General features: G+C 55.6%; 337 protein-coding genes, 8 non-coding genes and 1 pseudogene across 346 annotated transcripts in view; 170 read left to right on the top strand and 176 right to left on the bottom strand.

The window, feature by feature from the left end:
- The window catches only part of B0T15DRAFT_432116 (uncharacterized protein), a 10,443-nt gene extending 7,059 nt beyond the window's left edge, over window positions 1–3,384 (bottom strand). The window contains exons 1-3 of the mRNA XM_062865750.1: window positions 3,066–3,384; window positions 2,958–2,993; window positions 1–2,904 (exon numbers count right to left, since the gene is read on the bottom strand). The exon at window positions 1–2,904 is cut by the window's left edge and continues 7,059 nt beyond it. Of these exons, the coding sequence (XP_062722762.1) occupies window positions 1–2,904; window positions 2,958–2,993; window positions 3,066–3,112 (2,987 nt within the window). The 5' untranslated portion in view covers window positions 3,113–3,384. The remainder of the gene's footprint in view (window positions 2,905–2,957; window positions 2,994–3,065) is intronic.
- A 209-nt stretch (window positions 3,385–3,593) lies between these two features.
- Window positions 3,594–6,205, top strand: B0T15DRAFT_159969 (organic solute transporter Ostalpha-domain-containing protein). The gene is made up of 6 exons (XM_062862096.1): window positions 3,594–3,813; window positions 3,883–3,900; window positions 3,960–4,013; window positions 4,074–4,161; window positions 4,222–5,223; window positions 5,297–6,205. Exons 1-6 carry the CDS (start codon window positions 3,725–3,727, stop codon window positions 5,825–5,827), a joined length of 1,782 nt encoding a protein of 593 aa, XP_062722761.1. The 5' UTR covers window positions 3,594–3,724; the 3' UTR covers window positions 5,828–6,205.
- A 999-nt stretch (window positions 6,206–7,204) lies between these two features.
- B0T15DRAFT_484220 (P-loop containing nucleoside triphosphate hydrolase protein) lies at window positions 7,205–9,893 on the top strand (the record flags this gene model as incomplete). The annotated part of the gene is made up of 4 exons (XM_062866217.1): window positions 7,205–7,457; window positions 7,515–7,966; window positions 8,029–9,819; window positions 9,876–9,893. 4 exons carry the CDS (start codon window positions 7,205–7,207, stop codon window positions 9,891–9,893), a joined length of 2,514 nt encoding a protein of 837 aa, XP_062722760.1.
- Window positions 9,894–10,496: 603 nt separating this feature from the next.
- On the bottom strand, window positions 10,497–13,190 carry B0T15DRAFT_484219 (uncharacterized protein; the record flags this gene model as incomplete). Its single annotated transcript, XM_062866216.1, has 2 exons — window positions 10,497–11,068; window positions 11,132–13,190. 2 exons carry the CDS (start codon window positions 13,188–13,190, stop codon window positions 10,497–10,499), a joined length of 2,631 nt encoding a protein of 876 aa, XP_062722759.1.
- A 1,011-nt stretch (window positions 13,191–14,201) lies between these two features.
- On the top strand, window positions 14,202–15,895 carry B0T15DRAFT_528775 (uncharacterized protein). Its single transcript, XM_062869062.1, has 2 exons — window positions 14,202–14,795; window positions 14,869–15,895. Exons 1-2 carry the CDS (start codon window positions 14,648–14,650, stop codon window positions 15,480–15,482), a joined length of 762 nt encoding a protein of 253 aa, XP_062722758.1. The 5' UTR covers window positions 14,202–14,647; the 3' UTR covers window positions 15,483–15,895.
- A 774-nt stretch (window positions 15,896–16,669) lies between these two features.
- Window positions 16,670–20,740, bottom strand: B0T15DRAFT_159847 (uncharacterized protein). The gene is made up of 6 exons (XM_062862095.1): window positions 20,436–20,740; window positions 20,345–20,375; window positions 18,948–20,267; window positions 17,127–18,887; window positions 16,917–17,050; window positions 16,670–16,846 (listed from the first exon to the last, which is right to left on the bottom strand). The coding sequence occupies exons 1-6, from the start codon at window positions 20,499–20,501 to the stop codon at window positions 16,700–16,702; spliced, it is 3,459 nt and encodes a 1,152-aa protein (XP_062722757.1). The 5' UTR covers window positions 20,502–20,740; the 3' UTR covers window positions 16,670–16,699.
- A 2,500-nt stretch (window positions 20,741–23,240) lies between these two features.
- B0T15DRAFT_413739 (clasp N terminal-domain-containing protein) lies at window positions 23,241–27,600 on the bottom strand. The gene is made up of 4 exons (XM_062865429.1): window positions 27,375–27,600; window positions 26,773–27,291; window positions 26,598–26,716; window positions 23,241–26,541 (listed from the first exon to the last, which is right to left on the bottom strand). The coding sequence occupies exons 2-4, from the start codon at window positions 27,235–27,237 to the stop codon at window positions 23,736–23,738; spliced, it is 3,390 nt and encodes a 1,129-aa protein (XP_062722756.1). The 5' UTR covers window positions 27,238–27,291; window positions 27,375–27,600; the 3' UTR covers window positions 23,241–23,735.
- Window positions 27,601–28,200: 600 nt separating this feature from the next.
- On the top strand, window positions 28,201–29,261 carry B0T15DRAFT_492484 (peptidase of plants and bacteria-domain-containing protein; the record flags this gene model as incomplete). Its single annotated transcript, XM_062866861.1, has 3 exons — window positions 28,201–28,596; window positions 28,665–28,902; window positions 29,059–29,261. The coding sequence occupies 3 exons, from the start codon at window positions 28,201–28,203 to the stop codon at window positions 29,259–29,261; spliced, it is 837 nt and encodes a 278-aa protein (XP_062722755.1).
- Window positions 29,262–29,612: 351 nt separating this feature from the next.
- B0T15DRAFT_510299 (uncharacterized protein) lies at window positions 29,613–31,167 on the bottom strand (the record flags this gene model as incomplete). The annotated part of the gene is made up of 2 exons (XM_062867845.1): window positions 29,613–30,793; window positions 31,143–31,167. The coding sequence occupies 2 exons, from the start codon at window positions 31,165–31,167 to the stop codon at window positions 29,613–29,615; spliced, it is 1,206 nt and encodes a 401-aa protein (XP_062722754.1).
- A 702-nt stretch (window positions 31,168–31,869) lies between these two features.
- Window positions 31,870–32,381, top strand: B0T15DRAFT_528755 (uncharacterized protein). The gene is made up of 2 exons (XM_062869061.1): window positions 31,870–32,189; window positions 32,246–32,381. The coding sequence occupies exons 1-2, from the start codon at window positions 31,928–31,930 to the stop codon at window positions 32,350–32,352; spliced, it is 369 nt and encodes a 122-aa protein (XP_062722753.1). The 5' UTR covers window positions 31,870–31,927; the 3' UTR covers window positions 32,353–32,381.
- Window positions 32,382–34,637: 2,256 nt separating this feature from the next.
- On the bottom strand, window positions 34,638–34,915 carry B0T15DRAFT_492482 (uncharacterized protein; the record flags this gene model as incomplete). Its single annotated transcript, XM_062866860.1, has 2 exons — window positions 34,638–34,746; window positions 34,800–34,915. The coding sequence occupies 2 exons, from the start codon at window positions 34,913–34,915 to the stop codon at window positions 34,638–34,640; spliced, it is 225 nt and encodes a 74-aa protein (XP_062722752.1).
- Window positions 34,916–38,434: 3,519 nt separating this feature from the next.
- Window positions 38,435–39,891, bottom strand: B0T15DRAFT_393603 (uncharacterized protein; the record flags this gene model as incomplete). The annotated part of the gene is made up of 5 exons (XM_062864693.1): window positions 38,435–39,226; window positions 39,287–39,409; window positions 39,475–39,561; window positions 39,679–39,741; window positions 39,805–39,891. The coding sequence occupies 5 exons, from the start codon at window positions 39,889–39,891 to the stop codon at window positions 38,435–38,437; spliced, it is 1,152 nt and encodes a 383-aa protein (XP_062722751.1).
- A 396-nt stretch (window positions 39,892–40,287) lies between these two features.
- Window positions 40,288–43,926, top strand: B0T15DRAFT_528743 (exocyst complex component Sec5-domain-containing protein). Its single transcript, XM_062869060.1, has 4 exons — window positions 40,288–40,577; window positions 40,607–40,808; window positions 40,874–42,969; window positions 43,038–43,926. The coding sequence occupies exons 1-4, from the start codon at window positions 40,485–40,487 to the stop codon at window positions 43,788–43,790; spliced, it is 3,144 nt and encodes a 1,047-aa protein (XP_062722750.1). The 5' UTR covers window positions 40,288–40,484; the 3' UTR covers window positions 43,791–43,926.
- Window positions 43,919–46,749, bottom strand: B0T15DRAFT_432092 (uncharacterized protein). Its single transcript, XM_062865749.1, has 4 exons — window positions 46,560–46,749; window positions 46,023–46,447; window positions 44,388–45,965; window positions 43,919–44,328 (listed from the first exon to the last, which is right to left on the bottom strand). Exons 1-4 carry the CDS (start codon window positions 46,652–46,654, stop codon window positions 44,219–44,221), a joined length of 2,208 nt encoding a protein of 735 aa, XP_062722749.1. The 5' UTR covers window positions 46,655–46,749; the 3' UTR covers window positions 43,919–44,218.
- Window positions 46,750–47,324: 575 nt separating this feature from the next.
- B0T15DRAFT_159589 (putative serine esterase-domain-containing protein) lies at window positions 47,325–51,766 on the top strand. The gene is made up of 2 exons (XM_062862094.1): window positions 47,325–47,372; window positions 47,438–51,766. Exon 2 carries the CDS (start codon window positions 47,747–47,749, stop codon window positions 51,305–51,307), a length of 3,561 nt encoding a protein of 1,186 aa, XP_062722748.1. The 5' UTR covers window positions 47,325–47,372; window positions 47,438–47,746; the 3' UTR covers window positions 51,308–51,766.
- Window positions 51,767–51,912: 146 nt separating this feature from the next.
- Window positions 51,913–51,997, top strand: B0T15DRAFT_t100. The gene has a single exon. It is a non-coding gene; the product is annotated as a tRNA-Ala (tRNA).
- Window positions 51,998–53,012: 1,015 nt separating this feature from the next.
- B0T15DRAFT_159548 (methylenetetrahydrofolate reductase-domain-containing protein) lies at window positions 53,013–55,507 on the top strand. The gene is made up of 3 exons (XM_062862093.1): window positions 53,013–53,083; window positions 53,332–55,096; window positions 55,160–55,507. The coding sequence occupies exons 2-3, from the start codon at window positions 53,398–53,400 to the stop codon at window positions 55,306–55,308; spliced, it is 1,848 nt and encodes a 615-aa protein (XP_062722747.1). The 5' UTR covers window positions 53,013–53,083; window positions 53,332–53,397; the 3' UTR covers window positions 55,309–55,507.
- Window positions 55,508–56,607: 1,100 nt separating this feature from the next.
- Window positions 56,608–59,381, bottom strand: B0T15DRAFT_501550 (uncharacterized protein; the record flags this gene model as incomplete). Its single annotated transcript, XM_062867399.1, has 6 exons — window positions 59,171–59,381; window positions 58,986–59,104; window positions 58,233–58,913; window positions 57,129–58,162; window positions 56,878–57,047; window positions 56,608–56,818 (listed from the first exon to the last, which is right to left on the bottom strand). The coding sequence occupies exons 1-6, from the start codon at window positions 59,233–59,235 to the stop codon at window positions 56,608–56,610; spliced, it is 2,280 nt and encodes a 759-aa protein (XP_062722746.1). The 5' UTR covers window positions 59,236–59,381.
- Window positions 59,382–59,911: 530 nt separating this feature from the next.
- On the bottom strand, window positions 59,912–64,387 carry B0T15DRAFT_528734 (uncharacterized protein). Its single transcript, XM_062869059.1, has one exon. The coding sequence runs from the start codon at window positions 64,067–64,069 to the stop codon at window positions 60,113–60,115; it is 3,957 nt and encodes a 1,318-aa protein (XP_062722745.1). The 5' UTR covers window positions 64,070–64,387; the 3' UTR covers window positions 59,912–60,112.
- A 470-nt stretch (window positions 64,388–64,857) lies between these two features.
- On the top strand, window positions 64,858–67,329 carry B0T15DRAFT_432085 (uncharacterized protein). The gene is made up of 3 exons (XM_062865748.1): window positions 64,858–65,145; window positions 65,207–66,337; window positions 66,400–67,329. The coding sequence occupies exons 1-3, from the start codon at window positions 64,955–64,957 to the stop codon at window positions 66,929–66,931; spliced, it is 1,854 nt and encodes a 617-aa protein (XP_062722744.1). The 5' UTR covers window positions 64,858–64,954; the 3' UTR covers window positions 66,932–67,329.
- A 1-nt stretch (window position 67,330) lies between these two features.
- Window positions 67,331–69,996, bottom strand: B0T15DRAFT_432082 (heat shock protein 70 family). Its single transcript, XM_062865747.1, has 3 exons — window positions 69,769–69,996; window positions 69,582–69,702; window positions 67,331–69,525 (listed from the first exon to the last, which is right to left on the bottom strand). Exons 1-3 carry the CDS (start codon window positions 69,793–69,795, stop codon window positions 67,658–67,660), a joined length of 2,016 nt encoding a protein of 671 aa, XP_062722743.1. The 5' UTR covers window positions 69,796–69,996; the 3' UTR covers window positions 67,331–67,657.
- Window positions 69,997–70,771: 775 nt separating this feature from the next.
- On the top strand, window positions 70,772–73,132 carry B0T15DRAFT_484201 (uncharacterized protein; the record flags this gene model as incomplete). Its single annotated transcript, XM_062866215.1, has 6 exons — window positions 70,772–70,791; window positions 70,859–70,927; window positions 71,006–71,671; window positions 71,805–72,758; window positions 72,855–72,986; window positions 73,048–73,132. 6 exons carry the CDS (start codon window positions 70,772–70,774, stop codon window positions 73,130–73,132), a joined length of 1,926 nt encoding a protein of 641 aa, XP_062722742.1.
- Window positions 73,133–73,393: 261 nt separating this feature from the next.
- B0T15DRAFT_566594 (FAD dependent oxidoreductase) lies at window positions 73,394–75,269 on the bottom strand (the record flags this gene model as incomplete). Its single annotated transcript, XM_062870700.1, has 2 exons — window positions 74,996–75,269; window positions 73,394–74,584 (listed from the first exon to the last, which is right to left on the bottom strand). The coding sequence occupies exons 1-2, from the start codon at window positions 75,014–75,016 to the stop codon at window positions 73,394–73,396; spliced, it is 1,212 nt and encodes a 403-aa protein (XP_062722741.1). The 5' UTR covers window positions 75,017–75,269.
- A 421-nt stretch (window positions 75,270–75,690) lies between these two features.
- Window positions 75,691–76,792, top strand: B0T15DRAFT_484199 (uncharacterized protein; the record flags this gene model as incomplete). Its single annotated transcript, XM_062866214.1, has 3 exons — window positions 75,691–75,826; window positions 75,888–76,568; window positions 76,635–76,792. The coding sequence occupies 3 exons, from the start codon at window positions 75,691–75,693 to the stop codon at window positions 76,790–76,792; spliced, it is 975 nt and encodes a 324-aa protein (XP_062722740.1).
- Window positions 76,793–79,543: 2,751 nt separating this feature from the next.
- Window positions 79,544–82,554, top strand: B0T15DRAFT_159161 (uncharacterized protein). The gene has a single exon (XM_062862092.1). It carries the CDS (start codon window positions 79,792–79,794, stop codon window positions 82,258–82,260), a length of 2,469 nt encoding a protein of 822 aa, XP_062722739.1. The 5' UTR covers window positions 79,544–79,791; the 3' UTR covers window positions 82,261–82,554.
- A 387-nt stretch (window positions 82,555–82,941) lies between these two features.
- Window positions 82,942–84,480, top strand: B0T15DRAFT_159091 (eukaryotic translation initiation factor 3 subunit G-domain-containing protein). Its single transcript, XM_062862091.1, has 3 exons — window positions 82,942–83,161; window positions 83,216–83,867; window positions 83,939–84,480. Exons 1-3 carry the CDS (start codon window positions 83,145–83,147, stop codon window positions 84,161–84,163), a joined length of 894 nt encoding a protein of 297 aa, XP_062722738.1. The 5' UTR covers window positions 82,942–83,144; the 3' UTR covers window positions 84,164–84,480.
- A 9-nt stretch (window positions 84,481–84,489) lies between these two features.
- Window positions 84,490–85,484, bottom strand: B0T15DRAFT_158983 (uncharacterized protein). Its single transcript, XM_062862090.1, has one exon. It carries the CDS (start codon window positions 85,350–85,352, stop codon window positions 84,852–84,854), a length of 501 nt encoding a protein of 166 aa, XP_062722737.1. The 5' UTR covers window positions 85,353–85,484; the 3' UTR covers window positions 84,490–84,851.
- A 1,108-nt stretch (window positions 85,485–86,592) lies between these two features.
- Window positions 86,593–89,583, top strand: B0T15DRAFT_395952 (phospholipid methyltransferase-domain-containing protein; the record flags this gene model as incomplete). The annotated part of the gene is made up of 3 exons (XM_062864804.1): window positions 86,593–87,376; window positions 87,439–89,450; window positions 89,512–89,583. 3 exons carry the CDS (start codon window positions 86,593–86,595, stop codon window positions 89,581–89,583), a joined length of 2,868 nt encoding a protein of 955 aa, XP_062722736.1.
- Window positions 89,584–90,204: 621 nt separating this feature from the next.
- On the bottom strand, window positions 90,205–91,251 carry B0T15DRAFT_395252 (uncharacterized protein; the record flags this gene model as incomplete). Its single annotated transcript, XM_062864770.1, has 3 exons — window positions 90,205–90,567; window positions 90,683–90,734; window positions 90,851–91,251. The coding sequence occupies 3 exons, from the start codon at window positions 91,249–91,251 to the stop codon at window positions 90,205–90,207; spliced, it is 816 nt and encodes a 271-aa protein (XP_062722735.1).
- A 2,235-nt stretch (window positions 91,252–93,486) lies between these two features.
- Window positions 93,487–94,888, bottom strand: B0T15DRAFT_553131 (uncharacterized protein; the record flags this gene model as incomplete). The annotated part of the gene is made up of 4 exons (XM_062870314.1): window positions 94,385–94,888; window positions 94,094–94,321; window positions 93,919–94,040; window positions 93,487–93,866 (listed from the first exon to the last, which is right to left on the bottom strand). The coding sequence occupies exons 1-4, from the start codon at window positions 94,459–94,461 to the stop codon at window positions 93,487–93,489; spliced, it is 807 nt and encodes a 268-aa protein (XP_062722734.1). The 5' UTR covers window positions 94,462–94,888.
- A 239-nt stretch (window positions 94,889–95,127) lies between these two features.
- B0T15DRAFT_484192 (uncharacterized protein) lies at window positions 95,128–97,105 on the top strand (the record flags this gene model as incomplete). The annotated part of the gene is made up of 5 exons (XM_062866213.1): window positions 95,128–95,320; window positions 95,375–95,541; window positions 95,607–96,179; window positions 96,243–96,573; window positions 96,750–97,105. The coding sequence occupies 5 exons, from the start codon at window positions 95,128–95,130 to the stop codon at window positions 97,103–97,105; spliced, it is 1,620 nt and encodes a 539-aa protein (XP_062722733.1).
- Window positions 97,106–103,724: 6,619 nt separating this feature from the next.
- Window positions 103,725–106,500, top strand: B0T15DRAFT_158949 (fungal-specific transcription factor domain-containing protein). The gene is made up of 2 exons (XM_062862089.1): window positions 103,725–104,014; window positions 104,086–106,500. The coding sequence occupies exons 1-2, from the start codon at window positions 103,842–103,844 to the stop codon at window positions 106,316–106,318; spliced, it is 2,406 nt and encodes an 801-aa protein (XP_062722732.1). The 5' UTR covers window positions 103,725–103,841; the 3' UTR covers window positions 106,319–106,500.
- A 5,442-nt stretch (window positions 106,501–111,942) lies between these two features.
- On the top strand, window positions 111,943–115,808 carry B0T15DRAFT_393025 (uncharacterized protein; the record flags this gene model as incomplete). Its single annotated transcript, XM_062864670.1, has 11 exons — window positions 111,943–112,255; window positions 112,330–112,498; window positions 112,572–112,691; window positions 113,293–113,354; window positions 113,486–113,855; window positions 114,452–114,886; window positions 114,986–115,002; window positions 115,092–115,384; window positions 115,443–115,498; window positions 115,581–115,689; window positions 115,773–115,808. Coding segments are annotated over 11 exons (1,980 nt in total), but the record flags the coding sequence as incomplete, so codon positions are not given.
- A 255-nt stretch (window positions 115,809–116,063) lies between these two features.
- Window positions 116,064–116,156, top strand: B0T15DRAFT_t101. The gene has a single exon. It is a non-coding gene; the product is annotated as a tRNA-Gln (tRNA).
- Window positions 116,157–118,211: 2,055 nt separating this feature from the next.
- B0T15DRAFT_158791 (uncharacterized protein) lies at window positions 118,212–121,233 on the bottom strand. Its single transcript, XM_062862087.1, has 3 exons — window positions 120,957–121,233; window positions 120,723–120,893; window positions 118,212–120,669 (listed from the first exon to the last, which is right to left on the bottom strand). Exons 1-3 carry the CDS (start codon window positions 121,005–121,007, stop codon window positions 118,420–118,422), a joined length of 2,472 nt encoding a protein of 823 aa, XP_062722730.1. The 5' UTR covers window positions 121,008–121,233; the 3' UTR covers window positions 118,212–118,419.
- Window positions 121,234–121,351: 118 nt separating this feature from the next.
- On the top strand, window positions 121,352–122,957 carry B0T15DRAFT_528673 (ATP synthase subunit D-domain-containing protein). The gene is made up of 8 exons (XM_062869058.1): window positions 121,352–121,599; window positions 121,655–121,767; window positions 121,835–121,845; window positions 121,918–122,292; window positions 122,374–122,383; window positions 122,433–122,473; window positions 122,534–122,589; window positions 122,640–122,957. Exons 1-8 carry the CDS (start codon window positions 121,381–121,383, stop codon window positions 122,796–122,798), a joined length of 984 nt encoding a protein of 327 aa, XP_062722729.1. The 5' UTR covers window positions 121,352–121,380; the 3' UTR covers window positions 122,799–122,957.
- Window positions 122,958–124,013, bottom strand: B0T15DRAFT_528669 (uncharacterized protein). Its single transcript, XM_062869057.1, has 3 exons — window positions 123,888–124,013; window positions 123,499–123,812; window positions 122,958–123,434 (listed from the first exon to the last, which is right to left on the bottom strand). Exons 1-3 carry the CDS (start codon window positions 123,914–123,916, stop codon window positions 123,031–123,033), a joined length of 747 nt encoding a protein of 248 aa, XP_062722728.1. The 5' UTR covers window positions 123,917–124,013; the 3' UTR covers window positions 122,958–123,030.
- A 192-nt stretch (window positions 124,014–124,205) lies between these two features.
- On the top strand, window positions 124,206–127,906 carry B0T15DRAFT_528667 (uncharacterized protein). Its single transcript, XM_062869056.1, has one exon. It carries the CDS (start codon window positions 124,469–124,471, stop codon window positions 127,496–127,498), a length of 3,030 nt encoding a protein of 1,009 aa, XP_062722727.1. The 5' UTR covers window positions 124,206–124,468; the 3' UTR covers window positions 127,499–127,906.
- Window positions 127,907–129,148, bottom strand: B0T15DRAFT_528666 (uncharacterized protein). The gene is made up of 2 exons (XM_062869055.1): window positions 129,076–129,148; window positions 127,907–128,893 (listed from the first exon to the last, which is right to left on the bottom strand). Exon 2 carries the CDS (start codon window positions 128,865–128,867, stop codon window positions 127,947–127,949), a length of 921 nt encoding a protein of 306 aa, XP_062722726.1. The 5' UTR covers window positions 128,868–128,893; window positions 129,076–129,148; the 3' UTR covers window positions 127,907–127,946.
- Window positions 129,149–129,158: 10 nt separating this feature from the next.
- Window positions 129,159–130,922, bottom strand: B0T15DRAFT_528665 (Elongator complex protein 4). Its single transcript, XM_062869054.1, has one exon. It carries the CDS (start codon window positions 130,792–130,794, stop codon window positions 129,601–129,603), a length of 1,194 nt encoding a protein of 397 aa, XP_062722725.1. The 5' UTR covers window positions 130,795–130,922; the 3' UTR covers window positions 129,159–129,600.
- Window positions 130,923–131,140: 218 nt separating this feature from the next.
- B0T15DRAFT_484182 (DNA-directed RNA polymerases I, II, and III-like protein) lies at window positions 131,141–131,649 on the top strand (the record flags this gene model as incomplete). The annotated part of the gene is made up of 2 exons (XM_062866212.1): window positions 131,141–131,487; window positions 131,541–131,649. 2 exons carry the CDS (start codon window positions 131,141–131,143, stop codon window positions 131,647–131,649), a joined length of 456 nt encoding a protein of 151 aa, XP_062722724.1.
- Window positions 131,650–131,835: 186 nt separating this feature from the next.
- On the bottom strand, window positions 131,836–133,007 carry B0T15DRAFT_510270 (NUDIX hydrolase domain-like protein; the record flags this gene model as incomplete). Its single annotated transcript, XM_062867844.1, has 2 exons — window positions 131,836–132,829; window positions 132,961–133,007. The coding sequence occupies 2 exons, from the start codon at window positions 133,005–133,007 to the stop codon at window positions 131,836–131,838; spliced, it is 1,041 nt and encodes a 346-aa protein (XP_062722723.1).
- A 1,119-nt stretch (window positions 133,008–134,126) lies between these two features.
- On the top strand, window positions 134,127–134,750 carry B0T15DRAFT_393792 (uncharacterized protein; the record flags this gene model as incomplete). Its single annotated transcript, XM_062864706.1, has 1 exon — window positions 134,127–134,750. The coding sequence occupies one exon, from the start codon at window positions 134,127–134,129 to the stop codon at window positions 134,748–134,750; it is 624 nt and encodes a 207-aa protein (XP_062722722.1).
- A 238-nt stretch (window positions 134,751–134,988) lies between these two features.
- On the bottom strand, window positions 134,989–137,521 carry B0T15DRAFT_158559 (nucleoside phosphatase family-domain-containing protein). The gene is made up of 2 exons (XM_062862084.1): window positions 135,251–137,521; window positions 134,989–135,164 (listed from the first exon to the last, which is right to left on the bottom strand). Exon 1 carries the CDS (start codon window positions 137,440–137,442, stop codon window positions 135,313–135,315), a length of 2,130 nt encoding a protein of 709 aa, XP_062722721.1. The 5' UTR covers window positions 137,443–137,521; the 3' UTR covers window positions 134,989–135,164; window positions 135,251–135,312.
- An 855-nt stretch (window positions 137,522–138,376) lies between these two features.
- Window positions 138,377–139,786, bottom strand: B0T15DRAFT_158529 (3' exoribonuclease family, domain 1-domain-containing protein). Its single transcript, XM_062862083.1, has 3 exons — window positions 139,415–139,786; window positions 138,563–139,366; window positions 138,377–138,502 (listed from the first exon to the last, which is right to left on the bottom strand). The coding sequence occupies exons 1-2, from the start codon at window positions 139,542–139,544 to the stop codon at window positions 138,636–138,638; spliced, it is 861 nt and encodes a 286-aa protein (XP_062722720.1). The 5' UTR covers window positions 139,545–139,786; the 3' UTR covers window positions 138,377–138,502; window positions 138,563–138,635.
- A 1,545-nt stretch (window positions 139,787–141,331) lies between these two features.
- B0T15DRAFT_528648 (glycosyltransferase family 62 protein) lies at window positions 141,332–143,807 on the top strand. The gene is made up of 5 exons (XM_062869053.1): window positions 141,332–141,823; window positions 141,941–142,623; window positions 142,686–143,005; window positions 143,061–143,156; window positions 143,209–143,807. The coding sequence occupies exons 1-5, from the start codon at window positions 141,717–141,719 to the stop codon at window positions 143,503–143,505; spliced, it is 1,503 nt and encodes a 500-aa protein (XP_062722719.1). The 5' UTR covers window positions 141,332–141,716; the 3' UTR covers window positions 143,506–143,807.
- Window positions 143,808–144,023: 216 nt separating this feature from the next.
- B0T15DRAFT_528646 (uncharacterized protein) lies at window positions 144,024–149,916 on the top strand. Its single transcript, XM_062869052.1, has 8 exons — window positions 144,024–144,797; window positions 144,862–147,440; window positions 147,494–147,783; window positions 147,833–148,181; window positions 148,236–148,630; window positions 148,697–148,803; window positions 148,872–149,260; window positions 149,328–149,916. The coding sequence occupies exons 1-8, from the start codon at window positions 144,362–144,364 to the stop codon at window positions 149,604–149,606; spliced, it is 4,824 nt and encodes a 1,607-aa protein (XP_062722718.1). The 5' UTR covers window positions 144,024–144,361; the 3' UTR covers window positions 149,607–149,916.
- A 295-nt stretch (window positions 149,917–150,211) lies between these two features.
- B0T15DRAFT_158335 (uncharacterized protein) lies at window positions 150,212–152,573 on the top strand. Its single transcript, XM_062862080.1, has 2 exons — window positions 150,212–151,519; window positions 151,600–152,573. The coding sequence occupies exons 1-2, from the start codon at window positions 150,529–150,531 to the stop codon at window positions 152,430–152,432; spliced, it is 1,824 nt and encodes a 607-aa protein (XP_062722717.1). The 5' UTR covers window positions 150,212–150,528; the 3' UTR covers window positions 152,433–152,573.
- Window positions 152,574–152,857: 284 nt separating this feature from the next.
- Window positions 152,858–154,943, top strand: B0T15DRAFT_484174 (uncharacterized protein; the record flags this gene model as incomplete). Its single annotated transcript, XM_062866211.1, has 6 exons — window positions 152,858–152,960; window positions 153,027–153,118; window positions 153,181–153,373; window positions 153,430–153,893; window positions 154,003–154,467; window positions 154,539–154,943. 6 exons carry the CDS (start codon window positions 152,858–152,860, stop codon window positions 154,941–154,943), a joined length of 1,722 nt encoding a protein of 573 aa, XP_062722716.1.
- Window positions 154,828–158,793, bottom strand: B0T15DRAFT_158355 (phosphatidylinositol-3,5-bisphosphate 5-phosphatase). Its single transcript, XM_062862081.1, has one exon. It carries the CDS (start codon window positions 158,500–158,502, stop codon window positions 155,116–155,118), a length of 3,387 nt encoding a protein of 1,128 aa, XP_062722715.1. The 5' UTR covers window positions 158,503–158,793; the 3' UTR covers window positions 154,828–155,115.
- A 3,116-nt stretch (window positions 158,794–161,909) lies between these two features.
- B0T15DRAFT_376333 (serine hydrolase FSH) lies at window positions 161,910–162,872 on the top strand (the record flags this gene model as incomplete). The annotated part of the gene is made up of 2 exons (XM_062864233.1): window positions 161,910–161,970; window positions 162,115–162,872. Coding segments are annotated over 2 exons (819 nt in total), but the record flags the coding sequence as incomplete, so codon positions are not given.
- Window positions 162,873–163,246: 374 nt separating this feature from the next.
- B0T15DRAFT_158311 (BRO1-like domain-containing protein) lies at window positions 163,247–166,832 on the bottom strand. The gene is made up of 3 exons (XM_062862079.1): window positions 166,381–166,832; window positions 164,733–166,308; window positions 163,247–164,679 (listed from the first exon to the last, which is right to left on the bottom strand). Exons 1-3 carry the CDS (start codon window positions 166,656–166,658, stop codon window positions 163,564–163,566), a joined length of 2,970 nt encoding a protein of 989 aa, XP_062722713.1. The 5' UTR covers window positions 166,659–166,832; the 3' UTR covers window positions 163,247–163,563.
- A 3,094-nt stretch (window positions 166,833–169,926) lies between these two features.
- B0T15DRAFT_393358 (fungal-specific transcription factor domain-containing protein) lies at window positions 169,927–173,312 on the bottom strand (the record flags this gene model as incomplete). Its single annotated transcript, XM_062864683.1, has 6 exons — window positions 169,927–169,993; window positions 170,062–172,491; window positions 172,636–172,766; window positions 172,852–172,869; window positions 173,059–173,083; window positions 173,170–173,312. 6 exons carry the CDS (start codon window positions 173,310–173,312, stop codon window positions 169,927–169,929), a joined length of 2,814 nt encoding a protein of 937 aa, XP_062722712.1.
- Window positions 173,313–175,442: 2,130 nt separating this feature from the next.
- Window positions 175,443–179,085, bottom strand: B0T15DRAFT_566567 (Phosphatidylinositolglycan class N-domain-containing protein; the record flags this gene model as incomplete). Its single annotated transcript, XM_062870699.1, has 6 exons — window positions 178,533–179,085; window positions 176,908–178,463; window positions 176,664–176,851; window positions 176,362–176,609; window positions 175,706–176,310; window positions 175,443–175,673 (listed from the first exon to the last, which is right to left on the bottom strand). Exons 1-6 carry the CDS (start codon window positions 178,705–178,707, stop codon window positions 175,443–175,445), a joined length of 3,003 nt encoding a protein of 1,000 aa, XP_062722711.1. The 5' UTR covers window positions 178,708–179,085.
- B0T15DRAFT_157917 (DNA polymerase subunit Cdc27) lies at window positions 179,086–180,991 on the top strand. The gene is made up of 6 exons (XM_062862078.1): window positions 179,086–179,323; window positions 179,391–179,446; window positions 179,495–179,718; window positions 179,769–179,836; window positions 179,891–180,632; window positions 180,689–180,991. Exons 1-6 carry the CDS (start codon window positions 179,270–179,272, stop codon window positions 180,940–180,942), a joined length of 1,398 nt encoding a protein of 465 aa, XP_062722710.1. The 5' UTR covers window positions 179,086–179,269; the 3' UTR covers window positions 180,943–180,991.
- Window positions 180,992–181,350: 359 nt separating this feature from the next.
- B0T15DRAFT_528604 (sedoheptulose-1,7-bisphosphatase) lies at window positions 181,351–182,787 on the top strand. Its single transcript, XM_062869051.1, has 2 exons — window positions 181,351–181,659; window positions 181,725–182,787. The coding sequence occupies exons 1-2, from the start codon at window positions 181,482–181,484 to the stop codon at window positions 182,534–182,536; spliced, it is 990 nt and encodes a 329-aa protein (XP_062722709.1). The 5' UTR covers window positions 181,351–181,481; the 3' UTR covers window positions 182,537–182,787.
- Window positions 182,788–183,044: 257 nt separating this feature from the next.
- B0T15DRAFT_484166 (uncharacterized protein) lies at window positions 183,045–184,874 on the top strand (the record flags this gene model as incomplete). The annotated part of the gene is made up of 4 exons (XM_062866210.1): window positions 183,045–183,190; window positions 183,248–184,479; window positions 184,544–184,711; window positions 184,768–184,874. The coding sequence occupies 4 exons, from the start codon at window positions 183,045–183,047 to the stop codon at window positions 184,872–184,874; spliced, it is 1,653 nt and encodes a 550-aa protein (XP_062722708.1).
- Window positions 184,875–185,755: 881 nt separating this feature from the next.
- B0T15DRAFT_157804 (uncharacterized protein) lies at window positions 185,756–187,270 on the top strand. Its single transcript, XM_062862077.1, has 5 exons — window positions 185,756–185,859; window positions 185,920–186,158; window positions 186,236–186,294; window positions 186,383–186,736; window positions 186,818–187,270. The coding sequence occupies exons 1-5, from the start codon at window positions 185,847–185,849 to the stop codon at window positions 187,023–187,025; spliced, it is 873 nt and encodes a 290-aa protein (XP_062722707.1). The 5' UTR covers window positions 185,756–185,846; the 3' UTR covers window positions 187,026–187,270.
- Window positions 187,113–187,868, bottom strand: B0T15DRAFT_157788 (uncharacterized protein). Its single transcript, XM_062862076.1, has 3 exons — window positions 187,602–187,868; window positions 187,473–187,522; window positions 187,113–187,410 (listed from the first exon to the last, which is right to left on the bottom strand). Exons 1-3 carry the CDS (start codon window positions 187,729–187,731, stop codon window positions 187,240–187,242), a joined length of 351 nt encoding a protein of 116 aa, XP_062722706.1. The 5' UTR covers window positions 187,732–187,868; the 3' UTR covers window positions 187,113–187,239.
- Window positions 187,869–193,991: 6,123 nt separating this feature from the next.
- On the bottom strand, window positions 193,992–194,695 carry B0T15DRAFT_157604 (uncharacterized protein). The gene is made up of 3 exons (XM_062862075.1): window positions 194,658–194,695; window positions 194,120–194,550; window positions 193,992–194,050 (listed from the first exon to the last, which is right to left on the bottom strand). The coding sequence occupies exon 2, from the start codon at window positions 194,537–194,539 to the stop codon at window positions 194,201–194,203; it is 339 nt and encodes a 112-aa protein (XP_062722705.1). The 5' UTR covers window positions 194,540–194,550; window positions 194,658–194,695; the 3' UTR covers window positions 193,992–194,050; window positions 194,120–194,200.
- Window positions 194,696–195,213: 518 nt separating this feature from the next.
- Window positions 195,214–197,222, bottom strand: B0T15DRAFT_394888 (Cullin repeat-like-containing domain protein; the record flags this gene model as incomplete). Its single annotated transcript, XM_062864752.1, has 2 exons — window positions 195,214–196,940; window positions 197,012–197,222. The coding sequence occupies 2 exons, from the start codon at window positions 197,220–197,222 to the stop codon at window positions 195,214–195,216; spliced, it is 1,938 nt and encodes a 645-aa protein (XP_062722704.1).
- Window positions 197,223–197,861: 639 nt separating this feature from the next.
- Window positions 197,862–199,482, bottom strand: B0T15DRAFT_395433 (pyridoxal phosphate-dependent transferase; the record flags this gene model as incomplete). Its single annotated transcript, XM_062864781.1, has 4 exons — window positions 197,862–198,333; window positions 198,415–198,668; window positions 198,722–199,068; window positions 199,119–199,482. 4 exons carry the CDS (start codon window positions 199,480–199,482, stop codon window positions 197,862–197,864), a joined length of 1,437 nt encoding a protein of 478 aa, XP_062722703.1.
- Window positions 199,483–203,280: 3,798 nt separating this feature from the next.
- B0T15DRAFT_157448 (MCM2/3/5 family-domain-containing protein) lies at window positions 203,281–206,730 on the top strand. The gene is made up of 3 exons (XM_062862074.1): window positions 203,281–203,547; window positions 203,622–206,280; window positions 206,385–206,730. Exons 1-3 carry the CDS (start codon window positions 203,475–203,477, stop codon window positions 206,416–206,418), a joined length of 2,766 nt encoding a protein of 921 aa, XP_062722702.1. The 5' UTR covers window positions 203,281–203,474; the 3' UTR covers window positions 206,419–206,730.
- Window positions 206,731–206,905: 175 nt separating this feature from the next.
- Window positions 206,906–208,958, bottom strand: B0T15DRAFT_566560 (Ribokinase-like protein; the record flags this gene model as incomplete). Its single annotated transcript, XM_062870698.1, has 2 exons — window positions 208,328–208,958; window positions 206,906–208,125 (listed from the first exon to the last, which is right to left on the bottom strand). Exons 1-2 carry the CDS (start codon window positions 208,464–208,466, stop codon window positions 206,906–206,908), a joined length of 1,359 nt encoding a protein of 452 aa, XP_062722701.1. The 5' UTR covers window positions 208,467–208,958.
- A 145-nt stretch (window positions 208,959–209,103) lies between these two features.
- On the top strand, window positions 209,104–211,492 carry B0T15DRAFT_528573 (adenylate cyclase associated N terminal-domain-containing protein). The gene is made up of 4 exons (XM_062869050.1): window positions 209,104–209,434; window positions 209,527–210,108; window positions 210,168–210,684; window positions 210,743–211,492. Exons 1-4 carry the CDS (start codon window positions 209,391–209,393, stop codon window positions 211,190–211,192), a joined length of 1,593 nt encoding a protein of 530 aa, XP_062722700.1. The 5' UTR covers window positions 209,104–209,390; the 3' UTR covers window positions 211,193–211,492.
- B0T15DRAFT_528570 (acyltransferase ChoActase/COT/CPT) lies at window positions 211,493–214,173 on the bottom strand. The gene is made up of 3 exons (XM_062869049.1): window positions 213,741–214,173; window positions 211,910–213,630; window positions 211,493–211,838 (listed from the first exon to the last, which is right to left on the bottom strand). Exons 1-3 carry the CDS (start codon window positions 213,813–213,815, stop codon window positions 211,712–211,714), a joined length of 1,923 nt encoding a protein of 640 aa, XP_062722699.1. The 5' UTR covers window positions 213,816–214,173; the 3' UTR covers window positions 211,493–211,711.
- A 437-nt stretch (window positions 214,174–214,610) lies between these two features.
- On the top strand, window positions 214,611–214,711 carry B0T15DRAFT_t102. Its single transcript has one exon. It is a non-coding gene; the product is annotated as a tRNA-Leu (tRNA).
- A 236-nt stretch (window positions 214,712–214,947) lies between these two features.
- On the bottom strand, window positions 214,948–217,765 carry B0T15DRAFT_413606 (SWI/SNF complex protein-like protein). Its single transcript, XM_062865428.1, has 3 exons — window positions 217,415–217,765; window positions 216,822–217,354; window positions 214,948–216,765 (listed from the first exon to the last, which is right to left on the bottom strand). Exons 1-3 carry the CDS (start codon window positions 217,521–217,523, stop codon window positions 215,332–215,334), a joined length of 2,076 nt encoding a protein of 691 aa, XP_062722698.1. The 5' UTR covers window positions 217,524–217,765; the 3' UTR covers window positions 214,948–215,331.
- A 335-nt stretch (window positions 217,766–218,100) lies between these two features.
- Window positions 218,101–219,223, top strand: B0T15DRAFT_492431 (uncharacterized protein; the record flags this gene model as incomplete). The annotated part of the gene is made up of 2 exons (XM_062866859.1): window positions 218,101–218,406; window positions 218,477–219,223. The coding sequence occupies 2 exons, from the start codon at window positions 218,101–218,103 to the stop codon at window positions 219,221–219,223; spliced, it is 1,053 nt and encodes a 350-aa protein (XP_062722697.1).
- Window positions 219,224–219,305: 82 nt separating this feature from the next.
- B0T15DRAFT_492430 (uncharacterized protein) lies at window positions 219,306–221,023 on the bottom strand (the record flags this gene model as incomplete). The annotated part of the gene is made up of 3 exons (XM_062866858.1): window positions 219,306–220,142; window positions 220,206–220,661; window positions 220,736–221,023. 3 exons carry the CDS (start codon window positions 221,021–221,023, stop codon window positions 219,306–219,308), a joined length of 1,581 nt encoding a protein of 526 aa, XP_062722696.1.
- An 883-nt stretch (window positions 221,024–221,906) lies between these two features.
- Window positions 221,907–223,545, top strand: B0T15DRAFT_393260 (uncharacterized protein; the record flags this gene model as incomplete). The annotated part of the gene is made up of 2 exons (XM_062864678.1): window positions 221,907–222,080; window positions 222,145–223,545. 2 exons carry the CDS (start codon window positions 221,907–221,909, stop codon window positions 223,543–223,545), a joined length of 1,575 nt encoding a protein of 524 aa, XP_062722695.1.
- Window positions 223,546–223,995: 450 nt separating this feature from the next.
- Window positions 223,996–227,905, bottom strand: B0T15DRAFT_431965 (uncharacterized protein; the record flags this gene model as incomplete). The annotated part of the gene is made up of 3 exons (XM_062865746.1): window positions 227,470–227,905; window positions 227,312–227,408; window positions 223,996–227,246 (listed from the first exon to the last, which is right to left on the bottom strand). The coding sequence occupies exons 1-3, from the start codon at window positions 227,509–227,511 to the stop codon at window positions 223,996–223,998; spliced, it is 3,390 nt and encodes a 1,129-aa protein (XP_062722694.1). The 5' UTR covers window positions 227,512–227,905.
- A 1,430-nt stretch (window positions 227,906–229,335) lies between these two features.
- Window positions 229,336–233,218, top strand: B0T15DRAFT_157230 (GPI inositol-deacylase). The gene is made up of 2 exons (XM_062862073.1): window positions 229,336–230,144; window positions 230,202–233,218. Exons 1-2 carry the CDS (start codon window positions 229,566–229,568, stop codon window positions 233,031–233,033), a joined length of 3,411 nt encoding a protein of 1,136 aa, XP_062722693.1. The 5' UTR covers window positions 229,336–229,565; the 3' UTR covers window positions 233,034–233,218.
- A 786-nt stretch (window positions 233,219–234,004) lies between these two features.
- On the bottom strand, window positions 234,005–236,230 carry B0T15DRAFT_528559 (chromosome segregation protein Csm1/Pcs1-domain-containing protein). Its single transcript, XM_062869048.1, has 3 exons — window positions 235,189–236,230; window positions 234,693–235,133; window positions 234,005–234,619 (listed from the first exon to the last, which is right to left on the bottom strand). Exons 1-3 carry the CDS (start codon window positions 236,048–236,050, stop codon window positions 234,402–234,404), a joined length of 1,521 nt encoding a protein of 506 aa, XP_062722692.1. The 5' UTR covers window positions 236,051–236,230; the 3' UTR covers window positions 234,005–234,401.
- Window positions 236,231–237,816: 1,586 nt separating this feature from the next.
- B0T15DRAFT_528554 (uncharacterized protein) lies at window positions 237,817–239,082 on the bottom strand. The gene is made up of 3 exons (XM_062869047.1): window positions 238,643–239,082; window positions 238,444–238,589; window positions 237,817–238,387 (listed from the first exon to the last, which is right to left on the bottom strand). The coding sequence occupies exons 1-3, from the start codon at window positions 238,870–238,872 to the stop codon at window positions 238,281–238,283; spliced, it is 483 nt and encodes a 160-aa protein (XP_062722691.1). The 5' UTR covers window positions 238,873–239,082; the 3' UTR covers window positions 237,817–238,280.
- A 278-nt stretch (window positions 239,083–239,360) lies between these two features.
- B0T15DRAFT_394425 (P-loop containing nucleoside triphosphate hydrolase protein) lies at window positions 239,361–240,720 on the top strand (the record flags this gene model as incomplete). The annotated part of the gene is made up of 3 exons (XM_062864726.1): window positions 239,361–239,417; window positions 239,479–240,131; window positions 240,186–240,720. The coding sequence occupies 3 exons, from the start codon at window positions 239,361–239,363 to the stop codon at window positions 240,718–240,720; spliced, it is 1,245 nt and encodes a 414-aa protein (XP_062722690.1).
- A 730-nt stretch (window positions 240,721–241,450) lies between these two features.
- Window positions 241,451–242,994, top strand: B0T15DRAFT_157125 (Cys/Met metabolism PLP-dependent enzyme-domain-containing protein). The gene is made up of 2 exons (XM_062862072.1): window positions 241,451–242,831; window positions 242,898–242,994. The coding sequence occupies exons 1-2, from the start codon at window positions 241,584–241,586 to the stop codon at window positions 242,973–242,975; spliced, it is 1,326 nt and encodes a 441-aa protein (XP_062722689.1). The 5' UTR covers window positions 241,451–241,583; the 3' UTR covers window positions 242,976–242,994.
- Window positions 242,995–243,185: 191 nt separating this feature from the next.
- B0T15DRAFT_492423 (uncharacterized protein) lies at window positions 243,186–243,558 on the bottom strand (the record flags this gene model as incomplete). The annotated part of the gene is made up of 3 exons (XM_062866857.1): window positions 243,186–243,255; window positions 243,306–243,449; window positions 243,509–243,558. 3 exons carry the CDS (start codon window positions 243,556–243,558, stop codon window positions 243,186–243,188), a joined length of 264 nt encoding a protein of 87 aa, XP_062722688.1.
- Window positions 243,559–246,746: 3,188 nt separating this feature from the next.
- Window positions 246,747–248,816, bottom strand: B0T15DRAFT_157107 (serine incorporator/TMS membrane protein). The gene is made up of 3 exons (XM_062862071.1): window positions 248,527–248,816; window positions 248,393–248,472; window positions 246,747–248,332 (listed from the first exon to the last, which is right to left on the bottom strand). The coding sequence occupies exons 1-3, from the start codon at window positions 248,575–248,577 to the stop codon at window positions 246,985–246,987; spliced, it is 1,479 nt and encodes a 492-aa protein (XP_062722687.1). The 5' UTR covers window positions 248,578–248,816; the 3' UTR covers window positions 246,747–246,984.
- Window positions 248,817–249,186: 370 nt separating this feature from the next.
- B0T15DRAFT_528550 (major facilitator superfamily domain-containing protein) lies at window positions 249,187–251,676 on the top strand. Its single transcript, XM_062869046.1, has 4 exons — window positions 249,187–249,539; window positions 249,612–250,603; window positions 250,654–250,787; window positions 250,846–251,676. The coding sequence occupies exons 1-4, from the start codon at window positions 249,459–249,461 to the stop codon at window positions 251,325–251,327; spliced, it is 1,689 nt and encodes a 562-aa protein (XP_062722686.1). The 5' UTR covers window positions 249,187–249,458; the 3' UTR covers window positions 251,328–251,676.
- A 48-nt stretch (window positions 251,677–251,724) lies between these two features.
- B0T15DRAFT_157044 (AP complex, mu/sigma subunit) lies at window positions 251,725–252,530 on the top strand. The gene is made up of 3 exons (XM_062862069.1): window positions 251,725–251,879; window positions 251,943–252,012; window positions 252,099–252,530. The coding sequence occupies exons 1-3, from the start codon at window positions 251,848–251,850 to the stop codon at window positions 252,426–252,428; spliced, it is 432 nt and encodes a 143-aa protein (XP_062722685.1). The 5' UTR covers window positions 251,725–251,847; the 3' UTR covers window positions 252,429–252,530.
- A 573-nt stretch (window positions 252,531–253,103) lies between these two features.
- On the bottom strand, window positions 253,104–256,329 carry B0T15DRAFT_157068 (uncharacterized protein). The gene is made up of 3 exons (XM_062862070.1): window positions 255,166–256,329; window positions 254,779–255,042; window positions 253,104–254,710 (listed from the first exon to the last, which is right to left on the bottom strand). Exons 1-3 carry the CDS (start codon window positions 255,968–255,970, stop codon window positions 253,383–253,385), a joined length of 2,397 nt encoding a protein of 798 aa, XP_062722684.1. The 5' UTR covers window positions 255,971–256,329; the 3' UTR covers window positions 253,104–253,382.
- A 207-nt stretch (window positions 256,330–256,536) lies between these two features.
- B0T15DRAFT_157021 (regulator of Vps4 activity in the MVB pathway-domain-containing protein) lies at window positions 256,537–257,865 on the bottom strand. Its single transcript, XM_062862068.1, has 2 exons — window positions 257,756–257,865; window positions 256,537–257,667 (listed from the first exon to the last, which is right to left on the bottom strand). The coding sequence occupies exons 1-2, from the start codon at window positions 257,783–257,785 to the stop codon at window positions 256,774–256,776; spliced, it is 924 nt and encodes a 307-aa protein (XP_062722683.1). The 5' UTR covers window positions 257,786–257,865; the 3' UTR covers window positions 256,537–256,773.
- Window positions 257,646–258,359, bottom strand: B0T15DRAFT_528540 (uncharacterized protein). The gene has a single exon (XM_062869045.1). The coding sequence runs from the start codon at window positions 258,193–258,195 to the stop codon at window positions 257,947–257,949; it is 249 nt and encodes an 82-aa protein (XP_062722682.1). The 5' UTR covers window positions 258,196–258,359; the 3' UTR covers window positions 257,646–257,946.
- Window positions 258,360–259,953: 1,594 nt separating this feature from the next.
- On the top strand, window positions 259,954–260,920 carry B0T15DRAFT_395662 (transcription initiation factor IID, 18kD subunit-domain-containing protein; the record flags this gene model as incomplete). The annotated part of the gene is made up of 2 exons (XM_062864790.1): window positions 259,954–260,043; window positions 260,099–260,920. 2 exons carry the CDS (start codon window positions 259,954–259,956, stop codon window positions 260,918–260,920), a joined length of 912 nt encoding a protein of 303 aa, XP_062722681.1.
- Window positions 260,921–261,171: 251 nt separating this feature from the next.
- B0T15DRAFT_413572 (S-adenosyl-L-methionine-dependent methyltransferase) lies at window positions 261,172–262,430 on the bottom strand (the record flags this gene model as incomplete). Its single annotated transcript, XM_062865427.1, has 1 exon — window positions 261,172–262,430. A coding segment is annotated over exon 1 (1,143 nt), but the record flags the coding sequence as incomplete, so codon positions are not given.
- Window positions 262,431–263,285: 855 nt separating this feature from the next.
- Window positions 263,286–264,156, bottom strand: B0T15DRAFT_395749 (uncharacterized protein; the record flags this gene model as incomplete). Its single annotated transcript, XM_062864796.1, has 2 exons — window positions 263,286–263,863; window positions 263,946–264,156. 2 exons carry the CDS (start codon window positions 264,154–264,156, stop codon window positions 263,286–263,288), a joined length of 789 nt encoding a protein of 262 aa, XP_062722679.1.
- A 761-nt stretch (window positions 264,157–264,917) lies between these two features.
- On the top strand, window positions 264,918–266,058 carry B0T15DRAFT_484142 (uncharacterized protein; the record flags this gene model as incomplete). The annotated part of the gene is made up of 2 exons (XM_062866209.1): window positions 264,918–265,058; window positions 265,120–266,058. 2 exons carry the CDS (start codon window positions 264,918–264,920, stop codon window positions 266,056–266,058), a joined length of 1,080 nt encoding a protein of 359 aa, XP_062722678.1.
- A 166-nt stretch (window positions 266,059–266,224) lies between these two features.
- Window positions 266,225–266,807, bottom strand: B0T15DRAFT_156881 (uncharacterized protein). Its single transcript, XM_062862065.1, has one exon. It carries the CDS (start codon window positions 266,717–266,719, stop codon window positions 266,390–266,392), a length of 330 nt encoding a protein of 109 aa, XP_062722677.1. The 5' UTR covers window positions 266,720–266,807; the 3' UTR covers window positions 266,225–266,389.
- A 25-nt stretch (window positions 266,808–266,832) lies between these two features.
- B0T15DRAFT_156944 (P-loop containing nucleoside triphosphate hydrolase protein) lies at window positions 266,833–269,956 on the bottom strand. Its single transcript, XM_062862066.1, has 3 exons — window positions 269,706–269,956; window positions 267,202–269,630; window positions 266,833–267,123 (listed from the first exon to the last, which is right to left on the bottom strand). Exons 1-3 carry the CDS (start codon window positions 269,823–269,825, stop codon window positions 266,895–266,897), a joined length of 2,778 nt encoding a protein of 925 aa, XP_062722676.1. The 5' UTR covers window positions 269,826–269,956; the 3' UTR covers window positions 266,833–266,894.
- Window positions 269,957–271,089: 1,133 nt separating this feature from the next.
- On the bottom strand, window positions 271,090–272,162 carry B0T15DRAFT_156793 (ubiquitin-conjugating enzyme/RWD-like protein). Its single transcript, XM_062862064.1, has 4 exons — window positions 271,962–272,162; window positions 271,778–271,842; window positions 271,491–271,715; window positions 271,090–271,418 (listed from the first exon to the last, which is right to left on the bottom strand). Exons 1-4 carry the CDS (start codon window positions 272,001–272,003, stop codon window positions 271,295–271,297), a joined length of 456 nt encoding a protein of 151 aa, XP_062722675.1. The 5' UTR covers window positions 272,004–272,162; the 3' UTR covers window positions 271,090–271,294.
- Window positions 272,163–272,340: 178 nt separating this feature from the next.
- On the top strand, window positions 272,341–274,129 carry B0T15DRAFT_573799 (acetyl-CoA C-acetyltransferase). Its single transcript, XM_062870938.1, has 2 exons — window positions 272,341–272,765; window positions 272,826–274,129. The coding sequence occupies exons 1-2, from the start codon at window positions 272,622–272,624 to the stop codon at window positions 273,966–273,968; spliced, it is 1,287 nt and encodes a 428-aa protein (XP_062722674.1). The 5' UTR covers window positions 272,341–272,621; the 3' UTR covers window positions 273,969–274,129.
- On the top strand, window positions 274,130–276,420 carry B0T15DRAFT_528525 (uncharacterized protein). The gene is made up of 3 exons (XM_062869044.1): window positions 274,130–274,856; window positions 274,932–275,247; window positions 275,311–276,420. Exons 1-3 carry the CDS (start codon window positions 274,525–274,527, stop codon window positions 276,268–276,270), a joined length of 1,608 nt encoding a protein of 535 aa, XP_062722673.1. The 5' UTR covers window positions 274,130–274,524; the 3' UTR covers window positions 276,271–276,420.
- Window positions 276,421–277,110: 690 nt separating this feature from the next.
- On the bottom strand, window positions 277,111–278,814 carry B0T15DRAFT_156731 (uncharacterized protein). The gene is made up of 3 exons (XM_062862063.1): window positions 278,380–278,814; window positions 278,087–278,316; window positions 277,111–278,033 (listed from the first exon to the last, which is right to left on the bottom strand). The coding sequence occupies exons 1-3, from the start codon at window positions 278,731–278,733 to the stop codon at window positions 277,208–277,210; spliced, it is 1,410 nt and encodes a 469-aa protein (XP_062722672.1). The 5' UTR covers window positions 278,734–278,814; the 3' UTR covers window positions 277,111–277,207.
- A 1,793-nt stretch (window positions 278,815–280,607) lies between these two features.
- Window positions 280,608–280,715, bottom strand: B0T15DRAFT_t84. The gene has a single exon. It is a non-coding gene; the product is annotated as a tRNA-Leu (tRNA).
- A 480-nt stretch (window positions 280,716–281,195) lies between these two features.
- B0T15DRAFT_431919 (transcription-silencing protein Clr2-domain-containing protein) lies at window positions 281,196–282,946 on the top strand (the record flags this gene model as incomplete). The annotated part of the gene is made up of 2 exons (XM_062865743.1): window positions 281,196–281,427; window positions 281,491–282,946. Exons 1-2 carry the CDS (start codon window positions 281,237–281,239, stop codon window positions 282,944–282,946), a joined length of 1,647 nt encoding a protein of 548 aa, XP_062722671.1. The 5' UTR covers window positions 281,196–281,236.
- A 2,569-nt stretch (window positions 282,947–285,515) lies between these two features.
- Window positions 285,516–287,208, bottom strand: B0T15DRAFT_156592 (uncharacterized protein). Its single transcript, XM_062862062.1, has 3 exons — window positions 286,916–287,208; window positions 286,241–286,810; window positions 285,516–286,179 (listed from the first exon to the last, which is right to left on the bottom strand). Exons 1-3 carry the CDS (start codon window positions 287,089–287,091, stop codon window positions 285,939–285,941), a joined length of 987 nt encoding a protein of 328 aa, XP_062722670.1. The 5' UTR covers window positions 287,092–287,208; the 3' UTR covers window positions 285,516–285,938.
- A 5,937-nt stretch (window positions 287,209–293,145) lies between these two features.
- B0T15DRAFT_393841 (uncharacterized protein) lies at window positions 293,146–296,750 on the top strand (the record flags this gene model as incomplete). Its single annotated transcript, XM_062864707.1, has 2 exons — window positions 293,146–293,557; window positions 293,635–296,750. The coding sequence occupies 2 exons, from the start codon at window positions 293,146–293,148 to the stop codon at window positions 296,748–296,750; spliced, it is 3,528 nt and encodes a 1,175-aa protein (XP_062722669.1).
- A 923-nt stretch (window positions 296,751–297,673) lies between these two features.
- B0T15DRAFT_528512 (uncharacterized protein) lies at window positions 297,674–298,511 on the bottom strand. The gene has a single exon (XM_062869043.1). The coding sequence runs from the start codon at window positions 298,273–298,275 to the stop codon at window positions 297,961–297,963; it is 315 nt and encodes a 104-aa protein (XP_062722668.1). The 5' UTR covers window positions 298,276–298,511; the 3' UTR covers window positions 297,674–297,960.
- Window positions 298,512–305,262: 6,751 nt separating this feature from the next.
- On the top strand, window positions 305,263–308,370 carry B0T15DRAFT_156426 (aspartic peptidase domain-containing protein). The gene is made up of 4 exons (XM_062862060.1): window positions 305,263–305,549; window positions 305,615–305,742; window positions 305,795–306,154; window positions 306,216–308,370. Exons 1-4 carry the CDS (start codon window positions 305,413–305,415, stop codon window positions 308,273–308,275), a joined length of 2,685 nt encoding a protein of 894 aa, XP_062722667.1. The 5' UTR covers window positions 305,263–305,412; the 3' UTR covers window positions 308,276–308,370.
- An 851-nt stretch (window positions 308,371–309,221) lies between these two features.
- Window positions 309,222–311,974, bottom strand: B0T15DRAFT_156431 (uncharacterized protein). The gene is made up of 4 exons (XM_062862061.1): window positions 311,674–311,974; window positions 311,405–311,583; window positions 311,181–311,279; window positions 309,222–311,110 (listed from the first exon to the last, which is right to left on the bottom strand). Exons 1-4 carry the CDS (start codon window positions 311,851–311,853, stop codon window positions 309,295–309,297), a joined length of 2,274 nt encoding a protein of 757 aa, XP_062722666.1. The 5' UTR covers window positions 311,854–311,974; the 3' UTR covers window positions 309,222–309,294.
- Window positions 311,975–314,473: 2,499 nt separating this feature from the next.
- On the top strand, window positions 314,474–316,187 carry B0T15DRAFT_156383 (uncharacterized protein). Its single transcript, XM_062862059.1, has 4 exons — window positions 314,474–314,786; window positions 315,010–315,301; window positions 315,366–315,608; window positions 315,664–316,187. The coding sequence occupies exons 1-4, from the start codon at window positions 314,560–314,562 to the stop codon at window positions 315,982–315,984; spliced, it is 1,083 nt and encodes a 360-aa protein (XP_062722665.1). The 5' UTR covers window positions 314,474–314,559; the 3' UTR covers window positions 315,985–316,187.
- Window positions 316,188–316,654: 467 nt separating this feature from the next.
- Window positions 316,655–318,544, top strand: B0T15DRAFT_431899 (uncharacterized protein). Its single transcript, XM_062865742.1, has 3 exons — window positions 316,655–317,048; window positions 317,135–317,944; window positions 318,029–318,544. Exons 1-3 carry the CDS (start codon window positions 317,001–317,003, stop codon window positions 318,341–318,343), a joined length of 1,173 nt encoding a protein of 390 aa, XP_062722664.1. The 5' UTR covers window positions 316,655–317,000; the 3' UTR covers window positions 318,344–318,544.
- A 140-nt stretch (window positions 318,545–318,684) lies between these two features.
- On the top strand, window positions 318,685–320,008 carry B0T15DRAFT_413531 (uncharacterized protein). Its single transcript, XM_062865426.1, has 3 exons — window positions 318,685–318,795; window positions 318,921–319,563; window positions 319,631–320,008. Exons 1-3 carry the CDS (start codon window positions 318,745–318,747, stop codon window positions 319,711–319,713), a joined length of 777 nt encoding a protein of 258 aa, XP_062722663.1. The 5' UTR covers window positions 318,685–318,744; the 3' UTR covers window positions 319,714–320,008.
- Window positions 320,009–320,793: 785 nt separating this feature from the next.
- B0T15DRAFT_394588 (class I glutamine amidotransferase-like protein) lies at window positions 320,794–322,236 on the top strand (the record flags this gene model as incomplete). The annotated part of the gene is made up of 2 exons (XM_062864735.1): window positions 320,794–320,988; window positions 321,052–322,236. 2 exons carry the CDS (start codon window positions 320,794–320,796, stop codon window positions 322,234–322,236), a joined length of 1,380 nt encoding a protein of 459 aa, XP_062722662.1.
- An 839-nt stretch (window positions 322,237–323,075) lies between these two features.
- On the bottom strand, window positions 323,076–325,222 carry B0T15DRAFT_156297 (uncharacterized protein). The gene has a single exon (XM_062862058.1). It carries the CDS (start codon window positions 325,087–325,089, stop codon window positions 323,167–323,169), a length of 1,923 nt encoding a protein of 640 aa, XP_062722661.1. The 5' UTR covers window positions 325,090–325,222; the 3' UTR covers window positions 323,076–323,166.
- A 549-nt stretch (window positions 325,223–325,771) lies between these two features.
- On the top strand, window positions 325,772–327,502 carry B0T15DRAFT_156291 (uncharacterized protein). The gene is made up of 3 exons (XM_062862057.1): window positions 325,772–325,786; window positions 325,860–326,682; window positions 326,738–327,502. The coding sequence occupies exons 2-3, from the start codon at window positions 326,061–326,063 to the stop codon at window positions 327,412–327,414; spliced, it is 1,299 nt and encodes a 432-aa protein (XP_062722660.1). The 5' UTR covers window positions 325,772–325,786; window positions 325,860–326,060; the 3' UTR covers window positions 327,415–327,502.
- A 1,678-nt stretch (window positions 327,503–329,180) lies between these two features.
- On the top strand, window positions 329,181–331,393 carry B0T15DRAFT_156208 (uncharacterized protein). The gene is made up of 3 exons (XM_062862056.1): window positions 329,181–329,821; window positions 329,878–330,416; window positions 330,468–331,393. Exons 1-3 carry the CDS (start codon window positions 329,499–329,501, stop codon window positions 331,289–331,291), a joined length of 1,686 nt encoding a protein of 561 aa, XP_062722659.1. The 5' UTR covers window positions 329,181–329,498; the 3' UTR covers window positions 331,292–331,393.
- Window positions 331,394–331,632: 239 nt separating this feature from the next.
- B0T15DRAFT_528481 (Golgi apparatus membrane protein TVP15) lies at window positions 331,633–333,201 on the top strand. Its single transcript, XM_062869042.1, has 6 exons — window positions 331,633–331,928; window positions 332,172–332,243; window positions 332,339–332,382; window positions 332,455–332,469; window positions 332,542–332,610; window positions 332,669–333,201. Exons 1-6 carry the CDS (start codon window positions 331,909–331,911, stop codon window positions 332,839–332,841), a joined length of 393 nt encoding a protein of 130 aa, XP_062722658.1. The 5' UTR covers window positions 331,633–331,908; the 3' UTR covers window positions 332,842–333,201.
- Window positions 333,202–333,425: 224 nt separating this feature from the next.
- B0T15DRAFT_156185 (p21-C-terminal region-binding protein-domain-containing protein) lies at window positions 333,426–334,640 on the top strand. Its single transcript, XM_062862055.1, has 2 exons — window positions 333,426–333,760; window positions 333,826–334,640. The coding sequence occupies exons 1-2, from the start codon at window positions 333,659–333,661 to the stop codon at window positions 334,597–334,599; spliced, it is 876 nt and encodes a 291-aa protein (XP_062722657.1). The 5' UTR covers window positions 333,426–333,658; the 3' UTR covers window positions 334,600–334,640.
- B0T15DRAFT_156182 (chorismate mutase-like protein) lies at window positions 334,640–335,769 on the bottom strand. The gene is made up of 4 exons (XM_062862054.1): window positions 335,740–335,769; window positions 335,660–335,666; window positions 335,476–335,589; window positions 334,640–335,410 (listed from the first exon to the last, which is right to left on the bottom strand). Exons 3-4 carry the CDS (start codon window positions 335,544–335,546, stop codon window positions 334,681–334,683), a joined length of 801 nt encoding a protein of 266 aa, XP_062722656.1. The 5' UTR covers window positions 335,547–335,589; window positions 335,660–335,666; window positions 335,740–335,769; the 3' UTR covers window positions 334,640–334,680.
- On the top strand, window positions 335,729–338,483 carry B0T15DRAFT_431877 (WD40-repeat-containing domain protein). The gene is made up of 4 exons (XM_062865741.1): window positions 335,729–336,204; window positions 336,323–336,929; window positions 336,997–338,018; window positions 338,083–338,483. The coding sequence occupies exons 1-4, from the start codon at window positions 336,133–336,135 to the stop codon at window positions 338,356–338,358; spliced, it is 1,977 nt and encodes a 658-aa protein (XP_062722655.1). The 5' UTR covers window positions 335,729–336,132; the 3' UTR covers window positions 338,359–338,483.
- Window positions 338,484–341,198: 2,715 nt separating this feature from the next.
- Window positions 341,199–342,804, bottom strand: B0T15DRAFT_528475 (WD40-repeat-containing domain protein). Its single transcript, XM_062869041.1, has 4 exons — window positions 342,646–342,804; window positions 342,334–342,583; window positions 342,181–342,263; window positions 341,199–342,113 (listed from the first exon to the last, which is right to left on the bottom strand). The coding sequence occupies exons 1-4, from the start codon at window positions 342,653–342,655 to the stop codon at window positions 341,392–341,394; spliced, it is 1,065 nt and encodes a 354-aa protein (XP_062722654.1). The 5' UTR covers window positions 342,656–342,804; the 3' UTR covers window positions 341,199–341,391.
- Window positions 342,805–343,091: 287 nt separating this feature from the next.
- Window positions 343,092–344,253, top strand: B0T15DRAFT_393761 (putative GTP binding protein; the record flags this gene model as incomplete). Its single annotated transcript, XM_062864703.1, has 3 exons — window positions 343,092–343,155; window positions 343,210–343,535; window positions 343,597–344,253. 3 exons carry the CDS (start codon window positions 343,092–343,094, stop codon window positions 344,251–344,253), a joined length of 1,047 nt encoding a protein of 348 aa, XP_062722653.1.
- A 15-nt stretch (window positions 344,254–344,268) lies between these two features.
- B0T15DRAFT_395811 (Rpp14/Pop5 family-domain-containing protein) lies at window positions 344,269–344,918 on the bottom strand (the record flags this gene model as incomplete). Its single annotated transcript, XM_062864800.1, has 2 exons — window positions 344,269–344,630; window positions 344,705–344,918. The coding sequence occupies 2 exons, from the start codon at window positions 344,916–344,918 to the stop codon at window positions 344,269–344,271; spliced, it is 576 nt and encodes a 191-aa protein (XP_062722652.1).
- Window positions 344,919–345,803: 885 nt separating this feature from the next.
- Window positions 345,804–347,417, top strand: B0T15DRAFT_566519 (histidine acid phosphatase; the record flags this gene model as incomplete). Its single annotated transcript, XM_062870697.1, has 2 exons — window positions 345,804–345,825; window positions 345,966–347,417. The coding sequence occupies 2 exons, from the start codon at window positions 345,804–345,806 to the stop codon at window positions 347,336–347,338; spliced, it is 1,395 nt and encodes a 464-aa protein (XP_062722651.1). The 3' UTR covers window positions 347,339–347,417.
- On the bottom strand, window positions 347,418–349,029 carry B0T15DRAFT_528463 (uncharacterized protein). The gene is made up of 4 exons (XM_062869040.1): window positions 348,404–349,029; window positions 348,228–348,324; window positions 348,081–348,116; window positions 347,418–347,899 (listed from the first exon to the last, which is right to left on the bottom strand). The coding sequence occupies exons 1-4, from the start codon at window positions 348,724–348,726 to the stop codon at window positions 347,531–347,533; spliced, it is 825 nt and encodes a 274-aa protein (XP_062722650.1). The 5' UTR covers window positions 348,727–349,029; the 3' UTR covers window positions 347,418–347,530.
- A 222-nt stretch (window positions 349,030–349,251) lies between these two features.
- B0T15DRAFT_573776 (uncharacterized protein) lies at window positions 349,252–354,176 on the bottom strand. The gene is made up of 6 exons (XM_062870937.1): window positions 351,675–354,176; window positions 350,996–351,239; window positions 350,772–350,866; window positions 350,230–350,291; window positions 350,012–350,159; window positions 349,252–349,840 (listed from the first exon to the last, which is right to left on the bottom strand). The coding sequence occupies exons 1-6, from the start codon at window positions 353,730–353,732 to the stop codon at window positions 349,691–349,693; spliced, it is 2,757 nt and encodes a 918-aa protein (XP_062722649.1). The 5' UTR covers window positions 353,733–354,176; the 3' UTR covers window positions 349,252–349,690.
- Window positions 354,177–354,385: 209 nt separating this feature from the next.
- Window positions 354,386–357,325, top strand: B0T15DRAFT_155999 (uncharacterized protein). Its single transcript, XM_062862053.1, has 2 exons — window positions 354,386–354,606; window positions 354,669–357,325. Exons 1-2 carry the CDS (start codon window positions 354,552–354,554, stop codon window positions 356,981–356,983), a joined length of 2,370 nt encoding a protein of 789 aa, XP_062722648.1. The 5' UTR covers window positions 354,386–354,551; the 3' UTR covers window positions 356,984–357,325.
- A 70-nt stretch (window positions 357,326–357,395) lies between these two features.
- On the bottom strand, window positions 357,396–358,161 carry B0T15DRAFT_395969 (mitochondrial outer membrane translocase complex, subunit Tom20 domain-containing protein; the record flags this gene model as incomplete). The annotated part of the gene is made up of 4 exons (XM_062864805.1): window positions 357,396–357,536; window positions 357,602–357,702; window positions 357,773–358,018; window positions 358,092–358,161. The coding sequence occupies 4 exons, from the start codon at window positions 358,159–358,161 to the stop codon at window positions 357,396–357,398; spliced, it is 558 nt and encodes a 185-aa protein (XP_062722647.1).
- A 352-nt stretch (window positions 358,162–358,513) lies between these two features.
- On the top strand, window positions 358,514–361,221 carry B0T15DRAFT_155894 (Cullin repeat-like-containing domain protein). Its single transcript, XM_062862052.1, has 3 exons — window positions 358,514–358,885; window positions 358,952–360,462; window positions 360,519–361,221. The coding sequence occupies exons 1-3, from the start codon at window positions 358,703–358,705 to the stop codon at window positions 360,886–360,888; spliced, it is 2,064 nt and encodes a 687-aa protein (XP_062722646.1). The 5' UTR covers window positions 358,514–358,702; the 3' UTR covers window positions 360,889–361,221.
- Window positions 361,222–361,653: 432 nt separating this feature from the next.
- B0T15DRAFT_393493 (Metallo-dependent phosphatase-like protein) lies at window positions 361,654–363,110 on the top strand (the record flags this gene model as incomplete). The annotated part of the gene is made up of 7 exons (XM_062864687.1): window positions 361,654–361,809; window positions 361,986–362,027; window positions 362,094–362,199; window positions 362,276–362,809; window positions 362,860–362,936; window positions 362,992–363,034; window positions 363,088–363,110. The coding sequence occupies 7 exons, from the start codon at window positions 361,654–361,656 to the stop codon at window positions 363,108–363,110; spliced, it is 981 nt and encodes a 326-aa protein (XP_062722645.1).
- Window positions 363,111–366,033: 2,923 nt separating this feature from the next.
- B0T15DRAFT_484108 (uncharacterized protein) lies at window positions 366,034–368,186 on the top strand (the record flags this gene model as incomplete). The annotated part of the gene is made up of 5 exons (XM_062866208.1): window positions 366,034–366,356; window positions 366,428–366,511; window positions 366,574–366,736; window positions 366,790–368,049; window positions 368,109–368,186. 5 exons carry the CDS (start codon window positions 366,034–366,036, stop codon window positions 368,184–368,186), a joined length of 1,908 nt encoding a protein of 635 aa, XP_062722644.1.
- A 944-nt stretch (window positions 368,187–369,130) lies between these two features.
- Window positions 369,131–374,599, top strand: B0T15DRAFT_501465 (uncharacterized protein). Its single transcript, XM_062867398.1, has 2 exons — window positions 369,131–369,675; window positions 369,734–374,599. Exons 1-2 carry the CDS (start codon window positions 369,465–369,467, stop codon window positions 374,209–374,211), a joined length of 4,689 nt encoding a protein of 1,562 aa, XP_062722643.1. The 5' UTR covers window positions 369,131–369,464; the 3' UTR covers window positions 374,212–374,599.
- A 187-nt stretch (window positions 374,600–374,786) lies between these two features.
- B0T15DRAFT_552956 (leucine-rich repeat-domain-containing protein) lies at window positions 374,787–376,000 on the top strand (the record flags this gene model as incomplete). The annotated part of the gene is made up of 5 exons (XM_062870313.1): window positions 374,787–374,865; window positions 374,955–375,043; window positions 375,129–375,389; window positions 375,480–375,614; window positions 375,678–376,000. 5 exons carry the CDS (start codon window positions 374,787–374,789, stop codon window positions 375,903–375,905), a joined length of 792 nt encoding a protein of 263 aa, XP_062722642.1. The 3' UTR covers window positions 375,906–376,000.
- Window positions 376,001–376,094: 94 nt separating this feature from the next.
- Window positions 376,095–376,861, bottom strand: B0T15DRAFT_484105 (histone-fold-containing protein; the record flags this gene model as incomplete). Its single annotated transcript, XM_062866207.1, has 4 exons — window positions 376,095–376,441; window positions 376,510–376,600; window positions 376,654–376,739; window positions 376,798–376,861. The coding sequence occupies 4 exons, from the start codon at window positions 376,859–376,861 to the stop codon at window positions 376,095–376,097; spliced, it is 588 nt and encodes a 195-aa protein (XP_062722641.1).
- A 409-nt stretch (window positions 376,862–377,270) lies between these two features.
- B0T15DRAFT_155832 (uncharacterized protein) lies at window positions 377,271–378,234 on the top strand. Its single transcript, XM_062862051.1, has 4 exons — window positions 377,271–377,667; window positions 377,753–377,768; window positions 377,846–378,116; window positions 378,185–378,234. Exons 1-3 carry the CDS (start codon window positions 377,479–377,481, stop codon window positions 378,043–378,045), a joined length of 405 nt encoding a protein of 134 aa, XP_062722640.1. The 5' UTR covers window positions 377,271–377,478; the 3' UTR covers window positions 378,046–378,116; window positions 378,185–378,234.
- Window positions 377,976–380,621, top strand: B0T15DRAFT_155810 (chloride channel). Its single transcript, XM_062862050.1, has 2 exons — window positions 377,976–378,116; window positions 378,185–380,621. The coding sequence occupies exon 2, from the start codon at window positions 378,410–378,412 to the stop codon at window positions 380,384–380,386; it is 1,977 nt and encodes a 658-aa protein (XP_062722639.1). The 5' UTR covers window positions 377,976–378,116; window positions 378,185–378,409; the 3' UTR covers window positions 380,387–380,621.
- Window positions 380,622–381,480: 859 nt separating this feature from the next.
- B0T15DRAFT_573768 (RmlC-like cupin domain-containing protein) lies at window positions 381,481–382,537 on the top strand (the record flags this gene model as incomplete). Its single annotated transcript, XM_062870936.1, has 2 exons — window positions 381,481–381,765; window positions 381,830–382,537. 2 exons carry the CDS (start codon window positions 381,481–381,483, stop codon window positions 382,193–382,195), a joined length of 651 nt encoding a protein of 216 aa, XP_062722638.1. The 3' UTR covers window positions 382,196–382,537.
- A 1,998-nt stretch (window positions 382,538–384,535) lies between these two features.
- On the top strand, window positions 384,536–386,771 carry B0T15DRAFT_155646 (G protein-coupled glucose receptor regulating Gpa2-domain-containing protein). Its single transcript, XM_062862048.1, has 2 exons — window positions 384,536–385,315; window positions 385,420–386,771. The coding sequence occupies exons 1-2, from the start codon at window positions 384,641–384,643 to the stop codon at window positions 386,380–386,382; spliced, it is 1,638 nt and encodes a 545-aa protein (XP_062722637.1). The 5' UTR covers window positions 384,536–384,640; the 3' UTR covers window positions 386,383–386,771.
- A 2,574-nt stretch (window positions 386,772–389,345) lies between these two features.
- On the top strand, window positions 389,346–392,202 carry B0T15DRAFT_552940 (uncharacterized protein; the record flags this gene model as incomplete). The annotated part of the gene is made up of 2 exons (XM_062870312.1): window positions 389,346–389,536; window positions 389,947–392,202. The coding sequence occupies 2 exons, from the start codon at window positions 389,346–389,348 to the stop codon at window positions 391,991–391,993; spliced, it is 2,238 nt and encodes a 745-aa protein (XP_062722636.1). The 3' UTR covers window positions 391,994–392,202.
- Window positions 392,203–392,969: 767 nt separating this feature from the next.
- Window positions 392,970–395,144, bottom strand: B0T15DRAFT_155596 (uncharacterized protein). The gene is made up of 3 exons (XM_062862046.1): window positions 394,543–395,144; window positions 394,385–394,492; window positions 392,970–394,332 (listed from the first exon to the last, which is right to left on the bottom strand). The coding sequence occupies exons 1-3, from the start codon at window positions 395,023–395,025 to the stop codon at window positions 393,241–393,243; spliced, it is 1,683 nt and encodes a 560-aa protein (XP_062722635.1). The 5' UTR covers window positions 395,026–395,144; the 3' UTR covers window positions 392,970–393,240.
- B0T15DRAFT_155602 (uncharacterized protein) lies at window positions 394,819–396,986 on the bottom strand. Its single transcript, XM_062862047.1, has one exon. The coding sequence runs from the start codon at window positions 396,543–396,545 to the stop codon at window positions 395,265–395,267; it is 1,281 nt and encodes a 426-aa protein (XP_062722634.1). The 5' UTR covers window positions 396,546–396,986; the 3' UTR covers window positions 394,819–395,264.
- Window positions 396,987–397,872: 886 nt separating this feature from the next.
- B0T15DRAFT_393063 (annexin-like protein) lies at window positions 397,873–399,448 on the bottom strand (the record flags this gene model as incomplete). The annotated part of the gene is made up of 4 exons (XM_062864671.1): window positions 397,873–398,012; window positions 398,071–398,238; window positions 398,284–399,348; window positions 399,418–399,448. The coding sequence occupies 4 exons, from the start codon at window positions 399,446–399,448 to the stop codon at window positions 397,873–397,875; spliced, it is 1,404 nt and encodes a 467-aa protein (XP_062722633.1).
- Window positions 399,449–401,139: 1,691 nt separating this feature from the next.
- B0T15DRAFT_510190 (uncharacterized protein) lies at window positions 401,140–402,098 on the bottom strand (the record flags this gene model as incomplete). The annotated part of the gene is made up of 3 exons (XM_062867843.1): window positions 401,140–401,369; window positions 401,562–401,991; window positions 402,063–402,098. The coding sequence occupies 3 exons, from the start codon at window positions 402,096–402,098 to the stop codon at window positions 401,140–401,142; spliced, it is 696 nt and encodes a 231-aa protein (XP_062722632.1).
- A 519-nt stretch (window positions 402,099–402,617) lies between these two features.
- B0T15DRAFT_155437 (major facilitator superfamily-domain-containing protein) lies at window positions 402,618–404,989 on the bottom strand. Its single transcript, XM_062862045.1, has 4 exons — window positions 404,352–404,989; window positions 404,009–404,272; window positions 403,848–403,938; window positions 402,618–403,757 (listed from the first exon to the last, which is right to left on the bottom strand). Exons 1-4 carry the CDS (start codon window positions 404,625–404,627, stop codon window positions 402,643–402,645), a joined length of 1,746 nt encoding a protein of 581 aa, XP_062722631.1. The 5' UTR covers window positions 404,628–404,989; the 3' UTR covers window positions 402,618–402,642.
- Window positions 404,990–408,554: 3,565 nt separating this feature from the next.
- B0T15DRAFT_484097 (uncharacterized protein) lies at window positions 408,555–409,560 on the top strand (the record flags this gene model as incomplete). The annotated part of the gene is made up of 3 exons (XM_062866206.1): window positions 408,555–408,828; window positions 409,043–409,396; window positions 409,514–409,560. The coding sequence occupies 3 exons, from the start codon at window positions 408,555–408,557 to the stop codon at window positions 409,558–409,560; spliced, it is 675 nt and encodes a 224-aa protein (XP_062722630.1).
- A 917-nt stretch (window positions 409,561–410,477) lies between these two features.
- B0T15DRAFT_413451 (uncharacterized protein) lies at window positions 410,478–413,340 on the top strand. Its single transcript, XM_062865425.1, has 6 exons — window positions 410,478–410,979; window positions 411,033–411,518; window positions 411,575–411,633; window positions 411,693–411,873; window positions 411,928–412,169; window positions 412,230–413,340. Exons 1-6 carry the CDS (start codon window positions 410,901–410,903, stop codon window positions 412,866–412,868), a joined length of 1,686 nt encoding a protein of 561 aa, XP_062722629.1. The 5' UTR covers window positions 410,478–410,900; the 3' UTR covers window positions 412,869–413,340.
- Window positions 413,341–416,165: 2,825 nt separating this feature from the next.
- B0T15DRAFT_155385 (Clr5 domain-containing protein) lies at window positions 416,166–417,229 on the top strand. Its single transcript, XM_062862044.1, has 4 exons — window positions 416,166–416,639; window positions 416,705–416,940; window positions 417,005–417,023; window positions 417,068–417,229. The coding sequence occupies exons 1-4, from the start codon at window positions 416,455–416,457 to the stop codon at window positions 417,102–417,104; spliced, it is 477 nt and encodes a 158-aa protein (XP_062722628.1). The 5' UTR covers window positions 416,166–416,454; the 3' UTR covers window positions 417,105–417,229.
- Window positions 417,230–419,434: 2,205 nt separating this feature from the next.
- Window positions 419,435–422,315, top strand: B0T15DRAFT_155358 (uncharacterized protein). The gene is made up of 2 exons (XM_062862043.1): window positions 419,435–420,546; window positions 420,614–422,315. The coding sequence occupies exons 1-2, from the start codon at window positions 419,545–419,547 to the stop codon at window positions 422,114–422,116; spliced, it is 2,505 nt and encodes an 834-aa protein (XP_062722627.1). The 5' UTR covers window positions 419,435–419,544; the 3' UTR covers window positions 422,117–422,315.
- Window positions 422,316–423,522: 1,207 nt separating this feature from the next.
- B0T15DRAFT_492365 (26S proteasome regulatory subunit-like protein) lies at window positions 423,523–425,105 on the bottom strand (the record flags this gene model as incomplete). Its single annotated transcript, XM_062866856.1, has 4 exons — window positions 423,523–423,543; window positions 423,602–424,236; window positions 424,299–424,714; window positions 424,795–425,105. 4 exons carry the CDS (start codon window positions 425,103–425,105, stop codon window positions 423,523–423,525), a joined length of 1,383 nt encoding a protein of 460 aa, XP_062722626.1.
- Window positions 425,106–425,509: 404 nt separating this feature from the next.
- On the bottom strand, window positions 425,510–427,048 carry B0T15DRAFT_155284 (uncharacterized protein). Its single transcript, XM_062862042.1, has 3 exons — window positions 426,168–427,048; window positions 425,919–426,080; window positions 425,510–425,863 (listed from the first exon to the last, which is right to left on the bottom strand). The coding sequence occupies exons 1-3, from the start codon at window positions 426,656–426,658 to the stop codon at window positions 425,809–425,811; spliced, it is 708 nt and encodes a 235-aa protein (XP_062722625.1). The 5' UTR covers window positions 426,659–427,048; the 3' UTR covers window positions 425,510–425,808.
- Window positions 427,049–428,681, bottom strand: B0T15DRAFT_155280 (uncharacterized protein). The gene has a single exon (XM_062862041.1). The coding sequence runs from the start codon at window positions 428,490–428,492 to the stop codon at window positions 427,440–427,442; it is 1,053 nt and encodes a 350-aa protein (XP_062722624.1). The 5' UTR covers window positions 428,493–428,681; the 3' UTR covers window positions 427,049–427,439.
- Window positions 428,682–428,739: 58 nt separating this feature from the next.
- B0T15DRAFT_413433 (glycosyl transferase) lies at window positions 428,740–430,472 on the top strand. Its single transcript, XM_062865424.1, has 2 exons — window positions 428,740–429,287; window positions 429,349–430,472. The coding sequence occupies exons 1-2, from the start codon at window positions 428,976–428,978 to the stop codon at window positions 430,303–430,305; spliced, it is 1,269 nt and encodes a 422-aa protein (XP_062722623.1). The 5' UTR covers window positions 428,740–428,975; the 3' UTR covers window positions 430,306–430,472.
- On the bottom strand, window positions 430,473–433,702 carry B0T15DRAFT_528400 (fungal tRNA ligase phosphodiesterase domain-containing protein). Its single transcript, XM_062869039.1, has one exon. The coding sequence runs from the start codon at window positions 433,479–433,481 to the stop codon at window positions 430,644–430,646; it is 2,838 nt and encodes a 945-aa protein (XP_062722622.1). The 5' UTR covers window positions 433,482–433,702; the 3' UTR covers window positions 430,473–430,643.
- A 570-nt stretch (window positions 433,703–434,272) lies between these two features.
- B0T15DRAFT_393021 (uncharacterized protein) lies at window positions 434,273–434,917 on the top strand (the record flags this gene model as incomplete). The annotated part of the gene is made up of 1 exon (XM_062864669.1): window positions 434,273–434,917. One exon carries the CDS (start codon window positions 434,273–434,275, stop codon window positions 434,915–434,917), a length of 645 nt encoding a protein of 214 aa, XP_062722621.1.
- Window positions 434,918–434,936: 19 nt separating this feature from the next.
- On the bottom strand, window positions 434,937–436,222 carry B0T15DRAFT_484089 (ribonuclease P 40kDa subunit-domain-containing protein; the record flags this gene model as incomplete). Its single annotated transcript, XM_062866205.1, has 5 exons — window positions 434,937–435,421; window positions 435,475–435,603; window positions 435,655–435,819; window positions 435,873–436,017; window positions 436,079–436,222. The coding sequence occupies 5 exons, from the start codon at window positions 436,220–436,222 to the stop codon at window positions 434,937–434,939; spliced, it is 1,068 nt and encodes a 355-aa protein (XP_062722620.1).
- A 248-nt stretch (window positions 436,223–436,470) lies between these two features.
- B0T15DRAFT_528397 (S-adenosyl-L-methionine-dependent methyltransferase) lies at window positions 436,471–438,327 on the top strand. Its single transcript, XM_062869038.1, has 4 exons — window positions 436,471–436,792; window positions 436,921–437,798; window positions 437,854–438,059; window positions 438,113–438,327. Exons 1-4 carry the CDS (start codon window positions 436,679–436,681, stop codon window positions 438,289–438,291), a joined length of 1,377 nt encoding a protein of 458 aa, XP_062722619.1. The 5' UTR covers window positions 436,471–436,678; the 3' UTR covers window positions 438,292–438,327.
- Window positions 438,328–438,490: 163 nt separating this feature from the next.
- B0T15DRAFT_155166 (vacuolar import and degradation protein-domain-containing protein) lies at window positions 438,491–440,232 on the bottom strand. Its single transcript, XM_062862040.1, has 3 exons — window positions 439,222–440,232; window positions 438,781–439,141; window positions 438,491–438,712 (listed from the first exon to the last, which is right to left on the bottom strand). The coding sequence occupies exons 1-3, from the start codon at window positions 439,991–439,993 to the stop codon at window positions 438,646–438,648; spliced, it is 1,200 nt and encodes a 399-aa protein (XP_062722618.1). The 5' UTR covers window positions 439,994–440,232; the 3' UTR covers window positions 438,491–438,645.
- A 979-nt stretch (window positions 440,233–441,211) lies between these two features.
- B0T15DRAFT_155105 (Mago nashi protein) lies at window positions 441,212–442,185 on the bottom strand. The gene is made up of 6 exons (XM_062862039.1): window positions 442,090–442,185; window positions 441,998–442,035; window positions 441,837–441,932; window positions 441,702–441,765; window positions 441,562–441,649; window positions 441,212–441,502 (listed from the first exon to the last, which is right to left on the bottom strand). The coding sequence occupies exons 1-6, from the start codon at window positions 442,125–442,127 to the stop codon at window positions 441,362–441,364; spliced, it is 465 nt and encodes a 154-aa protein (XP_062722617.1). The 5' UTR covers window positions 442,128–442,185; the 3' UTR covers window positions 441,212–441,361.
- Window positions 442,186–442,344: 159 nt separating this feature from the next.
- Window positions 442,345–446,039, top strand: B0T15DRAFT_413415 (adaptin N terminal region-domain-containing protein). Its single transcript, XM_062865423.1, has 3 exons — window positions 442,345–442,975; window positions 443,034–445,459; window positions 445,538–446,039. The coding sequence occupies exons 1-3, from the start codon at window positions 442,674–442,676 to the stop codon at window positions 445,684–445,686; spliced, it is 2,877 nt and encodes a 958-aa protein (XP_062722616.1). The 5' UTR covers window positions 442,345–442,673; the 3' UTR covers window positions 445,687–446,039.
- Window positions 446,040–446,963: 924 nt separating this feature from the next.
- Window positions 446,964–448,506, bottom strand: B0T15DRAFT_154986 (uncharacterized protein). Its single transcript, XM_062862038.1, has 3 exons — window positions 448,345–448,506; window positions 447,337–448,167; window positions 446,964–447,276 (listed from the first exon to the last, which is right to left on the bottom strand). The coding sequence occupies exons 1-3, from the start codon at window positions 448,345–448,347 to the stop codon at window positions 447,154–447,156; spliced, it is 957 nt and encodes a 318-aa protein (XP_062722615.1). The 5' UTR covers window positions 448,348–448,506; the 3' UTR covers window positions 446,964–447,153.
- Window positions 448,507–449,383: 877 nt separating this feature from the next.
- On the bottom strand, window positions 449,384–452,283 carry B0T15DRAFT_394093 (uncharacterized protein; the record flags this gene model as incomplete). The annotated part of the gene is made up of 3 exons (XM_062864717.1): window positions 449,384–450,340; window positions 450,408–450,500; window positions 450,946–452,283. 3 exons carry the CDS (start codon window positions 452,281–452,283, stop codon window positions 449,384–449,386), a joined length of 2,388 nt encoding a protein of 795 aa, XP_062722614.1.
- Window positions 452,284–452,637: 354 nt separating this feature from the next.
- Window positions 452,638–453,998, top strand: B0T15DRAFT_154931 (ketose-bisphosphate aldolase). The gene is made up of 2 exons (XM_062862037.1): window positions 452,638–452,846; window positions 452,923–453,998. The coding sequence occupies exon 2, from the start codon at window positions 453,068–453,070 to the stop codon at window positions 453,932–453,934; it is 867 nt and encodes a 288-aa protein (XP_062722613.1). The 5' UTR covers window positions 452,638–452,846; window positions 452,923–453,067; the 3' UTR covers window positions 453,935–453,998.
- Window positions 453,999–456,300, bottom strand: B0T15DRAFT_154904 (Dak1 domain-containing protein). Its single transcript, XM_062862036.1, has one exon. The coding sequence runs from the start codon at window positions 456,049–456,051 to the stop codon at window positions 454,063–454,065; it is 1,989 nt and encodes a 662-aa protein (XP_062722612.1). The 5' UTR covers window positions 456,052–456,300; the 3' UTR covers window positions 453,999–454,062.
- Window positions 456,257–457,425, top strand: B0T15DRAFT_528375 (uncharacterized protein). Its single transcript, XM_062869037.1, has 2 exons — window positions 456,257–456,598; window positions 456,691–457,425. The coding sequence occupies exons 1-2, from the start codon at window positions 456,560–456,562 to the stop codon at window positions 457,168–457,170; spliced, it is 519 nt and encodes a 172-aa protein (XP_062722611.1). The 5' UTR covers window positions 456,257–456,559; the 3' UTR covers window positions 457,171–457,425.
- A 180-nt stretch (window positions 457,426–457,605) lies between these two features.
- B0T15DRAFT_528374 (Triosephosphate isomerase-like protein) lies at window positions 457,606–459,042 on the top strand. The gene has a single exon (XM_062869036.1). The coding sequence runs from the start codon at window positions 457,797–457,799 to the stop codon at window positions 458,709–458,711; it is 915 nt and encodes a 304-aa protein (XP_062722610.1). The 5' UTR covers window positions 457,606–457,796; the 3' UTR covers window positions 458,712–459,042.
- A 169-nt stretch (window positions 459,043–459,211) lies between these two features.
- On the bottom strand, window positions 459,212–460,787 carry B0T15DRAFT_413395 (uncharacterized protein). The gene is made up of 4 exons (XM_062865422.1): window positions 460,071–460,787; window positions 459,883–459,994; window positions 459,658–459,833; window positions 459,212–459,589 (listed from the first exon to the last, which is right to left on the bottom strand). The coding sequence occupies exons 1-4, from the start codon at window positions 460,538–460,540 to the stop codon at window positions 459,370–459,372; spliced, it is 978 nt and encodes a 325-aa protein (XP_062722609.1). The 5' UTR covers window positions 460,541–460,787; the 3' UTR covers window positions 459,212–459,369.
- Window positions 460,788–462,298: 1,511 nt separating this feature from the next.
- Window positions 462,299–462,867, top strand: B0T15DRAFT_552916 (uncharacterized protein; the record flags this gene model as incomplete). Its single annotated transcript, XM_062870311.1, has 2 exons — window positions 462,299–462,352; window positions 462,566–462,867. 2 exons carry the CDS (start codon window positions 462,299–462,301, stop codon window positions 462,854–462,856), a joined length of 345 nt encoding a protein of 114 aa, XP_062722608.1. The 3' UTR covers window positions 462,857–462,867.
- A 1,007-nt stretch (window positions 462,868–463,874) lies between these two features.
- On the bottom strand, window positions 463,875–464,712 carry B0T15DRAFT_395665 (glutathione S-transferase; the record flags this gene model as incomplete). Its single annotated transcript, XM_062864792.1, has 2 exons — window positions 463,875–464,072; window positions 464,143–464,712. The coding sequence occupies 2 exons, from the start codon at window positions 464,710–464,712 to the stop codon at window positions 463,875–463,877; spliced, it is 768 nt and encodes a 255-aa protein (XP_062722607.1).
- Window positions 464,713–466,401: 1,689 nt separating this feature from the next.
- Window positions 466,402–468,154, top strand: B0T15DRAFT_154689 (3-hydroxyacyl-CoA dehydrogenase). The gene has a single exon (XM_062862035.1). It carries the CDS (start codon window positions 466,557–466,559, stop codon window positions 467,820–467,822), a length of 1,266 nt encoding a protein of 421 aa, XP_062722606.1. The 5' UTR covers window positions 466,402–466,556; the 3' UTR covers window positions 467,823–468,154.
- B0T15DRAFT_552908 (uncharacterized protein) lies at window positions 468,099–469,001 on the top strand (the record flags this gene model as incomplete). The annotated part of the gene is made up of 2 exons (XM_062870310.1): window positions 468,099–468,479; window positions 468,612–469,001. Exons 1-2 carry the CDS (start codon window positions 468,375–468,377, stop codon window positions 468,999–469,001), a joined length of 495 nt encoding a protein of 164 aa, XP_062722605.1. The 5' UTR covers window positions 468,099–468,374.
- A 306-nt stretch (window positions 469,002–469,307) lies between these two features.
- On the bottom strand, window positions 469,308–470,531 carry B0T15DRAFT_484074 (major facilitator superfamily domain-containing protein; the record flags this gene model as incomplete). Its single annotated transcript, XM_062866204.1, has 1 exon — window positions 469,308–470,531. The coding sequence occupies one exon, from the start codon at window positions 470,529–470,531 to the stop codon at window positions 469,308–469,310; it is 1,224 nt and encodes a 407-aa protein (XP_062722604.1).
- A 1,032-nt stretch (window positions 470,532–471,563) lies between these two features.
- B0T15DRAFT_528352 (Fructosamine kinase-domain-containing protein) lies at window positions 471,564–473,114 on the bottom strand. Its single transcript, XM_062869035.1, has 5 exons — window positions 472,787–473,114; window positions 472,582–472,700; window positions 471,957–472,527; window positions 471,763–471,889; window positions 471,564–471,711 (listed from the first exon to the last, which is right to left on the bottom strand). Exons 1-5 carry the CDS (start codon window positions 472,866–472,868, stop codon window positions 471,651–471,653), a joined length of 960 nt encoding a protein of 319 aa, XP_062722603.1. The 5' UTR covers window positions 472,869–473,114; the 3' UTR covers window positions 471,564–471,650.
- Window positions 473,115–473,363: 249 nt separating this feature from the next.
- Window positions 473,364–478,867, top strand: B0T15DRAFT_528350 (uncharacterized protein). The gene is made up of 2 exons (XM_062869034.1): window positions 473,364–474,015; window positions 474,105–478,867. Exons 1-2 carry the CDS (start codon window positions 473,587–473,589, stop codon window positions 478,608–478,610), a joined length of 4,935 nt encoding a protein of 1,644 aa, XP_062722602.1. The 5' UTR covers window positions 473,364–473,586; the 3' UTR covers window positions 478,611–478,867.
- A 273-nt stretch (window positions 478,868–479,140) lies between these two features.
- On the top strand, window positions 479,141–479,443 carry B0T15DRAFT_364422 (Carboxylesterase; the record flags this gene model as incomplete). Its single annotated transcript, XM_062864165.1, has 1 exon — window positions 479,141–479,443. A coding segment is annotated over one exon (303 nt), but the record flags the coding sequence as incomplete, so codon positions are not given.
- Window positions 479,444–483,477: 4,034 nt separating this feature from the next.
- B0T15DRAFT_552902 (uncharacterized protein) lies at window positions 483,478–484,317 on the top strand (the record flags this gene model as incomplete). Its single annotated transcript, XM_062870309.1, has 2 exons — window positions 483,478–483,847; window positions 483,947–484,317. The coding sequence occupies 2 exons, from the start codon at window positions 483,478–483,480 to the stop codon at window positions 484,315–484,317; spliced, it is 741 nt and encodes a 246-aa protein (XP_062722600.1).
- An 827-nt stretch (window positions 484,318–485,144) lies between these two features.
- On the bottom strand, window positions 485,145–487,466 carry B0T15DRAFT_484071 (uncharacterized protein; the record flags this gene model as incomplete). The annotated part of the gene is made up of 7 exons (XM_062866203.1): window positions 485,145–485,425; window positions 485,533–485,907; window positions 485,964–486,126; window positions 486,226–486,342; window positions 486,936–487,315; window positions 487,347–487,399; window positions 487,435–487,466. 7 exons carry the CDS (start codon window positions 487,464–487,466, stop codon window positions 485,145–485,147), a joined length of 1,401 nt encoding a protein of 466 aa, XP_062722599.1.
- A 336-nt stretch (window positions 487,467–487,802) lies between these two features.
- B0T15DRAFT_154600 (uncharacterized protein) lies at window positions 487,803–489,051 on the top strand. Its single transcript, XM_062862034.1, has 3 exons — window positions 487,803–488,162; window positions 488,248–488,431; window positions 488,532–489,051. The coding sequence occupies exons 1-3, from the start codon at window positions 487,901–487,903 to the stop codon at window positions 488,752–488,754; spliced, it is 669 nt and encodes a 222-aa protein (XP_062722598.1). The 5' UTR covers window positions 487,803–487,900; the 3' UTR covers window positions 488,755–489,051.
- Window positions 489,052–490,606: 1,555 nt separating this feature from the next.
- On the bottom strand, window positions 490,607–491,077 carry B0T15DRAFT_492338 (uncharacterized protein; the record flags this gene model as incomplete). Its single annotated transcript, XM_062866855.1, has 1 exon — window positions 490,607–491,077. One exon carries the CDS (start codon window positions 491,075–491,077, stop codon window positions 490,607–490,609), a length of 471 nt encoding a protein of 156 aa, XP_062722597.1.
- A 4,552-nt stretch (window positions 491,078–495,629) lies between these two features.
- Window positions 495,630–496,887, top strand: B0T15DRAFT_510158 (uncharacterized protein; the record flags this gene model as incomplete). The annotated part of the gene is made up of 3 exons (XM_062867842.1): window positions 495,630–496,225; window positions 496,351–496,500; window positions 496,644–496,887. 3 exons carry the CDS (start codon window positions 495,630–495,632, stop codon window positions 496,885–496,887), a joined length of 990 nt encoding a protein of 329 aa, XP_062722596.1.
- Window positions 496,888–496,995: 108 nt separating this feature from the next.
- B0T15DRAFT_501425 (uncharacterized protein) lies at window positions 496,996–499,265 on the bottom strand. Its single transcript, XM_062867397.1, has one exon. It carries the CDS (start codon window positions 498,989–498,991, stop codon window positions 497,165–497,167), a length of 1,827 nt encoding a protein of 608 aa, XP_062722595.1. The 5' UTR covers window positions 498,992–499,265; the 3' UTR covers window positions 496,996–497,164.
- A 70-nt stretch (window positions 499,266–499,335) lies between these two features.
- B0T15DRAFT_528318 (CoA-transferase family III domain-containing protein) lies at window positions 499,336–501,367 on the bottom strand. Its single transcript, XM_062869033.1, has 5 exons — window positions 500,848–501,367; window positions 500,755–500,786; window positions 500,574–500,700; window positions 500,010–500,514; window positions 499,336–499,962 (listed from the first exon to the last, which is right to left on the bottom strand). The coding sequence occupies exons 1-5, from the start codon at window positions 501,022–501,024 to the stop codon at window positions 499,457–499,459; spliced, it is 1,347 nt and encodes a 448-aa protein (XP_062722594.1). The 5' UTR covers window positions 501,025–501,367; the 3' UTR covers window positions 499,336–499,456.
- B0T15DRAFT_154351 (uncharacterized protein) lies at window positions 501,346–502,524 on the top strand. The gene has a single exon (XM_062862032.1). It carries the CDS (start codon window positions 501,667–501,669, stop codon window positions 502,408–502,410), a length of 744 nt encoding a protein of 247 aa, XP_062722593.1. The 5' UTR covers window positions 501,346–501,666; the 3' UTR covers window positions 502,411–502,524.
- Window positions 502,525–503,327: 803 nt separating this feature from the next.
- B0T15DRAFT_484068 (kinase-like domain-containing protein) lies at window positions 503,328–505,401 on the bottom strand (the record flags this gene model as incomplete). Its single annotated transcript, XM_062866202.1, has 3 exons — window positions 503,328–503,631; window positions 503,714–504,691; window positions 504,767–505,401. The coding sequence occupies 3 exons, from the start codon at window positions 505,399–505,401 to the stop codon at window positions 503,328–503,330; spliced, it is 1,917 nt and encodes a 638-aa protein (XP_062722592.1).
- A 991-nt stretch (window positions 505,402–506,392) lies between these two features.
- B0T15DRAFT_154400 (mitochondrial import inner membrane translocase subunit Tim54) lies at window positions 506,393–508,265 on the top strand. Its single transcript, XM_062862033.1, has 2 exons — window positions 506,393–506,686; window positions 506,742–508,265. Exons 1-2 carry the CDS (start codon window positions 506,627–506,629, stop codon window positions 508,056–508,058), a joined length of 1,377 nt encoding a protein of 458 aa, XP_062722591.1. The 5' UTR covers window positions 506,393–506,626; the 3' UTR covers window positions 508,059–508,265.
- B0T15DRAFT_154345 (N-terminal domain of NEFA-interacting nuclear protein NIP30-domain-containing protein) lies at window positions 508,266–509,393 on the bottom strand. Its single transcript, XM_062862031.1, has one exon. The coding sequence runs from the start codon at window positions 509,300–509,302 to the stop codon at window positions 508,472–508,474; it is 831 nt and encodes a 276-aa protein (XP_062722590.1). The 5' UTR covers window positions 509,303–509,393; the 3' UTR covers window positions 508,266–508,471.
- Window positions 509,394–510,049: 656 nt separating this feature from the next.
- B0T15DRAFT_154258 (uncharacterized protein) lies at window positions 510,050–511,227 on the bottom strand. Its single transcript, XM_062862029.1, has one exon. The coding sequence runs from the start codon at window positions 510,929–510,931 to the stop codon at window positions 510,326–510,328; it is 606 nt and encodes a 201-aa protein (XP_062722589.1). The 5' UTR covers window positions 510,932–511,227; the 3' UTR covers window positions 510,050–510,325.
- Window positions 511,228–512,803, bottom strand: B0T15DRAFT_154294 (uncharacterized protein). Its single transcript, XM_062862030.1, has one exon. It carries the CDS (start codon window positions 512,563–512,565, stop codon window positions 511,525–511,527), a length of 1,041 nt encoding a protein of 346 aa, XP_062722588.1. The 5' UTR covers window positions 512,566–512,803; the 3' UTR covers window positions 511,228–511,524.
- A 3,999-nt stretch (window positions 512,804–516,802) lies between these two features.
- B0T15DRAFT_154220 (uncharacterized protein) lies at window positions 516,803–517,727 on the bottom strand. The gene has a single exon (XM_062862028.1). It carries the CDS (start codon window positions 517,630–517,632, stop codon window positions 516,970–516,972), a length of 663 nt encoding a protein of 220 aa, XP_062722587.1. The 5' UTR covers window positions 517,633–517,727; the 3' UTR covers window positions 516,803–516,969.
- A 2,509-nt stretch (window positions 517,728–520,236) lies between these two features.
- Window positions 520,237–521,845, bottom strand: B0T15DRAFT_394057 (chromatin remodelling complex Rsc7/Swp82 subunit-domain-containing protein; the record flags this gene model as incomplete). The annotated part of the gene is made up of 2 exons (XM_062864715.1): window positions 520,237–520,753; window positions 520,812–521,845. 2 exons carry the CDS (start codon window positions 521,843–521,845, stop codon window positions 520,237–520,239), a joined length of 1,551 nt encoding a protein of 516 aa, XP_062722586.1.
- A 750-nt stretch (window positions 521,846–522,595) lies between these two features.
- On the bottom strand, window positions 522,596–524,383 carry B0T15DRAFT_528303 (cyclin-like protein). The gene has a single exon (XM_062869032.1). It carries the CDS (start codon window positions 524,118–524,120, stop codon window positions 523,053–523,055), a length of 1,068 nt encoding a protein of 355 aa, XP_062722585.1. The 5' UTR covers window positions 524,121–524,383; the 3' UTR covers window positions 522,596–523,052.
- Window positions 524,384–524,577: 194 nt separating this feature from the next.
- Window positions 524,578–525,959, bottom strand: B0T15DRAFT_528302 (uncharacterized protein). Its single transcript, XM_062869031.1, has one exon. The coding sequence runs from the start codon at window positions 525,617–525,619 to the stop codon at window positions 524,993–524,995; it is 627 nt and encodes a 208-aa protein (XP_062722584.1). The 5' UTR covers window positions 525,620–525,959; the 3' UTR covers window positions 524,578–524,992.
- Window positions 525,960–526,636: 677 nt separating this feature from the next.
- Window positions 526,637–528,154, bottom strand: B0T15DRAFT_154132 (uncharacterized protein). The gene is made up of 3 exons (XM_062862027.1): window positions 527,597–528,154; window positions 527,272–527,520; window positions 526,637–527,213 (listed from the first exon to the last, which is right to left on the bottom strand). The coding sequence occupies exons 1-3, from the start codon at window positions 528,025–528,027 to the stop codon at window positions 526,763–526,765; spliced, it is 1,131 nt and encodes a 376-aa protein (XP_062722583.1). The 5' UTR covers window positions 528,028–528,154; the 3' UTR covers window positions 526,637–526,762.
- A 1,216-nt stretch (window positions 528,155–529,370) lies between these two features.
- B0T15DRAFT_552876 (asparagine synthase-domain-containing protein) lies at window positions 529,371–531,370 on the bottom strand. Its single transcript, XM_062870308.1, has 4 exons — window positions 530,650–531,370; window positions 530,144–530,563; window positions 529,547–530,089; window positions 529,371–529,497 (listed from the first exon to the last, which is right to left on the bottom strand). The coding sequence occupies exons 1-4, from the start codon at window positions 531,319–531,321 to the stop codon at window positions 529,429–529,431; spliced, it is 1,704 nt and encodes a 567-aa protein (XP_062722582.1). The 5' UTR covers window positions 531,322–531,370; the 3' UTR covers window positions 529,371–529,428.
- A 4,525-nt stretch (window positions 531,371–535,895) lies between these two features.
- B0T15DRAFT_510145 (uncharacterized protein) lies at window positions 535,896–538,356 on the bottom strand (the record flags this gene model as incomplete). The annotated part of the gene is made up of 5 exons (XM_062867841.1): window positions 535,896–535,938; window positions 536,013–536,656; window positions 536,715–536,887; window positions 536,942–537,019; window positions 537,069–538,356. 5 exons carry the CDS (start codon window positions 538,354–538,356, stop codon window positions 535,896–535,898), a joined length of 2,226 nt encoding a protein of 741 aa, XP_062722581.1.
- A 1,830-nt stretch (window positions 538,357–540,186) lies between these two features.
- On the bottom strand, window positions 540,187–541,548 carry B0T15DRAFT_395695 (uncharacterized protein; the record flags this gene model as incomplete). Its single annotated transcript, XM_062864794.1, has 2 exons — window positions 540,187–541,139; window positions 541,200–541,548. The coding sequence occupies 2 exons, from the start codon at window positions 541,546–541,548 to the stop codon at window positions 540,187–540,189; spliced, it is 1,302 nt and encodes a 433-aa protein (XP_062722580.1).
- An 886-nt stretch (window positions 541,549–542,434) lies between these two features.
- Window positions 542,435–543,454, top strand: B0T15DRAFT_528286 (uncharacterized protein). The gene has a single exon (XM_062869030.1). The coding sequence runs from the start codon at window positions 542,796–542,798 to the stop codon at window positions 543,300–543,302; it is 507 nt and encodes a 168-aa protein (XP_062722579.1). The 5' UTR covers window positions 542,435–542,795; the 3' UTR covers window positions 543,303–543,454.
- An 856-nt stretch (window positions 543,455–544,310) lies between these two features.
- On the bottom strand, window positions 544,311–544,697 carry B0T15DRAFT_510142 (uncharacterized protein; the record flags this gene model as incomplete). The annotated part of the gene is made up of 2 exons (XM_062867840.1): window positions 544,311–544,450; window positions 544,529–544,697. 2 exons carry the CDS (start codon window positions 544,695–544,697, stop codon window positions 544,311–544,313), a joined length of 309 nt encoding a protein of 102 aa, XP_062722578.1.
- A 904-nt stretch (window positions 544,698–545,601) lies between these two features.
- B0T15DRAFT_413336 (cytochrome b5-like heme/steroid binding domain-containing protein) lies at window positions 545,602–546,506 on the top strand (the record flags this gene model as incomplete). The annotated part of the gene is made up of 2 exons (XM_062865421.1): window positions 545,602–545,660; window positions 545,762–546,506. 2 exons carry the CDS (start codon window positions 545,602–545,604, stop codon window positions 546,240–546,242), a joined length of 540 nt encoding a protein of 179 aa, XP_062722577.1. The 3' UTR covers window positions 546,243–546,506.
- B0T15DRAFT_528281 (uncharacterized protein) lies at window positions 546,507–548,914 on the bottom strand. The gene is made up of 2 exons (XM_062869029.1): window positions 548,274–548,914; window positions 546,507–548,202 (listed from the first exon to the last, which is right to left on the bottom strand). Exons 1-2 carry the CDS (start codon window positions 548,478–548,480, stop codon window positions 546,583–546,585), a joined length of 1,827 nt encoding a protein of 608 aa, XP_062722576.1. The 5' UTR covers window positions 548,481–548,914; the 3' UTR covers window positions 546,507–546,582.
- Window positions 548,891–550,677, bottom strand: B0T15DRAFT_528280 (uncharacterized protein). Its single transcript, XM_062869028.1, has one exon. The coding sequence runs from the start codon at window positions 550,578–550,580 to the stop codon at window positions 549,324–549,326; it is 1,257 nt and encodes a 418-aa protein (XP_062722575.1). The 5' UTR covers window positions 550,581–550,677; the 3' UTR covers window positions 548,891–549,323.
- A 1,535-nt stretch (window positions 550,678–552,212) lies between these two features.
- B0T15DRAFT_152734 (uncharacterized protein) lies at window positions 552,213–555,652 on the top strand. Its single transcript, XM_062862024.1, has 4 exons — window positions 552,213–552,733; window positions 552,895–554,094; window positions 554,149–554,193; window positions 554,264–555,652. The coding sequence occupies exons 1-4, from the start codon at window positions 552,412–552,414 to the stop codon at window positions 555,592–555,594; spliced, it is 2,898 nt and encodes a 965-aa protein (XP_062722574.1). The 5' UTR covers window positions 552,213–552,411; the 3' UTR covers window positions 555,595–555,652.
- Window positions 555,653–556,436: 784 nt separating this feature from the next.
- On the bottom strand, window positions 556,437–558,651 carry B0T15DRAFT_152723 (Phosphoglucose isomerase). Its single transcript, XM_062862023.1, has 2 exons — window positions 557,880–558,651; window positions 556,437–557,802 (listed from the first exon to the last, which is right to left on the bottom strand). Exons 1-2 carry the CDS (start codon window positions 558,395–558,397, stop codon window positions 556,638–556,640), a joined length of 1,683 nt encoding a protein of 560 aa, XP_062722573.1. The 5' UTR covers window positions 558,398–558,651; the 3' UTR covers window positions 556,437–556,637.
- A 688-nt stretch (window positions 558,652–559,339) lies between these two features.
- B0T15DRAFT_152721 (kinase-like domain-containing protein) lies at window positions 559,340–561,948 on the bottom strand. The gene is made up of 4 exons (XM_062862022.1): window positions 561,696–561,948; window positions 561,445–561,582; window positions 559,827–561,376; window positions 559,340–559,749 (listed from the first exon to the last, which is right to left on the bottom strand). The coding sequence occupies exons 1-4, from the start codon at window positions 561,718–561,720 to the stop codon at window positions 559,540–559,542; spliced, it is 1,923 nt and encodes a 640-aa protein (XP_062722572.1). The 5' UTR covers window positions 561,721–561,948; the 3' UTR covers window positions 559,340–559,539.
- Window positions 561,949–563,454: 1,506 nt separating this feature from the next.
- Window positions 563,455–565,443, bottom strand: B0T15DRAFT_153627 (secretory lipase-domain-containing protein). Its single transcript, XM_062862026.1, has one exon. It carries the CDS (start codon window positions 565,144–565,146, stop codon window positions 563,800–563,802), a length of 1,347 nt encoding a protein of 448 aa, XP_062722571.1. The 5' UTR covers window positions 565,147–565,443; the 3' UTR covers window positions 563,455–563,799.
- A 94-nt stretch (window positions 565,444–565,537) lies between these two features.
- On the bottom strand, window positions 565,538–566,307 carry B0T15DRAFT_484051 (NUDIX hydrolase domain-like protein; the record flags this gene model as incomplete). The annotated part of the gene is made up of 2 exons (XM_062866201.1): window positions 565,538–565,598; window positions 565,808–566,307. The coding sequence occupies 2 exons, from the start codon at window positions 566,305–566,307 to the stop codon at window positions 565,538–565,540; spliced, it is 561 nt and encodes a 186-aa protein (XP_062722570.1).
- Window positions 566,308–566,914: 607 nt separating this feature from the next.
- On the bottom strand, window positions 566,915–568,448 carry B0T15DRAFT_492313 (uncharacterized protein; the record flags this gene model as incomplete). Its single annotated transcript, XM_062866854.1, has 2 exons — window positions 566,915–568,318; window positions 568,377–568,448. 2 exons carry the CDS (start codon window positions 568,446–568,448, stop codon window positions 566,915–566,917), a joined length of 1,476 nt encoding a protein of 491 aa, XP_062722569.1.
- A 3,042-nt stretch (window positions 568,449–571,490) lies between these two features.
- B0T15DRAFT_393880 (P-loop containing nucleoside triphosphate hydrolase protein) lies at window positions 571,491–575,789 on the bottom strand (the record flags this gene model as incomplete). Its single annotated transcript, XM_062864709.1, has 1 exon — window positions 571,491–575,789. One exon carries the CDS (start codon window positions 575,787–575,789, stop codon window positions 571,491–571,493), a length of 4,299 nt encoding a protein of 1,432 aa, XP_062722568.1.
- Window positions 575,790–577,268: 1,479 nt separating this feature from the next.
- B0T15DRAFT_152688 (uncharacterized protein) lies at window positions 577,269–578,804 on the bottom strand. Its single transcript, XM_062862020.1, has one exon. The coding sequence runs from the start codon at window positions 578,713–578,715 to the stop codon at window positions 577,687–577,689; it is 1,029 nt and encodes a 342-aa protein (XP_062722567.1). The 5' UTR covers window positions 578,716–578,804; the 3' UTR covers window positions 577,269–577,686.
- On the bottom strand, window positions 578,781–579,344 carry B0T15DRAFT_152690 (uncharacterized protein). The gene has a single exon (XM_062862021.1). It carries the CDS (start codon window positions 579,194–579,196, stop codon window positions 578,894–578,896), a length of 303 nt encoding a protein of 100 aa, XP_062722566.1. The 5' UTR covers window positions 579,197–579,344; the 3' UTR covers window positions 578,781–578,893.
- Window positions 579,345–580,841: 1,497 nt separating this feature from the next.
- B0T15DRAFT_492310 (uncharacterized protein) lies at window positions 580,842–581,459 on the top strand (the record flags this gene model as incomplete). The annotated part of the gene is made up of 3 exons (XM_062866853.1): window positions 580,842–581,075; window positions 581,143–581,305; window positions 581,365–581,459. 3 exons carry the CDS (start codon window positions 580,842–580,844, stop codon window positions 581,457–581,459), a joined length of 492 nt encoding a protein of 163 aa, XP_062722565.1.
- Window positions 581,460–584,188: 2,729 nt separating this feature from the next.
- Window positions 584,189–586,563, bottom strand: B0T15DRAFT_528248 (glycoside hydrolase family 30 protein). The gene is made up of 4 exons (XM_062869027.1): window positions 585,449–586,563; window positions 585,312–585,383; window positions 585,032–585,234; window positions 584,189–584,939 (listed from the first exon to the last, which is right to left on the bottom strand). Exons 1-4 carry the CDS (start codon window positions 586,063–586,065, stop codon window positions 584,341–584,343), a joined length of 1,491 nt encoding a protein of 496 aa, XP_062722564.1. The 5' UTR covers window positions 586,066–586,563; the 3' UTR covers window positions 584,189–584,340.
- A 2,797-nt stretch (window positions 586,564–589,360) lies between these two features.
- On the top strand, window positions 589,361–591,525 carry B0T15DRAFT_528235 (beta-lactamase superfamily domain-containing protein). The gene is made up of 3 exons (XM_062869026.1): window positions 589,361–589,958; window positions 590,057–591,341; window positions 591,393–591,525. The coding sequence occupies exons 1-2, from the start codon at window positions 589,663–589,665 to the stop codon at window positions 591,078–591,080; spliced, it is 1,320 nt and encodes a 439-aa protein (XP_062722563.1). The 5' UTR covers window positions 589,361–589,662; the 3' UTR covers window positions 591,081–591,341; window positions 591,393–591,525.
- A 607-nt stretch (window positions 591,526–592,132) lies between these two features.
- B0T15DRAFT_152591 (uncharacterized protein) lies at window positions 592,133–594,781 on the bottom strand. The gene is made up of 2 exons (XM_062862019.1): window positions 594,050–594,781; window positions 592,133–593,979 (listed from the first exon to the last, which is right to left on the bottom strand). Exons 1-2 carry the CDS (start codon window positions 594,602–594,604, stop codon window positions 592,240–592,242), a joined length of 2,295 nt encoding a protein of 764 aa, XP_062722562.1. The 5' UTR covers window positions 594,605–594,781; the 3' UTR covers window positions 592,133–592,239.
- A 1,690-nt stretch (window positions 594,782–596,471) lies between these two features.
- B0T15DRAFT_152512 (glycoside hydrolase family 92 protein) lies at window positions 596,472–599,371 on the top strand. The gene is made up of 5 exons (XM_062862017.1): window positions 596,472–597,649; window positions 597,710–597,860; window positions 597,915–597,980; window positions 598,030–598,502; window positions 598,575–599,371. Exons 1-5 carry the CDS (start codon window positions 596,553–596,555, stop codon window positions 599,260–599,262), a joined length of 2,475 nt encoding a protein of 824 aa, XP_062722561.1. The 5' UTR covers window positions 596,472–596,552; the 3' UTR covers window positions 599,263–599,371.
- A 419-nt stretch (window positions 599,372–599,790) lies between these two features.
- Window positions 599,791–601,613, bottom strand: B0T15DRAFT_152532 (uncharacterized protein). The gene is made up of 2 exons (XM_062862018.1): window positions 601,413–601,613; window positions 599,791–601,316 (listed from the first exon to the last, which is right to left on the bottom strand). The coding sequence occupies exons 1-2, from the start codon at window positions 601,437–601,439 to the stop codon at window positions 599,865–599,867; spliced, it is 1,479 nt and encodes a 492-aa protein (XP_062722560.1). The 5' UTR covers window positions 601,440–601,613; the 3' UTR covers window positions 599,791–599,864.
- A 680-nt stretch (window positions 601,614–602,293) lies between these two features.
- B0T15DRAFT_528228 (uncharacterized protein) lies at window positions 602,294–603,515 on the top strand. The gene is made up of 2 exons (XM_062869025.1): window positions 602,294–602,907; window positions 602,976–603,515. The coding sequence occupies exons 1-2, from the start codon at window positions 602,710–602,712 to the stop codon at window positions 603,393–603,395; spliced, it is 618 nt and encodes a 205-aa protein (XP_062722559.1). The 5' UTR covers window positions 602,294–602,709; the 3' UTR covers window positions 603,396–603,515.
- A 62-nt stretch (window positions 603,516–603,577) lies between these two features.
- B0T15DRAFT_552828 (tetrapyrrole methylase) lies at window positions 603,578–604,631 on the bottom strand (the record flags this gene model as incomplete). Its single annotated transcript, XM_062870307.1, has 2 exons — window positions 604,369–604,631; window positions 603,578–604,306 (listed from the first exon to the last, which is right to left on the bottom strand). The coding sequence occupies exons 1-2, from the start codon at window positions 604,501–604,503 to the stop codon at window positions 603,578–603,580; spliced, it is 864 nt and encodes a 287-aa protein (XP_062722558.1). The 5' UTR covers window positions 604,504–604,631.
- Window positions 604,632–604,667: 36 nt separating this feature from the next.
- B0T15DRAFT_528225 (uncharacterized protein) lies at window positions 604,668–605,629 on the top strand. The gene has a single exon (XM_062869024.1). The coding sequence runs from the start codon at window positions 604,754–604,756 to the stop codon at window positions 605,462–605,464; it is 711 nt and encodes a 236-aa protein (XP_062722557.1). The 5' UTR covers window positions 604,668–604,753; the 3' UTR covers window positions 605,465–605,629.
- Window positions 605,630–606,024: 395 nt separating this feature from the next.
- Window positions 606,025–606,905, top strand: B0T15DRAFT_152472 (ubiquitin-conjugating enzyme E2). Its single transcript, XM_062862016.1, has 2 exons — window positions 606,025–606,326; window positions 606,433–606,905. Exons 1-2 carry the CDS (start codon window positions 606,152–606,154, stop codon window positions 606,795–606,797), a joined length of 540 nt encoding a protein of 179 aa, XP_062722556.1. The 5' UTR covers window positions 606,025–606,151; the 3' UTR covers window positions 606,798–606,905.
- Window positions 606,906–608,726, bottom strand: B0T15DRAFT_152467 (glycosyl transferases group 1-domain-containing protein). The gene is made up of 2 exons (XM_062862015.1): window positions 608,221–608,726; window positions 606,906–608,161 (listed from the first exon to the last, which is right to left on the bottom strand). The coding sequence occupies exons 1-2, from the start codon at window positions 608,453–608,455 to the stop codon at window positions 607,014–607,016; spliced, it is 1,383 nt and encodes a 460-aa protein (XP_062722555.1). The 5' UTR covers window positions 608,456–608,726; the 3' UTR covers window positions 606,906–607,013.
- A 136-nt stretch (window positions 608,727–608,862) lies between these two features.
- On the top strand, window positions 608,863–611,116 carry B0T15DRAFT_152340 (cation efflux family-domain-containing protein). The gene is made up of 2 exons (XM_062862013.1): window positions 608,863–609,837; window positions 609,902–611,116. The coding sequence occupies exons 1-2, from the start codon at window positions 609,299–609,301 to the stop codon at window positions 610,998–611,000; spliced, it is 1,638 nt and encodes a 545-aa protein (XP_062722554.1). The 5' UTR covers window positions 608,863–609,298; the 3' UTR covers window positions 611,001–611,116.
- A 3,765-nt stretch (window positions 611,117–614,881) lies between these two features.
- B0T15DRAFT_152422 (uncharacterized protein) lies at window positions 614,882–616,352 on the top strand. Its single transcript, XM_062862014.1, has 3 exons — window positions 614,882–615,096; window positions 615,152–615,965; window positions 616,085–616,352. The coding sequence occupies exons 1-3, from the start codon at window positions 615,058–615,060 to the stop codon at window positions 616,246–616,248; spliced, it is 1,017 nt and encodes a 338-aa protein (XP_062722553.1). The 5' UTR covers window positions 614,882–615,057; the 3' UTR covers window positions 616,249–616,352.
- A 2,025-nt stretch (window positions 616,353–618,377) lies between these two features.
- B0T15DRAFT_152303 (major facilitator superfamily domain-containing protein) lies at window positions 618,378–620,818 on the top strand. Its single transcript, XM_062862012.1, has 3 exons — window positions 618,378–618,973; window positions 619,026–619,409; window positions 619,466–620,818. Exons 1-3 carry the CDS (start codon window positions 618,479–618,481, stop codon window positions 620,627–620,629), a joined length of 2,043 nt encoding a protein of 680 aa, XP_062722552.1. The 5' UTR covers window positions 618,378–618,478; the 3' UTR covers window positions 620,630–620,818.
- Window positions 620,819–621,289: 471 nt separating this feature from the next.
- B0T15DRAFT_413273 (uncharacterized protein) lies at window positions 621,290–624,032 on the bottom strand. Its single transcript, XM_062865420.1, has 2 exons — window positions 623,620–624,032; window positions 621,290–623,534 (listed from the first exon to the last, which is right to left on the bottom strand). The coding sequence occupies exons 1-2, from the start codon at window positions 623,652–623,654 to the stop codon at window positions 621,623–621,625; spliced, it is 1,947 nt and encodes a 648-aa protein (XP_062722551.1). The 5' UTR covers window positions 623,655–624,032; the 3' UTR covers window positions 621,290–621,622.
- B0T15DRAFT_492295 (gpi-anchor transamidase-like protein) lies at window positions 623,899–629,185 on the top strand (the record flags this gene model as incomplete). Its single annotated transcript, XM_062866852.1, has 8 exons — window positions 623,899–623,973; window positions 624,628–625,223; window positions 625,286–625,881; window positions 626,435–627,483; window positions 627,539–627,787; window positions 627,856–628,036; window positions 628,088–629,082; window positions 629,159–629,185. 8 exons carry the CDS (start codon window positions 623,899–623,901, stop codon window positions 629,183–629,185), a joined length of 3,768 nt encoding a protein of 1,255 aa, XP_062722550.1.
- Window positions 629,186–629,317: 132 nt separating this feature from the next.
- Window positions 629,318–630,783, bottom strand: B0T15DRAFT_152175 (mitochondrial carrier domain-containing protein). Its single transcript, XM_062862010.1, has 2 exons — window positions 630,266–630,783; window positions 629,318–630,179 (listed from the first exon to the last, which is right to left on the bottom strand). The coding sequence occupies exons 1-2, from the start codon at window positions 630,651–630,653 to the stop codon at window positions 629,506–629,508; spliced, it is 1,062 nt and encodes a 353-aa protein (XP_062722549.1). The 5' UTR covers window positions 630,654–630,783; the 3' UTR covers window positions 629,318–629,505.
- Window positions 630,784–633,518: 2,735 nt separating this feature from the next.
- On the top strand, window positions 633,519–634,253 carry B0T15DRAFT_394712 (uncharacterized protein; the record flags this gene model as incomplete). Its single annotated transcript, XM_062864745.1, has 2 exons — window positions 633,519–633,877; window positions 634,073–634,253. 2 exons carry the CDS (start codon window positions 633,519–633,521, stop codon window positions 634,251–634,253), a joined length of 540 nt encoding a protein of 179 aa, XP_062722548.1.
- Window positions 634,254–634,987: 734 nt separating this feature from the next.
- Window positions 634,988–637,336, top strand: B0T15DRAFT_492292 (uncharacterized protein; the record flags this gene model as incomplete). Its single annotated transcript, XM_062866851.1, has 6 exons — window positions 634,988–635,000; window positions 635,100–635,485; window positions 635,568–635,812; window positions 635,882–636,030; window positions 636,102–636,436; window positions 636,518–637,336. 6 exons carry the CDS (start codon window positions 634,988–634,990, stop codon window positions 637,334–637,336), a joined length of 1,947 nt encoding a protein of 648 aa, XP_062722547.1.
- Window positions 637,337–637,592: 256 nt separating this feature from the next.
- B0T15DRAFT_431625 (ClpP/crotonase-like domain-containing protein) lies at window positions 637,593–639,098 on the bottom strand. Its single transcript, XM_062865739.1, has 2 exons — window positions 638,511–639,098; window positions 637,593–638,432 (listed from the first exon to the last, which is right to left on the bottom strand). Exons 1-2 carry the CDS (start codon window positions 638,800–638,802, stop codon window positions 637,873–637,875), a joined length of 852 nt encoding a protein of 283 aa, XP_062722546.1. The 5' UTR covers window positions 638,803–639,098; the 3' UTR covers window positions 637,593–637,872.
- A 379-nt stretch (window positions 639,099–639,477) lies between these two features.
- B0T15DRAFT_552800 (uncharacterized protein) lies at window positions 639,478–642,162 on the bottom strand (the record flags this gene model as incomplete). Its single annotated transcript, XM_062870306.1, has 3 exons — window positions 639,478–641,920; window positions 641,987–642,073; window positions 642,141–642,162. The coding sequence occupies 3 exons, from the start codon at window positions 642,160–642,162 to the stop codon at window positions 639,765–639,767; spliced, it is 2,265 nt and encodes a 754-aa protein (XP_062722545.1). The 3' UTR covers window positions 639,478–639,764.
- A 470-nt stretch (window positions 642,163–642,632) lies between these two features.
- Window positions 642,633–643,890, top strand: B0T15DRAFT_152126 (uncharacterized protein). The gene is made up of 2 exons (XM_062862009.1): window positions 642,633–642,872; window positions 642,947–643,890. Exon 2 carries the CDS (start codon window positions 642,951–642,953, stop codon window positions 643,749–643,751), a length of 801 nt encoding a protein of 266 aa, XP_062722544.1. The 5' UTR covers window positions 642,633–642,872; window positions 642,947–642,950; the 3' UTR covers window positions 643,752–643,890.
- A 26-nt stretch (window positions 643,891–643,916) lies between these two features.
- Window positions 643,917–646,566, bottom strand: B0T15DRAFT_528192 (HAUS augmin-like complex subunit 6 N-terminus-domain-containing protein). Its single transcript, XM_062869023.1, has one exon. The coding sequence runs from the start codon at window positions 646,360–646,362 to the stop codon at window positions 644,029–644,031; it is 2,334 nt and encodes a 777-aa protein (XP_062722543.1). The 5' UTR covers window positions 646,363–646,566; the 3' UTR covers window positions 643,917–644,028.
- Window positions 646,567–647,721: 1,155 nt separating this feature from the next.
- Window positions 647,722–649,594, top strand: B0T15DRAFT_152052 (glycoside hydrolase family 72 protein). The gene is made up of 3 exons (XM_062862008.1): window positions 647,722–648,606; window positions 648,671–649,120; window positions 649,198–649,594. The coding sequence occupies exons 1-3, from the start codon at window positions 647,911–647,913 to the stop codon at window positions 649,444–649,446; spliced, it is 1,395 nt and encodes a 464-aa protein (XP_062722542.1). The 5' UTR covers window positions 647,722–647,910; the 3' UTR covers window positions 649,447–649,594.
- Window positions 649,595–650,726: 1,132 nt separating this feature from the next.
- On the bottom strand, window positions 650,727–653,239 carry B0T15DRAFT_394748 (uncharacterized protein; the record flags this gene model as incomplete). The annotated part of the gene is made up of 3 exons (XM_062864748.1): window positions 650,727–650,971; window positions 651,387–651,659; window positions 651,718–653,239. 3 exons carry the CDS (start codon window positions 653,237–653,239, stop codon window positions 650,727–650,729), a joined length of 2,040 nt encoding a protein of 679 aa, XP_062722541.1.
- Window positions 653,240–655,064: 1,825 nt separating this feature from the next.
- B0T15DRAFT_151966 (pectin lyase fold/virulence factor) lies at window positions 655,065–656,596 on the top strand. Its single transcript, XM_062862007.1, has 4 exons — window positions 655,065–655,378; window positions 655,449–655,734; window positions 655,811–655,929; window positions 656,038–656,596. Exons 1-4 carry the CDS (start codon window positions 655,233–655,235, stop codon window positions 656,480–656,482), a joined length of 996 nt encoding a protein of 331 aa, XP_062722540.1. The 5' UTR covers window positions 655,065–655,232; the 3' UTR covers window positions 656,483–656,596.
- Window positions 656,597–656,857: 261 nt separating this feature from the next.
- Window positions 656,858–658,880, bottom strand: B0T15DRAFT_573688 (cytochrome P450; the record flags this gene model as incomplete). Its single annotated transcript, XM_062870935.1, has 4 exons — window positions 658,562–658,880; window positions 658,320–658,492; window positions 658,017–658,260; window positions 656,858–657,978 (listed from the first exon to the last, which is right to left on the bottom strand). Exons 1-4 carry the CDS (start codon window positions 658,839–658,841, stop codon window positions 656,858–656,860), a joined length of 1,818 nt encoding a protein of 605 aa, XP_062722539.1. The 5' UTR covers window positions 658,842–658,880.
- A 1,106-nt stretch (window positions 658,881–659,986) lies between these two features.
- B0T15DRAFT_566430 (kinase-like domain-containing protein) lies at window positions 659,987–662,349 on the bottom strand (the record flags this gene model as incomplete). Its single annotated transcript, XM_062870696.1, has 3 exons — window positions 661,836–662,349; window positions 660,831–661,494; window positions 659,987–660,017 (listed from the first exon to the last, which is right to left on the bottom strand). The coding sequence occupies exons 1-3, from the start codon at window positions 661,861–661,863 to the stop codon at window positions 659,987–659,989; spliced, it is 723 nt and encodes a 240-aa protein (XP_062722538.1). The 5' UTR covers window positions 661,864–662,349.
- Window positions 662,350–664,172: 1,823 nt separating this feature from the next.
- Window positions 664,173–664,244, top strand: B0T15DRAFT_t103. The gene has a single exon. It is a non-coding gene; the product is annotated as a tRNA-Ala (tRNA).
- Window positions 664,245–665,293: 1,049 nt separating this feature from the next.
- On the top strand, window positions 665,294–666,541 carry B0T15DRAFT_431602 (uncharacterized protein; the record flags this gene model as incomplete). The annotated part of the gene is made up of 1 exon (XM_062865738.1): window positions 665,294–666,541. The coding sequence occupies exon 1, from the start codon at window positions 665,354–665,356 to the stop codon at window positions 666,539–666,541; it is 1,188 nt and encodes a 395-aa protein (XP_062722537.1). The 5' UTR covers window positions 665,294–665,353.
- Window positions 666,536–666,779, top strand: B0T15DRAFT_528173 (uncharacterized protein). The gene has a single exon (XM_062869022.1). It carries the CDS (start codon window positions 666,565–666,567, stop codon window positions 666,751–666,753), a length of 189 nt encoding a protein of 62 aa, XP_062722536.1. The 5' UTR covers window positions 666,536–666,564; the 3' UTR covers window positions 666,754–666,779.
- A 1,180-nt stretch (window positions 666,780–667,959) lies between these two features.
- B0T15DRAFT_151841 (uncharacterized protein) lies at window positions 667,960–670,182 on the top strand. Its single transcript, XM_062862004.1, has 3 exons — window positions 667,960–668,523; window positions 668,617–668,688; window positions 668,763–670,182. Exons 1-3 carry the CDS (start codon window positions 668,179–668,181, stop codon window positions 669,828–669,830), a joined length of 1,485 nt encoding a protein of 494 aa, XP_062722535.1. The 5' UTR covers window positions 667,960–668,178; the 3' UTR covers window positions 669,831–670,182.
- Window positions 670,183–670,325: 143 nt separating this feature from the next.
- Window positions 670,326–671,207, top strand: B0T15DRAFT_431598 (uncharacterized protein; the record flags this gene model as incomplete). Its single annotated transcript, XM_062865737.1, has 2 exons — window positions 670,326–670,507; window positions 670,629–671,207. Exons 1-2 carry the CDS (start codon window positions 670,463–670,465, stop codon window positions 671,205–671,207), a joined length of 624 nt encoding a protein of 207 aa, XP_062722534.1. The 5' UTR covers window positions 670,326–670,462.
- Window positions 671,208–672,984: 1,777 nt separating this feature from the next.
- On the top strand, window positions 672,985–673,331 carry B0T15DRAFT_151865 (uncharacterized protein). The gene is made up of 2 exons (XM_062862006.1): window positions 672,985–673,057; window positions 673,123–673,331. The coding sequence occupies exons 1-2, from the start codon at window positions 673,027–673,029 to the stop codon at window positions 673,281–673,283; spliced, it is 192 nt and encodes a 63-aa protein (XP_062722533.1). The 5' UTR covers window positions 672,985–673,026; the 3' UTR covers window positions 673,284–673,331.
- On the bottom strand, window positions 673,331–675,173 carry B0T15DRAFT_151848 (glycoside hydrolase superfamily). The gene is made up of 3 exons (XM_062862005.1): window positions 674,769–675,173; window positions 674,549–674,707; window positions 673,331–674,482 (listed from the first exon to the last, which is right to left on the bottom strand). Exons 1-3 carry the CDS (start codon window positions 674,872–674,874, stop codon window positions 673,431–673,433), a joined length of 1,317 nt encoding a protein of 438 aa, XP_062722532.1. The 5' UTR covers window positions 674,875–675,173; the 3' UTR covers window positions 673,331–673,430.
- Window positions 675,174–676,548: 1,375 nt separating this feature from the next.
- Window positions 676,549–678,396, bottom strand: B0T15DRAFT_528164 (Alpha/Beta hydrolase protein). Its single transcript, XM_062869021.1, has 2 exons — window positions 677,942–678,396; window positions 676,549–677,810 (listed from the first exon to the last, which is right to left on the bottom strand). Exons 1-2 carry the CDS (start codon window positions 678,181–678,183, stop codon window positions 677,045–677,047), a joined length of 1,008 nt encoding a protein of 335 aa, XP_062722531.1. The 5' UTR covers window positions 678,184–678,396; the 3' UTR covers window positions 676,549–677,044.
- Window positions 678,397–678,751: 355 nt separating this feature from the next.
- On the bottom strand, window positions 678,752–680,965 carry B0T15DRAFT_552776 (phosphoribosyltransferase-like protein; the record flags this gene model as incomplete). Its single annotated transcript, XM_062870305.1, has 15 exons — window positions 678,752–679,188; window positions 679,248–679,269; window positions 679,328–679,372; window positions 679,432–679,622; window positions 679,680–679,722; window positions 679,781–679,865; window positions 679,917–680,019; window positions 680,070–680,087; window positions 680,168–680,174; window positions 680,231–680,262; window positions 680,316–680,376; window positions 680,430–680,469; window positions 680,551–680,574; window positions 680,630–680,809; window positions 680,886–680,965. 15 exons carry the CDS (start codon window positions 680,963–680,965, stop codon window positions 679,148–679,150), a joined length of 972 nt encoding a protein of 323 aa, XP_062722530.1. The 3' UTR covers window positions 678,752–679,147.
- Window positions 680,966–681,828: 863 nt separating this feature from the next.
- On the bottom strand, window positions 681,829–683,930 carry B0T15DRAFT_510099 (uncharacterized protein; the record flags this gene model as incomplete). The annotated part of the gene is made up of 2 exons (XM_062867839.1): window positions 681,829–683,701; window positions 683,833–683,930. 2 exons carry the CDS (start codon window positions 683,928–683,930, stop codon window positions 681,829–681,831), a joined length of 1,971 nt encoding a protein of 656 aa, XP_062722529.1.
- Window positions 683,931–684,560: 630 nt separating this feature from the next.
- B0T15DRAFT_151455 (uncharacterized protein) lies at window positions 684,561–685,966 on the bottom strand. The gene is made up of 4 exons (XM_062862002.1): window positions 685,753–685,966; window positions 685,653–685,668; window positions 685,290–685,513; window positions 684,561–685,229 (listed from the first exon to the last, which is right to left on the bottom strand). The coding sequence occupies exons 1-4, from the start codon at window positions 685,820–685,822 to the stop codon at window positions 684,676–684,678; spliced, it is 864 nt and encodes a 287-aa protein (XP_062722528.1). The 5' UTR covers window positions 685,823–685,966; the 3' UTR covers window positions 684,561–684,675.
- Window positions 685,967–686,455: 489 nt separating this feature from the next.
- B0T15DRAFT_151803 (uncharacterized protein) lies at window positions 686,456–687,274 on the bottom strand. Its single transcript, XM_062862003.1, has 2 exons — window positions 687,193–687,274; window positions 686,456–687,116 (listed from the first exon to the last, which is right to left on the bottom strand). The coding sequence occupies exon 2, from the start codon at window positions 687,106–687,108 to the stop codon at window positions 686,527–686,529; it is 582 nt and encodes a 193-aa protein (XP_062722527.1). The 5' UTR covers window positions 687,109–687,116; window positions 687,193–687,274; the 3' UTR covers window positions 686,456–686,526.
- Window positions 687,275–697,857: 10,583 nt separating this feature from the next.
- Window positions 697,858–697,934, bottom strand: B0T15DRAFT_t83. Its single transcript has one exon. It is a non-coding gene; the product is annotated as a tRNA-Ser (tRNA).
- Window positions 697,935–704,651: 6,717 nt separating this feature from the next.
- B0T15DRAFT_151370 (uncharacterized protein) lies at window positions 704,652–706,415 on the bottom strand. The gene is made up of 2 exons (XM_062862000.1): window positions 705,726–706,415; window positions 704,652–705,670 (listed from the first exon to the last, which is right to left on the bottom strand). The coding sequence occupies exons 1-2, from the start codon at window positions 706,225–706,227 to the stop codon at window positions 704,808–704,810; spliced, it is 1,365 nt and encodes a 454-aa protein (XP_062722526.1). The 5' UTR covers window positions 706,228–706,415; the 3' UTR covers window positions 704,652–704,807.
- On the bottom strand, window positions 705,973–707,460 carry B0T15DRAFT_151383 (uncharacterized protein). The gene has a single exon (XM_062862001.1). It carries the CDS (start codon window positions 707,324–707,326, stop codon window positions 706,256–706,258), a length of 1,071 nt encoding a protein of 356 aa, XP_062722525.1. The 5' UTR covers window positions 707,327–707,460; the 3' UTR covers window positions 705,973–706,255.
- Window positions 707,461–707,938: 478 nt separating this feature from the next.
- Window positions 707,939–710,077, top strand: B0T15DRAFT_528135 (3-isopropylmalate dehydrogenase). The gene is made up of 7 exons (XM_062869020.1): window positions 707,939–708,149; window positions 708,223–708,243; window positions 708,298–708,369; window positions 708,455–709,049; window positions 709,103–709,219; window positions 709,282–709,316; window positions 709,387–710,077. The coding sequence occupies exons 1-7, from the start codon at window positions 708,003–708,005 to the stop codon at window positions 709,585–709,587; spliced, it is 1,188 nt and encodes a 395-aa protein (XP_062722524.1). The 5' UTR covers window positions 707,939–708,002; the 3' UTR covers window positions 709,588–710,077.
- A 2,349-nt stretch (window positions 710,078–712,426) lies between these two features.
- On the top strand, window positions 712,427–713,980 carry B0T15DRAFT_151316 (kinase-like domain-containing protein). Its single transcript, XM_062861998.1, has one exon. It carries the CDS (start codon window positions 712,865–712,867, stop codon window positions 713,678–713,680), a length of 816 nt encoding a protein of 271 aa, XP_062722523.1. The 5' UTR covers window positions 712,427–712,864; the 3' UTR covers window positions 713,681–713,980.
- On the top strand, window positions 713,900–716,538 carry B0T15DRAFT_151324 (catalase-like domain-containing protein). Its single transcript, XM_062861999.1, has 4 exons — window positions 713,900–714,611; window positions 714,676–714,746; window positions 714,826–714,990; window positions 715,077–716,538. Exons 1-4 carry the CDS (start codon window positions 714,281–714,283, stop codon window positions 716,280–716,282), a joined length of 1,773 nt encoding a protein of 590 aa, XP_062722522.1. The 5' UTR covers window positions 713,900–714,280; the 3' UTR covers window positions 716,283–716,538.
- Window positions 716,539–716,553: 15 nt separating this feature from the next.
- B0T15DRAFT_552708 (uncharacterized protein) lies at window positions 716,554–718,164 on the bottom strand (the record flags this gene model as incomplete). Its single annotated transcript, XM_062870304.1, has 2 exons — window positions 717,532–718,164; window positions 716,554–717,454 (listed from the first exon to the last, which is right to left on the bottom strand). The coding sequence occupies exons 1-2, from the start codon at window positions 717,873–717,875 to the stop codon at window positions 716,554–716,556; spliced, it is 1,245 nt and encodes a 414-aa protein (XP_062722521.1). The 5' UTR covers window positions 717,876–718,164.
- Window positions 718,165–718,215: 51 nt separating this feature from the next.
- Window positions 718,216–719,085, top strand: B0T15DRAFT_573673 (uncharacterized protein; the record flags this gene model as incomplete). The annotated part of the gene is made up of 2 exons (XM_062870934.1): window positions 718,216–718,657; window positions 718,795–719,085. Exons 1-2 carry the CDS (start codon window positions 718,424–718,426, stop codon window positions 719,083–719,085), a joined length of 525 nt encoding a protein of 174 aa, XP_062722520.1. The 5' UTR covers window positions 718,216–718,423.
- A 3,240-nt stretch (window positions 719,086–722,325) lies between these two features.
- B0T15DRAFT_528120 (uncharacterized protein) lies at window positions 722,326–723,592 on the top strand. The gene is made up of 2 exons (XM_062869019.1): window positions 722,326–722,723; window positions 722,795–723,592. Exons 1-2 carry the CDS (start codon window positions 722,600–722,602, stop codon window positions 723,196–723,198), a joined length of 528 nt encoding a protein of 175 aa, XP_062722519.1. The 5' UTR covers window positions 722,326–722,599; the 3' UTR covers window positions 723,199–723,592.
- Window positions 723,593–724,189: 597 nt separating this feature from the next.
- B0T15DRAFT_552707 (uncharacterized protein) lies at window positions 724,190–724,965 on the bottom strand (the record flags this gene model as incomplete). The annotated part of the gene is made up of 3 exons (XM_062870303.1): window positions 724,190–724,516; window positions 724,592–724,837; window positions 724,906–724,965. 3 exons carry the CDS (start codon window positions 724,963–724,965, stop codon window positions 724,190–724,192), a joined length of 633 nt encoding a protein of 210 aa, XP_062722518.1.
- Window positions 724,966–727,805: 2,840 nt separating this feature from the next.
- On the bottom strand, window positions 727,806–729,726 carry B0T15DRAFT_492266 (uncharacterized protein; the record flags this gene model as incomplete). The annotated part of the gene is made up of 2 exons (XM_062866850.1): window positions 727,806–727,898; window positions 729,541–729,726. 2 exons carry the CDS (start codon window positions 729,724–729,726, stop codon window positions 727,806–727,808), a joined length of 279 nt encoding a protein of 92 aa, XP_062722517.1.
- Window positions 729,727–733,034: 3,308 nt separating this feature from the next.
- Window positions 733,035–734,002, top strand: B0T15DRAFT_510088 (uncharacterized protein; the record flags this gene model as incomplete). The annotated part of the gene is made up of 2 exons (XM_062867838.1): window positions 733,035–733,660; window positions 733,732–734,002. 2 exons carry the CDS (start codon window positions 733,035–733,037, stop codon window positions 734,000–734,002), a joined length of 897 nt encoding a protein of 298 aa, XP_062722516.1.
- Window positions 734,003–734,798: 796 nt separating this feature from the next.
- Window positions 734,799–735,723, top strand: B0T15DRAFT_484006 (GINS complex protein-domain-containing protein; the record flags this gene model as incomplete). The annotated part of the gene is made up of 3 exons (XM_062866200.1): window positions 734,799–734,912; window positions 734,993–735,582; window positions 735,624–735,723. The coding sequence occupies 3 exons, from the start codon at window positions 734,799–734,801 to the stop codon at window positions 735,721–735,723; spliced, it is 804 nt and encodes a 267-aa protein (XP_062722515.1).
- A 100-nt stretch (window positions 735,724–735,823) lies between these two features.
- B0T15DRAFT_151137 (uncharacterized protein) lies at window positions 735,824–737,343 on the bottom strand. The gene has a single exon (XM_062861997.1). It carries the CDS (start codon window positions 737,227–737,229, stop codon window positions 736,090–736,092), a length of 1,140 nt encoding a protein of 379 aa, XP_062722514.1. The 5' UTR covers window positions 737,230–737,343; the 3' UTR covers window positions 735,824–736,089.
- Window positions 737,344–737,877: 534 nt separating this feature from the next.
- On the top strand, window positions 737,878–739,020 carry B0T15DRAFT_552697 (uncharacterized protein). Its single transcript, XM_062870302.1, has one exon. The coding sequence runs from the start codon at window positions 738,150–738,152 to the stop codon at window positions 738,894–738,896; it is 747 nt and encodes a 248-aa protein (XP_062722513.1). The 5' UTR covers window positions 737,878–738,149; the 3' UTR covers window positions 738,897–739,020.
- Window positions 739,021–739,028: 8 nt separating this feature from the next.
- On the bottom strand, window positions 739,029–742,251 carry B0T15DRAFT_528114 (SNF2 family N-terminal domain-containing protein). The gene is made up of 2 exons (XM_062869018.1): window positions 741,476–742,251; window positions 739,029–741,416 (listed from the first exon to the last, which is right to left on the bottom strand). The coding sequence occupies exons 1-2, from the start codon at window positions 741,990–741,992 to the stop codon at window positions 739,252–739,254; spliced, it is 2,682 nt and encodes an 893-aa protein (XP_062722512.1). The 5' UTR covers window positions 741,993–742,251; the 3' UTR covers window positions 739,029–739,251.
- A 356-nt stretch (window positions 742,252–742,607) lies between these two features.
- On the top strand, window positions 742,608–743,958 carry B0T15DRAFT_151098 (uncharacterized protein). The gene has a single exon (XM_062861996.1). It carries the CDS (start codon window positions 742,712–742,714, stop codon window positions 743,915–743,917), a length of 1,206 nt encoding a protein of 401 aa, XP_062722511.1. The 5' UTR covers window positions 742,608–742,711; the 3' UTR covers window positions 743,918–743,958.
- Window positions 743,959–744,622: 664 nt separating this feature from the next.
- On the bottom strand, window positions 744,623–749,418 carry B0T15DRAFT_528112 (uncharacterized protein). The gene has a single exon (XM_062869017.1). It carries the CDS (start codon window positions 749,109–749,111, stop codon window positions 744,885–744,887), a length of 4,227 nt encoding a protein of 1,408 aa, XP_062722510.1. The 5' UTR covers window positions 749,112–749,418; the 3' UTR covers window positions 744,623–744,884.
- Window positions 749,419–749,580: 162 nt separating this feature from the next.
- On the top strand, window positions 749,581–750,876 carry B0T15DRAFT_151074 (uncharacterized protein). Its single transcript, XM_062861995.1, has one exon. The coding sequence runs from the start codon at window positions 749,730–749,732 to the stop codon at window positions 750,681–750,683; it is 954 nt and encodes a 317-aa protein (XP_062722509.1). The 5' UTR covers window positions 749,581–749,729; the 3' UTR covers window positions 750,684–750,876.
- A 518-nt stretch (window positions 750,877–751,394) lies between these two features.
- B0T15DRAFT_151065 (uncharacterized protein) lies at window positions 751,395–752,843 on the bottom strand. The gene is made up of 2 exons (XM_062861994.1): window positions 752,634–752,843; window positions 751,395–752,571 (listed from the first exon to the last, which is right to left on the bottom strand). Exons 1-2 carry the CDS (start codon window positions 752,749–752,751, stop codon window positions 751,406–751,408), a joined length of 1,284 nt encoding a protein of 427 aa, XP_062722508.1. The 5' UTR covers window positions 752,752–752,843; the 3' UTR covers window positions 751,395–751,405.
- A 301-nt stretch (window positions 752,844–753,144) lies between these two features.
- On the top strand, window positions 753,145–754,165 carry B0T15DRAFT_528110 (class I glutamine amidotransferase-like protein). The gene is made up of 2 exons (XM_062869016.1): window positions 753,145–753,756; window positions 753,850–754,165. Exons 1-2 carry the CDS (start codon window positions 753,295–753,297, stop codon window positions 754,138–754,140), a joined length of 753 nt encoding a protein of 250 aa, XP_062722507.1. The 5' UTR covers window positions 753,145–753,294; the 3' UTR covers window positions 754,141–754,165.
- A 369-nt stretch (window positions 754,166–754,534) lies between these two features.
- Window positions 754,535–757,299, bottom strand: B0T15DRAFT_151012 (G protein-coupled glucose receptor regulating Gpa2-domain-containing protein). Its single transcript, XM_062861993.1, has 2 exons — window positions 756,680–757,299; window positions 754,535–756,621 (listed from the first exon to the last, which is right to left on the bottom strand). Exons 1-2 carry the CDS (start codon window positions 756,916–756,918, stop codon window positions 754,926–754,928), a joined length of 1,935 nt encoding a protein of 644 aa, XP_062722506.1. The 5' UTR covers window positions 756,919–757,299; the 3' UTR covers window positions 754,535–754,925.
- A 1,224-nt stretch (window positions 757,300–758,523) lies between these two features.
- B0T15DRAFT_150956 (Pre-mRNA cleavage complex II protein Clp1-domain-containing protein) lies at window positions 758,524–760,459 on the bottom strand. The gene is made up of 4 exons (XM_062861992.1): window positions 760,357–760,459; window positions 759,420–760,269; window positions 759,097–759,363; window positions 758,524–759,043 (listed from the first exon to the last, which is right to left on the bottom strand). The coding sequence occupies exons 1-4, from the start codon at window positions 760,390–760,392 to the stop codon at window positions 758,775–758,777; spliced, it is 1,422 nt and encodes a 473-aa protein (XP_062722505.1). The 5' UTR covers window positions 760,393–760,459; the 3' UTR covers window positions 758,524–758,774.
- A 163-nt stretch (window positions 760,460–760,622) lies between these two features.
- B0T15DRAFT_413188 (uncharacterized protein) lies at window positions 760,623–762,515 on the bottom strand. The gene is made up of 2 exons (XM_062865418.1): window positions 762,120–762,515; window positions 760,623–762,064 (listed from the first exon to the last, which is right to left on the bottom strand). The coding sequence occupies exons 1-2, from the start codon at window positions 762,185–762,187 to the stop codon at window positions 760,945–760,947; spliced, it is 1,188 nt and encodes a 395-aa protein (XP_062722504.1). The 5' UTR covers window positions 762,188–762,515; the 3' UTR covers window positions 760,623–760,944.
- B0T15DRAFT_528093 (S-adenosyl-L-methionine-dependent methyltransferase) lies at window positions 762,516–764,482 on the top strand. Its single transcript, XM_062869015.1, has 6 exons — window positions 762,516–763,004; window positions 763,055–763,152; window positions 763,213–763,298; window positions 763,365–763,566; window positions 763,630–763,870; window positions 763,933–764,482. Exons 1-6 carry the CDS (start codon window positions 762,660–762,662, stop codon window positions 764,137–764,139), a joined length of 1,179 nt encoding a protein of 392 aa, XP_062722503.1. The 5' UTR covers window positions 762,516–762,659; the 3' UTR covers window positions 764,140–764,482.
- A 1,636-nt stretch (window positions 764,483–766,118) lies between these two features.
- B0T15DRAFT_431547 (uncharacterized protein) lies at window positions 766,119–766,933 on the bottom strand (the record flags this gene model as incomplete). Its single annotated transcript, XM_062865736.1, has 4 exons — window positions 766,730–766,933; window positions 766,535–766,638; window positions 766,325–766,438; window positions 766,119–766,252 (listed from the first exon to the last, which is right to left on the bottom strand). The coding sequence occupies exons 1-4, from the start codon at window positions 766,885–766,887 to the stop codon at window positions 766,119–766,121; spliced, it is 510 nt and encodes a 169-aa protein (XP_062722502.1). The 5' UTR covers window positions 766,888–766,933.
- Window positions 766,934–768,482: 1,549 nt separating this feature from the next.
- Window positions 768,483–770,149, top strand: B0T15DRAFT_150840 (uncharacterized protein). The gene has a single exon (XM_062861991.1). It carries the CDS (start codon window positions 768,682–768,684, stop codon window positions 769,972–769,974), a length of 1,293 nt encoding a protein of 430 aa, XP_062722501.1. The 5' UTR covers window positions 768,483–768,681; the 3' UTR covers window positions 769,975–770,149.
- A 209-nt stretch (window positions 770,150–770,358) lies between these two features.
- Window positions 770,359–771,626, bottom strand: B0T15DRAFT_501348 (uncharacterized protein; the record flags this gene model as incomplete). Its single annotated transcript, XM_062867396.1, has 1 exon — window positions 770,359–771,626. The coding sequence occupies exon 1, from the start codon at window positions 771,370–771,372 to the stop codon at window positions 770,359–770,361; it is 1,014 nt and encodes a 337-aa protein (XP_062722500.1). The 5' UTR covers window positions 771,373–771,626.
- A 2-nt stretch (window positions 771,627–771,628) lies between these two features.
- On the bottom strand, window positions 771,629–773,074 carry B0T15DRAFT_528081 (Alpha/Beta hydrolase protein). Its single transcript, XM_062869014.1, has 2 exons — window positions 772,614–773,074; window positions 771,629–772,527 (listed from the first exon to the last, which is right to left on the bottom strand). Exons 1-2 carry the CDS (start codon window positions 772,892–772,894, stop codon window positions 771,750–771,752), a joined length of 1,059 nt encoding a protein of 352 aa, XP_062722499.1. The 5' UTR covers window positions 772,895–773,074; the 3' UTR covers window positions 771,629–771,749.
- A 17-nt stretch (window positions 773,075–773,091) lies between these two features.
- Window positions 773,092–774,772, top strand: B0T15DRAFT_528074 (uncharacterized protein). Its single transcript, XM_062869013.1, has 4 exons — window positions 773,092–773,630; window positions 773,712–773,940; window positions 774,018–774,232; window positions 774,402–774,772. The coding sequence occupies exons 1-4, from the start codon at window positions 773,371–773,373 to the stop codon at window positions 774,739–774,741; spliced, it is 1,044 nt and encodes a 347-aa protein (XP_062722498.1). The 5' UTR covers window positions 773,092–773,370; the 3' UTR covers window positions 774,742–774,772.
- B0T15DRAFT_528071 (glycosyl hydrolase family 76-domain-containing protein) lies at window positions 774,773–776,723 on the bottom strand. Its single transcript, XM_062869012.1, has 2 exons — window positions 776,491–776,723; window positions 774,773–776,418 (listed from the first exon to the last, which is right to left on the bottom strand). The coding sequence occupies exons 1-2, from the start codon at window positions 776,570–776,572 to the stop codon at window positions 775,010–775,012; spliced, it is 1,491 nt and encodes a 496-aa protein (XP_062722497.1). The 5' UTR covers window positions 776,573–776,723; the 3' UTR covers window positions 774,773–775,009.
- A 918-nt stretch (window positions 776,724–777,641) lies between these two features.
- B0T15DRAFT_150781 (uncharacterized protein) lies at window positions 777,642–778,602 on the top strand. The gene is made up of 2 exons (XM_062861990.1): window positions 777,642–777,704; window positions 777,792–778,602. The coding sequence occupies exon 2, from the start codon at window positions 777,940–777,942 to the stop codon at window positions 778,483–778,485; it is 546 nt and encodes a 181-aa protein (XP_062722496.1). The 5' UTR covers window positions 777,642–777,704; window positions 777,792–777,939; the 3' UTR covers window positions 778,486–778,602.
- Window positions 778,603–779,111: 509 nt separating this feature from the next.
- B0T15DRAFT_492244 (uncharacterized protein) lies at window positions 779,112–780,743 on the bottom strand (the record flags this gene model as incomplete). Its single annotated transcript, XM_062866849.1, has 2 exons — window positions 779,112–779,997; window positions 780,106–780,743. The coding sequence occupies 2 exons, from the start codon at window positions 780,741–780,743 to the stop codon at window positions 779,112–779,114; spliced, it is 1,524 nt and encodes a 507-aa protein (XP_062722495.1).
- Window positions 780,744–782,562: 1,819 nt separating this feature from the next.
- On the top strand, window positions 782,563–783,159 carry B0T15DRAFT_394683 (uncharacterized protein; the record flags this gene model as incomplete). The annotated part of the gene is made up of 1 exon (XM_062864742.1): window positions 782,563–783,159. A coding segment is annotated over one exon (597 nt), but the record flags the coding sequence as incomplete, so codon positions are not given.
- A 5,126-nt stretch (window positions 783,160–788,285) lies between these two features.
- On the top strand, window positions 788,286–789,526 carry B0T15DRAFT_528051 (uncharacterized protein). Its single transcript, XM_062869011.1, has 2 exons — window positions 788,286–788,491; window positions 788,561–789,526. Exons 1-2 carry the CDS (start codon window positions 788,422–788,424, stop codon window positions 789,136–789,138), a joined length of 648 nt encoding a protein of 215 aa, XP_062722493.1. The 5' UTR covers window positions 788,286–788,421; the 3' UTR covers window positions 789,139–789,526.
- A 2,736-nt stretch (window positions 789,527–792,262) lies between these two features.
- B0T15DRAFT_552669 (ubiquitin-conjugating enzyme/RWD-like protein) lies at window positions 792,263–793,832 on the top strand (the record flags this gene model as incomplete). The annotated part of the gene is made up of 3 exons (XM_062870301.1): window positions 792,263–792,734; window positions 792,889–792,900; window positions 793,358–793,832. The coding sequence occupies 3 exons, from the start codon at window positions 792,263–792,265 to the stop codon at window positions 793,648–793,650; spliced, it is 777 nt and encodes a 258-aa protein (XP_062722492.1). The 3' UTR covers window positions 793,651–793,832.
- An 809-nt stretch (window positions 793,833–794,641) lies between these two features.
- B0T15DRAFT_573650 (uncharacterized protein) lies at window positions 794,642–796,126 on the bottom strand (the record flags this gene model as incomplete). Its single annotated transcript, XM_062870933.1, has 5 exons — window positions 794,642–794,803; window positions 795,002–795,103; window positions 795,137–795,385; window positions 796,056–796,066; window positions 796,099–796,126. The coding sequence occupies 5 exons, from the start codon at window positions 796,124–796,126 to the stop codon at window positions 794,642–794,644; spliced, it is 552 nt and encodes a 183-aa protein (XP_062722491.1).
- Window positions 796,127–801,499: 5,373 nt separating this feature from the next.
- Window positions 801,500–801,576, bottom strand: B0T15DRAFT_t82 (annotated as a pseudogene). Its single transcript has one exon. The product of its transcript is annotated as a tRNA-OTHER (tRNA).
- Window positions 801,577–804,629: 3,053 nt separating this feature from the next.
- B0T15DRAFT_150680 (oxidoreductase) lies at window positions 804,630–806,199 on the bottom strand. The gene has a single exon (XM_062861989.1). The coding sequence runs from the start codon at window positions 806,016–806,018 to the stop codon at window positions 804,648–804,650; it is 1,371 nt and encodes a 456-aa protein (XP_062722490.1). The 5' UTR covers window positions 806,019–806,199; the 3' UTR covers window positions 804,630–804,647.
- Window positions 806,200–806,381: 182 nt separating this feature from the next.
- On the bottom strand, window positions 806,382–808,902 carry B0T15DRAFT_483988 (uncharacterized protein; the record flags this gene model as incomplete). Its single annotated transcript, XM_062866199.1, has 4 exons — window positions 806,382–806,600; window positions 806,661–806,853; window positions 806,914–808,476; window positions 808,883–808,902. The coding sequence occupies 4 exons, from the start codon at window positions 808,900–808,902 to the stop codon at window positions 806,382–806,384; spliced, it is 1,995 nt and encodes a 664-aa protein (XP_062722489.1).
- An 8,943-nt stretch (window positions 808,903–817,845) lies between these two features.
- B0T15DRAFT_528031 (heterokaryon incompatibility protein-domain-containing protein) lies at window positions 817,846–820,261 on the bottom strand. The gene is made up of 3 exons (XM_062869010.1): window positions 819,886–820,261; window positions 819,569–819,827; window positions 817,846–819,504 (listed from the first exon to the last, which is right to left on the bottom strand). Exons 1-3 carry the CDS (start codon window positions 820,000–820,002, stop codon window positions 818,012–818,014), a joined length of 1,869 nt encoding a protein of 622 aa, XP_062722488.1. The 5' UTR covers window positions 820,003–820,261; the 3' UTR covers window positions 817,846–818,011.
- A 1,115-nt stretch (window positions 820,262–821,376) lies between these two features.
- On the bottom strand, window positions 821,377–821,837 carry B0T15DRAFT_528024 (uncharacterized protein). Its single transcript, XM_062869009.1, has 2 exons — window positions 821,624–821,837; window positions 821,377–821,578 (listed from the first exon to the last, which is right to left on the bottom strand). The coding sequence occupies exons 1-2, from the start codon at window positions 821,777–821,779 to the stop codon at window positions 821,483–821,485; spliced, it is 252 nt and encodes an 83-aa protein (XP_062722487.1). The 5' UTR covers window positions 821,780–821,837; the 3' UTR covers window positions 821,377–821,482.
- Window positions 821,838–824,842: 3,005 nt separating this feature from the next.
- Window positions 824,843–826,808, bottom strand: B0T15DRAFT_150557 (uncharacterized protein). Its single transcript, XM_062861988.1, has 8 exons — window positions 826,701–826,808; window positions 826,607–826,642; window positions 826,446–826,538; window positions 826,211–826,374; window positions 825,966–826,134; window positions 825,714–825,897; window positions 825,235–825,655; window positions 824,843–825,182 (listed from the first exon to the last, which is right to left on the bottom strand). Exons 1-8 carry the CDS (start codon window positions 826,701–826,703, stop codon window positions 825,164–825,166), a joined length of 1,089 nt encoding a protein of 362 aa, XP_062722486.1. The 5' UTR covers window positions 826,704–826,808; the 3' UTR covers window positions 824,843–825,163.
- Window positions 826,809–828,294: 1,486 nt separating this feature from the next.
- On the bottom strand, window positions 828,295–829,714 carry B0T15DRAFT_150525 (Alpha/Beta hydrolase protein). The gene has a single exon (XM_062861987.1). The coding sequence runs from the start codon at window positions 829,596–829,598 to the stop codon at window positions 828,735–828,737; it is 864 nt and encodes a 287-aa protein (XP_062722485.1). The 5' UTR covers window positions 829,599–829,714; the 3' UTR covers window positions 828,295–828,734.
- Window positions 829,715–830,125: 411 nt separating this feature from the next.
- On the bottom strand, window positions 830,126–833,898 carry B0T15DRAFT_431512 (ATP-dependent RNA helicase DHX8; the record flags this gene model as incomplete). Its single annotated transcript, XM_062865735.1, has 4 exons — window positions 831,996–833,898; window positions 831,682–831,942; window positions 831,027–831,612; window positions 830,126–830,974 (listed from the first exon to the last, which is right to left on the bottom strand). Exons 1-4 carry the CDS (start codon window positions 833,807–833,809, stop codon window positions 830,126–830,128), a joined length of 3,510 nt encoding a protein of 1,169 aa, XP_062722484.1. The 5' UTR covers window positions 833,810–833,898.
- An 886-nt stretch (window positions 833,899–834,784) lies between these two features.
- B0T15DRAFT_528015 (uncharacterized protein) lies at window positions 834,785–836,085 on the top strand. Its single transcript, XM_062869008.1, has 4 exons — window positions 834,785–834,983; window positions 835,083–835,104; window positions 835,208–835,253; window positions 835,325–836,085. The coding sequence occupies exons 1-4, from the start codon at window positions 834,926–834,928 to the stop codon at window positions 835,682–835,684; spliced, it is 486 nt and encodes a 161-aa protein (XP_062722483.1). The 5' UTR covers window positions 834,785–834,925; the 3' UTR covers window positions 835,685–836,085.
- Window positions 836,086–836,404: 319 nt separating this feature from the next.
- Window positions 836,405–838,602, bottom strand: B0T15DRAFT_552662 (Argonaute complex, subunit Arb1). Its single transcript, XM_062870300.1, has 4 exons — window positions 838,419–838,602; window positions 837,883–838,079; window positions 837,417–837,801; window positions 836,405–837,357 (listed from the first exon to the last, which is right to left on the bottom strand). Exons 1-4 carry the CDS (start codon window positions 838,442–838,444, stop codon window positions 836,523–836,525), a joined length of 1,443 nt encoding a protein of 480 aa, XP_062722482.1. The 5' UTR covers window positions 838,445–838,602; the 3' UTR covers window positions 836,405–836,522.
- Window positions 838,603–838,738: 136 nt separating this feature from the next.
- On the bottom strand, window positions 838,739–840,703 carry B0T15DRAFT_528011 (glycoside hydrolase superfamily). Its single transcript, XM_062869007.1, has one exon. The coding sequence runs from the start codon at window positions 840,318–840,320 to the stop codon at window positions 838,866–838,868; it is 1,455 nt and encodes a 484-aa protein (XP_062722481.1). The 5' UTR covers window positions 840,321–840,703; the 3' UTR covers window positions 838,739–838,865.
- Window positions 840,704–841,239: 536 nt separating this feature from the next.
- Window positions 841,240–841,953, top strand: B0T15DRAFT_492232 (uncharacterized protein; the record flags this gene model as incomplete). Its single annotated transcript, XM_062866848.1, has 1 exon — window positions 841,240–841,953. The coding sequence occupies one exon, from the start codon at window positions 841,240–841,242 to the stop codon at window positions 841,951–841,953; it is 714 nt and encodes a 237-aa protein (XP_062722480.1).
- A 139-nt stretch (window positions 841,954–842,092) lies between these two features.
- Window positions 842,093–844,061, bottom strand: B0T15DRAFT_150353 (general substrate transporter). Its single transcript, XM_062861986.1, has 3 exons — window positions 843,743–844,061; window positions 842,687–843,674; window positions 842,093–842,625 (listed from the first exon to the last, which is right to left on the bottom strand). The coding sequence occupies exons 1-3, from the start codon at window positions 843,945–843,947 to the stop codon at window positions 842,232–842,234; spliced, it is 1,587 nt and encodes a 528-aa protein (XP_062722479.1). The 5' UTR covers window positions 843,948–844,061; the 3' UTR covers window positions 842,093–842,231.
- Window positions 844,062–844,764: 703 nt separating this feature from the next.
- B0T15DRAFT_492230 (P-loop containing nucleoside triphosphate hydrolase protein) lies at window positions 844,765–845,521 on the bottom strand (the record flags this gene model as incomplete). Its single annotated transcript, XM_062866847.1, has 4 exons — window positions 844,765–844,812; window positions 844,868–845,165; window positions 845,233–845,449; window positions 845,512–845,521. The coding sequence occupies 4 exons, from the start codon at window positions 845,519–845,521 to the stop codon at window positions 844,765–844,767; spliced, it is 573 nt and encodes a 190-aa protein (XP_062722478.1).
- Window positions 845,522–846,621: 1,100 nt separating this feature from the next.
- Window positions 846,622–849,007, bottom strand: B0T15DRAFT_483979 (uncharacterized protein; the record flags this gene model as incomplete). Its single annotated transcript, XM_062866198.1, has 7 exons — window positions 846,622–847,206; window positions 847,285–847,493; window positions 847,550–847,685; window positions 847,760–847,859; window positions 847,923–848,050; window positions 848,112–848,337; window positions 848,937–849,007. 7 exons carry the CDS (start codon window positions 849,005–849,007, stop codon window positions 846,622–846,624), a joined length of 1,455 nt encoding a protein of 484 aa, XP_062722477.1.
- Window positions 849,008–850,369: 1,362 nt separating this feature from the next.
- B0T15DRAFT_150226 (uncharacterized protein) lies at window positions 850,370–852,567 on the top strand. The gene is made up of 3 exons (XM_062861985.1): window positions 850,370–851,084; window positions 851,144–851,218; window positions 851,309–852,567. The coding sequence occupies exons 1-3, from the start codon at window positions 850,472–850,474 to the stop codon at window positions 852,418–852,420; spliced, it is 1,800 nt and encodes a 599-aa protein (XP_062722476.1). The 5' UTR covers window positions 850,370–850,471; the 3' UTR covers window positions 852,421–852,567.
- A 593-nt stretch (window positions 852,568–853,160) lies between these two features.
- B0T15DRAFT_413123 (uncharacterized protein) lies at window positions 853,161–859,954 on the top strand. Its single transcript, XM_062865417.1, has 12 exons — window positions 853,161–854,375; window positions 854,808–855,807; window positions 855,882–856,305; window positions 856,382–856,550; window positions 856,622–856,689; window positions 856,791–857,418; window positions 857,554–857,751; window positions 857,798–857,972; window positions 858,030–858,182; window positions 858,250–858,816; window positions 858,907–859,017; window positions 859,083–859,954. Exons 1-12 carry the CDS (start codon window positions 853,459–853,461, stop codon window positions 859,467–859,469), a joined length of 4,797 nt encoding a protein of 1,598 aa, XP_062722475.1. The 5' UTR covers window positions 853,161–853,458; the 3' UTR covers window positions 859,470–859,954.
- A 307-nt stretch (window positions 859,955–860,261) lies between these two features.
- On the top strand, window positions 860,262–863,287 carry B0T15DRAFT_150082 (uncharacterized protein). The gene is made up of 2 exons (XM_062861984.1): window positions 860,262–862,915; window positions 863,008–863,287. Exons 1-2 carry the CDS (start codon window positions 860,360–860,362, stop codon window positions 863,200–863,202), a joined length of 2,751 nt encoding a protein of 916 aa, XP_062722474.1. The 5' UTR covers window positions 860,262–860,359; the 3' UTR covers window positions 863,203–863,287.
- Window positions 863,288–863,829: 542 nt separating this feature from the next.
- B0T15DRAFT_150076 (vacuolar protein sorting-associated protein 35) lies at window positions 863,830–867,024 on the bottom strand. The gene is made up of 4 exons (XM_062861983.1): window positions 866,696–867,024; window positions 864,403–866,617; window positions 864,197–864,343; window positions 863,830–864,119 (listed from the first exon to the last, which is right to left on the bottom strand). The coding sequence occupies exons 1-4, from the start codon at window positions 866,830–866,832 to the stop codon at window positions 863,955–863,957; spliced, it is 2,664 nt and encodes an 887-aa protein (XP_062722473.1). The 5' UTR covers window positions 866,833–867,024; the 3' UTR covers window positions 863,830–863,954.
- A 1,244-nt stretch (window positions 867,025–868,268) lies between these two features.
- B0T15DRAFT_395242 (P-loop containing nucleoside triphosphate hydrolase protein) lies at window positions 868,269–870,460 on the top strand (the record flags this gene model as incomplete). The annotated part of the gene is made up of 2 exons (XM_062864769.1): window positions 868,269–870,110; window positions 870,194–870,460. The coding sequence occupies 2 exons, from the start codon at window positions 868,269–868,271 to the stop codon at window positions 870,458–870,460; spliced, it is 2,109 nt and encodes a 702-aa protein (XP_062722472.1).
- A 3,093-nt stretch (window positions 870,461–873,553) lies between these two features.
- Window positions 873,554–878,085, top strand: B0T15DRAFT_150032 (uncharacterized protein). The gene is made up of 2 exons (XM_062861981.1): window positions 873,554–877,468; window positions 877,546–878,085. Exons 1-2 carry the CDS (start codon window positions 873,672–873,674, stop codon window positions 878,069–878,071), a joined length of 4,323 nt encoding a protein of 1,440 aa, XP_062722471.1. The 5' UTR covers window positions 873,554–873,671; the 3' UTR covers window positions 878,072–878,085.
- A 443-nt stretch (window positions 878,086–878,528) lies between these two features.
- B0T15DRAFT_150039 (carbohydrate esterase family 3 protein) lies at window positions 878,529–879,696 on the bottom strand. The gene is made up of 2 exons (XM_062861982.1): window positions 879,474–879,696; window positions 878,529–879,375 (listed from the first exon to the last, which is right to left on the bottom strand). The coding sequence occupies exons 1-2, from the start codon at window positions 879,505–879,507 to the stop codon at window positions 878,618–878,620; spliced, it is 792 nt and encodes a 263-aa protein (XP_062722470.1). The 5' UTR covers window positions 879,508–879,696; the 3' UTR covers window positions 878,529–878,617.
- Window positions 879,697–881,036: 1,340 nt separating this feature from the next.
- On the bottom strand, window positions 881,037–881,128 carry B0T15DRAFT_t81. The gene has a single exon. It is a non-coding gene; the product is annotated as a tRNA-Glu (tRNA).
- Window positions 881,129–881,656: 528 nt separating this feature from the next.
- B0T15DRAFT_510041 (uncharacterized protein) lies at window positions 881,657–882,351 on the bottom strand (the record flags this gene model as incomplete). The annotated part of the gene is made up of 2 exons (XM_062867837.1): window positions 881,657–881,726; window positions 881,831–882,351. The coding sequence occupies 2 exons, from the start codon at window positions 882,349–882,351 to the stop codon at window positions 881,657–881,659; spliced, it is 591 nt and encodes a 196-aa protein (XP_062722469.1).
- Window positions 882,352–884,500: 2,149 nt separating this feature from the next.
- On the top strand, window positions 884,501–885,392 carry B0T15DRAFT_149872 (uncharacterized protein). The gene is made up of 2 exons (XM_062861980.1): window positions 884,501–884,962; window positions 885,059–885,392. The coding sequence occupies exons 1-2, from the start codon at window positions 884,606–884,608 to the stop codon at window positions 885,101–885,103; spliced, it is 402 nt and encodes a 133-aa protein (XP_062722468.1). The 5' UTR covers window positions 884,501–884,605; the 3' UTR covers window positions 885,104–885,392.
- B0T15DRAFT_149818 (uncharacterized protein) lies at window positions 885,392–888,739 on the bottom strand. Its single transcript, XM_062861979.1, has one exon. The coding sequence runs from the start codon at window positions 888,273–888,275 to the stop codon at window positions 885,681–885,683; it is 2,595 nt and encodes an 864-aa protein (XP_062722467.1). The 5' UTR covers window positions 888,276–888,739; the 3' UTR covers window positions 885,392–885,680.
- Window positions 888,740–889,194: 455 nt separating this feature from the next.
- On the top strand, window positions 889,195–889,977 carry B0T15DRAFT_510038 (uncharacterized protein; the record flags this gene model as incomplete). Its single annotated transcript, XM_062867836.1, has 2 exons — window positions 889,195–889,279; window positions 889,418–889,977. 2 exons carry the CDS (start codon window positions 889,195–889,197, stop codon window positions 889,975–889,977), a joined length of 645 nt encoding a protein of 214 aa, XP_062722466.1.
- Window positions 889,978–890,942: 965 nt separating this feature from the next.
- Window positions 890,943–891,935, bottom strand: B0T15DRAFT_483971 (uncharacterized protein; the record flags this gene model as incomplete). Its single annotated transcript, XM_062866197.1, has 1 exon — window positions 890,943–891,935. One exon carries the CDS (start codon window positions 891,933–891,935, stop codon window positions 890,943–890,945), a length of 993 nt encoding a protein of 330 aa, XP_062722465.1.
- Window positions 891,936–893,000: 1,065 nt separating this feature from the next.
- B0T15DRAFT_527961 (uncharacterized protein) lies at window positions 893,001–894,146 on the top strand. Its single transcript, XM_062869006.1, has 2 exons — window positions 893,001–894,043; window positions 894,125–894,146. The coding sequence occupies exon 1, from the start codon at window positions 893,215–893,217 to the stop codon at window positions 893,845–893,847; it is 633 nt and encodes a 210-aa protein (XP_062722464.1). The 5' UTR covers window positions 893,001–893,214; the 3' UTR covers window positions 893,848–894,043; window positions 894,125–894,146.
- A 583-nt stretch (window positions 894,147–894,729) lies between these two features.
- Window positions 894,730–900,689, bottom strand: B0T15DRAFT_149792 (uncharacterized protein). The gene is made up of 3 exons (XM_062861978.1): window positions 900,383–900,689; window positions 900,114–900,297; window positions 894,730–900,065 (listed from the first exon to the last, which is right to left on the bottom strand). The coding sequence occupies exons 1-3, from the start codon at window positions 900,546–900,548 to the stop codon at window positions 894,755–894,757; spliced, it is 5,661 nt and encodes a 1,886-aa protein (XP_062722463.1). The 5' UTR covers window positions 900,549–900,689; the 3' UTR covers window positions 894,730–894,754.
- A 428-nt stretch (window positions 900,690–901,117) lies between these two features.
- B0T15DRAFT_394633 (uncharacterized protein) lies at window positions 901,118–901,543 on the top strand (the record flags this gene model as incomplete). The annotated part of the gene is made up of 2 exons (XM_062864738.1): window positions 901,118–901,232; window positions 901,284–901,543. The coding sequence occupies 2 exons, from the start codon at window positions 901,118–901,120 to the stop codon at window positions 901,541–901,543; spliced, it is 375 nt and encodes a 124-aa protein (XP_062722462.1).
- On the bottom strand, window positions 901,496–903,075 carry B0T15DRAFT_527956 (armadillo-type protein). The gene is made up of 2 exons (XM_062869005.1): window positions 902,311–903,075; window positions 901,496–902,240 (listed from the first exon to the last, which is right to left on the bottom strand). The coding sequence occupies exons 1-2, from the start codon at window positions 902,805–902,807 to the stop codon at window positions 901,727–901,729; spliced, it is 1,011 nt and encodes a 336-aa protein (XP_062722461.1). The 5' UTR covers window positions 902,808–903,075; the 3' UTR covers window positions 901,496–901,726.
- Window positions 903,076–904,747: 1,672 nt separating this feature from the next.
- On the top strand, window positions 904,748–905,873 carry B0T15DRAFT_527950 (uncharacterized protein). The gene is made up of 2 exons (XM_062869004.1): window positions 904,748–904,876; window positions 904,930–905,873. The coding sequence occupies exon 2, from the start codon at window positions 904,983–904,985 to the stop codon at window positions 905,682–905,684; it is 702 nt and encodes a 233-aa protein (XP_062722460.1). The 5' UTR covers window positions 904,748–904,876; window positions 904,930–904,982; the 3' UTR covers window positions 905,685–905,873.
- Window positions 905,874–905,943: 70 nt separating this feature from the next.
- Window positions 905,944–908,222, top strand: B0T15DRAFT_527947 (XPG domain containing-domain-containing protein). The gene is made up of 2 exons (XM_062869003.1): window positions 905,944–906,289; window positions 906,362–908,222. The coding sequence occupies exons 1-2, from the start codon at window positions 906,066–906,068 to the stop codon at window positions 907,926–907,928; spliced, it is 1,791 nt and encodes a 596-aa protein (XP_062722459.1). The 5' UTR covers window positions 905,944–906,065; the 3' UTR covers window positions 907,929–908,222.
- A 217-nt stretch (window positions 908,223–908,439) lies between these two features.
- B0T15DRAFT_149710 (phosphoribosyltransferase-like protein) lies at window positions 908,440–910,541 on the top strand. Its single transcript, XM_062861977.1, has 3 exons — window positions 908,440–908,473; window positions 908,532–909,030; window positions 909,097–910,541. The coding sequence occupies exons 2-3, from the start codon at window positions 908,772–908,774 to the stop codon at window positions 910,353–910,355; spliced, it is 1,518 nt and encodes a 505-aa protein (XP_062722458.1). The 5' UTR covers window positions 908,440–908,473; window positions 908,532–908,771; the 3' UTR covers window positions 910,356–910,541.
- Window positions 910,542–911,155: 614 nt separating this feature from the next.
- On the top strand, window positions 911,156–913,345 carry B0T15DRAFT_527942 (uncharacterized protein). The gene is made up of 4 exons (XM_062869002.1): window positions 911,156–911,909; window positions 911,968–912,882; window positions 913,068–913,178; window positions 913,239–913,345. The coding sequence occupies exons 1-3, from the start codon at window positions 911,446–911,448 to the stop codon at window positions 913,105–913,107; spliced, it is 1,419 nt and encodes a 472-aa protein (XP_062722457.1). The 5' UTR covers window positions 911,156–911,445; the 3' UTR covers window positions 913,108–913,178; window positions 913,239–913,345.
- A 536-nt stretch (window positions 913,346–913,881) lies between these two features.
- B0T15DRAFT_149681 (uncharacterized protein) lies at window positions 913,882–917,517 on the top strand. The gene has a single exon (XM_062861976.1). It carries the CDS (start codon window positions 914,069–914,071, stop codon window positions 917,417–917,419), a length of 3,351 nt encoding a protein of 1,116 aa, XP_062722456.1. The 5' UTR covers window positions 913,882–914,068; the 3' UTR covers window positions 917,420–917,517.
- A 765-nt stretch (window positions 917,518–918,282) lies between these two features.
- B0T15DRAFT_149660 (uncharacterized protein) lies at window positions 918,283–920,768 on the top strand. Its single transcript, XM_062861975.1, has 3 exons — window positions 918,283–919,770; window positions 919,827–920,277; window positions 920,344–920,768. Exons 1-3 carry the CDS (start codon window positions 918,394–918,396, stop codon window positions 920,640–920,642), a joined length of 2,127 nt encoding a protein of 708 aa, XP_062722455.1. The 5' UTR covers window positions 918,283–918,393; the 3' UTR covers window positions 920,643–920,768.
- Window positions 920,769–920,906: 138 nt separating this feature from the next.
- On the bottom strand, window positions 920,907–922,208 carry B0T15DRAFT_149653 (putative pre-mRNA splicing protein). The gene has a single exon (XM_062861974.1). It carries the CDS (start codon window positions 922,104–922,106, stop codon window positions 921,072–921,074), a length of 1,035 nt encoding a protein of 344 aa, XP_062722454.1. The 5' UTR covers window positions 922,107–922,208; the 3' UTR covers window positions 920,907–921,071.
- A 2,158-nt stretch (window positions 922,209–924,366) lies between these two features.
- On the top strand, window positions 924,367–925,715 carry B0T15DRAFT_149593 (uncharacterized protein). Its single transcript, XM_062861972.1, has 2 exons — window positions 924,367–924,972; window positions 925,049–925,715. The coding sequence occupies exons 1-2, from the start codon at window positions 924,758–924,760 to the stop codon at window positions 925,494–925,496; spliced, it is 663 nt and encodes a 220-aa protein (XP_062722453.1). The 5' UTR covers window positions 924,367–924,757; the 3' UTR covers window positions 925,497–925,715.
- Window positions 925,716–926,150: 435 nt separating this feature from the next.
- Window positions 926,151–927,443, bottom strand: B0T15DRAFT_149616 (uncharacterized protein). Its single transcript, XM_062861973.1, has 3 exons — window positions 927,153–927,443; window positions 926,493–927,092; window positions 926,151–926,429 (listed from the first exon to the last, which is right to left on the bottom strand). The coding sequence occupies exons 1-3, from the start codon at window positions 927,329–927,331 to the stop codon at window positions 926,234–926,236; spliced, it is 975 nt and encodes a 324-aa protein (XP_062722452.1). The 5' UTR covers window positions 927,332–927,443; the 3' UTR covers window positions 926,151–926,233.
- Window positions 927,444–928,157: 714 nt separating this feature from the next.
- On the top strand, window positions 928,158–930,657 carry B0T15DRAFT_394979 (uncharacterized protein; the record flags this gene model as incomplete). The annotated part of the gene is made up of 2 exons (XM_062864759.1): window positions 928,158–930,374; window positions 930,448–930,657. 2 exons carry the CDS (start codon window positions 928,158–928,160, stop codon window positions 930,655–930,657), a joined length of 2,427 nt encoding a protein of 808 aa, XP_062722451.1.
- A 3,073-nt stretch (window positions 930,658–933,730) lies between these two features.
- Window positions 933,731–935,015, top strand: B0T15DRAFT_483962 (uncharacterized protein; the record flags this gene model as incomplete). Its single annotated transcript, XM_062866196.1, has 2 exons — window positions 933,731–934,793; window positions 934,894–935,015. 2 exons carry the CDS (start codon window positions 933,731–933,733, stop codon window positions 935,013–935,015), a joined length of 1,185 nt encoding a protein of 394 aa, XP_062722450.1.
- A 794-nt stretch (window positions 935,016–935,809) lies between these two features.
- B0T15DRAFT_483961 (2'-5' RNA ligase superfamily-domain-containing protein) lies at window positions 935,810–939,631 on the top strand (the record flags this gene model as incomplete). The annotated part of the gene is made up of 2 exons (XM_062866195.1): window positions 935,810–938,826; window positions 938,944–939,631. 2 exons carry the CDS (start codon window positions 935,810–935,812, stop codon window positions 939,629–939,631), a joined length of 3,705 nt encoding a protein of 1,234 aa, XP_062722449.1.
- An 85-nt stretch (window positions 939,632–939,716) lies between these two features.
- Window positions 939,717–941,432, bottom strand: B0T15DRAFT_527910 (uncharacterized protein; the record flags this gene model as incomplete). Its single annotated transcript, XM_062869001.1, has 1 exon — window positions 939,717–941,432. The coding sequence occupies exon 1, from the start codon at window positions 940,970–940,972 to the stop codon at window positions 939,719–939,721; it is 1,254 nt and encodes a 417-aa protein (XP_062722448.1). The 5' UTR covers window positions 940,973–941,432.
- Window positions 941,433–942,339: 907 nt separating this feature from the next.
- B0T15DRAFT_149325 (P-loop containing nucleoside triphosphate hydrolase protein) lies at window positions 942,340–944,598 on the top strand. The gene is made up of 2 exons (XM_062861969.1): window positions 942,340–942,695; window positions 942,767–944,598. The coding sequence occupies exons 1-2, from the start codon at window positions 942,438–942,440 to the stop codon at window positions 944,516–944,518; spliced, it is 2,010 nt and encodes a 669-aa protein (XP_062722447.1). The 5' UTR covers window positions 942,340–942,437; the 3' UTR covers window positions 944,519–944,598.
- A 1,175-nt stretch (window positions 944,599–945,773) lies between these two features.
- B0T15DRAFT_372950 (uncharacterized protein) lies at window positions 945,774–947,648 on the top strand (the record flags this gene model as incomplete). Its single annotated transcript, XM_062864214.1, has 1 exon — window positions 945,774–947,648. A coding segment is annotated over one exon (1,875 nt), but the record flags the coding sequence as incomplete, so codon positions are not given.
- A 974-nt stretch (window positions 947,649–948,622) lies between these two features.
- On the top strand, window positions 948,623–949,886 carry B0T15DRAFT_149329 (uncharacterized protein). Its single transcript, XM_062861970.1, has 4 exons — window positions 948,623–948,998; window positions 949,174–949,264; window positions 949,384–949,635; window positions 949,722–949,886. Exons 1-3 carry the CDS (start codon window positions 948,832–948,834, stop codon window positions 949,573–949,575), a joined length of 450 nt encoding a protein of 149 aa, XP_062722445.1. The 5' UTR covers window positions 948,623–948,831; the 3' UTR covers window positions 949,576–949,635; window positions 949,722–949,886.
- Window positions 949,887–950,622: 736 nt separating this feature from the next.
- Window positions 950,623–954,024, top strand: B0T15DRAFT_552634 (phosphatidylinositol 3 and 4-kinase-domain-containing protein). The gene is made up of 3 exons (XM_062870299.1): window positions 950,623–951,634; window positions 951,694–952,473; window positions 952,527–954,024. Exons 1-3 carry the CDS (start codon window positions 950,955–950,957, stop codon window positions 953,536–953,538), a joined length of 2,472 nt encoding a protein of 823 aa, XP_062722444.1. The 5' UTR covers window positions 950,623–950,954; the 3' UTR covers window positions 953,539–954,024.
- A 256-nt stretch (window positions 954,025–954,280) lies between these two features.
- B0T15DRAFT_t104 lies at window positions 954,281–954,353 on the top strand. Its single transcript has one exon. It is a non-coding gene; the product is annotated as a tRNA-Trp (tRNA).
- A 4,134-nt stretch (window positions 954,354–958,487) lies between these two features.
- B0T15DRAFT_149230 (S-adenosyl-L-methionine-dependent methyltransferase) lies at window positions 958,488–960,929 on the top strand. Its single transcript, XM_062861968.1, has 10 exons — window positions 958,488–958,632; window positions 958,698–958,812; window positions 958,875–959,036; window positions 959,298–959,383; window positions 959,438–959,619; window positions 959,680–959,838; window positions 959,897–959,990; window positions 960,060–960,129; window positions 960,252–960,265; window positions 960,332–960,929. Exons 1-10 carry the CDS (start codon window positions 958,622–958,624, stop codon window positions 960,453–960,455), a joined length of 1,017 nt encoding a protein of 338 aa, XP_062722443.1. The 5' UTR covers window positions 958,488–958,621; the 3' UTR covers window positions 960,456–960,929.
- Window positions 960,930–961,799: 870 nt separating this feature from the next.
- B0T15DRAFT_149139 (Yqey-like protein-domain-containing protein) lies at window positions 961,800–962,588 on the top strand. Its single transcript, XM_062861967.1, has one exon. It carries the CDS (start codon window positions 961,937–961,939, stop codon window positions 962,537–962,539), a length of 603 nt encoding a protein of 200 aa, XP_062722442.1. The 5' UTR covers window positions 961,800–961,936; the 3' UTR covers window positions 962,540–962,588.
- A 2,872-nt stretch (window positions 962,589–965,460) lies between these two features.
- On the top strand, window positions 965,461–968,836 carry B0T15DRAFT_431438 (SNF2 family N-terminal domain-containing protein; the record flags this gene model as incomplete). The annotated part of the gene is made up of 1 exon (XM_062865734.1): window positions 965,461–968,836. One exon carries the CDS (start codon window positions 965,461–965,463, stop codon window positions 968,773–968,775), a length of 3,315 nt encoding a protein of 1,104 aa, XP_062722441.1. The 3' UTR covers window positions 968,776–968,836.
- Window positions 968,837–968,926: 90 nt separating this feature from the next.
- Window positions 968,927–969,812, top strand: B0T15DRAFT_527888 (uncharacterized protein). The gene has a single exon (XM_062869000.1). It carries the CDS (start codon window positions 969,237–969,239, stop codon window positions 969,474–969,476), a length of 240 nt encoding a protein of 79 aa, XP_062722440.1. The 5' UTR covers window positions 968,927–969,236; the 3' UTR covers window positions 969,477–969,812.
- A 417-nt stretch (window positions 969,813–970,229) lies between these two features.
- B0T15DRAFT_149046 (delta-9 acyl-CoA desaturase) lies at window positions 970,230–972,324 on the bottom strand. The gene is made up of 3 exons (XM_062861966.1): window positions 971,959–972,324; window positions 971,712–971,888; window positions 970,230–971,652 (listed from the first exon to the last, which is right to left on the bottom strand). Exons 1-3 carry the CDS (start codon window positions 972,065–972,067, stop codon window positions 970,511–970,513), a joined length of 1,428 nt encoding a protein of 475 aa, XP_062722439.1. The 5' UTR covers window positions 972,068–972,324; the 3' UTR covers window positions 970,230–970,510.
- A 1,583-nt stretch (window positions 972,325–973,907) lies between these two features.
- On the bottom strand, window positions 973,908–977,302 carry B0T15DRAFT_149018 (uncharacterized protein). The gene is made up of 2 exons (XM_062861965.1): window positions 976,180–977,302; window positions 973,908–976,128 (listed from the first exon to the last, which is right to left on the bottom strand). The coding sequence occupies exons 1-2, from the start codon at window positions 977,104–977,106 to the stop codon at window positions 974,176–974,178; spliced, it is 2,880 nt and encodes a 959-aa protein (XP_062722438.1). The 5' UTR covers window positions 977,107–977,302; the 3' UTR covers window positions 973,908–974,175.
- A 5,324-nt stretch (window positions 977,303–982,626) lies between these two features.
- On the bottom strand, window positions 982,627–986,433 carry B0T15DRAFT_148833 (Lon protease C-terminal proteolytic domain-containing protein). The gene is made up of 2 exons (XM_062861962.1): window positions 983,072–986,433; window positions 982,627–983,007 (listed from the first exon to the last, which is right to left on the bottom strand). Exons 1-2 carry the CDS (start codon window positions 986,195–986,197, stop codon window positions 982,837–982,839), a joined length of 3,297 nt encoding a protein of 1,098 aa, XP_062722437.1. The 5' UTR covers window positions 986,198–986,433; the 3' UTR covers window positions 982,627–982,836.
- A 224-nt stretch (window positions 986,434–986,657) lies between these two features.
- On the top strand, window positions 986,658–987,998 carry B0T15DRAFT_148862 (uncharacterized protein). The gene is made up of 2 exons (XM_062861964.1): window positions 986,658–986,836; window positions 987,008–987,998. The coding sequence occupies exon 2, from the start codon at window positions 987,148–987,150 to the stop codon at window positions 987,721–987,723; it is 576 nt and encodes a 191-aa protein (XP_062722436.1). The 5' UTR covers window positions 986,658–986,836; window positions 987,008–987,147; the 3' UTR covers window positions 987,724–987,998.
- Window positions 987,930–989,124, bottom strand: B0T15DRAFT_148839 (uncharacterized protein). Its single transcript, XM_062861963.1, has one exon. The coding sequence runs from the start codon at window positions 989,008–989,010 to the stop codon at window positions 988,135–988,137; it is 876 nt and encodes a 291-aa protein (XP_062722435.1). The 5' UTR covers window positions 989,011–989,124; the 3' UTR covers window positions 987,930–988,134.
- A 3-nt stretch (window positions 989,125–989,127) lies between these two features.
- B0T15DRAFT_527879 (mediator complex, subunit Med21) lies at window positions 989,128–990,001 on the top strand. The gene is made up of 3 exons (XM_062868999.1): window positions 989,128–989,307; window positions 989,378–989,486; window positions 989,573–990,001. Exons 1-3 carry the CDS (start codon window positions 989,266–989,268, stop codon window positions 989,830–989,832), a joined length of 411 nt encoding a protein of 136 aa, XP_062722434.1. The 5' UTR covers window positions 989,128–989,265; the 3' UTR covers window positions 989,833–990,001.
- B0T15DRAFT_573599 (Haloacid dehalogenase-like hydrolase-domain-containing protein) lies at window positions 990,002–991,356 on the bottom strand. Its single transcript, XM_062870932.1, has 3 exons — window positions 990,885–991,356; window positions 990,338–990,828; window positions 990,002–990,268 (listed from the first exon to the last, which is right to left on the bottom strand). The coding sequence occupies exons 1-3, from the start codon at window positions 990,941–990,943 to the stop codon at window positions 990,090–990,092; spliced, it is 729 nt and encodes a 242-aa protein (XP_062722433.1). The 5' UTR covers window positions 990,944–991,356; the 3' UTR covers window positions 990,002–990,089.
- Window positions 991,357–991,718: 362 nt separating this feature from the next.
- Window positions 991,719–994,616, top strand: B0T15DRAFT_395777 (uncharacterized protein; the record flags this gene model as incomplete). Its single annotated transcript, XM_062864797.1, has 1 exon — window positions 991,719–994,616. One exon carries the CDS (start codon window positions 991,719–991,721, stop codon window positions 994,614–994,616), a length of 2,898 nt encoding a protein of 965 aa, XP_062722432.1.
- A 2,454-nt stretch (window positions 994,617–997,070) lies between these two features.
- On the top strand, window positions 997,071–1,000,737 carry B0T15DRAFT_148756 (uncharacterized protein). The gene is made up of 7 exons (XM_062861961.1): window positions 997,071–997,690; window positions 997,759–998,028; window positions 998,084–998,545; window positions 998,607–999,159; window positions 999,216–999,337; window positions 999,395–999,592; window positions 999,659–1,000,737. The coding sequence occupies exons 1-7, from the start codon at window positions 997,184–997,186 to the stop codon at window positions 1,000,478–1,000,480; spliced, it is 2,934 nt and encodes a 977-aa protein (XP_062722431.1). The 5' UTR covers window positions 997,071–997,183; the 3' UTR covers window positions 1,000,481–1,000,737.
- A 956-nt stretch (window positions 1,000,738–1,001,693) lies between these two features.
- Window positions 1,001,694–1,005,281, bottom strand: B0T15DRAFT_148733 (Spc98 family-domain-containing protein). The gene is made up of 3 exons (XM_062861960.1): window positions 1,004,721–1,005,281; window positions 1,002,668–1,004,655; window positions 1,001,694–1,002,585 (listed from the first exon to the last, which is right to left on the bottom strand). The coding sequence occupies exons 1-3, from the start codon at window positions 1,005,091–1,005,093 to the stop codon at window positions 1,002,112–1,002,114; spliced, it is 2,835 nt and encodes a 944-aa protein (XP_062722430.1). The 5' UTR covers window positions 1,005,094–1,005,281; the 3' UTR covers window positions 1,001,694–1,002,111.
- Window positions 1,005,282–1,005,398: 117 nt separating this feature from the next.
- Window positions 1,005,399–1,006,773, top strand: B0T15DRAFT_527864 (nucleophile aminohydrolase). Its single transcript, XM_062868998.1, has 4 exons — window positions 1,005,399–1,005,621; window positions 1,005,701–1,005,713; window positions 1,005,832–1,006,357; window positions 1,006,455–1,006,773. Exons 1-4 carry the CDS (start codon window positions 1,005,597–1,005,599, stop codon window positions 1,006,626–1,006,628), a joined length of 738 nt encoding a protein of 245 aa, XP_062722429.1. The 5' UTR covers window positions 1,005,399–1,005,596; the 3' UTR covers window positions 1,006,629–1,006,773.
- B0T15DRAFT_148681 (fungal transcriptional regulatory-like protein) lies at window positions 1,006,679–1,010,650 on the bottom strand. The gene is made up of 6 exons (XM_062861959.1): window positions 1,010,087–1,010,650; window positions 1,008,994–1,010,016; window positions 1,008,344–1,008,935; window positions 1,008,225–1,008,287; window positions 1,007,430–1,008,165; window positions 1,006,679–1,007,323 (listed from the first exon to the last, which is right to left on the bottom strand). The coding sequence occupies exons 1-6, from the start codon at window positions 1,010,250–1,010,252 to the stop codon at window positions 1,006,928–1,006,930; spliced, it is 2,976 nt and encodes a 991-aa protein (XP_062722428.1). The 5' UTR covers window positions 1,010,253–1,010,650; the 3' UTR covers window positions 1,006,679–1,006,927.
- Window positions 1,010,651–1,012,239: 1,589 nt separating this feature from the next.
- Window positions 1,012,240–1,014,345, top strand: B0T15DRAFT_148626 (methyltransferase-domain-containing protein). Its single transcript, XM_062861958.1, has one exon. It carries the CDS (start codon window positions 1,012,436–1,012,438, stop codon window positions 1,014,134–1,014,136), a length of 1,701 nt encoding a protein of 566 aa, XP_062722427.1. The 5' UTR covers window positions 1,012,240–1,012,435; the 3' UTR covers window positions 1,014,137–1,014,345.
- B0T15DRAFT_148625 (uncharacterized protein) lies at window positions 1,014,346–1,016,062 on the bottom strand. The gene is made up of 3 exons (XM_062861957.1): window positions 1,015,937–1,016,062; window positions 1,015,251–1,015,870; window positions 1,014,346–1,015,126 (listed from the first exon to the last, which is right to left on the bottom strand). Coding segments are annotated over exons 1-3 (1,194 nt in total). The 5' UTR covers window positions 1,015,939–1,016,062; the 3' UTR covers window positions 1,014,346–1,014,554.
- Between the last annotated feature and the right edge of the window lie 368 nt (window positions 1,016,063–1,016,430).

Raw genomic sequence — 1,016,430 nt, 5'->3', positions numbered from 1 at the left:
GCCTTTCCTGCGCTGGCGAGGGTGGTCAGGAACTCGGCGGTGCACTCGCCAGTAACAGCCCCCACCGAGATGTCCCAGTTACACATGTACGTCGGTTCCGTGGGAGGGAGGCCGAAGAGGCGATGGCCGTAGATATCCAGGCCGTCTATGAACATCTGCGTGCTCGACGTGGCGCTGATCGGCGTTTCCGCTCCAGACTCGCTGTTGCCCAAGGAAAGGTTGAGCGGGGCTACGACCAAGTCCATGTCCATGTAGTAGTTGGTGAAGCGCAGATCGAGGCACAAACACGCGGCGTCGATCTGTATGTGGCGCTGAGCGGAATACAGATTGGCCGGGAGCAAGACCTTCGGATCGTCGGCCCTGACGCTGAGTATGACATCCAAGTCATTCGATTTCTTAGGCGGTGGCTTGCTGGCAGCACCGACACTCCGATCGCTCTCTGTCAAGCGCAACATGTCCTGGTATTCCTCGAGCGTCTTGAAGTGGATGTCCTCGCCGAAATAGTTGTCCTTGACCTTGAGGAAATACCGGATGGTGAACCCATGCAGATGCGCAGTCGGCGACTGTCCGCTGATGTTGAGAACCAAGGTATCGGTGTTTGCCGGCGAAGTAGTCGCATTGTAGTGATACGTGCCATCAACAACCAAGCTCTCTAGACGCCCAACCTCTTTGGAGGCGAGAAACGGCGCCTGAGTGTTCCAGGGAGGCACATGAAGATCGATGGCCGCCGTGTCTGCGCGGATATCGAAGGGAATGGCGTTTTTGCTGGGTTTAAACGTATCGATGGGGATACATGTCCCAATCTTGAGAAGAGGGCTAGAGATGATCAGATACGTGTTATCTTCGAAGTCGGTTGGATTGTTGACAATGTTCGCATCGTTGAGATTCAACAACAGCCGGATGTTTCGGAGATGGAGGTTGAGATGGTACTTGAAGGGGGTGAAAACCAAGTATTCGACTGGTGGCCCACTTGTCCAATCGTCAACCAGATCGATCAGAAGAAAGACATGTTCTCGCAGGATGTAGAGCTCCAGATCATCGGCGGTCACATTGAAATGCCATTGGCGAAGAGCATTCCAGCACAACGGCGTAGAGAGATCGCAGGATATCCTCTGCCGCCCAGACCTCCAGAGCAGCTCATGGTTGATACTTGTGGAGAGTTCGGTGCTGGGCAAGTCCAGGTTGAGCGTGTTGGCGTACCCGGCCAGGCCCGCGACCATGTCCATCGAATAGGACATGGTGGCATTGGCGGGGATCCTGAAGTCGAGCCACCCATAGGGCCGCTGGTGCAAGTCGCCGAGCTGGTCTGATTTCTTAGATCGACGAGCCCTGCGTGTGCCATGGCTGTGCGGCTTCTTCGGGTTGTGCTCTTTGCCTTGCCACCGCCAGTTCTTAGATGCCTCTCTCAATGGAATGCGCATGGTAGCAGTGTCGGTGAGTTCCACGTAGATCCTGAACTGAGTAGGGACTCGATAGGCGCCCGGGGGGAGCTGACGGGCAGGAACCGCATCCTTACAGAGGCTCGGGACGAAGATGCGCTGCAGGTCCGCTCGGTGTCTGTCGGCCCACGGCCCGTAGTTGATGGAGCCACCGTTAATAGACAGATGGATGGCCCATGCAGGGGGCTCGGCGCCGTTGATGTTGGCTGCCTGTCCGGGCGCTTTCTCCGGCAGTGGCGCCGGCCTGGGCCTGACCTTGCCAGCCACGTCCCAGAATATGGTCAATGACGCTTCAGGACTGTCCAGGAGGGTTGGCACTGCAGCATACTCGCACGACGCCCATCGTGACTTCTGGTCTTCGGCGTCATCAGACAGATACCGAGACAATCCCTGCCAACGTCCCGACCCGGGGACTTGGCTGGCAGCGGTCCCGATCTCCCTGCTGGACGGGGAAAGAGACTCGACCGACCGGTTCAGGAACGGAACCAGGCCCCGGAGCCCTTCCCGTAACCTCCGCCGCTGCCAGTAGAGAAACGACCGCTTAGGGCGGGACAACGATCCTTGAGCGGCCTGTTTGTCTCGAAGGGCCCGGTCGGGTTGCTCTTCCTTGAAATCCATATTCTCTTTCATTTCAATCACCGGATGCTTGAACTTAAATCGGAAGTATTGACGGTAGGGGTCAGGGGAGTCGGTGTCCGAAGCATCTATTTCCCCCGACAACGAGTTTGCTTTCACAATCAGGATACCTTTGGTGTTCTCGTTGCCCATCACAAGCGCTGCTCGATCGCATTCTAAGTGGATCGGAAGAAGCTGTAGGGTCGACGGCAACTCCGCATCCTCCTCCACGCAATGCTCATGTTGCTCTCCATAGTGCTGGGAGAAAGAGGAGCTAGGCGTCGGCGCAAGGTTCCCCTCTAAGTCATTGCCGGCGTCATCGTCTTGACCACCACCTGATTCCCGCCCCTGCCGTCCCCGCCGTCTCTGTCGCAGCTGCGCCAAAGGTTCTGGCGCTGTTGTTCCAGAATCCCCTTGGGTTGGATCCGCCTCCTGACGGCCCTCTGCGGTATCTGTAAGTCCGGACAGGATAGAGTCGTAGGCAGGACTCCGGTTGTAAATGAACCATTCCAGGCCCTTCAAGGAGACCTTGACCCGACATGGCAGCTTTGCAGAGACGTCCGTTTCGGCAGAAGCCGAGTCTTTGTCGGTCCGTTTCCTCTTTCCGACATCCACGTCTCGGACCCTTCGCAGCCAGTACGCCCAGGTAATGTGCCCGTTCTGGACCAATATTGTCTCATTGTTGCCGTGATATCGAAGGCCTGTGAAGAAGATACGACCGGCGAGCAAGGAAATCTGGAGGGCCTGGATGTCGACGTAGACTCCGTACTGGTGCCACGTGTATGTTCGTATCCCCCAGGAAACAACGGACGCGAATACTCGGTTGAAGTACAGCAGGGAGAATACCGAACTGTTTTCAGTCAGGAGGCGAAGAGTTGCGGTTCCAGCACCCGGAACACTTACAGCACGCCGCATCCAATGAGGATCCCAAGGAAGTGGCTAGAGAAATTGAGCCGTCAGCATTGGTTCTGGTTCCTGCATGTGAGCGAAGCTGGGGGGGACATTGCGTACGGATGGAATTCGGCGCCATTGCCCGAAAAGAAGCCGCCGCTTGACATATTCACCGGGGACAGGCACAGGAACAGGAAGCTCTCTCCTCAACGACCTGGACCCCAATGACTCGGGTTATGATCCCCGCCATTCCCTCGTTTCGGAGCAGGAGAGGAGCAAAAACGGCGGAAACGAAGGCTCAATTGCTAACGCATAGTGGATCGATCGGAACTGAGACGGTTCAGCTTGTCTGCATCTCATCCGGATCAGATGGGACCGGGCAAGCGCGACCAGGAATCGCTTGCAGGCGCGTGGAAGCTCTAGAAGATTACCAGCCTCGAGCCAGCCTGGGAGCACCTGCAGCTGTCGTGCAAGGGGTTGTTCCATTGGTTAACTTCAGTTCCTCCTACCAGGGCCTGGCCCCACCAGCCCACGCGGAAACTGTCCAGTGGATCCTGTGAGGCCCCCAGCCTTGTGGGCGGGCCCACACTGTTCCTTTAGACGCTCGAGCCGTAAGTTGCATTGCAGCTTCCTCTGCTTCGACGGCGTCGTCATCAATCCCGCCCCGCAAGAGCTTCAGTCCTCAACGACACGTTCTCTGTGTGTCCAGCCTGATGGCCGTTTCATGAACTGCTCGGTAATCCGCCTCACCGCTTTATGCTCCTAGCTGCCCAGCAACCATGACTGGAGGCACAGGGCAGAAGTTTGAGGCGGCAGCGACCGTGATCGCGGGAGTCGCGTCTATCGCCGCGACCCTGCTCTCCATGGTGTAAGATGCGCTCTCCGTCACCTCCGCGTCCGTCTGCTGCTAGAAAGCTGACACACCTCCTTGAGATAGGGCGATATGGTTACAGACGTGAGAACCCTCCGGACGGATGCATCTCCGGCGAGCAAGTGCTGACCGCGGCGACACAGCAAGAACTATCGGAAGCCACTGCTGCAGCGATACGTCGTCCGCATACTTCTCATGTACGGGTTTCCCTCTCTGCACCGTGAATGGTTATGGTGCTATTGCTAAGCAATGGCTAGGGTCCCCATATACTCGGTCGCTTCCTGGACCAGCATGGTCTCCCGCACAGCTGCGGATATTCTCGACCCTATACGGGACATTTACGAGGTACTTCACTCTCCTTAATACTGATACTCCCGGTCCATGGAAGCTTACCATGGTTACTAGGCCTTCACAATCTACACCTTCTTCCAGTTGTTGATCAACTACCTCAGCGGTGAACGGGCACTCATCATCATGACACACGGTCGAGAACCGGTCCATCACCTCTGGCCGCTTAACCATGTTCTTCCCCGGGTCGACATATCGGATCCTCACACTTTCCTCGCCGTGAAACGGGGTATCTTGCAGTATGCGTGGCTAAAACCAATCCTGGCTGTTGCAGCGATAGTCATGAAGGCAACTGGGACATACCAGGAGGGCTATATTGGGCTGAAGTCGGGTTACTTCTGGAGCGGAATCGTCTACAACCTCAGCGTCACCGTCAGCCTCTACTCGTTGGGGCTATTTTGGGTCTGCATGCACAATGATCTGAAGCCCTTCCGGCCGGTGCCCAAGTTCCTATGCGTCAAACTTATCATCTTTGCTTCCTACTGGCAGGGTTTCTTCCTGTCAATCCTCGTCTGGCTGGGCGCTATACCGGATCAAGTAGAGGGCTATACCCCCGACAATCTCGCCGCAGCCATCCAGGACTTTCTGATTTGCATCGAGATGCCGGCATTCGCTATTGCTCATTGGTATGCCTTCTCGTGGCATGATTTCGCCGACAACAGGATTGCTTCGGCAAGGATGCCGGTATGGTACGCGGCCAGGGACGCCTTCGGAATCCGTGACCTCATCCAGGACTCCAAGGAAACCTTCTCGGGCGACAAATACGGGTACCGCATCTTTGATTCCGGAGACAAGATCATGGCTCATGAAGCCTCTCGGTCACGGCTGGCTCGGATAAAAGAAGGGATGCGGTATGAACGGGGAGGCAAGGGGAAGTATTGGATCCCGCGGCCAGACGAGATCAATCAAACAACACCACTCTTGGGCGCAAACGGCGGGCCGAGTAGGAGAAACGGCTCTCTATCTCCACACACCAATAGCCTCGACGAGCTCGTGCTCGACCCAGACGAGGAGCTTCTGTATGAGAGAGCAAGAAAGCTCGAGTACGGGGATTGGAATGTGCGTCGATGTCTTTTTCTTTCCAATAGTGCACTTATACCTGCGGAACGCCCTCAACTAACAGCACGCTTAGTATCCTGTCATCACGGCAAGTGAACCGGCAAGTGCGCGTTATATGTCGCCTCATCCCAGTCTTTATCAGCACACGCCCACTGGCAGCTTCTACCAGCGCTCGTCGTCCAGTTCGGTGCCGACCCTCAACCCCGATGCTCCTCTTGAAAGACGGAAAAAGGAGGCACCCGCAGGTCCCCAGGCAGGAGTCGGGGATAAGAAGGGCAAGAAGAAAGCACTTGCAGATGCTCAAAGTCCTAGCTCGACCCATGAATCGGGCAAGGATCCGCTTGAAATTGCCTATGGCCCCACAATCGGCACACATCCGGACCTGACGAAGGACGATTTCAAGGTCGACACAGACAGCGGACAGCACAAACCTCAACAAGACAATACTACTTACGGCCGGCGAGGCGGACCGGTGCAAGAGCATGATGGCAAAACAGGGGAGGAATCTGGCGAAGAAAGCGATGTGGTGGGACAGAGCACAGATGTGCATTATGGTCTTGATGGCGAGGAGGCTGAGGAATTCCAAAACGTGTGGGGAAGATGAACCATCCCGACAGTTGCCGGCTTCGCTGGCTGCAGGCCTGAGCGTTGGGTGATGGCGCACCGTCTCTGATACCCGCCTGAGACCCGGACGTGCTATGGTTATGTGTGCACATCGGCTAGTGAAGCATTGCGTTGGTGTTTGACAGAGGAATCGCGGTTTTGACGGCATAGATTTGTATAAATGGACATCTGGAGTCCATTTCTTTCCGGGTGGCAACTCGGCACAATGAGAGGATCGCTATTTTCATTGCAGCGGCAAATCTCCTCAAGGTCTCAATCCCGAGTGTGTGTTGATCTCAGCTTTCCATCGTACTATAAAGCATGACTCGAGCATGACTCGATCGAGTCGATTGCGTGTGTGCGTCACGCCGAGTGGACTCATGATCTGCACTGGCAGGATCACTGAACACAGCTGAACGCCGAGTGACAAGGCGGCGAATTCTCAGAGGGCCCAAGCTCCAACTGCTCATGCTCAGGTCGGTGCTGGTATCCTAGGTAGAAGAAGAGCTTGAGGTGAGCCCTCAGTGCCTTCGAACCTCCATCCCAACACTACATACTTTCCTTGTTGTGCTCCGTCCTCACCAGATTCGAGCTTCGGCCTTCTTATCATCTCTTCCGGTCTTGCAAACCAGCAAATCAGTACACTCCGCTGGAGTCAAGGTACCGTAGGTAGGTATGTTCTCCCATCAGCGAAATCTTCACTTTTATCGCGGGGGTTTTCTTCCCTTTGGTCAGAAACAGGGCTTGACCCTCGCCCGGGCCAGTTACATCAGCCGACGCACAAAGTGCAGGGATCCATACAAGACCACAGGAACGTTGCCCCACCATTCCATTACCCCTCCTTAGGCCCTCCCCGCTGTGCGCTTCAGTTTTTCTCTTTCCCTCGCAACCTCATTAATAAAGGCGCCCGAGCAGCTGGCTTTGCACATTCCACTGTCCTCGACGCCTTTCTTTACCAGCCTTCTCTTGTTTTCTGGCTATCGGTCTGGGGCTGATAGCTGATCCACCGAGCAGGACCGCCTGAACCTCGTTCAGCTCTCGGGTTTGCGCGCCTTGAAGCTCTAGCTTACCTGGGAATAGAAATCTCTTCGAAGTAGAGATTCTTTCCTGAACCTCCCCTCAACCTACCTTCAACCCATTCAAAGAGTTGCCGTCAATACCGCCAAAATGGTCAAGTAAGTCGCCCATCAAGCTCCGCCGTCACCTTTCCGTTCCCGGGGTGCTGCCGCCCGTCTTCGTCGTTTCTTGTTGCAATGAGCGAGTTTGGATCTGATGCCCCGCCCCGGAGATAAGGGCAGACATCCGATGGCAGTAGTTAGTAGTAAGGTACTGACCGTGGCTGCTGAACAGCTTCACGATCGAGGAGATCCGGGCCTTGATGGACAAGCCCACGAACGTGCGCAACATGTCCGTCATTGCGCACGTCGATCACGGCAAGTCCACTCTGACCGACTCCCTCCTGGCCAAGGCCGGTATCATCTCCTCCGGCAAGGCAGGAGAGGCTCGGGCGACAGATACCCGAGCTGATGAGCAAGAGCGTGGTATTACCATCAAGTCTACGGCCATCTCCCTCTATGGCACTCTGCCCGACGAGGAGGATCTCAAGGACATTGTTGGTCAGGAGTCGAACGGTAGGCACTCATTCGGAAAACCGATTCGGTCAATGAGGAAACTAACAGTCGGGACAGGAAAGGACTTCCTTATCAACCTGATCGACTCCCCCGGTCACGTTGACTTCTCCTCTGAGGTCACGGCCGCACTCCGTGTCACCGACGGTGCTCTCGTCGTGGTCGACACCGTTGAGGGTGTGTGCGTCCAGACCGAGACTGTGCTTCGGCAGGCCCTCGGTGAGCGCATCAAGCCCGTCGTTATCATCAACAAGGTCGACCGCGCGCTCCTCGAGCTCCAGGTCTCGAAGGAGGACCTCTACCAGTCCTTCTCGCGTACCATTGAGTCGGTCAACGTCATTATCTCGACCTACCTCGACAAGGCTCTTGGTGATGTCCAGGTCTACCCTGAGAAGGGTACCGTCGCCTTCGGCTCCGGTCTCCACGGCTGGGCTTTCACCATCCGTCAGTTCGCCATCCGGTACGCCAAAAAGTTTGGTGTTGACCGGAACAAGATGATGGAGCGTCTCTGGGTAAGTGATCACTGCGCTTCTTTGTGGGCCGCAAAATCTTTCCACGTCCTAACAGGTTGCAGGGTGACAACTACTTCAACCCCGCCACCAAGAAGTGGTCCAAAACCGGCACTCACGAGGGCAAGCAGCTTGAGCGTGCCTTCTGCCAGTTCATCCTGGACCCTATCTTCAAGATTTTCGCTGCCGTCATGAACTTCAAGAAGGATGAGATCGCGACTCTCCTCGAGAAGCTCAACCTCAAGCTTGCCGCTGAGGATCGCGATAAGGAGGGCAAGCAGCTTCTCAAGGCTGTCATGCGCACCTTCCTGCCCGCCGCGGACTGCCTGCTGGAGATGATGATTCTCCACCTCCCCTCGCCCGTGACGGCTCAAAAGTACCGTGCCGAGACTCTGTACGAGGGCCCCCCCGATGATGAGGCTGCCATCAGCATCCGCGACTGCAACCCCAAGGGCCCGCTCATGCTCTACGTTTCCAAGATGGTGCCCACCTCGGATAAGGGTCGTTTCTACGCCTTCGGTCGTGTCTTCTCCGGTACCGTCCGCTCCGGTCTCAAGGTCCGCATCCAGGGCCCCAACTACACCCCCGGCAAGAAGGAGGACTTGTTCATCAAGGCCATCCAGCGTACCGTCCTCATGATGGGCGGCAAGGTCGAGCCCATCGACGACATGCCGGCCGGTAACATCGTGGGTCTGGTCGGCATTGACCAGTTCCTGCTCAAGTCTGGTACGCTCACCACGAGCGAGACTGCCCACAACATGAAGGTCATGAAGTTCTCTGTCTCGCCCGTCGTGCAGCGGTCCGTCCAGGTCAAGAACGCTCAGGATCTGCCGAAGCTCGTCGAAGGTCTCAAGCGTCTGTCCAAGTCGGATCCTTGCGTCCTCACCATGACCAACGAGTCCGGCGAGCACGTCGTTGCTGGCGCTGGTGAGCTCCACCTCGAGATTTGCTTGAAGGATCTCGAGGAGGACCACGCCGGCGTGCCCCTCATCATTTCGGACCCTGTCGTGCAGTACCGTGAGACCATCATGAAGGATGGCTCCGAGTCAGACCCCAGCCGAGATGCGCTCTCCAAGTCGCCCAACAAGCACAACCGTCTCTACATGAGGGCTGCAAGGCTCGACGAGGAGCTCTGCAAGGAGATCGAGGCCGGCAAGATCGGTCCTCGCGACGATTTCAAGGCCCGTGCTCGTATTCTGGCCGACGACTACGGCTGGGACGTTACCGAGGCCCGCAGGATTTGGGCTTTCGGTCCCGATACCACCGGTGCCAACCTGCTCGTTGATGCGACCAGGGCCGTTCAGTACCTCCAGGAAATCAAGGACTCGGTCGTCTCCGGTTTCCAGTGGGCCACTCGTGAGGGACCCGTCGGCGAGGAGCCCATGCGCGCGATCCGGTTCAACCTCTTCGATGCTACCCTGCACGCCGATGCTATCCACCGTGGCGGCGGCCAGATCATCCCCACTGCTCGTCGCGTGATCTACGCGTCGGTGCTGATGTCGGAGCCGGCCCTTATGGAGCCAGTCTTCCTGGTCGAAATCCAGGTGCCCGAGAATGCCATGGGTGGTGTCTACAGTGTGCTCAACCGCAGGAGAGGTCAGGTCTTCGCCGAGGAGCAGCGCCCAGGTACCCCATTGTTCACTGTCAAGGCATACCTACCTGTCATGGAGTCTTTCGGCTTCAACGGCGATCTGCGCCAGGCCACCTCGGGTCAGGCCTTCCCCCAGTCTGTCTTCGACCACTGGCAGCTTCTTCCTGGTGGCGATCCTCTGGATAGTTCTACCAAGGTTGGCGCCATTGTTCAGGAGATGCGCAAGCGCAAGGGTATCAAGGTCGAGGTTCCGGGCGTGGAGAACGTAAGTGCCAACTCGAAAGCTGATGTACCATGTTGTTTACTAACGAACTGTGCCAGTACTATGACAAGCTCTGAGCATGGCCTACCGATCCGGGGTTTAACTCGCTGCTCCGTGGCTGCGGCATTATAAGCGCCGCGCCGCCGCGGTGGCTTTTCAGCGGCGGATGGACTTAGGAGTGTGAAAGCACCTCAAAACAGGAGGATGGAGGGCTGTGATGAAGAGCCAAAGCCCATAGAGTTTTGCTGGCGCCACAGAGCTTTCTTGCCGCATTGTGTTGCATCTGGTTGGTTTGTAGTTGCGAACTGATCTACTACACGTTTACCAAACTCTCGGTCAAAAGCAGTGAAGGTGCATGTTGAAGGGCATCCGGATCCCGTAAATGATTACCTATTGTAGACATGTTTCGTATTTCTTCAAGTGCTAGCTGATGACATTTAGATTGACGTCGCCATCCAAGGGTCAGGCACAATACAGGTACCTATAGTAGGTAGTACCTATTCTAACCCTTGACGCTTCCCTGTGCACAGCCAATTTCCTTATCGCATCTGGTATGTACATGTACTAGTAATCTCGAGACGCCCAAATAAGGTTTACATGTTAATAAAGTACTAGGTAGTACTACTCCAATCATCCCAAGCACACGCACTACCCTCATCTGAACATTTCATGATTGGGAATCAATCCGTGGGTTCCATTGGCAAACAGTCTTCCCACTCCCCGAGTCCGGGCCCAGAAGGCTGCTGCTGCTGCTGAACGACGCCCAGGGAGCGGAGCCTCTTGGACAAAAGCCCTTCCGCAGAAGGACGCCTGCCATCGGCGCTGCCGCCGTAGCCGACGTAACCTTTGCTTAGCTTGTCGTAAGCCCCTAGACTGGTATTGCCATAATCGCTGAGGGCGTTCATTGTTGTTGTTGGTGTTGTTGTCGCTGTTATCGTCTGTGTAGGGCTAGGAAAGGAGGGCTCTCGCGGCTTGTTTGGGGAAGAGTTTGCATGCAGCGGCGGTGCACGACTGTCGCGGCATCGATACCAGGATCCGGTAGTGGTAGAAGTAGTGGTAGTAGTGATAGGGTGTGTTATGGTGGAGCGGCCGGTCATCTCGACGCCAGGCATTGCCATGGGCATCGGCGGCGGTGTTGCCGTGGAGTTCTTGTCCTCTTCTTCGCACTTGGGAACTTCCTCTTCTGCTTCTGGTTCTGGTTCTGCTCGCTGGTCGATGGAGGTAGAGATGCCGAATGGCGCGGCCAATGCGACTGGTGATGGTGGTCTGTTGCGACGTTCAAGTTCTCCTACTAGAAGTGTACTGGTAGCAGTACTGTGAGATTGTAGGAAGTGGTGGTGGTATGGATGTGCAGGGTACCCCTGGGAAATGGAGACCCCGGCGCTGCGCCGGCGGAAGTCGCGGTCTGCGGCAAAAGGTGCGCTTGGGGGTAGACTGCTGGCAGCTGCAGCAGGATGGGGGTTGTTGGGCGCGGGCGGGCGGTGCAGCACGCGGCCTGGCTTGTACGGCGTGAAGCGCGGCTCCGGGTAGGTTACCTCGTTACGGAGCTTCTCTTTGTCGTCGGGGACGCGGTTGGCGAAGACGACGCGGATGAACTTGTACAGGTAGTAGCGCCCCTTGGACAGGCAGCAAATATGTAGGTGAATGAGGTAGCGCAGGATCGGGCGGTCTGCTGCGGTCGTGGGAGCATCTCTGGTGCCCGGGATGTCGGCTTCGATGACCGGGCCGGCCGAGTAGCTGCGTTGGCGGATGAAGGTCTTCGTACCAGGCTCCATGCCTGCCAGGTCGTATGGCACGAGGAAGAGCTTGACGGCTGTTTTGTTTTGGTTTTTGATGATGATCTGTAGCTGGCCTTTTTCGGGGATCCGGTAGCCGCCCCCCGGCGGCGCCTTGGGCGACCGGGAGCGCCGTTTGGAAGTGGTCGGCCTCGGTCCGCCCTCGCCGTCGGAGAGGTCGACCGAAGGGCCGTGAGCGGCAGCGGCAGCATCTGCTTCTCCGACGCCATTCCGGGCTTGGGCTCGGGACTGAAGCTTCTTCCTCGATCGCTGGCCGTCTTCCAGACTCGGCAGTCCACGTTCAAGGTCGATCTGTCCCACGTAAGGGCTCGGCCCGTCCTCGGTCCCTTTGGAGCTGTCGGCATAGCTGTAGAAGACAGCAGAGAAAGGCAGCGTCAGATGGCGCGGGCAGCGGAGGCTCGCCTTGCACTTGCCGAGGCCCAAGACGCCGATCTGTGCCAGGAACTCGAGGGGCTTGGACGGCGTCGTAGACATGCGGCCCCTGAGGATACTTTCCTCGTAGGATCCCACCATGGACGCGTGATGCAACGGCGAGGCTTCCGAGCCGAGCGATGGTCGCCTAGGACCGAAGACTGCGGGAGTCTGCGGCGAAGTTCCCGTCGAGAAGTTGGGGGTGGAATTCAGGGACCGCCGCGGCTGGTGTGCCTGGTACGGGTGGGTTCTGAGAGTCGCCGTGGCATTCGCGAGCGGGGAGTGGAAGAGGTTGAGCGTATGCCGCCGAGGATTGCGGGAGCCGTTCAGGGGCAACGTCATGTCAAGCTGCTCGTTGGTCTCCGATTGGACCAACGGACTGGTCGGCGGCTTGTAAACAAAACTGGACGAGAGCGAAGAACTCAATGAAGAGGGACTGCAAGACCTGAAGGCCTCTCTTCTGTAACTGGCCGTTTCTTTCACCAAGTGATAGGGTGTATAGTCTCTCGGAGGTGATGTGCTCATCCATCCAGCAGGCCCCGAACGGAGATGACCTTGGCCGCCGGCACAGGGAGGATTCGAAGGATTCTCAGCGTCGGCAGTGCCGGGAGACATCACAGGCGTGAAGTTGCCGCTGTGGAGGGCTGATCGCGGAGGCCCAATGCTCACTCCGTCCTCTTGGAAAGGGTCGATTATTGCCTGCTTGCCGTGGCTTGGCTTCTGCCGCTCAGGGGTTATCGTTGGCGCCGGCAACAAGCCCGGCGGCGCTTCCCCCTCGGACTGAGGCGTCCGAGGCGGCGAAGACATCTTTCTCTGGGGGAACAGACGCTGGGGATGCTGCCCGGCCGGCCATATCTGGGAACGCTGGCATTGAGAATCATGATGATGTACTTGTACATGTACATCGCCCTTCTTGAGGCGCTCTATGAGCTCGGCGCGGGAGACATCGGAGACATCCCGTTGCGGCGAGGGTAGTAGTTTGGGGCGGCTGTCGGGAATGGGCCCTTCACACAGCTCAGTGCGGATGCTCTCCTCGGACAGCCGCCGGTTCAACCAAGCCCCCCTTCCTGGCCGAGCCTGTATCGGAATCGGCGCCGAATCGGCGTGCTGAGACCCGGCAGCGCCAGAGCGGGCCCGTCCCGAGTCGTCTTCATGCAACATAGGCATCTTGCCAGGGTTGAGCTCTCAACGGTTGGCAAGGGCTTGAAGCTCAAGGGTTTCGACCTGAGCAAGACAGACGCAGAGGCGACGTCGGACGAGTCGAGCACACACGGTTCGGTCACCTTTGGGCACCAGTAGAGCTATTTATATCATTCTCGACGAATCCATACGTGTAACGTACTCCATAGCAGGGACCGGACCGCACGCGACACGCAACTTCTCTTCTCTTCTCTTCTGGTCTTGGTCTCGGGTCTTTGTATCTGGCGTATTGTACCAGCGATGGTGCGCTTGCCGGGAGACAACACGGTGACCAACTTTCACTTGGGGCTAGCTTGAGGGCTCTACGGCATCTGTAGACCCTCGAAACGAGGAGCAGCTGTTCAGAATCGTAATGTGGGTGGCGGTATAATTGTACTTGGGTGGTATGCGGTGCGAACAGTCACTTACTCCTCGTCCGCCTGATCTGATGGGAGTTGAGACGGTGGGTGGACCTGATTCCTAAGTTTCATGCCCAGTGTACGGAAGGTAGGAGGTAGTTAATCATGTAAGGTTGATACCTAATGTATATTGCTCAGGGAGAGATATTGGGATGGAACAGGTAGGGAACTAAGCATCAGGGGAAGAACTAGAGGATGGATACGGTAATACCGCAAAAACCTAATTGCCCTCCCGTAATGAGGCAGCGCGGCGAAGTGCCCGATCGCCAGGCCGATTGAGGGACGGGAAATGGTCGGGTTCTCGGAGGGAAATGACGCGCGTGGGTCACTGGAATACTGCCGACAGCACAACTTACCGTAACCTGGAACTAGCACCTCATACTTACGGTCAATTGCGTAACTTACGAACTAACATTTGGAATACGTAAATACAGCGCCTTTAGCAAATCTGAACCGGTAAGAATCTGCAATAGTGTGAGAATGGGAGGACGTTTTCCCATTCATGCCTCCCATCTTGCTTGGAAATGGTCTGCACAATGAACACTACTAGTACTGTAAGTTGTCTAGCTATCCTGCCGCCGTGGCTGCTTAGTGTACATTTGAAAGGGGTGTTGTTGTCTTGAGAACAAACTTCTGGTAAGTTACCAAGGAACGTTGAGTGTGTGGTGTAACATAACCTATAAATACACCATGTAGTACCTGGTAGTTGATCCCTTCTATGGCAGTTACAGATAAGGTAAGGGAGTTAACTCCGTACACATCTTCTTCACGTACTACCTAAGGTAGGTACGGCAGTTAAGGTAGGTATTCTTGCATTGTACATACATACTGTATCTGCTGCCACTTTTAGTTTTGATGCTGGTGGAGAATTGGATTCGCCGCCCAAGCTGATAACGTTAACGGCCCCCGCTCCCTTCGTTATCGCAAGCTCCCCCGGCCAAAAAGCGAATTCGACTCGGACGAACTTGAGGTGAACAACTTGGAGTATAAAGCCGTCATCAAAACATCAGTGTTCTACAGCCCGCCATGTGTGCCAAGCGCGCTCGCGACGAAGATGCCATCTCCGAGGCGGGCACATCACCGGCGCCCGAGGATACCAGGAAGCCGAAGAAGGCCAAACATGGCTTCCGCGTTGGACCTGAAAATCTGCCCGATGGCCCATGGAGGCGCAAAGGTAAGCCAGCTACTTCGACTAGGTTGTCTTGCAGTCTGAAGAGCGTACCGCGCAACTGACTTGCTGTTCTCAGTGACCAAGATCAAGAAAGAGCTCATTACCAAAGCCAAGGTCAAAAAGCAGTACGCCAAAATCAAGGCAGAGCACCAAAAGCAGGCTACTGCATCCACAACCACACAGACAGTGACAGAAGAGAATACAAAAGCAGAAGACAGCGCCGGCGCACCGGCTCGCTCAGAGCCGCAGCAGCAAGAGCACGATTTTCCACCCCCCGCACCAGCCCAAATCCATCCCTACCGTCAAGCGATGCTGGGCTCGGCCTCCCAACCCTCGAAGCTCGATAACGAGGAGTCTCAACCAAAGCAGCCGGACCAACAAGTGTCAGGCGAAGACACCGCTGGTGCACGACCGGAACGCCGTCAACAGCGAAGACACCCCCGGAAACAACGGCCAGATTACTTTGCCAGGGAACTCGCGGCGGCCGAGCGCGCCAAGAAGCAGGCCGAGGAGCGCGCGGCCGAGCTTGCGCGGCGCGAGCAGGAGAGACAGCAGCGCATTGCTGAGCGCGAGCGGTATCGCAAGATGATGGCGAAGGCTAAAACCCCTGGGAAGGACGGGAAGCGGAAGATTGGGCGGGAGGGCAAGGTGCTGTTGGAGAGGGTCAAGAAGGTTATGGGGGAGAAGTGAACCCCAGAAGAGGAGAAGAGAAGCTGGATTACTGAGTTGATATTGTCTAAGGCATCTATCTCACCTTGTAGTGTTTAAGCTTACTGGTACGAAGCCTGTGTGGATGGATGAGATGGGAGATGGACATTTTACCATTATGATACCCGGGACCTGGTTGGCCACTGAATTGAAACTGAGATGGCAGACAAGAAGGAATATTGGTTTGAGGAGCGAGCCTGAGCGTGCCCGACTGGAATGGTGAGTCGGAATCGTACGGTAGGAACCTGGGACCGTCTATGTAGTGTACCTACTGTGGGCGTGGTATGCACCTTAGGTATGTAGGGCATATATGTACTCTATGTACTTGTACATATAGTAATACAACCGGCCCTCTTCACAACGACCGGGTCCTGGCAGGCCCACACATTGCCAGGGTGTCGACTTTTGATGTATGTATTACTATGAAGCAGTTAAAGATTCGCCCTCTAGAGTACTAGTACTCGGAAAGGTAGAAATCTGTGCAAGAGTGAGTGTATATACACAATGTACTATAGTATATCTGGGATGGGCAGAGAAGAATCGGTCGATCCCAGCAAAAGGCGCCAAGGACTAGTAGTAGTAAACTACAGTAAGGGTTGGCGGCTCCTTGGGTACCTAGATATGACGATTGATGTGGTGACTATAAGCCGAAAACTTGATCGGAAGTATATCCCAAATACTAAGGTATCTACTACCTTATCAGTGACTGACGGTTTCACATACAAAATCCGGCCGGGTCAGGGTATTAATCGTTCATACACCCAGATTATCGTTATGATTCGGATCGCTGGCACTTTGAGGCGGGCTGACTGTACTGGTAACAAGCTTGAGAATGAAGATTCCACCTTACGTGCCTCGCCGAACGCCAACCCACGCTCGTCATGTCATACCAATACCAGCAATCGGAAACTTGAAACCCTTAGTAAGACGCTCGAGGAGCAAGAGAACCTGACAACGAACAGAAATGCCTCATGGTATATGGACCCTTTGCCGTTCCGTGCACCGGCAAAGCCCGGGAATCGGCCGAAGGGGGAAACAAAGGAAGGAGCTCTTGCCCAAGATCAGGCCGGACAAAACCAAGAAAGCAGAAGGGGTCTCTCTGCGCAAAACTCAAAGGTATATACAAGTCGCCACACGTAAGCACGAAAACATCCCACCGGTTTGTCCAGTTTTCTTTATTCTCAAAACCATAAGGAAGGTCAATCCTCGCCGAAGATGGTGTTGCTGTTCTCGATTAGGAATTGCACTGCCACATTCTTCGCGTGCATGTCCGTCATCTCCTTCTCGAGGCTGTGGTCGCGCATGATAGTAGGCGCGAAAACCACGGCCAAGTTCTTGGGAGACATCTGAAGGAGAGAACAGATTAGCGACATCGTTCTGTGCGAAAAGAGAGACGATTCCTTGGAAGAAACATACCAGGTTCTCTCGCTCTCTGCTGGCCACCCGAGCGAGGTGGAACATGAGAAACTCGAGGCAGTCTCGATGTTTGGGTGGGAGCATGTTGATTGTCTTTCTCATGTGCGCGCACCTCTCGGTTTCGTCCTGTATCACTGCAGAGAGTCGTCAACAAGTCTGGACTGGCAGGTAGGTCGGTCGGTAGGTGTGAGGGTGAACAGCAAAACTTACCATTCGATTCCAAGATGCGGTCATACACCTCAAAGGTGAGCAGCGGGTTGGGCAGCTTGCGGAAGTATTGCTTCAAGACGCTCGTGACAGCCGTGATATCGAGGGACGGATCCGAGATGTCAAAGTCCTCGCTCTTGTCGAACCCTTCCTGGATCATCTTGACCAAGGAATTGCCTCCCGTCTTCCTGTAGATGCCCTCAATGTCCATGCCGCGCAACTCCACCTCCTCGATGCAGCGCGTAACGACGCTAGGGATCTGGCGACGTTCATAGTCAGCCCGCTCGACTAGGTCGGAGCCGAAAAGGGTGCTGGGAGCCTCCGCAGGGGTAGGAGGCGCAGGCGTGGAGACGTTGGTGACAGAGGTCGACTTTGGAACGTTGGGTTTCTTGCTGAAGAAGCCAAAGCCCTGTCGCTGGGTTTCTGTCTGGGATCGATTGGGCCCGCTTGGAGGAGCCATGGGAACCGGCGAGTCAACCTGTGCGACTGTCATATTATAGGGGAGGCCGATATTATCGCCCGTCAACCCTTGGTGCTGCTGAACACGGTTCTGCTCCTGCTGCTGGAAGGCGCCTGCTGCGCGATTAATGCCCTTGGAAATGTTATGGGCAACCTTGCTGGAGCCTTTCTTCCAATTGAACTTCTTCACCTGGCCCTTCCGGATGTTGACCACAGTCGGTCCTTCGACGACCGGCTCCTCACCATCGTTACCGACCATGGTTGTGCCCGTCTGCAGACTCGCTGCATCCAGATTGACTGATATCGACGATACGCCCTTGGCGTGACCATAGATGCCTAGGCCGTTCGGTGGTCTTTCTCCGTTGTTGATTTGCTGCTTGAACCTTTCCTGAATTTGGTGTGTCAGGTCGTTGTTCATATCGGCCAGTTGCGCGTTCTTGGATGAGAGTTGCTCAAATTCAAGCAGAGCGCGATCTCGGTCGGCAATCGCCTGAGCTTTCTCCTCCAAGAGCTCGTCCCGCTCGGCGTGAAGCTGTTCAATCGCGGCCGTCATGTTCTGTTTCACCTTCTCCAGCTTTTGCACAAATTCCTTGATGGCTGATTCCTCCAGCTCGCGAGGGTCGATGGGTTCATTGGTCTTCTTAGCCCGCTCCACGTATCCAGCAAGTACCTCGATCTGCCGGATCATGATTTCAGTCTGTGTGTCCAAGACCGAAACCGTCTTCCGCTTCTCGATGAGCTTCTTATTCAGGCTCTTGAGATCTTTCTCCGTATTGAACTGCCGCTCGAGTTCTGCCACGCGCTGCTCCGAGTTCCTCAGTTGCCGTTTCAGTAACGCCGGGTCGTCCTGCCCTGTCCCCGAGAGCGATATTGGGCTGCTGATATCCGGAGCCCCAGTTTGATCTTCAGCAATCGGTGTCCTCGGCCAGCGGGGAGACCCGGCCCCCCTCGTTGTCTCGCTCACGCTCCTGCTATGACCAAGCCTTCCGTGATTGTTGCCCGATTCGTTGCTATTACTCCGCCCGTGCCGCACAGCGTTCGACACCCGCCGCAGAATTGATGATGAGCCCTCGTCGGTTCCTAGAATTCTAGCCATATCTTCGTCCATGCTGAACTCACCGCCCGAGCTCCAGCGCGGCAGCTTCGGCGACACCTTTGGCTCTGGCACTTCGGTGACCGAAACCGCCGGCTCTTTGGATACCTGACTTGGGGGTTGCGGCGGCGCCCTCGGCTGCATGTATGTGTCGCTTAACTTCGTCTCGGGTACCGGGCGTGGAGGCGGAGGAACAGACTCATTACCGTTAACTGATTTCGCATGCGTTAGGTAGGCGCCATTTCCCGTGTGTCCGGACGATATCAACTCACCATTCCGTGACTGGCTCAGGGAGACCTCCTTCCTCGCGATAGACGGGGGGATAGATGCCTCATTTCGGCCGGACGTCATTGAGTCCAATGATGGGCGAATAGCATCGTCCTCTCTACGTCGAGAATCTTGCGAAGGCCGAGGCGGAGACGCCTTGTCGCCCGGACCAGGCTGGCGTGGGGAGTCGGTATTCGTCGTATTGGAAACATCACGGTTCCGTGGCGGCGCTGGAGGTGCTTTGGCAGGTGTAGGTGCGTCCGAAGAACTGTTGGATATGGAGTCGCTCCTGGAATTGCCCAATTTCTTGCTTTTAGGAGCGTCTTGCAGCCTGAACTCGTCGTTGGGCTGTGACTTGGTAGAAGGTTTGCCATCGTCTGCCGGATTGGGAGAGGCCTTGGGATTTCCATTCCGCTTGGAGAGCCTGCGAGCCGGCCGCTCCTGTTGGGGAATGTCATAATCCGAAGATGGTTGCCTTCCCTTTTCCTGAAATGCGATGTGAGGCGTCGACGCCTGGGACTCGGTGGTTCTCCTTTCCGGAGTTGGCCTCGGCGGACCGAAGTAATCCCTTTCCTTGTTCCTCCTACTCGAATCTGCAAACGTGTCGGACATGGATTGAGGAGTTAGTGACGGCGCGGGACTGGGATCCAGCGCTACGGGGATGAAGAAGCTCCCGTCAGAGTCTCCGTTGTTCAGGTCCCCGGTGAAGAGGGCCGAATTTCGGTTGTGCCGATAGCTCGAGGCGGACGGTGCCAGGGCGGGGTCCTTCGCGGGGTCCTGCATCCGTTCAGGAGAGCGGTCGGGTCTCGAACCGCTTCGAGAGACCGAGTCGTGTCGCCCATAGGCGGCGCGAGGACGTGGTGAGAGCTCGGTTGGTGTATCGGAATCCGGGGCCATGCGTTCGGTGGAGAAAGCATTAGGGGGTACTGCATTGGGCGGTAGCGCGGGCAGAGATTTGTCCGTAATCATGGGCGAGGCATCTTTCTCCCGTTGCTTCGCCTGTGCTGCCGCCTTTGATTTCTTCCGCCGCCTCGCCATCAGCGACTCGTGGCAATTCATGCAAAAGATGCCGTGGGATGTCCTGGCATAGCGCAGATTCTCGATCTTCCTCTTGCAGTTCCTACAGCGGAAGCAGGTTGCGCAGAACGCCTGGTCGCCCGTCAGGATGGCGAGGTCCTCGATCTTGTTCCCGCAGGCGCTACAGCTGTAGGTACAATTGTTGCAGATGAGGGAGCCATCGCCGAGGAGGAGCAAATTCGCGTCCGAGTCGAGGAGTGTGTTGCACGTGTTGCACCGAAAGCAATCCAGATGCCATCGATTTCCAGCTAAGGACCTAATTAGTACACAGCAACGAGGCATCTCCCAACATGTATCGCTGTCGTATTTTTTGCGTGGAACATACCGAGCTCGAAGGCCTTGCCTTCCTCTAGGATCTGTTGCATTGAATCGTTAGAAAGAGTTCAGAAGCAGCTCTCAAGTCTGCCAAAACCTACCTCGCCGCACCCTTTGCAGGGAAAGACGTCGTCCGAGTCCATAGGACTATCCAGATAGTCATCCATGGCTGCTTAGACGATGCGAAGTTGTGCCCAAGGATACAAGACCAGCCGGCAGTGCACCGGCTACAAAGAGACAGTCCGGGGCCAGAATGGGCATAGAGGTGCGGCGGTATCCGGTAGAGAGCCTAAATGTTGCGGTGGCGCATTCAGGGGTAACGTTCGTCGCCAACCCAGCCCTGCTCAGCTTGATCCGTTGATGTTCAGTGTCGAAGGCGTGGATGATGGGACACAAAGAATGGTGCAGCTGTCGCTGTCTACACGAGGTTGGTTGAGGTGGGCAGCGTGTCGTGTTTCGCTGCAAAATGAGCTGGAATTCGGGCGGCGGTCGTGAAACGACGAGGCGGGGACACTGTCGAGGCTAGCTGACGATGCTCCGTGTCCTGCGACTGCGTGATATTCTTCGAGTCGTCAGGGCGGCACGGGCAAGCAGCAGTGTGAAAAAGAGTGATTGTCCGCTAAGGCGCCACGTAGGCAGGTCGCTATGCAGCGACCGTCAACGGGAGGCGTTCGTTCGTCTTCGGCGCGAGTGGAGAGGTCGGGCCGGGCAGTTGCGATCCAGCGATCTCTCGAGCTCGGTACGGACCATCAACCCCGTTGCGGTGACTATCGCGATCGAAAGCAAAAGACTGCTAACAAGGTTAGAACCAAACCGGTCGCGATGCCTGCGGTCGAGCGAAACATCGACCGATCTCAAGATCCGGAGCACGAAAGAAATGCACGGTCGCCGAAACAAGTTGTCTCTGCCCTCCGCTGCCCGTTGACCAAGACCCAGGGGTTCAATGTGTGGTGGCCGGGGCATCCAACAGGGGCTAGACCAGAAACCAATCGCAGTTCGCCCCTGAGGGCAAAACCTAGTACCGGGTCTCCACATCGCAGCCGCGTCAAGGGAAATCCTCGGGGTGAGATCAAATGGGCCTAGAAACGCTAAGGAAAGTTACCTACCTTAGGTATACTTAGCTCGTTGCTTTATCCAATACGGATATGCCTGCAATCATTGGATTTATTATCAATGCCCGTCTTGTCTGTCACAGCGCGCCCTAGCCTTTTGGAGGCACAAACCTTAAAGTCCCGTCTGTCGTCCCGTCTGTCGTCCCGTCTGTCAAGTTCCGCCATCTTCTTTCCTTCTACACTGTTGGCCAAACGGGCGTTTGATACATGAACAAAGGATCTGCATTTCTTCTCGAAGCCGTCTAGTTAATGTTAGTGTCATCTTGTTCCACGGTTCTCTTAAGCTGCCGAGATCTGTCTTGTGCTACCCTTCCGCCCAAGTGACAGCCGCAAGACGATAGGGCTGCTATAAGCCTGCTATGCCCCGGGCCCGCAGAGTGAGGTGACGCTACCAGACGGCCGGGATCCGAGTTGGAGCTGCTGCGATGATATCTAAAAGACGGCGGGTACCTAGGTAACCTACCGGAGCTACGCATGGAAGTGGCGTTTCAATGGCAGGAATAGAGCGGCATGCACACGGTAAGGTAAGCACCAATGGTCTGACAGAGGCTGAGCCCTGACGGCCACCTCGCGCCTCTGATCTCGTTAGGTACTAATCTGTTGTTTGGTTTTCAGGTCCCAAGTGGCAGGAATATCTAAGAGTTCGCAGACGTATCTGAATCCGTGTTGCACAAGTACGGACCTAGGTATGTACCTTACGGATCATAGCTGATCTGAGTATGGAATACCTACTCAGTACAGTATAAGTTGCCCAGGTACCTACCTGAGTGTGTAGAAGGGCACATTACTAACGTCACCCTTTCCATAGGTAAGGTAGTTGGGTACGGAGGTATTGTACAAGTACCTAAAGTAGATACCGTATATACTGACCGGACATCACACCATCTAGCTACTCCGCAAACACTCCGTTCTACACAGTATATACCGAGGTACTTCAGATATGTTTCAAGTTCCGTGTGTTGGAACACGAGACATGTTTGTGTTACGTGGCGTTCTGACGGTCGCACAGTACCTCGCAATCGCCACCTGTCGCAGCTTTGATCACTTCGGCACTGTCCGCAGATAGGAAAGGTAGATGGCACCGCACAGTACAGTGTAAGTACGTAATTTTCAGATTTACCGGTACGTTGCGGAGGAGATCTTACGATGATCTGCGATGAGATGAACTTGACCCTCATAAGGAACGCCCGTCTCTTGGCGTTTCAGAGTAGGACCCTGGCTCTGCGGACTTCTGGGGATTTTGTTTTGTCCGGGCCCAGAACTTTCGTGTAACTATTCGTATTGTACGGAGGACTTTTTGAGTTTTAGTAACTTCAAGTTGTTGCGGGAGGTTCGGTTAGTTGCACGCTGGATGCAGAACAACTCACTTTTCGGGCATGTTTCTTGCTCTCTGGGAAGATGCGGCTAGACCTCGCGGCCGTCAATGAATTGCTCGGTTCAATAGGCGAGCTGCAACCTTCACATACCATAGTAACGAGTGATTCCATTCCGGCTACGAAGCAGGGGTACGGTGAATTGTTATGCCCGTTCAACCCGCAGGCATGGCTCAACTTTTCCGGCCTAGCTCATGGCTTGCTGGGAAATAGGGAGCCGACGCAAGACAGAAAGGGGCTCCGAGAGGAATCAGGAGTCCAGACGACGGCGGATTTGTATGTACAGACAGTCAGACACGGCTAGGAGCCCTAGGATATGTATGGTATAGAGTACCGTAGGCTTTTGCAAAACCCCGGGTTTCCAAAGAAGAGGCGACGATACCTTACGTAGCCGACACCAGAACCATCTAAAGAGGAGAGGAGAGAGGTTTTGCTGTGACACAGAATATTGTCAGAGGGGCTTAGTGGACTGAACGGTAATTCTAGGTATGGAAATCAAGCATCCTCCCCTGATATCAGAGAAAACCTCGCTGATGGTGGCCATCCACATCTCAAAGCCGGCCGCAGCACTACCTGAGGTAGCCTGCAGAACAATCCTAGCCAGACGCCAGCCCAAGCAGCCATTTGCAGGGCCCAACACGCGCCGCCCATTTATGGATGCCACGCCATGTATGTACACAATGTGATGTTCCCCGTTTTTCCTGCTCCCCAACACCACCTATCCCGTCTCCCGCCCTCGTAGTAGTACAGTAATGATACACAAAGGACTAGAGCATGAACGGGCAGTGTCCGGAACTCTGCCTTCATCGAAGCACCAGAGCACCATGCTCTAATCCAAGCCTTTAGAACCGAAAAGATGACCAAACCGCAATCGAATCCTACGCAGCCTTACACCAAACGCATCAAAGCCTGCCCTCTAAGCAGCTTGCCCAACAACGGGCCTCGTGCCCATCTCCTGTTTCCTCCTGGCAATATAGTACGTAATTAAGCTTTTGGGATCGTCCTTCACCGTCCTGACAGCCTCCCAGAACCGCGCATCCCCGACCCGGGCATGCAGCGCAACACACAGAAGCACCGCGTCCATGCGGACCCCCGAATCTAGGCTTTCGAGACACCGCGCCGCCAGCGCAGCAAGAGCATCCAGCTCTGCGGCGGACGGACTAAACGCGGCACCGCGCGAATCCATCATCTCGGTGAGAATGTGCAACCCCATGCTAAGCGACCTGCTGGTGCCGGGAGCATTGACATCCATGTCGGCCAGCATACGCGAGAGCACCATGACGATCTCACTCGCGTCGCCTAGGGCGGCAAGTTCTGACGCGAGCAGGTCCAGGCCGATCACAATGTGCGTCCTTCCTTCATAGGTAGCGCGGGCGCGCAGGAGGCTCTCTAGGCCGCGCGACACGTGTGGCTGGAATGAGTGGCGCATGCGTTTGAGGAGTAGCTTGATCGTCGCCAGTACCTGGGTTTTCACATCGTGAGCTTTTTCCGGGGGAAGATGGGCGAGTGGCGACTCGAGGAAGTCGAAAAGCCCGCACGTCAGTGCGTCGAACTTATCGTCGCTGATGAGCGGCGCGGTGCCTGATCCGAAGTCGCTGTCGCGGATGATGGCCTGCAGCTTGCGGAAGCCGTGGATGTCGAGGGACTTTTGCTGAACCTTGGAGATGCCACTGTCAAAGAGACGCAGGTTCTGCTTGGTTTTCTCGGGCGAAAGGGAAAGGCCGTTGGCTTCGACGTTCTGTTGTCGTTGGCTAACTTGTTGCAAGATGGAAGCGTCCTCGTTGACTGGCCTATCTTCCAAGACAGACCCGAAGATAGGCTTCGGTGTCGCCTCCTCCCTGGTAACAGGATCCTCGTAGACTTTCAGAGAACGTGAGGAGCTAGCCGAAGTGGGAAGCGCGGCATCGACAATCCTTGGCGGGGTGGCTACTGGGCTTCCAGGCTCCGGTGCAGAAGCGACTCTCCGAGGGGGGCTGACCGGCACAGCGGATGACGCTCTAGGAATCGGGGAAGGCGAAGGAGTGCCAGACGGACTCCCAGTCGTTGGCTCGTTGTCAATCAGGTTCGCCGGAGGCAGATCCTCCCTAGGCGGCGAGGCCGCAGGTACTGCCACAGTTGGTAGGACCAAGGTGAAGTCCTCATGCGCCTTTGACGGGCTGCTGGACGGCGGGACGGAAGCTTGTCGCACAGTCCTTGAGGGCGTGCTCAGAGGAGACGCTAAGCCTTTTGGCGTCCCTGCCCTTACGGGCGCGGAGAGATGAGAATCTGCCGGAGATGCAGGTTGGTTCGGTCGTACCGTCTTAGGGACCGTCCGTTTTGGAGATGAAGTGATTGACTTGGGCGTGACTGCTTTCGCCTTGGCATTGCTGGGAGGGCTCCCCTGCTCAGCCGACGGCTGGTCATGGCTTCTCACCGAGTATGGTCCCGCTGTGGCAGGGCGGGCAGCCATTTCAGGCCTCCTCCTTCCCGGCCGGACAGGGGCGCCAGAAAGCCCTCCCGTGGAGGTAAGGATGGTGGACTCTGGTATCGTGCGAGCAGTGGTGGAAGGGGCAGTCGCTGCGGGCGCCTGAGATGATCCTGCCGCTGCGGAGAAGTGCGACATGGCTGAACCCGGCCTCGCGAGGAGTGTCTTAGTGGTCATGGCTCTCTTCTGAGCGAGCATCGCGTCGCGCAGACTTGGTTTTGAAGTACCCATTGTGCTCTTGGACAAACCCATCCCAGGCCGGGCCTCCCCTTCCGACTTCTTAGGCGAATTGGGGTTGTTAGGGTCTTTTTGCAGCCGCCTTGCTGCGGTCGGATCAAGTCCGCCCATAATAGCCTCCGCCCTTGCCGGCCAAATACGGGCGAAGGTCCAGTAAGTCGCGCGCATCTTTTCTCTCACGCCAGGATTGGGATCCACAAGCCCTTTCTTGATGCACTTCTCAATCAGGTCCAGGCCACCAGTGTGCTCCACGTGGTTCTTGTGGTGAGCTTCCTTGTTGAGCAGTGTTTCCAGCCACCCGGTAGCGTACAGCCGCGGCTGGACGTTTTTGTCCTGGCATGCCATCCACACATGCTGCATGATCCGCGTGTTGTACGTAGCCCTGGAGATGATAGCATTGACCGTGGTGTTGGCGAGTGAGGAGCTAATTTTCTTGGTCGCGGCGGCGAGCTTGATGAAGGTCTGCATCAGCAGTTCCACCATAGGATCCATTGCTGGACCGTACACTCTCGCAATGTCCTGGACCAGGCTGCAGCCCTCCTTCGAGAGACTGGTCCGCAGCGAGTTGACAGCCTTGAGAATCCCATCCAGTAGCGTCCTAAGCCCTGAAAGAAACTGATCGCTGAAATCGGTCGCAGCATTCCCAGCCACGAGCCGACGCAGCTTGACTATGCTCTCTTCGCGCTTCAACCAGTTCTGCTCTGTTTCTTTGTCCTCGAAGTAAGGTTGCATATCCCGCAATATTTCGTCGAGCTCTCGCGATGTGTTCACGTATGACGGCTCTACCGCCTCAGCGCGGTGGTCCACAAGCCCGGGAGTCACTGGACGGTCGGGGACGGAGGATACACTTGCTGCGTGGGCCATGCGCGACGGGGGGCGTTCAGCCAGACTGTCAGGCTGTAAAGCCGGAGCAGCGCTTGCGGGGTTAAGCGCTTTGACGATCGCCTGTTCGATGGCCGGGCGGACCTTGAAGGTCTTTAGCTGCTTTTTCAGATCGGATTTCGCAGCACCGGGTGCAGTCCTGAGCAAATGTCAGTACCTTGGCGAATTTGGAAGACAAATACGGGCGGATTATACCTGAATAGCTCGATAACGGTGGACTTGGCCGTATCCCGCACTCCCCCATCCGCGTCCTCGAGCAGCTCCATCAGTGTTGGGACGTAGGCTCGGAACTGGAGGCCATGTTCTTGGTGCATCTACGTCTTCAATTAGCTCATATGCTCAACCAAGCGCATCCGCTCTCTGGTCTTACCCTCAGGAGCCAATGCAGGCTAGCTTCCTTCGCCCTTGCGTTCTTCCCAACCATTGCTGTATTGCGCACAGAGAGTTCAACCTCCAGGGGCGCCACCTTGTAGAGCGTAGCGAGCATTTGGTGTGCCAGAGCGCGAAGCTTGTCCTTTTGATCACCCAGCTTCTCAACAATCAACGGCAATGCGCGAGCGCCCTCCTTCGCCAGATACTTGGGCTCCTGCCGCGCTAGCCGTGTGAAGAGGTGGTTGAGTGCTGTGAAGCCGGAATTCGTGAGCAGCCCATGCTGAGAGCTCGAGGCCGCACGCAGCGCTTCGAAAAGAGGCACAATGCAGGTTTCAGGGACTGTGTGTTGCTTGATGCTGGACTTGACCGCATTGACCTGCTGGGCCTTGGCATCAAACGAGGCATCGGTGCGCAAAATGGCAATGAGGTCGGCGACCTGTTGATCGGTAATTCTTTCCGCCATCTCCTCCTCAAGAAGAGGATCACGGCGTTGTAGGGTCAGAATGGAAACCTAGTCCTGTGCAAGAGGAAGCTAGTTAGATCTCGGCGTAGATGTGGGCTGAAAAGGGAAGAAAGAAAACATAAACACAAAGCATGCACCTTCGCGCATGGAAGCGCTCCGATCGGGTTCGGTCACAAATCAGGCGCGAGATACACTCACAGTGATTCCAGAATAGTGCGCAACAGAGGAGACGTATAGACACGTCCGCGCAAGCTTGTGAGAACTATGTTAATGGCGATGTTCACCAGGTGCACTTATCAGAATAAAACCGACGACAAATTCCAAACAGACATGGAACGGCAGTTATGTCTGCTGATTAACGTCCATTACCTACCTATCAGCTATCGCGGGACCTTCCAGAACCCCTGTGGTGTTACTGGTGTAACTAGCCGTGGGGGGATGAGCAGGGGCGCTTGTCAATTTGCAGTTCTTCTTGGCGCCGGGCGATCACTGTCGGCCCCGCACACCCCGATCTTTGTTGACATTCAAAGGCGTCTTCCATGTTATAACTCAATACCGTGCTAGTAATACCGTACAGAGAAGCCTACCTAGGTAGTACAACAACACTCTATGTAATCGTTGCCAGGGAGATTTGCTGGGTAGATGTGCTGGGTAGATGTGCTGGGTAGATGTGCTGGGTAGATGTGCTGGGTAGATGTGCTGGATCTCCAACACCTTCATCCAATTATGTTGCTACCACCCTCGTATGGAAGGCAGGTACAATACCTACCGTAGGTAAGGTACTATACAAGTACATTACCTTCCTGAGATAATGTAGCCTTCGGCGTTCGCCGCCGACTCCATTGTTTTCCTTCACTGGCTTCAAGTTTTCGATACCGGCTGCTCCAGGTCACGGTTTCTCTCTACCTAGGTACCTATCTATCCACGTTGTCCACTGGACCTTCCCAAGTTTCTGTTTACGCCATGACTGTGCAACAGCACAATGATCCTGGTGCTCGGCCTGCGGCCGTTCCCTCGCCTATGCCGAGTCTACATGACGGCCCTGCGCAGTCGCCGATTCCGCTGCCAGACCGGTCCAAGGGCGTCGTTGAGCCCGCTCCGGAGTCCGCGCCGGTCTTGGAGACGGGTAGCAGCGAATTCCCGCAGCCGAAGCTCCGCCTCAAAATCCAGGATGTTGCCCATCCCGGCGCAGTCGCGTTTTTCGGCGCAGTAAATGCAGCTAAAGTCCTCTCCACCGCGGTGAACAACGTTCTGCGACTGCTGTACCGGGCGCCGGCCGACCCTTACACAGCAGTCCCACCAACCCGATCTGTGACGCTGGTGCTCCGTGATATGCCCGGCGTTGCATACACAACGGGAGTAGGAGCTGACCCCGCCGACCAGACGTCCTTTGGAAAGCCTGCTGACTTCAAGGCCCCAACTCCAAGACGGACCTTGACAATGACCACAAGGAGATCCACTTCTCGCTGAACTACATCAACTCGATCAGCCCAGCCTCGCGTCTCACATCCGAAATCACCGGTGTCTTGACGCACGAGTTAGTGCATTGCTACCAGTGGAACGCGCAAGGGACCTGTCCTGGCGGGCTGATCGAGGGCATCGCGGACTGGGTGCGCTTGAGGTGTGCGCTGAGCCCTCCGCACTGGAAGAAGGACACTCACGGAGGTATGTTGCCTATCTCTGTCCTCCGACCTCATGTACTGTACCTCGTGGCAGTCCGCCCCATGACATCCTCACCACTCCCCCAACATTGGGATAGATCATCGGGATGAAGCGCAAACAAACGAGACATTGCTCACCATTCTCCCGTAACGAACGCAGGTTGGGACAGAGGCTACCAGCATACCGCTTACTTCCTCGAATACCTCGAGGCGCGCTTCGGCGAGGGCACCATCCGGCGCCTCAACGAGAAGCTCCGGCAGCGCAAGTACAAGACCGAGTCCTTCTGGCCGGAGCTCTTGGGGTCATCAGTCGAGAAGCTTTATAGCGACTACATCGACAACTCAAATGGCAATGATATCTAGATATTACGAGGGCGAGATAGTAGTGCGTTAGGTGAAGAATGACGACGCTGGCGATACGTTCCTCGAGAATTTGATATGCATTCAAAAGCCCCGAGGCGACCCACTAGGAGGGACGCACACAAGGGGAACCTTTGTCAAACATGACATGATAAACTCCGTAGCCAAGCCGCAAACTAGACATAAAAAACCCAAGATACCTGCCAGATCCGTTCCCATCCTCTTTGCTAGTTGGTTCCATCCCGTTTCAGACCCACCCCGAACGCCCATGACCCAAAGAATGCCAAAAGCAGGAAAGTTGATGGCACTTCATCTACTACTAATAAAGCCTAGCGAAACCATAGAACCCACCCCCTACGGACGGAGCGCACTCTCACTCTCGCTGATCACGCTCCCAATCTCAGACCAACTAGTCGGCGTGGGTATCCCGTCGTCCGTGTCGGTCATCACACCGTAGTCGTCTCCCTTCGCTGAGGCCATGTCCTTAGCGACATCCACCCCTGATTCCGCTACCGAAGCCGAGTCAGCCGGAGTCAGCTGGCCCTCGCTGATGATCTCTGGCTCCGAGATCGGCGCCTCGGGCGTGCTGAGCAGCGGGGAGTAGAACCCCATGCCCTCACCCTGAGCCCACGCCTGGATTGAGGCGTACGCATCAGCCCGGGTTCGGTCATCCTGGCCCGCCGTCATGTACTCGTCTTCGGCGAGCTCGCGGTCAACGGTGGTGCTGCGCGATGTCGTGGTGGAGGTGCTCATTTCCTGTTGCGATTGTGGGTGCGGTTGACGAAGAGCGGCTTCCCGAGTCAGAGCGGCGGCGTGCTCGCTGCGGGCGTCCGACGATGACGAGTGGGCCGCGAAGTCAAAGAGGACCTCGCTCGCTGGTGGCACCGGCACTGGTTGCACGGTCAGAGGCTGCCCTGACGAGTGTACAGGTGACAAGTGTACAGGTGACAGCAGACGAGGTGTGGCGTTATAGACATCTGAAGTGACATCGCCGCACGTTAACGCCAGTTCGCCGGGTTCTACCGGAGAGCTGCTATGCTCATCGCCGAAAAGATTGGCGAGGAGCGAGGGATTAAGGCCCTGCACACCCTCGGCGTTGTTGAGCCGGCGGCGGAGGACATTAGGCGAATCGGTGTCCCAGGCATTCGCCCCGGTGTTGAAGACGTATGTTCCAGTCTCGCCGGCCCGGTCAGGCTGAAGGAAGTCATCGAAGGTTGAGCCCCGAGTGGACGACCGAGAGCGTTGACTGTCGGCCCGTTTTTGCTCCTCCCGGCGCATATTCCAGTACATCAACTCTTCCCGCTGTCGCCTCCTAGTCTCCTCATCTGCATCGACGCCGTACGGATGGTAAAAGCCTTCGGCGTCCTCGGGGCGGTTGAAGCGAGGCTCCCGCCTGTTTGGGCCGACATTGTCACCGAGCGAATGGAGCGCAATGGCGATACGTCTGCGAAGCTCTTCCGCCGCGCGACGGACCTCTGGGATTTCGTAGATAGCAATAGCAGCCGCTACGGCAACCGAAGCTGCGGCAATGCCAACTGCAGCAATAGGTCTTTGGTTAACGGGTGGCATGTTCAAAGCCGGAGTGGGGCAAAGACTTGGGAAGAGGTAAATACAAAGCACAGGATTTTGAGACGATCGTGTGTTTTTGAAGATGCTTAATTAATAAATGTCGGTTGGCTTGGAGGGGACCGAGCAAAATCAGCCCGACCGCGGCCTGATAGCCGTGGAAACTGTTGGGGGGCAATGGTGAGGATCATGGATGCGTGTCGTTCGCCACCGCAGCAGGCGGCCCTAGCAGCCTAGCTGCGAGTCGCACCATATGCGGGGCAGACGGGACCATGGAACACAAGCGGGCAGCAATGACAGGAAGTGAACTGTGCTCACCTTTGGCCGCGACCGGTACTGGCATTTCAACAAGACCCGTCTTGCTATCCAACTCGCTGATCGGTCGACGCTCTTGACGTCGAGCTGTATGGAACGGGGAGGTTGAGCTAGTGAGGACGGGAGAAGGAAGCGGCAACCTTTAATAGATGACGCCCAGACGAAAAGCTTACGTACACAGGACACAGACCTTATTACATGACGATGACGGCTGCACAGTGTAGACAGCTCCGGCAAGGCGGGGTCAGAGGCCCCTGCTCCGCCAACGTGTAGGGCACGGCAAGCTGAGGGCAAACTGATGGCGCCTGCATTCAGGGTCTGATGTTCACTGAAGTCTGCTCCGCTGCCTTTTCTCCCGAGTCTGCAATTGTATGGAACTCTACTGCTCAGCTGCGTGCGGGACCAGTATCTGGGACCTAGCCTTATTTATACAGTACAAAGACCGGGACAATACATGTAGATGCCATCAAGGATATGACTCGGCACAGACGAACTACCGGGGTAACTAGATCGTTGAAACAAAGACAAGGCCTGCAGGTGAGTTACACGAAAGTTCGATATTGAGCCTCTCCAGGTTCAGCTTGATCAGCTATAGCCTTGGTGTAACCTACCAGGTAGATACGTCCACCTCCATGAACCTTCACATACCTCATCTACCTAAGGTAGGTACAGGTACGGTAGGTACAGTCAGGGTTCAAAAGTCTGTCACACCCCACATCAATTAAACGCGCGTCGCGACATGACACGCACCATCTTCCATCTTCTAACCAACCCAACTTTAGCCCACCATGGTCAATTTGGCCGAAATCGGGGCCAAATTGACGGCCGGCCGTCAACCTAGCCAGGAACTATCACCGACTGCACGTGCAGCTATTATAGGTGCCGTTGCAGCCGGGGCTAGCCAGTCAGCCGTTGCCCGCGCGTTTCGCATCGAGAGGACGGCTGTCTACCGCATCCTTCAACGGTTCGAATCATCCACTACTGTTAAGTCCAAGCCTCAAACAGGCCAGCCAGAGATTCTTACATGTCGGGAAAAGCGGTATATCCTACAATTGGCTAAACGGCGTCCCTAGCTTACAACCTAGATGCTGATCAATACTATGGATGGCCGCATCTCCCGATCAACGATATACTAGGTTCTTCGCCATTATCGGATACGCAAGTGGCGTATATAAAAGAGAATCCTATTGACGAAGGCAGTAGCAAAGGATAGATATTAATTTGCTTGCCTTTGGTTGAAGGATATCGAGATCTTGATCCGAGTAAGTGACTTGGAAGTTAACCTTGGATTTTACTAACCTCTAGTCTATCTTCACCGACAAATCGTCTTGCCAAAACAATTCGAGCAACCTAACAACTTAGGTCTTCCGGTTCCCTTCTCAAAAATGGGATAAGAGCTTCGTCAACCTCTAGAGCTATAGCAAAGGTATGATTTCAATTATGATTTGGGGTGGCATTTTGTCACGAATTAAGCCAACAGGACAGCTGCAGGTGGGACAACCCGACGGGTGGCGCAGGGCACACCCGAACCAATCATTTAGGACCAATAAGAAGGAGCTCTAAGGTGCTCTAGAGAGCAGACGAGAGCTTAGGGAGCTAAGCCAATCAACGCGAGGGAATGGAAGCTCTCGATGGAGTCAACAGAGCACCCAAAGATAGCCAGTATATAGTCACTCGTTTCTGGAGGACTCTGGGAGTTCTCCAGTGAGCAATACAAACAGTAGAGTAGCCCTACCTTACTGTGCAGACATTGCAGCTTGCATTGTTGTGAACCTTTTGGCTTCACCGAGACCTACAGTCCGATCAGCAGATACCTTCGACCGGCGAACCCTTTCAGATGCAGGACTGCCTGTGGTTTCGTCACACATTTGGAAAGGGGGGAGGACCGACCTTATTGTCATGGAACGTGACTACCAACCACCGTAAAAAGAAGGATATAGCTTTTGGAGTTATCAGCAGGCATTGGAAAAGGATCTTCTTCTAATTTACAATGGTACTCGGCACTTCCAGCAGGATAATGCCCGAGTACATACATCTGCATCCTCGACCGAGTGGCTAATGAAGCATATGATCGAGGTCCTACCCGACTGGCCAGGCCACAGCCCAGATCTTAATCCAATCGAGCATATATAGGCTCTATTAAAACGGAGGATGGAGCAGCTATATCCAGATGTCTGGTTACTCAAGAAAAACTAGCTAGATATGGCTAAGTTTACTCGATGTCTTCGGGCATGTTGGTGGGCAATTGACCAGGCTCAAATTGACAGTCTCATTGACTCAATACCCCGGCGATTGGCTGCAGTCCAGAAAGCTAGGGGTTGGTATACAAAATATTGATGGCTAGAACCAGGGCTTCTATCTGTATATATTTATTTTGCTAGGAATGTTGGTGGTGTTGCGTTATGTAGAGATATGTTGATGGTTGTGGTGACCTAGAAAACGGGTGGCGGGGGATTTTGATGTGGGGTGTGACAGACTTTTGAACCCTGACTGTACATTAGGTATGCCCGACAACTGGAACTGGCGCCTGGTCGTGGAAACTGCAGGTTCCGGGTTCCATATTTCCAGAGCTCCCGTCGGATGTCGGCAGCGTTAGCCACCGATGCCCTTATCTTCCGTATTATCACTTACCGAAGAACACCGGACACTCCATAGCAATGGAAGGTCATACACGTGTACATAGCACTGTGTTAACAGCTGCGGAGCACCTGCATTCATTTGAGAACTGTCACGGTGTTTCCGAATCCGGGTTGCCGGCAGATGATGGCATGCGCAGTGTCTAAGGTATGGTATTTGTGTTGAAGGGCGGCAGTACCTACACTACGGTGCGACAGAAAACAAGCTTTCCGGACCCCTCCGTCTCTGCAGCCAGAACCCGCACGTGCCAGCACCTGCATGTCACTGCGTACCTATGTGCATGGTAGCGTGTGTTGCTGTATTGTACTCACGTCCATACATGCACATCGCAATTGTGTTTGAATCTTCCCCGTGGAGATGAATTCTTCGTTATCCATCGGTCCTTCACGGGGGACATAAGTAACGGACGCCGACGAGCACACAGCAGCCCAGGAGTCTTTTTTTTTTTTTTTTGGCAGCCTTTCCTCTTCCATTAGGACACTAGAGAAGGAAACTAGACGGTCAGAGGCAGATGTCGAGCTCTCGGTAACCACGAAATCCGAAGAGGTCACCCAGAAGGGTCCACCAAGTTCACGGTACCGTATCCACTGTTGATCCGGACCCCCACCGTCTCTGATTTGGATGCTCTCCTTCCACCCGCCCTTTGTGATCCGACGCAGCCGCAATCTGACCCTAGTGTACTTGGGGGTAAAAATGAACTGTGTCCGTACTCCTTTCCGGCTCCGGTTGGGGTATATTCGTGTACAAAGAAACGAGCTGATAGCTGCTCACTGCTGGGTCTGGTCGCTGTCTGAAAGGAACCTGCTGGGGCGAACTACGACCTCCCCTTTTATTTGTTGGCCGAGGCGAGAGTGACGAACCCTAGTGGGACTTGGTGCTCGAGCGTGATGATGTAGTGGCAAAGGAAGAGCTACTCGCGGTCGTCGAGACGGAGGAAGACGAGTCCTGCCGCTCCGCCTTGCGTCTCTCGCTGTGTGATGTCTCAATATTCTGCTAGGAGAGAGCATGGAAGAGAGGGCTTACTGGGTGGCGCGGTCCAGCACAGTTGCCTCCCACTTGGCTTGGCCTGCCTTGATATGGAACTTGAGGCCCTTGCTCTCAAGAGTGGCCTTGAGCGCCTCGTGGTGAGAAGAAGGCATCTTTAAAGAGAGTGGTGTGATGTTACGAGGTGTGTATTGCGGGTGTCCCTGTGGTGGTGGGCAAGAACAGCGGAGGGGCGATGTGGGAATGGGATTTTGTAAGGGCAGCGAGAATGGGGCATGAGAGGAAGGTTGGGGGTGAGGGAGAGGAGGTACGGGGGACGATATATACACAGGTCTGGTCCGGGGCGGCTCATTCGATGCGCCAATGACCCCATTGCCCCGATAGCCAGCCGTCACTAGAATGCGGGTTATGTTCTGGAAAGGCAGGTCGGTTGTGGGTCAGGCCGCAGGTGGAGGTGGAAAGTAAGGATGAACATGCTGTGTAATGTATCAGGAAAGTGCGCCCTAATCAACAAACTTATTTTTAATGAGCTATTTGCGAACCCACGGCGGCCGCACTCACACGAATCTCACACGAATCCCGTCCCCGGTATCCTTGTTGGGGAGGCTGCAGCCTCCCTCAAACGACCCCAGTCTCTGGTGCTTACCTATGTAGAGTGCCTAGGTACCTAGGGCGCCAAATCCGCGTAGAGTTGTGTTTCCATGGAGGGCCCGTAGTGTAGCGGCAGTGTGTAGTATGTAGTGTCCCCATGTATGGGTCTGTGTCCGCCCCAGAAAATTGACGGGCCAAGTCGATCTAGCGTATATAACACCGATTAACGAGACCAGCATCGAGTTTCCCCGGACAAGGCCGCCTGCATCTCGCGTACCTGGATCCAGGTGATCTTCAGTAGCTAGAGCGCTAACCCGAGACGTGACTGCCAGGTTGCCAGTTGCCCCTTATTTCACACAAGACATGACTCGGGGGCGGTACTATAGGTAATTGATAAGAGGGCTTGACAGAGCACAGAGTGACGCACATGGGGCACATGACTGCACTCGCAAATGGTCGCCCGACCAGTGGGAATGCCTCCATCATGCGAGCCGAGCTCCCCGAGAGCAGAGCAGAGCATGCTTTCGGCCCTGGATTACTGGAGACGCTTCAGCTTTCTGCAGGTTCCGGTTTCCGGACGTGGCCACCTCGTTCCGGAAACCGTTTCGACACCAAACGGATCCGAGTTGGGAAAGCCACAGAGCCTGTCAGTGCTGGCGGGCAGCTCATCGTGTCCCCGGTTGCTGCACGAGAAACGCGGGTGTTGCCATTCAATTCGCTATAAGGCTTGGCGTCGGTGAACAGACTGGACAACCATGCCCGCTTTGCACAATGCTTGGTTGAGCAGTGGAGGTTCGTCTCTGCGTGGCTTTTGCAGGATCGACGTGTTTGGTCTCCTAGTGTAGTGTACGTATGGAATGTACGCAGCAGCATGCAGTGCAACCAACGATAATGCGTGATTTTTGGGCAGAGGCATGTTTGACGATTGCAGGGATATAAGTTGCCGGGCTCACCGGGTCGTGGCTGTCCAGTTGTTGCGTGATGGATTTCCCAAAACCGATGTGGGCCTCAATAAAGTTCTCGCCTGTTGAGGTCTTCAAGTTGAACTTCTTGAAGCTGGGGTGTCTCAGACCCCACATGGGCGTTCAGATTCCGTACGATACGTACAATACATACAATACATACAATACATTCAATACGTCCTGTTTGGCAGTTGGATATGTAACAATGTAAGGTACAAGTCCCTTATACTCCATACATACCAGATACATACCAGCCAGGTTAATGACTTGATCCAATGACACAGCGCCGTCATTCTCGGTTTGGTAAGTGGCGGTGAGCAAGGTGTCGTTTCACTGGTGGTATCTGATAAAATTCACGTCCCCTACCTGGATTAGTACCTGGTATCATCGGGACCCTCTCCCGTCTTGGAGATGGATAAAAGGTACTACACCACAACTTCAGGCGTTCAGGCACCTGCCCTGTGTACGGCGTTCATGGCTGACATACTGGCAGGGACATACAGATCTTGGCGAGAACGTCGTCCGGCCCCCTAAGAGGATGTGGAATGTCTCGGCCCTCCTGCCCCTGCTTCCGCGCCTCTTCCTTCCCGCACTTCCCGCACTTCCAAACGTGGGACCATCCGCAGCACGCCGAAGCTTCCTGAGACCGCAGAGTATTCACCCTGAAAGCGAGTCCGAACGATCTCAGGTTAAGCTTGGCGGGCACATCCCGCGGGTATGCAGAACACGTGTATCCCTTTGAAGGGCGCATTACTCCAAAACCCTATATCCATTACGTTCTCTGAGCCGTTTAGGCACTCCCAAGCCACCGAGTGATGCCGCTCGATTGAACTGGATCTGCTCTAACTCCTTCGTCTCGAGCCCGGTTGGAGGTTGATCTCTCTTTTGGTATGAGAACACAGAAGGACCAACCGGGGAGAGCCAGAACCTCCGTGTTCTCCTTTCCCAGTACCAATTCCATGAGGATCCCGAGTCGATTGTTGATCGACAGATCTAATGGAACGAGTGACCGGACGTAGGTATTGTGCACGGCATCAGTGTCCAAGGTTCGGGGTTGGGGTCTCGCATCCCACTTTCGTCTCTGGTAATCGGATGGACTAGCCCGTTGCAGGTTGCTTGGTTGAGGTCACTCGTGAGGGGTCCCAATGTTCCTGCCATACGACAAGATCACCGCTTCAGTTGATAGGGCGTATGTGTGCCTATCCGGATGTCGCACACTTCCCTCGTAAGAAAAGCGGGTGAAGGAATCCGCCGTATCGGCGATGTATATATCCGCTGCGGCAACCTGGAAGCCCAGTCTCATCCACCCAGTCAAGGCTTCGGCAACCTAGTTCTCGCTTTCTTTCTCGCGCATGACGCAAACGTTCCATGGCGGGAAGAAGGTAGTACACTGCCATGGTATGTGCTATTTTGCAGCAGAGGAGCTGATGAGGCATCTCCCGCGCTTTGAGGTGACCGTGACCCGAGCCGACTTGCCAAGCAGCCCGGTAGAGCACAAGGCTCGGCCCCAGGGAAATGGCCGTTCACACTCTCATCTCTCACTCAGAAGACCATGGCTCTCGCTGAGTTGCCGTCCTCGAACCGGATATTCAATTTGGCAGACCAAACACGATGCAGCTTCGCCGTTCGGAAGGGTCACGTAGACAACTGCCGAACATATTCGCAGTGTTGCCGAGATTCATTCTGTTCACCCACGGCCTACCACTCCGTCCTAGAAGTCGTGGCATGGTGCTGGGAAAGTCGGAGTTCGGAAAAGTTCGCTAGAGCTCGGGAGTTGGGATTGCCAAGTAACATCTGAGTGTCCGCCTAACATTGCATTCGGATCTGACGAGGCACCAACAATGGCCAAGACTCGTACTCCCGTCTGGATGGCTGGCAGGAACCTGTCGGGAAGCACAACAGTCTTGCGCAGCCGGACCTTGAGAATTCCGTTGGTATTTAGCCTTGGACAGCTTAACACATGTCTCGGGCTGTTGTTCTCTTGGCAAGCCTCTGGGACTCTGGCCATCCCCAGCCGGGAGAAAAGAGGGTCATTATAATCATCAAACGTTAACCACCGGCCAAAATGCTATCGAAAAGATGGCTGGAATACTTGGTACTGTACAATCTATACATTGGATATCATAGCTTCTCGATGATGGCCGCCGCAAACTCGCTCGTCTTAGCCTTTCCACCCAGGTCACCAGTGAGAGCCTTGCCCTCCGCCAGCGTGGCGAAGGCCGCCTTCTCAATACGGTCCGCATAGTCGGTCAGACCCATGTGCCTCAGCATCATCATGGAGCTGAGCAGCAAAGCGGTAGGGTTGGCGAGACCCTTGCCGGCGATATCAGGGGCAGACCCGTGGACGGCTTCGAAGATGGAGCACTCGTCACCGATGTTTCCGGACGGTGTCAGACCCAGGCCGCCAATCAGACCAGCGCACATGTCGGACAGAATGTCGCCGTACAGGTTGGGCATGACCAGGACTTTGTCGTTGTAAGGGGTGGGATCGGTAGTCATCTTCAGGCAGGTGTTGTCCAGCAGCTCAGCATCGAACTCGATATCAGGGAACTCCTTGGCAATCTGGTTGCCCACGGTGAGGAAGAGACCGTCGCTCATCTTCATGATGGTGGCCTTGTGCACGACGCGGACCTTCTTGCGGCCAATGGATCGCGCGTGCTGGAAGGCGAACCGCAAGACGCGCTCGCTGGCCTCACGGGTGATGAGCTTGATGCTCTGCACGACCCCATCCACCACAACGTGCTCGATTCCGGAGTACTCGCCCTCGGTGTTCTCGCGAATCAGTACGGTGTCGACGTTGTCGTAGGGGGTCTTGTATCCGGCAACCGACCGGCAGGGCCGCAGGTTGGCGAAGAGATTGAATGTCCGACGGAGTGTGAGGTTAAGAGAGACGTGGCCCTTGCCGATTGGGGTCTGGAACCACCATTAGAGATGCGACACTTCGGAGTGAGTCAAGAGGCTGTCTGCACATACGGCAAGGGGACCCTTCAGGGCAATCTTGTTCTTCCTGATACTCTCGATAGCAGCATCTGGGATCGCCGTCTTGCCGTCCTTCAGGATAGGGTCGACATTGATGGGTTCCCAAACGATAGGGGTCTGCATTTCATCAGCACCTCGTCGAGCTGCGTGTGACATCGGCGGGGCAGGAGTTGGTGACGGACCTTGGCGGCAGCGAAAATGTCCTTCACGGCCACGGCAATCTCGGGCCCAATGCCATCACCCTCGATCAAGCTGACGGTATAGCGACCCTGTGTGCAAGTCTCAGCTGCGTTGCTCGTGTCGTAAGGGTATTATCGTCGCGCTGCGTTGAGTGATTTTCATGCCAAGCAAGCATGTGCCGCGGTTGACACCCAGCCGTTGCTTACCTGTGCATCTTTCTGTCCGTTGAACTTGGCGACAGCATCTTGTGACGAGTACTGTCTCCGATTCTGAAAGCGGGATGTCAGCACCGGTATCTCCCGACCCTTAACAATCCCAGCAGAGTGTCGCACCTGCAGAGCGAGCGTGATGCCCGCACGGGGAGCTGCACGGAAGCATTGTCGCTGCACGGGAGCAGCAATCGAGCGTAGGGCCAACATTGTGACGCTGTCCTTCTCTAATATGTACCGTGTAGACGGGAGAACCGGGAAATACTCTCGCAGGTACGCCACCTAAAATTGGCCTGCCAGGGGAGAGAGTATAGGAGATGTTTTGTCCTGCAGGTCTTATGCGCAGATAAAAACTGAACCGAATTCAACTGCAACCAACCCAATATCCACCTCTGATGCAGGTTTTGGCTGCGGGACAACGGCAGTGGACCGTGCACTGCAGGGATCCTGCATCGGCGGCAACAGGCCGAGCCGCCATTACGTCGGTGATACTCCGTAAGCCCGCCAACTAGAGCATCTCACCGCCTTGTTAAATCGGCAGAAAATGCGAAACCTCAGGCGGAGCATCCAGCGGAGGGGCTGTCACACCCCTGTCCAATCGACCACAAGTGGAGCTGTGCCGGTAACCTTCCAGTAACCTTCCAGCTCCAAGTTGCTACCTACACATCCCAGGTGCTCCGTACAGTATCATCTTGACCTAACCCAACAGCCCACGGCCCCTACTAGTACTGGGTTGGTAGATCCAACTTCGATACGATTGATTCGCCGCCGAGTTGCGCAGCTCACTCTTCATACGGACTATCATGGCTGATCTCGAGCGGACGGTCCTTGATTTCTACCAGATCTCTACGCTCAATCCGGGGCAATGGCCCGCCGAAAAGGACAACGACAGCGACGTGTCCGAGGACGAAGCCGCAAAAAAAAGGCTAACCGGAGGAAGTCGAGGTACCAAGCCCTGGAAAGGGCTGTAAGCACCAGAAGCAGTATTGTCCCGGGGTCTGAGAACTCGGGCAGCGGCGTCGGCAATCTGGTGCAGAGGGACGAGCCGGACCCTCTTGGGACCACCGACAGCGTTGTACGGACACTAAAACACTTGGGCGTTCCGCTGCAAGATGACTTGAGGCTTCGTGAGTCAGGCTTAGACGGGGAGCGCTAGAGCGGCCAGCGCGATTGACACGTAGCCCGTGGGCAGGCAACCGCTTCCTCCTCTCTTCGACAACATTCTCGCCGGCCCTATTCCTCTCTCAGATGCATGCCACGGCCGACACCCAATCTCTAATCAACGGCCTCGAGGTTCTCTCCAAGTCTATCGACCAGAAGTCGGCGTCGCTCAAGGTTCTCGTAGAGTCCAACTTTGAGCGCTTCGTCCGCGCCAAAGCCACCATCGATAATGTGTACAAGGAGATGAAATACCGCGGCGCCGATCCGACGCCCACGCGCGCTCGAGGCCACTCGCGTCACGCCAGCAGGGCTAGCTTCCGGAGTGGCAGCGGGCCCCAGCCCCTAAACAGCCCCCACTCGCCTGCAACGGATCCTCGTAGGAAGAATGCGTTGATCAAGGAGAGCGAGTTTGGGGTTCTCGGTATCAAAGCACCACTGCTGGACGTCTCGGCGAAGGCAGAGGATGTCTGGGGGCCCGCGCTGGGTGGAAGGGAGAAGGAAGAGCATCTCAAGACGGTGGCCTCTTGTCTCGACCAGTACAAAGAGTATGTAGAGACGAGCGCGGCGATATCCGACAGCATCAAGCGCAAGGACCACGAGACTCTGGTCGAGGAGTACACGAAAGCGAGGAAGTTCGCCGACGAGGCGAAGCGGCTAGCCGAGGAGGTCAGATCGTCGCAACCCACCGACGACCAGCTGTACCGTATCCTCCTGGCAGCGCGAATGTGGCACGATGTTGAGGAACAGATCCAAGTCCTCAAGCGAGACATATGGCGAAGACTCATTTCTCCCTACAACATGGCGAAGGCAGATAACGCAGGCCAGCACGATACCGACCAGCACATGGAGCTGATATCGCTTCTTTTGGAGCTGGGTGTCGAGGACAATCCGATCTGGGTCTGGCTGCTGAGTCGCTACGACTACCTAAAGAGCAAGATCCAGTCCACAGCTGAGCGAGCGAAGGTCGAAATCGAGATCTTGCGGCGCCGACTGGCGAACGCGGAGAAGCCGAGCCCACAAACGATTGCATCTCATATGCGGACGCTGGGAAGGCAGGCAATCGAGACCACGTCGAAGACCTTTGACTCCGCCGACGTCGTCGAGCTCTGGGAGATGAACGTTAGTTTCCTAACCAACCTGCTCTCGTCTCAGGGAATATTGGGCGAGGTGCTCGAGTTCTGGCAGACGGTGCAGGGATTCATTGATGGCAAGACGCAGAGGACTCTGCCGGTCGGCTACAACGGGGAGTCGCAAGACCATCACCGGCTTTCCCAGCAGGGCACGACAGATCTCCAGAAGGGCACAGTCGAGCTGATCAGCATGCTACGGGAGAACGTTCTCATGTTCTTTGCTGGACCTCCCCCCGAGGATCTCTCGCTGCTGTTGTCCCCTATGCCACCCCATTCGCCAGGCACTCCCGGCGCCGCTTCCATCTCCAGTTCTCTCTCACCGAGGGACCCCCGCTTCAACCTTGATCCGAGCAACCCGCCGCCTCCATCACCAAAGAGAGGAGAGGCCTGGGAGAAGTTTGCTTTTTGGCCGCCGTGGTCCAATTCTCTCAGCGGCGTGCATTTCCTTTCCAAGATGCTCGTCCTTGTTGGGTCGGGCGCGTCGGACATGGCGTCTGTTTCCCCAGTGGGGAGAGGAGATACCGCTGAGCTGGAGCGAATCAAGACGCTGGTGGGGGTCGCGAGAGAACGATGTGTGACTGCGCTCTGTGCGGCGTGGAATAGGGACGCGGAGAATATCAAGTACGTGGAGGACTGGAACCGGTCACCGGATAGTCGAGACGTGACCAAGATGCCGGCCAGCTTTGCCGCTTTTGAGGGTGCATTGCTCAGCGGGATGCAAAAGATCCTCTACATCTCGGATGCCATGTCGAAGCCGGGAGCAGGGGATATTGTCCTCCCTCCGCCGACGAAGCTGCTGCAGATGGTTCGTAGCCAATACGTGACCACTCTTTATAAGGCGCTCAGCGGGATGGTGGAAAACGCCGAGCGCTTCCCCAAGAAGACGGACGACGAGTGGACTGTGGACGCCGACGGATATGTCTTGCTGTATAACCCGGCGAACACGCAGCTTTCGGCGTCAGCTGTCGGCGGAGGCACGATAGATGCGGGGGATAGAGTACGTCCTCAACTTACGTGCCTCAAGCTTTCTTCCAGAGTCACTGATATCTAATATCAACCTCCCAGAACATCCGCATGCTTCTAACTCTCAGCAACCTTCAAGCGCTGCGTTCCAACGTCGTCCCGAGCCTGAACACGCAGTTCGAGAATGCCTTCTCGGTCAAGCTAACTGACGAAACGAAGACGATCCGCGACGTCCTCGGCCAGATCGACGCCCGTCTCTTCCAATCCTACACCCGCCCCTCCATCGACTCGCTCAAGCGCGTCATCCGCGCCGGTGTCTCGTCTCCGGACTGGTTACCGCCGCCCGGCTCCAAACCGCGCGAGGTCCGCCCGTATGTTTACGAGGCCCTCCTGGGACTAGTTCTTGTGCACACCCAGGTCTCCACAACCGCCGCCTCCCTCACCACTGAAGTGCTCTCCTACCTGCTCGAGCAAGTCTCCCGCGAGCTGCTCGACGCTTTCAAGACCCGGCCTCGCTACAACCTCGAAGCTCTCATGCAGGCGACGCTAGACGTAGAGTTTGTAGCGCAGACGTTAAGCCACTACACGACCGACCGCGCCTCGGAGCTGCAGAGCGCCATCTACCAGGAGCTGGACGGGCGCACCGACAACGATGCCCGCGCGCGACTGCAGGCCGAGCTGCCCGAGATGCGGGCCGTGCTGAAGCGGTTGCGAGAAGCGAGCAAGAGCGAGTTTGCTTGCTTTAGAAAGCCCAAGAAGTCGGCAACTGGTCGGGGTGCGTCTGTAAGTGGAAGCGGCCCGGGTCCTGGGCCACTGGAGAGAAGGGATACAGGGGGTAGCGTGGGGAGCATATAATAGAAATGTGGTGAAACGATGAATCGGACATTAGCATTGATGTATTCAGGAAAATATACCTCTGCCGCTTGCCAGCGGTCAGAACCAGTGACACGATCATTGGTATCCCCTCCCCCCTCCCCTTCCCCCTCCCCCCATTGCTCTGCACAATGACAGAGCGTTATCCCGACAATTACATCAACCGGCATCGCAGCATGTCTGCTAACGATGCCACAAACCCCCTACATTTATCTCGAAGTGAAGCCATTGCTGCCCTTTGGGCATTCCTTGGCACCCCACCACCTCTCATAATCGTACATGAGCGTATTCAGTCATAAAGCCATGAGCCGCCGCCGAACACAAATGCTGCGAGACCTCACAGCTAGAATCAAAGGAAAGAGAGGCGGAGCTCGCGGTATTAGGTCGTTTAGCGGCGCGGCCGGCCTCGATCAAGGGTCGGAGTTCGGGAGAAGGAGGGTGGAGCAGAACAGAAGCTCGAATGAGCGGGAATCGGTCGGAGAAAACGCAGGACGCTCCTGCTTTGCTTTGACCTGGGCGACTGAGACGACTTGTTAGCTGAGGCCAGCAGTGACCTACGACCACCGTGTGCCAACTCACAGTCGAGGTTGATCGCTTCAAAGTATTCCCTAATCGCCGGGTTCTCCTCCTCAGTGACCAACTTCCCGTCAATCTCGCGGCGCGTGGTCCGCGGAAGGGCCTTGCGAATTCCAAGGAGCATGTGCAGGAGGTTTGCAATGACATAGCCCTGTTGTGCAAAGCTGACCGGTTCTTTCTCGAGCGGCCACAGATGCCGCAAGTTCTCTTGCTCCCAGGCCTTGAAGGCCCAGCTGGACTTCTCAACACAGTTCAACAGAATCAGGACGGCAAAGTACATGTTGAAATCGATCTTGACTTTGCTGTCTTGCAGGACGCGCTGCATTCCTGTAAGGAGAGCCTTGCTGGTAGCGGCAGCCTTCCTTTCCGCTGCGGCGGCGAGCTGCAGGCAGATGGTATTAAAAAGCTCTCCGTCGGTCTCTTCCTTGACGGACCTGGCCGGTGCATCCTCGGCCCATGATTTCGCGTCGATTGTCCACTGACGCTCTCGGTCTAGTATCTCTACGAGACCCCACAACTCAAGCGACTTCTTGAGCAATTCATCATTTGTCTTCCCGGCGACATCCGCGGCTGTCTGTAGTGTAACCTGCATGAAGTGGGAGGGCTCGCGCCGGATCATGTCAGGCAGTATCTCGCGCATGTATGTCTCAACTCTCGCCGGCACGTCTTGGTTATCGTTGTCCAGCATGACAATCGGATAACTTGCCGGTTTGTCTTCTATGATCGTCGCGTCGACAAGCTTTCCTTCGGCGTCTCGGTCAGGATCACGCTGCAAGACCTGGAGCTGCAGACGGGGAGCACAGTCTGGAAAATGACAGGCCTCAACCACTATGCCATGGTTTGCGAGGTTCATGGCTTGCTTGAGCGAGTTTACTCGCGCCTGGGCGAGAACGATTTGGACCCCGGCAGAGTATAAATCCAGCTGCTCGGAGAACTTTGTGCGAACGCAGCCGGAACGCCACACTCTCGGGGAAAGGACCTTCCGGCAAGTATCACAAGGCGAACCCTGGGAGCACGTCTTTCTGAGGACTCGGCATCGGATGCAGGCACCAATCTTTCTCACTTCTTGAACCTCCTTTCTCCTGGTTGCGTTGAACCGTGCCCTGGAGTGGCGAGACTTGGCGCCGTTGGGGCCGCTGTCTAGACGGAAGACACCTTTCCCGAGAGGAGCTGTAGTGATCTGTATGGGGCTATTGTTGATGATGTTTGCCTGGAAAGAATCCGTCGCATATGTGATTTCGCCCCAAGGTTGAGGAGCACTCGTTGTTGGGATCGCGGGGGTACTAGAGACTGAGGAAGCTTCTTCTGCCACGCTCATGTCGGCGGCAGGGAGGTTGTTCGCGGCGGCGGCGGCAGCAGCGACGGCAGCAGCATTGGCAGTAGCTGTGGCCGCCTCGGCAGCAGCGGCGGCTTCTTCGCCGAGAATCTCGGGATCAAGGTAGGCAGGGTGCAGGCGCGCGGTCGCAGCTGCAGCCATGGTAATGTTTGCAGAGTCGGAGTGGGTATTCTCAGTGCGCAGGATCTCTTGAAGCCGCTCTTCGGCAGTGAGCACTCGCTCCGCCTCCGGTGATGGGGGTTCCACTGAATGACGGTTAGCGGAGCTTGTTCCTCGCTTCCCCAGCCGATTTGTGCACTTACGCTTAATTGCCTTAGGCGCGCCAATCTCCTGGTTCACCGGCGGGTCCTCGACAGTAAATTGTTCGTGCATTTCAAAGTGCTCTGCTGGCTGGCCGCCCCCGGGCTGTGCGGCAGCAAGGGGGGGTCCGCTATTGGGCTGCCCGCGGTCGTCGTTCTTTTCATTCAAATCAATCTGTCTCGAAACTTCGGCGAGGACTCCGAGGGCGGTCCAGTCGCGCTGCATCATGGGCAAATCGACAGAAGAGCCATTGGCCTGCGCGCGAGCCTGGGCCTGGTGGCTCTGCTGGAACCTCTGCGAAGCATGGCTCATGCCTGACAAGGTTAGAAGAGCATTGACTCGCTCGGCCTCGGAAATGGCAGGGCATTTCTTCGTTAGGTGGCTCGTCAAGCTGTCGAGTCGGCCGCGCGGGAAGTGCTCTCCGCAACTGTGGGTAGAGATGCTTAGCTAGGTATACGGGAAGACACCGACGAACAAGCGGTGGAAACACGAGAGAATGAAATGAGCGGGAATCGAGGGCAGAAAGAGCGGCAACTCACGCTTTGCAAGTGTGGGGATAGCGATTGCTTTGGTCCTGCAGCTTCGGTCCGCGTTCGAAATACTGCAGGATGAGCGCATTCGGCCGTCTTCCCATTGTTGCAATCAAAACAGCCCGACTGACGCTTCGATGGGTCGGAGGAGGACTAGTCGGTGAGCTCGTCTTGGTGCCGGCGGAGGGGTCTCGTCCCGTGGACTGGCGAAAATACTGCCGGCTAAAAAATGTTGGCGGTCAATCAAGCTTGCTCTTAGGCCCTTGCTAGCGTGCGGCTTCTGTCACGTGCTCAGCTGCGAGAGCGGTGGCATGAACGGCGAATTACCATACCATGGGTAGTATCGTCCGGATGCACTTCGTATGTATTACATGTACAGTAATCCATACAGTCATAGGTATTGTATGTACACGTTAAGTACCTGGTACTTGCTTCGGTACAATAACCGAACTTTAAGTGATCTATCCGTATCGCAGTATATACGTATTCGCCCGCATTACAGAGATCTTATCCATATTCGAATAGCAATTATAGGGCACAAGCAGTCGCAGAACTCATGATTATCCGAATCTCATTCGCATGGCTGGGAAATAGCTTGAATAGAAGAGGTGTGGCACCCGTACAGCCATGTATTGTAATGTACATGCTATATGGAATACCGATACAGCAGATTTCCAGCCGAAGCCTGGTAACGTTAGTGTAGCTGCTCGACATGCTAACTTACCAGCTGAAGGTACCCACCACTAATTTTCCCCCGTAGCATTGGTGACGGGAGTTCCCACAAATGTCGGGCAGAACTCCGTCACCGCTGGGTTCAATCTTGTCCGTACAGGCTGCGTCAACCACGCCAAGTTAGAACCAAGTTAGAGCCAAGCTAATCTACATAGCACTAATAAGCGCTTCGATTCCAAAGCGCCGGGTCCAGCCGAGTCAAAGCTCGCTCCGTGGTGTCGGCTTGTTTCATCCGCTCGATAACGTCGGGCGCCGGCCGAAGTACCCCAGATCCCAACGTTTCTGTACCGCTTGTCGGGATACCCGGAACAGGCACGGCAGCATCGCGCTGTTTCCAACGTGCACGATGGAGTAATGCTTCGTGACCCGGAATACTGGACGCGCAACCTCGTGACCACCTCGATCGCCTTAGACGCTGGCGTTCCCCTGATGAATGAGTGCCCGGCTGTGGCTATTGACACAGCATGTCAACAATGCTTCTCGTCCACCAAACAGGCAGCGTCAAGATCGGCGAGGTGGTGCGCTACACGGTAACCTACAAGCCCTCGGCCGACCACATCCTCCCGTCTCCCGAGTTCTTGTACCTGCGCATCAAAAACACCAGCGCCATTGCTCTCCGCGCCGCCTTTGTCCACGGACCCTACACGCTGTCGGTCGCCGCATACCCATCAACATTCAAGCCCTTCGAGAAGTTCGAGGACCCGCGTCGCTATGGCGTGCCGGAGTTCGAACCGATGCTCAAGGCCGGCGCCGTTTGGAACTGCCACCTGGCCGTGCCCGACAACATCCGCCAAGCCGCGGGCGAGGGCAGCAGCAAGCATGGGCACTTCGGGGCGGGCCCAGAGCATAACCAGGACAGCGTGTCGTGGGTTATAGAGATTGCGTCACAGGTCATCTTCTCCAGCTCGGCATCGGTACACTATGAGATTCTGTTGGCGCGCGACGAGAAATCGCTGAACCTGGGATCCGCCCTGCCCGTCCTTGGGGGCCAGGTGCAAGCCTCTCAGCCAGGGCGCGTGAGCGACTTTCAACAGAGCGCAGGCGCGTCGAAGCACCACCCAGCCCAGCCAAAGGGGGTCTTCTCTAAAGCCGTACACCTGAAAGTGGAAGACACTGCGGCCCTGTGGAATACTCCGCAACTCCCCGGATGGGACGATATGGGCTGGCTCCGCGCCAGGGAAAGCGAGGGCGGTGATGCGCCAGTTGAACCCGCGACCAAGAGCGGGAAGCCCGAAAGTGCAAGGCCGTGGCCAAAGAATAAGCAGATAAAGGTCCATCTGGTTGTGGTCACGCATGGCTTGCACAGCAACCTTGGCTCTGATATGCTGTTTCTGAAGGAAAGCATTGACGCAGCAGTCAAGCAGGCCCGGATAGACGCCAAAGCCCGCAAGGCTAGGGAACGAGCTGCGAGGAGGCGCGCTAGCAGTGGGGTTGATGCCTCGACGGAGGCTCCTGAGAGAAGCAGTCAAACCCCTACCCCAACTCCTCCTGGTACCGAGAAGGACGCAAGTGGGAGCCACAATGGTCAGGAAGACGATGGGAAGGGAGGAGAAGACGGTATGCCTGATAACGATGGTGACGTTGACGATGACGATGACGATGAGGAGGTCATTGTACGCGGCTTCTCCGGGAATGCGACGAAAACTGAAAAGGGCATCAAGTACCTGGGGAAGCGGCTTGCGAGATACATCTTGTCTATGACCTACCCGGATCAACCCTGCTTGCCTACCGCCAAGGCAGCGTCGGAAGCCATCGCCCACACGCTCAAGACGAGCGCGCAGAGCAAGGCTGCCGAGGAGGTGCATAGGCACAGCTCGGTCCATCAGGGCTCGTCACCCGGGGGTAAGCGGTTATACAAGTTCACCAAGATCAGCTTCATCGGCCATTCCCTCGGCGGCCTGGTACAAACCTACGCTGTAGCGTACATACAGAAGCACTCGCCGCAGTTCTTCGGGCTGATTGAGCCCGTCAACTTCATTGCATTGGCTTCGCCGTTTCTTGGGCTTAATCACGAGAACCCGCTCTACGTAAAATTCGCCTTGGACTTTGGCTTGGTGGGAAGAACGGGCCAAGACCTGGGACTGACCTGGAGAGCCCCGACGATCGCGCGGAACGGTTGGGGTGCCCTCGTGAGCAACCTTGGGGAACAAGCCCAGAAGCGCGTCTACGGGGAGACGCAGCCAGAGTCCAAGCCGCTGCTCCGGATCCTACCCACTGGTCCCGCGCACAAGGCGCTCAAGAGGTTCCGTAACAGGACGGTGTACTCCAACGTGGTCAACGACGGCATCGTGCCGCTCCGAACAAGTTGCCTCCTTTTCCTCGACTGGCAAGGCCTGGGACGAGTGGAAAAAGCCCGGCGGGAGGCGGGCCTTGTAGAGACAGTCGTAGGGTTCGGATGGGCCGAACTGACGGGTGCAACTGCCACTACTCCGAGACTTGTGCCCTGGTCGCCGGTAGAGGTGGGAGACAAAGACGAGACCACCGGTGGCTCGGATAAGACGACTCCGCCACGGCGCCGGCCCGAAGACTCTCACGAAGTCCCTCAGCCGCCGACCAATGCCATGGTGGAAGACGACCAGGAGAGTCTCAGACCAATGACCAGCTCCTACCGAGAACTTGAACCGACTTCTTCGGACCTGCAGCATCTGCAGAGCTCAAGCACAACGAATTCATTTCCCTTTGCCGGGATATTTAACTTCTTCCGCAGCGAGACCCCAAAGCACCCGCCGGCTCCGTCGCCCAAGGTCACCAAGATCTATCAGCGAAGCCAAACCTTGAAGCCGGATGCCTTATCCGCGTCCGACTCTGCCACATCGTCCAAGTCTAGGGTGACTAGTGGAAACGAGCTCACTGAGGAGACCGAAAGCATGACGGCGCCGCCGAGGACAACCATCTTTGAGTCCGCCGGCGACCTGCTCAACCCGAAGTTACCATCCGTCGAATTCCTCATCGACCCGTCCAAACGTCCCCGGACCATCTTCCATGACCGCGTCTACCATCCATCTGACATTCCGCCGCCACCGCTGAAACAGCGGTCTTCGAGCCCCCTGAACCTGCGTCGCCGGACACAGAATTCGAGTTCGTCTCGGAGGACCACGCAAAGTGAAGCCTCCTCGGCACCGTCACCTCCACCACCGGGACATAAGGGCCCCTCGGCAGCTCAGCCATCCTACCACAGACATAACGCCAGCGGGGGTGATGGGTCGACCATCCACACTGACACATCAGACAAAGACATTGTCGCCACACCACCGGCTGACACCAACACCAACGAAGTCGCGGACTTCGATATCGACACCTCACAAATGCGCGTTGAAGAGAAGATCGCCCGCGCCTATCACCGCGGCCTTTCGTGGCGCAAGGTCCTCGTCAAGCTGGAGCCCGACGCGCACAACAACATCATCGTGCGCCGTACCTTCGCCAACGCCTTCGGCTGGCCTGTGATTGAGCACCTCGTGCAAGCGCACTTCAGCGATACCGCTATCGCGCGGCGGAGGGACGAGGACGAACCGAATGTGGACCGGGTGAAGAAGATCACGGAAGGCCCTGATGAACAGGGCCGGGAGACACGGGATCATGGTATGAGAAAGAATGCCAAGGGGGAAGGCGTTACTGTCGGTGGCAATGACGAGGCCGCCGAACGAGGAGAGGAAGGTGATATAGTCCCAGAACTGCCTAAACCGAGCCCGAGGAGTGAGAACGGCAGCAGTAGAGGGGTCAATGCGCTCGGAGTCTTTGCGCCTGCTGCCGGCCCCGGATTCGCATCGCCGACCACACCTCGGCCGACACTGGACAGGCTCGATTCGGTAACGTGGAGCGATCGGGACTGGGTAGACAGTGAAGGCGAAAGTGACGAGGGGGCACACTGGCGGAGCCGGAAGAAGGAAGCTGGAGCGGATAGTGCAGGAAAGAGAGGGACGAGTGGTGAGAGGAGCTCGAGTCCGCTGATGTGGAATTGGACCGAGAAGATCGTGGGGAAGGGCATTGCGAGCCGGTCGAAGTCGCCCGCAGCCGGCGATAGATAGTAGGAAGTAGTAGTGGAGGCTTACGCGGTGAAACGCCTCAAAGGGAGGTGTTGACGGCTTGCGGCTTGTGCAGCGCTCTGCTTGTGTTTACTATTTAACGACTGATACTCATGCTTGGAACATAGATGCACCTTGATAAAAATGCTCAAGGGGGGTCGAATTGTTGTCCATCGTTCCTGGCGTCCAAATTGTGTGCCGACGCTTTGGTTTCAGAGCCTTTGCGGCAGAAGCGCGATGAACTACTAGTAGGTACCTGAGAGCGGTCCGCTCCCGGCTTCCATTCTTGCATCTGGGTTCGAGGGTATTGTAGAGGACAACTCTGAGTTTTGTAGACAGTTACGAGGCCTCCCTGTCAAGCTCGTTCTCCTCTTAGGTTATTCGTTCTTTGCCTGGTTTTCCTGATCAGTTCATTTGTCATTTCCATTTTTCGATTCATCTTCCCCTTACCTTAGAACCTTTGTCACCCGCTACATGCTCCTAGGAAACCAGAAGGACTTTCTAGTCGTGCGCAGAGTATTCATACAAGTTGTGGTCCGATTAAGGAGGCGTTGAAAGCCGCTATAGATATGTTGGTATCAAATCCCCAATCCTTAATCAACCAATCAGGGCGTGTGGCTCAGTTGGTAGAGCGTTCGCTTAGCATGCCCCAGTGCATGCGAAAGGTCCTGGGTTCGATTCCCAGCTCGTCCACAACATTTTACTCCGTACCCTATTGCTCCTATAGGGCTCCTTTTGCATAGTACAACTCCCCTATAACTCCCCGGTAATGCGAGCTTTACTTTTGAGCTCGGCTATAGCAGAATAGCCAGGATACTATAAGCTGTTCCTTTATATCATCTTGCGGAGCCTACTTAGTTGCGCGTCGTGTATAGCTCTATAGTATCGTACCATGCTAATAAAGTAAGGAAGGATATACGGAGTATAGTGGTATGTATGATGGTTTGTATGTACGATGGTACTGTAAGTCTAGCATAGCCGATGAAGGGGCCGTTAACCCGGTTATGTCGAGAGCTTTCCGCCTTATAGATTGACCACGCCTTCTCCGGGTAAGCTCAATGTTACCCTCGTCATGTGCGGAATATTACCTAGCTTAAATATTGTTGAAGCAGGCATTATTACGGATGTGTACGGATTACGAATACGCTGTCGTGCTTCCATATGGTTAGAGACACGCTTATAGGGAGGTAGCCTCATGCTATCTTGATGGCCGTTGACCGCCACTTGGGTTCCTGTTCGTCCAATACAGTGCGATTCATGGATTGCTGCTGCGCTGTCATTGCAGCAAGGTAATCGTCCACAGAACGATTCAATATATCCTCTGCCATCTGACTACGATCCAGGTCCCATCAGGAGAACTTCTCTCCTACACTAGGTACGGTTGCGCTGTCCCTTTCAATCGGTCCACATAAAGGTGGGGTGGGTGGTGAATCGGAATGGCGGGCGATCGATGTCACCCAATCCAATGGGGCCAGCTCCGGGTACGGCGAATTTGGGCTTGCACCCCCATTGGCACAGTGCGTGGAAAAGCGCCGGTGCCCTTGCGGGGGAACCTCTCTTCCATCATCCATGATGTGCGCCGCCTTTGCTCTTCCTTTTTCCTCCTACCGTTTTTTCCCCTACGTTTTCGAGAACCTTCGTCTACGCCCCGGGAACAACCGCCTCTAATTATAGTCTACGGGCACCCACAGTACACAACGTGCCCGGTGTGGACGCTGCTCCCTTGGATCCGCAGGGAGCGTGCATGTGCTGAGCTACCCTCCCAGATTGTCTGACCATGTACGCTGTCTCTGTCGCCTTTCCCCCTCCCGTCTCTATCATGTTACTGCCCTGTCCCCACTTGCTCCTGGCGATCCAAGTGCAAGGAGCCTAGCTCCTGTGTAAAACACATCCCCCCCGCCGTCTGTTCACTCTACTCTCCGTCCCGGCCGCGGGTTTTCCCTTTGAGATTTCGGAGTCTCACGCTTCGCCAATCGACCGAGAGGTGATCGGTGACTCAAGCTAACTGGATGGTCTTCACTTTCTAGTCTGTCGAGCAGCAGTTGTGATCCTCTTACACCCGACCCTACCCGGGCTAGAAGCGTCCTGCCACAATGCACATCAAGGACATGTTGGCGGAAGCCGAGAGGACCGGCGAGCCGTCCTTCTCGTTCGAATATTTCCCGCCCAAGACGGCCCAAGGTGTTCAGAACCTCTACGACCGGATGGAGCGCATGTACAACTTTGGCCCCAAGTTCATCGACATCACCTGGGGTGCCGGCGGCCGCATCGCCGAGCTGACTTGCGAGATGGTGGTTCAGGCGCAGACGTACCTGGGGCTCGAGGCTTGCATGCACCTTACATGCACTGACATGGGCGAGGAGAAGGTCAACGATGCCCTCAGGAAGGCATACAAAGCCGGGTGCACCAACATCCTAGCTCTCCGCGGTGACCCGCCACGCGACAAGGAGAAATGGGAGGCGACCGAGGGCGGCTTCCGTTACGCCCGCGACCTTGTGGCACACATTCGCAAGATGTACGGTAACCACTTCGACATCGGTGTGGCCGGTTACCCCGAGGGCTGCGACGATAACAAGGACGAAGACCTGCTGCTCGACCACCTCAAGGAGAAGGTTGACGAGGGCGCTTCGTTCATCGTCACCCAGATGTTCTACGATGCCGACAATTTCATCCGCTGGGTCGGAAGGGTCAGGGAGCGCGGCATCAACGTGCCTATTGTTCCTGGCATCATGCCCATTGCGACCTACGCCAGCTTCCTGCGTCGCGCCAACCATATGAAATGCAAGATCCCCGAGGACTGGATGGCGAAGCTCGAACCGATAAAGAACGACGATGTGGCAGTCCGTGAAATCGGCAAGACACTCGTGGCCGACATGTGTCGCAAGATCCTCGCTGCGGGAATCCGCCATCTGCACTTCTACACCATGAATCTTGCACAGGCGACTCGCATGGTCCTAGAGGAGCTGAGTTGGCTACCGTCGCCAGAGCGGCCCCGGAAGCAGGCGCTCCCCTGGAAGCAATCGCTGGGTCTGGGCCGTCGGAGCGAGGATGTACGCCCCATTTTCTGGCGCAACCGCAACAAGTCGTACATCGCGCGCACTCAGGATTGGGACGAGTTTCCCAATGGTCGTTGGGGCGACTCTAGATCTCCAGCCTTCGGTGAACTGGATGCCTACGGCATTGGCTTGACCGGTAGCAATGAGCAGAACCGCAAGAAGTGGGGGGAGCCTGCTTGCATCCGAGATATTGCCAACCTTTTCGTGCGATATCTAAACAAGGAGATCGATTATCTCCCATGGAGCGAGGCACCCGTGGCGGACGAGGCAGATCTAATCAAGAGCGACTTGATTGAGTTGAACGGGCGTGGGCTGATCACCGTGAATTCTCAACCAGCTGTCAACGGTGTCAAGTCAAGCCACCCGGTCCATGGTTGGGGCCCTTCCAATGGCTACGTTTACCAGAAAGCCTATCTCGAAATGTTCGTCTCACCTGAGCTTTATCCGGAGCTCAAGCGCCGTATCGAAAACCATCCCGACCTGACCTACCACGCGGTGACCAAGTCTGGCAATCTCGAGACCAACGCGCAATTCGAAGGGCCTAATGCTGTCACCTGGGGCGTCTTTCCCGGGAAGGAAATTGTCCAGCCGACGATTGTCGAGAGGATCAGCTTCCTCGCATGGAAGGACGAGGCCTTCCAGTTGGGCACAGAATGGGCCCGCTGCTACGACGGCGGCAGTCCTAGCCGTCTAGTCCTGGAGGAGATCATGAACACGTGGTACCTGGTCAACATCGGTAAGATGATCGAGGACTCTATTTATTCTTCAGTAGGTGAGCGCGGTGCTGATAGGCATGCAGTGAATAACGACTTCCACCGTGGCGAGACAATCTTCGAAGTTTTGAAAGGCCTAGAAGTACCAAACCTGGACAAGGTCCCGGAGCCTCGTGCCAATGGGGCCAAAGACGTCCCGAACGCTACCGCTAATGGCGTCGAGGCGTCAGCATAATTCAATCGTCAAATCCTCTTCTCGGTCGGACTTGGATCGCTCAACCGAGCCAGCCGACTGGTTGGAATGGCACACTTCTCTTTCAACATTTGCGTGGCTGCAATTACTCTTCAACATAAACGGCAATTTTAATATCCACCTATCCATCCGCCGCCTGGGGCGAGACGTGGGACTGGACCAAAGGGGAAATGGACGAAGAAGCGCATTTGAACGCCGCAGGCAAAATTCAGCGATATTTAACATACAGCAGCATGCATATGGGAAGGCGTTCTTGTGGGTGGGGTTAGGCGAACAAAAAGAATGCGTATGAAAAAAAGGGGGCAAACATGCATTTTCCAATAGGTCGGTCTTGGTTTTTCAACAAAAAAGAGAAGGCGGACAGGCGTGTTGGATTAGGATGGGATGGATTCAATCATCAACTGGTAGAACGGGGAAGTCAAGGGGGGGGGCAGGTGGGGGAAGGAATGGCCCACCCCCAGGTTTTCAAGCATCACCGATATCTCAACGATACCCAGGGCAATTCAGGTAGCATCTTATTTTTCTCATGTATGCAGGAAGAGAGACTTCAACAGTGGCTGATAAACAAACAAGAGTAGCCAAACATTTGACCAGAGTCGAGAGTGTTGGTCGGATGAAGGTGTTGAGAGATTCAACCGGCTTTGTGTAAGACACCCACCATGGAACACGGGATCGAGGAAGACATGTGATAGGGAGTCCTCCTACCTGGAGAGGGTCTAGCCAAACCTTTGTACATACTATAGTACGCTCCGCAAGATTGGTTGTTAAGCATTGCTTCGTGCAATTCTGCCTTAACGTACCTATCGAACTAAGCCGATCTCGTCCTTCCACTCCGTTGTTGCTGTTGTTGTTGCCGTTGTTGCTACTGTTGTTGCTACTGTTGTTGCTACTGTTGTTGCTACTGTTGTTGCTACTGTTGTTGCTACTGTTGTTGCTACTGTTGTTGCTACTGTTGTTGCTACTGTTGTTGCTACTGTTGTTGCTACTGTTGTTGCTACTGTTGTTGTTGTTGTTGTTGTTGTTGTTGTTGTTGTACTGTACATACAATACTTGGTACATTTGCACTCAATTCACCATATGTGTACACGACACTTTACACCTCCTTCTCTCCCTCTCCAGTTTGGGACTCTGTAACCGGAAACAGGGTTGTACTCAATCCCCAGATGGTCAGACCCCCCCCCCCCCCCCTCCGTGGCCCTACCCCCAGCCGCCTCCCCCTCAGACAGCAGAGACTTTTGTCGCACTCATATGGTAGCTGAGGCTAAATCCAGGTTGGCACTACTAGTAGCCCCACGAACCTTCGTCCGCAACCTCATAGTCCATCTCGTTTTGATCCTGCGGTCGCCGCTCAAGCTGGATGTGCACGTCCTTATCGCTGCTACTACCCGTTGCGTCGTCCGTGGTCGCGGTAACTTCCTCGTCCTTGGCGCCAGTGCCGCCAGTGCCGCCGGCGGCGGTCGTGATCCTGGGGCCGTGCCGGCAGAGCTCTTGCCTGTTGCTGCCGTAGGCCTTGCCGAGCCGCCGCCCGGCGTTGTGGAAACGGAGCCCGACGAGCCGTTGGCTCCGGCCCAGGCGAGCTCAACCGGGGAGCCCTCGATTCCGGGAATCTCTTTGTTGTGCAGCAGGATCGAGTTGAAGAATTTCTCGGCGGTTTTGCGGTCTTTGAAGGTGATTTCTGTTGAGGTGGGGGCCGTCTGAATATCAGTGAATTCGCCAATACCCTGGCAAAATGCAAATACAACATGTTAGTCTCCCCGGGCGAGCGTCAAAGTAAAAAGGGTGCCGAGATAGATGGCACTCACGAAAAGGTATTGGCGCAATGTCTCGTCCTTTTCAGACACGGTGAAGTCCACACCCGTCAGGACCACCTTCTTGGGCCGGTTATCAAGCGAGTATGCCGCATAGGCGGCATGGACATTAGCGCGCCCGCGATATCCTCCCCGGTACGACCCGCGCGCCATGTAGCGCGATGGCCCCCGCCATCCGCCTCTTCCCCGTCCGTACGCAGGAGACCACGACGACGGGGCGTCTATGGCATCCGGATCGATCCCCATCTCTCTTGCCTCTGCCTCGAGGGCTGCAAGCTGGGCACGAAGCGCTTCCGTCTGCGTCATGGGCTTGGACGATTCCGATTCGTCCTTCGCGTTGTCGGTTTTGGTTCCATTGCACCGGGCAAGTCTGGCTGCTAGTTTCGCCTTCTCCTCCAGCTGCTTAGCCATGAGTTCTTTCTGCTTCTGCTCGAGCTCCTGGCGCTGCCGCTCTAGTTCCTGTCTCTTTTTTGTCTTCTCCTCGAACGCCTTTTGCTTTTCTTCTTGCTGCTTCGCAAACTCTTCCAAATCGATCTCAGCTCCGGGGCTAGCGGAGGAGCCATTAGCAGATTGCGCCCTCTTTTTGCCGGATGCACTGCCGCTGGTGGTTTGTGTAGGATCGTCGCCCTTGTGCCAGTAGACTTTGACGAAGCGGTTGTCAAAGATGACTTTCGGCGACTGGTAGGCCGCATTGGCGGAATCCCAGCTGTCGAATTTCACGATGGCCAATCTCTTATATGGTTGCATCGAAACCTCCAGAATCATGCCAAACTGCGAAAAGAAGTCCCTAACCTGACCTTCGCTGAAGTTTTCTTCGGGGATGTTTTCCACAACAATTGTTGATTTCGTCCTGTCATAGACAGGGCCCTCCGCGGAGAAAGGCGCTCTCTCAGTTCGTTTTTGACGGCTATGGTGTCTGCCGCCTTTTTGTCTCGGATGCTGGCCGGACTCAGGGAAAAGCTGCTGCCCCTGGAGCGGGCCCGGTCTGTTCAGAAGATCGGGCATGAGAGCATTAGTCGGGTCATATTCTGCATGCGAATTAGCCACCAGGTGACCTGAAAGGCTGATCTCTAGTATTGCGAACCACGAAACACATACCTTCAACTGCTGAGGGCTGCGGCACGGGCTGCACACCGCCAAACGGGGGGCCAGCAAAGAGAGGGGAATAGAACGTGTCAGCACTGTGCTCGAACATGCAATTGCTCCCTCGCTGACAGTAGCCCTTCTTCTCCCAGTCACGACACTTCTTCCTTCTCCTTGCCGGAGGCTGCTCTCGGTCGTGCGACAAGAGCTCGGGCATGGGGTGGCCGGCCGCAACACTCATTCCATACAAGGCGTCCATGGCGCCCTTCGGGTCAAAGTATCCGACCGTTGAGGGGACGGGCGCGCTTTGCGAAGGTAATTGACCAGGCGGAGGGTACGGTGAAACGGTTGGCGCACCCCCTCCAAAGGAATTCAGGCCGTCCTGTCTGGGCCCTGGGCCACCAAATCCCCCTCGCCGAGGCTGCTTGAACCCCATCCCACCGTAGCCAGCATCCCTGCCACCCTGGGCGTTCGGGTCGTCCCAGTCGACATATGCCCGCTTCCTCCCGTTTCGGAAAGGCGGTTGGTAGGCCGGAACTAGGTTGCTCGGAGTAAAGTCGTAGGGCAGGCCCGGGGGTTGCTGAGCGCCGGCAGAGGCGGGAAGGGGCGCATGTTTAGGAGGCGGGGGAGGGGCGCCAGGAAGATATGATCGGTATGCGAGCGCCTCAAACACATCGTTTACAAAGACGGACGAGTCTGCAGGAAGCGCGCGTCAGCTCACGGAACCCAGATGGTGCACTTAAGGGTGGCCCCATGAAGTCCGCCTACCTTCTTTGAGGAAGTCGGGTATTTCAGCCTCGCAAAGTTTGCGCACGTCGTTAACGTCGCCATCGTGCCGCAAGAGAGCCAATACGTAATCGGCAAGCACGTCGGCATCGGCGTCAGATCTGTGGCAGCGGGCGCAAGATGTTAACTTTCCTCAGTCCCAAAGCGGATCACATGGAAGAACCTACATATTCTCAAGTCGCTTGACGATCCATCTTTTCAGGTGAGGCGAGTCCTCCTCTGAGAACAGCATTGTTGATGATATCTTCTGTTTCCTGTCGATGTTTCCATGGGATGCACAGGGTGTGAAGATTTTCCTTTGAGTTGTCGAAGCTTCGTCACGTCAATTGCACAAGCTTGGATACCTAAACTTTGTTAGAAGCTTCAAATCAATCGTCGGGCGGTATCGTGGAGCTTGAGAGCAGGGGTTGCTACTAGCGTAGTTTTCTTGTATCCGTAATGTTGGGTACGGGTACTGTTTACGAAACCAACATGATCAACAACAATCGAGGGTAAGATACCTCGTGGAATGTCCCAAGATTTTCATGCTCCGAATTGCAGAGAAACCTGCCCTCATGGTCTCTCTTTGTCTTTCGCCGGGGATCATTGAACATCGATGTAATACTAAGGTACTACTCTCTTAAAATCCGTACTAGATTCTAGTCAAGCCCAAATTTCGCGCCTTCAAGTTCCCGTAGGAGATCCGGGAAGATCATACAACTAGATAAGGTAAGGTACTTGCACTCATGACCGCCTTTGACAACCTGCTAGGTACGTTATTTACCTACCTGAAGGTACCTACCTAAGGTAGGATGTAAGGAAAGGTGCCTTATTTTAAGTCCAAGTGCAGCTCCTAGTCTTACACTGTCCCTTAAGCTCAACCCTTTGACACCTGCAACTCGTAACATAACCTGGAAGTCACCGACCTGTGAACATCGATTGCGCCCAGAAGCTCACTAGGTATGCATTTTACACAACTCGCGGTTGCCACATGTATAGAATGTCTAAGTGCAGATCTACTTAGTCACGGTTGTTGATATATAAGGTAATGTACATGTACATACATGTATGTATACAAGCACATCCCATACGCACTATATCATACAACGCAGAGCTAAGGACTAACCACTTTACTTTTCGCCTTCTCCCTTCAGCCGCCTGAGGATATCCTCCTCAGACAATTCCGCTTGACTCCCCTTCTTCTTCTGCGCCGCGGGATCGCCGACATTCAGATATCCGCCCTGTGTCCAGACATCATCATACGGCACGTTCTCCTGCTCTGTTCTCCTTGCGCTCCTTGCCCATTTCGGCGTGGCCTGTCTCACCAGCTTCCCTGGCCTTCCCCCGCCTCGCGCTCGCAACTCCTCGGTCTCCCTGCCCTGTACCTTCTCGGCATGCCACCGCCCATCCAAGTCCGTGTCCATGACGTCGGACTCCTCCCGCCTCTCTTCCCCGAGTATCTCGGCCTCCAGCGGCGACCCAGACCGTACCATGCTGGTCACTGCGTGCACCGTCTTGGGGCAGTTTTCGGTGATGAACTTGAACTCCCTATTTGCCTCGTGCGACCAGAGCGCCATCTGCTCCAGGTCCATGTACTCCTTGGCCAGGATCAGCAGGGTATGCGCAATGGGCCGCGGCCGGGCCGGGTTGGTGCCAGCACGGCGCAGTTCCAGCGGCAACTGGTTCTTCTCCTTCGCCTCGGCGCGCACGGCGTACCAGCCCATCCACTGAGGCATCAGCACCTCTTCACATACGGTGAAGGCCTGGCGCCACTGTTTGAGCCGGGCCAGGCCCTGGACGTGGTAGTTCCAGTTCTTGCTGTCGAGGTCGAAGCCGCGCTCGCGGACCGTGCTGACCAGGTTCATAAGGCCTTCGGGGTCTTCTGTCTGGAGGTACAGGCGTTGCATTGTCTTGAGGGGGTTGCAGAGCCGGAAGCGCTGGGCGTAGATGACCGGCTTGCGCGGCGCGGTGGGGTCCTCGGCGCCAAGGTGAGCCGAGGCGGGCTGGTACCGCTCGCTTGATCTCTCGAGGATGAGCTCCCATGTCTGCTTGACGCGGTCGTACTTCTTCTCGTAGAAATCGGCGAGCATGACGCTGTGCAGCAGCTTGAGCGGGATGGTCTCCTCGGTGCCGCGGGAGGGATACCGAGAGTTGTGGAGCTGTACGATTTGCTGCACCGTGGCGAACTCGCGCATCTGCGTCAAGATGAATATCACTTTGGAGTAGAGGCCGACGACCGAGCGGACGTCGTCTGGCGCACCCTGCTCCTCCCTCTTCATGGCCTCGTAGAAACCGCGCAGGATCCTCTTGAGGAAGTGCTGTCCGCGGAGGCCCCGCCGCTTGCTGGAAGGGAGCTGCTGCCATCTTCCCAGCGCGTCGATGACTTTGGTCATGCGCATCGCCGACTCAGGGTAGTTCATCTTGGCCATCAGCTCGTTGGTTCTGAGCGCCATGTGCGGCTCGCCGCTGTTGATGAAGGCCGCCATGAGCATGACGTAGTGGTCTGCCGTAGGCTCGAAGACGCCCTCGCGGTGGGCTACCCGGAGCAGGTGCATGGCATGATGGGACTGGCGGGCGTAGAGCAGCGCCAGGATCAGTTGACTGTACGTTTCCTGGTTGTAGGCGATCCCCAGCGACGACATAAGCTCGAGCAACCGGTTGACCGTGGTCAGATCTCGCCGCCTCGCGTTATGCCGAAGAAGCCCGTTCCAGAGGAAAGTATAGTCGCCGGCGATTTCCCGTCTCTTTGTGAGCTGGACGCACAGTTTCTCCGCCTCGGCATGCCGGTCGTTCTGGCAGTACGCCTCGGCCAACGCCCGCATCATCGCCACGTTCGGCTCAATGTTCCGCTCCCTTGCCAGCTGGAAGAGTTCGAGAGTGAACTGAAGGTCGCCGCGGAAGCCAGCCATGTGCATCATGGTGGCGAACGTGTAGTCGTCTGGCTCGCATTCGTTGCAAATGTGTGCAAAAAGATCGATGGCTCCTTCGTAATCCCCTGCCTTCGCGTAGGCGTTCAGCAAGATGTTCCATTGCTTCACCTCGGGCGGCTCCCCGGATCTCTCAACAGCACTGTCCATGACATGGCGGGCTGCCTCTGGATCGCCCCGGACCGCATGAGCATGCATGAGGTTCGCGACCCACTTTGGATCTTTCTCGACCTCGACATCGTAGTGTTTGGCATACTCCTTGACCAGCCGCATGATGGACTTGATATCGCCACGTCCCGCATAGAAGGCCATGAACTTATGGTATGCCCTCTCATTCAGGCGGCCATAGTCGCGGTACCAGTCCTCCAGAAGCAGTTCCATTCCATGGACGTTGTGTGGGAAGAAGATGTCAATCATGACACGCAGGACGGACTCGGCCACGCGCGCTTTATTGGGAAGCGCGCGGTACTTCTTGTAGAGGTCGCTCGCGAGCCTGTTCCGCCCCTGCTCCGCGTTGAGGATGATGTAGCGCTCATAGGATAGCGGATCGCGGGCACGGTCTAGCATGAATATAACATCCGACGGTCGGAACAAGTCCAACGAATGTCTGACGATGTGTTTCAGAAACGAATCGACAAGCGCGGTGCGTTTGTCCAGGCGCTCAGGATCGTTTTCGAGGAACTTGTACAGCTCCCTGACTTTGACCTCGAAGTTCTCTGTTGCAGCCAGAGTCGGGTAGCTGATTCCCAGCCCGGTGCTTCGTGTGGTTGCGGCCTCGTGATTCACCGGGGACTCTGGACTATCCTCAACCGCAGAGTCAGCCGGGGAAATGGCTCCTGCGTCCTGCACAACCCCGGACTCGACAGCAAACTGGGTGTCTTGTGAAGATGCTGGCTCTTGCCCGGGCTTCAGTGCTGCCACCGCTGTCGATTCAGGCATCGACTTTGCGGTCTGCTCGGTTGATGGCGCGACTACAGACTCGACGTTCTGCAGTTGCGCCGACTCGGCATCTGGCTCCGCCGCTTTCGGTTCCGCAGAAGGCTGTAGTTCCGCCGCAGCCACCGGTGTGGCATCGGGTTCAACGTCTTCGAGCTGCTCTGACTCGACTACCTCCTCCAGACCTGGCGCATCCGTCGCTTCAACGTCGGGCTGCGTAGTTGTCTGACTCGGTGGTTGAAACACAGGTTCTGATTCCCCCTTGATGCTGAAGTACAGCTGCCACGCTTCCAGAATCAAGTCCCATGACGACAGCTCAAATCCGTAGGACAGAATGTAGTCCAACGCTCGACCAAACCCACGCTGTTCCATTGCAGTTCTGAAAATCGACATGGCTTCTGGGACATTGTGCAATGAAAGCCGCGCCTTGACCGCAGCACGGACTATGTCCTCGGTCCACTCGTCGACTCGATAGTGCGCAAACAGGTCGTTAACTCTCCAAGCTTCGATTGGGCGCGTCGACGGAGCAATGGCGAGGAGAACATCGGTTGTGAAGTCGTCTTTCAGGCTCGGATCAAGATTCGCGTAGAGCTGAAAGATCTGATCATAAGCGCCGGCGTGGTCGGAATATAGGAGTTTCCGCAACGCTTCTGGATCTGCGAACCCGACTTCTTCCTCAGCTCCTTCCTCAGCTCCTTCCTCGCCACCACCCTCATCGCCGTCTTCATCTTCAAAGTCATACTCGTGATATCTTTGCTTCCCGACGTCATGCTCCTCTGCTTCTCCTAGGCTGCCAGACTCCCTCGCAGCCGCATGCGAGGTCGAGGGATTATCCGAGTGGCGAGAGACCGCTGAGGTGAAGAGACGCGACATGCGGCTTGAGGTCCTCGGCCTCGGATCCAGGCGCACCGGGTGTATCAGATACGGCTTTCGTAAAAGAGCTGCGGTGCCGGTCGGGTACAGGAAGTCAAGGAGGAATCCGGAAGCTGTCATCGTCTCGGGCGGCTTGTTGGGTTTCGTCGGCGGCGCATGAGAGGTCGGCTGGGCGGGAGGCATGCGCATGAGGGCCTGGCAGGCGTCGATGAGCTCCATCTCCGCAGCTCCATGGTGCCAGAACGTGGTATGGAGCTTGCGGCGGCTTTGCAAACAAGACCTGGCCGACGGAAGAACTCGCTGGAGGCTGCTGCTGCACGGCTCGATGCTCGTCGCTGTCCTCTCCAGCATCGCGTTTAGAGCACTCCGCGAGAAGCGACGATCTACTCAATCCCAGATAACCAAAGAAGCGGCCGGTGTGACTAGTGCCGCATTGTCCTCAAGCGAGTTCCCTACGGCTTGCCGCTATGTGTTCCGAGGAAAAAGCACAACAAAATGCGCACCGCCGCGCAGAGTCATAGTGGACGCCTCGCAGTCCCCTGGGTGTCTATTGGAAAACTGAGCTCGTCGTACTCGGAGTCACGGGAGAAAAATAACCGGGCTCGCTCCAGAGATCACCCGGAAGCTGTTGGGTGCGAGCGGCGTGTCCCGAAAAAGCGACCAGAAATTTTGGACCCGGCGCCGTCGGCGGTGGAGTAACACGGGTCCCAACTTCCAACTTGTTAAGTGGCGCCATCGGCAGGAGGTAACTACCTATCACAGTAAGGTATTGTATTCCGTACTATATATGTATTTACTGAATACAGGATACCTAGCATTTCGGACTGCCTTACACAGGTACAATACAATATATCTATATTACTATGGTATTGTACTCTTGGGCCGCAGTCAAAAGTATGCTTTGCAGTCGAATCTCGGGCCTACTGGCGCCCTGTATGGAAACAGTAGAAATCGTACTTCTATGGTCAACTTGCTGAATTACCTGGTAGCTAAATACCTACTCATCAAAGCAATTACTGTAGTTTGTTTCATAGAGACCTTATTCCGTACATACTGCCAAGCCCTGCTGCGTAGCATACACCCTAACCCTTCCTTGTCGTCACTAATTGTGGACTGGGAATTTCAACCAGCCCCACCTCCCCAAAGGAGCTCGAGGGGTCGAGATTCGAAGCACACAAGGGACTGAACGGCAAGGAATTCAAGACGCCTTCTGCCCGCTTAAGGCGCTCTACTGCAATGGACATCACCAAGTCGATGGTCTCCCTAAGGGAGAAGGCCTTGCTGTACGGCGACTACTCGACATACCGGTCGCAGCTATCGGGCAAGCTGCTCAACTGCCGTAAGAAACTCAACATCGCGACCAAGAACCGCGGGAGATTCAACCCCAGGGCCCCCGTCACGCCCGAGCAGATCGCCGAGAATCATGAGTATGCTGAAGTTCTGTCTTTGCTTTCTCGGCCACTGACTGACCGAGTGTCTTCCCCCTAGATACGTTTACCTGCAGCTGCTGACCGCCGAGCGAGCGTGGGCCCATGCCATGTCCATGAAGACGTCCCACTCGGCTGACACCAAGGGCATGACGAGCAAGGCTCGGTCACACGTCGTCTCGCGACTGGAAAAGGCCGCACGCACTGCCGAGGGGCTCTCGGAGGCCCTTTCATCCCCCACCAGCGGCGCCTCCCCTACGGACATCCTCGATGCTCGCGCCTACGCCGCCCTGCTTAGGGGAGCCGCCCTGTTCGAGAAGCAGAGCTGGGAGCCTTGTCTGAAGAGCTACGCTGTCTGCCGTATCATATACAGCGCCCTGGCGACCTCCGCTAGGGGCGACGCCTTCAGGGATCTTCTTTCCGAAACCATCGACCCATCGATTCGCTACGCCGCGTACCAGGCGAAGATACCCCGGACGCAGCCCATCGCTGCCATTGTACGCAAGGCTTTTGACCACGCCGACCCGGAAGTGGTAGATCGAGTCAAGAGCCTGAATCCTGCTGTACTCGAGCACGGCGATCCGGACGCAAGGAAAGGAGCTGAGGGCGCTCCGACGACCCTGGTGTGGCGTGGAAGGGAAGTCAAGATCGAAGATGCCGCGATCGCGATCGCCTGGGCTGCTGTAGGTACCGCAAGGGGTCAGTTGGCCGAGAAACTGGCATCGGCTGCGTCATTGCATCCCAAGGACATGGCCGGGGCATACGACGAGATCCTGAACGCCAGCCAGGACGCTGTCGATGCCACGAAGCAAGCCATTGATGAGCTCAGGGCTGAGGGAGTGACGCAAGGTGATCCGCGCATGCAGAGCCTGCAGATTACGCGGACAGCGGTGAACTACGAGATGATCAGCTGGCGCATTGGCCGCAACAGGGTCCTTGTTGGCGGAAATGATGGCATGAAGCTCGAGTTCGGCGTTCCTTCGCGAATAAAAAGACAGGCGGACGAATCAACAGGAGACAGGAGCAAGGACGAAGCTCCCGGTCGGCAGATTGCGAGGTTGAAGGAGAAAGTCGTTCTGTACGATGGCATCTTGCAGAGTCTCGAGTCCATCAAGGAGCTTCCTGGCGTGGCAAACGACCAGGAGTTGTCAGCACGGCTAGAGGCTACATCGCAGTACTTCACCGCATTGAAGTATGTTCCCCCTGTAACACCACCTCTGCATCTGTCCCCATAGGAACTAACTGGTTGACAAGATGCCTCGCAATTGCCCGCTCGCACGCCATCGCAGGCAATGCCGTCAACTCGCTCGCCCTGATCAAGCACGCCCTCGATCAATGCAAGGCTGCGGTCCCGGCCCTTTCCAGCCAAGAAGAGGACGCCTTCGCGCCCCGCAACATCCAAGTCACCAACCGCGACATGAGCCTGCTTCATAACACCCTGACCGGGGAGTTACAGCGCGGCCGTGCCCTGGTAGAGATCTTCAACCAGACTAGAGCACCACACACTCCTCAGTCGGCAATGACAGTGTCGGCGAAGCCCCTGTCTAGCCAGTTGTCTGGCTACCCCTCCGGCGGGGTCGACCTCGACAACATCGTCGTCTATCCTCCGCGGCTGGAGCCCTTCCCTGTCAAGCCGCTGTTCCTGGACGTAGCCTGGAATTACATCGAGTACCCGCACAGGCGGGAGGAAACTGGTGTGAAAGAAGCAGCTAGGGCGCAGGAGAAGGCCGGCTCGGCAACAGAGGCGAAGCCCCAGAAGCGGGGCTGGTTTGGTTTCGGAAGGTAATCATTTCTATATACCGGGGGCGAAAGGTGAAATGCCAAGTACAGACCGCTTTAACGCGGATTGCAATATACACTTCAGCCATCTGCTCCTCATCGAGCATCGTGCAAAGGAAGCCACAGCAGCCTCGGGTAGCCATCTGTCTACATTGCGCCACAGGTACAAAACCATGTACAGCTATAGGAGTTGCACACATGTATGCGCGATGCCCTTGCCATTGCGCTGCCGCTGACGGACCCTGGACGCAATCGAACGGATTAACCACAACAGCAACAATCACAACCGCCCCGAGTCTGGCCCTGGATGCGTTGAGCGGACATACAAAACATCATCAAGCAGCAAGTTATTCCTCATGTCACGAGTCACTTAGACGGCCGCACATCGATCGAGGCACCGGAGAGTGAGGGGGGAGTCAGATTACATTGTTCTTGTCATCGTGTACATCTACAAACACGCCGTGTGCCAGCTTTATCCAGCCCCCATTCCCCCGTTCCAGCCCACCTTATCATCAGATTCGTGAGATGATCCTGCCCAAAACAAAGCAGCAGATTTTATGCTCAAACGCCTTCCGCCGCCTGCGAAGTAAACACGTGGATGACCCTCATGAGTGTCCAGCAAACGCAAGTTATGAATACAGAAATATACACTGGAGGACACCGCTCCAACCTAGTCAGACACACGAGAAAGAAAGTTGAGGGGTATAAAAGGTCAATGGCGTGGTATGAAGTTTTAAGGCTTGTTCTCGTCCTTCTTCTCACCCTCAGCGCCCTCCGTGCTCTGGCTGGCCTCACCAGAGTCGGCACGGGCCTTGTGCATCTTGTCGAACAGGTTCAGGCTGGCCACCTGGAGCTCATCCGTCTTCTCCTTGATCTCGGCCGCGGTCGCAGTGATCTCACCGGACTGGGCCTTGGCAACGAACTCCCGCAGAGACGTGATCTTCTCGCGGATCTGGTCGGCCTCGCTCTTGTCAAGCTTGTCGGCATACTCGTTGAGGGCCTTCTCGGTGTCGTTCACAACGCTGTCGGCGCGGTTGGCAGTCTCGATGACAGCCTTGCGCTCCTTGTCCTGCTCGGCATACTTCTCAGAGTCCTCAACCATGCGTTGAATCTCAGACTCTGAGAGGCCAGAGCCGGAGGCAATGGTGATGGATTGGTCCTTGTTGGTCGACTTGTCCTTAGCATGGACGTGGACAATCGAGTCGGCGTCAATGTCGAAGGTGACCTCGATCTGAGGCACACCACGGTGAGCCGGGGGAATGCCGACGAGCTGGAAGTTGCCGAGGAGCTTGTTGTCCTTAACGAGCTCGCGCTCACCCTGGTAGACCTTGATCTCGACAGCAGTCTGGAAGTCGGCGGCGGTAGAGAAAACCTGGGACTTCTTGGTGGGGATGGTGGTGTTGCGGTTGATTAGGCGGGTGAAGACTCCGCCGAGGGTCTCAATACCAAGCGAGAGAGGGGTAACGTCGAGGAGAAGCAGGTCTTTGACCTCACCGGAGAGGACCGCACCCTGGATGGCGGCACCAATGGCAACAGCCTCATCTGGATTGACCGACTTGGCCGGGTCACGGCCGAAGATGCTCTTGACGGACTCCGAAACCTTGGGCATGCGAGTCATACCACCGACGAGAATGACCTCCTGGATATCCTTGGCCTGCAGGTTGGCATCCTTCAGGGCCTTGCGGACTGGCTCGACTGTCCTCTTGATGAGGGGGTCCATCATCGCCTCCAGCTGAGCGCGGGTAAGCTTCTGGTTGATGTGCTTGGGGCCGGAAGCATCAGCGGTGATGAAGGGGAGATTGATATCGGTCTGGAGAGACGAAGACAACTCGATCTTCGCCTTCTCGGCAGCCTCGCGAATTCTCTGGATAGCCATGCGGTCGTTGGAGAGATCAATTCCGGACTCCTTCTTGAATTGTTGGACGAGATGGCGAACAAGGTGGATGTCGAAGTCCTCACCACCAAGATGAGTGTCACCGTTGGTCGACTTGACCTCGAAGACGCCGTTCTGGATCTCGAGGACCGAGATATCGAAAGTACCACCACCGAGATCGTAGACCGCAACAACACGATCCTGCTCCTTCTCCAGACCGTAGGCAAGGGCGGCGGCTGTCGGTTCGTTGACGACACGGAGGACGTTCAGGCCGGCAATTTGACCAGCATCCTTGGTGGCCTGACGCTGAGAATCGTTGAAGTAGGCGGGAACTGTGACGACAGCGTTCTTGACGGGCTTGCTGAGGTAAGCCTCGGCAGTCTCCTTCATCTTTTGGAGGACGAAGCCACCAATCTGCGAGGGCGAGTATTTCTGACCGCGGGCCTCAACCCACGCATCGCCGTTTGTGTGCTGGACGATCTTGTAGGGGACCTCCTTGATATCACGCTGCACCTCGGGGTCGGTGAACTTGCGTCCAATTAACCGCTTGGTGGCGAAGAGGGTGTTTTCTGGGTTGACGACAGCTTGGCGCTTCGCAGCAACACCGACTAGCCGCTCGCCGTCCTCAGCGAAGGCCACAACCGACGGTGTTGTCCGAGCACCTTCCAAGTTCTCAATGATCCTGGGTGTCTTGCCCTCCATGATGGCGACGGCAGAGTTTGTTGTGCCTAAACAATACTGGCATGAGTATCTGATTGGGCCATCACAAGTGATAGCGACTTACCAAGATCAATACCGATAACAGCGCCCTTGACCTTCTCATCTGTGGACTCAAACCGCGAGAAGGCGGGCGTCCTGCGAAGCAGGCCCGAGGAGCGGGAAGCTATTGAGCTTGCCCTGGGGAGCTGCACGCCGCTGGAGGTTAGTATCGCATAACCCAGCTGACAGAATGGATTGTCGGAGGGACTTACAGCACGCGAAAGCCGTGTGGCCATCATTGTGATTGAGTTCTAATTAAAACGAATAGCACTTTAAGCGGGTTCACAGGTCCGCGAAGGAAGCAAACCACAGACGGATGGGAGTGTGGAATTTGATCGAGATGAAGGGAGGGGAGTGATAGAGGATCGGTAATGGTCTTTTGTATGGGAGACGGGGAGTGAAAAAAAAATTCAGAGGCAGCATCGAAACCGTTCGAAAACTGACCGTCACCCACTCGTTTGCTAGCGGGTGGGGCATCTATCTCAAGCACGGACCGTGAGAGGTCTCAGGCTGCTCCGCGTTCTGCAAACGCGGGTCAAAACCCGGGACGAGGAACGACCGGGAAATCCCGTGACTGCTTGTTGCAGCAAAAGGTACAGGCAACTGAAGTACAGCACGTCCTACACTAATAATAAGTTGCCATGTGAGGTACCCATGTTTTGTGGTGCCCATGTATTGTACTGTACATGCCCGTACAATCATACCTCGCATCGAAGTAGTGCTGGGTAACCTGTAAGTTACCTAGGTACGGAGGTATCAACAACATCAGCGGCAGCACATCAGACCTTTTGTTGGTTGTGCCGCACTTGGTAATCAATGTGAGCTCGCCTCGGGCTACTAACTGTAGTAGGTCTTTGCACTCTTTGATAGCTAGGAGAACTTAGGGAGTCAGTTGCTCATCAGCTATCTTTTACCTACTACCTACCTAAGTTTCGCTGTTCTGTCACCGTTTGCCACACTCTGGTTGTTGGCCCTCGCGCAACATTTAAGTTGCGTTCTACTCCACATTTGCCGGCGATGACGACCATGTCGTGATGCGCTTTCTTCCCTGCTCTCCAAAAACGTGTCGCCCGACTTCCTCGACAGAGCTCTTTAATTCACAAAGCTGCAGCGATCTAAATCAAGCCCAAGGTCTTCTTCGCCTTCACCGCAGTATCAGCCCTCGTCATCCTTGATGGTCGCATCACGCTAGCCATCCGCCAAGACTTCGGCACAATGGCCGTCCAAAACCTACCGTACGAACGAATCTGAACATGAACACATCGTCGTATGCTGGCTGCTGATTGGCATTTCTTCATACAGCTACAACCCGACCGAGGACCTTGTCCTGGCGAACCCCCGACGACACTTCCGCACCGGTGTCCGCTGGCAGTACGTTTGGACGGACCCCTTTGAGCGTCAACCGTACTACACCTTCGTTCCCTTGTTTGTCTAACGCCTCGTTCTCAGACATTGGCAGTTGCGGTCCCTCATCGGGGTTGATGGGCAGAATACTGTCTATTTTCCAGTCCCGAGCACGGACAATCGGAGCTGTTATATTCAGCAACTGAATACCAAGACACACGAGACCGAAACCGTCAAACGATTATCTTTCAATCCCAGGTGTCTTGTAGCGCGGAATGGCTGGGTGTGCTGTGGAGGCGAACTGGGGATATTCAGTTCATTTCGTGTGGGGACAAACATACAGAACAACATTCAGCCCGACGACCAGCTGCCGCTCTCGCTGAACCTGAACCTGTCGGAGGCCAACTCCTCCATGCTGGCGCAAGCCCGCTCCGATAAGAACGTTGTGGCACAGAGCACTACCTTTGGGAAAGAAAGGGTCAATTGCATCACACTCTGGTTCCCACCGACACTTGTCGAGCCGTGCGAAGGGGCATACCGACAAGGCGTCGCCGTTCTAGCCCACAATGACAGGTCTGTGATGGTGGTCAGCCTGCAGGACCAGGAGGTCTTGGATAAGATCACGTACCCCGATTATATGAACCGTGGGGTCATATCTCCCGATGGTCAACTGCTCATCGCCATCAGCGATGATCCATACCTCTATGTGCACGAGCGGAAGGCGAAAAGCGGCGCGACTAGCATGTTCTCGCGTGCTACCGATCGGCCGGTGTATGAATGGAGTTCTTGTGACAGGATTCAACTTCGGAGCCAGAGGAAAGATGATCAATCGGATAACAGGTTTGGAGGGCCGTCCCCTACCGCAGCAGGCGGGTCTAATTCGCAGATTGCTGACTGGCAGCAGAGGGAGCTTCGCAGCTTGCTTTTCCAGCACCGGAAGATACCTCGCAGTGGGGACCCAGTACGGGACCATCTCGATATTCGATGCTACAGCCCTGAATGTGGCTGGAGCCGAGGCCCTGCTGACGACATTCGAAACATCGCGGCCCAATGCAGAATTTGGTGCGGTGCGAGATATGGCGTTCTCCCCCGGCACCACCGACGTTCTTGCCTGGACTGAGGACCGCGGCCGCGTTGGCGTGGCGGATATCCGTACAGGTTTCGACGCTCGCCAGATTTTGTACCTTGATAGGGAAAATGACTTTGAGCATTTGGCGGTAAACGATCGAAGTACCATCGACCCTCGTCTCCTGGAACAGCGACTTGACCGGAGTGAGAGTGTATTGTCGAGCTTCGCCAACGCCCTGGACACTTCCGTCGATCTGAGTCGACACAACCGGCATCCAGAGGGGGAAGGAGCACTGGCACGCTACAACGTTCCGCTAACCGCGGAAGAGACAGCAGTCTTGGAGGCGATCCAGGATGTCCGTCGACGCCAGCACTCGTCGACAACATCAAACAGAGACGGCAGGGAGAATGGCAGCACCAGCGGTGGCCACGATGGAGGCGGCGGCGGATCCGCTGCCAGTACGAGGACCCCATGGGGCGAGAGAGCGGCTAGGACAACGGAAAGCCCCCGAACAAGAGAGCGTACAGCAAGCGTGTCACGCGCCGTTAACGAGATACTGGATAATATACGTGACCAGAGGGAGCGTATCCGGGATACCCAGGAACGTCTGCGGGCCCGAGAGGATCCGCCTGCCGAGAGACGCCGGTATGCAGCCAGCCCCTTCTCTGGAAGCACCGCCGCCCTAGGGAATGCAGGACCCGGGGCTAGCGGACGCGGATCGCTGATCTCACGCCTCATGTCAAACGCGAATCCCCATCCTCCAGGCAGCTGGGATAACGTGGAGGCTTTGTACGACCCCTCACCCGGTGGCGATCCCCCTCACGACACCGTGCCCTCATTTATTGTGGATTTCAGAGGCTTTGCTGACTCGGCGCGGCGGTCTAGAGCGACTTACCTCATGCGAGAATGGGAGGAGACTCCGGCCCGGCGCGTTTTCGGGACCTTCGTGTCGCCGCACTCCCGTCCGGGGCCGTATGACACGGCCGGACTGTCTTGGAGCGACGATGGGGCTATACTGTAAGTGATGTCCCTCGGTAATTGGCAAAGGTCCGTTCGGGGATCTCTAACATCTTCCCAGCTTCGTTGGAGCTGAGAGCGGCGTTTACGAGTTCCGTGTCAACCTTTTCGGGCGGAGATTTACCCCGAGCATCACTTTGTCTTAGGAAAGAAATGAATGTTCTGACTCGGCATTGCATGGGTCCGGTGTTATGCTTGGCGTTCGCGGCATTTTGGCAACCTCATTAGGAATATCCAAGGTCGGGTTAGGGACAAGCGAAAAGAAAGCCCAGACTGTAAACAGCTATGGCGGGCGTCGCTAGGTTTAATAGGATCAAAAATCGGTTACAGCACGCAACGAGGACCAGGCAATACTCGGGTTGATCACAGAATGGCTCTCAGCGCGCATTGTGTATTGTGTTTCGAGCTTACGTATATAAAAGTCTCCTGACTCTCTCTGCTATCGCCAGGCAACTCGTGAGCCCCGGGCTCTCAATGTTTAGCAGGTTGACCCACCCTTGGTAGCCCTCCTCCTTCTGGATCACAAAGTCCACAAACCCTTTGCCGAGCGCCACAGCGCCTTGCCTCCCCAGCTTCGGCCGTATGCCGGCATAGTCGGGCTGCAACTGGGTCTCATCCAGTCCCGGGAGATACTTCTTCACCTCCCGGACCGTCTGCGCCAGCCGCGACTGATTCACAACCAAGTCGTCTGGGGAGTCAACCCACTCGACATCCGGCCCGAACTTGATGCGCCCGGCCAGGTCCAGCGTCAGGTGCGTCCCCAGCCCGCCGTGACCGGGCTCCGGCGCAGGGTAGATCAGCGTGCTCACCCTGGGACTCGACGCCCCGTAGGAGAAGTAGTTCCCCTTGGCATAAAACATCTCCCTCCGTCGTTCCGGGGGGACAATCATGTTGTGCACGGCCACCGCGCCCAGGCCCGCAGAGTTGATCAGCGATCCGGCTGTTACCGTCGAAACCTCCCCGGTGGATGCATCCCGCACCCTGAGCTGCCATCCCTCGTTACCGTTGCTGCCGAGAGGAGTGATGCCCTCAACAGCACTGCTCAGGGCGAGCGTTCCGCCCGCGTCTTCAAACCGTCCGAGCAGGCAGAGCATCAGTGCATGGCTGTCGACGATGCCCGTCGTGGGGCTCTCGAGTATGCCCTTCTCGGCCCGCACAGCGGGTTCGCGCCGCGAAGCTTCCTCGGGGCCGACCCATCGCATGGGGACGTGGATCTCCTTTGTGCAGAAATCATGGATCTGCTGCAAGGCCGCCAGCTGGGCGTCGTTCTGCGCGACGATCCATTTCCCCGTGCGCCGGTGCGGTATGCCATGGGCAGCGCAGAAGGAGTAGAGCTGGTCCTTGCCGCGGATGCAAAGCTCGGTCTTGAGCGATGATGGCCCGTAGTAGATGCCCGCATGGATCACCTCGGAGTTGCGCGAACTGGTTTCGGTGCCGATTGCACCGTGCCGTTCCAGCAAGAGGGTCGAATCGCCGGTCCGGACAGCTAGCTCTTGCGCTATGGCGAGCCCGACTACGCCGCCGCCGATTACCGCGTGGGTGAAATCGGCCTTGGCAGCCGGGGGCCGCGTGTGGGAGAACGGGCGGGAAAAGGCATGCTGCTGGAATCGGATGCCGTTCGTGATCAAATCCGGTGTCTGTGCCCAGAACGACGGGTGCGGCAGCCTCGGGCCGGGACGCATGGCTTTTCTCCCCCTTCGCTCGAGGATTTAGCAGGCCCGAGGATACGTTCAACGATTGCTCAGCACCTTGCGTGAAATGACATATACGAAATACTGGTACCATTAGTGTAGGAGTTGGTCTCCTGATCGACTGATTTAGTTCCGGCCAAGGCTCTGAAAGGAAATGTGTGGGTGGTCCTGATCCAGTATTTCGCCCCTGTTCCGTGATGGTGCTGCTATCGGTGCGGTCTGCTGTGGTCTGGTTCAAGTAAGGGCGCGTGTCATTGCGGCTGCAGACCCGCCGAGACGGCCGGCGATGGGGAAGACCAAACCAACTCTTGACTATACATAGTAGTAGCGCTGACACATTATCGTTCGAGGCAGCACTGAGCACTTGTCAGCTGGGTCATCGCGGAGATCTGTGGCAACAAAACTATAGCCTTTTGTCGTCACGGTCTTCTGCAGAGTATGTAAGATGCGTAAAGTTTTACATACAGGTGTCAGGTATTGTACAATACATACCCGTAACTAAGGTAGGGTTATTGAGTGGAATTGCGCCGGCAACCAATGTCCGTGGCTGTGACCTGTTGTTGCGTCACATGGGAGCTCCCGACATCTAACCACCCCACCGTTACGAGATGGCTTAGGAACATACATACACTTCACAGTGGAACAACAAAGCATGCCACCACTGCACTCTCAACCGACTTGAGCAAGGAAGCAAAGGACTGGCCGATGAGAAAACATCGTGCAACCTCTAGCTGGACTGTCAACCAACGGCTTCAGTTTCGCACTGCTTCTGAAGTTCTGACATTAGCCAAGCAAACATTACCCTATCGGTTAATCGTTTTTGGGCAACTTGCAACCCGTTACGCCCATTTCAGCGATTGTTCAAGTTGCAGCTACCGAACCCGGCGTTTTGTCGGCTCACTGGCGTCTGCTCGCACTGCCACGCAGTCACCGACTCTGCATAGCATCTGAACTGTAGCCTAGCAGGCCAGAAACCGTCAACTACCGCCGTAATATCTTCCAGCTCGCCCGCCATGGCCAACGCTGAGCAAGCAAATGTCATGAATGGAGATGGTCCTCTGTCGGCCTCTCCTGCAAGACACCCATCAATCTCCCTCCAGGCTGCTGCCACCCTGAACGCTGGTTTACAGCGTGAGGCGCCGGTCGAAGGTATAGATGCATCATCATGGCGCTGTCACACCTCGGCGGTTTGACTGATAAATCTTTACAGGTTTAAGATCGCCAAATGTGCCCTTGTCTCCTCGTCATCCCTCGCCAAGCAGTAGTCGCCGCCGTTCCCAGGTCCTCATGAATCTTCAGATCGCTGATCCTTCGATGCCGGCACCCGGCGAGATCGTCTCGGACAACCAGCAGAGCAATTATCAAGCATCTAGTCCCCGTACTGTTTCTGCCTCGCCTCGCCTGATTGCATCACACCACAATCGAACTCCTAGCCTTGGCGAACTACACCAGGAACTGGAGAACGAGCAAGAGTTCCAAGTCAACCGACTCCTCGCTGAGATCCGGCGGCTGCAGGAGCAGCTCAACCGCCAACAGCAGCAGAACCAGGCCCAGAGCGAGTCGGCAGTTTCGGGAGACGAGGCATCCGACCGAGCTGTACCCCTTCCGATATCGACTTCTTCGCCGCGGCCGCTCTTCCCAAGCTCTGGTTCTCTCCCACGGTCGCCCGTCTTCCCGCGTAGCTCCTTTGATATGGCCCGAGGCGACTTGCGTAACCGCTCGAGAACCCCGAGTCGCACCGCGTCGCCCAGGTTACGCTCCACTTCCATTAGCGCAGACAGCGGGGAGCCGTTTGTCTTGGGAAGCCGCGATGAAAGCGCCTTCTATCAGGCGGAGTCTCAGATGCTTATTCGCGAGAACCAGATGCTTCGACATCGAATCCGGGAGTTGGGTGAGTCTCGGTTTTACACGGCGTCATCAGTAGTTAATGGGACCAGTTTGCTAACTTCCTTACCAGAGCGGCAACTCGGAGAGCTGCAAGGCTCCGGTGCGCCACTTGCGCACGAGCCGTCCCATTCTTCACATTTGAACCGCTCAGTGTCGGTCTCCGGAGATGAATCGGCTAGGCAGACGTCCACTCCTGCTTCGCAGCCGGCGAACGACAAAACAGAGTAAAGATTGGGCAGCCACTGGCCTTTTCGCCTGACGCCAGATCTCCCCGACAGGGCTGTTGCGAACAACACCTTGGATGGTGGAGGTTGGCGGCCAGGCCGAAATACTTGAACACCCGACGTTGCCTGTCGAGGCCCCTTGCAACGGCAATTATCGGATTTCTTTGGTTTTCCTTAGGGGATTGCGCCAGTTTCCTGTAGAGGGTAAAGCAACATGGCCGGGAGTTCAGGTGTCTGTTTTCATTCATGATGAAGTGACTCAAACCCGCATATGCGTTGTAGTTGAGGCATTCTTCGTTCTCTTATTGATGGATACGGGTTGTATCTGGTCTGGTACTCAGGGGCGACTACCTTAGCGCACTGGGAAGAGATCGGTGTGTGGGGAGTGATGTTCGACTACTAGTATAGTGTATGAGTACGAGGCGAGCCTGTTGAGACGGTCAAAGCCCTGTCTTCATGTTTTCTTCTCTTGCCTTGTTTCTTTTTCCTCTTGCTGTTCTCTGGAGTCATATCCCTGATCGTGTGTCACGTTGCGCACTCAGTTTGGAAGCATTGCATGGTTTCCAATGAACAGCATCAAGTCCCAACTTCGAACGATCCCTGAGAGGAGCGCAAGTGAGGACGGGTAAAGGCCGAACGGTTTTGGCTTGCTTCAATGCCACGGTGTTCCGCTTGCTTGCTCCCGAAGGTTTGGAACCGGCCATCACAGTTGAGATCTCGCACCCTCCAAAAACGCCCCTTGTTCCTAGTGGAGTCGTTCGCTCGGTAGGGCTGTCTCGCCGACTCCGGGTCCCGCCGGCCTTGACAGCCTTGAATAGCCGAGCCGACAACCCTGCATACCCGACATCTTGACGGTTGGCATGACCACTGATGATGTCCTCTTTCCATCTCCCAGGGCGGTGAAGTGAGATGTACATAATGAGAATACCGTCCTTGAGTTTTTGACGGCTGAACGAGAGCACTGTCGTGATGAACACCTGCACAGCAACGACCGAGATAAGGTATCGGTCCCGAGGGAGCATGCCTCAGGCAACAGATTGACGTTCGCCGTCATCGAATCAACATTCAGCCCAATTTCGGGGCGAGCGGCGCTAATGCAGGAACGCCGAGAGCCGGCACCCGAGCCCACCACACGGCTGGATGTGCGGGTGCCTTACAGCTCACGGTGGCTGGGTCTGGGCTTTGTTGTTGATCTGTTCAACGGCGTGTTTCGGGACGATACGACACCCAGTAGGCTGTCGTCAGGTTTGCTTCCTTGATCCTTCGGCTGCAGTGAATTTGCGCCCTACCGTGATCTGGATCAGAGATCATCCATTGTCTTGCCCGTTTCTCGAGGCTCGTTCTGCGAGCCAGGAATCAGACGGGTCGCCGCGTCCAGGAATACCCTACTCCTCGTCTCATCCACGGATAATTGCTTGAGCTGACTCTGTCGGATGCGGAAAACTGGCGAAGCGAACAGTGCAGGAAGCCGGTCAACAGATTTTTATTGTGTAACTTCCGGGTTACGATGCATCGCAGCTGAGAGTCTTAGATTACTGTCTAGGCGGGTGGATAGCGAGGTACCTAGCAGACTCATGACCTAGCGGGTTTGACAGTGAGATGATCGTGAGAGCAAGGTGATGCTGTGCGGTACGGGGAAGCCCAAGGTCGTTTCATATCCCCACTTACCATGCACCCGGAACGAGTCCCGGAAACCGAAAATACAAAATTATAAGACATCCTCGTCATGAATGCCGAAAGGCCAGTAGGGACCAGTCATGAACTTTGCTTTCTTCCTTTCCTTTTTTCTTTAGGCACATCAACGTACGTCTACAGATCATGATCGAGCTTCCATCTAATGTAGAACTCAACCAGAACTTGCGGCGGAGAATCTTTGTTGCCGACTCGGAAATCCTTCTCACCAAAGCGACGAAAATTCAGATCATCGTTCAGGTTTACGCGCCCAGAGCCTGGGGTTTGGTTCGGAAACAATACCCCTGAATGAACCCACATTGACAAGCGGAACCCTGTCCGAGGTCAAAGCCGATTCGACCAGGGACCAGGGGCATGATAGTCGATGTAACTCAAGCTCAGAATTTTACTGTCATCATTTCTTTTCCTCATGCTTCTTCTTTATACACGGAAACCAACCCACCCCGTATTTATCTAGAGTAGGTACCTACCTTAGGCACCTGTGCGTACTGGTACTGTACATACGCGACGGAGATTCTGCTTGCTCATGCTGCAAACCCGGAAGGTTATGTTGTTGACAAGGCAAAGATGGTCTCGATGCAAACCGCCGTTCATCAAATTGCGGGCAATAAATATCCTAGGATGTTTGGCCCATCGTCCAGGTTGTTACACGGCAGATCATGCCCCAGCACAGAAGTACCGAGGGGAGATGTTTCTTGACAGGAGGACGACAGCGGTTGGCTACCCGCCCCCTGCCCTGGGGGTGGTCCAACGGTGCTTCCCAACCTTGTCACTGTTTCTTCCTTCCCCATTGCAATTTATATGGAGACAATAGTCTTCCCATCCGACGCTCGGGTTCCATTCCTATTCTCTCCTTACGTCGGTTCACTCATTCCCGACCGTACCTCCCATTTTATCAGCGTCGCAGCAATTACGCTCTGACGTATATTCGGCAAGTCGTGGTTATAGTTTGCGGGCCGTATCATCCACTCTCGTTGCGCCATTCACAGCATCCCGCGTTCCCTCATCAGCCGAAGCTGGGACGCGCCTGCATCATTTCTTTCTTGCTTACCTACCTTAGTCACACGTCGACACTCCGTCTCATCCTCGCCGCTCTTTCTCTCTCTTATTATTTTACCTTCCTCGGCGGACCCTCTTTTGACAGCCGCCATTCTCTCAACTCTATACATGCTCGTCCCCTCGCCGGTGCCCCGCGAGCTTGGCGATCCGTTGTCTCACACATGTTTTGACTGATCGGACTTGAGCGGGAAGCCGCGACAAGTCAACACCTCTCGCTGTTTACGTGGAATACTATCCGCCGTCTCATTCATTATGCCTGACTCACCGCCCCCGGCATCCTATGGGGCCATGCTCAATATCAGCCCGGACGTCAGCCCTACTCAACCTTCGCATCCGAGAAGGGCGCGGCCCCCTGATCCGCATGCCGACCTGGGAGAGGCCTTTAGAGTGCCTTTGCGGGCCGAGCTCGGAGACAAGACGCGCAGGAGGGATTCGAGGTTGGGCCTAAGGAGCATTTTCGGCCGGAATAGAGGAGGGTCTGACGCGGATCGTGGACCGGGTTCTCCGCGAGATGTTTCTCAGAGGCCCGGAGGTCTACGAGCCTCGCTGGCAGAAATCAACTGGCCGTATGGCGTGCACCACACACAGGGGCATCGATCGGAAGTCTCTCTGCCGGCCTCCAAGCCGCCGCCGGCTGGCCAGAGCTTGAAACACAAGAAGTCGGAAAGCACCGTACGCCAACAGTTCCATCCCGATGGAATCTCGGCTTGGAATCCTCCTCCGCTGTTCCAAGCTTACCCGCAGGCAATCAAACACGCCCATCTCCCTGCATGCACCGTCCCCGCAGAAGTCATTCTCCGTCTGCACAATCACAGGAGCAGCGGCTCCCTGGCGAACATCCTCCGCCCTGGCACGCCTGATTCGCCGGACGAGAGCACAGGCGAGAAGTCGAAGAGGAGGCATCGCAGGAATGTATCTGGGTCTGCCTCAAAGTTTGAATGGACCAGTAAAGTCTTCATTCTTGTGACGTCGGGATACCTGCTGCAGTATGCAGGCGAAGGGACTTATGACCGACTACCGGAGAGGGTTCTCCAACTCGGGAAGGATTCGGCCGCCTTCGCAAGTGACGCTATCCCGGGTCGCCACTGGGTGCTCCAGGTATCGTCGGTCGCGGATCCGGATCGTGCCCCTAGTTCCCATACTTCTCTCCGTGCGCGGCTTCCTTTCCGGGGCCAGGAGAGGCGGCATGCTTCGACGTTTCTGATGGTTTTCGAAAGCGCCGAACAGATGGAGGGCTGGATCGCCGTACTCCGACGAGAAATTGAAACCCTGGGCGGCAGGAAGGTTCTATCTGAAACGGGCAAGCCGAAGGCCAGCGACCAGGATCCGCAACTGAAGGGCCAGACAAGCCAAAGGACGCTGGTTGTAAGGGATCCCGATCGGTTCTCGCGCGTTATGACGCCCGATGAGTCTTGGAACCCATTCCCGCCCATGTCAAGCCCGGATATCCATCTCGACTCTGCACAAGATTACTTCGATGACAATTCAACGGCAAGTTTCATCTCCCATGACGGAAGGCAGCTCGACGCCCTAAGGGACAGCACCAATCGCTTTTCATTCAATTCATGGGGCCAAAGGACGATGATCACATCCGTCGGCTCGTCGCCCACATGTTCCCCCATCCGGGATTCATTTGGAGAGCTTGATTCGCCGGAGCCGTCGGAATTCGAGGAACAGCCGCAACCGAGACTGCGGCCGAACGCCATGGCAATCATCGATAGAAGACAGTCGCTGCAGACCATCAATCACGTCATCGAGATGGGCGTTGTTTCGGACCCATCTCTCCGTCGTCTGTCAACAAACTCAAGTGCTGGGCAAGACGATGCCCCCATCCCACCTACTCCTGCATCACAACCTATGCAAAGCTCTAGTGCCATTCACAACACGGCCAAGCAGTATTCCGCTGCGAGAGCCCATGCCGGAAAGCCGCCGCAAGTAATGACTTCGTCTCCGTTAGGACGCACCACAAGCTCTCGGAGACCGCCCCCCTCGGCCTTGTCCATCAATCCACGCCCCTTGTCTCTGGTGGAGGATCAGCCATCGCCCGCCTTGTCATCTGTCAGTCGAGGTGGCACAGGAACCGAACGTACGGGGAGCCCTTTGTCAGCCATTCCTTCCCCTGGGTCCGTCCCGCCAGCTACGGGCCGTCGCTTTGAGAGTGGGATAACGAAGCGAGAGGTCCAGGACAACCCAACCGGCAATAATGGTGCACCGGCGCAAGAGAACGCGTCGAGGATGGCTCTGTACACGGATCGGAGATCCTCGATCCAGTCACCGGACAAGGGCTGGGAAAGACACCATGGCGTTTCCCCGTCCAAAGTTCTACCGGCCGATACCTATGACATGCCTCGGTCTACGTCGGCGTTAGGCACGTACGGGGGTGATCGGCTGGGGATGAAAGCAACAGTAAAGCCAGGGACACGGCTCCGACGCATGAGCTTTGCTTCAGCCCAGCAAGACGAGGGTCCCGTTACATCGCTTGCCCCACCACCTTTCATCCGACCCGACCTTGGCCAGCGACCTCGTACACCATCTCTTCGACCAGTGCCGAGGTCTTCACAGCATCTTAGGGCCGATTCACAGTCTCAGTCGCTTCTACAGCGACGGAGCATGTCGCAACTTGCCGACGGTCCTCCGCCTGCTCCACCGCCGAATAGGGCCCTTCCTCCTATTCCGCAGAAAGCGAAAATGAATGCCGTCCCACCGCCGGGTTTCATCTGATGGGCCGGAGCCCGGCGTTGTCAAGGGTATGCTGCGGGAATCAAATCATAATGCCCCAACAAGCCCTTGGAAATGGGCACCGGCTTGGAATATTCAGGCCGTGGTCCAATATATCACCCTTGTAACGAGCGACGTCCTTATGAAATTGTGAGGGACGCCGCTCAGTCCAAATGGGTATTCCTTTGCCGTCTCCTCACGGGCAGGGGGTGTCAACGAGAACAAAGTGTTAGTGTTAGTGGTGTAATCTGGTGTTGGAAGAGGTAATGGGATGAGGAAAGCTATACCCGGTGGATGACAGATGACGATACCATGTCCTATTATATATCTTGTTACCATATACTTAGGTAATCTACCTTTCCCCAGATAGTAATGTTGATGTGGAGGCTGGGTGTAACTGGCCATTGCTTGTAAGACGGGTGGTGGCTTCCTTTGTACGCAGCCGAGACCTCTATCTACGTTTCCGGATATGCCTGGCATGATACTAAGGTATTTGGCTGATAATGATTCTTCCCGCGTTTGTTAGTCCCAAGTCCAAGGCCAAGCCCCGGAGATGCTGTAGCGCAAAGCCTCCCACCAACAAAGCATGAAATGCACACGTCTCCGGTAGGAGGCATTAACGTGCAAAATACGAAGGCTTTCCGTTTAGAGGTAACAAACTACTCGTCGAATAGCTGGGCTGGGGCTGTTCAAGCAGACAATCAGGCTTGGGTTTTTTGGTTGGACATCCGTCTCAAAACATGCGACTTGCAAGTTGCCTCTTCAAGTGTGCACCCACCAAAATTCCAAAATTCGCCCCGCACTAAGTAATCCATACCCAAAATTTCGACGGTCGAGATTCTTTCCCGCTGCAACAGCACCCTCAAACACGCTCAAATCTAGCGAAAATGGCAGCCCCAAGAAAGTGAGTGTACCGGCAAACTCGCGCGCAAAGCGAAATCTTACACTTGTGACATAGGCACGACTGGGCGGACGACGACGAGCTCGAGGAGACGACGGCCGACCTTCCGCCGATCCAGAAGATAGAGAACAAGGACGGTACCTGGACGATCATCGAATATCGGTACAATGACCAGGGTCAGAAGGTCAAGGTCACACGTCGTGTGCGCAATGTTACCCGGCGCGAAGTCATCAACCCCCGCGTGGCGGAAAGGAGGACTTGGAAGAAGTTTGGGGATAGCGCCAATGACGCTCCCGGCCCCAATCCGAACACCACGACAGTAGCCGAGAACATCATCTTCACGCCGTCAGTGAACTGGCGGAAGGAGGCCAAGAATGAAGCCAACGACCCCAACGCCCAAGCGATGAAAGACAAGCTCCGGGACAAGAAAGTCAAGTGCCGTATCTGCAACGGCGAGCATTTCACTGCCCGCTGCCCGTACAAGGACACAATGGCGCCGATTGGCGAGGCTGGTGCGGCCGACCCCGCAGCTGGCATGGGCGATGATCTTGCAGCTCCAGGTGCCGCTGTAGGTGCCGCCGGCGCCGGCAAGAAGGGCTCGTACGTGCCGCCCGCGCTACGTGGCGACCGGGCCGGCGCCGGTGCCGGCGAGCGGATGGGAGGCAAATACGGCGAGCGGGACGACCTTGCGACCCTCCGGGTTACAAACGTGGGTTATTTCGGCTTACTGGGTGCGGTTGGCTGGCGGTTGTATACTGACTCTGCTTTTACACACACAAGGTTTCCGAAATGGCCGAGGAGCAAGAATTGCGCGACATGTTCGAACGGTTCGGTCGCGTTACCCGGGTGTTCCTTGCAAAGGACCGCGACACTGGACTGGCGAAGGGCTTTGCGTTCATCAGCTACGCGGATCGGAACGATGCCGTCAAAGCTTGCAACAAGATGGATGGCTTCGGTTTCCGGCATTTGATTCTGAGGGTAGAGTTTGCTAAGAAAGCCCAGTGAAGGGGGCCTGAGATGAGGTGGGACGAGGTTTAGGTTGGTGAGCATGGGAACCAGACTGGGAAATCAAAAGCGGTTCCATTCTTGTGGGCTGGATCACGGTCAGGGTCGGTATATCTCACTTCTTGTTGCGCAGGGGCTGGGTATGGGTTATCTAAAGAGACAATCGAGACGAATCCCAACGCCGCAATCTCCAATCTCTCAAATTGCTCTTGACCGCGGGGCCATGCGGTAATCCGGGGAATATAACACAGCCAGAAACACTCCTCAATCCGACGAACCCCTCTCCCATCCGAATGGGAAGATCATCCGGCCATGGCGCCGCCCGTTCTTACCATAGTCATGCCTCGTCGAGTCATTAGATACAGGAAAAGGGTATTAATGATGGACATGATAGGAAAAGGACAAATAAAATATCGTGGCTCAGTCGAGGGGGTTTGTCGCACCAGGAGTGCCATATCAGTGAGTGTGAGACCTGGACATCAACTGCGTTTGTGTTAACCAGCGCTGTCCCAGTCGAACGAAGGAAAAGAAAGAGCAGGGAAACAGAGAAACACTGACAAAAGAAAACAACGACGGGGGGGACCGAAACTGAAGGATGTGTGCGTGGGTATAACTCCTCTCCTCCTCTTGTCCGTCTCTCAGCCTCATTACCGCTTTCAGCCTTCAACCATCAACATCAGCCTCCAGATCAACGCCGCGACCCCTTAGCCGCAGGAACTCCAACGCTCTCCTCACCCTCCGGCCGATCCTCGTCACCGTTCCCCTCGGCACCAGCCAGCTTCTCGTCCAAGCGTTGCTTCATCTCCATGACCTTCTTTCTCTTTTCCTCCTCTCTCTTGAGCCGCTTCACTTCGTGCTTCTCCCTCAGCACATAGGGGACGCCCTTTACGACCGCGACCAACAACTTGACCCCGAGCTTGAAATGCTCCTTGGCCTGGTGGAGATGGTCTTTGGCGTCGGCGTAGTTTGCGCGCGTGGCGGCCGAGCGCTTCTTGGCGCGGTAGAGGCGCTCGGCGCGCTCGGCCTGGCGCAGTTTCTGGGAGGCGCGGCGGCGCGTGACTTTCAGCGCTGCTTCTGTGCCGGAGGTTCCTGGCCTTTGTGGCTCTTCGATGATGTCGGGCTCGGGAAGGGGTTTCGCCTCAGAGGGGGCGGCTGCCGGTGTTGAGGAGTATGAGAACGGGCGAGCCATTGATGATGATGTGGATATGGAAGTTGTGAAAATTAAGAATTTAGATGGATGGCAACTGAGGGGTTCCTCTTGTTCTCGCCCAAGATCTACTCTCCCCAGAGTATACTGTGTATCGTTATGACTTGGCTCGGTCGTTAGGAGCAGAGCTCGAGGCACCCTAGTAACGGAACGGAACAGGAACTTGAAGGGACAGGAAACGAGCCACCAAGAGCTTTATGTTTTCATCCTCTGCCCAAGCCTAGCGCCTACCCACCTACCTTTGACTCATAAATATTTTCGGAACACCAGAAAACTCAGCAGTGTTGTATTCTTCCAGAGCAATCCGTCGTCCAGTCGGTACGGGAGTCCGGGACCAAGGAAGCTGTCCCCATCGTGTTTATGCGATGTTCCTGGACCCCTGAAGCTAACATGGGGTGTACTGTGGTGGACAGAGGATTGACAGCTGAGGGACAGGTGGCGGGCAGCCGTCCGGTTGCGAAAGCATGACAATCTCATCAAACGCAGTGAAACTTCAAGTCGTCAACGGAAATGTCCGCCCTGCTAGGATCGTTCCTACACTAGCTTGTCACAGCTGAAATGCCGGGTCATTAGCAGAACCATGCATAGATACTAATAAATGGGCGGAGTGTGCTCAGAAACCGTACGTGTTGCGCCTGTCGCGATCGGGAAGCAACAGAGGATTGATTTGAACGCAAACATAAACACGTGACATGCAGCATCACCGATCCGATCCAATCGCTTGGAATGCCTCGGAAACCTCCGCCAGAACTGAAAAACTCCACTGCCCCAGGTCCCCGGTGAGCAGCGGTTGGTCAAGATGGGGAAAGCCCCCATGCGATCCCGCAATGGCTATGAGGCATGTGAATTGGGACAAGCTTGGGGGCAGTAACCCCGGTCTAGAACAACTGGCCAATTCCATCCCGCGACTTCGACACGCACAGGTGCCGGCAGTAAAACAGCTGTTTCTTGTGACGTCGTCTCCGAAGAAGTCGCGGCAAGATAGCCACGCCTTCCTGTGTTCCAGCGGCACAGACGAGCTAAATTGGGCTTGGCGTTACGTGACGACATCTGTTGGGACTCAATGGTCCTCGGCGGCACACGTGCCATCTCGTCTCTCCCAGTACCCCCCTCCCACCGCTTCAGCCACTCCAACGTCAACACGATCCTTGCTGATCGGGTGATGCTGGAAAAGCTCAACGCTTGTCTTCTCTAACTCGGTATTCAACACCGGGATCTAAAAATGAGCACATCAACAAGCGAGCTTGCGGGGCTCGAGAATATCCGCCAGCGCACGCGAGCACCGTCAACCTCGAAGGACAACGCCACGCCTGAAGAACACAGCAAGACCGAGCTCCTCGCAGAGGGAGACGGCGACGGCGACGGCCGCCCCAAAAGAACCTACGGACGCACGCCCGATGGGACGGTCTTCGTCGTGCCCGAGACCCACGACATGGTTTCGCAGCTGCTCGACCCGCGAGAACCCAAGAACCTTTCCGATGCCGTGGTGCTCGCCATCCTCGCCCTCCACATCTGGGCGGCATACGCCCTTCCATGGAGCCTCAAGCGCCCAGTCTTCGCTGCCATCTTCCTCTTCTGGAGAGCCTCGTACAACGTGGGGATAGGGTACCTCTTGACCGTTCAGTCCAACTATAAACTTCTGGTCACCTGGGCTAGGAGGCTGAGGCTCTTCGCGGAGCCCTCGACCGGCAACAACCCGCGCCCGTGGCTCTACGATCTGCTCCGCCGCGAGCTCGAGGCGAAGATTCCCAAGGACTACCGGATGGCCGAGGCGCCCATCGAGTACAATACCTGGCTTGTGTTTCGCCGTGTGGTGGATCTGATCCTCATGTGTGACTTTGTATCATACTGTCTGTTCGCCATTGTTTGCGCCCACAAGCCGGCCGGCGAGGGATTTACCGTGGCATTTGCTCGCTGGTTCGCCGGCATTGCCCTTGTTGGCTTCAATCTGTGGGTCAAGCTAGACGCTCATAGAGTCGTCAAGGACTATGCCTGGTACTGGGGAGGTAAGCAGACGGCCCCCTTGCCATGGATCTTGGGTTAGCACCGGTGCTGACTCTCTCTTCAGACTTCTTCTACCTCATCGACCAGCAACTGACCTTCGATGGTGTGTTTGAGATGGCCCCGCACCCCATGTACTCCATCGGCTACGCCGGGTACTATGGCATCTCCATGATGGCCGCGAGCTACGACGTCTTGTTCATCTCCATCCTGGCGCATGCTGCCCAATTCGCCTTCCTGGCCATTGTCGAGAACCCCCATATTGAGAAGACATACAACCCGCCGCCACCCCGCCAGCGGGCGGTATCCGAAGCAAGCAGTCAGTCCGAACCGTCGGCCGAGTTCTCAAAGGAAGCAGCGGCAAGCTCGGACGCCCCTCTCCCCGTCCACAACCTGCTGGGATTCAAGAACTTTGACTTCTTCCGCACTACGGACTACTCGGCCGTCTTGCTCGTCGGCTACTTCGCCGCCTTGACCATGCTCACGCCGTCTACATCCATCTACCAGACCCTCTTTGTAGCAAATGCCATTTTGTGGCGCTTGTGGTACTCGGTCGGCCTCGGTATCATTTTGACTAAGCAGTCCAACGAGAAGATGTTCACCCGGCACTTCCTCAAGTTCGGTGAGACGCCGAGAGAGGCCTGGCTGCAATGGAAGGGCATGTATCATCTGAGCATGACAATGTGCCATGCCTCTTTTCTCGCCGCGTGTTGGAAGATGTACACCTATCCGGAAGACTGGGGATACGGCTGGGTGCTCTTGAAGCACGTGGTCGGTCTGGGCCTGGTCGCGCTGCAGATCTGGACTGCCGCCAGCATCTACGACTCTCTTGGCGAGTTTGGATGGTTCTACGGCGATTTCTTCTTCGACAGTACCGGGAAGCTCACGTACAAGTCCATCTACCGCTTCCTCAACAACCCCGAACGTGTCATCGGCACCGCGGGCCTGTGGGGCATGGCGCTCATTACCTGGAGCAGGGCCATCTTCATGATCGCCCTCATCGGCCATATTCTTACCCTCGGCTTCATCTCGTACGTGGAGAAGCCGCACATGCAGAAGATCTACGGCGAGAAGGTCCGGAAGGAGGCCGGCCTGACAAAGTTCATCAAGCGCTCGCTCCCGGAGCCCGTGAAAGGCTTGCAGATGAGCATGGACAAGGTGCTGGATGAGACCAAGCAGTTCGTCGACGACTTTGTTGATGCTGCCCGCTCGAAGCTGGCCACCGGGCCCTCGACCATTGTCAGGGATACAACGGCCCTGTTCAACAAGTATCCCGCCCGTCTGACTCTCAGCCGGATATCCCCCGACCTCGCGGGCTACGATCCCAAGCACTACAGTATCTCTATGGAAGGGACGCCGTCGATGGCTGCCGACGAGAAGGCCACCGGCAAGGAGAGCCCAACTGCGCGGGTGGCCAAGCATGTCAAGACCAAGGTGTTCGAGTACGGCGCTCCCATCCGGGTCAAGTGGACCGCGCCGGCAAACCACAGTAAAAGAGACTGGGTTGGCCTGTACATGGTGACGGACAACCGATCCCGCGAGGTGACCGAAGTTCCGAGTCTGGGCCGGTGGGTGCCAACTTGCCCCGGGCAGTTCGACACCACGACGGATCAGGGCATCGTCTCGTCGGATCAGCCGGTTGAAGCGTCCGATCCAGCCAACGTGGATCTAGTGCAGGGCGAGATGGTGTTTGAGGGCGATAAGCTGTGGTGGACGCAGGGTGTCTTCGAGTTCCGGTACCACCACGCCGGCGGCCACAACGTCGTGTCCATCTCCGAGCCGTTCGAGGTGCGCATCCCGAAAGTAGACGATGAGAACGGCGACATCGTTGGCGCCAAGGAGGTAGAGGACGCGCTTCTACCTATCGTTCGCAACTGCCTTGACCGCGATCCCGACATCGCCCCGTCCACGGTGGACGAGAGGTTCGGAGCACACGTCGAGAGGGACAGCAAGTACGCCAAGAGAGTCGTCTATGCCATTCGCCACATGTTCGGCGTCGAGTTTACGCCTGCTGTGGTGCCTGCTGATGGGAATGTGCGGCGGCTGGCTTGGCGGATATGCAGCGCAAAGGAAGTGCTTGTAAGTGGAACATCTCGTTGGCGCGACTGTGAACCTATTCCAAGATGCTAATGGCAACTAGGCACCGTATAGCATGTCGCAGCGACAGGGACCTTCGACACCTGTTAGAGACAAGTTTCCCGATTCGTTGTAGAGGGTGTGACAGGATGGCAACGATGATTTGACCGTATATGCATGACTGCTAGTATGCTGCATAGCGTGGCGAGGGAGGGTGTCAGCGAGCATATGTTACTTTGTGTTGTGGTGCATCTTGGTGTCGATCGAAGGTGTCTAGGTAGGTAGAGAAAAGCAAATCGGGGTACTCGCATGAAAAGCAAATTCGATACGGTTGACACGGCTTGTTTCTGTTCCATGCAGGCATCTCTGAAGTCTAAACATCCGGAACGATGCGTGGCAGCCCAAGGCAGCATGTTGTTCACTGGAATTGGACCACTCAAGATTCAGGGGATGCAAATGATGGTGCCACTGGCATGTTTCGCGTCAGAACCGGATCCAAAGCAACTCGATTATGCGAGGTGGACGGCTACACTACGACCATGATGATCTTGACGCGAGGAGATGTAACACCGTCAAGGTGCATACAATTATAGTAGTGTACAGACGGGGACAACGATAGTTAGCACAAGACGAACAACATCCACCGAAATTCCCCTTTCCAACTCAAACAAGCGCCCCGCTCCCCTCCCAGTCACCGCAGCCACCCATCCAATCTTTATCCCATCGTCGAGAGAACCCTCCCACCCTCGTCGGTCACTCACTCACAATCCTCCAACAGCTCAGCCAGGACATCCGGGTCACCGGCATCCTGGGCCAGCGCCACAGCGCGGCGCTTCAGCTTCTCCAGCTTCATGCCGTTCTCCCGCAGCCGCTTGGCGAGGCTGCGCCTGGCCTTAGCCGCCGCGCCCGCGCCTGCGTTGGTGGTGCCATTGCCATTGCCATTCGCGGCGGCGGCCGCCGGGTCGGCCATCTGCACGGGGACGACGCCGCCGAAGGGCCCGGCACGCGCCCCGTTCTGGCAGCGGACGAGGCAGACGTTCTCCTGTCCGGCCACGGTGCCGGTGCAGGTCTGGTCGGCCGGGATGGCGGCCGTCAGGGGGTGGTCGGTCTCTGACCCGTCCTTTTTTTTAAAAAAAGGAAAAAAAGTCTTGTGTCAGCATACGGAGCAAGTCGCTTTGGGAATAATAAGGGAGAAGGGCCGGGGGGGCCCGTGGGGGAAAGAAGGAAATGCTTACCCGGTTGCGCGAGTTGCGGCCTGGGACGTTTTGGGTGACCTGGATGTCAGTCCTGGAGGGACGTTAGTGCTATCCTTTGCGATGGATAGATAAACAGTAGCCGTCTGTTGGTTGTGGTAAGGTAGGTAAGGTAGTAGTAAGTACTGGGTAGTAAAGAGAACAACATACCAGGTCGCGGCTGTGCCGTCGGCGTTGATCATGCACGTGTAGGGACCAGCGCCATCGCTGTTCACCTGATGCAGCGTCATGGTCACCTCACCGCCGGGCGTGACCTGGGGCAGCGAGTCGCCCGTCTCAGCCATGATGGCCTGGGTACCGGCCTCGAGATTGTTGTCTCCGCCGGCCAGCGTCTCGCCCACCGTGTCGGCCGAGGCGCCACGGAAGCGGGTGCTGTCCTGCTGGAACGGATTGCGGCGCGTTCCGTCCCGGGGCGTGCTGGTATCGACGCCCAGGGCCATGCCGCTGCCTCCAGCGTTGCCCTTGGCACCGATGATGGCGCCATGGCCGGCCACGAGCTCGGCTGCGGCAAGGAGGGTGAGAGTGAGGAAGGTTTTCGCCGAGGACGCCATTTTAGGGTTTTCGTAAAGTCGATGGGATGGGACGGGGGGATGGGTAACTACTAAGATAGTAGGATTATAAGCAAGACCTGCCCTGCAGGAGAAGAATCGAAATTAGTAGGTCTGAGGTTGGCTAGTCTCCTGGACGGTACTGTGATGAGGATGAAGCTATTCTGGGTTGTGGATGGCGGCCGGCGAGGCCCATTATATAGATGTCTTCGTCGAAGGACTCACGAAGTCTGGCGCCCTGTCCGTTGGGCCTCCAGCCTCATCGTCCGTCGTTGTCAAACTCTCAACGGGCTGCAGCGTCATGAGCTGCCAGCATCATGACACAGTATCGCAAGCTGAGCTGTATACGGTAAGTGTGAATGTGTGATAGCTGTAAGTGCCAGAAACATGGTGGGCTTAGACCTGTTTCAAGATCTCCCATCGATTCTCGGGATGCCGCCCTGGCCCCTTGTCCGTGCTCTGTTTAGAGCAACCCCGGAAATTCCACACAACTAAGCTTTGAGCGAAGCCCTCGCATTCTCATTATGGTGCGGAGACGTTTCCTGATCCGTAGATCATATGTAGACTCCAAGATCCCGGGGTTTGCGGGCTTCAGATCACCAGTGCAGCGGCTAAAGCCTAACATCACAAAGACCGGCGGCTCCCAGCGACGTTCTCCCCGGTCTAATGTGCCAACTCAGGGAATCCTTTAGAAAGGCAACTTGCGCCTGAATCCGGTGGTGCTAAGAAAGATGCATACGCTTCCGGTGCTGCATCGTTTCGTTTTGGAACAGATATGGCGGCCGCTGTTCTAAGCTTCACGGGAATAATCAGAGCCGGTGCCCTCTGAAACTTAGTTTCGGCCGCTGCAACCTTAAAAGCTGCATGACCATACCGGGAAGGGAGTTCCAGATCTCCATCTTGGTCTTGTACCGAGTCTTGGCTTGTTTTGCAGCTCACATCGGGCCAATCGTCAGATTCATTCGACTGTTTGAAGACTCCGGTTGACCTTCACAAGCACATTCTCTATGTCGTCGACATGGCACAGCCACCATGTTGCCGGGTTATTGTTAGAGATTTTGAGAAAATTCAAGCGTCAAGTCGCAAGTGCCTACATCTCTCTGCAGTTGCCGCTTCATCTTTCTGCGGACTTCGGTAGCCGCGTTGACTTATAGGTCCGTCCTAGAAGATGGTTAGATGAACCAATTCTCCCACCGGTACCCAACATCGTGCCCCAACAAGACTGGCGTCCACCTCACCGTGCAACTTTCCGTTCCTTCCTCCGGCTTTGGTTCGGCATTCGGCGCGTGGTAATCGGTGCAGAGTCACATTTGAAACCTGTGTGAGCTCGTTCCCGCTCGGCCTCGTCGATCAAACAAATCTGCTTTGTTGTGCAACAGAAAGAAGCATAATACTTGGACATCCACTCGCATCGAATTTCTCACTACATCGCGTTCACTAAGCAGTAAACAACCCCGCTGATCCGGGTACGGCTCGAGCGCACGGAGAAGTGTCCTCGTACCAGCCGATCCCACGCCCGACACCTGAAAGCTTGTCAGAACACGGGGCTTCCCATTCACAGAAACACAGCCTCGTTCTCTGTCTGTGAGTTGGGTCCACATGTCCTCATGTCCTCCAGACGGGTCGTAGGGGATCTCACAGGACATGCAGCAAGCCGGATATCAGGATGCCGAAGAGTACAATGTTACTCTCTTGGGGCCGAAGGAGGCTCTGGCTGGCTTCCACTGTCATCCCCGTTGAGTTGGCGATGGAACACTGGGCACGTCAAGGAGTGGCATTTGAAGCTAGGGGCGGCGGAGGATTGACGCTGGCGGTTCAAGAAGGTGGGACGGTGCTCTCGTTGTCATTTGCAAAGACGCCCGAGGCGTGCCCCGAATAGCTGATTTGTGTTAGCTTCGACGTGTCGCTCCGGATAGCGAGGATATGCACCTTCTATTCTCTCCAGAGAAGGCATGGACAGAGCCGCACTGCCCCCATCAAGCGGACGTTTCAAGCCAGCAACACCTGTTTTAACTGCCGAGAAACCACTTGATCTGTCTGCAAAATGGGGTTGGGACTGGGAGCCACTCGCTGTCCGATGGAACCGCCCCGAACCGGGAGCAAATGTCGTCCTGACCCCGGTTCGCGGTGTGGAAGCAACGGATGGGGTGCTGGGATTTCTGAGCGGTAGATTGCTGGATGGTGTGGCGGGCACAGTTGCTGCTCAACAATTAGCTCGCTGCCACCGACGAGTGTAGGTTATGGGAGGCAACACCTACGGTGAGAGAACGCCGGTTTGTTCCACTCCGACCGCTCATTTGAACTGGGCTGGGTCTTTGAGTACCGGGGACTGGCCGGGAAATAATTAGACACCCCGGCTCTGGCAGCGACAGGTATGCCGGGACGTGGAGGTTGAGATGGTGTATGGCCACGACTCGCGTCCAAAGCGGCGCCTGCATTAACAGGGGTTTGTGATCTCGCAATGCCGGGAGCGATGTCTTGGGTCTGATTGAGTAAAACCCTATGCTTCAGTTTGCTGTAGAGCTCCCGAGATTGGGAGAGCTCTTTAGTCCGGTCCTCCAGGGCGAGACGGAGCTCTTCACACTTCCGCCTGAGCTCATACTCCTCCCGTTCCATCCCTGGGTGGTGTCAATGGCATTGGCAAGAAGAGGTTTGCTGAGGATGGCGAACCTTTCATCTTCGTTGTCAGTGAGGTGATTCTCTGGTTTGCCTGGGCCCAGATATTCTGAATCTCCCCTTGAAGCTCTCCGCAATAATCCTTCAAGTTGCTGTTCTTCCGTATTTGCCATGAGCTTCCATAGGTAAGCTAGAGCCTAGCAAAGGCTGGTTGATCAGGGGCACAGACATTTGGTTCGCCATCTGATACGACCAGAAACTTAGAGCTCTTCCTGCGCATTCCATGACGACGGTTGGGCCGAGACCGCAGAGAGCGACCGATTTCCACTCTTCAGAAGGATAGAGCTGCTGTTCGCAGACTTCCGCGGCACTTAGAGGCTGCCTGCAGACAGGGCAAGTGTAGGGCGGCTGGTCTCCAAACCCGTTACCCTTCGCGCACTGCAGACAGATGGCATGACTGTGCATGGACTGGTTCAGTTTGTCTGTTGGAGCACTATCGTGAGAGCAGGCACTCACTCACCTGCACACTGTTACAACTGCCTGCCCTGTGAGCTGAGCGCCACACTCTTGCACATTGCAATTCAAATTCGGTTCCATGTTGCACTGTCAACTAGAGCAGCCGTGTACAGGCCCTCAGCAGAAGCAAGTCGGATCTCTAGGTAGCCAAGTTCAGTGTTGGCATGGGGAGGGTTTAGGTTCAAGTTGTGAAAGAACAATGGCAGCCCGTCCAGTGTCGGAGGAAGCCCCAGTCTTGGATCTGAGTCCACTCCATCCAGCGCCGTCTCACAGAGGAAGTCGCGGCCCAATTCCCAGCCATCGCTCTTTCCAAGCTGGGAGCAAGCCAGTGATTCGACGAGTGGCACCGTCCAAGCTTCGGCGCAGAGGAGGTTAAGCCGCCTAACTAGTAATGTAATCACGAAGGAATGGATCGAGTGAATGAAATTGGCTTTCACATTCACTGCATTTTTCGTCTTATTGAACAATCCTCCTTCACCTTCACTGGCAATTCTAGGAGAACCAAGTTAGTGGAAACCCCAACAACGGTTACTGTGGATCAACCTCGAATTCAAGCCACAGTCAGCCACAGTACCTCATCTTCGCCATGTGGCTGTAATTCGCAGCGACCAACAAAGTGCAGCCAGGTGATCCACATGCATGATAGTAGAACCCCACAAAGTATCAACGGACCTAAGGTACCTCTCATTCTGCTTACGACAGCCTTCCTTACTCACCGTGGAACGATTTCTCGTGAGTCGCAGCAAGATGACGGAAATCGTAATGAGCCAGACACCACCAATCTTGCACGGTCCCTCAGAAAAGGAACGCAAATACGACCGACAGCTACGGCTATGGGCTGCGAGTGGTCAGGCGGCACTGGAGTCAGCGAACATATTGTTGCTGAACTCTGGGGCGGGGACAGTCGGCGCGGAGACATTGAAGAACCTCGTACTGCCCGGTATGTGCTGCTGGTTCAACTCGACAGGGCAACTGTGCTGATCCCCTGCTCTAGGCATCGGTCGCTTCGCCATCTACGACGAGGCAGAGGTTAGCGAGGCCGATCTTGGCGTCAACTTCTTCCTGGACGACAGCTGTCTGGGCAAGCTTCGGTCCCAGAGCCTAACAGAGCTCATCACAGAGCTGAACCCGGACGTGCAAGGTGGATGGTATCCGGATGAGGTAGGTAGGAGCTGTGAACTTGTTTCAACTCCTGCAAAGGAGCTCTCATACTCACGTTCATCTAGAACGTGAAGACGCTCGACTCGCTCCTGTCCGACTCTTCGGTGTTCACAGTGATCATGTACACACACCCAATCCGCCCAGAGCAGCTCTCGAAGATACAGGATTATGGACAGCGACACAAAACCCCGCTCGTGGCGATTCATTCAGCTGGGTTTTACTCGTATTTTCAGATTAATCTTCCCGGAGCATTTCCCATTGTCGACACGCATCCAGACGAGACAGCCACGACTGATCTGCGGCTGTTGACCCCATGGCCGGAGTTGGTAGCCTTCGCCGACGAGCTGACCAGGGATATTGACGGTCTAGACAACTATGAGCATGGTCACCTGCCATATGTGGTGATCCTTCTCCACTATCTTGAGAAGTGGAAGGCGGCACACGACGGCAAGTACCCCGCAACATACAAGGAAAAGATCGAATTTCGGAAGATTGTGCAGAGTGCGGCAAGAACCAATAACCCGGAAGGTGGCGAAGAGAATTTTGACGAGGCAGCTGGTGCCGTTTTGAAAACGCTTGTACCTCCTTCCCTACCGTCCGGCCTGAAAGAAATATTCGAGTACGAACATACGGAACCTGTAAGTCTCTCGGCCATCAGATGTTCGGCTCGGTCTTCCGTATGCTGACACGGCATTGGCCAGGTGGAGCAGAGGTCTGGGTTCTGGCTCATCGCGGACGCTGTCAAGCAGTTCTATGACAAGCACAAGTGCTTGCCGCTTTCGGGCAAGGTGCCCGACATGAAAGCACAGTCGACGGTGTACATCCGGCTACAGAACATCTACAAGGACAAGGCCCGCAAGGACGCAGCTGAGATACTGCAGACTGTGCAGGCCGCGCCGGGTGGCGAGCGCGTCGATCCCGCAGAAGTGGATCTCTTCTGCAAGAACGCAGCCTCCGTCAAGCTTATCAATGCTACGGGAGGGGGAGGCGACGCGAGGAACAGCAGGGCAGAGCGCCTGAGGTCAGCAGCAGGTATGCCCAGACCCTGTTCCCTCCACACACTTGCATGTTCTCGACCCTCTCCCCCGACAAGAATGACCATCTCAACGGAGCGGGTAAGGGAGGGGAGCGGGGAAGAACCGAGAAAGGGGGAGAAGACCGAGGAAAAGGGGAAGGCTAACAGGGTATCATTCGCCACTGCTGAACAGCGCGCGAGTCCGCCGACGACGAGAACGCAGTTCCCACATTCTCCTCGCTTTCCCTGATGCCGATCTACCTCGCGCTGCAGGCCACAGCCCACCACGTAGACTCGCCTCCCTCCGTGGACGCCATCCTAGCGGCCATCGCCGCGCAGCTGCCCGGCGCGGAGAAGAGCGAGCGGGTGGTGCAGGCCGCGGAGGAGGTGGCACGCGCCGGGGGAGGCGAGCTGCACAACATTGCCGCCCTAACGGGAGGCATGGTGGCTCAGGAGGTGATCAAGATTATTACGAAGCAGTACATACCTATCGATAACACATGCGTGTTCGATGGAGTCGAGAGCCGGTCCGGTGTCTTGAAGCTCTGAATGGTTGGATAGATGCGTGGGAGGCGTAGGGAAAAGGGAACTCGGGAAGGAAGAGAGATCAGGCGTGTCCCGGGTATAAGCGCCAGAATGGCCTGGCTCTCTCTCTTATCTTGCCCTACCTACGTTATCTCGCGAAGCATTGGCACCTGCGAGCCTATGCTGTAGCGAACTGAGCCGGTCGGAAATTTTAAGCAAACGGGTATGGGCTCGCGGCGAACTCGAAGCCGAGGGCTTCTTCCCGGAATGAAAAGAGGAAGTGGTGAGAAGAGGGGAAACGGACATATTGATGTAGACAGGACAGGTGCATTGGCTGCGACAATGAAAACAACGCGCGGGCTACAGACAGACAGCGGCGATGGGGAATGAATGAATGAACAAATAGACGACGGGCTGCATGGGTCAAGGTTGGCTTACAGGCTTCTTTGCCTTTCTTCTGCTTTTATCCTCCTCAGCCTGAGGGAATTTCGGCATTGGGAGTTCGCACATCCGGGTTAATAACGGTGTTTTCATGCCTTGGCCGACAAGACAAGCACTGAGGAACCACGTTGCGGATGGTTTATTATATTTGAAGTTGTCAGAAGTGATGTCCTGTCTGCTTATCATTGTTCCCTCTCAATCACGACGAGATGAGTTGACGTGGATATGATGTGTCAACTGCCTATTTCCCTCCTCAACAAGCACTGGCGGTAGCGATGTCTCCGGGCAGAGCAATGGCTCACGTCGTGAGAACACGGCAGGTAGCAAGCAGACTGCCTCATCATTACCCTCTCCACCTCGAATACGCAGTGCTGCGTAACTTAAAGCTAGACTGTAGAGTACCATCGTGAACGGCTTCGGCCTGGCGTGTTTGTCCTGTCGCGCTCGTCGCACTCACAGCCTTGGTCTGTCGTGTCGTGGTTTGCATCTTTTAGCCCTGTCTGATACACTAGATGAGTGGGTAATGCACAGTAGGTATCCAGGTAGGCCAGTGTGTGCCTCTGCCCACAACGTAGTCCCCCACTCCCGTCAGTTTTAACCCGGGCAGATATTTCACGCTTCGGACCGCAGGGCCTAGATGGAACCCTCATGCTGCGATGGGCTGGCTCACTGGCTGCATCACCCCAAGAGTACCACTTGGCACCAGCGGCTGCTATCTCATGGCCGACCGAGGAGAGGCAGGCAGATGGGTCTGGAATGGAAAAAAAAATGCTGAACCGGGTCCAAGTAGACTGCGGTGAGGATATCGTGTTCTTTGATCGTACCCAGTAGGTAGCCACCTTTGGTGGCAGCCGGCCTCTTTAGCCATCTCGTCATGGTGGTCAGCAGGTCCGGTAAGAGCGCCCGATACCAGATCTTGGCTCGACCGGGCTGCAAGCCACAAGATGCGACAAGTGACCTCGGGCTCCTGTTGTGTAGTCTGGGGTGCCGTCGGTGGTTTCGGGGACAGGATTTTGGGGGAGAGGGAGGGGCACCGGTGGTCCATCAAAGTCACCAGCCGTGTGAGGGTACCAGCTCTGGCGGATCAATGTGACGATTGTTCCGACGCGCTGTGCGGAAAGCTGGATGAATTCGGCCGATAGGGAAAGGCACTCGACGTCTTGCATATGCAGCTAAATGTGAGGTACGGATACCTGTGCATGTAATGTATGTACAAGTACTAGGTGGTACCTCGGGGTAGTAGCTAAGGCAGCTGATTCCAATGCCCTGGCCAGGCACAGCACCAAGCCAGAGAACACCGAGCGCAGGGGCATGGACGACAGAAGAAAAAGTAACAGGATGTGGCGTCATGCTTCACCGTCTGTCTACTAATCGCATGCTCCTGTTTACATGTTTGATGTGAGACGTGCCATAATATCGACCGTCCTGCACAAAACACAAAAAAGCCGCTGATAGGGAGGTGAGTATACACGTGTAAGTGAGAGAAATAAAAATAAAACAGCGAGGTCAATTAGCAGGATGATCGGTGGGGGCCGGGAAAGATAGAGTTGAGGGATGCAGCCCGATTAGATGTCAATCTGCCAATTCACGCGTGTTTCGGCCCACTAAGTGTTAGAGAGGCAGAGCGAAGGTGCGTAGGCGGGTAGGCCAAGGTTTGATTCCAAGGCAACCCGGTGTTGGGTTTCCAAGACGCAACTAGCCCATGATGCCCACCTCGATCCACTAGGTCTCGAGGAAAGTTTAGGCTTTACGGATCTTAGAAGCCTTCTTCCTCCATACGGGCTGTTGTTGCCTTCCTGACGTCTCCTGCCTGGAAGTTGATACATACGTAGTAGAAAGGTTGCCTGTTCCGGGCCGCATAGACAAGTCTGACTTCAGATACTATCAGGGATTTTAGGATGGTCGTGACGCCGTCTCTGTCCTGCTTGCTGGATCAGGCCCATAACATTCGTTGCTGGGCGGTGTGATTTACTCGAGTCTCAGGGAGACGTATGTTTCCAGGTATTTCTGGGCTGTCTGGCCCTGAACGGACGACCGGCTTCCCGGCGATGGCAACCCGATCTTCCGAAACTGAGGTGGCATCACAAATGTCGGTCTGTCCAAGCCTTCCATGATGCCGACCCCAGCCGGGCCTTTCCAGCCTCAAGGTCCCCGCAACAGCGCCCCATCATGCCGATCAATGCGATGTTGCGAGGAGTCGCACACGCCAAAGCCACACACCCGCGCCGTCCGGGGCTGCGGCTCACCCTCCATGAGAAAGCAGTCATATGATCAGGAACGGGGGGAGATATAGTGATGACTGCTGAAAAGCACACTGAGACGTAATCCGCGTAGGGAAAGTCCGGGCTCGGGCACTGACGGCTAGAGCTGGGCTTGGAACTGATAAAAATAACGGCATACTACTTGCCTCTCAGACAGTCTCGCCAAATCAACTCGGGACGGCCGGGCTGGTGTAACTAACGCAGTAAACCAGCAGGTCCGTTTTGTCGCGACCGGTTGACAGGCTTCGAGAAGGAGTCGAAAAGTGGACACGCGCAGAGAACGCAGTCTGTGCGGTATGTCAAAAGGGGGGCATCGAGCTAGGACGGCTGGATTTGCCATGGCCGCCAGTTAATCTGTCATGAACCGCTCGAAGGGTTGACTGGTTATCGGCGTAGAATTCCTATTTGACCTGGATCTCTACCGTGGGGAAAGGCCGCGATGTGGCTGCCGAAACCCGCTAGCGTTAAACCCTCTTGGGTTTGGCGGCCGTCGTCTCTCAAGCTTAAGACCCGGGTCTTGAGCTCTAATGAACAGGGGCTCGCAAGGTCCACTTCGTGAGGTTATTCCGCCGAGCAAGCCACCACTTTTTCACCGGATGGCATAAGGTAGGTTCCACTGGAGGAGGCGATTAGACGATTGATCGATGGCTTCCCCAGATTCGGCAGTCGTGTTAGACAACGCACGAAATTTAGCGGCGGTAACATCGAAGTCATTAACCATGTTGGTAACTTTACTGGGTGAGCCAAAGATGATCAGAATCGAGAGCTGCCCAGATGGTCAGCGGTCACAGTGGTTGGGGCAGGGGTAGCGCAGCCGACCGGCGCTAGGCTCGCTTGCCGTGATTCCAGGCGATTCTGCAACTCTGATTGGGTGACAAAAATGTGGGGAGAAACAACGTTTTGGAACCCGGAGCCGAGATGACAGGGGCTCCTCGATCGTGCGTTGCAGGGCGTGAGCAGGGTTCTTGCGAAGCCGCACCCACTCTGCCCTCGCACTCTCGGCTATGCCTAGCCGTCTACGGATACACAGTACCTTACAGATTACACAGATGGCTCATACTCGCCGGGCGGTGTAAGGTACGGATTACATGGTACGGGCATAGTTGAACAGTAAAAGTATGCCCGGAGAAGTTGCTATTACGTTACAGCGTCTATAAACCTAGAAGCCACTGCAAGCAATAGGTACAATACCAGGTATGTGCCTGAACGTAAGGTACGCATGTCATTTCAGCTCTATTAACAACCAGGAACCTAGTGTGGCTAGCCGTCTGCCGACAGAGCATTATGGTTCAGATTGACCAAGCCAATGCTCGACTACCTTTGAAAATGGCGATCTTTCGCATACACAATAGTAGTACAAGTAGTTAGTAGAAGGTGAGAACAGACTTTGGTGACTTCTTCCAGGGTCTGTAGGCATGTACGTACCTTATGTTTTTGCCTTGGCCGACCCAGCCTGCCCGCCCGCGGCACAGCCGGTAAACTCAGACGCTGTACGACAAGGAGGTGTCCGTACTGTACGTTTTGTTCGGTACGCACAGGAAGCCGATACCCGTACTTAACGGTGTTCCATTCCGCATACCCATGCTCGGCAATCGACATCAAGGAATAGGGAAAACCAACAAGATTCAGATCTCGAATTGACGCATAATCTCGTTGGATTCCCATTGCCGACTCCTCCGTCACGAAAGCACGCGGCGGCGCCGAAATGACAGGACGTAAGACGGCACAGAGCGAGCGCCGAAATTCGTGGACTCCGTGGGTCCCGATTCCACTCCTAAGGTCTGAGGCCGAGACGGCGGTGCGGCCGGACCAAGCAAGCTCTCCGTTATTAGCGACGAACGCGTCGGTGGATGCCCTGCAGAGAATGGGGCCGTTGCAACTGGAAGAACCGTCTTCTTTCCAACTTACCTTAGGATCCCTTACTAGTACCTACCTACACCATTGGTTCGGCACATTCACACATTTTTAGTTTCCAAGGTGCCCCGACATGGAAGTCGGCCGTTGTGTTCCTCAGCTCCGCCTTACCCCTTTGCATCATCACAGGGGGCAAATACCAGGGCTACTTTGGACCTTTTCTCGACGAACCGGCTCACCATAACGTGGTTTTCTGGTACGCTCAAAGTGAGGTCTATAGGAAGGCCATTTGATAGGTGCCCACGCTTGGGGACGTCGTATCCGCCGGATGAGCTGGCGACGAACCGGCTGGAGGGCTCGAGCGCATGTCCTCTCCATTAGGCGCGCCATAGTCGTTTTTGACCGCCGCCATGCCGAATTTGCCCAAGTGCACGGTAGCTTTGTTTGTTGGAAACATCGCAACTCGAGCGCAACGCCCACCTGGCATGACACCCCGGACCCAACACCCCTGTCCGCCCTGATCGGAGCACACTCTGTGGCGCGCAGATCGACAAAGACAAGGCACTGGCCGTTGAGCAACGCCGGACGCCAATCAGATCACTGACATGGGAGTCGCTTCCCCACAGCCCAGCGGTGTTCCCCCTCCCCTGGGAGGAAGTTTCTTGGGCCCGACGGTCCCTCTTTCCAGCTCGCCTTCCTCCCCTCAAGAAGCGCGCTCCCCACTGTTCTCCAATTCGAACTCCTGGATTCCACGCGCAGCCCTGGCCAAAACTTCAGCGCAGAAACAGTGGTGCGATGTTCTAGCGTGGAGGTATCCCTCTCATCTCGCTCCTCTCTTCCAGAACGCAGGGGAAAGGAGAGGGTGGAGAGTATCGCTCGTGTTAAACTCGTGTGCACGAAGGACGTCAGTCAAGAGAGAGAACAACGTGAGATGAACTCCCTACACAGCACGGTAGGGTGGCTGTACTACACGCGATACTCTCCTGACTTCAGCTCGACGACCCCGGCCAACCGATGCTCGACTGCAACATCGTCAGGATACACTATTCGTTCCCGCTGTCCCGCTATCCCGCTTCACGTGCTGCCTTGCAGCATCCCTCGCCGGTAACGATTGTACATAGGTACTGTACCTTTCGCTTCCCCTCCATCACTTATGCACCCCGGCCCCGGCGCTGAAACGCGAGCGCCCAGAGAGCCTCTCACTGGCTGGCTGAGATCGAAGGCTCATGCTCCCCAGACTGGGCGTACATGCGGCAGTACAGTACATTGGATGCCCAAACGAACCGCCCTCACCAGCGCACAAGCTGCCGTTTCGGCAGAGCGGGTGGGCGTGAGGCGTGACGAGTTACGAGTATGTACCAGTACAGTACTCGGTCCGATATTTCAGTATGTGGGCTCGGGTATCACAGTACACACGCACACGCACACGCCTGAGACTCGGCCATGCACTCATTGGTGCAGGGCCCAACGTGTGCCTGACCTGAAGCGCAAGGTTCCTCGTGGCTTGCTGCCAGTCGACGGACACGGCATGAACCACCGACGGACGCCACCTACCACAGCAACATGGCAGGGCGCTGGACATTGCCTCGCACACTTGATATCAACCTTAGTTGAGGAAGTTATACATACTGGGGCTCATATCCGTCTAGATTGCGATGGCAATGGGACGGTACCAGCGAGTCCCGCACAAGCGCCCACTAGTGTACGCTAGGTACACCGTCATTTAGTCATTGCTGCGGTAAATACCACGCTGCCACGGTACCTCGGGACATATGTTGAAGACACCGAAGGTACTTGGAGTCTTGGGCCCGCAGAGAGACGCTGTTCTCCACACAACGCCGAGCGGCCAAGGAGCCGACTTTACTTTCCCCACATATCTCGGGGAGCCCCCGTCTCCAACTCCCAGGGGCATCGATGAATGTAGACTTCAAGGTATATATGGGCTGCATCTGCTCGCCACGTTCTCGCATCGACCGAACACTGCTCGTGTCGACGTCTAGTTTAATGTGGCTGCCGTCAAGAGGCTCGAATCCAGGGTTGACGTTCACATTCCTCCATGTACAACAATTTGTCAACAACAAAGTCTCTATAAATCACATCTCACTTCCGTCCCCGGCGTCATACGGATTACCACGACCTAGGCGCCAGCTCTTTCAACGATATCCTGACACACCTTCTGCGAGATACCCCTTGACTCCTCCACGATGGCTCCATCAATCCCAATTCCCACACAGGGAGGGATGTTCCACACCTTCCAAGGAGTCACGCCACGGAAAGCGTCGATAGATTCACAAGACAGCGCAAAGTCCAGCGGGACGGGGACGGCGAAGAGGATAACGACACCACATGCCTGCGCCGAGTGCAAGAGGCGCAAGATGTAAGTTGGGAAACGCCATATGTCAACGGGGCGTTGGCGCGAGGTCTGACTGGGCTTGTCTCCGCTTGCAGCCGGTGCGACGGTCAGCAACCATGCGGCCAGTGTCTCTCCAGCAGGGCACCTAAGAGGTGCTTCTACGACAAGCACCGGCAACGGGTGATCCCCTCGCGCAAGACCCTCGAGGCCCTGTCACAGTCGCTCGAAGAATGCCGGTCCATCCTGAAGCGGCTCTATCCGAACCACGAGGTGCAGGCTCTCCTCCCCCTGTCACGGCACGAGCTCCTCAACCTCCTGGACCGGCCCATGATCGACACATCGGTCAGCGGGTTGCCGTCGCCGCCCATCCACACATCGCCGCTCTCCGAGCTCGGCTCACCAACCATGATGCCGAAGGCCGAGAACCTCCTGGAGCAGCTTCCGTCCCGGGACACCGAGTGGGACGAGGAGCGGCGCGGGAGGGACCCGATCCCGGCCGAGGCCGACGACATCAACGCGCTCTCGCTCTCTGTGGACCGGCAGTCATCCTACCTGGGCGCCTCGTCCATCAAGGCGGCGCTGATGGTCATGCTCAAGGTGCAGCCGAGCCTGCGGAACACGCTGGCGGCGCCCCTGAGCGGCGTCGAGATGAGCAACAACTTCCCCGCCGTCCGGCAGAAGCCGTCGGCGCCGAACAAGGACGCGCAGCAGCGGATCCCGTGGTCGTGGAAGGGCCAGACGCTGATCGACGCCTACTTCAAGCGCATCCACGTCTTCGTGCCGATGCTGGACGAGAGCAGCTTCCGGGCCGACTACCTTGAGGGGCAGCGGACGGACGCGCCGTGGCTGGCGCTGCTCAACATGGTGTTCGCCATGGGCAGCATCGCGGCCATGAAGTCGGACGACTACAACCACATCAACTACTACAACCGCGCCATGGAGCACCTGCCGCTGGACGCCTTCGGCAGCAGCCACATCGAGACGGTGCAGGCGCTGGCGCTGATGGGCGGCTACTACCTGCACTACATCAACCGGCCCAACATGGCCAACGCCGTACTCGGCGCCGCCATCCGCATGGCGAGCGCCCTCGGCCTGCACCGCGAAAGCCTCGCCCAGAGCAGCGGCAGCACCAACGACACGCTTGCCGTGGCCGAGACGCGCCGGCGCACCTGGTGGAGCCTGTTCTGCCTCGACACGTGGGCCACGACGACCATGGGCCGGCCATCCTTCGGCCGCTGGGGCCCCGCCATCAACATCCGGCCGCCCGAGTTCGGCGTCAACGCGGGACGCGACGCGTCGCAGCACGCGGCCGGCATGCTCCCGCTGATCGAGAACATCAAGTTCTGCAAGATCGCCACGCAGATCCAGGACATGCTCGCCATCACGCCGCTCCTGCGCACCGAGGACCGCTGCAGCCTCGACGGCCAGCTGGCCGCCTGGTACGCCAACCTGCCGTGGCTGCTGCGCACGACGGACCCGTGCGCCGAGCCGCTGTACATGGCGCGCTGCGTCATGAAGTGGCGCTACCAGAACCTGCGCATGCTCCTGCACCGGCCCGTCCTGCTCTCGCTCGCCTCGTCCGGGCTCAACCCGCACACGCAGGCGTGCGACGCCGACCTGGCCGCCATCGAGACGTGCCGCGACCTGGCGGCGCAGACCATCGACGACATCGCGCGCGAGTGGGCGCGCAACCAGATGTCCGGGTGGAACGCCGTCTGGTTCCTGTACCAGGCCGCCATGGTGCCGCTGGTCAGCGTCTTCTGGCAGTGGGGGTCGCCGCGCGTGCCCGAGTGGCTCAAGCAGATCGAGGCCGTGCTGGACCTGCTTGAGGTCATGGAGGACTGGTCGCTGGCCGCCCGCCGCAGCCGCGAGGTCGTCTGGCGCATGTACGAGGCCGCGCGCCAGCTCGTCGCCCAGCACCAGCGGCCCGGCCCCGGCGTCGTCCCGGGCAGCCCTTCGACCATCCACGTCATCACCGGCGACGGCATGCTCATGCCCTCGCCAGGCGCCGCCGACGCCGCCGGCATGCACATGTCCCCCATCGGCCTGGAGCCCGTCGACGGCCTGGGCATGATGGGCCTGCTCACCGAGGGCGGCCTGTGGGGCGATCTGGACGGCATGTACTGGGCCCCCAACCAACCCATGAGCCTGGGCAGCCCCGTTGACGAGTCTGCGCTTGCTGCTGCGGCGGCGGCCGAGTTCTACCACACGGGCTCTACTACTACTACTGCTGCTGCCACTACTACGGGTGTGGACTACGGTGGTCTCATGGCCCATCACGCTGCTCACCATCAACAGCAGCAGAATGGGTTTGGCTACGTCCACTGAGCTGGTGCTCACGCCTTTTTTTTTCTTGTCCTTGTTCTGCTCCTCACTTCCTGCCTTGCAAGCCTTGGCAGGCCTTTTCGGCCCGGGACGGCCAAAAGGGATGGCGGGCGACATTTCTTGCTGATGTCCACGAAAAAATGTGGGGTACAGGGGTCTATGATGTGTCACGGTGCCTATGGGGGGGTCTTTTCTGCATGGGAAAGGCAGTACTAGGTAGTACTATCTCGGTTGCACTGCGGTGGTGTGGTGTATGCTACGGGGTGTTATGATGAAAGGGAACTTCTCATTTTGTTTTGAATGATGACGGATATACCAGGGGCGCATTGTCGGTTAGGATCATGTATATGCGCCTGATCAGAACAAATCAGGTGTGGTTGGCGAAAAATTGGGACTCTGGATGGGAGCGACGGCAATGGAAAAACAGGTGGCAAGCGTTTTGCATCACTCTACTTCTTCTGTCTATACTTAGTTTGCCGAATAGTACCAAGGTGCTTTCTTGTCCCAGCTTTGTCTTCTCTGATCGGCCTTGGCGTGCACTCCGGGCCAAAGGACGGGCGTAGATTGATTGGGCAGGGCAAAACTGGCACGCGTCCCTGGGTTGAATACCCGGAAGAAGAGCACGACGACGTTGGCTTGTTGTTTCGTCGTCTGACCACCTGCTGGACGCTTTTAGATTTCCCCAGCCTCCCCGCATTTTGAGATGCAGCCGCCCCTTATTACCCCGGGTCTTGCGTTGTGCGACTCCGGCTATTGATGGAAGCCTTCGCGAAGGGTTCTTTCTACACAATGACGACACCCAGTGCCATTTGCCGGCATTCCCGATTCGACTTTTCCCCGGCACCGTCACGGTGCCATGGCATTGCACTCCTGCAGACCCCTTCAACGAGAGTTGTGGTGAACGTGCTGAAATCAACCGGCGTTAGGTCCCCTCGAGAAGGCGCTAGCTCGTGGAAAGACGGGACAGTCAACCTGCCCCTGCCTGATGAAGAGAGGTGACATCGCACTTCTCGAACGCTCTCTGGTGGGCCGCTACCACCATGGATGTCAGGGCCGATGCGCCAGAACGCCAAGCCGTGCTATGTAGTGTATGTGGCTGGGTGCTTAACTCATCGCGGCTGTGATCGACGATATCCCCCTGAACTTCAGCGTAGCAGACAGGAACAAGACCGGCGTTAAGCTCGGTGTGTGTTACATCGGGGACTCCACCTCTGGTCTAGGCGATGTCTACTGTGTACATACACTACGCTAGGGGAGGGCGCGAAAACAACTTCGTTCATGACGGCGCCCTTGGCAGAGGAGAGGAGACACGGGGTGTCGGGCGCTAATTCGATCCGGGCGGCTCTCAGCAGCGCGAGGGGGTAAATACTAGTACATACTAAGTATTCCATACTAACAACGTTCGCCATTTCCCCCCCTTCTATCCGCGCTGCCAAGTGAAGGAAGATGCCGCCCGGCGCATGCCCAGAGATGCGTTCTTCCCTGTCATACTTCGGCATCTGAAAGGCTCATGCTGCCTAATGACGTCGAAGTACTGATCTTGATGCGTATGTTGTGATGCTTGAATCGCCGCGGCGGCTGCATGGGGTTTAGGGGCGAACACAGGGAAAGGAACGGTTTCCCGATTCAGAGAAAACGGCGAGATACGATTGGGCGGGAAAATGACTCGGGACTTCAGCATCGATGCCGCTTGGCAATCTGGATTTGCGGCCCGTAGCGCGGTTGTGCTGGAGTCTCAAGTCGGGGGGACCGGGGCCGCCAAGACACCACCTCAGGTACCGAGTGTACAGTGTGGGGAAGCCTGCAAGGCATTTGTTGGGGAGTGCGGGGTAACAATGCAGGCTGGGGGATAAGAAAAATGGGAATGCGGGGAAGCCGATGCAGGCCAGCCCTTACCGAATCACAAAAGAACCAGACAACCACCTTCCCTTTCAGGTCGGCATGGTCAGAAACAGCATACACGTGTACGATGAGATGGAGTATATTCCTTTGCGAGGAATCTGCTATACCGGTGTGAATTCTCGATGGCACCCGGAAACCGATCCTTGGGTTGGCTGTGCTTGGTTGACCGTTGAACTGTGCATGCAGGGGTAGAGAATGCGGGGTAAATAATCCGTACTTTGTAAGGTCTTTGAGAATTGCCCGACTGCAGTGGTATGACCGGCAGTTCCGCTAGAATTGATGATAGACGACGAGCGAATGGACTTTACTGTACTAAGGCATACATATCTCAGGTACTTCGTGTATCATTCGGTCGTAGGCTTTTGGTTTACGTACTTACACAGTACCAGTGGTCTTTGCTGTTCCTTCCGCTCATAAAACAGGCCCCGTTAAGCTAGGCGTGCCTGGCGGTATTGGAGGCCGCTGGTGCTCCGTTCTGACCAATTCACATTCAGCATCCGATGTCCCGTCTTCTGGAACATTTCTGGCAGCTTGGTGGTTGATGTCGCCTGGATGATGGACTTGTCATATCCAGGCTCGCTAGATCGGTCTTACAAGATACAAACTGCGCACTCGGATATCTCGCCCTACCTAGAGTCTGACCTGGCATCAGAGCTCAAAGTCGAGGCGGGGCCGGGGCCCGAAGAGACCGTGTCAAAAATGAGACTCTGGTTCTGAAGGGCGCCCTCCCGGTGGCAACTGCACGTTTAAGTTCTGGCATCGCCATTGGAGAAACCGGCTGTCACTAGAATGTGGAACAAGCCCTTGCGGTCCTGAACGTATCGAGTTTGGATCTCAAGGCTAGAGTATTGTACTATACTTCCCTCAGCGTTCTCTTAAGTCTCCTCGTCAACACGTCTGGTCGCCGAACCTAAAGAGCTAAGCTTCTAGCCAGCCCACATTCAAGTTGCACTTCCCACTGTCCATTGAAGATTGGTTCAGGGTCCTGTAGTATTGCTGACTATCGAAGTCAAAGGTTGCATACCTACGTAAGATACCGGACTAGTAGGTAGGTAGCCAAAGAAAACCAACAGCTGGTGTCAGGCGTGGCTAGCAATCACAAAGGCTAACACTCAGTGTGAGCTCTGTCAGGTCCGTTCTGGCGCGAGTACAGGGATGAAGAGGGATGTAGTTCCTCTACTACTGCACGATGCAAGTCCGTTGAGCATTGTCGAGTCCTCTGCGTCTTCTATATGTTTCCTTTTCGGAAGCTGGGAACCTCTGCCTCAAATACCGACACCTTAGGGATAGCAAAAAAAAAAGCACTAGGTCATATAAACGCTCGAATAACCATAACTGTGGTGTAGGAGGTCTGCATGCTTCGATTGTCTTGCGTTAACATGACCGTCTCAAGGAGGAGACACTGCCTGGTGAGAGGACGACTGGGCCACCCTGCCATTCCCCAGCCAACCGAACTGCCCAACAAGTCTTTGACATTGGCCTCGGAAAGCAGACAGTAAATAGGCGCAAAGTACCATAATCAGAGCCCCAAACTGTACCTCGAGCTCTTCGCGCTCATAGTTCAAGAAGCGATTGGACCAAACAGTCGTAGTCGTGTCTTGAGAGAACCGGAAATGTAGAAGGAAAAAGACGAGAATGAGAAGAGGAATCAGTAGTCGAGTCAGCTTTTTGTCCTGTCACTTGAGGTACAATCACAACCCCCGAGCTATATTAAGTTCGGCTGACATCAACGCTCGACCAACACAGAAACCACGCTGCTGATTATGAAATGCAGTAGCACATACGTAGCACACGCGCAACTCGTTGGGAACGCTTGTTGCATGATTCGAGGCATCAGCAAGTCGGCTTCCACAAACCCCTGGTTGCCGCTGCGCATCTCATCTGCCCATGGAACCTGCTTCGATACTCTATAGCTTAGTGCTGGGTCTCGGTACACACCTCAGATAGCTCAACGCGGACCAGGAACTAAGGAAAAATCCTCTGCTCTCCAAATTCACCTGTACTCTCCGAAGTAGCTTTGCTACACAGTGGGATAGGCACTTGGGTGCATGTACAATAAAGCAGTGTAGGAGTGGTCATGGGAGAGTAAAGGGGCTTTCAACCGCGATGTAGTACTAAAGACAACAAATGAGACTGACGGAGAGTTGAACCGAGCCATAATATGCTGCAGGAGCCCGGCCACACCACGCTTCTTCAGCTTCAACATAGAATACTATATAATGCCGCCTTTGCCGTTTTCCCCTACATACGACCATACCTGGTAGGAAGTACGGCATCCCGTCCGCTCTGCCCTCGTCAAGCTACCAAGGGCCGAGTTAGTACTCAGGTCGGTGACGACTGGGGAATCCTCGGTGTTGTATGTCTTTCGCTGATTTTTGCTCCATCACCAGTCTTGGCGCCGTTGGTGGATGCCCCTCTGAAGTGAGCATCATCCCCCACGGTCTTGATAAGTCAAACTCCGTGAAGTGAGAAAAGTGCCTAGAAACCTTCCGTTCGGCCATACACTTGTATCTATATATCTCGACCCTGTACGGTGGATCCCCACGAGCGGAAATAGGTAGAGGTATACTGAGAGATGTTGTATTTCCTCTCTCAGCTGTTGCTACAGTAACCTAAACCGTGGACAATAGCAGGCCGAGGAATCCCCGATTTGCCAACACTCTGTATAACTAACACTCTGTATCGACAGATAAGAGAACGGAAGATGGTAGGTACGCTGTCATGGAACACCGCACTCATGCACTATCGCATTCACGGCCATCATGCCACATTGAATGAACATCTGTGGATTGAGGCTCGGATTTTCAATCTGCGTAGGGCTGTTAGTTTTCGACGCGGCGTCACTAGCGCCGTAAGACCACCAATCACAGGGTTGGCACGCCCCAATTCAAAGGGATCTGGGAGATGGGTTTAGCGAGTGCGAATGCGGCCGGGAAGCGGCGCGGTGATGTCGAATGCATCCGGAAACATCATAATAGGCCGAAAAGTCTTCCGATCTCCGGTATTACTCGCCATGTCATTGGCGGTCCCCAGGCTTAGACACACCCGTAGACGATTGACGGCCTTTGTATTGGACAAATCGTTCGGATTGACCACTAGAACCATAGGGGAGGGCACGGCACCAGGCTCACCCATCGCCCTCGCACTCGGCCCAAGCCAACTGGACCCCTATTGACTTCGCATACCGCCATGCTCGCATTCTCGGATCGCTGACATTGCTGCTGACATGTGGGCTGGCCCAACCATGACGACTAGTAGTGTTAACTCGAAGGCGAAGTGAAGCCGCAACAGCCCTAACAGGCCCAGCTGTAACTTCGGTCGCCGCCCGAAGCTCCCGAAGGATGACATATATAAACTGTCCGCAGCTGCTACTGGGCGGCCAGGCTTTGAGGCGTCATGATATCTGTGTCCAGATCAGGACTTTCTCAGCGCCATGGCATCGCTTGGTATGGGACAAGCGACCCCCAACGATGAGCCGAAGAATAAGTCGGGCGCTGAAAAGCAACTCTCTACCGAACCGGCACTCACATCTACGGCTGCCAGCGACAGCGAAGCGCCTCAGACCGGAGCGGACGAGAATGGCGCAGATGGAAAGGACTTGGGCTCTCCAAACATACCACGCCTACGCCTCATCGCCCTGTCAACGGGGTAAGGCCCTCCTCCCCTTGGCTGGCGACCAGCCCTAACCCACCACCTCTTTCTCCGCACGAAAGGGGGAGGGCTGACAACACACGTTCCTCAGAGTCGCACTCGGCCTCTTCCTCTCCTTGCTCGACTCCTCCATCGTCGCCACTTCCCTCTTCACCATCGCCGTCGAGTTCGGCGACGTCGACAGCATCAACTGGGTCGCGCTGGCCTACACGCTCACGTACCTCAGCTGTGCCGTGCTCTACGCTCGCATCTCGGACGTCGTCGGCCGCCGAGTCGCCTTCATCTCTGCCTACGTCGTGTTCATCGTCTTCTCGCTGGCGTGCGGGTTCAGTCAGGCGATGGGGCAGCTCATCGCCTTTCGGGCGATCCAGGGGTTGGGCGGGTCTGGTAAGTTGCTGCTCGGGCTACCTTGGAGCGGGCGGGGGGGAAGGAATTAAGGGGCTGATGGTGAAGCGACATAGGACTGTATAGTGTCTCGATGATCACTCTTCCTGAGCTGACGCCGACTCATCTCCAGAAGCATATCGCAAGTCTTGTGGGATTAGTGATAGCTTCCGCGGGGGTGTTGGGCCCTGTTCTGGGAGGCATCCTCACGCAGTACACGAGTTGGAGATGGGTGTTTTGGATCAAGTATGTCGTGTCGTTCCTTCCAGGCTTCCACTCTTTGATCCACACACGCGGGGCTCTGCTAACACACCCACAGCGGACCGGTAGGTGGCTTCTCCCTCCTCGTCTTCATGCTCGCCTGGCCGGATAAGAGGCATCTCCCGTCGCTGGAACGCCGCGCCTGGAAAGACGTCGACTTTATCGGCGCGTTCCTCCTGTGAGTCCGCCTCTTCACTTCTCTCATCTTTTCTTTCCCTTTTTCAACCCACCCGCTAACACATACATCCCCAAAACAATACAGAATCGCCTCCGCCGTTCTCATAGTGTTCCCCTTCCAAAACGCCTCTGCATCGCCCAACTGGTCCTCGGCCGTCTTCCTCGCCCCGCTCCTCTGCGGCGTGCTCTCCCTCGGCCTGCTCGCCGTCTGGCAATGGTCGCTGTCCCGCCGCAACAACAGCAGCAGCAGTAACAACAATAAAAACACTCCCAAACTCGCCATGGCCCTGCCGCCGGTGCTGCTCCGCAACCGCGTCTACGTCGCCGCCGTGCTGCACACCATGCTGACGGGCTTCCCCTACCTCCTCTGCATCTACGCTTTCCCCGTGCGCTTTCAGGTTGTCTACGGCAGGAGCGCCCTGCAGTCCGGGCTGATGCTGCTCCCCATGCTCGCCGCGAGCGCGGCCGGGACGACCCTGGCGGGCGCCATCAACAGCGGCAAGGAAGGGAGGAAGGTCCGGTTCGTGGAGACGCTGCTTGCCGCGTGCGCGCTGATGATACTCGGCTGTGCGCTCGAGACGACGGCGTCTGCTTCTGTGGAGGAAGGTAAAATCGAGGCGAAGGTCTTGGGCTTTCTGGTGTTTGTTGGCCTCGGTTTCGGGCTGTCGGCTGCGGGCGCGACCATGCTGGCTTTGACGGAGTCGCCCATTTGGGAGCATGGTGGGTTTTGTTCTTTGTTTTTCTCTTCTATCTCTGACCATGATATGGGATGCTAACCAAAACCCGGTGGAATAGCCTCTGCCCAAGGCATCATGTCCCAGGTCCGCATCTTTGGCGGCAGCATCGGCATTGCCGCGTCGTCGGCCATCCTGGGCACCAAGACCCGCGCGGTGCTAGCCGGCGGGAGCGTGCCGCCCGAGGCACTTGCCAACCTAGCATCAGACAGCCTGGCGCCGGAGCAGTGGGCGCTCATCAGGAGGCTGTACACGGACGCCCTGAAGGAGGACATGATTGTGTGCTGCGCCGTGCTCGCTGCCGCGACCATCTGCACTCTTGGGGTCTGCCGCAGGAACAGGGTCTCTTTCGAGGAGATGATGAAGCAGCGGCATCTCGAGGAAGGTGAGAGGAGAAAGGCAGCTCTGGACTCGGATACGGGCCCCACGGAGTGATTCAGGCCCTATCTTGGATCATTGCTTAAGGTTCGATTCTTGCGCATACAGGGATGGCTTTTCTTGGTTGGACCATCTCCATATAGACTGGCGTTCTTGGATAGAACGGACTGAAATCCGAGCTAGCGGATTTGCCATGCCCGAGTACTTGGATGTTCAAGGGGTAGTGCTCCTCGGCTCATAGAAAGGTGTTCAGGACATAGTAAAGTACCTACCTTACTGAGAGAATCTTGAACCAGCTCTGCTGCGGCATAGCTCGTGTTATCCGAGATGGATGTCTTGGAGCGGCGGCTACCACCCACCGTACCTCACGTATTCCAGGAGGAAGCTGAGGCAATGCGGGGTAGCTGCTTATCGCCGGCGCGAATGCGATGGAGCGCAATGCGGGGCGTTTTCCGGAGCCGGCCCGGCACCGGCAATACCGTATTGAGGGAGGTGGACCGCCCACGAGATGGCGTCAACGGCGACTCCGCGGGGGGTTGGCTGTTCGGCTGTCAACCCAGTCCTCCCCGGGCTTGAATAAATAAGATACCTTGTCTCCTGCGATGTTCTCACGAACAACACCAGCAACAACCGCCAGAAAAGTGATAAGCACTGCACGATTCCTGTTCCAAGCTCAAGCTCACTCCCACTGCCGACCCCACTTTCGTTCCGTATTCCCGGCAACACCTACACCCTACTCCTCCTCTTTCTTCTTCTCCGCTTCAGCAGTGCGAACAACCATGTCCGCCGCCATGGCCAAGCGCCTCGAGGGCAAGACGATAGTCATCACGGGCGCCTCATCGGGCATCGGCCGGAGCTGTGCCTTTGAGTTTGCGCGCACGGCGCCCAAGGACCTGAAGCTGGTCCTCACGGCGCGGCGAGTCGACCGGCTGCAGGAGATTGCCGCGCAGATCAAGGAGGAAGTTGGCGACGGCGTCAGGGTGCTGCCCGTCGCGCTGGACGTGGCCGATCCCGAGCAGGTGCGGGGCTTTGTCGGGGGCTTGCCTGAGGAGTTCAGGAGCATTGATGTGCTCGTCAACAATGCGTGAGTTCCTCCTTCAAGTGAGCGGTTTGGTGTATGCGTTGGGTGGGGAGACGTTGTGATGGGCAAGTTGGTTGCTGACCGCGGGGTTATGATTTGTAGGGGGCTGGTCAAAGGAGGTATGCTTGGAATGTCCGGATTTCGAGCGCTTTTTGAGGCCGCGAGTGGGAGTGGATGAGGATAGAAGGGACTAACGTGCTCCTCCCAGTCGCCCGCGCACCTGAGATTGCCGAGGAAGACATCAACGTCATGTTCCAGACCAATGTCACCGGCCTGATCAACATGACCCAGGCCGTCCTGCCCATCTTCAAGGCTCGGCCCGACGGCGGCGCCGGCGACATCATCAACATTGGCAGCATTGCCGGACGGGAGCCCTACGCCGGCGGCAGCATCTACTGCGCCACCAAGGCTGCCGTGCGCGCCTTCACCGATGCTCTGCGCCAGGAGCTGATTGCCACCCGCATCAGGGTCATGGAGATTGACCCCGGGCAGGTTGAGACGGTGAGTCTGATCGGGTCGTTGTTATGGATCGAAGAGGTACTGACACCAAAGGGGCCAGGAATTCTCCGTCGTTCGGTTTTACGGAGACAAGTCCAAGGCGGATGCTGTCTATGCGTAAGCGTTCTACCTTGCCTTATTTAGCATGGAGCTCTTCTCTGGTCGCGTGCCTGTCTGTGCCTGACACTGCGTGATGTAGTGGCTGCGATCCCCTGACACCCGACGACATTGCCGAGGTCGTCGTCTTTGTTGCAGGGCGGCGCCAGAATGTCGTTATCGCCGATACGTTGATCTTCCCCAGCCATCAAGTAAGTTCTGATGGGTTCATTTACTCCTGCTCTTCAGCTAGGACATGGGCTGATTGATGCTCCCTTTTTTTTTCCGTTTCCAGGCTGGCGCTGGTGTCCTCCACCGCAAACAGACATGATAAGTAGGGCATGAGAGAAGACGATTCAAGCAGTGTGGTTAGAGGTTTAGACTTGGTTGATGCACGTGAGACCCTGTTCAATATGTAGAGGATTATAACGATAACCGAATATATTTACATTTCCGAGTCTTTCAGTCCGTTATGTTCTGGTGGAGGTGATCTGGCGACTTTGTTTGGTATAACCCTGACCCGACATCTTTCTTCCCTTGCAAACTTTATAAGAGCCCAATCAGCGCTCGCAAAGTAGCAGCGAAAGGTTGTGTAGTGTAGTGGTTATCACTTTGGATTTTGACTGATGTCAAAATGTCAAACTTTCCAATAACCCCGGTTCGAACCCGGGCACGACCTCACCTTTTGCACTCTTACATTTTGCTCTCATACCTTTTAAGTACTCCTCTTGCCCTAAAACAAGCTCATTCCGACTAAAAGCGTTTACTTTTGCAGACGTAGCAAGGATCTTCAGAACCCCCTTAAACTGCGGTGTCCTCGCTGTGTTTGGAACCCCGTTTCCCATCTATGGCGCTTTCCAGCTGAGCTCCCGTGTGAACGAAGTTACAGTCCAATTTTCTTCCTTTTCACCGAGTCCTACGGGGCATGCATGGTCTCGATGGTGTAGTCTGGAGAGATGACGCATCTCGCATTGCCACATCTACTCTGGAGATCCAAGCACCAAACACCTACCCAAGTTTAAGGATACAGAACTCAGTCGTACTGTCATGTAGCCAGACTCGAGCAGGTGGCAGTATTGTTGTTGTGTACACGGTGAACTCCGAGTCAGGTAGGTTTCAGTTGTACCAATAGTACCTAGGCAAGCATTACCTCTTCGGGAAACTGGTCAATCGTTTCAGTCGCGTGAGGGGTGAGGTCGTTATAAGACATAGCTTCAGAGCTAGCATGACGTCAGAAGCTCTAGACTGACGGCTCTTGACAGTGCGCATCATTTGTGACTGGGCCTCTGTTGCACTGCCTCAGTCTGAACTGCTTGCTTGAGCGTCTAGTGACCTGAGCTATCGTCGAAACCCTAAATGGCCTCATAAAGCGCCGAGGTGGACATGACAGAGCCGACGTGGAAGTACATGCTGATCGGCGAAGAAGGACAGCCATGTTCATGTAGATCGATGGAAATAATAAGGGTTCTTGGAAGGGGAGGAGGAAAGAGCGACCTAGATTGTGCCAGGGGCGAACTGCCACATGCATTGGCCATCGCGTGGATCGTCCGATGTCTAGATCGCACTATAAGACATACAGTTGACTCGGCTCCGAGCTGCGCTCAGACTTCGACCTTTATTCACCTCGTGGATGTGACGGACACAACCTCTTAGACCTCCTTCTTCATCTCTTCTTTCGCAGTGGTCGGTTGCAAAATATTCGTAGCCCATCGACACCTAGCTACCAAATCTCATAGAAAACATCTATCTGCAATGGCCGGTGAGCATGGCGTCCTCCTCGCTTACCTCTTCGCTCCCAGCCCACCCTGAATGAACCCATGGACATTCTGACCTAACTAAACGCACCGCAGAGGACAGAAAGCAAAACGCAGCGAGCGTTGAATCTAGCACTCAACAAACCAACAACCAGTCCCCGTCGTCGGCCGCAGAGAAACCGGCCGTAGCGAGCCCGGCTGTCCCGACATCAGATAGGGACCGACGATATAGCGACGAGTGGGGTACGTCCTCGCCGCCCTTGCTTCCATTATTCATTTTGTCGATCTCCTGTTCCTCCCCCTTTCCCATCTAACCCTCCCGATCACATGGCTTGTATTTCCCCCTCCTGCTACCTGTACCATACCAAACACCCCCTGCCCATCCGTCAAACCCCACAAGACGAAAGGAAATCCATCAAAGGCAACGAAAGACAGACCAACGCTAATCGATGTCGTGGTCCGAGGTGTAGACGCGTCCAAGGTCCCGCCTTCTCGCTTCCAGAAGCGCAAGGGGTCCATCTACGCCGTCCCCAGCTCGCGCGACGGACACATTGACAGTAATCGCCCGGAGAAATACTACAAGAAGCTGGAAGAGATGGGGCTCGCTAAAAAGTGATGTAACATGGGCAGATACGAGTTGTGACTTCGGGTTTATATGGGCTATATCGGACGTGATGCTTTTTCCTTTCCTTTTTGTTTGGTTTTCTTTTTTCCTTTTCTTTTTGGAGCTGGAGTTAGTTGAGTTGAAGAAAACAGAGCTTATTGGAAACATAAGAAGACAGTACAGACTTCGTTTGGTTGCGGTGACTGCATCAAGAGGGGTGTTGTAGGAGCTGTATCGTGACCTCCAGTTACAGTTCAGTGGTCTGCTCGAGCGTGGGATTGAATATGCATATTAGACATGGTATGTAGGTATGTACAGATGAACACCGGAATAAAGTCATCGGCAGGACGGAAATATCGAACAGGAAGATGCCTCGTACCTAAATGTGGGAAGAAAGGGAGAAGTAGTAATATTCATTGGCTTGTTTCCGCGCCTGCTCAAAGCTGATAACAACTCGGGACTGTTGCGATATACCACACAACCTTATCCTTCCCGGCGTCTTTCGCGCCCGTGAAAGTTCCGTCTTGGATCCGCCCACAAAGGTACGAATACATCCGAAAGCCGTTATGATACCAAAAATCATGTCATTCGTCCATGTCGTCGAGGTCGATGGCATCGGGGTTGGATACTTCGACCGGCTGGCTGGGCACGCTCCCCTTGATCCCGTCCGAGGCAGCCACAAACCCTGCTGGCGCGCGAGCCTGTCTCTCCAGCTGCTCCATTGCGTCGACAACTTCCTGGTCCACCTCCCCGCCGCCGTTTTGTAACCTTTGCTGCTTGCTTCTGGCGATCGCTTGTGAGGCGATAAAATTGACGTCTGTATTGTACTGTGCCTGCACGCTGCGCTTGATCCGCAGCATCTCTTTGAACGTGTCCTCGTTCCCGTGCTGCACCTCGAAGCTTTCCCATTTGGCCCAGAACTCGGGGTTCGTCCGCGGGTCGCAAAACTGCGACGCGTGTCCATAAATCGCTCTTGCTCGGTCGATCTCGCCGAGCCTCTTCTCCATGTCGGCAAACTTGAGGCACATGTCGCGGGCCTCGTTGTCTGGCAACGTTGCGATGGCCCGCTCGTAGATTGGCCGCGTCGATGGCAGGCCGAAGTTGGAGGCGGATTTCGTTATGTAGAAGTTGAACATGTCTGCCCGGTCTTCATCCGATACGGCGCGTGTGGCGCGCTCATAGATGCGCATGGCATGGCGTGCCAGGCCGCGTTCCTCTTCGAGATTGCCGTACATGAGGTAGATAACCTTGGCGAACTTTGGCGGGCAGTCGAGGATTGCCTGTTCAAACAGGTCCCTCAACCGCTCAATGCTGATCTTGCGGTCGACTGCCTTGGTTAGATAGAGATTCCAGAGCTCAAACGCAACCGGGTAGCTGAAGAGGTCGAGCCCGCGCTCGTAGATTTTGAACGATTCCTCGAAGTACTTGTGTTCCTCGAGAAGGTTGGCGTAGTTCACCACGGTTTGGGGTGTCGCGATTCGGAGCTCGAATATCCTCTCGTAGACCTTCTTGGTCTCCTCGAGGGAGCTCACACTCTCCACGAGGTCGACGTAGAAGCTCCACAGCTTCCAGCTCTTATGCACCCTTTGTTGTGGTGATAAGGTCTCGTCGAAGTAGTCTACCGTCGACCTCTTGGGCGCTTGCACCGCCTTGGCCATAATCCTGACAGCCTCGTCAAAGTTCTCGTTCCGGAGTTCCATCTCGGCCCATTCGATCCACATATCAGCAAGTTCGGCCACCGACTTGAACGGAACCTTGACCGCCTTCTCCATGATGATTCTGGCATTCCGCAAGTCTCCACCTTTCTCGTAGAACTTTGCGTAGTTGGACCATAGTTGGTGGAATGCGCCGACGGCCTTCTTAGGCTGTATGGCGGCAATGGCATCAGTGTACGTCTGCACTACTTCCTCCTTGTTGTCGCCCCACAAGGCTACCCGCTTCTCCCATTCCGTCACATTGTTCGGATTCTGCCGGAGCAGAACGTCGTTGAGAAGGAAAGGCCGACGGTCCATAAGGTGCTCAAAGCGCATCATGCGGATGTCCAGGTCGAAGTCAGCTGCATCGTCCACCACGCCCTTCTCGGCTCGTGTGGAAGCAACCTCCATCAGCGCGCCAATGATGGACTCCTCAAACTCAGCGTATGAGTCGAACACCAACGTGAAATCCCGAACCGTCATGACTGTGGTGATGCCCTCCTCGAACACATCCCTCGCCCGCTCGAAGTTGCCCCGCCGGATCCAGTAGGTCGCCAAGCCGCACCACAGCTTGCCTCTTTGGTCACTGAATCGTTCGATTCCACTTCGGATGATACCCTCCACGTCGATGCCCGTCTCGTGGCCTGCCTCGATGTCGACTGCATGCTCGACGAGCAAATCCACCATCTCGCTCCACAACTCATAGTGACCCTTGGCATTCTTGCTCTGGAAGCGGGGATTGTCAAGGATCTCAATGTACTTCTTCGCCGCCTCGGTGTACAGGTCCGTCTGGACCAACAGCTCGATGAAGTCCTCGGCGTCCTCCGGGTGAACTTGCATGTACCGCCGCCAGATCTTGACCGCTGTCATGCCTTCCGCGGAGTTCGCGAACGGCAGGTACAGCGCCCATATCCTATTGTGCTGCGTGATTGGAAGCGCCCGGAGCGCTCGGTCGAAAGCGTGCCGCGTGTGTGTCACGAGCGGCTGCTGCATCAGGAACTTGAGGTACATCTCCCATATCCTGGGCATCTTGTTGAGGAGGATCAGCGCTCGCTCGAACAGTGCGTTGACTTTCTGATACTCGGCGGCGAAGATAGCGGCGTTGAGCTTAGCGACATGCTTCGTCCTAAAGCGGAGATACTAGAGTGAGTTAGGACGGGTGACTCTTGCAGTAGGGGCGACGGCAGACCTACCATTTTCCACAGCTTGTACGACCGCGGCAGCTGAATGCATGCCCTCTCCATGACAAACGCTTGCTCCCGGAGCGTTCCATGTTGAAGCTTATACTCGATGTAGGCCAGCCATGGCTTGGTGCTTCCTGGATTCCGTTGGATGTCCTGCTCGTAGGGGAAATCGTCCTCGGACTGTAAACACGGCGTCAGCAACTCCGAATCAATCTGAGTGACGGGACGAGCCAGCGAACGTACCACCAGCGCCAGGTCTGGCTGGCGGGCGGAAGTGAGGCTTGCATCCATCATTCGGGATCCGCGCGTCGGGCAACTCAACGGAATCGACGGGTGCCTTCGACGCTGGAGAATGGGAAAGAGGAGCGAGAAAACTTAGTTGGCGCGCTGCCGTGACATCACTGCCAGGTTCCACGGAGAGGTTGCACTCACGGCAGCGGAACAGCAACGGCGAGATTGCTGAGTTTCCGCGCTGCCGTTTCAAATTCTGGCGATTGGGCGCGCTTTACTGTGTACTGTGTATTGTTGGACGAGACGTACTGTGTAACAGGTACTGTAGGGAACTCATCAGCGTTAGGTAGAACTCAGCAGGGGAGCGGGATTAGGTGGGGCGACCTGCCACTGCACCAGCACTAATAAATGCTTCCATTGGAAGTCCATACGTAACATGCAGTTGCGGCAAGCAGTTGGTTCCGCTTTGTCGCTGCCGCATCACAGCTCCAACCTGAGCTCCGCCGGCAGCCTTCCTACGATCAAGCTACATCGCCGTCGACAAGTGCCCATTTCCAGGTTCTGTAACACACCCAATTTACTTTTTAGAGCTCTGATAACCTCCTCCTCTTCCCGTTGTTCCCTTTGGCGAATCGTGACAATGTCCGGCGCGGCAGTACGTTCGTCCAGCTCCTGCACCCCTCCACACATGATAGCTGATCGGATACCAGGACCGGGAAGCGGTCTTCCCTACACGGCAGTCCCTGGGTATAATGAAGGCGAAACTCCAGGGCGCCCAAACAGGACATGACTTACTCAAGAGAAAGAGCGAGGCCTTGACGAAGTATGCCGCCCTTCCTGTTGCACCTTGTCTGACCGTCCGGCTTACAACGTTTCCTTTCGCTGTCCAGGCGCTTTCGAGGTACGACTGCGACCCAGCCTATCGCTAACCTCCCATGCCATTTGCACCACTAACACACGTTCCGAACTCCAGAGATAACCCGTCGCATCGATGAAGCGAAACGAAAGATGGGCCGCGTGATGCAGATCGCCTCTCTCTCCCTCGCCGAGGTCACCTACGCCGTGGGCGGCAACATAGGGTACCAAATCCAGGAGTCGGCCAGGTCGGCGCGCTTCCGCATCCGCGCCAAGCAGGACAACGTGTCGGGAGTGCTGCTCCCGGCGTTTGAGAGCTACCTGACGGAGGGGAACAACGACTTCGCTATGACAGGCTTGGGGAAGGGCGGGCAGCAGGTGCAGCGGTGCCGCGAGACGTACGCTAGGGCCGTCGAGGCGCTGGTTGAGCTTGCAAGCTTGCAGACGGCGTTTGTGATTCTCGACGAGGTGATTAAGGTCGTTAATCGGAGAGGTGAGCTCCCGTTTCCCAACCCCCGTCAGCTTGATAGATTGGATGCGTTGGAGTAAAGTATTGTTGCTAACCGGATGCTAGTTAATGCTATGTAAGTGTATTGTTAGTGTGATGGGTGATGATTCTCTGACAGCAGGCAGTGAGCACGTCATTATCCCGAGGACAGAGAATACTATCAAGTGTAAGAATCCCGCGAGGAGTATTCGAGAGTAGTTGGCCGCGGTCGCTGACATCGGAGTAGATATCAACTCGGAGCTCGATGAACTCGACAGAGAGGAGTTCTACAGACTTAAAAAGGCATGCCTTGACTGACCTCCCTTCAGACGCCGCATACTGATGTCCCGTAGGTCGCCGGCAAGAAACAACGAGACACTGCGGCCGATTATGCGGAGATGAAAAAGAGAAAAGAGGAACGCGAAGACGAGAACGAAGCTCCGGAGGAAGGAGCTCAGGCAGGGCCAGCTGATATTCTCGCCGCCGAAGAGGACGAGGATGTAATCTTCTAGCGCGCATGGTAAGTCATGTTTGGCGCTGTTACAGGGTTGTGTGTAAGATCTGGGGCAATAAGGTCATCTTGCAAGGCACGGGCGTATTCGTGGAGTTGTTTGTTGCTTGTATTTTGCACACCGTACCTATCATTTTAAGATCTCCATTAAGAAGTCACGATGTTGTTCCAAATATGACCTGTATCCGTAACTCACCAACGCCTTACCTAAAAGACTTCCTATATCAACCGCTCTACTGCCGCTGGTAGGTCACCTTCATAATCTTCTCGCCGTTCTTCAGAGGCATTCCAGCGGTGTTCTCCTTAGCCGTGATAGCACCCGCCTCGGCTTCGTATTCGACGAAGGCAATACCGCTGCGGCCAGGCACCGTACGAACTTCGCGGAAGCCCTCGAAGCGACTAAAGATTGCCGTAAGAGCCTCCTTGTCGAAGTCGTCGGGCAGGTTTTGGACGAACAGAATCCGGTTGGGAGGTAGATACTCGTCGGGGACAACGGCAGTGGGCCCGGCTCCCGTAGACTTGAGGCCGGCGCCGCGGGCATTCTTGGCTGGACGAACGCCGGCCTCGGCAGCTGCGCCTGGCATGGGCCGCTTGAGGCGCTTCTGCTCTTCGGCGGATTCCATTGCCTTCTTCTTGTCTGTGGGGTGCTGTTGTTAGCGGCGAGTTGGGGCGAGGGGCGGTAGAAACAGGAGATTGCATACCTTTTTCAGCCATTCGCCGGCGCTTGTGGGCATCGAACTCCTCTTCGCTGCCATTCCGCATCACGGTGGCATCGCTGCGGGTACGCGCCAGGGCGACCTGCATCGGCTTGTCAAAAAGTTCGAAGCCCTGCACCTCCTCGATAGCGGCCAGCGCTGACTCGGCCTTGTCGAAAACGACGAAGGCTTGTCCCTTTGCCTTGAGATTTGTCTTGGCGACTATGTCGATCACGTTGCCATACTCCGAAAAGATCGCGTGCAGCGCTTGCTTGAGTGGCTCGGGCTTGACGCGCTCTTCGAGATTGCGGACGTAGACCCTGCGAGTTGGTTAGTTTTGCCGCCCAGCAGATATAAGAGATGCCTTGTATGTGTCGGAGTGCAATGACACATACGTAGCGATGGGCTGCTGCGAGGCTGCCATTTCTCTTGTGCAAGCTAAGGTATGCTATGCGGGCTTATGGCGACTTGAGCAGCTCAGTCGGACGAGGAGGGTTTATTTATTCCAGGGTACTCCGTACAAAGCTTGTTGAAAGACGGAGCATCGGCGCTTGCGTGGTGAGAAATGCCAAGCCTCCAATGCCCCGGTCTCAGTGGGCTGGCACTGCCAGGCAGCTGGCCCCTTCCTGGGTGGGATCCACATCAGGCCGGCATCATCGGGTTCACCCGCTGCACCAGAATGGCCCCACGAGTGATGGATCCACCGCTGATAACGTCCGGGTGCGCCAGGATGTCATCACGCATGCCACTCGAAATCCAACAGCGCGGGTCCGGTCTTGAGCTGTCAGCTTTCCCATACAGGGACTCTCAACTTGCAATGTACACGCAAGATCAACCCGCGGGATCGGACCAATGAAACATAACACGGTTGCTTAATTAAGGACAGCACGCTTTCTTTCTCGTTGCCAGGACGGTCGGCCCTTCCGTCTGTTTCCGCACAATCATCCGGCTTCTGGCCCGAGGTATCGAACACGGGATGGAAACCGTCGTAGCAGCGGTTCCCCAGACCTTGGACAATGCGAGTGCCTGGCACAACTTCACAGCGTGGACAGCTCAGCAGCTTGGAGTGGCGTTGAATGTCTCACGGCTGGCACCATCATTCGAAGACCTTTTCTGGGCGGGGCCTCGCATGGTCATGAAGCTAGGCCGATTTAGCTCCTTCATATCATTTACAGACGCAATCGACGGCTTCGGCCAGCGAGTCGTCCCAGGCCCCACCGATACTGACCTCTTTTCCGCTTCTACGGCGCTGGCAGGTAGCCTTGCTAAAACACTCACCGGATCCCCGTCGACTGCTTCTTCCGCATCTATGGCGGCAGAAGCCGCCGCCGTCGCCGCTACCGCGGCCCAAGACCCGCAATCTTTCGTCTCAAGATTTTCGATGGAGGGCACAAGGGGCTTGGGAAGCGTCTTCAGCTACGCGACGAGCAAGTGGGCGCTATGCTGCATCGCGATGGCTGTCATATTTAACCGCACCCACATCTTCGCCGCCACTCGTCGCAGACTCCGGCTTCAATGGCCTGTCCGGTTGATTCTTCGGATCGGGCCCATCTTGCTCCTGCTCTTCCAAGCCCGGCGCCTCCTGCAGTCGATCCAGTGCCAGACCTCTCCCAACTTTGCCGAGCTGCGTTGGGGCAATGCCAGCAAGAGTTCTGACCTGATGTTCTCGCATCCGAACCCCTTCCTCCACGGCCTGAGCTCTTCCCTCCTGCTTGGGGCGACTGACGAGGACTCTTGCCGTTCCATAAGGATGGTACCTTGGGATGATGGGGAGCTGGTCGAGCTGGTCGGCTCTCTATCTCGGCTTTGGCCGCTCTTTGGAACGTTCTGCTTGAGCCATTTCATAGACCTACTCTCCTGCTGCGTCCAGGGTCGACCGCACGCTACTGAGACAGGCATTACGCTGTTCGAGCACTCTCTCGCCTTCGCTGAGGCAGATGCTGCCATCGGCAACCAGCTGGGATGGGGCCTCTTCACCAACCGTACCACCTCATCGCAGGCAGTACTGGGTTCTAAGATAGCCCTCACTAGGTCTATGATTATGAAACGAGTTAACACGTCTCCAGAGGTTCTTCTGATCGCCTTTCTCTCCGCCATGGGTCATCTCACAAGCCATATTCTCGGAGTTTTCAACCTGCAAGCCAAGTTTCGGCTCCTCAGCACAGCCTTCTGGGGACTTTGCTTCATGGCGAGCATGGGCTGGAGTGCCATCACTTTCTCGGTCGACGATCCTTCGGCTCAAGGATTGTTGAGATTCCCGACCGTCTGTATTATTGGGTTCATCCCGCACGTGCTCATCCTGCTGGGGATCTATGCCTGCGGGGTAGTCTACGTCTCAGCATTGATGCTCTCTGCCGTGGCTTCACCTGAAGGAGATCGCAACGGCGAGCGGTTGAGCCTTTGGCAGCGTCTTGCTCGGGCCCATGGCAACATGCAAGCGAATGTGTCGCTCGCCGACATCCGTATCCGAATGGATATGGATTTTTACACGGCCCTGTTACGCGCTGGCTTCGCTGCTCTCTCCATGGCGAGCGAGGCTGTCTATCTCAATGAGGATCATCAAGTGAACCTAAAGCCATATACATGGTTGGAGGACGAGAGGCTCCGCGAGCTGGAGGAGCTCAGGATGCAGTGGATTGGTGGCGGCATTCCCGGATCTCGATTCGACGCTGTCGGTACCATTGGCCTTTTACCAGTCAAAGACAGGCAGTGTGCTGGAAATGGCTACGCGAGGGAGAGGGCAGCGCAGCAAATACAGAAGAGTAATCCAGCCGGTAGGAGGGTGCGGGACGGTGTGGGCGCTGCAGAACGGAGCTCCAGGTGGCTTATCGCCTTCGAGTATTTGCTGCATATTTGCAAGCTGCTGCTCGTTACATGGGCATTGTTAACGATCAAGTGTCTCGGGGTCCTAGGCTTGCGCACGCCTCCACGCTGGCTCCAAGCCTTGGCGCAGAGGCCCAAACCCGAGACTTCGTCGAAGAAGGCGCCCGGCCGCGGTGGCCGCACGCTTAACATTGACGTTCTGTCACCCGGGCAAGGGAAGCTTTTCTTCACCATTCCCCGAAGCGACGAGGTCGATGTGGAGGCTGAGCTTCGCAGCCAAATGGACCCCATCATCACAGGAAGTGGCGGTGACGCTCGTGTCGATGAAGCAGAGGTCGATTCGAAGCTCTACAGCTACTTCCTAAGGAACGGCTGGTGGGGGGAGAGCGATTCTAGCGGCGACTATGCGCCCTCTACTCGGAGCCCCGAAGTCGATGGCCTGGAATTTGACGACACGACCAGCGTCATATCAACAACCGAAACAGCGAGTGAGCTCGACTGGGAATCTGACCATGCGAGTGATAGTTATCTCGACGACGGCCAGCGTACGCCAACTCAACGCGACCCCGGCCCCGTATCCTTCGCCTCAGCCGTAGCATCAGCCCGCGCATCACGCGAATCCACTCCTCTCCTCGATACCCCGATCGCAGCCGCCGATCTCGCCCGGCTCCTGCATCCCAAAAGCCCCGAGGATCAAGAAGAGGCTCGTGCTCTCGCCGCACATCTCACAAGCGAGGGCATCATGACCCGCTCGCGCTTTAAGCAGCAACTTCAGCGCCAGCGCGCGCAGGTTCTGCTCACCAACAACCAAGCCTTCGTCCACAGCCAACGCCTAGCTGGCCCAGAGAAGATGACGCCCGAGGAAGAGGCTCGCGTGCTAGAGCAGCTTCTGCTCTCTCGCCGCGCCGCGGCCGCAGCAGCCAAGTCCGGCGCCGCGTCTCCGTCTTCGGCAGGAGGAGCGGCAGCAGCGAATTCGTCATGGGCCACAGGCGCCGCCGGCTTGGGGCCAGACGGGCCGCAGTGCGTGGTGTGCCAGAGCTCGCCGCGGACAATTATTGTCTGGCCCTGCCGCTGCCTCAGCCTGTGCGACGACTGCCGCGTGTCGCTTGCTATGAACAATTTTGACAAGTGCGTCTGTTGTCGCAGGGAGGTAATCAGCTTTAGTCGGATTTATGTGCCGTAGCGAGGGTGCTACGGCCTATTTTACCAATTTTGTAATTATCGTTCATTTCTTAGCTTTCTCCCCTATAGAAATGGGTCGTTGAGACATGGCATAGGTGGATTTCGTTTACTCATTCATTGTAACCGCGGCGTTCGGTTTGGCACTTTCGGCTAGGCAAGGTCTTGGGTGCCGGAAGATGAGGTTGTGTACCTGGTAGTGTGGAAGAGGAACCGAGACGGAAATTCAACACATTGTGAAGACAGGTTCGGTGGCATATTCAGCGTGGTATTGTGACTTGAACGTTCATTGGCGGCATTGCTAGTAGTGTATTGTACTTGTACGGATTACCAGCCTGAGTATGGATACTGGCGAAACTTGCAAACCCAAGCCCATCGTCTCTAACATATGGCCAGGCAGGAATAGTGGAAGAGTAAACATGGGTATCATTTATCTCGGCTACTCGAATCTGTCACATACCAGCCCACTCGATACAAAAGACCCTCACCTCACCGTGCCCTCCTTCCTCCTTAGCAGCGCCGCCGACCTCCTTTCCAGGCTTCTCCGCTCCAAAAAGGAAACTCTTCTTCACCGCTGTGCCCAGTCGCCCGCTCATCACGAGGTCCAGCATGGGGATCTCCTCGTCCCACCCGTAGCTGTTGGCCATGTGGTGAGCATGGTACCGGAATGGATCCCCCGGGTATACGCTGTAATCTCCGCCGAAGCGGAGGCCGGGCGTGGTGTAATACCCCCTGGAGTTGAGATATTTGTACAGCGGGTAAGACGACGAAGAGGGGTCTACTGCTGTGCTGACGGGATTGGACGGGATGGGCAGAAGGTGAGCGCTGGTGGTAGGCGTGATGGAGGGGGGAAGGGTTTCTTTGGGACGGGTTTCTTTTGCTGGGTTGGGAGACATTGATGGGTCAAACAAGGAGGGCCCGCTCTCTGCTATGGCAGATGCCTCTTCTGGGTTGGTTGTGACGGTGGGATTTGGCTTGGCTGCTGCTTTGCGCTTCGCTTGATGCTTGGCCTGGATCTTTGCCTTCTCCTCCTCGAAGGCTTGCTGCGCGTTCCTGCGCTGCTGCTTGATGTGTTGGAGGTAGGCCTTGCGTAAGTTTCCATCCATGATAGAAAGCCGAGACAGGTGGTCGGTCAGCTCATCAGCGATATAGCCGACGCCCTTGTCAACCAGCAGCTTGGCTTCTTCGGAGTGCAGCTCGACGGGGAGGCCAAGAAAGAGGTTCTGCGTTGGGTTCTGCGGCATGGTACCTGTCAAAACCGCGCAGATGCCGTGGTGGCGGCGAATGTAGACGACATCTTCAATGTCGAAGATGAGGTACCGGCCTGCAATGCGCGAGATCCGGACTCGCCGTTCTGGAACTGTAGCATCCATTGCCCGAGAGACTTCTCTCTGGAATCCTACGACTTGGTTAGAAGCGATTCATCTGATACATTTGCGCTGAGAGAAAGTTGGGAGCATAGTTCATAAGCCTTGGACACGTATGTGGTCATCACAGAAATTCAGTGGATTGACAGATTGGAATACGATAGTTATAATCATTTTGTTCTTGAAAGGGTCTGAAGAGGAAGAAAGCACTAACCTTGCACGCCAGGGCTGCTGCTACGCTACGCAGCAGTGCATCAACGAGAAAGAAGAGGAAGATGTTCTTGAGGTTTGCGGCTTGAAAATTTATTGCTGGGTCAGGTCCAGTTCGTGCCCCACATACGGTTTGTTGTGGGTCTGTTCAATTGTTACGCGCCAATACCGTAATCTTACAACTACAAGGGTTATTACTCCGGGATACATTCGTGGAGCATCACCCTCCTTTTACAGAAGTTTCAGGTCATGGGGGCGAGGCGTCCAAGATTTGTGTCGTGATCGTGAGATCCCGTCACTTCTCTGATATGTTCGTGCCACCAAACCAAGCTCCGAGGGTTCGACGGCCAGGAACAACCTCTATTCCACAAGTTGTTGTGCCCCAACCATCTAGTAGCGGCCTTATTTCCACCCATAGAAGGCGCATCCCCAGAGCTTACATTCCATAGTAGGTAGCCAAGCCCCATGACGTCTGGCTGTATGATGGTCAGAAGTTCGGTTCACGCCGGGGTTCAAGCCGACAACCCATTCAGAAATCAATCCCCCCTTTCTCCCCACCACCCTTCTTCGTCTCCTCTTCTCCATCCCCCTCCAACGGTGGCAGACTATAGGGCTTGATCACCAAGCCCCGCGACGCACTCAAACTAAACGACAGCGTCTCTCGGAACGAGTTCGCCCCAGCGTCACTGCCGCCGCCCTTCTCGTGATACACAGGCAGTGTATGGACCTTGAGAAGACCCTGGGCTTGGTCACCCTTCTCGGAAGCGCTGGATCCGGATGCCGACGAAGCAGGGCAAGGAGGTGGAGCGCTGGGATTCGCCGGAAGCGGGATTAACTCGATGACGCCGTCGCAGAGAAGTTCCATCCATCGGACCAAGCCAGAAGATCGTGGGAAGAGGGAGTTCGGCAGCGTGATGATTGCTGTGAGTTGTGTGGAGTACTGTCGGAGTAGAGATCGTAGGCCGTGGAGGAACTGGAGGACTTCGGATGGCTGGGCGCATTGTGGGGGGTAGAGCGCTGGAAGGAGGAGGCCGGGGACAACGACCCGATGAATGTCTGCTGGCGGGGAACTTGAGAGTTTGGCGTGTAGATGTTTGATGATTGTCTTAAAGGGAGACACTGGGGCGGCGTGGATGCCTTGGTCGAGAAGTGGTGGGCATGTGCTGGGGGTGGGATGCAGCGTCCCTTTACATGAGCTTGGCGACAGGCGCTTGGTGAGGTCGAACGAGTGGCAGAATGTCCCCTGGCCTGCGTCTCCTCGGGTAGCCGCTCCTGGTCCAGCTGCTTGTCCCAGCGCCTCATATCTCCAAGCGATCTTCATCTTCTCCTCGGGGGCCGGTGCTGGCTGAGTAGCCTTGGTCTTGCCATCCAGAGTCGCCACACCAGGAAGTTGGTGCCTCCATTCTGGGGGAAAGCCGACAACGTGCACGTGGTGTCCTTGTACCAATCCCTGAGCGGCATAGTATCGTAGAAGAACACCGGCAAAATCGGTGGTGCCCTGTTCTTCGATCAACAGACATGAGCCTAATGGTAGCCCGCCATGTCCGGCGAGGAGTTGGTCGAGTGATGACGTCCCCGTCGATGTGGTGGGCCTGCCATCCAAAGGCGACGGTCTGATTCCTGGCGCAACTTGAAGCTGCGGTTTCTCCGCCGTCGGGTTCGCCTGAGGGGGCGGCCGCCCTTGCCGTGCTGAGAGCACGGTATTTCTCTTCACGAATGACATGGCCGTCCAGTGTGAAAGAGGTTCGCTCTTCAGCCTTTTGGAGGGGTTGGAGGGGTGTGATAAGGCACAAAAGCTCCTTATCGGTGGCACCACATGCAGCCGTGACCGGCCGCGCAGCACATCCCTGTCATCTGTGGAGCCTTCCGGCCTGCTGCTGAACTTGAACGTTTTCGGAATTTTCTGCCAACCCCCAAACTTCAGCATCGCCGTCGCACTCGCACTCACAGAGCCGTTCTCTCCTCGTTCCTCTCGCTTCGCACGCACACCAGCCCCAGATAGTTCTGCTGCACATCTCGACGACTTCGGCTCCAGTGGCCCATTTTCCACCCACAGAATCCTAGCCACAATGTCCGGCATCTCTTCCGACGCGCAGCTCTTCGAGGACCACTTCCGCGTCGAGCGGCTCAGCGAGCCCAAGTACGACCGAGTGGATCGCATTTACTGCAAGTCAGACGATAAGAGCATAATAATGAGCCTGGACATCAACAAGGAACTTTTCCCTTGCAAGGTGGACGACGAGCTGCACGTGGCGCTGGCGACCTCGCTGCACTACGACGGGAGCAAGGATGACGAGCGCGGGTGGCGCGACGTGGCCAAGGCCGGCGCCAGCGACGCCACGCTCGCGGACATCTTCGATTACGTCTGTTACGGCAAGATCTATAAGTTCGAGGATGCAGAGGATGGGAAGACGATGTGAGTTTCTTCTCGTGATGGCGGAGGTGGTGGCTGACATGGCGGGAAAATAGCAAGGCTTATATTTCCTTTGGCGGCCTCTTGATGTCACTCGAGGGCCCGTACAAGAAGCTTACGCCATTGCGGGTGGACTATGTCTATCTTCTCGTACGGAAGCGATGATCGGCCCTTCACGAGGGTGCGGCAGGATATAGATCGTTTTGCGATATGGTGCGCAAAAACATGTAATTCGGATATTCGGCGTTCAGGAAAACGGCAACCAAATGGTTTGGGGGGAGCTTGGCGAGTCAGACAAAACGATACCCAGGGGAAGACGCGCCTATTTTTGAGCTGCCCGGTCCTTCCTCTTTATGACCTCTTTTCCGGCGGAGAGGCATGTTGCCAATGGGCCCAATGCGGCCCAGGGAAAGGGATGAAGCGGTGCGACCTAGCGCGGAACTCATCATAGTGCGGCTCGTTTTCGGGCGTCAATATCCCGTGCCGGACGAAGAAATCGAGCATCACTATGGCGCAGTTCGGTTTCCACAGCCCCTGGGCTAGTTGCTCCTGGATCTCCTCCACCGTGTGTAGACGGAAACTCTCAACCTCCCCGTCCTTGGGACAAGGGGTGACGCTCCCATCTGCGGGCAGCTCAAGATCATAAATCCATTCAACCTCTGGGTAGATCCAGCCGGGCTCACCGCCGGCGCGCTCGTCTGTGATATAGATGTAGGTGATGGTGCCGGTTTCCTTGGCGTGTTTGCGCACCAAGTCCTCTGGCAACGACGCTTCTTCGTCAGCTTCGCGGATGATGCACTCAAAGGGATCTTCATTGGTCATCAGTCCGCCGGCGGCCGTGTTGTCCAGCATACCCGGGTACGACGACTTGGTGGCGGCACGCTTGGAGACCCAGAATCTAAGGTCATAGCGGCTGTTGCCGTCATTCCGGCGGATGAAGGCCATCATGTGGACGCCGAAGCGAGGGGTCCCGAAGAGTCCCATGGCCACCCTCTCGATGCTGAACAGCAGTTCCCCGTTGCGGCCGTAGACCGGCCAAAGCTCATCGCGCCAGCCCTTGAGGATGCGGAATGCCTGGTTTTGACGCCAGTATGCCGTCAGTTGGCCCACGAGCTTGGTGCGGGCTTCTTCGGTGTCGGGCTCCTGGAAGGCCAAGATGGTTCTGGCCTCATGGTCAACATCAAGGGGGCCCCTGATGCTCTCGGGGGTGTTTTCTAGCGCTTCTAGCACCGTGAGCGGGACATAGCCGATGGGGAACGTCCCTTCGCTGTCCTTCCAGACGAGGGTGTAGAGCCTGCCCATCTCTTTCGCGTGGCCGAGAGGATCCTTCTCAGGGTCTGGGAACCTGCGTGCTCTGTAAGCAACCATTCCGATACTTCCGAACCTTCTTTAGGTCTCTTCCTGATGCCCGTGCCTCTCCACCATCACCGGGTGGGCCACCGGGAGAGGGGTAGAAGAAGGGCGATGGGAACTCACCCATCGCAATTATTCAAGATATCAATAGTGGTATATCGAGGCACCATGACGATTCTCCCGCGCGATGTTTTGTCTTATCAAGCGGATTGTCCGATTTCTGTGTTTGGTGTACTAGCATGAGTAGTCACACAGCAACCGGCAATTACAGCAGGGATCGATGTTGGCAGGACGAGGATAATAAACGTTGCACTGAGTGGTTAAGTAATAACTACCAGTACTAGTACCTTAGTGCAGAGATTGAAGGATGATGTGGCCCCTCACTCCGGGGCTGTCACTCTGTATTCCACCAGAGGTGTCCAAGACTCGAAAGCTCTACTGCTATGTACCCACGTCGGTAGTGTAGTCATTGTTCTTGGCTTCCTGCCTCAAAGTTGCTTAATTCATGGCTTCCCCTCAACAGCGGCAGCTGGAAATGGGGTTTTGGTGGATTATCAGAATAGAAACGATGAAAGTGCACAGCTCACTGGCAGACAGTAGTGTCTAGAGGACGCTGTTGCCAGGTGGCCCCACTAGGTCCGCCACAGCGGGATGATGACGGCTTCAAGTCTCCAGGGCTGGAGTTAGATCGCTCTAGAAACTCGTGGGTGATTCTGCAGCTCAACAGACACAACAGCTCCAACCACCTCAGAGCCTACAGAGACCGAGACAAAACTCATCGAATCAGCTTCTATTGCTATACCGCAGCAATAATAACCCGCACGTGGCCGGACACAAGCGAGGGCCGGGAATCCAGGAACGGGGAATTCGACCTGGGGTTTGTGTCGCAACTCGGGACGCTTGTCACCGTGGCCACGGGTTAATTGTACAGTACACGACATACGTGACGGACCAAACATTGACTTGCAACCACTCGCCGGTTCAACGTTAAGGTATAGTTTGGTTTTGCCCAAGCCTGAGATCAACAGTTGCAAATGAGCAATTCCTGAGCTCACGGGAGCAGCAGTGACTTGTATGGTTCCAACTTCCGGGGAGCGACACTTCCTACAGTAACTCCAGTAGGATCTACCTAGTCCGGCGAGCCCGGAGGGTAGGTTGGGATTCGTCTTCGAATTGGCCCGACTGAGACAGCTGGTTCAGGGTCCATAGGAGCAGCTGTCTGAGCCCATCTCAACCCTGGGATCACTAGAGAGGACCACCGGCACAGCACACCTATCCAGTCATCCACAATGTCCCAACCCCTATTCGGCCTCGTTCCAGCAGGCCTACCTATGATCATCAACCCAACCGAAGCCCCGACGCCCACATCCTTCCTTTACGCCATCCGGCCGGCGCAACCACAAAAGCCCTTCTCCCACATCGCCGTCTTCGTCCTCCCAGACGTCATCCTCCCCGCAGGCACCGCCGCAGCAATCTACCTCGTGACGCCGCCCACGTCGCCCGAGCAGACGGCGCCCGACTCCAACTTCCTAGGCGGAATCGGCCCGGGCAAAGAAAGCGCCGTGTTCAAGCTCAACACAGCGCCGGGGGAGAGCGTGGTGATCGGGATCTCTATCGAGCCGGCCGAGTCAGTGGCAGCGAGGATGACCGAACACTCCAGCTCGAAGACCGCCACCACCACCACCACCGGTGACGCGGCGAGTGGCGCTCTTGTGCCTGCCCGGACGGGTCAGCAGCCGAGTACGCTGGTGTTGGCGCAGCGCATCATCAAGAACGCGTTCAACTTCCTGGCGAGCTTCAGTGGCACCGCGGGACAGGTGGAGGTAGTCCCCCTCAAGGCGTTTGAAGAGTGGTGGAAGAAGTTTGAAAACAAGGTGCGGACTGACCCGGGGTTTCTGGAGAGGGATGATTGATGCGTGCATGGAATGTGGGAATGGAGGGGGTGATTACTTACTGGGAAAGGGGGTGAAATAGAGAGAAGATGCTGGCGACCTGGATTTCCTGATGGGGGTGCTTCGAAAGAGAGAGGGCATTGGTGTCTCCGAAGCGATCCTCGGGCGTTGACAAAATGGTTTAGACAAAATGGGCGTTGTCATGAATTATACACTAATCTAAGTAGACATGCATCATAACAACAGCGACCTCATAAGATGAGGTACAGTAAAGGTCGAACAGCTCATCCAACAGCCGCGCACGGCGCCGCACCTACAAATCCCAGATGACGCCGACTCGAGTAGAAAAAACAATCCTTCGCGCCGCTCGGAACCCATACTCCTCCTATTCCGAACCGCCATGCCTCTCTTGCAAGAACTGGAAGATGCCGAGAACTTTTCAGAACAAGCACACCCCCCCCCCCCCCCCCCCCCACCCCAGAAATCAACACCAACAGATGAAGTATAACGTGACTAAAAGCGTAATCACCAGTACAACAAGAAAGCCCTTCCCCAAACATGCCAACCATACATCGCGACAATCCTACGTCTCTTGCAACGGCGACATCAAAGGACTCTTCAACCTCGTCGGACTCCCCGCCCTACTCCTCCTCCCGACGCCCGACGAGCCGATATGTGGTGGCAGCGTTAACCGCTCGCGGCTCTCAGTCCTCACTACCAGGCCGCTCCGATCCAGCGCGGACACAGTTGGCGACAGCCGGTCAAACCGGCCCTGGTTGTGATGATGATGGTGGTGGTCAGCCAACTGCGGCGTGGCCAAGCCCGAGGACAGCCCAAACCGTCTCGACGAGGCCTTCGACCCCTCGCTCGTTGAGTCCGAGTAGTCGTTATCATCTGACTCGACATCGCCCAACTCGAAACGATCGGCATCGCCCTCCTCCATGACGCGCTCGTACAGCCCGCCCGAGGAGCGACCGCCAAACCATTTCGTTGCTAGCCCCGAGAGCCCCCGCGGGCCGCCCTTGCGCGGGCTGTTTCCTGGTCGGCGCCGGCGGAAGACGGCGTTGACTCGGCTGTAGACACGCATGCGCCTATCGCGTTTGCGGAAGAAGTAGAGGAACAGGAGAAGGATAAGGATGAAGGCGAAGAAGCCGGTCGTGGACTTGGACCTGGCCTTGTCGAGAATGTCTTCGGTATCGAGGTCCCAGTCGTCGTCGTCGCTCGTGTGGTTGCCGTGCGCGTTTATGGGCCTCCAGCTTGATCCGGCAAACTGGAAGTCGTGCGGCGTCCCTTCCACATTGCTGCCGAAGCCGACGGGATACCGGTCGTCGCGGCTCTTGGGCGGTATCTGTCCGGCCGCGTACAGGACCATCTTTCCCAGCGTCCAGCTCACTTCAACACCATCGACCTTGTCCACCGGCTGGAACGGGTCGAGGAACCCTTTCTCTTTGGCATGCTCTAGCGCGCCTTTGGATACGTTCGCCGACGGAAGCTTCTCAAGGCCGATCCGGGGAATGCCAATCCCCTCGTGTAGCACGTTGATCAACCAGGAGGCTTTAAAACACGCCTCCTGGGCGTTCTTCACCTCACTGTCGTCTAGTGTGGATCGGATTTGTTCCCAGCCCCGCCCGCAGAAGTCCTTGACTCTCTGCTGATATGTCGCGAAGTCATATGCTTTGTCACCCTTACCCTCAAAAACGCCGTGTGTCGTATGCCAATATTCCGAGACGCCGATGAAATGGTTGACATCGAAGTCAATGGCCGGAACATGCTGCCCATTCAACAAGCAGGGCTGGTCTTTGCATGGTTTGTCCTTGCCGAGTAGTGGGTAAGTCAGCTGCAGACACTCGTCAAACTGTCCGGTGCCGATCAGAGTTGGCACTCCAGGCTTCCTGCCGCTAACTGGGTTCCCCCGTAGAGTTGTCCGCAAGCCCTTTGGGAGGCATGGGTCCGGCAGCTCGGCTTCGGTCTCCACATATTGCTCCTCGAGGTTCTTGAGATAGGCCTCTCGAGCTTGGTTGACACCAAACCCCAGCCACGTCGCGGTGAAGACCCTGTACTCCACCGGAGAACCATCGAGTATCCGCAGCCGCAGTAGCTTTAGATCGTTCGCGTGTTTCTCAGCTTCTGTCGCATTGGGAGCAAAAGCGATCTGTGCTGATGCCCCACCCATATCCAGAAATCCGTACGTGTGATGCCCCTTGCCGTGCTGATGCTGTGAGGGATCGTCGAAGCCACCCAAAAGGTAGTTCGAAGCAATCCAGCCGTATAACCCTTCCGTCTCTCCCTTGATGACCTGGATGTGCAAATCGCAGTCGGGCAGTGAGAATCGGGTGTTCTGTCGCAGGTAAGAACAGATCTCGCGCGTTAAAGCAACCTGCTGGACTTGTGGAAGCAGCCGCATCCCCGCTGTCGCCATAAGGAAAATCGGCGTATCTTCAACCTGGTCTGCGGGTATGACGCGCAACGCATGGTCGACTAACTCCTGCAGGTAATCTGGCCCTACATCCGCAACCTTGTCGCCGAACGTCGAGACGCCGGGTCGCTTCTTCTTCGTCCACTTCTTTTCTGTCTTCAATACCGGCAAGCTGCGCAAGTCCTTATCGGATGCGCTCTTGCGCGCTTTCTCAGGGTCTTTCCATCGGTAGATGTGTAGCCGAGTCCCAGACGAGCCAGCGTCCAGAATGACGCCCCATCGCCACTTCTTACCCATGGAACGAGGAAGCGGTAGCACGCGCGAGAGCACGCGGAGAGGTCAATTCGAATCGGCTGGTGCGAATGACGACTGTGATAACCGAAGTCGTGACGATGCGGAGCAAAGCGGATTAAGGCGGACTGACGGGGTGTGGTAACATCAAGTCGGATCGTGATTCAAAAGTGATAGTTCGACACCGAGGATGACGGAGCGATTGACTGCGCAGGAGTGAATCGGAATCCTTGCCACCGATCTGATTAGGAAGCGGTATAGTGAATCGCAAGCGTTAGGGTAACGAGTGTGTGATCTGAAGATTGTTGTCAAACGAAGGTACACAGCGCTGACGGCTGACGTGACGTGAACTTGATGGAATTGGGCAGCTTCGTACTTGGTAGTGTAGGAAGACGCTTGGATGGCACCACTGGAATCATGCAGCTGCCCAGGCTTTTAGCGTCTTTTCATTATCAAGGCTTGTGGCGACATCACGCACTGTGGATCCCGCCGGATCGTCTCATTGCAGACTGTTGGCGAGACCGCAAACAAGACCGTGTGGGGGGCACACAGTACTGGATCTGCTTGCTTTTCATCTCTTCTATGTAGAGTAGGACAGTTTCAGATGCATTTTGACACAGTGCTGCCATCTGCCAATCCTTCTTCGTATTCTTGCCACGCAATCGGCGGGAAAATCACCGAACCGGGTTCAGCGCCCGTTTCGAGTCCCTGGATAATCAAGACTCCGAATTGTTCAAGATAGCCACAGATAACCACAGACACGTAACGTTAACCCGCCCCGCAATCGGATTTCCCCACGGGCCACGGCTGGGCAGGCCTCTTTGCGACATAGTCAAGCGAGTTGGTTGCTTGGAATACGGTGGGGAGAAGAGCTGTTTGCAACAGCCTCGTATTGAGGCACTTACAGTCACAGCTTGTCGGCACACCAAAATCGACCTCGGACAATGGCTGCGGGGTGATGGCAGCGCGGGATAAGCTGCTATGGCTGTCTTATCCAACTATCGATTGCCGGGAAGGGGATGACGGAGATGACGTGATGCCAATATAAGGTACATAGGGCACGAGCCTGTCACATATAAGTGAGCATTAACTTAGTATGAGTGTTCTCTTTTGCTGGCAACCTTACCGGCGATTCATGGGAGAAACTCAGTCGGTATGCGATCGGGCGCCATTATCGTAGTTTGCTACTAGCGCCTAGCTCATCCAACGGTTTCGCTGAGACACTCGACAAGGACGCGGTTTGCGTATTTCGACGCTTGCACCCCTTTCTCGACGAGGCTCGTGTAGAGCTCCATATCAGAGGCGGGCAGATCACCCCTGAACCAGAGGTTTGTCACCTCGTCTCGAGTAGGCAGGTAGGCAATGCAGCAAGCTGCCAACACCTTCTCATGCTCAGAGGGGATTGGATCAACGACGATGCTAGGCGTAGAGGCATCCTCTGCATCTTGAACCAGAGCAGCGACACCGCCTGCGACTGTGTCAACACAGTCAATACCCGCGTCGGCAAGCGCAGCAGAGGCTACGGTGATACAACCGCTCAATGCATTCATCATGTCCCACACCTCCTCACCCTGACTCTTCGACGTTTCCCGGTCTTGGTCACCCTCGATGATCGAGATGATGATGTCAACCCCGCTCTTGGGCCATCGGTCAGCGATGATGGCACCACGGAGCGCAGCCTCAAGGTGAATGCTGAGATCCCGCTCGCTGGGATCGCGGAGATAGCCGCGTCTCTGTTTCGTTGCGAATGGGGCATACTTGACGTGCGTGGAGAGGACAATGTGAGGGGAGAAGGGACTTGATCTTGGGAGCGATCGTGGCCCGTGAACAGAGCAGCTCAGTTTCAGCCCGGACACACCGGGTTTCGCTGAGGTCTCAATCTCTAAATAGGCCGATCCAGAGGCGGATGGGGTTACACCCGTCTTGAGGTCTTCGCAAGGTCAGCAAAGCCCTATTTGCTGGGTGCTAAGACACATACACATTTTTCGGATCACATTTGGGGGCCGTGATCGGACCTTTGCGGACTTGAGTTCCTGAAGACCTGCATCCTCAAAAAAGGGAGGTATGGTGGCCGCCGCAGGCCCGTTGATCCGTCTCCTGTCAGTCATGGCTAGGGTCGGTCACTGAGACTCCAACTTTGCAGACGCTCGGTGTCTGTTCGAGGAAGAGTTGTGATGTAAAACTCCTCGAAACACAAAAGGAAGAACGATGGGTGGTGTTTAGGATGATATTGAGAGTAATGGAAGAGTCTGCTGGCTAGCCCGTCATCGCAGTGCTTGACAGACAGAAAGGTCTTTGCTTGATGAATCGCGGTCCTCAAAATGGGCAAGCCACAATTTGTGCAAGAGACAAGCCACACACTGCCGCAGTGCTAGCCTTCACGGGCTTGGACCCACATGCTGCCCCACCGACCTGGCAGAGTTTAAACTGAAAATTTGGAACCGATGTGCAGTCTCTCTTTACTTTTCTATAAAACCATCGCCAGGTTGGCGTAGCACGATGTTTGGCAGTGCTGCCTCTTACGCCCATACGGATCGATCGCGGTTCCTACTAGCTTTACAAACCAACTGATCGAAGACTCATCTCGCAGCGTTTCCATTGCTGGTAGCTTACCGTCCGCAGTGTGCTCACCGACCTTGTCGAACTGGTCAACAACAGCTTGGGCTTTGATGCTCAGCGATGTGCTTACTGTCCTCGCTCTCACTAATTGCCCTTTAGCTGATTCCGTGGATCATCATGCCCTGTGGGTAGAGTAAGTCAAGCCCCGACCTGTCAACAATCTTCTTCCCCAATTCCTTTCATGATGATTTCACTTCCACAGTTCACGCGATTTCCATGAGCGAACGAACTACATGCACTACCATCTGACTCAGCTTCTATCATTGTCGCCTTCATATTATCTGTCGGGTTACCAGCTTTCAACTGACCTCGCAGTAGTAGTGTATTCGACCACCTTGTACCGTCAATCTTCAAGCACCGCATACAAGGTAAGAACGCTCGCCTCCTTTCCAGACCTCGCTTTCTATCATGATGAGATCTTTTTATTTCAGTTCTGCTTCTGAAGAAGAATGAAGATAACCCTATACCAAAAACAAATCTCTGATGTGTCCTCTTACGTGTCAACTTCACTCGGCCATCGCCTCGTTGAACCCAGCTGACCCGTTCTAGATATGTGGCGTGCGCCTTGTCCAGCAGTCTTTGGCTTGCTCCCCCAGATACGATGGTATGTACCGCTATCTCTTGGCTACCAGCTTCTTCCACCATGATGACAATAGTCTATCCATTCAACGATATGTACTGGCCGAGCCATTCATCCGCACTTTAGCGTCTTTGGGCGCGATGACGAGTTGTGGTGTTGTCTCTTCGGAGATGTGATTTGGCTTCCGTTGTCCGGGCTTGGCATTCACCGTTATGGTGCGTGTCGGCTCGGGCCGGTTTGTATGGCTGAGTTAAACTGGCTTGTCTGAACTTCGATTCATGATCATACTGGCTTCACGCGGTTACGAGTTTCAGGGGAAGATCACTAACGCGTCCCCAGATTGAAGAATTGTCCCGAAGACTATTACTGATCCTCGGGCTATCCACAGGTAAGGAAGGCATGCCACTACACCCGTGCCATGGCCTCGTAATGTCGGCCATACCATGGGGAATAAGAGGCGGTTCTATAGTACAAGAACGATCCTCTGTAGTAGATAGCAAGAGTTCAATCCTAATATGGGACTGTTTACCAGATTGCAGTTCACAAGCTATGCTGAAGCTAAAGAAATCTCCTGGATATGTGTCAAGATTGACATATTGGACGGAGTACGGATTACTTTGATTGGAAGTGTCTCCCTCAACTTTTTGCGCGGAATTGCCCTGGATCCTAGCGCACAAGTGACGCGTGCCGACAGTACTTCGGCAGTCAGGCCCTGGTCCACTCAATTTAGCGAGAATCTCATCTGAACCGGGAGTTCGTCACGGCGCCAAGCCTGACCAGGGATGATTTCCAGAAACGAAACGCCACGGGAAGTCCACTGTTAGGGGGGCGTGCTGTTACGGACACATTTGCCCACACTTCGTACAACCGATCTTGCGATTGCCAACCTCCCCCGACGACCACTAACCATGTGCTGATCAGTGATCTCTCAAGATCGGCCCAATTGCGAAAAGTCCCATCCCGAACCACCCGCAGGCCGTCGAGCTACGAAGTGCGTACGCCGGCTGCCGCAACGCATGCACCAGCCGAGGGAGAAGCTTCCTGTCGGGCGCTGCAGTGAACCCGCATCGGGACACGATCAATGCTGCCGTTCGCATCTTCGGGGTCCAAGGTGACCCCCCGCCACCATGTGGGCGGCTATTCGAATGGATATCCGCGGGGCAGCACGTTCGACATCTCTCCTCACAGGTTCGCAGTCGTCCCGTCCCTCTGTCACCCTGTCAACCTGCCATCTTGTGTTCCCAATCGGCTTCATTCAACATGCTTCTAAGCATTGCCGCTAACAAAGTAATCTCTGATGGCCAGATTCCAGCCGCGCGGCACGGCATCAGCATATCGTAGCAGACGAACTCAATCCTTCGTGCGACTCGCCATTGTCGCTGCCGTCCTCTTCTTCCTGATCCTCCTCTCCTGGCGTGGCAGCTCCGCCCTCTCCATCTTCTCGCTCGGCCTGCTCGCGCACGACCAGGATTTCCAGCTCGAGACGACGCGGTACTACGACCTGTCCAATGTCCAGGGCACGGCACGGGGCTGGGAGCGCGAGGAGCGTATTCTGCTGTGCGTACCATTACGCGACGCGGAGCCACATCTGCCCATGTTCTTTTCGCACCTGCAGAACTTCACGTACCCGCATCACTTGATCGACGTGGCATTTTTGGTGTCGGATTCGAAGGACAGGACATTGGAGGTATTGGTCCAGAACATGGAGGCGATCCAGGCGAGCGAGGACGAGAAGATGCCTTTCGGGGAGATATCGATTATCGAGAAGGACTTTGGCCAGGTAGTCAACCAGGACGTCGAGAGCCGCCATGGGTTTGCGGCACAGGCGGGCAGGAGAAAGCTCATGGCAAGGGCGAGGAATTGGCTGTTGAGCGCGGCGCTCCGGCCGTACCACTCGTGGGTGTACTGGCGGGATGTGGATGTCGAGACAGCACCCTTCACGATTTTGGAGGATCTGATGCGGCATAACAAGGATGTTATCGTGCCCAGTGAGTTGCCGGTTGCGCCGGAAATCGCAAGCTTACATCTGGTATGCTGACTGAATGTGCAGATGTCTGGCGTCCGCTCCCTGAATGGCTTGGAGGAGAGCAGCCGTATGATCTCAATTCATGGCAGGAGTCGGAGACCGCGCTGGCACTTGCCGACACGCTTGACGAGGACGCTGTTATCGTCGAGGGCTATGCCGAGTACGCGACATGGCGGCCGCATCTGGCATATCTTCGCGACCCGTTTGGCGACCCCGACATGGAGATGGAGCTTGATGGCGTTGGCGGCGTAAGCATCTTGGCCAAGGCCAAGGTTTTCCGCTACGGTGTGCACTTCCCGGCATTTAGCTTCGAAAAGCATGCCGAGACAGAGGGCTTCGGAAAGGTTGGCTTGGAGGTTGCTATCAGACGAGCCGAGACCTTTGCTAATCTTGCTGCAGATGGCAAGGAGGATGGACTTCTCTGTTGTTGGGTTGCCTCACTACACGATTTGGCACACATACGAGCCTAGCGTCGACGACATCAAGCACATGGAGGTGAGTGTTATCTTTACTGCTACTTGGGGTGGTCGATGCTGATGCGCCGCAGCAAATGGAGCGGGAGAAGCTTGCTGCCGAGGAAGCAGAGAAGGAAAAGGCCGAGAAGGCCATGAAGCTAAAGGAGTCCTTCGGCGATGCCACCGGGCAGTGGGAGAAAGACAAGTCAGATCTGGCAAACATTGCCCTCGAAGAGAAGAAAGAGACTGGTGCTGGAGCACCCGCCGCAGGTACCGAGGATAAGACTGACGCCAAGGTTGCTGCGGGCAAGGCACAAGGCAAGACGGAAGACAAGACAGGAGATAAAGTGAACGCAGGAAAGGATGGCGTGGAGGATGGGAAAACATGATGCTGGCCTTGGTGGTTAGCGTGTTCTTTCATCTGGTGGTTATTTCATTTGCATCCAGCCTTATTTCAACAGGCAAGCACATCGAGAAAGGAGCGGTTACAAGGCGCGACATCGATTGCCACGGCGACGGCACTTTAGATGTTCAGATGTTCAACCGGAAGGGAAGACAAAAGGGGCACAACAATAATATCATGTAGACTACTTGTCATGGCTGAGGCGTTGGTCGGTTTGGTTAAGGAAATGGACGGTTTCAAGGAATAGAGACAGGTCGAAACGACAACAATGTCTGAATTTTCCTACGGCACTCATCGTGGTCTCCCGAGTCTTCTTGGACGCCCTTCCCCTTGCCGGTTGTCTGGGACTGCCAGGGGCAGCTGTGAATGGCGGGGCCGGTAGTCGCCGCTTAGCCGACCCCTGATGAGAGCGGGGATATCAACGGCATGTGATTGGCTAGAAGGCTAGCAAAGTGTCCGCCGGCTTGAGCAAGGATGGGCAGCTCTCTCATCATGGCAGGATACCTAGCATTTGATGGTTCATGGTTGTTCCAACACTTCTCTATAACACCAACTGGTCGCGCCAATCCCCGACGACACGGCTTCGAGAAGTGTATGAAAGTCTCCTGAGAGCTACTAAAGACGGTGCTTTGGGGTCAAACTGGTGTTCTGCGCTCAGGAACCGAGCCTTGACACCTTCAAATCACTACCTATCGCCCTGCGCCCCGGTCACAAGGACAGTTTGTCCCGTCTGCTCGACGCTCGCCTCGTCCCTGGGCTGTGACTCCGGTCAACAACGCAACCACCGGATTTCCGGGCTTCTAACCTGCGCCTGAACTTGCGAGCGTCGTATTTGCCGCAGGATGAGCGGACTTGCCCAGCTCGTCGCGCCCAGAGAAGCTCCCGTCTCGCCAGCACTCGGGACTCCTTCGGCTCGACGGAACCCGCTGCTCTCCTCGCGCATGCAATACCGGAGCCGCCCGGTGTCGGTGGCTGTCGATCCAGTCTCCCTCGTCATATCCGAGTGCATAGCCATTACTTCGGCCATCCAGAAACATGCCCGGTCCCCGCACTCGTCCGTCTCGGCCATTCTCGGCGGCAGCCCCAACCTCATCCAACTCGTTCCTCCCGGCCCCGGCACGCGGCACCGCAGGTCAGCTTCCGGTGCGCACACAGATGGTGCCGGCGACCTCGCGGCGAACAGGTGGGGGTTGCGGGGGAAGAAGGGCAAAAGCATGCAGGATAACCCGCTGATCTCCGGATTTGGGAGGTTGCGACAAGAGCTGGCCGGCGTCAAAGGTACTTGGCCATGGGGCAGAGAGGGTATGGGCAAGCAGAGGCTTTTGCTGACTAAAACCGGTAGATATACACAGATTCGACTCCCTGGTGCTACTCTACCCCTTCCTACAGATCATCCAAGCGAAGGGTACCGCCGCTCCTGTTACGATCCTTGCGCTGAGGGCCATCCAGAAATTCCTCGCTTACGGTTTTGTCGCGCCCATGTCCCCCCGCTTTGCGCTCGCCATGCAGTCATTGTCTGCAGCCATCACCCACTGCCAGTTCGACATTAGCGATCCGGCGCAAGAGGAGGTGGTCCTGCTAATGATCCTGCATCTGATGGAGGATATGTTGTCGGGACCGGGCGGTGATATACTAAGCGACGAGAGCGTCTGTGACATGATGGGGCGCGGCCTGACCATTTGCTCGCGGCCGAGGTTTTCGGAGGTGTTGCGCCGGACCGCCGAGGCTTCGATGGTGCGTATGGTGCAGATCATATTCGAAGATCTGAAGCACCTCGAAGAGGAGGCCGGTGAGGAGAGCGAGGCGCTGGACCGACAGACGAGCGGGGACATGGACACTGTCAACATGGATCCTGCTACTAACGGGACCGATGTTCCGGCGGTTGCGGCTGAAGTGGCTGAGGTCAGTGAGTCGAGTCAGGCGGCCGAGCCCGCCGCCGAGGAAGCGAGGCCGTCGTCAAGCTCGGAGAAGCCCAGCAGTAGTTCAGAAACGCCTAGGAGTCCAAGCGCGGACGTTGGCCGGCCGAGCACAAGCTCGGTTACTGAAAGCGCCGCATCGGTTGACCTGCGGCCATATTCCCTACCGTCCATCCGGGAGTTGTTCCGGGTGCTGGTCAGCTTCCTTGATCCTCACGACCGCAGACATCCCGACCAGATGAGAGTCATGGCTCTGCGCATCATTCACGTGGCGCTTGAAGTAGCAGGCCCATCAATCGCCCGGCATCCCGCGCTGGCGACGATTGCGGAAGACCAGCTCTGCTGCTACCTCTTCCAGCTCGTGCGGTCCGACAACATGGCCGTCCTCCAGGAGGCCCTGATCGTGGCCGCCACCCTGCTCTCGACCTGCAGGGGTGTGCTCAAGTTGCAACAGGAGCTGTACCTCTCGTATCTTGTGGCCTGCCTACACCCAGCGGTCGAAATCCCCAGGGAACCGGGCATCGACCCAAGCCTCTACTCTGGCATCCCACAGTCGCCCAAGCTGGTGAAGCCGCCAGCATCACAAGCCAGCAGTGGCCGCTCCACGCCTGTGCCCGTTAAGGACCGCCAGAAGCTGGGGCTGGAGGGTGGTGCTCGCAAGCCGGATGCGCGGCAGGCCATGGTGGAGAATATCGGCGTCCTCGCCCGGATGCCGACGTTCATGGTTGAGCTATTCGTCAACTACGACTGCGACGAAGACCGCGCGGATCTCTGCGAAGACTTGATTGGGCTGCTCTCGAGGAACGCGCTCCCGGACTCTGCGACCTGGAGTACGACGAGTGTCCCCCCGCTCTGTCTCGATGCATTGCTCCGGTTTATACAGTTCACTGCCGAGAGGCTAGACCAGACTCCGGAAACTGACGGGTATCCTGACCCGGAGCTGCTGAGGGAGAGGCGGCGCAGGAAAAGGCTCATCATCAAAGGAACAAACATGTTCAATGAGAAACCCAAAGGGGGGCTGGCCTACCTACAAGAAAAAGGCGTGATCGAAGATGCCGCGGATCCGTTGTGCGTTGCCAAGTTCTTGAAAGGCACTTCGAGGATAAACAAGAAGATCCTCGGCGAGTTCCTGTCCAAGAAGGGCAACGAGGCGATCCTGGATGCGTTTATCAACCAGTTTGACTTTACGGGCAAGCGGGTAGACGAGGCGCTTCGAGCCCTTCTCGAAACCTTCCGTCTGCCCGGCGAGTCTGCATTGATTGAGCGTATCGTCAACTCGTTCGCCGATAAGTACTGCTCTAGTTCAGTCCCCGAAGGGATAACGAACAAGGACGCCGTCTTCATCCTCACGTACGCGATCATCTTGCTGAATACCGACCAGCACAATCCACAGGTCAAGCCACAGGCACGCATGAAGTTCGACGACTTTTCCCGCAACCTCCGCGGACAGAACGGTGGCGAAGATTTCCCCACTGAGTACCTGCAGGATATCTTTGACGCCATCAAGACCAACGAGATCATTCTTCCGGATGAGCATGACAACAAGCACGCCTTTGACTATGCTTGGAAGGAGCTCTTGCTCAAGACAGAGGCGGCAGGCCGGCTCGTGATGTGCGACACCAGCATCTACGACGCCGACATGTTCGCCACCACATGGAACCCCATCGTCTCGTGTCTCTTCTTCGTCTTCATGTCGGCCACCGATGATACTGTGTATGCCCGTGTCATCACTGGTTTCGACGAATGCGCCCGCATCGCGACGAAATACGGCAACGCGGAGGCGCTGGACGAGATCATCTACCGGCTGAGCTACATCTCGACGCTGGGCAGCGAGGCACTCTCGAACACGTCGCTCAACACCGAGGTGCAGGTTGGGGACAATAGTGTCATGGTGAGCGAGCTCTCGGTCCGCTTTGGGCGAGATGTCCGGCCGCAGCTGGCTACGCTGGTGCTGTTCCGTGTCATTACCGGCTCGGAGCATGTCATCAAGCAGAGCTGGAAGCATGTGAGTTTAGGTTGGCCATCGCGGAACGGCGTAGACGTGCTAATGTGCGACAGATCATCCGGATATGGCTCAACCTCTTCGTCAACTCGCTTATCCCCCCCTTCTTCTCTACCGAGGCCGACAAGCTCGCGTTGCCGCCGATCCCCTTGCAGCCGCCGTCGCAAGTGATTGACCGAGGCGCCAAACAGAACGAATCTGGTCTCTTTGCGGCGTTCACGTCGTACATTTCGAGCTATGCCGCCGACGACCCTCCTGAGCCGTCGGATGAGGAGCTGGAGAGTACGCTGTGTACCGTGGACTGCGTGAACCAATGCCACATGGGTGATGTGTTTGCCAACATTGCGTAAGTACCAGCGATCGTCGGGTTGTAACTCCTGCCTAACAAGTGCCAGCCTCCTCCCCAGCAACAGCCTCGAGGCCTTAGTCGACACTCTGCTGGAACAGATCCCGGAGGATGTTGGGTCAACCGTGATCACCGTGAAGACGGAAAACATTCCCCCATCCCAATCCCAAGCCAACGGGCAGAAGTCGTGGCATAGCAGCGCTGTGTACGATCCTGCTCTAGTCTACATTCTCGAGTTCTGCACGGTACTGGCGCTCCGCGATGAGAGCACGATAGAGTTGCTGGGCAAGCGCGTGGTAGAAGCTGTCCAGGCCATTTTGAGAGACGTGTCCCGATACCACCCGATTCTCATCGAACGGGCGACCTTTTACCTGTTCAACTTGCTCCAGGCCAGCTATGTAAGTGATGCTTCCCTTCTATAATGCGAGTCGCTGCTGATCGGCAACGCCCAGGACTTCGACTACGTCCGTGTCCCCGTCCTGCTGCACACCGTATCGAGCTTCCCCAGCGATACCCTGCCCAAAGCTTCCGGCCTCATACTACGCGGTCTCAAGATCTGCACGGAAAAACCGTGCCCGCTCCGGAACGAGATCATGACGTCGCCTGATTTCTGGGTCATCCTGCAGACTCTGGCTGCACACCCCGACTCGGCCCCGGCTGTGTTTGAGATCCTAGAAAGCGGCGTCTCGGGCACTCCGTCGGCCATCATGGCGGACAACTACGAGGCCGCCCTGGCGCTGCTGAACGAGTTCGCTTCCATGGCGAGTGTGGGTGCGGCGGCAGAGCAGAAGAATGATCGGAAGCAAGGGAGAAAGGGCGGAAGGCCTGTCAAGCAGGAGAAGCCTAGGTAGGTCCTCAGCTTGAATGAGGTGTTTTCCTTTCTGGGGGGTGATGCTTTGCTGACTAGGAATAGCGAGAATGCTGTTGTTGAACGCGGCGTCAAGGCCCTCAACAACATTTATCGCATGACAGCACGCATCCCGCACCTGATGAAGCAGTCGCATCTGGAGAGCAGCGAAGGTGAGCGCCTGGTGCCCCATGATGTGCCGGACCATCACTAGCTTTGCTAACCTATTGCCATGCTCTAGCGTGGTCTGCCTACTGGCTTCCGGTCTTCCAGGCGCTCACCACACAGTGCACCAACCCGTGTCGCGAAATCCGCCACCTGGCCTTCAGCTCGCTGCAACGATCCCTCCTCTCGCCCGAACTGACTTCGGGCGACGAAGAGCACCGCGAGTGGACAGCCATCTTCAGCGAGGTGCTCTTCCCGCTGATCCTGCGGCTGCTCAAGCCCGAGGTGTTCTCCTCGGACCGCGACGGCATGAGCGAGACCCGCGTACAGGCGGCGTCGCTGCTATCCAAGGTGTTCCTGCAGTACCTGGTCATGCTCTCCGAGTGGGACGGCATGCTGGACCTGTGGCTAAAAATCATCGAGATCATGGACCGGTTGATGAATAGCGGACAGGGAGATAGCCTGGTAAGCAGCCGATACTTGGGGAGGGGAGAGACGAGAGAGCGTGTGTGACTGACAAGGTCTTGCGCAGGAGGAGGCTGTGCCTGAGAACCTGAAGAATGTGCTCCTGATCATGTCGACCAACGGGTACCTCGTACCGCCGAGCCAGAACCCGGCAAGGGAAGAGCTGTGGAACGAGACGTGGAAGAGGATCGATCGGTTCCTGCCGAACTTGAGGGCTGATCTGGCTTTGGACGAACCTGAACCTGAACCTGAACCTGAACCTGTGAAGGCCGAGGAGCCGCCCAAATCTGCCGGTCTGTCGCCGGCCGCAGAGGAGGAGCAGGCGAAGGCGCAAGAAGTGGTATGACACGGTTCTTGGTTGAGACGGGGGTGATACCAGCATGAGAGAGCGTGTCGTTGGGAGCTGCGTGGACAAAGGGGAGGTGTGGTTTTGATGTTCTGCATGTGTCGGAGTTTGCTAGGGCGGTTTTCTACTGTGGTAGCTACTATGGGGTGCGATAGAACAAAATAGAGTGTGACGGAGCGTTCCTACGCACGACGGCCTCGCATTAGCGGAGGGTTTCATTCAGTTCTCGATTGGATCATTGGATACTATCCGTACTGTGGTATGTACTTGTACTACGATACGAACATACCCCGCCACGCCCTGTCCAAAATTACAGTTCCAGATCCGAAAAAGAAGCCACCACGACATGATGCATCACAACGATAAAAACACGTTCAATTAAACTATCTAATACCCAAGCACTCATCGCCCCTTCCATTTCTATGTATTGTGTATAGAAGTGGGTAATTTTATCCCCGCAAACGTTGATGATTCCTGTTGCAGGTCGGCCCAATCCTCTTCTGTAAGCTCCTTTACGATACGGTTTGGCCTGGATGTGTAACCGTAATTCAGGATAGGGCGTGCCCGCATATCCGTTCAAGGTACCTGATTCTTACGGTGTGAAACACAGTGTCATGTGTATGTACATCCACTGTGCGTCGTCTTCAAGCTTGAACTTGTGATCTTTCCCAACTCAATGATCCGCCTCAATCACTACAGCTTTGGCTTCCAAATTGGCTACTTTGCCTTTCAGCTGGATATCATTTGGAACAGAATCTGCAGCTTCATGTGAGCTGCTCTTCTTCGTCTGTTGCTGCCACCGTGAAGATTCCTGGAATCCTGGCACTTCAAAAGTTCAGATCAGAGTCATCCGGCAAAGCAGGAGTCACTCCAACTCTGCAGTCTACATGGGAGAGCCTGAGCAGCTTATAGGACGGTGCACATGCTTATCCGTCCCGTCTCGCTCAAGTCACCACGGAGTCTGAACTTTTTTATGCTCATGAAGCGCAAGCTCCATCAAACTTCGTCTCCACCCTCAGCAACTGCTTCACCATCCAAGAGAACCGCAATGGCCTCCAAGGAGCGTCTACAACACGAAGTACTCGCATGGACGTCTGGGCAGGTGGGTATGCGGGCACGTACCTTGCCCACCATCACCCTCAACGCCCGCGAGGAGCAGCTCAAGACGCTCCTCCTCGAAGCGGCCAAATCCATCGACGACCATGACTTTGATGGTAGCACCGATGCAACAACAGCAGCAGCAGCAGCAACTCATCAGCCGCGTGACCGCCTCGTTCTGCGCTGGGCGGGCGGCTGGGTGCGCGACAAGCTGCTGGGCATCACGTCGCACGACATCGACACGGCCATCAACGCCATGACGGGCGAGGCCTTTGTCGACCGCCTGCGCGACTACTGCGACGTAGCCGCCCACCGCGAGCGCCACGCCCTGCAGCCCGAGGACATCGGCCGCCTGCACACGGTGCCCCGCAACCCGGACAAGTCCAAGCACCTGGCCACCAGCACCATCCGGCTGTGCGGCCTGGACGTGGACTTTGTGAATCTCAGGAAGGAGACCTACACGGCGGATAGCAGGAACCCCGTCGTGGAGTTTGGCACGGCCGAGGAGGATGCCCTCAGGCGGGACGCGAGTGTCAATGCCCTGTTCTATAACCTGCACACGGGCGAGGTGGAGGACTTCGTGGGCGGGTTGGACGACTTGGAAAGGGGGCTGATTCGGACGCCGATGGAGCCGCTGCAGACGTTTCTCGACGACCCGTTGAGGGTGCTGCGGCTGGTGCGGTTTGCGAGTCGGTTAGGGTTCAAGATTGATGAGGAGGCCGAAAGGGTCATGGCGGATGAGAGGGTGCTGGGCAACTTGAGGGTCAAGATCAGCAGGGAGAGGATTGGGGTGGAGCTGGAGAAGATGCTGAAAGGTGCGTGCGCTCTCTCGGGTTTCGAATTTTATTCACTGGATCTTTGGGCGGTCAAGTAGGGGAGATTGACATCTTTGCAGGCAAACGGCCGGTCGAGTCGCTACGGCTTATCGACAGGCTTGGACTCTATCACGCCGTGTTTACGAACCCGGAGCGCGAGGATATGCCCCGGCCAGACACGACAACCTGGCGGGCGGCTTACGAGACCCTGGAGCAGCTGGAGACGACCAAAACTCCAGGATCCATCTACGACTTACTCGTCACGAATGAAGAAGCGCGGTACTACGCTTGGTCGTTAGCAACCCTCACCCCATGGGAGCAGCTGCCAGACGACCCGCCACTGGCGCCAGGAAAGCCCGCCTTGCCGCTGCCTATGCAGGCGGCCAGAGGGGGCTTCAAGGCTCCCAACAAGCTGTGCGACATCATCACCGCCGCCCACCGCCACCGGGCCGCGATCCTCGAGCTCCGGGATGTGGTGCGCGAGAGGAGCCCATCAATGAACGAACGGGACCGCTTTGGGATGACGATCAGGGAGTGGGACTCCCGCGGCGGGAACTGGCGGCTGCAGGTGCTGTATGCCATTCTCGTTGATGTGGAGATCCGAGGAGAAGTAGGCAGCAAGGGAGGAGGAGGAGGAGGAGGAGGAGGAGGCGGCACCCTGGAGCAAGTGTTGGCGGAGTGGCAGCAGTTCCTGGACCACCTTGTCGAGCTGGACGTCATGAACGCCCCGTCGCTCAAGCGCTTGGTGGACGGCAAGATCCTGGCCAAGGAGCTGGGTGTGCAGCCCGGCGTTTGGATGGGTGCCGCACTCAACGTAGCGCTGGCGTGGCAGTTTAGGAATCCAGGGGCGCAGGATCCGGCGGGCGCCATTGACGAAGTGCGCAGGAGGAAACAGGAATTGGGGATCCCTTGAGTGCGGAATGGTCGTTAAGTGGGCTTTGGACGGAACAAGACACTCAGATGCTGCCATCGAAATCTGTTTGCGATAAGGTAGTAGTGGCTTTATTTAAAGCGTCGCGATTTGAAAGAATTGGATTTAGTGGAGAGGGGCATTCGAGTTCCACCACCCCTAGACCCTGACAGTACAGGTACCTGCCCTTGTGCTGCCTTGATTAGCGCCTAGCCCGCTGAAAGTACAGTGTAATACAGGACCTGCCTGACCCATTTCCAGCGCTTTCTGGTCGCACTGTATCCATGGACCAACACATCCGACAATCCAAGCAGGGTATGATTCTCACCAGCACACGCGCATCTCCAAGGCGCCAGGTTTGTGGACTTACCCCTCGCTCAAGCCTCGTATCTGACGGCCCCAAGTGCGCGTCCGCTTGCAACATCGAAATGGCCTGGTTCGAGTCCATCGTGCGTGACGCTGCCTCTGTGCTTAGCGACTTGGACAGATTCAGCCTGCCGGGGGAGGCGGCAAGCAAGCAACTAGCCCGGTGTATGTTGGCGTAGGATGCAACCCGTATATCTACATCTCAGCTGCTGACATGCGTCACATGGATAGATGTGCCAGAATCGCTCACACTCAGAGATCTCGCGGACGCAGCGAGGGAGCCCCTGGGCAAAGCTGCTGCGGCGAAACCGGCAACTGGAAGGGTTCGCGCATCATCACTCCCACTTATATCTATCCTGTGCCGCGGTAGCCTGACCGTCCATAGGATCTAGAGATGGTGAGGGCCGCGCTGCTATCTGTCTTCGTCTGCCTGAAGCGTGAAGGCGGGATCCGTGGGGCATCTACAGACGAGGAGGACCTTGGAGCGGTTCAAGAACTCGCCAATAACGTTGCCCAAGTCATCGCTCCCGCCGTGTCTCAAGATGGAAGTGCGAGCCGAGATAACGATATGGCCGCTGGTATGTCTGAATCCACGCTGGCTCTCCTCCGCCACGAAGGCTCATTGTGACAGCAGTATTCAACCAGGCCCCGAAACCTCGTGACAAGCTTTCCCAGCACTGCATGTCCACCTATACCCTCGGCATCTCCGCCCTTGAAGCGCTCCTTACTTGGAACTACTCGGTTCCGCTGGGCGACGAAGTGCTCCTCACCCTCCTCTTCTACGCGGACGAGAAACACCAATGGGTAAGCCCCGACGCCAGAACGAGGGCAGACAGCCTTCTCGAGCAGCACTTCAATGCCGCCGGTCCGACCAAGGAACAGTTCATCACCGAGACCGTCCTCCAACGCTATCTACGCCCTCTCTTCTCCAGGTCTAAGCCAGCGTCCATCACGGCATCCGGCCGAAAGACTGAGTACACTGACAGCGCAGCCACCCGGGCCGAGAGCATCCCAGACGACACGGCCTTGACGAAACCGTGGAAATACACCGACCACCGGGCCATTCCGGCATTGGCATGGGCAGTGCGGGAAGCAGACGTAAGTTTCTTTCAGGGCTCAATTTCCAATGCATCACAGACTGGGGGTTATCTCTCGTGTACTAAGCAACATGAAACTAACCCAAACGCCATCCGCGCCATCGTCAAAGAACCCACTCATCGCCACACACTGGCCGTTATTCATCCCGGTCCTGCTGACCCTGGTCGACGATTCCGCCACGCCAGTGCGCAGCCAGGGCCTCCTCATCCTGTCCGACTTCCTATCCAAGTTCCCGGACAAGACGCTCCATGATACGGGCCTGGCCAAGGTCTTTGAGGACGCCATCTTCCCCACCCTAGCCTTCCTCCCCAGCCTAACACCCGAGGACGAGTCCGTGCAGCTCCTCGGCCCAGCCTACCGCGCGCTGCTCGGCCTGGCAAACAAGCAGCCCCTCGTCGGCAAGGACGGCGTGCGCAGAGAACCGAAGAACAGCCTCTTGGACAAAATGCTCCGAGAGGGTGTGTTCACGGGGTATTTCCACGCCAAGGACCACGTCCGCATTGTGGAGCTTCTCTGCCAGCAGATGGCGGAGATATTGAAGGAGATGGGCGTCCATGCCGTGAAGCATCTCAAGGTGAGCGACCACTTCCAATTTTGCGCCTCCCTTCCAATACCATCTCAAGCTGATGCTAGGGCGGTTGGCAGGATCTAGTGCCAATCCTCTCGTCCATCATAACCGACCCATTTGCGCCGGTGGTCCCGGAAACGCTTCTCGCGGCGATCAAAGCGCTTCAGGCGGTCCTCGCAAACTGCTGGCCCCGGATCCCGGCGTCGCCTTGGCAAGATGAAATCATCAACGCCCTCGCGCTCTGTTGGTTGCACCTGCTAGAACACGAACACTCAGCCGCAGAAGATAAGGAGCAACCGGCGTGTTTGCAGAAAAAGGGAAAGGCGGCGTATAGCCTGATAGAGCAGGAGCTGGTAGCGTCGGTTAAAGCCTTATCCACCGTGCTAAAGACAGCCGAGGGGGCGATCGATCTCTCGGTGCACGTCGCGCCCCTAGTGGAGAAAGAGCCTCGTCTGGGTGGGCTCTTCTCTCCCTCCAACTGAACTCCCCATTTCCGTTGTCAGTTGTATCTTGAGGTCTGACTGGGCTTTGCTCCGGCATTGTGATAATGGACTCGCCACCCCACGAAGCCCGTTCATCACCACCATGGCGACCAGCGCGGCTCCCAGACCCTAACAGCACAGCAGCAGCAGCAGACAGCGTCGGCGGCATCTCCTAGTCCACCGGCTGCTGCTTAAACAAGCTCTTGCCCCTCAGCCACTTGCGATACGCCTTGTACCGCTTCTTGAGCGCGTCGTCCTCCGTGACCGTCAGCGGGTTCTCCGGCACTTGCACCGTCTCGAAATACAGCGCCATGTCTCCCGACAACGCCTCCTCCCCGTTCTCTCTCTCCTCGTTCCCCTGACCTGCACCACCTCCAGTCCCGGCCCAACCATTCGCCCTGTTGTTGGTACCGTCGTAGTTGGGAAGGCTACCCAACCCCTCGTCCCGCCAACTCCCGGCCACATACTGGACATACTCCGGTTCGATCTCCTCCGCCTCGGAGGGGAGGAGCTCCGATGACACGACCAGCGGCAGGTTGTACGGGTGTGCCACGTAGCGCGCGTAGTCGGCGGCCTCGGCGGGTGTCACGGACGGGTTGAGGCTGTCGTGCACCACCTGGGTGAAGGTCCACTGGGCGGCGCGCGACTTTTCGAGGGCGGTCTGGTGGTGGTGCGGCCTTTCACTGGGTGTCGTGGTCGGGGTTCCGCTCCCGTTGCCGGTGCGGGATTGCGGATGTTGTTGTGCTTGATGATGGTGCGGGTTGCTACTGCTACGGTGATAACCAGGGCTGTGGCGTGGGGAGGCTGTGGCAACTTCATCTGCGCTGTTGTTGTTATGGTTGTGGTCGTGACTGAATGGGGATGAGGAATCCTTTTCGAGGCTGGAGTGGCGATGGTGGTGTGCATAGGGACTGTGGGGGTGATGTTTCTCGTGCAGCCAGCGGTGGAGTGACAGGCGGCCACCGTTACCGTTGACTGTAGGTGTAGTAGGAGTCATAGGCTTCTCGGTATCGTCGGCAACCCGAGAGAAGTCGTGGGGGGCCACTATAGTCACTTCCTTCTTGGCCTTCTTCCGCTCGTGGGCATCGCCGTCGGCCTCGTTGCGCACCCGAAACGGGCTGAGGTCGTACCGGCCGTCCTGGGTCGCCTTGAGGGGAATGTACTTGATGGTGGAATTCATCTTGTAGGGGAACATCTTGGGGAAGGAGGAGAGGGTGGAAGGGCGGTAGTATTCCAGCCAGTAGTCGTCATAGGCTGAGATGGGCTTTCGGGCTGTGGCTTGCTTGATTTGGGGGTACGGCGGGAGCAGGCGCTTTTCTAGAAACTGTGGCGTGTACCAGTTGATGTAGTCACGCTTCCGCTTCTCCAGCCATGTCCGGGGGTCCTCGTGATGAAGGTAGTAGTCCGTGGCCAGATCCCACAGCATAGGCTGTCCCTGCGCGAATATGTAGTTCCCCAAGAACAAGTTGTAGGCTTCCTGGCGCTGGCCATCCAGGAACGAGTTGTTGTAGTAGCGCTTGAAACTCTCTATCATGTCTCGCGAATGGCTGGTCCACTGGTTGATCTTCCGGTATGTCTCCATCGTGTTGACCAGCTGCGACCCGCCATACTGCACGGCGATGGTGTCGCCGTGGTCGTGGTACATGTGGGTGAACAGATTCACAGCATCTGTATCGTACTCAATCGTAGTGTCGCCCAAGATGCCGAGGGCATGGAGTTGGTGGCCCAGCGCTCGCTTCCCAATGACAAACTGAGCTGCGTTGGTCCGGTCCAGGCAGTCGATGCAGTTCGTACGTGCCACGCCGTTCTGCACCCGAATCGGATCTGTATGACCGTCACCGTTCTGGAAAAAGTCCGTTGCCTTGACCACTTCCTCGGCGATGGCCTCGAGCGTGCCAATCACGTCCTGGTCGCGGCTTTTGGCAGCGCGCGACATGTCCCAGGCACGGTAGATGATCTTCTTATCGGCGGGTAGAAACTGATTGAGGTAGGCGATCGCGCGCGTGTACTCTTCCAGCAACTTGCTCTCGCGCGGCGTCCGCTCACGAGCCTTGATCAGGTTCAGCACATAGATGGGAGCACCGTAGCGCTCAAAGAGATTGTCGAAATGCAGGGCTGCTGCGGTGTAGAAAGGGTCTACCAGGTTCAACTCTATCGGCGGCTTTGGCGTGACACCCGTGTTGTCCTGCGTCCAGTAGAGCGGTATGGAGCCGCGATGCTGCACGTATGAGGTGTACGTAGGGTTCGCAAAGAACTTGGGACCCGGCGCATGGAACGAGGTCGTCATGGCTTCTGAAACGATCTGCTCCGTCTCGACATCGTTGGCCACGTACCCCAGGTCGTTGGCTCCTCGCTTCAGGAACCTGGCGCCCGCAAAGAATCTGCTTCTCCGAGCAATGATCGTGATGTGGGCTGTCCTCCCGTAGACAGACACAGCAGCCTGGTCGATATAGCCGTGGATAATCGGCCGGCACCAGTCAAAAGGCGCATTGAGGACTTTGGCGGCTGGCTGAAGCAAGTGGTTGTTCCAAACGAACATGGAGTTGAGGTCGTCATCTGCGGAGCACGGAAGGCCGTTGAGAAGGGCCGTCCTCTCCCGGGTGATATTGTGCTGCAGGGTTCGCGTGATGTCGTAGGAGTAGCTGTAGTAGAAGGAACGCGTCAGGTCCAGATTGTTGAGGATCCCCAGGAAGCGCGACTCCTCGGTGTTGCGCTGGTCCATCTTGAAGCTGGGCGATGTCAGGGGAATGAGGTCGGTGCCGTCGATCTGGTAGATGTAGTGGCCGCCGATCATAGCGACGGTACTTTTCTTGGTGATCAGCAGCATGTAATAGGGACCTGTGAACTTGATGAACCCCAGCAGACCCCAGGTTGTGCAGCGCAGCCTCAGTCCGCCGGTCCCCTTGTTGCCGTCGTCGATGGTGTCGAGCAGTTGATTCATGTCCTTCTGTGTGTAGACGGTCTTGTCGTCGGTCATGCTCAGCTCCGAGGCGTCCTCGTTGGTGCGGTCGATTTTGAGGATGCGGTAGCGCTTCTCGGTTACATCGCCGCCGACAATGTAGAAGCGACTCGCTGTCTCATACAGGCTGTACCGGTGCATTTGCTGCTTCAACTTGAGACGCGGCCGTGGCCCTCCCGTTCCGTCGGCGACGCCAGTGCGCAAGCCCCCATCGTCATCTTCATCGTCCTCGACGGTTCTGCCCAGGCCGGGGCGTGACGCCGGATCAGGGCTCGAACTGCGGTGAAAGGGCCGCGCGACAGCCGGTTCGTCCTCGTCATTGTCATCCCCTACACCCCCGCCGCCGGCACGCGAGGGAGCCGAGGCGCCCGACGCAATCGAGTCGGCATCCGTGGCAGCATTATTATGCAGCGGCGGGAAGATGGGCTCTGGCGTGTCTTTGGCTTCGGGCGGCCGTGGTTGCTGCGGAGGCTGCTGTTGTTGCTGTTGCTGCTGCTGCTGCTGCTGCGATGCCGGTTGACGTTGGGCTGCCGTGTCCGGAGGTGCCGCACCTACAATGGTACTTGCGCTCGCGAGTTCCGTCTCGCCCATGTCAGCCATGGTCTCGGTCGCACATGTTGCTTATCGATGGGATGCGCGGATGCTCCAAACGTGACGTCAAACAGTAGGACCCACATTGCCCACCCAGCCACTGTGGGAGGAAAACCACCAAGTCGTCTTGGCATTGCATTTGACAGCACAGGTAAGAACGACAAAGGCCGGGCAAGTAAAACAATGGCCGGGCAGCCAAACAGATATGGTAGAACGCATCAAACTGGCCAAAACAGAGCATTTTTGAAGGGCTTGATAGGTTTATTGCATTTCTATGGATTCTACGACCTCGAATTACGGTATTCTAGCCATTTGCGCATCTAATATACCCTATACACGCGCGTATTACCCTGACTGGGTTCGCGATGCGGTATGTCAACCGGGTTCGCGATATGTAGGTCGATGGCATTCGCGATCGGGTATGTCGACTGGGTTCGTGGTGCCGTAGGTCGACGACATTCGCGATACGGTATGTTGGTGGCAATTGCGATATAGTATGTTAACTAAGTTAGTAGTGCCATGCGAATAGAACTAATATATCATATTACAAGCCTACCGTAGGTGGTTAATACTAGTATACTCTATTGTGAATGCCGTTGATATACTGCATCGCGAACCCGGCTGATATACTGTATCGCAATTGCCACCAACATACCGTATCGCAATGCGATCAATCTACGGCACCACGAACCCAGTCAACATACCCGATCGCGAATACCACCCGACTTACCGTATCGCGAATGCCGTCGACGTACCCGATCGCGAATGCCACCGATATACCCGATCGCGAATACCACCCGACTTACCGTATCGCGAACGCCGTCGACCTACGGCACCACGAACCCAGTCGACATACCCGATCGCGAATACCACCGACATACCGTATTACGAATGCCGTCGACGTACCCGATCGCGAATGCCACCATATACCCGATCGCGAATACCACCGACATACCGTATTGCGAATGCCGTCGACGTACCCGATCGCGAATACCATCAATCTACGGCACCACGAACCCAGTCAACATACCGTATCGCGAATGCCATCGGCCTACCTATCGCGAACCCGGTTGACATACCATAGCGGACAGGGCTATCGCGTGCGCGCATGTGACTACGGGCACTTGGAATAGGGTAATTCGAGATCCCCGAATCTATGGAACTATGTAAAATGGCCCAAAAAGCCCAGAAAACACTGTTTTGGCTAGTTTGATACGTTTTACCATGTCTGTTTGGCTGCCCGGCCATTGTTCTACCTGCCCGGCCTTGGTTGTTCTTGTGCCGTCAAATGCAATGCCAAGACGATTTGGTGGTTTCCTCCCACAGCACTGCCACACCTAACCCACCGGGTAGCGGGTTGAGATCGGAGCCGCGCAAAGGTGCCTGCAATACTATGTACTGCTCAATACGTAAAACAATCCAACATTTAACTTCGTTAGATACACCCTACCTGAACTTGGTGAGCCTGCCAGGGCAGAGTATTCCAAGCGACCATTTGTATGACCCCCCTAGCCCTGATATTTCCCAAGATAGATACACACACCTACGAGTAGCATAAGATTGCCAAGAGCCCGAGATTCAAGACTCAGGATAGCACATATAATATGAAAGGATACACTCGAGAGACCTGGTCGCGACTATCAACCAAATACGTAAATGCGACCCAATCAAGCACTCTCGAACTAATACTTAAACACAGGATATGTCCTAAGCTCCATGCTGGGCCTATCGCGGCTTGCGAACGACAGTGTGACAATGGCTGCCTTAAATAGCAGGTACAGTGTCCGTCAAGGACCATCGAGACTTTGGCACTTTGCTCAGTTATGTGAACGTTGTGAGGACTGTGTGCCCCTACATTGCTCGCTGAATCAAGAAGCCGGTCTGTTGAAGGACGTATGCATTCTGCAGTTCTCCATCCGAACGCGAAAATTCAAACACTCGCGATCCATCTCGAGCTTGAACCTGCAGATCCTTTACTGACACCTAGGCTAGCAAATTCATGTTCACCTATCGCTTTCAGCATGGCGTGCTGTATTTCCCCTAGTACTCTAGTAGTTAGACGAAAAACCTGGAGCCAATGAGCCATACGCCTCAGAACCCAAGCTTGATCCAACATGCGGCCTGTCGAGTTCTACGGACAAAGCCAAAATAGATCGATGGATTCTGGTGCATGGTACGTTGCGGCAGGGGACAGGCGGTCGACAAGACCCCGGCATTACGAGCAGGTTTTCTGGATGGTATTATGGCGGTAACCTAAAAGCGTTATAGATGTGGGATTGGATGTTCGTAGGAGTGATGGCAATAGAAGGTTGTGGCATTGATCCCATCTACTGTGTGGCTTTGCTCTAGCATGGAAGACTTAGGAGTTAGTATTAGGTTCTACATATTTCAACTAGGTATATACCCATAGACGCATCCTAGGGGCAATATACCAATCATCTTTCAATCTTTCTTCGTTGGAGCAGAATCCAATGAAAATCAAGACCGGACTTCAACGGAGTGAAGTGTTCAAATATAAAACAAACGGCTTCGAAGATGTTTGCGGTAATACGGACTAAGTGACTTCCAGGTTGAAAACGGTGAGGAGCAGCACTAGACTGGGTCCATGACTGCAGCCAAAGAAGGGTATCGGGGATGAGTAGGTACCTTATGTAATTCAATCATTCATTGACCGCCGTGGCGATTTTCTCAAACATATATTTCTCCAATGCGAGCCGCATGGCTGACAGTCACTTGGGCAACATAACGAGTCCTTAGCGAAAACCAAAAGGACCACAAATCTTGATGTATCATCTAGTTTTCGTTACACCGATCTGACTGTCAGAACTCCTCGATCATAGATGGGATATCTGACTTTGTCATACCCCTCGGCGCGAAAGTCTCCGAGCGTCCAATAAGTCCGAAGCTGAGTGCTTGAAGTGCCCGGCCCGGCTTCGCTTCGGAGTCCGATGCCGGAAGGAGGCGCAGACCTAGGTAGTATCTTACAGGTTGAGATTACAGGTGCTTTTGCTCCGGATGTCTCCAAATGAACCCCGAAGCTGGGTATGCCATTTATCAAGCCACGAAGCCGATTCCCCGACTACAACCTACTGGCACTTGATAGGTACCATCACACATGCACCTGCCACAATTCAAACACGATGGTCTACTAGTAATGACCCGGCCATGGTAGCTCCTACCACTTCTTGTCTGCTACTGCAAGCGGCTCCTGCCCCGTGCCACTTACCTCGAGCGGGCTGATGAGTGAGCAGTCTTAGTTTCCGGCCTTTCCGCTTATTTCTCGCTCAACATCGCCGGTCCATTGCTATTTCGGAAAGGGGAAGACGTCGCTCGACCAAAGGTCACCACGAATGCCACACCGCTATACATCTAACCCACATCGCCACAACAACAACATGGCGGAACAAGTCAGGGAGATAAAGGTTCTCTGCCTCCACGGTATGGGCACAAGCGCCGAGATCTTCAGAGCCCAGACTGGTCAGTACATACTCACTTCCTCTTCCGCCCCCACTCCCCAATTTGAAACGACTCGGATAGTGATACTTGGCCTACTCCTTCAATGTGCCAATCTCAATATTAAAAGTCAACCATTGAGCTAACATCCATCCACCCCCCAAAAAGCCGCTTTCCGCGCTCGACTGCCCCCGAACTTCACCTTCACCTTCCTCGACGGACCCTTCCCCTGCCCGCCCGCACCAGGCACCGACCGGCTCTTCAACTCGGACGGATTCTACGGCTGGTGGACACAGCCGACGGTCGACGCCATCCGGGGCGCCCACCTGCGGCTGACCGACTACATCGAGGAGCACGGGGCCGTCGACATCGTGATGGGGTTCTCGCAGGGGTGCTCGCTGATTAGCAGCTTCCTGCTGTACCACGCCCGCGAAACCCCCGAGCAACCGCTGCCCTTCCAGGCGGCTGTGTTTGTGTGCGGCGGCGTGCCGCTGCCCGTGCTGGAGGACCTGGGCGTGGACGTGCCGCAGCGGGCGAAGGACATCAACGACCTGACGTCGCGCATGATGAAGGACAAGGCCGGGCAGCTGGTGGAGCTGGCCGAGAACCTGAACCTGATCAAGCCTGGCGTCGGCCTGTGGGACGATACGGCGGGACTGCTGCACAAGCCCGACGAGCTGCCGGACGAGAAGGACGTCTTTGGGCTCGACTTCACTGCCATGCCTAAGGACGTGCGCATCACGATCCCGACGGTGCATGTCTACGGCGCCAAGGACCCCCGGTGGCCGGCGAGCCTGCAGCTAGCGTATCTCTGCGACAATCGGAAGCTGTATGACCATGGCGGAGGACATGACATTCCCAGGTCGACCGAGGTGTCGAACAAGATGGTCGAACTGCTTGTGCAGCTGAGCAAGGACATACGGGCAGAATGAGAGGTACGAAGGGGTGCCAGGGGTGGGGGGCTCTTGTTATTTCTCTTCCATGGTTAGATAGGATGTGGCGTTGGGCGGCTCCCGCAGCTTTAGATGTTTACTGGCTTGAATGATGGATTGGGGCACTTCGCTGAGGGAAGAAGGCATGGTAGAGAATATGCGGAATGACGCACGAGAAGGAAGGCATTAGTTCTCTAGTGGTCCGTGAAAAAGTCTGGTTAGGCAGACTGTAGTTGGGAAAACACACAGATTTCTCCCTTAACAGAGCAAATATCCAGATTCTTACGTTGCTGTATGCCGCAGGTACCATTACCTTGACACCACTGCGTCGCTAAGGGTGCTTGGTCCCTCCCATCAAGAACCAGGCACTCATTTCAAGGCGTCGTTCATCATATACTAGGTAATCCGTTCATAAATTTGCCTCATTGGGATCTAATGCAACTCCCCCGCCGTAAGCCGGCGTCTACCCTCTAACCCTGTCCATCTGCCACAACCGCCCAAGGTATGTTCCTCCATCGATGTTTCATGTGGACCGGGCAGCAGCCACAGTCCAGCCCGACCTCCTCTTCCTCTTCTGCCGTCAGCCGAAATATCTGAGCTGGTCCTACGGCAATGGGCAACCATGTTTGTGACACCCGTGTTCGCAAGCCCCCCCTTTCCATATACCAACTATACTGCGTAGACCTCATTTCCAAGCACTCAACCCAGCCCACGGGTCCTGCTGTCCCTGCGCTGGGTGCTGCTGCGCCGACCCTGGCCGACCCGCATTCGGATCACCCGGATAGTACCCATAGTGTATTGTTTGCTGGGGTCCGAGTGGCGGTGGTCCCGGCGGAGGTGGAGGCGGCACAAAGTTGGGTGGGATATAGGCGGCATGCTGCTGCTGCTGCTGCTGTTGTTGTTGCTGCGGCGCTGGTGGCTGCTGCTGCTGCTGCTGAGGAGACATCACGGCTGGATTGCCATATGTGCTGTATCTCGTCGGCTGGGAGAAGGACGTTTGCGTAGGCGGCGGAGAAGCGGGGCCCTGGCGCATGGGGCCGATGTTGAACGTGCTTTGTGTTGGCGGAGGTGACGTCGGCCCGGGAATGCGGCCGTGGGAACTAGGATTGTAGGTGAAAGTCTGGCCCGACTGCTGCATGTAGGACTGCGGAGCCGCCGTTTGTGTCGGCGGAGGTGAGCTGGGAAGCTGATATTGCCCGGCAAAGTTTGTCTTGGGATACATGGGCGCCGAGCTGAAGGAGAGCGGAGCGGGCGTTGGCCGTGTGGATGCTGGCTGCGGAGAAGTCGGTGGCTGCTCCATCGACATGCGCTCCATAAGGCCCCTTAGCCGCTCCTGTTCCAACGCAGCTTGCGCACTCTTGCTAGCGGCCCGGTCCTGCTCGATCTGGTTCAGCAGCTGGGCGCCCTCGGCCCGTCGGTTGTTGACGAAAGTCTCGACGTTCTTCTCCAAGCTCTCTACCGTCTCCTTCATCTCCTTGTACCAGGCTTTTGCGCTCTGCAGGCCGGCTTCGAGATCCAAGAACTCCTGGTACGCCCGCTTGTACTTGCTAATCACCGCACCCCTCTGGCGCTGGAAAGACTCGTAATTGCTCTGCTCCGCCCGGACTCGCTTGTCCTGCAAAAGGCCGTTGAAAGCTACGGTTAGCTCCCGCATCAAGGCTGCTTGCTTATGTGTCGCCTGGACCAGGCGATTCTGATACGGTCGGTATTTCTCGAGCTCCTGTTGGAAGAGCTGTTGCTCATAGTTGGCAATAGACTTCTTATTCAAGATCAAGATTTGGGATATATCGTCATTGTGGGCCTAGCACCGTCAGCAAAGGCTTACCCTAAAGCATGCGTTGCCTCCTCGCTTACCTTCTCCTTCAGGTCCTTGAGCACTTGGATGCGCTCTCTCTTGATGAGGTTCAACTTCTTGAGAATATCTTCCACCTTTGCAATCTGCTCGACAACGGTGGGCCCGCCATCGTCAAAGTCGGCGTCCAGCAGACTGGGCTCCGTAGACGGGCTGTTGGCACTGCTCGACTTCCGCACCTTCTTCACGGCTCGTTGAAAGAGGGCATCAATCTCGCCACTCTCGGCGGCAGAACGCATCTCAGCAAACTCGTTTTCATTCTGCCGCAGCTTCGCGGCTAGCTGGCGGTCACTGTTACTGGCTTCCTCCAGGGCTTCCCGGTAATTCCGTATATCGCTCCTCAGGGTGGTGGTGAGCCGGGAGCTGGGCTGCTGCGTCCATTCCGACTCGTATTTTGACCTCATCTTCTCGCACACACTCTCCTCCATGTCCAACTGCTTGCTGCTCCTCTCTAGTATGGCCACTATCGATTGCTTCTGCGAGTGTAGGAAGTCGAATATCGCGGCAGGGTCTTCGTGGTCAGAAACATCGACGCACCATGTTCGGAAGTCCTCTTCGGGTTGGATTTCCTGGTTAAACCCTCCCTTCAGAACCTGTAGGGCGCCGGGCAACCTCAGATAATCCAGGCTTGCGGCCATCTCGCTGTTCGCGGTATCCACCCTCTCCGTCTCGGCTCTCACTAGTTTTGCCTTCTCTTCGTCGTATAGGCTCGCCGACTCCGTGACTGCCAGCGGCACTATCTTTGCGAATAGGTCGGGCCCCGTGATCCGTTGGATATCCTGCCCGGCGTACAGCTCGCTGACTGGAATCGGCTTCGCGGCGGGCAGCTTTGCGACGGCGGGCACGGCTGCTGCGTCAGGCACGGGGTCATGGTAGATGAAATCATTGTCCTTTGTCAACTCCTTTAGCTTTTGCTGCACCGTTAACAAGTGTCTTTTGGTCACCTCGGCCAAGATAGCGCTGCACTCTGTTGTCAGGTTTGAGCTAGGCGGTACAGAGCTTGGGAAACTGTTGGCAATCTTGTTCGCGTCCCGTGCGTGGCCCTCCGCGACCTGGAGGCGGGCAACGGCCATGCCGTGTGCGTTGGCGTCGTCATCAGCAAGCGCCTGGTAGTACTGGGCGACCGAGGTCATGTAATTGAACTTGACCTGCACCATCAAAAGCCAGACCTTCTCGAATATCGCCTTGGTGACGTTCTCCTGCACCCCTTCCAGCGCCTGGGCATACAGCGTAGCAGCTTGGCTGGCCAGCTTCGCCAGGAGCCCGATTTTCTTCTGATCCCCAATCTGCTTCTCCAGGAACACTTCTTGGGCTTGGGCCAACATGATGTTTATGAGCGTCTTCACCGTATCTCTACTCAGGTCGGAGGAAGGGGCATGCAAGAAGTTTTCGTTAATGTAGGTGAACATTCCGGCCGAGGCCTGGAAGGAGTGGTAAGCCTGCTTGAGGCCCGACTCTTGGCTTCGCGTCTGGATGGCGGCATGGCAGGATAGGACTGCCGAGATATTGAAGATGATCGAGGCCTTTTCGAACGCAAGCGAGTACTGCGACGTGGGCTTGTGTGTGAACGCATCGAACCTGCACCAGAGAGGGTTAGAACTAGAGGACCGAGGCCACGACAGCATGCTCGGGAGACAGGGGACTAATTACCAAGTAAAAGAGACCCTAATATGCTGCTCATCGACCGGGAAGCGCAAATCCAAGAGCTCGAGCTGGCCGTAGTAACGGTACAGCAGATCCCTCCCCGCGGTACTGTCCTTCCCAGCGCCCCGCATATCCTGCCGTAGCCGGTTCAGGGTAGCGCACTCCTCGGCATATCGCTCTGGGTCGTCGCCGTATGTGTTCTGAATGTAGGACTTAAGCGGAGTAACCCAGTCGATTTCGTTGGTGGCCTTGAGGGGCACCGAAATCATGGGCGTTTGCGTCATGGTGGGCGGGCGTGGTGAGCCGGCGAGGAGCAGGGCAGACGTGACGATCTTGGGCCCGGTGTCGCTATTGTTGCCCTGGCGTCGTCGCGCAGCAAATCCTGAACTGTTGACGGGTGAATTCAGGGAGCACCAGGGTTGACAGTTGGACTAAAGATAATGGCGGACGAGAAGTAAACCGCTGCGGTCAAGCCAGGCGGGGTCGTCAGAGCGACGCTGCCCAGGGTTACGTCCAGAATCTGGGAGTCAGACAAGGGTTTGCGAGTTATTCGGCACTAGTTATTGTGCATGTTCCGTCCGGGACTGCTACTGACGTGACAAGCGGAGGGTTCGAAGGCGGATTATTGCCAGCTACCATGTATACACGAAGTCATTAGGCGCATTCAATATTATAACGGCTGCAGTGGAAGGCGGATCGTCAGGTCGGCCGAACTTGGGACGAGGTGCAGCTCAGGGACACATGCTGTGGGGTGCTCACAAACGTTCGCGCTTAGGTGGCTGCCCCTCCCATGACGGTGGAGGGGTTGGTCACCTCAAAGATCCATGTCACAGTCCGGCTGTTAGCCGCAACATGTTGGACCCAGGTAGTACTAGGTACACAGTGCTTGCCCTTCATATCTACTAGTACGACATGCTTCCGGGCCCAAGACTTCCAGGTTAGTGTACAGTAGGCACCCGGAGCGCAGATCTAGGCATGCACGGCATGACTCTTCTTGGTCTAGATGCAACAATGAGGCTGCACCTGAGTCGATGTTGCCGCAGCCGTCAATCATCACCCAGATACCACCGGAACTTCCAGGTTGTTCTGGCCGCGCTTCCTTGGCTGGCGCGCCTAGCCTCTCGCTGCAACTTCCCATCGCTTTCACACCGTCTCACTGGTTCCAACCACTAAGCTCCCAGTCTCCCGTCTTTCTGCGGCGCGGCAGATGCAACAGACCCACGGCCCGACTCTGATTCTTCCTCGAGAAGACAGGAAATCAAACTCCAACAACGACTGCCACAGCACGTCAACCCAGTGAACGACTCATCTCCAGCGATTGGCTCCGAGACACTCCCGGGAAGCGCTGGCACACGACCGGGGGGTTAGAGATGGATGTATCGGAGCCCAAAAGTTAGCAATCGTTGGAACGGTCGAGAATCTTATAGGCACCAACCCAATGCGCCCCGGTACACTATAGGCTACTATCACCTCGTCTCGCCCTCTTCGCGGGATCTGCAGGCTCGCCCTCCAGTGGGCGTTTAACGTTGTTGGGTGCTCTGAACACAAGCGGGGCGGCCGTGACCGGGATGGGGGGGACCGGCTTGAGCTTCTATATACCATGATTAGTTAGATACTAGTACTTAGACAGAAGCTGGTATATAATGTGAACTCCAATACCTGGTGCATCACGCTCTTGAGGTGACAAGCGAAACTCCCATCCGTGAAACGTTGACCGAACTTTTCGCAACTCGGTATCCGGCAGGCATCTCGGTGCCGAGTGTGGGAGGTCCATCCGACACTCTCCTCAGGAATACCCGTGTCCTCGTAGGACTGGGCTTGGCGGGCCCTCAATATAGCCGCGCTTGCATCAACTAAGCAGTCTCAAGGTTAGATATGACTTAACAGTGTTGATAGGTTAAATATCAGCGGAGACAGTGAGTAAGGAGGTATTGGGCATAGACAGTAGAGAGCATAGCAAGCTTAAGGAAGGACGGGTGAGCCTGGATGAGAATTAACCAGCGTCGAAAGCATTGCCAGGAACAGAGATTACAGAGTAGTGTATCAAGAGTCGAGCACCACACATTAGCAGTTCACTCTCAGCCAGTAGCATCGAGTAGACACATCAACTCGGGTCAGAGGAAGGCAAGGGATTAGGGTCCGATCTCGCCGTAGCTGCAAGGCTACATCACTCTTTCCATTCACACAAGACATCAGGCATGCCCACTGCGTACCGGGGCAGGAAGCAGCACTAGCACAAGCAATCAAAAAGCTCTTCAACGAGTTACATTCACTGTGGGATCGCGTTGACCTGTCCTGTGACACCTCTTAAGGGGGAATTACCGATGGTGACCTTGGTCAATACGCGGACAGGAAGCGGCGGCGGCTGCGGCGGCTGCGGGGACTCAAACGAGGGGGGCGGCGGAATTATAGTAATCGCGGTGTCGTCCCAACTAAGGACGAATTCCTCCATCTTCGCTAACGTAGTCACTAGATATAAGTGTATTTTAGAGTCAGATAGTAGGAAACTAAAACGTTAAACGAGGCTGAAGTTCCGTCTTCAGTCAAATGTAGTCGAACCATATCTGCCTATTTGGACTTATGGATGCTGTTAGGGACGGAAGGAGCATCCCAAGGGAAAGAAAAGACAACCCATGCTCGTACAAGAGGTAAACACTGCAAGCAATATCCAACCAAAAGCACATCATATATACTAGTACGGGCTATACTAGGTAGTTAAAGTCAAACGAGATGAAAACCCTCATGCCGTTGTTAGTAGCAGACTAATACGCATAGTCAAGCTGCTAGTCGGTAACTCGGTATAGCCGTCCACGCCAATATTAAGGGCGAACGCATCAATGCCAGCGTCCTTGCCGCATGTTTTCATCGTAGTTGGCGGCGCTAATACGGTCCCTAGCAATACCGATCTGGCACGAGAAAGGTCGAGTTATGCCCTGTATTTACCTTAGTTCCAGTCGGCCACCTTGGCTCCATGCGGGATTTTCCCTCCTACAACAGCGGGCCGCTGGCCCCAGCCGCTCATACTTGCATCCGTCCATCTGATACTACGGGAATGTGCATGTACTTAGTTAGGCATTGACGACTCCGTATATAAGGAACACTTATCTATGCACGGGTCTAATTCGTCGTGAGGGGTAATTACAGGTCCATGGATGCCGCGAACCACAGCTATGCCCATTATCCCCTCCTGGTATGTATGTGCTGAGTATTGAGTAGGTGGCTTCCGTTCCAGGTCGAGGTGCCAATCCTGGGCAGCCAGTACGGAGACAACTGCACGACGGCGGTTGCGCGGCCCAAACTGCGGCCCAATCTCGACAAGGATGTTGTGCATCCTAAGTGCCGAAGATCGTTGGAGCAAGCAGCGATTAGGTAGGTGGTTTCTTCTTCTGGATCCCAGTACTCACTGGAGCTGCACCTAAGCCACATACGATACAAGTACCCATGACCGTATAAATCAGTTGTGCAGGTGTAGGAATGAGCCTATCCAACAAACTCTCATTTCCGGCCCGGATGAACGCCTGAGTTTCCAAGCCTCCCAGACCATACTTCCTCCTAGACTATAGGAACACCATCCATGTTCATCTGCAGGGGGTCGCCGTTTATACCAAAGAATTGGAACCTAATTCGAAGTCAGGATTATAAATTCCGTCTGTTAGAGGCGAAAGGGCGAGGAGATGGGGCACTCACCAGTCCTCCACATTAAGCGCCGTGGGCACAGGCAGGCCCTGTACCGAGCTCGTGCTCCAGCTATCACTAGGACTCTGCCCGTCGACCATGGGCGCGTCGAAGCCGTTCCATAAGTTGCCGCCTTGCTGGCCTTGGCCCTGGAATCCAGCCATGTTGGGCTGCATGGCATTCTGCTGCAATGGGCTCCCGCCCATTCCCCTCTTCGCCATGCCCTGGCCGAACGAGCTCTGTCCGCCATCGGCGGGTTGTCCCTGCATATTTTGGCCGTGCATCTGCGCCATCGTGTGCGAGTCGAGGGTCTGGTGCGGTTGAGAAGGTGACAGTGGTTGAAACAGCGGTACGTTGACGCTCTCTGGGAACAGCTGATCCGGTTGGAAGTTTTCCCAGATTGACTGAGACAAGTTCGGTGAGTTTCTCGTGACAAGGTACAGATCGGGAGGTGTCGCTGGCACTGAGAAAGACGGTTGGAAAGGGCTTGCTGGTCGCGTGTGGGGCCGCGATGCTGTCCCTCCCATAAACGTATCGCCGTTCCGCGCATGCGGCGATGCGTTGGTAGGAGGCGGCATCGTACCAGACGCCGGTTCGTTCTTGGTCGCAGCGCTCGGTGTCTGCGGCCTTGAGCGCTCATACGATTCTGGCGGCTGAGGAGTGCTCATACTGAAGTCGATGGCCATATCATCATATTTGCGTTTCTGCTCGTGCATGTAGCGCGGATGTAGTTGTTGCTGTTGCTGTTGCTGTTGCTGCTGCTGCTGCTGCTGCTCCAGATACGATAAACTCTGCTGTGCCTTGCGGTGTCTTTTGCCGGCCGCCTTCTGTAGCCTCTCTTCCAGGACCTTATTTCCAAGAATAGACTCGAACAGCGTGTGGACCATCTTCCCCACAAGCCAGACCTTGGAGACGTCCTTCAGTGCGCCCATGCACGTCCGTATCCGGTCCTGCGTCACCTGTTGGATGGAGGGAACTGGTGACCTCATCTGATACACATGCATGATGAGAGCCGAGAACAAGCTATAGACGACAAAAGCCGGGCAATACCGTAGCTCCCCACGGGCCGAAAGGTTCTCGATGATTGATGTGATCATGGCAGCCGCCTGAAAGGCGATATTTCTGGACGGATACCCAGATTCATCCGGAAATCTGTGCGAGCCGGTTGGCGGCATGTGTGCCCGATGTAGCAAACAGAGGGTGGTGTAATAATTCGAATGGAGCAAGGCAGACCAGAAGTGATGCCTTGGCATCTCCCAATACACAATTTTGGGACAGTTTGAGAGCCAGTCGGCAAGGGCCATGTCGCTGTGTGTCAGGTCAATGGGATTGTGCCGTCGTCCCTTTGCTGCGACCGAATATTGTTGGGAGAGAACTAGCCCCATAATCTCGCACAGCTTGACGTACTGCAGAAAGAACTGTACGTGGATAGGGTCCGGAGGATAGTCGCTGGGTTGATCGGGTTCGTCTTCGATAAAGTCATCCTCTGTCAACATTTCAACATCCGAGTCGTCAAGGTTGATGTGACACGGCCGGCCCAGCGCGACAGCCACGGACCTATCTCTCGTGAATAGGGACCACCAGATCCGCTTCCATAACCTCTTATCCGACTTGCTGAGCTGCGATCCCTCCACGCTCCGGTGCATCCCTGAGCCCTGCGCAACGATGGTGGCGACGCGAGTCCAGTAGAAGACATTCTTGGTGACGTCCTCTGGTCCTTCCCAGTACCAGCCCATCAACAAGAGAGACTGTACGATCGTGACTCGGTCGTCTTCGTAGTTCGCGTCGTACAAGGCCTTGGCTCTCTTATAGAAGGTCAACGCAGCTGGTGTTGACGAGCCGTTTGCATCCATCAGCTGTGGATTGGTACACACGCGCGAGCCAGCCAGCAGCATAGCCTGCAGCAGGAGCAAAGACGGGGGGTTCTTTGGATCCTTGTAGCGACGCATGAACTTCGTCTTGTTGATCACAGGAACGATGGGATGGACCCATTTGAAGTAGGAGTCGATCAGCTCGTCGCAGAGAGCCCGTGGTGGTAGGAGGAAAGCACCTCGCTGGTGCAAGATGTCGATCTCGACGTTGTCCAGCTCGGTCAAGCGCGCCCTCGAGCCCCTGATGTTCTCGGGCAAGGGGTAGTGTACCACATCGCCAGCATTTTGGCGGTCGTGGACCAGGAGTGTGAGGTTGGATGATTCGCCCAGGTAGGCCACCCTCCCGGCTTCGGTAATTGGCGCGCGCGTGAACTTGGGCTTCATGACGAGGTTCATGTAACTGGCAAGTGCCGCGTTGTCGAACTCGTCCTTCTTCTGTTGCTCGACCTCCGTGTTGGCAACTGATGGGGTACCTTCGTGGGTGTGATAGACAGCCGGCGGTCGGGTCCCGTTCGGAAAGGCGGCTGCGCCAGGCGGAAGAGATGATCGGTCGTCCTGATCTCCCCGGTCGCTGGTCCCAGGTTAGCATCACGGTCTTCAGCGTGTGGCTTGCAGGGTGAATGATCGTTTGTCAGGCGTAGAGAGCATGGGATGGAACACTAAGAGGCAGACCACAGGCCCGAGATAACGGAGGCTTCGGCGGGGCGTGATGTACCTGTCCGAATCTCTCGATTGCACAGCGGCGTTCTGCGCCTTCTTCCTCTTCGGGGTTGGGATGCGGCATTCGATCTGAAAAGCAACACAATTCGTACACGGGACGCCAAGGCTGGCAGCATCGCAGCGGACCTGCAAGAGTCTGATGTCAGGTCTCTCTAATACGTATGATGCAGACGTGGCGCCGAGCTTGCAATGGGCTGAGGGATCGCCGTACTTTGCGGGCATGACATGTCTGGAGACGATGAACGGTTATTAGCTCGTGATCCTCAGATAACCGGTACGCGCGGATGAGCCGAGGCAAGATAGGCGAGGCAGTCGCAATACGCAGAGAGCCTCGGACGGGTCCCATTGGAGGTCCCATCAAAACCCACCGCCCGACTTGTCTACCAGCTCAAGCATATAAATAGGGCAAAAAGCTCACCTCACATGCTCTTGAAGCCCGTTGTCTTTATTTCCAAAGAAATGACCTGGTCAGCGCAAACAGCCCCGGATTTCTCCCCGCGACCCAAGATACTACACCGAAAAGACCGACCTCCTGAAACTTATGTGACCAGCCGTTGTCGTCGTTGTGGTCGTACCTGCCGACGCCGACGGAGTAGTGGAATGTTGCGACGGCGAGGTCGACGGCTGCTTCGGAGGTGTGATCCCTGCCGGAGGGGTCGATTCGACTTCCATCTTGGCGAGCGACCGAAAGAAGAGTGGTTGTTTCACGTTGAGGAGAGCGAGGAGGTTGTTGAAAGAACTAGCTTTCGGAGTTCAACTGACGACAAACAAGGTTCCGGGATCGATCGACCTGGCGCTCCCGCTGTGTCCCGCCACCGAGCTCGCCGCCGATGGTCCTTGCGCGCTGGAAATGAATCCGAATGTTTCGAGCGACCCTGTACAGGCTGCGATCTTGCTATCCGCATGCACTCATCGGGTGGGATAGATAGGTGCGTTGTAGGACACCGAAGTTGTTGCGTCTATGCGAAACCGTCTGGTAGATCCCTCCTGGAATGTGAATCACGATGGGATGCGAGCGACAAATTGGCCTTTCGAAAACGGTGTCGAGGCACAAGTCCGATACAGCGTGCTTTGAAGAGCGGGTCAGTGTCCACTTGCGGCACTGTCTAACCCCGGATTCCAGGTGGTACCCCAGCGAGCAGGTTTATTTAGGGGGCATGCAGACCGTTTTAATTCTTACACTAGCGTGGTGTAGGTTGGGACATACATACAACCTATGCTTGTAGTGTAGAGTCAAGCAGATGTCTGCTACCGTTCTGTACGTAGCCTCGAGGTAGCCCAATCCATCCCGGCGGCACTCAACCAGCGGCTTCTTGTTCGTTTGTTCGTCCCAACCTTGCATGGGTGCAGCAAGTCATCAAACGGAAGGACGGGAGGGGCAGCGTCATGACGGGAACCTGGAACAAGGTACAAGGGGCAGTACCTAGAGGATTCTGGACACTGTCTTGCATGTGACAGCCAAGTGTCAGCGACGCATTTCAAAGAGGGCCAGGAGACAAGTCAGCTGGCACCGCAAGGGTTGGATGGACGCTTGGGCCAAGTGCAGCCAAGACTCACCACACGGGAAGTCCAGCCCGCTCAGGAAATGGTGGCCGAAACCATGAATCCGGGGAACCTCTTGGCTCACGACCACCATTCCTGAGATCCAACTCTCGGCCTTCACGCTGCCCGCACACCATTCTGGACTTGTCATGTCTGGACGCTGTTCCGGCCGCCTTCGTGGGGGGTTTTGAGGTAAAATCTGTGGCATCCGGCGGGACACCGGCTTTGGATTTGTTATTTAGAACACGGCGGATCGAACCGAGGAAATTGGACGGAAATGTTGGTGAACTCGCGACTTTGACCGGTTGCGGTCAAGCCGGAGTCCCGGATCCGAATTCCTGCTTCTTGCTCCACTGTTCCGGCCGATCCCGTTTTGTACATACTAGTACATGTACTTCTACATACTTGCAGTATGTATCGGATCACAGTAGTCTCACTCTCTCCCCCTCATCCTCCTGACGAAACCATACGGGCACGGCGGTGGCAAGACTTGGTTTCTGGTCTTGTGCTGTCCGAGATGGTTGCGGCAACAAAACCATGCGCGATAGGGAATTCCTGCATTGTATGTTCACAGTCGGGCACTCCTCATGCCCCGGCGGCTTGAGGCACACACATCTCACTGGGGCAAGGAAGAAAGGAGGATGGTCTTCCCCAAGCAGGATACCTAGTAAGGATCCCAGACCCGAGTCACCAACACGATTGTGGAGGCTTCCCCAGATAACGTTACTATACGATCCATTAGCTTTGAGTCGGAGCGAGCCCCGGTTACCCCGCGGTTTCCCCTCGCTCTGTCGGGAAGCTCCGCGACAGCGTCAAATTCAGCTACCCCTTTTCTGCAAACGCAAACGATAAATAGCCGGGTGGTGATCGTGAACAAGAGCGGACATGCCACCTGCTATAGGTGGAATGTAACTTCAGGCTGCCCACCCTACCAGCTGCAGGATGGCCTGTCACTCCTCACTCTACATAGTGAGTAGAGACTCGGAAGTGATGCAACATATGCGACGGCGGCATAAGGATGGGCAGCCGGAACAGGACGGGGATAGTGGCCTTCGGAACGACAAGCTCGGCACGACAACGCATGGTCGGCCACCCTAACTGTAACGTGAGACACGGCTTGTATTGTACAAGACCTGAGATCTCATCGCGATGCCGGGTCATCACGCCAGATGAGGCGGGCCAGTTCCAACTCTAATTGGCTGCTATACGGTACCTTTGGACTTTCCAATAACCCTTCTCTATATCTGCGTCTACATACCGCTATTCCTCAGCACCAGCAGCCAATTGCTCGACTGCCGCGCTACTAGTCTTTCCCGACAATGCCTCCGCCACAACCCCATTTTCAACCGCCCTTGTCACGTCGTCGCCGACCTCGACTCCGGCAATGAACATGGCACTGACCCCCTCCAATGCCGCCACAAATACGCACAGCAAACTCGCAATCACGAAGTGACTAATCGTCGAGCCAATCTCAAGCCAGGACCCTTCGTCCTTGACAACCCAAAAAAGTAGAGCGTGAGGACGTCGCTGATAGCCATCACGACCATGAACAGTGCCGAGGGTGCCACGCCTAACTGTTTGTTCAGGATGCCCAGGTTTGCCGAGACGAGTGCGAATGGGATCATAATCTTGAGGATGAGCATGGCGCCCTGGGAGAAGGGGTCAAAGATGGGGATGAGGCGGGACACGCTATCGAGGCTGAAGGAGGAGACGGAGGCGATGTTGCCCGTGCTGAAGAATGCTGATTGCAGGAGGACGAAGAAGAAGAGGGCGACGCGGGCGTCGTGGAGGGTGAGTGGGCGGAAGGGCGAGGCGAGGGTTGTTTTGGTGCTGAGGAGGGATTGCTCTTTGGGGGCTGCCGATCCGTTCGCTGATGATGACGATGTGTCCGCCGCGCCATTAGTTGATGAGAAGCAGGTTGGCTCGGGCTGGGAATGGATATAGATGGCATGCTCTAGGCGAACCCAGCTGACCAGGATCGCTGAGAAGGCGACATAGAACAGTCCTTCGTAGGAAACGGTGAGGATGACGAATGTTGGGGCGCAGGCGAGGAAAATGACCATGATTCTGTGCATGTAATGGTTGTTGGCTTGCAGACGGTATGCCACGGGCATGAGGAGGGACGCGACTGCAACATGATTAGCCGAGTCTAGAAATCACTTTTCTTAGCCGAACTCACCCAGAACAACCCAGCCCACAATCTGATTGCCGCGAGGAAGTCCTTGCTTTGCCTGCAGCGACAGGGCGCTCGACCGAGTGACAACCATAGCAAGGAGCGTAAGGCCAACCTGAATACCCACAAGAGTCCGGGAAACTAGGTTGTTGCGAGAAGAGCCCTTCGCCGGCCACGTAAAGCCGGCGAGGACGAAATCTTCCAAGATCAGGTATAACACGCCGACAATAACCATCAATGCGCCCCCACCCATACTACGAGCATACGGTTAGCTTGCCTCATCAGACAGGTGGTTCGGGAGAACGAACATCAAGTTCACATTCTCAGTCTTCATGGCTGGAAGTAATGTGAAGGTGCTCATGGTGAGACAGGAGAGGAGCCACGTGATGGACAGCGCGGCGTGTTGCTGCAGGAAGGAGAGACCATAGACAAGAGGCCAAAAGGCGCCGACGATGAACAGTATTGTGAGAATCTCGCGGTGGATGTAGCCCAGAGCCTATAGATATTAGTTCGCGGGTTTCGAGCAGAACGGAAGGAGTATCGTATCCATACCAATGACTCAATGATGCCGACATAAACTGCAAAATTGAATACCAACGAAGCAAGGCTCCCCCCTGATTCGATATGTCCGAATAACTGTTTGCGGCCTTCCACCAAGCTTTGCCGGCGCGCATAGACCTCTTCCCAGAAGAAGACAGGGAAGAAGGCATACGCATAATAAGCAAGCGGAGACTTCGAGACAATAAAGGATGCATAGAGTGCGGTCAAGATCGAAGACGAGATAAGAGCCCCAAAAAGCGTTCTCGAGGGCTGTAAACGCCCGTGCAATACGTGGAGGTCGATGACAGTCGTGAGAGCATACACCATCCATCCCAGATACCCTACAGTGATGAGCGCCCTCAAGAACAGCCAATCGTAGGTCTGCAGATACCGGAGACCGCCGAGGCCTACTTTCATGAGGGCGGCTGACTCCTCGATAGCCTCCTCATAGTTCCCAGCCTCGATGAGCTGCTGGATGTGAGCAACCCGGCTTTCGGGCTCGAGACCCTTGTTGCTCAAGGGCTCGTAAGGTCTGTACCTCAATTCGGTGGCCTTTTTCATCTCCTCCTTCACGCGGTACTGCTCGAGAATACCGCGCGCATTGACGAGCGATGCCTCGGCTTTCTCCTTGATATCCGCGGCCAGGAATGACAATGGCAGCTCACCTACCGAGTTCGCTGGGAACTCAGTACCGACAAGGTAGGCCATGAGCGCGGCGACATCGGCTTGCGCAACGTCGTGTCTCCTGACATGGTCAAGATGCCAGTCTGACGAAAACTCGTCGTGTCCCGGTGCGACATCTCCCGGGTAGAGCTGAGGCTTGGCGACCCCTGAGCCCCAAGCGATGAGAGGTGTCCGCGTGTTGTCGGGGTGGCCGTCGCCATGGCTGCCCCAGTCACTCATGCCATGGTCGGCGGTAAAGACGAAGGCCGTTCGGTCGTCGCCATAAAAGGCCTCAATCAATTTCACAATTTCCTGCACTCCCTTATCGACGACCTTGAGGTTGTTAAGGTATTCCTTCGAATACGGCCGGTGGAAATGCCCGGTAGTGTCTAGTCCCAGCAGATGAAGGAAAAACACTACCTTGTCTTGCCTCAGCGCATCGTTGAGCGTCTTGTTCTTGCGCGCCTCGGCAAAGAACTCCTTGACATGATCAAACACCCAAAGATCCAGCACAATAGCATCCGAGGAGAAATCCTCAAGCTCTGCGCCGTAGGTGAATGCGTCCACCCGGCCAGGTACGGCACCGTGCTGGAACATGGGTAGAATGTCGGGACTGCCCCAGCTCCACGTGTGCCGACTGCGGTTGAAGAGACTGTCGAAATTAACCGGGTTCAGCTTCCAGCCCGTGGTTACCGCCGAGACATCTTCGTAGAGGCCGGCAATGAGGGCAACATGGCCGGGTCGCGACTCAGTCGGCACGCGGGTGTGGGACACGCCAAATGTTCCTTCCTCCAACACCTTGGATCGCAGGAAGGGGGCCAAGGGTCGCGGGGCGAGGTCGTCATCAGATTGGGGGTAGGGCTCGGGGTGCCATTGAAACGCTTTATCAGCACGCAATCCGTCACCTGGGCCAGAAGCCTATCAGCATCTGTTTTCTACATTGAGATGGGGGCCTATCCTATTCTTCCACGCACCAACAAAGAGGACCAGGCGGTCTGCGGGGGCGCGGTTTGCTGGTCTCTCTACTTGGAACAGGCGCATTCCAGAGACAATGGGGCTAACGAAATAGATGTCGAATATGGAAAATATGTACGCGAAGTGGAAGATTATGGCAATCGCCAGGAACCGAACTCGGGGAAAGGAGCCCATGCTGTCTGTTTGCGCAGTCGCGCCTCGATCCTCGGCGGCAGCTCCGGGTGCGGGTGCCGGCGCAATGGCAGCTAGGTAGCAGGACACAGGTCTGAAGTCGGTTAGGCAAACGGAACGACCGGACTGTTGCGAATCATGGCGCAAATCTTGAGAATTTATAAGCCGACACAATGGTCGCCGTAACGAAAGAAAAATCACCCTTCAAGATGTCGAGATCCAGGATTCGGGATGGCCAAGCTCGAGGCGCCACGGGTTTCAACCATTGGAAGCGCTTGCGTCGCGTTTGCGCTCATGTGGAGCCTGTGGACCGGCAATTGCGGCAAATCATCAAGGTTCCCGTTCCTGGCGCACGGGACAGGAGCTGCAAGCTATCACGATCTCCACCTGCTAATAGTTGAGGCAGGGGCTTAATTACATAACTTGAACTACTTGTACGAATAGTTATTGCTAACGTGACTGCGCGCGTCGTCGCGTCGCGACCTGCCGCTCTTCATCGCTAAAAGTCATCACAAGAACCTTGATTGAGGTCTGACAGGTGCCGCATCCGCATTGCCAATTCGCGATGGATAGCTACAACAAGTTCCTTGCAGAGAATGTCCTCACAGAGGACAAAGTGGTATGAAGTTTTTCTCTTCCATCAAACACGGCCAGATGGATGAGTCTCGACTGACGAGGTCCGCCAGGTCACATATCGGCTCTTGAGCCGGGCTCTCCAGGTTCACGTCAACACGGCCAAGCAGTACGATGCCAAACCACAGGAGAATCTGGATAGAGCTAACATATTCAGGATGCTGTATGATTTCCACAGAAGCCAAAATGCGAAACGCCCTGGTGCCGTGCATGCCACTTACCTGGTGTACGGCACCAAGATAGCTGCCCATGGGCCACCAGCTGCACAAAATGGCAGCGATGGCGATGTTGAAATGGCAAGCTCGCCCCGGGATGCCAAGATGCTTACAGAAGCCGTGCCAACATCCACTCTCTCGCTGGTGCCCGAGGAACGGCTGAAAGGTTCGTTGCCAGCCACTGCTTACATCGCTCCGCTAACCGGAACTCGAAAGAGACCCTAGCTGACTATGAAAATGTCACTTCCATACACGTCTACGCTGTTGGACCCCATCCTACCAAGGTTAGTTGTCGCACCATGCCAGGATTTGGAGATCAATGACCAATACTTCAATAGGACATGGCTCTTTTAGTGGATGTGGGCAACGAGCTGCTCACTCTAGATAGCCAGAAGAGCCTCGTCCCAATCACTAACCCGCGGATGCGCCGCAGGGAACGGCAGGGAGCCGGTCTGAAGGCTTCTACTGCTGCTGCTGCTGCTGCTGCTGCGGCTAAGCCACCAGCAAAAATGGCCGCCTCCAAGACCTTGCAGGCGCCAGCTGCAAGAAAGGTCAAGGAGGAACCACAGCCTGCACAGCCCGCTCAGGAGACCACAGAGAAAGTCTCCTCCTCGGGACCAGCCAAGAAAGTTGCGCCGCCCCTGAAGCGCGGTGCCAGCTCCGGCATCATGCAGGCCTTCTCGAAAGCGGCGTCGAAAACAACGAAGAACAAAAAGGAAGCAGAGTCTCGGCAGCTTGCGACACCCAGCGTCGAAGATCCGGCCGTTCAGCCGTTGTCGGATGATGGGGAGGACGAGGAAGAATTGCCGCAACCGAAGCCGCGTAGTGTCTCAGGGTTGAAGAGCAGGAAGCAGCGGGAGGAGGAGCTCAGGAAGATGATGGAAGAAGACGATGACGACGAGGAGGTGTCAGAGAGGGAGGAAATCGCCGAGGACGAGCCAATGGAAGAAGAACCACCAGCAGCGGGGCCAGTCAAGGAAGAAGAGACGGAGGTCGTTACTGCCTCCACCAATGGTCGGCGGCGCGGCAGGAGACGGGTCATGCGCAAGAAGCAGATTATGGATGATCAGGGATACCTTGGTATGCCAAACCGCGCCTGTACCGGCCTGGCTGTTCAAGCTAACCCTCGATCACAGTCACCATTCAAGAGCCAGGCTGGGAATCATTCTCGGAGGATGAGCCTCCCCCGGCCAGCAAACCGAAGACAACTAGCTCAGCTCCCCCACGCAGACGGCAAAGCCAAAGAAAGGCGGGCAGAAAGGGAGCCAGGGCAGTATCATGTCCTTCTTTTCCAAGAAGTAGTCAAGGCAGATGTGCTAGACAGTCAGGCCGTTTGAACACCGTCATCCGAGGTTCGACCCCGCCTGATGGGTCCGTCCAAGCATCTTAACTGCACTCCAGGAGTCCGAGCAGTCCTAGAACGAGATCAGGGAATACCTTTCGTTATTGCACTACGCATTCAACTGGCGCCGCCCACGTATGTACTGCTATTCCTTGTGATGCTGCGGGCCAGGCGATTCGAAACCGCACATCGACATTCCAGGAGTGGGGCTCCATGAAAATGACATCCCTAATTCTGTTTCGCGAGATTGTAGGGTTTGAGAATCTCTACGAAGTACACGATTCTGGTTACTAGTAGCTTGCAGGGGTTGAGCGGGAGGCCAACAGTAACACTGCAATGTTAGGTCACTTGGGTGGTTGCTAGCCTTGGCGGTCCCCATAGATACGGTGGGTAATTTAGTGTACGGTATGTACGAATCCGTACTCTTACGTGTTCCCACTTGCGCGAGTTTTGGTTGTATGTACAATACATGACTCGGTTTTTATACGAAGTAAAGCTCTCAGTATGGCCATAAAATAGGTCTGGTTCGAGGTGACTGAGCTCAATCATAATTCGAAACACGTCGCCCAAACATAAGATTCGCAGCCATGAGTGACTCGCTCAGATCTGCTCTGCAGTCCGCCGTTCCTGAAGACGGCACCCGCGACTCGCTCATAAGCTCCGTCATTCCCCTGTTGCTGGGCGGTATAGCCGAAGTGTCCAAGGCTCTCCGTGAATCACACCATGTCTCGGCTGTCGGGACTGCCAACTCGTTTGGCGATAACCGTATGTCCATGACCTACGTCTCGAAAGTATAGCCTGAACAGGAACAATGTGGTTGATACTCCCAGAACTCAATGTCGATGTGAGAGCCGAGGAACTGCTACGCAAAGTCATATCGCGCTGTCCTTTCATAGCAACCACCAGCAGCGAAGAAGATCCCGTGCAGCGCCCTGTCAACCCCAAGACGGGACACTACTGCGTCGCGTTCGATCCCTTGGACGGCAGCTCCATCATCTCGGCCAACTGGACGGTCGGCACGATTGTCTCCATCTGGGACGGGCCTTCGGCACTGGGCCAGGACCCCGCACACAAGCAAGTCGGCGCCATCCTGGGCGTGTACGGCCCGCGCGCAACCGCCATCGTAGCCGTTCGCATTCCAGGATCAGGAAGAAGCTGTTGTTTCGAGGCCGCCCTGGACGACAAGGGCTGGATGGCCAAGTGGCGCGTCACGCACCCTAACCTGACCCTCTCGCCCTCGACCTCCTACTTCTCCCCGGCCAACCTGCGCGCTGCCTCGCAGGACTCGCGCTACATGTCTCTCGTCACGGGCTACATCTCCCGGCAGTACACGCTGCGCTACGCGGGCGGGCTGGTGCCCGACGTCGTCCACATGCTGATCCAGGGGCAGGGCGTGTACCTCTCGCCCGTGGACCGGAATCAGGACAGCAGCAAAGCCAAGCTCAGGAGGCTGTATGAGCTGTGTCCGCTGGCGCTGGTGGTGGAGTGTGCTGGCGGGCGGGCGGTCGACCCCAGTACTGGGCAGCGCATTCTCGAGCGCGCGGTGGAGAGTTGCGATGAGAAGGGCGGTGTTGTGTTGGGGAGTGCATCGGAAGTGCAGGAGGCCGTGGCCGTGTTGACGGGGTCGTCAGGCAAGTGTTGAATTGGTTTGTCCCTTTATTATGTACGAATCACCTCACTGCCCGTGTTTCGTAGTCGGCAGCACCCGACGGCGTCCAGTTGAAGCGTGATGATGGTAAGGTACTAGATACTACTAGTAACGTAAGAATGATTGGGGAACGGTTAGTTACCGTCGGTAACTTACTCGGCCAAGCCAAGCCAAGCCAAGCCGGCTCGAACTCGATGGGGCCGAGCCCCACAATGACATTGCACAATAAATACAGTACATACATACATTATAACTGTCCTTCCGCGAGAACAAAGGTAACCGTACCCTTCACCCTCGGCCAGCCTTCAACCTCGTTCCAAGATCCAAGCGCATGCCGCATGCTTGGCTCGTGCCACGAGGCGGAATTGACAGACATGGGGGCGCACCGGTGAGGCTGCTTTTGATCTCCCTCAGACTGGAAGTGTTTGGTCCCTGAGGTGCTTGCACTGTGTGCGCGCGTGCTCTTTCTTGTCTGCGAACGGCAGGACCCGGACCCGACGCCATGGCTCGCCTTTCGTGGTGCTCGCTTGCTGTGTGCCTCCTGGTGCCGGCGGCATCACTGGCTTCGAATGGCGACCAGGAACGCTTAGCTGGCAAGTTCGACAAGGCGGCCTGTCCGGATTACGCCCTTTATGCCTCCTTCCCGCAGTGAGAGATCTCCTCAAACAGACAAGCTGCAATGGGCCCATGCTGACAACACGGTAGCCCGCCTCTGAGCAAGGGACCACTCCAGCTCCCTTTCCAGCGGCCAGATCCTCGCTGCAGGACCTTCCATTCAGATGCGATAGAGGGAGTCATCCGCGACATAACCTCGCGGATGAAGGACGCCGACCTCGCCCGGCTTTTCGAGAATGCCTACCCCTCTACCACGGACACAACGGTAAAGTTCCACACGGACGGAAACGAGGAGAAGATAAAGAAGAAGCTGCGCAGGAGGAAGGAAGAGGATGCTTGGCTTGACGAGGGCGAGTGGGAAGGCCCGCAGTCTTTTATCATTACGGGCGACATCCTAGCCGAATGGCTGCGGGACAGCACAAACCAACTGAAGCCTTACCAGTCGCTGGCGACCAAGGATCCGGCCATCTTCACTCTGATACTGGGTGCCATCAACACGCAGAGCGAATATGTGATCCAGGCCCCTTACTGCAATGCCTTTCAGCCGCCCCCCATTTCGGGACTGCCCGTGAGCTTCAACGGGCAGGACGACGCCGTGCACCCCATCTATGAGCCGAGCGCAGTCTTTGAGTGCAAGTACGAACTCGACTCGCTGGCGCACTTCCTCGCGCTGGCCAACGAATTCCACCACCACACAGGCAGCACGGACTTTATGAACCAGCGCTGGTACAAGGCTGTCGCCATGGTCCTCCACGTCCTCGACGCCCAGAGCAAGGGCACCTTCGACTCCGAGACGGGTTCGTTCCAGCCAAACGTCTACACTTTCCAGCGTCACACAACCACGGGCACCGAGACGCTCAACCTCAATGGCATCGGCAACCCGCTGAACAATGGCACCGGCCTCATCCGGTCCGCCTTCCGTCCCAGCGATGACGCGACCATCTTTGGCTTCTTCATTCCCGCCAACGCGCAAATGGCCGTGGAGCTGAAGCGCACCGCTCAGATCCTGCTGTCAACGGGCAAGCATGCAGACTCGAAGCTCGGCCAGACGCTTCAGGACTGGAGCAAGCGGATCTCAGAGGGGATATGGGAGCATGGTGTAGTGAACCACAAGAAATACGGTCAGGTCTTTGCCTATGAGGTGGATGGATACGGAAGCGCGGTGCTCATGGACGATGCCAACTACCCGAGCCTGTTGGCGCTGCCGCTTATGGGATTCGTTGAAAAGGAGGATGCGACATACCGAAATACGAGGCGCATGTTGCTGGAGAAGGAGGGGAATCCGTATTACTTGGCGGGGAAGGATTTCAAGGGTATCGGAGGTTTGTCCGGGCCTCGTGATGATCGTTATGGATGGACGGGAAAGGGGCTGACTAGGTGCGATAGGACCGCATATTGGCCTACAGAATGCGTGGCCCATGAGTCTGCTCGTCCAGGCGCAGACATCGGACGATGACCAGGAGATCGTGGAGTGCCTGCAGCTGGTGCTCGAATCGAGCAAGCTTGGATTGATACATGAGAGTATCAACGTGGATTATTCACGCTCGTATACTCGTAAGTTCAACTTCTCGTCTCAAACCACCGGTAACTACTGACACGAATGGCTTCAGGGAGTTGGTTCGCGTGGGCGAACGGGGTTTTTGCCGAGACAATATTGAACCTGGCGAAGCGGAAACCTCATCTGATATTCAAGGACTCGATGCCGTACGAGTTGTAGCTGGGCATTACAACCTCATCCTCACCATCACGGGAGTTGATTCAGGGGCTGTGGAAGGATGAAACGCCCGTTGCCAATGTATTTGCTTTGAAGAGGTATGTGCATAATTCAACGCCTTCTGCAATGACAGCTTAACGAAACGATCCTCGCCGTTCGCCAGTATATATCTGTACTCACCGTCGAGTAAGCGGTTGACGAGCCCCTGTTCTACGTAATCCATGAGCCTCCGTCCCAAGCTCATTTTACGCAGTCGCCGAACTATCCCCTGCATATGGCTACATCACTACAACGCTGATCAGGAGTGCTCTGCCCGTCATTCGTCCCGGCTTGCCAGTATCGCAAATTAGAAGACCAAGCTGGAGTACCAAGTGCCTCACCACAAGCCTGACTTGGGATTCATACCTGGTACCGTAGCGGATTGTCGCCAATTCGAGGCGGGGCATTGACTGCGGAGAAACTCCAGCTGTCCCTCTCTAACCCCTCGTGCCCCTCTCTAATACCAGGTATCTGCGGGGAAGGTGGGGATCCGGAAACGATGAAGCTGCATGGTGCAATTGAGCTCGTCATCCGGCACTTCCCTGCGGACAACCTGTACGGGCAATGGACTCGACCGACGAAGCCCAATTGACATGCGAAAGGCGGAACAAATGGATGCAATTGCAGCTGGGACACGGAAACAGCTTACTCAGGCTGATGTCGCCGGGCTCCTGTTGGCAGTTTCCACTCCTGGTCCCCAGTGTTGAGTCCTCAGTAAGGGGTAAGGTACCTACCAGTACTCCTGGTAGGTAAGGTAGTCGCACCTGATGGGCGGCGCCTTATTTAGATCCCGAATGCCCGTTCCGGCCGCCACCGGACATCTAGATAAACAGATATATCGAGTGATTCGACCGCTGTTCCTTCGTGAGCATAGAACCAGCCTGACTCATTGACCTCTTTCTTTCCAACACCAGCACAACCGCCACACGATAGAAGATGTCATTCGATCGTGAGTTCCAATCGTGAATGCTCCCAAGGCTGCAGAGCCACTAACACTGCACTCTTGTAGGCCTTGTCCGGTTCGTGCCCAAGGGCCATGATAGCAAGATCCTGATCGGCGAGCCCGTCGACGGCTCCGTTGACGTCGGCGCTGCCGTCCGCAAGGGCGAGGATGTCCAGGTCAAGGTGTACAGTGGCACGTCGGTGCTGGACGCCGGCTCGCCGACAAGCGAAACCGCAACTATCGGCCGCGTTCTCTCCCCCTTGGCGCGGGAGGAGGTCGGGACCATTCGTTGCATCGGGTTGAACGCGAGTTGACCCCCTGAAAATGCGCAAGATGGTTCCAAAAGACTGTTCTGCTGATACCTACCTCTCTCTGAGAACAGTACAAGAAACACGCCGAAGAAGCTAAAATGACCATCCCCGAGATCCCCACCGTCTTCCTGTACGAATTCTCCCCTGTCCCCTCTGTCCCCTCTGTCCCCTCTGCCCTTCTCCTTCCCCTGGCTAATCCTGTCCCCAAAAACAAAAAGCAAGCCAGAGACCTGCCTCGCCGACCCCTGGCCTGCGCCGACCATCATCCCAAAACACACCATCGCAAGCGACTCGGCCGATTACGAGTCCGAGCTGGCCGTGATCATCGGCAAGGAGGCCAAGAACGTGTCCGAGGCCGACGCGCTCGACTACGTGCTGGGCTACACGGCCAGCAACGATATCTCGAGCCGTGCCGCCCAGTTCGCGCAGACGCAGTGGTGCTACTCGAAAGGCTTCGATGGCGCGTGCCCGCTGGGGCCCGTACTGGTGTCCAAGCGGCTCGTCCCCGACGTCGGCAAGCTCAGGTTGAGGGGGTTGAAGAATGGGAAGGTTGTGCAGGATAGCGGGTTGACGTAAGTCTTTTGGGCCCTTTGGTTTGCTCAACGAGGACGTCTGTTGTGATTTTGCTGACCGTGGATATACCTTACATAAAGTGATCTCATCTTCTCGGTTGAGAAGATTGTCAGTTTCCTCTCGCAAGGCACGACGCTGCCCAGGGGCACTGTGATCATCACCGGCACGCCCGCCGGTGTCGGGTTTGCTCACAAGCCGCAGGAGCTGTTGCATGATGGGGACGAGTTTGTCGTGGAGATCCAGCCGCATATCGGGAGTCTGTACAACGTCATGAAGAACGAGGAATGAACAAACATAGACATGACCAATCTTGTGGCAGTTTTTGTTTGCCCTCTTTGTCCTTATTTCTTTCTATGCGGTTTTAGCTACATACATCTAGATGATGGCACCGGATATGTCCGCCATAGAAGCACGGCCCGGAACAGGGTGCAGTTATTCCTGGTTTTGCATTGCACCTCTGTTGACTTCAACTTCTCTGTCTCTTTTGGCATGGCCGTCAACTCTACTCCAGCAGGTCGGGAAGATGCTCCTTGATATATTCCACCACCGCATCCGGCCCCTTTTCCACCTGCAGGCCCTGCGGCAGCGAGAATGTCTTCACGTCGGGCACAATCTCCTTAGCGATGGCAACAATTTGCTGGGCTTCCTCGGCCGTCCACATTGAGGCGGTAAACTGCATGCCCGTCTTAGCTTTGGCACGGCACTCCCTCAGTCATCCCGGATGAGGCCACTTACCAAGACATTTGGTTGTGCTTCCTCGACAGTCTTCCGCACTTCGTCAATGCCTATGGCGAAGAACATGTGAGTAAAGCCGTTTAGGACGCGTATGAGAGCCGAACGAGAAAAAAAAAATAATAAACTCACTTGCGGCATTGGCAGCATGGATGATGGTGTACCGGTCCTTGACGTCCTCAACAACGCGGCCAATCAACCTCTTGGCACGTTCAGGCGCCGTATTGACGGTGACGAGCCTAAAGGGGCCAGTAGGAGCCATGATGGTATCACAATCCGTATGGACTTTTAGTCTGATGTATGTACGGTAGGGTTGTCGGACATCCCAAAACGGCAATTCGATCGTGTTAGAGGACAGCAGAGCCAACTCCACGAAGAATCTCTATAGTCTATCAGATTATGCTACTGTGTTTTATCTATACCTTTTCGTACCAAAAACAGTTTGTTTAAATGGTCTGAAGCACCATCATCCCGCGTAGGCGGCGGAAAGGAGGTACCTTATTCCCAAGCTGCTCCTACAAGACGCGCAAACTGAGGATGGCGGCAAGCCTTGGGAGTGAGGGAAATGGTTTCCCCGCAATAGTTACCGCAGGCATGTACGGATACGGAGTACCAATACATGGAATTACGTGCTCCATACATACAGCTGCCCAAATAGAGCGGTCTGAAATCGACGGGGCCAGCATTCAACGGGTGGGAACTAGGAAGTGGAAACGGCGGCTAGAAGTGTATTCCGTACGGCTGCCTCTCAGTGAGGTACTCACAAGGGTTAGGATTCTTCACTTACATGAGGTACTGACCTATTGTACTTCCGTACGGAACAGCATCCTCAAACCTCCAAGTTCTCTTACTAACTTGGTTTCTATTTCGAGGATCCCGTCAGCATGTGACACAAGGATTAGACGCTGCGCAGGAGACTTATGCCAGCCTGCATATTCCATCCGTTCCCTCGGGTCGTCCGTCTCTACATATGTCTACATATGTCCTCCCCCAACCAGTCAGCAGGTGAGCCTCACCGCTCAAACAGTGTGAGCGTTGGGACTGCGTTTCACATGCTCGTGAAAGGAAGTGGGGAGTCTAACCGTTTGGAGTGGCTAACGAAGGAAGACCTTCACCACCACGTGGTGGAGCTGGTCTATCCTGAGTCCTACTACAAGCCCAACCACCAACTGCGATATCGGATCGGATGGACGTCCGGGGCGGGATATGCCGTCCAACTCGCTCCCAAAATGCCAGCGCTCTGCTACGGATACCGTCGGTTCACGGGGTTATAAGTTGAACTTGAAACAATCTGATGGATGAGTGTCTGGACAAACCCAGCGCTTGCCCATCCGTCCCGCCAGGGAGCTCGCATAAGGGCACAGCAACTGGAGTACCTACGCCCATCAATGAAAGCGAGTCGAAGTTGCGCAACCCCGAGGGTTGGATCCTTCAGCCAACGCTTATCATGACAACTACCATCTGTTGACCCCACGAGCGTGGGCTCTCGGGTAGGAGCACTACCGTCGGATCTGTCTCTTGTGCTCGAAAGCGCTACTGCGGACCCATCGTATCTACCGAAACACCTAGGCGAACTTGGAGTTTTCACTTCCAGTTGCTCCCTTGGCTGGCGTCATTTCGGCGTGCTCAAAGATAACTTGCTCTTCTCCGTGTCACTCAATTTATTTGTTGGCATGCGGTGCTGTGTAGATGGGGTAGGCGACGTCCATCGGGTACCGGCATGGCACCGCTGAAGGTCTCTTCTGCAGCCGGCCACGGGACTAGTATGACAAGGCCGAGGCTACTCCCGTCTGGGCGTGACTCGGTCAAGCGGATGGAGGATCAGTCTTTATCTCTTTTGGTTCCCATAACGCGCTGATTGGGCCATGCCAAGTCGAGTTGTCTTCTGGAAGCCTTCTTCCCACGGCACGCCCGAGCCAAGAGGCATCTTGTCATTCTGTGACTTTAGCTTGACGGTCAAGGCCTCTCCACATACGGCACCCACACTGCGAACCTTCAATTCAATGAGGATATCCGCACCGCTCCGTGCCCAAGATTGACCGATAGATTCGGTCGTTGGTAAAGTGCGGAGTGACTGCAAACGGGGAAGAGTGCGGTAATGTGATGCTCTCCACTCCTGCAGACACTTGATGATTTCCATCGATATACGAAGCGCACCGTGACAGTATGACTTACACGAGCATATGTGAGCTGCAATGAGGGCATTATCAAGGCTACACAGTAGGCATCGGCCGATTGCTGCAGGCCCGGGTGGACAACCCGCAGAACCGTTTATCGCGACTACGTCGCGTTTTAACCTCTCCCTCCCACAGCCTCGTGAGGCAGCTAGGGGAGTAGGGGTGTCGGGTCCGGGGGCTGGGCGGGACGGGGGAGGAAGATATCGTCGTCATCCTTATCCCCTACGCCTAATTCCGATATTACGGCCCAGAGTAGTGCAATGGTGAAGGGTTGCATGCAGGTCAGGTCGCCATTGTCCCTGTTCCGGTCACAGTGAGGCCATCATAGGTTGATGCCGTCGAGTGTATAGTACTGCAGAGGATGCTGCGAGTACACAGTAGGCAGCCGCCTCAGGTTTCTCCTGTTACGCTGAATCCACCGTCAGCATCACACTGCAGTGCTTTGAAAAACTTGATATGTATACCGTATGTAGTTCCGTTTGTTTCCAGTCCTTCGATGGATGCCCGTGGCTGCCGGATCTCAGTAGAGTTCTTGGCAGGGACCTGTGATTGTCCGGCATCCCCCGTCCGGGGTATTGAGTCGACCGACGTCACTCCACAAGCGATGCGGCCAACGCAAACATCGTACTCGACCTTGTCTGCCCGGGGTCTAAACGCCGGCTACCCCTCACTTGAGTCGAGGGCCACCCCGCAGTAGCACAAGAATTACGGGCGCGCCTCCAAGGGCAACGCCCGGACGAAGACAGTAGTGTATCGTTGGGACTAACGCCGTCTTGCTGTTGAGCTGTTGAGGATGCCTTGGCTCGGCAAGGGCGGTGTGCAGCGACGGAGAGTCACGACGCCATGCTCCGCAGGCAGGACGGGTGCCGACAGACCCGAAGCACGCCAACGATCATGGTTCCTGGAGCCCAGCAAGGCTCGGCGTCTCGGCTGGTTGATCTCATAGTTAAGCAATATAGATGGGATGGGGCTGTTAAGCAGCAACTTGCGTGTCAGAGCGAGTCCCTCTTAGGCGCTCCGGATTTAGCTGCTGCGTCGACATGGCGAAGCACACACACCATGCATTGGCCTAATTTTAAGGTCCAATATGCGCGCCTTCACGGTGTATCATCAGCCTCACTCATTCGGGCCCATGGCTGTCCGTATGCGGAGACAACTGATTGCTGAGAAAACCCGCGAGAAAAACCGCCAATCCTCCGCTCCTTTCCCCGTTTGGCCCGTTGATCGGACCCTGAGGACCAAAGCTGTGGTGCGCTAGCGCCACGTCCGAGTCACGGAAATGTTCGCCTGTCATGTTCTTTCCACATGGGCACCGGCTGGTCGGCTCACCCCTGAATGAAAGATACTCGGGGCGGGACAATGTCACTTCATCTTTGCTCGCTGACGAAGCTGATTGCACAGGAGGCTTGGGAGTGATATCATTGCCCAGAAGTGGCGTCTTCGCAGGGCACAAATGAAGCCTCTCAGAGCAGGGCGCGTCGGGTGTGACAGAGCAGAGAAAATTGTCGCTGAGGAAAGGGGCCATGCCTCTTCGGGTTCGACAAATTGAAGCGCCCAATCTGTGCCATCTGCCACGCCTCGTGACCCGACACTGGAAGAATGGTGCCACACCGCTGCATTGTCTGCTTGCGATTGCGCCTGCGGTGCCATCCTTGTCACTCCAGATGTGGGCCCCAGCTAAAAGGCCCACAACTCCATGCTGGATCAACAAGGTCAAGATGATACGTTCCGGCTTGCCCAAGCTGCAGGCTGTTGGCCTTCTACTAGTAACCTTCAAAGTACCTACTAGTGTTTGTAACGAGAATTTTTTTCTATCCCTTTATTTTAATTCAACGCTCTTACACAACTCGCTGTAGCATGGGAAGCGAGAGAAAATCAGGACCTGACAGTACTTCCAGCTCTCCTAGGTTGCATGGCGTAAAGACAGAGCACATTACGCAGTGGAAGGTACTTTCAGGTCTCGAATATCCTCGTCCTTCACCGTCCCCGTTCCCATCCCCGTTCCTCTAATGTCAGTCATTCATGTTGTCCGTTTCTGGAAATTGACCTTCAACTCACCGGGGCCGCTGCCTGCGCCGCCTTTCTTCCTCATTAGCAGAGAAACCTATAAAGCCGCCCCTCCACTCCTACCATCCAACCCTGTTGTCATCGAGTGAAGACATCTCTCAAGCTTCGGCCGAACTTGGAATCATCCGTCAACCATCTCGTCTTGCTCTTCACCACCAGTCATCTTCCTACCTGTTTGGTCCCAGTAACTCAACCATTGGAGTCCTCAACTCTGCTCTCCCATCGCTCAACCCCGTGAACCGCTTCACAACCACAACCTCGGGTTTCGCCATATCTACAGTCCACGAAAAGCAGCCGTCAACATGGCCGTCCAGGAGTACGAGGAACTCGTCAACCACTGCTGCTCTTTCTGCTGCAAAGCCGTCGACTTTGGCACGCACGACTATTGCCCCAGCAGCGCACACTGCGCCCGCTGCCCGTACTGAGTGAGGCAGCATGCTTTTGCAGCGCCGGCCGAAAAGGGCGGGCTGCATGAAACGCCGCCATGGCCGCAGCATGCACGCCGTGCTGCAATGCAGCTGAGACTCTCACCAGTTGACACGGAGCATCCATGGAGACAGTCGATCGGCACCGTCTCATCGCCCTCTGGTTTCCCCAATGAAAACCCGGCTTTGTGGGCCTAACAGGATACGCCCGCCTTCTTCGACACCCCCCTTTACGGCTACACGAATGCTCGTCTCACCTCGTCAGGACAAACATACACTCACCCGCGTTCGGCGAGATGGCACACACCCCCACCAACAGTGCAAAGACGCCCATTTCCACGGGAAATCGCCCTCCCCTCCATCGTCCGAGGATGGGGATTATGTACATTCCTTCTGGTCCTGCATCCCGCATGCAGGGCTAATGGCGGCGTGAGGGTGCCGAGCATTGCCGCTTTCGCTTATTGGAAGGAACCAACATATAGTACTGCGGGGAGCTTGATGGCTGAAGGTAGTGGTGAGACGATGTTGGGTCAATGACCTGCAACATGGGAACGAGGCTGCTCAGCTATGGCGCAAATCTGGCAGCCCTTTTCTTTCTTTTCCATGTCTCTCTGGTTTCCTCTTTCTGTTATTCCACGCCAGACACGCACTCCCAGGTTGAAGCTATGTCAACTGGAGTAGGGACTAGGGACGGCGTAGTGTCATGGGAAGGAAGGCATGCCAGGTTCTTCGGGTGTGGCGTGTTCGGATTGTCAGGCGTTTTGGGGTATTGCCTGATACCTCTCGTTCCAGGAGTCCTCGGCTGAGAAAGGCCAAGGGATCAATATCATGGGAAGGCGTTATACCGTCGCCGGGCGAATGGTGCTAAGGCAGGGTGGTGGCTAGCAAAGAGCGACCCTTGAATTTACAATTACTACTTCGAGTTACTGCTCACGGGCTGGCAACGGATCCCAATCGGCCTTCCTGCTTGAGTCAGTCACTCATGAGAGACGACGCCACACTGCGTCGTTAAGTATACAATGGGGTGCGCAACTGGAATGCAACCGATAGTAGCATGCAAGATATGATGCTGCTAAAGGTTTGTCACATTTCATTTTTACCATAGCTCTGGTGTTTCATGTCATCAAGACAAGCCAACGTTTACAGCACACTCGTCCACCACCCCCGACCACCTATCCCTGTCCGCCTGCAGTCACCCAACACCCCCGGCGATGCCACTGCATGCCATGCCATGCATCATACATTGTTGCTCACTGAGCCAGACAGGCGCCTCGCTGTCCGTCGACTCGTCGAAGTCCGAATCGGGCTTACTGAATAGAGCAGCACCGCACAGGACGTCGTGGGCATACATACCATGGTGCACCCATACCATACATACCTGAGGTATGTACCTAGCCAGAGTACCTCCTGGGTAACATGCCTAGGTAGGTATGCCACAATAGTGGCCAAATATGAAATCTCCGTGCATGCTTTATACTACGACAGTGCAGACAGGCAGTGGTTTCCAAGTTACCATATCAGCCCACGTTGGAGTGTTCTTTCTGGGTTGTGAAGCGATCGGCTAGGGTCCTGGGAGCAACAGTAGCAATACGTTGGATCCCCGAAGGCCAGGTATGTACAATACCTATGTAGGTAGGTGAACAAGGCCGCCATTTCTGCAACCCGCCGCTGTCGGACTCGACGATGCTGACATGACATAGCTGTCTCGACTTTTCGTCGTCTCGCTGCACTGACTGACAAGGGAAACGATGCGAAACGATGTGTTTGTTGACGTGGCCTCGAGACCCCTGACCTGACCGCACTTAGCCCCCCTGTTCCTGCAGCCACCTCAGTCCCCCTTCGCCCCGGCCTCAGATTGAACCACCTAAGGTAAGGTACCTAGCTAGGCGAGATATCTGTAGGTTGTTATTGACTAGGTAGATACTGTGTAAGAAGTCATCGACCATCTCGGACTGTGGTGCGTTCAACCGATGTCACTCACCTCAGGGGCCTAACGGTTATCACACGAGTTAGTTACTGTGCTTCCAGAGCTAACACTGTGTCCTACGCTTGGATTGTAGTGCTAAAAGCATGATTGCATGATGCATGCACAGCTTCGTAAAGGGAAATCAGATGGCGTAGCCATGCCTGTAAGCAAGCAAGCCGGGGAGGGGGCCGGGCAGGGAAACGCAAACGAAACAGAGCAGGACACAGAAACTGACCTGACACCCTGCGAGTATCTTCGGAATGCTCGGGTATACACTAGGACGCGCACTGACGGGATATCAACATGGGAGAAGTCGTGTGATACAGCATTGAACGTAACGTACGAGGCCTGGTCCCAAGCAGAACAGGAGCATACCAACCAGACAAGCCCAACTGCTGGACAGGATCGGTCTGGGGCAGTCAAGAACAGAACCATGGACCGGGGACCTGCGGTTGTCAGCCTACCTTCAACCTCAATGCCGCTGAACGGGATGGATTGGAAGGTGTGAGTGAACGGGTGCAGCACCCTTGAGCACCGAATGGACTCAACAAACCATTTGTTGCCTAGTATCCGTCAAGTCTCCCTCTGCATACACAACGCCCCCCTCAACTGCTGTTCATCTTGCACACGTCAGCCCATCCGTATAAGAACTCCATGCTATGAACATCCCCACCATCGTCCCAAAGTGGTATTGAGGCCATTCCGGCCATGCATCCCAAGCTAGCAAATACAAAATATAAAACAAGAGGAACGTAGAGCCAAGAAAAGTGTGTATGGACCAGAGAAACCATAACTCATCAGGAAAGGCCTATGATGGGTATTCCCACTGTCGACGAAACGAACGAGACATCCCACATCTGGTCCTCGTATCTCTTGCTCTGCCGCCCTCGCCACGCCCTGGACAAGGTGCGTACTTCCATACCGTGTCCTACATACCCACAAGTGATACGGCATCGGGCTCCCGTAAGAAACGGAGTGATGGCGCGCAATTCCCATAGCAAACATCCGGCCTCGGGAACGCCGATCTCGCAACCTCCAAAGCCACCCACACGCACAGAACCCAGCCCAGGCCCAGCCAGCTGTTGGCACCCACATAAGCCGGGCCCCGATCAATACAACGTCAGAAACACGGCCGCAATGGCCGACTTGTCGTACTTGACATACTTCCCCTTGCCCTTGTCCACCTCATGGTACCTGTCCCAGAAGCGGTTATACAGCGGCTCGATCATGTTCTGCATGTCCTTGGCGAACATCTGGCGGACCTCGCGCTCCATGCTGTAGCCCTTGTGGCGCAGCACCATATCGTCGAAGCTGGCGTTGAAGGCGGTAAACTTGCCCTTGATGGCATCCTTGTCCTTGGAGCTCAGGCCCTTGAGGATGGACGCCGAGTCCACCACCATGGCGCCGCCCTGACCCGAGGTCGGGCGCCCGCTGCCGCCGCCGCCCATGCCACGGCTCGTGTGGATCACGTCAAACAGGTGCACACTGACGTCCTTGCATGTCTCGGTGTAGAGGCTGGCGGCCTTCTTGCGCCACACCTCGAGCGCGCCCAGGCGCGACTCGAGCAAGCCGGCCAGCTCCGAGTTTTGGATTGCACGCTCGATGATGACCACGCTGTTGGCGAGGAAGACGCCCATGACGGGCTTCTTTTGGAGCAGGAGTCTTGCCCGGGCGTCCAGCGCCATCATGAGGGCCTCGATTGTGTCAGTGCAGTAGTGCGCGAAGATCTCTTTCCCGTCCGCGCCAATGTCGAAAGAGGCGAGGCTTGGGGCAGCATCGCCTCTCGATGCGGCGGCAGACTTCCAACCGCCGTCTCCCAGAGAGATCATGATGCTCGAAATTGGCCGGAGGAATTGCACCATGTTCTGGAGCCGCTGCATCGTCTCAGAAACGATGGGCACCGGAGCGCCGTCCAGCGGTAGCGACTGGAGGCCGCTGACTCTCCTCTTGGTGTCCTCGAGCAGCTCGGGTAGCGAGGACTTGGCCGTCTCACGGACCGGCTTAAGCGATGCCGCGAGCGAGCTCTTGAGCTCGCCCGTCCGCCGCTCCAAGTTATTCGACAGCTCCGAGATGATCTCCACGATCTCGTACGCCAAATAGCAGTCGGTGTTCATGTGTGATTTGATGTGCCCGTTCAGCTCCCGCAGTGTCCTCCCCAGCTCCACCAGCGACGGCTGACATGTCGCCTCGAATACCGGTCCCCAGTCTTCTCTTGTGAAGATGTTGCAGATATTCTCATACTCGGCGATGAAAAGACCCTCCATTGCTTGAGCATAGGTTCCTATCCCGCTCGTGCCCGCTCGGTAGATCGCGTCCGGATTCTTCTTCTTGGCCGTGCTGGTGCTGGCCGTGGCCAGGTTCAGTAATGCAGAGGAGAGGTATTGTGACCGGATCTCGATGTAGATCTTCGCGATTGGCGACTCCTGGGGTGCTCCGGCGCCACCAGTCTGTCGGTGCACCCCGGCAACATATGAATTGATTAGGCCAAGCCTGGCGAACTTGTCCTGGGACAGCACTGGGAATGGCTTGTTCTTCGTGATGAAGTGTAGTGGCTCGATTGATCGAGGGGTCTCGTTCCGGAGTAACCTGTCGAACGCGTTCTCCAGTTGTGTATTTCCAAGCTTCACTAATCGCTGGAGCTCGGCCACGGTCTGCTGCGTCGACCGGAGCTTCGAGGCCTGCATCTCGCTGAGCGCTTTGCTCAGGCGCTTGATGGAAGCCAGATAGTTCGGCAGACCGGCCTTGTCTGGGCCCATCCGGATAATCTGCTCCTCGTCATTTTTGCTGTCGGCGGGCTGGCGCAGACGCTCGATGGCTGCTAGGACGGCCTCGATGTCTGTTCGGAGGGTCAGTCAGGATCAACCCGTGACTCCTGTTGGTCAAGGATCAAGAAAGCAGACGACCTACTGTTGCCGAGAATCTGCAATTTTTTCGTTTCGCCATTGAGCGGGCCTGCCACGTCCCGGACACTCTTCCCTGTAGCCTCGAGCCTGCCGAGACACGCCTGGATCTTCTTCGTCAACTGCGTCGTCTTTTCCAGGCGTGAGTTGAGTACGTCGACTTCGGCCCGGGCCTCCTCGTCGGCAGCATGCCGCCCGTTGATGACCCCGACGGCCATGGGAGCGATCCGCGCGCGCGGGACGAGTGCCCAGGGTGTTCTTATTGATTTGCGACTTTTTGCACAGTCGATGAGAGCTGTCGCATCAGGCGGGTCTCTCGTCATGTGTGGTTAACAACCTGGAAACCAATCACGATGGATTGCCCCACCTTTATCCGTACGTACTAGTTCTAGTATATGTTACGTAACGGTAATGTAATGTTTGTTGGTTACGGTGGACCAACTCCCGAAGTGTGTGGTCAGTTGTTTTGATCCAGGGCCTCTGTACTCGGCTACGTGTAAGAGAAGCAGGTCTGACTGCACGGGTAGTTAGGTAGGTTCAATTGTTGTTGTCGAGTAGGTACCTGAGGAGGGTTGTCAGTACTAAGGTATCTACTAGTAGGTAACCATCGGGATACCATACGAGTCATAGCACATATCCAACACTAATAGGGCTCGCTGCTGACATGCTACTGAAGTGTTAGTCTCGGCTGCGTCACCCGCTTCCGTGCATTTCACACACTCGGTAACCTTCAACGGCAATGCGATTGGGCAATTTCATTTCTTGTCTCAGTTTTAACTCGGCGATTCAGACGTCCCCGACTTCATGCCTTCAAGGCTGCGCAGCAGTCTCTCGAATCCGGCTTTTTTGACGCTTTATTAGGGATCCTCAGCATCACCAGAAACTCCCGCCGCGAAGAAGTCGTCAATAAGACGTCCGACGGTCTCCACTATCCACTCAATCTCCTCTGTGCGCACATTATAGGCCGGTGCGATGATGATGTGATCGCCGCGAATGCCGTCGGTTGAGCCGGTGCCCGGATACACCCCGATGCTGTACTGCGGGGCCAAACCGCGCTCGCAAATGTCCAGGGCGACGTGGGCTTCCGCAGGGAACGGGAGTGACTTCCCCTTGTCGGCGACGAACTCGATTCCCCAGAACAGCCCCCGTCCTCGGATGTCGCCCACGTTGGGGTGGTTCTTCAGGCGCTCTTGCAACCGCTTGGACAGCAGTGCGCCCATGGCCCGGACATTGGCCAAGAGATCCTTTTCCTGGATGATTCGCTGTACTTCGAGCGCCGCCGCACAGCCTGCCGGGTGGCCTTGATATGTGTGACCATGAACGAAGACACTGGCCGGGCATCGCGGGATGGTTAGTCATGCCATTAACTCGTCACGCGCAGCGGTGGATGGTTCGGTTCGCGGTACTTACGAGCTGCCCTTCTCGAGCACGGCTATCACTCGCTGACTCGCCAGCACACCTGCAATCGGTTGGTAACCACCCCCAAGAGCCTTGCCGACTGTCTGGAGGTCGGGAACTACGCCTTCCTGTTCCCATGCGTGCAGCGTGCCGGTCCGGCCCATGCCACACATTACCTCATCCAGGACCAGGAGAGCGCCGTACTTCCGGCAGACCGCTTGCACTGCTTTAAAATACCCGGGGACGGCGGGAACACATCCGAGCGCCTGTGCGGTTGTGATTAGCGGCAAGCGGGACGGCAAACAGGAATGAAACCCACTGCGCCGACGACGGGCTCGGCAATGAAAGCGCAGACCGTCTCCGGTCCGACAGCTTGGAATTCGTCGTCGAGTTCCTTGGCCAGTCGAGCAACGTACTCTTCGTCTGTCTCGCCAGGGCGCTTGCCGCGGAAGGCGTTGCATGGCGATACTCTGGAAACGTTCTGCATCAGGAGCGGCTCGAACTTTGCTCGCCGGTATTCGTGGCCCCCGACCGCCAATGCGCCCAGTGTAATGCCATGGTATGACTGCCTCCGGGAAATGAACCGAGCCCTCTTGTTCTGCGCTGGGCTGAGCTCGAGAAAATATTGCCTCGCGAGCTTGACGGCTGCCTCCATCGCCTCGGAGCCTGACGCAGATTTAGCTAGGGAGCCCCGCTTGGCTACGGGCGACACTGACCAGAGTTCACGATGTAGGCACGGCCCATCTTTCCGTTGGTAGAGTCGACCAAGTAGCGGCAGAGGTCCTCCTGGACCTTGGTGGTGTAGAAGACGGTTGAGCAATATGGAATGGCCATCATCTGTTTGGTGACTGCCTGGGCAACTCTCTCGTTGCCCCAGCCGAGGCAGCCAACCGCGGCACCCCCCGATGCGTCGAAGATTTTGCGACCATCCTCGAGCAGCAGGTGGTTACCCTTGCCTCCCGCCAGCGGAAGGAAGTCGTAGGAAAGATGCCTGTGCAGCACCGCCGACTTCATCGACATCGTGCCGTCCGCCCCTTTCTTATCGCTCTCAGTGGTGGTATCAAGTTGTCTGAGGACCATGTTGAATCGATGTGGTCACTGGATAGGCGGGCCGCAATGAGATGTCCAAGGAGGAAGATGCCAGTTGGGGGAGGACTTTCCGGTTTGCCTCTGCTTATACACCTCTACTTATACAAGATCGATGCAACGCCCGATACGCCACAACACCAGATCCCTGTCAGGCGGAGTGCAATCCCAACTTTCCCGCGATGGGCCGTCGCGCAACTAGCCCACTGCCCTACATTACTCTCATCTCATCAAAAAAGAGATGCCTGACTGGAGCGAGTCCGCTGAAGCCGAGCGTGTGGATCTTCGGTTGCTCGCATGATTCGTCGGTTCGAACGGTTATCGCTACATTGCCCACTAGTTAACCAGTCCCTCGTGACAAAGAAGTCGGATGCTGGGCACGGGTGGGGGAGGCCTAGTGGTAATCGCGAAACCAGGTCCTTTGTTGCCAGCTCGGATGAGACTGACCTCAACTCGAACACACGAACTCTCGCAATCATGTCGTCGAGGAGGCCATGTGGCGTCCGTACCACGTGCAACAACCGCCTGCGCTTACCCAAAGCTCGGACGACGTGGAGCTGTCATCATGCTGTGCGACCAACGTTTGTTGAAAACCCCTTCTCGGGCGGTTTGGGAGAGGGGTAGAGCGACACCTAGAATCGGCATCCCGATCTCGGTCCCCATGCCGGGTCGTCCTTCGGCACGACCCTGCTCTTAGCCGACAAAGGTCGGTTCCTAATGGCAGGGATATTCTCCCAACCTCACCGCTAGTCGCTCATGAATGCTGTGACGAGCAATGTGCAGTGGCGGTCCATCAAGCTGTCCGTCACCTAGGGCATGGCCTGACTTCCGCCACGGCCGGACCGAAGCGCGGCTTCCCACGGGTCGGTATGTGCCAGTCCGTTATCCTTTGCCGACAGCTTGGCAAGCTAGCTTTGCCGGTTCCACCGCCCGAAATCGATGCGTGATGGACCCTTCTGGCTCCAGTCTTTCTCTCTCCGGCAACCTTCGCATATGAGCTCACTATTACCTCATCCTTGTTGCAGGCTGGGCATCCCGCTCCCCTTCCCATCAGTATGCTCCGGAGGGCATGCACTTCGGTATTCGAAACGGGATTTGTTCACGCAAACCACCTGGAGAAAGCAGCCCATTGGACTGACAGTCTCAACAGTCTCACCAGTCTCACCATGTCCTGGCCTTGATGAGCAGTTGACTCGGGTTGTCAATCTTATTTGTGCCTCTTATGCCTCAACGACGCAAGGATTCCCCGCGCCGCTCGGGCCGTAGCACCAAACAATTCGTCGTCGCAAGCGTTGGCTGAATCACCGTCAGACGCGGCCCTACCTTTCACCGTTTCTGCCTTCCCAGTCGACGAATCCCCTGTTGATGCACTCCGTTGGTGTCACTGTCGGGTGCCTCTATGCCCTCGTATATCGTGGGCTCCATGTTCGCGTCGAATAGTAGCCACCGCGGCCGTTGAAGAGTGCTGGATCGTGGCTGCTCGTGTCAACCTCTGCGCTTCATTTCTATATCAGTTATATTGCTCTCATTGGCTGCGCGATATGCATGCAGCCTCCTGCATGGCGAACCTGCAGTTTCCGCAGGCCATGATGATTCTGCAGACATATTCAGGACCCGCACTCTATTGGCTCCTTCATTTTCATCGAGGTAAAGCGGACGTTGCTCAATGACAGAGACCAAGGCGTCGAATTGCTCTGCTCTTCATGATAAGCTTGATTCTTCGCGGTGCATCGGCGCTGCTTTTCCACGGCTTTGGCACCGATGGCTTGCCTAAGGTATGTGTGTATGTTTCAACGAGGAGTGCAGCATCGGGTTCCCGGGAGTGTTAAGAATTTCGACGTCCCCGGACAGGGCGAGATGTCAGATAGCCCGTCACACCTCGGTCCACGACGGTATGCATAAATGCCCGATTTCAGCGACTGCAGGGGAACTGCATGGTGGAATCGTACCGGATCGGGCAAGCCACAGTTGCTCAAGGCTGTCATGGACATGCAGCCTTCTCAGGATGACCGTCACTACCATGCTTCTCGTCGCCGTCCGAGAACGTCACCGTTCCTCGACTGTCTAGCGATGTGTTGCCTCAGAAGCCTCCCAGAAGTCCGGTAATAAATCCCCGCCCGAGCGGCTCAGCAACAACGCCTCACCACCCTCGGGAAATCCATTGATGCCCTACAATCCCTCACGCCTAGACATGCCAGGAGCGAGCCGGTGATCATTCGGGTGATGTCGCGAGGCTGCTGTCGTGTTCTTGGACAGGCCTATGCTGCGCTCTAGGGACGTGTTGCCGTTCATTTTTTAAAGCTTCGCCCAATACATACCATACGCCATCCCTGAAGGCCTCGTGTCGGCTGATCAAGGCACAGTCAGGCATGGTAAACGAGTACAGAAGCCGCACAACATCGGGCCTACTCGCATAAACAGACGACACATGCATACCTACCGGAACGCAATCCACGGTCCGGAAGCGACACCCTATGCTTCTCCCCTCGTATGCCGGTATGCGACTGCTGGACAGCGGAATTCTGCGTCTGAAGAGGGGCGGCGGCGGCAATATCTGCCGGCACCCTCAAACGAACCCGTTCTCAGCGGCTTTAGCGTTGGATGACGTGGGCTTACTAGGCGCTTGTCTCTCTGCTTGCTTGCCGTGTCCACAGCCCACACGGATATGATCCCCACGCCCCAAGCGCGCCGGCGAAGCGCCCAGAATCAGACCTCTTCGAAATCGAATACCGTAGCCGACCAACGGTTGAGCTTCCCTGCCCTATCTATCAAAGTGTGGTTGGCATTACACAACTGGAGCCAATCGGGTTCTGCCGGGGGCCAACGGCGGGATGTGCGACGTTGGCACACTGCGACGCGCATTGCATGGTGCATGAACCGGCCCTTTTGACAGAGTTCGTCTTGGTATGCGCTGTATCCATTCCGAATATCAGCGTCGGTCCATGGCGTCAGTTGACCAGCGTTCGCGTCCCTGTTGCTGACCAGAACTGGAATCCCGCCCACGGCAGTTGGCCACTGCGGTTAGTGAGCACGGCAGAAACATGTGCTTCCTGTCTAGTTTCTGCAGAAAGTCTCAAAACAGAGTCGCATCCGTCAAAACCCATGGAACGCCATGACGACCTAACGGATATCGGGCCCTGAATCAGCAGGCTCCCGTTGCCGTCGAGACATCATTCAGCAGAGGAACGTCAAGGAATGACTTGAGACGCGAGCCTCGGCCCCTACTCAATGCCAGGTTCCTGATTACTTCGCTTTGAATACCAGCCCGTCGATCCTTCAAGCGAGGAGCATACGTACCCGGCTGTTCTCGAGCGGATACTCTTCATGCTCCTGTTACGTAGGATGGCCCGGCCGAAGGAGCACAGACAAGACAGTCGTAGCCTATGAGTATTAAGAAGTCATCGTGGTGTAATAAATAATAACACCGTCCGGGACCGAGTCTGTAGCGTTCCGCGGAAAGTGCATGATACTGCGCATCGCGTGTAGCCGAGGGTGTGGTTTGACGACTCCATATCCACACCGATGTGGGGCGACCGTTAGCCTCTGCATCAGAAACAGAAACCTATCCTGGAACTAAACTGGCGGGCTCTGGACGAACGAGGTCGTTCAAATCGTCATGGAGATCCGATTGTTGTTGTTGTTGAGAGAAAGGGAGACGGAAAGGGGGCCAGCTGCCCGACGGTTGGAAGGCAGCTGACTCACTTCTGCTTGCCAGTCTGGCGATCCTGTCGAGCCTGTCTGGGAAAGCGGTGAGCACACCGTCAGCTATCATTCTCATTCTGCCGCTGGGCCCTGCAATCAATTAAACAAACGGCCAGGGGTAGCGCGCTAAACACGCGCCGTGCGCGTCGTGTCCGTGTTTTCGAACCCTCCCCACCTCCACCAGAATCTCGATCTCCAGCCGAACCTGTTGTCCCTGTCAACTACTACGCCTTTCGCCTTCGTTCCCTGTTCCCCCATATCCCTTCTTCATTAGCAGCAGCATCATGGATACATTGATGCTCAGAGACGAGGCCACGCGCGATCGCGTGCGCCAGGCACAGGAGTTCCTCGATCCACGTACGAAACTCTGCGTTTTGCCGTCTCTCCCAGTTGTTCTTTCACGCCACGTTGCTGACACAACCGCCGCCTAGATGACCAACATGCGCGGAGCTACAGGCCAGACATCATCTTGATGTTGCAGAAGAACCAACGCAGACTCGTCGTTAATATCGATCGTGTCCGCGACCACAACCCCGAGATGGCGGACGGCTTGCTCTATGACCCCTTTAAGTACACGCTCGCCTTCAACCATGCGCTGAAGGAGATCGTCAAGACGGTGCCCCAGGCGCGACCCGACCAGGTGGATGCCGATGTGCTGTACTACTGTGCGTGGGCCGGCAGCTTTGGACTCAACGCGTGCAACCCGCGGACACTGTCATCACAGCACCTCAACAGCATGGTCTCTGTCGAGGGCATCGTCACACGTTGCTCCCTGATCCGGCCCAAGATCGTCAAGAGCGTACACTACGCCAAGGACACACAGAAATGGTATTTCAAAGAGTACCGCGACCAAACCATGACCGAGGGCGTGACCACCTCGAGCGTATATCCCACCGAGGATGAGGAGCAGAACCCGTTGACGACCGAGTATGGCCTGTGCACCTACCGCGATCACCAGACCATCTCCATCCAAGAGATGCCCGAGCGAGCACCTGCAGGCCAGCTGCCCCGGGGTGTCGACGTGATCCTCGACGACGACCTCGTCGACAGGGTCAAGCCCGGCGACCGCGTCCAGCTCGTCGGCATCTTCAGGACGCTCGGTAACAGAAACACAAACCACAACAGCGCTCTCTTTAAGACGGTCCTCTTGGCGAATAACGTTGTCCTGCTTTCCACCAAATCCGGGGGCGGCATTGCGACCGCCACTATCACCGATACTGACATCCGGAATATCAACAAGATCGCCAAGAAGCCGAAGCTCTTCGACTTGTTGTCGCAGTCTCTGGCGCCAAGTATCTACGGCCATGAGTACATCAAGAAGGCGATTCTCCTGATGCTTCTGGGAGGGATGGAGAAGAATCTGGAGAACGGTACGCATCTGAGAGGCGATATCAACATCTTGATGGTCGGTGACCCGTCGACTGCCAAGTCTCAGTTGCTTCGCTTCGTGCTGAACACGGCCCCGCTGGCCATTGCCACCACTGGCCGTGGCTCTTCGGGTGTCGGTTTGACTGCGGCTGTGACATCTGACAAGGAAACCGGCGAACGGAGGCTGGAGGCCGGCGCCATGGTCATGGCTGACCGCGGTGTTGTCTGTATTGACGAGTTTGACAAGATGTCGGACATTGACCGCGTGGCCATCCACGAAGTCATGGAGCAGCAGACGGTCACAATTGCCAAGGCGGGCATCCATACCTCGTTGAACGCACGCTGCAGTGTCATCGCTGCTGCCAACCCCATCTTTGGCCAGTACGATACGCACAAGGACCCGCACAAGAACATTGCGCTCCCCGACTCTCTGCTGTCCCGTTTTGATCTTTTGTTCGTCGTCACGGATGACATTGAAGACACCAGGGACCGGCAGGTGTCGGAGCACGTCTTGCGCATGCACAGGTACCGGCAGCCCGGCACGGAAGAGGGCGCACCGGTGCGCGAGAATGCAGGCCAGGCGCTGAACGTGGCGCTGAACCAGCAAGCCGACTCGCAGCGACCGACCGAGGTGTTCGAAAAGTACGACGCAATGCTGCACGCAGGTGTAAAGGGCACGGGGAGGGGGGCCAATAAGAAGCCTGAAGTGCTCAGCATTCCCTTCATGAAGAAGTACATCCAGTACGCCAAGACGCGTATCAAGCCCGTCCTGACGCAGGAGGCGGCGGACCGCATCGCCGACATCTACGTCGGCCTCCGCAACGACGACATGGAGAGCAACCAGCGCAAGACCAGCCCGATGACGGTGCGTACGCTCGAGACTCTCATCCGTCTTGCCACTGCGCACGCCAAGTCCCGGCTTTCCAACCGGGTAGAAGAGCGCGACGCCGCCGCCGCAGAGTCCATCCTGCGGTTTGCGCTGTTCAAGGAGGTCGTCGAGGACGAGTCCCGCAAGAAGCGGCGGAAGACCCGGCCCCTGGAAGACGCAAGCGAAGACAGCGATTCCGACGATTCCTCTGACGACGACGGAGACGAGGCAAATGGCACCGCCAGCGGTAGCACTGCACGGGCGAGCACGGCCCGCTCAACCCGAGCCTCCCAGCGCGCCAACGGCCGCCGTCGACCGCCGCGCAGGAACGGCACCTCCCCCGGAGCAAACGGGGAGACCAACGGCGCCACCCCGGAAGACGCCGAGGAAGACCAAGAGGACATCTATGACGCCACGCCGCGCCGGTCAACGCGCACTACCCGTTCTGCGGCCGCCGGCCCATCCGGCTCATCCAGCCAACCCTCCTTCGCCTCCTCCGTCCCTGCCTCCCAGCTCCGCACCCAAACTCAAGACGACGAGACCCTTGCCTCAGGCACAGCCAACCTCACCGTCAATGACGACGACGATGAGGAGGAGGAGGAGGACGACGACGACGCGGAAGGCGATGAAGACGGTGAGCAGGACGAGCAGCCGATCAGCGAGCAGCGCCTGGAGCTCTTCCGCCGCACGCTGGGCCAGCTGCTCAATAGCCCGCTGTTCGAGGACGACTCGGCGGGCGTGGGCGAGCTGATCGAGGCCGTGAATCGTCGGGTCGGCAGCGCGAATGGAGGAAGCTTTAGCCGGGAGGAGGCCGTCCAGGCTTTGAAGGAGATGGATGAGCGGAACCAGATTATGTGAGTATACCGCCGCCTTTTTTTTCTTCTTTTTCTTTTTCTTTTTCTTTAGGGTCTCGTACTGGATCCCTGTGAGAGTTGAGGCTAACGTAATGGTTTCTTAGGTATTCCGACGGCGGATTGGTGTATAAGATTTGAGGGAGCAGGGCCGGTGATGGGAAACAGCAACGGCTGTTGGTTCAAGTTGAGGCCAGGGGTGGGATGAATAGTCGGGGCGTGTTCTTGTTGTTATTGAAAATCCTGGGAATGCTTGTTAGGAAATCAGGCGTTGTTATCGGGCACCAGGTGGATGGGTATGGCTGATGTAGACGGTATCCAAGTTTTGGTAGTCGAGGGGGTATGAATGACAATTCTCTGATTCAACCGCAGAAATGGATGGTTGGCGGAATCCTTTTCTTTTTCTTTTTTGAATTCATTTTGCCTGCAGTTACCTTTCGCTCTTTGCACTGCAGTGTCTTATGACTATGCTCTTTGATGCAGGCATGGAATAGGCAATGACAGTGCGGTCATTGTTGCGTGGTGGTGGATCAAAAATGTCTATCAGGCTGTCCAAACAGCTCTCTATAGCCGACATGTTCCAACAAAGACTCAAGTTTCCCGACTCGGGACCAGTAGCCAAACACATTTACGACTCAGCTTGAAGCCGCTCTTGAAACTCCCGTAACCTTTCTTCCACGCCGACGCCATTCCATGTTTCCTTTCCCTCCTCATCTACAGACAGAACCGGAACGCCAACCTGTTCAATGGCAAAACTGGCCGCCACATGCCCCCACGCGCAGGCCTCCTCGATCGCCTTCCCTCTCGCCAGCGCAACCGCCAGGCCACCGAGGAAGGTATTTCCTCCGCCCGTCGGGTCAACCACCTTCTCGGCCGCCTCCTCCTCGCGCGGCCCGCCTTTTCCGTAGTACGCCGGCACCCACTTCTCAATCCCCGGGTCGATCTCGATCTCCTCCCTCGCCACACACCCTTCCTCGTCCTGCAACAGCCCCGCAAAGAGCGCCTCCATGTCCGTGTCCGGCCGGAGCCCGCCGCGCACATACTCCTTCTTGCGCTTCTTTTTGCCCGCGTCCCCACCACCACCGCCGCCGCCGCCGCCAGTGCCCGCGACCTTCTTCTTCCGCCCGCCGTTCCGCGCGATATAGCAGCCCCTCTCACCGGCTCGTACCACCAGCGTGTAGCTCTGCAGCGGCATGCTCGCCAGCAGCTGCTCGCAGTGCCGCTCCACCGCGGCCGCGCTTACCTGCCCGCTGTCCGGGTCGAGGCCGTCGCTGCCCATGAAGCCGGCCAGCTCGGCGTGGTTGGGCGAGCAGACATCGACCAGCGGCAGCGTGTTGGTGCAGTTCAGCAGCTCCGTGGGCACGCACAGGTCCGGCACCGGCTCCCAGATGATCAGCGGCCGCGTGTAGCCCTCCCCCGCGGGGTCGTGGGCGAGGTAGGCTTCTTTCCGCCGGGCCAGGATGTCCGAGACCAGTTCCTGGCACCGGAGCGGGCTGCAGATCAGGTGGATGGCTTTGGCCTGGAGCAAGGGCGGGGTGAGATCCTCCCCGGTCAGGCGCTTCTTGGGCGTGGTGTAGCGGAAGGCGCGCCGCTCCGACGCGTCGGTGTAGCCGTTCCACCCGCGCGTGGTGAGGCGCGAGGGGTCGTGGCGGAAGACGGCCGAGGTTTGCCAGGCGGCGATCTGCGAGGTGATGGAGGGAGGGAAGTCGGAGCCCTGGTCGACTATCCAGCCGACGGTCTTGGATGAAGGGGGTGGTGAGAACACACGCGCGCCGAGCGCTGAATAGGAACCGGCGCCGCCGAGGACGTCGTGCACTGGCGGTTTCGGCGGAAGAAATTCGATTTCATCTGAGGCAGTGGATTAGCAAGGGATCTGTTGCGAGCAGTTGTGCAGGATGCATGTGGCTTTTCCATGCAACACTGACATACTGATTGATGAGACAGGGGCGAAGAGAGAAAATAAAAAGGCGGGATGCAGAGGTGCAGGGCGTGCATCAGCCCTTCGCAATACGGAAATCCTTGAGAATAGCATCGCAGTGAAGTCACCCACCGATGATGAACATGCCCAGGGTGACAAAGTCAATCTCTTGGTCCTCCGTGATCTCCTCGACACGCCGGTCCGGCTCCGCTCCGGCTCGGGCCCCATCTTCCGGAGCCATGTCCGGATCTGTCACCAGATCCTCAGCCATGCCGCACGGCAACTAACCTTGACGAGGCCAATGGCTCGTTTAACGCCTTATGAGCTGTGGGAAGCAGCGAGAATCCGGGTGGAGAAACAGGCCCGGGTCAGTCTAAGGATAAAACAGCAAATGTCCGTAAAAATAAAAAGAACGTCTACAGGAAATGGAAGAGCGAGAGACTATGCTACCCAGCACACACACCCGGCCGCCTAACTGAAACAGCAGCACGAGGCTGGATCGTCACTGGCTACCGCAATAATTCGGGCGTGAGATGCTCGATTGGGAGCTGTGCATGGTATGGGCAACGAAGCCTCAGCTCGGGAACTCTGATATGATAAGGAACCTCAAGTTAATTTCCATAGCATCCCCAATAAGCCCACCTTCTGCCACTGATGGAAAACCCTAATGGTTCGATGTGTTACTAGATTCACCTACTGATTGCATAGGTGCTTTTAGGTACTGTGCTACATTTGCCTGAGGGAAACTTGGGAAAGCATCAACATTGAAATCATTCCACATGATTAGTAGTACAAATTGCCAAGGGGAATGAGCTTTGTGTGTACTCGCAGCCTGCTTGAACGTCAGGTCTCGGCAACTACCGGCGATTGGACGGGCAGCCGTAATGGAGCCCCACCCCACCCCTTGTCACGACTCGCGAGCTACTGGTAGCTGCCCGGTGCTCGGGAGTCAGGGGTTGTCTCAGCTCCAACATCTGTTTTACCGCATTCATCGATATACATGCCGTGACCTGATCTACCACATCTATACCGGCTACGGCACGTCGTCTCGGCCGGGTATTTTTACCGATCTGTGCTGCAGCACGTAAAGGACGCCGTCCCCCAAGCGCGAGTATTCCCCCGCGCAGAAACCCCCGGACGGGCGATCCTCAGATCAGTGCCACTGCCCCTCTAGGCTTCTCTGCGTTCGCCCAACATGGCCACCAACTCTATGCACAACCTGACCACTCTTATCAAGAGGTACGTCAAGGGGAAGAATTTGCTTTGCGACCTGAACCATGCTGTGTCTCCTGGCGCAAACCGCAAGGTCAGGCGCTAATTGAGCACAACAGACTCGAGGCTGCCACGTCTCGGCTGGAGGACATTGCCCAGGCGGCCTTCGAACTTCCCCAAGGTGTCCCAACTCTTCAGCAGACACCGGCAACGCCAAATCCGGCAGTGTCGGCAAGGGCTGCGTCTCCGGCCCCGCCCCCACCCGCCGCGCGAGAGCCTGTGCCCGAGTCGATCGAGGAATTTGATGCTTTTATTACCCGGTCTCTCGGGAACTGGGTCAAGATTAGCAATGCGATCGGAGGTGTCGTCGCGGAGCAGGCGGTTAAGGTCGTGGAAGCCTTCGAGGAACAGCGCAAGTTCCTGCTGATCACTACCAAGGCAAAGAAGCCCGACCTTAAAGGCGCCGATGTGTCCGTCTTTCAGGATCTTGTCAAGCCCATCGGCAACCTGATGGCAGCCATTGGCAATATCAAGGACTCGAACAGAGGGGACTCGCACTATAACAACCTCTGCACTGTTTCCGAGAGTATCATGGCTCTAGGTTGGGTGACCATCGACACCAAGCCGTTCAAATACGTCGAAGAGAGTCTCGGAGCGGCGCAGTTTTGGGGAAACAAGATTTTGACGGCGAATAAGAACAAGTGAGCAGCTTGGCGAACCTCTGGCTCAGTAGACTGGAAGCTCTGACTTGACAAAAAAGGGACGAACAGCAGGTCGAATGGGTAAAGGCTTACTACCAGGTATTCCGGGATCTCACCGAGTACGTCAAAACCTACTTCCCCAACGGCGTTCCATGGAACCCCAAGGGAGTACCTGTGGCCGAAGCCGCCAAGCTAGTGGATGCGGACCCGCCTACCCCGGCAGCTCCTGCACCCACAGCTGGAGGGCCCCCGCCGCCGCCTCCCCCTCCGCCAGGCCCGCCACCGGTTCTCAAGATCAACGAGCAGAAGGCCGAGTCGAAACCGGCGGCGGGTGGCTTTGGCGCAGTCTTCTCGGAGCTTAACAAAGGAGAGGCGGTCACCAAGGGCCTCAGGAAGGTGGACAAGTCCGAGATGACGCACAAGAACCCGTCACTACGTGCCGGGTCGACAGTCCCTGACCGGGGCTCCTCGGCACGAGGCAAGAGCCCTGCGCCACCGGGCACCAAGCCCAAGCCGGAGAGCATGCGGGTGAAGAAGCCGCCCAAGAAGGAGCTGGAAGGCAACAAGTGGACAATTGTATGTTCCTCCCCATTTCTCAGTTTCGAGAGATCAAAGCTCAGCTCATGCGTCGCAGGAAAACTTCGACAAGGAGCCGGCCCCCATCGAACTGGAAGTCTCCATCTCGCACTCGGTGCTCATCTCCAAATGCAACAACACAACCATCATACTCAAGGGCAAGGCCAACGCGGTGACGGTCGAGAACACCAACCGCTTGTCTCTCGTGGTCGAGTCGCTCGTCTCGACCGTCGACGTCGTCAAGTCGCAAAACTTCGCCCTGCAGGTCATAGACGGCGAGACCATCCCCACCGTGCTCATGGACCAGGTCGACGGCGCCCAGATCTACCTGAGCAAGGAGAGCTCCGGCACACGCATCTACTCGAGCAAGTCGGCTAGCATCAACCTCAACGTGATTGCCGAACCGGACGGGGACTTCAAGGAGATGCCGCTGCCGTCGCAGATCTGCTCGTATTTTGAGCCCGAGAAGGGGGATGTGGTCAACGAGATTGTCTCTCACGCCGGCTGAAAAAATACGGTTAGTGGGAGGGGCGGTCCACGGAGGGAGCTCGGGGCGTGGCCGGGAGGCAGTCTGTAGTTGAAGTTAGGTGTTGGATCTGGATGTATGTAGAACAAGGAGAAGAAAGAGAGCAGCGGCAAAACGTTGGACTGTTTTGGCGTGTATGCTCCGGTTTTCAAACACATCGGTGGTGCTGTAGTGGGTTTGCTTCCTGCTTCCGGCATCGTATCGCCTGAGGCTCGTCTCGTCAGCTAGTTGGACATCTCGCAACTAGAGTTATTGCGACATGAGAAAATGCATATTTCACAGAGTCCATTGGTACAAGTTGATAAATACAGCTAGGTGGCTATACAACGCCTCTCTATGAGCAAAAGACATCTTTGCTGAGCGTCGCAAATAGGAGGATGCAACCTATCCTTCTAACAAGACAGATTGAAAGGATGCCGCCGCTAAGTATGATGACATCTATCACGCGTCTAAATCCCTATCCAAGAAATAACCGGCCGCCCGTTAACAAGGCGAGCTGTTTTAGAGCTTGGCCTTCGGCGTCTCCAGCGTGGGCATCATCATGTCACGGATATCGCCAGCGGCCTCGTTGAGGTAGAAGCTCATCTTGTCGCTGCCCAGGCCCTTGGAGACGATGTTGAAGTTGATGCTGCGCGCAGACCGTTAGCTGAACGAACAACAACTACTAGTATGCGAAGGGGAGAAGGAGGGAGAACTCACCTGTTTTCATTGATCATGTAAGCAATGCCAAAGCCCTCGTCGATGACTTGGCTCCACCCGTAGCCGTTGAAGTACTCGGAGCTCAGCTGGCTGGTTGACAGGTACCACGACGACGAGTAGCTGTAGGCCGGGTCCTTGTAGAGCGCGGGGGGTTCCTGGCCTGGCTCGAGCAGGCGCTTGAGGCCGAACAGGTGGCGGTCGACGCCCTTGCCGTCCGACGCGGCGCCGATGTACTCGAGGTGGGCGTCGATGGCCTTGCGGAAGAGCGCCGCGCGCGTGTTGTTGTCCACGCTCTCGTCCGCCATGGCACGGCACCACGCCACGCTGTCCTCCGACACGGTGCGGCACGTCTCGGTGCGCCCCTGCTGGAAGCGCCGGGTCGCGGCGGACTCGTAGGTCGGCCGGTTCTTGCCGTACATCTTAAAGTAGGCCAGCTGGATGATCATCTGCACGTAGGCGTCCGGCGAGCACTTGAACTTCTTGATCAGGCCCTTGCCGTAACCCTGGTAGGCCTGCACGGCCAGCTGGTGCTGCCCGATGACGTTGTTGAAGTCGCGCACAGCGCGGTCAATCTCGGCCTGCACCTCCTTGGTCACGACGAACTTGATCTCCTGCGGCTCGGGAAGGTTGGACCGGACGCTGGGGTCGGAGAAGTCAAGCTTGTTGTTGAAGATGACCTCGCAGACGTAGTCATTACATCGGTGGGTCGGGGTGCCGTCCATCATGCTGTGCTCGCCCATGAAACCGGCCGTCCCGTTGTCGTTGACAATCCACTGCATCGGCTTGTCATACCACCGGTTCTGGCCGTCGCCGTGCCAGTAGGCGTGCGCGCGCTCCTCGAGTGTGACCGGTTTAGCGTCATCCAAGCAGATGACGAAGGAGGCGGAATCGATAGCTTCGAGGGCCTTTGCGTTGGAGGGGTCGGCCGCCAGCAGCACGGCCCGCGCATCCGTCCACACATCGCGATTCTCCGAGGTCAACGCACCGACAGCCGGCGCACGCTCGCCAGCCAGTTCATAGACCCGGAGGAACGCATGCTCGAGTTCTGATGTGTTGAGCTGCTTGCCGCCCACCTCGTGCGCAACCTTGAAGAAGTGGTTCTTCCGGATGACCAGGATGTGCTTGTTCTGCGTGTGGTCGAACTTGACCGGGTAGTCGGCGGGCTTGGCAGGCACCCGGCTGGCGTTGAACATCCACTTGTAGCTGTCCATGCAGATGGGCAACTTCTTCATGTATTCGGGTTCGAGGGTACCTGCATCCACCTGCTTCTTGAACTCGAGCGCTGCGGTCGTGATGGCCGCCGCCCGCTTGGCGGGGTCGCGCCGCCTCCGGTCGTCCCGGTGTGAGTAGAAGTAGCTGACATAGGGCACCACGGGGTCGCGATAGCTGAGGTAGGCCGCATCGTTCCACCACTCGTACATCCAGTTCTTGATCTTGGGGTCTTCACGCCGGGCAACAAGCTTCTCCTGCAGCTTGCGGCCCGGGCCGTTGGGGGCGATGAATTCCTGCACCGCCTTGGTGCTGGCCTCGAGCTCCGAGGGCGTGAGTAGTGGCTTGAGGGATTTGAGATACCGCGCAGCGGTCTCCTCCAGCGTTGGAACAGGAAGGCGCGGCAGCGAGTCCTGGAAACGGAGCATGGGCCCCTTGGACTTGTCCTCGACGTACCCCGCCGGGAGGGAGCTGTTATTCCTTCTGCTTACTGGCGCCATGGCTGTTATCCTCTGTCGCATGTGGTGTTAGTCGAGGTACGCATCAGGAACCCTCGGGAGGGGCTATATGGCACCGAGAAGCGGGAGGGGCTATATGGCACCGAGAAGGCGGCGGCACGTACCGTGGCGGTGGTCCTGGAGAGGAGCGTTCTGAGAGCGGGAGACCGGGCCTCTTTCCTTACGATGGCGGAGAACATCCCAACTTTGTCGAGAGTAGAGAATGGAGAACAATGCGCTGCGAAAGTGAGAGAGGGGAAGAGGGAGGAAAATGAACGGCGTGCGTCTCGCGATCACAGGGCAAGCGGACGAAAGACGGGATTCGCACGAAGTCCAGGGCAGCTCTACTTAGAGCCGCGGGAGATCGGCGGGGACAGGTCGGCCCTTTTCGTGTGGGGCACTGGTTTGCGAGCCTAGGCACTTTGTCAAGGGTCCGGGCATTCGTCGCATTCCGCTTCGCGACTGGAATCAGGTTGGGGAAGATTGATGAGTTGCAGTTGGTGCCGTCCGGCGGATGGTGGGTGCATTGGCCGAGTGATACCGTTGGGCCGAGGCTATTTGCCGCCATTAGCCTCAGCATCCCCGGGACCGTGGGGTAAGCAGTCGAGACGGGGAGTCAGCCGTTTCTGGTCCCCATTGGCCCGCATCATCCCTGCCACCGAGACCGGCTCACAACTGACGTCGCGTTGCGGGCTAGCGGATGGATCCTCAGTTGTTCCAGAAAGGGACATTCACATGCTCGCAAGGCACTCGCAAACCCTTTGCAATGGAATTTTGCGATGCGGTTCTCCTATACTACAACCAACCTTCGGTAGTTGTTCTACTATTATCTAGCTATAGCATAACTTAAACAGGACATCTGTTCCCCTGTGCTTCATATAAGAAGAGGCGTTTCTGCGACTCATAGTCAAATTAATAGTGTTCAGTGTCGGTTGAATCAAGAACTCCGTTCTTCTGCTCATAGGATGCTAGTTTCAATTCTTCTCAACTAAATTGGCGGAATGGCCGAGTGGTCTAAGGCGGAGGATTTAAGTATTTTCTTACATAAATCTCCTCTTCTCGAGAGAGAGCGTGGGTTCGAACCCCACTTCCGTCAATGGTTCATTTTTGACCGGAGTCTCGCTGCATTGTCTGCTGCTCTTGTCGGATTCAACCTCCCCTGCAGGGCCCTGCTAACGACTCTGTGGGGATCGCGAGCCTACGATAGCCCGGCGAGGACAGGATTATGTTCGGCTGTGGCGTGGCTGGGTGCTTGGCTTCGCTGGGTTGGCTTCTTATCAGCGAGACAGTTTGGTATCGGGGACACCGCATGAAGAGAAATGCAAAAATCAAACACACAGTCAGTGGCTTGCGAGCGTCTATACCCCTGAACTACTTGCGGTACAAGTCCGTCTGGCAGGATACGCTTGCAAAGCGAAGATGCTGAGCCCTTCCGTCCGCCCCTCAGCTCCTGTTCCCACCTTAGCACTCTGGTATTGATACAGAAATAGCTGACTAAATCAACGGATCTCCTTTTCATATAGCATGGTCGCTCTCATGCCATAGTAGTACCCACCGATCCGCTGACTGCACCTGATCCAACCCCTGACGCCCGGACGAAACCAATAAACCCAAAGAAAACAAGCAACTCGAACAAGCCGCCGCAGCCGGCAGTCAAAAATAGCCGTCAACAAAATTTGCTGGGTGTGGAGGGTGGAAGTCAAGGTACGGAGCCTCCTAAGCCTCGTAGCTCTTGATCTGGCCCTCGGCACTCAGCGGTTGCACGGCCCCGGCTGCGGGCGGCGCATGGAAGCTCATGCGTTGACCGTCCGTCATGAGCTCCTGTGCCATTCGCAGGCCCTGGTCTCCGCCGATCGACGTGGCCTGCTTCAACCCCTCCTGCACCTCGCGCACTCTTCGCTTGAACGCGAGCCGGTCCAGGAACAGCTGCTGCCGGGCGCGCTCCAGTTCACGCCGCTCGGCCTGCAAGATGGCTTCCATCTCGTTGAAGTACTTGAGCTTCAACTCCATCTTCTCCAGCGTGACGTTCACGGCCGCCGAGACGAGGCGCGTCATCTCCCGTTCCTCGTGTGAGGCCAAACCGCCGGCTCTGGCCCCCATGGCAGCTAGTGGGATGCTTGCTAGGGTGGATGTGCTGGTCGTTGTCGTTGTGGTCATCGTGGTCGTCGTGGTGACCTCGTGCCTGATATCAACGTCCATCGAATCGCCAGCCCCCTGCTCCTTCTCCTTCTCCTTGCCCTTACCGTTCGCCTGTGGAGCATCAGCTCCCGGCTTCCCTTCGAGCTTGTTTCGAAGGTTCTGCTTGAGGATCTCGGCCGACTTGTTGGCCGCAGCAGCCGTGCTGGCGGGATCCGCAAGACTCGCAAGGAAACCGACAACCGACATGACCGGGTTGTCGGTCTGGCTGAATGGGAGCTGACCGCCGTGGCTGCCCAGCATTTGAAGACCAATCGGGGCATCCAGCCTCTCTGACTCCAGATACTTGTCCTCGATGTCCAGCTGCAGGAACTGAAGGACGCACTCTTCGCGTGTCCGCGTGCCGACGTGCTCCGCAATCTGGTTCCAGTCTTCATCGTACTGCTCGAGTGCCTCGAGGAGGCGGAGTACCTCGGCATCGCTCCATGGCGCGTCCCTGTCGAGGATGGATGAATATGTCGGATTCTCCATGCGCATGTAGTGAGCGCTGGTCTGATTGGCAGGCAGGCGCCCTTCGATGTAGCAGCTCGGGCATAGGTCGTACTTGACCTTGGAGTTCGGGTCAGATTGTGAACTGTGGTAATAGATGCGGGTGCAGTCGGTGCCGCAGTTGAAGCAGTTGACCTTGACGATCGGCGCCTTGGTGAGCTCATCGGTTCCGGACACACCGTTAATCGTCAGCGCTTCACCGTTGGTCTTGTTGTCAGACTTATTGAGCTTGTTGCTCTTGGCATTAGCCTCGTAAATGTTGCGGCCAACCTCCAGGTTGAGCTCGCTCTTAGTTGCCGGGGTGGCAGCGGCCTTGGCCTCGGTATCTCTGTTTGGTTTCCCCTCAGTAATGACAGGGTCTGCTGCAGGCTGCCACGGCTGAAGACCGCGGGGCGTGTCGCAGATGATCTTGAAGTGGCCGGTAAACGGCGGCCCAACGTGGGACGGCCGCTGATCGGCGTCGACCTACAATGTGCATTAGTAAGATTAGTCGTTATCGCTGAAAGTGACTATAACTTTACTTGATAATTGATGAGGCCCCACTGCTCGAGGAAAGCATGCACCCGCATGATAGCACAAACGTCGCCAGCCAGGTTGCGACGGCAGGCAGTAACGGTAAGATACTCTACCGGGTTCAACCGGTAGGCGTTGATCATGAAGTCGCGGTAGTCCTTGTATACCGCAGGGGTCTTGCTTCGATTCCTGTTGTTGAAGAACTCTGGCAGCGCTTTCCGCTCAATGTTGTGGATGGTGTTCATGTCGAACCAGGTGCTGTAGCTGGGAAGGACAATAGCGTGGGTCTGGGAAATCAGATGTTCCCTTGCGGCATTTTCGATGAACTCTTTTGTCTTCACATCACTAACGCCGTCGTTCTGGCCTGTGCCACCAGCTTGAGCTGATTCATTCTTCGGCGCGTCGCCCATCTCCTCATCTCCGCGGGCAGTGGTCTCAGCCGGCGGGCCTTCGGGCGCATCGAGCGGGTTATCTGATGTCGCCCCAGGCGCGGGAGTAGTGCTGTCCTGCTTAATCGCGGGTCCCTCAGCCATTTGCACATCTGCGTACAGCAATGGGTTAGTAAGATGAGGCAGAACCATGCCGGGACGAATGGGCGTACCTTCGCTCTGCTCATTGGCATCAGGGAGGGGAGGCTGCGCCAAGATTGGGTTGGCACCCGGCGACGCCCCGTTTGTCGGGGTGCCGTAACTGACCGAGTTCTCCTCCATTGTAACGGCGATGGAGTCGAGAGGCAAGCGACGTCGATGCGAGGACTCGTTTGCTCAGCCTCTTGAAGATTAAGTGGCAGATTAAAGCCGTCTTCCAAAAGCGCGTATCACACAGGTTGAAGGTAAAGCGGGCGCGTGTCGAAGTGAGGTCGGCCGGAATTCTGATGTTAGCCGGCGCAAGGGACTGTTTTCGTGATGGCTGCGGTTCGTGATGGGTCTGTCGCGTTGAAATTGTTCGCGACGAACCGCTGCACTCCAAGGAGAGTCGCAGCTGAGAAGCACAGACCAACTAACATAGGCGGTAAGCCTTAACATATCACGTGACTGGCTGCAGGTCAGCCACAGAGAGCATGAGCCATATGAGCCACAGCGCCACGGCTCCGGCGTGCAGGTCCGGGCACAGTGGGGTCCTTTTCGGAGTACTAACCTCGGGCCGCTGCAATCCGTCATTGTTCAATGTTGACCTGTCGAGAGCGCTGCCCAGTCCCTTTGGTCATCCCCCAGTTCCGCTTGACACCTCCGACCCCGTCCCTTCAGCCGGTCAGCATCTAGCAACAGGCCGATTGCATTCGAAACCATGCTAACGGCTGGTCGCCGGGTGTTCTCGGCGCTCGCCCGCCCGACCCTACGGGATGCGACGATTCCCGCCCTCGCCCAGTCCCCCGCCGCACTCCGCCGATTACTCTCGGCGCTGGCCATCCTCGAGCAGCGCGACAGCAAGCTCAACGCCGGCTCCCTGAGCGCAATCAGCGCAGCCCAAAAGTTTGGTGGTCCAGTCCACGGGTTTGTTGCCGGCAGCAACATCAAGCCCGTGGCTGAGGAGGCGGCCAAGGTTGAAGGCGTCGAGAAGATCATCGCGGTGGAAAACGGCGCATACGACAAGGTTGGGCACAGTGAAAATGGCACATACAACTAAGGCCATGAAGGACTGACATGTGATACCCGCTCCCCAGGGCCTGCCCGAGAACTACGCCCTGCTGCTCGTCGAGAACATCAAGAAAGGTGGCTACACACACGTAATCGCAGGCCACTCAGCCTTCGGCAAGAACGTGATGCCACGTGTGGCGGCTCTTCTTGACACGCAACAAGTCTCAGATGTCATCGCCATCGAGAACGACAAGACGTTCGTCCGCCCCATCTATGCTGGTAACGCCATCGCGACCGTCGAGTCCACCGACGAGGTCAAGGTGGTCACCGTCCGCGGCACTGCCTTCCCCGCCGCCCCTGTCGCGGGCGGCACCGCGGCCATTGAAGATGGCGTCGACCCCAAGGTGGACAGCCCGACCGAATGGGTTTCCGAAGACTTGACCACGTCGGACAGGCCAGACCTGGCGACGGCGAGCAAGGTTGTCTCGGGTGGGCGGGGGCTGAAGTCGAAGGAGGACTTCGACAGGATTATGCTTCCGCTGGCCGATTCCTTGGGGGCTGCGGTGGGCGCGTCCCGCGCGGCGGTTGACAGCGGGTATGCGGACAACAGCCTGCAAGTGGGGCAGACGGGCAAGGTGGTCGCGCCGCAATTGTACATGGCTGTGGGTATCTCCGGTGCGATCCAGCATCTGGCGGGCATGAAGGATAGCAAGGTGATTGCGGCGATCAACAAGGATGCGGATGCGCCGATCTTCCAAGTGGCAGATGTCGGGTTGGTCGGGGATCTATTTGAGAAGGTGCCCGAGTTGACGGAGAAGCTGAATAAAGCGTAGTTGTCACAACAAAATGTACGAATATTCTCCACAGTCACGCCAATCCAATCCGTCCCTCTCAGCGTGATGGTCCATTCCGAGCTCACCCCAGCACAGCGAGCATATCCGCCGTTCTCGTGAACTTCTCCCGCTCCTTGCCTACGTTCCTCCCCCTCTCCCTCTCAGCCGCGTCAATCCGCCTCCACCCTTCCCAGTCGACCACCCTCGCCTTGTCAACGCCAGTCTCCCTCCTCACCTCCCCCCACCCGCCCAATTCCTCTTTGCCCCCTGCGTGGTCATCATTGAGAAACTTGACCTCGGCCCGTGCCCAATCCTCCGCAATCGCATCGGCCGTGGAGAACGCGTCTTCCATGGTCGACGCAATGACCCCCGTCGGCCCCCGCTTCACCCACCCGGCGCAGTACAGGCCGGGGAAGGTGCCCATCTCCATGGCGGCGCCCCGCGTGCGCTCCTCGTGCAGCACGCGCCCGCGCCCGTCGTTGCTGATCACGCCCCAGCGCTCGTTGAAGGGGATGCCGAGGGAGGAGAACTCGGGAAGGGGCTCGGATTGGTAGCCGATCGAGCGGAAGGCGACCGACGACGGGAGCTGGACGGTGGCACCGGTCGGCAGTGCGTAGGCTTTGGGGTCGAAGTCGGAGGAGAGGGATGTGCGTTCGAATTGGGTGCTTGCGAGGCGGGAAGGGTTGGTCGCGGAGGGGAGGAATTCGGTGGGTGTTAAGAGGAAGTCGAGGGACCAGGACTTCTTGGCGGAGGGAGAGGAGACGGGAGTCGGGGAGCCTTTCAGCAGGATGTCCATCAGTCGGCGGGGGGCGCGAGGGAGCGACTTGACGTCGTCTGGGATGAGGGATGCGTCGATGGGGTGGAAGGCCACGGAAGGGAGGCGCATGAGTTCCCGGATTTCTTTGATGGTGAACGCTGCCTAGATGGGGGGAGCATGAGCTTTGGCGCCGTTCAGATGGCTGAAGCTTGAGGGCCGGCTCACCTGCATCGGACCGCGGCGCCCAACTATGTGTACCCTCTTAATCTTGCTCCTAGCCAGGGTCGCAATGGCGTGCTCTGCGATGTCAGACTTCCGAAGCACATCGACATCCTCGAGCAGCATTCTAGCGACGTCCAATGCCACATTTCCCTGCCCGATGACGATGGCTTCGTCCCCCTGAGTGAGGTCAGGGGCGAGATCGGCATGCTCGGGGAGACCGTTGTACCAGCCTACGAACTCGCGGGCCGAGTAGACCCCTTGCAAAGACTCGCCCGGGATCCCGAGATGCCTATCTTTCGCAGCACCGTACGAGAAGACGACGGCGTTGTAGTGGCGGAGGATACTGGCCAGCGGTATTGTGCCACCGTCCGGGTGATCAGTCTCGGTGCCGACCGAAACGTTGCCAATGAATGTAAAATTGGGAGAGGAAGCCACCTCCTCGAACTTCTCCTGGCAGTTCTGTGCGAGCTCTCGTCAGTTACGTTACCCTTGCATGAGTTGCATGAGGGAGTGAAATGCATATATTTAGTCACCTTCACTTCCGGATGGTCTGGTGCTACCCCAAACCTCACTAGACCATAAGGAACTGGCAATGCTTCGTACATGTCGACCTTGGCATTCTGGATTTTGGTCATGGCCCTGTATGCGGTATAGAATCCAGCTGGACCGGAGCCGATAATGGCCAGCCGGAACGGCCGCCCATCACGGGTACTTTGCGCTGTAGAGAAGCTCCTGGACGACAATACGACGCATGACGCACCCAGCGCGCGCTTCAGATTTGTAACACATGCCCTCTGCTTGGCCGACCTGAGCAATAACATGGTTGTCGCTCAATGTATCAGTCTGGAGCTATGAGAAGACAAAAACTGATTGGAAAAGGAGCTCCCATCTCCGAAGCTGGGTGTCAACCCGAGGAAGGTCAACCCGAGGAAGGTTATGTTAACTCCGAGCTTTGTCCCGTCGGCCGGTATCTTTGGGTGGGTCTGCTCTCCGACGGGCAGCGCTCCGAATTGCTCCACAGCTTCTCGGAGAAGATTCACGGGAGGTTTTGAGAGAAGCATCAAGCAGGCGACAACGCACCCTAGACATGAGTGGTCTGGCTCGATAATCTGATACTGAGGCGCTTGAGGACCGCGGCCGGGACTGTCGCACAGGTTGCCATATCATTGATGTGGATGCAGGTATGTATTATTAGGCTGGCTGCAGCACGGCCTGAACAGCGCTTACACGGTTGCCGGGTCAACGATTCTCAAACGACCCAGCCCTGTTTCCCTAAGCGATAACTAACGTTTGTAGGCGATAACTAAGACTGCGCCCAGTTCTTTGCAAAGGCCATAGACATCAGGCTCAATTGCATGCAGCTCAATTGACGTTGAGAATTATACAAACCGCCATCTGTGCGTAAGGATTTAGGGAGGCCCAAGGCCCCAAGGTCGCCACGATGGGAGGCAGTCAGCCGCCGTTCCTGTATCAACCCGTCAAGAATGATGACCGCTTTCCCGCCGCGCCATTCGACCCCAAAGCCGTGACTCGGGCAAGCTACGAGGCGAAGAAGCCGAAGCCGAAGCCGAACGGCCCGCTCGTGTCATTCAACCGCCATCCCGAGTATGTACAATACATGCACTTCCATTCCAGAACCGAGTCAACATTCCAGTCTCTGAAACTCGATCGTGGGCCGACTAACCTGAGGTGCGCAGTGCCCATATGGTTCCCAGTGGGCGATCCAAGTACAAGCCGATGGGTCGTAAGACGAAGGGTTGGATCAAGGGAATGCGAGCTGTGCAGCTCTGTCTCAGAGTCCTGGAGATCATTGGCGCCGTGGGCCTCGTGGTTGTCATGAGCCTCGCGGGGCTGCTAGGCTGGGTCATAGGCGTTACTGTAAGGTCCTCCTGCGTTCTAGACTGCATCTTGTGCCTGGCGCTAAGCAACATCTCACTTCTAGCTCGGCTTTGTGGTCGTCCACTGTCTCTACAGCATCTTCCACCATGCTCGACCCGCAGGACTTCGGACGCCTGGTTCTTCGGCAGCATACCATGTCTTCTCCGCCATCTCCGACCTCTGTGTGCTGCCGCTCTACGCATACGGCGCCTATACGACTAGGAACAAGGGCGAAGAATGGAAGACGACGGACGTGGCTCATACCAACGTCATGAAGTACATGGTGCCGTCTGTGTACTGGGGGTTGATTGGCGCTGGCGGCTTGCATGTGCTGTCTCTGGCCATTTCGCTGTTCCTCGGAGTCATGTTCCGGCGTATCTCCACGATGCCGCCGGACATGAACCCCCTGGAGGCGAATCTCACCTCGCGCGTTCACAAGAGGAACAAGTCCTCCGTCGCCACCACCTCGACCTACTCGGACGGCGAGAAGCGCGACAGCGAGCTCTATGACGAGCATTCACGGCCGCCGTCGGTTCCCTTCATGCATACCCGCCAAGGCTCCGAATCGTCCTTCAACAGCCAGGATTCCCGCCTGAACCTGCCCAGCCGGCAGTACCAGGTCGCGCACAGCCACCGCAGCTCGGCCAGCCCGCAGACCCTCAAGCGCATGTCGGCACCGCCCACGGCCAGCCGCGCTTCGTACATGGAAATCCCGCTCGGTGAAACCGGCGCCAGCCCCTCCCGCCCGACCTCGATGTACTCCACGCCCGAAGACCGACCAGGCAGCGGCTCAGGCGTCCCCGCCGCGCGGACTAGCCAGCCGCGTCCTGCCAAGTTTACCGAGACGTGGTACGCCTCCGAGTCGCTGATCAATCGCACACAACAGCGAAACCGCGCCGCAAACCGCGCGAGCGGCTCCTCCCCGCAGCGTGCCGGCACACGGTACGAGTCGCTGCGCCAGAACTTGGACGTGTCCGACTCAGAAGATGAGAACGAGAACAACAACTACGACTATCGCACCAACGAAAATGCCCGCCACCCCAACCCGCTTCGCTCCCACCCCACGGCGACAACGACGACAACCTCCCCATCCGCCCCCGCGTCGGCCCCTCGCAGGCCACGCACCCCCTTCTCCCGCCTGCGCGCGTCTGTCCTATCCGAGATGTCGCTCAACGACCGCCGCGTGAGCGGCAGCCAGGACATCACCGACTCGTACGGAGGGAAGAACCGGGTCAGCTCGATCCAGGCCGACGACGCCTTCTACTCGAAGCCGTACGGCGAGCTCAAGGCTGCGACGCCGCCCATCATGGTCGGTCCTTCCAGCAATGGATTGAGTGGGAATAACGGGAGGGTGGTGTCATCGGGGAATGACTTTGACTTTGATCTTGGCCAGATGGGGGGTAGGAGGCGGGATGTTAGCGGGAAGATTGTGGAGGAGGGACGGTCGAGGGGGATGGTGTTTTGAATGAATGAATGAATGAATAAGTCAATACCGTATGGAAGAAGGAAGGATCGGGTTGGATGAGGTGAGGAACGGAGAACGGAGGAGGGAGGGAAGGCTACTAGTATGGATGGACTGTCGGAACTCAGGTCCTGGAGTTGGAGTTAATGGTTTACGTAACGAGATGGGGAGAAGCGAGTATGATTGCACGTGTAAAAATTCAAGATACCAAGGTAGGGACTTAGATAGTCTTGGTTCCGGATGTTAAGACCTCGAATTACCTGTTCTTTACCTATTTGTTAACGTTATTCTTTTTCGGTGTGTCCAAAACGAGCCCCTCTAGGAGGTACCTTAGGTATACTACGGCAAGCAACACCATGATCTGCGAATATCGATACCGCGCAATGCTACCAAGGCATGTAATGTAGACCACCTGACTGGCCACTTAAGGCGCGTACTGTCCCAGTGCCGCCCCTACTCGACTGATCTCTTCTCTTTCACCCACCCAACCCAATCCGTCCTCCCGCCGCGCTCATCAAACCCATCCCCTTCCATCCATACCCTCTCATCCCACGCCCCGCCCAGCCCACACAGATGCCTCATTGTTGGCCTGCCGTGCGGACAGTTCCAAGGCTTCTCCATCTCCCCCATATGTCTAACCACCTTCTCCATCTGGCTCCTCGACAGCGCCCTGCCGATCATGATACTGCTCCGGCACGCGCGCATGGCAAACATCTTGCGCACTTTGCTCGGCCGCGGTATCGTCGTCGCGCTCGACGTCGGGTTATCCGCCAGCAAGACGATGAGCTCCTCCAGATCGGACACGGAGAAGGTCGTCTCCCGGCTGAGCGGCAGACTCAGCAGCTGCACGCGGGAGCCGACCGGCTTGTCGCCCGAGGTGTCCACCTGCACGAGGAAGCCGTTGCGTTCGAGGGCCGGCTGGTGTTCCAGGATGATCTCCTCCTCGAGCGCGGTGAGTTCAAGCGTCTTGGGCTGGACGAGGCGTTGGGACTGCACCGTTGTCGACGCTTGGAGGCGCTCAAAGTTGTATTTCTCATCGGAGGCGTGTTGGTCGATGATGAAGAGTTCATCGTCCTCGTTCTGCGGGGTCTCCTCGGTCGAGGATGCGGCTTCGCGGACGGCGAGTATGAAGCCGAGGTTGAACTGCCCGATGATCTTCATCTTTGCAAAGTCGGATTTGGTGATTTTGAGCGAGAGCTTCTCCTCGGCGTCTTCCGCCTCAAGGCCCTCCGAACTCTTAGTCTTCATGGCCTTGGAGCGGGGCGGTTGCAGGTGCTTTTTGAGAGCTGCGATGCGTTGTTGTATGTCGCCCTCGTTGGTCTTGACATGCTGAACCAGGTTAGCAGTCATATCTTTCCGCCTCGCGCGTCCTTTGATAAACAGTTGCGAACGCTTTTCTCCTTCTGTAACTTCAGTTGCTGCAGCCTCGGCGGCATCTATCATCGCCTGAACCTTCCTATCTTTTCGGGCTCTCTTCTCATCTTCGTCCATGTACTCCGTGTCCTCCGCAGGATGATCATCATGGCATGATTCCGGATGCTCATCAGAATTTAGCGGACTGTCAGGACGACTGAGGGCTTCCACATCCTCGACCTGTTCTGTACCTGGGACCTGATCTCCAACAGGAAGCTCCTCACTCCGTTGAACATCTTCGTCCCCAGTCGGTTTACGTTCAGGCTGGGACACGAAAAGGGAATCCTCCTCGTCCTCCTCGCCTTGTTCGTCCGCTTCTTCCCCGTCTCCTTGATCAGCCAGTTGTCTGTCCTGATCAATGTCCTCGGTCACAACCCCGGTCCCGTCTGCCGTGCCTTCACCGGGACGAGCAGAGGCGGAGAACAACTGAGAGAGCCGGCCACCAAAGGATGGCAAGACAACGTTCTGCTGTCCCGCTTTGCCAGCATTGATCGACTTGGTGGGATTGGAGGATTCCTCCACCCTGGGCCGTTTGGCGCGGTTTCCGACCAAGCTTGTCACGGTGTCATCTCCGATCGTGATCGTTGCCACTTCCTGCGTAGAGCGATTGAAGGGGCGAGCGGTACCGATAGGATTGTGTCTCGGTGCTGGCGGTTGCGACGGAGGAGCAATCGCAGGAACGGGTGACTCAGGCTCATCTTCCTCCACTGCCAGGCTCCCACTCAGTCTCCGAAACTTCGCATCGTCCGGCCTAGGGTCCTTTATCCACTCGGGGCTTGTGGAGCAGGCAAGGGAGTTCTTGTTCTGACTAGCTTGGCCGTCCTCAGGTTCGTCTTCGGCCCCTTCTACTAATGATGCCGGCTCTTCGGCTGTAGCGTTCTTCGGCTGATGACTTATCCTTGCGGTCATCGGGGTCGATACCAGCATGTCGCCGACAGCGGTTTCTGCCGGTTGCCGGGCGTCTGGACCTGCAATGTCAGGAGGCTTTCTACCGTCCGTGGTCTTCGCAAGCCAGCGTGATAGCAGTGTCACATTTTGAACGGAACTCGCGGGTTTATGGGTCGATTGCGTCCTGGCCCGTGGTCCACTGTCCCCTTCCTCAGCGCCCACATTCTCCTGGCCCACATTCTCCTGGATATCCTCTTCACCGCCGATCTCGCCATCGTCCTCAATCGATTTCCTGTGGCGGATTGGTGAACTTGCTTCGGATCGTCGCTGAGGTGCCACAGTGGCTGACCTGCTGCTTCCGGGTTGAACTGGAGCAGGTGTCCCTAAACCACCGCCGACTGTTTTCTTTGGGGGAGTCGGCTTCAATGCGGCGGTCTGGGTGATAGGGACTGTCACGTCCTGCGTCTCAAATAGTTCGATTAACGACTCCCTCAGATTGTCCAGCATCTGGCCTTGATCATGCAGCAAGATTGTTCGCTTGTCCGGGCTGACGTTGACGTCGTAAAGATGGGTGTCGAGTTGAATATCGGCGAAGATGAACGGCGACTGGGAACTGTTGTATAATCGATAGACCTCGTTGAAGACCTTGGCGAACTGAGGCAAGCCACAAGGGCGGCCGTTGACGTAGAACATCTGCCTGTCTGGAGTTTGCCTGCCTTCACCATGCGCCGGCCGTGAAATATGGCCGACGACGCGGACCTCGGTGGCGCTGCCGTCTGCCCGAGACTTTCCCTTGTTAAGCGGGCCAGTCGTGGGAACCAGTTCAAGCTTGAGGTCCATCGCAATCAGAGCGTTCATGGTCTTCATGCCAAACACGTTGATGATGTTCTCGCGGGTGGTGGGGTTCCCTTTCGTCGAGAACAGGACCATTCGTTTGCCCTTGGTGGGCTGCTGCGAGACGGTGAACTTGATTCCGGTTTGCACACAAGCATATTGGTTTAGAAGGTTGATCACCTTGCCCCATTCTCTCTTGATGTTCCGCTCCAGCTCCCGGCGGCGGACGGGCAGGCTGCGGAAGAGGTCCTCGACGATGACTGTGGTGCCCCTTTGGCCCGAGACGACGCTGGTGCTCTTAAGCTTCCCCGAGGTCTCAAAGTCGAGCCTGGTGGCACGGGGTGCTTCCTCCTGCGTGCACGTCACGACGAAGAAGCGCGACAGCGCGCAGAGCGAAGACAATGCCTCGCCTCTGAAGCCAAACGTCTGCAGTTCGGAGAGATCATCGTAGCTCGCAAGCTTAGAGGTGTAGTGCTTCAGGGCAACGGACTCGTAGTTGTGGGGTGCGATTCCAGATCCATTGTCTTGAACCTCGATCGAGTCCAAACCCTGGTTCTTGAAGCGCACCTCTTCGCAAACGTCGTTGTCAGCAACCCGCCGCGACCTCGGGAGAGGGATGCATCCGGCCTCTTACCGATTGCAGTTGCTCCAGCATCGATGCTGTTCTCGACGAGCTCTTTTGCCACCGAGCAGAGGTCGACAATGACCTGGCCTGACTGGATTTGATGGACCTGATGCACAGTGTTAACTATGACGATTATTTGCCCAGGTTGATGTCGTAGACAAACGCACTGTGCTGGATTCGATGGCTTTGATGGTGGCATTCGAGAACATTGTTATTCTATTATCTTTGCTTCGCAATCCTCGATGCAGCCGTAACCTAGACTAGCTTGTGGTTCGCCCTCGGGTCATGTCATCTGGGGTATGGACTGGTAGGCTATGAAACTAGAAGATCGTTGTTACCGTAGGTAGCTGATACCGTACGGTGCCACTTAAAGTCGCGGTTGAGAATGAAGGGAGCGGCGCGATGCGAGACGCGTTTCTTACAGTGGGCGAGGCGATTGCCCAATCAGACGTCGTCATACTTTCCAGTACGTACACGGAACTCCAGGAAAACTCTAAGTACCTAGGTACTTCATACCTTAGGCAACTACATCTCGGATGTCGGTAGACCACCTCCTAGACGCACGGCGCTTTGAGAGTCGGCTACGGATTAACTGTCTGCATCTTCCGCTTTATTATGGGGAGGATACTGAACTCATCAGTGTGCCAAGGCTTGCGAAGATAAGGTGGCATGTGTGATGACGTTATTGGGCTAGCCAATTGCATCGGCACCTGCGGGACGCAGGGGCTACTTTAGTAGTGACTCTAGTACCGACGCCTGCCGTCAACTTTCACCTTTAAAACTTCAGCGTCGCATGGTTGAGCACCTAGTATGGATATCCTTACAATACGCGTCTTCGGTAACAAAGGAGGGAATTGTAGCTGTCTAGCTCTTTGCGATGATGCGTTGCTGGTATGGTAAAGAAGACGCGGCCCGCAGATTGCTGGGTCAAGATGCCCTCAGAAAGGTGCAGTGGGACCGGACGATAGCCTCCCAGGCTGCGTTTCCGGCCGGACCGATGGAGCAGCCCGACCCGAACCCGGACACGCAAGGCCTGATACCCGCCGACCTACTCCTACATCGGTACAGGTGTAGTATGCGATAGCGAGAGAAGGAGTGCTAATGCCCTAGTAAGATTTTGGGTGCCATAAGCAGATACTGAAGGAATGATGTACGTCGGGTGTATGTAACGTTATGCACCGTAGGTACTCGAGGTACTGCATCCATACTAGTAACCCGCTACTATCTCAAACGACTTAGGAGGTGCAGATCAGAGGCTCGGAGAGTAGGGTGGCTGGGGACTCTATGCCGAATCAGTGCATCGAGCACGCGATACCTAGCCCGCCAGACAGTTGAGTGAAGGTGTACCAGGTCTATGAGAAAGATGTTGCTGCAGGCTTGAAAGGACAATTCAGCAATGTTCTCCGGCTCGTCCGATTCCCAGTACGACGGCTACGTCTACTTCCGAGGGTCGTGTGTGGTGATGGCCGGGCCACCGGTCCTTAGTCGAGAAACCAACCCAGCCCAGGCACTAGATAAGTAAGCGCTCGCATGAGCCCTTCTTTTGTGAAGCGGCTTATATTCTGTAATTGACCTTTTCGTCTTCAACATGACATTGCAATTATTAGGGAAGGACGTCACTCGTAGTACGGTGTATAGCCCCAGCTGTGCGAACGTTTCGCCAGATCCGTTAAGTACCGCACGCACTCCTTTTTCCACACGACCGGGACTCCTCAAATCTCATTCGCATGTTAGTTTCAGATGAACCGGAAAACAAGGATCAGGCGCGATTGGATCCGCTGGATCAAAGTCAACCTGCCAATCTTGGGTGGTCCCCTCGCTCCCCATGCCACGGTCTCCATACCTCAAGCCACTGAGCTCGCCCGCATCAACAAATCAACTCGGGCCGTCTGATGAGTTCTAGGCCGGTGGGGTGCAGGGGACGCAGGCAGCCAAGCTTTTGGTTTGTGCACTCCAGATCCCGCATCGCGCAACTTGTCGTCCGAACTCAACTTTTTCCAGGTCGGCTTGTTTATTGTCTCTTTTGTTGGTGGGAGAGCTCGAGGCGTGTCCCGCATCGCCTCGGTGGACAAACGAAGTTGTGCAGCTTTTAAGACACCCTACCCCAGCCCATCAGTGGAGATCTCCAGCTTAAGAGAGCCCATGAACAGCGTTTCACCGCGGCGCCGCTCACCGTTCCCTTGCTTGGCCCGGCTCGACGCACAAAACGACAATCGCATCGTGCCACCGTAGGCCAGATTTCTCGGCCGCCGGTCCTGCTGGGATGAAGAAGCACTCGTCGCCATCGTCAGAAGACGGCGATGCTCCTCCTGCTGAAGCATCCCATGTCAATTCGTCTCGCTTCAATCCGGCGCAGCCCGCGAACAAGCTCGATCGCCGCCTCAGCCGCGACCTCCAACATTCATTTTCGATTAACCGACGGTCTAGCAGCGTGAATTGGCGGCCACCAGAGTCCCGCAATGGGACGGGGGAGAAGCCTCCTTCCGCCGACCGCGCATCACCATCCTCCGCACTGGGTTTGATCTTGTCGTCGGATGGGGAGCTGCAAACGAAAGAGATGGAAAAGGCCCCAGAGTCTAGGCTTGCAGAGCGGCGACCCCGATTACGAAGTGCTTGGGCAATTGGATTTCTGCCGCTTGTCGCATCAGTTGTCGGAATTGGCTTCCTCTTCGCTGTCCTCTACTCTTCGGTGACGCGGCAAATCGATCCCAAGGGGTGTCGCATGTCCTACATGCGACCCTCATATGCCAAGCTCGACGACTTTGACACCGAACACACGCGCCTAGCTAGCAAATACTCCTTGTACTTGTACCGCGAACAAGGGATCGACCATGACACAAAGGTTCGAGTCGCGTCGTTGCTTGTCCGGGTCTTTCTGTAGGGCTAACCTGGTGTACAGGTGAGGGGCGTTCCCGTACTCTTCATCCCCGGCAATGCTGGGAGTTACAAGCAAGTTCGGCCCATTGCTGCAGAAGCGGCCAATTATTTCCACGACGTCCTGCAACATGACGACACGGCGCTCAAAGCCGGTGCTCGGAGCCTGGATTTCTTCACGGTCGACTTCAACGAGGACATCACTGCGTTCCACGGACAGACACTCCTCGACCAGGCCGAGTATCTCAATGAGGCGATAAGATACATACTGTCTCTTTATCTTGATCCTAGAGTCTCTGACCGGGAGCCCGACCTACCCGACCCAACTTCGGTCATCGTCTTGGGCCACTCCATGGGGGGGATTGTTGCGCGGACCATGCTGATTATGCCAAACTATCAATCAAACTCGATCAACACCATAATCACCATGTCTGCTCCGCACGCCCGGCCCCCGGTGTCCTTCGACGGCCAGATTGTGCAGACGTACAAAGACATCAACGACTACTGGCGGCGTGCTTACTCGCAACAGTGGGCCAACGACAACCCCTTATGGCATGTTACGCTGGTGTCAATTGCGGGTGGAGGGTTGGATACCGTCGTGCCTTCTGACTACGCAAGCATTGAGTCCTTGGTTCCGGAAACGCATGGCTTCACGGTCTTTACGTCCACGATTCCGACCGTGTGGACGAGCATGGATCATCAGGCGATCCTCTGGTGCGACCAGTTCCGCAAGGTTATTGCGCACGCCATCTACGATGTTGTGGACGTCCATAGGGCTGTGCAGACAAAGCCTCGAGCGGAACGGATGAGGGTGTTCAAAAAGTGGTTTCTTACGGGGATGGAGGAAGTTGTGGAGAAAATCGCGCCTCGTTCGGACCCAACAATTCTGCTTACTGTGGGCGATAACTCGGATTCGATCATTGCTGAGGGGGAGCGCTTGGTGCTGCGAGACCTAGGCACCGCGGGCACAGTCCGCGCCCATCTGATGCCTATCCCGCCATCAGGATCGCCAAACGTGAAGCGCTTTACCCTCTTGACTGATACAAAGCTGGACAAACCCGGGGAGCATGGGCAGTTGGAAGTCATGTTTTGCAGCGTGATTCCTTCGCAGCCTAGCCAGTCTTGGACGGGCTTTGCAAGCCACCTCGATCTTTCCAAGGGGGAAACAGGAACCACTCGCCTGGCTTGCAGAACCGCGGTCCCGGATGTCGTGCCCCTCCCGGCATCGACTCAGTCGACGCGCCATCCATTCTTCGCTGATGGGGAGAAAGATATTAGACCGTTCTCCTACCTCGATTATGGAGCGGACGAGATTGCCGAGCATCAGTTTGTGGCGATTGTCGAGAAGGTGGCTAGTGCGACACCAGGATTCGTGATTGCCGAGTTCAGCGACTATTCCCAATCCCACCAGACGCAACAGATTAGCCTTCGGAATCTGCTCCTTTTCGGCCTGGACCTCCGCCTCCCCGCCGAGCGGCCGATGGTCTCTGAGATCAAGGTGCCGTCTCTGCGCTCGAGTTTGCTAGCCTATGTTTTGAGGATCAGCAACCAGGCGTGCGATGGCAAGAGGGAGCTCTTTGCTCCGCTGGTCCGTCAATACATGACTGAACCATATGAGTCGAAATATTTCGTCAACGTGCGGGAGGCCATGGTCAGCCTCCATGGCGTCGCTCCATATATTCCTCCTCCGCTCGCCAAGAAATCGGAGGAAGATGGTTTGAACTTCCAGTTCTGGGCCGACCCCACGTGCAACGCCAGCATTCATGTCACCTTGACTGTGGACGTCTTGGGCAGCCTTGGCAAGCTCTACATGCGCTATCGCACTGTCTTTGCTGCGTTCCCCCTGTTCGTTGTGGTGCTGGTCATTAGGAATCAGTTCCGCGTCTACGATACCACAGGGGTGTTCATATCCTTCTCAGAAGGTTTGGATCTGTCTTTGAGGCGTTCCATCCCCCTACTACTCATATCCCTTACGGTTCTGACCTTATCCACTGCGAACACGGCTCCGGCAGAGAACGCAGGTTTCTGGCACAACGCATTCTCGGTCATCGGTTCCCAACAGAACGACCTCTTAACCGGGACCCAGGACGCCGTGTTTCTCTTCTTGGTCCCTCTCATTGGGATCATCTGTGTCGGCGCTTGCACCCTCATCAACTATGCGACACTCCTTCTCACGCACTTGCTGAGCGCTGTTGCCGGTCTCCTCACGTCGCGTCCTGGATGGACTCGCAACGAAGATAGGAAGAACTTGGCGCCTGCCGGGTTCTTCTCTCCATCCCCGCGACGGCGGATGATCACAACGGCCATTCTGTTGCTACTCGTCTCGACGGTGGTTCCGTATCAGTTCGCCTACCTGGTTGCTTGCTTGGTGCAACTGATGACGACGGTGCGGGCTCAGAGGATCGGCTCGGAGCTGCGGTCAGCCGCAAATTCCAGCTTCTACAACTACGCCCACTCCATCCTCATCCTGATGCTTTGGATTCTTCCCATCAACTTGCCTACCTTCGTTGTCTGGGTCCACAACCTGGCGGTCCACTGGCTCACCCCTTTCACCTCGCATCATAACGTCCTCTCCGTTATGCCATTCATCGTCCTCGTCGAGACTTTGACGACGGGAAAGATGATACCGCGGGTCAGCAGCCGGCTCAGACACATCACCAGCACCTTGCTGTTTTGCATTGCAGTTTATGCGGCTGTGTACGGTGTCTCGTACGCATACACGCTGCATTACCTCGCAAATTTCCTTGCATTCTGGCTCGCCATCGTGCACTCCACGTCTGATTCATGGTCCCTGGCAGACCTAAGCCATCTATACGCAGGCGAGGCGGAGGCTCGGAAGCGGGGAAAGGAACCGTGACCTTCTTCCGAACGCAGTTCGTTTCCCAGAGCCGGAGTTCGTCGTCGTCTTTTGTTCCCAGCCACGATGCATTTCCCGTTTCGACTCTTCACGATGCTATATGCACCTCATATCTGATACCCAGCCCCCGACTGTTTACCTCTTGCCCGGGTTCGACAAACAACAGCGTTGTATCCACCCCGGCACCAACTCCGATTTGGCATCCATTTCGGATTTTGGTTCTACGGCAGGCTTCCATTTAGATCCAGTTCAACACTTCCTCTGTATTCTTCTTCCAAGAGCGTGGTTTCTTGCATCTTTATACTTTCAGCACAGGCGGCGTCCAGGTTCTTTTGCGGTTTCTCAAACAGCATTTTAATGGCGGGGTCATCAGCGCGGCTGCTTTATGTTCCTCCGCATGCAGCGGACCTGCTGTTTGGATAGACTGTCTACAATAGCCAGTCTCAGGATGAAATATTTGGGCTCCAATTGGGATTTTGAGGGTAGTTGGCATGGCGGAGGACCGCTTGGGGTTCTGTGAATGGGCGGGATGGGTCGATATGAGCTATGCCTGGCTACCGGTAATGTCTATATTTATTGTTCATGTCGTTCGTTTCCACCCTGGGGAGGCCGGGCGAGATCTGTCCTGCTAATGCGTCCGGGGGCTGAAGGAATGGGGGCCCAGGGTGCCGGCGGTTGTGGCAGCCGCCGGGTCTGAGGTAGCGATATCATCCTGGAGGGATCGCACGCAGCATGTGGGCAGGGCATAGACGGTGAAGCAAAGCAGAAGGTTATTGCTCGTTCCGTTGAGCTTGAGCTGGAGGCAACAGGATACAGCGCTTAACGTGAGGCGTTGTGTATACTAGTTCACACACTGTACATACATAGATGGGGTGTGCGGATAAGTTGTGTGAGACTATCCCTAGAAAGAGGGTGCATGAAGCGTGCTTTTCTACCTACCGTCCAGTTGAAGACCGACAACATACCCAGGTGCTAGTTGAAAGATGTTGTATAAACCTCTGATTCACATTACTAGTAGTCCATAGCAGAACAAGGTTGACACCGAATCCAGAACCTAGTCCCAAGATAGAGCCCCATGCAGTTAGGTACCTTATGCACCGTAGTGACCGTACATCCGCCCGTCCCACCGAGGTATTCCTGAGCAAACTTCAAATGCAGGTAACACCACAAGGTCCAAAACCCCAAACGCCCAGAAAAACAAGACAATCGAGAATCGAGATTATATAGGTGCCCGAGGCCACCTCCCTCCGCTCTAATAACCGCCTCCCTATCGCTACAATCCCTTATCTGAAATAGACATCCAATCGCTTTTCACTCATCTCGCTTCACCCTTTCACCATGATCAATCAACAATAACAATGACGAGCCTCACGCTGCCGGCTGCTCATTCAGAGCCTTGAGTACTCTCGCATAGAACTTGCCCGCCTGAGCTTGGGGGAATGAGATCTCATCCACCAGGTAGCCGGGCAAGACGGCAATCAACGCACGGTCCCGGTTTGCATCGAGCTGCGGCGTGTAATGGCAGTGGGCTTCCACGCCGCCACCGTTCTCGGTGTCGACTTCGACTGCTAGTTTGAAATGAAGTGCTGAAGAAGAGGGTGTACGTCAGCTTCCCGCCTGGGATCCTGCGTAACTTGTAGCGTAATAGACGCGACTTACTCCCGTTCCTGCCTGTTTGGATACAATCAAACATGTCTTCGCCGCCCTCGCGCTTGACGCTGCGCACTATGAGACCGGTCAAGTCGCCGTAGAGATCTTCTTTCTTTTGCGCCGCCAGAGTAGCTCGCTGGATAGCTTCGGAAGCGTTGGCTGCTGCGAGGCGGGATGCAGCGGTCGAGCCCTTCATCGCGCTGCCTGGGACCTTGGCCGCTGCCGTGGCGGCCGCTTCGGCGTTGCGGGCGGCGGTCAGCTTGAGGTTGAGGGACTTGATCTCAGCTTTAGAGTCTGCCACGGCAGTGGTGAGCTCTGTAACCTTGGCTTGGAGTACGCCCGTCTTGGATTCGCTTTCTTCGAGCTGCGTTTTGAGCCACTGGATCTCTTTCGAAGCTTCCTTCTGAGCGGCTAGCTCCGCTTTTAAGGTCGTAATGAGTTGGTCGGCGGCTTGTAGAGGGTAAGTTTGGCGTCTTCATGAGCGAAACGGATAGTGAAAGCTTACCCCTCGATTTCTCTTCCGACTGTTTCTTGAGCTTGTCGAAGTTGCGCTCGGCCTCCTTCACGGCTATCTCCTTGAGATCCCGGTACTTGTGTTCCAGGCTTTCGTGTTTCTGCGTCATCTCTCCGAGTCGACGGCGAAGCGCAGGTTCGCTCTTGTCAGGAGATGATCCGTGTAACGGCCGCTTCGATATGCTGCTGAGAAGCGGTGCGCTGCCGCGACCGGCACCGACACGGGCTGGCGTTTGCGACATGGGTAGATCTGCTAGGTCGTCCCGGCCGTCGTCGACACCGCTTTGTGTTGCATCCGGTTGTTGGGTCTCGGGGGTTTCGGACACTTCCTCTACTTCAACTTCGGCGTTCCTCACTGTTGCTTTCCTCCCTCTCCGCGTGACAGCGGGATTCGTCTCGGCCTCGATGACCACCTTCTTGGGTCGCCCGCGCGAGCCCTTCTGCTTTGTCGCTAGCGGCGTAACGGCAGCAGGAGCGGACGCTTCTGTCATGACTGTGTCCTCCTGCTGCTCTCCTTCCTCTACGGCCGCTCCGCGCCTTCGTCCTCGCCCGCGACCCGTTCCCTTCGAGTTGGCACCCGTCCGCCCTCCTGTTATGGCCTCTTCCGCAGCTGCGGCTATCCGATCGCTTGGGCGTCGTCTCGAGTTTGATGTCTTCGGCGCGGGCTTGGTAACCCTGTTCGCGGGCTGGCGGCCTGCCCTCGCTCTCTTTGTTGGCGGCATCGTGCAGTTCTGCTTTTTTGAGTGAGTAACGGTGGCTATTCGCGCGACCTCCAACGCGCGACCTCCGAATTCGTCCTCCGAGTCCGAGTCTACCAACCGCAGCAAGTCAGAGCGAGCCTTGGATTTTGACATCAACTAACGGCAGGGCCGGACGCCGTGTCCGAGGTACGGTTGAGACCTGAGAAGAAATGGCGCGTAAGTTCTTTCGCGACTTCCGAGAAACGGTGCTTTTGGCGTTTAGCGCGCGTGATCTGCAATGCTTGCATGAATTTGGGAAACGAGAGGGGCAATTGGGGTCGTGGTTGCCCGAGCGCCACAATGGTGTAAGTAAACAAATACAAAGGCCTGCCATAGGTAGCTGAAATTACGGTAATATACTCCATCAATGCCTCGGTAATCGCTTCCATTCTTCTTCCCATGCGTTTAGGCGACGTCTGTACCTTACCTCATTGGATGGTACTTGTATACCTGTACAGTACCATCGTTGACAGAATACGGTAGTGTGTAAGGTAGTACTAGTAAGTACCTTCACTTCGAAATCACCTACGGAATGACATGCAGAACTGTTTGCCTGGCAACTTTAGATATACTTGAACTGCCGGAAGCGTGGAACTGCCGGGGCTCCAGCAGCGTGTGAAACGCGCTACCGCTATTTGTACCGGGTTGCTCGATAGTTATACACTAAGCCACGTATAATCCTTATTGATAGACTACAGAGGTTACCGGCAAAAGTTTTCAAAGTGGGCCAGGTACCGGCAAGGGTCACACACCACGCCCTGAATGTACCAACGCGTCGCGCGCAACCATCAGAAAACATCATCAACATAACCCACCACCTTTGCAATGGCTTTAGAGCGCCCCTCTACACCACCTAGCCAGCGTTTCAAGAACCCTGATCTCACTCGCGATGAGCGTCTTCAAGTTCAAACCCTCCGCAATCTTGGCCTTACATACGAGCAGATCGTTACACAACTTGGCCTTACCTACAACCAAGTTGGACATGCTTGCCGCGCTCCAAATATCACACCAAAGAAGCGCTCTAGTCGCCCTGGTCTTCTCAACCCTGAACAAGTTAAAGAGCTGATCGCCTTTATTACCTCCTCGAAAGCCTCTTGTCGAATACCTTACTCGAAGATCCCTCTTGCTCTTAGCTAAGACTATTCAAAGTACGCTATCCGCTACGCCCTTTACAACGCTAGCTTTAAACGCTATGTTGCATATTGAAAGCCTCCGATTACCGAGAAGAACCGACAACTCCGCCTTGACAATGCTCTGGAGCATGTCCACTAGCCTCTCGAGCGATACTACGAAATCCTTTGGACCGACGAGACCTGGGTAACGGCAGGCGCCTATCGAAAGGTCTGGGTTACACGCCGTCAAAACGAGGTATACGACCCGACTTGCATCGTTGAGCGTAAATAACGGCCAAAGGGATAGATGTTCTAGGGCTCATACTTAGTGAAATATAGTAAAGGGCCTGCTCTTTTCTAGGAGAAAGAATAGGGGTCGATAACTGGGGAGAGGTACTTAGAGAGAGTTGTCCCCCTTATTAATAGGTGATTTCAGCTTCATCTAGGCCAGGTATTTATATATGACAATGCCTCTCCTTATACTGCTTAAGTCACTTGCGAAGAGCTAATAGCTTAGGGGATCTCTGTTTATACCCATCCCCCCTTTAGCCCTGATCTAAATCCGATCGAGAACGCATAGAACTGGATGAAGGATTATATTGCAGTTAGCTACCTAGCGAAGATATCGTCTGACCAATTACGGGAAGCAGTAAATACTGTATGGGAAGCAATCCCTGAGGAATTTCTTAGAGAGTGTATAGATACAATGCCTATACGGCAACAGGCTATCATTAATGCCAATGGAATGTATATCCCTTTCTGAAGGCTGCGCGACGCGTTGGTACATTCAGGGGGTGGTGTGTGACCCTTGCCGGTACCTGGCCCACTTTGAAAACTTTTGCCGGTAACCTCTGTAAGGTATCGCACATCCCTTTTCAGGACAGAATTCATAGAATCATAACAAACCATCATAAGTAAGACGGTGTCCTCCAAATTCCTAGCGGGCAAATTGGAATATTAAGTAAACCTAAAGCCTTATTACTAGTTCTAACTTAGCCCAAGCTGTAACTGTTAGATATTGATTAGGCTTTGCTATATATCTTCGCTGTCAAAGATTTGGCTATGGTGCTGCCCCGTACAAATATCGGGCGACCCCCGTACAAATAGCGGGGTCGGTGTGAACGTGGAGTTGCCCGATCGCTGATCTTCGAACGTCGCACTGCGCCCATAGATCTCAACAGAAAATCTAGCTCTCTACAGGTTGGGCGGGGCAGGGGCATCATAACACCACGTTAGCCCAACGCCCACTCCCGCTTAATGAATTCCTTCTTGGAAGCCAGCGTTTGGTTCTCAGCAACTGGCATTCCCAACGAGTCGAGGATCACATCGAGAGCATGACCTAAATCATACTCTTAGCTTTTTCCACTGATAGTTAAGGTAGGGAAGTCAACATACCATCTAATGCCATAAGTTCCGGAGCGGTTCGCGGGAAATGGGGGATAATGCTCCCATCTCGAACGTTCCGTAATGGCATAAGAGGCCGATTCATGTCGTTGGCCATCGAATTGCCATTCAAAAGACTGACTTGATGATTGCTTTGCCTAGGTTATGATTAATACTAGAAGAGAATCAATTATTAGAGGTGAAGACTTACGTGTGCGAAAGGCTCGAGATACTGGCATGTAGATTGACCATCTGCACTTGGAGGGTTTGCATCCCGGTGCGGAGATCGGCCATCCGCCCATTAAGGGCTTCCATTGCTCCAAGCACCTCTTTGTTTTGTAGAACTCTTAGGTTTGGTAGGCGTCTGATTTCTTGAGCAGTTGTCTCGAGTGCTGCCGTGAGCGTCGGGATATCAGGGCGCTGTTCTTGGATAGCAGCCATCGCGATGTTGAGGAGAAATCGTGCAACCGAACGGATTCTGAGCTCAAAAAAAGTGAAGCCTTGGCTTCCTCTGGGTGCTCGACAAGAACGGACACTTTATATGAACTGCGAAACTTCGGACGAAGCTGGGTTTTGGGAGTAATCCGTCATGTCACTGTGTATGCACTGGGTGCTAGGTCAAGGAGCCATACCGGTGTGTGGGTATAAAACAGCTGCCGAGAAAGCCAGAGGTGGTCGTTTCTGCCGTTGCCGGAACGTCATTTTTTGTAGCGATGAAGTTCGATTGCGGGTCCGTGGTCCGCCCCGGTTCTTAACCACAGATGGCGCTCTCACATGGGCTTGGCGCCAGCGACTGCTTTATCCTCTTGACATCGACCGAGGATTCGGGCTACAGAACCATTCTCTTCTTATCGCGGTCAACCGCCTCAGCCTCTACTCTGATTGAACACAGCGCTGTTTCAAGCCATACCATCGAAGCGCAGTGCACCATGAGTGACCAAAAACGAGCGCGAGAGCTTATCTCGGGCCTCTTTCTTGCCGCCGGAGTGTGTACCGTCCCTGCAGGTTGCGCGATGGTGGCGCATAGCGTGCTAACATGTCTTTGAGACAATATCGGCCTATTTCTTGATTAGAGAATACCTCGGCCCGTATTTTGCGAAACTCATCGATCCCGATCGAGAGAAGCACGAGCAAGCCAGGCTAAAAGCCGAGGCAAACCTTCAGAGGGCGCTGCGGAGACAATATGTTAAAGAAAGTGAAGGCGGAGACGACGACGGCACAGATGGGCCACGACGGAGGAGGCTCGAGGATATTGCTCTCAACGAGTACGAGAGCCAGGTGGCCCTTGAGGTCGTTGCGCCCGAGGATATCCCAGTTGGCTTCGACGACATTGGCGGCCTGGAGGAAATCATCGAGGAGCTTAAGGAGTCCATTATCTTTCCATTAACGATGCCGCATCTATACAGACACGGAGGCGCGCTGCTGGCGGCACCCTCCGGCGTCTTGCTTTACGGGCCGCCGGGCTGCGGCAAGACGATGCTGGCCAAAGCGGTAGCGCACGAAAGCGGCGCCTCTTTCATCAACCTACACATCTCGACTTTGACGGAGAAGTGGTACGGTGACTCTAACAAGCTGGTGCGCGCAGTCTTCTCTCTGGCGAAGAAGCTGCAGCCTGCGATCATCTTCATCGACGAGATAGATGCCGTCTTGGGCACACGGAGGAGCGGGGAGCACGAAGCCAGCGGCATGGTGAAAGCTGAGTAAGTCGTGCGGCTAACCATCGCGGAACAAAACACTGTTCTAACCGGCTGTAGGTTCATGACCCTGTGGGATGGCCTGACGTCTACAAACGCCGCTGGCGACCCGGCGAGGATAGTTGTTTTGGGAGCGACGAACAGAATCAACGACATCGACGAAGCGATCCTTAGGAGGATGCCGAAAAAGTTCCCCGTTCCCCTGCCCGGGATAGAGCAACGACGGCGCATCCTGCAATTGGTCCTGGGAAACACAAAGCGCGACCCTGAACATTTCGACGTCGACTATATTGCCAAGGTAACCGCAGGTATGTCTGGCAGCGACATCAAGGAAGCATGCCGAGATGCAGCCATGGCGCCTATGAGAGAGTACATCCGCCAACACCGGGCATCGGGGGCGGCCATGTCCCAAGTCAATCCCGAGCACGTCCGGGGTATCAGGACCGAGGACTTCTTCGGCCGCCGGGGCGGGCGTGTCCTTGTCGAGACGCCCTCTCGGCAAACAAGTACTGCCAATGCGCAGTCTAAAGCCTCGAGCGACGGGTATGAGGACGTGGAAGAGGAGGAAGACGAGCAGATCACAGTGTCGGCGTAGTCCACAAGCCGAACAGCATGTCCAGCAGTGTACGAATATTTGAGGTAGGTATGGCCGTCATTCTGGGCGTTGACGGAGATCGAAGACAGGGACACACCAGGATCAATGCGGGGACAGCTATAGAATAATACCCGGATAAACACATAAACACCGCTCGACGTCGAAGATACTTCGGTTACCTTATCCTCCGGTGCCAAGCCAAGTCACCGTACTGTATGTACTGCTAACTGAACGGTAACTCGCTGTGTAAGTGTCGCAAAGGTAGGTAAATAGACCAGCACCCCCGTCAAGCTTTAAGAGACACACAACACCACCCAACTTAGGAAGTTAAAGATATTCCAGGTTTAAAACAGGAAAGAGTATCCTATAAGTTCTAGAGGTGAGCGCAGGGCGCCCACCCTGGATCTACCATTGATCTGAACAGTTGTGAGTGCTCGGGTATCAGTCGACGTCCCACCCGCGGCGAGCACGTCATTTGCCAGCCCCACAGTATGGATTCCTTTGCCGGTTCCTCCCCCACTGAGTCACCCAACCTCCCCCGCAATTAACACCTCAGCAGCGAATTACCCCTGGCGTGCAGCTCCGGGGTCGGATTGAAAATCGGTTGAAGACATACGGTAACCGGTCCCGGGGAATGTAGGAGAATAGGAACCCACTGACTCCAAGCTTCGCCAATTCCTTCTCCAGATACCAAAAGAGCTGTTCATTGTAACCTCCCAAAATCGAACTGAAGGCATATGATTCAACCCCCGTGACTCTTGAGCGTTGAGTTCTGCCAAGCACCGTCTACCCTCCTCCCGACTCTAATAGCACGTCCTTTTCCATCGTCGACAAGCCGGTCGTTCGGAGTGGGAATCATTACAATGGCAGCACCAAACCCACTGAGCCCAGCATCGCAGGCTGCCAACAAGGTGTTCACCAGGTTAGACCTTGACGGCCATGCTCTCCCTCCCTCACCCGCGCCATCAAGCCCGCTCTCCGGGAGGAAGCGCTATGCGTTGGCGACGGAATTGGTCTACACCGAGTCCGGGGACCAGTATGGCGCTTCAAGCATTCCAATCTACCAATCGGCAACATTCAAGCAGACGTCGTCCAACGGGGGCAGCCAGTATGACTACACTCGATCTGGCAACCCGACCCGGACGCATCTTGAGCGCCACCTGGCAAAGGTCATGAACGCGAACCGCGTTCTGGCCGTCAGCTCCGGGATGGGTGCCCTGGATGTCATCACGCGACTGCTCAAGCCCGGGGACGAAGTCATCACCGGCGACGATCTGTATGGTGGCACGAACCGGCTGCTCACATACCTGAAGAACAATCAAGGGGTTGTCGTGCACCATGTCGACACGACCAATGCCGAGCGCGTGACGGAGGTGATATCAGACAAGACCGCCATGGTCCTGCTCGAGACTCCGACGAACCCGCTGATCAAGATCGTCGACATCCCCACGATTGCGAGGGCTACCCACGAGGCAAACAGCAGAGCGGTGGTGGTCGTGGATAACACGATGCTCTCGCCCATGCTTTTCAACCCTCTGGACATCGGCGCAGACATCGTGTACGAGTCCGGCACAAAATACCTCTCGGGCCACCACGACATCATGGCTGGTGTAATCGCGTGCAATGACACGGAACTGGGCGACAAGATGTACTTCACCATCAATGCGACAGGGTGTGGCCTGTCACCAAATGATTCATTCCTGCTCATGAGAGGCGTTAAGACCCTGGCCATCCGCATGGAGAAGCAGCAGGCCAACGCCCAACAAATCGCGGAGTTCCTTGAGTCGCACGGCTTCCGAGTTCGGTACCCGGGCCTCAAATCACACCCGCAGTATGACCTCCATTGGTCCATGGCGCGGGGCGCAGGCGCCGTGCTCTCGTTCGAAACCGGGGACGTCGGCCTTTCTGAAAGGATCGTCGAGGCTACGAAACTCTGGGGCATCAGTGTGAGCTTTGGCTGTGTCAATAGCCTCATCAGTATGCCCTGCCGCATGAGCCATGCCAGCATCGATGCCAAGACCAGGCAGGAAAGGCAGATGCCCGAAGATATAATCCGGCTTTGTGTCGGCATTGAGGATGTGGGGGATCTAATCGACGATTTGTCCCGTGCGGTAAGTCAAAACAGTCTAATCTTGTCTCCATGTGGCAGCAGCCGTCTAATGAGTGACCTCGTTTAGCTTGTACAAGCGGGTGCCGTAACTCTCACACTCGATGACTTCCATGCCAATGTGGTTGGCACGACGCCATCAGCTTAGGTCTGCGCCAGTTGTCCTGGAGTCGCATTTGGGCAGCTTTATCGATTGAGGGAAATAAAGCCGCCCCACCGTCTTTGACACAAGAGTGGTACCAGTGTTTTTTCATAGAATGGACGGTATGTAAAATACAACAACGGAAAATAGGTCCTCGGTTTCCGGACAACCCAACTCCTCACCCACATCAAAACCCCACACCGGCACCCATACACGCTACTCCGACCGCCGCGCAACATCGGCGCCCTGATCACCAGCACGTGCATCTTGGACCCCGGTACGACCGCTGCTAGCTGTTAGACCACAACTGGCTCGACAGTTATGAACTTTGCTTACCTGGTCAGGCCGCTCAGGAGGAGAGCTTCGTTGATGGTGAGATTCCTGGGGTCAAGTTCGTCGCTCCAGGCTTTCAGCATTGGTGACTGCTGCGGGGTGGCATTCTCGGCTGGGGCCGACTTGGGAGGATTCAGTTGATCGTCACTGGAAGAAACATCAGAGAACGTCTCTCACGCGGACACACAAACGGAGAGAAAACAGACCGTCGATGGAGGTCCTCGGTTCCCGTCTGTTCTCTCACGCTGTGAGGCATGGCTGGTTGAGGTGTGAAGAGGAAGGATGTTTTAGCTCATCAGCAAAAATGGTGACTGCGGTCGGTACACCAAGGTCGGTCTCTGTGCGTCCTTGTTTGGGGAAGAGGGGTGTTAGGTTTATATATATATTTTTCCGGCCCCTCGGACGGTCAGTTGGAGTTGGCGCCGGGAGACACTCGTGGCCAAGGATAGCCTGCACGAGAGGCCCTCCTGCCAGAACACAAGAGCAATAGGTAGAAAGAGGACGTCGCCTTGCCCTGGTCCCTCCTGCCCGCTGCCCCATGTCAACCCATCAATAGCGCCGTTCCGGTGGCCGCCAGGGTCAGATGTCGGGCGACGGTTGACTTGTGCCCTTGCAGGGCATCGTGGCACCACGGAACTTGGTGAGGGACGGGCGATCATCGTTGAAGGGACGGTCGAGTCGTGTGTACTGCTCCGCCCTCGACGCTGGTACTCCCCGGCGGCGCCGCATCTTGTCACGCAGGGAAGCTTCTGCCGGTAGTACAACGCCAACGTTCGTTGCTTGGGGGTTTTGCCAGAGTGTATCATCTGAACTTGCTCCCTGCCATGCAGCATATCATTTGCCGGTGCGTCGCGTCCGCCGCCCATTCGTCGATGTTCCATGGGCCCGGTGTCTCCTGTCTCCCTCCTCGTCGACCGAGAAGCTACGGCGGTAGTGCCACCACAGCAACTAGTAGCTCTCGATCCGATCGTCGCAGTATGCGCACTCCACGACGCTCCGGCCGAAGCACCCTGCCCCCACGGCCGTGTTTGCTCACGCAGAGAGAATGCGCTTTACGCTGCGGCTGGACTGCACGACATTGCGCTGTTTATCTGCGACGGAGATACTAGCACCCTTCACCGGTCCTCGCTTACAGCAGTCTGTCTGTTTGCTCTTGCAGCATGCACCGGGGAGGGGAGGGGGGGAAACGGGGAGGGAACCGGTCTCATTGGTACGGTGACCGGTCTAGTCTTGGGCACGGCCATACCGAGTACTCTTGGTCACGTTCTCCCGAGCATGACCGCGCCGGTATCCGATTTCCCCCAGGTTATGGCCCTGCAAGATAGCGCAGAGATTTGAAACTCCGTGCTCCGAACCCCTGGCCCGTCATCCGGGCCCCAACCGTGCGCCCACGAGGCAGCGGCTGCTTCCTTTTTCTTTTTTATTTTATTTTCTCCCGCCGCCCCCGTGCTTCCGCCACGCGCTTGGTGTTACACGGAGGAGCAGCGGCATTATCAGCAGATAATAGATTGGTGGTCCCTGGTCGGGACAGCGAAGAGCTTGTCTCAGAGAGATGCTTGTGGACGATATCAGATGCGAATGGGCGGCGGGTGCGCCAAGTCCCTGTCCGAGAGACTGTATCCTGCATGTTCCCGATGACCGCGACGCAATATCAAACCCGCAGGATTCCAGTTGCCAAAACGCCTGCCTTGTCATATCGGGCGGTCTTTGCGCAAGACAACACCACGCTGTCGGATATCCAAACGCGCAAACGCGCCGGCATCTGCGGTTTCCACTATGACACAGTACCTACGCTACGTACCTATCCCAGCTCTGATTCCGCCAGGGAGGCGGCCGTCTGCGTCACCCAAAGGCGTCGTACAGACAGATAGACAGACAGACAGACAGACAGACATATGCAGGAGAGTCAAGCATCCCTTGTGCAAAGAGCTGTCACAACGAGGGCAAGTGGTCCCACCCCCGGTCAGACGGCCTAACACAACACCTACTTACATATGTACTTCCGTACATACCCGGAACATACCCAAGGTCGGGTACTAATGTCATATCTTGGTCTGCAGATGAGGGGTATCCCAACCTGTCAACCCTGGCTTGTGCGCCGTGCGTGTCTGACAAAAAGAGAGCAGAGTCACCGTCTCGGCGGACAGCCTGGCAATGGGGATACCTCGGGCCGGAAAGCATGTTGCAGGTGCCGTCCTCTCCGGCCTCGAGATCATGCACTGTCCTCCGGTCTCCTTGCTTCTTCCACTGACCGCTACTCCGGCCATCCTTACTCTTGGACAGCTATTCACGTTACACTGCCGCGATACAGGACTGAAGGTGACACGCCACACACTGACGTCTGGTCATGCGAGACCCTGGGGGGAGAGCACGGTGAAAACGCCAGCGGGAGAACTAAGGAGACGGCGCAGGAAAGACAAAGACAAACAAACCTGCTCATGCAGGCTTTTACTGCAGCCACAGGTTCAGCTCCATATGAAATCTCATTTCCGCCCGCTCACCGGTCGTCGTAAGATTGGCGTCACCGCATAAGGACAAAGCATCCGGGGCAGTTGACAAAAGCTCTCCTTGTCCTGGCCCGGTGGCGCCCACGCTGCCGATGCTGTCGATGCCGGTCTGGCCACCGAGACACGCCCCAAAAAACGCAACTCACCTCTGCCCGAGCACAAGCTATTCGGCTGTCAACGTGCGAGTTCGTCCCCGTCGGCTCCCAGTCTCTGCAGCTCCATGTCCCGTCCCGGGACCCTTCAGTTGTCGGAAGCGCACCGGTTCCACCGGCTATCAAAGCCTTAGGCAGGGCTCACGACCCGGCCCCAACCGACCCAACATGGCCCACGGATAGCTCGCAACATCGAACACAGTTCTTCCCAGGTCGTATGGCCACCATCCGTCCTCTACATAAAGTCGAGCTCGAGCCACCCAGGTCGCGCTTCCAGCCACCGCAGTATGGGAGTGGGTGCACGAGGGAAGGGTATAGCTCAGACGAGGAACGGTGCGGCGCCATCGAGGACGGCCCCTACTGTGTGGTATGTCCATGTCGGCCCGAGATATGTCTACCACGCAGCCCTGGAGGATGAGCAGGATGGATGTATGTGTTGTTTGTGCCCGGGTCAACCAACCAACCTGAGACTAACCCAACCCCGGACCCCATCCAAACACATGAATAGAATAAACAGGCTCACCGTCAACGGGTGCATGCATGCATGAAAAACCAATAGCAAGGCGCGCACATACGTATGCGACGAAGGGGACCGTCCCTGCCACAAGCCGGATCAAAAACAACCCGCTATTTCCTCTTGAGGTATCCAGGTGCTGTGCTGTATGCGTCGTGACTAGAACACAATGATAAAACCTCCCTCCCATCCGATGAATACCACCCAAGACAAGGAAAGCGTCTCCCCGGGCGCCCCTGATGCAGTTATCCTGCGTTCCACTAATTGCACAAACAACAAGAGAAATAACCACTAGACATGAGCATGGATATGGGGTAGCAAAGGAGACCATTGGAATGAAAGAGACAAAGCAGAGAGAGAGAGAGAGAGAGAGAGAGAGAGAAAGAAAAAAGAAAAAAACAGAGAAAGCGCATATGCCGCCCGAAGCCATATCAATCCATTCATCCACACATCAGCAAAACAGAGACAGAAGCCTGTCTACCCGCTTAACCAATCGGCTAAAAGTCTATCTAGTCCAGAGCAAAGCGATCCGGCAGCACAATGGGCGCGACCAGCGTCCAAATATACATGGCGTAGCAGACCCACGAGCTGACAATCTTCACCCAGCTGGCCCAGAGCGTCCTGCCCACCGTGGCGAAGCCGTCGTTCTGGCCCTTGTTGTCGTCCCAGTCCATCGTCAGCAGCGTCGCCACCCACGCGGTGGCCAGGAAGAAGATGACGTGGAACATGGCGTAGTTGTACTGCGTGCTGCCGCGCTCGTCGTCGTGGTTGCGCGCGTTGTCGTCGCTGGAGGCGTCGTCGTCGTCGTCGTTCTCGGACAGCAGCGCGTCCGCCGGCAGGCTGCCCTCTTCGACGGCGCGGCGGAGCGCTTCGGCGCGCATCTGCTTGCGCGCCGCAGGCTGGGTGGTGACTAGGTCGTGCTCGTAGTCGGCTTCACTGTCCGGCAGACGGATCTGCCCGCCGTTCTTACCGCTGCCCCCGAGCCCGAGACTCTGTGTTGCGGCGCGCGTCGTGGTGTAAGCGATGGTGAGCATGGTCCCGATGGCGCCGATGACGACGGTCGTTGTGCGTGTCCCTTGGCCGAGACCCAGCGGGTTGCACCGGTGGTCTGGGGTCTCGTCCGGTTCCATCGAGACGGCAGACATGGTGAGGTAGGTGCAATAAATGGCCACCATGGCAGCTTGGGCGAGGCCGGCTTTGGGGTTGTATTCTTGGACGGTTGGGTGGACTGAGATGAAGGCGATCGCGATCCAGAGGAGCAGATTGACGGTGATGGCGGCTTGGTTCATGGAGCAGCCGCTTGAGGCGAAGAAGATGTACTGCACAATAGTCATGGCCAGGGATGCCAGGTACATGCCTAGCGTGGAGCCGATCAGAACGACGCGCCATGTCTTGGACTCGGTGTCCTCAATCTGCGCGAGACAGTACTCGGCCCAGTTATGCGCCAAGTCAATCAGCAGGATTAAGCCCAGAACTAGAAACATCATGGCGCCAATCATGGCCACGTAGTTGCCCCAAAACTGGAAGAAGGTGTCCGGGATGAAGAAGGTGAGGACGATGAGGCCCAGCCAGGCAATGATCTTGGGGCCCCAGAAGCCGTTTTGGATGGCAGCGCGGGGGTTCTTGGACGAGTGTACACCCATCATTAGGGCGGCAAGCACAAGGTGGAACATGCCGAGGGCGAAGTTGATGCGATGAACGGCCAGCCAGCCGTGACAGTCGCCGTCGCCGCACTTGATCTTGACGTAGTCGAGCATGAGATGTTGGAGTTTCTCGATGGCCCATCTCGTAAGCATGATCCACGATAGTATTGAGTTGACGAGCAGTAAAAGAGCGTAGGCGATACGAGTCGCGACACTGGGAGAAGGGGTGGTGAGCAGAGTGTCGGGAATCGCAAGCCATCGTGGGGTTGCCTACCTGTTGCCACATTTCCCGCATGCGCTGCACACCATCGAGCAGGTCGCGGCGCCGCAACAGCTTGCTGCAAAGGATAGAACCTGCGCAAACCTTCAGCAATGCGCTATTCCACCAACAATTGCCGGATGACTTACGGTGCCCATACTCGGCACCGCCAGCAGCGGTATCGAGAGGAGAGCGCCCATGGCAACGGCTCAGGCGGCCCTCGGCCCTCCAACAAGCAGAAGTTCCGAGTGTGTTCAACAACGTAAGTAGTGCGCGATGGTTGTCGGCAACGTATCGGCGATCGCGAGTGTCCGGCGCGGCAATGGTGTGAAGGCTCGATGGACGTCGCAAATTGAGGTCAACAGCCGTTGGCAACGGATGGTTGATGACGGCAGCCCTGCGGCGGGCCGCGGATCCATCTGCCCCACCATCAGCCGCCAGTATCCGCACGTGACTACCTCAGGTATGGTAAACTTCACGTGAGCCAAGCCATTTCTCTCCCGGCCAACATATTATGTGGCATATTCAGCTTGTTGAACCTTTCCATACGCTGTCAGATTGAAGGATCCTATACCGTAGAACGTGATAGCCCTCGTGTCGAAAGGTGAGTCTAGACGTGTGAAGTTGTACGTACTGTGTACAGTACAGTATGGTACCTACCTACAACTTTACCCGTATGTAGCTTGGCGCCTAGACCTCTCTGCGGTAAGGGGCCCCGGCCGCCCAATGAGCGGTGGCAACGAGCCAATGCTTCGGCAAGAACCGAGACCCACTGCCATCAGACAGATGCCGCAGGGACCCCGAGATATGCCACTGGCAAACTCCCAGCGCTCTTCGTATTCTTTACTCGCTCCTTCAACGATCTTGGTCTCCTCCTCCATTCGAAGTCACATCCTCGCAATGAAATCGTGACGCCGGCTTCTAGTAGAACACAATTACGCGACGCAACGCAAATTCTCTGCACGACGAAGGATACGTCGTCGGGATGCCTCAGTACGGTTGAAGGCTGCATCTCTGATATCATCTCCGTTATCGCTCCCGCTGTGACAACAGCCAAGAGCTACCCTACCCAACATCGACCATGAGGGAGCAACAGCTGCACCGCGCCCGACTGGTGTCGAGTGTGGCTGCAACGATCATCTCGCTGGCATGCGGTACCAACGTACGGCTCTATGATTCTTCCCCTTCCCCCCCACCGTGTCCTTCCTAGTTGACATTACTAAGATATTACCAGTACGTCTATTCCGGATGGGCGCCGCAGTTTGCTGATAAGCTGCGTCTTACCACTACCGAGATCAACCTGATCGGCCTGGCCGGAAACATGGGCATGTACTCCATGGGAGTTCCCGTCGGCCTGTTCGTCGATCATCGAGGTCCCCGGCCTGCCGTCATCGCCGGCGCCTTATGCCTCGGCGTCGGCTACGCCCCGTTCCGCGCCGCCTACGAGACCGGTTCAGGCTCGGTGCCTGTGTTGTGCTTCTTTGCCTTCCTTACCGGCCTAGGCGGCTGTATGGCCTTCGCTGCTGCGGTCAAGACGTCCGCCCTGAACTGGCCTCATCACCGAGGCACCGCGACCGCCTTCCCCCTAGCCGCCTTCGGCCTCAGCGCTTTCTTCTTTTCCCTGTTTGGAAGCATCTTTTTCCCCGGGAACACGAGCGCCTTCCTCACCTTGTTAGCCGCGGGCACTTTTGCGATGATCTTTTGCGGCTTCTTCTTCCTGAGGGTCTACCCGCACACGCACTACCACAGCATCCCGGACAGTGGTTCCGGGCTGTCCGACTCACAGCAGTTGCGCCGCACGCTTTCTCAGGAGGAGGATAAAGCACCTCGCCGTCCTGGCGGCCATGGCGGGCGACGCTCCCCGGAGATAGAACCTGGTATGTCGCCCACCACCACCACCACCACCACCACCACCACCTACACGACTCCTGCAGCGGAGGGCGCATCATCCCGGGACGACGCCAGCACTCCTGGGCCTGACCAGGCTGATGTCGAGGCCGCTACCCCTCGTGTGTTCGACGGCTCATCTCCGGAGGCCGGGGTTGATGAGACATCATCGCTCATGTCGTCTTCGCTGGCCGGCGATGTTTTTGTCGAGAACAGTGTTGATATGGATCGATCCCATCGTGTAGATATCCGCGGCTGGCGCCTGCTCAGTAACATCGACTTCTGGCAACTCTTCTGTATCATGGGCATCTTGGCGGGTATTGGCTTGATGACGATCAAGTGAGTTCTTGACACCGTACCAGATAGAGATTAGCTGACCTGCGGTGTAGCAATATCGGGCATGACGCCAATGCACTCTGGAAGCGCTACGACGATTCGGTAACTGAGGAATTCCTCATCAGGCGGCAGCAGATGCATGTCTCGATTCTGTCCATTGCCAGTTTCGGTGGTAGATTGCTGAGTGGTAGGGCTCCCCACTTTAACACCTTCGGCACCTACATACCAATCTAACCAAATCACAGGGGTCGGATCCGACTTTCTGGTCAAAGTTCTACACGCTAGTCGGGTTTGGTGTCTGGTCATTGCCTGCTTCGTCTTCTCTATCGCCCAGCTTTGCGCCATCGTCATCACCAACCCTCACCTCCTGGGCTTCGTCTCTGGCCTCTCGGGCCTCGGCTACGGCTTCCTGTTCGGCGTGTTCCCCTCCATCGTGGCCGAGTCGTTCGGCATACACGGCCTGAGCCAGAACTGGGGGTTCATGACCCTCAGCCCTGTCATCTCGGGGAATATTTTCAATCTATTCTACGGTGTTGTCTTCGACAGTCACAGCATTGTGGGGCCAGACGGCGAGCGGACGTGCCCTGATGGACTGGACTGTTACAAGAATGCGTACTTCGTTACATTGGCCGCATGTGGGGTAGGGATCGCAGTGACATTGTCGACAATACGGCATCAGCATCAACAGTGGCTGAGGGAGGAAGGGAAGGGAGCTGCTGAGGATTGAAAGGTCTTGAGAGAGATGCGATGGGCACGGTCCCCGCCCAAAGGCTTGGACGCTCAGGTATGCAGCTGGAGCTGCGGGAGATTCATGCCGCAATGGCACTAGTATGGTTCACTGTGCGTTATAACCTTTCTATGGGATAGAAGAGAGCGCCGGCGTTTTGTGGGGGTTGCGGTATAGGGGTTGCAACGCATACCGGGCGCATAGACCGAGATCTGGGTAAGCTCACACTACTTTTTGTATTGTACTTCACTACCTGTAAATATGACACAGGTACAGCGCTATTGGCCGCTTAACTATTACTAGTAGCGAATTGCGTTCCAGTTCTGTTACAGAAAGCCAATTCTCATCTTTCTTTCTGATGGGCCATAGCGGATGTCAACCCTAACCCTGCTCTGGTCCGACTTTCCCAATTAAGCTCCCGCTCATTCCGTCTCTCCCCTTATAATTCGCGAACATCGCGACCGCATCGCCGCGGCAGCGACTTTGACCAAGCGGACAAACCCGCGTCGCAGCCGCAACCATGCTGTCCTTTATCTTGATCCAAAATCGCCAGTACGTGTCTGCTCCCCAATTGCTTCCAGCTTCTCACATGTGCTGACCTAACCTCCATTCCAGGGGCAAAACCCGCCTGGCCAAGTGGTATGTCCCGTACAGCGACGACGAAAAGATCAAGCTCAAGGGCGAGGTAAAAAGAAACGCCAAATCCTCCCGTTCTTCACTTTCCCATAACCTCCCCAACGCGAGCTAACCCGGGCCTATCCAACATGTTAGATCCACCGCCTGGTAGCGCCGCGCGACCAGAAGTACCAGTCCAACTTCGTCGAGTTCCGCAACCACAAGGTCGTCTACCGGCGGTACGCGGGGCTCTTCTTCTGCGCGTGCGTCGACACCAACGACAACGAGCTCGCCTACCTCGAGGCCATCCACTTCTTCGTGGAGGTGCTCGACGCCTTCTTCGGCAACGTCTGCGAGCTCGACCTGGTCTTCAACTTCTACAAGGTCTACGCCATCCTCGACGAGGTGTTCTTGGCGGGCGAGATCGAGGAGACGAGCAAGCAGGTCGTGCTGACGAGGTTGGAGCACCTGGATAAATTAGAGTGAAGAGTGAGGGGATGATGAAAGGGATCCGTTGTCGTACTCTCTCAACCCGTGGGGAAGGTGTATAAGAAGATCGGGCGGTATCCAGACTGGCCTGGACAGGGAGCATGGAAAAGCTATGCGCGGTAAGGCACAGACACTCTTCGTGGCCAGGCTGGATGCCGTGGGGAACCGCAACAAGGAGGTTCATGGGGATGAGAGGAGGCTCAACTTACCCCCCTCTCCGAAAGTGGCAATTCTGACACACCTCCCCCAGTCGAGCTGGCCGTGCGGCAGTCCTGATGGTGTCCAGGTCCGTGCGGAGACCAAGGAGAATTCCATCCAGCCCTGAGATATAGGGAGAACGATGGGTGAGGCCTGCATGCGGGTAGTTGGACGCTTGTCGGATGAAGAGGACATAGGTGTGGAAGCATGTTGAGACTGGATATGGGGTGAACAACCGGAGAACGAGAGCCTATCAGTTTACTACGATGATCTTGGAGCTATATCTTCGCACTTATACTCCGGGCCAACGTGGGGAGGCACCGTTCAATTCACAAGGAATACCAGGTTAGAAAGCATCGCATTGTTTGGCATTTGCAGATCTGCAGTAAGTTGGCCTCAAGCAAAGGATCTACATAATTCAACATCAGATCAAGTGGCAACGGCAGGCATTATGTACGCCCCCAAGCCGCCGGTGACCGCAACAACCTCCACCGTCATGTCAACTGGTTCTGAAGCCCATCGTCAGAAGCCCGACAGGGCATTCATGCCGAAGTCTCCAACTGCCGACACAGAAGACGCGCCGTGGAAGCAATCAGCCCCGGCAGAAACACAAAAACCTTCGCCTTGTCAAAGAGGCGAAACACTTGCGTCACGTCAGCCTGATCCGGGACTCAGAAGCAAGGCAAAGCATAGACGACAAATAAGAATGGACACCGGCGACGGACTCATGAGGTCCGGCAGAGGCTCTCTGAATCAGGCTGAAGCTGCCTGAATGACTGCTGAAGAGCTGCTGGAAGTCTCGACAACCGCGCGCATCAACTCGTCCCCCTTTGATGTGCCATCGGCGGACGACGTGCTATGCACGGTAATTGTGTCCGGGCTGTTCTTCACTGCAGCCGGTGTTGACTCCTGGGTATCGACCTCGGGCCGGGATGCGCCATCGATGGCGGTTGACAGGGGTTCAACACCCATCTGCGTGGAGTTCGCTTCATCGGAAGGATCATTCCTGACCAGACGACTCCCTGTTGCGGTTATCGTTGACTCTGCTCGGTCGAAACAGCAGTCAACGGCCACTTTGAGCTCGGCGTCAACCATCATCGCGTCCTCTTCGTTAGTGGCAACAGGATAGTCAGACTCAACAAGCGTCATGGCTGATTCCCCTGCCATCTCGAAGTCTGATATCTCGACCTGCTGCTTACTCTCGAGAGGGAGATCGAAGAACTCCAGGGCACACGGCCGTGTCGTGTTCAGGTTGTCGTTGACCCAAACATTCTGCTTGCCGCTGAACAGCCTAACAAGAAGAGGATTGTACGGACCACGACGCTCCCTGCCGTTGATGAGCAAAAGCCGATCTGTCTTGACGCTCTCCCCACGGATCATATCGAAGAGGTCAGACTCGAACAACTCAACCCCAGCCACGTGGTCAGCGTCTCTCCTCTTCTTGAAGGCAGACGTCTTCGGTCTATCAATCTGCATTTCGTCGATACTCGGTGGCCCAGCAGTCCGCTTAACAGCGAGAGGACCCGGCTGCTCGTCTTCATCGACCTCATCGTCGTACGACAGTCGACCTTCTCTCCGAGCTTTCGCCTTGTTGACCAAATCCTCTAAGAAGCTCGCATTTCTGCGATGCTCCTTCCTTGCGGCTCTATGGTCATAGTCACGGCTCTCTCCTCGGGATGTCAAGTCGTCACGCGAAGGCGAACGTGAGGCTTTGCGCTTGCCTAACTGGTGATGAGAAGATAACAACCGAAGACGAGACAAGTCACTCTCAGGGCGATAACTGTCCCCCCCCCCGCCCTTACGGACTTCACCCACAGGTGAGACAGAGCGAGCGCTGAGACGGGTCGAGTCGTCAAAACGCGAGTCTGGGTCATCCCAAGCTCGCGCCGCGCTGCCATGACGGGAGCCTGCTTCCTCGACGACCCCAGTTTTCCTCTCCCAATAACGCCTCCAGAGGTCCGGTCTTGGGTCCCTAGGACACAGATTGCGAAAATGGTTGCCGACTTTACCGCAAATATAGCACTTATAATCCTTTGGCGGCTTCCTGTCTAAGGCAGTGTCGAAGTTCCTCGGACAATCCTCTAGGGAGTGACCTCGACAGAAAGTCAGTTACCATACCATCATAGTGGATTCAGCAGTTGTCCTTTACCAGGAAGCGGATAAACCGAATGGCCATTCGCGACGAGCCAGTCAACGCAACATTTGGCGGCATACTTCTTGGCATCCTTCTTGCGCGCGAAGCCAGGGGCAGTTGGTTTGCCAACCTTGCCTCGCTTCTGTTCGGCTTCGAGGTTGGGAAAGACCATCGGGTCGGCCCCAGCAGGGAGTTTGAGAGTGCATTGGCAGACCCAGCGCTGGTACCCAACCATATCCTCTTTGAACTCGAACGTAGCGCCAATCGCTTGCGCGTACGCTAGATGCTTGTTAATGAGAGAGCGTGCTCAGGGCAGGCTGAGGGCAGGGCGGGCTGAGGGCAGGGCGGGCTGAGGGCAGGGCGGGCTGAGGGCAGGGCGGGCTGAGGGCAGGGAAGCCTTACTATTAAGCAGGCTGACCGAGTCCTCTGCCTGGAAAACCTTTTTCCTCTTGTTATTAGGAGGTAAGGCTTCCATGTTGCTCATGGCAAGCCTGTTAGCCCTTGTCAACAAGGGCACGACCGCTTTCTCAATTCGATCATGCTGGTTTGAACTCAGGTCCTTTGTAGGGGCTGCACCCTTCTTGTTATGAGGTGGATGGGCCACATCGCTCATGACAAGACTGTTGGCTCCTGTTAGGAATGACAAGTCCGGTTGCCCACTTGGATCATCCTGATCTTGACTCTCGTTCTTCTGCACAGGATTCGACGAGATGAAGACAACGTCCTCGTCATCGTCTTCCAGCTCAATCATTATGGGCTTTTTTTGCGACAACTTGAGCCTGTCAGGGTGCATCTGACCGTAGCAGTCTCCTGACTCCGGTGCATCGGTGGTGCGCATGGGATCTGACGCGGACATAAGGCTACGTAACTTGTCCTCAGCGATACGTAGCCTTCTCAGGCTGGTTGGGTCCTGGGTGGCTTGGTCGCGCTGCCACTCGTTGAACGTCTCAAGAATGAGGAGGTCGTCGTTGACCAGGTCTTTCAGAAAACGATACCAAATCCCGACCTCATCGTGGAAAGAGGAGATGTCAATGGTCATGAGGCGGGGATGAAGCCACATGGTACATATGCTAAGAATCCGTTTCTTGCTCACGTCGGAGGGCAAGCGTTTTCCAAGCTCAACGAGAAGCTGAGACAGAGAGAGGTCTCCCAGGCTCTTGAGCCCCAAGATCTCGAGGTTTTGCTGTTTCTTGTCTGCGTCGTCCATCGTCACACGCTTAAGGAAGACACGAGCTCCCTCAGAATTGATCTGTGCGATGATGGGATTTCTGCGCCTGGTTGTGTCCGACTCTGCGGATCATTAATTCTCTCCCCAAGGAAGTTCAAGTGCAACTGGGAGATGTATCGCACTGAATATGGGGAGTTTGTGCAAGTTCAGGATGGTCTCTGGCCTCGCAATGAGATTGCGAGGGTGTATTTGAACTCGGCGCAAACAGAAAGGGAGGATTGCCGGTTGGTGGATTTGTTGATGAAAAGAAAGGAGAGGCAGTCGGGGTGTGCAATCAGATTTCCCGGTAGAACAGAGAGAAGCAGGAAGTTTGCCAACCAATGTCAGCCACTCTCGGGGGTGAGAAAAAGAAAAGAGGAAGAAGACCGAGTGCATCGAGTGATCGATCCAAAGGAAAGTCGGAAGTTGAACTTGGGTGACGAGGAAGTCCAGGCCTGTTAAGGAAGGAACGATCGGGGAAGAATCTGAGGCATTGGGACTCACGTACTCGGTGAAGTTGGTACTAGTACTAGTAGCCACCAACACGAGAGCAATATACAATGAAGTACTAGTCCAATCCAGTAGGTAAGGTAGTCATGAGCGTGAAGCATGTTTTCAAAATTGCACCAGACACCTGAAAGCACTACCAGCTCAACAGGGCGGAATAAACACACCAAACTCCAACCGCAAGTGAACCACCCAATGCCAGACACACGATAGATAGCACATGGAGACAAGGAAGGCCCCGCATACACAAGCCTGATCAAACACACTTATTATTCCTCCCATGACCAAGCACCATGTTACCTCTTCAACTGAGCGAACCTCTTTGCTAGCTCGTCCACATCAGGAATCCCGTCCGCGATACCCCCCTTCTTTTCTGTCGGTCTTCTCCCCACGGTCACCCCAGCCGTCGCCGGCTTCTTCGTCGGTGTCAGCTCCACGTTGTTTAATGTCAATTTTGGGCGAGGATTTTCCGTCGATGGGGTGGGAGGGTTGACATGTAGAGGGCTGGCAGGGCCAAACGTCCTTGGTGGTGTTGCCTTGCTGAGCTCCTCTCGCGCCTCAACGTCGTCATTCCCTCCTAATAGGCCCGTCTCTGAGCTCTTCTGCTTCTGTCCACCGCCCTCGCCTCCGCCTATAAAATCAGGCGGCTCTCCCAGGTCCTCAGCAGGTTCAGCTTCCTTCCTCGGCGGCCAGTCCACCCCATACGCCCGGGCGATCTCCTCCAGGTACCCCTGCACGAGCTCCTCCCTTGGCGGCGCGACGCTCAACTTGCGCACGACCCGCTCGCTGACCTTCCCGTCAGTATTCTCCATCGCCTGCAGCACAAAATCCTTGCCAAACTTCTCCGCCAACAGGGCCCTGACCTGCTGCAGCTCTTTGATCTCTGTCTTGGGCGCAGCGTAGAGGATGCTCTTGACGGCCTCTTCTAAGCCAGGGTCGCAGGTAGGCGAGGCATCGAGCAGCCCTGCGCGGGCGAGGAGCAGCTCGCAGTAGAGCTCTAGAATCTCGTGCAGCTCGGTGATGATATCGGAGCGGATGATATTCTCGACGCGGATGCGCGCCGAGTCGGTCTTGCCTTGCTCGAGCAGCTGGGCCATGGCGCGGCGCTGGGTTTTGGCGAGGGCCTCGTCGCGTTTCTGCACCATACGCAGCCTGGCAATGGCTAGTTTGAGTTGGACTTTGATTTTGGCCTAGTTGCAGAAGCCGTTAGTCCACTACAAGATGGAGATGCTCAAAGGTACCCAGCAGTCGAGGAGGAAACTGGGGTTGGCGACGTACCACGAGACCGGAGGAGGGTGACGGAGGCATATTGAGAGGTCGGTAAAAGTGGCGACGAAGGTTCAGATTATCCGGCGAGTTTTGAAGCTAGAAACTTGGGTATCGTCTAGGCTTCCGGAACAGGTGAGGTTGCCAATTGCGGACCAGGCAGTTCACATGCGGCCAACAGCTTGTGGGTTGCGCTGCGCTCCTCATGTGGGGAGTTTCGCGGGGTATCCCCGTAGCGATGGGCCGTCCGGCGGGGGCCTCACGTGGCCGTGGGCCTCTCGCGCCGCTCTAGCCTGAAGTCGTGGTCGCACAGCATCGCGGCGATAATGGGCGTATAATGCCAAAAAGTGATTGAAGAAACAGAAAAGAGAAAACAGCACAAAGTTAGGGAATATCAACGGAAGAAACAAAATAAGATAGACCAGCATAGCCACCACATCAGCAGAGGCCATTCTATCTCTCACAGTCTGAATATAACCGGTAACTAATACAAGTGTAGTCAGGTATTAAGCGCCTTTGGACAGATGTATTGTACAATACATAAGTGTGTCTGGAGGGAAGGCGAAGAGTACTTTATTATTGCTGCCTTATTGCTGCCGTTAGACAGTATCACTTGGGGCTTTATTATTATGGTTTATGCATTCGAATACGTCATGGTACTGTGGTGAGGTGCGTACGGATAATAACTTGTAGTAAATCATACTGTGGTGAGGTGCATACGCATAATGTCGGATACGTAATATATTACATTATGTATATATACGCCACGTATGGCTTACCTCCCGAGTCTGGCCCGATCATGGAACATTGTGGAGAACAAGGTGAGACCCACCTTGCAGTTGAGGCGCGATGCACGTGCTTCCATACTGACCTGGATTTCCTCCGTCCGATGAATACGGGCAACCAACCAGCGCAATCATCTGACAGCCTCCCAAGCTCTCGGCCAAACTATCATGTACATGTACAGGCCATTTTTCTGGTTCTATACTGTGTCAAACTGGCGGTCCTTGCCGTTCAAGGGCATGGCATAGGAATGAAGCAGGGCCTTTGAGCTTTGACCTTGAGGCTTGTTCCTCTTTCTCCACCGAACTCCATCGCCATCATCTCGCCCACGCCACGGCACGACACTGTCAACACCAAGCTGTGCCAGTTATTGACTCGACCGCTTTTCATCGGTATTGTTATCAACATCACAGACTTAGTCCTCACAAGCAAGATGGCGGACAAGGACAAGCAGTACAAGTATCGTCAAGAGATACAACAGGTGGGTGCCATCTAACTTGTCTGTGTCTACAATCCTGTTGGCTTCTTGCTGGCCATCTCACTGGCTGAGCCGTTGTGACAGTGCTATGCGCCGCCCAGCCAACTTCGGCGCTGTCAAGCCCCTGATACCATGAAGAAGGCGGTGAGATGTGCGACTGAAGGAATGTGAGTGAGTGCTCACAGCCCTGGACCGGTTGGCAAGTTCATCAATATCATGAACACCTAGTTCTGGCACTTAAATGGGCTCGGTTGTATGTGACTCTATATGGAGGGCTCTGTTACTTCCCTTCAGCTCGCACATGCCACTCCCCCCAGAATCATATATCTCCTTGCTCCAAGGTCTCCAGAAGGCTATGCGATGACCCGTGGAAGATGTGCAAACTCAGGCCGTCAACCCGGATTGATGGCAGCACCACTGGCGACATCATAGTCGACATCGCGGCCACCTTCCAGAGGAAGAAAAAGAACAAAACAACAAAACAACTCTGGCCGCAGCTCCATTCATATTAACCGCCCCCCCCCCCCGACCTCCCTCCCCCCCTTTGTTTTTGTTCAACGCGACCTGTGCCTCATCCAAGACGAGAAAGCTCCCCCTTCCCAGTCATCAACATCGCGAGTGCACTGCTAGCAAGTCGACTCTGGCTTTGCCATCGGAAATGCCCTCTCTGGCGGCCCTGCAGCCCGAGGCGGCCGCCATGTTTCAAGCTGCCTTCGACGAGGCAGTTGGCGTGGGCTCTGAAATAGAACCAAAAGAGTCCCGGCGTATACTGGAGTCGGGGCTCGGCTGTGGAAGAATCCCCCTGACCCTCCTAAGCGAGGCGCTTGAGCTCGCGCAGAGCATTACACTTTCTCTCCCCGGCGTCCAAGCGGCTTCCGACAGAATGGGGGGGTACATTTGGCAGGGACCAGATTCGCGTGAAGTGGTCGCTAATTACATCGAACTCCAGATGATGTATGTGTCGGGCGAGACGGGAGAACCCTCGGTTGAGACAACAGGCATCATCGAAGATATCGTTCGCCAGCAGGTCATCGAGATCGTAGGTTCTGTCTCTACGGCTTGGTCGCTTTCATCCGTCTTAACTCTTACTACAGCTCAGAAACTGCACCGAATTGGCGGCACGCCGCGGATCGCGTTCCATCACAATCAACGACCTGATCTTCCAGATTCGGGACGACGCTCCCAAAGTATCGCGTTTGCGCACATTCCTCTCCTGGAAAGACGTGCGCAAAAACGTCAAAGACTCGGACGACAAGGGCGGCGAAGCGGACCTGGGCGCCGCAGAGGATCCCGTTGGCGGCGTCGTCGCCGGCGGACCGGTAGACGACACGGCAAAGAAGAACAAGAAGGCCAAGGTGGGGCTTCCCTGGGAACCGGCCTCGTTCTACGGGGTCGAAGTGCCGGAGCGGGAGGATGAGGAGGACGAGGAAGAGGAGGAGATGAACCACATCACGCTCCAGCGACTGCGCAAGGCCGACGAGCGCACCAAGGCCATGACGAAGGAGGAGTACGTGACCTGGTCCGAGTACCGCCAGGCATCCTTCACCTATCGCAAGGGCAAGAGGTTCCGCGAGTGGGCGGGGTTCGGCATCGTGACCGACAGCAAGCCGTCCGACGACATTGTCGACATACTCGGCTTCCTGACCTTCGAGATGGTGCAGACCCTGACCGAGGAGGCGCTCAAGATCAAGGAGAACGAGGACCAGTACCGCGAGCGCACGGGCGAGAATGCCGGCAAGAAGCGCAAGCTGCCCGGAGGCGGTGGCCTGTTCGACCCGCCCGGCGAGGGCCGCACCCCGGTCGAGCCGCGCCACATCCAGGAGGCCTTCCGCCGGCTCCAGCAGCGGCCCAAGAAGTCGAGGGCCATGCTCAACGGCACGAGGCTGCAGCAGCGGACGGCGCTCAAGTTGATTTAGTGGCCTATCTTCAACAAGCTGGACGGGGAGTATGGTGGGTTTCACAGCATGGCGTTATGGGGTTGCAGTCAAGGCTATTTGTATACCTTACCTAACATTAACAATCACGCTCTCCAGGTCATGGTTCGACGGGCTGCGAGGGTTGCTTGCAGCGCGCGATGGGTTGGTTATATTTCCGTCTTTGTAAGAAAAAAGAATACACCTCATATTACAAAACCACGTGGAAGTTTACATCATCCCTCTGGCACCTCTCCTCCTCTTCCCTCCCCAACATCCAGATCCCCCTTCTCCCCCCGCCATCCCCACACAACGATGTAATGCCCTGCCAACAGCCGCCATTCCTCCACCTCGTCCAGCCCTCCCTCTAGCGAATCCACCCTCTCCCTCTCCCGCTCGCTAACCCATCTGGCATCCTCCCAAATCTGATCCACCGTCCGCGTCCTCACGCCCTTGTCGAACCCGGCCTCTCTCAACCTCTTCTCCTGATCCGCCGGCGTGGGGTATGCCTCCAACGTCGGCATGGCAATACCCCTTGAGGCAAGGTTGGACGTCATCGTCTTGCCGAAGGCGTCGTGCGGCAGGATCGGTTCGTAGATGACAACCCCTAGGCTGGGGAAGTGGGAGGTGAAGAAGGAGAGCAGGGCGGTGGTGTCTTGGGGCGGGAGGTAGCAGAGGCAGCATTCGGATAAGAGTAAGGTGGGTGTGTTGGGACGGAGGTTGGGGAGAAGGGCGGATTTGGGGGTCAGGCTGCGCAGGTCTAGGCCGTGAAGGGTGAGGGTTAGAGTGCTGTCGCTGAGGGAGTGGCATTGCCAGGTTGTTGGATGTTGTGGTGCTATTGCTGGGGTTGTGGTGGTGGTGATGGGTTCCGGGGCGGAGAGGATGGTCCCGAGTGAGGGCGTGGCGCTGATGATGGCCTGTTTGCGGGCCATGATACTCGGGAAGTCGATCTCGTGATAGGCAACGTTGCGGTGGGAGTTGGGATAGGTAAAGAGGCGCAGACAGCGGGTGTCGGTGCCAGCGCCGAGAGAGACAACTTGCCTTAGCTCGTCTGGGCTGGTGGTGGCGAGAAAGCGGTCTACGAGCGTGTCGATGGCCGTGGTGCGTGTGTAAGTGCCCCGGTTGATGATGGGGAGACGCCGGGTTGGCGGTCCCTGCACGAAGAGCCGTGCGAAAGGATCAGATAGATAGCCCAGCTCGACGGCACTTAGGCGAGACACAGCAGCGTCGGTATCGGTGCCCTGAATGGTGGCATCTTGACTCGGACCGCCCCCCGAGGTCGAGATGCCCCTCCTGCCTGGACCGCCCCGGCCCCGGCCTCTTCCACCCGACCCGCTCCGCAGAGAAAGTAGGTTTGGTATTGCGGGGGTTGACATCGGTGGGTTTCCTTGTTGCATGTGAAAAGAGAGAGAGAGAGTGGCGGTATGGAATTTGAATTTTCGTCAGGAACTCAGCATCCGTTTTGAAAATCAGTAAGGTACCTTACCTAAAGAGTTCAGATTGTGTTCATCACTCGAGGTTGCGGAGAGCTCTTTCCCGGGCATTTAGCACTGTTCGCACTGTATCAATAACTGAGTGACCCACCACAACCATTCGCAGCACATCAAGCAGGTCCGCTTTCACTCTTGACGATGAAAGCTGTGACATGACACCACAGCAACCGGTGATATTGACTCGGACGACAACTACGGTTATTCTCAGAGTACTAGTAGGACAAAGCGCCATTGCGTCCGCAATATCAGCAGCCCGCCAGTCATACTGCCCGGCCCTGGTTCGTTCTGGTCAGACCGAACGAGCATCCTCAACAAGTCCTCGCCTCCGTGCTCACCCCACAAATTCTCCTGGCGAACTCCTATCCTGCACATCGGCATGCATCTCTGTTCTGCGACTCGGAGCTGAATCGTTCATAGACTGCCGAATGTCTTGCCCATACCATACTCATAGACATTCTCTGGCGTGAGATCTCTAACCATCTGTCCAAGCAGGGCGTCGGAGCCAACGGTGTACGTCGGCTGCGAGAACCTGTCGGTCAGAGCGTCGTGGACCGTCGCGGCAACCGCCTCAGCAGGCGGGGCCATGCCTTCGACGGCTGCCTGAGTCATCTTGTACCTGTTGCAACGTCAGTCAGCCTTCCAAGTTTGGCGCCTGAAATGAGATTCCCATACCACTTGTCCATCATCGGCCGGTAGATCTTCTCCTCAGCGTCGAGAACAGGCCCGTCGGCCCTGACAAGCCTCCCAAATGAATCGACGCCAACGGAGCCTTTGGACACGTTGTCGAAGTATTGGTCCCAGGCTTTCTGCACCTTGGGACCAATGCCTGCAGTCCTGGTAAATCCAGGACGAACGGTCGTCATCCCTGCTCAGCGTCAGCTACACGCACCCGAATCAACGGGAGCCAGAATGAGCATCAGAGGAGTCCTACCAACACCAAACGGCATCAATTCCAACCTCCACGCCCGCGTCATCCCGTCGATCGCCGCCTTCACCGCACAGTACGGCACCCACATGGGCGGGTTCACGAACGCACCATAGCTGCTGACGTTGATGAACCGGCCCTTGTTCTGCTTCATCAGCGGTAGGAAGGCCTTGATCACAGCGACATACGCCCAGAAGTCCAGCTCAAACAGCCGCCGCACATCCTTCTCGGGCGTCAGCTCCATTGGCGAGATCATGCAGTAGCCCGCGTTGTTGACGACGCCAACGAGCGGCTTGTCGCGGTCGCCGGCCAGGACGGACTCGATGTGGGACGCGCAGTGCGAGATGGAGTCGTGCGAGAGCACGTCCATGAGGCAGGGGTGGATGGTCCCGCCGCTCTGGGCGATGTTGGTGCCGTTGGACTGGTCCGCGACGGACTTGATCTTGGAGAGCTCGCTGTCGTCTTGGGCCGTGGCGAAGACGGTGAAGCCCCTGGCAGCTAGGTGGGTCGCTGTTGCGAGGCCGATGCCTGATTACGGGGGGAAGCAGGAAGTCAGCACGTGAGAGGGCGCGTGTTGCTAGAATAAGATATCGAGGCTGCCCAAGCTCACCCTCACTAGCGCCGGTGATGACAGCGGCTGGCGAGTAGAAGCGGCCATCCTTGGTCTTGTACGGGCGGGTGTGAGTCTGCGGTTTCAGGCCCCTGAAGAAGAGGTACAGAATGTAGCCGCTGACATAGTGGACCCAACGGTCTATACGGGCAAGTATGCGGTTGAGGGCGACCGTCAAGAGGGAGAACGCATTCAGGATGGGGATCGGCATCTTCTGGATCTTCTGTATGTTTAGCTATGTTATGCTAGAGGTATGCCGCAACTAAACATCAGCGAAACAATAGCGTTGACAGACTACGACCAACTTCAGAACAAAAGGGGGTCGGAGTTGCCTGTCTGAGCGGGGTTCGCTTCAAGTGCCAACTTGTCTCCTATATAATCAACGTCAATTGCCTGCGATCCCTTTCGTCATCATCTCCTCTTCTGTCCTATCACCATGACGCTCCGTGCTAGCATGCGAACTTCGCTGAAAACGGCTTGAAGGGTTAGGGTTGTCTAGGCCATCCACACGCCATGTTTACTCCGAGTCCTTACTACTAGTACGGAGCAGTCACGCATCGCCTGTGCCTACCCGACACAAGTAGCTCCAATGCTCAGCTACCCAACCCGCATATCATATCGAACCAGCGGAAGACCTGATTGAACGCCAGTCAGGACTCCGGAGCAATCGACCGGATTGATCGGGGCGCCACTGGCGCTAGTGGGCGCTTCAATGCTGTGGGGCGGGGCGGTGCTGAACGCCTGTAAGGAACTTGTGCAAGGCAGAAGACGCCCAATCTGACGGTTGCCGGTCTCCAGGTTCTTTATAAGCTGCTCAGCACCCGGCCTGTTGGCTCACTCATCCATCTCCCTGGAGCGCTCATTCCGTGAGGCTCGTTGACCAATTCACCGGGCTCCCTATCATTCGTTTTCTGTTTCCCTCCCTCGTTTTACTTTTTGACAGACCATCCCTTTTATTATCGCATTGACGAGATGCTCACCACACTCACCGTTGGTGGCGCCCTGGCCAAGCGCCTTGTCCAGGACCCGCCAACAGGCGGAACGCTCCTCCCTTCGTGGATCGGTTGGCTCTTTTTGGGTGATGTTGTGCTGTTTCTCCCAATCCTCTTCGTCGTAAGTTGAATCCGGAAATAGCCTCTATCTTTGCCAAGTAAACTCACACCCGCGCTCTCAGATCGGATACACCTTTGGACGTGTTTTCCCCGCCCTCGCCGCAGTGGAGGACCCTCTTCCGGCATACGAGGCTGTGCCCCTGAACGACGACGACACGCCCAAGGATGACAACGACCCCGTCCACCCCGGCAAGCCCGTCACTGCGTCCATCCGCGCTACCCATCGCCTGCTGCGCTCCGTCGGCGGCTGGCTGTCCTACTTCCGCGGTTTCGGCTACGCCGTTGCCATCAACATCATGACAATCATGATAATAGTGCCCTTCTACCACCTCCTCCCCATTATCCCCATCCGCGTCGTTCACCTGTTCGCTCTCTACATCCTCACCCCGTGGTACGTCGCCTGGACCCACGTCGTCATCACGCCGGAGTCAAACACATCCTTCTTGCGCCGCCTGGTCCCGTTCCGCCGAGCCTTCGTCGCCACCTGGTTCCCGACTTTCCTGTTCTGGGCCGCCACGCACGTGTGCCTGATTCTACCGTCCCTCCTAGCCGGTGCCATAGGCCTCGACATCGAGCTCCGCAACCCGCTCAACCTAGGCCCCGTCGTTACGAATGTTGATGTTGGCAAGTCGCTGTGTGTGATCGGCGTGTTAGTCGCGCTGCAGGCCCTTCTCCTCATCCCCGCACACACGGCCCTGGTCCGCGTGCAGGCGTCGCTGCTGCCGGCTGACCAGGATACGATCGTGCCGTTTGATCGCTCCTTTGGCGGCCTCGTGGCGCCCGAGGTGGTGACGGGCAAGGGCTTTGCTTCATTCACTGCCGCATTGACGACTGTTTCACGGGCGAGCTGGTTGAGGATCTATCTGCTGCGCCTCAAGGTGTTTGCGACGTTGGTGGCGATGTACGTGGTCCTGATTGCAACCGTGGTGTTGCAGGTGTACTTGTTCAGTGTCAAATGCGAGTACGGCAAGGACCGCCTGAACCCGCTCAAGTGCACCTAGGTGCTTGCGGATGCAAATCTGTTCGGGGAATGTCAGCGAGAGTTGCCCCACGGATCTTGAGGAACCGCCCGCACATTTTTCAGGTTGAAGACAAGGAGCGACTGAGCGAGTATCGCATACCAGCGAAGGACGGAAGACTGTCGCCATTGGTCAGGGTATTCAGGATCACTTGGAAATGGAGGATATCAATAGCAAAGCTCCAACCACACGTTCCACATCTACTACCTTTGTTTCTCATATACCCTTGCACTCAAAATATGACTGATATACCTACCTCATACGGCGAAGTAAAAATGCTGATGCCACCTGGAAATATTATGACTCAACTCTACTACCAAAGCCCATGCAGGATGATATCGAACTGTCTATTACCCATCTCCCGATCCGAGCGCCGTATACTAGAACCACGCTCAGGAATGAGCGTGTGCCCAGCCATAAGTACAATGGAAATCCCTTCCCAAATCTCCAGTGCCTGCACGCTGCCTTGATCACATACCACATCAAGCCATTTTCTGTCCCACAACCACCGGCGCCACCAAATCACCCTCGCATTGATCGACTCTACAAGAGGCAACACACACAGCATTGCCCAGACTCCACGCAATAGCGCTATGATCCAGGTCCCGGCGAGAAATGTCACTTCACCCAGACCGGGTCGCATCCTCTCTGTCACAACCCATCAGCATGCCTTATGAACCGGATTGCAAAAGGAGAAGGGGGTATATCTGCACTCCGCTTCCTCCTCTGCGTCAGTGTTTCCACTTCATCTAACCTGAACAGTCCACCCACCCACATCCAAGACAGCAATCAAAACATGACATCCAGCTTCGCGTTCCTTACGACTTCTGGAAGAACCAGCTCGATCTCTTATTCTCGGGCGGGCTTTGCAGGGCCGCAACGGTTGGGTGGGAAGAAGCGGTGGCGTCGCCGCCTCCGCGGAGCGGCTTGGCGATGCGGCTGCCAATGTTGAAGCCGCCGAGACCCGTCGGCGACCCGAGACCGCGCGTACTGCCGGCCTTGGCTGCCTCGAGGCGGTCTTTGACGGCCGCGAGCTGGACTTCAAACCTGTGGAGGGAGCGATTGCATTAGTAACTAAGGTACTGCTGGAAGTACTTATTGCGGGGAAAATGGAGAAGAACATACTTGTGGTTAGCTTGCGCCATCTTCTCCTGGCTCTCCTGAAGCAGGGTCTCCAGGCTCTGGATGCGCTCGTTACGTGCAATCAGCTTGCGCTCCGCGATGGCAACCTCCTTCTTGAGCGCCGAGTTTTGCTCGACGAGCTGCCGCTGCACCTGGGTCAGCTGCTCGAGATTTCGCTCGAGGAAGGCCATCTTCTTCTGCTGCGCGCGGTTGTTGCTGCTGCGCAGCACGTTGTTGTACTGCTCGCGCGTCTCGTCGAGCGAGATCTCGAGCTCAACCACGCGCTCGCACCGGTTCTGCAGATCGCGCATCAGGCTCTTCTTCATGACGTCGAACTCGGCCAGCTGCTGCTGCACCGTCTTGCCATTAGCCATCGGTACAGCGCCGTTGGCCTTAACACGTCGCTGAAGGTCGTCGACCAATGTCTTCAACCGCTCGTTCTCGGTTGTCCGCAGGGCCAGATCGGCCTTCAGATTCTCAATCAGCTCGATCTGTGTGCTTGTCTTGTCGGACAGCGTCTTGGCAAGCATCGCCTTGACCTCCTCCTTGTCCACCTCATCGAGATTGCGCGAGAGGATGTCCTCGTGTTCTAGTTGGAGAGCTTCTAGTCGCGCCTCTAGCTCTGCGCGCTTGCGAGCTTCCGTCTCGGTCGATGCCGCGCTGAACGCGGACAGCTCAGCCTGCCGAACGAAGCCCTGCGTCTCGACCAGCTTCTCCCGCAGCGCCTTGAGATCGTCGGGCGGGATGGGGTCACCGGTTGAGCTGATTTCGTACAGCGCGTCTATCTGGGCGATCGCGTCAGCGACTGACCTCTCGTTGTCGCTAAAGACGTCTCCGCTGAGCTCGAAACCGGCCATCATCTTGGCCATTTTCTCCGCCTTCTTCTTCTCCTTTTCGTCTAACACTGCACTTGTCTCCTTGGCGCTCATCTTCATGTCAAGCATCTGTTGCTTGACCTCGTCTAGTTCGGCTGTGAGCTCCGCGTTGGCGTCCTTGAGGCCATCCATTGTGATCTGCGCCTCCTTGTTCTCGAATGCCAGCCTCTCGAGCTGCATCTTAAACTCGTTGGACTCGCTGATTAGCCTCTCGTTGTCCTTTCCGATTCTCGCATCGTGCTCTTTCAGGATGGCAAGCTCTTCCTTCGTCTCGCGCAGCTGCCTCTCCATTATGGCCGCTTGACTCTCCTTTTCAGCAAGCTGGTCTTGAAGCTCGTTCTCCCGGCGCAGAAATTCCTCGCGCTCATCCTTCTCCAGGGGCAGACTCGGGGTTCCGGCTCTCTCCGAGATGCCTCCCGGAGTCTCAGCTCCCGACCTATCAGGCAGTAACCGAGAGGGCGTTGATGGTCTGGCCGTCCTTGCCTCGGCTCTTGCTCCAGCCACACCATCAGTGGAGAAAGGCGGTACCCATCTCTCCTTCGGTACGGTCTCTCCAGCACGCCATTGTTGTACTTCGCCCTCCAGGTTGACGATGTAGTTCTCGAAGGATGTGATTTGCGTCTTGGCTTTGGCGAGCATCATCTTTAGCTCGGCAGGGCTGAGTTCAGCGTTGACCTTGGCCTTGTTCTTGATAGACTTGGCGCGCATGCCGAAGCGCAACGTACTGAGCGTCTCGGCATCGTTGTAGCTGCTTGGGGAACAGTTGATGATAAGCGTTGTCCGGCTGTTACCACCTAGAGATTCCTGCAGAATACGCGTAAGTTTTGAGTCGCGGTAGGGGACATGCGACGATTTCCCGTCTGTCAGTGCGTTGATGACCATGCCCAGAGCGCTCAAACTCTTGTTGATCTTCTTTGCTTCTTCAAGCGTCTGGCCGCTAGCGCCCGTCTTGCCAACCTTCTCGCTACCGGCCAAGTCAACCAGGAAGAGTTGGCCGCTTTTTGCCGAGCCCGTCTCTACGTTCTTCTGTGTGATGGTGATAACGAATATCGAGTGCGAGCGCGAAGACTCCTGGTTCATGTTTGTCGCGGCGACAGCTCTGGCGTTCCCACCCCTCCGCATGACCTCAAACACCTCTTGTACGCTGGAGACGTAGATCTCCAGCAGCCCCTTGACGTAGACGCCGCGGTTCCTCTCCTCGTGGACCGGCAGATTATCGTTCTGCGGCTGTAGCAAGTCGCGGATCCTTTCCATGTAGATCTCCATGTAGCTGACGCGGACCGTATATTCGATGTTCGCTGGGCTGGACAGGATATTCTCGAAAATCTGTTCGACTATTCTCGGAATAACACCCTTCCCTTCCTCGTCATCTATGCTGCTGCCCATCATCGTGTATGACTTCCCCGCACCCGTCTGGCCATAGGCAAAGACTGTGCCATTGTAGCCGTTGAGGATGTCGTCGACGGTTGACTTGATGGAGAAGTTGAAGATGTCGGACTGCTTGCATGACATATCGAATACACGGTCGAAGGTGAAGGAGCCTTGCGCTTCCTTGGACTGGCGCAGCGTGTTAGCAGGAAGGGCCGGACGATACCGAGTAGCAGTCGGCGCAACGTCTCGTGGGTGACTCACGTCGATGGTGCAGGTGTCTTGGCCATCGAACCTGACAATGGGCTGACCGCCCGACTCGATCTCAACCCGGTTCTGCGGGCGAAATCGAGCCACGACCTTGATGCTGTTTGCGTTCGACATGATGGCAGCCCGCTACCCGCGCTCCAGTGAGCGCAAATTCATGAAGGAAGGCCGCGCAGATCGGGAACAGGGCACAAAGCGGGGATGCCCGGCGGAGGAATGTCAAGACCCAAGTGACTCTCCGTCTGCAGCAAGCGAGCGTGTCACGGAGTAACGTCTCGTCAGTGAGCGAAAGGCGAGAGTGGATCGCTATCCGACCGAACAATAGGTTATGCGTTGACAAGTAGGGACTCCGGAATGGAAGTGTTGAAACAGGGTGTTAAATGTTCTGGTGCACACCGTACTGTGTGACCCAAGTACTCGAAGAACGTTCAAAACGAAGTGGGGTCTCCCAGGTGTGGAGGTCAATAGCGAGAGCGGATCGGATACAGCAAGTTAGGGTCTCGTCAACAAGTGTGGTTTGCTTCGCACAAAAGAAGGGTGGCCGGTTGTCGCTGAAGAGACGCGCCGAGTTCGCGCTGCCAGTGTGGTATCACAGTGATCGGTTGTGCACTGCACGCCTGAGATCGATCGGTTTCTGTTATCCCTGCCCGAGGCTAGGCACAGCGTTTTGCCGGCCAGCCAGTGTCAAGTCGTCGCGCAAGCACCAGGGACAATCGGGAAATTGTCAGCTTCATGCGGTGGATCCACATAAAGCACAAACCACAATTGCGATAAGTACCACGACACATGCACGAGTCCTCCTGGTCGGAAAAAGACGTACAGAGGTATAGCTAGTACAATACCTTACTTGGGTACTGAGGTACTCAACATCAACATTAGCCCACATACATGCATCCAAAGAGATATAACTCGCAATTCATACGAGGTTGTTGTACTCCGTACGCCTACAGCCCTATTCGACCCGAGGGTTGACGATTGAGGCTTCGACGTGAACTGAGACACTTCCAAGCTTCCAATGCTCTGGCATGTTATCAGGTGCAGCAGTCCACTGATAGTAATTATCATACAGGGCGAGCCGCATCACGGAGTATATATTGACACAAAAAGGGAGTAGTGCCTGACAACAAGAATATAACTGCAGCCACTGTGTTTCTGCGCAGATGCTGATGTCGGCCATAACTCCGGTCACGCCCTGCCCCCCTCCCCCCTCCCTTAATTGAAGTGCCAGCCAGCCTCATCGACAGGTTCTGGAAAAACCAAGTTGCTGCATTGCCAACACTTTAACGCTATGTAATGACGCGAAGAGCCATGTAAATGCTAAAGCGAATGGTCCAGAACGCCAGAACTCCAGGAACGGAAGAGCGGATTAGGTCGGCACCCCGGCGCTATCTTTTGGCTGTGTCGCCGAACATTAAGCCAACCTGTTCCCGCGGACGGTAGGCATGTCATAGCCAAGCTTGTCCCCGTCAATTTGCTGCCAATGTGGTGCGTCGTCGATTATGTTCTTGTTGGCAGTTTGACTCCTGGAGCAAAACCAGGACAGCTTCGAGGTGCTGTGAGTAAAATCTCGGCCTCCCACCCGGGTCTCAGTCTTCCCAGCTCTTCTCCACTGTCTCTCTCACTCTCTTTGTATACTCCTTGCGGTTGTCTTTGTACAGATTGGAAGCCTCGACGTTCGCCGGGGATCCCGTGTTGGGGTCGTTAAGCAAGCTACCGAGTAGGTAGGTTGTCAGCCTCGAAATACTCCCACACCCCGTAATGTATCCGGCCTCATCCACCCACCTTTGAATACTCGTCAACACAGCTGCAACATCATAGGTCGGGCTCCACCGGTTTTGGAGGATGTCGAGGCAGAGCTCCCCCGTTGCGTAGACGTTCGGATGGAACATTTGGCTGATGAACTTGACCGACGGTGGCTTATTGGGGTATTGTTCTTCAAAGTGCATCACGAGTCGGAAGGTTCCGTCTTCAAAGGGAGTATCTGCGGGGCCGATGATGACGGCGTTCCTAATGGCGGAGCGTGTCAGTCGCTGCAGGAGCCGGGCGATGCCACGAAGGTAGTCGCTCACCAGGTCATGACATTATCGGGAACGGGGGATGCGGAGACACCAGCGGGAGGGTCGGTCTGCATGCGCTGCGACGAGTAGGTTAGCATGACGCAAGGATCTTCAAGGAGTCTCGATGCTTTGGCGTGGGATAGGATCCGCCGAAAGCTGCAGATAAGTGGCTTCGAGACCAGTCAGCAATGCGTACCTTGAAGTCTCGCATGAGACGGCGGCGAGCGGCGGTCGACATTTGGACCAATGTACAGCAGTAGGAGACGTTGTTGATGAGTTTCGCAGTAGGGGGCAGTATGGAGTAGAAAAGTAGACGTTGGGTGGCTGACCGAACGGGAAGAAAGAGGCGAGCGGGTGGTGGCGATCAATGGTGATCGAAGGGGCCCGGCATCGGTATTCGACTAACGGGGTTGAGATGGCCAATCACCCAGGCCAGCATCAAGCACAGCGGCGAATTTCCTAGGCCGCCACCCAATTATTCTATATTCTTCTAGAACCCATGGGGTTTTCCCTGCTTCTCTGGCAGGCAAGCTTTTCCGCGCCGAAGGCTTAACCATCATGGCTGGGATCCATTGATGTTCACAACTTGCTCTGTAAGCGGATCCAGGAAGCCTTTTCCGGCGTTGTCCAATTGAACCCGGCCTCCCCACCTCCACACCTGCCGCAGCCGTTCCGTCACAAGCCGAGCTGTAAGTTCCGCCTGCCATGTCTTTAAAGTCGCTGGCCCTCGGAAGGGCGACCAGCGTTTGTTGGAACGCTTTGCTCCATGCACCAACACCTTTTCCCTTGATTCCCTTTTCTCAAGACTTCCTCTGGCTTTTGCATTATCCCTTGTTGAGCGATCTGTATCACGGTAATGGCGGGGCAATTCAGAAACGCGCTGCGCGTGTCGCCACATCTAAGAACCGGCTCGGCTCGGCTGTTCTCATCACATGCCAGCCTCCGTCAAGAGATTCGGGATGCCTATATTCTAAGTGCATCCCGAACGCCTACAGCCAAAGTGTGTATTTGAGTTCCGTCGCTACATAATCGTCATTTCATACTAACAGGCATACCTTAGTTCAATGGATCGTATGTGAACGTAACTGGCCCCCAGCTCGGCGCTGTCGCCATCAAATCAGCCCTAGAAAAGTCCAAGGTTCCTGTCTCCAAGATCACCGATGTGTACATGGGGAATGTCCTCCAGGGCTCCGTTGGGCAGGCCCCGGCGCGTCAGGCCTCCATTTTCGCTGGGCTCCCCCCTACCGTCGAAGCGATCACCATCAACAAGGTGTGCGCCTCCGGGCTGAAGGCGGTTGTGTTTGCGGCGCAGAACATCCAATTGGGTCTGTCCGAGGCGCAGATCGCGGGAGGCTTCGAAAACATGTCGAGAGTGCCATACTACGTACCCCGCGCGAGCGGGTTGCCCGCCTTTGGTCATGTGAAGATGGAGGACGGCCTCATCAAGGATGGTCTGACCGACGTCTACGACCAGATCCACATGGGCAACTGTGCCGAGAATACAGCCAAGAAGTATGAAATCTCGAGGGAGGCGCAAGACGAATACGCCATCCAATCCTACGAGCGGGCGCAGGCCGCCTGGAAGACGAACGCTTTTGCCGACGAGATTGCGCCCGTTACGGTGAGGGGCAAGAAGGGCGATACGGTTATCACAACCGACGAGGGATATCTGGACATCAAGCTGGAGAAGGTACCCACGCTCAAACCGGCGTTTATCCGCGATGGTACCGGCACCGTGACGGCGGCCAACTCGTCCACGCTCAATGACGGCGCAAGCGCGCTGGTGCTGGGTAGCAAGGCGATTGCGCAGGAGTTCGGCGCTGGCTCGCGGGTCCTCGCGCGCATCTGCAGCTCGGCTGATGCCGCTGTGGATCCCATTGACTTCCCCATTGCCCCCGCCAAGGCTGTGCCCATTGCCTTGGAGCGGGCCGGTATCACCAAGGACCAGGTCGCTGTGTGGGAGTTCAACGAGGCTTTCGCGGCGGTGATCAAGGCTAATGAGAAGATCCTCGGTCTGAAGGGCGCAAGAGTGAACCCGCTGGGTGGAGCTATCGCTTTAGGCCATGCCCTCGGCAGCTCAGGTTCACGAATCCTGGTGACACTGCTCCATCAGCTGAAACCCGGCGAGTATGGTGTTGCAGCCATCTGCAATGGTGGCGGCGCGGCAACGGCGATGGTGGTGCAGAGGATCGAGTCTGTCTGATTCATGATTCGGAACATCTGGGTGGTGGTTTCCAAGTTGATATTGCTGGACATTTATTAAGGGTTAGGGCTGTCTCAGCCATTGACGCTCAGATCTCAATCAAGAGGATCCGGAAAGGCCAAATACCAAAGCTCAAACTTTAAAACGCTAATAAACTGAGTTGATCCATGTATCATATGCACGTCATCAACTCATGAGTTGTATGGGATCAGTTGCAATTGGTAAAAGTTGTCCAGATTCAGAAAGTGGACGCAACTTACAAGGTACTCATCAACCCAAGCACAGACAACACTGCTTCCTGTTTTCTGTTCACTGTTCTCTGTTTCCACCTCAAGCATGGGTGGCGACCACCACGCATCTCTTGAAAGCCATCCTCATGCCGAATGAGGGCCTATTCATTAGGTCGTTGCTTCTGACTTCACCGCGTCTGCACAATGCCACAATAGCCCGCCAAGTCGAGTCGCGCATATAGAAAGCATCCGTTACCCCGTCATATTGCTAAAGCGGATCACAGCCGCCGGCTCACAGCGAATACAAAACGCTCCAGCGTGCCACAATGAGTCGGGTGGTTGAGTTCCTGGGCGGCATCCGGAGTCTCGTCCTGGAGCAAAACAGCGACGAGCTCCGCAATTGGCTCCTGGTCGAACCCGATGTTGCCGATATCTACTACGAAATGGGCGAGCAGCTCAGGTCCGGCTTCCCGCGCGACTCCCCCGAACTCGAGAAGCTGGTCGAGAAGCACCTGCCAGAAGAGGACAGCGTACCCGAGGGCAAGGGATCGCCTTGGCCCGGCTTCAACTCATTCGTCAAGGAATACCTCGAGTATTGGCGCGACGTCGATTTCGAGGATGCTGTACATGTGCACGCTCAGCTGAGCGGCCTTCTGATGTAGGGAAGATGTTTCGCTTGATGCTTGTTGCTTGTTGCCACTGCCACTGCATGCTGACGTGCTTTGTGACCTAGCACCTGCGCAAATGCGCTTGCCCACCCTACCTACGGCACCATGCTGCTGCAGACCAGCATGTCGCTCTCCGAGTCGCTGTCCAAGTTGGTTATGAGCCTCTCGAGACATCCTCAACTCCGAGCGGAGATCGAGGGTTACATGGGTGGCGATGAGGCGGGCGAGAAGAAGTCCGTCGTGGAGCTAGCAGCCGACATCATCCAGCACCTGTTCACTTCCTGCCTGACGGACCGCTCCAGCACAAGGTGGTCGCAGCCGAAAGGGAAGAAAGTCGCCGTTTACCTCTTTGCAAACCTCACTCTGAAGCTCCTGTTCGCCGTAAGGACAAACCCGTCCTTCCCCATGAAGGCCGTTGACTCGGACATGCTAACTGTGTCCCAGTGTGATAAGTCCCGGCTCGCAGTGCAGATGTTCACCAACCTCTCGTCGAGTGGTCCCGCGCTCTCACTGTACCCGGCATCGCAGCGAGTTACCTACCTCTACTACCTGGGGCGTTTCCACTACGACCACGGCCACTATTTACGAGCAGACATGTGTTTGGAGGAAGCGTACCGCCAATGCCATCCCCAGTTCTACAAACACCGCCGGCAAATCCTTACCTACTGGATCGCGACCAATCTTCTCCTTGGCCGATTTCCCTCCCGGACACTGCTGCAACGACCCGAGGCTGCTGGACTCGCCGAAATCTTCCTACCTATCTGTGCCGCGATCCGGTCTGGGAACTTTGTCGCCTTTTACGACGCGCTCGACGCCAACCGTGACTGGCTGTGGGACAGGCGCTTCTACCTCGACTTCCTATACAAGCTAAAGCCCCTGCTCTGGCGGTCCTTATCGAGGAAGACATTCCTCCTCACATGGCAGGGCTCCACAGGCGGCTTAAGCAACCGGGCCGCTTCCTTATCACTGGACGACCTCGTCACGGCGGCCGGCTACGTGCAAAAGCTGCTCGAGGGCTACGTGCCACAGAAAGCCGGGCCGCGGGCAAACTCATTGCTTGTCGCGCCGCCAGGAGGGCCCCGCCATCTGATGCCATCCGAAGGGCTCATCTTCGGCAACAGGGCGCCAAATATCTCCAACGTTGAGTCCGTCGTTGCGGGTCTTGTGAACTCGGGCCTGCTCAACGGCTTCATTGCGCGCCAGCAGAAGCGGTTTGCCATCGAAGGCGCCAAGAAAAAAGGTGGCAACGCTGTCGTTGCTGGCTGGCCGAATCCGTACCAGAGTATCATGGAGCGGTTTAAGGAGGCGTATCAAGAGGCGCTGGAAGCGTGCGACAGTGGGGAGACTATGGAATCGCCTGGAGAGATGGATGATGTCCCTGGCTGGGTCCGGGACCCGTCATAAGTCTGGAATAGAGGGCAAAGGAGTGTTTCGGACGGTCGGACAGGCCGCAGGAGTGTAACGTTATATATTACCCGTGGTTGTTAGGCACCTTAATTGGGCCATAGCACAACGCTCATCAATATGAATCGAAAAGCCTTTATGCATGTCGTAGATCCTTACTGTTTTGTCCGGTGTGTACAGCGATAAGCACGGGAAGTCGTGCCTTCCTAGGTACTAAGGCAGGGAGCATGAGGCATGCCAAATCCCAAATTTGGTGATGCTGTCCCGGCATCCCTTCTCGAAAAACATGGAAACCGGCACACACACATCGCACACATACTAGTACATTGCACACATACACGGCTGAGAGGGTTCTTCTCGTCATCGTCAGTCATCTTCTTTCATTGACTACGCTTATCGTATCTGCTTGTTCCATAATAATGATGGAACAGCGAAGCCGATGAGCAAAGCAATTCCGTTCGCTAAATTTTTGTTCCCTAGACACATCCATAGCAAAACCAAAACCTCCCACATCGCTTCCTCATTCCAGCCATACATCTCTTCAGGCATAACCAAACAAGTCCTCTTCCCATACTAAAACCCCCGGCCGAGGAACGTCCCAATGACCACGGTCCGAGCCCGAAAAGAAACGCATTGGGGTATATCGCGAAGCGGCAGAAACAGAAAAAAAAGGGCCACGGCCGAAGACTAAGGCGGCCGGGAGAAGCGAAGGCGAAAATATACCCGGTCTCAAGGACCAGCATGGACTCGCGCTGGCGGGTCGCTCCAATAATACTAAACAATAATAACGCAGTCGAATCGCGGATATAGCGTGTCTATGAACGGTAAACAAAGCGTATTCTGTCGACGAGATTAACAACGTACAAGCCGAGATCGAACGATAGAACGAACGAAGCGCCAAAAGTGCTGGCGGAAGAATGGCCAGAGGAACAGCCGCTTAGAACAGGGCGGCGGCAGCAACCAGAGCCACGACAAGGCCGGCCATGGCAGAGTCACCCTCGGCGGCGATTCCCTCATTCTTACTCGGCGTGGCCGAGCTGGGACCCGCGGCATCCGCGGTCGTGCTCGCAACCGGTTGGGCCGTAGATCTGGGAGCTGAGTAGATTGACGTCTCACCGGACGCCGACTGTTCTTGGAAGATACCTCCGACAAAGATATCTGACGTGGTTGACGACCGCGACGCGGATTTGGTGGTGGATTTGGCAGATGACGAGGACGGCGTCGTGGAGGACGACGACGATGACGACGACGACGAGGTCGAGGTCGAGCTCGAGGTCGAAGGAGGAGCAGAGCTAGTCGATGGGGTGCTAGTGGTTGTGGGCTTCGCAACGCTCGTGGTCTTGGGCGGCTCCTTTGACTTGGACGAAGAAGCCGGGGCGCCCGAGGAGCCGTCCGTGTTGAAGACCACAATGTTGGCAGTACGCCCCTTGGGAACAGTGACAACGCAGAAGCCGGAGCCTTCAACCCCGTCCGTCGCAACCGGGCTCGACACGCCGTTCAGCCCATCCTTGGACGGATCGATGGAGCACGGTACCCCGTTGCAGCCTCCGTCTGGGCATTCGATCTTGAGACCATACGTCGGGAGGGTGTTCTTCAGCGGCGTCTTCAAGTATTCGGGATTCCACGCAATCTTCACAAATGTTTCGCCGCTCGCCATGGTGTTGGCCCCCGCGACAAAAGGACTCCAATTCCCAATCGGCTGGTCGATCGTTCCCCATACACAGCCCTTGGAGGAGTCGATCCCAGGCGCGTTGATATAATAGCTGCGTATCGGGTTAGTCTCACGCCCGGATCAGCCTGTCGGGCGGGTGCTTACTGTGCCGAAGTTCCAGCCCAGTAATCAGCCCCGGGTACAGCGAGTGTTACGGAGTCTGTGACATCGGTCGGGATGATCATGGCCTCGTTACCCGGAAGGACGGTCTGGCAAAACGATACGACACTTCCAGCCTTGTTCACGGCCTTAACCGCGCCTGTGCCATCCACGCAGTACGGTTTTGAGTCGAACGGTTTTTCCGGCGTCCCACCGTTGCAGTACAGCCCGCCGTACTAGAGCAGAAACCCGTCAGTCTTTCGGCCCAGGTAAAGGAAAGAAATGCCTGCTTGACTCACCATCGAGTCCCCAGGGATGTAGCGCGTGTGAGGCTTCCACTGCGCCATCACTTTGCCCGGCACACAGGCAATTGGACACCAAGTACCGTCCTCGCACGGCTGATCGGGGCTCATGGCGAAGCCGTTGTTTACTTTCCCGGGCACGTACACCAGGTCAGGGTGGTCGGGCAAGGTGCACTTCGCTTTCCTCGCGACGATGGGCGCGCTGGCAGCCTCCTCTGCCTGATGGGCGTGGCCATGCCTCTTTGAATAGTGAGCGTGCGCGTGCCGGTGGCCAAGATTCGCAGAGACGGGCTGGGCGGAGAGCAGAATCGAGGCCGAGCCGAAGGCGGCCTGGAGTGTTGAGAACCTCATTGTTTCAGAGGGCTTCGCAGAGATCGACGACACAAGCTTGGATGCTGAAAACGGTAGATGCTCTCCCCTTTACGTTATGGTAGACCACCTTCGAACTGTGTCGGATACACGATGACGAGCAAGGCCCCTGGCGCACCACTCCAAGCTTACAGATCCTTCGAGATCATACGACCACAACGCGGGTAAGCGAACGTGTGGACCGGGTTGGGTCTGTCGAGCTGGGTTGTCGGTTAACGAACGGGGTTGTTCCAAGCAACGAGCGTTGATGACGACCGCGACCACGGAGGAGCGCAAACGGGAGTTGGTCAAAACGAGCGATGAAGATAAAAGAGAGAACGTCTTGAACGCAAGACGAGCGAAGGATTGCAAGTTGGTGGTGCAAAAGGAGGAAAAAAGGCCGCGTCGGGAAGGGGCCCCTTCCAGGCATGGGCTGCCCCTTGTTTTTCTGGGGGCACTGGAGTCCACCGGGGGATCTGGCCTCGCAGCCCCCTCGTCGGTCCATCTCGATAGCTTCAAGGGCTGCCCAATCAGCAAGACGGGTACGCTCTGTTCCTGGTCCGTCATCTCGGCAGTGGACACGCATTGACAGGGGCCGGCTCAGGGACGGATCCCGTCGCCCAATGAGGGATGCAGGTTGAGATTGCGGCACTCACAGCAGACGGAATGAGCCAACAACGGCACGGCCCCGACAGGTTTGTGTCTGTGGAGAAAGTGCCAATCAAGGCTTGTTTGCCCCGACTCCGAGCCTTGACAGAAAAGAGTTTGCAGCCCGCTTGATCGGCGATGCTGAATTGCGTCGCTGGATGTATTGAGCAGTTGGGTTCCGGGTTCTGTCAATTGACTCAATTCCCACATGGCTGTGCTGGGACTGGCTTGGATGTGGAGGGGAGATTGGCGCGGTGAGCACAATCTTCCCTAAACATCGACGACACAGGACAAGTCAAAAGTTAGCACGTTGTAGCTTGGGCATGGCTGAATTGTCCGGCTGAGCTTGCCTTTTCGGATAGTTGACCATCAATTGTTTTCTGCCGAAGGAGGTTTCATCCTCCTATATCCAAGACCCCAGGGCAATAGTATAACAAGCAACCGATGTTTCAAGAACCAACACAGTCAGGAACCGCAACAGACGGGCATACATACTGTGCAAGATCGCTCGATTCAGATGTCCCCATAATTGTTGCCCTTATTCAAGGAAGCCCATGAGGCTTACGGAATACACGGGTGCTTTTTACCTGCACACCCTTTGTCGCTTTCTAGATCCTTGGTCGTCTCCCTCTCCTTCTGTTCTTTCTTCCTCGCCTCATCATCTTCTACTCGGGCCGGGTGCCGTGAGCAAGCATGACAAGTATATAAATGCTCAACCGGCTATGTGGAATAATGGAGGTATCAACTGCAGCCCAGTTTCCTCATTGCTTTCACACGCTCAACTGCATGAACCTGGTGGGCTGCATGTCAGGCCCTTTTATCCCAGAGAATTAGGTAACTCTTGATTCAAAGGACTCACAGCTCATACAGGTTGTCAGGTTCAATCGGGCTTTTGAGGCTCCAAGTACACCGTAGAGAGCGCTCTTCCATAGCAGCGCGTCTTGTAGTGTTCAATAATGTTGCTGTCAATGTGTCTTTCACGGTTCAGCCGGTATAATCACTTCACCGCAACGTCGTACGTCGTATATTGCCGCAGTGGTGTGGACGGGAGCTAATAAGTACCGTAAAGACAGGTCTTCATGGCACAGCAAGTATTTCTGAGCAACCCTACCTTAACCACCTTAACCGCCTTAACCACCTTAACCACCCGCATACCAATCCTCTGGAGGCAAAAAATTGAAGTTTTAGCATCACATATTCAGATATGATATCGAGGAGGAAAAAGAAGCTGACAAGAGTGGGATTCGAACCCACGCCCTTTCGGACTACGGAACCTTGGAGGTTGGGATTAAGGATACACCTTAACGTAGCGCCTTAGACCGCTCGGCCATCTTGCCTTCATGCTAAATTTTGTGCGGGGCAAACCACTATGGAGAGTGCACTGTGGCGATGTCGGGTTCAAGTGGATTTGGTGGATTTAGTGGATGGAGAAGGCGGGCAAGGCGGGGTGGCTTCGGTTACTACTAGTAGTTCGGTGTGAATGACTGTGATCTACCTACATTGGTGATGAGAATATGCAGCATGCTAGTAATGCTGCGTGTCGTCCTACATCAAGGAAAGGGTCCTGTTGTGATTTGATGCGCTTGAAGTAACCTACCATAGGTACGGAATAGGTAAAGTTAACCTGATTACCACTGCAATACGGTATGGATTACATATATTCAACTGCACCAGCGAGTGCAGATGAAAAGCGGGGTGTATTGTACAAATTGGTTTGTCGGTCGGTCATACTGTGTAAATACCATAGCTTTGTGGAGCCAACGTGGAAAAAAGATCCATGTGATTAGGCACGTGATTCTTATCGTGCATCGTAACCCATCAGCTTCATTATCAACAACAACCAGTGTCTGTCCTTGTGATGATGGCAGCATCACAAAGCAATGAATACTGGCCAATACACCTTGCCAGGAGTGATGGCCAGGGCTACGTCAATCTGGACGACGAACCGCTTAACCCAGATGACCAGAACGATGTAGCTACGCGTGAGCGGTGGGAGATCACCGTCGCGGAACAACTCATGGAGCAACTGAAGCCCGATGACAGTAAGCAGTTAAGCATCCACCGCCAGGGTCTCACGGATGCAGATGCAGATGCTGACCGACCACCAGCGAGGAAGTACAAGCTCGTTTTTCCCAAGGGCTACGAGCTGCGATACGTTGGGAGAAAAGACGAGAAACGGGACTATTATATGCACGGCCATCCCTCGGGCCCCAAGGCAACGTATCGCTCTCCCAAAGACTTTGCCCTGCATTGCATTTGGCTGGCCAGCGCTTCCACAGACAACGAGGGGTGCCTGTGTCAATATTGCCCTAAGTATGCAAAGAAGATGGGGAGCGAGGTTCAAGCTACGCAACCCACGACCGCGACCTCCTCTGCCAGCACAACTTCGGCAAAGCAAGCGCCCGCCACCGCGCCAAAGCCGGCGCCGCCCCAACAGCCTGCCCAGCAGCAGCAAGCTTCACCTCGCGGCATCACCAATCTCACCAACGTATTCCGCGTGGGAGAACTGGTCTGGTACAAGCACACGGCCTGGCGGCTAGGCGTAATCTTGGCCATCATGCCAAAGCCTGGCTCGGCTGTACGCGCCGGTGCACCCGATTCCAGCTACCATTTCACCCTCGCTCCGCTTGGACACGCCCTTTTGGACCAGAACACTCTAGTCAAGGACTGCCAGTCCATGCGGCCCTTCCTCACCTTTAGTGTACCCGGCGCGGGCCTCGACGAGCTGAAGGACAAGACTTTCGACAGTGTTAACTGGCAGGCCCTAACGGCCCGCTATTCGCAAGAGACGGACCCGAACCAGCGCGACGTGAACCGCCAAGTACTTGGCCTGGAAGCTTCAAAGATGGGCGCGCGTGCAATCAACGACGCCTTCTCGACCTTCGACCTTCTTGCCCAGGGCTCCACGCCAGACGGTGCCCTCCAGGTGCAGCATTACGGTGGTGTCTACCTCGGCGCCGAGATGATCCGCGTCGGCGACGCCATCCGGGTCGCCAACCCGGCCCAGGAACTGTCGGCATCAGACCAAACCGCAATGGCCGTACCGCTCGACGCCAATCTCGTGATGCACGTCACCGAGATCCAAGTCATCACGCCCACTACTGCCACGAACATCGCGCCGGGCGGCGATGCGCACGCCACCCTCCGATTCAAAGGCAACCTCTACCGCACCGTCCGCTATTTCCTGGCGCAGGGCCCTCCTCAAAACTCGGTCCCCGCCGAGCAGCTCGGCCCAGCCTTCGTCGAAGAGCTGACCACACGTAGCACAATCGAGATGGACAGGACGGTGCGCTGGACTTGGGTGCTCGTCGCCGCGCAGGTGGTCCGCGTCGAGCAGGACGTGCAGGGCCGCTTCTACGTCACCGAGAAGCTCATGAGCGTCATCGATCCCGCCCGGTTTCAGACCTGGGTGCAGAGGGGCTTGTTGGAGGAGGCACCCGCATATCTGAACAACAGGAGCCACAGCGGCGGCGGGGCGTATGCGGGACGGAAGCCCGGTCGTAAGGCCATGCTTGGGGACGCGGTCAATGTTGAGTTCCGCGTGCCGATGGGGATGATTGAGAATTAGGCAGAGCGAACCGTTTCTTTTTTTTCTCTTCCCACTTGTGTCTTACATGGTGCGGCTGTTACCATGTCTCACGTCTCTCTTGATAGGTACGGTTGACATCGAGAGGCTACGGATGGTTCAACGGCAGCGGCATCTACGAGAACGGCCTGATTCTGTGCTGGAAAGTGCGACTAATCCTTGGAGTCTGTAGCCGGTGTCTTGGTGGCCTATGGGTCGCCTCTTCGCCGGGAGAAGGATGTCAAAGGGCATAATATCGGTGGCGATGGGAGCCGTAACTGGAGGGCCCGCGCTCATTCTCAGGCTATCTTCTCCATCGTCGTATTTTCCTGGTTTGTAATGATCCATGTAGGATATACATACACAACGAAGACCAGAGTGCCGCAATTCTTGATTCAGCCTCAGTCACTTGGAGGTCGAAACACAGACCGAGGCGTCACCATGATCACACAGTTACGGGGGGTGGGGTATGGTGTTGAACCGGCGTGGACTCCGTTTCGGCACCTCTTGCTTCCGTTTCTTCTTAGGCCTCTTGAGCTCGGCGTACTACCTTATGTAGCAAGGAAGAGCCTATCTCAAGGTCTTCCAGCCTTGGTCAGGCAGCCCTTCAAGATGCGGAAGCAGCGTTCATCCCGGCAGCAATGAAACAGGTGGTGCAAGTTGTGGAGATTATCCACAAGCCTTCCCAAGTAGCTGGGTTGACAGGGAAAACATGAGGTGAAGAGGCGGTGAGGGTCGTTTGGTAAGGTACGTAGGCACGTGGTAGGTATGCGCTTGGCCGAAACGATGTTGTATCGCGGTATATCGCGGAAGAAGGATGGCTGGGTGCCGAGACTCTACATACATACAGTAATGCAGTAGATCGCGAGAGGAAGAGGCCGATCTGCCAAACCGCTGGTCCTGAAATGCAGTCTACAGTCGGTCTAGAGTGGCAGCAGAGGTCCTTCTCTTCTCTGTCGCCTGTTCCTATTTTCCGGTTCCTTTCTTCCTAGCAAAAGCGGAGAATCCCAGCAGGGCTTGGATATCTTAGAGCTATGAATGCCAAGCAGGCGAAAGTTTGCACTTTGCGCCACTGGCTAGGTTCATAGTGTATTTCGCAAAAGGCACTCGGCTTGGAAAGGCTTCACTGTTTCGCAATGGATGGATGTCAGTGCACTGACACATCTGGTATCCGTACGGTCCTTGCTTGGATCGTATATCGTCCAACGGTGCCGTCGCATAACTTTCTTTTTCCTCGCCCCTTGCCCATGCGGTCCAGAGACCTGCAACCTGCCGCCCTGCGGCACCAAGCCCTCGTCACTTACTCGGCTTTGAATCCCAAGATTTATTTATGCAGTCAGCACTTTCCGTAGTCGAAGAATGTTTGGTTGCGTCAAACTGCCTCTCATTCAACGTGAGTGGTTGGTTGCCCGTCTCTGCGGACAGCTCCGTTCCGTTATTACCAAACTGTCGGTAACCGAACTGGAGAACGGATTTCTGTGCTGCCAAGAAGCCCCACTTGCATTCCTCGGAACTTTCTCAACCGGGAGTGAGACATGGCTTTGCACTCGCGTCATCTCATCTGCTCAGACCTGCCCGATCAGATATCGGTCCGTTGCCGAAGCGGTAAGTGGCTAGAATGCCAAGCTGCGAGGTTCATCCGAGCACCGACAGTAGAGGGAAAAGAATGGAAGGAAAACGAAAGGACATAGTAAAGGCCACAAAACACAGTGAAATTGTCGACAGGTGTCTGTATATGATTCATCATTCAAGACAGTTATCGCTGCCAGGCACCGGATGCGCATCATCAACGAACAATCATAGTGGGTTACCGTAGTGTTCAGCTCTTGTATACATACGCTTAGCAGTACTGGGCGTACATACAGGCAAGGTAGTAACTGCAGCAAAGATTGGGCAACCCGTTGCGCGGTTCCAGGCCGTGGGTGATTAAACAATGCCTGACCAACCGAACCCGAGGAACACGTCGAATGCCAATTGCTCCTCCTGCCCGCTGCGACTGCCGATTGCGTGCGGCTGAGACGACCACCCCGCGGACCGTCCGCATTTGTGTTGCCACAACTCTGCTCTGCCAGTGGAAGTGGCGTTCGTGTGGCAACGCGAAACCGAAAGATCCCAGGGGAATGGAACGTAGAGCCCCTGAAGTTCTGCATGATTGGACCATGGCCGAGCCAAGATGATTCTGTGCGACTTCACACGTCACCGACACAAATCAACTCGTGGTTGCGCAAACGAGACTGGTGTTTGGGGATCTCAGTGGAGGAGTGCGTGGAGGTTGAGGTGATCATTCCTCTAAAAAGAATATGTGATTCGAAGCCTCAAATGCGGAACGGAGAAAATTTGGAATGGAAAGAAACAGTCCCTGACTTGACTCGCCATCGCCATGCCCCCTAACACGCCGCTGGCTGTCCGCCGTCGGTAAAGATTCCCCAAATGGCTAGGACAGACACCACGGCGCTCCAAAGCCCGTCTTCCGCGGTGGTTCGCAGGATCCAGCCCTTCTCTCCTCATCCATAATCCCCTTCCCAAGCTTCTATCCTTCTCGCGCTGGGTCCGAGAATAGTATTGCCCCCCTCTGGCAGCTGTGATGAAGCAGGGTGATGCAATGTGTCGCCGTCTAGATGCAATCCGGTCGTGTTCGCATGTCTTTTGGTGGTACTTGGTTCCCATCAGAGATGCTGGATCAACTGTAAAAGAACTCTTTTTCGTGAGCCATCTTATTCGTGCCGGCTTCGGTCAAAAAAAAGGGGTATTCGTGGGCCCTTGGTGAGCGGGCAATGATGGAAGTCGACGTGACGATTGGAGGCAGAAAAGCTCTCCCCTAACGCTCGCTGATAAGAAACGCAAGAGATTCCGTGGCTAATGAGGTGCATGCTTTTCGAGAAGGGATAAATGAATGCATCCATGGGAAAGAATGCCAGAAGAGAACTGGACACATCCCGCCCGCCTACCGGGCTCTCCACGCCCTCCAGACCCGAGTGCCAATACCCGACTATCGTCACTTGAGTTTCATAGCTTCGAATTTGGCCTGTATGCTCTTCAGGACTTCGGGGTCTGGTTCTGGTTCAACCTTCCTCGGGGTGAGCCGGTCGCATTTATCGTGAGAACATTTGACACAAGATGGCTCGTCTAGGGGCGGGATCGAGAAGATATGTTTGCACTTGGTGCAGTGGTAATGGCCGATCTTGACGCCTGGAGCATCTCCAGGGTACCCGTAGGGATACTTGTCTTTCTTGGCCCTGCACACACGATTAATGTGAGTTGAGAATCCATGACAGGAAAACGGAAGCTTTAACTTACGGGTCGCGGGGACAATCGGTACAACGGGTGTGTTGGCAGCCTTCGCAGGTCTTGGAGCCGGCAAAGAGTCGTTCGCACTGGCAGCATATTCTTCGGATGCGTTGCCGGGGCTTCCTATAGATGAGATCCTGGCCCCCGGTCTTGGCCGGCCGCTTTAGGACAATCTTCTTGGGCGTCGGGTCCCAGTCGGGAATGATAGGCGCGTTCTCCGCACGCTCCTTGAGGATAGCCGCACGTTTCTTGCGGCTCTCCTCCCTCTCCGCCTCGGTTCGTTTCGGAGGCACCCGGGGACACTGCTTGCAGCGCTTATGCTTGCACTTGGCGCACTCCTTACCGAGGCCAAACGAGGTGTTGCAGAGATGACACTTCCTGTGCACACGCATGCGGATGGGCTTCTCTACCCGAAGAGCGTTGCCCTCCGTCGAGTGCCACTCGCTGGGCTTGATCTCCAGACCGTACAGTTCGCCGATCTTCTTCGCACGCGCTTCAAAGATCTGGGACCTTGGAACGACGGTGGCTTCTACGGCTGACGGACCGGCCGGCGCGGCTGATGCCGGTTCTGCAGCTTTGCTACGGAGCGAGTTAGACGGGATATCATGCAGGTTAGGGGAGGCTTGTGCCATGCTGGCAACGTATTCTGACGGAAAAGCTACAAACAAGAAAAATCGGCCATACCTTGTCGTTGCAGGAGCAGCAGTTGAGGTGCCGGGCTGTGTTGGGGCGAGCGTGGACCGCCGACGAGATGGATCTGCTTTCCTGAACACAGTCTTAACCCTTGATAGGACTTTCCCAATTCCCCTCCTCTCCTTGTCCTTCGGGACCGTAGGGCCCCCTTGCGCCGGTGAGCTCATGCTGGTGGTTTGGATGTTGTGATTTGCAGTTCAGGTGGCTGTTGCTTTTTTCCCAGAGATGCAAGGGCTGCATCTGCAAAAGACTGGTTGATATCCGTATGTGTCTGAAATCGCACAACAACGACGCGATAAGGTAAGACCCTGACGCTGTCACCCTATCCGTCTGTCGTACAAGCCGTCCGCGCTCAACAGACACCTAATAATAAGAGGCGGCCGGGTCGATGTTGATGTGTGAATGATGCTGAGTGGATCCCGGTGGCTTCGTGAAGGAAAGCGCGTTGCTCGGACAAACTTCCCAGAGAACCTGCACTTCCCAAACCAGCAGAACGGGCCGCCCTACGATTATGCTCCAGTAATGATCCAATCCGATTCCATTGGCAGACGTGCCCGGGCTGTTGTCGTCGAGATCTGTGTCGTGTTCCCCGTGTCGGCCGGTAGCGGTGGGAACAACAATCTGGAAAAGGAGAAAGAGCAGCAGGCCCGGGAGGAAGCGCCGCTGGAACGGCGGGAAGTGGGAAGGTAAAGAGAGCGGAGAAGGGCAGACAGGTCCGCTGTGGTGCGGTGCGAAAAGCTAGCAAGGATGAGGTATTCTTGCGCTCCAGCAGACGGAAACGAGGGCGGATGCAGCACACTAGCGGTGGTATCGACAGGTTTAGTATGGCCCACGCGCCAATTGCGGAATCTGGGCGTCCAGCAAACCAGTCAGACACTCGGGCAAGGCCAGCCGAGCAAGGTTAGTAGAGCAGGCTTGATTGAGGCAGGTTAACCGGGACAGTTTGAGCAGAAGCACAAGCCAGCGACGGCCGCTTATCAATAGCGCCTGCGACACGCACAAGCGACCCAACGCTGGCAAGTTAATTGACCACCAAGACAGGGTGCCAGCGAGCAGAACGGGTCCAGACGGACTCCAATTGACCTTGCCACCGCTTGCCCCGGTGCAGTGGGAGCAGGGAACCAACGGAGCCCTCTGCTCATCTCCATTTCTAGACTTGTGAGACTGTTACAGCGAAAAACAAAGCTATAAACGAGGCGGTCCATTATATTGCTGTGTAAATGGATACCGAGCTTCTCCATATGAGTCCTAGTTGCGAGCAATGTTTGAGCCAACATTACACTGCAATTCGAGGAGGCGAAAGGGAGATGCTTGGTCTTACGATGCCACTGTCCGTTACGAAACGCGCCCAAACGGAGGGTAACCCGGTGAGCAATTCAATTATCCCACCCGCTCGGGCAGGGTGGGGACCCACCAGCTCTGCGAACCCATGAGCAACCAGTTACCTCGCTTGCCTGAATCATGGAAGCCGCGGTGCGGGGCAGCATTTGTGTCGCATTAACTTGGTGCAAATGGGAAAGTCGTCCGATTTCCCAGAAATTTTCGGAGTGGGCCCGCTCTCTGCAGCAGACCCTTCCCGTCAACGTACCCCACCTATCCCTCCCCTTGCCTCTTCTGGGGCTCCGAGACATTCTGTTCCGAGAGACTGATTTGTTGTTTGCCCAGGTGGACAGCGAGCTGTGTTGTTTCTTTCGCTTGCCTTCGGAGTTGGGTGGCTATGTACTTAGTTATGTACCAGTTGCTCCCGGCCTACTTCCGGCAGTTCTCCGCTCTTTCTCCGGACCGAGACGCCGTTTCTCACCACGTCTCTTCGGGAGAACCGGCCTCCTCCGTCCTGGAACGTAGCGGGTGCAACGTTCCTGTTTGATGGTCTCGCCGGGAAAGACGGCAAACTCCAACTACATCGTCACTGGCCGCTTCACCATCGCTATTGAAGCAACTGCAGTTCCTGTTGCGCACCAAACTCATCGACTTGCTTCCCGTCCTGCAGGCGCCATACCATCCTTCCTGCAGAGTAACGTCGACAACCTCCACCGGCCTATTCCAGCAGCACCAGACCATGGTCACGGCAACTCCGCTCCCCCCATCAACTGGCACGACATGTTCAGCAGTTCTTCATTTCAAAGAATGGCAATCAGCTACCACAGCAGCGATACTGAGGGCCCTAGCATTGTCATCTTCAACACAGTTTCAACCTGTCGATTGGTCCTGGATATCGGCCTCCTGAATTACCGGATAAACCGCCCGACCAATCCGGGCCACGTCCTCCGTCCAACAAACCCTTGCGTGATTTAGTGCCGGTGAGTTCACGCACCAGCCCGGCTGGACACGTCAAGCAACTGCAAGTCGCCAGAGGAACGTGTCACTGCAGCAGTTCCGCTATCCCCTCGCTGTAATCTGCTGGGTGCAGCCACAGGAGATGTCGTGATAGGTAGGTATGTGGGACTATCACCACCAACATCCCTCTGTATTGGACCCGCGAAGCTCGCTACCTGGGAAAATCACCATGTTGATGGAGCATATCGACAGATGGCAGCACCCTCGTTTACCCAGAGATACCTAATACTGTACCCGTCCATTGACACCCGGATTCAGTCACATACCCGGCCGGACTTCGCTGAACCATGCCTCCCTCCGAAACAGGCCGGCGGATAGAATCCGATTGTCCCCTTTTCTCCTCAAACAGATCGTTTGAAAGCCAAGGACGGACCCCGGTGTTTTGCAGGTGTATAGTTACATACACTATAGCCGGACATGAGAGCTTCAGGTCACAGCTCCCTGGTGCCCTCCAATCCCGCGACGGCTGAACGAACGATGGGCAGGATGGTCCGTCTATTAAGCTCGCTGTGTTGTGTTGGCACCGTCCGACTGGCCTACTAGCGTGTTTATCAGCCTCCAGACTCCCACAGTAGACGCTCTCGCACCGAGTCTTCTCTGCGCTGTCAGCTTACAGCTGACCTCCGCGAGGTGGGCCGCCGAGATTGCACAAATAAGTGTATGTGTTGGCCAAGGTGTGGGAAACGCGGGTTTTCCTGCATGCCTCTGATGGTTGAGGTCATCTGCCCTGGGTCCCGAACTGTCGGGTCCAAGAATTCCATTCCAGCCCAGGCCCTCCCTTTTTCACCGCTTCACTCGGCTGGCTCGTGAGCCGGGTGGAGCGGGGAAGTTGCCTCTCTAAGGTTGCGCACTACCTGTTGTATCACGTCACTCTACAAATTGAACATCATGTCATTTTTCCCTGCAACCTGGGTCGGCTTCTTCGAAGAATCCGTTATACCGAGTCGATCGAAGTCTGACTAGGCGATGGCAGTTATGCATAACAGAGCTCACCTACACTGCCAGTAGTCGCCGTGCCATTCTGCACTCAAGATGTACCATAATCGTTGCCCGACTTCTCGACAAATATATCACTGAAGCATCTAGTTTGCCTTGGTCTGCAGTTCGAGCCCAGAGCTGGACAGAAGGAGTTATAAGCGCTCTTGTAGTCAGCCCCCGCCGTCCTGATGAGCCAAGCTCATATATCTGCACCATACTTTTCGTTACCCAACCTTACTATCTGCGGTGCCCATTGCTTGCTTACCTTTCCAAGTGCAGTGTTTTCCTGTACTTTTGTCCGTCTCCGTACAAAGTCGTTCTATACTAGGTACTCTAATATGTGCGTTCATCGTGTCTCTGCATTGTAAGCTTCCGTACTAATCGAAAAGTCCCGTGTTTCGCCGTCAGGAAAACGGTTCAGGCCCCGCGACCCAACGTGGCTTGCGGCATGGTGGCTGCGGCTGCAGTCCTGTTAAATCTAATTCGTTCAGCCACCCGTCCGTCGTGAACTTGCATACGGTCATCTTGCGGACACGCCAACTGGGGGCCAATGCTATCACTGGCCGCCCGGGGATGTGTCTCCGTCCCCCGCCTGCGGTTCTCAACTAGGTGATGCGGCTACAATCGCCGTGCTAACAGAAGTTATTTGCACGGGTTAACTTTTAGTGGCAATCCGTCTCTTATACATTGAGAGAGATTTACGTTTGAAGAGCAATCCTCACTACATACCCTATATAGGTATATACAATACTGTAGAGGTAGTTGTTATATAGCCACGCCTGTGTGCTAATGGACCCGTCTGAATCCGGTAACGTTATGGTGTCTTGTTAATCCGTACACTACATGAGCGCCGGTCATGCTCTACACTATCAGGTAAGCTCAACTTACACTCGGCACCCCGGCCTGCCGAAATACGGTCCATCGTCCGATGCTGGGTTGCTTCCAGTCTCCTCCACAGAGAAGCACGGGGTCGTTTCCATATACCCAGGTCATCGGTTCGACCCCCCCAATTCCTCTTATACTTATACTATACTACACGTGTACTAGGCACTAGGTATTCCGTATTATACGGACCATGTCTTGTAGCCGAGGGCTTCGCTGGTGCCGGAAAGTGACGCCGCTCACACCAATCGGAGGGCTTGTATCATGCCGATTCTTGCTTCCCCGACCCCTGCCGCATTCTTGCCTGTACGTAAGGTAGGTAGGTACGTAGCTTCTCGCCTCAAAAGTAGGTAATAGGTGCATACACCGCGGCAGTGACGGGCAAGGTAAGACATGGCAACTCCACGGACCGCCGCGCCAGAACCTGACTACCCGTTTGCCGTGGTGTCGAGACGTAAACGAGCAATACCTACCCGACCGATTCACGAATTAACGTTATTTCCGGTGGTGGGGCCCTTCGGTACCTTCCGTTCCCGTCGGCAAAGGCCCGATTGGGCCCTCGGTGGGTAACATGCATGGTGGCGAAAGTTCCGCGTTCATGTTTTGCTCTGCTAACAGCTGCCAACAGGCCGAAGTCGCCTGCATTGGCACATTGGCACACAACGGATCATCTCTGAGATTATTCTAGCTGTCCTATGATGCTATGTATATTACCTAAGTGTACTATATATTTGATATCCAAAGTCTTGTTGAGATACGTGCCTTTTTCGCTAGAGTCAAGCCCATCTGGACCCCCTTGTTGAGGATCCTCGAGCGGGCCGTTACCTAGCTCCGTAAGCGGGGCAAAAAAGTCGTCTTTCCGGGGGTTGCATACGTTTTTTACTGATGAATCCATTAGGATCCTCATCAATCTCCTCTTAACGTTCACGGTAGACTCCTTCTTGGCAGTATGTACTGTACATACACACATGAACTGTCTAGATGGGACGAGAACATTGCATTCAAATTATCTTCACACCATAGATCAGTACTGTGGAGGTTGGTTCATGGCCTCAGGCGAGACACGATCTTCGAACTTCGCGCTTGAATCAGGAGCTCTCCCTTCCCCACTCGTCCTCCGGATTTTGTTTCTGTTGTTACTGTAGCAAGCCGAGGTTATGATCCGCGGCAGGGGCCTTCGCTAGTTATTCACTGGCGCCTGAATCAAAACAGGCAGACGTGCTGGGGTTGGTCGGAGTCATGGAGCATCACGGGCCTGGACACGGAGAGTTCATTGATGAGAACCCAGCAGCGACATTTATTATTATATTAACGCGCATCCATGCACGAAGGTAACTAACGTCATTGCTCGGTGCAATACACGCGTAACGGCGAGCGGCGTTTGAAGAATCCCGATCAGCTTATTAGCTTTAAGTCTTACGCTCCGCTATCTTGATGACCGGCTCCTCGTTGAAACCAGTGTCGCTTTCTAACTTTCATAGATCTCATCCGAGATTACGGTTTTAGCACGAAAAGAATTATACGATTATCGACCGCTGAATCCCGATGAGGCGCCACTTGTGTAAATACTAGCACTCCGTACTGATATAGTATAGATCTTCTGTAATGTACTGTACAATACTGTGTAGGTTCCTTACCTATGCAAATCCTCCCCAGCCACATCGCTTACGTGCCTCACCCAAGGCAAGCCTGGTATGTGGCGTAGCTACAGGTGCCTAATCCAACCAATGAGGGGGTTCGCCCCCAGGACCCGAACCCACGTGCAACCTGGATCCGAAATTGTGTACGGATTACTCCATCCGTATGACGACGGAAAATCTCGATCGCGAAACACGTCACTCCCGGAAAACACTTCGCTTTCGAAGACTCGTACATCAGTGCACAACCACTATAGAACTCCAGCGAGCCGACGTGTCATTCTGCGACGAACCGCCCCTCCACCAGCAGACCACCGACTGATCGACTGTGCAATTCGAACTGCACAGCCGGATACCACTCAATTCGAGCCTCACATAGGGAACTTTATGCAATCAGAGCTGAGCGACACTCCAAACCAGGACGCTCACACAAGAACTGCTCATACTTCCGAACCTACCACCGCTCAACATGGCTCCGGTTGCTCTCGTTCAAGTTTGCCAGACGCTCGCTATCTACCGCGTGCCCGAAGCACGTCTGCGGATGTGCCGGGCTCCGGTCGAGCCGCATCTACCGGCACTCTCGATGTCAGCCAGCTCAACGAGGACCTTGGCCGGCTGAGTGTTGCCGAGGGGAAATCCGCAGCGGACACTGGAGTCACGGTCGCCGGTCAACGCATCACTGATTACGAGAACGCCACGCTTGCCTCGTCGCCCCGGCACATCTTCCGTCCAGCGCCGAGCTTCAAGGTCGCAAACGGCTCCCCATCTGGCGGCGTGCAGCTGACCGATTTTCCGAATGGTTCGTTTCTTTCTTAACCATAGACGGGTGCACACCGAGTACCTGTCGCAGCGGGCCGCTGACCTGATCCGCTGCAGAGATCCTGACCCAGATCTTGTCCCATCTGCACCCCGATTCACACGGCGCAGTAGCGCTGGTCTCGAAGCGCTTCTATGACCTCGTCACTACGCCGTATGCGTGGCGGGCCGCGTTTCTGCGCTACTTTCCGGGGCAGGATGGCCTGTCCGTTAACGGGAAGTCCAGCCGTCAGGCGACAGCTGCTGAATCCTCGGATATTATACGATCCGAGGTCCGCTATTTCACGCGGCTGACGGCTTTGGCCTCCTGGCGCAGTGAATATCTGGGTAGGACTCGCCTGCTACGGAGTGTGGCACGTGGGAAACCGGGCACGATCGGCTCGTCCATCCGCTCGAGCCAGTCAAGCAAGAAGAACAGCGCCGTCCTCACCTATAACTCGAAACTCCCTTGGATGATCAGCCATGTCCATGCCGACTTCACTGGCGGGAAGAAGGGCCCTAAGGTGATCCATGGTACTCGCGACCTCGGTATGGTTACGGTCAGCGACCCTACCACCGGCAGGATTGACAAGTTTGGTCTGGACGACCCTTTCTCGTTTCAACAGCTAGACGAGGTATATCCGAACCTCGAGTTCTTTGGCGTCGGCGATGGCCTGGCTGCTGTTCCCAATGTCATGGACGTGAGCCAGCCGTACGGCTTCGTCGGTGGCGAAGGGTTTCCTGGTGGTCGCGTGTACTACAAGGCGACTGGGCAGCTGCGTGGGCACTATCTTGGACAAGACCAGGGTTTGGTTGACGCGGCGCCAGAAATTCCTCGAGTCCCCGGGCTGGCCGATGCGGTCAGCGCTATCTGGATCGCCAAATCGTCCAATGTACCGTCAATGACTGAGTCGATGATCGGAATCATGGCCGGATCCACACTAGGCGTGGTGACGTGCTATGCCCTCGGCCATGAGTCCACTGGCCGACGGTATGGTGCTGGGGCCATGACCGCTCGCTGGGTTCTCAGCCCAGGGGTACCCATCATCGATATCAAGGTTGATGATCAATACAACCTGCGACGCAGAAGCCTTGGGCGGATTTGGGCCGTCGTGTTGAACGCTCTGGGCGAGGTTTATTATTTAACGGAAGTTCCGAGCCCTCCGCTTCACAAGGGCAAGGCGGAGGATGTTGTCACAAATGCTTGGAACGCTGGCCGAACCGCGTATTGGCAGCTTCTCGACTCCACCCGGCGGACAGCAAGGCCCGATGTGTCCGGTGAGGACGCGGCGGCTGGGGCCTACTCCCCCAGATCCTCGCCTCATTCGATAGACCTAAGCAGGGAACAACTTGCTGCTGAGGCTAGGGAGATCGAGCAGTACTTCCGACACACGCCTTCTCACTTTAGAAAGGTGTGCCTTGGATGGGATATGCTGCGAAGACTCGAGGTCGACTTTGCCGCCGGAGGGGATAACGGCGGCGGAGAAGCGATCTTCGTCATCACTTGCGGCAATGAAGAGGGCGAAAATCCCTCGGTCCGCAGATTTCTCAGGGCTTGCAGCGAGACGGAGAAGCCGAGCCCATCAGGCGCGTTGACTCCGGTTGCGCCTCAGAAGGCCCCTCAGGTCTCGATTTTTGGAGGAGAAAGATGTGCAGAGCATTCCAAATCGATACGTCTGCAGGTTGGCAGCACCGGGCTGAGCGCCCTTGAAGAATTCGTATACGGGCAACCCCAAGAGAGAGTGGATACCGAAGAATGGCGGCCAACCGAACTCATCTCTAAGCTCAGCCCTTCCGCACAAATCACTGCAAGCGGGGTGGATATGTCCACGTTTGCTGTCACGGCTGCTTTCGAGGACCCTCTGCTCTTGGGGACGCCGGCATCCGGAGGTAGCTCCCCAGCTACTCCAACGTCCAAGCAGGCGACAGGTGAGATTCCCGGGCGACGCGCGCGGCTGCTGGCCATTGGAACGAACACCGGCTCGATCATCGTGTGGAACATGCGTGACACGGCTTTGGATTTCGTACTGCCTCTGAGGGTCATCCAAACCGAGTCACCCGAAATTACCAGCCTCGCGCTGTCAGCGCTGTACCTTGTCCACGGAGGTAGTGACAGTCTCGTCCAGGCATGGGATCCGCTAGCATCGACGCTGGAGCCGATCCGGACGCTCAATGCTAAGTCATCCGGCCGGATTCCTCGCCACATCCTCAACCAGAACCCCGCGCTGCAGCACGCCAATTACTTCTCGGTCCGCGCTATCTTCCTAGACCCGGATCCGACAGCCCTCCGGGGCATCCTCGCATTCGGCACCTTCGTCCGCTTCTGGAGCTACAGCTCGGCCAACCATGCGCCGGGCCGTAAGCGCCGTCTCCGCCACTCCGACATCCACGGCCGCCTCGCCAGCCGGCGCCACAACGGCACCGTGTCGAGCTACATCGCCGCCGAGGAAGCAGAGCTGCGCCACGAGCAGGAACACCGCGCCCGCGAGGTCGAGCGCCTGCGCAAGCGGTTCGGAGTCGGCCTCGGCGAGCTGACCGAGGAAGAGGCGATCCAGTACGCCCAGATGATCTCGCAGGAGGCCTTTCTACAGGACGAGCAGCGCCGCTCCAGCGGTGCGAGTGACGTCGGCGACACAGGTTCGCCGTCGTGCAGCGCTGCCGACACGGTCACGCCCGAGCCTAGTTTGTCGGGCAGTGTTGCCAGTACTGCAGCTGGGCCAAGTGGTTCCGGCTTGTCCGTTCCTCGGGAGGAGAGTCAGGGGCTGGCGGGCGATGATGACGATTTTGAGGCGCAGCTCCAGCGCGCGATTAGGCTGTCGTTGCTGGAAAGTGTTCGGAATGAGGGCCCGTCGCCGTCCACCACTAGTGGGGAGAGGGGTAGCTCTTATGAGTATGAACTCCAACAGGGGGAGATGACTGGGATGGGGAAGTCATGGGCGACATCGGTGTCGGCGGATGGTCCCGGCATGGCTTCGTTTCCTGACAAGCCATTGGTATATCCGGCCGCCGCCGGTGATACCAACGCGATGGACGGCGACGATGACTTGGCGCTTGCGCTGAGGCTGAGTCTGGAAGAGGAGGAGGCGAGGGAGCGGCGGGCAAGGGAGCAGGCGCGTGCCGTGTTGAGGGCGGGTGGCGAAGAGTTCCCGCCTTTGGAGGTCAATGGAAAGGGGAAGGGAAAGGCCAACGGGGGTTGAGCTAGAGAATGGGGCTCGGTAAAGGAGGTCTCAAGTGAGGCCACCTTTCTTTCGATATCCGTGCGCGGATAACTCTTCGCTTCTCTGCCCTGTTGGGCGGGCTTCCGTTTGCTGTGGGCTTGCGCTTCGCTCTGCTGTATTTCGATATGTGTTTGGGACTACTGCGAGCTACTGATAATATGCAACGTGAATAAGGTGGCTTTCGTTTAGCGGGTACCGTAGATGGCCGTCCAACACGGCGGAACCTGTGAAGTTCTCTTCTAGATGTGAAGCTTGCTACGTTCCGTGAGGGCCATGCGACGTATTGCAGCAGCAGGTTGCCGTCTCTTATCTATCACTCTCGGTACAGTTGTCCTGACATCGATACGGCGGGGCACGTAATGTAAAACACCGAGGCATGGTTGTCTCAAGGTCACGGAGAGAGACCGAGATGGTGTCCTGTCTCACCCTTATAGAATTTCACGTTGTTGAGACGGGGCGGCTTGCCCGTCAGCCTGGACGGGGGGAGAACAGGCGGACGCGCCTACGAACGGCAGTCTAGGGTTACTTATAGCTTACGTCTCGAGTCCGGAGTTCCGGTAATTTTGCTTGGTTGGCAGCTTTGCAGGTGGTGGCACGTTACTACCTACCTAGCTTTGCATATTGCGTACCGTGCCTCGAATATATTATTGATTGCACGGGTTATGGTGCTAGGAATGCTGGGGACGGAGGAGAAACCCCAATAGCATGTGTATCACTTAGACGGGTCGCCCAGGAGCTTCATTTGAAGAGCCAAAATGTTCCCTGAAACAGGAAGCCCGGATTGGGCTACGGACATGGACCAGTGGACGATGAGCTTGGTGTGTGCTCTATGTGTTCAGCAGTGCGGTCTGAGGAAAGCCATGTCATATCAGGTACCTAACAGTTTTATGGGTGAACTTGGTGGTTGTCGAACTGTGTTGTATTCCGCACGCTGTCATATTCAGACATGGCCGTCCGTGCCGAGTCACTATTATCTATTTATTTAGACAGAGCAAGTTTCATCCCCCTCCCACACCCCCTTTTCGTGGGATCAATACAAATAAGTCCCCATGATCGTATACGGGTATTCGCACCAGAAGAACCACAGAACAGATCAACAACTCCTTGAACGCCGTCCCTCACTCTCGTAACCATAATCCAGAATCCAGTTCAGAAAAACAAACTGAACAGTTGGAACAAAACAGCCGTCTCAGAGCATGAGCCCAACCCCCACCGCAACCCCGACCGCCCATATGACACCAACCAGCCAAGGCCTCACCGCCCCGGCCGCATCCTCCTCCTCGCCGTCCTGCCGACTTCCGCCACCCGAACCGCCGCCGGCGACACCACCCGTACTCGTCGCGAGCGCACCACTGGCACCGGCCGCGCCGGGCCCCGGGGTGGGCGTGATGACGGTGGTGGGGCCGAAAGGGTAGCGCATCGTCAGGGAGCCGACCTCGACGCCCGTCGGCGCGACGGTGACGGTCTCGCCGCCCACGGTGTGGAGGGCGGTCGTGGTCAGCATCCCCGCGGTGGGCGGTGCCGGGCCCAGGGTGTAGCTGGTCCCCTGCACCACGACCACGGACGCGCCGATCTTGGTGATGGTGGCGCCGCCGACGAGTGCGTACTGCGTCTCGTCCGGCGAGGAGGCGCGCGTGCCGCCGATGACGGTGGTCGTGGTGCCCGTGCCGATGGTGACGCCGCCTGGGCCGATGGTGAGCACCACGTCGTCTTCGTCGTCGTCGTCGTCGTCGTCGTCGTTGGCGTTGTCGCCATAGCCGAGGGTGGTGGTGATTGGGGCGGAGGAGAGCGTGTAGGTGAGTGTGGTGCCGTGGACGACGACCACCGAGCCGCCGATCGCGGTTATCAGGTCGCCTCCGGCGACGACGACTTCGGTTGGCGACGGGAGGGTGGGGAGCAGCAAGGTCTGCGACGAGGGACCGCCGGCGATGGTGCTGGCGCCGACGGTGAAGGTCTGCCCGGAGATGGTGGCCGTGACGGGCGTCGGCCCCAGGGTGAAGGAGGTGTCGCCGATGACGGCGACGGACGCGCTCACGATGACGGGAACGCCGCCGAGGTTGGTGCTGGTCGGGGTCGGCAGGTAGACGCCGCCTGTCGCGGACGGGCGGTCGACGGAGGTGCCGGCACCGACGACCCGGGTCGGGTCGATGGTGAAGGTCTGGCCGGCCACGATGACGACCTGGGTCTGCTGCGCCGGGTTGTCGCGGATCGTGTTGCCGTTGATCACCACGGCGGTGGGCTGCACGGCGACGGTGATCGGCGTAGGGGTGGTCGGGGCCGGGCGCTGCGCCGAGTCGGAGATGCCCTGGGCCGGACGATCCTGTGAGTTGTAGACGGGCGTCGAGATGCCGCCGGGCGCGGTGGCGCTGGCGTGGTTGTCGCGCGTCTTTGCCTCCTGGCTGATGCCGTAGTCGGGCGTGTTGATGGTGGTAAACACCACGGCCGGGTTCTTGTCCGTGGTGACGAAGGTGACGCCGGGAACGGTGCTGGTCTGGATGCCGAATCCGTAGCTGTAGCTGGCGTCGGCCGTGGTTCTCACGTCGCACGTCCGGTATCTGCTGTCGGTGCCGGTCGACGCGCACACCGAGATGGTCCACACGGGCGGCGTGGAGGGGACGATGCACGACGGCGAGGTCGGCGTCGGAATGGAGATCGGCGGATACGGCTGTGTGTAGTCTGCCGGGTCGCCATACCACGTGATGGTGGTCGTGTGCACAACGGACCAGCTCGTCGGAGCCGCCGTCAGGTCGGATGGCTGGCAGTAGCGGACACCTCCCGACGGGCTGAGCGTGAATGTCTGGTTTGCATAGAGCGTGGACGTCACGAAGGTCGTCCGGCCGGCGCCCGTGCCGTTGCTGGGCAGCGCTGGCGGTGATGCTGTTGATGTTGTGCCATACCCCAGATCCACACTGTCGCTACCGACCTTGATCAACGAGACGCTTGTTGGTTTATTATTAGGAGGCCCACCGCGCGGCGGCGTCCTCACCGGTGCTGGTGCCGCGGCACCTGTGGCGGTCTCGGCGCCTGTGGTCGCCGGCGCGTAATTGTACCCGGAATCGCCAGGAGTCGGGTTCCCCGCCGGCGTAGGTGTGCTGGTGGCCGATGCGCCCGTGTCCACAGGCGCCGGTTGCCTTTCCGTTCCGGAACTGGGCAAGACGGGCAACGTCGGTGTCGACTCGGCAGTCTGAGTGGGAGCACGCGTGTCGGTTGTCGGCGTCCCGTCCGCGCGCGATGGCCCTGCATCAGAACTGACGGATTCGTCCCCGGCTGACGATGTGCTAGAACTGACAGTGACGGCTGCCTGGGAACTTGAATCCAGCGACGTCGCTTCTCCTCCCGCACTTCCAGTCCCAGTCTGTTCCCCCAAAAGAGCAGCTACAGTGGTCACTGTTGCTGTTGATTGTGGCAGGGCCGCCACTACCTCTGGTGGTTGACTCGACGTGCTGGAACTGGCGCTGCCAGGGGCGCTCTGAACCGAACTAGCCGTCCCATCCTGCCGCCTGAGTCGGCCTGCTGTGGAAGCAGTCAGCGCCAATGATCCTCTCTCGTGAATCTCCGTGGGATGAATGCTGACCTGCGACAGAGTTGACGTGGCCCAAACCAAGACCCGAGAGCACTGCGATGGAGAGCAGCACTTTGCTGCCCCCAACCATGCTGTTGCGGCTCGGGGAAACCTGCGTTTCGTGTGCTTATGCTTATGCTGTGCCTCTTTGGAAGACTCGGAATCGCGGTCCCGAATGCAGCCCTTTCCCACCCTATCCGAGCATCTGAGCCTACGCAGTGGCGAGCCCGAGATGTTGTCACCAGAATTTCCTCAACATCCCATCGTGCACCATGCTTGTCATCACGGGATTGGGGGGAGAAATGCTTTCGTGCCCACACGGCCAGAGCTAGACAAGGGTGTCGGGAATTGCGCGACTGGGGCCTCCCTTCGGAGATCTGAAGATCTTTGGACAGCAAACAAACAGGCAGTGGGCTTCGAGCCACCGCGCATCAGGATAAACGAATAATAAATTTGCGGCGCGAATCCTTCTGCTTCTGCCAGCACCCCATCCATACGCGAGAATTCGGGGGGGTTTTACAGGGGTAATGTGGGCACTGGCCTTGAGCCTAATACCGTGCACGCCGTGCTGTGATGAGACGAGTTCATTTATTACTGTGTCGTACAGCCATGTAGGTAAGGTATGTATCGACATCATACGTACATACCGGTACTGTTGGACCACAAGCGCAGCAAGTTCCTGGAAAAAAGAGATCCGGGGGGAATTGGTGTGTTGCCAAGGGCCGAGGAGGAGCAAGGCAAGGGGCTTGATGAGGATCTGTCATGCGCAGGGTATCCCTGCCAAGCCCACCTCGTCCGAAGAGACGGGACTTGCAAGGAACGGGAGACAAGTCCTCGCTCCTCGATTGGCCCAGACCGGTCGCCGTCTTAGGGGGCAGGCAGTGGCCGGATCTCATGCCAACTGTCGGCTGCTAAAAAGCCTATGCAGGTAGACCAGGGATGCTGGAAGCAGGGATAATTCGCAGAGGCTGGAGTTCGGACGATCTCTGGGGACTTGGCCCTCAGGCTCGAGAAACATGGTCCACCCACTCGCTGCCTGAGCTCGGTTCCCGAGGGGCTTATTCATTATTATGTATCGCTTGTGAGTCGAAAACACGTTGAACTGGGGCGGTACCTGACGAGAGATCTCAAGTCCACGGAGTACAACAACGTACACAGTAGACACAGGAACGGACGGGGCTTCTTGGGCCTGGCCGGAGCCATGCGCATGCAATGATGATGCAACAGGCTCAGGCGGATGTGCGTTCAGCTCGCCGACTCGTTTATGGCCGGCCAGCCTGTGGTTCGTCTGTGGTTCAGTGTAACAGAAGGAATGATCGAAGACTGCCGAGAACGACCTCGATAGGAGTCAAGCCTTCCGGTATCGTCGCTCTTGGCGGTCTCGTCTTCACCGTCCCGTCAGCTGTGGTCGGGTGCCGTAATTTGTCTCGGTTCAGCCGTCGCGATGTGTAAGTTACACAAGCTTGAGCTGGTTAATAAGGCGTACGTACCTATGTACTGTGTAGTCGAACTTTGCCATTTGTTTGACGACCTTCTCCTCACTCGAACATACGCAGCGCAGGGCCGGCGACCGACCGCGTTGCTCACGGACGAAGAAACCATGGGAGTGCGGCTGAGAGAGCAGTAGTGTGATGGGGATCAGGACACAGTTTCCAACATTGAGCTGCCCGTCCTCTGGAGCGTAACGTAACGTATTAGCCGCTTCATTGGGTGGTGTCACAGGCTGATCGATGGCCATGTCTGGGCAGTTTACCGTGCGCGGTGGGGGTGTAGCGGGACAGCATTGGCCTTCGGCAATTGAACGACCTTACCGAAAGGGAAGCTCGCTGTTGGTCAACCGGCAGGTGGAAATCGAAGCCGCATCTCGATCTGCTCATCTGTGGTCCAGGTTGGAATTGGTGGCGTCCGCAGAGAGCCATGTACATATGTACTGATGTGGATCGCGATGCGATACACCGTCTCCCAACATTCCTGTGGTCAAATAATAAAGATGCAAGCGGAGTGCGTTGAAATGACCGGCGTACGGACCCGTATGGACATCGTTCTGGCCAGCCAACCTCTCCGGCTGGCCGACAATTCCAGCCATAGGTAGGTGTTTCGGAAGACGGGACTGCTTGAGCAGCAGCGGGACCCCTGGGTAACATCCGGCGTCCAGGAGCTTTGGCTGCACAGAACTGCTTGGCAGCCAATGAGGAGACACCGCAAGCGAGAGAAGCCACAGAAGCCAAGCATCTTGCTCAAGCGGAGCAGTCAACGGCCAAATACCTGCGCGTGCTGCGTATCCGTACAGGAGTTCCATGAAGCCATCTGTGCCCTGCTGTACGCGTATGCACCTCAGGTACCAGCGGAAACAGAGCGAGAGACAACTACTCCGTAAACAACAGGCGTGGCAATGCCATCGGTCGACACCACAAGCAGATCCCTTTAGTTGGCCTCGCCGTTCGACATCGGGCACCGTGATCAGTGTTAGGGACTTGTTGGAGCCGCATGCCGGTTCCATTGCCCCCACCGCAGCCACGCAACGCCCTTTCCCGATCGAGTGACACATCACTGTTGTCCACATCTGTGGAGGAGACAACTAACTCCCTTCGCGAATGTCGACCCCGACCGGTGCCGTAGACAGCACGCCGCCGTCTCGACCGTTTGCTCAGGTTGGTGACGGCTGCGACCAGATGTTGGGGCCCGACAATGTAACAGGCCGTCGTGTGGCTATCATCCAGTGTGCGGACGGGGAGCGCCTGCGTCGGCAAAATCGCTGCTCTTGAATTTACCCAGAGTGCGCTCCCCTCTCAGTGGCGAAAATAGATTGCAATGGCGTGTCCGATGCATTCCAAAGGCCCGTTCAGGGCATGGCTCCTTTCCGTTGTCGCCCGCGGAGGCGGCCTTTCCTGGAGCAAGGACGGCTTTCATTGCGGGCGATAGTCGGCCAATATATATGCGTTTGTGTGCATCACCAACAGAAGAGATGCAGTTGTACGGAATGGCAAGGTCTTCCTTTCTCGATTTTGTGGGCCCCCATCGGCGCACTACTATTACTCATGTGGTGCGCTCTTCGTTAGCTTCTTCAACCCTTTGAAAACTGTGTTTGGTTCCGCGTCGACTTCGTAGTAATGTGTTTTCAGTCGTTGTGTTTGAGCTTGTTTCACCGCCGAAATTGTAGCCCGGGCATTTTGCAGGCAGTACCAAGCGGACAGCATAAGGTACAATACACAGTACGGCTTCCAAGCGGCTTCCCCGCAATAGGTGTCGCTTGGACTGCGGGGACGCTGCCAGTTGTTTGAGTTCCGCACGACGTATCTACTACTACTAGTAGTACATACTTGGTACCTACGTATGTAGATAGAATGTACATACAATACAGTACATACAATCGGGCTGGGCGAAGACGGACTGTCAGCGCCCGCAGGAACGTCTTGAGGGTCCGATGCCAGCGATTCGCGCTCCTATCTGTCCACGATGCTCGGGACTGTGCTGTTGTTGGTAACTACTAGTATCGACGGATCTTCTCTGCTCTGCGGTCTCGCCGATGCTGGCCCGGCTTCCGCGCGGTTTCCATGACGCAGGGCGGGGGCACAGCTGGACATCTTGAGATGCGCTTCAGACGAACGAACCCTGCTGGGCGGGTCAAAACATCCAACTCGAATAATCGGGCATATCGTCTGGTTTGCAGCCAGTGTCAAGCGAGCGGCAGCAACGCCGCAAGCCTAGCGTCGGGAAGCTCTCAGCCACCGGAGCTAGCCGGATCGGTACGCCACGTGCTTTTGGACTTGGTGGTCTATGCTGTGAAGGTTGTGCCGGAGCGAGATCCAAGAGGCCGGATAGGTGACAGTCGTCCCTGGCTTTGTGTTCCAGGTGCTGTGGCTGCTACCGGTACTGCGCAGAACTGCTGTGCTTATTTATCATGGCATTGGTGTCGCGCCAGCGACTGGCTCATTTCAGGGCATGGAACTTGCCGGCGGCTTACCCACAGCAAAGTGCCGGCAAGGGCCAGGGTCTTCGGAGGGCGGCGCGCCTCGAGTGCTCCTCCACTCTGGGTCTTGTGTGTTCGGAGGACCCGGACGGAGCAGCGGCGGCCCACACATTTCGCTGGCTTCCACTTTCCTGGGCCTTCTCAGATAATTACATACACTGTACCTGCCAGGTGGTAGTTAAGGTATTAACCAGCCGCGCCAGCAAACCCCAGCCCCAAAGTCATGCCGAAGGTGGCTCCACCCAGTTGTTTGGGCCAAGTTGTACGGGGAAGGTGGAGATCAGATCAGAGCGTTCAGTCCCAACTTCCCCGGGCAGGGGCTTGGGTCTCGGCGGTGGAGGCGGCGCCGCTGCTTATCTCGCGAAACTTTGCGCCTGCTAATAAGGTTTTCTCACCCGGCCATAGGCTTCACTGGCAGCATGCGTTGGATGCACATACCGACAATACCTGACGGCGTCTCCTGAGCTTTTTTGAATGTTGACGGGAATCTGGGTGAGCAAACATTGACGCTTGGCCGCTGCAGCCCCCTTCGATCTGCCACACCCCGCAGCCCGGGTCCAGTCAACGGGTCGTGTGTTTATGTGCTGCTGTACAATACAGTGTACACGCCGATCTTTCCTGCTTGAGCAGCTACCCCCAAGAAGGCAAGACATTCCATCCAATCCGTCGAAAAGGGTCACCGTCCTGATTTCCCGGCTGGTGTTTTCTGCCGTTGCATTCCTCGTCGCATGAGACGCTGCACCCACATGCCCTCGCTTTCTTCGACCGTCTTGTCTCCCAAGTCCCTCTGGTGGCCCGGTGCAGGACATCGATCGCAGTTTGGTCAATCTCTTCTCTGCTCCGTCCAATCTTCAATCTTTTTTTCCCGTGCGCCATTGCTGCGGCTCCTGCTGGGCGGCATGCATGAGAGCCGGTCTCGACCAGCGCTGTCGGACCTCCTGTTCGCATTTGCCTGCCTGTGACCTTCGGTGTGGCGATTGCTCAACACCCTCACTAACACACTTCGCAGCTCATGGCACGCCGACACGGCCGCGCAAGCGTCCTAGGGCCTTTCCTCTGGTGACAGAACGCCATTGACTGCGTGCGACCCGGGTCTGGGTGCTGCAACAATGCGGTCGCCCAACCTCGGGGCCGCTGTCGTTCGTGACGTTCTGCTGCTGGTCTTCGTGTCGCAAGTCATTGCTACCGCCGCCGCGTCCGATCCACCTACTCCAGACCCCCTCTGGATCCAGCCCTCTGGCGAGTGGTGCGTCATGCCATCGTTTATGCCCTGCCCGCCTTGCGTTTGTGCGTCTCCTTACCAGTGGATAGGTATGGCATCGACGGGACTTGGTCCAACTTTGCCTTCTACGTGGGCTCTCCCGCCCAGGTAGTGTATCTGACCGTCGCCACGGCTCTGTCCGAGATATGGGTCATCTCAAGTGGCGGCTGTGTTCCAAGTGAGTGATGCCTTCGGAATTGTTTGCCGGCCTCACCGTTGACTGGGCCAAGTACAACTATGCATCGATGCCCGAGGCGGCATCTTCGACATCGGAGTGTCCCAAACATGGCGTCCGCTGGGGAGCTGGCAGCTGGGTATGAACTACACCGGCACAGGGGGCAACGGGGACTATGGGCTGGAGACGCTCGCCTTTGTCAACACGGTCGTAAAACATACGACAGCTATTGACGGTGCGCTTGTGGCGGCTATCAACGACACCACCTACTACCAGGGATATGTTGGCCTTGGCGTGACCCAGGGCAGGTTCGGGTCCAACCTGACCAACCCTTTCATCTCGCAGTTAGCCGAAACATACGGCTCTATCCCGAGTCACGGCTACGGATATACCGCGGGCGCCTATTACCGCAATAGTAAGCGGCCACCGCCGGGCTGCCTCGCATGGATGACTTGATGTACTGATATAGTTCCCAGATGGTAAAGACAGCGGCACCGTTGCCTCCTTGACTCTGGGCGGCTACGATACGCTGAGGTTCGTGCCTCATGGCACCACTTTCTCGCTTGACCCAGTCACTCGACTTCCCACCGTTCGACTACGCGGCATAACCGCAGAAGTGCCGTCGATGGAGCAAGCACCCACCAAGAATTGGACATCGGCAGCCCACCCGCTTGTCACCATGGACGACGCTATTGTTGCCATCATCGACTCCTCGACTCCATATCTCTGGCTCCCCACCGAGGTGTGCGAGCGCTTTGCGGCTGCGCTGAACTTGACGTGGAGGGAGGATCTGGGCGTCTACGTCTTCGTTAACGGAAGCCAGTATATGCACTATCAATCCGACACGTCGCTGTCTTTCACCTTCTCGCTCTCCAGCTATCAGAATGCAGACAACTTCGGACGGCCTCTCGAGACACCCGGCGTTGTCAATATCACCCTCCCATCTGCCGCGTTTGCCCAACTTCTGCGCTACCCGTTCAAAAATGTGGTCCAGTGGGGAGACTCGAGCATTCCCTATTTCCCTCTCAAGCGATCAACCAAGCAAGTCAACGATAATCAGTATATTATTGGGCGCGTGTTCATGCAGGAGGCCTACATCATCACCAGCTACGACAGGGCCAGTTACTCGATCCATCAGTCCCGCTTCCCCGACAATGCGGCCACAAATTACTCGCTCGAGGCCATCACGCGGCCAGACGATAGCCCTTATCCCAAGTACGAGGGGCCAACTACTACCACTTCCGGGCTAAATGCTGGTCAGATCACCGGCATCGTCCTGAGCGCCTTTGTTTCCGGAAGTATTTTGGCCTTGTTGCTATGGTTCTGCCTCATACGCAAACGGAAGGATAAACAGAAGGAGCCTTCGGGCCAAGAGGAGGACAACGAGGACGGCCCTCGAGCGATGGAAGAGCGGGAAGAAGCGCAGAATCCAGTCAAGCGAATGTTCACCAAAATCATCAGGAAGAAGCGATCAAGGAAGCCCACGGCGCATGAAACGGATGGGCGCACCACTCGGCCAATCGAGGTCGGGGCTGAGGCGGAACATCAAGTCTTTGAGATGCCAGTACCGCCTGTGCCGGTTGAGCTGGACAGCCACGACGTTGGCGACGATGATACCGAATTTGGTGTTGATAGCACGGAGGGACTGAGTCAGTACGAGATCACCAGGCGGAAACTAGAGCGGCAGATTCAGGGGCCAGTACCGACTTATACGCCTACGACATTTTCCTCTCCAGGGGCTGGGCCGGAGAAGTTGATGCATGATTTAAGCCCTGTTGCTCACTACAGGCCACCCGAAGAGCCGTCGCCGGCGTCATCCCCGACATACCCTCCCACCAACGCACTTCCTTCTCCCTTGACACCACATGGAGATTGGACGAATCGTATGTTTGAGCTTCCGTCACCCATGACTGTTGCACCACCGCGACATATCCTACAAGGCCCTGCGAACGGATCAGATTCGGGCGGCTACTCCCCTGTTTCGCCCCAGTCACCCCATTCGCAACAAACATATGCGCCTTCCTCCATCACCCGCTCAGCCTCGGATGCCTCTCCCATCTCGCCGACCGGATCCGCACAGCCGCCCTCCCCGACGCTCCAGCGAACGCCTATCGACCCTTCACGAGTGGTGTGCCTAGGGCCCTTACCAGACAATGTTAGAATTCCGCGTATTCAACCCTCACTGCCACAGATAGTGCCTCCGAGCAGCTCGTCAGCGGGAACTGGTCCAGCTTATCTGCACTCCCACAGCCTAGCCCTCCCTCGCCCCCTTCACCACCACCGGTCCCAGACCCAGTGCTCGACCGACACGCTCGGCAGTAATTTTACTGTGGAGGAAGAAGGTCGGCTGAGAACGGACGAAACGACTTCCAAGAATAGCGTGAGGCAGGATCAAGAAAGGCAGGACCACGATTACGATGTGCCCCGCAGCCCTTGCAGTATGGAGCGCATAGAAGCCGGTTCCGAGCTCATACACGTGCCGCAAGTGGCCGAGAAGCGGTACAGCTGGGAGGATCAGGATGACAGCATCAGTTGAAGGATTTTGGATTCAAGCTGACGTCTCACACCTTCTCTCTTCTATATCTTTCAATACCCCCCGTATATACCCCGAAGGGACGCGTCTGGATCTTTTACGGTGAGAATTGGGGGTCATACCACTAGTGTCTTGGCTGGCTTTCTCACTTTGGATACAACGGGAGCGAGGAGTTCTGGCGTTCTGTACTAGCCTAAATGGAAAGGCCGGAAAGGGCAACAACTGAAGCGAATTGTCTTTTGGCGTCTAATACACTCAACTTGGCGCAATGGTGCAGAGGCGCACATGGGGGTATTCTATAATGCTGAGTGTTTGGCCAGGGAGATGCTCTGATATAAGGCCATCTCCATACTATTGGGTTTCCTGGGGTGTTGTGGCCGAGAACAGATCGAGCATACCTCAGTGCGAACATCAGATCGTGCTGCAAAGGCGGTCCGCGAAGCTATGATCTGCTAGCATATGCTAAAAGAGGTAGAGCGAACCAATGGTTAAAACAAACTCGTTTGAACAAACGTGCCCGATCCGAGATAACCGACTGTTCCTCCCTCGTTTGTACACTTGAGCACAGCTCCTCTAAGTCAGTTAACTACCTAGGTACATTATGTCGGGCAGATTGCCGGGCCCCGCTTGCGGCCATGTCTAGAAAAGTAACGAGACCTCTCTTCTATCTGTATTTTTTGTTTTCGTGGACGACTAACTAAGACGGAGCCGACACATCAGGGGAGATCAGGCAGGGCAAGCCACGACTTCAAGAACTCAGGCTTCGAGTAACAGAGTGACAACGCGGCCTCAACGCCGACACTTCTTTGCCAAGGCATCCTCCCCATACGACTAGATGCATGCGCCGAGCCCTTATGCCGTGTCTATCCAGGCCTAAAAGCTGCCGCTATTGTCGTGACATCGCATACTTGAACCCTTCCAGGTTGTTCCCCCCTAGACACCCCCTCCTCCCCCCAGTTCTGAAAGCAGACGCAGGCTTGCTGTAATCTACATCCTTGCGGCTGTACTTGTACAAGTCAGATTTACCACACCTCCTGCCAGAAGGTCATATTGTTCGGGTTGTTGAACCAGGTCAGCGCCTCCTCCTTGTCCCTCGCCATCCCGGTCATGACCAGCACGTCGAGCAAGGCATTGCGCACCGAGATGGGCATGCGCCCCACATTGCCGCAGACGCAGACGATGGGGTCGCGCTGCAGCAGATGCGCGACGTCCTTGGCGTGCTTGCGGATGAGGTGCTGAACATAGTTCTTGTTGGCGTCGTACTCGACCTTGGAGAGGATGCTATCGGGGCTGTCCAGCACGCTGCTACTAGCGAAGCCGTTGGCCGGTGTGGGTGTACTGGTGGTGCTGGAGGCGGAGGCGGAGGTTTCGCTGGCCGCGATTGAGATGGCCGTCGTCCCGGGATCGGGGGCAATGTGGTCTCTGGAAAAGGCTGGGTAGACTCTCAAGTTGGGATACAGCGCCCACTCGTGCTCGAAGTAGAAGTCGGCCGAGCGGTTGCGGCAGCCAAAGAAGAGAAGGGTGTCGCCCGGATGCCTATATATGGCGCGCTCTTGGATGAGGGCGCGGATCGGCGCTATGCCGGTGCCGGTGGCGATCGCGATAAGGGGCCGATGTGCCTCGTAGTCGTTATCCACGAGGCGAGTCCCGCTTGACATGGTCAACTTGACGGACAGCTCGGTGCCGACGGCCAGATGCTTGAGGTATCGGGAGCAGAGGCCCTGGCGAGGCTTGCGGATGATTGTCTTGTACTCGACGAGAGCGGCCAGGACGTCGAAGGCGAGCGTATCTTTCTCGACAAGCGTTCTTAAACTTTCACCCGCATTGCAGACGCTGAAATCACGGTGGCGGATGGGAGGAAATAGGTCGAGGACCCTTCGAAACGGGATCCTGACACAGGTGAAATCCCGCAGGACTTCCAGGATGGTGCGACGGGGCCGACATGTATAGTCGTAGAACTCCTGCTCGCCGCCTGGCTTGACGAACTCCTGGAGTCGTTCCCGTTCCCTCTCGTCGTTGGTAAAATGCATCAGCTCCCTGAGAAAGTTGCGCTTTGGCACTGCCGTGATGTCCAGATTGTGAGTGAGTAAATGCCGCAGCGTCGCAATACCGTCCTTGACGTAGACCCCCGGAGGGCCGCCTTTGACCACGAGGGGCTCGTCTGCGACTGGCCCCCAGTCCATGATAGAGATCAGCTCCTGGACATCCTCCGGATAGTTTTTCGGCCAGATGGTGAGGGTGAGCTGGCCAGCGAGCTTGGCAACACACATTCGATCCTTAGCCGGGAGCTTCAAATGAAAGCTTAGGTGACGAACGTCCTGCCAGTGGTCCGCCGGCGTCACTCGCTCATTGCGCACTAGCGTGGCAGGCCAGGTGTCCGGAATCGGGAGCAGGTCTGCGGGCGGGAGTTCCGGCACTCCGGCGGGTTGCGGCTCGAGGAGATACTTTTGCGGATGATCCTTGAGGATGTTGTCCTTGTCCAAAACCTCAACAGGCCGCTTAGCTTGCCGTTCCCACGTTTGATCTCGGCGAGCGTAGTCGGCGGGGAACTTAACGCTTAGCCGTGCCCAGTCTTCCCGGGCCTGTTCTGCGGCTGATTTGGGATGGTCGACATGGGACCGAGCCGCGTTCTTGGTCCTCAACGCTAGGAACCGGCGCTCGACCTCGGCCAGCGACTCCCCGCCATCGACAGACATGCTGCTCGATAGCAGCTCGAGGCAATACTTGGGTGGAAGCGCAACGTCGTCGGGGATTGGGCTGATTGACTCCGGGAGCGGGTGGTCGCTGATCAAGACAGCCTTGAGCTCCTCCTGCCAGGGGAGGTAGATGCTGTCGATGCTGAGGACGGGATAAATGTTAGTGCCCAACAAAAAGAAAGAGGGGTGGAGAACGTCGGGGTTTTTCTCACCCGTTGTCGTGTCGCTCGTCCCCCTCGCCGGGTCGAAAGAACTCGGTTGCCCCGAGTTGCAGGAGCCTTGCTCGCAGCTTCCTTGCCGCCCAGTTGAACCTGCAACAGCAAGCTTGTTAGCAGAATAATCGCCAGATCACCCCGGGAAGTGCTCCAGAGGACGCAATATGCGGATTTTGCAAGCGCAGGCAAGGAACCAGGAGCCGGAAGACGCAGGCACGCACTTTATGTAGGAGCTGTCGCCCAACCCGAAGACGGTGAACCGCAGTGATCGTAGGCAGTTGGTATTGTTAAGCTTCTCCCGCCTGATATTTTTCCAGAACCTCAACGTGTTCTTTGGCATGTCACCCTGCCCCGTGGTGGACGTGATAAAGATGACCAGCGATGTGCGCAGGATGTCTGTCTATCACTGACACTGTTAGAGCGCATCCAAAGACCCGGTCGAAACTCAGCCATAGACGGCCTGCAAGAACCACCGCCCGAGGTGACGCACCAGTTTGAAGCGATCCATCTCATCCACGCTCGTTTGAAAGTGCAGCCTCTCGGCCATTTTGCCCAGCTCTACTGCAATTTCCTCGGCGTTCCCGGTCTCTGACCCATACAGCACCGCCATGCGTCGGCCCTCGACCACGGCGGGCTGCACACCTCGCTCACGCTCGCTCTCTTCCCCCATCTGGCAAAGCCGGGCCGAAGAGATAGGAAGACCGTCGATACTGCTGACCTCACACGGCCCAAACACCTCGAGAGGTATCCCACGGCCACAGACCCGACCCCTCCAACAGCGCGGCGAGGTGATGTCACCAACGGGACAGTGGTCTAAGCGTGGTCTGCGCACCACACCAATGCGCGTGTGCTCTTCCAGACCGTCTCAGTGTCGAGGTCACAGTGATGTATGTAGCGTAGTGTATACGGTTGGTTACGGTATGTGCCTGTGTCCTTTGACGTGCGGTCTGAACGTGTAGACAGAACAGTGAAAATAGGAGGACCTTTCTTGCAGATGAAGGACAAAGCCTAAGTTAACAGACGGCCAGCAGGTGTCCAGACTGAGCCAGCACATGGGAAGAAGTTCTCGAGTGCAATCTATCCTTATCGGAGCAACGGCGGGGCGTATCGGGCCCGAAACCGGACGGCCTGGCAGCCTGCATTGCATTAGCCACCGGGAACGGAACGGGCTCGGATTTGAATGGACCGGATGCCAGACTCCACACCCGAAGGACTGGGCGGTCGCGGCGATCCAAGCATGCCCGTATCAGTGTAGTGCAGCTTGTTTGTACATACATACATACAGTTACCAGCAAGGTACCTGGATATGTAAGTCTCTTTCTTCAAAAGAGGAAGAACAGCGTTGCTAAAACGGGACTCGCACCGTAATTGGGACTCAGCTTCACATGGTGAACATTGGGACTTCACCACAACGTACTACACAGTGCGGGTGCACTGGGGTTTGCCTCACCCTCACCACTTGCCAGTTGGAATCAAGCAGCCGACCCACCTCTCTTGGCTCACATGCTCGACTGAACATGCAGGATGATTGCGGCTGCTACAATCTACACGGGCAGTACAGTTTTCATTTTGTCTACAATAGGGGCTGTAGTACAATGTGTGCATGTGCATGTGCAGTACATACATTAGATTCGTATGTAGGAGACCCTTACATCCATCACCGCATGAACTATGACCCGGTAATTCCGCTTCTCTTTGCAACGGTGGGAACAGCCATGGGGGCTAGGCTGCGCGTAGAAACGCCTCGAAGCGGTTGCCGAGGACCCACCTCCATCGGTCAAAAAGTGGCATACACCGAGCTCACCTCGACAGTGCAAGCGATAAGGAATCAAGCAAGTGAAACCAAATCGAAAGAGGAAGGAAGGTGAAGAAAGGGGAAGGAAGAAAGGGGATGATGAGAAGAAGTAAAATGAATAACTAGAATACACAGTATTAGCAGCCATATCTGGTCCGGCGGAGGTTGATGATGGTGTGCGGTTTTTCTGGCCGGAGGGAGGCGAGTTATGACTGGCTTCTGCGGCTGTGTAAGTGCTAGTACGTATGTGTGTTCCAAAGACCGAGAGTCGTCAACATTGAGACTGACTACGCACTGACTTACTGCAATCCACACTGACTGGCGAATTAATTCGCTGTCCATTTGTCTACGGCAGAAACCTAAGGTGAGTACCTAGTAGGTATGTTCGAAGTTCGAGCTACCTTGCCTTAGTTCTGCTCCTGTAACGTAATGCTTTGGGCAACTAGAACTGATGATGAGAAGCACCTGGTTGGCAGGACACAACCTCACGTCTCTAGGTGATGAACCACCGCCAGAGATGTTGCGTAGTCCATCCGCTTCGATTGGACGATCGCAAGAGCTGTTGGGGGTCGATGTGTCGACGTGAGTTATATCGTAGGAAACACTAGGTAAGGTACCAGGAGATGAAAGACTCAGCGGACGCCGCAGCCAGAGTCCGGGACAGATGGAAGAACCAAAGTTCACATCCGACCTCGCCTCCTTCCACCGCAGGACCTTGGCAAGAAGTGGCGCTGATGCTCGACTCGCAATCACCACATGGCCATGTGCGCAGTCGTCTGAACTGGTGCTGCATCGTCATGGCCACCGTGCCCGGGCGTTTGCAACAGCTCATGTGGCGAGTCCTGCGCATGCCGGTGAAGGTTTGACGTAGTGCACACATCATCACCTCTTCATTCCATGTTCTGTTGTCTACACCTACAGGAATATGAGTCCAATAGCTCGCTAGGGCACAGCGGAAGAAAGGCGAAACTGCAGAGCATACTCACAATCTCTTATACAGTTTGCTAGGTTTGTGGTACACTTGGAACTGAGTAATTCCTTCTGATACTGGTCGCCCAGTCTTGCCTGAGGTAAGTGCAATCCGCAAATCGGTAAGGTACTGGGCGGGTAATAAGGTCGCACGGTGAGGCGGCGAGAGGGCGTGTCAACCCCCCAGGTTTGCTGACGCACGGACTGCTTGCATGGCAGGGTGTGGCAGACAGGTCACAGTGGAGAGCACAGTGGACCCCAGCTTTGCCCCCCGGTCCCCACCTTGACCCACGCCTTCCCCCGAACGCCAAAAATTATATTATTTGAGCTTTGGGCCCGCCGCCTGATCCCCCTTCCGATTCCTCCTCTCCACGCCAACCGTCAAGTGTTCACCCGGCTGCTTTCAACCACCAACCAAACGTTCTTCAAGCTTATCTAGGGCACCTAGCTACCCTACGCACTCCCCCTCCATCCCAGAGTTCAGTTATCACTCGTCTTTCTTTCAACTTCAGCACAACGCCTTTTCCTCTGCTGAAACGACGAGTTTCATTCATTCACACGTCAACCCTCCATTTGTGAACCGACTCCATCGTCGCTCCGACAAAAAACATCATGTCTACTGCCGTGGAGAAGATCTCTGACGCAGCTACTGCTGCTGTCCATGACGTGGCCAATACTCTGGCCGATATCTCAATCACGGGCAAGGGCTCCGACGACAAGTCGGGCAACAATGACGCTGTCCTTGCCAGTGCCGCCGAAGGTCGCCGCCTGTACATCGGCAACCTGGCGTACCAGACAACTGAGGGGGAGTTGAGAGATTTCTTCAAGGGCTACCTTGTGTAAGTTGACGTCTTTTCCCTCTTGGCAAGTACGCGACGAGTGCTTCACCGCCATTGTTGCTGTTGATGCCGCCTGACCTTTGACCCTTGTCACCGCAATCGGGTCAAGGCTTGGCCTCGAGCACACAGCACCGGGGCTGTGACCAAGCCTCACAGCAGCTTCCTCCGTTCACACATTACGGTATTCCACTGACTGCCGCTAACCATGCACGTCTTGCTGCAGTGAGTCGGTCTCGATTCCCAAGAATCCTCGCACCGATCGCCCTGTCGGTTACGCCTTTGTCGATCTGTCTACTCCCAGCGAGGCAGAGCGTGCGATCGCCGAGCTGTCGGGTACGGAGATTCTGGAACGCAAGGTCTCCGTTCAGCTTGCACGCAAGCCCGACACAAACGAGAAGACAGAAGGTGCCAACGCTGAGGGTGCCGATGGTGCCCGGCGCCGCCAATCTACTCGTGGTCGTGGTCGGGCTGGCCGCGGCCGTGGCGGACGTGCTCGGGGTGGCCGTGGCAGTGGGGTAAGTTTCGCGCCGCTTGACTGGTATGGCATGTGAGGTACGGACTAGACTGACAGCTGCACAGGATGAGAAGAAGCAAACTGGTGCCCCCTCAGCCCAAGATCCTACCGCCGCATCAGCTCCACAGACTGATGTCCTGAAAGATGTGACCAACGAGGCGACTGGCGAGAAAGACAGGGACGCCAAGTCCGGCAAGCCCCAGGCTCGTCCCCGGGAGCGTCGTGAACGCGGGCCCCCGGCTGACGGGATCCCGTCGAAGACCAAGGTCATGGTCGCCAATCTTCCGTACGATCTGACGGAGGACAAGGTTTGTAGATGCCATGTGCTCTCTGTATGTCGACAAATTACTGACAGCCCCTTAGCTCAAGGAACTCTTTGCTGCCTACAACCCGCTTTCTGCTAAGATTGCCCTTCGGCCTATCCCGCGCTTCATGATCAAGAAACTTCAGGCTCGTGGCGAACCTCGCAAGGGCCGTGGATTTGGGTTTGTCACCCTCGCGTCGGAGGAGCTGCAGCAGAAGGCTGTGGCTGAGATGAACGGCCGTGAGATTGAGGGCCGTGAGATCGCCGTCAAAGTGGCCATCGACAGCCCTGACAAGACGGACGATGTCCAAGCCCCCCAAGGCGCCGACACCAACGGCGCCGAGAAGGCCGAGGTTGCCCCTGCCGAGGCCACCGCCTAAAAGACGACTTGCTCATCTCGTCTCGACGAGTAGCGGTCAATGGGGATGCTGCACGCGCTTTTCCTATTTGGCAACATTATCCCCGTGTATTATTCTTGGACGCGTGCATTTTCTTTAACGACTGGAATGCGGTGGACGATTTTTCCCTTTGCACCGAACGAGTTAGATGGGATATTCACGAAAATGAGTTTGAGGGGTGGCGGGATAGTTCTCCTGGCGTCCGGGAATTTTTGCACGGGCTATGAAAAGGGCTCACTGCGGGTAGAGTTTGGGGACACATATCCATTATCTTCCGGCTTTTCTGCAAAAAGAATATCCCTTAATATCCTCATGACCTATTACTTTCATATACACGGAGAAGATGATGGCCCTTCCCTTCTCGTTTCCCATCCTTGAGGCGTGTATTTTAGTCGTCGCCGGAGCCAGGGTTTCGGGAATAGGAAAAGTTGTGATCTTCATAGTCTTGCTGCACGGCACTCACATGGACGGACCTCCATGTTGGGGCGTGTAAAGACGTCCAGGGCATTGCACTTACGGCATGAACATGCTCAGTGCTGATAACTTCAGTAGAAACCTGCCTAGAAGGGCAGTAAGAGGTAAGGTAGGCGATATGCAAGGCATGAAGCTAGGGAAGAAAGTGAGATTGCAGATGGGTTCCTGCAGGGGTCGACCGCAACCCCCAACAAGCGTGTCCAATAATCAGCTGGCCTCACCCAAGTCCAACGCGGGCCCAGAACAACCTCAACTTGTCCTGCCGAGGGTACCTTATTACCGAACCTGTAACTTTGCCCTTCGGTCTTCTACCACCAACTTTTAGAACTGGTAGAAGCAATAACAACCAAGGTCACGCAACCATCGACTAGGCTCCGAACGTACTGCATAGCGCTAGCAGATTCTCGATATTGCCGTTCCCATCAACGAAAACCCCATCGGGCACGAAGCCCACGAATTCTCTGTTAACGTCTCTTCGCTCAATCATCTACACACCGGCAGGGGTTCGAGCGTAGTCAGCCACGATGGCTTCCAAGGCCATGTGGGAGGTCGATCCTGAAACGAGGTCCAAAGTACGCTCTGTCCTTGGCCCACCCAGCCCTTCTCGCCCGGTGAATGGCGCCATGTTAACCAAGCATTCCTCCTCCCGCCACTGCAGCTCGTCGCGATCCAGCAAGAAGCCAAGAACAACATCTGCTGTGACTGCAACGCGCCTTCCCCGCAATGGGCGTCCCCGAAATTCGGCATCTTTATCTGTTTGTCTTGCGCCGGCGTTCACCGCGGCCTGGGCGTGCACATCTCGTTTGTGCGGTCCATCTCCATGGACGCCTTCAAAGCCGCTGAGATCGAACGCATGCGCCTCGGCGGCAATGAGAACTGGCGGCGCTTCTTTGATGAACACGAGGACACCAAGATGAGGGGACTTACCTGGGACGACGCGACGATTGCAGAACGGTACGGGGGCGAGGTTGGCGAGGAGTGGAAGGAGAGGCTGAGTGCCAAGGTCGAAGGGCGGGAGTACGTGCCCGGGGAGAAGAAGCAGAGCAAGAGTGCGAGTGCAAGTCCCGCGCCGGGCGCGGGGGCCCCCTCGACGGCGCCGACGCGCAGCGCGCCAAGGGCGAATACACCGCTGGGCGGGAGCGCCGCGGCGGCCGCCCCGGCCAGCGGGAGTAGGAATGCCAGCCCTGGGCCGGGCAAGATCAAGGTGGACGTGGACTACTTTGCGAAGCTGGGCGAGCGGAACGCGCAGCGGCCGGCCGACCTGCCCCCCAGCCAAGGAGGCAAGTACAGTGGGTTTGGCAACTCGGCGCCGCGGCCGCAGAGGGAGGAGCAAGCGCTGCCGGGACTGGAGGATCTGCAGAAGGATCCCGTCGCGGCGATAAGTAAGGGCTTCGGTTGGTTTACGTCGGCGGTCACCAAGACGGCCAAGACGGTTAACGAGGGTTTCATTCAGCCGACGGCAAAGCAGGTATGTGTCTCTGTTTCTTTCTCTCACACCAGCCCCTTCCCGGAAAAGCTACAGCAACCTAACCATTCCTTGACCGGGCTTTAGATAGCCGAATCCGAGTTGGCTGCGCAGGCCCGCAACGCGGCTGCCCAAGCGGCGAAATCGGCGCAGGCGGGCGCCAAGACTGCGCAGGAAGGGCTCACTCGGTTTGTGGAAGGCCCGTCTGGCAGCGGATACAAGCCGGCCAACAGCAACAATTTTGACGAGAGCAAGCGTGCGTTCTGGGACGAGTTTTCTGCTGCCGCGGACCAGAGGAAGAAGACTGGCAGCTCAATAGGGACCTCGGCAATGGGCAAGGGCGGGAGCAAGCAGACTGGGCCGGTAGGAAATAGTGGCAAGGACGAATGGGATGATTGGTGAGACGAGAACCTCCTTAGGGAGGTTCAACGGGGGGCGTGGTGGTGAAAAGGGAGTGTGGGTGTGGGTGGCTAGCGTTGTTGTACGGCTTTTGGAGACGGGGCATCGGTGATCTGAAGTACAGTGTAGCATTTCAGAACGGGTAATCACTTCGGCTGAGAATTTCGCGCGATACTCATCACGGTCATACATACTAGTAGTAAGTGTTCTTCATGGTGCATGTGATAAAAGGATGAATCATGAATGGGCCACCCAGGGTTAGGGGTGACTGTGCGCAAGTCATAACGATCGCTTGCCCGAGGTTGGCATCGGCACTAGCCAGTAAGACCGTCATAAACCGCAGTCGGGGAACGGTTTCCTCTTCTACTCCTCCGTGACCTGCCATTGAGCCCTAGAATCTCGCCATGTCAGCGCTACGGATACTCGTGCCCGTCAAGCGGGTGATTGACTATGCGGTAAGTGCAGAAACGAGCCGAGGAAGGGGAAGATCGATTCTACGTCACAGCCGCGCGTGCTCAATCCCATGCATTCATAAGTGATGCCGAGGTGCCTTTGCTGACGACACCTTCCCCGGACACAGGTCAAACCGCGTGTCAACAAGGCGCAGACCGGCGTCGAGACCGCCGGTGTCAAGCACAGCATGAACCCGTTCGACGAGCTCTCGGTCGAGGAGAGCGTGCGCATCCGCGAGAAGAACAGGGCGCCCGGCGGCGTCGAAGACATCTGCGTCCTGAGCGCCGGTCCCCCTAAGGCGCAGGATATCTTGCGCACGGCTATGGCCATGGGCGCCGACCGCGCCATCCACGTCGAGGTGAAGGAGGGCGAGGATCTGGAGCCCTTGGCGGTGGCCAAGCTGCTGAAGGCGGCCGCCGAGCAGCAGAAGAGCAACCTCGTCATTCTTGGCAAGCAGAGCATCGACGACGATGCCAATCAGACGGGCCAGATGCTGGCAGGCCTTCTGGGGTGGCCGCAGGCGACGCAGGCAAGCCAGGTCGAGTTCGGCGAGGGCGACACCGTCAGCGTCACGCGCGAAGTGGACGGCGGTGTCGAGACGGTGCGCGCCAAGCTGCCCATGGTAATCACGACAGATTTGCGCCTCAACGAGCCACGCTATGCGAGCCTACCGAATATCATGAAGGCGAAGAAGAAGCCTCTCGAGAAGAAGACGCTGGCCGACTTCGGGATCTCGGCGGAGAAGAGGCTCAAGGTGCTCAAGGTTACGGGTGAGTTCCCCTCATATACCATGCGGGTTTATTTCTCCATCTTTTCTCCGGCTGACAATCTCTATAGAACCCCCAGCCAGGCAAGGAGGCGGCAAGGTCGAGGACGTGGATGGGCTTATATCCAAGCTCAAGGAACTCGGTGCCATTTAGACTATTGTATACAACCAACCAATCGAACGTGTACCACAACCTAAGCAACGGAAGGCAGCCTATGCTCTTCAATAACCGTTGGTGAACTCGGCTGCTGTTGAGGCTACCGGTCCCGGGCGCCGACTTCGCGAGCTGCAAGACCCCTGGGTCCGTGGGATCCGGATAATAGCGAGACGGTAAAGGATGCGACCTCTGACGTCTAAGGTACAGTACCAGTCTCAAAAATGCTGTTGGTACTGCACTCGATGAGTATGCGAGTGCAGGCAACCATTCCGCCTGCTCGAAAGACAGAACATTTAATTCAGGCTCCCACCTCAGTGTCTCACCCAGCGCTCGACCACCGACCACTGGCATCCCGTCGTGACTCGTAGGTGTCCGAAGCCGCACTTGACAATACCCCCCCCGATTGGAGAAAAGCCCAGTGGGCTGCCCCTCTAGTGTCCCGCTAATCGGGCCCCGCGGTGGATGCTGCTGGACGGGCACCAATGATTGCTGAGCCAATTGGCCGGGTGCAAAATTCGGTAATAAAGCCCAGTGACAAAAGCGCCCATCTTCTTCTCTCCCGTTCTGCCTCCTCGATTCTTGAAATCTTGTCACACAGCTCAACTGCGCTGAAGAACTCATACCCGCGAAACACAGAGACACAATTCTCACGGACCCGGCGGCGGCTCCCTGACTCTTTCTGGATTGGCACTTCGCAAACCGCGCTGATGAAAGGTCGCTTCTCTATCTTCACTTCCCAAGTAAGTTTGCTCCTTTGGCAACACCCGCTGTAGTATTGCGCTCGATGTCCGCAAGCCTGTCCTCGACTTCGGTGTGGGAGATGATACGAGATATCGAAACTGCATTGCTACATCCTTTTGCTTTCTTAACAGAGCTGTAGTCTACGAATTCGTGCTAATGTGCCGATGTGTCTAGGACTACCTCTCAGGTTCGCTCGCCCTCCCAGTGTATTGACTCACCGCTTCGCACTGACAATAATATTAGACCACCTGTGGAGAGCCCTGTCAGCTTAAGACTCCTGAACTATACTAGACCCTTTCACCAGCCTTTACCCTTTACCCAACACCCATACTCGAGATGTTCACGTCGTTCGCCGCCCGCCTCCCCAACGGCCTGGGCCACGCGGCCCCCAGGGTGTCTGCTCGCCTCTTGGGCCAGACCCGCCTCCTGAGCAGACTCGCGGTGGACGGCAGCAAGGGCAGAACTATGCCCGCGAAGAACACGAGGGCCACTGCTGCAGCGTCTGGTGTTGACGCCACCTTCACTATCAGAGTACGTATACACCGGCCCAACGACCGTCGCAACTTGTCGTAGCCCTAACCGCCCTTTCCATAGGATGGCCCTGTGTTTCAGGGCAAGGCGTTCGGCGCCAACTCGAACATCTCGGGCGAGGCCGTCTTCACGACGTCCCTCGTGGGGTATCCCGAATCCATGACGGATCCCTCATACCGCGGCCAGATCCTGGTGTTCACCCAGCCTCTGATTGGCAACTACGGTGTGCCCTCGAACGAGCGCGATGAGTACAATCTCCTCAAGTACTTCGAGTCACCGCACATCCAGTGTGCTGGCGTTGTTGTTGCCGATGTGGCTGAGCAATACAGCCACTGGACCGCGGTCGAGAGCCTGGGCGAGTGGTGCGCCCGCGAGGGCGTCCCAGCCATTTCCGGCGTTGACACGCGTGCCATTGTCACGTACCTGCGCGAGCAGGGCTCCTCGCTTGCCAGGATTTCGATTGGTGACGAATACGATGCCGATGAGGACGAGGGTTTCATCGACCCGGGCGCCATCAACCTGGTCAAGCGTGTGAGCACCAAGGCTCCGTTCGTCGTTGCTAACCCCAACGCCACCTTCCACGTTGCTCTGATCGACTGTGGCGTCAAGGAGAACATCCTGCGCAGTCTGGTCAGCCGCGGCGCATCGGTGACCGTCTTCCCCTACAACTACCCGATCCACAAGGTTGCCGACAACTTCGACGGTGTCTTCATCTCCAACGGCCCCGGTGACCCGACCCATTGCCAGGAGACGGTCTACAATCTGGGCCGCCTGATGGAGACGTCGTCGGTGCCGATCATGGGCATCTGCCTTGGCCACCAGCTTTTGGCTCTCGCAGTTGGCGCCAGGACCATCAAGCTTAAATACGGCAACCGTGCGCACAACATCCCGGCGCTGGACCTGACCACCGGTCAGTGCCACATCACCAGCCAGAACCATGGCTACGCCGTCGATGCTAGCACCCTGCCGAGCGAGTTCAAGGAGTACTTCGTCAACTTGAACGATGGCAGTAATGAGGGCATGATGCACAAGACCCGTCCCATCTTCTCGACCCAGTTCCACCCTGAGGCCAAGGGTGGTCCGATGGACAGCGCGTACCTGTTCGACAAGTACCTGGAGAACGTCGAAATGTATAAGGACACCTCGAGTGTCTACCGTGACAACAGGCCGTCGCAGCTGATGATCGACATCCTCAGCAAGGAGCGCGTCGGTGTTGAGCCCTCGCCTCTGGCTGCGAACGCTGCTTGAGTCTCTGGTTTTCCCGGCTTCTGGTGCATGGTTCGGTTATGGGTTCGGGTGTTCAGGGGCTGCTTGGTTTCGCGGTGCGTCCAGCCATCTCGGTTGATGAGTGGACGGGGGGTCATGGCTCGTCTAGCAGGCGGGTTGGAGCTTGAATTGTTTGGATATGTTCTTCGCCTATACAGATTGCAGTGGTTTCTACGCCTATACATACTAGTATTGCAGTGGTTTTCTAAAGCAAACCAAGCCACTTGCTCGTTTGCCTTGTCCGATACTTCTTCGCCTTGGGTGACATACTGGTGCACTAACTCAATGACGCAGACAAAAGTCGCAACGGGTACCTACCTATTTCTGATGTTTGGATCCCACGTTACCGACCGGTACTAGTACTAGTAGTTCTCTGCAGGCTCCAATCGGGTTCACCGCACTTACACAGAGGCGAAGCCCAAGTTGAAAGGGTATCTATTCTGTACAGTGAACTCTCCACAACATGCTATTTTGTAAACTACAAGGCTGGAGCTAAATCGAACTCCCCGCGAATAGACTGGAGTCTGTCTGTAATGCACCCCCAGAAACCTAAGGTGCCGCCGCTTTTCCCCAATCAAGTTGTGCTTTATCTTGCCCAACTTCCGTCGTCCATGAGGCCCCTATGCTCTACCCCCGCCACACCATTGTGTGCGAAAAGACCTGCTCCCATCCGAATTATTAGGAGAATCAAATCTAGACTTTTCCTCTTCCTTACAGAGCTCGCAGAATAAGGAGGAAGAGCGAGTATACCCACTGCTAGTGAGCAGCTCGTTCGCGCCCAACAGGAACAGATGACGGCGAGAACTTGAAGAGCTGGCAAGATTCTGGAAATGGAGTACTCCGTAGGTAGCCAGGTTGATCTCTCGGTGCCCAAGCTATAATCTGCCGCTACAAGTCACTGATGTTGCTTTTTTAATAGCGGTCCCGTCTGCCGCCACCCCGCCGACCGCCGCGGCCACCGCCGCCGGCGAAGGTCGGAAGAGGCTGGCCGTCGAAGCGAGAGCGGGGCACATCGTCGCGATGGTGGTCCCGATAGCCATCACGATCACGGTCGCGATAGTCATCGCGGCTACCGCGGTAGACGTCATCGTCGCGTAACGGGCGGCGCGGGGAAGGACTGCGCCGGCGGGGGGCTGGGGCTGCGACTGGAGGTGCGCTGCGGCCTCCGCGGCCGATGCCGAGACGTTGGCGCTCCCGTTCGCGGTGCGGAGGGCGAATGCCAATGAAGGCTTCCTTGCCTCGGTCGACGAACAAATCACCGTCCTCGAAGGTGTACCGGTTGATCTCGTCTGGGCGACCTAGATCCCGGTGGCGGTCCTTGGTGATATGCGCCTGAATGTTGGCCACCCGACGCTCGGCTACCTCCTCGGAGACCGGCTTGTATTCGAGAGGCGGGTTTGACCGTGTGATTCTGTAGTCGCGGCCGCTAGTGCTCGATGCCGGGGGAGGCGGCGGCGGCGCCTGGCGGTAGTGGTTTGTTCCCCTGCCCCGTGGACCCAAGGGTGCTCCCTCGACACCTGGGTAGTTGCGGGCGGGACCCGTTGGAACGGGCGGAGGGCCTAAAGGCTGCCGCGTTGAGTTGCGTTGGACAGGCTCCATCTCTGCGTTCACAAGTCTGGCGGTGATGTCCCCGTTGTCGTCGGCTTCGTAGTGGACTTCCCAGCGGCCCGAGGATCCTCGTCCACCTTCCGATTGCTCACGATCGGCCCACTCAGTCACCTTGTCCTCGGGAATGAAATCAACCCAGAGTTCTTTTCTGTTGCGCTCGTTGGGCCACACGGTTCCGTGTAAAGCAGTCCGAACACGCGAGGCCGCGGAAACACTGGTGAATTGCACAAACGCGTGAGTGCGGATCTGGTCGAGGTAGAAGTCAACCACACAGTCGGGGTCTGGGGCAGCACCCGGGGTAGCGGCAAGATCAACTAGGTAGTCCCGGAGCACTGGCTCCCTCAGAGGGCGCATGAAATTCTTGATGTAGAGCGCAGATGTAGCGGGGTGCTGTGCTGGCGCAACCTCTCTGTCGTAGTCAGTCATGCGCTCATCAACAATGTCGCCTTGTCGCCCTTGAAGGTGAATCGGAGTGGTTTCCCGGCTGTCACGCCAGTCGCGCTCTTGGGCTGCGACGTATTGCTCTTCTTGGTCGTAGTGGGCCGTCTCCTGGATAGTTGTGTTATTTTCCACCGCTGTTTGCTTGCTTTCAGTCGCTGTTTGCGAAGAATGCACCGGCTGCACCACAAAAGATTCCTGACCAATCGGGTCTTCAGCAGTGGCGTTGTCAACGTGGTTATCGCCAGGAGACTGGGAGTGGTCGTGTGAATCGGGTGTCGCTGCTTCGCCAACTTCGTCACTGGGCCGTGCACGCTTTCTGGATAGCTCGTTATCCGGGGGAGGGCTTCGCGACCGTCGCTTCCGGCTCAAAGTATCATTGACGATTTCCGTGACGACAGCGGTGGTTTCGGTGCCACCTTGCTCGACCTCTGTGGGTTCGGCGGCCGGAGTCTGGGTGAACGCCAAAACTGCACCTTCAGCTAGGGGTGTGGTATCTGGGTTGTGATTGTCGATCGAGGGCTGCGGCTCAGTTACGGATTGGTTTTCAAGTGGTAAATTCGAGTTGCCGTTAGACTGTGGCCGCGGTGCGTTCTGCACAGGTGGCGATTGACGCGCTTCGGCGCGCTCCTCGACCGAGTCGTCGTGGGGCTCTGAGGCGGATTGCTCGCCCTCGAACGCGACCAACCGGTCAATGAGATCAGCCTTCTTTCCTGTTTGCGGCAAATTGCGTCGCTTGAGCTCCTGGCGCAACTCAATCACCGTCATCCGACGGAAGTCGGCTTCCATGTTTGCCAGTATTGGTGTTGTGCGGGAAGTACGGATTAGAGCTTCTTAACGCACGATGCGCTACCACAAGGCGTGAAGTGCAGGATAGTTATTTAGCAAAATGTCGCCCAAGGCAAGAATATCCTTAGCGTGGATTCGGGGTGAACGGTTCACCAGGTAATCCGCGCGCCGGTTCCGTTACTTTGACCCACCAGTGATCCCAATGCCAAGCGTCCTAGGGCTGAATTGGACAAGTCCAACATGCACTCTGCTTGACACAGTACGTATTGCGATTACTGTCTCAAACTCGAGGAGTTCTGCCATGGTGAATTCAGGCCCTACAGCTACTCACTTGATACTTTGATCCGCAGATTCAGTATCTGCTTTGATCTGCATCATGAAGGGGTTATGAAAGTTGCGTCATGTGCATGTGCTATACAAGGCAGTGGCGAGTGTCACTGTCAGCCCAGATGCATTCACCTGTAATCCGTACCCAATCCTGGCCCTTTGTCACCTTGCTACCTTAAATCTTCTGCCTTACCTTACTATTCTATTCGTGGCATTGCCATTCCATGTCACAATGCAGGTACCGGTTAGACCAGCAAAATGGGGTCGCTGCTGTCGTGGCGGCCGGAAACGGCCCAGCGAGAATACTAGTAATGTCTTAGCAAAAGGCCACAAGATCTCTTTGTGATGGGAAGGCGCCACCCTGTTTCCGGTCAGCATCTCGATGGCATTGTTTGTGGCCTCGACATTTCAAGTTGGCTTTTCATTTGACACGGGAAAGGAAGCCGCAAGCACCTTTTTCTTCGTCAACCATCATCTCCCATCAGTCATGGACACAGCTCCCTCAAAGGGTTGAATGCCATCGTCAACTTCCTCTTTCCACACTCTACTCCTCCCACCCGGCAACGCGCTCAGTCTTGCACCGACACCGCCGACTTCCTCATCGTTTCTTCAACCCCAGGTTGCATCAGTTACTCGTGGCCTTCATGGCGACTCCTCCAGTGCAAATGGCGAAGGTGATGGAAACTATTACTGTACTAGGGGACCTGACGGGGTCAACTTCTTGTTCCCAGGACACAACCGTGGATGCAGATATGCATGATGACGACTGGACCGAGCAGAGCGAGGATGAGACTGTGTTCGACCCTACACACTGTCGTCCAGGCGGTAATGGTAAAACCGCTTTCCGGGGCGGCGCAGTTTACCAACGTGAGCACCTTTGGCTTCGAAGGGCGGTCGTGAGATCGCGCGAAGAACAGCGTAGCGACGAGGAGGAAGAGGAGGAGATCGACTACCAAGATTTGGAGGAAGCCTCCTCGGACGATGGCAGCACCAGCAGTGACTGGGACACCTACGGCAGCCTTCCGCTCATTATGGACGAGTATGAAGAGGCTGTGGCTCGTCTGGAAGGCAGCTATGACTGGAACGAGGATCAGAAGAAGCTGCACAAGTTGATTTACATGCGCGGCCTCCATCCCATGCTGCCATCATGGTGGCGGTTGAGCTTCAGGATGTGGGGAGTTACGCAGCGACACTTAGACGATGTCTTCACGCCGAAACATAGCAGGAAACGTGTGGCGATCCATGCGTACGGGAACGAAGTCGCCGGTAAACCCTTTCCCCTCCGCATCCTTCTCCTGGGGAGTACTCACACATGAATTAGCCACCAAGGCGCTCGAGTCTCTATTCTACCTCTCCCAAACCGTCACCGATTTCGAGGAGATCGGATACGAGAGCAAGATCTCACCAACCATAGTCAAGGGCATCCGGTCTTACATCAAATGGGCCTTGCGAGATGCGCGGATAGACGAGTCAGGCACATTACCCAACATGTTCGTGCAAGCATACCCGCCAGATTTCGATGACGATTACGATAGCGAGGACAGCAACTTCACGCCTTCCCCGGTCAGCAGCGATGACGGTTTGAATGCGTCGGGAAAAGGGGAGCATGAAGGTGACAACCTGACTGAGTTGCAGCGCGCCCGGCGTTTCACCCGAGCAGTTTCTCGGGACCTCGAGAGGAGGCTGCGCAACAGGGGCCAGCGCTGGCGCGATGCGCTTCGCAACCGCAATGGCAAGGGCTACATCGCGCAGCCGCCGACTTTGTATGCGTTTGCTGTTATTCAGCACATTGTTATGCTTGCCAGCCACGACTCGACAGAGTCGACGAATCCGGTGGTTGTGCTTGAACAGATCCGCCTGAATGATCGAGGTCAGTGGCTGTGGAACGCACTGTCTATCGCTCTTCCCATCAACATGGCGCGGGACACGCTGAACGGCATGCGGGATACGGGCCTGATTGTTGAGGAGCATGAGGATTTACCGGACCCTGATATGTGACATCAAACACAGCTGGGTAGAAGTGTGAAGTGTCTATGAACGATCACTGCAAGCTTTCGCTGTTTGTAACTATCATCAGAATGATCAGATACACTGTGGGGAGTCGGAGGTCGTATCAATATGATGAAGGGAGAGGATCTTGGACTGGATCGAAATACATACCTTACCACAGTTGCCTACCTATCCCGTGGGATATGTGGTCTAGCTAAACGAAGACTTGTTCTGCGATTCTCCTTGAGCTTCCCGCGTCGAGAGCACGATAGGTACGCGGAAAGATCTCTGGCAACTCCACTATGGAAACTTTGGAGCAAAGCGACGGAATTTTGGAGAGAAGCCCAGCCTCATGGCTTCGCCGGGGCCAATCAAAGCAGTTTCAATCACTATTGCACGGTGGGGTACATAGTCAAGCAATTGGCACCCTTTCTCGCCCTTATTACTTGTACCGTAAGGTAGTACAGTACATCCCATTGTGATTGAGAGCCACGAATCAGGATCCGACAGATGACTTCGGTTTTTTCAGCGGAGGGACCTGGGAAATAGAAATCGACGGGCTGCATGAGAAAACAATGGCACCAAGCGCTCTCGAAACAAAGCAGTAGAAGGATGCTGTGGCCGGAGATCTTTCCGAGTATGTGGGACTGATGGAACTGGTAGCTTAACGTTAAAAAAGCTTGGCTCGATGTGGGTGGATCAGTTTATCAGTCGGATCGAATCAAATCGCTAACCGAAGCAGCCGAAGTGCCAGATAATCAGGGCGCCCAAAAAGGGGTTGAGATGGATCGAGCACACTGATGAGAAGTACTCTTATCCCCGGCCGGGCGAAGACGAAACTGCGTCAAAGGGATCTGATAATCCTGGCACGTAGATGTTTACGGGCTCTGTGGGATTGGTATGGGATATCTTAAATTCTTAATACTACTCGAAATATCATGAGACTGTGATTGCATAGCGCAAGGATCGCACAAGTTTGGCGCATGGCATTGCAAGAATCGTACCACCGCCTAGTGTAAGGTCGAGCGAGCGGTAGGTATGTACAATGAAGAGCAGAGCAGATTTCACCACCAATTCCCAAATAAGTATACCCGGTGAGAAGCTGCGGGAGACAGAGTCTATATGTACTGGTAAAACATTTAGATGTCATGAGTTGGAAAAACGCTAGAATCCGGGCTCGAGCCGGGATATCACACACAGTACCTACACAGTACGTCAATCTCGGATGCCTGTGCATGGGTCCCGGTCATTGCGCCGTGTCTGCTGACATTACGCGGCTTCTGATTGGCCTGACTTGAGCGAAGCGGGTCACGCCTACCCTAACGGGTTCCCTTTCATCGAGGTAGGTCTCCGAGTCGGTCTTTTGCAGGAATTCCACTGTTCAGATCGCCGCTCAACAACCAGTCGTCCAGAAGTGCTGAGAATCTCTAGCTCCGAATTCAACATTGTCCTGTAGTTGGACTGTTCGGGCTGCTTGGGGCCGCAACGTACCAACACCACTTGTATAATCGCCCTCCCGTACCGACATTCAGCCCTCGGGCTTCGACCTTGCGCTCAGTTTCACTGGGCATTAGTTACACGGATAGAAGAGATCGGCGTGGATTAGATCAGATAACCCACGCTGTGGAGCTGCGGACCGTGGCAGAGCGCTATTCAGTTTGCCTTGCCCGCCAAACTCTAACCCCGGGGCTACCTTACTCGCCTTCTTCACCGCAGCCACAGTCCGTCTGCAAACGCTTGGTCATCGCATCACGGGATCCCATTCGCTAGGCACACCTGACCGCGAGTGGCGTTACCAATTCTCATCCCCTCTTCAAGCAACCCTCGTCCCTTTTCGACCCCCGGCCCGCCCCGTCTGGGTCCGTGGCGCACTCAATCATCTTCTGGACTTCGTCGTTGGAATCCATCCTCGCCAAAGATCTCAGCTCTTCAACCCCCAGCAGGCGGCAACAATCGACCACATATATCTTTCCTCTGTCTCACAGGGATCGCTTAGCTCGCAGCCGCAGCAGGTGCTTCCTACTCAAACCAGCCAGGCTCCTCCCACGCCTATCTTCGATTCGCTTGCGAAGCTCGCCGGTCTTGGGCCTCAAATGGCGTTGTCCGAGTCACCTCGGCACCAAACTCCACAACCTCCCGTAGATATGGCGTCCGCTCCTCGCCGGACAGCCCTACCGTCACGACCAGTGTCCTCAAGGGACGTTAGCGATATGACGCAGCGCTCACAGCACGAGGCCACTCTTCAGGACACTCGAGAAGTTGGGTACGATGCAGGGGCTTCGCCAACAGCAGCTAGCGCCTCTGCTGTGTCGCCAGCTCCTCCGAGTCCATCGCAGTACAAAGCAAGCCCCAGCCCGTCAACCCAGAGTAAATCTCAAGTCGGTTCCAATCAAGGCTACACTGGTCAGATCTGCAGGTCAGTGTACCCCATCGTCACTCAGATGTTGACCCCCCTTTGCTCACAGCCCACAGCAACTGCGGGACAACCCGAACCCCTCTCTGGAGGAGATCGCCCCAAGGCGAGACCATATGTAATGCTTGTGGGCTATATTTGAAAGCCAGGAATGCTGCTCGTCCCATCAACTTAAAGCGACCACCAAATGTGGCTGCGGATGCAGCTCGGCAATCGCCTATCAAGTTGTCTCCCAAAGCCCAAATCCCGCTGCTGCCGAACGCACCAGCAGCGACATACGTAGCCGCTGATCAGACACCGTCGGGGACGTGCCCGGGAGGAGGAAGATGCAATGGCACCGGCGGCGCCGAGGGATGCAACGGCTGCCCAGCATATAACAACAGGCTCTCAAAGAGCGCGAGCCTGACGGTTACGAGATGCCAGAGCGCGAATGTCCAATCGAGCGGTGGCGCGGATGACCCGACGCCGATCGACGTCGGAGCATTACATCTCCAGAGCCAGGGTACAACGGTGGTCATTGCCTGCCAGAATTGCGGAACCACCATTACGCCCCTTTGGCGCAGGGACGAGGCTGGGCATACCATCTGCAATGCTTGCGGTAGGTGTTAACCTCCACACGTACCGGTATACACTGCTGATCCCTCTGTAGGGCTCTACTATAAACTTCATGGAGTACATAGGCCTGTTACGATGAAGAAATCCATCATCAAGCGGCGGAAACGTGTGATCCCTGCCGTAGGCGGAGGGCAGGACTCGGAGGGCACGCCGAGCGAACGTGGGAATTCGCCACCGTCAGACACCGAGCCACCCAAAGAGAGGGGCTCCGTAAACCCAGATGGGTCCGTGAATCTCGGCATCCGGCGACAGGAGAAGCTACCTCTAGCACCGGTCCCGGATATGGTTCCCATGCAGAACAGGCAGACACCTCCGTCAAACGACCTGGGGCAATATCACTTGGCCCACCAAAACCAACCTCAACAGGTCCCCGAGTCACTGATCGACGAGAATCGGCTAGCGCCGTTGACCTCGATACCGACTCCACAAGATCGCCAATTGTCGCTGTCGCCAGCATCATTCCTTTCTCCTTCACGGAAACGTTCCTTTTCCGCTGCCGACATGGAGCACCCCCACCAGAATGATGGGGATCAGCCAAAGCGTCTCTCGTCCATCAAATCGATATTGAACCCGACCGTGACGAGACACGAGTCAGAAGAAGATCGCAGACAGACGCGGCAGCTTTTTATGACGCAGTGCACCACGGCCGCCTCAACACCGAGTCCAGCAGCATTCCCGAACGGCGACCCTATAGACGCTTCACGACCGCCTCTTATTCCGCACTGTAGCGCGTCGGATTCTGCTCGGCATATCGAGAGAACCAAAGCGGAGAAGCGGGCGATGCTGGAGCGTGAAAGAGAGATGATGAGGGAACTGTTGGCTGCCAAGGAGAGGGAGCTCGCTGAGCTAGGAGAATGAGGCGGACTCTAAACTGCTCCCCAGGACTCCTTGTGCCCGACACAACCGGCGTGGAGTATTCAATGATCATGGCTGCTTAAAACCGTAGCGAGGTTCGAGATCTGGGCTGCTTGTCCCATTGTTTTGTACCTGGAGTTATTGTCAAGACAATAGGTATGGTACTGCTGTCCATACGCCTTGCGTTTTAGCCTCGGAAGGGCGGTATGAACATTTGCATCGCCATGCTCAAATTCCAAAGCTCAATGTCATTGAATCAATATCCGGATTCCGGACGGGTTGGGTGGGATTGCGTCGCCAAGAACAGCCTCGGTGACACAACAGCCCGGACTGCAACTGCAACCCCGTGTGACGGCTGGGGGATCGAAGGTCCCCACTTGTTTCGCAAGCTCCCCAGGCAGCTCCCAACTCCCGGGTTCGTCTTGGGATTTGAGCAAGACCTCGGTACGCAACGCCGGAGCACAGCTTACCATCGACAACACACAAACCGTGCCGAAGCGTCAATTCTTATCTGAAGACGGACGAGAGCGATCACACTGCAATCAGACGAACTCCCTTTGTGCATCTAGAAGCGCAACCGCATCGCAGTCCAACAGCATAACCCAACAACGTAACCAGCCATGGACTTCTCGGACACTTTGTACGTTCCATCCACGGCCCCGACGCCGACCTCTTCCCTCCGTCCGCATGCCGCAGTCAAATCTGCCATTGCGCCTGCCTGTCAACCGCGCCCCATCCGCTGGGCCCCGCCTGACTCGGCGGGTCTGAGAGGATGCGCGCGGATGCGTGACGGGTTGATGAGGGGGGGTGGGGGGGAACGGGAGGAATTGTTCGCTTTGGATACATATAGCTGACGGGTCGCCCATGTGCGCCTCCCTGCTAGTCGCATTGTCAACCTCGTCGTGGCGGTGTTGATGGTTCTGGGAGGAATCTCGCAATTCTTTCCGGTCGACTTGTACGTTGTATCCATTTCCGCCCGATTGTGTACGTGGGTAAGCAAGTGTGAATATGATGCTGACGGGAGGGATCTTGTCTTTGTGTAACTTGCAGCCAGCCAGCGATCATCGGTGTCTATGTGATCATCTTTGGACTGGGTGAGTTAAATCCGTTGGCGCTCGTTCTACCCCAAAGAATATATTGCATGATGCTGACCGATGTCTTAACAGCAACCGGCCTGCTTGGTACGACTGCGCAGAATCACCCACCCAGACGGGCTAAGTGACTGGGATCCAAATACTGATGATGTCGTGCAGAGTTCCAGATCCCGCCGCAGGTTGCGCGCTACGCGTCGTTCTTGTTCTCCTTCCTCGGCCGCGGTATCTGTACGTGTCCCTATGTTTATTAAGCTGTTCGGAGTTGGAGCTGATTGTGGTGATGCAGTCTACATCTTCGTCGGCTGCATTCTGCTCCACGACCACGTCCTTAGAATCATCGCCGGTTCCATTGTCGGCCTGGTTGGTGTTGCCTACGTCGCCCTCGAGTTCATTCCGTCCATTGAGCCGCCGGCCAACATGCGGGAGGCGGATGCCGGCTGGGGCGCCGAGCAGGTGTAAAAACCCCGCCAGATTCATCGCTGGCTACTGGGCTGCTCCCGTTACAGCGCGAGGTATACAGCTTTTTTGGAGCTCTGCCATACCGAGAACGCATACAATCGATCACTAGGGCACAGTGTCGGCTTTATGTAAGGAGCTGGACTACATTACAGGGCAACCTGGGGCAAGCTTTTCAGACATTTTTGGCGCGTGGCTTCATAGAGCAAATGTCGGACTGGGCAAAGCTGGTGTTACATTGGGGCAGGTTCGTTGATCTAACGATGTATGATAAGGACAGGTCATATGAGAGGTCGGATGCGGCGGTCCAGCAAGTTTTAAGGTTTCCCACACAAGCTGACAATACAAGTGCTTGGCCGTTAACGTCGCGCGTACTGACCTAACCGTGACAGACTTCGGACGGCGGTGTCCTGTCTATGCCAGGATTTAGCCACGATATGGCCATCACTTTAGAGCCTGTTCGAAACCTGCCCCAGCATGGCGGTTAGTCATACGTCTCGTGGTCGCGTCTTGTATCAATACCTGTAGGTAAGTTATCTCGACTCCGAGGGTGCGCATTGTACAATCCCAGGAGTATTCATGTGTACAGGGGTTAGGGTCTGTGGATAAGCTGAGATAAGCCCCTTATCGCAATCATACCGAGGGGCACTTCTAAACAAAATTTGAGATGGTCGTCAAGGTCCCCGCAGTCACCCGGTCTTGTTGGCAGGGAATAGAACGCTGAGATATCCGCTCTAGCAGCAGAAGAATATCCCTCGCAGTAAGACTACTGATAGCTTACGGAGGACAGGTACTTTCGGCAAGATCAGAGTTACATAAAATGGGCAAGAAGCGTTCAAGAGAGGCGGACGGACAAGGGGACGTCACCATGACTGACCCCCCCGCCAACAAGAGGGACGAAGACGACAGCTCGGATGATGAGGTGAGAACTCGTTCCACCGAGTCTCGGAGTTGCTTTTTGACTGACATGCGGCGCGTGACTCCCAGGACATGGACATTGTCAACGTAGACTTTGAGCTTTTCAACTACGACCCACAAATCGACTTCCACGGCGTGAAGACGCTTCTCCGGCAACTCTTCGACACCGACGCCCAGCTCTTCGACCTGTCTGGCCTGAGCGACCTCATTGTCGAGCAAAATACCATCGGTTCGACCTGCAAAGTCGACGACAAGGCCAACGACGCCTACGCCTTCCTCACCGTGCTCAACCTCCAGGAGCACCGCGCCAAGAAGCCCATCGCGCAGCTGATCGAGTACCTGACGGACCGGGCCAAGACGAACGACAGCCTGGGGAGCGTGGTGCCAGAGCTCCTAGCGTCGGGGAAGCATGTGGGGTTGGTGCTAGCAGAACGGCTGCTCAACATGCCAGCCGAGGTGATCCCACCGATGTGGACGTGCATGATCGACGAGATCGAGGCGGCGGTGGAGGACAAGGAGCCGTACGAGTTCTCGCACTACCTAGTGGTGTCGCGGGGGTACCGCGAGGTGGCGTCCAGCTTGGACCAGAGCGAGCGGAAGCAGAAGAAGGCGCGCGAGGAGGCCGAGCTGCAATATTTCCACCCGGAAGACGAGGAGATGCGCAAGCACGCGCTCGCCGCCGGGCCGTACGAGTTCACCAAGGAAGGAGAGCTGGTGGCGGATAGCAAGAGGGCGTTTCATGAAATGGGGATCAAGTCGTGCGGCTTCATGATGTTGATCGAGGCGAGTAAGTTCCAGAGTGCTGTGCAGTCGATCGTTGAGTATGTTGGAACAGCCACATAGGATATGGCGGCCGGCAGCGGATCGGAACGAGGCAGAAAGAAGAGAAAAAAAAAGGAGTAACAGGGATTATGACTGTTATTATTATTGTGCCGGCTCCAACCTCTGCATCAGATACTCGACCTCGACCTCCTTTGTCAGGGGTATGACAAAATCCTCATACATAGACACGACGGCCTGCACGTTGATTTTGGTCTGATCCCACCCATCAGGGCCTAGAGACGGGTCGGTCCCATACGTCTGCGCCTTCAGCTTCAACCTCTCCAGCACCTTCTTCTCGACGGCTTTGTTCGTAATCGCCTCGCCGATGCCATCCCTGTCACCGGCCCTGATGAGACGAGTAAACCTCTCCGCCTCGGACCGGAACTTGGACTCAGCGACAAACTTGCCGAAGTGGATGCGCCGCGAGAGAGCCTGCAGGCAGGCGATGTCGCACGTCGCCGCTGATCCGTAGTTCTCTTGGGAGACACCCCTGTCGCCGTGGCCAAAGTCCGGGCACACCACGGGCAGGAATTTCTCAATATAGAACTTCTTGATCTTGTCGTTCACGTTGACGTCGTTGGGATGCAGGACTCGCGGGTAATTAAGCGAGTCCAAAATGGGCTTCTGCACGGCCTCTGGGAAGAAGGGGAACTCGTCCGGTGACTCATAGCGCCGGATCAAGGACTGTAGCTTCTCTTGCTGAAACAGGTACCAGTCCATGAAGCTCAGGTTGCTGTCGGGTATCGGCACGGCCCCGGGGGTATAGATGTTCTCGTTGAGCGGGAACTGGACGCGCTCAATCAGGTGGAAGGTGATGGTGTCTTCCAGCCGTCTGCCGAACGGTGTGAGTATCCAAAGAAACGCCCAATGCTCCAGGCGAGACTCGACTAAACTCACATCAACTGGTAGCGGATGCGCGACAGGTCCAGAGCCTTGGAGGCATCCGAGAGGTCGATTAAGGAATCCATCTTGCCGCTGGCTATCGCATGCAGACGCGGGCCCAGAAGGACGCTATTAGTGGGGTTAGCTCTGTTGGCTCTAGAATAGATCCAGAGGCCGTCTGGAGGTTATGTGTGCATACACGTGTACTATATGTATTGTACACGTTGTAAAGGTTAGTGGAGGATCGGGATCTCTTCGGAGCGTCCGGGTGTGACGCACCTCTCGAATCTTCAATGACTTGGGGGCCGGCTTCCCCACACTTCAACCATAAAATTCCGATTCCGCATGGAGCTTTGGGCACACCATTCCCTGCCGCTTCTGGCTGTCGAGCCCCACTGACCCGATGCCCGAACTGGAGCACATGCCCTTGTCGACGAGAACTGGGTGTCGCATGAACTGCCAAGCTAAGATTTTGTCCTGTTGTGCTCGCGGGGCATTCCTTACTCGCCTCAGCTCCCTTGCGTTAGCTGCTCTCACCAGTGACGGCACCTCCAACACCACCCACAGTTTCCATATCAATCCCCCCCTCGACATTGCTGTAGCCAGTTGGGCATATTGGAGGTCATCCATCGTGAGCGGAACGAAGGGGCAAAACTTTTACCGTGCCCACGGATGGCCGACCCGGGGCGCGACGATGACTTTCCGGACCTGTCGTCATTCGACGACGAGTCCTCGGTGATATCTGTGAGCAGCATTCCCAATTCTTCAGCTCGCGGATCACCGACTTCAGCCAGCGGTTGGAAAGAAGTGAAACGAGCACAACGGCAAGCTGGCCAGCTAACCATGACCGCGACAATGGCAGACACGAGGGCTTGAGGCATTCGGCCGCAAAGTAACCACAACCGCAAGCCATCTCATTGCTCCGCGCTCCGATCCCGCCTCGAATCCCACGTACCACAGCGCCATGAGCGAGGTTACGCGCCAGCTCCGGAAGCCCGCGCTTCAGCGAAGCGTGCTCTCGATGGCCCGCACGACGCCGACGGACCTTGTGCGGTCACGTCTGTCGACCAAGGAGATCCAATCACGGGCTCTAGCATACGTACCGGACGAACTGCTGAAGAACATACCAGAAAGCGATAGCTCGTACTCCTTGTTTCAGGGGTTTCAAGCGAGCTTTCCGGACTTCAACGATGAAGGGAAGAAGCACCGGCGGCGCGTCTCACGAGGGAGAAAGTTGCTTGACGAAGGGCCCACGGTTCCAGACGGAACCCCTGAGTCGGTCCACAAGCTGAAGAAGGAGAAGGCGTCCATGATGCACGAGCTCGACATGCTCATGATACGCAAGAACATGGCCAGCAGCGAGATCCGCGAGATAGACGCCAAAATCGAGAACTTGACGGGGATGCGCAGGATCATCTTGGAGAGGCTGGCGAATTTGGAGAAGGACGAGGCGTTGCTTGAGCATGACAGTGAGACCCCCTCCCGTCTGTCCCGTGGCAGTACGCGGACGTCAGGGTAAGGCTAACAGGTGCCCAGTGGTCGACGTTGAAAGCAGGCTGGAAGAGGCGCAGGAGCTGGCAGCCGAGGAGGAGTCAGTGGCATTGCGGACACCCACGAAATCCGATGACGACCTGGCATCGGAAAGAGACGACGCGGCGGGTTTTATGTCACAGTCCATCTATGAGAAACTCCCCTCAGCAAATAGCACTCCTTCGAAGCGAAAACCTCGAAACATCCGCCGGAAATCCATGCCAATCCTGCACGAGCACTTCGAGCCGGGCACCATGATTCGCTCACTACGCGCCCATCAGGACAACATCACAGCCCTCGATTTCGACGCCCCCTTCGGCCTGATGGTTTCAGCAGCTATGGACGACTCCGTCAGGGTATTTGATCTCAACGCAGGTCGCTGCATCGGCGTATTAGAAGGCCACACGGCTTCGGTGCGCGCGCTCCAAGTCGAAGACAACTTCCTGGCAACAGGCTCTGTGGATGCCACGATCCGGTTGTGGGACCTTAGCAAGGCGCACTACGACCCGCAGGGCAGCGGCTTCGGCAAGGAGGAGGACGACGAGGACGCAATCGCCTTCGAGAACCCAGACGACCAGCCCGTCGATCCGCCCGCCGGCAGCATGGCCGACTGCCCCTTATTCACCCTGCAAGCGCATCTCGACGAGATCACGGCGCTGCATTTCCGCGGCGACGTGCTTGTCTCCGGGTCGGCCGACAAGACATTGCGGCAGTGGGACCTGGAAAAGGGGCGGTGCGTGCAGACGCTGGACGTGATGTGGGCGGCGGCGCAGGCCTCGGCACTGTCGGCGGGCGATAGCACATGGAGGCAAACAGCGCGACCGGCGGACCAGTCGGCCGACTTTGTAGGCGCTCTGCAGGTGTTTGAGTCGGCGCTGGCGTGCGGAACGGCGGATGGCATGGTCCGGCTGTGGGATCTGCGTAGCGGGCAGGTGCATCGCAGCCTGGTGGGCCATACAGGGCCGGTGACGTGTCTGCAGTTCGATGATGTACATCTGGTGACGGGCAGTCTGGACAGAAGTATTCGGGTAAGCTTTGCATTGCACTTTGCCTTCCATATATCAGTGGTAGTTGACTGACTGGAAACCGCAGATATGGGATCTCCGTACCGGGTCAATATATGACGCGTACGCCTATGACAACCCTATCACAAGCATGATGTTTGACGCTCGGCGCATCGTGTGCGCCGCCGGCGAGGACGTGGCCAAGGTGTACGATAAGGTGGAGGGCCGGCACTGGGACTGCGGCGCCGGCATCCTCGAGGCCGAGCAGGGCAAGTCGCCCGCCATTGTGGAGCGGGTGCGCATCCGCGATGGGTATCTGGTTGAGGGTCGCCGGGACGGCGTTGTCGGGGTATGGACGTGCTAGGGTATGAGGCATAAGATCTGTATATATGTAACCATGTGGTTGTATGAAAATGGATGAAGAGGGTATGAACCAACGCTAGAAATCCAACAGCGTAGAAAGAAATGAAAAGACACGATTTTCTAGAGAAACCCCCGAGCTACCTAGCCCTGGTCCCACGCGGAACGAATCCAAGCGGCGACGTACCGCATCCGTTTTGCCTGCCCCAATGAGTTGAGCGCAGGCTCTGAAAGGCCAAGTGCTCAATGATCTTCCGGCACGGCAATGCCACCACATCGCCATGAATCCATAACGTGGTCTCCAGCCTCGTACGATATTAGAAAGGAAACCCTGTAAGGAAGGAAACGACTTGCCTTGTGCCAGAAGGTTCAGGCGTTTGGACAGGCTTTCAACCGGTAACATATACTTACTGCTTGTCTATTCGGACGTGACCGATGAGGCGTCGCCCAAACCGTCGTCCAACAAGGGGATCCGTACCATCGCCCGGGTATACAGGATCCTCCTCTTCTCTTCTTCTCAACCGTTGCCTCGCTATGGCAATGCAGTGCACGTCAGACCACGTACGGTTTTCAAATACAAGACACTATGGTACACAGCATCCAGGGGTATGTTCTGCTCGATGGTCAGCGGACCACGAGAGACTTGGAGAAATATATAAGGTATAGGTATTGTATGTTAGAGTCCGTCCGCTTGAAACCAGGTAGTCCCTACTATGCGGCTCTGTCCTAGGTAACGACAGTCTTGTCACCGCTTAGCGGAGTTGAAGGGAAAAGTCAAAAGCTAAAGACGGATGGCTCGATTCTGCCACAGATTGCGGGCTGATGATAGATGGACGGGGAGGGAAGTCTTGGTGGCTAGGACTGGGTAGAGAAATTCAAACATAGTAGGCTCCAGCGTTCCAGGCGGATATTCTGGCTACGATGGGTTACTCGCCGACTTTTTTAAAGATCTAACATGCCAGTAATTGACGGATTAGATTTCGTACTAGTACAGTAATCGAAACAACTGGATGAGTCCGTTTACCTCAGAGGGTCATTGGCTTGCTCCTACCTTACCTGGTACTTACCGAGCTTACCTACTAGTAGTAGAACCCAGGGTCGCCCCTTCCCAACCTGGTATCATGGACAGTTCCTTCTCACGCAGACCGGGAGTCCTGCTGAAAAGGAACATGCTCATCGCCGCCTTCCCTCGTAGCGGCGTTTCTCTAGAACGTCAAGTTATACAACATAGTCGCCTCCGCTCTTATGAACCCGCTCAGTACTCGGTGAGCCACTGTTAGTGTCAAGTATTTGCGTTGAAGCACAATGCCACCTACTTCTGGAGAAGCGTTCGCAGATCCATCAAGCGCCACGCCAAAAGAAGGTCCAGACTCACTGGGGCTGTTCGCGACTTCCAGGAGAACCCAGCCGCTACGGACTTATTCACACGACCGGAAAAAGGGCAGGCCTGTGCCACTTCCACCTCTGAAACCCGAAGCGTCCGGCGTCAGACTCAAAAGATTTCGGATCGGTAACGCCAACACTTGGGAAATTAAACCGTCATGGCCAGATTCACCAGAACACCTTCAGACAGCGCACACGGAACGGGATCTACGCCAGCACCATGGTGCCGAAGGGGATGCTGTTTATGTGCAGGAGAGAACTCGGGTAACGAGTAGCTCTTCAGCTTTACCCCAAGAGGAGGAGCGTATGTATACGTTTTAGCCCGAAACGGAGTGTTTCTTTGCTGATTTGAGTTTCAAAAGCTCCTTCATCCAGCGCCGGTGCGCCCCCTTCACACGCCTCTGAGTGCGCGGACCCAGACATCCATGATGATGACGATGACGATATCATCGTTTTCTCCCAAAGGTCTCAGGATCGCCAACCCGTTCGGATAAAGCAAATGTCATACATAACCAGAGCTCTTCGACGGCGCCCGTTTCTCATGTTCGATAAGACGGAACCAAAAGGGTATAAGCAAGTGAAGGATAAGGCGCAACACATCAAGACCCCACAGAAATCCAGTTATCAGCCCGGTGATGGGTTTTCCGGTCCCGAAGCAAAACCGGACGGTTCGAATCTTCTGGCCAGGCACGGAAAGCTGTCTTTGATAGGTCCCCGTGTGGGAGTACTCGATCTCACGCAGTCAGAACAACTACCTACTAAGCCCAAACGAAAAGTTCGACGGGCGAACCTAAATGACAACTCTTTTGCGCCCGCCGTAAAGAAACAGGCTCGCCGTCCACTAGAGCCAAAGGACCCTAACCAGCAACAGCCACCGGGGAAGGGACCGTTGACACAGATGAAGACAACCAGCTCAGCTCTAGATGCAGCCACCAACAACCACAGGCAGGACAAGGACACTTCCGGAGTTTCGAGACACCAGCCAGGTCCCGAGGATAACTCCATTATGAAGAACGCTCACACGGGCAGCTCGCATCCCGATGGTGATACCACCATTATTGAGGTTGAGAGGAGCGACGACGGCCAAGGAAACTGCAGCAAATGTGTGGAGCGCCACGGCGTGCTAGCAGATGATGGGCCAGACAGTTGCGAGGCACATGTCTCCGACACTTCGCCGCCGCATCAAGTCAAAGTTGAGGCGAACTCAAGGTCTCCTGCGCCGTCGCTCCAGCGGCACGTCTCTACGGGTACAGGTGTGTTGCCGGAAAGGGTATTTCGAAGAGTCAATACACAGTAATGTGACTGGCTGGGGAGCACTGCATTGCTCTTTACTTGCTCTTGGACCGTTGCCGAACCGCGAAGTGGTGTGTCAGAGACTGCGAGCTGTTAGGTAGTTATATCAGGGCGACCAGGCGGCGTTGTTGTGAAGGGCTTGTGCTAGATTTAACACATCACTCTCATGATCTGTGCTTAGCTCGCCAGCCATACCGGCAAATGTGGCAGTCATCAACAATCTTATATGTATCAAAGATTCGACACGAAATTGGACAGACACAAATCAATGTGCAAGGTCTCCCACCCAACGCCAAGCCCGTGAGCCACTTTTTTATACCCATAGTACACCAGTACCCCAGACATATCACGACCCACCTACTCACTTTGACCCCTTCCCCTTGGCCTCCGTCTCGCCCAACTCGCGAATAAACAGCTTTGTCCTCCCCTCCCCACTATAATCCTCCATCCCTGTCTCAAATCCCGGACAGACTCCGATGGCCAGGTATTTCCCGTCCAGCGAGAAAGCCAGCGCGGCCACGCTGTCCGGGAACTTCTGATACTGCCTCATCCGCCTCTTAGCCTCGGCATCCCACAGAGCCACGGTCCCGTCCCCGCCACCTGAGGCAAAAGTGCCGTACACTGGGTGGAAGGCGAGCGCGTTCACGGGGTACACCACGTCACCACCGCCCTCTTCCTCGGGCGCCGCCTGCCGGTGGCACTTGAAGGCGTATTTCCGGGCCTGCGACTCGGCGCTATCTTCGAACCATTCCACCGCGACGCGGCCCTCGATGCTGGATGTCGCGTACCCTGCGTCGTTGGGCATGCTGGCCACGGCACGGGTAAGAAACTTGAGGGAGGATTCGCGTTGTTGCCACGGCTGGGGTGGCTGCGTTGGTTGGGAGGGAGAGGCCAAGGCCGCGGCGAGTGTGGGTAGGTCGTAGATGTGCACTAGCCGGGCTGTCATGGCGACGACTACTTTGCTTGGGCTCGCCGCTACGGCGTGGGGCTTGCCGGGAAGCGGGATGGTCATGGGTGGTTGGGAGGGATTGGCGGTGTTGTGGACGTGGAGCGTGCTGTCCCAGGAGGCCGAGATGAGGAGGGCTGGAGGAACGGGACGTCAGCTGTTTTGTGTGGTGAGCTGGAACACGCGGGGTTTTGGTATGCTTACAGTGCTCGGCGCTGTATACGACGCAGCGGACGGCTTCCGAGTGCTTGCTCATGACGGTTTGTTGCCCAGTTGACATGTCAATCCTGTTGTCGCAGACAAGATCAGCAAACTGACCCCCGGCTGTGGACGCGTATGTGGGAGGCGACAACGGACCTCTTCACTTGACGATCCAACCCCGCGGTGAATGCCTCGTCCGCACTGGAGCCAAAGCAGACATCTAACACGGGAGCGCGATGCTCGAAAGTCCCTAATAGATTTGCCTCCTCCGCGTCGTTTGAGATTTCGTAGAGGTACACGTTCTTATCCCATGACGAAACCAGCAATCGTCGCGCTTCTGAGCGCGGCGCAAATGCAAGGCTTGAGATGGCGTCTTTCGGCGCTTGGGCAACCTCGAACTGCGTCGCTACGCAGGTTTGTCAGCACCGAGAGAACCTGATACCGGCCAGCGAAGGATAGGATGCGTACCTGGTGCCATTATGGTGTCGATATCGCGTGGGACGAAGAGAACTCAGTGGAGATCAGCAAATGATGGAGGTAATAGCTTCTGCAAGCTAGAGGTCCTAATCAATGCATGGAGCTCGGGTAGCGTACGGATTACTCTTCTGTAACGCCAATAAACACAGGAGGATCAACAAGGGTCAGTTTCTGCCACCGTTCACCGCCGTAACTTTTGGCTTTTGAGACTTCCGCAGAGTCGCAGCTGCAGCCGGGCACCCATGGCAGCCGTGTGGGGCGCGGGGCAATGGGATAGGAGCTCAGCAGGGTTTCTTCCATCCAACCAAGCTTCCCAAGAGATGCTTCTCGACTCCAACTCGCCTCACAACTTGGACTATTTGTGACAGATCTTCAGCGAAGGCATCGATAGAATCTATCACAGATACTATTTACCTAGAAGCCTACCAACGTCAGATATGCCGTTCGGACAGCTCGTCTTGGGCAGTCCCGGCGCGGGGAAGAGCACCTATTGCGATGGCAGTAAGTACCTTTCATATTACTCATATACGGACTGCTAAGCTGATTGTCGGGAAGTGCACCAGTTTATGGGCGCTATAGGGCGGCAATGCTCAGTCGTCAACCTCGACCCCGCGAATGACCGTACGAGTTACCCGTGCGCCCTGGATATTCGAGACCTAGTCACGCTCGAGGAGATCATGTCGGACGAGCGTCTCGGACCCAACGGCGGGATTATCTATGCACTTCAAGACCTTGAGCACAACTTCGAATGGCTTGAGGAGGGGCTAAGGGAGCTGGGCGAGGATTATGTACTCTTTGACTGCCCGGGGCAGGTAGAGGTTTACACTCACCATACATCACTACGAAATATCATTTATAGGATACAGAAGCTGGGATACAGGGTATGTCTCCGCTCCCGACCATTGCGTCGATGCGCATGTTCTTCACTAACCACCATGCCAGCTCGTGGCAGTCCACCTGTCCGACTGCTTCTGCCTCACCCAGCCCTCCCTCTATATCTCCAACCTCCTCCTCGCCCTACGCGCCATGCTCCAGATGGACCTCCCGCACATCAACGTCCTGACCAAGATCGACAAAATCGCTTCATATGACCCGCTCCCGTTCAACCTCGATTTCTACACCGAGGTCCAAGACCTGTCCCATCTCATCCCGTCTCTCGAGGCCGAGGCGCCGGCGTTGCGAAGTGAGAGGTTTTCGAGACTGAACCAGGCTATTGTCGACCTCGTGGACCGGTTCGGGCTGGTCAGTTTTGAGGTGCTGGCGGTGGAGAACAAGAAGAGTATGATGCACCTCTTGCGCGTGATCGATCGGGCGGGAGGATATGTGTTTGGCGGAGCCGAGGGCAGTAATGATACCATCTGGCAGGTAGCGATGCGGAACGAATCGTCGTTGCTGGATGTCCAGGATATTCAGGAGCGATGGGTCGACAACAAGGAGTTCTACGACGAACTCGAGAGAAAGGAGGAGGAGGAGCAGGAGAAGCTCCGGAAGGCGCAGGCAGAGGCAGCTACCGCGGCCTCGGGTGGAGACGTCCCAGAGGTTTCGTCGCAGCCGCCAGTTGCTGATAGCGGTATACGGGTGGTGCGCAAAAAGAAGTGAAACGCAATCGCCCCATCATCCGTCATCAGACATGATCACGTCGTCCCCAGCCTCTGACACCGGTGGGTTGGGGGCATCCAGCACCGCGAAACTTCGAACCTGGTTATCGCTCCGCAGGAGAGCGCCCAATGCATTCGAGGAGCTCTTGCCGGCCATCTCGTCCTTGGCGGCGAGTACGAGCAGCTTGGCGCGCCGCACGGCTTCCTCCTCGACCTTGCGGATGGTGCCGCTGACGCGCACGACGCGGAAGGCGCATGGCCGGCCGTCTCTAACTGGAACGCGGTCCATGAAAGAGAGCGCGGCCCAGACGAGGCGATAGTGAGCGCGAGAGACCCGGAGAATCAAAGTCGACGTTGCTGGGGAGAGGTATTTTACTGCTCGTGTGGTTAGCATGCTTTGTGTCTAGCGAAGCGTAGAAGCGCGAATGAGAAAGTCGTTTTTTCGACCTGACCTTGAAGACTCTTGTCGATGGCGCCTAAACCACAGTCGCCGAAGAGCGCGGACACCTCGCTGCGAATGGCCTTGAGCAAGTGCTGGGGTCTCAGCTCGCTGCTAGTGGGTTGATTGTATAAGAGCAAATCTGGCACGGCCCCCTTCGCTTGACCCGGCGGGACATCGCTGTAAATTATGTTCACGAGGAGGTAGCGGTCCTTAAGGCGCACCATGATGAGCTCGTACCAGTGTGTGTTTTCAGGTTGTCGGTGGTTTATTACGGAGTAGTGTATACTTCATGATTTCCATCATTGGCTTCAGACTATCAGGACCCACCCGTGACTACCATTGGCTTTATCGATAAAGTACGTTAGTGGGTGTTACGGATAACTTACACCTCCTGGGGGTCTTGTTGTATCCGTCTTCCTAGTGCCTAAGGTACTACAGAGTAGGTAGTTACCATGGGGCATTGTATCCATCATCCTGTTCTCTCTGGTTCTCTCCTTGTCTTTTCACCTCCTACCCCTTCACCTTAACATAGTAATACCAATCGCCCCTCTAGTCGAGACGAGTGTCACACTGAGGCATTCAGTGGAATAATAAGGAGGGTGTTCATGCGTTCTAATCGTCGGGACATCCGGTACCACTAGTGTTCTAACGAAATTTCATCGGGCTTGTGTACGGACGTATGTGAAATGCCTATAGAACGGGTGTAATAACGTCAAGTCTGACAACACCCGCTTGACTTGGTGTAGGCGCAGATTTAGAGGAAGCCTCCCTCCGTGCCTCCCCTGTCCTCAAGAATCAATTTAATTGGCAGCGGTTTATGTCAACAATGCCTTGAGTTGGCATCCTGTGCCAGGCACCACACAAGGCTACCTACTGTATTGTACAAGAACGAAATCCTAAATCAGGACGTGCCTGAACGATGCGCTCCATTCCGTGTGGGGATGGCAAGCTTCGTGGGGCTCCCGCGTGGCTCCTTGGCCGCAAAAGCTTGCCCAAGGCTTAAACCAATGACGACAGCGCCAAGCTTGGCAAACCATAACACTGAAAGCTACCTGGCTCTGACCGGTGATCGCTCTTAACATCTGGTTTATAACGACGTAATGTTGGCCATGGTTCAGGAACAGGGCCCGAGTCGAAACTACAAAATGCCTTCCTCATCGCTCTCACCGGTAGAGGCCTCTGACTTCTTGCCCCTCCACGCCCAAAGAAGCTCACCGACGACGTTTGCGTCTGCTGCCCCCCTCCCACCGACAATATGCGCGCCGTACAAGTCTCAAGATTCCTGCCCTTTGCGCAGTTCGCTTCGGGAAAGACACTATACTCCACCTACTCCTTCAACCCGCTGGAGCACCTGGGCGGTGTAGCGCCGTACTTCGAGCCTCAAGATCCGCCGACCGACCCCGCGCCACCGCAGGGCTGCACTCCTTCTCGCGTCGCGTATCTGAACCGCCATGCAGCTATTTACGCCAATGACTACGACTATGACGAGTACATTGGGCCCTTTGTTGAGAAGCTGGAAAACAACACAGCGATCGACTGGTCCAAAATACCGTCACTCAACTTCCTTGCGGACTGGACTGCTCCGTTCTCCGAAGCAGAAGCAGAATTGTTGACTCAGGTCGGCAAGCTCGAGGCGACCCAACTGGGCGTCAGCCTCGACCTTCGTTACCCGCAACTCCGCCCGCCGTCCAAAGTCTGGACCTCTTCCGCAGAGAGGACCTACAAGTCGGCACGGTCGTTTGTGCGAGGACTGGAGACGGACGACAACCAGATCAATGTCGTCAGCATATACGAGTCCAAGGAGGCCGGCGCTGATAGCCTGACCCCTTATAAAAGCTGTCCGGCATACTCATCTTCTGCCGGCAGCGACCAGTCCTCTGTCTACAAGGAGAGGTTCACGAAGCCTATCATGGCTCGCCTCAACGCTCTGGCACCTGGATTCAACTTCACCTCGGATGACATCTATGGCATGATGGAGCTGTGTGGATACGAGACCGTCGTCCGCGGCAAGTCGCCATTCTGCGACCTCGATCTGTTCTCGCCCAATGACTGGCTAGCCTGGGAGTACTCGGAGGACATCCGGTACCACTACAACGTTGGGTATGGCAACCAGGTGTCGGGGCCGGTCGGGCTTCCCTGGTTTAACGCTACCGCCCACATCCTGATGACCGACACGGCTGCTGAGGACATGTACGTGAGCTTCACCCACCGTGAGCTGCCTCCGATGGTGCTCGTCGCTATGGGTCTGTTCAACAACTCGGATATCGGTGGTACAGAGACAACCATCAACGACACGATGCCGCTGGATCGCATCAACTACCGACGCGCCTGGAAGAGCTCCCACGTCCTGCCATTCATGAGCAACATCGCCATCGAGCGTCTGAACTGCACGGGGAGCTACGGGTACGATAACGGCGATTACTATCGAGTCCTCGTCAACAGTGCGTCGCAAGAGCTGCCGGGTTGCGGAGACGGACCGGGAAACAGCTGCTCCAAGAACGGGTTTGCGAAGTATGTCCAAGAACGAGTAGCAATGTTTGATGGCTTTTCGGAGAAGTGTGGTGTTAGTTACAAGAACACCACGGATGTATTGTCCATCTACAGCGACCCCAGCGTCGGAAATGGTACGGTGGTTGGCAAATGAACGATAAGCTATTTAATGTAATGTTTTATAAGAGAACAGGGTATTTAGCAACCAAGAGGCCAACACTCGTCAGAGAAAGTAGGCCAGAGATCTGGACGTGCATTGCTGGTGGCTGTCTACACCTAGTTCCAATATTCCCGCTTACAGAAATGGGTATCAATGTCTATTGAGATATCTGCCTTGTAGTTGAAATCATTTCCCCCCCTCTGTCCCTAAATCCAGTACGTCTTCATTCTTCACGTGTCCCTCAAGGACCCTGTCCGTTTGTTCTCCTCCGCCTGACCGAACCGTGCTGAGCCCGTCCGTGGATGGGGAAACCGGCACAGCTCTCTCAGTACTGAGCTCATCCTCTTTCATCGAGACAGCCTCGTCCTTTTTCCCGACAATCACATTCCCTGCCACAAGCATGGCCGCGCCAAGCCACCATAGCGGTGGGAGCGCTTCAGAGAAGATGACGAAGCCGAGGATGGCAGTGATGACAAAGTTGGACGAAGTGTTCATGATAGAGACTTGGGTCGTCGAATGGCCGCGGGCAAGGGCGGTTGTGAAAAGTGTCCACATCTGGAGGCGAAGGTTAGACAATCCTGAACTAAGGCGGAGAGATCGGGGAGAGGGACTAGACGGCAGCTACTAGTACATGCTAGCTTTATACAGTCCTATGAAATGGCCGCAGTTCAATGCCGCCCCGATGCAGCGTCGAATTGCAATTCAAATACTGTACGGAGGGAAGTAAAGAACTTACTACACCATTGAATGCAAGGTTCAATCCGAAAAATGTCTGGTTCAGGTGTTAATTCCAGGTATGATCATGTGTAGTAGAACCCACAACCGGGGTGAGACATCGTCTCAACACATTGTCATATGCAAAGGACCGGAATGAAAGACTTACACCTCGGACAACAAGTTCAATAATATTCTCAATACTTTCAAGGTCCAACATGCGAGCAATCGCCAGCGAGAATCCCGCTGTGAGCTCCGTTGTCGTGCTGTGTAGATAGGTCGGAAGGGAACCCCCTAATTAGCCTCAAGCTCAACATCACGGTTGACCATGATGCACAGACTCACAGCTTGGCGAATACACCATTGAAAGCAGCACATGCTCCGCTGGCCAAGGCAAATACAATCCACTGGTTCCTCTTCGTCCAGGTCGAACTTGCTGGCGACACCTCGGCATCCTCGGCAGACGGGCCGCCTAGTAACGGCCGTTCTTCATCTGGCAAACTCATTGTGTTGGCCTGCTTTTCACCCTCGGCTGACCCGGGAGTTTTCCGGTTGACGATGTTTGGAGGCGAAGGGACGGCGGAAGCGGAAGCGGTGATTACACCCTCCGACCTGGTAGTGGCTGTTGGCGCCTCAGATTGGCGCTTGCGCGGCCGAAGCGTTGGCATCTGTTGTTTGAGGACTGAGTTCCCGTACGGAATTTATGACGTTTGGCCGAGTAGTAAGCACAAGCTGCACGGCAGGTTGGCCGGGTTCGGGCCAAGGGGCTTTGTTGAGGCTTTGAATTGAACGGGACGTTGATTGCCAACGGGAACATCCGAAGCGCAAACCAATGACAGAACTGCGGGTAGCGATGCAATCGAAGTCAGGCGTTGAACTCCGGAAGCGGTCCGTTCTTACTATCCGTATATGTATCACATCAACCTCAGGCTGTCTGCAATCTCGCAGCCTGTTGAAACAAGTGATATCCCTATTTCGCTGTAATGGTTAAGGCTCGTGCATTTATACCCTGAACACTGTGTAAATACGTATTTACACGAGAGCCCCGCGTAATGATAGGATGTATTGTACATTACAATACACTATAACTACGGTAAGTAACTGTACCTGGGGTAAGCCTTTCATGACGGTCTAATTGTTCATGTGCATGAGAACATCAACAACACTCAAGACGTAAGGCATGAACTTGTACATACAAAATCCACTTATGGCTTTCGCATTGTAGATAATGATGACCATGACGTGACTAGTGATGCTGTCTGAATCAGGGCCACTTGTCTCGTTATATCACAGAGTCGGAAGCTAGCCAACCAAGACCGGCCATGATGATGGCCAACAAGCACTTGCCTCAAGGTTCTTTAGGAATTCTCATCTGTTGATAATTCACAATCATAAGTGAGTCCCTGTAGTGTCACCTTCTTCTCAGGAATCCATCAGAGCTCCCAGAACGCCGTCCCGCTCCCATGACCAATGCCAACGCCTGACCCAGAAACCGATATTTCGAGATAGAAGGTAGCGCATGGTTGATGACAATCTCACGGAATTCCGTTAACCAAGTGATAACGCAACCGAAGTGATGACTGCCCTCTCCACATCCCCTTCGCCAGTATGCTCGGACACACGGATAAGTGTCTATTTGTCCTCTGTTCGCTTCGCGCTACAGCTGACGATCTTAACCTTGTCGGCTTGTACGGCCTGGCCGCCATTGTCGAGCTTGAACGAGACGTTGCGGATCAAGAAGGTCCAGACCTCATCGCAGAACCGATAAGTGTCGAGCGAGCCCTGTTTGCAGACCTGGTTTTAGCCTTGCCCATTGATCTTCGACTCATGTCGTCCGCCCAGAACAACGCCATGTAAGTGTAGCACTGGATCCAGTGTGAAGTCCCCCACGTCGCCGGTTTATCCATCGCCCTGCCTAGCCGCATCCCAGATATTGCAAATGGGAGCAATCACCTTAAATGTCAACCGGGCCTTGACCTTTTCCTGCAAAGTCTCGGCAATGATGCGGTCGAACTGGGTGAGAACCTTCATCGCGAGCTGGGGGTCGATGCGCTCATCGCCAATGAGCTCGTCCAGGGCATCGGTCAGGGAGACACCGAGGCTGTGTGGACAAAGGTTAATTGGAAGAGCGGCAGGCAGGGGAGCGCAAACTCTTAAAAGTTCCGATTTACCTCCCATGACGATACAGATCGTAGAAATTCGTCGATGCGGACGCCATACTTCTCGTCTGGTTCTTTGCAGCGTCAGTTGTATGTAAGTTGTATGTAAGAAGGGCGAGTGAAGCAGTGTTGTTGCCGCTCGGCGGGTCCGCGGAAGCCTCGGTCACGTGACTGTGGGCTCGCAACGGCCTTGGCAGTTGGCGGCACTGTCTAAACTCAAGTAATGGGAGGTTGGGAACATCCATTCAACGTAGCTTGAGACAACGAAACACACGGATTACGCCGAGCACCTGGTTGACAACTGCGCAGATTCCGGCAAGATGAGTTTGAAATACGGAGTCAGCGGGATAAGTTCTACCCTAGCCATAGTGGGAGCTTGTGAGTTGCATTTCCGAAGGGCAAGCCGTAGTATTCATTTGAGTCGCTCGGAGCTAACAGGAGGTCTCTTCGCCAGACATGCTCTTCACCGGCAGCGGTGAATCCTTCAATGTATGACGGTTTCCGAGCGATCCCACGATATCAACACGACGTGCAGCCATGCTTACTCGACAAACCTCTAGGTCGGCGCCTTCCTCGAATCCGTCTCGCCATACGCTTGGGCAGACCTGGGCATTGCGATGTGTATAGGGCTTTCGGTGGTTGGGGCGGCCTGGTATGGCTCATTACCTTTCCGCTGTCTCGAGTTCTGATAGTAACTTGACGTTCGAACTGATAGGGGTATCTTCATCACCGGGTCATCCATTCTCGGTGGGGGCGTCAAGGCTCCGCGGATCCGCACCAAGAACCTGATCTCCATCATCTTCTGCGAGGTCGTCGCCATCTACGGCGTCATCATGGCCATCGTGTTCTCGGCCAAGCTGAATGCGGTGCAGGGCGAGGCCGCATATTCGGGTGACAGCTACTACACCGGTTACGCGCTCTTCTGGGGCGGCATCACCGTGGGCATGTGCAACCTGATATGTGGCGTTGCTGTCGGTATCAACGGGAGTGGCGCCGCGCTGGCGGACGCTGCCGATCCTACGCTGTATGTTTCTCTCCAGTCCCGTGGTTCGTCAACGAACAGCGTAACTGACACAACTGGACAGCTTCGTCAAGATGCTGGTTATTGAGATCTTCAGCTCGATCCTGGGCCTATTCGGTCTCATCATGGGCCTGCTCGTGTCTAACAAGGCAACCGACTTTGGCGCTGGGCAAACCTCCGCCCTCCGCATTTAGACCAGCCCACGTATCTTCGGCATTGTCAGGGTTTCAGACGCGGCGACAACCTTGTCTGTGTAGCTTCCATCAACGGCGTTTAGGAGAAAGGACAGGGACAGTCAATGGGCATGGGCAACATCATATTTTGGAGAAGGTCTAGAAGCTCAAGTGTACAGAAGAGGTTTGTCAGGTCGTATGTCATTTGGCTTATATTTTTGTCATCTCACACTGCATTTCTCGCTTTCACGGCTTGATCACACCTCGGTCCGTAGGTTCCCCATGAGCAGTGCCTCGACCTTGGCCCCCTTGCGCAGGGGCTCCGGCCCACTGGGCATGCAGAGAAGTGCGTTGGCCCCTTTCAGGCTGCCGACACGCGAGCTTCTTTGGCCCCCCGTACTGGTGGCGGACAGCACACCATCGTTGCCAACCGAAACAATTGCCCGGTGGTATTCAGGCCGCGCCTTGTCCAGCGGGAAGTCGTGGGCCAGGACTACGGGCACTTGCGGCAACCGTGGCGGAGAGATACCCGACATCTGGTACAAAGATGGCAGCACAAACAGGTGGAAGGTCACGAGGGCCGAGGCTGGGTTGCCGGGCAGCGAGAAGATCACCTTCGAAACCCTCTCGCCCGCGTTATTCTTCACAGGCACGGTGGCGAACGTCGTCGGCTTCCCAGGCTTCATGGCCACGCGCCCAAAATGGATCGTCCCGCCCAGGGACCGCTCAATGGTGGGCTTCAACAAGTCCAGCTCGCCCATGGACACGCCGCCCGTGGTGATGACGAGATCAACTTGGCGCAGCGCATCCCGCAAGATCTCCTCCAGGGTCCCCACCTTATCCCTCGCAATGCCCAGATCGACAACCTCATAGCCCCATTCCCGTGCCGCGGCGATTAATGTCGGCCGATTCGTATCCCGCACCTCTCCCAACCTCAACCCGCCGGGCCGGTCATGCTCCACAATCTCATCCCCCGTCGACAGCACGCCCACCACCGGCCGCCGGTACACTTGTACCTCGCCGACCCCCACGGACGCCATCAGCCCGATTTCCCCGCCGGCCGACGAGACTTGTTCCCCCTTCCCCAAAATCAACGCGCCCTTCTGGACATCACTCCCCACCTCCCTCACGTTCTCCCCCTCTTTGACCCCCTCTGCTAGGATCTCGACCTCTTTCTCCTCCTGCCCATCCTCCGTCTGCGAGATTAGCACGGTATCCTCCACCATGATCACCGACGTCGCACCGGGCGGGAGCGGCGCGCCCGTCGTGATGCGCGCTATCTCCCCTTCCTTCAGCACAGTCTCCTCTTCACTGGAGCTCGGAGAGGCATGTGACACGGCGACCACGGGATACACCCCGCGCATGTTGCCTCCGGGTGGCACGACGACGGCGTAGCCGTCCACGATGCTTGCGCGGAAAGCCGGGACGTCCTCTGCCGCGCGGACGTCTTGAGCGAGGACGGTGCCCGTGAGCGCCGAGTCTACTTTGGCGGTTGTGGTGGTGGGGCCCGGGGTGTGTTGCTCGATGAGGGCGAGGGCATCCGAAACAGAGAGCATGGGATAGGGTGACTCCCGGTGGCGGCGGCTGGGCCCGAGCGACGGATCGTTCGACTTGGGGTTGGATGCCGGGTTTGTGTGTCGGACGAGAGTGCCGCGGCCGTGGCCGTGTCCGTGGGTGTGAGAATGGGAGTGTGTGTGGGAGTGGGAGTGGGCATGGGCATGGTAGTTGCTGTGCTCGTGTCCGTGTTCTGGGTGGTGATGGGCGCTGCCGGGGCCTACACCCGCTTCCTGCTCTAGTTTCTTCACACCGCCAGCGTGGAGGGATCTGGAGTCGGCGCCGGCGGCTTGTAGACAGGCGTGAGGCAGCGTCTTGATGATGGCTTTCAAGTTCTCCACGGCTCCTTTAGGCGATCCGGGCACCGTGAGGATGACTGTCTGGTTTCTGGTGCCCGCCACGGGACGAGACATCATGGCAAAAGGTGTGACGGCAAGTGAGCTAGCAAGCATGGCATGGACGAGGCCCGGTGCCTGCCTGTGAAGGAGGACTGAGACGGCTTCGGGGGTGTTGTCTGCGACCGCGAAACCAGTGCCGCCGGTGGTGACGACAAGGCTCACGGGGTCTGCGGCGTCTGTCCAGAGCATGATCTGCCGCTGGATTTGGGTGGTGACGTCGCCTACAATCTTAGCCTCGACCACGTCCCACCGACCGTCGCCGTCCTGCTCGAAGACATTTCGGAGCGCGGCTTCGGCAGCGTCAGTGGACGGGTCCTTCGCGGCTGTTGTCGAAACGACCAGAATCGCCGCCTTGAGAGGCGCCGGCATTGCGGAAGAGCTATTTGGGATTATCTCTTGGAGTTCTCGAGTGATGGTACAGTGTAGCTGGGATGCTTTCCATGCGAACCGTTTGCACGAGCTTATCGGGGATTGATTATCGTTGAAGCTCCCGCGGGGAAGCTACCCCCACGCCCCGCCCTTGAACTTCTAGCACAGTCCGGGGACCCACTCCGCCCGACCGTTGTACTAGCTATTACTAGTAGTAATACCTAAGGTAGCTACTTACTACTAGTAGTACCTACTTGTACTAGTACGTAGAGACTATCAAGCGTAGCTCAGCAGGAAACACCGCGCATGCAACCGACAATCTTCCTGCAAGCAGCCCCTGGATTCTCCTATGACGCTGGCTGTCGTGGAGTAACGCGGGCGAGGGCGGAGCTGACGCGAAGGCAAGACTATCCGAGGTGCAAGACACTCGGCGTAATAACCAACCACCGACTTTGGATAATGCTCGTTCTCTTCACATAACTATATGACCAGGACAGCAGTGCTCAAGATGGACTCCCAGATTACGTAAAGAGGGTACGAGTCATAACCTATTGAGATAACTTATAGTATTACCTATTATCTTGCACTCGGGGTACTTGTACTTATTGAGCTTACCTTGCGTACAATACAAATGTGCAGTGTTACAAGTATCGTGATACCGTAAGGTAGATCATGATAAGCTTAACTTGACGACTTATCGTTCATGCGGGGCATTGCGCTGGGACCCCTCCAAAACTTTTTCGGTTTTGAACGGGTTGAACCATTTCCGAGTGTGCTGCATACTGTAGACCACACTGCTGTAGGGAGCATCGAGCAGCCATGTTCCCCGACAGCCGGGGCGTGAGTTCCTTTTCAATGGAGGAGATTGTACAAAGTACGTCGTCTCCTGACCCTCTCTCCTGCAGGACTTGGTTGGGGCTGACATTGCGCACACAGATGTCCTCGAGCTCTGGCACGGACATCGGATTCCAACCATTCTGGCTACCTTATTCCTATTGAGCTTGATTCGCATATACCTGCATTCGACAGAGAAAAGGCAGGGATTGGTAGCTTTGCCAGAGACATACGGAAAGGTTCTGCAGTATAGGAGTGACAGCACCGACGAGAAAATAAAGACAGATATCACGAGCCAGGATCCCGAGACTTTACATAGCTACGGGCCAGGAAACGAAAAGAAGGTGTCACAGCAAGGCCCCAAAAGGATAAAGGGTGACATCGGCAGGAAGGCGCGAAGCAGCACAGAAGCCGGAAATGAGACGCGCAGGATCCAGCTTTTGGTGTTTTACTCTTCCTTAACCGGGAGCACAGAGAAAATCACTCAGACATTCGCGCAGGAATTGGCAGATACCCTTGGATGTTCAACCGAGAAACACCTGGGTTCCGCGTTCTCAGCACCACGAGTGCTCGATTTGGCCGAGGTCGACTACGACGAATACTTCATTTCACCCCCCAAAGTCGATGGCCAGCAAACGGACCTCTTTTACCTCTTCATAATCCCCAGTTACAATATCGACAGCATAAATGACAGCTTCCTGGAGCATCTCCGGGAAACCCACCACGACTTCCGCATTGATACATCTCCGCTGGCCCCAATTTTGGGCTACTCAGTCTTTGGTTTCGGCGACAGGGAAGGATGGCCGACCGAGGAGGAAGGGTTCTGCTTCCAGGCCAAGGAAGTCGACAAGTGGATGGCCAAGCTGAGCGGACGGAAGCGTGCATATCCGCTAGGCATGGGCGATTGGAAGAGGGATGGGAAAGAGAGGTTATTGGAATGGACGACTGGGCTAGCGGATGTGCTCAAGCAGTTGCAGCAGACTGGACACCTAGGCGACGGCGTTCCCGGCTCGGGAGATCCGCTTGAGAGTGATGACGAAGGAGAGGCAGAAGACGACGGTGAAGTTCAGTGGGAGGAGGCCCCTAATTCCAAGGGCGCAAAAAGGGGCTCCAACGGTATCGAAGATGTCGAGGATCTGGGTCGGATCATGGAGTTATCGCGATCAGACGACACCTCCGCACGAAAATCTGCGGCATCGCTCGCTATTGATTTCACTACCGAGGGAAAGCAAGTCAAGAAGACTGTCACTGTCACCATTAAGGAAATGGTGCCAAAGAACTCACCCACATACACGGCCCTGACCAAGCAGGGCTACTCGATCGTCGGATCCCATTCAGGGGTTAAGATTTGCCGCTGGACGAAATCAGCCCTCCGTGGCCGAGGATCCTGCTACAAATTCTCCTTCTACGGCATCAACTCCCACCAGTGCATGGAGACAACCCCCTCGCTCTCCTGCTCAAACAAGTGCGTTTTCTGTTGGCGACACGGCACGAATCCGGTAGGCACGACTTGGCGGTGGGTAGTCGATCCGCCGCAACTGATCTTCGACGGCGTGAAGGAAAACCACTACAAAAAGATCAAAATGATGCGCGGCGTTCCCGGTGTCCGTGCCGAGCGTTTCGCCGAGGCAATGCGCATCCGGCACTGCGCTCTATCACTGGTCGGCGAGCCCATTTTCTACCCGCACATCAATGAGTTCCTGGGCATGCTGCACGCCGAGCGCATCTCATCCTTCCTAGTCTGCAACGCCCAGCACCCGGATCAACTCGCAGCGCTGCAGCATGTGACCCAGTTGTACGTCAGCATCGACGCTTCCAACCGCGAGTCGCTCCGCCGCATCGACCGGCCGCTGCACCGTGACTTCTGGGAGCGCTTCCAGCGCTGTCTGGACATCCTTCGCGAGCGCCGCTTCCGCCAGCGCACCGTGTTCCGTCTGACGCTGGTGAAGGGGTTCAACGTCGAGGACGAGGCCGAGGGCTATGCGGATCTGGTGGAGAAGGGCCTGCCGTGTTTCGTCGAAGTCAAGGGTGTCACCTATTGCGGAACATCCACATCGAGCAACGCCGGGCTGACCATGGCGAACGTGCCCTTCTACCAAGAGGTCTGCGACTTTGTCGTGGCATTGGAGAAGGCGCTGCTGAAGCGGGGCCTCAAGTACGGCATTGCTGCGGAGCATGCGCACAGCTGCTGTATCTTGCTCGCGAGTGAGCGCTTCAAGGTGGACGGGAAGTGGCATACGCTGATCGACTATGACAAGTTCTTCCAGCTTCTGGAGGAGAAGGGACCCGATGGGGATTTCAGCCCGGAAGATTACATGGGTCCTCCAACTCCTGCATGGGCGACTTGGGGCAACGGCGGGTTTGATCCCCGAGATCAAAGAGTGGATAAGAAAGGGCGGCCCATCGAAGCTACATAGATTGGTCAGGAGCAATCCACAAGGCCGGAAGGGCAACAATATCTATGTGATCCGTGCGCCACCTTTGTTTGATTCCTGCAAGTGCAATGTTGTCATTAAGCCGAGTCCCCGCCGATCTCCGTGATCCATTCATGTATACAAAACATCGTCTTACACTCGGCGCTCTCGTCCCTCCCGCCCGAGTCCTCGGATGGCGGTGCTCTTCCGGAGGGTCAGCACCAGTGAGAGGGGACAACGTCGTATAATACAATACAGCCAAAGGCCGCGGAACTTTACCTCGAGACCCTTCTGTGGTGTTTGAAACCGGAGTCTACCGATCCTATGAAGGGTGGGATGAAACCCAAGCGTCACCCTCGTCTCCCGAAGGCGGAGGAAAGCTCTGCAGCCCCGTCTTCGGTTGAAGCGTGGTTGTCTAATCCAGGCCGACGCCGGGAACGGCGCCCATCTCGCGCATCAGTTCCGCCACATCGACGCCAGCGGGCCCGGTGTATGATGTTCCAATCCGAAGACTTCCGTCATATGCAATCATTTCCGCGAGAATGTCCAAGATGGGCTGTGCAGGGAGTGTAAGTAGGAGTTAGGCCACCTAGCGATCCTGCTAAAGGTGAGCGTCCTCACCTTAGATACTGTCTTATCGTAAATGTTAATCAGATCCCCAGGCGTCGGGTAGACCTTGAGAGCCTTGTAGAAGGCGAGAGCGGCATCAAGTGCCTTGGAAGCTGTACCGAAGTGTCAGTGAATGCTCCCGTCACCCGATGAACCGTCCGCCGACAGGGGCAAGAAACGTACGATCCGCGCCCATGATCTCTCCGGCCTGCACTTGCTCCAGGAAGTAGGCTTCTTTCTCCTCGGCGCTTGCGGGGAAGCCCTCTTCCTTAGCCTCATCGACAGCCTGCCTGATTGCCTGCCTTTGCGCCTGAAGGTTGGCCTCAGCCTGGTCCTTCTCAGCGCGAGCTTGCCGTCGCTGACTGCGCCGCAACTGCCTCCTGAATTCGGGACTGTGACGCCGGCGATAGTCAAAGTAGGCCGCGTATGCTAGTGTGGTTGAGGCGGGTAAGAGTCAGTCACGACCGAGCGGGCTGTATCTGGTGGGCGATAGGCGTCATACCAAGGACGCCCGCAGCAACTGCGGCGACGGTCGCGGTTGCGACGACAGCGGTTCGTGATGTTGTCGACATTATGATATTCTAGTCTGGGGCGTATTACGCTGGTGTCGCCGGGTATCGGGCAGGAATGAGACACGGCGAGGGTTTAGTGGTTGCTTGTTGTTTTTGAAAGATGCAGCACCAACTCAAAGTCCGGAATCCAATACCGTCCCGGGTACAGTAATTTTTTCTGAGCCCACTGATGCCGGCCGAGGCCGCGTTCCTTGTTAACTAGCGTTAGGCTGAGTTGGACTGGCCAATGACGCCAGTATGCACGGACCAAGTAGCCCAGCAACCCCAGCCATGCAAGCCGTGCGATTGGCAACGACCCACATGCCCTAGGGTCCTTGTCCCGTCCGTAGTCCCACAAGGTCCCACTCCTTTGCAGCTCTTGAAACTGAACACCAACTCTGACCTTGGACGACTTCGACAAGGCGGTGCAGCCCTCGGCATCGACGTCTCTGGGTTTCGACTGACATTGCCACACTATTACGACTTGGCAAGGAGCTGTCCGTTGGAGGCCGCTTCTCTTGAGTCTCATTATAGCATTTCCTGCGCGCAGGGTTCACGCACCATGTCTGAGGAACGATCCAAGATATCGCTGCGGAGCGGAGGAAAGAGGAAGAATCGTGCGCCTATCAAGATATCCGGGCCCATTCTACAGGAAGATGCAGGACAGAGAGCACCCTCTGGGCCTTCAATTGCCGCGGATGGTCCTCGCCCTCGTCCGCGTCCCCCGCCACAGAGCAGCGCGAAGGTGAGTTCCTTATCCTTATCAAATAGAGGCAGTTGAGACGTAACTGACAATCTGCGTCCATCCCAGACCTCAGACCTTGTCAAAAGACGGTATTCGACTCGCTTCAACAACATCCCAGCTGACTTCGACCCGACCGCCAATCCAGTACCCGCACTTCCCAGTCTCGAACAGTATACGCAAGCTCAGACACAAGACCGCCGACCGCCGCCGTCAAGAGGAGGACGTAGTGAAAGCGGAGGTGGAGGCACCACCGGACCCCGAGTCGATGTGAGGGTGCTCCGAGACCCTGGTCTCGCTCCTGAGCAATATGTCGCCGAGATTCTCAGCGAGGCAACCGAGGACGAGATCCGCGAGTACGAATCCGCGCTGCGGAAGCTCAAGAGCCGAGCATCGACGGACCTGCAGCAGAACGTCTACCAGAACCGTACGCAGTTCATCAAAATTAGCAAGGAGGCGGAGAAACTCAAGGGCGAGATGCGCACTCTCCGGAATCTGATGGCAGAGTTAAAGGCCAACACCACTGCTCTGCGGTCGGCTTCTAACAGCGTCGAACCCACGGGGTTCGGTGGCCAGATAGGTGCGGGTATGAGCAGGAGGGACAAGCGGAGTTCCGTTGCCGATAGGACCGCGCTATGGAGCTCGCAAATGCAGGCCTTGTACAAAAATGTGGAGGGATCTCAGAAGTTCCTCCCCAACACCGCGGGCCGTCACGTCGTGCAGAATGCAGGGCCGTGGATTGAGTTGGACAACGCGACTTACCGGTCGAGAAGAGTGATGCAGATTTTCTTATTGAATGACCACCTGCTGGTTGCCGCGCGCAAGAAGCGGAAGACTGACGGTCCTGCCGCTGCTGACAGCCGCGGCCCCATCACAAAGCTCGTGGCCGATCGATGCTGGCATCTGCTAGACATGGAGGTTGTGGACATGGCCGGACCCAGCGACTCCTCGAGCGGGAGGAACAAGCTTGCTGATGCTATCATGGTCCGGGGAGGCGGGCAGAACGAGTCTTTCATCTACCGCACTGAAAAGCCCGAGGACCCGGAGAAGGCGGCGCTCATTCTCAACATCCGGAAGCGTGTGGAAGAGCTGCGGAGGAATGTTCAATCTGAGAGAGAGGCTACAAATAAGGCCAAGGAGACCATCAACTATTTCGCCTCGCGCGATCCGGGTCTGTTGCAGAAGGCGGAGCTCCTCGAGACTCTCTCGGATATCAAGGACATGCTGATCGAAGTGGACGGCAAGCAACAGAATCTTCGTTGGGTTGAAAGCCAGATGGATGAGCTGGACATCAACATTGCGCTTCAGCAAATCGAGCCAGCTGTTGCTCGGATAGAGAAGCTGAAGGGTCTGGCGTACGGGCTCAAGAACAATGTCATTGCTCAGGACTTCATCTCGTTCAAGGTTGATGAGAGGCGGGCCAAGTTGGTGACGCTGATTGTTCGAGAGCTTGTTAGCACCCACAATCAGCAGCGAAAGACGAAGCAGAACGTCTCTTGGTTAGCTCGCCTTGGTTTTGAGGACCGGGCGCGTGAAGCATATCTGGAAGCGCGGACTGAAACCATCCAGAAGCGGTCGAGGTAAGTACTACGACGCACTTGGTCACCTGAGAGCTGCTGGCTAACAACATGCACAGGCAATGCATCTTCCAGGGCAACCTGGACCAGTACATCTGGGAGATCTCCTTTGTCTACTTCGCCGTCATCCGAAATACCGTCAACTGTTTCCAGGCTTGCTTCCCGCCACCGATGATGAGTGCTTGCGTCAAGTGGGCGAAGGAGGAGGTAGACACCTTCAATGCGATCCTTGCACGGCAGCTGAGCGGCGAAAAGGAGGGTAGCGAGGCTTGGATGCGATGCTTGGACACCGCCAAGGAGCATGCCAGTATGCTCTCCGAGGTTGGTTTGGACTTCCGGAATCTGGTAGGCCGGAATCTGCATGCGACGATTGTTGAGTCGCCAAATGCGCCGGCAGGATTGGGTTTGATTATGGAAGCTCAGGCGTGAACAGGGGAGGAGTCCAGGCAGTCCCTAGCCCCAAGCAGTGCCTTTTCGGTAGCGGGAGAAGAGAAATTCACTTCGGAGCATACCGTTTGCCATACCTATGTTGAGACTCCTTGACGTCTTCTCGGTTTGCTCAGATCCATCCTGCGCTCCTGGTGATATCCTCTAAAGGCGAGGGTACAGTCACCTCCAGCGTTTGAGCTCAGTGGGACGTGTTGAGGCGGGGCTCTCAGCTGGTGCTGAAGCTGCGTCACATTCAGCTGGAGTTGAGTTGGGTGGGGAACCTGGAATCGCTCGCACAGACCGACAGCAAGCTAGGCGGGCTGAGGCGGGCAGTGAAGGCGCACCACAATGGGGTCCCCAGCGAGATCCGAGATCGAGGACAGGGAGATTCTTGATTTCCTCACCTTGATAGAAATTGTTCGTCATATTGATCGTGCTCGACTCGTGTCATACCGGTCTCGCTTCATTATTACCTAGGTAGTTATCAACGATCGATCGATCGGGCTGAGTTAGCCTTTAAAGAGAGGCTCCCCCCTTTTTTTGACCACCCGCCCACTTACCCAATTACCCAATTTTGACCCAGACCTTGGACCCGCGCCGCGCCTGGAACAACCCCCCAAACGTGCTTCAGTGGAAACAACGTCATTGCTCTCCCAGTCTAACGACGATACTTCACGCGCTGTTTACAATACAAGCTCAGCCTTATCGATTCTCTGTTTGCGATCCGTCAACTGCGCATAGGACGCCGAAAGACCAATTGCCGGAATGGACACAAACATGGAGGACGTCGGGCGCGTGCCCGCAGAGCTCACTTCGGCCCACCTCGAGCCTGCCACAATCCCAACGCTTGATGGCTGGATCGAAAGCTTGATGAACTGCAAACAGCTTTCTGAATCAGATGTCCAGAGATTGTGCGAAAAGGTCCGTCTCGGCTTTTGGACCTTTGTTTAACCCCTCCCGCCAACTGTCATGATCGCTCTACTGTGCCTCCCTCCCCCGCTCGTCGACCGACCTCTATTCAGTGACGCCAACGCGACCCTGGACACTTGCGCGCGACCTAAAATCATAGCAGACGCTGACTTACCTCAATCTTCCAGGCACGGGAGGTGTTGCAAGAAGAGTCGAACGTACAACCGGTCGTACGTGTGCCCCGCCGACCGAGGTCGCCACGAATGGTGCCTCCTGGCTTAAGCTAACGCATGCAGAAATGCCCGGTTACCGTATGTGGCGACATCCACGGCCAGTTCCACGATTTGATGGAACTATTCAAGATTGGCGGGCCCAATCCGGACACCAACTACCTCTTCATGGGTATGGCGCGGCGCGTTGATGCTCCTAGTTAACGGACGAAGAGAGCTTGGTGTTCTGACGATAAGATGATACGCAGGGGATTATGTTGATCGAGGGTACTACTCCGTCGAGACTGTCACCCTGCTTGTGGCGCTCAAAATCCGATACCCACAGCGCATCACCATCCTGCGCGGTAACCACGAATCCCGCCAGATCACACAGGTATATGGCTTCTACGACGAGTGCCTGCGCAAGTACGGCAATGCCAACGTGTGGAAGTACTTTACCGACTTGTTTGATTATCTCCCCCTCACCGCCCTCATCGACAATCAGATCTTTTGCCTCCACGGTGGCCTGTCGCCAAGCATTGACACCCTGGACAACATCAGAGCATTGGACCGTATCCAGGAGGTGCCTCATGAGGGTCCCATGTGCGATCTCCTGTGGTCCGACCCTGATGACCGGTGTGGCTGGGGCATCTCACCTCGCGGTGCCGGGTATACGTTCGGCCAGGACATATCAGAAGCGTTCAACCACAACAATGGCTTGACCCTGATTGCCCGAGCGCACCAGCTTGTGATGGAGGGATACAACTGGTCGCAGGATAGGAATGTGGTTACCATTTTCTCCGGTTAGTTCTGCAGTCCCGATCCGCAGCTTTCACTCGCTCACACTACGCAGCGCCGAACTACTGCTACAGGTGCGGCAATCAGGCGGCGATAATGGAGATCGACGAGCATCTTAAATATACCTTGCACGTATCCCCTGTTCCCATCGCGCCATCGCCTTGCTAACCAGTCCTACAGCTTGCAGTTTGACCCGTGCCCGAGGGCCGGCGAGCCCATGGTCTCTAGGAGTAAGCGCACCTTCTACCGCTCAGAACTAAAACGTCACTAACCGGTCATGTAGGGACTCCCGACTACTTCCTGTGATGAAAGAAGTAGTGCTGGCTTCTGGCGGATACTCCCGCAGAGAGCGCGGACTGGCGTCGTGGAAGGGAAGGCATCGAGCGGAACATCGGGTCCGGCCGCCTAATCTGATGTATCAACCAAGATAGAATCGGTTACTGCTTGCCACATATTGCTCCGCGAGGCAAGCTGGGGCTCCAACGCGGCGCTCCAGGCCGGGTGGCTGATTGTACTGGGCTTGGGATATCAGCATTCTGCTTTAACTTGGGGCTTTACCACCCTGCTACAATCCATGTTCCGCTCTGCAGGCGAGGCGCGGATAGACTAGACGTGTCAACCAGGCGGCTCATCTTGCTAAATACAACTGTCCCATGCCATGTCACGGTGGCCAAGATGACTGGTCAGTGAATGGAGAGCATGTCATGCGATCCACAAGAACAGATATCTGAGGCGCCAGTGGGCAAGTGACAAAAGTCGGACATTTTCGTGTTACACTTCCCAGTGTTGCCCTTAATGGAGATACCATTAGCCAGCGGCTAACAACCGATCAAACGCCTACGTCTCTCCCCCAATCCTCACATTACTAGGCCCTCGTAGCACTGCTGCCGGTTCGAAGAGCGTTTTCGAGAGTCTCTTGGGCCGACTTGCGTTTCATGCGGAAACAGGGGTCGGTTATACGTATGTACTCGCCGTTGTCTGTTTGGAGACACCATTTTCAGAGCAGCGAAGCCGGGTTCACCCAAGGTTAGCATGATCCTTATCCCCAGAGATATTCCGGGCGACTCCCTTTATTAGGTCATGCCCAGGACAGTTACTCCATGCAGAAGTGAGAGAGAAACAAGGATCCTACATCAGAAACCGCAAGGGGCATCTACCGGGCGGACACCGACGCAGCATGATCACCAACAGCGTCACTCCGTCCCGCTACCCCACACTTGCTCTATCTTTGGAGCTGCTTTGTCAATGGATGGGTTGCACAGCATATTGTGGTATTCCTCGGGCACGAGGTGTGGTCAACGTGCGAGACCGCATGAAATTCCCGACAGGCATGTCACGGGATCGCCGGTGTTTGAGACACTCCAGGGGTGCTTGCCGTCTCCGAATCTGGGCCGTTGGAGGAGTATGGAAACGGAATAGTTAAACTTAGGTTCGAGATCTGAGATGTTCGATGCACTCGATCGCCTGCTGAGAGCGTCGTAAAGCATTGCGCACACCTGTGGGAGATTTTCACTTACTGGCGGCAAGTTAGCACGGAGAGGCTGAGAGTAAACATCATCGGCCGTAGCCCACTTATTATAGTCTTATACATACCTACGTTGTGAGCTGCTGCCTCAGCAGTCAACATGGCCGCATTCCCCTCGTGTGAAGGTGAGGTTTCCTCTCTAGCGCTGCTTGGACTCCCGGTACTTTTGTCGTGGCAGGATGCATTTGTATGTGTCCCTCGTCGCAGCAGTGATACATCATAGAGCGGTTGCTGATACATCGGGGTCGATTGTCCACTGGCGGCTTCTGGTCTACAGCAGAGCGCTTAGGTTATCCGCATGCAATACTGTGGTATTGTACACTCTTATGGCAGTTGTGAGCTTCATACGGAACTCAGCTGTCATGTAAGTGTGTGAGCTGACGTGGTTCCGAAAAGATGTAAGCTGCGCTGTATCTTCCATGTCTATTACATAGTACCGTATTATGTACTAGAGGTAAGGTAGTGTAAAAGACCCGTGGATCTGTTGTTTTGACTGCGATGGGCTGAAGTCACCTCGGAGGTTTTATTCAGCCCGTCGGGACCCACTTCTGCGGTAGCCGGGTCGAACCGAAAGCTTCCAGGTTGGGAGCTTCAAGTTGCTCCATTGGCTTCATTCAAGCTCTCAACTTGAAGACACAAGAAGAAAAGCTGACAATGATAGGATACCGTAGGATAGTAATTTGGTAGCAGTAGTGAGCAGTGTCTCTCTCTATGATAAACTGCAGCATATGTATTCTTATATGTAATGTTCAAGGATTAATTGTATGGACATCATGAGAAGATGTCACCTTAGCTAAGGTACTTATCTTTTTGGTCGGACAACCTACCAGTTTTGGTGTCTCTGTTACTACCATTGGATCGTTGTAGTAACTTGAAATCTTATAAGAATCTCTTCACACTACCTCCGTACACGTGTACAGAGTGTACTTACTCGGGTAATGCGCAACAGAACTTCATGCGTTGAATCCATTCCCCGATCAAACCTGTGGTTACATTGAGACTTTGTTCTGGACTTGTTTGAGACAACACAAAATGTCTGGGAAACGGCGAAGGAGGTGTCAAGACCGGAGGGTGCGATGACAGCTCGGCCGGGGCTAACTCGATCGGGAAAGCCGCGTCCAGGGACCTTAACCTCAAGCGAAATTGGATCGATGGTCTCGCACCAATGCCCCGTTTCGTTTTTGCTGGAAAGCCCCCGGCGCCGTCAGTGAGCCCGCACCTTCCACCTCCCGTCTTCGATTCTCTTCACCTGCTTCTTCGTCAAGTCTTGAGTGGGTGACACCAGGACCCCACGGTCCTCCCGCCTCCAGGATCGCCTTTCTAATTCTTCCTCTCGTTTCGACGCTCTTTTCTATCCTTGGATCCGGGCCGCTCCCCAATCTCGGATTCCGTCCTTCGGCAATCCAACTGCCGCTGTCGCTCTTTCGCGGTTGGTTCGCGCTACTGTTGGGATTGGTGAACCGAACCTGCAGCTCACCGTCTCACTTGGCCTATCGACCGGTCACGTCACAAATCACATTGCCCCTAACTTTGCTCGACTGCGACTACGGCTGCTCAGGATCGGTGATCGTCGACGACAGGAGTGGTGGACGCCGTTGCTGTTCCGACCTCCACCGAAGGTTTCAAACGACAATTGATGTTGCTGGTTATCGACTTGTCTAAAGCTGCTCGCCAACGCTACACTTCGCCCGAAAACCATGAGCCATGGTTGCTCCCACCGACGAACATGAATGCAGCTCCACAGTGACCTTGAGCGCGGGGACCTCCTTGAGAACAATTGGCGACCGTGAGGCGCCAATGAACCGGGCAACTGGGCAGAAACGGACAGGAGACGGGGAGATGAGGACGAGCCCGCAATTGCCCGGGAAGAGGCACGCACGCCTGAATACCAAAGCCGTTCTGCTCTCCTTGCTGTCTACTCCTCGAGCTGCCATGGCTGCGTGCCTATCGCTCCAGGGTTCCAAGGCATGCTCTGCTTTCCAGTCATCTTCCGTGTCCACCACCGATGAGCATTTGACGGGTCTCTAGTATGTCAATTTGGAGCGATCTCTGCTGTCGATGCAGAGGATGGTAAAACTGACTAGTCATCTTCCTACAGTCCTTTCCTCAAATTTGCCTCAAGCGTAGAGGTCTTTGACGGGCTCTTGGCTTCATACGTGGAGACAGAGTACGTCCGAGGACAGTGAGTATCTCGCGCACCGAGTAAGGTAGTGTACTGCTTAGGATGTACTGACAGCGTTTCAGGTACGGTGGCCTACTGGGCTGCACGGGTATCAACTATGCCAACACAAGCGACATCTATGCGCGCTTCACGACGACGGTAATCTGTAATGCTATTATCCAAAATTCCATCCAGCCCTGCGACCTCGCTGCGGCAGATTCTCGGCCGGTTTGCGCCGATACATGCGTGAGTCCCAAGTCCCTTTGAGCCAGTTGCCGTAGCTGACTTCGACTTTCCAGGCCGAATTTGCGCAGGCGGAGGCTTATCTCTTGAGTGATACCGCCTTCTGCCCGCAGCCTAGTAGCAATGCCCAGTCGCAGATCAGGGCTGACTTCACGAACTGCGCTCTGCCTGGCAAGTCATTATCCAGCCAAGACTGCATTCCGGGGATAGCAAACGAGCCCGACAACTGCGGATACGGTAACAGCACCATCGGACTGTGTTCTTACTGTGCTAAGGGCGGTATCAACTCGACCGACACATGCTGCTATAGTTCTGATGCGGAGACACGCTGTGCCGGAGTTGTGCTACCGACAATCTCACCAATCACGCTCCCGACGGTGACGGCTACCGTGACTCCATCTCCTAACGATCATTCGGCCGGCGGTGGCGGACTTTCTGGGGGCAAGGTTGCGGGCATTGTCATTGGCTCTGTTCTTGGCGCTGCCCTTTTGGCAGCCCTCGCTTTCGCCTTTCTTATGTACAGGCGGAGGAGAAGCGGCAGTCAAAACGGAAGCATCTTCAACCAACCGTCGCCCGCTCGTCGGGGACCGCCACCGTCGTCGCAGATCGGACAGACAGTCACGCCAGCCGGCTTTGAGGTGCTGCCGGGAGGGAGAATCGCCCGAATGTCGGCCCTTGAGGGCCATTCCGGGGACACACCGTCGCGCCATATGGGCCGCGATACACCTGGGTCAACTCCCGGGACTGCAGCAGGGTATCGTGGAAGCAGCCGACGAACCCATGACCATTCCCACTCGTCCTCGGATGGATTCGGCGACAGCCCAGCGTCTGAGCGTGGCATGGCTGGCGTGCTCGGGCCACCTCCGGCCATGCTGAAAAAGCGGAACGGGTCCCTGTCCAGCAACTCGGTGTTAGCCGGCGAGGAGGCGCAGTCACCTAGCTCCGGCGGCATCTCATCCCCTCAAGGGGTGGCGAGCCAGCAGTCAGAACAGCTGCCATTCTTCAAGGACTATTATTCTCAGGACGACATACATCCCGGTGATCGAGTTGCTGTCCTGTGGGCGTATCAACCACGGGCTGCCGATGAGTTCCTGCTGGAACGTGGTGACATGCTCAAGGTCGTGGGCATTTGGGACGATGGATGGGCCACGGGCGTCATGGTGGATGAACGCGCCGAACAGTGGGAGGCTCGCCGGCAAGCTCAAAGAGACAGCGGGGTCTCGAACACATCAGGAAGAGCCCTTGACTATTCGCCCCCCGCTAGCGGCGAGATCAAGGCATTTCCGCTGGTTTGCGTTTGCCTTCCGGAGCACTGGGTATGTCATAGTCTTGCGGTTTCCCCAGGGAATCCGTGGTGCTGACAACGTTGATGCAGAGAAAGACGATTGAGGGCGACGGATCCACCGACACGACCTCTAGCGCTCTTCCCTACACTACGACGACGCAAGCTTAAGCGCAGCTTATGATGATGACGCAATTCTAGCATAATGTCTCGATGAAAGCCTCCCTGTTTTAGTGCGGCATTGTCTACGGCGTTGGGTGCATGGACACAGTTGTTTCTCCTCCCCAGCTTATCGCGGGTTTCGTTCTCACCGGCCTTTGGGGCTGTTAACCCCGTTCCCTACCTATGGGCAAGCAGACCTCCGGTTACCTTGCATAGACCGTCTTCCGGTGGCGTTCTTTCTTCCGGTGACGGCGCTTGGCCGTACGCTCGCAATCGCACTCAAAATTCTGCGACGGTCAGACTCGGCCTCCCGAGTTGCGCCTTGGTGAGATGTGACTTCTGGACAGCTGAAGCCGATTCGCGATGAGGACGGGAATCTTCGACCTTGACGTTCTGTTGTTATTCTATATACCCCCGGTTTCCCGTCAGTGGAGTTTTGGGTGGGCTGCTCGAGGTTATTGGAGGGTCGAGTGTGTAATTGTACGTGGGTGCAGCTTTCCACAGGACGACCGCAGGTGTGTCTTGGGCATAAATGATGGGACGGAGCCTTCCAGGCTCCGCAACCAACAAGCACCGCTCGGAAGATCACCACTCTTCAAGACAATACCCTCCAATACTCTGTAGATATTCGCCGTCTACTGGTAGAGCCAGAGTTTCCTTTATGTAGATCAGACAAAACAGTATCAGATATAGGCTGGCACCAAATGCATTATAGCATCTGATACCTCAGCCCATTGTTCCGTGGCTTCTAGGTTGTGGTCATTGCTCCTCTCAACGGTCGCAACTTGGAAATATGGTGAGACTTTGATACTCTGGACCGTGTCTGCGGTTATGTCTCACTTTCGAATCTGGTACGTAGGCTCGGGTTTTGGGAAGGATGACCTTATCTCTCTTATGAGTCTTATCCATAATCCGGCCAGATTCCGATGGAGATGATGCTCAATACCCGTACTGTGGAGTCAGACCCACATCTGCTCCCCAGATCTGAACCAAGAAGGTGCCTACAAGTTCCACCTGTGATCCCAGGTTTCGATCTTAGCACCTCGCCTCTCATACATCACCATGCTTTTGAAGCACCCGCCAGTCCTGACTGCACATAATACGCTTTGTCGTTAAATCGTCCATAGTCTACTTAAATACGCTCCAGACTCGCTTTGACCGGCGCGCGTGGGCTCTGCAAACGCCTCCTTCCCTGGCCGAGACGCTTCGTCAAGATGCGCCGCACCCTCTCGACGTTCTGCAGAAGGTAGCTGGAAGCTGACTCTCCGGGCCTGCAAACCGGCGACTATGGGCCAGGGATTCTCTCTTGCCACCCCCCGTGCCGGGGCCGCCGGCATCGATGTTCCAGAGCTTTCAGACCTGGTTTACGAACGATCCGTCGGAACTGGGAGCTTTATGAAGAGTGTGCGGGCAAGGCATCATGACGGAGTTGTACTTGCCAAGGTCCTTATCAAGCCTTACCCCATGTCCCTGGACAAATACAAGCAGGAGATTATCCGTGAGGAGGCCAACTTCCAGCGCTGTGAATAGAACCTCACACTGACGGCCATTTCTAGGCGAGCGACGAGCCCTGGCTGACGTGCCAAATGCCCTCCCTTACCAGCGCGCAATCGAGACGGAGACGAATGGGTACCTTGTACGGCAGTTCCTCTACAATTCCCTGTACGACCGCCTCAGTACGAGACCGTTCCTCGAGGATATCGAAAAGAAGTGGCTGGCCTTCCAGCTCCTCTGCGCCCTCCACGACTGCCACGCCAAAGGCGTCCATCACGGCGATATCAAGACCGAGAATATCCTCGTCACCTCCTGGAATTGGCTTTACTTGGCCGACTTCTCTTCGTCCTTCAAGCGCGTCCTGCTGCCCGAGGACAACCCGGCCGACTTCTCTTACTTCTTTGACATCTCCGGCAAGAGGACGTGCTATCTAGCGCCTGAGAGATTCCTAAGGCCCGGGGAAGAAGCTGATCCGGATGCCAAGGTGACATCGGCGATGGATATCTTCAGTGCCGGCTGCGTCATTGCCGAATTGTTTCTCGAGACCCGCATCTTCGACCTGAGCAAGCTCTACTCGTACCGCAAGGGGGAATATTCCCCGTCGATTACGCATTTGAGCAAGATCCCAGATAAGGACCTGCGGGAAATGATCGCTCACATGATCCAGCTGGATCCGCAAGCACGGTATTCCGCCCAGCAGTATCTGGGTCGCTGGAAGGGCAAAGTGTTCCCGGAGTACTTCTACAGCTTCCTGCACCAGTACATGCAGCTGATAACCGACATTTCGTCTGGCCAGGATGCCTCCACAGGCAGCGCCAGGAATATCAGCGAGGCCGATCAACGGATAGAACGGGTATGGCTGGACTTCGACAAGATCTCCTACTTTCTGGAATATCAAGATGGCGACCAACGCACTGATGAGCGCTACCCATCTCCAAGGCTCGGACTGAGCCACTTCCCTGTCCGATTGAACATACCAACTTATGAACACCACGTCTCTGCCGATAGGCAGTCGTCTGCGAGCGACGGCACCCTTATTTTCTTGACACTGGTCGTGTCATCCATTCGCAACACCGCCCATGCCGCCGCGAGGATAAAGGCATGCGACATTCTGCTTGCTTTTGCCGAGCGGCTGACAGACGAAGCGAAACTGGACCGCGTCGTTCCGTACCTCGTGGCCTTGCTTAAGGACAAGTGCGACATGGTTGTGGTTTCCGCCGTCCGGGCCATCACGCAAATCCTTGACCTCGTAAAGGTCATCACCCCAGTCAACTCACAAATCTTTCTCGACTACATAATGCCCCGGATGGAGCTACTGTTGACGGACACACAGCGCACATCAAGCCCGATTGTCCGCGCGACGTACGCATCTTGCCTGGGAAGGCTAGCTGTAACCGCTGACCGCTTCCTCGCGATGGCAGCAACGCTTCGAGCGGACGGGTCTGCGGCCCTTCCGGATCCTGAAGTTGAGTCCGGCAACCAGCCGCAGGCCGTCTTTGCCGGGCTGTTTGACGACGCTCGCCGGGAGTTGACCGACACATTCGGGTTTCACACCGGGATGCTCATCGAGGATTCAGACCCGTTCGTTAGAAGAGCCTTTCTGGCATCGGTCCCTGAACTATGCGTCTTCTTCGGGGCTGCTCAGGCAAACGATATCATCCTGACCCATCTGAACACGTACCTGAACGATCGCGACTGGCTGCTAAAATGTGCACTGTTCGACACGGTCGTGGCCATCTCGGCGTTCCTGGGATGCAGCACGCTTGAGAAGTTCATTTTACCTCTTATCGTCCAGGCCGTCACCGATCCTGAGGAGCATGTTATCCAAGGAGCACTACATGCTCTGGCGGAACTGGCAAACCTGGGTCTGCTAACGAAAGGGACATACCTTGAGCTGGTGGGCATCATCGGGCGATTCACAATGCATCCTAATCTATGGATCCGTGACTCAGCTGTCGAGTTCATGTCGGCTAGTACGCGCTTCTTGAGCCCAGCGTTTCTCAGGGTTCGGATGTTACCGCTGCTGAAAGCGTATCTCAGGCCGCATAGCCTGCCCGACTTCTCCAAGCTTGGTCTGCTCGGGGCGCTACAGAAACCTCTATCGCGGTCAGTGTTTGATCAAGCGCTGCTGTGGGCATCGAAGACCGACAGAGGGGACTTCTGGAGGCCCTTCAAAAAGCTTCGCGATGCTGTCTCAGGCCCAATCTCTTCCATGGTGGCTGAGATCAACCCGCAGGCTCTGACTAAAACAGCGAGGAATGAGGAGGATGAGCAGTGGCTGAACAAGTTGCGGAACCTAGGGCTCGCCCGAGAAGACGAACCCAAGCTGCTCGCTCTGAGAGAGTTCATCTGGCGCCTGAGTCAAATCAAGGCAAGGGATTCGACTACGCAGGACACTGCGGATACAGTTGCACTGAACGGCGTTATTCCCCTTCGCAGTTTGGGCATAAGACCGCAGACTGTCTTGTTCGACGAAGCGCCGCTCGCGGCGCCCCTAGTGAACACGGAGCAGGATATAGGCGCTCCACGAACCATTAGGGACGCCCTCCTTGACGCATCTATGTCGGTCGATGATCCGGTTGGGAAGAAGCGGCGGGCTGCGCTGAACAACCACCGTAGCCGTCTTGGCAGCAGAGATAATATGTCACCCATGTCTGTGAACGGCAGACGCCCGTTGGAGGATGAACTTGCCACCTCTCCAACTGCAACAAGACACGGCGAAGGCTCAGCGAATACGTCCCGACGAACATCCGTCGCACACAACAAGTCTGCTACTTTGTCACTAACGGACGATAATGTCTCGGTTCAGGATGCCCCTCACAGCACGAGAAGGGATTTGCGGCGTCAGCCGAGTGCCATGAGCCTCCTGAACCGTAAAAGCAATGCCAAATCTGGCCCGGAGACCGGCACAACTGAGGCGAATGCGTTTGGTGAGATGGATGGACCGTTCAGCCCCGGATTGGCACGAACCCCCTTGCCACCTGATCCCGACTCCGTGCCGGACCATGCGAAAACGCGGCTGCGAGCGAATCACACATACACAGGCAATGACCCCAACATTCTCAAGATGCTTGCTGCCATGTATGTTGAGAATTACCCTCACGACCTCACTGAGTTTGGTCCTTTGGTCACGCCCATTACCCGAGACAAACCCCACAAGTCGTCGGCCTCTCAGTCGGGGGCAGATGAGAAGTGGAGGCCGTCCGGAAAGCTCGTGGCTACCTTTTCGGAACACGTTGGACCCATCAACCGGATTGTCGTCTCCCCGGACCACCAATTCTTCCTCACGGGTGGCGATGACGGCTGCGTTAAGGTGTGGGACACGGCACGGCTCGAGCGTAACATAACCCACCGGTCGAGGCTGACGTACAAGCACGCCGCGGGGGTTAGAGTTCTCGCTCTGTGCTTCATTGAGAACACGCACAGCTTCGTCAGCTGCGCAAGCGATGGCAGTGTTCACATCGTGAAGGTGGAGACTATGCTCAGCGGCATCAACTTCCGGTATCCGCGACTCCGTCTCCTGCGCGAGCACCAGCTCGTAGAGGGCGATTACGCCGTGTGGTGCGAGCATTTCAAGCACGATGGTGAATCGATCTTGATCCTGGCGACGAGCAAGTCCAATATCCTAGCTATCGACCTACGGACGATGACGCTTCTCTATAAGTTGGAGAACCCGGTCCACCATGGTACACCCACTTGCTTCTGCATCGACCGCAAGCAGAATTGGCTCTGTCTCGGGACGTCGCACGGCGTGCTCGATCTTTGGGATCTCCGGTTCAAAATGCGCGTCAAGGGTTGGGGCGTGCCCGGCAAGGGCTCCATCTACCGCCTCTGCATCCACCCGTCTAAGGGCCGGGGGAGATGGGTCTGCGTGGCCGGCGGTACCGGACAGGGCGAAGTTACGGTCTGGGATCTCGAACGCACCCTCTGCCGCGAGATATACCGCGTAGGCGGCAACAAGGAGGGACCCAAGGGCTACGAGGCATGGGAGGTGGACGAGGACAAGCCGGAGGGTATGCTCGGCCGCTTCGCGACCAACATCGAGCCGTCCGCCCTGGGCAATGCGGACCGCGGCGTGCGGGCGATGGTTGTCGGCACGGGCCGCACCGACGACCAGCGCGAGGTCCGTCACGCCTTCATCATCACTGCCGGGTCGGACAAGAAACTCCGCTTCTGGGACCTGCCACGCATCGAGAACAGTCTTGTATTCAGCGGCTTGCAGCCGGACGAGGGCAAGCCGACCTTTACGGCCAGCCACCCCACCCCGTCCATGACGCTCAGTACGGAGCGGTGGCCGAGGCAGGTTGGTGGTCCATTGTCCGGGTCTGGCTCGGCGGCGACGAACGGAGGGTCGAGGACTTCTGGCGGTAGGAGTGGGAGAACAGCCACTCGGGCGCCGCGGTCGACGGTTATCTCACTCCACCAGCAGCAGTTGCTGCGGAGTCATTTGGATGCCGTGATGGACGTTGCATTGCTGGAGTCGCCTTACATGATGACCGTGTCGGTGGACAGGAGCGGGGTGGTGTTTGTCTTCCAGTAATAATAAGGGTTTCTTGATTCTTGATTTCGGTACGACTAAGTAAGGATGGGTTCCTGGATCTTGGCTACATATTAGAAGGGAATGGCCTGCCAAGTATTTGGTCACTTGTAGGTAGATTTAGCAAACGAGATGGCACGGTCTTAGACCTTCCTCGCTACCTTGTTCGTGGACTTAATATCTACCATCATACTATGAAGGGGATGCGAAGGTAGGTTTATTGCTGTCGATGATCAACTTCTTTTCATGGTTCTAGTACGGATTCTAGTACGGAGTACGGAGCACTGCCGTGTGAGAACTGGAAGTTCGAGTGGGTGCTGTGTCAGGGTTAGGGTCCTGCTAGCGGCCCTTTTCACCCCACATTATTTCCCTACTGCTAGCTTAGTAGTACCGTACCTAAGTTTGGACCTTGCATCTCAGTTCTTGAACCATATCGATATCAATGACATACCGCGGCAGCGCCTTCTAGCCTTGGAAACTCGCGACACATCCCTCTGCGCGAAGCGAACTTGGCTAAACGGAATCCACTTACGACAAGTCCCCGATCAAAGAGCAACACACGAGCAAGTTAGTCCAGCATGAGACTCACGGCAGACCTCATCCACAACTCCCTCTCCTACCTCAACCCGCTCAAGGAGCGGGAAATAGACCTCCGAGGTGCGTTGAAAAGAGCAGATACTGCACACTGATCTTTTGCCTTCTCCAAATGAAACTACCGAGGCCAGAGTTGCTGTGAATATTTCAAGACGGGTGTATCAACGTGTTTATCTCTTGGTGTTTTTCGCCGCATACAGGACACAGAATACCCGCCATCGAGAACCTGGGCGTGGCTGGGGTAAGTTTTTTATGTTTACCCCCCTTCTCGTTACTACGCAATAGAGAACCGCTAACAGCGGGCGTTGCTTTTCTTAATTTTATAGCCCCACGATGCCATAGACCTGACCGACAACGACATCCAAGTGCTGGGCAACTTCCCGCTGTCGCCGCGCCTGCGCACGCTTCTGCTCGGGCGCAACCGCATCGTGACCATCCAGCCCACCCTGCCGAATGCCATACCCAACCTGACCAACCTCATGCTGGCTGGCAACAGTCTCGCCGAGCTGGCCGACCTGGACGTGCTGGGCCGGTTCCCCAGGCTGACGCACCTTGTGTTGATGGACAATCCGGTTACGAAGAAGGAGGTGCGCAATAATTCTCAGTGGGAAAAAGTGGGGCGGGGAAGGGGAAATGGAAGGGAGGTTGTGCTGACTGGCGGTTGTGGAAAATAACAGAACTATCGGTACTGGGTCCTCTGGCGGTGTCCCACCGTCCGGTTCCTCGACTACCAGAAGGTCAAGGATGCCGAGCGGGCAAAGTCGAGGGAGTTGTTTGGTTCGGCCGATGCGCCGACGGAGTTGGCTTCGCGGGTGAGTGGGAAACCCGATTCGGCGCTCAAGACACGGAGTACTGATGATGATGCCGGCACGCAGATCATGGGGATCAAGAGCAAGACGTTCGACGTTGGCGCGGCAAACGGTGCCGCCGGCGGGCCGTCGTCCAAGCTGTCGAGGCTTAAGCTCACCGACAAGGAGCGCAAGAAGTTGCAGGAGATGATCAAGAAGGCGGATAGCCTGGAGGAGATTATTCGGTTGGAGAAGGCGTTGAACGAGGGACGGCTGCCGCCGGGGATCATGCTGGAAGATGCCATGGAGGAGTGAGGTTGAGTATATGGATGGGGGTGTATCTACAGGGTGAGATGTTCGAGGCGGCGCTCTTGTCAAGGGGAGATATATTGTGGCTATGCACGGCCTAGATTTGCCTCCATCTGGCGTTGGTTGTATGAGTACTACATTGGCAAAATAATGTAAACGGTAGGGTCACCGAAGCGAAGGAAAAGTCACTGGTATCTAACCCGTCATGTCTACATCCCCATCATCCGACCGCTGCGCCTCCCTCATTTCCAGCTCCAACTGATCGTTCGGGTCTGCCGCATCCGAAGACAACACTCTGCTCCGCGAAATGCCGTTCGTAGCCGGGGAAGCGTGACCATTGCCATTGACGATGGGTTTGGCTCTCTTGCCGTTGGGCGCACCGTCTGACGGCCGCTCGGTATCGGCGGCCACGCCAGTAGACTTCTCACCACTAACCCGAGCACGTGCTGCAGCTGCCTTGGCCTTCACTTCCCTGTAAGATGCCGTCTTGGGCACGACGTCCTCCAGGAACTCGAGATTATCCTGGTGGCTTATGGCATTTGCTGGTCCGTAGGTCAGAATCACCGCTAGAGGAAATATGCCTGGAGCGTTTTTTGTGTTTTTAACACACCGATGTCCTTGTATTGGATATTGCGCCGCGGCTTGCGCTCTAGCTTGGTCATGTTCTGAGCTTCGCTTGTGAGGTATTGGACGAACATCTCCTGGAAAGACGGTCAGTGATGGGGTTATGAGCATGTGAAATGGGCGGACGTGCTGTTGCCACAGTGATGACAAAGGCGGCATTGTTGGAGCACACCGTGATGTCTGGGTCTACGGCAATGATCTTCTTGACCCTCGTGACTGTATGAGAGGGGTTAGTCGGGTATCACAGACGGAGTGAAGGACTGTCATGTCTCACGGGGTAGTTGCGTCTGCCCGGTTACCTCCTTTCTCGGAGGGATTGCCGTGGTGTTGTAGGGCATTTTGTTGGGGAAATGAGGCCCTGGGTGAACCAGGCGAGTTAATTTGCTTGGTCCGGTGTAAGGCAGGCTCTGTTCTGGCAACCGAGTTGGAGTAGTCGTATTTTTCTCCCCTCGCTCTGGACTGGAAGCAGTGATGGTCTGATACGAGGCTCAAGGTTCCAATATGCTTATTTACTAAACCTGCCGGAGTGAAGTGAGATCGGGTGTCGGAGCAGTAGTTCCACGTATTGGGGCATTTAAGTGGACGCGTGAGACGCGCCTCTCAACGGGAGCCCCACTCACCCAGTCAAGCCTGCCCTTTGCCTGCCGTGATTGGGCAAGTTAGCGTTAACTACCGTTAGCGGCAAGGGCAAAGGCTACTAGTACTGTACCGAAGCTTTACAGGCTTGACGGGTCAGCTCTCAGGCATGCCGTCTAGCGCCGTTCAGCTCGCCAGGCGACGTCAGCCTTGCTTCCCAGAACCGATGAAGTAGCACCGTCTGCGCTTTGTGTTCAGACCTACATGTGGCGGTTGATAAGAAGCGCCTTAAGCGCCTCAACCCCAATTGCTGTTGTGTAAACGCTGTACGGATACAGGGGAACAACAACAGATCCATAGAGGGCGGCCACGGGGCGCCATGAATTTCCAATCGCGATCTACCTCGCTCTCGACGCTTTCGACTCCACAAGCCCTACGACGCCCCTCGGTGGGCTCTCGACTGTCGTCTGCTGTGTCCATCGCAGAGCGCGGCGAGAACCAAGATGGAGGAGGAATTGCGGCGCAACACCAGATAGAGGAGGAGATTGCCAAGATCAAACGATACGAGGTTCGCAGCACGCCCCTCCTGCCCTCGTGCCGGCCTTGCCCCTCTTCAAGTCGGTTTTGCGACTGACCGTCGTCCATTGTCCCAGGACTTCACTACCATTGGTATGGGCTATCTCTAGGATTGTCGCAGCCACACATACTCGAAGCAGCGTGCTAATGGGAGGCAAGATTGGGTCCAGGATGCTGCGCGGGAGCAGCTGCGGAGAAAAGCAAAGAGGAAACGGCAAGCCGGTCTCTACGGCGCCGGCCAATTCGACTGGAGACAGAGGATATGGGAGGCATACGATGCCGCCCAGGGCTGGATCGTTGTAACCATCATTGGCGCCGCGATTGGGCTGAACGCTGCCTTCCTCAGCATCATCACCGAGTGGCTATCTGACATCAAACTGGGCTACTGCACAACCCACTTCTATTTGAACGAGGACTTTTGCTGTTGGGGGGACGACAATGGTACGGCGCGGCGGCCCCCACCCCCAATATCCTGCTATCTTTTGGCAAGAGACGCTGACAGCGGTTAGGCTGCGCCGACTGGCACCGGTGGACCGGCCTTGAACCCATCAACTATATCGTGTACATCATCTTCGCGGTCCGTCGACGTCCGCCGCTCTCTCGGGGACTTCCGACGCTGACATTGATTTCAGACACTGTTCGCCCTCACCGCTGCCACCCTCGTCAAGTCATACGCTCCATACGCCGCCGGCTCCGGCATCTCCGAGATCAAGTGCATCATCGCCGGCTTCGTCATGAAAGGCTTCCTCGGCTTCTGGACGCTGGTTATCAAGTCCCTGGCTTTACCCCTTGCCATCGCGTCTGGGCTCTCTGTTGGGAAAGAAGGGCCCAGCGTTCACTACGCTGTCTGCACCGGCAACGTCATCTCGAGGCTGTTTGACAAATACCGGCGGAATGCTTCCAAAACCCGCGAGGTACTTAGTGCCTGCGCGGCTGCTGGCGTGGCCGTCGCCTTCGGTAGCCCAATCGGCGGCGTGCTCTTCTCGCTCGAGGAGATGTCGAGCTATTTCCCGCTGAAAACACTATGGCGGAGCTACTTCTGTGCCCTGGTTGCCACAGCCGTCCTGGCCGCCATGAATCCCTTCCGCACCGGTCAGCTGGTCATGTTCCAAGTCAAATACGACCGGTCGTGGCACTTCTTCGAGGTCCTGTTTTACATCATCATTGGTGTTTTCGGTGGCTTGTACGGCGCCTTCGTCATGAAATGGAATCTGAGAGTGCAAGCGTTCCGAAAGAAATACCTGGCCAACTACGCTATCCTCGAGGCGACGCTGCTGGCCGTCGCCACCGCCGTCGTCTGCTATCCTAACGCTTTCTTGCGAATCGAAATGACTGAGAGCATGAAAGTCCTGTTCCGGGAATGCGAAGGCGCCGAGGACTATCATGGACTTTGCCAACCCGAGCACCGCGTCAGGAATGTTTTCTCCCTGATCCTGGCCACGCTCATTCGGATATTCTTCGTCATAATATCCTACGGCTGCAAGGTCCCCGCCGGCATCTTCGTGCCCTCCATGGCCATTGGCGCGTCGTTCGGGCGGACTGTCGGAATTATCGTCCAGGTACTGCACGAGGCAAACCCCAAGAGCGTCTTCTTCTCCTCCTGCGCGCCGGACGTTCCCTGCATCACGCCCGGCACATACGCCTTCCTTGGCGCGGCAGCGGCCCTGAGCGGCATCATGCACATCACGGTCTCCGTGGTCGTCATCATGTTCGAACTGACCGGTGCCCTCACCTATATCCTTCCCACGATGATCGTAGTTGGCGTCACCAAAGCCGTCAGCGAGCTATTTGGCAAGGGCGGCATCGCTGACCGCATGATTTGGTTCAGCGGCATGCCGTACCTCGACAACAAGGAAGAGCACAACTTTGGTGTCCCCGTCTCGCACGCTATGATCTCCGACGTCGTCTCGATCCCATCCAGCGGCATGACCCTCAAGGCAGTCGAACGTCTTCTCACTAAAGACAACTACCAAGGCTTCCCGATCGTTGAAGACGAAACCTCCAAGATCCTCCTAGGCTACATAGGCCGCACCGAGCTCCGCTACGCCGTGGACCGTGCCAAGCGCGAGCGCACCCTCAGCCCCCTGGCGAAATGCACATTTGCTCCCCCCCGCAATCCCGGCACGACAGGCACCACCACCGCCGCTACCACGCCGATTATTTCTTCTTCCTCCTCATCCTCCTTCCCGTCAGCCCCGTTAGACTACGCCACCTCCGCCTCCACAACAATAGACTTCACCCCATACATCGACACCACTCCGCTCACGGTCCACCCGCGCCTGCCCCTGGAGACAGTCATGGAGCTCTTCCGCAAGATCGGACCCCGCGTCATTCTCATCGAGCACCGCGGCCGTCTGACCGGTTTGGTGACAGTCAAAGACTGCCTCAAGTACCAGTTCAAGGCCGAGGCAGCCGAGCACCAGCACTTGCACCCGCACGAGGAGGATCAGAGGCGCATGGAGGAGGAGGGCCAGGAGAGAGTGTGGGAGTTGATGAAGGCTGCGGCCGGGTGGGTGTCAAACGCGGTCGGGAAGGCGAGCGGTGGGAGAATTAGGCTAAGTGACTCCTGGGAGCGGGAAGCGCAGGGGATGATGTCGGGTAGGGAGAGGCTGAGGAGTGGGAGTGGGACTGGGACTAGGCATGCCGGAATACTGGACGGGACGGAGGAAGTTGGGGATGGGGATGGAGGGTTGGAGTTGGCGAGCCGGTGAACCGATGTTTCTTTCCTGATGTAGAAGTCGGGTCATTAATGGTTGGAATTGAAGCAACCGGCAGCTTGTTCGAAATGTGCTGAGCTTGTACTGTGCTCCTAAAACAAGCAAGGATGTCCGGACCGCACTACTGGACACATTGAACGACGCACACATTTCCGTTCTCCTTCTTTGACATCACCCCTGCCTCATATTGCTGACCTCTCTCCCAAGCCACATCTGAGTTCACTATTCAACGAAACAAATAATCGATCTGTCCTCAAGCGTAGAAATCCGGCCTGGTAGAGCGCGGTGTGTTCAGTGGAAGCGTCTTCATTGAACCACAGAGGGAAGGATGCTCGATGGGCGAATTTGTCTTCTTGCGCAAGTAGGTAGCCATCGGCGTGATCATGGTTCCTTGACCGGCCTGGGGTACAGGAGTTTCTGGGTGTTTGCGGGTTGAATAACCAACTTCATCGAACACGGTTTCTGCAATATCGCGATTCCCAAAAGCCTTGGCAACAGAGAATCCTTTGTGACTAATACAATTCAGCTGTATTAAGACTTGGTAAGACGGTCATAGACCCCCTACTGGGGATGTAGAGCTTCCGCGCGCTGTCCCATCCCGAGCTACATTGAGCTCGTACGGCTTTTGTCAGTTGTCAACAACTGCATTGACAGTTTCTCTTATTCATTCCCATGTATTGGATTGCATCTGACGTAGTGACTTTCTTGTCGCTCGGGTCACATGGCTGCGGCACACATCGACCCACCAAGATCGGATCCGACCGGCCCCGTCACACGGACCATTCTCGGAACATTCTGGGAACAAGCACCGCACACGTGGAGACCCCTTTTCGACACCGCCATTCCCAACAGTCATCCCTCCTCAGCATATCCAAACCGCCTGCCTCTGGTCGAAGTCGCCTCGCCCCATCATCTCGGACAGCAGAACTCCTAGAGCAATAGCCGACCATCACGGACCAACGCCTCCGTCATCCCATCGGCCGACTGATTTATTTTGGCTGCGAGGCTACCAGCACAAATCCACATCGGATCCTCCCCGTGAAGCCGTAGCTGCACTATTGCCTCACCCAAGCCTCAACACCTTCACAATGGCGGTCGGCATCGTCGAGAGTTCTCTGTCCCAGTACCAAGCGACGTTCCCTTGCCGTATCAACGCTGACAACAACCGGTTTGATGACCTCGTCCTGGCCTTGAAGGACGCTCTGGGCCCTTGCTCCGGCCTCACTTCGGACGACGTCGATGTCGAGCACCTCACGCGATTGATGCGCGAGTATGACTCAGACCCGAGAGAGTGGTCGAAGTACGCCATGGGCGATGAGAGCCGGGGTTACACGAGGAACCTGGTTGACGAAGGAAATGGGAAGAGCAACCTGGTAAGTGGAGGAAAGGGGAACAATGTGATGTTTGTTTACTTTGCCCCTGGCTGACGAAAGATAGCTTGTTCTCGTTTGGTCGCCTGGCAAAGGTAGTCCGATCCACGACCACGGCAATGCCCATTGCCTGATGAAGATCCTCCGGGGAAACTTGACAGAAACAAGATATGCCTTCCCGGAGAACAAGGCCGAGGCGCCGATGCGCGTGATATCTGAGAAAGTACACCAGGAAAACGAGGTGGCGTATATGGCGGATGAGCTGGGCGTTCACCGGGTGCGGAATCAGGGCAGCGACTTCGCTGTCTCCCTTCACTTGTACACTCCGCCCAACGTCGCCAAAGGAGGATGCCACATCTTCAATGCTGAAACGGGGAAGAAGAGCCATATTAAGAACTGCGGATACTACTCCGCCTATGGGAAGAAGCTGTAATGAGACTGGAGTTGTGAAATTGGTTATGTCTGGGGTGTGGTGTGAATTGCCGCGAGCAATGCTGACGGTTCTGGGATGTGCAAACGGCCAAACTATAATGAGAATGAATACTTCCCTTCTACCTTGTAAGCACATCCTCAAATGCTCAACTGGTCGTGAGGATATGGGTGCTGTGATCTGGCGACTCTTCCCAAAGAGGAAATGGAATTCGTTGATGTGTGGGCTCGCAGCGATGTGACGGTCGGCTTCGGTCAATTGACATCGTAGAACCACGAACACGACACCGGTGGAATCCTCAGGAGGAGTTCACGATTCTTATAGCACATAGAGCATGAGAATGGCGGAGGAGATAGAAGAGGAGAGAGACAAGCTCGTCATCGTCGGCGTGGAAAAGAACGTTTTGCAGACGCGGCCCTAATTGGGACTAGCGCGGATTGCACCATCTCTGGCCGCACTCATTGGCAGGACACTCTCTCACGTGATGCTTCATGTGCTCGGCTTGCCAAGTCACGAAGCTGAATTCAAAATTGGCAGGTGTCAGCCAAAAATCCCAAAGCCATGGTAGCGTTCTTGAAAGTCCCACTTCCCCCAGTTCATTGCTGACCGCCTACACTACAATTGCAACAAGCCAGGTATCACATAATCACATAATCACCCGGCAAGGCCGATGGTCGAGACTCCAAATGGAGATGCGAGCAAACTTTGCACATGCCTAGTGTAGTGTATGGAGTATCTTCATCTTCGCATGTTCAGATGTTCGCCCCCAACTCCAAGTCAATCGCGCATCTTACACTACCCCCCACATGGAGCTCGGGCGTTCAACTAAAGTGGCTTATTAGAAAAAGGTATAGGCCCGTGCTCGTCCGTGATGTGTCAAAACGCCGCCAAGGCTCCGAGGTCTTTAGTCTCAACAGGGACCAGGCTGCTTGCGCCGGAAAAGAAGCTCATTGTTCAATTGTTTGACTGCAGTTACGAGGGGTCTCGCAGACGTTTGAACAACATTCATTGACCAAATCATGGCTCGAAGAGTGGTAGGTCATCTTCAGAAAGTGTATAGGTATGTACCTATGGAGTACAGTGGCCCGGTATTCGCAAACATCATCCTTTCGCATGGTCTCGGCATGCTTCAAGTTGTGTATCTCTCACTGGCACTTTTCGACAATGCTTGTTCATCCAGATCAACGCCGTGGATAACTACCTAACTAGGTACCTAATTATTGTTCGACGGTCTCTAACCGCCTGCGGAAGGGGATCGACGGGTCAGCCACAGCCCAATTTTGCAGGCAGCCACCTACAAGTTCCCGTCACCAAACTCACCATGGCAATGCAATCGTGCATACGAACAATAACATACCTTGAATTTCAAAAGGCCTAACTGGCTAAATCACATAAGAACAAAAATAAAATTCAGAGTCTGTGAGCTTGTCCCGACCGCGACTGGACTATTGGGCGCGTATGCCTGTAGAGTTGGCTATGGCTTCACCCGTCGATCCTCTTCCAGATCGGGTTGGAGACCGTCGAACTATCTACTGAGGCCCTCGAAATATCCACAGCGAGATCAAAGGTGTGCATCTCGGCTCCTGTCACAGGATGCAAACCTGCTGCAGGAAAGAATGGTCGGGGTTAGACAATCTCGACAATCCCACTTTCCATGCTACCTAATAAGACACATGAAAGTCGGGCCCAGTCTTGCGGTTCAGCACCTTAGTTCATCGAGGGCCCCCCTGACTCGCGTGGACAGTGGACCTCTGGAAGGTCGGCAAAGACGAAGGGAATTCAACAAGAATCTCGACCAGGTTCCCTTGACGTCGTGACGATGCGGTCCTCTGTGGTGATAACTTACCTCCAGCTGCCTTTGGTCCGGAGCCAGTGGATGTGCAAAAGGGGTAGCCGGCTGTCGCCGACTCGCCGCTCTCTGGGGGCACAACGATGCACGAGTGCATGAGCGAATGCAGGGCCAGTTTCCTCCGCGGTCATAGGGCGTTTGCCTGCATGATGATGCGCCGGATCACTTCGAGAGCGCATACCAGCGCCGGCGCACACCAGCGCCGGCGCACACCAGGGGCACGGTTTCCCCAATCTCGAGAGGCGCATGGGAGTCGAAGGATTCACCTAACAGCTTGGCTGAAAGGAGTAGGGTTGCATGCAAGCCCATGGTTCGGTTCGGTTGATTTCGTCGGGCCGTGCATGTGCTCTAACATGGCCAACCATGAAATCGCCCTAAACATGAGCTAAAGTAGTGCTATTGTCAAGAGTGGACATCGGAACTCTAGACAGTGGTCGATCTCCGGCGCCACCCGGACGCCTCATGAAAACGGCCGCCCCCCCTGACATATCTGGGTTTTATCCTGCTATCCTGCTATCCATGAACGACACGTACTTCATGGAAATGAAGTGAGCGGGAGTCTGCTGTGCAGTACAGCTCCCGAATTCCTAGTCACCACCATGGCGGACGGCAACGGCCGCGGCCCCTTGGCCCTCGAGAGCAACGATCTCATCCCGCTTCCCACCGGCCACCGCCAAGGACTCGCAGGAGTCGCCGTCCTGGCCTTCCTTTCGTTTATCTCTTCTGCGGTGGTGCTGTTCTATCTGACCTTCAAACTTGTGCGATGGCACCTAAAGCAACGGAGGCACCAGAACGCGGCCCAGAGATCGGCCCCGCCGCCGGTTGACCTGTCCCTGGGACTCGCAGAGCGCCATTTGATGGGTGAGGACATCAAACACCCTCCTCCCCCATCGACTGCCCAGCGGAAGAAAACGTACCCCAACCAGTTTCTGGTCCTGGTCTACAACCTCCTGCTGGCTGATCTCCACCAGGCCGCCGCTTTCCTGCTGAACGTCGTCTGGGTGGGGGACAACGGGATCACGGTCCGGACATCTGCATGCTGGGCTCAGGGCTGGCTGGTTTCGACGGGGGACCTGTCGTCGAGTCTGTTCATCACCGCCATCGCTGTGCACACGTACCTGGCCGTCGTGTGGCGCTACACACCGCCGCAGTTGGCTGTCTACGCCACCATCATTGGCTTATGGGTGTTCAACTATCTCATGGCCGTCCTCGGGATCGCGATCACGGACAATGGAAAGGTGGCGGGAGGCTTCTATGTCCGGGCCGCTGCGTGGGTGAGTTCTCAATCTCATTCATCTCTCGGCCGATCGTCACCAAGTCCGAGACGAGGTATCTGTCCTATTTTTTACCGTACGTAACTAACACCGTCCCCATGCAGTGTTGGGTCAACGTCCGCTACGAAAGGCTCCGTCTGTTTCTGCACTATCTCTGGATCTTCATTGCCTTCGTGGTAACGGCCATCCTGTACCTCCTCATTTTCTTCTCCCTCCGGAGGCAAGACAAACGGCCCGCGAATTCCGGTTCCATCTCGGACCTCCCAGCAACGTCCGACTCGCGCACCAACATCACCGGCCCCGCGGATCCCTCTTCCTCGTCCGACTCGGCCATCACGACCCATTCCAACCCCAAAGCGTCCTCCCACGTCCACACCACCACCACGATGGCGGGATCTACGGCTCCCGGCCGAGGGCCAGCCCAGAGCGGCGGTGGCGGCCACCACAGAGGCTTCCTGCTCTACCCGCTGATCTACATCCTCTGTACGGCGCCGCTCGCCCTGGGGCGTGTCGCCACCATGGCCGGCGCCGACGTGCCCATCTGGTACTTCTGCCTCGCCGGCGCGCTGATCACGAGTAACGGCTGGCTGGACGTGCTGCTGTGGGGCGTGACCCGGCACCGGCTTCTGTTCAGCGCCGCCGTCGACAGCGAAGAGTCCGGCCTGGATACCTTCACCTTCATGAGGACGCCGTCGGAGAGGAGGTTTGGGAATATGATCTGGGTCGAGGGCGGCAGGGCCGGGGAGGATAGTGCTGGGGAGGATGGCGGCGGCAGCGGTGGTCGCGAGAGGAGGGGAGAGGGCGAGGAAGGTGTTGGGCTGGGACGGTGGGTCAAGAGGCGGATGGGGTGGCGGCCTCTGTTTAGCTTTGGTGGTAGCGGTGGAGGAGGCGGAACGGGAGGGGATGCCGGCGCGGCTCAGGGCCATGCCCGGGACGGGAGTAGAGGCGGGGAGGGGAGGGAGGAGGGCATGGCCATCCAGATGGATATGGTCACTACCGTTGTGGTTGAGAGCGCGGAAGAACGGAGAAGAAGTAGAGCCGTTGGGAGGATGTACTCGGGCCAATGATGGGCTGGGAAGGAAAGAAAAAATTACGTTTTGGGCGGGTAGATGTCCTAATGGAGAAGACCGGCGTTCTGGTGGGAAGGTTGTCGATATACCCTGCTCTCTAGATCACCATTCTTGGCCCGGAGCAAGCCCCAAGGCATGCGAAGGCCCTTTGGTCAGGAGTCTGGATAGGTAGCTTAGCCGATACGCTCAATCCTACTCGTAGTCTCTGGACCCCGCAGCCCTGTCATACCCATCCTAACCATACCGCCGGGTCCGCCAAGGGAAGGCTGGAGATATGCGTTGTTCTATGTAAAAGTTTGCAAACTCGTGCCTATTCTTTTTGATTTGCACTCCCTGCTAGAGAGAGTTGGGGCAGAGGCTTTCCGGGGCCGACGCACACTCAGGTCCGTTATTGAGACTTCTCCTTACAATATTTAGTACTCTACTCTCCGCTGGCGCCTGAGATGGTGTCCTAGAGGGAAATGGTGATGGTGACGCGTAAGTTTATCCCCTCGTGTTTCTTTTTTCTGAGTGCACGGCTGTCAGGACGCGGATCAAGGAATGGTGAGAAGTAAGACTCGCCCTGGGACGGTGAAGATGCTCCGGACCGAAGATAGGTAGGAACCTTTTGAATACTTGTAGTTCTATTTCGAGGTCACGGCCTTACTTCGAGTTGTCCGATAAGGGACTTGGTCCCAAACCTGGCTTTCCACATAGCATAGGCATCATGGTAGGATAAAGTTAGTCTTCCTTCATTGCAGAGCCCATGAACAACAGATGGACAGCTGCCTCGTGGACTGGCGCAGACACTCTGCCGCGGTTGAACGCCTAAAACCGACTCCCTGGATGTTCGTGCCTGACAATCATACCTTATCGTTGGGATCCTTAGGTCGGAGGCTCGCAGCGAGCCTAGCGCGCTCAAACACCAACGCCATCCTCCAGGTACATGCCCGCTGTCTGCTCAACTGCGACACGGCAAACGGTGCCCCGATGCTGGAACGACGGCGATTGCTTCTCGAAAGATGGCACGGCCTACGTCGGGCATCAACGGCAAGGTCAGGGAACAAAGCTGACAAGAGCGGTGTGGAATGCGCCGCAGAGCTGCTTCGAAGGCGCAGAACAAACAAAAGAACCAAGATGGCGGTGGCTTCCTTCGCAGCTGAGGCGGCTTCAGCGCTTCAGTGTTTGCATTGTGTAGGACCAAGTACGGATTACAGTGGCCGCGTATTGGAAAGCCTTTGATGGCAAACCGCAGGCATGTACAAAGTGACTTCTGGGTACGAGACTGCCTTTGAGATCCTGCCTTTGAGATCCTGCGGGAATGGTGCTTGTTCAATGTGGTGTCGTTTATTAGCGAGATCACTTCAAGTTCGTTGTGTAAGAGGTAGTACTTATTTCTTTGGTGAAGAGGAAGAATCGGGTTAGGGTTGGAAATCTACACGCTCGCGTGACGCTCCGGACTTTGCCCCTACTTTTGTCTGCTGCCAGTGGTCAATGATTATTTAACGACCCTTCCCATGAGCCAACTGGTATCAAGGCTACTTCACTGTGCCTCATACATAAGCGAACGGGTTGCAATCATCCGGTGGTGGTCTGCTTTAACAGTGGAGGAGTACCGGAATCGGTTGACCAGACGAGCTCGGACCCGGCGGGTATATTGGCCAAGCTCGAGTCCCTCAAAATCTTCCAAAAATATGACACGCAGTTCAACAACACACAATCTCTGATCTGAAACGACGGTCGAATGCTACCATCGACCCACTCTGCCGAATGCTGCTCCGGCCGGATATGTTGATTCGTCGCTTATTAAACTGCTCCCGCACCGGAACTCAACATGGTCACTCCCCACGAAGTATGTACAGTACGTTTCCGGTGCACGACAGCCTGACCTGTGCGGCTCAGCCAAGGTCTTCTGCTGTGCCACCACGGCACAGAAGACTGATGGCATAAGCGGCTGAGATGCTGTGATGGCTGAACAGGGAGTTGCATCCTGGTTCGTCTACCAGCGTTCGGTGAGTGACATGTCTTCTCGATCATCCTGACGGTATCCTTCATGTACTGCACACAAATACGGGGTAGTCAACCCTCCGCGGTAGGTAGGCAAAGGGCAGGTCAATGGTGCTTGGCATCAACAGCAGACCGGGGTATTGACCGCAGCGTGCGGCGAGGACCAACGGATCTAGTGGCTTTCTGTCAACGCGTCACGCCTCAAAACCGCGCTGAAGGCCAGTTAACACGACCATCGCCGCTCGCTTGACAGGGGCAATGACTGGTGCGGTCGCACTCGAAGTGAAAACAATAAGAGAAGAGATCACGTCTGCCCGTGGCCCGTCGCCTGATTTACCGTTTCTACTTCCAGACAACATACCGAGTACGCTACTCGGAGTACCACAATATTCCACGTGGAGACGGGCTGCACAAGCCGGCCGCAGTCCAATAAATCTCAAATTACCCAGATGGCATCCGGCAGGCGGTCAACAAAACAGACAACATTGTGACATGGTATACTAGTATTTGCTTAGTATTTGCTGCAAGACGCTGCCTGGCTTGATCATAAGGAGCTGGCGGCCCCCTCCTCCATCCCACGTCCATGGATGCTGAATCCTGTTCTACCCATCCTTGCTTAGCTCTCATTTCGATCCCTCTAGGAATCTGCCAACAGAAAGTGTCTCGTACGCCATCTTGATCATATACCTAGGAGTTGCACTCTTACGCTGGGCGCCCTCACAAGGTATCGCTTCATCGCTGGGGCGCACACCCCTGAGTTGGTCAAACCACCTCTGTGACGATCTAACGTTAAACGCGGCCCTGTCCCACTTTCCGCCCTCGCTTCTCGCTTCTGATTCCTCGAAGGGCGATAATCTCGGAGCATCTAGAAAGTGAAGAAGGGACAAGATCTGTGAGGCCGACCTGGCGCAAGAACATTGGGCTTGAACCACCACCATCTTCTCGAGGGCATCGAAAAGTCTTGAATGCCCACGATGTGGGACAGACTTCGGATCACGCCCCATCACTCGGGGAGGCAAGCCCCGAACCCCCTGGACGACAATCGGATACGTGTTGGCTTAGGTCTAAGCTACGGAAACATGAGCACGGCGAAGGGATACAGTTATTCCATCAAGGGCGGCCCGGCTCCACCGCGGCCTCCAAGAGAGTTTTTTGCATCGCGTTTGTGAGTTGATTTCAGTTCAGTTCCGTTGCCTGCCCTTCCGCCCGTCCCCGTTCGCTTGCTCCGGCAGGGGCACTGCCCTGGCTGCTGGGTGCCCGCTGCGGGGCACCGGATGGGTCCACAATGGCCCGCGATTCTGGCTGTGCCTCAGCCGGCTGCAGCTTACACGGGCGGTACCTAGGTTGCCCGTTTGGGGCATCCTTAAACAGTTAGCTGCGCACTGCGCGCTCACTGCAACCCCTCCATTCTTCCCAAACACATCCTGTTGCAACAGGCCTGAGCTGCACCGAGGAAGCAGTGCCCAGTCTAGACACGCGTGGCGAGCGTTTTCCGGTTTCACACACGCGCATGGCTACAAGTGAGCCATATTGAGCAGTTGGCTGATAAACGTGGCTACCGAGCTACCTTAACAGCGAAACCGCTCCCCGTGTGCAAAGTCGCATCACAGTCCGCACCTCGAATTTTCGCCCAGCCTCCTCTGTTTACCCAGAGGAGGACTCATCCCCAGAGGAGATATCACCACCGTTTGAACCAAATTACGCAGCAACCGTGGCGACCAGGTACGACTATCGGTACCGGGGGGCCGATGAAATCTCCCCGCCCAGCTCTCCGGAGCCCGACGACCGGGGCGCCGATCGCTTCCTGCCGGGCGACGTCTCCCCGATCGACGAAGATGACGCGCCAGTCTACCCTCGACATGTGGGAATTCCCAACACCGACAACCTGAGAAGTAACAGTTCAAATTGGACACACGCATCGGAGCAATATCCGAGGACCCAGAGTCCTCCGCAAAACCGAGGCGCAACCAGCATTCCCATGCTGCGCCGAGAGCGCCGGAAACAATCAGAAGCGGGGCGCGACGCGAACCCGGCCCAACGCGGACCTAACCAGCAGCAATCCCGGAACCCACCCGGCCGTGAAGCGCCCCGGTGGGATCCACTGATGGGCGAGCAGACAAGTAACGCTCCGGGCCGGCCGTCGCAGGTTCAGGCAGCTGAACAGCCAGCTGAGTTCGCCCAGGGGTTGGGCATTACGGCGCATGCATGGGCATCGCCGCAGAACAGCCCAAGTACGGCGGCGCCTTCTTTCGGTGATCGGGTGCGGAGAATAGCAAAGAAGGCCGCGGCTGCCAGGGAGATTAACACGGACCCTGCCGCCAGCGCATTCACGTCGTCGTCGCGCCCCGGCTGGCGCGGGGCAAGCGGACGAACTGCCATTGTCGACCCGGTCCACGACACTCGCGAAGTCCCGCCCCTGAAGATTCCCGAGAAGAGCGCTAGGAGGAATCTCCCTCCTGCGGCAAGTTCCAAGTCCAATAACACGCAAGATGGCCAGACCCTGCGTGGCCAAACTCCGCCTATCAGCCCTCCATCTGAGACGCAGGCCAGGCCTGCGCCACTAGAGGCCATAAGGAGAATGCTACCCATATCCAACCCCGCAGCAGCCACACCGATTCAGTCCCAGACAGCTTCGAGATACCCAAGCCCTCCGTTATCCGGAAATCCAGGGTTAGGTGATGCGCCAAGTCTTGCTGCTAGGGAGCTGGCACGGGACGGTCTTTACGGACCCGGCGGTCTTCCCAGCCCAACTCTCAACACCCACGCGCCGGAATCCTCGAACGCGATCCGCCGCAAGCCACCACCAGTGCACACAAACCATCACCACCAACCATCTGGTGTATCGTCAATATACTCTCAGCAGACCGACGCACCGCAGCCGTCGCCCCAGCACATCCCGGACACGGCCCGGCCGCCGGTCCTTGATGAGGAACCATACGTGCAGCCCCCCTCCAGATTCAGCTTCAGTACCTACGCGACAAGCAAAACGGGCACAACCCGAGATGACGACGTTGTAGACAACGAGCAGCCGCCCGTCCCGTCCGTACCAGCCGGCTACCAACCACAGCCTCCCAAAGGCCGCGCCTCCTCCGACTACAGCCTCATAACCTCTCCGATCGATCAATTCATGACATCCCCCTTCCACGCCGCCGAACCCTCCTATGTCACCACCCCGAAGCCAGCCCCCACCAGCGCGCCCAACCCCGCAGTAGCCCGCGCGCAAGCCCTCGCAGTGGACCGCCCTTCCTCCCGCGCCTCGGCTTCGGACATGAACAAAGACCTACCGCCCGCACCGCCAGAGCAGTCAGCAAGTGAGGCCCAGGACAGAGTGAGGCTGCTCAACGCGCAGCTTAGTGCGCTCGCCAACCGGCGTATCAACATCGACCGGTCGATCAAACAGATGACGGAGCTAATGCCGACCGACAAACTGCTCAACAGCGCCGAGGTGGTGCGCAAGCGCGAGGCTGAGAAGAAAAAGGTCGAGGCGCTGCAGCAGGAGCTGGCCGACGTCCGGCGGGAGGAGTACGAACTGGGCTTGAAGTTGCATCGGGCGTACAAGAGGCAGGATCGCGAGGCGGAGTGGGAGCCGACTACGCTGTGGGTGAGGAGAGTTACTGGTTGAGTCTTTTTGAGGGTGGGGTGAGGGGATCGTGTGGTGTGACTAAGGGGTAGCGGAAATGACCGGGGGCGGGGGGGAGATCCAGTGAATGTTTTAAAGTCGTCATGATGGTCAGGGAAGGGAGAGAGGTTGGTTGTCTAGGATGATGTTGGTTTCTGAGCGATGGAGTTGTCGGTGCATTAGGGCTTGACTTTTTCTTCAACCGCCCATTCTTTTATCTTTCTTCTTCTACCTAAGATGCTTCAGCTCGTTGCCTTGTGTTGGCGTCGTGTATTGCGAGGCAGTCTAGCGTTCCTGGCATCTTGAAGGCGTGGGTCTTTCTGTCTAGATTTTCTCAGCTACCAAATAAGCTGTGGGCGAGGTAGGTCAGGTACCACGTGTCGTGGGAAGTTGGGAGACCTGGTAAGCTGTGTATGGGATCATGCACGGCGAGGAAGCATACAGGTTTGTGTATATGTGCGTCCTCAGCAATGTACATCTTTCTCTCATTACCACTGTAATCTGTTCTTGTCTAGGTACCTTAATCGGTCGTAACTGGTGGTCGTCTAAGCAGAGTATGCAGAACGGAAAGGATCATATGGGGTCAGGGCCTAGAGCAGATTGCGGAACTCTCAGAGATGTACTTGGTAGTGGCGAGTTCACGGCTCACGACGTGCTCCATTTGGTTGCTGAGCCAAGAGCTGGAAGCAAGAGACTTTCGGAGGGATAGAGTCGCCTTACGGATATACTCCCACGCAATTCCAACCGCTCGCTAGAATCGATGGCGTTCATAGGGTTGCAGCAACCAGGCGTGTTTGAGCTTGTTTTAGACCTAGCTCTGGTATTGAAGTGCTTCGTCCCCTGCTACCGCGATGTGTAGAGAGACAAGATCACTCCGCGATCACTTACATTCTGGGACGTCACCGGAGTGGAGATGCGAAACCTTGAATCTGAGATGAGAACGAGATAAGCGCTCCGGCTAAGGAAAACACCCCGTTTTGGTATTAGCAAAAGGAGGCTTGGTGACGCCTGGAGAACAGTTGATATAAATAAAAACTATGCAGGTCGTGGAAGCTGGCCTTCCCTGGGGGTCTATTCGGGGTATTTGACGCGGCTGAAAGAAGAACGGAACTCCATATTCTATCGCACAGAGACAGGTAGGTGATACGGGGTTACTTGCCCCCTCGCTCGCGGCGTTCGATGGAAACGCCGCCGCCAGGCAGCTAGCTCCCTTTGCTCCCCACCCTTCCACTCCACTCATTAACGGTCAACTAAGAATTCTGCAGGAGCGAGGTGGTAGAGCCGCCAGACGCAAGGCTTTTCCGCACGTGGGTTGGCAGCGTCGACGGGATGTCCTCATCATCGGAAGATGACGAGGAATCATCTACTAAGACGGGCTGCCTCTCGGATGAGCTCTGCTCTCGGGCTCCGGAAGGGCGGCGGCTGTGGCCGTTAGGGACGCTTGAGCTTGGAGTAGCGGGTCCGGTGTCGGATTGACGCCTAACGGCGTATGGCTGGTGAATTTCGACCCGCACCCCGGATTGCTCATAGACTCTCGTCGGCTGAGAAGCAGGCAGATCGCTCCTAGCCTCTGACGTGGAGTGCGTCTTGCGAGTGGGCGTTTCGTCCGCGTGAGGCTTGTACGGCGAGTGATAGTCGCCAGCCTCACCCAAGCGCCGGCGCTTGGCATCGTGCTCGTCCCAGGCAGCGTTTAGCCGTGAGGTGTTAGCCGCAGTCCACCCGCTACCTCCACCACCCGGCTGCGACGCCGACTCCGCCTTGGGCGAAGGGTTCAAGCCATTCTTGTGAGTTTGAGCCATCGCCCTCGCCTTCTCCTTCTCTGCGCGCTTGAGGCCCATGCGTTCCCTCTCAGCCATAATCTCGGCCTTGGTGCGTCGCTCGCGCAGGCGGACGCCGAACTTCTTCCGAATCATGGATTGCTTGGTGCCGAAGCTATTCCTGAGGCCTTCGATTCTGGCTCGCCGTAGGTTTTCGTCCGCGATCTTTTCCGCTTCGGCGAAGCGAGGGGCATATTTCAGCTCTGCTCGACGGAGTTCCTCGTTCATGGCGTCCATGTCTTGTTGGCTCAGGTGGGCGTAAGGGTCGGCCGCGATAGGAGAGTGCGACGACCCAGGGGTTGCTGCTGCGGCTCGGCTAGCCAAGCTAGGATGCCCCGGAGTTGACTGCGGTTGCGCGCGTGAATACCCGTTCGTGGGCGAGGTCCGAGAGGATGCAGACGGAAGAATGGCTGGAGAGCTGGGTTGAGGTAGGGGAGGAGGAGCCGGAACTGAAGCTGTACGCATAGACGGCACCGAGATCCTGAGCGGCTGGCCAAAGTTGCCGCAGATTTTCATGTCGAGGTGCTAGATTTGGGATTAGCCATCGATATCCGACTCCCAGGCAGCTCGAACGTACAGCTTGCAATCCATCTACACTGGTAAAGCCCTGACCACAGTGCGGACATGAGTGCTCGAAGCCTTTAAGTGTAGGAGGGAGCTGACTGCAAACGTTGTATTTTGTATGCTGCGGAGACTTAGCGCTGGTTCGGCTATCGCCGCGAGGACGGCACTTACATGGTCGTATGCCGATGGATACATGAACGTCCGGAAGCACTTCATGCACTGAAGTTGTGGCTGACTTCCTTGCTGGTATGCAGAAGCCGGCTGGGCGGGCCAGGGGGGATGGCCATTTGGAGGCGCAGCTGGCCCTGTTCCCGGATAAGCCTCTTGAGGGATGACGCGCTCCCGTTCTTCGTCCTGGATCACGTCGCCAGGTTCATACCCCAGGCGCTCGGCTTTGGCGAGGGCCTTGATCAGCGGTTTCGCTTCGATAGTCAACAGCCGCTTCTCTAGACACTTGTCAAGGAAGCTGTCGCTGGCTTTGCCAATGACTACATCTGCGACTTCGTCGAGCGCTTCGGTCGTGAAATGCGCCACGAGCTCATGTTTCGCATCGACAACCATTTTACTGCCAAAGTCCCTGACGGCGCGTTGTGTCATGGACGGAAGCGCGTGATGGATCGACGCATTGAGCTGGGACTGAGTTAATGGAGCCATCGAAATACAATGACATTCCGAGGTCTGAAGATTTCAGGTGGGGAGTTGACAAGAGTTGACAACAGACAACTTGTTCAGATGCAGTGGATGTAAGTGGCAGGCGGAGTTGGATCAGTCGAGGGGCTCTGTTTGCGGTGCATGTGCAACGAAATGGGTTGCTAGTGATGGAATGATGTGCAGCTTGCAGAATATTTTTGTGAAGAGATGCCGTATAAATCCTGCCGGCCGACTTTCGAAGTTCAAGAGGAAGGAAGAGACAATACGAAAAGAAAAAGAAGGGTAATTGAATTCATAAACAACGGAACCAGACTTACAACAAAAGCTTGGTGGAAGTCGGAACCCAGCAGGCATTTTTCCCAGTGATCCCGCACAATGCGCCGGACAGCCTCGGGTAGGCTCTGCTGGATGGCAAAATTCATGCGTGTGCAGTCGTCCACGAACTTGGGGTTGATGTTTGCATGGTCCTGTGTGGGGGACGGGAAGCCCATCACAGCGACCTGCGATTGACTTTGCTTTCTCATGGCGGGTGGGTCCATTATGGCCGGCTTCAAGAGTGTTGTGCGATGAAGCGCTTGCGACCTGAGCACTGGCTGCGGTTGAGGATGAGAATGGTACGTGGAAACCTGCGTCTGGTGCGGAGGCGGCGGCGATGTCACCGATGCGGGCGCCGCCTGCTGTGGTTGCGGCAGACTATGGTGATGATGATACGGTTGTAGAGGCGGTTGTTGATGTTGATGCGATGGCGGTGGAATTTGCGCGCGCGCTTGATAATGTGGGGCCGGCTGTTGAGACTGCGGCGCCTGCGTATGAGGCGGGCCCGGATAGGGACGGGAATGTTGCGGCTGCGGCTGCGGCCCCGGAACCGCGTGCGGATGGGTTGGCGGCGGCGGGTCCAGTAGATGCGGTGCCTGGAGATGTTGCGGCGGGTGTGGGTGTGGTTGCGGTGCCGTCTGCTGCTGCTGCTGCTGCTGCTGCTGCTGGGGCTGCGGCGGCGGCGGCGGCCGGGGCGCTGGCGGAAGGGGTTGTTGCGCTGGTTGTATGGGCTGCGGTTGCAGAGGGTTGGGAGACTCGGCCGCTGCAGTTTTGTTTGTTTCAAGGTTACAAGTTCCAGTTGTGATTGGAGTAAAACTTTCCGGCTGATTCTGGGGCTTCGGTTGGGTTGTATTAATTGGCTCCTCCCGCCGCGGCTCTTCATTGTTATCAGCCTGGCTCTGGTCGACCGCCGAGCTTGCGCCGGGCTGGTCTGCCGTTTCTGCTATTGTCGGGCGTTGAGACGGCGCCAGATTTCCTGCCCGTGCCGCGGTCTCTGGGATCTGGCCACTCTTCACTGTTGGAATGATTGTGGTAACTGCAGTTGTAGGCGATGCTGCGGGTTGTGGAGGGTCCAATGCGATCGGGCTTGGCGCAGCCGACCCTTCCGCCTGCTGTTGGAGAACAGGAGACACTTGCTCTTTTGCGTTGCTCGGGGCCGCTCCGTCCGTAGCGTCTTGCATTGCAGAGTCAACCTGCCCGCCTTCCATTGTGTCTGGCTAACTAGGCCGCAACTCGCAGGTAAGACAACGAGAAAGGCTTTCGAGGCTCTTTGATCTTGCTGGTTACGGACCCAGACCAGTCTTTACTCTCCCAGGCCAGCAACCCGCACAATCCTGGCAGCGGCAACCGTACCCGGTAGTTGTTTGAGCAAAAAAAAAACAAAGTAACTGGGCAAGAAGGTTCTTCTGCAGCACGTCAGAGCTCGCGTATAAGCAAAATGACGAGAGAGATGCCGGATTTGCGGCGCGAAGTGGTTTGGGGACTGGCGCTCGAGGTACAGAAGGTAAAAGTAAAAATGCAAGTAGGGAAATAGTAGCTTTGCTCAACTTTTTCGGTTAAATTGGAAGGTGATCTCTTCTCTTTTATTTATGCTGTAATTAAACCCTGTCCACCAATCCCGCTAGCTCCCGAGATAATATATATTTGATATCCAGTACTTTTGCTCAGCTCGGTTGATTATGTGTCCTTGTTCCACAGCCAAACTTTTCCACAGACCCACTTTATCGTCTTAGCAGCGCGCTAACGGAACCTTACATATATTTCAAGTGGGGCCGCCGTGCTGTGTTACCTCAACTTCAAGCTGTCTCCTTTGTTTCTCTTAGTACTCCGTAGACTTTCGCCCTGTTCCCTTGACCTTCGTCACTAGCCCCTACTTATCTCAGAACCACCACTGTGGCAGCTTATATTAGTCTACCACCTCTGGAAAGGGCAGGGCGGCGCGTCGGTATGCAGAAAGAGGAAAGACTCGTACTGAGACGATTGCCTTATATGATCGTGCTTAGGTTCCTGTGCTGTAAATGCTTCAGGTCATGTCTGAGCTTGGGACTGTGGGATGGTGGCTGGAAGGACCATGTGCAACTTCCCCGAGACCCCCAATCAATGTGGGCATAAACGGCCACTGCAGCTGGTTGCATGGAGCATCTGGTGTCAGCAACCTAACGCTGCCCAAATGTGAGAAATGAGACACCAGGATACGGATAGGCGGGTAAATGCCTTGAGGTGTCGGGACCGTAACTCAGTCACCAACCTCAGACCAACTGATGAAACTGGCTTACTCATCGGCGCTTCACACGGCAGTAAAAAGTAACCATGTCTGAGAGCGGCAGGGTTGCACACAATTGGTACTGGTTTACTTAAGCAAGCGACCAAGGCCCGGTGGTTTCAGCGCTGAACCATGGTATCAATTCGTACCCTCAATGGCATTGATGTCCCCTTAACTCCGAGATAACTTCCCAACAACAACAACAACAACAATAATAACAACGGATATCGACCGCCTAAGCTCTGTGTTCGCTTTAGCGGTAAAGAAACCCTCTACACTCGCTCCCCAATGCACGCCAACATCAACCGTTCGTAGTCTCCGCTGGTTTCTCCCTTGATCCTGCTTGCCAAATTGCGGTGATACCGTCTCTCGTACGCTCCGCGGACGTTAGCCATGTGGCTGCGGTCCCAGTCTAGGCAGGGTATGTTAGCGAGACTCTAGGAGGAGAAAATGGGCAAGGTGACACATACGGAAGCGGACGACGCGGCTGACCAGGAGGTAGTCCTTGGTCCCGGCACCAGCCATCGCATCCTCGAGCAGGGTTGCTTGATGCATGTACTTGTCGACAGCGTTGCGAAGCTGGAAGAGGAGCGCGTCCTCCATGTGACCCGAGAACTCCTGTCGGTCGTCTTTGTCAGCTGTCTACTCTGTCCCCTGGACAAAGACATACCAGGATCATCGACTTACCTTGCGAATGACATCCTCCAGGTTTCGGGCAAACTTCTGCTGATACTCGTAGGCGATGGCGCGAAGCTGGTTGTCGTTCCTTGTGCTCAGAATGCTGCACACCTTCATCTCATCAGTGCCGATCTTGCCCTCGGTAGCGTTGTACAACTCGTTGACATCACGGTCGATCTCGGCCTTCACGATGGGAGCCGAATCCTCAGCACGCTGGGCACCCAGCACGATCATAAAGTGCCTCTCTGTCTTCATGCTCAAGTCGCCCCGCACGTCATCCTCGAGCCGGCGACGGAAGACGCGCAGGTACTCGCTCTTGATGGCGTTCATGTCAGCGTTCGAGCGTCCAAGAAGAACATCGTTCAGCGCCTTCTCTTTCGTCCCGACGCCGGACATGGCTTCGCGAAGCAGGTGGACATCGTTTAGGAGGGGCCCGCGGGCGAGCGCGACGAGCCCGGTCTCAAACCAGCCGCTTGTCTCGCTCTTGATGTCCTGCACCAGGTCGCGCCGATGGAGGCGCGTGTACGCATCCCTGATTGTCACAACTTGCAAGGGATCTTTGTTCGCCAAAATACGTATCAAGGCCTTCTCGTCTGTGCCGAAGCCCTTCATGGCCGATCTCAAGGCGTGCGCGTCCGCGTCGCCATTATATGCAATGATTTGCGGCGGACCGTACCCGAGCGATGGTGCGGTTGGAGGGTAATGCTGGCCGTATGGCGGGTACTGCTGAGGGGGGGGCTGCCCGTACGGTTGCTGTCCGTAGGGCTGCTGAGGGGGGGGCTGCCCATATGCTTGCGGTGCGCCATATGCTTGCGGGGGAGGCGGCGGCGCGCCATAGGCCCCTTGTTGGGGAGGGGGGTAATACTGGCCGGGCGGAGGTGCCGCGGCGCCGTAGGGTTGCGGCGGCGGAGCCCCATATGGCTGCGGAGACGGAGCGCCGTACGCCGGCGCACCGTATGGCGGAGTGGGCGGCGGCGGCGGCTGTCCATAACCTTGAGAAGGCTGCCAGTAGTACTGACCCTGGGCCGGCGGCGCGCCGTATGGCGGCTGCTGGGGTGGAGGAGGGGGTTCTGATTTAATCAGCCAAGTATGTTCGCTTCCGAAGTGCCTCTCAGCATCTCAGGGACGGTGCTACTTACGGCCATAAGGCTGATACCCTGGGTAAGACATTGCGAAATAGCTCTAGTTGCCGAATAGCTATGGAATCACTTGAACGATACCGCTGTTGGAAGACCCTGAGAAGCGGCAGTTTCGCAGGCCAGGCAAAGCAATTGCAGGTGCCCGGCGTTTTCGGGAGTGGTGGTGCGGGGCAAATGACGATATCAACTTTCAAGCTGCCAACTTTTATGCACGCACCAGCGGGCAAGCGTGTGATATATACGCATCCATCCTAAGAAAGCGCCACGGAAGGCTGTGGGATAGGCAAACTGATGATTCAATCGCACCTCCCGCTCAATGGTCGCATGGCCGGTTGAAGCAGGCAGTGCTGTCATAGTGTGGCTCGGCAGGCCGGACTCGGAGACTGTGTGGCCAAGAATATTGGACCAGCACATGTCGATAGTGTTACGTGCAGCAGGAACACTGCTCTACACAAGCGACGAAGAGTTTGTTGAAGGAAAGCCTTGCGGCACGGTCCGTAATAAGTCTGCCATTTTTGCCATCATTCCGGCATCATGTTGCCCGTGGGCACAGCATTCATGTTGCGACGGTCCAGATAAAAAGCAGACTTAGCAGTCCTGCCCGGTCTGGGAGCCCAAACCTAACGTGGGGAATGGCTAATTGCGCCACTCTGACTAAGGTACGGATTAACTAGACCTTATTCGAACAGTTCCAAGCTCCGTCACTGCTTCGTGCCTTCCAGGTTAGGCTTCCCTCCTGAAAATAGAAGAGGAAACGTCGTCGACTTTCTCAAGCCTGCAGCGGATGCTCGGAAGCCGTAACTACATGTATTCCTACATTCATACAGGCCATCGTAGGAATACGTACGGAATACAGTACAACCCAGGACAGTGGGTCCCGCAAAGGGCGGATAAACAGACTTGGGCCTATCGCTCTGCCACAGTTTGTTTAACATGCTTCACCCACCAAGCAATCCGGTGACGCGCGCTCTCTGCTTCGTATTACCCTCACACCTCATCACCAGGATCACATGCCCGCCAGGGTGGAAGCGGTTCACGTCTGGGGACTCTATGTAAATCGGAAGAAATGAAGATGAAGTGGCAAGTTGTTTTAATGAATATCAGTAGCTGAAGCCCTATGTTATTTTATTACCTTCAGGGCCTTTGGAATGAATTTGAGGAGGAGGAGGGCGTTGGCCTCAACCACCCTAAATTTGATGGGACTTACACATGCATTGCACCAAACTCGGCGGAATGGGTGTGATGACGACGCATCTAATAAACCAAACCAGCCATCTCAATTTTTCGTCAAACACCCAAATGACTACCAGGAACTTAATACCTGTGACGGTCACCCTAGGGCCTTCTTTCACGATGTCCCCCTTGTCTGTCGATCGGCTCTCTCAAGCTTGCAGTCTCTTGACCTGCATCCCTGCTGTACGTCTAAAGTCTGGAACGCAGTGCAGTGACCATGTTCAGGATGCAACTCGGCCGGGCTACACCCCTGCTGTACGCTGTTTCTCTGTTCGTTGCAAGCTGTCTTAGCTTGCCGGCCGATGAGCACCGGTTTGCTAAACCATCGCAAGCGCTGGCGCCGAGGGCAAGTTATTCGGTCGTCCCGATCGACGGAGGGTCCGGTCCAGGTGGGTCAGGCTCCGGCTCCGACTGCGGGAGTCTGCCGACCGGTGCGACGACGGTCACTGTTGTGGAGACGCTGCCTCCAAAAACGTCCTTTCACACCATCTACAAGACATGGCCGCCAATTACCAACCGCGTCACCGAGACTGTGGTGGTCACCAAAATGATCCAAGTCCTCGACGTCGATCCGGCAGCCAGCAGCAGTCCGCCCAGCGCATCGACAAATACAACACCCCAGGCAAAGATAATATCAGCATCCAGCTCAGTGACACCGACGCCGACGTTCTCAAGCTCTCCAACGACCGCCCCGATTTTGGTTGGCTCATCCTCAATTCCTGTTCCGCTTCAGACGGGCGCGCCATACACGTCATATCCGGCGTGGAACGGGACCTTGCTTCGCCGGGGTTCTGGCGATCAGCCCCGGCCCCGGGGGGCACATTGATAGTAAAATCAATAATCAAAGACTCTGGGTAACGGCACTGTGGTTCGGCGTGGGTTCCTGGCCAAAATGACCTTCCAAGATACACGATCCTGGAGTGAATCGCTATTCGAACGAAGGCAGACGGGGCCCGCATGGTGCACGGCCGTGTCCAGCGTGAAGGTGAACTCGTCTCCGGCCTTCATGGCGATGGCCTCGGTGCCGTTGCTGACCTGACTGCCGCCCACCTTGCATCGCAGGTCGCTGGACGCCAGGTCCGTCATGGGCCCGTTCTGCAGCCAGTCGGGGCTGCTGTTGCGCCGGATGTACATCCACGGCGGGTACTTGGTCCCGCGCTCGCTGAATTGCTGGAACCCGTAGTGCGCGGCCACACTGTGCACGGCCAGAGCCGCAACCGCCGCGAGGCGCAGGAGGGATTTATCGTCAGGTTCGAGGGACGCAAATTTCACGAATTGTAGGAGCTGGCTTTTGATTCTGCGTGGTACGGTAGTAACCGGAGGCCTGCTTCCGAGGAATTGCTCAGAGACGGAGTAATTTGCTGGGCGCCGCAGTCGAACCGCCAGATACGGAAATGGAAGGCTTAATATACCACAGATTCCGTGTGATAGCAGCCGACCTCGTCCATTGTACATCGATACAGCATGCAGCATCTGGTCGGCAAGCTCAGTAATAACAGGAATGAATCTTATGAAGCACTATTATTTCTGGCAGCACCTGGTGTGACGTACGAGATTATCCAGTAGTTCGGTTGTTGGCGATGGCAACCGAGTGTCAATAGTACGGATGTACTATACTATATGGAATAGGCTAATATACCTCCTGCGTCGCTGACGTCAACTGTCTGAAAGGGATTCCCTGGATCTTGAGGGGGAGGGATTGGTGGTCTCTGGCGTCTTAGGGTTTCGTACATGGTGAGTATTCAGATGTATTGATCATGTATCGTGCCTTTATATCCCTATATGTTGCAATACTGATCCAAAGTCTCGTTGCCCACGTCTCCAAGAACTTAGAGATGGAACTGGTAGCCGTGGTAGCATGGCCTGGGCTGCGGGAACTACACTGTACACCTATCTTTGGTTCCGTAAAGTGGCTTAAGGACATCCAGACAAGCCCTGTTTGATACCCTTCCTCCTTCGGACGCAGCCGCTTGGTGAATAGTCTATGCGCTGTCAGATCTTTCCGGCCGCCTCATCCCGCCCGCTGACCGTTTGCGCTGGCTTCTCGGCTCTCACAACCGGCACCTTGCCTATGATGCCAGATCCCCTGAACGCGGCCAACACGACGGCAAGAGCGGCCATTCCCAGGCTGAAGTTCCACCATTCGGCCGCCCTGATCCCAAGAAGCGACGGCAGGTCCCCTCTCTCGACGGAGCCTGCGTCTTCGACGCTGACACCCCTCTCCCTCGCCATCACGGCCGTCTGGACCGCCGTGGCTACCGCCAGTCCGATGGCCCTGCCGACCTGCGCCATCGCGTTGACAAGGGCACCGCCGAGGGCCTGGTCTGCTTGCGGCAGCGAGTGGCTGGTGAAGAGGAACAGGCAAGGCCACGCCGTGTCGGCGCCAAAGACTGAAAGTATCATGGCCGGAAACGACCAGGCCCAGTACACGGTCTCGGGTGGGATGGGGGCAGCGAACAGGAGGGTCGAAATGCAAATGCAAACATTGCCGACCACCAGCATAAGGTATGTCGGCACCCTGGCCAGTAGCTGCGAAACAACGGCGGCCGTGATGAAGCCGGTAATGCCGGTCGGCATGAACCGCAGAGTGGTCTGCAGGGGACTGTTCCCCTGGTAGTCCTGGTAAAAGTACGTTGCGTATACAAGGAAGCCGTTGAACCCACTCATGGAGAGCGCCATGATCGCCATGGCAGCACTGAATTGCGGGTTGCCGAAGATGGACACCTTCATGAGGGGTGCCAACTTTCCGGTCTTCTCGAGGTGACGCTGCCAGAAGGCGAAGAGGGAGACCAGAACGACTGAGATAACGATGAGCACTGGGATCCATGGCGTACGCCAACCCACAACGTTCCCCTCGGTCAGGGCGAAGAGGAGGGCCAGTAGGCCGCCCGTGATTAGCACAGCGCCTAGCCAGTCGATAGACGCTCTGCCTGCGGGATCCTGATCCTCAAGCACCTGTTTGGGCAGAGGGATGACAAAGAAGGCCGCTGCGCTGATGGCAAGGGCCGCGAGGGCTATAACCACAAACACCCATTTCCAGGAAGCATACTCGGAGATGATGCCGCCAAGTAAGTTGCCGAGGACGGCACCCAAGGGGGCGCCGGCGGCTGTTATCACCAGGGTCAGCATTGCCTACGGTACAATACAATACAATACCACCCGACCACGTCACCTTGGCAAGAAACATGCAACCATACCGTAACAGCTAAATGCGTAGTTCTTTGCCTTGCCCGGCGGGAATGTCGTTCCCAGGATTCCGATAGCTGTCGGAACATTAGCAGCGGCGCCCTGTGAAGAGCCGTCAGTCAGATGAGGTACCTAGGTAATCAAGCAGCCCAGCAAGGAAAGAGTCGCTCACCAGGCCCTGCAGCCCCCTAAACAAATCAAAGACGATCTCGTTCGGCAGGAACGGGTTGACGAGCGTGGTCAGAGCGAACCAGGCCGAGCCCCCGATGAAGATGTTGCGCTTCCCGTAGATGTCGGCCGCCCTGCCCCAGAAGAGCAGGAAACAACCAAAGGTAAGCGCATAGGCCGACACGATCCACTGCAGCCGCGACTCGGGTATGTCGAGCGCTTCGCCTATGGTTGGCAGGACGATGACGCACGCCTGCCCGGACAAGCTCTGCGTTTCTTTTCCGTGAGCAACGTGTCAACGGCCCAACCCCGAGATACTCCCTGTAACTTCTGAGAACTGGACTCACATTCAGGAAGCTGGCCCCCGTCAGCGTAGCCACGAGAGCGATGCATCGCGCTTTCGAGAACGGGAGTCCCGGACTTGCAGTCAGGCCCTGGCTCTGGTCGGTGTCCTCTCCAGCGACGGCGGCGATATCGCTTACCTCGGCGTCCTCCGAGCCCGGTTGCGGAGGAGGAGGAGCGGGCCCTCGCGTGACGCTCGTTGGGTCGGAGTCCTTCTTCTCGTTGACTTGTCGTGGCGTCTTCTTGGGACACCCGTCATCTGGGAAAGAGAACCCCGACATGGTTAACGCTCAACGAACCCTGGGATGCATGGACGCCTCGTGATAGGGGCCGTCTCTGCGGTGTGAGAGAGAGGTAGCATCTTCGAAATTCTTGCTCGGTGGTAAATAAGCGACATTCCCGAACCGCCCCACTGGATTGCAGCGTATGTACGGATACCGTTGCCCATGATCGCGAGGGCGGAGGGCTGTTGTCCGGGGTAAATCCGGGGAAGAGAATCCCGTCCCGGAAGTGTTTATGCCGAGCGCTTAGAACCCGAACCCTGGCCTGGTTAGCACTTGGCGATGGCAAAGGTCGGGAAGAAGAGAACGGGCGTGCAGCATGAGAATGGAGTCAATGGACCGGCCCGTCAATCGACGACGGCCCGTTGATCGGAGCTGAAGGCACTATACAGGCGACAAGCGCAACTTGCAAGAAACGGGTGTAGAGTGGGGTCGCCTCGTAATATAAAGAGAGGAATCATCAGGAATGCTGTACCTGATCAGTTCTATTACTGGTATCTTAGGACCTTAGGTTACCCAACTTACTAGTACTATCGGACTACCAGGTACCACTGGCAGTAACTCAATACTACAGTCTGAGGGTGAAGCGCCGATGCGCTAGCTGCCCAGCTCAACTGCTGGAAGGAGTGATTGTCTGCTGATGAAAGCCAGAAAAGACGTATCATTGGATGCACAGTGCGCAGTGTCACTGCCATTGCCAAGTGTCCCTCAAATTGAAACGATCTCTTCAGGGTGAATGGGGCAATGGCAAAATCCACGTTTTGCTCGGTTGCTCCATCATCATGCTGTGATACATGCCCTGGACATTGTGGCGGCAAAAGTCTTTGGGAGAATCTGAACCCTCGATCCTGTCAACAATGTGCGATTCAGCCTTGGATGTCTATTTAGAGACGAGGCGCAGCTGACGCGGATTCGGTTCAGTCGCGCCCCGGACGCCCGCGAGTCCATTTCCCTTCCCGTCCAACCAATATCGTCTCTGACGGTAGGTTCGCGAACGAGTCGCACACCTCGAAAAGCTAAACCGCAAGAATAAATTCAGAAAGGGGGCAAGTCGCTCTATTATCTATACGACACACCTCTTCACTGTTTACCAACCCCGGAGCGAATATTGGCGAGACATAGTAGCTGCTGACACGATCACGCGAGATGTGCGCCCAACGAAAGCAGGTCCGAGGAGCCCATCCTCCATCTTCAAGGCTGCTTGCAAACGGTTCCGCGCCTCCTTGTCCGGTAGCCAACTTCAGGTGTCCACGAAGTAATATGTCGTCAACACCCCCGAATTAGAGACCGGCGAACCGGAAGAAAGCGAAGATGACACCACCTGGCACCCAGTGTCTGAATTTCACCCGAAATCCCTGCGCCAATGAACCGTACGAGTTCATCAGCATGTAGGACTTGGAGCTGACGTACGACATTCAGTTGTCGGACAGAGGACAACATCTCATGATTGAGCATAAATCCAGGGGGGTCTTCCCTATCCACGGGGGCTTGGAGTGCCATTTAAGATTGCTCACTGTTTACGAGGACGCTAAGTTCTAACGCAGGAGGATGTCTGCGACCTTCGTACCGCGATCTGGGGTCCTTGACCTATAGTCCTATATGCCAGCGGATGGAGAAGCGTGTTCGTTTTGCTTCATCCACGTTACCCGGTTGTTGCCCTCAGAGCATTCATGTGGAAGGGGCTGGTGCAGCTCTTTCGAAGTTCCTCGATGCCGATGGCACATCAGATAACCGCCCACTTTCACAAGCTGTTTGATTTCAGCACCATTCACAGGCATTGAATTAACAGCCATCTCTGCTCCTCAGAAGCGCTCCGACTAATCAGTCGCTGTCCCGAAAAGCTCGTGTTTGTCACACGAAACAGCTGCGAGTACATTGAAGGTTGAAACCTCGGACGGCAGCTCATGGATGCGCGAAGTCGACCGCGCAACAAGCGCAAAGGAGGACGAGATAACCTTGGAATCGAAGCCCCGCTAACCAACGTTGCCGCAAAACACCATGTAGAAGGAGAGCCTGAGCCGTCGTCGCTATTCATCTACCATCCTAACTAACACCATAGGCAGAAAGGGGCGGGCCGCGTCTGGCAGGTCACGGGGGACGTCGAGCTGATGAGCTTCAACCATGCCGAAGGGGTGGACAAGATGGGCTCGCCTGATCTGGCGTGAGTTTCAGGTACTGAATAAGGAGTCGAGCAAGGAGCATTTCAAGAGGGTGAATGAGATTGCTTGGGAGGAAGAGGCGCCGAGCGCGCCGAGCGGCGCTGCTGTCACGGAGACCTGCCAGGGCTGGATTGTGACTCGTGAGGGTGGTGGACCGCTTGGTGCAGGAGGATATTGTAGAGGGAGGCTCAGAGAGCGCATGCTGGGAATGTTGCCCGGGTATATGGATGCTATTCGCAATTCGCAGGTGAAAGCGTTGCCTTGGGGGGTGTAAGATGCCTCTCTCGATCCATGGCCCCCAGGCTGCCCCCGGCGTCACCCGTGTAGTTGGATTTAAAAAGCTGTCTCATCTTCTTGCTTCCAGTCACCCTGCAAGCGAGCCCCGGAATAGAGTTAGAACTAGCCTAGGTGCTGTACATGCATGGATGTACATCGCTCAGCTTTTGCCGGCCGAGGTTGTGTGCCACAGCGCTCGGACGAGGTACTTAAGACAGCAGCATCAAGGCAAACTCGATCATGGCTCATCCATCCTTAAGTGTATATTGTGATATGGGACATGGGGTTTTCAAGGCCTTGTGCCTGACCCTTTGAGCAAGTATCATGAGTGGAAAAACACTGATACCATCAACTTTCATCGTCGTCTGACCACACAGTTACTCTGAACCGAGATATTATCACGCGTCTCGAAACAAGTACGATGTTCGCTGTCTCGAAAGGCAGAAAGCCTATCTGTTCAGGGTCGTTCCCTGAGCCAGTCTCACCAAGGCGACCACAGTGATTGAGGTGATTGAACGCTGTACGTGTTCTGGGAGAAGCTCGAACAGAGTGTGAAGCTCAGTCAGGAGAAAGTGGTCCTTTACCATCTTTTCCATCTGAAGTTGAGTCATTCTACCTAACTTAGCAACCAAGACATCTCAATCACACCAGTCACCTGCTCCAAAGAACCTTTGACCCTCTACCACACCTATATCCTAGCCCTATCGCCAGAGATAAAGTGCTCGGACATCCCAGTGACCGCGGTGTTCGAACCCGCACATTTGCGTCGCGGGTACCTTCTTTCCACCATCGCAAATTTTCATTGGTGTTGACACCTTTTTTTCAGAGCCGATCCTCTCATTCCTTCCCTTCTTCCCTCTCCTCTTCGCCGGACAAGACGAGTTGCTGAGAACATCGCTTCATCCAACACTATCCGCAAGTCTCTCTCGCTCGAACCCAGCTCCAAGGTACAGGCAGAATATTCCTGCTCTGGGACTCCAGTTTCACTTCGCGAGAGCGCTTGCCACCCTTCGTATCGCACATTTGAATTTGCTAGTTCCCCGCGATGCGATCCCATTCCTCATTCCCAGGTGCTGGCCTCCAGGCATGGCCAAGCCCCCAGTCCGCTGTTGTATTCACGCACCCCGGAAACGAAGGATCAGACGACAGATCCCCCAAAGAAGGTGGAGCGTCCGCTGGCTCAAGGGCTGCTTCGTCTGAGCAGCTCCAAGTCAGTCGACAAGAGATCGGATCAGGGTCGAACTCTCATCAGCCACTTTGGATGTCCGCCAAGGAGGCCTGGCTTCGCCAGGAACAGAAAGAGAAGATGGCGAAAACCAATCAGGAGCCGGTTCCGTCAAGTTCAGCTGTTGGCCTGTCGCTGCTTGGTCGACAGATCGAGCACGAGGCTCCGCTCCGGCATTCCTTCTTCCGCCCCATGGCGTGCCGCATTTCCAACAACAACAACAACAACAACAACAACAACAACAGAAGCCAGCCATCACCGAGCGAGATGGTTGCGCTCCGGGAGAAGGGCTTCTCGCCGAATTACCGCGGCAACCCGGACATCCCTCGCAACAGGTCGGCCGATATTCCGCCCGACCAAAACTGCAGCATCTGGCTGGTGGGATTGTCGCCGACGCTGGACCACCACGAGCTGCTCTCGGGCATCCGGAACGTCGGCCGCGTGTACTCCGTACATATCAACCCGCCCAAGTTGGACCAGGGCGGCCAGGGCCATCTCGGTAGCGCGGCAAAGGTGGTGTTCTTTGAAAGGGAGGCAGCAGGTGCGTCTTTCTTTTTTTGCCTTGTCCTTATTATTAGTATCCTATGTATTTTGTACCACTGGCAGTGACTGGCCGCCCCCTTTGTTCATTCCCAAGCACCTACCTTGATCTTACTACCTCCCCAACGGCCAAGGCGCTGAACTATGAACATACCTACCTAATACCTGGTAGCTACCTTACACAGTTAGCTAACGTCTCCCAATCCACACCACAGAAACCTTCTACGAGCGCTTCGCCCACCAAGGCTTCTGGACACCGCAGAATCCCGACATCCGCGCCCGCGTCACTTGGAACCGCAATATGGCGGCTCCATTCAACGTCGGCGGCGCCCTGTCGCGGGTGTTGCTGGTGCGCGGCCCCCCCGCCATTGTGAACTGGGCCTTCCTGCGCCCGTATTTCGAGTCCAAGTTCGTCTTCCAGATCGACGAGCTCCGGCACCACGGCCCAATCAACGGCGGCGCCGGAGTGCTGCTCGAGATCCGATTTGGCAGTTACCGTTGCCAGGCACAGTCGGCCAAGGGGGCGCTTGACAAGGAGTACAAGTGGGCTGGTGTTGTTTGCGAATACGGTATGCTCTTCCTTCTTTTTCTTCTCCGTTATATTCTTCCCTCCTACGCAAAACCACCCTCCTTCTCTGCTACTGGGTCCCCGCATGGACGCGACTAATCACTGATATGGCTTGTAGGGCGTGATCCTTGCGCGCCTCGCTTCGACCTCTTGGCTGCGCCTTGAGGAGGCCCACGAGACAGCGGAGAGGGGATCAGCCATCGAGCCACAGGCCTGGGGCTGATCTTCTGGTCTTCGTCCTGAGATGGACTTCTCATGTAAATCTCTTCCGCTGTATCTCGCTTTCTTTTGTTTTTTTCCGTTCTGTCCTGTTCTTATTTCCTTTACATTTTCTCTTTCTCATCTTTGATGCGTTGTCATTGCTTGGCGTCCTTATCAATTAACTGGCGGGGGTGGCATTTCAGAATGGCGTTTTTTCTTTTCTTTTCTTCTCTTCTCTTTTCTTTTCTTTTCTTTTTTTTTCTTTTTTTCTTTTTTTTTTCGCCAAGCAGAGCTTTCATGGAGTCGACGGGGTGAAAAGACGGCTGGCTTGTGTTCTTAACTAAGTATTCTAGCCAGCATTGAGGTGTTATTAAAGGGCATAGGTAGGGCAGGAAAGTTGGACTCTCTGGGCGAGGACGCCATCTGGATTTATTAATTCCATACACATAAGCGAGTACTCGCTCTTGGGACCGACCAGTCACTGTTTCTTGAGGCACATCGAGGATATCATTGGCATTGGATCTGAGCCTCTGGCATTTTCAGAATGATCAATGATGCATACAGCCAGCACGCAGGTCTTGAACAGAAGATATCAATTGGAGGAGTTAATGTGATGGTAGTATCAGCCATTATGGAAGGAATCTCACAACGCTGAGTTCCATAATGGATCGTCCAAACACAAATTATGCACATGATCTACTGTGTACTCTTTCACATGCTCGGCGCTGTGTGATGGAGATGGCCCGGGATGAGGTTGTGTAACCCTAACCCTATCGGCTCCCTTACATCTTCCTCCGATGACATCATCCTGATTGGGGACACTGGCATTCCATGGGCACCACGCACTGGCACGCAGTGAACCTCGTGTTGTGTATGATGTTGTAGATCGGCGATGGGAAAAAGAACCCCACTGCATCAGCGTAGGCAGCCAATTGCACCGAAGAAAAAGCGTTTAGAAGGCGCTTCAGTTCTCCTTCTTTCAACCTCTGGTGCTGCAGGCATTACGTCACAGGCGTCGGACCTTCCCCTCCACAACTTCGTGCAGCAGGCACCGGTTGTACAGGACACACCGGACTTTCAGCTTTTGAGTGGGCTTTGACTGCATTGATTCGAGCAATCCAGAACCGTTTGACCAAACAGGGCAGAAGTGACGTCCTAGACCTGCCAGCCAAAGGTCCTGCTTTCCACCTTACAAAACTACAACCCCCCGTCTTGATTCCTGGATTGACTTGTTCTACTCGCAAAAAAGTCCATATCATCAGCACAAGACATAGGATTGATAGTACACCAGGCCAGAATCTGCAATGAGGATTGCTAAAACGCTTTTCTCGTTGGGCCTTTTGGCCAACGCTGCCCTCGCCAGCTCTTGGTTTTCCACTGCTCGTAAGTGAGATTCGTATGTGAGACTACTCGAACGGTGCTGACGTCACATCCAGCATACAACAGATGGCATGAGACCGAGCTTGAGCGGTGGCTCTCGGACCATGACGTCCCTTACCCGACCCCGGCCGACCGCAAGGAGCTCGAAAACCTTGTGCAGAAGAACTGGGAGACTAACGTTGCCGAGCCGTACCGCAATTGGGACCAGGAGAAGCTCACTAGCTTTCTGAAGCAGAAGGGCATTGACACCAAGGAGTCGGCCGAGGATACACGGGATTCCCTCATCGACCGTGTCAAGAGTGTGTGGTACGAGTCGGAAGACAAGGCGCATAGTGCCTATGCCGACGTCAAGGATTGGATTCTGGACACTTGGACCGACAGCCAGCTGAAGGCCTTCTGCGATCGCCATGGCATTCCAGTTCCCCAGCCTCGTAAGCGCGACACTCTTCTCCAGAAAGTCCGAGAGAACTACGAAGCCGTCGCCCAGAAGGTGGGAGAAACGGCTGCCTACCCTGGCAACTGGCTATATGAGACTTGGACCGGTATGTTCTGTATGAACCAAAGACACATTGCGAGTCGTACCCTAACCGTTCACCAGAATCCGACTTGAAAGAGTGGCTCGACACCCATGGCATCCCCGCGCCCCAGCCGACTACTGTATGTCCCCCATGACAAGTTTCAAGTTTCTCCAGCATAGCCGCTAACCCCGTTGCCAGCGCGACAAGCTCATTGCCACGGTCCGCCGCAACTCCCGCCTGGCCTACTTGCGCATGCAGGAGCAGACCGAGAGAAGCCGCAAGAGCTCGCAGGAAGCTTACAACGCCCTCACTGACAAGCTGATTGACTCGTGGAGTGAGTCTCAACTCAAGGAATTCTGCGACAAGAACGGCATCAATGGTGTGTACCGTCTTTCGTTTCTCGGTCGAAGTAGCAGAAACTGACACAATGCAGTTCCCCAAGGCACTAAGCTCAACCACCTTCGGGCTCTTGTCCGCAAGCATCGCGCGGAGATTCTGGGCGACACTGTTTCGGGCACCGTTGCATCTGCCTTCGGTGCCGCAACCTCCAGCGTTGGCTCGGCTGCGTCAAAGGCAACCGATGTTGCCTCTCAGACTGCTCAGCAGGCTTTTGACAAGGCTGTGAACAGCTGGTCTGACAGCCGCCTGAAGGGTTTCTTGGATGCTCGTGGAGTGGTATGTATTTGCATACCGATGTTGATTGTATCTATACCCATATGCTAAATCATCTTGCAGCCCGTCCCCCAAGGCACGAAGACCGAGGAGCTCCGCGCCCTCGTGCGCAAGCACGCTCACCGCGCCGCAAGCGGCTGGAACGCCTGGACATGGAAAGATCTTTCCCTGGAGAACCTGCGCAGCTACCTCGCCTCGAGCGGCAATGCCGCGGCCAAGAAGGTCGCCGACAAGTCAACGGCTACCCGGGAAGAGCTTGTCGAGGCTGCCCAGTCGGCTTACGCCTCGGCCTCGTCCGCCGGCGGCTCCAATTACGCATCCGCCACCTCCTACCTTTCCCGCGCGACCGACACCGCCAAGGCAAGCGTCTTTGAGACCTGGAGTGAGAGCGAACTCAAGGACTACCTGGACAGCTACGGCATTCCCGCGCCGCAGGGGTCGACGCTGAATGAGCTTCGCGCGCTCGCGCGCCGCCAGCACATGTATTTCAAGTACGGCACCACTACGCCCACCGAGACCATCTACGCCCGGCTCAGGGACGGCGTGGTGGGTACGTGGGACTGGGTCGCCAGTCAGCTGCGGATTGGTGGTGATGCCGCGCGGCAGAAGGCTGATGAGGCTGCTCAAATGACGGAGAACGTAAAGGAGAAGGCCAAGGAGCAGGTTGGTGCGGGCAAGACGAAGGCGCATAAGGAGCTCTGAGTCTTGGCCCAACCTTACCAGATCGTTCCCTGGCCGGAAAGACAATGAAGCTACGAGACGTGACTGCGGTCAGGGGCTTGGTAAACCAGAAAGTGTATGATAGCCCTTACGGAAAAGGGGTAGGCGATCCGGGAGGGATGTGGACAGGTGTTTACGTGATTGACAGTTTAGGGGATCCGGGATGAAAATTGCTTCAGGCACTGGGGGTGGTTGCTGCTCCATCTCGTCTGCCTTTGTGCGCAGGGGGGAGAGCAAGGGGAAGGGAAAGATCACGTTTCCTTACGAGTTAGGTTGTTCGTTGATTTTACTCGAGCATTTTGGTCATAAAGTCCTCAGCAGGGACCAGTGATCATGTGATAATCGTATCGAGGTGGGTTGATACCATTCCCAACGAGCGAGCAACAGACTTCGCTCCCGACCCAACGCTAGACTCAACTGTAGACTTTGAACGTGTAGTATTTGCGCCTCCGCAGATTCCAAACAGAGAGCTTAGTCTGCGTCGACTGAGAAGCGGTAGATTATATATTATAGGATGCTATCATCTCGAAGCCGACAGGGTACCTAGTCTATGTAATTCCAAATCGGTAAGCTCGGAGGTCTTTCGTCCATTCCAAACGCCTTTCATCACTCCTCGTGGTTATCTTGTTAGCCTCCTGGGACAGCACTCCCCCGATTTACATCCTACCGCAAGTAACATTGATACCTACCTAATCAGGCAGGTACCGAATGCCAATAGTGCTTTATTAGGCGTAGCACGACTCACAATGCAGATGTCATATCCATTCGATGTTCCAGGTTACCCAGTTCTAACCTTGCTGCCCGAACAGCCTCGTGGTCAGCCTGGCGAATGACTAGTGTATCTGAATGCATAGGTATAGCAACTATAGGCAAGTAGTATCCTACATATCAGTACGAGGCCTTGGCCAAGGTGTGCCGAGTTATGCCAAGGCGCGTGTGAGCCTCGTCGAGACGAAAGGCACACTGCTGCTATCCGACTTATACTGACCGTTTGTCCCCTTTATTACTATTACCTGGACTCCGGGTCTCCGGCATCATCTTGGCATCGATTCTCTGTGTGGTATGAGGTAAAAGCCACAATCTAATACATGGTGCGGTATTCAGAGATCATGCAATTGTTTACGGGTAAAGTATCTTACATACCTACCTAGGCACTAACGCCTTAGTAAATGACTCTTCCCGAGACGGTGTAGAGTCAACCTCGGAGATGCGGCCCGGAGTTTGGTAACTGAACTAAGTACCTATCTATAGTTAGACTCTGACATAAGATAAATCCGCCTACCACGCCACCGCGGGCTAGTGTACACAGTACAGGGTTAGCCGCACGCCAAGAGAGTCTAAGTTGATTTAACGCGGTGTGGGGGTAATACTGAGTGGCGTTGTTGTTTGGGGGCCAAGCAGTGCCTCGTCCAGTACTACGCATGTGCGTACAGTACCTAGTAGTAGTACATACATTAAGGTACTTGGCAGACGAGAGACCAGACACCTTTGCCGGAGACGCTAATTTGGGCCTCAACCACGGCCCGTGTGTGTTCGGCACTGGAGCGCCCGGGGGAGGATGACTTCTGGCCCGCCCCCGAATTTCCGGTGCCGCGACTTCGCGCAACTGCATTTACTACCTGTAGGGCTGCAGCGTCGCGCAGAGAGGCCCGCTGGGTAGTACTGGAGGCCGAGGTTCGTTCCGAAGATTTGGAGGACGCAGTCACGGCATCTGGCACGGTACCTAGTCATCTCCGTGGACGGATGCTGGCTCTGACCGTCTGACGTGGTGCCACATCCTAGGAACCAATGCCGGGATCGAGAGTATTATGTGCTTCGAGTCAGAATCGTGTGCGGCCCGTTGCGTGGCCGGGTGGCTAGACGGGCATATCTTGTGTTCTTCAAGACCTGCAGAGTTAGGTGTACTTAAATCCCTCTTGAACTGCGTCGCACCGTCCCGGCGTGCCTGGGTGGTGTTCGCCCTGCAAGCACCTTGCATCGCTGCATCGAACCGGGAGCGGCCAAAATATATGTACCTTATGTAGGTAGCATATTGAGCAGAAGAGACTGAGAATAGATCTAGGGCTGTGGGCGGATGCATAGGGGCCGTCTTGGTCCCTCCTTTTGCCAACTTACACCAACAAGAATTGTCTGACGCATTCGCAATGTCGACGTATTGCTTGACCCCGGTAGCTTCCTGCCGATGTGTTGAATGCTGCCTTATGAGGTGCCTGCTGACTCTGTTCTTGGCGACTGAGGCAAAGAGGTGAGGGCTGCCCTCAAAGGCTCAAACTCCGGGCTGTGATGCCTTCAATCACTGACTCGCTTGCTCGGGCCTTCCGAGCTTTTGCAACAACTCGTCACATTCTCACACTCCGAGTCATGACTTCACTGATCACATGTGAGCACCGTGATGAATGCTAGACGCACGAATGGAGTGCATGGAATGAGAGCATCGGAGCGACCTCGTCAAAACAGTCGGCTTCGTCCTCAAGATCATGTTGTATTTTCCCCTGTGCTGCCTACGGCCTTCCAGATCGGTGTCAATAATTCAATGTCGTTAGGGCCCGCCCAGAGACTAAAACAGGCAGACTGCAGGGGTCTAGTTACCGGTAACTGGCCGCATTTCCGGAGCTCCACATGCAAATATGGAGCCCAACATCAAACTCCCAAGACAAACAAAGCTCACGAGTCGCGACAACCAGCTTCATCTAAGCCTGCGGCATTGTGCCTTTCTCCATTTATGACTTAACACAAGCATGCTTCGAATAGCTTCGTTGCACATCCCCTTCGGGCACCATGCCATTGGGCCCGGCTTTCTCGGACGGGAGATCTCAGAAGCGGCAACAAGTGGTCCCGACCGCTGGCTTTCCGTCGTTCCGAATTCCGATCTTGCAGCGATCGGTGAGAGTGGAGCCACGATGCCTGCCTCGAGATGAGGGCCCGCCGACGCCGGGCACAAGCAACGGCTTTTTTCTGTTTCGCGAGAGCAATCACTCGCTCGATTCATGCTTCTCCTTTGCTTCTTTGTCCCTTTATGGGCCTCTTCTCGATCGTGATCCTCGATGGGTACTGTGTCCCGAAGCCTTTTCCTGGTTAAAGTTGCCTGGGTCTCTGCAAGGAACTTGTGCAACACCAATGGCGTTGATGGCTAAAGAAAGCGCTCCCATGATGAGTTCCACTCTTCTCGGCCATGACGGCTCTCCCGTGGACCGCGCCAGGCACACAAAGGGTTACGGCCCCACGGGGCATGCTCAGGGCTCCGCGGCGGGCTAACATCGAGTCATCCACTTTCAACCTGATCGGGTACCTCATGCTCAATGAGAATGGGACGTACTGGCGTCACATCCTCGTCGTTGTGGCCCCCAGCTGCCTAGCGACCACGCCGTTGGCGACGAGGTGGAAGGCAGGGTTTCCCAATCTGTATAATGCTTGTCTCGACCACGCCATCGGCTGCAATGGGATATAAGTCCACCTCTATCACCCCAAGTTCTCTCCTACCACTGTTGTCGCCCCCAACCTCGATCATCAAGTAAAGCGAGTCACGGCAGGTTCTTGAGCACAACGTGCCGGTCGGCTTAACCCCATCATGGACGGGTACTACGCTTATCCCGAGTCGGCTGAACAGCAGGGTCCGGCGACCATGATCCGGCCTTCCAAGCCCGAGGACTGGGAACCGTTTCGGGAGATCATCGCCCATCTGTACAACACCATGAACATGAAGCTGAAGGACGTCATGACGGAAATGCAGCTGACGTACAACTTCAAGGCAACGTAAGGACCCTTGGCAGATGCCCCGGCTTGATGATGATAGCTCAGCTGACCAAAGACACATGAAGCGAGAAACAATACAAGACACAGTTCAAGAAGTGGAACCTTGACACCAAGTACATCAAGGCATCCGAGTACATGTTCATGGTCAAGACGATGCGCGAGCGGCTAGCGGAGGACCCCCCGAAGGAGACACGCTTCGTCCTGAGGGGGAGGGTGGTCGACCCCAAAGATATTGCCCGATTCGAGAAACGGGCGCAGAAGAAGGGTACCATCAAGGAAGGGGAACCGATTGATTGCGAGGGTGAGCCACAAGCCGCGATCTTCTTTCCAGGGGTTGTCTGCTAACAATGAATTATCGCATCCAGAACCGGTTGAAGACCTAGTGTATGGCACACCACCCCCGGAGGAAGCCCACACTCACAGTGTAGCGGCCTACAACGAAGCCTACGCGTCCCACCAGTGTAACGACATCCAGCCATTCCCAGCCCGGGAGCTTCCACTTACTGACTTCTTCGCCAACTACCAGACGACGACGCTGACCAGTATCCCTACTACTATTGATTTCCTGCGGATCCATGGCTATCTCGCCGACGGGAAATTGAAGACCCGTGAGATCGATTTCCGCATGGCCTCATGGAGTGTGTGAGGGCTTTCCAAGATACACTCGTGCCAGCACGCGACATACACATCGGCGTCAGGGAGTCCTTTCTATGTATCAACACTTGACACAACAGGCGCACCGGCAAGGCACATACATAACGGTTGGGATAGAAGGATGGGTACGGTTAGATTTTCTCTTCTTCTCTTGTCTCCTTGATATGTATATTCGTCTGTTTTCGGCGGCGCCTGGTATTCTACATCCTGTATATGTCCTCCCGCAATACATCCCCTTTCCCTCTCGGGACATCGTGATGTCTTCGGGGGCAGCGACCAATCTGTATCCGTTTGCTTGACTTCTTTCTTGGATCGACATAACGCTGCTTGACGTCGCACAACCGATGTGCGGTCTTATTTCGCAACAACCCCCGCCGTCCCCCCCCTCCCCTTTTCTTCTTTTTTCCCCTCCCTCACACACACACACGCACACACACACAAACCTGTCCCATCTCTCCCCAACAACCTTTCAATAGGTTGGATGCCTAAACTCGCACGAGAGAGCACAAATAGCATGATCACCGGGGCGCAGCTCGAAGGGCGCTTTCATACAGTATTGGGGGATCTTGGCTCCAGTCCACATCGGGCCTGCATTGCAGCCGCGTGGAATCCAGCCCTTCAGGGTTGGGCGTTGGGGGCCAAGACGTCTAGACGGAAGTCATTGCATCAACATATACTAGAGTCATATACCCGACCTTAACTCCGCGCCTCGGTACGTGTAACGTACCACGCTAGACCTGGAATAGCCCCCAATGCCATTGTCATCTGGCCGCGTTGAGTATGTCTACTTCCCGCTTCTGCCATCTTACCGCAGGTTGCAGGATCGTCTCCGTCTCAGATAGCTCGTAGTCTCATAGTCGTCATCTGCCCATCCGCCCCAATCGACCATCAGTTGCCGGGCTAGAACCTTGCATGCTGATAAACGCTTCGTGCTACATACATTCCTTACCTATAACGTTATGTGCGGTCGGGAGGGTGAGACATAGCCACACAATGTGTCCAAGAATAGCGACAAGCCGGGGGCGAACTCTGCAGCCGGTAGGTATAGATGGAGCAGTTTAATCAAAGATAATGTCATTGTCACCTTGTTTAGCGATCCGGGAGTGCTCTCAGCCTGACGTCCGCCAGTCGTTCTCTCCACATTCTTCTTCCTACAAGTACAAGTTGCATACCGGTCCTATATCACAAAGTAGTCTCGTGGCACAGCATAGTCACGCCCCGCCAAGAAGCATCGCGACCCGGAAGTAGGGCAGAAAAGACTCCTTCAATAGGCTCGCTAATAAAGATGCTCTAGCCTCTCGTCAAGCGGGGTATGTTACACCAAGTGGCAGTGCAGCACCAAGCTAAACAGTCCCTCCAGCCTTGATGCTGAGGTGCGCATGCCGGTCCCTCTGCATACCAAAATCAGGACCCAGCCCAAGGGAAGCGACGCTTTACCGGCGTCGGCCCGATCGGCGCGGCCAATTCAAAAAGGCGATGATGAGTGGGCCCTTGCATCAATGATCCAAGAGGCATGAATTTGAAAGTGTTCGGTCTCTGTAGGTCTTGGTGTCGACGACAATACGGATACTAGTGATGCGTGACGGCAAGTGACGCAAGTCTAGGTGATGGTATGTAAACTGAAGTCCTACAGTGGTGAAACGTTGAATACTTAAGGTATTGTATTGTACATACCGACTTACACATGTACAATGCGTGCAATGTACATACCTGTATCCAGGAGGCCGTAAATTACCCAACTACTGCTATATATGATGGGAAGCAGGGCAGCAGTTCGCGGCAATGGAATGTTATTACGGAAACGTTACGTAAGATACGACGGTGTACCGTAAGGTACGGTCTCTGGATCTCAGGCCCGCAGCCTTCCACTGCAATTACGCATTCATACAAGCGTTTCGAGCAGTCGAATCCATCAGTCCAGTTCAAGTTCTCTCACTGATCGTCTGAGAATGAATTCTCATGCACACGCTATTACACAGTGGGCCCTGGAATCAAGCATCAAACGTCAATGGCTGTCTAATAACACCTAACCCATGCCTGACCGAAATAGGTTGAAGCTTGGCGCTCAAACAATATCGGATCGCCTGATGTCCGCCGAGTCCTATGTCCTATTGACAGTATAACTGTGAAATCTCATCCACGACACCTCAGGTGACACCGTGGAAGCAGGAACCGAGTCTACACGCAAACACAGCAAGGGAGAACTTAGAAGGAGCAAAGAGCACACCACAGGTTACCACCTACCGCCAACATGGCACCACGCGCGACGGAGCCGCGCCATGTGCTCACTGTGCTCAATCTTGCCCGGCGTAAGGCTCTATACACGCTCTTGGTCGAGATCACAGCCTTCATGCGCTCGCAGATTGATTTTCACGAACCCCAGGCCGCAGAAAACGCCCCGGGCGACAATGCACCGCTGCTGATTGACCCGTCCGCCGAGAACAGCATCGTCATCCCGCCGGCGGGAGCAACACCGGGAGGAGATGCGGCCCCGCCCAGCCCGGCCCTCGTGCGCCTCCGGGCCGCGGCCGTTGAGCACTTCGACGGCTGGCGGAAGGATGTCATGGGGAAGTTCAAGGAGTTGCTGTCCACGCCCGACGACGCTGCCATCTTGGAGGAGCGCCGCAAGCGCACTGCGCGCATCGCCCAGGAGGAGCAGCAGCAGCAGCGCCGGACCGGGGATCACGATAGGAATCAGCGAGAGGGCCCGAGCGACGACGAAAGCATTGCTGAGGCTGTGGCGCGTCTACAGGCCTTCTGGCACCCCATCCCGACGCGGCTGGCGACGATTCCCGAGGACGACCGAAAGGAGGCGCTCAGCTGCGTGTTGTTGATGCTGCTCTCGACGGGGCATTACTCGGCGAACTCGAGGGCGCTGGCGGTATATCTAACGTCGGCGTTGGAGCTGCCCCTAGCTGTCCTGGACGGCGAGGAGGTGGAGATCGCGAAGTCGCTCGTTGAGCGCTCGACTGACGCTGCCGCGCAGCAGCGCACCATGTCGGCTGAGGCCGAGGCCGAGAAACGGAAGCAGCAGAACCAGTCGAGTCGTTACTGGAAGGTCGGGCTGGCGTCAGTGGCGGGTGCCGCCATTATAGGCGTCACTGGTGGCCTTGCCGCCCCCGTAGTGGCCGGGGCGATTGGCGGTCTGATGGGGTCAGTAGGCCTGGGGGGAGTTGCGTCCTTCCTGGGCGTGTTCTGGATGAACGGTGCTCTGGTTGGGACACTATTTGGCGCGTTCGGGGCCAGGATGACGGTAAGCTGCCAGAGAACCGATACGTCTGCCGCGCCGTTATACTAAAGCAGCATGCCTATGTGTACAGGGTGAATTGGTCGACCAGTATGCCAGAGAGGTCAAAGACTTCCGCTTCATCCCTCTGAAAGACGAATGGGGCACGAGGACCCCGAGCGAAGACGACAGGCGACTTCGAGTGACCATCGGCATCAACGGCTGGCTAACCTCCAAGGACGACGTCACCAAACCATTCCGGGCTCTGTGCCACGAGTCGGAGGCGTTCGCCCTGCGCTACGAGATGAAGAGTCTTCTGGGACTGGGCGAGTCCTTGCAGGAGCTGGTCTCTTCATATGCGTGGAACACCATCAAGGTCGAGATCCTCAAAAGAACTGTATTGGCGACCCTGTGGTCAGCCCTCTGGCCGGCCTATCTCTTGTCGATGGCCAACGCCGTCGACAATCCCTTCAGTCTCGCTAAGAACAGGTCCGAAAAGGCGGGGGAGATCTTAGCAGACGCCTTGATTAACAGGGTGCAAGGTGAGCGCCCGGTCACGCTCATCGGGTACTCCCTCGGTGCACGGGTGATCTACTCATGCCTACGCTCACTGGCTGCGCGGCGTGCTTTCGGTCTCGTCGATTCCGTCGTGTTCATCGGCGCCCCGGTTCCATCGAACAAACGACACTGGGAGATGATGCGAACTGTCGTGTCAGGCAAGCTTTTCAATGTCTATTCTGAGAACGATTACCTCCTCGCCTTCCTCTACCGCGCGACCTCCGTCCAGCTCGGTGTTGCTGGTCTGCAGCAGATCAGGGACGTCGAAGGCGTAGAGAACCTCAACCTCAGCGACGAGGTCCAGGGGCACATGCGGTATTCCAAGATCATTCCGAAGATCCTCGCCAAATGTGGCATACCCGTGGTCAATGGTGCCGGTGGCCCCATCGAGGAGGACGAGGACATCATCAAGCTTAATGACTTGGATAAGGACAACACGGATCTCATCGATTTTGGCGGCCTTGATCTCGCGGGTTCGCCCGGGAAGATCCAACAGCTGCGGACACCTCTGACGCACAGCGCTACGCCAGAGCCCCAGCCCTCCAAGGCTCAGCTCAACAAGCAGCAGACTGCCATAGTGAGGCCAAAGCCTGCTGCTGTTGCAGCTAGCCAAGATCTACTAGATCTCGACTCGCCAGATATGGCCTCATCCACACCAACCATGACAGCGGAGTCGCGGCCTGCCTCCACTTCCAAACCTCAGACGCAAGCTCACCCACAACAAGAGTCCAGTCTGCAGAGACCGGTGCACTCTGAGCGTGTTCACACGGAGCCCATCACGCTGAAGAAGGATGACACGCTCCGGCCAGCGCATGGGGGGACACCGGATCGCACAGCTTCCTTCCCGAGTTTCCAACAGCCGGTGTCGCCGGTGCTCATATCGTCGCACAGCTATAGCCCGAAGGACCACGGTTACGATGATAATGGTGATGATAGCGATGAGGACGGCGGAATTGCAATCAAGATGGTGGACAACGATCAAGATCATCTCGCGCACTGCGATCCAACGCCCATGGGTGACTTAGCAAGTTGGAGATGAAGGTCTGTCTACCTACCTAGTTGGGTACCCAGTATCACTGTATACCACGCGAGGCACGCAAGAATATGGCAATCACCAGGTGCCTTATTGGCCGCATGATGCGTGGCAAACAGGTACCGCATATATTACGATGCAAGAAAGGCTTGTTTGATCTATCTATCAATTGGGCATCGGGTCCCATAACTGCCAAGTATATCTCTTACCCGTAAATATACGGAGTAGTCCTAAGGTAGTAGTAGTTCTAACCCTTATTAGTTAGGTATCTTGGCCCGATTTTGGTTTCTCCTCTCTGGCTCCTCAACCTCCTGTCGAATTGAGAGCCTTTGTTACTCGCTTCCATACGAATGTGCCTTGCTTCTAGGAATTGCGACAGATTTACCTGCCAATAGTTGCAGTACCTAGGCATCAGGCATCATGAGAAAGGGGCAGAAGGACTGACGCTCCTTGACCTTTGGGAGGTAGACTCGATCAGTGGCACCATATATTGAATTCAAAGATTCATCATTTAGTCCTTCCCTAAGGCACGTACTTAATATGTCAGGCACCTCAATGATCGTTGACCCCATAAGTAAGTCTTATAGGGATACGTATTATTATACTAGTACCTTTCCTTACCGTGTTGATTACGTCGTAGGCGTATGGCTGTGAATAGGCACCTATAACGTCAAGGCGGAGGTCTTTTGACACAGACCGACTCCCCGAGCTTTGGTTGAGGTATGCGGGTGAAGCGTTCTAGGAAAAGTACTGAGAATTTTATAGCCTCGTGGCTACAACGATAACCTCTAGGGATACAGGTAAGGCACCTGATTGTTCTGGTTTTAATGACTCGGATAGATATTAGCAGATTACTGCCTACTATTGCACTGAGCTGGCACTTGTTGTGCAGGCCAATCCGGAAGAACCGAACCTACACAAGTGGAAACCTTGGTCTGTACTAGCTGGTACGACCGATCGGTTAGTTGATCAGCCAGAAAAAGGGTCTCGAACTGGGTGTGGTGGGGATTGATCATAGTAGGTACACAGTTCCAACCGCAGCGGCGGTGCGATGAATGCAGCCGGTGAGCCGAATAAGATATCCCGGAAGACGCAACATCCGATACAGAGATCGCCCCCGATGAGCTCTGTACGGGACCACATGGGTTTCGTTCTGTTGCATTAGCCTGAGTAAGTACCCAAGCAGTGGCCGCGGTGCGCCTGGGGATCACTGTGGGACAACAAGGACGTGAGACAGGCCGAGATGTCAAGCAAGGATGACTCCTCAAGACCAATGGACAACTGCTTCCATGTTATGGTAAGTACGTATTACACAAACGGCTCGCTCTATCAACTTAGCAACCCAGGTTCTATCGACCACGGCGGACGCGCTGATGAGATGTCCTCCGGCGACTTGATAACCAGCACGATGCTTAAGCATAGAAGTTGACCGTCTAGATTGGCAGTCAGTATCATCACTTCGTGTCTGGGGTGAGTTGCGGAATTACTCACATCCTTTTTCTTTGCCTGTACTTCGGCAATGGCATCAACATAGTGCTCATGCCCGATCTTGTTCTTGCCCATGCGCAGGGCAATCATGCCTGCTTCGACACACACAGCCTTGAGCATGGCACCGCCAAACTCGTCCGTGCTGCGCGCCAACTCGCCCCAGTTGACCGCAGGGTCCACCTTCATCTTGCGCGAGTGGATCCTGAGAATCTGGGCGCGAGCCTCCTCGTTCGGGAGCGGAAACTCGATCTTGCGATCGAGACGCCCGGATCTCAACAGAGCGGGATCCAGGACGTCGACACGGTTTGTGGCAGCGATGACCTTGATCCGGTCATCCGAAGCGAAACCGTCCAGCTGGTTGAGCAACTCCAACATGGTACGCTGCACTTCGCGATCGCCACTCTTCTCACTGTCGAACCGCTTGGTACCAACGGCATCCAATTCGTCGATGAAGATGATAGCCGGTGCCTTTTCCTTAGCCAGTGCGAAGCAGTCGCGCACGAGCTTAGCGCCATCGCCGATGAACATTTGAACCAGCTGTGGCCCGGCAAGCTTGAGGAAGGTTGCATCGGTCTGCGCAGCACAGGCTCTGGCGAGTAGCGTCTTGCCAGTGCCGGGAGGGCCATACATCAGAGCCCCTAGTAGATCATGTCAGCGTCGTCGGTTCGCCACGCAGCCAAGCCAGACTAGATCGCCATACCCTTCGGCGCCTTGATGCCAATCTTCTTGAAACGCTCTGCTTCCTTCATAGGCCATACGATAGCCTCGATGAGCTCGTCGATCTGCTTGTCAAGACCGCCAACGTCGGTGTACTTCTCGGTGGGCTTCTCGTCGACTTCCATGGCCTTGACTCTGCTGTCGTACTCGGCCGGTAGGGTGTCTAGAATGAGATACGAGTCCTTGTTGACACCTATGAGGTCGCCGGGCCTGAGTTTGTTGGGGTCGACGAGACCGATCAGCGGGAGGAAGATGGTTTGCCTTGTCGACGTCTTGATCACGGCTGACTTGCCCACGCGAACGGCGTCCAAATCAATGTTGGCGCCTTCCTCCTTCGACTCCTCCGTGGGGTCTAGATCTAGTAGCTCGACAACATTCCCGACAAGGTAGGGAAGCTGTCTGCATGGACGAACGGCGGCGAGGTCAGCGGGCCCAGCCAGAGGCGACTACAGCTAGACGGACACGGCGGGGCAACGTACCTGTTATTTGCGATCTTTTCCATGTTTTCTTTGATCTTCTCCGCCATGGTCGCCTTCTCGTGTGATAACCGTTGAAACTCACTCTTCATGATTCTGGCGTCGTTCTCGAGCAAGCGCCGACGGGTCTTGATGTCCTCGGTGCTCAGGCTGAGGATCTCGGGATCCAGCACGTCATCCTCTTCCGGCTCTGCATCCTCCATTTCGGCGTCGCCATCACCACCCCCCTGCTTCCCCTTGTCATCTTGCTTCTTGTCCTTCTTGTCGTCGCGGTCCCGACGGTCGAGATCATCGAGCTCTTCGAGGGTTGACATGGTGATTGCTGCGCTTTGCGGCCGGTTTGTTGCGGTGGGTGTATGATTAACTCGGCGGCGCAAAGCAGAAGCTGGGTTGAGTGAAACTTGACTGTGCTTTGGTGAGCGGGGCAGCACAAATGCTCAAGGCCGGTTTATGGACCGGAGATGCAGTTGGAAGTTTCGTCGTCGCTGTGGCCGGATGGAGCTCAATCGAACCGGCTGGGAGCTGGGCCGTGCTGTAGGCAAAAGCGCGACGTAACCACAGGCAGGCGGCCAAGACCTACCGGAATCCACTATCACTCAGTTCAGACTGTGACCGTGACCAACCAGGCTGGTGCTGACTACCGTCTCGCACAGTATCAATAGCCGCAGACGAGAGCCTTCATCGATTCCGAATTTCAATCACAAGTATTACTTCGTAGTTGTGATACGGTGACCGTTTGTAAATTTGTAATCTACACTTTCACTCTCAGTAAGAGCTACCTTAACTGGAATGAGCACAGGCTTTACTACTAGTAGGACTGCCAAATGGGAGTACGTGCCAGAGCATTGTGAGTGGATTACGCTCCTCTCATCCAAAGTACCCGTCGCTACCGCCTGAGAAGTTCATGGTGACAAAAGCACCATGACTACAAAACTTGATATCTAGTACAGCACATGCCACCAACTCCTGAAAACCCTGAAAGTACGAATCCGGCAAAAGCCCGCCCTGTACCCAGCGTCATTCGTCGTCCAAGATCCTGCTTGCTATCGGTCCGACGATCGGTACTTCATACCTGGAATAATGTCAGCATGGTTGCGACGAAGAGAGGTATGGCGGGGGAAACCTACCGGTCCAACGTATCCGCGTCCCGGTACGCGTTCAGCGCCAGCCACGCTATTAGAACTAAATCGCCCAGGATGAATACCCAGCTCAGAAAGGTTGACCATGAAAACAGCAAGTGCACCACAAACAGCGCCGTAAAGAGCAGGCCAGACTGCCACGCATGGAACCTGCGGACAAGACACCGTCAGCATCACGGCCACTGCCGCACATGAAATACCAACCCAAAATAGGACCAGCACGAGGAGGGGACGTACCGGACATAATCACTCTTCCGCTCTAGAATCAGAAGAAAGAGAGCCCCCAAAGGCGGCAGGAGCAGGTATGCTAAACATGCCTCGTAATCCAGCCTCAGCCCCAGGCTCGTGTCGAATTCGGACACCATCCCCTCCCTCGCGCCCAGCGAGCTGAAGTAATCCCCCATACCTCCTCCTCCCCCTCCGCCGCCGCCACCGTTCAATGTTCCTGGCTCTGCCCATGCCGAAGTGTCTGGATGCGCCGCATGCGCCAACGGACTCTGGTACCTGCCGACTCCTTCGCCGGACCACGCGCGCTGCGGCTGCGGGTGCTGCAATGGCGGGGGCGAGAATTGGGATTGTCGTTGTTGGTAATGGTGCCCCGTGGCGGGAGAATATGCGCCGCGGCGGTTGTTGTTGTTTTCGAGGGAGGTGCGTGGGGAGGCGACGGCGCTATGCGTGGGCGAGCGGCTGTGCTCCGGTGGAGAGGACTGATAGGGCGCGAAGTCCATTGTATGTGGTAAGTTAGGCGTGGCCGCGTCTGTTGTGTATCGTGTTCTCGACTTTCGTTCCTTGCTACTGTAGCAGGCGCAGGCACGCGTTGGTCGGGTGTCCGGTTGAAGGATGGGAGGTGGGGCTTAGTAGTAGTATGATGTGTCGCAGAGACCGAGATACCAGCTGGTCTGGTCGTTGGCGCTCGACTGAAGACAGGAACTGATGCGAAGCTTATCGACGGCGATGATTGAGGCTGGCGGGATGTTATATGCTCCACCGAATGGACAATTAATTGAGCGGCGCCGCGCCCACCAGCTGATGGTCGGTTGGCAGACCTCCGGCGCGCCTTCCGGAACCTGTTCGTTGTGGTGAGAGGGTGGTAATTGAACTGAGCCGCAATACACTACCTTGCTTCGAGCTAGAGGTTGAACTGTTTGAGGGGCTCTCTTTTATTAGGTAGTTCGATGACCGGGGTAGCTGTGGGGATAAGACCTCGCGGGTGGGGCAAGTCTTTGGAGTGTCAGGTTGCCCGTTCAGGTACGCTATGTTCCCAGTCCTTATAACAAGCTGAGTACGGTGGTGAGAACGGTACTCCCTAGGTACTAGTAGGTATGGTTGTGTACGCCTCTGATCCACACAGATGCAGTCCGAGTAGAACCTCTGACACTCAAGATGTATGATACAGTATGATTTACATGTTGACATATCGCACCTACTGCAATGCGACATCGGCCGAACTCCACGCTATATGTGGCGTGTGGACATATGGTTCTACCAGGCTCACCACTGGCACTTTCCTCATGAGCTCTCCTTCTTCTCGCCTTCCTTTCCACCGTTCTGCTCCTCTTCCAACACGCTGCGCCGGCTTTCCATGGTAAGCCAGAGGCTTTTGCTTGCACCCTCCAGAGCGCTTGTGAGCCCAAGCCCAGCGCTCTGGAGCATGTAGACGAGCTGCGCACGCAGGGAATCCAGACCTCCTTCGATCCCGCCAACCCACTTAACACCCTCAAGATCGAAGACCTTGCCCTCAATCCGTCCGCCGACAAGCATGAGCTTTTGGAGCCCGCTCTGAGCAATGGGCTCATGATAACCAGGGCTCTTCTTCTTGCTTGGCGGGGGGAAAGCTGGCGGGCTCGGGCAGAGCACGCTGAGAGCAGCAGCTAGGTGCGTAGGCGACACGGCCGGCAGGGTGAGGATCGCCATCGGTCCGACTAGCAGAGGCGAGAGCTGAGCATATGCGGTCGAGTTGGGTAAAGGCGCGTCGCCCTTGGTTGCAGCCTTGACGGCGTCATAGGCTGCCGGGGACAAGTCGTGGTTATAGACCACTTGAATCTTTTCGCCGCTGAGCGTGGAGGCGGTTGTGGGAGCAACCTTGGAGGGATCGTGGAACTCGACGATCTTGAGGGCGACATCAAAGATACGTGTCCGGATCACCTGCAGCTGCGTCGTCTCCGCTATCTCGGCCGAGCCTGTCCCGGGAGTAGAGACGCCGTTGAGAGCAATCCGCAACTCCCGCCTCACAGCCGCCCATTCTACTGCAGTGAGGTTGTTGTGTTGGAAGATCAAGATCAGGGGTGTCGATCGGAGGAGTGCGGTGTAAGTTCGGAGCAGCTGCGACTTGCGTGTGTCGGACGGCCGGGCGGAAGGTGGTTTGGTCGGCGGGACGTAGTCTGCGGGCACATTGAAGCTGGATACTCTCGAGGCAGGAGCAGCTGTGGCGTACGTCCTTGTCGCTGCTCCGACCGCAGCTATCGAAGGAAGGGGGAGGACGGTTGATGGACTCGGTACCCTCGGAGGTTTAATGACAGAGCCCAGGCCTCGAGGAGCCGCGCATCGTAATCTCGGAGGCATTCTACGTGGAAGATCTGTCAGATACTGGGCATTGGGTCATAAACTCGGATGCACCAACCTGACCCAACGGAACCAGTCTGCTGCACGCACCTGATAATCACGATTCCCAGGACCCGAAATTTTGGCGTCGCCAATTGCAAGTAGCGCAGGGGACCATTGCCAAGCGGGAGCCAATTTCTGCGCTAACCTCACCGCCAAGTTTCTGCCGTCTCTACTCTCTATGGACCCTTGCTGATTGCAGGTGATCCCTGCACCAGTGACCCCGCCAGATCTCCGGTCGTCGCGGGGCTCTCTTCCTGGACCAAGCTGGCAAAGAGCTCAATTGGAGCTCTCTGTTCCTCCGGTTCAGAATGAGTCAAAATCCATATCACTTTCTCGGATCCCCTTCTGGGAGGCTGTTGCCATTCGATTGGCAATCCTCGATCACTTAGAGCTTGCTATTCGCTCACTGTCAAATAATACTATACCCTGTTCATCCCCAACATGGCCGAGGAGCTCCCGCTCGTCGACATTAAGCCATTGCTCGCGAGGCTCTGGCCGGTGGGACACCCAGACCCTGTCTCGCCTGAGGAGATCGCCGAAGCTATTTCGTACTTCTTCACGAACCAGATATCCGAGGTTCAGGCGGGCTCTCTTCTCATGTGCCTACACTTTACCGGCCTCGACCGTCAGGCAGAGGTGTTGGCCAAGACGGCAGAATGCATGCTGAAGGCAGCAGCAAAGATTGATCAGTCGGCTGTTCGAGCAGCTGTTGATGGGCGACGTAGGAGCGAAGGCGGTTATGGGGGTGGGTTGGTATGTTCCCCTCCATATTTCTCTCCTCTCGGGCCGATCTAACTGACCCCCCGCTCTCTAGGTCGACATCGTCGGCACAGGAGGCGACTCACACAACACCTTCAACATCAGCACCACTTCATCAATCCTCGCCTCCAGCCTCCTGCTCATTGCCAAGCACGGTAACAAGGCCTCGACTTCCAAGTCCGGCTCTGCTGACCTGCTGAACTGCATGAAACCTCTCGCTCCCCAAATAGACCGGGTCCGCCCGGACACCATCTCTTCGCTCTACAGCAATACCAATTATGGCTTCCTGTTCGCGCCCGTCTTCCACCCCGGCATGCGCTATGTCGCCCCCATCCGCCGACAACTCCCCTGGCGGACCATCTTCAACCTGGTTGGACCCCTCGCCAACCCAGTGGACCTTCATGACCCCTCTCAGGCGACCACCACCGCCACTCAGTCCTCCCTTCTTGAAGCGCGCATGATCGGCGTAGCACGCAAGGACATCGGCCCGGTCTTCGCGCACGCCCTGCAGTTGGTGGGTGCGCGCAAGGCGATGGTGGTCTGCGGCGACGAGGAGCTGGACGAGATCAGCTGCGCGGGCAACACGCTCTGCTGGCGGCTCGGCCCGGACCCGTCGGATCCGTCCAGGACGGTGACCGAGCACTTCTTGCTGCACCCGAATGATTTTGGCCTGCCAACGCATCCGCTCTCGGAGGTCTCGCCCGGCAAGGAGCCCGAGGAGAACGCCGAGATTCTGCGGCGGATTCTGAGCGGGGAGATGCCGGATGACGATCCCATCTTGCACTTTGTGCTGATCAACACTGCCGCGCTGTTCGTGGTGTCAGGGATATGCGAGGCGGAGACGAGTGATTTGGGATATGGAGACGATGGAGCTGTGATAAAGGAGAGGGGCCCGGGGGGAGGACGCTGGAAGGAGGGCGTCAGAAGGGCGCGGTGGGCCATCAAGAGTGGTGAAGCGGCCAGGCAGTGGGCGATGTTCGTCGAGGTTACGAATGGCTTCAGCGCCACTTAGACCTCGAGAACGGTATACACAGCACAAAAGGCTTGAGCCGGTGGGCAATATTGGGCGGTTCATCATCGTCCGTAGCGAACACACTTGCCCATGTAGGATGGACCGGAAACGGATAGCGGAGTCCTAGTTCAACATTTTTCATATAAATACAGTCTCGAACCTGGATAACATATGCTTTCCTCTTCCAAGTGGGGGTACGTGAGGAAGGATAAGCCGTAAATGAACTCTTCCGCATAGCCGGCCGTCTGTTTAGCCTCCAGACACTCCCTTGCACATGAGAGAGCGCTTCCTATTTGACGCCACCTTCCCCGACACCGTGACTGGTACGTCTCGTTGTCCTATCTCGCCAACACACCCTTAACGATACCCTTAATAAGCGGCTTCCCTTCAATCAGCAATTCCCCGATACCTGTCCCCTCCCCGCTGCCCTGCTCTAACCACCTCGCAAGCAAGTCATTGCTTTCCTTCGGCTTCACCGAGTCGTCCCGCGTTCCTACCGTGATGTGGGCCACACGGTTGACGCACTCCCACTTGGGCCGGGCCGGCAACTCCGGGTGGTCGGCATTGATGTTCTCGTCTTCGGAGGTAGCGGGGACCAGGCGCACAACAATAGCCATGATGCGGTCGTCGAACACGACCCGCTCCAGCTGCACCTCGAGTTCGCCCAACTTTCCATCTGGGTGGATCGCGCCGTCCGTCTCCTGCAGAAAGGTGTAGCGCTGCCAGAGGTCTGGGTGGTCCTTGGCGGAGGCGCGGTGCATGAGTGTGACGTGGAATTTGGCCTGCACCCGGCGGGTGCCTTGGAGTTGTTTGAAAAACCGCGTTCTCTCGACCGGAAGGGCGGGGGCAAAGGTCTTCTCCAAGGTGGTGAGCACGGTCTTAGCGTCAACGTCCACCGACATGTACTCCAAAGGCTTCTTCTTCTTTGATTTCTCGGTGGCAGCCTGCTGCTGCTGCTGCTTATTCTTGCCTCCTTTGTCATTCTTGGAGCGGTCCGGGATGATGTGACGGAGGTCAGGTTTGTAGCCTTCCAGCGCAGCCTTGATGGCTGCGTCCATGTCCTCAGCAGACGGGACCTCCTTGATAAAGCTCGGGTACTGGCGATGCAGCTGCTTGATCACGGTCTCGAGGTTCTCCCTGCTTCCAGCAGTAGGGTCCAAGTCAATGACGGCATCGAACCCTGCGTCCGGCTCCTTCTCTGGATCGCAGGGCTCAAAACGCTGGATGAAACCCTCCATGATGCCAACGACCTTGTTCATATCCGTGGCGGCCTGAATGGTCTGATGGTTGTCTCCACGCTGGAGCACCCGGTCTTGGGTAACCTGACGGACGGTGTCGATGTCGTGGTGAACGAAGTGCAAGGCAACTAGCCTGGCTGTCGCGTGCTGCATCTTGACGTCGTGTATTAGCTGCTTACGCTCGTGTTTCATGGCATTGTTTCGATCAGCAAACACGGCAGGAAACTCTTCGAGTTGATCCAGGACCGCCTTCGTGAATCTTGGCGGCCGTCTTGGTCCGGTGATGTTGTCGTTTTGAATGTGGCCCCATCTGAATAGGTTTGAAAGTGCCACCCCGATTGTGGTCTTCCCACATCCGATTGTTGCGACCGGGACAAGGACGATATCGCGCGTAACAGTGGAGGAGCCACTGATGTCTTCGAGATTAGCGGCATCACTGCCCTTCATGTTCTTGTACGCCAAGAAGTCGTTGCGTAGTTGGATGATTCCGTGATTGTGCATGTAGGCCTCCCTTAAGCCGCGGTCCGCAGCGAGCCGTTTCCGGGCGTACAGCAGATACTCCTCCGTGATCTTGATGTGCTTTCTGAGTTTGAACTGCTTACCGCTGATAAGCGCCTTGGTGGCCTCTCGCCATTGCCGGAACATCAAGTATGGCTCCTCAAACTTGTACTTGAAGAACCAGTCCTGGTACGGGGCTTTACCCGGATTTGTTGTCATCTTGCACCGGATGACAAACCCCTCAACGTCACGGCCATCATGGGCGCCCGTCTCAGCAACCTCCTCGAGGAAGGCTTTGACATCGTTGATATTGTCAATCAGGATGCACCCGGTCTTGATGAAACCCCAGTCTTCGGCGAACTTCTGGACAAGCGGGGCTGAGTAGGTCATGAACTCCGGAAGGTTGATGTTGATACCATGTAGGTACAAGCCAGCCTTGTCCGGGCCGTACGCGAGGATGTGTTCCTCGAAGCTGTCGTCGCAGAGCTCGGCGACGGCAGTTGCATTTCGCTTCCTCAGCTCCCGGGCCAAGTCCTGCTTGGTCTTGCCGATACGCTCCAGCTGTTTCTCGATGTGACGCTCCCCCACGTTCGCATGGCTGAGCTCGACATCAGATCGGTCTCCGGTCGAGTGCTTGCTGCAGACTAGTAGTGTGTCGTCTTCGAGGCCGCTGATGAAGATGATGCAGCCGTTTTCCTTCAGCGTAAGCTCATAGGGACCTTTGGTCCTCTCTATAATGTGGTTCCATTCTGTCTCCCGGACTTCGTTGATGTTGAAGAACTTGTCATAGCCACGGACGGCAATTTCAGGAACGCCAGACTTGGTCCTGGTAGTGAACAGCCCACGGGCGTGAGTTGGGAGATCACGGCGCTTGTAATCCCACTCTTGGAACCTCCACGAGTCGACCGTAATGCCGGTCGGCGACGAAGCAACGGCGTATTTTGTCTTCTTCGCGCTGAAACCGCCCTTCTTTTTACCCTTCTTGCTTGCCTCATCAAGGCCGTTGACGAGCGTGGCGATCTCATGAGGATCTTGGCTTAGGTAGGGAACTTCCATCCCATCGGCATGCTTGGCATAATCCGTCGAGGCCTTGTACCTCGACGATAACGCCTTGTCCAGCGTTTCGGCGGTGCCGCTCATGGTGGGCATGTGTCGTGCTGTTTCTGTGGTGGAGATTGGGCGGCGTTGCACTGTGATGGCTTGGTGAGGGGCGAAGCTTCGTTTGAGGTGGATACAGCGTCTAACAGCTTCTAGTCGTGATGCAATGCGGAATGTGGGAAACGGAGCGTGATGGCCGCGAGATGCTTGTTGGATGCAGCAGAGATATGAAGACAGAGTTGGTCTTAGGCCTGCCAACGCTCTGATTTGAACACGGAAGCGGATGCTCAAGTTTACCCAAGAAACGGGAGTTCCAAAGCCGAATCTTTTTAAGCACTGCATGAGGCATGGGGAAGCTGATTCCCAAAGGCAGGTGCTTCCAGCAAACAAAATTCACCCTATGAGTCAACAGCCATCCTCATGGGCCCACATGAACGCTAGGTGTGACGAAATGCGGCCAAAACGGCCCTCAGTTTGAATGCTCAAAATATTGAAGTCCCGCACAACTTTTCCTCGCCGAGGAGTCACGCCTTGCCGGTGGTGAGCCAACGTGTGTTACCAGGCGTAGGGTCGAGCTAGGAACCTGAAGTTGAAAGCCCCGCAATTGAGCCAATCCTTGCAGCTGCTACGGAGTGCACCGTATGAATGTCACGGTACAGTAAGGTACATAGGTACGTATGTATTGTCGTACCTCCTAAGTGTGGGCAGTTTTAGGCTGGAATGGAAATCTCTTTCGACCATGTTGGAAAATCCATATTACGTTTCCGTAAGAGTCGTCTTGATCCATTAGCCTATTCATGGACTGGGAACCGCAGATTATGAAGTTGAGGCTGGTAACTGAGCAACGCAGATTTCTGTGGCTTTAATCTAAGGTATGTACGGTAGCTATCCGTATTCCGTACTCCGTATCCGTACTTCGTACTTTGTGCCATGATATGTTTGAGTGGGTCTGTAAATAAGCTCTCATCAGCATGTCATCGCCGCGTCCGAATTTACCTACCCCGCGATGACCTTGACCCCACCAAAATTTCTCTCTCTTGATTCTTGATATCACCTTACAGTGTTCTTGAGAACTTCCAAGTCTGGAGCAGGAATATTCCAGAGAACCAAACAATCCGCTAAGACCGCTCAAAATGTCGCCCAACCCATACCTCCTAGCCGCCGACAATCCGACAGCGCTTATCTCGCTCCTGCGCGAGAACCCCTCCCTGGCTCCATGTCAGGATGAGCACGGCTACTCACTACTGCACGCGGCTGCCAGCTATAACCATCTCGATCTCCTCCGGTCTCTAATCCGCGAGTTCAAAGTCCCTGTCGACATCAAGGACGAGGACGGGGAGACGGCGCTATTTGTGGTCGAAACCGTCGACGCCGCCCGCATATTGGTGGAAGAACTGGGGTTGGATGCCAAGCTGCAAAACAGCGAAGGCCAGACAGCGAGGGAAAAGATTGAAGGGGAAGCCGAGTGGCCGGCCGTCGCCGAATATCTCCAGAGCCTAGAGACGGGATCTTCGAGTGCTAACGCCGCCCGGAACGGTTCAGACATTGGGCTGCCGCCCGTTCCCGAAGGATTGGAGGTGCGAATGGGGACAATGGATGCGGAGGAGGCGGAAGAGCAGCAACCAGACCCTGAATTCCGGAGGAGGATAGAAGAGCTAGCTGCGCGAGAAGACTTTCAGACACCCGAGGGCCAAGCGGAGTTGCGGCGCTTGGTAGAGGAAGCTATCAGTGGACAGGGGTTTGGTGATGAGAGGAGTGTTCGGCCGAGGAGCGATTGAATCCTGGGTCCCACTAGCATCACTCTTGTCCTTTGACCTCCCACATGAGGTATTCCCCGGTCGAATTCGGTGGACGGAGGATCGTGCACTCGGCGTTGGTCTCTGCCAACCCTCTGGAGAAGGTTGTCGTGCTGAACGAGAACCATGTCCTGGGCGGGAGAGCCGTGATGATATCGATCAGAGTCTGTCGGGCCCATGACGGGGCAAGAAAGCCTTGCCAGCTGATTCTGCAGATCTTGCCCTCCTTGCCACCTTCGGCAACCTGGTACCGGGAGAGGTAGGGGTCCATTTGGTCCCCAGCATGAATGCGAGGACTCTGAAGCCGAACGAGAGACAGCCATTCATACAGTTCGGTTGAGAAGTCCTTAAAATCCTCTCCCGTGTCTGAAAGAGAGTTGATGTCTGGGGCGAGGTTTGGTATTACGACATTGATACCTTCGACGATACCGGGGGTGGAGGTGTGGTTCGTTGGGAAGTGCCGGGAAAGGGGGTCTGGATCAGGACCTGCTGCGAACGTTAGCAAAGATCACATCTGTCAACACAAGGGGGCAACTCACTTGCGGGGGAAGCGCTGGAGAATAGCCAAGTAATCGGTCCGGCGAGAGCATTCTTGCTCGCATACAGTAATCGATCGAACCCCTTCTTTCCCGGAGACATCGACTGACTGGTGAGGTCGTACTCGACAACTGAATATGTCAGCGAAACAGAGGTGACCTTCTAGGCAGCCGAGAACTCACCCCAGCGAGGCTTCGTGCTGCGCTTCCCGTTGACTCCGTGGGGCTTGCCTACTAGCCCTGCCCGCTCATATGCTTCCTTGTCTAGAAACATGGTCAGGGTGCCGCTGCTGAGTGCAAAGACGTTGTCGATGCCTCTCCTGCCCTCCGAAAGCATCAGGACATTGCCTACTACGTATCAGCTCTGGGAACATCTTTCCGAGAGAACAGAGTGTTCCCACCCTTCTTGATGTACTCCGTAAAAAACTCCCCGGAGAGGATATCATGAAGCGACATGACAACCCTCTTGAACCCCGGGGCTGGCTTATTTCTAAGCAGCTTCTCTTCTACAATATCCGAGACTTCTTGGGGAAGGATTAGATCGGCCTACAGGAGGTGTCAGAAAGCGATGCATACAAGAGATTAGTGAGGCACGAGTGGGACGAACTCTGTGGACAAAATCTTGGCTTGTAAGTGCCGACCACGGCTTCGCCTTTGAAGGGGGCTGTTTTGGGTCCAGATGACCCATTACGCCGTAAGTGACATAGCATTTGGAAGTCTGGTACACTGCTGGTGGATCAAAAGACAACATGTTGGTGTCGGTTCAGGAGCCGCCGTCTTGGTCGGGTCTCACATCCACAACTTCGTACTGTCATTTGGAAGTGTTATCGATGGATGAGTGGGGGCCACAGCGTGAGAGCAAAATCAACGAGCCTTAACTAACAGAAACAGGTGGGGTGAATCTAACTACCCTTGAACTATCATTGGTCAAACTAGAAGAGGTGCCCTGCAACTCCATCCTACACCCACCCCGCCGTACATAGGTCAAGTCCAACGTCTCCGATTCACACAAAATGGACCTCGAGTCTGTGAAAGTGAGTCAAACGGAGCTAAGCTGCATCTTGTTAAATCTCCCAAAGCCAAACTTAGGAACGCTCTTAACTCTTAAAGAGATAAGGGCCAATGGAGCTAGACTCATAGTTACAATCGTCTACACAACACCAGAGGGCAGATCGCAGAACCCCTGAGGGGTAGACCGAAGGAAGAAATGGAATTTCTCATTCGCTTTTCTCAGTCTCATGAGACGTTCCGCCTCCCAGAGATCCAGGCATTAGCATTGATCGAGGGCATCGATATGAGAATCGTCTCATACAGCCTCGAAGTACGTTACCTTCCTCCAGGCGGTCACTCCTTCAGCCTTCTCACTGCAAAGCAACTCCTTCATTGCCCTCCCCGCCCCCCCCCCCCCGAGCACCGTCAACAATCATCCTTGCTAACTGTCGTCCCCAGTCTCCCTTCTGCATCGTCAGCCTCCCATCTGGAGATGCTGCCAAACGCCTCATCCGGCGCTCTATCCTCGCCATGTCGATCCACGAGCTCTGGGGCTCGGGGTCGGATCTCGACAAGGTGCATTCAGCCGTGCGCTCAACCACATCCCACCTCTGGTCCAAGTACATGACCTGCTCGTTCAAGTTCACAATCGACTCGTACCAGGGGTCCCGCACATCCGACGACAAAATCCGCATCATCAACTCGTTCGCCTACCTCGGTTTCGCTGGTCCCATCAAGATGCGCGGCCCGGACGAGGAGTTCATCCTGTTTGAGGACTGGGAGTTCAACTCGACGCCGCTCGGCATCCCGGATCCGAAGTACTACTACTTCGGACGGTATCTGGGGAGCGGTGCGCGGGAGCTGCCTAAGAAGCTGGACCTCAAGAAGAGGAGGTACATCAGTACCACGTCCATGGACGCCGAGCTCGCGTTGGTGACGGCTAACTTGGCGCTGGCGGCGCCGGGGAAGATCATGTATGACCCGTTTGTGGGAACGGGCAGTTTCCCGATCGCATGTGCACAATTTGGGGCGGTGACGTTCGGAAGTGATATAGATGGGCGGAGTATTAGGGGGGATGAGAAGAAAAGGACGCTGAGGGGGAATTTCGAGCAGTATGGACTGCTTGGGGGCTTGGGTGGGATGTTCACCGCGGACTTGACCAACTCACCGATTCGAAGGGCCGAATTGCGGTATGATGGGGATGGTGTGACCGGACGGGTGTTTGACGGAATTGTCTGTGATCCGCCGTACGGCGTGAGGGAGGGTCTGCGGGTCCTAGGGGTGCGAGATCCGGAGAAGTGCCCCTGGGTGATACCCAAGGGGAAGGAAATGTACAAGTGAGCGTCTCTTCCTAAGGTGCTGCAAGGCAATGTACTGACCAGATTGCACCAGAAACCCCGATTTTATTCCGCCAAGAAAGCCCTACAGCTTCCAAGCTATGCTGGACAATATTCTTCAGTTCTCAGCCCAGACCCTGGTTGACAATGGCCGGTTATCGTTCTGGATGCCAACCGCAAATGACGAAGATCAAGAGATCCCGGTGCCAACACACCCATACCTCGAGATGGTCTCCGTCTGCACTCAGCCGTTCAACAAATGTTTGCCCATTTGGCCCTACAACTTAGCAGGAGTATGTTGCTAACCTGTGCAGGGTCCCGACGACTCATAACCTACCGCAGAATACCCGACGTAGAAGTCGATCCTGAGGCGATGAAGGCGCGCGAGGAGGCAAAGCCGGTTGGGAAGACGGCTGACGAGCTGAATCCGTTTCGCAAGGCGTATTTCAACGGATTCGAGTCGGCTGATAAAGGACCTGAGCATCCGTCTTAGATACCCATCTCCATCAATAATCATGTTAAACAAGAGGCTCTGCATATGCAACGGTGTTCCCGCTCCTGTTGGTTGTCTGTCACTGTCCCCTCAAGCCTCAGAATAGGTCAGTACGCTTGATTCCCGCGTCCGATGCGTACGTGCAAAGATGTCTTGCGCCCTCTTCCTATTGTTGGCGTTTACATATATGACCGAAGTTTCCCAAACGCGATATGCAGCGCTGACGTCCCAACTCCGAAACTCTTGACATACTGAAAAAAGAAATTCACGCTCCCGCTAGGCCCTTTAGCAGCTAAATTTCCGCCGTGTGTATGCAATCCGAATTAAATCCTGAACAAAAGCCGCTTCCTAGGTTTATCTGAACTCCAGAGCGCCAAAACATCCCCGGTTCGAGACATACGTCAACTCAAGCTGTTGAAACCTAGGGGGTGAGGGTTAGCAGAACAGTACAAATGAAGCGATTGAAGAGCACACTAGGCAGAAGCTCACTTCTCGCTCTTACTGTGGAAATATATACCGCTGACCTCTCCCCGTACCTGGTTGAAGCAGATGTAGTAGAATCCCTCGAAGCTGGCTCCGTTGATCGTCCGGACACGGTGGTCGGGGACGAGGAAGTGCTCTTTCCATCGCATAAAGATGTTCTCCCGTTGGTCCACATCCTTGATGACGATCTGGCCGCCCTTGCGAGCCTGCTTATGGTACGGCCTGAACGCGGTGAACTTGTTCCAGTGCGAGAAATCAATCTTCTCCGTCGCTCCCCACCCCTTATGCTGGGTGATGAAGCCATATTTCGTCCCAATGATCTCGCCTTCAAAGTAGGTTGTTAGGGTGGGATGGTCGTTGGTTAAACCTGTCACGGGAGGGACGGATGTTAGGATAGGGGGGCCACCAAGGGGAAGCAGCTAAGACAGATGTTCGGGACCAACTCACCCTGTATCCGGAGGTACCCACATAGGAAAGACTCGCGAAGGTCCACGTGTTTGATCTGCACCTCGACATCGTACCGCTGCCGCTCCGACTGCTGCGTTCCGACGAATCGACTCCCGGGATGAAGGTATAGCGATGTCGGGGGTGGTATGACCCTCATATGAGAGTACTCCAGGCCCAGACCAACGAGCCCGCTGTCCTCCACCCACCGCGGGCCATTTCCTACTACCGGACTCCACGCGTCCACCTCGTGTATAGCTCCCGCAACTGGCAAGGGAACTTCCGTTGTCGGCTTCCTCCTGTCTGGCGTCGCGCCAGCCCTGCCTTTCGCCACCTCCCCCCTCCCGCGGCCAGGAACTACGGGGCCAGAAGTGTCGTCGACGGAGGAGCTCGTATCCTCATCTACATCCGTCGACTTCTGTCCCTCCTCAGCGCCTGACCGCGCGATCTGTAACCGCTGGTGCCCATGCTCTAGGTCCATATCGGCATCGCGGATGCCGACGCCCTCTGGCTGCGGCCCGGGCGACATGGTGGCTAATCCCGAATCGGCGTTGATGTTCTGACGGCTCGGCCAGGCCCTGGGCTCAGTAGGAATTTGTGACTGCACAAATGACCGCCAGCGCGTTTGTGACGGCGACCCCGGCGAGGTCGCACTTTCTGAGATTGTTTGTGATATTACTTGTTGCGGCTGTTCCTCAAGGTCGGGACATGATGTCGCGAAAAGATGAAAGCGCTGCGAGTGCTGGTTGGACTCATCCGAGGACGGCGTAGGCATCGTTGGAATTTTGGGATGCGAGGAACGGTATCCGGAATCAAGAGGTACTGTAAGTTAGCGCGCGCAGATGAGTTGTCGTGAAGGCGTCCCGTTAACGCGGCCAAGGAAAGCCGTGTCCGATGTATGCCGCAGAGAGATCTCAGCGGCCGGCACCCTTTGTGCGACGGACGCAATGAATGGAGCGAGGAGAGAGTCGCCGGCTCGTATCGAATCCCAAGGATGGGCTTCGCGGACGATGACTGCGTTATGAACTTGTGATAGTCTCCTAGCTGCCCAGTCTAAGTAACGCTTCCGACCAAGTACTATACGCAGGGCCAGTTTGCGGGAGAAGGGGGCGGGCGGTGAGTCGCCGAGACTCGGCCGCGTTGGAACATGCAGAACCGCGGTTGGCCAAATGGCTGGGGTGGAAGCCGGCTTGCTAGTGTTCGGCCTAGTTGTAGACAGTCAAAGGACGGCAGAGTTGTCGGAAAGTTGACACAATGACGATGTTATTGGGAGATCATCCACATTCCATTTCAAGGGCCCGTCGCTCCTTCCAAGCCGCCGCCCGGTCTTGGCGCAGCGCGAAGCCGCCAGCCCGCCACTGTCAGCGCAAAACCCACAATTAACACAGCCGAGGAGCTTTCGAACTGAGTGTTTACTAGTTTAGTCTACTGTAGGTCCCTTCGGATAGGCACGTATGTATGTAGACGCAAAAGGTAAGGTAGGTAGATAGATAGCAGGAACAGGTAGGCAGAAGTTGCAAGAGAGCGGCATACATTTATAGCTCGTGATTGTTTGCTAGTGAATGGTAAACGGTAAACTGAGATAGTAGTAGCTGTGAGATTTGATTCAACGGCGTTGTGTTGTATACGGATACCTACATACATGGGACGTACAGTACAGACATGCCATTCAGCCAGCGCAAAGTGCACCGGGCCCCAGGGACAACGATCTGTGACAATGGGAGTACAGGAATATGCAATGCAGTGCATGGCTGGCAACATGTGGTTGGGTTTCTGTTTGTAGTACTCCGTAGCCCGGCTGTAACACTAACCATTAACCTGGCCTAGTCCTACCGGTATACCGTGAGCCACCCTCGCCTTATTAGGACTCAGACAGGCGGTCTCGTTTTAGTATGGTCGCAATAAACCGCACCTTTCATCGGAATTTGTTTTGATAGCCCCGTCGTCGTGATCCGGCGCAGTCTAGGTAAACATCCGGGACCAACACCAAAAGTCTTCTGGCCAACCGGTCGGATGCATCCATGTTGTGTTGGGCTTGGACGGATGAACGAGTTTGAAGTAGCTGCTTTCCGGCTGCAGCACTCGGTCGTTCTGAAACGCTGCCGTGGATGGTAGGACTGACCAAAGGGGGTTATCCGGAACCTCAGATAGGCTTGATCTTAAAGTGCAACGCGATGAGGCTGAAAACAAGCGCTTTCAGGTCCTGCACAAGGTAATAGAAAACCCGTAGTCCTTCTGGGTCTGCGGACTCGGTCACATCGTTGATTGAGCCGATCTTTGCAGTCTGCGCATTGTTAGCAACGGTACAAAGCAGGCGCAAGTGACGCAGTCGCCAAAATGTACCTCAAAGGAGATGTGATCATTGCCGAGTCGGATCTCCAGCTCTTGCTTCCCGTCCTTATTCTTCGTAGGCCACTTTGCATCATCTTCCCTATCGGTGCATTAGCCACCCACTCCAGCCTCGCTTGATCGGCCAAGCGTACTTCATGATTTCGCTCTCTTTTATGATCCTCTTGATCTCATCGACAACAAGGGAGCTCACAAACACTGCGGTGAAGCACAGAGGGTCAGTCATTCCGCGACGGGGCGCATTCGAGCTTTGAAGCAGGTGACCGTACTCTCTTTCCGGATCAGACTATCATTTCTGTAGTTGGAATTGTTGGCATAGCGGGCTGTAGCGCTCCGGCCGTCTCCGACAACACGGAAGTCGAATTCTTGTCAATACAGCACGGTCAGTCGGATTCAAGTAGCTGAAGTCGGTTGTTGTATCGTGGCATACCCAGGAACTCGTGGCCAAAACGGCCTTGGTGGCCAGAACTGGGAATGGATCAGTATCAAAAGCGCGAACGACACTGGAAGGGTAGGGCATACTAGTAGCGCAAATAAAACGGTTCGTTTAGGTTTGACATGGCGGTGGTGGTGATGGATGGGACCGGGGGAAAGCTGGGAACCCTCGCGGCTGGGAAGACAGCCTTATGAGAGCACGCGGGGCAGAGCCCCCGCGGCCCCACTGAGAACTTAAGAAGACGCGGCAAGGCTCATCACGTGACAAAGTCACTCCTTGACAGCTGCGAGACCAGCTGTCGCCGCCCAGTAATGCCACATCTCCCGTGCACGCCCGTGTCCCTTCGATATTGACATTGACCGACTGTATCAGGAGTGGCTCCTTTTAAGCTGGCTCCCACCTCGATTGACGCAGGTGATGCTCCGCTCTCTCACACAGCAGCAGCCAGCGGCCACCGAACAAGCGCTCACTTGTGCGAGACCCTGTTGAATCTGTCGACTGGCGCTGTCGCTCCCTTGCACAGGAGCCGTGCTGCGATTTGACGAGAGCCTAGGAGGAGTAGCGTGTCCCGCCCTCGACGAGTTCCCATCCCCAGTATCGATCGCTCCCCAGTTGCAAGCCTTTCAACCCTCGTTCACCACGACCGGCCCGCCGCCACCCGTTATTCAAGATGTCGTTCCTCGACAATGCATACAGCTTGGTCAAGGACAGTGCCACTGAGGGCACGCCGACCCTGTCCGAGCTGCGCACGCAGCTCGAGAAGGGTACCGATGAAACTAAGGTCGAGACCATGAAGCGCATCCTAACCATAATGCTCAACGGCGATCCGATGCCCCAATTGCTTATGCACATTATCCGATTCGTCATGCCATCCAAGTCCAAGCCGCTCAAGAAGCTTCTCTATTTCTATTACGAGATCTGCCCCAAGCTTGACGCCCAGGGGAAGTTGAAGCAGGAGTTCATCTTGGTATGGTATGGTATCCCTGCTGCGTGACCACGGTAGCCGCCGTGTGCTGATCTGCCACTGCAGTAATGGCATTCGGAACGACTTGCAGCACCCGAATGAGTACATCCGTGGCAACACATTGCGCTTCCTTTGCAAACTTCGGGAACCCGAGCTTCTTGAGCCTCTTCTCTCCTCTGCGCGCTCCTGCCTGGAGCACCGCCATGCTTATGTGCGAAAGAACGCCGTGTTCGCTGTCGCCTCCATCCACCAACACTCGCCCTCTTTAATTCCTGACGCAGCTGAGCTCATTGCGACATTCCTCGAAGGAGAGAGCGACCCCACATGCAAGAGGAATGGCTTCGCTGCTCTGTCGAGCATCAGCCACGAGAAGGCCCTGGCCTACCTGAGCACGGTTTTTGACGGTATCCCGAACGCAGAGGAGCTTCTGCAGCTGGTAGAGCTGGAGTTCATCAGGAAGGATGCTATCCAGAACACGCAGAACAAGGCGCGGTACCTGCGTCTCATCTTCGATCTTCTCGAAGCGAACACGTCCACCGTGGTCTACGAGGCGGCATCCTCACTCACAGCACTTACCAACAACCCTGTCGCCGTCAAAGCCGCCGCGGGCAAATTCATTGAGCTTGCGATCAAGGAGGCCGACAATAATGTCAAGCTTATCGTGCTGGACCGTGTCGACCAGCTCCGCCAGAAGAACGAGGGAATCTTGGACGACCTAATCATGGAGATCTTGCGCGTACTCTCGAGTCCGGATATCGATGTACGCAAGAAGGCCCTGGAGATTGCGTTAGAAATGGTGTCCAGCAAGAATGTCGAGGAAGTGGTGCTCCTGCTCAAGAAGGAATTGTCCAAGACAGTAGACCAGGAGTACGAGAAGAATAGCGAATACCGGCAACTGCTTATCCACTCCATCCACCAATGCGCGGTCAAGTTCTCGGAGGTTGCGGCGAGCGTGGTCGAGCTTCTCATGGACTTCATTGCCGACTTCAACAACGCATCGGCTGTCGATGTGATCAACTTTGTGAAGGAGGTGGTCGAGAAGTTTCCCACTCTGCGGCCGGCAATCGTGAAAAGACTTGTCGACACTCTCAAGGAGGTGCGGGCTGGCAAGGTATACCGAGGCATTATGTGGATCATTGGCGAATACTCGCTCGACGAAAAGGATATCCGGGATGCGTGGAAGGGCATCAGGGCCAGCCTGGGCGAAATCCCGATCCTGGCGTCGGAGCAGAGGTTACTGGAAAACATGGAGAATGGGGAAGGGAACACTGAGCAGGAGCAACTCAATGGGCATCCCAAATCGACTCCCGCTGGCTCTCGAAAAGTCCTGGCCGATGGAACGTACGCTACCGAAACCGCACTCACCAGCCAATCCGCCGCTGCCGCTAGGCTCGAAGCTGTCAAGGCATCCTCGAAGCCCCCTCTCAGGCAGCTTATTCTGGATGGTGATTATTATCTAGCAACAGTTCTCTCAGGGACGCTCACGAAGTTGGTCATGCGCCACTCGGAGATTTCATCTGAGGATGCTCGCACCAACGCTCTCCGGGCAGAGGCCATGCTCATAATGATCTCGATCATCCGTGTTGGCCAGTCACAGTTCGTCAAGGCCCCCATTGACGAGGACTCTGTGGACCGCATCATGAGCTGCGTGCGGTCGCTGGCCGAATTCAAGCAGCACAAGGAGCTGGAGACGGTATACCTTGAGGATACCCGGAAGGCTTTCCGGGCCATGGTGCAGGTTGAGGAGAAGAAGCGCGCGGCGAAGGAGGCATTTGAGAAGGCGAAGACTGCGGTCCAGGTCGATGACGTGGTCCCGATCCGGCAGTTGTCTAAGAAAAATGCCGTCGACGGTGCCGACGCAATCGAACAGGATCTCGAGAGGGCAACGGGCGGCGACAGCAGTGCCACGGAGGACCTTTCGGGCAAGCTCAGCCGGGTTGTCCAGCTTACCGGTTTCTCAGATCCGGTCTACGCGGAAGCATATGTCAAGGTTCACCAGTTCGACATCATTCTCGATGTGCTGCTGGTCAACCAAACAACCGACACCCTCCAAAACCTCACCGTCGAGTTCGCAACACTCGGTGACCTCAAGGTGGTGGAGCGGCCTACCAGCCAGAACCTGGGCCCGCACGACTTCCACAATGTACAATGCACCATCAAGGTCTCATCGACAGACACTGGCGTCATCTTTGGCAACGTTGTGTACGAGGGCGCGCACTCAACCGACACCAATGTGGTCATCCTCAACGACCTGCACGTTGACATCATGGATTACATCCAGCCGGCGACCTGCTCGGAGACGCAGTTCCGCACCATGTGGACCGAGTTCGAGTGGGAGAACAAGGTTAACATCAACAGCAAGGCCAAGACTCTGCGCGACTTCCTCGACCAGCTCATGGCGTGCACCAACATGAACTGCCTCACGCCGGAGGCTAGTATGAAGGGCGACTGCCAATTCTTGAGCGCGAACCTGTACGCCAGGAGTGTGTTTGGTGAGTTATCCCCCTACCCGGCCCCCCTGTCTCTCTTTCTGGATCTTGTGCGAGACATGCTAACATATCCTGCAATAGGCGAGGACGCCCTGGCCAATCTGAGCATCGAGAAGGAGGGTGAGGACGGTCCGATCACTGGCTTCCTGAGGATACGCAGCAGGTCCCAGGGGCTGGCCCTCAGCCTGGGATCCCTCAAGGGGTTGAACAAGATTGGCTCTGTCGCTTGAAGGGGCTTGCCGCACAGAGGACGTCAATGAATACCTTAGTAACACATATGTACGCGGTTAAGCTTGGTTGCAGTTATCCTGAGCCACCCCAGTATAGCGACGGGGAAGGCTGGCGTTAAGTCAAAGTTGACGTGGGATGGCCATTCGTGGTATGTTCAATCAGCGAGTTGACACTGCGTTGCTGAGCCCGGGCGGTGTAGCAACTGTTGCAAGCGTGAGGAGTTACGGTTGACGTATGGAAGATCGCCCCGAAAAAGTGCAGGAGGCCAAAATGGGGAGGGCATTTTCCGGGAACGTATAGACCATGCAACCCAGGAATTCACTTGTTGCTTCATGAACCAGCTGAAGATGATGTGTGAACCGGTATTTGATCAAGCGTGCAAATTCATGACTGCTATCTTAGGTCGGAAGGTTAGACACTCCTGACCCAGAACCGGGTATTCCCTTCTATTTAGTATACGCCTTGCAAATTACCTCTCCATCACCAAAACATGACCGTAGGAACTATGTGTCTGTTGTGTGTTCTGAAATGGTTGTTGCTGCTGGCCTTGTCCGCCGCTCTTCCGCAGGCAGCGGTCTAGAATACTCTGGGAAAAAGGAAAATACAGCATGAGGAGGTATATAGGAATCATCGATTTTGCAGCTCAAACGCTCAATAAAAGAAGGCATTCTCTTCCTACCTATCTCTCACTCTTAATCGCAACGCCGAAGTGATGGGTTACGTGACAGCGTATAGAGGAGAAACAGGAGATTCGCCATAGCGACGCGAGACAAGCCAGGTATAGTGCCAGAGAGGGGGGGTATGCGGTCGCCGAAAGCGTGAAACACTGCGCTTCAAGAAGAGGAACAGGGATTGCTGTAAAAGAAGAGTCGTGGGAGCGAAAGCTGGTATCCCACTTCCAACAGCGGATCCGAGAAATGGTGGCAGCCGTCCCCCAAAAGCCAGGTGGGGAGGCTCGCTCGCGTTCACGAGCGCCATTTTCGAGTCCGCGTCACCGATGTTGTGCTGTGACACACATGTCGTTAGATGTACGCACCGTACAAGCCCGCAAGATACCACGCGTGCTGGACATTGTAGGCGGTCCATGGATCGACAGTGGGCTCCCGATGGCCACCTTGCTGGGTTGCTGCGCGGCGAGGTGTCGCGGGAAGGATGGGCACCGGATAGTGCCTCATTCTGGTCTCTTCGAGATGAAGGGTGCCATCGTTGCCGGGGAAGTACTGTACGTGAGACGATAACTCGCTTCGCCTGCAAAGTCGCCTGACCCGACGCATGATGGAAACCGGGCGACCAGATCCGGCAGTGCGAGGGCCAGGCAATAGGAGTGCGGTTTCAGATGAGTCAGTTGCATCTGCGTCGTCAAGAGAATGCTCAGTGGAGAGATGGACGAGCATCTGGCGGGTAGCTCCGGAAACTGGAGGACAGGACTGGCACGGCTCGTCCTCCAACCACTGTGCACAACGGCCCTACCGGTCGAACACCAATGCATTGATGACGTGCCCTTGCTTCCAACCCTGGGCTGACAGCGGAGCTGCCTCATGGAGAATCTTCCCCATGTAGGCAATGCGTATCTTCTTGTCGGAATGAAGCTTTGATCGACATTGTCAGCCAAGAAAGGGGGTCCGCGCATAAGCGGAGGGAGCAATTACCTGCGCTTCCTCCGCAACCAGTCTTGCTATACGCCGGACTGAGTCTCCTTTTCCTGCCCGCACCTTGACGTCTCGGGACCCGTCACTCAGTCTTGCCCTGATCGTGATTTGATCTCGGGCATCGACCACAGCCTTGCCCTTTTCCTCGCGTCGCCGCTCAGCCTCCTCCTCGCCATCTTCACGTCCAGATTCCTCGCCGGCTACAAGCTCGGCTTTCGCATTCTTCAGGTCACCATTCTCGGCTGCGCCAGGCTTCCACAGTAGATTGGTGGGATCGGCGACTATGTGCTCCGGCAATGGGTAGTAGTTGCCGAATGCATCGTACGCTCCATTGGACAAGTCCCCAGTGGGCAACGTGATGTCGGCCGCGTCAAGGATGCTCTGTGCCGTCGCCAGGGCCACTGCCGGGTCTTCTTCGCTCGGCCCATCGTCCTCACTCGTCCGCCTGAACTGGCCATTGCGGGCGGCATCGTCCGCCGTCCACAGCACCTCAAGGGCAGCGTGCAGAGTCTGCCAGATCTCCTGCCTCCCGGTTACTCTTGTGTCGAAGAATTCGATTCTCTCCTGTCGTAGAGCCGCTAGGGTCCATTGGCGGTTGTGGCTGGTCCATTCATGCCGTCGCAGGCGCTTATTGATATGCTGGGCTAGGGGTTGATGAGAGTGCCTGCGACGGCGATGCAAGCTAGAGGAGACAGGTGTCTCGTCGACACCCGTCTGAGAGCCAGAGGGGCCCGCCGCTTGAGGGGTTTCGTTAATTGCCCGGGCAGAGCCGGTGGCAGCACCGCCTGCATAGGGAGAGTTCACGCTCCCGTCCCGAGAGACACAGCACCCCTAAGCATACTGTCAATACAGAGGTTCAAGCTGAGTGCTGGTGCACCTAAGAAGCATGGAATGGAACCAAGAGGAGGCCCACGGATGTGGATAGCGCAGATTCGAGCAATTGGGGGGCGGGTACTTGCGACGAATTGTACGTACTTGCATGTAAATGAAAGGGGAAGGGGGCCATACCATAGTGTTCGAGCTTTCGCGGTGCCGTTTCCGTGTTCGATTTCGCACCCTTTGGGCCGCTCGATCCAACCGCCCGAATAGCTATTTCATGACGACAAGGATCCGCACGCCTCTGGGGGAGCTACTGTGTGGTTGTAGCAGCCTCCCCGGTCTCTCAAATGTGCTGCTTCAATGCGAACAGCGACACCAAACTCCGCGTGATCCTCTCGTGAGGAGGTTGCGAAATGGGACTGGGTGCAGCGAAGTTGGCGGGGCGATTATTTGGGTTAGGCAAATACACCCTCTATACGGCCAAGGTAACGTATAGTCAAGCAGACAAACCTACAGCCAAAAGGTGCAGGCGATGTGAGCTGCTGGTTTGACTCTCGTGAGCCTGCCCCGAGCTGAGGTAAGTGAACGGCGCCCCACCAGCGGTGAAGCGTCGGTCGTCGACCGTTTTCCGCTTAGCTCGAATTGTGATTCCAATGTTTGCAGGCCGGTGGGGCCGATGCAAGTGAGTGAACTCTTGAACCGGAGGTTCCTGCAAACGGCCATCAGAAACCTAAACCGTCATAAATTGAATATGTGTCAGACATTGAATGGACCTCGGCCTATGGGGCCTCGCGCTTTCTGTGAATCAATCTTGAAGGAAAGAACTAAGAACCGACTACACGGCTGGCATGATTGATGGATGTTCAGGAGTAACAAAAGTGGAGCCTGCATGGGAGACTCCACTGTACGGAGTAGACTCGGAGTGAACCACTTTGAACGACATGCATCTAACAACAATAACTATATAGGTAGAATTATAGCAGTCGGCCGTTTTCTTGACTGAAGGCGCGTAGCATAGCCTGGGGAAGTTATAGGTATGAAGACTATCCTGTCCTTTAAGCAGTCAGCTAATACCAGCAGCATTGCCCCCTACAGCCCAATGGTCCGGACCCCTCCCGGGGCAGGACCATTGCGACGTCTCAACGAGCGACATCAAAGCCGAGGTCCACTCCGTCAATTTGATTGTTGCTCGAGTGCAGTAACCGCGCAGAGCATGTCGGCCTCACACTCACCACAAGAAACCTCTACATGACTTTGTATGGCACAGGCATTTCGTCATATCCTTTTTCTTGTTAGGGTCGTGTGCATCGTCCTCCATGGTCTCCAATCCATCCACATAGTCAAAGGTCAGCTCCTCGCCCGCCGGGATATCGCGGATCGCGAACAGAGCTAGGTCGTGGATGTGTTTGTCGGCGTGGTCGCCAACGCGCGCAAAGATGCGCATGTTTGGCTCACAGCTATGGTTGATGAACCGTGTCGGCCCGCTCATCCACTCTCCGTCTACCTCGAGTGGCGGGGCCGCCAGCAAGGGATCGATGGAATCCGGGTCCGAGAATTTGTCGAGGGCAAAGAGATACACGTCCTTGCGTTGGGAGATGCTCGCCTGTGTGCGCCGCCTATCCGCTTCCTCGCTCGTGATGATCTCGCCGAGATACCTGTCGACAAACTGTCCTTTCTTGATATCGACGGGACACCTGACGCCCCAACCTCGATCCTCGGTCCGGAAAATCTGCAGCGGTACGGTCCTGCCCCGTTCCACCACTCTATTCGGACACTGCGGCGAACAATTGCAGCCCTCGTGGCACTCATATATGGGTTCCCGGCTGTGTAGAATCCTATTTTTCAACAGACCTGCCTTGGATCCACTGGAGTAGTATGCAAACCGCTTCCGCCGGGGCCGGCCGTTCGAGCCGTCGTCGTCCTCATCGTCGTCCGGTTCCATCTCGTCGAGACATTGGCATGTACCATACATGCAATCCTCGTCGTCCGTGCAGTCGCAGCCCACCCTGAAGGCCTCCTCCGCCACGGGGACGTCATCGGCAATGATGTTGTGGTCGATGAAGCGAAATTCGGGGTTTAGTACCGCCTCATCTAGCTCGTTGACGATGGTGATGGGGATAGACTTGTGGGTCTTGAAGGAACGGATCTGGCACCAATGACACTTGCGCTCCTCTTCGGGGTCGGACTGGGGGTAGGAAGTCGAGTCAGTTGGATACTGTCGGCCATGCAAACGCCCGCATTGTTATGCATACCTCTGGGCGCCCATGCTTGAAGAAATGCGGTCTAATGGCATTTTCCATGTTTGCAGCATGAGTTGTGCTTTGACTGCTCGTTGTAAAAGGCAACTCCAGTTGCGTCTTTCTACTAGTACTGAGTCATCACAAGACATCTGGTCGGTGGGCACTGGGCAGGAGTATCCGTCGGTTTCCCGCTCAAGAAACGCGTCAAGAGTTGGGAACGCGAATTCAGCTGCAACTTTGGGCAGGGATTGGAATTGCATTCGGCGTGGCGCCGCACTAATTGCATGCTTGGCACCTTGGCAGATGGGCAGCAAAGTGGGCCATCTTTGAAACGGCCAGGGTTAGGGGGCGCCATGGGCATTCTAGATTCTGGAACGACTTTTGGAACCTTCAGAAGTTGTCTCCAATTCTCAACACACTCCATAACTTATAAGGTCAAAGGACCGAGCTGATACTGTTACAGCTAATGAAGCTTGCTGAAGCGCGGCTGCCAATGCAATGGAGTACATGCGCTCTGCGTCTAATCTGCTGAATTAGGACCTCTCCATACGTTCACCACTGCAGCGACAGCAAGTCCCGGCGGCCCGGACTGGAGTGCCTCGCGGAAGACGCGCGACGCCTCTAAACCCAAGAACAGCGGGACCTTGAGTTGCTCTGCAGACTGCACAACATGTTGGAGCCTGTCCGCGACTTCCCCGAGAGACGGCGAGCCGTCTGTAGCGGTCCAGTTCTTGGACGCGGCGCCTATACGCAGCGCGTTGATGATGGGAGGCCCATAGATCTTGAGCATGGTGCTCGCTCCAGCCGCGTTGACACACAGGTCCAGCACCTGGTCAAGATCCAAGCCCACGGCATTGGCAAACGCGAGAGACTCTCCGGCCGCGCAGAGGTTGATTGCCCTAAGCAGGTCAACCACAAGAGCTAGCCTCTCCTCATCTGTCTTGTCCGCGGAACTCCCTTCCGGCGCTGCTGTCGCGGCTGTGCCAGTCCCCGACTCCGTGTACAACCGAAGCAGGCTGCTGTCATCGTCGGAGCCGTACCCCTTCGCGACCGCCTCGCGGTAGCCCGACTCGGCCGCGGTGGTCATGGGTACGCGGAAGCCGCGCCTCTTTGCCTCGGCCGTGATGATAGCCGTATCTTTGACAATGATATTCACGGCGCTCGCGACGGGCTGGAACTGCGTCAGCATTCGCGGCGTGCGGTGCTCAAACATCCAATTCCACGCGTCCGACGCGAGCACGGCCTTCTGGGTCCGCGCCAGATCCAGCCCCAAGCCTTGCGCAAAGCCCATCGCCTCGCTCGCGGCCAGGATCTGGCAAGCCGCCAGCACCTGATGCACCATCTTCATGTTGCTCCCGGCGCCGACGCCGCCCTGTACCATGTACAGCTTCGTCGGGTCCGCCATCTCCGCCAGCAGCGGGCGCGCCTTCTCCACCGCGGCGTCCGACGTGCCCGCCATGATGGACAGCGTCCCGTCGGCGGCGCGCGCGGCCCCGCCCGACACGGGGCTGTCGACGAGTAGAATGTCGTCGCGGCCGATGTTGCGGAGCTGGCGCTCCAGGGACTGCACATAGTCGCAGGGCACGGTGGAGCAGAGGAGGAGCACGGCGCCCTTGGGCAGAGCGGGGACGGCCGGGTCTGGCCCGTCGAGGAGCACGGACTGGGCTTGCTGTGGGGTGGCTACCATGCAGACGCAGAAAAGCTTCTCGGCGACGGCCTCGGAAGGGTTGGTTGCTGTGAGCCCGCCCGCGGCCCGGAAGCGTTCGAGGGTCGGCGCCCAGACGTCGAAGCCGGTCACGGGGTAGCCTTGCTTCACGAGGTGGGTGGCCATGCCGAAGCCCATGGCTCCGAGGCCGATGAAGGAGACGGGGGGTTTCTCCTCGGACATGGCTGAGTGTGTCTCCGACGAATGCTGATGGCGCGTGTGTTCAGTGAACCAAGCAAGGAATTTGATACCGGCACCGAGCTGGTTTCAACGGTACCTGACCATGCCAATTATCCAACAGAAATCCGGTGTCCATGAAGACAAGTTCGCATGTGCCAACCAAGCATGCTTTTTCGCTCCATCTAATGCCGAACCTCGGGACCGGCTGAAGTCAATGGGAATAATAAGATCCGCAGCTCGCCAGGCCGCCAGGATTTCCATCAACCCATTCCCCCGCTCGACGGCTTCCATGTGCCTCATGTTTGTTGATCGACTTGGTGCCCCTTTGCGAGGCCTGGCCAATGATGACGTCGCCGAGCAGCTCCACATAGGCATTGCCGCTTTCCGGCTAATATCTCGTGCAGCGCATCCCGCCTCGCCCGCTTGGCAGTGGTGTGTGTGTGGGTTGAGACCGAGTTGGGAAACCCGAAGGAATATCTCTGGTGTGAGGTACCCTAAACGCGAAGCTCATTGCAAGATGGTAGGTATTAGTAACCTGGGAGAATACCTACCAGATGGGAAGATAGGTACTAGTACTTGCCAGGTCGCGCTCAGGTCTTTGGGGCTTGGCAGTTATTTGTGAAGCTCACCACCCTAGGTTAGGTTACCGTTAACTCAGCCATCATCAACCGAGTCGTCTCGCCCTTCTCATCATTGACGTTGAAAGAACACGCTTTACACACACCATCCCATCAGTCCATCCACCCATCCAACCAAGCTCAACTCAGTCATTAACCAAAAGCCAAAAATGCCCCGGCCACCCCTCTCGCAAAACCGCAGCATGGCGATCCTGAACAAGGCCAAGGCGGAAGGCTACGCGGTCCCGGCCATGTGCTGCTACAACATCGAAGCGATCATGGCGACGGTGCGGGCAGCCGAGGCGGCGCGCTCGCCGGCCATGGTGCTGCTGTTCCCCTGGGCGATGCAGTACGCGGGCGACGCGCTGGTCAAGGCGGCGGCGGAGGCGGCGCACTCGGCGCGCGTGCCCGTGGCGCTGCACCTCGACCACTGCCAGACGCCGGAGCTGGTCCGGCGCGCGGCCGACATCGACGACGGCTTCGACAGCATCATGTGCGACATGAGCCACTACGAGAAGGAGGAGAATCTGAGGCTGACCCGGGAGTTGGTCGCGTACTGCCACGAGCGTGGCATTGCGGCCGAGGCGGAGCCCGGGAGGATAGAGGGTGGCGAGGACGGGGTGGCGGAGACGGCCGATCTGGAGGGCTTGTTGACGACGCCCGAGGAGGCCGAGGAGTTTGTGGCCACGGGGATTGACATGCTCGCGCCGGCGTTTGGGAACGTGCATGGCGAGTATGGGCCCCGGGGCATCCAGTTGGAGTATGACAGGCTGCAGAGGATCAACGAGAGGGTCGGGGAGCGGGTGCGGCTGGTGCTGCACGGCGCGGACCCGTTCGACGAGAAGATCTTCCGGGAGTGCATGGCCGGCGGGGTGACCAAGATCAACATCAACAAGGGCATGAACAAGCACTACGCGCGGGTGCAGGACGAGATGAAGGGGAAGCCGTTGACCAGCGTCATCGAGGCCGGCACCAACGAGATGCAGAAGGCGATTGAGCAGTACATGCACTGGCTTGGGAGTGCTGGGAAGGCCTAGCCAGAAGGGGAAGGGATTCTTTCTTTTCTTTTTTTTTTCATTCTTCTTCTTGTTACTGCATACGGCGGGTCTAGCTGAGATGTGGAAAAAAAGGACATCGAAAGAATTAACGGATTGTCGAGAGTTCATCAGACAGAAGCAATGCCCTTCAGATCTCCCAGATCTTCCTCGCGAAGCCCAAACTTCGAGTCTACTCGCGTTGTTCGCGTTGAGGGTGCTGATCCCTGCATGGCCGTCTGCAGAGCCCTGATGACAACCATAGCACCCCAGGCGCCAGGGTCCGGAGGGAGCTCTTTATTGCTTTCCACACCGGTGCCGACATATGTCGCTCTTCCCAGTCTCGGCTTCATCGTCTTCGTCGCCTCGGCGCCCCGGACCGCAGCTGCAACCGCGTCGTCAAAGCTCTGAGTCGCGCGCATGGCCTCGGCAAAGGGAATCAGCGTGTCCATGACGGTGCGGTCGCCCACTTTGGCAGGCGTGTACTGCGCCAGGTGCTGCAACGCCGTGGCCAGCGACTTGGCCCACACCGATAATAATAATGATGATCCCGCTCTTCCTCCTCCTCCTCCTCCTCCCCCTTGTGCTGCTGCTGCTGTCCGACTGCAGTTCGCCTCGACCGCGGTGCGCAGGGCCACGAAGAAGATGCCCAGGATGCCGCCCAGGGTGCCGCCCATCCTGCTCTCAAGAATGTCTTCTACTTCGGCCAGCACTTCGACCACCGAACCGCGGGCGGCTACGCGCCTGCGGTCGACGGCGTCCCGGAGCGCGTCTGCGCCGGTCTTGAGCGTCAGGCCGCAGTCGCCGTCGCCCATGGCGGTGTCCCACCTGGTCAGGTCCGGCTCCTCACGCACCAGCGCGGCGCATGCCTCGCGCAACATGGCCTCCAGCAGCGCCGGGTCGACGCGGAGGTCTCTCGTGTCGTGGGTGTTGCCATCGTCGTCGTCGTTCAGGACAACCTTCTTCCCCTCAGAAGGAAGAGGTCGAACGATCTGGTCCGCTCGAGGGCGGCGCCGCTCGCCCGGGGAGGAGGAGGTCTTCTGGCACCCGGCCACGGCTTCCCACGCGGTGTCTGTCCGGAGGTCGAGGAACTCCTTGATCTGCTCCAGCGAGTACGCGCTGCTGCTGGCGTTGGCGTTGGCCGCCGCGACGCCGGAGAGGTTGATGACCGAGACAGAGAAGGCCGGGGCGTTGAGCGACGTCTCGAGGCAGCCGGCGTAGACACGCACCGGTTCGATGTGCCAGTCTGTGTGAAGTTGCGTGAGCAGCTCGTCGACGAGACCGCCCAGCTCGAGGTTGGACATGCCGCCGAAGTTGCTGACCAGCAGCGCCGTCTCGTCGCCGGGCTGGAAGTGCACGTAGCCCCGCTCCGGATCGGTCTCGTCCAGGCAGTACTTCAGGACTTGCCGCACGAGTTCCTGCGCGGTGGGTGCGGGCGACAGCTTCCGGTATCCCGGCTCGTTGTGCGGGCCCGTTCCGATCTCGATCTCGTCGGCGTCCAGCGCGCCGTGCTCGGTCCGGCCGGGGACGTGGCAGTGGTCGAGCGTGGCGGCGATGCTGACGATCTGGCTGTTGACGGCGGTGCCGAGGTCGTAGAGCGCGTCCAGCGATGCCCCCTGCGCAGCCGCGGCGCCGAGGATCTTGAGCACGCCGATCTGCCCAGCCAGCCCGCGCCGGCCGACGAGCGAGCCGCTCTTCTTCCCGATGGACACGTCGTCGCCGCAGATCAGCATGCGGCAGGCCCTGCCCTTCGCCTTGGTCTTCTCGGCGGCCAGCCCGAAGTGGAGGCAGTCGCCCGTGTAGTTGGTGATGACCAGCAGCGTGCCCTTGTCTGAGGGCACGGCATCGACGGCGGCCAGGATCTGCTTGGTGCTCGGCGACGCAAAGACATCGCCTGCCACGGAGGCGGCGAGCATGTTGGAGCCCACGTAGCCCGCCCACGCTGGCTCGTGGCCCGACCCGCCGCCGCTGATGATGCTGACCGTCGACCGAGGCGACGCCGGATCGAACACCACCCTGTTGGCCTCGTCGAGGTTGAGGCGCGGGTTGCTGGCCACGATGCCACGCAGGGCCTTGGGCACGAGTCCCTCGAGTGAGGAGAAGAGGTGCCGGTTGGACATGTTGGCGCTTTGTGTGTGTTAACTTTAACTCGAAAAAGGTAGAGGCTGGCTGAGTGGTGAGAGACTGCAAAAAGATGCCAACATAGACAGACGATGAAGGTAACCCACCCCCCCACGGGCACATCTCTCGACCTGTGACGCAGCCATCGATCCTACCTATAAGCCACGCCAATGGCACACTTGCCGGGGCGCGGGGCCGGCCCGGCGGTTGCACAGAGAGAGGGGCAATGCACCGTGGTCCCGATTCGTAATGAAGCGTATCTCACTTACACCCGCCCGGGCAGGCTGCTGGTCGAATGGGCGGGATACCGGGAATGGAAAGGCGCCTTGGATAAATGCCGTCCGCCCACACCATGCCATTTAACCCACTGGTCTGGGATTCCCATGGGCGTCTTGACCGTTGACACTTGGACTTCAAGACCCGCTTCCTTTTACACGGGCAGCATCATCAACAAGAAACGAAAACATCAACAGCAGCAGGAATAACGACCACCAACGACTACCTACCATGAGCTCACCAAAGTGGCGCATAGCCATAGGCTGCGATGTCCGTACCTCTGCTTTTGCTCCCCTTGACTTCCCCCTCATCCACATTTAGGTACTTCTTAGATAACTAATCCCTGAACACCCCCTCCCCAGGACGCAGGCGTGAGCTACAAGAACGCAATCAAAGCCGACCTCGCGTCGGACCCGCGCGTGAGCTCCATCACCGACGTCGGCACCGACGACTCGTCGACGGCCTACCCGCACATCGCCGCGGCCGCGGCCAAGCTGGTGGCCGCGGGCGAGTGCGACCGCGCGCTGCTGATCTGCGGCACGGGCCTCGGCGTCGCCATCTCGGCCAACAAGATCCGCGGCGTGCGCGCCGTCACCGCCCACGACAGCTTCAGCGTCGAGCGCGCCGTGCTCAGCAACAACGCCCAGGTGCTCTGCATGGGCGAGCGCGTCGTGGGGCTGGAGCTGGCCAGGCGCCTGGCCCGCGAGTGGCTGGGCTATGTCTTTGACGAGTCCAGTCCCAGCGCTGCGAAGGTGAGGGCTATTCATCACTATGAGGAAGGTGAAGGTGGGTTGGTGGGTGAAGGGAGGAAGGAGGAGGAGGAGGTTGTTGAGGGGTGTTGATGGAGGCTTCAATACAAATAGTACTCATTGGTGTTTATCATTCTTATGGTGTTGATTATGTTGGTCCCAAACAAATACTGAGCTGGTGGTGGATCAGCTTTGCTGTTGGAAGAATCCACAAAAAAAGATAAACCTGATGTCCTCACTCGATCAACGACCAAAGAGCCATGGCGGCATGCTTTCCCAAAAGGGGAATCCGAGGTTGACCGTTGGTGGCAGTGTAGGTTCTGATATGGCCTATGCAAGCTTCTAGACCTTCAATATTCTCCACATCAGGACTTCTCCCGGTCCTGTTAGACCGTCAACTTGCGCTTACAACTTCAAGTCATTACCCCGCGTGGGGATGTCTGCAGAAGGTGCAGGAGCTGCATTCAGCCGGAATCAAAGAAGCGCGCGCCAAGATGGAAGGAGCGATCCAACTCGCTACAGACACGCCCCGTATCCGCAGCCTGTGCAACCTCAGGTCAACCGAGACCTCGGCGTTGTCACACAGCAGACACGGGAGCCATCATCATCGACTGAGTGTCTAACAGAGACGCAACAGCTGTACCAATCACCAACCAACCACGAACCAACAAACAAACAAACAAAAAACCAACAGAACAGAGAAGACAGTAATTCCAACCATGCCGACTCGCCCATCCTCAGGGCACCGCCCCCTAATCGGCGTCTCCACCAAGATGTACTTCACCCACGCCCGAACCAACACCTTCATCACCGCCGTCCTCTCCCACCACCTCCTCCTCACCAGTGACATCCTCGCAAGCATCGATGCATTCATCATACCCGACTTCGTCTCCCTCACCTCCGCCATCGCAGCCATCTCCGCCATCTCCTCCATCTCCTCTACTATCACCAGCCACAGCCACAGCCACAGCAATACTACTACTATTACTACTACTAACAACACACTCCTGGTCGGCGCACAAGACTGCTCCCCCTCCACCCATGATTTCGGACCCTACACGGGCGAGGTCTCGCCTGCCGTGCTGAAGGAAATCGGCTGCCGCATCGTCGAGGTGGGGCACGCCGAGCGCCGGAGGCTGTTCGGCGAGACGGACGACGTGGTCCGGGACAAGGTGGCCGCTGCGGTGCGGAACGGGCTGTGGCCTTTGATTTGTGTAGGTGAGGAACAACGACATATCGGTGAACTCGGGAGCGGAAAAAAGGGAGCTGTTGAAGTGGCGGCGGCGGAGGTGTTGAGGCAGGTGGCTGCTGCCCTTCGGGGGGTGGAGGACGAGAATGCCGAGGTCATACTGGCCTACGAACCTGTGTGGGCCATCGGGGCTCCCGAGCCGGCGAGCGCTGAGCATGTGAGGGGCGTGGTGAGGCGGGTGAGGGAGAGTGAGGTGGTCAGGGGACGGAAGGGGAGGACGAGAATTGTGTATGGCGGAGCAGCGGGGCCGGGGCTATGGGAGAAACTGGAAGGAGAGGTGGATGGGTTGTTTCTGGGGAGGTTTGCCCATGAGCCGGAGCAGTTTGTAAAGCTGATCCACGAGGTGGCCGGGTTAAGTGTTGACCGGTCAACTGTTAAGGGGTGAAGAGTGAAGGCTGAAGTTGGTAGTCTGTTCTGAATGATTGGCGGGCCGCAGATGATACCTCCCTGTCAAATATTACAGATGTGGTTGTGCTCGCTAGGTCGGTTATCAAAAGTCCCAGAGGACGCCTGCCCGGCATTTGTTTGGCGATTTACGGACCCGTCCGAGGGAATGTGCCGGAAGGATGGCTCGAATGGGCACGCCGATGAACGGTAATAACCGACTAACTGGCTTGAGAGATTTGATAAAGGACAGATGGAGGTTATCATAGCTGCTCTGCTTGAGACTTAGCTGGTTAGGAGGAGTTGGATCCCATCGACAGGTGCACCTTCAAGACCGCGCTTGATTCGTTTTCACCCCCGCATCTCGTTGATGAAAGACGCTGTTGAATTTGATTAGCACCAGCCACAACGCAGTAGTAGTCTCCAGACGAGACTCAAGGGACTACAGCCAACAAAACTATTTGTCTCCAACTAGCACATAGGCATCGAAGACTTGATTTTGTCTGCAAAAGACACTTTTGATTCTGCTGCCCCAGGGGCCATCACTTTTGCTTAATCTATTCCCGAATGTTACCCTAGTTTACTACAGTAGTGACACAAATGGCCCCGCGAGCAATCAGTCCTTCCCCCCAACTTCTCTCAAGAGAGAGTAAAACAGCTTAGCTGCTCCGCAGCCGCTTCTTGGGCCGCAACTCGCCGGCATAGTTGCGGAAGAACTCGTCCGGCTCAGTAGGATGCTGGCCCGTGACGTCGTGGAAAGCCGTCGTCGAGATGTAGTTGGTCTTGCCCTCGCGCACGAGGCTGTAGTAGTCCAGGATGAATTCCTTCTCCGAGTCGTCAAGGTCCGTCTGGGACTTCAAAACCCGCTTGGCCTCGCGCCTGGTGCGGGGAGTACTAAATTAGTGCCCAACGAAAAGCATGTTGAGAGTGAGAGGGCATGGACTCACGGGGTGATGTTCTCAAACTCCATGTTCTGACCCAGGGCCTTGCTGGCGGCCGTGGCGAGCTCCGTGCCCGAGCAGAGCATGGGTCCGGTGAGAACCATCATCTGGCCGCGGTGCCGGTCGTCGAAGCCATGGGGTCCCTTGCCAGTGAGGACAAAGGCGGCCACGAGGGAGATGTCCTGACTGTGTCAGTGAAACGCCCATGGAAACGGAGGCGGCACGACGTACTCCAAGCGCGATGGGGGCAAACTTGTGGTTCTCGCCAATCGGGAGCGGCAGGATGCCCTCATTCCGAACCTGTTCGGTGTAGAGGAGAAGGTTCTCGGCGTAGAAGCCGGCGCTGCCAAATAAAATAATCATCAGCCTTTTCATTCCGTTCCCACACCCTCCTGCTCTCAATCAAAAAATTTACTCACCGAATGACGCAAGGCGAGTTACCCAGCGGGACATTGGGGTCACCCTTTGCACCCATCACCAAAGTCTCAAGATCAATGAACTCGCGCAGGCGCGGCTGCCTGTCGCGCTCGGCATAGTCGCATCCGGCGGCGCTGATCAGCAGAACATTGTTGACGCCGGCCTTCTTGGCCGCGACAGTGAGCTCGGAGGCGATGTCGAACTTGTCCTTGTGCGCGGGCGGGATCAGGCAGATGGTGTCGCAGCCCGTCTTCTTGAGCGTCGCGACAACCTCGCGCTCGCGACCGGGCTTGTGCGGCACAATGTGCGCGCCCAGCTGCTGCAGCTCCTTGGCCTTGGCCGAGGTCGGGTCCATGGTGAGGCCCGTCAGGCTGTCGATCTGCTTCTTGAACTTGTCGTCCGTGAGGAGCAGCTCGGCAATCAGGAAGCCGGTCTGGCCCTCGACGGCCGTGATGCACACTTTGCGCGACATGGTTGTTGTGGTCGGGTAATGCGGTGGATGGGGTAGTGGTGTAGGGTGTTTACCGTGTTTTTAGAATTTTGGTACGTAAGTAGGTAGGTAGGTTTGAGGGAAGGGAAGTTCACGAATTATGGGGGAGGCGGGGTTTTGAAGTCCAATATGCACCATAGCACTCGCATTACGATCTGAGACCTTCTATGTACATGTAGGTGGCCGGCTTTTAACCAAGAGGCGCTTCACATGAAGTCATGATCGCAACACCTTTGGTGTTACGTCACAAAGTTCAAAGGAGCTGCAAGGGGGAACGTCATCGCTTCTGGCCAAGGCGAGACCCTCCCCGCCTTCTTCGCAAACAGGCTCGACGAATTGTACGACAGTCAAATTGGAGAGTCCCCAAAACACGCAAGGCTCAATACTCTCCAAGTTTACTTGTGTAGAGAGCAATTACTCACTCCCTCATTACTAGTATCTCAATGAAAGCCTAGCAACTGGGCGGGCCGCGGGTACTGTACACGGTGAATGTGGGTCGCATGGCCTTGGTTTCCTCCCCTTCTTCCCAGATTGGAATGGCGAAGCAGGGGATGCGGAATCATGCGATGAACGAACTCAATGCGGGACTCAATGAAATAAGAGTGGGAGAAAGTCGATGAAAGCCAGCCGCACAACTGGAAACGTGACGAGGTTTGTGAGAAAACGACCAAGGATCAACCGTCAGACTTCAGTATCCGCAGTCCCGCACTATGAAGTGTAAACTGTAAACAAAAGGCATTCTGGCCCATAATTCCCAGCTCCGTGCTCGGCACCAGCACGCTCTCTCCTTCCCAGCCTGCCAATGATGCCGGGCTGACAATTCGCACCTAGTGCCAACCGGCAAGATAATCCCCGGCACACTCCCGGCCCTGCGTCAAGAACAGGGAAGGAGCCTTCTGATAGTTAGCCGCATCTGGAATTTGACGTCTGCTACTTCTTCAGCGCGGGAGCTTTGCTGGGGCCCTTCTTCTGAATAGAGGGCGCGGCGCTCTATCCGGGAGGCTTCGTGGTCGCGGTACCCTGCGTGGGAGGCTTCGCGGAAGAGGGAGCTGTTTGCGATAGAGGGAATTCAGACGCATCCTCCGGTTCAGACGCATCCTCCATTTCAGCCAAGATCCTTGCCACGACCGCCGGTGGTGTCTCGGGGGGTATGGGGTTCTGCGCTGCGTGGGTGTCAGCCTGTGGAATTGAGACGAGAACAATTGGTAGCCGGTTAAGGAAGAAGAAATGGCCTCGGTTGCCGGGGGCGCGCCTTTGCCACGTGGTGACAGTACCGAGCCAGTGCTGTCGATGCAATGACAGTTGGTCGTCTCCGGCATGGTGTACTTGCCGACGAATGCGGGGTCCAGAGGCTTCGCATACGCTGCCGCGAAGAGCGCGCGGATGTCGAGTTTGGTCGAGTTGCGGCTCCTGGATGAACTCGACTCACTCGACATGATTGCGTGTAGAAACTCTGCGAACGAGGGTCCGAACGAGCTAGGTATACTGGTACAAGGAAAAGCGTGCGGACAGAGGAAGGAAAGAAGTTCGCGAGTAGTCAGTTTTTGAGTGTGCGTTTCTTGTTTTCAATCATCGAGCAGCCTTCCGGGCACGGGCAGGGACGGAGCTTTTATATGGATGGGATGACGGGACCCATCGCCACAGCACATATCGCCACAGCATATATCGCTACCTAGTCTCAGATGCTCAGACCAGCTGTGGCGCAGGTGATGTGGTGATGTACTCCAGGCACCCACTACCATGCTCAGGCAATTCCAACCAATTAGAAGCCCTATACAACACCAGCGCCAGCTGGTCTGAGCCTAGTCAGAACATTTTCGTAGTTATTTCTTTTTTTTCTTTTTCTTTTTTTTATTCTTATTCTTATTTTTATTCTTCCTATTACCTATCGACACCATGTCTTAGCAGCTATCTAACACCCTTAAAAGTAGCTTAAGATGAATAGAAGCGTATTTTGCGGGCGGTCCCTATACGGGACTGAAGATGCTGCAGTACATCATTTAACAGGGCGGCAAGACGCCCAGGGACTTCTTGGGCGACCCTAAGAACTCGATCAAGAATGTCACAAGGAGTGTCATCGCGAAACAGAACGTCGCTCAGATGGCAAGCACCTGGGCATCCAAGACGGGCCGCTGCACTTCGTTCGTGGTCAAGGCCAGCAACGACCTGAGTGCCTACAAAGACAAGGGCCAGCCGGTATACGATTTCAAGATCTTGTCATTCCATCCTCCAGATAACGGGAGGTGGCTTGTTACCAGCTTTGGAAGGCGCCAAGTGTTTTGGATCACGTTCAGATAGGTTGATACCTCTATATGGGAATCAAAGAAAAATAATTCAGTACGCTTCATATCTCCTACGGCTGCAGTTCGAAAAGGTGGTCTTATCTACTTCAGCAAATGACCTTTGAGTAAATCCGCACTCCAACGGTGTCACACGGCAAAACGACGTCGTTGCCTGCAAACGCTTAGGGGGTCTCCTATTTACCATACGACACCACCCCTAACTAGAGGGGCGTGTTTATCCTTCTAGGGTCAGCCAGTCCTTCTACGATTGCTCGTCTCAAGCCCTGGGCCACCAGAAGAGCACGGATATCTGTTTACACAGTCTCAATGCCGGGCATCGCAGGCCATATCGTAACCTAAGACTTCATGAAGATCACAGGACACAACGTGTTGTGGTGTGCAGAGGTCAAGAGGCAGAGAAGAGAGTGTCACAGCAGGTGGAGAAGAAGCTGGAGAAGGTAAAGAAGGTGATGTGCCCAGCTAAGTCAGAGAACTGGCTTATATATGGGAGGGCCTTGAGAGCCATACTGAACACAAACATCACAAAGGTCTTTGTAGTTCAACACAACAATAATTATACGGCGGTGACAGTTACATGCTCGGCCCGTCCGGCGTTGGTTATGAAGCCGCCGGCTACGGCCACAGGACTAAATGAGACCCGCTGCAAAGCGACGTCCCGGTACTACTTTAAGGATGGCCAAGTCTGTCCGAGCGAGTTTGTTGGTGGACGCAGGGAGGTTAATTAGGTTGCAGAGTTAGATGATGCTTGAGGGTACGATGTTGCTCTAGTCTGGTGTCGTCATGACCCTCAAACACCATCCTTTCACAGGTCGGCGAGGTGCGGCTAGGCACTTCGTCGTAACTCACTTGACCGCCTTGGACTAAGACAGGACTCGTCATTTACTATGTAAATTCCGCAGTAGCTGACACTAGCACAGAGCTTGATTGCTGAAATTCAGAACGGTCAGCTACAAAAGCCGGCTACAAAGCAAGCTATGTTTGCCCGCCTTTCATCCCTCGTGATGTCAGTCGACTCATGGCTCAATATCCAGCTCCTCGTAGTACCGATAGATTCCCATCGAGTACTGTTGCCGTCGCGAGCTCTCCAAGTAGGCCTTGATTCTCGGTCTCTGCTTAACGGCTTCATATAGTCCGAAAACCTTGGCGTACTTGCCCTCGCGCTCCGCCTTGGCCATGGCCTTGCGGAACATGAACCTGAGCCCGTCGACGCACTGAGAACCAGCGTTAGAGATTTTCTGCAGAGGTTTCGGTAGGGTGAATGAGTGCGCAACGGATACATACCTGGAAAAGTACGAGGTCGGCATATGTGAGGGACCCTCCATGGAGCCAAGGCCCATCGCCAGCGGCCTTGGAGCTAAGCACGCGCTCAAAGTACCCCAGAAACTTGGGCAGCCGGTTCTTGACGTAGTCCTCGGCTCTCCTCTTGCTTTCGGGCTTCTGGTCCTCGTAGTACAGCCCCGTCGCGATCGGATGGTGGCAGTCGTGTGGCTCGTCGCTCAGCCCATCCATCGCCGTCAAGACCAGCGCATTGACACGGTACAGCCCATCGGGATCCTTGCTAGCATCTGGGACGAGCCCCAGACGGGGACCCAGGTAGAGGAGGATGTTGGACGTCTGGCTGATCACGAGGGACCCGTGCTTCAGGATGGGCGGCGCGAAAGGCGGTGCGTTGACACCGTCGTCGGGCACACTGCCGCTCACGTATGCGTCCACCTGGTCGATGCCTCCGGTGTGCGCTGTGTCGGTATATTTAGCGCCAGCCTCTTCCAGGGCCAGACGGATATGCTCGCCACGGCCGGGGATGCCCGGCCAATAGATGAGATTGTACTCTTCCGGCTTGGACGATGCCATTGCTGCAGGATGGGTGTGGTAGTTGTGTATGGTGCCAAGCCTGCTGCTGAAAGCGATTACCCGGTGTCGTGATGGTACTAGTATCGATTGTTTTCGATCTTGGAGCACGATCGCACGAGTCAAATGAGGGGTCGAAAGCAGGCGGGGGACGGCAGTGCGGCACAAATGGCCATTGACGTAAGCCATGGATCTTCCGAACATTCCATCGGCGACCTGCAGCTGCAGGTTCCTAAATAGGTGGGTATTACAATACCGTATGCAACTCCTCCTTATTGACACGGGAATATATGTGTACCAGTAGTGGTTACCCTAGCGACTTTTGGCCGGGGAAGATCGAGTCCTTTTTGGGGTGATAGTAACGGAGAATTGGGAAGACGCGTCGGGCGATTGAATCCCGGGTCACTCGGGCCCCGGGGTTCGGAACATCCACGTCTTACCTTCAAGAAAACCCTCAATTTCAACGCTGACAAAAGTGCCCGCCATGTTTCAGTTAATTGTCAATCGATTCAGTATGGCAAAGGCCGTTTTGCAATTTTCTTCAATTTGGACCATGTTGGACTTAGACGAGTGACGTCAGATGAAATAAGGGTTAGGGTTCTCTGTATCTAGGTATTTTAGGTTCCAACGGGCCACTGGCTGATGCGCGTTCCTTAACCTACATTTCAAGTTGTCACTATTCAAGGTCATAACTCCAGGTAGAGTAAACAACAGCAACATGTGAATCACCAGGGCTTCTTATTAATCCCACAACGACAGGTGCAGTTCAGAACACAACCTTCCGTATCTGAACCTGGTCCGCCATGGGGAATCTGGGGACGTTTCCTCAACGTCCCAAATTTCCAACACCTTGTATCTAGGGAGGTTGATGTTCTGCTGCCACACCTAGTAGAACTTCCTTCTCGCAAATGTTGTCTCTCCCATCTTGACGCTGTTAGGCCCCTCCAGAGCTTTCTTCCCTCTCCCTATTATCGATAACTGATGATCCTCGCCAGACTTACTAACGATGATCTGCCAAAGACGCCCTCGCGTAGTACCGTTATCGGCGCGATCTTCGACTACATCATGAGAGTCCATCGTCGACGCACTGTCAACATTGTGATCTTGGTTGAATAGTCCAATATCTGATCTTGGCAGAATGCCCAGCAGTGATCTGTACAACACCCTCGTCCTCGCCTTGTCTATGGCTGGCTCTTCGTCGCGTTATCTCGTCTATCCTGAGCTACTTCATTGCGGAATTCTCTACACGGCTCTACCTCTGCCTGTACAAGCCCGAGTAGTTACTCAAGTAGAACAACCTCGCGTCGGCTGCCTTAGCGGTGGCACCCAAGTGATCGTACTCATCTTATCATTCGCCGTGTCCAGCAGTAGCTGCACTGGTAAGAAACAGGAGCGGCGGTCTCTTGACGACGGGAATACAATACTAACTCTACCAGAGAAAGACATCGCAACAGCACAAGACTTCGTGGGTGTATCGGGTCCAACAAAACATCGATTACTGCATGTTCAACCCCGCCTCTGCCTTTTAAAAACCTAGAGGCAACGTGAAATATGATTCCAGCTTCCAATATGGGGCAGACAATGCAAGAGACGACCGATCGTGCGGGGAAAACAAGATCGTCAGATGTTCGTCACCCCACCACTTACACCGGACTGACGGAGCCAAGAGTAAGAATCCTGCGTTGTCCTAGATATTTAATTAAACAGCCATTTGATCAGATGGATTGCATCACTTTGACTGGAAGGCCCCTTTGGCTTACTCCATCAAACTGCGTACGACGTCAACAAGTTACACATCGCTCAATCCACCCCAATGCCATCTTGACCAGCGTGACATTTCACTTGCGATGCTTCGTATGATGAGTGGTCTAACTCCAACAACCCTGGCCGTCGGCAAGCGGGCCTTTGTGGCGAGGAATCTGGCATCGTACAGAGCGTTACGGCCAATCTTCGCTTCAGATTCCGCGGTAGTCTCTCGAGGGTCACCACTAGCTTCACTGCACAGACCTGTCATCCCCTTCAGTCACTCACCCAGACCTTATCACTCCGCATTCAGTACCTCTGCCGGTTTACTTAACACGGCCACCAATGGATCACAGCCACCCAAGTGGCGCCCTCCATCGGACGAGAGCCTCAACCAGCGACCGGTGCTCGTCGTCGGCGCGGGCAATATCGGACGGCGCGTGGCCCTCGTCTGGGCTTCCAATAACCGGCCTGTAACCATCTATGACATCTCGCCGGACGCCCTACACTCGGCAACAGAATACATCACCGACAACCTGGGCTCCTTCTGCGCCGAGCGCGACACCCACCCGGGCCAGGTCCGCACCACGGGCGACCTCCGCACGGCGACCACCACCTCGGGCAGCCCGGAGCGCAACTCGGCCGGCGACATCGCCGCCAGCGAGCACACCAACGCCCCCTGGCTGGCCATCGAATGCCTCCCGGAGTCCCTCCCGCTCAAGGCGTCGGTCCTCGCCCTGCTCGAGCGCTCCCTGCCGGCCGACTGCATCCTCGCGTCCAACAGCAGCAGCCTGACGACGGCCGAGATGGCGGCCGAGGGCCCGCTCCTGCACCCGCACCGCCTGCTCAACACGCACTACTTCATCCCGCCGCGCAACCGCATGGTCGAGCTCATGTCGTCGGGCGAGACCGCGGCCGCCATCTTCCCCTTCCTGGCGGCGCAGATGCGGCGTGTCGGCTTCGTGCCGGTCGTCATGCCCCGCGACATCCAGAGCCGCGGCTTCATCTTCAACCGCATCTGGGCCGCGTGCAAGCGCGAGACGCTGGCCGTCCTCGCCGACGGCGTGGCCAAGCCGGCGGATGTGGATGCCTTGTTCAGGGACTTCTTCCATGCGGAGAAGGGCCCGTGCGAGCGGATGGATGAGGTCGGGCTAGACGTCGTGGCGAGGGTCGAGCAGCATCACCTGGAGAGGAGGCCGGAGCTGGGCAGTGCGGGCCACTTGGCATGGCTGAAGGTGAATTATGTCCAGCAGGGGAAGCTGGGGGAGAAGAGCGGTGATGGCCTGTTTACAGCCGAGGAGAGGATTCAGCTGAAGGAGAACCATCGGGCGGGAAGACACGGGGCCGTGGATGAGACGGCTGGGGCGTGAAGTTTGTATCTGCGTCTTGCCTCCAGGTTGAAGCTTGGTCCGTGGGCGTGGTGATGTATGGCTTGAGGAGGTCTTAGGTTTCGCGTTGATTCCTACGTCTTGTCTGGACAACACATCGCATAACGAAAACGCGCGGGCGAGCTGCAGAGTAAGCGCAGCATGATGACCTGTAAGATGCACCTGCCAGCTACCAGCCAAGGTGGTTGGGGTGTCAAGACAGCCGTGACGGTGCATTACCTGTACCTTGGGGTGTCGGAGTCGTGCGGGCAGATAGCTGCCAGGAGCATGCCTTCCCCAAGGCATCAAGCAAAGGCACACTCGCTGTATGTGGGGTGTTGGGAAGGTGCGATGTTGGCGCGGTTATCACAGGTGCATTTGGGTCGGGTCAAAGCGTTTGTGAACTTCCACGCTGGTGTGAAGCTTCTACTATGCTATTAAGTTTGTTTCACCACCGACCTTTTTCAAACCACTTATAGCTGTACTGTCCTTGTGTCTTCCGAAACGGCACATCTCTATTCTTTGAATATAACGAGCCATCAACGCAACGAGACGATGGCTCACAGCTTTCCCACCCCCAAATTCATCACGGGCGGCTGCTTCTGTGACTGCCTCCGCTACCGTGTCGATTTTCCACAAGATCACAATTTTCAGGCTTCTGTACGTAAATGGCTCGATATCTGGACCCTGCCTCCTCTTGAAGGTTCTGGGCTATGCCGTCCATCTTGCTAGCCAACCCCCCTTGCAAGCTGCAACCTGGCCTCCTAACCGACGAACGCTCCCTTTCGACAGTCCAACACCTGCCAATGCACGCACTGCCGCAAGCAGACCGGCTCACTCTTCGTCAGCGTGCACATGGTCACACCAGCCAGTACCTCCTTTTACTTCATCACCGACACTCGCACTCTCCAAGCCAACCGCATCAACGAAACCGCCGAGTATCTTATCTGCAAATGCTGCGGCTCGTTTATCTGCTGGCGATTGACCTCGGCGTGGACCGACCTCGTCTGCTTTACCGTGGGGACGGTCGATCCGCTGTATCTGTTTGGCGAGGGCGCCGACGGTGTTGAGGTGCCCTGGGAGGGGTTTGGCATGGCTTTAGCGAACGGAGGCGGGACTCATTTATACTGCATGAACGAAATCAGGGGAGTTACGGATGAGATCGAGATACTCGGAAGGTGAGGGGGCTGAGGATGTGGGACGACACAGAGGTTATGGCTGGGTGATCGCTGACTCCTCTGGAAACTGTGCTGGTGGCATACTATGTTCCATCAGGCGTCTATCCGGATAATCCGAGGAAGGTACAGCGTTGTTTGGTATAAGTACCGGAGTCAGTCTATAAGCTGATTATTCGGCTCTTAGCCCAGATGCCGGTGTCTTGACTCTTGCTAGCTGCATCTGCCAGTCCCCGGAAGTCACTTGGTCCTATTTTTATTCTATTCATGTCTTGGTCTATTCCCACTTAGCCAACCACCTCAGAGTTCCCTCCTATGCACCAGCGGCATTCTTGAGGCGTTCCGCACGACCATCCCGCCAACCACGACCCCACCTCTGCAACGCCAATACAGCGAGGATGCAGCTCACCGCATCAAACAGACCCAGAAGCGTGAACACCCACCCATATCCCATAGCGTTGACTAAGGGATCCAACATCGCAACCGCTGCCGCAGCTAAGGTGCAACGCGTGATGTTGTTTGACGCCGCAGCTGTCCCTGTCGCTTTGGGGAAGATGTCCACAATCAAGGCACTGTACGTCTGATGGAGGACGGTGCACTTGCATCCAAGATAGGCCTGGAAGAGCAGAGGCACGGCAGGGTGGACCCGCCGCTCGACCAGCCAACCGTAGCCGATCACGAAGCACATCGACACGCCAGTGATGGTGATCGACCACCGGGAGCGAGCCTGCTCGATGGGGAAGCGCGCGATGTCGTCGCCGCGGACCCGGTCAATGGTGAAGCCGGCCTTTCTGGCAACGTGCTTGTAGTTGCGGTCCATGAGTCGGCCAGCCACGAAACCGCCTGCTATGATGCCGGCGCCGCCCGCCAGAAAGCAGCAGCCGACTTCCAGGGGGTTGAAGCCGTAGAACCGGCTGAAGACCGGCGTGATGGAGGTCTGCACGCAGAACCACAATGCGTAGGGGCAGCCGGCCAGCCACAGGGTGAGGAATGTGTCGGGGTAGAAAACAATGCGGACAGACGGTAAGGGGTTGGGGAAGATGAACTTCCCTCGGCCTATCTTGCCCGTGTTTGCGTCCGTTTCCACGCTGACTGCGGCTTCCGTTTCTTGTTGTCCGGCATTGTTCTGACCACTTTGCTGTTCAAGATCAGGCTGAGCGGCCTTCTTCTCCTCTTCCTTTGTCTCCTTCACATTTTTTCTCTTTGCCCGCCATGCAAATAACAAACTCCACCACGTCCTCCAGAGCCCCTTGGCCGGGACAGCACCATTACCCACCACAGTCCGCGCCGTCTCGGGCTGGACCCATCCAATGAGGAACACAGCGGACGCGCCGAAGATCAGAAGCGCGCGGAAACACCACCGTGGATCCCCCGACGCAAGCACGGCTCCGCCACCAATAATAGGCCCGATGCAAGGGCCGATGTTGGTCGCCGTCAGCATAGGGGCCAGAAAGCGGCCCCGCTCCGAATGCACCGTCACGTCGGCGACGACGGCGTAGGCCAGCGAGAGGACCGCCGAGCCGCCGACGCTCTGCATGGCCCGCAGGAGCAGCAGGGCCGGGTAGTTCCTGTCGACGATCGACAAGCCCAGCGAGCCGGCCGTGTAGATGGTGAAGGTGGCGAGATAGACGGGCCGCCGGCCCCAGGAGTCCGACAGCGGCGACCAGAAAGAGGGCGCGATCCCCTGGAAGACCATGAACAGCGTGATGGTCAGGTTGATCGCTTGTGTGGACACCTCGTACCGCTCCGCGAGCAGGTCCAGGAGGGGGAAGTAGATGTTGGCCGTCAGCGAGGATGCGAGCGCGAGGTAGCCGAGGAGGCAGACGAGGAAGGCCCGGTCTCGCGTGGTCCATGTTGTATATGGATTCGAAATTGTGACTCGATGTGGTAGTTGAGTTGGAGCGTTGTCTTTGCTCTTCTCGTTGTTTTCATCGCCCTGCATGTTGTTGAGTTCTCAGGCGGTGAACGGCGGACGTTGCAGGAACTTCCAGGATGAGTTGCATCTGGGAGGGGTTGTTGAACTCTTATTATAGGAAGGAGTTGACTACCCTTGTCGGAGCCAATCCGTTCCGCCACGCGCGGAAGCGGGTCGAGGTTTGTTGGACGTCTGCAATAAGACCGGGGCGTGAGCGGCAGCTCATTCCTGTGGTACAATACATTACCCGACACCAAAGTGTGAGGCACAATCCCAGGCAGTTATGATTCGAGCTCGGGCTGTGCCACTGCAGGTCACCTCCAGCGCACCAGCGCCTAAAGGCTGGAACAACACTATTACACCCATCGCTCTACTAAGACCGCGGTTCTACCCTAGGTACTACTGTCAAAAGTGTGCTTTCGCCCTTGCACATCTGATATATCCGCTTCTCGACCTGGCTTCACACTCCGCCGTCCTTCTCGCCATCTTCCGGCTCCCCCGTCTCTCCACTGCTCACCGCTTGGCCCCCCTCAGCTACGATGTTTTGGTTCGCCCCAGCTGCTAAAGTGCTGGTTATTGCAAGGCTTGCTGTGCTCAAGGCAAGGCCGTTCTCCAACAGATACCCATCATATCCGAGGGGGTACTTGCCAAGCAACTCCCTCATCGTCTCCAACACTCTGAGGTTCCCGTGAGGTTAGATGGTGTCCTCTTTCTGGAGAGGGCCTTAGTCTAGAATATCACCTACAAATGCCTGTGCCGAAGGTTCCCGGGGTACAGCGAGGATGCGTGAAGGTCGAAACGACTATATCATGCCATTAGCCATGCCCCGACAAGACGAGCCTGGATGTACTACAGTGCGTAGAGCGCTACCCTATCGTCGAAGTCCTGAATTGGCTGAGACGGCTTGAGGTATTTCCTGTATTCCTGAATATACCCACGACTCATCCTGTGGCGCCGCGGCCACCATGGGCCTAGTTCATCTGTTGTGCGCTGTCAGCAATCTCACATCCCATGATCCATCATCATCGTCTGGTGGGTGCTGCGTACACTCATTGTGGGCATAGAGAGGGGTGGAGTCATAAAACATCGGATGCCCAGTGGTCACGTCAACTGAAGCATTGCCATCCCACAAGTTCCCATGGACCAGCGTCGGAGTCAAGGTTCTGCCCTCCGTCTCCAGGGGCCGTAGCAGTCGGGGGATGACCTTGGTCATGAGACCCTCTCGAAGGCGCCGCATCTCTTCGTCTGGCCCGTGTGTCTGTTCTTCCATGTCGAAGATTTTCTCTAGGCCTTTCGAAAAGCACTGCTCCCAGCTCTTACACAAAGGGAACGTCTGGGGGTTCCGACCGCCATACATGGTGATGGGGAACCCGAACTCCCCTGTCTTCGACGCGCCGCGCTGGTGGAACTCAGCGACCAGCTTTGGGAAGCTTTGCTGGTCTGGGATGTCGTCCGAAAACTCATGGAATCGTGCCAGGAGGAAGTAGGTGTCTGCTGTCTCGGTGTAAGCGCCCCAGGCCAGGGGCTCAGCAGACATCTCCGGCGCCACACTATGAAGCAACGTCATGGCAAAGTATTCGGACGAGACCATGTCCTTGCCAAGTTCAAACTTGTTGACCTGTTCGGCGGGTGAGCGGCTTGCAATAATGAGGACTGGCCCTGGAGCAATCACCTTGATGAAGAATGGGGTGGGATTCCCTTCTTCGTCTGTGGCCTCTATCATGGCCGTCCGTGACCAGTATGAGACTCCGTGAGGACTGATTCCCTCGATTTGGGTTCCCGGTGGTAGCTCTTCCGATGCATGATTTGTTAAGCGAACCGAAATCTGAACAGGGCGCCGTCATACTGATTAACGGAAGACACGGGGTGATGCTTACTGTCACGAACCCCCTGGTCCACATAGCTGATCACTTCCACAGGAATGGGGTTGTTCCGGATCCAAAAGGCCCTGTCCGTCATCTTTGCTCGATTGGAGCGTTTTATCCGGTTGGAAGTTGAGGCTTGATATGGATCAGGAGTGTGAACGGCATGGGATACCGTACCTATTCAATACAACACATACGATGGGAATTGGGGAGTGCTGTTCCAAATCAAATGAGATGGACGGGCAACCCCAGCCTTTTTCAATTCCCGTCTCAACCCTCTGAGTGCGGTCGGCTACTTGGCCGGGCAGTGCAGATCAGTATGCAGAAGCGCGCCTTGTACTGTACTGTACGACGCAACTCAGTCCTCACTGTCTCAGAGCCCCTCGTCTGTTGCCTTGTTGAAGCTGTGTGCATGCATGACCGCGGCTACCAGCCCGTTTTCATTGGCCAGTGCCACACTCCAACCCCTGTGCTGTCTCTGTGATGCGTTCTGCACTTTGACGCACTGGTTTCAAGCACCTCAAATGCCACCCAAATCTGCACTGTGCCCTTCCGACGAGTCCCTCGGCCCTGCCGTATGCGCACATTCGGCCAAATTGGCCTCCGAGCCAGCCGCAGTGTCACATAGCCCCTCACGGGCCTCACCAACGAGTTTTCTATGGATGCGGCTCCTATACGGCGTACTTGCTGAACATAGACTCCCGACTCGACCCGAGCCCTCCTCCGTAACCGCCGCAACCTGACTGTTCCACAGTATTAGCGTTCACTGTCTTCGGGTCCCAGGCGATGCTGTGGGCGCAGATACTCGCGCTATGGAACCCCCTACCGGTGGTATCACGCACACCAATACGACTTTCTCTACGAGGTCCTTCATCTCGCGCTCCTCGTTCAGCCTAAGCAAGAAAGGGGGTGGCGATGGCGCGGAGCGGGAACCCAAGGGTCCCTTGGGCCTCACGACACTCTACATCCCGGCCTCAGAGAATCCACCTGTGGCTGACCTGATCTTTGTCCACGGTCTGAATGGCGGCTCACACAGCACTTGGAGGAGGGGCAACAGCGCCGAGTGCTTCTGGCCACGGGCGTGGCTTCCTGAAGACGACGCCTTCAGGGACGTGCGCATTCATACCTTTGGTTACCCATCCGGGGTTACAAGAGAGTCAATCATCAACATTTCCGACATTGCTCGATCCCTTCTCGCTTCTGTCAAGGATTCACCCTCTATGAATTTGAAGTCAAAACAGGTATGCTGCCCCATCCAAAGGCTGTCAGGCTGTCAGCAACCATCTGTGCTGAGCAGCTCCGTTGACTCGCACCCAAATCGGTACTCTAGCCGCCCCTAATCTTTGTCGCCCACAGTATGGGAGGACTCGTTGTCAAAAAGGCTTACATTCTCGGATCCCGTGAGCCTGAATTCAAACCGGTTGTCGACCGTGTCTGCTCGATCTTCTTCTTAGCAACCCCCCACCAGGGCGCTGCCATCGCACAAACTCTTTCGCGCCTGACGGCTATGATTGGGCACCGCCCATTTGTTGAGGATCTCTTTCCACAGTCGCCGCTAATCCAGAGTATTAGCGAGGACTTCCCGCGAGTTTGCAGCAACATCCAGCTGTTTTCCTTCTACGAGACGCGTCCCATGAACGTCGGGGTCAACAAGATGCTCATCGTCGAAAAGTCCAGCTCTGTGATGAATCTCGCCAATGAGAGGAGGACATTTCTTGATGCAGACCACCGCAACGTGGCTATGTACTCAACACCGGACGACCCCTCGTACGTGTCGGTCAGAAATGCTCTGGCAACTGTCATTTCGTTTCAAAGGGATACTTCTCGACTCCAAATCCGAACCGCGGCGCAGGAGGACCAAGACGCTCTCGACCGTTTTCTGGGCGTCTCCGACGGCCCGGAAGACGACATGATGATACAAGAGTCTATCAAACTTCCCGGGTCGTGTGAATGGCTCACCAGCAAGAGTTACTACCAGTCCTGGAAAGGCTCCATGGATTCGTCTTTCCTCTGGCTTCGTGGACGCCCTGGAGCCGGGAAAAGTGTCCTGTCCAGCCACATCATCGGCGACTTGCGCATCCAAGGCCTAGACTGCTGCTTCTTCTTTTTCCAGGCGCGGGATAATGTCAAGTCAACGGCAAATGGCTGCTTGCGATCGATGGCATGGCAAATGGCGAAGTTACACCCCGGTATCCATGACAGGTTGAAGGCCGTCATGTCAGACTGGAGAGATAGTCCGATCGACAAAGTCGACCCGCATTCCGTGTGGCGGAAGGTGTTTCTCTCGGGGATTCTCAAAGTCAAGCTGAACAGACCCCAGTTTTGGGTCATCGACGCGATGGACGAATGCAGGAACGCCGCTGACATGCTTACGTTCCTCACCCGCATTCAGGAACACTGGCCTCTATCGGTTCTTGTCACGTCGAGAGACACGATGGATGCACACCAGAAGGGAGCCAACCCCAAAATCGATATACGGAGCTATACAATCTTGGAGCAGGATAGTTTGCAAGACATCTCGCTCCTGCTCAAAGCAAACCTCCCGTCCCTGCCATGCCCTGGTTCGGACAAATGGCGCACCCCAGAGCAGATAGCTTCGGCGATTCTCGACAGGTCTCGGGGCTGTTTTCTGTGGGCGTCCATAATATGCTCTGAGCTCCGTCAGGTGACCAGTGAGAGAGAGATCACAAAAGTCATCGAGAGTACACCATCCAACATGGACGCTGTGTACAGCGAAATCCTGGCCAAGATGGAGACCGCACGTTTCGGCAGAGCGACCGCAAAGGCAATCATTGCATGGACGACTTACGCGTTTCGGCCGCTCAGCGTAGCCGAAATACAAACGCCTATTGAGATGGACATTAACGACAAGATCGACGATGTCCAGCGAGCCATATCGAGGTGCTGCGGAAGCCTCGTGTATGTGGATCAGTACGAAAAGGTCCAACTCGTGCATTCGACAGCTCGAGAATACTTCACACGCAAGGGCGCCGAGTCAGACTTCATCCTCACCAAAGCAGAAGGCCATCGCAGGTTAGCCATTGTGTGTCTCAGGTTCTTACTACAGGACTCCCAGAGGACACCCATCAGGTCGAGGAGACTCGGGTCTGAAAACGAGACAGGCCAGGTTGGCCATGGCCGCGCGCCGTCACCCCAGCCGCCGCCAGAAAATCCGGATCCCTTTACGGACTACGCATCCAACTTCCTCTTCCAGCACCTGAACCATGTTCGCTCAAATGACGAAGAACTACTCGTCATGCTTTCCAACTTCCTAGCGAGCAACAATCTCCTCCGTTGGATTGAGTTCATCGCCACTAATGGAGACCTGCGCACCGTTTATCAGGCGGGCAAGACCCTGAACACACTCCTGCATCGCAGGGCGCAGCACTCACCGCCCGTGGGTCTTGCGCGGAGGCAGGGGAAGTTCGCACTCTTGGAGAAATGGGGAGACGACTTGATCCATCTGGTGACCAATTTCTCTGGATGGCTTAGGCATTCCCCCAGAGCAATCCATCATCTCATCCCTCCCTTCTGCCCTCCGGACTCGGCCATATGCCGGCAGTTCACAAACCCGGTTCGAGGCCTCAGTGTGCAAGGTCTGTCTTCCCGCGGTTGGGATGACTGCCTCACGACAATTACCTACGCTGAAGGAATGAAACCAAATGCAGTGGCTGCAGGGCCGGGGTATTTTGCAGTCGGAATAATGAACATGGCCGGGCAAGTTCTTGTCTACGACGACACCATATTCCAGGAGATACATACACTCTTTCACCGCGAGCCAGTTTGGCGATTGGCTTTTGCAGAAAGCGGTCGACTTCTCGCCTCTGCCGGCGCGAGAGCAGTCCGGGTCTGGTCTCTGATTGACGGATCGGAGCTGTTATCCTTCAAGATCACCTCCTTATGTCTCAACCTAGGATTCGTGGATGAGGATACCGTCCTGCGGGTGGTGACAAAGCAAAACCGGCTGATCGAGTGGGACGTCGACTCTAATGTCTCTGCTCACCAAGAAGCCGTGACATGGACCGCAGATCTTCCCGAGACGATGCAAGGTAGGACCCCTATGCTAGCCGAGCTCGGCTTAGCTACCCACCTTCTCGCTGTGATATACAGAGGCGAGAACGTCGTCTTTTGGGACTGCATCGATAACGGGATCTATGACACCTACGAAAAGAACACGGGGTCGATACATGTCTTCGGCAGTCACAAGGTGGCCGAGGGGTCTACGACCGTCCGTGCTGCCGCGTTTGGCCACGCCCTCGACACCAATCTTTTCGCAGCCACGTACACGGATGGCGATCTTGTTGTATATGATATCGATAGAGGGCAGGCCATTGCCTTCACCGAGGACGCCAACACGATGGTGCTGGCCGCTTCCCGCGACGGCCGGACCCTCGCCGGAGCCGACTCCATGGGGAACTTTACGCTCTTCGAATTTGAAACACTCCGTCCGCTGTACCGCGTCCGGTTTGACACGCAGATTCTTCCTACTGCCCTCTGCTTTACCGCGGACAGTCTTCGGTTCATCGAAATCCGTGGCAGGCAATGTCGTGTTTGGGAGCCAACCGTCCTTTTACGCACGGATATGCAAGATGATGAGACTAGTAGTGACACCGTCTCCGTATCCACTGGACCCCAGGAGGTCGACCATCAAATAACGGCCGCCGCGGTCCCCGAGATATGCAGCATCGCTTGTTCCTATAAGTCCAGCGCGGTGTTCTGTGGAATGGAGGACGGCTCCGTCTTCGCCTACGACGTGTCCGGACCGGAACCACAAAAGCAGCTTCTGTTCATCCAAAGCGCGCAATGGGGCGCCCATCTGCTCCATTTTGACGACCGAGACTCACTCCTAGCTTGCGGTGACCGCTCAGGGGCATTCACAGTGAGGAATGTCTCGCGACCGGACAGCCGACGAGCTCAAAAAGACTGGGAAGTAGGTGCGCTGTTGTTTGAAGGCCAGACACCAGGTCAACACACAGGCATGTTGAGGCAGATCCTACTATCCTCGACGCATCATAGGTTGCTCGTGAGCACTGAGAAGCACGATACGCTATGGCCGGTACCAAAACGAGGCGAAGGGGTTTGGATTTGCCAACACACTTCCCAGGGTCAGAGCGCCGGTTCCCGCTGGATAAGCCGTCCGGGCTCTCAGTCAGACCGGCTGCTTCTCGTCAGCGATACAAGACGAGAATTCCTGGTCTACGACTGGGCAAACCTGACGCTCGTCCAGAAAGTTTCTCTATCACTGGATGAAGACATACGCCTTGACCGCTTTGCTCCCTTGGCTCACCACCAATATTTCGCGACGTACACAAAGATATCGAAAGCACAGGATAAGGCTATGACAACTGCTAGCAATGCTGCGCAGGGGGACTCAATTCTGCTTTGGGACTATAACGACGTTGAAGATGGCGCAAAGGTTCATGTGCCACGAAGCAAACTCGACGCGCTTCCCTCCAAAGTAGCGCACATCATTGGTGTTTTTGGCGCTCGCCTAGTGCTCTACACGGCAGACCATTGGATTGCCTCCGTCGAGCTCCAGCCACCCGTTTCTCCCGGCGATGGGTCCAGCGCTGTCGTCGACGGTTCTTTCACTCGGCACTTCTTCTTGCCTAACGATTGGATCGGCTCCGTGGTGGTGAGTAGGATGATTTTTGGCATTGGCAGGGGAGGCGAGATCCTTCTTGCTCGGAAGTCTGATCTAGCGGTGATCAAAAGAGGACTCGAAGTCACGGAAGAGGGCGGAACGTTCCATCCACGGCGGCTACACAGCAGCTATAGCCACTCATCCGGGGGGAGGATTCCATATCGGCACGGTGCCTCGCCATCCACTTCTTAATCCAAACAGGATCCACGGGAATATTGGTGCATTTTCAGGGCAGGGGGCGATGCCCACTCTACTATAGCGAAACCAAAATCGTATTGCAAAGAGGTACCCCTGAAAGTAGCTTTGCAGTAACCAAACTACAACCTGACTACCTTGGATATACTAGGGTATTTCCAATGTTGATATCATCATGAACGCGGACAGCGGAGCGTTATTGGCGATACCTTAATGAGGACCCATAATATATCAGCCGGCCGACCCGGGCGTGCATATGCTGCTAATGCAGCTTCGAACACGGCGCGGTACTACCTTGCCAACCCCCTCTGCTGGGTCTTCCATCTCACCGTTATTCTCGTCATTCTCGTCGTTTCTGCCATGCTGTCGACTGCACTGCTTAGAGGCCTCTCCCTGTATGCAAACTTGACATCCGCGACTCGCGCACCGTCAAGCTGCGAGTTGGACGCGGCCCAATACCTGACGGTTGAGACCTCCAATGGGCCCATCACAGGACACATAGCAACAGCACCGGTTGTGTCCTAGAGTACCTGGGTATTCCGTACGCGAAGCCGCCGGTGGGCGACTTGAGGTTTGCTCCGACGCAGACGTTTGTTGCAACAGATGCGTACGAGGCCGCCGCCTTCGGATACGACTGCCCCTTGACCGCATCGAAGCCAGTCAATTACCCGGGTTTCACGCCCGAGGCACAGAGGATAGTCAACTACTTTGCCTCTGCCGCGGGTACGCCACAGAGTGAGGACTGCCTGACCCTGAATATCTGGACCAGGCCACAACCCGCCAATGCCGGGAAGGCGAACAAGCCGGTGCTCGTCTTTTTCTACGGTGGACGTAAGCGTAGTACTTTTCATGCCATCTTCTCTAGTCGCCGTGCCGTGTCCTGACAGTTTCTGCAGGGCCGCTATATGATCCAAACGGAAACACCCTTATCCAGCTCGGTTTGGACAACGTTCCCGAAGCCCGGCTCATCCACCCCTCCGTCTACGACTCGCCATGCTCAACCGTCAAGATGGGCGCTCTAGGCACTGCCGCTGTTGATAACGCCGTCCACTGGCCATAGGTTCGTGCTACGTTAGAGAGGGAAGGAGAGAAAATACCTGGAGACGTCTGTCTGTTATGCTTTCACGGCCTCCAATGCCCGTGCCTTGAATCCGCATTTGGTGGCTTGTAAGTTCAAAGCCACGGTGCAGGATGATTTTGCATATAAATCTTCCCTGTCTGCTCAAAAGGGTCCAGAACTGGTCGCTCTAAGGACAAGAAACCGCCCCCTTTGAACAACAACAAGGACAAGAAGATGTCGCTATTGTGGGGAAACCAAAAACGCGAATCTAAACCGAGTAACGTTAATTCACTTTCAATCTAGGTCGGCTTGCTGACTCAGCAGAACCTAGATCACGTGCCGGAACCGTTTTTGATGATTAAAACGGTAGGGAACGTGTTCGTGCTTAGTTTCATAGCTCCGTTTATCAACGCCGTTTTCTAGCTATACTCGGGTGTGAACCTACTATCGCCTTTGGTGATAGAGCTTATACAACGCGTTATAGATCGTGCTTCTAGCCAACCAAACGCGTTTGCGACCCTCCTACTCGTCTAGCAGCCGCTTTCGTGTTCATGCCCTCGACTAGCCCCACTCGACTAGCTGCACTAGCGGGCGATCTACCGGCCATATCGGCCTAGGAGCGAGCCATTCTATAGTATACTAAAAGCCAATGGTGGGGCTACTATAGAAGATGCGACAACGTCACAATGTGGATTCAATGACCTGGCGTACTTGCCCCAACGTTCGTCAACCTGACCGAGCTGATCAATACCGAATTGGACGCGCCCGTTGCCTATATAGCCTGACCTAGGGGCTAGCTTACCCTGCTGCTTATAATAGAGGGAAAGCCTCGACTATAATGCGAGCTAGGAGCAGAACTGGCAATGAGTATACGCGCTGATCCTAAGGTTTACTTGCATTAGCGTAGCGATAGAGCAGTAGCAAGGTAGACTATAGCTTGCTAGAATGCCCGTTTCCGAGTCGAGTAGGTCGGTAGGGGGTCTAAATCGTATAGAACGCATGTGACGAATCTCTTGCCCCAATCCTCTGAGAGGGACAATATAAAGGTATCTTGACAACGGGGTGAGGTTCGGTGAAGCCAAAAGGTTCACAACAATACTTGCCGCAATGTCTGCACAATAGGTAAGGACTATTGCTTGAATTGCTCACTGGAGAACTCCCAGAGTCCTCCAGAACGAGTGACTATATACTAGCTATCCTCTTGGGTGCTCAGTGCTTCGATCTGGATGAGCACCCAGGTGCTCATCGTAATATGCCCCTGATCATTCTGATCACTTACATCCTGCAGAGTGCTCAATGGCATTGGCACCTTAGCACCTGCGCCTAGTTCTGACTGGTCCGCCTGATTATCCCAAATGACTGGCTCGGAACGCCCCCGCGTCCCTATATACGGCCGTCTACCCTGCAGCCTGCCGTTGGTTAATTCGTGATATGAATTAACCTACAGAGGCCAGTAGGGGCCGACCTATATGGCTAGCGGGTAGCGCCTGCGTCCAATCATTATGGGCCAGGAAGGACCAATAAGGATTGGGAAGATTGGGAACAATGCCAAGAGCAATTGTTCCCAAGGAACAACGCCAAGGAACGTGTTCCAGATGGAACAATAAGAACAACAATTGTTCCAAATGTTCCAAAGATCTAGGTACGGGGATACCTAGGGGAGGAAGCTATATATAGTTCCACCATTCTGTCACTCATTCAAATAGCTAGCTTTCTCAGTGAGCAATTCAAGCAATAGTCCTTACCTATTGTGCAGACATTGCGGCAAGCATTGTTGTGAACCTTTTGGCTTCACCGAACCTCACCCCGTTGTCAAGATACCTTCATATTGTCCCTCTCAGAGGATTGGGGCAAGAGATTCGTCACAAGCTGCTTAATATATGCGATGGTCTTGTCCCTTTACCATCTCACTCTAGTGGAAGCGATAACAACAAATCACCTATTATAATATAGGTTCCTAGGCCCGTTGTCAGCCCCTTCATTATATAGCGTGACTCGCGAGCCGTCTATATAGCTAAGAGGCTATATCATATCAAGTCCGCCTCGTCACCTCTATAGTTAGGCTAGCGTTGCAGCCTCCCTTTAAGGGATCTTCTCGGTTGGATCTCCTCTAACCAACCCCTTATCGCCGTGTTAGCTCAATCCCGCGAGCTGCCTATAGAACCTCAGAGGTCATGTTATATTGAGTTCGCCTCGTTACCTCTATAGTTAGGCCCACGCCGCGCCTTTCCCTTAAAGGGCTCTCTTGGGTAGATCGTCCCTAACCAAGGCCTCATCGTCGTGTTGGTTCAGCCCCCGCGAGCCGCCTATAGCACCAGAGGGATCACGTTATGTCGAGTCCGCCTCGGCCTAGTTCTGCTACGACCTGCCCTAAGGACCCTTGCCAATTAGATCACCTAGCTAAGCCGAGCACTTAGGGTCGTCGACGCTAGCCCCCGCCCACCTAAATCTATCTATAGCCGCTAGAGTCGTAGCATGTGATCCGATCTAATCCAAGACACCAAGCTGCCTTTCTCGCAACCAGCGGCCTGCGTTTTTTGCCACAGCCGCGCTCAAATCCAGCCCGATTGCGGCCAACAACGTAGGTATTCTATAGACGGCAATATTCTAAATACGACAAATAGAGGGGAGGAGGGGTAGCCTTCTCCGCGCCTCCGTGTCTCGACGCGGTTAATTCTTGCGGCATTGCTACTAATAGTCAGAGCGGGGACATAGTCTCGCAATCACGCCTAGAAGCCGCCAGGCAGACATAGCATTGGCTATACATTATATGAAACCCTGCGATATAAGGTGCTGCTATATATAGGGCGAGAGTATAGCGAGACTATGAGAACTCCTACGTTGACGAGTCTCAAAGACAAGCGGTTATTAGCAAGAGCTATAGCCGACAAAGAGGCGAATCTAGAAGGTCTTAAGACGGCTATGCTATAAGGACGTAGGGCTTGGTAGGTAAGCTGCTAGGTGAGAGCATATATAGTATAAAAATATCGAGAGAGGGGAAGACAAGCGATAAAGATGAGAAACGTATATAGCGTGGCGAGACAAGTGGCAGTATAGTAGATATGGAAAAGGAAAAGGAGGGAAGGGAGCGCAAGGCCGAGGGGGATGGAGCTTGGCGTAATGCGTACTGTGATTATTTAGAACCAGTGATGACCATAGTCGCGCATTGAGACCTGATTGGATACTATAGTACGGAAGCATATACATAGCTCACATATTTTCCTAGGTAACCTGGTTTGCTTACTACCTCTGAGATCTTATAGACGCCGGATTAGAGAATCTAGGCAGTCCATCCAACAGCAACAGCACTAATAGGCGGGGTGCTTATAATGAAGCTCGCGATATAGCTACATCACGTCGTCGAACTCGTTGGTTCTCTAATGCGCTGTCCACGTTACATCAATGCCCATTTGTACAAAACAATGGAATTCTAGGACTGGCCGCTACGCCGAACGCATGGCCCTCCTTGCAACGTAGAACCCAAGCCAGTGCATCTGCTCCCATTGCTCCTTCATTATAAGGACACCTCGAAGTCGTTCACTCCGCTCCCTAGTGACGAGGCACCCATCTGGAAAATACCGCTAGGCTCAAGACAGACCGCCCAGGGCAGAACTCTTGGTCAACTATATAGAGCTTGGTTGCGCTAGGGTCACGTGGCGCCTTGCCCTTGTTTCCTGACACTCATACAAGCATGAAGGCATACGTGCCAGCCAAAAGGAATTGAGGAGGCAAATGCTGGTTAACTATGCCCCGTTCCACACAGAGCGACTTGGCGTAATAGTAGAGCTGTTGCTAGTCGTTGCAATGCCGATGAGGAGGGGGGGCGTCTGTCCTACGGTAGACAGCGACGCCGAGCACAGCGAGAAGGATGATGTCGTCCGGCCGCCGCACCGCAAGCGCCGTAAGGTGAGCGCTGTGACCCCCGCGACCCGGGGAACGGCCTCTCAGCGGCGGACCCGTCCAAATCGTGGCGAATTTTCATGGAGAGAGGCTAGGGGGTTGTCCCGGCGCCCGAAGCGCCAGGATAAGCGCGGCAGTACCCGCCCGCCGTCGTCACGAGAAGCCGCCCTGGAATCTACCCTAGAAAGGGACCCTGAGACGGACAGAAACGCTATCGCGATGTTCGAGGAATGGCCGCTTGGAAACGCAGTCCTCAAACGCGTTACGATGGACGGTTCGTCGCCCACCTTTGTGGTGCAGTTCACCTAGGACCCATGTGCAACTCATGGAAGGGGGCACGGGATTGCGGAGAATCGAAGCTCCGTTTTCTCAGCCCAGAAACAACGCCCGACGAGAGAGAGGAGCATGCGGTCCAAGACGCCCGAGAACCCACCGGCCGACTCGAAGCCGACTTCAACCTCGGGGAGGGCGAGATACACGCCAGAGGACGATGCCAAGATCCGACAGCTGAAGGAGCAGAGACTGTCTTGGCTCGCGATCGCCAAGCAACTCCCGGGGCGTACCGCCGGCGCCATTGAGACGATATATTACACCAAGCTCAAGACCGCTGACGCCACTCAAAACGGGGCTCGGCAGTTGCGTGGCTACTCTCCGGCGCCCTCCCCGGTGACTGACAATGCCGATGGGGAGGAAGAGTGGGAGGTAGAGGAGATCTGGACGACGGGAGTGTGGAACTGCTTGTGAAGTGGAAGGGTGGGGAGGAGACATGGGAGCCTTACGAAAACGTGGCCGAGACGGAGGCGCTTGACAAGTATGAACATCTTCATGGTCAGGTTAGTGCAATATTGTCCGAGATTTAACTGTGGCTGGGTAATGCCCTTGATCCCGTATTTATCTTCTATTCTTTTTCGTCTTTCACATGGTCTCTAGCTTGAATAAGATTAGGATTCCACGGGTGGTCCCGCTTATCACAACATATCGCCTCTATCCACCGTAATGGATAGTTGCGGTTCCATCTCTCTTGGCTGGCCAGCTCGAATCTCTCGACTATGGTCTTCGTATACGTTAATTAGTCCCCTTCTCGTCCGGCGGTTTATATGCCGCAGTGTCTAGCCAACAAATTTGTATAAACCAAGAAACCAGACGCTAATTTGGAAATTTGTGGAGAGTTGCTATTATCACTAGAATACCCTTGGATGTCCCAGTGAGCGATTTGGTAGAAGCGTATGAACGTCTACTTGCTCGCCCCCACGTCCGATATAATTTTATATAATGTAATGAAATGTAACCATATAAGTTGTCTCCCGTCGGTCATTGGATTGGATATGTCGAGACTTGGTTTGGTTTGATGAGGCTGTGGCGGAGGAAGAGGAGTAGAAGAATCGGGTGAAGGGGGAGATTTTGGGAGGGTGGAGGGGAATAGAAGTCGCTTCTAGAGGTGGAGAGGTTGTTTTGGCCAGGGGTTTGATCTCGGATGTTTCTTAGGAGGCTGGGGGAAGAAGAGCAACGTGGAAGCTGACATTCAGTCTCTTGAAACACCTCGTAGCTATAGTATATTACCAAACATGACACTACTCCCCGCCTTGACTCGACTCAATAACGACTGCCGCTGCGCGAAGGCTACTGCAGTAGCTATTGTAAGCCTTCTCCAGCTCCTCCCACATCGTCTTGAGCGCCCCGGCTTTGAATCCGTTCTCTCCCAAAAGGCTAATCTGGATGCCCATTCTGTCGCAAATATTTTTCTGATCCTGGTGCCCAAGATGCTGAAACTGTTCTTCCCCAACAAGGATAAGGACGAGAGTGCGCAGAACGTAGTTCTTCTGATCTTGGTATGTCGCTTTGGCATTGCGAACTAAGCACCTCGAAGTACACGCGAGCGCGGTCAGCCTAGCCCACAAAGATCATGCTGCCGCCCGGCTGCCAGCGAGACGGGGTATTACTCCCGGGGTATTAACGTACCTTCGTCCATTAGCCTGCGTTGATCATGGCCAATCTTGGCCTTGAGACCACATACGGCCGCCGTGACACCGCCGGCACCGATCGTCACGGCCGATGCCGTGCCGTGCGCAGCGACGAACGATGCGGCAGTCCCTAAAGCGCCCGCAGTCCAACCCACAGGGTTCCACCAGAAGAAAGCCACGGCCAGGGCAACTACAGCGCCAGTGACGGCCGAGAAAGTATTGGCTGCTTCGGGCAGGATGTATCTTTCGTCGAGTAACGGTGAGAGAACGTCCAGGACAGCGGCTGTATCGTCTGCGCTGCGGGACAAGCTTCCGATGAGCTGAGCGAACTGGATTACTTCCTCAGAGGATAGCTGTTCTCCGGTATCCGTAACTGGGTTGTACCCAGATGAGCAAATGGACCCCTCGGTCAATAACAGTCCCACTTACCCTTGCCCCTAGTAGACCAAGCCTGCACCCAGCCTTTGGCCTCATTGAACGCGGCATCGAGTGGTCTAAGGGACGCGAGTAGAGCACGTCTCGCCTGGGCAATCGTCCGTAGTTGACCTCGTACCCACGGCGGAGTCGAGGCTGCGTTTGTAAAGGCATTGGCCTAGCCGGGGAAGCCAGCAAATCAGTCCATCTGTAGGGCTATGGTTTATTACTAGGTATACCAGGGAGTTACAGAGCGGATGTAAAAGAGTCGTCTTACGAGATTCTCCAGGTCTTTCCAAACAGTCCTTGACCAGGTGGTATCCGCTGGCGCCGGCCATGATCTCATAGCTGCATTGGTCTGGTTACTCCCAGCCTGTTGACGCTGGCGGTACTTCTGCAATGCTTGGAATGTTTCGACAGCACCATAAACGGCTATGGAGATGCCGGTGACTGTGAAGGCACTTAACTAGTTGAGTACCGACCTCATCTGTTAGCAAACCGACAGCAACTTGAAAAGATTTTTTTCTTCTCCTTTCTTTTTTCTTCTTCTTTCTTTCCGTAGTCGGTCAGAGTACCGGCAGAAAGCGATATAGAAAAAGCCTTTTAAAGACTGGACTGACACTTCTTTAGCGATGTCCACCGTGCTGCGCTTTCCCCTTGCAATGATATCATCCTCGAGCCTTTCGTGGGCTACAAGACCATCGAGGAGCCTTGCCGCGATGACTTTGTCGTGGTGCTCTCCAAGCTGGTCTATTTCAAGCAAGCGCAAAAAAAGGCACGTCGTCCGGCGGTTTTGAGGAAACGAGTGTATTTCCGCCTCCCGGAGTATGGCCGCGAGATTCTCGACATCGTCGTTCGTACATCCGTCGCTGCCCCTGAATTCGGCCCGAGCCTGCGGCAAGTATCCTATCAGAGGCCCATGCCCCGGTGATGTTCACCATGGGTGGTAGGTCAGGGCAGTAGGGCCACGACCAGAACAAGACGTACCTGCACCAGGAGAATCTCTTGAGGAGCCCTCCGACAGGCGGGAGGCGGCTCCGCAGTAATGGCCCAGCTGGGTCCGAGATGCCCAAGGTTCTCGGTGACAAAGTCTGCAAATCGGTTATGGTCTTGTGCTGTGTCAGACCGGCCCTTTGCGTACAACTGTATGCAGAAACGCCGGGCTTCCGGGCGTGCGTTAGTAGGCATAGGGAGGCTAGTGACAGGGGATGTGGCGACTTGGGCGCCGAGAAGTTCGGTCGCATCACCGCCGCCAGAAGATGAAAAGCGTTCTGTCGCCATAGACTCCCAGGGGCAAATACGATGGGCTGTGGGCTTGTGGCAGTTCGAGGTAGAGTCTTGTCCGGTTCCAATAGCGGGCGCAAGGCCTTATGGCTTGGATAGAGACCACGCAAACACGAACGACGGAGCTCCCAGCCGGCTCCGACACAACTAGCTGCCGGGTCCGAAGGCTTGCCATTGCTGAGCTTCTCGTAGGCCCATCAACGAGGCATCGGGTACGTCTTTAAGGCAACGCATGGTTGGGCGTCTCAGGCACCGTTGGTGGTCGTTGTCGAGACGAGATGGTGGGAAGTGAAGCCAATCAGCTCGCCCATAGTTATCATACTTAGAGCGGTGAGGCCTGCGCATGCAGCCACATGGAAACAATATCCAAGGAGGTCGCAGGATATTGGATATAATACGTCCGCACATGCCGCGAGAACGAGAGTTGGCGTCGCACAGCCTCGCTGCGGGGTCCGCACCGCCTGCTTTCATTTTTTGTTTCTCTGTCCTGGCTCGCCTGCCAGTTCACCTCCGATTGGCACCCTCGAGCCACCACATCGAATCCCGCAACAATCAGTGTTAATGTTCTCATGCCCGTCAAATTCCGCTGCTAACGGTGCATTTGGACGAAACGCAATCATAGGAAGACCACCGATATTTCAACAAAAGGGAGCCCGGACCGTGAGCGGATGGACGCTGAGCGCGAGCAGCTTTTGCCGGTGGGGTACCACGCACGGCCGCGACACGGCTCTCAGAGCGGGGCGCTTATTCCGAATGAGCTTTTTGAAGGCAATGCAAACCCGGACGAGGCCGACACCGACTCAAGGAACCGTGCGGCGCATCTGGAAGCTTGCCGCCGGTCTTTGGAGTTTCAGATGGAGCAGTACCTGAAGTATGTCGTCAGGGTCCGCAGTACTGGCATGGAGCCAAAAGGCCTTCTTGCCGGGCTAGGTAAGTAGACTCGTGTCTGACCTTCTCGACGGTGCTGGCGCTGGCGCTGGAGCTCTGGTTTCTCTAACATGCCAGGTCTCAACAGAAGTACCCGAGAGTGGACCCAACGCGCCTACACTTGACTTTTGGTGCTTGATCGCAGTCCGGGACCGTTTTATTGCACGGTCGAATATCTTGCTCGAGGAACTACGGGCCAAGAAGACGAGGGCAAGGAAATCTCTCGCGAGATCACTAAGGTCCTCAGGCTTGGTCGCCTCTATATCCGTCATGTGAGCCACTTCCACCTCTCGCTATGGGATTTGGGATCATTCCGCGACAGCTGCGGATGTGTTTACATTACCCACTGTTTACACTTTTCCCACCACCTAGAGCTACTTCAGTGGCTGCTGAGCCCGCTATACGGCCGATGCTTTACGCAGCTTGTTTCTTGCCTTTACTTTACAACGCCCCCTTGGTTGGCAAGGTATGGGTGACTGAGAGATGCGAGGGTAAACTGAAGGCTCTTGTGCAGCGCGCCATAGTTTGGGACTTGGACGGAGGAGACAGGGACGAGTTGCAGTCCTTTTCGCGCTTATTCCGGATGCTGCTATGAGTGTCTGTAGACTGGCTCTTAAGCGCGTCGCTAGACGGCTGGCGAGACAGCTGGTATTGATAGCAGTCATCCCACGGCTCCATGGGCCACGCAGGGGTGGCTCTGGGTCGGGTCAACCAGGCCGGTAACGGGTCTTGATCGCCAATCATCCCAAAATTAGCTACACTAGAGATCTTCCTTGCTCGAGTTGCTAAGACTAGCATCTTTGGATGGCCAGAGACTCCCTCGGTGGGGATGAGATTACGGAGACGTGTATGTGAGTAGGCATGGGTAAAGTAAGTTGTTGGAGGTAACCGCGACGGAGAGCCTTGGGAGGTCGTTCCAAGGCCTCCTAGAGGACAGGGGATAAGAGGCGGATGGTTTCAGAGCGCAAACAAGAACGAGTCAGATTTTGGGCGTCTATGTAAACGGGTCAGCGACAATCGGCCGAGTTGGTCACGCATGTTTGGGGCATTCATAATCCGTGTAGTTACACCAGACCGAGCCAACCATTCCGGGGCTTGCTGTAAATAAATCGGGCAGCCTTGCCGGGGACATCAATACACATCACACTAGCGGATAATAGAATACGTGTAACGTTTTTACTGGCTGGCATGGAACGCCTCCCGGATGCGGGACATGCGGGTGAGAAGCAATCGACAAAACGACCTCATCAATGGCATACCCGTCCGGATCGCAGCGACTCTTCATCGAGAGAGGCTCGGGAATCGTCCCGGCGCCCGAAGCGCCAGGGTAAGCGCAGCACTACCGCCCGCCGTCGTCATGAAAATCCACCCTGGAAAGTGACAATATAGTAGGAGCTGTTCGTCATCGACTTCTTAGAGAGGCAAACGATCCATCCTAACATAGTAGATTGGTCACAGGCATGGAAGACCTGAAGGCACTAGGGCGCTATTCCCGAGGATGTGCCGAGACTGATTCAGATTGAATCAGTCCCAGCTCCTCCTCTGATTCGCTGTCAATGTCGCCCCACAAAGCATTCAGGCGCGCCGCACCGGAACCAAGAGAGCGTGGAATGCCTGCATCCCGAAGATTATCGGACAATGAGAGCAATGACGACCATGGGAGAGCATTTGTTTTCCTCGACGTTACGGTAATCACCGATGATAGAGAGGAATGCGGTGCTGTTGAAGACGGAGTTGCAAGGCACTGCCGGGGAGCACGCCGGTGTACGTCCGCACCTCGATGCTGAAGCGCAGCCCTTTGTTAACCGATTTTGCTTTGCATACCTGGTAGGCAGTGGCAGTGATAAACTTCCGAGACCAGCTCATAGCTCATAGTTGGGTACCTACCTATCTATCTACCTACCTACCTACTACAACTACCTACTTAGCAGCTAGGGCTACCCTAGGCAGGAAATAATGAGCGTACAATCCCCCCGAGGCCTGCTCAATGTCCTAGAGGCAACACTATGAAATCCAGCCCCATATGATGCAACTAGAACCGGGGAATACATTCTTCTTCCATGTTTTCTGTCAAACCTGACCGGGGGTTCGTCCAGCGAGTTCCGACCTGCGGGTGGACTTCCTAGCACGCATACATACATATACATACACGACTCCACGTCCTACCTGCGCCTTTTGCCGCCGACCCGGACGGTTCTGAGACTTCCATAAGTCCCATCATTTCTGCTGTGACAAGCGGCCACTTCCTGGCCAGCCGGGGCGGCCTGCGAACCCGAACCCGCGCGGGGTGGCTTCTTGTCCGCGCCAGGAGTCCTGGTCCCGGTGGCAGTTGACGAGACGCTGCCCGGGGGCTTGACTTTCATAATATCCCTACCGCCAATGCCGGGCCCGGTGGTGCCCTGGGGCTGGGCGTAGTAGCTGTAGGCGCGAACGGCATAGTCCCTTGGCTATTGGACGGGGGCACCGGCACCCTTGTGACCCTTGTCCTTGAGGGACAGTCTCCTAAGCGAGTCGCTTAGGGAGGAGGCAGGATTGGTATTGGGAGGGCGGGCATTACGACTCCCGGGGGGGTCGGCCTTGGTGCTTGGCTTGCTACTGCTAGTACGGTTGAGAGGAACAGGAGTTTTCCTACGCTTGGCCGCATTATAAGCGATACCCTTTCGGGCATAGGCCAGGTCCAAGCCGGCTATAGCGTCCGATGTAAAGGGGTTGGACCCGTAGCTTGTGGGCTGAACGGGCCCACTAGCATAGCCCGGATGATAACCGGAGCCGCCGGCGCCGGCGCCGGCGCCGCCACCACTGCTACCGCTACTGCCGCTGCCTCCTCCTCTATAGTATCCGGGTGGCAGTGGCAGCAACTGAGGCTTGGGTATAGGCTCCTTAGCGGGAATATTACCAAAGCACCAGTAGATATTCATTTTATCTAGAACCTCTTGGCAAGAAGGCCGCTTCTTATTATAAAAGTCTGTTTCGCAAGGTCTATATAGCTATACCTGGCCCTCTGCTATAATAGCCTAGTGCTTGGTAGGACTACTACGCTTGTCGAGTCTTTTAATCTTAAAGCCCTTAATGCTATAGACAAGCATGCTTATGTCCTGGATCTCCTAATTCGCTATATAGGTATCCTGGTATATCAACTATATATCGATGGCCAAGTCTTCGGCGTAGATTGCCATAGGACCTTCGATTGTCCTAAGTATATCCTACCCCTTTCCCTTTTTATTATAGACCACTATATTATACTAGGAGGCCAACTTCCAGTTATAGTGCCTATGCTCCTTTATATAGATATATATGCTAGTGCCATCCTATAGATGCCCCTAGGGAATAGTAGAGATAAAGATTATGCTCTTGTTGCCTGACTAAATGGTCCAGTCCTTATTAGGCTTGCGATATATAACTATCAGAGCAGCAGCCAGGCAGGTACCGTTCTAGGTTCGGCTAACTTCGCCTGGAAGTGCCGACATATAAAGGTAGTAATCCCTTACATAGGAGAGTACATACTCCTAGCCCACCCGTACTTCGATCTAGCCCTATTTTCTCCAAGTAGCAAAGCTACCGGAACCTTTTACGTCAATATCCAACCAGCTGACGAACTCGGATAGGGATAAGCTTATTTTGGCGTTATAGGGAACTGATATTATAACAACTTAGATAGGTAATATAAGTTGCTAATTTAATGTCAAGAACATAAGGTTAATAATATTGATAAGAACAAGACTGCTCGTCCAGCGAGAGTCATAGTATATATATATATGTGTGTATGTGGGTAGGTGAGTAAAGCAACATATACTAGGCCTCGACCAGCGAGGGCGTTAGAGAGCAAAGAGAGAAGAAGGAAGGCAATGCGTTTGTTTGTAGGTATTGATAGTATTAGCATAAGAGATTTCTTTACCATCAGAGGTAAGCGAATGCTCCGACTTTATATGGGCTATAGGCTATAGGCTATGTACCGACTATAATGGTTTGCTTGAGAATTTGAGATACTACGATTCTTACGCCTATAGCCTGCTGGTCCTCTAGTCGTTGGCTATCCATTCGACAGTTGTAGGCATGATCAAAGACTAGGGCCTATAGGCTATTTTAGAGAGAACTCGAGAGTCGAGACAACGGTCACTAGCCTACTGCTTAGGGAGTCGGGAGTCAGGACTTAGGGATAGTACGGGCGGTTATACGGTACTAGAACAGGCCGTCTCCGCTACTTCTCCTATATAGTGCATACTTGCCTTATTATCTAGAAACATTGGTAGGGAGGTAGTACTAGTTAGTAGAGTAGGTACCAATAGAGGGCCAGCCTACTAGGTACCTAACCTAAGGCTGCAATAATAGATATAAGGACTAAGGTACCTAGGTAGGTACAGTGAGGGTCTAAAAGTCTGGGGCACCCTATATCAATTAATGCCCCGGCGATTGGCTGCAGTCAAGAAAGCTAGGAGCTGGTATATACGATATCGATGGTAGGAACCAGAGCTTCAAACTATATGTATCTATATTGCTAAAGATTAGGCTGGTAGATTGTTATTGCAGGATAAGTATCTTAGTTGTGATGTCAAAAATCGCGTTGCAGGGGATGGTTGGTGCGTGGTGCCCCAGATTTTTGGACGCCCACTGTACTTAGCCAAGGCCGCTCCACCCACCGGGCATACTGCGCTCGACCGTCTTGTCTCCGTCTCATGCCTCAACCAATCTCTAGCCTAGGGCGGCCACTCTCGGGTTGTCCTTATCTTCTATACCACTATATAGCCCGGATCAGGTGGCATCCTAGGACTATTGGCATGTCTTGCACGGGCTATATATAGGCCCCAAACTCCTAGCCTAGCACTGGCTGATTGGCCTATACGGTCTGCACAGTTTGCACCTGCTTTAACGTAGTGGCATAGATAGTTGAAAGACCAAAAATCAAAAATCACCACCTCCCCCGCTTGTCGGTTGTCCCCCAAAAAAGAAACAAACCAAGACCTACCGCACCGCCAACAATAATAACTACTACTAACAACTAGCCTACCAACAACTGCTACCACAACTGCTACTACTAATAATGTCACTCGATGGCAAGGTCGAGGAGCAGCTGTCCTAGCCCCCAAGTCTTACTCTTATATACCTCCCCGCCTACATCTGCCATCGCATATACCTCCATACGGGCGTAGCGCAGTTTGACAGGTATACATACATCTATTACTTGGACGGCCGCAAGGAATTACGCAAGGTAAGGTTGGATTTCGACCCGCCGCCAACGTATAACTTCGCCGGCTTATTGCTATCCTGCCACACTCTATACACCGAAGTCGCCGCCCTACTATATTCGGCCAACCGATTTGTCATTTTCTACTTATACTACAGCTCCCTTAAGCCTCTCCAGGCCCTATCGCCAATTATTCTTGCCTCCTTGACTAGTTTGAAGGTTGTTCTTAACGAGTCCTTCTACCACTAGCCTACCGACTTATATAACTACCCCCCTAGTTGCTATAGTTATCTCTATCCCAGGCGTAAAAGCAAATGGGCCGATACCTTCTATTGCGCTAGCAAGTACTACTATACTATATATCACCGTCCTTTGCTCAACCTGGCTATAGACCTGGACAGGCTAGACTTAGCATTAGCTAAGCGAGCAACTCAACCAATATTAAGCGAGTGGTATAAGACTACAACTTATCTTTCGTCTTATGTTAGTGTCAGGCGCCTAGAGCTCTCGCTGGTCTGTAATATCAATCCCGACTATTAACAATATTCACTCAATATAGGTCGGCTTGCTATCGCCCCTATCACTGTCTTCCTACGCTTTAAAAATTGCTATATATAGCTTGGCAAAAAATAGAACTATCTACTCCAGCGGCTCGCCGAAGAAGCCGTTCTCCAAGCCTGCTATGCCTCCCTGTCACGGGATCACCTGACCTCTGGTCATGTGCCTCTGCTCTAGTATTTAAGGTCTGGTCGCACACACACTGCTGTCATCTAGATCTTGCTCTCTCTCTGTCGCAATATCAATCTTGTATGTGCGAGCTGACCTGACCGGTGCCCGTCACACTGTCGTTGCACCCTTATAGTAAGGTGAGAAGTGCGTTGGGAGTAGGAAGAATGATGAAAAGGTGAGAGAGGAAGGGAGTTCTCTAGGGGGTGAGTTAAGAAGTGCGTTAGGAGTAGGAAGAACAAGGAAAAGGTAAGGGAGGAAGAGAGTTCTATGGTTAGAGGGGAGAGAAGAGAGGCAACAATAGTATAAGCGAGCCAGGCCAGCATATCGAGGCTCGGGGGTTGGGTGCAGTTGGTTCGCGTCCCCGAACCGGGAACGGGATCCTAGCGCCTAAAATACACCGCCATCGCGATTGTGTGGGGTGCGAGCTGAGGGACCGGATGGGGTGTGAACCAAGTAGATTGGGCGACGCCTTCCGGCCTCCGTCGCCGGCGCCGTTTGGAGTTGTTATGGAAGCCGGCCCCACTCTGGGAACGCGAACGGGTTTTTGGCCGGCAAAGCTTCGGGCGAGGCGCTGGTCCGTGCTCGCTGAGTCATCAATTGCAGTTGTGCGAAAGGCAAGATTTTGCATCTCAATAGTGTGCACCTACATCACCTATTGGCAATTGCCCCTTAATCAGCAACGCCCGGGGGCCGACCCGGCCGAGGTTCTGGGACGTCAGCTGGACTGGAATGAGGTGGAATGAGATACGAGAGAAACACAATCGAAGCGCTCATCATGGCTTTTAGTCCTCTCTTCTCAGCACTAAAATTCTCATGCGTAATAGCCCCTGAGCACCATGAAGCATTTAGTGCCCCGAAGAGGAGGGAAGGCTCGTCGGGCTCGCAGTCAGCCACTATCAGCTGACTCAGATAGGTAGCCGCCGAAGCTCACGACTCCTTTCGCCGTGACTTCCTGAAATGGTTTTGCTAAACATGCCGCTTTGACATTCTGGCCAGTCTGTCGGGTTTGCAAGAACGAGAATCTCCCGTCTTGCGCTGAAGCCTGAAATGGACGGGATTGGCCGGCATGTCAAATCATTGATTGATTGCATGCGGGGGTGTGTGTGCCAGCGTGTGGTTCCTGTCCTCAGGAATTCAACAGCCAACACCAACAAGCTGGGGGATACATGGGCAGGCTTGTTGGTGATACTGAGGACTTCGTGCAGCTGTGGCTCAGCCCAACCCGTCACTGCTACGCTGCAGCCTCGACACTCACTCAGCGCTTCCCCAATCCCCACTGCATGGTTGCGGCCCGGTTGGAGCAAGCAGAGAGAGTGTGTGAGAGAGAAACATATCAAAATGACAATGGATAAAGCACATAAAATTCGTCTCTCCCCCGTGTCGGCCTTGAGACCCGACCAGCCCCTGGTGCTGCGGAGAATGCCATGATGCCATTGCCAGACGCTCGGGGAAGATCAGCATCAGCGACCCACGACGAGAACTCACCGCCCTTTGCTACAGGTACACGGCCTATTTCAGCCTACTCTTCCGTCTCGACAGTCCTGAACCAACCAGCAACAATGCCAGCATCTCCCGATTCAAAAGTACAACCGCTACCACCCCAAGTCCACACCACCGTGACCGAAGTCCCGCCAGCCGTGGCCCCTGAACCCACCACCAACACCACAACCACCACCACCACCCACCTCAAGCCCACCGCAGCAATCCTGGACCATGCCTACGACCGCGACTTCAAGCAGCCCAACCCCAACCCTCCCAGCAACAATCCCAGCCAGAGTGACGTCGGACTCGGCAGCCTAGGAGTAGTAGGAGTAGGAGTAGGAGCAGGAGGCGGCGGAAGCGTGCTCCCGCGGGCCGACACCGAGCTGTCGTGGGGCGCGCCGGCGGGCCTGCACATCCGCGGCCTCAACGACGAGAACCTGGTCATCTTCCGGCGGGCCGTGGGCATCAACAGCACGCTGGTGGCCGGGCCGGGGCCGGGGTCGTCGTCGACCGACCCGGCGTCGCTGGAGGAAGGCCGGCGGCGGGCGGAGGGCATATACGCCGCCGCGCTCAGCGCCGTGCGCCGCAAGACCTGGAGCTACCACTTCCTCTCGTGGTTGATCAATGCCTGTCACTTTGTGCAGATCATCATCGGCGCGAGCTTGACTGCTCTGTGAGTATTTATATTTTTTTTTTTCTTTCGTTCTCTTTTTCGTTCTCTTTTTCTTTTCTTTTAACTGGAACAGAAAGCGCTTGGTGAGATGAGTTTCTATTTCTAAACGTGGCATAAAATACCAGGGGTCCGAGTGCCGGTTCCCATGTGGTCGTCATCACCCTCCTAGGCGCCATCAACACCGTCATTGCCGGTGTGCTGGCCCTGATTAAGGGTCAGGGTTTGCCAGACCGCCTGTATCATGACCGGGCCGAGTACCGGAGGCTCCAGGACTGGTAGGTCTAGTTCTCCGCCCCTTCCACCCCCCTCCCCCCTCCCCCCCACCCCCCCCCCCCCAAACTTGCCCTTCGGAATGTCCCACCTGTGTGGTTGGTACGGTAATGGGATGATGATTGACAAAAGCATGGGGACGGAACAGGATCGAGCAGACCGAAGCGCTGCTGGCAGTCGGCATCATTGGCCGGGACCGGAAGGAGGTGGGGGTGCTGGTGCAGACGGCCTTCAAGAAGTACAACGCCGCCATGCAGTGCGTCGAGAGCAACCTCCCGGAGAATTATACCCACCCGCCCGAGAGCGAGCAGCTCAGCGTGGCCGGTTCGCGAAAGGGATCACCGAGCCCATCGGGCCATCACGGACGGTCTCCCGGTCCATACCACCGATGAAGGGGTAACAGGGGGAGGGGAAGGTTGTGTTGAATGTAGGCTAGCTGTAAATGTAGGCGAGCGTCCTTGCTGATGGAGGACTCCGGTAAAAATAATAATACCAGACATCTTCAATACAACTGTTCTCGACCCGCGTCGGGGTGTCGCTGCAGTGAATAGTGCTTTGCGACTCGAGGAGAAGCAAGAACCACGCGAGAGCAATGCGGAAGCCCGAGAGTTCCAAAAGTATATGGTAGCCACCTCCTGATGCTTTGTGAGGCCGTCCCCAGGGGCCAAGTCACACCTTCATCCCATTCTCCTCCACCTTCCTCCCCCGGTCATCGTACACAATGACACTAAAGGCCTCATAATCATCGTCGTCCTTCAACCGCGCGTCATCCTCCGTATCCGGCGGCAGCCGAATATACAGGCCCATGCCCGGCTTCGGCCACAGCGCAGCAAGCGGATCAAACTCGTCGTCCTCGCCCGCATTCACCCTCTCCTGGCTGTCCTCCTTCTGACTCCCCTTGGCCCCTCCTCCTCCACCGTTCCCAGCGGCACCACCACCACCAGCAGCAGCAGCAGACCTCGCCCCTTTACCCGAAGCAGCAGATTTGCTGCCCCCGTTGACGACCTTCCTCACAAAGTCGGCGCGCGGGAACAGCCCCTCGGTCGTCGTGGCGCCCCCAAACAGCGACCGCGGCGTCCCGTGATGCTGGTCCGACGCCGGCAAAGTAGTGGTAGACGGGAAGATGGGCAGCTCCGGATGCAGCTCCAGACACTTCATCAACAGCCCGACAAGCTCCTGCTGCGACAGCGTCAGGAGGTAGGCCCGCTTCTGCTGCGGCGGCCTGCCGGCCCAGCTCTCCCTTCCCCCGTCCCTGTCCTTCGAGGACGACGACGACGACGACGACCTCCCCTGACCCTGACCCTGACCCTGGCCCTGACCATGCTGGTGCTGGTGCTGGTGTTGGTGGTCAAGCTTCTGCCTCTTGGCGGCATGTCTCTCCCTCTTCGCCACGCACCCGGCGCAGAACCAGCCCTTGGTCTGGTCCTTGACAACCTCGTCGGCGATCCACGGCTCGTGGCACAGCTGGTGCCACCCGTCGTTGCACCCGTCGCAGAAGACCATCTGGTTGCTGGCCGGGCTGTGCATGCGGCTGCACTTCTTGCAGAGCGCCGTCTGCTCGGCGGTGCGCTTGCTGTAGTGTGCGTGGTGGTGGTTGTTGTTGTTGTGGTTGTGGTGGTGGTGATGGTGGTGGTGGTGTGCGCGTGCCTTCTTGCTGGCTGCGTCCATGGCTGCCGGGTTGTACGCCGCTGGCTTGAGGACTTGGCGGCCTGACTTGGTCATGGTTAGAGGTACAGGGGGTGTGGTTGTGCTAGCAGTAATAGTAGTAGTAGTAGTACTACTAGTAGTACTAGTGCTCTCCGGGGGCGTAGGTTCGGGCGAAGTGATCGACGAGACGCTGTATATGCGGCTCACGTTGTCGTCATCGTCGTCTTGGGTTTTCGTGCGTCTGCGCTTGGCGACAGGCCCGCGGGGTCCTGCAGATGTCTTCAGTTTTGTGATCTTGGTCTCGGATGATGAGGCTGTCTTGACGGTTACGGCTTTGGCGAGCGTTGGTCTCGATGATGCTGTTAGTCCGGCCGTGACCTTTCTAATAGCGCTCATGCCGGCCGTGGAATAGACCGGCTTCGGTGGCGCTGTCGCGGACTGCGGAAAAGTGGACGGTGCAGACCGGGCCGGAGCCGGAGTGGGCATCTGCATCGTCATCTGCGTCGTTATCTGCGTCGACGTGTTCATGCCCATGACCAGCCGTCTCTTCACATCTTCGTAGGTCGGGGACGCGATCGCTGGCGAGACGGAAGCAGATCGGGATGCTTGTGCAAGTGCAGCACTGAGACTGCTCTGCTCGCCCTTCAGTCTTTGAAGAATCATTTGTGTGGCTGCGGTAAACTGCGGTATGTATGGGGCCCGAGGGGGAGGGAACGAAGGACGGGCCGGTGTCGAGGCGGTTTCCGAGCCAGGTCCGGGAGCGGGTGCCGAGTCTTGTTGCGGCTTGTTGGGAACATCGTCTGGCGGAGGTCCGATTTTCGCATCGCCCGTGGCTTCTACGTCTGCCATGTCGAAGCTTGGTGCTAATAATAGCACTGACTAACAGCAGCAGGTCTTAAGAAGTTGAGATGTAGTAAAACATAGAGTGAAGAGTGAAGAGACTCCCAAGTAAGTTGAACTTAACAACTTGCGGTCGAACAGTGTTCGTAAGGCGGGTTGTCTGCGGCCAGTCTCGCCGTTCGAGCAGTGATACAGTTTCAGATAAGTCTGTTTACAAGCGATGGGGGTTTTTTCTTGCCTCTTACGGCCACATTGCGCAAGTACTTTGTCTCCTTCGTTGTCGAAGAGCGAGCTTGAGTTAGGAGTATTGTCTGCCCACTTTCACGTGGAAGTCACGTGTTTAATGTAGTTAACCCGTGTTAATTAGCCCACTTTCTCGAACTACGCAACAAGCAGGCATTTCACTTGAATCTTGATTGTCTGACTTAAAGTCTGTCGGCGCCACTGGACATTTACAGCAATTATTTGCTGCTGCTATCTGATTATGCGCTTGTCCCTCAGCTCCCGTATTTGCGCACCATCCATGCCCAAATGCTCTCGCAGGATTTCGTCCGTGTGTTGCCCGAGCGTCGGAGGCGGGCTACGAATGCTCGGCTCGCTCTCCGAGTACTTGATCGGCGTGTTCACAAGCTTGATAGGCCCGCATTCGCCGTGGTCCACCTCAACTACCATGTTCCTGGCCTTGGTGTGCTCATGCATCAGCGTCCCTAGGACATCGTTGACGGCAGCATACGGCATGCCTCTGCCCTCAAACACATCAAGCCACTCCTGAGTGGTTTTGGTCACCGAGATCTTCTCGATCTCGGCCTCCAGCTCGTCGCGGTTCGCTACACGAGATGCGTTGACCTTGAACTTCGGGTCCTCCTTCCATTCGGGCCGCCCCAGGCCATCGCAGAGGATGCCGAAGAGGCGGTCGTTACCTCCGCCAAAGAGAATGTCACCGTCCTTGGTTTTGAAAGACCTGTACGGAACAATGGAGGCTATAACCATCAGGACTAATGCCTTCAAGATAGGGTCAAGCACTTACGATGAGCTGTCCCCCACCGGCCAGTGTCCTTCTCCCCGCTGATCAGGCAGCTGCTCGCGATGTTGGCCAGCGTGACAGTCTGGCAGTCGCTCAGCGCAGCGTCAATGTGCTGCCCTTTGCCCGTCTTCGCGCGGCTAAGGAGCGCAGCCATGATGCTATTGCTTGTATACAGACCGGTGGTCAGGTCGGTTACCGCAACGCCAACCTTGACCGGTGGTCCGTCCCTGGTGCCGGTAATGTGCATCAGACCGAACTCGGCCTCCACCATCACGTCGTAGCCCGCACGCTGCGAATACGGCCCTGTCTGTCCATACCCGGTGATGGAGGCGTAGATAAGCGCGGGGTTGATCTTGTGGATTGTTTCGTAATCGAGGCCGTACTTCTTAAGGGAGCCGGGGATGTAGTTCTCGACTAGGATGTCGCACTTGGCCGCCAACCGGTGGAGGATCTCGACTCCCGCCGGATCCTGGAATGAGAGCGCCAACGACTTCTTGTTACGATTCACCTGGAACACCAGTGAGCAAGTGTTTCTAGCTCATCCCCTCCGCTCGCCGAGACACATACCCCTAGGAAGTACGCCGATTCGCCCGGGCCGTCCTGCGACGAGCCAGGCTTGTAAGAGGCATACGGTGGGCCCCACGCCCGGGTGTCGTCGCCCCTGACCGGGTGCTCGACCTTGATCACTTCAGCGCTCGGAGGCTGTCAGTCATAGCGGTTTCTGTATCTGGGGGTCTGCACCGCTTACCCAAGATCGCCCAGAATCTGGGTACAGTAAGGCTGCGCGGCGCTTTTGTCAATTCTCTGAATCGAAACCAAGACCTGAGCGCAATGTTCTTACTCCGGCAAGGACTCTTGTCATGTCCAGCACGCGGTACCCCTCGAGCGGAAGCGACCCGGGTGCGGAGGTCGATGCCGAGACGGAGAACCGCCGGTATCCGGCCGCGTTAGGTCCCCGGATCCGCTCTGTGGCCCTGAGCCGAGCTACGCAGCGCGAAGCATTGAAGATGCGGCTCATTATGACACTAATACGGACTGAAGCCGGCCACTAAGGTAGTCCGTGGAACAACAGTATGTACCGCTGACGGAACCAGCTGCCTTGTCCCGATGACAGGAGTTGAGCGTCCTGGCTGCACCTGAGTGTGTTACCGCCGGCTCAAAGCCGGCTTAGCGCATCGCAAGCCGAGGGAAGAGCGAGGGAAGGGGAGCCGAGATCGACGGGAATCGACCCCAGCCGAATCAGCCCAATCCATTTGGACAAGCAAGCGGCCAAACTGCAAGAAGTAGTAAGGAAGGATAGGAACATAAAGCAAAGGAATTTATTGCTGTGGCGATGACCAAGGGGGTTACGCTGATAGGTCGGCGTAGAGAGCCCCCCGGGTTACTGAAAGTACCATATACAATCTGGTAATTTACGCCGAATCTATGGTTGTAACACACGTAACGCTCGAACATTACGTATTGACGTACTGTATTATACTTACATAGGTAGCTGCGTGGCGTTACACTGAGTGGAACAACGACGCTTGCAAGTTGCAACCTCCAAACAAATCCGCGGCGACACCACGACCCAGCATCCCCCGTCACTTCACCATTACGATTCGCATCCCATAACCTACTCAGCAACAACACCTTTGCACCGGCCTCCATCGCCATTTCAATGGATTATCAGAACCGCGCCGGCTCCAAATTCGGCGGCGGCGGCGTCGCCTCCCACAGCGCCACCAACGCCGACCGCCGCGAGCGCCTGCGCAAGCTCGCCCTCGAGCAGATCGACCTCGACAAAGACCCGTACATCTTCAGGAACCACCTCGGCTCCTTCGAGTGCCGCCTCTGCCTAACCGTCCACCAGAACGACGGCTCCTACCTGTCCCACACCCAGGGCAAGAAGCACCAGACCAACCTCGCGCGCCGCGCCGCGCGCGAGCAGAAGGAGGGCAAGGGCGAGGTCGACCCGCACACGGGACTCCCCGTCGGCGTGGTCGGCGCCGGGTTTGCCGCGCTCGGCCTGGGCACCGGCGGGCCCCGGAAGAACGTGGTCAAGATCGGGCGGCCGGGCTACAAGATCACCAAGGTGCGGGACCCGATCACGCGGCAGCAGGGCCTGCTGTTCCAGCTGCAGTACCCGGACATTGGCACGGGGGTGACGCCCAAGTGGCAAGTCATGAGCGCCTTCTCGCAACGCGTCGAGGAGCCGGACCGGAATTTTCAGTACCTGCTGGTTGCGGCCGAGCCGTACGAGACCTGCGGGTTCAAGATCCCCGCGCGCGAGCTGGATAAGAGGGAGGATCGGCAGTTTGAGTTCTGGGATCCGGACGCCAAGGAGTACTGGATTCAGATTATGTTTATGACCGAGCGCGAGGAGCGGTTCAATGCCGCGCCGGGGTTGACTGGGCGGCGGTAAATGGAGACAAACTTCACCCGTACCGACGGTCACCGGGAAGCCTCAAGAGAAACTTCGACGGGTTGATCGTCAAAACGTGATGCACGAAGGAACCAAGGTCGAGACGATACGAGTTCAAGTCCCGTCGCCACGTCGCCAGGCCGTCTCCTGCAACCGCAGCTCTCGCTCGCACATGGCCCACGAATTGAAATTGGCAGGACAAATAGAGCCGAAGAAATGACAAGGCGCTAGCAATTCTGAGGCATGGCAAACTGGAAGATTGCTGTAAGGATACAAGATCGCCTGTCAGCTGGGTTTATAGCTAACGGTCGGATAGCGGAACATGCAGTTATGGACGTTCCGGCATCTGGCACTATGGTGACAGATGTCCTTTCCAAGTTACACCCTGACTGAATACTATTACTATTAATATTCAAGATATATGAGAGCCATGCTTCGTCGCATATTGTATATAGGCTGTTCGCGGTAGTGAAGAAGGAGAATGTCACAGGCTTCCATGCTTGAGCCATGTTGTGTCTGCTTTTCACCGTCTCTTGGTTTCAGCAGGGGTCATCATGCCGCACGATCTGCGATCATCAAGCGATGTTGGACCCTTATTCACCACTCTCGACACTGTAGAGGGACAACACACTTATTCCCACATGCCCGGTGGGGTGATGTATACCGTGCATACTATGTACTCTATGCTACCGTTCCTTCTATTCCTCATTGAACTTTCTCGAATCAGTATGTGAACGATGCGGTGTCGGTATTCCTCTGCACAATCACTGCATTCAGTATTTTGGAATAATCAGACGAGAAGCAGCCAAGGTTATTCGCTACGAAACGTCGGCCAGCTAGAACCATTTGCGCTCGCGCCCTCCATCCAAACCCAACCGAACCGAGAGACACTACAACAAAGCCCAAACGGATCCGAATCACCGGAAGTTGTTGTCAAAGCGCTTAAAGGTGTATCCTATAAACGGCAAGCTCATTTCGGGACTCTCCTCCACCTGCTGCGCGTTGTTCCTAGCCTGCGCAGCCTTGAGCAAGGTGGCGTTGTCCGTCTGGTCGATCTCGTCAGTGGGGAAGTAGGTCGTGTCGATGTTGGACGTCAGGCGCGGCTCGAAAGGCGCTCGGATCCGCCGCAGGCTGTCGAACTCAACGCCCCGGAAGAAGGCGTGGTTTTTGATCTCGTGCGCACCGCCACGGCCAAGACGGTTCTCCGAGTTGCAAATAAGACTGGCAAAATGGTCAGCAGACGATAACGAGAAAGAAGAGGAAGAAAGCAAAGGAGGGTAGAGGATTCAGTGGAGAATCTCACCTCCGGATCAAGTTCTCCGCTTCGACGCCCAGTTGGATGTCGTCGGGGAAGTACAGGGATTGTCTCCAGTTGACGATCTTGCGATACGTGTCGTGGCTATCTTCGGCGCAGAAAGGCGGCCAGCCAACTAGGCATTCGAACATGATAGTGCCCAATGACCACCAATCGCAGTCAAATGAGTAGCCGTGCCCGGTGAAGATCTCGGGCGCGATGTAGTCGGGAGTGCCGACAGTGGAGTAGGCCATCAATCTCCTCGATCGCCTCCAGTCATTGATCTGCGACCGATTGCTGACCGTCAAGTTGATTTGGTCGATGGCAATCGAGTTGCGGTTGTTATCGCGCGGCTTGCTCGACTTGCCCTGAAGAAGCTGCTGGTAGTAGTTGTTGTCGTGCAGCTTATGGAAGCCGGTCGACAGACCGAAATCCGTCAGCTTGACATGGCCACCCCGGTCGAGGAGGATATTGTCCGGTTTGATATCTCTGTGAATGAAGCCCAGCTTGTGGACGGACTCGATGGCCAGGACAATCTCGGCGATATAAAACCGCGTGATATCCTCCGAAAAGATCTCATACTTGATCAGCATGGTCATGAGGTCGCCGCCGGGTAAGAACTCCATGAGCATGTACAGGAAGTTGGCGTCCTGGAAGGTCGTATACAGTTTGACGACCCAGGGGCTGTCCGACTCGGCAAGAATATCGCGCTCCGCACGAACGTGGGCGAGCTGGTCCTTCTTGAACATTTCCGCCTTGATCAGGGACTTCATAGCGTAGACCTTGCCATCCGTCTTTTTCTGCACCAGTTTGACCTCGCCAAAGGCGCCCTTGCCGATGATCTTAATGGTGTTGTAGTTCTCCGGCTTATCCTTGGTGCGTAGGAAACGGAGGTAGGAGCCTTCCCTACGTCCTGCCGTAGCCCAGATTGATTCCCGGCGCCGAGGATCGGTGGTCTCGGCCAGCTTCTGCTCCATCTCGCTTTGTCTGCATTGTCCGCTCTGTCAGCGACCGGTCACAATACACATAACACAGCAGAGGCCGGGAAGGGCGAAGACTCACCGCTGGTTGCGCTCCCGTGCCCTCTTGACACTGTCCTTAAAGAAATCCGAGGCCAACTGGGAGCATTTCTTCTGGTTGTTGTTCGCATTCAGACCGTACTTGTCCGGGTTCCTCTCCGGGGCGACAGCAAAATAGTCCCCTGACTGGGGTGTCTGACTAGGCATCGGCGGTGCGTTCAGATAACTCCCATAACCGGGCTGCTGGCCCTGCGCGCCAGCCGTCCTGGGGCGCTGACCTTGGGATGCGCCACGGGCGCCATACGGAGACGATCCGCCAGCGCCGCCTAGGTTCTGGTGCGAAAATTGGTGGGCGAGCCCTGTGTTGGGATCATTGTTGGCGCCGGGAGCCGGCCGAGGCTGTCCATAGCCCCGGGAATTGTAGTCGGCAGCCTGAGCGCCCAGCTGTGAAGAGTACTGGGCGCCGTACTGGTTAGGCGGCGGGAAGTATCCCCCCGCATAGCCCTGCTGCTGGTAGGCCTGAGGCTGCTGGGAACCGCCCTGACCCGGCGTTTGACCTTGGAAAATGGGCTGCGGGAAGGTTGAGGGTGTGGTGGGATAGGTGCGGTCGTTATTGGGGGCAAGTCGGTCGTTATTATTCCCAAAGTTGAGGTACAAGCGATTGCCCTGATTGTCCATCTTGACGGCTTGCTGCAGTGCGGCCCAAGGGCTGAAATGCAGGATTCAATTCACTCTTTGTCAGGATCGCGCGAGCAGACTGCAAGCGTCAACGGACGACTGTCAAGCCGGTGTTGCGCAGAAAGGGGCCAAGGACGAAAGACAGCCTACTTTTCTGACAAGGGTTCAAGGGAGGTCTAGGTTTGGTGCCGGCTGGCAAGTCAACACTCGGATCACCGCCCCGCCTGTTTGGAGGAGATGTGGGGCAAGGGGGACGTCTCCGGAGTCCGGACGAGTAGCACGCCGGGACCCGAAACAAACAACCAAAGCTATCTAAATAATGAGTTGGCGAGACTGTTCAACCTGTAGGATCCGAAGTGACGGCAAGGAAGGTGAATGTGTGAAGAGATGTGTGGGAGGAGCCAGAAAGGAGAAAAGCAGCTGTGCGATGAACCCCTGGAGGTTTTGGTTCACGATTGCTGTGGTGTCACTCCAGGAGAGTTTCTAAAACGGCAGCCGCACCCCAAGTGTGGAGAATAGCGGAAGAGCCCCGCTCTGTGTTCAACCGCTGCTGTTTTCCAGTCCCGTGGAGTACTGTAAACCACTCGCTCGATCGATAACAGACTGTACAAGATATTCAAAGTTCGCAAAACCAGAAGCTTGGATGAGGAGTGCTTGCAGTGCTTGGCTGTGCTGTAGGTCCGCAGGCTTGTCGCCCTTGAGAAGTGCGTTCACCGAGTGATCTGTGACCGCACATCCTCAGAGAAATCGATAGCATCCGAAAGCCTTCGAGTCACCAAAGTCTGACCGGACAGTGAAGGGCTTCTACAAAAGCCCTCAGAAGCAATGCGCCTACGTTACAAAGTAATCTGCATAAGAATAAGATCACAACTGCCAAAGGTGCGAGAACTCTTGGTAATGCTCTGTGTCGGGAATATCCGAGCTGCAGTACTAAGGTACTTAATCACTTAACTCACATGCAAGGTCCGTGCATGACCGCTTATCGCGATAACGACGGCTGGAATTTTGAACTTGGTAAGTTTCTCTACCTTATGAGTTCAGTTCGAGACATGAAAAGAGTAGATTCAGGAATCATACGCAAGCACCCGTTTCTAGTCTCGGTTTCCGGAAACTGGCGAAACCCATCGATCTCCCTGTCAAGTCCCAAAGCCTCCCGCGGGGCCGCGGCAAGTCCAATGTGCTTGTAGTGCTCTTAGATCTCCCACGACGGAAGCTTGAGAATTCCATGCGAGCCACCATGGCCGACCCGACGTCCGCACCATCTCCGCCACCGCCGACCAATGCCGTAAGCTTCCACGTCCTCTGCGTAGCATTATGTTCTGACCGCGTCCCACATGTAGCCCCCCAAGGTAGCCCATCGAAATAATGCCCTGCGCATGCTCGGGCTCCCTGCCCTCCCGCGCAAACTCCCTTCACGGAACTGGATGATATTCTGGACGGTGTCGAGCGTCATAGCAGGGGCGATAATCTACGACAAGCGCGAGAAGAAGAGGGCAATCGCAAAATGGTCGCATGCCGTCGAGCATCTGGCAAAGGAGCCGCTGGCTGACCCGCTCGGTCTGGCACAACCGCGCAAGTTGACGATTTACCTCTCAAGTCCGCCTGGCGATGGGCTGCGTGTTGCCCAGGACCACTACACCGAATATGTCAAGCCGATTCTGGCTGCCAGCGGCCTGGACTGGGAGTTTGTGCAAGGACGGCGGGAGGGTGACGTGCGGGCCTACGTCGCTGAGCGGGTGCGCAGGTTTCGCCGCGACCTGGAGAGCCACGGCGAGCCCGACCCGGAGAAGCAGCCGACCAAGGAGGAGCTTATCGAGGCATTCCGCAAGGCGCGGGGCATCGAGGATTACCAGGGCGTGCGGGGCGACGTGGTCATCGGCCGGCACACATGGAAGGAATATCTCAGGGGCTTGCACGAGGGTTGGCTCGGACCCCTTGCGCCGCCGCCGGAGCCGGAGCCACTTCTGGCAGCCGCCACTCCAGAGCAAGACAAATCTGTGGAAGAAAAGCCCGCAGAAGAGGAAGAAAAGAAGCCCAAGCGGCCGCCTCAGCCAAGACCCCACAACACCGTCGCCGACTACGACACATCAACCCTCCCGTCGTACACCCCCAACGAATTCGCTCCGTCGGCCCCCATCCGCGAGCCTCACCTCCTTGGCTTCCTCAACACCCCGACCCGCATGTACCGCTTCTTCAACCGCCGCAAGCTTGCCGACGACATCGGCCGCGAGGTCGCCGCCGTGTGCCTCTGCACTTACCGCGAGTACCGACAGCTTGCCGCTGACTCCGAGTCCGCGAGCCCGATGTCAAGTGGCGACCACCCGTCACAGTATGAGCAGCAGAAAGAGCTGGAGTGGGAAGAGAAGGACTGGGTCAAGTCAGTCTGGAAGGAGGATAACCCCAAGGACGCCCAAGCGGCCGAGATCCCCGAAAGGGTGCGCGCAAAGCCCGTCGTCATGGATCCGCGCATTGCCGAGCGTATGCGCCGCTTCCAGCTGCTCCCCGAGGACGCGGAGCGGGCGAGCAGGATTGTGGTGGCCGAGGAGGAGATCGAGGGCTGGATCAAGGGCCATCTCCGCCAGCTCTATCGGTGGGGCACGAAGAAGGCGTTCGAGAAGAAGAAGCTCACGCCTTTGGAGGACAAGTACGTTGAGTAATGGATCGGAGATGGGAGGAAACGGTTGTATGAATTATACAAGGTGTATGTGTACAACAGCTGACTTGAGTGCGTTGGTTCATGTTGGAGTATCACGGTGGTGGTAGCCGTCCGGACTTACAGCGGCCTGTATATCGTGGGACATGCATGATAGATTTCAGGGGGTTTTGATGAGAAGACAAGGGGCAGTGTCAGCCCTGTGTCCGTGTAATGAAACTCCTCAATGAATCTCACCAGCTGCTTGGTCGTGGGTATTTTCATGCAGATTCCCTGTCTCCTATCGTGCAACCGTCCACAACCCTTGAAGGTGGGGCGGAATGTGGGATAGAATTCAAGTTGAGTCGTCCACCTCCCGAAAACAGTGGCAGCAAAGCTGTGGCCCTACATACGTGCGACAGCGAGTGGTGGCGTGCCTCAGTCATCGTCATCGGAACCATAATCTACAAGCAAGCCCGCAGACTTTGCCGTACTTGTAACCGGTGCTGGAGCTGGAGATGGGTTTGATGTCGCGGATTTCGGATCCTCGTTCCCAGGAGCGTGTGCTCCCGTCCTCACTCCTCCACCCGTACCGGTCTCCTCTCCTTTCACCGTATCATCCTCATTACCCTCCCCGTCTTTCCCCGTCCCGCCCTCCTCCCCAGACTCCCTCCTCTTGACGATCCCAACACCCTTGACCCTCTTCTTATCCCTCCCATGCTCCCCCTTCCTCCTCTTCCTCCGGCCCGCAAAATCCACGTCCAAACCCAACCCCTCCCCATCGTCTAACTGATCATCAGCCCCCTCCGCCTCCGCCTTCGCAGCACTCTGCGCCTTCCGCCTGAACTCGGCCAACCCCCTCTCCACCTCCCTCCGCGCCTCCTCCTCCTCCCTCCGCTTCCGCATCCTCACCTCGTCTAGGAACTCAACCTCGTCGTCGTCCAGCGCCCGGAACTGGTTGCGTAGGCGATGCGCCTCCTCAAAGGCAGCCTGCTTCGCGGCCTTGTTGGCCTGCAGCACCTCGTATAGCGACTTCTCCGCCTGCTGGGCCGTGCCCGCCTGCTGGGCGTGACGGGCCTCTTCCCTGCGCCGGCGATCGGCTTCGAGCTGGGCTGTGACTTCGGCCCATTCCTGCTGTCTCTTACTGGGTGGTGGTTTAGGCGGAGCTGCTGCTGAGGAGCGGAGGGGAGAAGAAGAAGAAGAAGAAGCAGAAGCCGCCTCGCCTGTGGCGGCGTCGATGGCACCTGCTGAGACGAAGCGGGATGACATCCCCGTCCCTTGCAGCGCACAGACCGGGGAGTGGAATGATGTGCGTTTCGCGTTGATTTTTTTTTAAAAAAAAAGGGAGAAAGAAAGAAAGGTTGTAAGATGGAAGGATGAACTCGAGACCCGCTACCTATGTTAGGTTCCTGTATTGTTTCGAGCACAGACAAGAAAAGCGGGACCTGTGGTTAGGAATTGCAAGCAGTATCCCGCGCTGCCGATTCTCGAACAGACAGTCTCCTCACAATCACAGAGGACTTCCGAGACGGAACTAATAAGAAGTGAACTAAGATAACCCACGCGGTTCAAGCGTAACAGCGAAAAGAGCTTCCATGGATACTGGCAGCCGGAAAGAGCTGTCTATCAGCTAAACTCACTGTCTCTCGATGGCGCTGCTACTGGCGCGCAACCTACAGAAGTCCAAAGCTCTTTCACGTGGGAACGATCAGGTACAGAAGCAGCATATTTGGCCATTAGTTTTGACATTTCATTGTTTTAGTTTAAGGGTTGGTCCCTTGTGACTCGACGCAGTACGGGGTACCGCACCGAGCTCCGTTTGTTCCGGGGAGCCTGTTTGTTCCGGGGAGCACACATGACGGGACTCCGACACCTGACTCCTCGTGTTCCTTTTATGCCCCGTCTCCTGTTGCACCCACAAGTGGCAACGCTGGTAGCCGATCGTGGGCTGGAACCAGCGCTTGGTACTGATGGAGCGTGTTCGTAATCTGATCAAGCTGAGACCCTGAGATCAGTGTGCGCCACGGTTTGCCGTACCTCCGCTTGGTTGCTTCGTGTTCTTCACGCTACCTTTGTCCACTCTTGTCCATCCTTTTCCAGAGCTTCCTCATCTTTGATTCATCCTTCCCGATTTCCCTTGAACCCACAGAACTCGTCAAGTCGTCATCTTAGGTATAATAAGAAACAAATAGAGAGCCACATGCCTCTAAGCAATGGCCCTGAGAATCCGAAACAGCGGCACCGGGGAAATAAGAAAATGCCGGCTGCTGTCAACCCCGCTGAAACCCCCGTCTAATCCAAGACCATAATGCAAGGAAAGCCTGCGCAAGCCACACCCCGACCGGGATATAAGTCGACCAAGCTGGCATGGTCGCGAACTACGCGCCGTGACCAGGACTTGTAGTCGCCGGTATCCACAGTGGAACACTGGGACCGGGCAAGCTCAGCCGGTTGCAGAAACAAGATAAATGCGGGGGGAATTAGACACAATTCAGAACAAACCCTCCAAAGTAAAACCAGAATGAAAACGCTGGGGGTAACCGCGAGTACAACTTTTAACCTCATGACCCGATCCCACAGAAAATGATCAAGACCCATGAAATAGCACACCAGAAGTACTTCGAGAACCCAGTATAACTTTTGATGAGGGCGGCAAGCGAGTGGCGCCGAGGACCGCGGCCGCACGACGTCCCGAAACGGCGATATCAACATGCCACAGCAGGCAAGTCGCTGCGTTGGGTATTCAACGACAGAGACATCCGGTTTACCAGTCTTCTGCCAATTGAACAACCCCAGTGCTCCAATCCGTACAACGGCGGAGCACGCGGAGACAGACTCAGTAACAACGAGCCACAAGGACGCGTCCAAGCAACACCAGAGTTGCCTGGTAACAGCCATCAGATCTCGCTGGGCGACGCCGGAATCCCAAGCAATGGGAGTCAAGAAGCTGTAATAGATTGGAAAAGTCGAAGATCGCCGGAGAAAGAAGCCGTTTTCCCCAATCTATGATAGAATCCGCAAAGGGCAAACATGATGGTATAGAAATCCAAAAACGCCGGTGTAATGGGAATTGAGCCGTATACCGAAAGAAAGTCATTAGCCGAAAATGACCCGCACCGAATGAGTCGCCAAATGTTCGAGCACCGTTGTCTCATGCGGAGAACCGTCGGTGTTGAAGAGCCTGCCAGTTGTTCATTGGTATCAAGTTCACCGCAGCAACCTGGGCGGCACGCGACGATCCCGCGGTATTGGCGATGTCGTGCATATCAACGCCGCGTGATTGATGGCGGCACTGCTCTCCTCCGGTTGGTCGATTGGGTATCTGAATGCGAAGTGTATCAAATTTTCCGTTGTGCCTTGGATGTAACCGCGTCCGGTCGGACGATGCAAGGGAATAGGAGAAATGTGTCGACGCTCGGACAAAGAAATGTCAAAATGCGCCGGTAGAGTAGAGGTCAGAACCATGACGAAGAAGCGAGAAGATCTCCCTGTCAGCCAACAACGGCTTGGCTGTAGTGGTGACCACCGAAGTATGCGGGAACTTTGTTGTGCACACCGGCGCAGAGGCCACAGTTGCAGTCAGCTACGCTCGGCTGCTCCCAGATGTTGTGACCGTAGCCATAGTAGTGGCCATAACCAACAGCATGGCGAGAACCGTGTCCGTTATGACGGAAGCCGCTGTAGGGAGCAGGTTGCTGGTAGTGCCTTGAAGTGGCGTTGGCCCCGAGAAGAGCCCCATCAAGCCACTCGGTGTAGTTTGAAGTCGCCAAAGTTGTTGAGTTCGTATATTCCGGGGTGCCGTATCCAGAATCCGGAGGGGTCAACGGGGCCGTCTGCGACCATGAGGGTGGAGGATAGGCCCACGACGACGGCTCGTGGCGGAATGAAGCACCCATGGGCGCTTGGTTGCGCTTCATGCTGGAAAGGCGTTCGTACTCTGCCACTTGTTGCTGATGCCACGCCGAATACAGCTGCTGGGCACGAGAGCGCGTGTCGGGCTCGATGGGAGACACAAGACCCGCAAGGCGGTCGCGGCTTGCTTCCTGCTGCTGCCTCTTCTTCGCCTCTTGCCACTGTTTCCAATTCGACAACCAGGCCTGATAGTCCTTACTCGCATCCAGGTTGACGTAAAGACACCAGCGAATCGCGCCGAGCCACTCGTATTCCAGAGTATTGAGCTCCTGGACTGGGATACCGCTGACTTCCGACCAAGACTTGTTCTGGAACGTATTGTCGTCCAAAAACTTGCTGCCGAGAAGCAACGCGATCGTAAGCATGCGCCATATTTGACCCTCGGTGTGATTAGTCTGGCCAGCAGCATGCATCATGTTGATGCGCTTCGCCAAATAGTTCATAGCCAACAGAATCGTAGTGCTGGGAAGCCGCGTCGACGTCAGTATTTGGGAGACGAACTTGCGAAATGCTGGGTTGACTTGGCGATGAGGCATAACCACTCGAGTGGCCATCTCGGAAACGTAGTCAGCCATCAGCTCGACCTCGTAGTCGAGGACAGCACAAACGCCGCCAGGCATGTTGACTGCTGTGAACTCGTGTCTAGAAATTGGCTGCCGCAAGATGATGGAGATGAGGATCGAACTGCTTCTAGCAGCTGGAAAAGAACGGGCTAGCGAGGGTCAGGCCACGCCGTGCCACCAATTCCCAGAGCCGAAGAGTCGGAGATCTCGAATGTCGAGGGGGATCGAGATCTACTGGGATGGCTGAGCCATAGAGTGTAGGTTTTGCCGTCTACACAGGGATTCTTCTTGTTTAATAGAGCCGACAGAAGGGGCGCTGAAATCGTTGGGACCAACAGAACCCGAGTGGCTGGTTCCTCCGTTGGTGGATAAAGCGATGCGAGCAGGAAGCCTCGTGCTGCTTAGACTCAACGTAAAGTAGATTGGATGACTGGATCGTGCAGCACCGGAGATTAGAAGGGAATGTCAGAGACTCTGTTATCCTCTTATTAGCGGGTGTCATTCTCGCGTTATGCCTGAATCTGCTGAGCATAGGACCGGGAAATGGGGAGAGCAGCGGAGCGCACGATTCGAGACTGGCGACGCGGAAGGGCTCGGACAGCCGTGCCGAAGGAGCGTGTTGTTGATCAAGTCAAGTGGCAATGATCAGCGTCGTGCAATTGTAAGTTTGGCGAGTCGGGAGAAGCTCGGCGAGCATCAACGTGACGCGTCCACCCACCAGTTGCACGTTCCGCTGAGGTCAGATGCCGACGTATCGTGATGCAAAGTTTGATGACCTTAGCTCCCACCACACCGTATAGTCGCATACCAGCTCGAGTCGTACCATTCCGCCGCCGAATTCACGAAAGAGCGAGAGGGAGTTTGACCGCGGGATGAAGAGAACTCGTACCTAATACTTTGGAGTCTACCTGTCCAAGTAGTTCCTTGTCCGGAGACGATGGGCGTCCTCCAGGTTGTGTCAACGCGAGACGCAGAGACACAACTGTACCCAAGCCGAGAAAACCGCTGGCGAGCAGGTGCTATTTTCCGTCTCCGTTCGAATTAACGACGGTCGACAGTCACCCGATCCTTTCGTGAACGACCCAAAACTGAATTTGGCCGCTCGTCGATCGCTCGGTTCCTTGGCGGATTCTGCAAAGGTCGAGGAGGGAGGAGGTAGCACGGCGTTGGGGCGAGGGAGGCGAAAAGAGAAAAAGGAAAAAAAGGATGGAGGGAAGGTTGCGGAGCAGTGATCAAAAGGGCCCAGCATCTAACGAGCCAGGGTGGGTAACTGTAACGTTAGTGGCTGTTGGGTGGGCGACAGGCCTGGACAGGTTTCCTCGAGTGGAGACGGCGCGGACATGACGGGGAGGGCCCACAAATTGGATGGCCCGGCACGAGCGGGCGAGGAGGCGCCGGAGTCGAGCAGTCACAGCCCTCCACTCTTCAAACTTCAAAGGCCTTCGACTCGCCCGACATTTTCTTCGAAAGGATGGGTCCTCCGTGATTTCACACCGATTCAAGCCCGAGAAAATCAACGCTTTTTCCAATTCAGCCAGCCAGTCAAACCGCGCTTGGCAAATGTCCTGCTCAGCCCCCAGGCTCTCACAAACGGCAGGGACACTGCGCCAAATTGGGGGATATGATGACGGAAATGACAGGGCCGTCGACGCCGGTCGACGCCTTCCAAAACTCTCGAGGGTGGCCAATTTGTGCCAAGCGGTCAAATGAGAGCGCCAAGATGACCCACCTAAACTCACCGTTAACCAGAAACAAGGATGAGCGGCTTTCTCTCGCACCCCACGGTTGTGTCTCTACATGCAGGACGTCAGTTTTCGTATTCCGAGAACAAGCCGACATTCACACGGAAGAATGAACGGAGGAGAGCCATCTTTTCGGCGGCCGAATGGTCAATACATCTGTGAGTTGTAAGAATTAGTTAACTACAGTACTTCGTAACGTCAACGATAATTATAATTGGAGGCTTGTTCATGGAAGCCTCATGTCTCGGACATGACCAACGGAAGCTGGAAGAGATATTGTAGGGTTAGGGTCTGGCTGGCTTTTAGCGCGGTTTACAGTAGAGGAGAGATGATTTGGCTCGTCTTCACATTTTGACAACGCAGGGAGCGCCTGGGAAGATGATGATATTGCCGGTCAGAATGGGCCAATAACAATAACAGCATCGGCAATTTGATTCGATACTTGGAAGATTTTTCGCACCGCCACAGACTACCTATGTTCTGGCCGAAAGGACAAGGCGAGAGGCTGCGCGCTCATCTGTACGTACATGGTTACCTAAGCATGCGCGGCCACTGCAACAGGCAGACAGTTGGCCAAAAAGGAAGACGTCCTGTCGCAGCCACCTGGTGGTGTCCTCATTGGCGTTCCACGTCAACCAAACACAAGCCAGGCCAGGGTCACCAGCACGTGGATATACTGTGTACCACATACAGTAGTATTCAGTGTCAATATCTCCATTTCTAAGACAAAATGCTGTGAATACCTCGCACTAGGCATCTTATACAGCGGTACGCCGTACAGATAATATCTCAGGCTGAGCAGCTTTGAGAGATGGGGGAAGCAGAAAACGAGGGGGGCGGACAGAGATCCACATCTTCGCTATGGGGGCCCATTACGGCCAGTTTTCACTAAAGCGCAATCCATCGGACCAGAACACGCGCCCAGACACAGTAGAACCGTAGAAGTGACAGCAAGAAGGCGATCATACCCATTACCTTCGAGAATTCAACCGCGTTTCTTCCTAGGTATTGTGGTGTTTGCTACTAGCTACGTACTGTGTAAATAAGTCCTGTCATTCACAGTATAACAGGTCGGTTTGAAGCATGGAACCTATCCGAGCGTCGAGACACGAGTTCTATTAGAGATACGGCAGGGGTAAGATATTCATCCTCGACGGGAAGCGGTCAAGGCCAACTTGATGACAGAACCGTGGTGCTGGGAGACCCTCGCAAGAACTAGGTATCAACAGGGCCTGCGGTCCAAAGACATCAAGACACCCAAGACACTCCTGGATCGAGTCAGTGACAAGCAGCAACCTCTGCAGCGCTCGTCGGCAACATTACAGCTGATACAGTAGACAGTAGACACAGAATCTGTTTTCCTTTTTTGTGTTTCCATATTAGGGCCAAAACCTGGGACCAAGACTCACGTACCGTACCGTACACATACAACGCATTTCTGTACCATTTCAGAGGGACCATTGAAAAGATTTATTATTAAGAAGCTTCAGAGTTGCAATCGAGACTGGCAGGATGAGTGACACGGCCTTACACAATACCACAGTGCATAGCGATTCTCCTATCGTGTATTCTGTACGAGTTTACAGAGTCAAAAATAAGCGGGGACAGCTGACTCTGCCTTTCTTCAGCACCGCCATCTCACAGGCCCAGATACCCACATTGGAGAGTCTCTCACAGTCAGTCTACCTACAATAGCGCAAGATGGTACGTATTGTACGTGGCACATGGCTGTCGGCTCAGGCTCGTCAGGCGACTCACCTTCGCTCACCCAAGATGGCAGGGGAGAGTCCGCGGAGGCGGCCAACGAGAGCTTACGCGTTGGCCAGTTGGATGCCGGCCGTGCTCATCTTTCGTCCATCGGGTGGCTAATATCAGCGGCTTCAATAAAGTGAGTTAGCCGTGGCCCGTGACCTCACGACCCTTTCGCCGGCTTCTAACGCTGATTAATAAATGCTCGTCTCGAGATTGCGTGGAAAGTGAGCTGTCCAGTCCCAAAAAAGGGCCTTCACGACCCGCTTGTTGCAACGCAGGCGGTGTGACGGGCCGACCAGTAGGTAAAAAATCTCGCGTCCGTGTTAATAAGGTACGGGTGTCACTACACTGGGCTAGGGGTCTGTCAAATCTTAACCAAGGGTACTACCAGTAATCGGTACACTAAAAGGAGTCAGGACAGAGGCTTCTTCCTTCGGCATCCCGAGCGCTAGATATTGTTCTGTAGCATACGGAGTACGCACTGTAAATAGGTAGGTAATATGGTAGCGTGAGTAGGTATTGTACTTGTATTGTACCTTATTAGTGGTTTTCGCACACCACAATGTAGAGGCGGCAACCTGGAAAGGTCGAAAGGACTCAAAGGAGCCAAACTCTGCCCGTCCTTGGCTCATCCTCCTCCGGCTACTTGCCACATGCCATCGCTATATTCGGTCATCATCCTTCCCAGGTGTTTTGCCCTGCATGACGCTGATGCCGGGCCATCCTAGCCCTGCAGTCGTTTACTGTGTGCCTAGAATCGGCCCTCGGGAGATCATGACCAACACTGTACGGAATAATACACGGCAAACAACTCCAACAACTCCTGCCTACGCGGCGTCGTCATCCGGCAGTACCGGAGGCATCAGCAGTTCCAGTGCCCCAGACAGAACATCATCGACTGCGTCGATACTTCCTTGCAGGCACATATCATGATACAAATGCTCCGGCCTGTTATTTACCTATTACGTTACCGGAATATGTACAAGTACATATAACTGGAAGGGACGGTGCCTGCCGCAGCCGTCGTCGCCGAATGGCCGAGTTCCCAGAGCCAATGAGTTGGGAGGCGCTCCGTTCGCTCCGCTGCCGCGTTCGAGATTCTTCGGCGGCTGGCGCTACTTTTCGTCTTCTCGTCCCAGCAGGATCTGGAATCCTGGATAGAATCGTTGAGTTGGGCAGGAACACAGCAAGCAGACCCCGCGCGCCATCTGCAACCCGCGTAGGTAGCGGCGGGGTTCTCCATCCATGACGTTCCATGAAGCTCAAACGTGGGAAGCAGAAATATACCGCAGTCGCATTCATCAGACTCTGCCCGGCGAATCCACCCCTCGCTGCAATCCCAACGGCGGTTGACCATAACGGCACTAGTGTTTGTAGACTGCAGCAGAAAGTGGCCCTCTAGCCATATTCTGCGCTGCACGATTTTTCTTTGGCCGGTCGGTCCGACAATGAGGGGGTCATTACCATTCAGGGGACCATTTTTTTCTAGCTCACCTGCTGCTCCGCTGCGAATCATCACACGAGACGGGCCCAGGCACTGCAGACTGCAGTAGCTCCTCTCTTGGTCAGAGCCCGGAACGGAACATGAAGGGGGCTTGAGGAACCTGGTCCGAGTCATGTCGCATCGCATCTTGTGTCAAAGGCAACGCCTACCCTGGACCGATACGGATTACACAGTACGGGATGGGATGCAACTCGGTATTCCGTATACATTGGCCCCATATTCTTCGGGTTGTATCGGCGCTTCGGTCGTTTACTACCTTACATTCAAACAAACGGTCATGAGCAGAGGACCGAGCGAAAGCGGCAAGATGCATCTCTATGTCTTGGCTTGGGGGTTACGGAGTAGGTACTCACCTCGTCTTTGCATCATAGAGCTACACACATGTAAGTCCTCGCCAGTCTCGCCAGTGTATACTATGTAGATCAGCGAACGCATATCGTACCAAGTGAGCAAAGTTGCCCTTTGGCTTCCAAGCGAGGCTGTTTTCAAGACATCTTTGGGGCGTGTTACTTGTACCATCCATCTCACTCTGAGATCTACGGCAGAGAGTGGATCCTGAGTGCGCCGGTCAAACGGCGTTCTCCGTCATGCCCGCCTGGCTTCTTGTGATTTCGGCTGAGCTCGGTGATCGAATTATCGATAACGTTACGACGATCAACCTCCCATCATCGTGATTCTGTCAGTTGCCACTCTGTGCCACTGCAAAAATCTTGTGTGTTACGCAATCACATGCTATTGAAGAGACGGCACCGGCGGCGAGACCAATGATACAGTATGACACAAGGGGTCCGCTTTCGACCAACCATCGGCAACATCATCGAGGCACTCATCCGCTACATGTCCACACCTTTCATCATGGAGCGCAAGCCCTCCTGCGCAAAGTGACGTCTGGACTGTATCCCGAGCTTCCCCCGGATGCTGCGCCGGTATAGTAGGTACCCATAGCTCATGGATAAACTGTATGTTGCACGGCATCAACGCTCTAATTCCATCCGGGGTTTCTTCACTAAACTTCTTGAAGGTTTAGACACATTGTTGCCTCGAAGTCTGTAACACTCAAGTCCACATTGATGACGACCGCTACACTTGCCAATACATGTGACTCAAACACAGGGTCAGTGCAGCTGAGTCTGAAGCCGTGTGCCTGCTTCGAATCATGAGAGGAGCCGAGTACCAAGGCAGCAACTTATGACTGCCGTGGCGGTTCAATAACCAATGTTTTTGGGTTGTGCATAACCCCTTCTTCCTCGACATTGGAAATAGAGTTCCAGAGGCCTCACCAACATCCACATCACCAGACATCCAGGGGGCACTCCCGCTGGGGTCGGTATGTCATAGCCCGAACACCGGGACTGCCGTCATCTCTGCAAGCAAGGAGCCAGAAGATAGAACGAAAGCGTCGGGACTCGGGACGCAGAGGAGGAGTTTAGCAGGTTACTACTTTTGAGATAAGTCTCCTGCAATTGCCCTGATGCAGCAGCCAGTAAACGATTTGGGACGGAATGGAAATCTTGCATCCAAGACGTTTCGTTCTGGCAGCAGCAGCTCAACCAATACAGACGAGTCAACGACGCATTTGGCAATGCAGCGTACGCTTGCCGCGGCGCGTTTAAAGATGGAGGCCTTGGGTACGGATGCATGGCATACCTCTCACCTCGCCCCCTCCCCCGGACGCTAGATCCGAGAACACTCCGTAAACTTCCTATCTGTCATTGTACATGCAGCATGTGATACACAAAGCAAGAGCAAAGCTAGACCCTCGCAGTTCAGATGCGAAGAAGCGGCCGCTCTTCGACAATCGGCGCGGTGATGGGTGCTGGGGTTCTTCCCACATATCTCGAAATACGCTTTACATCTCGACGGAGGAGCGGAGATACGTGAGTACAGGAGCTCTGGGATGAGTGGTGTGAGCGAGATTTGTATATACAACTTGAAGCCCATATCACACCTACTACAAGTCTCTTAACCCTTGTCCATCGTGTCAGGCCTCAGACTGTATTTACGCAGGTCAACACCAAAGCGAGTGCGGAATGACAGAAGGCATCTCGAAAACATATACCCCTACCTCAAAATGCCAACCGTGTGGCGGACAGGGGACTATCGGCCATTCAGACCTATGCTTTAGCGTTCATATGCTACTCTTTAACGTGTGTCACTCCTCGAACACCGTCTTAAAAACGTGAAATCTGAACGTGAAGGACTAGCCCAAGGGTGAGAGATTACTGTCTCCTGTTTACGAGCACCTTGGGGCTGGCACCACACCGCCCATTCTTGAAGATCAGAATAGCTTTGCGAGATACGACAATGGCGGGCAAATTATCAGGTATCTTAGCAGCCTATCAACGGATGACTTAGCCTTGGATCGTTCCCATTACATGTCGTTGTTGAGGGTCTACAAGCACACAAAGACACTCTATCCCATACATCAACCCAAAATTCGGCACCTCGGGCCCCTGAGCCTCGAACTTCCTCGAAGGAAATTAGTCCCCCGTCAATCAAAGGTCCACCAACGCCGCCATCCTACCCTCACCCAGGGAGACCGACTTGATGCCACTTGAACGGGGCAGTTCCCGCTAATGTCACGCGGATCAAGGTAGTATTGTACAAGACGATACAGAAACACCTAGCCGGGAAAGGACGGATGGTTGATGCCTCGTTTCCATCTCCGTTCGGCTTTCCTGCCCTAGCTTTCCCCCAAGCACCTCATCCCCTTTCCCCTTATGGTCCAAGCTAAGGAACCAACATGGAATAGGGTACAATAGCCTTGTCGATGACTGGCTCACGTCTCGAGGTGACATCAGCCTCGTTGCCCCATCTCGCAAACCAGCTCTCCTCCTTGTCCTTCGCGTCATCGAACGCCTTCCGGCACTCTTCTGGTAGTAGATCGCGAACGTCGTCGGGCACGGCCCGCAAGCCCTTAAACGGGGACAAGAAATCAGCCGCTGCCGAGGCGTCGTAGTCCGCTGGCGACGTGCGGAAGGGCACGTCGTATGCTGCCGCCGAAACGCCGGCTGGTGGTGTTTCGAGGTGAGTGTCCATAATGAGGAAGTTGCGGGAGATGGAGGACTTGACCGGCCGGAAGAGTGTCGAGGTATTGGGCTGGTCGGGCTCTTCGCGGCCTACAACTTGCTCGATGCGCACGTGTGTCGGCTGCATAATGCGCGGATAGTGCATCTGGTTTGTGTGAATGTCGTAGACCCCATTCAAGTTGGCGCGCCGGACAGCTGAGAGCATGCTATTAAATTGACTGCGGAATCGGTCAGTAACAGAGACAGGGAGGAAAGCGCGAAGGTTTAGGAACTTACACAGCCTCACGAGCGTGCTCCAGCTGCCAATTGACGTCGTTAACAGCAACCCGCCGTTTCTTGGTGTCCACTTTGATATTCTGCTGAGGGACGGACGGGCCGCCTGAATGATATACCGCACTGGCACCATGCCAAGCGACATACTGGTTCTTGTTATAGGGCTTGTCGGGGTCGTATACATCGGTTGGGTCGGCCAGCTCGCCCTCCACGACACCTTCCTCGCGGGCCTTCGCGACTTCATAGTCGTCGATGATGCGGCGCCCACCGACAATTATCAAGGCACCGAACTCCCGGAAGACAGATCGAGCCGTCACGATTCCTATAGAGCGGCCTTTGTAGCTATGCGGGATGATGTCACGCTCGATCATGTCGCGCTTTTCCTCGTCGTTGACGATGATTTTATACAGCTTTTTGTGCTTGGTGAAGAAGAGGTACGAGTCGCGGAAGCCGACACAGCGGGCGGGCTCGGTGGAAAGCATGTACAGACGGTCGCCACGGCCGGCCACTTTGAATGTCCGGCACCGGTACTCGCGACCATCCTGGAGGTTTCCCAACTTATCAACCTTCTTTTCGCCCTCGGGATCTTCTGGCAGGGCGACCTCGTCGTCTACGATATCCAGGACGGTGCCATCCTTGTCAATCGACTGTTGCGTTGGCTGGTAGTGCTGGCCTTTGCGGCCGCCCCGACCACGCCAGCCTCCGCGACCACGACGGCGAGGTGTAGCATCCGGATTCGGCGGCTCGATTGGTAGTGTGTCCCAGTCCGGTGGGCGATTCTTTGGGGGCCTCCCTAGACGTCGGCGCCGGATGACGGGCTCAGGCGGAGGTGTCGGTGATTTGGCGGACTCTTCGTCTTCCTCCTGTGCTTCTTCGGCGGCAGATTCCTCGTCCTTCTCGGCCTCCTCTTCTGCTTCCTGCTTGGGCTCTTCGTCCACAGGCTCAGCTGCGTCGGGCATGGGCTCGTCTTCGTCATTGATACCGTCGAAGGTTCCGGGCGTGCTCTCTGCAGGCGCAAGTATGCGGTCAGCGATCATGAGAGATGAGATAGTCATGGCGACTTTGGTAATGGCCGGCCCATCGCGCGCGAAGCAGCTTCGTCAAAAGTCACATTTCAGGACCCCGGTCATCGCTCGATGCGCCAGCTAAAGCTGCAGTTCGGGGACACCCTGCTGGCGTGGAGATGCGTTTGAACAGGAAGCTGCGGGACGTTGCATGCACATTCTCGCAACTGCAATTGCCGCCATCGATTCGACTGGGACACGCTGTGGAACTCGGGCAAGGACTCCAGTCTTCGCGGTCTACGTCTAGATGCTCGCTGGTCGCACCAGACCCAAGGCCCTGTCCCAATCGCAAAGGGGTATTTTGCAAGATGCGGCCCAGAGTATGGACATAAACCTTGGTCCGAGGGGCAGGGTATGCGACGCAGAAAGAAGGCTTACCGAGCGCTTGCTGAGCTCGCTTTGCAGCTGCGCGACCAGACCGTCGCGATGGCATGTTTTAGAGCTTTGTGGTGTGGTGGTATGACAGAGACTTTTCATCAGTTCGATGAAAGAGCTGTGTGGACTGGCGCACTCGTCGATATCCGTCTGCTTAAACTAACGTCTGTCTGGGACTTGCGACGCGATTGATGCAAGCGTGATGGATTTGGCGATTTGAAAGTGGGACGCTCGAGCAGAGCAGTCACGGAAGTGGCACCTTGGGAAATACAGTATGCAAAGGGCCGACTTGCAGCCTCACACTGTAGCTCACACTGTGCTTGACGCACCGTGACTTTGGCTAGAGCTCGGCACTCAAACGGCCATCATTCATCTACGAAAACAATAAGTCCCCTGCCTCAGGCTGTCTCATCACTGGAAAGAATGTTTCGGATATCATCAAACCGGGATATGGGCTGAGATGCAAAACAAGGTGGTATACAGCCGGTACTTGATACGGCATAACTGGTATTCCTTTGTCCATGACCCATCTTGGTGCCATTCCACATTCCGATGCATGCTCTCGAGTCTCGATTATCCCCCCAATAACGCCAAAACCCACGCAGTGGTCCCTTGCCCCTCAAAGACCTCCAAACGTATGGATGGAGACGCTGCGGCCAAAAGGAGCAGTCGCTGTCAATAGCACGTTCCAGTAATACATTCTGCCCTACGCCCCCGGTCTAGCCCTAACACGCCAGATGAAGGACACAGCCGATCAGTCTACTCGGGCGGCTGACCATGTTTGGGCCGCGGGCGGTTTCGCCTTCTAGTTGATCGGCAGCTTGTCGGTGTTCGGAATACCCTCCGGGAAAACCTCGTCGGTCAGGAATGACTCCCTCGCTGCGTAGAGGAACCGGTAAGCCGTCTTGACTGTGCCGTCGCTCACGCCCGAGACTTCGGAGATCTGCTTAGTGTTCCGGGGTTCTCCCACTATGTGAGACGCCATGTAGATACAAGCGGCAGCGACCGAGAGCGGGGATCGGCCGGCCAGATCAGATACCTGGGTCGATCTATCCGCAAGACGGCGAGCAACGTTCTCGACGCGGACGGGGTTGCGAAAACGCAGATTGCTGCAGTACCGTGCACACAGCTCCACGGCACTGGTAGATCCCTTGGCCTGGTACGTCTGGTTGAAGAGCGCGTTCTGCGCAACCGCGTCTTCGCCGCCCATTTTTTGTAGAAAGGCCTCGAGCTGCTTGAAGACACGACCAATCTCCTTCTTCGAAACTTTCGTCAGCCCGTAGATTTCACGAAAGGTCCGCGGGTTGCCTGTCTGCCGGCAGGCGATGAAGATACAGCCGGCGATGATGGCCTCCTGAGACTTGCCCTTCAAGGCCTTGTTGTCGTCTACCTGCTTGAAGATGTGCTTGGCTGCGTTGGCCACCTGGGCGCCTGCGTTGATGCTATCCGTCAACCCTTGGATATCGCGGTAGGCCTGCATGAGCGCCTTGGATCCTTTGTCTTGGTTGATCTTGTTCTGGAGATGTGCCAAGTTTCTGGCGTTCTTCCCATCGAACGCGATCTGCGTCTGGAGCTGGTCCCCGTCAATCATGAGGTTAGGGCCTTCGCCGACACGCGAGGGATCATCATTCCCCTGGTCATCGTTGGAGAAAGTGCGCCATTCCGAACGAGTGTCTATGATACGCTCGCCGAGAACGACGCCGCATGACCCGCAGACCATGTCGCCCGAGGACGTCTCTTCGACAAGGTTAGGCGGATTTTCCTTGCAGTCCGGACACATCAGGATAATGTTGAGATCCTCTTTGAAATCGCCGCCCTTGGCCTCTTTGGCGCTTTTGGTGTCTTTCTCGAAGGCAGCGAATGGGTTCGCCATCTTGCCAAGCAGCGCGGAGCGACGGTAAGAAAGTTAAAACGACGGCGACCCTTGAATCTGCAAGTTGCCGTTTCTTTGTCTATCTTTTTAACGAGTGACGAGCAGCGAGCGGTAGGCAGGGGGGAAGGACTCAGACTACAGAAGATTGAAGAGTGGATGGAGCGTGCAGTGGGAAGTTGCTTCCAGTTCCACGGACTGCAGGTCCTCCGCATGCTGTGGTTGTTCGTTCCATCAGATATGAGGTCCGACATTGACATTGCCCCACTTATTAACGTTAGTTAATGTTATCCCCAGCCTTACCTGGATCCAACGCCAGCTGCGGCTCGCCTCATCACGTGCCCTCGCTTCAGTGCTGGCTTCAACGTCCAATCACGGCCTGGTGCGTGTGGAAGCCCCAGCCGCTTGTCACATGTCACATTGTCGGGAGGTGGATTTCTGATTTGAGCCAAAAGACGCCAACGGCAGATGTGAATTCCCCAAAGCACTTCTGAAGGTTTCAAGATCCAGATGACAGAGTGCGCTTAAGCAGTGTCGATAACAATCACCGCTATCATTCCAACAACAAACAGACTCATCATCATGGGTATCGGACATGAGCCGACCCTACTTTGGACAATAACTTCCTTCGGTCTGCTTGGCATCAACCATTAATTAGTACCCGTGTCCTTTGGATGCCACTGCGCTTCGTTCCCCCTCGCCGTCCTGGTCCTGGACGTCACCTGAAAAGGGCCTCGCTTGGGCATCACCAAACGACGTCGAGCCCGCCCTGATCTCAACGTCATAATTCTCTCTCATCCCTGGCCGCCGCATGCGACGGGAGAGGCAACCTGAAGCTACGTGTTTCGCTGATAGCAGCCAGCTGGGACTTGTTCTCAGTTCCCAGCACGGTTTGGGTTACTCGGCAGTGCTGCCGGGGCGGTATTTGGGTTCAGAGGCGGTCTTCGACTCTGGGATCGATGCTTCGCCGGCGACGGGATCGTGAGAATGGGTACTGGGCTCGCCGCGCTGGCAGCTGGATGTTGATCCGCCGTCAATGACCGTTCCTGCCGCACCCGGGCCTCCCACCTCTTCCAGTCATCCTTGAGTCTCAGCGACTCTTGCCGTTCGATCTCCATCAGCTCCTCGTCGACGCGGGCCATCATCGCCGAGTACTTGCTCCCCGCAGAGTCCGTCGACCGAGTGGCCAGAGACTTGCGGATCATGCGTATTCTGCGCGCCTCCTCCTCGCGAAACAGTTCCGCTGCGCTCAACTTCCGCCTTCGGAGGATATCGTCTTGTGTCAGGTGCGGGTAGAGCCGTCGTTGTCTTCGATACTGGCGATGCCTGGCTATCTGGACGATGACGTAGGTGAGCGCAGCCCCGAATAAGATGATGCTGCCCACAATAGCCGCCACCATCCACCCTGCGGTATTGCTTGTTGAGGGAGATACGGTGTTGTTGGGGTATTGCGTCTGCGGAGCGGTGTTCCGAACACCGAAGGTGCGGAGGATAGTGGTCATATTGAGAAGGGGGCCTGGGCACTAGGTCCCAGGTGAGGCACAAGGAGTGTCTGACGCCCACTAGGGGAACCCGAGGAGTGTAGTGAACGCATGCCTCTCTGCTTCGGCCTTGAGCTTCACCCGCCAGGGACATCGCCCACTATTATACTATGACCGTATCCCATGTTCAGCCCCGCCAGTTGACACTAAGCAACCCACGACGGCAGGTGGGACAGCGATGACGGACGACGTGTAAAGAGTTCTATTAATGGAGGTTCGATGGAGAACCACGGCAATCCCTCTTCGAATCTCTGCCACCGGCGATGTGCCCTGCTTCCTTGTATAACATAGCTCTCTCAGCTCCCTGAATGGGTAGCCCTTCCGGTGCGAGTGGGGCGCAGCGCCCGAGGTGCAGCACGCCTTATTCTCCAGCTGAGCGACAGCTTTCGGCTCGCGGAGAAGGAATGACAAGCTTATTTTATCCGCCGAGCCTTTATTCGTACGGATCTCCCATCTGGCTCCTCCACAAAAGTAAGGCGGGCTTCGAATTGGCCGGTTGCTTACAAGCTGACTGTGCGTGCTGTGATACCTGCCTTAACTTATTACCTTATTACCTTAAGGTCTTCCGCAACCAAGGCTCGTTGGTGTCCTGAACAGCAAAAAATAGATGATACGGTTTCAGCAACATCGCTGATCACGAACTTGCTTGCTTTGTGAGTTGCTAAGACAACGACGATCCGTCTGCCTTGGAAAGCTGGTTCGATTGGCTATCACAGTTCTCTTCTGTGGCGATGCTAGCCCGCCAAGATCACCTTGTCGATGGCCACGCAACTGCTGGCTCCGAGGACTTGCAGGTGCGGTCTTCTCGTATCCATCAGATTGTCGGAGCAATCCAAACAACGTCTGAGACATCCCCGTTCACTGAGACATATCCCACCGTGGTGTTCGGTCCCGACTGGACGGCAGCCCAGGACAGAAATCCATTCATTCCGGAATAGGTCATCATCCAAAGGAGCATGAGTGTGCTCGCAGCAGTTCCCTCATGGGATAAACCGCTCGACGACTAAAAACAAAGACATTACGGACTATCTATCGTACGTAAAGCCATATCTGGGGTATCCAAATGCTCCGTACCGCGTCCACTCCATACGCCACGCTATGCAATCACTGCCCAATATCCACAGACCTGTCCGGATAAACCTTCCCCTCCGATTTGTCCTCCCGCCGTCCTTCGTTCCCCTTCAAGCCACTGCGTCTTTGAGCCGTACCCTCGTGGCTGCTCGTGGTTCGCGAGCTGCCCGGCTCGTCTTCCTCCTCTCCGGGCTGTTCCCGCAGCGTCAGGTCGACGGACGGCTCCCGCGTCCCCATCCTTTGCATCCCGCAGCCGAGATCTTCGCGGCTGTAGTGCGTGCTCCGTGTGCGGACCCAGCGTCTCCAAGTCAGGCTTATTGACGAGTGCTCGGTCTGCTCGGTTCCCGCCATCGAGAACCTCTGGTTGAAGCTGACTCTGTTGTCCGTCGGCGGCGGCTGGCACACTTTCTCGGGAGAGGCGTGTCTCAGGAGAGGGGCACCGAGCCGGTATCGACACACGGGAACATGGAGGAGGTTCCATATGCTGTGCAAAAGTGTTAGCATGCCCGTTGCTCTCGAGAGAGACCGGGGAATGGGCTTACCCCTCCACACATAGAAGGACATAAACCATAATCCCAGCGTTGTCGGCAGAGAGGCCCCAATATGTATACCGTCCTGGAAATACGCCGCCCAAGCCAACGTAGACCAAAAAGATGACAATGTACACAATTCCGCAGCCAAGTCTCAAGACCAGTCCCCAAGTGGGCCACGGCCTGGAAACTCGAGAGAGCGTGACGACGTCGAGGGCAATATCGAAGGACAAGAAACAGATTGCAAAGACGGCATTGATGCTGAAGTGACGAGAGGTTGTGTTAGAGCCATCTTCCCCTTACACCCCCGGCTGCCTGTCCCCCGTGGTGTGCTCACCTCATGTAACTCCCCATATGCTCCCGCAAAACGCGCATAGCACAGCTTACAAAGGCCAGCAACACTAAGCACGGGATGGCATGTCCACTGGAGTTGAGGAACCGCAGCCAGGTCTCCCAATTCGTCCTCGCCGGCTCTGTCTCTATGTGGGTGGTGCTGGTGTTCGGGACCGAACACCGATGGAAATTGCCCACGTTGGCATTCAGGTCCTCCGCCGACGGTCCATAGATATAGTAGTCCATGGACCGCTCCGAGACAGAGGCCGCTGGCGTGCGTTCCGTCATGACCTCTTCCGTGAACCGCGACGTCCGTCGCGAGCTAAGCCGCGGTCTTCCGGTCGGGGTCGAGGGCGATGGCGTGTAGGCGGAGGAAGGAGTCGCCGGCGGGAGGATCGGGCCTGGCAGATGGGCCTTGCTCAGGGGCTCGGCCATGGTGGCTGCCGTGTAGCGATGGTAGGCTGTAGGTGAGCGGAAGAAAGCTATTGGAATATGACCTTTCGGAATCTGGGAAGCAATGCAAGTTGAAGAACGGGCCGAGCCTAGCACCAAGACGCACAACGCATCTTAGGCTAACTCAATGGCTCGATCCGGCCGAGTCCGATGGCGAGAAGACCGAGTTGAGAGTAGGCGTCAGGGCCGCGGGCTTTGTTGGTGCAGTTCCTGGAGAGACAAGCCCAAGCCGGAAGGATGTCTAAGGATCCTCTCACTAACATCACAACCGGACACAGGCTCCCCTTTCCCTTGCCCAGGAGGCTATCATGCAAGCGAGGGCGTTGGTGTTGGGAAGCTCAGTGCGGCGCAAACAAGTGGCACAAAATCCAACTGATCTCTTCCACCTCAAAATGCGGCGCTGCAGAACTTTGGACCAACAAACGATGGGGGTCTTGGGCTGGACGGCGGCGACTGGGCCTCCATTCAGGATTCTGCCGCCTATCGGCTCTTGGCTGGCGAGTGGAGGGAAGAGGAGGGCGGGAAAGCACAAATGGGATCTTTGAAGTCGAAGCCAATCAGGAGAAATCAAGACTTTGCGGGCGAAAATGTCGAATGGCACGAGGAAAGAAAATCAGTCACGAATAACATGACCATAAGGCTCGCCGCGTTGCATTCGGATCGATCCATTGATGGGGTTGACAACCGAGGCTTCAGGGGTAAAATGCAAACCGGGGGGGCCTTTCAAACAACGGCTGCATGAGGCAGCTGAGAGGGGTGCATTCAGGGACGGACCCGCTGTGCTGTGTGAAGAAACCCGGGGAAATTTCCTGGGGAACCAGGGCAGAACCATGACAAGCATCCTCACCCATGAACTTAACAGGAGTCTTTTGGCTTCCAGACTGGCCTTTGCCGATCATAACCGGAGCGCGATAGTAGTGTAGAAGACAAGAAACATTCAACCGTCACGTGGCCCTACTGCCCATTGAACGGCATATATACTAGTGTTGTACTGTCGAAGTCAAGCAGCCGATCTGAGTTGATCTCAGACAGCTAGCGACGGCGCAGCTTTTCAATGAGAGTGGCATGCTTGTTGACTCTCCAGGTCCTCACGGAAAAATACCCACCTCGCGGCACCGATAGCCGAAGACACAACACACATGCCGCTCCCAGTGCTGCGTCGAATATTCGGGCCCCGAATCGCACCACAGCATCTGGGGAGAGACACGCCGGCTCAGATTTGCCTTTTAACTTCATGGTCAAATTGAACGATGAAGACCGCGGCTGACACAAGGGCTTCGAGGAGAAACCACAATGCGTAACCAATCTGCGTCTTGCATCGCGACCGTGACTCAGAAGTATCTGTAATGTATCATCACCGCCGGGCGTCTGGAGGCCGCGATCCTATGAGATGACGGTGGTACCCTTGACGCGGCCACTTTCCATCTTGGCCGTCCTCGAGCCAAATTGGATCTGCAGCTGCGTTAGTCCACACAACAATATGAGACTTGGGAAACCCTACAGCACGCTTCTTCTCCTTGGCCACGCCCTCCATACCTAGCGTCAGAGCCAGAAGCCGGAGTATCCTTTTACCGGGCTCGACAGCAGAGGCCTCCTCCCCGTTCTCGAAATCGCACTTCTCCCATGCCGGTGTCGCTATGGCCCACCCCACGAGACACTCATCCAGAAACGGAAACCTCACCTCTTTACCCCAGTGCGCCATCACTCGATCGTCGCGGCCGAGGTTCCGCTTGCCCAACCGGCCGACATCAAGCAAAAGCTCGTCGATGAGTCCGGCGTAACCTCGTTGTTGAAAGGCCGAGGGGTGGCGGGAGTACCCGCCAAAGAGCTCGTCGGCACCTAGGCCAGAGAGAAGAACCCTTGCGGGAGACGTGTAAAACACCGGCGGCGAGTCTGCACTGGAGCTTACCGTGCAGAATCCCTGGCCGCGGGCAGCAAAATAGAGAGCATGTGCAATAGAAAGGTCCATTTCAGTATTGTGCGGGCGGATCAAGGCGATGACCTGCTGGCGATGCGCTTGTGTCTCCGTGTATGGGACGTTCACCTGACAGGTCAGCATCGAGAATGGCATGGCAGGGTCAACGACAGAGAGACTTACAGCCACAAACCGAAAGGCTCGTCCTGGACAAACCCTTTGCAACTCTGCAAAGGATCTTCTCCCTGTGATCCTGTCCGGGCAAGCCTCGTAATAATCGGTCAGATGGCCAGTCTGCTTGTGGAGTTGCGCAACTACTCGCGGGTTCTCGAATGCCACATTAAGCAGGTCCATCCCCTGGTCCGCATCGAGTACTTCGTGGCCCAATCTGGCCAGCACGGTACAGTCGAGCCCTCCCGAGAACAGGATGGCAACTCGTGTCTTGCCATCGGCGTCAGAGGCTGGCGGCAGCGGAATGTTCAGAACCCTCAACCTTAAGGATTCCAGCAGCTTGTCCCTGAGCGCCATCACCGAAGGTGAATCTGGCGTCAACGCACAACTGCCATGCGGGAGCGCCATGTTGAACTTGCCAATGCCGGAGACCTGCGAGAAGTAGAGTAAGTCTGACAGGACAGCCCACCACGGCCATACGCCGAGGATCCCCACGACTGGCGGCCAAGTGTACTCACGAAATCAGCAGCGTCCTCCCTTGCAACCCAGTCATGCCGCATCAGACTTATCCCCTCCTCGCCCAGCCTGACGGCATAAATCCCATCCGCCTCGACCTCCCTCCACCCGTCCCCCGCCTCGCCCGCCACACTGCACAGCTCCAGCGCCTCCTGTCCTTCCACGCCAGGCCGCTGCGTCAGCAAGAGCGATCTGCGCCCAAGCCTGTCCCTCCCAAAGAACACGCTCCCGGCGACCGCGTCGTAATAGACAAACGCAAACGGCCCCTCGATGCGCCTCAGGGCATCTAGCACCCTCTCTGCCGAGGCAGGCCCGGAGGTAGAGGCCGCAAGCAACCGAGCAAAGACGACACGTGCATCATTCTCGCCGGCGCCAACCCGCGCCCCGCCAACCCTCCACGCCTCGCCGTTCCAACACAGAACAGAGCCCGTGGCTTCATCGGCGAGCGGTTGGCGCGTGACACCGTCCCCGCTGTCGCTGCCGCGCAGGGCGAGGACGGTGGAGGTGAAGCGCAGCGACCAGCCGGCGGCATTCGCATGCTGCAGGGGGCAGACGCGGCGGTGAACCTGGCCGAAGTGATCTGGTCCGCGAGCGAGCAGGCGGCATTTCAGTTCTGGCGGGAGGTCGGCTTGCTGTGCAGTGGAGGGGCAGAGGACGAAGTGGATGCCGCACATCGTGTGATGCCTTCCGTGTTGCGCGGGAGTATTTTGATGTGCTGAAATGTGAGGTGCTTAGGAAGGTATGACTGGGTACGTCCGTACGTGACGTGACGAATGACAGTGGGTTCTGATGAGTCAGCACTCCCCTTGGAAGGGCTACCACTAGACGCACACTGGGCTCCCACTAGAGAGACGGGTCCGTCTCGATTAGTCATCACAATTGATTATGTCAGCCCCAAAAATTACCCCGCGCTCGCCCCCCTAAACTGCGTGCCCCTGAACTGCGTGCCCCTGAACTGCGTTGCGCGCCCCTGAATTACACCACCAAGCACTACTCTGGCTACCTAACTACAGTACATTTGAATACCACAAAGGGCATGCCCTCAAGGACCTTATATGGCCAACTGCGTGGCACTTCGAACACGTGGTTGGGGCCCGACGAGACTGGGCCTGGGCCGCCTCAACCACTTCAAATTGACTGGGCTCCCGTTTAGTACTTGACTGTGGGAGTGAGCTTCGAGCCCGAACTGGCTCAATAAGCTGGCGAGGCTCAAGGAGTAGTTGCGGGGCTCCCTCGCGCGTCAAATGCCAGCGCGGGTGGAAGTGGTCAAGAAGAAGAGCTTCGCCTTGCAGACTCTCAAGCACATGTAAGCATGGTAGCCCATACACTCGAGAGAAGGTGCCTGTACAAATAGGAGAGGGGGGAGGGTCGGTCCTTGCAAGCAACTTCCGTTGTTCCTCTACCTTCCTTATTGCCTCGTATGATACCTAGCCTCGAACAGCTCCAAATAAAGCCCTTGAAAGCTCAAGAGGAGTTCGGGTTTGTTGCTTCGCCTGGCGTGCTTGTAACTCAGAGAGTTGGTTTTGGAGAGCAAGTTGGATAGCCTTCCAGGCCTTAAAAAGATTAAATGTCGACCTCTTTAAATACGACTTAAGGAGCGCATGAATCCCTTCAACTCGTGAGGTAGCTATATTGCTAAAATAAGTTGACTGGTCAACCCAAGCCCTGATAAGCTTCTCCTTAAATGGAATAAGCCAAGTAGTCTTGATATATCTAACCTCCTTAAGATGCTGGGGAATATATTTCTTCTACATCTTGGCAAGCTGTTTAGCATAGGCCTCTTGAGTTGACAAGTTGATGATCGAGTGCCAGAAGCTATAGAACTCCTTCTATGCCTTGGCCTCTAGAAATGCTAGCTAGTATCGTATAAGGACTGCCTTATTCGTATACTAAATACAGATAAGTATTATAGCTGAAGGGAAGAAGGCTGAGGCTACATTTATCATTGTAAGGCAGCGGTCTATAAGAATAACAGATGAGAGAGATACATTACATTGCTCGTATAGTGCCTTCAACCGCTTAAGTACCTAGAGATAGTCTTCCTCTATCTCGCCACTTAAGAATGTAAATGCAATATAAAAAGATCGTTGCGCTACATCAACGCCAATCATATCGAGGAGAGGCATACCGTACTTAGCCTCTTGGCTTGGCCCATAGATTGATGGCTTCGAATAAGGCCTGTCGAGACGCGAAATGGCCTTTGGGGGGCAGGCAGTCGTCTGGAAAGGTAGCCATTGCAGTAGCGTTGGTAGCAGTGGTGATGGCATTTAGGGGCGCGCAATGCAGTTCAAGGGCACGCAGTTCAGGGGGGCGAGCGCGGGGTAATTTTTGGGGCTGACATAATCAATTGGGATGACTAATCGAGACGGACCCGTCTCTCTAGTGGGAGCCGCACACTGCTGTGTGCCTTAGTCAGCCCAAATTGATTAGTCAGCACAAAAATGCATCAAACGCAGCATCAACCCCGCGCCCCTGAGCACCTGAATGCCACCACCACCACCACCACTATGGTCACCTTCCCAGACGACTGCCTCCCTCCCGAAGGCTTTTTCGAGTTACGCAATGCGTTATTTGAGTCAATTAATTTGTATGCGAAGCCTCAAGGCTATACCTTTATAATCTAGAGGTTAATTCGCGAGGCAAATGGCTTTCTAAAAGTCTACTACGCATGCGATTGTAGCCGCCGACCACCTTTTCTGTGACGGTGGAACGCACTAACCATGATGATGATATCATTTGCATGTATAATGATTCATCATACTAAGTGATGATTCATTATGCATGTTCTATTACATCATGCATGCAAGCTCAGACCTACTCGCATCCTATATTTAAAGCCTACTTTGCAGTCTCAAGGATTTCTTTCCTCCTACAAGTTCAATATTCTTGCAATGCAGTCAGTTTACCACTAGAGGCTTGACCCTAGCCTTGAACAACAGCCCTCGTGACATTCTCTAAACGACTTACGTAAGGGAAAGAGAAAAACGACTACTCGTATGATGAATTGCCCTTTTTCGATCCTTGTCAAGGAGTCTAGCGAAGGCTGGACTCTGAAACACTGTCCTGAAGTACGCTTTGCTATCTACAATTATAAGCCAAGCCTATACCCATCTGTGCACCCTATCTACTGATAGCTCTCTGATGGTATATTATAATTAATAGCACTCTTAGAGGCTGGCCTTGCACTAAAGAAGATCTAGATAGTTATATGGCAAAATGGCTCTTTAGTGATATATTAAGATATCTATAACTGTATCGCTAAAGCCCGCCGAGACTTTCGTCAAGGTACAAGCCCTATTTATGCACTTGCAAATCAGCTTAAGCAAGAAGGCTTCTAGAGCCGTATATAGTATAGGCCAGATAGGCATATAATAGCAGTTCTTTTCGTATACTCTAACTCTTTTGTCTACTTTCAAGCATACCCTAAAGTCCTCCTTCTTGATTATATATATAAGATAAACAAATATAGTATGCTGCTCCTCGATATAATTGGCATTAATACAACTGGGCGCTCCTTCTATATTGTCTTTGCATTTTTGAGCAGCGAGACTAAAGAAGACTATATATAGGCTCTCGAGCAGTTAAAGACCTTATATAAGTAATATAATAGAGTCTTTTCGTCAGTTATTTTAATAGACCAGTACCTTATAGTTATAAATATGGCATCGACTCTCTTTCTATCGACAAGGTCTCTTTATATTTAGCATATAAATAAGGTAGTCCTTATATAGTACCAGCCTATTTTCTAGATAGCTAAGGAATAGAGAGAGTTCTACGCTTTTTGGTTCTCGATTCTTGGCTCGCCAACTGAAGAGATATATGAGGAGTATCTAAAGGAGTTTGAGAAGAAGTATACCTTGACAATCTTAAGCAGGTCAGTTATATTAAAGAGATATAGCTTCTGCTATATAAGAAGAAGCTTATTACCATATAGGTTGACCAATAGGCTTATTTTGGGAATTTAGCTACTTCTTATATTGAAGGGATTTATATGCTCCTGAAGTCGTACCTTAAGAGGTCGACTTTTAACCTCTTCGAAGTGTGGAAGGCGGTTCGGCTTGCGTTAAATAACTAGCTCTCTAAGTTGCAGTCTAATTAAGCTAAGCAGTAGATTCGTATGCCTCTTGAGCTTGACAAGGCTCTATATAGGGCAATACAAGGCTAGGTCTTGTACGAAGCGCTACAGAAGGTTGAAGAGCAAAGGCAGTTGCAGTAGAAAGACTCCCCTCTATCGCCTACTTGTATAGGCACCTTTACACGTGTTTATGGGCTCTCATGCGTACACATACTAACTGTACGCTAAGGCAAGCCTTTTCTTGTTGAAGACTTTCACTCGCACTGGCACTTAATACGTGACGGGGCTCCACTTTACATTCTAGAGCCTCGCCAGCGTATTGAGCCAATCTGGGCCTGAAGTACACTTCCAACATCAAGCACTCAGCGAGAGCCGAGCCAGTTTGAAGCAGTTGAGGCCCAGGCCCAGCCCCAGGCCCCAAGCACCTGTTCAAGATGCTACATAGTTGGCCATACAAGGTCCTCAAGGGCATGCCCTTTGCGGTATTCAGATGTATTGTAGTTAGCTAGAGTAATGGAAATGGAGGTGGCATTCAGGGGCTCAGGGGCGCGGGGTTGATGCTGCGTTTGATGCATTTTTTGTGTTGACTAATCAATTTGGGCTGACTAAGGCGCACAGCAGTGTGCGTCTAGTGGGAGCCCCTTGGAAGGCAGCACCACTAGGATTCGGAATTGTAAAAATGTCACTGACAAATTGAGAAATACAGCCAACTTTGGAAATCTGACAATTCCAAGAGACCCATTGAATTTCCATGACAACCTTTATAGGGAGGTCTATGTAGATATAGAGGATCTTCCATTAGCCAACCTATCCATACTTCCGCTTCAATGGAGACAAATCACCGCAGTTGAGGCAGCAGATGTATGCAGATACACCACGGGAACGTAAACATCTGCCACAGTGGCAGCACGCCGGCATGTATCGAATCTCTTAACCCAGGGATGACCAACCATCAGCTCCGCTCCACCTGGCCAAGCTATGCGGATACACCAAGAAAAACTGCAAAGATACAGGTATAGATATATAACTGCCATCCCACTCAATGCTTGCTGAGGAAAGAAGGGGAGGGTGGGGGGGACGCATAAGAAACAAATTCGCTCGCGCAGTCACACCGTATTATTATTTCGCTGCAATGGTGATCCTCCCTCGGATTGGAATCGAGAATGCTTGCCTTCAAGCAGACAGCGCAAGGCAGGCGTCAACAGCCTGTCCCACCCTGTGATACCAGTCAGTCAGCACAAGTACTAGTAGCTTGCGAGTTATGCAGCAGACGACTGGCGGCTCTCTTACCTCCCCTCTTTCTGGTACACGACATCACTGATGACCTCCCGATCCAGATCCGGGAACATGCCCGCAAGCGTCTCCACGATATTGGCATGCTCCGCGCGGTGCAGTCGTTGTGCCTCGGCAGCCTCGGCGCTCGCCTGCCGCGCCGCCGCTTCTTCGGCCGACAATCGCTGCCGCGTACGCAAGTCCCCATCGCTCCGCTCCGGCTGCGGCGTGCGGACCGGCCTGGCAACGCTCGCGCTAGCCGCTGCGGCTGACGACGACGACGACGGTTCGTCTGAAAAGATCCTGCCGATGGTGCTCAGCGGCTTCTGGATGGACCGTAGCAAGCCGGTGATGGCAGCCTTCTCGTCGCTACCGCTGTACTCGCCACTCTCGCGATCCTCGTTTGACGAGGTCGAGTGCCGCGGGCTTGTTGGGCGATCGGCATCGAGGGAGGGCCGAGTCGATGACGCCCTTGATCCTCCCGGGCCCGGTGGTCTCAAGGAAGCCGACCTTTCGGCTTGGGGAGGAGGTGGTAAGGATTCTTCAGCCCGGTGTTTCTCTGCAATAGCCGAGACGGCTGCTTCGACGTTGTGTTCAAACTCTTCGTCTGTGATGGTTAATGTTGTCCGATCCATGTTCTCGATGAATTGGATAGCGCCCATCTGCGAGGATGTTTGTTAGCGAGGCCGAGGTGCCGGCAATGGACGGTCGTGAACGCACCAGTGAAGAGAGATAATAGCCGGCTTCTCCGCCCAGTTTCTCCTGGTTCCGGAACCTTAGGATGTACTGGACGTTCGAAACCAGATGCTCAGGGTTTGCCTGGAGAACAACGTAGATGAGCATCGGCATGAACGAGTCGGCAGACGAGTCCGACTTGGTGTGCTTGAGGAGACCTGCGGGCTGTTAGTGACAGCAGGACACCCACCGCAGAAACAGGGCCACCCCACCGAAGATGACTTTGCAGCAATTCAAGACGCAGATGATCTTGTCTCGAGGAGCACGGTAGGACTTGATCTTAAGGAGTTCTAAGCCGTGTCAGCCGTGTCGACCTGACCAGGAGTCGGGCCCACCAACCCTGTTGCGCAAGCTTCAGGAATCGCTTCCCACTCTCGCTCACCGGCGGAATGTCAAGATGCTCCTCTCTCACCCAGCCGTAGATGCTGATCTTCTGGGCAAGGACCTCGTCCCGCTCAACGTCTTCCTGATGTTGACCCCGTCTTCCCGGGCCCATCGGACGCTCGCCGTTCTTCTTGGGTTTTGCCCCGGGTATGGGCTGTGGCGGTGGTATCGCGGGCGAGAATGTCTGAGTGTAGAGGCGATTCATGACAAGCTTCTCCATGCCCTCTCGGGCATTGTCGAACTCTGCATCGGACACATCCCTCCATACCTCGCACTGGGCCATCTTGTTCGCGATGAAAGCAAGAAAGTCACTGATGATCTTGACCTGCTCGTGTACCATCCACTGCCGCTTCCCAAACTCTGAGAGGAACGACTTCAGGTACCTTGCGACAGGATCGGCCTTCTTGTTACGTAGCTGCTCCAGGAACCTGTGAAAGTCGAACGGCAACGCCGGCTCGGGTTCGGGCTCCGGGGGGGGCGGGCGGTGCAGCGAGGCAATAGGTGTCACAGGTGAATCAATAGCCCCGTGTAAGTCCTCCCGAGAACGCCCAGGGGCATATAGAGAGTCGTCCTTCGGTGGGACGGGCGGACCCTGGTCGTCGTGCTCCCTCTTCGATCTCATGCTCGCTGGCGACGAAGTCGACAGGCGGAGGCCCTGAACCTCATGGAGTTGCTGAGCAATATTGGGCGCGAGGGGCTCCAGGCTCGACTTCCGAGGAGGATGCTGGACGGGGCCGCCCAACAAGGGTGACGCCATCTCCAGCCTCGGACTCATAACCTCGTCGGCACCTGGGCCGCCTCCTTCCTCGCTGAATTGCTCCATGATACTCTGAATTTCTGACCTGGACCCGCCTTCCTGTTCATCCTCGCTCGTGTACCTCCTTTCGTCATAGGCAGCATCGGACCGTGTCGGGGATGGATTTGAGGAGCCAGGCCTCGACCGATGAGCCGAAGAGGGGGCTCGTGAAGGGGGCCGAGAGACGGTCGGAGTGGGCGGGGTGGGGTCGACATAGGTTCTCGATTCAACCGTCAAGTGTTGTGTGGCCGTTGTGGTCGTCGGTACAGTTGTCGGCCTCAGAGTCGCAACCGAGGAGGACATCAGGTCGTTAAGCTCCTCCGATATCCCTTCGCGTCTCACAGTCTCGCCAGGATCTCGACGAGGTGTTAAATCATCCTCATTTCGGTCGGTCTGCTTTCCATCGTGCAGGTTCTGCAAGACGCCCTCCTCTTCTTGTTGCGCCATGGTAGGAACTTGATCGGAAGGCCGTCCGGCGAACACTCCTTCCGGGGAAGAAGCTAGTTCGCCATCATTTGGTGGTATCACCTGTTTTTGGATGCCTGGTTGGCCCGGGGGAATGGCTTCCTGGTCGTGGGGAGACATGCAAGAAACTCGGCTGGGCGCTGGTCGATGATAATGCAACTGGGGCCGTGAACACCAAGGGTTGAGTCTGCAGCTCAGTCCAGGCAGTCCCTAGGCGCTGTATCGCAATCGAGCGTGGACGAAGGAACCAGATCGTCGAAACCCCGAACTGATGGGAATAACACGCCACTTCGGATCCGGCTTCGATGACTGTGGCTGCAGTACGGCTAACGGATCTGTCCCAGGCGTGCAAGTCTGTTGTTTGAGTTGCCGAGAAGTCGGTATGTACAATTAGTACTGTACTTGTACCTAGGTGATGCGGCGGCCTGAACGTTGCACGGCTCTTTGCGACGAGTCGTATGCGTCAAACACAACGAAAAAGACTGTAATGTACTTATTGCACAATACACCACACACTACTACAATAATAACTGGACTTGCACTTAGGGAATAGAACCGAGGTCATTCAGCTGCTAGTCGTTTCTCCAGGTAATACTCTTCCTTCCTTTTACGTTCTATTTTCTCGTACTCTTCTCTTTTGATTTCTTTCTCTTTCAATTCTCTCTCTTTTCATTTCGGTCTGATCTCATTCCCCGGATTTGTAACTAAACAGGGTGGATGACGGAGATTTCGGTACGGTAATTTTCGATTCTAGGTGATAGGTTAGGTAATGTAACTCTATATACTAAGTGGGTCCGTCACGCTCATTAATACAGTAACTTCATGTCCGTCTGTTTCAGCTTCCCGTCCACTTACTACTAGTACTTAGTACTACCTAAGGCAAGAGCATGCTTCAAGCGAAAACTGCGCGCCCACTGAGCTGCGAAAGCAAAACCTCCGGTTTCCGGCCAAGAGGTCAAGATAACGGGGCTCAACAATGATTCTGCTACTTATGCTGGTTTTACTCAGAAAACGTAACTCCAAACCGAGCGCAGACCTGCAGCCGAGTGCTCTCGGCAGTCGGGCATCCTTTTCGAACCTCGTTTTTGTGCGCTCCCTTGTCCGGACACGACTTTTTTATATAACGTTACACTGGGCGAGAAGGCAAGCGCTCATCTGGCCCTGCAGATCACGCAGCAGGTAGCGCTGCCAGACTACTACCTACTGTACTTGTACCGCTCGCGCATCTGCCTGCTGTGCCTGGCCGCACCCGACTTGGGAGAAACTCCGAAGACCCTGAAACACGTTTGTTTTTCAGCCAGAGCAAGCAACGGAGTCTTGCAACTTACCCTTATCTTCTTCTCTCCCGGCGCCTGTCCCGGTCCCCGTGCCCGCGGTCCCTGTCCCTGTCCCGTTCCCTGTTCCGGTCCCGGTCCCGTTCCCTGTCCCGTTCCCCGTGCCCGCGGTCCCTGTCCCTGTCCCGTTCCCTGTTCCGGTCCCGGTCCCGTTCCCTGTCCCGTTCCCCGTGCCCGCGGTCCCTGTCCCTGTCCCGTTCCCTGTTCCGGTCCCTGTCCCGTTCCCCGTGCCCGCGGTCCCTGTCCCTGTCCCGTTCCCTGTCCCGGTCCCGTTCCCTGTCCCGGTCCCTGTGCCCGTCCCTTCCGCCTGCCCGTGAGGATTCTGGTGTCCCGTAGGCGGCTTCGGCCGCGGCATATCCCCGTCCGTCAACAGCAACCTGCTGCGAGCGAGGAGGATTAGAGCTTGGGACCGCCGTTCTACCGGCCAGGCGGGTCAGCGATTGAGTTGTCGGCACAGTTGTGGGTGCGGCGTATGAACCTACCTTGGGAGCGAACTGTATGTTACATTGGACGGGTCGTACGAGAACGAGACGTTGTCTCCGACGCGTCTACTGGGCCTAACTTCGAGGGTGCTGGTGTTGGCGCGCCCGGAAGATGTCGTGGCAGTGCTCTGTGCTGTCGGAGCTGGCGCGGATCGTCCGGATGACTGGTGCAACATGGCCTCGCGATAGTTGGTCTGCTTCTCGGTGAACGCTTTATTTTTATCGCTGTAGTCCTCTTTGCACTGCACAAGCCAGTTTACGAAGCCTTTGGGGGTCTTGCAAGTCGGAGGGAGGAGCTGCTCACAGCGAGCGAGCTCGGCGATCAGTTCCATGCTAGACGGGTGTGATTTCCGCGATTGGGCTTTCTTGAAGTCGTAGGTTCGAGCGCTGATATGGAGCGTGACTGCGAGGAGTGCGCGGTTGATGGCGGTTTCCGCCGAGGCAACGCCGGCCTGGCGACGGAATTCGATTGTGCCCTTTTGCATAAGCAAGGGTTTGAAATTGTGCGAAATGAACTTGGTGTCGCGTGGCGGGTCTCTGTCCGCTCCCGACATCTTTCTCACAAAGTTTGCCAGCCCCGCGCGGTCCTCGCCTCTTGCGTCCTTGAGCTTCTTGAAGAGGGGCTCCCAACTTTTCGAGGTGACCTGGTTGTACTCCGAAGTCGCATACATCATCCAGTTCGGCACTGCGTATGCGGGAGTCTTGCGGTCGGCCGGCATGAGGTCCACTAGCGCATTTTCCCAAAAGTAGGCGCCTCTTGCAACGTTGACAACATCGCGCCGCGTGTACTCGATCCCCTTGACCGGTCCGGGCGAGACATGGACGTGGCAGGAGGTGTGGTTGGTGGTCCAGAATTCGAAATACTGGCCGACGGCCTCGAACACCTGTTCAATTTCCTGTTGCCAATACGTTTTGACAGATAAGGGCGGCGAGACGATTTCGACGCCCCCTGCGCGGTCCATTAGCCGGATTGTTCGCGAAGATAAGAGGCTCATTGTCTCATACGTACACCATTTGCGTGGATCACGGGGTTCTTTTAGTTCCGATTCAACCAGGCTCTCGTCGAGTTCGCAGTTCCAACGCACAACTCTGTCGCCAAATTCCTGCGCTATAAGTGCCTCGATGCAGTAGGCCGCACATGATCGCTGCTCGTTCATCTTATCTTTATCTCTCGAATCGTTGAGCAGATCAAGCCGCCATCGCTGGAAGTACGCCGGTAGGTACTCCCCGTTGTATTGTTTGGACCGAACCATTTGTTCGACATCAGGCTTGAGTTTGACGAAGATCTCAATCTCGATTCCAAACATGGGCACCGGAGACTCCGGAGGCGGAGGAGCAGCTCTGTTGTTGCGGCTCATGGTCGCGGATAGTCTTGGATGGGTACCAACGGGGCAACGGGGGTTTGATTGTTGATCTCAGGTTATTATCGCGCGTTCGAGCAGCCAGCGGGAGCCCCGAGTCTCCTTCAACAACCAGTGTCGAAGCAGAGCGAGCAACAATCAGAACGGACGTCTCGGTCCTGCGAGACGGGAGTTGTCGATTGTGTCTGGCTGCTTAGGGCACCTTACTCACTTGAAGCCCTCCTCGCACGATGGAGAAGGGCTCCTTTATACTAGTGTTGGCCTGCACAGTGCCGCCATCTACTTTGGATGATGGCCGAACAATATCGAGACGCAACCGGCCGCCAACACCAGGCTTGAGCTGTCCCAGGCCTGTGACATAGGGAGCGGTTCCCGCCAGATGGCCAGACATTTGGGCCGTTCATGAGCAAAGGTAAAAGGACTACGACGGACGGACGAGACCCAAACTGACTACACAGGAGACTCCGCCGGCCGGTAGCCTGTTCTTGCCGCGGATCAGATCCCACAGGATGCCCTCGACTCCGCATGGCTAGAATACAGGTCGCCGTCCACACTTCAAAATAGAGTTTAGAGTCTTAGATCCTTAAGGTGGGTCACGATCGAAAGGATCTACTCAGGGAATCGAGGGCTGCGCAGTTTCACTACCTTAGCTTAAGGTACCTACAAGGTAACTATCTCGGGCCTCTCTGCGGAAGTGGAATTAAGGTTGATTAGGACTAAGGTTGATTTCCGCCCGTTGCTTTTCTTTTTCTGGGGCGACCTAGTAGCTACCCCGTAACTATGGACCTGCTGCCCAGTTATGTGTTAGCTAACTTGCCCTGGGTGGGCGACGAACGCCTTGCCCTATTACACTAGAGGACATGGAATAAGACACTTGAGTGCACGATCTATTTATTGCATTTCGTTAACATACGCCCTAGTCCTTCGGCGACTGCGCCGCTGAATCCGTGTCACGTAACAGCTTGCTACTCGCTGTGCCTCCTAAAACACCAAACCCAGAGGCGCAGCGAGCACGAGGTATCGTACATACGAAGCTACTGTTGGACCATGTTTCATCTACGATGCTACTACTAGTATAAGAAGAGAACATCCGACGTATCTCCCTTTCCACTTACAGCCTGCATCACTCCAATTTTCCTCTTTTGTACGCTCCAAGTCCCTCCCTTTTAAGTTCCCTCCGACCCGTTCCTAGCCAGCTCCGTCTCCCGTGAGAGACCGAAACAAATCACATAGTGACACATACCATGGCCACCCACGGCTCATCGGCACGCCCGGCTGCACCGGCCGCACAGACGGTAGTGGCACCACCAACCGCGGCAGAAAAGGACCGGGACCGGGAGGCACGCAGGCAGGCGCACTGGGAGCGATGGGCCGCCGATGCCGACAAGGAACGCTCGTACGCGGTCGTCTTTGACAAGCAGGCCGGGACTAGCGCCGCCGCCACGGACGCGGTCCACCGTATGCTGGGCCGTCCTCCCAAGCTGTCGCCCGTGAAGCGCCTTCCGGACCTGACGGATACGGCCACCGACCTCGGCCAAGTCCAGATCTCGATGGTCAGCGCCGAGATCTTCGTGGCGCTGAGGGAGCAGTTTCACTGCACCCGGATCTCCGTCATGCTGCCGGGGAACCACAAGCGCACCGCCTTCATCCCGGGCGCGGCCAAGGATGGTGCCGGTGCATCGAGGAACGTGGCAGCGGCCGCGCCGGCAGCTGCGGGAGCAAAGCAGCAAGGGAAGAATAGCCAGCAATGAATTTGGCACCGGTTGGAGAGAGAAAATAGCGTGGGCCAATGCAGGCTGGGTTGCGGGTGATGTGCGAAGTAACCTGAAACGCTAAAGTGACAGTTCAGATACCCCTACAATCACAGTCAAAAAGTTGGGTCACACCTCACTGTAAAACCTGGATTTAGTATAGGTATGGCAATTTGTGTGAGGACGCTTGATGCGCTTAGCAAAAACCAGAGCCAATCTCTACTTACCAAATTGAAATACGTCATGAATAATTTCCCTTTTACATAGTTATATATATATATATATATATAGAAATCATCTATAACGTTACCATTTTGTACTGCGTTGAACATAGTGAGCTTTTGGTGAGGATTGGGAAGTGTGACCCAACCTTTTGACCTTTGCTTTACCTACTGGTACCTTACCCACCTCGAGTATGTCCGTCAGGTAGACAAGTTGGCATCCGATGGTGCGATGGTGCGGTGCTGGCGTTGCTGAACATCTAAATAGAGTACCACTGATCAAAAGCATCGTGTCTTGGGAAGTGAATTGGATTCTGTTAGCAGCTGCCGGACTTTGTCGGGAGTTATACCTGCTTCTCTGCCCTCAGTCTGGTGACTGTTATTTGAAATTCTTAGCTCCTGTCTATTACTAAACAGAACTCTTCTGAGGTCTCATGATCGGTTACTTTGCCGAGCGTTGGATTACCACAGTAGTTGTAGCCTTCGAGTCTTACTGATCGAGCGGCTTCAACAAGCGGCAAACCTCAAAATCAAACAGAACACAGAGCGAGAGGTAGCGAGCGAAGCAGACGATTCGTATCACTTCCTTCCTGAGGTCGAAGTAGGATAACATTAAGTGAAATAAGCTTTTGAATTCCACGGCCAGGGTCCACCGGTTAGCACTTTTGGTGAAACGTTTGAACGTCTGCAGTCTGAACTTCTGAAACTTGCGTCCTGAAACGACCCCAATGCTTCCTACCCGCGGGCCGGCTACACCCGCCGACCGACGACTCTGATTTGTTCTCTCTCACTGCTTCTCCCCGCCGCTGGCGCCCCGGTACTGATTGCGGATGGCTTCTGCGATCATCCTATCCTTGGCCTGCTCAGCCGCATTCTCGTTGTCCTGCGGGCCCTGCCCGAGCATATTCTCCTGCACCCAGTCGATGCCTGGATATATAACATTAACTCAATTGGTCAGCCTTTGTTATTCCATAATTCACCAGGGCCGGACTGAGTTAAACGCACCTTTGTCCAACGCGTCCTCCTTCTTCTCGCTCTCTGGGCCGCCGCCTGCCATCCCGTGAAGCTTGTCCAAGACGCTGCTGGGGCCCGATGCCTGGTTTGGTTGCTCTTGGGGTTGATCCTGGGGCTTGTTGCCCTGCTGGCTGCCGGAGAGCTTGTTGATGAAGTCCATTGCGATGTCTGGGCCGGGTGGGATGAGGCTGTGTGTTAAAGACTACTAGTATGTGCAGTTTTTGGTGTTGAAGTCGCTTGAATTCCAGAAGGAGGAGATGAGACGGGTTGGAGCTACTATATAATGATACCGCAAGCTAGGGATGAAGTCAAGAGGAGAGGGGCTGTGTCCAGCTTTCAGCTGGGTTGGACAAACAACTGCTCCCTAGTGGTGACGCAAGCCAATGGAACTGCAGTTCTAGCTTGGCACAGCTCGTCAATCAGGCCTTGGCTTGTTTGGGCGGTTTTTGTGCCAGTGCAAGCGTCATAGAGACAGACGGTTGCATACTAGGTACAGGTAGTGACAGCTGTGGCTTCGATGTCCAAAGTCGGTTACGCGCTGCTTGCGGGCTACTGCGGGAGGCAGGGATTCTCCCGTCAACCTAGAAATGACCTCAGCTCGTCAGGGAACCTTTCGAGCTGTGCAGCCCACCTCGGGAGGGCCGTTACAGGACAAGTGCCAAGCACAGGAGCCGAGAATCGGCAGACAACCCCTTTCTGCAGAGTGAGAGGGTATCCGGACCGGATTGTTCTGATTCGAGCTCGAGATGGAATTACGATGTATGTAATACCGTAGCAGTCGACAGAGATTTATCGCGGGGAAATGTGTCCAGGGACATGCAATTGAAATCACGAAATGGGGCGAGGTGGCCCGTGCTCAGAGGTTCAATGGGGATCTTCGGAGGCCGGTTTCCCACCTCTTCCCGGAGCTGATCGAAGCTCTCCGGAGAATCCGGCAGTTGTTTGTCAACGTTATCCGGGCGCGGATCGCAAGCCAAGGCGTCACTGAAACCCCATATTGTCGAAGGTGTGCCAGGCGGCTATCTCTTCAGCAAACCCAGACAGCAGCAACGCTTTTGCTCAAGATGGATTACGTCCAGGAGCGCATGGCGCAAGCGGCCTCGAACCCAGACACGACCTCGAGGTTAGTATTACCTAAGTACCTACCTAACTAAACCCCCTCCTTCCACCCCCCTTGAATACAAGCCTTGAACTGACCTTCCCTCCCCTCTTTTTTTTTCCCAGCACCGCGCTCTTCACCCCGCTCAACGCCCTCCTCCTCTCGGTGCTGCTCTACACAGCCTACGCCTTCCTGTTCCGCCCGTCGTCCCCGCCGCCGCAGATCCCCAAGGAAGAGCCCGCCGTGGTCTTCCGCACCTTCACACCGCGCACCCTCCTGCCCTACAACGGCGAGAACGACATGCCCGTGTACCTGGCCGTGCGCGGCCGCGTGTTCGACGTCACCCGCGGACGCAACTTCTACGGGCCGGGGGGACCCTACGCCAACTTTGCGGGCCGCGACGCCAGCCGCGGCCTGGCGTGCGGCAGCTTTGACGAGGCCATGCTGACCAAGGACTTGGATGGCCCGCTGGATACGCTGAGTGACCTTGGCCGGGAGGAGATGGAGGCCCTGCGGGGGTGGGAGGAGCGGTTTGAGGAGAAGTATCTTGTGGTGGGGAGGCTGGTGGCTGTGGGAGAGGAGGGGACGACGCAGGGGGAGAAGTGAAATGTGGAAAGTGTGGGTGTGTTTGTGTGAAACGGGCCTGGTGGTTTGGAAGACCCCAGGGGTTATTTTCGCCGCGTGTTTGAAGCGGTGGTGGGCCAGGTTGGGCCCGCCGGTGGTGAGATTGACCACGGCTTTAGTAGCAGGCATTTCCCCTTGGAGTCCCCAGCGGTTTAGGGTATCCCCCCCCCCCTATTTTTTCTTTGCTGGAAGGCAATGGTAGCCCGGTTTCTGGTACGTCACGCAAATAGACCGATTATTACTAGTATTTTTCACAACTTCCTTTCCCAAAGCAGTGCGCTCCCACCGACTCATAACCAGCCACCGACACCCCCAAACTCTCTCACAAGCCCTGCTTAATCATATCGGCCGCCTTCTCGGCAATCGCATACACGGTCGCCATGGTATCCCCCCGCGTGATGAACGGCATGACGCTGGCATCCACGACCCGCACGTTGCGCGTGCCATACACCCGCAGCCGCTCGTCTACCACGCCGCCCATCTCACGCGGCATCATGGAGCACGTGCTCGTGTACAGCGTCGACGCGACCGCCGTCTCCCGCAGGAACTGCCGCACCTGCTCCAGGTCTGCCGAGAACCCGCGCGGCCAGCCCGGCGGCGCCGTCCTGCCGCCCTCACCTTTGAGCCGACTTGCCAGCGGCTCCGTCCGGGCTAGGGTGGACTCGAGGAAGCGGACGTGCCGGGCCAGGATCTCGATGTCGAGGGGGTGGGTGAGGTAGTTGGGGTTGATGGCTAGTGGTAGTGGTTTGTCTGGCCCGGCCCGGCTGAGGTGTACCGAGCCGCGGGAGAGGGGTCGAGTGAGCAGCAGCGCGATTCCGAAGTACTTCTCCGAACTGCCGCTGGCGACGGGAACGAGACGACCTGTTGGGCCGGCGTGGGCATACACTGGGATGGCGACGTAGTAGCCTGATGCCTTGGTCGGCGACATGAGGACGGAGCGGACGAGGGATTCGGCAGCCTTGGTGTAGGCTTGGGTGGTCTTGGGTTCTGGTTCTGTTGTGGCTGTGGGCGGCGACGACAGGGTCTTCTGCAGGAGCTCCTCTACCTCGCGCCTCCCGCTGTCCGTGTCGATGCCGGGGAACGGGATGTGTGCCATGGCGTTGCAGTTGGTTGTGGAGAAGGGGCCACGCTGCTTGGTAGTGTACACCTCCAAGGCGGTGCTGATAGCTGTGGGCTCTTGGCGGGCGATTGCGTCGATGGTGTCGAATCCCTCGTCCCCATCATCGACAGTCTCGAACGAGAAGAGACTCAGGGGATGGTGCTGCAGGTTCTCGCCTACGTATGGGTTGTCGACCACAGTGTCGATGCCCAGGGACCCCAGCAGCTTTGCATCTCCGATACCCGACATCTCCAGGATTTTGGGCGAGTGGAAGACGCCCGCAGAGAGGACGACTTCTTTGCGGGCGCTGACGATGGCAGACTCACCTTCCTTGCTGTACTGCACACCGGTTGCCGCAGCGCTGTCGGTCGCCTGGTCGAAGACGATTTTCTCGACCGTGACGCCGGTCCAGACAGTCAGATTGGGGCGGTCCTGTACAGGGGCGAGGTATGCATTGCCCGCGAAGCTTCTCGTCTTGGTCTGCGGATGGATTGCGTCAGGGTACATGACGGCGCCACAGATGTCGCCCGAGAAGGGGTCATTGCGCGCTGGGTATCCGAGATTGGCCATCGTCTCCCGCCAGACCCTGGGCCACTTGGTCTCTTCATCGGGGATGTTGGTCTGGATGGCGCCGTTGTTGTCGGTTTTGGACCCGTGGGTAACGGTGTATGTTTTCTTCAGATATTCGGAAAAGCTCTCCCAGTCCCAGCCCGGGTTGCCGAGTTCAGCCCACGCGTCCAGGTCTTCCTTGGCGCCGACAACGAAGTTCATGGCGTTGAGAGCACTGGAGCCCCCGAGGAGACGGCCCTGCGCAATGTCGAGCACCCTGCCGCCCAGGGCTTTCTGCAGAAGAGCAATGTTGCTTGGTTAGCCCATAGCCTCGCCGTGGCTTATTGATGATGGGAGAAACTCACCTGGGGGACGGTCCTGAGCTGCCAATCGGCCCCGGTGCCCTGCAGCTGGGGCCACATGGCCGGGATCTGGACTCGAGCGTCGTCCGAGAGATTTTCGCCAGCCTCAAGGACCAGGACCTGCATGCTGGCGTCTTCGGAGAGGCGCGCAGCCAGCACCAGGCCGGCAGTGCCGCCGCCGACAATAACGATGTCGAACTCCCGAGTCATGGCGGTATTTATGACGAGGAGAGCAGAGAATAGACCGCCTCCTCTCTCAGCTAATCTGGGACAGGAATGCACAGAATACGGCGGGGAAGGGGTATCTTTATAGGTGGGAGTTTCATCTCAGGTCCCGCGGTTCTTAGCAGCTTTCCGTGCCGCCGTAGTGCGACCTGGTTCAAGCTGAATGAAAAGACTTGTCAGCAATTATGAGGCACCTAGATGCTTCCAGATGTTTCTGCATCCTTCTGGATGTTTGTGGTAGGCTGATGGCTGTATGTGCGGGGCAGCTCAGCACGTAGAGGAGGAGTAAGCCGTCAGTGTTCCCGTCGCTCATCGAGCGCCGGGTTTCGCAAGCACCTGCGCCACAAGCTATTGCGGCTTTGGAGAGTTTGACCAAGTAGACAGGCAATCAGATACTAATACAGATCTTCCAATATCATTGGCGGCCTCTGTAGGGCATGTGCAATATATACATAAAGCATACATACTTGTCAGTGGTTACAAAACAGACCGCAGAGGCAAATAGCGATCATCTGACGATGCCCCCACCAACCACTGTCGCCGTCCCCTTTTCATCCCGCAGTGTCGCTCCGGGTTTGGCAGAACACTGAAGGTAGACGGCTCCCGTCCCTCCTCATACACATTACGTGCTTGGGGCTGTGACGGGGTGCACCCTCTGCTGGACAATCGGCTGTACCCGGCCGGGTATCAAAAGAATAGACACGCCGTTCCCACGACGGCGCGACCAACCTCAGCAAGGCAGCCGGCAGCTTTAGCTGAAGCAGCTGACAAGGGGAACCAAGCTCCTGAGCGCTTTGAGTCATAACACAAGGGGCGTCGGCTTCCGCATCAGACGGCAGCCTTGTGGGACGATCCAAAGATCGGAGCAAGATGTCTCAACAGGATATCGGAAATTCGGGATGCTTCGCTACCCCTATCGGTCCGCATGAGGTGCTGTATCGTGTCCACGCCAAGCAGGTTGATGCGCTGAGCCCACTGCGATGTCCGGACTCTGTGTGTATCAGTCGGGATATTCTCCCAAACTGACTTGCCTGAAAGCACTTCAATAGCCAGGTTGGGGGACGGGTTGACTGGGTGGTACAGGTCGAGATGTGCCCTATGCACTATTGGCGCTGGTATTACGAGTCCCAAAGCGACAAATGGGTCGAACAGTCGGACTGGCGGTTTTTCGTGCTCCCACGCATTCACTGTGGTGTGATATGTCACTGTAGACCAGGGCTTCGCTAGAATGTTGTTCGGTAACCCTGTCCCTTGGAGCATTGCCTCCCCCTTTAGGACGGCAGAATAAGCCTCTTCCAGTTCGGCAGCGCGAGATTTGATCTCCACATAGTTCACCAGCAAGGGCTCAAAGCGGTATGCGGCGTCCTCTTTCGAGCTCAACACTCTCCCCATCAGATTCTCGATCCAGGCCCAGACCGCGTGGTCCAGACCTTCGTCGACGATGAACTCCAGGAGGAGTCCCCGAAATTTCGTATTGTCGAGGAAAAGGAGATCGCCCTCCAAGCCGGCAGACCGTAGCCATTGTAGTACGAGTCCGCCGGCGCCGGTGTCTTTGAGGGACGGGCGCGCATCGCTTGCAGTGTCTTTGGCGTTGTGGATCGGCGGTGCACCGCTTGCACCCGGAGTCGGCACCCCGGCCCTTGCCGTCTCACTCCATACTTGATGCTTGACCAAGATCAGGAAACCATGCGCTCTCTGTACAGTCATGAGGCCTCTCGAGACAGCCTTCAGAAAGACGGTCTTCTGCGCACTCCATGCATTGTAGCCGGAGGGATCTTCGTTTGCTTGTATTGTCCTCTCATCCGGGCTGAAGAGCGGGTGGTTGAGGATGTCGTGCAGGTGCCGGTCAACTCTTCGGGCCGAGCCTTGCTCTCGGTGGGCTGGAGACGCCGTGTCATTGGAGCGTGAGTCAGTTCTTGCGGGATTCTTCCCCGGCGGGGACGTTGTAGAACCGGTAGCGAAGCCGCGTTCTTGGTTTGGCCGTGCGCGGATTGATGAGTTGACGGCACTCAACAACTGTCGAGTTTGCCGCGCACGCAGTTGGTCAATTCGTAGCAACGCGCCGAGCGCTTTGCTTTTCTGCATTTTCGTCGTGAGCTGGACAGGAGAGGCGATCAATTGGGTTGATACCCATCAGCGACTGACCAAATGCATGTGAGCTCTTGAGGATCGTGACGAAGCGGGCTGATTGTGGAGTTGAGGACTTAGGTCACGTTTCGCTTGGCGGACCCCACGCCCCGCCAGGCCGCCACTGACAGTTGAGATGCCGGAGAAGTGGGTCTTTGACTCGGAAGATCTGACCTTCCAGTACGGAGCATGGGGCCAAAAGGTGTTTACTATACCTGTTAGCACCCGTAGTGCCAAGCCCACCTGCACAGTAAGTGTGCACGGCTGGCCAGTTGTAATAAGGGTTAGGGTTATACACGTATATAGTGAGGTATCGCCCTATTTTCTAGCTCATATATATATATATAGAAAACAGTTATTTTCCATATCGCTGGAATCGCCATTGACAGAGCTACTAATCTATAGCATTTTAGTATGTTTCAAAAGTGTGGAAATTGGCCTAGTTGCATGTAACTATCTGAACCTCTCATTTTGAGCTGCGAATCTGGGACCGAACCGAAATGCAATAGCCCGCCCGCATCAACAACTTCGCTATGTTTAGACCCATCTTCCAGACCACATATATATGGAAAACAGTCAGGGCTTACATCGTTGGAGTTGCCATTGTATAGAGCGACTGATCTATGGTCTTTCAAGTTTATGGAGAACATGGAGAGAGAATACAGAAATGGACTTGGAGCTCGTGCACGTACAAAGTACAGTGCAAAGTAGCTGGGAATCAAGAATTCGCACGTTTTCTCGTTATCCTCCTTAACGAAACATGGTAGACACTTCTGGCCCCATGCTCCGTACTACCTTACTGTAGACATCTGGCGGAGAAGCATCATCAAACTCACTAAGGTAGACAGTTGAACAACCGCGAGTAACAACAGAGTCCAGTGGTATTAAACACCTTCCGTATTGTCATTGAATTCATTCATTCTAGCTGCGGCGCCATCAAGAACTCTTGGAGTTATGTGAAGCAACCCTGGTCTAATCCCTAGATCACAGAGAGGTCACGAGATACCTAAGGTAGGTCGTAAGTACGGAATACAGTACTGCTACGGAGTACCTACCTCCCTATGCTTTTTAAGGTTGCCGCGGGCATGCTGGGACCACATGAGCTCATTGGCATTGCCCGAGGCAGCTGGCCAGCCAAAGCTCTTGACCATGGCCAATCGTAACAATGTTCATCACCGGCCGATACTTTGGGGTTGAGAGGGCCATGGGATCAGATGGAAACGCTCGGACCCCCAGGCAATGTCACCACTTTGATGCGGATTCCAATAGCTAATTCGCCTTGCAACCGGTGGCACTGTTGCAATTCGGCCTGATGAATCACGACCTAAGGTAGTCATGACGTCGCGACATAATGTACATGAGCTGGAGGTAGTATAATAAGTGACGTACATACAGCCTGGAAGGTGAGGTGCTGCCTGTATAGGACGCTCGTGCAAGCGCACTGATCAGATCCACATTCGAGGCTGGAAACACCTGCGCCCTCTTACAGCTGGCACTGAAACCTACCTCTACTACCCTTTTCGGCCAGGGCAAAAAACTCGACGCCTCCTCGCCTCATCTTTCCGCACTTGCACACTCTGTTCTCCTTCCCTTTAGTCAACACCTGATCCGTCCATCCACGGATCGCACCACCACACGATTCGATTTGCCCTGCGCGAAACCACATTTCTTCGCAATCGGGTATCCGCTCTATTTCCTTTCTTTCCTCACCGCCGTCAGTTCGTGGTTTGCCATCCCAACGCGATTCGATCGCCGCGTCCGATTCGAATAACACACTTCACATCTCAGCATGACTGAGGTACAGCCCAGACCAGCCGCCCCGCGGGGCAGAGGCTCTGGTCGCGGCGGTCGAGGCGGCAACTTTGCGACTCGGGGAGGGGGTCGCGCCGCCGGTTCTCGGCCCGCTGCCACCAACGGCGACTCCAAGAACACACAATCCTCTCTGCCCACGTTCGAGGATGAGGGCGAGGTCGGCCAACTGAGGAAGGACTACGGCGACAAGGTCCAGATCATCAAAGAGATGTTTCCTGATTGGTCTGACGTCGACATTTTGTTTGCTTTGCGCGAGACCGACGGGGACGAAAACCTGACTGTTACCCGGATTGCTGAAGGTAAACTGACCTCGCTGCTTGTCTCGTGCATGAACCCAGTGTTCATGCCGTATCTTCCCACTCCAATTTCCACGTCGCTGCAATTTTACCTTTGACCCGTTGAGGTACACGGTGCTCTACGTCAGATGTTATGATGGGCTAACGTGATCGGGTCGCGGTAGGCACGATCTCGCAGTGGGGCCAGGTCTCCAAACCAAAGAAGGAGCGGAAGGGCAAAGCAGACACCTTCACGACTACAACCGGCGAACCCGCTGCTACGGGTACCTCACGAAATGCCAGAGGCGGCCGCGGTGCCGACAGCGGTCGTGGCCGTGGCAGAGCCACTGAGAGAGGCGGTCGCGGCGCTGCTCGTGGCAAGTCCACCCCTGGAACAACGAATGGGACGCGCATGAAGGAAAACCAGCCTCTCTCGGTCCCGACTGCGGAGTCAACAGAATGGAACGCTAAGCAAACTGAAGAGTCGGCTGTCTCAAGTGAGGCTGCCCTGACAGAGTCGCTTACCGCAACTGTGAATGCCCCCAGTGCCACAATCGAAACCCCCAAGCCGGCGACGATTGCCGCGGGGGGTAAGACTACCTGGGCGAGCATGTTGAGGCAATCAGCCACCCCCAAGCCGGTTCAGAAGCCGAGGGAGCCCGCTACGAAATCCTCCGAACCTGTTGTCCAACCTTCGTCCGCTGCAGAAGCAGTTAATACTGGGCCTCAATTCCCTACCTCCGGTGACGAGCCAGCTATGGTCCCGACGAACGAGCCAGCCCCGGCTGCAGATACTGCCGCTGTTACCCAGCCGATCGCCCCGGCCATTCCAGTCGTCCCTGCGGTGCCGGCTGTGCCGAACGTCGTCGTTCCCGAAGTCGCATTGCAACCTTCGAAGGACCAACTTACCGAAAAGAACCTTGACCGGGTCACCGATGTGTCCCACCCCCCCGAAACGGAGACCGCCGCAAGCGAAGCGGCCGATTCTTGGGATCCGCGTGGTGCGGCAGCTAGCGCAACAGCCACCCCTCTCTCGGCTTCGCAGCAGCAACACCTGGCTGCGCGGACCGGCGCTACGACAAAGCCGGCTGCTCGCACGCCGCTTCACCATTCTCGGCGCATGCTTGACCAGGCTGAGCCTGTCCGCATGCCTGGTAGTCTTGATCACGTTGATCGCGCTTCAGTGCAATTCGGGGCTTTCAGCCTGAATGACGATGAAGACGTCGACAATGCCGAGGAACCGCCCGAGACTCGCCCTCAGCCTCCGGAGGATTCGCCCGTTACCCACCCCAGGACGTCACTCCCTCCAGTACAGCCTACGACCGTTCCTGATGCGTTTGCCGCTCAGACACCCGTCGCCACCCAGGTTCCCACAGGGCCTGCTGGTATGGATTATCTGCCGCCTCCGATGGCTCTTCTCCCCGCTAACCCTTATTTAGCTGCAGCTTCTGCACCGCCGAATCAGACTACATCGACTTCACAGGGTATGTTGTATCCAGTGTCCCTCTCCAACCGTACTATTTGCTCTTCATATCCTAACCAACTCACTATCAGTATCCGCACAACCTGTTGTCTCTGAAAGCAACCAGCCGTTTGGCCGTTTCGGCCAATCCGCTCCTCAGGAGCAGTCTTCTTTCCCAACAACGAAGCCATTTGAGCCGTTCGGCCAACAGCCTGCCGTCGCTTCGGCGGCACAGAACCAGTTCGAAGGCGGCTTCCAAGCCCAGGGACAAGCGGCGCAAGCACCTAACCAGCAGCAGCCCGGTGGTCCCTTCAGCTCCGCTTCCAACGATCTCTCGTCCTACTATACCGCGGACCATCAGAACCGCTTCAACTACTACAACCAAAACTATGGCCAGCAGCAAGGCGCGCAAGGCCAGGATGCCCTGTCGTCGCAGCCGCAGCGCTCTTTCAGCGGCTATAACGCGCCGCAGAACGATAGCTTGGGTCAATACCCACAGAGCGGTGCCCAGCATGGACAGCCGCGTTTCGGCAGCAACGCCGGCACCGAGTCACAGGTCGGAGGCGCCCCTACCCCCACTCAGACCGCCAGTCAGGCCCCCAGCGGCCCCAGCACACAAGCTCAAGCGCACGGCCAACAGCCGCATGATTACCCGTACAGCGGGCATCCCTACTACTCAAACCCTTACTATTCGGCCTATATGGGTGGTTACCAGGGGTACAACCAAGGTGCTTATGGCGCGCCGTATGGCAAGGGTGGCCTAGGCTACCAGCCTAGCCAGTACGGTATCACACCCCAGGGCCCGCATAGCTACTCATCCCCTGCCGGAGCGTTCGGCCAGTCCGCCCTGCATCGGGATAGCGGTGTAGGTGCTGGCCTGGGCGATTACGGACGCGCTGGCTCAACTCAGTCGGCCCAGCAGGGTCTTGGCAGTGGTTTCGGTGGCGTGCATGACACGTTCGGTCGTAGCGGCTCAGCTTACCAGTCGCAGGGCGGGCAGTCCTTCAATGCTCCTGGCTCTCAGTCTGGTGCTGGCCCATCTGCCGATGAGCTGAAGCCCTTCGGTGATTCTAAGGCCGCCGGCGGCCCGAGCCCCTCACTCGGTGCGGCTGCTCGACCCGGCTCAGCGGCAAATAACGGCCCTGGGCAGGCCGGTCTCCCGCCTCCGCAGTCGAGCCAGCAGAGCGGTCTCGGCATGGGCGCCTACGGCTACCCAAGTCATATGCAGGGCCACGGTCTCCACGGCAGCCAGTCTGGTGCCGGTGGGTACGGCATGGGTGCAGGCGGCGCGCAGAGCCACCAGAACACTTATGGGGCTGGCTATGGCGCCCAGGGGTTTGGCGGTAGTTACTATGCCAACGCGCCTCGGGGTGGGGCAACAACTATCACTAGGAGGATGGAAAAGAAGGGCCCCGCCCCGTAAATCGGCCGCCGTGCTAAGTGGGGAGGTATCTTGAATTGGAGGAGGAAAGTGGGAAGAAGCTTTACAATGAGAAATTCTTCGGAGACGGGAACCGGCACCCGTGCCAACAGTCGCCCTATGCGAAAACCAAAACAGCTTTTCCATAGGCGAACAATGCGAGTCGATGAGCTCTGACCGAACAAGCGCTCCACTCCCACCCTCTACCATCACCCCTCTCAGCTGTATTCATGGACGATTTCTGGTTTTGATTCGGCGGCGTTACATTGCACATTGGGGTCTTGTGATTTGTGATGTTGTCTCTGACTAAAAGGAAGGGAAGATTGTTGTTTAACCCTTTTTCTCTTCTTCATCTTTCTGTTTCTTGGACTCGGCTTTAGCAAAGCAAACTCGGGGCGGCGGCTGGGACTAAGTAACTACTGGTTCATGGACGGGGAAATAGGGGACCGGGTCGGTTTTGTGGTTTTGTGGTTTTGCTCATAATCGGTTCTTTGTTTGTTCAGGGAATTGGGGGGCAGGCAAAGGCACACACACACAGATTGGGAAAAGGGATGATCCATGGAGAGAACCGAGGAAAGAAGAGAAAGGCAACCGTAGCTTTCTTCTACACAGATCATTCCCGTCCTTTGGGGATGGGAAATGAAACAAGAAAAGGTTCTGTCCGGGCCCTCTGTTCTTGGGTCCTGCATGCCGTCAACATCCACCGTCCTTGGCTTTGATTGCTTGTTGCTGCTTGCTTCGGCGGAGGTCACCCGTGCTACGCTGTTAATGGGAGTAAGCTCATTCTTGCCTGGATCGTAAAGCCAGGCGGTTCACCAGCTAATGTTGACAAAGGCTGAGCATTAATAGGAGGCAAGAGCCAACAGATATGACACCGTCCTCGGTACGCGGCACGCTTGTGTAATGAGAGCCTGTTGCCCTCCTTCTATCTAAGCAGGAAGTTTAACCTGGTTCTCGCGGACCCGCTCTCAAGCTACAATAAGATGGTTTCCTGACGAAATATGCTGTTCATGTTTCCTTTTCCAGCTCAGACCCCTCTGGCCTCCTCAAAGGTTTGCATACCTCTTGAAAGCCCCCAGCAGCCCACCAGTCGAGGCGTCGTGGCCCTGTCCCGCGCCAGGCTCGTCGATCTCCTTGAGAATCTTCTTCGCCAGCACCTTACCCAGCTCCACGCCCCACTGGTCGAACGAGTTAATGTCCCACACGGCGCCCTCGGTAAAGGTGAGGTGCTCGTAGTAGACAATCAGCGCGCCCAGCTCGGCGGGACCGATGGCGCCGCCCACGAGGATGCTTGTCGTGGGCCGGTTGCCGAGGAACACCTTGTGCGGGACCAGGTTATCGGGCACGTTGCCCTCGGCGCGGACCTCGTCGGCCGTCTTGCCCACCATGAGGGCCTCGGCCTGGGCGAGGTAGTTGGACGCGAGCATCTTCTGGTGCAGGTTGTCCGAGACCGGGTTGTGCGACTTGGCCGCGAGGATGAAGTCGGCCGGGATCAGCTTGGTACCCTGGTGCACGAGCTGGAAGAAGGAGTGCTGCGCGTTGGTGCACGGCTCGCCGAACAGGATCGGGCCCGTCGTGTACTTGGCGGGCGACCCGTCCGAGGTGATGGTCTTGCCGTTGGACTCCATAGACAGCTGCTGCAGGTACGCCGGGAAGCGGTGCAGGTACTGGTCGAAGGGGGCGACGAGGTGGGTTTGCGCGTTGAAGAAGTTGGAGTACCAGACCGAGAGGAGGCCGCCAAGCACGGGGACGTTCTCGCGGAGAGGCGCGGTGCGGAAGTGCTGGTCCATCGCGTGGGCGCCCGACAGGAACTTGCGGAAGTTCTCGAAGCCGATGTACAGAGCGACGCTCAGGCCGATGGCGCTCCAGACCGAGTAGCGCCCGCCGACCCAGCTCTCGAAGCCGAACATGTTCTTGGCGTCGATGCCGAACTTGGTCACCTCGGCCTCGTTGGTGGAGAGAGCGACGAAGTGCTTCGCAATGTCTCCCTTGCCGCCCGTCTTCTCGAGGAACCACGTTTTGGCCGTGTTGGCGTTGGTCGTCGTCTCGGCGGTGGTAAAGGTCTTGGAGGCGATCAGGAAGAGAGTGGTCTCGGGATCCGAGTTTGCGAGGGCCTCGGCGATGTGGGTGCCGTCGATGTTCGAGACAAAGTGCAGCGTCATGTCCTTGGCACCGTAGTGCTTGAGGGCCTCCGTGACCATAACCGGGCCGCTGCCACACGAACCAGGGTCAGTCTCGTTCGTCGTTCGTGACAACAAACACCGAGAACAAAACATCGGACATCTTACAGATCAGAACCTCCGATGCCAACATTGATGATGTTGGTGAGCTTCTTGCCAGTGTACCCCTTCCACTCGCCGCTGCGGATCTGCTCAGAGAAAACGCGCATGTGCTCCAGCACCTCGTTGACGCCGCCTTTGGTGTTCATCACGTCGACGCCGTCGACCTTCATCTCTTGGTTGGTGACATTCCGCAAGGCGGCGTGGTAGACAGCGCGGTTCTCGGTGAAGTTGATCTTTTCACCGGCGAACATGGCATCCCGCTTCTTCTCGACGGCGGCCTGCTCGGCAAGCTTGACCAGGAGGCTCAGGGTCTCCTCAGTGACGAGGTTCTTGCTGAAATCGAACAGGATCTCGGTGCCGTTGGGCTCGGTCGAGATGCCGGCAGGGAGGGTGATCTTGGTAGAGAAGGTCTGGAAGCGCTTCGGGTCCGCCTTGAAGGCATCCTTGAGCACGAACGACTTGCCGACCTTGTCGTGGTGAGCCTGCAGGTCGGCCCATGCGGGGAGGGTGTTTGCGGGGGCCATATCGACGAGGTCCTTTTGCTCTCTAGACTGGCTGATCTCTGGCTGTTTCTCTTCCTCAATGTATCGTTTTCTGAGCGGGTGGGCGTGTGACGAGTTCAGGTCTGTCTGCTGGGGCCGGATTTATGTGAGAATGAGTGGAATGTTGACATCAGGAGGCATGAAGGTGGGGTGATTGATATGCTGAGAGAGCTTGGTGCCCCGCATGCGGGACCGGACGGCAGCTACGGAGTCGGTGCCGCAAGGGGCACTGAACGGATCTTGTTGGTTTCAAAGAAAGGGGCACGCACGTACTAAAACTCTTGAAATACGCAACTTGCAGTAGACACGGGCTGAGAGTCGTCCTCTCACTCACTGCGAGTTAGAGTTGTTTTAGAGGAATTGCCATTCCAGGACTTATCAAGCAGAGCTGGGAGTTGGGGGTAACGCACCTTACACGGTACACATCTCCGATCTAGCCCCACCTTGGTAGTGAATGTCAAGCGCCTCTGAGCGCTCGTCATCCACTTCTCCCCGCCGCGGATTTAGCCAATTCTTTTGAGCGTGCGCTGAATAAGAGCCTCAGTTCGCTAGCGCGGGGGGATAGTGGACGGGATGATTGGTACCGGAAAGATGTGACCAGATCGGATGCCGAGTATTGAGTGGATAAGACGAAGCACTTGGAACCCCATTTCAACCGACTTCGGACGACGAACACGCTCGAGACGGGACGAGGCGATGAACCGGTGAACCGCTGCCAAGCCATCACAGAAGCTGAGTTTTGCGGTGGTGACTTTTTGTTGAGCCTTACTCTACACACTCTCTCCAGCCCCAGACACCGAACCAACAGAAACAACCGAAAGGAAAATGAAACCCAGTGACCATGCCCGATCCCAAAATCTGAAAATGTAAGGTAGGTAGGCACACTCTCTCCGCTTCAGGGAGATTGCAAACCCAATCGCTCAACCAAGGAAAATGCATGGTTACGCCCTGCGCTATCCGGGTGTCTCACCTGCGGTTCGTGTCGAAGTGTCGTCAAGCCAAGGTGCTGGACACTACTAGTACCTGTCGGTGGGCCCAACTCAGCTTGAAAGGGCGTGCAGCACCACACCACAGACGTCCTCGCACTCTCGAATTTCCGCAATGGTCTTCAAAGCACTGTCGCCTCATCTCAAGCTGCCCTGAATGCTACCCACGAATGACGGGTCCTTGATACTGCCACCAGCATCTCCAAGTCCGGCAATCGGGCGGTTGTAGCTGAAACCAGTGAACTGGTTCTGCAGCGTCTCGGAAAGCACAGGACCCTCGACGTACGAATCGTGAGCCGGTTCCGACGTGAACTCGGGGTCGAACTGGTCTGTGTCCAGGGCATCGGCCTGAGGATTATGCCTGTTAGTATGATCTGTTCGCTTTCCCACGTGATTTCCGGGGGATAGAGCTGTCTGTTACATACCACGCTCGGCTTGAATGCAGGCTCATACTTGCGCTGCAAGAGCTTACGCCAATCAATGGCGTGGAAGAAGGGGTGTGCTTTGATCTCGGCTGACCCGTTGGCCCCAAGCCGCTGCTGGGGGTCGCGGTTCAACAGCTTGGTCAAGAGATCTTTGGCCGCTGGCGGCACGATGTCATGACCTGGGAAGTGCAGTGGCTCGCTGAGGATTTTGCGGTACATCTCGTTGGTGTTCTCGTCGTAGAAGGGTGGGAGACCCGTCAACATCTCGTAGAGCAAGACACCCAGCGTCCACCAGTCAACCGTCTTGTTGTATCCGTTGCCCATCAGAAGCTCTGGCGCCAGATACTCGGGCGTTCCGCAGAATGTGTTGGTGCGGTCTTCGTCCTTCATGTCGAGCTTGCAGAGCCCGAAGTCACACAGGGCAATATGACCCTGGTAGTCGAGAAGAATGTTCTCGGGCTTCAGATCGCGATAAATGACGTTGAAACCGTGGAGGCACTCGAGGGCGCAGAGCAATTCGGCCGTATAGAATCGACTGCGGTTGACATCGAAGCGCTGCTCCTTCTGGAGGTGGTGGAAAAGCTCGCCACCGTTGACGAAGGCGAGGACGAAGTAGAGTTTCTCGGGACTTTGGAATGTGAACTTGAGCGGCACGATGAAAGGGTTGTTGATCTGCGCTAGGACCGACCGCTCGGCCAGGGTGTGGGCCACTTCCGATCTCGAGATGATGTGCGCTTTTCGAATCGTCTTAAGCGCGTAGATTCGGTTCGTGTCCTTCTTGCGCACCTGCATGACCTTTCCGAAGCTGCCCTTTCCGACCACCTTGAGCAGCTCGAAGTCCTCGATCTTGAGCTTGCCAGCCCGGTTTTCGACATACTCGACGCCGATCTTGAGCTTGCCCGTGCCGTATTGCACGTCGACCCACTCGACGCCGCTGAGCCCCAAGGCGCGCTCACGGTTGGCATGCTCGGTCGCTGCCTTCTCCCGGTCCTTTTTGCTGGCCTTCGGGTCCTCGACGTATGGCTGCCTCTCCTCGAATCTGGGATTGATGCGTACCACGCCAAGGAAGATGTCCTGGCTCCGACCGGATCCCGGTGGAGCATTGGGATTCCGGATGTAGAGGTGTACCACTAATTCGGTTACCCGGGAAACGTCGAACTTGTACTGTGTGTTGGACCCGGCCCAGAGTGGGTTCTCGGGGGTGCCCTCGACCGAGTTGACAAAAACCTGAACCTTGTCGAAGTCGATCAGCGCGTAGGGCATGTACTTCGTGGAGATTCGGCCGTGGTTGGTCGGAATGCCGCTGAATCCGCCGGCGGTCTGTGGCCGGGCGCCAGCGAAACCCGACGACTTAGCGGATCCGGGACGGGCAGATCCTGCCATGCTAAGGGCGTTCCCTGTTGACAGGGAGCTGCCGCCATGGGACGAGTTAAAGACATTTCTGTGTTGTTCCGGGAGGGAGAACCCTTGGCCTTCGTGAAGGGTAACGACGAGGATGCCGGGTTTCGGGGCCTTGACAGGGGGTGTCTGGGAGAGGGCTTCCGAGGCCGCTGTGGGAAACAGTCAGATCAAGTCGGAACACGCGGGAACGCCCAAGTCCTAGTCCATCGCAACATACCGATAGTGCTCTCATTTGTAGGTGTCGCCGTCCCGGAGATGGCACCCTGGCTCTTGTCGTCCTTGTCTGTGATGGTCGACGTGGAGGGGGATCGAGAGAATGTGCTGGTCAGGGGACCCAGATGGGTCTCCTTTAGTTCTAAGGTGGCAGGCTCGTTAGCAATGCACGGCGGCACGAAACCGAAGCAACAGCGTCAAGTGGAAAGTGGCAGCCGTCGCTTCAAGCGCGAAGCAGCGACTGTTCAAACGTACTCTTGGTCAGTTTCCACGACATCATGCGAATGAGGGTGTGCCGTCGGCAAAGAAGGTCAGTCTCGTCGCGCCTGCAAGATGTTGCAGACGAAGGGCGATCCGGATATATGAGGAGGGTGAGGTGCACGGATGCAAAGACGGGCGAAAGTTAAGGATGATGGTTAGTGTTCCCGGCGCAATTGCCACCCGAGTTGGCTCGCGGATCGAGTCTGGAGGTGAGATAGGTTGTGTGGTGCGGACACTGGATCCGCTAGAGGGGGTAACCCCAGGCCCGAAACAGTCGCAGTGGATAACAATGGTCGCAGTGGAGCCTCAGCCTAGCAACCAACCTAAAAGCCCTGCGGAAGCTGGAAACAGCGTTCCATTTCCCTGCAAGCGCCAGCGTTGGACAGTTACCTGGGAACTTATCCGTACACTAGGACTTGTTGATGGGTGAGCGCAGGCTGCAAGAAGCAAAGCTACTGGTTTATCTGCAGCCAAAATTAGCAATGCCCGCGTTCCGACGGAGAGACAGGGAGAGACACAACGAATCGTCCTGAACTATGCGAGACTGCGTCAGAAAACAATCTGCTTGTGGTGTCACGGCTTACACAAGTGCTTCGTCTTGGTTTCCTTTGCCCGATCCTGGCTGGGCCCTCAACGTTACATGCATTCCAAGAGTCGCTGCCAACCCCAGCCACACAGACAGACCATCGAAGCACAGCCTCGGCGATGGCAAACTTGTTGAGCCCCCTTTCATATCGACGCCAGGAGGCTTGGCTCGCTTGGGGTACCAGACTAACGTTACTAACATGGGCATGAAAAGGGGGGTTCCGGAAGGCGGGCCCTATTCGAACTTCCCTCGATTGTTCGGGCCGGCACGTGGAGTCGGTCCCTGAGCTGAGTGACCAGAGCGAATGAATGAAGTCGATCGCCATCTTCTCCTGAACCTTGAACTCGAAGCTTGCTACGTGGCATGCTCATTGAGACATGTCATGGTCTCCCAAACCGTGCAAGTGAGGGGATGCCATGAAACAGGTCTCAGGATAGTTACCCAAAGCAATCCAATATGCGCAAGACTTGAACAGCCAATTCTGAACTTACCAGGTAGGTACTTTATAGGTTTGTTTTTGAGGATACGCAACGAACGGTCCGAATACCTAATGCAGCCTTGATTCCCGCCACAAGTACCAGACATATATAAGTTGGCATTGAAGGAAGGAACGAAATATAGGTAAATGCAGCTCCTGCTTCTTGATGACTTGCCGCAGCTTCAGGTTGGGTGATCATGACCAATGCAACAGCAGCATCTGACGATCTAATGACCGCATTGGCACTCAATGTTAAAATAAGGCTGTCAGCTCACCTTCCCAGGTTTTCTCTCTTAACCCATTCATTAACCAGCTCATCTCAACCTTCTGATTAAGGTACAATACCTTATCCAACACCACCAAGCACAAACCTAGAAAAAAAAAGCAGCACACCCGCATCATAAAAGTCCAAGTTCCCGCAATGCCGACGAACCCCATCAAAGCCTCGACCGCCCTCCCTCTCAGCTACCCGCCCACCCTGCTCGTGCTGGAACCGCTCTTTCGCGCTCAGCGGCGCCAATCATGACCTTCCGCACACCGCAAGCCTACGTCCGCGCTCTACAGCCCCGGGCAACCAGTTCCTGACTGTACGCGCAGCTCGGCGGTGCGTGGCTGCTTGTTCGCCTTCAACGAGGCGGTGGTGATGCGGCTGGTCGACGACCTGCGCGTGTGGCGGCTGCTGCTGTGCTTAGGGGTGGGGGGACGGGGGAGGGGGGATGTTGGTCAGTGACCTGTGCTACCACGTCAGCTCGGTGGCCGCGTGGGCGAGGTTCTGTGAGCTGGGGCAGTGGGACACGCGTTTAATGGGGCTGTGTTGTCTGCCAGTGCGGTTGGGCCATTGTTGGTGAGGGTGTTGGTTGTGGGCTGGTGTTGGGGTGAAGAAGGAGAAGGAGGTGGGCAAGGCTTTATCGAGGACAAAGTCAAAAGGGTGATGTGAATGAATGCCTTCGGTAAGTGCCATTCGGGAGAGGGGAGCAACAGTAGAACGTACCATGGATATCTACTGAAATGCTGCCAGCCATCTAGATATATCATCAGCCCCAGCCCACCCAGGGCGCCAGGTTGTACGTGACATTCTGAATGGTGCACCCCATCGACGAGTAGATGCTGTCGTAGCTCCCGTCCAGCACGCTCCGCAGCCAGGCAAAGGCTCTCCCCCTCCCGTTGACGAGCTCTTGCGTGTGGGTGCCCACCGTGTTTCGGTGGTACAGGATGTTGGCGCCAACTTCGCAGAACCTGCCGACCAGCTCATCGACATCCCGGATATCGCTCAGCTCGTCGTGGATGGCGTTGTAGATGAACAGCGGCATCTTCGTCGGCACCCCGTGGTAGCCCATGTACCCGTCCACGTTGTACATCATCTGCATGACCCTCGTATGCAGGTCCCGATAGCCGCCGACGAAGTAGTCGTAGATATCCTGGTACTTGAAGGTCCTGATCGCCTGCGCAGCCGTCATGCGCCTCACGCTCAGAAACCTGGCCCTGAACGCGGGCCTCAGCCGGCTCACGATCCAGCGGTACGCCTCGGGATGCTGCGTCGCAATGCCCATCAGGCCCTGCGGGATCAGGCCCGCGCCCTCCCTCCGGTTCAGATACTCGGTCACGCTCGTCACATTCGGCGTCAGCCCGCCCAGCGCAACACCCGCGAGCTTCATCTGGGGCGCGTACTGCACCGACAGCTCGGCGGCCCATTCACTCGCCAGCGCACCGCCGCTGTACCCCCAGAGCGCGACCTTGGCCCTGTCCAGGCGCAGGCCAAAAAGACCCGCGACCTGCAGCACGGCGCGCACGCCGTCCAGCGTCGCGTGGCCCGCCTGCACGCCCGCGGCATAGCTCGCCAGGGGGCCCTCGTAGTCCGGCACGGCCACGAACCAGCCGAGCGCCAGCGCGTCGGCGATCTCGCCGTACGGCTCGCCCAGGTGCAGGCCGAAGGAGGGGCTGGCGTCCACATTGCACGTGTCGTACGGCAGCTGGTACGACAGCAGCGCGTGCGCGCAAAGCGCCGGCGTGGAGGGCGAGCACCGCGCCTGCCACCGCGGGATGAACAGCGTGGTGACGTCCCAGGCCGGGTTGTAGCGGCTGTCGGTCGACCGGTAGAGCAGCTGGTAGGCCAGCAGCGCGTTGCCGACCGTTACGTTGAGCAGCGGCGCCCGCCGCATCTTGAGCACCGTGCCGGGGTCCGCCAGCGTCCAGTCGTACGTCGACGGGGCGCGGTACCAGGGGTCGAGCGAGGGGGGGAGCGGAGTGTAGGCTGCGGCTCTCGGGGCTTCCGCGTCGGCTTTGGCGACGAGTTGTTCGAGGGTTCTGAATTCCTTGACGGGGATGACGTTGGCCGCGCTTGTGAGGCTCCAGAAGAGCAGGAATGGAGCGAGGAAGACCATCTTCACACTCGCTTCCCTAACCTACACTTCGTGCCGGGGCCATCTGAGAGCGAAGTGAGACTGTGAGAGAGGTATGTACGGTGTTGGGCTGAGCAACGTCCCACGAATATAGTAGGGCCCTTATCAATAACATACGCGATGACGACGCCTCACATATGGCATGCTGCTGCCGCATGCATAAGTCTGATTATCCGGCTGAGCTTCCCCAATCTTGGCTCCTAATCAACGTTCCGATTTTACCGTTCCCGGGAGATCTCCGAAATGGACAATCTATTCAAATAAGGTGGCCATTGGAGATATCGATTAGCAACAACCAGTTATAGCCAGGGAACACTGCCGCGTTGGGAGGATGTTACGTGTATCATGTGCATCAATTCATATGTGTCGGATATCAGGGAGCTTGCTGATCGTCTGGGTTGCCTCTGGTAAACGGGAGTTGGATGGCGATGTATCTGTGATTGACAAAAAGCCGGGCAGGTAACAGTAATCGATTGGCCATCCGGGTACCCGAACTCATTGTCGGAAGCCTGAGACGTACGATGTTGGCCTCATACGTGACGTGATCACCAGGGCAGGCGCCATTCTCAAAAGTATTTAAAAGATTCGTACACATTGGACCCTCCGCTCGTGCGATGTCTCATTCTTACTAGTACAGTAGTACTTGCTCGCCTGATCCAGCAGATACATGTCTCGCTCCTTGACGGACCTTCCAAACTCCGAAGACGGCTCCGCCGCGGCCATCGCCTTCTTCGCCTCGTCTACCGACATCCACAAATGGCCGAGGCCGTCCTCCCGCTCCTCCTCAATCAGAGCAGGCTCCCCGCTATCGTCCACTAGGTCGGCACAGTAGCAATACGACACCTGCCGCTGCTGAAAGCGGAACTCTTCCGTCGCGGCCACGCAGCCGTTGCCTCGCAGCCTGATCAGCCCGCCGGTTTCCTCCTGGAACTCGCGCTTGGCCGCCGTCTCATGGTCCTCGCCCGGTTCGATGCCGCCGCCAGGAAGCTTGTAGTAATTCTCTCGCTTGGCGTAAAGGATGGCTACTTCGCCTCCGGCGTTGAATGCCACCACGCGCGCCGAGTGGCGGTCGGTGTATGATACGCCGGGCTTCTTGGTGCCGATGACTTTTGGGTCGGGAAACGAAGATGTTGCCGTCATCATGATGGTGAGGCCTGAGCTGTTGTGCCGCATTCAAAAAAGGAGAGAGAGAAAATACGGTTGGGGAAAAAATTAACCTAGGACAGCAGGTACATATGCTGCATGAAGCAAATGTTACCGCAGCCTTGGGAGTTGCAGAAGGGAACCTTAATAAGAGCTGATTCGCTTGAACTCAGGACGCGCATACCTATGCTGTGGCAGGGGGTTGGGCCCAGTAAGACACTTTTGGCCAGCAGCACGAGGCTGAACACAGCATTCCATCGGATGAGCACACATGATAGTTCGTTCAGTATGTATGAATGGACACTCGCGGCTTTGTCGCCCTGTCACACAAGCACGACAGCCGGCATCCATTAAACAGTATGACTAAATCTATGAATGTATGTACAAGAAATAGATGTCTGGTATGTATCATATGTAACAACCCCTTGGCTCAGGTTGACGCCCAAGCCAAGAAACATCCGCCAAACATTAGCCTAAACCGTTCCCTCATTGTCCGTCATTTCATCACATTCCAAATGGTTGCCCTCTCAACGTGGCGCCTCGACTTCCCGAGAGGCAAGAGGGCCCAAAAAAACCCAACAATCCCAGTCGCGTTCAGCTGACTCCCTTAAAAGAGGGCAGCGAAGATACCAGCAAGCGCGGCAACGCCCTCAATGGCGCCGACGGCGCGGCCAGCACCGGCTGTGACCGGCAGCGATGTAGTGGGCTTAGGGCCGACGCGGGTGCTGGAAGAGAGCGTGATGGTGCCGAACGAGGTCGTGCTCGGGACCGGGGGCTGCGACACGACAGGAGGCTGCGACACGACAGGCGGCTGCGAGACAGGCGGCTGCGACACGACAGGCGGCTGAGAGACGACAGGAGGCTGCGACACGACAGGAGGCTGGCTGGCGCTGGGCGTCTCGGTCACGGGGCAGACAGTGGTGGTCTCAAATGTCTCGGTCGTGACCGTGGTGCTGTGGGGCGGGCAGTTGGTCACCGTGGGCGCGCACGAGGTGATGGTCCTGGTGGCGGTCCTGGTGAGGGTGCTGGTGGTGTACTTGGTGGTATCGGTTGTGGTGCTGGGCGCAGCGCTAGGCGTGGTGCTGGGTGTCTCCGTCACGGGGCAGACAGTCGTGGTGATGATGGTCTCGGTCGTGACCGTGTGCGGGCACTTGGTCACGCTGGGCGGGCAGGAGGTGATGGTCCTGGTCGTGGTCGTGGTGATGGTGCTGGTGGTCAACTCGGTGGTAGAGCTGGTAGAGATGCTGCTGCTGGGCGCCTCGGTCTCGGTCTCAGTGCTAGTAGTCGTCACCGGAGCCTCGGTGGTTGTGGTCTCAGGAGCCTCGGTGGTGGTCGTCTCAGGAACCTCCGACGTCGAGGTCTCAGGCTCGCAGGACTCAGTCTCGGTCTCGGTGCTAGTGGTCGTCTCCGGGACCTCGGTGGTGCTAGTAGTGGTCTCGGGGGCCTTGGTGGTGGTGGTGGTGGTGGTCTCGGGAACCTCCGAGGTGGAGGTCTCAGGCTCGCAAGACTCCGTCTCAGTTTCGGTGCTGGTGGTCGTCTCCGGAACCTCGGTGGTGGAGGTGGTAGTCTCGGGGGCTTTGGTGGTGGTCGTCGTCTCAGGGACCTCCGACGTCGAGGTCTCAGGCTCACAAGACTCGGTCTCGGTCTCGGTGCTGGTAGTGCTGGTGGAGGTGGTGGTCTCCGGCACCTCAGACGTAGTGGAGGATGACGAGGTGGAGCTGGTGGTGGTGGTGGTCTCGGGGACCTCAGACGTGGTGGTCGTCTCCGGAGTCGAGGTGGTGCTGGTCGTGCTGGTGGTCGTCTGGGGCACCGAAGTGGTGGTGGTGGAGGCGCTGTAGGTGATACACGAGCAGGCCGAGCTGACAGCCTTGACAACACCGTCACAGTTGCCAAACTCCGTCGGGATGGCCGCAGGGGCCGTGGTCGTGCCAGACAGGAACTCGGGGCACCAGGACACAGCCTTCTCATAAAACCGCGGGTCGATCAGGTTGCGGTAGCAGTTGTCCGATTCCTGGTTTCGCAGTCAGTCCCTGGTCTCCCACAATGCCGGTTCAGACGACTTCACTTACGCAATTAGGATACTCGTGAGCACTGGCTACCCTCACGGCGAGGGCGCCAAGAGACAGAGCGAAGGCGCGCATCTTTGCTCAACGACTTGGCTTGTTTGCTTAGCGAGTGACAGGTATTACAAAATGCAGACGAAAGCGAGCGACTGCGAGACCCGAAGGCGTATTAAGAAGTATTCTTTTACGTGGTGGTACAAGAGGAAAACAGAGCGGAAGGGGAGAGCGCGAGGCACCTCGAGGCTTTTATTCACTGCATCCCGCCGCTTGTTGGCGTCCCGCGGGTGGCTGGCGGTCGCCGGCACTAGTCGATGGGTCGATGCCGAATCCCAGATAAGCAAAGTTGGAAAGACGCCGAGCCCAATGATCGCTACGCCATGCCCGATGCGGCGGGAATACGAGATCCAACTTTTTTTTGGCGGCGCTGCGCTGCGCTGGGCCGCCTTTCGGGCACCCGGCAACGGGCCAGCGTCGACAAACTCCACAATGACGGCAGCTCGGGGCAACCAGTCCCAACTTCCGAGGGAGCCCTAGTAGGCCAGCACGGTTCCCGGTGTGCTCGGGAAGGGAAGGCCATTAGAACGGGCGCTAGCATGGAGGCGATGAGACGATGCACGCACTAGAAGCGAATCGTGGATATTGAATGGCAGCAGCACCGTGACATCGGTCTCATCTCTACACTTGTTGAGCACAAACACCTGGACAAGGTGGCGCGGGGGGTGCAGCAACTGCAGAGTGCAAACAGGCCGACCGATCCGCGAAAGGGCCCCGCAGCGCGAAGAACCCGACAGGAACAGAACGAGAGGACAACAGGCACCGGGCCGGTCGGTGTGGGACTGAGTGGCGGGGTGGACATGCGATGCCTTCCACTCGTATAAGTATGACGAGATGTCTGCATTTCTCAGCGAAAGTACCGAATGGCGAGCGCAGCTGCAGAAGTTGGACCCGCTGGGCGTCATTCGAACCTTCCCGCACTCCAATGTGTGTAGCAAACGCTCCAGTTGCAGCTCCAGTGGTCAAGCGCAGACCTAATGAAGTTCTCTGAAGGCCAAACTCTCAGATGGGAAGGCGCTCTCTACAGCAGGCGGCAACCAGTCAAATTGGACCACATGCATCCACCGTCGCGATGGTGTGCGGCGCCGGAGCATGATTGGCCCGAAACTGCTGCCTCAATTGGATCCCTGCAGCTTCCTACATTGCCATGGAAAATCTACCCGATGGATACTGGATATTCCTGAAAAATCCTGCAGCAACACGAGATTGTCATGAGCTTCGAGCGGTCCAGCTCGATTCCAGCTTGGCACACCAGCCCAAAGAGTTATTGATGCTTCGCTTGTTGGAATCAGCGAAATGTGGAAATGCGCCTGTCAGCTACGGAGATTGGGTTTGTGATATCACATGCGGTGCAACATAGAACGAAATGAAAAGGCGAGACCGGCGCAGCTTGGCTTACATACGCGGGAGCTCTCAGCTAAGGATGGTTCGTGTGCGTGCCGCCTTCTAGCCCCCAAAGAAGAAATGACTTCGCGAGCGCCACGGCGCTAACTCAGCTGGCTTGGTCCTGTTTAGTGATAACGTTAATGACTCCCTAGGAGGTAGTGTATGTGGCACGAGAAGACGAGGGACTCACAACAAACTTGAAATACGCCCAACCTGGAAGCTTCCTGATTATCACGAGTCTCTCTTGGCACTGAGCCAAGGTAGGGAGAACAAGAACCTGGCATACAGATTCCGCTACACAACACCCGTACGCACTGTCCATTGTCCGAACATACCTTACATAGGTACCTAGGTATAGGTATAGAAGCGCGTATGACAGGGTGTGTAGGTCGTGACCTCCCTACCAAACCATCGGCTCTGCGACTGAGCCTTTTATCCTAGCAAAATTCGGATGCTACGGATAGAACGAGTCTGGTGTAGTCTGTAGACTGATTTAGTACACACATCTACAGCGATGCAGTCTGCTCCGTCACAACCCGCTGCTCGTATTGATTACTCGACCCCACACTCGTCTTCCAACATCCAGTGCTGGCTCGGAGTGAGCCACCCGTGCTGAGTTCGGTTGGCAAGCTTCGCCCACTTACTCGGGACCTGGGTCCGGCCGCCTGAGGAGGTCCAGCGAGTAACTAGCATGTACGCTATTCACTTAACCATACCTACACAGATGTGCTAGTCCCCTTATTATGGGGAACGTCAGCATCTGTGGACCAACGGCTGTAGCAGTTGGCAGTTGGGAAGCGGCAACGCTGCTTGCCAACGGCAAGGCGACGCCAACTCATCAATGGAGTGTCACGGGGGCCGTGGGAGAAGAGATGCGAAAGGTCTACATGCTCATCCTTGCTAATAAATGAACCAAAAGCCTCCTGTCCTCTTACGAGGAATCGTGAGATCGTGGTCGGCCTCGCGTTCGGGTGTCGGCTCAGGAAATCAAAAGACATTGGATTATACCATTGCAATCCGTAGTCCTAACCCGCAACAAGTCCATTCGCGGCCGTGGAAGCAGCTAAAGCCCCTCCTTTGACGCAGAGATAGCCATCAGAGGCTGCCGAGGAGGCTTGGGTTCTCCAAGATCCGTGGCGGTGCCCTGCTATTTCGTCCGTTGGATACGAACTAACTTCGTTACGACTCATGCCTCATGACCGTAAGCTGTCTGCGAGGGCACATCTGCAATTGATTTCAGTCTGGGATGTTTGCTAAGGAGGTCCCGAAGCAAGGCACCTACCTCCTGTCAGGCAAACCGGTTCGAGCAGGGAGAAATTGAAGGAGTCACGGAAGGGGGAACAAAGGCGCAAGCAAAAGGAGCTCGTAGGAAATGTGTCCCAAACCTTCAACTGAATAGCACCTTTCTTCCCACTCTCCCATCTCAGCTGATGTTGCGTAGCTGACGTTGGGAGGGTCTCGCTCATAGGTACCTACTTGGGCAAAACGGTCTGGATTGTCCCAAAAACGTGTTTTGAATTGCAAAATTGTAAACGCCGACCCAAGTACCTTAACCAAAACCACACATCCTCTGCCTCCCAAAGTTACAACTCCTTTTTCGTAGTCGTTTACTCATCAGCGCAGTTCTCCCCGCTATAACAATTTTCCTCACCCGATGAACACCCTTATATCCACCCCATATCATGACCGCTCCCGCTCCCGCTCCCGCTCTCGCTCCCGCTCCCGCTCCCGCTCTCGCTCCCGCTCCCGCTCCCGCTCTCGCTCCAGCCGAGCGCCCCTTGGCCCCGCCCTGACCACCCTCCCGCGGTCCAGCACCACCTCGTAATCGGCATCCTCGACGGCCTCCGCCTTGTGCGCGATGGTGATGACGGTACTATACCGCAGCTCCTCCCTCAACAGGCGCTGGATATAGGCCGCGGTCTCGGCGTCGATGGACGCCGTCGCCTCGTCCAGGATGACCACGGGGCTCCTCCTGAGAATGGCGCGGCCCAGCCCGACCAGCTGCCGCTGGCCCTGCGACAGGTTCTTGCCGCCGCCGTCGACGCGGCTGTCGAGCGTGAAGCCGCCGCCCGACCCGCCCAGGACGCGCGCCAGCACGTCGGCGCGCTCCGACTCGTCGCGCTCGTCCAGCGGGTCGAGGTTGTCGCGCAGCGTGCCGGGGAACAGGACCGGGTCCTGCGCGACGAACGTGATGTTCCGCCGGAGCGCGTGCTTGTCCACGTCGGCGAGGTCGACGGGGCCGATGCGGATGCGTCCTCCTCCTCGGTCCAATGTTGGGCCCCCGTCCCGGTCCCGGTCCGGGTGCAGCGTGCCCAGCAGGCTCAGGGCGAGCGTGCTCTTGCCCGAGCCGGTGCGGCCCGTGACGGCGACGTTGGCGCCGCCGGGGATGACGAGGTTGATGTCGGTCAGGACTGGGTCGAGGGCGGGGGCGTAGCGCAGCGTGACGTTCTCGAAGACGATGTCGTCGCCGTGGAGGGGCCAGGCGGCGGGCGGGCGGACGGTGCCGCGGGGCTCTTCCTCGAGGCCGAGCAGCTCGATGACGCGCTCGACGCTGACGAACTGCATCTGCATCTCGCCGTAGCGGCGGCAGAGGCTGTGCGTGGCCTGCACGAAGCCGGACGCCGAGGCCATCACGAAGCCGACGGTGCCGCTCGACAGCCCCGAGAGGATGGCCGTGAGCGCCAAGGCGAAGGTGCTCAGCGCCGAGAGCACGTCAAAGCGGTACTGCAGCCAGGCCTGCAGAGACCAGTAGATGTGGTCCATCTTCTGGAAGGCGTCGGTGCTTGCGACGACGCGGCTCTGGAAGTGCGGCTCGGCGCGGAAGGCTCGCACGGTGGTCAGCCCTTCGACGAGCGTGCCGAAGTTGGACATCAGGGGCGAGAGGGACACCGTCTCGAGGCGGCGCAGGGACTGCGACGAGGGCAGGAAGCGGTTGAAGATGAAGACGAAGAGGCTGGTCATGGTGATGCTGATGAGCAAGAAGGACGGCGTGGCCGCCGAGATCACAACGACCGACGACAGCCAGGCTAGCACCCACCATGCCACCGACATGAGCTGGCCGGCGATCTGGCCGTCGATGGTGCCCATATCCGACGTCAGCCGGTTCATCAGCCGGCCGACGGGCGTGACGTCGTAGAAGCGGAACGTGGCGTTGGCCACCCGCTGCATTGCCCTCTCGAAGAGGTTCTTGCCCGCCTTATAGATGATGACCACAAGCGCGGCATCGGCGAGCGCCTGGGCGAGCACCTGGCCCAGCGACAGTGCCAGAAACCCCCAGAGCCACGGCCGCACATCAGTGGCCGGCGAAGGGAGGTACCGGCCCAGGTCGAGCCAACTCTTGTTGTCGGATGTTTGAGGATACCCCTGGAAGACGCTCTGCGAGGCAATCGCGTACTGCAGGCCTTCCCAGTCTCTCCAGTCCCTCCCTTGGCCAACGAAGGAAGCATTGTGAATGCCATCCGACGCGTGTTTGTACTGCTCGCCCCATTCTTTCAGGAACCAGAAGTACCCGAGCTTGACAACACGGAAGAGGATGAAGAAGGCAACCATGGTGGCCCACCAGCCCAGGTGACCAGCCTTGACGTATTGCCAATACACGGAAGCCAAGACTCCTCCATGAGCCCGGCGCTCTTCCTCGATGAAGTTGTCTGGATCCGGCTCATCATCTTCTCCTTCTTCTTCTTCTGCAGAGCCCCCGTCGTTGTCTGCCGTCACGTCGGGCTGCGAGACGGCCTGGCCAGCAATCTCGGCCAGGTGCACCAGCTCCTCCTCGTTGTTTTCGAGCTCCTTCCTGTCGAAAGTCTCTACCCGGCCGCCATCCAAAACCTCGACAACTTGGTACGCATAGGGCGTGGCAATATCGACGCGATGGGTAACGAAGATGACAAGTCGGCCGGCGGTCAGCGGCGAGCTCTTGTCGCCAAAGAGATTCTGGAGGATGCTGGTGGCCGTATGGTGATCCAGCGCCGCGATGGGGTCATCGAGAAGCAGGATGCGTGCTTGGCTGTAGATGGCCCTCGCCAGAGCCACACGTGCCCGCTGGCCGCCCGACAGGCCCACGCCGTTCTCTCCTATCAGCGTCAGGTCCTTGGATTTGAACCTGTCGAGGTCGTCTCGGAGACAGCAGGCGTCAATAACCTGCTCGAATCGGGCCCTGTCGTAGACGGCGGAAAACAGTATGTTCTCTCGGATGCTCATGCTCTCGAGCCAGGGCGTCTGAGCGCAGTAGCCGATCATCTCGCGCGGCATCGCCCTCTCACCGCCGTGCTGGTCCAGCTCGCCCATAATAGCCTGCAGCAGAGCCGTCTTGCCGGCGCCCACCTTGCCGCACACCAGCGTCAACCCGGGCCTGCACACGACCGACACATCCGACAGGACTCTCTTCGCAGATGCCGGCCACGAGAAGGACGCCTCCTTGACCACAATCTCCAACTCCCCCGGCGGGCCAACCTCGGCATTACCGCCCAGCAGATCGCCCTCCTCCGAATCCTCCTTCTCCGGCTCCAGCATGAACTTCTCGATCCTGCCCATCGCAACCCTCGCATTCAGCAGGACGGTCACCAAGTCCGGCAGCTCCCGCAGGCTATTCTGCAGCATCCCAAACAGATCCAGCGCCGGAAAGGCCACATCGACCGTCAGCTTGTTGCCGCTCACCACGGTGTACGCCCAGAAGCCGACGACGGGGAACAGGTAGGCCGCGAGCGCATTCACCGTGGCGATGCCCTTCATGACGACGTTGCTCTCGACGCGCTTCCGCAGCTCGGCCGCGCGGCTGTCCATGATCCTCTCCAGCCAGGCGTCCTGCCAGGCATACCAGCGCAGATGGCGGATGGCCTCGACGAACTGGCTCGTGCGCTGCAGCTTGGCGTCGGTCAGGTCCCGGCGCACGCGCTCGATGCGCAGCAGCAGGCGCATGAAGAGCACGTTGACGGCCATCCCGCCGAGCAGCACCAGGATACCGGCCAGCGAAGCCGGGCCCAGGATGCGCCAGATCAGGAGGAGCGACAGGACGAAGTTGAGCGGCTTCGTGGTCAGGCTGGGGAACTCCCAGAAGCGCTGGGCCACTTCGTACGCGTCGCTGCGGATGAGGTTGAGGATCTTGCCGGTGGAGGCCGGGGACGTCGCCGTCGTGTCCTGGGCGGAGGCGGAAGGAGCGGGAGGCGCTGGCGCTGGCGCCGGTGGTGGTGGTGATGACGACTCGATTCGGGTGTAGCCGCGACGGAGCAGGGACTTGAACTTCTCGAAGGTGGAGGGGCTGCTGCTGTTGCTGGAGTCGGCGTCATTGCTGCTGCCTCCTTGAGACTCGCTGTCCGCGTCCGCGAGCGTCGTGGCCGTGGAGGTGCCTTCGTCGTGAGACTCCTGCGCAGGTTGCTCGGTTTGCTCTGTTTGCTCTGTCTGCTCATGAGGGAGTAGCTCGTGGCTGCTGGGAAACGTAAACGCCTTTCTCCTCAGCGTCTTCTCATGGATCATGGTGATCATCTCTCCCCGGGACCGCTCATAGGCGCGCCGGGTGAACCACACACTGAACACGCTGGATTGCGCTTTGGCAAGCCGCAAGAGGAGAGTAACCGCAGCATAAACAATCGCCGTTCTGAGGTTTGGTCGGTCCGAGGTCAGTGCCCCAAGCAGCTGCTTGAGCAAGACGGGCTCTGCGAGGTCGACTGAGGTCTCAAAAACACCGAGGCCTGTCGTGATGAGGAGGTCGAGGCCATTGGCCTTCAGCAGCCTGACGAACACGGTGCCCGATATCTCGCGGAACAGCACGTGCAGTCGGCTGTGTTGGAATTCGTAGGCCAAGAACCACACGTCTTCGTTGTGGAGCTGTCTCTGGTAGCCAATTCGGACGAGAGGCGCCATCCACGAGACGCTCATCCATTGCCAAAGCGTGATGATATCCTCGGGGCTGCGGACATTGTAGCTCGGCTCCGTGAACGGCTTTCCGATCCCGCTGGCGTCCAGTAAGGGGTCCCGCATCGGCATGTTCAACATCAGGACGATGCACACGAGGGGCAAGCCAACGCCGGGACACCAAGCAAGCAGCGATCCCAAGCCGACCGGCATCACTTGGGGATTAAGTGTCAGCACAGTCGCATGCACAAGAACCAGGACGCCGTTGATGACGAAGACAGCTCCCGGAACGGTCATGGGGCGCTCGACAGCGAGGATAAGACAAGACGCCATCTTTGAACGGTCGATTAGCAAGCTCAAAGGAGAATCCTGGTGCTGAAGCGGGTCTTACTTACATTTGGAAAAAGAGAGGACAGGAGCAGTTGGGCGTCCTGGGGGTAAACCCCGGCCCCGACGGCACTCAGAGCTAGAGAAGCGACACTCAGGCACAACAGAGCCACGGTCCAGGGAGTCCAGTATCTCCTACGGGACACGGGACCCGCGGCAGATTCCTGGTCGAGGGCACGGGGTGGGAGGGCATCTTCTTCGGCAGCGAACCTGCGTAGCCAGATGGGACGGTGGGCGTTCCAAACCGGGGCAACAAGGTAACGAAGTGTGAGCGTCAAGATAGCGATCCATAGGGGAATGTGCAGGATGACGCCGAGGCATTGAGGGCCAAATTGTCCCAGTGAAGGTATCTGTGGTCCCAAGTGGTGTGTCAATGTGTGTCAGCTGAGAGGGGTTCGCGTTTGGAAAGGTTGAGAGTGAGAGAGATCTCGTGTAACTTGAACTCGGCCCTTACCCAGATCTCTCGGCAGCAGCTGTAACAGGGCCACAGACTGCCCCGCCATCCCAGCTCCAGAACGGAAGTGGTAGCCATGACAGGATTTGCCGATGGTTCTTCCAGAAGACGGAGGATCAGACCGAGACGCAGAACATGGAGAAAACAGCAAACTCTATCCAAAAGACCCGACGAGGGTTATAAGAGATCCGCATGGTGGTGCAGGTGGACAGTAGTACGTACTACGGAGTACAAAAAGCCCGAATGCAGCTGTCCGGGAACAGGGGTCGGACAGCTGCCTAACGCGGCATCTAACTAGCCCTTCCTTTGCCTTCACCGACAGTTGGATACGGAGGCAGAGAAAGAGAGGAAAAAAGACAGCGGATACTGTGCATACCCACCCACAAAGCAATGAATGTAGCACTAGGTGCGGGATAATGTCGATCTCCGGCGCGGGGTTGAGTTGGGCAATCGTCGATATCGAGGAGGCGTGTGAGGGATGATGAGATGGATGAGATGGGCTGCTGTGTCTCGGGACAGCTACCCGGGCTGCTCGTTGCAGCTTCGTCAGAAAGACCACCTTATTAACCAGCAGTGAAGCTCAGGACATAGTCACACCACAGAGTAACACAGCGTGGAGTCTCCGTTGATGGGCCAAGCTGATTGCGTGCTGCAGCCTGCAGAAGCCCCGGCACTGCATCGCAATGAAATGGAGCCCCTCATCAGGGAAGTGTGTGTATCTGCGATCCGATATCATCAATGGAACTCCAGATTGCATGGTGCACGGCAGGTTTGTGGAAAGGACCCCGCACCTGCGATAGTCGGATCAGGGTATCATCGAATTCAAAACCATCTAACTAAACCGGCAGAAGCTTTGCTGCACGCACTCATCCGTCCCTCCATCGCCAGTAGGCCATCCGACCAAGCGCCGCGCCCACTTCCAGAAGTTCCAAGCATTGGTCCTTGTGACCGCCATCCGAACCCCCGCGCTGCAGGAAAAGAAAAAAAAGAAGCCAACGCCGCCGTGTGTTTGACCGCCCAGATCCAAGCCTACGTACTGTATTGTACATACCATACCGATGTACATTTATCATGATTACATTCATTAAGGTATGCGTCCTTCTCGCTGCCCGGTGAATCCTCTCCGGTTTCACCGCCGCTTCGTACCACCCCACGAACTCACCCCCGCGCTACCTCTGCGGCTGAGTCTTATCCAGACGCAGGATATCGCTGGCCAGGGTTGTATGGCCGGTACTGCGCACTCCCCGGCGCCGTCGCCACGGCGGCTGTCTCTCCCGGCATCTCAGCGGGCGCCTGCGTCGACCCCGTAGGCGCAACGTACTGAGCACCGTCCAATTCCTGTGGCGGCAGCGGCGGCGACGGGGCCAGCGATCCACCACCGCTTGGGTACGACAGGTGCGCTGGCGATTCCCAATTGAAGCCGCTGCTGCGGAGATCGGGTGATGGTCCCTGCCAGTCCTTTTTTGGCCAGCCTGCCGTGCTGGGAGGGCTGCTGTAGTATGCGCTATTATGCATTGCCGTCGACTCATGTCCCGCCGCGACCGACGGCTGTCCCTGTTGTGGCAGCATCGGGTGCGACTCCTCGCCCAGCTTCCTCCGCCGCCGGAAGAGGAAGAAGGCGAGCGCGCCGAGCAGCACCGCTGCCCCGACCCCGCCGACGATGATCCCCGCCATGACGCCCGTTTTAAGGCCGCCGCCGCCTTCTTCCTCCTCCCCCTCTTTCTGGCCGTCAGCTGGTGCTGCTGTGCTGGTGGCCGTGCCGGTGCTGGCGTTCGAGGTGGTTGAAGCATTTGTGCCTGTGGTGGTACTGCTTTGGCTTGATGTGCTGGTTGTGGTTGGCCCAGCCGTCGAGGTGGTCGATGTCACAGCGTTCGCAGCTGCCATGAACTCGTCCTCTGTGATGCTGATGGGCGTATCCGAATTCCCGCATGCATCTCTCATGGTCTTGTAGACCGTTTCCAGGTCGCCGGCAGACGATTGGCCGATGCAGGCAGCCGCATTTGTGATGAAATTGCCCCCGTTTCGACAGAGACATGAGTTCGTCGCAGCCACAGTTTTTGACTGGCACTTTGAGTCATCGGCCGCCTTGTACATGCACTCTTGCGCTCCCTTGGGGTAGAAACCGAAGTCGATCGTGTCTTGGGCTCGGGATGCCGAGACGAGAATCAGCGCGACGAGCATTGCCGGGAGGACCCGCATTCCCCTAGGGCCAACCATTGTGTGAGAGTACGGTGATCAACCGTCCGCTGGTCAATGGCACCGCAACCAGGAAATCCGGACCTCGTTGTTTTGGTATGGGAATCAATCGAAGCTTCCGCGGGTATCACCGTTGTGACTGTAAAGTACGGCGCGGTCTCGCACGTTCTCCTGGGCCTGGCTGACGATCGCTTCGGCTTCAGGTGAGCGCTGGTGAGTGTCGCGATTCCTTCTCGAGAATATAACAGTGGAAGCAGCAGAACAACAAACGACGAAAGTCAACAAAGGAAAAAAAAAGCCTTGCCACGAAGGCAGGGTAAAATGTCAGACAGGATCCGCGACATGCCTGTCCTCCCTGGTGCTCTGAGGCTGGAGGCTGAGCCCGGTGTGCGGGCCAATCCTGTCTGTTGGCGATGTCCCGGTCACCCTCACAGCGCAGTACACTAACTAGCGCAAGAACACCCCGCAAAATGTGTCCATTTCGGACCGACAGGCAGAGCATCGCTTTCCATTCCAATCGTAATAATGTCGAAATACCATGTGGAAGCAATGGATACTACCTCTAGGGAAAATGGCGCCACAAATGTTGGTACTCTTTGCGAGAAGAATGGTAGCAGCCTGCGTTCATCTCATCCAATCTTTGCTCCAGGCAGGATTTCAACAGGGTCTCGTCTGATCATGGCTGTCCTGGCGTCGGGTGCCTGGAGCCCCGCCAACGTTATTTTGGTCCCCACTTTGACCCGACTGTGGGTTGCAGATGCAAACATGCCAGGGTTAGTAAATTGACTGTGTTCCGGTATAACGGGTGTTTTCTGGGTCAAGCCTTTTTGTCCCGCGGAAGACAAATGCGTTCCTAACGGTTCGGCCAGAACTGGACTCTGCAAAAGGTTCAATGCATATACCCAAGGCACAATGCACTGACACAGTGATCGGTGATCGATTTACTTTCACCGGTAGACAGGTTGTGTATTACGAAATATGTATGGCCGTACAGTAGGCCAAGTCTATTATCATTTCAAATTGGTCACTGTTAAAATAGGTATCTGTAAATACAGCTGTTCCCACCTAATGATTGCGGGCGTCCTTTATCGGTTGCAAAGACGAGTGGTAGTGTACGAAATACTCTAGTTTTAGCACCTACCCAAGCCACCGTGTTTGCCATTTGCAAGCCACCTCTTGGATGTCAAGCTGTCAACGACTCCGGATGCAGTCGGTTTAGCTTCACCTATTTTTGGGAAGCCCTGATACTGGATGCTGCCAATTGAATATATCCGACGGGGCGGGGGGGTTCTCAAAGGCGGAAACTCCTCAGTTCCGGTAAGTTACCGACCCTCGCTCGTAATTCGACCAACGCCATGGCGCTGCCGTTAGAACACAACACTAAAGCAATGTGCCCGTTCATCTGACCAGGAGTAACTAGGGACATGCCTAAAGTGTCGTGATATTGACAAGTTGGCGAATAACAGGATGTCGTGTTATTTAGAAAACCCTGAGATATGAGCGTCCAGAACCTAAATGTCAAAACAGCAACCTTCAATGAGTTCGGGCTTCGGCGGAGAATCGTGGGCCGTCCCCGTATTGTGTAAAGGAGATTTTATTCATTGGCACAGTTGTCACGGTGCCTTTCATCAGTTGATCCCCGAGCCTGCTCCTTGAGTTGGGAAAGCGTACCCACCTCCTCCAGGTCAGGAAAAGTTGCACCCCGACGTTTTACTGAGATAGTAGTTTGAAGCATAAGAAGCCAAGCACGTAGGTAGAACCTAATCAATAAGAAACAGAGAAGGGAAAGGGAAAAGGGAAGAGAGGAAGAGAGGAAGAGAAAGAGGTAAGAATAATAAGACAACTAACTGCCTTAAAAACAGGTTAGTCGCATTTTATCCGGCTGACAACGATGTTGGTGGCGTACGAGTTATTTTGTGCGGGCGGCGTCACACCTACGTCGTGGCTGCCATATGACGTCGTTGAAGACGCAGGCATGCCATTCGCGGAAGCAGCGATCCCCATTGACAAACGATCTCGAACGATTTGGCTCTCAAGGTTGGAGCTCACTGCACTCCAACTCCCACTTGTGACACGAGACTCGGAACCATCAGTGTCAACGAAAAGAGCAGGCCAACCCTACCTACTTGAGAACCATCAATCCGAAAATGGCTACCGCCGGTGGAAAGCCCGTCGCTACGACCAACGAGGTCATCGAGAGTGCTGTCATCAAGGCGCCTCTTTCCCATGTCTGGCATTTCATCAAGCTGCCCGAGTTCCACAGATTCTGGACCGCCATTGAGAAAGCCGAGCATGTCAAGGGCACCAGCAACGAGACAGATGTAGTGAAGTGGACCTTCAAGGACGGCAGCGTTGTCGAGGTCAAGCAGGATGAACACAGCGTAAGTGCCTCATGGAAGCACCATGTGATCGGTGGATCAGATCCGGGATACTGATCCGAGTTACCAGAACCTCGACCACTTCATCACGTACAGCGTCATCAACACCGAGCCCGAGCTGACATACTCGAGCGTTACTAGCACCATCCGGTGTTGGGCCGTTACGTCGGGGGAGTTTGAGGATTGCACCTTTGTTCGCTGGACTTCGAAGTTCTCAAGTGATGCCGACCTGGGTAAGTACTCATGTGAATGTGTGTGGTGTCCCGTTGGATAGCTCAACTGACATGCCAAGGCGTTCTCGAGGATGCCAAGTACAAACGCCGCGATGCGTTGAAAGACCTCGCGGTGGCTGCGGGCAGGATGGTTCAGGAGCATCATCAGAAGTAGAGCTCGCGCTGGTTTGTGCCCTGGACCAAGAAAGTCGGGCTAGACAGATCGGATTTATGCACCTCGTGTCACACAGGAGTTTGTTGTTATTGGTACAGTATGAAATAAAAAAAGGGTAGTCGGGATGAATTACTGGCACCGGGGTCATGAGCGAATTTGATCAGCGTTTCCACGATTCTCACGTCCATGCTGCGCTTGCGGGGGCACACCTACTCAACTGATTTCTCCACGAGTTCACTTTCAAAGTACTTCGATCTCGGTGTTTTAAGAAGTGCCCCGTCAGTGCAAGGGAAGCACTGAAGCATTCAAACCTAGCCTACCTCCCGCCAAGGTCACCACGCATTCTCACGGTTTCCACGTTCCCAGACTTGCTAGCCAAACTTCCTCAACCTTCTCAGCATTGTTGCTGCCAGTCATTGACCACCAATTCGACCGACAAGTTTGAGAAAATACCGTGGAAATGGCATTCGTGGTACCCCAAGTCACAACTTACACCGGGTAAGTATAATTAATCAAGGTCCCAGCCACCATTCATGCCCCTTCGTCTCTTCCCTCTCTCCGCCTACTCTGCGCTCATTCCACCGACCGATGAAGGACGACCAAACCGACTTGGTGACTAACTTCCTCGTCCAAACCTCAAGTTCGCAAGCCCCTCCTCCGGCTCCCATCGTCCTCCCGACGAGCAACATGTTTTACTACGCCGACACACTGGCTCAATGCCCGGCCCCAGTTCCCGCCGCCGTCTGTTTCGGATATCCTGCCCAGTACCCCAGCTCGGCGGTGCAGACCGTTACGACGACCACGACGACTGTTCCCGGCGACTGCTACTACACGGCTGTCTATCCGCCTCCTGGCCCGCCCGGGCCGCCGCCGCCGCCTCCTCCTCCGCCTGGGCTCACGAGTACGGTGCCCAATCCTGGCCCCGGTGGTGGAAACATCATCATGATCGGCCAGCCCATGCCGGTGGGTGTTGTCGGGTATGGCGTGCTGAGCGTGCCGCTTCGGCTTGCGCCTTGAGTCCTCTCAAGACAATCGGATGCACGCAGTGCAGGATGGAATGGGAAGAGGTATTTTCAGATTGATCGGGGACTTGGGAGAGGAGGATACCTTACTGACTTAGTTTTGATTTATGTGTCAGGCGTTGCTGCCTCGGGAACGGTTGCGGCGTCGATTTCTTCTTCGCGTTTTCTTTTGGCAATGCGGGAGATGGATAGGTACGCTAGGCGGTGGTTTCATAGGGAGGGTAGACGTATAACGGGACCACTGGCTTTATTATTGCACAGTCCTCGCAGATTTGAGGTAACCCAGCGTTGATGCCATGGCATTCTGCAGCATCGCGTTTCGACCCCAGAACTCTCACATTCACAGCCACGGCATTCCCGGAATTCAAAGAAAGAACTACCCCGAAATTGCTCTAACGATATCACTGCATTCTGCGCGTGCCTGCTCCAACAACTTCTTGCGTTTATACTTTCTGATATGCGTCGACAAGTCACCAGCAGTGGAACGACCTCAAGGAGGGCAGGGGTCAAGAGACTGCTAACCTTCGCTACAAGAGAAGGTGGGTGGTACAAGTGTGGTCCCCGTATCGTGGTCGGATGACAAGAGCGCGGCGTCCTGCACGGACGAAGAGGCGTTGTATGGTTTTTGTCGAATGTAAACAATGTCCTTCACAGCCTGTCTGCTCTTGCCCTGCAGACCCTCGAAATGGTTGAGTGACTCTTCTTCTATACCTGACTAGGTCACTTGTTGAGGAGATCCACACCACCTGCGTGGTGTCTGTTGTCTCAGTCGGAACAAGAAAGACGCTTCTGCCGGCCGGCATGTATCTTGGCTATGCCGTGTCCATGTCGTTTCACCTCAGATTCGCAGGACTGCGCCCAGCATGAAGAGATTGGTGTCGTTCGTCCGCTTGCGGTCTCACGTCTGGGTTTCGACTTCCCGAATCTCAGCGATCTGAGATCTCCTGGAGTTCGCGGGCGCTGGGCGATGGGATCTGAAGCTGTGCCTCGGCGCTCTCCTTCATTCAGGGCTCTCGGTCCGCAAAGCAGCTGGTCGCCGGACATCCACAGCTTTTGAAAGCCATGTGACAAGAACGGTGAGAGCTGGGCAGTTTGCTTCTACCACGGCTCAGCATAGTCCATGAAGGGATATGTCATCCGCCTTGCTAGTTTGTAGAGAGAGAGTTGGTTTAAATGCAAGGACACGGCTGGAGTGGGCAGGTCCTTCCCACTCTGGCTCTTTCCAATGCAATTGCCGTACCACGCCAGATTCTGTGATCCGATGGGCTGGTGAGACCTAAAGCGTTTCCAGCGGTTTTCGGGTATCCGGCCCTGGGCTTGAATGGCTTCGGGCGGTTCTAATGTGGTTCCAGGTCAAGGGGGCTTCCGTCCACTTGTTTGAGGAAGGTATGTAAGACTCGTCCTCTCCGCTATCCCACCACAAAAGGTCCAGCCGACTTCACTTGCGTACCTACCTAGCGGACGACCTTCTTAGGCTGGCATAACGGACTGGCCAGGATGAGGACAAAATGCGTGAAATTAAACGGTCTGCCATGGCTCTGCCCCAATTTTCCGTTTGAAAGTGAGAGAAGATAATATATAGTAAGGTAAATAAAGATCAAAGGCAGCACGATGGGCTCTGGCTCCAACCAGCACTGGAACCGCACACACATCAGCACGAAATCCTTCGTTGTGTAGTGGTCCAGCTGCGAGAGATTGTCCAATACTCTCCACATGCGCAACCCTTCTGCGGATTTCGTAGGACCATATGTTCGATTAGCGGTAGCCTCTCTTCTTTCTCCCTATCCAAGGATGTCTGTCCGTCGTATACCGGAACACCTACATAACATGGAACACTTCGCTCCGCAGTCTGACGGTCCTCACTCCCCGGGGTACAACATTATCGTGACCATCGACCTGGACGGCACATCCACACTCGCCGCGCCGTTCGCAAACGACGCCGCCAGCTCGCCAATCTCCCTCGCATTATCCGTCACCCACGCCTTCGCTGAGCCAACACCGCCACCGCCGGTCCCAACTCTCACATTCACAGCCGCGGCATTCGAGCTGATGACCACAACGACAATCGACCCGTCCACATTCCTGAACCCCGCAATCCGCAAATTGCCACCTGCACCCCCCGAGGTACTAGTAGTAGTAGCGACTCGGACGGCGCCGGGCCGCACAAAGCGGCTCCACTGGCCCAGCGCCCACAGCCGCTTGCTCGCCTCGACCTTGTTCCCGCTGCTGATATGCACCATGTGGCTGTTGGTGTTTCCGGCCTGTACGCCGATCCAGTACAGGTAGGCGCTCGCGTTGGCGTTGACGATGGCCGTGTACACGTTGTTGGCCCAGGTCCAGCCTTCGCCCGCGCCGCCCCGCGAGTACCATGAAGATGTCCAGGCGCCGTTCAGGTCGGCCGCCTCGGTCTGCCACACGCGATGTGGGGTTTGCATTGGGCTGGTTGGCGAGGAGGTGTCTGCCAAAGTGAAGGGGGTGGGTGTGTTTGTTTAGTAGTGGTACTACTATTAGTAGTAAGAGTTGTATGGATTGTATAACCACGCGACTTACAGCTGTGTGCTGTGACTATGCCTAGCATGTCGTCGACGCTGCGGAGGGCCGGAAGCATCGAGGCCTGGCTGGACCAACCTTCGGCGTCGCAGCAGGCGATGGCGGGGATCGTCGATAGGTTGGACTTGGCGAGGGTCGGGTGCAGGATGCGGATGAATTCGGCGGCTTGCGAGGCCGAGAAGCGCATGGAGGCGTAGCTCGTTCTGGATCCATGGGAGTTTACCACAGTTAGTGAGGGAAGTGAGAATAGATCCCGGATTATCAAACGGGGTGGGCGTACGTGAGCTCGGGCTCGTTGATGAAGCCTAGGTGAGTGATCGACACGTTGGCCTCCTGATAGAACTGCACATATCTGTAGGGAGGGCGTTACTCAGCTTTCTGGCATCGCTGAAGCAGGTTCTCCCTTTGGGAACATACCTGACCAGGTAGTCCGCGTAGGCCTGCCTCCAGTCTCCGCTTGAGCACCTCGCGCCGCTGAGCCCGCACAGCGTCCCGCCATTGGCATCGTTCCCATTCGTCTTCATGTATCCCGGCGCACTCCAGGCATCCGCATAGATAGCCTTCACGCCATACGTGTGCTGAGCCTCCTGCGACACCCATAGCTGCTTGTTGTCTGAGCCGTCCCATGCGTAGATCAGGGGGTTGTTGGGCGACCCGGGACTCTTGGGAGCAATGGAGACCATGTGGTCGGAGCTCATATCCGGGGACGACCCGATGCCATTGCGTAGGATGGAGAGGCCGGCCCCGTTGGTCGTGCTGAACAGAAGGTCTAAGGCGCGCCGCTGTTCCGTCTCCGGGAGCTTGCTAATCTGTACTGCGCGCTGGAAGGCCTCCGAGGTTCCGAACCCATCGATGGTCTGGTACGTCTTGGAGAGGTCCACTGTGATGGTCGTCCCGGACTGGCGATACTGTATGGCCCGCGCTGCCCCGTTAGTCGCCCGTGAGTGCCGACGGCGAGGGAAGATCGGTCGTCGTACAGCGGCATGAACAGCCGCCGCCGCACAGAGAAGTGTGATGAGGAATGAGGGCAGCATCGCGGATTGCCTAAAGCCGACCCTTCTGCTGCAGTACCAGTGTTTGCGTGGCAGACAATAGATCAAAGTCTTACAGGTCTGCGGGAGACAGTCGACTCAGGGCGTCTCTTGATCGGAGCATTACTGACAGGTTGACAACCGAGTGTCGCTGTCAGGGAAGCGCGTCAGAATACATATGCTACCTGGTAGTCATATACCTAAGGTAGGTAGTCTCCGAGTTCCGAAGAAGCCCCCTCCACCTCTCGTCCCATAAGGTATCCCCTCTTTGTGGGAACTCATTGAAATTGTGCCGCAAGGTGCCCAGCCCGGCAACAATCTGAGTCTCCGTAGTGTCTGTATCGATGTGACTGGACCAAATTCGTAGAAGCCGGCCCTGCAGTCACATACAGGGATTCCCCACGATTTGTCCCAGAATATGGGTAGCGGACAGCGGCTAAATTGTCCGAATCTGCAGCTCAGGGATCGGCACGGGTTGCAGTAGTATAGGAGAGGGCTGTGAGAAGCACGATGTCACGTTCATATATTCTCTGCTCTACGGCCGCCCCTTTGTTCTAAATTCGACCTGATGATTTCGCACCTATCACAAACCGGTAACGTACATGATAAGCGAGCGACGCAGATAAGCGAGCGACGCACTTTCTACCACCCTACAGCAACTATCCTCAATTATAATACAACAACGCTAGCAACCAACTACAATTACATCAGAAATAGATGAATCAGATGATTCTACAGCCTCCTGGCAAGTGCGAGCATTATGGCCAGGCCTGCCGCATACCCCACAGCATCGAACCTTCGTACGAGCCCCCCCTGAACCGCTACCATCCGGCTGCGTTTCCTGCACTGCCTCCCCACCTACGGCGTTCTGATCTAGTAGATCCTTTGCATCTTGCACAGTAAGTGAACCTCCAAGCTGCACACGTGTTTTCTTGGCACGCCGGCGCTTGCTTAGTGCCTTATTGGCCTTGCGAAGCGAAGAGACCTCTGACCGAAGGAGGGCCACCTGGTGCATTACAGCTATTGTACCCTTGGCAAGCTGGTCTACAGCATCCAACATTGAAGTTGGGGAGCTATTTTGATGGTTCGCAATGCGAGTCTTGATGAGCGTTGACTGTGCGTCGGCTTCTTGTGGGTTATGTGGTGTCTGGAAGACCCAGGGTTGCGCAGTGCTGGGCCGTGAGGTTGGGGGTGTTGGCGTACGAAGCTTTATATCTAGCTTAGAAAGCACCCGCTCTGGGTCGTATGGCATAAGGCCAGTCCCTGCAAAGCCACCCTGTACGTTCTTCTCTGTCATAGAAGCAAAGAAGGCTTCTCGGAAGGCACAGAGGAACTCAAGCTTGCTGATGTGGTTGATATGCATGCGCATTAAGCCCTCGATCTGGCGACTGTATGCCTGCTTAAGTGGCCTAAAGCAGCCAATATCGAGAGGCTGGAGCCTATGGGAAGAGTGTGGAGGCATGCAGAGTGTGACGATGTTGTTCTCCTTGCAGTAGAGCTCGAATTCGGTTGAGTGGTGGCTCTCGTGGCCGTCGAGGATCAACAACCGGTATGTGCCTTTTGTTCGAGGTGCCGTATGGTAATCGAAGTGCTTGATCCAATCCAGACCTACTGCATTGGTAGTCCAGCTATTATCGGTGGTTGCAATACGCCAGGTAAGTGGTAGGTTGCACTCCCGGTACCAGTTACTCTGGTGGTACTGTGCGGCTAGGATGATGAACGGAGGGATAACCCAGCCAAGGGCGTTGACTCCCTGGATCACAGTCGCCCACTCCCGATTACTAGGCTGAGCTAGTTTTGCCTTGCCACGCCCATCCGAGGTTGTAACCACCATACCCGCGAAGATAACACCCATTATAAACCCAGTCTCATCAAAGTTGTAGACATCGTCATCGACAATCCCATATTTAGCCCTAGTATTCCACACAAGTGCAAACCACTCGCTGATGACCTGTGGATCCTCGCATTTAGCCCTCTGGTAGTCGTACTTGCGTGTATACCGCGTACGGAGCTCTGGCTGGCGTTTGACAAAGTTGTGAGCCCAGCGTTTGCCGACAGGGGGCGCGTCGCGTTCGCGTAGTAGGTGGTTGGCCATATCTTCCACACCACTTAATCTAGGTGGGAATGCGCGTGTAGATAGCTCAGTTATATACTGAACTATTGACTTCTCTTCTAGATCCGTGAGCTTACGCGAGTTGGCTAGAACATCGCGTCTTGCAGCACGTCCCTTGCGCCGGTGGCGAATCGTTGCTTCTGGAACGTTGTATAGCTTGGCTACCGCCCGGATACTGAGATTCTCGCTCTGTTTGATAGCTTCGAGGGCTAAAAGAAGCCTGGCTTCTTTTGAGGGGCTACGCATGGCTTGTTGCGGTGGTATTTGGTGGAAAAGTTTAGAGGAGGCGCGTCGCACTGAAAGTGCGTCGCTCGCTTATCTGCGTCGCTCGCTTATCATGTACGTTATTGTGGTGAGGTTGTCTTGAGTCGGACATACCATCGCCCGTATAATTTGTATCCCGTAGGTAGTATCCCGGATGAGGACTGAGGATCGAGCCAGGCAGAAGGCCACTCGTCCGATTCATCTCGCCAGCAGGCTCGAACACGTAGCTAAGACAACGCCCTGGGTCGATCCGTTTTACTCGAGGCTTGAAGTTGCACAACTCAGGTTTTAGTTGGTCTTACGGTTTACCGCCGTTCCGCCGAGAAGGCAGCCTGTCGAGGAATGGATCGAGTCGACTCTTGACTGGTACATTGCCGTATGTCGCAGACAGTCGTTTTCCTTAAGCTCCCATCTGCCGATTGCAAAGCGCGTTGTACGGGGCAGTTACCTTCCTCAAGTGTATCCTGGGCAACATTGATTAGGCAAAGATGATTGGCAACAAATTCTCAGGGGCAACAGTTAAATGGGTTTTGTGGGGGGAAATACTGAATGTCAGTAAGAATGATATCGTACTGTGACATAGTTACAAAACAGAATGACTGTAAAGTGAGCGCAATACTTTCGCTATGACCAGAATTCCCGGGAAGTACCTAGCTATAGCGCTAAGATAGAGCATCGTAACGGTGAAATACCGGTATGTTGTTTGGAAATGGCACTCGGACAGCGCGGATATGATAGTAATCGTCGGCCAACTGCAGTTTTCATGCATGTAACTTACCATTCCTCCTGGTAATTCACCGTATATGCGTGGAATCCCTCCCGCGGCGGCTGCTCCCGCCCTAACCCTTAGTTTCGGGGGAACAAATCGGCCCACGGGTAGACCTCCGGACTTTTCACAACCAGACAGTATCGGAAATAAGGGTTAGATCCGTGGAATGTCAGCACTAACATCGGTGTGATCGTGCCTTTGTTGGCTGAGGCAGCGGACACGTACGTACGTGCCTATGAATGTGATGCAGTACGTGGCTTAACTATTGATAGCCTTGTCTGCAGGGTTAAAGCAAGCTGCGGGATTCGTCCGAGCCGAGTCCGAGTTCTTGCGACACGGGGCGGTAACTACTCCTTAGTCCGTACCTGTAGCTGCATTCACTCTCGAGGACTTTACCAGGCGCGCCCCCCCTCAGACTGCGCGCAGGCGGCTTTAAGTTTACTCTCCTCGTATAATGGAGCGGCTTGCAACGAGATTGGGCCGGTTATTTACCTCCAGACCCAAACCGTTACCAACTGCTACCGTTCTGCGGGCTTCTATCTCTGTTTCTAGCGCTGCTACTGCCGCCGCCGCATCCATGGCCGCGTACTCCAGCGTCGTCTCCCGACTGGAGGCTGCAAACGTTCCCGAAGACGCTCACCAAGCCGCCCATCATGTCAAAGGGAGCAACGGGAAAACCGTCAAATTCCGGAACCCCCATCCTTCCGCCGGCGGAGGAGGGGGCTCGCTCGCCATGACGGGCAGGGTATTCTGGTAAGTCAGAAGTTGTTGAGCTTTGCTGCATCGGCTTCATCCCATTTCCCAGATGCCAAAGCCCCAACACCAACTAACATACCACACCACCACACCAGGTCGTTCATCACGGGCGAGATGTCCATGCCCACGCCTGACGAGACCGTCAAGATCCCCGCTGTCAAGCCCAGCTTCCTGGCGGCGCGGTCGGGCTCGACGGCATTGCGGGCGACTTGGCTGGGTCACGCCTGCTACTTTGTCGAATTCCCCAGCGGCCTGCGCGTCCTGTTCGACCCGGTATTCGAGGACCGCTGCGCGCCCGTGCAGTGGCTCGGCCCCAAGCGGTACACGGCACCGGCATGCAGCCTCTCTGAACTACCGGCCGTCGACGCCGTGGTGATCTCTCATTCGCATTATGACCACCTCTCGCACACCAGCGTGCAGGAGCTGGCGAGGCGGAACCCGGAGGTTCAGTTCTTCGTCGGCCTGGGTCTGGAGAAGTGGTTCCGCGCCAGCGGCATCAGCAAGGTGACCGAGATGGACTGGTGGCAGGAGGCCGAGTTGGTTCTACGGAAGGACAAGGCGGCGGGCCGTGATGAGGCCGACGAGGCTGGCGAGGACGCACCCGGCACCATCTCGGCGCGCATCACTTGCCTGCCGTGTCAGCATTCGTCCGGGCGGGGGATCCGGGACCAGGACAGCACGCTGTGGGCGTCGTGGGCGGTCAAGTCGGGCGACAAGTCGGTGTGGTTCGGCGGCGACACGGGGTATCGCAGGGTGCCCAAGATCCCGCCGCACGTGGACGACTACGGGCCCGAGTACGACTCCCTGCCGCGGTGCCCGCAGTTCCGGCAGATCGGCGAGCTGCGTGGGCCGTTCGACCTGGGCCTGATCCCTATCGGCGCGTACAAGCCGCGCTGGCTGTTCAGCTTCATGCACGCAAACCCGTACGACGCCGTCGAGATCTTCAAGGAGACGCGGTGCAAGCATGCCCTTGCTATGCATTGGGGGACGTGGGTGTTGACGAGCGAGGACGTGGAAGAACCGCCCAAGCTGCTCAAGGAGGCGCTGAAGACGAGCGGTCTCCCCGAGACGGGCGTGTTTGACGTCTGCGCCATAGGGGAGACGCGCGAATTCTGAGTTTTGATGTGATGGGTTGCAGTTAACCTTGTAATCCCAGCAATGTTTTTCTTAGACATATGTACATACCATACAATTGTAGATAGAGGCCAACCGTCCGCTCGATTTATGTACAAGTACAATACATACCTACGGATTACAGTTTGGCTGGAGATCATCGGTTCACGACTGCTCACTACATGTGGCCTTAGGAGGTTTGATATTCGAGTTCCGCTTCCCTGGATATCCTCCGTACCGCAAGTCGGTACTCTTCGGCCAGCGCTGTGTGTGGATAAGTACAAGCATTGGGCATGAGTGACTGTGGCTCACCACCTCCTAGGTACGTTGTATTCTGGCATCTTGTTTAAGATGGACGACGGACTCCCTCGACAACGGAGCCAGGGGATAGTCACAACGAGACCGGATGAGTGGCGACGAGGAAACTCCTTATAGAGGTCCAGAGATCGGCTATTGTTATGAACATAACAGCCAGTCTGGCCCTTAAGCTACAGGGAATATTTCCAGATTCATGGTAGTCCGGAACTCGCCGATCCCCGTTGGCGCTCCGCTCTCGGTTCTTCTGCACATTACCTTTGCCTTACAGCCGCAGTAGCCGGCATTTACTCCGGAGTCCGGACTAGCGGGGGTGGGGACTGGTTTCTACTCGCTGCTCGACCGCAAGCAATGGCGTATCCGCCACATTGGATCAGGTTATCCATGTTCCGTTCGGTTGATCATATCATCGCCAAGCCCTAGACCTTACAGTAGAGTCGGCACCAGGCACCCCACTCTCCTGAAGCCGGACCGGCGGCTCCGAGGGCGGGCCCCCGTCGATCTCCCGGCAGCTCCCGCTTGGCCAGCTCCACCCCGTCCCACATGTGCCTGTCTCTCATGACCCACTCCGGAGCAGATCCTCCCAAGCCTCCAGGACTTGACGGAATGGAACAATAAGTTGAACAGAGGCATATGTAGCAGAGTGTACAATGGAGCTGTAAAAGGTCGCTGATCTGTTAACGCTGAGTTTGCTTGGTTTACTTGGTCATGATCTTAACATCGTGAGGACATGCCGTCGTAGGCTCGTAGCCCCGTTAAACGTCCATAGAACCTTCCCGGGTAGCCGAACTCCCAGGCCGTAAGCCGTACCCAGCGGCATCCCGGGATCCTTTCAGCTTCCAAGTCTTCAGCCCAATGCAGCGGCCACATCCCCCGGCGTGAGCACCAGAACCACAAATCCAATTTCCCCCTCCGCATCCTTCAACGGCACCCAGCTGCTCACAAACCGCCTTAGCTTCTTCCCCTGACCACCGTGCAAGACCTGACTGAACAGCTCCGCCCCGCGTTCGAATGTACCACTTGGCCTTGGCTTGCCCTCCCCAGTTTCACTACCGCCACTGCCACCACGACCCCTAGGAAGAGTAGGAGTCTCCGACGGCCGTCGTGTTTCGGTCTTGGGCGAAGGGGGAGGAGGAGTCTCGGACGGTTTACTCGGCCCAGCCTTGGAAGGATTTGAAATAGAAGGGGGTGGAGCAGGAGGTGGCGGAGGAGCAGTCCTCGAAGGCCTCCTCGACGCCGCCCTCCCACCACTGCCACCACCACCACCACCAGCTCCGCTTGCCGTCTCCGCGGGCACCATCACATCCACATGCACACTTTCTCCCGCTGCCAGCTTGGCCATCACACTCTTCCTAAACGAACGGTTCACGCTAGGCGAACCAAGCTGAGTCGACAGGACCTCAAAGATGTCGCGGTTGAGCACGACGTGGGACGCGTCCTGCCGGAGACCGAGCAAAGAGAGCGCGAAGGTGGAGCAGAAGGCTATGGGCAGGCGCGGCGGATCGCGGTCGCGCGTAAGTCGAGGTCCGCGCCGGCTGGGGACGGTCGGCGAGAAGGGCATGACGAAGTGGCGGGAGTAAGGGGTGCTGTACTCGTCTACCCGCTGGGATTGATCTTCCGGGCGGAGGATGGGGATGTGTGGCGAAAAGTAACCAGGGAGCTGCGATGGAGTAGATACCTCGGACGGCGCGGTAGGCGAGGGGGACGATGTGCGGGCAGAGGATGGTTTGCGGCGGAAGCGTCTGAAGAAAGGAAAGCGACGGGAGGTTGGGCTCTCGGTCGGCTGTTCTGTGGACTGCGCAGACTCGGAGGTGCTGGAGGCACGCCGCGGCGGCTGACTGGGAGACGTGGGCGATGCTGGCACCCGGGCCTGGTGGAAGCTGGCGGGAGGCGGGCCAAACTTCATCACGTCCTCCATGTCCTTGTACTCGGGGCCCATGTTCTCCGACACGTTTACCTGCGCGCCGAGGAAATAGCGGACGCTCCCATGCTCCATCAACGGACAGATGAACAAGAAGTTCCAGTAGGGAGTCTGGTCTGGAGTGTAATTAAGTAGTAACTCGGTGAATTCTCGTCCCGCCGCGACGGCCTGGCTGAGCCGGCGAGCCGCCCCAGGATCTGTAGCCACGCCCTGCAGGACCCGGCTGTTTTTGCCCACGAGCTCTTTCCGTTGAAACCCACACATCTCCAAAAGGCCGTCAGAAGCATAGACGATGGGGTTATCGGGCATAAGCGGGTCAGTGAGACAAAAGGCCTCGCCCAGCCCGGGGTAGCGGGTTTTGAATTCCCCAGTCAAGGAGCGGTCCGCCGCTAGCGAGGCTGTCAAGCACTGCGAGAACTGGTACTTGACAAACTCCGGATAGAGGTCCCGGGACAACCGCTCCTCTACCGTCGACTTCGCATCCTGATAGAGCTTGTCGAGAGCCGGCAGCGCTGATCTAACGCAGTACTTCGTATTTGACCTTAGCGTGTTTGAGACTTCCGGCGGAAGCTCAAGCGGTGATGTCGCTGTCGTGCTGGTGAAATGAGACGAGATGTAGCTCATCGAAGACATCATATTCCCGAGCTCACGTGTGTACTCTTCCACCTGTGGCAATATCATCAAAATCTGAGTCCGTCGTGTGAGTAGATCACGCAGCCATGAGATCGGAGCTAACCTTTAGCACGAAGTCCATGTCCGCCCCTGAGTGTCTGGTTTCCGCGAACCTGCGAATTCGCTGCCCCGTCTCCGTGCTCGAAAACGCCATTTTAACCCAGGAGTTTGCAAAGAAGTCTGGGATAACCTTGCCTTGGGCCACAAATCCCTGAAGTTCTGTACTGGGTTTGTGACCCAAGCAGAATCTGAAGTCTTCGACGCTGTCATTATCGTCAAGGTTCACCGCGGCTGGACCGGGTCGACTCGGAAACGAGCCCTCAGGTTTGTAGCTGGCGTGTTGACGAAAGACGGCCTGATTCCCATGAAGTGCTAAGCCGGAATCGCTTCTTAACCGACTATGTGACTTCATGCGATGAAGGTGCGGCTGCTGGACAGCTTGGGCGGACGGAGGCGGTGACAATGCCGTTACGATTGGGTTCGACTGACGGTCGAATCGCTCAACCGGAGCTAGGACAACCTTAGGTCTCTTGCCCTCAGCCTTGCTGGATTCGCCCTTGGGCGTTGGCGTTGTTGGTAAAGACTCTTCGCCTTCCGACTCGGCGGACGCCATCATCATGATTTCAGGGTGGAAAACGAGCAATGCGTTAGAGATTCGTAAGACAGCTGCTGGGTTATGCACCAGAGCTCGAACAGTCAAAGAGGGCCAGAAATGCGAGGGCCATGTTGAGGCGGTTGAAGCGTTTGTCGAGTTTCGGATGCTAGGCGGAGGCACGCATAGTGTAAGGGTCTGGTGTGGGCAGTTAACGGAGATGCACGCTAGCCGATGCCCTGGGGAGGCAATGACACTGAGTCAGGATGTCACGATCCAGCGGCCAGTTCCGTTTGGGATCGGCCGGTCGCGAACCCGACCGGGTGGAGAAGGCGACGGGATCCGAGACCTCCCGTGTGGACCGGGGGGATCGCAATCACGCTACCTAGGGGGCCTACGACGCCCCGTAGCAAACGCGAAGCCTTTGGTCTGAGAAGGAGAATGACTGGAACCGGTAATGACCACCAGAATGGATTGATGGATTGATGTAACTAGGCTCCAGGCCCTAAAGTAAAAACTGTGATGTGCTATAAGTGCCTTGAAGAGGAAGAATTGCCTAGCGCCGGAGAATCCCACGAGACCCGGTTTGATACTGCACCAACACATAACGCGCCTTCCCACGGCGCCGACGGAGCAGTCTGTACCTGCGGGATCGACTTCGTCACCTCCTAGACGCCGAGTATGAATGCCTCCCGAGACAATGGCGTCTTTCAACGCGGAGCAGTTGGAGCTGGAGAAGTTCATTCGTTCCTCGGCGCACGCCAACAGTCGGGACGATCATCTCATGGTCCGAGTCCATCGAACACTTGGTCTCCAGGAAACGATGGGGCCTGAACGCTGGGTTTCGTCTCTCGCAGGAAGGTGAGATGCTCTGCCGGACATGTGCTCTTCAGCTTGTACGCCCCTTCCTTCCACAGTATTTGTTATGGTATCTAGACAATCGATCGGGTAACTGCGTCTGCCGTGCAACCGTGGCCGGTGCAAGGCCGATTGCCATCCGTGGTGTTTAGATCTTTGCGAGCTGGCGGCAGGAGAAGGCGGACGCTTTGGACTTTGCGACATGGCAAAGCCAATGTTGTGAATTGTGTGGGCATGGCAAGACACGCACAATTTCCGGATGCACTACAACTGGCATAGTTGTACGTAGTATGGAGTAGACCGAAGTCTTGTTGTAGATCAAAAATGGTGGCTGTCGGCGATTTGGCTGTGGACTTGGAAGGGCTCGTCGATCTGGGGGTCCACTTTTGGCAGGTTCCGCATCAACGGGTTGTTGATCTTAGCGCAACGGGGAAGGTGGCGTCCAGCACTGCTACTGATTTGATTGGGTGATATGATTGCAGCCGATGTCACCGTTCCTTCTGCAACGGCCCACATGAATTGAACCCCTGCGAGCCCTGTTGATCCCCGTTCACACTCTACACTATTCAACCGTACTTCGCACACCTGCTCCCTCCTGTCTCGCGAAAGGGGCTTCTGATTTTAAATAGTGAGGTAGGATGAAGCTCTAAAATACGGTGCTGCTGTCATACCAGATTGGTTGTTGAACGTTTCAGCAACGATCGTCATGGGGAAGTGACACGGCAAGCGCAGACATAACTGCCCTGTATGTATGTGAGTCGCTGCCCCTTTGTGGTCTCCAAAGCTACGGTACCTGCAGCAGGTAGGTACGGTACCTGCCTTAGGTATGCCAGTGTAAGACATGTATTGTATTGCACATGCCCATTGTGCAATGCAACGCGAGACGCAAGTGAATCTCGGTCGGCAGCTTCCTATCTTGTACTTCGCGTCTCTGTAACCGTTGCAGGCGGGTAGGTGCTCATGGGAAGCAGCTGGCAGTAACTATGTCCCAGGTCGCTGTTGCCGTCCGTGGCTGTCTCCATCATGACGTTAAATACAGGCGCATCCCGCGAACAGCCAGGACCGGCCTGACCCACGGCGACCGTCAGCTACCATCGCCGCCGGACACACAGACGCCATGAACATGATCCCCCGCCTCGTCTCCTGCTGGTTAGCCCTCGCGGGCACAGCGCTCACGCGGGACGTCTTCGACCCTCTTAGCTACGTCGACCCGTTGATCGGCGCCAGCAATGGCGGCAATGTGTTCCCTGGGGCCTCTCTGCCCTACGGCATGGCAAAGGCAGTGGCTGATACGAATAGCGGAAGCAGACAGGGCGGGTTCACTATGGATGGGTCCGCCGTGACAGGCTTCAGCATGATGCACGACAGCGGGACCGGAGGCAACCCGAGCCTGGGCAACTTTGCCTTGTTCGCCTATGCCAATTGCCCTGGCGGCGACATCAACCGGTGTGCCTTTCCCAAGAAGACCCGCGCTGCCTTTGGGGGCTTCCGCAACAGGGACGTATCCGCAAAGCCCGGCACCTTTGGCATCACTCTGAACAGCGGGATTCGAGCCGAGATGACCACAACCCACCACGCCTCCCTCTTCAAGTTCTCTTTCCCGACGGACGGTCCTGACGGCGAGCCAGCCAAGCCTCTCATCCTGCAGGATCTCACGGACCTGGCCGACTCCAGGCAGGATAACGGTACGGTGACGGTCGATCCTGCAACAGGACGCATCACCGGCAGCGCCCGCTTCCTGCCGAGTTTTGGTGCTGGGAGTTTCGAGCTGCACTTTTGCACCGACTTCTCCGGGGCGAAGATACTGGACAGTGGCATCTTTGTGAACAGCCGTGCCAGCACCGAGGTTCAGACGCTGACGATCTCGCGATCGATCAATGGGTATCCGCTCCCAGGGGGTGCTTTTGTACGGTTCAACTCGGGAGCAGAGCCGATCTTGGTCCGTACTGCTACCAGCTTCATCAGCGCTTCCCAAGCTTGCCAGCATGCCGAGAAGGAAATCCCCCACTTCGACTTCACCGCTGTCTCCGAAGCGGCGACAAAGGCGTGGAGGAAGAAGATGAGCCCGATCAAGGTATCGACCAGCAAGGTCAACGGCTCGATGTTGACGAACTTCTACAGTGGCATCTACCGAACCATGATCAACCCGCAGAATTACACGGGTGAGAACCCGCTCTGGTCCAGCAACGAGCCGTATTTCGACTCCTTTTACTGGTGAGCAAGCATGGGCGACATAACTAAGTTCTGACGCTGGCGCTAACCTGAGCTCGTCAGCATCTGGGACCAGTTCAGATCCCAGCTTCCATTCTTGACAATCATGGACCCAACAGCCGTGACAGAGATGGTTCGCTCGCTGATCGACACCTACCGCCACTTGGGATGGCTCCCAGACTGTCGGATGAGCCTCAACAAGGGCTACACCCAGGTGACCAGCACCCACCAGGACGTCTCTCCGCCCCACGGCTGCTGACCTTGCCAGGGCGGGTCCAACGCTGATGTCGTGCTGGCCGATGCATTCGTCAAGGGACTCAAAGGCGGTATTGATGTGAGGCACTGAATCCCACCCCATGCCGAAGATGCTGACTCGGTAGCAGTGGGATGATGGCTACGCTGCCGTGGTGAAAGACGCCGAGGTCGAGCCGTACGACTGGTGTTGCAATGGTCGAGGAGGGTTGGACTCTTGGAAGGCTCTTGGCTACATCCCAGTTCAGGACTTCGACTACAAGGGCTTTGGTACTATGACCAGAAGCATCTCGCGGACGCTGGAGTACGCGTACAACGACTTTTGCATCGCTCAGATGTCCGCTGGTCTGGGAAAGAGTAGTGACACGGAAAAGTACCTGGAGTCAAGCGACAACTGGCAAAACCTCTTCAAAGCCGACCAGCCCTCAGTCTGGTGGAACGGCACCGACACCGGCTTCACCGGTTTCTTCCAGCCTCGGTACCTGAACAAGACATGGGGCTTTCAAGATCCCCTAAACTGCAGTAACCTCGACTCCTTTAGCGTCTGCTCCCTGCAGAACACGGGACGCGAGACCTTTGAAAGCAGCATCTGGGAATATGGATTGTACGTAACGGCCCTCACACTATGCCCAATCCATCATCCTTCGGAGCTAACATACCTCACCTATGCTGACAGCTATGTCCCGCACGACCAAGCAACCCTCATAACGCTCTACGGCGGGCCTGACGCATTCGTAGCCCGCCTCAACTACCTGCACGACAGCGAGATAACCTACATCGGCAACGAGCCCTCCTTCCTGACCGTCTTCCAATACCACTACGCAGGCCGCCCGGCCCTCTCCGCCCTCCGCGCGCGGTTCTACATCCCCTCCTTCTTTCAACCCACCCCGGCCGGTCTCCCGGGCAACGACGACAGCGGCGCGATGGGCTCGTTCGTGGCCTTTGCCATGATGGGCCTGTTCCCGAACCCGGGCCAGGACGTGTACCTGATCACGCCGCCCTTCTTCGAGGAGGTGAACATTACGCACCCGCTAACGCGCAAGACGGCGCGGGTGCGCAACGTCGGCTTCGACCCGTCCGACGCGCAGAAGGTTTACATACAGAGCGCCACGCTCAACGGGGAGGCCTACACCAAGAACTGGGTGGACCACTCATTCTTCACCGAGGGGAAGGAACTTGTCCTGACGCTGGGCCGCAACGAGAGCGCGTGGGGCACCAGGACCGAGGACCTGCCGCCCAGCCTGGGCAACTATGAAGGGTTTGGCGGTGGTGCTAATAGCACGGTGTTGGCGAGGGCGTCGGCTCTCTGGGGGAAGAGGGGGTATAAAGGGGATTTTGAGATGAGAAACAGATATGGGACGTGAGACTGACTCGTCGTTAATAGTAGACATCAGTAGGTAGCTGTTGGTCAGCTCAGCAATCGCCGGCTCCTCGGCCAGCAAGCTTGGTATTTATTCTCATAATTACCTGAGTTTGACTTAACTAGAACTTACTTTACCAAGTTAAAACATCACATCCACCAAGCGACTTCGCTGGGCTCATGACAACACAATTGAGACTTCATGTGAGTTCCTCTGCAACATGATCTCATCAGAACTCGAGGCCATGTTCGAAGCCATCATTAGAGCGACACTGAAGCCGACCTACGGGTATCTTAACATCGACCGGAGAGTCCAAATACACCGCATGTTAGGCCTTTTTCTCTCCTTTCCGCCATCGCCAGTTAGTTCCCGGTCTAAACGCCGCGCTAATCCCATAGCATACCTCCTGTATCTTCCCTATGCTGCAAAGCCATCGGGCACTAAAAGCAATACATGATTTTGTAAACAGCACAGACTAAGCTCTGTCGTAGGCAATAAGTTCCGCGGCACCAAAGGTCCAACTCAAGGCTGCAATTAAGCACCTGGATGCACCAATTGCCTATATCATTCCAACAGACATAAGCAGATGAGGGGAGAGAACAGCATCAGTGATCCCCAGGAGGCCCATGCATAATACCACAACCGGGGCAGATAAACTCCGATATATCATACTCGTCTTCATCGGAGTCATAGTTGTCGTTGTCAATTGGGAGGCCGGTAAGCCGGTCAAACTCGTTCCAGATGCGCTCTCCGCTCTCCTGCGACATAGGCACACGCTTCCAGATGGTCCGGCGTCGCTTCCACTGAGACACGGGATGCCCTTCTTCTGCTGGAGCCGGCGGCATTCTGTACGACCCTGCGTGTCCATCGCGATGGCCACGGGGGCGCTGTGGACTTGCTGGCTTGTCTTTAGTGCGAGCATGTTCATCGGCGAGGAATTTCCATGCGCGGATCACCCTGGGATACCACAAAGAATCCCACCTCTTCCGGCCTGCCAATGGACGGAGCTGGTTTCGGCAGTAGACGAAGACGGGATCAGAGTCTAGGCGGACCCCATCGTCCTTGACCATTCCGCAGAGGTGCGAGCCCATTTCCTGGCCCCAGTGGCACTCCGGAAGGCCTGTGAGTTGGATTTCATTCAGCGTACACCCGAGGTCGTGAGCAGCGAGATCATGTAGGGCCGTGCCTCTTGGAGGAGTGAGAAACTCATCGGGGAAGTTAACAAAATCCATCCGCAGCCGCTCCAGATTCGGCAATAGCCGGGGGCGTGGCTGTCCCTTAGGATGATTGGGGTCAAATGGCGGACGCAAAGCATCGAGGAAGTCGACGACCTGATCCCACGTGTAGCTGCGAAAGCCCTTGCGTGCTAGGTTCTTTTCCCTAGTCCGCTTAATGACCTTGAGGGTGATTGGACTGTCGTATGCATACCCGGGTGAGGGGAAAGGGGCAAAATGTTTCCGTTCCTCATCGTCGTAGTAGCGGGCGATGATGCGAAGAGTGATCTGCTTTATCGCCATGCGATGTTTGAGACTGAGGTTGGCGAAGTTGCGTAGAGCGATGTGGCTGGTGAAGATGAACGTGTTGTTGCGCCATAAGAAGCGAGTCCCTTCGACAAAATGGGCTCTGCAGGTGGCCAAGAAACCAATGGCAAGTTGCGTTCCCCGTCTTCTCTCCTCAGCAGTAATGTTGTCTTTGCTCAACGTGCAGAGGGGGTCGATGATGGGGAATCTGCTGGTCATGGCGTATTCCAGGATGAACAGTTGGATCTCCATGGGCAGTGTCGGCAGTCGCCGACCCTCATGGGCAAGCCGCCCCGGGCCCGTGGACGAGCGGGTCCGCATCCTCTTGGAAGGCGGAGATGGTGAGGACCATGTGCCTCGGGTCCGGTCGTTCGGGTCCAGAGTCAGCCGAGGATCCCAGGAGATGCCGTTCTCACGGAGAAGCTTCTTAAGGCGCAGATTCTCAGCCAAGAGCTGCTTGTTCTGGACTTGAGCGGGATGATTACACCAGGCCTCGGCCTGCTCTTCTTGGTCACGGTACTCAAACGGCCGAACGAGCTGTAAGATATCATTAGCATGGCTTCAGGACTGACCGTTTCGCTCTGACGATGCTCTAGTTACGGGCGTACGCGAGGGTTGCAGGCCGCTACTTACATCATCATCAGAATCATCCCAATCCATGTCGACTATGTAACGGGCTATGAAGCCTCAACAAGCACAAGGTGCAAGCGAGACCCGAGTTTCGAGCGTCACAGGTCGCTTGCCGGCCCAACAAACCGCCAACTGACCGGCGTAGCAGTCGGTAACAATGGCGCAATCAGATGACAGATGAGTTGGTTGTCCAGTGTTGCAGTTGCGGTGGGTGAAATGAAGCAGCTGTGAAAAGGATGAAGGAAAGCGTCTTTATCCTCCCGAGACTGCCGCTTGGATGCCAGGGTCGTTTGTTGGCTGCGATGAAAGCTGATCCGCGAATGTGAACGGTTGCTCGCTCGAACCAGAAAATCGGCGGGCGCCGTCTTATCCCCGCTTCTAGGACGCTGGGCGACGCGGGATGTAAAGGTGGCGCCAAACAACATGAAGCAGAGGGAACTTGAAGTTTTTCACAATGCTGAGCCCACGCAACCCCGAGAGATCAGAGACTTGATGGGCCAAGCAGGAGTGACTGCAGCGGGAGGCGGGTGCGGGTGATGCGATTGCTAAGTTCATTCTGCAACTGCAAGTTCCCCGGCGACCAGTCAGACTCACTTGCCTAATTTGGACATCCAGGTTTGGCAACACACGAGGGGCTCATTGCCTGGCAAACCTGGAAGTAATAAAGAAACGCCTGAAAGACCACCTAAAAAAGAAGATTGATGAGATCTGAGACATATTTCGGGAAGCTATGGAAACTGCCTGTATCTCATTGACACTGTGAATGTCTCAATGGCCGCCGATGCGGTAGAACATGATTGCCGGATTCTGGATGTAGTCCTGTAGAATAGTTACCTACACTCAATACATACCTTACATACCATACGCAGACGGCAACGCTTACACGACCGTACTCATCACCAAGTTAAGTACACTAACGTTACAGTGGTTTGAGTGTTGTGGCCAAGAAATCTAATGTAGATGCCTCTATGAGCCTTCCCTTTGATCAGGTGGTTTCTCCGCAGGCCTTGAAAGCTGTACTGTGGTAGATGAAGCAGGTATTGTAATTGATATGATGCGCGGTGCCTGACGTGATATAGTAGGACACTGCAGAGGTCTCGGTGGGGTTTGGAAACGATGATGGCATAACTTCCATAGAAAGAAATGGTTACATCATTGTCAAGCACCCGCAACTTCGCCTCCCCGGTATTAATGACCAAGAAACTATAAAAATTAGGAGCAACTCTTGCTCAAGGTTCAGACACATCCTACACCCAGCAAAGAACGCATTTTAGTAGAAGAACACAACTGAAACACCAAGATGGCTGAACAGAAGACCGAGTACTCCATGAAGCATGCCGATCCGTACAAGGAGGCCAACCTTGACACGACGGTGTCCCTGGAGCAGAAGATCCAGGACCTCAGTGCCTTCATGAACGCCTGCAGGTTCGCGATGATGACCACCCGCGATGCCAAGTCCGGGAACTTGGTGTCGAGGTGTATGGCACTTGCAGCCCAGGTAGGTCCTCGCCAGGAGGCGATGCCTGAGTAACGACGATGACGACATGTACTCATCGTGTTTTTCAGGAAACTGGTGGGATCGACCTGCTCTTCCACACAAATATCGAGTCTGGCAAGACGGACGATCTCGCCAGCGACTCGCACATCAACATCAGCTTCCTGAACAACTCGGGAGATTGGGCGAGCATCAGCGGCACGGCCAATGTGGTAACGGATCGGTCTCTCGTCCAGCAGCACTATAGTCAGCATCTCAAGGCCTGGTTGGGAGACCTGGGAGATGGTACCCATGACGGAGGCCCGAATGACCCGCGCATCGGCATCATCCGCGTCAAGACATCCACGGCCCATTACGCCATCTCTGGCAAGACCATGCTTGGGCAGATGGCACAAGTCGCCCAGGGTGTCATCACGGGGAAGCCAGCCGCGGTCAATAAATTGCGAGAGATCAGCGAGGAAGAGGTCAAGCAGTGGAGATCGTCCCATTAAGAATTGCTCCGGTTTCCATCCTGTACGGTTAAGTAGTAGTACGTTCGTTTGGACACTTGCACGGAGGGTCGTTGGAATCCGGACATGAACACGTGGAGGTAACACCCAAGCTAGTCCTAGCTTCAAAGATTCAGTTGTTCCAACTAGAATGGCATAGTGGCTTGGATTTGACTTGAATTCACTTACTGCTTGCCGGCGTAATCTGACTTCCATATTCTGTCCCAGTTCTCCTTGTTGACAGCGAATTCGCGGACAAATTCATGTTCCAGCTCATGAGTTCTCCTTCCCAGGAGAACCAAGCTGTGCAGCGGTGGGCCAAGCATATCGTCTACGTCACCGAGCTCCTGCAGCGTACCGGCAACAAACTTCTCTGTCTTGCCACCCACGCGAGCAGCACCGATGGCTAGACTGTTTGGCCCATAGACGCCTTGGCCCTTCTCCTCCTCAATTTCGAGCATCTGCCTCGCGCAGGTGCCCACCGTCATGTAGCGTGGCGGCTCGTAGATCTTCCTGCCACGGGCCAGGTTTTCCAGGCTCTGCTCCTTGACCTTGATGTCGAGGAGAATGAGGGTGTGCAGGCCTATGTCCCTGTTCTCTTTGATGCGATCGTAGAAGCTGGCTGGCCGCCAGTTATCAGTGAAGAAGACCATGCTGACCGTCTGGCCGAAACTGTACAGCTGGAGACCCGTTGCGCCAATCCCGGACAAGATGGAGGCGTTCGGGACAGTCCGAACCGGGACGCCGAGTTCGCGCGCGCGAAGAACCAAATCAGTGTGTGTTGTCGCACCAAATGGGTCACCGACGACCAGAAAAGCCACGTCGACATTTGCGGCATCGCGAAGGATCTCGTCGCTGTTCGACTCGACCATTTCACGGTCGGCAACTACGATGGAGCGCCCATAGTAGGATTCCTACTGCGAATTGGAGTTAGCCGTGGCCTGGAGGGGCAGGACAGCAGAAGCATGTGACGGACAAGAACAGACTGATCCACGAGTAGGATGCTGGTATAAGCCTCGAGGTACACCCGGGAAGCCTTCTTCACTATCTCGAGGCCCTTGACGGTGATATCCGTCTCGTCTGAGAGCCCGAGACCGACAAGGTAGAGCATCTTGTGTGGTATTCGACGCGCAACAATCAAGCTCCTTTGAATAGTGCTCCGAGCCCAATTGCAATAGGTAAGTCTCACATGCGACTCGAATGTCAAGATAAAACATTTACCCCGCCGAAGCTTTTATTGTGGGCTTCCTGGTCATTCGTTATCTTATCACTGATTAATAGGCCCGTTGCCCTTGCCGAAGCTCCAGAGAAACACGACGGGATCTTTCACCAGAGAAACAACACAAATACAGCTGCCCGTCATGTCTAATAAAGGCTCCGCATACGGCCAAGCGGCCGGCGACACGGATTTTAGGAAAAAGTACGATCTCGACGAGTATGCCGCCAAAGCCAAGGAGCGCGAAGCCGCCGAGAAGGAGGAGCGCAAAGCACGCTGGGAAGCCAAGATGGCGGGCAAGAAATACTACAAGCCCATGGACGGGACCGAGACGCTCACGACGGCGCGTAACGCCACCCAGGACTTCAGCAAGCTCGTCGGCACATCGACGCTGGTGCCCGCAGGGGCGGGAGTGGGCAAGCGTGGGCGCGGCGCCGGCTTCTACTGCGAGGCGTGCGACCTGACGTTCAAGGACAACCTGCAATGGATAGAACATACCAACAGCATGCAGCACCAGCGGAACATTGGCGCGACGGGCGAGGTGCGCAAGGCGACCGCGGAGGAGGTGCACGCGCGCATCGAGGCTCTGTGGGAGCGGGAACAGGAGCGCAAGCGGGAACAGGTTATCTCGCTGAAGGAGAGGTTAGAGGTGAGGAAGGAGGAGGAAGAGAAGGAGAGGGAAGAGAAGAGGCGGAAACGTAAGGAGGTGGAGGAGCGGAGGAGGCTGGAAAAGGAAGCTGCGCTCAAGATCAAAACTGAGTACGGCGAGGATGTACGAATCGAGGGCGAGCACGACGAGGACGACATGATGGCTGCTCTTGGATTCACAGGGTTTGGGACCACTGCAAAGAAGTGATATTCATACCACCATGGCCATCAGGACAGAAGATTGTATTCCATGTGAAATTACGAAAGATACCAAGCATAGGTCGGCGTTAGGGGTTGGGGTTGGATGGAATTTACGATGAGGAATTGTGTGCACCGTGGCAATACTTTACATTGGGCTGTGCTGAAAGACGGCTACGGAGCCTAATCTATTTAGTAGGTTTGTGTGCACATAAGGAGTACCTACCGACTTGTTTGATGCTTGTGTTTGTCCCTCTGGGCCTGCGTACAGGGCGGAAGTATCGTATGCTGTCGAGTCGGTGTGTATTTTATTCTTTGTACTGTACTACGGCCTTCCAGTCCCGGTACGGATAGGACCCCGCCATTCCGGCCGGCAAGGGATGTCTAGTTCCAGAAAACTCGCCATGACCGGGCCACCTTCTCAGAGTGTCATCTTCACCTAGCTAGGCACTACAACTGGATATTCGTCATTCTGCACCTTTCTTGTACATACGAATCTACACCTGACCGTTTGGCGAGATTTCCCAGTATTCTCTTAGAAGCCCAAGATTTGACACGCGAGCGGTTCGCTGCCCCGCACCCGATCTCCAAGACACGGACAGGCGCTGGCAGGCTTATACGCCACGTCTTTACGGGGACTGAGAGGAAGAGAGGAGGATATAATCCCTTACGAGGCGCGGAGGACGATTCTGCAACCATGGCCAGTTCATCCGGTATCTCGGCCGCGGCGGCTTCCCTCCTCAAGCGGCAACTGAAGGAGATGCAATCAGCCAAGGACATCCCCGGCATCTCGTGTGGCTTGGTAAACGACAGCAACATATTTGTGTGGGAGGTCATGTTGATGATCAATGACGACTGCAAATACTACGGCGGTGAGCTTTTTTATCCTTTGCTCTGCATACCATACCGCTCACTACCCACCCTCCATCAATCATCCTCGTCAAGCCCCTTTGACTAACCACTTCTACGGCCGAACAGGCGGCAACTTCCGCGCACACCTCACCTTCCCCCCGACGTACCCGCACATGCCCCCAAAGATGGTCTTTCAGAAGCCCATACCCTTCCACCCCAACATCTACGCGAATGGGGAGCTCTGCATCAGCATATTGCACCCGCCTGAGGAGGACAAGTTCGGCTATGAGGCGGCTAGCGAGCGGTGGAGTCCTGTGCAGACGCCCGAGACGATCCTCCTGAGCGTCATTAGCTTGTTTGAGGACCCGAACGACGAGAGTCCCGCGAATGTCGAAGCAGCTAGGTTGCTTCGCGAGGAGAGGGAAGGCAAGAGCAAGGAGTTCAGGAGGCGGTGTCGGAAATGTGTGAGGGAAAGCTTGGGCGAGGACTGAGAGGCTGTCGGAAGGAAGGCGTGTAGTCAAACCTGGGCTTAGCGGAGAACAGACCGGATATCCGCCAGGGTGCTTATTGCGTATCTGCTTCGGGGTGGGGCTGGAGGAACAGCGGCAAACAACGCGACTCTCCTGTACTCCGCTAAAAGAAAAGCCAAACATAAGCCGTAGCTTCGGCGCCATCGTCTCGCCCGCACGAGAAGCGTTGAGGCGTCCTCATGACACTAGTCCCAGGACCGTGCCCACCTTTGAATCCCACTCCTCGTCCCACCGCCTACTCCCCTCCTTCACAGCTCCTCTTCGCAACCTCTCCAACTCCGCGCCCCCGCCGTCGCTGAGCAGATGTAGAAGGATCTCGGCCAGTTCCTCGGCTGTTTCAAATCCCCTTCCATTCTCTCCTTCCCTGACCAACTCCCCAAAACTCTCGTAACCAGAGTACGCCACCACCGGCAGGCCCGCGCCAAACATGTCCACAACCTTCATCGGTAGATCGACGCCCGAGCTGCTCATGTGCAGACAGATCCCCAGATCCGCACACGCCAGCAGACCGGCGTAGTCGCCAAATGGCAGGAAGGCCGCCACGACCCTCACGTTGGGCAGCTTCCCGGCCGCGGTGAGCTCGGCGATCTTTCGCAGGTAGAGTTCTTTTTGCGGGCCCTTGCCTGTTATCACGGCCAGGATCGGCACTGCCATCGGTGTGGAGGAGGCAGGAGCGTGCGCGTACTGCTCCAGCGCATCTAGCAGGAGGGAGAAGTCCTCGTCGGGGGTCCAGCTTGTGCTGCTCACCACGAGGCGCATGGTGCCATCCAGGAGATTGGGGATCAGCTCCTTCTCTGGGTCGGGGAGGACCCGCTTCAGAATCTCCTCTCTCGCCGAAGGCGACGGGAGCGGCTGGAAAAGCGCCGCGGGTCGGTCGTGCACGGCCAACATGGGTTGAGCGATAGAATACGGCGGGCTACGCAGCTGGCGCGCCATTGCCTGAGTTACTGTGAGGTGGAGAGAGCCCAGCCGGCCGAAGTAGCATTCGTAGAGTTTGGAGAGCGCAACGAGCGGGTGCTTGGGGCCTCGAGTTCCCGCCAGGATGGACCAGCCGTAGTTGTGCCAGTCGATTATCAGCTTGCTATTGCGCAGGAAGCAGATCAAACCGGCCACGGCGAGGGTCGGGATGGATGGCGGGTTCTGGACCAGGATCCATTGGGCTGGTGGCACGTGGCTGAGGAGGCCGGCGAGGTGGGAGACTTGATAGAGGACCTTCCACGGGGCAAATAATATGAACGGAATGGCCGCCGGTCTGCACGGAGGCGTGGGAAGGGGGTTGATTGTGATGTTGGGATTACCCACAACGTCCGGATGGGGTGAGGTTTCTGAGTCGCATGTTAGAACTCTCATTTATCTGGAGACTCCCGTGAGCCTAGAAGCTTACCGAGATACCCGATCAAGTTCACCTTTCCCCCATGTTTGGCTACGCTCAAGGCATGATATGTCATGCGGGGGCTGCGTCCAATGTCGCCTAGGACTAGAACATGGACGGATACGGGTCCTTCCCTCGAGCCCGCTGGAGGTCGATTGTACTTGGTAAGTGTGAGCGTTAGGTAGGCCGCAAGAGCTGCCAAGGTGAATATGCAAAAGAGAGCCGAATAGATCAGCAACGTGATCATCTTGGCATGCCCACAACGCGCCCCGCGAGCAGTCTCGGTTTTGAGTTGCAGACCGCCGGGCCGCGGGAGTTGGGCGAGGTCGGGCTCACGGTATTTCGTGAAGACCTGGTTACCTAACGAATGGCTGGGTGTGCAACATCCCAAAAGAGAAACATTCAAGACCTGTCGTGTATCCGTACTCGCATCTCTTCAGCCTCCCGTCAGCCCGGTTCCAGAGGTTCAGTGAACCGTGTCCCCGGCTCGAGGCTGTTGGAGAACTTGGAGGTCCAATTGGCGGCGTGGTCTTGGCCAGCCTTTCATGCACTTGGCCCAGTTGCATGGGATGGCGCAGATCGCATGCATACCGCCAATCAGAGCTCAAGATATGGACCCGCCAGGAACCAGCCTTCCCCACATCTCAGGGGCTAGGCTAAGATCGCAGGTAAGGAAGGCGGCGACGGTGTAACTCGACAGGGGCGTCATGGAGGGACAACGGAGAACAATCAAGACCGAGACGTGCGGCGGGCGGTGTTGGTAATCTCACCTCCAGCAATCCAACGCTCAAGACGGGAGCGGCGGTTCAGTGCTTACGTAGTGATTGGGCCTGGTGAAGTGAACCTGGCTGTTGTTGCCCTCGCCGATAGTGCTAACTTTAACTAGCTTCGCGGTCCTCGATCCAGCACATCGAACTCGGCCCACATTCGAGCGATCGCCGCGGAGAGACAACCCGACCAGTCACTCCCTCTTGGCCTCCGCCAATGTTTCCCATGCCCAACAACAGGTGATACCAAGAGCGCCGACGCTCTTCCTTGGTCTGGGGGTCAAGCAAATCTGCAGCTTTGAACGAAGTTGCGGGAAGACACGATGGCGTCCTCCTTCGCCTTGCCCGCTTCAACGATTTCCCACCATCACCACCATGGGTCGGACAATGCCTGCTCCCACTCGCACTCCTCGTCTTTGAACTCCTTGAGTCCCTCGCGGAATCGCAAAGAGCCGCGGCCGGCCGGCGCCCACTCTCATGCTCGGAACCATCATCATGACCACAACCATTCCCACTATCGAGCAAACACGAACCTTCCCATGCAAATAAACGTCCCCCCTCCATTAGCGCCCAGCGCGCAATGGAAAATAGAATCAACTCCCGGGGGGAAGACACTGGTATCACCAACCGCTGCCAGCTTCGATGCCGCTGGTGTGTATGAGCCGCCGGTCGACTCGGGGTCGCGTTCGCATTCACATTCACATTCACATTCGCATCCACATTCGCACCACGACCCCCACAACAATCACCACGCACCGCGCTCGAGGTTTACGGAGCTCTTGTGTTCATATACCTCCGGGTGGCCATTGTTCCACACGGTGTTGCTAGAAAAGGACTCCAGACGGATATTCTACTTCATGAGGTTTGTGGGAGTCCCAGTTTTGGAAGCGGGAGGAGGCAGATTTGGTTAACTGCGAGACTCACAGCTTGAACCTAGCCTTTATGATGGTACAGGCTTTCTACGGGTACGTGACGGATTCGCTTGGCCTTCTCAGTGATAGCGTCCACATGTTCTTCGACTGTGTCGCCCTGGCAATTGGGCTCTTTGCCGCTGTGGCAAGCAAATGGCCTCCCAGTGAAAGATTCCCGTATGGCTTTGGGAAGATTGAGACCCTGAGCGGTTTCGGCAATGGGGTTTTCCTGATACTGATCAGTGTGGAAATCATGTCCGAGGCTTGCGAGCGGATAATCGAGGGCAGAGAGACAAAGAGGCTCGGAGAGCTGTTTGTGGTCAGTACCCTCGGCCTGGTGGTCAACTTGGTGGGCATGATGGCATTTGGCCACCACCACCACGGGCACGACCATGGCCACGGCCATTCACATGGCTGCAATGGGCATGCTCATGGTCACCAGCATCCTCACGACCACGATCATGACCACAGTCACTCGCACAGCCATGGGCCTTCCAGCGAGAAGCACGGGCACGCCCATTCCCACTCGCACTCGCACTCGCACTCGCACTCGCACTCGCACTCGCACTCGCACGACAACGAAAACATGTACGGCATCTACCTCCACGTGCTAGCCGACACGTTAGGAAGCGCCGCCGTCATCGTGTCGACAATTCTCACCCGCTTTTGGAAGTGGTCGGGCTGGGACCCGCTCGCATCCTTCCTCATCGCGGTCCTGATTCTGCTCTCAGCCCTGCCGCTGGTGAAGTCGTCCGCGCGGAGGCTGCTCCTCACGATCCCGCCCGAGGTCGAGTACAACCTGCGCGACACGCTCTCCGGCATCACGAGCCTGCGAGGCGTCGTCGGCTATGCGGCGCCCAAGTTCTGGATCGACGACCGGAACACCGGGAAAGGGTCACAGCAGAATCGGCTGTTGGGGGTGATGCACGTCGTGGCGGCGAGGGGCGCAGATATGGAGGACGTGCGTGACCGGGTGCGGAATTATCTCCTCGAGCACGGCATCGACATCACCCTTCAAGTGGAGCGGGAAGGCGATACGAGCTGCTGGTGTGGAGTGGGTCGGAGCCCGCTGGCGCAGTCGCATAGGTCGAGTAAGAGTGTCGGCATCTTCTAGAGGGCGTGGGTGGTGCGTCGGCGCGGAGCTGGTCAGGATACGGATTCGGCGATCTTGGATGTCGGTTGGTTTTGTCTGTGGGTAATACCGGTTGGCAAATTTCCCGCCATGGTTCGTTTAGATGAGGTTGGTATGTACACAGGACAGTACATTCATGCCGTCGAAATTGGGTTATCTGTGTGGGCTTGGAGATCCATTTTCCGACTTGCATTTTCCGGGGGTGATACGGGGGTCACAGTTCGTTGCCATCGATCAGGAGAGATATACCAGGATCCTTTTCGCTTATTGTTGTATTTATTGCCAGCTCGGATGCGAAGGACGATGATGCTGAGACATAGGGGAAAGTACACCATTTCCGCGGGAACAAGTACCCCAGTCCATGTGGCGCAAACCCGTTCGTGCAGCGGATTTCGAGCGAGAGGCCAGCAAGAAGGGGGCCTTTGGGACGCTCCCCAGGGCGAAGAGACAGTTGCGCAACTGAAAGGACGAGGACGATCGGATGGAGGATGAAGATACGCCGCGAAACCGCCCTTTGTTTCTTGCGGGACGTTGACACGCACCAAGCCCTTGTCTCGCTAACCGCTGACGCCGAGGGAGAGGGGGGACGAATCTGCCGTCCGACGAAGTTCGAGGCTGAGAACGGACAATGGATGGAGGCGGTCGGCTGGTCGGATACTAGGCTCGGCATGGATGAACTGTCCTCGAATAGTGCTGTACATGGGAAGGATTTGCGACAAGCCCGGACCAGGGAGGAGTGATCAGTGACCACGGTCCCTACGCCTGAGCCAAAGGCCATCCATCACCACCGGAAAAAGGGGGGAACGTTTGTCAACCACAGCTGAAGATTTGTCATACCCCCGGCTCAGTTTGCCGCAGCTCAGTCGTGATCGTGGTGATCCGCGGAGGCAGCTTGGTCCTGCTGTGCTATATGCAGAGTGTATCGCGGTTGCGGAAAAGAGGGTCATACATGGATACGTACACTGCTTTCAAGCTGGGCGGCACGGCAGCAGATCTCGGCGCGGCGTCAGAGCAGCTGACCTTCCGTGTGTTGGGAGGACTCAGGTTGAGTTCTCCTGGAGGAGTTCGGTCGGACCGGGTACTCGGCACGCTAGACCATCGTCAGGGCCGACTCCCCAGTTCCCGCCACATACCGAAGCTTCGGTACACCGAGCGAAGCCACTCCATGGTGCACCCGGCGGCAGTCTCGCCATTGCGTTAGTAGCAGCCCTTTGTCGATTGGGTCTCTCAGACCTCCCCAAGTCTCTCTTCCCCACGGCCGGGTCTCAAACCTCCGGCGTCCGGCACGGGGGGTGTCTGGTATTGGGTGTTTGACTGTCCGGACAGAGCCGCACTAGAACTGCATACGGGCCTTCTAGTCCGGTTGACTTACACTCCATTAGCATCCAAGTGAGATAGTGGGCTTCTCACAGACGCGGGGATTGGCCCAGGCCCAGATGCAACGAACCAGATGACTTCGAAATCCCCTATCGGGCCCCTCCTCATTATCCGTAGACTGACCCCGCGAACTGCACTTTGTAGGTGAGTCTCTTGGGGTTTCTCTCGGCCAAGACGGGTTTGCTGAGGTTCTGCGGCACGAAGCGATGCCGAAACCGATGGTTACGCGCTTTGAGCAAGGGAGTTGAGGGTTGTGGGAGGTGAGGCTCTGCGGTCAAACGGGTATTTAGTTGGCATTGACCTGAGAGGAAGGGGGTGTTGTTTATAAGAAGGCCGTCCGTTCATCTTTCTTAACGAGAACCTGATCCGAACTTGGAACATTCGCGGCCCTGACTTACACGCGGAAAAACACACATCGAACCCTAACCCACCACGGCAATACATCTCGCAATGGCCTGCCCTCTTACCTCCCAGGAACCAGCTGCCTTCCGTACTGCCAAAGAGGCAGCGGACGAGGTTGTCAGACCAGACATCGAATGGATCCCTTCGTTCTCAAGACATTCAAAGAGCGGGTCGAGAGACTCCAAGTGCTCCACCCGAAAGGCCGCACGACTCTTCCCTCCGGATGACCCGCCCTATTCTGAAGGAGCCAAATCAGGGCGCACAAGAAGTTCTCTGGCTGCATCGGGCCCGACCTTCAGATCTTAGCCACCTTGCCTGGCTTCCAGCGGCGAGGCCACGCGTCTTCGCCGTGTCGGTGGGGGATGGAAGTGGTCCGCAGGGATCTGCTTAATCACATCTCGGTGATGGCCAATCCAATGGGATATGAGCTGTACAGCTGGTTAAGGTCGGAACGTTTACTATCCAGGTACGCGGTGAAACGGAAAGGTTGGTGCTACAGGCCATGCTCTATAGGCCGCGGAAGCGGTGGAGGGAACCATCTCTTGATGATGCAGATCGCAGATGGGTGTTGTAAGGTTTCTCGGATTGGCGTGAAACGGGTGGCTGGGGCTCAGCTCGGCCTCGGCAGTACCATGCAAAGATTGTTGAGGAGTAGCTCCATCACTATTGACCCAGGCTGTTTGATGATATTGCTGTTGTTTGTTGACGTTTTTGGCATCATGCCACACAATTGGCCGGCAGTCTGTGAACTTCATTGGGTGGTGCAGCTGTCACGATTTCCGCTTGACTTGGGTAGTATAAATCAACAGTAAATACTAGGTGCCGGCTCATCTTCGTTCGAATTGCCAATTGGATAAAGAGCCCTGGGTTGTGTTGTGTTGTCTTGACCTGCAATAAACTACAGGATAATCCCTTGTCTCGAAGCGCAGCATGGTGAAATCGAGCATCCAAACCAAGCATCCCAAACGTGGCTCGACAGGATGCTGAGGGAAATGATTCGAAGGAACTTGCCGGTGGCGTGATAACTACCTCCTGAAAGCTCCTGTTGGGCGTTGGTCCCCTTCAGCAGAGGCTGAGCGGCGTGTTGGCGTCCACTCGTTTAGGCATGGAACGAGGGGTTGGCACAGCACAAGGAAAGATGTTACCTAGACGTCCGAGCCGCGTAGAAATTTAGCATCAATCGGCAAGTTAATCGTCCGATCCATCGTCGAGATGTGTTCTTCTCACACTCTCCACTTTAGATAGATATGTATTGACTTCGTTCGTTTCGAGTCTGGGCTTAGTTGAGCGGGCCCGTTGTGGTGCGTTAGGCCCCGATTTGAGGACTAGGTGGGTTACAACGCTACCTCTATCCGTACGTTAGGGTGTCCTCCTCGACAACCAACTCGAGACCGGTATTAAAGGTTACTGCACTGACGATCACCATAGCTCCAGATTCACTTAGCTATTGTGCCAAACTAATGATTGACTTGGAGGCTTTCAGATCTTTAGAGCTGAGAGGCCCGTGTCATAGGTTTCATGCTAATAGATAAAAATTCTTTGGAAAACACGCGATTCCGGCTTTGTCCGGCGGTGGACCGGAGCGGGAAGTGGGGCCTGCAGAAAGGTACCGACGGATAAAAGTGGGCCCAAGCGGTTCCTCTGCTGATGCTGCATCATCATCGAACCGAACTGTCCGCCAGAAACCAAACAAATCTGTTCCCGGGGATGATAAGGTACCCTCATGTCCATCGGGCACCATATCCGAAACTGGGAAGAAAACGGTGGTGTGCTTTCAAGGATACGGGATCATATGAGAGACGAGACAGCATCGAGATACCGCCGAAGGCGCCTAAATTTCCTACAGCAACCGGCTCAATCACATGTTTCTCGTGGCCAGGGCCCAGGGGTAACTCTAGCCGGGCCTGAGCTTTCCTCCCACGTCTACCACACATGGAGGCACGTTTCTGTTCAGGGCAACTTTCACGACACATACATGCCGGCGGCCATTTCCGGGCTCTCGCGACCACGTTTGAGTCGCAGCTCCGAAAAGTCCCTACTCGACCCACCCCTGAGTACGTCCCATCATTTGGCCCTGTGGGCCTTTGATACAGCTATATCTATCATGGATCGTTCGTCAAGATGAACCAGGCAGTTTTCTCTTGGTACCCGAGCTTGCCAGCAGAGAGTCTGGACGTGGCCCATTCATGACTCGCATACATTAGCGTTCAAGTTGCTCTCAGACATCATTTCCCCACAAGGCCCCTAACATACTTCAACAATGTATCCTCCACCCAGTCTTAGCTCATTACCCAACGAGGTCCGCTCCCCTGGTCCCATCTCTTGAGGTTGGATTTCGCTGACAATCACCACAGCTCCTGATCTCGATCCTCTCCGAGCTCCCAACTCCCTCCCTCTTACCACTCATCGTGGTCAGCCACCGCTTCTACTCGGCGACGCTTCGCGTCCTCAAGCACCGCCTGAAGCACGCCACCTCTCAGCGGGATCACCGCCTAGTGCTCAAGTGCTTCCATCCAGCCGATGAGTTCCGGGCGCCTCACTTCTACTGCAACTATCTCTTCACCGATAGCTTTGATGGCGTGGAAGCAGAGGCAGTTGGTGTCGACCCACGAAGGGCCCTACCAGGGTCAGGCCGCTCAACCGGCCTCAGGGGGATTTACTCGCACTTTCGGCCGGTAGTGGAGGACGAGAACCGGCCTTCGGACGCGCAATACCAACGGCGGGAAAGCATTCGGCACCCCGAGAAGGACGGGCCACGACCGACGGTTGATGTCTACCTAGACCCGGATGAGCTCTTCTCGCAGCTGTGCACCGTCCCGAAGTTGGTCCAGATGGGCCCCAAGCCCGGACTGTTCGGGAGCCACGTCAACGTGGTCGATGGGCTAATCCGCGTGTGGCGTGATTGGTTGGCCGCGCAGGCGAGCCGAGAGACGCCGGCAGCAGGAGATGCTTGCGAGGCGCCGGTGCTGTGGGCCGACTCGGACCGAGACGTGGGACTGCGCTTCCGCGTCACAGAGAAGGATGTCCGTGGCGAGCAGGACGTGCTTGTAGCACGTGACGACGAGCTACCGGTCGCGTACCGGCTCGAATTTGAGGAGCTGCTGGTGCGGAGCAGTAAGCTGCTCGAGATGGTGGAGAAGTCAGAGGCGCGGGAAGCGCAAACGGAAGGTAAGATCAGAAAGCCCCCAAGCCCCTTCCATGATGCAAATTTGGTCAAGCATGAAAAACGACACATGGGTTGCCTGTTCACGCCGTGAGTGCCACGGCTGAGATGGTTCATTTGCTAGCGGGACTGAAACATAGCGTTTCGGTGCTGTTCCGTTCTAGCTGTATGCCATCTAACCGTTGCAGTTTTCTGGGATTCCGAGTGTTGGCGGCGGAGGCTCTCTCGCACATCCCTTTAGCTCATCGATCGAAAGGAGTGATGGTCGAAAGATGCCCTAGCGTATAACCAGGCGGGACTACAACATGCACTCACTTCCTCTTGGGTAGAAGATTTCACTGACAGTCGCCCCACGTTTAGGTTACAGTTATTTCTTTGACCCCCGGGAGCTCATCTCATATCCGCCTCTATATCTCTACCATTCGAACTCCCCTACCAACATCTTAGGTTCCCACTGGGCACCTGCGCTCGAACTTGTTGGTGGCGCCTAACGAACATGACTGGTGGATGTGCCGCTCGACCACATCGGCTCAGTCTGAGACGGGGAACAAGCCCAGCTGCGCTTCATCAGGGATGGCTTGTTCATGCGACGACAGGTGACTCGAGCATTGCTGGTGACGATAGACTGTTCATAAACATAGAGCCTTGGGCGCCGGGTTCGCAGAAAGACCTAAAAAAAGGAACTGGTAACGGTACGGGATGAGCAGATAGACGAGATCGGCGTTACGAGGGGTGGGTTGTTTGGTGATCCGAGGAGGGCTTCAAGATAGGTGCAGCGAAAAGCTTGAATAAGTGGACTCATGATGGCCGTCTCCTAATTTTGGGTTCAATTGAAAGCATTGCGCCTTCCCCGGCTGCAGTGATGCTTGCTCGTCCTTGTAACTGGCGCGACCGAGCTTCATCACATTTATGCGTTTCTGATCGGGGGATCTTGGGGCTGGAACCGGGTAAAGCGATGGCCCGAGCCACTGACTGATAATGCCTTTACATACCTAGGTACTGTGTAACTCCCAAGAGAAAACATCCTTCAAACACTGGATTGATCAACATCTTCTAGTCAAACTCGTCTCGAGCGGGCGTCTTTAGAAGACGGAGTAGCGGTAGTGTTGCAACCAACCACCTCCACTGCACCAAGGATGAGTGAACTCGTTTTTGGCAAACTGTAGCAGTGCTTGACAGATCGAGAAGACGGATGCTGCAGGTTGACTCCTTGATTCCTCTTTTGGTGCAGCGACGCCCCAAATGGATTACTTTAAGGCTTTTTAAGCTGCAGATGCCGTGTAGTTGGGGATTAGGTACGGTACCCCCTGTTGTTTACGCGGAGCGTCCCAAGAAATATACAACGGTGACTGGCTGGCGAGGATCCGAGTCTAGCGGTGAGGATACGGCCCTGTGAAATGCTTGGAGTGCTGAGAGCGGCAAATGCAGTTGCTCGATGCAGAAGGAAAGAAGGAGCTTGTAGCTGGGAAACTCGGCCCAAACTGGCAGGTGCCGTCCCGAACTGCGAAGTGACATCGTCCGGAAAATGCCGTTTCGCCACCCATGTCACCCCCACTCTTCCCCCAACTCCTCTCCTTCATCGTCAGCCCTAGCCAAGAGCCGGGAGGCTATTGCTTGCTGCGAACTGCATGCGTTGAAGAAATTGTCGGTTTGTTCGAATTCCTTTGCAGTCCAGGCACGTACAAGTCTTTGTCCAGCGACAAGAACCGCAGATACCTAGACTTGGTGACATGCAACATCTCCTCGCCAGCATGTCAATTGTCAAGCAACACATCCGACCTGCGTCACTTAGAGTTTCAGTCTCTCGCTGGCCCCTGCGCCCGCTTAGACCAGGTGGGTGAAGATCGAGTGTGCATGGTCAGAGCGGGCCTGTTCACCATCATCACCGTGCCATCGGCGCACGTGTGGATCTCCGATGCGACCCCGATGCCGACGTCGAGCCCTGCCAGGTCCCCGGGGAGACTCCCATGTGCCCCGGTCCACCCTGGGCCGCATGAACGAGGGGTGCAGTTGTCTACCGGGCTCACAGCTACCGATCCTCCTGCGTCATGCTTGGAGCTTGGGAAGGGACATCACGCAAGTCGGCAGTCACGTTCCTCTTCCAGGATGCAGTCACCTGCGGCACCAACCTTCGTCACCGCCAAGGAACCCCTCATCGTACATCTGATTGCCCTGTGGCTTCCCTGTCGAGAACAAACTTCTCCTCTTCCCCTTCTCAATGGTTTCCGTGGACGCAAGAAGTGTCTTCACCGCAGTCAACCCTTGTATCAACCAACCCACAAGAACTCTGGCGTGTGGGGTCCATGCCCGCCTGACGACGCTCGTTCCCTCACCCAGCTGCAGAGTAGTCGTTGTCTTAATGTTAGATTTAATACAGTTGTCGTTATTAGCCCATTTTATACTTCATTGCGGCCTCAACAACCGTCTTCTGATCTGCTGGACAGCACCGAGGGACCGCTTCCGTTTCCAATATCGACTTGCCCCGACTTGAAGTGCCCTTGATTGTTACCCTGGACCAATGGGGCTGGACCGGGAATTGGTGAAAGAATCGGGGGTGGACATGTCTCGAAGCAACTGGTATGAAGACATGAGGCGGCAGGATGGGAAGGATCCATTAACAAGCGCCCCGGGGCCTCCAGCAAAGGAGTTGCCGCAGAGGCCGGGGCCTTTGAAGCTGGAAATCCCAAGTCGAGGCGGAAGCCCATCTCAGCCGCCGAACAGGCCACTTCCGCCGAGGCCCGTGGCAAAGTCAGCACCAATCTCAAACAGATCACCACCGTCGCGGGCTCGCTTGCTATGGCCGCAAGCACCTTTAGCAATGAATCCTCCAACAAGACCGGGCACGGCGGCAACCCAGACGTCACGCACTCCAGCTTCACGAACGTTTCCTGGGTCGACGAAGCGGCTTTCCTGGACGACAATTGCCTCAAAGAGACGAATCAAGTACGGGCAGGGGAAGTACGGCCGGGTTGAGCTGGTGCCGCAGCCTAGTGATGATCCCGATGATCCCTTGGCAAGTTTTGGTCTACATTTTGATGAGAGCCGTGACTAACAAAGTACTGCAGAACTGGCCTGTATGGAGAAAGGAACTCAACTTCTGGTGCATCCTGCTCATGGTTGCCATGACTGGTGTGTTGAAAACGATATTTTTGACCGTGAATGCCCAGCTTGCCGAGAACCTCAAGGTTTCCTACACAGCAGCCGTTGCCTTGACCGGTGTTCCACTGATCATCTCGGCCGTAACCGGATGCATCTGCCTCACTGCCTCGAGGATATGCGGCAAGAGGCCGCTCTACCTGGCCTCGCTGCTGTTGGTGCTTATTGGTACCGTATGGAACACCAATGTTGGAAGCAGCTATGCCCAGTCCATGGCCGCCAGAATATTCCAGGGGCTTGGTTGGGGCGCTTTCGACACGCTTGTTTTGGGGTCGATCCAGGACACTTACTTTGTGAGTCCAGGATATCGTCATGGCCCGGATTTGCACCCAGTTGCTGACCTTTCCAGGAACACGAGCGCGGTCTTCGCGTTGCCATGCACTCCGTCGTGTCCGTCACGACAACCTGGGGACCTCCCTTACTCGGTGGGATCGCCTCCCAAAGTCCGGCTGGTGTCAGCCTGCAGTTCGTGATCCTCAGCGCTTTCTTCGTGGTCGCCGTCCCCGCCATGGTCCTCGGGGCGCCGGAAACGACCTTTGATCGGACTTCCGTAGCCGCCGAAACTCCCGTCACGGCGGGTAGCCAACTCAAGACCTCCTTTCCACTTCTCCCGCGCCGCCGACTTTCCATCGAAACCTTCACGGACTACATTGTCAAACTCAAACCCTATGCCTACCGCGGGCCGGCAGACTCAACCATCCTCCTCCAAGTGCCGCGCGCCTTCATCACGCCCACAACAGCCCTTCTCGCCATCGCCTCCTTACTGCCCACCTCCTCCCTCTGGGGCCTCGCCTCGTCCCTCTCCCTTTTCTTCCAACCCCTCCCTTTCATTCTCTCCTCAGCAGCCGTCGGCTCACTCTTCACCGGCCCCTTCCTCCTGGCCACCGCCGTCGTCGCAGTCCCTGCCTTCCTCCCGCGCTGGCAGCAGCACACAAAGTTCACCCCGAAAAGCCACATGCTAGCTCTAGCGTGCGGCTCCTCCCTAGTCTTCATCGGCATTCTCACCTTTGGCCTACACCTCGACAAGGCCATGACGCCACCACCGCGGCCCGACGACAGCACGACAACGACAGGCCCTTCCATCTTCGCGCTCGACTACTTAGCTCCTCGCGTTAACCTTCCGGCCATGAGCTTCGTGCTCGGCCTGCTTGGGGCCGGCGCCCACGTCCTCGCGGCCACTGCCGCCCCGCTCATTGCGCAGAGTACGGCCTTTACCGGGTCGAACCTTGCCGTGTCGACGCGGAACACGGCAGACATGACGGCGGGCGTGGCGTGCTGGCGGACCCTGATGGCGGGTGTGTTTATAATGGCCGTGCCGAACGCCGTGTGGTGGTGGGACGGGCTCAAGGCGTTCTGTATCGGGATTGGGGTTGCACAGGTCGTGGTTGTGGCGCTTGCTGGGGCGGTGTGGTGGTTTTGCGGGGAGCAGATCCGGAGGTGGGATGGGCGGGTTATGGGGCTGCTTGACCTGGAGAGACTGAAGAGGACGGGCAGTTTCTTTGACGTGGATTAGCAAGGTTTTTTTTTGGCGTGGTTATTTCTGTAGGGATGTTGATGAAAGTGATGTCTTATGAAGATGAAGAGCTTCTCGGTGGGACCTGACCCGTGTTGGATGAGATGACGAGATGGATCATGTGGCAGCGGACCTAGGAGGCCTGGCTAGATTGGTATCGCACTAGGATATGGAAGTCGTTTGTTTTCTTGCTTATACGGCGTGATAGGCGAGGCCTCTGGTATCATGACCATGAACATTCGTTTTGCACCCTTTTTTGGCGGAGGACACACTCAATCTTAAACGTCGAGCTACTTTCGTGGACTGTCCGCAGCTCATCTATATAGGCACTTCTACCTAACTTCCCGTAGAATCAAGCACCGAGGGACCACCCACTGCTATGGATACCCAACGACTCTGTCATTGAGCCTAATGTTACTGCCTGTAGGCAAAATGCAATTGTGTCGAGCCTTCTGGAAATATTGGCATGACGTTGGCTGTTGGGCCGTGTCAATCAAACACGGGGAAAAATATCGGATGGACTTGCGCTGACATGGTAAGGGGGGATGGGACGATAGTGCATATGACCGTCTGAAAAGATCAGATGCAACTCTCACCGGATAATCCTGTTCGCCGTCAAGGGGTAGCACGCTACGAAATACGAGGAGTCGGGACCGCACGGGAAGTAATTTCACATCTTAACTCTGAAGGAGGCTGATCCTCATATAGAGTCGCTTTTTTGATGCTATCACGCTTTTTACATACTACCGTAACAACCCATGGTACGCCTTACCCTTAATGACAACAAGAGAGACCGAGTGTAACCCTTCAATAGATTCCGACAAATACAGTGATCCAGATCAAGCGCCTTCGCTTAGTATCACAACAAAAAGACAGACATGTTTAATCTGTTTGCAAAATGTCATTATCCACGATGCTTGAATCAAGCCAATAAAAAGGTCGTCGCGACACAGCCGAAGACGGCGGCGGCGGATTATCAAGGAGAGAATGCTCCTAGCTCCGCTCGGTGACGGTCCACCGCCGCTTGTGGCTGCTCAAATCTCGAAGACGATCCGCCTCGTCAGGCGGTCTGGGAGTGCCCCAGAGACCGCTGGACCCAGAGCCAAGCCGTTCCGAGTCAGGCCTCGGAGACCGCTCTTTCGAATCCGCCGCGCCGTCGAGCGCGCCATCACCATTGGCGCTGGCAGGAGGATTCTGGACCAAAGAGGCCTTTGGACCACTCGTCGAAGCCGCCTTGGAGTCGTTACCAAAGTTTAAGAGCATCATATCGTCCTCCTCATCTTCCAATTGCTTCGAGATCGGTGACCAAAGCCCAGTGCGCCCAAGGTTCGAAGGTCTTGTCGACGTAAACGATGTCACCCCACTTCCAACCGTGATACCGCCGGTGCTGACCGCAAACGAGAGACGAGGGACTGTCGCACCATTATTGGAGCTCTTCCTAAGATTGCTCAGCGCGATATTTGCCGACGAGGTCCTGCTCCCGGGGCCGTCATTCCACGAAAAGCTGTCCATCGAAGTGGAGAATGATGAGTGACGGCTGCGGGCAGCATGCAATGCGCCTGATAAGGATGGAGGCCGCGACGAAGTTGGAGTCTCTGTGGGAGACCGGAGGTGATCTGTGTTAGCGAACAGCTCAAGATCGTAGAGCTCGTGAATAGGCGGCGTATCCCTCAACTTGTCTGAGGAACGTGGATCGGGCCACCTGCCGATGCCCGAGGTATCTTTGCTCGGTTTGTGCACAGCCATTGTCAGAGAAGCCATGCCCACGTCCATGAGGACGGGTTGATGGGTAATGGCTCCGATCAAAGCGTTGCAACCAGCTCCATGGGAGACGAGGATGACGACAGCTTCGACCTCCACATCATCATCGCCATCCGTGGCGCTATCTGCGGGCTCCCTCGTAACAGTCTTGGTAACCGGTCGCGTTGGATTCTCTGCCGTTGAATACCAGTCCACTAGACTCTGCACACCAGCGCGGAACCGCTTGTGCATGGCTGGCCATTCCTCGGGGAATGTACCACCGTCCCCCCAGTCCAGCGAGCTTCGTGTGGAGTCCCACTGATAGTCGACCGCGACACAGGCGTCTCGAGCGTGCGAAACATACCCCGGCGGGATGGTGTTGTTGTTGCCAATGGCATAGTGAGGAACAGGTGATACGTAACCAGGCGTCGCTGGTGACGCGGGCGGGTTCTGGACAGCCTGTCCATCCCCGCTAAAACCTCCCATGAGCCCCGACCCATTGAACTGGCTCTCTTTGCGCGGGGAAGGTGAGCTTGTCCGGACTGTGGGGCTCCAAAGCTGTCCCTGAGAGTTAGAGTGTGTGTGCGATACGAAACTGGGATAATGGGTGTAGTCTTCTCGCCGGAGGAGGTCTGCCTTGGCGCTAGCAAGCATCATGACAGACTCAGGCGGCGGGGTGATCAACTCAAAGTAACTTGGCGATAGCCACTCTCCGAGGAAGGCGTCCAGGCGCAGTACGGATTTCCGGATCTTCACGGAGGGATCGGTTGTGCCCCTATCGCGCAGATTCGTGACGAGAGTTGGTCTAGATGGGGCACCGGAGGTAGGTGCTGGTGAAGATGAAGCGAGCTCGGGGCTCTTTGTTTCGAAAGGAGTGGAGTCCTGAGCAAGACCTGCACTGATGGCGATAGACGTTTGAATGCATCGCAGGAATGGCGAGCTGTGGAGTACCACTTCGTATCTCTTGCGCTTCGGTTTCATAGATGGATCTGCACATTGGCTGGAGACGCGTTCCTCCTCCTGGATTCTCTCCCGTATTATGGACGCGATTCGCACACCCAAGCTCTTTGCTTGCTGCCAGCCGCTGTATGTCAGTGGAGGGTCGTAAGGTGTTGGCGATGAGAGATGCCACTGCTTGTCGGCAGCGTCGAGTCGATAGCCATGCCTGGAAGTTTCGTCAGAATCGGTACATAGAACATGACGTCGACTGAAAGCTCATGGCAGTCCATGCTACGCAGATAGTTGCTCACCTGACCACGAAAAGGTAGGCCGGAGGGCGGCCCATTGCTGCTCGATATATCTGTCTTATGTGCTTGAAGTTCGACGGTGAAGGAAGTGACGAAGCCTCGGTACGCAGTTGTTGAAGCTGTTCTTCTGTGAGTGGGGTGACCGGGACAAAGACCCGGGCCTCGAGAATCGCGGGGAACTGTGAACTTTAAATGGGAGATTGAGACCCCGGTTTTTCCACGCGCAGTCGGTTATGACGTTACGACCGAGGGATCACGGTATGGCAAGATCGTACGGTCACAATGGTGCTTGTCCAGTTCCTTTCCATCCGAAGTCGTGCTTCAGATGGTCTGGTGGCCCCAATGCGCAAGAAAACCGTCAGTTGAGCTGTGGTCGTTGGCCGTTGTTAACCGTGGTTGCGTTGGGCGTTTGCAACGCACGGGGGCGGCGGGGACGAGCTGACAGGTTCTGCAGGGGATTCGCGGTTGGCAAGCCGGGATGCAAGAGGTGGGTCCACATTGAATATTCGTGGGGTAAGTTACGGCTTCATGTAATTATTGTGCCTCAACGTATACCGGTGCCTGCTAACTGTTACCGAGTTTCATAATCTAGGTATCTTCTGAATGAACCGGTATCCAACGCCGGAATTGTAGTGTATGGAAGAGTAACAACAAAACAGCCCGATCCTTTTACGCGAAGTGGTCGGTAACTAGGTAAGGTATCCTCAATGTCACATGCTCTTCAGTCGAGAAGTTACTCCCACTTGGCATCATGGGCCCGGGCCGCTAATGTGTTCCACTCGCTGCTGCGGGTCGCCAAGCAGTCAGGGCCCAGTTTCAGCTTGTGCTGGCTTATGTAAGAGCGAAGCATGATACTGTTGTGGATTACTATATTGCAACACCCCGGAATTATCCGTTCCTACCCTCAATAACGACTTCCTCATACACATGTGCTGATTACCTACCCACGACATTCCAGAAGCCTAGGTAGCGAATCGTCCCGGCGGCACCGATGGACGCTGATAACAACAGGTGACAGCGTCTGAATTTACCTCGAACGGGCCACCATTCTCTTACACCGTCGCGATAGCCAAGATGAAGCCGTTCGGCCTTCCAGCGCTTATTACGGCTGCGCTGCTGGCGCTCGCGACGCCCCTCGGAGCCGAGCACACCAGCAACTGGGCGGTGCTTGTCTGCACATCCCGCTTCTGGTTCAACTATCGCCACTTGGCGAACGTGCTGTCCATCTACCGCACCGTCAAGAGACTCGGCATCCCCGACTCGCAGATTATCCTCATGCTCCCCGACGACATGGCTTGCAACCCGCGCAACGCCTTCCCCGGGACCGTCTACTCTAATGCCGACCGCGCTGTCGATCTCTATGGGGATAACATCGAGGTGGACTACAGGGGCTACGAGGTGACGGTGGAGAACTTCATCCGGTTGCTTACCGATCGCGTCGGAGAGGAGATGCCGCGGAGCAAGAGATTGTTGACGGACGACCGGAGCAACATATTGGTGTACATGACAGGGCATGGCGGGAACGAGTTTCTCAAGTTTCAGGATGCCGAGGAGATTGGCGCCTTCGATCTGGCCGACGCGTTCGAGCAGATGTGGGAAAAGAAGAGGTGCGCTGAGAACCAACAACTACCCCTATACCGTGCAGGGCTTGAATGCTGACCGTCTCTAGATACAACGAGATCCTCTTCATGATTGACACGTGCCAGGCCAACACCATGTACAGCAAACTCTACTCTCCCAACATCATCGCGACCGGTTCCTCCGAGTTGGATCAATCCTCGTACTCGCACCACGCCGACAATGACATCGGCGTGGCCGTCATCGACCGATACACATACTACAACCTCGAATTCCTGGAAACAGAGGTACGCGACACGAGCAGCAAGAAGACGCTCGGCGACTTGTTCGACAGCTACACGTACGAAAAGATCCACTCCAATGCAGGCGTCCGCTACGATCTGTTCCGCGGCGGGGCAGAGGCCGCGCGCAGGCGGTTGGTCACAGACTTCTTCGGCAACGTCCAAAACGTCGAGGTTGACGGGGTCCAAAACACGACCGCTTTGGAGGAGGACCTGCTATCCTTAAGCAAGACGATTGCCGCGCTTCATCGGAAGGCAGATGAGCAGGACGCTGCGTTGAAGACCAATGCGACGGGAGAGGACAAGAAAGAGGTGGTTCGGCAGAGGAAGGTGCAGGTTGCGAAGCCGCTGACGGATGAGAATTGGTGGACCAAGAAGATGTATGGGGCTGCGGCTGTCGCGGGGTGTACGCTATTATGGGGACTAAGCTCATACCTAGAAGGCCCTGGGAGGTGAGGTCGAGCGGTATGCGAAATCGTATTGAAAGCGCTATGAAGCGCAAAGGACGCGGAGAGCTCTCTGTAGGCAATATACCATTACCACTTTGTTATTTAATTGATCCAGAGGATGAAGCAGGGTGTTGATACTCTAGGAGTCGTGCAAGTTGATGAGGTGCAAGTGCAACTATCAGCTGAAATATGATGATTTAGCGAAGGGGGTTAGGGTTCTGAGCGTTCAACGACACCAGTGGAGCGTTCAAGTTAGATTGCACGAGTCTTTCACACGTTCCCAACAACATCAACAACGAGATTTTGAAGGGATGATAGCTGAAAGTCTATGTGACGATAATGCAAGCCTTATATCTTTCATATAACCCTATATTACCACCCATAGTTTTTAAAAGTCCCTTACGATGAATAGCGCAGTCAACAAGCAGAAGAGGCCCAAAGTGAGTTCCATTATTTCCTGCATCGAAAGCGATGAAGCATGAACTTCGGCATCACTCACGGGTCTAGTAGCCGCTGGCTTCTTTATGGAAGATTTTCTAACGGAAGACCTGAAGGTTCTCCCTCTTCGAGAGATTACTCTCAATTCACGCCCGCTGGTCAAGCGTACCATACAGTTCTCCTGCGACGGTGACCTGGCCGTCGCTGCCGACGACTCGGTCCATGTCTTCGTCCCGGAGTTCCCAGATCTCTCCCAGCGCAGAGAAAAGATCAAAGCCCGCGCAGACGGCTATCGATTCCGCAAGGACGAAATCTCGGACGATGAGGAGGACGACGAAAATGGGGGGCCGGGGGGTTACAATCGCCATAGCCTTCGCGCACAGTACTCGGAGGGCAGCAAGCACATGCCTGTGTCATTTCCGCCCATAGATCCCCGCGTCAACAGAGAGCTGTTCATCATCCAAGAACTACCGTTTCCATACGAGAGTGCTGCCGACGCTGACGCCCGGAGTCCCGGCAGCGCCAGCGAAGGGTCTGTGGACTCGGACGCGTACAGTTCGGAGGACGAGGATGGCGAGGGCGCCGGGTTGGGATCTAACCGACCTTTCGGTGCCGGCTATGGTCCCATCACCGGCGTTGGCAGCAGCATGAACCATGTTGTGTGCATTGGGTGGTCTCCGTCCGGATTAGGCGTCAATCGCCGGCCCATTCTGGCCATTTTGACGGGCTCTGGGACACTGGGCATGTATGGAGATGGCAGCAAGTCTGCCAATATCTTACCACGCGCCAACGAGGGCATGCTGCAGCGCCGCGAGCTCAATTCCTGGATTTTCCTCTGGGGCGTGGGCGAGCGGCTGGTGGTGCCGGGACAGCAGACCGAAGTAAGCGAATACGTTCGAGGCTTTGCATGGGCCAACGAAATTGCACCGGGCCAGGCGCTGCTTGCGACCGTAAACGACGTGAAGGAGGTGGCCATCATCAGCGTGCAACTAGTCTCGGGAGCCGATAAGGGCAAGTCCATGGAAGACATGGCCTTCCGAATCGAGGGCAGCGAGAACACGGGCTGGATGGTGCGAGAGGTCTTACGCTTCAAGGCGGAAGGACCCCATGATGCCGTCGAGGTAAGCTATCCGCCTGGAAGCTGAGACAACTTCATGCTACTCACACTACCGCTAGCCGACGGATTTGGACTGGATCCCTCACGGCACCTCCTACGGTCTGAGATGGGGTCCGTGGTTAGAGACTGGCAACGCCCGCACTTGCGTTCTCTCCTTTGTCGACCACAATTACGTCGGCTTCCGAAAAGTCACGATCAGGGATTCTTGGATAAGAGGCGAGATGCCCAGTGTTGAGGTTGAGCCCCAGGACACCTATGGGATTTGCCTACACTTATCAGTCGATGCGTTTGTCGAATTTGAGGACATGGTATGTTAACAGGCTTGAGCCTTCAACGCCTTTCGGTTGAACATAATTGTCATACTAACAGGCCCAAGATCTGGACCCATGGCCAGTTCAGCTCCTGTCGCGGCCTGATTGCGACCGGCTTTGAGCTGAAACAGTTCGACGTCGCGCTCTCTGAAGGGGCGACGGGCCGGCTCGAGAAGCATACTACTTTGGATTGCGGGACTCTGTACCGTAAAGACACAGGCCAACTTTCAGGAAACCCCATAGTTGGTATGCCTTTCCGTATAGCGGTTTCTCTCTTACATAGACTAACCGTCTCAGACCTTGTCGTCCACCCTCCTGACCCTACTCGCCCAACGCCGACGCCGCTCTACACTCTAATTCGTATGTCGGCCACTACCACGACGAAAGACTGGTACCAGACAAACGTCCCTGCCCCAAGTGGTCCTGCAGAAGACCCGCGGCCACAGTGGGTCCGCACCATCGCACAAAAGCTCGAAGTCCAGGTCCCTGTCGACCTGCACTTGACGCACGGGTACGATGATGATGAGAGCGGTTCGGATGCCTCCGCTGCCGAGTCCGAAGACGAGGAAAGCGACCTGGACATAGGCGGAAATCTCGACTCGTATGTGGACGAGGACGCCAATGGCGATGACGACGCTGCAGCCCTCGAAGTCCCCGAGATCCACCCTCACCGCGTCCGCCTCCACGGCCTCACTCTGTCCCCGGGAGGCGGTGTTGCCGCAGTCCTCGCGAGCAACCACAGCACGCAGCACCCGGAGCGCGGCGGCTGGCACACGGTGCGCTCGAGCGTGCTGTTCGGGTACCAACCTCGGCGACAGCGGCAGCCGCCGCAACATGCCCGCTCCCCACAGCCCGACCACGGCGTCCCAATCGCCCCGGAGTTCATGGCCATTGCGGGGAACAACACATCCACCGGAGCCAGCACACGCTACGCCCGCTTAACAACCGAAGCAAAGCTTTTTGAGAGCCTGTACGGCGGTGGTCCCCAGGTGCCGGGTGTGCATTACCCAGCCAGCACAGACACGACCAACTCCAACGAGATCCGAAACCTCTTCGCGCCCGCCCTGGCGAGCCAGACCTGCGACTTGTGCGGGCACCCGATGAACATCCGCAAGGCAGCGCTCTGCGGATGCGTAAACGGGCATTTCTTCGGAACATGCGCCACGTCGGGGCTGGCGGTGCAGACGCCCGGCGCGACGCGCAGCTGCGGCGCGTGCGGGCTCCGGACGATGAGGGCGGAGGTGCTGGTGGCGAAGATGCCGGACGAGAGCAAGGAGGAGGTCAGGAGGCTGGTTGGTGATGGGTTGTGTGGTGCTTGTGGGGGGAAGTTTCTGAGCTGATCAAGCTGCTAAACTGGTTATGCTCCAGAAAATCTTCCCCAATAGCCCCCTCTAGAGTCTAGGAGGAAGAGATCTATGATGAATAGAAAGGAATGGACCATTTGATCCCAACAACCACACGAGGAACGCAAGCGCAGAACAATGTCCAAAGTCAAATGCTCATATGCAAAGCGCTAGACTCCTCGCATTCTAGAGCGCAACATTTCATGAGGACCTGCGAAGAACAAAGCATCAGGATGGTGAGGCCAACCCACAACACCAGAGAAGACAAGCGGGAGGAAAGATGTCCAGGTACCAAGCGGCAGGCAGCATGCATGCAGGTCTATATTCTAATAAAGGAAACACAAGCACGCCACCAGTACCTCCATGCCGTTATTAGTTGAATACCTTGTTCATCGCCTGGTGCGCCAGCTCCACGCCCAAGAAGGTCGCCGCATTCGCCGGCACCGCTCTCGCCAACGCCGGGCCGAAGCCAGGGAAGAAGGCCTTGAACCCGCCCTGCGCATACAAGCCCCTGACGACACCGCCAATCGTGACGTTCCCCTCGGCGGTCTGCAGCCTGCTCTTGACGGTGTCGACGGGGAACACGGGGATCCACATGGCCACGCCGGCGGCCGCGCCGGCGCACGTCACGGCCGTCAGGCTCAGCTTGCCGCTCGCCTCACCCGTGACGGGGTCGCGCGGCGTCAGCTTCCGCTTGATGTACTCGTACGCGGCGAAGTAGGCGGCCGAGCCGGGTCCGTCGCGCGCCAGCGTGGCCGCCGATCCGCGGAACACGGACCGCACCCCGCCCTCCTTGTACAGCTGGCGCACCACGTCCATGCCGCCCGAGTATTTCGGCTTTTCCCCGGGGGCGAGCTGCCTTTGGCCCTGCACCTGCAGGATCACCTTGACGCGCTCGAAGGGCGCCGTGATGGCGGTCATGGGGATGGCGGAGAAGAAGCCCGCGGCCGAGATCTGCGCGATCGAGAGGGACCCGTCGGGCGCAACGGTGCTTGTCGCGCGGACGATCGACTTGCCTAGGTCGTAGCCCCAGAAGGAGACCGCGACTGGAATTCAGGCGCTTGATTTAGTTTGGGTCATGGCGAGGTTAAGGGGGCCAGAGGGGAGAAAAAAGAAAGAAAAGGGGGCTTACACATGGGGGTGACACCCACCAGCGGCGCGCTCACGCCCGCGTAGAGACCCTGCCGCAACCCGTCCTTGGCCACGCTCTTGCGGACCACGTCGAGCGCGCTGGAGTAGACGCCCTTCTCAGCCGTTTGCAGCCGCACCTTGACCAGGTCGAAGGGATGGCCGACGACGACGGCGCATATGCCACCGAAGCCGCCCGCGACAAACGACCTTAGCTGCGACAGGCCCGACGATGCTGCTGCCTTGGCCTCGGCCTTGATCTCGGCTGTCAATTCCTCCTTCGTTTCTGGGATATGCGGCAGCTTCTCAGCGACGGCGGACGGGAGGTGGGACTGCAGCTTTTGGTTGACCGCCGCGCCGGCGGTCTCTGGTTGTGGTTGTGTTGGCGCCATCGCGAGTGTCTGACTGTCTGGAGGAGAGTAGAATTGGGTGGTTCAAGAAGCTTGCGCTATCTTGCGCAAGCACAGTGTTTCCCGGCGCGCGGTGTCAGTTCAAGTGACTCGAAAGCCCACTGTGCTCTGTATCGCGTTGTTTCAAAGACGGATGAGCAAGTGGTGGTTCGGGCTTGAAGCTACAGTGTTGCGTCCCTTGGCTTCTGGGTTCTGGAAGGGTGTTGGTGGGATTTTGATATCTCACGGTTCGTCGCGTGGGTTTAGCCACGGACGTCAACCCGCCTGGAGTTGCAACCTCGGCATAAAGGAAACCGCAGCCCCACCTTGGCATGGGGGATAGAATTCCGTGCCGGACCTGCGCTTGCGCTTGGGCCGAGAATCCAGGCCTCACGTCGACGTGACATGGTAGCTGTTTTCAGCCTCAGCGAACCGTTTTTGGATCTTGACAATCCCGCTCCGATATCGTGTAACATCTCGTCGCGTTTAATTCGATCCGATTTCTGGTCGCAACCGTCGGCTCCCTGATTTGATCCCAGTGGAATGACTGCCCCGCATCTCAGTCGTCTCGGATTGTCTCTTCGCGTGGGGCAGCTCAGAGGCACGCCTCGGCGATTTCCATGCTGGAGAGGCAAGGCGGCCACAGTGGAGTAATCCGTACAGTACATGAATACACTACACTAGACCACCATATTAGTGCATCTGCATCGGAGAGACGGGTGATGGCTCACGAGATCACATACAACGTCAACCAGGCGTTGGAGTCACCCAGCCAATGCATGTGCGACTGACTGATCCCGCTACTGCGATTCAGGGCCGTTCAAGTGCTGCCCGGTCCACGACTGACGACTCCACGTAACGGTGCTTACCTATAAAATAACATGTAACTACACGCCAAGACCCCCGCAGCGCTTTGGAGATTTGCATGTGATGCCCGGATGGGTGAAGGGAAGAACGGGATGTTCCAGCTGACTATATGACTAACTACCAGGTATGTAAGTACTAGTAACTGATCCACAACCAAGTAGTTGCCAGTACTGAAGTTCGATGCGTACGCACTACAAGGCAGATGCATCATGTACCTATTGTCCCTTTGCTGGTTGGGAACTCACCATATCATAGGCACCGTCGGATCCGGAGAGATGGTCACCGGGAGGAACTACCTGATTGAAGGAAAGAACTCCCCTAGTTCTATATCGTCGGTGCCAGAATCGTAAACGACCCTATACTTGGCTCGCTCTAGGAGGAGGATAACCCTACGAAAGGTGAGGTAGTCGGTTCAGTACACCGTATACGGCCTAGTCGGTATCAACACGTTCTTTGAACCTCTTTCCCTTCCGAGTATATCTGTAACATAGAACGCGCAAGGTGCAAAGGTGCTCGTCATTGGAAAGGTTCCCCTGTTCCACCTGACAAGTCAGACCTGTATCGATAGTGTTTGGGGCCGTTATTTCGAGAGCACGTCAAAACAATAAAACCATCCTGATGACCGCTTCACATAACCCGGGGCGCCGGGTAGTCCTATCTATCCAACTAGGTACTATAGTCACACTTTGCGCTAATCTCACGATGACCATGAGTGTGATTAAACAGCTAAATACTTGTCCAGGACTCCAAGGGAATGAATGGAGAATGTTCTGACGACACCAGACCATCCTCAGAACAGCTTACAAGCAGTACAAACTACAACGTCATGGTTAGCTCGATGAGGTCCTTGAGCCCGGCCCTTTCTTGTTCTGCATTCATGACGTCGGTAGACCACAGGGCTGAACAGGGGTCGTTAATAAGGGCCTTTGGAACCCAGGCACGGCTCCGTATTTCCACAAGTCATGGTTGGACCTTGGGGTTATGTAAGTGCAAGGGTCTCCAGCTATCTCGCAACACAGGGTGTGACAGATCGGATCTTCCGAAATTGCTTGACTTGTAGCATGCTTCTCCCAGCTTCCCCATCAGTTGGCATTTTCCACGAAATTGTGATTGTCTCTGCGCGCATGACTCCCTCGTTAGTGTTTGTTGGAGGAGGGAAAGCCACCCTTGGCATTGGCTTGGAAAGAAATAGACAGTGTGGAGTTGTACGGAAGTAGTGTAGTGTAATCTTGTCACCAGGCGGAGATCAGAGGCTCAGCCGTACCTAGTAACAGCGCGAGGGAATTAAAAATTTAAGCTTATGTAGGTGTAAATCAAGACTTCAACGGGCAGCTCTGTTCTTCTTTCCTGACTCCACTGCACGATGAATTTCGGAGTCTGGAGCCTAAATGATGAGACGGAGCAAAGCTGTCAGCTTGTGAGAAAGCTCTCGCTTTGTGTGCCGTAGTTAATTACTGAGCCGCAGTTCAGCTGCAGCCCACTGCCTGCCCGAAACAGCCACGACTGCGAAAAGGGCCAGGGTGAGTTGTCAAGCTTTACAGGCTAAGACCGAGTCGTCTTAGCGCTCGCGAGCCCCGTCAGGTCTCTCGACGTATCAGATGAGAGCATCAGGCCGGATATGGGCAAGTGTGCACGCCCAGAACCAAGGCTCAGATGAGGCGGATCCGCCTCCCCTTGCACTATCTCAAACTAGATGCTGGCAGTGTGCATCGCGGAGTCCGCATCAAGCCCCGGAGATGGAAACCAGGCCGGGACCAGGGCGCGGTGACGGGCTGGATGCCCAATCTCGCCCGGGAAAAGGCGAACGTGACGGGCTTGGACGGTCCAGACTCTGCAGACGGTTCATATAAAACCCATCGAACTTTCGTGGACTGATTTCGTCGTTCTTCTGCTCCTTTTCCCATAGAATCCCCCAAGCTCCCGAGGCCCAACTCCTGGAACAAGTCTTCAAGCCACTTCTTTCCCATCCGACCTTTCCTCCCAAACACGAAGCCAGCCAAGATGCTCTCTCAGACGGTGCTCCTGACCCTCGCGGGCGTAGCGGCCGCCAACCTTGCCCCCGGCGGCCACCTGGCGATGAAGCGCGAGGTGCAAGCGCGCCAGACGGACAATGCCGAGTACGAGTACGGGTCGGAATGCGCCGACGCCATCATGTCCATCTACTCGGCCATGCCGACGCCGCCGCCCGAGTACACCGACTTCGTCGCGACCGCCGACCCCTGCCAGACCACGCTGCCGCCGGCCTTCTCGAGCTACGAGGCCGAGATCGTGTCGTGGTTCTCGGAGAACGAGGCGGCGTGGAGCTCCGCCATCGCCGAGTGCCCCGAGTACGCCAGCGCGGCGGACAACGTCGACATCGGGTCCTGCACCGACTCGGCCGACAGCGGCTCCGAGACAGGGACCGGCACCAGCGATGCCGATGACAGCGAGGGAACGGGCACGAGCGGTGCGGACGACAGTGAGCAGACTGGCGGGTCAGGTTCAGGCTCCGGCTCCGGTTCCGGTTCTGGTTCTGGCTCGGGCTCGGGCTCGGGCTCGGACAAGGGGTCTTCCAGCGGCAACAGCAATGGCAACAGCAACGAAAACAGCAACGGAAACAATAACGGCAACGGCAACGGCAACGGCAACGGCAACGGCAACGGCCCCACTAAGAAGAACGCCGCTCACCGTGAGACCGGCCTCATTGGGACTTCCATTGCTGCCGCCGCCTTCCTCGTTGTCGTCGCTGCCCTCTAAGGGAGCTGCTTTGAATATTGTGGGAGGATGGATGCATAGATGGTTGCTTACCTGGGACCGAACGTACTTGTACATAACCTTTCGCGGAATCTGGGATAATAGGAGTTGCCTTGGAGGTATGGCGCACGCTTAATTCTAACCCGAATCCTGTCTTCCAACGTTCCTTCTTGAACACCTCCATGGCCAAAAGAAGAAAAAAACAAATCCGGAACATCAACATAAGGAAGAACCAAAAGAAAGGAAAGAAATGGAATAAAGGTCCTTTTGAACAGTTGAACGTTGTAGGGTACGCGTGTTTGGCTTAGACGGAACCTGGGACTACCTGGGACCGGTCTTGAGATTCTGGAAGTTCTACCGTCCGAGTGGTGATAGTCTTTGTGGAATTACCTAGCAAATCGATTGATGTAAAAGTCGTGATACCATATGTGCGTGTGACGGTGTGTCAACTTCGCAAGTCCGGGTCCCCGTCCTCCAATTACAAGAATCATCGCAGCGAGATGCAGCGTGCAACCACTTCACTTACTATGGATGTTCCCCGCACTTGGATCGCGTGACGGCGTCCAACAAGAGTTGAAGGCACAATTGGATAAGACCAGGCTCCTCAGTAGCTGCGTTGTGGATGGCTCCTTCCGCGTTTGCTCTTCCACCTTTCCTTTAACAGAAGCCGGGGCGCGACTTGAAACTGACCAACTCCTAAGCCGCGACTGACCATTATCTCGTACGGACGATGCAACATGGCTGCCATTGGTGAGACGCTGTATTCTTTTCCCTCACTTCTCTCGTCCTAAGCATGTCTACCTCACGACCGAGTTCACGTGCTGAGTCCTGACCGATGCCTTATCTAAGACGGGATCACGCGCTCGAACCAAGATGAATACCCGTCCGCTGCCGACGTGCGGAAGATGATGGCGAGACATCCCCTGCCTATTGTGCTTGACGGAAGTGTTCCGGAGGAGGCCAGAACCGGCAACGGGCCAACCAGGCAGGCACTCGTTATGTTGAGAAAGCTGAACGCGGCTCTGGCCTCGGATGATGCCAAAGCCCTCGAGAACTGCTTCCTTCCGGGCCAGGCCTACTGGAAGGATACCCTGGCGCTCACATGGCACTTGCGCACCTTTACCTCGCCTGGCGTCATCGCTGCCAGCTTGCTGCAAACCAAGACGTTGAGAGCTCTGGTCGGAGACATCAAACTTGAGGGAGACGCTCAATTCATACCGGCTACACCTGTTCTTGTAAGTCAGTCGGGGGTGTGAGACAGGCGATATTAGACGATCTGTATCCATAGCTGACTACTCGCGTTGTCCTGTGCAACAGCAATTCATTGACTTCAGCCTCCTCTTCGAGACCAAGTCGCCAGCAGCGAGATGCAGCGGCAGGATGCTTTTGTTGCCCGTCAAACAAGCTGGGACGACGGAGTGGAAGATCTGGATCCTCAGTACCTGGCTCGATACTCTAGACGGACATCCGGAAGACGAGACATTACTCCATCTCCCGGGCAGAGAGCTGAACGGCCTCGAGGACTTCACAACAGACGTGTTCATCATCGGAGGCGGAAATGCGTAGGTCGCCAGGGTTCAGCCTGAAATGATTCAACGGGTATGATTGTCTCACTGACACCGTGTCCGTAGCGCCGTTGCTCTAGCTGCACGCCTGAAAGCCATGGGCGTTGAGAGCGTCATGGCAGAGCGGAATCCTCAGCCGGGAGATAACTGGGCGCTCCGCTATGAATGTCTGAGGTTTCACGTCCCGACAGAGTATGCCGACCTACCTTACATGCGTAAGCCAGTCTAGCCAGATGATACCGTGCCCTCATCGGCTGGTATGTGGTACCTGACTTGCAATCTCCAGCATACGACAACGAGCTCCGAAGTCCGCACCTTCTCTCCCGGGACGAGCTTGCGGAGCAGGTCCGACGATATGTGAAGACTTTCAATCTCAATATGATTACTTCTGCCAAGATTCTGTCGACAGCGTTCGACCAGGCGGCCAAGCAGTGGCTCATCAAGTTCCAGACACCGACGGGCCAGCACACCGCCGTCTCGAGACATCTTGTTCAGGCCACAGGAATCGGGTCCCGGAAGCCCTATATCCCGCCTATGGCGAATGAAGACTTGTTCAGAGGCATCGTTCTTCACTCAGCCCAGTACCGGAGAGCAGCCGAGCTACAGAAACAAGGGGCCAAGGTGGGTTCTATCCCAGTGGCAAATGCAACTTTGCCCCTTACCTTGGGCTCATGACCGCTAACCCCTTCCCAACCCCTTAAGTCCGTCCTCGTAGTCGGTTCAGCGAGCACAGCTTTCGACGTTATCCAGGACTGCCATGCCGCGGGCCTCCAGACCACCATGGTCGTCCGGTCCCGCACCTATATCCTCCCGCTGGAGTACGTCTGCGACAAGCGCGGCCTCGGAGCGTATGAGCGCGGAGCGGAGCTTTGCGACAAGCTCTTTATGGCAATGCCGACGTGGGTTGACGCGCATCTCGCCTGCGGCTTGTTTGCACAATTGGCGGCGGAGGAACCAGATCGGTATTCAGCCCTCGCCGCTGCCGGCTTCCCCTTCATTGACAGCCGTCACCCGGAGGCCGTGCTCGCCCATCATTTGGTGGAGCGAGCTGGCGGGCACTACATCGACATCGGCGGTACCAAGCTGATAGCGGAGCGCCGCGTGGGACTGAAGGCTGGCGTCGAGCCTGTGGCCTACACGGAGACGGGGCTGCGTTTCTCGGACGGCAGCACTGCGGACGCGGATGTGGTGGTGTGGTGCACCGGCTTTGCGGACAAAGACGCCAGACGCACTGCGGCCGAGATTCTGGGTGGCGGAAGCGCTGGGACGCGGGATGAAGTTGGCCCCAACGTGCTTGGGCCGGTAGAGATCGCGGCCCGGCTAGATGCCACGTGGGGCGTCGACGCCGAGGGCGAGATCCGTGGCATGTGGAAGCGTCAGTTGCGCGTGGACAACTACTGGATTATGGGCGGCCACACGCAGCAGCACCGCTGGTACTCGCGGATATTGGCGTTGCAGATCAAGGCTGAAAAGGAGGGCATACTGCCGCCCGCTTATCGGGATTCGCCGGGACAGGAATGATTAGGGATCGGTTGAGCTTGGGATGATCTTGCCTCCGAAAGACGCTGTTGAGTTTTACTAGCAAATGAACTAGGTACCCGGGTAAGTGGTAGTAAGCCCCAATATGATGCATTTTTGCCGAGTGAGCCAGCACATACGACCATACCTGGTAGAAAATACGGGATCCCGTCCGCTCTCCCTTAGTCAAGCTACCAAGGGCCGAACCAGTACTCAGGTGGGTGACCACTGGGGAATCCTCGGTGTTGTATGTTTTTGCCTATTTTTTTTGCTTTGACCTTTTTCGTTTCCAATGAGCAGAAACGGCGCCTTGACCTATCAGGTCCAATACCTAGTTGTGTGCGCTGCTGCGGCTAGGTTTGGAGATGCTTGAGCTGTTGTTGGTGGCATGTGAATTCCATGTATGATGTGGCTTACCTACCTACCTACCTAGGTACTTGTAGGGCATATCATATATAGAACGAGGTGACGGGGTCGCGCAGGGTCCGGGACACACATCTCACTTGACAAGCGCATCAACGCTTGCTTTCTCTCTCCACTCACAGCTTGCTATCCTTCCAGACCGGTTCCCTCCTCTCCACAAAGCTCTTTACGCCCTCCTTCATGTTCTCCCCGCCATCGATCCGCCCATACATCCCCCTCTCCAGCACCTCCGTCCCCATCTGCGGCCCAATTCCCTCCCACCCCAGTCTCAGCCCCTCCCTCGACGTAATCACGGAATCGGGCGAGTTCGCCGCAATCTCCTCGGCGAGCTTAATGGCCTCAGCCACGGCCTGTCCCTCCGCGACCACGAAGTTCACAATCCCCCACTCCCTCATCTGCTCGGCCGTGTAGCCCGTGCGGCCAAGCAGTGCCATCTCGGCCGCCCGCTGCCTGCCCACCGTCCTCACCAACCTGGGCAGCGCCCCGGCCACCGCCACAACGCCCCTCTTCACCTCGGGAAGCCCAAACCGCGCCCTTTTCCCATCGGCAACAACCAGATCACAGTTGATGACCATCTCCATGCCCCCGCCAAAACAGAGCCCATTGACTGCCGCAATCACGGGCTTCTTGCCGGTTCGGTTCGACAACCCGCCGAATCCTTCCTGCGACCAGCGCTCTCTATACCTCGCCGCCTCCTTCTCCTGATGCCGGGCATCCCCGTCGCCGCCGCCGCCGCCGCCGCCTCGTTGGGTACTACTACTACTAGTGCCATTGTTGGAGGAGGCGTGCGTGGCGTCCCACTCGCGCAGATCGGCCCCGGCGCAAAAGGCCCGCGCGTCCGCGCCGCCGGTGAGAACGGCGCACCGCAGCTGCGGTTGGGCGTCGTACCACGCCCAGAGCGAGGCCATGGCCACGTGCTGGAAGGAAGGGATGGCGTTGAGGGCGCGCGGCCGGTTGAGCGTCACGAGCAGGACGTTGGGGTGCGGCAGCGATAGGAGCACGTTGGGCACCTCTGGCGGCGGAGAGAGGGTTGGGGAGAGTGTCATTTTTCTTTTTGAGTTGAGTAACCGAAGGTACGGTAGGTTTGATGATGATGAGGTGGCAAGTTAGAAAGAAGCGTGGATGGATGGATGGGTGGCGTTGATTTGGGGATGCGACTTGTCGGAGCTAGTTTGATTATTATTCAAATCGAAACAGATCCATGCAATTGATTGTCTGATGTCTCGGTGTTTCGTGAAGAAGAGCGAAGAAAGTGTGTACTAGTAGAATTCATTCAGTTATGAGTTATAGGTTCTAAGTGATACCCGGCAATGCGGAGATGTTCCCCTCACTGAACGAGCCGCGGCCCTGTCGTCAGTTTGTTGGGGTAGTGTAATAATAACCTGGAAAGGAGCAAGGATCTTCAGTTCAGCCGAGGCACACAGGGAAGCTCAAGCCCCGAAATGGGAACCTCGACAGACAAGATGACTTCAACAGCTTGCAAGACCACTAAACGACTGTAGCTTAGACATCCTTACTACTAGTAGCGCTCGAGTATCAGAGCTCAAATTCACTGCTCTACGGAGGTACTAGGAGCGGGAGCGTCAAGATGACATGACATTCACGCCAACGACTTACCTTGGCGCCATTCGTTCTTCAACGGCTTACAGCTGGGGTAAGCGAGTACGCAGTAGTAGCGATCAACATGCATATTATAGGCCGGCTCGTAATTGGGAAGGGAGTTCGGTTTTGGCTGCTCACCTCACGTTAGCTAGGTAGACACGCAGACCGGGAATAATTGTGACAATGTTCGATTAGTTCCCTATTACGCCAACAGTGAGCCCATAGCTATACCAGTTGCGAGCTTATACATACAGAAGGCACCCCAGCGGAACCGCTGGTGACCCGGATTGGAATCTGCGCGCAACTCATCGGCCCGCCCATCATCAAAAAGAAGATTGCGGAGGCTTGATCCAAAACCGTAAGTGAGCGTGGCAGGGCAACCAATCTGACCTTGATCCCGCCCTTCTCATGCCGGAAGTCCGCGCTTCTCGCTTTCGGTGAAGAAAATAACCATGCGCCAGAGCTTCTTGACCATGTCTTCGGCATCCTCATCAAGTGCCTCGCTCAACGTCTCCACCAGCTCGGCCGGCTTCTGGTGCTTGCGCAGGTGCTCCTCCACCACGTCCACCAGGAACTGTTCCTGCACGCCCAGGTATTCGACCACCTTCTTCTCCACGAACGGCCGCAGCTTCTCCCGGATGACCGACTCCTCCAGGTAGTCCCACTTGACATCCCACGCCCACAGGCCTTCCCGGTCAACCGGGATCTCGTGAGCGAGCGCGCGCACAGCGTTTTGGATGTCCTCCTCGGACATGGCTTTGGTGTCCGTGATGGGCTCGAACTTGATGGGCACAAGCTGTCGCTTGGTGGTCTGGTCCTGCTCCTCGTCGTCCAGCAGCCCTTCGACCTCGGCCACAGTCCGTCGTGCCGCGTGAGAGCGTTGAGCTGCCTTCTGAGCTGCTGCACCAAACGAGATGGTAACCTTCTGCGGAGCCGCTGGGGCCGCCGGCCGCCTCTCCATCTCCTCGGCCTGCCGCTCCAGGAACGAGTCAGCCATGTCTCTGGCATGCTCCATCTCCGCCTCAGCCCGGCGGAGTTCGTCCTCCTCGGCCCGCCGATCCATCTCGTCTCGGGCGGCCTCTGCGGCCCGGAACGCTGTCCGCTCCCGGATCCACTGCCCGTGGTCACGGTAGTAGAGGTGGCCCTTGCGTGATGCCTCGCGGTCGTCGTCCCAGTTCTTGTCCCTCTCAAGCTGCTCCTCCCTCCTCCGCGCGAAGCCCTCCGTTTCCGCCTTCTCGCGTTCGCGTTCTCTATCCAGGGCAGCCGTGCGCTGCCGCTCGCGGTTGACCCACTTGCGCTCGGCCTCCAAGTACAACTTCTCGTCTTCCGCCCTTTGTTTCGCTAGCTCCCTCTCGTGCAGCTCCTCGTCGTCTGCATCCGTATCATCTTCATCGCGGAATTGATGGCCATTTGTGACGCCTCCATTGACGAATTCGACACCGCGGTTTTGGCCCCTCGGCCCTGAAGGGGCATTCGGAACACCGCGAGGCCCCAGAGGAACCATGTTAGAGTTGCTCGGAGGCGGGGAGTCCAGCCGTGACTTGCGGGGTGCTCCGTTCCGCTGGCGTTCCATCTCTTCAAACTCTTCCTCCTTCCTCAGGCGCTCAAGATCTCTCCGGTTGCTCCGCTCCCGGAAAGCCGCGATCTCTGCCGCCACGGTCGCCCGCATCTCGGCTGGAATGTCTGCCAACTCATCCTCGGCGGCCAGGGGGATGTTGATGACCTCAACGTTGTCGCCCAGACCATTCGCTCCCATAGTGGTGTCACCATCGGTATCCCGACCGCCAGGGAGACGCGGGTAGAATAGGTTGCGAACAAGCTGCTTCAGCGCCAACCTCGCTTCGGCCAGTCTCGCCTCGACCGCCGGGTCATCGCCTCTGCTTTCCTTCCATGACTCTATGTACTTTTCTGTGCTCTGGTCGACCACAACCTTCAACGTTTCCTTTTCGATGCCTTCGAACTTGTCGTCCTCGTCTGCGGGCGGACTTTCGGTAGGCGGCTGCTTTTTCACGGGCACCTCGACGTCTTTGAGTAACTCGACTGCAGCAACTAGCGATTCGGGGTCTTCGTACTGTGCGAACCCAAACAAAGCCCCTTTGTGCTCTGACAGATGTGACTGTCCCGAATCCCACCGCCGTAGCCTGCCAACTGTGTTGAGCAGCTTCTGGATGCCCTCTTCACCGCCGACTCCCTCGGGGATCTTGTGAACGAATATTGTCCGTAGTCGCTCCTCTGTCGTAGGCGGCACTAGTGACTGCATATTCTCCCTCATCTGGGAGCGAGAGTGCTCTACGCTACGGTCTGAGCCTAGCCCGGGTCGGCCGGAGGCGGGAGTGTGTGAGTCTTTCCGATCGACTGTCAGAGATGAGCCGGGCTTCGCAGCGCCCATGGTGGCGCCGAGGCGGATCACAGGGGCGTTGAAGTTGATGTTGGGAAGATTCGGCGGCGGTTGGAAGGACGGAGGAAGGCCGCTTGGTCGATTAGCTTGCGTGGCACTACTGGGCGGCTGGACACCGGGAGGTGGTGCCATTCCAGGGGCAGAAGACATGCCTGGAGGAGGACCTAAACACAGACTTCTTAGGGTCGGAGCGCAGGGCGCGAGAGCAGGAAGCCCAGGCGAAAACATACCTAGGCCCGGCGGCGGTGCCATCCCCGGAGCATGCGATGCGACCCCGGGGTACAGTGGGTAACTCGGAGGAGCTCCGTATGGGGGAACTAGATACGAGCATATTAGATCAACAGGGCCGTAATGCGCGACGGGGAAACGCAGGGCTGGACTGACCTCCATAAGGATTGTACGCCATGATGGCGAGCGGGTATGTGACGACGCGACAACTAGGTCCTTCCGATAAGACTCCGGGGATCGACGACGGAGGTCAGTCTATGGTCTGATTGTATCACTGTTGAATTGGTTGAATTGGGCTCTAGCTTGGATCCCGAAGATGATGGTCGAACAGTCGCGATCGCGACGAGGAAAAGTTCACCAAAGATTGTATTGGAGAGCCTGCGACGCACGGTCCGCCTTGCCATTGCGACTTGCGAAAGCGAGCGCTAGCCCAGTTAAGCCTCGGAGGACCGCGGCGCTTATCGGCACGTGACTAGGTAGGCTCAGAGTTCAAAGTTGCATTACCCTACGTTCTGCTTCATATCGGTCGACCTGGGTCGAGACCTGCATAGTTCGAATGGTACGGAGTAGTTAAGCAGGAATCTCGTAGTCCATGATGAGTGGAGGTATCGTACTTGGGCCATGTCCAGAGAATTGACTTTTGCTTTCGCCAAGTAGGTACCTATCGACGAGGAAAAAGACTTGGGGATGGGCGTGACGGGGCAAGCCGGAGGCGGGCCAGCAAACCAATGATTTGGCCGGGGAATTCTCGGACGCCAAGCCAGGTGCCCTTGCCTTTCAATCAAGCGCAGTAAAGCGCGACTTCAGAAATTCAAGAACCGAAGAAACCTCGTTTAAAGAAGTTCGCGGGGAATCAAGGGGAAGGTGGGCACATCCATGAACGGTTAGGTATGTCATAACCTTGTTTGCTCTGTTCATCCGCTTTCGATACAATTGCTGACCTCAATCACTTTCTGCCACAGCATCATGGAGTTCCGCCAAGTCGTCCACTCCGTCTGCCGCTCGGCAGCGGGAGCATCGAGGCCGTCTCTCGCCAGCCCACGGCTGCCCCAGGGCATTCTTGTCCAGCACCGCCAGTTCACCGCAAATAACAAGCAGCGGCTAGAAGCGCTGGCAATGGCCCCGCCACAGTCGCAAGACCCGCTGCCTATACGACACACGCCGAGCAGCGCCTCGCGCCATCGTTCCCTCCCTCCACGACCGGCCCCGATCCGCAAGAGCAATTTCTACATGGACCCAGTGACCGCAAAGAAGGCACGATCGCCCTGGGCGACCCAGGCGGCAGCCAACCAAACCCAAACCGACAACGCGCAGACGCAACCTCAAAGCCAAGCCACCACGCTCACAGGCACAGCGCCATCCTCGACGCTGAGCATCGAAGACGTGTTCAGCATTCCCGGGCAGATCCAAGCCGACATGGAAGCCGCCACCGCAGGCACCGCCGGCAACAGCCTGACCAACTGGGACGAAGACATCTTCCTCAAGAATCACCACTACACGACCGAGCCCGAGCTGCGGCTGCGGCCGTCGACGGGCCGCACCATCAACATCAACAAGGGCAGCGTGGACCTGGCGCGCGGCTTCCGGCTGCTGCAGAAGGCGGTCAACCAGAACGGCATCAAGCGGGACCTGATCATGCAGCGGGCGCACGAGCGCCCCGCGCTGAAGCGCAAGCGGCAGAAGCGGGAGCGGTGGCAGCAGCGGTTCCAGTCCTCGTTCCGCGCCACCATGAACAGGGTGTTTGAGTTGAAGGCGCAGGGGTGGTAGATTGTTGGCTGGGGGCATAGTCTAGTCCTGTGAATATAGAGCGGTTTGCGGGATAGAGGTGGGACGGGTGGACACGGCAGACGTGTAAAATATCATGCGCGGTCCTGGGATATGGTTCGCATGGTAATTGTATCTATACTCGTATGTGGAACAAAAATTGCATAGGTTCTGTCTTGCGCATTACCACGGGCATTCATCATTCCGCCGTTATTTGCCTTCTCCGTGTCTTCCCTACCGAGGCATTACGTTTCATTATCCATATGATAGGCTCATTTCTTCATTCCCCCCAAAGCTCCCTGACCGGCGTTCCCACCGGACTACTCTTAAGTTTCGGCCGACTCATAAAAACAGCTTCATAGTCATCTTGAGCCTCTCCGCTCATCAGCTTCTCGGCCAGGAGCAACGTGCTGTTCCCCTCCTCTTCGTCCACAGTAGGGAAGTAGCTACTCCTGCCCGTCCCCGGCGTCGTCGGTGGTGGCAGTTTGGATTTTCTCAGCGATCTGCGCCTCTCCAGCTGCGCCTTCTGTCGTGCCGCCTCATAGCCGGCCATGCTTCGCCTTGTGCGGGAGGCAAGGTCCTCGTACCCTTCTCCACCATCGGTGCCGTCTTGTGCTGCTTCCGGTGGTTCGGCAATGATTGGGACAGTGACGGACGAGCGCTTGAGGGGCAGAGGGTCGGCCTCTGGCTCTTCGTCCATCCCGTCCTCGTCAGCAGGGACACGGAGATTGGCGTGGGATGTGCGACGCGCCATGGAGAGGCGGGTGCGTTCGGCCAGCGAGAGGGCGCGCCGTGGTTTCTTGACGGGGGACGGCGACGCGGCACTGACGGAGGCGAGAATCTGGTCCGCTAATTCCTGCGTTGGAGACGGTGGGGGTTCGGGAGAGGAGGGAGGTTCAAGAGAGGCAGCTGCCAGTCGAGGGGGAGATCGAGCTTTCGGAGATGAAGGTGGTGAATTCGGTTTAGGTGCCCGGTCTCTTATGAGCGAAGGTTGTGCGGGCCGCATGGCAGCAGAAGTAGAATGAGATTGGATCGTCGCGGATCTCCGGGGCCGCGAAGGGCTGACCGATTCATCTTCCCAGGCTCCGTGTTCGTCGTCAAAGGTCTTGGCCTTTCGCAGCACTGGCTCAAACGCTGGCTCTTCCGAGACACGAATCGTCTGGCGGCGCGATGGGGATGGGCGTAGCAGTGGCGGCGCATCTTCAAGTTCGCTGATATCGGAGATCTCTTCCGACTCAGCCTCGGCACCCTCCGCCGTTCGCGACGCGAATCCCTCTGTTTGCCGCGGCCTTCGGAAGAATGAAGGGATGCGTGAGGCAGCCTGGCCGTTGCCGGCAAGATCCGACTTGAGACCGTCGATGAGCGACTGGTAGTGACTGTCTAGCAGGTTATGCTGGGCTCGCGGCAGCTTCCTGCGATCCATTCGGCCGAGATGAAGATTTTCGTGGGCCCTGAACCCAAGGTCGATGCCCTTCCGCGTATGCTGCGTCTGCGGTTCCTGGGTTGCCGGTGCAGATCCAAACTTTCCAAACATTCTCTGGCGGAAGCCCTGCCACTTCTCTAACCTCTCCTGCTGACCTCGGACTCGGCTGTCCAACTGTTCCAAGAGCCCCACAGAGGTATCTTCGAGCTCGGCGAGCCGGCCAGACTGCACCCGCCTCCAGACTCTGTCAAAAGGGGCTGAGAGGATTCCATCTTTGCGTGATTTGCTGTCGCCATAAAGCAACGCCTCCATCCAGCGCTCGTTCCCGGTCCAGTTATTCCGCACTGCGCGCGAGACCGTACTCTTCTGGTTGTCAGAGATCACATTTGCCCGCTTGCTTTGTTTAGCTGCCTCTGCCAGCTCCCGTCTCCGAGCGAGTATCTTTTCTTTCGCATCCAACACGCCAGAGAAGCTGCTGAACCGCGTCCGCGCCGCATTCTTCCCGTCTAGCACACGCCGCAACGACACCCTGTGAGCCAGAACCAGCGCTGCCAGTTCCGACCGCTCGGCAGAATATCCTCGATTCTCGAGAGCCAGCGCCTGGGCCAGGGCAGGATATCCCCCTCCATTTAACCGCTGTTCCGCCACCAGCTTCTTCAGCACAGCGGACGAGAAAACGGCCAGCACCTCCTCCAGCCTCTCCCCCTTGCACTCGTCGAGCATCGTCTTCCGCACAACTGCATCGCGACCGAGGACGCCACTCTTCTTCGCCTGTTCCAGCGCCCGGAGGAGCGCAGCGCGCAGGTTCAGCGACTGGACCTGATCGAGCGGCGGGAAGAAAGGTTTCAGCTTATTGCGGGCTTCGTCTGGATCCCACAGCACGAACAGGTGATACAAGGCCCACTCGACGGACTGTATGCGCTTCTTCTGACCCTGCGCCGCATCCTTGGTGCTGAAGGTGAGCGCGTTGATGTCTGGCCAGTCGGGACGCAAGTCGAGATCGAGCAGGCGCAGGTTGGTCAAGAAAAGGGAGATGTTGGATGGGGCGGTCGGAGAAGCAGTGGTCGTGGAGGATATCACGCCTGGTGTACCTCCGCGTGAGGAGTTCTGGACCGGCGGCTTCCCGGCATTTGCTGGGTCCCGTGTTGATCTTGCGCGGCTGAGCGACGAGGTTCCGTTAAGGTGCGCCATCTGAACATCGTCGAGTCCGAGTTGACGGACGGTAAGTTGCGATGAAGTTATAGCAATGGTTGAGTTCTGACGACTTTGCCGTCGACAAAAGCACTGCCCGATCGGAATTGGCTACACAGGTATGCACCAACTGTAGGCGGTCAAGAGCGAGCTCAACTCTATGCACACGTGCAGCTGCAGTCTGCGACGTCGCTCAAGCTCCGGCTTCTCAGCCTTGCAGCTGTCGGACATAAACAATGCGACCGGACACGTAGTACCGTAGGTGGGGCAAGCCCAGTCAAAAGGGTTAGGGTTATACTCTTCGCTGGAATTGGTTGTGGAGTTGCACTTTCGACCTCCGAACTTCCAAGCTCTAAGATCAAGCCTTACTAAGTAGTAAGTACATAGGTAGGTACCTGGTAGGCACCTTTGCTCCGGAGACTTGAAAAACCGAGTTCTACTACCAGGCTGCGAGACACTCATTGTGTCAGAGAACCATCGTCCGCTGCGGAACGAATCATGCCTCCTGATTCCTAAGCTACGACTCGGGACTTGAAGTTGTAGAGCAGAATGTACGGAATACCGTAGGTGAGGTAGCTATAAGCCGGCATCTACCGTCGACATGGGGGCACAAGCCCAGTCAACCGCTGGTTAGGTAGAGATTGTGCAACCTACGCCTCGCGTATGAGGTAACATATTTAATCACGGTCTGAGCCGTCCGCATCAACTGAAATTTGAGGAAACATACATGACGCTGTCCTGAGCTTGGGCCATATCGCTCTTGCGGTGAATAGTTATTAGGGGTTGTGTATAAGTCGCTCTTCTGTGGCATCCGTCTTGTCTGCTGCAGATTGGCTCGCCGCAAACCTGCTAATTTGTGGGGCACATCTCCTTGGCTGTTCTTGGGATATATTTCGGTTGCTCCGCCAATTCTTGGCTATGATACTGTCAACGTAGATACTGGAAAGTCGCCCTTCTTGTCCATGGCTCTTCAACGAGTTTTTGCCGGTCGATGAATGTTGCTACTGTGCCGCCATCGTTGCCAACAACCAACACAAAAAAGCAATAGCAAGATCCGGGGCATAAAACGCCTTTTGCACCACCAGGTCAAGCCACGGCATTACTGGCCCTTGGCAATCCATTTCCATGGAAGGGATGGCATTCTCTTGGTATTCTCTTGGCAGATGTAACTGCACTGCTGAGTCGTGGTTTCTGAGACTTCCAAGACCTCTTGGAAAGCGGCTATGCACCAACCCCCTTTCTCGCCGTTCCCGATCGGCGGGGCGGGCGTGTTTTAAGTGTTGGCTCTCCTGAAGTTGGCATCTGACTGTTTCTTGCTCTGTCCAACTTCCCGAGACACGCGAACAGACGTCGCTTCTTCTTTCGGTCGCTCGCTCATCCAGACCGTTCTTACTCTTCTCCTACAAAGCCATTTCGCTCGTTTGATGGCTGTTTGCATCTCTGGCTACTGCTTGTTCTAATTTTCCCGTCTTGTGGTTTTGCTATCACGCATTCTTGAGTTCTGCATCCCTAGCCCCACGACTGAATAAACACACACGACATCCGACAATGAAGTCTGCAGTGCTGGTTTCGGCTTTGACGGCCGCAGTCACCGTCCACGGCGGTCCGACAGCGACCTTGCCGGTCAAGCCGCGTCAAGTCGAACTTGAGCCCATCACGGCCACTGGCAATGCCTTTTTCAAGGGCAAGCAGCGGTTCTACGTCCGCGGTATCGATTACCAGCCCGGCGGCGCCAGCGCTAACATCGACCCCCTGGCCGACACCGAGGTCTGCATGCCGGATATTGAGAAGTTCAAGAAGCTGGGCATCAACACCATCCGCGTCTACTCGACCGACAACTCGGTGGACCACGACGAGTGCATGAACGCTCTCGCCGAGGCCGGCATCTACGTCGTGCTCGACGCCAACAACCCCAAGTACTCGATCAACCGCGAAGACCCGCACGGGTCATATAATACGCCCTATCTGCAGAGCGTGTTCGCCACGATCGATGCCTTCGCCAAGTACCCCAACACCATGGCCTTCTTCTCGGGCAACGAGGTCATCCACGACCTTGCTAACACCACCCTCGCTGCACCGTACGTGAAGGCGACGGACCGGGACATGCGTGCCTACATCAAGGCCCGGGGCTACCGCAAGATCCTGGTGGGCTACTCTGCTGCCGATGTCAGCACCAACCGGCGACAGACTGCCGACTACTTCAACTGCGGCTCGGACGACGAGCGCAGCGACTTCTTTGCTTTCGTGAGTCCTCTCTGGTGGAAAATTGAGGGTTTATGAAAGCCTAGCCACCTAACCTCACGCACAGAATGACTACTCGTGGTGCAGCAGCGACTTCATCACGGCTGGCTGGGACAAGAAGGTGCAGAACTTCACCGGCTACGGCCTTCCCATCTTCCTGTCCGAGTACGGCTGCAACCACAACACGCGCGACTTCGGCGAGGTGGAGTCGCTCATGCACTCCAACATGACGGGCGTCTACTCGGGCGGCCTCATGTACGAGTACACCATGGAGGCCAACAAGTTCGGCATCGTCGAGATCGAGGGTGGCCAGGAGAACGGCGGCAAGGACCAGACAGGCAAGCGGAAGGAGCTCCCCGAGTTTGCTGCCTACCAGAGCGCTCTGAAGAAGTTCCCCGCCCCGAGCGGCGACGGCGGCTTCACCTCGTCCACCAAGGCCGCTGCGTGCCCCACCCAGGATGAGAACTGGAGTGTCAGCTCGACGGCCCTTCCGGCCATCCCCGAGGGTGCCAAGAAGGTAAATCCTCTCCCTCTCCGTTCTTTCCACTTTCTAGTTTCGTATGGCATGACGATGGCTGACTCCCTGGCGCACAGTTCTTCGAGGAAGGCGCCGGCAAGGGCCCCGGCCTGAACGGCCCCGGCTCGCAGTGGGCCGTTGATCAGGCCTCGACGAGCGAGGGCCCATCCGCCGGCAGCAGCACCTCTGGTGGCAGCGGCAGCAGCGGCTCATCCAACCCGAGCAGCGCCGCCGTGCGGGCCACCGTTCCAGCCATGTCCAAGGCTCCCATCGTCGTCTCCGGCCTTGTTGTCCTCTTCACCCTCGTCGGTGCCGTTGCTTTGTAGAACTAGTAATCCACCGCGGTGGTGTTGGATTGGTTTTGATGGGTGTGGTGTGGTTATTTAATACATAGTTACTCGTAGATCATCATCTGCGTTCCTGGGGTATTATTGGCGCTTGAAAATTCTTTTCAACTTGCTCTTGTTGGGCCTTCCTGAAGAGGCCTGCGCTTATCACCCTTCAATGATGTATATTTTATGAACGCCTGACGCTTTTGCCTCTACGTACATCACTTATTCAGCTCTCCTCTTCCGATTCACTCACGTCACTCACATAACTATCCACCGCACGCTGCCGCTTATTATCCCCCCTCCGCCCCCCAGCGCGTCTCCCATTCCCTCATACACGCAAGCCACCATTCGCGTAGCTGCACTCTCCTCTCCTCTCTCGCCCCGTCTGCGCACCGCTCATTCCGTCCCCTCTCGTCCACCTCCTGCCAAACCATGCCTCTCTGCACCTTGCTTTTGCTCTCTGGATCGTCGAGTCCATGACCACTTGAATCCCCCGTTATTAGCATTTCCGACATCGACCTCATGCACCGGAAACACGGGACGTCAAACCTTCTCTCGGCCGACGGTGTTGCCGTCAAGCAACCGGTAGAGCGGGACGCGTCACTCGTGCTGCTGCAGGGCTGGAAAGGGGTGCTGGGTGAGGTGGTGTCGTGGATGTGGCATTGGTGGATTAAGTGAACCTTGTATCTCCTCCCTCTTCCATTTCCGGAATATAATGCTGCTTTCTTCGTCAACCCAGCACATACGACCATACCTGGTAGAAAATACGGGATCCCGTCCGCTCTCCCTTAGTCAAGCTACCAAGGGCCGAACCAGTACTCAGGTGGGTGACCACTGGGGAATCCTCGGTGTTGTATGTTTTTGCCTATTTTTTGCTTTGACCATTTTGCTTCCAGTGTACAGAAACGGCGCCTTGACCGAATTGTGTGCTGCTGCGGCTGGGTTTGTTAGCGTGTAGTTGCACATCTCGAATGGGAGTCGTCCCGTGTTGGGTTAGCGTAATGCACTCTGATGTGGTTGTTAAGTTTCAAGGGGAAGAAGGGGTTGAGCTCTGTGTTCTATAGGGGTAGCTGGATGAAGTGATGCTTGAAAGGGCGGGTAGTTGGGTGGAACATGGTGGTGGTTGATTTGGACAAAGACATTGTTACTGATTGTTACAGCCGCTGTGGAATAGGGGTTTCCCCTCTTCGACACAAAGCGCTTGTCCTAAAGCTGCTATGATGAAAGTAAGGCAATTGAAGAGCCCACTCGTTCTTCTTCCCTCTAAATCACGACTAACCCTCCGGCGGAGTTGGGTAGGCTACTTCGAAAAGTACCGTCTTTAGCTCCATCAACACCGGGGCCTCCAGTCTTCCCTTGACAGCATCCATGAATCTTCCTCTGACCCGCCTGCGAGTTAGAAGCTCGACCCGTTCCCCTTCATCGAAAAGCGCCATCTCCTTTCCAACCCTGTGCTGTAGACCCGCTCTCAAGACCTCAAGCTGCGCCTGACGAGCCAGGCTCTGCACCTCAGGGATGCCTTATGCGGATGTTAGTTCGGGTAGTGCGCTCTAAAAAGGGGTATGTATAGCTTACCGCAATCTCTGATGTATCCTGTAGTGACACGGTAATGCGGTGTCAGTGGAGGACCATCTAAGGCATCTATCAAGGGGTTGATGGGGACCGTACCTGGGGTATAGAAGAGGATCGTCCAAGTTGCGTTGAAGACCTTCTTCGGTCCCACCGTTTGCAAGGCATCCGTCGCGAGAGGATGCCATAGATTGAGCCACGGCCGGGTCCGCATGTCGATGCTGTTCATGCCGGCGATGTAAATGAGCCTTGCCAGGCGGTCCGGCATGACGAGCTGGTGAGCTACGTGCCGGAATTGAGAGTCAGTGTTAGTAACCAATCGAGTTTTTGCCCGAGTACTCCCCTTCTCGATGGCTTGAACCTACCTCTCACCACAGCGTCTTCCGGCCCAGAAAACCCCTCACCGTCGTCCATCGGCATGCTGTAGTGGATCTTGAGAACATTGACGCGGACGAGTCTGATGTACTGCCATATTCTTCGTGGTGGGAGCCGGAGATACGCATCAAGGAGCAGCTCACGGTTGCGGTGCCGGATTGCCTCGTCGACCTTTCCGCTTGACCAAGCGTCGATTTTGACTCGAAGCGTCCACATCCGCTGAGCTTGTGTCAAGTCCTCCATGAACGTCACTATCGAACCCCCTGAATGGACTGTCAGAGCCAAAGCGGCCTTTTCTGAGATATTTGACCCACAACTCACCGAGTAGTGAATAGAGCTCAGCAACGGGAATGTTGGGTTCAGGCTCCGGGGATTCCTCCCCCGCCATCTCTTCAAAAAAGGATCTCCCGTCTCCATCGAACATTCGGTTGAGTTTGCGCTTCTGTGCGAGCTTTCTCGCGCGGAAATCCTCGTAGTCGATGGTTGGAACGCCTTCCAGGTCCATCCAGACTGTTTCCTTGTCGGATCCAAGGGCGCGCGACACGCTTTCCAGCTTCTTCAGGGTCGCCCCACGGCCGTCGACATCCCCAGGGACAATGTTCTTTCCGATGGTGCACGGGGCTGTGAGGTACCATTCCAGCGTCCTCGCAAAGCTCTCTTGCGACTCGAATACCACGCTGGTGCAAGGACTGGCATTGTCGAGCAGAATGCCATTGATGGTGTGCACGTGTTTGGAGCCGATGGGAAAGAACCTGAAGCAGAATTTGTGGTCCTTCCGGCGCACGCCATCTTCGCCGCCGATCAGACGTATCCGACCATCAACGACCTCCGTGTAGTTGTTTTCCGCCTTCTCAATGGGCAAGTCGGCTAACAATGAGCTGACCTCGTAGTCGTAGACCATGCCGATGGTGAGGAACCGCTGAAACGCCCGGTGCTCCTTGACCCCGGGGTCTGCATCCTCCAGAGGGTTGGGCAACACGGTGCTTCGGAGAACGATCATGAGCTTGGGGGATATTGGGGCAAATTCGTGGAGGGGTGTGTAGGCAGAGGCACCCAGCTCGCCAGAGTTTGCGTCCTTGACGAGGTGATTAGGCCCTTCAAAAACGTTGTAGCTGTTGTCGGTGAGGATGAACTCGTCCTTGGCCTCGGAAGGGGTGCAGATGGCCATGTAGGAGAAGGCCTCGTAGCAGAAGAACCACATAGCATCGTCGGGATACATGCGCTTGGGAAGGTCCATGGGCCACCTTCCTTCGGGGTCCATGTCCAGCTCGATGATGGTCTTGATGTTGTGGAACCAAACATCCACGGGCCGCTTGAAGCCGTGCTTGGCCATGTACTCGCGCAGCAGCTCTCTGTCATTCTCGCTGTAGTCCTCGGGGTTTTGATGGAAGAAGCGGCGGCGGAAGCCGTCGCCACGGTACTTGAGCAGGAAAAGAAACTTGCGGAGTAGGTTTCGCTCGGTGCGCGTGAGCCACAAGCCAGGTTCCTTCTGCTCGAATGCCTTGGTGATCTTCCGGAATATCTCGCTAGCACGCATCTCCAGCTGGGAGAGCAGCTTCTCGACATGCTGTTGTTGGTCCGCCGGCTTGCTGGTGTCCTGGTACATGTTCATCTGGCCCAGAATGCGCTTGACAGGCTTCTCGCAGATCGTCGGCGGGTCCGCGAGAAGGTCGAGGTTGCGGACGACGGGATCCTTGGGGAACATGCCCTTCTCGTACTTGCGCTTCCCGGTTCCCCGCCGCCTTCTGGAGCCTTCGCCATCGGGCTTGTACGGGTGAGAGAAGTTGTTCAGCAGAAATTGAGGAACGAAATGTTGGTACTGAGGATTGGAGGTCGCCGCCATTCTTGGTCCGTCGACCGTGTTGATGATGGAATGTGTTCAAGCTCGACGAGGACGCAAAAATGGCAAAGAGGAAGACTTGGCTCATGAGAAACACTGGCAGCTTTATGAGTTATGCCAGAGGTATGTACTTGTTCAAAAGCCATCTCCCGAAACCCGGCCGAATAAGAAACTCTGTCTGCCTCTTCATGCATGGAGGCCTACAGAGGTGGGGAATCGTGTCTGCCTCCCATCCGACCAACGAAAGAAGCGGTTCAATATGGGCAAATCAGATGTTGGTGCGACCCAAGACGCGCCTGCCAGTTCTGTCGTCGCACAGCCCCCAATCCGCGGGAGTCTGAGAAGATTTGTTTCTGCGAGGTTCAATATACTAGTAACTTTACCTAAGGTATCTTCGGTGTATGTATGACTCTCAAGGAAACGGGTGACTAATGAGGGGAATGAGGTGAGAAAGAAGGGAAGTAAAAGTCAATAGAAACCAAGATAGAGAAGATGGAAAAGATGGGGACAGGGAGATAAATGTGAAGATAGTGCCGTATATCTTGATTAATCGCTATATGCAAGATATGGAGAAGCAGGCAGGTGCATTAGCACCCATTCACGTGCTCAGATTCCAGGAAGGAGCACTAAGACATCAAAGAACACATAAACATGTATTTTTACTAACTACCAGATACGTATTAAGCAGACCATTGAACCTTGACCTACTATTTCATAACAACATCCTGGTACGCATGATCTTCTAGTAAACCGGGCGCAGAGTCAGTTCGGCAGCGCGAGAAATGGGCTGATAGTACCTACCAGGTATGTACGCTCATCATTCGGGAAAGGCACGAGGAGATCGTTTGCGAATGATGAATTGGTTCCCTTTCCAAATGAGACCGACACTGCATCTCCGCTGGTGAAATATAAGGCTACTAACTGACCACACTCCGGTTGCAACAGGCAATCAGGGTCCGTGATTTTATCATCCGCTATTCCTATCATCAAGGCACGGATTCTTCTTGCCTCGCAGAATATTCCCACCCAACACACCGTTCCTCTGGGGACTGCGTGATGGGTCTTGGATGTTCTTGCTCTATTCCAAAACGTCACAAACTGAGGACCGACGACCCCTATATCATATATGATAGTATGACACCTCTCTGAATATACCCACGACTCATCCTGTGGCGCCGCGGCCACCTTGGGCCTAGTTCATCTGGAGTCGATGGGAGCATTGATCGCACCAACACTACGAGAGCGCTGCGTCATCTCGACGTAACCACGGCGGATACTGGTTCCGTCCTTCTACTATTCAACTAGTAGGTGTCTTCTGAGGCCTGACGAGCAAGGAGAAGTTAGAACGGAGCGACGAGATCGCAGGAATATGTACTACTACAGTTAGTGCGTTCGTGTTGGCAGAATGGGCGGAGAAATACAGGATTGGTGGGGAATTGGAGATGGGGAGTGCCAATCCGGATCCCCTGACGTATAAACATTAAAGGAGGCGCTAGGATCTCGGCATGGGGGTAGCATCAGATGGCGTGTACAATACTCCGTACATGGTGGAATGTATCGCGAGAGTTGTGGGGAAAGAACTTGAAACATCAAACAGACGAGCGGTACGCGAGCTTGGCGGTATCGGATACTTTCCACTGTGGATCGGAGGGCGATCATCGCCGCTGCACAGATTACATAGTGTACCGCTATACGGATACGCCGGTCAGTACGGATGCGCAATGCACCCTTTGACACTGGCGATCACCTGGTCTTGTAGGCGAACGCGGAGGGAGACAGCCGAATGGCGCTCAGGGATTCTCCGCCGGAGCAACCGGAGTAAGGGACAGAAGAAGAAGATGCCGTTGCGGAAACACGGTTATAGAATTCTATTTAACTAGACACTAGTTCACGACTTCCCCGTCCCTTAACCCTGCCCAACCGCTGACTTCACTTCTTCTTCACCATCATTATATTCGTACTTACTAGTAGTAGCCTCCAACTCCAAACACTCACTATGAAATTCTTTGCCTTCACTTCTCTTCTCGCCCTCGCGGCGGCCTCACCCACCCCGACTCTGCCAGAGGCAGGATCGCCCCGAGTGGCCAAGAGGGCAAGCATCACGGATGCGGCCAACATTGGATATGCCAGTCTCAATGGAGGGTAAGATACGAGAGAATGGCGAGTCGCTACAGACATGGCTTTTGCTGACTCGTGTCGGCGTCGGGTGCAGCACAAAGGGCGGTGCAGGCGGCACGACCACCACGGTTTCGACTCTTGCCCAGTTCACGGCCGCGGTCAACGAGAAGAACAGCGACCCGGCCGTTGTTGTGGTGAAGGGCGTTATCGAGGGGAACACCAAGGTTCGCGTCGGCAGCAACAAGTCCATCATTGGGGCCAGCCCTGGGTCGGGATTCAAGGGGATCGGCCTTCACTTCCGGCGCCAAAGCAATCTGATTGTGCGGAACATTGTCAGCTCGTTCGTGGTGGCTAAGAATGGCGACGGGCTGAAGATCGAGGTGCGATGAATGGCGATGCTGCCATGTTTTTGCTGCTTGAGACTGAGAGGACCACGACCGACTGACATCGTACCAGGAGAGCACCAACGTCTGGGTCGACCACTGCGAGTTCTTCTCGGACACGACGCACGACAAGGATTTCTACGACGGCCTGGTTGATTCCTCGCACGGATCCGACTTCATCACCATCTCCAAGTGAGCTTTAGTACCTTTCCTTACCTTGCCCATTAGTCAATTCCTGAATCCTGCCCCTTGCAAATTTGGCACCCTCTACTCACACGCACACTCCCCCCCCGCCTGCAGCACCTACTTCCACGACCATTTCAAGGCGTCCCTGGTCGGGCACAGCGACAACAACGCGGCCGACGACAAGGGCAAGCTCCACATCACCTACGCCAACAACGTGTGGAAGAACATCAACTCGCGCGCGCCCCTGCTGCGCTTCGGCACCGCGCACATCTTCAACTCGTACTTTGAGAACGGCAGCACGGCCATCAACACGCGCATGGGCGCCAACGCGCTGGTCGAGAGCAACGTCTTCAAGAACGTCGACTTCCCTGTCACCAGCCGCGACTCGAAGGAGGTTGGCTACGCGACCCTCAACGACAACGACCTCGGCGGCGGCACCAACGACGCGCCGGCCGGCAGCTTCTCGGCCAACTCGCTCGGCTACAAGTACACGCTGCTTGGATCGTCCAAGGTGGCCTCGACGGTTCCGGCGGAGGCTGGCGCTAAGCTGACTTTCTAATTGCGGAGAAGAAAGATTCTCACATTTTCTGGGTTGGCTGGTTTCGATCTGGAATTTAGGATGTGAGAGGTGGGCAATTGCAAGTGGCGGTTGAAGTTATCGACCTGTAGGCTGCAGCTCAGCTGCGAGGTTGGTGCCTTCTCCCCTCCGCTATTGCATAGTCGGGACAGTTTGATTCACGTAGGTACATACTTCGCTGGCAATCCAAATTGCATATCGTACATACAATGAGATGTTGCATTCCAGTTAGCATAACGTCGATACCACTTCTGTGTTTCGATGATCAAGGATTCCAGGGTTCCCCTCCAGGCTCCCTCTACACAACAACTTTGGTCCTTCATCAATCTCCCAGCCACTCCGGTCCCCTGCCCTCCCTCACTCCCGCAGCCGCAGCTTCACAATCAGCCCGGTCTGCCTCGCAAACCAACGGTTCGTCACCGTCCACTCCCTCTCGGGGTGCGCCAGCTCCATGTCGTAGCGATTCAGCAACGTCGCCACAAGCTTGTACACCTCGACCAAGGCCAGGTGCCTGCCGATGCAGACCCTCGACCCGCCGCCAAACGTCAGATCGGCCGCGTTCATCTTCTGCAGACGGACCCTATACTGCGCCTCGGTCTCCCCATCATCAGCCCTCAACCACCGCTCCGGGTGAAAGTCGTCCGCGTCCGGGCCCCACACGGCCCTGTTCCGCTGCACGACGTAGGCATTCATGCCCACGGCCGTGCCGGCAGGGACGCACGACGACCCGTCCGGCAGCGCCAGCCCGCCCTCGGGCACATACCGCTCCAGCAGCATGGCCACGGCCGGGTGGCAGCGCATGGCCTCGCGCACCACCGCCTCCAGATACGGCATCTGCCGCGCGGCGGCGTAGGGCGCCGGCCGAGCCGAGTCGAACCGGGCCGTGGCGGCGGCAGCAGCAGCAGCGCGCACCTCGGCCGCCAGTCGGCGGTACACGGTCTCGCGGTGCTTGAGCGTGAAGTACAGGACGGCGCGCAGCGTGATGGCCGTCGTGTCGGCGCCCGCGAGCACGTTGATGAGCAGGTACCCCAGCACGGCGTTGTCGTCGACCAGGTCCGGGTAGGTCGTCTTGCAGGCGAGGAAGTGCTGCAGGTAGTCCGACTTTGACCCTGACTCGGACTTTGACTCGGACTCGCACTCTGACATGTCTTTGCCTCTTCCTTGCGTCTGCGTCGTCGCCGCTATGCGGGAGGTGAGGGCTTCGAGGGCGATCCGCGTAGCGTTGGCCAGGTTGGGCGGGCCGATGCGCAGAACCGGGTTCTTGTCGAGCAGGTAGTCCAGCCAGGGGATCTGGCTGACGGCCGAGAAGTAGTTCAGCGTCTTGTCGGCAGCGGCGATGGTGCCGTCGAAGTCGTGCCCTGCATCCATGTACCCGTAGCGTCGGGAGAAGCTGGCGCTGCTGATAAAGTCCCAGGCGACTTTTGGGGGGTGGGGTTTCCGAACATTCGGAATTAGCGAGTGTGTTGGAAAGGGTTGCGCTGCGGGCTGGGGAGTTATGTTTATTTGGAGTCCTTACAGAAGGCGATCCACTCGCCGAGATCACATTCCTTGTTGGTGTTGGCGAACCGCCTGTCGAGGTGACCCAGCAGGTCGCTGATGACGGTGTCCATGTGCGGCTCGATGCCCAGCACATGGCTTAGGCTGTAGTACTTGACGACGGGCCGCTTCATGCGCGCATGCTCGGCCTGGTCGGTCATGCTGAAGACGGTGAAGGTTGTCTTGCCATTGACTATGGTGGAATTATTGTGATAAAACTCAGTCTGAGTGCTACGTGTTAGCTGACCGCCGGCGTCGTCTTCGAGTCCCGTCCCCTCCCTACCTTTCGCCATCTACCATCGGTGCCGTAGATGGTCTTGATCAGTTCCGGGTAGTCGAGATCCAGCGTGTTGGGCCCGATGCGAACGACGGGGCCGTATTTGTCGTGCAGCTCTTTGATGGTCAAGTGATAGCGGCCACTGAAGACTTGAGCCAGGCGCCACAAGTTGCTGTATCCTGATTTAAGGGGGCGGTTAGTAGAACGTCTGACGGACAATGACACGCGACGAGACTTCGGGGCAGTACCAGCAAGCAGTGGACCGGGGTACCTCCGCAACGGAGAGGTCGCCCATGAGATGGTAAACCATGCGAAGAGGGAGAGAGGGAAAACAAGAGCTGCGGCCAGCCACGACCAATGCGACCGGGTGAGTATCCAGAGCCCGTATCTGAAGGCGACCAGATGGTCGACGGCTTCTGCAGAAGATGCCATCACAACCGTGGTTCCTGGCAAGTATGTAGTAGTAGATACAGCAGATGTCACTCGGCAAGTGAAGCGAGCCCGTGTGAGCATCTCGAGTCGCGTCATCCGGGCGAGCGAGCTCTCGACGGCATACTATTTAATGTCTTCAACACCTCCGTGGGCCTGCACCCCCTTCCCCCCGACTCCCCGAGAGTTTCCTACCATGCGCGGCCCGTGGTGGGCGAGGTGCCATCCAGCCCGTGTCTGGTGCACGTTGCGAAACTCATATCCAATCGACGCATGATGGAAGGGGGAAAGGATCAGAGGGGGGCAATACCTGCAAGGTCATTCCAACCCAGCTATAGTAGCTACAATACGCGTTGTGTAAGTGTAACGCGTTGTGTAACGACGCTCTTTACTATGAAGGTGCCCATCGCACTAGAACCGTGCAGCACGCTTGACCACTAAACTGCTTTCGAGTGTGGTGTGTACCCCTCATCACGGTAGTTGAATTGACGAGTTGGGATGCTTTGACACCTCGTGGGAACCGGAGTTGCTAGGTACAATACAACACAGTGCTTCTTATTCCCCGCGCCGCAGCCGTCGACAACATCTGCTTCGGGCTATAGAAGGCGGACTCTTCCGTGCATAGAGACCATTCCCAGAGAAAAATATTTGGTACGCTATGAATTGCGAGGAGATAGGTAATAATGTCACAGCCATGACAGATAATAAGGCATGTTTCCAGTTGTACGAATGCGGAAAGTCTCTACAGTCAGTACGACCGCTCCCTCGGTCAGTACTGACGTTGTCCGTATGCCATACGGTCTGTACGAACATCCTCTCCGTCAACAACATATATTCTTTCCATCACACATACGTAAGTACCTGGTAGGTACATACCAATGTCTATGTCAGTGATTACAGAAATGCTTTCCCGTCTGGTACAGAGCATACGGGACGAGGCTGCAAGGTTGACGGTTCCTTATCGGGCCTGCATGAACATAGACTTCTGCATGGGAGCTGTGGATATAGAAAGAACCCTGCTGCGATAACCGTGACAGCCTCTTCCTTTCTGCTTGTGGTGGGACAAAAGCCTCATATGGGGAAGCAGGCGCCTGCATCCCGGCGCCCAATTCGTCCGAGGCTGGCTGGTCCTAATTAGCACTGTTCTGGCCGGCTGCTAGATTTTGGATCTGATAAAGCGTCGGCGTCTGGAAACAGGATCCTTTGGTTCACTACCTACCTTGAGATTAAGAATGCCCCTTGAATTATGGTCTGGTTCTGGACGTAGTCATGTCACTATTGCAGAGGGTAGTGACCATTTCTACAGAGTTTAAAATGGTACTGTCTTGCCACTCACCTACCTATCTAGTAGGTACCTAGTCTACTATATCTTCAAATAGATCTGTCCTTCATATATCACGTCGGCACAGCGAGCAAAAATGAAAGGCGAGACACAAGAAATAAATGAATGGCCGTCATTCTTTGGGCCCTACTGTCCGCCACGTGCTACGACTTTATGCATCTCCGTTCATACCATAGGAGGTACGGACCCGTATATTTAGGTGGATTTCAGTGGTGTAAGTGGCCGTATGCGACGTCAAATGCTCTCCAGTTCCGAGAAACTTATATCTATACAAGGCGTAAGTAGACTGGGGCATCAAGGCCCGGGCACGAGAAACCACTGATGGACATAACCGGCGCCACAGATTGGAGATCTCCTAAGGCGCAAGAGGGAAACTCTTGTCATCCGATGGCTGTCCCACATCAAGACGTGTCGAACTGCTAAAGATCTTTGTTGTCTTTATATTCAGTATGGCTTTCCAGCCCTCCCAACATATAAACCTTCCCTGGCTTAGCTGGGCACATCACCTTCATTACTCACTATTACACTTTTTTTTCTGCCTCTGCCTCTGACCTCTGCACACTGTAACAACACGCGACCGCGATGTCTGACAACTGAGAGGAGAGATGTTGACTGGGACACAAGGCATCTTTGCTCGTTCATCTTGAAACAGGAGACCGGCTTTGGTCCTGGGCCGTGTCGTGGTTAGTAACAGGAACGCTCGAATCGCACGGAGCGGGTTGCCTCGACTCGTTCTCACCTCCCACACCAGCTGCGAATTCAGGAAGTTGAGCAGTTCAAAGGTATCGTCTTCCTCCTCTCCCAGGGCCACCGAGGGCCCGTTGCGCTTGTAGAAGGGGAACTCAAAGTAGGGCGGGTAGAAGCCGGCATACTCCCAGTCGACGATTGCGGCGATCTTGAGCGTGGTCGGGTTGACAATGATGTTGTGCTGCGAGCAGTCGTTGTGGCAGAAGACATAGACCCTGCTCTCGGCGGGCCGCAGCTGGGACCAGTCCTCCCTCTCGGTCTCGCACAGCACGCGGTACGGGGGGATGACGATGCCCGAGGGCCCGCCCATGCGATGTGACCGGAGCTCCTTCAGCTTGGCGAGATGGCCCTCGAGCTCGGCGATGACCACGTCCTTCTGGTGCTCGGGCAGGTCGGCCATGTTGACGCCCTCGACGTACTCGGTGATGAGGTAGTAGGCGTCGTCGTCCTCGAAGTCGGCGAACAGCATGGGCACGGGGATCTCGGTGTACCGGCGGATGAAGCGCAGCGTGTCGGCCTCGTTCTTGAGCGACTCCTTGCGGAACCGCGGTATGTGGATCCCTTGGGGGCCGGGCAGGAACTCGCGCGGCCGCAGGCAGCGCTTAATGAAGGCATTGCCGCGGCGGTAGTACTTCCTGTCCGGTGTCGTCGCGAAGCAGCCTTCTTCCGAGGTAAGAGTCTGTAATGGAACTAGTGAGGGTTGTTGCGGGTGGGCGGCAGCCATGTCGAGGCGCGCGAGCTCGGATTGACTGGTGTCGCCGGAGCCGTGACGTCGCCGGTTGTCATCTGATAGTCAAGCAAGAGAATAACTTAAGGTAGGCGTGCCCGGCGCGTGCCAGGTGAGTGGATGGCGGCTAATCCCTTGCTATGTAAAACAAGAAGGGCGGGGGGGTGTGTTTGGGCGAGGCCGCGTGGGGTGGGAGAACAGGGAGGTCGGGCAGCTTCCGGCCTCCTCTGGCATGCCGCTCAACCGGTCCTGCAGGCCTGCGTTACAATAGTCGCACGAGAATTGCAGCGCTCATTCCGAGCCATTTCTGCACCGCTAAGCTGGTGGAATCGTGCCGTGGCGCGACTAGGCTGACTGGGGAAGCACAACAGCAGGTGGCTTGTGTGGGGGAACACGTCACTGTACGAGATCAAGCCTCAAGGTTGAGCACTGAGCTAGGCTAGACAGTCAGACAAACTTCTGACTTTGCTGCAATGGGCTTCTGGGATCTGCAATGCGTTTAGTACGCTGATGTCAGTCTTATTACCTACCTTAGGCTTCGGTCTCGAGGGTGTGACAATGTGCTCTTCTTTAGCCTAGGGGTGTATGTACGGTCCACGGATACCGGAGTAGTCAGTTTTGGCTCAAAGATTTAGCAAGCCATCCTGATGCCCACTCTTTTCCGTCCTTCTGAATGGAGCGCGGGACTGGGGAACGACAGCCGGCATCGCATGGTTCTTGCGGCTGGATCGATAAACGCACAGCTCCTCGAAAAAAAATGCCCTCTTTTTCGTCTAAGGTTTGGCCAATTTTATCCACTTGGTTTGGGGGTTCCTGCACGCACTTTGAATTCTTTTTCTTATCGGAATGCCGACTGAGCGGGGTACCTGCCAATGAGCTTCGGCCTCGTCTCGATGCTCTCTTGCCATTGGTGTCGCCCTGGCCGCGGAAGGTGGCCTCCAGCCTGGTCGTGCAGCACGACGCAGCACGGTAACGAGATCCCGAGTTACGCGCGAATAATCCTCTATGCATTCCGCAAGCTTTCGCGAGCTACCTTACCTAGGACAACATGGCATAGTATCCAGCACTCTCCTGTCCTGTTGCTCCGCCTTAGCACTGTCCTCGAGTCACCAGTCCTGCAAATATAAAGAACCCCTTGGCTGCTAGCCTGCTACCACCTTGAGGTCGCACAATCTGCCAAGGTACGAGTCTACGAGATAATGGATGTCTCAAAAATGCAGTACAGCCATGACGGAGGTCCAAGCCCTGTCTGGGCCTAGCAGAATCCGTCCAGTCCATACAGACCCCCGGCAGATACCGTATTCCGATTTGTGCAGACGGTAGCTGCTCCAGGTCCCCGATGTTCCTTCCGGATATCGGGTTATTCCTTAATTCCCGTGCGGGCTCCACAGCCGAGACACAGTGTAGATGTTCATCGCCGGCCCGGAGCGAGCAGAGCCGTTGGACCCTGGACCTGCCGGCCGGCCGGGCGTAGCACCGGAGGATAGGACCACGAAAGCCCTTAATCTCATTCTCTCGCCGGATGGGCCATGCTCTCTGCTGTCATTTTCCGTAAGACTCGATGGCGCCGAGGACCAGTAACCCGGGCCGAGCATCTGTGACTGGGTCCCTATTAGCAGTTTGTCAGATTCCGTCGTTCCTTCTTCATGCTTGTTTTGTTTGCGCGCGATCCAACTTGAAGGTATGTTTACTTCGTATTGTACAATCAATGGATGTTCTAGGGCTTGAAATATTTCTTGGCGGTCGAGTTGGACTGAGGTGCGAGGGGCCAGTTCTAGAACGGCGAAGCCATCTCGATCTCCGGTTCGCGAACCCGGTTGGCATACTTCGAATTGTCCTCGCTCTCTTCTATCTATCACCATTGTTTGTTACCAGGTTGTTCGCCGAGATGGCTAGATACCTTAGCAACACGAGGTATCCGTATTGCCATTCATCGATCCCCCTATTCTGTGTTGCCATGGCAACAGGTATCCACCCTACAGAATGTCAGAAATACATACGAAAAGGGGTAGGTAGCCTTTCCTAATCGTAGCAGCACCGGCAGTTTTCAGCGTTATGGCTCAAATACCTCGAGGCATACCATGCTTGGGGAAGCAAATGAAGCCGATGAGGTGGTTGACCGCATTTTTGCTTTAGCGCAAGACCCGGCAACAGAAGACCGAGCATAAACCAAAACAACCAAACTGCAGCGAATCCGCCAATCTTTGGGATATACTCGTAGATTTCTGATTGGCTGAGAAGTACGGTACGTATTCCGTACCTACGAATGATGTTCTGGTTCCAATTGATCAATTAATGTTGTCGTATACGCCTAAGGCCCTCTACGTCAGTGGTCGTGTGGCAATACATGTTTGTCAACACAGAAAGTCAACAACCTAACGAAAGGGGTACGGATGGACATACCACTGTGGGTAGACACACATTTTTGTTTTGACGGGCTAGAAAATCGTGACAACGGTTTTCACGTTAATTATGGCCAGGCAACTACCGTCTGATGAAATTCCCGCCAACGGTCTCACATATACCCCGATGGAAGTCCACGGAGGAGGATTAGCTGTATCTTCCACGTCCATTGAAGAGGGAAGAGTACTATATGTAACCCCAAGTTCAAGTTGGGTGCATGGTCTAGTGGTATGATTCTCGCCTCGCACGTGAGCGGTCCCCGGTTCGATCCCGGGTGCATCCATTTTTGCCTTTGTCCTTCTAATATTAAGTGGCAGTTGAATGTGTGCTCCGCAAAAGGAAACAACGAAAGAGGACGGACGTCTCTCCGTGGGTGCAGACACAGAAGTTTGAGAGACTGAAAATAGTGTCCGGCGACGTTTTGGTTTGAAAACCCACCGTCTGATCAAAAGTAAACACTGAAAAGGGGGGATGGAAAAGGGGGCATGGGAAAGGGGGGAATGAGTGCCTTGCTTCGGGTATAGACGCACATCTCTGATAGGCCAGAAGATGGTGTTCGACGAGAGTCCAACTGGGATGACGTCTAATGAAGGTTTCCTCTTGGGGAACATGTCCAAACCTTCATGCAAGTGGATTGGTCGGAGTAAGTACATACATGGTCACACGACCTCAATGAGACGGGCCACACGGTCGTTGATGGTGCGGAGTGGCGAGCAGTTACTGCGAGGCATCTTGCGAATCCGCAGCACGCAAAAAGTTTACTCACAGCAAAACCATGCTTAGAGACCTTGATACAGTTCCGGCGGTGATTGGTGGTGTGGGTGGTTGAAGGAAATATTACGAGCCTGCGCGCTCAAAGAGGTAAAGCGCCGTGTAAACAGCGTACCTGGGTATGGTCACAAGACTTTGACATGCATCAGAGGGTGTTGGTGCGGCGGGCTTGGGAGGCAAATGTTGCGATGTAAACATTCGAAAATGGTAAAGCGCCGCGTGGTCAAGCGTAATCGTTCGGTGTCGTGGGATGGGCTCTGGCCGATGACATGCTCTGTCCAAGAGTATATATTGAGGCATTCCCTCCCCAGACCCCCCAGACCTCTTCTCTTCCCTTTCCTCACCATAGACAGATTCTTGGGTTTTCGTAAGTCTGCACTCGCCTCCCTCTCTTTTGTTCCCCTGGTAGCCTTGTCTGCCGCCTCAGGCCTCCCCTGCCTCGCCTTCGCGGCGGTCGTCGTCGGTTTTCTCCCCGCGACTCTCTTCCCGGCCTTACTCTTCCTCTCCCTCATCGCCGTCTTCCCCTCTGCCCATCCGCCCACCCCCAGCCCGGCTACCCTTCGCATATGTCCGACAGTGTTGCTAACATGAAGCAGACGAAAAAAAGAAAAAAGAAAAGTCATGACGACCTTCTCGGTTTTTGCGGCCTTGGTGGCCTTCGCTCTCCTCGCGCTTTCGCGCGCTGCTGTCGCCTCTGTCGCTGCCGCGGGGCCGGTCTTCTCTCGTGCCGCCTCGTTGGTTCGGACCCGTGTCGTCGTGGTCTGTCTCTCCGTCGCCGCCGTCTTCCCCCCGGCCGCCCTCGCCGCCCAGTGGAGCCCGGACCTCTGCGTCCCTCCCAAAGGCGTCGGTTCGTCTTCCGGGGGCCGCCCCTTCACCATCCTCGGTGAAGAGGGCGCGACCGTGTCCATGTTGCGGGTCTACCGCAACAATGGGCGGGTCGGGTACCTTCGGGGACTCGTCGTCGGTTTCTCGGACGGTCTGGAGGTCCGCGCTGGGGTCCGGAAGGACCAGTTTTTGGACTTGGTCTTTGCCGAGGGCGAGACCATCACGGGGGCAACCCTGTGGAAGGTCGGGAACTCGTCTTCGGTTCGCGTCGCCCGCCTCGACATCACCACGACGCTCCGCTCGTGGGGCTTCGGGGTCGACAACACGGCCTCGTTGTCGGCGACCGCTGTGGATGTCGGTTCGGGCGTCTTGGTCGGCTTCCAGGGCCGCGCGGGGGACGATCTCGACCAGATCGCCCCCATCTTCCTCAAGCGCATGTCGTCGTCATACGTCGACGACATCGTGTTCGAGGACTTTGGGCGGCAGGACGGGCTCCAGCTCGTGACCCTGCGGGAGGGCTCGGCCATATGGAACGGGAGCGATTACTCCTGGACCTTCTCGGGCTCCCAGGGAGTAGAGCGGGAGACGTCGTTCGTGCTCGGGACGTCCATGTCCCTCAACATCGGGACGACGTTCAAGGCCACTGTCCCCTTCCTGGAGTCGGGCATCTTGGTCGGCTGGACTGGCGGGACCACCCAGTCCTGGGGCGAGACGGTCAAACGCACCGAGTCGCTGGGATGGTCAACGACCATCGCGCTGTCCGAGTCCAACCCGGGCGTATTCTGCACGGCTCGCGTCTGGGAGGGGCGCCTGAACGTCCGCTGGACTGGGCGTCAGACCATCATCGCCGAAGGCCGCACGTCGACGACTGCCGTGCACGGCATGATGAAGACGGTCGCCTACGGCAAGGTGGAGACTGTCTGCCGCCCGCTCGCCGTGCCCGCTCCGCTGTCCGCCAAAGTCGGCAAGCGATTCGTGGCCTGAGTGTTCTTTTCCCTCGCCCCGGCATGCTCCTCTCTCGGCCTTGTCTCTTGGCCGCCTCTCTCTTCCGGGTCCTGGTTGATGGTGGTCTTGGTTGGTTCTGGTCTTGGTTCCTGTTGGATTGGTCGGGTCCGGTCTGGTTTACTTCTGGTTTGGTTTGGATCTGGTTTTGGTCGGTTTTGGTTCATCTTTTATTGGGGCTAGTTATTCAATGAGGTAGTAAATCCAACCACGATACTACTCAGTTTGTTCCCAAGCTGTTGCTGGGGCGATGCTTCCCTCGGTTCCCTCTAGCGAATTCAAACATGATACCCTCCAGTCTCCAATTCATTTCCAAGTTGTTGCTGTCGTGGCGTGCTCCTTGTGATCTTGCCGTTCCTCGCTTGCCGGTCCTCTCCTGCTCCGAGGCGGCACCCGTAACCCTTCTTTCGTTTTCCGACAATTGATGCTGCCGCTGTTATTGGAGAGTAATGTTCTTGCAATCAATCATGATCGATGGGTCCTTAGTCTCATCGTTTTACTCTGGGCTGCGCCTCGGGCAATCTAAAACTCTTTAATCTTCTAGGCTGTCATTGCGTGGTGACTGTGGAATCGTGGGTGTCTGTCTTCTAGCGCGGAAGATCCACGGTTGAAGTTCAGGTATGAGGACCTTACTACCTAGGCTGCAGGCACTGGCAAGTTACACTCAGTGACTCAGCTGCTAACACTCGTCGTAAGAAGCTTGAATGAAGAAAACATCAATATATTTGGTTTAGCTATCCTATATGTGGGTCCCGTGGTTGGTAGTTTTACCTATCGCCTATGTATGTGGGATGAATGGATTGGTGATGCATGTCGTGGTGTTGTGAAACTTCCGAGTCCACTGGGCATTGTTTGTAAGAACAGAAGGCTCCACCCCAGGCCACCGTGGCTGGCTAGTGGCTAGTACTGTGTAGCTTGTTGCTCAATATGGCTACGGCAGGGGTGAGAGGACATGCATTACATAAGCGCGTGGCACATTATTCGCTAGCTTATGTAGACACCCATCGTGGGTTTGATCCTGGGCATCATCAACCAATTCAAAGTCATTCAGAGGGATCCGATGCACTTCCAACAATCCGCTGCCGACAGCCAGGATCGAACTGACGACCTCATCATTACCACCTTTAATCGTCTGCAGGCCAGGGAAGCCCTAACCCTCACAGCATGTATGATACCGTGACACGTACTAGTATACTACCTCAGTACTGAAAATCCGCCAACTTTGTCCCTTGTTTCAAATGCTTGGCTCGTGTCTGTGGCTTCACAACATGTGGGTTTCACGCGGGGTCAAATCCCGCATTTACGTCATTCCCCGGAGTACAACCAGACCCTCGTTTACACTAGACACCTAACCAGCGGATGTTGGGCAGCTTGGGCACTTGGCAGCTGGGTTACTTGGGTAGTCGGGTTCTGCTCACCTGCCTCCTCACATCACTACTCCCGTCGTTCACCTCCCTATTCTTATCCCGCTTACTACTAGTACTCCTTTGACAGTATTGCCTACTTACCCTGGAAGCCATCTGACACACGGATACTACCTACGTCGAAATTATGGCAGCGCCCCAGTCACTTATCGATACCTTGACCGCCTCTGGAGGCGCGGAACCAGCAGGTGAGATATGGCACACTCAACGCCATGCCATCCTTGCTGCGTACTAGTATCGATTGGAATGAATGCTCACGGAACAGGCTTCCTCAATGACATTGTCGAACAGCTATGGCCTAACATCTGTGTCTACGCTGGTAACATGGTGAAGGAAACTGTCGAGCCCATCCTCACATCGTCACTCCCCAGCCCCCTTTCCAACCTCAAATTCGTCAAGATCGATCTCGGGCACGTGCCCATTCGCTTTTCCAATGTCGACGTGCACAAGACGACGACGCAGGGCATCAAGCTCGACATGGACTTGAACTGGGATGGGGTGTGCGATATCGAGCTGGACGGGAGCATGGTTCCCAAAGTTGTACGTTCATTGCACACTGATCATAATAGTTTACTTACTACGTTTACTACTGAAAGGCCCAAAGCGTGGCTAACCGGAGTGGAACACATGCAGGGCATCGAGAAAGTCCGAATGAAGGGCAGAATCAGCGTCCTGCTCTGTCCCCTGATCAACGTCGTTCCCCTGGTGCGTGTCCCCGCGCTCTCACTTACCAGCAGGTATTGTACTCACCCATCGCACTCTGACACACGGCTCCCCAGGTCGGCGCAGCCCAGGTGGCATTCATCAACCCGCCCAGCCTGGAACTTGATTTCACCGACGCGGCCAACGTTCTCGACTCGGCGCTGCTGTCCGGCACGATCCGCCGCACCATGATCGGTATCATCGAGGGCATGGCCGTGCTCCCCAACCGCTTCCTCGTCAAGATGGACAACAACAACGACTACTTCAAGACGTACCAGCCGCACCAGGGCGTTCTGCGGCTCACTGTCGGCAGGGCAACCAACATCTCCACGCCCGACAAGAAGAAGGGAGGCATCAAGGGCGGCATGTCCCGGCTCATGGCCAAGGTCAAGCTGGAGGACACGCCGGACTGCTACGTCAAAGTCAAAGTCGGGGCCGAGGGGGAGTGGAGGACGTCGGTCGTGGACAACAACCACAATCCGGAGTGGAACGAAACACACGACTTCCTGGTCGCCGACTTCGAGCAGCAGATCTTCTGCGATGTGCAAGACGACGACACCACGGACGACGACGACATCGGGCTCGGCTCGACCACGGTCAAGGAGATCCTGCTGAACGGCGGCTCGCACGAGCTGCCGCTCAGCCACCAGGGACAGCCCACGGGCGCCAGCCTGACCGTGCACGCGCAGTTCTACCACCTCGTGTCGGACGCGAACGCCCTCTCTGCCGCGGCCAGCCAAGGCGAGGGCCAAGGTCAAGGCCTGATCTGCGGTCTGGCCACGGTTCTCATCGCCAGCGCGCTCGGACTGCAGGGCAACCGCGACGAGCTCCAGCCCAGCGTCAAGGTGGCGCTTGGCGACAAGACCTTCCAGACGGCCGTCAAGACGTACACGCCCGGCACCGACATCTTCAACCCTTCGTTCGACCAGGCCTTCCGCATCCCGCTGACGGCCGACATGCTGGCCAACCCGGGCACCTTCCGGATCTCGCTCGTGAACGGCGCGCAGGAGGTTGGCCACGCCGAAGTGCCCTTCCACTACGTGGTGGGCGCCGAGGGCATGTGCGTTGCGGACACCTTCGAGGTCGGTGGCGGGGCGACGGTTAGGGCGAGTATCGTTGTGCGTGGCATTCAGCGGGCGGAGTGAAAGTGAATGTTGATTTGGATATTGTAGATTGGGTTAACGGCATGGTCATCTATCTGCCAGCGTCTCTGTAACTTGCTTTGTAGTCAGATTTGAACTGCTGCCCCAGTCACGTAATAGTGAGAGCTCGTCGAGGGGTGGAATGGTGAGATAAGCTCGTCAGCGACAGCACGCTTGACTTAGACATCTCGAGAGCCAAATGCGGTGGAGAGGATCAGATGTCGTTCTTCATCATAGCACAGTAATTGAGCCGAATACTGACCCAACTCTAGAAAGAGCGGGACCGTGGTTCTACTTGTATATGCGGCATGTGAGGTACACCAGTACTTCTTCTACTAGTCCTGATACATGATGGCTCCTCACCCGTTAGCTACCTCGCAAAACGGCCCGCAGCTCCTTCGGTGAGCATACCTTAGGCTGTGGAGTGACATCACGTGCGCGAGATCCTAACGCATATCTCGCGCCAGCCAACGCAGCCAACTGCTCCAAAATTGAAGCGCTTCACTCGACAGCACGTACTTACGGTACTTTTTACACCGCTCTCCAGGACACGTTACCCATCCCATCCGACAGAGGCCCCCAACTTGCAGTAACCTAAGCGAACAGCCCAACGCGGCTCGGCAAAACGTGGAATAATGACTACCTTCGCAGTGTGCCGCACAGCTGAAATCCCGTCCGCTGTGCGTTCCTCCCCTGTAGATTGAACTTCTGGCAACCAAACACCCCCCCCACCTTTTTCTTCTTCTGCCTCGAATTCGCTAACAGAAGGGAAAAACCCCAAAATCACCCCCGCCACAACAGGTAATCGACCGCTTCCTCTCCGTCACCTACGCCGAGAGCGAGAAGCTCGCCCCGGGTCTTGGGCCGTGCCTTATCGTCCTCCCAGGCGGGAAGAATGATGACAGTGGAAGCAGCGACAACGTGGGAAGTATGACAACAACAACAACAACAACAACAACGACCAGGACGACGACGCCCAGTTCCGCCGCGGACCTGGCGCCCTCGCCCTTCATCGGCATGTCCGTGCCCGAGGTGGCGGAGCAGCTGGGCGTGCCCCGGAACAGGTTCTTTGTTGTGATGGACTCGCGATCTGCTGAGGACGACACGGTGGTCTTGGTCACGGCGACGGCGAGCGACGTAGGTACTACTGCTAGCAAGGATGAGGACCCCATGGCGGTGCAGACGGCGCGTGCCACCTTCGCCTCGGCCCAGAGTGTCCTTGTCGGGCTGGACATGGGAACGCAGGGGTTTGACGAGGTGCGGTCCATTGCGGCCGGCTCCCCTGGCGGTGTGTACGGCCCAGAGAGGAGGGGTGATGGTGGTCCGCGCAAGGGCGGGCCGGCGCCGCGGGTGCGTCTTGGGGCAGCGTTGATCGCGTGATGAGTGGGAGATTCAGTGCCGGGGCCGGGGAGGCTAGGATTTAGATGGCATGTCATGATGTCGGTTACAGTCAGTCGACTTATTTGTTGTAGCTTCCAGCAGAAGAGAGAAACTTGCGACGCTCCCATAACGCGAACCGAAACTCGCAACGCTGCCCTGTCTCCGCAAGGGCGCGCCCTCACCTGTGCTAGACTCGGACGGCACGGGCCGACCTGAGGTGACAGGAAAAGGGTAGCTATTGGCAATGCGGGCAGTGGCGTGAGCTACCTGACCGTTGTCATCCGACGGGACAATACCTGACTGAGCCTGCTCTCTTAGTTGATGTCTCGTCCCTGATAGGAGTTTGCTGATTAGATTCAAGTGCCGCCGCGAGTTGGCCATGGGATGCCACTCACCGAATCTCCGCTCCGGGATTCTGTTTGGGATACGTCTTCTTTCTTCCGCGTCGACAATGTCGACCCAGTTCTCTTCGCTCTTTCGCTTCCCCGGCGACTCCAAAGCGAAGCTATTACTCAGCCCCAGCTCGCAAAGATAGTTCTCCATCGTTGTGTCCCCTAGCAGGTCCAGCTCGCTGAGAGCCATCCAACGGGTCCAGGTTTCTTTCTCGCCAAGTCGTGCAAGGACAGGTCGGACATCGACCGTTGAGGATTGGGCCATCGTGACGTGAGTGAACAGCTCACGACAGGCATAGAAGAGAAGTGCTGGATAGTCTTCCAGAACTCGTGTCTCCACTGAGGAGGCATCGGACACGGGCGACACAGGAGGTGTGTCTGATGTTGGGGGAGGACTCAAGCAGCTCTTCCTCTGCGTCCGCTGCCATGTTGGTCACCTCCAACAGCCCCCTTGACAGGCGCCTGATTTGTCTCTCGAGCTGATCGTCGTTCTCGGTGGAAATGTTCCGAAAGCCGCCATTGTTGTAGCGATGACGGTGTCGGCCGCCTGATGAAGGCCAGGATGTGGTGCCACTCGTGGAGACGCAAGAGGCCTGACAGCGAGGGTGGCCCATTGAAAGAGCCGCAACGTCAGTCCCTTCGACTCCTGGGATTGAGCTTCGAGCATCTGCGCAAAGAGATCGCTAAGCTCCTGGGGCAGGAGGTCGACCCTCTCGATCCAGGATGTCAGGTTTGCTCCCTCTTCCCATTTTTTCGAGCAGCTCTTCCACCACAAGATGCACCCATAAGAACACTCCGCCGCGCTTTATGCACGACGGCATCCCGCAGTCGCGGCGATTGTGCCTCCGCACCTGCCATCCTCAGCCGGAACCTTTGCCCTACGTATGTCGCAATGTCGTTCCTGTTGAGACGGTCCACGATGATGGAGGGGCAGCCTCGTAGCGAATAGGAATATGTACTCGAGAGCAGAACACGTAAATCAAAACAAGTTCACCTAGGTAGTAATTTGCTGCAGCCTGCAGGGCCATTGTCATCGTGACTGGCAGCTGACAGCTGACGAGGGTGCATGCCAATTCCTGGGATTGACTGTTATCCCATTGATTTATAGCCACAAGAATGCCTGGAATGTCAAAATCACCCCGTTTGCCCACAGGATGTTGGGGTAAGGTGGACTCATGCATGAAGAGGGATCGTCACGCTGGGATGGAGCAATCCTCATGTCATGACATCATCCTCCCCAACGCCGCAGACATCGTCATTGAGACCATCCGGGGGATAAATAGGACCTTATTCGGGCGAACAACCCGTCACCATCGAGGAGTAATCAAACCTCACTTCACATCGACACAGTCCACCAGGTTTAGTCACACGACTTAGTTACCTATCTCAGAGTTCATCTCATATAGTATATCATCGACTCTTCCAACATGCCGAGTAATCCAATGCCCGAGGGAACAAGTACCGTCTTCCTATTTACTCCCAGAACAGTTTCGAACTACATGAGCTTTCTAACATTGGAGCAGAGGATCCGTCAAGCAGGAGTGAGGCCAAGCAGCAGATGAAGCAAGAGGAGAAGGAAGCGAGGAAGGAGCATTCGAAAAGTGGTGCCAACACAGGCGAGAAACAGGGCATGGACTACGTGCCTCGCAAGACACACGCTGCAGATGTGCCCCATAACAACTAAAGAGGGATGGATAGGGGGGCCTTGCTTTTGATTTACTGTGTATGGGTAGCTATCAGCAATGGTCATCAGCATGTAACAGGGGTACGGAATCTGTAAAGCAGGAGCCGTGTTGAATATTGCACATCTGGTCATTGTCTCATCGTGAAATCAGTTGCTATAATATGTGCCATTTGGGTAGCTGCACTGCCACCACAGAGCGCAGTGCGGCTCCGTACCGGATGGCTCGGGGCCGGCGTCGTTGAGCAACAGTGCAGCGACGCCATGCGGCGGCAGGGTGAGTTCGATGCTCCGCCGCGCCGTCCCGTTGTGCGTGTGCGACCACATGTCGTAGACCGAGTAGACGCGGCCGGCCCGGATCGCCCAGCTCTCGGTCAAGTTGAACGACATGTGCCGCTCCGCGTCGTGCGTGTTCAGTACCATGAAGACGACGCCGTACGACGAGTTGCCGGTCCAGTACTCGGCGGGGTGGGCTGGGTCCCAGGTGAAGTCGGCGTTGGAGCCCCAGCGGAAGGGGGTTATCGATTCGCCGACATTGGGATCCTGGCTGATCTTGAGGATGTCCTGGTTGGCGAGGATATCAATGGTCTCCTGCGACGCTGCTTCCATGTCGGAGCTGATCAGCAGAGGCGACTTGAGGAGGGCCCAGGCGGTGAAGTGGCTCTTTGCCTCGTCGACTGTCAGGTTGCCCGGCGGCGTCCCGCGCCCTGTATTGCCGACCTCGAGGATGTCCATGTCGTTGTGGCCATAGAAGTTACTGGCCGAGGCGATGAAGCTGGCCTGGTTGATGATGCTGGCCAGCGAAGACCACCACGGCCGGATGTCGCCGGTGACACGCCATGACTGGCCCAGGCGCCGCGCCCAGATCCACGGTTGCTGCCAGCCCCATTCGCAGAGGGCGAGCTGCACCGGTGCCGAGCTGGTTTTCCGGGCTTGAGCTTGGATCGCGTTGCTCATGCGCTCGTAGCGGCCGTACACGTTCTGCTGGGTCACGTTGTCGAAGGGAATGTAGCAGTTGTCGTACTTGAGATAGCTGAACCCCCATTCCGCGAACGTCTCAAGGTCCAGCGCCTCGTTTCCGTATGAACCGGGATATCCAGCACACGTGTAATATCCTGCATCGCTGTAGATGCCCGCCTTAAAGCCAAGCTTGGAGAGCGACGTGGTGAAGTCCCGCATGCCCTTGGGAAACTTTGCGGGATCTGTTCACCATGCGTCGTTAGCATAACATGGGAGGCTGTCGTGTTTCGTCGACTTCAAGTTCTTACCTGCCACGATTCTCCCATTCGAATCTCGTTTCTTCAAGCTGTAGCAATCATCCAGCATGAAAGTCCGGTATCCGGCCTTGACAAGCCCCTTGTCAACCATGGCTTGCGCCTGCGCCAGCAACGCATCGGCAGTGTAGTCGCATTGGTATAAGTTCCATGCTATGGGCAAACACTCAGCATCCTTTCACTGTGACAGCCTCGGGTCTGGGGGATAACTTACTGTTGAACCCAAGCGCAGGGAACTTGCCAACGCCGTTGTCGAGGGCCGTGACGCCGGTGACGCCGGTGCCGTAGACGCAAAGCAAGCCGAGGAGAAGCGCCGCCATCAGTACTGTGAGAAACGGGATGGAAGTGCGTGGAGCGCAGGCTATAACGTTGGTTCGGGGGACCGCCTGCCAACGGATGTTCGTTTTGGCTGGCGTACCAGGGACTTCTCTTCCAAGTCCCCTTCTCTCCCCATACTTGCTTGGGGACAGGGCCGCTCTTATGTGCACTTACCACTTCGCAGATGGTATTGTATGTACACTTCGCAAACACTGATGAGTGGATGGCCCTATATGGGCACCTGCAAGTCGTCCGAACCAGAAAACGGAATCTAGTCCTCCGCCTTTAGGAGGGATTAGCGATCGAAGACCGGGTTACTCTGCGCGTCCCCGCGATGCATAATGCAGCACAAAGCACGTTGGCCACTGCCCAATTGGCGCGGAACTGAGCCCACTGATGTGCTCCAACCACAGCTTTCGCAGCACCATGTTGTAGCTGCAAATGTTGGATGCAGTCGACTGCAAGTGAGGCCAGAGATCATCTGAAATGATGTCATGTGTAGCTATCCGGCAGGAAAGCCGGAGTTGTTGAGAACTGGGGAGGAAGCGACGACATGAGGAACAAGAACCTTATCAGTTAACGCGGAAAACAACCTGGGGTACTAAGAAAGACCAGCCAACGGAATAACCTCCAACGTCAATCATAGGTACGAGTGAATAGTACTACTAGTAGTGACCGTGATCTGTACACTCCTGCCGTGTGTCGCCATTCCTGCGCTTCTGCTACCTTACTGCCTGATTCTAATCCTTCAACATTGAAATCTGAGAGCTACCTTGATCTCATACTTGACAACGATGGCCAAGGTTGACTTTTGGGTACTACTATATTTCGATATGTCGCTATTACTAGGGCTCATAGTTGGCCCATCCTAGTCCTCGCTCAGAATCCGGCGGGATACGCCGCCACCTCCGGTCGATCGAATCTCTCCAAGTAGAAGCTGTGATTAGACATTTTCTGGCATAGGAATCTGTGTGAGTGTATGCATAACATTGGTTATCGTGGAGCAAAGTCAAAAAAACTTACTTCCGACAACGTTGAAGCTCCCATCGAGTTGCTGCGCGAGTTGCCGGGCATATTGGTCCACAGGATTGTACAGTTTGGAGGACGGGTTGCGGAGCATGGCATTGAGTTTGTCCACCTCGCCACTTGGTCCCGTCACGACCACGACGGCTGGCTGGTAACCGAAGCCCGGAGGCACGTTGACCGGTTCGATCCTCACCGCAGCTGAGCCGTCGAAGCCAAGTGCATTGCTGACGATGGCGCCTGCGTGTTGGCGGATCTTGGAATCGTATTCGATGTTGTTCGTGACAGAGCTGTAGTCTAGTGGCTGCTTGAATGTCAAGGCGTAGCCGGTCCAGTTGGCCGGTGGAGCGGCGGTCGAACAGAGAACTACGGCCTGAGCCGCGCACAGCGCAGGGAGGGCGCCGAGGAGGATTGCAAATGAGTGTATTGTGAGAGATTCGAGAAGCTTTGAGTTTAGTTCGATTCAATACACGCGCGCTTGATGATGTTGAGAAAGCAACAGCCAACAGCAGAGTGAAGTACCTGATGTTTCAACTGGACAAGGGCAGCCTAAATATGCAGGATCCTTCGGCCCTGAGTCGTGTCAATGAACCCAGGAAAACCAGAGGTCCCCGTTGCGGTGTTGCATTCGGCGTGCTACGTGAATATCCACGAGATAATCCCAAGAGCCCAGCCTCAGTCCTCTAGCAAAGACCAGTGTAGTCATGCCTGCGTTCTAAAGCCGGCGACCCCGTTCACTTTAGGCAACCACATCAACAAGGAGCACTCGTGCAGGGTCGGCAACTCCATCCCGGACTCCGGGAGCGTCGGATGAGGAGCGTTGTAACTATCCGCGCAAGGCGTGACATCCGCACGCTTGATGACAGGAGAATGTGAATGGAAGAAGCAGGTGGTCTAACTGGAGCTGGTCTTGGTTAATCTAAGCTGTGTATATGAGGCTTCCCTCAACAAAGTCAAGACGAAGGCCTCAAATAACAGGATAGAGTTCTGATGGTAGCCGAATCCCCCCGAGGAGTCGAGATCGAAACTGTAGGCTTATGGGCTCACGTTCCTTTTTGCCCTGCCCGCTTGACAATCACAATCCACAATCCGAAGTCACATCATCCCATGAGGCCGCCACTCGCTATCCACCTTTCCTCAATCAACACTCTAGACTTGGAGCCAGTAACCCTTGATAAACTCGACGCCCTCCTTCACCCAGTCATCCTCGAGCTGATTACCTTGATCAAACCCGTGCGACCCCGGTCTGACGGTATACTTGACCACCGCCTTCGGCCTCTCCCTGCGCAGCCCGGCAACGACCTCATCCGTCCAATCCTTCTGCACCATGGCGTCCTCGTCTCCCTGAATCAACCAAAGAGGCGGCGGCGCCTCCTCAGCCCGAGCCAGCGCATACCGCAACGTCAACCTCCCCTCGGGATCCTCGCCGTACAGATCCGCCAGCCGCCCCGTCGCAAATACAGCGCGGATCAGGTCCGCCTTCGCAGGCCAGGGCGACGACGTGCGGATGACGACGGTCCCCCGAGCAGCCCTGGCGCTCTTGATCGCATCGTCCACGACGACATCCAGCGGGGACTGCTCCGGAACGCCGGCCGGACGGGCGCGGAACCCGGGCACGTCGGGGAACAGCGCCGGGTACTGGGTCATGACGGCGCGCAGCTTGGCGGTGCCGTTGAACTGCAGCGCGGACTGCAGCGCGAGGTAGCCGCCCGCGCTCTCGCCGCTGGCGACGACGCGCGTGAGATCCGGTGTCAGGTGCGGGTAGCGGGCGGCGATCTCGGCGGGGAGGTGGGCGTGCAGCCAGGTCCAGAAATCGCCGACGTCGTCGAGGATCTCGACGGCGCGAGACTCCGGAATGAGGCGGTAGGCCGGACACAGGAAGATGGACTTGGTTGTGTGGGCGAGGTTGCGGACCCTGTGTGAGTGTGAGTATAAAATGAATACATGGACGGATTGAAGGGTCTGAAGTTCTGAACCCGGGTCCCGGGATACTTGTTGGCTTGGCCGGGGGAGGTAAGGTTAATAAGGAAGTTATTAGGAACGCACCAGTCAGCCATGAAGAACGGCTCCGGGTTCGCGCCCGTAACCAAGGCACCTCCATGGAAGTTCACGAGTACGGGCGCGGTTTGCGCTTCGGGCCCGGCAGCGAGGTCTTTGGGGATAAATATTGCCGTCTCGATTGGCGTCTGGTTCACAGTCTTATACGCGACATCAACGCGCTCGAACTTGGCTTGCAGATCCACGGTGACTCTGTCGCTGGCTACTGGGGGAGGTGCCTCCCACTCCATATTTGTTGCGGTTGTGGTTGGTGACTGTATAATAAGTGTTGTGGATGGACGAAGAAGTTGAGAACAATCGCCCAATGGGTAACACGAGTTCTTCTGGTATCAAGCGCCGATGTCAACGTTAGGTACCTGAGGTGGTAGTAATAGTAGTTATACCCATCCGACGGGCTATCTATAGCTCGGGCTTTGAGCGAGCGCGTCCGTTGGTCCTCCCCGATGACAAACGGTTCCTTATTACTAACACGTCGGCTTCGGAGATTGCGGGGAAGCTCAGACGATTTGGATCTTTTTAGTAAGCCGCGTAGCTGCAGCCTGATTCCCTTCATCCCTTGTTGCTGGCATTCCGAGACATTACCGCAGCCTGCAATGACTACATCAGGCAAAAGGAAACGAGAAGCAAGAGGAAGCCTGCTGCCTTGTTGCTTGATCATCGAAAATATTCCGAACCGCATAGACAGATGGCGTTATAGACTTATGGATTATCTACGGCTTTATGGATGAAGTCAAGATTGGCTGAATTGACAGTCGCCGACAACCCAAGTCAGACCTCAAATTGATGGCCAACAACCAAGTTGTAGTAACAAGGGATACTTATTATTCCTAATTCCAAAGGCATTTCAGAAATCTGGGCCAGTGTTCTACTAGTCCATGATGTTCTTTGGGTATACCTGGAAGCAGTACCCATAGTCTAATAGGAAGCACAGAGCACTGTGCGATCTCGCGGTATACGAAGGCTGCAGAACTTTGATTGAATTCCATTCTTTTGCGACACTAAACTCCAGTCTCCAGCCAAGCCTTGATATCCTTTGTACACCGCTATACTCCATAGGTCTGCTTGCTTGGAACACCCCAAACATTGTGTAATCCTCAGTACCAAGTAGTCGTTGCTCTTTACCATACTCTCTCAAATATGTCTCTTCGTCGCTACCTGGGTTTGACCAGGGGATGCCGCCACTGTGGGCCGACTTTATACGGGGGCGTGATTGAACAAATACGACACCGATTCACCTGTGTCAAAGTCAGTACCGAGAAGTCTACAGAATCATACAACCCTCGTTGCTCGTTACCGTTATGTGTACGACGGATGGCCTGGTCCATGAATTAGCAAGCGAGGCGAAATGAATCAAAACGCTATTCTAGAACGAACCTCTGCAAGCGTCGGGCTGATATCAATAACGCGGAGCTTGGGGCACTGGGGCGAGGTCAGCCAACAGCCTGCAAATTGAAGCGAGTGGCGTCATGTGGGCTTACCCGCTCTACCTTGTCGCCCAGCGGCACGGTATTTGTGACGACTAAGGCTTGAAGCACGCTACTGTTCAACGTTTCGATGGCGTTGCCCGACAGGATTCCGTGAGTAACCAGGGCAAGGACAGACTTGGCGCCATTCTCCTTGAGCACTGCTGCCGCCTTCACCAGGGTGCCACATGTGTCGGCCATGTCGTCTAACCCATTCGTCAGCGAAATGCACTTTTACACGTAAGCTTAAATCTGACGCTTACCAACAAGGATGGCTATCTTGTCTTCAACGTTACCAACAAGAACCTAAAAGGGGTTTGTCAGTTCCAGTCCCTCAACTTCACTATTCCGATGAGATTCTCACCATGCGACCGACAACGTTCGGCCTGGGACGCTCCTTATGGATCAAGGCAAACGCCGTGTTGAGGTGGTCGGCAATGGATGTTGCACTTCAAAAAAGTCAGCGACAGCGTGCTGTCATGGGGCGGCGGTATACCAACCGCTTTGCACCACCGGCGTCAGGAGAGACAATAACGCAATCTTCCGTCTTGAAATTCTCCCGTATGTAGCGGAGGAAGGACGGCTCGGCATACAAGTTGTCCACTGGGTAGAGTGAGCGCAATGGTCTCGAAAAGAAGCTACAGGAGCCGTACCTGGAACACTGAAGAAGCCTGGAGTGATAGCGATCACGAATCAGCATGCCATGCGAACGTGTTCGATAGCCCCGAAGTAGGGGACAGCGGATGCATACCTTGGATCTGTCATTCTCAGTCAGCATCATGAATGACAAAATTCATACGCCCTTGGAACTCACCTGAGAAGCATGGAGATCCACGGTCACGATGTCTGTGTCAAAGCTTAGCACGACGGACAAGCACAAGAACCAACCAGGAACCTACGGTTGGCACCGGCGGTCTGCAGCATGTTCGCGACCAATCTGGCACTGATGGGGGCTCGTGACTGGGCCTGTTAGCATCACCCTCTTAACAACTTGTGGAATCGCCTCGTCCAACCTTGTCCTTCTTGTCCTGTCGAGCATAGGGAAAATTCGGGCTGCCTGGGTCAGCATCAACTCTAGAGAAGGGTTGCAAGGCTGGAGTGCCGTTGCCGGAGGGTAAAGTTGATCGATCTTACATAACGGCTGTTATCCTCCTGGCACTACATGGCCAATGTCAGCGACCAGACCAAGCCAGCTTTGCCGTGTGTCCCTCACCTAGCAGTCCGGCATGCCGATATCATGATTAACAACTCCATCAGACCTTCGTTGACATCGCCCGTGGAGGTGGATTGCACGATGAAGACATCCTCGTCGCGGACCGATTCGCCGACTGTGAAGGAGGTCTCTTGGTTCGAGTAGTTGAGCGAGATCGTTCTTGCAACTTTGATACCCAGTCTGCGGCCAAACGGGTGTCAGTGGATCGCAAAGTCTCGGCGTAAGGACGTAAAATTGCTCGAACTGCTCGACGTACCGCTTCGCAATCTTTTCGCTCAGCTCGGGGTGGCTGCGGCCACTGATCAACTTGATCTCGTTCGCCATTTCGGCAGACATGTTGAAGAGGATTCCGGGCGCGGGCCGGCCGACAGGACCACAAGTTTTTTGGGCTTCCTCCTGCAGCTGTTTAGCGGGGAACCGGACGACTGCGGGGCAGTGACATCGCGTGGCGCGTACTTTAGGTTCTGTACAGGGATTCAACGTCGTTCAGGAGATGCTCGCGCGGTAAGCTGGATCAAGATCGCAGTTCTGGAAACAATGAGGCCGCTGGAAGTTCAATTCGCGGTTAATAACCCGCACTAGCGGCGATCTCCCACGCTGACTCCTCCATGGCGGCAGAAAAAGTTGAAAGAAAGCCGATGTGGAGATTCATCAATGGGCCAGATTCCCCAGGTCCCTGGTCAGTGTACCCTCCCGTTAGCCGAGACCCAGAACGCATTATCGATACGCGTTATCGATAGGTGTCCCGCAGCGCAGCATAGGCAGTGGTGTCGTCATCAGGTATCTCTCCACAGTTGCTCGTGCGCCTGGTTAGCTGCGGGTTGTCCTCCGCGTTACCGTCGCCAAGATGTTAAGTTTGAGGTCTTCAGTAAGGGTCTAGATCTCCGTTGATTTATTGAATCCGGCATGACGATTTCCTCAACGTGGAAGGTACTTATGTTTTGCAAGGATTGAGAGTCGGCCTAGGTGCGTGCCGAGCATTGTGCCGGCAACTACCAGACTTCTTTGCGCCGCGGTGCAGCGAGTCCGGCATGTGGTCCGGTAGGAACCCGAACATTGGCGATGACGCTTGACAGTTGGTTCAATTATTTGCGCACATGCTTCTTGTATACACTAGGGTAGCGCTTCATCTTAACAGAAAATCCGGCTGGCCTAGTCTGGCAAAAGATGTAGAAGTATTAATCCATCATTATCGATCATCAAGGCCCCTTGGCAACCGCATCGTCATTCCCTCCCGTGACTGGCGGCGGACTCGAGACCTGCTCAACTGGCGTATCATCCAGCGTCTCCTCTCCGGTCGGGCCGCTGACCTTGACCCCCTCCAGAGAAGCCGCGTCCTCCACCTCGGTCTCTTCCTTAGCTGTAGCGCTCCCTTCTCCGATCTCCTGGCTCTTCACGCTGCTCGCCTTACTCACATTACGACTGTCGGGATCTTCCACTCTCAGGCCGAGATGTTTGTCCGCCGTTGAATCCTCCGCTGACCCGCCCCTCCAGTCGGCAGGTTCCATCTGCGGCACTGGGCTGTCCACCCCTGGTTCCTTGACCGTCACCCCGGGTAGCGTAGCCTCTTCTTCCTCGCGCCCCGCTGCACCCGTGCCTGGGATGCGCCAGACAACCGACAGCCTTTCGAGCGCGCGGGTGCCCTTTTGACTGGAGCCCTTGAGGCCATCCATCTTGTCCCATTCCATCTCAAACACGCCGCTTTCATCTGCCTCTCCGTCCTGCTCGGGTCCTTGCCCTTCGAAGAAGACGTTAAACCACACGTGCGCGACGGCTGTTACCATGGTCAAGCCCAAGTTGGCGGGTGCGCGGTTTCTCCTCTCCACCGAGATGCAAACGTCGCTGTTCGGGATATGAATTGGCTTGGCCGGTTTGAAGATGACCGCCTGTCCGCCAGGCTCGGACGGGCTAGCAAAGGTGGTGCTAGGCTGTAGACTGGCCGTTGACTGAGTGCGACGCTCGTCTTGCCCCGGAATCGCTGAGGCGCCGGAAGAGGCCTGCGACGGCTCCGGCATCGCGATAGTCTTGCTCCTGGGCCCGTCCTTACCCAATTTGCTGAGGCTTGGCGAGGGGCTACGTTTGCGGGTGGACAGTTTCCTCATTAGGTCTGCTGTTCGAGACTTTTTGGGGTGCTTCGGGGGCATCTTCTCGTCCTTGTCGTTACCGCCATCATTGCTGTTGTCTTCAGCATTGCTGTCAGCTCCCTTCTTGATCCCCTCGTAATCGGCCTCCTCCACTACCTCTCCCTTGTCGTCCACTTTCGTCTTCGCCCCGTACCCAGCCATGTCCTGCACCATATCCAGCACCCCTGCGCCGCCAGGCGCATCGCCTTCGACCACGATCCTCTCTTCCCCTTGGAACGTATGGAACGGCCGAATCTTCTTTCCCTCGTCCACAAACCCCTCCACAGAGAGCTTGACACCGTGCCTCAAACCCCAGACATGGACTTCGACAATCTCGACAGGCCGATCGACGTACTTCTTCCCACCCTTCGTCCACCGATCCACGTAACTGATCCACCTCAACTGGCTCGGGATGGAGACTCCCGCTCCAAAGCCGGGCCTCATCCTCCTCTCGGTAAACCGCGCCAGCGCGTCTTCGGCCGTCCACCCGCATTCCGAAATGAGGTAGCTGCACGCCATGGTGCCCGACCTGCCCTTCCCGGCTTTGCAGTGCACGACCACGACTCTGTCACCCTTCTTCCTCTCTGCTGCCTCTTTTTCGTCCGTCCCCTCCTCCTTCTTCCCATCAATACCCTCTGTCTTACCGCCGGCATCGCCACCCCTGCTAGTACTATCCTGCCCAGGAGACACCTTAAGAAGCTCCCCACCCCTCAACCAATTCCGCATACCACCCATCACAACCGGCACGACGCGAAACGGCGGCGGGTGGTGGTCCGGCCACGGGTAATGGCTGATCCGGCCGTAGACAGCTTCGTCGGGGTACCCCGTGCCCTCGGCCCTGAACTCCCATATCGCCCAGCCGTCGCCATGTTTGGCGTCGAGAAAGGAGACGAGGCGGTCGAGCGGGTTGCGGTAGGCGCGTTGCGGGTATGTTTGGGACGGGCCGGACCTGTTTTTCAAGAGGAGACGTAGGAGAGTGAGCAGAGGCGGCTAGACGGGCGGTGGGACAAGCGATCCCAAAGGGGGTGATAGGTGGTAGGTAGGGAGGGAAAAGGGAAATGCGTGGGACAGGGGACGAACGTTGCGATGATGTTGGATGTTACATAGCACAGGTCGAGGCCTGTCTCTTCGTGTTTGGCGCGGGGTCCGGCGACGATTTGGCGGAGGATGGAGGTCATCGCGGAGTTGTCGGGTGCATTGGATGTCGAGCGTATGGCGGTATGGGAAGACTGTATGGAGCTGAGGCCTAAGATGGCTTGGGAAACGTGGATCGGGAGATCTGATGGAAACCGAGTGTTCGGCTCAGGTACGGATCAAGCTTCCCTTGCGACGTCATCGGCAGGAGGTGGGGTCCAGGACTTGGCGGAATAGCCAAGGTACTTTATGCGATTTGCTGCGCATATGGCCTGATATCACCCAGGATAGAAATGGGCCTACAGCTTGCCATGTGCCATTCACAGAATCTTAGGGCTGGCTTTGACATTGCGAACGAATTGTGCTGCGCCAGGATCGCCCACTGACACTGCAACAGGTTCCATGATACAATTTAGGAAGAATACGATGTTAGTACGATCAATACCGGAAAAGCCCATGCGCTCTGCCTCGCGGATTGCCATAACTCCCCAAGCCGGTACCGTCCCGCCAGGAAAGCTAGCGAGTAAAGGACCGTAGGCCCAATCCCAAACATTGCCCATCGAACCGCCATGCCACGTCCGACACCATCCCCATTCCACCACCCCTTTTATCGATACCCGGCCACTGCTGTCCCTGTCCGAGGATAGTCCATTCTTATGCCCTCTCCCGTCTGGAAGAATTTCTTGATGTCGAGCTGGTCGTCGTCGAGTTGAGAAACCTTGCTTAGAGCTGCATGACCATGCAGAAAGCGTCGTTGTCGTTTACCGATATCGTTTGACGAGCAAGAGCTTAGGACGTCTTCTTGGGAGCAGCAGCACCATTGACGTACTTGTTGACGTCTGTCGCGGTGTGAAACTGTCTCGCGGTGCCCTTCACGCCGTCCCAGACCTGGCGAGCTACAGGCGGAGTGCCCTGGGCACCAATCAAATTGTCAATGCGAGCCTCGAGCTGGCCAAAGGAGCTCTGCACGTGGCTGCTCTGGGCGAAGCGAGCGCGAAGGAACGCAGTGTAGATGCCGAGCAGAATCCATGACCGGCGCTGGAACAGAACAGCACTCAACAGCAGGCGGATCCACAGCAGAATCTCGAGGCTCGCGACCACCGACATTGACGAGTCGTAGTATCGCTTGACGAATGCTCCAATGGCCTCCGAGCCCGGGTGCGCGGCGTACTGCGGCTTGGCATTGGGAGAGGCTCCCTCGGGAGGATTGATCTTCTGCGGGGGAATGATGGTCGGGATCAGGGTCGCGCGGATATAAGTGGCCACGTGGAAGGTCGAGTATATGGCGTACGGGACGAGCGCAAGGGGATACTGCGGCATAAAGAGCCAAATAAGGGCCATCGCTGACGATTGATCATGTCAGCGGGGCTGCGCCACTGCGGTCAACAGCAGAGAACACCTACCGAGGTACTGAACGTTCTCGTCGGCGAGATATCCAACAACACCGCCCGGTTGCTTAGCTCCCGTCTTCTGGCGGGCCCGCCAGGTTTTGTATACCACTATCGCGTAGGTTGCGGCGGCCGAGATGAAGGCGAAGCGGTAACAGAACTGGGCCATGCCCCCGTAGTAGTTCATACGAAGCCATGAGAACGAATACCGGAAGACGCAAAGGAGGAGGGCGGCATGTCTGCGCGATTGCAATGTCAGCTAAGGATACCATGGATGGTGGGGTTGCCAATTGCTGGTGCTTTGTGCTCCCTGCCCAATCTCTTCAAGCGAGCGGCGAATGAAGCTGCCGCTGTAGCGTCGGGGAAGGGTCAACGTACCCCATGAACCAGGAAACTGTAGCGCAAAAGCATTAGCCATCAAGAACCTTCAATTTAGCTATTATGGTAGCTATATTCGGTATCGGGGATGCACACGTACACTGCAGCGTCGTAGCAATCCGCTGAAACCTCTGTACCAGCGGCAGGTCGGCGGACGGCGGCGGAGCCATTGTGCGTTCCGATGATGTGCGAATGCGATGCTAGCAAGCGGACAGAGTGTAAGTACGTCGATTAAGGCTCTAATCGCAGCGCTTGAGAATTGGATGAAGCTGGCCAAGGTCGCCGGCTTTGTATGGTTTCGTGGTGGAGTTGGGAAAGGTGGCGCCTTGTCGTCGGGATTTGTCGATGGCCGGTGCGTCACTGCCAACTCGGCGAGGTCGTGCAGGGGTGTGTCGTTGTTTGGCGGTCAGCGCAGGGGGAGAATGTTGGCAAGCCTAAGTACAGCAAAAGCAATTGTTGATGTTCGATGGAAGAAGAGACAATCGAGCTGCGAAAATAAACTGGTTGGAATCTGACAAGTTTCCTTTCGACAGCTTATCATGTGCAAGTCGTCACATCTTCCACGAGTTGTCGTCATCAGCCCAGGCAGGCCTCCGCCACACTTTTGTGGGGCCCATCGAGATTCAAGGCGCTTGGCAGCTGGGCAGGACAATGGGCCGCATGCTTGGTTCGGAGCACATCCAGCGCCAAATTTGCCGCTTCACTAAGGTATTCAGTTGTACAAAATCGTAGGTGCAATACAACATGTTCATTGTCCTCACAAGGTCAGAAGTCTGTGTCTAACTCTCTCGGCCTCAGATTATATCTTATACTTGGAGTTCCGAAGTTTAAACGCCACAATTCCCTTATGGCTGACGCAGATCCCGAGTTATGGCTAGATCTCCTTCGTCAAGGGCCAGCCTACATCATCCTTCCTAGCCGGCGGAACGAATTCTGGAAGTGATGGTGAGGTACGGATGCTGGCCCGTTGGAGTGGTCTTGCCAGGATATCACTATACACCTGCTCGGCGCTATCCATGAACCGCGAGAACATCAACTTCGGCAACGAGCTCGCCGTGTCTGCCACAGAGGTCCCCGATTTCCTAACAGATGGTGTTCGCTCAACGTCAGAGGTCGGTAACGCTGGTGGTGGTGTATGCACATTGATGGCCCCGTCGACCTCCATATACTTCCGATGCACGTCCCCTTCGGTAATCACGTCCCGTTCACGTTCTTCCGGCGCCTTATCAGCCGTCGCCTCAGGCCCGCCGGGGTGTCCCTTGGCGATGTAACTGACGATTGCTCGGTCGAGGGCAGCGTTGGCCACGGTCTCATGATCTTGCCATTGTCGTTGTGCCTTGTGGCGCTGGCGCATGAACAGGTAGACCCCAAGCATGGAAATCACAGCTGACCCGATGTTGGAGATGAAAATGGCGATGACAAATATGTGTGTGGATATATGCTTGCCCATCTTCATATCTGAACCTGCACCTCGGGATTAGATGAGTGTACCGTAAGTGAACACACTATTGCCCACCAGATGAGTAGGAGATTGACTTACGGGATGTGAAGTTGCTCGCTCCTGAAGTCTCAACGGCAGAAGTCCTCTAACCGCCGAAGCTAATAGCGAGTAGCGTGGCGGATGCTGAAGGTGCGATGGCTGTAGTGCGAGCTCGCAAGTCCCCCAAGATGCCACCAACTTTCGTGAGAGAGATGGGGCATAGTATCAAAGGATGCAGGGCGAGTCTACAGTACTCTCTGTTAGACTGTCCCGGCCACACGGCCGAACAGCAGGTTCTAGTAGTGGCCGAGGGAGACTGATGAATCTTTCCCAGCTCCATCCTAGAAGAGCCATTACAGAAATATGTGTGTGGGTGTCGGTCGTGCCGCTCTTACTTCCGTGTCTTCTCCGGGCAGCCGTGCGTCCTGTCATGGGAACGCTTGGCAAGGAGGCAGATCAGACTTGTTGAGCGTCGTTGAAGAAATGATTTCCACATACGAGACCCCTGTTCTCCCCACCCCCCCGAACCGCCTGCCTCTCGACAAGCAAAGGGGCAAACTACTGGGCGGCTGCGGGTAGTTGAACAAGTGAGATCGCCAGGGATATCGTCGATGAAAGTTGAACAGCTTGTCAGGAAAACGAGTTGCTAGACCAGACCAGATGAACCAAGCATTGTCGACTCTCTTTCCGACCAATCGATTTCCGAACTGAACGTATCGCAACAAACTTGGTAAGTATCCGATGTAGGGGTCGGTCGACTGAGTCGACGCCCTCGAAACAACACTACTTGAAAACAGGCTACCAGTCAAGGCATGACTCGGGCCCCATCTAGCTTAAACAGGCTGTAGTGTCGATAAACAGCCGGCCGGGTGGCCACCGCCAGCCCTAACTTATTCGCCCCATCTGGCAGACAACATCCCTTCAAGATGTACAAAGCACTTCCACATCGGCGCTTCCTGCCGAACTGTTGCAGAGAAGACGGTGGAAGCGGCGAGATCAAGGGAAATGGAGAGGATACGAACTTAAAAGCCGCCCCTGGATCTCGAGACGCTGTCTGTTGTCCAACTAGCTTTGCCCCTCAATGACAACAAACATTTGCAGCTTGAAGTTTTCCAAGCCATTAGGCGGGCCTGACACGACTCAGTCATCACATGGCACGCGTGTTCAATACAGCACAGCGTCCTCAGTGGACCGGCGATTGTTGAAACAAGTTTGTTCGTTCGATGATCCACTTGTATACGCTGTCTTCGTAGATGACAATGAATGGAGAGGGAAGAAGTAAGGTTTTGAAGTGCGTTTCCGTTGACTGATACAGATTCTAAAGTTATCTTCACATCGTCTTCGATATGGGCAGCGCCATGCCATGGCGCAGTCAGCATATGGTGACCATGTTCGACTCTGCTCAGTACATACGACCATACCTGGTAGAAAAGTCATGATCCTGTTTTCACATAACTAGGGCTCTGGTGGGGCTGTATGGGGCGGCCCAGCTTTATTCTTCCTCTATCAACCCTAAACCTTAATATTACGTGCAAAAGGGCGGCAAACCCCTCGAAATATACGTCATTCTAACCGCCTCGACGAGCCCTATCTAACGGCACTGGTCGCACCCGCGCGGCCGTCCTCGCGCGGCCGCAACAGGCCGTTGAAGCAGGCGTTGTGTTGCAGACACCCGACCGTCAGTCAAATTTTTCCCTGCGCACGGACCAACCGGTTATTCCCGGGCCACCTACCCTACCGGACCCGGCTACTCCCGAACGGCCCACTCTACCAACGATCCCCCACACTCCCCACGCAACCTACCCTATAGGCCCCTACAGGCCCTATCCCCTACCAGAAGGAGCCGAAAATGAACGACGTTCCGGATCCGGCACCCGATATTGAGATGGGAGAAAACCTCCCCCCTCCCTCCCAGGGCAATAGCAGCCAACCAGGGCTATATACAAGCCAGCATGCAAGTCAGAGGACCTCACCTACTATACCCAAGCTGGTCAAAACAACCAAGTCTACTAGCCACCTACATACATACGAATACATCACTAGGCTTGTTAACGACCTACTTGCCCTAGTCCCCAAAAATAAAGGCAAGGCTCAGGCACTTGCAATGGAAATCCAACAAGCCTACCAACAAGCCTACCAGCAAGCCACTACAACTCCTCTCCAAGCTAAAGCCATGGCTACGGCTACAGCATTGAACCTACCTACTCTACGCAAGGTAGTAGCCGAAGAAGTGCGAGCGGTACTAAGGGAAACCAAACTAGGGCAGGCCCAAGCTACCCGAACTTGGGCTAATATAGCCCGAGAACTACTACAAGCCACTATAGCCCAGCCAGCTAAGGTTATCCCAGCTAAGCAGAACTGCGAGATCCTTGTTCGGGGGGGCCATCTATCATCTGATCTAGCTAAGAGAACTCCTCTAGAAATTATCCAAGTCGTCAATGGGGCCTCTAGCCGACAAGGGGCTATTGCAGCCCGGAAACTGCCTAGCGGAGATATAGTAGTCACCTTTAACAACCCGGATACCAAGCAATGGCACTCTACTAACCACGACTGGATTCAACAGGCCTTTGGAAGCCAGGTAAAGGAAGCTCGACGGACCTACAGAGTAGTAGTTAAGGGCCTAAGGAAAGCTGACCTCCAGGGGGCTATAGAGGCTAGTTTTCAAGAAGAGGCCAGGCTACAAGCCGTAGAAAAGATCATCTTCCAGTACCCCCACAACCCAGACTTTACCAGGGTCCCTATGGTTATAGCCTTCACTAGCCAGAAGGAGGCTAAAAAGGCTTGCGACCTAGGGGTCCTATACCGGGCCCAGCTCTTTAACTGCGAGCCATACTGGGCTCCGCTACGGCCAGCGCAGTACTTTAAGTGCTGGAAGTGGGGCTATATAGCCCGCTACTATAGGAAGGACCTCCTCTGCCCCCATTATAGTACTGGAACCCATAAGCCTGGTAGTAAGGAAGGCGAAGAGCAATGCCCTACCCATACTACAAGCCAGTTTAGATGCTCAGCCTGTGGGGGTCGCCACTCAGCTAGAGACAAGCAGTGCTCAGAACAGCTCCGAGTACGGGCTATAGCTAAGGAGGCCTACCAACATAGGCCTAGAACCTTCGAATTAACCACTTCTAAGCCACAACAACCAACCTTCGACCTCAACTTTACCTGAACGACCTACCCTACAACCGTAACCACAACCCCTATCTTTGGCTCTCTCTCCCTAAGCTACGATGACCAAGATACAGGCCCTTCTAGAAAGCAACGACGCGGCAGACTAACAAAGACCCAACAAGACCCTAAGCAGCTCCGACTATCCATCTCTCAACCTACCAGCCAAGCTACAAGCCAAGCTAAAGACCAAGCTATAAACCAGAACAACTCAACTAGCCAGCCAACTAACCACTTAGCCAGCCAGCCAACTAACCACTTAGCCAGCTAGCCAACTAACCACTTAGCCAGCCAGCCAACTGACCACCTAGCTAGCCAACTCTCTAGTACTATATAGTAGTTACCATACTACAATAGAATACTAGAAGCATCAAATAACCACTAGAAATCTTAGTGGAGGAGGCTAAGTTCAATGTCTTAGCCATACAAGACCTATGGATCAACTACCAAACCAAGTCTACTTACTGCCCCCGACGCAGCCAGTACCATCTAGTCCATCAACCTAGTGGCCGGGTAGCTATACTAGTTAAAAAGACGATTGACCTTAGCCAGTAGGACTATGGGGCAGCTGAACATTGGTGCTAGGTTCGATTTGCAGGCTACGAAGATAGCTAGAGGGTTAAGGTCTGGTCAGTCTATAACCCTCCGGCAATCAAGACAATACCGGCCACTCTTTTACAATAATACCCCTGATCTTCTAGCTAAGTAATACTTACGGGGGACTTTAATCTTCAACACCCAGCCTAGGACTACTACGAACGCTATGACAACGAAGCTAATAACCTGCTCCAGTTAGCTACCTCTTGGGACCTTAGGCTAGTAACCCTAAAGAGTACTATAACTAGGGAACTACAAGGTAGGTAATAAGGACACCCATCAACCATCGACCTAATTTGGGCCTCTACAGACCTTGCCTGCTCCTACTATGGCATTAAAGAAAGGGGAGATTCTGACCACTACCCCTAAGTAGTAGAGGTCCACCTCGAACACCCCCTATAGCCCCAACCTCTCCTGGTTGGTCCTAGAAAAAGATGGATAAAAAGAAGATAAAGGCCAAAGCAGCCTGTCACGATTTGACCACATGCAGTGACCCGGTGGGGCGGACAAGGGTGTATCCGCAGCCAATCATTGTACACAGGGACATGCAAGAGCGCTCGCAGCGCTGATGAGCATATGTAAGAGCGCCCGCTCACCAGGTGAGCGGACGAGCAGAATCACCTAGGCTCACTGGTGAGCCATGGTGAGCGGACCAAAACCAGCTAGTATAGTCATTCATTCTGGAGGACTCTGGGAGTTCTCCAGTGAGCAATACAAGCAGTAAGGTAGCCCTACATTACTGTGCAGACATTGCGACTTGCATTGTTGTGAACCTTTTGGCTTCACCGAGACCTACAGTCCGACCAGCAGTACCTTCGACCGGCGAACCCTTTCAGAGGCAGGACTGCCTGTGGTTTCGTCACACGTTGCTCACTCCCTTTGACTCTGTCACGGTTCAGATCGAAGGTACCACCGACCATCATGGCGCCCCAGACACCTAGCACCCCGGAATCCCAGAGCCAGGCCGCAACCATGCGACAGATGCAGCAGGCTCTCGAGACTCTCAACGCCAAAATCGCCCAGCTTGAGGCCGAAAACGGCCATATGCAACAGCTCGTCAACGAGGCCTACAACGGCAAGCCCAAGGACAAAGCCAAACTCGAAGCACCCCCCAAGTACGGAGGCGACAAAGAAGGACTCGCTGGATTCCTTACATCCATGAGGGCCTACCTCAAGTACTACCCGGACAAGTTTGCGGACGAATCCGCCAAAGTCATGTTCATCTCCTCGCGGCTCGAGGGGAAGGCACTTCGATGGTTTGAACCCACCCTTAAGGATTGGCTAACCAACAGTGCGGACGCTCAGGACGATTTCACCATTGAAATTTTCAAATCATACGACAAATTTGAACAGGAAATCCAGAAGGTGTTCGGAGACCATGATGAGAAGCTCCACGCGCAGGAGCGACTCGCACGCCTGAGGCAGACAAAGTCGGCGGCTGCCTACGCCATGCAGTTCCGCCAGGATTCACTTCGGTGCGAGATCAATGACGAAGGTCTTATGCAGTTGTTCTACGATGGCTTGAAGGAAGAAGTCAAGGATGAACTGTATCAAAAGGACCGACCCGACACGCTTGACGAATATATCGCCATGGCTATCCGCATTGACGACCGGATTTATGCCAGGCGCCAGCAGCGCAAGGGACGCGGAACGCAGCCTACATTCGTCAAGGCAAACGACAAAAAGAAGCGACAGTACCCCAGCACGTCGCATGGCACCCACGCTGGTCCAATGGACGTGGACGCCACCCAGCGTGAGGATAAAGGACGGAAGGACAAGTCCCAGGCCACCTGTTTCAATTGCGGCAAGAAAGGGCACTTCAAGCGGGAGTGCCGCAGCAAGAAGAACTGGAAGCAGGTGCCCGGCAAGGAAAATGCCACGATCGACAAGTCAACCCGCGTGGTTGAAGTGGCTGCGGCAAGCTACACCGAGGATGACTTCGACGACGCAGTTGACCGAGGCATGGCTGAAGGAAGCATCGATGACTCCTCTCGGTCAGGAAGCAATAGCCCCCACGTTACGTTCGAAGAACCCATCACAGGCTACGACATTGCCGCCGCCGCAGCATCACAACTCGCAGAAGGTTGGGGATTCCAGTTGACCCAGAATGAAGAAGGTCAATGGAGGACACGACAATCGGACAACGAACCCGTTGGCCCGAACCCCATCTTTCTCGCCCAGCGCCTTCAGGAGGCTGAAGAGGAACAAGCCGAGCTTCGAACAATTACCCGAAGACTCGCAGAAGAAAAGGCTCAGGCCATGAGCCAACTAGAATTCGTCAAGGCCAAGTTGGTCAGGGTCCAGGAAGAGCACCACTCGAACTTGTGGGATGGACCAGCACAGGACCTAAGCCAGGGCAGGGGGAATAATGGAATCAAGAACCCCGAGGCTGAATACCAGAAGGCCCAGAACCAGCGAAGACTCAAGGGGCAGGAACCACAAGATTGGGACACTTTTTGGAAAAAGAAGCCGTACAACGGCGTCGGGGACAGCAACGCGGTACGCATCTGGATTGGATTTGGCCCGCGCTACGAACCCCATGAAGAAGACGCACTTCGACTCCAACCCCAGCGATACGACCACGTCTACGTCCCATGGTTCCAGTGCATCGCGCACGAATGCCGATACCATTTTCGATCGAAGTTCGACAACGACTTTTGGCCCGATAGGCCTACCGACCGAAACGGAGAACCCCGACCAGTTTCATGGATTTGGGACGCAGGAACCGGCGCCGACCAGTTCCTATGGAAGGTCGGAAGGACCAGTGCATGCAACAGAATCAGGGTGACACCGCGAAGAACTCAGCCAGAAGACTGCCAGAGATGGCCCAACAACACTCGGCAATGCAAAAGCCAGGATTGCTTAATCCATATGCAAGCAAAGCTCCAGGAACACCACGAACGCAAGACACGCACACGAAGGTGGATGACGCCTCGCGAACGGCGAGAGGAAGAAAAAAGAGCCAACGAAATTCGACAACTGTTCAATGAACTCCCGAGACTTGGACCGCAGGACGGTGACCAAGAGGCACAGGAGGATGGGGACGCCTATCCAGATGCTCAGACGGAGTTGGGAAACGGCTCAGGGCCCTCCGAGGGGCCCGAAGACCACTAAATCCATCACAACGACGACAGATCCGCGGGTGCAGGAAGAACCACGCAAGGAAAAGGATCTACGACCTCCCAGCGAGCGAAAAGGAAGCCGCTGCGATTCAGAACGACAAACCCGATGATAGAATCTGGGTTACGGCATATTAGAAAAGATTCCAAACACTGGCATTGGTAGATGGAGGATCTCAGGTCGACCTCATCTCGCCAGCACTTGTCAACCGACTTAGGATCCCATGGAGGATCAAGAAGAAACAACACATTGTTAAGGGACCATTCGACACCCAATGGGTCCGACGAGAAACAGAACCACTTGACATTACAGTGGAAGGGAAAACTACCAAGGTGGTGTTTGACATTGTTGAAATGGGGCCTAGGAAAGACATGATCCTTGGACGCCCATGGCATCGAGATTACGACCCAGACATCAGTTGGAAGGGAGGTGGCCACCTACGACCTCGGGAACAGAGGCCGTATCCGACCAACGAGATGGAAAGCGCAGACGACGGATCGCAGCAGGGAAGATCGCCCCGGAAGGCGGCCCCTATGGATCCACCGCAAGAGACGGACAGTGCCAGGCAGCGCACTACGGACTCAGGAAGAGGCGGCAGTCACCAGGAAGAACAGCGGGAATCGGCAAGACCAGGCCAGAGACGACGCCACTTGCGACGATGCCCTCGCACGGCTCAGAGAGACACAGACGACATCGAAATCGCTGTCATCTCAATCGATGAGACCGGAGAATTTGAATTCCAGGATTGGGTCACCTGGAGGGAAGCGGCCAGTATCACGGCCGGAGACAAGTTCTCGTACTACCGGAGTACAGAGAAGAACGCGGAAACGGGCAAAATCCCAGCGGAATACCAAGGACACCCGGCGTTCGAAGCAAAGCATCTTAAGGGGCTACCAGACCATGGACCTTGGGATCACGAAATCAAGCTCAAGGAAGGAGCCCAGTTGAAGTTCTTCAAGGTGTACCACACCAACGAAAAACAAGATGCTGAGTTAAGGAGATATCTTGAGGAGAATCTCAAGATAGGGCACATCAGACCATCAACATCACCGGCGGGCTACCCAGTCCTATTTGTTCCAAAGAAGGATGGGAAGCTTCGGATGTGTGTGGACTACCGACAGCTGAACGGAGAGACAGTAAAGAACCGGTATCCCTTGCCACTCATCTCGCGGCTTCGAGACCAGTTGGCAGGCGCCCGTTACTTTACTCGCCTCGACCTTCCAACAGCGTACGCCCATATTCGCATCAAGGAAGGGGGTGAATGGAAGACAGCGTTTCGCACTCCCTACGGCCATTACGAGTATCTTGTAATGCCCTTCGGATTGACGAACGCACCAGCGACCTTCCAGGCGGTCGTTGACCATGCGATCCGCCCATTCCTCGACCGATTCGCGGTCTGCTACCTAGATGATATCCTCATCTTCTCCAAGACACTCGAGGAACATAAGAAACACGTAAAGGCAGTGCTGGATGCACTCCACGAACACAAGTTGTCAGTCAACAAGGACAAGAGCGAATTCCACGTTACGAAAACAGTATTTCTTGGATACGAAATTTCGCCTGGCAGAATCAGGATGGAGCCAGCGAAGATTGAAGCGATCAAAACATGGCCACGACCAACAACGACGACAGAAGTGCGAGGATTCATCGGATTCGCCAACTTCTACCGAATGTTCATCAGGAACTTTGGCGACCTTGCACGACCATTGCACGAACTCACGAAGAAAGACATCGAGTTCCGGTGGGAAGCCGAGCACGAGCAAGCATTTCAGAAGATCCGCGATGCGATCATCGCCGACCCAGTGCTCTGGTTACCAGACCCACGAAAGCCATTTGAGGTGGAGACCGACGCATCCGATTATGCGATCGGGGGACAGCTAGGTCAGCGCGACGAACATGGGAAGTTACACCCAGTTGCATTCTTTTCAAAGAAGCTCGAAGGACCACGGCTCAACTACCCAATCCACGACAAAGAATTGCTAGCCATCATCGAGGCTTTTCAAGAATGGAGACCATACCTCAGCGGCACAACTCACGAAGTTCAGGTCTATACAGACCACAAGAACTTGCGATACTTCACCACCACGAAGGTGTTGAACGGACGACAAACTCGATGGGCAGAGTTCCTTTCAGAATTCAACTTCAAGATCAATTATAAGAAAGGCTCGGAGAACGCGCGAGCAGATGCATTAAGCAGAAGGCCAGATCACTTCAGAAATAGCCAACCAGAAGCCTCGCCACCATTACTTCAACAACAGCCAGACGGTTCTTTACGGCACGCTCCCCAACCGATGGAAGATCCCGACGACGATACGCTTCCACAACAGGGCGAAGATCCCGACTTACAACCTCTGCAACCGTTTGAAGAATGTTGCGCAGTCTTCAGGGAAAAACGGCTAGGAAAAGACTTCCAGGACCGGAAGAGGAACGACGCAGACGATAAGGCAGGCATCTCTTGGAGAGATGGAGCGTTGTGGTACAACGGCAAGGCCTACGTCGCACCACAGGATCAAACAGAACTGATCAAGACACTTCACGAGTCGAAGCTCGGAGGACACATGGGAATTGCCAAAACCATCGCCAAGGTTCGGCAACACTACGACTTCCCAGGACTCAGGACTAGAGTCAAGACTGTTGTGCAGGAATGCGACCTCTGCAATCGAAGCAAGTCGGCACGGCACAAACCATACGGGCTCTTAGAACCATTGCCAGTTGCAGAACGACCATGGAGTTCGGTGACGATGGACTTTATCACCAAACTACCGCTTTCAAAAGATTCGACTACCGGAACGAAGTACGACAGCATCCTCACTGTGGTCGACCGACTTACCAAGTGGAGCTACTTTTTCCCGTACAGAGAATCATGGTCAGCAGAGCAACTTGCGGATACGATCTACCGGCACATCGCAGCAGTTCATGGATGGCCGGAAGAATGGATCACAGACCGAGACACCAAATTCGCATCAAAGTTTTGGCAAGCGCTTACGAAGCGTTTGGGCACGAAGAGCAAGCTTTCAACAGCATACCACCCGCAGACAGATGGCCAGACAGAAAGGCTCAACCAGATCGTCGAACAATACCTTAGAACGTTCGTCAACTTCCAACAGGACGACTGGGTTGACCTATTGCCAGCGGCACAGCTCGCATACAATACAACGCCAACGGAGACAACAAAAGTCACTCCGTTCTTCGCGAATTTTGGTTACGAAGCAGATTTACGCCAGGGACCAGATGTTGCGGTACCCAGGGCAAAAGTCAAGGCAGAAAAGATGCACGCGTTGCACGCGATGCTAAAAGAAGAACTCGAGTTCGTTAGACTCAGGATGAAGAAGTACTACGACAAGCATCGGCTCGAGGGACCTCGCCTTGAGAGAGGAGACATGGTCTACCTCATTTCCCGAAATTTGAAAACGAAACGGCCAAGCCAGAAACTCGACTTCAGGAAGATTGGACCGTTCAAGATTGACGCAAAAATCTCGACATCCAACTACCGACTTTCGTTACCATCAACGATGAAGTTACGCACCAACGTCTTCCACATCTCGCTCCTCGAACCAGCACCCGAGAACGCACGGGCTGCGAAGGACATTGAAGCCAAGGACGAAGAAGAAGAATGGGACGTTGAGGAGATCTTGGATTCACGAATAGCCAACGGAAGGCTAGAATACTTGATCAAATGGCTCGACTTCGGACCGGAAGACAACTCATGGGAACCGGCAGAGCATCTCAACTGCGCAGAAAAACTAAGAGAATTCCACCGGCAGAACCCAGATCGGCCAGGAGGAAGGCGCAAAAATCTCCGTATGAGTCGCCTTACCCCGCGGTAAAGCCACTCACGTGGAGACGAGGCGCAGGCAGGATTCGAACCTACGATCTCCCAGAGCATTCACTCGGGTGTGACAACCAAGCTACACCACTGAGCCATTTCATTTGTTGGGAAACAGGCAACAAGAATCAGATTGAGAACCCCAGGCAGGAAAGAGCGGCTGCAGGCAGCCACGCTACAACACAACACGCACGGCAGGCGCGACCGAGACCTGACCACCACCAACTACGAACCCCCACTACCCTGAGAAGCTGCAGGAGTCCCACCAGAGGGATCCTGACCGACCGAAAGAGGAGGCTCCACGGAGGGAGAGCCAGCACCAGCGCTAAAGAAGGCGGTCAGCACGAAGAACGACGTACGGAGGGGATAGGGGCACCCACTTGGCGGTACCCCCGAGTAGCGAATCCAAGAACGGATCGTGGCCCGCAGAACCATACGGGACAGCACCAATGGCCTCCCAGTCTGACACCCCTACGGCACCCAAGGCCTGTGCCTGACCGACCAAAATCTGTTCATCCGACATCGGGACCACACCATCCTCCTCGTCCAAACCTTGCATGCCACGGCGAAGCAGTTCGGACCCCCGCTCCTCGACAAAGCGGCGTTGGCGACGCATCCGGTTCAGCCGCGACAACAACACCGCAAGCTGATCCTCAATCTCGGCAATCTCAGAATCCATTCGCTTACGCTCGGACGCATTACTCAACACTAGGAATGTTAGCAAAAAAAAAGGGGGGGGGAAAGAACCCATCAGCCACACTCACGAAGGGACGCGACGCTGGTCCCGTCGCAAGGTTTCCCCAGACGAACGCAGCGAGAACACCGGGAAGAGCCCTCCGCCACGACGCATCGCGCGCGTGGGGTAGCAGTCCAACAACGAGTGCAAGGCATCTCGGCCTCCACACCAACAGACTCGATCTCTTCAGCAAGGGCGTGCCGTTCGGCAGTCGAATTACGCAGACGGGACGGCTTCTTCACGCGTCCCGACATCGTGTTAGCATCCTGAAAAGGTAAAGAGGGAGACAGCAGGGACCCGCGTACCTACAGAAGCAAGGGCAGTTGGCGCTATTTGAAACAACCCAAGTCTTTCGGGGCGAAAGACGTTGAGGAGGGGCATCGTGTCACGATTTGACCACATGCAGTGACCCGGTGGGGCGGACAAGGGTGTATCCGCAGCCAATCATTGTACACAGGGACATGCAAGAGCGCTCGCAGCGCTGATGAGCATATGTAAGAGCGCCCGCTCACCAGGTGAGCGGACGAGCAGAATCACCTAGGCTCACTGGTGAGCCATGGTGAGCGGACCAAAACCAGCTAGTATATAGTCATTCATTCTGGAGGACTCTGGGAGTTCTCCAGTGAGCAATACAAGCAGTAAGGTAGCCCTACATTACTGTGCAGACATTGCGACTTGCATTGTTGTGAACCTTTTGGCTTCACCGAGACCTACAGTCCGACCAGCAGTACCTTCGACCGGCGAACCCTTTCAGAGGCAGGACTGCCTGTGGTTTCGTCACACAGCCCTCTTACCAGGCCTCTACGAGCTTGATAACCCTAGCTCGTAAGGCCTACGGAGCCATATCCAGTCAATAGAAGGCCTAAATAAGGCATTCGACTAGCTTGTCGAAGAACTTACAAGGATTGCCAACGCTAGCACTCCCCGAAGGAAGCCCAACAACAGATTTCAAGCCCCCTGGTGGACGAACAAGGTATAACAAAAGGCTCAAGGGGCCCAGGAGGCTGAACGTATAGCTAAGGCCGTACTTACGGCTTACAACAAGGCCCAGCTAAATGTGACGGTGCAATGCACCGACCATGATGATGATATCATTTGTATGTATAATGATTCATCATACCAAGTGATGATTCATTATGCATGTTCCATTACATCATGCATGCAAGCTCAGACCTACTCGCATCCTGTATTTAAAGCCTACCTTGCAGTCTCGAGGATTTCTTTCCTCCTGCAAGTTCAATATTCTTGCAATGCAGTCAGTTTACCACCAGAGGCTTGACCCTGGCCTTGAACGACGGCCCTCGTGACACTAAACCAAAGACTCTGGGACCTTTCAAAGGCTATACGATAGGCTAGAATAAGGACCTGGAGATCTACCCTACAGGAAGCCAGTCATAACGAATCACTCCTTTGGAGCCTAGAACGATGGGCCCATTGCAAGAGCTTCCAGCCTACTAGCCCTCTTAAGCTCCTGGCCATCGATGGCTATACCACCCATACCCAGAAGGCCCAAGCCCTAGCCAACCGTTTCTTTCCAAGCCTGCCAGCCGACCTCTCTAACATCCGAGATCCCACCTTTTCCCAGCCGTAGGAACCAAAGATCGCAATAAGCCAAATGGTTAGTGCTAGGGATATAGAAAATGCCATTGCCCAGGCTGCTTCCTAGAAGGCGCCGGGTAATGACTACCTCCCTATAGGCTTATTGAAGGCTTGTGGTAGGCCGTTATATAAGATCCTCGCATTGCTCGCCCAAAGATGCCTCGAACTACAATGGGTGCCGGCTAGGCTAGAGGAGGCTATAGTTATAGTGCTCCCAAAGCCCGGTAAAACCCCAGCCGACTATCTTACCCCCGGAGGCTATAGGCTTATTTCCCTTCTTCCTACTATTGGCAAGGTAGTGGAAACAGTGGTTACCAAAGAATCACAGAGGCAGCCGAAGCCTACGGCCTATTACCCGACGAACAGATGGGAAATCGGGAACATAGGTCAACAGACCTAGCTATACGGCTTGTGGTGGCCCAGATCTAAGAGGCCTGGAGACAACGTGCTACGGCCTCCCTATTGCAGCTAGATCTAACAGGAGCCTTCGACCGGGTAAATCATACCCAGTTACTGGCTACGGTTCGGGACCTTGGGCTCCCACCATGGCTTGTAGGTTGGCTACGGTCGTGGCTAACGGGCCGGAAGACCACACTCCTATTCGACGGCCAACTTGCCCCGGAAATCAACATTCGAACTGGAGTGCCACAAGGATCACCACTATCACCAGTCCTCTTTATACTATATATAGCCTCGCTATATAAAGTACTAAAGGAAAAGCACCCTCTGGTTAGCTTAGTGGGATTCGTAGATGACACCAACCTCCTAGCCTTTAGAAGGGACCCCTATATTAACTGCTGGCAACTGGAACAAGCCTGGGCCACGTGTCTATAGTAGGCTAGATCCTACGGAATGGAATTCAATGGGGCCAAGTCAGAGCTGATCCACTTCAATAAAGGCCGAAAACAGTGGTCCGAACCACTACAACTAGCCAAACCCGGCCACCCTTATGACTATACTATAGTCAAACCAACGGCTTCAGCCCGGTTCCTAGGGGTCTGGCTTGACTGGAGGCTTTCTTGGAAGGCCTACAGAGCTAGCATAGCTACCAAGCTAAGAACCTAAGACTTTGCTCTATCAAGGATAGCAGCCAAGACCTAGGGCCTGGGGCTAATCAGGGCCAGAGAGGTCTATACTAAGTACATTCGCAGTGCAATAGCCTATGGGGCATCCAGCTTCCACAAGCCTACAACACTCAACGGCTCACCACAAGGCCTAGCCAAGGACCTAGCAAAGGCCCAGAACTGAAGCCTATGCATCGTAGCCGGAGCCTATAAGGCTACCCCTATACGGAATCTCGAGACGGAAACTTGGATCCTTCCCCTAGACCTTTATCTTAACAAGAGGCTGGCCGACTTCGAAGACCAGCTCAACAAGCCTACCTTACAGGCCGAGCTAGGCCCAGAGGCCCCAAGGCGCCGACCAAAGAAAATCATCTAAGAGGCCTGCAACAGGCTCCAATGAAGGTTCCGGTCACTACGGCGCCGGCTCCGGAGCCTAGAAAAGCTAACAGATGCCGAAAAGGCCTCGGCTACAGTGGCCGAATGGAATACCCAAGCTAAGGCCTTGGGCCCACTATTGGCTAAGACCCAGGAAGACTGGGCACTATTAAGAGCCTAGGAAGCTAGGTGGAATACCCAAGTCCAAGGACAGCCAACTAGGCTAGCCGACGAAGGCCTACCAACAGTCCTCTTCACGAACTAGAGCCTACAGAAACACCAAGGCCTTACAAAGGCTAAGAGCTCCCTACTAGTATAGGCTCGTACAGGGGCTATAGGCCTACGGGACTTTCTTTTCAAACAAAAGGCCCGTAACCAGCCTACCCCCTATTGCGAATGCGGAGAAGCCCGAGAGACAGTAGAGCATCTCGTGATTTGGTGCTCTATACCACCTATACTAAGAACCTGGCCTAGACAACTAATACGCACCCACTGGGATCTTAGCCTTGTTTTACAGGGCCTAGGCTACCGGAACCGAAGACTTCTGAAGAAGGTATTGGGTTGGCTGATGAACTCAGGCCGGCTAGGGGAATATAGGCTCGCTCGGAACCTTGATGAGGAACTAGAAGCTAGGGAGCCCGGCTAGCCATACCCGTGGCCACAGCTTAGCCGAGCTAGCACCCTACTAGCCGTTGGCCCAAGGCTTTCCCAAGGCCTTTTTCCTTTACTTGCAGCAGCATGTATCACTGGAACTATGTCTTTCCTATTACTTCCGACAAAGGTTTTCACCTGGCCTAAACGGTACGGTTTTTCCTTTGTATATAGCAGTAGAGAGTCCGGCGCGCCTTGTAAATAGCGAGGCATAGCGGAGTAGGAGAATATATATATATTACGTGCAACTTGCCGGAAGATCATGAAACGGAGACATGGATCGTTGGAACGGAAAATTCTTTTCAGTGCAGCCTAGGAGGGGCAAAAGACCAACGAAGGGGATAATGGATAATGGTTCAACGTGCCGTACGGGTACATCTCAGGTTCAGACTATTTTTTGCTCATCGGCAGGATTATCAACTGACGAGGCCCAGTGCGGACCATGTTTACGACAAGGCCTTAGGTAGGTTAAAACATCGTTTTTTTTGTGCTTGTCCGAGGGCCGCATTATTTTTTGAGGGTGGTGCGCCGCTGGACAGTGTATTACGGCTGATGATAGCGTTTCTGGTTGCAATAGCCCACAGGTTCCATGGCCTTGACGTAATCTACCTGGTCCGCTTCAAACGAGATGGCAAGCACAAACGGAGAGGACGCGGACGTGGTAGCCGAGCTCCCACCGCCGTCGCAATCCCACTTTGCCAAATTCGAAAACTTCGCACCATCCCACAGAGTATGTCTGGGCTGTTAGGAAGCGGTAAGCGCGGGCAAAGCGGTTGGCATCAGCGGTACGGGATGGAGGCGTCATTTTACTACAGGGAGGAGGGGGTTGAAGGCAAGCAGTTACGCGTGCCTTAGATACGCGGTCTAAGGGTTCAGCATTTCCGAAATGGGGGTAAAGGAAACGAAGTAATTAAGCCTCTTTCAGGGGAGTTAACACGCATGGGACTTTCCAGAGTGTGGTGTCTCACATTTCCTGCTTCAACAGCACCCTTCCCCCGACCACCACCTCCTCCTCTCAGCAACGCAACTTCCTCCACTGCCTGCGCAGTATGCCAGCCCACCCCTCACAGAGCATCGTATGATGACGTCTGTGTCCAGACAGCAAGATGTTATCTTCACCAGGGATACCCGGAGGGCTGTGCTTGTCATCGCCGCGGGGCGGGGGCCCACTCCGAGAGCGCCGGCAGCCCGGAAAGATGGTTCCGCCATCTTTGCTCCGGGACGGCGAGACCGATCATCACCTCGGCGTCGGCGTTCTCGTCCAGGCGGAGGCGTGCTCCTCGGCACGAGAGTCATCCATCGCCATATTTAGGTGGCGCGACGCGTTGCGACGGCAGAGAGTGAGGGAGTTGACTTGGCAGGTGATCATCAACCAATGTGCAAACCGGCTGGGTTCGGCACGATACAACGATACCAGCGCAATGGGCATAGTCACGTGGAGCATGACGATGTGGACGGGCCACTAGGGTGTCGAGAGTCCAGAGGCGGAGAGGAGCGGCAAATGCGCGGGCTTGTGTCTGTGGCACTGTAAATGCTCTCAGCCCTCTCTGGTCACGACCAACTAAAATCGGTTAGTGTAACATTTTAAACTTGCAGCCCAAGTGCATGTTTGCCGTCGTGGAGGCCATTTTTGGCCAGCCGCGACCCGCTGATTTTTGGCACCCTCGGCCACCTTGGAAGTACCCCAAAACACAGTCGCATGTACAAACCAAAGACCCGGTGCACGCCGCAATTTCACAACCTCCACGCATGGCCCCAAGCATCAAGCTGCTAGAGGAGACCGTTTGGGGCCAAGTGCTACGTAGCGCGATCAGCGGCCAGGCAATGCAGTCTTCGGTCTAGGTACTGTACACTCCACGTAGTTGAGGAGGAACTTAACACGTAGTTGAGGAGGAACTTAACACGTAGTTGAGGAGGAACTTAACACGTAGTTGAGGAGGAACTTAACACTGCGGCCGTAATCTCACACGAGAAGAGGGAAAATCGCAACAAAGCCGTTTTAATTGTCCTTTGGGATGGAGGTACGTGCAATGGGACAACACGTCTACTTAAATCTCCTGCCCAGTTCCCGGATTCTGGCGCTGATCATCCGTGTTTTAAACGCCAGGGATGAAAGACTTTCTCGATTTGCCGCGAGCAAGAGAGCTTATAGAGGTGCGAAGCAATCAATTCCTAAGGAATTTTGCCATCTGAAAGCAACTGAATACAACATTCGCATTCCCAAACCGCGGTAGCAGGCCCCCGAGTCAAGAATCCTCCCAGAACGACTCCAACATGGACTGGCGAAGGCCCGCTCGGTGTGAGGAAGGGTCCTGACGGAACTGCTCTAACCAACCATCCGGACGATTCTGAGGAGACAGACATAGCACCCGAAAGATGGCCATCATACACTGCAGCTGCTGCGCATCCACGAAGGAGTGGTGATTCTTCCCGGCCAGTACATGATCCGTGCCCATCATGATGGGAAAGATGATTGGCAAGGTCAACGGGAACCGCTTATTGTTCGGTAGTTTGGCTCCTTGAAGGTTTCTCTGAAAGTAAGGGATTAATGGAATGCACTGGGAGTCAGGGGGGAGTACCCCATACTCCCCTCTGACTCTAGCCACTCGCGCAATCGTGACAAGTCATCTCTGTGGAGGTGCCAGACTATGAAATAAGTCTCTTGTGAGATGCCCTGCCGCCTTAGCTCGTCTGCAACCTGCTTTGCAGTCCTTGAGCCTTGAGTACAGTAATGTGCTTGGACCGACGATATCATCATGCGATCCATGTTGCAATCAGCAGTGGAGCTTGTTTGACTGATTGCGCGGAGGGCTTCGGATCCATATAAAGTCCAGCAGTCCATCGTCTTAGTTCCATAAGCATCGCACATACCAATTTCGAATACTCTCCCCGTGAAAATGTTATACTCAAGATTGACGAATCTGAGCGCCGAGGCAGGCGACTTCCCGGCCCCAATGGAGTCCATGAACGCAAGGACTTTCCCCATGGCAGGTTCGTCGGACCACTTGACTTGCAAAAACGGAGAGATATTCTCTCGTAGTTTTTGAAGTTGCGGGAAGTCTGTTTCAAGAGGGTTTGGGTCGCGCCATGAAGAGAGGTGATCTTTGCAAAATCTTGAGCCGTCGAAGCCAGGTTTGGTGCAACATTTTTTCTCGCATATCTGATCATGGCTACTTGCTTTAAGGTCGTACTTCTCAAGCGCGTTACTCAGGTCAAATTCCGTTTGACACGAGATGCATCTGGTCCGCATGTATAGTCCGCCTTCACCGCGGCGAAGAGCAGTGGTCTTAGAGCTTAAGATCGCGGACGATGGGCAAAGTCTGCTGATCATATTGTCGACAATTCGGCAAGGCCCTATGCAATTGAGGCCCAGATGAGCAAGGGAACGAGTCGAGAAGTCAGGATATTCTGGTTGTAAGTCAGTCATCGACAGTTGTTATGGACTGTACATAGCTGGACTCACCATCCAGTAGCTTCTGATTTCTTTCCAACAAGGAGCGCTGCTGTTCCTCGATCGTGTCAATAGCGAAAACGGCACGTGACAGAGGGAAGGGGGCCAGAATTCCCGACACCCAATGGAAATCCCTTTTCCCTGGACTGTCATCAGCTTTAGAATCACTGATGGTGTCATCTTCACTAAGAGATTCGTCGCCCTCGGCCGCAGTCGCCGTCGCCGTCGCAGTCGCATCCGCATCCGCAAAGTTTGTGCGTACAATGAACTCCTTAGGTTTCGGATCGTCCGTCAGAGTGGTGAAATGACCTAATTCTCTATGTTTCTTTTCATGTTCGAGATATATATTTTCCTCGGCCCATGACATTATCCACACATTGCGGAATGAAGCAAACCCACCGTCGGTGTCTGTATGCATGATAGGTTGCCGTCGCTTTGTCTGCAAACAGTTCTGTGCAGCCGCTCTCTTCATGCAAAACACAAGGAAATTTTCCATGCTGCGCCACGTTGGCATGCATGGCTGCCGATTTCGAGTCTGGGAATCATTTCAAGCATCCTTCTCGATCTGCCATGGGGCACAGGTGGATCAGTGGTGGTGTGTGATCATGTACCTTCTTCATATGGCTTCTCAACCTTTCATCAGAACGGAAGACCGATTCGCAGCCTGGATGAAAGCACGGAACTGTGACGGGACCGTGTCTGTTTTTGATATGCCTTGCCAAGCTTGACGGGGAACTGAGAATCTTTGCGCAACCCTCCTCGTGGCAGGGAAAACCGATGCCTTCATGTACAGCCTTGACATGTTGCTTGATCCCGAGTTTTGACGTTAACGTTTTTGAGCAGCCTTCCATTGGGCAGGGAAATTCCAACTTGAGTTGTTCAGATCTCTGATGCAGGTGGAGCGCATGCTGGGATTTGCACACAACCTCACAATCCTTGTATGGGCAAGGAAAAGTCCGCATGTGAGGATGCTTCTGTTCGAGATGAGATTGCATGTCCAAATGGTTAAGGAACATCTCATTGCATCTCCTTGCTGGACATTTGTTATATTCGATATCTGGGTGACTGGACCCCATGTGACGGTTCCGATGGCGAGGGGACGTGAGGACCTCGTCGCATTCTTCAACTGGGCAGGTCCATGCTTCGTCAGTATGGACGGTCTTGAAGTGTTGGAGCTCCGCCTGAAAGCCGAGGAAGAAAGATTTGCAGCCTTTATCCTTGAGGCGGCAATGTACAACGCTCTCCACGTGCGCATCCAACACGTGCGAGTCCCTGTCCTGGTCGGACCTGAACAGTTCAGGACACAGAGGGCTGGAGCATGCTATACAGCCGTGTTCAGGGTGCAATCTCCGAACGTGCCCGTGCAATTGCCATTTTGTTTTATATGCCAGCTGGCAGTCGATCACGGGGCAGAGCCACGTAGTGTCTGAGTCTGCACTGCGATCGTTTCTGTAGTGTTCTTTTTTTCTTGGCCAGTATGAAAGAGAAGGTGACAACCTGGAAAGTCGCATTTGAGTGAAGGAATCCCTGGGTGCTTCTTCTTGATATGATCTCGCATAGAAGATTTGGCCGAGGGCGTGTTGTACTAGACATCGCAACCTGGAACCGGACATCTAAGCGTTGGATAGGTGGCGCTTGGCGAAGGGTTGCTCGCAGTCTCAGCTGCTTCTGGTCTCGGCGTGATTGAAGAATCGGTAGACATAGGAGCCAGGCGTCTTCTTTTTCCTTCGGAACGTGGAGCTCCAGCCTTGATTCAGTTAGAATAGTCGATGAGGGAAACAGTGAATATCGGGAACTCACCCTGGCACGTTTCTTTGCCATCTTCGCGATCAATGAGAGGTCCACCTCTTGGCTTGGATGACGAACTTAGATGTCGGGGAGTCCGATGTGATCAAAAAAGCATCTAAAAAGCTGGAATGCATCAGTAAATGTATTGCAAATCGAAGACCCTAGAAAGGTAAAGTAGTGAAACGGACTTACCCGTCTCTGCCAGGGATATTAGTGTCGCTGTTCTCTTAAATAGCAACTTTAGTGGGTGGCAGGTAGACAGACAGGGGTGATGTTTTTGATGGAGTTCAACTGAGAGCGCTCGACCCTCCTGAGCCGAACTTGTCAGGTAGGCTATAATTTTTGGTGGGTGCCCCACAGCGATATCGGCTAAGGAGGGTCGAGCGCGTCACCTTCGTTCCTTCTCGGCAGGTGGGGAGGTGGGGTTAAAGCATGCGGTTTCGGACGAACAAGCCGTCCCCGACTTCGCTCTGCTATATATCTTGTCGAATTTATTCTTTAATGCCCTTACTTACTTTTCCAATCACTCATTTTCGTGCTTCGTCACATACAACGGACTCTTCTTTGGGCACACTCCGTCGGACAAGTATTGCAACCATGGCGGAACACAACATTGTTGTTTTTGCGGGCGACCACTGTGGCCCAGAGGTGACTGACTACCCCCCGAGCTTTCCCACCCTTGACTCTAGACGGAGAGAGCCTGACTTGGGTTATTTGACAGGTTATTGCTGAGGCAATTAAGGTACGAGTCTGGTATTTGCGACCTGCAGTTGAGCACGTCTGACGCAGGATTCAGGTTATCAAGACGGTTGAGGAGCTGAGCCCGACTGCTGGCAAATTCAATTTGGAGCACCACCTGCTCGGAGGGGCAAGTCATCCCCCGACGACGGATCACACGGGTCCAAAGACATCCACGAGAGAAGTCTCTTGCTGACCTCGGCGTTTCTCCCCAGTGCTCCATCGACCAGACCGGCGTCCCCCTCACAGACGAGGCCCTCGCCGCCGCCAAAGCCGCCGACGCTGTGCTCCTCGGCGCCGTTGGCGGCCCAGAATGGGGCGCCGGCGCCGTCCGCCCGGAGCAGGGCCTCCTAAAGCTGCGCAGTGAGATGTGCGCCTATGGAAACCTCCGTCCCTGTTTCTTCCCGTCCGACGCCCTTATTGAGTCCTCCCCCCTAAAGGCGTCTGTCTGCCGCGGCATCGATATGATGTTAGTCCGGGAGTTAACCTCAGGCCTGTATTTCGGAGAGCGAAAAGAGTACGATGGACTTAATGCGTTCGACACTACTGTTTATACGAAACCAGAAATCGAGCGAATCGCGCGGCTGGGCGGTTACCTAGCCAGGACCAGGGGAGACTCGCGAGTTATCTCGCTAGATAAGGCAAACGTGCTGGCGACAAGCAGACTCTGGCGTTGTGTGGTTGAGGAGGTTTATAAAAACGAGTTCCCTGATCTGAAGGTTGAGCATCAGCTTATTGACAGCGCGGCCATGATCATGGTCAAGAACCCGACGCAGCTGAATGGCGTTATAATAGCGCCCAACTTGGCAGGTGAGCGAGGCCCCTCGTTCACCTCGAAGGCGGTTTAGCTGACGAGCTTTTAGGGGATATTCTCAGCGACGAGGCGAGCGCTATAGCTGGAAGCATAGGGCTCCTCCCGAGCGCCAGTCTCTGCGGGATTCCGGGCTCTGCAGTGCGTTCTATCTGTGAACCGATTCATGGTGAGACTCCTATTCTCCACTCGAGCCCTCATGTAGAAATCAGTCGCTAACGCAGATGACAGGTAGCGCGCCGGACATATCAGGGAAAGGGATTGTCGTGCGTCAAGACCCCGTTTCGGGCAATTCCTATTCATTCGCTGCAAGTACAGAGCTGACATCATTTTCAGAATCCCATTGGCACCATCCTTTCCGTGGCCATGATGTTCCGGTACTCTCTGAATCTCGCCCACGAGGCTAAAATCGTCGAGGACGCGGTCCGCGCTGCCATCGACGCCGGGCTAAGAACCAGGGACATGGGCGGCAGCACGGGCACCGCAGAAGCAGGAGATGCCATCGTTGCTGAGCTGGTCAAGATTCTCAAGGCATGAGATATCCCACGCCTTAAGGAGAATAGACAGAGAGGTTTAAAGGAGAAAAGAGGGGTGCGTCTGGAGCGCTGGAACCCGTACAGCATACGCAGCAGCCCACGACTTGCAGGAGCACCGCCGGGAGTATGGTTGGCGCCTGCATGGACCGGACGAGCGGTTGGATGGCCCGAATGCATGAGGTGGGACTTGCAGCATGAACAACCCAACAAATGTAGATTGATTACAACCCAACAAATGTAGATTAATTGGTCGTCGTCGCAAAGGGATGGTGGGGCACAGTCCTGGGCTCGTGCGAGCTCGGCGCATCCTATCCATTGGACTCGACCCGTTTCTGCAAGAGACATCTGGGAGCAACGTCTCCAGAACGGCACTAGAGACCTGCCGTTTTAGCAGCATCCGTTATGGTAACTTAATCCTAACCCTGAAATTACATAGCATTAACGTACATGATAAGCGAATGACACAGACAAGCGAATGACATACAAAATCGAACCTTCGCAACCAAAACTCTATCTGTCCCACTACAATAGCTCAAAACAATTGAAACTACTTAGTCTCATCTTCTTCAGATGTTTCCACAACTATCTGACAGGTACGCGCATTGTGGCCGGGCTCCCCGCAGTTGCCATAACGCCGCGCGCGCGTCTCGGTCCTCGGCTTCCGACCACTACCCGCCTGCGTTTCCTCCTTGATCTGTACCTCCACCTCTCTCTGGCCCTGCAAATCCTATGCATCCTATATACTAAGCGATCTTCCTTGCCGAAGACGTTGTTTCTTTGCCCTCTGGCGCTTGCTTAGCGTCTCATTTGCTGCTCGAAGGCTCTGGTTCTCTGCCTTTAACAATGCCAACTGATGCATTATCTTAGACGTCCCTTTTGCAAGGATATCAACAGCTCTAAGAATCTCAGTCGGCGAACTATTCTGATGCCGGGCAATTCGATTTCTGATGAGATTGGTCTATGAGAAGGCTTCAGTCGGGTTGTTTGGCGTTTTAGAGACCTAGGTGTAGGCACTGCTGGGCTGAGAGTTCGAGGGTGATAGCGTCTTAAGCCGGATGTCGAGCTGGGAGATCACCTTGTCGGGGCTAAAAGGAATAAGTCTAGCGCCTTGGAAACCTCCTTGAATGTTTTTGTATATTATCGCCGCCTGGTAAGCTGCGAAGAAGGCGGGAAAGAAGTCCTCCTTAGTGATATAGGTTATACCGGCCTGTATTATCTCTTTAACCTGCTTTCTATATACTACTTTAAGTGGGCTGAAATACCTAATATTAGCTGGCTGGAGGATATAAGATGAGTAGGGAGGTATATAGAGAGTAATAATATTATTCTCCTTATAATAGACCTCGAAGTTGGTCGAGTGGTGGCTGTTATGGCCGTCGAGGATGAAGAGGCAATAAACCCTGGCTGTTCGAGCTCTAGTATGCTTATCGAAGTATTGAATCCATTTAAGGCCTCTCTTATTGGTCGTCCAACTATTCTTAGATATTGCGATAACCTAGTCCTTCGGCAATAGGCTATTCTTATACTAAGAGGAGAAGTGATATTTGCCCTGGACGATAATAAATGGTAGGACTGCCTAGCCAGTTGTATTGATGCCCTGGATTACTATTGCCCATTCCCGATTGCTAGGCTGCTTCGACTTTGCCTTGCCACGCCGTTCGGAGCTTATAATAACTATTGCGGTTGAGATAATACCTATCTGAAACCCGGTCTCGTCAAAGTTATAGATGTCTGCCTCCTAGATACTATACTTTACGATTGTATTCCGTACAAGTGTAAACCAGCCATGAATGGTTTCTGGATCTTTACATTTGGCCCTCTAGTAATTATATTGCCGATTAAAATATATAGTAAGTTATAGTTGCCGTTTAATGAAGTTATAAGCCTAATATATCCCGATATATCCCGCATTGCATTTGGCAAGTAGTCGGTTGGCTATATCTTCTATACCAGACAAGCAAGGAGGAAATCCTTTTGCATCTAGGTCGAGGATATATTAAACAATTATTAATTCTTCTAAATCAGTCAACTTCCGCGAGTTGGCGGGAATATCGCGTCGTGATTTCATGCCGCATTTGCAACGACTTATTTTTTGGTGATCCACATTGTAGATCTTGCCAGCAGCTCGAGCGCTTAGATTCGGGTCATTTTGCATTGCCTGAATGGCTAAGATTAACTGGGCATCATCGTTTTTGTGATGCATGTTTGTGTTGTAAAGAGAATCAAGGAAGAAGCTGGGAGATATGTGAGTCCGATGTCGTATGTCATTCGCTTGTCTGTGTCATTCGCTTATCATGTACGTTATCGCAAAATGTTGTTTTATGTCCGCGGGTGGCCGGTCTTTCCTGGCGTCAGATGCATCCCATTTTCCGGGACTCATCATCCTATTTCCTGGACTCCAAGGCTTCCAAACATGACATACTTTGCACCTACGACCACGACGCATAGGAAAACACGGGATCCCGTCCGCTCTTCCTTAGTTAAACTACCAAGGGCCGAATCAGTACTCAGGTGGGTGACCACTGGGGAATCCTCGGTGTTGTATGTTTTTGCCCATAAAATTTTTGTGTCTGCTCAGAAGGTCCAAACCCTGTAACGTTATCTATGAGGACAAGAAACCGCACCCCTTGAACAACAACGAAGACCAAAGGCTGTCGTTGATATAGGAGGGCGAAAACGTGAATCTGAATTTGGCCGTTAAACGTTTTTTTTAGGTCCGAATTGCTAACTCAGCAGGGCTTAGGTCATGTATTAAAAACGCTACCGGAGTAGGGATTAAAACGGTGGGGAACGCGTTCCCACTTGCCGTTTTTCTTCTTCTGTTTCCTAACTCCGTTTCCTATCTGTATCGCGGTATAATCCTAACATCGCCTTTCGACTACAAGTTCCACTAACGCGTTGCGAATTTTGTTCCTAGCTAACCAAACTCGTTTGTAGCCCTTCCTTTCTTCATCTTAACAATTACAAGGCGTAATAGCTGAGTTAGCAACTATATACGGGGTAACCCTGCTGGCCTTAGCGGCCTAGGAGGCTAGACGTACTCCCGTCGGCGCTCTACTAGCACGCCGATCTAGTCTCAGATCGTGCAGGAACAACATGCAGTCTGCGAGGGTTATAGCGTCCCGTCTTACAGGCACCCTTGCCACTGATTGGCCCAGCCACACCTCACCTCGCAGGCATCCAAACACACTGCACCGCCTTATTTAGGTTCGAAATCCCCTCCTAAACCTTCGCCACTGTCCCTCGACAACGTACCTGGACATTCTCGACAGCTCATCATGTCGAACGACGAGGGACCATCCGTTGTTGTCTATCAACACTACTGTCCTCCGGAGGTGAAGCGAGTTCTGGCCTCGGGAGGCAGCGCCTTTATTGGCGAGGTCGACGACTCGACTATACTCAAATATCCACTCGCCCCCGGCGGAGACATGACCCGGCTTGAGGCGGAGAAGAAGCTAATGGAAATCATCGGACCCCATGAGCGCATCATAGCATACAAAGGCTTTAAGGACGCTGGGATTTATCTAGAACGCGCCACCAACGGTAACATTGCCGAGTATATGCTTGAATTCGGAAACCCCCTTCTTTCAGTCAAGCAGCGACTGGCCTGGTGCCGCGAGGCTGCCGAGGCTGTCGCGTGGATTCATAGCCGGCGAGTCCTCCATTGCGATATCCAGCCCACAAATCTCCTTCTCGACGAACACCTCCATATAAAACTCGCCGACTTCCAAGGGAGGCATTTATCGGCCGACGGCAAAGTGCTCGTCGACGGCTGGAGCGCCGAGTCGTGCAAATTCTCTGCTCCGCGAAACGACCCATTCGACGCAGATATCAAAACCGATCTTTTTGCGCTAGGGTGTACTTTCTACTTCATTATGATGGGACACGCCGTGTATCCCGACATCGTTCACGGAGAAGAAGGGTGGTATGAGAAGGTGGAAGACAGATTTCGAAACGGGGCCTTTCCCGAAGACAAGCACGCCTGTAGTGCTATCACAATGAGGTGCTGGCGAATGAAATATGAGAGTGCCGAGCAAGTGGTTCAAGATCTCCAGGCGCTGGAAAAGGAACAGCAAGTCACAGCGTTAGAGTAGCAGCGAGGCAGCCTACGCTACGACTTTCTAATACGGGCTGTTGTTGGAATTGCTCGACGTCTTATCAACCCCGCATTGTGGTTCTGTCGGTCTCGACCTCGCAAGTCCACCCACGGTGACCCACCTGCCGAAACAGACGACCGGGGGAGTTATACTGACGTCAGTATACTGCACGCTTGTCTGGCTCAATCCGACTTCAATTGTGCTATGTACAAGTACCTCCACATGATGCTCCGGATTAGAAATGCTACACGAGGATTGGGTCGTTTCTGTTCGAGATCGTCTGCGTCATACCTACGCTCCCGGGCGCGCTTGTTGGGTACGTAGCATCGGCAGCACGAGCTGTCGTTATATGGCATCGGGGCAGCAAGTGCGCGCTGTAGGGATCCGTACGTCAGAGCCAAGGCGGACGTCATCAGCGTCATATGCATGTGTCCAGCAATAGCCTGGAAGGTGCCATTGTCCTAATAATTCACCCGGCCGGACCTTTTGGAAATAGTATGAATCCTGAGCCGAACGGACTTGCAACTAGCACAACGTCCGTCATCACCACCAAGTTGAATTTGAAGGTCGTCACATTGACTCCGCGCATTGCCCAACATGAGTCTCAATACCAACCAGCTCGACCCGCGGCAGCATCCGCTCAAGGCCACGGCGATGGCCATCGGCGCGGGCCTCCAGGGGGAATACCGCGGCCCACGGGCGAGCCATATGCAGGGCGCCAACGAGGGCCCTGCCGACGTGATTGCCAAGGTCTCGGGCAGCGTGCCGGGCGGCAAGCGTGAAGACGACAGCCTGTACTTCACCAACAACGAGGGCGTTCCCTTCCCCGACCCGGCGCACAGCAAGACGGTTGGCGGCATCCCCGTTGCCAGCGACGTCTTCCTGTTCCAGAAGCAGCAGCACTTCAACAGGTCGAAGCCTCTGGAGCGTAGGTTGAATGGACTGTGTTTCTTCATAGGTTTCAGATTCTGATGTGTTCGTCTTCCCCGTAGGCATGGTCCACCCCTGCGGATCTGGCGCCTTCGGCTACTTTGAATGCACCAAGGATGTCACAAATCTTACTGTAGGACTACCTACCGACCTTACCTAGGTACCTCCCTAAACCGCACACTGAGCTGAGCTGACGCCGCTTGTGATGTCAGAAAGCCAACTTCCTGTCCTCGGTCGGCGAGAAGACGCCGGTCTTTGTCCGGTTCTCGACCGTGACCTTCGGCAGGGAGTTTCCGGACGAGGGCCGCAATCCACGTGGGTTCGCCATCAAGTTCTACACCATGGAAGGCAACTATGACATTGTCGGGCTGAATTTCGTAAGTTGTTGCAAAGTTTTAGGCTTTAGCCGTATCTCTGTCTTGGTAACGAATTAGTACTAAATTTAAAATCAACCCGCGGCCAGCCCGTCTTCTTCTGCCGGGACCCGATCCAGGGGCCGGACGTGATCCGCTCGCAGTCACGCAACCCGATCAACTTCCTGCTGGACTACGACGCGCTCTTCGACCTGCTGGCGAACACGCCCGAGTCGAACCACGCGGGGCTCATGTTCTTCAGCGACCACGGGACGCCGGTGGGGTGGCGCTACAACCACGGCTACGGCTGCCACACGTTCAAGTGGGTCAACAAGGAGGGCCGCTTCGTGTACATCAAGTACCACTTCGTCGCCAAGCACGGGCAGAAGCAGTTCACGGACGAGGAGGCGGTGCGCATGTGCGGCGAGGATCCGGACTACTCGAAGCGCGACCTCTGGGACGCCATCGAGCGCGGCGAGGCTCTCGAGTGGACGGCGTGCGTGCAGGCCATGCAGCCGGACCAGGCGGACCCGGACAAGCTCGGATTCGACCCGTTCGACGTCACCAAGGTCTGGCCGCGCGACCAGTTCCCGATGCAGGAGTTTGGCCGGCTGGTGCTCAACAAGAACCCCGAGAACTTCACGCGCGACGTGGAGCAGGCCGCCTTCTCGCCGGGCAGCATGGTGCCGGGCATCGAGGACTCGCCGGACCCGCTGCTGCAGTTCCGCATGTTCTTCTACCGCGACGCGCAGTACCACCGCATCGGCGTGAACCTGCACCAGATCCCCGTTAACTGCCCGTTCATGGCCAAGTCGTACGCGTCGCTGAACTTCGATGGCCCCATGCGCGTCGACGCGAACCACGCGGGCAACAAGCAGTACGCGCCCAACAGCTTCGCCCACAAGTTCCGCCCGGACACGGCCGAGGCGCCCTACGCGGTGCACGACAGCATTGTCAGCCGCAAGAGCCACTACTGGCATGAGGGCAAGAAGAACGACTACGACCAGGCCACGCAGCTGTGGACCAAGGTCATGACGCCGCAGCAGCGCCAGAACACGTGCAGGAACACGGCCAAGTACCTGCGCTACGTCAAGTATCCGGAGATCCAGAAGAAGTACCTGGCCCAGCTGTACAATATCTCGCCCGACTACTCCGAGGGCGTGTTCGCGCTGCTGCCGGAGCCCAAGTTCGACATGAAGGAGGTCCAGGAGCTCGCCAAGGACGCGCACATGTGGTACCGCAACAAGGCGTTCCTGCCTTCGGACGGCGAGAAGCTGGTGGGATACGCGCCGCCGATGCCTGTTTATGGCGCCTAGTGTTATGTAGGTAGAACCACACGGTACTCGGCATGCGCCGAGTATGTCACTGTAAGTGGAACAGGAACTAAGCCTCATTATGTCTTGTCCAATGTGCAAACTACCTCCGGGTGGTTGTGGATATAGCTTCATTAGTACCAGGTAGCAGAATGATCATGGCGGATACTGGCTTGAACAATTCTTTCTCCTTGGGGTGGTTAACGAAGCAGTCTTGAGGGTATAAACATACATACATACAAAATACATGACGGTGCAGTGGTGCACCTTGGACCTAGCTGAAGAACCACGAGGCAACGCCCGTTGCAGCTCCCGCCCACAGACCCAGCGTCTCGAGCAGCGGATTCAGCGCGCGGGCGGAGAACAGCGCCCAGACCTGCGATACTGGGTAGAAAACCAGCAGCTCATCCGCCTCCTCGCTGCGCTTGATCTTCCTAGCCAGCTTCCTCGGATCCCCCAGGATCGCCCGCGGACAGGTCGCTCCCGTCCGGATCATGTTCTCCGTCAGGCCCGTCTCCATGAAGCCAGGCGTGACAGCCACCACGCCAATGCCGTACGGCGCCGACGCCACCTGCAGCGAGCGGGCCAGCGAGTACAGGTACGCCTTGGCCGCCGCGTACAGCGCGAAGGTCGCCGGCGTGAAGAAGGCCGTCGAGGACGAGAGCACGATGATCTTGGGTCCAGGGCCGACCAAGTTACTACTACTTGTAGCACCACTTTGCAGTTGCAGTCGCCGCGGCGCCTTCATCAGCTCCCACGACCGCAGGATGAACTCCTGGCACGCGGCCACGTTGACCTGCAGCATCCGCGACGCGGTTGTGGCGCCCCAGTACTCGCTCCCTTGCGGTCCGTCCGACGCAGAGTGCGCAGCAGCAGCAGTTGGGGGGATGTGAGCGAGGTTGGGCCCCAGGACGTCGCTGCGGTGGCCTGTCACACTCGTGCATGAGATAGCGACGTCGATGCCCCCCGCGGTCGTGTCCACTTCCTGCAGCAGTTGCTGGAGCTTTGCCAGGCTGGCCGGGTCGAAGAAGTCCAGCGAATGCACAGCGACCGTGGCACCCCTGGACTGCACCCTCGCGGCGACCTCGTGCAGGCGCCGGAGGTCTCGCGCAATGAGGACCAGGTGCGTGTCTGGTGCGGCGTACTCAATGGCCAATGCTGCCCCGATTCCCGCGCTGGAAGCCACGGTTGGTTGGTTGAACGGGTTCTTGTATCTCGTCGGCAAAAACAGGGAGTTTCTCGCGCCCCTTACCTGGCACCGTTGATCACCACACATCGCCGTCCGCCGATGGCGCCCCATGAAGCGCCATCGCTCGACGACCTCCTCCCCGTCACGAACCGGATGCCCTGATCCCCGACGGTCTTGACCGCGCCGATCGGCAGGAATACTGCGATAGACACGGCCAGACTAGCCAGAGACACGATCAGAGTCCCCGTCGAGATGGATATGTTGAGTAGCGCAGTGGACAGGGAAGGGAGCGACCGCCATGTTCGGAACGGAAATATGGCGCCGATCTTGAACTCGTTCTTTTTTCCGACGTTGGGATGGACAGGGGCGAGGCCCATGGGAAGACCAGTGTTGGGGTCGACGTCCATCGTTGCGTCTCAAAGGATACCTAGTCGCCGGGAGATAGGGGGGACTCTGGTCTCTGTATAGAGTCTATGCTCTAGTGACCTAGGTTGGTTTTTCTCGTGCCCAACTGAATCAATTTGACGGGAACGGGTGTTGGCTGGACGAATGGTAGATCACTGGCGATGCCGGTAAACACTAGACAGTTCTATGACAGTAGTGCTATGCCCTGCATGTGCCGTGACATTTGCCTGTAGCGTGTTGTCGTAAAGGTAGTATGGCATTCAAAATCGCGACCAAGAATGACGTAGGAGGAGAGGCCGGAGACCCGGGAGGATTCAAAACGCATCATAATTCACTGAGACACGATCACACAACGCACCAAAAAGCAGGGCCATTCAATCTCACTGTTGGTTGTGCTTACAACTCGCTTCTCCGGATTGGACGATCATCTACATAACTTATCTGAAATAGCTGCAAGTACATGTACAGGTACACGTAGCATGCGCCAAGTTGTGTCGTGCTGGGGTGGAGCTTGAAATTCCGATTCACCAACAGGATCAACACCGCCGCCATGTCGACCATCTCGGAAGTCATCACCAAGGACCATCGCGAGCTCGAGCAATACTACAACGAGGTCGTCAACTCCTCTGACCATGACCACCAGGAGCGCTTCGGCAACCAGTTTACCTGGGAGCTGGCCCGCCACAGCGTGGCCGAGGAACTGATCGTGTATCCCGCCTTCGAGAAGCACATGGGGAGCAAGGGACACGAGATGGCCGAATCCGATCGCAAGGACCACCACAGGGTAAGCTGCCAATTCGCTTCGAGCTTTTCAGTAAAAATTAAAATGGGCCTGCTAACGAACTGCGCCTTTTATAGGTTAAGGAGCTGCTCAAGGAATTTCAGAACTTGAAGCCGAAGCAGTCCGACTAAGTTCCCAAGCTGAAGGAGCTGTGGGGCGTCCTGTCGGCGCACATCAAGGAGGAGGAGGTCCACGACCTGCCGGCGCTGGAGACGGCGCTCCAGTCGGCGGGCGCTGGCGAGTCGGAGAACATGGCCAAGAAGTTCGGCAGGACCAAGGCCCTCGTCCCGTCCCGGAGCCACCCGAGCGCGGGCGAGAACAAGTACTTTGAGTCGGCCATGGGCATGTTGGCCGCGCCCATCGACCACATCGCCGACATCTTCAGGAAATTCCCCGATGAGACCATCAGCCCTAACCCGTCCACCAAGTAGAGGAGAGTCCTGGGAGGACCTGTGGACGTCGAAGCAATTGTCTCGGGAGGCACGCGGGTGCCGCATGTATTACTAGTAGCCTGAAAATGTTGAGATGTCGATAATCGGGCATATGAAGGATGAAGCTACGACCTATTCTATTTCACCTCCAATCTACTGAATGACGATGATTATGTACTGAGCGTTCCATATTTGGGGAACGGGTTTGGCGCGCTTGGGGCATTTACATTTTAACTCCTTTTCCAGCCGGCTACGCGACCCCCGGATTGAATTTAGACTCCGGATCGCGGGAAGTCTTGGTATGGTGTTCGGGTTCCGTGCTGCTTGTTTTGTTTTAAGACCCAACCGTAAGAACCCGAGCATTCGATACACATTGTCGTCGAAATGACATACTAGTTGCACACAAGTACAGTCAGCCCTACACATAACGATTGGGTCGGACTCATGAACTTTAACGTAACCTATGTCCCAGTTACGTATCGTTAACGGAAGTAGCCACAGCCTACCCATCGGCCAAATGACAAGGAACCTGGGTGTCTGCCAGATGTCAACCCTGGTATGTCCGTTCTAACTTATGCTGTGTAAGTGTCTCCCCGTAATACCTTAGATGCCACAACCTGGGGTGACCTAACGTGCATGATAAGCGAGCGGATCATTTTCTACTATCCTACCACAACTATCCTTAATTGCAACACATCAACACTAGGAACCAACTATAATTACATCAGAAATAGATGAATTAGAACCTTCTGCAACCTCCTGGCACGTACGTACGTTATGGCCAGGCTTGCCGCACACACTACAGCCCCGAACCTTTGTACGAGCCCCTCCTGCACCACCACCATCCGGCTGCGTTTCTTGTACCACCTCCCCAACCACGGCCTTCTGGTCCAGTAGATCGTTTGCATCTTGCACTGCAAGTGATCCTCCAAGCTGCACGCGTGTTCTTTTGGCTCTCCGGCGCTTACTAAGTGCCTCGTTGGCCTTGCGGAGCGAAGAGACCTCTGACCGAAGAAGAGCCACCTTGTATATTATAGCCACCGTACCCTTGGCAAGCTGGTCCACCGCAGTCAATATCGAAGTTAGAGAGCTGTTTTGATGGTTGGCAATGCGAGTCTTGATAAGCGTTGACTGCGAGGTCGCTTCTCAAGGGTTGCGTGGTGTCTGGAAGACCCAAGGTTATGGTGTGCCGCCCTATAAGTTCAAGGGCGTTAGTATACGAAGCTTTACATCCAGCTTGGATATCACCCTCTCTAGATTGTATGGCATAAGGCCAGCACCTATAAAGCCACCCTGGATATTCTTCTCTATTATAGAAGTAAAGAAGGCCTCGCGGAAAGCACAGAGGAACTCGAGCTTGCTGATGTGGTTGATATGCATCCGCATTAGGTCCTCGACCTAGCAACCGTATGCCTGCTTCAACGGCCCAAAGCAGCCGACATCAAGTGGATGGAGGAGGTGCGAGGAATACGGAGGCATGTAGAGCATAATGATGTTATGCTCCTGGCAGTAGAGCTCGAATTCGGTAGAGTAGTGGCTCTCGTGGCCGTCGAGGATCAATAACCGGTTCTTGCCCTTTATACGAGGTGCTATATAGAAGTCGAAGTGCTTGATCCAATCGAGGCCTACTATATTGGTAGTTCAGTGTCACGAGGGCCGTCGTTCAAGGCCAGGGTCAAGCCTCTGGTGGTAAACTGACTGCATTGTAAGAATATTGAACTTGCAGGAGGAAAGAAATCCTCGAGACTGCAAGGTAGGCTTTAAATACAAGATGCGAGTAGGTCTGAGCCTTGCATGCATGATGTAATAGAACATACATAATGAATCATCACTTGGTATGATGAATCATTATATATGCAAATGATATCATCATCATAGTCGGTGCGTTCCACCGTCATATTCAGCCGTTCTTGGTAGTTGCAACATACCAATCGGCCGGGAGGTTGCACTCGGTATACCAGTTGGCGAAGTGGTATTGCGCGGCTAAGATAATAAAGGGCGGGATAGCCCAGCCGAGAGCATTGACTCCCTGGATCACCATTGCCCATTTGCGGTTACTAGGCGGGGCTAGTTTTGTCCTACCATGGCCATCCGAGGTCGTAACTACCATGCCTGGGCAGATCATTCCCATTATAAACCCGGTCTCGTCAAAGTTATAGATATCGTTATCCACAATGCCGTACTTGGCCTTAGTGTTTCGTACGAGTGTAAACTACTCCCCAATAATCCTTGGATCCTCGCACTTAAGCTCTCTGTGTCACGAATTAAGCCAACAGGACAGCTGCAGGTGGGGCAACCCGGCGGGTAGCGTAGGACGCACCTGAACCAATCATTTAGGACCAATGAGAAGGAGCTCTAGGGAGCTCTAGAGAGCAGACGAGAGCTCAAGGCACCAAGCCAATCAGTATGAAGGGATGGAAGCTCTCGATGGAGCCAACAGAGCACCAAGCTCTAGGGAGCTCTATAGAGCACATGAGAGCACCCAAGGATAGGCAGTATATAGTCACTCGTTCTAGAGGACTCTGGGAGTTCTCCAGTGAGCAATTCAAATAGTAGCCTTCACCTACTGTGCAGACATTGCAACTTGCATCGTTGTGAACCTTTCGGCTTCACCGAGATCTACAGTCCGACCAGCAGTACCTTCGACCGGCGAACTCTTTCAGAGGCAGGACTGCCTGTGGTTTCGTCACTCTGGTAATCGTATCGACAGGTATAACGCGTATAGAGCTCTAATTGGCGTTTAATGAAGTTATAAGCTCAGCATTTACCGACAGGGGGCGCATTACGTTCGTATAATAGTTGGTTGGCCATATCTTTTATATCATATAATCTAGGTAGAAATACGCGTATAGATAGCTCACTTATATACTGAACTATTACCTCCTCTTCTAGATCTATAAGCTTACGCGAGTTGGCTAAAGTATCACGTCGTGCAGGCCGGCCAGTATGCCGGCGATAGAGGGTAGTATAAGGCACAGAATAGATCTTTGCTGCAGCCCGGAGGCTTAGCTTAGAATCATTTTCAAAATCTTCAAGTGCAAGAACCACTTTAGCCTCGGCCGGAATTGAAGACATAATAGTATGGTGGAGGAAATTGATATAGTAGGTAGAGACATACGTTGCAGAGAAAATTGATCCGCTCGCTTATCTGATCCGCTCGCTTATCATGCACGTTATATATACTACTAGTAGTACTAGTAGTCCTATAGAGTGGACCCTAGCCCCGATGCAGCCGGCAGCATCTGGCAACGGGCCGACTGGATCGACCCCGCCATCAAGGTCCTCATCCTTTTGCTGCCTCAGCGTGTCCGCTCTACGGATACAGTGCTCTCACTACTCCTAGGATCGATTTCAGATATGAAACACAAAGCCAGAATTTGAAGAGAACTTCTTGGCGAGGATCACCCTCCTCTCCAGCTGCATCAGTACGATACTGCCTACCTTGTTCATTCACATTTCTTCCCCGGCTACACAGTCTGTCACAGTGCACACACCCCGCCGTCAATAGAGTAAAATGGCCACAATCGGCACCCTTCAGCGGCTCTCAGCCGCCTCTCTATCCAAGATGCTCCTCGCCGCCCAGGAGGCGGCCGCGGCTGGTGATCCTAGCATCGCCATCATCGACGTTCGGGACGACGGTACGAAGCAACCCCACATTCCCTAATCCCTGGTGAATGAAACCTGACATGTAACATGTAACAACGGACAGATTACATAGGCGGGCACATCAAGGGCTCCCAGAATGTACCGTCGCGCACGCTCGATGCGATGTTGCCCGCCCTCGTCCGCCAGCTACAGGACAAGGAGACGGTCGTGTTCCACTGCGCGCTGTCCCAGCAGCGGGGACCGACCGCCGCGCTGCGGTATATCCGGGAGCGAGAGCGGATCCTTGCTTCGCTGAAGGGGAAGAAGACGGCTTCCGGGGAGAAAACTCCTCAAGCTGTGAGGGAAGAGGGTGTCGTTGCTGCTGTTTCCGGGGAAGGGAGTCACGAGGTGAAGGAGCAGAAGGTGTACGTGCTTGACCGGGGCTTTGTGGGGTGGCAGGAGGCGTATGGGACGGATGAGCGGTTGACGGAGGGGTATTGTAAGGAGTTATGGGAAGATGGATATTAAGGATGAGGGTTGGGTCCAAGCGCATTGGTGGAAACGGTATGGGGTCAGTTCCCTGTGGTAACTTCGGTTTGTGGCGGGAGTGACTCTGAAGGATCATGCCGACTGGGAATGGCGTTGGGCGGCAACGAAGAAATACGGAAGAGATCTTTCCCCTTGGTGATCCAGTCTGTCCGGCAAGCCATGAAGAGTCCTCTAATAACTCACCGGCGCCTCATTCACAGCGCCTTTTAGTCTCAAATATCGGTATTACCAGCTTTCTGTAGGAGAGATGACATGTGCATACCAGGGCTTCCTCGGTTGAGAAGAGCAATGATCTCAATGCTCTATCCTGGGCCCATCGGCGATGTTAAGAGCCTCTTTCACAATACACAATATAACAAGATGGCGGTTTGGGACTATACTACCTCGTCCCACGGGACTATGGCCGTTGATAACCCTAACAACTCCAGCATCATCCATCCCCGCATAGTCCGCCCTAAGGGCATACATCAAACATCTTACGCCACAGTTTTTGAAGTGAATCAAAACAAAAGCACAATCATAGAACGAAGGAACACAAGGATTGAGAGAAGGAAGTAGAGGAGAGAGGGGGAAAACACGTAAAAGAAGAAAAGAAAATAGAGATGAAAGGAAAGAAAGTCATGGAATAGAAGGGAAAAACGAGAAGATGAAGAAAGGAAGACGATAAAAAGGTGAGAATAGAGTAAGGGAGTCAGCCTTAGCGTGTCTTAAAGTGCTAGGTTTAGGGCTTTATATGAGCGGGATCCTATGATATATTGCCGCCGGACTGAGCACTGTAACCCCCAAAGCCCATGTCAATATAATCGGGTTTCCAACCCAGCCTATCAATTTATCTCCAGTGCCTCCCATCTCAGCTTTAGTCCCAGATCCTCGTCGCTTTGGAATTTTGAACGCCCACGAACCAATGCCAAAGGCCACAGAATTCGTCTCTATACAAACTGAGAACCGGCACAGCCACAACCAACGTACCTCAGCACAACGCCTTGTTGACCAGGACTCTCGTGGTGTCCGAATCACGTATCTGCCCGCGAGTCCAGATAATTCCATGTTTGGGATGCCCGTGTTTGCACCGAGCCATGACACTCTTGGCGTCCGTCGCGATATCTCTGCATTGTCGAGCTACCGGTTTATCCCCGTCGTTGCACCAAGTGATGGCACCGCCGCGCGCACAGGCAAGTCTGAGGCATGTCCTGGCCTCCACATGACAAATTCCGCCTCGCTTGTCCAGCGTTCTGACCTGGCCCTGGATTGTCTTGGCTATCGCTCGCTTGCCGAACTGCATTCCGCACTCGATCTTCTAGCATCATCGGATATGGTAAGTACTAGCAAAAGTGTGGTTACGGGCATTAAGTGTGATCTGGCACCTACGTACCCCGTTGAACGCCCTCAATTGGACTGGACTGAGATCCTTCAGCATAATATCATGTCGATCCGCCAATATTGCTTCTAAAATGCGCATCCAGTCCGCTGGGTTGAGTTTGGACTCAGTTGTACTCGCTTCGTCATCCCTAATGGACAGGCGCTTGCGGTAGTTCTCGATACACCTCTCGTCGCATGCAAAGACGCTGAGCGGACGACGACGCGGAACGGTCTCGTTGTGGATCCGAGACGGCGAAAGCTGGTGTTTTCGGCTGTAGTATTAGCTTTGCGTCGCCAGTTGTGCGAAGAAAACGACAGCGGCCATACCAGGGCAATGCTTAACGTCCCATAGAAGATGCACGAAAGTGCTGAAAGTGATATCTTCATGTTGCCAAGTTAGATTGCAATGACGGAGCTTATGGATGGATTGCAAGTGTCCAGTAGTAGTATTGGGAGGTATGATAGTTCCGGGATGTAGGATTCTGAACACTCGAGTCAATGAAGACAGGACATTACCAACAGGCGCCGCCCTGCCGCTCAGTCGGGACATTCACCAGAGTCGATGCTACCGTTTGAACAAATGGTAGATGAATTAGAGAGGCAGGCACAATGAGACATGGTCCCAAGGCATTATGGCCCCATAGGAATATAGCCCTAACCCAAGCACCATCTACCCCCTAAGTCCCCTCATCTCGACCGTCGCAACCAAATACATATAATAGCCTTCGGCCCCGCCTCGATATGACAGCATCACAAACGCCGATGTTATTAATCCGCCTCTCCATCGACAAAACATGTATCCAAAACACAGTATCAATCAACGCTTCCACGGAATGCCCATGGAGGGAGATGGGGGTAGAAAACATTCTCCAGTTATGACCCCAGTCATCGCAACAGGTAGTAAACAGCTTTTTGACCGAATTGGGTTGGGGGAAGCCATTTTTTCCAACAGTATTAGGAGCCCAGGTCACAACATTACTCATAACGTACATTATCAGCGAGCGGGACATATCAGCGAGCGGGACATATCAGCGAGCGGGACACTAAGTTCTTGGCACAACGCGTCCTTCCTCATCTACCTCTAACAACGCGTTTTTCCTACAACTAAAGATGTCTTCCACTTTAAAGGAAGCTAGGGTAACCTTGGCCCTCAAAGCTCTTGAAAATGATATAGAACTAAGCCTTCGAGCCGCGGCCAAGCTCTATAACGTGCCAGTTTCAACCCTCGGCTACCGACGTACCGGCCGGCCTATATAACGCGATCTTCCAGCCAATTCGAAGAAGCTTACCCAATCTAAAGAGGAGGCTATTGTTCAATATATTATTGAGCTATCTATACGAGCTTTTCCGCCGAGACTATGTGGTGTAGAAGATAGCTAACCAACTGCTACGTATATACGACGCGCCCCCTATCGGCAAGCTCTGGGCGCATCGGTTTATCAAACGCCAGCTAGAGCTCCGTACGCGTTATTCGCGAAGATACGATTACCAGAGGGTAAAGTGCGAGGATCCGAAGGTCATTGGCGAGTGGTTTGCCCTTATACGGAATGTTAAGGCCAAGTACGGTATTGTAGATGACAATATCTATAACTTCGACAAGACTAGGTTTATAATAGGTATTATCTTCCCGGGTATAGTGGTTATAACCTTAGATAGCTATGGCAAGGCGAAGCTAGCCTAGCCTAGCAACTGTGAATAGGCGACGGTAATCTAAGGCATTAATGCCCTTGGCTAGGCTATTCCTCTGTTCATTATTTTAGCAGTATAGTTCTACCTTGCCAACTGGTATACTAAGTGCAACCTCCTAGCCGACTAGCGTATTGCAACTACCGAGAATGGCTGGACTACTAATGCGGTAGGCCTTAATTAGATCAAGTATTTCGACTACTATATAGCGCCTCGGACAAAGGGCAAATACCGGTTGTTGATCCTCGATGGCCACGAAGCCACTACTCAACCGAGTTCGAGCTCTACTGCCAGTAGAACAACATTATCACGCTCTGCATGCCTCTATATTCCTCCTACCTCCTCTAGCCACTTGATGTTAGCTGCTTTGGGCTGTTGAAGCAGGCGTACGGTCGCCAGATCGAGGACTTGATACACGTATATATCAACTATATAAGCAAGGTCGAGTTCCTCTATAGGTTCTGCAAGGCCTTCTTCTCCTCTATTACCGAGAGGAATATCCAGGGTGGCTTTGCTAGGGCTGGCCTTATGCCATATGATTTAGTAAGGGTGCTTTCTAAGCTGGATATCAAGCTTCGTACGCCAACACCCCCAACCTCACGGCCTAGCACTATACAACCTTGGGTCTTCCAGACACCATACAACCCCCGAGAAGCCAGCTCGCAATCAACGCTTAGCAAAACTCGTATTGCCAACCATCAAAACAGCTCTCCGACTTCGATGTTGACTGCTGTAGACCAGCTTGCCAAGAGTACAACGGCCGTAATGCACCAGGTAGCTCTCCTTCGTGCAGAGAACGCCTCCCTCCGTAAGGCCAACGAGGCACTAAGTAAGCGCCGGAAAGCCAAAAGAACACGTGTATAGCTTGGAGGATCGCTTGCGGTACAAGACGCAAAGAATCTACTGGACCAGAAGGCCGTGATTGGGGAGGTGGCGGAAGAAAAGGAGCAGGATAGTGGTGGTGTAGGGGGGAGTTGTACGAAGGTTCGGTGCTGTGGTGTATGCGGCAAGCCTGGCCATAACGCCCGCACTTGCCAGGAGGCTGCAGAATCATCTGATTCAGCTATTTTTGATGTAATCATAGTTGGTTGATAGTGGTAGGTGGTTAAAGCTGGAGATAAGTATTGTGGTATAGGTGGGGGTGTTTCACTCGCTTATATGTTTCACTCGCTTATAACGTACGTTATCTTGCTCTGAGTAAGCCATCTTGAACTGGCAATCAGTTTGATCCATCAGTTTGATCCAAAGAAAAAGGCCGTTTGGCAAGGGATTGAGTGAGTTGTGGTAAGTTGAAGTGGTTGGGTTGAAAAAGCGGTGTGGACTTACAAAGTGGGCGGAATGGGGGGTGGTCGACTTATATTTGGGTGATGACGAACGAATATTGGAACTGGTGACCTCCGTTGTGTTCGTTTCCTGCGTGTGATGTTCCTATGTTCCTAGCGAAACATCATGTTCCGTAAACACGAATCGTGTCAGTTTAGGTTGGGGGAGCCATTCCTTCCAGAACAGGCTAACTATAACATCATGTTATCTACCCTCCTTCAGTCTCCATGGGCAAGCTTCGCTCGCTCCTTGAAGACCTTCACCTTGTCCTCCTTGAGGGTGCATGTCTCCAGGCGCGTCCTCAGGGCGCTCTCGAGATGTAGCAAGCATCCTAAGTTACTGCATGTCTATTGTCAGCTCGAACGGTACTCATAGGACTATCAGCGAAGTGGGGTTGCCTTTGCTCGCACTTACCCGTTTGTGGCCAAGGTAAAAGCGAGGCCCCCGCCGGCGGATAGTCCAGCGTGGTACGCACGGTGAGTGTATGTCCATGAGGTTATTTCCAGTGAGCATACGAGGTCGAAGTTTATGATAGTGAGGTTCGGAGGCGGAATGTGAGTATTCCAGGCTCTGCAAGCTGCCCAGTTCGTAGTGACGATGACGCGGTTGGTTAGCGCATCTGCGCGGCAGTGCAGTAAACTGGCGTCCACCCCAAGTTTACCGAGGACATCGGCTACCCGAAATGCGTCATCGGCAGGCGGAAAAACCGCTATTAGTGCAGTTGACCAAACCGCGTGGCTACGCTCGCAAAGACAGGCAAGGCGTATATATCTCTCTTCTAGTGACGTGAAGAGAGTTAGGATGGACTCAGATTTGCGCACTACCGCTGATTTGACGTCTGGCCCACAAGTCGAGCGGGCGCCCGCCGCTGGGGCGGTGTTGTTCTGAAAGTATTATGTTAGCTGGGTAAGGTATTCTCTAATCACCTATGAGGCGATGGAAACAATGGCGGCATACCACCTCCACAAGCTGCCCCATGATGTATTCTACATCGACACTCATGTGCGTGCATGCACAGTCGTCCGACCGTGTGGACATACACAGTTAGGTGGTCACAAAGTTAAGCATACACGTTGTTGCCTTCTTATGTAGCACTGGTTCTCTCAACGCACGACCCTCCTACCCTCCTTTCCGTTGGATTCCCATTTTCTGATCGATACCTAATGAGGCTATAGTTCTAATCTCACCTGCCCATCACCCCAACCCCGACCGCATATCCCTGAAGGTTTGAAGGCATGACAGTGCCTAGATGGAACTTTCGTCTTAGTCAGGCTATGTACCTAGGTACTCGGCTGAAGTGAGATCCTTGCAGGCATCAACAGATGATAAGCGGTAGGATCAATTAGCTAGTCCAGTTGCTCCCTGAGCTTCTGTGGCGAATGGTCTTGTGCACCCGCTCATGCGGCTGCGCCGTGATCTGGCATCCCCCGGGCCCCCAGCCATCCAATCGTTGCCCCACCGGATTTCGTTACTGACCTGGCCACGCCCGGGGCCGGCTTTGATTATCTGATATGTTCGGGGCAAGGTGAGAAAGATCCATGTGCGAGGGACGCCTTTAGTGATGACTGATGAAGATGGTGGGGACCACGGGTCGTGGAATGAATGATTTCTAACTCATTGAAAGATAAAGTGCTGTGAAGCAACGCTATAAAACGCCAGCGCATGAGTGGTGTTGAACACTGAGCACTGGCAGCTTGTAAAATGTCCAAAAACGCCTATTCAAAACCGCCAACTCTGACTTCCTGTTGTCCAACGCCACCGTATACGAGAAACCGCCATCGGCAGAAGAAAACCCAACTCCTTGATTTTGAGACCCAAGATGTGGCGCTTCATTGACAGCTTGAGATGTTTCATTGGTAGATGGTTAACGGGTGGTACCGCCCGAGCTCTGCTGTTAGGGAAGATATCAGATCAAGCGTCTCAGAGTAGAAGAGCTTACAAGGGACGACTTACACCGCCAGAAGGGTATGAGCTACCACCTGATGCACCGCCAGAAGTGGAGCCGGAAGTGCTGCCCGAGCTAGAGCTTCCGCCGTAGGGAAAGGCAACATCGGGCTTGATGATGCTGAGAGCGGAGCCGTGCTTGAGCACCTCGTCCCAGTTTTTGGACGAGTGTCCGTTGTTGTTCCCGGAAGACATTTCGGAAAGGCGGACGGGAGAAGTGATTCTAGGACGGTCTGGTCTGTTGAGCCTATCTGAGATGCGTTGCTGAAGACGGCGGAACTGTTCGAAATAGACTATTGTGGCTGGTTCGATGTCGGGGTTGGAGTTGCTGGTCGTTGATGATTGTCGACATCTCTGCCCGGCGTCCATGGTTATATATCTCGAAGATGGAAGATGTCAGATTAGGTTCTCTTCAACAACCTCTTCGCGATAATCTCGTTGCGAACAGCGACTTCAGACTTTTCCAACTGGTTTCCAGATTCGCTGCCTAGCTTCGTCTCTCCTTCCTTCAAAACTGCAAAGCCTTGGTGCCACAAGAAATGATCGTTTACTTGGGTAGTAGGCTGAGTTCTACCAGGTTTCGAGTTAGAGTTCCAAAGGTTCTTGGCCAGCCATTGGTGCGTTCGGTTGATTGCTGTGATGATGCCGCTGGAGGCTTCAACAAAGGCCAACTCCACTATGACGGGCAACCTGGATGGGATGCGGCGAATGCTTGTGAGCACGGCCACCGCCAATACGGTTTACTCACTCGCGTAAACGGCATGGTCACTTTTGAAGTGCGAGCTTATAATCCGAGCTCATCGCATCGGATACTAGTGCAGTATACATTTGAGCCACAGCTGGGTCCACAAGCAATTGTGGCTTCTTTCGCTGCCTAACCAAACCGGAACTTTGAAACCAACAAACACCAAACACTAAGCCAAGCCACCGGATCGCAGTAAAACGTCGAACGAGAGGAGTTGCCCCGCGCCGGTAGTCTGTGCAGTCCCACGTGTACTAGTAGAATATGCGCAAAATGTTAAGTGTCTTGCGCGGATACAAAGGTTATTTTGGTACGGAGTACTCTTGACCAAGCACACACGCATTGCCAAGACACGTTTCGGCAAGCCAAGCCGATCCCGATCACGGCCCCGCCCCCACCCAGCGGAACGGGTAACGGAGCCGATGATTTAGGGGCAGCATGGCTGCATGGGCCTTGAGCTCTGGTAGGTACGGGACTATGACCGGCAAAGATGCGGAATGTTTAGATTTGACGATCGGTATGTTCCGAAACCACATCCGATCGCCTCAGTAACAACTAGCACTGCGGTTGCTGCCTTCTCATCCTTTGCGCTCTTGCGCCTAGGCTAGGTAACTGATGGCCCCTGGTCACACCGCCACAGGGTCCGTATGACAGTGACAACTGAGATTGAGGCGAGCGCGCCCAGGCGCCAGGCTCGATCTGACATCAAAAATGGCATCGTTGCGCAAAACACAAGCGACCTGTCACCTACCTAGGCATGAGAATTCGCATTCGGCGGGATGTGGCTCCCAGAGGGCTCTGCCCCGGGTAGGCTACCGTCAAACAGTTACCATGGGCTCGGTTAGTAATCCAAACATCCGGGTAAGATAAGGTCCGGGTCTGGACCCGAACTTAAAACTTTGCGGCTGAGCTGTGTTGTCCCCTCGGGCCCTCGGAGCATTTCACTCGTGGTCTGGACACTGAAAACGGACATCGGAGGGGAACACCCCCGACAGAAGTCGGCTTCGGTTCGAGATGTATGCCCCAGGCAGCCCTTGTTAAACTCAAGCGTCAGGGGATATGTCGCTCTACAGTCACAAATTGCAATGATGTCTAGTGACCGAAAATGTGACAAGACCTTCTTGAAGATTGCATGAGCGAGCGCCCCTCTCAAGACCCCTCGCCAATTGCGCATACCGGGTACCCAGGCTCAAATTGGGCCCAATAAACCTCAACCGGCAAACAGAACCTGGAGTTATACTATCTGCCATGTGTCACCTGGTAATACTTTAGTTACCTAAATAGCGGTGTCCCACCGGTGCTTAGCATTGAACAGACAGGCCGCAGGTGACACCGTTACCTGGTCTACTCGACGGGATTTCGCCAACCTTGAACACTCACTGAGCACAATAGCCTTGATAGTGCGATTAAGCATCTCACTAGATACCAGGTACCTAAGGTAGCTTGTTCTCCGCAACTATACCAGATCAATAGCCACGCCAAGCATGCAATGGGTGTGGTCGCCAATGGCCAGCAGAGGCTCTCTTTCAGGCGTCGGGCTCCCAGGCGACCTGCATGTGTGTAAGCCCCCCAGCTGCAGGCAACCAGGTGGATGGCCAGAGAACCTGACCGAAAATGCAGGCCACATTGTGTTGAATGCCCCCGTATGACCCAATCAACTGCCGTTTGCCCACACCTTTCGGGTACTCCCTTGGCCCTTGGGTCGCATTGAATGCGACCACTGATAGGTCTCTCGCATGTAAGGTATGTACTGTACATACATCATGTGAGGGGTCGCCCAAGGGTTTAAATCGCAGAGCACCCTCGCATCGCCCAACTCATCCTTTCTCTTTTTCTTCCTCATCTTCTTTACCACGACCCTGGTGAATTCAGTGAGAGGCCAACGGAGCCCCGACGCAGCATCACCGAACTAACTCGGCCGCTTTAACATGAAGCAGGCCCCGGGCACGCAAGCCCCGGGAACCAAATCTCCCGGGACAAATCTCCCGGGGCTTGCGTGCCCGGGGCCTGCTTCATGTTACGGACGGGTGACGCCTGTTTACGGGCACCGTTGGTCTCGGGGACAGTTTTCGGGTTTCCGGCGTTTCCGCTCCCAGTCGAGGAATCTCCTTCTCCGTTTTGGACGAAGACGGTCAGTCTGGCATCAGTCTCTCGCATTCGACTTCGGTGTTGGCCTTGATAATGAATAACTGACAACCGTGACAGACTCCATTGTGCAGACTTCGGAATGCTCTCGACAATTCTGCTCGTCAAACCAGACCTCGGTCTCTTTTCAAGCTTGTCTCACACAGAGATGCATGCCGACACAACGGAAGTTGACCGCCACCACGGCCAGCTGGATGCCTTGTGCTTGGTGTGCTTTCTCCAAGAAGGGCGTCTTGAGAGGATATTGAGTATGGTGCGGCGTTGCGGATGCGGTCGGGGAGACTTGGTCCTGCCGTTGGAGATAGAAGGAGGCTGGCGTCAGGTCACTCGCTTGTGTATACCATGGACAACGTGAGTGACTACTCCTCCCATCGCACTCCCTCCTGTACCGCTTCTGGAGCTGACCCATCTATCCAATTACAGCAGATTGCCGGACCTGGATACGTCTCTAAAAGGTCCAGCGCAGTCCGTAAACTTCGGATAGCGAAAAGCAAACAGAAAGCTACTGCTCTTCAAAATCAACTCACTGACAGCTAACGAAACCACCCAACGTGACAACTGGCTCTGCCGCAGACCAGGTCACGGACCACCGAGGAACATTTACCATTGACCAGCAATGGATCCATGTCTTGATCTAAGCGGTCCCTGGGAGTGCCCGGATTGGTTCTCTTGGGAAGGCAATGACCTCGGCCGAAGCATTGATTCTAACCCACCGAATCCTGGCAACGTTGGACTCAACGAGTTCGGGCTCGATGATCCACTGCCCTACGCTGCGGCTGCCGCTGCAGCTCTGTTTGAAGACGACAACCTCCCCTGTCTATTTCCTGACCTTCCGGTCTTCGACGAGTCCAGCATCTCCACGGATCCTCGAGAGCTTCAGTCGCCGCCCCTACCAGGGTCCTTCTCCACGAATGGCTCGAGCGGCAGTGGGTATAGTCCGTCTTCAATGGAAACGGGCTTCCCTAGTCCTTGGACGCCATGGGAGACTCCATGCGTGTCACCGGATCTCCTTGGATTGCAATCACCGCATCCGTATCGCAGATCCCCACAAGGAGACTTCAGTAACACACCACTGTACCTCCAGGACCCCATGACCAGTATAATACATACCGAACTTGAAAGTGTTGCCTACGAAACGCCAATCGAGCTTTCGGGAACCAGTGCCTTCACGCAATCATCACCCCAAGCGGCCGTTCCAGACACCACCCTGACAATGGAAGACAAGCCTCCCAATCTTACCTCGTATGTCCCTTTGCCTTTTCAGTCGTTTGCTGTGATATGGCGAAGGCGCTGACGCTAGCAAACGAACCAAGACGGAAATGGCGCCTCCAGACGCGGCCGGTGAAATGTCCCGTATGCAACAAGGGTCATACCTATTCGACCGAGCTGAACAAACACATCGCCGCCCGACACCGCGACGTGGCCGCCAGCATCGGCGTGTCCATAGAACGCTACGTTTGCGAGCTATGCCACCAAGTCTGTACGCGGAAAGACCGTCTTGTTCGCCATTTGAAGAACAAGCATGGAATTGAACCGCAGAAGCGACGGAAAAGGCCTGGGGGGTTGACTAAGACTAAGAAATGACTGTTGCGTTGGGGTTGGGGGTTTTCACTGACGCTTTTCTGTTGCTTTCGATTCTCTTTTCGCTTGAAGCGGGTTTCATGATTGTAATGGTATACACGGGCCGAGTCGACTTATCAAGTCATGGCCGGGTCGGTCCGGGTGAACAGGCAATGGATATCCTTTGCAGGTGTTTCTGCCTTGCGTGGTTCCATCTTGAAGGCACACGGCCGTAATATGCAGTGCAGGTGATCATAATGATCATAATCTTGATTGGCACTGGTGGCTGGGTTGAATCTACAGAGCCTGTGTTGACTTGTGACAACAGGACCTCAATTTCGGCCTCGGGACTCCGAGTCCCTTTTCTCCTAGCGAGAACGTGCCAGCAAACCTAGAGAAATTAGGTATGTACCTATACGCAGTGCAGTGAGATTGAGAATACCTTAGTACTTGATCAATCAACTCACTAAGCCCTCCGTCCTTTATGTACATGTGCATCTAAGGCTCCGCTACTCGCTACCTTACTCCGGAGTCCGGGCTTCGTGGACCCCGGCGCGGGGACGGACGGCCTAGCGGCTTGGCATTCTCAGCCCTGTGAAACGCCAAGCCCCGCTAAACTCGGTGACCCGCGGTGCCCCGCGTCCGAATCTGCGCGACGTGAAATCACCGGCGCGTCTACGGTAACCTCGCCATTACACGATTTCTGGCAATACCAATCCTCGAATCCGACGTCGTTCGCATGCTGTGAGCTGCCTGACATCCGAATTGAACATGACGAGGTGACACAGGATCCCGCACGCCCTATACCGTCAGCACAACAATGGCGCTCCCCCTCCCGCCGGGGCTGACCCACGCCGAGGTGGCCTTCCTCGCCGAAATGGAACTCGTCACGGTAGTGCCGCGTCAACGACTCGAGAGCATCGAGCTGCTAGGTGTAAGTATAAAAGCCTTTGTTCCCTCTTACCACACCCACACCCCACACACAGTGGCACTAAATCAGAAGAACATCGACAGGGCAAAACCCCTCCACTACGCCCGCCGCACCGCACAGACCTGCCGCTCTGGCTCGCCCTCCTCCTCAAGAAGCAGCGCCGCGCCAACATCGTCCCCCCCCCCTGGCTGCACCCGTCCTCGCTCGCCGAGATCATCAAGCGCGAAACGAAAGAAAACCCCACCGCCTTCTCGGACCCGCCCCCCGCGCCCGCCCGTGCAGACCCGTCCCGTCCCGGCATCGCTTCACGGGGAGGAAGAGATCATAACTATTACGACGAGGAGGAGGACGGAAACAGCGGCGGCGACGTGATACTACTATCGGCGCCCTTCCGCCCCTCGTGCACGGCCGACGCGCCCGCGGGCTACCTGCCGTACCACTGGTTGGAGGTGGCCGAGTCGCTGCTCGCGCACGCGGGGGACGACGTGGCGTCGCTGGGGGCCACGCCGTCATCATCGTCGTCGGCGGGGGAGGTGCGGGGTCTGCTGCGCGATCTGGTGGAGGTGCGGGCGGCCAAGATGCGGAGTAGCACGTCGCAGCTGGAAGGGTTTGGCGGCGGGTTGATGAGCCTACGCGGCGTAGGGGCCATGGAGTTGGCCGAGAGCCGGGGTTTGTGCTTGGCGTCGTGGACGGGGTGCGCAAGATCGGCGCGAGCACGGAAGCGGCCAGGCGGGAGGAGGAGGAGGAGAGGGGGGATGATGATGAGGAGGAGGAGGAGGATGACCGGGTGAGTGACGAGGAGATGGGGATTTGAGATGGAAGAGTGAAGGGGATGGAAAAAGGGCCTGGGCGTTATTGCGTTGTGCTCTCTGTCTGGGCCACTTCGGAAATGCAGAAGGGGGAGAAGCGGTTCGTTCAAAAATGAAGGGGCACTCTATATATATTGCCACTGGTTTTGGGGTCCTTCTAAATCTATTGCTGATGTGCAGGTCAAACAGGAAAAGAATATACAAATCATCCCCGTCCAGCGGCATTCTCCTTCTTACCTTGTCTTCTACCAGTCGCTACCAAAGTCTATTCCGATCCCTTTGTTCCACCTCATTTTCGCACTCGTATGGCTCTCTGCCACAAGTCTGCTGCTTCTCATCGCCACCCCCCCACTTAGTTCATCCATTCCGGATCAAGCACCGTCGTACTTGTTCTTCGGCTCCCGAAGACCATCCAGTTCGACTCCGAGCTCCCCCTCCATCCAGCGGATGATCGATTCAGGAGGCTGCGAGCCCCGTCCGGCGCCTGTTGCCACGCTTGCTCCCACCACCCCATCCTCGCGTCCCTCTGCAGGTTCCGCAGTGGCCGGCGCGGGATTGTCGTGCTGGAAGCGCACCGCCTCCTCTTCGTGCTCAAGGCGTTCTCGCTCCATTACTGAGTCGTCCACTCCCTCGGCCACAGCATTGGTAGTTGCCGGCTGAGGGGACGACGACTGAGCCTCAGGGGCCATCGAAAAGGAGGCATCACCTTCGGACTCTACCTTGATGGCCGATTCCGAAGCTGAGTCGGAGCTGGATTCGAAGTTAGGCCTGCTTTCTCCATACTCGGGCCTGATGTGTGATATCGTGGAGTCGGACTCGGTGTCGGCCTCGTCCTCGGCCTTGACAACCGGCTGGGCACTGAGTGTGTGGAAACGGGTTGAACGCGTGGGGGTGCCGTAGTCCAAGGGATCGTCATAGTCCAGCTCGATGTCGCGCTCCTCGCCGGATGCGTCCGCGGCCCGGACCATCGGCTCGGGACTGGGTGTGTTGGAACGGGTTGAACGCGCGGGGTTTCCGTAGTCCAGGGGACCGTCATAGTCCAACTCGATATCGCGCTCCTCGTTGTGGCGGTTGCTGTTGGCCGAGGTGGAAAGGGAACCGGAGCGGGAGCCGTGGCCGGAGGGTTCTCTGCTATTGGGATGTTCAGAGCCACTGCGCCTGGCTCTCTTGGGAGATCGGTGTGGGCTGGAAACATGGCTCTCCTCGCTGTCGTTGGTAGCGTTCCGTCTTCTCTTCCGCTCACGAAGCGACCCAGAACGACGAGCTGGCACGTCGGTGGAAGAAAGCGAAGGCGATCCGCTCGCGGCAAAGGCTGTCTGTGACGCTCGGGTCCGCCGTGGCTCCTGGAGTTCGACGGGCCTGCTGCGGTCGTCGAGCATCATGAGCGGTGATGCGCTGGCGCGCGCCGCCCGGGATCGCGTCTGACGAGGCTGATACTCGTCGCCAACGCGACGGCGCTTGCTGGTCCGACCCTCAGCGGCCGACTGGGCGGCTTTCCTCTTTGTCGGCATTGTGCTAGTATATTTTTTATTTATAAGTGCGTGTCTTGGTGAAGTTGGCGAAGTTGGTGGTAGATCCTATGGCCTACTCTTTGTCTTGGGTTGGCACTTGGGATCGGTTGAGAGTGAAAGTGTGAGTGCCTAGGGGCTTCGACGCGGCTCACAGGATGTTGTTCTTAAATACATGAAGGTTGATGCTGAGCAAGGGGAGCACAAGGTGCATGTGAAGTCAGGAACCGTGCTATTTATCTCGTCGCGATTCCAACAAAATAATTGTCTTGCGCTTTGTCAGGTCCCTGCTTTCTCCTAAACAACTAAGCCATCTATTCTTATTGTTAGATGGAACGATAAGTTCATCCTGGTCTTTGTGGTCTAGGGGCATTGTCCGATGGGACGGGTCGCTGCTCTATTGTCTGTGACTCCTAGTATTCAGTCAAGACAATAGGAGGATTCAACTAGAGCATGAATAAACAATGCTCACTCAATACCAAAGCCGGACAATGCCATCCAATCCGATGGCGCCTTGGTTCAGACCATACTAATATCGAGTCAAAGGCGGCCTCGGCTGGCATCATTCCGTGGGACGTCTTTGTTCTTCAGAACAAGGGAGAGTTTCTGTGCTCAATTTTAGATTTTCCCATTTAGACCATCTGTTTCTGCCCCCAGATTACTGCCCTCTTCATCGCCAACCTCACAGTCGGCCCAAGCCTACCACTTGTCACCATAACTTCTGGTTTGGTTTGAATTCCCAACTGCAACCCAACTCACAACTCAGACATAATTACAAGACTTGACCGGCGTCCGGCCCCCAAGCTGTACCAACCCGACAAACACTCGTTGGCTGCTTACACACAACGCAACAACCACGGCCACCAATCGACCACAACAACACACATCCATAAGGTACATAACCCGTCACAACAATCATCCTGATGTTTCCCAGGTACGCCACCCCCTCCCCCTTCTCCCCTTGCCCAACAGCCTACACGATCACAGTCTCCGGCCCAACAGCAACCATATCAATCCTAATCCCGCCACGCTCGAACAATGTACTTGTACCTCCGCCAACCTGGCTCTCGCCGGAACGCCACACCCTCGCCTTGCTGCTATGCACAGCCATCACTTTACTATCCCACCCCCGCATCCTCAAGATCATTAGCTCCTGGGCCGCCTACTTGCTCTGGCCTAGCCGGCCGTTGCTGTGTCGCCTATCCCTGCTCACCACCACGATCCACATCCCGGCCCTCCTCCGCCCGCCGTCGCCGCCCAACATCCGCACTGACTCGTTCTCTCCTTTCCCCTCCCCCTACTGGGCAACGACGCTGCATCTCCTGCTCCTGCAGTGGCAAGCGCCGCGCAGGGTCTGGGTGGCGCGCACGGCGGTGGTGTCATACACCATCGTCTTCCTCATGCTCGCTTGGCTGCCGGCGGCGGCGGGCGAGGAACTGCTGGTGGGGTGGGTGATTCCCCAGTTGGCGACACTGGGATCTTTGTATCTCCGGTCCGTGCTGGCCACGCTGGCGGTTCGGTTGCTCGTCTGGGCGGCGGTGGACGGTGTGCTGGGTGTTGTTGCGTTGCCGGCGATGGGGTCGTTGTTCCTCCTCGTGGCGGAGCCGCTGTACTTCTTCGGGGATGTGTTTGGGCACGCCGCTGAGTTTCTCTCGTCGTTGGGTTGGTGAGTTCCTACTAGTACCTTACACAGTATAACGGTTTGAGACCCGGGTTAGGGTGAATACAGTAGGTAGTAGTCAATGGCATGCGGCTTCTGCAGGCGATACTCATATAGGTATCTTTGTTCGCTTCATGGTGGGCGATTGAAAATGGACGTGTCTATTTCTATGTTCTTCAGATATTAGTACACATAGGTACCTGCCTACTAGTACCCACCTTAGATAGCTCCCGAGGGCTCTATGCAAGGTACTTGAGCTCAGCTATGGTGAGTACATTATTAGGCCGGCGCATTTGAGCTGGCCTTGCTAAGCCGACAAAAGCAACCAGCACAATGTCGCGATAATAACCCCCCGCAAGACTTGGCTATGCCTTCCCCGCCGTCGTGATCCCGTTCGCCCCGGTCTCAATGACCTTGTATCCATCCGCATTGCCTTCGCCCACCGCAGCCCTTTCATACGCCTCGTCACTCCTGTCGCACAAGACGTGCAGATCCTGATCGCTCAACACCTCCTGGTTCCCCGAGAACTTATACACTTGCCCATCCTTCAGCAGCAACGCTCTGAGCAGCTCCTTATCCAAATCCTCACGCAGGTCCAGCTTCTGGCCCATCGTCCGGAAGCCTCCTTTCTTGATCACAAGCTTCTCCAACCTGCGCTTGGCGTCGGCACTCATGAGCAGCTCCTCCTCGACCGTGCCCTTCGTCGCGAGCCGGTACACGATGACGGGCCGCGTCTGGCCGATACGGTGCGCGCGGTCCTGCGCCTGCAGGTCCTGTTGCGGGTTCCAGTCGCTGTCGAAGAGGATCACAGTATCGGCACTCGCCAGGTTGATGCCCTGCCCCCCGGCACGGGTGGAGAGCAGGAAGATCCTGAGCTCGGGGTCGGTGTTGAACTCTCGAATCTGGTCTCGTCGGTCTTCTTGGGCGACACCGCCGTCGATGCGGCAGACGGGCCATTTGCGGAGCTCGGTGCAGTAATCTTGGAGGATGTCGAGCTGCGTCTTGAACTGCGAGAAGATCAGCACCTTGTGGCCGCGCTTGAAGAGCTCCGGAAGCAGCCGGTCGAGGAGGAGCATCTTGCCCGACGCCGTGACGAGACTCTCGTCGATGACCAACTGAGAGTCGGACGCCGAGGGGTTGTAGAAGTTGTGCGGGCTGTTGCAGACAAGCCGGAGCTGGAGAAGCGGGTTGCCGAGCTTCTTGCTTGCGATCTCGCGTTTTGCAAGTTCGAGCGTTCGTGCCCGCTCGATGTCCCCCGCGTCGACACTCGTCTCCACCTCCTCGGTCTGCTCCTCGTCTATTTCGGCAGCAAGCTTCGCCTCAAACGCATCGTCGTCTAGCAGGTCATCGTCCGAATCGGCCTCTCTGTAGGATTGTCTCGCTCTCCGGGATCTACAACGGGTGCTGGCTGGAGTTGATTGTCGGCTGGACTTCGCGCTCTTGGGTGCTGGCGACTCCGAAGACGGTGCGTCCTTCCTCTTGGACTGTTTCTTTGCTGGCTGCGGAGATGAGGGTTCCGCGACGGGCTGCTTAACCGCCGTCGGAGCTTTGGGAGGTCTCCCCCTGGGACGTGGCTTTCCCATCATTAGCGTGAACGCGTTTTTAGCGGGCGGCGCGGTCTTCTCAGCCTCTGCAACAGTGTCTCTTTGCTGAGCTGACAGTGATCCAACGCCTGTGTTTGTTTCCGGCTTGACACTGCTCGACCTGGACGAGCGCGTGCTGCGACTGGGAGACGACGCCTTGCTGTTGGTGGCGCCTGTGAGCCGCTCGACGACCTTGTTTTCGAGATATGCCCTCGTATCGATACTCCTGTCGTTGATGGCATTGTACAAGTCCGTCTGCTCTTTCGTCATGGGCGCGTACAGCACGTATTCCCGTTTCTTCGGAAGATACTTTGCAACATCTGCCTTGACTCGCCGCAAAAGCAGTGGCTGCAGCACAACATGCATCTTCTTGACAAGTTCCTGCTTGGTCTTGTCGGCAATGAACTCTTCGGTGCCTTCCTCGTCTTCGAGATCGCTGAAGTCGAACCAGCTCTCAAAGGCTTCCCAGTCGCGGAAGACCTTCGGCAGCAGGAAGTTAAGGAGCGACCATAGCTCTTTCAGGTTGTTCTGCAAGGGTGTGCCCGTAATGAGGAGACGTGTCGCCGACGTAAATGACTTGAGCTCGCGGAACAGTTTGGAATCGAAATTCTTCATGCGGTGTCCCTCATCGATGATAATAAACTCCCAGTTAATCTTGGACAGGGCAACGCGATCCTTGAGGACCATCTCGTAGCTAGTGCAAACCACCGGGAACCTTTCGGTGGGCCTCCCGCCACGAAGGTGGCGCATGATCTTGGTCTTGAAGATGTCGTTGCGCTGTTGCGGCGTGCCGTGGTACATGACCACGGGAATAGAGGGGACCCATTGGTGGAATTCGTCCAACCAGTTGGATAGAGTACTGAGAGGAGCCACGATCAAATGGGGTCCGAGATAGCTCTCCTGCTCGCGGAGTAGCGCAATCAGGGAGATTGTCTGCACCGTCTTGCCTAGCGCTGTGTCAATGCGGAAGATTCCTCTTACTCATGCGTTGCGCGGGTCCACATACCCAATCCCATCTCATCGGCAAGAATCCCGCTCATCCCTTGGACGCAGATCTCGTACATCCAAGTCAACCCCTCGAGCTGGTAGTCCCTCATGGTGCCGCCAACCATGCACTTGGGCTGCTTGGCCATGGTCAACTCGTGCTCGCCTAGCGTCTTCCCGTCCAGACCGGTGCCCACCCGCCCCAACACCTTTGTCTTGTTGGTCAGAATGCTGCTGAAGGCCGCGCTCTGGGCGAGGAGCTGGTCCAGGTCCTTAGCCTTGGCTTCGCGTTCCTCTTTGCTCAGCACCCGCTTCTTCCATTTCTTTCTGCGCCTCTCCTCGGCCTTGATATTCTCTTCCCGGGCCTTCTCCTCTTCCGCGGCCAGGATCTGCTCCTCCCGCAACTTGGTGTAGCTCATCTTGGGCTTCTCCATGGTCGGACTGGCAGCAGATGCGGGCGGCGGAGACGAAGGTGGGCTTGATGAGAGCCTTGAAGACGAGCTGTTCGAGTCGCCATCGGAGGATGCAACGTAAGGCATCGTTGGAAAGCAAGATGGGCACAAATATCGGCGCCTTCGAGAGTGGTGTCGGAGAGAAGGTTCGATGGAATCGCGAAGGCAAGTGGAAATTCTCAATCAGCTTATGTATACAAGCAATTTTGTCTATCGAGCATAGGGCAGGCGATGATACAAAGACGCAATGGCACGATGACGATGGCACAATTGACAAGAAGGGATGGCGCACTGGGCAATCGGAGGGAGGCGAACGCGAGTGGATCTGTCAATTAAGGGCGCGCGATGCACGCGACAAATGATGGTTCCGCAAATCTGTAGCGCGTCAAAGGCCCGCGCGCTGTCACGAGGAAGCACCTTGAACAGGGGGCCACAAGGGCCACTTGCATTATTACGTAACGTGACCAAATACCCGTAACCCAGGTACACTACACTACTACCTCGTACCTGTACTGTACCTTACTGCCCTCTTTGACTCAAGCAACAGCCCCGCATTTCCATCACAGTCTGAAATTGTTTGTCTTCACCCCACCATAGCCTGACAGTGTATCAAAACCACACAACTGGGACCGGGTCTGCGCCGACGTCAATATCAACCACATCTGCCGTCGTTCCCGAGTCAAACCGCCAAGCTGTTCTCCCTTCGAGCCGCCGCACGCCCAGCAGTTGCCCTGCGAAGCGTCTCTCGGTTCCGCCAAGTGTCGTTTCGGGCTATTAACACAATCTCGCTGTCGAATCCGCGCATCATGGCCGCTCTCGACGCCCAAAAATACACGCCCGCCGAGGAGTCCGAAATTCAGGCGTGGCTCGACAAGGCCAATTCGCTGAAGCTGGCCGCGTCCGACGCTCTTCTCGACACGCTCAACGCCGACCTCGCGACCCGCACCACGGCGCTCGGGACCAAGCCTAGCAAGGCCGACGTCGCCTTGTACGAGTCGCTCGCCCCGCTGGTCAAGTCATGGACCCCGGAGCAGCGCACAGGCCAGCAGGGCCGCCCGAATATCGTGCGACTTGTCGACTTTGTGCAGAACAGCCCGTTCTTCGGCCTCAACGTCGCCGACGCGGACAAGGTGTCGGTCGACACCGATGAGATCCTCTATGTCAAGCCGCCTGTCGATGCCAAGGCCGAGAAGGAGCGTCTAAAGAAGGAAAAGGCTGCTGCCGCTGCGGCGGCCGCCGCTGGCGGAGACAAGACGCTCGTGGACCGGACAAAGGACGCCGCCGCAGCTGTGGCCGATAAGGCCGCTGAGGTGAAGGATAAGGTGGTCGAGGCCGTTGCCGGCGAGGGCAAGCAAAAGCAGAAGAAGGAGAAAAAGGAGAGGGCACCCAAGCAGCCGACCGCTCCCCCCGCACCTACTATCGTGTCTCCCTGCCTGATCGACCTGCGCGTGGGCCACATACTCAAGGCGATCAAGCACCCCGAAGCCGACTCGCTCTACGTTTCGACCATCGCCATGGGTGACGCGCCGGGCACGGAAGACACGACCGAGTATGAAGGTCAGGTGTGCCGGACAGTCTGCTCCGGCCTGAATGGGCTGGTTCCGCTGGAGGAGATGCAGGGTCGCAAGGTGGTGGTGGTGTGCAATCTGAAGCCGGTTAAGATGCGCGGGATCAAGTCGTCCGCCATGGTGCTCGCTGCGTCGCCGAAGCCCAAGGAAGGCGAGGACGACCACAAGGGCCCTGTCGAGCTCGTCAACCCGCCTGCGGATGCCAAGGCGGGCGAGAGGGTCTACTTCGAAGGGTGGCAGGGCGAGCCGGAGAAGGTGCTCAACCCCAAGAAGAAGATTTGGGAGACCTTCCAGCCCGGCTTCACCACCACCGACGATCTCGAGGTGGCCTTTGATGCTGGCGTCGTTGAGGCACTAGAGGGCAAGACCGGCCTAGGCAAGTTGGTGACGGCGAGTGGTGGTGTGTGCAAGGTTGCCAGCTTAAAGGGCGCCCAGGTGCGGTAAAAGAATTTAGAACCCAGGTGTATGGAGATACCAGCGGGACAGCAAATTCCACTGAAGAAAATAGAGCTACCTTTTACAAAGCTACCAACACTGGATAAAGCCCAAAGCGAACACAACCTTTGTCAACCCTTCCTCCTCCCGTTCCCCGTCCGTCTCTTCATTTGGCCAATGGCCGGGGGAGGCATGGGCGCCGGAACAGTGTTCCTTTCCCTTGCTGCTGTAGCCTCCCTGGCTGCTGTTCCGCAGCAATCTCATCCGGCGTCTGTTGAAATGAATATCCCCAAAAGACGAGAACATTTATCATACATCTTTCCAGAATCCAGATGGCCACAGTCGAAAACCGGCTCGTCCTCATAGACAGCCTTACACCGCGGCAGCCTCATGAACGCAGAATTATCACCCACCTACAACGGTATTGGGTAGCCTTCGCAAATCTGTGAATAGTAATGTCGTTGATGAAACAGCAATTAAACTGTGCTCAAAGCTCCACTCCTTGCGAAATTCACCTACGTCCCTTATGTCAAAGGGAAGGGATGTCCTATCAGCAAACCGAGGAACATTCGCGATGGGGCTATGGGGATAGCGGGAAGCATGGGACGTCTTGCCTGTTTCCCGGATGGGAAGTCGGATAAGGTGTCTTCAAGGAGCGGACCCAGCGAGCATGACAGAGTACGACAATCCCGTGTCTCCAGCCGCCGACTCAAGCAGAATTAACGCTTGCATATATGCTCTTCGTCTACTATACGAAAGTTCTAGATGCATAGAGACATCCCAGTACATGCCCCATCAGACGTGAATATACATGCAGCCCATGCAACACGCAGCCCCTTCTTTTCGAAAACTCCGTGCCCAATCATGCCATACCTCCCGACATAACAACATATAGAACAAGAACGCCACAATGGACCTGTTAAATGTACAAGAAACACACAGACGTACATAACCCGCCGGCTGTGACGGGTCCAGCTTAAGAGAAGAAGTACTTGCTCTCCTTGAGCTTTGTCACATCAAAGCTGCCCTTCTTGGGGATCGCCGGGAAGGTGAGCGGTAGCCACAGCGAAAGCATGTCTTTCTGCGTGGTCTTGGTGACCCTCCTTTGCGACTTGGTCATCTCCATGAGGAAGTAGTTGGTCCCGTGGAGATCGGCGAGTCGCGTCCCGAAGTTCTCCATGCCCTCCGTTCCGTCTCTCGGGCAGGCCGGGAGACCAGGGTCCACGATCAACGACTCAGCGCTGTCGCCCGTCTCGCCGCCGTCGTCCGCCTCGTGCGCGCTCTCGCCCGTCGCATCTTCGTCGTCAGTCGCCTCCTGCTCGAGGTCTTCAGGTTCGACCTCGTTTGCGATCATGTCCGGCGTCGCCATCTTCTCAAAGATGCTAGCGGGCGTGACCATTTCCCTTCCCCGCCTCACCTCCTCCGGGTCAGCCGAGCGAAGGAGTACTTGGCGTCGTCTCTCCAGCAATAGCTCCTCCTTGATGCTTAGCCGGCTTTCCTTGCGGTATTTGAGGATCTGCTTGGCAACGTCCGTGGTTGGGTCAATCTTGGCACGGTAGATTGATCCCCGGTACCTAGCTTCGAATTCCGACTTGAGGCGGCCGATGACATCCTCCTGGTGGATCCGGATGAAGGCGTCGCGGAGCACCGTGTTCATAGCATCCACGTCGGCAGCGTGCGTCCAGAACGAGTCGTGGACGGCAGCAAAGGTAAGGCCGATCTCGTCGCACTCGAGCGCCGACAGCATCATGTGGCTAGCGTCCAGGGAATGGATGAAGTTGGGCGGAAATGCTTGGAGCTGCTTCCGCCGGTTCACGGGATCGTCGCGGTCCGAGGCGGTGAGAATGAGGTCCTGGAGACAGGTCGGGATCATCCGCGTGCCGCTCTTCCTGTAAGGCTGGACTACCGGCATTCGGAGAGGTGTCGTCCACACAAGCGTATTACGGAACTGAGTAGCCATCTCCTGTTCCGCCGAGGTGTACTTCACCTTGCCCCTGGGCTTCTTTGCAACCTCGCCCGACTCCTCAGCGAGCCGGTCTAACTGTTCGGGAGTCATGGCTCGGCAAACACGGCCGCCAATCTCACCCAGCCAGTTCTGTATGTCGTGAGCGCCGCGGAACATGGTCGACAGCGCCACAAACACCTTGGAAGCGACGTATGACGCAAGTATTTGTGAGCTTACGCCCGTCTCCTTCTCGAGGTCCGGATACAACGCATCGAGCTGCTTCTGGACCTGCTTCTTGGCGCCGATGAATGTAACACCGTAGACGTTGGTCATGACTGTCTGCTTGACCACTTTCCTCTTGATCTTGCCGTCCAGAGCCTTGGCGAACATGTTGCCCGCCAAGGCGTCTTCCGTCATTTTCTCCTGTACCAGCTCGGCGACGGCCGAGTAGACGTCGGCAGGCCGCTCTCCCGGCAGAAGATTCACCTGCTGCGCACCCCAAGTGTCGCCTCCGAGAGCAGCGTAATGCTGCAAGCCGTTGCACGTGCCATCCTGATGTACCGGCAGGTGAGAGACATGAGCCGTGGGGTCCGGAGATGACAGCGCGGCCTTCAACTCGAAGCATGTCGCAAGGCACTGCCACGGGTCTTCGGCCTCGAGCCACCACCGCTTACCGGTGAGCGGGTTATCGGCCGAGTCGAAAATCTTGTCCAGGTTGTTGGTTGCAAAGTCTTCGCGCTCCTGCAAGCTGGCCTTGTCGAATCCATACACGTTGGCGAGGTGAACCTTCAGCCACCGCAGCCCGCTCTCTCCGAGAGGCTTCCCCTTGGCAAAGAGCAGCAGGCCGCGCATGTGGTCCGCGCCCATGTGGTTCAGGTAGGTCGGCAGCGGGTATGCGCGTCCGCGGAAGTCGAGGTTGTGAGGGAAGTAGAACGTCTGGTCCCGAAACGCCCTGGCGATTTCGAGTTGGAAGTTGATGAAGCAGCGGACTGAATGCATGCCCGACTTCTCATTCTCGGCGGCTTTGATTGCCCGAAGCCACAGCCGCCTCTTCATCGGGTCGTCGGTCGAATCCGGCTCCGGGGGAATAGGGATGTTGGGATATAGCGCCGGGAAGTTGGCAAATTCCTCCCCCGTATTCCACGCCTCCAGCATCACATCGAAGACGGGGCGGTTGATTCGCCAAGCGGTCTTGCCCAGCACATCCAGGCCCCGCATCATCTGCTCCATGTCTCCGCGCTCGATGGCCGCCTCGGCATAGATGCGCTGATCCTTTTCATGACTCTTCAGCCGGATGAGAGGGCTGGTGCATCCGATAAAACCGCCTTTGTCGAACTTGGACCACGGTTCCGGTTCGACAAGCATGGGCAGGTGGCGAGCAAGGGCTTCGCCCCTTGGCTCCCGCTTCATCAGATCGACCAAGGCGCGGTTCGCCTGGATGACGCCCACTTTCCTGCCCTTTTTGAGCTGCACCGAGTGCGTGAAGGCTGGCTGCAACTGTGTCATCAGCCTTTTGGTGTCTGGGTGTTCCCGGTGGACCACGACTTTGGCCGTGTCGATCAAAGCCCCGAGCAGCACAGCGCCGATTTTTACTCTGATGGCCAGAGGCCAGCGGCCTTCCGCTCGCTCGGTCGTGGCGGGAATCGCGGATGTGCTGGCCTGGGTTGCCTCCGGTACGCTCTCGGGCTCTTTCGCAACCACGTCTCGCTGCCGCATTAATTGCCGGGCATTCCGCTGCTTGCGTGATTTCGACTTCGCGTTGGGGAGACTTTGGGAGAGCAATAGATGTCGGATGTCTTCTTCCGCGATCTTGGCCACTTGCTGCACCATACTCGAAACAGGCACACCCTTGTCGGCACCGTTCATGGCGAGCAGACTGAGAGCGCTGAGAATGGTCACGGCGGCGAGGCGGTGAGGAGGTGCCTGCAGAAGATGAGGCCCGTATACGCAGCGATCGAGGTCCTCTTTCGTCTTCTTGGGCGCTGCCTCGGACACCGCGACTTTGCCTTGCTCCTCGGCAAGGCGGGCCTCCAAGGCCTTGTGCCAGTCGTACAACCTCGAGCTCAGAGACGGGGTCGCGAGCTGCGTGTTCAGTCCCATACTCATGAGCGACTCGTTTTCATTCCGCCACCTGTCTATCGCAGCATCGACGCAGTCCCTTTCCAGCTTCGCTTGAACCTCGCGGCGTTGGGAATAAGGAAGGGAAGCGATATCTAGCCCATCGGGGAGCTCGTTGAACAACGATAGGGTGTTCTTCAAGGAGTTGAGCCCCATTCCCTTTTGTGGTGTAGCTAGGACTTCCAAATTGGCGGCCGATGCCTTCTCTCGGTGGCCGCCCTGAAGCTCCAGTTCCCCCAACTCGCTACCTTCAATCTCGGCGCCATCGGCATCAGCAAATCCAGAGGTATCCTCGGGCAAGTAGTAGTCAGGGCACAGTTGGGCGATCGTCGCCAGGTCCTCGTCGGTGAGAACATCACCCAGATCCAGGGGTTCGGTGGCGCTTTGCTGGGGCATCATGCTCATATAGCGGTCAAGTCGCCTCTCCAGCTCCGCGCCCCGTGAGGTAAGGAGGGTCGTCTTGAGCATGTAGGCGATTGTGACCGGGGTGAACGGTAGCCCTTGTGCCCGAACGTGTAACTCGAACCACTTGTGTACCTCTTCAGCCTTCTCCGGTTGTGGGTCCGCCTCGAGCTGTGAGATGCGTCCTTGTAGGTAACGGTTGTGAAGCTCCATCGTCTCGTGAGGGTCTAGAATGTTCATCCTGGCGAATCGCTTTAGGACTAGAGCGGCCCGATCTAGCCTACCGACCTGAACGCAAGCTTCGAAAACGGACAGCATCTCTTCGACATCACCAGGAATGCCATAGTGGTTGATACGTTGTCTGGGCGGGGCTGATTTCGAGATGTCCATGACTAACGGAGACGATGTATCGAACGGCTTTAGCATGTATAGAGGCGGTCGTGAGTCGCGGGGCTGTTGTGGCGAAGCCATGCTCATGGGGAGGCCTTCGAACGGCACATCGTCACCGAACCGATGCTCCTCGAACGCAGTCGCTAAGTTGCGTTCAAACCCGCCAAGGGAACGGGATGGCCGCCTTCTCCATGGTCGCGCATCGGTTCCAGTTGTGAGAACCCGCCGCGTCTCCGCAGGAATTCGGGGGATGGCGACGCAGTATCTGGGAGAAAGCCGTACGGCGCTGGACGACAAGAGCTGGCGCATCGGAAAGGGGTATCGTGTGGCGCCGGGACGAACGAGCATCTTGAGCGAGAACTGGCCCGCGCGAACAGTCACCTCGCTCGTCTTGTCGTCGCTTAGGAGAGGTGAGCGGGGGGTGAAGAAATGAGGGAGAGGTGGGCTTCAACAGATGGATGAAAGATCTGCTGATAGCCAGGCGGGCGGTCAATTGCAATGCATTAAACAACTAATGATAATAATAAACAAGAAAAAGGAGAGTCGGCGACTCCCTGGTATGTAAAAGAAGTCTGCCGTCAACTCCCGGGGGATGATGGACAGCTCGTTGGAAGTATTTGGCTGCTTCAACCGAGCCCATGAACTTGGAGAAGACTCGAGGCGCAAAAATTGGCCCCCCAGCTCTCTGGACCACTCCCGCGTCTGTTCTCGAAAAAATTCCAAGGGTCGCCCCCATTGGCCGGGTTCTTGGGCGTCCCACTCAGACTGGACCCATGCGGGGACAGCCGCGACGTTTTTGATTCGAGCGAGGGAACCGGCTATGCAGTCCTGGAGCACGACAGCTTCTTCCATCATTCCATATCGTTGTGTCGTGTTGAATGTTCGAGGACAGCTGGAGACCGAACTTCCCGACTTTCCATCCGATTTCGCCACCTTCGATTACCGCAGTCCACAACTGTCCACACAATGCGGACCGCAGCAATAGCGCCCGTATCTGCCTTGCGGACGGTCCGCTGCACGGCCTGCAGTCTGTTGGCTCTGCGGCTGTTCATTGCAAACTTTCGGGACGCATCGAGCGGCATCACGGCGACAACAGCGAGGAGCAGACGCTTTACTCCCATAAATACAGCTCGAGCATCCTCCACGCTTCGACCGACACCGCGATTGTTAGGCAGTCCTGCCATCGAAGAGCGAATAGAGCAACAGCGCAGCGACGATGACAAGCCCGAAACCCCGTCGTCCAACTCAAAGACGGCGGATGTGCCGTGGTATCTCCAGGTCGAGCCGCCGCGACACCCGACGCTGCTGCACGAGTCGTCCGCGCTGCCGGATATTCCTGAAGGATCGCCCAAGCTCATGGAACCGCTGCTCAAGTTCGTGGCGGACGAATTGGGCCTCGACGAGCTGTCGCTACTAGACCTCCGCGAAATGGACCCGCCCCCGGCGCTAGGACCCGAACTGATCATGATCTTCGGAACGGCGCGCAGTGAGCGGCATCTTCATGTTTCAGCAGATCGTCTGGTGCGGTGGCTGCGCGGCCGCGGCATCTCGGCCGCCGCCGACGGTTTGCTGGGCCGCAACGAGCTAAAAATCAAACTTAGGCGGATTGCTCGGAAGGCTAAACTCCTGGGCACCTCCGGAGTCGCGCGCAGCGGGGATGATGGCGTCAGCACTGGGTGGATTTGTGTCAATCTTGGCTTGGTGGGCGGTTCCCATCAGGAGATGGAGATGCTGGATGAGCAGGGCAGGCCGACAGGCTTCGGCGTGCCACAGACGGGCACCACCATCGTCGTTCAGATGCTGACCGAATCGAGGAGGCAGGAGTTGGACTTGGAGTCGCTCTGGAATGACCTGCTGGAGAAAAGCCTGAAGAAGAGCGGGTCATTGAAAGCCGTTAGCGCACCCGGAATCCCGCGGTGAGCCCCGTACGTCTGAAGCTGGACGTATTCTTGGCCCGTTCGGAAACTTCCTAGCACCCGCGGATCTGTCCTGGCCCCCTGAGGGCCTGCCCATCCAACTTGCGGGTGCGTATGGGGACCGAGGAGAGTGGGATCTGTCTCAGGAGAGGGGCGCGTTCCGCTCCGCTGCTGCAAGGCAAGGCCGCGGTGCATGTGCGCCACTGTTTTCGCCTAATTGCCAGTTATGGCCGTCGAGCGCCCGATGCATTGAAGCGCTCCAGCGTTAGTATTGATATGGCCCATGAGGAACTGCCGTGGCGACGAACCAGTCCATCTATCGATATCCAAAGTACCGTATCCGAAGCAATAGTCCAGGCGCGAAGCAGATAGCCTAAGTTGTTGGTGCAATGGCCACAACGAAGCCTGGATTAGAGCAGACTAGGAGTTCATGGGCGATGCTGGGGTTGGGGCTGTCCGACTTGGAGCCCGAGAGGCTGGACGGTGGAATCATGTTCGCGTCCCGAGGTGTCACTTGTAATTGTACTGTACAATTACATATAGACATAACGTCAACGACGCTAATGGGGCTACTGGTGACACCATCATGCCGATGCAAGTGCCATTCCAGCTGGATCCGACCGTTCTACCTAGCAACTAAGGTACCCTGTCTTGCTTTCCTGTCCTCGGCTCCTTTGGCTCTAGAGCAACGCAGGAAGATGTAATGCCCAAGAGCGACTTAACTAGTTACAATCTCGAAGACTCGCGCATGGCAGCCCTCAACATTGGTCCCACCTGTTTCCTACTGTTCTCAATCGCTCTCTGTGTCCAGCACATTCTCAATCCCTCCGAGTTCGTCCCCTGAATGCTCCCTCCATCCAGCTCACCCCCCTTCCACGACTCCAACCCGAGCGTGCTGCCATATTTCAAGTCAAACTCCCTCGCCGCTTTTGCCCCCTCCTCATTCAACCCCCAGACCAGCAACTCCCGCGTAAATACTCCGCCGGGCCTCGAAACAGTCATAACAGCCACGACATCCAGCTCTTGTTCCGCAGCCCAGTCCCTCAGCGCGCCTAGGAACGCTGCCTGGTCCTTGTCGCCCACCTCCTGCACCACATACTCAAATCCCTGCACGACGCTCGACACCCCGAGGGACAACGATCCTTCGCGCCACCGCTTGTAATCCTTCCGCAGGACATCGCGATACGGCATGCCAGCAATCTGCTCCTTCAGCCGCGCTAGCTCGTCGTAAAACTTCCCGCGCTCGTACTCGCCTCCTCCCCCTCCTCCTCCCTCCCCTTCCGCTGACGACGCCGACAAGGCGGAGAGCAGCTTAGACTCCGCCACCCGCACGGCGCTGACGTCCCGCTCGGTCGTCTTGTCCTTGGACGTGAGGTTGGCCGTGTCAACGAGGATGGGCGCCAGCGCGATGCGTGCAAGCGCGGCGTCGCAATGCGTCGGGTTCTTCGAAGTCGGCCCGCCCTCGCAGCTGAGCCGGTCCCAGGTCTCTTTGCATTGCTCGACCACCAGGCTCATGCAGCTGCCGCATTTGGCAAAGACGCGGGGTTGCCCAGCGGGGAGGGCCGTGGGGACGACGCCCTCGTCTTCGTGGTGGTCGATGCAGCCGACTATGACGGGAGAAGGGAAGCGGGCGGCGAGCCTGCCGGTCCAGACGTTGTGATCTACCAAGAGCCAGCGGGTGTCTGACACGCCGAGGTCTTCTTCCCGGGGCAGATCGCTTAGGGTGATGAGATGGTCTAGGCTGAGGTGAGCTGGGTGGAGGACCGCATTCAGTTCCGGGCGGAGGGCGAGGTCGGCGCGCGGAAGGTTGGAAAGAGGGATGTGCAGGGCGTATGGGGGTGTGTGGCTGCGGAAGTAAGCGACGAAGATGGCGGAGCAGATAGAGTCGAGATCTATGGAAATTGCCAGTATCAGCACTACGATCCGGATGCTGGGGCTGTCAGAAAAAACTTGCCCGCCGACTCGTTCCCAACAACAAAAGTGAGGGGTTTCGGTCGCTGCGCAGGAGGGCTCACCAACACAGCCCTGGCAGCCGTCAGGAAGCCTGCTAATGAAGTCCGGGATGCAGGCATGGCTAAGGCAGTCTCAAAGGCAACTACTTTGTTTGAGGTTATGCACGGGGGATGGAATGAAGTTCAGTGAGTGTATCAACGAAGTTACTTTAGATGTATCCTTGGCCCATGAGACAAACGTCCACCTGATCCGATCCAAGAAGCGGAAAGGGAGCAATGGGAAAAGGAGCTCCCCAATGGAGTGATGCGGGAACCTTTCGACGTAGTGCAGAGGGTGAACACGCTCGGAGACGCAATCAAAACACCACATGAGGTCGCAGATGCATGCATGTCTCCGTCATTGATTGAGTACCGGTATGCAGTGCAGCCTGTTCGACTCGGGACCCTGCCACTGCCTGCAAGGGGGGACGCAGATTGGAACGGTTCCTAATCGGCGGGCCGGTGCCAGCCTTGGCAAGGGGGAGCCTATCGGATCCGATCAACCTTGTCCGAGCAGGGGTCCGGACAGTCACTCACAGACAGTGGAGGGGCATCATCTTATCCCACGATTCGGATGAGATCCCAATCGCCTTCACCATCTCGATCCGACCATAACCATCCACCATGCCCAGCATCCCCCTACGCCTCGCCATCCTCGAAGCGGACACGCCCGTCCCACGCGCCAACGAACGCTACCACGGGTACCTAGGCGTCTTCAAGCACCTGTTCGAGCGCGCAGCACACCCCGTGCCGCTCGAATCCGTCGTGCGACTGACCGGCCACGACGTCGTGCACAACCCGGCGTCGGCATACCCCTCGCTCGATGACGTCGACGCCATCCTCATCTCCGGGTCCAAGCACAACTCGTTCGACAACGACGAGTGGATCGGCACGTTGGTCGAGTACGCGCGCAAGGCCCTGGCGCATCCCCGGGTGCGGGTCATCGGGGTCTGTTTCGGGCACCAGATCGTCGCTCGGGCGATGGGTGCACTGGTTGGCAGGAGCGATGAGGGTTGGGAGGTCAGCGTGACGGAGACGAGGTTGACTGAGAAGGGGAAGGAGCTTTTTGGCGGGCGGGAGACTCTGGTAAGTCCTGCTGCTTCCCCGATCCTTGTGCAAAGTTGAGGGAGGGCGGTTTTGCTGATGCGGGTAACTACCTTAACCATGCGGGCCGTTTAGAAAGTCCAGCAAATGCACCGTGACAAGGTGTTCAGCGTCCCCGCGGGCGCGGAATTGCTGGCTTCGACCGAGAAGTGCATGAACCACGGGTTTCTTATCCCCAAGCGTGTCATCACGGTTCAGGGGCATCCGGAGTTCACTGAGGACATCATGCAGGAGATCCTCGAGCTGCGGCATGAAAGTGGCTTGCTTACGGACGAGGTGTATCAGAGTGGAATGGCACGGAACGGGGAACACCATGATGGGATTCTGATGGCTCAGGTCTTCCTCAAGTTTCTGCAAGAACCATAACATCCAATATTAATTACATTTAGAGTTGCGGGTGATGTTTGCGAAGTCAGCCCACACGCAATGTACCTCATCACTCAACACCAAGAAAATCGCCATTCGCCACCAAATCTCCCCGGACGGCCACCCATTGTTTGCTTGCAAACCGCAGTACTAAAGCCACGGTCAAAAAGTTGGGTCACACTCCCCAATTCCCACCAAAACTCGCCATGTTCAACACATCGCAAAAGTGTATAGATGATTTGTTTAAAAAAGCAAGGAAATTCCTCCAAGGGGGTCTTTACAAGATACCTTTACCTAGCTATTCATTTTCCATTTTCATTTGGTAGGTAGAGATGGGTTCTGGTTTTTGTTAAGTGCAACAAGCGTCCTTATACAGATTGCCATATAAATCCCGGTTTTAAAGCGTGACCCAACTTTTTGACTGTGATTTTAATAAGGCCAAGATCCATGCCGTCTCATGTACTTGTACATACATACTACAGTATGTATCTGGTGAATTGCACACGTACAGGCATTACTGTACATAAATCTGACTCGCGTCGTGTGACAATGCCCAACCGTTGCAAATGCAACACCCCTAATCGCCATGGAGCACCGCCATCCTTCTTTTTTCTTGGGTGCCGCCGTATGCAACCGAGCGTCCATGAAACCAAACCAGCCGTACCAAAAACAAAATGTGTAAGATCCAGGGTATATAGTGAACCACACCGCCATAGTATGCCAGAACCGACAAGCGTAGAAAAGAAATGCAACAGGGTAATGCGTGCCGGAGTAGGTCGAGACTATCACCGAGATTCGTAGTGAAGAGCAGCGTCTTCGTCGCCCGATGGGCCCTCGAACCCACCACCCCTATCCAGACCACCATCTCCGTAATCTTCATGAACCTCCCACCACTCCCTCCCCCTCGCCCTACCACCATCCCCCATTCTCGACCGAACAGTGTCCCTCTCCACCACCATCTCCTCCTCCCTCCTTTTCCTCGCAAGCCGCCCATCAACCAACATCTCCTCCCGCGTCCTGCCCGCCCTACTACCACTCCCCCCATCATCCCCAGAGCACCACCACCCGCCAAGACACCAAGCCCACCGTCTGCGCAGGGACAGCCAAAATCCCCGTCCTTGCGCATACCGCCACGGCGTCTCCCGCGCCATGAAGAGCGCGCAGTCCACCGCGCCCTGCACACAAAGACTGATGATGCCCAGCACCAGCAGCCAGAAAGGGGCTGGTCCGTCACCATCGCCGTCGTCGTCGTACCGGAGGACGTGGGAGACGAAGGGGAAGAGCCAGACAATGATGTAGACTAAAGGGTAGGCGAAGAGGGCGCGAAGCTGGCGGACAGTCTTCTCGCGCTGCTTGGTGTTGGCCGAGTCGGCTGCGCAGAGGGTCGGGAAGGTTGGCAGGATCGGAGATAGGTCGGTTTCGTCAACGATGGTGTCGCTTGCTGCTGGTGAGCAGTGTTTCGAGATGGAAACCACGCGGGGTGGAAGGAGGGCGAGGCTGGGCTGCGGCAGGAATTCGAGGATGTCGTTGTTCGTGTTGTTGTTGTTCGAACAGGAGAGACGATTGCCCTGTTGTTGAGGTTGGGGCGGGAAGGGTACGCGGGTTTTGGCGGGGTGTGGTTCGGACGGACCGTCGGTAATGGGGACTTGGTTTGGACGGCGGGAATCTGATGCCGCCGGAGATACTAGTGGAGGCATATGAGGGGATACCGGGTCGGTGGTGTCATCTAACGTTGGGCTGGTGGTGCCCGAGGATCGAGCCTCTTTGAAACCTGTCCAGTTCCACTCAACAGGTTCTGTTGGCTGATGAGCCTCCCCCCTCGTCCTTCTCTCTTCAGTCCGGCCCGACGCGGCTGACGATGCAGATCTCTTGCGGTCTTTCTCAGCGGGAACTGGGTCGACCGCGGAGGTTCGTCGCGATGTTGGTGTAGATGGAATTAGACCATGGCAGCAGAGGCGTGGAGTGGGCGGTGCGCTGATGTATGGCCTTTGGGGTTGCTGCTGCATGGCTTCCGAGCGCCTCCGTTCGTAATCGCCCATCCGCCTCCGGATATACAAGTAAATGAAGAGATATATAACGACGATGCTTGCGCAAATGATGTAGCGCGGGACCCAGCTTAGCGCCATTCGAGTCCAGATTCTGTCGGTCCGCAGGTAGCAATAGTGGCTCAGATTCTCGTATCCGTTGCCGTTGACGAAGGCTAAAGACCCAGCCACGAGGGGGAAGAGGTAAAAGATCGAGTAAGCGACCTGCCGATACGCATACAACCCTGATCTCGGTCGAAAGATGCACATCACAGAATGCAGTGCGATCAAGAGAACAGCAACATCGGACGACTCGATGCCGACCGCGAGAGTAAAACCGCTGATCTGACACAAGGCCGAGTCCGACTGGATCCCGCCCGAGGCGAAGCTGATGATGGGGAAGACGACGAAGACGAAGGACTTCAGAAAGTCGCTCTGGATCAGCAGCAAGATCAATCTGCCAAAGTATCAGCAAAGGAGTGTTTCTTGGCAGTTAAGAGCTTGGTTTGACTTGCTCATGCCGGAACCTCCGCCTCATCTTCACGAACAGATACAGGGCTGACAAGGTTGACAGGACACTGATCAGGGCGAAAGTGAGCGAGAGGATCAGCAGAACCCGGACCGTGGGTTGAGTGCTGTCGACATTGCCAACATGCCGGGCAGCCACCATCAGGCCCGACATTCCGGATGTGGCTCCTCCACCCGATCGTTGAAGCAGAGGCATCGTCGGGGAACTCCATCTAGGGCTTGTCATCACAACTCCAAGCCCCTTGCGCGCTTGACCAGTCCTTCGGTCCAGGTTACCCTTCAGATGGTTGTCTGTTCTAGTGTCGATGCATGGTGACAGACTGTCACGACTGTCCCTTCGGCCGTCGTTTGAGGTAAGGAGGTAAGGCCGGACGGTCAGGGAGCGGTAACTGCAACAAGAGTCTCGGAACAGTTGTAGTCAAGGGGGAGTCAGGAAAGAGAATAATGCTAGTGGGCAAACAACTTCTCGATGACGCACACCAAGCGACTTCCATCAGGCGATGCTCGCAAACAGGGTGAGCATCCCTACACGGGGAACCGGAAGGGGCAGGTATTTGATAGACCAAAGAGGCTGGACTTTTGAAACCAACAGACAAACATGGGCAAGCAGACAAGATAACAACAGCAGGTGAGCCCTTGTGTGTTGTGAACTGTAAATCCTCGAGAGGCGGAGCCCGGAACGTTGGGCCGGCCAGATGATCGGCATGATCAGTCGAGATCGTTTGGCCAACCCCGGATTGCTTATCCGAAATGTGTTTTAAGTCAGAAGCAAACACAACACTGCTCTCATAACTAACGGAACGGTGGGAGGCGCACCTGGGGTGTCGCGTCCACGTCACAGATATGAGTGGTTGGTGACTGGTGAAGCATGCGCCCAATTGCAGGAATCAGCACAGCCTGGTCGAATGCCTTCGAGGAACGCCAGACCGCCATTGCCCAACTGACCGACCTGTAACATTAATACACTAATAACGTCAACATGAGCATAAAAGCGTCCAAGCCCGCCCAGTTCTCCATGGAGACTCCACTTGCCTCCGCCAGAGATTTGCTCACCGCCAACAGGAGCGGAAAGCCAGCAGAAGGGCCGCGCGTGAGGGACGGATGGATGTCAAACGGGATCCTGGTGGATGAGAGGCTGCAGCAGGTACCAGATGACTGATCCACCAAAACTGGTGATTCGCAGCTACAAAAGCTTCTCATTGAGGGACTCGATCTTGTTTCCTTGTGCATCACCTGTGCCCGGTTTCCAGGTTAGCCCAGATTCCAGTACTCCATGCCTTGGCACGGACGGCCACAGCTGATAATGTTCAGTTGGATATGTTGGCTCGCTCGCCAACGTCCCATGTCGGAAGTCACCTGAGGGAATTTCTCGCCGAATAGGACTTTTTGTTTTGTTTTGTTTTGTGAAAACAAGTCGGCATCTCTTCGATCGATCCATCATCCACCATCCTTGCAGATGTGAAGTTTGGCCCGGACAGTGTAACGTTAACATAGAAGCGGAACGGTCATTTGAGTTTCCGAGATGGCGCTTTCCTTCTGGGAAAAGGTTAGGCGGATCGGATGACAGGGGTGACCACTGACCAGGCACGCCAGGTTCTGTTGGGGTCTGTTGCGCCTATTTTGCGGCTTTTCAGATGACAACATTGGATGGACTCTTGGAGATGCCACCCAAGGGAATCACGCGAAACAATGCATTCTCTTGCCGCCACAGTATGTAAGAATAGGTAGCGAGCCGTTTTACGCTCGCCGCTCAAGAGACTCACAGGAGACTCAGGAGTTGGGAATGGTCCCATTCAGCCCTGCCGTACAACATTGATGCCTCCCTGACTTGCAGCCTTATTACAGGTCCCGACACTGTGGTCAAAGCGCCATATGCAACAACGCCTGGAACACTGCAGGACACGATGGTCCGCTTCGCAAAACCATCAAGCGATTTCCTCAGTCGATACTAGTATGGCATTATGAACGAAAATGCTGTAAGCCTTTTCTACGCCAGACTCCAAGCCGATTGTGCCTTTGCGCCGAACCGCCACGATACGGATGAGGAGTTCTGAAACTGCAGCCACGACGCCTACCAGCCAGCTATCCAAGTAGGTTGATGTATGGCTCAGGCCAGCGTCCCCAAACCATAGGCCTATTCCCCAACCTGCCTCCAACGGGGGAGAGTATCTTGAGCCGCCGCCTATCCTCATCTACATCCGCAACAGCTACAAACCCCATGACAGGTGCCTGTTGGATGGTTTCGGGCGGGTCGTTCAGAGAGGCGTTCATCACGGCGAGAGTCCAGTGCGACATCTCGGCCGAGATCTCAGCGGGCGCGAGAGCTTGTTGTGTGTCGTAGAAATCTGAGTCTACCATGCTGTTAGTAGTGAATAAGCGCCGATGAACCAGAAGTAGAGCGTACCGTCCGGAGTCTTGAAGATGGCCACTTCGTCGAAGGTGACTGATTGTGTGAATGGGCTCAATGTTCTCTTGGAGTCGCCAAAGAAGTATTCCTTGATGGCCGCTTCGCGAGTAGCCTTCATGAAATCGTTGTCCCGTTCCGCAACACCGTCGCTTCTATTCAGTTGGATCACACTAATGACTTCGCCATGCGTTGTTTTTTCGTTTTCTAACCGCCGCTGCAACTGCGCGTGTATTTCATCCGAGCCCAGGATAACCACGATGTTCACTGCCGACAATTAGCTATGGGCTCGTGAAGCGCCCGCGCCTACCGCGCCAACGTACCTGCAAACTCGCTCACGGCATGCATCAGCATGTCCAAATCCCCCTTCGCCACGCTGACGGCCGGCGTATCCAATATCAACCCAGAATCCCTTGCGCTCTCATCCGCCGCAAGTCTAGCCCTTACCGAGCTAGCGAGCTTGCTCGTCAAGGCCCTCCATAGTTGTGCGTCGTCCTCCACCTTCTCCCTCCCAAAATAATAAACCATCGGCAGCTTGACTGGAACGGCGCTCGGCCCACTGGCGGGGGTGCTACTCACGCCAAAGCCCCCTGCCGGGTCCTCCACATCCATCACGGTGCCAAAAACAGCCGCACTGATTGTCCCCGGCAGCGAGAGCAACCCCTCCCTCGGATCAACGCTGGCCACCAGCGGCTGCCCGCCCATCCTCGTCGCCAGCGCAGCCAGCGTCCTTACCAACGTGGTCTTGCCGCTGCTCGCCGGCCCACAAACCATCAGCCGCGGCCCTGGCACCGCTTTGCTAAGTCCACCATCGGCCTTGGCAGCGGCCGCCTTTCGCTGCGCCTGCAGCGCAAGATGCAGATTCAGCACCGACAGCTGGGGCGAGCTTTCCGGCGAAGGGTACTGCGCGACACGGTCGACGAATTCGCCGCTGACTTCCAACGTGCAGCCCGTGTACGTGAGGAGTTTGGACTTGGTGTTGCGCGGAAAGGTGTACTTGCGGTTCTGCGCGAGCTCGGTGCCGTCACGCTCGACGGTTCCGGACACGAGGCAGACTGTGGCGCCGGCGCTGCCCCCGGCAGTGCTCGAGGGTTGGGAAACGGTATGGGGGACGTGGAAGCGCCATTCCCAGAAGGGGAGAAGCGTTATTGTGCGAGTCGTGGAGACGGTTTGCTTAGTTGGGAAGGGGACGTCAGCTTGTGATTTTGAGAGCTCTGGAAACGGGAAATGGATGTTATATAAGAGAGGAAAACCTCATACCTGCGGAGCTATCTCCCCCAGGCCCGGGATAGACATCTTCACTACGTCATCCGTGATTGCGCAAGGTGGCTTCGTAGGTACCTAACTGTATGTTGAGAGAGTGAGAGAGCAGTACAATCGGAGCTTCGAATCGAAGGTGCATTGAAGCAGCTGCGCGGCAGGCAAAGGTGGGGCATACCCAGCAACCGTCCACCTGCCAACAACCTCCACTATCAACACAGGACAGGGGACAATCAGATGGCGACAAAACGTGCACAACTCTTTTGTGAACAAATCAGTTTCCTTGATTAAGGTAAGGTAGGTAGCTAGGCAGCTGGTACGTTGACATGTCTATCAGTCGCGTCGGCAATGGCAAGTCATTTTCTTAACTTCCGATCGGTCTATGTGTAGACGTCTAGCCTTGCAGAAATCAGGGGGTATTTATCGAAACCAAATGCTATGCGCCTCCTGGCACCCTGCCAATCCCATGATAGTCATAATCCTCATGAACACGCATGTCGTCCATATCGCAGACGCTATGCAGTAACCCGTAACCCAGAAGCGTCGACCAAATGCCTTGAGGGGAGGGCTGGGCGGCCAGCTCATCGGCTATTGAGCCAGTTCCTCGAAGATTTTGATGAGACTTCGCACACCAAAAAGGCTGTTTTCATCCGGGCCCTGCCCTGGGACCCATTCAGCGTGGGCAAAGTCGATCAGCTTCAGGGAGCATATGCGAGGCAAGCTCGACAGATCGTCGTCCTCCTCTGCCCCGTCCGCCGCAACATCCCCCATTAGCTCAATCACCTTGATGTCGCCTTCAACCGGACAAGGGGCCACTTGCGCTTCGATGCCAGCAAGCTTCTCCTGTGTGACGTCGGCCTCGCGGACGACGTCGTTCTCTTCCGAGGCGTCCGAAGCAAGAGCGTTCATCCGCTCAATGGCCGCCCGGAGTGCCTCACCATCGCCCTCAAACGTGAATAGCAAGCTCGCTGAATACATGCGTGTCTCCGAGTTGGCGAGCACCTCTTCCACTCGTTTGAGGTCTTCCAGAAAGGCCTGAGCAATGGCCCTTCCCAGATCATCGTCAATCCCTGCGCGGTCGTTGAAGATGAACTTCCGGATCTCCTGCACGACGTTGTCTTTGTTGACTTGGTATCTGCCATACTCCTTATCGTAACTCCTGAAGCCGTCCGGATCCAACTCTTTCGGGCTGTCGGCACCCTTGTACACGCGCATGCCGGCTATGCGGAAGCCATGAGATCCCGTTGTGGTTGTCCTGGTGATCTCGTCGAACTTCTTGCGCTTCTCCAGGGGAGCATCGTCGGCCCACAACCGGCGGCCGAGCTTTGCATCGAGAATGTTGGGCTTCTTAAAGCCGTGGGTGCTGTTCTCCAGGACCACGGATTTGTTGGTGGAGATCTTCCGGCTTGGCTTCCACCCAACACTGTCATGAGAGCCCGCGGGCCCAGCTGCCTTGGCCGCGGCAGCCTTCGCCATCCGCACCGCCTCTTCTTTCAGCCCTTGACTCAGGTGGTCGGCGACAGCCGGGAGCTGCTCGTTCAAGGAGTCGACATCGGTAGCATCGTTGAGCTCAAGTGTCCCGATATAGCAGGGCATCAGGGAGGCAAAATCCGGATGGTCACGGAAAGCTTTCTCGTAAAAGTCGATTTCCTGCTGCACGCATGGCTTGATGAAGAGTTCGCCGTCAGGGTCGGAGAGTGTTCCATCACTAAAAAGCGGAATTAGCATCCCCGTTAACCAGGCAGAGCTTCAACTGCACTTACTGTCCTGCAACGGCGTGGCTATAGGGCAGAAGATCGGAATGGGTTGGAAGCGCTCTGCTACCGGCCATTGTCCCGAGTGTAGTTGGAAAAGTCCACAGTCATCGGGCTATCGAGGTACAGTCGAGCTAAAGTTGAGGCGGAGGTTCAGTCGGTACGCTAGATATAAGGCGGCTGGGGTTGCGGAGTCATACCTGCATGGGCGGCTCAAGTTTGGCGGGATGCCTAATAAAAATATACGTAGACAAAGGGGCAGATTTGTGTAAATACAGACGGCAGGAACTTGACGTTGCCCCTGAAAATACGGAGCCTACGCGGACGCGACGAGTCCGCCAGAGTTCGGTCGAGCGGGGTGAAGCGGACTCTTGTGGGATTGTGGGGGGTAAGCCAAGGTATCCACAAGCCGCACGTGGTACTGTAGGTCGCTCCCGCCTGCCATTCAACCCCTGGACCAGCGGGGGCCGGGCAATTGAACGGAGGACTTTACCGTCCTCGGTGGTCTCATCCGCACCCGATGGTGTGGGGCGAACAGAAGATGGCCAGATGGGGTGCGGGGAGTTCTTCAATAACCAAACGAACACCGTCCGGGAGACGCCTGAGTTTGAACGACATGCAGTCCAGCATTGTGCAGCACGTCGATTAAGCAACAAGAGTCCAGTCATAATGAGTACTGCCGTAGAACAAGCCGCGGGTCCTGCTTCTCCAGGTACCGAGGACCCTCATACACCGGCTTCGGCTGCCGAAGCAGCTGAACCAATTGAGCCGGCCGGTCCCGGTGACGTCTCCGACGACGAATTCGATCCGCAAGAATTCGACAGAAGGTCGGTCGCCGATTCGACGAGCGTCACGTCGAGTTTGTTCGAGCACGCCTACGAGAATGGAAGAAGAGTAAGTCGGTTGGGTGGCAATCAAGGCGGTCTTCACTAACTATCTTGTAGTACCATTCGTATAAAAATGCGCGGTATCCCATCCCCAATGACGATATAGAGCAAAACCGAGAGGACATGAAGCATGCAATGATGTTGGAGTTGACCGAGTCAGTCTCCCCATTATTACCCCCTTGGTTGGAATGGCAGTTGACGGGGTTGGTGCACAGTGGCAAGCTCTTCTTCGCGCCAATTGGCGACAAGCCGCAGAAGATCATTGACTTGGGCACTGGGACAGGAATTTGGGCCATTGATGGTTCGTTCAGTATCAATGCACCCCTTAGACTCCATCAGCAACCGAAGTTAACACGGTGCGACACAGTGGCCGACCAGTTCCCCTCCGCAGAGGTGCTGGGCATTGACTTCACGCCCATCCAACCCTCATGGGTACCACCGAACCTGAAGTTCATAGTGGATGACATCGAGGAAGACTGGCTGAATGGCTCTGGTTTCGACTTGGTTCACTTACGTCAGATCTTTCCCGTCCTGAAGAACCCAGACAAGGTTCTGAGGCAATCTTATGAGTAAGTCGCATGCAAGCTTTTTGGTTCGGACCATCGCAGTGCTAATATCGTGGGGGGGCGAAGGAACCTCAAACCTGGAGGTTGGATCGAGGTACAGGAGCTAGGCGGGAAAGCGTACTGCGATGACGGTTCAATCCCCGAAAATTATAGCGTGCAGGAGTTCCTTGACAAGGCCACTGAGGCGTTCAAGAAGTTCGGCAACAACTTCCGCATAGGAAACGAGATGGACAAGCACCTCGAAAAAGCGGGATTTACGAACATCTCCGTCCGGAAGCTGAAAGTCCCGATTGGGCCGTGGCCAAAGGTAATCTCACATGCACAATCATCGAAATGTCTCCCGGCTCGCTCTTCTGACATGGTGCATAGGACAAACGGCTGCGTCTCATCGGAATGTACTTCCAGAACATCCTTGGCGACCTCCTTGGTGCCATCGGTGCCAGACCCTTCCAGGTACTGGGGATGGATCCAGTTGAGATCCAAGTGTTCCTCGCTGGTGTGAGGAAGGACATCAAGAACACGGATTACCACTCGTATTTTGAGTATATCTTCTGGACAGCACAGAAGCCCGAGTAAACGCCGAGGGGTGTTCTCTTCTTGTCCATCGAACATGGTGCGGAATCGGATGGATGAAGTGGCTTTGTTTTCGGAGTCGTGTCAAAGTGTCAGAAGCTACAAACAACCTATCACACCATACCATACCATTGAAACTTATTAGATTCCCAACAGTTCAGTACAACTAATGGACTTACATCGGGCCCTCTACCCTACTTCTCCCTGGCCCCATCCCCTTGTCTCTGAGGAAGACTGACGAAGCCGTCGGCGCAGGAACTCAGCGCGCCAACCGCATCTCGGCTGCATATAGTCTAGTTAGCTCGCCCGGGAGCACGCTACGGTCTCTCTGGCGGATACAAAGCGCGCCTTACCCATCCAGAAACCACAACGGGCGGTCCCTCGTGGCCATCGACGTATCTGAGCTCTATCCGATGGGACCAGAACGCTCTCCTCATGGTATTGCCTTGGATGCGACGCGCTCTGAGCCAAAGGGCCTCTATCTCTGCCCCAAGGACAGCGGGGTCAACGTTTGCCAAGCTCTCGTAGACCTCGTAGACACGCGACTTGATGAGGGCTACCAAGGCACTTCTCATGAACATATTGCCCAGTAGCTGGCCCTCTCCGGACATAGTCTCCCTGACAATAAGGGGATCAAGTGGGGTGATCTCACACGAAACCACATCCTGCGGGATACTTGGACCAGATACGGAAAAGGGGCTAGTGCCATGGTCCCGACTCCCACGGTCCGACCTACTACCATGCCGCCACCGCAGTCGCAAATCACAAGAGTCTCTCCGTGCTGCAGGCCATGGCTCGGAGCACGTCGAGGAATCGCGGCGATGGCAGCAACCTCCGGCTCGGCAAGGACGCTGAACGGCGCCGGAGGCCGACCAGGTGACGCGAGGAGCCCCGAGCCCTCCGATGGCCCTTTTCATCGCATGGTAGTATCCTCATTCCAGACCGCAGGGATACCAAAGACAAACCAAACGCCCGTATCATCCGTTTTAGGCCTAGGGCTTATTTATGAATGCCGGGAGAAATCTCGCAGGTGCAAGCAAAGGCAAGACCATCACTCACCAGGCGCCAAAGTCGATGCCCATTGACAGCCTGTACGGCGGTGTCATGTTGCCTGGCCGCGGAGTCGCGGACTGATGACAGACAGGACGCTCTTACAATGCCAAAGCCGCGATCAAGCGGAAAAGGGCAACTAAACACAGCCGGTGGGTCCATCAAGGCAGAGGACCAGCATCGTTTGAATCCTCAAGCAGGTCACCTCTCAGGATCGCTCGCTCTGTCACCCAATCCCACGGTCAGATTCTCAGTCTCTCACAACTATCAAGCGATTGCGCCCAAGGGCTAGCGGTGAAGCTTTAGGGTGTGAGACATATGGAAAATGCTGCCGCTCTCTGCAGGATATCTGACGACTCACCTGAAACCGACGGGCAAATGACGGTGCGTTTGTAAGGCGACCACAAGTGGCACGAGGCGGCGGTGAAACATCTCGTACAGAGTATGTCCGTGTATGGCGAATTCCGTGGACCTCTTCCTTCTCCAACGACAGATCCGAAACCCTGAACAGACCAAGGGAATGATCGTGCGTGTGTATCAATCACCAAGGCCTACGACGGACGGAGCCCAGGCTGGCGGTGTAAGGCTGAAAAGCCTCCGAGCGCCCTAGAAGACACTTGACAAGGGCCATTCTGTTCTCGAGAGCTCGTGTACCAGACTAGGTACTCACCGGGAAAAGTCGGCCAAGGGTGCCTTGAGGCGGAATGAAGGGATGGAGAATGACAATGGAAGGAGCAGTGCCAAGGGAAGTAAGGCAGGTAGCAAGTGAGAGAAGCTGTGGAATCGGCACGGGAAACAAGGATTGGTACGCAGCAGAAAGAATGTGAGACTAGCCTGGGTACTACTATGGTAAATTTATTGTTCCCGCAGCACCAGTCGTGCCAGTTTCAACAGTGTGAAGACACACGGGTAGGAGCGGTGGCGGCGCATGCTCAGGCCGTGACGTTGACAAGGGGCCAGTTGATGCCCTTATCGGCGGCGCCAGTGTTCCCCAAACCGGCGCAGTTGTAGAGTCCCACGGGGTTGTTCTCGGTGGCCCTCATGTACTGCAGATCGATACACTGCTCTGTTTGTTGGGGGTCAGCTCCGGATACGTTCCGTTGGGATTGATCATTGATGGTAGTGGAAGCATTATTACTCTTGTTGGTCGGCTCCAACGCAATGCGGCCATCGCCTATGACCAGCCAGTTCTGGGAAGCGACGCCGTCCGCGCACGTGTTGACGTAAATGTTGCCCATATCCCGCCAGTTGTCTGGTTGGAGTCAAGGTTAGCTTATGCCGTTCCCCCTGGGGAAACTTTCCTTTGTGAAAGAGAAGAAGAAAACGGAAAGAAAAAGAAAAAGCGCACTCTGGGCGCCTCCATCTAGGCAGAGGGTGCTGTCCACCAGCTGGATCTTGCTGGTGCCATCCTTGATGTACCACTGCTGTTCCGGCTTGTTGTTGAGCGTTTTCCTGTTCCAGCCAGCAAATTCAGTCAGATCAGGTGTCCCTGGGTGGCTTCCACCGGTTGAGAGTTGGACAAGGGCAGCCCAGCGTGACGTACACGACAACGGTGCTCCCGCTCGTGGCGGCCTTTGGCACAACGACAAATTTGGGGTTCACATTGGACGTGATGTACACCTTACGATAGCCCTCTGGTGCTGCAGTCTGTGCCAGACCCGTCGCGGCGAGGGTGATGAGTAGGATGGATGTACTCAGCATTTTGTTAGTTAGAAGACTTGATGATATGGAATTCGTCAGGTAGTCCGTGGATCTCAGCAAGAACGCTCCCACCCATCCCCAGTAGGCAGGGAGGCCTAGGCTTGCATACTTTATATACCTATGTAGACACGGCAACGGGCCTTCACAATGCTAGCTGCCCGATTAGTTTGGTGAGCATGGAGATGCTTAATTAGCAGAGGGTCGGAACTCATATTGGCTAAGGGCTACTCATTATTCTAATGCTACCCTTTCCGTTGATGAATGGCCATGAGGTTGTTTGTCCGCAGATCGGCAGATCACATTCTCAACCATAAAACGGCTGATTGGATATTGATTTGTCCTGGTTTGAATGTTCCGGTTGGTTCATCCAGGATGCCCAGGCTGGAGGGGATAAAGTATAACCTGTCATCTTCCGCTTAAACGCGGAGAGTGCCTCAGCAGAACCCATTCGCTCGGGTAAATCCAAGCCACCAGGAATTTTGGCATCTTTTCGCCAGCCCAGGGCCCCAGATGCTGGTCTGCTCAGGACGGAACTTGGAAGTTGCCAGGCATGTCTAGAAGACTAGAACTGGTCGCTCGAGCTGTCGAGTATTGCGAACCAAGGGAGGGACATCAAATCACCCGCACGGCACATGGCAAACAAGAAGATCATGATCTCCTTACCTTGGATAGCCAACAGTAGGGTAGTATGCCATATATTCGACGAGCTGTGACTTGTCTCGCGCTTTATGACTCGATGTCATAAGCTCCAACCTCCAAGTCTTGGGTCGTACAGAGATTACGTCTTCTGCATATAAGTGCTTCTCTTCTATTTTCGCCCTCGAAGTCGCTGATAATTGATTATGTCGGACCTGGTAAAGAGGAAACGTTGAGATTGGGTAAGGAACTTGTTTGGAGAACTATGTTAGAGTCGAGACTTATCACATGTACCCCTGTCATCTGGTAAGTTGTATCGTTATTCTCCGTATTACTCTTACAAACCGAAACTGCTCTCCACCCAGTAGCCGCCACCAGTTTCTCCATACTAGCACGTGACTAGTAATCCATACAACAATGGATTTGCAAGGAGATAACCGATATACTTAAAGGTACCCAGGTAACTATCTACTAGTAGCAGCCTGCCTCCTCCAGAATGCTACGTCCGTACCAATGGACTAATAGTAGGAAATACAGACTCCGCAAGGTGCCTGTCTCTAGGCATTACCGAGAATAACATGTGGGGCGATTGCTTGCGCTAAGAATACTAGTGTATCCGTATGTCTTCACCGCTCCAAATGTGTTGGCCAACGACATTCAAACAAACGAAACGCGCCACTGCCCTGCACTTGAAGTATTCGCTACCGCTGTGACACGCAATCATTGGGCTTCTCGTCCCCTCATCCCCAACGTCCAATGACCCTCAAGCACCGGCGGGAGTCTACCCTCTTAGAGTCAAGACTCCCAACGAACCCTGAGTGATAAGATATCTGCCACCTAACAGGCTAAGAGTCCCAACTCCCAACCATGATATGGTGATACATTATACCGGTACCAAGTAAGCCTCAAAAGTGAACACTCCATCCATGACTCCACACCACTGTTTGACGCCATCACGGTCTAATCCTGACAGCTGACCCGAGGCTTGAGCTTGTCCGCGGTTGCGCATATCAGGATAACCGCATAACGCGTTTCCCCAGTTTTCGGCGACACCCTGGTTGAAGCCCAACCTTGCCGTCCTCGCGCATGAAGCGGTGATCTTGCGCGAAACTCGGTACTGGATTTCACCTTTGCCGCGCCAATTCAAAAACTTCAAGGATGTCCAAACACGGGCGAATCCTATCATGGATAGCCGACAGGGTGGAAATCGCAAAGAACGCCAGCAAGACAGCAGATGGCACTCTGGCCAGAAGGGCAGCAGAGACCCATCCAGTGGTCTCGACCATTCTTGCAGTACACGACATCTATGACATGTACCAGGCCACGCGCAAGGGCGACGGCGACGCCAAGGACCGTGGCACCATGCCCTCGTTGGCCGACGCCGCCCAAAGAATCAAGGCAGTCACACAGGCCAGCCAGTTCGTGCCCGCCATGCAGGTCATTACGAGCTCGCTCTGCGATATGGCGAGGATCGCGTCGCGCTTCCAGGCAGCGGCCACAGCGATCGGCATCGGTTGCAATCTCGTGCTCACCTACCAGGGGGTCGAGGCGCTGGAGAAGATCGCCGACCACCTCAAGGACATATCGGCCACCCTCGCGGCGCAAACGGCCTTGATGGCACAGAAGGACTTCCCGGCCTACGTGTACCAGATGGTCCGGGAGCGGCTGGGCCAGACAGCCAACGATGCCGGGCAGGAGCACTGGTTTTTCGTGTTCCATCCGGACGATGACTGGTATCCGGGCTTCTACCATCTGCTCGAGGAGAAGCCGCTCGATCCCCGATTCTGCGGCTACACGCGGCAAATCGACACGGCCTTCGTCTTCATGCTCGAGGCCAGGCGGGAAATCCAGAGAAGGATCTATCGGGAGTCGCGTATACGGGGGAAAGCCCCTCCCCGCCCGGTCAAACTGCACCTCCTCATCCCCGCATACCAGCCCATCCTCATCGCCGAGGCCCTCCAGATCCCGAGCGAGATCGGCGACTTCGTCATCGAGGGCCGGACGAACAGCAACAAGCCCTTTGTGTGGTTCAATCTACCCGAGCAGCAACGGCGTCAGCACACGGTGAACATCGGCCACTGGGAGCCCCCGACGCCAGGGTGGTGGCAGCAGACGATGGCCAGCCTCGGCCTGCGGCAGAGGCCATTTCAGCTCGGCGAGCCCCGCGTCCTGGGCACCAGGCAGCCATCGGCCGAAGGAGACGACCCAGACGACGAGAGACCGGGGGGCGGTGGTGGCGGCGACAACGAGGACGGGGCCAGCAGGGAGGGCACACGCGGCAGTGAGTCGAACAGCGACGCCGAGGATTGGCCGTCGGGCGCCCGGCGCAAGTCTTCCGGCCGCGATCGAGCGACGCCGCTGCATCTGCGTCCGCACCGCCGCCGGAAAAAGCATCATCGCAGTGGTCAGGGAGACGGCCGGAAGGTCGGTTGGGCTGCAACGGCTCCCTAGTGCCGAATAGCCCGCACATCGGAGTGGGAGGCCGGGGGGCATGAAGATTCGCATAGGACGAGTCTCGCAGCCAGCGGGAGGTTGGGTCTCCTTATACTGAATGACGCCCTGGTTAGAGGAAATGCATGGTTAAGCGAAAGAATGGATGCGGCATGTTTGGAGTGGGCTTTTGAATATCTCGATTTGTCTTTTTGCGTATACAAGAGCTAGCAAGTCCTCCGCTGCTTCGCGTGGGATGGAATGTCGACTTCCCGCTTCCATAGAATATGGCTACTAAGTTGAGTACCCAAATCTTGAATCAAGTCTATTATCAGGCACTTTTTTGGAGTCTAGCTGTTACCTAGTATATATGTATATATACATACAACCTCTCCTCTCACCTTCTCAACCCGCCAGCGCAAACCCGACGGCACACTCCATCCCGAAGCCGAAGCAGCGCGCGTACCAGGCCTGCGCCCAGTGGCTCATCTCAAGGTTGTGCGGCGCGCCGGGAATCACGCGAGCCTCGACCTTGCGACTGGCCGCGAAGAGCGCGGCGAGATGGCTCGTGTGCTCGTCGTCGGCCTCCCACCAGGGGTCGCGCTCCGCGACGGCCACCATGACTGGCACGCGCACGAGCGGCGCCCAGTGCGTGCGGAAGCGACGCGCGAAGGCGGCCTCAGGCAGCGCGTCGTCGCGCTCGCGCGCGGGGAACGGCTCGTTCAGACGCGCCGTGTGCGCGTACACGGCATCGTCGCACGTTCCGGCGGGTAGCATCATGGTGTCTTTGACTTCGGCAGGGAAGGTGATCAGCTCCGGGTCGTCTTCCGGTTCTTTTTCCTTATTACTGGGAATGGGAACGTGGGCGCGGTTATCATTGTTGCCACCGCTGCTGCTGTTGCCGCCGCCGGAGGCCTGCGTCCCGAAGCCCGACGCGACGATACCGGACAGGGGATAATAGCCGGGCGGGTTTCCCGCGTCCTTCGCTTCCCCGTCGTCGCGGGCAAGCAGTGCGGCGGCCACGACGGCGCCAGGCGCGCCGAGGCTGTGGCACAGCAGCACCATGCTGTTGCACCCGCGCGGCTCGCCGAAGGCCTGCCACACTGCGGGCAGGATGTACCGGTGCAGCCACTCGCCGAGGACTTCGTGGTAGCTCGACTGCTCCGGGATGGGGTAGAACGAGGTCGAACCCTTGTATCCGGGCCGGTCGACGGCCACCCACGGCACGCCCAGGCCGTCGCTCGCCAGGGCGGCGGTGTGCTTTGCGTCCACGTCGAAGTAGGCGCTGGAGTAGCTTGCCCCGTGGAGGCCCACCATCAGGGGCTTGAATCGAGGCGTCGTTGTTGGCGATGCTGCGGGCAGGTTGGCAAGCCCCGTTACCGTGCCGCCGTTGGCCAGCTGTAGCGTGAAGGGTTCCATTTCTAGTCAGAAAAATAGGGTGAAGTTCAAAGCGTGAGATGGCCACGGCGCGACACGGCCAATCCCATTGTCGCGGAGATGCAGTCCCCCTTTTTATAGTTTATCATACCATGTATGCTGTCCGCCGTTCGGACATTGATCTCGGGGCTTGCGGCCCAACGTTGCAGGGGGGCAGTCGGCCGCTTCTAATGCCCGAGAGAGTAACGTTATTAGTACGAGTCAAGTTAAGCCCGGACTGATCCGGAGGGAATCCCATCTGCATCTCTCATCGCACCTCGTAACACCGAGCGACGAATAAGTGCGGTCACCTCGGACGCATGTATTGTAAACGTGCTATGATTGTGGGGTACTAGCCGCATAATGCATCAGTTTGCAACTCAGGCTGGCCAATACTGCTGCACGAACTCCAGCGGCTCCCTCAACCACGGAGTCCGCATTGTGTCATCCTTATCAAAGACGTGGTCCCCCTGCTGAAAGGTCAAGAAGAGCGGCACATCCGGCTGCAGCCTCCTCAACTTCGCCGCCCAGTCTTCGGTGTGCTGCCACGGGAGGAGCTCGTCGCCCTTGGAATGGTAGAGCAAGATCGGCGGCAGCTTCCCTGCGCGATCCAGCGCCCGCATGGGACACAGCCGGTCCCCGTCCCTCTCTTCGTCCCAAAACCTGCCCGCCTGCAGCATGCCCATCAGCAGCCTCATCCGCGACCCGAAGGCAGCCCTCGTGCGCAGCGTGCCCTGCTTCTCCGACTGCGCGTGTGCTCGTAGGCAGTCCTCGACTTCGGAGTAGGGCACGCGCTCGGCCCACAGGCCCGACTTCTGCATCGCCTCGCTGACGTCGTTGTGGGCGCGTGCTACGTCGGTGAGGTTCAGCGTGGGGTACTGCAGGAAGAGCACGTTGATGGCGAGCGACGTCAGCGGAAGCAGGGCCGTCAGCACCGCTATGTGGCCGCCCGTGCTCTCCCCGGCCACCATCAGGTTTCCCACGTCGACGGCCACGTCCGGGCGCGACGTGCTGAGCGCGCGCTGGGCCGATCCGTCCTCGACCCACTGCCAGAAAGAGTGTATGTCGTCCATTCCGTCCGTCAGTTGGTGCTCAGGCCGCAGGCGATAGTTGGGAGTCAGGATGACGGCGCCGTGCTTCAGGGACAGTTCGAGGAAACTAGGGTATATACTCGCCATGAGAAAAAAGAAGAAGAAAAGAACAAAATATTATGGGGTAAAAATGGTACGGAGCAGCCTACATACAAGGCGCGGATCGACGCCTCTGCTTCCCCCTCGACCCAGCCCCCACCGTGAAACCGCACAAGTAGCGGTCGTGGCCCGGAGGGCAGCTGATCCGGGACGATGAAAAACGCGTGGATGGGCTGGTCGTCGACGAGTTTGTACTGGGTTCGAAAAGTGCTGAACTGGTCGAATACCCTCATCGCGCTGGGGTGTTGCGAGGCTGGGTCGATGGTCCAGCGCTCCATGTTGGCGGTGTTGCCTAGCTTCTGATTCTCACAAATTACCTGGTAATCGCTCATCATTATTGCTGTATCTCAGCGGATTGTGAGATAGTTACGTATAGTGCTGTCAACTTGTTCTTTTGTCGCCACCGTCGCAATATTTCCCGAGTCTTCCTAAAGCGGAGCTGAGCTCCCGCGCTAATAATGATGCGTGACCTTGGTTGGGACTTGGTGGAGTCCGCTGAAATCTTAAAATTTTCCGAGTACTATGAAAAAGGAATGGGCTGAAGGCAGAATCGATAGCGGCTTTCCGCCTGGGATCCATTCAATAGCGACGTGTCTAGGCTCAGTCTTGAGTCTATGAGTACTATGTAGCTGATGCGCAAGGGGCTCATCTGTCGCTGGTGATAAATACTAGTGCAATGGGGTCACCTCAGTCAACTCTGAGAGGCTTTTCCCTCTCGATCTTCTCCTCCGTCAACGTTCGCCTTTCCCGGGCACTTTCCGACCATTATTACACTCGTTTTCGCCTCCGATCATTGCCACGGTCCTGAAGGATGAGGCCCTCCACGTTGTGCATCGGCGCCGGCATACTGCCTGGCCTCGCTGCTGCTGGCTGCGTCTCGTCGTGCGGCTCCCCAAAGTGTCTTGCCGCTGTCGGCGCTGATCCTGCCGTTGGAGAGTCGTTCTGCTCTTCGTGGCTGTCACTGGCGCCCGCCATGACAACCGTCACCGAGTTCGAGACTGTCACGTCAACCCAAGTTGGAGTTGAGACGGCCTTGACGACACTCACGCTTACCACGGGGACGACTACCGTGTAAGTTTGCGTTAGTACTTGTTGTGTTGTCAAGAAGAACGGTTGACTTATTATGAAACCCACCTCACCTAAAAATATCAGGACTGGCAGCGACGTTTCAACCGTGTTCCTGAAGAAGCGAGCTCCGACCATCACCGTAACCGATCTCGACCCGACCTCTTCGCCCGATCCGGTCGAGGCCATTGTCTCGAAGTGCGCATCCAACGATAATCGCATCAGCAGAGCCTGCAGCTGCTTCATGTCAACGGCGACTTTGTCCACCGTAACCGTGGTCGAGACGGCTGTCTCCACCGCCGTTGTCGAGGCGAGCGTTAGTGCTTCTCTTCATCTTTTGTTTCTTTTTCCCTGTCTATCTGTGCATTTAGCTGATTGATCCTGGTCGAATAGAGCACCGTCGTCACCACAATCACTACCAACGTCGAGGCAACCGTCTCGGTGGCGGCGCCTACGGTCACCATCCCCGCGAATATTGTCCCCAACGGCGGCTTCGAAGATTATACAACAACCGGCAATTTGCTTCCATGGATCGAGACCGTCACCGGGGGTAATGCCAGAGTGGAGCCTATCTATCCCATCAGCGTTTGCGGGCCGAATGGTGACTGGTATGTCAGATCCAGGTGTCTAATGCTGCCCCTTTCATTGTCGCATTATCTGGGGAGCAGGGGGGGGAGCATACCCTGAAATGTGCTCCGGGACATGTTGTTCGCTCCCCAAGAGCTGCGGATCGCACCCGATCAGGAAAGGTTGATTATGACTGACATTGTTGTACAGCCCTGGCGGCCAGGTTATCCTCCGCATATACCCGCCCAGTGTTGGCAGCGGATACACAGGCATTCGCCAGACATTTGACGGGCGCCCGTCGACCACCTATAATGTCTCCTTTCTCTATCGCTGCCTCAACTACGATACGCAAACGAATATTCAGGTCTTGTACGCGGGGGCTCTCGCCGGCTCCGTCAAATGTCCCAGCGGCAATTTCATACGCGCCAACGGCATCCAGTTCACCACAGACTCTACCGGCAGGGCAGAGTTTGAGGTCCGCTTCTTTAACCCCACCAACCTGCCGTACCTGTACTTTTACACCGACGACTTTAAAGCCATCGCCGCTTAGGCGGATCTTTGGTTTGTCAACGATGACGTGTTAGTTATAATACTATTACTGTGTTGTTTGATTTTTCCGTGCCTAGCTCTTGGACTACTTACTTACTAGTAGGTACATAAACGCTTAAGCCTGAGAGATCCTAAAATGTCCTATCCCCTAAAATGACGAATGTAAGAATGCATGTTCCTTGAAACACACCACCCTGCATCCCAACGGGGCAATTCTTTAATAACTCGAAATCTTAATTTCTCTTCTCTCAATCAACCCGCCCTTCGCCTCACGACATCAACGCAGCCACGACACCAGCCAGGACTAGCCCCAAGGCAGCCCTTGTGGCCGAACCAGCCGATTTCCCAGAATCAGTAGAACTTGCTGTCGACCCGGTCTTGCCGGTGCCAGTGCCAGTATCGTCGTCCCCACCCGACCCCTTACCGCTAGAACCAGAACCAGACTTAGAATACGCCGCCGTCCCGGCCGTGGCGTTGGTAAGCATCGCCTTGCCCGCCGCCTCATCCACAAGCATACCCAACAAAGCCGAGAGCGCGTTCAACTCCGCCGGGGGCCCCTTCTTATCATCATCGTCGCCATCAGTCGTCGTGGTCGTCCACCGGAAGCCACACTCCCGCCCGTTCGGCCCGCCAGAAGCACAAGCCTTGACCGCCGCCTCAGCATTCGCCCGGAGGGCGGGGAGGGCGGCCCCGTGCAGGAAGGGCGCCAGCCGCACCGCGCTGGCCAGCGAGCGGAACAGGATGCCCTTGAAGAAGAGCATGTCGGTGGTGCAGGTGCCGCGCGCTTCGCAGGCGCGCTCGACGAGGATGCCGCTAGAGGACGGGGAGGAGGAGAAGTGGGTCAGCGTGGCGTTGGTGAGACCCTCGAGGCGGGATTGCCAGATCTTCTTGTTGCTATTGCTGTTGTTGTCATCTGAGGTCTGGTTGTACAGGTATGCGGCGGCCTGGAGGAGCACACCGGGAACATAGGAGAACTGGGCCCGGTTGATGTCGGTGCAGTTCTTCTCGACGTGGGCGCCGTCGAAGACGCGGAAGTCGGCGTCGATGAAGCCGACCGCCGCCAGCCAGTCCCACGTGCGCGACGCCCAGTCCGCGTAGGTCTGGTTGCCCGTGTACCGGGCCAGGCGCGCGGCGAGGTTGAGGAAGACGGCGTTGGAAACACTGTTCTTGTAGTTGTAGCCCGCCGAAAGGGGAGCCACCACCCAGCGCAGGCCGCCGTTGCACGCCTTCTCGTTTCCTTCTTCGGCGTCGAAGCGCCGCGCTTGCGTCTCGAACACGGCCTGCGCCAGCTCGATCCAGCGTGGCTGGTCCCAGTCCTGCGGCGCCTCGGGGAAGCCGGACTCGGCGGCCTGCATGGCCGCCATGCCCCAGAAGCCTTGGTCGTCGTTGGCCAGGCTCGCGGACCAGTTGGCCGGCATGAAGGGATGCGCGAGCCGGTCGCCCTGTCCCTCGCCGTTCTGGTGCACCATGCCCTCGACCGCCACGCGGTTGTAGGCGTCGTCGTCCGTGTAGCACCAGTAGTCGATCATGGTCGACCACAGAATGGCGCCTGTCCATGGGTAGTACTCGCTGTGAGGCCCCGGGCTAGCCAGGAGCCCGGGGATTTCCCCGGACTGGTTGCCCTTGTAGTATGTCATGGCATCAAACGCCACATCCTTGGCCGCCGCCTTGATCGAGCCTGGGGTAATTTGATTCGCGTCAGTCGTTCATGCATTCCCGCCGCGCTGTCCCGCGTCCGGGGCTGGCTCACTGGAGGATCCAAAGTCGACCTGTAGTGCTGCCGACGCCGAGCCGGCGCCCGCGAGCAGCAATGGAAGGGCGCCTCTGTACATGGTCTCGCCCAGCGTTCCGCACAGTTGTGTGAGAACGGTGCAAGGAAGTGGTGAGAGTTGTTCGGCAGACAGAAAAAGGCCATCGTGAGTATTTTTATCGTGCCACCCTGGCTCGGACGCGGCATTCGAATCCGAGTAGGATCCGAACCTAATTTTATTTACCTCGAAGCAGCAATTTTACTGGTCGCCCTACGCCGGATGGAGTTGGGTAATTAGCTAAAAATACCCAAAATACCGGCATCAGCGTATTTTATTAACGTTACAATGTACTGTACACAAGTTCCTCACCGAAGAGATGTGCCCTGGGAATTGGCTAAGAACTTGGAAATGCTTCCGTGTTGCAGCGCCTTGTCAAATGCGACGGATGTGTGGATGTATTACTGTATGTATGGTACTAGTACAGTACATACAGGCTTCTTAGTACCTTACCGTACAGAGTGTGCATGAGCTCACGCTCAACTTACACAGTGAGTTTGTGTGGTCTTTTGGCAGTTGCCAATCACTCTATGACCGGAAAACACCAAGTCGTCGGGCACTGGTTTTGCAAGCAGAACCTATGAGCGCAAAGATGGCCACTCCTCTGCACAGTAGAGGCCAGTTTGCAAGGTCAAAGTTACGGTAGGCACAGAGCATTATACCAGCTAGGACCAGGGCTAGACGCAAGAGGAGAGTAAGTATTGTACCTTTACGGACTCGAACCTATAGAGTTTACTCTATGTAATTGATGGCACTAAAACTTCAAGAGGCTTTCGTTTAATGGCTTACACTTAAGGATCGGGGATTTTTCGACGTGCTCTCACATGTCTTGTGGCGTTTCGTAAGTCTCTTCGAAACTATAACAAACTCTTGAAATCAAGGGAGGCAAAAAAGGTTCATAAAGATCTCTACGCGCACTGCCAGCAATAACGATTGAATTGAACATTCTGATTTTACGGGCTTGGTTACATCTTGTTACCTAAGGTAGGTATTTTTACCTGCGGGCAGGCTTATCCTGGTTAGGATATTAAGTCTACATTTTGGACTTGCAAACTGGCTCGTGTGTCTCATGCCACCTACAGATTCCGACAGTGCCAAAACGACTCGGTGTTTTCCGGTCATACTTGGTTGATGACGGGACTCGTACTGGTCATTGGTGGGTCACAAATTACAATCCCTCCAGAACTTGGCTCTACCTTCTTCACCTACCTAGCCTCTACTAAGCTCCGAGTCAGTTCATCAGGTCTCCGCCAGACGCTCATACGCCACCGAGCTTCTTGGTCGCACCACTTTCTGACAACGACAGAGATTACATTGAACAAACAGACGAGCTCCAGCGAGTCCACCATGTCCAACTATATCCCCGCCCGTCGACAACAGAGCAACCCAACATGATGGAACCGAGCTTGGCCATCAATGACAGCACAGCCCGCCGCTTCTTGTCGCTCGCTGTCATCAAGGTCAGGAGGGGCTTCCTAATCTGTCGGGCCGCGATTGCGATGGATCGCCACATCCTGGATCGGTACCCCAAGTACATACGCATCTCTAAACATCTCTTCCTCAAAACCGGGCGGGATGTCCATCTCACCGAAGCCGCCACGCTCAGGTTTGTCGCTGAGAAGACGTCGATTCCAGTCCCACGTGTGCATTGCGCGTTTGCCCACGACAATCGAGGCATCATCGTGATGGAAAGAGTCCCGGGCGTCACGCTCGCACGCGCCTGGAAGTCCCTGTCTGCCGCGGACCGGGACGCCATTTTCGAGCAACTTCGGTCCATGATAAACGAACTACGATCGCTGCCTCCGGGCCCCGGTGTCGGAATTGAAAGTTGCGTGGGCGGCTCCTTGACGGATCCGCGCCTAGAACGGGCCAACCCCAGGTTCGGGCCGTTCAAGACGACGCAAGAGTTCCACCTGTGGCTTCACTATGACCTTTGAGTAGAGAACCGCCGAGACGAGGACTACAAGGTACAAGACGCGGGGGAGCGGGAGGCCATCAAGGAAATGTTCGCAAAACAGGGTGGACCACGGCCGCCGCCGGTTTTCACGCACGGGGATCTAAACCCAACATCATGGTCCAAGGCAACCGCGTCACGGGCATAATCGATTGGGAGTGTGCTGGATGGTACCCTTGCTATTGGTAGTACACCTCGGAATGGTACTCGAGTCAGATGCGGGGTGTGTGGCAAGACGCCCTCACCAAATTTCTGGGTCCTTACTTATCCCGAAGAGCTGAAGATGGAGATCTCGCGTCAGAGGTATTTCTGGTGAGGTTGAGAGCCATTATATTATTTTATCATTTGATCATGATCATCACCTCGCTCTTCTCTGATAGTCGTCTGTTCTGATAAATTATAGTGTCCGCTTTGCCAATCGCCACCCCTCCTCGCCCTGTACCAGGGTAAACATACCATAACTTTCTCCTCCCCCCTTTTCCCCCTTTTTCCTCCTTTCCCCCCTTTTCCCTTTTTTTTATATTTTTCCTTTTTTCTTTTTGCTCTTCTTGTTTTTGTCCTTTTTTTCTTTTTCTTTAGTTATTCTTTCTTTTTTTCTTTCTTTGTTTTTCAAACATCAAACAAAAACAACCCCGGCCGCACCCCGGACACATCCCAACAATTCCGCTGCGGAACGGTAGGCTGCCTGCCGTCGAAGACCTCAACCGGGAACACCCACATACCCACGGCCGTGACGGGGACCCTCTCCATCGTCTCTAACGTCTCGGCGTCCGCCAAGTCGTCATCGAACATCATCATCATGTCGTGCTTCTTCGGCGGCACGTGCGTCGTTGTCGTCGTCCCCCCCTGAAGGAACATGTCGGTGAACGTCTTGAGCTCGCGCAGCCAGCACTGCTCTTCGAAGCGCAGGTGTCTCGCTAGCTCCTGGCGTGAGCCCTCCTCCCCTGGGCGGATGAAGTCTTGCGGTGCTAGGCTGGATGGCCACTTTTGGGTGGGGCAGATGTAGAGGCGTGGTCCGTCGTTGCTGTTGCTGTCTCTGTTGCTATTGTTAGTGTTGTTGTTGTTGTCCTTGTTCTTGCCAGCTTGGGGTGCGCCTTGGCCGTTGGTGAGGCTGAAGGCGGCTTTTAGTTCCTGCCAGCGCTGTGAGATGCAATGAGGCTCGTCATAAGCGTTGAGGGGGAGCTGGCGCAGGTCGAGCTCGACACCGGGACGAGGGTCGGTCGCGAGCCAGCGGAAGGTGCCCGTGGGGTTACCGCGCCTGCAGAGCGGGAATGTCTGGGCGAAGTGGTAGCGCCAGTTGGCTGTGGGGAACTCGCCCAGGCCTCGGGTTTGGTGGCGAAAGCCGACGACGCAGAGGACGGAGCGCAGGGTGCGGCGGAGCATGTCGGTGAAGGATGCCGCTGCCGTTGGGTGGAGGATGGCCGGGGACAGGGGCACGGCCTCCCTGCCGAAGAGGTCTAGAAGGTAATCAGAACGTAGCGCAAGGTGGGCAACGCTGTTGTTATTATGTTAGACTTGAGCCATGTAGTACTGAGTACCATTACCTAGGAATGATCAAGAGGATTGGGAGGAGAGACAGAAAGAGGACCTGAAACGAACGAACCCTTGTCCCTTGGGGTCATGGGCTTTCACATCGTGTAGAAAGTCGACGAGTACGGTGGCGACCCGCGGGTAATAGCCTTCGTAGTCGTCCGGGAAGAAGTCGGGCTGTCGGGGGCCGACACATATGACGTCGTACTCGGCGTTCAAGTAGAGTATGCGTCCCTCCTTCGTCATGTGCGGTCCGGGGAAGGGCAGACGCACGTGGTAGAAGCTGAGCGCGGCCCGCCTGGCCTCGTGGTTGACCGAGAGAAGCGGACTGACAAGGGACACGGGATAATGGGAGGTGCCGCCGCTGAGACGCAATGCATAGCCGCGGCCGCTCACGATGTTGCCGAGAGAGTTGCGGCGCGTGTAGTACCGAGACTGAGAGGCATCGCCGGGATACGTGGTGGCATTCTCGTTGGCTGGGGAGTGGATGTCCAGCTCAATCATGCGGTGTTGTTGGAGTCCCAGCAGCCAGATGTGGAGGCGCAACTCGATGGGGAGGCGGGAAAAGGGGGCCCATGTAGCTGCGTCAGTCTTGCCGTTGCCCGGCGATGTGGATGCCCAACGAGTAGTAAAAACATCATTGTAAAGTAAGGGTGTCAAAGTTGTCACATTGGTTCCCTCGGTCGATATGGAAAAGTCAGGGAGGTCCATTATCGAATGCGGTGCTCGAGGGTGATGCCTGGTAGGCTGTAGCAGCGATAGGAGGCTGACGAGGCGACGATGTGGAGGGGAGGTCAGCGTGGCCGCTTTTTGTAGCTGTGCCTCCTGCGCCGGCTTGGCGCATTGTGCATGACTAGCCCCGTCGTCACCTCACGTAGTCTGTGGACCAGCATTATAACTTCACTTGATGATCAGACGGTCTGGCCCAAAGAGAGGCCCTACGTAGCTCAACACGCCACGCGGCACATGAAGGATCGGGCTGCGACTGTTGGAAAATCTGTACTCATCTGCCATATGTGCATTGTGCCCAGGGAAACCCGCGAGTGGCCGTCGAGTTGCCAGGACCTCAGCGATACAATCACACGCGTGATTTACATACAACTCGAAGTCTCTTGACGGTTCCCAAGGGAAAGTTTAGAAGTATGCAGTTACATGCTGACCAATGCAGGAAATAACTTGAAGTCTCCGTCAGGGCCGAGCAGCAACATTCGGCCCCCACCCTCCTAAATCCTAATAAAGAACCTGGAAGGGTAGCACAAGTAAGGTAGCTCATACAAAGTGCTTACATCTGACAACGACCCAGCGGGCAACAGGTAAATGTTCAATCTTGACGTATCATGTCCCTAGCACTAGGACTGGTTTCTGCATGACTGACTACCTATGAAAGTGCTCAGTTTCGCAGCCTTGCCCCTTTTCACAAAGAAGCAGCCAGGGGACGACGCGTTGGTCTGTAATTCTCTAAGTTTTAATTCTTGCTGAGTACCTAGCTGTTATTCTTTGGGGCGCTTGGAGGCAGAATCGCCCAACCCTTTCACTCCTTGGGGTCCAAATCCAATTCCTTCACCAGCATGGAACTGCGGAAGCACGGGACATGTGTGTCACCGTAACAGTGCGTGTGCGGCGGCCCAAGCAGGATCAGACTGAGGCCGCACTGGGAGGCCAGCTGTGGCTTGGAAGTTGGTACTTGGTACTGATATGATGCAAGTCGGACGGCCACTCTCCTGGCTCATGGCCTCAGTCAGTTACCAGTTGTGATACCTTGGATAGGTACTGATTGCTCCCAAAAATAGGTAACTCTGAACCTCGTCTCGACTGTGCACATCAGTTTTGTCTTGTTCCAAGCCGGCGCATGCTTACAACAACGGAACTTCTGTCTTACGCGCCATGACCTATGATTGCTAATTTGCTCTGAGGATGGGCGGTCCCGGCAGCCAGAGCTGTCGATGTGCTTTCGGCCTGTGACAACTTGAAGCAGACGACCCGCCAGCGCTGTCCTTGGCTAGGACACTCGCCCGAGCTTTGCTGGTTGCATGGCTAGCCAAATGGGAGGGAACGGTTGCCAAAGAGCGGCGACCTTTCCCGGTCCTCGCCTCGGGTGAGCCGAGGAGCGTGCCCCGACCCAGTCAGTCTCTTGCTACAGGCGGCGCGAAACGTCAAGGCCATGGCGTGTCACGGCTGCGTCAGACCGTTTGGAGTGGTCTATGACACTCAAGCACCATGCTGGTGTTTTGCTTTTGCAACGACCGCATCCACGCGCCCGGCCACGGGGCTCGAAGACGGGCAGGAGAAGAGATGATAATTCTGGAAGAGACTTGGTTGCGTATATATCTGGCATGTCTGGCAGGAAACGTCACGACCCAGCCCGGCTTACACACAGCCGAACACCTCCCCATTCCCGGCTTCGCTTGAGTCTTGTTGTTATACTTCTCTTTGCGTTACCAGAACCAATTCCTGCTGCTTCTCAGCCACCTACAGCTTACAAGAGCCGGTCTCTTCCCACTCCGAACGCCGTCATCGACTCCATCGCATCATGCCCACCGTCACAGTTGGCCAGGACGATTGCAAACCAGCGAAGTATGGCGAGCGGCTCGAGACCCGGGGTCTCGACACGTGCATCGGCATCGTGGCATACGGGCTGCCGTACAAGAAAGGCGGCGTCAACAAAGTCATGGCGCACTGCTCACCGGGCAACGAGGACGCCATCATCGGGAACCTGTTCGTCACGGCCGTGCGGAACTCGGGCATGACCCTCTACGGCATCTGCATGAGCTGCCCCAAGCCGGACCGCAACAACAGCGGGCCCCGTAAGATCACCGACAAGCAGATCCGGGACGCGCTCGCCGAGTCCCGGGGCATCCGCAAGAGCGACGTCACGCAGGCCATGATCGACGAACAACGACAGGCCCTGGCCCAGCGCCTCACCGAGGCCCAGGACCGCGCCGAAGGCCACTGCATCGAGGCCTTTGGCATGGGTATCATGTCGCATCCGCGCAGCACGTCGCGCGCCAACCAGCCGTATCCCTACGGCTCGCTCGTCGCCACCGCGAGCCCCGGCGGCGAGGTCGAGGCCGACGGCCACAAGATGGCCGACATCCCGGACTGGACCGAGCCCGTCGCTGCCCCAGCCCCGGATCCGAATGTGCAATATTACGGCGGTGGCGGCGGCGGCAGCAGCAGTGGCCAGTACTACCAGGACCAGTACTACGCCTCGGGCTCGTCCGCCGCCTACTACGGCAGCGGCAGCGGCAGTGGCAGTGGCGGCGGAGGCCACGCCACCTATGCGATGCGGCCCAAGGGCGGCGCCGACTATGGCGCCAGCTACTCCACCAGGCCGTCGTCGGGCAGCGCCAGGCATGTCGAGACATCCCACCACTCCAGCTCCCGAAGGGCCGACACGGGCCACTCAGAGTCGCGGAGGGAAGGGAAGCGAGACCCCCGTGACGGCTACGGCCCTTCTTCGTCTTCCACCGTTCCTTCCTCGAGGATTACTAGTAGTAACGCTGCCGCCGCCGGCTATGGTTCTAGGAGCGGCCGGCCGACTACCAGTACTACTACCAGTAGTACCGCTGCCACGTCCCGCAGGGATGATGTTGCGTACCGCGGCTCGGCGAATAAAGCTGCCAGTGGCTCTGCGCGCCAAGTCAGTAGCAGTGGTCAGAAGGTTTCGACCAAGAGGTATTAGACACTACTAGTACTTAGTATTGGTATTGTCGGGGCCGGAACATGGGGGTTGTGTGATCTTACTCTAGTGCCTGGTACTTTCACTTATACCTTGACGTGCGGGCAGCTTCCCTACTCGTCAGTTCATAGGTGGATGACTATTGTTAGCTATTGCCTTACCTAGGGGTAGCGAAGATCTGGGGGGGTCGATTGGGGGAGTTGGATGTTATTGCGGGACGGCGCTGGTTCGTTGTTCTCCGGAGTTTGGGGTCTGGTCTAGGTTGCTGTATACCTAGGTTGGGAGCGGCCGCTGCTAGTCAGGGGTTGGTTAATCAGGTATAGAGTAGGTAGTATATAGGAGCTGCCCCGGCTGGTCAGGGGCTACCCGTCCAAATAGACAACGTTGACCGTACGGCCGTCCTCGACCACACGAGCTAAGATACCTCTGATACAGGGAAAAGGGGTCGCATGTCAGGAATGCCCATAAAAGCTCAAAAGTAAGGCAGTCCATTCCTAATGTGTAAAGTCAAGTTCGGCGGCTATAATAGCAAATCCTATATTCAATCTACAATATAGAAAAAACAAAGTTGGAAGCTGAACAAAACCACACAATCAAGAGGGAGGTGTAAATAGTTGGGATAAGAAAAGAAGTATAACGTACATTATCAGCGAGCGGGACATATCAGCGAGCGGGACACTCTCCACTACTCTATAACAACTACTCTCAATTGCAATGCAACAACACTAAGAACCAACTACAATTACATCAGAAACAGATGAATCAGACCCTTCTGCACCCTCCTGGCAAGTGCGGGCATTATGACCAGGCTTGCCGCATACACCACAGCACCGAACCTTCGTACGACCCCCCCCCAGCACCACTACCATCCAGCTGTGTTTCTTGCATTGCCTCCCCACCTATAGCCCCCTGGCTTACCACCTCCTGTGCCTCCTGCACAGTAAGTGATCCTCCAAGCCGCACACGTGTTTTTTTGGCTCTCCGGCGCTTGCTTAGCGTCTCGTTAGCCTTACGGAGCGAAGATACCTCTGCCTGAAGGAGGGCCACCTGGTGCATTATAGCCATCGTACCTTCGGTAAGCTGGTCTACAGCAGCCAACATTAAAGTCGGGGAGCTATTTTGATGGTTGGCAATACGAGTCTTAATAAGCGTTGACTGTGACTTGGCTTCTCGAGGGTTGTATGGTGTCTGGAAGACCTAAGATTGTATAGTGCCCGGCTGTGAGGTTGGGGGTGTTGGTATACGAAGCTTGATATCTAGCTTCGAAAGCACCCTCTCTAGATTGTACGGTATAAGGCTAGCCCCTGTAAAACCACCCTATATATTCCTCTTGGTAATAGAGGCAAAGAAGGCCGTGCGAAAGGCATAAAGGAACTCGAGCTTGCTTATATAGTTGATATACGCGCGTATTAAGTCCTCGATCTGGCGACCGTACGCCTGCTTTAACGGCCTAAAGCAGCCAACATCAAGTGGCTGGAGGATATAGGAGGAATATAGAGGTATGCAGAGCGTGATAATGTTATTCTACTGGCAGTAGAGCTCAAACTCAGTTGAGTAATGGCTTTCGTAGCCATTGAGGATCAACAACCAGTATTTGCCCTTTGTCCAAGGCACTATATAGTAGTCGAAGTGCTTGATCCAATCAAGGCCTACTATATTGGTAGTCCAGCTATTGTCGGTGGTTGCAATACGCCAGTCGGCTAGGAGGTTGCACTCGGTATACTAGTTGGCAAGGTAGTACTATGCCGCTAAGATAATGAACGGAGGGATAGCCCAGCCAAGGGCATTAACACCTTGGATCACCGTCGCCCATTCACGGTTGCCAGGCTAGGCTAGCTTCGCCTTACCATAGCCATCCGAGGTTATAACCACCATGCCCGGGAAGATAATACCTATTATAAACCTAGTCTCGTCGAAGTTATAGATATCGTCATCTACAATACCGTACTTGGCCTTAATATTCCGTACAAGGGCAAACCACTCGCCAATGACCTTCGGATCCTCGTACTTTGCCCTTTGGTAATCGTATCTTCGCGAATAATACGTACGGAGCTCTGGCTGGCGTTTCACAAACCGATGCGCCTAGAGCTTACCGACAGGGGGCGCGTCGCGTACGCATAGCAGTTGGTTGGCCATATCTTCTACACCACATAGTCTTGGCGGAAAAGCTCGCATAGATAGCTCAATAATATATTGAACAATAGCCTCCTCTTCAGATTAGGTAAGCTTCTTCGAATTGGCTGGAAGATCGCATCGTATAGGCCGGCCGGTACGTCGGTAGCCGAGGGTTGAAACTGGCACGTTATAGAGCTTGGCCGCGGCTCGAAGGCTTAGTTCTATATCATTTTCAAGAGCTTTGAGGGCCAAGGTTACCCTAGCTTCCTTTGAAGTAGAAGACATCTTTAGTTGTAGGAAAAACGCGTTGTTAGAGGTAGATGAGGAAGGACGCGTTGTGCCAAGAACTTAGTGTCCCGCTCGCTGATATGTCCCGCTCGCTGATATGTCCCGCTCGCTGATATGTCCCGCTCGCTGATATGTCCCGCTCGCTGATATGTCCCGCTCGCTGATATGTCCCGCTCGCTGATATGTCCCGCTCGCTGATATGTCCCGCTCGCTGATAATGTACGTTATGTATACTATACTGGTTGGTCACTTGCACTTCGAATCTTTTGTTTAGTGCCGACTAGACAGATTGGATCTGGCCCATCCAGTATGGCTGGTGAGCGAATACCAACACTGGAGAGACTAGCTCAAGTCCAACTGGCGGTGCATTAGTAGTGGTCACCTTGAAAGGACATAGATGAGGATAGCATTATTAACATCGGTGTTCCTTCCGTCGCAAGCTTGTTGTCAAGAGCAAGACTTACAATCACGTATCGTTCGAGGCTCTGGCAAGTGAGGTCAGCAGCTATCTCACGGCAGCCAAGGTGCAAAACCATATCGCGGACCTGTTCAAGAAGGGCGAGGAAAAGTACGAAGACTGGTCGATTATCGATGAGCTGTCGATCACGTCTAATTCAGTACTAAACCGAAGGTCAAGCGCGTTCAGGCTCTAGGACATGGTGGACAGTTAACAACAATACCGGTAGAGGTGGATGAAAAGAGTTGCAACCCCTGTTTAACCTCAGGGAAATCAGAGCGAGCGAAAATAAGCAGACAACGGTATGGTTGGGCCCTTCGGAGAGGATCAAAAGCAGTCGAATTTCCGTAGGGTAGATCGTGATTCGTGACTCGCTCTTCTATGCTATAAAAGATTCAAGGAACCAGGTGCTCTAGGGCATATATATATACATCCATGATGCTGACTGACCAGTCGTTTTGCTGGCAAGGAACTTAGCCATCATGTTGGGTCAGTACTCGCTAGGTCTCCTAAATCGACCACTAGCTCCCCGCTAGGGCGCCGCCCTGGCGCGGAGTTGGGAGCCGGGCGACCAGCAGCCCGAGTCGTGCTGCCGCAATGCGGACTACGGTCTACGGTCTAACTAGGTGGGCAGTAACAGTTTCCAATGAGCATACTGAAACCAACGCGATTGTGCCGACGGCGCAACGCTCTTGAGAATCTTGTAATGCTGAATCTGGGCTTGAGGGCCAACTGTAATAGACTATATCTTCTGACCATCGACACTTGGGCGATGGGCCGATGGCTGCCCGGTGACCGCTCGGCGTAGTCGGCAGACTCGGCACTCAGTCTCTAAGCCTCCAAGGCCGGGGCGGCCGGCGCTATCTATGGCTGCATGCATGAAAGTCTCGAGTGTCTCAGAGCACCAACGAGACCCAAAATAGCTATTTTTGGTGTCATATGCCCTCAAGGAAAGGTCTGTCTCTGCTTGTCTGCGGCGACGATATATGGGGTTTGTTGTTGCAGACCGTAATTGGCCTACCTCGACCGCTACGCCTTCCTGCTACGGAAGACGAGAAGCACATTTCTAAGGTAATCGAAAAGTGGTCTATGCACCAGTGCGCACACCCCTCTGTGCCTGAATTGAATGCTCGGTATGTGCAAGGTGCAGTGGGCTAGCCATAATAGGCTTAGTACCCAAACCCTTTGTGCCCGGGATTGCATATCTTCTACAACACCACAGCCGTCCTCTTCTTTCTTCTTCAACATACGCTACAACATTCGTAGTAGGTAATCCCAACAGCCATTTCAATTAATACCGTCAATCATACTATATATAGCATCGCAATGGCTCCTGTAGTTCAATCTTAAATGCATCGCAACGGCTCTTATAGTTCAATCGTAAATGCATCGCAACGGCTCCCATAGTTCAATTGTAATGGCTCCTATAGTTCAATTGTAAATGCATTGCAACGGCTCCCACAGTTCAATCGTAATAATGGGTGTGGCTGACGCAGTGGTAATGGTTATAACGGAGGTTTAGCATATAAGCAGTATGTAGCCAGGGTGCAATGTGCCATGGTTGGTGTGAGCCTATATACTGATTTTGAATATCTTACAAATGTGCTTCTCGTCTTCCGTACCTGCCGCAGTCTGCAGATGCCGAGTGGGTCGCACAGCGCTTAATTACAGTACATGTAGCTAATGGACTTATGGATGGTTCCGTGTGTTTGCACCAACTTCCGTGCTACGACCCACTCACTGCTGCATACTTAACTCGAGCCCAAGGGAGATAAAGCGAGCATACTTGCAAGTTTTTAATTCGTGGTTTGGCTGATCTTGCATAGAACGAGAGAAGTTAGCTTCTGGCAATGGCCGAATTCGACGATACTGATCGAAACTCTGAACATGCCGCTGCCGCGACATTTCGCTGTGTGGATGGTATGTACTCTCCCAAGCTGAGGTGGGGCAAAGATCAACTGCTGCAGTGCTGACGAGTGCGGACGCTAGATATACTAGATGATCCTCCATTGACCTACGAGCAATGGAAGCTGAGGGAAAAGATAAGAATGGTTGAAGCGATCAACTCGGGTCGCTTGCCTCTGTACGACGAACCGGAATTGCCCCCGTCCTCAACAGAGACCACCGTCCCGACTGAGCAGCCACAGGGCGAGGACCAGGACTTCGAGCCCTATACGTTCTTCGTCTACGGGACGTTGATGGATCCGGAAGTGCTGACGGCAGTGGCTGGTCTGGACGGCGAGCCCCAGCTGCAGGACGCCTGGATTGAGGGCTTCGCGATGAAGATGTGGAACGGCATTTACCCCGTCCTCGTGCCCAGCGACAGCGCCCATGCCCTCATTAAAGGCAAAGTGTGGCAGGCTACCACTGTACTGCAGTGCCTGCGACTTCAGCGGTACGAAACGTCGGCGTACGAGCCCGTCGACTGCCTGGTTCACATTGGCGACAATACGCCGATCAAGGGCTTAGTCTTCCAATGGGCGAAAGAACCGACCAGCAGTGAGCTCATGGAGGGGACCTTTGACCTGGAACACTGGCAAAAGACTCACAAACGCCCCATGTGGTGATGGATAGGGTACTAGAACGGGATAAAGACCCGGGGTGCGCGGTTTACGCATGGCATTATTGTTGTTGGATGTATCGCTTGCATTTCGTCCGGCTGGAAACGGCTGACTCTGCTGCCAGACCTAAGCGGGATGGCTGGGGCCTAGGATGGGGGAGCAATAGACGGTTTTCGGAGCGCCTCAAACTTTCAGACATAGAGTGACGTAAAGAGCGTTTCCTCTCCTCGCATTTACCACCGAATACGAGTGTGGGCAGGACAGTTCGACATGCATGGTGCGGCTGTGGCTTAATAAACCTTTTAACTGATCTTTGTGTGTACTGTATAGATATTAACGATCCAAGTGTTCCCGCCCTCATTCAGAGAAGTATATTACGGGTAGAGGTGTTTGAAAGAAACATTGGGAGGCAGAGACCGCAAAGCTGCCAGAAATCTATTACAGTAGCCATAATACGGCAGTATTCGTTACCTTGGTTTTAAGGGAGTACCGTATTATACACCACGACATTGTAGCCTGTTCTGTCTTTCACAGTCCCGTAATCAGGTACTTGCCCACACATTAGCAGGACATAGACACACCACTGTAGGCAAGCTCGCCAAGGCCTCAGGCATGAAGACATGCTCATCCCGTCCTCTGACTCAGGGACTTAGTGGGTGCGGTGGAGTAAGAAGCTAATCCTCGGATGTTCCAGTTGTAACGAAACCCGGCCTGCGCATCAGTTCTTGCCTAGCTAGATGTCCCATGATGTCGAGGGAGCAATGAGCTCTAATAAACCGGCGAGGCGGCATTCTAGACGCCCAGTTTTGCAAAGGCTCAATCGCGGCGACGCCATGGATTCTGGGCTTGGGATACGGGGGCTTTCGGTGGTTCCCGAAATGTATGATATCATCATCGTGGAAAGGCAACCTGATCCGAGGCTGGCCGCTGGTCGAAGTATTGCGTACTTTAAGTCTAAGCAAATTCCCCTTAGCCAATTATTTCTATTAGGTTCTTCGTATGTTGTTATGATTCAGCCCAATCGATAACTCCATTGCGTCTTCGATCGAGCTTAGACAGCTGCGGCCAGCCCGCTATAGCAACACTGGGCAGTCGGGCAGTTGCTATTGGTTAGATCTAGGCCCAGACTGTTCGCAGACTTCGCGGTTTCCTCGTTTATGGCCTAGTACCTGCCTACTCGCTCCGATAGCCTCACCCTCCCTTCTACCTACGAAACTACCTATTCCTGGTCTTTGTAATCCCAACGTCAATCTGGGCCTGTATCTGGACAAGCATCCCGTTCAATGTTCTAAGGGATATCGATCATTCCAGGTTGCCCAGTGATTCGTTCTCCTAGAATAAGTAAAATCCTCGCAGCCTTAACCGACCGATCTCATCTCCTGTTTCCTGTTTTCCTCCCCCTCTTTATTCCCAGCTTGGTCGGTTAACATCAACGACTCTTTAAGACGCCAAACAGTTAGTATATCCTTTCCATCACATTATTATAGGTTACTGGTCAAAACTTAGAAAGGTCAAGACCAGCTTATACCGAATCCTACGCCTAGTGTAGTAGTAGACTATTGGGCGGTCGGTCAATTGGCAGAAGGTTCCATACGGATCCCTATAACTTCCCTCCGCGCCAAACCTCAAGAAGTCGGCTTATAACTGGCGAACCATGACTAAATCATTGAAGCGGCGCATCTCAGGCCTGGATGACCCATTCCAATTCTACGATCCCCAGTAGGCCAAGCAGCAGCGTATGACCGTGGACCGTTATTCAGGTATATAGCTCTGTTTGGCTACGCCGCATCCCACGCAAGTCTGTTTTCTAACCATCATCGTCATTAGAATTGTCGCCTGCAACTATGGAAGATACCCACCCAAGCCACACGGCATCAGCAGCCAACTGTCTTGGTAAGTGTTGAGTTCACAATACCATCTCGATGACTCCAAATGTAGAGCGCTGGGGCTGGCTTTCTTACTATACTATAGACTTCCCTCCAGATGAGCCAGAGAGCCTAGCCGGACTTGAGCTTGATAAGCTCGCAAAGTACCGGCAGAGCCTGCGGTCCCTTCGATACATCAACTGCAGTGCCACCATTAAAGTTACAGATACTGAGGTCGTCCAGCGCACAAAGAGGATGCTAGGTAACTCGAAATCTCGTATATCTATTCTGCTCCTGTCGCTCGAGTAATCGGCACTGACGGAACCAGTCTTCTATCCCTATCTCCAATGTCCCAAGTACAAGGGGTGGTTATATGTTGGAGGAGACAAGTACTATGCCGCTGCCAACATTTCTGCAGTAGACCATATGGCGTCAGGGGATAGGCAGAGACTTAACTGGTGCTGCGATAAAGGGCGTTTATTTCTTATATTCTCCCTGTTGTATGGCTTCTCGGCCATCCCTTAGCCTCCGCCCGTCAAGAGGAACCTACTGCCTAGGCCATAGCCATCGAGCGCGATCGCATAGTCTGAATAGGCTGAGGTAGAGCCGTCAGTATTTTCCAAGGGTACTGGATACGGCGGTCCCCAACATCCTTATAATACATATCGTCCTCTGCCAGATCAGCAGCCCCAAAAGGCACAAGTCCGGCAAGGAGGCACTGGCGACGTTACACCGACGCTCATAGAGCAGTATTTCCTTGTGCTGTCGTCCCTTCTGCCCTCCCCCACGAGGGTAGGAGCCACCGACTTTGACTGCCGGGCCCAGCCGGCTATTCGGGATATGACCCGGCGGAGTCCGATGTTGCACCATGCCTCGGAGCTCCTCCGGTCGACGAACATTCAAGATATCAGCATCCGGCCGGGTCCCACTACCGCCGTGCTAAGCTTCATTGACACTATAGGAAGAAATGTCGATTTCGCTCCGCTTCTCCTCGGTGAAACTATAGTCTTCCCCCCTGAGGACCAGCTGGTGCGAATCGTCCTTGGGAATACCGAACCGCAGGGCACTCCTATAAGGATGGTTTACGAAAGCGCACAATCTATGGCTGGAATTATATAAGAGTTGGGGGCCCTATGTCGCGAATTCCTGGAAGGGACCAACCGATGCGCTAAAGCAATCAAAGGCCAACCCACACAGCAAGGGAGTCGGAAGCCCTGGCGACCCAGGTAGCGGTGGCGCAGCAGATATCCCGTCTAGCAGACGACATGGCATCGCGCCGGGTCCAAGTAAAGAACGCGGTAAACGCAAAGACCACGCAAGCACACCTCACCACGGCGCCCCGTGAGAGTGCCATAGCGCTTCGCAAATGGCATCGCGAGAATTGCGTTAAGGAGCTTTATGACCGCGTTATTCTCGAGGGTCACGCCTTCAAGGACATGGCAGTAAGCATGACAAAATCAACGCCCTTGGTCGGCCGGATGAGAAAGCTCCTTGGCCAGATCTCATCTTTAAGCACCGATCTGCCTAAAGGCATCTATGTTCGGCATAGGGAAAGCCGTCTGGATGTGCTAAAGGTCTTGATCATTGGACCAGCAGACACGCCGTATGAAAACGGCCTGTTTGAATTTGACATGTTTTGCGGACTCGAGTTCCCGAACCGGCCTCCCAAGATGTTGTTCCGGACAACGGGAGGCGGACAGGCTCGTTTCAACCCGAACCTGTATCACGACGGACAGAGTAAGTATATCCATGGCTTGGACTTATCCAAGTGCCTTGATGAGACAGGTCGATCGTGTTTAACTGATCAAATTCGTAATCTGCCTCTCTTTACTCGGAACCTGGTCGGGCTACCCTTAGGAGCCCGGTCGTACAACGATTCTACAAATCCTAGTCTCGATTCAAGGTATGCGAAGCCATGCAGATTCCCCCCCCCTAGTGTTGTCTGTCAAAGCTGCTAAGCATCATCTGAAGCGATGATCTTCAATTGTGAGCCCTATTACAATGAGCCAGGGTACGAACACGCCCGGGACGATGGTCGCTCGAAGTCCTACAACACATCTATCACAGGACTGACTCTTCGCTATGCTCTTCTTCCCTGGCTAACTCAACGCTTGGCCAACAAACAAAAGCGCTCAGAATCCGATATCTCAACTCCTTCGGGCTCCCGTTCGACGCCACATGTCCAATCGCCGCAATCGGCGAAGCTCGACCCATCAGCACCCTCATTCACTAGTCATTCCCAGGATGTGGACGAAGACGCGGCGTCGTCGGGAGTGAACACGGTGCTTGCTCCTCAGCCGGGCAAGATTCACCACCAACACAAATCCCCAAAGACCCTTACTTGAATCCCGGCCCCTCAGCACCCGGCTCGTTCAACCTTCACCAAAACATTATCGAACCTGCCTCGTCATTCACGGTACACCTGGAGCCGCCTCCTCCGCCGGCCACCATTTCCCCTCAAGATCCTCTGTCGGACATTCCGTCGTTCCTTCCCCCTCAAGATCCTTTGTCGGACATTCCGTCGTTCCTGGCAGGATCGGCGAACATAATGCCGATGCCGCCGGGTCGCGCAAGAGCGAACGAGGCACCTCCGGCCCCTCCCAAAGATGATGATCCCATCTGGGGTGAAATCATCCGCAGACACTTCGAGTAGAATTCGAGGGCGGATAATAGAGAAAGCAAGCCAGTGGGAGAAGCTTGCTTCCAACATACGTAGAGACTCCGCGTTCGAAACGCAGGTCGCCGCCGTTGCTGGTCACCGCATTGAGCTCGAGAAACAACTCAAAGCGCATGGGTTTCTAAGCTAGGAACTGGAAGACTTCTAGTATCGAGGCCTTCTCCATTGATCAGGAGGGAGCTTCTGGTGGCTGGAGAGGCCCCTTTTGATATCGAGGGATCCGATGTCAGCCGAAGAGTCTATGGTGGCATGAGACTTCCGGACTGCTGGGGTCATTAGGAACGTTATGGGATTCATCGGGGCGGTGTATGCCCAGGCCTTCCACCGGGTCAGCTGCCGTACCAACCACAGTCTACTCTGGAACCCAAACGCCAAGCCAAGAATCTCGGGCTTTCCATCGCTGCGGTGGTTATGAAACCCAGCTATGGAAAGCAGCGACATATCCATACAAGCTTTGTTGTTATTTCGATTCCTATTCTGTTGCACCGTCACTTGCTGTTGACACATAGATTGACGACGTTGTGTCGATATTACCAGATCTGAATCTGCTTTGACCCCTATGGCAGCAGCGAGGAAGTATGGGGACGCGGGATCGGCTTTCCATATACATGTGGGGCGCAGCATGAGTTGACGTGAGATGTTAAGTTCGTTTAAGACTTGCTCTTGTTGGGTACTTGGAATCAACCTTGACTAGGTAGTAGATACCTTCTGTTGACTAGGCTGGCTGGTTTGCTGATACCAATAAAGACTTAACAAGTAAACGCTCTAATTCACCCCACGCGTATTACTACTAGCCCAGACTTGCTTTTCCTCCCAACGCTATGCTCTGGAAAATGCAACAGGCCGACCGCCAAACATAGCTCCTTCCGCCCCCAAAACGCCGGTTATGCTAAGTGACACCATCGGTCATATAAGACATCGCTTGGCCAGCTTCCGTAGTGTACCTAACCGTGCGGAGCCTTGCTATTCACAGAGGCGGCCCGAAAGGGTCGTCCAGCGCTTTCCCTACCTTTCTTCTCTTAGGATCCCGTAGCAGGGGCCCTCCAAAGACCGCTTCGTCGTCCTCCATCGCACCCCCGCCGGTCCCGTCCTCGGCATCCCCGTTTTCAGAGTCAGCTTTCTTACTTGCCTGCTCGCGGCGAGCGCGCTATAGCTCGACGAGATTCTACCGATCCGGGTCGTGACACTTGTTAAGTTTCTTCCTGAGGGGTGTGATTTGGGCTTTTCTTACGGCTTTCTGCGCTTGGTTAGTTTCACAACGAGGATTGGCCGGGCGGAAAGGGAACGGAGAGGAGAGAGAGCGGGATAGAAATGGAGATAGGCATACATTTGTCCAGTGCTCCCTCTGCTCGGGAAGCTCTTTGGAGAGCATGTCCCTATACGCCTCGATCGTGCCGAGCACCTTATCTCGGATGTAAGAGCCGATTATCTAGGCCTTATCTTTGCTATTGCTCTATAGTACAGGCTTTCCGGGAGGAGCAGGAGCGTCAGGGCCGGACAAGGCCGGGGTATCGGCACCGCTATTGTTCGCTGGCGGTACAATGTAATAGAAGATTTCTGCTATTAAGCGCTCTGTGAGACCGTGGTTCGTAAAGGATAGGGCGGCCAGCATAATTTGGCTGGGCGTATAGTGGAAGTACGCGTCGGTTATAAGCGGGCTGAAGCGGAGGATCTCGCGGGCGCGGTGCTCGGCAGCGGCGAGGCGGGCGGGCTAAAAGACGGGAGGTCAGTGGGCGTCACGGAAGACTTGCGTCGGGGAGATTGCGGCTTGCCTCGATATCGGGCAATGCACTGAGCTCTATGATAGCGCCTCTGAGTGCTCGGAAAGGATACTTGACGTCGATTGCAAACTATAGACCTTGGCAAAGCAGGAACTCTCCCACAATGATCTCTTCTGGGTTTTCTCTACCGAAAGTCTTGACGTACATGATAAGCGAGTGACCCAGACAAGCGAGTGACCCAGACAAGCGAGTGACCCAGACAAGCGAGTGACCCAGACAAGCGAGTGACCCAGACAAGCGAGTGACCCAGACAAGCGAGTGACCCAGACAAGCGAGTGACCCAGACAAGCGAGTGACCCACTTCCTATACGACGTGACATCTTTGCACTCAACAACAATATTCCCTCTACCATCCAAAATGCCCTCTACTTCAAAAGAAGACCAGATAATATTAGCTCTCCAAGCTCTTCAAAACGATAAGAATCTAAACGAACGAGCCGTAGCTAAGATCTATAGAGTCAACTATAGGACCCTAGAGCGCCAACGCGCTAGCAAGCCTATACGATATAATCTTCCAGCTAACTTACGCAAGCTTATAGATCTAAAAGAGAAGGTAATAGTTCAATATATCAATAAGTGTGACGGTGGAACCCACCTTACTATGGCACAGGCTATTTGATTGGTCAACCTAGTTAGTGCCTACCTTCCACATCTGGGCACATGCCCCACATCCTATATTTTAGACTTCTTTGCACCTTGCAGTCTTCGAGGATTCCTTTCCTCCTGCAAGTTCAATAGTCTTGCAATGCAGTCAGTTGCCCACTAGAGCCTTGAGCCTAGCCTGTAACGACAGTCACCGTGATAATAAGCTATCTACATATATATTCCCGCCTAGGTTATATAGTATGGAAGATATAGCTAACCAACTACTACGCGAATATAACGCGCCCCCTATTAGTAAACGCTAGGCTTATAACTTCGTCAAATACTGGCTAGAGCTCTATATATAATATATATATAGAGACAACTACTAGAGAGCTAGATATAAAGATCAAGACATTATTCGCAAGTAGTTTAGGCTTACATAGAATATTAAGGCTAAGTATAGTATTGTAGATAATGATATCTATAACTTTGACGAGACTGGATTTATAATAGGCATTATCTTTATAGATATAGTTGTTATAACCTTAGATGGCCGGAGCAAGGCTAAGCTGGCCTAGCCTAGTAATCGCAAGTAGGCAACAGTAATCTAGAGAGTCAATGCTCTCAGCTAGCCTATCCCTCCATTCATTATCTTAGCTGCGCAATACCATCTTGCTAACTGGTATACCAATTGCAACCTCCCGGCCAACTGGCGCATTGCAATCACTGAGAACGGCTGGATTACCAACGCAGTAGACCTAGATTAGATTAAGCACTTCGATTACCTTACAGCACCCTATATAAAGGGTAAATATTGGTTGTTAATCCTCGATGGCTATAAAAGCCACCACTCAACCGAGTTCGAGCTCTACTGCCAGTAGAAGAATATTATCACGCTCTACATACCTCTATATTCCTTCTACCTCCTCTAGCCGCTCGATGTTAGCTACTTTGGGCCATTAAAGCAGGCGTACAGTCGCCAGATTGAGGACTTAATACGCTTATATATCAACTATATAAGCAAGCTCGAGTTGCTTTATATTTTTCACACGGCTTTCTTTGCCTCTATTACCAAGAGGAATATATAGGGCGGTTTTATAAGGGCTGGCCTTATGCTATACGATCCAAAGAGGGTACTTTCGAAGCTAGATATCAAGCTTCGTACACCAATGCCCCCAACCTTACGGCTAGGCACTATACAATCTTAGGTCTTCCAGATATTATATAACACCTGAGAAGCCAACTTACAGTCAAACGCTCATCAAAGCTCGCATTGCTACCTACCAAAATAGCTCTCCGGCTTTGATATTAGCTGCTGTAGACTAGCTGATAAAGAGTATAATAGCTATATGTGACAAAACCACAGGCAGTCCTACCTCTGAAAGGGTTCGCCGGTCGAAGATATCTGCTGGTCAGATTATAGGTTTCGGTGAAGCTAAAAGGTTCATAACAATGCAAGTCGCAATGTCTGCATAGTAGGTAAGGCTACTGATTGTTATTGCTTACTGAAGAACTCTCAGAGTCCTCCAGAACGAGTGACTATATACTGCCTATCCTTGGGTGCTCTTATATGCTCTATAGAGCTCTCTAGAACTTGGTGCTTTGTTGGCTCCATCGAGAGCTTCCATCCCTTCATGCTGATTGGCTTAATGCCTTGAGCTCTCGTCTACTCTCTAGAGCTCCCTAGAGCTCCTTCTCATTAGTCCTAAACGATTAGTTTGGGTACGTCCTGCGCTACCCGCCGGGTTGTCCCACCTGCAGCTGTCCTATTAGCTTAATTCGTGACACTATAATGCACCAGGTGGCTCTCCTATAGGCAGAGAATGCTTCGCTCTGCAAAGCCAACAAGGCGCTAAGCAAGCGCCGAAGAGCCAAAGGAACGCGTATATAGCTTGGAGGATTACTTGCAGTGGAAGATGCAAAGGATCTACTAGACCAAAAGGCTATGGTTGGGGAGGTAGCATAAGAAATATAGCCGGATGGTGGTAGTATAAGGGGGGCTTGTATGAAGGTTCAGTGCTGTAGTATACGCAGCAAGCCTAGTTATAATGCCCGCACTTGCTAGGAGGTTCCAGAAGCATCTGATTTAGCCGTTTCTAATATAATTATAGTTAGTTAATAGTGCTATTATTTTATAACTGAGAATAATATATATAGAGTAGTGGAGAGTGGGTCATTCGCTTGTCTAGGTCACTCGCTTATTATATATATTAGGTATATTGCATTAATCTATAGATAGTCAAAAGAATAGATTATAGATCTGGACACTAAGTTTAGATTGAAATTTTAGCAAGCACTTATAAAGCGTTTAAGTATAAAGAGCAAGCTTTCAATAGCGTACTACCTCTAAATAGATGGCTAAATAGAACAATTTAACTAGATCGTTGAACAATACCTTAGAGCGTTCATTAACTTCTAGTAGGATGATTAGGTCAACTTATTGCTAGCAGCATAACTTATATATATATATATTCTCCTACTCCGCTATGCCTAGCTATTTACAAGGCGCGCTGGACCCTCTACTGCTATGTACAAAGGAAAAACCGGACCGTTTAGGCCGGGTGAAAACCTTCATCAAAAATAATAGGAAAGATATGGTTCTAGTGATACACGCTGCTGCAAGTAAAGAAAAAGGCCTTGGGAAGGCCTTGGGCCAACGGCTAGTAGGGTGCTAGCCCAGCTAAGCCGTGGCCACGGGTGTGGTTAGCCGGGCTCTCTAGCTTCCAGTTCCTCATCGAGGTTCCGGGCGAGCCTATATTCCCCTAGCCGGCCCGAGTCCATTAGCCAACCCAGTACCTTCTTCAGAAGTCTTCGGTTCCGGTAGCCTAGGCCCTGTAGAACAAGGCTAAGGTCCCGGTGAGTGCGTATTAGTTGCCTAGGCCAAGTTCTTGGTATAGGTGGTATAGAGCACCAAATCACAAGATGCTCTACTGTCTCTCTGGCTTCCCCGCATTCGCAATAGGGGGTAGGCTGGTTACGGGCCTTTTGTTTGAAAAGGAAGTCCCGTAGGCCTATAGCCTCTGTACGAGCCTGTACTAGTAGGGAGCTCTTAGCCTTTGTAAGGCCTTGGTGTTTCTGTAGGCTCTGGTTCGTGAAGAGGACTGTTGGTAGGCCTTCGTCGGCTAGCCTAGTTGGCTGTCCTTGGACTTGGGTATTCCACCTAGCCTCCCAGGCTCTTAATAGTGCCCAGTCTTCCTGGGTCTTAGCCAATGGTGGGCCCAGGGCCTTAGCTTGGGTGTTCTATTCGGCCACTGTAGCCGAGGCCTTTTCGACATCTGTTGGCTTTTCTAGGCTCCAGGGCCGGCGCCGTAGCGACCGGAACCTCCGTTGGAGCCTGTTGCAGGCACCTTGGATGATTTCCTTTGGTCGGCGCCTCGGGGCCTCTGGGCCTAGCCCGGCCTGTAGGGTAGGCTTGTTGAGCTGGTCTTCGAACCTTGAAGTCCTTAGATTATCACTCTACAAACGTGCTACCTAAGCGTAATCGCGAAGATCCGCCTTATAGAGGTAATCTAATCAGAGAGGCAAGGCCAAACCTCTCTACCGGACCAAGCATAATAATACTAGGCCACGGGACTCCAAGGTTTGCACCTTAAGCCCTCCACAAGAGGCACAATACTTCCTCCCTCTTGGATGACCGACACGCGCGTCCGTCCTCTCCGGCCGGCTATACTACTCCTTCAGAGCCATGAGTTCCTTGTAGCGGCGACACCACACATTTGATCTCCAGCCATAGTACTCTCTAGTACGTCCTGTCGGCGGTTTCCTCCCCCATCGTACGCCTCTGGCTAAGGGAGCATACTCCCCGCCGCGTACGATATTCCCATAGGTCCCTCGCCGAGGGAATAGCTATGTCTCTCCTATGGCCTGGGTGCGAGCCAGGGCCATACCTCCGTCATCCTCCTCTCGGTCTAGTATAGCCGCCACGGCCCACCTTCCGCCAGGCGCAACCCTGACTTCCAGCTTCCCGTTGCCTTGCTAGGTCTCCCTTATAAGGCCGACCGTGTCTTGCAGCAGGCCGTCGCACGAGCTGCCATGCCGGCATAGCTTGCTCGGTCACTCTGCTACTAACCTGCCCTGATCCACCTGCCTCGCCTCCTATCCTTAGATCCAACTATAGTGTTGCAAAGGGCGAAGTGCCTCGCAAGAGGGCCCGGCCGCCCGTGTTGCCTCCCTTAACGAGCCTGTATTCCCTCTCTCTCCTGCTCTTATAGTTGGTTGTACGATCGGTCGGCGATGCCGGCTTTCGCTCCGTATCCTTGTCGCCGTACGACTAGCCCTCTATTGCGTTCGTCGTAGGCGCCCTTAGAACCGGGCAGGGCTGGGGGTACCCTATCTCTTCTTTAAAATGTCGAAAGAGTCGGGTGGTTTTCGTACCTAGTGTCCCCCTAGTCTTGCAAACTTATTGCAGGTAGATTGTCGTGGTTATCGTCAATGGTAGTTGTCGTGCGGGGTAGTGCGGGATTTTCGGTGCACTCGAAAATCCTTACTTTCTTGTCGCGAAAACCAGCAATCCGACAGCCATACGGCCGCGTAGAAGCTGCGCGTCGCTGCAACCCCTTGGAATCGAAAGAACAGATCGCAAAGGACCTAATTCCCGATTTTTGCGATGCCCGGCCGCCCGCGTGGGCGGCCCCCGATGTTTGTTCACCGGGAAGGGGCGATAAGATTATATACTAATATCTTCTATATCTTACTTCTTGAACTAGTACCTAAAAATGTATAACTTATAAAGAATATTAAAGCCAAGGATAAAGAAGAAAAATAAGATGTTAAGGAAATCCTAGACTTATAAATAGCTAATGAAAGGCTAGAGTACTTAGTTAAATAGCTGGACTTTAGACAAAAAGATAACTTATAGGAGCTAGTAGAATATCTTAGTGTCATGAACTAACCTGCAGAGGCCGGTGGGGGCCGACCTGCATGGTCAACGGGCGGTGCCCGTATCCAATCATTGCGAATCAGAAAGAACCAATGAGGACTGAGGAAATCAGGAACAATGCCAAGAACGATTGTTCCTGGGGAACAACGCCAAGGAACGTTGTTCCAGATGGAACAATGAGAACAACAATTGTTCCAAATGTTCCAAAGATCTAGGTACGGGACACCTAGAGGAGGAAGCTGTATATAGTTCTACCATTCTGCCACTCATTCAGATAGCGAGCTTCCTCAGTGAGCAATTACAAGCAATAGCCTATACCTATTGTGCAGACATCGCGACAAGCATTGTTGTGAACCTTTTGGCTTCACCGAGACCTACAGTCCGACCAGCAGTTACCTTCGACCGGCGAACCCTTTCAGAGGCAGGACTGCCTGTGGTTTCGTCACACTTAGCTATATAGAAAAATTAAAAGAATTCTACCGATAGAATCCCAATCGGCTAGGAAAAGGGAAGAACATATAAGGCTAACTATATTCTAGGTAGCAACTGCTATAACGTTATCCTATACTATAGCTAATAGTAGCAGAGATAGGATTTGAACCTATAATCTCCTAAAGCATCTATTCAGGTATAATAACTAAGCTATACCACTAAGCTATTTTATTTGTTGGGAAATAGGTAGTAAGAATTAGATTAGGAACTCTAAGTAGAGAAGAGCGACTGTAGATAGCAATGCTATAGATATAATACATACAGCAGGCGTAACTAAGACCTGCCTACTACTAGCTACGAACCCCTACTATCTTAGGAGATCAGAGGACTTCCACTACTAGAGCCGTACACGGCTAGAAATGAAGGGGTTCTCCCAATAGCACCTAGGTCTATAGGGGCATCTAGCTAGTTAAACCTAATAAGAGGATCCAGCACGAAAGGCGTTAGAATAGCAGATGTAGAGATAGCTATACGCTCCTTATATTTCTCACGCTCCTTACGCTCTAAGTCTAAGATGTCCCGAAGTTCCTAGGATACTTCCTTTCTTACTTGCTCCTCTACGGTACGTTTCTATTTATAGAGATAAAGTAGCTTTGCTAAGATCTCCTCCTTCTTATAATTAAGCTTATTCTTTTTAGAAATAAAGAAGTAGACTCATATTATTAGTACTGATAATAGAAGGCTATAAAAAGTAAGAACTTATATATTCTTAGGTCAATACCCTAAATATTATAAGATAGGCGGTTTATATAATTATAGGAGCTATAGCATTTAAAAGTGCTAGATGTCTAATAATCAAGCCTATGCTTATAGCAGTAGGAATATCTAGGTATTAGAAAGCCAGAAGATATCGCAAAATTGGCAAGATAAGACTAGCGCTAAGTACTCAAGCCGGCTTGAGTTTTTAGCTTTCGTATATGGTTAGCTAGAACTGGCGAGAATAGGAGGATATAGAAGGGAAAGGATACTTATAGCTAAGGACTATTGGTGCTATTTTAGAATGTAGGAAGAACAAGATTCGCTAAGGCGTTTACCTTAAAGAGAGGATATATTATAGTGACTGTCATCGCAGGCTAGGCTCAAAGCTCGAGTAGGCAACTAACTGCATTGCAAGAATATTGAACTTATAGGAGGAAAGGAATCCTCAAAGACTGTAAGGTACGAAGAAGTCTAAATATAGGATATAGCGCGTATGTCTAGATATAGAAAGTAGGGCACTAACCAAGTTGACTAATTATATATGCATATACTGGAAGCTGGGCATATGGCTAAGCAATAGCCTATGCCATAGTACAGTAGATTCTACCATTATAGGATATCGTATTACGAATTAAGCTAATAGGATAGCTATAGGTAGGACAACCTAGCAGGTAGCATAGGATATACTCAAACCAATTATTTAAGACTAATAAAAAGGAGCTCTAGGGAGCTCTAGAGAGCAGACGAGAGCTCAAAGCACCAAGCCAACTAGTATGAAGGGATAGAAGTTCTCGACAGAGTCAATAGAGCATCAAGCTCTAAGGAGCTCTATAGAGTATATAAGACTACCCAAGGATAGATAGTATATAGTCACTCGTTCTAGAGGACTCTGGGAGTTCTCCAGTGAGCAATAACAATTAGTAGCTTTCACCTACTATGTAGACATTGCGACTTGCATTATTGTGAACCTTTTGGCTTTACCGAGACCTACAGTCCGACCAGCGGTACCTTCGACCGGCGAACCCTTTCAGAGGCAGGACTGCCTATGGTTTCGTCATACACAGTCAACGCTTATCAAGACTCGCATTGCTAACTATCAAAATAGCTCCCCGACTTCAATTTTGGCTGCTATAGTGTCACGAACCAACCATATAGCAAGACCCAGTAGGGCACAACGGAAACAGGCAGAACTAATCAGCAGGGGTGAAAGCTGCAGGCGGCCGTATAGGGACGACCTGGGTAGCTCAGGGTCGCCAGCGAGCGAGAGCGATCATGATAGACTTGGGTAGCCGTCTACCTAAGGCGATCGGGAGTAGACCACGGTAGCTGGCGAATGACGGCGAGCCAACAGGATCAGCTAGGTATATAGTCATTTGTTGTGGAGGGCTCTGGAAGTCCTCCAGTGAGCAATACAAACAGTAGAGTAGCCCTACCTTACTGTGCAGACATTGCAACTTGCATTGTTGTGAACCTTTTGGCTTCACTGAGACCTATAGTCCGACCAGCAGATACCTTCGACCGGCGAACCCTTTCAGAGGCAGGACTGCCTATGGTTTCGTCACATATGGACCAGCTTATCAAGAGTACAATGGCTATAATGCACTAGGTGGCCCTCCTTTAGGCAGAGGTGTCTTTGTTCTATAAGGCTAACGAGGTGCTAAGCAAGCGCCGAAGAGTCAAAAGAGCGCATATATAGCTTAGAGAATAACTTGCAGTAGAAGATACAAAGGATCTACTAGACCAAAAGGCTATGGTTAGGGAGGTAGCACAAGAAATGCAGCCGGATGGTAGTGGTACAGAGGGAGCTCGTATGAAGGTTTTAGTGCTATAGTGTGTACGGCAAGCCTGGTCATAATGCCTACACTTGTCAGGAGGTTACAGAAGCATTTGATCTAGCCGTTTCTGATGTAATTATAGTAGGTTTATAATATTGTTGTGTTGTAATTATAGTTGACTGTTATAGTATGGTGGCAACTATTCAACTCGCTTATCTGTTTATCTCGCTTATAAGATACGTTATAAAGATAATCGGCTATATCTCGAATATTAAAGAGCCGGGGCTAAAATCCTTATATATCGCGGTCGAGTATCCTTTTAAGAAGTACCTTTTCTTCTAAGTCGGTTGATTTCCTCGAGTTAGCAGGTAATTCGCGTCGTGGTTGCTTTCTAGCGCGTCGATTGCAGAGCGAGCTTTTAGGAACCTTGTAGATAGTAGCAGCTTTTCGTACAGAAAGTTTCGAGTCTTTTTTGAGGGCTTCAAATGCAAGGACTAGACGGCTTTCTCTTGGAAGAGATTCTATATTGTTTCGTAGAGAAAATTGGTAATGAAGTTAGTCAGTGGGAAACGTGGGAAAAGCGTACGACTCGCTATGCTGCGCGACTCGCTATGCAAATACGTTATTCAAATATCTAATATTTATGGGTTCGAGCATGATCGACGATATTCATGAGACAGCCTCTTCAGAAGAGAACCTTCCACCCGCTCTGAGCATATTCTTATAACACTGTATCTGTAACTGACCACGCATCCCTTACCGTCATGCCTCCCACTCATACTCCGACAGGGTATACTTCTCCGCGCCGGCAAATGCCCCAGCAAAGAGACCACCAACAACCCTCTGCGCTAACCCCAGCACCCTCGTCCTCCACGCAACCCACAACAGCACATTCCGCAGCCACAACCCCCACCAGGTCTGCGGCGCTAGCACGGTCCCCAGACCCGGCGGAATCCGCTGCAAGTCCTCCACAATCGGCTTCATAACCTCCTCATATCCCCTCAGCCCAGCCCGCAAATCCCCCCTGTGCTTAACACCCACCTCGCCGGCAAGGACATACGCGCCCACCAGGGCAAGACTGGTACCTGTGCCGGTGGGGCCGGGCGCGTAGCCCGCGTCGCCGACCAGCACAAACCGCCCCCGATGCAGGGAGGGGACCTTAACCTGTGTGATCTCCGAGGCATAGAAGTCGTGGGATTGGAGCATCCCCTTGATGATGGTGTCACATTTCCAGCCTGTGTTTGTCCATTGCTCGGCTATGAATTGTTTCAGGGAGGCGCCGTTGTCGTCTTGTCTTTGGGCTGCTTTGCGGAATGCTTGCATCGGGTAGGAGTCGGAGGAGGATGAGGAAGAAGAGGAGAAGGAAGACTTGGGTGGTGGTGGTGGGTGGTGTGCCATGAGAGTCGCGCGCGCGACGCCCGGTCTTGCGCCGCCGTCGGGTGCCACGGCGGTGAGACGGCCGCCTGGCGCACTGTATAGCTGGCTTAGCTCGTTGTTGTCGTTATCGAGCAACCCGTCTCGGGGCAGGGAGAAGTATGCTGCCCACTGGTGCTGCGGGCGCATGTGTTCGCGCACGGCACAGCCTAGGCCGAGGGCGCGGGTGCGTGAGGTGGCGCCGTCGGCGGCTACGACCAAGTCGAACTCGGATGGTGGTAGGGTGTTGTTCGCGAAGGTTACGGTGACTGGGCCGTCATTGTTGTTGCTGTCGTCGTGCTGCTGGATGGATGAGATCTGTTCACCGAAGACGTAGGTGATGTTGTTGTCGTCTTTGGTCATGTCGTATAGGATCTTGGCCAGGTCGCCGCGCAGGATCTCGTACTCCGAGATGAGGGCTTGTTGGTCCGGGTTGCCGCTCGGCTTGATGGTGGCGATCGGGCGGCCGCTGGTGTTGAGGAAGCTGATGCCACTCATGGGCACCGTCTTTGCCCGCACAGCCGCCTCCATTCCGGGCATCTTGCGCATGACGGTCACGCCGACGGTGCGGATGTCGATGTTCTGGCCGCTGGTGCGTAGCTGGGGAAAGCGCTCGATGACAGTGACGCGTGCACCGGCTTTGGCGAACCAGTAGGCTGCTGTTGGCCCTGCGATGGAGGCGCCCACGATGAGGACTCTGAGTTTAGAGCCCCCGGACATGCTGTTCTAAATCGATGAGTTCCAAGTAAAGGTGTCTGTCGGTCTCAACTCTGGAGGCATGCTCGAGAGACAACCAGGAGGCGTTTGGTGACATTCCAGGGACGCCAATTATATACCCATCGTAATATGCCGCCCTCGGGGCAGCCGACCGCGCTGCTCGACCAATGTGTGCTCAAAACAACCGAAGACATGGAGTTGCTCGGCCATGACCTGGGAGGCTTTTGGGTCCGAGGCCGTGTCCCGGCTCGGGCGTTGACCACCCGAGCTTCTGGCCAATCACAGCCAGCAGTTACGCGGCGTCGACATTACCTTAGGTCATCACCACGCGATCTAGCTCCAGGGCTGTGGACCTAGGAAGCATTCTTATAGCTGTCTGTCCCATCCAAAGTCAAGTTCGTATTGTTCTTGGCCAGGCTGCTCCCGTAAGAGGTGGTCCGAGGAAAACGACCAGTCTGCGCCGACCAGATCGAACTCACGGCCCAAGTCAAAATCCAGAATCGAACCAGCCTTAGGGAGCTGGCAAACCGACGCGGACTCCGCCGTCTCTGTGTTGTTCCCTTCGCTCAACAAATGGCTGCGGTCCTGGTCTGCGTGACCGTTGCCCTTCCTCTTTGCGTGTCTCCGTTGATCCATGTCGTGTACAGAACGCAGGGTGTCGATGAATTCCGTCCTCTCCTTGTTGTGCGCCCAGCTTGGTGGGTTGACGTCCCACGCCTTGATCGTGAGCCGCCTTAGCGACGCGTACAACGGTCGGTCTGGTGCATACAGCTGGCCGTGGTTGTGGTGCATATTCTTCAAAGTCACCCAAGCGGTGTCAGTCTCTCGTGGGGAGAGCCTACCGGGTCCTTTGGCCAGAGTGGTCAAGGTGAACACCAAAGCATCCCACGTCCCCCACAACATGAAAGGCTTTATATGCCAGCGGTATCTCTCAAGTCCGGGGTGAGCGCAGACAGCCGAGTCGGTCTCCAGAGTCTTGAGCGCGAGCTGCAAGGCATCTTTCGTGTCCGTTTCGGTAGCCTTCTGGTTCCGAATCTTGGCGAGCTTCACCCGGAGGCGCATGGCGGTGACACCGGACCTCGCCGAGCAGATTGTGAGATAGTGCAGGGGATTAACAACGTCGCAGTAGCGAATGAACTTCTCCTCCGCTTCGCTTTCTGCTTTCCTGACGACGCGCTCGGCTTCCTCATCTCTGAGGCGCCAGGCGCTCAAGCCTTCCCCGCCGGCTGAGCCGTTGCCTCCTCGACTTGATCTGAGGAAGAAACTCCCTAGGTAGGCCCGGGACAGACAGAAGATCATCTCGGTAGCTCCTTGCTGTTCTTGTGGGGTCTCTGTCATGCCCGGCCATATCTGGTCGTCGTCGACGTTGAGAGGCAGTCGAACATTCCATGCATACGGCGGAATGGAGATGCCCATGCCGGCCGTCTGACTGGCCCTTGCCTCGAGAGGTAGAAGCTGGTAGAACAATCGCCGCCTCATTTCGACCTCGAAGGGCGGCAAGCCCAGCTTCTCCCCGTCCCGGTGCAGGCCCATGCACTGTGCTATGCGGACGGCGGCGCCTGTGAGAATCCAGAATGTGGCTGGATCATACTGGTGTTGGGAGGATAGAAGGAAGAGGACAAAAGCTTGCAGAACGATGAACTCCGTGGTCTTGAGAAACGACGCGTTGATGAGAGCTTGCCGAGCTGCGAGGCGGTATCTCTGAAGCAAGGTCGCCCGGGAATCGTGCAAGCTTGCGAGGCAGTCCTCGTCGGTCATGGAGAACACGGCGAAATGGTATATAGCGAATAGCAGGCACTCGTCAGCCTGGGAAACCGCGCACTCGTCAGGATTTGATGCGCTTTCGTAGCGCTGCAGCGTCGCTTCGATCATCTTGCTCGTTGATGGGATGTGTAGGATCTTGCAAAGCGCCTCGACATTTTCGATGTATGTTGCCCACAGGAACCTGGCCTGGAAGGGCGGCGGACGGTAATGGTCAAGGGGACGAAATCGACCGTCCATCAACGCTGCTGTTAAAGGGTCAAATCCGTTGGAAGGCGCTGCTGAATTGTCCTCCAAGCCCTCGCTCTCAGATAGACCCTCGGCTTCATCGTATTCCAGGTTTTGCCAGAGCAAACTGCTCACATATCTCGACCCGGCTTGGGTAGTGACCAACCTGCCTGTCACCCTGGAGTCTTCCGGCTCGTCCCAAAGGAGAGATATGGACCTGTCGGAGCCTTGGGACGTTGCAACTTGACCCAAAGTGGAGACGCCCGCCTGGGCCTCTTCTAGCAATCCGTGTTCACGTAGGACGTGCTCATATCGAGCGAGCCTTTGGAGCAGCTCGGCGCTTGATCTCTTCCTTTTCCGTCCCCCGGGATCAGGTAACTTGTATGAGCACTCAAGCTTACTTTTTCGGCATGTAGAGCATATCGGTGCCACCTTGTCGCATTTCACTTTGCGCCGTGCGCAGGTTCGGCAGCTGGCGGGCATTGATCGCGGAGGCAGGATTCCATCGATGCCATCAACGGTTGCACCAAGCCTCCTGGGAGGCGCTGGGGCGAGGTTCACCAGTCCGGGCTGATTCCTCGCTTCTGGGGCCATTTCTGATCCCCGATTCCAATGCGGAGCTAGCCAACAAGATTATCCTTAGCTGGCTCAGATGCGAGGGCTTTGATTGATTTGCGTCGCTTGTGAGATTGCTGCGAGCGGAAACGGCAGCCAACAAAACCAAGCCTAGCACGGCCAGCCCTGCACGAGCCGGAAAAAATGTGCGGCTAAGGGAGTATGTGGTGTGGGATTCTCACAGGACCCACATGTTCGTCTCCGCCATCCACCTCCTGTGCCTGGGTTCGCCCATCTTCCATTCCTTTCAACAACAACATAACAATAGTAGCGACAACGCCATAGCGAATATCACCAACTTCGCTAGCCATTGCGCTCCATCCCAACAGGTTATGCGCCCTCGTCCTTCCACTACGTAATGCAGCACTTTTAAGCCCGTTTTCACACATCCTAGCCTACGACTACGGCTAAGAACGACAATCTTGGCTTGCGACCGCGGCCAACTACACTTTCGACCTTCCTGGCCTATAACCGTGGCCAATAGGACAACCCAGTCAGCGACCGCGGCTGGAAAAGAACACTTCCCGGCATACAATAGTGACCGGAAACAACCGACTGGTGATCTATATATGCGGTTAACCAACCATATACACCTTGGCCTATATATACGCCAAGCATCTATTTCAACACCAATCCGCAGATCGACTAACCCATTACGTCAGTGTGGCTATAGAACACAGTCATCTATCTATAGAACATGGCCGACACTACTATGTCCTCTATAGCCACCACGGGCATAATAGATAGCACTCTTTTAATACTTTTGGCCCGGTTGATTGCGGCCTAAATGAACAAAGGCCAACTACTATTGATCGAGAAGATTAGGCATTAGGAAGACTTTCCCGCATAGAAAGACAAGCTTATTCGCGTCCTTTTACGCTATAACCTTGACAAATATATCCTTACTGACATCTCTCAATCTAAGGACCCTACTTAGCAGAAGTAGTAGCTTGATGACCACGTAGACGTTAATAATTACCTACAAGTAGTTATCAAAGACCTAAAGATCTAAACTATCTTTTAAGGTATAATGTAGAAATGTGACGAAACCATAGGCAGTCTCACCTCTGAAAGGGTTTGCTGGTCGAAGGTATCTGCTAGTCGGACTATAGATCTCGGTGAAGCCAAAAGGTTCATAATAATGCTAGTTGCAATATCTGCACAGTAAGGTAGGGCTACTCTACTGTTGTAATTGCTCACTGGAGAACTCCTAGAGTCCTCCAGAACGAGTGGCTATATACTAGCTATCTCCTTAAGTGCTCAGTGCTTCAATTTGGATAAGCACCAGGGTGCTTATTGTAATATGCCCCTGATCACTCTAATCACTTATATCCTATAGAGTACTTAGCGACATTGGTACCTTAGCATCTTTACCTGTCTCTAACTAGTCTGCCTAATTGTCTAAATAATTAGCTTAGGACGCCCCTATATCCCTATATACGGCCGTCTACCCTACAGCTTACTGTTGGTTAATTCGTAATACAATGCCCCTCCTCTAAGATCGATACCCTAACAACCAAGTTCCTAAAATAACTAATAGTCCTGGCTATCCCCCTTATATCTTGCCTTAGTAAGTTCTTCTCTCCTATATTATTATTATCATGCCTGACTATATAGAGAAAAAGAAATAAACGAGTTCTAACCGTCGTTGCAATCAGGTGCGCTTTCTCGAGCGAACTAGTATTATTATACCTTCCTATACCTACTGCTACGAAAAGAAACTAGAGTATATTGCTTATAAGCATTACGAATATTACCTTCCTTATATCAAGGCAGGTGTGACGAAACTACAGGCAGTCCTACCTCTGAAAGGGTTCGCCGGTCGAAGGTACTGCTGGTCGGACTGTAGGTCTCGGTGAAGCCAAAAGGTTCACAACAATGCTAGCTGCAATGTCTGCACAATAGGTAGAGGCTATTGCTTGTATTGCTCACTGGAGGACTCCCAGAGCCCTCCATAACGAATGACTATATATCTAGCCAATCCTGTTGGCTCGCCGTCATTCGCCAGCTATCGTGGTCTACTCTCGATCGCCTTGAGTAGGCGGCTACCCAAGTCTATCATGATCGCTCTTGCTCGCCGGCGACTCTGGGCTACCTAGGTCATCCTTATGCGGCCGCCTGCAGCTTTTCTCCCTTGCTGATTGGTTCTGCTTGTTTCCGTTGTGCCCCACCGGGTCTTGCTATATGGTTGGTTCGTGACAGTAGGTCGTTCTAACTGCGATATCTATAGTATAGATTATAAGTCTGCTGCTTCCCTTATTCCTATGCTTGCTGACTTCCGTAGTACGTCTATTTATTAAGGAAAAGGAGCGTCTTAACGCCAAGCATCGGGCCATGATTAGTAAATTGCTTCGTTTAGAGCAACAGTCATAGGCGTTGAAAGAGAGGGCTCGCGTAGCCTTCTATCGAGAGTCTTATTTGTTAAACGAGGAAGAAAAGGAGGAGTCGGAGCAGGCTTCTCTAGCCGCTCTACCTTCAGATGGCATGGCAGTAGTATTCTTAGATACTACCGCTTCGCCTTCTTTGTTAGATTTTCTTGCTCCGGGTCCTACTTCGTTAGATCACTTGGCGGATCTCAACTAGTTGTCGGATGTTCCTATAGACTAGAGTATTATTCGGGGAGGTCCCTTGTTTCTAGCCCTATAGGGTTCTAGTAGTAGGAGTTCTCCGATTTCCTAAGGTAGTGGGAGTTTATACTTAGTATCTCAGTCTATAATCTATTCTTCTAGCCATCTATAAACTAATATAATATACTAATAGATCATATCTATAAGTTGTTCTACTAACCACAATTCTTTATATAGGAAGAAGTAGCTCTATTTAATAAGTCGGTCAACTATAGTAAAGATGCTATCGTACTTTATTCTAGTAGTTAAGTCTTTTAAAAGCAGTAGTTTAGTAATAAAGTCTATTGTCACCGAACTCTATAGTCATTCTATAACTGGCAACGGCTCCAAGAGCTTATATAGTTTATACCATACCGACTTGCTTTGATTATAGAGGTTATATTCCTATACAATAGTTTTAACTCTAGTCTTAAGTTCTAGGAAGTTATAGTGCTATCGAACCTTGGCGATAGTTTTGGCGATTCCTATATATCCTCCGAGCTTTAACTTATAGATGGTCTTGATCAGTTCCATTTGATTCTATAGTACGACATAGACCTTGCCGTTATACTATAACGCTCTATCTCTCTAAGAGATACCTACTTCCTCGTCTATGTTATTCTGCTTCTAGTCTTAGAAGTCTTTTCATAGCCGTTCTTCTCTAAAGACTATATAGCATTCCTCAAGCGGTTATAGAGGTTATAGGTCGAGATCTTCGCCCTATTATAGAAGCGTATCATTATTAAGATCTTTTATCAGTTAGGGAGCATGCTATAAGAAACCATCTAGCTATTATTAAAGTAATCGTAGTAAGGCTTCTAGTTGGCTATTCCTAAAGTAATCTGGCCTTCTACTTAATATATCTGGCTATATATTTTTTAAGTCTTTTTTATAGTTGATTTTAAAGTTGAATTCTAAGAGGAATTCTACCTATTGAGATTGTCGTCCATTCAATACCTTAGTAGTAATAAAGTACCGTAAGTTCTTATAGTTTATATAGACTTAAACTTTATATATTATACCGCTAAGATATAGTCTCTATTCTTAAAATGCTTCGATAATGGCTAGCAACTCCTTATTATAAATAGGGTAGTTAAGCTATAGCTCTTCGAGCTTTTTCGAAAAGAATACAACTAGGTATAGCTTCTTATTGTCATGAATTAACCTGCAGCGGCCGGTGGGGCCTGTCACGAGGGCCGTCGTTCAAGGCCAGGGTCAAGCCTCTGGTGGTAAACTGACTGCATTGCAAGAATATTGAACTTGCAGGAGGAAAGAAATCCTCGAGACTGCAAGGTAGGCTTTAAATACAGGATGCGAGTAGGTCTGAGCTTGCATGCATGATGTAATGGAACATGCATAATGAATCATCACTTGGTATGATGAATCATTATACATACAAATGATATCATCATCATGGTCGGTGCATTGCACCGTCACAGGGCCGACCTGCATGGTCTGCGGGCGACGCCTGCGTCCAATCGTTCCGGTCCAGGAACGGACCAATCAGAAGAGGATCACACTTGGCATAGGGAAGGCTTGGTGATCCAGGTATAAGGCTCACAAGGGATCACTGGTGATCCAAGGTGATCCAGTATGAGGGATCACCAGAGGGAGGCCGTGATCCATAGGAAGAGCCGTAGTATATAGGATAGCTAGACACTCGTTCTGGAGGACTCTGGGAGTTCTCCAGTGAGCAATTACAAGCAGTAAGGTGGCCCTACATTACTGTGCAGACATTGCGACTTGCATTGTTGTGAACCCTTTGGCTTCACCGAGACCTACAGTCCGACCAGCAGATACCTTCGACCGGCGAACCCTTTCAGAGGCAGGACTGCCTGCGGTTTCGTCACACTTATATTCGTCGCGTTGACCTAGTTATCCTCCGATTACATAGTCTAATATATTAGTCTCAACCTCAAATAGCTTCTATAGGTCTAGCAACTAAAGCACTAGATCGGCGATAATTACGTCGTAGATCTTCTAGAACACTTATTCGTACTTAGCTTCCTACCGGAACTCGATGTCTTTCTTCGTAAGTTTATATAATAGTTATATAAGGTTGTTAAAGCTCCTAATAAACATTCGGTAGAAGTTAGCAAATCCGATAAATCCTTATACCTCTATTATTATCGTTAGTCGTAGCTATTTCTTGATTGCTTTAATCTTTGCTAGCTCTATCCTAATTCTACTAGGCGAAATTTTATATCTAAGAAATACTATTTTCATAATATAAAATTCGCTCTTATCCTTATTGACTAACAATTTATACTTATAGAAAGTATCTAGCACTGCCTTTATATGCTTCTTATATTCCTCGAGTATTTTAGAGAAGATAAAGATATTATCTAGATAATAGACTATAAATCGGTCGACCCTTCCTGGTGAACAAACATCGGGGGCCGCCCACGCGGGCGGCCGGGCATCGCAAAAATCGGGAATTAGGTCCTTTGCGATCTGTTCTTTCGATTCCAAGGGGTTGCAGCGACGTGCAGCTTCTACGCGGCCGTGTGGCTGTCGGATTGCTGGTTTTCGCGACAAGAAAGTGAGGATTTTCGAGTGCACCGAAAATCCCGCACTACCCCGCACGACGACCACCATTGACGATAACTACGACAATCTACTTGCAACAAGTTTGCAAGACTAGGGGGACACTAGGTACGAAAACCACCCGACTCTTTCGACGTTTTAAAGAAGAGATAGGGTACCCCCGGCCCTGCCCGGTTCTAAGGGCGCCTATAACGAACGCTAGAGGGCTAGTTGTACGGCGACGAGGATATAGAGCGAAAGCCGGCATTGCCGACCGATCGTACGACCAACTATAAGAGCAGGAGAGAGAGGGAATACAGGCTCGTTAAGGGAGGCAACATAGGCGGCCGGGCCCTCTTGTGAGGCACTTCGCCCTTTGTAACACTATAGTTGGATCTGAGGATAGGAGGCGAGGCAGGTAGATCAGGGCAGGTTAGTAGCAGAGCAACCGAGCGAGCTATGCCGGCGTGGCAGCTCGTGCGATGGCCTGCTACAAGACATAGTCGGCCTTGTAAGGGAGACCTAGCAAGGCAACGGGAAGCTGGAAGTCAGAGTTGCGCCTGGCGGAAGGTAGGCCGTGGCGGCTATACTAGACCGAGAGGAGGATGACGGAGGTGTGGCCCTGGCTCGCACCCAGGCCATAGGAGAGATATAGCTATTCCCTCGGCGAGGGACCCGTAGGAATATCGTACACGGCGGGGAGTATGCTCCCTTAGCCAGAGGCGTACGATGGGGGAGGAAACCGCCGACAGGACGTACTAGAGAGTACTATAGCTAGAGATCAAATGTGTGGTGTCGCCGCTATAAGGAACTCATGGCTCTGAAGGAGTAGTATAGCCGGCCGGAGAGGACGGACGCGCGTGTCGGTCATCCAAGAGGGAGGAAGTATTGTGCCTCTTGTGGAGGGCTTAAGGTGCAAACCTTGGAGTCCCGTGGCCTAGTATTATTATGCTTGGTCCGGTAGAGAGGTTTGGCCTTGCCTCTCTGATTAGATTACCTCTATAAGGCGGATCTTCGCGATTACGCTTAGGTAGCACGTTTGTAGAGTGATAATCTAAGGACTTCAAGGCCAAGGGGCTTGCAATAGGCTCCAACGAAGGTTCCGGAGGCTACGGGGCCGGCCCCGGAGCCCAGGAAAGCCAACAGACGTCGAAAAGGCCTCGGCTGTAGTGGCCGAATGGAACGCCCAGGCTAAAGCCTTGGGCCCACCATTGGCCAAGACCCAGGATGACTGGGCATTATTAAGAGCTTGGGAGGCCAGGTGGAAAACCCAGGTCCAGGGACAGCCAACCAGGCTAGCCGACGAAGGCCTACCAACAGTTCTCTTCACAAACTAAGGCCTACGGAAACACCAAGGCCTTACAAAGGCCAAGAGCTCCCTACTAGTACAGGCCCGTATGGAGGCTATAGGCCTACGGGACTTTCTTTTTAAACAAAAGGCCCGTAACCAGCCTACCCCCTATTGCGAATGCGGGGAAGCCAGAGAGACAGTAGAGCATCTTGTGATTTGGTGCTCTATACCACCTATACCAAGAACTTGGCCTAGGCAACTAATACGCACCCACCGGGACCTTAGCCTTGTTTTACAGGGCCTAGGCTACCGGAACCGAAGACTTCTGAAGAAGGTACTGGGTTGGCTAATGGACTCGGGCCGGCTAGGGGAATATAGGCTCGCTCGGAACCTCGATGAGGAACTGGAAGCTAGAGAGCCCGGCTAGCCACACCCGTGGCCACGGCTTAGCCGGGCTAGCACCCTACTAGCCGTTGGCCCAAGGCCTTCCCAAGGCCTTTTTCTTTACTTGCAGCAGCGTGTATCACTGGAACTATGTCTTTCCTATTACTTCCGACAAAGGTTTTCACCCGGCCTAAACGGCACGGTTTTTCCTTTGTATATAGCAATAGAGGGTCCGGCGCGCCTTGTAAATAGCGAGGCATAGCGGAGTAGGAGAATATATATATATCTATAGAACTAGTATAGGTACCGTATAATGTACTAACGTACTATCGCTTCTTTATATTGTTAGCTTTGATAAATATAGGCTATGTTCCGCGTCCCTTATACTACTAACGCCTAGTGTAAATTCGATCGTTAATATAGATAGTTATAGCAATACATTCGTCAAGCGTATTAGGTCGGTCTTTCTAATATAGTTCGTCCTTAACTTCTTCCTTCAAGTTATTATAGAATAATTATATAAGACCTTTATTATTAATCTCGTACCGAAGTAAATCCTAGTGGAACTATATAGTATAGGCAGCCGCCAACTTTATCTACCTTAGATATATAAGTCGCTCCTATATATAGAGCTTCTTATTATAGTCTCCGAACACCTTTTGGATTTCCTGTTTAAACTTATCGTATGACTTAAAGATTTCAATAGTAAAGTTATCCTAAATATCCACGCTATTAGTTAGCCAATTCTTAAGAGTAGGTTCAAACTATCGAAGTACCCTCTCCTTGAGCTGCAAGGAGATAAATATAACCTTGGTAGATTCATCTACAAACTTATCTAGGTAGTACTTAAGATAGGCCGTTATAGATATAAGGAATCTAATAAGCCCTTCCTTATTGCCTTTGTACTTAGGGGGTGCTTCGAGTTTGGCTTTGTCCTTAGGCTTGCCGTTATAGGCTTCGTTAACAAGCTGCTATATATAGCTATTCTCGGCCTCAAGCTAGGCGATTTTAGCGTTAAGAGCCTCGAGAGCCTACTGCATCTGTCGCATAGTTATAGCCTAGCCCTGGGATTCTAGGGTGCTAGGTGTCTAAGGTGCCATAATGATCGGTGTTACCTTCGATCTAAACCATAATAGAGTCAAAGGGAGTAAGCAACGTATGACGAAACAATAGGCAGTCCTGCCTCTGAAAGAGTTCGCCGATTGAAGGTACTGCTAGTCGGACTATAGGTCTCGGTAAAGCCAAAAGGTTCATGACAATGCAAGTCGTAATGTCTGTGCAGTAGGTAGAGGCTACTGCTTGAATTGCTCACTGAGGAAGCTAGCTATCTGAATGAGTGACAGAATGGTAGGACTATATACAGCTTCCTCCCCTAGGTATCCCTGTACCTAGATCTCTGGAATATTTGGAATAATTGTTGTTCCCATTGTTCCATCTGGAACAACGTTCCTTAGCGTTGTTCCTTGGGAACAATTGTTCTTGGCATTGTTCCTACATTGCGGATTTGATCATTGCCCTGACTGCCTTCATTTCTGGTGGCCACTCCTTTGGGTCCGGCGCTTTTTCTGCTAGGTAGATTGAGAGGTTCGCGAGTTGGAGTGGTGGGCCAAGCCTTGCTTTGCCGCGTTGGAGACTAAGGCAATGGGAACGCCTAAGTCGAGTCCAATGATAGGTGGTTGAGGTGTACCCAGCAACGGAGAACTGGTGTGCCAGCAGCTATGCAGCGCAGGTCTACCCTACAGTCGCACGAAAGTTGCGCTCCAGCAGAAGGTGGCTTTTCCTTTTGAAAATCATTCGTCTGGAAATCCCATCCTGTCGTGCTCCCGGTTCGCGACTTTCGGCAACGGGTGGCTTGGTATCGGGATCACTACCGCTCTAGCGTATGGTGGGGCCATTGTCCACCGCGGGCCTGTTATACAACTGCCCTGCTGATCCCAGTGAACGTCGGTCTCCTGCGAGGACCTATGTACAGTACATAAGGAATGGTGTTCGGTTGGCGCAAACAACTCGCTCCAATCCGAACCATCCACGTGCACGCAGACACGCTATTTTTACCAGGACCAAGTAGGCAAGTGGTTACAATCACCTTCTACTAGCAGGATGTACTGACCATTTGCGCAGATGCAGCAAAGCTGGAGACCGAACTCTGCGCCGGCTTTCCCAAGGCATCCTGGAGCCATGTTATCAAGCGAGTAATCATTGTCGGCAGTGTTTTGGTGTTCCCAACTATTGCCCTCCGACTATATATCAGAGTCGCTTACACTGGGAGGCTGTGGTCGGATGATTACACGACGATCTTAGCAGCCGTTGGTCTACCCTCCCTGCAGTAGGCTCAAGTCCAGAGTTGCTACGCAACTGATGAGTAACCTCCTTCCTTGAGCACAACGATGTTCAACACGTGAACAGATGAGACGGAATCGCAAGGCACCTACGGAGAGCCTTCTTCCTTTCCTTGTTAAACATCGATGACTACACTACATCCATAACTACACTACATCCGAAGACATCAGTGAGCGGCATACCGGGGTGGACAAGCACCAGAAGCGGGAACCTGGTTTGGGCCTGAGGGACGCATGCTACCTGACCTATTCGAGGAGAACTTGCTCCGGTTTCACATCCCCCCACAGTGTTTGCTTGGTTTCCTTGGATAAAGACCACATCTGGAATAAGCCAACCCGCTGAACGCCCCCACTCGATTCGGTGGGTATACCGATGATGCCGAGTACTTTCACTCTCTCGCGCCTGGGCGCGGCGGATGCTAGAAGTATCAGTACGGCACCAGGAGGCATCGTGGAAGCGTGATCAGCGTGATCCCAAATGTAGGATGGATAAAAGTAGCCAGTTGTGGCCTTGATGCGGGTGACGTCTTCTAGCGTCCTGGTCCTGCACGTAAGCACCACGCGCCGATGGCCGCCATTCCTGCCCGTGACCTCAGCCGTCGCCTCAAGCTTATTTACCTTTTCCCAGCGCACTGGACAGTTGAGACTGGCCCAGCTCCACGTCGGCGCTCTGCTTGATCTTTCCTCGGTGCAAGGTGAACGAAAGCATCCCCACAATAACAGCTCAACAAACCCTTGTTCCCAGTGCCCAAAGAAGTAGCTGTCCTTCCAACCGCGTTGCAGCTCAGCTGCAATCCCCGCGACGGCGTTCAGTCGGTCCTCTTTGTCCGAGAGCAACCTGTCGGTGAAGTTGTTGATGATGTCGGTCCAGAGATTCCGCCGTTCCTTCGGCGTAGTCCACGACTTGCTACGAAACGAGTCGGTAAAAACCCAGTCCGGAAGGCGTTTGCGGTTGTTGTCGTAGTTCAAGTACCCGTCTTTCGCCGTCTTGAACTGGACAGCTTGGCAGTGCCACAGCGGTTCTTGCTCGGAAAAGACCAAGAGGCGGGGCGACAGGAGACTCTCCTGCAGGGCCCAGCCTCGACGATCCAACGGATGGTCGGGCGTATAATCCAATAACGTTTCGGGTCGGGTTGATATGAAAATAGTGTGAAGCCCGACGCTTGGGATGTCAAACTGCCACTTGCAGCCGGGCAATGGGTTGGGCGGTCGACCCAAAAAGCCCTCAGAGACGTCCGAGGCGGCAGCGGCGGAAATGGTCAATGCGGCATTTTTGTATATTGACCCCATTTGCTGGATCTCGCGCCGCTTGTCATCCTCGCTGTCCTGCACGATACAGAGAGCGTCAACCCACAAGTATCGCTGTCCCATGTTCCGTGTGACTCGAACCGCGTCTTGAATAGTTCGGGGAAGGCTGCTCAGGGCGACTCTCTGTATCATCGAGTCCAGCTCGTCTTGGGTCGTGACGACAGTCTGTTCACCGCCCCAGCAGTAGCTCAACGCCATATACTCTCCGACCTCATTTGCCTGAGAGATATGCAATCGAACGTCTGGCGCAATCGCCTCATCGCCCACGTCAATGAGCCTGGTAGGGAGCGCCACCTTGGTGTTGCGAGCGCAGCTTCCGGGGTGATTGCGACAGCAATCTTCCATCCACGCTCTAGCCATTGTGAACAACTTGTCTTCGTCTGCATATCCGAAGACGGGACGAGAGACGATGAACCGGGCAGCGGGATCAGCTAGAAAGTTATGTCATTATCGTCAGCCAAGGGAGCGGAAATGATGCGTTGTCGGCTGGCTTACACTCCGTGGTAAAGAGTTTGGTAGAAAACTGCCAATGATATTGTCCCCCGGTCTCGGGCCGCGATCGAGCCTTCAGGTTCGAGCAGGCCAACCGGGACTGGGCCAAGGCAGACACAATTTCGCTAGGAGTCCCAGATAGGACACCGAAATCGGTGATGCCGGGCGACAGAGAGAGAACCAAAACGGTCCCCGGCTTCCACATGATGGTCGATTCCCCGCAGAAAAACATGCAGAGAGGACAGCCCGTAGCCGCGGTGCTCTCACACTGCTGTCGGCTGAGATGTTGGAAGCCATCTTTGGACAGGAGCTGTACGAACCCTTCGAACGACATCATGCCCTTGCACTGCGAACAGTAGTCGCCTGGGCCGTCTAGAAACTCGATCCGGCGTCGTTTTGGCATGGTTGGATTCGATACCGTCCTCGTAGAGAGACATTAGCTGAACACAGCTAGTAGGGAACTGAGGATGGAAAGCGGATCTGCCATGTCGATGGTCATGTTAGAGTTGGTCTAGAGCCTCGTCCCAACACGGAATCGTTTCAGGGTGTTTCTCCGGATTGTGGCTGAGACAGCGAGGCATAATCAGCTTTGCGGCTCAAGGCAGAATCACCCACTGCATTTGACGGCAGAATCCGCCAGTCAGTGGGTCTGCCTCCAACATCACTCTCCAGCCCAGTGTACCTGTTGGACATCCCATCAACTGTTTGCAAAGCGCATATGCATCTTGGCAAACTGCAAGGCGCAGCAGCTGAGTTTGCCACTGGGCATGCGGGGGTCAACCATCAACCACTACTAACCTAATCACGGTTCGTCGACCATGCTTATCTGCTCCCTACGTCACCAGCGTAATATACATCTACTATCTAGAGTACGATTGCTTTCCCAGACCCGAATGGCGGGACCAAGGTACCTAGGTACAGTCAGGGTTCAAAAGTCTGTCACATCCCACATCAAAATCCCCCGCCACCCGTTTTCTAGGTCACCACAACCATCAACATATCTCTACATAACGCAACACCACCAACATTCCTAGCAAATAGATATATACAGATAGAAGCCCTGGTTCTAGCCATCAATATTTTGTATACCAACCCCTAGCTTTCTGGACTGCAGCCAATCGCCGGGGTATTGAGTCAATAAGACTGTCAATTTGAGCCTAGTCAATTGCCCACCAACATGCCCGAAGACATCGAGTAAACTTAGCCATATCTAGCTGGTTTTTCTTGAGTAACCAGATATCTAGATATAGCTGCTTCATCCTCCGTTTTAATAGAGCCTATATATGCTCGATTGGATTAAGATCTTGGCTATAGGCTAGCTAGTCGGGTAGGACCTTGATTATATGCTTTATTAGCTACTCAGTCAAGGATACAGATGTATGTACTCGGGCATTATCCTGCTGGAAGTGCCGAGTACCATTGTAAATTAGAAGAAGACCCTTTTCCAATGCCTGCTGATAACTCTAAAAGCTATATCCTTCTTTTTACGGTGGTTGGTAGTCACGTTCTATAATAATAAGGTCGGTCCTCTCCCCTTTCCAAATGCTACCCCAAATTATAATCGAAATCGTACCTTTGCTATAGCTCTAGAGGTTGACGAAGCTCTTATCCCATTTTTGAGAAGGGAACCGAAAGACCTAAGTTGTTAGGTTACTCGAATTGTTTTGGCAAGACGATTCGTCGGTGAAGATAGACTAGAGGTTAGTTAGTAACATCCAAGGTTAACTTCCAAGTCACTTACTCGGATAAAGATCTCGATATCCTTCAACTAAAGGCAAGCAAATTAATATCTATCCTTTGCTACTGCCTTCGTCAATGGGATTCTTTTTTATATACGCCACTTGCGTTCCGATAATGGCGAAGAACTCAGTATATCGTTGATCGGGAGATGCGGCCATCTATAGTATTGATCAGCATCTAGGTTATAAGCTGGGGACGCCGTTTAGCCAATTGTAGGATATACCGCTTTTCCCGACATGTAAGAATCTCTGGCTGGCCTGTTTGAGGCTTGGACTTAACAGTGGTGGATGATTCGAATCATTGAAGGATGCGGTAGACAGCCGTCCTCTCGATGCGAAACGCGCGGGCAACGGCTAACTGGCTAGCTCCGGCTGCAACGGCACCTATAATAGCTGCACGTGCAGTTGGTGATAGTTCCTGGCCAAGTTGACGGCCGGCCGTCAATTTGGCCCCGATTTCGGCCAAATTGACCATGGTGGGCTAAAGTTGGGTTGGTTAGAAGATGGAAGATGGTGCGTGTCATGTCGCGACGCGCATTTAATTGATGTGGGGTGTGACAGACTTTTGAACCCTGACTGTAAGTACCCGACCTAAAGCTCAAGAAATAATTAGAGTCCCATTTATCAAGAGGCTCGTTGCGGCGACTAGAAGCCTACTGACTTATGGTTCCGAATATAGAATGCTTATATTACCCTGCCACTCCTATATTAGGCCGTAAGAAGGCGGGACTTAAAGTATTATTAGGAGCCTTAATATAAGCCTTATCAGAGATTTAGGCGCTAAGTCAGGAGCCTAAAATCTAAGCCTATTTAGGCTAGATACTTGAGTTATCTAAATATATCTAATATAAACTTTAAATAAAGTTAACATGCATGATAAGCGAGCGGATCAGATAAGTGAGCGGATCAGATAAGTGAGCGGATCAGATAAGTGAGCGGATCAGATAATCGAGCGGATCAATTTCTACTATCCTACTACAATTATCCTCAATTGCAACATATCAACACTAGGAACCAACTATAATTACATCAGAAATAGATGAATCAGACCCTTCTGCAACCTCCTAGCACGTATGTACATTATGGCTAGGCTTGCTACATACACTATAGCCCTGAACCTTCATACAAGCTCCCCTTGTACCACCACCATCCGGCTGCGTTTCTTATACTACCTCCCCAACCACGGCCTTCTGGTCCAGTAGATCCTTTATATCTTGCACTGCAAGTGATCCTCCAAGCTGCACGCGCGTTCTTTTGGCTCTCTAGCACTTACTAAGTGCCTCGTTGGCCTTGTGGAGCGAAGAGACCTCTAACTGAAGAAGAGCCACCTCGTGCATTATAGCCATCGTACCCTTGGCAAGCTGGTCCACCGTAGTCAATATCGAAGTTGGAGAGCTGTTTTGATGGTTGGCAATGTAAGTCTTGATAAGCGTTGACTGCGAGGTCGCTTCTCGAGGGTTGTATAGTGTCTGGAAGACCCAAGGTTGTAGTATGCCAGCCTGCGAGTTCAAGAGCATTAGTATACGAAGCTTTACATCTAGCTTAGATATTACCCTCTCTGGATTGTATGGCATAAGGCTAGTACCTATATAGCTATTCTAGATATTCTTCTCTATTATAGAAGTAAAGAAGGCCTTGCGGAAGGCATAGAGGAACTCGAGCTTGCTAATATAGTTAATATACATCCGTATTAGGTCCTCGACCTGGCGACCGTACGCCTGCTTTAATAGCCTAAAGCAGCCGACATCGAGTGGCTAGAGGAGGTGCAAGGAATAGGGAGGCATATAGAGCGTGATAATGTTATTCTCCTGGTAGTAGAGCTTGAATTCGGTAGAGTGGTGGCTTTCATGGCCGTCGAGGATCAACAACTGGTTCTTGCCCTTTGTACAAGGTGCCGTATAGAAGTCGAAGTGCTTGATCCAATCGAGGCCTACTATATTGGTAGTCCAGCCGTACTTGATAGTTGCAATATGCCAATCAGCTGGGAGGTTGCACTCGGTATACCAGTTGGCGAGATAGTATTGCGCAGCTAAGATAATAAAGGGCGGGATAGCCTAGCCAAGGGCATTAACTCTCTGGATTACCGTTGCTCATTCGCGGTTACTAGGCTGGGCTAGTTTTGCCCTACTATGGCCATCCGAGGTTGTAACTACTATGCCCGGGCAGATCATTCCCATTATAAACTCAGTCTTATCAAAGTTGTAGATATCGTTATCTACGATACTATACTTGGCCTTAGTATTTCGTACGAGCGTAAACTACTCCCTGATAATCCTTGGATCCTCGCACTTAGCTCTTTGGTAGTCGTATCGACAGGTATAACGCGTATAGAGCTCTAGTTGGCGTTTGACAAAGTTGTAAGCCCAGCGTTTACCGACAGGGGGCGCATTGCATTTGTATAATAGTTGGTTAGCCATATCTTCCACACCATACAATCTAGGTAGGAATGCGCGTGTAGATAGCTCAGTTATATACTGAACTATTACCTCCTCTTCCAGATCTGTAAGCTTACGCGAGTTGGCTAGAGTATTATGTCGTGCAGGCCGGCCAGTATGCCGGCGATAGAGGGTAGTATAAGGCACAGAATAGATCTTTGCTGCAGCCTGGAGGCTTAGCTTAGGATCATTTCCAAAAGCTTCAAGTGCAAGAACCACTTTAGCCTCGGCCGGAATTGAAGACATAATAGTATGGTAGAGGAAATTGATGTTGTAGGTTGAGACATGCGTTGCAGAGAAAATTGATCCGCTCGCTTATCTGATCCGCTCGCTTATCATGCACGTTACTAGCTAATAGTCTCTTACTTATATTTATAAACTGCCTTAAGTACTAGTTAATTTTCCTAAGTCATTTATATTCCATTTCTTTATCTGATATTTAACTTATTAGATAAGTTCTAAGTTAGCTAAAATGTGACGAAACCACAGGCAGTCCTGCCTCTGAAAGGGTTCGCCGGTCGAAGGTACTGCTGGTCGGACTGTAGGTCTCGGTGAAGCCAAAAGGTTCACAACAATGCAAGTCGCAATGTCTGCACAGTAAGGTTGACGGGCTAGTAGATGTTTGTTTGTTTGCCCATTACGTTGCCCATTACGCCTGCATCCCGCAAAGAGAAATAGGTCAGCGTTAGACGATATATAAGGTAGGTTAAACTAATTGGGAAGTGAGCAAGCAGACAGATTGGTAAAGCAACAGTTTTAGTCCCAAGGTTTTGAATCCACATCGGCTCCACCGCAGAGAGATGGTCCCTCAAGATCCTCGACAAGGCCCACGATCTCGCCTCTAAGCTGGACTTCCCGAAGCACTGGAAGGTTCACACGGTTCATTGGGCACGTTGTACAGCCGTGCCACTGAGACGAGCCGGTGAACCTTCCAGTGGTTTAGGAGGTAGTATGTATAAATTCGCTTGTAGGCGAGATTGTGGATCTTCTCAAGGATTTTGAAGGGACGACCGACGCTCTGCTGGAAACAGCAATCACATGTTCATCAAGGACGTTCATAGCTCCGACCTGTGATGTAACCCTTAGGTGGGAGATGTCATTTCCGTTTCCCAAAACCCCATGGCGCCCAGTAAGAACCTAGTCTATGACATGCATCTGTACCCCATCTTCTCTCGGCCACACGGGCCATGCATTACCCTAGAACCAAAATTGGCGAAGCAGGCAACAACGCCTTTAAATGAACATATCCCGTTATGTCGGATCCCGTGAGGAGACCAGACAGCGGCAGGTATCGAAAGTGTAATGGGATGTGTGGGAAGAAGGGGCATTAAGAACATTTGGTGGAACTCAGCGCAATATCATGCTGGACACTTCATATGCTCCCACAGCAACCAATAACCCCAAGAAACAGTCGCCCATGTTTATTAGACAGCACCGAAGATCCTGCAATCTTGTTAGCTGCGAACTAGACACCAGAAGTCGAAGGAATACGTACGTCTCCATGAGGATACCGGTGACACGGTAAGGATCCGCATTGCTTGCGGGCCTGCGGTCCTCAAAGTAGCCATAACCCTTAGCAGCGACCTCGCGAGGAATGCGAATAGAAGCCCCGCGGTTGGCAACACCGTAGCTGAACTGGTCAATGGCGCCAGTCTCGTGGCGGCCAGTGAGGCGCTTCTCGTTGTCTTCGCCATAGACGGCGATGTGCTCCTGGTGACGGCCCTCCAGCTTCTTGATGGCCCCCTCGATGGACGCCATACCGCCCTCACTACGCATGTCCTTGGTCGAGAAGTTGCTGTGCAGACCGGCACCGTTCCAGTCACCGGGGATGAGCTTGGGGTGCAGCGAGACCTTGACGCCAAAGTCCTCGGCCACACGGGCGAGGATGTAGCGAGCGATCCAGAGATCATCACCCACTGCGCATGAAGTCAGTAACCCGCTGTGGATGAGTGATACGACCGGGTTGCGACTTACTGCTAATGCCAACGCAGGGGCCAACCTGGAACTCCCATTGTGATTTGCTGACCTCCGCGTTGGTGCCGGAGATCTTGACACCAGCGTAGATGCAGGCGCGGAGGTGGCTCTCGACAATATCGCGCTGGACAACCCTTCCGGCGCCGACACCGCAGTAATATGGTCCCTGAGGTGCGGGGAAGCCCTGCAGAGGAGTGTCAGCAACCGCCTTTCGACGACGTATTGGAAGCCCGTGAGTAAGGGAGCACGCACGTTCTGAGGCCAGCCATACGGCCGGTCGTTGAGATCCAAGAGGGTGTATTCTTGCTCCAGGCCGAACCAAGGCTCTTGCTCAGCGTGGGCCTGCATGAGCTTGGCACACTCGTGGCGGTAGTTGTACTTGTTGGGGGTGCCGTCGTGGTTCCAGCATTCTGTCAGGACACTTGCAGCTGTGTTAGCGCAATGCGCTACTTAAAGCATCCATATGTTCCATATGTGCCGGGGCAGCGGAAACGTACAGAATGTTGTTGCCCTTCCGGAAGGGGTCGGGGTAGACGGCAACAGGGCGCAGATAAACATCTGAGTTCTCGCCGGGAGCCTGGCCGGTCGAGCTGCCGTCAAAGTTCCAAATCGGTAATGTTTCGACATCCCATTGCTTGCCGTCGTCACGAGGCTCAAGTGTCTGTAGCGCGGGTCAGTGACCCACACATATATCTCCGGGGGTGCTCGTCGAAGAGTAAAAGAGTAACGTACGCGAGTCTTTGAGCGGGTGTTGCCCTCAGAGTCAATCCAGACGTACTCGGCAATAACGATGCCTCTCTGATCGAGTTCGGTGTACTTCTTGACCTACGCATCGTGGTACGTCAGTCTTGAGCCCACGTGTTATGGTTTCTGCGGCGGCGTGCGGCACCCACGATGTCGGACCGTGAAACGGCGGATTCTGTTGTCGCCTGTACAAGAATCCATTAGTACGTGGGACCACAATGGCCGACAGCGGAGAGACGTTACCATGGCTGCGGTGTGAATTAGGTATCTCGGGTATCTGGGTGTGAGAGAAGACGATACTTTTAGATGTCACTTGAGGGCAAGAAAGCAGCGACGAATAAACACAAAGCAATTGCTTGAAGGGACAGGAATTGGGCAACTGCGAAAGGGGTCTGAGTCGCATTTCAACGCAGGGACCGAGGGAATTTTATCGGTGACGAGTCGGAGGGGCCCCGCATGGGGTGGTGGGGCCGTGGGGCTTTCGCCAGACATCGACGTGTTTTCCCTGCGCCTTTGCTGGTCCCTGAACGGGTTCTGAGACATCTCACACGCGACATTGGCGAATTGCTAATGCGTTCATATCCTCGCCAAGTTGAAGCGTTCCTGTTCGGGCATCCTCAAAGTGGTCCACCTCGGGAGCGACGAATGAGCGCCAATGAGGGGGTTTTCTCCATTGCTTCTCGACGTTACCCGGCCCGTCGGCCCCTCCGATTACCCCCGAGAGCCCCACCATGGGATCGCCACAGCCCAGATCTTCCGTGATATCGGCGGCCGCTCATTGGCCGGTCTTTTGAAGTTTCGTAAGGGCGCTCTGTGAGTGAAACCCCCCAGCCAGTTGCCGAATGCGGCTGCCACCCGCCCTGCACCCGCCTTGCCGTGCCGGACTTGCATTTCCTGGGGTTTCCCAGCGCAATTGCGACAAATACCTTCGTGTCATCGTTGGAATGGAGAAGTGCGCATGCATCTGAAACCATATTTTCATGTCAGCATCGTCCGAACTCGACACCGCGGGTGACACGATTCGGAAACTCGAGCCATTCCTGCAGCCCTCCCATCTCACCGCTGGATTGAACTCGAGTTTCTAAACTTAACATCATGATACGAATTGATGACCTAATAGAGCGGGCTTGGTCGCCCTTGGACCTTGGTTGTGGCCATTCGTGGCTAACAATGACACTGTTTCGGTGGACCCACAGGGCGGTGCCAGGGCATTCAGCCGACAACAGCCCAGTTCCAGCCACTTGACGACGTCATCTCATCGTCGATTTAACCCATGACCGGGATTTCCAGCTCACGTGATGACCCATTCACTGAGCATATCAGATGAGTAGTATCCGTACATAGGTGTCCTGTAGCTGCATGCGCCGAACTCCTGCAACGGAAGCCTGGAATGCATGCCGACCCGTTCTGCAGCATTCCCGAAGCAGCATGCAGTGATATCACCCTAGTCTTGAAGGCCCAGGTTTCGCGGTCTGCGTTTTTCGAAGAGGCTGAAAATAATTGAGATGCTGAGGGCGTCAAACTGCCAAAGTATTCTGACGTGTTTGCTGACTTTTGAACGACGCTATTAAGCCGCGAGTTTCCGATCTGGGTCATTGCAAGCATGGAGGACGAGGTGAATCTCGTCGTAGTCTCAGCACCCATCCTCCAGCCTCACTACGCATATTCACAGCGTTGACTTCATAGTTCGCAAGGTATACCGCCCCACATGATGTATCCATGCAACGCCATCTCTCGGTATCGCAGCGCCTTTTGCGTTGAGTATTGAGACCGAGGCGGTATGTGCAACTACGGTATATATTAAGGCTTGGGCTGTCATGGTCGGTGCGACCCGGGAACCCTGAAGACTATGTCCATCAAAGATGTCCTGATTCAAAAGGTAATACCCGGAGCTTCTCAGATTTGACTTACCTACAGTACCTAGTCGAGGCTACTTAGTTATTACCAATGATGAGATAGATCGCCACTGATAACACTTGTTGATATCCGTTGCCTGAGCAACCTTGTCTGTATTCACCTGCTTGACAACGTTATGAGCAATTCGCACCTTCTGCGTTCTATTCAGTGGGCTGCATTGATATAAGCCGTTAGTTCAATTACTTCAGTTTCATGGCCGCATCGACTCCTTTCATAGCATGTCCGACGTAGGCTCCCTCCTCTGCTTCTGTCTTTGCTGTCCCTTCATTCAGTGCTCTTCGGCTCAGCATGTTGATAGCGATCCACCTATCCCATCAGACGTAGTGTAAGAATAGCATCAGGATTGATGGTATCAACTGCTCAGGACATTTCCATGGCGTCCTGGCCCGCTCGGCCTGTCTGCGCGCCTGCAGTCACAGCCATAGGGCCTGCATTTCCCAGGGCCCTGTTCAAGAACTGAACCACGTCGTCAATGCCCTCAGGCTCTGTGAACCAATGGCCCCCACTCGGATACTCCTTCCACTCAACCTGTGCCCCGAACTCTCTCAGGGTATCCCTCAACCCACGCCCCTTCCCAACCTTCACCAGCGGATCATCCGTGCAATGCTCCAGCAGCATCGGCGTGCGTCGCAGAACCTCCGACTCGTCACCGGTCGGCCAGCCTTCCCCGAGCGCAAGCACCTCCCTCATCCCTCTCAGCCCCCTCCCCGCAAACGGGCATCTGGCGCAGAACCCCATGAAAGCCGCCAGGCGGCCTCCGCCCTCGGCCGGAACCTCCAGGTTAAACAGCGTGTGCACGCTAGTCGCAGCGCCCATGCTGATCCCCGCCAGCACAACCCGATCCCAGCGGCCGCCGAGCTGCTCCGCCTCGAGCCTGATCAGCTCCCTGACGAAAGGCACCGTCTCCCTGAGCCCTTCCAGCTGGACCTCCTCCCGCTCGGCAAAATCCTGCACGTTCCAGACATCGAACCACTGGTACATACCCCTGGGGACTCCGGCAGCTGCGTTGGCCACGGGGCGGAGCGGGGCCTGTGGGAACACCCAGCGGAAGGTAGGGAATGTCTGGAAGAGGGTGCGGCCGTACGAGTCGTGCCAGTTGTACAGGAAGCGGGTGAAGCCGTTGGTGGTGTCGCCGCGGCCGTGAAGAAAGATGACAGTGTGGGTGTGGGGGTGTGGCGGCACGGGAGAGTGAGCGATGATTTGGGGGCCTGCTTGGTTGTCCATGGCTGAGCGCGGGTGAGGGAGTCTGCAATCTTGTTTGTTGGGCGTGGGATGTGGGATTAGATGGAGAGATGGGGGAGGTTCGTTTTAAGAGGTTCGTTTTAACAGCTTGAAGTTCAAGTTGATGTGTGACAGGTCTTGGCAAGGCTGTTTGTTGTTGGCAGTTTGCCCTGCAGTCAGGCAGCCACCCCCACCTGTGCGTCCTGTCAGAGGACTCGGGAAGTTGCGCGCGTAATGTTGAGCCGGACGCAGCCAGCTGGCGGCAATCCTCGGTCGGCGCGTAACACAAAGTCACATGCAGCCGCAGGTCCATCGTGGAACAAGATGGGGAGGCACCTGAGAAGGGAAGAACACGCCTGCCTCAGCATACATCCATTCCTCGCGCCATCGCGAGAAGAATCCAAAAAGGGGGGTATCGAATACCTGTTTCCTCCGTTGCCCATCAGCCAATCCTCCAGACACCAAGCCAGTAATATGTACAATTAGCATCGCAATGATGCAACGCATACCAAGATTCTACTGCAGCCCGTTTAGCCCCACGTCCCACCACCGCCCGACCTTCCTCCCCTCCGCTGCGCGCTCAACCGCCAATCATCCTCGCCAGCATACTTATTATACAACGGTTGTATCCTCTCGGCCTGCTTCCTCTTAGACAGCCGGTCCGTCGGAGCGACCTTGAAGAACGTCGGCGCCGCCTCGACCAACCACTTCGGTTCGATGGCCGTGGTGAAATGCATATATTCGCGCGTAGTAAGCACCAGCGTATGATAGATAACCCACTCGGCCTGCTTGCCAAACAGCGCCGAGCTCGGATGCAGGTATACCGGTGTGCCTTCGGTCAACGTCTTGTATCCCTCCTGGGGGTCTTTGCGCGCCGTGTTGCGGAAGAAACCAGCGCACAGGGCCTGGCGGATCTTGTCGGTGTCGCGACCGCAGCTGATGATCGGGTGCCGGTGGCGCTCCATGATTTTAACAATCTGCGCCCGAACATCCTTGGCACGGCGCATCGAACGCGCCTGGATAAAGTTCTCGAAGCACCACGCATTGGCAAACCCGTTGTTCTTCCACGAGTTGTACACGTTCAGGAGCGTGAGATGGTCGCCCGAGGGGTCGTGGAACTTAGCCTTCTTCTGATCGGCCTGGTTCTGCTTCTCTTTCGGTCGGTAGAAGATTTGCTGCAGGTTGAGCATTGAGACGATCGTGACCATCTCATCCGAGCAACTCTTGTCGACAGAGGCGATTAATACCTTGGACAATGCCGGGTCCATCGGAAAATCCGCCATTTTCCTCCCCAGACGCGTCAGGAGTCCTTCGTCATCCAAGGCTCCTAATGCATACAGCTCTTCGAGCGCCGTAAGCATGCTGTTAACAGGCGGTGGCTAGAACGAAGTCAGCAAACTGAAGGAGCGATAGAATGAGCGGCAAACTTACATCCATGAAGTCAAAGCGGAGCAAGTCGTTGATACCCATCGCCTTCAGTAACAGGATCGTATTAGACAGGTTCTGCCGCTGGATGTCCGGGATCGTTGTGCGAAGCATCTCTGATTGGTACGCCGCCTCGGTGTATAAGCGGAAACACTTGCCCGGCCCTGTTCGACCGGCACGCCCTGCTCTCTGGTTCGCCTGCGCCTGCGAAATAGGGGTGACAACAAGGGAGTCCATCCCAAGCTTCGGATCGTACGCATTCTGCTTCACGAATCCGGGATCAACCACGTAGTGGATAAAGTCAATCGTGATGGACGTCTCGGCGATGTTGGTAGCCACAACGACTTTGCGGCTACCGGGCGGTGCAGGCTCGAAGATTCTACTCTGCATCTCGCTCGGAAGCGCGGAATAAACGGGCAGGATGATGAGTTCTGGGACGCCAGGGCCTAGCGCTTTCATTCGCTCGTACAGGATTTCGCAAGCCGTGTCAATTTCCTCTTGGCCCGTCAAGAAGAGGAGAATGTCGCCCATCGGCTCGCTCAGGTGGATTTGCATCACTGTTGTCAGCGCAGCATCCAAGTAATCCGATTCCCTAGATTGGTCAGCAACCTTGTCGACAGCCTTGGGTGGGAAGGGGAAGTTGTGGAATCGATTGACTTACGGTTCACGGGAGTAAAGGATCTCGACCGGGAATGTGCGCCCGGGAATGGTGAAGATGGGGCATGAATTGAAGTACTCGCTGAACTTGTCCGCATCCAGCGTAGCGCTCGTGACGATGATCTTCAGGTCCTGCCGTTTCTTGACTGTCTTCTTCAGCAGAGCGAAGAGGACATCAGTGGCAATCGTTCGTTCGTGGGCTTCGTCAAGCATGATAACGGAATATCTCTTGAGATCGGGATCCATCAGAATCTCGCGTTGCAACCTACGCAGGTCAGCAAAGGCTAGTTAACAGGGATAGCACACAATGACACTTACATCCCGTCCGTCATATACTTTATCTTTGTTGCCGGACTAGTAACGTCTTCGAATCGGATGGTGTACCCAACTTCCTGGCCAAGCTGGCACCCGACTTCTTCTGCCACGCGCTTGGCAACGGAGACAGCGGCCACACGACGAGGCTGCGTGCACCCAATCATACCGTTGTTGGTGAACCCAGCTTCGGCAAGGTATTGGGTCAGCTGGGTGGTCTTTCCGGAACCCGTTTCGCCGACCACGATGAGGATTTGGTTCTCCTTGACCGCTTGAATCAGTTGCTCCCTGAAGGCAAAAACTGGGAGGGATTCTCGCTGCTCCTTGATGGTCATGTTCGTCCGCCTGCCCAGAGACTGGGCTTCCTTCGCAATGGCCTTCTTCCACTCCGGCACGGCACCCGGTGCTGCCTGAGAGGCCATTGAACGCTTCTTAAGGTCGCTAGCGAATTGCCGTGCTTCAGGGTTGGCCATCGGGTCTTGCCACTGCGAAGACAAGTCAACCTTGGTCTTCTCCTCCTGTGATTCGGCCTCTTGTTGCCGCATCTCCTTTCTTTCTCTCGCCAGGTTGGCTCCGGCCATTGCGGCGCGGTTGAGCGAGCCGTCGGGTGCCTTGACCACTCGGATTGGCGAAAGCTCGAGAGACTGCTTGGTCTGGCCGGCCAAGAACGGCGGCTCTTCGTCTCGGACCTCAATGTCGATGTCCTCCTCTAACTCCATCTGTCGTTCTCCTCTGAGCGTCGCGTTGTAGTCTTCCTCGAGCTCTGGGTAATCGGAGGCCTTGGCAATCCCAGCCGCGATCATTTGGCGGATTTCCCATCGTTCTGGGGACGTCAAGCGCTTCTTTTGGCTCCGAGCCGCTGCAGACGCCTGAAACAAGCCGTTTGTACCGTTGCCCATGTCACCCATACCCTTCCCTCGACCCCCAAGAGCCTCCATATTCGCGCCAGAACCTATTTTGATTTGCGGTGCAAGGTCCATGCCGGTTTGCTGGTCCACGTCTTTCATCGACAACCCTATTCTATTGCCCTCGACTTTGATGACCTTGACTTTCACGTCCTGGCCTTTTGAGACGACGTCCGACGGATGACCGACTCGTTGCCCGAATGCCGAAATATGGACTAGACCATCGACTCTGCCTCTCACGCCGTGGAGATTTACGAACGCGCCAAAGTCCTTGATGCCCGTTACATGACCGTCGTAGACTTTGTGGAGCTGTGGCGTATCGTCTTGCTCCTGCAGCGGTGGCCGGCGAACGTCGTCATCGTCTTCGTAGCGGCCATTCTTCCGTCGACCTCGTGGCGGCGATATTGACCTCGACCTCGACCGATACCTATCCTTCCGTTTCCGTCGCGAGTCGTCTCGGTATTCGTCTCGGTGGTCGTCTGGCGTTCGGCTTCGTTTTCTCGGACGGCTCTTGTCGCCCCCATTTGGTTCTAAACTCTCGAGCAACGCCAGTGTATCGTCGATCGCTTCTACCTCCTTGTCGGGAATGGCAAGTCCCTTGAAAACCTTGGTCTGTTCCTCTGCCGACCGAGCCGGTTTCCCGTCCCCGCCGTCGCCATGTGAACCATTCTGTTTCCCCTTAAATTTGGGGTGCATAGTCTGGACAAGGCGGTCGATGCTCTCCTCCAAGCTAGGCGGGAACTCGGCGCCAATAGCGACCAACTTCTCCTTAAACTCTCCGAAGGAGGCGCATTCTAGGCGCTGGGCAATGATGAACTCGGCGAGCGTCTTCTCGTTGATGCCGAGATGGTTCTGCAATTCCGACGTGACTTTCGACACGAGGGACAGCAGTTCGAGGGACTCTAAGTCATCCATCCTGCCGCGTTGGTAATGCACGGAGTGATGTTAGGATGCCAGAGCTCGTCGGATCGGGAAGTTAGTCTGGGAGTTGTCCGAGGATTGCGTAGAGCGAGCTTCTTGATCAAGGTGCTTGCAGCTTGCCCCTGCATGTCGCCAACTCGCCAGTGGCGTTGCTTAGTTCTGCCGGTGTCTTTTGACCGCCTTTGGGACCCACTAGCCTTGCCAAGCCTTGGCAGGCCGCAGGCCTTCGCTCTCAACGCTCAGGAGCTCGAAATGCAAGCTGATCAGACTGACTGAATTTATGATAATAACCTGGCTAGCAGAGTCAAAGTACAAGAACTGTGATGAATGGTCTGATGATGTTGGTTGTTAGAGGCTGAAGAATCTTATCCACTGACCAGTACAGTGCATACATACATCCCCCTTCGGACAGGAACACACACCCCTACAGAACTCGACCCTAAAGGGAAGGCTGCTATGCAAATGCAATGACTTCCAAATGATTGAGTCATTCGTACTCCTTGCTAACTACGCAATCAGAAAATCAGAGGACGCGTAAACAAGCTGAGCACATCTACCTCAAACGAACAGTGGCCATGTCATTACGCAAGCCCCTGCATATGGGACGATCGGCTGGACCGTGTGATACAACTTTAGAACTACAGTGCTGATTGATAGATTAGGTAAGTATACAATACAACACAGTAAGCGGGCGACAGTCGTAAAACGGTTCATACCTTGGGGAGAACATGAATTCGACATCAAGGATGATATGTTATGCATCTTCACGAAGACGAGTAGGCCATTTCGAGCAGGAGAATGCACATTCCGAAGATAAACGCGGGAGAGTTGAAGACGAGTTTCACGAGAAGAGGTGAATCGGATAGACCTAGGTAATGGGTACCTAAGGATTACATACAAGCAGCATGGTCGATTTACATGGCCAGCTCTGAGCAACGCCCACATCATGTGCGTGACTCTGGGGATGGTTCTTGGCACTTGCATCATGGCCCCACGACCCTCTTGGACAACCGGACCCTTTCACCTTGATGTTCCCAAACCACTTCTCCCCTCGAATGCAGTGAGCAACACTTTCGGGCATTCTTCAAATCTCAAAGCAGCAATACCACGATGTGTTCAACCGACATTTTTCTTGGTCTCCTGGCCGTTCTCTTCCCGCCGCTCCCTGGTATGTCACTCCCTACCCCCGCTATGGATTGTTGCTCTACAATCAGCCGAACAATGCCCATCAGCAACGCGAAGTTTCGAAACTGACCTTTTACCATAGTTTGGGTGAAGCGCGGTATTTGGTACGTGCAAGACTGTGAAAACGGTTCCACAAGAGCAGCAGCCCTCTTCGTCTCCATGTTCGCCGATTCAGAAGAACGCTATATCTAACGTATGCTGAATAAGCTCCGCGGACTCATTCATCAACATCCTTCTTTTTATCCTGGGTTATGTACGCCTTACCTGCTCCATTGCCTGACTGATAATACCGCAGCTAACCACATCTTCGCTCCCACTTCGCAGATCCCGGGCCTCCTCCACTCCTGGTACATCATTGCGACGTACCCCGAACCGCCGTACGACTACGACTACGAGCACCTCCCATCCGACGTCGAGCACGGCCGAATCTACGTGTTCGTCCACAACGGCGGCCATGGCCAGCCCGCGCAACCCGCGCCGCAAGGCCACATGAACTACGGCTCGACCAACAACACCAACAAAACGCCCGCCGGAGGCTCCGCCGCTGCCGCGCCGCACCCGCACCACCCCCCGCAAGAGCAGGGTACCACCTCGGCTGCTGCCGGACCAAGCGATGGCAACGCGCCCCCGCCAAGCTACGCACAGGTCGTGGCTGGGGATCATAAAGTGCAGACGCACGATTAAAGTTCCGTAGTGGAGTGGCAGTGTTGTTGTTGCCGGTGCAGCCACAACAGCGGGAAGCCACGCGGCCTGAGTCAACACTCTGTGGTTGGTGGAAATAGAGCGCAGGCGATGTTGAGCTTGCGGCTCTCTTAGCGGCGATGGGCTTTTTTATGCGGGATGGGTCATTCGGGGCGGATTGATTGGGCTGTGCTAAGGTTATCTGACTGGGCACGGGGTGTTTGCGTATCGGAATGAAGTTGGTGTTGGGTAAGGGGGGAAGGGAAGGCTGGCTTGCTATTTGATTGCCTGGACGCTGCCTTAGTTGGACGGGCTGATGCTGAGCGACAAACTCCACACTCGTGTATATGATCTGTCAGCTTGTTTCCCTATAGGAATAGCGAATACATTTGCTTACTTTACCCGTATTGGTCGCTAACTGATGTCCTCATCGCCGGCACAATCCTTTGCAGTATGTTTCCATGATCGGGTTTCGGAGTATCGGCAAAAGTGGGAGCACGTCCTCATATAGCGTCTGGCTCTGGCCAGTAAACACAGGTATGGCAATATTCGACGTTCATGAGGTCTAACCTTCCAGCCGGCTTCACATGGCTCGGGACCAGCTTGTAATCAGATGCGAGACTGCTGTAAGCACAGCACACAACCGTACAAAAGCATATGCACGTCCATCGAAGGAGTTGAGCTCGCCCCTATCAGCAACTTCGTTCTATCACTCTCTATGTATGAGAACTCCATGCCGAGGCGGCATCGAGGCCACGGATCCTTCCCAACTGGATTTCTTTCCTAATTGCCATTCCCGAAATTAGCAAAGATACCATCAGGTCTCTCGACTCCCGAACTCCTAATCGTCCCCATCTTCCTCTTCGTTATCCACATCGTGAATACTCCGCGAGGGACGTTCACTTGCGATGGGCTCCTTGTAGTTGAACATCAGCTCCTGAGGCAGGAAGACATAGAAGCTGGCCTTGATCTCTCGGACGCGTTTGATGAACTTAAGGCCCACGTTCAGTGTGCAGACCTCCATCGTCAGCTTCATCCCCACCTTTAGAAGGCGCAGAATGTCCTCCTCTAGGATGAGCTGTATGTCCACGTCATCGTCGGGCGGAATAGTGACGGTCGTGGTGTTGTCCCAGCCGTCACGGATGATAATAGGGTGAGCGATGACGGTGCCGCAAGGCTGGATGTCTGGATAGTCGCTAAGGTGCTGGTTGATGGCCGTGTACTTGGCTCGGACGGCATCATTGGGAAGTGAGATCTCGCGGACCTCCAAGTCGTACTCGATCGTTTCGGTTACCGCCCACTCTGCATCAGTTCGGAAACGCTTGGGGCCAAAGAGGATTGACAGGGTGGCCGCATGACTGATTCTGGCGTACTTGGCGTCGGGAACCGCGGTGTCGCTAAAATATTCGGAGCCCAAGGCGTGGTCGTCTTCTTCCTTGAAGTGCAGGACCCGAAGCGCCGTGTTGAAGGGACCAGGAACGAGCTTCAACATTTCTTGGATGGCTGGGATCTCATCCAGGGCTTGTAGGCAGATCTTCTGGGCCCCCCTGACGTCGTCGATGTATTCCGGACAGACGTCGTGGCGATCGACGTACTTGAGGAAGTTCAAAACCACGTCAACGCCCATGCGAAAATCGTCCAGCTCTGAACCAACCATCTTGGGAAGATGCTCGGACCTTATCGTCTCAGTATCTTGAACCCTCAGGAGAAATTGGGACGGCGGAAGGGAACTCACAGAAAGCCCGCTGCAATGCCAGTGAAGTCCACATCCCAATGAACAGCATCATTCGGGTTGTAGAACCGAGGATTGCAGCTGTCATCTCCGCCGCGCTGAATTACGTCGTTGGCTGTCATCTCTCGGACGGCGGCCCTGTTCGTATCCTCCAGGACCTCGTCCGTAAGAGTTTGGGCGCCCCCGAACTGACGCACCGTAGCGTCAATTCCGCCTAACAGGAGGTATCTAGTGAACAAGGTACTTCGCTCGGGGGTCATGCGACGGCGGGCGCGGTATCGCTGGATACATTCCTGAATGCGGTCGACAAAGGGAACATGCGGGGCATATATCAGGTTTACCTCCTCCTCGTGTTCTGCCGGTGTCATGGGCGGGTCGCAGTAGAACTCTGGTATGTATAAGTACGCGATTCGTATTGACTGGGACGATATCAAGGGTACAGCCCTGTTGATGGGGGAACAATCCTCACCTTCAAAGCCTGTCCCTCGCTTTTTGGCGCCAGCGCTACGCTTGGTGCTCTTATTCTTCTTGTCTTTCTTGGGCTTGTCCTCCTCCACGCGAACCTTCCCATTTTCGTGATGTTGAGACGGCTCGCGGATGATCCCGTTGTTCTGGGCATCCTCCAAAGGAGCGGAGTTCGAGTTTGGAAGCGAAGCCATAATGGTTCTGAATAGCGGTGTTAGTTGAGGGCGATGAGCGTCGCACGCTTTCATCAATCCCTCCAGTAAGAACTTTGTGGATCGATGTATGTATGAAGATTGTTCGGTGAAGTGAAGTCAAGAGGCAAAGGGCAGTGGATGGGTGCTAGGATCAAGGTCAGTAAGTTGGTTTGGTAGATGAAAGGAATGCTTTGTGCAAGGAAAACGCAGAACTTGAATACAGAACTGGGAACCTGAAAATGAACATACCTTGGTAATACACTCTTGTGAAGCAAGAGGGAAGGAACGATTCAATGAAAATGGTGTTGCTGTTTTCAGGTGCAGATGTTTGTGACGGGACTCTCACCCTGTCAACCGAAAAAGAGAGAACATCGAGTCATCGACAAACTACTAGGACGCTTGACAATTGAGGCACGTAGTCTCCCAATACAAGAGGAATGTTGTTGAGGTAAGCTTGCCTGGTGGTGACAACCACTTTTAGTGTTCTGGACTTCCGGCAAGGCAAACGGGCATCATTGTTTGCCATGAAGCCAAACTACCTACCTAGGCATCCAACAAGCTGCAGTTCGAAACACTGAGATCACCTTGCGACATCACAAGCGAAGCTTGAAATTACTCAAAGCTTTGATGCTTCCAGTAACAACCTCACAAGATTGACTTGATACTGGACCAAACAACATCAACACCCTATTCAATTCATCGACCATCCATGTCGATTTCTCAGTACCATAGCGCATGGACGGGCGGACGGTCTGCTACCTATAAGCTAAAGTCCATACATATGGTAGGCGCCTTACAGCACCACGCCAGACACCTCAAAGGTCTGCACCATGTTCTGCTCGAACTTTGACCAGAACTTGGTCCCGCTAATATAGGTGTCGCTGTACGCGGCATAGCGAGTGCCCGAGCTGCCGATCTGGGTGGCCCATCTCTTGACCAGCGCGCCGTTGACCCCTGGCGTACCGAACTTGGACAGGTCAAAGTTGATGTATTGCGCACTGCCCCAGTTGACGGCCGCGACGACCAGCTTCTTCGCCGACGCATCGTATGCCGCGACCGCGTAGTCGCTCCCGGCATCCAGGATGCGCATACCGGGCCTGATATGCCTCGTGAACTGCGCCAGCACCCAGTATTTCTGGTTCACGCCCTTGATGGTCCTGGCGTCGTTGTCGGCATCGACCAGCCCCCATCCACCGCCGTCCAAGACCTGCCAGTACACCCAGGCGGTCGGCTTCAGCCACCGGAAATCCAGCAGCATGTTGCTCACCATCCGCTGTCCCGTCGCGTCCCCTTCGCCGTACTCGCTCTGCCACAGCTTCTTCTTCGCCTGCGACACCAGCGCGTACAGCGTATCCCGCCTCCCGTTCCCGTACTGGTACCCGTGTACGTTGATGCGCGCCACCTGGCCCAGCGCCGTGGCGCCGAGCTTGTTGAACGTCGCCACCGCCTCGTCGTAGTAGCTCTCGTCCGACGCCGAGACAACGGTCGACGCCAGCCCGCGCGCGTCAAGCTCTCGCCGCAGATGTCCGATGAGGGTGGCCTGCGTGCTCACGTCGAAGTGGCACCCTTCCTGTGTGCCCGTCTTGCCGTTCCACCACGTCGCCGACGGCTCGTTGAACGGGTCGACGGACTGAAACCTGACGCCCCAGTGGTCGGCCGCGTACTTGGCGACGGTGGCCATGTAGACGGCATGCTGGACATGGTTCCACGACTGCAGATTGTCCGACTTGCCGTCGTCGGACCCGGACGGGTTGTGGTTGACGCACATCCACCACATGGGCGAGTTGGAGAACAGCTCCAGGATGTCTGCGCCGCGGTCGCGGGCCTTGGTCAGCATGGCGCGCTGGGCGGCGTCGACGCTCCAGTCCCAGCTGCTCGACGCCGGGCTCGTGCTCTCCCAGTCGAGCCAGAACCCCTGCATCTGCCGCGACGGAATCATCTTGGGCGACACCACCATGCGCGTGCCGTTGATGCTGTTGCTGCTACACGCGCCGGCGTTGTACCGCGCGATGTTGAAGCCCAGGCCCGGCAGGGTCTGGCCGGTGACCGCCACCGTCTTGGTCGTGAAGAAGATGTCGGCCAGGTCATCGCGCGTGCCAAATGCTTGCGCCCACCATGCCAGCGACGTGCCCCAGCCTTCCCATGTGCCCAGATCCGACTTGGCGTCTATGGTCGTTGTGAGGTCAGCAGTGGCTGCCCCTGCGAGAAGGCCGATGCCGAGGGCTCCACGAACAAGAGAGGATTTCATCGTGACGGCGATTGTGAACCGTCAAGTGCCGTTATGATTGGCAACCGAGCCGGCTGAACCGACTTCATATAGGGACCTACCAGAGACCCGGATGGAACTTGGAGCCAAAATGTCATTAACCATAGCAGAACCAAGCGGACCATTTCGCTCGGTGGGTTCATTCCGGCCCGTGAAAAAGGGGTTCCCAAGGACGCTTATAACAGTTTCCGCCAATGCAGAGCTCTCAGGGATGTAACGGTTTCCTCGATTCCCCACAGCACAATGGGGATCTCGTAGCCGAGGATGGCCTGTCGGCGTGTACATATGCACCTTAGGTAGGGAAAGGGGGTGCTGGGGTTGTGATCATTATCTAGAACTCTTGGGAGTCTCGGCTGATGTCGAAAATATCCGCGTGAATGATACTTGACGTAGTTTTTGACATCAAATCATCAGATCCTTTGGCTGCTTAGTATAGAGCATCAGGTTTAATATTATCCTAGCACTGATAATCACAACCTAATAGTATTTACCTAATATAACTAGTTAAGAAGGGTCTATATAGGATCCATATCTTGACATCCACCCGGGTCTAGCAATTAGTGGTGGGTGGATTCCACAGAGATCGGAATACGCCTGGATAGGTTATCTGTACAAGGAGCTTTGTCTTGGAACAAAGGGATTGTTCTCTACTTTGTATGTTATTACATACAAAATAGTCCATCCAGTTCTATGCCTTTGTTCTAGACGAACCTGCACATGGACTAATCATTAATGTTCTGCGCCTTTCAACAAAACCTTTGTTTCCCTGCCATGGGTTATATACCCCGTTTCTCCCAGCTGGATGAGCGATTATGGCTCAATTCCCAATACACTCAGGAGGTCGCCCCCAATTGCGCATCGCGGAAAGAGGGAAACCAGAATATCAATAATAAGAACCACAATGAACACCCACTCACAATCAGCCACCACCACCAGCAGCCCCCCCTCCACGCAATCATTCCCCGACCAAGACCGGCCATGGCGCGAGCGTCTCAAGCCGGACTGGCCCTTGCCGCAGATCCAGAACGTGGTAGCGACATGCAACCTGGATTGCCGGCTCGACCTAGCCGTAATCGCGCAGCACGCGCGCAACGTCGAGTACAACCGCGAGAAGTTCCACGCGCTGATCATGCGCATCCGCGAGCCGCGCACCACCACGCTCGTCTTCGCGTCGGGCCGCCTCGTGGTGACGGGCGCCAAGTCGGCAGGGCTCGCGCGCCTGGCCGCCCGTCGCCACGCGCGCGCCATCCAGAAGTGCGGCTTCCGGACCAGCTTCCGCGACTTTGCCGTGCAGAACTTTGTGGGTTCGGTCTCGTGCGGCTTCCACATCCGCCTCGAGGGGCTGGCGCGCCGCGCGTATCAGTCGTGCACGCACGAGCCGGAGCTGTTTCCGGGCCTGGTGTTTACCATGATGAAGCCCAAGCTCAAGTGCTTGGTGTTTACCACCGGTAAGGTCGTCTTCACCGGCGCCAAGAGCGAGGATCAGGTGTACGAGGCGTTTGCGAATCTGTATCCGCTGCTGTTGGATTTCAGGGTGAACAGCGTCGCGGCTGTGCCTCCCTGGTTGAAGGAGACCGCTCCGAAGGCAGAGGCTAGATCAAAAAGGAAACGGTGAGTGAGTTAGTGGCATCGAAGGCATAGAAAGATGCTTCCACGACCATGTCCTCAGACATACATCCATCCAGAGGTAAGTCGATCCAATTGGTCTCGATTCATGTCACTTGAATAAAGGAGAGAATTAGAAGGCAACTAAACAAAGCAGTGAATGAGATTGAACTTTCATAATCCATTGTGTTCCTTTGCCATTCCGGCCAGTTTTGTGATAAGCCGAGAGAACTCGTAGAGCTCATTTGGAGAAATGATCGAAGTCCGATACCCAACTCGTCCGCACCATTAGGCCCGTTGCTCCATAGTAGCCACGCCGTCCTTCGATGCCCGCCGCTGGATAGTCTCCAGCTCGACCTGAAGCACCTTCTCCATGTTCTGCTGGACCTTGTCCTGGACCTCCTTGCCCTCAAACATGAAACTGAGCTCTTCAAGCGTGCGATTGTACGTCTCAGGGAACAGGCAATACACTGTGGCAATCTCGACCAGAATCCAGACGCAATAGACAATGTAGTACTTCCACCCGATGGAGTCCAGCGCAATGGGATTGACGTATGTGTTGAAGAAGACGGCGAAGCGCACCGTGAGCTGCTCGACTGCGATGCCCTTGGAGCGTTGCTGGTACGGGAAGAGCTCGACCAGGTAAGTGTAGGCCAGCGCGTTCCAGCCGATGTTGTAGAACCTATTTCAGAAGTTAATCCATGAGGCCCCACTGGTGAGCACAACTCTCCGGCAGCACTTACGGTGAGTACACGAAAATAAACACCAACACCGGAATCGCCGCTCTCGTTGAGTTCTCAATCGCCGACCTCGCGCTTGCGATCGTCCAGACGGTGTAGACCACCGCGGTGCCGATCGTACAAGTCAGGAACATCTTCCGCCGGGGAAACCGAGGCGCAATGAGCGCGATCGGCATGGCGTTGATCAGGCCCCAACAGGTATTGCTCAGAATGACCTTCTGCACCGTCCTGTTGTCGGTGATGTTTACCAACGCCAGGATCTTCTTCATATAGAAGCTAAGCAGCCCGTTTCCGCTCCACTGCGTGAAGAAGCCGATGATGGCCGCAAGCAGGAATCTCCGACGCATAGGCGGATCGCGGACAACGTCGGCCCACACGAACGCCTTGGCCAACTCCTTCTCCTGCGCAATAGTCGACTGGATCTGCGCATACTCGAGCCGCACAAACTCGTCCCCGTCCTGCCCCTCGCTGTGGTACTTCTGCAAAATCGCAAACGCCTCGTCGCCCCTGTCGCGCGAAATCAGCCAGCGCGGCGATTCAGGGCACCAGTACATGAACGCCATCTGGAAGAAGCTCGGGACGAGCTGCAGCAGGCTCGGCAGGCGCCACGCCCAGGTCGACGACATCTGGAAGGTGCCGTAGGTGGTGCCGGCGGCGACGATGGCGCCAATGAACCAGGAGGCGTTGAACAGCGACGTCATGATGGGGCGCTCGTTGGCGTACGAGAGCTCGCCGATCAGGGCCGACGCGTTGACGATGGCGAAGGGAATGCCGAAGCCGAGCACCCAGCGCGAGGCGAGGAACATGTCCGAGTTGCGCGCGCCCGCCTGCAGGCCGGCGCCGAAGCACATGACGAGCGAGGCCGAGAGGATGGTCCAGCGCCGGCCGAGGTACTGGCTGGCCGTGGGGATGAAGGGGATCGCCATGAGCGCGCCAAGCGAGTACATGGCGTTGAGAAGCCCGAGGCGGCCTGCAGTGGGATTGTCGAAGTCTTGGATGTTGCGTCAGCCCCTGCATTTGCGCCACTTAGTACTAGAGAGTTGAGGGGGTGTCACGAACAGTCAACCCATGATTTTACGGCCTGTAGACTGTTCATCATGGACGAGTCGAAACCCGATGTCCATTCCACGCCGAGGCAGGTCGGGACGAGGATGAGATACAGAAAGCGCAGGTTGGGTTTCTTGTACCATGGCTTCGTGTCCGCCTGCGCGATGCGCGTCAGGCGCGGATCCGCGTGCTCTTCTTTGACTCCAATGATCGCCATGGTCCCCGTTTGAGAGTGGCATTACACTCGAGATACCCAAGGGTGCCCCCCTCTCCGAAGGTTTGAGCAGCCCCTTAAATAGAACTGACAGAGGCATGTCTTATCACCTGCCCCATCAAGACTTAGATCGGACCGCTTTTTGTGATTCCAAGCATGCATCTAGCCCCCAACTCGTGGCAGGCTAGGCGCAGGCGGCGAATAGAGGTGCTGGATCGTAATCCTGCCTAAATGCTCACCACGGTACCGGCGTGCGCCAAGCGCTGTTTGGGGTTGCTTCCTCCGACCTCTGCGGGGTTCTGGGCGGCAGCGACTTGCGGGGACTCCGGGGAGATGACCTGGTTGCCGGGATTTGAAGCAAAGTGCAACCGGGCCCGGGCGAAAAGCAGCCGAGCTAGATACACCTTTGTGAACGAGAGCCTGAGTGGCGGGTTGAGTTCACACGGTGATCCTGCAGCTGCAAGCTATTGAATGGCCCCCAGCGCCGATTATCCCGATTTTTTCTCCAGCTAAGCTAAGGCCGCAACAGGACTCGTTCTGGTCGCAATGGGATGCTGCCGGTTTGGGTGGGCGAGTGTATCCGGTTGCAGTGAGGCCTGTGACGAACACTCGACCCATGTCCGGTCGAGTCAGAGAGGAAGAGCCGCATGCTCAGCAGTAAGACGGAAGAGATGATATCACTGGGAACGTCGAGCAACTTGGTGGTGTTGGCGCAGTTGGCGTAAAATGATAACAACTGCGTGTATATACCATGGAAGCGAAAACTCGATCGATCTATAGCAGGACGCCAACCCGGACAAATCTAAGCACTCGCTGGTGGTTAAGCAAAAACGAATTCCTCAAGCTCCTTGTATGCCTTTTCCAAATCCTAAGCCACGTTAGCACGCAAGTCCCGCTTCTTCTTAAGGGGGTTAAGAGCTCACATCATTGACAATGATCTTGTCATGCACGCCGGGCACCTTGGCGTACTCCAACTCCACCTTCGCCTGGTTCAGCCGTTTTTGAATCGCGGACTCATTCTCTGTTCCACGGCCCCGCAGCCGCCTCTCAAGCTCCTCCTCGGATGGCGGCGCAATGAAGACGAATCTGGCTGGAAAGCCCAGGGCCCGGATCTGCTTCACGCCTTCCACCTCGATATCCAAAACGACCGTCTTGCCTTTAGCGGTCTGCTCCTCGATCGTGGCTTTCGATGTGCCGTAGTAATTGTCTCCGAATTGCGCACTGTGGGGTTGTCAGCACGTGCCTGGATGCGAAGGCGCAAATAGAAGCAGCTGAAACTGGTGTGCACCTCTCGACGAAACCATCTCTCGCCTTCAATTCCAAGAACGCCTCCTTTGTTACGAAGTGGTAATGCACACCGTCTTGCTCGCCCGGACGCGGTCCGCGGGTGGTATGAGATACCGAAAGGGTGAAGGTATCAGGATGTCTCTCGAACAGCCGGTTGTAGAGGGTGCCCTTGCCGACGCCGGACGGGCCCGAAATAACGATTGGACGAGGATCGCGAACTGCTCAGAAATGGTTAGCTTTGCCGCGCGGTTCTCATGGGAGCAGTTGTGCCAGTTCTTACCAGGAGCCATTGCGTGAAGAAGTCGCGAGCGAAAGACGTTGATAAGAGAAGGAACGAAAGGATGGCGCATTCTCTGTTGATGGACGCGGTTACCTGGATTGATGCTTAGACCAAGCCTATAAATATGATAAAGCGAGGGGCGAGACCCACATGGTTCTGGAGTGGGGCATGACTTGCTGACATTCCGATGCAAATGACGTGTCTATGCCTCTGAAGACATGTGACGGGTTTTAACTGAGGCGAAAATAAACATTCCGAAGTAAACAAAACGAAGATTCTGCCGGGACGCTACATGGCGAAACACAGGGGGTGCAGAGTGCCACGGTGTGGTACAATACAAGTGAAGCCCTAACCCTCAAACTCTAATTCACCACGCAGAGTCCCCCTGCACCAACCCCAAACCTTCCCACTGCCGTGTCGATCACTCCTTCTTCCCCGGATCGAGGAGCAGGCGGCATCATGTCACTAACACCCCCACCCCTCTTCCAACTTGGTAACCGCAGACTTCGTAAAAATATGCTTCGCTCCGATCCCCTTCCAATCCAACCCCTCATCAATGACCCCCGCCAGGCCCGCCCCTGAATGCCACCGCAGGCCTCATGGTCTTGCCATCAGATAAGAGGGCAGCATTGAATATCCGGGACCCGCACCGCGGACAGACGTAGCAGCCGCATCGTCCCTCCGCTGTCGGTCGGGTGTTCGAAAATGGCCAATTTAACGTTGAGGTCCCGGCGGCAGGGGGAAGACGGCGTCTGGTTTTGGTACTTCAAGAGTCTTTTTGCTACTTACCGAGGCTGCCTGGGTAGTATAGGAGAGAGGACATGCCCAGGAAAATCAATGTATGTCGGGTAAGTTCATCCCATCTGTTGTCGCATGTGACTCACTACAATACTACTTCCAAAGGCGGTGACCTTCCCGAGCGAAAGAGACAGAAAGGTTGAAGATGGGAATATCCCAGAAAGATCACCGGCAAGCTCTATATGTATGCCACCGTAGGCGCCCCTTTTGTTGTCCCTTCCCCCCCCCAAGTGAAACAGCCAGGCCATAACCAATGAAAGCCAATTAGTAAGCGTTGACCATACCAAACCATCCCATCCCGCAATAACCCTGCTAAAACCTTACATCAAACGGCCTTTGCATGCTCGATGTCCTTCCATCGCCAGCGGCTTCCCTCTCCGCAAGTCGCTCCGCATCCTGCTTCGACTGCCTGACGAGGTAGTAATCGCCGATGTCTTGCCCCGTCCCCGCCTCTTCGGGCTCCCCGACCCTCGACTCGGTGACCTCAACCGAGGTCTTCTTGATGATTGCGCCATGCTTGGACTGAGAAGCAACCCGCCCCAGCTCGATGTCCGTCTCGTAGGAGGTCACCCTCCCGTCGTCAGCCTGCGGCGGATTGATGTGCTCATCGCTGCCGTTGATCGTGGTGACGGGGATCGGATTGACGCTCCGCGGTCCCATGCCGCGGCGCGGGTTCTTGTCTTCGAGGACGAAGGCCCCCCGTTTGTTCCCAGACCTGCTACTTCTAGAGAGCCCGGAGAGCTTGTTGGATGATGTCAGCGATCGCAGAGTTCCAATGATGGGACGGGCCCAGTGGGCGATGAGGGGCGTGATCATCGGCAGGTTGGATGTGATGACGGCAACGAACGTCTCCCGTACCGCCCAGGATCCGGCCTGCTGGGCGCCGTTGACGGGGTCCTACCACGACACATGTACGTCAGTACCCTGTGGGCAAGACGACACAATCCTCGGTCATATGTGGGTTGGGATACTAACTGTGATGATGAGGATGCAGCGCAAGATGGCTGCCACGGTCACGAAAATTCCGCCCGAGAAGAGCAATATGAGGCCGGCTTTCTTAAGGGGTTTCAACGAGGAGTTCCAGAGCATGGGGATCGGGATGCTCATGAGATAGAGATCCGTCACCACGTTCAAGACGACAGTGACGAAGATGTCGATCTTGGAGATGGCCGGTTGGCAGAAGTCTGCATTACAGTCAGTGGCAGGCTTGTGGATGTGTTGAAGTTAAGGGAGTCCTCACTGCCTGGATCCGGGTGTATCTGCCAGTTCTTCTCCAGGGGACGGCAGCCGAGCAGGATGGATAGTAGTACCGAGATCCATGTGACGACGATGATGACGAATCCTGCATAAATGCGCTTCTCGTAGTTGAGTCCGTCCTGCCAGCCGAGCGTCAGCACGATCTTGAGCTGGTACAATACAACGATGGGCCTCCGAGGATGGCAAGTCATACCGTCAGCCGAAGATAAAGAGTGCACATGGCGGCTTTGAGGGTCCATAGCAGAAAGGTGTAAGTGGACCAGCCCGCCACTTGTGTCTTAGAACCGTTGACCCTTTCCGCCCGTTCATCAGCCTCGAAATCCGAAGCCGCCCTGGGCGGAAGAACGCCGTCTTACCGCAACCGATACTCCTCGCTATGCGGATCTAGCAACCGCCGCTGCTCATCCGTCATGCCATTGTTGGCGAGTCCTTTCCAGAATGTCCCGACCGAGTATGCAAGGTACGTTTCTATGGAGTAGGTCACCTAGACAAGTACATACATCAGCAGCGGCTCGGCCGGTCAGTGAGGAGAAGGGGGACGGTACCGCCGCCACGACCATCAGGTAGTCGTCCGCATGGAGACGCTTCAGCCCAGCCTGGGATATCCTGACGTACAAGCGGAGGCCGATTATGGACAAGCCCACCCCAAGTAACGTAAAGGCCTCCGTCACAAACGAGTCCGACATGGTGGGATATGGATCGTGTGAGAGGGTCTCGTACGGGGCCCTGATGGAGAACTGGGCGGGCCCGGAGGACAACGTTAAGTAGTAGCTGCTAAATGAGAGTAAAGAATCATGGGTGTCGTTGCACAAAAGTGAACGCCACACAACACACTACTACCTTCCTGATATCTCCAGAAGAGAATCCCTCAGGAATAGGTATGTTTGGGGCGAAAAGGAGAGTCCAAGGGCTCGTCAATGGATGACAGTGGCAAAGCCATCATCTTCGAGATCGGCGCCTTGTTTGATGCCTCGGACTTGGAAAAGGGGAAGAGTTGGGAAAAGAAAACACACAACACCACCTCAGCAGGGTATCCGGTCCATTCTGGATGTTTGCATCTTATTAATGCCTTTACTTGAAGCAAGGCATGGTAGGTAGAAACTGCCGCGTGGGTGTGATAGTGAGGTTTCATGGATCGGCTGGTTCCGTCACACAAAGCAAGTTGGTCCGAATTCGTGCGTCACTTTTTGCTGCTTCATTGGCGGGAACGGGCAGTTGGACATCCAATCTTCGGGGGTGCCGGGAGGGGCCCTGGGGGACAATCCGACATGCCACCGGGAGCGAGCATCCGAGGATGAGGTCGGATTTGTTTCCGAATCCGGGTTCACGGTATGCATATAGTATCATAGTACATGCAATGGTGTACGTACCCGAGGCCCGCGCTGTGACGCTGCACAATTCGATTGACCGGCAGGGAAGAGGCGCAGGGCTCGTTGGGCATCGAAGAAAACAAAAGACCGAAAAGCGAATAAGGGGAACCTCGAGCACATGCGCTTGACGAATTCACGACCACCCAAGTACTTATTACTTGGATTGCCTCGAACAACGATTAGAAACCACCGACAGGACCATTAGAATAATATATATAGTTATGCGCACCGAGCTTGTTAACCGTTATCCACCAAAGCACCATGGATTGACGTATCTGGCACAGTCGCAGTGGTAGGCACAGATATAGATATCGATATCCATAAGGCTCCCTGTGGAACTGTACATATCACTGGTATTCAAAGGAGCCCCCCAACGGCTTGGTGACATGGTGTAGAAGTATTGCGCGGTGCAGACAATTGAGCACCACCCGCACCCCTACCCTGGGCCGTTTGTTACTAACGTACCTTATGGTGCCGTGTGTTCTTCAAGTTGCGTTGTTGCCAACCAACAACTACCGGGCCCGAGTTCTCAGAGGAAAATCACCGCCTGCACTACCGAGTGTAGTAAGCCTGAGAACTAAAACCCCCACCCCCTGCCACCTTTCAAGCATAGGTGCATGCACAGGGCAGGTTTTAATAGTACCATGTAGGTCTTTCCTTCGAGAGATATCTACTGCCGAATTGAGGCAACAGAGGTGGGACAAGACTTGGTCTTGTGTCGCACAGTGCGCCATCAATCGATATGAATACGGTCGAAGCTGCGAGGAACTTGATGATTCCCCTCCCTCCTGACCCTTGCAGCCAATGGACCTCCACATAACGTTGATAACTGCAGAACTACTAGTAGGTACAGTTTCAGAATTTGGCAAACATGGTCCGGTGACTCCGGTCCGTATGGTGCTGAGCAGATTGAATTTGAGCAGCACGGCGTCTCTGGCTCTCGAGGCAAGGCAAATCCCGAAAATCGGGAACCGCGATCCTTCAACAGTACACTACCGTACGTACTTACCTACATTAGCTTAGCACGGTGAAGCTTCATGTGATGAATGCTGTTCCCTCCGCGGAATAAGGGTCTGACAAGAGATCGACGACGATGGCCCGGACCGTGGACCGAATATCGGCTGCCGGCTTAATCGGAATCATTACTTAAACAGGAATTAGCCCCGCCTAGGGCAGCATTTTATGTATGTACGGAATAGCATGTACTGTAACGTCAAGTTTGCCCGCGGCACCACCTGCAGATGCATAGACCATGGACGGTGAAGACAGGGCACACGACCCTTGAGCTTGGGGGTTGCTTTTCCCGCTGGGACCCCGTCTTGTTGGTTCATTGCGCACAAGTTCACAGTGAGGCCGCAGCGTTATTTCTCTGGCGGCACTTTGCGGACGCGCCATGAGCAAGACACGGAGGTTTTCCAGCACTGAATGACGGCTGTCTCTCGCTGGTCACAATGGAGACTCTCGACCTCGTCGTTATTGGAGCAGGCGGGTAGTCACTCTTCCAGCATGGTGAGATCTCATCGCTAACCCGATCCATGGCAGGCTTCTTCGGCCTTGCTGTCGCAAAGACGTTCCATCAGCTGAATCCGGACAAGACCTTGGCCATTCTGGACGCCGGCTCAACTCTGGGGGGCGTCTGGGCGAAGGAACGGCTGTATCCGGGACTCAGGACCAACAACATGCTGGGCACCTTTGAGTATCCCGACTTCCCTATGGACAGCGACACCTTCGGCGTCAAGCCCGGCGAGCACATGTCCGGCGAGGTGATGTACGCATACCTCACCAAGTACGCCGAGAAGTTTGGCATCCTCGACAAGATCCGCTGCCATTGCGCGATTCTCACAGCCGAGCACCTAGGCGGCGCCGACGCGAGCTGGATGTTGAGCGTTCGGAATGGCGACAAGGAGCAGGCGATCTTTGCGCGCAAACTCGTTGTGGCGACCGGTCTCACCTCGGAGCCTTTCTTACCGCACATCGAAGGCCAGGAAGAATTCGGGGTGCCCCTTTTCCATAGCCGAGACTTTGTCAAGTACGCAGACACCCTGGACTCGGCCAAGTCCGTGACGGTGTTTGGCGGGACAAAGTCGGGCTGGGATGTCGCGTACGCGTACGCTACCAGAGGCATCAAGGTCAACTGGGTGATTCGAGGTACGTCGGATTCGCAACATGTGTCCATGTCGCACAAAGCTCACTGGTGCTCCCTGCAGAGAGCGGCCATGGCCCGGCATGGATGGCCCCGCCATACGTCACACCGTTGAAGAAGTGGCTGGAGAAGCTTGTCCGTGAGTCCGACCATCCATCCCGCTCTTCACCAACGGTCGCAAGTCGGCCCCCGGCTCCCGTGCTCCGTTGGTATTGACCATGTGACATAGACACGCGCATCTTGACGTGGTTCAGCCCGTGCATCTGGGGGGATGCTGACGGGTATGCCGGCATCCGCCGCTTCTACCACGGTTCAGCCATTGGGCGTGTCATCACAAATACCTTCTGGTCCATCCTTGGCGGTGACGTTATCACACTGAACAAGTACGACTCCCATCCGGAGCTCAAGAAGCTCAAGCCGTGGAGCCAACCCATGTTCACCGCATCTTCCTTCTCCATCCTCAACTACCCAAACAACTTCTTCGATCTGGTGCGCAACGGCAGCATCAAGGTGCACATCGCCGACATCACTGGCCTATCAGCCCGGACGGTGCATCTTTCCGACGGTACACAGCTTGCCACAGACGCGTTCTGCTGTGTCACCGGCTGGAAGCACGTACCACCCGTCAAGTTCCTTCCCGAGGGCATCGACAAGGAGCTCGGCCTGCCCCACGCGCCCAGCGAAACCGACTTCTTCACCCCGGAGGCCGTCAAGAACGCCGACGAGGAGATCTTGTCGCGCTTCCCTCGCCTCAAAGACCAGCCCGTGCAGAACAAGAAGATGCGCGACCTGCTCGACACCAAGTCGCTGACCACGACCGACGCCATCAACCCGTCCACCCCGCTCACCCCCTGGACCCTGTACCGCTTCATGGTGCCGCCCTCCGCGCGCTTCCTCACCCGTTCGCGCGACATCGCCTTCGCCGGCATCCTCCTCAACTTCTCCACCGCGATAGTCGCCCACGCCCAGGCCATCTGGATCAACGCCTTCTTCGCCGACGAGCTCCCGGCCTCGGTCCTCCCGCCGCTCAGCCACAACGGCTCCCCAGAAACGCAGAAGAACACGAAGAGCGTCCAAGAGATCAGACGCGAGACCCTCCTCCACGCCCGCTTCGGCAAGTGGCGCTACCCGGCCGGCCACGGCGCCCAGTTCCCGGATTTTGTCTTTGATGCCGTGCCGTACATCGATCTGCTGGTCGGCGATCTGGGGCTGAAGGTGCACCGGAAGGGCGGGTGGCTGGCTGAGATGACGGAGCCGTATGGCCCGGAGGACTATAGGGACTTGGTTGGGGAGTTTGCTGAGAGCGTGCGGGCAAGCGCTGGTTCAGGTAGGGATGATTGATTGATTTGGTTTACGTCTTTTGGTATACCGTAGTATATCCGGCGGACTTTCACCGGTTGGGTGGGTGGGGTGGCTGTTTGGATTGACCTTCGTCTGGTGATTGGATACCTGGTGTTGCGGCAGTCGTGCTTGGAGGTTTATTGCTGCTTCTTCCGCCGCTGCCATACCCCCTCGGCCTTCTGATCCGAGCGCAGTTGGTTAAGGACGAAACCCCGGATACCCTTACACATGCCGACTCGGGTGATCTAGCGGTATAAGGTACAGTATATCTACGCATGTCGGTGGACATCAAAGATGCGCTGGGTGTTCAATATTCCCATCTTGTATCATTCGTCTTGTATAATTACTAGTAGTAGTAGTAGTAGGTACTTGTTGCGGTCGGAACATGGAAGCTGGGTGGTTGCAGGTCTCTTGCCGTCAGCCCTAAATGTGGAGTCGTCAGCCTGGAGGGAGTACAGTGTTCCTTTGCTAACCTGGCTTTTGCCCATAAAAGAGTTCTGTGTCTGCTCAGAAGGGTCCAGAACCAGTAACTACAAGGACAAGAGACTGCACCTTCTGAGAAACAACGAAGACCAGAAGCTGTCGTTATTACTGGGAGGGCGAAAACGTGTTTTTGGACCTGCTAGTTCACTTTCTTTTTAGGGCAAGTTGCTGACTCAGCAGAGCCTGGGTCACGTGCTAAAAACGGTAGGCCTCGTACCCACGTGGTTTTTTATTATACCGTTTCCCAACTCAATCATGCTTCTTAGCCAACCAAACGCGTATGCCCTACCAATTCGCGGAGTGATCCGACACCTTATCGGCGCTGAGTGGAGACCATGCGGGAGTCCGATGACGGCTCACCAGTCACCACCCACGCTAGCGACTCTCCGGTAGTAATGCTCAGGCTCTCCTAGTAACAGACTGGCCTACCTGGTGTTGACGATTATTACGGTTCAGCTTTTCTCGCCTTTCGAATCGCACCATTCTAGCCAAAACGCGTTAGCCCTGAGGGGTACTTTAGCAAACGCCCTTGGAAGGGGAAACCGCAATTACGTCATGGCGTCTACACGAGAGACCTGGTCGCTGACCGAGCATCTTCTCGCAACGCATCAAGACCTCTACAAGTCGGCGACGCAGCACCCCTTCCTGCTCGCTGGCGCCGAAGGACGTCTGCCCAAAAACATCCTCAGCCGCTGGCTGGCCAGCGACAGGTTGTATATCCACTCCTACATACGAGCGGCAGGTAAACTGCTCGCCTCCATCGACCTCCCGCAGCAGGTTTTCAGATCGCAAGAAGCATTTGAGACCCAACTCGCCGACTGGCTCATTGAAGCGCTGGTTGCCATCCGCAAGGAAGAGCGCTTTTTCATCGACGTCGCAGATCGTTACGACCTGGGAATTGACATTGCCATTCCATTACCTCCCGCTTCTCAGACCGCGGCTTCGTCCCAAAGATCTTCTGGGACTACTACCACTGAAAGCAAGGATGGAAAACCGCCCGGTCTAGCAATGATGGAAACCATCTTTGCCTCAGTCGGAGCCCCCAACGCATCATCCCCTGTCAACGAGAGCAAGCTCCCGGGCCTCTCCCTAGTCCAGTCCTTCCTCACGACCACAGCAGGCCCCAGCCCGCCAGCAGTCCTGCCCTGGCTCGAAGGCGCCCTGATATTCTGGGCCACCGAGCGCTGCTACCTGGACGCATGGTCCTGGGCGCGCGAAAAGGCCCATAACCGCGGGCAGTCCTCTTCGAGCCATCCCGAGGATGCCGACGGGGGTGCGCTGCGCAAGGAGTTCATCCCCAACTGGAGCAGTCCCGAGTTTGCACGGTTCGTGGACAAGCTGGGGGGGTTGATCGATGCCGCTGTTGCGGAGGTGTTGGCACAGAAGGAAGGGGCCGAGAAAGACACGGCCAAGGCGGAGATTCTGGGACGAGTGGAGGGGAAGTGGAAATCGCTTTTGGAGGCCGAGAAGCAGTTCTGGCCGGATGTTTAAGGAAGGGGATGAGGGTTGGCGGGATACCTTACTCTTGTTCACTATTAGAGGTATATTATGCCTGAGCAAAGCCTAGGATTGCTGTCACTGCTGCAAGCTCTGAGCGATGGACCCATTTATATCAACCTACCTTGTTCTCTCTCTCAAGCTGCTCCCCCCGTTTGGACTTCATTTCTAACCTTCAGTTTGTCAAGCAGACCACTCTCCTCTGTCAGAGCCTGGCTCCCATTCCTTTCGATGATTGGCGGCTGGACTACCTTGCATATTCAGCTGCGGGGATCTTGGTTGCCTGGGCGTCGGGCACATTCGACAGAATGGGAGCCTTATAATTTATCTGGGGGCTTCACCCAGAACTTCGAAAATCAAACCTGAAGAACACCACTCACGCAGTCAAATGTTGCCGCGATGGACAGTCCCAGTGAAGCGACATCTTCCAAGCTCATCCAAGTGCTCAACAGAATTGACACCACGCTCTCAACGCTAGACCAGCGCCTTCAAGCGCTCGAGGACTCATGGAACGCTCTCCCCTCCCGGAGCAGCAGCAGCATCGCCACACCGGTCGGACAGCCAAATGGTGTCCAGCGTACTCCTAAAACAACAGAGATCATCAAGCATACGCATACTGGCTTTGTCACTAAGCACCAGGTGAACCCTGACGGATCTACACAGCTCCAGGAAATCATTGTGGAGGAGGGCGAGCTCTTATCGCTGCTCTTGCGAATACCTAGTCCATGCCTCAACCGCCACCAGACTGAGGAACGCGGCCATCTAGAGCACAAAGCGTTCAGGTTTCCACTTGCACAGCTTCTGCCCTACCGGAACATTCTCAGGTTCATCGAACGCACTGGGCGACTGGACAGCGAGCTTCGGGCACTGTATTCAAACCAGATGCTCACTCCCCAGCTGACCCAGGCCATTGCGGGCCTGTTGGCTTGCTGTGATGCCCATTCCGCGGAATCCGCCAACATTTGGGGCGTGGACGCCGCACGGGGTTGGGTCCTGTTTGACGAACTACCCGGTATCTTTGCCCCCGGGACATTGCTTATTGAGTCCGGGGATGCTGGGCGAGAACAGATTATCGAGGTCTCATCTTGCCACACGGTCGCGGCGTCGGCGTCGGAAGCCTGCGTGATAGAAGGTTGGCATTTCAGATGGGACGGCGCGGCCTTCTCCAGGACGTGTGTTCGCTTTTCCATCGACAGTTACGGTGGAGCAAGACCGGTCGATGGTCTGCTCTACCATCCTATCGTCGGATCAGATCCGGACAAATCCATCGAGGTGCTTGAGAGGCTGGTTTGTAGGAAGAGAGCAGCCCTCGATATACTGAAGGCCTTGTCGAAAGTCGAAGTTGGTGACTTCCCTCTGTGCAAGTGGAAGTCACCCTCGTCGCAGGGGACGGCATATCGAAAGCCGGTAATGGCACCCAACACTTGAGCATATATGCTATCTATCATGTCTGAAATAGTATGGCTAAAACCAAATACTAGGCCGGCGAACAAGTTGTTCTCGACCCTGAAGCCTTCCTCGCGAATAACAAGGATGGATCAATTCCGGGCTCCACGTTCTGCTGCTATTGTACGACTTGCACCACTTCGATGAGCTTCGAGAATCTCTCGAGAAACATCCGATATCTCTTACTGTCGCCGACAAGAGTGGGCGGATACCTATTGGGGAGTAAGAGATGGGCCACGCTGGCCATCGACGACCTTCAGCCCGGCGAACTGGGATACGCAGATAGGTCCCTGGATACAGAGCTCGATGTTCTTCAACTTGACAGGTCTTTAAAAGCATCTATCAAGAACGACTTTGTTCGGTACTTTGCTGAGCGCAAGAAGTTTATGGATAAGAAGGAGAAAAGCGGTGACGGATTCGTCCACGATTATGGACGCGGACTGTTTTTTCACTTTCACGGTAGGGGGCTCAATGACTACCATCACTTACACAGCTGCTGGATCGGGAGTATTCGCTAACCTCACATGGTCAAAAGGAGCTCGCGGTGTTGGCAAGGGCCTCTTGACGGAATTGCTAGCGGCTCATTGCCGTCGTCCGATTCTTCTTCTCCGCCCTGCTGATTTAGGGTTGGAACCTAGACTGTTCAGCGAGAACTTGTCGTATTATTCGGAACTGAGCTGCCACTGGGGAGCAATTCTTGTGTTGTAGGAATATACTACTAACCAACCGGTAATCTTCGGTTGCCGACAATGCCGGATTGCTAACGCCAGAAAAGTGCCAAAGCAAAGTATCTATTGCAGCCGAGAAAGCCGGACGATATGACAGGAAATGCTTTGCTAGCAGGTGCGTTGACATAACCCCCTTCAGACTTCCACCCACAACCTCCTTTTCTCTCTCCTCAGCGACCAGAAGCAGTCAGCAGTGATCTCGCTCACACTTGGTAGCCCTCACACACAAGCTCAAACGCTTTGATGGAGTCATCGTCTTCCAGTCCAGGGACGTTACAACACTCGATCGTGCGTTGGTGCCATATATCCGCCAGGTTGAGATAACTCTTCCATCCCCTAAAGGCGTCAAGGAAACCATCTTTATTACCGAACTTGACCGAGTTGAGCAACATGGCTCAATCTCCACCGAGACAAGGGAAGAAATTGTGCGTTGGATCAAACGCAATGCGGAAAACCTAGGGCTATCAGGCCGTGATGTCAGGGAGATATTCTCTGGCGCGGTTGGCCGAGCGAATGCACAAGATCGCAGCTTGACTCTGGACGACATTCTCGAGGCATACAGCGCAAGGACCGGACGGCCGAATGAGTGGGACTTCGTTACCGAAACATCGGCATGTGACAATGCCGCTTCTGCAGTGGTCAACGTGGCTCCCGAGATTACCGAGTCCCTGCTAGACGCCTTCGGCGACGCCTGCTGTATCCCCGATGATGGACGGCTCCCGCTCAGGTTCTCCAAATCCTTCTACTCTTCCAGGACACCGGACCAGGGAAAGCCAATAATCAAATTCGTTGCAAGACTGACAAACGCGTTGCAGGAAGAGGGCCGGTTGAAGGTTGTTGACTGGTACGTCAAATCCGCGCTGTTTACGGGGGCTGTCTTGTGGAGTAATCGTGCCCCTGAGACAATGCTTTAACTCCTGCCAGTGAATCGCGCTATGAGTCCTGGTTGGGAATGAGATGGCTGATAACTATTGGACAGGGGATGGCCGAGAGGATTGTGGGCTCCAACAGAGGGCTGTGTATATGAGCCGCGACGGGGACGCAGAACGAGTAACGCTGCTCAGGCGCCGCTACAACAGCGAGGCCAAGACGAGAAGTTCACGTGTGGGTTACGACACCTTATTGACTCGGACGAGCATCGCGAGGCGAGGTGCGGTAAACCCTGGCGGAGACTAGTGTAGGTCGCCTTTCCCCTTGTGACTGCTAGTACTGACAGTGGACAGGCTCATCCAGGGACTCGAAGCCCTTGATGACGCCATGTACGCCATATTACGCATGCGCGACCCCTTTTTCAATTCGGCGTGGTTTGAGTTTGGCGCGTTTGGAGAGTCACGCCGTTCCTTCGAGTATTGTTTCCAGGCACTCGAGTGGCATGTCTGGGCAATAACCCCAACTCTGGTACGTCCTGCTGCCGTCGTTGGTGCAAGTTTACGCCGTCTAAGATCAAGATTACAGGAGTTTACCTACCGGAATCCCGCATCCATATCGCACGTACAATTCCACATTGCCTTTTTCCAGCTGTTCCACTACAGTAACACCAAGGATACCTTCAATACGTTCCGCTTCTTCGACTGGCCCGGTGTCAAGATGAGGAAAGCTTGCTTCACGGTACGGTTTGTGTGAGACTTTTATCTTGCAATGGACAGGTTAAGCTAACATTTGTCGCCCTTTCAAGATGTTTAATGTCCCTCGAACAGTGGAGGATGTGCTCATGGACCAGGACGACCCTATCCATTGGACCATCGTGTGCCTCACGCCCGCGTACTCCTGGGATAACCAGAACGTCTACACCGTATGCGAGGCCCCTACACTCAGGGCGCAGTCAACCCATTACGTGGCCGATGCACTGGCCAGAGTGGTCAATTGCTGGCTAGGTGTTGCGAGTTGGGTGGAGGCGCTGGCGGACAGCAGCCATGTCTTGCGGGTGCAAGAGCGCCTTCAAGACATCCTGTTCGACGACGACGCTTTCTCCATGTCAAAGCGCTACTTCTGGGCTATCAACTTCCTTCACGAGGCAATAGGCTTGCTGGATGAGACAATACAGCAGTGGGAACAGTACCGACGCTCGGCCGTAGAGCCATACAGGAGCCCTTTAAGCGGCCGGGAGGAGTACTGGTACAGGATGTCTCAGGAAGTGCTTGTAAAGGCCGAGGAGAAGGCGGAAAACGCCTGCAAGGAGCTGAAGCAGGTGCGCCAAAAGCTCCAGGACAAACTGGCACGGATCACGGTCTTGAGGGACGGCGTAAGTTGGTCCATCCTTGTGCACCTTATATGCGATTGCATTAAGAAGAACACGATTGATTCCCCTAGAAACTGTCCCTAATGATCGCAGCTTTTCAATGCCAGCGCCGTCATGGAAAGCCGAGCCTCGACGAAGCTAGGCGAGAATGTCAAGCTCCTGACCTTCGTCAGCATTTTCTTCCTCCCTCTCGGCCTTTGTGTGGTAAGTTTTTGCTCGTCTGAACTTCCTCTTCCTTCACTCTCACTGACCTCTTACCCCGCTATGAGGCCATCTGGAGCATCAATGAGTCCTACAGCAGAGTCGACCTCGTAATTGTCACGGCCATTGTCGCTGTGGCGACATACCTCATCACGATGAATTTGAACAACCTTGCCCGCGGCCTGCGGAAGACGTATGGCCCAAAGCGCCGCAGACTGATTGAACAGATGGAGCAGGATCCACGGCCGGAATGGAGGATGCTGGGGGACAGATTCAAGACATTCCAGCGGTCCGAAAAGGGGCAGATGGAGCCGTCGGAGTGGATGATCGTCATCTTCTTGCTGAGCCAAAAGATGGCCGTTTTGAGGGACGCGTTATCTAGGACGAAGGCGAAGGTCCGCGGGCGCCTAACGTGGTTCATGAGACACCTACAACGGCGAGGAGCGGCGAGCTGAGCGACAGCATATCTATGTCCTCCTAAGGGCCGGGTTAGAAGTCGGCCAGGCCGCCACAGTCGTTTGTTCGCAGTGGGTTTGGTTTTGGTTCTTCTAGCTCTTAGGAATTAGGTTGGATGTGACAACAAAGTAACAGGAGCCTTGCTGTAAGTGTATTCAAGCCTACAAATTGAGCACACAGTAGAGAGCCCGGATATGAGTGTACCCGCGTATTATACTTGGTTTCTTCGGAGTCGTCGGCGGGAATTACTAGTATTTCTCTCAGCAGTTGGTTGAGCCGAGATGCCGAGGAACAGAGGGAATTATCGCCAGCTCCTGTGCAAAGAATGGCCTATGAGGTACAGACTCGCGCCAGTACCTTACATACCTAAGTCCATTCGGTGAATGGAAGGCTCAAATCGCAGACCACCTCAGGAGGCAGAAGAGTCGAAGACCAGGACTGGTGAGTCCCATGACATTAGGTTCAGAAGTGTGACTAAGCTGAGTGGCTCCACTTGTTGGGGACTTCGGCACGACGCCAAGAGAAGTTGCAAACAGGGGGGTTAACCGGATCCAGTCGTGCTTCAGACATGCCAATTTCAACTTCATTACACCAAACCAGAACCCAGCGCAGTTCCATGATGCATCCATGTCTACTCGCAGAGCAGCTGGCCCGATGAATAGCATTACTTTACTTCCTTCTGCCGTTCGCTAAGAGACGCCTCTTTCCTCTTATTCAATCCCTTACGGATACGCTCTTTTGACTTGACAATCCCAACCAAATCCATTCCTCTTTCTAATCCCAATCGGATAGGTACAATACAATACCCTGAAAATCATCCGGCGCTCTGAATGCCGTAACCATTCAAACGAACTACAAGCACGCACCGAACGACACAATACCACGCACCATGGCGCCAAACGAAGACCAGCGGTACGATCCCGTGCCGCCAATACCGACGTACGATGAAGCCGTTGCCGGGGGCAGCGCCTGGCACCGCGAGTCTGCGCGATCCCCTGTCGATAACTCCCAAGCAGAGGCAGGAGAGGGCCAATCGCTGCTAACAAGCTCCCGACATGCTTTCGAGTCCGCCACCCCGAATGCCGCGCGAGGCCGGCGACCCCGTGGCTACCGGCCGCCCACCGTCGAGACCGACGACGAGAGTAGTCTGTTCAGCTCAGATTCGGAATCCGACTCGGGCGACGAGCGCGAGGCGGAGCAAGTGCGCAGAGAGATGCAGGAGCTGGAGATCGACGACTCCGACCTGAACTCGCAGAACCGGGGTTCCTCGTGGGGGAAGCGCATCGGGCTGTCGCTGTCGCTACCGCAGTGGCGCTGGAGGTGGAGGTGGCGATTACCAAGCCTGCGACGAAGAGCAGACGGCGGGAATGCGGGCGACACTCGGGGCACGGCAACGGCACCGGCGGCGGAGGGTCAGGCGGCCGAGCCGTGGTTCGCGCGGCCGAGTTCGCTCCCCAAGTTCGGGAGCGCCGCGCTCCTCCTGCTGGTGGCGCGGATGCTGGTTGCTATCCTCGTCCTGGGGCTTCTCTACGCGCTATTCGCGAGCGACCTGTTCACGAACATGGCGCGGAGGATGGGGAGTCAGATGTTTGACCCCGAGAGCGTGCGGATAAACGTCCAGAGCAGTGTGGATCCGAGGAGGATACGGGATCACCTGAAGCACTTCACCAGTTACGCCCATCTTGCGGGGACCGAGGGTGACTACGCGCTGATGGAGGATACCGAGATGTTGTTCAGGGAGTACGGGTTGGAAGATGTCACGCGGGACGTGTACCATGTCTATCTGAACTATCCGAAGGCTGGAGGGAGGGCGGTGGAGATCCTGGGGCAGGACGGCAAGGCCATCTGGTCGGCCAAGTTAGAAGAGGAGGAAGTAGGGGCCAAGACGGCAGGGCATCAGACCTATGTGTTTCATGGCCATTCAAAGTCGGGCGACGTCAAGGGTCCGTTGGTGTACGCCAACCACGGCTCGAGAGACGACTTTGATAGGCTCAAAGACTTGGATATTCGTGGAGCGATTGCCTTGGTGAGGCACCACGAATCGCAAGGCGACCCGGCGATGAAGGTCAAGGCTGCCGAGATGGCAGGATTCGCGGGCTGCATCATCTACAGCGACCCCGCGAATGACGCGTTCCGGCAAGCTCCCATAGGACCTGATGGGCCGTTTATGCCGGCCGACGCCGTACGGAGGGGGACTGTGAGCTTGATGCGCTGGGTGGTTGGCGATGTTCTGACGCCTGGCTGGGGCAGCAAGGAGCATCTGCCGCGCATGACGCTTGACCAGACGAAAGGCCTTGTCAAGATCCCGAGTCTTCCGCTGGCCTGGCGCGACGCCCAGGTCCTGCTCCAGCACCTGAAGGGCTTCGGGCAGCAGGTTCCGGAGGGGTGGCAAGGCGGAGTTCCCGAGGTCGATGAGTGGTGGACTGGCAACGGCTCCTCGCCCATCGTGCGCTTGAGGAACGAGCAGGATGAAGTTCTGAAGCAGCCGATTTGGAACGTGTACGGCAGGATCTATGGCATCGAACAAGGGGAGAAGAAGGTCATAATTGGCAACCACCGCGACTCCTGGGCTTTCGGGGCTGCAGATCCTCACTCGGGAACAGCGGTCATGCTCGAAATCATCCGGGTCTTTGGTGCCTTGGTCTCGCGCGGATGGCGGCCCCTGCGCACCATCGAGTTTGCGTCGTGGGATGGCGAGGCGTACAACCTCATAGGGTCGACCGAGTACGTCGAGCAGTACGAGGACGAACTGCGCAAAGACGCGCTCGCCTACATCAACCTCGACAGGGCTGTGACAGGCGACACCTTCCATGCCGCCGGGTCGCCTGTCTTCCGCAAGCTGCTCCTCCAGGTTCTGAACCGGGTCTCTGATCCGCACTTTAACAAGACATTGCGCGAACGCTGGGACCGCCGAACCGCCGACTTGGAAGGGCTCGGTGCCGGTTCGGACTACGTCGCCTTCCAGGACATCGTCGGCACCTCGTCGCTCGACCTGTACTTCGACGGTAAGGAGACGCCGTTATATTCGAGCTACGACAATTTCGAGTGGATGGAGCACTTTGGCGATCCAGGTTATGTTTACCACAACCTCCTCGGCCAAGTCCTTGGCCTGCTGATCCTGGAACTTGCCGACCGCCCCATCATGCCGTTTGACATGCCCGCCTATGCCGACAACCTGTCTCGCTGGGTCAAGGACCTCGAGTCCTGGACCAAAACCAGAGGCGCGGACAAGGCCGCCGGGGACAAACCTTTCTCGCTCGACTCCCTCAAGAGTGCGGTCGACGAGGTGGTCAAGTTGATCCGCGAGTTCTCCAGGTGGGAGCAAAGCTGGGAGAACAGCGTGCTTGCCGCCAGCGGGTGGGAGCCGGCGGGGCTGGGGAGACGGAGATGCGAGTATAACGCGCGCATGGCGACCTTCGAAAGCGACCTGTTAGACAGTGCCGGGGTACGTTAGCCTTTCTTGTCTTCCACCTAACTCGCCAGAGGCACAATAATGTGTACTGACTTACTGACTTTGGTCGCGCGCTATGCTATTAGATCCCCAACCGCACGCAGTTTAAACATGTCATCTTCGGCCCGCAGCTCTGGTCCGATGACGACACCGACGATACCAACGCCTATTTCCCCTCGATCCGGGACACTGTGATGTCCGGCAACTGGACCCTGGCTCAGCAGACGGTAGATGAAGTTGCAAGCATCCTCAGGCAGGCGGCCGCTAACCTGGTGAAATGACACCAACTTTCTGCACTTACATTCTTTCATTTCTGTCTTCGTGTTTCTTTCTACCATTACCTTGTCCATCACGGATTGTATAAAGAAGGACGACGCGGTGAATATCTGAGGGCTCTTAATTAGCCATCTTGTCACATTTCCCTGTTCTTTTGCATCGCATCGGCGTAAAATGGGTCATTCGAAATTTGCATTCCTATGTTCCTCGCTCACTGCAATTTCCTTCTTTGTCTCTTGGATGGTGGGAAAGCCTTGTCGTCGTCACTGGCTAATATGTGATTATCGTGGGTGGCTTCATCTCTCTGTGTGCTTGTCCTGTTCCTGTACAGTAACTGTGTGCGAGACAGCGCAGTCTGAGGCATACTTATACCTGAGGTACCTTGTTTGGACACCCACTGGCACGCTTGCTCACAGCGGAATATATCAGAGTCTCCGAAGTGTGTGGGAGTCTTACCCTTGGGAGGACACAGGTTGGCACTCTCCTGGGTGGTTCATCAATGGGTAGGGTACACATGTTCCGTGGCTGATATCATCATATTAATGTGCCGGGGTGTGCCACACCGGAATGCCGGTATAAGCAAGCAGGGGATACATAAAGGTGAGTACAGTAAATGTACATGCGGGAAAACTCTCCGTGATGGGGCGCAATGGCGTGTTGGTGAGGTTTTGTCTTCGAGTCTGGCCCTCTCAAGCCACTACCGGGTTTCGGGGTCCCGAGTCTAGCATGTTCTGGTTCCTGTCGGCTGGCCCACCGCTCACTTCGGTGTAAGCACAATGCCCTCATACTCCTTACTCCGAATCATGTCAAGCGTCTGCATGAAGTGCTTCCTACTGGCCTCGACAGACGCGGAATCTTGTTGATTGCCGGCCAGGTTGGAGTGGATCAGCTCGATGAGACCGTTGAGATACTTGGTCGTGACCTATCCGAGGTGAAGGCTTAGCAACAAGGTCGGGGAACAGGATAGTGGTACTAAATCAATCAAGTGGATCTACTTACCGATTCGTTCTTCTGGTCAAAGTAATACACATATCGGTCGAGAATCTCGACAAAGAGCTCGATGGATGTAGCCGTCTCCATGCATGAATCTGCCACACGAAGGGCCCGTTGGAGGCATTCCAGAACTCGCTTTCCGTCGCGGTAGAGCTATTTGTGACGCATCAGTATCATACTACAGTCAGATCCAAGAGTTGAAAGATACGTACCTCGGTCTCTTCGGTCTCCCCGTTAGCGGCAATGGGCGTTGCCCACCACAAATGACTCGCCAGGTAGACAGCTCTGCATTGATCAGGCTTGCGAAGCAGTTTACTGGCGTGCTGTGCGCATTTTGTGATGAGGGTATCGTAGTTCTCCTTGCCAAAGTTCCGCGTCCGGTGTAACGCGCTGGCAATGACGCAAACAGCCTGGAACTGCGCCTTGGAGTCGCTGACCGCCTCCTCGTACACGGTAAACGCCTGGGCAAAGTATTCGTAGGCAACCTCCTCGAAGCCGGTCCTGTCAGCAACCTGGCCGCAGGCGCAGAACAGGCGAAGAGACAGTTCGGCAGCCCCTGAGCCATTGACGCGGGTGTACAAGGTCGAAATGGCAGAATGGAGGAATTTGAAGAGCGCGGACGACTGTGATGACCAATTATCGTCGTAGTGTTCACGCGCCTTGAAGCGGCGGGCGAGCTTCAAACCGGCGGTGATGAGCGGTGGTGTGGTGGTCCGAATCCGCTCATTGCCTTCGGCATACGCCTTCCCAGTCATCTGCAGCAGGCGGAATTGGGTATCGTTGTTGTCTGAGTGGATCAGGTGTACCAGGCGAGCCAGCCACCCTTGCTCCTCCATTGTCTCATCGGTCTCGAGGGCGCGGGCGCGCGGCTGCACAACGCCGGGATAGCCGGCAGGTGACTGCGATCCCTCCTTGATGAGAACCTTGAGGATCTCGAGAACATTCTCGAGGTGTGCCGGGGTGGATATGAGCGTCTGGTTCTTTAACAGCGTCCTCGCAACCTCTCCAGCAACAGCTCTCCGCGTGGGGTATATCTGGGACTGGAAAAGGGGAACGTAGGTCGGAAGAGACAAGGCCGTGAAGATTGACAGGTATCTCCTGAGCGGACTTTGGAGCAGTGCCAGAAGACTCTGTTGTGCTGGTTGCGAATGGAGATCTGCGCTGTTTGCATGCTCCTTGACCTTGCTGTGGGCGTACTCCAACACCTGGTCGACATAGTCCAGTCGCTCCGGGTAGATGTTGAGCGCCAGGTTGATCAGCGATACACAGAGGGCGATGGTATCCTGAATTGGGAGATGCTGTGCCTGCACCAGATTCTTGACTTGCCCGAAGAAGATCTCGTACAACGGCACATTTTCGGGGATCCCTCTGCGCTTCTTGGCTGGTTGCGCCTCCTCTCCATTCACGGCCGTCGCCTCGGTGTCTGCTATTGACGGTGCCGGCTCAGGATCTTTATTCGAGGTCTCCGCTGCCGGGGCCGCGTCGGCTTCGGGGTGGTCTCCGTTTTGCGGGGCTTCGGCCGGTTCTGGGTAGGCGCTTGGGTCTGCAGCAGTACTTGGCGCGCCCAACCTGATCTTCTCAAGGAGGTTTGCCAGGGCCTCTTCCTCCATCTTCGCCCTGTCCTCCTCTGGCTCGTTCTGCGATTCCCGCTCAGCATATCCGGAGAGTCGGTCCATGAGCCCAATGACGATGGCCTTGACATTGACGTGAGGGTTTAACCTCGATACAGCGCCGAGGAACTGATCGAGGGTGTGGAGGTGGAATTCATCCGGGAACACCTGGGTAATCACCTCGAGAAGATACTCCTGGGCGAGGACGTCGCGGCATTGCACAACCTGTTCCAATAAAGGGGCCAAGATACCGTTTTTGTACGCGGGCAAGTCCACCAGCTGGCTCAACCTGACAATGTTGCTCCCTACCAGCAACTGCAGCTCCTTCCTTTCCTGTGTCCTCTGCTCCCGCTCCCTCGAATGGCCCTGGTGCTGCAGGCGGACCCAGAGCTTGTTCATCTCGACGAAGTTGGTGAGTATGAAATTGATCGAATCTTGCAGGTTGCCTTCGGGGCCGTCAGAGTCGCCGGTAGGGAGGTAGTCTCGTGCTTGGCCCGAGAGGTAGTAGCGCAAGAAGAGCCCGCGAATCGGGTGCTGCACGCCCCGGCTCATGTCCATCATGTCCTTCATCAGCTCCTTCACGGGTGCACCCTCAATTGACATGTAGGCCGTGCCAACAGTGATCATGAGATACAGGCGGGGAATGATGTTGCCGGCATATTGGACCAGTTCGTACAAGTCGGCGAGGTGGTTGACGGGATGGTTCTCGCGAAGATGGACAGAGAGATAACGGAGCGCATCGAAGACGGCCATGTATAACTCGTAATACTGCTTGGGACCCAGGCTGCTGGTCCGCAATTCAGAGACAAGCGTAGAGCTGCAGACGTCGGGTCAGCCTCACGGTTGTGAACAGCGACACCAGGCAAAGCGCTAAGGGAGCCTAGATTGAACCCACCAGCATTTGAGGGCATCCATCAGCTTCCCCGGAGTATCCAGGCACTTGCGCATCAGCACCGTCTGCTGGCGCACGGCAATGAGTGCATCCTCGAGCAGGCGCGCCTGGTCCTCGGGCGGCGCGGGGGTTGTGGACATGTCGGCGGCGGCGTTGTTCTTGCTGTCCTTGTTATTAGGTATCTTCGTCTGCAGCGTTGTCGCTGGGGTACTGGACAATGCAAGTTGGCGGTATCAAAACCCGGGAGTCCTGGGCAGAAAGCTGTCGGCCGTGATCAAGCAACAGAGTGTCCTGCGCGCTGCCGCTTCAATGGGATGACGATGCCAGCTGCGGCACGCACGACTGGAGCTCCGCAGCGCTGCAGCAGGGGACCGGGGACCTGGCCAAGACCCGCAGAGAAAATGATTACGTAATGCGTGTGACACGTGAGAGGCTAAGAGCTCAACCGCACCAAACTTCTTTCAGCGATTCTGTCCCGACGACAACCCGTGGAAACGTGCAGCCAACATTCCACGTCATATGCGGCTCCGAACTTTGAAAGTAATGTTTTTGTGTTGCGTTGAGCTCGGGGAACGGGTGGTCGCCTATGCAAACATATTTGAAAACTTTCAAAAGGCTGGAAAAATGCAGGTAGCAGCCGGTCTCAATCACAGTGTGCCCAACCACCAGGGACTGCGGAGTTTGATTTTGTTTGCCTAGTGACGTTGTTGATCCATGCTTCCGCCCGCGGCTTCATGACAGTAGACATCGATACGCGACCTGGCAGACCGCTCAAAACATGCCGATCTTGGTCGTTAGTACGGTCAGTTGCACTTGTTTCTGCGTCAGTTACGTAGCTGCCCGTATTCTTCCGATGCCGACATCTTCGTTTCCAGCCACTCAATGCCCGCAGTCTCGTTTGCTTCTCGACCGATTCAAGGACCAGGAGAATGTGATTTCATGTGAAGCAGCTCGTGCGGGAGATCGAGGACAAAGTTCGCCACCATCCCTAATCATGGCTCTGAAAGTCCGAATGTCCTCGTATCAGCCATGCCATTCACCCATTGCCTGGGACTGTCACTTCCACCGCGGTTAAGTAAGATCGTTGTTTGAAAGCTGTTGTGTACGAGTGATTTCCTTGATGTCAACTCGCGCATACCGCCAAATAGGCCGCTAGATGTTGGTCGTTTACAAAGTACCTTACCTACCCTTTCCGTGGCCGAGCGTCCCGTGTTCATTGACTCAGAGTCGACTGTACCGTTTGTTCGTATGAGCTGCTTTGACCAGGTTCACGTCTCAAAGATGGGTACGGCTGTTACTAGTTGAACAGGTCGTTTTTGAAGTGTAAAGTATTTTCGGAGGGAAAACTTCAGATCCATTCGCCAACGTGCCCACGAAACTCTGCCGACTCCTTTTCCTTTCCTCTTCTTTTGCGAACAACTTTTCTTTTACTCACAACTCTTCTTTTGCTCACAATTTTTCTTTTGCCCGCAACTCATCTTTTGCGGGCAACTTAAGCAAGCAGTTCAGCAGTCAATCAATTCGAGTCACCGACCACGACTTGAATCCACGGCACCACGCAACAACCATCAAAATCATGGGTCAGCTGAACGGTGAACCGGCTGCTTTGCAGTCCAAGGACCACCGCGACCTGCTCGATGTTATCGACGGGTTGCGGTCTCAAGGTCTTGGTCGATACGTCGACCTGCCCCAGATTATCGTCTGTGGCGATCAGTCATCGGGCAAGAGTTCGGCGCTCGAGGCCATCTCTGGCATGTCTTTTCCCGCTAAAGACAACCTGTGCACTCGCTTTGCGACCGAGTTGATCCTCCGGCGGACATCGACGACCGGCATTGACATCAGCATCATCCCCGGAGCTGGACGATCCGATAAAGAAAAGGCTAAGCTTGAGGGGTTCGGCCACAAGCACGCCGGTGCCGTGGAGGAGCTGGACTTGGGCAAAATTGTTGAGAAAGCCAAGGACATCATGGGCTTGAACAGCGACAACAAGGTCTTCAGCACCGACATCCTCCGCGTCGAGCTTTCCGGTCCCGCACAGCCCCATCTGACTTTGGTCGACCTTCCCGGTCTCTTTCTGGCCGGCAACAAGGACCAGTCCGAGGAAGATGCAGCCCTTGTGGAGGCGCTCGTGCTGTCATACATGCAGAATCCACGCACCATTATCCTTGCCGTAGTGTCCGCAAAGAGCGACTTCGCACTCCAACAGGTGACCCGCCATGCCAGGGCTCAGGATCCTGAGGGAGCCCGCACCCTGGGCCTCATCACAAAGCCCGACACGCTGGACGAGGGTTCCGATAGCGAGCGCTTCTACATCGAGTTGGCGCAGAACAAGGACGTCCAATTTCGTCTTGGCTGGCATGTTCTGCGGAACCGAACCTATGCAGAGCGCGACGCCTCGACTGCTGCCCGAGATGCCGCCGAAGCCGCCTTCTTTTCCAGGGGTGTCTGGAAGTCGCTTAAGCCCTCGCAGCTCGGTGTCGCCGCGCTCAGGATTCGCCTGAGCCACGTCTTGCGCGACCAGATTCTCAAACAGCTGCCCAGCGTCCTTGAGGACGTGACTGAGGGTCTCAACGACTGTAAGAACACTCTGGTCCGCTTGGGCGCCGAGAGATCGACAATCGCGGAGCAGCGCCGCTACCTTCTCAGAGTGAGCACCGAGTTCTCGAATTTGGCCAAGGCGGCCATCGACGGTATCTACACCCATGCGTTCTTCAATGACTCCAAGGACAGGTGCCTTCGCGCGGTTATTCAAAACACTCTGACGGAGTTCGCCGAGGAAATGCGGAAGAAAGGCCACGCCAGAGCCATTGTTGATGACTTTGACGGTGAACACGAGGACTCTGACGATGAGCCGCCTTCTATCTCCCGATCTGAGTACATAGACGAGGTGAAACAGCTGATGCGAGAGACCCGGGGTCGAGAGCTTCCTGGCACGTACAACCCCCTCATTGTCACGGACCTCTTCAGAAAGCAATGCAAGCCGTGGAAGAGCATGGTTCAAAGCCTTCTAGAGCGGGTTTTCGCAGCGGCCTCCAAGACAACCGACTCAATCGTCCGTTATGTAGCCGACGGGGAGACCGCTGAAGGACTCCTGAGCCAGATTCTGAACCCGACATTGGAGGAGTTCAAAAAAGAACTCAGCGGCAAGGCCGACGAGGTTCTCGAGCCCCACGTGTCAGGTCATCCGATCACGTACAACCACTATCTGACCGACAACGTCCAGAAAGCGCAGGCCCAGCGCTTGCGTAAACGAGTAGAGCAGCAGATGCTAGCTTATCTGGGTTTCAGCACGCTCCCCAAAGAAGTACTCTGTGTCGAATTCCCTAAGCTACTAGACTCACTCATGACGGAGCTGGAACCAGACATGGACACGTACTCGTGCTCCATGGCAATCGACATGATGGAAGCATATTACAAGGTCAGGAACCTGCCCTCTCCCCCTCCCCAACAATTGCCCCCGTCCCTGACAGACACTTACATGGCATTTTGGAATTGAAATAGGTCGCACTGAAAACACTCGTCGACTCCATAAGCACGCTCGCCATCGAGCGCTGCCTCGTGCAGAAGCTCCCATCCATTCTCTCCCCGGAGATTGTGTGCGACCTCTCGGACGAGGAGGTGAAGCACATCGCGGGGGAGAGCAACGAGTCGGCGGCGGAAAGGGCGCAGGCCACCGAGAAACTCGCAGTGTTGGAGAATGCGTTGGCTGATTTGAAGCGGCTGAAGGTGCATGGCAGTCAGGTGGTGAATGGTAGCAAGGAGATGTGAACTGTGGTGGACAGCTCAGCGGTGCCTTTGTTCCCTGAGGCTTCCTGAGACGTTCTCGGACTAACTTGGGCTACCTGCGGGCCGCGTGTTGTTTCCCTTTCATCAGTAGCTTCTGGGCGAGGACAAAGAGAACCGCTTCTCGCAGTTTATTTGATTTCTTCGATGCATTGCGACCCCCTGAGGGATTTGATGCCGATTCGGTGCTCGAAAAGACGGATGTACCTAACACTTCTAACCCAGCGCCGCAGGTAACTGCAATCGATCAGATTGATTGCTGGGTCAGTGCGAGGGCCCTAGCCGCCCGTGGAATCGACTCTAGCTACGTGAGCTCGGTGGATGATCTCGAGGAGCTTGGGGGGGGGGCTTTCCAGTTCACCCACCGCGAGGACTAGGTGTCTTAGTTTAGTACATCGTACATTGCTGAGGCGTCGCTCGCCATCAGCCTGTCCAGCTTCGCGGTTACAGTTATACGACGACAAGTTACAACCGCGGGGATCATAGAAACGAGTTGACAGGCATTCTCTTCGGGTCTGTTCTGTTCAATTCTAACCGTCGGTCTCTTCATCCCCCGGCGACCTTTGGCTGATGGCGGTAAGATATGGGAGCTGCGAGTTAACGACGTATAGTTACCGGGTATACATGTATTATGTATAACGTAGGTGTATAGCGAAAGTTACATACATGCGAAAGTTACACTAAACCACACCAATGCGATATTTCACTTCTACACCCACTTCCTCTATAACCTAACATGCCTCAGAAAAATGACGAAAGCCAAATTATCTTGGCCCTCCAGGCTCTTGAGAATGATCCCAAATTAAGTCTTAGAGCTACAGCTCGGATCTTTTCTATGGACCCAATGAAGCTAAGCCGCCGTCGACGCGGTCAGCAGCCACGACGCGACATTCAAGCCAACTCTCGGAAATTGACCAATTTAGAGGAATCTGTCATTGTTCAATATATCCTCGACCTAGACGCCAAAGGATTTCCTCCCTGTTTGTCTAGTATAGAAGATATAGCTAATCGACTGCTTGCCGAACACGATATAGGACGCGTTAGAATACGTTAGGCTTCAACCTTCGTCAAACGCCACCTAGAGCTCACTATATGTTTCAATCGGAAATACGACTACTAGAGGGCCCGATACAAAGATCTAGAGATCATTTGCAGTTAGTTTGCGCTTGTACGGAATATAATCGCAAAGTACGGCATCTAGGAGGGGGATATCTATAACTTTGACAAGACCGGGTTTCAGATGGGTGTCATCTCGACTACAATAGTTATTACAAGCTCCGAATAGCGTGGGAGGGCAAAGTCAAAACAGCCTGGCAATCGCAAGTGGGCAATAGTAATCCAGGGCGTCAATACTACTGGCTAGGCGATCCCACCGTTTATTATCGTCAAGGGCAAGTATTACCTCTCCTCTTAGTATAAAAACAGCCCATTGTCTAAGGACTAGGTCATTGCAACTTCCAAAAACGGTTAGATAACCAACAAGAGAGGCCTAGAATAGATCCAGTATTTCGATAGGTATACCAAAGCTCGAATAGTTAGGGTTTATCACCTCCTTGTCCTCGACGGCCACAACAGCCACCACTCGACCAACTTCGAACTCTACTGTGAGAATAACATTATTACGCTCTATATGCCTCCCCACTTGTCTTACATCCTCCAGCCGCTCGATATTAGGTGTTTTAGCCCGCTTAAGATAGCATATGGCAAGCAAATCGAGGGGTTAATACAGGCAAGTATAACTTATATTACCAAGGAGGACTTCTTTCCCGCGTACTATACTGCTTTCCAAGCCGCCCTAACCCCTGAAAACATTCAAGGAGGTTTTCGAGATGCTAGACTTGCTCCTTTTAATCCCGAGAGAGTGATCTCGCAGCTCGATATCCGTCTAAATACGCCAACGCCCTCGAACTCGTGGCCTGGCAATGCCCACACCTGGGTTTCCAAGACCCCAAATAACCCAATAGAAGCCTCCTCGCAGTCCACCCTTATTAAGAATCGAATTGCCCGGCATCAAAATAGCTCTCCAACCGAGATTTTGAGGGCGGTTGATATATTTGCAAAAGGGACATCTAAGGTCATACATCAGTTGGCATTATTGCAGGCAGAGAACCAGAGCCTCCGAGCTGCAAATAAGGCGCTAAATAAACGCCGGAGAGCCAAAAAACAGCAGCTGCGGCAAGGAGGATCGCTTTCTATACAGGATGCACAGGATCTAGAGGGTCAGAGAGAGGTTGAGGTGCAGATAAAGGAGGAAACGCAGGCGGGTAGTGGTCGGAAGCCGAGGATTGAGACGCGTGCGCGGCGTTGTGGCAACTGCGGTGAACCAGGCCACAATGCGCGTACCTGTCAGATAGTTATGGAAATGTCGGAGGAAGACGATTCCGAGTAGTTTCATTTGTTTTGAGGTGGTTGGGTGGAATTAATACAGATTTAGTTGAGAGGGTGTAGTTTAGTGTAACTTTCGCATGTATGTAACTTTCGCTATACACCTACGTTACCTTATAGCTCATACCTCAAGGTCAGCCGCCAATGCTCACTCCACACCCCTTGACCGTCGTGAAAATGGGAATACTGGAGCTCTTTTGCACGCCCTTTATTATTACAGTACTAGTAGTAATGTAAATTCATAGCTTCAAAGTTCAAACGACTTCCTAAGAAACTCGAGGCGGCTTCGCGTTCGGTCGTTTGCGCTTCAACTGGTCGACAGTGGACCCATGGCCCCACTAACAAGGTGGTCATGTCTTGGCGGCTAACGACTTCCATGTCGGGCCGTGAGTTCCTGTCGATCAGGTTCCATTGCTCACTGCCAGTTCAGTTGCAGTCATATCCAAGTTTTCCAACTCCCGGCAGTAGGTGACAACCATGGAAAACCCCATGAGCTCCCCCTGGGCTGCCGCAGGAATTCTGCTCCCTGGTTTTGTTAGGAGAGCACGAATTCCGGCGTGTCGACAACTCGACATCCCTTGAGAAACGGTGTCTCGGGCGCCATCTGACCCCCGACGCGACTTCCGGATCTCGGAGCAGCCGGATGAGGCTCCACCTCAACGGAACGTGTTCCTGATGTGTGTCGTTTCCGTTCGCGTTTTCTGACGTCAGGCTGTTGTGTGTCGCCTACTGTGTATCGACAGTTCGTTCGTGAGAGCGAGACGTCAACTTCGGGAGCTTGGAAAATGCCAATCTGTTCGGACCACGATGAATGGCGTCGGCAATGACGGCGGGAACTGCGACATACGATTCATTCTCCACCGCCCGACGCTCCGGCAGCTCGACAAAGGACGCCTTTACGGCCACAGCGAAGCTATGGTACCGGCGCATCGTGGTCGAGCTCGTAGGCGGGCGGAATTCCTTGCCGCCATCCAAGGACGGGCGCCGCATCCCTTTGAGGCCGCACCGTCCAGAGTCGCTCGTTGATGAAAGACGCGGGGCGCCCTACGTCTCCAACTCAATACGAACGTCTCGCTACACCATCTACGATTTCTTTCCCAAGCAACTCATCTTCCAGTTCACTCGCTTGGCGAACTTCTACTTTCTCTGCGTCGGCATCCCGCAGACCATCCCCGGAATCAGCACGACCGGAAACTTCACTACCATCCTCCCGCTTCTGTTCTTCGTGCTTCTCACCATTGCCAAGGAGGGCTACGATGACTGGAAAAGACACCGACTCGACAAGATCGAAAATGCGAAGCCGGTGACGGTTCTGAAAGGTGCAGGAGGCAGTCGAGGCAGACGGGGTGGGAAATCGCGGTTTTGCGCCCCGCCGTCCGAAGACTTTGGGGTCCGCGGGCGGACCGAGACAGTGCGCGCATCTCACGTCGACTTGCAGTGGCGTACGGTTAAATGGGAGGACCTAGAAGTCGGGAACGTCATCAGACTGACAAGGGACGAGGATGTCCCGGCCGACATGGTCCTCCTTCATGCGGATGGCGAAGAAGGCATTGCCTACGTCGAGACCATGGCCCTCGATGGAGAGACGAACCTCAAGAGTAAGCAGGTGCCAGTGGCTTTGAAAGGGTGTGACTCAATCGAAGGGATATGCAATTGTGGCGCCGAGTTCGTGGTCGAGGATCCCAACCCGGATTTGTATCGGTTCGACGGGCGGGTAACGGTCAACGGAGAAACGCTCCCTCTTACTCTCAACGAAGTGGTCTACCGAGGTTGCACCATTCGAAATACAGCGAGCGTCATCGGACTCGTCATAAACACCGGGGAGGAGACAAAGATTCGCAGGAACGCGAACCGCCATCCGAGTGCGAAGAAGCCAGCTCTCGAACGGATGGCTAACATGATTGTGATCGCCCTGGTCATTTATCTTATTGCTCTCGTTGCTGGTCTTTCGGGTGGTTACGCCATCTGGCAGCGCACCTACGAACGAGCGGCTTGGTACTTGACCGATATCTCGGTGCCGTACTCGCATATCATCATGGGCTACGCCATCCAGTTCAACAATGTCATCCCCTTGGCTCTGTATGTGAGCCTGGAGATCGTCAAGATCTGCCAGATGCTGCTGCTGAATTCCGACATCGATATGTACGACGAGAGGTCGGATACCCCGGCGAGGTGCAACACCAACACGATCCTGGAGAACCTTGGCCAGGTCGGCTATATGTTTTCGGACAAGACCGGGACATTGACAGAAAATGTGATGAGATTCCGCAAAATGAGCGTTGCCGGCACCACATGGCTGCATGAGATGGACCTTGGAGGCGTCGGGGAGGTCGACAATGCTGAGGCATCAAAGAAGTCGGATCCGGGGTGTCTACCCCAGGGCACCGAGCATGGCACTATCTCCGCGGACAGCGCCGTCTTCCCGGTGTCGCCAACCATAGCAACTCGGCCCGTCAATGGTCGTCGGTCCTCGTCGCACTGGCGGTCCACTGGCAGGCCCGATCATGTGCAGCCGGAACTCACCACGGCGGATCTGATGGAATACATCCGTCTTCGACCGGACTCGGCCTTCTCCAGACGCGCGGTGCAGTATATTCTCGCCATGGCACTCTGCCATACATGTCTGCCGGAGATGAAGGACGGGAAACTGGATTTCCAGGCTGCCTCGCCCGACGAACTTGCTCTTGTGAGGGCGGCCCAAGATCTAGGCTTCTTAGTCATCCAGCGCAGCACACAAGCAGTCACTCTCCGGATCTCAGCACCCAGCGAGTATTCGGAGCGCACATACCAGATCCTTGACGTGATCGAGTTCAGCAGCAAACGCAAGCGCATGTCGATAATTGTGCGCTGCCCAGATGGAAGGATCTGGCTAATTACCAAGGGTGCCGACTCCGTCGTTGTCCCGCGGCTGAGAATGGCTGATCTCGCGGCACAGAAGGTCAAGGAGCTCCGTGAAAGCCTCGAGCTTGAGCATCAGCTACTGCGGAAGAGCGAAGCCCGTGAGCCGCGCAACAGCTTTGGAGGCCGGCCCAGCCTGACAATCCGGCGGAGTCTCGCCCTCTCGCGGCACCACTCGGTCGCCGGGGCCAGCGGCAGCCGCCCCAGCGCAAACAGGAGCAAATCCTTCGAAGTCGGCGGACTGGCTGCTATCCCATACGTCGATTCTAGACCGTCGCTCAACGCTCGCACGGCGTCCCTTGATATTCTCCGCGCAAGAAGCAAGGCTCCGCAGACGATTTCTCAGGCCGTGCCAAGCAAGTTTGCTTTTCTCGAGGATCGGTCCCTTTCCGACGATGCGGCGGTGTTCGCTCGCTGCTTCCGGCAAATCGACGACTTCGCGACCGAAGGTCTGCGCACTCTTCTATTCGCCCACAGGTCCCTGACCGAGCAAGAGTACCATAGCTGGAAGAAGCTGTACCGCGAGGCAGAGACCAGTCTAGTCGACCGTCAGGACCGTATCGAGGCCGTAGGAGAGATGGTTGAGCAGTCTCTGGAGCTAATCGGCGCATCCGGCATCGAGGATCAGCTGCAACCCGGCGTCGCCGAAACCGTTGACAGACTCCGGCGGGCCAATATCAAGATCTGGATGCTTACGGGAGACAAGCGGGAAACGGCCATCAACATAGCGCACTCCGCCCGTATCTGCCGCCCGGGGTCCGATATCTTCGTGCTGGATATTGTCAAGGGCGACCTTGAAGGGCAGATCCTGGCTGTGATGGAAGATCTCCAGATCCAAGCGGAGACAAACGCCTCCCATGTCCCGGGGCACACGGTGATTGTCGTCGACGGACGCACCCTGGCCGCGCTCGACGAACCCGCGGCCACCAAATCCAAAGCGCTCTTCTACCGCCTCGTGCTCGCCATTGACTCCGTGATCTGTTGCCGCGCCTCCCCCTCGCAAAAGGCCCTCCTCGTCAGCGCCGTCCGCGCCGCATCCTCGGCTCGCTTCACCGCTGCCGAGCGCCACCCGCTCCTCCGTCGCTTCCTGCCTACTACCTCGCCCTCGCCGCTGACCCTTGCCATAGGCGACGGCGCAAACGACCTCGCCATGCTCTCCGCCGCGCACGTCGGCGTCGGCATCTCCGGCCGCGAGGGACTCCAGGCCGCCCGCGTGGCCGACTACGCCATCGCGCAGTTCCGCTTCCTCGCCCGCCTGCTGCTCGTCCACGGCCGCTGGAACTATGCGCGCACCGCCCGCTTTATCCTCGCCACCTTCTGGAAGGAGATGTTCTTCTACCTGCCCACGGCGCTCTATCAGAGAGAGGTCGGGTACACGGGCACGAGTCTGTATGAAGCCTGGAGCCTGACGGCTCTGAATACCCTGTTCACGAGCCTGTGCGTCATCGTGCCCGGCGTGTGGGAGCAGGAGCTGAGGGCCGAGACACTGCTGGCCGTGCCGGAGCTGTATGTCTTTGGGCAGAGGAACGAGGGGCTGAATCCGAGGAAGTATTTTGCCTGGATGGTAGCCGCTGCCGCGGAGGGCGTGTTGGTGTGGTGGTTTTGTTGGCTGCTGTACGGCGGGCTGAATCCCGTCAGGGACGAGGGCTTGTTTGCGCTGGGGAACTTGGTGTTCTCGGTGAATATTGTCTGGACCAATCTGAAGCTCTTGTGAGCACGACGCACTCCTTCCTTCTTCTCGCTTGTATGGGAAACATTGGCTGACTCCTAGCTTGGTTGCTTGCCAGGATTCTCGATACCTACTACAAGACCGACATCGTCGTCGCCTCGTTCTTCATCACCGTCGCCGGCTGGTGGCTGTGGCAGGTGTTTCTCGCCGGCGTGTACGCGCCGGGCGTCTGGCCGTATGCCGCCAGAGACGGCCTCTTCTCGTCGTTCGGCCCGGATCCGGCCTGGTGGGCGGCGCTGTTCGGCGTGCTCGGCCTTCTGACCTCCTTGGAGCTTGCCTACAAATCGGTCAAGCGTAACTTGATGGTGGCGGGGCTGTGGAAATGGGGCAGAAAATGGCTGAGGGGGTCGACGTGGAAGACGGCGTTCTGCTCGACGACGACAACGACGCGCGGTGATTTCATGTGGCCCGAGGAGGGCGCGAAGGGGAACCCGGAGGAGTGGGATGTGAACTTGTGGCAGGTGATGGAGCAGGATCCGGCCATCAGGGAGACGCTGCGCAAGATGAGCAGTTTTGGGTATCAGGATAGAGGGGAAGAGGACGGAGACAGCATTGGCGCTGAGATGGCCGAGGATCTGGTTTGAACTCTGAGGGTGAGGATATGTTTATTTTTATTTTTTTTTACCTTTTTTTGTGTGTTTTTGCTTCAAGCTGAGTGAGCTGTTATGTGGTTGACTAAGCGCATGAGATACCCTTTCTTGTTGTACTTGTCGTCTTGGGTTAAGACATTCTACGTATACTTCGTTGTCACCACTCATCACATCACCTCTGCGTACCGGTTGGGGACTCCAGGGCCCGCCGGTCATTGGCCTGAAGACCATCGGCACACTTCTTTTGAGGCGGAGTCGAAATACGGTGAAAGCTCGGCGATCATTGAATTGAGCAGGTACAGTACCTCCGTACTACCCTGCTGCACCCAGCCGGTGTTTCATTCATTGCCTCGTATGGTATGACTCACAGGGATATGGAATATCCAGACTAGGCAACTCTACACAGTATCCCCCCAAGTCTCCTCAACGCCCAAACGCCCAATCGTGCAATGACCGTTCTTGCGCTCCTTCCCTTCCTGAGGGCACATTATTATTAACCAACCAACCACCGTTCATTACTGGGTACTATTACCCCCGCCCTCACCGCGCCCCGTTGTCCGGCACACCCTGCACCGGCTCGGGCGCTTGCAGCCAACCAGCATCGCTGGCCGCAACGAGGCCGGCAAACCACACACTCGCCATCTTGCGATATCCCACATCGTTAGGGTGGGTGTCATCCGCCAGATCCGAGGTGCCGGGCCCGGCATCGCTGTGCATGTCGACCAGCACCAGCTTCCTCTTCTCGGCGTCCCGGAGCTTGCCCGCCAGGTCCTTGAGCTGCCTGTTGATGGCCAGCACGTTGCCCTCCGTGTTGGCGTTCTTATTCACCAACAGCGTGCTGAGCACGATGACGGCGCGCGGGCTGACGCGCCACAGGTCGCGGATCATGGCCTCCATGCGGGCGCCGGCGCTGCTGACGTTGAAGTTCTGCGCCGCGTCGTTGGTGCCGGCGTTGATCAGCACCACGTTGGGCTTCCACGTGGGCGCCGACACGCTCGCCATCGCCTTGACGTGCACCTGCTCGATGCGGTAGCCCGACCAGCCCTCCACGTCGTTGTCCGCCATGGTGCCCGCCCGCCGCGACCCGACCATGTTGACCGGGTTGCCCGCCGCCGCCACCTGCGTGCGCAGCGCCTGCCGGTAGCCGTTGCCGTCCGACGACGCCTGCCCGTACGTGATGGACGCGCCGAGAGGCATGATCCGCAGCGCGACGCCCCCGCCCAGCGGCTGGGTGGCGCGCGCGCCGAGGTTGAAGTGGTTGCTTGCGACCCCTTGGCTGGCTAGGGGTGCGGCGAGTGCTGGGAGATAAGGGTTAGCGATCTGCGCGCGCGCGCGTGTGTATGTGTGTGTTGGTAGAGAGAAGACCCGGATGGAACATTGAGGGAGGGTAACCTACCCACGAGGAGGGTGTTGATGGGGAGGAAAACCATAGTGAAGGATGAGGTAAGTAAGATGCCGTGCGTTGGGCCAGGGAGAGAGAGAGAGGTCGAGATCGAGTGAGGGACTAAAGACGAAGAAGTCGTCCAAGCAAGCCTTCCGGACCTCCGGTATAAGCCCTGATATATATATATATATATATAAGGCGCGCAGGGACTGCACCGTCTGATGTGGGTGGCGTGCCGGATGTATGCCTATGAGGTGTTGGGAGGCGGGAAGTCCAGAAAAAAGGAGGAAACTTTTCGCGACAGTTGGCATGGGATAAATACCGTGTGCTACACTGCGTCTGCGCGGCCGGCGGAGATGAGCACAATATGGAGAAATATTGCTGCCGCGTGCCTATCGTGCCGCTCGGATGACCAGCGTCGCTGTCAAGGTCGCTTCGTGATTAGGTAGGCAAGCAGCAGTAAAAGGCACTGTGCAGCTCCTCCAGACCAGCAGCCTAAAGTGGGCACAATCCCCGAGACATCGTGAGGGTCACCTGCGCAGGTCGTCTGCTGTTTCCGTCGTTGAGGTCTCCATTGTCGCGCTGTGTTGGCTCTGTGGAATTGGAGGATAACCTGGGAACCGGAAACAGAAGAAACAGCGGCGCCTGCGTTGGCTTTTGATGGCGAGGGCCTTTCGGGCCAACCGGCTCAGGGTGTCAGCACGGAGGATCCAAAATTGAAAAAGAGAGGGCGTTCTGGCCAGAACACGACAAGGAGGGCCCTGAAAATCCAGGTACGTACCCGCCCACGGAAACGGCTCGGGTTGCACAGTGCCATAGAAAGCTTAAACCAGTTAGGGCCCTAGCACCCTTGCAATTTGCCGTTCCGATTTCCATGCAGCCATCAGGCGTAAACAGCAAGGGGTTGTGGCGCGAGCGAAACAATGGATCAAGGATCTCCGGATTGTAACAGTACATACAATACACGAGACTGCGCTTGCAGGTTTCTAGCGTTGTAACTTGTATGCGCATGCATTGTTCGGTACATAAAGATATCACCTGGAATGTGAAATGCTGTCTGGCCCCTGGCGACAGGAATGCCTGACATGACCCGCCTTGTTGTTGGCTTTGGCCGCTTCAGGGATCCCGCCTCATCACCTAGTCAGACCGAAGGCCCTTGCATGCATCTGCGCCGCGACTTCTCGTATCGCGTGGCGGAGTCGGACGATTCTGGTTGGTCCACCGCACTGGAAACTTGCCCTTTCCCGAGAGCACGTTTCTCGTAAGACGTCCATCGGTAGGGTCCGGGCGCTTCCAGTTCAGAGACGAGACGGTTGCATTCGGCTGCAATTGCACGAAGGAAAGCTCCTTCCTTCCCCAGATGCCAAGCCCCTGCACGGGCCAGCCCGATCAGCTCGAACCGAACCGATCGTTCCTGAACTTCTCGGCACCTTGGCATGTTCTTTTTTTGGCCGAAGGTTCAGTTAACGTTAAAAGAGTTCAACAAGTTCTCGGCGAATCGCAGCAGGGGAGAATGGAGGGAGGGGCGACGCTACAGCGAGATAAGGGAGGCAAGAGCCAAAAAGGGATGTTGGACTCGGATACCGGGAGTCGAACCCGGGGCTGTTGAGATAGCAGTCACTGCTGTGCAGTGAGAGTCAACGATGTTACCGCTACACCATACCCGATTGAGTCGAGCGTGGTTCCGACTTGTTTGGAGGAAGGTACCCGCTTGTGGTATTATGAGGTAAGACAAACTCCTTCGTGAACAATTGACAAGACAATGGGACACTCTCCTTTTTTGGCTCGAGTTATTTGAAAGTCTCTGGCGTGATTCCTGTTGTAGATTGTTCATGTTCTTACCTAACTTCCGACCCGGGTCTATCGACGGAGCTATGCCCGTGGCAACCACTAGCGCATAGTTACGCCATACTGTGCAGCAGCAGCAAACCATTCCCCAGGGTCTGCTTGCGAGTAAGATACCTACTGTATATGCATCCCCCAGTAAGGCAGGTAAGGTAGGTAGTGTTTGGGTCACCAAATTGATCGTGTCCCTAGAACCCTTCATGTTTCAAATGGCTGATGAACTACCGACTAAAATGTCCTTGAACGATACGAAAACAAATATAATCCCCTGTCCTTATGTATTGTACCTTGACGCCAGCGCTTATTACTCCAAAACTTTCACGGATTGTCAATTTGTGCTTTCAAGCCGGTCACTCTTCCCTCACCCTCGGTCCCGAATCAAGCGAGCCCTCAGACTCGTCGCTCGCCGCGCTCGATTGCCTACAGTCAAAATTCAAATTTCAGCATGCAGTCCACCCCAACACGAGACACACCGCATCGTAGGTTTCTATGATGGAAACGGGACTCGGGGAATAGGAACTTACGAAACGCCCGTCCACCTCCTGACCAGCCTCTTCTTCGTCTCCATTCCTTCATCGCCCTCTCCTCCCCGACCACGCCCAGCCGACCTTGCATCCCCCGGGACCCCCCATACCCCCGAGTCAAAATCAAAGCCAACGCCAACAACCTCCCACCAAGCGCCGCCGGCCTCCCAAACGCGCCGCCGTGCCTCCTGGACCATGGCGGGATCCCGCAGGTCCGCAACGGCAGGGTCGTCGCGCCAGTACAGGTAGATGTCGCCGAACTGGTCGTAGACGGCCTGCAGCGAGGGCATGGCGCACTCGCAGACTGCCGCGCGGCTCGCCTTCATCAGCTCCAGCACGGCGTTTGCGGCGCCGCAGGTGCCGCAGCGCCAGGCGGCCGGGAAGCGCAGCGCGTGCGGCGATGTGATTTGTACTGGGAGGCTCGCAGTGAGGTGGGAGGGGGGTTCGAGGTAGCTCGGGGGCAGTGGGAGAGGGGGCTGTTTATGAGGGAGACCTGGGGCTGGGAAGGTTGGGAAGGCCATTGCTGTTGCGATGTTCCTGTCCGCAAGTTGTTGGCTTGTTGGCCTGTTGGCTTGTTGGCATCAAGAGGGCAAGCGAGGCGAGTCTGGCTGACTGCCCTTGACAGGCAAAAGAATGGCGTTGCAGGACAACCGGGGAAATGCGTTGAGTCGAGATGTCTTGCCGCAGCCCGAGCGATTCATCTGCAAGGTCAGCTTGGTTATCAAGGGCGGCAATGTGCTGACCCGTTCCCTCCAGGCCGTGGTGGCCTTGATAAGCCCCGGGGGTTATGCACTGTAAGCAGATCCGGAGTCCGAATCGGATATTTTCGCCGAATCACGTCGAAATGGATGCAACCATGAAGGAAACCCCGATACACGGAGCCCGGCAGCCAATCAGCACACTGGATCACAGGTATCCGATTCGTGCTGCTGGCAATTAATTATTAGACCGCACAAGCAACACACAACTGGGACATGGACGCCAGTGGGAAGTGGAAGATGTCGTTTATCTCTGGAGTTGGGCCACTATGCCCTCTTATCATCGCGGAGTTATTAACGATCAATTCGAAAGCGTTAAGGTTGACCGGAATCTGGGGGCCGAGACGCCGAGACCTGCCGCATTCCCTCTCACTGGATTTCGGAGTTTCCCCAACAAGTGACGATCGAGTGACGATGGCACATCCCTTGCACCGCTCATGACCGGGAAGGAAGGTAAGGCAGGCAACAGTGCAATGAGCCCTGATCTCACCCAAAATTAGTAGTAGTACAATACAACAGATGCCCTCGAATGTTGATCCGACTGATGATGAGCGAGAAGCCCGGCATCCAAAAAGCCCAAAACCTCGTGCGGCCAATTCTGTATTTGATTCCAGGTTCGGAGTAGCGGCCACTCCAGCACCACCTCAGCACTGGACGTCAACCAATACTCCTACGCCGTCCCCAGCCCTGAAATTCTCGCCCTAGCATGCCAAACTCGGAATGTAAGATCCACTTGAGTCCGACCCAAATCGGAATCGGCAGCCCAACTGGGCAGGTTCGGGAGCGGCAGACTTGAGCATCTTGCATCGCTGGCTATCCGAACTGGCGCAACTGTTCGGTTATCAGGAAACGGTCCGCCGAGCCCCACTAATCCGCGATGCCGAAGTGGGCCATTTCGGCATGTCGCAATCGGTCGGACCCGTGGTGGAGCTGCCGGGCCGGATGCCGTACCGGGCCCTCCGGGTTATGAGTCAGCACCAGGTAACCTTCCTATTGCACGGGGAGGCCCCGGAATGTAGGTATCATACACCCGAGCTAATATGAAGTATATCTGGTGGTTGGAATGCTCCGTCTCGAGTTACGAGTGTTTTTGAAGCAGGGAAGCGCAGCCGAGACTTTTCGTTCTCTCTGAAACGGCAAGTGGAGACGGCGAGCTGTGTGCTTGGGAGATCGGAGCCGGCAGCACAGACCGCCGGCTCCTGTTTTGTTCATGAATCATGAAGTGTCAGATCTGTGCAGCACCATGAAGTGACAGCCGGCACTTGGGGAAAAGCCCCATGCCCAGACCCAATGGACGATCTATGCCAAGGAGTCCAGACGCGAGATCTACACACAAATGACGCCTGTACAAATAATATATGCAGATTTTCTCGCCCTCCATCTACTTGGCGGCTCGTCAATCTCTCACAGAGCAGAGCGCTTCTCGCCTTGCCAAGACTTCTTGGCTGTCCGGTCTCTGTCTCATCGGCCATAGTCTAACACGACGGAGTCAGTCAATACACACATGCTGAGGTCGAGGAGTATACCGTACTCTGCTTTGAATCGCCAAGCCGACATTTGAACCGTTGCTTCCCTGTGCTCTGCAGTCTGTCAAGCTCAAGATTAGCCGGTCGCAGCGTGAACAGTACAGGCCACTCCCAAACTCCCAGCCGGATGGAATGGCTCCAGCTCCCGCTCCAGCTCCCGCCACACGCCATGGAATCGGCATGGCCCCTTGGGTGTTATCCTTCCTCTTTCGCTGCCACGGTGTGGTTGAACATAGGCACTGCTCCCCCTCCCTCATATCTAAGCCCAGCCAACCTTCCATTAGGAGTCGTACGATTGTTTCTTCTTTCTAACCATCTCTTGACCCAACGCTCCTGTTCCTCTCCCCCAAGGCGACACCACCAACACCACCTTTCCACGAGCAGGCCTCATCCACCCAGAGCAGGTTCTCTCCTTCCGTTCCTCGGGTCCGGCTACCCACCTATTTTTTGTTATTTACTTTTCACTCCCCCCGCGTTCCGATAAAAAAGAAATGCATCTCCTTCTCCCCCCACTCGCCCTCACCCTGGCGCTCGTCCGCCTGACCACCGCCCTGCCCCTCAACATCAACCTGGGCGCCTACTCCCCCGCCCTGGTGGTCGGTGACGGCGCCATCTCGTTTGAAGGAGAAGAAGGCGCAGCAGCCGGCGGGGGCCAGTCGGCGGAACAGATTGTCAACGCCCTCCAGGGCGCGGCTGTCTCGGGTGCCTCCGCTGCTGCTGCTGCTGCCGCCGCGAACAACAACAACAACAACAACGGTGCTGCGAGTGTGACGCCTCCAGCCGTGGGCGCTGCTGCGGTGGTGCAGATCGATGAGCCGAGCCCGACGGTGGTGTTGTTGAACGACCCGGTATGTTTCTGTTCCTCTATCCAAGCCCCCCCAACTCAGACTAGTTGTGTTGTTCCCGAGAGAGGGGAAAGACGGGCTGACAGTGGGAGAAAGCAGGCGACGTCGGTGTCGGGAAAGGAGCTTGATCCCCGCTTGCGATGAGTCCTGTATGATGTATTATGTATTGTATATTGTACAGTACAAACGCCAAGTACCGTGGCACACATCGCCCCAGGACTCCTTCAGGAAGATTCCGGGCGCGATGATCACCTGTCATTTGCGACGGTGGCCCCTTCCACCGCTCACGAGATGAGGGGTTGCGGCATATGACTGGTGTGCTGAAACTGAGAAAGGTATAGTGCGGGAAGGCGGTTATTGTGAGGATATGTTGGATATTCCCCTAAAGAAGTGGTAGACAATGTGGCGGTGTGCGGCAAGTTGTTGTCTGTCTAGAGGAGCGCCCCGAAACCCCTGAGATCAATACAGGCGTGTTCCCGTTTCCTCTGAGACGAAATGGAAGACAAAGTCGGTCGGGTTAAACAATCCGTCGGTTCAAGTTCCTGTTATCGCTTCGGAGTAATGTTACTTGTTTTATTACTGACATGCTGAATCTCAAGCCTGTCCTGCAAGAGGTCGTCCTGTGGTCGCCCACCCAGCCTCTATTTTAACGCCCAGATCGGGTATCCCGAGCACCGCAACGCTTGTGCCGAACATGATCTGTCCGGCAATTAGCCGAGCCTCACTCTTCGTAGTCATCCCCGCCGTTGTTATCTCCAAAGGGATCAAAATCCTCCTCTCCAAACGTGTCATCCTGAAAGCCCTCTGGGCCGTCGAATCCGTTCTCATACATCTCCGCGCCACCTTCCTCTTCCTCTTCCTCCTCCTCCTCCTCCTGCTCTTCGGGAAGCGCAAGGGCCTTGGCAACTCTCTCCCGTGCTGTGGACGCAGCTGTTGGCATCGAGGCCTGCGCGCCGCTGTCGCTCCCGGCGTCGCTGCCCGCACTGCTCGGGAGGGCGCTGCGACTGCCGATCGAACTTGTGCCGCCATACGTGCTGCCGGGCCCTCCCTTCGAAAACTCGAAGAGGTTGCCCATTCGCGTGTAGTCCAACTTCGTGCTGATGGCCCGCGTACGCAGCATGTTCTGTGCTGCCTCTGTGGCCGAATTGGCGGGCGTTGTCTGACCTTCTCCGATTCGGGGCTTCCGGGGACGGCCGTTCCTCTGCTTGGGTTCTTTCTTCGAAACCTTGGCTTCGAATATCTTCTGTTGCTTTTTGCGCATGTAGTCCTTGTTGTGGTTGGCCCAGATCATCTCCTTGATTAGCACGTCTCTCTCGGAAAGCTTGCAAAACATGACTTCCGGGTCGTCCTTGAACTCATCCTCGTGGACGATAGGATCATCCGAGACCTTGGACGCAGGCGTCAGTCGTTTGTCGGATCCGTTAGGAACCGGTAGGTCGGTAGTGGCGCCAGAACCGCTGCTGTCGGGAGGATTATCATTGGCCTCGGTCACCGCGATGGAAGGTTGCGCCTTGCGAGCGGCAGACTCTTCCTCGCGTCGCTGCTCAATATCTCTCGTAATAACGGCAGAGGCGCCAATCATGGCAGGATCGTTGAGATGGCCTTGCATCTCCTGCTCGAGGTTGTTCTCGTCCAGCTCCCATTCCTCATCGATACGCAATCTCGGCTTGGGTTTCTTCTTCCTGCCAGCCGCATCGCCACTGCCACTGTCCGGGTCTTTGCCACCTTCCTCCGCGGCGGCAGGGGCCTCTCTTTGCCGAATCCTCATGTTCTCCATGCCGGGGACCTGGATCCCTTGCGCTGCCGCCATGGCCATCTCGCTGCTCGGGTCCACCTCGATTTCCTCCTCGGATTCTTCATCTTCCGAGTCGCCAAACTCTTCTGCCAGGGTTTGAAGCTGATCATCGGCATCTTTCGTTGCAGCGTTCGCAATAGAGAGTTCATCAGCAGTGGGCTTGCGAAAGGGACCGGTGGAGGCACCCTCATCAGTGCCGGACGTTGGCGGAACTGCTTCCGATAGCGTCTGCACGGATAGCGTGGGTACCTCGGTGGCAGTAGTCCCAGCCTGGAGTGCCGGGTCAATAAGTAGTACTGGAGACGGCTGGGACTCGTTGAATGTTGCCGTGGCTTGCCGCTTCGCAGAGGTTTGCTGTTCCGCCCCGTTACCAGGCTGATGGCCATCCCGGGAGATTGCCGCCGCCTTCCTTTTCCTGCCCTTCTTCGGGTGATTTTCTTGCCACTCCTTCGTCTGTTTGTAGACGAATGGGGGATCGTGCGAAGCCTCCGGAAGGTTGCGGGCCTCTTCGAATTCTTGGATCGTCATCTGGGCCGCGGGCACGTTGGCAAATTCTTCCATGCGCTCTTGAAGGGTCGCCATGGTGACTTTCGCAATGTAGACCACCTCCCGAACCGTACGCCGGTAGTTGTGTGCACGAGCGGCCATGATGATGGCGGCACCACAGATGCCAGCAGGCCTTCGGCCATGGGTGATGTTGTCGTGGCGCATGCGCTGGGCGATACGGATGGCCGAGAGGGCCACTTTGTTGGTGTCGTGGAGAAACTCCAGCTTGCTGGCAAAGCGGAAAATGAGATCCTCGATGATGATGGGCTTGGTGCCCTCCTTCAGGTGACCATGTGCGTTAAGGAGGTCTTTGTAGCAGCGGCCCAACAGGAAGACGTCCGTCTTGATGATGTCCGCCAAGTCGATCAACATGACCTTGTTATTATCCTCTTTCCGGCAAATGGCGTAGAGACACACGGCTGCAACCGTGTTTTTGCGGCGGCCCTGGATGAAGTTGCTGGTGGACGCAATCTTGTAGGTCTGAAAAGCCTTCTCGGCCACATGCGGTGGGATCTGCAGCTGGTATGCGAACTGGTTCAGAAGCTGCTTAGCCTCCCTAAGACTGCGTTCGCGTGCCTCGCTGGCACCAGAACCAGCGACGCGCCGAAAGGGAAGGCTGCCAGCAGTCGGGCGGATGCTACCTTGATCAGCTGCAAGATAACTACCGTGGACAACCGCGGCACCAGATGCGCTCTCGCCAAAAGTGACCTCAGCGACGATGTTGCTCTCCCATACGACGCGGCCGCAGTTCTGGCAGGCTCCGTCGCGCACATCGGACTTATCACATTGGGGGTTCTTGCACACCGGGCGGTTGGACGGTGTTGCCGCATTGGGCGTGCCGGCAGACGGAGATGAGGCTACAGATCTCTCGCGGACCCGCTGCTCCTGGTTCATGATGCGGCGGATAGGATTGGGCTTCTTCGGCTTGGGCTTGCCCGAGCCTCCACCGGCCCGGATCATGGGAACCGACGACATTTATTTGGCGGGGGTGTTTTTATGCCTGTTGATCCCTCACACAGGGGTCGTGTAAGTCATGTAAGCCGAGAACAAGGCCAGAGTGAGAGTGCTATGGTGACAGAAGCCCGCGATGGTGGCGTAGTGGTCTCAAAGGCGCAGAAACTGATCTCTGATAGACGGAGTCACTCGCCCGCCGCCAATATGATGATGCCTTTAGTATTTTCGACAATCGCTGTCTCCTGGCCGGGCAGTTCTTTGATGGGAAAGGGGTGTCGAACCATTGGGATACTAGCGATGGCGAAATTGAGGAAGACATGCGACGAAGGGTCAAAATCATTGGAAGAATTGTGGTTTAGTCAAGCGGAGTGCGTGGGCACATCCAAATCACTTGCTGAGTCAGCATTCCTGCTTGGGACGGCGGTGCGAAAGGTTCGAATTCATTCGGGGTCAGTTTTTTATTGTCTGCATTGCCCCGCACTCCCACAGCCCCTCATCGAATGGGCAGACCTCGTTGTCCATCCTATTTATTGTCCATTCTGTACAATGTGTACAGGTTATCCTTGGATCATGAGTGGTGAGCTGATGTCGTCGGTACCTGCTGTCCTCTTAGATTCCTCTTACACCAGAAATCTTAGTTACTGTACAAGGACATTCCGCCTTATTACTGATGCGCCGCTCAGGCTGGACTGCGGAGCTACCGTATTTGGCAAGAGATGGCGGATTCGTAGCACATCAACTAATAAACTTCGTTATGTAACCGCTGCATGGCATTTATCCGCAGTGGAACAGATCTCTTGGCTCTCGTATCGCCAAAGGCGGACATCTGATGTAGCGAAGTATATATAGGCAGGATCCCGCATGTGATACTACACGGAAGACTGACCATCCGTCCTGACACACTCTCCGTGCCACTGAGAACCGACAGCAAACCATCGCCATGGCTCCCACGGACACTTTCACCATCACTGCCGGCCCAGGCACCGACATTTGGCGCAAGCCCCCGACCACCGATGTCTTCAACGGTATTGACCTACCCCAAAGGCCCAAACCCCACTACACCCCTCCCGCTTTCCCTCTGCTCCGCAACATGATGGCCCAGCCCAACGGCCTCAACCTGACCGTAGGGAGATCCTAAGTCCTAACTAACCCCACGTCAACAGCGCCCACCGCCCTCCCGCCTCCCGGGGTCCAACCCCTGCGCAACTCCGGACCCCTGACCTCCTTCCTCTCCGCCCGCATTTCGTTTAACTTCACGGCACAAGAACAATATGACCAGGGCGGCATCCTCCTGAGCTTCTTCCGGCGCAACGCCGACAAGTCTGCCAACAAGGCGGACGGCCCACCCCCGAAATGGATCAAATCGGGCATCGAGTTCTACAACGGCGCGCCCCGCCTCTCCACCGTGTCGTGCGATAACTGGGCCGACTGGTCCGTTGCTGACCTCAACAGGGAGGGCGGCGGGGGGAAGGGTAAAGAAATTGGGTGGACGACCATTCAGATAGAGAAGGACAAGGACGGCAATGGCACGGGGGTGTGGGTCTACAGAGTGGTGGAGGAGACCGGGGAGAAGATACCGCTGCGCGAGATATGCTGGGTGTTTGGGGACTCGCCCGAGGAATGGGAAGTGGAGGTGTATGCGATGGCGGCACGGCCTGAGAAAGAGGTGGATGGGGGGTTGGTGGTTGAATTTGCTGGGTTCGAGGTCAAGTGGAAGGACTGAATCACAGGTGAAGGGCAGGTCATAGAACACCATGCGAGAACGCGGACGGAGACAGCAAATGTGAGGAGGCCGAAAATCTCCCATTACCTAGCCCCTCAAGCGGGCGCAGAGCCTGGCTGGGATCGAGTTGGCGGTTCCAAACCGCCAACCCGATCCGGTGATATGAAGCTAAGCTCATCAAGAAACTGAAAGTCGTCATCATCAATCGTTACAAACGAAAGACCGCCGTACTCTGCGCGGCGAAGATATTATAAGCAACCATGCAGGCAGTTTCCCGGGGCTGTTGCGTGGCCCCATTCCAACCATGACCATCCGAATTCATGTGTCCCGTTTTCGACAAAAGGAAAAATAGTGCGGCCAAGCGCGTTCGGGTGGTGTCGATGGCAAGCCTCATTGCGTACTCTCAGTGCTTGCGAAAGACCCAAAAAAGCTCAAGAAGCTGAGATGTCGTAACCTCCTTTCCCCTGATGTCCCGTCGAGCTTTCCGTAAATCATTCGACCAGCGACGGTGCAAACCAAGCAATTCAGGAAAGCAAAAACGCCAGGATTCCGCGGGGCCCCTAACCAGCCCAGTGTCCACAGTATCGCAGATGAAGAATAAGAATCAAGAAGAGAAACTGAGACAGCAGAGGGGCAGCGAGCCGCGCGTGCCTTCCTGCACACACTCACACCAAGGTGGTATCAGCATTAAGGCCCCTCTCGCTCTGCAGATCTTGAACCCCAAATTGGTCGGCCAACCTCTTGAGAAGTGAAGATGTTTCGAGAAGAAATATCTCCAAATGGTGTTCCAATCTGATGCAAGATTTGGGAGCTTGAACGAGAAAAGAACCAAACGCCGGGTGTTGAAGGGCAGAAAGACACCACCTCCGATGACCATCCGCTCCTTGTTGGACATTCCTCTTATTCCACCTGTAGGACGCCCGGAGCCTGCTCGTTACGCATCGCTGTACAATGGCTCCAGCCTCTCAGATCGTCTTGGGGGTCCGCGCGTTGCTCGCCTCAATGACGTCGTCGAGGTGGTTGCACATGGCAACAAACAGGTCAAAGAACAACTTCCCACCTCCCTCACCATACGCATCACCGCCACACTTCTCCATCTCTGCCTGCATGGTGCCGCTGCGCTTGAAGGTCTTGCGGCACCGGATGATGAGCGCCAGGTAATGGGCGCGCAGGCGGCTGTCCGATTCGGGCGTGTTGGCATAGCAATACTGCGCGCTGCGGAGGATCGTGCCGACGTCGATCCCGGAATGCAGTCCTTGCTTCCGCAGCGCCAGCTTCTTGAGCTCCTCCAACCCGTAGCGCTCCGCGACGCAGTAGACAACCGTGTCACGGAGCAGGTGTTGGCCGATGCTCGAGAGGTACACCGTTGGCTGGACAGCCGAAGGAGTCTGGGAGGCTTGCCCTGCGCGGCCACCTCCGAAGTTTGGTGAAGTGTTGCCCGCCGGGGAGGCTTGCGGTGTGGCCCGACGGGGAAGCGTGTCCTCGAGCTCCCAAGAGTTGCGCTGCTCGTTGAGCAGCAGGCGGGGGTAGTAGTCCCCCTTGTAGAGATACTCGAGGATCGCGCTGAAAACCTCCGGCTCCTCGTCCGGAAGCGAAATCCTCTTATTCTGCGCATCGACGAAGTTGCTGCGCAGGACCTTCTCAAAGAAAGGCGCCTGGCACAACACGTCCTCATGCGCTGCAAATAGTCGCTGCTCCCGGCCCACCACTAAAGTGACGATGGGCGAAGGTGCGATGGACTTCTTATCGGCCCTCACCTGCGAAGTAGTCTGCATGCGAGAGGGCTCCTCGCCTGCGAGCGACTTCTGCAGCTTGGATACTTTCTGGGCATCCCGCACGGCGCCCTTCCTCGTCAACCTCGAAGACTTGTCCACCCGGTGGTGGGAATCCATCGTGCCCGAGGCAGCCTCCCGCTGGGAGGTCCCGGCATCGCGGCTTCGAAACGAACCCTTGAACATGATGGTGGGTTTTTGTCGACAGGTATTATTCGCTGAATGACGAGGGGGTGCGGGATGGGGAAAGCAGTGGCGGAAGTGAAGACGACCTATGCTACCGTTCTCCGTTTGATAGAGAGCGACGAAAAAAAAGAGGGAGGAACCAGGGGTCAAGGAATGTGTAAAGAGTGACGCACAAAGAAAGATTGACGGGGTCCGGGCGGAATTGTCGTAAAAGAGGAGGACTCTTTGAGACAACTCCAGCAACAGCTTTGCGACCCTTGGGTTGTGTGACGTGGGGAGGGAGAGAAGAGACGTCAAGGAGTGGGGGGTTGGCCAAGGTATTTATACCGGCTCAGGTACTACAGTACGTACTGCCAGAGCCCGGGCTCCAAGACGGCGAAGACGCGGACCTCAGCCCTAATAAACCAGCATCTCATTGGACAAGGCAGTTGCACAACCATCTTCACCTAGAGACCCGGTTCCCATGGCATAAGTTGCCTCAATTGCCGTCATTCGATTCGTCAGTCATTAGGTTGACGTGGTCGTGAATCGGGGTGCAAACGGCAGCCTCATCCTGTGTGCTAACTGCGATGGCACTTCAGGTTCCCTCGGGTGCGAGGTCGCCTCACCTTGTCGGGCCTTGCACTCACGACCCAAAAGCTCTGACTGGCTCTGAGCTGTTCACTACCTTAACGGAGCTTGCTGCTGCGCCCTCGGCACCACAATCAGTTATTCAGAGCTTTGACTGGTCACAAGCTATGGATTGGCTGGTTCGGGCTACGCAGCGACGAATTGGGACTCGGAGACTCGCCACTGACGATACTGTGCAGCATGGAGCTCATGCCTTGAGCGGGGTGACTAGCACACAGGTGACAGCGCCTCGAAGCACCAATGGAGGACGCCCGCTTCTTTCCGCCAATCATCTGTAGTATGTACTAGTAGTACCTTACCTGGTAGACAGCCGCTGAGATAACTGATGTGGTCTCCTGTCCGATACACGACATGCCGCAGTATGGAACCAGACCCTCTAGTAAAATAAGGTACTTATGTTGAAATGTCCCACTTATTATTGCGCAGTACATAGTGGTGTGCTTGTACATACACTTCCGTTGAAGCTTGACGTTAAGTTATACCCTTGCATCCCCACAAGAACCAGGGCACGATTTCGGGTGTAAGTTGGTGCCCTGTGGGTCCAACCAAGACCGATCGGCATCTCCACAACTGGGCAGTTGAACGGCATCCTCAAGTCCGTCCTTCTACACGGCAGCCCGTCAACTGGACCAAGAAAAGGTAGCGCAGCATGCCGACCTACCTCTGCCACGGTTTCCGCTGGCAGCGACCCAACATCCGGGTCTACGTGATTGTGCAAGACCTCGAAGACGCCTCTCCGGAATGGATAATTGCCCCCAAAGGCTCTCAGAGCATCCTCAAGTCCTTCTACGACGGTTTCTCCTTCCTCCCCCACTGCAGCCCCGAGAATGGTCGCTCCATTCTGCCTGCTAAGGATGAAAGCGATACCGGCAACGGCCGCGCCGCCTCCGAAGACAGATTCGGCGCCCAGTCCTGGTCGGCCATCAAGCTCCTCGAGGAGTACGATCCGCGCGACGTGGACACTGTATCGCGGCCGTATGCGTACGTTGCCGACTACACCGTGCGCGTGGACCTGTCCTGTTCCATTGTGGACGAGATCGTGCGGTACGAGCAGCAGCAGCTCCAGAGCCCGCACCCGGCCGTATCCATTCCGCCCAAGGACTCGTCATCCTCCGTCGCGGGACCGTCGGGGTGGTTCGAGCGGCTCCGGGACCAGCTGGAGGGTGAGGCAGAGATACGCTGGTATGTCGTCGTGAACGGCGACGAGGTGCGCGACTGGGCAGATGAGCCAACTGGTGGAGTCGCAAATGCGTCCCAGCCCGAGGGGGAATGCCATCAATAATGAGTGAGGGCTGTTTAGCTATGAGATATGCCTCGCCCTTATGATACCACATTTCCGCTGTTCCCGAACACATACGACCATACCTGGTAGACAATACGGCATCCCGTCCGCTCTGCCATCGTCAAGCTACCAAGGGCCGAATCAGTACTCAGGTTGGTGACAACGGGGGAATCCTCGGTGTTGTATGGTTTTTGTCCTTGTTTTTCTCCATCATTAGCCTTGGCGGAGACCTTGCCGCCAGGAACGTTCAGCTACAGATACCATGATAGGTTCATACCTAGTGAGATGGTTGATCAAGTAGGGCTTTGGGAAAGTCTGAGAAGTTCGTCTAGGATTGAACCTCACTTCTGTGCGGCTCTCGTCCTGGCTTCTCAGCGAACAATCCAGTGATCAAAGGCGTCGGTGCACATACAGTTCGGAGAATCATTTCCTCTGCTAGGGATGTACCCCAAATCCCATGGACCAGGCCTCATCTCTAAGTTAACGGGGACTAGGCCCCGAGCTAGAGTGTGTCTTGGATATAGCTACGATAGAACCATCAAGAAGTGGGAAGAGAAGCTCGAAATATGCATAGCTGCCCATCTCATCTACTTCCTGACCTCACCCAGGCGCCCCCATAAACACCATTCCTTGGTTGTCCTCAGTCTTAGTCCGATGTTTGAACCTCCCAACCAAAAGCAACAAGCAACGCCTGCCGGGACCCTCAGAGATGTTCCATGGGAATATGCCCCGGTGCAAAAGCCAGTTTTCGTGCCCGCCGCGCCATACCGAATGCTGAATGTAAGCCGTTCCATTTCCCTCCAACCAGCCAACCCAGCCAGCCCATATAATGCAATCGCCATTTGCGAAATTAAATAACATCTGCAGAAGAAGACTCGGAGGAACCTCTCCTCCTCGAGAAATGAAATCAGAACCACTCCCCATCAAGATCCCCATCGGCATCAGGTGCCGGCTCAATACTCTGCTTCCTGGGCCGCCCCCTCTTCCTCGGCTGCGAGCCTGACCTGGGCTTTTTCTTTTTTGGCTCCGGCCCGCCCTCCGACTTGCGTTTCCTCCCCCGTCTACCACCGCCGGCGGCAGGGGGGTGGCCTTCGAGATCATCCTCGCCGCCACTTCCCAACTCAGCCTCCTCGCCCATCCCCATGTCCATAACCACGTCTCCATCCTCTTCAACAGCCACCAAGAATTCCTTGTCAACGCTCATCAACTCCACAAGCGCTCTGCACGTGGTCATCATGCGGTCCCGGTCGACGAGCGCCGTCATGATGTGGCCGATCTCCTCCCAGACCTTGTCACCCGTGATACCCTGGACTTTGACGGGCGGCTTGCTGAGATCCTTGGCCTGGAGTTTGCCCTTGCTCTCGCGCCGGTTGGTGCCCAGGCCGTAGAGCCGGCGCAGGTACGTGCGCACTTCCCAAAGCGCGAGGAGGATCATTGACCCTGCGGTCAGTTGGCGAAGACGGGCGAGGTCGATGGTGACGCTTGGCTGGACGGAAAGGGGTTCTGGCTGGGGTTGCATCTGGTCCCCGGAAGCTGTTGCTGCATGTTGCTGCTGGGTCAGGCTAGTCTCCAGCGCGTCCAGTCGGAGCTGCAAGACTTCCGACTCGATGGCTTGTGCAACGTTGGCGCCGGTTGCGGTCACGAGCTTCTCCATGGCGCTGACTGTGCAGTGCACCTCGCCGACTGTCAGGTACTCGAAGTATGCGAGGTTCTCAACGATAAAGCGTGAGTACTGGACATGTGGCGGGAGTTCCTCCGAGGTGTCAAGCTTTGAGATGTCAAAGTCCACTTGCGTACATAACTTCTCGAGGAACTTCTGACGATTCTTGGACTTGCTGATCTTGAGAACTTCCATCAACAGATGCAGTTTGGGAGTAAAGGGGTTCGTCGTAGAACCGTGCGGGTCTTTTACGATGTCCCGTTGGTACGCAAAGGCGGATTGGATGGCCCTCACATACTCCCGCTCGACAACCGTCTCATGCTTGGCATGGAGAGATTTGTGCTCCAAGAACGCAAGCTCCGAGATCCGCGGGTTGGACGAGGTCTCCAGGGTTATGAATGTCACTCCTGTCTCCTTCGGATGCACCAAGCCTTGGCGGTTGATGCTGGCGAGCACCTCCGCAGCGAGGAAGGCGTGATCGTCCTGGGTAAGAGTGGCGATGCGGGTGATCTCCTTCAAGAACCGATGGGTCGTGGCACTTGCTACATCATCGTAATTGGTGCCCCCAATCACCGTGAGCTCGCGCTTCTTCTCAATCTTGCCCCCGTTGATGCCAGGTGCCTCGGACGCTTCCTCCGAGCGCTTCTCCTCAGCGAACAGGAACTCTTTGAGCGATCGCAAGATCATCGTCTCCAGAAGGGGAACCTGGTCGTCAAACACCTGCTGGAACGTAGTGTAAACGTTGGCGGACACGTAATTTCGCGGCGAGGTTTGGCAGACCAGCCCAACCGAGTCAAGAGCGGCTTTCCTGACATCCATAGGCTGGGATGGATTGGCGAAAGGAATCACAACATCGACCATGAGTTTCGAAGCGGTATCCCCGTTCCACTTTGAGAAGCTTTTCCTGAACAATTCCAGGTGGCTGTCGAGGTTGCAGTGCTTCCCGGCCATGCCAACGATGAGCGAATATCGGTCGAATTGGCGGATTTTAAGCTGGTCGAGAGGCTCCTTCTGACTCATGATGCGCAGCTTCTGGATAGCTGTCAGACTTGACAGCACCAGTCGGGCGAGGTGCTCCGAAGACTCCAGCAGGGTGCTGATGATCCACAGACACGCCATGATGTCGTCCAGCAGCGCCCGTGTGACTTTGGACACGGCAGGCATAAGCTCTTTGCGCACGTCCGCAAGGAATTGAGCATGTGCGCTTGATAACTGGGGCAGGACCCGGCGGTAAATGACGACTACTGCTCGTGACACTGCCAGGTCCTCACTGCTGCTAATACTCGTGATATGGGGCTTCAGCAGACGCAGCTGCTCGAAAGTGAAGAGGCTCGCTTCCGCTTTGGCAAAGATCATGAGGACTTGAAGAACATCCCTTCCAGAGGGGGCTAACGGTTCGCTGGAATCGACGTTGTCCACCAGGTCAAACATGCTCGCGACAAGCTTCGTGCACACCTCCATGGATGCCTGTGCGGACTTTGACTCCGGGGCCAGGAGGGTCTGCAAGACCTTGTCGAGCACGTTTGCAACATTGCCGCGCTTAACCGTCTGCACCATGAGGGTGACATGCTCTGAGAGAGATAGTTGAGACGGTGCTGAATTCTCACCGGAGTGGAAGGGCGTAAACCAGATCTCTTCGATAACCTGGCGCGCGAGGTCTCTCACGCTCTCTTCTGGGTCCTGAACGCGGTGGAGTAACCCGTTAGCAATGGCGCTCCGGAGGGTCCTGTTGCTGTTGCGAAGATAGATATCCTTTGCCAGCTTCATGGCTCGCTTTCGCACTCCTGGACCGGCATCGGAGAACCTGTCAATCACCGTCTCCGTCATCTTCTCCTCAAGTGCGGGCCGCATGCCGATACACTTGCCAATGAGACCCAGTGCAGAGTCTCGGACCTGCGTGGACGGATCATTGGAACACCGAAGGATCAACTGGACGACTACAGAGTCGCCATCCAGAATGGAGGGATCAGTCTCCAGAACCTGGTTGATACTCTTCAAGCTCTTGCTCCTGACTGTCGGCTGGTCGCTAGCCATCGAGTTTAGGAGAATGTTCAAGATGGCACTGAAGGCCTCGCAAAGCTGGGATCGTAGGAGAGTGATGGAGTAGGATAGCTTAGCCTGGCTAGGGCTCACGTTCCTGAAAGAATACTCGTTAGATAACCAGCGGCGGTCCTGAATCATTTCTCGCAGCCGGTAGGCCAGCCGGCCCAGTTCTTGATCGCGCTCGAGCAGGCCATCCTCGTAAGAGTCGTAACAAGCGCAGACCTTGGCGGCCCAGTCAGACACGATGAAGGAGATGGCGCTGGCCAAATGGGGGTCTTCGGAGAAGCGGCTTTCGAGGTATTCGACGGTAGCCCGATACGGGCCTGTCCAAGCGACCATGTGTTCCGGACGAGAATTCAGCTCCAGCGCTGAGGCTGCAAGGTCGGAGAGGAACATCGCAAGTTCGTCCGCATCTCTCGAATCAAGGGCGTTCGCAATCTTCCTAACGTGACCGCGGAGTTTTGAAATTGCTGCGCCCACGGTACCTAAAAGCTCGAGTGCCATGTTCTTCGCCGGGACGCCAGACTTGTCATTTTCCACTAGACTGACCATCATAACCATCAGCAGTCGCAGGAGTAGTTCAGCAGCTGGCCAATCCGGATTGTCCAAGCACGTTGTAAAATCCTCGACGAAGAGATCGAGCAAATTACGGTAAGGAGTGTCGCCGGATTTGGTTGATTTGAGGGCCCGGTTGACGATGAATTTGATGACATACGACGCATTGGCTTTGGCGGTGTCCAGTAACGGGGTGGCGACGCCATCTAATTCTTGGATGGCCGTGGAATGTTGTATCGCACCATGTTCTTCGTTCTGGATAGTAAACGATTCAAGCGCAGTCCGTTCGCGGCCACCGTTCACCTCATGGCTATCTTGGATAACCATGCCGCCTCTGCGATTCTTGCCTTTCCCGTCATCAACTTTGCCAGCACTGGTCTGGACAAGGCGCATGATGAGAGCAGAAACGGGCTGGATGTTGCTGCCATCAACGAGCTTGAACGTCCGGGCCCGTCTACCTAGCGGCAGTTTCTCCAACGACGTAAGGATCTCATCAAAGATTCCTTGGCGCTGCGATGGATTCAGGAGGAAAATCTGGGAGAGCATGTCCATGGCAACCAAGCGGAGCCCGTCAAACTTCTGCGTGTCAATGACGGAATCCTTTTCAGCATTGGCCGTCTCCATGAAGATGAGCCGCGATGCCGCAAACTCCAGGGTATTGGTGACGGTGTCTGAGGTGTCGACTTTGGATATCAAGGTCGACATGGCCGAGAAGAGCTTCTGGCAGTCCGTAAACAGAGAGACGATTCTCTTCTTGTTAGAAGAGAGCGTCCTGAACAGCTCGGCCGTATTTTGGTCGCTCCTCAGTTCCACGACGGGGATCACGACGCCGTCAATGAGCCGCTTGCACAAGTTAAGACAGTGCTCAATCATATCCTCCGGGTACAGCTGCTTATCCTCGCGATCGCCACACATCATCCTCAACGATGTCCGCGCAGCTCGCATTGCCGTCTCCAGACTGGGCAGCTGTTGCAGCCATTGATCAACATCAGCGGCGCCCCATGACTCATCAACCTTGATGTCCAGTGACTCAATGCGTCTTAATGAGCCTTCGGAGAGACGGAGGAGGCGGAGGAGGTGATCAAGCGGAACCCTTTGATAGCAATTCAGCGATATAACCTTCCTTAGCAGTGTTTGCGCCTTGGATTGGGCAGCAGCCGTCAGTGTTGCCTCGTTGTCCGAGACAAGCATGACAGTCTCGTCTCCGTATTGCTGCGCTAGAGCGTGGTCTTCGGCCTGGAAGGCATTGTGCAAAAAGAGCCTTAATTCGTTCAATGCCGCATCCGCTCTCTGGCGCATGTCCAAGCTCACTCCGTAAATGTCGTCACCGTCGAGCTCCTCCCGTTTCCGTTTCTTCAGTGATAGATTCGCGGGCTCATCTGGCTCAACTGGAACAACTTGATACTCGCTTTTGTTGATCTTTGCCGCACCAGGCAGCTCGATAGCTATAGCAGATCTTTGAGAGGCCGGCGGCGCTTGCAACGGCGTTTCCACTGGCCGCCCTAGGGCTGGATCTTGGGTAAGCTCATCTGGGCTGAGGGGGACCGGTTGCTGCGTTGGTCTAAGACGAGACGGCTGAATCCCAGAAGGTGTGACAGCAGCAGGTTTGCTAACGGCCGCGGCTGCAGCCTCCAACTGACTCTTAGTCGGTAGGACAATCTCAAGCCGTGCCTTATTGTACGCATGCGCTTGCCGATTGACCGCTGTGTTCGGGTCCTGCGTTGGCCGTGCCGGCTTCTGCACCTGCGGGGAGGGAGGATTCGTTGGGAGTGGCACCTTAACATCTACCACTTGATTGTTTGCGGACTTAGAGGTTGGAGTGTCGGGAGTCGGGTAGCGGAAAGGCAGCGTGGTCTGGTCGCATACCAGTTTGGAAAATGGTGAAAGGGTCGCCATCAGGAAAGGTGGCTTGGTGGTCGTGGAGAAATTGGCGGCCTCCTTCGGGCCAGTCTTGAACTTGCTTCAAGTCGTCAGCAGAAGCCCTGCCATGCCTGGAACCGGAACGTACAACTGAGGAATATTCCCACGCTCTAATAGATGTTGGACTTGGCTGACTGCCTGTTGGAGACGTTTGGAAGGGGCATTCTGCGTCGCGGCCTCCTGGTTCAGGGCAGCAAATTCGAGACCAGGCACGAGGTCGGTTACAGGCGGCGCTGGGGATGCTGAGCCTATTGATGGTGACGGGAGAACGCCTATAAGATAGGTTAGGGAAGTCAGAAGCTGAATATTTCCCACGGCTGATAGGAGCATTGCAAAGTGCGAGGTCGTGGAGCTTACCTGAGTCAAACGGAGCGATCGCAGAGAAGGGTGTGTATGGAAGCGCCTCGTAAAGGGTGAACGGCCTCGTGAACTCGTTTGCCGCCGGCGTTTGCGTACCCTGAGTGGCAGGGTCCGGGACGCCGTAAGGAGGGCCATTGTAAGTATCTGGCCGAGGGTCTGCCATTGTGGGTTGGCGTGAATTGGGATCACGATCGAGAATAGGACATGGCTGGAATCGCACTGGCAAGTCAACTGCACGTCTTCACCTGAGTTGTCGGCTCAGCCAAGAGCTCTTGTCAGCCCAATGGTCCTCGTACCCGCAGGGGTGAAGCAGTTGCCATGTGGCGATTCGGCGTGCTCAGGGCGTTTCCTTTATATGCGTTTCGGCCATGCCACTCGCTTTTACACGTGTGGATGATTCCTGTGTCTCTGTCAACAAAAAGTTGGCTGAAGTTTGATCCCAATCATGATCGATCACGATCCACGGCAGCCTTGCGTCGTTGCCAAGTGGTACCTACGCCAAGAAACCAATCCGCTTTCAAGCCATCCACAAGACCACACCTGCATCGTAGCTTCCCGCTGCGAGTTGCACTGTTGCACATGGCCTGTGCTTCCGGTCCCCGTTTCCTTCAATCGGAGCCAGTTTCGAAGCCCCGCTAAATTTTTTGGCGACGCTGTGAGGCTGCGTTGGATGCAAACACCGTATTATTCCTTTGAGAAAAGCCCAGAGGCAGACGACACAACAACTCCAAGATGGCCGCAATTGGTTCTTTGATCTTCTGCACCGACTGCGGAAACCTGTTGCCTGCGTCCAAGGGCACGGAGAAGAATATCTTGCATTGCGACTGCTGCGGGGCTGAGAACAGAGGTATGGGTTGGCTTGCTGAATTGCTCCAAATGGTTCCTGACCAGTTCGCAGATCAACCCTGGAGAATTGTGACAACGAGGACAAAGCCATCCGATTTCCCATCGGCCCTACGGCAGAAGCTATCGATTGTGCAAACAGTAGAGCGACATCAGGTGCAAACGGAGCGCATCGATACAAATATGGACTGTCCCAAATGTGGGAAGAGGGGTGTGCGCTACTCCGAGGTACAGCAGCGTAGTGCTGACGAGGGTTCCACGATCATTTACAACTGCGATTGCGGTGAAAGGTGCGTGATATGGGACTACGCCTAGGGCCGTCTGCTAACTTTCTGGAATCTAGATGGGCTCAGAACAACTAAGCACCCGTTCAGTATTGTGGAAATGGCGCTTCTATCCTCCAAACCCGACCTAGCGATCTATACCCTGCGACCCTGCGCCGCCAGGAGAATCTGGTAATATTTTGATCGACCCAAACACCGGAATCCTCAACTCAGTTTAAGCGGTCCCCTCAACCTCCGGGATCAGTGCATACTCAGTCTGGTTGCTCTTTTCGTACTCGGCCATATCCAGAGCCACGATGACACTCTCACGTACGACCGCCTCCTTATCGTGCAGAAATTTCTTCAGAGTCTCCTCGACGCCGTCCTCATCTCCCAGACTGCCAAGCGCCTCGGCAGCCTCATGGCGGACCATGCTGGCCTCTTCAGTGTTGCTCAGCGCCGCGGTGAGAGCGGGGATAGAAGCGGGATGTGCGAGTTGACCGAAGACGAACGCTATTTCGTGGCGGAACAGGGCGGAGGAGTCGGCAAATCCCTTGGCAAGCGCGTGCACGGCAGGCACGGCGGTGGGAAGGTCGGGAGGCGACGCTAGGTCACGGAGCGCAAACATGGCACGGTATCTCTTGAAGAGCGGAAGGCTCGTATCCATCAATGTCTTCCCAAGCTCCTCTACCGTCGGCTCCTGTTGACCCTGGGCCATAGGCGGGGCGGGATCAACCGAGGCGAAATCACTGCATCACGAGTTAGTTAGCAAATGCGAGTAAACCGAAAATGCGACAGCAAAACGCTAGCCTGACATACCTCTGCCTCAGCCTTTCTCCCTTCCTCCCCTCTCCATTCTCCCACTCAATCCGATCAATCGCGATCTCGCACGTCTCAGTAACAACCACCTCTTCACCCTCTCGCTCCTTGAATCTCCTCAACACGTCCAAACTGGCCTTATCCCCCAACGCCCCGAGCGCCTCAGCAGCCTCGTGCCGGCACATCGAGTCCTCGCCCACATTCTCCAGCACAGCCGTCAGATAGGGAATAGCGGCGCTATTGCCCGTCTGGCCAAGACAGTAGGCTAGCTCATGCTTAAGAAGAGCTGAGGAGGACGTGAAGCTGGCAGCGATGGCGTCAATGGCGGCAAGCGATTCGGCACTATCGGCGGGGTTCTGGCGCGCGAGGTGCTTGAGGGAGAAGAGCGCGCGGAAGCGGACTGCGAGCGGGGTGGTTTCCGAAACGAGGGTCTGCCGGAGGGATGCGATTTTCGCGAGGGTGCTTGAATCGGCGGGCGTGGCTGTTGAGGCCGTCATCTTGGAACCGGATGCAATTCAGTAGTGAGTAATAGGTTATAGACCGAACGGTGCTGGTTTGTATGATGGATATGGTAAGCGAGTGTAGACTACTAGTAGGAACGAACGGGTGGTGAGAAGAATGGAGGGGTTCCGTCCTCCCACTGCCAAAGAACAGGGGTTCAGTTTGCGAAATTTTGGAGGGGTCATGGCGATAAGATAACCCTTGCTGAGCAGCCTGAGCTGAGTGTGTTTTAAACTTGCAATGACATATCGTACCGGTCTTGATATATTCGTAGTAAACCCAGGTATGACTGAAACTGATTCGACAATTACAGTCGGTACCTGGTAACGTTACGAACATGCATGTTCAGCTTCGTTGCTGCCTGTTGTTGCCGCGATCATGGAACTACAACAAATCCACCGAGAAGCCTAACATCACTACTTGAAATGGTACAAATTCCAACCTTTTCCTGTGTGTTCCGGTGGTCGCACTCAGATGAAGATTCGGTCACCATACCTCTCTTCGCTAAGCGGCGCAGTGGGTGAGATGCATTGCTTCACCGGCCATGGCCGGTGTTTTGGTACAGTTCTTTGCCTGACCCTGCGTCTTCCTTGCACACATGCTCTACACCTGGCAACGTGTTGTTCCCGCTCAGCCTTTTGAGAACTTGGTCTCAGTTGTCTGCGTCTCCGACGCTCACAACAGCCAACCGACACTTCCAGAGGGCGATGTCCTAATCCACGCCGGTGACCTTACAGAGTCCAGTTCCTTCTGAGAACTGCAGACCACACTGAACATTCTACGTGCTCAACCGTACTCAGTGAAGGTTGTCGTTGCTGGTAATCATTCTAGATGCCAGCTGGGACGTCGACGAAGGCTCTGGGCTTGAAGCTCGGATTGTGGCCCCGGAGCAGGAGTTGCTAGACTGGGGGAATATGATCAGGCTAGAAAACGCCGACACGACCGTCACCTGCCCCAACGGTCGCTAACTGCGCGTCTGCGACAGCCCCTACTCACGAAGACATGGCAACTGGGCCTTCCAGTACCCTCGTAGCGAGTATGTGTGGGCGGGAAGCGTGCCGCTAGACATCGACGTGCTGGTGACGCATGGTCCTCCACGCGCACATCTCGACTTGTTGCGGCTGGGCTACAAGCACCTGTTGCGCGACCTCTGGCGAGTCCTCCCGATATCACATGTCTTCGGGCACGGTCATGAGGGTGCTGGTACCTAGTGGCTCCAGTTCGATGAGCTGCAAGAGGCGTACGAACGCACCGTGCTTGCGGGCGGCGAATCTGGAATCTTGTCCTGGCAGCAAAGGAGTTCTTGCGAACACTCTTTCGCCCGGCCGCCGAGACGAAGTGCATGCTTGTTAACCTTGGGCTCCTCCGCAACGCCGTTTGTGCCTTATTCCCTCTCCCAGTTACTTGTTACCGTTCTCTTCGCATGACTAAGATTCTTGTTACCAGTGAGGGCACCGACCCAGCGTCCCTCCGAATCCAGATAAGGCGCCCTCCTCGTCCTATCTTGTCCCGTCTTCTCTACTGCGTTAAGTTGTCAGTCCTGGCCGCTAGGCTTTCTTGCACGCCACGCTCGATCAGGCAACAAAGTCTTGGAAGGCGAGAGTGACACACTAGAAGGTGTCTATCCATGACGGAGGAGTCGCGGATCATCTTCACAAGTAGAACGCCTCTACTTCCTAGAATAGCATTAGTCTCTAGGTCTAATTGAGTTTGGCTTCATACAATCGGGATAGATGATGCTCACTTTAGTTGATGGATTATGAGCATATGCCCCTACCCGGCAGGACAATTCGCATACTTGCACCCCTGCGACCCCTTTTCTCTACCTCACCACCTGTGCACCTCGGCCACGTAGGAGCGGACGGCCATCGGCTAGGCCATCCTTGAGACAGTTAGTGCTTGGGATCCACGAGGAGAATGACTCTCGGAGTGATTGCCGGCCTGCGCCGCACCTGTCCACCGTCAAAGGCCTGCCTTGGTCACGCAGGATGCCGGAAGGAACCGCAAGGCTCAATCCGAAGTGCCATTTTTACAAGCAAACGTATAAATACCTTATGCTCACAAGGTCAGCCATGCCTCGGAAAATCCGACTTGAGATAGATATCTAACCACCCGCAGAGCCCCAGCTTGAACTCCCAAGTTCCGTCTCCACCAAACACACTATTTGGATCATGTCGTCACTCGGACAGAAGACCATTGCCAACATGCAGCGGGATCGCGCTGCCAAAAACCTACTCGAAGTCGCACCGAGGAAGACATCCGGGCAAAACAAACCACAGCCAACGCATGACCGTGAAACGTTCAGGACGGCACTGCACAACACTGGTGCCTATCTCTCGAAGAAGGGGGCTAACATAACGATAATCGCCATCGGGGACGCCCTCAATACCATCTATCTGAAGAACCGCCCTTCGACATGCATCGACTTCTTCAATGCCAACCTCACATCCGCTGAGCTCAAGCGTCTTTCAGAAGCTGCCGAGCAAGCTGCCAAGTGCGACGCAAAGCTCGACAATTCGTGGCTCAACAACCGCACCAGTGTGTTCATCAGGCAAGACCAGCGACGGCTCCTTACAGAGCAGGCATTGCAAGAAGGCGAAGCCATCATCAAGAGGCCAGGGCTGACGGTGCTAGCTCCGCCGTGGGAGTATGTTTTCTGCTGCCAGGTAGAGCGCCTTGTCAGCGACGATGTCCGGGATCATGATTTCGAAGACGCGGTGACGGTTCTGGGTTGGTATTTGAAGAAGAATGGCATGCCCGTGCTGCCCATGGCAACCGTGAAGCAGTGGTTTTCGCAGTACTCGCTTCGCTGGACCAAGGACACCGAGAATATGGCAAAGAGTGTCCAAGGGGGGCTTATGGTCCGGTTCTAGATGAATGGATACCTTATACAACGGCGTCGTGTGAACTGCTTGTACGCTGTCGATACAGATATGAGGTTGGCGCCGTGGATACGGAACGTTGTTCTGACGAATCGTTCAAACGGTGAAATGTACGGTTAACTTTGGAATCACGTCACGTATTTTACATACAGACTTCGGTACATTTCAGTGGAAATTCGGCTGTTCCTGTGAGGATGTATTGTTACGGAAATTTCAGCTGCTCTAGGCTCTCTATTTATGATCAATGGAGCTTCCTTCCAGGTTCTTCAACTCACCTGCTAGGCGATCCCAACGCCGGACGCGATCCGACCTTAAGTTTTCTTCCAGGTTCATTTATTACGCAAGTTTTGAAGTGTTTCATTCCCGGGCCCCATGGGCATCCCTCAGTTCAAACGACATCTGGAGCCCTACGCCGAGAGGGCTTTGATCGAACCGTGCAATGTAGTTCTGGACGGGCCAGCGTTAGCTTACCATATTCTCAACCTCTGTTCCAGGACGAGACGCAAGGGCAGCCCCCTGGAGCAACCGTCGTACCAGCTTCTGGGCAAAACGGCCGTGGCATGGCTACACCGAATCCAGGCATGCGGACTTTCAGTGTACACATATACAATCCAACCAAGCCCCGTGCGTATGACAAGGCGGATCTCGGGCTAATCATGTGTTGCAAGCTCGGCCATCTATTTCGATGGTTATCTGCCCAACTCAAAGCGAAATGAACGGATTCAACGACTCCTCAAATCCTCACGGGATCTGATCCGGTATCACTCGACGTTTCTGACAGGAGTGCCGAAGGGTCGTGCGGACGGCGGTGGCGATGCGGATGCCGACTTGTTTCCGAGTGCATGGCCCGGAGAACACAAAGCAAAACCGCCGCCGCCGCCTTTCCTCGTTCCTGCCATCATTGACGCCTTGAGGGAGTCGTCGGAGTTCAGTTCCTGCGTCAGGTTGGTGCCCGGGGAAGCCGACGGGTTCTGCGCGGAGCATGTCCGCCGGCACGGCGGAACCGTATTGACGTCTGACTCCGATCTACTGGTTCACGATCTCGGCGAGACTGGCGGCGTTATTTTCTTCCCAGACATCGACGCCGGTGTGGAGATGGAGACACTCGTAGCCCCCCAATACCGACCTGCTGATCTCTGCCGACGACTTTCTCTTCGACCAGAAACTGGACTCCAGTACCTTGCATTTGAGGTCAGCAGGGATCCTCATCTGACCTTGGAGCAAGCCATCGAAAAGTCCAAGAGGAGGGAGGCAATCCCAGCCTCCGGGGAGGAATACTCCAACTTCATGGAGCAGTATCACTCCCCAGGCGTGGCATCCCAGTTCCAGACGGACGAAGTTCCGACTCTCGACCCGCGGTTATCCGAGCTTTTCCTCCGAGCTTTCCGGGGATCCAAAAAAGCTGTCGCTCCAGTGTCAGAGCCAGGGCCCGGCAACGGATTGGACATCTATCTGCCCTTCCTGCTTGACTGCCCAAACCGGGCAAGTGCTTGGGAAGCAAGCAAACCCGTGAGACAGCTTTCATATGCAATTTTGCAGTCCTTTTGCGGCAACAGCATACCATCGGTAACAGAGACGAGGAGGTTACAGTCCGTGTCTTCGGGTTCGCGGGTCGAGGTTCCAAAACCTACCGAGGCGAAGGAGCTGGGCACTTTCCTGCTTACACTCTGTACCGAAATCGAGGACGGCATCAGCGACTCTGAGTCCATTTGGGTAGTCTTGTCCGTTTATCAGGATATCGTTATGACTCTCGATCGCGGTAGAGGCAATCCCCTTAGCCTCGCATTGCTAGAGCAAGAAGCTAGAGGGGGGCTGGACCAGTGTTCGTGGGACTTCCTTCACCTCGTCGCGCAGGCTCAAGCAACCTACTACTCGCTGAGAATGCTCCGCCAAATCATCGAGCTGTCGGCGCAGTATACGGGGTCCCTGTGCACAACCATGTCGGAGCTCGCGCGCTTCTTGTCCCGTCTTCCCTCCTTACCGGGCTTTCCTACATGCAAGAACTTCTTAGAGAACCTGCAAAGGGCGAGGGAGGCAGGGCTCCTTTCTTGCTTGCGGAGTCTCTGTGTAGGCTATGGAGATATAATCCTGCAGATACAGTCCATCGAGCAACCACCGGAAAGCAAGAGGCCCAAGAAGAAAAGGAGAACCATGCCGCCGTCGAGTCAGAAGACAGCCGAACCTCGGTCGAGCAACCCGTTCAATCTCCTGGCGGCGAAAGGAGAGGAACTATGAAAAGCCCACAAGGCCACTCACATTGAAACCGGTAGCTTTGGACACGCTAAGCAATTTAGCCTGCCTGCTACCTTCATATGAGCGCACATCTCGCTCCCATCTCTTGGATCCTCTTGTAAGCGTTGGCCTGCGTACAAGTATTTACCTACTATGTAGAAGAGGTGTAGAGAGCCAAAAAGAAATGAAGTAGAATGCATGAGAAAATAAGAAAACAAAAGCCGGAATGAGAAAAGCGACAGGTACCTAGATGATCTTGCCATAGGTACCAACCTCGATCTTGCTGTACAAATCAAGCGCCATGAGGTTTACTTCCACTACTAGTACTTCTGATTTGAACCGGCTGACGCGGTACCGTGATAAGTTACGCATACAATACCTTCAGGGTTGGTATTGTACGTGAATTACATGACGGGTCATACCGTATCTGACCAATCATTTGTCTAGTGGACCCTAGAATACGCCCAGGCATAAAATGCAGGTGCGAAGTTCGAACGCAGCAACGTCTTTGCCACTCCTACACGTGTAGAAAACCAGTTATCATTAAGGTAGTACCCTCGTATTTCACTGCATGATCACTCTTCGGTCAATTAACTATCACCCCAGCGCTTTATATCCGACTTCTCGAGTTTTACAACACACTCGCACTCCTCTAAGTTCTAGTTGTATCTGTGGTGCAGACCACTGCGGAGACCCCACTCCCTATTCAGGATTCGAGCGGCACGGTAACATCTGAAATTCGGCCGGCCCACTCCGCCAACCCGAGCTTTTTTTCTTGACACAAGCAGCGAAAATCTCAGATCTCCTCCCACTTTAACCACACCCAAGGACCACCGCCTCAACACCATGCGCGGTACCTTGGTCTTTGCGGGCAGCTCCTGCCCGGACCTCACAGACAAGATATGCCACAACCTGGGAATGGCCCGGGCGGATGCCGAGCTCACTCAGTTCTCCAACGGCGAGACGAGCGTCCGCATTCTCACCAGCGTCCGGGAAAAGGACGTGTTCGTCGTTCAGTCCGGCAGCGACAGGATTAACGACACAGTTATGGAGTTGCTGATCATGATCTCTGCTTGCAAAGGAGGATCTGCAAACAAAATCACCGGTATGTGATGGCGTCGATACCGCAATCGGCCGGGAAGGACTCTTCCAGAAGTTGACCGGAGTACAGCCGTACTGCCCTACTTCCCGTACAGCCGCCAATCCAAGAAGAAGTCTCACAGGGGAGCGATAACCGCCAGGCTGTTGGCCAACCTCATGGACGTCGCGGGAGTAAAGCATGTCGTCACCGTCGATCTACACGCTTCCCAGATGCAAGGCTTCTTCAAGTGCCCGGTGGACAACCTCCACGCTGAGCCTCTGATCGCCCGTTGGATCCGCCGCAACGTGGCTGAGTGGCAGGAGGCGGTGGTGGTGTCTAAGAATGCAGGCGGCACCAAGCGGGTAACCTCGCTTGCCGACGCGCTCAAACTCAATTTCGGCATGGTGACGACGGACAAGAGGAGAGGTCCTAGCATGGCGCCGAGCGTGATTGGATACTCGATCGACGGGCTCGAGCGGCACCCAGTGCTCGACGCCGTCAGCAATCAGGTGCGTAACACCACCTTATCGGAGTCGGAAAACGGGAACCCCGCTACGGATGGCGGGCGGTCTCAAGATTCCCCTACTGCGGCAGATGCTCAAGGATCACCGCGCCTGCGTGCTAATGGTACGCACGCACGGAACCCGGCCAACTCCAAGTCCCCACCGAGTCGCTCGCAGACCTTGCTGTCCCAATCATCGGTCATAACCGAGCTAGACGAAGAGGCAGAGGCGGACGAGTTGGAGTACAACGACAGGCGAGCCCATGAGGTGACACACGGGCGCCTGGTTCAGGGGCACGTTGTTCCTGACGACTTCCCGTCGTCGACGGCGTCGGTGGCCGATACTAGCGTGCCGGACGAAGACCCAATGACTATGTCACATGCCTCGTCCTTCTTTGGACTACAACCCCATGCTCTGGGCGGGTCCGGCGACGCGGGGGCGAGCTCGGATGAGGAGGACGATATCCTCAAGAACCCCAAGGTCGAGCACATGATTACGCTCGTTGGCGACGTCAAGGACCGGACAGTGTTGATTGTCGATGATATGATCGACAAGCCCGGCTCGTGGATCGCAGCAGCCGAGACGGTGGTTAAGCGCGGCCGTGCCAAAAAGGTCTACTGCATTGCCACACATGGTGTCTTTGGAGGAGACTGCCTGGAACAGATGCAGGCGTGCGACTGCATCGACACAATTGTCGTGACCAACAGCCATCCGATTTCGGAAGTCAAGGCACGCAACGCAAGCAAACTGGTGGTACTCGACCTGTCCTTCCTCTTGGCCGAGGCGATTCGGCGCAACCACTATGGCGAGTCAATGTCGCCACTGTTCCAGCACGTCGTGGATTAATCATGGCAGGTTGTAATGCTTTTATTTCGATGTCTTCACCTGGGCTTTGAGTGGCCATCGGAGGCATTTTTTTCTGTCTTTTGAGGTATGTCTGGCAGTGGACTACAAGCGTTGGCGTTTGGGGGAAAGACGGCGGCGCTGGTCTTTTAACACGGCACAGGACAGCATGATTAGACGGCACGGGTCGTCAGGTATGTGCGGAATTGACATCACCTAGTCAGTACCGAAAGCCACTGTTGCCAGAGTGATTGCAGTGTGGTCGTGTTCCGCCTAGCTAGGCTGAGCTCTCTATACGAGCTCACGAGTGTAGAAACCCCCAACGATGCTGTCACTTACGACGGCAGGAGCATTGGCCAACCCAGGACATGCCTCCTAACGGAACGTTGGTAGATCGTCTGTCCTTCGGGACTGTCCGAGATAGAAGGCCCTTCGTCTAGGCTTCAATGAGCCGCTCCCGAAAGGTTGGTGGACGAGGGGCAAGAGAACTCCTCGGTACATATTACCACACAATGTGTTGTCTATGTTTGAGTAATCATGATGAATCCGCTGGAAAAGACTAGTTTCCTGAATCAACATTTATGCCAACCGGTTTTCGTTTATTTGATGAGAGTGTGATAAAACAATACACTCGGGCATTTGCGGTGCCACAAATCCCACGCTATGTTGCCTGTAGGCTGTATGTACATACGAGAAGTATTCCGTACTTACCTCCCCATAAGCAAAATACTAGTAAAGCGTACAGGCAAACTCAATCCACCACCACAATACATCACAACTAACTAGATCAAAACAATTGACGTACCTGATACCCAGTATCCTAGAAAGCTGCTCAGAAATGAAGGGAGCATTGACTATGTCCTCGATGTTTGCCTGTACCTCAATATTCTCACTGCCCCATCGGTCCAGTCCCACCCTGTGCCCCAATTTTTATCCCAAGACCCCCAACCGAACCGTACCGTCCCCTCTCTTTCCTTCGTTTCTGCACAAACCAACCCCTCTGTCACGCTGTTGCTACCCTTCTTGACTTACACCGTGAGGACACGGTATCAGTCATCCGTAACCGACCTGCCAGATCTACAAAGAGAAAACAATGCCTTGGTTCGGACGCGAGATCGAACAGCTGCAAGCGGCTACTGAGGAAGAGGGATCACATGAGCCGTCCATGTCACGGTCCGCGTCCGAGGAGGGGGTTGATGATGGTGAAAATGGTGCATCTGAGATGAGCCATGATGGTGGCGATGATGATGAGGACCGCCGGGCAGTGGAAACGCGCTTGCGTAAGAGAAGGAGGGTCACGGAGGGTGAGGGGGCGGATGGGGTTGTCCGGAATGGGAGTGTGTCTCAGGAACAACAACAACAACAACAACAACAACAACAACAACAACAACAACAACAACTGAGTGTGAACGGGAATGGCGAGGTTCAGGCGCAGGAACCGAGTGGCAGCAGCGTTCCGTTCTTCAAGGCTGGCTTGCCGGAACCGGACGATAAGACGGAGAATGACTGCTTTTTCGAGGGTTGTGTGACGAGAGCGGGGGGTAACCAGTATTTCATGTGAGTATCGGCTGAGCTGGGTGGGAGGATAATGGTCAGGACGCTGATGCCGTGCTAGGAAACACCTTATGGATAAGCATGGCCTCATCAAAGGCGATCAAGGCAGACCAGAAGGCGGCAGGCGCAAAGCGCCCAAGTACCTGACGCTCTGCCTGACCGACTGGCCTTGGATATACGGTTCCAGCTCCTCTTGCGGCGCCTGTGGTGACATCAGCGGCCTGACGGCAGTCCTTGGCGAGCGTGAGCACGAAGGCCCCGCCATCTGCTCCTTCTGCTGGAGTTATTTTGTCACTCGCCGCGACCTGGTCACGCACATCAGCGAGGGTCCTTGCAAGAGCAACGAGATGTTTACCCGCAAACTCGCCCTCATCCGACACATGTACACCGAAAGTCTGCGCAAGCCAGGAGCCGAAGAGATCTCGCGCGCTGCAGAAGATCAGCGACAGGCGCACGCCGAGGCCGAAAGGTTGGCCAGGGCTGAGAGGTGGCAGATTGAGCACCAACTGCAGCTGCAAGCTCAGGATCATCTCCGGCAGCTACAAGCGCAGCAGGCTGCGCGACAAGCCCAGCAAGCCCAACAACAACCAACTGCCCCGGCAGCAGAGACATCCCAAACCACAGCTACTCCCGCCCACGTCCACACTCAGCCTTCTCCTCCGCCGCCATCAAACCAATTCACCAGCCAAGAGTTCGCTCCAGCTCAGCCCCCAGCAGCTTCCATGGGCGGCGGCACATCATTCGCCCCCGACCCTTCTCCAAGCGCGGCCGGCCTGACGCACGCGCCGGTGGACTACGCCGTGCCCTCGGCTACGGCAGAATCACTGGCGCGAAGCATCGAGCGGATGACCAGCATAATCAGCGACCTCACGGCGACAAACTCCCAGCTCATGCAGGATATGAGGGTGCGGGATCAGAAGATATCCCAGCACGACCTGCAGATCAAGGCGAGAGAGGAGCGAATAGTGGCTCTCGCCTGCGAGAACAAGAGGTTGGCTGGTGAGGTTGCGAGGTTGAAGAAGGAGAAGGAGAGGGAGGTGGACGGTGTTTCAGGAGCTTAGATGCGGAGAGAAGGAGGGTGGGAGGTCAGTCGTGGCAAGGCAGTGAATACGTGGTTTGCGGGAAACACAGTGAATGGGTAACCATTGCGATGACTCTTACAGGGAAGAGAAGCGTCGAGCCTTGGGGTTCGAGTTGGTAGAGATTTCCTTAAACAACAGCTTGATACCCATATTTCTGATTGCATTTCGGACTAAGATAACTCGAATATACCTACCTGATTAGCACTGCGTGCTGCCTACGATGTGGTGTGAGTGCAAGTTAGGTACTTACTGGGGTGTGGTAATTCAAGTCGTTGCTTCGGCATCTTTGATGTGCAGAGATGAATGCGAATAAGGCACAATTGAATGGAATGCACGCTTTACTGGTGAGAAACGCACCACTTATATGGAATACATCGGGAACACTGGGCGCTTTTGGAAAGACTGGTAGAGACTGTCATGAAGAATGTAAGATAACGTGTATGTTACAGTCGTGAAATCTACTGTGTAACGCTGGGCAAATCTTACGTTATGCACAATATAATACAGTAACTTTTACTACGGATAGTAATCTGGTTTCTCTTTGAACACGCTATCCGGGAAAGATACCTCACGCTAGCTCAACACCAGCGTCATTTCGTCTTTCATCCTCGGTGGGAGCTCGAATTCAGGAGCATTATGCGGTAACCGCCTCTGTATTTTGGGTTCGCTGCGTGTCACTGCCAATGACGGATGTGTTCGGAGCCTGAGGCCGTTCATGACACATTTATTGCTGCTTTGCGTCTCGAATACAGTGGCCGATGTGGATTTGTCCGATGTGGCGCAAACAAACAAACATCAGCTTGTGCTTGGTTCACTGACGCCTGGGTTTGCTTGGATGAATCGCCACCGGTGATCTTTTGTCAACACACCCCGATATAGCTCAGCTACTGCATCCTCGCGGCGTCAACTCTGCTTCCAGCCGCGCATAATGGGACGCGGTACCACAGCTAGATGCGCCCCGACGGTCTACCGTTCCGACATTTTCTTGGCACTATCAGCCTCGGGTTAGTATTTCACAACTCCACAGAAAAGCACGCCTGATCTAGTTCTGGTTACCTTCAAGCTCCATTCGCAACGAAGATGGCTGCCGGTGGCCATCCCACGACTGGTCCCCTCGAGGACCGACTGCGCAATCTCATCCTGTCCAACTCCGAGAAGCCCGCTTCCTCGCAGACACAGGACGGAAGGCCTCAGTCTCCTTGGCAACAACAACCTGCCCCCACACAAGCCACACAAGCTGGAGAGGAGAATGCGCCGAGACCATCCTCGCCGCGGAGCAATGTGGGAGGCACAACCTCGTCGAAGGCGTCGCGGAAGCGACCAAATCAAGCACAGCGGCGCCAGATGTCAGCCCAACTGTCTATCCCTATCGACCCTCGTCCACAGTTCCATCAGCCCCAGCGGTCATACCCAAACCGCCCAGGTTATCCGGACCAACAGCACGATGGGAGCGTCCGCCACGGACCTCGGGAGTCGCGCTCGGCGACGTTTCGCCCGCCCAGCCGGGGGAACACGGTACCGAGTGCGCCTCTGACAGCCTTGCCATTTCCTTCCCGGCCGCGGCACCAGCCTTCCCTTTCCTATCACGGACCCATGTCGACGCCCAATCCCTATGGCTGGACGCAACCTCCCTTGTACTATGGGCACCCGGTGCTGCCTTACCAGATGCCAGGCATGCCTCCTGTGCCGCAGTTGCCCAACGACGCTCCGTCACCAAGGCAGTCGGGACACGGCGGCCCTCGTCTCGACAGTCCGAGGGGTCCGCCTGGTTTGAGCCCAGACGAGCTGAAAGCGCAAGCCGACTTGCTCGAGGGCCTCTGTAATACCGTCGTTGCTAGCGCCGAGATCGAGACCGCTGAGATCATGGAGAAGGAAAACTTTCGGGTCGCGATCGAAAAGGTTGCGAGAGCCGTCATTGTCGCCTACGAGAGAGGCCAAAACGGCGTTCACGATTTCCCTCCCGAGAGTGTGCAGCTCAAATGCTTCGGGAGCCTCGCGTCAGGCTTCGCAACCAAAGCATCTGACATGGACCTCGGCCTTGTATCCCCGCTGTCGCGCGTCCAGCCCGATGCCCCCGACTCTCCGATCCCGAGACTCGTGGAGAAGGCCTTCCTCGATATGGGACTTGGCGCCAGACTGCTCACACAGACACGCGTCCCCATCATCAAGGTGTGCGAGACGCCTCCCGAGGACCTTCGCCAGGGGCTGCTGGCGGAGAGGGCGAAGTGGGAGAGGGGCGGCCCGGCGGAGGAAGGAGACATCGGCCCCGACCCCGATCCCGCGGAAGACGAGGTCCACGAGGGCCCGGAACCACTGTCTCCGGGAGACGAGTTTACACCCGCAACCGCACCCTTGGCCGCCGCACCCCGAGGCGAGACCCCGTCGCGCGGGGAAACTCTGCCGAGGTTGCGGCAGGGCGAGACAAGCAGCCTTTCTACATACTACGGAACTACAAAACGCCTTCTCCGCAAGCTAGGCGGCCGCGACATGACCCACGCAAACCTCGCCGAGTTCAAGACCGAAGATGTCAAGCTCCTGAGTGAGGTTTGTCTGGCGTTTGTCGAGGGTCTGGCCGACAGCAAGCTGCGAGAGCAGTTATTGAGGTACCGCTCCCTCAACCGGTACGACCTCACCTCCCGGCCCACTCCCCGCACGCTGCTGGGCGTCTTCGCGCAAGTGGAGGGCGAACAGCTGGCCTTAGCGTGGGAATGCCGCCCTGTCCAGGAGAAGGACACGGCACGTGAGGCAGTTGCGCAGCACGCGGTGAGCGCGTGGAGGGAACTTCAAAACATGACTGATTATGGTCGGGATCCGCTCGCCTACCAGAAGGAGCTGCAGATGGGCGTAGAGCATCTGAAGAAGATACCGTCCATCCAGCTCCTGCTGCTTTCGCAGGCCCCCAGCGAGACCGCGGCAAACTATTGCGCCAGAGCCTTGAGGCTGCTGTACGATCTTGGCGGCCACGAAAGCCGTGACCGGGCCGATGCCGTACTGCCCACTCTGATCAAGCAGTATATTGGAGGCATCTCAAACCGCAGCATTCGGGAGCAAGTGGAGGCCTTCCAGGAATCTTACGGCGTCACTAACTTGCGGGCGATTGGCCGCCGGCATAAGAGCTTGCAGCTTGCCCACAAGTACGAGACGTGCCTCGACAAGGGGGTTTACCAGGACGAAGCCGCGAGCAGCGTTCGTCGTTATATTGGACTACTGCGAGCTCCAATAACGAAGCCACCCTCACCAAATTATCCTCACGGCCTGATCCCGCTACCCGCAGGCTCAGAATCCCTCCTCTCAGAGATACGCGTGCTCGGCGATCCATCGTGGGCGGCGCCGAACCAGCCACGGGATCGGTACAACAGCGCCCTGGAGTTTCCCAAATCTGGCGTGGGCGTGCAATGCGACATCAACTTCTCAGCGCACCTCGCTTTACAAAACACTCTTCTGCTGCGGTGCTACTCACACTGCGACCCGCGCGTCAGGCCGCTCGTCCTCTTCGTCAAGCACTGGGCCAAGGTTCGCGGCATTAACTCGCCCTATCGCGGAACGCTCGGCAGCTACGGCTACTCCCTCATGATGCTGCACTACCTCGTCAATATTGCGCAGCCTTTCGTGTGCCCCAACCTGCAACAACTCGCCCGCCCGCCGGACCCAAATCTCAGTCCGCAGCAGGTGGAGGAAACAGTCATGTGCAAGGGCCGCAACATTCAGTTTTGGCGCGACGAGGCCGAGATCATGCGCCTCGCCCGGGAGAATGCCCTCACCCAGAACCGCGAGTCCATCGGCGAGCTCCTGCGCGGCTTCTTCGAATACTACGCCAGGGGCGGGCAGCAGATGAGCATGCTTCCCCGCCGCAGCTTCGACTGGGGCCGTGACGTCCTGAGTCTGCGCACTCACGGCGGCCTGCTGACCAAACAGGAGAAGGGTTGGACGGGCGCAAAGACGGTCGTGGAGGTCAAACCATCCACTGCCCCGACCCCCTCACCCAGCAACAACGGCAACCCATCTTCGTCAACGACGGGCGAATCCAACCCCTCGGCCCCGCCACAACCAAGCCAACAATCCCAGCAGAAGAACCTCGAAGTCAAAGAAGTCCGCTACCGCTACCTCTTTGCCATCGAGGACCCCTTCGAACTAGACCACAACGTTGCGCGCACCGTGACGCACGCCGGGATTGTGAGCATCCGCGACGAGTTCCGTCGCGCGTGGCGTATCATCAAGAATGCTGGGCGCAGCCAGGATCAACAGACTCAGACTCAAGGTGGTGGTGGTGCCTGGAGGCAAGAGGATCTGCTGGAGGATGCGGCGCATGCCGAGCGGGAAAGGGAGAGGGAGGAGTTCACAAAGCTGCTGGAGGAGTTGCATGGGGTGAAGTTTGAGAGTGGTGAAGGGGGAAACTGGGTACGGACGAATGGTGGCGGGGCATCTGGGTAAGGAATTTGAAGGTTGGGTCCGTTGATTTTTGGTTCGGAGTGTTTGTGTAAGTGATTGAACTGTGGGATGATACCTCGGGTTATTATGGTGTGTGTATCGGGGGCGTGGGAGGGTCGGTTTGCGTGTGGTTGATCTGTTGCATATTGTAAGGAAACGTCGGTACAGAACAAAATAGGCGAGGTGAGAGACCACCATGTATGATGGATCTCTTGCTGAGAAATGGATGGCGATTTGGTTTGGTCACGTATTGTATATATTCTAGCAAGAGATGCGGAACATCTTGCTGCCACTGCGATGGTCACGTAACGATACACACAGTCCTCCGTAATTATGCTGAGGTCTTTTCCAAATCCGGACGTACTATGCACAGGTCCTTCAAGATGTGCTGCCTTGAGACAGAGAGGTCATCATCAGAAACTGGAGGGTTTCAGAAAGACACTTGACTCACTGGTCCAGGGAAATGCCCTTTATTTAGCATAGATAGCATGCAGATAGACAAGCCGAGTAGCCGGTTTGTTGCAGGATATCTCCAGAAGATATCCTCAGTACACATTGGGTACTAGACAATTTCCGCTGTTCACATCCGTACTAGTTGGTAATGTTGCGCTTGGGGTTGGTGGGTCTTTGTTGTTTCTGCTTGCCAGGCGATGAGTGGATTCTCCACGTTCGCCGTCAAACCGGTCTTTTAAAGCATTCTTCCACTGCACTCCATTCAATCTTCTACCATCGTCCACCACTATCACTATCCGCATTCCGCTCGGAAACCACGCGGTTTTCGACCAAATGAGCACGAATTTCGCGTCACACGAAATCTGCCTTTGACGACTTGGTTTCGAGGACGGCGCACTGCATTTGGACACGCGGCTCGATGACGTGCGCTACTTGAGCTCAGCCTTTTGCCCCGAGGCCATCGCCGGTCGGAATCATTCGACCGTCGTCACCCCACTATTGCCTCGATTGAACCACCGCCTGCCATGAGCGGCCCTCCTCCCGGCGCTGGCAACGGCCCCCGGCTCCCTCCTCCGGGGACCGTCATACAGCGCAAGCCCACCACCGCCAACCCCTTTGCGGCCAGAAAAAGGCCGAAGCCACCAGCGCAAAATGCGAGGCCACCGAGGCCGGTAGAGAAGGACGTGGGAAAAGAGCCCGAGCCTCTGCTCGATGACCCAACCGATCCTGGGATGAAGCAGCTGAAAGAACAGCGGCTCAAGAACGGAGGCTGGAGCGAGGCTCCCCCGGACAAGTACCAAGACTTTCCCCTAGTCATGACTAAGCGGTCCATGCTGGAGGGCTTGCGCCATCACATTATGCGGTTAAATAAGGGAACAGCAGAGCCCGGCCGGGCGAAAGGAGATGCGATTGTGGACGTTACCAACCAGGATCAGTTCCCGCGGCCCGTCACTCTACTGCGTCGTGACCCCAGACTTCCGCCGGCTCACCGCATGGTGGAAAAGCAGCCCGAGTCGATTCCGACCGACCCTGCAGAAGCCGCTGAGTTTGAGCGTGTTCGCCAGCTCAAGGCGGAAAAGGAGGCGCAGCGCGCCCTGGATCAGGCGCAGATTGCTCCCGTTATCCGGGGAAACGAGCCGAAGGCGAAGCAGAACCAAAAGAAGGAGAAGCCCGCCGCCTTCTACGGAAGAAACACGGATGCGCATAAAAAGGAGTCCAAGATCCACTATGAGGAGACGTGGCCGTGGCATCTCGAGGACGCTGAGGGCAAGGCGGGCGTGTGGGTTGGGCAGTATATTGCCAGTCTGTCGGACCTGAACGTGGCACTCGTCATAGACGGGGCGCGCTTCCGCATGATCCCGCTGGAGCGGTATTACAAGTTCGATGAGAAGCCCAAGTTCGATACGCTCTCCCTGGACGACGCCGAGAAGATGATGTACGAGGTCAAGGAGATCAAGCGTTGGGTCATGAAGCAGAAGGATCAAGAACTGCTGGAGAGGGAGAAGAACGAGACGCGGCAGTTCTTGCGCGGGCCCACCCGTGTGAAGACGGAGAGTGCCACATCGCGCTTGGCGAGGAGGACCGAGAAGCAGGATGACTTCGAGCTTGACATGTCGGGCGACGAGTTTCAAGATGACGACGAGAACCCCGGCTTCGACGCTGATGACGAAGAGGTCAAGGAGGCCAAGGACCGCATCCGCAGGGAGCAGGTGGCGGCCAATACGTTCGGCGAGGCCGAAGAGGACAAGGTTGAGAAGCAGGAGCGGGAGGAGCAGCTAGAGAAGCTCAGGCATAAGATGATGGGCAAACAGGTAGTCAAGACGCTCAAGAAATTTGAACAGGGATTGGACTATGACGACCTGGAATCCGGCGACGAAAACAACCCGTTCACCGACGATTCGGTAGGTGGCACCGGGGGCATAGCGCTTGCTCGTGTTTCTTGCTAACACAATGCTAGGATACCGACGAGGAGTCGCAGGATCGTGACCAAGAGGATAAGGAGGATGAGGAGGGCAGGGAGGGCAAGAAGGCCGACCAGAAAGGCCAAGGTGCCTCGGGGGCGAATACCAAGGGTAACACGACCCCCTCTGGAAGGCAAAGAGTGGCCGACGTGGCCAAAAAGGGCAAGTTGAAGCGGGTCGGGTCACCGAACATGTCCGAATCGAGCGAGAATGAGGCCGCCCGCAAGAAGCTCAAGACCGGAAAAGGATCCGTGGTCCCCAGCCGTGGGGTGACTCCCATTCCCGGGCGGCCGAAACCGGTGGGCGCTGCTATGAGCGATGGCGAAGCTACGGGCGGCGAAGCGTCCGACGGAGGCGCGAGGATGATGAAAAAGCCCATGGTGAAACTTGGGATCCGCGCCGGCACTACGCCATCGGGTTCGCGCGCGGGCAGCCCTGCTCCGGCCGGTAAGTCGATGTCTACACACGACACAACCCCCGTTCCGCGCATTGTGCTGATTCGAGTGTCCGTAGCCAACCAAGCTCCCCAGGCCCCCGGCACCGCAACACCCAGCGGTTCGCCGCCGCCGGGCCAGGCCCCGGATAGAATACAGCCTTGGGAAATCGCCGAGGCTCTGGCTCCGTACGCGAAGGAGGGCATCAGCCTTGGCGCCCTGCTGCGCAAGTTCCAAAGGAGGATGAATGGGCCTGGAAACATCACCAAGACTGAGTGGATTCAGATGGTCAAGGCCAACGCCGTCTACGGCCCGGATAAGCTTCTCCGACCTAAACCCGGCGGTGCATCACCTGGCGGTGCATCACCACAAGCCTGAGCAGCATAGGATAGGCTACGCTCCAAGGGCAGCAGTCCCTATCTCCTCTCCGTGTTATAAGACTCACACGACTGGGGCTCTTGAAAAAAATCTCGAATAATAAAAACGCGGAGGACAGAACGGTTTCCGGTGCTAATAAAGACGTGGTGCATATCGAGATTGGTCGACGGCGTTGGGTTGCTTGGGGAATTCCACCGGAGAGTTTAGCTGCGAAGTCAAGAGAAGCGCACGCTTACATGCTGTGGAATTATTATGTCGTGCAAGTTCAGAGAATCAGCGGGTAGATCATGTAGGCCCGCAATGCTTTTCGGTTGGACAATTGCGTCCTGCGTGGTTGATGGGTTCTTATCCCCAACAACAGATTGCAACAATCTGCCTGTTGGCTGTAAATGGACCGAGCAAGCACCCCGCCGGTAGTCCAAACACTCTCTACTCATCCATCTGCCATGCATAATCCAGCCCTTTATTCATCTCTCGTCGGTTCAACGCTTTGAACCTTTCCGCTTCAAAGCCGTTCCCCCGATCAACCCCGTCCCACCGATAGCCGGGCCGTATCCCATACCGATTCGGCGGCGCAGGCCCCGTATACACCGGTCTCTTCCCCGCCCGCTTCTTCTTCCCTTTCCCCCCACCACCGCCATCACCATCGTTTGCCCCCAAGAACGGAGCCATAGGGTCGTTCCACCGATCTCGCCTCTTCAGTTCCTCGTTCAACTCGGCATCATCCTTCCCCCTCGCAAGCGGTATAAGCGCCGCCTCCTCCAGCCGCTCCCGCCTCTCCTTCGCCTGCGCCGCCTGGACTTCCCCGCGCAAAAGCTCCTGCTTCTCGCGCGCCGCCCGCTCCGCCTCCTGCTGCTGCCGACGCATCTCAGCCCGCCGCAGCGACGCGTCCACTCTCCGCCCCGTCGCGTCGCGTAGGATCACTTCTTCCTGTTCCTGCTGCTGCTGGTTGGCTCGCTTGAGTGCAGCCAGTTCCTCGGCTTCGAGCTGCTGCCGGCGTCTGAGCTGTGCGCTGAGGGCCGCGGCGGACTGCAGGCCTGCTTGCGCGCCGTTGGACATGAGAGGGATGTCGGCTTCGGCTTCGGCTTCCTCGGCCGCTGCTGCGGCAGTGCGTTCAGCGGCGACGGAGGCTATGATGGCGTCTGCCGCTGCTGCGGAGGCGGCATCTTCTTTGGATGATGGTGAGCGGGCGTTGGTGGAAGTGCTGCCGGCGATGGTCTTCCAGCCGGATTTCTTGGCGCGACGGAACTCGGTTGTTGTTCCCGCGATTGTCATGGGGATGTCGTCGTCTTCCGCCTCGGCATTCTTGTGGCGGCTGGCGTCCCAGCCTGTTTCGTCGTCATCGGCTATTATGAGCCCCGAGCTGGCAGCCGTCTGCTTGCGTTTGCGCTTCTTGGACGAGCTCGGTTTTGTCTCGGCGGTGAGGTAGTGCGCTGCCAGGTAGGCTGCTTTATCTGACGGCATGGTGGGCTGGCGTGGTGCGTGTACTGTGCACCTACGTGTAGGAGGGTGTGTGGGCCGTGTTTGGCGGGATTCCGTAAATCGGGAGGGTCGAGTTTGGTCGCCGGCGCTATGGCGTTGCCATCAAGGTGTCGTGACTGGACGCTGCTGGAATTTTGGCGCGTTGTAACTTGTTGGAGCCTGAGGCGCGCGGAACGTTCCGAGGCACATGACATCACTGATAAGGGCCGATAAGGGACTGAGAGCCAACCTGTGCATCGCATCATACAGAGTACGGATCCGTATTGTACCTGAGCTTCTACAGTACCCGACTCGAACCATGACCACGGTTGGCTTTGGGAACCTTACGGGCCGACTACCTCCCATGTCTGTGTCCAAAGATGTGAAAGAGGTGAAGCACCTCGGTCTTCCCGGGTCTCAACCATACGGATAAGGTATAGTGCTCCTGGCCATGACCCTTCTTACTTGGCTCTACAGAGCATTGAAAGCGTGGGATGCTTCACCTTAGGTACCTGGTCTACGATCGCTTATCAGTTGATTTGTTGCTGGAACCGTCAGGCCAGACGGAAGCGGAAGGCATTTGCCAGCAGTCCTCTGCTTCCAACGAATCAATCCTATCAATCCCACGATCGGCATAACCCTCCCGGATTCGCCCAGCCGAAAGAAATCCTGTCTTCGTGGCGATGCACCACAAACGTTGGTGAAACCTACTTAAGGTACCTTAGCACGCCCTGGGCAATAATTGATACATGAAACCCGTTTGTACGGACCTACACAATGTTAGGCCATTCGTCATAATCGGACTTTCCTTCTACAAGATTAAGTTCCTATTACAGTTCCATCTATGCACTAGAACGGCAGATAAGTTCTTGAATTGCATGCATTTTGACCTGGTGGTGATGAATTAGTGTGGTGATGCATTGATTTCCTGTGTCAATTATTGCAGCCAGGACGTGCTTAGGTAGTATGGCCTAGGTATCCGTACAGTGCATTACAGCGTGTTTGTGTAAAGATACAGACAGGAACGTGTGGTTCTGCTTCTGCAGCTCTTCAATGCCCCACGTTCCGCTGCATGCAATCAACTGCACACTGCAGCCTCTGTCGTTGACCACCCTTCCAGGTTCATTACAAGATGGCTAAGTATGCGCTTCGCCAATTGCAGCCCGCAACTCCTGCATGCTACTCATCGAAGCGCCAAGGTGCTCAGAGTAGGCAGCCTTCCTAGCCGAGCCGAGACCATTAACAATCGGAGACCTTCCACGAGCGAAAACCGTAGCCATGGAGTGGACGGCTTGTGACGCGCCTCGAAGTGGTGATGGAATGGCGTCCCCGCATTCATCAATGCACAAACGGCAACACGCATGAATTGGGTGGTGGACGGTGGACCATATCCAGCGGGGTCCCTGATCGCCTTTATCGCGCTTTGTTTGTCAATCATGGCACTGAGAGTACAGAGGTCAAGGAAAGAATGCTACTACTAGGGAAAAGCAGGTACCTATGACGCCGTTATTAGAACCTATGTAGATGCAACCAAGTACATACTGCACACTCACGACAGGATTAATACGTCTTCTGCCTCAAATTGGCAAAGCGGTCAAAGAAAGCGAAAGCACCCTGCGTAATGGAAGCCTTGCTCGAGAACCTTCTTGGCTCATTCCGTCATCGCCAAACGGAACAATGAAAGGGCCAGGAAAGGCAGCGGCCAGGGCATCGCCTGGTCTGACTCGTCTGAGGCCAAGAATAGGCAGGGTCACCCGCCTCGCCCTCGCCGCTTCCCATTCACTGCCATTATCACGGTCTTGGTAAAGGGCGCCAGCTGCTCTCCTTGTTGGTCATCTGCCGGACTGTCGTCACTTGTAGAGACCCACATTGTTGGAGATGCGCCACCACCCCTGCAATCAGCTGCCATCCAGGTACCTCAAGGCTCAGGGTCCGATAAGACCCGAGATAGGTCATATAAGCTCTGTCCGCCGTCTATTCTCTTCTCTCAAGATCCCCTCCTGTAATTCCAGAGTAAAGCTCAAACAATTTGTACCAATTATATCTAGTTAAAGAAGGAGCCTTTTGTTCCTTTGTCTCTTACTTCGCCGCCGACTGCTGGGACCCTGGCAGCTCCGCGATTCCGTCATCTCGGCGTCCCTTATCGTTATCCGTTCAGGACGGCTCATCTTGGCCCCCTGACACACCCGCCCGGTCATCTGAGTCACCGGCCGACGTTCAAAGAGGCCAACCAGGATAGCTTTTGTTTTAAACGACGCCTGAGTTCCAGGTTGTTTGTTTGGAGTCAGGCCCCAGCGCTTTCCTCTCGACCTTGATACCGGACTGGAGCAGAAACTGGTCCCGGCTACTGTCACTTACACCCGTCTGTCACCCTCGGCATCTCCTTGAAGGGCTTTGGAAGCATCCGAGAACCTCTTCGCTCTTCTGCTACCTTCTCCGTTGAAAGGCTTGCTCTTTAAAGAGACCCAGGATTCTATCCGCCGAATTGAGCAGCCCGGCGATCTCTTCCCCAACCAGCTCCACCGGAAAACCGCCGTCTACCGTTGCCCCTGGCAGCTTCACCCACACCGCCCATTGCGTCCCCATTGCTTTTAAGGGGACTAAAGCGGAAATTCTCATCCCATTTGAGCCTCACAGCTTCCCATCCCATCATAATGGCCGCTTCAGTCGAGACATCCCAATACGAGCGCGACCTCCGGTCCGCCCGGAAGGAATGGAAGCGCACCAAAGACTCTGCCGTCAAGTGGTCCCGAGGGACCCGCCATCTCGCGGGGATCCGGTACAATCTCCAAGGTGACCTCGTCGACGGCGTTACCGCACCAGTTTGCCAGCTATCCAAGTTCAGGCCAGAGAAGAAGTTCAGCGAGAGGTAAGAACGAATCCGCAACCACTCAGGAGTCCCGAGTTTCTTTTCGGCAGCTGACATTTCATCTCCCGCCGAAAAGCCACCATCTCCCAAAACACACTCCCAACCTCGTGAAAATGCGCTCCCTACACCACACACCCCTCTCACGCAAGGCGGCCAAGCTACATGCCCTTTCCGAGATCCAAGCCGGAGACCACGGTGACGCCTCGCCAGCCTCATCTCCCAGCCTGTCCCGTACCCTCTCGGCCTCGGCAGCGGCAGATGCGGGCGTGCTGTACAGCTTTGACCGCACCGACTCCCCTGGCGTACCACTCACCCTGGAGGTGTTTGTCAAGAAGACCACGTGGCGGGAGACCGAGAAGCTCGTGGAGAGGGAGTATGAGGTGCTGGATGGGAACGGCGAGGCGTTGAGAGGCCGTAGGGCCAGGGCGTTGCTGAGAAGAGGCGGGACAACCGGGGAAGGCGGGAAGGAGCCCGGTGGGGACGAGGAGCAAGGCCTGGAGGATGATGGGTTTGAGCTGGTTTGAAGCCATCCCGATCTTCTCACCTGCGCCACAACATTCTTTTCTCCTTCGACCTCGGCTCCTGTTTGTTCGCTTCGTTTCTCCTCTCCTTCGGATCCTAGAAGCATATTAGTACTGTTACTATATCCTTATCTTTTGATCGGGTAGGCTACGGAAGCCTCTAGATTTGGGCAGAACGGGAACGGCTCCACAGCACGGAGGTCGCTGACCTTGTTTGTCCCCTCCAAATACTTCGTCGCACTGGCATGAGTTAGGGAAGCATATTGTGTCTTTGGACACGATCGGGTACTCGGCGTCAGGACTCGACTCGAGGAGGATGGGCGCCGCTATAGATACCTAGTCAGTCGATGAGTTCCAAATGATTATTCTATTTTGAAGCCCTTCTGCATGCCGGTGTAATCCAAGTTCGGCCAGCCACACTGAGTTATCCAATCGCCCATGGTGGTTAGGGCCGGTGTCTCGCTCTAGAACCATCGAGCGTAAAACGAACGCTTGCCATGTCTGGCGGATATCGAATGCCATAACATGCCGTGTCCCTGATCTCCACGGTCAGTCATGCTATCAGACGTATTACTTGCTGGTCTCGTACCTCAAATGATTACAAGACATGGTGGGCGACTCTTGATGGCGACCCCTGTGCCGCCATAATAAGGCATGTTGCTCACCGGACTCCCTAGGCCAAGAGGAATCAAGGATGAAATGCATAGCCTCACGCCTGGGCTCGATAACGGAGGCGGAGTTTACCCTGGGAAAGACCGTCCCATAAGAAGCTCATAATAGGCCCGTTGCTCGGCTTCGGTACCAAGGGAAGGGTCGAAATCAGGGTCGTGGGGCTCCGGGATGGGTTCCGGGTTGGACCCCATGCTGTAGAAATCGGCGATTGTCTCATCTGGCGCAAAACCGAGCGACGCCAGCGTCTCCGAGGCTCGTGTAGCGCTGGTACAGCCGTTAGATTGTGATCTTGAATAGGGGAGAACAAAAGACCGGGGATTCTCCTACGACTGCGCTGCATCTTTAGCAACGAGATCCGAGAGCAAATCTCTGGGTTGAAAGTGCGACTCAAGAGATGGTGGCAGCTTCGGGTCCGGGGCAACACCGCTCGACACGGACTGACTCCTTTGGCTGGCAGGTCGCTGCGAGAGTCTCTTGGCGGGCCTTGTAATAACGGAGGGCGTGTCATCTCCGGCGTCTTCATCTTCGGCATCTTGTGACGGAACTATCGCACTGCCGTCCAACGGGGCCTGTCCTGGAGTGCTACCGTTGTAGCCAAAGAAGGCTCGGAAGACAGAGCTCTGCTGCCATTTGGTGATCAAGGCATCCTGCTGATTCGAGTCCTTGATCGAGGCGATGATGGCCTTGCCGCCGTTAGCGCGCAAATGGCCCTCGATCAGGGCGTCGAGGCCCGGAATGGCGCCGAGGACGGCGCCCCAGGCAGCCGCACTCTCTCTGAAGGTGTTGAGAGCAGTGCGGTAGCCTTTCTGCGGGCCACGCCTCTTAGTCGGGCGGAGGTACAAGCACGGCTTGTTGTGCTTGGTGCACACACTGCATTTCGGCTTACCGTTGTCGCACGGCTGGTGGTTGACGTGGCAGAAGTCGCAACTGCGAGACGAGTGAGAAACCAGAACATAGACGGCACAGTTCTCGCGACTCAACGCTTACGCCCTTGACGCTTTTTTTCTCTTCCGGGGGTTGACAGGTGCCTCACCTCCGGCGTCCGCCCCGGTGTCGCTGGCTGGAGGAGCTGGAGCCGAATTCCCCGGTGAGGCGTTACCCGCTGCTGAGCGTGAAGCTTGGAATCGCGCCAATTCACCGCAAATTTCCGCCGCATTTTCCTCCATATCGAATTGAGCCAGTGAAGCCCCCGAAGACTAGCTACAGATCTCCGTATCAAACGAGAAGGCGTGGAAATGTATTCGGTTGATGCAACTTGAGTTGGAAACGGGGTGAAAATGCAAATGCTACGAACTGCACGGAATGTGGGGCCGGGCTATGACCGGGAGTGAAAGTTACGATGATACACTACAGGGTGAATGTGGGGGAATTTAACCCATGATGCGTAATACCTGTAAACTTGCATACCGCTCGAAACGCTTGTGAACGTCACAGCCTGAACGTCAAACGATTGAATATAGTCTGGAACTTAGCATGTCACACACAGCATGTATAGCTACGAGCAGCGTCCTGACAACTGAGACAAACAGGGCCGGCCAAGCTCCTCAGATCGGCCACACGCTTAACGCCCCGTAGCGGAGAGACCCGCTGCGCCGAGTCCCGGAACTCGACCCACATCCAGCGCTTTATCTCGGTGGGGTCTCGGACGGCAGACGGGATCGACGCCAGGGTCTACATTTTCCCGCTGCATCAATCCCGACAAATATGCCGAATGATTCGACATCAGTTAAAGGCAGGAGAAACTCTCGGGTCGGCCACTCACTGACGTTACAACGGCGTGCAGTCATTTTGAATAATTGACAAGCAACCGCCCATGCCGTCTTCAATCGCGGTTATGTCCGTTGTTCCTCTCGACGCGACCTGACGCTGACGGCTCAAGACGCGCCCGAACTCCATTCCCTTTCGGCCTGCATGCCAGACCGGGGATTCACAAACCACGACGACGACATCGGTCTGCGTGCCGTAGCATTCGGCACGTGTACCCGAACCATCATGGCCTCGCCCAAAAATGAGCGAGTCTTTGAGCCCAATGCGTCCATTGTGCTTATCGGTTGCCGCGGGGCTGGGAAGCGCACCTTGGGTTTCATGGGCGCCCTTCACCTCCGGCGACGTCTGGTGACAGAGGACCATTACTTCGAGAAGCTCACGGGCTTGACCCGGGGCCAGTACCTTGCCAGGCACGGCAGGGAGCACTTCGCTCGCCAGAACATCGATGTATTCAAGCGGATGCTCGACAACAACCGGACAGGGTGCATTATCGAGTGTGGCATGAGCAGTCTCAGCGCCGAGGCCCAGGATGCCCTCCGGGCCTACTTGACGACGCACCCGGTAGTGTATGTCCACCGCGAGAAGGAGCAGATCTCAAGGTTGATGGATGCCGCCGATGCCAAGCAATTGCTGGACGCCGATGCCAACCACAGGACTTGCTCAAACTACGAATATTACAACCTGTATGACCCTTCCAACCCCACCGCCGCTTCGGGGACAGTTTCCGGAACGGGCACGCCGATCATAAACGGCAGACGACCGGGACCATCAAAACTCCTCCACGCCCAAGCAGATTTCACGAGGTTTCTTGACATCATTACAGGACGCGGCGCAACCAAAGCATGGTTGGAGAGTCCCTTCTCCGTTGCTGCAATCCCCCCAGAGTTCCGCTCTCACTCTTACGCCCTGCGGCTCCGGCTGTCATATCTGATGGACATGGACCTGGAATGGGAGGACTTCGAGGCAAGGGCAGACTGCATCGAGCTGATCATCGACCATTGGCCCAACGACCTCCTCAATGTTGTCGCAAGACAGGTCGCTCTGATCAGGAGGAAGCTGGGCGTACCCATCATCTACCATGTCGAGGAGGACCCTCGCGGGGAGCGACGGAGGCCACCGGAGGAGAAGCAGGTCATGGACGCCGAGCTGTTGGAATTGGGTCTCCGGCTTGGCGTGGACTATGTCAGCGTTGACCTGCAGCGCGACGCCGCCTTGGTGGATCGCGTGTTGCGGCGCCGTGGACGATCCAAGGTCATCGGGAACTACTGGTACATGGGTTTTGGGGCGCCCGCGTGGCAGGACGAAAGGCAGCTCGAGAACTATAAGCGGGCCCAGGCTCTAGGTTGCGATGTGATCCGGATGGTACGGTTCTGCACCAACGACAGCCCAGTTGAATTCTTGGAGACGTTCAAAAGGCGCTTAGAACAAGAAGTCCCGGACCCCAAGCCGCCGCTTGTGGCATACGACTTCTCCGTCCTCGGCGTAAGGACACCTCTACAGACTAAGATTCTGGCCCCGGTAAAACACCCAGATATGGAAAACGAGCGGGACCACCTCGCAACCGTATCAACCGCCGGCCAGTCCTTCGAACTCCTCTTCCGCCAATTCCTCCTTGATCCTCTCCAGTTCTACGTCCTCGGCTCCAACGTCTCCTATTCCCTCTCCCCAGCCATGCACAGCGCAGCGTACGACTTCTCATACATGCCGCACACCTTCCAAGCCGTCACCTGCTCCACGCTCGACGGCCTCAACCAGATTTGCTCATCCGACTCCTTCGGCGGTGCCTGTCTCACCGCCCCATTCAAAGTCGCCATCATGCCCTGTCTCAAAGTGAAAAGTCACCACGCCACCGCCATCGGGGCTGTTAATGTCCTACTCCCCCTGCGCGGTCGCACGAGCGCCATTCTCGATCACGCAAACTCGCGCAACAAGGCTGGGCCGGCTCGAGACTTCTTTGGCGACAATACCGACTGGAGCTCCATCATGACCTGCATCAGGCGAACCATCAGCCCGCGCAACCACGTGCAGCCGTCCAAGACAACGGGCCTGGTGATCGGCGCGGGTGGCATGGCGCGGGCCGCCATCTACGCGCTGTATCAGCTCGGCTGCCGCAACATCTTCATCTACAACCGCACCGTGAGCAACGCTGCGGCGGTCGCGAGGCACTTCAATCAGTGGGCCGCCACCCAAACGCAGGCTGTGCCAACGGCGGCGGCGACAAACGGCGGCAGCCCGCAGAGGAATGGCACGCCGCCGCCACCTTCGGCACGCGAGATATGCCGCGTCCTCCCTTCGCTGTCCAGCCCATGGCCGCAGGACTACCAGCTGCCCACCATGGTGGTCTCCTGTGTCCCCGCCACCAGCATGGACGGCAACCCGCCAGCCGATTTCGTCATGCCCCTGGATTGGTTGCGTAGTCCCACGGGAGGTGTCGTCGTTGAGGTACCTAAACCCTCCCTTTTGTCACACGGATATCCCCTATTTCTCTAGTATGGTTATTGACATGTTTCTACAGCTGGCCTACGAACCCCTGATTACCCCCCTCGTTGCGCAGATGCGCGCCGTCCGCGACAACATGTGTCCGTCCTGGGTGGTGGTGGGCGGGCTGGAAGTGGTGGCCGAGATGGCCATCGAGGCATTTGAGCTTATGACGGGCCGCATGGCGCCGAAACGGCTTATGAAGGAGGTCTGTCGGAAGACGTGGGAGGGCCAGCAACAGCAGTAGCAGCAGCAGCACCACGGGGATTTGGATACTGCCCGTGTGGGCTAAACCCATTGACCGGGTCGTGATTATTCGCGCACTACGTCTTGGAGAAGTATATACCAGATCAGAAGTCTTTGTTGAAACGCAGCCTCGCGCAGGAACTCAGAAAGCTTATTTCAACCAGAGAGATGACTACGCGTGGATTGTATGCCGTACTCCAGCGCTCCCTGCTCTGTTTACTCCACAAGTGCCATGCTGTCCCCGACCTAACCCGCCAACCCGGATACTCCTCCATCTAAACCGACCGCCCTCATACCCGCCAACCCCCGGCTCGGGTTCCCCAACCCCAGTCACTCCTTCGGTATCCACCTGCCCTACCCCCCCATTCTCGCCCTCTCATCAGATTCCTCCTGACGGAAACGTAACCACCGTCCCGCCGCGACGATACGCCCAGCCACCCACTTCAGATCCCACCCGAGCCTCTCCAGCTCCCCCAACTCGGCCACGTTCAGCATCTCATACTCCCTCCCCTCCCGCTGTGCCCGCCAGACGTAGTGCGCCAGGTCAGTCAGACACGCGCGTACGAGCGCCGTCGTCCCACGTTCGCGCGCACCGGGGTCGCTCGCCACAATCACCTCGCCGCGGCCGCCCGCCCAGATGCGCAGCACGGTTGCCAATTCTGGGGTGTAAGGCCAGTGTCCGTCCGGGTGTTGCAGGTTGCAGAGCGCTACGATGAGGGTAATGCGGTTTTTTGGGGGGAGGATGTCCGGCTCCGGTCCCAGGTCTGGTTCAAAGGGTTCACTTTGCTGTCTTGTTGGAAGAGCGGGTGCTAAGGGGGAGGAGTGTTGTGGCTCTGGAAAGAGTTTGGGCAGTGGTGGGAGCTGTACCAAACAGCAGAGGGTCAGAAGCTCGGTTGGGTGAGCAATGCGGAGTCCCGGGAGGAAGACACGTACTTGGGGCGGAAGAGTAGAGACTGGAGTCGCTGCGGGAGAATTCAGCGAGTCTTTTGGTTGTTTTTCTTGTTCTTGTTGTTGGGCTGCTTGTTTCAGCAGGCCGCGGTTGAACACTCCTACGAGGAGAAGGTCGAAGAATCTGCTCATCGGTCTCTCGGTCAGTATCGCTTGAATGGGTGGCCATGGTATATGTATGGCATACATGCTCAGAGAGGACATGGCACATCCACCCCTGGTCCATGACAGCAGAGGCTGATTGGGGCCTTCGCAGCTATCTTCGTATCTCACGCTACGAGCAAAGTAGTACAATGCGCCACACCCTAGCCCGATACATACTACAAGCCAGGAGTTGACAATATAGATGTGGTAGGAGCGGGCTTTTGCCCGGGTCGCATAGCAATACACGCTAAGTAGGCAATGTAGACTGGCCTGTTTTAGCCTTAGTTAATTTGCTTATGCTCCTGGCCGGAATCAAGGGTCGTTGAGTTACGGTGACAACGGCGAGGACAAAGGGAGCTGTCCGGATGCCAAAGACATAAACTGACGCATAAATGGAGACAGCAGCGAAGGGGGTTTGGACAAGCAGGAGAAGGCCAGATACATTCGGGATCACCACTCCCTTCGGAAAAGTCATATCGAAAAGCTGACTCTCATGGCAATAGCGCCGCCATCATAACATGGAGAATCGTCGTCATTTTACCCAAAGCATAGCGGGAAGTTGTTTTCACAACCCGAGGAACGGAGAAGCAGATACCTAAATTATGGGACGAAGTTGTTTGATTGGAACATCCTTCTGCGTAAGTTTTGAGCCGTGATCTAGACTTTCTTCTCTGCGACTGCCTGACTCGTTGACGGCGTGGACCGGGGCACAAGTCGACATACGTAACAGAGTATGGCAGGCGAGGAGCCCGCACCGAAAAAGATCGTTGTGAGAAAATGGTCGCGGGCAGCGAGGGACACCGTTTTTGATAGGGCGCTAGGAAGACGCACGAGTAAGACATGCATTCTGGGAGTGGAGAGGGGTATATGAGAGGGAGAGCCTTATTAGTCTGGCGCATTCGTTCAAAGATTTCCAGAATGATGTCTGGAGACTCGACGCTCAGATATCTGTGTCCAGGAAATGAGGGGTTCCAGGTTAGTATTGCCTATGGCTGACGACCTAAAGCAGTTGCCAGGAGTTGTCGAAGAGAGGAACACACCATCTGCGCGGCCGAATAACGTACCTTAACTATTAGTACTAGGTAGTATGGAGTAGGCATTGTTGGCCATATATAGGGGATACAGCTTCTTACTGCTGCGAGAGTGCTCACCGTGAAAAGCGATGTAACTTGAAGTTTCGCCGTCAAGCCATAGTGTGCATGGCGCGGAGGGTGTAATAACTGGCCAGACTCGTTTCTTACTGAAAGATGTCGTTTGTTACGTATTGGTACTGAAGTGTTATGCGATACCTAGTAACGTGTATTATATGGTCAAAACTCAAGACTCTTACCGCCCCAGGCTAGGTAATCACATACGATACGGTCACCACAATATGCCAACCTCCAAGTTGGCGGCCTCATAATTCCGGCGACAGGGTCCGTGATGGACGACGGAGAGCCACAATGTCTTTTGCCCGGCCGCCACCCTAGAATGGCAGATTCACATCTGTTGTTATTGTGTGATTGGCTCAACACCGAGGGGATCCCGGCCTCTGAAGGCCTCTAGCGCAGCAACAGAGGCCGGGAAGCATGCACCTTGGCGGTGCAGTGTAGCTGCTGCGCCACCGTTGAGCAGTGAGGGAACCCATAGACCGCTTGCGACATCAACTCTCCGCCGGACTTGACAGACCGCTCCATGCGAACTGGCAGCAGCAGCAAGTTTATCCTAACATCGTTTATGAGACCAGGTTCGGCTTGCTCGAGGCCAGCGGCATTAGTAAGGTCAATCAGCCTCTGCAGACTGCCGCCTGTTCCATCCAATTGTACATACTGTACTCGGTGATTGACGGCGGAATTGCCGGCTTTACGCCTGGAGCTCTATCAAGCAGCCCCCGCGGTCCAACCCGGAACGGAGACCGGGAACAGCATCTCACACACAAGGCAGGGTACGCCGGGTCGGCACACGTATCCACTGCGGCAGCCGTCAAAAGGCCGCCAGACACCATGGACAACACAGAGCACGCCGAGTCGCAGGAGAAGGCACGGCTCCGGCAGCATTTGCAGTCGCAAGAGCAGTCTCCGCTGCCGTCGCCGTCTCTCAGCCGCAGCCCAGCATCGGGGAGCAACACGGTGCCCATGAGCGAGGAAGAGCTGCACCCACGGGTCGACAGCCACCATTCCCCGGTTCCCGGACCCGTCCACAACCCCCAGTCCTCCACGCCGCCCCCTTACTCAGGCCCGACTAGCCCAGCCCAGGAGCCGCTCCCCGACCTAGAATCCCAGAGCGGCGGATCCAAACCTCCACCGCGGCACGCGGGGCTTCCCGCCCTGGACTACCGCCTGTACAAGCCGCCGCTCTTCGAGCTCTCCCAGGACAAAACCACCATCAAGACGTCGGCCGCACACCTCTCCGCCAACGCCGACGCTCTCGTCGCTCTCATCCGGCAACAAGCCACGATACCGCCCAAACCACAGATCCACATCGTCGGGCGGCGCGGCAGCAGCCACCCCAGCAGCGGCCGCGTCGACTTCTCGGTTAAGCTCAACCTCCTGCCGCTGCTGGTGCCGGACGACGCGCGCCAGCGGATGGACTACCTGCGGTGCGTGGGGCCGGGCGAGGTGGCGCTGCGCGGCGGCACCAAGCCGGCGACGCAGCCGGACGTGGAAGGCGACGGCGGCGGGCTGGAGGCGTGGGCGGCAAGGTTCGTCGCCGACACGGCGAGCGTCAAGGCCTTTGCGCTGGAGCGGGTCGTCGTCAACCTCGACGGGAACTGGCTCGAGGGCCAGATCCGCGCGCTGGTGGCCGGCATGCGCTATCCGGGCACGCTGAATGTGTCATTCCCGGTCACGCACTCCCGCGTGGTGGTGCAGAGCCCGGATCGGGTGAATAAGTTCCTCACGAGTGTCGCGGGCTTCTTTGCGGGGAAGAGGAAGTACGAGGTGGTTAAGTCGGTGTGGCCGTTTGCGACAATGCCCAGGGGCGCAGAGGTGGGGATAGGCGGGAGGAGGTGTGCGGTGCAGAGCGAAGAGATGTGGTGGAAGGAATGGAGGGAGCCGATTCGTTATGGTGAGCTTCGGTCCTTTTTTTTTTTCTTTTGCTTTCGTGTGTCGCGAGATTTGGAGACAAGATTGGATGGCTGACATAGGTGTACCGTGTACGCATACAGCAATTGCGAACAAACGACACGGCTGGGTCACAAATGAAGATAAGCTGGAGCTTCTGATGGAGGGGCTGCCATCAGGGGCCCCTCCGGATGTGGATTGGGGTCCTCCAGACTATTCTTCTTAGATTTGTGCCATCCCGCGTCATCTCCGCTATCTTTCCATGGATTTGTTCTTGGTGTCGGTCAGGCTAGGATATTCAGCGATGGAGTTGGCGGTTCAGCAAACAAGAGCTCCTTGTATGGTATGGTATGGTATGGTGGCTACCGTAAATGACTCGGATACCTCAGGTAGGTAATGTACGGTACCGTAATTAACCGAATGTATTTACACTCTACTGACATAGGTGGTTGACAACCCGACCCCACCAAGTTAGCCCAACTCAACTCACCCTCCAGGTTACTACCTATGTACTTACAGCACTGGCATGGCATGTAAGTGTTTTTATTTAATAAGCGGTGCATCATCTGAAGTCAACACTCACGTTTCTATGTTCTCTTTCCTGTTGGCAGGGACAAAATGGAGTCCAAACATCCCATCTTGTATATTGGTGAGTCACCCGGAGAAGCGTCGTAAGGATCGCCACTGCCGTTATGACACGATTGACACCCCACCGAACCTTAACCCTGCGGACCCGGGGGATCAAGTTGAAGAGGCCTCGTGGAGGGATCATACTCGGAACCCGTACAGAAGAGAACGCTCTTATTGATGTTCAGCTTTGATTTATATTTCAAATTGCCATCGTTCACCGTCAGCCTTTCTTTTGCCTCGAGGAGCCGAGCTCGCGTTTTGCCACTCACACGCACACTCATTTTGTGACGCACTTGACGGCCATCTCTTCCCATTACCCGACATCAATACACTATTAGTATATACTAGTACCAAACGGAGATCAAACGCATCTCCTAGGTTAGGGTCACCATGGCGCAGCCCTCAGAACAAGCAGCAGCCTCACGCACAGCCTTCTCGCTCAACTCGCACGACACAGCGCTGGCCCTGATTCCGCCACGGCACCTCTGGCCGCGCATCGACCGCCTCCGCGCGCTTTACGATAAGGCCTACCCCCGCTGGCCACCCCATATCAACCTGGTGTATCCGTTTGTGCGGCCCGAGGCGCTGGCTGATGCTGTGGATCGGATTGCCTCTGCGCTGGCAGGGTCACGCTCTGGCAAGGAGGCGGTAAAGGTGTGCTTAGATCGCGCCGGTATTTTCCACCACCCAAAGAAGGGGAGTAATACCATCTATCTGGGCAGTGATGGGGCGGAGGAGGAGGAGGGGTTGTGCAGGTTGCGGAAGGAGATGATAGGGTCGTTGGGAGTGGTCGATGCCGATACTGGGTACACGGCGCATCTGACGGTGGCGCAGAGCGAGGATGCCAATTCCTCGGCGCACAAGTTTCTGGTGGAAAAGGTGAGATCGGTGCCCAAGGTGAACTGGACTGCTGCGGAGCTGGCTGTGCTGGTGAGGGAGCGGACTGGGCACGGACAGAGCGTGATGCGACTGTGGGGGGCGATCGTGCTTGCCGATGGGAGCGTGGAAAAGGGGGTCGGGTTGGGGACGTTCTATGAGCAGTCCGGTGTGAAAAGGGAGGATGGAGAGGAGGGCGAGGAAGAAGAAAACGAAGGCGTGGCGGAGAAGGACCAGCTCCAGAGCGGTCTGGCCTCCTATTACTTTGACGAGGAAACCCTGCGATGGATGCCGTTTAGGCCTTCGACGCTGGACGCAGACGAGGAAGAGCGGAAAACTCTGGCGGTGGCAAGCTACAACGTCCTGGCCGAGTTCCACTGGCCGCCCTCGGAGACACGGTACCCCCTGCTTGTCAAGAACATACTGGCCGAGAGCGCGGCAGCAGATGTGTTAGTGCTGCAGGAGGTCACGGACGGCTTCCTGTCGTACCTCCTCGCCGACGACGGGATCCGGGACGCATACCCCTACTGCTCACACGGGCCACCGGATCAGGACGACATTGAGCCGCTGCCAGACTACCTCAACATAGTCGTGCTGAGCAAGATGGCCTTCGACTGGGAGTACGTCTCATTTCACCGGAAACACAAGGGCGCAGTCGTAGCGCGCTTCGCGGCCCTCGGCCGGTCCGAGGGCGCCAAGATTCCGCCCGTCATCCTTGCGGCCATCCACCTGAGCCATGGCCTCACCGACGGCGCTGTCGCGGCCAAGAAGGCGGACATCAAGCGGATCACCGGCTATCTGTCCCAGACATATCCCGGACACCCCTGGATTCTGGCGGGCGACTTCAACGTCGCAACGTCTTGTGCCACGGTCGCCGCAGCTCTCAAGAAGAAAGCCATCTCGGAGTTGACAGTTAGTCATCTGTCCGGCCTCGACAAGCTGTTCGCCGAGGCGAAGCTGGACGACGCGTGGGCAGCAGCGGCACCGGCAGAAGGTAGAGACAGCTCCGCCGATGTTGACGACGGCGAACGGGGTGCTACTTGGGACCCAACAGTGAACGGCGCAGCGGCCGCCATGGCTGGTAGCAACGGCTACATGCGGCCCCAGCGGTACGATCGGATCCTCGTTCGCGGTGAAGGCCTCTTCGAGATCTCCAAGTTCAACATGTTTGGCTCCTTGACCGAGAAGCTGGACGACGCTGGCTCCGAAGTGTTTGCCAGCGACCACTGGGGCATCCGATGCACCATGGATATCAGGAGTCTTGGTGGCAACGTCTGCGAGCCTTCTGAGGAGATTGCCGGCCTCGTTGTGCCCGTCCAACTCCAAAGGGCTCCGGAGCATCTGGCGGGCGCGGGGAGTCTGGCGCAGTCTCTGGGCGAACTAGGCGTTATTCCAGGCGTCGAAGAGATCGCCAAGCGGAAGGAGGCACTCAACCTGCTGAGGGACGTCATTCTCGACACACCCACACCCTACACAGCAGCAGAAACAAGGTCGCAGCCCACAGTGGTAGTGGTCCCTGTTGGATCATACGCTCTCGACGTCTGGACATCGTCCTCGGACATGGATGTGCTGTGCATCGGCCCCTTCAGCTCCAACACTTTCTTTGCCCTGGCGTCCCAGCGGCTCCGCAGGGCCGCCGCCCAGGGCAGCAAGATCAGGATGCTCCGCAGAGTCCGGGCTAATACCGGCACCATGCTCGAGATCGAGGTACACGGCATCAAGGTGGACCTGCAGTACTGCCCAGCTGCCACCGTCGCCGAGCGCTGGCCCGATGTCCTCCGTGCACCGCCCTCTGACCCGGTCTGGTCCCTCTCGGCCCAGACACTCTCCAAGCTCAAAGCGATCCGGGACATCGACTACCTCCGCCGCTCCGTCCCGGACCTTGCCACCTTCCGGGCCGCCCACCGCGCCATCAAGACATGGGCGCGGTCCCGCGGACTCTACTCGGCCCGCTTTGGCTTCCTCAGCGGAATCCAGATCTCCATCCTGCTCGCGCGCGTGCACAAGCTCATCACGCGGGACGAGTCCGGCGCCTGCTCCGCCGAAGACCTGGTCGCCACCTTCTTTGCACACTACGCCGTGTTCCCCTGGGCCAGCAAACCCGCCTTCGACCCTTTCTTCCACCGCCACCACCTCGCCTACACCCGCAGCCCGCGCGAGCCGCTCGCCATACTAGGCTTCTTCCCCCCGTCGCTGAACACCGCCGTGGCGGCATCTATGCCCTCGACTAAAGCCCTCGCTCATGAACTCCGCCTTGCCGCTGACGCACTCTTATCGCCGTCGTCGTCCTCTTCTTCCTCTTCTTCTCCTTGTCCTTGTCCTTCGTGGTCAACCTTCCTCTCCTCGCCAACCGCCACCCACAACTTCCTGACCGCGCACAGGTCCTACATCCGCATCGACATCCAATACTGGGGCCTATCCCTGGGTCGAGGCGCGCAGCTGCTCGGCTGGCTGGAGTCGCGCTGTGTCGGGCTGCTCGTGGACCTGCATCGACGAGCACCAGGGTTGGATGCGAGGATGTGGCCTGCTCGGTTCCGATTTGTTGAGCATCCTAACCACGACAACCAAGAGGATGATGTGCGCGGGGGAGGAGGAGTGGAACGGGGAGAAGGGGGAGAAGGAGGGGAAGGCGAAGCGAGGGACTTTAGGGGCTGTTATCTCATTGGCCTGGCCAAGGCCGATCCGGATATGGGCAAGGAAGAGCTGCAGCTTGCGCTCGGGGCGCTGCAGGGCGTGTTGGCCAGGTTCGAGACGCAGATGCGTGCCGACGAGCGGTATTTTGATGCACGGAGCTGTTGGCTGAGCGCAGCGGTGGTGAACAAGGGGGAGCTAGGAGAGTTGGAGGTCGACCAGCGCGAGTGGGGGGAGTATACACCGGGAGAGGAGGAAGAAGAAGAAGAGGACGAGGAAGAAGAGGCCGGGGCTGGGGCCGAGGCTGGAAAGGAGCTGGGCCAAGGTTCGGCGGCCGAGGGCTCCGAGGAAGACGAATCGTGGCCCAAAAGAGATAAAGGTAAAAAGAAAGGCGCCGCTGGTAGACGGCAGATTGCCACGGTCGATCTCCGCGCCGACAAGACGAAAAGGTTCCGCACCGCTGCCGACGTGATGAACCGGATCCGGTGGGACCCGCAGCTCGATAGCAGCGACTACGTGATCGGCTACGAGGACCGGTTCGCCGGCGCGCAGGAGAAGGCGCTAGAGGCGTGGAAGAGCGAGCAGACAGACGAGGAATTCATACCGCAGCATCGGATCCTTTACTTCCGGCGGAAGAGCGATGGGAGGAAGATCTGGGATCGGCGGACAAGATGGGATGAGCTGTTTGGTGGCAATGCGGCCTGAAGATAAGGCATGCCGGTTGATACTAGTTGACAATAGGTACTCGTAAGATAAGTGGTCCGGTCCGTTGAGACGCAATAATATGGGGTATCAATTTCCATCGTCGCTATCTACCGCAGCGGCCGTGACAGCGTATGCCTCTTGCTGCCTCCTCTCCTCTTGTGCCACTGCATACTCCATCTCCCACCAACTGGGTACATTCTCCAGCTTACTCCTCCAGTCACCGGGTATCCTGGCAAATCCTCTGACCAGATCGTCAACCGTTTTCTTGGTGTCCTTCGGGGGCTCCGCCGGAACATCTACCTTGGCCAGTTCCATCGGAGGCTTTCGCCCCAGCAAGGCCCATAACCTCTTTTCTTCGTGGTAGGATGCCTTGGCATCCACGGCGTCGGCATACGCCTCATGGGCCCTCTCGGCCCGTATCCGTTTCCTCAGGGCGTTGCGCGCAGTGGAGGTTTCCGGGTACTCGAGCGCAGAGTGGTGAAGGATCTCATTCATCTCGCGCTGGATGGCTTCCTTCTCCGCTTCGTCCTCAACAGGGCTCTCTTCGTACTCGGTGTCATACTGCGTCCCGGCCCCGAGTTCGATCGAGCCACTGTCGGAATCAGGAAGCGCCGCCAGGTCGTCCCTGATTTCCGCGTCGTCCCCCGATGAGTCGGCCTCGTCGTCAGAGGCCGTGTCTTCTTCAACGCTGTCCGGCTCAAGGCCGAGCGCCCTCTCCACCTCGTCATATGACATCGGCTCGCGCTCCTCTCGCTGGCCCACCCAGTCGGGCACATCCTGACCCTGATCCTCATCCCCATGTATATCCAGCCTCAGCCGCCTGGCACACCTTGCCCAGAACCCACGACGATTCATAGACAGCCCCAGCGACAAGGCCGCCGCCTCAACGTCCTGCCTCCGCACCCTCCTGCGCACCCTCACGTCCTGCCTGCTCTTCGCCCTCACCCTAGACTCGGCTACGAATATCGTCGCAGCAACCAGCCTCCGCGTGATCTCAAGGGCGATCGCATAGAAATCCTCCAGCGCCGTCGCTCGCACGGCAGGCTTCTCCTCGCCCACGCTCGCCCAGTTGTACTCCTCCACGGTGGAATTCATAAACACCCGCTCGCTCAGCCACAGCCAATTCCCCGCCTTCAACAACCCCAAAACCGCCTCCATCCCCTCGGGCGGGTCGCGCTCCACCTCCCTCCAGTTCCGCTTCCCAATCAACCAATGGTCCCCGCCACCCCACCGCTTCCTCTCGGCCCTCTCCTCATACGCCTCCTGCCGAAGCGACACAGCATCGGCCGCCTCCTCCAGCGCCGCACAGCATGCCTGGCTGAGCTCCACGGCAGCAGGCATCTCGGCCGGCGTGAGCGTCGCCTTGTCAGCGCCCCGCCCGCCCCCTTTCCGGCGCGCCGTTTCCGCCCTCAGCAGCGCCAGATACGCCCGCACCTCGAGCTCCCCCTTCGTCGCGACACGCTCCGCGATACCCTTTGCATTGTCCGCCCCGAGCCGGCCGAGGGCTTCGAAGAAGAGCGTCTTCTCGGCTTCGCTCCAGCAAGTGAGGCCTACCTGTGACGATTCCAGGTTTGTGGGCTTGGAGCTATTGCAGTTGATGTCGCCGTCGTCAGGGAATGCTGTTGTTGTTGTTGTTGTGAAATGTGATGCGGCGTCGAGGATGTCGTCGTTGAGCAGCGCGAGATAGGCGTGGCTGAAGGCCGCGGTCTTGTGTCGTTTGAAGGGGCGCGATGGGGAGGCCGCTCTGGAGAGTAGTGCTGGTGTTGTTGCTGCTGCTGGGTCGGGCGTTGGCGAGCGGGAGCGTTTGCGCGGGTGAGGGGGGTGGCGGTGGCGGTGGGTGGAGGGCCGAGAAAGGGGTTGGGTTGGGGTCGGAGGGACGGTGCTGTAGGGGGAGAAGAAGGGGAGTTCTGACAGATGTTGCCGCAATGGCTCTCGTTCCCTTTTATGCGGTGTTGATGGACTGGGCTCGTCTTGAGTGTTTGGTGCTGCTTTTAGTGAGCCCCGGGGGTCCAAGGGGGTGGCAGCGTCTCCTTCTGGGGATGCGAGGGAGCGGCTGTACTGGCTGGCAGCTGAGGAACTTGAATTGCGCCGTGATGGGATTCCGTCGAGATCAATACTGTCAACCTCGCCTCCCCCATGCTTAGAGGATTGCTCTCCATCGTCGCTACCATCATCGGCGTGATCATCGTTCGTGTGACTGGTATTGGCATCGTCTGCGGCCTCCCCATCCTCACTTTCGGGAATTTCTTCTGATTGCGGTCTTGCCGGTTGTTGGTTTGGCTGCAATTGCCTGATTACCATGGACACCGAATCTTTCAGGCGCCTGGTGTCCTGCACGCTGCTGCGGCCGCTTGAGCTGTTCTCCCAGTCCATCTCAGGTTTCTGGTTGGTGTTCGGCTGTATTAACCCCCGAATTAGGTTGTCTGAACATGCGATTGATGTGAATGGTTGTTTTTGTCACAATCAAATCATCGCAGCATCAAGTTGTTGGTTGAGATGTGAAAAGATTGTGGTGTTCTGATTTTATCAGATGAAATAAGTTGTTGAAGTGAGTTTGAACGGCCAGCAGTGTGTTGAGCTGTAATCGGCCGAATGTATTGTATTTTCGTACTTACGGAACGTAACCTTACGTCTCAGTACACTACAATACATGTGGCTGTAGTGTACAATATATACCAATCGTATTTTTGCAGCGGGACAGCGGTCCGCTGGCAACTGCCGAATTTTCCCAACGTCAACCCATCGCCTCGGGGACCGTCCAAAAGAGAGATACCGACGTCACTTCAGTCATGGTTTACAGGTAATCATGAGATTCCTAGTCGCGGCAGCTCTCAGGCTCAGAGTGCCTCGTGGAGGGTCCGGAATACCACACCTGACGTGCCTGTCGCAATGGATGTCCACTGCGAGGAAAGTCTTGGCTCAAGAGCCTCATCAGGTGCTTCAGGCATCCCAAGGCCTTAAGCTGCGTAACTACCAGGAAGAATGCATCCAGTCCGTACTCCTGTCCTTGGATAAGGGATGCAAGCGGTTGGGCGTGTCTTTGGCCACCGGCAGTGGCAAGACTGTACGCCTCTCCGTCGCCCTTGCCTGTAATGAACTTGAAGGGAGAATCAATGGTGAGCTGACAAAGATCAGGTCATCTTCACCCAACTCATAGGCAGGGTCAAGCCGCTTTCAGAGAAAGCAACCCAGACCCTGATCCTAGCCCACAGGCGGGAGCTCGTGGAGCAAGCTGCCCGGCACTGCTCCAAAACCTATCCCGATAAGACGATCGAGCTCGAGCTGGGAAAGCTGTCTGCCTCCGGCACCGCCGATATCACAGTGGCCAGCCTGCAGAGTATCCTGTCCAAGGACCGCCTCCTGAAGTTTGACCCCAAGAGGTTCAAGCTCGTCCTCGTGGACGAAGCACACCACATTGTTGCCCGGGGTTACTTGAAAGTGCTGGAACACTTCGGCCTGAGGCACAAAAGTCCCGACTCCCCGCACCTGGTCGGCGTATCCGCCACCTTCTCGCGGTTTGACGGCCTCAAGCTGGGCGCCGCCATCGACGAGATCGTGTATCACAAGGACTACGTGGACATGATTGGCGAGAAGTGGCTCAGTGACGTGGTCTTCACCACCGTTGAGAGCAAGGCCGACTTGTCCAAGGTCAAGCGGAAGGGAAGAGGCGGGAGCGGCGAGTTCGATACTGATTCCCTCTCTCGCGCAGTCAATACCGTCGAGCTCAACGACATTGTCGTCCGTGCCTGGTTTGCGAAGGCTGCCGGGAGGAAGTCGACGCTGGTGTTCTGCGTCGACCTGAACCACGTCGCCGCCCTGACCCAGAGATTCCGCCACTACGGAGTCGATGCTCGCTTCGTCACGGGTGACACGCCCACCCGCGAGAGGGCCGAGCGCTTGGACGCCTTCAGGAACGGGGAGTTTCCGGTGCTCATCAACTGCGGCGTATTCACTGAGGGCACCGATATTCCCAACATCGACTGTATCGTCCTGGCCAGGCCCACCCGGTCCCGGAATCTGCTGATCCAGATGATTGGCCGCGGAATGAGGCTCCATAGCGGCAAGCAGAACTGCCACATCATCGACATGGTCGCGGGCCTTGAGACCGGCATCGTCACGACGCCCACCCTGTTCGGCTTAGACCCGGACGAGCTTGTCAACGAGGCTTCGGCCGACAAGATGTATGAGCTGCGGGACCGTAAGGAGGCCGAGGAAGCGAGGGAGGCTCAGGCCAGGCAGCGCCTGACGGATGCCGAGTCGACGGGGCGCTCTTATAGCGTCACCTTCACCGAGTACGATTCGGTCTTTGATCTGATTGCCGACACCTCTGGCGAGAAACACATCCGCTCAATCAGTCAGCACGCCTGGGTCCAGGTTGGGCCGGACAGATTCGTCCTCAGTGGCCCGGGAGGAACGTACCTGAAGCTGGAAAGAGTTCCTGACGCCGGCCCGGGAGATGCGCAGTTCAAGGCATGGGAGGTACGGGCCTTGCCGCCAGGCGTGTCGAAGTCTCCTTACGCGGCGCCGCGCGAGATTCTGAGTGCGGTGACCTTTGCGGATGCTGTCCATGGCTGCGACAATTATGCAAGCGAGAACTACCCTTTCTTCATGATAGCGACAAGGATGCTGTGGAGGAAGGCGCCGGCAACCGACGAGCAACTCAAGTTCCTGAATAAGCTCAGAGCCGCCGACGACAAGCTGGGTCCGGAAGATGTCACGAAAGGTACCGCGGCCGACATGATCACCAAGATCAAGCACGGTGCGCGCGGCCGGTTCGCCAGCATCGAATCAATCAAGAGGAAGCAGCAGAAATCCGCCATTGCCGACGAGCTGTACCGTGCAAGAAAAGAAAACGAGCTAGTCTCGGTCGGGCCTCTGCCAGCATGAGCTTCGGCACGGGTGAGAGAGACGCGTGAGAGCGCGTCTGGCCGCCTTCTGAGCCGCTTGGGTTCCCTGGACAAAACTCCCAATCATGTGACATGGAACGTCTTTGCAGGCGAGCTGCGTCATTGCACGGCCGAGTGACTTTGAGTCCCGACAAGCCTGCATGCAAAGGGGCAAAAGGAGGGTGGTGGGTTCCGCTGCAAATGGGCAAAGGGGGGGTCCGTCTGCAAAGGGGCAAAGGGGGGGATCCGTCAAGCTCAGACCTCTTGCAGACGGCTTATGCTGGTTCGCTGTGTGGCAAAGAGATCGCGCCTTCCTGGTTGACGAGTTATGTGCGCTGTTCGCGGCTTCCACACAGACAACCGCGCTCTTCTCCCCACGCCTGGATTCGACCTGGAAACTCATTGAAACATGGGGTCTCCTCCTCGTGGTCATCAGCTTCGCGTCCTTGACGGCATAGTCGATTGGTAGCTCCACAAATCTGCTGAATCCGGTGTCGTGACGACACGACAAGAGGCCCTAGCTCGGCTGCCCTCGAACTGGTTGAGCATTATCGCTTGTTGTTCTGTGCGCTCCCATCCCCCCCCTTCCCTCCAACACACCCCCCCAACACACACCACTACTCTTATCGACCGTGCACTCGCCACATGCAGCATAATGGTTCAAAAAACGCTCTCTGACTGAACCACCCGTGGACCGATTTCACCTCTCCCAAACTCTCCCCATTTCCCCTACGTATCGCTTTGTACCCGGCTTCTTCGGTAGCAGTACTCTACCGCACCTAATCAACACACTCAACACAACTCAACATACTCAATACACTCGTCAACATTCATACCTAATATCGCCCCGTCATCCTAGCGTCACCAAAACCAGGACGAAAATGGATCCGGGTGAATCAGTTCACGCGGGGAAGCCAGGCGGCGAACACACGGCACCCTCCGCTAACCTGAAGTCACGTCAATCGCAAACTCTTGGGTCTCGGGAGCTTTCGCTGCAAGGAGCAAAGTCGGGTACAGACCTAACAGACCAGCCGGATACGGGTTTGAACTTGCACCGCGACGTCAGTAACTCTGAGCACTCTTCGCAAGCGCCATCGCCAGAGGCGACCACGGCAGCTCCCTCTTTGGCTGCTAACATGGCAGCCGTGGCTGACCTTGGAGACACGTGCAAACTGTCGACCACCTCACCAGAGATGGACCCATTGCAAACCAAAGACCAGACATCCAAGGACAAGGATCACAATTTGGTTCCTGGTATTGCGCACCGTCAGCCAGAACCCTGCCTGCAAGGGATCTCATCGGGTACAGCCTTCGTATCGTCTTGCTCGACGGCGATTTATTCCGCCCCAGCCCGTTCAGCTTCCTTGACCTCGCCTGATACGGATGCAGCCAAGAAGGATCGCGGTAAATTGAAGGACGATACGCCTCCCAAACCAGGTCCAGTCCTAACTACCACTACTCGCGACCGTACGGATGATATCCGCAAAGCATTGCCGATTGACATCCCTCGTGTGGCACAACGTCCCACGACAACCGATCCTTTCTTTCCTTTCTTCATCCCCCCGGGCTATCCAGCGCTCAGATTTCACCCTCGCATCCCAAATGGACCAAATGGAGAACCCAACGTGCGAAATGGCGAGGCGCGGCAACCCCCCCGGGCTCAACAAGTGCCGCAGGCCAACCCAGCAGGCCCGCAAGTCCGGGTTCCGACAGTCAACATGAAGGGAGTGGGCATCCACGTCTTGGGTGGATTGGTGGAAGAAACGGTTGGCTGCATCGGTTCGCTCTTTGCCAGACAGGTTCCAGGGGATGATGTATCCGCCCCCTACGGCAGGTGGAAAATCAAACGACACCACTACATGACCTGGCCGCAACCTGACTTCGGGCCGTGGAACAAGGAGTTCGATGAGTGGCTGGAATCGCTTCGCACGATCTTCGAGCCATGGGAGGAGCAGTTCATCGAGTCGCTTGTCGGCGGCTATGCCGAAGAAACGACGCGCTTCCGGAGCATGATTGAAGATCATCTCGAGGAACTCGGTGCTGTCTATGAGTCGTTGGTGTCCATTCAGAAGGACCTCGCAGACTTAAATGTCACCCGCGAAGCGGCCCTGTCGGACGAATTGCTACGCCCAGCAAACCAACAGTTGAAGTGGGCACAGCGGACCAAAGTCCTTGGTATGGTCGCTAAGAATGAAGAACAGCTCACAAATCGACTTAAGCTTGTCAAGCGAGACCTGCGCAAGATCATCCATCGTGGCTGCAGCAAGCTGGAGGACGTACTGGTGTATGACTTTGGCCGAGGCACCGCAGTTGACGCATATCTCAGCAGGGAGGTTCTGAAGAAAGAGGCCGAAGAAGAGTTCACGGAGCTTGTGATCTCAGGAGCAATGATTGGGTTACGCGGCAGGTTCAAGGACCAGGACGAGCATACTCGTAACGTGATCTTGGAGCACACCAAACTTGCCGTCGAAGAGATGATGAAGCGATTTGGCCAGCCATACAAGCCCAGCAAGTTCTTCCCCCTTACGCCGAATCTTGATACTCTGATCACCAATGTGCCAGAGTGGTTCTTCCTTCTAGAGCGCAAGGGGACCGTCAAGCTTCACGGCGCCAGTGCCATGGAACGATACAAGGAGCTCGTTCAAGTGCTTGGGAGGACGTCTGCCATGGCAGGAGATGAACAGCGGGCCGCAGAGGAACTCCCTAAGAAGCCATTCACCAAAGAATTTCACAACCCCCATCCTGGTTGGCCGAGCTACAAGCAGCGTACGGTTGGCGGTTGGTGGACCTGCCGCAGCGGTCCCGGTGCATCCCGCGCCGAGATCAGGTGCAAACTTTGCCATCCCGAGGGTTCTGCTGGACAGGCAACAGAAACTATCATTTACCCATCGGCGGCAGATGAGCACAAGCATATCCTCGCCGAGATTGAGGAAGCAATGGCTGAAGCCAACCAGAAGGACCGGCTCAGGCTCAAGCACCAGTTGCAACAAGACAAACAGAACTACGACACGTATTGGCAACAGCGGGAGTGGCGCCGCTCGGGCGGTGGAGTGAAGCTCCACGAGCTGCTGTACGGCATGGGGGTCAACGAGCTGAATCACCGCCCGGGGATCGAACGGTCGCGCTCGTGGCATATCCCGGGCTTCCGAGCCCAGCATCAGGGGGCCGTCTCTGGCAAGGGCGTGGATGACAACGTCCTTCCTGCTCAGAGGCCATTGTGGGATCCAATCCAGTCCGAAACCGGCCCACCCCCTGAACTGCAGAAGCCCTCTCAGCTTCCCCCAGTCAACAGCGAGAGCCCGGTTCAGGAAGAGCCCTCGGTGCAGAGCCCCGCGCAAGCTACGGAAGCACAGACCACGAACTCGCCGCCGCAGCTACGTTCGGCAATGGCTCGGCCAGCCTGGAGGCGGGAGCGCCAATCTGCGATCTTCTTCGTCTGAATCTTTTGCCGCTTTTTTTTCTTTTTCCTTTCACTTTGTCTGTGTATGACTTGTGTATCTTGGCGTTTGTGAGCCATCTTGGCTCCGGAAGGGTTGGCTTGACGGTACAGACACGGTACCTATGATACCCCGCTTGGAGTTCAGGTGAAGGAACGGGGATGAGCAGCATTGCCATGAATTCGGGGTTGGGGGGGGATTATTAATACATGCCAGATGATCCTGGCCGACTTAATCTTTTAATTCGCAGAGCATTCCGGGGGTGAGTCCAAATGGGACAGTGGAGGTTGAGATCTGATGCTGATCACGGGGAAACCTAAACTCATGAATCATTCGGCAGCGGGAGAGAGAAGCCGGCAAGGTAGCCGTGAGAGTCGTCATTGTTGGCATTTTGTACAAGACACCAAGCTAAGAATATATTGGCAAGGGCAAGTATGGCACTGTACTGTAATCAAATAGATGATTCATTTACTTGCAAGAAGCATCCAACAAGGAGAGAGAGCAGAGTTCTGTTCGATTGTGCGCACATCAAGTGCGCTAAGTAAAAAGCAGTCCTTTAGGTGTTTTACAAACTGTTGACTGAGTGGTATCGAAAGCCAGATATGCTGAGGCCGTGTCGTCGTGATACTTAGTACTAATAGTGCTGAGAGGCCTTGATGCCTCACCCACTGTTGCAGGTCAACTAAAAACAAGCTCCGTCATTTCCCTCCTAGAATTGGGCGCTCATCCTGCCATTCTCCCGGCAATCCAATCCCACCACTGTCTTCTTTGCTGCCCACCGTCTGAAAAAGGAGACGGTTCATTGAGCGGGGAGTCATCCTGCGGCTAGCCGTCAGCAGTTCGCCCATGTGGTCCTGTAGGTAGGTGGTTGGTCGAAATGTCAATGACAGATACGCGCAGTAAGACCCTTGCAAGTATGCACTTACCAGCCTTCCAGTTATCTCGGTTAGAACCCTGCACATTTCCCTATCCATCCATCCCCAAGGCATTCCGTCATCACTCACCCAGATTCACCCAAGTCATCATCTATATTCTCCGCCGGACGTAGCACCCCTCCCCAGTCGTCCCTTGACCAGCGCAGTGGCCCTCAGTTGTCCTCCGCCTTCCCATCTCTCCATACCATTGCCTGGCTTTATCCCGGCCCTCGGCCCCCGCACCATCAATGCTGTGACCAGAGCCACCCTCCTCCTCCTCGTGGTCGCAAGAACGGTCCGCGGAGGACGACACAGAGGACAGAGAGGAAAAAGATGAAGGAGACAAAGACGGAGACGGAGAAGCAAAAGCAGAAGCAGAAGCAGAAGACTGCTGCAGCCCCCACCCAAGCCGGTGACCTTCACAGTCCCTGTTGACGTTCTCGTGCGTCACCCAAGCATCGCAGTTCTGGCGGCCCGGCCCGCACAGGTGCGTCGTCGGTGGGGACTCGACGCAGCCGCAGCGGAAGGTGACGACGACTTTCCAGCAGTACTTGTGCACCATTTTTCCCTCGCTCTCTCTCTTTCCCTCGATCTCTTCCCTTTGTTTTTTCTTTTTCCTTTTTTTTTCTTTTTCTTTCCCCCTGGCTTTGAAATTTCTGGCCTTCCTCTCCTTTTTTGCCCTGCCTCTTCCCTGGAAACCCAGATGAGCGAGGTGCAAGTGGGAATCCTCTTCCTCTCAAGGGCAGAGTATCTGACTAGGGAGCCGTGTGAGTTCTTGTGCGAGACAACAGAACTCGTTTTATGTGGCCGCTCACTCAAGAAGACCTCCTGTTGCTTACTTCCGAGTTGGCAGCCGTAAGAGAGAGGAAGAGGCGGTGTGGCAGTGTAGAAGTGAGGAAGTGAGGAAGGTGTTGTTTGGTGTAAGAGGGTAGGGAGAGGATCTGTAATCTGCTCCTACGAAGTCGGTGTGAAGATCAAGCGAGGACGAGCAGTGGGAGGAAGAAGTGAAACTAGGGAAGAAGTGAAACTAGGGGGGAAAACAAAAAGTAAAGACTCCGTCTCTCTGTTGCTGTTATGTACCTAGTGCACCGAGGGAAGGGTTGGTGGCACAGCGGGAGACGCGACGTGGTGGGCTGTGGCACAAGAGTTCGAGTACCTACACATGGACACCAGAATGAGGTTCGAAACCCTTTTTGCACCATTGTTCGCTCACCTGCCTACTGTCATGCAGCTCGTTGGCTGCCTAGTGCGCCTGCCAGTGCGTGCGTGGGCTGTGCTGGCCAAGCGACCCCCGGGGGCCATTCGGGTCAGCCGTTGGGATGAGGCTGCATTTCATCAACAACGCCCAGGCTTCCAATTGGGAAGCTGGCCCGAGCCCGAGTCCAGGGTTGCATCGGGATTTGTCACCACCACGTTTGATGCCACGCTCCTTTGCAGGGCCGGGCAGGGCCGGGTTAGTCGGCATCGCATGCGTGGAGTTAGAGTTGAAGGCTTCGAAGAAAATTTCGGCCTCCTGTAGGGGTCTGCCATCCTCTGGTGGTGTCTGTTGTGCAGCAGATGGATGTCGAGGAGGTCCTGCCATCCATCGTCGAATACCTAAGGTGGTATTGTACAGTGCGAGGTAAATCATTAAACAGTGCAAAGCGGGTGATGCCGCTTATTACCGGCGGATAGGGGCACCCCACCCTGGAGCTTGAACTAACACTCCCGTTGCCGTCATTGGCGAGTCTCGAGCTTCTAAACTTCTGAGCGCTTGCACCATCACGGTATCACCATCATCGGGATCTATCTTAGGTGCACAATCGAGAGAGCTTCCCATACGCGCCTGGTTATCACTCCTGGTGTAGGACACCAATTTCTTCTTCTATTTTGTTCCCGCTGTATTACTATCGTGTTACTTACCAGGCATCGTTTGGGCTTCGTGTCTTAGCACCTTTGCCCCTTTTGATTGATGGGTTCCGGTCTGAACCGGGAACCATCAGACCCCGACCGCAGTTTCTGCAAAGCGAGCCGTCACGTAGCCGCGGACCAGATAGGTTAATCCTTCCATTTTTCTTCCACGGGATCCCGCAGGAACCCCACCAAAATGCCGCGGCCCGCCACAACAGGTTACGAGCGCCTTGCGCAGGCCGATCTCAGCGACGATTCGGACGACGAAGTTCTTGCCGCCAGCTATGCCTCACTACAGCCTCCGGCCGCCCCACGCTATACTCCCATCAGCCAACCCCGCCCGCACTCTGGGATGACCACCCCGAAGCGGTCGTCACAATCCGTTGCTGCCCTCCGAGACGCTTCCCGGTCCGGCGGTCGCCCCCGCCGCCGCGACCGTAGGAATTCCGGTGTCGACCTCAAGGCCATAAATGCCCGGCTCGAGCGCTGGGCCGACGAGATTGCCTCCAAGTTCAAGCGCACGCGCCACAAGAAGAAGGGCGAGGAGGAACGTCTCGAGATCCACCACTCTGTCTTCCAACCACCAGAAGGCGTCCGGCCCGTGACGGCAGAGATGCTCGCTGTGCCCGAGCCAGGTTATATGTCCAAGGCCGAGTTTGAGGCCATCGTGGACAGCGTGAGGGAGGCCATACGACAAGGGGTACATCCGCGGATGATCTCGCAAGGGAGCTCTGGCAGCTACTTTGCTAGGAACCAGGAGGGGAAAGTGGTGGGTGTGTTCAAGCCCAAGGACGAGGAGCCGTATGCTGCGGGAAACCCAAAGTGGAACAAGTGGATTCACCGGAATCTGTTCCCCTGCTTCTTTGGCAGGGCCTGGTGTGTTTCTCCTTCCTCAAGGTAAAATACCGTCCCATGACTAACACTATATCCGACAGCCTCATCCCCAACCTGTCCTACGTCAGCGAAGCCGCGGCCTACGTTCTCGACGCCCAACTGCGCACACATTTGGTTCCGTATACTGACGTAGTCTACCTCTCGTCCAAGGCGTTCCATTACCCGTTCTGGGATCGCTACAACTTCTCGAGGAAAAGGAAGGCGCTGCCTGCGAAACCGGGCAGCTTCCAGGTCTTTTTGAAGGGCTTCAAGGACGCTAATGTCTTCCTACGCGAACATCCCTGGCCGGACCAGTATCTCTCGGGCTTCCGGACGACAGATCCGCACAGGAAACGGAAGCGGAGATGGGCAGACAGCTGTCGTCCGACGAGCGCGCCTCACCACGATGCAGATAGCGACGATGAGCACGATAGCCCACAATCCCAGACTCCGGGTCCCGGAAATTTCGTCTGGACCCCCACGCTGAAGCAGTCTTTCCGAGAGGAGCTGGAAAAGCTTGTTATTTTGGACTACATCATGCGGAATACGGATAGAGGGCTAGACAATTGGATGATCAAGGTCGACTGGGAAACCGAGCAGGTCTCGGTGGCATCTGAGCCGGTCGGACTCAACATGGACACGTCGGATCCAGAACCCGGACCGAGGCCAGTGGATCTATCACAGAGAGGGCCACCCAAGACCCGAGCTTCCTATCCTTACAGGAGGGAAAGACCCATGGACGCATCAACGCCCGTCTCGAGCGCGCCAGATCCCAAGATTTCGATAGGAGCCATTGACAACTCGTTGTCGTGGCCCTGGAAGCACCCTGATGCTTGGAGGAGGTAAGACTAGCGTGCTTTTCTAGTAGTTGGGTCTCACTAACAATGCTACTCAGTTTTCCCTTTGGCTGGCTCTTCCTCCCCGTCGATCTCATCGGCAGGCCCTTCTCGCAGAAAACCCGCGACCACTTCCTCCCGCTGCTCACATCGACCCAATGGTGGAGCCAAACCCAGCTTGCGCTGCGAAGGGTCTTCCAGATGGACCAGGACTTCCAAGAGCGCATGTTCGCCCGCCAAATAGCCGTTATGAAGGGCCAAGCGTGGAACGTAGTCGAAACGCTCAAGACTCCCGACCACGGCCCGCTCGAGCTGACGCGGCGGCCTAAGGTATGCGTCTGGGACGACCTCGTCGATGTCCCCGTGGCCGTGCCCATGCGAGCTGCGAGCGCCGAAATGCGCCGTCGCGCCAACGCTGAGTCGAACTCGGCCGCTTCGGCTACTGCTGCCACGAAGGCAAGCAGCGACGTCATAACCGAGGAAGAGATGGACATTGGCGCGTCCAGCGCCCCAGCCACGACTGGTGCCGGTGCCGTTGTCGACCTACTCGGCATCGCCAGCCCGCCAGCCGACCTCCCGAACCCGGGCCGCTTCGAGCTAGCCCTGGCAGATGACCTCCCTTCTCCGAGCCCGCTCAGCAATGGCAACGGGGACCCACTATCCGACCACAATAACACCTCTTCCTCCCGCCCGCACATCGCCCGCGCCCCACACACCCACCCCCGCGCATTGAACGTGTACTCTCCCGACCGCGGGCAGCAGGGCGGCGGAGACTACCAGGAGACCCGCTTCTCTTTCACCACGCCGGCCTCGCGACGCGAGAGCAACTCCATCGCCGCACAGCTGTACGGCGGCGGCGGCGCCAGCAGGCGCACGAGCTATGACTTTGGTGGCCACGCGTACGATGACGGCGACGGGATGCAAGAGGGGCATGAAGATCAGGACGGGGAGCTTGAGGGCGGAGATCTAGGCTATGCCGCGGCAACGGGCATGGAGGGGAACAGGAGGAAGGTGATTGTGGAGCGGTTGGAGATGGTGAAGGGGCGGAATCCTGTTTTCACGTGGTGTTGATCTTTCAACTTGACTTCCTTTTCTACGGACGGGGAAAAGGAGATCCTGGACGGCTAAAAGGTAAGGTAAAGGACGGGCGTTCGTTTGGATCTGTGAACGGGGAGGAGGTCTGCGGGCCGGATATATAAATGGGTATTACTGTCTTATTTTGGGGCTTCTGTATTTTCTTTCTAATCTCGATCGTTTCGCTTTCTTTTCCTCACTGTGGCAGCCATATGCTCACCTCACGGCATTGGACCTTCCTGGTTCCCTTTCCATGTGGTCCCCTGCACACCGTCTCCCAATCCAACAATTTCTACCCCATCATCTTTTATATTATAGAACGGGATTGGAAAAGGCAGCTAAAAAAAGGCTGGGAACGCAAAAGGTAGCTGTCAACAACATCACATGTGAATGAAAGGCCAGGGCGTCCAGGACGGAAAAGACGCAATGCGCAAAAGGAAGCAAGAAAGAAGATAGCACAATACGTAGAAAAAGAGATCGAAACCTTGCCACTCTCATGGCTCACTGTCTTCGAGACAAGAGTTGTTGGTCATCTAGGAACTCTCAATAACTACCAGGTATTCATCTTGAGAACAACAGCCTTGGACGTGAAGGTCAAGATGTACGTCAAGGTGTCATCGCTCCCTCTCTCCCCGGCTATCTTTGTCGTGGCTAGACATGTACCGTACCTATCCAGACTGGCGTCCTTGACTGGATCTCTGAAAACGCTTCTGTGCTCATGTCCACTGCTGTCAATCCAGACTCATTGGCGTAATTGGTAGCGCGTTCGACTCCAGATCGAAAGGTTATCCGTTCAAGTCGGGTATGGGTCAAGATGCAGAGATGGTTGTTCTGTCATTTATCTTTTTCACCTTCAACGACGGGCAAAGCAGCAGAAAAGGCACTCTCCCTTGACATGGGAGCGTCACTGTGATCCCTCAAGGCAGGGAGAAACAGGCCATACCTCGCAGATGTCTCCGGTGAGCAGAAGCACTGGCACTCTCCTCAACGGACCACCCGGTCATTGGTCATCTCAATGCACTGATGGCAGTGGAGAAAGAGAGCGCCGCACCAGCATTCAGGGCGGGCGAACCGGAGTATCAGATTCAGCACCGAATCAACAACCTGACCAGCCGCATTCTCACCCAACCCCGTCTGCACCTCACTACTAGCGTATGCAGAGTTGCGACAACGGGAGTGGCTGCCGGCCGAGGTGCCTCCCGGAATTTCATGACGCTAGTATGGTGCGAAGAAGGAAGTCCAAGAGAGTGTAACTGCGTGAGTATGCAGGTTATGTATGAACTTATTATCTGGGCGTCAGCAACATTTGCATCTCCGCCAGACCTGCCTACTCTATGCTCACTGCGTGCAGCTAATCCAGCACCACGGCACGGGCTCGCGGCTTATCTTGACCTCGAGGGGAGGAAATCATGGGAGACTGGGTGGACAAGTAATATGGCCATGGGAGGAAGTCAACAGCCGGAGGTTCGTTTTTTTTTTTCTTTTCTCTTTTCTTTTCCTCTTTTTCTTTCTTGTCATCATAGCCTGGCGGCATGCCTGGTTGCGGCCGAGAACGAGACGTGTCAGAACCAGTGAACTCCGAGAAGGTCACCGATATGGAGGGGTGATGTGTCAAGGTCGCACAAACCCGGCCGCTTGGGAAGGTTTGGCGTTGTGGAGAGACAAGAAGCCATCAGGAGATTGCGGATCGAGTGGCGGGGTATGTGAATCTCTGAAGGAGCCGGTCATTTCGTGATGTCTCGGTACCAACAAAGGCATTGTCATCCAACTTGAGGTCCTGGCGCATGTGTGTATGTGTGTACAATACATCCTTGGTAGGCATCTGACATGCACGCCAGAACCTCGGAAACCCAAGCTGGACGACTCATGAACGAGCTGCCGTATCGGGGAAAACGGCCTCGTCCCGGACATGGGTGTGAGGAAGGTCCCCGGGTCGGCATTTCTGGCCTCATCTTGCTTTTCCGAACACGCGGCAACCCCTCGTAAGCCAGAGCAGCAGCCGGCCTGCAGGTAGTGACGCTTCTGCCCAACAAGAAAGGTTGGTGATTGGGGGGAAGGGGGGAAAAGAGCAAGAGCAATGCACTGTGCACACGGCATCCTGCCACTCACCCCGACCCGACGCGGTGGTTACGGCTAGGAAGGCCCCGGTCGATTGCGACAGTGCCACACCCCTGCTCGCGGTTCTTCCCCTGTCTGTCCACCCCCCTGTAGGTCATGTCAAAAGTCAACACAACCACACAACCGCACTAGATTCAGTTTAGTCGAGAAACAAAGACCCCATTTCATTGGAATGTTTTGCCCCGCGAGTCCTAAGTCGATGATACCCAGGCATGACGTGCAGATTTCGAGACGGCAAGAACCTTCCTCCAGGAGGTGTTCCGGTTGATGCTCTGTAGCTTAGTGCGGCATATGCCTCTATTGGCGCACAGTCATTTCGTCATTAGCCTGGGTAGTATTCCGCACGATCACAAAGCGGCTGCGGAGGGTTCGCAAGCTTTCCCGGGATAGCCGCGAGTGAATTGAACTGAAACTCGGTCCCGGCGTTCGGGAACCCCAGCGATTGTGGCGCCTTGCGAGGATCATGGGTGCCAAGCTTATGTCCCGGTGACCGCCTCTTTGCGGCTTGTCATCACATCCTCGAAGCTGACATGAAGACGACTCGTGTGCACGCCTGGTCAACAAGCCATGCACTTAAGGCTCGGTTACATCCAGAGTTTCTTTTTTCGATAGCGCTGGCCTCTGGAGTCGTGCCCGCTTTGGCCTTCATGATACCGCTGCAGGCTGCAGGGGGTTGCTGATAGCCTGCCCTCCGTGATGCCCGGAAAGACGGGCGAAGACGACGTTGCCGCTGCAACAGTCCCTATCGGGTGATCGTGCCACAGACGACTCCCTGAACTTTAGCCGCAAGAACGAGACAGCTCAGCGGTCGATACTTCGTTGGCCCAAAGCAGGCGACACAATCACCACGGCATTGCCGTGCAAATCTCGTCCCCATTGATCCGGGAGCCGTTTCAGTTTCGCAATCCTTTGGACAAGCTGGGCGCCGGGGTATCCCCATGCCACGACGAGGGGCGGTCCTAGTGTAGGCAACGCCAGACCCGTCGGTGTGGTTTGTGAGCACAGGTGCCGCAACGTGGGCAATATACCAACCGGGCGGGTGCCGACGAACGATGAGGCGCACTCGTCCCCGAGCTGCTGGGAAGGGGTACGTACCGCCCCCCCCCCTGCATTTTCGGCCCGGTTCGCAGACACCAACCAATCCCTTCACAAGACCCCCCCCCCCAGTTCGCTGGAGGGAAAGGAGGTTGTACCGCATACGGTATCCATCAGGGCCATGGCTCTTGCTGCGATGTAGCTCTTCCTCCGTTCCGACAGTTCCAGGCCTCAGAACGGAGAATATGGTGTGCTCGTCCCACCTGTTGTGTTTTGGCCGAGCCCACTTTGCCGGTAAAACAACAAGAACCATAGGAGTAAGGTGCGTGTGGGAATAGCATGCCAGCCAGGGTCATGGCAGAAGTTCTGCAGCAGTCGGATGTGAACTTCATTCAGAGAGCGTTACCGGCGGGGTATTCTTCGAAAATTTCCATCCATGGGTCATCTCTGCCGCCTAAACGTCCCCTGGCGTCAATGCCCTTGCGGGGCCGTGTTGGCTTCACACTACTGTGTACACTCCGTGAGATCCCAGGGCCGTGTCCTCGGATTTCTCTTATTCCCTTGCCTGGCATGCCTGGGCAGCCCTCAATGCGGTGTAGCGTAACTTTAGGTCACAACATCGCAGCGGCCTTGTTCCACCCCAGATCTGTACCACGGCCAGAAGGTTCCTTCTTAGGCGGGAGGCTAGTGTCCATAGGCCGCCGCAGCGGCATTATTGGTCCCTCATGCCAAGTCCCCCGGAGGTACTGTACGAAGTATTCCCGTCCGCCGATGACCTGGTTTGTGTACTTCTATAAACCCGGAGTGCCGAATGGTCGACCAGTCTGCGACTTTCCTTAAGTGACCCAGCATTATATTATAGGCCCGACGGGGTAATCAAGCCAACCAACACTCATTCGCCCCAAACAATCCCCGACTGCAGGAGAGTTGATACTTGATAGGCGTGCTGTGTCCACTGGCGGCACTACAGTACCGTGTAGGCCCGCTGTACACTCAAGGGGGATAATAAACGGGTCAATGACCTGGCCGTGGGTTCTGAGCGCTGCATCAGGCTGAGAATGTCTTAGCCTCCGGGACCTTCCTCACGGCTAGACAGGGTGAGCTTCCCGTTCAGTCATCAGTACCCAATGCGGGAGAATCTTGCAGCTTTCGAAAAGGAGCTTGCAGGAGCCAGCCGGCCACGGGAGGAGTGGATGTCACAAGCGGGAAAGGCGTTTCATCTGATTCAATCAGCATGCTGCGTAGTCGGATCCCAGTGCGTGCGGGGAGCCTCCGTCTTCCCGACACTTTGACCGTTCAGGCAGAAACATAGTTCCCCGGCGAAGTATGTCGAAGCAGCACCTGACCCGGGATGAACTCGTCAGTCCACGTAGTCGAAGACCGGTCGTCCTGGTCAAAGGCGGTGTGGTCGTCCCAGAACCCGAGACGTCGTAACTGGTCCAAGCCCGGTTGGGATACCAGCTTCCCGCCCGCTTCCGTTGGAACCGTCGAGGCGAGAGCAAGGGTTTCCGACGGCTACCCTTTCCCAGATACTTGAACAACAGCGCGCCAACAACGCCATCTGATCGACAATCCCATCGTGGCGTGCAAACCGCTCTGGCGGGCCAATCTGAGCGTTTGGCACCGGACCAGGGGCCCACAAGCGACCATTTTCTCATTTCCAACGTGGGAGTGACGCATCGGGAGAGTTGAAGCCCGTACCCAGGAGCATGGGGTCCTGAAGTATCTCCGCCCGCGCTCTCAAATCCGCATAAGGCCCGTATAACTCCTCAAGATGCCCGAACCCAACTTCCCGGGTCATCCCCACCCGAGCTGCTTGGGACCACATTTTGAATTCTTTGGCCGTTAGTGCCTCTGTGATTTCCTCCTCGAAGATTTGCCACACTGTGTGCGACGTCAGGGAAGTCGGACCCGAATCGCTGCAACCATGGACGAAGAGTGTGTAATCCACCCTTAGGTTGCTAGTCGCGGCCGATGCAAGCACAGTAGCTAACCGGACATAGCGATTCCCAAACCGTTCCTGTCGACAACACATACCGCGAAGTTATTGTCCACGATAACAGGGAGTTCCAACGATATGCCTTGGAAAACGGGATATACTTCGCTCCAGTTGACGATGTAAGCGGGACTCTGCTAGGTTCACCGACTACTGATCTCATTGCCGGTCCGTTGTCGAGTAGGACGAGATCGATCGCCTCCAGTATATGCACGAGATCTTCAACATGATGTTCGACAACAGGTTAATATTCCCTCCGCTCCCACGGCCACGGAGGATCCTGGATTGTGGGTATGGATCTGGTGCCTGGGCCATCGACGTTGCCGAACAATATCCTGAATGCGAGGTACGTGAATCTGCCCTTGTTCGGCCTGTTCTCGTCTTCCGGTGTGAACAGCAGCGACGGAAACAGAGAATGTTGTTGTGCCCACTTCCCTCTCATCCCGTTGCCGCTCTCGACGGCATGCAGTGCTGCTAGGCTGCTCCGTTGGGATCGGCAAAATCGATGGCAGCCACGGTCGCTGACGGTTGGGAACAGCCAGCTGCTCCTTTCCTGGTCTCGAATGCGTTTGGCGTCTTCGTTCGCTGACCTTTTGAATGACGTTAGGTGATTGGAATCGACGTGTACCCCTATCCTGTACCGGAAGCCCTCCCACCAAACTTGGATTTTCAGGTTGACGACCTGAACAGTCCGTGAGTCAGCAGGGCAACCTGAGAGACGCTGCTCCATCGCTAACACCGCGTCAGGTCCACGTTCCCTTCCAACTACTTCGACCTGGTGCACAGCAGGATGATGGCCGGCGGCATCCATGCCGATAGGTGGATGAACTATCTCGGCGACACCTTGCGCATCCTTCGCCCTGGAGGCTGGTGTCAGATGGTCGAGATATACTTCAATGCTCAATCTGACAACGGAACGCTTACTTCCAGTGAGTGCTGCTAAACATCGTAGGTCTCCAGTCTCCGGGCAGCGGCTGATGAACTGTCAGATCATGCGCTTCAGGTTTGGTCACAGAGCTACATGCAAAGCATCCAACCAGCGAAAGATCCTAGGGCACCATTGCGACTGCAAAGCTGGATGACGCAAGCGGGTTTCGTTGAGGTCGAGTCTCGGTTGTTGACTTTGCCCCTGAGCGGTTGGCCGACAGGTGCGGGGCCAAGATGCAGCAGTTGCGGTGACAGAGCTCGTTGTCTGACCCCCTTCAGATCCGAGAGACCATGCCATCGGCACCGCAAACAGACCCAATGTCCACCGGCTCCTGTCCTCGCTTGCCGTATTCCCCTTTGCACACGCCCTCAAGTGAGTGACGAGCCCACCCACGGTACCCCTTGCTCGGAGCATCCGCACTGACCCTGATGGCCTGTCCAGCATGTCAAACACCGACATACAGCTTCTCGTAGCGCAAGCTCGCAGTGAAGCCGACAACCCAGCCTTCAAGGTATGTTATGACACTGTTCGCCGATGGTTGTTGCCGTGGTTGCTTCGTTGCGACATCTCGGGTTGATAAACCCTTGCTGGCCGTGTCGGCCTAGCTGCTGATACATCGACGATACTGCGCAGGCTTATTTCCCAGTGTAAGAGAAAGTTCTCGTCCCTTATCGCACGAACGTTCTGCGGTGTGGCTGACGATGTGCATCCAGATACGTTTGCATAGGCCGCAAACCAGGCAGTAGTCGGCATCACCGGCAGGGCGACAGTCGAAGCCACCAGATCCCGAAAGGTGCAAGACACGGCGATTCGAGAAAGCGGGTGCGACATGGATAACCGGGAGCACGTCGAGGGCGTTTGCCCATGCGTCGGGCGTCTGCGATGCCTCTCATTTTGGCTGCGCAGACGTAGAGTGTTGCATACCTGGCAGAATTGAACAAGGGACAACGAAGTTGATGACCAGCACTGTATGCAGCATTTCTCGGTTGCGATGGGTGCGGATTGGTAGTTGTGAGCCGAGTTCCTCGATACCCCAGGTTCAGAATTAGTCGGTTCTAGCAAACCCAGGCCTTGTACATGTACTGCTGTTGCGTCTCGATGTTGGTGGGAAGCAGGAAGATGTCAGACTGCTATTGTATCTTTACGATGGGGGGAGAAGAACTCGAAGGCGATGGTTGTGGGTCGAGAGAGGCAGAGCCAGGTTGAGTGTGCTCGTCGGTACCTTCCAGGTTGGTTGCCATAGGACGGGCACGGCCGCCCTTTCCGCGCCGTGCTCGGAGAAGCCCATTTCAAGAGAACTGTGTCTAGACCGGGCAAGGAAGGCGCAACCGCTCAGGGGTCCTTAATCGTACGCGTCGCAACTTCATGCCCGTACAACGACTTCACACCAACTTTTCAAGTTGAAAGCAACCTTGACCATGAGGAACAAGCTGGCTGAATTGATACTTGACTGTGTCAGATATTGATAGCATCCCCCTCTTCCATCTCGGTTCCGGGGCCCGCCCGCTAAGATTTGCGCAAGCCGATTTGCGCAGCGCCGGAGAGACTATCAACCAACAACAAGCCCCATCCTGCCTCACTGGGGGAGCCTCCGAAACAGCCTGTACTGCTGCCCAACTCACCCTGTTCGCCCTGAAGGACCAACTGACGCCGCCTTCGTCCCCCCGACTTTATTCACCAAGTTTGTCTTTCGTCCACTCTTATCTTGCTCAGCCTTACCAGGATCTCCGATGCACTGTGGCTGGGAGAGAATCTCTCACAATCTCTCGTCGTTGCACTCCGCGAATGATTGACGATCGGGGCAGGCTAGCGCCGCGGCTGCGGCCAAGGAGTCCCCCGACCCTGGACGGTGGAACTCAGTTCCGCAGTTCAGGATGTCAGGTGATTTGGCGCTATGTCTCGGTCGAAGCGCCAACAGGACGCATTGGTCTTGCCGCCTGCCTTCATTCCGTTAAAGGCATCTGCAGGAAGAGCAGTCTTGATATGGTGCCAATATGCTCTGATGAGACAAGCTGGTTACTAGGTAGTTAACCCTAGCACTGTCTCGCTGCCAGAGAGAGGAGACAGCCAGTGACGTCTTAGGGTCTAGTACGCAGGTATCCAATCAACAACGCCAGCCAGTGCCGGGCAGCCTGCAGCTTAGCGGGCCAATAGGCTTGCTTGCCGTGTCGATCCCTTGTGGGCCGTGCAATCTCGATCTCGAGCTCGAAAGCAGTTCAATTGCCGCATCCTACACTACTGTACTGTCTTGCGTAAGAACGGTCAGTCCTGCGCCATACCTTGACAACAACAAAACTTTCACCTTGGCCTGAGCTGCAATGGCGAGCAAGCTCCCCGTCCCCGTCCTTCGGAGCCTCAGCCGATCGAGCTTGAGACCGTCCATGTCTCGCCACGTCTTCCGTGCCGCCTATTCGACCGACGCCCCACCCCCGCCGCCGCTCCTCACCAAACTTAAAGAAGACCTCAAAACCTCCATGAGGGCCAAGGACACAAATCGCCTCGCCGTCCTCCGCTCTCTGCTCACCGCAACTCTCAACGCTAGCAAAACCGACAAGCCTATCACGACCGACGCGCAACTTGTCAGCCTGCTGCTCAAGACAGCGCGCAAATCGCAAGAAGCTGCCGCCGAGGCCCGGGCGGCTGGCCGTGAAGACATCGCTGAGAAGGAGGAAGCACAACAGCGGATCCTGGAAGAGTATGCGGCTAGCAGCGGGCTCAGGGAGCTGGGAGAGGCAGAGCTAAGGCAGGTTGCCGAACGCACCAAGGCCAGCCTGGTTGCCGCGGGCATCCAGGAGAAGGCGCTGATGGGACAGATGGTCCGCAGCCTTCTCGCGCCGGGCGGGCCACTGGACGGGACCTCCGTTTCGAAAGAGAAGGTCACCGCTATCATCAAGGAGGTCCTCAGCACTCCGTCAAACTAGTCCGGCGATGATCTGGCAGTGTATATACAACGGTTTGTACTACATGTAACGTACCTAGGTTACATAAGTAGCCTGCAGGCCCAACAGTCCTATTCACATCAAGATACCCGCCGATCTTCGGGCTTCTCTCCCCTCCAGCTTTCGCTTCGGCAATGTTCAGCCATATCTGCGCACAGGACGACGAGCAGGAGCCGACACAACGTGTCACTGATGCTCTTTAAGCAACCATATCCATGGAAGCTCGAGGCACATTCGAACCCGTGTGCCACTCGCCATGATGGGCTTGCGCTCTCTGCTACTCGGTTCAAGACCCGCAGCGCCCCGGTCCCCGAGTTAAGAGGTAGCAGCACCCTTGTGCCGTGTGATGATGCTGTGCCGATGCCCCCCACAACTCTAGCGATGGTGCAGGAGTTACCCCGGGCGCGACAGCAGATCCAGGTCTTTTCTAAAGGTCCTTGCTGGCAGGCGAAAAGCTCCGTAGTCAAAGTCATCAAGTACTAGACCACAGACACACTTCCGAAGCGGGAGGAGCCTCGTGCGATTGCTGATTTCGGCAGAATCCCCGCGGGATGCGAAATCGGCCTACCTTTATATTGCCGGGAAGGCGACGCTCTCACTTTGTGCCGTCTGCATGACACTCAGGTCCAGGATAGGTACTAGTAGTTCAAAGAAACCAAATACTCACCAACGCCAAACTCGACATGGAGACTCACCTTTCACTCCTGATTCAAGGGGACATCACCATCTCGACGACGACGACGACGACCACCACCACCACCACAACGACAGTCTCCACCAGCCCCAATCACGCTCAAATCCTCGACCTAGAAGCCAACGGGGCCGCAAAAGAAACGTCCAAAAATCCGCCATCAGCACAGCCAGTCTCCCAGAAGGGAACTAGCGCAAGGTTCGGCAAGATCCGCCACCTTCGGCCGCCGTCACCGCTCAACCTGTCTTTCAACCTTAGTTAGCATCAACCTTAAACCGCAGCAGTAACCAAAAAGGCCGCCCCTCAGCCTCCACCCGTCGCTATGCAGCCGAGCAACATAGTTGAAGGCCGATCGTGCGGTTGCCCTGCTCTACGAAGGAAAGTGGCCTTTCTTTGGATTTTGGGGGAGAGGGGAAAGCGAGGAGGCAGCAGACTCGGGGACGAAGGCCGAGAGCATACGATTGGTATGCTTAGGATTGAGGTTGAGAGCTCTGGCGGTGCGATGTTGGTTGTAATGCTGACGGTGGGCACGAGAGTAATCAGTACCTGGTGTTGGTGGGAGTGGAACTGGGTCGTAGTCGGCAGTTGCCAACAGAGGTGAGCACGGGAGGGACAACGATTGTGAACGGAGGATGGCGGGCCTGGGGCTAGAGTGTCGATGTGGGGGAGAGTGGGGTTTGAGTGGAGGTCAACAGGAGAGTCACGAGGCATTCTCAGACGTTCCGAGGCTCCATGGGACAGCATCGATAGGTGAGATGGGATTCCGAGTTTTCCCATTACATCAAGGCTGTGTTCACCGACCTCCTCTTCGGCTAGAAAGCTTATGGTAAGGTGGGTGTTCGACAGTCTTGTTCGATGGGAGACGACGCAGGGAGCGGTGCTTTATGCCCAAATCGAGCTCAAACACTACCTATAAGGCATGCCGAGCAGGTGATCTGTGGCTGATACAGATACACAGTAGTAGTGGTAGTTTCTCGGCTGGTCGTGTCACTGGATATGCGGAGGCCTATATATACCTCTGTGAGTTACGTTACCTTTAGGAGCGGGCTTTACGTACAATCTGCACATCAGATTGGCGGAAGGAACATTTCCTCGCCCACTGAGAGCGCCGGCCCCAAGGGCCTTCGCTCTAGATCTCACTTCAAGAAGCAGGGCATCTTGCAGGTATGTGCCGCATTTGCGTATCTCCGAGTGAAACGCGCAGGGTTTCACATGCATGACGGCACTGGTTAAATGTTGGAGGGCTCGAGGCCACGAAGAGCCTGGAAACCTGGAAACACATGCCAACGCCAGAATCGGACCTTGAAAACTCCCGGTCGGGTTGGTCGCTGTGCTTATTAGGTAGGTACAATATATACCTTACCTACACTACCTTAGGTAGTCGAGTGAAAGCGGGGGAGAACCCGGCAGCTCCCGGGAGCCGGCTTCCACAACCTGGACCCTCCAGGGTCCCGGGCGCCGTCTCTTAGGGTGGCACGTGCCAGAGCTTCCGCTGCAATCTGTGCAGGGTCACGCGGGCCTATCGCGGCCGGCCGATTGCGATAAAGCTCTAGTGAACCTTAACACTGAGAACCACATCCAAGATTCATCAACACTTTTCCATCCGATGCTTTCCATTGCTCTGGGCCTCCTATTCGCTTCTTCCGACTACATAAAGCATTATCTGCCCGAGGGCAGGCGAAGATGATCTAAATTTTTTTCTCCCCACAGCTCTGCCTACAGCTCGAGTCTGCCAACTCGCTCGCCTCGTCTCTTTGCCTCTCTTTGCTAGAGGCACCTTCCACCTTCCAGCAATCCTTGCTCCTCCGGACTTGGCCCCACTCAGCTATCAACCGGTTCACAATCAACAATCGCCTGCGGAATACTGACGGCGAGAACCACATTCCACACGAAACACTCTAGATTCCCGAAATAAAACCCTTTCGCTTGCTCTGATGACCCCAAAGGTTTCTTGTCGCACCCGCTGGTAACTCCGGCTTGAGCAGAGGCGCAGGCCGTTTGACAGGGCGTTGGTAGCCACACCTCGGTGAGTGTTGTTGGCCTACCTCTTACCGCCGCACAACCGACTTTCATATCTGTTTTCTACGCAGTTGCCGTGAAGACTCATAGCCATTCAACCCGGCTCGGCAGAACGCATCATCATATGCTAACACAAACTCGTAGGACCACGGACAGAATCAAGCCAGTCTTACTCCAGCTACTGGTAGGCAACATGTGGGACCCGGCTGCGCTCTTGAACCCCAAGGCTGGGCCTGTCGCGCCGGCCAGGCCGCAGTCTGCGGGGGCCACTCCAACGTCCTCGACGCCATCTATTGCATCGGAGCAGCCAGAGATATCTTTTCAGTTTGCCAGTCCCGCCGAGTCTCTCACCGTGGACTTTTCGGGGATTCCTAGCAGCGGCCAGAACGTGCCGCAGCACCATGCGCCGACGATGCCGATCTTTCAGAACGGCTTCGCCCAGAGCATCGAGCGGCTGCATAATGTGCAAGACCGCGTCAATGCGCCCCAGCCGAAGCGCCGGAAGACCTATAACGAATACGACCCATCGCCCTCACTCTCCCCGGGCAGCCCTTTCGCGGCAGCAAGCAGCGGCATCCTCGGGCAGCACATCAAGCAGCAGCAACTCGGAGAGGCCAGTCAGACGAGGCCAGTGCTAAAGACGCTCGAGACCATCGACTTAACCAAGGGTGACGCCATTCCAACTCTGCCATCCCAGACTCCCAGAGACTCCGTCAAGGATGAGGAGGTTTGCTATGGGATGATCGAAGGCGCTTCGATCAACTGCCATAGGGTCCCAGCACCAAAGCCTAACATGATATCTATCAACGGTGACAGCTACTGGCCGCAGGTCAAGGTCGTTCTCAAGCGGAAAGCGGATGACGAGACGAAGAGGATTTACGTCTATGACTACACGCGGCATATCTTCGGTACCGTCGATCCAAAGACAGCAGAGGGTCTAGTCCCCCTCTTGGACTCGCCCGTCTTCCAGATACGCACAGATTGCCGCATCCCTTCTAGACGGAAACTTCCTGGCGAACAGGTCGGTCAGCAGGCCTCATTTAGTCACAAGTGCGAGCTAATGGTCTACGGGCCACGAAAATTCGCCGAGCAAATCGCCGCTCACCTGCTCAGGGCTAAGATGAACCTTGTGAGCCCCCCGCGGGTTGAGCCTGGAGCTAAAGTGTACAACCCCATGGCAAAGGAGAACAGACTCCCTACGGTTGCACGCTTCAAGAATGCTGGAAGTAGCAACCAATACCATTCGCCGCCCGCCGCCCGCACACAGGAGGAGATCCGCGCCGAGGTCTTTAACATCTTTGACTCTCTCCCTAAGTCCGAGGAGCTGCCCGAGGCCGAGCCGGATGCGCGCATTCAGACGCCGTTGCTCAAGCACCAGCGACAAGCCCTGTTCTTCATGACATCTCGCGAGTCTGAGCAGCTGCCGGATGCTGGCAAGGGTATCGTCACGTCTACCTGGAAGCGCCAACAGGATCAGTTTGGCAGGGTCATTTACCGTAACGTTGTCACGAACCACGAGCAGCGAGAGCAGCCCCCGCCGACTCTCGGTGGCATCCTCGCGGATATGATGGGGTTGGGCAAGACCCTCAGCATCTTGTCCCTCATAACGAAGACCCTAGACGCAGCAGATCGTTGGGCACAACTCCCCGCTGTCCAGCCCAAGGCGCCCGAGCAGAAGCCACAACATCCTTTTCCGAAACAGTTCGAGGTGCCTAGACCGGCCTCGCTCGAGCTAACGCCGCTACGCCGGAACGGAAAGGCGACCTTGCTGATTTGCCCTCTGAGTACGGTGACAAATTGGGAGGAGCAGATAAAGCAGCACATTCAGCCAGATGCTGTCTCCTACCACATCTATCATGGTCCCAACCGCATCAAGGATGTGGACCAATTGGCTCAGTTCGACTTGGTCATTACAACATACGGATCGGTTGTCAGCGAGCTCAACTCGCGGAACAAGAACAAGCCGGGCACCTACCCCCTGGAGGAGATCGCTTGGTTTCGCATCGTTCTGGATGAAGCCCATCAGATCCGGGAGCAAGCGACACTGGGCTTCAAGGCCGTTTGTCGACTGCAGGCCCACCGCCGGTGGGCTGTGACTGGAACCCCGGTGCAGAACAAGTTGGAAGATCTCGCCGCTCTTCTGGCCTTCTTGCGGCTCAAGCCGTTCGACGAGAAGGCAAAGTTCCTGCAATACATTATCCAGCCGTTCAAGACTGCCGACCCGAATATCGTGCCTAAACTCCGTGTTCTCATTGACACGGTCACGTTGCGGCGTCTCAAGGACAAGATCCACTTGCCGCCGCGCACCGACGAGGTCGTCAGGTTAGAGTTCTCACCAGAGGAGCGACAGGTTTATGAGTGGTTTGCCAAATCAGCTCGGGAGCGGGTTAAAGTCTTGACGGGCCAGAGTATTGGCCAAGATCGCATCATCGGCGGGAAGACCATGATACACATACTGCGGTCTATCCTGCAGCTGCGCTTGCTTTGTGCACATGGAAAAGACCTGCTCAGCGACGACGACTTTGCTGATCTTCAGGGCATGACGGCGGACACGCCCATCAACTTGGACGGTGACGACGAGGAGAAGCCAGTGTTGCAGGAGAAGAAGGCATACGAGATGCTGTACCTGATGCAGGAGGGCAACAGCGACAACTGCTTTAGATGCAACTGCAAACTTGGCGCCGTTGAGGTGGACGATCCGGAGTCTGACCGACAGGATGACATTCTCGGGTATATGGCACAGTGCTTCCACACGTATTGCGCTGCCTGTGTCAAACAGCTGCACAGTGAACAGGGTAGTTGCGACGAGTGTGCCGGCATCGATAAGTCATCGTGTGTCGAGCTGCGACGCAAGCGCGCCGACATGGAGCACGAGTCACGCGTGGCCAAGAATAAGGGAGGCACGGGCAAGATCATACCCGATGACCGCTACAGCGGGCCGCATACCAAGACGCGTGCACTCATTGACGAGTTGCTAGCCAACAAGGAAAGGAGCGCCATGTGCCCCGGCGAACCTCCTTTCAAATCCGTCGTCTTCTCCGGCTGGACCTCCCACCTCGACCTGATCCAGATCGCACTGGATAGCGCGGGGATTACCTACACCAGACTCGACGGCAAAATGACCCGGCCCGCTCGCAACGCTGCCATGGACGCATTCCGTGACGACCCGTCCGTGCAGGTTATCTTGGTCAGCATCATGGCCGGCGGCTTGGGTCTAAACCTGACGGCTGGCAACAGCGTCTACGTCATGGAGCCGCAGTTCAATCCTGCTGCAGAGGCGCAGGCCGTCGACCGTGTGCACCGCCTCGGCCAAACCCGGGCTGTCCGTATCGTTCGCTTCATCATGAGGGGCAGCTTTGAGGAGGAGATGCTCAAGCTGCAGGACAAGAAGAAGAAGCTGGCCAGTCTCAGCATGGATCGGGACTACATCGACGCCAAGACTAGTGACCGGACAGAGGCTGCCAGGCAACGCTTGATGGACCTGCGGAGTCTCTTCGAAAAGAAATAAGGCAGCACCCTCCCTGCAAGCTCCCTGAACCCTGATTCGATTCATCGTTGTTATTATTATTATCACAACAGGACACTCCGGGGTTTTGAGATCAGATCGCGATCAAACAACAATCAGATCGCGCTTCTTGAGTTCACTTCGCGGCTCTTGATATCGGGCGAAATTTCTTGACATCGCTCCGCGGTTCTCGGATATCAGCTCGCGATCAGTATTGGTGACCATGACATCAGTTCGACGTCCTTGACATTAGTCGAAAGTTCATAACATAATTCCCGGCTCTTGGCATCGGCTCGCAGTTCTCGGATATCAGACCGGGAACCTCTGGGCCAAGTCACGGAACACCTGACATTGGATCGCGAACTAGGTATCTACCAACAGTGGATCGCGACCCAGGGCCCCAGTCAAGACTGATAGCAGGCAGCATACGGACCTTGCAGTTATCTGTCGATGCACAAGCGGTCATGACGACCGTACGGTCAACGGGTCTCCTTTTCACCACTCAGTTTCTTCACTATTTCTTATCTTTCAGGGGTACAGCCGCATTAATGATCGGGGCCAACATCACGGTGCATCATCATCCTTCTTCTCATGCATTTCCGGCCTTTCGTTCACTGCAGAGATCGGGAATCACGCTGGTTGGTAATAAGGAGTTCACTACAGGACACGGACGGAGCATCAGCATGACAAGGCAACAGGCATAGGGCAGGAGGTTTACATGGTGTCTTTCGGCGGTGGGCATCTCGGGATGGGTGGTTTGGTTTGTCTCGTGGTCTTTTCGCGCTCAATGGGTTTTGCATGCATTTTGCTTTGCTTTTCTTCTTTTACTATTTTCACCAGTTCTCACGGATCATAGATTTCCGGCTGAGGGGTGGCGGCCTTGTGGCGGCCTTGTGGCGACCTGGGCGGCATATCTGCTATTTTACTCTTGCTGCTTTTACACCTTGCTAACAAGCTAACAAGATATATGCGATGTTGCGGTGGTTCCTTTTTTTTTCTTTCTTTTTCTTTTTTTTTCTTTTTCTTTTTTTTTTCTTTTTCTTTTTTTTTTTTTCTTTTTTTTTTTTTTTTTTTTTTTTTTGGGTGTATGTATGTGTTTTTGTGAACGGTCTCCATTGGCGATACCACCTCTCAAAATACCTACCCCCAATTACCTTCCAACCCACAAGAAACTAGCAAGAGCCTTTGGCACATCTTCCCATCAGATGGGAATGGATTTCATTCATCCGGTGAGTACTGCGCAACCATCATGTCGACTATGTACGCTACGTTCTTTTGCTATATGGCGCTCTGTTTCATTGTCAGCCAGTGAGAGTCAAAACTGTTAAAGGGCATGTGGTAGACTCCCAAAAGATAGAACTGGTCACCGTAGGTAGGTAGGGTGTTGACGAACCCCGATGCACGTAGATCCATCATTCACTTCGTCCTTGTGTAATTGTAGTGGAGTGTAAAGTTTGGCTTTGAATTCCACTTTTGCATTGCTCGAGTTTCATCGTGACATATGTAAAACCATGCCAATGACCACACTGCGCCTTGGATGAATACTCTCCTTGACCCCAATCCCCCTTCCTTCCATAACGCCTAAGAACATTTTTATCATGAGTAAGCAAGAGGCATGCGCTCCATAATCGTCTAATTAGTGAGGTGAGGGAAATCTCCCAATCCATCAACCGGCGTCTGCCGATATCAATCGGCCAGATGTGGTTACCGCAGATACAGCAACGCGTATCTCAGTTGTTTACGCGGCATCGGCGGTGGCAACGGGGACAGGAACACGTGTGACCTGGTCGCCGGCCCGAACGATGCGGTTGCCCGAGGAGTCGGTGACGGCAGCAACATCCTTGTTCTCGGCTTGGGCGCGCTTCCAGATTTCAACCTCGCAGCCGCCGCGCAACACGCCGCACCTCATGGTCGAGAGGAGGTTGTGGGCGGCGTTGGAGTGGTTGTAGACACCGCCGTTGAAGACGGCAGTGGCGTCCTTGCCGATGGCCGACGAGATCAGGGCCTTGCCACCGGGGTGGTCGGCAATGAACTTGCCGACGTCGTGGATAACACCAGCAACGGCAACCCAAGCCTTGCCGTTCTTGCTCTGCTCAACGAAGTCGTCCCAGCTGATGACAGGCAGAGACTCGAGAGGGATACCCCAGTCCAGGGTGGCGCGCTTTTGGTCGAGCTTCTTCTGCAGCTGCTGCACACGGCCCTTCTCGATCTCGTTCTGAGGGAAAGTCTTGAGGTTGTAAGCAAGACCGAGCTGCTTCATGGTCCAGATGAACCACTTGGTCGGGTCGTACTGCCACCACTCAATCGCGTTGCGGAAATCGCTCGGGAACTCGTGGTGGAAGTTGTGGTAGCCCTCGCCAAGGGTGACCAGAGCGGTGATGACGTGGTCCCTCGGCGAGTTGCGGTCATCGAAGGGCTGGTCGCCGAGCCAGTGGGCCAAGCTGTTGACGCAGAAGGTGGCTTGTTGAATGAAGAAGATCCTCAGAATGCCCCCGTAGATGATGCCGCCCAGGAAGTCACCCCAACCAAACCCGCAGACGAGGGTAGGCACAATCAAGGCCATGGTAATGACAGACTTGATGTAGTTGCGGTGCTGCCAGACCACAACGGGGTCATCGTTCAGGTCGGTAATATCGGTGCGGCCAATGCGACGAGGGTTCTGCTTCATGACCATCCACCCAATGTGGCTGTAGAGCAGACCCTTCCGGACGGAGTAGGGATCCTTGTCGGTGTCGGTGTAGCGGTGGTGCGAGCGATGAAGGCTGGACCACCACCGAGCGCTACCCTCGACGGCAGCGGCGCCGCCGGCAGCAAGGAAGATCTTGAGAGGGAGAGTGGCCTTGTAGCTAGTATGGGCCCACAGGCGATGGTAACCGGCAGCTAGGGAGTTATGTCAGTCGATGTTCGCTTATCTTCCCCTTCTCGACGATCAAACTCACTGATTCCGAGACCAGCAAAGAAATAGTAGGCCACAGCGAAAACGGCCGTCTCCCACCGCAGAGGAACCCAGTACGACGAAATCAGGCCAGCCAGAGGAATGAAGATTATGAAGGTCGTGTTCAGCCAGTTGACGTGCTGGTACCAGTTGCTCCATGTGATGGGCAACTCCGTGATGTCTGTCGCAGGCGATGGTCAGCATCCATCGATCACTACGCATGCAGCGTAGGACAGGATGGGGGAACTCACGAGGTTTGCGGATGTCGTACGCCTTTTTCCGTACCGGAACGTAATCAGTGGTGCCATCGGGGAAGGCATCGGCCTGCGGCACTGGCGGCGAAGAAGACGACGACGCCATGGCGACAGAAAATGAAGCCGTCCAACGGCAAGATGAGCAGACAGAGTTGTCGTCGATGCAGAGGGACGTCGGCTCCGATGCTTGAGTGAAAATCCAACTTTATCGCCGCAGCAGAGGGTGCCGACGTAGCGGAGTTGGGTTAGATGTAAGTTGTTGGTCGGGAATGGGAAGAGGTGTGTGTGAGTGTCGTTGTTCTGGCAGATGTTTATATCAATTGAATAATAAGCGGGGAGGAGGAATGCAGGTTCCCTTGTTTGGAAGGCAAAACCCACGTCAGGGCATTCAACGTTCCAACGGAGGTTGTAATTGGCCCGATACCACAGTGTTTTGCAGGTGTGTTTCGACTGTCACTCAACCTTTGGACTAGTGGAAGTCGCCACTTCAGAGCCGTTGGGGGAACCGGAAGTATATCACCAATGACATGATCCAGCAGACCGAAGCGACGATTGGGAACGGACAAGGTGGCAACCGGCACTGATTCCTCAGGTCACTTTGGCATCGATTCTCTTCTTGCTCAGCCGAGGAAGCATGTGCAACGCGCCACTGCTTTGAAAATGCATCTCGTTGCCCACATCAGCCGGGCTTGAAATCCCACTGTTGTCAAGGCCCCAAATTTGTTGAGCAAACTTGTTGGGGAGAAGGGTGTAAGTCGTCGATTCGTCCCGTACTTCCAATTGGCTGACGTGATCAGACCCAATGCAAGCACGGACCAACGGTTGCAGACGAAGCGCGAAATCCTGATCCACGACTCCGCCGAATCGCTGTTGAGTTGTGGGCGATCCGTGGCGATGTAGCAATCATGTTGTCTTGGGATTGCACAGCTCTTCAAATCACATGTCTTGCGCATCTTCCTGCCCACAAGTTGTGGAAGCTGCTGGTCGGGTCCAACCCACTATTTATGTGCTCCACCCGAGATTCTCGGCACCCCCGGTTCATCCCTCCGCTCCCGGTTTCTTCTGGAACGCCCTGATGGAACCAGGCCGTCAGCACCTCCAGAGGAGAGCGCTGTTTCAGGTACATCGCTGCAGTAGTGTACGACTTCTCAACAACAGAGAGCCAGACCGCCGCAGTGCAACTCTTGAATGCGGGGCGGAAAGTGTGGCGTTCCCGCCTTCCTCAGCCCTGCAGGGCTGAAGGAATGAAGCAAATCGCCACGTGGTTTACTGACTGCGAGTATGTAACTGTTGCTGGGTATCTGTCAGCTTTCAGATTCTACTGTCAGAAGTGAAGCGGCTGTGGGACGAAGTCAAGTTGAGGACTACGATTGTATCCTCGGCGGCCTCAGCTAAGGTGCCGAACTCTGGGGTCTCCGATCGGTATGTACTCAGGTACCTTACTGTACATCCGACCCGAAACGCCGGTGGCGGAGACTCCGCAAGTGCCGCAGCGGGACGGACCCACCTCGGCTTCCGGAGCTGAGAGGGGCCGTCTTGGCGACTCCAACCTCATTGATTTCAACAGCTGTTCCGGATACTCTCAGTCTCATTGCATCTCCTCTGTCTCCATCGAACGGGGGTAGTGGGACAAATTGACATGCCATACCGAAACACGTACTTAGGTTTTTCCAAATCATTAACTCCCGAGGACTAAGGAACTCATTGCAATAGTAGACATTTGATGAGGTGTGTGTGGTATTTTGATTCAGGCAAATAAGTCAATAGTCAAGGTGCAGGATAGTGTCAATCAATAATAGTCTGGAGGACAGATAATATATGGAACTCGCTTGTCAGGAACTGGCATCGTCATGCATGGACATGCATACATCCGTTTCACCCTTTCAAGCAATGACTCTTCCTGCTCCGTTGAAGCATTACAACGTAGATAGCTGAAAAGGGGCCAGGAAACGAAGAATATCAAGGGAAGGCACCAGAGTAGCAAAGTAAAGCAAAGCAAAAGTCATCAATCATGCAGATTTCCGCCGCCGTCGCCACCACCACAACCAAACCCCAGCCGGCTTAAAGCGACTCGAAGTTCCCTAGTAGTTCCTCGCTTGCGCCCTCCTATTGCTGTATACCCAACAACCAACTAATCCAATGCATCGTCGTGTCACACCTTAAGAGAGAAACAAAAGTAAAAGACAATTAAACATTGCCACATAGAGAGAAAAATCATCGCCGTATGTGTCTGTCGTCACTCGACTGAACCTTCGTGTCCGTCGTGGATAAAGGATTCCTCAAACTCTGGCTGTCGTCCAAATCCAAATCATCATCAACTTCCAGTATCATCATGTCGGCATGCCGTTTCTCATCAGCATCGTTCCCGTGTGCTGCGGAGGGTTTCACCGCAAAGTCATATGCCGAACCGATCCCCGCCAGGCAATCATTGTCAGGTTGCCTGAAGCCGGCAAGTGGATTTGAGGCGGCTGATAACGGACGAGACTGAAAAGCATCGGCATCACCATCGCGAAAGCGGGAACGCCCACGGACCGGCTCGTCGGTTGCGCTTGGGTGTGTAGTAGCTGCCTCGTGTGTGGTGATGGGCCGCTCGTAATGGGCACGCGACGGGGATAAACTGCTGCTGCTCCCTTGGGAAACAGATCGCAGTTCGCCGCGCGCAATTCGTATCCCTTTCCCAGTCGGCGAGCCCGCCACCTCCGTGACGTCCTTGCCACTGTCTGCATGTGACAGCCGTCCTGTGCTCCCACGGTTCACTGACTCTCGACTCCTGTTCCCGCCATCGCTTCCCAGCTTGGGTCGCTCTGCTAACCGTCCGTGGTTCGGCGGCGTATACTCCGTTGCTGTCGGGACTGAGTCGTCGTTTTCCACGTCATCCTTGACCCGTTCCCGCTCCCCGACGTATCGGGGCTTCCCAGCGGGTGACCGCCCTCGCTCAACCGGAATATCATCGTCCCCGCTTGCTTGCATCGCGGTCGCTTTGCACCGATGTGGCACATCTGCGTATGTCTCCAGCATTTCCTCGCTTCCTGCCAGTTTTGGCCCGGGCCCCTCTGTTGGGGCTCGAGAAAGAACATCGCTAACAGAAGGCACGGTTGGCACATGGTTATACGTATCCGACCAGCTGTAAAACCGCTGTCCGTACCGTGCTTGACCGTAATCTCCCTGATTGCTCGGCATTGGCGACGGTGGAGATCTGCCCCTGCTCGGGTAGTAGAACGGCTCGTCAGTTAGTTGATGATTTTCCAACCCTACATACGCCCAGTCACTTGGAGGTGGGACTGTCTTGACCCGCGGAATCCCGTCGGGAGATAGGCAACCATGGCCGGGATTGCGGTCGCCGTTGATGGATACCGATGATCCGTTGATGGGACCATGTCGGCTGCCTTCCTCCCGATCCGGAAACCACCGCAGCAGTTGGATGGCCTGGAGGCGGTTTCGCGGACTGGAGCTCAGACAGGTGTCCACAATGCGCCTGTACCATTCCGGCACTTGGATAACGCGGTCGAATCTGAGGGGACGACTGTATTTCTCCGGTTCATCTTCCTGGGTTGCCAACGCCCAAAGAACCATTCCCAGCTGGTAGAGGTCAGACTTGACGCCGATGTACATGGTGATTCGTTGGCCGCTCTCCACAAGTGGTGTGGCTTCCGGCGGTTCCCAGCCGATGGGACAGCCCCGGCGATTGATGTCGATGATCTTCGCGTCGTCATTCTCGTCGATGACAATGTTGGATAACGTGAAATCACCCTGGACAAAGCCGGCCTCGTGGATCTCGGATAAGCCGGCGACAATCTGGCGAGCCCACTTCTCCCGGGTTGGCCAGGGAATGGTGTGATCATTGTCATAGATAACATCGATCAGCGCGCCCCGAGCAGCATAACTGATCAACAGACCGGTAACGTTCTGCTCCCTGTCGTCGACGACGACGCCGTAGAACTGGATGACGTTCTTTGCGTAACACAGTTGGTTAAGCGCGTTGATCTCGTAGAGGAACTCGTCCACTGTCTCCGGGCCTGGGATCTCTTTCTTGATCAGTAGCCTGCCGTGGACTCGGACCTTGTAAACGAATCCAGATATGTGCGAGTCAAAGTGAATCTCGCGCTCCTTTACGCGTCTACAATTCACATGCTCGACCACGCTGGTCGAGGGGTAGTGGATGATTTCCTGTCTCTAAAGTCAGCAAGAAGCAGCACGACTCAAGAGCGTCGAACATACATTGACATCCTCGACGACGTGGACGTGTAGCCTCCCATCCTTCGTTTCCAGTTTGAGATTAGTGACGGTCGGGTAGAAATCGATCTCGTTCAGGCTTTCCCGGATAGCCTCGTAGATCTTGGCGCTCTTGTCGCGCTGATATTCCATGTGCGACAGTTCAGCTTCCAAAGAGTCTGCCGGCGCGTTGCGGTAATCGAGCGAGATGGTGACACGCCGCCAGTGGTGTTCGTGCTGGCGGTAGGTAACGAAGAATTTCTCACGTTTGGATTTGTCCCGGAAGTGCATGGAGAGGTTGAGGATCCACTTGCGCTCCAGCTCACTGTCTATCAAAGCCTCGTATTGTGACGTGGTCATGGACCGGACGTCAATCCCAGACAAAGCATGACCATTGCGAGGGAGGGCACCATCCACAGAGTCCCTGTCAAGATCGAAGTAATCCGGATACCCCATGATCCCTTGAATCCGTTCGAGCCGTTTCATCGGCAACAGGGGCGGAGACGGCACAGCGCTGAGGTTCTGGCTGAGGAAGTCGGAAGCGCTGGCTCGAGGACTAGGGTGGTCGAGAGTACTAATGGAGGGGTTTGTGCGTCTGTCCATGGAAACAGCTCTTCGCTCGGCGGGTGTTGGGCGGACGGGTTCCAGTTTGCTGCGTACCTCGGAACACTGCCTCTTAAAGGTTTGTGTCCTCGGTAAGCCCGGTACCACTTTCCGGGAGCCTCCACGTCGAACAAGGCCGTCTTTGTCGTCATTGTGTTGCTCAACGTCCTGGCTTTTCTCCGTTGGTTCTGTTGGCCCGTCGGTCCCATGATCTTTATCCCACCCTAAGAACCTCCGCCATAGACCTTGCATCTGGTCGTTGTTGGTGTCTGTCAGAGAAGGCGACGATCTACCGGCGACACTCGCATGCGCTTGAGCCATGGGGCTCATCCGGGAGTGATGCTGTCCCGGTACCCGGTCCGATGTCAAGGGGGAACGAGGAGTTTGAGGAATTTGCTGACAAGTCGCACGCGGCACTGAACGGTTAGATAGATACTCGGACAGGTGGGTGAGCTCGACGACACGGTGCTGCCGTATGACCTGGTCCTCCTACTTCCCTTTCTGTCCCGTTTGGTTCCTCGCCGTACCACCCGAGTGGAACCAGACGGCGGTCAGGGCCGGATATGGGGCAGGGTGAGAGCACCTAAGGTTTTGCTGAACACCCATCAAGTGCAGGTAGTCATAGACCTGATGTAGCCCATGCATCAATGCACTGATGTGACGGTCATAAGGAGGAATGTATTTGCGCCGAAGTGAGAGCGGCCAGACAGCCTTACCAGGCCATGAGAGGCGGGGCTCACAAAGAGCGCCAGCGGCCTACTGGAAGCAGACGGGCAGACAGAGACGGCGGATGGAGGCGAAAGATAACGTCACAAAAGCGCTGGTCCTCGGGCGGCCCTCATTCGACAAGGCTTCTAGGTTCGGACGGGCGTTTTGGAAAAGCTGCCGTGCAGTCGCGAACTTCGGAGCCTCAGAGCCTAGCACCGCTGTATGGCATGAAGGAACGGACGAGTGCAACGTGATGGCTGGCGAGGCGAGGCCATGTGACTGGATTATTAGGTGGCGGTATGAGGGGACAGTGGAATGAAGGAGAAATACTGGTGCTGCAGGCAAGTCGGGAGAGAGGCAGTGAGGGTGCGTTGTGGTGACTTGTAAGGAAAACCTGGAACCGGCACGAAGCCAAGTCACCTCATCAGGCGAGATTTAGAAACCTTCAGGAGAATTGGCTCTCAGACTGTTTTTTTCTGCAGCTCAGGATTGGCTGTGCAGCATTGCTGTGACAACTCCGGATCGGCCTCTCCGCAGCCTCTCCTGTTTGCGAACTGCACTCCTGCGTGCTGCAAGAGGAAAGGTGGGAGGAGTGAGAAGTGCAAGGCGAGGAGAGAACCCAACCCCTCGAGTGATCAATTCAGGTGCGCAAGACAGGGGTCTGGTGGGGTTCAGCAACACGTGTAACAGTGCTATGGGCAGAGCGAGGGGTCAGTTACCGTACAGTAGGTACCTAGGTAGGTAACAGCCCCGTCACAGCCCGCTCGCTCGGGCTGCAAGCCATCTACATAAATCTACCCAAGTACCTGTAGATGAAGTGAGTTTTGCATGGTGATTCTTCCCCGATCTTGTGATGAGGCGCCCCAACAGACAAAACATGCTCGAGGTCGTATGTTGCGGGATTTCCTCATGCCGTTCCATTGGATATATCGAACGGTTACCTTACATACAGGAACGGTAACGATGCTTCCCATTCCCCTTTTGAGTTGCGGGGAGAAACCGGAAGGGGCCGCTTGGAGTCGAGCCTTACCACATATGGCGGGAGCTGGTCAGGGGTTTCTTCGGGAGCGTGGGGTGAGACCCGCTTACCGCTGCTCATTGTCAATGATCAGACGACAGCTGATGTACGGATTACATCTGTGACTGCCCTGGACCGCATCCCCGAACCCGAACTAACCTGGAGAAATACCTTACGGAGCAAAGGTGAGGACGGGAGTCTTTTCCAGTTGTTCTAAGCCTCCGATGCCCCTTCCGACCTTGAACCATTCGGCCTGACCTAAGGAATGGCGACCTAGGCTGAGGCAGACCCGGCCCCGGAACCAATGAACAAACTACAGCGGCCAGACGCCCAACCTAAGCCCGATTTAAGCGTCACGTTAGCCGTTCCAGGTTGCCCGACGGGTCTTCTGTGCGGATTACATGCGTGCACTCCTAGGAGCGGGAGTTCATCAGGACACCTACTCGTGGAAATTGCCGCTCACCTACCATCAAGTTCAAGGTTTGGGCCCCGAGATCGGGAACCGTGTCTTGCATTCCTACATATACAAAGACAAGACTACGGTAATTGTAGGTACATTCATCATCCAGAGTTCCGCATCGGCTTCGACCATCCAGTTATTGCATCCCGCCCTATCCTGCCCGTGGAGGGTGGCCATTCCCTCCATTGGCAAAGCCCCGCGGTAGGTTGAGAGTTTCCGTGGGACTGGATTGGGACAGCCGCTAGTTGCTGTGCTGATGCCTGAGCATGCATGCAATCCCAATGCACTCACTCCTGCTCCAGGGCACCATGCACGCAATCGCCTCGAGAAAACAAGGCTGCATGCAGCAGAATGATGCTGTCCAATGCATCTCGGCATAATATTCGTCTTCGAGATGCATCCAGTGAGCGAAGCGAGCACCTATGTCAGATCAAGGTTGACAGCAGTCTCTGCCGCAGGATACTAGTAGTGACATCTCGGTCGAAGATTCCAGGAGATGAGATTCCAGGTTTGGGAACCGAATTCTTACCAGATGACCAACAGGTCTCACCGCCATAATGTCCTGTCATCTCAGATGCATGCACGCGGTGCTATGTGTAACCGTAATCGTGTCTTGTTGTACGAACTTGGTATCCAATCGCTCACCCGCATCTTCCGTCCAACAAGAGACCTGGCCGCAACGTTAAAAGGATGGCACCGTCATTCTGCATCGAGCAGCTCGTCACTGGGAAGAACGGCTGACTGCCATGTTATCCATACCGCTCGGCACTTGTAGCACAGAGAGTCGACTCGACAGTCCCACATCTCCACCGTCCTATACCATGATGTAGTGGCAGTGTATCAGCCGTACTCGAGCTCAGTCACACAGGCCACACAACGAAAACCACGCAATAAATCATAATTAAGAATCAAGTTTTCACTGATCCCAATAGCGCCTAGCTGAGGGACTTATTAACACCCAGGTCATTGAACAGTGCCAGTTTCAGAGATTCACCGCTAGTGACCATGGCAAGACCAAAGTATGGATACTAGTAGAAACTGACCGGCAACTCTGAAACGGTGGCCACCCGACGTCCGTTACTATGTTCCATAACCTGGAGAAATATCGAGGGGTGGAACGAAAAGTGGATGTACAAATGCGCTCCAAGGCGCTGACGGAGGAGAAGGTCGCCCCTGTTTCGTATAAATATGAATAGGACTACTAGTATCTCCAGCTTGGACATTGATGGATAGCCATCTTTCTAGATGTCGCTTTCTTTACGTGGATGAGACTGTCAGCACGTTACTTATTTTCAAAGCTAGTAATAGTTCCACGAGCGACGCGCGTCTATACCTAATACATGCTGACCGACCTGGTGTCGCAGCTCCTTTCGCTCAGGGTTGGAAGGGGGTATATAGGAAAGACCGCGAGGGCAGGTTTTCAAGTTGGTGGCACCCTCTCAGGGGTCGCCTGGCCGAGCGGTAATGCGTTGCGCTCAACGCAAGATGCTGCCAACTATGAAAACAGGCACCTACACCGCGGGTAAGTGGCAGGTTTTCGTAGGCCCCCCTGGTTCAACACCCGGGGTGAGCTGAGCTTTTACTATTTTTTTGGTCCTACTTCTTTTTCACTCTTCATCTATCTTCTTCTCTTACTTCTGTTCATTATCATGCTTACAATCCTCCAAGCGAACAAAGTCGTGTCATCAAGAAAAAGTCGGATTGGAAACGCAACGTCCTTACCTAGGTTCTTCTGTCACTTACCTGGTACTGGTAGGATCAAATGTTCGGTAGACTTGAATCCCCCAGCGTTGTCGCCTGCTTTTCGATTTCGTTCCCCATTTCCGTCTGCCAAAATGAAGCCATGGCTGCCCGCGCTGATTACTACTGTATTATTAACTTAGGAGTTGCCGCTTTCGGAGCATCCCAACCCCCTCGCCTCCGAGTTGGTGCTGCTGTGGTCTTATACCATCCGCGTCAGACTCGGGGAAGGCCTACAATCTGGCGAAAGTCCGCGACCGCCACTCTACGAGCCACTCCCGCGATCCACGGTTCGAACCGTCACTCTGCTTCGCGGTAATTTCGAAGACGACGAGATTCAATGTACACTCTGGTTAGCCCGCCTACGCCCATCCTCCAGACTACGACGCTCTTTTCTGCGACTGGGATCACCTCAGATTTGTAGATTCACGCTTGGCTTGGAGATGAAGGATGCGGTGCAGTCTTTCTCTCCACCCTACGGCCAAGATGGATGATTTGAGACTCGGGGGCCAGCTTGGGCTTGTGCCCGGGAACGCCAAGGAAGGCCACCTCATCCATCTGCCGCTTTTCCAGAACTCGGATGTGGGCAGCAGCAGTGGTGCGGTCCTTCTCTGAAGGCTGGTTCCGCTCCGAGGTAGTGACCGCGTGGTAAGTTAGACTAGTACTACCATTCAAGAATATACATGACCCTTTATTACCCTGTCGAAGGGACGAGACTCGCCCAACTCTTTGGCTTACTGGGGCCAACTCGACGCTTTATCAATCATCACCACGTTACACTGGATGTATTGCTGAGAGGTACTGTCAACCAGGTCGTGACTCTTGCTCAACTGGGTTTCACATACCACGATGTCTGTGGGATTCCACTGCAGATTCTGTGACGGATATGGCACGGTTCCCGACCAGTGTTGCCAGTGCGCCGCCGGCATAGACCCGGTTGGGTGTCTCGCCTGCTGCTATGGCTGCGGGATGTCCGTCATCCAGGATGAGCTTGCAAAAAACTTCTTGCCTTGTCCCATTTTGCAAGGGTGTCGGCAAGTTGAAGCCGACCGAGGTGCCAGTACTGTCAGGCCAGTCAGGGAATCAAGAAGTGCTCGCCTTTGCAATGGCCGGGGCAAGCGGCGAGTTGCTGCCTAATCCTTTTAGGACTAGATATGCAGTTGCTCCGCGGGTTGGTGGCAAAGACAGACCGAGGCAGAGGATCGTAACTGAGTTAAGTACAACTTACTGGAACTGCTGCCAGTCAACACTAGATTAGGTCTTGAGTTATTCTTGGGTCTTAGCTAGTAGGTTTTGCTCTTGCCCTAATCACTCCTAGTCAACTACCAGTTAATTTCGAACTGCCAGTCTTCATTCACCTCCAGGCTATCACCTAGTACGTAGTATGTCCAAGGGCTAGACGCTATTTGACTAGTGAGATTGATTACTAGTATGTATTTGCGTGGTTGCGTCATGTTGGCCTATACGGCTAGCTCTGAAATATGACCAGTAAGCTGTCATCAGATAAGAGACGGTTTTGTGACACGCGTCATGCCAGGAGGTTGTGGGAGCTTGCGTTTGGCGCTTTCAATAGGTAAGGTATATAGTATTTCTGAGTCTGATCCACTCAACCTCGAGGAACTGTCGCCCAGGGAGATACTAGCTATCCGTAAACGACCAGATTGGAGACGGATCTTGTGGGAAGGAATACCGATTCCCAAGGTTATCTTCAACATTTTTATACAACATTATAGAGAGTGAGGATGTGCGTCTGTCTGTGTGCGAGCTAGATGATGCACGCAGCTCTAGCTCGGGCCACCTTTCTATATATCGAACCCAAGAATCTCGTCCACGTTCGTATGGTAGGTTGATTTGATCCGCCGTTGTAACGCCAGGTAAATGCACCTTGCCCCCTTCGCCTTCCCCCTATTTCTTCCCCGAATTTAGGCGCCAGCTCCTCCATCTTACACTTTTCCGCGCGGCCGGGCGTCCCGGATGTCTCTCTTCGCTTGACTCCATGGGCACTCGGTTATTGTCAGTTGTTACTGCAGCCTGACTCAATCCACAGACGCTGTACTAGTAGTCTCCGCCGTATGCCACGAGTGTGGAGCACCCCGCTAGGTCAATTGTCATTGTCCCTTCAGTCTAGAATCGTTTAGTCGCTCTTGTCGTCTTCCTCCGACTTCTCTTCTTCCTTCTCCTTCTCATTCCTATTCTCACAGGCCTTGCACTGGTTGGCCTTCTCGCGGTCCAGGTTAGGGAATATGATATCAAACACCTCCGAGTACCAACTTGCTGGCCGGCCCTCGATGCCTTCCTTGATATTCTGCTCATCTCATTAGCAACTTACGTTCATCAGCCTGCGGAATTTAGTAGATATATAACCATACCTCAGGAAGTTCCAGCCAATCGGACAAGTTGTCTTGCGGGAAGATGATCATCTTGCAGCCCGCTCGCCGCGCCGCCACAGTCTTCTCTCTCAATCCTCCGATGCGGAGGACTTTGCCCGTCAGGGTCAGCTCGCCTGTCATGGCGACGGTGGGGTCAACTGGGGTTTCCAGCGCCAGCGACAGGAGTGATGTTGCCATGGTAATACCCGCCGATGGCCCGTCCTTCTGCACCGCACCCTCCGGGACGTGCACATGGATCTTCGCCTTCTCCAAGAAGTGGTTGTTCGGGAACTCCTTGGCCATCAACGACTTGGCGAAAGAGTAGGCAATAGCCGAGGACTCCTTCATCACTGTCTTGAGGTTGCCAGTGATCTCGAGAGAAGGCCGGCTCGATGGCTTGAGAGCGGCTTGAAGGATGGCCTCGACATACATGGCGGCACCTCCCAATTGCGTCCAGGCCAGGCCCATGGTAACACCGGGCGGGGTGACATCATACAGCCTGTCAGAAGTGAAGATCGGGGGCCCGACGTAGTCCTTGAGATTGTCCTTGTCAATGACGACGTGCACGCTCTCGGGCACCTTCAGCGGCATCCTGGGTTGCTCGGTTGTCTCCTTTCCCGTTGCTTCCTTGCCGGCCTCTTCCTTCTTGCCCTGCTTCTCTGACTCCTCGAGGGCGGCCTTGCCCTCGTCTGTGAGCGCCTTGGCTTCAGGCAACGCCTCCTCTCCGAGATCCTGAACAATCTTGAGTGCTGATTTCCGGTAGACCTTCTCGATCTGCTTCTTGAGATTACGGACACCAGCCTCTCTGCAGTATGACTTGATGAGCTCCTCAATCGCCGTATTGGTCAACTTCACGTCGACTTCCTTGAGTCCGGCCAGCTCCTGCGCCTGCGGGGCGAGATACCTCTCCGCAATGGCCATTTTCTCATCTGAGACGTATCCTGAGAGTCTGATGACCTCCATACGGTCGAGGAGCGGTCGAGGAATGGTGTCGGTCATGTTGGCCGTGCAGACAAACAGGACTCTGGAGAGATCGACAGGGACGTCCATATAGTGGTCGAGGAACGAGTTGTTCTGCTCCGGATCGAGAAGTTCCAACAGCGCGGAGGAAGGATCACCCTGGTAGCCACGCCCGATCTTGTCGATCTCGTCGATGAGGATCAAGGGGTTTTCCGTCTTGCATTTCTTCAGGGCCTGAATGACACGGCCGGGTAGAGCGCCGACGTATGTCCTTCTGTGCCCCTTGATCTCGGCAACATCCGTGAGACCACCGACGCTGAACCGGTAGTATTCGCGGTTGAGAGCGCGCGCAATCGATTTCCCTATACTTGTCTTACCCACACCAGGAGGGCCAACGAAGCAGAGGATCTTGCCCTCGACTGTTCCCCGTAGCTTGCCGACAGCGATAAACTCCAGAATGCGGTCCTTGACATCCTTGAGGCCGTAGTGATCCTCGTCTAACACCTTCATAGCGTTGAGAATGTCAAAGTTCTCGGCGCTACGTTGTCCCCACGGGATCTGCGTGAGCCAGTCCAAGTAATTCCGAGTCACGTTGAACTCGGACGCAGCCGGCTCCAAGTGCGCCAGCTTGTTCAGTTCCTCGTCGAAAACCTTGCGCACCGCCTCCGGCATGGCTAGCTTATCTGCTTTCTCCTTGAACTTCTCGACGAGTTTGTCCTTGCCGTCCGATTCAATGCCAAGCTCTCGCCGAATGCCCTTCATCTGCTCCATCAGCCAATACTCGCGCTGTCGCTTCGTGATTTTGCTCTCCACATCCTTAGTGATCTTCGATTGGAGCTGAGCATTGGCGAGCTCCTTCTTGAGTACCAACAGCGCCTTATGCATCCTATCTTCGACGTTCAAGCTTTCCAGAACTTCTTGAAGCTCGGCAGGCTCTCCCGCAGAGACGGCTGCCGCAAAGTCGGCAAGTTTAGCGGGCTCTGACATGACGTTACCGGCGGATTGGCTGATGGAGAAGGTCGAGATCTGATCCCTAAACAGGCTGTTCATGCTGGCGACCTCCTTGAAGACATTCACGATCTCGTTCGTCACAGCACGGATCACCTGGCTCTTGGGGTCGTGGGGTTCCTCGGTGAGGTTGTCGACGTTCGCAATGCTGACGGGGTACTTCTTCAAGAACGACGTCACTTCGTACAGTTGCTTTTTGGGCGATTCCGGTTTCTGTTCGACAGCGCTCTCCTCGAAGCTCGCAACCACGTCCCCCTTCTGATCCACCTCCTCCGATGCTTTTGGAATAGGTTCAGGTTCGGGCTCTGCGGAAGGAGCGGCTTTCGCGGCCTCTGCCCCGCCCGGCGGTATCAGCGAAGACAGCCTGATTCGTCGGTGAGGGTACAGAATTGCTGTCAGACCGCCGCTTTCACCACCCTGCGCATTCATAGGGAATGCGCTGGTGACCTGAGCAAAGACACCAACGTCGTAAACATCATCGGGGTTGCGGATGACGTCGTCGTCGGCATTCTCATCCTTGAACAAGAACGCTCCCACGTATGGCTGGCCCCGCTTAAACATCTCCATGATCGCCGCAGCGACATTGGGGTCTTTGATCGTGATTGCCTTGTAGAATCCGGGGAACAGTGGCCTCTTAGCAATAGGTATTGCAAGAACCTGAGGGTAGATCTCTGGCACGACAGGTTTCGCGAGCGCCTTGTCACCCTTCCGTCCCCGTCTGCCGCCGCCGGACCCTGAATCGTCTCCCGCCGATCCCGAGGAAGCACCACCGGCAGCGCTGCCCTTCCCGTCCGGCGCCTCTGGCGTGCCCCGGCCATTATTGTTCTTTGGCGGCGCATCGGCGCTAGAAGACTTGGACTTCGCAATCTCCTTCTCTTCAGCTTCGGTGTGCTCGAGATTTGCTCGTTTCTCCTCCTCGGAAAGGGGTTCAACAGGGCCGTCGAAAAACCCATCTTTCTTTTTTGCAAGTGCGGCGTGCGTGGAGAAATTCGACGCTGATGGGTATCCGCCCCTCCAGGCTCGCAGCAGCAGCGGCGTCACATGTCGCCTCTGCCGTAGTGATGCCGGTACCGAGCACGCGCTCAGTCTTCTTGATGCTGTTGATGACACAGGAGGTATCGGCGTAGGCAACCGAGGTATGCGCTGTCGGAGCAGCATTGTGGGCGGTGATGGTGTGGGTTCTAGAGCGGTTCAAATGTCGGGAACGGCGGATTACAGATCCAAGCAACCCAAACTCGTCTGCTGCTCAGAGCGGCGGCGACGGGCGTCTATAGGCAAAACACGTCGCAAACCCCCAAATCACAAGCGATTATTATACAGCTAAAAGGCGGAATACAGGAAAACCATGAGATTTCGAGGTTGAATGGTTAAGGGCAGATCCGAGAATAGCTCCAAAGGCAACAGCCCATGGCGACGATGTCTGAATAATGCAAAGTGGAGGAACTTTTCGGCAATGATGGAACCTGCTGGAGGCTCTGCTGTGGAGCTGGCTGCAGTTTGAGCTCCGAACCCGCCTGTTCTGACAAGGGTCAGGAGCGCACCAGCCACAGTGAGAACGTCAGCCAACTGTGGCACGTGGTTGTGGCTTTGAGTCAAGCGGACAGCCCCAATTTCAGTTCACGAACACCCGAATGGGGCTTCTGGTATCAAACCCCACACAACAAGTCAGTGAAAGTTCGTCATCCGTCTGGGAACGGGTGCGTACGCGTCTTCGCTTAATACATAGCGGCGTCTTTGGTAGCCATATAGCACACTGTCGGTATATTTTTCGTAGCGAGGCTCGAGCGAGGCAGCGAAGTAGGTACCTGAGCTCATGCCCCACCCCCGCACTTTCGAGCTCGGCGCTTTGTTGAGGCTTAAGAGGGGAGGATGCTGTGAAACAGGCCCATGTTGTCTTGCGTGTATAAACAGACCGGCTATCCCACGGCTCCCATGCTTGGACGGCGTTTAACCACCTTCAACTTACAGGCGATAGTTACCTCGACTTTTCTCACTCCATCTGATCAAGGAAGACAGGGCCCACTCGTCTCATAAATCACCAACATCGTTCCTCTGGCCTGGGCCTTCTTAGATTCGAGATCTGTATTTTTACCATCACTATATTCATCATGGCAACGAAAGCCAGTGACGACAAAGACATCACTTCGAACCTCACCAAGCTGTCTCTCAAAACCACGGAGCTAGAGACTACCAAACCCACAGCACGCGCCAAGCCCCAGAAGAAGGCCAGTCCGGTCGCAGACAGCTGGGAGGACGAGGCCGATGACGACGATAAATCAGCCGCAGACACAGAGGAGACACCCACGGCAGCCCCTAGCAAGGCCGGCACCTCGGCGCCACCGCCAACACCTATGTCGCCCGTAGCCAGTAACAGGCGGCCATTCTCGCCATCCGCACTCTCCGGGCCGGGGTTCACTGTCCCGCCATTCGACGGCGCAAGTGACTCCCCGAAAGAACCAGCATCGACAGGGCCGTCCAAACGGCCCGAGAAGACAGACGCGGTCGCGCGGCGCATGATTGCTAGTGCTCTGGGCATGAGGGCGCCGAAACTAACGGAGGAGCAGAAGGCGTACGACCGCGCGGTCCGTGAGAAGGAGCGGAAGCGGCTGGAGCAAGAGAAGGAGGAGAAGCGGAAAAAGGAAGAGGAGATCGCGAAGGCGAAGCAGGCGATTTGGGAGGACTGAAAAGCCTGGAAATTTACAGTGTTGTTGTTTTGGATACCTATGCTATGCAGAGAGACTGGCTCTTTGTATAAGCTAGATTGATTGTTCTTGGGTATTTCTAGTTGTAGATTACCCCAAGCCTAGATCATTTGCGGCGGGCGGCATACTTTCAGCCATCGCTGTGAGCGTACTGAGAGCTGCGGTACTACGTAGTTCTTTCAACAGGTGATATTCAACCTGGAATTGTTGTGAGGGGCAAGATGGCGCTGGAATAGAGCCGATGACGTGTGGCATGTTGTAGTCCATCCTGCCAACGTCAGTTGCCAGTCCCAAGCTCTCTTCCAGTAGCATACCGGAGTTCCATCCCCATCGCTCAAGGACCGGAATTTTGTTCGCACCGTCACTCACTGTATCACGACAGCAAGCCATCCGTCAACTCCCAGTCTCTCCCCGGGACCCGAAAGGCAGTGTCTTGCCCCTCCAAGTCAACACCAACTCCGTCTCCGGTTCTCCCTCACCATCCCCGTTAACATGCCTGGCCGTAACACCCAACTCCTCCAACCCCTCTTCCCTAGCCCTCTGATTCCAGAGAAACTGCTGCACCCTGCCCTCCCTCGAGCACGCCACAAACCCCATGGGCCACGTACTCCGGCCCAGCGCGTCCCGTATCCCCTTGGTCGCGGGCTTCTCCGTCACCAACAGCCCCACCACACCAACCGGGCCCCTCCACCCGGCCGGCGCCCCGACGAACGCGCCTTCCAGCTCCCGAACCAGGTGCGGACCGGGCCGCTGCACCGCCTTGCACTGCGCCAACACCCGCAGCGGACGCGCCCGCCTCGGGTAAGAGGGGACGGACCACGTGCCGAGCAGGTCGATGCCGCAGTCCGAGACGCCGCCGACCCGTCGCAGATGAAGGCCGAACCGCGCGAGCGTGTCGGACACGGTGTACTCGAAGTGCGTGCCTACGTAGACTGTGGAGGACGGGTCGAGGTTTGTGCGCTCTGCGTAGGCGAGGAAGGTGGGGAGGTCGGTGTGGTGCGGCGACGGGGCGGACGGGTAGATTAGCGGTGGGTTTATTGGCGGGCTGGTGGTGTGCGCTGTGGTGGTGGTGGTTTCGGAGTCGGGAGAAGCGGCATTCTGGTTGACTGGTGGTGATTGCTGTTGCTGCTGTGTTGGCGGTTTAGATGGCTCGGCTTCCGGGGTGGATTCCGGAATTGGATGCGCAAGCGCGGCCGAGGAAAAGGCGCACCGGAGGACAGGAACTGGGAGGCGGGGAGACCGCAGTCGGCGGGGGAGAGAGCCGCGCATCGTCCTAGGAAGCGTAAGGTACCTTAGGTGAGTTTCAGTCTTGATGAAGGAGCTGGGAAAAGACCGTCTTTATTAGGAGCTTGAGTTGCGAACTGCCTGCCGGAACGCAGAGTTGGCCAAAGCTCCTTGTCATTTCCGGCTAGTACTACTGCAGCATATTATGTATGCCGCTACGATCCAGGACGTCTCACGTCTCACCACACTTCCCATTCTCAAGACTCAATAGCAAAGGAACCGAGCCGTGGACCCTCCAAAATGGCAGACATTCTCACACAGCTCCAAGAAGCGATGGACACGGTAGATACCCCTCCCTTGTGCCTCACGTCAAGCTCAGCGTCCGGGCTAACCCGGCATCGCACGGGCACAGCTCTGTACGATGTTCATCGCAGGCTTCTACTACGTGGAGCGGCACCACGACCTCAAGCCATTCAGTCCGACGGACAAGATCCCCGAGCTCAAGGACGCGCCGAAAGAAGGTGCTTTCACCTATAATGCCATATTATTAATTAGCCCCCGATGGAATCCCCAGCTAACACCACCCCTTCCTTTGTCCTCCCTCTAGTGGAGACTCTCGACCCGCAAACTTTCCAAGCAGGCCAGGCAGAGATTGCAAATGACTTGGTCAACCACGCGCGGCTCATCGAGGCGCTGGTCTCGGCGCTACCGGGGCTGGACAACAGCGAGCGCGACCAACTGCAGATGATCCGAGACCTGGAGGAGGAGATCGCGGAGGTGGAGACCCAGCGGTTGGAGGCGGTGAAGGAGCGGGACGAGGTGCTTGAACAGCTGGACGGGCTGCTCAAGACGGTTTTGAGGCACTAGGGTCTTAGGGGGGGTTCCTTTCGCTTTTCGGGGAAAACTGGGTGAGAGGGGTGGCGTGTGGTTTGCACCGGGTTGCGGCGTTGGTGTTAGACGGTTCGGGACAAGAGGTCAGGGGTGGCATAAAAAGGCGTTGAGTTCTGGATTCTTTGGGGAAGGGGGAGAGGCTGGTATGAACCTCAAAAAAACATCGCTCTATTCATGATGCATCATGGGCTATCTTCTATGCGCTACCTGTGCCGTCTACGCAACCTTTCTCTCTAACTTGTTCGAGTTGTGTCTGATTTGAATAATTGTGGAAACACTGCCCGAAGTTCCTCCAAGTGCCGTATCTGGTATTGGCAGGCCGGCGTCTTCGGTGGCTTGACGTCGTCTTCGACGAGGTGGGCCACTGTCCATCCAAGCTGCTTCGCACTTTTGCAGTTCTGGTAGGAGTCGTCTAGCGGCAGTGTCAGTTCACATCTGTTTCCGCAAGAGCTGGCCTAAGAGGCCACCGGGTTGAACATACCAACGAAAAAGCAGTCCTCGTATCTCTCGACGCCCGCATCCCGCATGGCCTTGTGGTACATGTCGGGGTGCGGCTTGCAGGTCAGCGGAACCTGACTGTAGTCACAGTACGTGACGCCCTCGAAGAACTCCTCCACCTCGAGCAGCCGGACGACCCGCTTGGCATGATTGACATAGGCGTTTGTCAAGAGCCAGAGCTTCACCTTGCTCTTGTCAATATCCGCAAGGAGCTTCTTGAGCTCCGGCCGCGGCTTGATGACGTTGTCGAGCGGGAGGGCATCGTCCACCTTGGCGTTGTAGTCGAGGGGGTCGATCTGATGGTGCCGCACCAGGCCCTCGATGGCCAAACCGTAGCTCTGATAATACTCCTTGTGAAGCCGTACCGCATCTTCCCACGGCAGTGAGAGGTGTGTGGCGAAGTAGCGGTCGATGAGATCCGCCATGAGGTCGTGCACCTTGGCACTTTTTGGGTAGAGACAGTTGTCAATGTCGCTGTTTTCGAGTTAGGACATCACAGGCCGGCAATGCTGCCAGGGACTAGTACTCACAAGAAGAAGACTTGTCTCCTGGGCGTTGCCCCATTGGCATAGACTCGTTCCGACTCCATCCTCCTTGTCCTCCAAGACAACCTCGATATTATGTATGTAAAGCTATAACACAAACTTGGTCTTTTAGCTGATGCCTCGTGTTATTGACGTGCGTATGCTGGTTCGTAAGTTGAGGCAATAGAAGCGGCGCCGACGTGTGGATGAGAGCAGTGGGAATTCGTTGGGTCCAGGTGTTGGTGCTGTGATGTTTCCAAAACAACAAAGCTTAGGAAGGGTCTACCTTGGTACTTATACTAGCAGGGTATCGGCACAGCAATAGACTCATCGCTCAAAGGAGTGCATGACAGTTAACGTTACTTGGCCTCGTGTCTCATGCCACTCTTTCCAAGATCTGTCCATCACTCTCATTGACTTAGCTAGTTCTCGTAACATCAAGAGCTTGTTTGACTCAGGCCGGACTGAACAAGTGGAGGCCTTTGGCCCACCTCATGTATTCCGTACACTAATAAGGTACGGATACGTGCCGCCACGCATCGGAGGCTGCCCGGCGGCTGACCGGGACCGTGCACGGACCCCAGTTCGGTCTTGGCATCAGTGAAATTGGCTGCTGCTGCTGCTGGTTCCAAACTCCAGCTGTTTTCTTCCTGCAACAGAGCCTTTCCCTGCTGTTTACATCAAGAAAGAGGCAGCGCTTTGCCGCTGATTTTGTTCCTGATTAGCAGCTTGGGTTGCTAGCAGACCTCTTTCAACCGTCAGAGTCTCTGATGACATGTGTCGCGTTGACACGTCAATTCGAAGAGACACGCGCCTGTGGCACGCAAGAAGCACACCGTCATGGCAGGAGCAGTTGCAGTTGAGGTGGCAGCAGGAAATGGGGTCCCGGGACTGAAGTCAGCAGGTGACGCTCCTTCATTGGCATCTCTCAGTTCGGATGAGATTCGTGAAATCAAGGAGTACGAGAAGCTGTTGCGATTTCGCGATGAGGTCGTCAGCGGGTCGCATCCTCGCATCAAACCATCCCACTTTCCAGGGAAAACCGCCCAAAACCAAAACTCGGTTTCTCTGCCTGCCGCTACCAGCTCTGCTGCGCCAACAGCTCCTCGACCAGCCGCTGCAAAGAGCGCCGCAAACAACGGTCGCCCGGTAATTGACACTTCCCAGTCTCAGCAAGCAAACCAACAACGTGCGCAGGTAAACATGACCTCGAGCTTACCGGGTCTCGAAACACTATCCGGGGTACCTGGAAGCGCAAGGCCACCCGGGTCTGGGAAGCCTGAGATTGATCCAGTGCTCTTGGAGAAGTCCGATGGCCTGATCAAGGCTGAGATTCAGCTGCAGCGGCAACGCGTGGAGCGCAGTCTGAGAGAGCAACTCGAGCAACGTCGTCGTGCCGCCAACAAGGCATCGGAGCAGCTGGCTGAACTTGATGTCGCCGACATCCTAGCAAAAGCCATGTCACTGGTCCATGCGACCCCTCCTGCGCAGTCTACTGACGACACAGCTGCTAACGCCTCAGCGTCGAGCGACTCGTTTGATGATAATACCTTCTACTCGAGCCGACACGACACTCCGGAATCCAACATGGTGTCTCGACTTCCCAACGAGTCCGAAGATGAAGAGATGCGAGAGGGGTCGCCGTACGAGCCGGAACTCGATTTCGAACCTGCCGACCCAGTGCGGCCTGCTCAGCCGGCTTCGTTGCCTACACAAACTGTACCCGGTCTTGCCGCGTCGCAGAATCAGCAACAAGTAAATGCTCCCGCGCCGGTGCAAGCATCGTCGGCGGCTGCGATAACAGTTCCTGGCCTGTCCATCGGCGCAAGTGGCTCTACAACGATCTCCCAGCCTCGAGGAGCAGAGATTGCGGGTGCAGTACAGAACAGTTCACAGAGTCGGTCGGGAGATCTAGGCCAAGCAGAAAACGGGCAGCTGAGCGCCGCACAAGATTTTGCTCAGGTAAATGAGCGATTGCTCGACCACGCTCGGGCTCGCGAACCCCCTCTTGTTCGTGCCCATGATCTTTCTCCCGTTGCTCCCCAGCCCACCCATGTTGTCACTTCCTCGGCTATTGCAAGGGAGCCGCAATCAGCTGCAACAGAGCCTAGTGGCGGCCATCAAGCGGCGCCTGCGCAGGTTGCTGCACTTAGAAAACAGGGGTCGCATGGCTCTAGCCCAGAGAGCTCTCCTCACGGCAGCAGAGGTTCGGAAAAGAAGAAAAACAAGAAGAAGAAGAGGAAGGCTGATCGGCTCGCTGTCGAGACCGCGGCCGCATCACCATACATCAAGCCTGAACCCCGTTCCGCTTCGCCTTTGACCCCTCAGGATGCTCGCCCCAGCAAGCGGCAGCGGTACTCGCAACAGCAACCGTTGGAGGTCCATGATGACGAGGCTAGGTATGAACCGCAAATGCCACTCGAGGAAGGCTATCCGGAGCGCTACCAACCCAGAGTCGTTAGGCAGGAACGGGTTGTGGGCTATGAGAGAGCCGATGACTATCGCCCTCATCACGGTGAAGAGCCCATCCTTGTCACTTCCCCGAGGTACGAGAGACTCTACTACGATGAGTACAGAGCAGCGCACCCTCCCAGCAGCTTCCCAGCCGGGGCAGAGTCGGCACAGTACGTCCCTAGGGAAGTGCGGACCGTGCGGCCCGCATCCCGCATCCTTGAGCCTCCGCACGAGGAGGTGGCTACTTACTATCGCGACACACGGGCTGTATCCAGGATGAGTGTGCGTCCCCCAGCATATCCCGAACGCTCGCAATCGCCGGTCGGCTATGAGCGGCCGCCTGTGGCAATGCCTCCCCCGAGGGCCCCGCCTCGGCGCATCATCGTCGATGCATATGGTCGTGAGTATCTGGAGCCAGCCCGCCCCGCAACCATCATTAGAGAGGAGGTTGTCGCGGAGCCCAGAGGGCCGTACGAACGAGTTCTGCCTCCACGCGCCGTCTCCCGTCGGGTCGACCTGCTTGACGATGATGCGGTACTGTACCACACAGGCTCGCCGGCATATGCAGCGCCCAGGCGTGTGGTCACGCAACCGGACTCTCCCTACCGGGAGGGTGCTGGTCCAAGCAACGCCATGGCGCCTCCGCCCAGTGAGTACCTGCCATCACGTGCCCGTGCGTCTACCACCCGCCCTGCTGTGGAATCGTCTCGCTACGACCCGCCTTCTGCCTACGAGAGGATCCCAGCACCCATTGACGACCGTCCGCCACCGCGGGAATACTTCCGAGCGGCCAGTGCTCGCCCAGCAGACGGTGTCACCCGCTATGAAGTCCCCGTGGCCTATGAGCGACGCCTGGGACCGGATGACGCCATTCCCATGTCGGCGCGAGATTATGCTCATCCGCATCCACCACCACCTCTGAGACCCGCGAGTGTCCGCCCTGGTGCGGAGGCCACGGCCAGGCATGAAGGGCCGAGGGATTATGGAATGCGAAGGGCAGAGTATGGTCCTGCTGTTTCTGCCGCACCGGGCGCTTCAGTGGGCTATCAAGACGTAAGAAGGGAAGCGATGCCGCCTCCGCCGCCAGCGGGAAGGGCATACAGTGCCATGCCGGGTGAGGGGCCGCCGCCGCAGGCTATACATAGGGAGTATGTCGCGCAAGGTCCTCATCAACCAGTGGAGAGGTATTATGGGCGTCCACCGCCGTCGGCGAGGGAGGATGAGGAGGTGGTGTTCTTAGATCGGCCTCCGCTGCCGAGGGATGGGTATCGCGAGATGCGGTAAGGGGGTGGCTTAGAGTTGGGTGTACGATTGCGGTAACATACACACGGCATTGGACGGGAAAGGCGGGGAAAAGCGGTGTATCATAACTTCGAGCAGTGCATTCGTTATTGATTTTGGGTCTTACGCCTTGAATTTAGTTTACCACGGCGTGTAGGAATAATGGGACACCGAGTTAGAGGATTACTACAACCTCTGCAGGGACCGAAGCTGGTGCCGGCTGACAGCGCAAATTACCTCCTACTCTTCTTGTTTGACGTCCTGGTCATGTGTCCGACTGTGCATATGATACTGGTACTTGGGTGTTGAACTGTTGATAGATAAGCACTTCGTTAACGCCGAGCCTTGTCATGAAGTTCGGGATCAAGGGCAGCCCGAAGCCCGGCATGTGTAAGCAATAACTACTGTAGTCGAAAGGAGAAACGCACCATACGATGATCGATGACGCCGGGTGTATCGCTCTGCTAGCGTTCCTGTAGCGGATTCCTGTGTGATTGAAGTGTGCACATGTCTCTTAGTTGGCACGTTGCGGCATGTCTCAGGTAGGTAGCTCTACTACCTATGTCTGCTGGCGATACACTCTAGGTACGCATCTGGGTAGTTATTTAACGTTAGGGGGTTGATGGATGCTTCGCCTCATTCCAAGGTCGGTAGTAGTAATCTCCCGGCTCCATCTCCCATCTCGGCCCCTCGGCGAAGGCCAAGGGAACTGGAAGTTTGGCTTCTCGAACACTGCCACATCTCGTAAATGAGCCGATCCGGAGAGGTTGGGGTCGCTGTTTCGTCGTCCACTCTCAGCCCTGTCCTGCTTGGTTTATTATCGCTGAGCGGGATTAGGGACGCACTGCTGGCCGGTGAACATGGTTTCTCGGGTTGCTGTGGGTTACCTCCGTACGCAGACTGTGTGCCAAAGAGATGTCCGTGATAGTCTGAACTCCACAGCGATCTCAACTGTCATCTTGGCTGCAGCGTGAGATCCATGATCACCGAAGGCGATATTCAATGCATTCCTTTTGTTGGATGGGAGCATACCAGGTGATGAGTTCCATCGAGGAACGTTCCCGGGCTACGTTGAGAATGCTGGAAATGAGCAGATGAGATGGTCACCGTTCCCGCGAATCCAACTGATGCTTGTGGGCCCCCCACCGTTTCCTGGAGAGTGGTGCGTGCGAAAGAGTTCTGGCCCGGCAAATGCCGTCCTGCCGTCAGTTTCAGTTTCGCTCCTGGACTATGATACTTAGGTATGTACAACACCTGTTCTTGCCGAGGAGAATCAATCCCTAGGTTATTACACAGTTCTCTGATGGCCGAGAAATTTCACGACACTGATAAAGCCGCTCTATAATGTTGGTTTGTCCTATTATTCGTCGAAGTACCACTGGGAAACAACGTCCACGGCCAAGATGACAGTGTGGCTCCACAAGCATCTTACTCCAATCCAGACCCAATGGAACCATGGTGAGATGTCCAAGCTTCTTGGACCAGGGTTAAGGTTTGTAGCATGACAGCAGCAGGTTTTGGAGGTGATTCGGGAAACTGAAGATCGCGGATCATGTTTCCATACTGTGTAATATATAGTAGTATGGCACATTGGATAGCCCTGGCTTCAGAGTTGTGTGGATGGAACTGAGGGGAGAAGGGCTCGAGAATGGCAACCGGAAGAGCAGGAATCCGTCGGAAAGTACACTACTAGTACGTAGGAACTGAGCACTCACATTCCATGACGCAGAAATGGATGCACATGCTGAAGTCACTGTGGCAAAGGAGTTCAATTCCAATCACAATAGTCAAATTTCTGTTGAGTGAGAGCATATTTTCATCGAGTTACCAAGTAATCTGCACCTTACATTCGTTGGACCTGAGCGCGTGAAGTCCTGCGAAGTCGTGCGTTCATCTTCAGACCTGAGAGTGCTTTCCTGCTGACAGGCGCCGCGTGTGCCAGAGCACCCTGGTTGGGGCACGGACCAGAAGGCTAAGGTACTCCCAGCCGACTCTGTTCCGCCCCGTCGCTCACTCGCTGGGCCTGTGCCCACTGCCCGCCCAGTGGGAAGCTTTCCTACTGGAACTCCCGGTCATCATGGTGGGTGGTGGACCTCCACTGGATACCTTCAGTCCATGAGCTTCCATCCACCAATCCCTCAAAGTCGGCCCTCTTTCCTCCTCCACCTCCTTCCCCCTCCCCCAACACCAGCTGCAGATCGCAGGAAGGACAAGAACACACGACAGCTTCCTCCCCCTTGTTTTTCTTTCAGACCGCCCTGTGTTTCCTCCTCTGAGATACCCAGATACCCATTTTCTTTTTGTCTTTCTCGGCTCGACGCCTCGTTCCCCAGCGCAGCCTGACGTCTCTTCTTCGGTCTCTCATTTAGCTCCAATTGCCTCGCCGTCCGCCGCCTCTGCCGCTTCTGCCGCTGCCGTCCCAGCAAAACCCCCCCACAATCCCCAACCCCCGTCTCTTCGTCGGAGTCGAACGCACAAAACCTCGCGATTCGGCCCCTGATCGAACCAGCCAGGAGACTCGAGACACCAGGCCATCGACACGGGCAGCAAAGGATCGCTTGAATTTCACAATGAACAAGCTGGCAAACATGCGTCACTGGCCCGAGCGGATGAGCCCTGCCAACTTCAGCATGTCGCGGGCAAATATGGGCATGCAGGCAGCCATCAATTCCCGAAGAGACATTGTAGCCCAAGGTGCACCTCCGATACCACTGCCACCCGTCGTCGACGGCCCTATTCACTACTCTTTCAATGTCCCGTTCGCCTCCGACCTTGCCGGGCCAGACACCGAGGACATCTTGCATGCCACTGCGGATGCTGTACTCCGATGGACACACCCCGAGGAAGCTCCCGACGACGTCCCCGTTTACGAACTGCCCGTGCATGCCATGCACCTCGCTCAGTTGCGCCAGCTCTGCAGGGACGTCACGTCGAATCCAATGCCCATTGAGGCCCACGTCATCTCGACCACCCCCAAGAATGTCCGTGGCCAGGTCACGACTGTGTGCCTCTCCGGCGCGCCCGACGTAGTTTATCAGACTAGGGAGACCATCCTGAACCACACGCCCCTCTCATTGGTGGGTTCACCTCACTGTGCTCCCGTGGTTGAATCGCTCTTTTGCTAAAGTATGACTACTCCGAACAGCGTTGCACAACGGTCGTCGTGGACGGTCATCTCGTTGCCAACCTCTCCGAGGGCGTCCTGAAGAAGTCGGTGACAGATTTCTTGGACGAGACATCAGTAGCTTGTGGCGTCGACATCTTCCTGCTCGGTCCCAAGCTGACCCCCCTGGTGGGTGGCTTGAACGGTGACGTAGAGTTGCCGAGGGATCAGCGCTGGAGAGTTGCCATCTACGGTGACTACCTGGCCTCTGAACATGCCAAGACGCGCGTGCTCATCCACATTGACCAACTCGTATGCCTGCCCAGCTGCTGCGGGATGCAAAGGGCCTTGTGCTAACGGAACGTAGCTCGGGAGAATTGTCGATGCCGTCATGTTCGATGCCTCCATGCATCAACTGTTGTCTGGCCGCAACCGCAAGAACATCAAGCTGATCGAGTCCGTAACGAACACGGCCATTTATTTCCCCCCGCCCTTTTCAGGGTGTTACCGCTATTGTCCGCCGAATGCCCAGCGCCGGGATCCCAACCAAGTCTTCATCACGGGCGAGACGCCCCAGGCCATCGAGCAGGCCAAGTTCAGGATCCACGAACTTCTCTCCCGCATTAGATTGTTTGCGAAGGATGTCCCTATCCCTGCCGCCAAGATCGACAGCATTCTGCTCAGCCGGATGGACAAAGTCCGGAAGATCGTTGAAGCCAACGGCTCCTTCATCATGTTTCCTCCCCTTGGCTCCAGAAAGGGCATGGTACGTGTGCAGGCTGTTGAGAACTTGCATGTAGAGCGCTCTCTTCGTGAGCTCATGGCCCTGGTAAGCCTTTTTTCCTCTCCGGTGGTCGCTTGAGGTTCTTTAGTGCTCATGCCAAGTCAAGGTCGGACAATTCTACACTGCGTCGTGGATCTTTGTGCAGCCGGATGCTCGCCAGCCTAGCAACCAAGATATCAGGACAATGCTTGGTGATATCTGCGCCAACTCGGATGCCGATGTCTCCTTTGACAGACAATCCTTTTCTATCACGGGCTCCGACGAGTCGGTCAAGGCCGCCCTGCTAGTCATCGCCCAGATCAAATTCGCCGTTCAATCTCCATACCAGATCCGCGTTCGAATTGAGCTCGCCAACGAGCACAAGGAGTTCGTAAGCGGCAAGAAGAACGGCAAGATCAACAAGATCATGGGTCAGAGCAGCGTCCAGATCATGTTCGATAACTTTGGCGAATATAACTTCAACATTGAGGTTATCTCTCCATCGTTCGACTCCCTCAAGCAGGGCTTGACCATGGTGGAGCAGGAGATGCCGGCATCCATCTCCTTCCACGTTCCCGACCAGTACCACAAGCGTATCATCGGCATCGGTGGGCAACACATTCAGCGTATCATGAAGAAGCATTCTGTCTTTGTCAAGTTCTCCAATGCCATGGACCGAGGTGAGTTTCCGAACCTTACCCAATTAGCGTCTCTCCACGTGCTAATTGTACAAAAGGCGGTATTGGCCGGGAGGATGATGACAGCCGGGTTGACAATGTCATTTGCCGCACGCCGGCTCGCAATGCGCAGAGTCTTGAGCTGGTCAAGACGGAGATTCTTGAGATGGTCGACCGAGCGGTAAGAGAATCGAACCCTTACTCTCTAGGTCCCAACAGTTAACATGTACGCCTGAAGGACTCCGAGTTCACCTCCCAGGTCGTCAGCGTCGACCGTCTTTACCACCGCCAGCTGCTCACGCGGCTGCCGGAGATTGAGGAACTAGAGAGAACATGGAACTGCAAGATCGTATTCCCAAGCACCGAGCAGGCGAGCGATGAAGTCACGGTCACTGGTCCTCAGTGGCTTGTGCCCAAGTGTATCGACCAGTTTTTGGTAATTGCCGCGCTGTTCACGTTCAGCATACGCCCTCCTGCATGTTTACTGACGATTGGATTGTAGGGAATGGTTCCCGACAAGCACGAGGTCGTCTTCGAACGGTCGGCTCCGCTGATCAAGTACCTCGAGTCACCGGAATTCGTCCAGACGATCGTCCCCAAGCTCCAGAGTCAGTACGAGGTTGAACTTACTGTGCATGAGAAGCCAGACGAGCGTACTGAGAATGGCTCGCCGACGGTCACTCTCCTTTGGACGTTCACGCGCAACAATGCGGGCGGCTTGCGCGATGCCATGGAGTTCCTTGATACAGAGTTTGCCACAGCGGGAGTGGAGCCGGTTGTTATCAAGGGTGCCATTCCCCGTCCCAAGTCGGACACCTTCGAGGAGTCCCTGCCCTTTTTCAACTCGAAGCTGCTTCAGCATGCGCCCACCGCGGTGTCTACCGACTCGCCTACGAGGCCGTCTTTTGGTGAGGAAGTCGCCCGCGAGCGGAGCATCCTTGCTTGTCTACGCAAGCCGGGCAGCATGTCGTCCATTTCGTCGTTCCTGGATCGTAGAAAGAACAGCTCGCAGTCGGCGGCCAACTTCTTCAAGGGCTCCAGCAACGTGTCCAAGTCGTCGCTCATCTCGATTGAGTCGACGAGAAGCTTCAATGCCGACCGCAACCCGTGGAATGACAGCGGCGTCAACCTTCCGGACGAGGACAGCAACCCGTGGTCCTCGGGCCATGTTTTCGGCAATGGCGTTGACAAGCTCACGGTTCCACAGCCCGGCGATGCCACACCTCGCCATCATGCCCGGCAGTCCGCCGATAGCGGACGCCCATCTACGTCTCATTCTACCAGTTCAGGATACCCCGGCCCTCTCGTAGGGCCATTTCGTTAGATTCCCCATGGTTCGGCTTTGCACGGTTTTAGACGCGGATCGTTTTAACGTCAGTTGCGAGGAAAAGAGAGAAATACCCCAACGGCTGGATATACCCCTGGCGCAAAAATACCCTGGTAGTTGCTCTTCTGCATTTGGTCGGTTGCGAGTCTTTGTTTCTTTCTGATTCAATCCATTCAAAGCTTCTCAGTTTTGCGGTTTACAGTTTCATGTTTGGCATGATCGAAGGAGACTCCTGTGTGACTTGTTGTGGATGTTTACGGCCTAGGCAGTCTCCGATGAAGAACTCCTGGCGCCTGATGCGGTCATGACTTGTACGCCAGGGGGGATTCAAGGCAATCTGATCAACGAAAAGTTTCGCGCGGATCACAAATAGATCATGATTGTCAATGCTATTACGCTTGGCACGAAAAAGGAATCCTATACCCCGGCGGGAGGAGAGGTTGAGCGAGAATGAGACAAGATTGATTTCAAGGCAGAGTGATACAGCAACCTTGACAGGCTTTCTCCATCATGAGTTTTCCGTCTGTCGACTCGGTCGTACGCGGCTTTCTCACCTTCTCGACTTCCTGCTCTTAGTTCCGTTATTGATTATATGCTACGTTTCCACTTGCCCATTTCTGTCGTTTTGCACTTATCTTTCTTTGCCGCGGGAACCGGGTGAGCATATGAAGGGCTATTCGATTTGAACTGTGAAGTCTCGCAGATTCCTGGGGAGAAATTTGGGGAAGTGGAAGGCATGAGCTGGCGGTACAGGTACCAGAGATCAGTTACGGAGGAGGATGGGGTTGAGTTGCGTTGTGTCACAGATAGGAAGTTGCCAGATGATGGGCCGCTGCGATACCTCGGCTATTGGGGGAGACGGATTAAATAAGGAATTGACTTGCGGTCGGGTCGAACGCCTGGTCGGTTATGGGACGAAGGAGATTGATGATTGCTTTGGGGCCTGGCTGCGTTTAAGATTGGGATGGATGGAAAACGTGGAGAGTGTTGGGGGGGGAGGGGGGCTGGGGGGCTGGGTTAGAGATCGAAGCAATTGATTAACTATGATGACGGAAAGGAAAAGGCGCCGAGATGATATATCCTCGATGTATGTGACAAATACCTGAATCTTTTCTTGCGCTAATATAAACACCAAAAGAAGTCCCGGGGTTTAGTTCGAGGGGTATGATATCGTGAGACAGGCATATGATATATCCATATACCTCATGGTGATCACCACCAAAGACTTGCTGTGGTAGCCAAATCCTTGGCCCAACTGAACATCCAGGAGAGCCAGATCGGATGCTCTTGATCTACCATCATAATGTACTGTACATACTCTACGTACAAAGGATCCTTCGCGAAGTTGCTTGTGTGAACTGGGTGGACATTTGAGGCTCTTCCTCCTGATTTTGGCATGTTTTCCGTCCCCTATACCATACCATCATCCTCGCCAGTGGACATTTTACCTAACCCTACATTAGGTAGTATACCAATTCTGTCTGAACGCCATTTACCGGACCTCCTTAACCACTCATACCCATATGACAAGCGAGCCGCCCATCGCCAGAATCATGGTAGTCGCCCTTGAACGGAGCATCCGGAGACCTCAATGGCACGCTCAAAACCGGACCACCCAATACAAAGCCTCACACAACACTATCCTCCTCGTTTCTTAGCCCAGCGTATTCAGTTCCTTGGTTCGCCGTGCTCAGCCGGGCACAGAGACTCAGCAAGACCACCGTCTCGGTCGCGGCGTAGTGGTTGAGCGCGTCGAGGAGGATCTGCAGGTGCCGGCTGAAGTTTGTTTCCCACTTGCGGATCACATCAAACAGCTCTGCGATGCGGGCTTCGTCTGTCCCTCCTCCTCCTCCTCCTCCTCCTCCTCCTTCCCCGGCTGCTGTGGGGCCGGCGGTTGAGGAGTTTGGGTCCTGAGACTGGTGGGAATGGGAGGAGGAGCCTTTCTGCGAGCGGATGGACTGGAAGTGCCGCCATTGATCGTCTGTCATGTTGGGTGGTTTTGTGGTGCCGGACAGGTCCGGGTCGGCCTTTTCGAGCTCGCGCGAGAGCCAGTTGGTGTAGGTTGCGAAGACGGTGCAGGTTTGCATCAGCTTGGAGTGGATCTGTAGGTCGTGGTCAGCCCATGCGGTCCCGGGGCGGAGAAATGGGAAAAGGGGGAAAGGGGAAAGGCTCCTGGAGACATACCCTCAGCAGCTTGCTGTTGGTTAGCATGCACTCCTTGAGGCAAGTGTCGAGGAAATCCACGTGGTCTTGCATCAGTTCGTCGACGGTGCGGGTGACCCCAGTGGCCAGATCGTTTGAAGCCCCATCCAGGCCGGCACCTTCTTTTCCGCGCAGACGCGCCATCAAACTCTGCCAGTTTGGTTCGATAACCTCGGCGGTGCAAAAGTACAACAGCTGTTGGACGAAGACCAGCATGCGCGCGCGCAGCGTCCAGACCCGTCGCTTCCAGACCTCGAGGTTGGGCGCCGACGACTTGTAGGACCACACGAAACCGCGCGTGTGCGTCTGCCAGGTTGTAGATAGCTGTGATTCCAGATAGCGCAGTGAGAGCAGGTAGCGGAATAATGCCTGGTAGCGCCAGACGGTTTTGCGGCTGATGACGAGCGACACCGGGAACGGGACAGCGTAATCGAGTTGCAGCGAGGTGAAGCCATTAGCGTTCTTGTCGCCTTCCAGTGGCTGGTTGGTGGCCAATTGCGGAGCCTCTCCTTGCTCGATACCGGTGATGTTGACAACGCGTTGGAGCGACTTGGTCAGAGTGATCTCGTTCATCTCAACCTTGACATCCTCCTTGAACGGATCCAGCGACACCACGCTGCCGGGTTGGCGGAGCACGAGATCAAGCAAGGATTGCAGCTTGGCGACGTTGACCGACTTGACCGGTTTCCGCAGCTCGGAAGTCCCCAACTCAAGGAAGTACGAGAAATAGTCGGAAGGATCTAAGAAGAAGTAGTGCTTCAAGGACCTCAGTCTCGCAGGTAGCGCGTGCGCCGTCAGGAGTAGCCGCATCAGCGACTCATTGGCGTGGGCGTAGGCGTTGTTGACGTTGTCAAGGAACCGGTTGTCGTCGAATGAAGTCGGCACATCCTTAACCTGAAGACTGACGTCGACCCCCCCACACTCCCGAACCACGTTCAGGTACTTGCCCGCCAACAAGACCTTATCCTTGACACCCTCGAGCTGGGGCGGGACATCGTGATCCCTGATCGTATATCGCCGCTCCCAGTACTCGTCGGTGTAGTCTTGCTCCAACCGCTCTCGACGGATGCTGCGCTGTTCTTTGATCAGGAACTCCGAGTGCGGGTCGTTGATGGCCCCGTGGTGAAGCCACTCGTTCAGCATGGTCATGTACGGTCGGCTTGCATCCCGCAACAAGGTCGTAAGCAGCGCGCGGGCCGCTGGGTCTCCCGACATGGACTCTAGCCTCTTAGTGATCACCCCGAGTACCACTCCGCCCTTGCATATCTTCTTCCCTGTCATATTCCCCGGTACTAGCTCGCCACCTTCCCTCAGCTGCTCCAAGATATGGTCGAAGTCGTCGTTGCTGTCGCTGGACTCGTCTGTCTCGTCATCCAACAGCGCATTCCGCTTTAGTAGCTCGTGTGCGAGCGCATAGACCTGGGACATCATATGGCTGGTCGGCAATACGTGGACGTTCAGCACATGCAGGGTAAACGAGTCGTCGGTGAGGGATTGTGTCTCAAGCTGGGCGATCATGACGAGGTAATCCTGCAAGAGTTTCCGTATCGAGGCACACAAGGCGTGGTTGACGGAGCCAAATTCGTCGCGGCTCTGCACATCGACAAAGGTCTGGAGGGCGGTATAGTGGCTGGCCATGCGAAGCATTGACTGCGTGAGGTCGTGTAGGCTCGGGTCGAGACCGGGTAAGATGCGATACTCTGGGCCGGACAGGCGGTCCCGCTCCTCGAAGGGATTGTACCCCTTCGCATATCGAATGTACTGGCCCTCAAACCCCATGAACACAAAGAGTAGATCCTCGATGATGACGGCTTCTTGAGCCGCTAGGGAGAGCTCGTGTAGGGATTTCGGATGCAGAGCCGGGGGCGCGGAAGAGGCAAGCGGAGGGATCGATATGCGGCATGCCAGGGGTGCCGTGGTGTGTGGCAACAGTGTCGCCTCAGGTTCCCATGGCGCTGGCGGGGGTTTCTCTTTGTTTCTCTAGTTTTAGCACGAAAAGCCGTCTTGATGCGCTTTGGGCGACACCCGAGCATACCTGGGACAGGCGTCTCTTGCCGGGCTTCCCTTGGCCTCGGCTCCGAGCCTCGCCTCTTGGGTCCATCGGCGGTCCTGCTCTTCTCGCCGGCTGCGCTGCGGCGCGGCGGGCTCCTCGTCCGGTTTATGAAGGTTTCCCTCGTGGTCACCTGCACCTTCTCTGTGCGGCGCTCCTCAAAGGAGCTGCTCGTCGAGCGCGGGTTCGGATAGCCCGAGGCGGACCGCTTGTGCGCCGAGTCGGCATAGCGGCCGTCCGACATGCGGGGCCGCGACGAGGCAGAGCCTCCCGAGCCCGTGGAGCCCCGGTCTCCCAAGCCTGCGACACCACTGCTTCGCTTTTCGGCGTATGAAGACGGTCTGGCGGCCGAGGACATTGTTGTCGCTGTCTACATTGGTGAAGCCCAGCCCTTGTCGCGCTCAGGGGCATGTGTTGCGGCGTCGCTATTGTTGGAAATGCGCCGTCGTTGGATCCCCCGGAATTCGGATGTTGAAAGTGGTTAACAGCAATTAAGACGCGGGAGCTTCCAGCCCAACAAAAGGCGCGATCGAAGGGAGCGCGACAGTTGACGGCGGACGCTTTGCTTCTTCCGGACTAGCGTGCTCTGGGAATGTGGGGTGAGCAGGAAAGCACCGACAGGGGGCGCTACAAGGTCCGTTCGTTGGTCGCCTGTCGGGCCGTGGAGACGCGAGCTTCGTAGCCCTTCGTGCCTGGAGCTTCAGCTGCTGATGCAAGCCAGCCTCACCTCCACCATTCCAGACCTCCCCGTCAACTGCCCCGCGACACTGTGATCTTGCCGATTTACCCTGACACCAAGCCGCCGAAGCGCATTCCTGGTATAAGACAGTAGATAACTCGTCACCCCACAACACCGTCAAGATGTTTATGGCAAGATCAGAATATGGTAAGTCTGGCGGGGAAGCTCTTTTGTTGCATCGCATCGCAGTGTGCAAACGAACACAGCTAACACTTGCATTGTCCAGACCGGGGCATCAAGTAGGCTACCACCTCTCTCCTCCCTTCCGCAGCCCCCCCCCTCACCACAGGAGAGATCGCCACTGCCCCCTCACTTTTGCGAGACATACGACCTAAAACTAACTGAACAACCTTGCAGCACCTTCTCCCCCGAAGGGCGCCTCTTCCAAGTCGAGTACTCGCTCGAAGCAATCAAGCTCGGCTCGACGGCCATCGGCGTGGCGACGTCAGAAGGCGTGATCCTGGGCGTGGAGAAGCGGGTGACGTCGCCGCTGCTCGAGACGTCGTCGGTCGAGAAGATCGTCGAGATCGACCGGCACATCGGGTGCGCCATGTCGGGCTTGCAGGCCGACGCGCGGTCGATGGTGGAGCACGCCCGCGTCGAGTGCCAGTCGCACGCCTTCAACTACAACGAGAAGCTGCGCGTCGAGAGCTGCACGCAGGCCATCTGCGACCTGGCGCTGCGGTTCGGCGAGTCGGCCGACGGCGAGGAGAGCATCATGAGCCGCCCCTTCGGCGTGGCGCTGCTGATCGCCGGCTACGACGAGGACGGGCCGTCGCTGTACCATGCCGAGCCGTCGGGGACGTTTTACCGTTATGATGCCAAGGCGATCGGGAGCGGGAGCGAGGGCGCCCAGGCCGAGCTGCAGAACGAGTATCACAAGGTGAGGCACAGCCCACTTTTCTTTTTTTCCTCTTGTCTCGATTCCAGGCTATGTATGAGGTCCTCGTGCTAACTCGCCTACTACCCCTCCTATCCAGTCCCTCACCATCGCCGACGCCGAAACGCTCGTGCTCAAGACCCTCAAGCAGGTCATGGAGGAGAAGCTCGATTCCAAGAATGTGCAATTGGCCAGCGTTACCAAGGACCGCGGCTTCAGAATATACACGGACGAGGAGATGGCCGCCGTTGTAGAGAGGCTGCCGGCCAATTAGACACTCGGGTGATTGGCGGGGAGAAGGAGTGTATGTAGGAAAACACGACAACGAAATGGGGTTTAGCACCCTGGTTCAATCTGCATTCTACACGGCAGAGTGATGATGTGGAGCAGCTGAGGCAATAGACAACCAAAGTTGAACAAGCGTCGCTTGCGGTCATCCTTATTTGATTCAAGATGACGATGTGTCTTCCAGACCAGAACCCTACTCCAAGACCCTGAAAATCGAACCCAAGAAAAGGCACGGGATATCATCAACTGAGGTGCCAGTTCCAATACAAGCAATGGACATTGCCCCTACCCAAGTACACCCGCCGGTTCCTGGCTCTGCTCCCCTTCTGCATCATCATCAATCTGCAACGTCTCCAAGTCCTGCTCGACACTCAACAGACCCAGCGCATAGTGCGCCTGCTCGGACTGCGCCAACACAAGCCGGTTCTCGCCGACGACCTGGGCCTCGAGCTCCTGGATGCGGAGATCGATGCGCCGCGGCCGGTTCCACACCGACTCCGATTGGAACAGCGGGCCCAGCTCGGGAGGGCTGTAATAGGGGGGCCCGCGCCCCATCTCGGCGGCCTTGTTCCACCCGGACTCGCAGCCCTCGGCGATTTGCCGGGCTGACTGCCAGCCCGTGAGGCGGGCGATGTCGCGCAGCCGCCGGACGGTCCAGTGTCGTTGTTGGATGTCGCGGAACTGTGAAGTTTTAGGTGGGGGGGGTAGGGTTAGTAAGGCAGGCGAGGGAAAGAAAGGATCCGGGGAAGAAAAGGGGGAAGGTGTGGTGGGATAAGAGTCGGCATACCTGGACGCCGGCCACAAACAGCGGGAAGCAGCTCTCAATGAAGGCGGCGCCGACCAGCGTGCTAATGGCGGCCACGTGCGTGGTGTCCTCGTGCAGGCCGGCGGCGATGCGAGCGATCTCGTTCGCCCATCTGCCCGTCTGCTGCGCCGCCATGCCCGCGGCCACCACGGCGACGGGCGGCATCGAAGGGTGGGCCCGATGCAGGACGACGAGGCCCATGTAGTAGTTCATCCAGATGCCCGCGATGCTGTAGGTGCGGTACATCAGGGCCGCGCCGAAGGGCGTCATCTCGGGCTGCGCGAAATCCGGTCCCATGGGCTCAAAGTCCGGGCCCAGACGGGACCGGAACACGTCAAAGGCCTGTCGGATCTCCTCCCACTCCTGCATTGCCTTCGCAGTGGACGCATCAAAGTCCACTTCTTCGCCCGAGTCACTGGACGGCGATGGCACGTCTCGCGGCGGGCTAAAGCCCCTCGGCACGGTGACACGGCCCGAGGTTGGCATCAGGCCTGGGAACGAGGGTCCGGGCGACTGTCCCCGACCCATTCCCGGTCCTTGTTGTTGTGGCTGTTGTTGCTGTCCTGGCCCTCCTCCCTGTCCGTGGCCCTGACCAGGTGGCCCTTGACCAGGCGGGGGAGCTTGAGCTTTCCTTGCCCTGCGTTTCCGGGCCAGATCCTTCGACGAGAAGTTGGCTAGCCTTCCTAGCAGCAGCATAAGATGGTCGAAAGTGCCATAACTGTGCGACTGGAATGAGTGAGGTGTCAAAAGGACCTTCTGCGGAGTCTCACAACTTACATCGAATCTATCTTGCCGCATTGGCCCCGCGGCACGCACTGCGTCCACTGCTGGTATTCCATCCTAAGCGTCTGTCAGCACAAGCTTCCTTGCATAAGTCGGGACCGCACGCCACGTACTGAAGCCGAGTGCCACCAAGAAAACTCTGGTAGACGTCCATCTTGCAATACCACCAATAGAGGTCTCGCAACTGGTCGTATGTCTCAACGTCGCGTTCCGTGAGGCGGGCCGGCCGGCCGGTGCTGTAGTCGACCCTCTGGCCAGTGATCTGGTAAAGCAGCTCCGTGTCGACCGCATCCGGGTTTTGGCGGCTGAGGTCTCCGTGCGAGGCGAAGCAGAAGTCGTTGCACTGGTGGGCCAGCACCTCCAGCTCCTTTTGCCGCTGGCGATACGCAAGCACTTCCCGCGTCATCTGGGCGAACGGGATATCCTTGATCACGGCGCGGGCTCCCCACATGTGTTTGCACCATTTGTCGTGATCCGAGTTCCACACCTCGTAGAAGCCGAGCAACAGCGTGGCGGCCAGAGTCGCCGGTTGCGTACGCCGGTTGACGCTCTGGTAGTTCTTTGCGATCCTTCGCAAGCTCAGATGGTAATGCTTCATGGCCGCCGTGGGCGGCAGCCCCTGGAGCTTGGCCATCTGCAAGCTGCCCAAGGCAAGCATCGCCTGCATCAGGGCCGGATGATTAAAAGCCATGATGGGGAAGGTGTCTGGTTACAGAGCATTAGCACCTTCATGATGCAACTAAGTGTGGGCTGTGGCACGAACAGGTCCATATGTGCCGGCGCTGCTTGGGAACGGGCTGGCCTTCGAACAGCGGCGTGGGATCGAACGGGTGCCTCTCGTACAGGGACATGCTCTTGCCCGTGACGTTGACAAAGTACCAGAAGACGGCCGCCGTTTGGGAGTCGTTCAGAGGCGAGTTGGAGGAGGATGGGTAGTACGTGTCGAGGATGTTCTGGTCGGCCAAGCCGGCGAACGACCTGATACGCACCCCGTATACATCGTGATGTGGTTCTAGGCGCCTCGCTACCTGGATACCGAGGTCATTCGCTTCGAGATGGACGAGATGATGCTTCGTGACCGCGTCGTCGTCCGATTCGGCCATGGACGCTTCATCATCCGAGTCCCAATAGCCAACATAGCCATCACAGCCACCATTATCCGCATGGGCCGATCGATCCAGCGTGACGTCGCCGCTCTCAGGGTAAACCAGCGAATGATTGGTGGTCGAGAGGGGTACGTGATGTCCGCTGATGAACGCAGGTGGGACACCAACTGAGCTGGGATCGTGCGGGAGCTCCTGGAACCCGGAAGGGGCTCCCGAGAAGGTCGGATGGTTGGATGGCTCCGCATGCACCGGTACAAGCGGAGGAGGATCAGGGAACGGGCCAGGGTCTGAGCCGAGGAGCGGGGGACTTGGCAGCTGCTGTGGTAAGTTGAAGGCGGGCGCTCCGCTGGCCGAAGGGTTAACGCTGCCGCCATACACTTGTCCGAAGTGTATCGGCCCGGCGCCGGAGAAGTCTGCCGGCGGAGGTTTGGGGGCGATGACGGGGAGCGGTGCCTGTGACGACGCCGCTTTGGTTTGCGCCGCGGCGATCTGGGCGTTGATGAGCTCTTGTTGGATTTGCCGCTGATAAGTAGGATGTGAAAAGGAGCCGGAAGGGAACGAGCTTAATGGCTCCTTGAAAGTGAGCCGCTTGCTGTACCCGTCGCATTCTCTCTTGGACTTGATGCAATTGTTGCACGTCGGCTTGCCTTCATCACACTTGATTCGCCGCCTCCGGCAGGCTAAGGCACAAGTAGCGTTAACATAAGTGGTCCGACCGGGGAAGAACACATATGGACCGAAGAAACTCACTGAGACACCCGGTCTTCGTCCTCCTCATCACCTTTGCTCTCTTGGGCGGCGCAGGTGGTGGCTGCGGTTCGTCTCCTTTGCTGCCAGAAGGTGCCGAAGGGGGAGACCCAGCGGGCCCCGGCTCTTCAACAGAGCCAGTATTTGGTGGAGACTCGACCGAAGCCATGACGGCGAGCTACAAATGGTTACAAGATTATCTGTCGAAGAATCTGTCTTGGAAAAATGGGGGAAGAATTAAGTGCTTCCGTCGACGCTGAACCAAAGGGCGCCACGAGGCGGCCTTTACATGAGCATATGAGAGCCAGCAGCGGAGGATATGGTGAAAGGCTCTCGGTGACGGCTCCTTCCGGTGTGGCGCAACCCGATGTCACCAGTAGGCTAGAAGGGCTACGGGTGAATAACAGCGCCAGTGGTGTGCCGGACCGGGAGGTGGAGAGGAGGGGGCGGATCCAGTGCGCTCTGTTCGTGAGACACCTTGTCGTCGATGACCAAGAGTGAGACTGGTCTTGTGTGACAGGATAAATGCTCACGGCCAACGAGTCCCCTCGGAACTTGGGCGAGTGACAGCTTCGAGAGTCTGAAAGGAGGGTGCAGCAAGACAGCAGCAACAGCACAAGCTAGCTAGAGCTGCTAGACCGGTTCAGGCAGGGTAGTCGGGCGATATAAGACGTATAAATAATCTTCATGAAGGCGAGAAAATACCAAGGGGGCTGTCAATGGCTGCTTCAGGATCCCCGTCGTTGTATACAATAGCCCGACCAAAAGAGAAGTCTCCCGGCCTAAAGGGATGGTGATTGTGCGGATGTCGAGGCGTGGCGGTGTTGAACGAACTCCCGTCATGCATGGATCACTGTCGATCGTGGGAGATTCCGTCGTGTGTGAGGACAGATCGGCAGTCTACAGCCAGCGGCAGAGCTAAACAGTTTTAGACTGTCGCTTGCCACGGCGAGGTCGTATTGCTGGATGGACGACCCAAGCAACGCAGCATCGAGCGTTGGGCCTAAGCAGGAGAACGGCGCCGTGTGGAAAATCGTCCAAAAGCCTTCAGGGGCTAGAACTTCGCCGTGCTCCCGCAGGGTGTGTGAGGTGTGGGTTGCAACTGGAACCTGTCCGCGTGCTCTGGCTGTCCGCCACTGCAGTGATGTGCAGCAGGGCGGGGAGCTGTGCGGGGAGCGAGCTGAACCCCACCCCACTCTCGGATGGCCCCTCCCGCCTCGGTCTGCCCGTCGAGCGACAGCCGCAACGGCAGACAACCTACCTAAGTACTAGTACCTACCTTATAATTTAGTCCACTCGGGGTGCTCCAGAGCCGACTTCGAGATGTCTTCCAATGCTGCCGTCGGGCGGCACGGCGACCGAATGCAACCCGTGGCTTGTCATCAGCTTGTGCCCTCAGCGGGAGGTCCGCGATGAAGCCGACGGGACACTAGTACGGATGATACTACTAAATGCGGTGCAATTGAAATGGATTCGGACAAGGCGGCATGCGTTGCACGAAGAGAGCGTACTCACTTATAAGAAAGCTAACCAAGGTCTATGAGGATCCCATCTCTTCCTGGCACAACCTTGCTGATTTGGAGTATGAGAAACTGCGCGTTGTTTCGTGAAGCCGGACCAACGTTAGGTGCGTAAAGACAGAGTCACAATATGCAGGTGTGGTGCTGCTGCTGTATGGCACGGCAGCGGGACATCATGCATCGAAGCCATCTAGAAGTTACATCGTGGTTGAGGGCGGAATTAAAGCCGCGAAAGGCTGCCTTGTGCATGTCGAAGGCAGTTTTCGAGAGAAGAACCTAAGGTACAAAGTCTCTTGCTTGAGGCATGGAGTGATGTAGACTACTAGTAGTATTAGTAAACAAATAAGGTACGTATTCCGTACTGTTCCTGTGCCGAAATCTGACTCTGGACGAGCCCAATGGCCCGGGGAAACACCAGAATCTGGGCATGGAGCCTCCATGCACCTACGTAGATCAAAATCTTCTCTACCTATCGATGTCTGCAGCTATCGCTAATAAACATGCGTTCGTATTAGACATTCTCTTGATTCCCACCGCAGAATACTGTACCACACGCCGTATAGCACACGCACAATAGTATTGGATATGTAGAGCTAATGTTCGCTGTGAGCTCTCCGCGTCCCGGGCCCGGAACACCTCCCGAGAAGCCCTCCAAATACCGTAGTTAAGGCAGGGGCCCGATAAGGCCAGACAAGGTGCCCCGCTCATTTTTTTGTGTCGAGACTTGATGCAACCTGCGACGAACCTGAGCTTTGACACCGCATAACAGTACAACAACAACAACAAAAACAACGGTGTTGTGATACTCTGGCGGCAACCAGCAACCATCGCAATGTTTCCAGTGAAGGGCCTCAGTATCTCGGCCGAGAAACTAAAGGTTGAGACGGAACGCGCAACTACCGCTTCGGCGCCGAAGCCTTCAAGGAAGCGAAAGAGACAAGGGAACACAGAGAACGTGACAGCTGCGAATTTCGCAGATCTGTGGGAGAAGGTCATTGAACACAAGAAACCATCTGCACCGGCGGACCAGGCCCAGTCGAAGAAGGACCACAAACGCCAAAAGAGGGAGCACGAGTCTAGAGCCCCGGCGAGTGCAGCAGTAGGCACGGCCAGCTCTGCCCAATTGGGGAGCGAAGGGCAGCAGAAGCAGGCCAGTGACAAGTTTGAGAAGAAACAGAGAAAGAAGGAGAAGAGAAAGCAAGAGCAAGCTTCCTTAGCCGCCGTCTCTGAGCCTGCCGAGAAGGATGAATGGAACGGCATCGACGATGAGGAAGAAGTTGAAGATGCTCCGGAGGCTGCCCAGGCCGTCGTGAACGAGAGGGCCGAGGAGAAGAACAAGAAGACGAAACGCACAGGAGATGATGCCAAGCGGCAAGGACAACATCAACGGTCCACGGACAAGGCACGTACGGCTGAGACGGCACCTCCACCAGCACCTCCCGCGCCAGCTCCGGCCAAACTCACACCCCTCCAAGCCTCCATGCGCGAGAAGCTCATCTCTGCCCGCTTCCGTCACCTCAACGAGACTCTCTACACCCGTCCGTCGACCGAAGCCTACCAGCTCTTCCTGGAATCGCCCGAGATGTTCACCGAATACCACGAGGGCTTCCGCCGACAAGTGGACGTTTGGCCCGAGAACCCCGTAGACGGGTACATCGCCGACATCAAGAGCCGCGCCAAGGTGCGCTTCCCACCACGCAACCGCGACCAGGCGCCCGCCCCGTCGCAGCTCCCGCTACCCAAGGCCCCCGGCTCCAAGACCTGCACCATCGCCGACCTAGGCTGTGGCGACGCCAAGCTCGCGACCGCGCTGCAGCCGCTCCAATCCAAACTGAAACTCGACATCCGCAGCTTCGACTTGCAGACTGGCGGCTCCCCGCTGGTCACGCGCGCCGACATCGCCAACCTCCCGCTGCCCGACGGCTCCGTCGACGTGGCCATCTTCTGCCTCGCGCTTATGGGCACCAACTGGATCGACTTCGTCGAGGAAGCCTACCGCGTGTTGCGCTGGAGAGGGGAGCTCTGGGTGGCCGAGATCAAGAGCCGGTTCACGAACCCGGCGCTCAGCACCAAGAAGAAAAGCGGAGTGGTAGCCCACAGCGTCGGCAACCGCAAGAAAGGGGCAGCAGCCTCTAAGGGCAAAAGGGCAGACGAGGAGGACGAGGCGGAGCTCGCAGCGGAGTTGGCGGTGCAGGTCGACGGTGTCGCAAAGCAGCAGCAGGAAACGGACATCTCAGCCTTTCTGGAGGCGTTGCGCAAGAGGGGCTTCCTGCTGAATCGGGACCTGGGGGAGAACGCGGTGGACATGCGCAACAAGATGTTTGTGCGTATGCACTTTGTCAAAGCGGCGCCCGCTGTGAAGGGGAAGTGCGCCGTTGAGGATAAAGAACAGGGTCAAGATCAGAGTCAGCGGCATGGTTGGAAGGGGAAGAGGGATCAGGGAGGACCGAAGAAGAAGTTCATCGGTGATGACGAGGATGAGGCGGTTAATGAGGCCGCGGTGCTGAAGCCTTGTGTGTATAAGATACGGTAATCTTTCAGAAGTATCTGCTTTGTCGCGGCTCAAAGATCAGGGACGTTGGACGGTAGGATCACGACGGATCAACATGGGAACAAAAAGAAATGACGGCCAGCTCTAAGCCCCATGCGCTGTTCCCAGTTTCGCATGATGCTTCCTTAAAAAGGGACCGCCCTGCATACTGGTTCCATGATCCATCCGCTCTTTTGTGCCCAGAGCTCCCAGCAACAGCCAAGTTTGTTTGTTTGACATATGGTCCAGCATGCCATGCAGAAGCCTCTTTTTGCGCCTAGAACCCTTTATATCCCCCTTTCCGCCCAAAAATCGCAACCCGTTAAACATTGTCCCAAACCACTCTGGGAAAGCAAAAGTGTCCGCCGATCAATCCTGGAAGATCAAGCTGGCAGCATACTCGACATTCCCGCCAGTTGCCTCAAGTGCCTGGATTGCTCTCTGCTCGGATGCCCCGAGCGCCATGAGCTGTTCGATGTGTTCTCTTGGGAAATTCGGTCCTGGCGGAGCTGGAGCCCTCTGCTGCGTGCTTGGGCCGGCTCGGGCCTGAGGGGGTTGCGCTGGTGCCACTCCCGGTGCATGCACTGCGCCGGAGCGCTGTCCGATGGTGGTCCCGGCGGGACCTGGCACGGTCGGCTCCTCCTGAATCGCGGCTTCGCTGTCCTTCGGAATGTCGGCCGGACCAAGGAATGGCACCTCGATGCCCTGGATGACCAGCTTGTCTTTGGCGAGATCGATGCAGGCTTGATGGCGCTTCAGCATGTCGAGGCCCAGGAGCAACTCCACCTGCTTGCCCTCCATGACCGTGAAGCTGCACGGCAGGAAGAGCGGGCCAATCTTCATCTGCGCCGAGTGCACGCGGCCGATGATGTTGGCGGTGCCGACACCCCGTGCGACACCGGCGAAGCGCCTGTCGACCAGGCGCATGATGCCGCAGGCCTCGGCGCACTGCGGGCTCATGATGGTTGCTTGCGCGCCCGAGTCCACCAGCGCCTTCATCTTGTACCCGTTAACCTCGACTTCAAGATAGAGCATGTGCACGGTGCCGAAAACTGGGGCGGGGATACGGTTAGCACATGCTCCAGACAAGCGACGCTGTGTCAGGTTGCGGTGTTACCTTCGGGATTGTGCTCCATAGCGTTCTGCAGGTTCTCCATGACCTGATCCTGGCGGATGATCTCCAATATCTTGGCCTGCGCTTCCGGGTCAAACGGGTCGGCATTGAGCATCTGGATCTGGCGATGGCGTTCTTCACGCTCCCTCCGCTCCCTGTTGAGGCTGTCCGCAAACAGACGCGCGAACGCCTGCGGGTCTTCGAGCGAAGCCACCAGGTCCGGCCTCGACCGGGCCAGCTCGCCCCGGAGGTTCGGATCGCCGAGAATCTGCAGCCGGATCACTTCTGGGTCTTGTTCGGCGGGCGGTCGCTGGGCGCTACGTGGCCCGCCTTGGGCGGCCTGCTGCCTCCCTGCCGCCGGAACGGCCGTGTTGCCCCGCATGTCGCGGACATGGAGCGCGAGCATGTCACCGTCCGTCACACCTAGCTCCGCCAGAGTCTTGGAGTTGTCGGTTAGGAGCTGACCATTGTGGTAGAGGTGCTGAGCGCTAGGGTGGTGTGTTGTTTCGGCTTGTATGGAGCTGCGTAGCGTCTCTATTGTCATCTCCGGGTAGACCTCGAGCGAGAGGAGGTCCTGCTCATCGCTCTGGGGCTCCGAGTTGGTGATGGAAAGTGTAATACGCCTGAGACCGGTAAGTATTCCGTGCGACGGCATGAATCCTACATCGGGAGTCCCATGCCGAACTTACATTTTGTGGTTTCGGAACTCAGGATCAAGGGAACGTGCCGGTCGGGTCTCACTAGACCCAGACAGAGGTGAGGCAGGTACGAGTGAATAGGAAGAAGAACAAAGGCAAAGGGGGCGCTTCACCGTGTCCCTTCGCAAACAGAGGCTAGTGATGAGTAGGGCAGGCAGTTGCTACTGTATGGTGTGGCCTTGTGACGTCTGACGAACGCGGGGCTCCGAAGAGATGGAAACAGCTCCGGACGCGGTGGAAGATGGCCAGCGGGGCCGACAAGCGCCGCGGGCTGCTACCTGAGCTCGGTTGGGCCTGGGCCACCGCTGATCAGGACCCTAGTGTAATATTTCTTGCTCGTCCAGTGCAGTTGAAGCTGAAAGCTTACAAGACCGCGGGGATGCCGGGATGTGGGGCACTTTGGTGTACAGTACAATGTTGACAACGGGTCAGATTTGGATGCTGTTCAGTTTGCACACTCCAACAACTCGAATTTCAACAGCAGC

This window comes from Chaetomium strumarium (genome assembly GCF_033439665.1).
Source record: "Chaetomium strumarium strain CBS 333.67 chromosome Unknown B0T15scaffold_3, whole genome shotgun sequence".
NCBI classification, from domain to species: Eukaryota; Fungi; Ascomycota; class Sordariomycetes; order Sordariales; family Chaetomiaceae; genus Chaetomium; species Chaetomium strumarium.
Note: the sequence above shows the minus strand (reverse complement) of the source record. Positions and strands in the feature narration are given on the sequence as shown.

Bases quoted from the DNA above. Each gene is read 5' to 3' on its own strand.
- B0T15DRAFT_149018 (XM_062861965.1), bottom strand. From the start codon at position 977,106: ATGAGCCCCATGGCTCAAGCGCATGCGAGTGTCGCCGGTAGATCGTCG. The intron at 976,129-976,179 runs GTATGTTCGACG...CTTTAGAGACAG, and splicing joins ACGTCGTCGAGGATGTCAAT to GAAATCATCCACTACCCCTC.
- B0T15DRAFT_156592 (XM_062862062.1), bottom strand. From the start codon at position 287,091: ATGAGCTCACCGGCGCAAGGGGGCCCTACGGTCCCGAAGGACAAGGAG. The intron at 286,811-286,915 runs GTATGGCCGATT...CTCGCTCCGTAG, and splicing joins GCTGCTCCTGCAACGACAAG to CAAAGCTGCAGAACCGGCAT. The intron at 286,180-286,240 runs GTAAGTTAAAGC...TCGTGTGTGCAG, and splicing joins ACCGATTGTCCCCGCGACCC to GGCCAAGAAAGACAAGTATC.
- B0T15DRAFT_527947 (XM_062869003.1), top strand. From the start codon at position 906,066: ATGGGCATCCCTCAGTTCAAACGACATCTGGAGCCCTACGCCGAGAGG. The intron at 906,290-906,361 runs GTACACATATAC...ATGTGTTGCAAG, and splicing joins CAGGCATGCGGACTTTCAGT to CTCGGCCATCTATTTCGATG.
- B0T15DRAFT_528015 (XM_062869008.1), top strand. From the start codon at position 834,926: ATGTGTTCAACCGACATTTTTCTTGGTCTCCTGGCCGTTCTCTTCCCG. The intron at 834,984-835,082 runs GTATGTCACTCC...CTTTTACCATAG, and splicing joins TCTCTTCCCGCCGCTCCCTG to TTTGGGTGAAGCGCGGTATT. The intron at 835,105-835,207 runs GTACGTGCAAGA...ATGCTGAATAAG, and splicing joins TGGGTGAAGCGCGGTATTTG to CTCCGCGGACTCATTCATCA.
- B0T15DRAFT_150557 (XM_062861988.1), bottom strand. The intron at 826,539-826,606 runs GTGGGTGCCGCA...CACGATGCGTAG, and splicing joins CCGTTTCACGGTCCGACATC to GTCAAGAAGTACACCGAACT. The intron at 825,898-825,965 runs GTGCGTGCTCCC...ACTCCTCTGCAG, and splicing joins CGTATGGCTGGCCTCAGAAC to GGCTTCCCCGCACCTCAGGG.
- B0T15DRAFT_154931 (XM_062862037.1), top strand. From the start codon at position 453,068: ATGCCCCGGCCACCCCTCTCGCAAAACCGCAGCATGGCGATCCTGAAC.
- B0T15DRAFT_528669 (XM_062869057.1), bottom strand. From the start codon at position 123,916: ATGGCAGCCTCGCAGCAGCCCATCGCTAC. The intron at 123,813-123,887 runs GTATGTGTCATT...ACCAACTCGCAG, and splicing joins TCGCAGCAGCCCATCGCTAC to GGTCTACGTCCGCAATCTCG. The intron at 123,435-123,498 runs GTATGCAATCTC...AGCACCCCACAG, and splicing joins CCGGCGAATGGCTGAAAAAG to ACAAGAAGAAGGCAATGGAA.
- B0T15DRAFT_432085 (XM_062865748.1), top strand. From the start codon at position 64,955: ATGGACATCACCAAGTCGATGGTCTCCCTAAGGGAGAAGGCCTTGCTG. The intron at 65,146-65,206 runs GTATGCTGAAGT...TCTTCCCCCTAG, and splicing joins CAGATCGCCGAGAATCATGA to ATACGTTTACCTGCAGCTGC. The intron at 66,338-66,399 runs GTATGTTCCCCC...CTGGTTGACAAG, and splicing joins CAGTACTTCACCGCATTGAA to ATGCCTCGCAATTGCCCGCT.
- B0T15DRAFT_158335 (XM_062862080.1), top strand. From the start codon at position 150,529: ATGCTTATCCGTCCCGTCTCGCTCAAGTCACCACGGAGTCTGAACTTT. The intron at 151,520-151,599 runs GTGCGTGCGCTC...ACATCTTTGCAG, and splicing joins GCTGGAGAAGATGCTGAAAG to GCAAACGGCCGGTCGAGTCG.
- B0T15DRAFT_528280 (XM_062869028.1), bottom strand. From the start codon at position 550,580: ATGCAGAAAAGCAAAGCGCTCGGCGCGTTGCTACGAATTGACCAACTG.
- B0T15DRAFT_528463 (XM_062869040.1), bottom strand. From the start codon at position 348,726: ATGCCAACGCTTCGGCCGCGCAAGCGCCAATCTGAGGCGCCAACAGCC. The intron at 348,117-348,227 runs GTAAGTCTTTCA...CACCTGAACCAG, and splicing joins TTGAACTTGTTGTCCGAGGT to ACATTTTTCGGATTGAACCT. The intron at 347,900-348,080 runs GTAAGTTCTTTA...CTTCGCCTCCAG, and splicing joins ACCTTGCATTCAATGGTGTA to ATGTGGACACTTTTCACAAC.
- B0T15DRAFT_150353 (XM_062861986.1), bottom strand. From the start codon at position 843,947: ATGGCGATCATTGGAGTCAAAGAAGAGCACGCGGATCCGCGCCTGACG. The intron at 843,675-843,742 runs GTTCGTGACACC...GCAACATCCAAG, and splicing joins CGTAAAATCATGGGTTGACT to ACTTCGACAATCCCACTGCA. The intron at 842,626-842,686 runs GTAAGTGCTGCC...CTTCTGAAATAG, and splicing joins TTTATTTTCGTGTACTCACC to GTTCTACAACATCGGCTGGA.
- B0T15DRAFT_154986 (XM_062862038.1), bottom strand. The intron at 447,277-447,336 runs GTAATTGCTCCC...TGTCGATCAAAG, and splicing joins TGGTTGCGGAGGAAGCGCAG to CTTCATTCCGACAAGAAGAT.
- B0T15DRAFT_152303 (XM_062862012.1), top strand. From the start codon at position 618,479: ATGGGGCTGGACCGGGAATTGGTGAAAGAATCGGGGGTGGACATGTCT. The intron at 618,974-619,025 runs GCAAGTTTTGGT...AAAGTACTGCAG, and splicing joins ATGATCCCGATGATCCCTTG to AACTGGCCTGTATGGAGAAA. The intron at 619,410-619,465 runs GTGAGTCCAGGA...TGACCTTTCCAG, and splicing joins CGATCCAGGACACTTACTTT to GAACACGAGCGCGGTCTTCG.
- B0T15DRAFT_155105 (XM_062862039.1), bottom strand. From the start codon at position 442,127: ATGTCAAACCTAAACGAACCGTTTTATTTGCGCTACTA. The intron at 441,933-441,997 runs GTATGCCACGAT...TGTATTGACAAG, and splicing joins TTTTGGCCACGAGTTCCTGG to AATTCGACTTCCGTGTTGTC. The intron at 441,766-441,836 runs GTACGGTCACCT...GCTTCACCGCAG, and splicing joins TAGTCTGATCCGGAAAGAGA to TGTTTGTGAGCTCCCTTGTT.
- B0T15DRAFT_156944 (XM_062862066.1), bottom strand. From the start codon at position 269,825: ATGTCGAACGCAAACAGCATCAAGGTCGTGGCTCGATTTCGCCCGCAG. The intron at 269,631-269,705 runs GTGAGTCACCCA...ACGCTGCGCCAG, and splicing joins AAGACACCTGCACCATCGAC to TCCAAGGAAGCGCAAGGCTC. The intron at 267,124-267,201 runs GTATGTTCTTCT...CTCCCTCCACAG, and splicing joins ATGGCGCAAGCTAACCACAA to GTTTGAAGTCCAGCTCGCGG.
- B0T15DRAFT_528540 (XM_062869045.1), bottom strand. From the start codon at position 258,195: ATGGCCTCTGCTGATGTGGTGGCTATGCTGGTCTATCTTATTTTGTTT.
- B0T15DRAFT_150680 (XM_062861989.1), bottom strand. From the start codon at position 806,018: ATGTCCGGGGGCTCTAAACTCAGAGTCCTCATCGTGGGCGCCTCCATC.
- B0T15DRAFT_156208 (XM_062862056.1), top strand. From the start codon at position 329,499: ATGGCGTTGTCCGAGTCACCTCGGCACCAAACTCCACAACCTCCCGTA. The intron at 329,822-329,877 runs GTCAGTGTACCC...CACAGCCCACAG, and splicing joins TACACTGGTCAGATCTGCAG to CAACTGCGGGACAACCCGAA. The intron at 330,417-330,467 runs GTAGGTGTTAAC...ATCCCTCTGTAG, and splicing joins TACCATCTGCAATGCTTGCG to GGCTCTACTATAAACTTCAT.
- B0T15DRAFT_528475 (XM_062869041.1), bottom strand. The intron at 342,264-342,333 runs GTCCGTTGTCGC...CTGCGACAACAG, and splicing joins TTGGATCGTCAAGTGAAGAG to GATTGACATGTCAACTGGGC. The intron at 342,114-342,180 runs GTAAGCATACCA...CCGTTCCTCCAG, and splicing joins CGTATACAGCGCCGAGCACT to CCCTCCTCATCTCGGCCTCC.
- B0T15DRAFT_155602 (XM_062862047.1), bottom strand. From the start codon at position 396,545: ATGGAAGGCGGGCAGGTTGACTCTGCAATGCAAGACGCTACGGACGGA.
- B0T15DRAFT_148681 (XM_062861959.1), bottom strand. From the start codon at position 1,010,252: ATGGCTTCGGTCGAGTCTCCACCAAATACTGGCTCTGTTGAAGAGCCG. The intron at 1,010,017-1,010,086 runs GTGAGTTTCTTC...CTTGTGCCTTAG, and splicing joins GACGAAGACCGGGTGTCTCA to CCTGCCGGAGGCGGCGAATC. The intron at 1,007,324-1,007,429 runs GTATGCCGACTC...AAAACTTCACAG, and splicing joins TGTTTGTGGCCGGCGTCCAG to TTCCGCGACATCCAACAACG.
- B0T15DRAFT_528673 (XM_062869058.1), top strand. From the start codon at position 121,381: ATGCAGTTGCGGCAAGCAGTTGGTTCCGCTTTGTCGCTGCCGCATCAC. The intron at 121,600-121,654 runs GTACGTTCGTCC...ATCGGATACCAG, and splicing joins TGACAATGTCCGGCGCGGCA to GACCGGGAAGCGGTCTTCCC. The intron at 122,590-122,639 runs GCATGCCTTGAC...GATGTCCCGTAG, and splicing joins AGTTCTACAGACTTAAAAAG to GTCGCCGGCAAGAAACAACG.
- B0T15DRAFT_151841 (XM_062862004.1), top strand. From the start codon at position 668,179: ATGGCACACTCAACGCCATGCCATCCTTGCTGCGTACTAGTATCGATT. The intron at 668,524-668,616 runs GTACGTTCATTG...GAACACATGCAG, and splicing joins GGAGCATGGTTCCCAAAGTT to GGCATCGAGAAAGTCCGAAT. The intron at 668,689-668,762 runs GTGCGTGTCCCC...ACGGCTCCCCAG, and splicing joins TGATCAACGTCGTTCCCCTG to GTCGGCGCAGCCCAGGTGGC.
- B0T15DRAFT_151074 (XM_062861995.1), top strand. From the start codon at position 749,730: ATGCGGACCGCAGCAATAGCGCCCGTATCTGCCTTGCGGACGGTCCGC.
- B0T15DRAFT_528303 (XM_062869032.1), bottom strand. From the start codon at position 524,120: ATGGCGAACCCATTCGCTGCCTTCGAGAAAGACACCAAAAGCGCCAAA.
- B0T15DRAFT_501425 (XM_062867397.1), bottom strand. From the start codon at position 498,991: ATGGCAGACGTAGAAGCCACGGGCGATGCGAAAATCGGACCTCCGCCA.
- B0T15DRAFT_413531 (XM_062865426.1), top strand. From the start codon at position 318,745: ATGTCAGCGCTACGGATACTCGTGCCCGTCAAGCGGGTGATTGACTAT. The intron at 318,796-318,920 runs GTAAGTGCAGAA...CCCCGGACACAG, and splicing joins AGCGGGTGATTGACTATGCG to GTCAAACCGCGTGTCAACAA. The intron at 319,564-319,630 runs GTGAGTTCCCCT...CAATCTCTATAG, and splicing joins CAAGGTGCTCAAGGTTACGG to AACCCCCAGCCAGGCAAGGA.
- B0T15DRAFT_159161 (XM_062862092.1), top strand. From the start codon at position 79,792: ATGCCTGACTCACCGCCCCCGGCATCCTATGGGGCCATGCTCAATATC.
- B0T15DRAFT_148733 (XM_062861960.1), bottom strand. From the start codon at position 1,005,093: ATGTCCTCGGCCGCCAGACCGTCTTCATACGCCGAAAAGCGAAGCAGT. The intron at 1,004,656-1,004,720 runs GTATGCTCGGGT...AGAGAAACAAAG, and splicing joins GCAAGAGACGCCTGTCCCAG to AGAAACCCCCGCCAGCGCCA. The intron at 1,002,586-1,002,667 runs GTATGTCTCCAG...CACGACCTACAG, and splicing joins CCAACAGCAAGCTGCTGAGG to ATCCACTCCAAGCTGATGCA.
- B0T15DRAFT_156185 (XM_062862055.1), top strand. From the start codon at position 333,659: ATGGGCAAGAAGCGTTCAAGAGAGGCGGACGGACAAGGGGACGTCACC. The intron at 333,761-333,825 runs GTGAGAACTCGT...CGTGACTCCCAG, and splicing joins ACGACAGCTCGGATGATGAG to GACATGGACATTGTCAACGT.
- B0T15DRAFT_528352 (XM_062869035.1), bottom strand. From the start codon at position 472,868: ATGACGGACAGGGCCTTTTGGATCCGGAACAACCCCATTCCTGTGGAA. The intron at 472,701-472,786 runs GTAAGCATCACC...ATGCATCGGAAG, and splicing joins GGACCAGGGGGTTCGTGACA to AGCTACCACCGGGAACCCAA. The intron at 471,712-471,762 runs GTAGTACATCCA...GGCATGATATAG, and splicing joins AGGGTAGCGCTCTACGCACT to TCGTTTCGACCTTCACGCAT.
- B0T15DRAFT_528397 (XM_062869038.1), top strand. From the start codon at position 436,679: ATGGAATTTCTCATTCGCTTTTCTCAGTCTCATGAGACGTTCCGCCTC. The intron at 436,793-436,920 runs GTACGTTACCTT...TGTCGTCCCCAG, and splicing joins TCGTCTCATACAGCCTCGAA to TCTCCCTTCTGCATCGTCAG. The intron at 437,799-437,853 runs GTGAGCGTCTCT...AGATTGCACCAG, and splicing joins AAGGGGAAGGAAATGTACAA to AAACCCCGATTTTATTCCGC.
- B0T15DRAFT_150781 (XM_062861990.1), top strand. From the start codon at position 777,940: ATGATGGAACCGAGCTTGGCCATCAATGACAGCACAGCCCGCCGCTTC.
- B0T15DRAFT_148862 (XM_062861964.1), top strand. From the start codon at position 987,148: ATGGCAACGAAAGCCAGTGACGACAAAGACATCACTTCGAACCTCACC.
- B0T15DRAFT_150956 (XM_062861992.1), bottom strand. From the start codon at position 760,392: ATGTCTATCCCGGGCCTGGGGGAGATAGCTCCGCAG. The intron at 760,270-760,356 runs GTATGAGGTTTT...TTCCCAACTAAG, and splicing joins TGGGGGAGATAGCTCCGCAG to CAAACCGTCTCCACGACTCG. The intron at 759,044-759,096 runs GTACGCTCTACT...ACAGCATGGTAG, and splicing joins CATCTTCAAGACTCCGGACG to ACTCAGATTTCTACGACACA.
- B0T15DRAFT_148839 (XM_062861963.1), bottom strand. From the start codon at position 989,010: ATGCGCGGCTCTCTCCCCCGCCGACTGCGGTCTCCCCGCCTCCCAGTT.
- B0T15DRAFT_157125 (XM_062862072.1), top strand. From the start codon at position 241,584: ATGGCAGCACCAAACCCACTGAGCCCAGCATCGCAGGCTGCCAACAAG. The intron at 242,832-242,897 runs GTAAGTCAAAAC...GACCTCGTTTAG, and splicing joins TCGACGATTTGTCCCGTGCG to CTTGTACAAGCGGGTGCCGT.
- B0T15DRAFT_413273 (XM_062865420.1), bottom strand. From the start codon at position 623,654: ATGGGCCGCCCTCCGGCCTACCTTTTCGTGGTCAG. The intron at 623,535-623,619 runs GTGAGCAACTAT...CGAAACTTCCAG, and splicing joins GCCTACCTTTTCGTGGTCAG to GCATGGCTATCGACTCGACG.
- B0T15DRAFT_431877 (XM_062865741.1), top strand. From the start codon at position 336,133: ATGGCCGACCCGGGGCGCGACGATGACTTTCCGGACCTGTCGTCATTC. The intron at 336,205-336,322 runs GTGAGCAGCATT...CGACAATGGCAG, and splicing joins ACGAGTCCTCGGTGATATCT to ACACGAGGGCTTGAGGCATT. The intron at 336,930-336,996 runs GTGAGACCCCCT...ACAGGTGCCCAG, and splicing joins GGCGTTGCTTGAGCATGACA to TGGTCGACGTTGAAAGCAGG.
- B0T15DRAFT_158529 (XM_062862083.1), bottom strand. From the start codon at position 139,544: ATGACTGACAGGAGACGGATCAACGGGCCTGCGGCGGCCACCATACCT. The intron at 139,367-139,414 runs GTATGTGTCTTA...GACCTTGCGAAG, and splicing joins AAATGTGATCCGAAAAATGT to ACCTCAAGACGGGTGTAACC.
- B0T15DRAFT_155894 (XM_062862052.1), top strand. From the start codon at position 358,703: ATGTCTGAGGAACGATCCAAGATATCGCTGCGGAGCGGAGGAAAGAGG. The intron at 358,886-358,951 runs GTGAGTTCCTTA...CGTCCATCCCAG, and splicing joins CGCCACAGAGCAGCGCGAAG to ACCTCAGACCTTGTCAAAAG. The intron at 360,463-360,518 runs GTAAGTACTACG...CAACATGCACAG, and splicing joins ACCATCCAGAAGCGGTCGAG to GCAATGCATCTTCCAGGGCA.
- B0T15DRAFT_149872 (XM_062861980.1), top strand. From the start codon at position 884,606: ATGCATCTCCTTCTCCCCCCACTCGCCCTCACCCTGGCGCTCGTCCGC. The intron at 884,963-885,058 runs GTATGTTTCTGT...GGGAGAAAGCAG, and splicing joins TGGTGTTGTTGAACGACCCG to GCGACGTCGGTGTCGGGAAA.
- B0T15DRAFT_152690 (XM_062862021.1), bottom strand. From the start codon at position 579,196: ATGCTCTGCCTGTCGGTCCGAAATGGACACATTTTGCGGGGTGTTCTT.
- B0T15DRAFT_528400 (XM_062869039.1), bottom strand. From the start codon at position 433,481: ATGCAGTGCTTAAAAAGATTCGGCTTTGGAACTCCCGTTTCTTGGGTA.
- B0T15DRAFT_527879 (XM_062868999.1), top strand. From the start codon at position 989,266: ATGGCAGACATTCTCACACAGCTCCAAGAAGCGATGGACACG. The intron at 989,308-989,377 runs GTAGATACCCCT...GCACGGGCACAG, and splicing joins TCCAAGAAGCGATGGACACG to CTCTGTACGATGTTCATCGC. The intron at 989,487-989,572 runs GTGCTTTCACCT...TCCTCCCTCTAG, and splicing joins CAAGGACGCGCCGAAAGAAG to TGGAGACTCTCGACCCGCAA.
- B0T15DRAFT_528375 (XM_062869037.1), top strand. From the start codon at position 456,560: ATGAGCTCACCAAAGTGGCGCATAGCCATAGGCTGCGAT. The intron at 456,599-456,690 runs GTCCGTACCTCT...CCCCCTCCCCAG, and splicing joins GCATAGCCATAGGCTGCGAT to GACGCAGGCGTGAGCTACAA.
- B0T15DRAFT_528228 (XM_062869025.1), top strand. From the start codon at position 602,710: ATGGCTGAACAGAAGACCGAGTACTCCATGAAGCATGCCGATCCGTAC. The intron at 602,908-602,975 runs GTAGGTCCTCGC...CGTGTTTTTCAG, and splicing joins GTATGGCACTTGCAGCCCAG to GAAACTGGTGGGATCGACCT.
- B0T15DRAFT_155596 (XM_062862046.1), bottom strand. From the start codon at position 395,025: ATGGCTCCATTAACTCAGTCCCAGCTCAATGCGTCGATCCATCACGCG. The intron at 394,493-394,542 runs GTAAGTGCCGTC...AAGTCTCCGCAG, and splicing joins ATCCATCGGCATACGACCAT to CATACAAAATACAACGTTTG. The intron at 394,333-394,384 runs GTACGTTCGAGC...TCCCAAATCTAG, and splicing joins GTGTAGATGGATTGCAAGCT to CACCTCGACATGAAAATCTG.
- B0T15DRAFT_528248 (XM_062869027.1), bottom strand. From the start codon at position 586,065: ATGCTGCCCTCATTCCTCATCACACTTCTCTGTGCGGCGGCGGCTGTT. The intron at 585,384-585,448 runs GTATGTTCCCAA...CCCTCCCTACAG, and splicing joins TACGCGGACTACCTGGTCAG to ATATGTGCAGTTCTATCAGG. The intron at 585,235-585,311 runs GTACGCCCACCC...CCATGGATCCAG, and splicing joins ATCAACGAGCCCGAGCTCAC to AACGAGCTACGCCTCCATGC.
- B0T15DRAFT_153627 (XM_062862026.1), bottom strand. From the start codon at position 565,146: ATGGTCTTCCTCGCTCCATTCCTGCTCTTCTGGAGCCTCACAAGCGCG.
- B0T15DRAFT_528646 (XM_062869052.1), top strand. From the start codon at position 144,362: ATGAGCGGACTTGCCCAGCTCGTCGCGCCCAGAGAAGCTCCCGTCTCG. The intron at 147,441-147,493 runs GTGAGTTTAGGT...AATGTGCGACAG, and splicing joins TCAAGCAGAGCTGGAAGCAT to ATCATCCGGATATGGCTCAA. The intron at 148,182-148,235 runs GTAAGTGATGCT...GGCAACGCCCAG, and splicing joins ACTTGCTCCAGGCCAGCTAT to GACTTCGACTACGTCCGTGT.
- B0T15DRAFT_149230 (XM_062861968.1), top strand. The intron at 958,813-958,874 runs GTAAGCGGGACT...GTTGTCGAGTAG, and splicing joins ACTTCGCTCCAGTTGACGAT to GACGAGATCGATCGCCTCCA. The intron at 959,620-959,679 runs GTGAGTGCTGCT...ATGAACTGTCAG, and splicing joins CAACGGAACGCTTACTTCCA to ATCATGCGCTTCAGGTTTGG.
- B0T15DRAFT_156383 (XM_062862059.1), top strand. From the start codon at position 314,560: ATGTCTACTGCCGTGGAGAAGATCTCTGACGCAGCTACTGCTGCTGTC. The intron at 315,302-315,365 runs GTAAGTTTCGCG...ACAGCTGCACAG, and splicing joins GGGGTGGCCGTGGCAGTGGG to GATGAGAAGAAGCAAACTGG. The intron at 315,609-315,663 runs GTTTGTAGATGC...ACAGCCCCTTAG, and splicing joins ACGATCTGACGGAGGACAAG to CTCAAGGAACTCTTTGCTGC.
- B0T15DRAFT_527942 (XM_062869002.1), top strand. From the start codon at position 911,446: ATGCCTTGGTTCGGACGCGAGATCGAACAGCTGCAAGCGGCTACTGAG. The intron at 911,910-911,967 runs GTGAGTATCGGC...ATGCCGTGCTAG, and splicing joins GGGGGTAACCAGTATTTCAT to GAAACACCTTATGGATAAGC. The intron at 912,883-913,067 runs CTGCGAGAACAA...GATGACTCTTAC, and splicing joins GAGCGAATAGTGGCTCTCGC to AGGGAAGAGAAGCGTCGAGC.
- B0T15DRAFT_528302 (XM_062869031.1), bottom strand. From the start codon at position 525,619: ATGACCACTATCCTCCGCACCTTCGGTGTTCGGAACACCGCTCCGCAG.
- B0T15DRAFT_528318 (XM_062869033.1), bottom strand. From the start codon at position 501,024: ATGAGCCGCATCTTCAATGCTTCGCGCTGCGTAGCTCGGCTCAGGGCC. The intron at 500,787-500,847 runs GTAAGAACATTG...AGCGCCGCGCAG, and splicing joins TGACAAGAGTCCTTGCCGGA to CCTTACTGTACCCAGATTCT. The intron at 499,963-500,009 runs GTAAGTGCTTGA...TGATGGTTATAG, and splicing joins CCGGTGGGGGACAGCTCATC to CCTCCATTGTTCCGTACAGG.
- B0T15DRAFT_157068 (XM_062862070.1), bottom strand. From the start codon at position 255,970: ATGGACGACGCAGACAAGAAACAGCAAAACCTCGAGATCTTGGGGCTC. The intron at 255,043-255,165 runs GTAAGGCTTCCC...ACAAGCATCTAG, and splicing joins CTCGGTCAGCCTGCTTAATA to CGTACGCGCAAGCGATTGGC. The intron at 254,711-254,778 runs GTAAAGGACAAC...GTCACTCCCTAG, and splicing joins TTCGGTTTATCCGCTTCCTG to AGGATTGTCCGAGGAACTTC.
- B0T15DRAFT_528114 (XM_062869018.1), bottom strand. From the start codon at position 741,992: ATGCCTTACGTTGCATCCTCCGATGGCGACTCGAACAGCTCGTCTTCA. The intron at 741,417-741,475 runs GTATGTGGACCC...ACACAGCGCTAG, and splicing joins TGCCGATGAGATGGGATTGG to GCAAGACGGTGCAGACAATC.
- B0T15DRAFT_528775 (XM_062869062.1), top strand. From the start codon at position 14,648: ATGTGTGCCAAGCGCGCTCGCGACGAAGATGCCATCTCCGAGGCGGGC. The intron at 14,796-14,868 runs GTAAGCCAGCTA...TGCTGTTCTCAG, and splicing joins TGGCCCATGGAGGCGCAAAG to TGACCAAGATCAAGAAAGAG.
- B0T15DRAFT_149046 (XM_062861966.1), bottom strand. From the start codon at position 972,067: ATGGCGTCGTCGTCTTCTTCGCCGCCAGTGCCGCAGGCCGATGCCTTC. The intron at 971,889-971,958 runs GTGAGTTCCCCC...CGCCTGCGACAG, and splicing joins GTACGACATCCGCAAACCTC to ACATCACGGAGTTGCCCATC. The intron at 971,653-971,711 runs GTGAGTTTGATC...ATAACTCCCTAG, and splicing joins CTTTGCTGGTCTCGGAATCA to CTGCCGGTTACCATCGCCTG.
- B0T15DRAFT_527956 (XM_062869005.1), bottom strand. From the start codon at position 902,807: ATGACGGCCTCAACAGCCACGCCCGCCGATTCAAGCACCCTCGCGAAA. The intron at 902,241-902,310 runs GTATGTCAGGCT...CTCGTGATGCAG, and splicing joins GGAGAAAGGCTGAGGCAGAG to TGATTTCGCCTCGGTTGATC.
- B0T15DRAFT_528051 (XM_062869011.1), top strand. From the start codon at position 788,422: ATGGCCGAATTCGACGATACTGATCGAAACTCTGAACATGCCGCTGCC. The intron at 788,492-788,560 runs GTATGTACTCTC...TGCGGACGCTAG, and splicing joins GACATTTCGCTGTGTGGATG to ATATACTAGATGATCCTCCA.
- B0T15DRAFT_413188 (XM_062865418.1), bottom strand. From the start codon at position 762,187: ATGGCCGGTAGCAGAGCGCTTCCAACCCATTCCGATCTTCTGCCCTAT. The intron at 762,065-762,119 runs GTAAGTGCAGTT...TCCGCTTTTTAG, and splicing joins AGCCACGCCGTTGCAGGACA to TGATGGAACACTCTCCGACC.
- B0T15DRAFT_528081 (XM_062869014.1), bottom strand. From the start codon at position 772,894: ATGATGAGCGATTACCAGGTAATTTGTGAGAATCAGAAGCTAGGCAAC. The intron at 772,528-772,613 runs GTATGTAGGCTG...TATATACCCTAG, and splicing joins GAGGCGTCGATCCGCGCCTT to TTTCCTCGAACTGTCCCTGA.
- B0T15DRAFT_152052 (XM_062862008.1), top strand. From the start codon at position 647,911: ATGAAGTCTGCAGTGCTGGTTTCGGCTTTGACGGCCGCAGTCACCGTC. The intron at 648,607-648,670 runs GTGAGTCCTCTC...CCTCACGCACAG, and splicing joins GCAGCGACTTCTTTGCTTTC to AATGACTACTCGTGGTGCAG. The intron at 649,121-649,197 runs GTAAATCCTCTC...CCTGGCGCACAG, and splicing joins TCCCCGAGGGTGCCAAGAAG to TTCTTCGAGGAAGGCGCCGG.
- B0T15DRAFT_151065 (XM_062861994.1), bottom strand. From the start codon at position 752,751: ATGCCTGCATCCCGGACTTCATTAGCAGGCTTCCTGACGGCTGCCAGG. The intron at 752,572-752,633 runs GCAAGTTTTTTC...CAATTTCCATAG, and splicing joins TGTTGGGAACGAGTCGGCGG to ATCTCGACTCTATCTGCTCC.
- B0T15DRAFT_528235 (XM_062869026.1), top strand. From the start codon at position 589,663: ATGGAGCGGCTTGCAACGAGATTGGGCCGGTTATTTACCTCCAGACCC. The intron at 589,959-590,056 runs CTGGTAAGTCAG...ACACCACCACAC, and splicing joins GCCATGACGGGCAGGGTATT to CAGGTCGTTCATCACGGGCG.
- B0T15DRAFT_151455 (XM_062862002.1), bottom strand. From the start codon at position 685,822: ATGGCTCCGCCGCCGTCCGCCGACCTGCCGCTGGTACAGAGGTTTCAG. The intron at 685,230-685,289 runs GTAGGTGTTCTC...ATCAATCGTCAG, and splicing joins CGAGAACGTTCAGTACCTCG to CGATGGCCCTTATTTGGCTC.
- B0T15DRAFT_528112 (XM_062869017.1), bottom strand. From the start codon at position 749,111: ATGCTCGTTCGTCCCGGCGCCACACGATACCCCTTTCCGATGCGCCAG.
- B0T15DRAFT_431625 (XM_062865739.1), bottom strand. From the start codon at position 638,802: ATGACACTCTCCCCAACCCTCTCTCCGCCGCCAGAGGTGCCCAACGTG. The intron at 638,433-638,510 runs GTACCCAACGAG...CGAGGTATAGAG, and splicing joins CAATGGCACTAGTAGTAGTA to AGCGCTGGTCGCAGGAAGGA.
- B0T15DRAFT_413606 (XM_062865428.1), bottom strand. From the start codon at position 217,523: ATGGAGGAGAACTCGGTCAGTTACGGCACCCCGACAAACGGGGCGTCG. The intron at 217,355-217,414 runs GTACGCCCATTC...TGCTGTACGCAG, and splicing joins TGCCAATGAGCAGAGCGAAG to ATGTGCAAATGGCTGAGGGA. The intron at 216,766-216,821 runs GTAAAGTTATAG...TGCACATTGTAG, and splicing joins GGGGCCTCATCAATTATCAA to GTCGACGCCGATCAGCGGCC.
- B0T15DRAFT_149616 (XM_062861973.1), bottom strand. From the start codon at position 927,331: ATGGAGGAAAATGCGGCGGAAATTTGCGGTGAATTGGCGCGATTCCAA. The intron at 927,093-927,152 runs GTAAGCGTTGAG...CTCGTCTCGCAG, and splicing joins AGAAAAAAAGCGTCAAGGGC to TTGCGACTTCTGCCACGTCA. The intron at 926,430-926,492 runs GTAGGAGAATCC...CGGCTGTACCAG, and splicing joins GCTAAAGATGCAGCGCAGTC to CGCTACACGAGCCTCGGAGA.
- B0T15DRAFT_152591 (XM_062862019.1), bottom strand. From the start codon at position 594,604: ATGATGATGGCGTCCGCCGAGTCGGAAGGCGAAGAGTCTTTACCAACA. The intron at 593,980-594,049 runs GTTAGCTCCGAT...ATATTGCCACAG, and splicing joins ACATGGACTTCGTGCTAAAG to GTGGAAGAGTACACACGTGA.
- B0T15DRAFT_158949 (XM_062862089.1), top strand. From the start codon at position 103,842: ATGGCTCCATCAATCCCAATTCCCACACAGGGAGGGATGTTCCACACC. The intron at 104,015-104,085 runs GTAAGTTGGGAA...CTCCGCTTGCAG, and splicing joins GAGTGCAAGAGGCGCAAGAT to CCGGTGCGACGGTCAGCAAC.
- B0T15DRAFT_149593 (XM_062861972.1), top strand. From the start codon at position 924,758: ATGGCCGCTTCAGTCGAGACATCCCAATACGAGCGCGACCTCCGGTCC. The intron at 924,973-925,048 runs GTAAGAACGAAT...CCCGCCGAAAAG, and splicing joins GAGAAGAAGTTCAGCGAGAG to CCACCATCTCCCAAAACACA.
- B0T15DRAFT_151966 (XM_062862007.1), top strand. From the start codon at position 655,233: ATGAAATTCTTTGCCTTCACTTCTCTTCTCGCCCTCGCGGCGGCCTCA. The intron at 655,735-655,810 runs GTGCGATGAATG...ACATCGTACCAG, and splicing joins GCGACGGGCTGAAGATCGAG to GAGAGCACCAACGTCTGGGT. The intron at 655,930-656,037 runs GTGAGCTTTAGT...CCCCGCCTGCAG, and splicing joins GACTTCATCACCATCTCCAA to CACCTACTTCCACGACCATT.
- B0T15DRAFT_152340 (XM_062862013.1), top strand. From the start codon at position 609,299: ATGGCGTCCTCCTTCGCCTTGCCCGCTTCAACGATTTCCCACCATCAC. The intron at 609,838-609,901 runs GTTTGTGGGAGT...CGAGACTCACAG, and splicing joins CGGATATTCTACTTCATGAG to CTTGAACCTAGCCTTTATGA.
- B0T15DRAFT_151012 (XM_062861993.1), bottom strand. From the start codon at position 756,918: ATGACAAGCCCTAGATGGAGTTCCCCGACGATGCCTCTGCTTCAACGA. The intron at 756,622-756,679 runs GCAAGTCAAACC...ATACTTTGGCAG, and splicing joins AGGCGGAGGTTCCGGCATGA to ATTGATCTTGCTGCTGATCC.
- B0T15DRAFT_156297 (XM_062862058.1), bottom strand. From the start codon at position 325,089: ATGGAAGCCGACTTCCGTCGGATGACGGTGATTGAGTTGCGCCAGGAG.
- B0T15DRAFT_154345 (XM_062862031.1), bottom strand. From the start codon at position 509,302: ATGTCATCCCGCTTCGTCTCAGCAGGTGCCATCGACGCCGCCACAGGC.
- B0T15DRAFT_157021 (XM_062862068.1), bottom strand. From the start codon at position 257,785: ATGCCTCCGTCACCCTCCTCCGGTCTCGTG. The intron at 257,668-257,755 runs GTACGTCGCCAA...TTCTGCAACTAG, and splicing joins CACCCTCCTCCGGTCTCGTG to GCCAAAATCAAAGTCCAACT.
- B0T15DRAFT_152472 (XM_062862016.1), top strand. From the start codon at position 606,152: ATGGCCAGTTCATCCGGTATCTCGGCCGCGGCGGCTTCCCTCCTCAAG. The intron at 606,327-606,432 runs GTGAGCTTTTTT...ACGGCCGAACAG, and splicing joins CGACTGCAAATACTACGGCG to GCGGCAACTTCCGCGCACAC.
- B0T15DRAFT_159969 (XM_062862096.1), top strand. From the start codon at position 3,725: ATGACTGGAGGCACAGGGCAGAAGTTTGAGGCGGCAGCGACCGTGATC. The intron at 4,014-4,073 runs GTACGGGTTTCC...AGCAATGGCTAG, and splicing joins GTCGTCCGCATACTTCTCAT to GGTCCCCATATACTCGGTCG. The intron at 5,224-5,296 runs GTGCGTCGATGT...CAGCACGCTTAG, and splicing joins TCGAGTACGGGGATTGGAAT to TATCCTGTCATCACGGCAAG.
- B0T15DRAFT_156793 (XM_062862064.1), bottom strand. From the start codon at position 272,003: ATGTCGACCGCCGCTCGCCGCCGTCTCATGCGAGACTTCAAG. The intron at 271,716-271,777 runs GTGAGCGACTAC...CTCCGCCATTAG, and splicing joins CCCGATAATGTCATGACCTG to GAACGCCGTCATCATCGGCC. The intron at 271,419-271,490 runs GTGGGTGGATGA...CCTACTCGGTAG, and splicing joins GTGTTGACGAGTATTCAAAG to CTTGCTTAACGACCCCAACA.
- B0T15DRAFT_152175 (XM_062862010.1), bottom strand. From the start codon at position 630,653: ATGGCGCCAACACAACCACAACCAGAGACCGCCGGCGCGGCGGTCAAC. The intron at 630,180-630,265 runs GTAAGCCCCCTT...CCTGAATTCCAG, and splicing joins GGTGGGTGTCACCCCCATGT to TCGCGGTCTCCTTCTGGGGC.
- B0T15DRAFT_157044 (XM_062862069.1), top strand. From the start codon at position 251,848: ATGCTGTCCTTTATCTTGATCCAAAATCGCCA. The intron at 251,880-251,942 runs GTACGTGTCTGC...CCTCCATTCCAG, and splicing joins ATCTTGATCCAAAATCGCCA to GGGCAAAACCCGCCTGGCCA. The intron at 252,013-252,098 runs GTAAAAAGAAAC...CCAACATGTTAG, and splicing joins AGATCAAGCTCAAGGGCGAG to ATCCACCGCCTGGTAGCGCC.
- B0T15DRAFT_152688 (XM_062862020.1), bottom strand. From the start codon at position 578,715: ATGGTTGGCCCTAGGGGAATGCGGGTCCTCCCGGCAATGCTCGTCGCG.
- B0T15DRAFT_573599 (XM_062870932.1), bottom strand. From the start codon at position 990,943: ATGGAGTCGGAACGAGTCTATGCCAATGGGGCAACGCCCAGGAGACAA. The intron at 990,829-990,884 runs GTGAGTACTAGT...ACTCGAAAACAG, and splicing joins AGGAGACAAGTCTTCTTCTT to CGACATTGACAACTGTCTCT. The intron at 990,269-990,337 runs GTATGTTCAACC...CACTGCCGCTAG, and splicing joins CGAGGACTGCTTTTTCGTTG to ACGACTCCTACCAGAACTGC.
- B0T15DRAFT_528135 (XM_062869020.1), top strand. From the start codon at position 708,003: ATGCCCTTACTTACTTTTCCAATCACTCATTTTCGTGCTTCGTCACAT. The intron at 708,150-708,222 runs GTGACTGACTAC...GTTATTTGACAG, and splicing joins GCGACCACTGTGGCCCAGAG to GTTATTGCTGAGGCAATTAA. The intron at 709,220-709,281 runs GTGAGACTCCTA...CGCAGATGACAG, and splicing joins TATCTGTGAACCGATTCATG to GTAGCGCGCCGGACATATCA.
- B0T15DRAFT_528350 (XM_062869034.1), top strand. From the start codon at position 473,587: ATGGAACCCCCTACCGGTGGTATCACGCACACCAATACGACTTTCTCT. The intron at 474,016-474,104 runs GTATGCTGCCCC...TCGGTACTCTAG, and splicing joins TGAATTTGAAGTCAAAACAG to CCGCCCCTAATCTTTGTCGC.
- B0T15DRAFT_157917 (XM_062862078.1), top strand. From the start codon at position 179,270: ATGGATAGCTACAACAAGTTCCTTGCAGAGAATGTCCTCACAGAGGAC. The intron at 179,447-179,494 runs GTACGATGCCAA...TAACATATTCAG, and splicing joins CACGTCAACACGGCCAAGCA to GATGCTGTATGATTTCCACA. The intron at 179,837-179,890 runs GTTAGTTGTCGC...ATACTTCAATAG, and splicing joins TTGGACCCCATCCTACCAAG to GACATGGCTCTTTTAGTGGA.
- B0T15DRAFT_152532 (XM_062862018.1), bottom strand. From the start codon at position 601,439: ATGGATTGGGATGATTCTGATGATGAT. The intron at 601,317-601,412 runs GTAAGTAGCGGC...GATATCTTACAG, and splicing joins GGGATGATTCTGATGATGAT to CTCGTTCGGCCGTTTGAGTA.
- B0T15DRAFT_155437 (XM_062862045.1), bottom strand. From the start codon at position 404,627: ATGTCGGGGTTCTCTTTCCCAGATGACGGGTGTCCCAAGAAGACGCCA. The intron at 403,939-404,008 runs GTGAGCGACTCT...GGCTCTTCACAG, and splicing joins TTAGGGGGCTGCAGGGCCTG to GGCGCCGCTGCTAATGTTCC. The intron at 403,758-403,847 runs GTATGGTTGCAT...TGGTGATAACAG, and splicing joins CTACGCATTTAGCTGTTACG to CCGCCGGCGCCCCCTTGGGT.
- B0T15DRAFT_156426 (XM_062862060.1), top strand. From the start codon at position 305,413: ATGCGGTCGCCCAACCTCGGGGCCGCTGTCGTTCGTGACGTTCTGCTG. The intron at 305,550-305,614 runs GTGCGTCATGCC...ACCAGTGGATAG, and splicing joins ATCCAGCCCTCTGGCGAGTG to GTATGGCATCGACGGGACTT. The intron at 306,155-306,215 runs GTAAGCGGCCAC...TATAGTTCCCAG, and splicing joins GGGCGCCTATTACCGCAATA to ATGGTAAAGACAGCGGCACC.
- B0T15DRAFT_528550 (XM_062869046.1), top strand. From the start codon at position 249,459: ATGAGGGAGCAACAGCTGCACCGCGCCCGACTGGTGTCGAGTGTGGCT. The intron at 249,540-249,611 runs GTACGGCTCTAT...AGATATTACCAG, and splicing joins CGCTGGCATGCGGTACCAAC to TACGTCTATTCCGGATGGGC. The intron at 250,604-250,653 runs GTGAGTTCTTGA...CCTGCGGTGTAG, and splicing joins ATTGGCTTGATGACGATCAA to CAATATCGGGCATGACGCCA.
- B0T15DRAFT_157804 (XM_062862077.1), top strand. The intron at 186,159-186,235 runs GCGAGTTGACCC...CTCTGAGAACAG, and splicing joins TTCGTTGCATCGGGTTGAAC to TACAAGAAACACGCCGAAGA. The intron at 186,295-186,382 runs GTACGAATTCTC...AAAAACAAAAAG, and splicing joins GAGATCCCCACCGTCTTCCT to CAAGCCAGAGACCTGCCTCG.
- B0T15DRAFT_151803 (XM_062862003.1), bottom strand. From the start codon at position 687,108: ATGAAGATGGGCAAGCATATATCCACACACATATTTGTCATCGCCATT.
- B0T15DRAFT_151316 (XM_062861998.1), top strand. From the start codon at position 712,865: ATGTCGAACGACGAGGGACCATCCGTTGTTGTCTATCAACACTACTGT.
- B0T15DRAFT_150039 (XM_062861982.1), bottom strand. From the start codon at position 879,507: ATGGTTTTCCTCCCCATCAACACCCTCCTCGTGG. The intron at 879,376-879,473 runs GTAGGTTACCCT...CTTATCTCCCAG, and splicing joins CATCAACACCCTCCTCGTGG to CACTCGCCGCACCCCTAGCC.
- B0T15DRAFT_528570 (XM_062869049.1), bottom strand. From the start codon at position 213,815: ATGTTCTCCGCCATCGTAAGGAAAGAGGCCCGGTCTCCCGCTCTCAGA. The intron at 213,631-213,740 runs GTACGTGCCGCC...CACATGCGACAG, and splicing joins TCTCCAGGACCACCGCCACG to AGGATAACAGCCATGGCGCC. The intron at 211,839-211,909 runs GTGAGTTCTCCC...GTCTGCGCGCAG, and splicing joins TACATGATCAATGAAAACAG to CATCAACTTCAACATCGTCT.
- B0T15DRAFT_158983 (XM_062862090.1), bottom strand. From the start codon at position 85,352: ATGGCTCGCCCGTTCTCATACTCCTCAACACCGGCAGCCGCCCCCTCT.
- B0T15DRAFT_552876 (XM_062870308.1), bottom strand. From the start codon at position 531,321: ATGTGCGGCATCCACTTCGTCCTCTGCCCCTCCACTGCACAGCAAGCC. The intron at 530,090-530,143 runs GTAAGTCTCTCT...CTGACCTGTCAG, and splicing joins GAGCCTTTCGGTTTGTGGCT to GTGAACGTCCCATACACGGA. The intron at 529,498-529,546 runs GTAGGGTTTCCC...ACGCAGCTGCAG, and splicing joins CCAAGGAGAAGAAGCGTGCT to ATCCAATTTGGCTCGAGGAC.
- B0T15DRAFT_149325 (XM_062861969.1), top strand. From the start codon at position 942,438: ATGAGATTCCTAGTCGCGGCAGCTCTCAGGCTCAGAGTGCCTCGTGGA. The intron at 942,696-942,766 runs GTACGCCTCTCC...GACAAAGATCAG, and splicing joins CCACCGGCAGTGGCAAGACT to GTCATCTTCACCCAACTCAT.
- B0T15DRAFT_156731 (XM_062862063.1), bottom strand. From the start codon at position 278,733: ATGAGGTTCTCAACACTCCAGGCCGCCTTCGGCTCGGCCTCGATTCTG. The intron at 278,317-278,379 runs GTGAGTCAAGCA...TTTCTGCTCTAG, and splicing joins ACATCCCTGGGGACTCGATG to TACGGCGGGCTGTACTGCAA. The intron at 278,034-278,086 runs GTAAGCACCCGC...CCCGATACGCAG, and splicing joins TGGGCTGGAACTTCGGCACA to CTATTATATCAACGCGCCTG.
- B0T15DRAFT_552634 (XM_062870299.1), top strand. From the start codon at position 950,955: ATGCCGCGGCCCGCCACAACAGGTTACGAGCGCCTTGCGCAGGCCGAT. The intron at 951,635-951,693 runs GTGTGTTTCTCC...TATATCCGACAG, and splicing joins TGCTTCTTTGGCAGGGCCTG to CCTCATCCCCAACCTGTCCT. The intron at 952,474-952,526 runs GTAAGACTAGCG...AATGCTACTCAG, and splicing joins CACCCTGATGCTTGGAGGAG to TTTTCCCTTTGGCTGGCTCT.
- B0T15DRAFT_528755 (XM_062869061.1), top strand. From the start codon at position 31,928: ATGGTCAATTTGGCCGAAATCGGGGCCAAATTGACGGCCGGCCGTCAA. The intron at 32,190-32,245 runs AATTGGCTAAAC...AATACTATGGAT, and splicing joins GGAAAAGCGGTATATCCTAC to GGCCGCATCTCCCGATCAAC.
- B0T15DRAFT_152126 (XM_062862009.1), top strand. From the start codon at position 642,951: ATGGAGTTCCGCCAAGTCGTCCACTCCGTCTGCCGCTCGGCAGCGGGA.
- B0T15DRAFT_158559 (XM_062862084.1), bottom strand. From the start codon at position 137,442: ATGGGTAAGAAGTGGCGATGGGGCGTCATTCTGGACGCTGGCTCGTCT.
- B0T15DRAFT_151848 (XM_062862005.1), bottom strand. From the start codon at position 674,874: ATGGCGGCGCTTCTCCTCGGCTTGCTTTGCGTCTACGGCACCGGCGTC. The intron at 674,708-674,768 runs GTAAGTTATCCC...GTTTGCCCATAG, and splicing joins CCCTGCGCTTGGGTTCAACA to CATGGAACTTATACCAATGC. The intron at 674,483-674,548 runs GTAAGAACTTGA...CATGGTGAACAG, and splicing joins GAATGGGAGAATCGTGGCAG to ATCCCGCAAAGTTTCCCAAG.
- B0T15DRAFT_151098 (XM_062861996.1), top strand. From the start codon at position 742,712: ATGGCCGCTCTCGACGCCCAAAAATACACGCCCGCCGAGGAGTCCGAA.
- B0T15DRAFT_528011 (XM_062869007.1), bottom strand. From the start codon at position 840,320: ATGAAATCCTCTCTTGTTCGTGGAGCCCTCGGCATCGGCCTTCTCGCA.
- B0T15DRAFT_528667 (XM_062869056.1), top strand. From the start codon at position 124,469: ATGGAAACCGTCGTAGCAGCGGTTCCCCAGACCTTGGACAATGCGAGT.
- B0T15DRAFT_154400 (XM_062862033.1), top strand. From the start codon at position 506,627: ATGCGAGCCACCATGGCCGACCCGACGTCCGCACCATCTCCGCCACCG. The intron at 506,687-506,741 runs GTAAGCTTCCAC...TCCCACATGTAG, and splicing joins CGCCACCGCCGACCAATGCC to CCCCCCAAGGTAGCCCATCG.
- B0T15DRAFT_528225 (XM_062869024.1), top strand. From the start codon at position 604,754: ATGTCTAATAAAGGCTCCGCATACGGCCAAGCGGCCGGCGACACGGAT.
- B0T15DRAFT_159589 (XM_062862094.1), top strand. From the start codon at position 47,747: ATGTCAACAATGCTTCTCGTCCACCAAACAGGCAGCGTCAAGATCGGC.
- B0T15DRAFT_149818 (XM_062861979.1), bottom strand. From the start codon at position 888,275: ATGTCGTCGGTTCCCATGATCCGGGCCGGTGGAGGCTCGGGCAAGCCC.
- B0T15DRAFT_413451 (XM_062865425.1), top strand. From the start codon at position 410,901: ATGAGGATTGCTAAAACGCTTTTCTCGTTGGGCCTTTTGGCCAACGCT. The intron at 411,519-411,574 runs GTATGTTCTGTA...ACCGTTCACCAG, and splicing joins GCTATATGAGACTTGGACCG to AATCCGACTTGAAAGAGTGG. The intron at 411,634-411,692 runs GTATGTCCCCCA...CCCCGTTGCCAG, and splicing joins CCGCGCCCCAGCCGACTACT to CGCGACAAGCTCATTGCCAC.
- B0T15DRAFT_528164 (XM_062869021.1), bottom strand. From the start codon at position 678,183: ATGGAGTGGGAGGCACCTCCCCCAGTAGCCAGCGACAGAGTCACCGTG. The intron at 677,811-677,941 runs GTGCGTTCCTAA...ACACTCACACAG, and splicing joins CCGTTCTTCATGGCTGACTG to GGTCCGCAACCTCGCCCACA.
- B0T15DRAFT_528525 (XM_062869044.1), top strand. From the start codon at position 274,525: ATGAGTCGGGTGGTTGAGTTCCTGGGCGGCATCCGGAGTCTCGTCCTG. The intron at 274,857-274,931 runs GTAGGGAAGATG...TTTGTGACCTAG, and splicing joins CAGCTGAGCGGCCTTCTGAT to CACCTGCGCAAATGCGCTTG. The intron at 275,248-275,310 runs GTAAGGACAAAC...ACTGTGTCCCAG, and splicing joins CTCTGAAGCTCCTGTTCGCC to TGTGATAAGTCCCGGCTCGC.
- B0T15DRAFT_154132 (XM_062862027.1), bottom strand. From the start codon at position 528,027: ATGGCCGAGCCCCTGAGCAAGGCCCATCTGCCAGGCCCGATCCTCCCG. The intron at 527,521-527,596 runs GTGAGCACACCA...TCGTCACTTCAG, and splicing joins CATATGGGGAGTTACATGAG to CATCAATGCCGTCTTTGCAA. The intron at 527,214-527,271 runs GTAAGCCCATTC...ACTTTTGCACAG, and splicing joins GTCCTTCTATGTGTGGAGGG to CATATGGAACCTCCTCCATG.
- B0T15DRAFT_573799 (XM_062870938.1), top strand. From the start codon at position 272,622: ATGGCGGGGCAATTCAGAAACGCGCTGCGCGTGTCGCCACATCTAAGA. The intron at 272,766-272,825 runs GTGTGTATTTGA...GGCATACCTTAG, and splicing joins CCCGAACGCCTACAGCCAAA to TTCAATGGATCGTATGTGAA.
- B0T15DRAFT_154351 (XM_062862032.1), top strand. From the start codon at position 501,667: ATGGATTATCAGAACCGCGCCGGCTCCAAATTCGGCGGCGGCGGCGTC.
- B0T15DRAFT_152734 (XM_062862024.1), top strand. From the start codon at position 552,412: ATGACTGAGGTACAGCCCAGACCAGCCGCCCCGCGGGGCAGAGGCTCT. The intron at 554,095-554,148 runs GTATGGATTATC...ACCCTTATTTAG, and splicing joins GGTTCCCACAGGGCCTGCTG to CTGCAGCTTCTGCACCGCCG. The intron at 554,194-554,263 runs GTATGTTGTATC...ACTCACTATCAG, and splicing joins GACTACATCGACTTCACAGG to TATCCGCACAACCTGTTGTC.
- B0T15DRAFT_157230 (XM_062862073.1), top strand. From the start codon at position 229,566: ATGAAGAAGCACTCGTCGCCATCGTCAGAAGACGGCGATGCTCCTCCT. The intron at 230,145-230,201 runs GTTCGAGTCGCG...CCTGGTGTACAG, and splicing joins GGATCGACCATGACACAAAG to GTGAGGGGCGTTCCCGTACT.
- B0T15DRAFT_150082 (XM_062861984.1), top strand. From the start codon at position 860,360: ATGGCGCCAAACGAAGACCAGCGGTACGATCCCGTGCCGCCAATACCG. The intron at 862,916-863,007 runs GTACGTTAGCCT...CTATGCTATTAG, and splicing joins ACCTGTTAGACAGTGCCGGG to ATCCCCAACCGCACGCAGTT.
- B0T15DRAFT_528074 (XM_062869013.1), top strand. From the start codon at position 773,371: ATGAGGCCCTCCACGTTGTGCATCGGCGCCGGCATACTGCCTGGCCTC. The intron at 773,631-773,711 runs GTAAGTTTGCGT...TAAAAATATCAG, and splicing joins ACCACGGGGACGACTACCGT to GACTGGCAGCGACGTTTCAA. The intron at 774,233-774,401 runs GTATGTCAGATC...ATTGTTGTACAG, and splicing joins TGCGGGCCGAATGGTGACTG to CCCTGGCGGCCAGGTTATCC.
- B0T15DRAFT_157788 (XM_062862076.1), bottom strand. From the start codon at position 187,731: ATGGCTCCTACTGGCCCCTTTAGGCTCGTCACCGTCAATACGGCGCCT. The intron at 187,523-187,601 runs GTGAGTTTATTA...TCTTCGCCATAG, and splicing joins CCATGCTGCCAATGCCGCAA to GCATTGACGAAGTGCGGAAG. The intron at 187,411-187,472 runs GTAAGTGGCCTC...ACGGGCATGCAG, and splicing joins AAGCACAACCAAATGTCTTG to TTTACCGCCTCAATGTGGAC.
- B0T15DRAFT_155832 (XM_062862051.1), top strand. From the start codon at position 377,479: ATGAATTTCCAATCGCGATCTACCTCGCTCTCGACGCTTTCGACTCCA.
- B0T15DRAFT_150840 (XM_062861991.1), top strand. From the start codon at position 768,682: ATGTCCAAACACGGGCGAATCCTATCATGGATAGCCGACAGGGTGGAA.
- B0T15DRAFT_432092 (XM_062865749.1), bottom strand. From the start codon at position 46,654: ATGGGAAGACGGCCGAATGCGCTCATCCTGCAGTATTTCGAACGCGGA. The intron at 46,448-46,559 runs GTGAGTTGCCGC...CTCTACCCACAG, and splicing joins TATCCCCACACTTGCAAAGC to TTGCGGAGAGCACTTCCCGC. The intron at 45,966-46,022 runs GTAAGTGCACAA...ACCGTCATTCAG, and splicing joins CGCGCCTAAGGCAATTAAGC to TGGAACCCCCATCACCGGAG.
- B0T15DRAFT_527864 (XM_062868998.1), top strand. From the start codon at position 1,005,597: ATGTTTATGGCAAGATCAGAATATG. The intron at 1,006,358-1,006,454 runs GTGAGGCACAGC...CCTCCTATCCAG, and splicing joins TGCAGAACGAGTATCACAAG to TCCCTCACCATCGCCGACGC.
- B0T15DRAFT_149681 (XM_062861976.1), top strand. From the start codon at position 914,069: ATGGCTGCCGGTGGCCATCCCACGACTGGTCCCCTCGAGGACCGACTG.
- B0T15DRAFT_432082 (XM_062865747.1), bottom strand. From the start codon at position 69,795: ATGATGGCCACACGGCTTTCGCGTGCT. The intron at 69,703-69,768 runs GTAAGTCCCTCC...AGCGGCGTGCAG, and splicing joins CCACACGGCTTTCGCGTGCT to CTCCCCAGGGCAAGCTCAAT. The intron at 69,526-69,581 runs GTAAGTCGCTAT...AGTATTGTTTAG, and splicing joins TGTTATCGGTATTGATCTTG to GCACAACAAACTCTGCCGTC.
- B0T15DRAFT_528604 (XM_062869051.1), top strand. From the start codon at position 181,482: ATGAGTGACTCGCTCAGATCTGCTCTGCAGTCCGCCGTTCCTGAAGAC. The intron at 181,660-181,724 runs GTATGTCCATGA...TGATACTCCCAG, and splicing joins CAACTCGTTTGGCGATAACC to AACTCAATGTCGATGTGAGA.
- B0T15DRAFT_159091 (XM_062862091.1), top strand. The intron at 83,868-83,938 runs GTGGGTTATTTC...TACACACACAAG, and splicing joins CGACCCTCCGGGTTACAAAC to GTTTCCGAAATGGCCGAGGA.
- B0T15DRAFT_528559 (XM_062869048.1), bottom strand. From the start codon at position 236,050: ATGTCAAAATCCAAGGCTCGCTCTGACTTGCTGCGGTTGGTAGACTCG. The intron at 235,134-235,188 runs GTAAGCTTTCAC...ACCCTCTACAAG, and splicing joins GTCGGAAGAGAAATCGAGGG to CCGCCGACCAACTCATTACG. The intron at 234,620-234,692 runs GTAAGTCGCGTC...CCTCTTCTTCAG, and splicing joins CCAAACAGGCAGGAACGGGA to CACTTCATTTCAAACTAGCA.
- B0T15DRAFT_528554 (XM_062869047.1), bottom strand. From the start codon at position 238,872: ATGGCTGCTATCCAAGAACAGCGCCCTGATATCCCGACGCTCACGGCA. The intron at 238,590-238,642 runs GTAAGTCTTCAC...ATCATAACCTAG, and splicing joins ATCTCGAGCCTTTCGCACAC to GCAAAGCAATCATCAAGTCA. The intron at 238,388-238,443 runs GTATGTTGACTT...AGTATGATTTAG, and splicing joins GGAACTTATGGCATTAGATG to GTCATGCTCTCGATGTGATC.
- B0T15DRAFT_155646 (XM_062862048.1), top strand. From the start codon at position 384,641: ATGGCGGACGGCAACGGCCGCGGCCCCTTGGCCCTCGAGAGCAACGAT. The intron at 385,316-385,419 runs GTGAGTTCTCAA...GTCCCCATGCAG, and splicing joins ATGTCCGGGCCGCTGCGTGG to TGTTGGGTCAACGTCCGCTA.
- B0T15DRAFT_149660 (XM_062861975.1), top strand. From the start codon at position 918,394: ATGAGCGGCCCTCCTCCCGGCGCTGGCAACGGCCCCCGGCTCCCTCCT. The intron at 919,771-919,826 runs GTAGGTGGCACC...ACACAATGCTAG, and splicing joins ACCCGTTCACCGACGATTCG to GATACCGACGAGGAGTCGCA. The intron at 920,278-920,343 runs GTAAGTCGATGT...GAGTGTCCGTAG, and splicing joins GGGCAGCCCTGCTCCGGCCG to CCAACCAAGCTCCCCAGGCC.
- B0T15DRAFT_155284 (XM_062862042.1), bottom strand. From the start codon at position 426,658: ATGGACTTCGCGCCCTATCAGTCCTCTCCACCGGAGCACAGCCGCTCG. The intron at 426,081-426,167 runs GTACGTCCCCTC...TCTTGTCCGCAG, and splicing joins CGGAAGAGTGATTATGTCCG to GTTCCATGCGTGGCAGTCTG. The intron at 425,864-425,918 runs GTAGGTTTCCCC...ACATTATTCCAG, and splicing joins GACGCGGATACGTTGGACCG to GTATGAAGTACCGATCGTCG.
- B0T15DRAFT_149710 (XM_062861977.1), top strand. From the start codon at position 908,772: ATGCGCGGTACCTTGGTCTTTGCGGGCAGCTCCTGCCCGGACCTCACA. The intron at 909,031-909,096 runs GTATGTGATGGC...ACCGGAGTACAG, and splicing joins ATCTGCAAACAAAATCACCG to CCGTACTGCCCTACTTCCCG.
- B0T15DRAFT_527888 (XM_062869000.1), top strand. From the start codon at position 969,237: ATGACGACCGTACGGTCAACGGGTCTCCTTTTCACCACTCAGTTTCTT.
- B0T15DRAFT_528512 (XM_062869043.1), bottom strand. From the start codon at position 298,275: ATGCTGACCACGACCGCCCTCCACACCGTGGGCGGCGAGACCGTCACC.
- B0T15DRAFT_159548 (XM_062862093.1), top strand. From the start codon at position 53,398: ATGCACATCAAGGACATGTTGGCGGAAGCCGAGAGGACCGGCGAGCCG. The intron at 55,097-55,159 runs GTAAGATGATCG...ATAGGCATGCAG, and splicing joins GTGGTACCTGGTCAACATCG to TGAATAACGACTTCCACCGT.
- B0T15DRAFT_154220 (XM_062862028.1), bottom strand. From the start codon at position 517,632: ATGCGATGCGACATGACTCGGACCAGGTTCCTCAAGCCCCCTTCATGT.
- B0T15DRAFT_154689 (XM_062862035.1), top strand. From the start codon at position 466,557: ATGCTTCGTATGATGAGTGGTCTAACTCCAACAACCCTGGCCGTCGGC.
- B0T15DRAFT_413123 (XM_062865417.1), top strand. From the start codon at position 853,459: ATGGCGTCTACACGAGAGACCTGGTCGCTGACCGAGCATCTTCTCGCA. The intron at 858,183-858,249 runs GTACGGTTTGTG...CGCCCTTTCAAG, and splicing joins TGAGGAAAGCTTGCTTCACG to ATGTTTAATGTCCCTCGAAC. The intron at 858,817-858,906 runs GTAAGTTGGTCC...TAATGATCGCAG, and splicing joins TCACGGTCTTGAGGGACGGC to CTTTTCAATGCCAGCGCCGT.
- B0T15DRAFT_154294 (XM_062862030.1), bottom strand. From the start codon at position 512,565: ATGCCTGGCGGCGTTTGTGCTGTCCTCGACTACGAGGTCGAGCTGATG.
- B0T15DRAFT_152721 (XM_062862022.1), bottom strand. From the start codon at position 561,720: ATGATGTCGTGGAAACTGACCAAGA. The intron at 561,377-561,444 runs GTATGTTGCGAT...TGTTTCCCACAG, and splicing joins TACAAATGAGAGCACTATCG to CGGCCTCGGAAGCCCTCTCC. The intron at 559,750-559,826 runs GTATGTAACAGA...CATAATCCTCAG, and splicing joins CTGCATTCAAGCCGAGCGTG to GCCGATGCCCTGGACACAGA.
- B0T15DRAFT_528071 (XM_062869012.1), bottom strand. From the start codon at position 776,572: ATGTACAGAGGCGCCCTTCCATTGCTGCTCGCGGGCGCCGGCTCGGCG. The intron at 776,419-776,490 runs GTGAGCCAGCCC...AAATTACCCCAG, and splicing joins GGTCGACTTTGGATCCTCCA to GCTCGATCAAGGCGGCGGCC.
- B0T15DRAFT_552662 (XM_062870300.1), bottom strand. From the start codon at position 838,444: ATGTTCTCTCTTTTTCGGTTGACAGG. The intron at 838,080-838,418 runs GTGAGAGTCCCG...ACCGCTATTCAG, and splicing joins TCTCTTTTTCGGTTGACAGG to AACCATTATGGCTTCGCTTC. The intron at 837,802-837,882 runs GTGAGGATTGTT...TATACATACCAG, and splicing joins GCGAGGGACAGGCTTTGAAG to AGTTCTACTGCGACCCGCCC.
- B0T15DRAFT_528093 (XM_062869015.1), top strand. From the start codon at position 762,660: ATGGGGTGCGGGGAGTTCTTCAATAACCAAACGAACACCGTCCGGGAG. The intron at 763,567-763,629 runs GTAAGTCGCATG...GGGGGGGCGAAG, and splicing joins GTTCTGAGGCAATCTTATGA to GAACCTCAAACCTGGAGGTT. The intron at 763,871-763,932 runs GTAATCTCACAT...CATGGTGCATAG, and splicing joins CGATTGGGCCGTGGCCAAAG to GACAAACGGCTGCGTCTCAT.
- B0T15DRAFT_155166 (XM_062862040.1), bottom strand. From the start codon at position 439,993: ATGCCTACGCCGTCCTCGGATGAGTCCAACCAGCACTCGCAGCGCTTT. The intron at 439,142-439,221 runs GTGAGTTGGTCC...CTCCCGTGACAG, and splicing joins TGGGTACCTCCGGATACAGG to GTTTAACCAACGACCATCCC. The intron at 438,713-438,780 runs GTGAGCTTCTGC...CTCACCCCCTAG, and splicing joins TTCCACAGTAAGAGCGAGAA to GTTTCAACAGCTTGAGTTGA.
- B0T15DRAFT_157448 (XM_062862074.1), top strand. From the start codon at position 203,475: ATGGATACATTGATGCTCAGAGACGAGGCCACGCGCGATCGCGTGCGC. The intron at 203,548-203,621 runs GTACGAAACTCT...ACCGCCGCCTAG, and splicing joins ACAGGAGTTCCTCGATCCAC to ATGACCAACATGCGCGGAGC. The intron at 206,281-206,384 runs GTGAGTATACCG...ATGGTTTCTTAG, and splicing joins GATGAGCGGAACCAGATTAT to GTATTCCGACGGCGGATTGG.
- B0T15DRAFT_528173 (XM_062869022.1), top strand. From the start codon at position 666,565: ATGCTCCTCTCTCGGCCTTGTCTCTTGGCCGCCTCTCTCTTCCGGGTC.
- B0T15DRAFT_501465 (XM_062867398.1), top strand. From the start codon at position 369,465: ATGGGCCAGGGATTCTCTCTTGCCACCCCCCGTGCCGGGGCCGCCGGC. The intron at 369,676-369,733 runs GTGAGGAGGCCA...GGCCATTTCTAG, and splicing joins ATACAAGCAGGAGATTATCC to GCGAGCGACGAGCCCTGGCT.
- B0T15DRAFT_156881 (XM_062862065.1), bottom strand. From the start codon at position 266,719: ATGCGACCCGGTCTGGGTGAAGTGACATTTCTCGCCGGGACCTGGATC.
- B0T15DRAFT_528024 (XM_062869009.1), bottom strand. From the start codon at position 821,779: ATGGTCAATTTGGCCGAAATCGGGGCCAAATTGACGGCCGGCCGTCAA. The intron at 821,579-821,623 runs GTCTACCGCATC...ACCACTGTTAAG, and splicing joins TTCGCATCGAGAGGACGGCT to TCCAAGCCTCAAACAGGCCA.
- B0T15DRAFT_528743 (XM_062869060.1), top strand. From the start codon at position 40,485: ATGGCTGATCTCGAGCGGACGGTCCTTGATTTCTACCAGATCTCTACG. The intron at 40,578-40,606 runs GTGTCCGAGGAC...CGCAAAAAAAAG, and splicing joins AAAAGGACAACGACAGCGAC to GCTAACCGGAGGAAGTCGAG. The intron at 42,970-43,037 runs GTACGTCCTCAA...TCAACCTCCCAG, and splicing joins CGATAGATGCGGGGGATAGA to AACATCCGCATGCTTCTAAC.
- B0T15DRAFT_155810 (XM_062862050.1), top strand. From the start codon at position 378,410: ATGAAAGGCTTCCTCGGCTTCTGGACGCTGGTTATCAAGTCCCTGGCT.
- B0T15DRAFT_156431 (XM_062862061.1), bottom strand. From the start codon at position 311,853: ATGGGGGAAGAGAGCGAGCGTGAGCGAGGTGTGCAGCCCGCCGTGGTC. The intron at 311,280-311,404 runs GTGCGTGCCTGC...TTGCTGTTGCAG, and splicing joins GGCGACAGCTCCTACATAAA to GTTCAACTGGGCGGCAAGGA. The intron at 311,111-311,180 runs GTGAGAAAAACC...TCCCGTCCTCAG, and splicing joins GACGAGCGACACGACAACGG to CATCGACAGCATCTACCTCC.
- B0T15DRAFT_413395 (XM_062865422.1), bottom strand. From the start codon at position 460,540: ATGTCGCGCAAAGTGTGCATCACGGCCGTCGAGGGCCAGACCGGCTTC. The intron at 459,995-460,070 runs GTGAGTAAATTT...TTTATTTGGCAG, and splicing joins AACTCGCCTTGCGTCATTCG to CGCCGGCTTCTACGCCGAGA. The intron at 459,834-459,882 runs GTACGTCGTGCC...TGACACAGTCAG, and splicing joins TTGCCCCCATCGCGCTTGGA to GACATCTCCCTCGTGGCCGC.
- B0T15DRAFT_157107 (XM_062862071.1), bottom strand. From the start codon at position 248,577: ATGGGCGCTCTCCTCTCGATACCGCTGCTGGCGGTGCCGAGTATGGGC. The intron at 248,473-248,526 runs GTAAGTCATCCG...AGGTTTGCGCAG, and splicing joins CGGTGCCGAGTATGGGCACC to GTTCTATCCTTTGCAGCAAG. The intron at 248,333-248,392 runs GTAGGCAACCCC...CCCTTCTCCCAG, and splicing joins TGCGGGAAATGTGGCAACAG to TGTCGCGACTCGTATCGCCT.
- B0T15DRAFT_158791 (XM_062862087.1), bottom strand. From the start codon at position 121,007: ATGATGGATGCAAGCCTCACTTCCGCCCGCCAGCCAGACCTGGCGCTG. The intron at 120,894-120,956 runs GTACGTTCGCTG...CCGTGTTTACAG, and splicing joins AGCCAGACCTGGCGCTGGTG to TCCGAGGACGATTTCCCCTA. The intron at 120,670-120,722 runs GTAGGTCTGCCG...AACTCACTCTAG, and splicing joins CGTACAAGCTGTGGAAAATG to TATCTCCGCTTTAGGACGAA.
- B0T15DRAFT_158355 (XM_062862081.1), bottom strand. From the start codon at position 158,502: ATGGCTGACATGGGCGAGACGGAACTCGCGAGCGCAAGTACCATTGTA.
- B0T15DRAFT_154904 (XM_062862036.1), bottom strand. From the start codon at position 456,051: ATGTCCAACCGGCACCTCTTCTCCTCACTCGAGGGACTCGTGCCCAAG.
- B0T15DRAFT_527961 (XM_062869006.1), top strand. From the start codon at position 893,215: ATGCCGACCTACCTCTGCCACGGTTTCCGCTGGCAGCGACCCAACATC.
- B0T15DRAFT_149653 (XM_062861974.1), bottom strand. From the start codon at position 922,106: ATGCCGTCAGATAAAGCAGCCTACCTGGCAGCGCACTACCTCACCGCC.
- B0T15DRAFT_552697 (XM_062870302.1), top strand. From the start codon at position 738,150: ATGTTTCCCAGGTACGCCACCCCCTCCCCCTTCTCCCCTTGCCCAACA.
- B0T15DRAFT_151370 (XM_062862000.1), bottom strand. From the start codon at position 706,227: ATGCCAACGTGGCGCAGCATGGAAAATTTCCTTGTGTTTTGCATGAAG. The intron at 705,671-705,725 runs GTGAGTCCAGCT...ACTTACAACCAG, and splicing joins AAATCAGAAGCTACTGGATG to AATATCCTGACTTCTCGACT.
- B0T15DRAFT_528573 (XM_062869050.1), top strand. From the start codon at position 209,391: ATGGCCACCAACTCTATGCACAACCTGACCACTCTTATCAAGAG. The intron at 209,435-209,526 runs GTACGTCAAGGG...TGAGCACAACAG, and splicing joins CTGACCACTCTTATCAAGAG to ACTCGAGGCTGCCACGTCTC. The intron at 210,685-210,742 runs GTATGTTCCTCC...CATGCGTCGCAG, and splicing joins AAGGCAACAAGTGGACAATT to GAAAACTTCGACAAGGAGCC.
- B0T15DRAFT_148626 (XM_062861958.1), top strand. From the start codon at position 1,012,436: ATGTTTCCAGTGAAGGGCCTCAGTATCTCGGCCGAGAAACTAAAGGTT.
- B0T15DRAFT_150076 (XM_062861983.1), bottom strand. From the start codon at position 866,832: ATGTCCACAACCCCCGCGCCGCCCGAGGACCAGGCGCGCCTGCTCGAG. The intron at 866,618-866,695 runs GTGGGTTCAATC...CGACGTCTGCAG, and splicing joins ATGGATGCCCTCAAATGCTG to CTCTACGCTTGTCTCTGAAT. The intron at 864,344-864,402 runs GTACGTATCTTT...CGTCACAAATAG, and splicing joins GGGAGACCGAAGAGACCGAG to CTCTACCGCGACGGAAAGCG.
- B0T15DRAFT_155358 (XM_062862043.1), top strand. From the start codon at position 419,545: ATGGCACCACGCGCGACGGAGCCGCGCCATGTGCTCACTGTGCTCAAT. The intron at 420,547-420,613 runs GTAAGCTGCCAG...CTATGTGTACAG, and splicing joins CGTTCGGGGCCAGGATGACG to GGTGAATTGGTCGACCAGTA.
- B0T15DRAFT_528481 (XM_062869042.1), top strand. From the start codon at position 331,909: ATGGACTTCTCGGACACTTT. The intron at 331,929-332,171 runs GTACGTTCCATC...CCTCCCTGCTAG, and splicing joins ATGGACTTCTCGGACACTTT to TCGCATTGTCAACCTCGTCG. The intron at 332,611-332,668 runs GTACGTGTCCCT...GTGGTGATGCAG, and splicing joins CTTCCTCGGCCGCGGTATCT to TCTACATCTTCGTCGGCTGC.
- B0T15DRAFT_159847 (XM_062862095.1), bottom strand. From the start codon at position 20,501: ATGGATGACTATCTGGATAGTCCTATGGACTCGGACGACGTCTTTCCC. The intron at 20,376-20,435 runs GTAGGTTTTGGC...TCAATGCAACAG, and splicing joins CCTGCAAAGGGTGCGGCGAG to ATCCTAGAGGAAGGCAAGGC. The intron at 17,051-17,126 runs GTAAGTTTTGCT...GACTCTCTGCAG, and splicing joins CCGCATCTTGGAATCGAATG to TGATACAGGACGAAACCGAG.
- B0T15DRAFT_154258 (XM_062862029.1), bottom strand. From the start codon at position 510,931: ATGGCTGTTACCAGGCAACTCTGGTGTTGCTTGGACGCGTCCTTGTGG.
- B0T15DRAFT_431899 (XM_062865742.1), top strand. From the start codon at position 317,001: ATGGCTTCCAAGGCCATGTGGGAGGTCGATCCTGAAACGAGGTCCAAA. The intron at 317,049-317,134 runs GTACGCTCTGTC...CCGCCACTGCAG, and splicing joins ATCCTGAAACGAGGTCCAAA to CTCGTCGCGATCCAGCAAGA. The intron at 317,945-318,028 runs GTATGTGTCTCT...ACCGGGCTTTAG, and splicing joins TTCAGCCGACGGCAAAGCAG to ATAGCCGAATCCGAGTTGGC.
- B0T15DRAFT_413433 (XM_062865424.1), top strand. From the start codon at position 428,976: ATGGCCGAGGAGCTCCCGCTCGTCGACATTAAGCCATTGCTCGCGAGG. The intron at 429,288-429,348 runs GTATGTTCCCCT...CCCGCTCTCTAG, and splicing joins GCGGTTATGGGGGTGGGTTG to GTCGACATCGTCGGCACAGG.
- B0T15DRAFT_151137 (XM_062861997.1), bottom strand. From the start codon at position 737,229: ATGCCGACAAAGAGGAAAGCCGCCCAGTCGGCCGCTGAGGGTCGGACC.
- B0T15DRAFT_157604 (XM_062862075.1), bottom strand. From the start codon at position 194,539: ATGGTTCTGTTCTTGACTGCCCCAGACCGATCCTGTCCAGCAGTTGGG.
- B0T15DRAFT_528110 (XM_062869016.1), top strand. From the start codon at position 753,295: ATGCCCAGCATCCCCCTACGCCTCGCCATCCTCGAAGCGGACACGCCC. The intron at 753,757-753,849 runs GTAAGTCCTGCT...CGGGCCGTTTAG, and splicing joins TTGGCGGGCGGGAGACTCTG to AAAGTCCAGCAAATGCACCG.
- B0T15DRAFT_158311 (XM_062862079.1), bottom strand. From the start codon at position 166,658: ATGACGCAAACGCCCATGATTTCGGTGCCCCTCAAGGCCACCAACGAA. The intron at 166,309-166,380 runs GTAATTAGTCCC...TCTCTGGTGCAG, and splicing joins ATTAGGGTCTCTTTTACTTG to GTTCGATGCGTTCACACACA. The intron at 164,680-164,732 runs GTAAGCGAGGAG...TGACGGTGCTAG, and splicing joins TCAAGGACCTGAAGGAGAAG to GCCCACAATGACGATATATC.
- B0T15DRAFT_413415 (XM_062865423.1), top strand. From the start codon at position 442,674: ATGTCGTTCCTCGACAATGCATACAGCTTGGTCAAGGACAGTGCCACT. The intron at 442,976-443,033 runs GTATGGTATCCC...CTGCCACTGCAG, and splicing joins CAGGAGTTCATCTTGGTATG to TAATGGCATTCGGAACGACT. The intron at 445,460-445,537 runs GTGAGTTATCCC...ATCCTGCAATAG, and splicing joins GTACGCCAGGAGTGTGTTTG to GCGAGGACGCCCTGGCCAAT.
- B0T15DRAFT_528648 (XM_062869053.1), top strand. From the start codon at position 141,717: ATGCTGCCGTTCGCATCTTCGGGGTCCAAGGTGACCCCCCGCCACCAT. The intron at 142,624-142,685 runs GTGAGTTGCCGG...CTGAATGTGCAG, and splicing joins CAAGGATGTTATCGTGCCCA to ATGTCTGGCGTCCGCTCCCT. The intron at 143,157-143,208 runs GTGAGTGTTATC...GATGCGCCGCAG, and splicing joins ACGACATCAAGCACATGGAG to CAAATGGAGCGGGAGAAGCT.
- B0T15DRAFT_528281 (XM_062869029.1), bottom strand. From the start codon at position 548,480: ATGACTCGGGAGTTCGACATCGTTATTGTCGGCGGCGGCACTGCCGGC. The intron at 548,203-548,273 runs GTGAGTTTCTCC...GCTCTTCTGCAG, and splicing joins AGCTCAGGACCGTCCCCCAG to AAAGCCCTGGGCGGCAGGGT.
- B0T15DRAFT_528374 (XM_062869036.1), top strand. From the start codon at position 457,797: ATGCCGACTCGCCCATCCTCAGGGCACCGCCCCCTAATCGGCGTCTCC.
- B0T15DRAFT_149329 (XM_062861970.1), top strand. From the start codon at position 948,832: ATGTCAATGACAGATACGCGCAGTAAGACCCTTGCAAGTATGCACTTA. The intron at 948,999-949,173 runs GTAGCACCCCTC...CGGTCCGCGGAG, and splicing joins ATCTATATTCTCCGCCGGAC to GACGACACAGAGGACAGAGA. The intron at 949,265-949,383 runs GCCCCCACCCAA...GACTCGACGCAG, and splicing joins AGAAGCAGAAGACTGCTGCA to CCGCAGCGGAAGGTGACGAC.
- B0T15DRAFT_528031 (XM_062869010.1), bottom strand. From the start codon at position 820,002: ATGTCTCTCTACGAGGACGGTATCGAATCCAACCATGCCAAAACGACG. The intron at 819,828-819,885 runs GTTCGTACAGCT...CAGCAGTGTGAG, and splicing joins GGCATGATGTCGTTCGAAGG to AGCACCGCGGCTACGGGCTG. The intron at 819,505-819,568 runs GTAAGCCAGCCG...ATAACTTTCTAG, and splicing joins CAAACTCTTTACCACGGAGT to CTGATCCCGCTGCCCGGTTC.
- B0T15DRAFT_155385 (XM_062862044.1), top strand. From the start codon at position 416,455: ATGGACGGGTACTACGCTTATCCCGAGTCGGCTGAACAGCAGGGTCCG. The intron at 416,640-416,704 runs GTAAGGACCCTT...AGACACATGAAG, and splicing joins ACGTACAACTTCAAGGCAAC to CGAGAAACAATACAAGACAC.
- B0T15DRAFT_155999 (XM_062862053.1), top strand. From the start codon at position 354,552: ATGTTCCCCGACAGCCGGGGCGTGAGTTCCTTTTCAATGGAGGAGATT. The intron at 354,607-354,668 runs GTACGTCGTCTC...TTGCGCACACAG, and splicing joins AATGGAGGAGATTGTACAAA to ATGTCCTCGAGCTCTGGCAC.
- B0T15DRAFT_152467 (XM_062862015.1), bottom strand. From the start codon at position 608,455: ATGATCACGTTGCTGATCTATTCGGCTCTCTTTTGCATATTCACCTTG. The intron at 608,162-608,220 runs GTAAGCTTCTAG...CATGCGACTCAG, and splicing joins GAACTTGATCGGGTATCTCG to AAACCTCACCCCATCCGGAC.
- B0T15DRAFT_528665 (XM_062869054.1), bottom strand. From the start codon at position 130,794: ATGTCATTCGTGAAGAGAAATACCGTGCTCTCAGCACGGCAAGGGCGG.
- B0T15DRAFT_149792 (XM_062861978.1), bottom strand. From the start codon at position 900,548: ATGGCAGACCCTCGGCCAGATACTTACAATGGCCCTCCTTACGGCGTC. The intron at 900,298-900,382 runs GTAAGCTCCACG...CCTATCTTATAG, and splicing joins GATCGCTCCGTTTGACTCAG to GCGTTCTCCCGTCACCATCA. The intron at 900,066-900,113 runs GTACGTTCCGGT...GACGACTTGAAG, and splicing joins CGTGGGAATATTCCTCAGTT to CAAGTTCAAGACTGGCCCGA.
- B0T15DRAFT_148756 (XM_062861961.1), top strand. From the start codon at position 997,184: ATGAACAAGCTGGCAAACATGCGTCACTGGCCCGAGCGGATGAGCCCT. The intron at 998,029-998,083 runs GTATGCCTGCCC...AACGGAACGTAG, and splicing joins TCATCCACATTGACCAACTC to CTCGGGAGAATTGTCGATGC. The intron at 999,338-999,394 runs GTAAGAGAATCG...GTACGCCTGAAG, and splicing joins TTGAGATGGTCGACCGAGCG to GACTCCGAGTTCACCTCCCA.
- B0T15DRAFT_527950 (XM_062869004.1), top strand. From the start codon at position 904,983: ATGTCGTCACTCGGACAGAAGACCATTGCCAACATGCAGCGGGATCGC.
- B0T15DRAFT_151383 (XM_062862001.1), bottom strand. From the start codon at position 707,326: ATGTCCGGTTCCAGGTTGCGATGTCTAGTACAACACGCCCTCGGCCAA.
- B0T15DRAFT_152422 (XM_062862014.1), top strand. From the start codon at position 615,058: ATGTATCCTCCACCCAGTCTTAGCTCATTACCCAACGAG. The intron at 615,097-615,151 runs GTCCGCTCCCCT...CAATCACCACAG, and splicing joins TTAGCTCATTACCCAACGAG to CTCCTGATCTCGATCCTCTC. The intron at 615,966-616,084 runs GTAAGATCAGAA...TTCATTTGCTAG, and splicing joins GCGGGAAGCGCAAACGGAAG to CGGGACTGAAACATAGCGTT.
- B0T15DRAFT_154600 (XM_062862034.1), top strand. From the start codon at position 487,901: ATGGACGCTGAGCGCGAGCAGCTTTTGCCGGTGGGGTACCACGCACGG. The intron at 488,163-488,247 runs GTAAGTAGACTC...AGGTCTCAACAG, and splicing joins AGGCCTTCTTGCCGGGCTAG to AAGTACCCGAGAGTGGACCC. The intron at 488,432-488,531 runs GTGAGCCACTTC...CCCACCACCTAG, and splicing joins GTCGCCTCTATATCCGTCAT to AGCTACTTCAGTGGCTGCTG.
- B0T15DRAFT_156291 (XM_062862057.1), top strand. From the start codon at position 326,061: ATGGCGACTCCTCCAGTGCAAATGGCGAAGGTGATGGAAACTATTACT. The intron at 326,683-326,737 runs GTAAACCCTTTC...CACATGAATTAG, and splicing joins GTACGGGAACGAAGTCGCCG to CCACCAAGGCGCTCGAGTCT.
- B0T15DRAFT_156182 (XM_062862054.1), bottom strand. From the start codon at position 335,546: ATGGATTCCTTAATCGACCTCTCGGATGCCTCCAAGGCTCTGGACCTG. The intron at 335,411-335,475 runs GTGAGTTTAGTC...ACCGTTCGGCAG, and splicing joins CGCATCCGCTACCAGTTGAT to ACGGCTGGAAGACACCATCA.
- B0T15DRAFT_149139 (XM_062861967.1), top strand. From the start codon at position 961,937: ATGGCGAGCAAGCTCCCCGTCCCCGTCCTTCGGAGCCTCAGCCGATCG.
- B0T15DRAFT_151865 (XM_062862006.1), top strand. From the start codon at position 673,027: ATGCCGAGTAATCCAATGCCCGAGGGAACAA. The intron at 673,058-673,122 runs GTACCGTCTTCC...ACATTGGAGCAG, and splicing joins TCCAATGCCCGAGGGAACAA to AGGATCCGTCAAGCAGGAGT.
- B0T15DRAFT_528192 (XM_062869023.1), bottom strand. From the start codon at position 646,362: ATGGCGCACCTTAACGGAACCTCGTCGCTCAGCCGCGCAAGATCAACA.
- B0T15DRAFT_573776 (XM_062870937.1), bottom strand. From the start codon at position 353,732: ATGCCGGCGCCTCTCAAGGCGGCGATTCTGGTCGTTTCGACAACAGCC. The intron at 350,292-350,771 runs GTTTGTCGAGTA...GACGCTGCAAAG, and splicing joins AGGAAGGCGCCGACCTAGAG to AACCAGACGAGAAGTATGGC. The intron at 349,841-350,011 runs GTGATTGCTCCC...GTCTGCAAACAG, and splicing joins AGGCCCGGTTGACATTTAAG to GGCTCGCTCGACACTTATCG.
- B0T15DRAFT_150525 (XM_062861987.1), bottom strand. From the start codon at position 829,598: ATGGACAACCAAGCAGGCCCCCAAATCATCGCTCACTCTCCCGTGCCG.
- B0T15DRAFT_148625 (XM_062861957.1), bottom strand. The intron at 1,015,127-1,015,250 runs GTAACACCGCAA...TACAAGATGAAG, and splicing joins TATGGAGCACAATCCCGAAG to GCGCTGGTGGACTCGGGCGC.
- B0T15DRAFT_148833 (XM_062861962.1), bottom strand. From the start codon at position 986,197: ATGCTGCTCCGACAGCGCATACCTCGGTTGCCTACGCCGATACCTCCT. The intron at 983,008-983,071 runs GTATGGTTATAT...TGAGATGAGCAG, and splicing joins ATTGGCTGGAACTTCCTGAG to AATATCAAGGAAGGCATCGA.
- B0T15DRAFT_528734 (XM_062869059.1), bottom strand. From the start codon at position 64,069: ATGCTGGAGAGGACAGCGACGAGCATCGAGCCGTGCAGCAGCAGCCTC.
- B0T15DRAFT_150226 (XM_062861985.1), top strand. From the start codon at position 850,472: ATGGCAGGCTTCTTCGGCCTTGCTGTCGCAAAGACGTTCCATCAGCTG. The intron at 851,085-851,143 runs GTACGTCGGATT...TGCTCCCTGCAG, and splicing joins GGTCAACTGGGTGATTCGAG to AGAGCGGCCATGGCCCGGCA. The intron at 851,219-851,308 runs GTGAGTCCGACC...CATGTGACATAG, and splicing joins GTGGCTGGAGAAGCTTGTCC to ACACGCGCATCTTGACGTGG.
- B0T15DRAFT_528666 (XM_062869055.1), bottom strand. From the start codon at position 128,867: ATGGATGCTACAGTTCCAGAACGGCGAGTCCGGATCTCGCGCATTGCA.
- B0T15DRAFT_152512 (XM_062862017.1), top strand. From the start codon at position 596,553: ATGAACATGATCCCCCGCCTCGTCTCCTGCTGGTTAGCCCTCGCGGGC. The intron at 597,650-597,709 runs GTGAGCAAGCAT...TGAGCTCGTCAG, and splicing joins TATTTCGACTCCTTTTACTG to CATCTGGGACCAGTTCAGAT. The intron at 597,981-598,029 runs GTGAGGCACTGA...ACTCGGTAGCAG, and splicing joins GACTCAAAGGCGGTATTGAT to TGGGATGATGGCTACGCTGC.
- B0T15DRAFT_152723 (XM_062862023.1), bottom strand. From the start codon at position 558,397: ATGGCCCCCGCAAACACCCTCCCCGCATGGGCCGACCTGCAGGCTCAC. The intron at 557,803-557,879 runs GTAAGATGTCCG...TTCGTGTGGCAG, and splicing joins GGCATCGGAGGTTCTGATCT to CGGCCCGGTTATGGTCACGG.
- B0T15DRAFT_528286 (XM_062869030.1), top strand. From the start codon at position 542,796: ATGGCCACCCACGGCTCATCGGCACGCCCGGCTGCACCGGCCGCACAG.
- B0T15DRAFT_528120 (XM_062869019.1), top strand. From the start codon at position 722,600: ATGGCCACAATCGGCACCCTTCAGCGGCTCTCAGCCGCCTCTCTATCC. The intron at 722,724-722,794 runs GTACGAAGCAAC...AACAACGGACAG, and splicing joins CATCGACGTTCGGGACGACG to ATTACATAGGCGGGCACATC.
- B0T15DRAFT_413739 (XM_062865429.1), bottom strand. From the start codon at position 27,237: ATGGCGGAAAGAATTACCGATCAACAGGTCGCCGACCTCATTGCCATT. The intron at 26,717-26,772 runs GTAAGACCAGAG...TTGAAGACGTAG, and splicing joins GCCTGCATTGGCTCCTGAGG to ATGCACCAAGAACATGGCCT. The intron at 26,542-26,597 runs GTATAATCCGCC...ACATTTGCTCAG, and splicing joins ACCGTTATCGAGCTATTCAG to GACTGCACCCGGTGCTGCGA.
- B0T15DRAFT_150032 (XM_062861981.1), top strand. From the start codon at position 873,672: ATGGCGTCGGCAATGACGGCGGGAACTGCGACATACGATTCATTCTCC. The intron at 877,469-877,545 runs GTGAGCACGACG...GTTGCTTGCCAG, and splicing joins TGGACCAATCTGAAGCTCTT to GATTCTCGATACCTACTACA.
- B0T15DRAFT_155280 (XM_062862041.1), bottom strand. From the start codon at position 428,492: ATGCCTCCGAGATTACGATGCGCGGCTCCTCGAGGCCTGGGCTCTGTC.
- B0T15DRAFT_151324 (XM_062861999.1), top strand. From the start codon at position 714,281: ATGAGTCTCAATACCAACCAGCTCGACCCGCGGCAGCATCCGCTCAAG. The intron at 714,747-714,825 runs GTAGGACTACCT...TTGTGATGTCAG, and splicing joins AGGATGTCACAAATCTTACT to AAAGCCAACTTCCTGTCCTC. The intron at 714,991-715,076 runs GTAAGTTGTTGC...ACCCGCGGCCAG, and splicing joins ACATTGTCGGGCTGAATTTC to CCCGTCTTCTTCTGCCGGGA.